At 40.5% G+C, this 1,080,339-nt stretch overlaps 5 protein-coding genes, 1 long non-coding RNA gene and 1 pseudogene across 11 annotated transcripts; 5 read left to right on the forward strand and 2 right to left on the reverse strand.

Moving 5' to 3' along the window:
- Positions 1-236,118: 236,118 nt before the first annotated feature.
- On the forward strand, positions 236,119-239,467 carry ID4 (inhibitor of DNA binding 4). Of its 2 annotated transcripts, none has more exons than XM_072853369.1 (3): positions 236,119-236,780; positions 237,545-237,603; positions 238,018-239,467. In XM_072853369.1, the coding sequence occupies exons 1-2, from the start codon at positions 236,375-236,377 to the stop codon at positions 237,556-237,558; spliced, it is 420 nt and encodes a 139-aa protein (XP_072709470.1). In that variant the 5' UTR covers positions 236,119-236,374; the 3' UTR covers positions 237,559-237,603; positions 238,018-239,467. The 2 variants fall into 2 exon arrangements, with proteins under 2 accessions (XP_072709470.1, XP_072709469.1); XM_072853368.1 differs by having other exon boundaries at positions 236,119-236,773.
- A 115,178-nt stretch (positions 239,468-354,645) lies between these two features.
- MBOAT1 (membrane bound glycerophospholipid O-acyltransferase 1) lies at positions 354,646-412,824 on the reverse strand. The gene is made up of 13 exons (XM_072851391.1): positions 412,690-412,824; positions 388,340-388,485; positions 387,733-387,810; positions 383,908-384,003; positions 374,298-374,353; positions 372,014-372,068; positions 369,151-369,334; positions 367,306-367,498; positions 363,991-364,094; positions 361,351-361,415; positions 359,853-359,985; positions 358,507-358,658; positions 354,646-356,443 (listed from the first exon to the last, which is right to left on the reverse strand). The coding sequence occupies exons 1-13, from the start codon at positions 412,777-412,779 to the stop codon at positions 356,311-356,313; spliced, it is 1,485 nt and encodes a 494-aa protein (XP_072707492.1). The 5' UTR covers positions 412,780-412,824; the 3' UTR covers positions 354,646-356,310.
- A 26,765-nt stretch (positions 412,825-439,589) lies between these two features.
- E2F3 (E2F transcription factor 3) lies at positions 439,590-483,944 on the forward strand. 4 transcript variants are annotated; one of them, XM_072853372.1, is made up of 7 exons: positions 439,590-440,206; positions 471,785-471,896; positions 474,182-474,401; positions 474,980-475,138; positions 477,833-477,947; positions 480,797-480,935; positions 481,664-483,944. In XM_072853372.1, exons 1-7 carry the CDS (start codon positions 439,886-439,888, stop codon positions 481,927-481,929), a joined length of 1,332 nt encoding a protein of 443 aa, XP_072709473.1. In that variant the 5' UTR covers positions 439,590-439,885; the 3' UTR covers positions 481,930-483,944. The 4 variants fall into 4 exon arrangements, with proteins under 4 accessions (XP_072709473.1, XP_072709474.1, XP_072709475.1 ...); XM_072853373.1 differs by having other exon boundaries at positions 439,591-440,206; positions 480,800-480,935; XM_072853374.1 differs by lacking the exon at positions 439,590-440,206 and adding an exon at positions 440,464-440,770.
- A 5,053-nt stretch (positions 483,945-488,997) lies between these two features.
- CDKAL1 (CDKAL1 threonylcarbamoyladenosine tRNA methylthiotransferase) lies at positions 488,998-921,573 on the forward strand. Of its 2 annotated transcripts, none has more exons than XM_072853370.1 (16): positions 488,998-489,250; positions 490,465-490,502; positions 492,129-492,295; positions 495,267-495,379; positions 559,760-559,844; positions 620,690-620,786; positions 632,098-632,146; positions 647,386-647,506; positions 681,952-682,055; positions 759,751-759,917; positions 777,235-777,380; positions 809,300-809,480; positions 827,664-827,726; positions 892,866-892,949; positions 896,270-896,434; positions 920,815-921,573. In XM_072853370.1, exons 3-16 carry the CDS (start codon positions 492,129-492,131, stop codon positions 921,004-921,006), a joined length of 1,734 nt encoding a protein of 577 aa, XP_072709471.1. In that variant the 5' UTR covers positions 488,998-489,250; positions 490,465-490,502; the 3' UTR covers positions 921,007-921,573. The 2 variants fall into 2 exon arrangements, with proteins under 2 accessions (XP_072709471.1, XP_072709472.1); XM_072853371.1 differs by having other exon boundaries at positions 488,998-489,186.
- On the reverse strand, positions 918,508-929,688 carry LOC140648036 (uncharacterized). Its single transcript, XR_012041059.1, has 4 exons — positions 929,449-929,688; positions 919,703-919,757; positions 919,511-919,612; positions 918,508-919,184 (listed from the first exon to the last, which is right to left on the reverse strand). It is a non-coding gene; the product is annotated as an uncharacterized lncRNA (long non-coding RNA).
- Positions 929,689-950,610: 20,922 nt separating this feature from the next.
- Positions 950,611-950,785, forward strand: LOC140648717 (U2 spliceosomal RNA; annotated as a pseudogene).
- A 116,357-nt stretch (positions 950,786-1,067,142) lies between these two features.
- Positions 1,067,143-1,071,953, forward strand: SOX4 (SRY-box transcription factor 4). Its single transcript, XM_072853377.1, has one exon. It carries the CDS (start codon positions 1,068,061-1,068,063, stop codon positions 1,069,378-1,069,380), a length of 1,320 nt encoding a protein of 439 aa, XP_072709478.1. The 5' UTR covers positions 1,067,143-1,068,060; the 3' UTR covers positions 1,069,381-1,071,953.
- The last annotated feature ends 8,386 nt before the right edge of the window (positions 1,071,954-1,080,339 follow it).

Below are 1,080,339 nucleotides of genomic sequence, written 5' to 3' on the forward strand. Positions count from 1 at the left end.
TGCATCAACAGATTTCTTGGAAACAGAACTTGCGGGAATGTATTGGATTCATTTCTCTTGGGGCCTCCTAACACCCTCCTGAAAGTCTCAGGTACGTGCTGAACAAAAGGCAGAACAAAGCATTCTGCCTTAAAAAGCCCTTTGATCAGATGAACTTTTGCTTAAAAGAGAAGCGAGAATGTGACCATTCCAAAGGGATCCCGGTAATTTCTACCATGATTTCCATAATTCAATACCTTACAATTATGCATTTCAAAGTCATCTGAAAGACCCAATAAAGACAGATTGATTACTTTATTCGTATACATCACTGTAAGACATTATCACTCAATGCTGCCAAAGCCAATTCCATGCCAGCCCTTGATCTAAAATTAGACTAAGGACAAGGAAGTGTTCTTTCCTCTACAGTGATCACCTAAACCCAAAATGAGCCAACAGAGGCTGAGAGTCTGCAAAGCAGTCAGTACCAATGGATGATTACTGATGAAAAACCTCATGACCTCAAGAACAGGCTCCTCAGGACTTTCCTGAGAACGCATACAAATTTCAGCACCGAGTAAGTAAGGTGCTCAAAATATCCACTACGGTAAGTCTTGAAATTTACTCAGAGAAGGTAACTAGGCAGGGAAGACAGGCAGCTAGTGCAGCAGCTTGAAGTACTGAGAGTGGTTCTGGTTTCCCCGAAACCGTAATTGGCCATAACAGAAGCAGAAAATATTCTGCACTGGCCTCCTCTCCCCACAGTTGCTCCGCTAGGAAGAACAGAGATCTCAGTCTTAGTCCCTGCAGTTCTTCCCAGCCTGAACAGCGTGGAAAATTTCAGCCCTGTATCTGGGCAGAGGTAGCGAGCTTAACCGAGCTTCTCATTTCTCAGAAACATGCATGCCATTTCACAGATACTGAGCGGAGGTCAAGGAAATGTCTTTTGGCTCTGACTTCCGCAGACAGTTTTAGCACTTCTTCACACCCATCTGATTGCACTTGGATTTGAGCACTTGCTTAAAGTCAAGAATCTCTTTGCTGCTCTGTGGAAGACAATGCCTTCCATATAATCATGACCTAACATAAATATAGGTGAGCACTAAACTTCCACCACAGCTGCTCCATCTAGGACCACCTGTGAGACCTTAGATTAAGCAAAGGATTGTCCTCATCTAACTCCACAACTGCCCAGCCCCCTATGACCTTAAAAAATACAGGATGGGTTTGTACGTATGTATGTAGCGACATACGCCTCATTATTTTCTGTGCATACTTCATGTGCGCACAGTGCGCAGAGGTCTAGATCCATGAGTGTGTGTGCATGCAGACAGATAAACAGATAATCTGGAATTATTTCAAAGCAAGTGAAACATTTTTCTTTCTTTCTTTCTAGTTGTTTCGCAACAACTTGGCCTTAGGATCTTCCAGGGAGCTGTATGTATGAGTGACATACTTGCCTGTTTTTACAGCTCCTGCCTTATGTCAATTTAAGCATCTTTCCTACACCTGGAGGAGTTCAACAAACATCAGCTCACAGGTGTCACCCTCCATTGGCTGAAGGCTGGCTCCAGAGAGTCTAGCCAATATCTGCTTTGGCTATTAAGAGCCTTGGAGAGGCCAAGCTCAGTGTGTGGGGGGAAGCAGGGGGAGGAGAAGGTGGAAGGAAAAGGAAGGAGGGGGTACATGTATGTGCATGTGCATTTGCTGCTGCTTTAACTTTCCATCCATTTAGGAGTTTAAATACTAGTCAAGCACTTAAAATAACATTAGGACACATTCCAGCTTTCTCTGCCAGTCAGAGGGAAAAAATGTTTTAAACCCTGCATCTCAGCACCCTAAGGGCTTTATGATTTGTTAGGTTTAGTGGTTCAGAGGATTAAAAAGACAGAAATATTAGTAGAAAAAGAAGAGGAAAAAGTCAATGTATTCACTGAAGCAAATCTAATGGGTTGCTGGGCCAGAGGAGAAAAGGTTCTACTACCTGACTGAATCTTATTTATATTTCTTGCTCCACAATAAAAAATAATTTTCTAGAGATTCCCCCCCCTTTTTTTTTTTTGCTATGCTAGTCACATTTCCTAAATCCTTTATCAACGGCTGCTCTGCATATGAATGGGCTGTAATTGAACTGTCACATTCATGAAGGTCAGTAACCTTTCATTAGGAAGAATGTGTCTTTCTTGATAAATTGGAAAGTCCCTGAGGATTTGAAAGCATTTTTTTTATTTCATTCTTTCAAATATACCTTAAAAATCTAACACAGATCTTTCTTTCTCTTTCTCTCGCTCTCTTTTCATAGCACTCTGACAAACCCCTCATCTTTGTCTTTGTCATAGGCAGTTCCATGCAAAATATTAAATCACAAGCTTTCACTGTGACCTTCTTAAAAGCAAAATGGGAAGCTTAAGCCCCCCACCCTCAACCTCTCGCTTTGAATTGCAGATAGCTGATACTTCTGCTTAAAAAAAAAAAAAAAAAATCAAAACCTTGAGATTAGAGTTTTTGCCATGTTCTTGCTTCTTCAGACTGACTTGAGCATCTACTGTAAAGTGACCTAAGTCAAACTGTGTTGGTGCCAGTATATCTGTCCATCTTTTTGGTGCGTCCATTTATCTGCGGAGATGGACAGCCAAACAGCTCAAGTAGTGACAGGCTGTATGTAAAAAACAAATTGTGGGAGAGAATTGCACTTAAAAAAAATACTTAGTACTGCAGACAGCTTTCGATCCCTGCCACAGGTTAGCTCCATACAACTCAGTCTTCCCTATCTAAGGAAAATAAGCTCATCAGAAGAATGTTTTTGTACCTTGATCTGCACCCTGACACAGCAGGATCTTTAAAAGAAGCTTTGTGGCTGCCAAACTCATAACGGCTGCCAGAAGCTCAATTCCTTCTCCAGATTTCGATCAGAAAGCATGCAGCAGGATGCATGGAAATGTGTTGAGCTTCCCACCCTTACAAGTGCAAAGGTGCCTTCGGATGTCTTAAAAATACTACCAAGGCTGCTGATCACAGGGGCAGAAGCCATCTGTTCCTGTAAATCCCAAGACTAGGCCATGTTCTAGCTAGCTAAGCCTAGGGCCCATCTTCAGTCAGTTGACCAGCTTGATGTCAAAGGGTCAGAAAAAAGGCAGCTTGGTGACAAAGTCAGTCATTATCAAGATAGAAACACCAGCATGGAAAAGGGGAGACTTGATAAATGGAAGCAAGCATCTGGCCTTTCATGTTAGCTAGTCAAATACTTCGAGAAGTAACATGAATTATAGGTTCTCCAGAGCTGTCAGAAGACCGTCTTTTTATTGTCAGCACCAACAAAATTGTGGTGATTGAAGATTCACCACTATAAGATGGAGTATAGAGGAAAGAGGAACAAGGTATAATTGCAAAGCAGCTGGAGTCCTTTAATGGTGCAGGCCACACTGGAAGCTTTTCAACTGGAAAGACGAAAGAAGCAAAACATTTCTTTTGATTTTTGCAGAAATGGTTGAAGAATAAATACTTTCATTAATTAGGCTTAACTTACTTTTCTCAAGCCCTCTCTCAACTAGTGGACTTCTGTTGAGTTTAAATGCCCAGCTTTAAATGGGAATCCTTTACTGCAGTGCCACAATACGGTTCTTATACTAGTAAGGGAAGCCATAAAAAAGACTCTCCCAAAGCAAAAAAAGAAAGGTGCTACCTGACTTCCATATTAACGTCCTCCTCCAGCAGCAAGAGTATGTTGAATTCATATGGAGAGGGTCTTTATTTAAAACCTAGATGTCCTCTTATGCTCCAGTTCTGCCACCACTCTTTAGACACAGAGTTAATGGTGGAGGCTAGCCAGGTGTGCCCAGAAGCATAAATCAGCCTAGATCAACATCAGAATTCTCTCTGCCACTGCTGAAGTGCAGGTACCTGTGAAAACACTGTAAAGAAAAAGACCAGCCTTTATCAGTGGCTAAAGGTATGTGGCAAACACTACCTAGGACTGTAAAACAACAGAAAGCAGAAAGGCCTTCACAGACCATCGCTTTCAGTGCCATGTTCAGGCTGTCCAATATAAGAGTTAACTTAGAAACCCCTGCTACGATGGCATCTAAGATCAATAAGCAAGGAGCGATTCAGACTCCTACTTTTTGTGAGCAGCAGTCACAATGCATCAGGTAGGCAGGACTGGCTTCTCTATGTGCCTAACTTGGGTACCAAGATGACTCTTTTTTCCACTGACTGCACAGGAAGCCAAGGTCTAGCAACTTGGCATAACAGGTGGTCAGAATTGCTCACCAGTCTCTTGACCTGACATGCTGTCATTGCTCCCATGTTTCATAGCAGGCAACAGGAATACAGCTCACAGTTTCTAGCTCGCAGCATGATTCTTGCTCTGTGGAATAAATAGCTACACTCTTGTGTGGTGCTTTTCAACTGTATGTCAGGAGATGACTCTGTAGCGAGCCCTGTTTTGGAGGCAAGATCCTGACTGCTTTACTAGGGAGAGACTAGTAAGCAAAGAAGAAAAGCAAAGTTATATTTTAATGTAAAGCACGGTTTATGGACCAGTTTTCCCAAGAGTTAATTTGGGGATCATTGCTGTTTTAATCTCCTGCAATGTATGTGGGTGTGCCAGTGATCTGGGGAATGGTTTCATGCAAGTGCCCAAACATTCAGATACTTTCAGTTGCCAAAATACCAGAATTAACTGCCAGTCAAATGAACTCAAGTGGAAGAACACAATCTTGGGAAAGCAATCTCATCAAAATAAATATTTTTAAAGATATTTTCTAGCATGCCTGACTTATAATACGCCTGGGGCAACAATTCTTATGGTATATTGTTATTTCTCTTCTCAAATAGCCAAGTGGATGTGAGGTAACTACTTACAAATCTCTGGAGAGATTCTGTTCTGATTCACACTCTTGTGTCCTCTGTCCAGAGTATTCAAATGTCTTTCCTCACTTGAAATTAGAGGTAGTTTCCTACATCTCAGTACTTGGATTCATAACACAGCTAAACCTTTTTGTGTATCAAGGAATTTGGATTCCAATATTTGAGTTCAGGACTGTCTCACATGAAGCTCTGATAACTGCACATGGAAAAAACAACAGAGTGGTATATCACCTCATTATATATATATCCAGACCAAAACAATGAGGCTTCTCAAGCACTCTACACTGTGTATAAAGTAAAAGTGGTTACAGAATTTGTTTAGAAGTGTGTTAAGCATATTCCAGGCAGGCAGTGAATAAATCCGCTTTACCACTTCATGGCTTTACAAAGAAGCCCATCCATTAACATGGGAACCCTCTTGTTTGCATTTCTTAACAGCTGACATTTGTACCTTTCGAAGGAAAGTGAAGGGCATCTCATTGCCTCATTGTTTAAATCAGTGTGGAAATAATGGGGATGATAGGAAATTGGAGCTAATTTCCTTTGTCTCCTATTCAGCAGATAATGGTGGTATGTGCGGGATGCTAAAGGCCAGGCAGAGGAGGTGACCTGAAGATGACTTCATTCTTATGAGGTTTATCAAAGGCTCCTGTCAGTCAAATGCATGCTGAGAGATTGGGGACTGGCCATCTGGTCCAAAGTTAATCAAAGAGGAAAAAGGAAAGTGAGGAGGTGAAAAATCCCCCTGTCAGCTTTGTGCAAGGTGGAGGGAGATGCAGACGGAAGAGGGAACTCCCGTGCTCCAGCAGCCCAGCACCCAGGCTGGATGGCCATGCCGCATGCAGAGGAGTAGACACAGCAGAGGGGGGTGGAGGAGCGTGGGGGAAAGGGAAGGATAGCGTTGTTTTGAATTTTCACTGGGATGATCCCACACCAGTTTTAAGCGACAAGCCTGAAGGTCACTGCTGCTGTTAGCCATGCAGGGCAGAGGCAGAATTGTTTCATTTGTCCTCAGAAAAAAAAGGGGGAGTGACTGACTCGCAGTAGGGAACCGGTGTAATATAAAACACAGCGTTTTCTGTCAGAGAGCCAGACTTCTTTCCTCAGAGGTTTGTTTCTTGCAAGCTGGAACAAGAGGTACAGCCATGCCACCTTCATGTCCTGAAGACACAACCTTACCCAGCTCCTCACCTTCTACCCCCTCCACCCACTGGGCTCAAAGCCAGGGGCCCTGCAAGCACTAGCTGCTTCTGAGAGACTGGCGTAATTGGCCCGTAATGGCTTTCCTGTCCATACTGACCCACATACATTTTTACACTGTGTGTAAACTAAGAGCAGTATAGAGAGGGGATTTAAGAACAAAGGGTTTCGTTTGGTTTATGCTGAAAGGGTATCACACAATGCTTGTAAGAGTGAAAACATCAATCAGACAACTGAAATACTGTTTAAATGTGTGTTACGTAAAAAATACATTATTTCACCATAGATGCATTCCGAAGTAAAACACCCGAGTGTGACAGCCTGTTAGTCTGCTTTCCATAACCAGCCCTGTTCAGCTGCTCAAATCAGCTAAATAGAGACATATTTTTAAAACTACAAACGTCCAGATTGTGAATCCCTCCCTCACACTGGCAAGTAGTCATGCTAATGAGTAGTCTCCTTGACTCCAGGGGAAAAATTCTTGCCAGCAAAGGTTTCACAATCCCAGCCCTAAACATTTCTAAAATGATAAATCAATGTGAACTAACTTAAAATAAAAAGAAAAAAAAAAAAAGAAGAGGAGGAAATAGGGGAAGGTTCTTTTGAAGGGCTGCAAATTAAGGCTGGGCACTAGGAGGTGTTTTTGTGGACTTCGGCAGAGCAAGGGATGAATGTGCTGCCTCTAGTGCACACACATCCCCCACTCCCCAGGACAGAAACATGCTAAAACCGGAGAACGAAAGAGTTTGGCTGCTTCATATACCTAGGGGTGGGACTCGCTTCTCCATTAAGTTTCCGTTCTGCTTACTCCTCGGGTCGAGGCCCAGTCAGGCCCCCATAGAGAGGAACATATGGAAAACAGTGGCAGTGAGTTCTGCTCTACCTGCAGCTTTGCTGGGCTGAGTCTCCTCCGATGCCCTGTTTGGGAGCATCACTTTGCATGGCCAAGCACTGTAAAATAGAGCTGAGAATAGCAAGAGTGGAAGCACGCAGGGCTTTAAAAACAAACCCAAACCTCTACAAAGCACCTAACCCCAAAGAAGCTCTGCTGAACAGAGGATTTCAGCCACGAATATACAGCTCTGTCTGTATACACACAGCATATACACAGCTATACGTTGCTTGCTGCCCTCATATTTTTAGTGAGTTTTTAAAATAGCAAGCAACCTGCTGCACACTAGGCAGCTTGAAACAGGCACAGCCAAAAGTGAACAAGGGTGCAGATTGGGAGGCCTTGGATCTTCTTGCTGCTAGTGGCTGACATGACCCTTATGCATGGGAATAAAAGTCAGTGAAGAAACTCATGCGCACCAAACACGCGCTGTAATGGTACTTACCCTGCCTTGTACTTGCTATTTACTGAACTTCCTTACCTGAATGGTAATGACTTCAGAAGGAAGGAAATTAGTAGCACTAAGGGTTTTTTTGTTTTATTTTTTATCTGCACAGCTCTTGATCTGAGAGAAATATGACTAAGAAAATGATCTTTCCCAACCCTTGGAAAGAAAATGCAGCCATGTGGATCCCAACATAAAAACAAGCATCAGCATGTCTGAAATACTGTGCCTGCTATAATTAAAACTCACAAGCAACTACAAAACAACTCTGTTTCTGTCTTTACAGCACAAAACCTCCAGATATTTAGAAAAGGGCTGACAGAAAAGTCAGCACGGAAATTTCACCAGAAACCTGCTATCCCCTGGATGAATTAGGGTTTTTTATCAGGCAGCAAGCCATTATCATTTATGATTCCCCTTGCCTAGTTCCTGCTGGATCTCACAGAAGGAAAAAGCTTTAGACCTACCAGTGTCTGCAAAGATTCATAGTCTAACACATTGGTTGGATACACAGGCATGAACACGCTGTCATCAGCGTGTCCTCCTCCTTCTCATGGGCTTGAAATAATTTGACATGCCAAGTTAGACAATGCCTTAAATCAAACAGTAGCTCCATTTTCTTCAGTGTCTGAGACAATTTCCAAAAGCAGGTCGGGAATTTAGCTACATAACCCTAAACTGATGGAAGATAAGTGACTACATCCCCTTGAAGACATTGAGAAAATCTAACTTTGGTCTTTTCCCCACATCATCCATGACTCCCTTATTTCCAGTTAGAAATCATGTAATTGCAAATATCACAATATTAAGTCCTTCCTGAAGAACCTTTTCAACTTTCTTCTCTGTTATACTGCATGGTCAACAACAAGCATGCTGAACATATGCTTTAATGATTGCCACAGCAATAATTCACAGAGAACCAGTTTTCTTTCAAAACACTTCAGAATAGCAAGGAGTTGGGGGAGGGAAGTTATCAGGATGCTGGAAAGTGCTAATACAATTTATTAGACAAACCCTGTGTGGATGCAATGGCAGGTCTGCTATCAAAGGCAAAAGCCTTCAGGCATTTTACATCCCATAATCCCAATGAAAGCCTGTTTTTGCAGATACCCTGCAGTTCATGAGTCACTGGCTGTAGCATACAAAATCCCCTATTTAAGTAATTACAGTACAATACACAAATCTGCACAGTGGCTGATGTTATATAAAATATTCCAAAGGCAGTCTCAAAACTACAACATAAAAAAAAAAATCCCAAATGGAAACAAGTGTCTTGCAGTAAGCATATTTTGTGAAGTAGGGGATGCTCTGATCTAATCATATTAGGTCTGTCCTGGGGAGTGGAAGAGGTCTGGCAATACAGGGATCCAAGCGAGCCACGGACAGAGAATGGCTCCTGTCTCCAGACATTGTTTTCCATTTGTTTTCACTTGGGCTTCAGTACACCCTCAAGCTCCCCATTTTTACATAGTTGGATGGCTTTGTTATTGCCACCTTAGTTTTTAAACATCAAAGAACACAGAAAGATCTCAAATCTCAACTCTGGCCTTGGCCACGTATCGCCGCAATAATGGGGCTGTCTTCCATTTCTTCAGCAGAATGAACCAAAAGCCTGGTATTTTAGGAAGATACCTAAATTCCACCAGGCAGTATGAAGTCTCATCTCTGTACTCAGTTCTGATTTATCTCCACACCTGGGCAGTTCAGCTTCTACATTCAGCAATAGGGAAGATAGGCTTTCTTTCACGAAGAGCCCTTATTTGCCTAACTTTGGTTTCATCTACAGACTGCATATTTCACCAAAGCTTGTACCCTTCAGCTGGTCTATAAATCAGACTTGGACTGACAAGGGTGGCATTTTGCCAAGTCACTTCTAGATCAGACCAGCAACTCTCAGTCATACCCATATAACCAGAGCACCAACAAAAAAGGATAAAGAAGGGCAGAATTGCATTATGATTTACAGAGCGTGATGAATGTGTTCAATTCAGATTAATTGGAAAATATGTTCTACTCCTCTCCTTAGAATTTAAGATCTGGCAAAGGTCACAGGAGAAAAAAATCTGAACTGGAAAATGAGCATTACTTTTATGGTAAGGGTTTGCTGACTTCCTCTTTCAGAGGAAGTACACAGTCCTCCTTCAGTGGAAGTCATGGTTTTAGAAATGTTGGTGTGAATCAGACTTAGCATTTTCAGAAATCTCCTGTACCTCCCACAAGGTCCAGCTCTTCAGTACAAACTTTATCTTCTTGTTCTTGGTACAAGGAATCTGCAGAACAATTGGAACTTTGTTTGCAAAGAGAAAAATGATAATGGCCTACAAAACACAAGGTCAATCGACATTTTGGAAGTGTTTTATGAACTGGAAATCTTTCTCTGAAGTATTTCACTACAGCCCAATGAAACATTACATGCTGGCAGAATTTTATCCTGTTAAAGTTGGCAAAGGTTTCTTCACCAAAGAGTAAGTTTTGTTCAGGTTTAATTTACTTTCATACTTCCCCCAAAATCAATGTAATTGCTTGGGTGCAGGTTGACAGGTTCCTGAGATAGTCTAAATTAAGTGACCCACAGCAACCAAGGCACAAACACCAACTACACAGTGAAAATGGGGAGGAACAGCAATTATCATCTCATGCAAAGGCTGTCTGTGTTAGGTTCGTGTGGAGCTCCCAGGGCAGGCTGTTAAATTGGACATAAGTTTTTGTTTGAAAGAAGGGAGAGCCATGATGCAGAAGGCTTTCCTGGGTTAGGTCTGCCTTTTGCTACAAGCATCAATCACAAACAGTGCAAGGGGTTTGAGTTAAAGACACAGTGAAGAGTTTGGCAGAAATTTGGACTGCTCTGTATGTGGGATGTTGTGATTCCTCCAGCTGCAATTCCCTAGAATGCATTTCACCTAGCCAACACCTGACAGGAAATATTTAGGAGGTTATAAGTCTTCTTGAGAAGAAAATTACAGCAGAAGGAGGTCCAATATAACAACTAAAACATGAGAAAAAGGTTTCTCACAGTTTGCGTTCTAGGTGCCCAGCTGAAATCCTGGCTCCATAAAAAGTCTTTTGCTGTGCACGTCTAGGAGGCCGAGTTTGTCAGACTCTAGCTAGCTTTCATATATATTTGACTTGCTATGTTGCCTAGCATCAGAGTCAAAGAAGAGTAGATTCAATCTCACTGTGAAGAACAAACATAGTGTACACTGAGATGGAAAACTGGTTTGCATAGCCCTATGCACGTCAGCAGGCAGCCATTTAGTAATATGAACTGCCCCATCCTTCTCAATTATTTGATTTATTTGCCAGAGGCAGAACTTTGAGACCATTTTTTGACATAGTTGATGTTTTGATACTGATTTTATGTTTCTCTGAAGAGTTTTATTGAATCAACAGAATACCGAGATTTTTGATTCAGGGATCATACTGCTACAGTGTGACAACTGATTTGTCTGCTGTAACAGAGACAGAGTTGTACCACAGTATCTAATCATCCCTTTTCATATATATATAGGTTGTTTTATGGCTTTAATTTAAAGAATAGACAAAAAAATCCAGCCTTATGAAAAAAGGTAGTTGTGGCTGTCATACAGATGTTTTGCCAAAAAAACCCTGACTCACAATCAAAGTAAATCAGAGAGGTGGGAAAGAAAGGGTGCAGCCTATTCACTCCTACCATTTTATGTAGGTTTAACAAACACATTGCTGTCAAAATTGTAGCAGTAATATAACAGGCAAGATAGCCAGTATCTTCTCCTCGTCTTCTCAGCATCCAAACACAAAAACCAAGAAGCAGAAACAAAAGTTAAAAAAGTAGGCAATTTTTTCATTAGGCATGTCCAATGCCTAATACCTGCCTTTTTCCTGCGTTCATGGTCAAACCATCAATGTGAATGAGCACTGAAATGAGTGTGCATCCTCGTAGGGTGGATGAGCTCATGATTCATGAATGAGATTAGACCAGAACTTCCAGAAAAAACAGGTATTAATCTATGCCCCTTTTCTTGTACTTCCCCTTAGCAGCCATCCTTCCAAAATCCAGAGAATGAAATGATCATCAGAAGAAAATAGCATTAAAAAGAAAGATTAAAAACCCCACAGCTCTGCTAATCACTTGGAATAGTCTGTATAGCCACCAACTGAAGAAGGGATCTTTGGTCTATTGTGGTGTATTATGCGACTTCAAGAAAATGAGATGGGAAGGTAAATATACAAAGTAGGATTTAGTAGCAAGGCGCTGGGTGAAGAGGGACAAAAAGCCTTCTTATGGCTGTCAGTAAAAAGGAGGGTGACACTCTTACAGAGTTAGAGGAGGTCAATAAATCACCATCCTTATCTTGCAAACAGAGCCTGTGACTTCAAAAATTAGCTCATTTATTCTGCACAATTAAATTTATTGAAGTGTGACAGAAAAAGTTTAGCAGTCGCTGATGCAGAAAGGCAGCAACAACGGAGGCAGGCAACAGACTGAATGACACAATTAGTTGATTTTCATTTTATTTATCAATATAATTATTGAATTGTATTTATCCCATTTCACAGATTTTTACCATTATTAGAGCCTAGGCCTCAAGGGAAAGAATTATTTCAAATTTTCAGTCTAACTTAATGTGATTATAGAGCTACTAGTAAAAGAAAAGTTCTATAAAGTGCTACACAATCTTGTATTCAATGTCACCCCACCATCAGGCTCTGAAATCCAGAATCCTTTCACATAAAGCAGTAAATTGAATATGAATTGTGAATGCACTACATTCCCTAGATGGCAACCGAACCTATGTTTGCAGGATCCCACCTTGATGCTGCCTCAAAGGAGACAAGATTCCTTCTGAGTTTTAAACTCAGGGATATGTTTCTTTCTAAAACAAAAACAAACACACACCCCCCCCCCCCCCAAAAAAAAAAAAAAAACACCAGAAAAAACCAAACCAAAACCAAAAAACCCCCAAACAAAACAAAACCAAAAACCCCACTGCACCCTCTTTGTCCCCACCCCTACTTCAAGTGTCAGTAAACTTATTTGGAAATGTTGTGAAAAGTGCAGGAATATTGGAGAAAGACTGCCGTGCCAGAGGAGCAGCAGATGAGTATGGTTCTTACACGAAATTACAACATTGACCATTTTGGTACACACTGAAAAAATATAACTCCAAAGCTTCTGACAAGATTTTTAAAAACATAATAAAAGCTACTGACAAATTAGAAAGGTACCTGTTAGCAAAAGTTACTTTTCTTCTTGTCCAGTCCAGTTTAGAAGCATCTAGACTACTCTAAGTTGCTCTGGCTTACTTCTTGGCATGCCATTTTGTCATTCACAACGTCTGCTTTGGTTTTGAACTTCTAAGAGACAGAATGAGAAATGCTGGACTTGACTCACGCACATATTCCACCCTTGCCTTCTACATACATGAGGAAGCAAGCATATGTTCAGCAGTAAGCTCTATAATAATTCATGTCCTTTCTCACAGGTTCAGGAAATTAGACCACATGCTATTGCGAGTGTCTAACTTTTCCAATGTTTTGAAAGACTATTTCCATTGCAACTAGCTTATTCAGTTCTACCCTCCACTTCCATTCCATAAAAATTATTTGCTCTGAGAAGACGACATACAGGCCATTTTTCTAAATGTTGGTCAAGGTGTCATGGAGGATTGCCTAAAACATTAAAAAATGGAGATGGTTCAACATAATTCTATAGCCATAATTAATAAGAATGAATATTATTACTTACAGTTAATAGCTGACTTTAGGTGATAAGATATTTGCAGAATTCCCATAAACTTAAACAACATATTCCGGTTACTGAGATCTTGATGTCTGTGTAGGCTGAGGCTATATTTTGGGAATTTAGTATAGTGACTTCTGCAGGAACGGGCAAGAAGGGAGGTTTATGTCTGTAAGACATATAAATTATTAGAGCTAATAAGTTGGATCTCACTGGGACTATCCAAGTTAAATTTGACATGCACTATCTATGGAAAAAGGGATCAAAAGAAAGCAAGCCATATATTGCACGTTTTCTTTTGTGTGTTTCTTTCGGGTAAAGCCTGGAAAGTTGCCTCTCCATTTATGAAGAATTACATGCCCCACAAGGACCTGGAGTTGATGGAACCCATTCCATAGCAGCGCCATGGGGTGATCTGCCCACCTCCAGAGACACAGAAGCAGAAGTGGCCCTGTCTCCAAAGAGCCTTCCCTTCAGCATCAGAAAGGATATAACAAAGGGACAGATGGGAACAAAAAGGGATCAAAGAACAAAAGATAATTTTAATGGTTTAATTGACTGAAGATTTTTCCACTTCAGCCAAGACAAGCAGAGTCTTCATTGCTTTTGCTTGTATTCAGTATCAGCAGAGGGGAATAGCATACCTTCAAGGACTAACTTCTTACAGTCTCTGCAGAATTCAGCAAGGCTCTCATCAGCAGGGAGAAGCTGCACATGAGTGCAGGAAATGGGCTTCTAGACCTGAGTAAGTACTCAGCAGTTCAATAACTATGATTTCAGTCTTCTATGGTACTTTTCACTCCAAGAACCCCAAATCATCTTGCAAAGAAAGAGCATCCTTGTGTTATGAAATCCCAATTTGGCAGATAAACCTCCCTTATTCAGAGCCCCTCGAAAGAGATAAGAAAGGCTTTTGAACATAAAACAACTGGATTTTACTAGAATATAAATTAGAGTCTTTAACTTCTCAAAGCAGTGTAAACTGGACTGACTAGGTCAAACACAATCACCATAAAATGGATAACATAAATCAATTTTTCCCTGCCCACTGCATCCTTACAAAGATGCCTTCTAGCCTAGTTTCATTCAATTCAGTCAATATTTGGACCACAGCAAGTCATGCATAGTCCCTTCTGGTCCCTATGAAGCTTCTTCTTCCCATCCCAAAGACACTTGATTGTGAGTCTGCTTCTTGCTTATCTCTGTTATCTCCCAAACTGCCCACTGCCCACTGGAGGCCTCTCGTACTGAGTGGGTGCTCCTCCCTGTCTGCCATACCCTACCTCTTCTCTGAAACGCCTCCTTGACACTACTGCATGGATATAAACGGTAGGCGGACCCATCTTCCTCTCACAAGGGCTGCAGCTGAGCCAACTATGCCTCTTTAAAAATAAATCTAACCTATAAACTGAGAACAAATAAAGCAGACACTGTCCATTGGACCTTGGCATTATCCTCATTCTCCAATTGGGAAACAGGAGCCGAGAAAGGGAGACATCCAGGATGACAGAGATTACTGGGAGACTTCTGCCTTCCCAGGTGCCTTGCCTGACTCTCCAACCCCCCCCTTTGCTGGCTTACACAGCATGCCATAAACACTTAGATGAGTCCACTTTAAAGTCTTTCATGTGCTGGAAACTCTAGCAGAGCTTACACACTCATCACTCAAAAGGATATTGTTCATGTGCATATATAGAGCATTGGGCTCGATCCATTTGATGTGCAAGATTTTGTGTCTTAAAAATGTCACAAGCCTGGAGGATGCTTTTCTCCACCTACAGCAACCAGCATTGCTTTGTTTTTCTCTCTATTTTCCAAAATAAAAACTTACCCAGGGCAGTTTTGTTCAGGAATGAATTTGATTTTTGACTAACTTCACAACCTTCACAGATTAACCCCATGGACTGCTAACCATCAGGCCTCTGAGCTGACTTTTCATTCCAAATCAATGTTTTCTATATAATCATTTACCCATGAACAAGTCATAGAGGCCCTATGGCAATATTTTCCTCCCCCTTCCGTATGCAGAATCATTACTCAAAAGGGCAATGCGCCTCAGGTTTCCCAACTACGCACCAATTCATCTTTTCTTTAAGCCATATTATGCATAAGTATTAATGTGCAGCACCAAAGCTGGAGAAAGCCTGTCCAACTCTTCAGAGGAAACAAATTAATTGAATACAATCAGTGAGAACAAAATGCAGAGGAACCCTGAGTATATGAAGTTCCTGAGTCCTTCCTAAGCTTTTAATTTAACAGGGGCCCAGGCAACAGTAAACAGCAGTTCTGCAAAGCACAGGGAGCAGTACCATGTCATTTCATCTTTCTATATATCAGTTTTCTTATCCAAAAAGTGAAGATTTACCAGTCAGCCTGAAACACTCAGCACTCCGGTACTACAGGAGGCTGCCAACAGGGATTATTCCAGGCCTGAAACTGGGCGAGCAGAAGGAAAGGGAGAGAATCACTGAGGTGAGCCCACAGCATGGAGGAGTGCAGTCAAAGAGGTAGAGTTGCATAATGCTTTAGGGTGAAGGAACCCACTCATCCATATAGGATCAGAGAAAATGGCCTCAAGTTGCGTCAGGAGAGGTTTAGATTGGATATTAGCAAAAATTTCATTACTGAAAGGGTTGTCAGGCATTGGAACAGGCTGCCCAGAGAGATGGTGGAGTCACCATCCCTGGAGGAGTTCAAAAAATGTGTAGACATGGCACTTCGGGACATGGTTTAGTAGGCATGGAGGTGTTGGTTTGATGGTTGGACTAGATGATCTTAGAGGTCTTTTCCAACCTTAATGATTCTATGATTCTATATGATTTCTGCTGGATTGAACAACACCTCCACATGGACCTGTCCCAAGTTCGAACACACAGCAAAATTCCCTTACAAGAAAGCTCAAGTGCTACAAAAGCTGGCTCAGCTCTGTCAACTCCAGCTTCCTCACCAGTGTTCTGCCCACCACTTCCTTTGCAGCTCAAATTATAAATAGTGCTACATGACAGATCTGACCTTCATCTAGGTTGAGCTTAGTTGGTGGAGGGGCAGGTTACTGCTCCTTCAAAGCTAGTGACCTGGACATGACAGTGGGCTGCATGTCAGTTGCAAGGGACAATAATTGGAGCTGAGACAACTGCAAGTGAACAGGTAGCAGGGCCAGGAACTGAGTTCATAACTCTTCTCCCATGGTTCTGATGAGACTATGCAGAGCAGGATGTGCTCAGGGCTTGTACCACTGCTTACACAAAGTTTCGCAATAAATAACAAATATTAAAGGAGCCTGAAATAGCCAACTTATAACTACAGATGATTAAAGCTAGAAGTCAGATCCTAAAGGAAATGGGGAATAAACTGTGCAAAATGGGACACTGAAAGCCTCTGTGGGAAGCGGTGTTTTTTCCTGTGCCTAATTGCAAACAAGATAAACCAATACAGATCAAACAAAATGTTACCTCCCATAACTCTCACAATCTTCGAACAGTAGGAAACCCACCAGTCTGAGGTTGAACAAAAAAAATGCTTTGAAAGGAGCAATGCAACTGCGGGAGTAGGCCAATATGCAGAGTTTGGAAGAGGAAATGCTGTATTTAACATCCATTACTTGCCTTTATACCATCTAAGATGTCAGAACACCATCTGGACCTCTTCTCTGCATCTCAGTCACCAGAAGTTGGCCGTTAGCAGAGCACCCTGTTGGTGAGTGAGGCGGTCATCAAGAAGACAGAGCCAAGCTCTTCACAGTGAGGCATGATGGGAAAACAAGGCATAAGTTGAAACAAGAGAGGTTCAGACTGGCTATAAGGATATTTTTTTCCCTGAGGACAATCAGGGTTGCCCAGAGGTTGTGCAGCCTCCTTGGAGGTTTTCAAGGCCCACCTGGATAAAGCCCTGAGAAATCTGGTCTCACCTCGTGGCTGATCCTACTTAGAGCAAGACGTTGGACTAGAGACCTCCTGAAGTATTTTCCAACCTGAATTATCATATGATCCCACCTACACTGAAATTGTTTGCCTACTGTGTATTCACTGATCCTGTATGAGAAAAGAAAGCAACTCTACATTTGGTAGCCAGGACTCTCTCTTCGTATTGGAATATTTGGTTTCTGGTCCCTTTTGTAATGGCCATTTAAGTACCACTACAATTACATTACAACTGAGATTAAACTTAGATGTGTAATACCTCTGTATGAATACCCAAGTTTGACTTCAGTGTGTGAACAAGCAAGTAATTTCCAGCACAGGAAGGTTTGCATGCTGTACACTGCCGTACATACTACATACAGTATGGTGTTTTGCTACAGTGACCAGAGTAAGAAAAAATACACGCACACGGGAAATTAAGCTTCATCTGTGGCTGGAGCTGTTCAAATATCCAAGGTTCCATCAGACTCTTCCAGCTCAGCGCCATCTTCCCTTGCATTTCTGGGGGATGAGAACATAAGGAAATGCCATTCCTTTTACAGCTAAATCGTGCTATTACTCCAACTACTTCTGAGATATTGGTACTGTTTGTTCTCCTAGCAGCAACTTTGAGGAACTCGAACAGTCACATATTGCTCAGACAAAATACAGAAGAAAAACAAGCTGAAAATTTGGTGGAGACCTTAATTATGAACACAGAAGGTGAAGTACATTTTTCTTCTTTAAGTCCAGGATATCCAGCCTGTACAACACAGCAAGAATTTCTAACCCTTCTCAAGTAATGTCATTGATGCCAGATATTTAGTACAATGATTTCGGCAGTGAATGTCAAATCTCTTTCAAATATTTGCACGTTTCTTAGCTCCTAAATGGACAAGCTTTAATTTAAGCAGATATAAATGAAATCTGCCACAGCACATGTTGGTTAAGATATTTAAATGATACGGGCCACAATGAGAAAGACACAGAGCACATGCAATCCTCATTAGAATCAGTGTGGCAGGGGCTCTTCTCATTATGGTTACTTAAACAATAAATTAATTAAAAACTCCTCAAAAAGCCCAAGTCCAAAACTATTCAAGATGTGTGGGAAAAATGCCACACTCTTGCAATCTGTCTCTTCATAGAAAAAATGGCAGTCCTCTCTTTTCGTCTTTATTCTCATCTTTATTTCTCTTTTCCCTACAGAACCCATGTGGAGTATATAATACATAACTAAGCAAATGAGGCAATGGAAAGTGCGAGGATATTAATTCCTGCATCGTACCTCTGAGCAAGCTCATGTCAATAGACCCCAGCAGTGTAGGTAGTGGCAAACTTCACTGGGGGTCTCATCAAGTTGCTAAAAGAATTCCCTGGTCTTTCTGACATGAGTCCTTAATATACCATACCCGCCTCAGTCCCTACTCTTGTGTTTTGCCCATCCTTTAGAGATACAGTAAGCTTCATAGGACAGACACTATGCCCTTTTTATTTTGCTTTCTCAGGAAAGCACTACATGTCAGCCTGTATCTATCTTCTCTCCCCACATCAAAACCTTTTGAACCTGTTGGCACAATTCAAGTCAATCTACTAGAGGACTAAGAGATAAAAGATGAAATTCCACAAATATTGTGAAAGGAAGGCAGCAGTACAGGAAATAATTGTAGTGCTCTTAACAAAAGAGACCTCTAAGAAGAACTCTTTTATCATATTTGTTAGTCACCAGAGAATCCCCAGAGGCAAACACTTTGAGGAATTTGCCAACTACAGCCAAACCTTGGAATAGAGATCATACCTTCTTAGACACAGGATAATTCAGTCACAAGATCCAAAGCCATAGAAAAGCAGGCTTCATGTGTGCCGCTCATTAATTCCAGCTATCAGACTCTGATTCCAGACCTGCATTTGGATAGAACTAATTGGTTGTCTCCACCTGTCAGTTCAAGTCCATGGAGGACAAAGGACTGGATCTAAGCCTGCAGTTCGGTGCCTACAGTGCCACTCGGATGGAGTGAAGAGGCCTAACAGCAAGCAAGTGATCTTCTGTCCCTCCTCTAGCCACTGGGTCCTCCTCCAGAGCACTTACTGAGGCACCTTTAATTCTTCTGCTGAGCACGTCCAGAAACATAACTGTCTTGACTATGTTGGGCCAAACATCTTGGAGCCTTCATACCCCAGAAGCTATTTGGGACTTATGAACTAGGTCCTCTAGTGCTGATGCTCACTTAGCACGTGGCTGGCAGAGAGGAGATAGTCCTGTTACACAACCAGCAACAGCTAAGTTGCTAAGGTTGAGCAAGAATGCACAGGTGGGACTCTCTTTTTTGGATCTGGTCACTTTCTGCCCAAGGTGCCTACATCCCAGGTAGCTTTCAGAAACGTTCTCTTGATCTGAAGCTGAGGGAAGTGGAATTGGCAGATGATTATAATGATTAACTACAGATGCCCTGTTAACACCCTGCTGAGATGATCGGCCAATAAATTCCCATCTGAAGATAAGTGGCTAAGAAAATGGAAGATATCTGGAACATGCCAATCTCTCTCCACTGACTGAAGAGGCAGCGTAGACCATTAAACCTCTATCTGTTACACAGGTACCTTTACAATCTGTCCTTCAGACTCCTAAATATCCAACTCACTTCTGAAATCCTTTGAACTTGAAACAGTTTTATTTTTAATAAACAATCCAGACAAACTTGCCAGATTCAGTTGGAATACCTTTCAGACCCTATAAATAATGTTCACAACTCTACATTATAAATTTAGCACAGAATTTCAAGTCGTACTTTTCAGATGCCAAAACCTTTTAGTAGGAAGCTTTTTAGATAATAGGATCTTTTTTGTATAATGCATTCATAAATTTCCTTCAGTGATAGGGGTGTAGTTCAAAGATCATTTCAACACTGCTGATTAGTTTCTTAATTAAATTATTGTGTTTAAAAAGGGATAAATAAATACTGGTCACAGTTTAAAGGGAAGCAAAAGTGGGTCACAGAACTTGAAAAGGCTGCCCAATGTAATAAAAACAACAAAACACTGCATTTTTCTCTCTGGAGAAGTGCATTCGTGAACAGCTAGTGTGATCTGTCTCCCTCCCCAGAGGTGGACTGGAAACTCTGGGCTGAGCTTTCATGAAAGAAGGGGTCAATCAAGGGTGTTTTGTAAGGTAGGGAATGAGATTTACAGCAACATAACCAGTTGGCCAGTTCATCATTACACACTACACATGTCCTAAATTAGGAGAGCATGAAGCGGGTGGATACATTACACTGTTTCCCGAGAAGCATATTGGGCGAGTTGTTCTTGTTCCAGTTCTTTGAGACTCAACACCACATCTCCCAGGAATCTGTAAATCATCAGCAGGTGATATTTGTTGGCTGTCATACCATGGACAGTCAGAGCCAGTTACAACTTTTACCAGGCATTTTCTGTTCATGTTTTTAAAGTTCTCTTTTCCAGGAAGCTGCAAAACAAACCACAAACCAACAAGTAGAGCAGCACAGCACAAAACAAAATTCCAGAGATAAGAGACATGCTGATAATATAGTCTTTGACATTTGTTTGGGAGCATTGCTGAGTTAAATATCAGTCCTTTACCAGATTAATAAATGTATGTCTGCTCTCTCTCTCTATTCACCTATGTAGCCCCTGTCAGTGCAGTATCTGAACACCCCTGGAAACACCAGTGAACTTACTCTTATAGCATCCCTTTGAGGTAGCAAAATACAGAGATTAACAGACTTGTCTGAGGTCAGATGGGAAATATGTGGCAGAGAAAGGCCCCCAGAATTCTGGTTCCTCATAATCATAGCAGAAGCATCTATGTTATAGGGTCCCCCATCTATCCGGTACATAAAAGGTTGTTACTGATTGCCTCTGTGGCCACTGAGGAGGGAACAAGATTTGCCACAAAGACAACTATGTTGGACATCAGGGAAATCTTCTAACTGCAGAGAAATGAGGTACTGGGACAGGACATTCACAGCAATGCTGTGGCATGTCCTTCATACAGGTTTTTAAAAAAGGCCTGATAAGTAATTCTTAGGAATGGGTCTTTTGAAAGATTGAACTGGCCTGTTGTGTTCTACACTGCAGACATGACAGCCTAGGATATTACCTAGTTTGTTGTGCTATCTTTAGCTTTGCAGTGCATATCAGAACTTGAGTGGTAGACAAGTAATGGTGACATTTATTATCATCACAGTAAAATAGGGATGGGTCTAATTCTAGTGTGTCAGAAGATATACAAAATAATATACCTCATCAAGTTATTAAAACAAATCAAGCAGCTACAAAGGACGAGGGACAGGCTCTCTCAGCAATGTTGAACCACAGTAAGTGGAGTGTGAGGGAACATCTCCATATAAAGAGACTAGGGCTTTGGCATGGACTATAGGTAGTATGTAAGGTGTGCTGAAAATTAAAGCAACTTTCAGGAATTATCGCAGCAGCCTATCAGTCAAGAACCCACAAGATGAAAAAGCAAATGAAGCTGCCACATGTGCATGGAAGATCAGATCTGTTATGGGTCCAGCCCAACTACTTTTTTAATTCCACAGAGCATTTCCATCTGACTTCAGGAGTTTGGACTTGGCTTCCCCCTTACAAAAAGTGACCCAAACTTCATATTTTATAAGGGGCTGAATTCCTAGGGAATGCCAAGAAGTTTAGCACCCTGCAATGGAGTCTCTTGTTACAGAGCATTTGCGTGGGATTTCTGAACATCTGGAAGCCTGGACACCCAAAATCATGGACAAATAGCGACTGCACGCATGCAACAAGTCAGATGCAGCCAGAGTGCACACAACTTACTGTACATGCACCCAGAAACTCACAATGCAGAAGCACTAAAATGCAGGCATCACATTTCTGAGCTGGGCCTTCCAGTCAAAAATGTATCTGTGCATGGATTCCTGACTCACGTGACTCCGCCATAATTTTGCAATGCATCTTCCTCCCCTTCCTTGTTTGGATGGGGTTTGCCTCTGCACTGTTTATAGAGATAAAATAGTAACAGTGAAACAATTGACATAAAGCATGTGTTCTGAATTATTTATGTGTTTTCTGGTGGAGGTTTTTTTTTTGTTTGGCTTTTTTTTTTTTAACTGGAACAGGGAAAAAAAAAGAAAAGAAAAGAGAACAGAAATACCAAACATACCTGCCTAGCTATGCAGCAGAAATGGACTTGAGAATCCAGTAACAAATACAGCCCAGTGTAAAACTATGGTTTGCATTTTGTGGAGAAATACATGTCACCTCATGTATGGGTATGTGAGTTTTCCATGGATTAAGCCAACATCACCATATGCTGCAGGTCAAAAAAAATGTATGTGCATGTGTAGAGATACAGATATCTATCTCTTTCTGCCATTTCTAACAGCATGCAGAGCTAGAGTTCATAGCAGGATCTGGCACTGAGGAACCAACACGTGCATGTGAATGTGGCCCAGCAGAGATGGATACATTTGTTTGTATACTTCCACTGCATCAGGGGTGGAATATGCAGTTCATTTCTTCTCTTTTGGCTAATTTGGGGAACGCTCAAGCCACTAAGCCCTAGCAGCATACCACCCGACAGGGCATTCCTGACTCAAGCCACAAAATCCTCTGGGTAGCCAAGCTGCAGATATATACCCGAGAGTTTCCACAGGCCAGCTCACCACACTACAGGATCACAACTGTGATAACATGATCTTCACTATTCTCTAGGGAGAAATCTAAATTGAAAGCTTTTCAGAGCTACAGGCCTCACTTTTCTGTTCATGGGAGAGACCATTTATCTGTGGTCATGGTATGCTGCATTTAGCTGAAGATTATGTTCAGGTGTTCCCTTTCCAAACCTTTTGATACAAGTGCCAGTAGATGTTCACTAGCCTGTCAAGGATTAAACGAATACAGGGGAATCTTGGAAAGACATCAAGCAGAGAGGAACCTGGATCACAATAATGAGATATCAAGTGTGGATAAAGATCCAAACTTATCTAGGGCCTGGGGTTTAGTTGGCCCCTTTCTGTCCACAACATTGATGCTTACAAAACTCTCTGAATTTTTAGACAAGCAACTTCTGTGACATTGGCCATTGAGGAATTCATGCTGGTTTTGGTAAATGCTGGGAAAATTGGCCTTTTTAGCATGGAGTTATTACTTTTGCCTCTGGGAAGCAAAGAAAGTAAAAATAGATCAGTAACTACAGCTTGAGAGAGAGGTTTACATAGCCCATGTAAATGAAAATTTTGGCCAGACTTCTTTTATTTCCAACTGTTTCATCTTCATACTATCTTTTCAGCTTTACATTAAAGATGGTTCTTATCACAGAAACTGGACTCAAATCCAAGGCTAGATGTGGAATATCCTCCACCTGGGTTAGCCCCTTTTAACCCCACACCTGCCCATTACAGTGCTTAAGCCCTGGTTCAGAACCAGCCACAGCTTCCAAGCTGCCCTCTTTTAAAAAAATTTAAATCTTTTTCTAAACTTGCTGCCCAGAAAACATTCCTTAGCTTCAATTTAGCCTGGCTCCCTCCAGGCCATCCCATGGTCACTTCAAGAGAACCTGTCCTATTGCTCCATACTTTCTGCCTCCTGGAGTCAGTATGTGCTGTCCGGGAAACAAAAGCAAACACATTTGCTAGTGTGGCATGACCTTATAAGTGTCTTGCAAGCCTATCTCCTCCCCTTTCTCCCTGTAAGGCCAGAAACCTGTTGCTACAGGTTTTTGGTACTCAAGGCTGGAGTCAACCATCAGCGTGATGAGGGGGGCACGCAGCCACACAGCTGCTCTCTGCTCACATGGCGAGTGCTAAAGGGGAGGCTACCAGCATCTCTGTCCCTATCTCCATACACGTTGCTGTCCAGATATTGAAACTAGTTGCAGATCTCCCCTTCACTCCCATGATGATCAAATCCAGACCACTGGCTCAAAATCTCCATGCTCTAGGATCCCTTTCTTGTTTTAACAAAGACAATTTCAAAATCTGGTAGTTTGGAAACTCCCAGGGCTCAATACAAATTACTTTAAGTCCCAGTAGAAAACAGATTCTTCAGTTTCAAAACATACAGTTTGTTTAGAGAGCTGGCAATTCAGAGGAAACTGAACCAAGGCTCCTGCCAAGCCTGGGCCTCACACCACAGTGACTGGGGCAGTGAGTAAGGATTTATTTTTTCCCACAGTGGTGGAATTGAGACATCATTCATGTAGATATGTTTCCCCGTGTTTTAAATGACAGCTGTTAAAGGATGTCCCCCACCCTTCAGGAAGCTGAGAGCGCCTCTTTGTCTAGTCACCTGCTTTGGAAAACTGATCAGGTCATGTACCTCCAGCAATCTCTTGGTTCGGATACCCATGCTGGCCTTTAAAACACAAAATATAGTTCTCCTAAGGTCATGCAAAGGAGAACCTCAATAAAACATTATAGATGGAAAAACATTTCTTCTCCTTTAATTAGCACCTGGCAGCCTCCTCACTAGTTTCATCCGTCCTCATACATAAGCCCCACACTTATAACAGTCCATCGCTACCTCAGAGACCTTCTCCTCAGCCTTCTAGAGGCTTATGCTAAATACTGATCTAGCCTCAGTCCCATCCAACCATCAGTACCTTTAAACACCTTGCTGACTTGCTAACTGCAGGGAGAGAGGGATTATTCCTTGTCATCCTCAGCCCAGCAAACACCATCCTTGTTAGCCACACGAGTCCACACCATACAATGTCTCAGGTCTTCCTTCTAGGCAGTGGTTGCAGTTGCCAAACTACAGGAACCAAATGTATTTCCCTCTCTTCTCAGGGGAAAATGCCAGCACCGCAAAGAGCCTACCTTCCCAAACCACTCAGGAGTTAGCACAGCAATCAGCAAGAGCCAGCAGCTTTCTACGGAGCCCCAGAGCCAGGACTGCCACCAGGATTTAACAGTGTACAATACAGGCAGATGTGGCCAAAGAAATCCAGCTGCTGCCAAGCTGGTTGCATTTTGGGTGCAACTGGGTCTCAAGCTGGCCAGTGCTTTGAGGTGGTCTTCTCACACCTTTTCCTTAACGTGAGCAGCCCAAGCACGCCGAAGGGGTGAGGATCTACACAGATGTGAATCCAGGCTACTCAAAACAGAGAGAACACAGACCTTAGAACAGAAAAATCCCAGTCCCCTCCACTCCTTCCCCACTGCACTTTCCTGGCTGCTGTGTGTTCACTTGCTAGGGAGCTTCCAATCCTTCTCTCAGTCCAACAGTTTTCAGTGCACTCTGCTCAGCTCTGAGCCCTGCACCGTTCCTGCTGGCTCCTGGGAGACCCTCTACGAGGGCCACGTGGGGATGTCATGGCCCAGTGCCACGCTCAGGAGTTTCCCATGAGCTCTGCTCCGTGTTTGGGCGTGTGTGTGGGGAGAATGGGATGCCCCACACTGCCCTCTGTAAAAGCTCTTCTGCCCTCCCCATAGCCTTCTATGGGGCAGTTTTCCCCTCTCTTCAGAACTGAAGCAGGCAGAATAAAACAGCCTTCCTCTTTGCTGCTCACCCACAGCTTTTATAACAAAACAGAACATGCACTAGCTGCAAACAAACAAAATAAAGTAGCTACCTCCCTTCACAGCAAATTATACAGCTTTCCCTGGCATATTTTTCCACTCTAAAACCATCCCAAGAATGAAAGCAGTAAGTGGGCACCATCAGGAGGCTGGGGACAAGTACCAGAACAAGTTCCACCATAAATCACTTGTGTAGCCACAGATACACATACAATGATGAGGACACAGAAAAGCCCATGAGGAAATCAACCATTTTGTCATGAGAGCAGGGCTTGAATATTGTGCAGTAAATAAGGCTAGGGGCCACACACTGAGCAGTAAGGAGAAAACTAAATATTAAGTTGCTGCTCAGTAATTGAGCACAGCCCATTCTGTGCACGAAATAAGGCAGGGATGAAAGAGGGGGAAAATAGCAGAAGCATATGTAATTAAAGGCTACAGCAGAAAAACATTCACGAGGGGACTAACTGAAGATACCGGGGTAACCAGAGTTCTAGCATTCGCCGACTTGGAAGTGTCACGCGCATGCGTGTATGAGTGTGCGTATGCATGCTGTGCACAATTGATTACCCCATGCACAGGTAATCCACACAAAATCAGTGGCCGAGTCCCTCGAGAGGCTTCTACAGGGAAGGGAACTTAGGTTGGAGGAACAAGTGTCAGAGCTCCAGCAGCAAAAAGCTGTGCAGAATGTCAGACTAATTGTTTCCTTATACTGCTCATGCACATATATAATTCCCACTACTGCAGAATTTAGGTGAGTAAGGGGGCAATTACAGTCAAGTTGCAGATTACCTGCCAGAAAACAGCAGCCTTGCCTTTGCAACTCTGAAGGCATCCTTTAACTAATTTATTTTTTAATGTGTATGCGTTCAGCTTCAGTGTGAGCAATGGCTGGATTAGGAGAAATTCATGATACCTAACTTCTAGTGAAAATCTTTAGTGGTAAGCTAGACACCTACCCATCATTTATACCTTTAAAAAACCTCCTCTGGAATGCTGTTTGCCTGCAGATCACGCAGCTCAGCTGGCTTTGACAAAAAACAGTTGTTCCAATTTCTGGGACAGGCTAGAAAGAGAGTCAGTGCAGTCATTCCTCCCCAAGGCAAGGCCTGGGAGGAGCTGGAAGAAATGACAGCAGGCAGTGAATGGGAATCGGAGGTAGCCCAGCGAGGAGAGGCAGTGGAAGCAAGTACTGAGGCAGCAGCTGGGATGAGAGGGGAAGTGGTCAGTTTTAGGGGCAAAAAGAAAACAGAGAGGTAATGCTGTTCTCTCTAGGCACTTTACTGCAAATTACAAAACGGAGCATGGAAAAGGGAAATCAGAAGGCAGCCCATGTTCCTCTGGTTTCTGGCAACCTGGGAAGCCTTGTTCTGCTCATTGAAAAATGACCAGTCTATAGTACAGCGAGAGAGGAGGGGACCAGCCTGGCCATTTATTCGGGGCACCAGCCACCCCTCTTCTGAAACTCACCAAAGCTGCCAGAAATTTTCCCACTGGTTTGGGCCTGGGGGGCCAGAAAGCCGATTGCTAATCTCTAACACATGCGTTGTCTCAGCAGTTGCAGCGGGGCAAGGCACAGGGGTTTTAATTTCTGCTTGACATGCTTCCTGCTAACGCCCAGCATGCCTCTCCCTTCACCGCACGGCTTTGCTACCTCCACTCCTACCATTTTCCGCCTTCTGTTTCCAGAAGTCAGCTGCAGGGCCGGGGAAGGTGGTGAAGTGCTGTGCGGGAGCAAAGCCCAAACACGGCCACTTAAAGCAAATATTATTTTTTCAACTGAAAGACTTTTAATTTTTTTTTTCCCCAGTTTATTTTTAGAACAATGGTAAAACATACAAATCCTGGAGGCCTCAAGCACTTTCCTGCTGTGCTAGTGACTTAATTTATTTCTTTAATTTGTTAAAACCTCACCAAAAAAAATGTTATTCTTTGGAGACTTCGCTAGCCCAAGTTTTGCATGTATTATTTGCTGCAAAAGATTAATGAGGTAGCAGAGGCAATTTTTAATGGATTCCCTTGGTTTTCTCTCACTCTCCCTTGCTTTTTCTTTTTTTCAACTCACATGGCAGTCCAGGTCCATGAATCTGCTAAGTGCTCTCCGCAGACAGGATACAGCGTGCAGGAAGAAAGTAATGAAATCAAAAAGCTTCTTTCAGAACTTCTCCCTTTCTCTTTCACCACCCAGAGATACTGCGTTAACCACCGCGCTGCACCAGCCTCCTGCAGACCAAACGCCTCCACAGCCCCTGTCCTTTGCAATGCTCTGAGGGGCAGACGGAGCTGAACACCCCGAGTTCACAGGAAGGCTGCGCGTGTGACAACAGCTAATCCTACACATAGTTCAGAGGTGCTGTCAGCTAGCCAGGAGATGTGCTGAGGCCCTTCTCTTGGCTCGGTTAGAAATCTGCTGACACTCCCAGAGACTCTTGGGGAGTGTTTTGGAGCTTGGCCGCAGAAACCTTCCCATTGACCTGCTCCTCTTACGGGAACTGAGCGCTGCCTGGAGCGTAGCAGCAGCACAGGCTTCGGTGGTGATGGCTAAGAATCAGATCTGTTTCTCTTTCTTTACCCAGAATAACCAGGCCATTTGTCAAGAAGACACACTATGCTTAGAGGTCTCTAAATCCTTTCTCCTCTCTCAGCCCACATGCAGCCTCTATTCCAGCACAGCTCTGCAGGGGAGATTTTGCCTAACAGGAGGTGAAATGGAAAGAGAGACAAGGCAAACAAAAAGCGAGGGAGCACAGGGAGAGCGGTTAAGATGCTGGGGTCAGGGCAGAGAGAGATGTGACAAGTTCCTTGTGATAGCTTTAGAGACAGGGTAGGTCTGTGATAGGGTAAGGGTATGTGTGAAAGGGAAAAGAAATCACAACTCTCTGCTGCAGAACTGAGGAAGAGGAAGGTGCAAGTCTCTTGAAAGGCAGCCAACAGAGGCCGCCACTCTTTCTCCACATGCAAAGCTGATTTTTTAACCTGAATGAACCAAAGAGAAACTGTGAGCAGCCACTCTTCTCGCTTGCCTCCCTGCCTTTGGGGAAGTCTGCTCATCGCTTTAAGGCTGGAGGCTCCTATTTGCAGAAGGACTGAACTACGAAAGCCCTTCAGCATGACTGAGGCCAGGCCACTCATCACATCACGGCACTCAAACCACTTGGAGCAGTTTAGAAATCTGTCCAAATTGAACCACCAGAGAGAATACACAATAGGATCTGAGTCAGGGTTACTAACCGTGGTATGATTTCATTCAGGCGGATCAGCTGGTGGCCCAAGGGCCACGTATGGTCTATGGGGCAAATCCATGCAGCTCAGTACCTTTTTTGCCACAGCCTCAACCCTGACACTGTCAGGACCATTGCAACGCTTCTGGGTGTGCCACTGGTGCAGCACTGAGCCTCATAATCTGCATTTGTGCCTGCATCAGAGTGTGTTGGCCATGATCAGCTAGATTTCTGCAGGCATTTGCACACTCTGTTCTGCACACCTAACTGCCCTGCTCTGAGTGTTGGTGCCACACAGGCATAGAAATTCTTTGAGAAATCTGGCCCCTACAGTGTGCCATTCAAGCAAATACACCAGCACATTTTTCTCACCCTGACTTTTTTTTCCTTAAGTGGTAGATAACACCACGCAGAAACAGCAAAGCAGAGCAACAGTGCAGGAATAAGGAAAGGATGTGAGAGTACCTGTCTGGAACAGCTGGCTCAAAGGCAATGACACACAATAAATAACCCTGAACACTGAAAGACAGGGGTGTCATTCTCCGTCGTGCCAGAAATGTCATAAACCACAACAGAGACATGCCAATGGTTTGAGGACCCCACAGAAGAATTTTCATAGCACCATATTTCATAACTTCTTTCACTATCTTCTGGGCCCAAATTCCTGATCTGTGTCTGCCTCTGCCTCCCCATTCACTGACATTTACTCAGAACCTCACAGTCTCCACTGCCAGGGGTGTATTCAAGTCACTGACTGCCCATCCCCAGAGGCAATTAGGTCACTCCAGTGCACATAAAACAGAGGGCTTCATGCAACATACATAATGCTGGGATCCAAAGGAAGGGCTGCAGAGGGAGGGGAAAAAAAAAAAAAGATAGCTCGGTTCTGGTTCAGACCAAGAAGCAAGCTCACCTGAGAGGAAATGTCCCCTGTGTATTTATCAGGTGTCGGAGGCAAGACTTCTGCCCACACTGAACTCTGTGCTATCAGACAAGGTAGCTTAGAGCTACTTCAGGCATTTCTAGATGAGTTGCAAGCACAGCCTTATCCCCTTTAGGCTACCCTGAAAAAAGTATAAACAATTACTTCTACCAACAGAAGTTTGAAATGTACAGAGGTATACCTAACACCTTTGAATATCACTGACTGGATTCCCCAATACATCACTTTGATCAAAAACTCATCAGGATTCCCCTTCTGCATTTTCTTTGGGTTTTTTTGAATGGGATGACACACGATCAACACCGCACAGGTAAAGTAATGGTACTTAAATAACCCCATACACAGCAAAGATTCCCATACACACTCATTTAAAGTTGGCCTGAGGCAAGCCAAATATACAAACAATTAGTGATCCGTAGGCATGCCAAGAAATATTCGTGCAGCATATAGGCCCAAGAGAAAATATTATGAAGATTAAGAATATTATTAACACATATATGGAGGTAATAGTATTTGATGGATTTCTATATGAGTACCTCTGTGATCCTGACAAACCCCAGAAAAAGGACTGAACTGACATTTTCCACATTTACCTACAGCTGTCAGATTTGTAGCATTGCAGTACCGCTAAGTATCAGAAATTTAAACAGCTGCTAAGCCATCTTCCTTTGCTTTGTTACATAGTAATTGGATCCCCCTCATTCACTAGGTTCATGACAAATGTTTGTTTCACTCACATCCCAAGACAACTTCTGTTGCCCTTTTCTTTAATTCCCCCCCCCAAAAAAAAGGCTTTTTTCCCCCCCCGAACCTTGTAAGTGTTTTGTTCCCATTACAACTGTTGGCACACAAAGCAGGTGGTATCAGAAGTACAAATGCTTCCATATTCTTTGAATTGCTATAAACTGCTGTATGGTTTTGTTCATTTTAAGTACCCAGCCTTTTGATATCCTGGCCAGTCCATTCTGTGCTCATGAGTTAACAAGACTATAGGCAGGGATAGACACAAGAAAGGCCACCCAATTAAAAGGAGAAAATGAAGATCAAAACAGGCTACTGTGCTGTCATATGGCCAGGTACAGAACTGTACCTGGTGCAATCACTGACAACAGGCTAGTTAACACTGCACCTGTCACTTTGCTGTGACCTTCACCAGTCACCTGGATCTAGCTGACTACCTTTTAAGTTAAAAAGGCTTAGATGAAAAATATTAGTAACCCTGGAAATACTCTAACAGCTTCACTGAAAACAACAACAAGAGGACGAACTTTGAAGTTACAAGTCCTGTGGAAAGGACTCTGCATAATTTGATAACGGACACAGGTTATTTTCTTCTCCATCAAACTGAAAATCCATGCTTACTTGAGGGATGGGGGGACTATCCCATGTTGCATGTAAGCGTGAGGTTACCCAGCGTTCAGATCAATCTTTGGAGCTGCTTAGGCACAAGCTGCTCCACACAGCATGTACTGTTCTCCTGATCACGCATCCAGAAACCACAGCATAAGCAGAAGGTCACAAGCAGGACTCTGAAATTAAATACATTGTCAGCATCCCAAAATGGACATGGGTCCCATTGCTCTAGGGATTAATGAGGTGGGGTGGGAGTTCTCAAACTCAGCATTCCTTTTCCTTCACACAGCTAAGCAGAGACATAGACCTTCATTAAAACACCATAATCAAGATTGTCTACATTTCAGAGAGAGATCACACCTGAAAATTGCTAGGAAAAACAGGACACAAATCTTATTTTAAAAAATAAAAAAATTACTTCAATGGATTCTCCCTCAGGAGTATTAAAAGAAGGATTGCCTCTTCCTGCAAATGGAGGGAGCTGAGAAGGGTTCACCACACATCGCAGCAAATAAAGCTCTTGTTAAAAACAGAAAACAAACCACAGAAACTATTTGTTGATGTGTTCTACTGCTTTTGACCAGAATTCCTGTGTGTTTGACTGCCACCAGAGCATTTGGTGAAGGAGAAGAGGGACCTTAAAGGGCTAAGAGTCCACCAGCACCACTAGACTTCCCAGTTCACAAAGAAGGCTGGCCACTTTACCTCCTGGTGAACTTGGTATTTTACACGATGAGCTGGAAGGGGTCCACCTTAAATAAGATAGCTAGGAAACTCCAAATAACTGGAAGGAGAGTACAGGTAAGATTTTGTTACCGAACACATCAAATAGTTTCACAACTGGTCTCTCAAAAACAAAGGAAAAAAACCCATCAAAATGCTGAATTTGGCTTCCACAATGCAAAGAACAGCTGGAGCATTTCTGCATGACTTAGCTTAATGCAGCAAGATTGGAATTTTTACGTTCCCAAGGAGAAGAAAAAAAAAAAAAGGCAGTAAAGTTGCTGTTCACTTTCTGCTATCTGTACCAGTTACCACCTGGATCCAACTATTTGCCACCTACGATCCAACTATTCAAAAATCCACATAATTAATTAGTATGAAACCAAAGTGAAGGGTCAGCATCACAGCTCCACGTATTAATGTATCTGTCTGCAAAACATCTGTACTCCAGGAGTGACCTTTTGATGAGAGAAGACCATTCCTTGACTCACCAGGTCCTACAGCTCAGACTCACTGCTTGAAAAAAACTATTTCCTATGAGAATCCTCTCATCAGCTCCACGCCCCACAAGTCTGGCAGTGAAGTGCAGGTAGGATATAAACAAATCCAGGGAAAAAGGAGAGATTTCTTAGGCATTATTGTAGGTTCAGCAGGTTTCGCTAATTTGCCTGTTCTGAGGACATTCAAGACCCCTTTTCCATTTCTTCTTTGATGTTTTCCTGAAACCTACAGCACAGCAAACAGTGCATTAGGGAGGACAGCTTTTGTGCCACCAGAGTTAGCAAGGGTGGACATAGATCTCATCCCAGCAAGGGACCCACACAGTCACAAGGCAACAGCTGGACAATGACGCAGGAATTACGTACCATATCAGCTGGAGCTCTCTAGGGGTCAGAAGAACAAGGGCCCCAAATTTGCCCCCAAATTCCACATTTCTTCCTATGGAGTCCTCCGTCCACACCCATGTCTGGGTGTGTCACAGTGTGTATTGCTGGATACTATTCTTTCGGACACAAATCACACCACCGCTCACAGCCAGGCACTGGCACCCATTCCTGATCTTACAGGGCTTTTTTCACCTAACAGCTCCCAACCTGACTTCCTGAAAGCAGCAGGGGACAGCTGCTGAAACCCCATCAATCCAGACAAAGTCAACATGACCTGTGGATGCAGTCCAGCTCTGCCAGGAAGGGCCCAACAGTGAGCGCGGCTGAGGAAATATTATTGCAGCCTGGAGGCTTTCTCATGCAGGGTTCTATTTTGGTTCACCATTTCTTGTTGCATGAGCATACCCTGGGCATTTTGGGAACTCCAGCCACAGATAACACTTAGTTCTAGGTCACAGTGCTTTTAATGATACAGGTTTCACCATCCTGATTTGGGTGCGAATACTTGTGAATGTTGCAGGATTATATACTGTGTAATCACTTGCCATGGCCCAGAACATATAATGCGCCTACTGAAAAGCACAGTAAATAAAATAAGAGTATTTCTTGCCAGTCCAAACAAACATTTTTCCATTGCTAGCAGAGCAAGACAGTACTAACCCACAGAACTGCAGTGTTTTAGGACTTCATTTAACAGTAGCAAGAAAAAAGTCACACTGCTGTGAAGTGACACAGAAACATGCATAACACAATTTTGTCGTCAACACAGAAGCAGCAGTTATATACAAGGAAATGTTTATTTGATCCATTTGCTAATGTACAAATCAACTTGGTCTAAAACTATTTCATAATACGCATTCTCAAGCAATGACCCAATTTGAGGTCATCACTGTATCGTTTCAGGCAAGAGAGCCATTTGAGGAACCAACTATAGCTTCTCTGTCCACAGACTGCACAGTTTGCACCAGGAAGAGGGCTGCAATTAAAGTAAACTAACCTATTTCACTTGATCCATGTTAATTATTTTTGCTTGAAAAAAAAGAATCTCTGACTTAGCTAATGGGAAATCCTCAAGGACTTGGATAAAGAAGTCATGTGTATCCACTTGCCCTAACCTTTGTTTGGCCTTTTGGCTAAGTACAAGGGGCATATCAGTTAAGTATCTGATGTCTTCTCTCTGGGAAACTCAGTGAGTTAATAAGTCATTTCAAACTATTATGATTTTGATGCATGGAAAAAAAAAAACAACAACTTGGCTTTCCTCAGACAGTACAGCTGGGTAAGTACAGAATTTCCCGGCACTGTTTAAGCCTGGGTGGGATGGGAAAAAGAAAGAAGGAAAAAAAAAAAAAAGAAAAAAGTGAAGTTTATAAAGAAGGGGAAAAAAAGAACAGATATCCTGCCAGGAGCTCCGGAAATCTTTCCTTCCTTGTTTCACTTATGGAGATCAAATAATGCAAATCAAACACGAATCCCCCTACAAAATGCTGATGACTCTACTCAAACTAGGGTAGCTAAGGTGCTGAGAAGCCACAAAGCTCAGCTCCGGCCCTTCAGACATTCATATAAGAAAGTAGCTTAAGTGATAGGTCTCATGCCTGCAGGATCAGCACTCCAGTCAGTCCCTTAAGGAGGAACTGACTTGTGTATGCCTAAAGCCAAAACCAGCTATATCCAAGTCCTCACTGTAGACCTCTAGGCACCTCCGCAGTACAAATAGAAAACAGCAATTGCAGATGAGGTCATACAATCTCTGCAAAGCCACTGCCATGTTTCAGGGAAATCTCACCCCCCAACAAAGGAACACACAGAGGATTGCTAGCATCTTTCCCAACCCATTGCACTGCAAAGCAAAATGGCAGTAACCATCATGTAAATGGCATGACCCACTGTGCTCAATGCTGCAGTGGATGAGACTGTGCTGACAGCTATGCCTGGCCTTCAGGCGGGAGGATGGACTTCCAGTCTTATTGCCTGTTAACTTGGTCTTTTGTCAGCCTGTAGCCGTACCCTCAAATCAAATCTACAATTTCATTGCAATAAATCACCTATTTTTCACCTGAGCACCTCAAAAACAATCAGCATGTGCTTTTCAAGCCCTGCAAAATCTACAAATCACACTGTCCCCACTTACAAAAAACAAGCAGTGCACAAACAAATTAAGTCAACAGAGAGTATGTGGCATAAGTCAAATCCACTTTCTGAGTCCCATTCATAAAAAGACCGGTCTTCCCTCCTCTCACTGTGGCTTCCCTAAGCTACAAGATTTTTCTACCTAGGGTTTTCAAAAGACACAAATATCACTTAATATGCACAGGAACAAATTCAGGACCATGCCTACACACAATATGTGTTTATGAATATCTGTTCCACATACTGATTTTACCAATATTAGTGACTCCCCTGACTTACTTCCTGTGGCCAAGCAAGAGCAAATATTTTTTTAAGAGAAGTCTGAAGTTAGGAAATACATCATGCAGATGTACGCAAGCCAGTACCTCCTCCACACACCCAAGTTTAGCAGATCTTTCAGAACCAGCTTGCAGGAGCTGGCTCTGCAAACATGAAGGCTTTTTAAAGCGATGCACAGGTACAGGGGGGATTTTTGCATCAAGAAAATAATGCTAACTCCATTAAAAAAAACCTGCTTAATGCAGTGGTTCACAGGCCTGTGAAGTCAGAAGAGACCACTGGAATCCCACCCAATCCAAGACACAGCCCAGGGGATTTCATCCAGCGATTCCTTCACTAAGCCCCTAACTTTTGACTAATCTCAAACCTGTCTTCCAGAATGAAAATCAAGTTAAATTCAGAGACTTCAAGGCTATGTTGACACTGCCTTGCCTAACACAGACCTGGAGGCAGGCCACTGGAGCATAACCGTACTGTTAACAACCTGCTGCTCAGCCGCCTCCAAGTCCTACAGGGCTTCTTGTCACGCCGTAGGAACCTTTCCAGGAAAGAACTTGGACAACACACCTGTCAGAGACATTTCTTCAGGTTTGACAGGATGGGCATTGGCAGATTCAAGCCAGCATGGGTGTATCTCAAGAAATGCCCTATCCTGAACCCAGCCTATTCACAGTGCAAAGATAACTCTCTCTCTTACCACATTGTAAAGCTGATGGAAAGCTAGCATTCAGTTTGGACATGAGATGAACTGGAGAATGACTCCAAACTTGGAACCATGCTCAAAAGGCAGCCCAGCCATAGCCCACATGCAGGAAAACCCACCATTGCTCCTTTTATCCTGTTCCCTCCATCTGAAGCACACCCATCAAAAAGCAAATGCATGAAATCCCTCCTCACTGAGAGCATAATTCTGCAGGTTAAGGAAATTATCAGTATAACACTGTTTCAGGGGAAGGGGTGCAATTATGCAGTGCAGCCCTATTAAAATCAGCCATATAAACTGAACACTGATGTAAGTCATCGTAGTGTTTGGCCCACTTGCGCTATCAAGTTTCTGCTTTGTACTCAACTCTGCAGCTGCCTTGCACCTCCCACTCCTCCTCCTTTACTGTCTTCATGTAAATCAAAAATCAATCAAACCTCACTTCATCAGTAATAAATCAATCACTTGGATCACTCAACTATAAAACAATGACCTTGTGGCTGCAAAGACAGCGTATGTGTGAGCACATGGATGACAGCAAGCAAAAGAGAGAAAAAAGTATTTTTATATATGTATTTGCTATAGTTCACAGAGGGTCTTTTTTTTTCTGGCCACATCTGAGCTCTCCAGAAGGGCTGTACCAATAGAAATTCTAATTTCTTGTTGTAAGTCACCCCCAAACAAACCAAAGCATTCCTATCCTCTTTCCATGTTATTTTCTCAGGTTGTATGCTGTATTCATACCTTTTTTCCTGAATACAAACGAGTACAAATGTCATAGGCAGACTAGAAATATTGGGGCACACACAGTACATTCTTGGCTTCTTCTAAAGATCAGATCATATCACCAATTAAAAAAAAATATTAAAAAAAAGCACTCAACCTCCATCTACCCACTTCCAAACCAAGATACAGAAATATCTCAAACTTTCCACAAAGCCTCATATTACCTCCCATCGAAGCCAGGAGGCCTGAGAATCCGTCCTATTGTTTCCCTTGCTAGCACTGCATTCCTATAGAGCTTCTGCATTTGTTCGGAGGTTCTTGTTGTTGTTGTTGTTATTGTAAAAGCGAAGCGTTACACAAGACGGAGAGCTTGACAGCTTTCCCACAATCCTCAGCATGTGGGAATAGCAAGTAACAAAGTGTTAACACCTGCCAACTGGTGGTTAGGTGTAAATGTCTCTGTTAACAACAAACACTGCTGCTAGCAGTCATCAGAGCAAAACAGCAAATCTGTTCCCTTCTCCAATGTGGAAAACACCAAACAATAACAAAAAAGGCACCTAATTGCTTGATTAAGATGTATCAGTGTTGGAAACTGCTGATCTAGAACATTGAATCTCTGACATTTACTTCACTCTTGATTAAACAGAAATGTTTAAAACTAGCTATCGTGCAGGCAGAAGCCCAGAGCACTGTGTACCATCCAGGGAATTATGACAGTAAAACTTTTCACAAAGAAACAAAATCAGAACCACCTCCTCTCCACTGTTTCATAAAAGCATCAGCTGCTGAAACCCTCTGGCTATTATGAAGAAGGGATGGAAGAGCACTAAGGAAGGGTTAGGAGTCAGGTAACTCCTTGATTCCCTTCTCCCCATGTGGAACTTCCAGGGAAACCTTGTGAAAAAGTCCAGCTCCTGCTCTGAAAAATGCTGCTGAACAGGGAGGTCAGGACTGTTTCTGTACCGAGAGAAGGATTAGTTTTGTACTTTTAAAAATCATGTTTTCAGTTGGTGATTTCCTAGGCAGCTTCATGAGCCAGGTGGCACTGATTTATCACTGATTTGCATGCAACTAATGTCTGAGATCTGATGCTAAAAGCCTGCTTACTCTAGATTTGTCCTCAGTAGCCAGCTTGCTTGTTTTATTGCCCTTTTCCCATGACAAAAAAGTTAAGGAAGAAGTGGGTCAACTCACTTGTCTTGGGTAAGCTACAGATTGCCAAGTCAGAAGGTAATCTCCATTAATCTACACTACCCACAAAAGCTCACTGCTGCTCAAATCTCCCTACTGCACAAACAGAAACTCCAGCTCAGCTGGGGAGGGACATTAATCCTGGTTTCCATCAGCCTGCATTTCTTCAGTAATTGCTATCAGGAAAACAAATTATCCCATTCTTGAGGGGTGGGGGGGTATTTCACATTTATGTCTTTTCCCTAAAGATACTACCTGAAATACTTCAGACAACCATGATTGTACCTGGTTAATCAGCTGGTGACCAGGACAAGAGATAATTTTAACCTCAGCTCCCCAGTCTAGGTCACAGGAGAGGAGGAGGGCGAGTGGAAGGCACAGGTTACTTCTTTTGGTGGTGCTACCAATTTATGCCAGCATTAATGATGCATGAAACAGAAGGCTTTCAATAGTCAGCACCTTGAAACAGAGGGGACGTTCTCCTTATTTCCTGAAGCAATCAAGTATTTGAAAGTTCTACAAGTAGTAGATGGGTAATGGTAATAAATTGGCTTACAAAGACTGGCAGAGCATTGTTCCAACTCTAAGCAACTTCATTCACCAAATTGCTATGGTGAAGGCTTAAACAACATTCAATTAAAGTTTCCTGCAAATGGTTCTATGGGTAGAAAGTGGACAAACAATTGTTTAGTTGGCCAAAACTGGCTTTCTCCACCAGTAATGGGTGAATCAGGTAATAAACTTGCCTGCCAGCATGAATATTGACTTATTTACTGAGCTAGATATTTCCAAACAGCAGCTGGAAAGTTTTTTTGCTATAGGAGGTTTAGGATCACCTGCACCAGAATAGTACTAGAGGAAAATTTCCAAGTTTCATGTGAATATTCAAGCCCCTCAGCAGCTGAATTTAGACTCTCAGTCACACGGTTTCTGTGACTCAGCCATTTGTTAGTCATCCTCTGCCCATTATATCTCAGGAAAGTCACAGATACCCATAATTAGAAAGGCAATCCCCCTCCTTCTGTCTCCTTTCTGCCTGCTCTCTAGATATCATGTCCTCTCACTCCCTTACTTACCAGAGGTCACGTGCTATTTCATTCCCATTCTCTTCCCAACTGGATTTATTTCCTTACAGTCTCACCCATTTTACACCCTTACAACAGTCTCTGTATCTTACCCCACATGCACAATACTTCAAATTAACTGGTGCCCTCACACCCCTCTTCAGCCCTCCCTTTTCTGAACCCAGAAGCCCTGCCCTGGTCCTCATCTCTCTCTCCTGCACAGGTTTTTATCAATGGCTGCCCTCTGGGCTCTCACAGGCCATATTCAGTTCAGTGCCATTCTTGCACAGTCTGGGAGCATAATGCAAGAGAACTTGGTTGCTTCTGTCTAAACCTATCCTGGACTAGTTTCTCTAATTTGTCCGAGTTGTTGATCTGTAGAGCTGGCACTTCTGTGCTTCCCTCAAATCAATGTTGCTGCCCGACATGTTATTTCCACTCTTGCACACTGTTCCCTCCATGCATCATTCTACAAGCTCTCCCTCCTTCGCTGCATCAAACAGCTTTCTTGTTTTTGCCTTCCAGCCCACTATCTTCTCTTCTTACTGTTCAGACAATCAACTCCCACCATCCCTCTGCCAGTGATAACTGCCAGTGATCACAAGCAAGTCTGGTTTTCCCTATACTCCCATAACAGATTTCAGTTTCTTCTTATTCTCCATTTGGTAAAGAACAGAAACCTCTGAACTAGCAAAGCCACAGGGACAACTGTCCTTATTCAGACTGAGACAGCACAGTTCCCATTCACTAGGACAATCAGCTAGGGCTGGATTATCAATGTTTGATCTGGAGCAGGCAAAGGGGAAGAGTGTGCAGCACTTAAATCTCAGATTTACGCATCAGGTACTAGGAAGCAGGAGAAGACTGGGATGGACAGGTGCACACATGCCCTTCTCACACTCAGCACACTCTGAATATGAGGTTGAGAGTCTCTCTCACACAAAACCCATCCCTTTTAAAACTAGTGAGTAATCTTCCCCTAAGAAAAAACATTTTTGTGGAAAATTTCTGACCAGTACTAATCTCTCATCTCCTTCAACGCCATAAACATCCCACATTTACAGCTGTAATGCCACTGCCCCCTTCCAAATTCTTCCTGACTTACCCTTTCTCTGGTGATAGAAGACATGAGCTTTGTTATTGGTTCCTTCTCCCACTCTTTCCTCCCAAACACACACACACCACGTTTTATCTGAGGATAACCCCGTCTTCTTCAGGACAGGACATAACATGACAGCCCCTTGCCCAGCAGCAACCCTTGGCAAAGCAGCAGTGCAGGCAGACCAGTGTACACCAGAGCAGTAAGTCTAGCTTAAATCCTATAGGTCTGAACTTTATCCATTGTGTTTCTTTTACAGACAACCAGTTCCAAGGTAGAGGAAGAGTCTTTGTCTTTGTTCAGACACCTTGTAGTACCCTGAGACCACAATGCTAGAATACTCCAGAGACAGAAGAGCTAAATCTAAATGCAGAAAAACCAGCATGGCCTAGTCGTTAAAGCACAGAGCACACAGTCTGGATTCCTCTGTTGTTTCTTTGACACAGCAGTTCTGTAGTACCTTGGCAAGGGCACAAAGTAAACTATCCGGTAGCAGTTCCCCCCTCCCACAGATGCACAAAAGCCTGTAAAAGTGTTGAACTAATCTGCATCAGCACCTCTGGAAGTCTCCTCCTCTCCTGCGTCCCAGTGCTCTTTCTGCAACACAGGGGTAAAGCTGTATCCGCCACGCAGAGTCTGGCTCCATCCATCACTTTACAGGTGCGGAGGATTCTGGCAAGCTCTGATTTGGCACAGGTGGGGTTACATGCTTTCTCTACTGACACACGCACATTCCTATGTTTAGTTTTAACACTAAGGGGTCAACGATGCTTTCTTCTCTAACTATATTCAAATGATGACTGAAAGCTACATCTGCATAGTGTTTTCCCATTAGGTCAATGGCAGCCAATAGACAAGCACTTGCTACTGGTTATTTAGCTGGGTAGGAGCAAACAACAATTGGTAAAATATTAGCCCAAAGAGGGAGGAATATAGAGCTCCTGAAATGTACTGCCAACAAAGCAATCATCAGCAGGGATGGGGTGGGCACCTGACTGCCTGCCCTGTTCATCGACCTCACTGAGGGACTCAGTTCCCATGTATTCAATAGAACTCAGCAGAGCTAGCGTGCAAAGTTGTGCATACAACTGTCTTAGAAATAAATTACTCTCCCTGCACTTTAGGAAATAGATCACTTTCTTAGTAGTTTTTGAACAAAAGAGATGCGTTGTCCATTGTGTTCCACACCAATCTTACTAGTTTCCACTACAGGCTCTACCACAGTAGTTAAAACTAGTACTGATTATCTGTCTAATTGAAGGACAGCTGTGAAAGAAATAGTTCTGCTGGTAATGGGATGGAGGGCTCAGATGGACAAGTTGGAACAACATAAGGACAATGTAAGCCATAAGTATGTGAAAAGTACTTCAACACCTACCTCCTACTGAAGTCAGTGGTGTTGGCCAGCTTGGATGGTTCCTTGGAGGGTTTAAGGTCTTGGTGCTAGGCAAGGCTTGTTTCTATTCCTGTAGATCAAGGCTCCAGCATTGCACTTTGATATCCAATAATGGGCGCTGCTTGCCTTTCGTCCTTCACCAGTGATGTGCAACCTTTTCACTGTTGAAAATCAGATAATCAGAGGCTTAATAAAAAGGAACATTTTGTCGTGGTTCTAAAAGTCACTCAAGTGAAAGGTGCATAGGTTTACTCTCCAGACTAAATGCAAGATCTCTCCAGTCTGGAGCAATCAAAGCAGTCTTGCAGAATCTTGCTAGTGCAAGTCAGGTCCTGAACACTGGAGCTCTCTTCATCGTAACCACTAAAATCTAAAGAACAGACCTAGCAAGAGGCAAATACATATTCACATACCACCAACCCTTTGGGCTATACAGTTACCCAAAGGCTCTGCATCTAAGACAGAGCTAAATTTGACATCAGTGTGATCAGATCCTTTGTAAGCAAAGGAGAGCATGGAAATAGTCACCTCTTATTTCTAGCTCCTTCTTTGGCTTCTACTCTTCAGCACACAAGATGATGTCTTTCTTACCCGAGGTTGCCTCAAGCATCCGTACAGACAGGCTATGTCTCCAGATCCCTTTCTGTCCTGTCATCCCATGTTTTAGTTTTCTGCCTGTGAGAACACAGCCACTTGCAACACCAGAGCTATGGGAATTCCGGCAGTGAACAAATGGACCTGTTAACGAGGGGTCTTGGGGCTATTTGCATCTTTAGGGTTTTGGATGCACTGCAGGGCGAGGCTGGGCCTCATTTTAAGAGAAGGCTCAAGCCCACACCAGTGCCAAGAGGCTGACTAATGTAATTATTTCCTTGCAAAGCAGCATTTTTCAAAGTGCTGATTCTTATTAAGAAAAAGGAACGGATTTGGAGCTCATATTTTGGTCTGGTGCCCAGGATTATTTGGAAATTCTTTTTCCTGGAACGAGACTTTTTATTCCAAATTTCTCCATGGTGGGGAGAGAGGGTTTCCTGGGCAGAATTAGAATAATGATTACAGCCTGTATACAATCAGCTCTAACCACTGTGGAACTCCAAAAATGAATGTTATTGCTTAGTGGCTTCATTGAAAACAGAAGTATTATTTAACCAGAAGGATGGCAACACATGGAAATAGCTCATTATCATATTTTCTCCCTATTTGAAATGTCACATTGAGTATGTATCTTTCACGTCCACTATACTTTAATTAATTTGGACTGTGTTTAAATATATTACACAGCATGCTTTATTACAAAATTCTGACACATTCCCATTGATGAAACAGGGCTTTCTTTCAAACACATGTAAATGGCAGTAGGAGTTACCCTGCCTAAATATTGTTTTAAATACAATAAGAATACCACATCATCTCTGTGTCAGCCTGTGTTTTCCTGTGGCATGGAACATATATAGCAAAACCAATGTTACATGCAAAGCTTGCTATTTATTGAAGGGACAATGATGTTAAACATTATTATTCCAGGTCTAAATCTTAACCACTTACCTTATTTACATAATTGCAAGACAAACATATATTTTACTCAATGGCTGAATAAGATTCCAGCAGTGTGATTACCTAGGAATTAAAAAGTAGAATTGCAGGGTGTATGCATGAGATGAAAATGGCTTGTTTTAACACAGCAGGTGTATCTTATCTTCTGTTCACTTTCAAACACAGCTCTTACAAAGGATGGTTGTCCTCCTCCACCCAGGTCTCCAGCAAAGTGGAGGATTTACTTAATTTGCAGACCTTCCTCTGGAATGCAGTCACTCCAAAAGTTACTCCTGATTTATACTTATATAAGCAACTGGGGGAATCAAAGCAGTGTTAAAAATCATGTAAAAATAAGACAGTTCACTCAAACGTGAGTGTTTCTTGGACTGAAATCTTATGGTAGATGGAACTCTATGTTGAACAGGATCAGGGATTTTGTAGAAGGTATGACTAATATCTGACTGATAAGATGTCATCTCTCCTATTGTCTCTGTTGAGGCACTCAAGAATTAGCTGCTGAACTACTGTAAAACCATCTTAGTTTCAACTGCCTTGGGTTCAGCAAACACCTAATGATATTCTCCCTTAAAACATCTCACCAGCTGCCTCCTCAGGGCACTTCTATCCCACTCTACCATGCCAGTCCCACTAGATGCCACCAAGTGCTGATGATGCTTGTACCAGGAAGGAATCTCCTTCCTCACTACTCGTGCACAGTTCAGGAACGACTCAGAGCCAAGGCTGGTGAAGGAGACCTGCTTCATTCACTGGGAGACAACCGACTGCCATATCTCTCACAACAAGCCTCTGCATGACGTTACAGTCAATTCCAACAACTTGTTCTAAAACGTGTTCCAGGTACAGCTCTTTAGACCCTTGCTTCCTCATCCATCCTCATAAGAGAGCAGTAATCAAAGCTTTATTCTGTGAATCCTGCATTTTTACTTTTTTTTTCTTTTCCCCTAGCAGATGGCCTTTTTCCAAAATAATTCCTCAAGCAAATATTTTTATCATGGAGAAGGTAATTCTGTTCTGAAACAAACTCCCAGACAGGGCCATGTGGAACAGTACTCTTGGAATACACGTGGTGTTCCTCTGATAAAGGGAAGCCGTTAGCCTGCTGATCACTGTGTGGATGCTGCCATGAAGGAACAGCACGAATTTGCTCTGTGCTACTACTACTCTTCTGCTACTTCTTCTTCCATCCTGAGTGTTCTCTCCTCACCCCACGTAACCTTTTCCTCCGGAAACATTTACAGTAAGAAGAAGTGTTTCCCAGCAATTGAACAACAACAACAAAATTGCATTTAGATACAACACATAATGCCTGTCTTCAAAAATCTGGATTGGTTTTATATTTAATTCATTCAGCAAATTGTAATAAATGAATAAACATAATTTGGAGAAGAATAAAAAAAATAAATAATAATAAAAACCAACTGCGTTGCCGGAGCCAAAAGCAATAACTGCAACTTGCTTTCTCCCGCTTCTTCACTCCTTCGGACCCAAGCATTATTGTTGCAATTCGTTGGGGTTTTTTTTTATGTGTTTTGTTTTATTTGATGTCTGCATTAAAGGAACACTCCAGTGTAATATAAAAAGACACTATAATTGCTATGTCTAATTACAAAGAAGAGCTAAGTGTCTAATACAAAAACATGCAATAAAGAAGAATAATTAACAATCAGATCGAAAGCCACCAACACTGCAATCTGATGAGGCAGGGTAGGAAGCACTACTCAGCTCTCCCCTTACAGTGTATGGGGAACCAGAATGCTTTGCCCTGCGAGATCGTACAGAGTGCTAGATAATCTCATCTAGGCTTCCTCTCCCATGAAAAGTTGGACCGGATGACCTTTAGAGGTCCCTTCCAACCTGGGCTGTCCATGATTCTATAAGATGGGAAGGTCTGCTCTGATAGACGGCTCTCAGCTCAACCACAGCTTTTCCTCCTTGGTTTCTTTCTAACTTCAAGAGCTTGCTCCTACTGTTGGTTTTGGTTTGTTTTTTTTTTCCTAATTCCCCGGAGTAACAAATGTGAAATTTTATCCTTTTGGCTGCTAGTGGGCAGGATCTTGTGTTCTTTACACATTTAGATTTTCCATCAAAATCATCAGGAATGTATCAAAACAAACAGGCCAGTTTTCCACCTCTTGGCACAAGTCAATGAAGCATTTAGATGTACATGGAGTGCAACACTGCGTATACAATTGGCAGCTTCCAAAGAGGAGCAGATCATTTAAGGAGTTCCTGAAGGAGTAGTATTTCTTTACCTGGCCACAGCCACCCCCACTAAGAGCAACAGTAAAAATACACAAAGCCTTACCATCCACAGTTTCACTTGAATCAACAAGCAATTTGGGTTTGTTTTGTAGACTTTTGAAAGTCCAAAGACCACCTTGTATTAAAGGCAGTTCATTACTCTCATCCATACGCAAGTGGATGGAAGTCTAACATACCAAATTCCAGCCTGAGAGACTGTTTAACCATAAATCCTCTCACCAGACAGAGGCATGAGTGACTTCGTTGGATTTGAAGGTAGAAGGAACAAAGGGAAGAAGTGGAACCATAAGAACAACTTTTCAGAGGTTTTCAACATCATCAACCCAGAGAAACAACCATACTGATTTAGCAGAAGATACCTTGCAGAAAAAAAAAAAACAGATACTTTTCTTTGCATCTCATGTGTAGGACTTCATGTACGTTTGTTTCTGTGTGACTTGGCAGTGCAGCAACAGCTTTTAGGGAAGATACCAACAGAAGATTCATCAGCAACCGTACTGACATCTGAAGAGTCATATGCTCACAGGCAGTATTTTGCCTATTCCCTTTAACCTGATATTTAAACCCACAAGGTATAGATATACCTTGGATAATGCCGTTTTCCCTGCACACAGATTTGTGTGTTGTCTGTGCATTTAAGATAATTTCAGCACTGGGCAGATGTTTACTAAAATCCAGATAATGATGCTATAATTATGAGACAGACAAACAGAAACATGCCAGACAGCACTGGTTGTTTTTGTTATCTTATTTCTATCCAGCTTTTGAAATAAATTTTAAACAAGTATTTTTTTAGCAGAGAACAAAAGGCGACGGGAGACAAATAATACTTCTTACAAAAGCATTCTCTATAGATCAGTTCCCGCTAAGTCATCTTTCCATTCACAAACCTCATTCATTTTTCCACATTGATTTTGCAGAGGTGATTAAATAGCTTTAACAACAATAGAATTACAAGTGTTCTGAGGAAAGGAGAAGCTTTTAGACAGATACAATACATTTTTTTCAGAGGAAAGTCGGTTACAATCAATTGGCTACAAAGACGACACGAACGTTCAAATCCTCCTGCACTTTCAAGATGTGTTGATTTAACTAAGGTTTAGGGAACTTAAGTACAATTGCTCAAGATAGATCCTAGTCCAGGAGAGTTCTGACTACGTACACCAGGCAATGATTTCCTCCGATATTTGCAACAGTGTTCATTTCTTCGCTCTAGTAGTCTAAAAAGATTTTATCATTACTGCAATTAATTGTCCTAAATCTAAAACAGTACTGGAAACAGAATTTAACTTACAGAAATCAGACTTAATTTGCAAGAGATTCACTGCAACATAACCTTTGCTGAAGTGTTTACAAGCTGCCTGTAGAGGAGAACTAACAGCCAACAGGGATCTCAGAAAGAAGCCTGCAGAAAAAACAAGTTTACCAAAATACATATGCCACGCCATGCCATGATTGTGGTCTTCTGTCTCCAGGGTCTTCAGTCCTACTGAGATTTATAGTATTTGATTTCAATTCTATACACTACACCTTCCATTCAAAAGAAAAAGAAGTAGATTAATGTGCTCTAAAGTGGTAGGTGTGCAAAATCTAATTGCTACCAGCAGCCTGATGCAAAACCCTGTGTAAGTCTAAGAAAACTTTATCCTTTGTTTCAGTGAGCTTTATCACTAAGATTTGTTTGCTCTTAGGGTTTTACCTCCAGTGCCCTAATACCTGCATACTCCACCTGTGTCTCTGAGATGACCTGATTCTCCCCATGACTTTTAACTGCATGACTTACTGTAGCAGAACCTAATCCAAAGAAAAAGAGATACAGATTTATCATAAATTCAGTCAGCGGGCATGGTCCCCACAGTATACCTTTCAGAAGCAGAAATCCTAGCTGCTACCAAATGGAATGAAACACCTCACTGTTTCTAGAAATATCAGAAAAAAACCTTTTCCCGCCGACTCTTTGCCAAAGCGTACAAGAAGTGAAAAGTATGTCAAAGGCTAACACATTATTACCTTGACAGGACAAGGTGCTTTTTTGGCTCTGAGTAAGAGATTGAGCCATTAAAGTAAAATCCTTGGAAAATTTATATACTTATTTCTAGATGGCTCTAGAGAATTCATGGCAAAGGGAGTCTGTGATGATGGGCTGTTGCTATAGAGGGAAGCTAACCATTCACTCTGAGAATGTTCAAGGAATTCTGGTGTTTGCTGGGTTCACAAAATAGAGACAACATTGCCAGGCACAATATCCTATCTAATATTACTAAACCCTCTAAAAGCATGAAAATATGATCATATTCTCATACAGAAAGAACACACTGCTCTGGGCATGCTGGACAGTACTTAAACCCAGCAGTATACATACACTTTTACAAACATAATATGGTCTTGCTCCCCAAAAGTTTGGGGATTTTTTTTTTTTAGTAGTATTATTTTTTTAACACCAACACAAAACTTAAGTGTTCTGAGAATGAGTAGGACACAGACAGGTTATTTTATTAATTGTTAATTAATAATCTATTTATAAGTTGAATTGGTTTGTTGTTTATGGTTCCTGGACCAGCAAGAAACAGTGAAACTGCTGAGTGAAGCTACTAATGGTTTGGCAGGCTCCATGTATAAGAGGGGTACCTGCTTGTATGGAGAATCAGCCTGCTTACTTGCAGGCACAAATTGGGCATCCAGTTAAGGACTTCATTTGGCACCCTAAAAGCTGTGTCTGGCTTTCTAAAATTCTGAGGGTCAGTTCAGGAGGAAAAAAACAAATCATAAGGCATTTTAAAGAGGCTACCAAATATAAACTATATAGTACAATAAAATACATATATAAATTGTAAATGAAAATGTATGACATACACATCTGGACTTAGAAAGAATGGAAAAGGAGAGGAGGGCTAGACTGAAAGAACAGAGAATGTGTCCAAGGTGGGTAGATATGACCTAGGTTACTCTTCACCTTATAGATGAATCAGAATATTTCTGACTAGAGAAAGATGACAAACAATGGCCTTAATGAGAGGGAGCACATGAAGGTCAAAAAACACATGGGTCTTAGAGACTCATTTACTGATTTAATCCAGCATTTTGAATTTGCTAAAGCTTGAAAACATTGATGCTGGAAGCCATTAAAGCAGAATTCTGTGAAAACCAATGTATGAAGCAACTTGAGGTGTTCGCTGATGACAGCATATGAGCAACAGAGACCTCCACCCAAATAATACATTCCATTTTTAAATCATTAGGCTGGCTGGAATGAGGAGGTGGCTAAGAGCTGAACACTAATGATCCCAGTAAACTGTAGGCAGAAAGATCCATAATTCTGATGAAGTCTGGGAAATTATAAAGAAAGTGGCTATTAGATTATGGCATCCTAGAGATCACAGGGAATTTGAGGCTAAACAGTGGGGAAAATTGAAGGAACAAAGAAAGAAGTGAAAGTTTGAATGAATAAGATGACAGAATTTGGTGCCTAAAGGCATCCAGTTTCTCAGTATCTCAGGAAAGCAATAAGGTTGTGAGTAAATCCTACTGAAACCTTGATTATTGCTTTTGCCACTGAGCTCATGTCCCAGTAGGGCATTCTACTTGAATCAGACTCTACTGTGAGACATTTTAATTGTGATTGCTGGGCCAGCAGCAAATGGTGAGCCTAACGGGCTAGTAATAGTTAAGTCATCGAAGAGAGAGAACATGCAGAGCAACATCATCACAGTGATGTTGGCCAGCTCCCTCAGCACTCATGGGTTTATCCCATCAGGCCCCATGGACCTGTGTATGTCCAGTTTGTTTAAATGTTCCCCAAGATGATCCTCCTTCACAGAAGGCAAGTCTGCCTTGCTCCAGACTTTCCTACAGGCCTCAGAGATCTGGGATTTCTTACCAGTAAATCTTACCAGTAAAGACTGAAGCAAAGAAGGCATTCAGTACCTCAGCCTTCTCCATGTCTTTGTCATCAGGTCCCCTGCCCCGTTCAGCAGTGGGCCCACATTTTCCCTATCTTTCTTTTGCACCTGATGTACCTGTAGAAGCTCTTCTAGTTGCCCTTCACATCCTTTACCAGATTCAATAGGTGGTATTTGGCTTTCCTAACCCCATCTCTGCACACTCAGACAGTGTGTCTATATTCTTCCTGGGTCACCTGTACCTCCTTCCACCTCTTATGTTATTCCTTTTTATGTTTGAGTCAGAAGATCCTTGTTCATCCATACCAGCCTCCTGGCACTTCTGCTTGACTTCCTGCATGTTTGGATGGACCAATGTCAAGCTTGCAGAGGTGATTCTTGAAAATCAACCAACTGTCTTGGTCCCTTCTCATCAATGCACTCCAGAAACCTCCTGGATTGCTTTTGCCTTGCTGTGTTGTCCTTCCAGCAGATATCAGAGTGACTGAAGTCCCTCACGAGGACCAGGGCTTGCAAACATGATGATTCTTCCAACTGTCTGAAGAAGGCCTCATCTACTACTTCCTCCTGATCAGGCAAGTCAGTAGCAGACACCCGCCATAATGTCACCTGTGTTGTTCTGCCCTCCAGTCCTGATCCACAAGCTCTCAGCTGGCTTTGTTCCTAGGCATAGCTCCATGTGTTCCTGCTGCTCTCCCACATATAAATGAAAGATAACTCCCGTCCTTGCTGTCTGGACCTGTCCTTACAAAAGATTCTGTAACCAGCCACGGCAGTGCCAGTTGTGAGAGTTATCCCACCACATCTCTGTGATCCCAAAGGAGATCACTGACCTATAACTGCATGCAGACCTGTAATTATTCCTGTTTATTCCCCTGGCTGTGTGTGTGAATGTAGAGGCATTTCAGACAGGCACCCAGTTGTGCCAATTTTCAAGATAACGTACAAGTGCATCCCCCATCATGCTGTCCTGTAGGCACTTCCTTATTTGTGTGCATAGACTTGGGGTGAGCCTCCTTCGATTCTGTTTTGTTGGTTTCAACAGGTCTGTCTTGTCCACATCACCCTGCACCCTTTCCTTACCAGCCTGGATGACAGCTTCCTCACTTGATTGTGGGTCATCCTGTCTCTCCCCGTCATTCCTAGCTTAAAGCTCTCCTCACCAGGTTAGCCAGCCTGTTGGCAAGGATGCTTTTGCCCCACTTAGGTGGATGCTGCCCTTTCCTAGTCCTCCCTTCCAGTCCCTGATCCTCAAAAAGGGCCCCATTGCAGCTTTTCTTTTCAAGCTCCAATTACCATCCCTTCTCCAGGACAGCAAATAAGACAGAACTATTGCAGAAGATGAGCAAAGGAAGACTCAGCCTATTACATTTGCAGAGAAGACTATGAGGGGAGCAGGGTGACTATGTTGTGTCAGCAGTCCAACCTGGTTACATCAAAATATCTCACAAGGTTTCTCCAGTATAGACCGTTCTGTCTTAAGGGTATCTTTCCCACTGACTATGGCAAAGACTCGACTCCAAAAAGCAATATCCCAACTAAATTTTTAAACAATCCTGAAAAATATGAAGGATTTTTATCAGAGTTGCTCACAAGCTGTTACAAGACCTAGATTTGTACAGCAGCAGCATAAGAGGAGCTAGCATGATATAGGAGCATGAGATAGCATGATAGAGGAGCTACAACTACAACAAAGAAACCTTTTTCCACATTAACTATCCCAGCTGATGAGAAGGAAATGCAGTACTTGTCAGAAGCTAGGCAGAAATCGCCATCAACATACTGAAGAAATTTATTGTAAATTTTAGAAAAAAATTCACATTTTTCCAGGGGCAAGCTTAATAGCATGCATAAGCTGAGAGGCACATTTATAGCCCTCCTTTTCCTCTCATTATAGTGCACATCCTCCTGCCTGTGAACAAAGATCTCTGTAAGGTAAGAGTCACAACAGGTGGTAAACACTCCAACATTTAAGGGCTTGTTTAGATGGTAAATGGAACCAATCCAATTAAATCAGTTGTAAATCACACCCTTAGCATTTCAGCAGTAGTTAGCATGAGACACAGATTTCGGAGCCATTTCAGTATAGCTTAATGTGATTTCTTTTATCAGCTTAAATTACATCAAAACCAGGGTTTACAAATAGACCTTAATCAAAATATTATGAATTAGAATGCAGTTATTTCCTTTGGTTCTAGTTACCACGTAGACTAATCCTAAGACTTTATAAACATATGCATACGCACACAGAACACTCACTGGTTCAGTGGGAAGACAGATTACAAATTACCTGGTGCTGCCAATTAGTGAACAAGCAGGAAAAAATAAAAATATCTACAAATAGAAGTAAAGCAGAATGCTTCACAAAATGTATGTAATTTCTTTTCTTTGATAAATGTCATAACTAATACTGTATAGCATCTCACCAACAGAACCAGTGAACATCCTGTAATACTAGATATTGGGAAATAGATAAGAATATATAACATAGAGGAAAGAAATTCTTTTTACAGCACTTTGTTAAATATTTAGCAAAGATTCTCAGAAGAGACGTGTGTCAGCTTGAGATACATATCAGCAAATGGCAAATGAGGGACTTTTTATGCTGATATATTGTCATGGTTGCTCAGGAATACTACAAACAAGTTTCTGCAGGACCCCCTAAAACAAATCAGTGCTACTATGTACACAACCCCCTGCTAAGTTTTCTACCAGCATTTCTGTGGTCATGTTAAACCAGTGCAAATGTGCAAGAGCAAGCAAATCTTTAACCCTGCATATTCTGCAGAAAGTTTTCAAATAACTTCCTGTGAGGATTCAACAGAGAATTTTGACCCACTAAGCTCATTCAGTCAGGGAAGAAAAACTGTGCCACATGACCAATAACAAACAGGCAGCATAGCTTGAATTACCAATATTGAACACCTCCACAAACCACAGAGTAATTTACAACACGTCATTCAGCTGCAAAGACTTTTGAGGAAACTGCAGCCAAGTGGGAGATGTTGCGTAGAGAGACATGTAGGCAAGATTCAAACAAGCAATTGATTCAGCTTTAATACATACATAGCTAATGCAGCATCTAGATTACTTTCACTGTCTTGTTGGCAAGTGGGACTGTTTTCCATGGAACATGTACATGGAACACATGGAGCAGCTTTCTGTATCAGGGAATCCTATGCAATGCACTGCAGGGGGGTATGGTCAATAAATAAATACAACTTTGCAAAATTAGCATCACCGGCCTCCACTCAGAATCCAGTCCTCAAGGTACAAAATACTGCAGTCACAGTCAGGATGATTCCAGGTAGATGCCATATCCACTATGTCCTAAGGGTTAAATGTGAATATCTGGGTGAGTTTTTGCCACCCCATAATGACCTTATATTGTCAGATGCTGGCTCAGCACAAGAGACATGGAAAGGGATGCAATTACTCTCTGCAAATATACCACGGAGGAAGTATATGAGGGGAGGAAAGAAGAATGCAAAGACAATGTTGGCACAGCAATAGGGAGAAGTCAGCCAGAAGTATGTTTAGATATTAGAAAAAAAGGTCATAAGCTTCAGGAAAAAAGTGACTGTGAGGCAGATTTTGCTTAAAAATAATAAGGGAGAAAAACCCTTTCCTCATTTTTAAGATGGAATTTCAGCAGTTGATACCAAGCGTGATACAATGCAGTTACTTGTGACAGGAGGGGACAGGCCTGAGAAGGTCCCTCTACTCCTGCCAAAACTTATATACATAGACAGACAGACGTAGATACAGGTTTGTTACGTATAGCAAGGTGAGCCTCAGAAGAGTAAGATCACAAAGGCAAATTTGTTTTCTCAAGGAAAAAAACCCAAACCAGCAGTGAGTAGCTAACACAAGCAACTGCGTTATAACGTTGGCCATTGCTTTTTCAAAACATTGGCATGCTGTTGTCATGCAGCTATTGTGAAGAAATCACACTGTGAAGCAAGAAGCCTTCCTGCAAACCAGGATGGGAAGCACAGAATCAGCTGCAGTTTCTTCACTGCAGGGGTTTCTCTAAAGAAAAAAAAATCTGATCATTGGTTTCGCACGCACTAAGAAAAATTCAGTTTGCAAACAATGAACATCCTTTGTGTTCAGCGTTGGCAAAGCAATTGATTCTAGTTTGAGATTGGACCTGTGCCACTGCAAAAGCAGTTCGTCTTTTCTGTTCTGAAAAGTACTGTAATGAAGAGTTTCAACAGAGGGGATTTTTATCATTAGACTTGGACTATGTTTTCTTTCAACTTCTCTCACTTCACAAAACAAAATGCATGGAATCCATCATTCCAGTGTATTGAGAAATAAAGTAACTCCGAGATACTGCAGAAAATGTTAGGATTTAATATATAACAAACAAATAACTTCCAATACGCTGTTATCTTCCTCCTTAACAGGGTTTTCCCTGCTTTCTCCAACCACATTCAGGAACACATTATGAGAATATGGTTTCCCATTGCATGAATACAAATACTGATGCAAAAATTTGACTCTCTTAAAAGAAATAATCTCTTTTTTAGTCGGAAGATTCAATGGATATTTCTTCCAACAGGTCTCAGTATGCATGCTGTACACTTGGTAGAATAACAGAAAACACCACATAATTATCAGGCAAGAAACAGGGTCACATAAATGAAAAACATGCTTAGTGTGCCAGAGAGCTTTTTTTGAGCCCTTACGTGTTCAAGTGCTCATGCTCTCATTCAAAAGAGAGACCTTTGTATGTCCAAGCAAGCAGGATGAGTCCACTTGGAAAAACTCTGGCCTTCAAATGGCATCTTTGTGATAAAGTATGAGTAATTCCCTACAAAAATGGGGACCTTGCTACTGGTTTCTGAGCCCAAAAGCTGCTTTTTTTCCTAACTGTGCCAGTGTGTCTAATAAAAGATTTAACTTCTCCCTGCGAACCTTGCATCTCTCATATCCTCAGACCATCTTGACTAGAACAACCCCACTGCATTAAAAAAAAGACTCACAGCCTTAAAACTTGACAGACGTTTCTTTTTAACACCTTTTTATACAAAAGCAATAACAGCAGGTAGTAAACCAACACTGCCGCACAGCATGGTGTAGGAAGGAAGTGCTATAAACCCTATCACAATTATTTCAGTGAAAGACAAGGCCATCATTAGTGCTGTATTGATCAATCTCCCCCTCCCCTTTCCACTGTTTGGAAATTCATTCACATTATTATTGCTGTTCCACACAGTATTATTATAACAGACCTGCATTATACAATAAGAGGCTTTGGTGTAATTGACATCTGAAGCACCAGGGAGCTTGAATGTTTGCTACTGGTTAGAATGTGGTCTCCAGAGGGAGACTTTCCTTCTCACAAAAGGGGCTATCACATAGTCATTGCAGTGTGTAAATCAAATCCTCAGTGACTGCTGTTTTTTCATTACTTGTCTCTGACCTGGAACTAAATCTTTGCAACACTGTACTGCTGATTATCCACCTCTGGAACCCACAACAATACACTGCAATGATGAACCAATACCTACAAATGGGGTAAAGCAAATCACCTACCTGGGTTAAAACAACAGGAACCTGTTTATTTTTTAGCCTTGTTAAATAGGAAATTGAGAATATAATCCCACTGTTTGGGCCCTAGGTGCTGTGGAAAATCTCTGGCTTCCACGCATAGCTGGGCACAGGCCAGGCACAGGAAGCACAGGTAGATTTAAAGCATCCATCCCCTCCACCCCCCAACCAAATTAAGCTTTTGCCAGAGGTGGTCATTAAAAGACCCACATGTTGCACATTAAAGGCCATGTCAAAATAAAAGACAGCAATTTACATAGAGTTTCTGCTACAAGAGCAACAGAGTACGGTGCAAAAGCCCTTGCACGCCTGGGACCTCAGTCTGACAGGAGGCTGAACTCGGGAGCTGATGCAGGCAAGTACACATACAGCCCCATTGAACGCCATCCCCACTGGCGGCTACGCACTGAACAAAGCCCCCAGACAACCCATTAGAAAGACTAATTTTTACTGTCTGTCCAGGGCCAGCTCCCACTAGTGGTAATAATTTATAAGGGGGAATTAGGTCCACAGCACTGTCCTCTCCATTTGCCATGACATGGGGAAATTCTGTGCATACCCCAAAAACAACATAATTCACCAAGTTCATACTCTCTGTGAGCAGGCCTGAGGAGGAATTCCACCCACGCACCATTTGCATGGCTTCACAAGCCCAAAGGCCTCCGGATCACTCATTGAAATAGTGACTCCTTGCTCATATCAGGCTCCCTGGGTGACTGTCAGCTCCCCACCCTGCCCGTACCAGCCGTGTGGGGCGCAGCCAAAGAGCAATACATGGCTTCATTCCCTGTTGCCATCACAGCTTCAAGGAAGTGCTACAAGCTGGCACAGGTCACAACCACTTATTCTGAAGCCACGACCTGAACAGCTCTTCCAGTAACAGAACTGAGGAGAAGGAAGAAGAGGGCAAGGGGGAAGGCTGAGCAAACAACTGCAGTTGTCTTAGAGGTAGCCAACCCTCGAACCCAATGAAGGGTAGCTTTGCTCAGGACACATGAGGGAGTGTGAGGCCCTTCACCCTCACACCAGCCACTTCCACCAAGGTACATTCAGAAGTTCACATGGCAGAAGAAAGATCACACTACTGTGTCCACAGCCTGCTCCCCTCCCTAAAAAGTCTACTTTTACCCTTCCCTCAACTAGGCAGAAATGGAACAATTCTGCAGCATGGACCAGTGCCTCTTCCCCATGCCAAACTGGACTCAAAGCCTGATACCATGCTAGTGCCTTGTCGCTGCTTGGCTTTGATTTACTGGGCTGGGGTGGGCAGAGAAGCAGGAGGAGGAACTTTTTGACGTGGTATTGAATGTGCGTCCTTACAGTCAAATGAAACCCTGGCACTTTGTGAGCAGTGAGTCAGGGAAAGGCAGGAGGGGGCTGCTTGCCATCCTGCTAGGGATGGATGTCTCTGATTAAATAGGCAGGGAAGCAAGAGGTGCTGGAATAGAGGCCAAATCCAGGAGAAACAGGATAAGTTTGCTGCTTGCATGCAAGCAGGGCACGTGGATCTAATTCTACCCACAAGCCAGCAGTGACCTAGCTAGTCCTGCACTTAAGAAAAAGAAGGGAGGTGACTAATGGAGTTCACTTAGGAAGAGGTGAGAGACCAAAAGGCCTGGCTGCCCCAATGAAGGCGCTGGGCTCAGTTTTGCCAATCACTGCCAATCCCCTTGGCTTCCTCTGACAACAGTGGAAGATACAGGCGTACACCAAACTGAGTAGATGATCCAGCAGCCCCCACACACCAAGGCAACAGTGCCAACATTTGTTTTCAATATTCAGGAAAGCCAAGCAAATAAGCCTTACCATTTAGTACTAAAACAAAACAACAGAACTCATGGCCCTGAAACCTCCGTGGTGCTCTCCTGCAATTATTTCAAACAAGACCTATCTTATTCTCCTGTGTTTGTACTCGGCAGGGGGAGGTGAACTTATCTGCTGCCTGTGATGTCGGCTTAAGAGCTCTGCTTAGGACACCGTCATAATTCTTGTCTTTCATTTTTGCTAATGGTTGCATACCTTTGATTAAAACCTGCATGGTGCATTAAAGGCTAAAACAGATGATGAATGCCACGTAGTACTTTGCGTTAGATCAGAGTTGATTAGAATTTTTGATGATCCAGCAGCTAGAAGAGGAAACTGCATGAGCAGTGAAAACATTCAGCTGTTACTGTTGTAGGAGGCAGTGGCTTTTGTTTGACATAAGATGCAAAACAGTAACTAAATGGACAATATACTCTCTTGGTCAATGAATGGCTTTATACCACAAAAGAGCTCTGTAAAGAAAAGCTGGTGAATTAATCAGTCCAAATATTTGTAAGACTTCTTGCTTGTTTTCAAGTGGGCAGCCCCCCCCCCCCCCAACAGTTTTGGAGCTGGATGCTAGTTAGATTATTTTTCATGACTGCAAATATAACAGTCAAGTATTTTAAACAAATAAGCAAACAACAAAGCAGTGTAGTAAAAGTTAATGATACTGACCCAAGTGCATATCACATCAGCATCCAGACAGATATCTTTAGTAATCTCTGCCAGCACACCAGTTAAGCAAAACACTATTGCTGCTCTGGGTGAAAAGATTTAGTTAAACAGGACAGACAAGTTGCAGAGGAGGAAGCTGCCTGATTAAACACGTTACTGGCAGAAAGCTGGCAGTATGAGCAGACCAAACTTGCAGCAGAGAGAGGTTAACTTTCTAAGGTCATCCAAAATTTGGTAGAAGAGTGCATAGAACAAGTGTATTGAACAGGAAGAGAAGGAAAGAGCCAGAGATTACTGAGGAGAGATGGAAGAGAGAAAAGAAAAGGGGGGGGAAAAAAGCAAACTGTTTTATGGTGCTGTCTTCAAACAAGGAGAGTGGATTTCATGTTCTCTTTGATGGTCTTATTAACGTAAACAAAGAACACAAGGATTTTTTTTATATGTAGCTTTTAAAGATCCCATCCTCCATAAAACAATTTTCAAAGAAAGGCAGTTGATGCAGCTATTTTGCAAGACTGAGCACAAGTTATTAGCTCACTATTTGTAAAAATGCTGCTAGGTATGATCAATTACCTTTCTAGTCCAACTGAGTTTCAGTAGCTATCTCAACCTTTCCAGCACAGTACACTGATGTTGCAATGGTTTCTTTTGCGGTTAATGCCCTGCATATACACTTCTAAGCTAGATCATGGCAGTCAGGTCAATGGATGGCTAAGGTTACAGAGTTGAAGATAATTTAAATCCATGACCTCCCTACTTCCACTACAGCTTTAAAGTGGAGTCGGATGCAGGAACACATAATTTTGAAGAAGTATCTATACCTTCACATTGACAGGACAGCTATTCTAGTGTTCAAGTTAGAGTTACCTTTAAAATCAGTTATACGTATGTAAATCTGGAATAAACCACCAAATCTCCTCTTAGATTCAAGAAGGGAGAGCTGGGTAGAAAGTACACTTTGAGAAGCCCAGAAGTAGTAGAGGAAAGCCACAAAGGTCACAAAGTATAACACTTCTATCAGTATCACATAAAAAGCCACTTCCACAACTGCAAGAAAGCTGTACCTTACTCTTGCTCCAGGCTTCCCCAGGTTGTGGGTTCCAGAGATCTGAACCCTCCTGGACAAAAGCCCTGCTCACCATGTAGACAGCTACAAGTCCTTTCTCAAGCAAGCTCTTGTTTGAATCCCATACAGAGGATGCTGACCAGACAGCAGTGCCTCTCTCCTGTGTGTACTTCACTAATCTTAGATCCTTGCTTGGATGATTCTCTTTGAGGCAAGAAACCTTCCTTGTGCATCCTATGAAGACTTGGGTGCCCAAAGCAGACGGAAGCCATCACAAGGCCTACTTATCTTAATCATTCAGCTCATTGCAGAACGTCCTGTCGTGTCTAGGCCAGTGTGAGCTGGGAGATCTCCCAGAGTGCATCATTACTGCTATCCAGACATGCTTTTCCTAAAGTAGGCTGCTGTAATCAGAGAAGAAACACAGCTGCATTTCTAGCTTCAAAGCATACCCAGTGCTATCTCCAAACATGTATCCTTTTCCAGTTTTTGCTACCCACAACTCCGTTGCAGCAGATTATGTGTTTAAGATGCAGAAGTGAAAAGGAACTCGTCTTGGGGGGGGGAAGGCAAAGTACTGCAAAGTACATCACAGACCGCTTCAAACAAAACTAGTACGACAAGCCAAAGAAGTAACTAAATGATCTCTTCTGTTATGGACATAATGGGTTTTGGTTCCAAAAAACTGTATCAATTTTTTAATGTATTTGCACTGTGTTATGATTAAGTGCTCTTTCCCCTTAATGTTTGAAAGGGAACGTACTCCAAAGGCACACTAGCTAGATTACATGGACACATTGTAACTTTCACAATCTTGAGTGCATCCTACTTTGATCTCACAAGTTGATTGTTGGAGCCCCACAGAGCAAAAAGATAGCACAGGAGGGTCTTTTCACTGATATACACATAAGGAAAAACTTATGAGATTTCTGTGAAATTGCTTTGGTTTAGAATTTTTCTCAAGTGTTTCATTTCAACTATAAATAGAAAATAGAATCTCATGACAAAGATGTAGTTGACACAGTGTGCAATTTATCATCTGTGAGCACATTTCAGAGCACTTGTCTCAAAGCTGACATGCTGTGTGGACTGTGGAATATGACTATTTTAATATATTCCATGACAAATGCAAGCAAAAGTAGCTGGGATGCAAACAATCAACAAAGAAAATTCTCCATTGGGTCTCCTGAATTGGACTTCTTTGTGATAACAGATAACCTTGTGGAGCCAAAACTGTTCCACCATAATTTGAAAAAGCATTGCTTCTCTGGCTCACTTCCTACCATGCTTTTGCCATGACTTGTAAAGACCTATTCCTGGAAGTGCACTGTTAAATATATTTTACTTCTTCCCCACCTATAAAAATACCACAGACATGCAAATGATGATTAACATATATGTAGACAGCCACTGAAGTCAACAAGATAACATAAACAAAAATGAAAGCATCTGATTCCAAGGCTCTCACTCCCTTTCACAGTATCTTTCTCCTAGGAACCATTTCTAGCAAGAATGAAACACAATGCTTTACAGTAGGTCGCTTATGCTAAAACATTCATATTCTTCCACATCTCAGACAACAGACCCATGGGTGTAAATCCAGGTTTACTCCACTAGTACCAGCACAACTGAAAGAAGCAGCTGACCTCATCTGCTAAAATCCTATGTAACATGTCAAGGGCTGTCAGTGATTTAAGGCTACAGCACCTGGGAGGTGAGGTGCCCAACCTCTGAGAGCAGGTGGTTACTATTGTAGGAGAGGGTTCTAGCTTCAGCCCACTTGAATTTTGGCTTCAGTGACTATACAGTACTGAACGCACTTGGATTTTCACTGGGTATTTTTTTTCTTCTTCTTTGTGCTCTAAGAGGCTGCCCATGTGCTGCAAGGGCAAACTCATAACTTTACCACAGATTAATGGTCAAGCAGTTTAAAGGTTGTCCTGTCCCTCCGAGCCACTTTCCAACTGTTTGCACAGGTATAAATCCAGAGCGATGAGTCTGTCTCCAGCAGAAATCTCTGGATTTGCAAACCTTGGCCTATCGGTTTTGTTTTACAATTTTCATAATAAACTAGAGCAACAGCAGACAACAGTTCTTACAAAATAAGGCCCTGACCACTATTTGCACGATTTTTCTCTGCTTCCTGTAGTACCGCTTCTCTTACACAAGCAGCACGTACTCCTGCAACTGGTAACAGCAATAGCCTCATACTCTAGTGGACATGCCACCAGAGGGCAATGAAACGCATCGACTGTGTCAGCATCTTATAGATGGAGCTTTTTGGCCCCAAGTCTGGGAGGTGAAAAGCTCCTCTATTAGCCATAAACACACTTAGCAGCTGCCATGAGGACACCTGGATCCATTTTAAGACCAGATCCGGTCTGTGCTCCTGCCCAACGCTACAAGAAGAAGGTCAGGCTACAACTTCTCTTCATGTACTGGTCAAACCTTGCAAAGCTAGCAGCTTCCATAGTCACAGAATCACAGAATCGTATAGGTTGGAAAAGACCTTTAAGATCATCGAGTCCAACCGTAACAGACAAAGATTTACTGGTGACCTTAGAGTCTGAGGCAAGTACTTCCTCTAGAGAAACCTTACCCAAAGCTGTCAACATGCCATCAGCCTCACGCTCATTCACATCCCTGCACCTCCATGCAGCTCATGCAAGGGAGAGATCCAAATTCTGCCTGAGCCCTGCCAGCCAGGAAGTGGCTCATTCAGATGAATTTGATGTCACTTGGGAGGAAATGATGATGTTCTTTGGCATATGATAAACTGTCATTGAGTAGCTTTCACTCTTCTGGGGTGGTTTTCACTCTTCGGTGTCTATTATTTGCAAATGCTGCTTTTGAAATCCAGTCAGAGGCTAAGAATTGGTTATACATTTTTAGTGCTAGGAGATTATGCATAGAAACGTATGTAATATACCTCTGGTTTCAAGTCGCCTTCCAACATTTTATAACTTTGAAGAGCGATACGTGGTCATTGATTAACTACAGATCAAAACTGAACCTTGCATTTGTGAGCGACTAATTTTCTAATGACACCATTTAATCATCTTCCTTGGGCAGCAGAAACTACTACCTGGGGTTTTAAGCACCAGGTACAGGATTTGGGTGTCCTAGGTAAATTAAAATTGGCCTAATCCAGAAGCTAGTTACTTCCATTTATATGATGGGAGCACTTTGAATCAGTTGCCTATTTTGACAGTCCATATATTCAGAAGGTGTTTGGGTAGAATGTACACAGATGTGGCCTGGTATAAGAACATGTGTCCTATACACATATGTATGTCCTGTGAGTAGCTGGCTGAGAGCTCTTCAGCTCTGCTGGTCTCAGCTCTGGATTACACCAAAACAAGCTCAGAATCATGCCTGCAGCATCCAACTATTGACAAAGTTTTACCCTGTTTTCCTTGCCACTAATCTGCGGTCTGATCAGGGAAGGTGTTGAAGTCCATGGGAATCAAGGTGATTTCACAACTTTACAGATTCAGCATCTTAATCACATTAAAAATATTTCATTAATACAAAGCCAAGAAATGAAGGCAAACATTTACCATAAGTAATTAGAGCTTTAAAAAGCAAGTATGCTGTCTGCTAGACAGTACCAACTAGAGTGACTTTTGTCTTCCAGGCATGAGTCAGAAGGCTAGATTAACTTTCAGCACTACTATACTGGCATTAATGATTGATATCTCAAAGACTGGTACCATGGTGGAGTTTTCATGCTTACCAATGAAGGAGCACAACTCCAACAGGTACAAAAATAGAGTTCAAAAAAGTCTGAGAAAAATAAAGAGTTCAATAGAGTTTGAGAGTGCTTTGGTCTTAACAGAGGGGGTAGGATAAGGCTTCTGTAAAAAGAAGGAAAGTAGTTGGGGCATGTAAAAGATGAAGAGATTTAAGAAGTAGGGTGGGAGGGGAAGGAGAGAAGAACTGAGAATGGGATTTGGAACAAGCTTCTGTAAATGTTGCTTTAACTATTAATTGAAGAGTAAACAGCCAATTAAATTCTTATGGAATATGTGCATGAAAAGCAGTAGTACAAGTCAGATATGCCCCATGTGGATGTTGTTTATGAAGCAGCCTCCTTGGAAATGTTCCTCAGACTTTTGACAAATGAACTTTCTGTAGGTTGTACGTTTGAACACGGAATGCCTATTGTTTCCATCTGCCTTTGTCTTGTACAGTTCCTTGGGGGCTTAATACAGAGACAGACATTTAGTGGAAAGAAGGGTTTATTGAGTGGCAAAAGCACATTCTAGGAGAAGGCACTAGGAGGAAAACAAAACAAAACAAAAAAGAAAAACCAGCCCACAACCAACCACTGGTTTCTACAGAAATGAAACCATCGCAGAAGAAAAAAACTTTTTAAAAAGTGCATACATTTTTCATGGAGTGGGCCTAAAGCACTTATTTATATTTCATCTCTGTATGACATGGTTTTGCTCATCTAATTCCATTTAGAACATTACAATTTTTGTTTCAAATGTCTCTGTGCTGAAACATATTCTCTAAAGTGCCCTGGAGCTGCTGGTATTGTGAATGTTAACTAAATGACTCATTCAAATTTTTAAGGACAACTCAGCTTAGAAATAGAGTATTCTGTTTTTCAATTATTTTTATTTTAAAGTTTTTAGTTTGGGGTGCAAAGAAGAACGATGTAGAACAACAGATAGCATTTGAATGAAGTCACACAATTGCTGCTGTTTTCTACTTTACGGGATGAAGCCAGACATGTGCAAGTGGCAGAGTTCCTCCTGATATGCACAGGGTGAATTTTGATTGCTTACAACAATCCTGCAAAGGCCATTTCATGAAAAATACAAATCTCTCTCTCTCTTTGATCGGGAAGCGAAAGACAACTATCAAACACTGCTGCTTACATGATGCCTGTTTCTATTGTGCTGCTACACATTCTATAAATAGCAGAACTTCAACTTAGCATTTCATGCACACATTGTCTTTGCACACGTGCATATACCTGTATGGTGAAATTCTAGCTCCAGTGAAACGGAAGTTTTCTTAAAACGCATATTATACGATAATATTATACACACAAACATTCACGAATACTTGCCTGCATATAGAGCAGGTCAGGTTCTGCGTCACGTATATCACAGGGCCCCTGAGGCTGCAAAAGCCTATATTCTGAAGGCAGGCTTTGTTATTTTGCTGAAGTAGACAGACTTAAGGGCTAAAATTGTATGCTTTTTTGAAAGAGGATTCAAACTCAGGAATACCTTATTGACTTCACTGACATTGAAAAGTCACTGTAGAAATGATACTCCTATAAGTACCAGCACACAGCAAGACAGGAATTAATTGGCTATCTAGCTACTTTAACTACAAGAACACTCTGAGTTATCTTTTCTTTCGCACTGGTTGTTTCTGTACAGAACCAGAAAGCTAATCGAAGGGGATATCCTTTCAGACAGTACAGATACACAGTTGAGATCAATCTACAGAATTGCATGTTTTTACATATGGAAATGCACAATCTGAACTGTATTTGTTGACTCGTCTCTGCAATTAAACTAAAGCAAGCTGGACTTCCTCTCAATAGAGACTAAGCTTTTCTTAGGCTGCCAGGACAAGCCCTCTGAAGGAGTCAGGCTGTTTTTCAGAGCAGAATAGCATGCTTTCCTAAATAACCACTCCAGCCTTCACCAATCAGACAGCATATAGATATAATTCCCTAAAAATCAAGGGAAAAAATGATACCAGATGCACCTACTGTGTATTCACAGACCATTAACTTTAACCAAAACATCCTAGTTGATGCCCAGAGACTTCAGTGAGGGAAAAGCAACTCTGTGCTTAGAAAACTGCCTGCCACAGACACAGGTTGGCAAGACCTGAGGAAGCCCTGCAATGGCAAGGAATTAATCATGCGAGATGTACACAAATGAACCTAGCAGACGAACCACACCTCATGCTATATGAGGTGAAAGATCCACAGAGCCTGCCAACCTGACCCAGGGAAAATTCCCTCCCAAACCAACTAAGGCAATCCGTAATCACTCTCTATACCACCTACAAAGAGATCTCCTGCTGTGGCCAATCTCTAATGCTGCAGGGGAAAGCAATTAATAACAATGAAAAGAAGCAGCATACAGAAATCTTTGTTCATTGCGCAAGGGAGGAGATGAAAAGAAATCTACCCTGATCATCTTCAGACTGCTCACTGAAAATCTGAGCCATGACATTCAGGTCTGTTAATTGTCTTAACGTGGCGTTGCTGGCTATAAGCTTTTGAGTGCGATGCTTTCCCCTAAAGGAAAGGGACGAACAAGGCTAGCTGCACAGGGACACAGCCGTCCAGCCCAGGCTTATCAAAAGGCTTGAAGTGATCACAACTCTGTCTCTTCCCCAGAGGGACGCTCTCATGTTCAACAGACCTCGCAGCCAGAAAGCAGCTTCTTATTTCAAGACTGAATTAGCTGAACTTCGGCTTCTGTCAGTCAGGTGGAAAAGCCTCTGCTATCAGGTATCTTCTTCAGAGTGGCCTCTCAGCCTGCTCTTAAATTAGCTGAATACTCTGAATTCTTTAAGCCCCTCATCCAGATGCTTGTTTTCCAGTCTTTAACTCATTTTATAGCCCAGCTTGGGCAGAACAGGACACATCATCCTAGGAGGAAGCTTACAAACATACTAAATGTTTCTTTTTCATGGATCGTGTCATGTCTTTTTTGCCACAGCACCACAGCAAAAATTCAAGTTAAAGACATTATCTATGATACCACCTAAGTTCTTCTGCAAGCCACTGCTTTCTAAAATGTGATTTACTCCATTCTCCATTCCAATATATACTAGCTAGGGCTTGACTGTATTCAAAAGCACTGTTTTGTTGGAACAGAAACATTAATCTAGGTGATCACCTCTTTACCTGGCCTTATTGTTTACTTCCTCGCTAATTTTTGCCTCAGACTTGACCAGCAAATGTTATACATCACTGACTAGATTGCTGATCAAGATTTGCCTGCCCCAGCCTCCCAGTGTATGGAGAATAAATTTACAGTGAAAGTACCTGAAAGAGCCTGAATGAATTACGGGGAGAGGATGCTTGCCTAAAGAGACTGTCACAACTGCAAGCAGAGAAAGATTATTGAATGAGTATTTTAGGCAGTGGGTAAGCTATAAAGCTGAAGAATCTTTCTTCACTCATACAGAAGAAAAAAAAAAAGTAGAGGAGAGATTTTGTTCAGGGGATGTCAACTGCATTGCTGACTGAGGTGGAAAATCTGTGAAGGAGCCCCTTGTTAGAACTGTTGGCAGTGTATCATCCAGCGCTGTACATGCTTTCTCTGCACCAGGCAGGGATTTTTCATTTCATATATCATTCAGAACTTGCTGTAACCCTTCCAAAAGTCACATTACATTGTCATATACTCCCATTAACACAAAGACCTTCACTTCATGAAGAAACTGGCTGCTCTGGAAGACAGGCATAGGGAGCAGACGCTACAGGTGGCCTTTTCACATTGAGACGCTCCACCGACACGCTCAGCCAGGGAAGCAGTGTTTCTACTGAAGATGAATTGCATCTCCCCAGCTTTCAGCACCTGTCTTCTGCACAATGCTTTGTACCTGGGTGTTCTGCATCTTTCTAACATCCTTCTCCACCACCAGCCTATCCCATGCCAATCCTACTACTTACGACATTCCCAGCCAAATTAAACACAGGAGTTGCTTCCAACAAATAACAAAATTTCTGAAACCTAAGGAAAGCTCAGCAACATATCTTAAACTATTGGCTACAACCCTATTCCCTAAAAAGAGGAAGGCCAGGCCATATAATATTTTCTTCATAGAAAGGAGGTCACTTTTCCCCTCAGCAAAAGCACTACAGAGTAAGCCATGTCAGAAGTAAATACTGTACTGACAAAGACCTCACTTTTTAGATAAGTTATCAAAGGTCTGACCAATAGAATCAGCATATCCAACAGTAGTTTTTGCTCCAGAATTTACACATCAACTCCAGTATACTAGTCAAATACCAGCCCAGGTAGCTCCATTCTGCCACCTGAGGAAAAAAAAAAATCTTGCTGCTGATTCCGTTGAATAAATTAGTTTTTACTGTTGTGCACTAGCGACATACGATATTACACACTTGCCACACTCTATCCTAGAAGCAGTCGTCACGCATGCATGAACTGTCTTTGCATTGCTCTTATATCAGTTCTTTAAATTCTTTGTATGTCCTGTGGGATGAGACAAAGGTGCTACATAATAGGAGATTAATTATGCTGTTATTTAGACACAGTCTTGCTGATTCTTCCTCTGACTTCTATATCCAGTATCACTTGAAAATCAGTGCAACGAAGTAATACAGCTCTGCATCAGCCCATACAAAATAGTAATTAAACTGAATTGGACTCATGGCTAACATAAGCAGCTACCTATACAAAGCATTCACTATTCACATTCACAACAGACAAGAACAAGGCTCACCTGGGTTAGGAGAAACTGGAAAAGGGCATTTTAAGGGGTGGCTTTTGGCTTTTTGCCAATACTAAATGAAATGTCTCACAAGACACGCTACACGAGTCCAGCACTACGGTGCTGAATCTACTGCAGATTCCTGAATCTGCAGTAGATTCAGGAGGTAATGCTTCCTGAAATCTAACCATTATGATGACAGCATTAACTTACCAATCTCATCTTGCTTCCTGCAAAAGTGTCCTGATTACCTTTTTTTTCCCCCCTCTTCCAGAACTGCTTCCTTTCCAAAACTGAAGTCTCTGTCTATGGAAGCAGTGTTGGAGCCCAAGAAAGCCAACGACCAGGCAATGCTGAGGCATGTCAGCTCTACTACTCTCCTATTCTTCACTCATGTAGTAGATAAAATACTGCTTTCAGTGGTCAGGAATGCCAGCACATCAGTGCTTCAAATTGCCATTCTAGAGCAGGAAAATGAAATAAATGTAAGTCAGACCATGATTTCTAAATTTCCACACCTTCTATGTTTTTGACCACTGTGTCTACCTGAATCTGCTTGATAAAATCTTTCAAGGTCAAAGAAAAAAAGCAAAATTTAATTTGACCATTGTTTTCCTTTAATCTTTGCAGTTTCCACATGTCTGATCTTATCAAGGTATGAAAGTATTGCCCTACTACAGAGGCAGAAGTGACCAAGGAAGCGGCATAAAGAGTCGATATGCTTTTAAGAATACAAACAAGGAAAGGCTGATGGAGAAAGGGTCAATTCAGCAACATACGCTATGTAGTTTGTAAAATACACCACCACCACCCTCCACCCCAAAAACTTAGATATTTAACAAGGTATCTGTTAGTAATCAGGCAAAATGAGATGATATCCATCACTAGATCAATACTTACACATAGAATAAGTTAATTATAAATATCTAATGTTAAGAAAAGTTGTATAACTGTACACACTGTCAGCATTCAATTATGACCCACGGGTAAATATTACAAATTTAAATGCTAGTACCAAATATCTCTGTTTTAATAGCTGGTTTGTTAACTTCATGTGCAGTTCTTGCAATCCTAAACCCACTTGTTGGCTATACAGCCCATGAAATACTGTGTTCAAAGAATAGCTTTAATACCAAATTGTAAACTGGCTGACAGAGATATGTCACTGAAACCTGAAGAGTAAAACAAAGAAAAGTTATACTACTTTGAGCCTTGGTGGCCTGGCTACTAGAAAGTCTTGGATCTTTACCTTAGCCCTGGGAAAGTGGATTGAATCACTTCACAAAAACTTTTCCTCCCTCTAAAGATTTGTAAAGTTCAGGGTTATAGTTATTGTCTGGGCCAACCGGGTCATAGCCAGCACTGATGAGTGATATTAAACACCAATGCCAGTGGCATAAGGTGGTATAATGCTAAGACAGTCGAGCCCTTTCTAAAAGGGCTCAAGTCATTTGGAATAGGCAAACACATCCTGCTCTACTGCTTTACTCAGACATTGTTCCCCTTTACTTTGATGACAAATTTGCTTGAAAAAGTACACCAGGATTTGTACCTCTATAAACTCATTTATGCCTCCATTTAGTCTTTCAGGATAAAAATCTTCTCTTGATGTTATTAATCACAATTAACAAAAAAAAGGGGAAAAAACCTTTCTAAAGATCACATATTATATAGAGCAACAATGGTTTTCATGTGCTTTCACCATGGACTCTCAGTTCTAGAAAGACTCCACTGTGAGATGGAGTAAAATTTGCACAAGCAGTTCAGAAACACTAACTGCATTCAAGGCACAGCCAACTTCTTCCGTTTTATACACTGCTTACCCCCCAGTTGCTGTGGGCATTTGCTTCAGGTATTTTCTGTTAGAAATACTTGCCATTACCAACAGCTAAGAGGAGGACCTATGATTCCAGAAGCAGTGGTGGCATTCAATTCCCCCAATCTCTTATGTCGCACTATCCATGCTCTGGATGTTCACAGGTTATAAGGAAAGATCTTAGGGAAAAAAATAAAAATAAAAAAAATATCTTACAGGCAGAAAGAGAATTTCAGGAGAAAAAAGTTAAATCACTAAAGAGGAAACCTCTACCTTCATCATGGACAGATGCTTTTTAATTTATTTTCAAACATACTTATTCTATGTACTCTTTGACAACATACTAAAAATGTCTTAAAGCCACAGACCTAATCAGGAACTTCAAGAGCTGAGAGTTGATGGCATGCTGCACTTACTGTTTTGATGAGTTTACACTCCATGAAGAGGAAGGAAACATCCCCCTGCACAGCATATGGCATCACTACAGGAGATAGCAACAAGAAACGACCTTCAAGGGACCATCTGCCAGTTCTGCTCCAGTCACACCTCCTCCTTGCCCACAACATGACCCTTATACCAAGGAGACCAGCAAAGGATGCACATGGGAAACATCCTAAACAGTTAAAGCTCATGCTAGGCTTGCATCATTCACTTCACCTTTGTTAGAGTTTTTCCCATCAAATGCCAAGAGCATTTAACCTTTAACACTGTTGTCCAGGAGCATCTGAACATACCACTGAAACCATGGCCCAGAGGTGGTTATCCATTCCTCACTGCTTCCACACATCTTCAAATATTGTTTCAAAGAATAACAAAGGGAGGAAACTGCTAAGACAAAATGTGATCTTTATGGCAGATGGTACCACAGGATAAATGGCTGTCGGTCCGCTGTAAATAATTCATCATTGTCAAGTGTGGTGCCCCAGTCATCTCAACAGAAGTATATGATACTAAGAAAAATGTAACATTTGTCACAGAAGTACCATATACATCATGGGGCTTTCTTTTTAACCCAAGATAGGCACACGAATATGATTTACAGAGCCAAGCAAGACTTGAAGGATGCACAAGAACAACCTCCCTTGCACACACACCCCTGTGCAAGATAACTGATCCTCCAACTGGAAAGGAGTAAGCCGAGTGGCACTGACTTCCCATTCGCTTGTGAGAAGGTGAACAGAGAATGAGAGGAATGGGCAGAAGCCTTGTTCTGTTTCTCTCCTAAGCCCCCAGCATGGTAGCCAGTGCATATTGTGTTCCCTGCACATTTAGTCCACCAGCAATTTATTACACACATCCTAGAGAAAAAGTGAAGTAGGGAGGCAACTGGGACTCACAAGACATCACTCAGGCCCACAACTCCTAGTGCAAAGCCTGGGACAGTGCAGCTCATGCCTTACCCCTCTACCACTGCCTCCAGCCTCCTGTTTTGGGGTCATATGGGAACAGGTGGGGAAATGGGCAGACGACAAGTGGAAGATGCGTTTCTGAATACTGCCTCCTCGATGTAGCTGCATTTCCCTTACACTGCATTTGTGAACAGTCCAGTGGTACAAGAATTATTATTCCCAAATTACAGGGAAGACCAGCCAAACAAGGAACAGCAGGAGTTGCACAGGGGAATCCAGGTATAACTGTATACAGAATTACTTGTTCCCCACACTTGTCTCCCCCGTAGCTGTATAGAGACCACAGGCTGCCTGACCTGGAAGGGTGGCTTGAATCACCTATTAATCTCCTGCCAGAAAAGGTCCCTTAATCCATTTTAGGTGCTGTAGTTTGGCAGCACTGAATACGTCCTTAGGGGTCTCCTTCCTCTGCACCTCCTACAAAATACATAAGGCTGCTGCAGTTCCTAGCTTGAGAGTATGGCTATTTAGCTCAAGATAAAGTAATTTTTTTAACGTCCCAAGTTTCTGGCTGCTTTTGCTTGTGCACACCAAGCCACAATGAGAAAGGCTTCCTTAACAGCCATAATGGATGTGGCATGGGATCAGCCCAAAGGATCTCTGCCACCTGCCCTGGACAGACACGTTACCCTGAACAGCAGGCATGGATGGGTTGCCAATGCTGTTCCAACCCGTAGAAATAGCAGGTAGATCTGAGATATGGGATCAATATTGCATTCATTAAAATAAAAAATTCTTGCACAATTTTGTGAGAGGAGGTGGGCATAAATAGTCTCCCCCCCCCCTTTATTTTTTTCTGCTCTCTCTCATTTCTGCTCATTTTACCCACGTTACAGCTGTAGCTATATAAATGACAGGCTGTGACCTAGCATCATGTGACAGATCATCCTACATCAGCTCTGAAAAATGGAGATGCTGTCAACTGTCTGGTTCTCCTCACATTCACTGTCAGCATCAGTGCATTCGGGCTGCATGTCACAGTCATCTGAACAAGATGAATACAGTACTGTGAACATCAGCTTGGGAACCAAGTCAAACATGTGACCACAACCACACAGAAGTATTTGTGCTGAGAAACTGCCACAGAGAAAGGGTTTCCAGTGCCCTGCTATGTACTGCCACTGGTAGTTTTTAATTAAAATATCTGCTCAAGAGAGTTTAAAAAACAAAGAGGGATTTTTGTGGTGAGGCTTTTTATACAGAAGCTTGTAAAGAAAATCTCAGCAGCCCCTGGGGTTGAAGACAACCTCAACATGGACTAAAGCTGTCAGAGACCGGTTTTGCTGTTTGGACTAATCTCACTGACAGGCTCCCACAGTGAAGCAAGGGGACTGATTCTCCTGTGCTACCCACATGAGCCTCTAACAGAGGTGGGTCAGAGGAGACAATGTTGTCTCCTTTCCCCTACTGTTCAGTACAGCTAATCCAGAAAGGAGGTGAAATTAAAGGGACCAAAGAGGAGGCTGTTGTCATTTAATTTCCATTTGGAAAAGCAGAAATAGCAATGGGCCATTCCATGGTTCAGTGCTACTCTGTTCATGGGACAACATGGCTATGCACTGCCTCCTTTCCTATCACCCCCTTCCTCAAGGTTCCTGGGCTGCATATCCCAACCGAGTCCATTGAAGGTTGCGCACCCCTTATCGAGGCACCTTGAAACAGAGAGGCCTTTCCCATGTAACAAGAAGCTGCACAGTGAAAAATGGTGTAGGGCATGAAATGGGAAAATTAACATTTCTCCTGTTCCACTGTATTTCATCAGATAATATGCATAGTTTTTCCTCCTTCCCATCTTGCCTCCCTCTGTCCCTAAAATGTTCCTCTCACAAATATGTGCAGGTCTTTCTGTGTATCTCTTATAAAATGTCTGTATTCTGTTGCCTGCTACAGGTTGGTCCCAGAGCTGCAATTACTACACAAACAAGCGGGAAAATGTTAACCCGTTGTGCCTGTGTTGAAATTGGTTTCAACATCAACGAACCAAAGCAGTGGTCTGGGAAAACAACAGAAATGCCTTTAGCAATGCAGTGATAAAAAGCAGCATTCACCCAGCTGAAGTGGTATTTATGGGCAAATTTTTGAGCACTGTCCCAAAATGAAAAATGTGCAGCACATTAAAATGGGTATCATAAAAAAAATCAGGAAAAATGCCAAAACAGCAATGACCTTGTAGCAGTCAGAGAACAGTCCTATTCAAAGAGAAATAGGACTTCAGCTCAGACAAAAGACTGTTTCAGCTGCATTGGGAGGTTCTCCAACCAGAAGATCCATTTGAATTGTCAGCAGAAGTCTGGACTCTCTCTGGCAGCTAACACAAATGTTGAATCTCTTTCTGGGGTGGCAGAACCTCTGCTACACGGTCATGCTACCTACAGAGGTAGGGGAAGAGGAACTTTATTTTCGGTTACAGAAGCGCTTCTGGCTTTATCTTCCTAACAGAAGGTGATGGGGTAAACTGTGAAGGAAAAGCTGCACAACATGCCATTAAGAGTAAAGTGACTTCATGATTTCTGGGACTGGTTCTCTCAGCCTTGCCTGGATCACCATCTCACTCAGTACCTTAATGAGAGTACCATCTCATTCAGTACCTTATCCTAAAATGAAAATTTACCCGAGTCATTTTCAGAGAAGTGCATCACCTGCACATCTACACCCCTAATGCATAGTCATACTCAGAATGAGAGCAGATGAATGATGGCTAAAGACCATTCCCTTCCACAAGCATCCCTCCATTACTCTTCTGCTCCTAATGTGGCTCCTGACAAACAGAAAATGCTCCTTGCCTTCTAGATGTAGCATGCACCTGCACCTGAGCTAGGCAATGTACGTGGAATACGATACCCATTATTAAAAGTAGCAAAATTGAAGACAGTTTACTTAAATTAGTACAAATCTTTCCCAAATTCCAAAAGACAACAACTATAATTCCTGCAGACTTCTGTACTGTCCTTCTCCCAGTCAGCACGGACAGCCACACAGCAGAGTTATGTTTATGTGCGACTGTGCATATGAACCAAATGAAGAGCCTACCTCTGAAATATATACCGAACTGTAGAAGCTACCGCTGTTCTGTGATTTGCCTAAACAAACGGATGCATTTTTTTTAAATAGTCAGGGACCTCAAAACAGCTCAGCATAAGCGCATGAAAACTAGGAAGTGAAATTACCTCAGAGCTGGGGGGATCATATAAATTATGGAAAGTTTCTTCAGTTTTGTAACGTCGCCTGCCCCTGCCACACACACACAAGAAAATAAGCAGTGAAGCTAGGCCAAGACCATATTTGGTTCTGCTAATATCCAGACCTCCAGACTTAGTCCATTTAGGAGATAAAAAAATTCTATTTTAGTTCATGAAAGATAGAACAAAACTGAGTTTTTCCTTCCTACCAACAGTATTTTTACCAGTAACACAGGGAACCTGCAAGAGATTTTATTTTGTGTTTAAGAAAAAAATTATATTATTAAAACTTCAGAACAATCTATGTTAAAAGAACTAAGTCTTCAGGACCTAGAAAATTGGACTTTTATTTGCAATAAGGTACAGTTACCTGACATATTATCAAGTTGATGGATTTTTTTTTAAGTTAGGTCTCATTCTAAAATGCAGGCTCTCTGCTGCCAGCATCTGAGTAATGTGCTGGCTCATTAACAAATCTCTTTGTACGAGAAGAGGTAGAAGATTATCCCTAAGCTCACGTCTTCTAGCCAAACAGACACATTATTCTTGCTGTGCTCAAAGTTCTGAATGGTCATTTACAGTAAAGGCAATGGCTTTCACTGGAAAACAAGTAACTTGCCAAGAAATGATGAATTTAAAAAAAAAAAAAAAAAAAAAAGAAAAAGAAAAACCAGATCTATTGCAAATCTCCAAAAGATGAAGCTTTGTCAAGGAACAAACTTAAGAAACACTAACTTGATCATCCATCCCATACCTCAAGAGTCCTGCTATTCCTTTGGATTCTACCAAGAGGAATATAAAAATATGACGGAAGTGTAAGTGTCAAGAAGACAACATGACTTGGGTTTTTTTTGGAGAAGGAAGGGGGAGAGGGAAAGAAGGCTATAAAATGTGATAAAGGTATAGTGCCAAGTAATGCAGTATTAAGATGAGCTGACATTACTAGAACAGATATAATTCCTGGCCCTATTTGATGGAGCTTATTCACTGTGTTCATCGCTTCTTATCCAAGCTGTCAGGAAAATTGTAGCACTTACCATACACAGTCTTAACAAAAAACACACCTTTGAAAACTGTGTTAAACAAACTGAGATAATTCATGACAGAGTTGCTAAACTCACAGGAAATGGGTTTGTTTTCTGACCACCGAGCCAAAATCTTTAAGATTTTTCATGACAGACACTTCTCATATAACCATTGCTTACGTTTTTCTTGTCAAGAAGCTTTCTCAAATCTCAGTCTTGTGGGGTAATTGCCAAGAAAGTAGACAACTTCAAATTCTTCTAAATCTCAAGTATTAACTGGTGGGTCAGATAGAATCTAGTGGGTCATCCATGTGCCACGTCGCCACTCTAGTCAATAAGAAGTAGTACCTAATAGACCAAAAACATTTGGGATGTTTGTTCATGTCCTTTTAAATTAACATTGCACATAAACCATTCTACGCAATTGAGCTCTGGGATACAATTGTGATGTTAGGACAAGATTTGAGCCAGTCTCAACTGTCGTTACTGCACTAGACTAGCATAAACACAACACCCAGTACAGAGTCTGATCACATTTGTTTGACAGTTGCACGCAGAGAGCATGCCTCTCTCATCATTTACATCTCTGCATGGGAATTAGAGTTCTGTCAACGTCAGTGGAATCAGACCAACATATAGCCACAGTGAGGAAGAAGAGAAGAGAATCAGCCCGCATGCCATACTAGTTCGATAAAATAAGTAGAGCTGGTCAAACAGTGAACTAATTCAGAATTAAGTCATTTAATGAGTCAGTTCTGCTATTGTTCACTGAGTTGCATTATTCATTGTATGCAGATAATTGCCAGGTCATTTGGAAAATACTTTTGGCTCATGACAATTTCTCAAATTTTAACCATTATTCCTTTCTTGAAGAAAAGCTTCAGTCACCCAATGAGGAAACAGGGAAAAAAACCCCAAACATATGAACTGCATAATCCATTATATATCACAAGCATTGTCTAGCTGAAATGAACCTGTCATGAATAATCCATAGACCAAAATAGATGCACCTAATGCTTAAAACCAACACAGTCAGAGATAACAGGCTTGGTTTGCAAACAATAGAAAGTAGGTTGTTTATTGTATAATTTATTTGCAACAAATAATTCAGGGTGCTGATCTCTTTCCTAGAACACATTTAAAATAATGTCTATTTTGATAGTAGCAAAAACATAAAAAATTAAACATACAAATTAATTAGATATATTTTATAATACCTCAAAGAACTTGAAGGTTGACTTCAGAGCTAACAAGGAAAAAGAATAAGATTAACAAAAATTCTATTCATAGATTCTATATTGCTCCTTCTTCTGGATGATAGAGACGTGATATTCATCACAGTGTCAATAAACTCATAAATTTGCTGAGAACATAATTATCATTGCTGATGAAAAAAATAGCCCACTACACTCCATCAGCCTCAAGACACCATCAGGCACTTTACTACATGCACAAGACCATCCTGAGTACTACCTTCAGTAAGGTAGTTTCAGTAGTTAACGTTATCAAGAGATGGTGTCAGGGAAAAGACAGTAGTGAAAAATCTAAATTACTGCATCCAATAATGCTTCACCACTATGAATAAAATAGGGCTTTACTCTTTTAAGGATGTATTTTTGCCACCTTCAGTTGTAATCTCCTCAAATGCCAAAGATTAATCAGAATTAGGTGTCATTGGTCCTTGAATGGGAGACTCCTTGTGAGAAATAAGAGCTTAAAGGACACAGGGCAAGTGATTCAGACATTTTCTCCACAGAATTCTTATCACCCTTTGAAATTTTTCCACTTGAACTTTCAAATCTGGGTCTTCTCTTAATGATCCAGCTGCCTAGAAAATGGCCACAGTTTGCTTATTTTCATCTGTTTTACCATTAAGTACCTCCTTAAAAAGCTTTCTTAATTTTTTTAGAATTGGAATTAACAGGCTTGCTGCAGATGGAATCTCCACCATCATGGAGATGGCAAAAAACCCCCACCTTAAAACCTACAATATGGCCTGGACTTCATGTTCCACTAAAACACTCTTCCTCCATAAAAGGAGTAAAAAAATATGGTGGAAGTATATTCCAAATCAGACCATTCTAATCTGCTTCTCTCTGTTTTTCTATCTCAATTTACAAAATTTGTTAAACTTTGTTTCTGAAACTCAGGGGCAGTTGGGGATGACCATTAAAGGGAGCTCTACTAAACTAAAAACAAGCAGCTGAAAATGTTAGGAGTGGACTGAAGACTTAATCCTGCAACATCCTATTCAGGTGAGCAGTTCTTAATAACGTGAGTATCTTAACTTGATGTAAAATTTCACATAAGGAACAGCTTGCAAGACTCTGTGCATATTTTGCAGTACTCTGGAATGTTTTCTGATGAAAACCAGGCATACAAATTGTCTTTTGGGTGTTTTCACTGTAGTTAATAAAGGGGAATAGTTCTCAAGGACAGAAATGGCAAGTAAGTGCCTGGTGCCCAACAATCATCCTCAAAATACTTGAGGGACCACGGCAGGGCCATTCACCCACTCTTATGTACAAGGAAGAGCGAGCGTAATCACTTTGCATAACTTCCCTCAGGACATGGAGGACAAACTGAGAAACAAATCTGAGGTCACTGTAGAGGCTAACACTGCAATTACCTTACCCTCCTTTTTCCCCAAGAAGTGTCCCTTGTGCATTTATGAGTTTCAGAAGAGTACTCACCAGATGCTTAACTTCCCAAATAAAGGCTTATGTCAAGGGTTTGCTCACATACAAACCCGAAAAGTTAGGGGACAAGGACATGCCAAAGCATTTTGCTGATTCTGGGCTTGGATGAATAGACAAGTCTTCAGACTTTTTTCAAATCTCTTATCACTCTGCTCTGACTCCGAAATACTCAGTGACTTAAATCATGTTATGTACATTACATTTTACATTATCTGCTCATAAGTACCTCTTCTACTTTTGGCCTAGCTTCTGCTGTTAGCCGGTATCTTTTTATGGTTTCAGACAAATTCTGGAAAATGTGCTTGTCTTCTACTTTTTGGTTTTTTATTTAAAGTTCAGTTTTTCATATTTACCTCCATGCTATGTCCCCTTGGGATATGAGTCATATCCATAGCAATTAATGGCTGTAAATAATGCAATGTCATGTAACAGTATGAAGATACGAAAGCCACATGTTCAAAAACTGTACTTGGAAACAGACAGCTTTTAATAAAACATGACAATATTCTCAAACATCTACCTAATTCAGATTGGTAGTTTTACAAGGAATATAGGATTTTGGTCTAAATCTCCTTTAATGTTGTCTGGACCCAAGCATCACCATCTCTTCTTGGACATCTTTTTTGTTTTGGACCCATATAGGGTGCTTTTTATACACAGAGAGAAATAAAATGCAAAGGGAAAAAGGAAGAGAACAATTAATATGATTTATTAATACAAAATATGCATTAATCATTAGCAAGCCATTATACATTCATCACCTAGAGGTAGGCTCATCATTCAAGCCATTTTTGGTGCCAACGTTAATTGCCTGATCTTGGAGCTGATCTTCCTTCCCACTGAAGTCAACGAGACAACAACTTCCACTAACTTTTTTACAGGTACCCTACCCATTTTGCCAGATATATGCCCCTTCATGACAGCTGAAGAGCTACCCCCTCGTCTTTGCTCCATTTCCAAATAAATTACCTCCTAGGCCTCTTCTTTCTTCTTTTTTTTTTCATCATGACATCTGTACACTCATCTTTTTAGCCACTGTTTTAGCCTGCAGTAATTGCTTCATCACTGAAGCTGCTGAGAGCATCACAAGGTTTTCTCTGTAAATCACTTCACTATTTGCTCTTATGTTTGACTTTCACATGTGCCACCACTACAAATGTAAGGTCTGATCTGAACATACGCCTTTAATGTTCACCTGCCACTAAAATCACTACTTTGAATAGTGCAGCAGAGTAAATAACACACACTTCCACCAGGAAGCCTAGTAGCCTAGCAGAAGGATAGTACATCATAGGCAATACATAAAATACATCACCTATCTGTCATCATAGCAGATGACATCTGCTATGTCATGTCTTTATGTAAGAGAACATCTTGCTTTGCTTTACCAGTCAGACTGCTGATTTCAGAGGCTGAAAAGCTTCTGGTGGAATAAGGGTCAATCGACCATTACCTCCTCCAACAGACACCAGCTTGTACAGGAAAGCTGTTGTGGGAAATTGAAAATCCACAAACATCTTGGTCCAGGCCAAATCTAGAAGTTCACAAAAGCCTGGGGTTCACTACAATCCAGAGCTTGTACATGAGCTACTCATTCAGGATAGTGGCTTAGACAGACTTGGAAAACAACTGGACAACAGGCAGCTAGATCCATGTGACTCAGATACACAAACATATTTTTTTTTAAAGGTATTATGCTACATGCATCAGCAAGCAAAGCAATCATACAATTCAACCCTGCATCACAGAGAAGGTTTTCCCTCCCCACACACACAGTACACATTTATCATTAAAACAGTCCCCACAACATTTTTGTCACTGAAACAGCATTACTGGAAAATTGTCACTAATTCTTTTTTCATCTTTCAGAAGAAATGCTTCCCCATTATTTTATTTTAAAAGTTCACATCACTTTGAAGCAATTTTCAAAATCACTGACATTTTTATTTCACCAGAAGCAGTCTTTTCTTAGCCTTCACTAAACAAGAATGTAACCCCTGCTGTTTTCTGTGAATTGGCATTTTCAAAAATTATTTTGAAAGTTAGTCAAAAATTGGCTTTAGTCTAGTTTTCAGTGAAACACAGCACAGAAAAATTGATTGGAGATGGATCCATTTCAAATGGTGTGTTTTGTGTTGTTTCAAACACACAAAAAAATCTTTCCCATACTTTCTGATTGTCTCATTAAACCTATGATAATTTCTATCAAGAGCTCCTGAATGTGCTAATGGACTTCAATTCCCTTGACTTCAATGGGAGCAACACACTTCTTCATCTCACAGGAGGTAACTGGCACCACATGACTGGATTTTCAAAGGACACAGTTTCTCAAACTACCTTTGTCTTGAAAGAATTCAATTTAGTCAGCCCTGAAGCCTGTCTCATTCATACAATACATGTTTACAATAAAGCTATTTCTCCCATTTTCCAGTGCACAACTTTCAAAACCAGCTATTAAATGGCTGCCTCCTTCATCCACAATCTCTTTAATTTGCAAAACTGCTCATCTCTTTATTGGAATGTCACCAGAGCACTTGACCATCGTCGGTTAGGGAGTCTAACTCTATCCAAAGTATTGGAACAAACAAACAAAAAAAGGCAGGTTTTTGACAAAAATAAGCTGGTTATTGGTTGCACAATATAAAAGAGGTTTGAAGAATTCAAGCCAAGTTAGAAGGTTCTGGACTTGAAACAATGACAACAATAATAAAAATCACAGAAACTGAATTGACTACATCAATTTTCTTGTAAAAGTGTCACAATTACAGATGGTAACAATCTGGAAATAGCTGCAAAGAGAAAATAATTACAAAGGGATGAAAATGTATTAATGCTCAATCGTACTGGATGTGTGGGAAAGTATATTCTGATATATTCCGGCTGTCCTTAATTCATCATCTGACTGTACTAAGCACCCACTTTTACAAACAAAAACATTGCCTCAGTTTTTGAAATCCTTTATTTAGTAATCTGTGTAGGCTGAAATGTTGAAAACGGTTTCTAAATTCCTGGCTTCTGAATCTGTCTTCAAAGTTGTCTTTGTCTATATTATCGTACTGCTGCAGGCTTTTATCAAAGGTCATTAGATTTATCAATTTCTGTCAAACATCCTAACATCATTCCTTCCAAGGAAATACCTACTATTTTAGAACTGGCAAGTTCAAGGAAACGCCACTTAATCCTCAATTTTTCCAATATAAATTGTCACACCAAGGATGCAAGGCAGGAAGAGAAAAACCTTGGAGCATTCTACAAAGTGGGTGTTAGTAAGGCTTAAGAAGCTGGAAAATAGCGGTGAAGATTTAGCCAAAAATCCAAACGAAGTCAGCAGACTTTAGGCACCCATGACACCCATGTCCTTTTTTAGGCACCCGCAATCAAGCAGTGCTCTATGAACCACTGCTCAGCTGCTGCATAAGCGGATCAAGTACCTCGCTGTCAAAAGTTACCTAGGCTGTCAGTATCCTGTGCCTCACATGCTCACAATTGTCCAGTATGGTCTAGAAGTTAAACCCAAGCCATTTGAGAAGTCCAGTCCAGCAGGTGTGCTAAAAATTCACCTATGCATCCACAGGATCAGGCACTTTGCACAGTGGAGCACCACACCTCAAAAGTGCATGCCCTTGCCAGGAAGCCAACAGCAGTGCTTCATGCAGGTACTTGTATAAGTAACCTCCAGGTAATTCCATGTAATTCTCTTGGAAACAATACTGTATCATATTCACTCTCTTGGGTTAGATCTGCAATTCCATTCACGTTATATGCAGCCTTGGAAGAAGTGTGACAAATTAAGTATTTTCACTCATTTATAAATCACAAATGGCTAGTCTGATATATACGTGCTCGTAAGTGCAGGGAGGACATTTGCAATACCCTCTCTTTTGTAATCCCATCAAGGTACTAGGCTCAATGGAAGGCCCTGATGTTTAGGACATTTGAGAGCTGCCAGTATCAGTAGAACAGGAAGAAGGAGGCAACACGTGTTGACAGGATGACAAGGATGCACCACTCAGCAACAATGAATAACTGCAGCTTCTCGTGAGGTGACACAGCTACTTAATATTCCTTGCTGAGGTGGTGTCTTTTAACCTTCAACAAGCCCTGAACAAGGATAGACAAAGGTTTCCAGAAATGGAATAATACTAATGATAATATTATTGGGGCTATTTGATACGTGTTTCTGTAAATGACTGCAAAGTGACCACACCATAATGCACGGAGTAACAGATGCACAAACATGCTACTGCCTGGACTGACAAAAGCAAACAGTACCACTGTATAGATCTGTCTCTCTACACGTGAAAACAAAACACACACCCACTTTATCATGTTTTTTTATTTTTCTGCTCAGACCATAAGCTGATCTATTTTAGCCCATGGCCCAAATAGGCTAAATGCTTTATGGACCTCACCAGAAATAGCCTGCTCCATTGAGCTCAGCCCTAAAGCTAGGAACCACAGGAGACATGTTCCTCACCGTTCTCAGCGCCATTTGCAATACCTGACACCATCACAAGCAAACGATAGAACAAAACTTAGTACAAGAGCCAGGCTTGTGGAACGCACACAGCAGAGCCCTTCAAGTGTCACGATCAAAGAAAAGCAATTCCACCCTCAAGAAGTGGAACAATTTGAGTTTCATGAAGAGATACATTAAGGGATGAAGTTTTGAGCACACTCACAATGCACTGCATGTTTTCCAGCTGTCGAGGCATTACAGGACTAAGACAGATGCTTACACATGAAGAAGCTCAGCTTTCTTTCCAAGCAATGTACATTCAGAAGACCTGTTAAACACTGGATGCCTTTATGTCACTGCCAAGCAGTCATAATGAATGAAGCACTTCTCAATCCCAGCTAAGATCAAAACATTATTGGTGAAGAAAAAGAAAGGTCCTTCTGTATTAAGTAAACCAAAGCTTCTGCAGTGCCAAACAGTCCTTTGGGGAGTTCGAGTGGAGACTGAGGGGGACATGGCAGAGAACACAATACTGCCTCTTCTGCAGAAGCAAAAGAAGAGTGCTTTCCTCCCTTCTGCGCCTGAGAAAGCAGTGTTACCCTCAGCTCCCACAGTGTCTCAGCTGGTGTTATAAAAGGTTCCATCTGCTTTAGCCACGGACTCGGTTATCTTCCAATGCTTACCCTATGCAGGCACTCACACTATTACTGAAGATTAGTGTTCATTACTGAAACTCTATTCAAAGGCAAAAAGCAATGAGTGTTTTATTCTCAAAAGAATCCCAATGGATACATGCCCCCACCCTCACCATTACTTAAGTTTTTCCTTCATATTATTTTGAGAACATGAGATCATCCAGATAGACACTTATCCTGATAGTCTAACTGAACTGAGATCTGGCTTTCTGAATATCAGCAAAATGGGTTACAAGCAGAATATTATTTGCAACTATGCAACAGTATCAGTAGCATGATGTTTGTTAATTTTCTCTAGGGTTTATGATCAAGTGTGTAAACTACTGTACAGAATATTCAAGACTTTGGTTACATTCAGTTTATTTATAAATGGGTTTGTTTTCCTTGCATTAGACAAAGGAATTTTATTGTCAGAGGAAAGTTTTAGTTACTGCTGTAGTTGTTACTTGGGCAGAACTGTGCGTGGTTTAATGGATCTGCCCACAAAAGCTAAAAAGCTTTAGCCACTTCAAACACAAACTGTGAAGAGTTGTTATATCCCAAATTGTAGCTGCAAAAGGCTCCTTAGCATCATTTGCCTAAACTATGAAGCATCTTAGCTATGTAAACACTACTTCTTCAGAAGATTAACACATGGATAACAAGTTCCTGTCATGATGAGCTCACAAATGGACTTTTAAAAAAATAAAAAAAGCGCACCAGAACATTAGTTTCAACAAAACTGTAGCTTAGGTTCCTGATGCTATTTCCCAACTGGCACTGAGCTTCTCAGAACAGTAATCCTTCATAACTCTCTTGATATGTTTTTACTTTGCTGACCAAACTGAAATAAATAGAAATATATAAAGAAATAAATGAAAACAAATAAAAATATTTTTTAAGTTCAGTCTTTTGTTACTAATAAAAAGGACTTAAAAAAAATTCAGTAATTGAGCTCACAGTTTCCTGAGGGATTTAGTTGTTAACATAAAACAAACATTAGGTTTACCCTTTCTTTAAGAAAAACTTAGATTGGACGTTTATGCCAGGCCTTGTAATACCTATGAGGCATACTTTTGATGTCAACAGCAATACCCATGCCAGGGTTCTACAGGCAAAATCCTTTGGTCTCTCGAGTGGGTGCATTGAATAAGTCCCTTTTCAAGTAACTTTCATCTGCAAAGTTCCACCTAAAACATTACTCATTTCCATGTTTAAAAGAACAAATGTGAAACTTTCTGGTTATTTTTTCCATATACTCTTCCTCATTCACCAAGTTCCCAAGAGATATTGGAAATACAGAGAAAGGGTTTTTTGAACTGAAGTAAACAAAAATTATTTAATGAAAACTAAATAACACATAAGATCCAAATCTCTCAGTTAAGCAGCATGATGGATGTCTAAAGCTATGGAACAATAAGATCACTTTCTTTTAAAAAACCCAGTGGTACCAAACTGGCAAAGCAATTTCAGCACCTATGGAAAAATGTACAGTGAAACCAAGTCCAATTAAAAAAATAATCTCTTACATATACAGGCTAATTCACCAAAGCAGGCTTTCCGCAGTGCCAGCTTTTTGGAATGAACACTCACATTGCCCAGAAGTCACCTCTCTCTAGCACAAGGCCTACTGACGAGCAGAAACACTCACCCTACTTGTAAGACCCTACTTGTCTTATCTTGTTTCCTTAAACCCTAATTAACACGAACACACTAGCTGTTAAGTCAGGCTAACCTTCATTCTGCTGAGCATCTCTTTCACGGTTTAGGTCAAAGAGGTTGGTATTTTTTCCTAAAATGAGAACACAAAGAAAGATTATGCAACACAACATGCACCACTCCACAGAACAAAGCTCAAATACGATGTTGCTGCATATACATACTGTATGTAAATACTACTGTATGCATATACTGTATGTAAATAAAGATTGTCAGTAGTTAGCTTTTGCCCTTTCTTCTTCAGAACAAGCAGAGAGCTTTCTTGATATCTAACCTTTCTTAATCAGAGCTTGTGCAGGAAAGAATGGTGAGGTGGTCTGGTCAGAAGATCCTTTTTCTTACAGTAACCCGTTTCCCCAGGCCAGCTATTGACAAAAGTTTGTACCAGACGTACTCATGCTTTCAGTATACTTGAAGAGTCAAATACAACCAATGACAATACAGAATCTTTGAGCGCAACTCGAAATGCTTGCTTACTTTCCAGTGAACTTTACAGAGTTATGACTATTGCTATGTGGAAGGTAGCTAGCTGGCACAGGATCAAGCAACAAACCACCATTTTGAAACGTGGAGTAAGGTACTAACTTTTGTAAGAGTGTGACCTGCAACCTCCCAGCATTAACTGTCTTTAAAAAGAGATGCATTTGAAAAAGAAGACAATCTTAAAAGTACAACTGAGCTTAGAACTGGGCTTTTTTTTAAACAAATAGAGAAATACCATTTGCATTTAAAAAAAAAAAAAAAAGGCAGCTCTGTTTGCTGAGTGGACAAAGTCAATTTAACCAGACAAGATCTAGGCACAATTGCCTCTCCATAAACAATGTAAATAACATACCTCTAACAGCCATTAGACTGTCTGTAGACATTGAAATCTCTGGATTCCAGCTGCTACAAAGTTAACTTTTACTGTTATGCAGGAAGTCATACTCATACCAACAAGTGCTGGCTACTGAACTATCTGCTGTTTGAGAAGGAAAGTTCAGCTTGAACTTGCATCATCCTCAGGACCCTTTATTCTTTTTAAAGATTACTGTTAAGCAATGTTTGTGCTCAAAAAACTTTCCTCTGCTCATGGTTCCTTAATTACTTACATATTACCTTAAGATAATCTTAAAACATTAGTAATCTCCTTTAAAGCAAAACCCTTTGGGTATAGGAACACAGAGAGATTCAGAGCAAGTTTTTCTTCCCAATCATTTGTACCTGTCTTGCTAAGTACAGTACGTCAACCAAGCCCACATCCTGGATTTAAATTTATAATGCTCAGCTCACCAGAGGGATTTACCTTTGCAGGCAGGAAAGAGGCCTGTTCAGATGCATCTTAATGCCGGAATAATTTTCAGAAAAACTGATTATGCAAATTAAGATGAATAGCATTAAGAAACGTATCTTAGAGTTCTGAGTTGTAGCAGGAAAAGGTTGGTTTAGTACGCTTCCCTTTATCTGTAGTTGAGCAATACCAGATACTGTGGGCTTGTCAGCACTGGCCACTCAACACAACAACAGGGCAGCCCCTGCTATTGATGCGAGAGCAATTCTGTAGTTTCTTCCTCTCTTCTTGCACTTCCTTTCCCTTTATCCATCCCCTCTCCTCTAAAACACCCTAAGAAAGGATAGCATTTGTTGGATTTGGATTATACCCATAGTCTTACACTTTAATCTTCTGGACGCTAAACACCACTCAGGAAAACGTGTAACATCCTCAAGAAGCTGTTTACCAAGCACAGCCTCATTGAACCAACATAATTAATGAATATTAATCCAGACAATAACTCAGCAGACAGACAGGAATGCAGTGTCAGCACCCAGCAAGATGAAACTGGGATGCCATTGTGTGTGCAAAAAAGGCAAACACTTTCATATTAAGGGAATTTAAGGAAATGAAAGCAGGAAAGGCTGGGGAGTTCAGTTGGAGGTAGATTTGCACACTGTCAGATTTCTATTTCTGGATGAAGTTTTTGGTTATAAAATGAAAAACTATGAGAGAACCTCATTGGTGTTCTAGTAAGTCTTAAAAGGTAGTAAAATGCAGCTTTCCAGATTTCTTGGTCAGGCAGCGAGAAGTGATTAAACTCCATGTTGCCCAAATTAGCAGTAGGTAACTGTATCATTTCAGTTACAGCACTGAAAGGAAGACCGGGAGAACAATTCATCTTCTTATGTCTCTGTGCTGGCTATGCCAAGTCACAGGAGGAAACAAGAAACTGGATTGTCTGCCATACAGCCTCTCCAGTTCTTGTAATCTTACCCCTGGTCTCAGGGTATCTGATGCTTATTTAAAAGCCTAGCTCTTTGGATCTACTGCTTAGATGTGACGCTTGGTTTTATTTCAAGAGTTGCAGATGACTCTTCCCTGGGAAGGGAAGAAGCAACCCACTGCAAATACACACTGGGTCATGGAAACCTACGACCAACGTCCGGATGTATCTCTCTGCTCTATATGGAACTGTACTGAGCAGATTAAAGCCAACTAAGATTTTTTTCATTGTACTGCTTTTCCAGAGGAAAAGTAAATGATATTTTTCATACAAGTTGTCTGCTTTTTTAGCTAAACTGACTTTATTTAGTGTGCAATTATTCTGAAAAGTCATGCATATTGTGCTTTCACGTAGGGAGCCATATAGCTCTTTTTTGAGGACAAGCATAAGAGACATCATCAGAAAAAATGAGCTAAAAATATAAATGTATTTTAAATACAATGTTAATTTTTCCAGAGCTATGCAAACATAAAAACATTAATTTGCTGAATAGATGGTTATGGGATCTGTTGACATAGTTTTACTACTAACTCTCAGCAGTACAAAAGTTCCTTAAGAAGCAAAACTAATGAAAACTGGTTGGTTTCCTATCAGTCAGGATTCTACAGCTCAACTGACTCTGCCTAATACTGCTCATGCTCGAGGCACAGATTTTCCTCCACATTCGGGACATTCATAACATCACTCTCCTCTGCTCATCTCCGCTGTCCAGTAATACATTTATGTTGCTGCCTTTATGTCAATGTGGGCATCAACAATATATCTCCTCGACTTACAAAACTGCATGACTCATGAAAGTAAGCTCTGTAGGAACTTACCCTTATCCTTAGAACTTCTGTCAAATTTGGTTAAAACTGGTGAAAGCACTAAGAAGTTAAGAGCAAAAGGAGACGTGTGCACAAATGCACAGAGCATGATCTTTTAAGCCAAGTTTCCTCAGGAAATCAAGCTAAAAAAAGGAGTATGGTGGTAGTTTTTTTTAACGCTAGTTCAAATAAGGAGATACATTGTATATCCTGTTCAGCATGCCTTTTTTAAACTATTGGAATGCAATTGCATTCATAAACAGCTATAAATACTTCCCATAGAAACAGCATATAGCTGCTGTTTCTCCCCGCTCCCAGCCAAACTTCATCTCTTCAAATGTAAGACAAGAGCCTATTTTGGAAACTGAACTTCAGCAATGGGTGTATTCCTGCAATTTGGAAAAGGACAAGCTTTTTGAGAAACAAAAGCAACATAAAATGCCCTTTATCATTACATGTACAGTTTGCCTTCACAGCTAGAAACAGCAGTAATTTTAACCTTGCAGAGATTAGGATACAGAAGCTATCCCTCAGATAAAAACTTGGCAAAAAGGTGCTTTTATTTTCACCCTAAAATAAAGCAAATTCAACATCTCATACCTGCCTGAAGCTGTCGCTTGTAAATTTACCTCACAGTAAAATGAGAGAAGCTTGTTTTCACAGTGCTTTTGTCTTGGAAAAGTTGATCCATGCCTTTGCCCTATCAAAGATAATACATTTTTCTGTAAGGGCAGAGAAGGCTTCAGGAAACTGGGCACAACTAGCACAGTACAGTTTCATAAGGGTGCACAATCCACATTCTGAAGAGATTATTGATTTGAGAGGACTTTAGTCTCTAAGCTGCAAGCTTGCAATTGCAAAGCAAGAGGCAGGCCTGGCAACACGACTCCACATTTTCTGTTCAAGCACCAGCAGTAGTCCCAGATCTACTTCAGTGGCACAACTCGTGAGGATAAGGCCAGCAGTATAGAGCAATGGCTTTCACTTTTATGTTCACACAGAAGCTCAGAGCACATGATGATGCCAAGTAGTTGTAAAATCATTTAGCTCTTTTCCAGCACTCCCTGATCTCCAATTTCAAGTTTGCAAGGCTGACATTTAATTTAATTTATTAAGTTTAGCCACATACACTCAGTGTAAAAATCATGTTTGAGGGAGGCACAACCAAACTGTATACATGGCTCCTGCAAGCACTTAGATGTGCCTGCAAGACCACAGGCTAGTACTATCACTGTAAGCGAAATAATCCACAGGCAATGCCTTCCCAACACTCTTACGCAGGGAGTGGAACCACCCATAGCTAACTGCAAGAAACCCAGTTTAAAGAACGTGAGTGGTACAACCCTGCTCACAAAACCTCTGATTTCCTGCACTTCCACATCTGGCAAGAGAAGTGGAAAACCCCTTTGAAAACTGAAGAGAGTACAGCTCTTCCCATAAGCTTTAATTCCTATGACTAACAAGACTCGGTCAGAGCTTCTGACCAAGGCCACTCTTCCATATAGCAGAAAATTTGGGTTTAAGGCAATCTGTGCTGGATCAAACCCATCAGCAAAGTGCTGAGCTATGGCAAACTCACTTCCACACAAATGTGTTCGAAAAGAAAAAAATTTGAAGGGGTATCTCATTTCTAGCATACTTTATGCTGGATTAGCTATTGCCTGTCTTCCTGCAGCTGGCACAAACCCAGCATAAATTCCACACTGTGTTCTGCTTAATTTGACACTTGATCCAGATCATATTTGTGCTGCTTGGTGACTTGGTATTAATGAATTAAAATCAGATTTAGGAAGATTCTTCCATCCTAAGGTCAATCAGGGTAATTATGATCGCTTAGCTTTTTATTCCTGCATTACAGAGATCATTTCTGCTAAAACAATGCAGGCCCACAAATTTAAAAATGCTTATCAGCCATAGTTCAGCCCTCTCCCAGTATTCTTCAGAGATAACTGAATTTCACAAATTACAAAAACCATAGCATCAGAACAGTGAGTTTTATAAACTACTTTTTCTCTACTCTTTAGTTCCTCTCTCCACCTAATGGGGATACTCATCCAGACACAAGTGAGGGAAAATAACAGCTCTATAAAAATAATAACTGTAACCAAGTTCAGAGTGCTTATTCATTAATATGCCACTGATAACTTGCAGCAGTGCTGTGTAGAGAAGGCTTATGCTGATTTTCCTCTAACAAGGTCTTCTGTCACTGCTACCCTCTCCTCTGGGAGTTGTGCACATGTGCTTAGACTGCCAGGTTACTCTTCCCCAGTCAGGGTCATTCCCAGAAATCCCTGCATCCCAAATGAAGGGTAACATATTCCAGCTCACTGCCTGCTCTCCAGATCTATCCTTTGGCCCAGCCCCACACTAAGCGGTGCCTTTCCCTGCAAGAATTTCCTCAGGCAACAAATCCCAGGAATTATCATTTTGAGACCCTCATTAGGTCAGGAGTTTCATTTATACATACATATCTATCCCTATGCAAGGGTTCAAACAAATGGTTTAATCAAAACAGTTAAATGAAACAAAAAATTTAGAAATTAGGCATTTATTCTTTAGCTTAGCAGAGAACACCACCACTAGGTCCAAAGTCCTCACCCGGGCAACATTAGCACTGACTTCTACTTTACAGGCTTGATCTCTCATTAATGCATCAAATTCATGTATATGGCAATGAATATATGACTGAACTGTATTTTTATAGTCTTAGATCTGAACTTGTAAGGTGGACTTGGATATAAGTTATTAATTCAGTGATCTGCAAGAGCTAACAATCAACCATAACCTTTTCACTATAGCAACTAGATGATTTATATAACAAAGAGTAGTACATCAAGTCTGATGGTTTTATGATTGTATCTTGAGCTATTCATCAAAACAGTTTCTCAAAGATCTAGACTTGGTCTATTTTTGTTCAGATTTGATTTCAGATATGGTAAGTCAGAAATAAGTAATGTTTACAGCTTGTCTTCATGGCAGATAAATAATTGAAATATTTATTTATTATGTGCTATCTCCATATTTGTAAAGAAGAATTTTAAAAGCAGCTTACACCAAAGCCAAAAGAGCTGAACAAAACATAGATGCATACACTGTGCTTACTAAACCAATGAGCCATAATGACCACGAACTAAACCAACTTACTTACACACCTGTCTCCAAGACAGCCACAGAACTTATTTATTACTGTAAAATCCTGCCATTGGAGATCAAATTTTTCAGATGAGATGTTCAATTAATAATTTGATATCCAGTGAGTATAACATGGTGAGGTTATTTATTTAAATGAGCAGAAGTATTACTGCTGTATTTCTATGTAAAAAAAAAAAACCCCACAAACCCAAACAAACAAAAACCCAAAAAACACCATCAAACAAAAAAACCCCCAACTTATTCTACTTACCTCTTTTCTTCCAAACAGTTTTGGTCAATTATGGCAATATTCTCAACTACTGTATAACACTGCCACCAAACAGGCAGGTGTTCCAGCACAGAACAGGCTGGGTTTTCATGCACCTTGCTCTAGTGGAGATATCTGAGGATTACAGTAGGAACTTCACTCATGCCTCCACCACTTCAACACAGTTTGAGGAACAGGACTCTTTTTTTGACAGGCAGTGCCACCATCAAACCTGAGAATGAAACAATAAAGTCAACTGCAAAGCACCCAGAGCAATCCAGCAAGCTCCCTTGATCCTACACTTTCTGACAGACGATGCATCAAAATAGTAAGACAGCGTAAAATTGATGGACCTACAGTGAATTTCTCAGCCTTCCTGTGGATCCCAGAACAGCAGCATTCATGGTCTCTACCCCACAACACTTCGCAGTGACAGAAGTTGGCAGGAAGCCTTGGGACTGCTCCACTCCTTGGGACCAGACTACTTGCCAAAGGGAAGTGCTACAAACACCAGGAGGCTATTCAGACATACTGAAAAGCAAGTAAATCTATTTGAGGAAGACTACATAGGTGCTGGTTTACCTATTGCTTATTATTATTTCTCTTTAACTCCTACCTTCAGTTTCACTGCCCATATTGTGGTTAAAATACCATTATGTGAAAAGACACTGCACACAAGATAATTGCCCTCAGGTGGCTGGTTTATTTCAGAAATAATGTACCTAAAACATACATTGGACTGCAGTCCTGTAAGTCAGCAGCAGCCAAACTTCTACTGAAGGCTAATGCATTACACACAAACTCATTAAACCATTACATAAACCTGTCAGAGATTTCCAGCCATTACTTACCACTGAACAAAGGTAAGTAATACCTTTGTATTCATCTGGCTACTTGCATTGGAACAGGAAATAATGCCTCTCCACACTGGCTGCACTGTCTGTATTCTTAAACACTCAAGATATATATATGTACAAATGCACAAGATGTAGATATGCCCCCTCAAGTACACATCAAGAGTGGAGAAATTCCTCACTTAGAAGGCCAGAGGGGCATTTGAGAGTTTCTAACCTGACAGGCTCCATAAAACAGGACGGTGATCTTCCCGCACAGGCATTGTATCCATAACTTTGAAGTGCTGCTGTACATAACACACCTATACATCACCAATACATTCCAGAAGTTTGCTCACCTAATACAGCATTGCCAAAGTCCCAGAGGGATGTATGTGTCTTATGACACCATACTAAAAATTTGTGTGCAGTGTGGCATGGCTTCATGATGCTCCTTGCTGGTAACCCATCATCAGCCATGAGGATGATGCCACAGAAAAAAGCAGCAATATGGGCATGTCAGCACAGCTATGACATCTTCTGAGGGAGAAATGCAGTAATAAGGGCCTGGGGTTCTCCTCCAAGAGCAGCTCATTTCTGGGTCCCCTCTTCTTCTCCATACTATTTTCAGATTTGCATCCTATTATCATAGTGCTTAGGAACTGCAGGCAAAGAGAAGGACCCTACTGTTCCAAGCACTGCACAGTCCCAGAACTAAAACTGCCCCAAGCAGTTTGTCCATGCCAATCCGCCCATCATTTTCAGAAGAAATAGAAAAATCCTTCTCTACAGACCTGGCAGCCACAGCAGTCTTGCCATGAACTGCCTGTGCTTCAGCCTCAACTTCTTCCCTTGTCCCCTCTGTTCATTCTGACCAAGCAGTCCCACGCTCTGAGCTGGCACCTCTTCGGCAGTTTTGGACGCAGGAGCCAGACTGAAAGAGAGCCACTCTTCAGAAAACTGTTCTACAGTTCATGAATCTTAGCCTATCTCTGCTCTCTTAACAACAGCAGGTTTCCCATGCACAAATAAAACCTCTTCTGCCAGTATTCCTGATTGACTTCAGTTGATGGACAATTCCCCTAATGCCAAAAGAGAATATCTCCCTAGCTTTCCCAGGGAACCGCATTTGCCTTTGAAAACACAAACCTTATTAAGGATTTCAAAATCCTGGAGAAAAGAGTTCTTGGGATACTAAATGAGGGAGTCAAACAGAATAGTAGTCCCAAGGAGTACAGGCCTCAACAAACGGACTAAAACCAGGCCTTCAAAGCCGCAACACAGCAGAAATTCCCAGAAGGCTCTTCTGCTGGTAAAAGGATGCTGCGCACTTATAATTAATGTAAAACTTAATTAGAATCTCTGGAAAAAAAAAAGAAATCCATTTGGAGGCAATTATAAAAAGGAGGCAGTTATAACAATTATTTATCATCTCTATTTCTGGAAGAGAAATCAGGGGCCTCATTCTTGGAGGCATTCAACAAATGTAACGAGCAGTCAGGTTCTGCTTGCCAGCGCAGAAACACTCTGAAGGGTTTGCACCCGCTCTTATCACCTCCACCCAGTCAGCATTACTGATGCATAGCCAGCTGAGTCATTCCACAACACAGCTGCTATTTCAGGATCTCTACCTATTGCCTCGCTCTGTGCCTTAGCGCAACTCTTCCATGCCACCATCACCAGGTAACTGGGAGACGAGACTTCTTACCATACAGCATGCATCATCTATATTGCCTCGCAGCCACAGGACAACGCCATAAGCCTGGCAACAGACGTCCTGATGCTGTGCAAACTTCAGTTGGTACGTCATGGAGCACTGGAGGTTATTAGCGCGCCAAAACTCTGCTTCACGTGCATTGGAAAAATATCCTATAGACAATGCTCTTGGGAGCCATCTACTGGCAATTAGGAATTAACCATTTGCATGTCTGCAGAGCCATCTAAGAGCCACTTATCACTCCACCATCTCAGGGCACCTCCTAAACTCCTGCATTCAAACTGGAATCTTTTGAGGGATCATCTGTAAACTAGTTATTTAATCATAGCTAAGCATTATAGCCCTATTTAATAGTGATTCCTAGCACTTCACATGCTTAGTGTGCTACCTAAATATTATCTTATTTCCTAACATGTCTGGACTCTAAAAGATGGAAAGCGCCGTAGAAGTCATGTATTATTTCATGTTAAATGCAAAGCCCTAGTAAGCACATGTGGGAAAAGTGGGAGAAAAATCCAGGCCACACAACAAATTGAAGTGCCATGATTTGAAGACTCAACTCCATGACTGGAAATTCTAGGTAAAGAAGCCAAATTAATTCCCAGGAGCTAGGTGGGAAGAGGGTAGCTGGAGGTCGCTCTGGAACATTGCCACTGGGACAAGAACATGTGAGATGCATGTGGACAACCACTCAGAGGAGAACTGCTCTTCCCCTATCGCAGCATGGCTGTGTGAACACAGCCCCTTGGGCTACTGCAGATACGTTGCAGGTGGCAAAATGGGAGAGAGCAGATGCTGATTACGCTGCATCTCATGCTTGGATGGTTTGAATTGCTTCCCTACTAAAGTGCAGGTCCAAAGGCAAGGAAAGGCTTCCAGCAGTATTGTTGAAAGAGCTGAGGGGTAATTAGAGGAAAAAATACATGTTCAGAAAAAGGGGTTACTTTTCCAGGAAAGAAGGATTTTCTGGCACAGGAACACACTTGCAACACGCACCAGTTCCCCAGCCTGAGGGCACGAACCTATTGCATCCGCGTTATACAGAGGACAGACCACCAGCATGCATCACTCGCATCCACAGTGCAGGGAATAGCACGGCCAGTACATGCAGGTCTCCACCCTCAATGCCCAGGATTTCCCATGGAGGGAGCAGAATACATGCTCGAAATGGGAGCCCTGGCACCTACCGACTCATGCACAGTGTGGATAACCAGTGGATTAAGAAAAAATTCTGGAGCAGTCTCCCAGGACACAAAGTACAGCCAGACACAAACTAATTCAGAAATAACATGGGAGACAACGTCTACCAGGAAGGTCTCAAAACAGTGTCTGAGGACTCACAACGAAGTATCAGGAAACCAGAACAGAGGAAATGATTCATGCTTTTCCTACTACATTTTGCACAGCAGAAGGTTTCCAGGGCATTCCAAGAGCCTAGCAGACCCAGCAGAGGTGTGTACCAAAGTAAAACCCCCCACATTTATCATGGTTCTAGAGGATATTGTGCTGTAAATGCATAAACCAAAGAATGGAGATAAGAGCCATGAAATAATGTCATTGCACCTCACATGCAGTATTTTATTAGCCAGAAATACATGAAGTTTGTTTACATATACATAGATTAAAAGGTCTCACTTTTCACACCATCTCCTAATTACAAAGGAGAAGATGGTAGCTTAAATATTTATGTCCTATCATGTGTTTCGTACTTGGTTTTAGATTTAAAGCTATATTATTTTAAAATTAAAAGTAGACCCCAAAAAGGTCCTGTTCGTATATCATCTCTACATCAATGCTCAGGTTTCAGTCAGCTATCATTAAAGCACCAATTCTGTATTAAGACCTAAAATGCTGCCGATTTTCTGTGTCCTTGGTCAAGGTCCTGTTAGTTTCTTGGTGTGAAATGGTACTGTTTCTCAGCCCAGTAGTAGTAATGCTCCACATGTTTTTTTTTCCCCCTCCTCTCTCTTCATGTCCTGTTCCATGCCAACATGTCTTAGTGAGGCTGTCTGGCATACTTCTCCATTCTTTCTAATGGTTTAAAGAAAACATTTTTCATCAAATGAAAGCACTTTGAACAGAATCTATTATGAAGGAGAGAAAAATGGTTTTTTTTCTCCTTGTGAGTGGCAGTTTTGTTGGGCACTAAATTAATAATTCGAGGTGTCTAAAATTGCTAAATTTAGAAAGTCAAGTAATAGCAGTCCTATGTGGGCCAAAGGATGATCTAAGGATGAGGGAAGCAATATATCTTTTTAACAATTGAAAGAGTTGGGAACGTTCCCACAGTGAGAACATGCTCAGCAAATTTCTCTGCGAGCGGGACATTTGGATGCATGGAATATTTCAGCTACAGCAGTAATCCCGCAGTGTTCTGTGCTGAAAGCAGAGGTCAGCCTTAAGGGAATTATATTAGACATACAGTCAGACAAGGCAGGCACCTCAGGGAATAGCTCCTTGCACAAATATAAACACACTAGCTGCATGCAAGTTATTGCTTCTAAGATGCCACAGCTACCCCTCCTCTTCTCTCTACCTGTCTTTTATAAAACCAGAATTTGATGCCATGCTATTTTAAAACATCAACAACTCTCCTTCCTGCGCAAACATCATTCCACATTCAAGTGAATGTGGAGCAGATGGGACAACCATTCTCAAAACAAACCACTGTGGGCTCACCCAGGCTGTTAAGGCACAGGTCTGCATTCAGGACTATGTTGCCTAGCCCTGTCACACAGGGAACTGCCAGGAGGAGGGAACTCTATGCCAGATATTCTCAAAGGATGTGGAAATCTCCCTCCCCATTCTCTGGTTAGTTATGCTGGCCCATGGGTCCTTCTCTGACCTGTTCTCCTTGCCTGTGTGGCTTGGGGAAGGCAAAGAAGAACCCCAACTGTGTTTCATTGCTACGTTAGAAGCCAAGGAAAGGAGAAAGCCACACGCTTGTCAGGCACATGCTGACCCCCATGTAAGCAGCAGAGAAACAAGGGGTAGTTTAGAAACTATCTTCTGCTGTAACTTAGTTTAAATCAGTTTGCTATTGCAGCTGAGGTCTAGAAAGAAGAGTCATTACTTATAATTAGAGATGAGCCCAAGCCACAAACATCCAGATGCAAACTTCTCTGAAGCTCTCTCTGGATCCAAGACTAGGTCCTCAGCCAGTAACTGCACTGTAGTCAGTGAAGCAATGAAACTGGTTTGAGTACAGCACAACAGGTTTCAGAAGACGAAGAAGGGCTGAGCAGGGGCCAGGTAGAGTTTGTGGCATGCCCCTCCAGGAGCTGTTATTTACCCCTCTGCCTTTTACCAGGTGCGTTACTGTTAACTGAAAGACAATTAAAACACCAACATGCTTGGCAGGGTGTGGGTCTGTCTCTCAGAGCAGCCACATGATATTACTCACCTCTTCTTCTCACTTCCCCAACAATTATGTTCCTCTTTGTACATCTGTTTATTACCCTAGGTTGCAGGGCCACATTGGAACTCTGATCGTCATCTGGCTCCATGCATGTGAAAACTGGACATCTAGACTGAATCCCGCCAATTTCCAAAGTAGTTCTGGGAGGGAGATCCATACGAGGTGTGTTAGGTGCCTAACCTGGGTGATCAAATATGCTTTAGGCTTATGGGGGAGGCAGTTCCTCCAGCAGGTGATTTGAAGCTGGAGCCTAACTCACTGCCTCTCACCACAACCCATAGAGAGAGACCACTCTCCAAGTGTGATCACCCACCTTGGATGGCTCAAGTTCAGTACTGTGAGTCCCTCCCCTACCCAGGCAGGCAGCAAGTGATTCATCCACAGACCTCTGAACAGATCAGCTCAGGACTCGAGATGGAAACTTCTGTGTGCGGGGCCCAGCTGTTTTGGTACAATGACCACTGCTTTTAAAAACCCACAAACGCAACCCCGCTGCAGCTTTTTGGAGAGCCCAGCAAAAGCTGTAAGTCTCCACCCTGAAAACATGCGCAAGACCAGCTGAGTTCCTGAGAGAGAGAGACACTGTGGCCACATCCAGACTGGAGCACGTTCTGGGGTTTTTTCCATTCTCAGCTGAGTGGCAGCATATTTGAAAAAGCAGCTTGAACCAGTCATTATTCTGGGATCCAGGGAGCACCACACACACATACCTCACTTCAGTTCCCCTCCCAACGCAAGCTCTTATATTATGAAATCTAACCACAATTACTCTTTTATAAATAGTGCAGTGTCAAGATCCTGCTGAGTCCCAAGTCTGAAATTTTAAAAAAAGAACATTTACAACTAGTCTTGCTCATTTTGAGCAAAACCACAGAGCAGGAGTAAGAAGAATTGATTTATAGCAACCAAGCAGTTGATACAGCTAGAGTAATTCCAGACTGATGAAGGACCTCAGCTGCAAATTACTACCGTTTTGTCCACTCTGTCTTAAAAATTGCTAGTTTCCAGAAACGTAGCTCTTGCAGACAGCTTTTGGGGAGCAGGCTGTCTTGTTCTTATATATATTCTCAGCATGATTTAATATACATACACAAACTCAGCTTGGATTTCAAACCAAAACCCAACTCACCTTTTTTTCCTGGTGGCACTGGACAGGGAATGCTAGGAATTTAACAACAGCTCATTGACTGTACGCTTCCCTTTTTTAAAGTTATAAAGTATTTGTTGTATATATTATTACAAAAACAAAGTATAATAATACAATAGCAGAAGTTGGAGCTGGACACTTGCAGCCTATTCTTGGCTGTGTACAGAAATGCTTGTCTTACCTTGGATGAGCTAGCCTATTGCCCTCCAGCTGAGCTACTTCCAAAATAGATGAGCTAAGTATCTGTTTCAGAAGGTGTTGTGAATTAAGGTCTCCAAGTGCTTTGAGATCCTGAGAAGAACAGCAATGTTCCAAGTGTAAAGTATTTAATAACTAGGAGCTAGAAACAGAAGGGTAAACTAATTATAAGAGTTGCACAGACATTTGTAAGAGAGGACAAGTGGGAAAACCAAAAAGAGAGCTTGGGCTTAGCAAGCTAAGTACTGCTTGGTGATCTGTACCTCTGAATATCTAAGCCAGCAGTTTCAGTTCCAGGCTGAGCACCAGTTTGCCTGCAAACTGCAATGAGGTACAGCTGTTCATTGGGCCAGGAAATCCAAAGGATGCTTCTCGCCAGGGATCTTGGGATTTTATTAGGCACTCAGTGGTGACAGCATCTCTGGACGCTGGAAACATATGGAAACCTGCAGACACATGACTGCACTGAACAAAAGAAAGATGGTTTCACTTCTGAACTCCCCGAGCCTCCAGACAAAAGGCTGTGCAAATGTTCCAGCAAGATATCCTGGACCAAACGCACTCAATTCATTGGAACAGACAGTAACATTTTAAGTTACTTTCACAGAATGTACCTAATTATGTCATCACAAACTATAAAGGCTGTAAGAACACATGCTAGAGCCAATATCTTGACATCATGCACACATGCTTAATGTCTTACTAAATCTTACAAGTGCGAGAATAACATCTTTGTTTAACAACAAAGAAGCAACGCTGGGTTTACTTGTCTTAATCACCTTATGTATAAGATTATTTTTTCTAGAAATCCTTACTCATATGAATGAGTGCATTTACTGCAATGCCACTAAAGCAGTGCTATCTTCCACTTGCTGTTTATTTTTCCTTTTTCTAGAAGAAGGTTCTCAATGTGCTTCACAGACACTAGACCAGGTATAGTCTCTGTTTTTCTTTTTCTAATTATTAATGTAAAAATAGGACTATGATTAACTGAAATAGTGTAATATCTCCAAAATAACTACAGTAGTAACAACTAGCAAATATTTTCAGCTGCTTCTGTGAGGAGTTAAGCAAGCAAACCCATTGGCACGAACAATCTGAATGTTAGGAAATGTTTGTGGAAATCAAATTTGGGACTTGAAATTGTAAGTATCTGCACCCAAATCCTGATTCCAAGCACTAGTTTAATCCAATCAAAGTAACCAACACAGCTCAAATTTTGTATCCTGTGTAGTCATAACAAGCTGCTTGAGAACAATCTACAGATCAAGACGATTTCAAACGATGAATATATTTGTGAAAACCTTACACTGTTCAGAGATCATTTAAACACAGGGAAATGAGGCTAAAAGCATCAAATATACTATTTTTTAAAACTACTTTTGAGGATAACAGTGATGTTAAAATATTAATAAAATTTGCTAAAATACTTGAAAAATATGAGCACTAGAAACATAGTGAATATAAGCAATGTTCCAATACACACATTTACCTCCTACCCCAACACCCCCAATGTCTTACCAGATCTCCAACTCCGAGTTGGAAGCATTCACCCATTTCCATGGTTTTTTATATCTCTGGCTTGTAGACAAACTCCACTTATTCAGTCTTGGGTTAAATGCTAATATCTGCTAATATCTGGGGTATATGCTTCAAACAGCAGAGAAAACTTAATTGTCAGGGCAAATAATTTAGGGCAGGCCCTTAGTATTTAAACCCCACCATCCCTGCAAAGCTACCCATATTTATCAGCATTGTGATTAATGCATGAATGGTTTTCACTTGCCAGTGTAAAAGATAGGGTCTAAACTCAATGGACAGATGAAGAGATTATACATCACATTTTATACAGTCTCCTCCATTATATCAGGTAAGTCACTGACCTCTGAGAATCTGCTACAAGCAGGGTAAGTGTAAGCACTTGAAATCTCTCTCTTTATTTTATAAATAGAAGGGACCAGAGGTAAGTCCCCCACTTAGATATGTCCTCAGGAACTAAAAAGTCATGCGTAAGGCAGGGACATGAAGAAATGCACTATACCAGGAGGGCAGTGTTTCAGGGCCACATCTGGAAAATGATCAGGAGAAGTTCAGAAGAATGTTCAAGAGGGGTATTTATGGCAAATATGAGCTAGATCCAAGAACACGAGATATCCCTTCGTGTATATGGCCCCAAAAGAAAGCACAAATCTTCAGCCTCCAACCTTTCTCTAGGTCCACCAAACTATCATGTAAGACATGCTAGAAAGGGGCATGCCTCCATTGCAGACTTCTGTAAGGCAGATAAAGCAAAAAGGTCTTGGCAGACCAGTGAGGTACAGGCATGCACAATGAGACGTGCCCCAAGGGCAGCAGCAAAACCAAAATTGTTTCTTCTTGAATCCCCCAGCTGTCCAGCCTCCAGGCACTCACCTCTACAACCTTTAGGCACACCAACAAATGGAAGGTGACAGCTATACTCTTCTCTTTCATTCCCTTCCTTTAATATTGGCAGCACAAGGCCAGAGAGTTGGGCCAAAGCAGCAGTCGCTGTGGCCGAAAACTGCAATTCTGTTGGATCTCATGATGGCAAGGTTACTGTCTCTATGGCTATATGCTTCTGAAGCTTCATCTCTGCTTCCTGGCATGCTACATTTTCCCCCACTCTACACTGCCTGTTACGCATTAAACCCTAACAGGCATGTTTTTATCCTTTTTCTCTGTACCTACTTGACATGGAGTACTACCTTCAGCCCAGCCAATGAACACTGTCTTGGCCAAGAAGCTCAGAAAAGAAGTCCCTACAGCAATTATGTTGTCAGCTTTCTTAACCACTTCCAGCAATCAGTTCTGAGGATTTTCTGACTAAACACATCCTTCCTTCCTATTCCTTTTTCATCCTCTAGATTAGAGATCATGGTAACACAGAGATATTGGAAAGCACATTATGCCTCCAGCAGGCTCTCAAGGAAGTTTGACAGCAGCGAGTTCCTGGCTTCCCTGGTCATGCTCAGATAGATCTGCATACCAGTGTAAGAAGAATCAATTACAAATTGCTATTTGTCATCATAAACTTCACAGAACAGTTCACAAAAAGGTTTTTGGAAGCCTTTAATTTTGAATTTGAAGCCTTGAACAACAACAACAAAAATCTGTTCTGAACTGGCATAACATACCAGAAGATTTAATATATCGCAAGCTAAAGAAGTACACAGGCGTTGTTTTAAGTTGCATACAATTAAATGCTTGTCTGATTATAATTACTACTTCTAGTCCTTCAAAGGCTTAATTCAGTTTTGATATGTCTGTCTTAGTCCCCACCTAATTTAACCAAGATACTTTGAATTGGAACACACAACAACCAAGAGTCTAGCTCTCAGAGATCCAGTTCTGCTACCGGTAGTATCCTGGACAAACGTGTGAAGGAACCTCATTCTGCTTCACTTGGAAATAATGGTCAAAGATGTCACAGTTGTGCATATATTTTCATAAGTACAGCAGAAAACAGAGAACACTTGATACCAGTGCATGCACCCTGAAATACCGTACATACCAGTACACTGTACTATCTGAACTACAGGATGTGCTACCCAGAGAACTCTGATATTTTACGCAAGGTTCATGAAAATTGGCTAGCACTTTTAGCATCATAAACTACAAGAGAACATATCTGCTTAAGTATTCAACTGAGCAGGAAAGTTTATTATTTATTATATAATCTAACAAATGGTAGTAAAAGCATAAAACTGCCAATGGACTTAGTATCATGTTCTATCATAAAAGAGCTGTTGGCCTTTTGGCTTAGGGTATGTCCACACCACACAGGGAAGACCAGGACAGAGATCCTTGAAGGTAGATAGATGAGTTCTGAAACTGGAAGTGTGACAGCCAGGTCACACTGAACCACACCCACACGAGACAGGCCAGTTCACACAGGAGAAAGGTCTAAGGGAGCTGCTGCCCCGACTCTCACCTGACTGCATCACCTCACTGGAGTTCTCTTGGACATCTGTAAACACAGACATGCCACATCATTGTGACCTGGATCCAGCAAATCAAGCCCTTGGCAGAGCTCTTGCAGACACTTCTGGACAAGAGGAAGAATGAGGTTTTCAGAAAGCTACAGCCTGTGAAATCTGAAATGAACATGAAACTGGGAATGGTACTGGACATTAGCAACACAGACAAAAGATGGCTCTGATGCACTAGAGTCCAACTGTCCAATTAAGAAACCATTTGTACCCTTTTATTGGCTAACATCACTCCACCAACTACATGGACAATTAGAAAATGTGCACAAAATGTGCTCTAGCTAGAATCCTCCTAGCCACGCTTGCATATGAAATAAAGTCAACACTTGATTTCCTACTTCAGAAGCAGTTCAACCAGACAGAAGAAACTGCCTACTTTGGAGTTATCTTTCAGCTGCTAATCCCAGCATCATTCTGCAAGTGGGATCCTCCCCTTACTTCCAGCAATGCAGTTATAACTGGGAGGCCTGGGCCCACTAATGAGTCTGCACAAAAGAAAAATGTTTCCATTATTTGCCATTTTTAATAGAACGAGCATCTCCTAGAACAAAGGTTGAAATCAAGGCAAAATACCTTTTCATGTGAGTAACAGAACAAAGTCATTAGCTATTCCAGAGAGCGCATTTGTGTGCTGTCCCACAGGGTTTAAAATTCCTGACCAGTAAAAGGAGGGAAGTATGCATTCCCTTGTCATGCAGAGGGAGCAGATAAAGATGACAGGAACAAGTAGGTATGCTTACAAAGAGCCACGTTAAAGGAAATATGCTTAGATCTCAATGGATGTCCCTTTTGGCACTGAAGATATACTTTAATGTATAGTAGCATACACTGTAGAAAATAAAAAAATAAAGGTCTTGCTAAAGTTCCTCAAGCCTTTGCTGTGAGCAGGGATAGCTAAAGGAATTATAATAAAGAGAAGATTTTGCTTTGGAGCTTTTTATCTGAGTGTTGCTTACCTATGCGACTGTCATGGACACCTAACCACAGATCTCAGTGGACAAAAGACAAAGAAAGGAGCGTGACATTTGTGGTTGTGGTGTGGCAGAATAAGCAGCAGCATAAGTCATCTCCCTGGTCTTACAGGCAGGTAAAACTGTTGCGTATATATTACGCATTGCAATATCCTTGCTTTCTCATTCACAAGAACAGAAGAGGAAGAAAAACACATGCCTGGACCAATTCTTCTGTCTTATCCAGAAAAAGCTTTGACTGAAGTCAGAGTTTTAGCAGGAATCACAGCATTTCAATTGCTTAGCACTTTCCAGAGCACTTTCTAACCTCAGAGCATCCTTCACTAAATGAAGGATGAAGAAATGCAGCAACTTATACCAGGCATAATAAAGTTGCAACTTGCACGGATAGTGCCTCTAATTCATGCTGTTTAAATCATTGGTTATGTAGGATCTGGCAAGTCAATGAGCCTTGCTCAGACTACAGGATCTCATTAATTCTGCCTTTTATGGAGTCTTCTTCCACCTAGTTTGAGGACATTTGGCCCACGTTCACAGTTCAGGAGCTAGAAGAACCATCTCTCAAAGAACCAGATGTTTACTTTAACTGATTAAAAGCACAAAACCTGTTTGGCAATCCCATAAAGTGCATGTTTTTGTGATGCTTTAGTACTTCCACAATGAATCTTACCTCAAAAGAAGATCATCAGAAACAAACAAAACATGAAGAAATAGAACCAGGAGCCCATCTGCATGTATGAAATCCTGAAGAACATTACTTGTTTCTTTTAAGGGCAGCAGGCCGTAATAGGCACAGCCTTACTACCAACTCCACTTCTAGGCTACTCAGGGGTCTCCAGCAGTTCCTTTCCCTGGGTGTGCTCAGTTTACCACCCATAAAGTGGGAAAGGGATGATGGAAAGTTTTCAGTTGCACCAAAGAGATAAGAACTGGGCACCACTGACTACAGCCCATTTGCTTTCAAAATCTGTGCATTCCCTTGTTAAGCTCCCTAGGTCACAACTACTGACCCTTATTTTATGTGCTGCAATGCTACTGCAAGCAAAGCAACAGTTCTGTATGACACACTTTTACTAACAGGGCTGGACAGAAAAGTTCCTGAGGCAACAACACTAGATGTTATTCAGGCATGGAGAATGAGTGCCTTTCCAGTGTCTCCCTCAAGAATAAGCCTCTGGAGTGCTCATGCACCTGGCTTTGCCAGGGAGGTGTGGTACTACGGGTGTTTCTCATGCCTGAAAGCTGAGTCATAACTTCAGCCCACAGAAGCAAACCTAATGAAAGGTGAGATTTTTCTTTTCCTTGCCACCCTTTGACATGTTTCTGTGAGGATGCCCGAATACTGGAACAACAAGTACAGCCAGTGAGCATCTGCTGTTGCTGTCCAAGTAATGAGAGGGGCCTATGCCAACGTACACTTTACTCACATGCACGCCTCCTTAGTAATGCTGGATAATACTTTGCAAATAAATAAACATACCAAAATCACTTCTTAGTCTTCATGGTGACTAAGAGTAGAGGAAGCCACTGGAGACAGATAAACACTGACACACAGAATCTTACCTGTGACCTGTCTATTCTAACATCCTGCCTCTGGCCTGAGCCATGTACCAAGTGTCTTAAAAAAAGAAACAAGAAAACCTGTTAAGAGACAAGACTTGGGATATGTCAACCCCTTAGAAGGGTTTTTTGTCATGATCCCTAAAAGTTAAACCCTAAAGCGTGAGGTTTTTATATCCACCTAAAATGTTTGTTAGCATTAACAACTATAATTCTAGATATTCTGGTTATTTATACAAAAGTGTTCAATCCCTTGTTTAATCCTTCTAAATCCTCTGGCCTCAGCAATGCCTTATGGCAACTGCTTTCACAGTCAAATCACATCCATAGCAGAGACTTCAGAGCTTGCAGGCTTGCTGCCATGGAACTGGTAATGTAGCAGCTCTGCCGGCCTGAGGAGGCTCAGCACTAGCTAGGGCTCTTTGCCTGCAGGGCACAATGAAGTACCAAAAGCAATGCGGTCTCACCAGCCCTGCTGGGAAACGAGGTGCAAAAACCAAGGCAGATATTGGCTTCTAGCCCCCCAATTAACTCAGTCAGAGCTAGTTCTGCTGCCTGCCCTGCACATCAGTATATTTCTTTGCCCATTCTTGGTGCTACAGTAGAACCCAAAGCTCTGTGACATCTCGCAGCTGGCACAGATGATCCAGGACTTCTGGGTTCCCAAATCCTCTTTAGTTTTCAAGGCTGGCAAACAGCCTGTACTTGAGAACTAGAGCTGCTGCTGAACCAGAAGACTTACAGCTTGGGCTCTAAGGCTTTATTTCAAAGTGAAATCAGAACAGACCAAGAGCAAAGTACTAAATTTCAAGTTACCATGGAAAATGTAATCTTCCCCCCCGCCCTTAAATGGAGCAAGGGTTTTAACTTCTTTTCACAACCAGAAGTTTTGTACCTATGCCAAATGTACATTTGGAATTCATGCAGTCATTCCTGTAGTTAGTACAGGACCAGTGAAAGGTGCACACAGCTTGCCCTAAGAAATGCAGCTACAGCCAGGTGTTTGTACATGGATTTTGGGAGGCTTTCTATCAAAATACAGGTCAAAATGGGAAGCTAGGGACAACAGATGCTATGTGATGTAACACACACAAAGGAAAAGGTTTATTCTCATTGTGATTTGTTATCACTACTGTCTTAGAGACAATTAAAAGCAGCACATTGACTTTGACGTGCTAGTTAAAGCTTGCTGCAGAGAGTCTGATGCACTGCATAGAGACATCTTTGCTGAAAAAAAGTCAGAACTGCTTTGCATTTGAATCACCCCTCTCTCCAGACGTGCCACTACAGAACTCTATAACCACATGCCAGTCCCATTTATAAAAAGATTCACTACCTGGGCAGCTTGTGAAGGGGTCTACATTCTGTCAGCATGCTGCCTGCACTAACATTATAAAAAAAATAAACCAAGCATAGATCAACATTATTGATGATAGCTTAGGAACTGTCAGGCCATTGCACACTTCCATAGTCTCATTCTGAATCTGCAGAGGCTGACTATTAAAAATAGACCATGAACAAATTTGTGCTGTAGACTAGTCTCTCAGTATATTAAAAAAAAAAAAACAAAACCACACCTGCCTTCATCAAGGAGGATGAAAAATTGTGTAAATTGAAGAGAGAAACAAAAGGAATACTTTTGGCAAATAATTTGCGACATGACATATATAGAAAGTCATCAGTATACTATCTGAGCTGAATTCGCCAGACTGAATTAAGACACCACAGACTGCGTGAACATAAGTATTTCTGCTGGCTTTGGTGCTCTGCAAGGTCTCAGAGGAAGCTGAAATTTGACAAATCTGGATGAAAAGAAAGAATAAAGTTAAAAAAAGAGAAATAAAAATGGCTTAAGATTATTTTTGAAAGTTTTGTGACATTTACGCCAATTTCAAGATATCGTAATAGAACAGGGAGAGAAAATTCTTGAGCTCTTTGAATACTTGGATTTGGCAGTGCTGGACAATTCCACTGGCTTTCACTTCATTATGGGATCCAGATCAAAACAGACTTCCTTGTTTTAAAAACCCTTCACGGGCTTACTCTTGCCAACCTGTGAACTATGGCCCCCGTATTCAACAAGTACTGGCTTTCTTTCCGTCCTTTCACACATTCTCGCCTCTAACAGTGCAAAAACTCTCTTTCTCTCCTTCAACTCCCTACACCTGCTTTGTGATTCATCAATCCACCCACACAAACAGAACTCAACAACAGCAACACAAAGCAAACTCCTACTCCCACAAAATCTCTTTCCTCCACCTTATTTTCCCCTCGATCTCTCTCCCCTTCTACTATTGTTTGCTATTTGCCTTGGTACCTCTGCTGGTGTCCTGACTGCAAAAGGCTACTCAGACAGGGAAACATGAAATGCTCCACTTGAACTCTACTTTCCATTTCCTACTCAATGTAGTTACTTCTACACCTACACCACACTGCATACACTATCCTATTTATACCTGGAGCGATGGCAGATACTATGTGAGGGTTGCTTTACAAAATAAAAGGTATCATCCAGCTATAATAATAGGATTAATAAAAAAAAAAAATTTAAAAAAGACAGACATGATGCTAAGACTAGAGGCTGCTAAGGTGGGGAAAGTATAGTTATAAAACAGATAGATTTCAGTGCTTCCAGGAAACAGCATTGTAATATCTTCTCCCGTTGACAAAACATCACCTACAGCACCATTTTTGTATGGGAGCGGTAAACCCTTGGTGGTTCTGTTTCGGTAACAGCACTGATTTTAAATCCTCCCTGAGCACACTTATGTTTAGCAGTTTAACAAAGCCCTGGAAGAGCACAACAAGGACAAGACCCATATTTACACATACCTAACGTGAAAAACAACTTATAAACTTTAGTGACTTTGGAAGATGGGGCCAGATATCTCAAGTGTTTCCCAATTCAAAATATTTCATTGCAAAGGTTCTTTTATGACAGCACTATGAGGTTTAAAAATACATATATTTGAGTTGACAGATTTTTACTCAAAGGAAGACCTGTACCAACATCACCTCTCTAGCCACCTGGAGGATGGAAAAAACCCCATACCAGGTGAAAAGCTGTAACCTTTTATTGAGTTGCTTACAGTGGGAAGCCAATAGACAGTAACTCCATGTACATACTCCGGGTGCATGCTCATCACATATGGGATACTTGCAGCAGGTGGAGAGGAAGAGCATCTCTCTTCAAAAGAAGCAGGGTATTGTAGGTGATAGAAAGAATCCTACCCAGGTGTACTTAGATCCAGATCCTGGAGGAAATCAGCAGAAAACCTGCATTTCATGGAATTATTCTTCTGGTAATGAGGAGAAAGAGGAGTGCCAAAACACAGGCTGCAGTAAAGGACACTGTCTTCTTTCTTTTGCTCTAGGAGGTTTTGCTCATTTGCTCTGCCTACTTGTAAATCCATCGGCCAAAAATCAGACCTTTCAAAAGCCCATTCTCCCCTCTGCCTTCACCTTTTCGTAGTGTGCTTTTCTGACCTTTTGCTATGAAATCTTTTCCAGTTTGTGCCATGACTCAGGGGTTTTGACCTTCAAACCACCCTCCTCGGAATAATATCCTCAGCAACAAGAAGTCTGAGGTGAAACCTTTGATTTGATCACCTGTGCTCTTATAGGACTTTCACATGCAGACCAGTTCAGTGTAAATATAATAAAGTAGAAATACTCAATAAATATAACTATTTGGGTTATTTTGTTGCATGGAAGCACATATGAAGCAAGTACCAATTATCACAAGCCTGAACAAGACCCTCCATGTCCAACTCCTGTCAAGCAGAAAGCAAAGACAAGTCTGTGGCTCAGTACAGCTCTGCCCTCAGTTTGGTCTATCTGAAATTTCTTTCCTTCATCCCAAAGTTGTGACACTACTGTGTGCATATACAGTTGCTAAAGAGAAAGAAGAAACTAGACATTAGAAAACAGGAGCCCTGCCAACAAACGAGGAAGACTAGCACTTAGTTAAGGCAGTAAAGTAGCAGTCAGTCCCAGAGCAAGAAAGGACAGATGGCATTTTGTCCTGCAGTGAAAGCAGAGCTAAGAGGGAAACTTAAATAGCACCTGGTAAATGAGGCACTGGACACAGGAGTGTGTTCAGGTCCATATTTAACAAAGGAACTCCATATGAGGCACTTGCTACTATCCATAGTCAAGTCACAACAAACTTCAGCAAGCCTCAAGGCAGCACCTCAGCACTGTCCCAACCTAGGACACAATAATTAATTGAGGATGCTTAGAGGACATTGGGCCCTGCACCATTTCAGATGTGATGTTGTCGTGCATGATCATATCATTTTGGGAGTCTAGGAACAGCAAAGAGATTGTTCATTACAAAGTGAAGCTTCGTGAACAAGCACAATATGAGGATGGGGAAGCAGCCCTCTTTCCATTCCCCATCTTCCTCTCCCTGCTTCATTTTACTCCCTCTCCATCATCTGCTTAGAGCTCATCCCACAGACCAAACCCAGCTGGCACTCTAGTATAATCACACACATGCTTCCACAGAGGCTATGGCAACGTAGCTTTTGTCCACTCTCTGTTCCGGTAAGTCAGTGCGCGTGTGTGTATGTGTTGGGTAAAGGAAGGGCAAAGAAAGCAGTGACTTCTGACCACTACCCCGTCCCCGCCCCCCCTTCAAAACCTGATACAAAATCCAGACTAGGGTTTCAGTTATTGAGAGGAGACAGGTTTCTTCCTCCTATTTGTCATGCCCATGGACCCAAAAGAACTCTGCTTCTGCAGTGGGATGCCTGGCTTGCTCAGTTGTTCCTGTGCTGAGCAGGGACTTAAGATATTTCAGTACCTGCTGGGAAGCAGATCCTATTTCCCTAGCCTGCAAAGATGTTCAGAGTCTCTGATTTTGCACCTTTAAATTGAATTGGGTGCAAAGATCAATTAAAACAGCCCACAAGCAACTTGCAAACTTCCTTAAACACTGGAGACCAGGTATCAAGGGGAAAAAAAAAAAAAAAAAAAAAAAAAAGAAGTCCCATTTACCCTTTGCATCTCTCCAAGAAAAAGCAAATCATCATTAACTAAACACCATGTAAGCATTTGGCAAAAAAAAAAAAAGTTAGAAAACAAAACCAAAAATAAGTCAAGATCACTACATTACATGTTGGCCCATCTTATCTAAGCCCCATGAAACAAACCTCTTGCTATTTTTTTTCCACTATTGGAATTATTTATTTGCCATTCTTAAAAAAATAAAAGCTAATACCAATAAAAACAACCCAGATACTCTCCCTTAAACTACCAACAAATCATTAACTGAGCTCAGAGTTAATGGCTTAAGAATATAAAGTATAATATATTGTAACAGCAGTGATAGAAAGAAAAAGATTTAAAGAGCATGGAACTATTACAACTAGTTTTGAGAGAGCTCAATGTGAAATCAACCAGAAAATGATCATTCCACAACTATAAATACAGAGTAGTAAAACCAAAACGAAGTCTCTAGCTTTGTGAAAAAAATCCATAAATAAAAAACCCCACCCCCCTAAACCATTTTAGGGGAAAGTATTTAATGCAGCTATAAAATAGAGAATTTGTTTTCTTTATATTAAGTGTAGCTTTGATTGAGTCTGTAGAATTAAACACTAATGTTATTGTAAGTAAAACACAAGGAACTGGAATTTGTGTTTGGCGTATAATCAAGAAATAAGTGAGTCACAAAGTCAAAGGATGTGATATGCCTTTATATGGCTTAGTTATGGTTACTTTTTGATGCACTGTAAAATAAAAGTATTCCTTATGCAAAGAAACAAAAATCTTTTCTCTTCAAATATGCACAGAAAGCTCACACTCTAATACTCTGTATATATACACTCTCTTTGCAAGTACAAACAGATTAACATGTATAACACATTTGGGGTTTGGCTGGACATGTTCGATAGGTATAGCTGATTGACAGCATGTTCTCAACTCCTTTGTAAGAGACTGAAGGAACATATAACTTAATTTTATTTTTTACAGCATTTTAGATGACCTGCTACAATAGATCATGCCTATAAAATAAACTGGCAATCAGAAAACCCACTCTTGCCAGCTCTGATTATTTCAATCATAAGCGTTACAATATTTGATGCTTTGGTTAAAGCTCCAACTCCCAAAAGTTAGCAGTTATGTGAGACCCAAACCTTCTCTTTAAAACGAACAGTGGTGTAAAAAAAAAAAAAAAACCACAAACAACAAAAAAAACCCAAAAAACCCCACACAAACAAAAAAAACCCCTACTTAAAATCATGACCCAATTGGCACCTTGAAACTTAAAAACCAGAAGAGACTTTAAAAGGGAACATAAAACTCCCTTATCACTTAATAATTTGCTTTGTTTTTCTGCATCTCACAACATAAACCTTTTGGAGAACTAACTTAAGACCTTTTAAATATCTGGGACTGGTGGCACCAGAACCCAGACAAGACATTAAATACCAGCCCAATGACTCTACCTAGAGACCTCACCCTGCAAGATTTCAATCTCTCCTCTCTTGCTGTCAAAGCCAAGAGAATCCAAGGTACTTGTAAGCTGAGCCACCAATTTACACAGGTATCATTGCAATACATTAGCACAGCAGCAGCATCCAAATTCCAGTTTCCAGAGCCTCTGGGACAGCACTAGATTAAGCCTCAAATATATAGTTGCCCTAGATACCATAATTTCATGCTAACAGTTCTGCCATTTGTTCCACTGCAGTGGCAAACTGAGACATTATAGTTACTCTGAACTGTATAATCTCGATCTACTCAAAACCCTCTGCCTAGATTTCCCTGCTGTATGTCCCATCAGAAATCAATAAAGTAGACAGGACTCACGTAAGGAATCTATGTGACAGAAAACTAGTTGTACCAAATCTTCGACTACAAAAAAAAAGTGTAGTGAAGCATATTTACAGGTGTCCAACAGGCTAAACACATATGTTAGAGCAGTGGCAAGCAGAGGAAAGGTTATCTAAGTGATGAAACATCCAGCCAGTGCATCAAAGCTCCTGCAATGCACCCACATTGCTACTAAACAGCTAAGTGTCTGATCCTGGAGTCACTGTGAGTTGAGCGCTTGATAACCCAAACCTAAATTGACTGGGGTTAAAATAAGGACAGCATTCACTATCAGCTGCATTAACATGACAGTGAAGACAGCAAAGAGGGAAAAGCCAAGAATCATTAAGTAACAGAGATGAAAGGAGAGCTGTAACAGTAAACAAGCATCTTTGGTTTGCGTGGGGGACTTGCACTCCGTCTTTCTAATGGAACCATCTTTGAACTCAATACAAATAACAAACAAGCTGTGATGGCTCAGGAGAGCCACAGCCAAACCAGCATACAGCTGTACTATGGCTGCTCCATGTACTGTTCTGATATCTGCATTCCTTTTCCTTGCTATCTATCCAATTGCATTTTATTTTTCTGCAGGAAGAATCTAGTCTGCACCTGTTGCTACTCATTATAATTTAAAATGTAATATACAAAGGACAAGAATATATTGGTAGAAAGCCTACTGTTAAGATTTAACATCTACTATACACGTATTAGTGCAAACTAATATGGACTAGTACTCTACTGCATGTTCAGTTGCACTGTATGTGGAACTTTGTGAATCTACGTGGACTTGGGATGAATCTGTGAAATCAAATTGGTACTCCACAGGCCTGTACAGAAGATTATACTTAATGAAGTGGTTCCTCTTTTTGGTTTAAGGATATACAAGTGATCGTATTACCACTGCAAGTAATGGTGTAGAGTACATTGTAGGCAAAGAGCATTCCTGCCTAGTTCATCAAAATGCCAAATGACATACCCAGAAAAGGACAAGTCTGTAAAAAGTGAGGTGCATTACTATTTACACCTCAAATTTATCTGCATGAATTGCTCTGTCTGACCAGATAGAGATTCAAAGTTGAACTCTCCCTGTTAAAAAGACTGAGTGGGAAATTAAAATACAACCAGGAATAAGACAATTCTGGGTTAACAATACAAAAGCAATTAGAACAATAGTGGCTACGTCATTAATTGGGAAGATGCGAGAAGATGCTCTTCCCAAGCCTCAGTCAGAATCTACACAGAGAATTTATCCAAGGTGTCATAAAAAGATGTCCTAAAGAAGAGGGAGGGGGTGGGGGAGAAAAAGAGAGGAACAAAAAGAGCGTTTGTTTGCATCAGGACAGATGACTAACACTTCAGACATGCCCGATTCCTAAGTGTATTAAACTTTTCTACATTTTCAACCTTTTTTTTTTTGCCCATTTTTTATAAGAACCTTGACAAATAGATGATAGTTCTATTTGGAAAGTGCTCTTGAGAGTAATTCAATCTAGGAAAAAAAAACCAAACTGAGGGAGGATAAAGTAACACAGGGGTGTAATCACAAGCACTACAGAAGGGACAGGAATCACTGATATTTTTTTTTCCTCTCTTATTCTCTCTTTAGAAAAATACGGTTGGGGAAAAAAAATGTTAATAAAAGCTAGGTTCAACACATGAAGATGTGGTTCTCCACACCATGGAGAGGAAACACATACAACTGCTTGCCAAAGAATTCTGCGGATACTAAAAGCTGGCAGGGAAATTTGGTAATTTTCTGGAAGATAAATCTAATGAAGGTCAGTAAGGCCACAGGAAACACTTCCAGCTAAGGGAGAGCCAGACAGAGATGGGGGAGTATTATGGTGAAGTATCACACACACATCCCTACATTCTTCTTACCTTTTGTTACACAACCTACCTGCAGCCACAACTGGAGAGAGTCTACTAAGATAGGTGGACCTTTGCTCAAAGCCAGTATGACCACTACCATGTCCTTATAAATCTGATCAGGCACACATTGCAGGCTCCCAAGGAAAGCTTCTAGCAGGTCTCAAGTACAGTTAAGCCTATCACTGTAACGCAGTTGCGAATGGTGGTGGGATGAGGGAGGGAGACTGATTAACCTGTGATATGGAGAATGTGAAGCTGCATCCAAAGAGTGAAAGTAGAGAAATCTGCATGGATATGTGCACACTAGGGGACTGCAGAGTAGGGCGCAAGGCACTCTTCTCTCCATGGCAAGAGATTGGAACAGAGGCTATTATCACCCAAAGATCCAAACCTCTCACTTGGATACACCCAAATAGCCTCATATTGGGAACTGTGACACTTGGAAAGAGGGATCAGAGATCACAGGTACAGCTTTCTCCTGTGCCTTCACATAAGGACCTATTTTACAAAAAATCGCTAACAGCACTAATAGAGAACCAAGGACCTGCTGAGTACATTTCAACTGCTCTCCAATGCTTTGATCCCAAGCACTTCCTGCAGAAAAAAAGGAGGAAGTATACTGATAAGATGGATACAGGTACTGCTCTCTACCTTCATGCAGATAACCAAGACGCATGAAAAAAAGAAAAAAAAAACAACACTAAATTCCCTTTGGCTGATAGGTTTGGCACATATGATGTGAATTCAATCTCAACAGCAATTAGTTTCATGTCACAGAATGGCTGAGGCTGGAAGGGATCTCTGGAGGTCATCTTGTCCAACTCCCCCACTCAAGCAGGGCCACCTAGAGCAGGTTGCTCAGGACCACATCCAGACGGCTTCTGAATGTGTCTGAGGAAGGAGACTCCACCACCTCCCTGGGCAATCTGTCCCAGCCCTCAGTCACTCTCACAGTGAAAAAGCATTTCCTCATGTTCAGAGCGAACCTCCTGTGTTTCAGACTGTGCCACTGCCCCTTGTCCTGTTGCTGGGCTCCACTGAAAAGAACCTGGCTCCATCCTCTTTGCACCCTCCCTTCAGGTATTTATATACATTAACGTGTCCCCCCTCAGCTGTCTCCTCTCCAGTCTAACAGATGTCTCGACAATCTTTCCTTCTTCCAAGAAAAGCAAGGCTGGGTGTAGGCCAACAGACATTTCTGCTACCTAGACACATATACCTATTTGGAAGTGAACTGGGACCAATTCATTTAATATTTTATCCAATAAACGTGATCCTGACCCAGACTGGCGACTTCACTGGCTTATCTGCAGGACCCTTTGCAATTCAGACTGCCAATGGCTATTTAATACAGGAGATATTGGGTGCCATGTTTAAACACGTTTAAAGGGAACAGATTCATTTGTTGGATTGCTTATGTGCAAATGTGAATATTGCCATTTCAACACTAGTTGTACTTGCTAAAATTAGCAGAATATAATTACAGGTCTTTCATGCAAAGTTATCCTAAAATATCTGTTAGTACATGGTGAGGAAGAGATATCACATGATGAGTACATACCAAAGCAGACCTTGACCCCAGCAGGCCTGGGACAAAAATGCTTGTCTAGTCACCTAAGGCAAGACAGACTTTTCCATGTGAAAATACTTCAGCTAAAAGCCGAATCTAAGACTTTGTTGGTGGAAGAGAAAATCTAAGCACACAGTCTTTATGGTTGCAAAGTTAATTTTCATAAATACAAAATACTACAGCATTGGCTTTATAAATCTATTGCTAACACCACTGTCTGGCTTTACTCACAGTTGTGCAGGCCTCTGAACTACAGATCGCAATTCCTTGCGAGCTGCCTTATAGCATTCTATCAGTGTCTTCTGTATGGTTTTAAAAATACCATACAACTCTTCTGAAATGGTTGCTAATTCTTTAAATGAAGTAAATTCAAACAGGATTCTGGAAAGAGTCGAGAGTTTGATTACAGTTTAACCCTGGTAAATTTAAACCAATTTAGTTAGCAAGACATTTACAAATTAGTGCTCATTTCAGTTATGAGCAGGGTTTTTTTCAGTTTACCCTACAGCACCCTGAAGCAAATTTGAACTATAACAAAAGTGGCCATTCCCAAACTAAACATCCACTACCTGAATCCCAAATTTAAAGCTGATTAGAGTTCAACAAGTGCCATTATCTTATGGAGGCATGGCCCCTTAGACTACACATTAAATGAATCCATTGTTCTTCCTCGTCTTTGATTGCACAAATGCAGTCAAGTAACTACTTGAATTTACAAAAGCACTTAATATCAACAGCTGTGGTTGTGTGTGTTCCACTGGGAAAGTGCTGTCTCTTCAGGCAAAGACAAACAGCATGAAAGATGTCCAGAGAAGTCTAATAATGAATTTCTGTGGCAATCTACAGACAAGCACTGCCCACTTTCCAAGCTGAGCAGAAATCTTGGCGCAATGAATTGTGCAGAACTGGACTCGGTCATTTACACCTCTGATTTTGTCACCATTGATGGAGCTCTCTTTGTTCTCTGAGGCTGTTATGAGTATGACCTATTGCACATATGACTTCAAAAGTTGGCCCCACCGCACTTTAAGCTATTTGCTATGTAGAAAGCATTAGTGTTTTTCAGGAATCCCCAGAGTTCCCACAGGAATACCTGGTGGAATAATAACCCAAATTCTGCGTGGCCACAGCAACTCCTGCCTTGGAGGTGAAGGATTAGTTTATACCGGTGCAGCTAATTCCACTCAGGGCTGGTACGTCATCTTAGCCACAAGCGCAGAAACACAGGACAGACAAGCATTTCAACACTTCTGGCTAGGGGACCTTGCCCTCAACACACATACTGATGCTTGTACATGGTCTCCTGGCTGTCTATACTCCTGTCCATCTGTTGGGATGGCATTACGCCAGCTAACAAGGTAGCATGCCAGCCTCACTAGCACAAATGTGCCAAATAAAGATAAGTTGTTTTGAATGCACTGCTTTCAGAAGACTGCAAGAGCCAGGTAGAAATTGTCCCCACTAAAGAAAAGAGGCAAGAAACTTCTGCACATCCCCAGCTCTTCTACAGTTATTTTAGGTTTGATCTCCCCTTCGTTTTCAATATTCAAGCACCTTCCCAAACATGGAAATCTGAACAAAGTTGTTGAATATCAGAGATTGCCAGGCAAAGCAGGTGGTATTTTAACAGACTCACTGGTAAGACCATTACATGCCTGCAGGAGGTTCTATCTCTCTCTCTATACATCCCGTTAATATCCTTAGGAGAGAGCTTTCCCATCCAAATCTGCACATTTCTTCACTGTTTTCCTTCTAATCAGCTCTACTCCTTCATATTTTAAGAGCAGCTCTTCTCATAGGACAAAGCTATAGTTTTTCAAAATACCTATTAGCCTCTTAAACAGAATCCAGTTGTTGCTGCTGGAGCAAGCATATAGGAAACCCTTCACATCTAGTAGTACTCAGTTAACTTCAATTTTACTGTGAGCTTGAAAATTGCAGAATCAGCTCAAGAATCTGTAACATTGTTGTATTCATAAAGGCAGGAACTTCACTATAAGCACTAATTTAGAAGTCTGGAGAAGCACAGACTCCCTCTTTTCAGAAGTTTCCCTGTGCTCGCAAACCACACAGCCTCCGTCCCTGAGACCAACAAGTCTGAAGAGCCATGATATATAGGGTTTAAGAAGCCAGCCAACTTGCCAGCTCTAGACATTATTGAGCACTCTGGAAATTCTGTCCTATAAACTTTTAAGACAAAGCTGCGCACTTGCCATATAGAAAGAGTTGGCCAAAACCCGGGGGGGGGGGGGGGGGGGAAGATTTTATGTAATAAACATTGTTGAGAGGAAACAGGAAAATGGAAAAGACAGTAAAGGCCTAAACAAAGCAAACAGAAGCAACATGGACTATTAACCCACCTGGGTTAATATTAAAGCCATCATAAAGGTGCCATAGCAGCCATAGACAAATACAGGAAAGTTGGTTTTCCTTTAAGAAGCAAAATTCAGACAAGGCTACCTGCACGCCTCCAAAAGCCTTTCCTCAGGAGTTATTTCTGAGCAGTGCATGCTTAGTTCACTGATAAGCACGTCATTAGCATGGGCAACTTTCACGTTCCGGCACAAGCGCTTGCTCCACGTTCCCCAGCAGCCTGGCCAACGGCACTGCAGAGGGACAGGGACGAAGAAAGGTGTGTGTGTCTCAAAACAGTTGACTGAAACCAAGGGTCCTGCCTGCCTGTATTTGTATCAGGTTCCCAGCAACGTTACATCAACAGGATACAGTCATCCATCATTTCCTAAAGTCGTCACTGTAGCAGGATCTTTTCTTCTCAGGTCAGTTCAGTCAGTTACTTAACTGCGCTGTCATTCAGATCCCACTGCTTTTGATACTGGCACATTGTCTCTACCTGAGCCCAGTCCAGCAATGTGATGTGCTTCATGACTCCAAAGCCAAAGAACAAACAATTGCTCCACCCTACCCTTTCCTTTCTCCCACAGAGATTCTGCCCTATGAACAGAAATAAATACAGAAATAGCTCAATCTACATGATCTGGTGTTTAGCTTTTAGTACAGCTTGTCACTAACATCCCTAAACAGGGATCATACTCAAGAAGCATCATTTTTGACAGCAATAGAGTATGTGCTGGTGGGGGGAAATATGGGGTGTGGAGACAAGCAGATCTGGGAAAGGTTTGTGATAGTAAACACAGCCAGCATGAAGGTAACCATCTGCTGGGAGGTGATTCTGACATGTAAAGTATTGAGCAAGCATGAATAAAGAACAGCAAACCCCACCCACGCACCAGACACAATCAAATCTGACCCCCTTGAAATTTTTATTTGAATTAATGTTACCTTTTAATAACCTTTCACTGCTCTCTGCAAAGATAACAGGTGTCATTAAAACAGCTGTCACCATGCCAATCTTCCCTGAGACACCTATTTATTTGGATCTTTCAAGAGAAACATAAATGAAATCAGTCATTCTATATTAGAGGGTTCCCAGGGACAGTTAGTTGATTGGAATCTCACACTAGTGGGCAAGTCACCGCAAGACACTTGTAGAAGAGAGCATTTTCCCTGAAGTCTTGATGCTTTAACATCTGACAGGAATATGTATATATGTATAGATTGATTTTTTTTGATGAACGATACTCTGTGAAATATCAGAGAGAAAAATGTCAGACATACATTGCATAGCAATCGAGGGCTAATGAAGATCCAGGTATTAAATCAATTAAGAAGTATCAAAAGCTACCTAATCATCAAGGAACAAAATTGGCACCACAATATGTAGTGAGTATGGGAAAGCCTAATTTACTAAACATACCCTGCAGTCACATAATTGCATGTAATTTTACCAGCATAATTAACTAATTTAATTACCACTTCTCAAGTGCATCAATTATTGACATTACAGAGTTTTCAGACAGCAGAATTACTGTGTGGTACATTCAGAGAATGCAAAATGCTTCGTACGCCTATTTTCCAGTCACAGTCAACAACTCAGAGGGAACACAAGCAGCAAAAGGGGAAAAATTGCAAGTGCACCACACAGAGCACAGTTTAGCGGTCAGGGTTAAGAGATGAACCAGACAAACCCATTTTTATATAGGACTGAAAAGTCAACCGCAAACAACTGGAGAGACCAAGGAGACAAAAGCTAAGCATGGTGCCAAAACAGACAACTCATTTCTGAACAACAAGGTCTATTTTAAATGAAATCTATCCAGGAGATGACAAGCTCTTTGAGATCTCCCAGCCACCCTTACCTCTTAACCAAGGGCTTGATCTTACAGTAAGATCTGCAAGGATATACAGATACTTGCACCAAGCTCCACTGGCCTCACTAAAAAGTCATAAAGGTGTCAGGTCTGTCTGCACAAGTCTCAAAGCAGAATCAGAGCCCAAGGAGACTCGGGCTAGTATGTGATAAGAAACAGGGATGTGCTTCAACAAACCCTGGATGCACTGGTTCCCTCCAAGACGGAGGGGCGGGGGGGGGAGCAGGGGAAGTACAAAGATGAAGTATGGATGCATTCTTATTAATTAAAATGTAGCTTTGCCATGCGGGATCATTACTCAGACTTGAAGAACTATTGATCCCCTGCTTAATGTTTAGACATTGTATGTAAATCTTTGCATAAAACCATTTTGTTTCAGCAATGAGCTTTTCAAAGTCAAGAGAGATGTCAGCATCTGCTCCCTATGGAGTCTTAAGAGTCAGTGTCAGTAAAAAATGGGCAGCGTCAGTAAAAATTATGCCCTGTGTCAGTAAATTTGTTAACAGGGTGGTCGGAAACCCTGGGAGCTGTGGTGTCATTTTCTTTTCCCGTTGCCCTCTTGTACTTGACCTTTGCACAGCTGTTTCACAGTATCTGGAGATGGCTGAACTGTGAAATACTGACTACAGGAAAGGGGGCATTTTAATGAGACAATACAACCTAGAACAAGAAGAGGGCATTCTTTCATATGCCAACTGAGATCTTTAAAGTCTTTTTTGTCTTTCAGATTCAATTAAGAACAATCACCACAATCTCCCCTTTTAAATCTAATGCCAGTGTTCAGTTACCATTTTTAAGGTCATGAAAGCTTGCTGGATTCATTGTGGTGATTATTCCAAGTAAGCAGAGGCACTTTGTTAAAATAAAGTAAAAGTCTGAATAAATCATAAATACCCAGAAGGAACCTAAAGTCATGCAGAATAAAGCAAGTACAGACTGGGTCCAATCAGTCACATCCCAGTCAAGTCTCTGCGCACAGTAACACATGTGGTAAAGGCTCCTTCCTCGGAGACGAATTATACACTTGAGAAGAATTCTACCAGAGCAAAGCTACTGCTACCCTGTCCTTTTAAGGGGTAGACTTCATCCTCCAACGTGTAGCATTGCAGGCATGGGACTATGAACCTGTTGCGCTCTGTCCCTGTGAGGTCCTTGTGAGATTCCAGCTCAGGCAAAACTTAAGCAAGTGCTTAAATTCAAGCAATGGCTTAAGTTGAGCAACTGGCTTGAAGCATGCAGACAAGTGGATCCTTGACTAGAGATGAATCAGACTGGTCTGGTGCATGTGGCAGTTATGAAGCTTCCTCCAAAAGCACAAGAGACTCCTTGAACCTCTTCAAAGGTTCTATGCAACAGCAAGACACAACCTAGTCCCATCTGGAGTCCTGACTTGAAACCATGATGTGAAAAATCAAGACAGTGAGAAGAGCACATGTTGCAATCATGGGCAGTGGAAGGAAGAGGATGGAGGAGAAAGGGGACCACAACATTTTCATGCTAACAGACAAAATGACTTTTTGTAAGCAAACCTGATGAATGATGCTCTTCATGCTGCTTGTTCTGCAGGCTGCTCTCTGTACACCTGCCACGTGGCTGCTATCAGTAAAAGCAATTCCAGTAATGACATTGATGTGTGAGGGGCCTGCACTTGTGAGACACCGGGCCTAAAACATTATTCATGTTGTAAGTGGGTGGTGGAACTTAACCAGTCAGCTGAGTAAGTGCATATAATTGAGCGTAAACAGACAGCAAAAAGAGTGGATGAGTCAGTAGCAGCAGGAAAGAAAAAAGATAAAATACAAAAATCCTCCTCGTACACTGTCAGCCCTAGCAGGGATTGTCACACCACTCGGGCCTTCAAATGTCCTCTCAAGTGACTGCAAAACCTGTAAGAGGGTTGTGATTTTTTCAAGCACCAACAAGAGTTACCAATCGGTGGTGTATTAGTGCTACTAGCTGTATGTACTTCGCAAGCTGAAGTACAAATTTTTAATAGTTTATGCAATGCACAACTTAGCAATTTGTATTTCAAATTGAAAAGTTGTGCATCGCACAAGCTGCTAAAAGTCATCATCCCATACACATACCATGGACCATGCAAGTGGTGTGGCCTGTCATACTGTGTGTGCAGTCACTGATCTAAGACTCTCTCAAGATGGGGAAGTTTGAGGTTGATCACAAGTGAGGCTGTAACGTGTTTCCCTCACAGCTTGCAAACAGAGCTGCCTAGTCTCCTATTTCACAGAGACTAAGGAGTGAAAGTGGAATCAGACATTCATGCTCATCAGTAGTGTCACATCCTTCTACCTGGGCCTACTGAACTAGAGACCAGACAAATTAATTGGAAAGAATAAGATGCTTCCTAAGTTATCTTCTCTTTTGTCCTTTCCAACACCTTCCCTGAAAAGCTTTTCCTCAGCCTCGCTTCAACAAATTAATTCGGATAAACCCTTTTCTCGCATATTCCACTACCCTTTGACAGAGCCTGGGAGTTTGGTGACCTCTCTTGGGGGCTCTTACTGCCAGCGGTAAGGGAAATCACGTTTCACAATTCACTAACTCACCCAAATACTGTCATCTCCCAGATATCACTGAAGTTAAATCCTCTTCAGCCTTAATTCCAAATCTGGTATTTTGGACAAAACCGTGTTTTTCTCCTCTGAGGAGTTTCTCCTCAACCCTGGGTTGTGTTCCCATGCTTTCTAGATGCTTCAGCATCCCTTCAACGTGGAACGTAGCACTGCAGATACAGATGGGAACAAAGCAAGAAGGCAGCACAACTCTGTGAAAGGCGCATGACCAAGAATAGCTAACCATCTGGCTCTCCTCATTGGCATTCTCAGTATCACGGTTTTCCCTTGCCGTTGTATGAGGAGGGAAAACAGGTTGAATCTCCTCTCCTACCACACATTTGTGAACCAGACTGCAAAAATTGGCCCAAAGGGTAGCACATCTGTTTAATATCTCAGTACTCAGCTAATTGTTTAACACAGAAAATCTGTTCTGAGCTGCTCTGGATCTCTTTTAAATAGCTGGACTCTCGTGTAATTGCTATCCATTCACCACACTAGCATAGGCGAGAAAGCAGCAGTCTGCATACCACATGTGCTACCAACACACAGTAGATGGCAAGGAAGGTCAGTACTGGGCCTGACAGCTCTGCCAGAGCCCTTCAACTAACCCAAGCCACTGTGGAACTCCCAGCAAGATAAGCATCGGTTACTAGCCAATTCTGTCAGTTCCACATTGGGGTGGGTAGGTAGGAAAACAACCAAAGTCCATCACAATAATTTAGCAAAACTAAGGAGGTGGGGGAGGTGTCTGGGTCTCACCGAGGACCTTCATCCTACACTACTTACAATTTTGGCAGATGAGAAGGAATAGAAACAATTAAAAACGAGCGTTGCTTACAAGTGAGCATGGCTCCATTATGTTACATTCGCACAGCACAAAGTTCAAACCAGTTACCTTTCCACTTGGTGCTCTTCAAGGGTCAGTTTCAAAAAGTTGAATACAATTAGGGCCAAATTCAGCCAGTAGAAAAAAAAAAATATATATGCTGGAAGATGACAATGATTGGCAAGAGCTTAAGAATATCTTATTAGATACCCCAAAAGCCACAGTGTAATGATTCAAAAAAAGAATCATACTGGTTACAGAAATGCAGCCAGGCTTACAATGGAAGTGAAAGCATCTGTAATTTTTCAAATGCATATAACAAATGGAAGAAAGAGAAAGGTGAAAATGGTAAGTATAAAACAGAAACTAGACATTGTAGAAAATGGAGAAGGGAAGCGAAAAGACATAACAAACCAATAGCCAACAGAGCCAAAGAACCAGGACAAATATTTTAAAGTTCATTAGGAACAGAAGGACCTTTCACAATGACAGTAATCTATTACTGGATGAAGAAAGTTGTCTTGTGAGCAATAACAGCAAAAAGACAGAAATCTGAGAAGTCGTCAAATGATCTAATATTGCTGAACAAACCAAAAACAAAATCCCAAAACATGCCCTGCGCTCCAGAGAAAGATCATGATCCTTCCACTGTCTAGTTAAAACAGAAGAATAAAGCAAGATTTGACTGCAGTTTGTAAGACTGTAAATGGGGAGCTAGAATTTAGTAGTGAAGTCTTCTATTCAGCAAAGGCAAAATAAGAGTGAAAGCCAAAATAAGGCTTGAAAGCTGCAGAAAACAAACCTCAAATAAAACTGAGGTTTTTATTTTGAGTTTTGCAAGGATCTAACCCATTGGCTGGTTCACTGTTTTACAAATGGTTCACCATCCACATTCCCTGCTCTTAAAGGGCTGATGGACTAGCATGACCCGAGGAGAGATTACAGTGCACATGCACATGTTGATTTATACCAGCAGGAAATTTGGCCCTCCAGGTTTTGGGAAGCACTGTGTTTTATTCCTATTTTTGTTCCCTTACAAAGATGAAAGACGAGAAGAATTCAGAACTGGTTCCAAAGGTGCAGGTGCTCTGCACAGTTCTGCTGGGGGGTGGGCAATATTGGCAGGACCTCCTCACCACTGCTACATCAATACCACACCTTGGCTCATCAACCAGTGAGACCAGCTGCATGAGAGACAGTTAGGAAGCTTCCTTTTACACTAGTCCAGACATTTCCTTTCCACCACCAATTAACTACCCACAACACAGAAAAGCTTATCAGCAACATCAAAGAATGCATTCCTCACTAACACACACGGTATGGCAGATAACTTCTCTGGCTGCATCAGATTTTCTAATTAAGCATGTGGGAGTGGGGGAAAGAACAGGGGGGGCTAAAAAAAAAATCAAGCAGAGCACACTGTGTGTGTTGTTAGCAGTCACTACTGTAAACTGAAATACAGGTGCCATTAGCAATCTGCTGTCTGCTGAGCTGCACTGCTCTGGGGCCCCACTTCCCAGTTGGTCTTTTTTGTCTCTGTCTCATAGAAAGCAATGTATAGAAGACTCCTTCAGTGTGACAAGGTGAAGGAATAGCACAATGACTGTACATTTGCCTTTGATACCTGCCATCTCACAGTAAAAAATAAAGGGACCTGAAAATGAAAGCCATTCATTTCATAGAAAGACCATGTTGCTTTAAAAAACAAAAGCCAAATGGAAGAAGCAAATAACTAAAACATAATATGTTGAATTACTTATTAAACAGTTAAACAAATAATTCACTATGAGGAATTTATTAGATTAATTCAGCTTCCCCCCCCAGCAGTTTAAAATTCACTTGAAAGTATCCAACTGAGTTGAAGGCAAATCTCTATTTCAACTCTCTGCAAAAGCAAGCAGAGACAGTTCAATATTTTCTTTTCAAGCTCTATTGGTTAAGTGAGAGTATTTACACATTTTTTTGTTTCCTGAATGAAAGAGCGCACATGCACTTCCAGCACAAATAATTGTGCATTAGTTTAAAAAATTGGTGTCTTTACATACTCGTGCCAGCAAAACTTGACAGCAGGAACATTTGCAGGAAGCAAACACAAAGAAGACGTCACTACAGATGAAGCAAATTAATTTTCAGATTGAACATTCCCAAAAATATTGTCCAACTACAGACAGATCATTATGCTGAAGTATGAACTGTGAAAAATTAACAACAGAAAATATGCAGGGCTTACTTTGCAAGCCTCAAATTGGGTAAATCACCTTAGGTCCTGTGGCTGTAGTAGCTGCATTAATTGCTCAAGATCTGGTTCCTAGATAAACTTTTCTGCATGGAAGACAAGCCTTTGTTTCATTATTAAATCCTAATGCAAACTGATGGTGCTATACAAAACAATCTTCTCTTGAAATTCTGGTAGCAGCTCAATTGAGTTCAGCTTGAAACTGGCAACCTGCATTATTCTGTTTTAGAGATAGGAACCTGTCACATGCTGCTTTTTGTTGTGTTTAAAAAAGAGTTAATATTTGGCTAATATGTTTATCTTTGCATAACATTACTGTCTATGTGCAGGAAAGAAAGAAACAGCTGTTGCAAGCCTAACCCTTACTCATTAATCTTTCATCATCTTGGGACTTCCAGCGTTGTATTCTCTATTACAGCATCAGCTTTCTATTCAGCAGTGGTATCTGAGAGCAAATTCCCTACAAAACTGCCATTTAGACTTGCCAGATCCACTTGTACTGAACCTGGACACCGACGCTCCACACACATCATCACCCAGCAGAGATGGGGGCATGAAGTAGGCAGCATTTCTACCTTACCGAGGCTTGCAGAATCTGTCTGCTGGTGGCTGCTTGTTTCAAGGGGAGCAGGAGGCATCCCAGGTGCAGTATTTCCTCCTGGTAGCTCAAGCAGCAATTTCAGCTCCCTTACATCAAGCTGATAGTCTGAGGTCTGCTCCTACCCAAACACTTGGCAAATACCCTGAATCTTGGAGTGCCCAGGTTACACCCAGAAACTTACAGATTCAGCAGCAGAGGACTATCTCCTCCTCCTGTTGCAATGGTCTCATCGTTGCCTGATTTTCTTCTCAGCCTCCTTTTGGATGCATGCCCATATCCACAGATGTGCACAGGAGGTAGATGGCACTAGAGGTGCCCTTAAGCACCTCAGCTGTTACTTCGCACTGCCTCCCAGGTGTTATTAGCAGAAAACATGCATTGTAGAAACCACAGTAGGATTCTCTTTACACCATTCTTGTTTTTAATCTTTTCAAATTCTCAGGAAACAGAGTCAATAGGTATTTGGGAGTCAGAGCTGTATGACTTCCTCCTCCTCATTAGACTCTGTATTTATATAAACATGTAGTAAAGCATACATTGGTTTCAGACATCTGTTTGTAGCATGTCAACATTCACTGCTGTAGTAAAGTCACCACTCTGGCCAGTAATCATAGTTTCGCCCAGCTGACAAAGTAGCATCACACACAGCTTGGCTCTGCCCTCAGCCACCTATCTTTGGTCATTCGGGCCACGAGCACCAGACGGGGGAAAGACTGCCATATCTGTGCTGCAGACAAACTCCATCCAACACCTCATGGACTGTCTTTAAGCAGTTCTGGATGGGTCTGTGCCTGACCTGTCACTGTTGCACCGACGTCCGTATGAGGCAAATACAGTGAGAGCATTTAATTCCTCACGCCATGCTCTAATGCTAGGGAAGTAACTGTGATATTACTGATACCGTTCCTCACCAGCTATCCATCACCATGCATGCACACACTGGTACAAATATGGGCTGGGCCACATTTAAGAATAGCATAAGCTAGTCAGGGCAAGAATTATGCAGTATTTCTTGTTCTGGAAGGTGCCTGTAGAATTTTTGATACTTTCATAATACACATTATAAATTTTTGTGCAAGCATACATGCAGGCCACATACACCAGTAATGTCTTTTGTGGAATTACTAATTCACATACCACTCATATCAACGGAATTGAGCATAAGACTAAACTCCTAAAATGGATAACATGGTCCATCTTGAGGTTAATATCTGTACTTCTTTTTATTTGGTTTACACATGTCCTTCATGCTATCTTTCCTTATGGTGGATCAGCCGGATGAGAATCAAAAGGCAGTCTGACCCAGCACAGTAAATGCAAACTAGTTTTCACACTAAGAGGTGGAAAGAAAAAAGCGCCAATATCTTATTATTCTTTGTGCTAAGTGTGTTACTTATGCTTACCTCATCTGCGTTTAATAGGTTGCCTTCATGCTCCCTCCATAGAGCTACAGATTCTCATGTTGAACAAGGAAGCTCCTGACAGCTTTCTCTTTCCTAGGGCAAGATTGCTCAACTAACAATAACTAAGATACCTTTTGACAAGTGCAGCTAAGAGCCAGTAAAGCTTGGCCAATCTGCATCAGTCTGTCTTGGCACCTTTCTTTCAGTTTCATATCCAAGCGCTGGATGCCAAAGTCTCTTGCAATGATTATAGAAAATTATAAAAAGGGAAATGAACGCAAAAGCAGAAATCATATTAATCAGTTGAAGGAAAATACTTTTCCAACTACAATTGTGGCTGAAACCCATAAATTAGATGACTGGAATAATAAGACATGTGAAATGGCTTTTAAGTCCACTACCAGCTCCATGCAATAAATTTCAAATGACATCCAGGCTTTTAGTGGAGGGGATGATTTATTGCAGTCTGCAGGAAGAGAGCTTTCATGGATTATCTCTAAAGTGGCAAAACTCTATTCTGAATTTTTCAAAATTAGTGCAGCTCAGTGAATGTTACTGACAAGCAAGTCCAAAAGCACTTTAAAAAAAAATTTTTGTAAGAAAAATAGCAAACATACTTTAGAATAGCCACAGATTTTGCTAAGGGAACTACGTCTTGTCTTTTCATAAATCAGAAAAAAACCCAAACAAACAACAAGAGAATAACACTTGCTGCGTGTGTTTTTCACCTGGGCTTCCTACAACCAGAGATATTTCACTAGTGGATTTCTAAGGCAACATTACTCAGCTTTTGACGCTAAAAGTCTACAAAAGAATTTGGCAGATAATGCACGTTTCTCTCAAAACCTATAAACCTAAATGTACTCTTTTTACTATTTTTGTCATTCGGCAATGCGAGTGAAGCACTGACCACAGAAATGCTCTCCAAAGACAGCCTGGAGCCTACAGGGTCCCGTTTCCTTAGAGCATCCAGAAATAGACTTATTTCCTCTCCTCTGGTAAAAGGAATCAGAGAAAACATGTCACCACTGGAATCGCAGAGTGCCATGATGTCAGCATACCAGAGTTGTGATGCCCACTGCAGGGCTCCTGCATTGCACCCGACTAGCGAAGTGTTGCACAGTGTCCCGGTTCTGAGCCCATTCCTTCCCTGGGGTGAAGACAGCTGGTAAGAGCCCTGGGATGTTGTCACGATTGCATCCCCAGGGACACTCCTGCTCAACACTGTAAAAGTAATTGTGTATAAGGAGAGGATGTTCCAGGGGACAGGCATTATCCTCTTCAAGACGCATAGGTGTACCTTGGCTAAAAGCTGTCAGACCCAGCCCCCTAATTCCAATTGCTTTGCTGTCTAGTGATAGTAAATAATTCTGGTAATTCTCAATACATGGAACAATGAATTTGCATACCAATGGCAGTTAAAACTAGGGTATGTTTGTGTTAATGGAAATGTTATATGTGGAAAACATCATCGTATACTTTTCTGACACCTTTCATCCAGAATAGTTCTAAAATATTTTATGGACTAAGTAGAGGTCTAATTTCACTGGCCTTCAGAGTAGAAAGTGAAGATCTACCCTTTAGCCAATTAATTTATATAGAAAACATACAGTGGTGTCATGTAGTCTCCCAGGACAGAATGCAAGAGGATACCGAGACTAACAGCTCTGCTTTAACATGACTGTTAATGATACTTTGGCTTTCATTAGAGTCTTTCTTACTAAAGACTAACCATTAGCCTTTTAAAGCATGAATTCAGCACTGACCTGGATTAAGAGCAGTATTTCACTGACTCCACAGTACTTATAGCTCTGAGATTTCCCCTGCAAGTCACCTACCCAAAGTCTGATAGTAATACTTAGTTTATGGGGAGCTCTGGAAGCAATAAGGGGTTCATGCAAACATCTTTTAAAAGGAAGTCCATTCTAACTTGAAACATAACCTACACTAAAACAGTTGGAAAAAATAAATTAACAGCTTTACCACCCAGCCCATTCTCATCTACTGTTTTTTTTTTAAATGAGTTGATCACAGCATCTTTTATGAAGCTAGTCACAGATATTATCTAACTTTTATAGACAGGGAAACACAACCCAGTAAAATTACTGACTTAAAGTTGTTGGTGGGCCAATGACAAAACCCCAAACAGAACCCAAGGTTTCTCACAGAAGTGCTTTAAGCACTTGTGATGTGGGAGGTTTTCAAATTCAATACAAAATTTTTAAATCCTATCCCTACCCATGTTCAGGTGAAGCCAGACACATACTCTTCTTCATCCTTGGCTTAGGGTATTCAGACACATACTAAATATATGTCTTATTCTGTACTCCATGTAGCACAAGCCACGCAAATACATTGAAATCTTTAAGTAATGGCAAATTCTCTTCCTCATCAAGTATAGACGAAAGTCAGAAGAAATCTCTTTTGCTGTCATCACTTAATAACCACATAAATTTCCCAAATGCTCATTGTCAGAATTATGGGACTTAGTCTGTCAAAGATCAGCTTGTATCTACTTTGTTGTAGGCACAAGATAGAAGACATTTGCTCTGACTAAGCAAATCTCATTCCTTGGATGGACCCAACTGAGCATACAATAAAAAACATCCCTTATAGGGCTTTAAGTGTTAGAGACTATGTTAAATTGCAAATATTCACAAGAGGACCAAATGCACTTTATTATCCATGAATACATAAGCACGCTGCTACTGTTCACTTAAAATGTTTTAAGTAAATTACAGGCTGGGTATCGAGCATTTTTCAGTTTTTGATCATGTGTATATCTTGTATTTTATGCAATGCAGAGTGACCATGTTGTGCATAGTTGCAAAGTGGTGATAAATGACAGAGTACTTAGCACTATTGCGGCACAAACAAGCTTGTGCATTTTTATGAAAACTAAATGGAGAAAAATAATTTTTATATTCTTTCCCCACATCTTAAAAAAAATCTGTACATTTTTTATGAAAGAAATGGCACAGGGAAGACAAACTGTTACATCAATTATTTATAAATTCACATTTAAATGCATGCAGAATTCTTCCCTTCTGACCTATGCATAGAGCTTCATTTGCACCCATTACTTCTGTAGAGCTCTACACCAGTTTAATCCTCCAAGCCAAAACCCCTACCTATAGCCTGACTTTATAGGTGGGACCATGTCTGGAGAAGCATTACAGTAAGCAGATAACAGAAGGCTCTTGCCTGACATGTCTAACTCCCTTTCCCATTAATGGGCAATATGCCTGCGCCGACAGGAAAATTTATCTCAAAGTCTGTGATAAATCAGTCAGATTTGATCTGCTCTATGTAAAATACACAGCCAACACTGATTAAGTGAGCAGTGTAGTGCTCTTTCAATAGTGCATCAATGCTTTTCAGCGCATAGGCATGGACAGAGAGCTCATGGCTATAAATGAAGGAGAATCATGACTTATGTTTTCAGTCACTGGAAGAATTCATTGTAAAATATGGATAGAGTGGTGTGGCTTCCTTTCCCATTCCTGTTCCACATGCCCATTAACATGTTTTGCTGGGCATTCATATTATTATGTGTGATGATTTCGGGTGCAAAGAGTTTTATGCGCACTGCTGTGTCATTTTGAAACACTTTGTAAATGAGCTTGGATTGTAGTGCGGTACCGTAACACATTTTTAATAAATAATTTTTTAAAAATAACTACAGTTCTAATCATCAGTCCTGTTATCTCTCTCCCTCCTTCATCTTCCTCAGTGCTTCCTTCCTCACTAAAGAAAGTAAAAAAGTCTTCAATAAAGGCTGACCAAGTATGTTTCCTAAAAGAATAATCACGAAAAATCAAGACATGCCCAAGTTCAGCCTATACTAGTGATCCAGAACCACCACAATTCACATATCTGACCACCCAAACATCAGAAACAACCCGCTGCCTTTGCTCTACAAGCAAATCTACAGAGAGCTTTGATCTACAAGCTCTCTTTCAGATCCAATGCAGAAAACCAATTTTTCTAGCTCTCATCTAGGCTCCCTCTCAACCTGCCAGCCTCATCACAATAATAAGCAACACATCTTGTACAAGCAAGCTCCCGTGAGTCCTCATCAGCACAAGACCTCTCTTCCAGAAAGCCAAGGAAAGGCCTGCAGCCTCAGCAGCAGAGTTTGAGGCTCTGATATTCAGGGGACTCTTCTTTCACATTGTTGAAATCCAAGATCAGAAGGAAAAGGAACCGAAGAGGGAAAACTTCAAGCAAACTTGCCAGACAAATGATGCTTTCAGAATGATTTCTGAAATCGCACATAACAGATGAGTTCCCTCACTTAGCAAAATTGTAGCCAAGGCTCACCAAGACAGAGAGGTTCACTTGGCATGTTCACAAAGATTTATCACATCCATCCTCAACAGAGGCTTGATGTGTACTGGGGTAGGAGCAGGCTGAGAGGATTCCTACATTTCAGAGACATTCCCCTTATCATCCTGCTTGACACAGATGCTCTGGCTAGCACTTTACCCACAAGGTCCTTTCCCTCACCTTTACCTTGTAAGCTTTCAAACTTGGTCTTGCAGCTTAGGGTGCATGAGCCCTGTTCATAGGCATCTTGGGTGTGGATACTGCAAGAACAAACCCATACCACAGTTTCAAGAGCCCCACCACTATAGGAAAGGAATAGCTGGCATCTGCCAGCCCCTTGGAAACCATTCTTTAATAAGAGACAAGCTCTAAAGTACAACAATCTCTTCCACTGAGAAGCAGAACATGGAAAATCAATCACAAAATCTGGAGGCAGAGAGAAATGAAATATTGTACCTTAACCTGTCCTTTGCTCAAGGATGGTCCCACATAATTTAAGGGTTCTCCTCAGCTAGGACTCCCAAGTCAAGGTAACACTGCAGACAAGGATCTTAATTCCTCAGACTTTTTCCCTTCTGATACGACTTTGAGGTGATTCTCCTTTCTCAACAGGGTTGCAGTTGAGTGTTACCAGAGACTCTCTATATTGATGGTTCATTCAAAGCACTGACTCATGTCTTAAGCTAATGAGATCCTGCCTGTCACAGTATCAGTTAGTATCATAACACCACCTCTAAAATGCCACTGCAGGGGTCCCAGCCAGACTTAACCCTCTGTGGACTGTACTCAAACAAAATCTCTGCCTGGAAGAGAAAGAAGTTAGTAATCATAACAGACATGTTATGTATATTATGACAAGTTTTATTCCAGAAATATTCATTATAAAATCCCAAAGGAATAAACAATGAATAAGGCTTGTTACTAGTGCTAAAGACAAGCAAAAGTTGGCAAACCAGCCTGAGACAAATAAATGTTTGGATTGGAATGGCTGGAGGCTATTCGGAATATAGATATTTACCTCCTCAGCAACAAGGAAAAAACCATAGGAAAGTTAGGAAAGTGCAAAAGAAAGGAGAAAGAAAATAAGTAAGGGTAGGGAAAATGAACCATTTTGAAAAGCATGGCTAGAAGAAAAGGTGTGAAATCGAGAGGAAGCAGAGTACAATCAGGCCAAGTAGACAACAAATGTCTGGACAATGAGGTCCGTTCATTGTAGAATAATCTCTCTCAGGAGCTGAAGCAGAACCCCATTACCTGTAACGCTTTTGCTCAGATATCGCTCTGAGCTCATTAACACTAGAACATCAAAACCTCAACTGAACCAAATGCTTGATAATATAATGCAAGGGGAAAACATTGCATAGACAGAACAATACTTCCATTTCTGTCACTGTAACAAGCCCTGAATGACCATGTCCATGTCCTAGTCCAGTTTACAATGTTCTGTGAGGAAGGGAAAAAAGAAAAGGGGGATGAAGATGGGAAGAAAAAGGTTTAGGGAGAAGAACTCATGTCACAGAGAGAAGCAATAACCTTATTTTCCATTTGTAAATTCAAAATTGACAATCTTTTGAAGCTAGTGAGGTAGCCTTTGAGGTGAACAAGTATTACTCAGCAAACAGAGATCTTGCTTGCGTTTCTGAAGTATCTTATTTCTTACAGATACTCTTCAATTTCCACTGCAAACAAAGGGATGTTCCCACATTAATTCCAATGGAAAATTGGATTAGGCCCTAGAATAAACTAGGAATCAACTCTTGAAATTATTTTGACAGCCTTGAGAAATTGGAGGGAAGTATAAAAAACGAGGTTGCTTTTGTTTATTTCCTTGCCCAACCCTCTGCAGTCCAGCAAAAAAGATGCCGAGTTGCACGGTTTGATTCCATTCTCCTTATTCTGCCAAAAGACCATATGACCTCCAGAGCCCTGAACAAAACAGGATGCATGCCAAAGAATGAAAATCCCATAGAATCAGGCATGGCATTTTTCTTCACACAAATAAAACTACATGCATACAAATAGCACTAAATCAAAGGGATAGCAAGCACCTTTACATCCATACACTACATTCACCATGTGAAACACACCAGAGGACCCTATGAATTGTTCCATTCTATGAAGAATCCACAGGCTTCAAGGTAAACTACTTTTGACATGTAGAATCAGACAAACGGTGCATTTGAAGAATGGCTTACCAGACACAACTCTCAATGGAATTCAAGAAAACACTCATAGAATGGATTGGGTTGAAAGGGACCTTTAAAGATCATCTGGTACAATCCCCCTGCCATGGGCAGGGACATCTTTCACTAGATCAGGTTGCTCAAAGCCCCATCCAACTGACCTTGAACAATTCCAGTGATGCGGCATCCACAACTTCTCTGGGCAACCTGTTTCAGTGTCTCACCACCCTTATCGTAAAAGTTTTCTTCCTTATATCCAATCCTAAATCTACCCTCCCTTAGTTTAAAACCATTGATCCTTGTCCTGTCACTACAGGCCTTGGTAAAAAGTCTTTCTCTGTCTTTCTTATAAGACCCCTTTAAGTACTGGAAGGCTGCAATAAGGTCTCACCAGAGCCTTCTCTTCTCCAGGCTGAACAACCCCAACTCCCTCAGCCTGTCCTCATAGGAGAGGTGCTCCAGCCCAGTCTTCAGAGAAGTAACAGCCACAGAGTAACAGACCTGTTTTACACTAAAAGGACAGAGAATCCTCAAGCACCTAGCTGAATCGGAAGCAAGAACAAAATTGAATCCTGGCAACAAACAAATGCATGAATAGTAGCAGTAATCCCAGAATACACCTCATTAGGTGATCCTGCCTTCTCTTTAATTCTCCTTGCAACCCAAAGTCACCTGCCCTTACGTGCTCATGACAATCCATAATGGCATATGCACAAGCTCTTTATCAGGTAGCCAGACAGCTGCAATCATCAATGGTCATTTCTTAAAACTGAATGAACACCAGGACAAACATCCCGGCTACAAAAGCTTAGAGATTATTTTAGATATCAAACTGCAAAGGCAATAATTATATAGAAGCTACTGCATGGACTTCCTAAGTCTTTCAGAGTTTTAGTTCTAAGGGCAGCTTTGTTCAAGTGGGGCACTATACAAACATACTAGAAAAAAGATGGGGTTTAGCCCAAAGAACTTTCATTCTAAGTGAATGAAAGAAACAAAAACCGAGTCACGCAGAAAGCGAGGAACCAGCAGATAACTCTAGTAAATATGAGAGGAGAGATCAAGACACCAGCAGACTAGCAGCTGACAAGTTGGCTTGCTCAATTCTTAATTTTTTATTTTTTTTTTCCCCAGTGGACACCATGAAAAAGGAAACGATGAAGACAAACAGTGGATATGGTTATGAAGAACTCTTCCCAAAGGGCATAGTGTGGAAGGAAACACAGGTATTTATTGAACCTTTAATATGCAGGATGCAGAAGCTGACATCGTAGGCCATAGAAAAGCAAAAGCTGTATTTCAGTAGTGAATAAGAGATGGTTAAAAAACTGGCAGAAGCCCAAAATGCCTTGGAAATGAAGACAACTAGCTTACATGTGATACAATAGGAAAAGGAGAGGCACAGGAAAGATATAGAGAAAGGAATGACTTGGACAAAAATACAGGGTAGCAAAGTGATTTTTATATCAACATTATGGGTGAATTTAAGTGGATTCTTTTTCAGATTATGTTTTCTTGCACATTACATTTTATTCTATATCTGCTAAATTTATCACTACCTTATAATTACTGAATCATAGAGTTTTAATTAAGCAAGTACTCTGGAAGAAGAAAGCACAAGGTTGCATGTATTTATGTTCCCTCCATTATGAAAAATTCTACGATCTAATTTTTGTAATTGTGTGCTTTTCTATGGTGAACATTCTCCATGTCTGACAGAGAAATGGGAAGTGAAGGAGGACAGATGTTTCTGCTTCCAACATTCCCCTCAAAATCTTCACCTATTCACCTATTTGCATATTATAACGAAAGTATTCCCATCTCCACAGGAACAAATGTACTTTAAGAATTCCTCTTGGAAATCCATGCCTCAATTTTTCTTTGTTTAAGCAACATGAGGAATGAGCAGAAGTAGCTCCAATTTCTTTCATGAATAAGGTCCTTCATTCATGCTTTTCATAGTATAATATATGGAACTTTAAAAGTTTCAGTCAATAGCTCAGTCAAGCAACCAAATCTGAACCCTGATATTAACAATTCAACCTTCTAAAATGAATGAGTCATTATAACCAGCAGTAATTGTGGTTCACTTCCCATAACCAACCTCAGATTACATTTTTAAGTAATTTAAAAATCAAAAAGCACAAATAAATGTATTTTACTGTTGTATATGAGTTTTTAAACAAGAGACACTGCACCATGTAACAGGCTTTGCATATTTTAGATAATTGAGCTGCTCCATGTGTAATGGTCGCTATTACACTCTCTGCCTGTAAACACAGTTTTGGTGTCTAAAGGAAGGAACATGCAGGACAAAAATATAGGAAAGGTAGACTGAATAATGCTGTGAGCAAGTTAGGGCTACTGTAACAGGAAAGTTTGTCCAGCACATTTTGGTGCATGTTGGAACAACTTTCATGCTTTTATACTTTACTAGTGGGATTACACACAAGTGAGTACCAGTATTTTCAGTAAAAACACTCCAAATTGGGCAACAGCAAGAAATTTTACAAGCTTGTTCAAATTTCAACAGGATGCTTTTGTTTTTTAAATCTAAAAGGATGCCATAAAAGCAAAAAACAGCCAAGTAAATTATTTTTCATCAGTTTTAGTCTTTTATAAACACTTAAAATTTCTTTAAAACTAAACAGAAGGTTTTATTTCCAATGAGTCAAAGAACCATGTTCAAAATGTGACAGTTTCAGCCACTTTAAAGTTAAACTGACAAACATAAAACCTGTTCAATCCAGTCTAAAATAATTTTCCCTCTCCAAATTTTGGAATAGTGAACAAAAAAAGAAACTCAGTTATTCAAATATCTGTGTAAATCCAAAACGTTCTGAACGAAGAACAGCCTACCCAAACTTAGCAGAGATCCCATTTACAGTATTTTTCTTTGCTTCTGAATCTGACTGTCTCCAGATACTTGCATCACATGGAAAATGGTGTAATACTACAGTTGAAACAACCATCAGTGCTGCTGCTGACTCTTTCCCTGGTGTGAATGGTTACACTAGGCTTTCTAAAATAAACAGTGTGACTATATTGTCTTTTACGCTACTTACACTGGACACTCTACAAGAGACAAACTGTTTTATATCAATGGAAAAAGAGCAAATAATTATATTTTGGTATGGAAATGTACTTCTCTGTATAAAAATTTTAGTGAAATTCACATCTACTGGTATATGTTGAAAAACAGAGGGTAAGGACAGTAAGTTAATTTTATTTTGTTCAGTTCTGCCTCTGTTTAAGCATATTTCTTTTCTACAGGCAGGTTCTGCATCTTATGTCTTATTGCTAAAGAAGTTTAGTATTTAGATGGCCAAATACTCCTGCCCTTAAAGTATTTGGGGCCCTACATCACCTAAGACACCAGTTTTAGAAGCCAAATGTCCTTGCCATAGAAAGGGATTACATGATGGCACAGCTATTCAACAGTAAAGAGAGGTTTCAAAACTGGAAGTATGCTGTAGCCTGTGACCCACAACACTTCCGTCTACATTACTAAATGTAGCCAGTGCCAAGTCCAAAATGCTTCTCCATGCATAGGACCACGCACTGGTAAGGGCATTAGTTCCTCTCAGCAGGGAAAAGGGAGTTAACCATTCAATGAGTTCTCATTTTCTGCTGCAAGCCCCTGAAAAGGGCTGTGGGCATGTCCAACATCCTAATGGCTTTTGATTTCAAACATATGGGAGTAACACAGTCAAATCTATATTAAAAACTGAGAGGACTCTGGAATTCTGGGCTCCCCCAAGGAATCTGGAAGTTCAGTCGTTTATAAAATTCCCATACCAAGACACTTCAGTCACAACAAGAGAAATCTGTTCAGATGAAGATGCCTTAATGCTTGTTTGTGGAAGGTCAGAACTGCAACTACCACACACAGTAATGAGCACACCAAATGTGAGTAACAAAATCAATACATGAACCAGCAAGTCTGATATTTAGGAACATCAGCACTCAGCAGCAGCATTCACACAGAAGTCAGCTGATTTATGACATCCAAAAATCAATATATTTGCAACTCATAACAACACGCCATTCATTCTTCTGAACTAGAGAATGATATTCAAAAAAGCTTAGATCCTTCTCCCATACTCAGCTGGAGACCATGAATTATTTAATTTCTTGGTTGCCTTTGTGTGTGTAGTGGGGGGACCTAGTTTTTGTTTGGCTTGACAGTTATATCATGCTGTATTTTTCTCTCCCAAAGCCTTCACGCAGTTCTTGATGTGCAAGCTTAGCTTTCTGTAGACAACTGTTATTTCAAATTAAAAGCTGCATGAGTTTTTGTCAATATAAGACTTTATATTCAATTTTCCCTTCATAGTTCACAAAGCAGCTATTTCTAGAATTCATTCCATGTTACTTCATAGAGAAGATTACTATTGCAGCATACACCCATCAAAGTCATCTTTCTCATCAACAAAACGTTGTTTGTAGCAGCCACACATCAATGAAACTTCTTCAAGCCTGTGACTGTTGCTTTTTCATAATTATATTTTCTAATCCCCTTTTACACACGAGAGCTCAATTCACTTCCTGGTACAATGCATTAGCATCCTCTTCAAATCCATTAGCAGTACCACAAGATTCACAGCATCTCTCCCTCTTCAAAATAGTGTGTTATTAAGTTATCGTACAGCAGGCTGAAGACTATGAATATTTTAAGTCCACTGTATGTACCAAATCAGAGAAATCAATCCTAGTCTTTTAGAATATTGCCGATATGGTAAGAGACACTTATGGGCTTTGTTAAATTTGTGTTGCTGGCACAACGATATATGGCATATTTAATAGAGAGATTTAATATGGAACATAACATAATGGTAACAGCATAATCTCTCCAGTCATTTTCAGCCTATAGCACTCAAGACTGGGTGACCTCAGTCTACCACCCAGTGAAGTCAGACCCAATATCTCAAATATGTTCGGCAAAACAAAACTAATTCATCTAATGAGTTGCTGTTAGGAATATCAGGTGTCAAAGATATTATAAAAACAACTAGTAGGGTGTTTCAAAGCACTTCATAAACTCTAAAAGCGGGCTGACATATACTATAGCCCTTTTGGGTTTTGTTTTGTCCCATCCCCCCAGAAATGAACATTTATTTTGCAGCATTTGAGGCATTTTACTTAACTAGTTATCAAACATTCATACTAAAACTCATTTAGCCTTTTTGAATTAATGGTAAGATCTGCAGCTGAAATGAACAGGGCAAAAAACACGGATTACCCTGGTTTGCCCCCTTTGCAAGTACAGGTCCAAAACAAGGCTGACAACCTGATGTCTAGCACAAGTGCAGAAGATGCAGATGACCTCAATTAATTCCCAGCTCTCACAGGCTCCCTCACAGGCTCCACGAGCAACGAATTCCACAGCTTTTTCAAAGGCATCAGCAAAGAGAGCCCTCTTCTAGAGATTTTTCCATGCCAGAAATCCAGGTGGGTTTACATATGGGTTTAGAAATTCCGTAGGTGGCATATGGAGCTTCTACGTTTCAATCTAAGGGCTTTGACCCAGAAAAATACATGCAGCAGCAGCTCAGCTTTTAATGCTATTCTAATGCATAGCTCTGCAATGAGTTTGAGACATTCTGCTTGGCAGTAACCAATCTCCCAGTGTTAAGAGTACTGATGGAGCCACAGTAGTCTCCTTAAACTTCCATGTGAGCAACATAGGGTATGCGAGCAGAAAGCAGCACACGAACATGTGCCACAGCATGAGTTTGTCCTTTCCTTTTTATCCTCTCCCCTCCAAAGCCAAGGCAAATTTTGTTTCACCAGTTTTTCCAGCATGAGCTAGCCTTTATTTTTATTCATTCTTTTACTACTTTCACTATTTCAAAAGCCACATTTTGTCATTTTCCTGCTGCACCTGGGAAATGCTTCTAAAAAGCTTAAAACAACAACAATGAAAAACCCTAACCAGTAAGTAGTTCTATATAAAATATTTAAGCAAGGTAACTCTCACCCTCGGATACACAGAAACTCTTTATCAGAGTGGTCGTCTTTGCTTCCCAGTTTTACAGCTGACATGCTTGAAGCAAATTAAGGGTGAGCAATTTACCATCATTAGAACATTTTCCTCAGACTGAATTTGAACCCTTCAGGTTTCCAGCAGTTTGCAATATCCATTAAGCTACAGTTATGGGTCTGGCATGCCTTAGGTTCCTACAAAACAGCAATGCTTCTGCTGCACAAGATGACTGTTATCAAAACAGATGCTGACATACCAAAACCAGCAGGAATTCCTCAACTAAGAATAGCCAAATGCTCTCTCACAGGAAAGCTGCCTTTCTTGAGCGGTCCGCGTCCTTCTTTGGACCACAACGATGTAGAGAGTCCATAAAAAAAATGGGATCAGTTATTTATTCATTCATTTTACTTAGGTAGGAAAGTCATCTATATCATATTTGAAATCATATTAGTAGTTGCATGTGATACAAAAGTACTTTTGTAGCACTGTATGAAGGTCCTGTCCTATCATCAGCAAATTTGCAATCTACCAGTCGGGAAAATTAACCACGGGGTAAAGACATAAACCACAGAACAAAAACGGAATAGAAATATGATGTCAGGGTTTAAGGGATGGAATCACTGTTCCATTAAATTTGAATTCATTTCCCCAAATTCTGATTCTGAGAGCACTGGAGGCAAAGGGTTTCTATTTATCACTTCTAATTTACTATTACAAATTGCACATGATTCGGTGATGTCTGCTGAGAAAAAGAGAGCAAGCGAGCAAGTAATCAGCAGTGCAGTTCCCAATAATCAGACAGATCAGCCCCCATCAAAGTACAGAAACTAGTGCTCCTCATCAAATTCCATGCTTTCCTCCCATACCTCTTTTGCAAGGCCTGCGTGAAACAGCAGCCACAGCAGGAGACATTAATCTCACTAGTTATTAGTAACAATAATAACGATGCACAAATAACCTCTCTTTCCCATCTTCTCAGTATAAGGCATACAGACCTCAAAGAAATTCCTGTTATTTAAGCCATGACATACTATACAAGAATAAAACAATGAAGGAGTTAGAAGCAGCATGGAACAATCTAGTGGTGACTCACAGTGGGACTTATCAAAGCTGCTTAGGAGCTGACCTGATAATCAGGTAACAGAGTTTGGTCAGAAAAACAACTTGTCTCATTATATCCAGGTACTGCAAGCATTCATACAGAATTTGGTAAAACACAAGTGTTAGAAGGTATACGTACTGCCTTTATAGCTTTTGTGTGGTTACTCAGCATGCATGTTTGCTTTCACATGCAGGCATATCTTGATCTTAGAAGAGTGGCTGCTGTTTTTATAGCTTTAAAATGTTTTGTTCCTCTTATGGACAAATGTAATGCATGCTATGAAAAGAAGATTCATTTAATGGGGTTGATAATCTACAGACCATCTCTGTAATAATTCATAACTTGCAGAGATTCGGCAGGAATCAAGACAATCACCCTAGAACTGAGTTTAGTCCGTAGAACTTCATGACAGACTGTGTTTCACAATGTTACAGTATCATGAATACTTGAGTTCTTTCCTCTGAGAACGGAATCCTCGCTACAAACGCTGGCTAATGAAGCCTTTCTCCATTGCAATAAGACTGAGAAATATGTCCCCATTTTACAAAGAGAGAAGGACGAGGCCTGAAAGAGTCTTTCAGCATTTTAGGAATAAAAGAGCAAATGCTTTACAGAGAAGGTCAATAGAGTTCGCCTTGTTTTACTAAGGTTACTGAACCGCCCAGTTATCCCTAGACACATCTTTTACACCTAGCTGACCCGATGACTCCGACAGACTACCACTATGCATTCACCTCTCAATGGCACAGTACCTGTACAACAAACCTCATGAGTGGACCAACTGTCCATGTGCTTCATGTGCCCAAGATATCTGACACATTCAGGGCATATCACGCATAGTACATGTGCTACAGACATCTGTGCATCTTCAGATCCAGACGCATCACTGGCATACCAGGCAGCATAGCTTTTTAGTGTTCAGTACGAAAGGTTAGGAACTTCCAATCTTATAGGTGGAGCAGCAGATTCAAAATGCAGAGACAAGTTCTGCCCTGGTTTAATTGTTCACTCACTGTTTGGCCACCTTCATATCTTTTCCACTCACTTCTTTTCTGGCCTTCCCATTTCACTCTGAGCTTCACGAAGCAGGAACCACGTGTTTGTCTGGCTTCCTGGTATGCAGGCCAAGGAGCTATGGCTCGTCTGAGCATTTTCTGAGCTCTCTTCTGACACAAATTAACAGTATGAACAAAGTAGGAGCCTGACAGAAATCACTTTGTCTTCTGATCACCTAATGGGATTTAGAAGTCTCTCATATTCTAAGCACAAGTTACACAGGGTGTCATTCAACTGCATAAGCACAGGTCTCTAGTGCTATTTTAGATATCATACAAAGTACTATTTTTAGGTGTTGTACAGTATTTTACATGGATTTTACCTACCTCTCCCAGATAGCATGCCTATCCCATACATCCAGTGTTGTATTTCACAGCTCCATGCAGATGGCTCGGACACACTTGGACATCTAAAATGGCACCCACCATTCATGGTTAGGCAACAGAGACTACTGGAATATTTGCTACACAGGTACATCAGAAAACTATGAGGGAGACCCTACAGACTCCCTTCTAGTGGTGTGCACATAACTTCATTTCTCTTGTTTTCCCTATTTGGGATGCAAGTGAAATAGCATTTCTTTAACACTACATTGTGAATCATTATTTAAGCCTCACTCCCTAAGTCCTCTGAAGGAGAAAAGAACCAGGTAAACATTAGTGCCATTACTTCCTCCAGATTTTATTTTCAGTAGACCTTGGCTGTGGTAACCAATAACTTTGGTACCTATTCTCACTCCTTCAGAATACAAAGGCAGACGGACATCAAGGTGCAGATCTTTTGAAAGTATTTAGACACCCAAGCGCTCTGTGTTCCACACTCTGGAAGTCTCAGGCCCCCTGAAGTAGTGGTTATTGGCCACCCATTGTGCTGACAAATGATTTGTAGACATGTGCTGCAAGTCAGATCAGGGTTAAAAATAAACACTCACTTTCAGAGGACTACTTAAACCAGCTCACTGAACAGATTAACAGTGCATGGCCCTACAAATAGTTGAATCAGCACAACTGACAGGGCAAGAGGCTGTGGTTTGGGGGTGGGACTGAGCAGCTGCGGCTGGAATGCCTCAAGTTTGAATCTCCTCTTCAAGTTACTTAAGCTTTGAGCATACCTGAGAAAGTCTGGCCCCTGGTTCTTTAAAAAAAATGTGTTTTTTTCCAAATGAAATAGCAAATTATGAAACCAAAGAAAACTTGTCCGAGCGTGACTGCAGCAAATAGCATGAAAGCATTAACATGGTATTTCCAATGAAAAGGAACACTGTGATCAACTGCATGCTGCATGAATCAGAAGAGTCTGGTAAAAGGGAAATGGATAAGATTAAAAGTCTCATGTTCTTTTCCCTCTCTCCCTCCTATCCCCATACAATTCTCTCATACAAAGTAAAAACCAAGAAAGCAGGAAATATTTAGTGAAGAAGGTAAATCTTACAAAATAGCTGAAGTTTTTAGATTATCATCCTTTTGCACGTGTTAAAGATCATAAACATTCAAGAAAATTCAAACTGCCTTTCTGTGCCCTTTGAACTTAATTGACACCAATGAGTGTAACTATGCAGATACAATATAGGTGGGTTGGTTTTCAGCAGCAGGTTCATTTATTAGCAGCATGCTGCAATTATCAACAAGGTGAATCCATAAGCATGAAGTACACTGGGCTGCCTATGTGTGACTAATACAGAACAAGTTCTGTTGCACTCGGAGCCAAGGAATGCCATGCTGTTGCACAGGTCTTCTACTTTATGTCCTATGTCAGTGCCAAAAACATCCACTCCTTGCAAAATGGATGACTTATTCAAAAACAGTTTGTTAACAGGCAAATTCCTATGTTAGAGGGGGGAGCTTGCAAAGCAGAGCTAAGGATTCCACGCCTTTGCCAACAAACACTGTAGCAAATGGGAATTTCTCTCATTAATTTCAGTGGCTTTGTTTCAAGTCCTTAATGATGAGAGGACTTATTCTATCTTCAATTAAGATACACGTCACTTCAGTCATCATGATCTGGCTAAATGGTAAGAGCAATAATGAGTTAGCAGTGTGGTAGCTCACCCACTCATTTCACACCAGCAACAAGAAACAATCATTTTTCCTAATCTAGAAAGCCACCACAAGATATTTCTCTGGAAACTTCCATGCACACATGATTTGATCTTAGAATTGGCATTAAAGGAGCAATGACAGTAACATTCAATAATTACTTTGTACTTCAGTCACAAACTCCAATGCTTAAAATAAGGTAAGTCTAGACCAGCATCCGTTTCAATATTTTATACAACTAAGTAGTGTCTTAATTTTCACTTAGCTCTGGTCTTGCACGCAGTATTGTAGAGTAAGGGATTCAGCCTTGCAGTGCTTTCATTTACAGGTCTTCCACAGCCTGCAAGACTACACCGAGACACTCACAAACACGACCACCAGCCCTTGGATGGTATTTTCCTTGCAGTCCAGCTACAATGAGTGGAGGAGGGAGAGGTATGGTCCTTCAGGCTCTAGAGAGAAATGCTAAGCAGAAGTGTAGCATTTCTCTCTGGTGACCAGCAATAGGACACGAGGAAATGGAATGAAGCTGCCTCAGAGGAAGTTCAGACTGGACATTAGGAGAAGGTTCCTTACTGATTGGGCGGTCAGTCACTGGGACAGGCTCCCCAGGGAAGTGGTCATGGCACCAAGCCTGTCAGAGTTCAAGGAGCATCTGGACAATGCTCTTAGTCATCTGGTTTAGTTTTAGGTAGTCCTGCGTGGAGCAGGGACTTGGACTCAATGATCCTTATGGGTCCCTTCCAACTTGAGATATTCTGTGATTCTATGATTAACTCAGGTGTCCTGATGTAACCTGAAAGTTTGTTCATTGACTACAGAAGACGACAAGCTTCTCTAGGTTAAGGTTACACATTGAGAATAGCCTTAAAGCATCTGATTTCCTCATTTGCATTTGGTACATGTTAAAATAAAGGAAATAATTATGTACTCCAAGAAGGTAGCAAAAAGAGGGTATCAGTGTCCTAAAATTTGTCCTTTGTTGGTTGCAGCTCCTTCATCCTGCTGGAAAAGTATGCCACAGTTGCGAAATTACACAGGTTTATAAATACTCCTGGTCCTAATGTGAGCACTGTTCATTGCAATCAAAAGCCATAACAAGTCACAGACATCCCCAAGTTACAAGAGACCTTTCCAAATAATGTTAGCTTCCTTCTCCACAGGGCAAGGTATTTTCTGTAGCCTTCCCTACAAGTTCATAGGCAGTGGCATCCAAACATAACCAAAAGTTGACATCACCTTCTTGAAGAAGAGCTTTAACATCAAATTTAGAAGTCTGCGTCTCTCTCTCAACTTTTATGTTGTGATGTCATTACAGCTGGGGCAAAATTCACACACATGAAGGGACATTCTTGAACATCACAAACCAAATCAACAGTAGCCCAGGCTACCAATCAGCTAACTAAAACCAAATCTCTTGGGACTACTTATTCCTCCTCCTCCTCAATTTTTTTTTTAGTGATACCAGGAAGCGTGTTAGATTTTTTGAGAAGCGTTTGGGGTATTTTATGAATGAGACAAATCACTGAATTTGTACCAAATGTAATTTTACAGCAGATTTCCACAGAAGTCTAGCACATGTTAAGTTTAAGACCAGCCACTTATCACATGTGAGTTACTCTGCTCCCAGAGGACATACTAGAGGAGGCATTGAGGCTAATTAAATATGCATTTGTTTGCAGCATTTGGTTCTTTATCTCTAAGTTCAAAAGCAAAAAGAGTTTTCTGGTAATGTATTGGCACTGGACCATGCTAGAGAACTCCTGAATGAATTCATATTTTTAAATTGCTGTTCCAATGCCTTTCCATTAATACGTTTGTTTCCTTGTAGTAATCAATACAGAATTTAGTAAGTCCATATCATAGTAGTTATCTTACAAATGCAAAAACTGGCTCTGTAGCATATTCTTTTTTTAAAAAATGAACTTACAGCATCCTATCAAACAGCAGCTAGTCCCATGAAAAGATAACTGGAGGAGTAAAAAAAAAAAACCACCCACAAAACAAAAAACCAAAAACAAAAACCCCCCAAACCAACCAAACAAAAAAACCCCACAAAACAAGAAAGTATCTTAACCAGGATATTTGCAGCAGGACTTCAGATAAGAACACTTGGGATACGTATGCAAAGCCCATTCAAGGTTTTTGACCTTCTTGGTGGTCTGGCTCTACTCTTCTGAGGCAGTCTTGTCTCAATTTAGTTTATCCCTTATTATTATTTTCTGTTGTCTTGCATAACTTTGAAATTTCCTCTGAAAAAAGAATAAACTCCATATACTTTTTCAGCATAATTCTAACTGCTTTGACCTTTATTATATCTCTAGCAAGCAAGTCATAAAAAAAGAACCTGTGCTAGGAAAATGGGAGAATTAATAAATGCTCCTGACTTCAGTGAAGAGAAAAGTCAAAATCAAAAAAGTCAGAATCACAAAGAAAAATCCTGACTAATAATCAACAAATTTTCTTTTGGTTTTGACCATTTTAGCTCTTTTTCAACCTCTATTGAGATTATGTTTCTATAACTAAAGCTGGAACTTTCTGTTACGAAAATGTCAATATGAGATGTTTTGACAGTTCAAAACCTTCCCCACACACACACTCAAAAATTTTTGATTTGAAAAGGCTATCCAATAAGCCTGTTCACAAAGCAATTCATAGTTTGTGAAAACAGCCATTTTTTATTAAGAAAATTAACTTTTATCATACAATGTGGGGCCAAAAGGTCATATGTGCCAGACTGTCAAACACAAGGGCATATGGACTGCCCTTCACTTGCAGAGGAAGACAACCTCAGAATACCTTGCCAAATCTAACAGGTATCCATATTTTAAACAAATGTAATCTGGGATGGAGTGCCTATTACCACTTGCCTGGAAAGAAGTGCTTGTCACTCAGACCCCTGTTATTCCCCATGCAATTGTCGTCTCGAATTTCTGGCAATGAAAAGCTTTTTGAATACCCACAGCATCACATATTCTAGACACAGACCTATCTGGTTCCACTCCTTACATATGAGACTCTTATCGTCTCCATCACACACTTCGCTGCTTTACCTCCGACAGCTCCTAGGCTGGCAGCACAATGCCGCACTCCAGAATCAAGCAGCTGGATGCAGCTGCGCGGCTCACGGAGCAGTTACGTCTGGTACAGGGTTTCCAGTGAGAGTAAGACACCGGACCAGGGAACACAAGCCTCCTAACAGCACTCTGCACACGCAGGGAGCCTTGACAAAAAGCAGACTCTTCCTGGCTGCAGCCCTTTCGCGTCACATAATCCGGTGCAGGAGAAGAGGGAGAAAAGGACGGGACAGAGAACGAACTCTTAGTGTCACATGAGCTGGCACACAGAGCTTCACATGTCAGGTAAGAAAAATCCTGAGAGGCCTGTATATGGCTCCATCAGCCACATGTAAATGTGCAGGGTAGGTGAGGAATGCTACGCCTCCCTGCTACAGATACCTAAGTAGGCAGTGTGAAACACTCCCGCAGCGTTCCACACGTTCCATTTTTTCCTCTTATTCTATTTGTGCCCACCAGCTTTTAAATGCTGCTAATTTACCCTGCTTTCAATATCAACACACAGATTCTGACTGCAAAACTTATAAGTTTGGGGTTTTTTTAAAAGATAAAGACGGTAAGAGCAAGTAAACATATGAATTAATTTCTATGGAGAAGCTAACAAGTTAAATACTGCTTTGACTTTATTGTCATGGCTCAGGCTTGCACTCACTTCACAGACCTGACAAGAAAGCAGTCACTTTTTAATGAATGCATTGAAATTCTTCCATCACTGCAGTGAGCTCATGAATTGTTTCAAAACCATGCACACAGAAGAGGCCAGAACCTTTCAGAAAATGGTGTTCTCTTTCTTAATAGATAAAACACAGCAACTGCAAGCAGCCACAAACCCAAGGTTATCCCCCTTACATTTTTGCCTATACATCAGGCTTGCAAAAAGTCGATAGGTAGATGCAAAAAATAAGGTCTTTTCAGACTTTACTCCCAAACAAGAATCTACATAGCCACGCTTTAATCTAGTTGCCGAGGTTGCACCTATCTACATATACTAGGTGCATGCAACATCCATGTATAACTTAGACTGTCCCAGCCTTGCAACTGGCTACAAAATTCCAGCAAGCAACACTGTAAACTACAGCCCGGCATGATGAGAAAATACTGTGAAAGGACAAATTAAGGAAAGACATTCTTTCTGCTCCACCTGTTTAAATGTTAATAAAGGCTTGTAGTAATGACACTTTCTTCTGTGTGCTGATCATGCTGTAAAGAAATTGGAAACACACATTCTCGTACACCAAGCCCCATCAAAAGCACTGATTCTGAAAATAGAGGATAATGCAGTCTCTCCCGTGATGTAGTCAATGTTAAAAATTGTAAGTACCTTAAAATGTCTGATAAACAGTATACAGCTCACACATACTCAGACAGTAGGCTGGTTAATATTTTATGGTTTATCTGATAAAGTTAACAAAAGAATTTAAGTCAGAGTGGAGGCATACACTGAATATTTCATCACCTTCTTAATTGCAGAATACAGACAAGACAATTTTTTCCCTTTGGGAAAAATAAATGTTAAAAGTTATTACTGATGGGAATCAGTTTGGCAATTAGGTTAAATCCAACTGAAACCAACCAGAATTGGAGTGCTGAAAACATCACAGAGCTAAAACATATTCAGCCGACTCTATTAATTTACATGAAGAAGCAGAAATGTTGATAGCAAAGCTTGTGTAACTCAGCAAGCTGAGGTTACATTAACGCAGAAGAAAACACTGCTTTGTGCTTTTTTCTTATAGTTAATTTGCAGTCTTCAGAAGCTGCTATTCTTTTGCACAGCAGACAATATGATATACCTAAGGCTTTTCATTCCGACTTCTGATTTAAAGGTCTTCAGCTTGTGCTACAGACCTTAGCCTTGAAGCCAAGTGCAAATTAGCTTTAAATCAATGAAGCTGATTAAAGCTTCATTGTGGCTGAGCCCTTTAATAGAAGAAGGGGGGGAGGGGAAAGACCCACTTGAACACGGCAAAAGAGCTGCCTCTCAACTTGGAACATATGTAATGCTTTTCAGCTCCACTTTACCCTGACAAAACCATGAGGGTTTAAGGCCATTTACCTGCTGACAGGATGAAACCAAAGTCCCAATTCAGTGAGAAAGGCCAAGAATCAGAGATGTTGCCATGCAAGCAGAAAGTAAAAGGTTGCTTTCAAAAATAGTGGGGGAAGAGAAGAGGGCAGAGGCAAGACGACAGATATCAAAACATCAAAACATCTCTCCAGGATGGAACCAGGGAACAAACTTGCCACTCTGCTGTAGCAGCATTATTTTAAAAAAAAAAAAAAAAAAAACAAAAAAACAACACAGAAGTTCCTATTTAGAGAAGTAAGCTGTAGGCAAGTTGCAGTGCTATGAAAGGAACTAGCTCTTTCATGGAGTTCCATTCTCAAAACAAGCCACTTGTCTCCAGGGGCTCTCTTTCACTTGGAATGCAGACAACCTGCCAGATTCACCTTTAAAAAAAACAATAACAGTACCAAATGAGAACAGGGGAAGATCCTTACGCTGCTTTGAATACCACCGTGGGAATACACATTGCACAAATGCCGGGATTGCTCTCCTTTCTTTCCTTATCCTTATATTTAGTACAGCCCAAGTATGCATAACTTCTTTTTTTTTTTTTTTACATGCATATTTGGGAATCTTCACAAAAGGTTAAAATATAAAAATAAAATCATACTCCAAGATACTAAAATTCACTTCTCCCACCAGAGTAGATAATGCTCAGTATATTGCTAAATTACACTCAGAACACCAAGAAAAATTTAATTCCACTCTCCTGTTTGAAATCTTAGCCTTGAAGACGAATTCCTCCTCCAATGACAACTCAGTCACCCTGAGTCCCTCAATCTCTTACCTTTCACCTCCAGACATAAAATAAGAGACAACAATACTGAAATTTCTCAGAATATAAGATGCTGCAAAGGGGAAATCAGTCTGCAAGACACTGCAAAGATTAAAAAAGTAAATAAAAGTAGCAACAATCATACTTAAGATAAACAACTCAATATTAGAGCAGAGACGAGGATTAACAATACAGCTTTGACATAGATGTTTGAACGTATGATCTGAAGAAAAGACAAACTGATGTGCAGAAGGTGATCCTGGAGAGCTTGCTTGGTATGTAAGAGTTAACCTCTTAAGTTAGCTCTACTGCCCTTACTCTTCCCTGATCTATTTATTATACAATCATTCTGAGCAGATGTCAATTTAGCACTAGCACCATACCCTATTACCTTAAAGTAAGTCACAATAGATGATAGCGTGTTGTTACAGGATATTAAAAACCTGCCACAAGGATTCATTCACCCAAAACTTATTTTTGGAAGATAAAACAAATCTCACAGATAAACTTAGACTTCAAGGCTAAAAGTGGGAATTCTCTCAGAACAAAGCTCAACACGTGGACAATCTACCGGTTGCAGTGTCCAATTCCCTGATGTTACCACTTGTATTTTGTGTGCAGAAGTCCTAAAAGAAGATTGGGCCACTGTCCATTTTCATGACTTACCAAAAATATTTAGGAGCACATAAATATTTCATTCTGCTATCGCAACTCACTCATGAACTAGTTATGGTGACTACTCTGGAGCATAAATGTTCAGCAACTTGAATGGAAGACCATTTATTAGTGGACTTCAATATGGAGGATGAATACTCATATTCCCTCACTTTAGGCAACTACAGGAAGCTAGCCTGCATAGGCTCTCATCTCTCGAATCAAGGCAGTGTATTGTCCTGGGTCTCCACAGATACATTATCAAGCTGGCTATGTACAAGGCAAGGAGTTAAATCTGTACAAAGGTACATCACAGTAGATTATCTCCTTCCTTCCTGGATTTTAGTAATAAGAGATCTACACTACACAGGGAGAAGCAAAGATTTGTTCTTCAATACACAGGGCATTTCCTTAGCCAACCTACACATCATCCAGAATGAGAAGCAACTTTTCATCACAAAACTGGCCAAAATAAGATACATTTTGAATGACAGCAATGCAACTCTGACTGAGTAAACAGAGTTACAGATGACAGTAATGACAGTAGTCACCCACCTCATACATAAAGGCCCAATAACAGGGGACCCAGTGCAGAAGCACTCACGCTATAGATTTACAATTTTAAGCGCTGGTCAGCAAGTTTGTTATTCACTTTTGGAGGCTTATGTGTTTTGGTTGCTTTCTTTTTATTATCTACTATAAAACATCAAGATTTGAAGCAAGGAGGTGTATTTGCTGCACCAACATTAATGCTTGCTACCTCATTTCTACATTTTGTTAATGGGCATCTCAAATGCCTCAAATATGGCAAGTTTCACATTACCACAGATTTGGCCAGATCAGCAATAAAAGTGAAGAGAAATCCTCTTCAGTGGTAGATGTTTCCCCTTTGATGCATTTCACACTTTGTATTTTTGTTTATTTGTTTGTTTTTAACACATTGACATCAGTCATACTCGTGTTCTGTGTGCTAACATTTGCCATATCCTTGAAAACTATTTCACATAGAATTTGTCACCCAAATCTTCCCTAATTGGAATTCACTTTGTCTGCTACTCATGGAATATATTTTGCTATTTGAATAAATTGATTAAGCTTTTTTCATCTTAACAGCATTAGGATTTGGGGGAATTGGGCTACCTTTCTGTGCATGTTAAAAGGTGGGAGCTGATGAGGGATTAATATTTTCTGTAGCACTAACTGGAAGGATGTAGCGGGGTTATGTGTAGTCACTATTCACAGCTCCCTGAAAATGCATTAGTTTAGAAATATACAAAGAAACAAAACTTTACTAGAGAAGAGCACTGATACATACCTACCAAAATTGCAACAGACATCTCTTAAAGCCTTCAAGGTTACTGAGCAAAAGTGACTACCCTATTTAATACTGATAGCAGTAGGTTAGACATCATAAATTGACAATTTGCTCTCAGTACTTCCTGTAACAGGAAACACACATTTATGGCAGCCAGTTTTCAGATCAGACCCTAGCTCTTCTTGGCATCGGATTCGGAGACCTCATTTCACATCTAGCTGCACTCCACACAAGTCTCAAAAGTGAGCACCATCACTCCTCTATTTCCAGGCTGGGAACAGCCTCTGCCATGGAGCAGTAGAGCAGGACTGGTACAACCACAGTGCTCCAGACACAGTTTTTTGCACTATCCTTACTAAGACAAACCTGTTGTGTCATTCAGGAACTCGGATCCAGCAACCTTCTGATCCCGCTATGCCAGGAGACGTGGCATACTGAAGAACATGGTTTTTAATGACCACATCAGAGCTGCTACAGACAGGATTTGTAGGCCGTTAGTTCAAGGCATCTTAAACTAGATGTCCTAAATTAAAAGAAATGTCAACTGCCTGTAATTAAAGGAATCCCAGATAATTACAAGAATACATTAAAGACCAAGAAAGGTCAAACATTACTATACGTGACCTAACACTTCACAACCACAGGCAGAACAAATGGAGTTTTGGAGAGTCTTCAACATAGACAATGACTAAACACTCCTAAACAGTACTTATCTGCTAACAAGATAGGCACTGGCTCACATTATATCACAACAGTATTTGCTGATGTGGGAGGAAACGTGATCCAAACACTACAGTGCATCAGAGAGATCTACATGGTTGTCATCCATCCATTAGGGAGTACAGAGCCATTTCCCACTATTTTGACCCAGCAAAAGATATAAAAGAAATAACTGATTATGTTTGTCATTTCTACTATCACAAATCAAACCTCAGTTTGTCACGACTCCAGATAGGATTTGTCTGCAATAGCAGTTTTTTGGGAAATGTTTCCCTACGTTATGAAAACATCTTAAGGATCAGCTTGACAAAACCCACCTATTGCAGGACAAGTAGGACACTGAAAGCTCCTCTTCCCTCTCCCAATTTACAGTTTATGACCCAGATTCGTAAGCACATTAAAATAATTTTGCACTGCACAAAGTAGCTCTAAAACCAGAATCACCACTAGTAACCTTAAATATACATCACCTGGTTTTCAACGTGTAACAAGCTCACCTCTTTACCTACAAAATTTTCCAAAACTAGTAACTCTAAAATCAAGACAAATGAAAAGAAGGACATAAAACATGGCACTGTTAGTATAACAGTTAGCATCACCTACTTAGTATCCACAAAGCTGACAGGAAGATGTAAGGAAATGAGAAAGGACAATACGTTTTCTGGTTCATTTGTAATCCTCAACTGGGGAAAAATAAACTGGGATTGCTATCTCCTGGAACATATTTATACTTTGCCTAAGATTGTAGAAGTGCAAATTCAAAAGTCTGCTGTGGAATTTCTAAATGCAGCCAAAACATAGGCCTGAGCTTGTTGCCTTTTTTTTTTTTGGTTGGTTACTTAGTAGTGAGCATGAAGACAAAAGAAGCACTTGAGCAGGCCAAGCACATTCACTTTTTTAAAAATGTTATTTAATAAACCAGGATGAGGTAAGAATTTAGCTCATATTCTTATGTCTCACGCAAACATTACAGTATACAAGCTCACATTACTATTGTTTAGACAATCCTGGAAAATATAGCCCAAGCAATATTCTCACTATAAAACCAATACCAGAAACTAAAGGTAGTTGATGTGTCAAAAACAGGTAAATGGATATAAATCTAATCTGAATAGAAGTTGGTTTGCCATTTTTTGCATACAGTGCATACGACATAAGTTATTGCTCAGGTACAAATAGCTTAGTTGGAAAATACAGCAACAGCTTCATTTTGCTCTGAAAAGCACAAATTATCAATTTTAAAATTAACCAAGTCAATCAGGGGATGTCATATTTGATGACAGTAAAGGGAACAAAAGGAAGGTGATCATTCTGTTGATAATAAAATTCACCCTCCTCCCTGCAAGACACGAAAAGAAGGAAAAACCCTGAAGAGTTCAGAGCGGGTATTACTATTAAGAAACCAAAGCGGTGATAATATGAATTGCAAGAAAAGTGCAACAGACCATCTATATGAAATTTGGTTTTCACACAGTTAGTACAAAAACAACCGCTCCTGCAAGAGAGGTCAATCTACCCATGCATTAATCCCCAATCAAGCAGCACTCAGAATCAAAATGTGATTGCAAATCTCTTGCATGCCAAGATGAAGGAGTTTTTCATTTCAGTCTATTACTACCAGCATTTTACATTCATTATGGTCAGGGGGTGAAGTGAGTACTAGGGACTTGCTGGTTCTGAATGCCAGCACTTTCTTGATTACATTATTAGAGAATTAACATATAGAACCTGTATTAAAGCAGTACAAATGGGCTTACTTATAGCCACTTTCATAGCTAAAGCTTTCATAGCAGTCTTACTTTCCAACTCAGAAAGTTAAAAGCTTAAGAGGTTAAAAAATAGCTGTATATCCATTGCTACAAAGAAAGGTCTAAAAGACCAATTTGACCATTACAATGACACGAAGGTTATCTTTGCTTTTGTAAGCATTTCTTTAAAATACGCTCAGTGGGCTAGCAACCCCTGGCTTTGAGGGTGGGGGTTTTTGTTTTTGAGGGGGTTTTTTGTTTGTTTTTTTGTTTCTTTTTTTAAAGCTGTCACTGCACGGATCAAAATAAAACTTACAAAAACTTTATATAACCTCCAGATCTACAACAGGCTAGCACATATACTAACTCTTCACGGTAGAAATTGCCACAATGACAAGTTACAGTGACTCCTATAGGGTCATTACAATCTGCAAACCTTGGAGAAGATCCAGGAAAGAACTACTGAACACATTAAAAGGAAAGAGGATTTTACCTACAGCAACAAGTGGGATAAGCAGTCTTAAGAGAGTTTAAGAGTTTAAGAACTTAGAACACTTCTTGAAGAACTTATTTTGCCATTTACATCATAAATGTACCCCAAGCACGGCAATCAGGGACCAAAGTAGTGAATATTTCCATAGTGGAGTTATGCATTAACTCATCTGTACTGGGAGCTTAGATGTCCAATAAATGCATCAAGGGATGAAAAGCAATGGAAAAGGCAGTGACTTCTACAAATGAGGCAGCATAATGTATATTATTAGCTGTTGTTAGCTGCATGGAGAGATTGTTTGGTTAATCTAATCATTCTTTGAGAGTGCAAGTTATATGCAGTGTATTACACAATGATGATATAAAATAACTTCTTTGAGTCTCATAACATCATAAGGTTGCATATCTTTTTTTTTTTTAAAGTTAACCTATTTTTTTTTTCCATTGGACTTAAATAACTTCAAAGAAAATCCTTTGAAAAAGCTTCAGCATGGCACTGCATTAATGAAGATTTATTATTTCTAAATTCTAGTTCACTCACATATGGCCAGCTCACATGGTGGGCAGAGCAAACTTCGGGGGCTTCTAGGTGTGAGAAACAAGGAATGCCTGTCAGAGCTATAAACTCTGGGGCCAGCAGCTGAGCTGGCCCCATTCTTTTCTCTACAGGATCAACCAAAGCAATTCACTCACTAAAAAAAGAAAACAGAACTAACAGTGTCATATGCAATACTATATCACACATGCCTTGCTGTGAGCAATCAAACGCTAGATATGCTTGGGTATTAGGCACCAGTTCTGCAGCTAAAACAGAGATATAGCTGGATTACAGTGCTTTACCTCTAGAGCTGCATCTTTACCACTGTAGAGTCAAGGCGCTCCTTGACACATACTAATATGACCTTTTGATAATGGGAATCAGAAGAGAAAGTAAGTCCCTTTACCCAGAAGTTAACCAACTCCAAAGGATGAACAACAGACGATACCAGTTACAGCTACCTGAGAAATAATATTAGACAATTTCTAGACAACAATCTGGTGGTTATTAATCCAGTTACAGTTATTCCAATACCAAGTTTCAGCCATCACCAAGACTAAAATACATCATCACAGTTTTTCAGTCAACCAATAAGTGGCATTGGAAGCCAAATACACACTCCCCTGCTAAACAACATACCCGCCTCATGAATCAACAGATTCATTAGACTAAGTACAAAGACTGAACGACGCAGAAGTGGCCTCACAAAAAACAAGGGTTCTCACACCCTAGTACTAATTCCATACTTTGCAGGTTGTTCTCAGTGGGAGGTTCCACCGAGGTTCACTCAAGCCTGTTTGCTGCTTTAGCACTTGTTTATTTCACTTCGTTCCTACTGATCAGTCTTGCTGTGTTTGCTGCAGTTTCAAACAATGTTTTCAGAGCAATTCATGAACTCAACAAATACAAGATGCATACGGTTGCATTAAGTCTACTTAACAATCAAGGGAGCCACTTATTTTATGTGGTCTGTTTCCACAGGAGCAGACAAGTCAAGTGATCATTTAGCAGCCACATTCTACAGTTGTAAAACATTTCGTGGGTTCAGACGACAGGTTAGACAAGCATTTGTCAGGAAAGACATCGCTACAGGTGATCTTGCCAGAGGATAGATAGATGGACTGGATAGCCTATTGAAGGCCCCTCTAGCTATGCTTTCTAGGGTTCTCTGTTTTGTATCCTCTTGAAAGCTTAGGGAGAATAAACCAAGAAGTGTTTGCTTCTAAATATATTTTATAGCACTAAGAACAGCACTCCAGGATTTTGTGGAGTTTGTACAAAGTTTCTTGTGAGAGAAAGCAGCCACCTTGCTCAGGAAACCACCACGTTCTGAAAATCTTTTCTGAGGCTTTCCACAAACAAAACTTCTCCCAGAGTGAAGAGGCTAAAGCCCCCAAATACTTGGGACTAGTGGAAGCCTCTTCCCCATTCGCATTAATGAACCCGAGACAGAGTTTGCAGCAGGCAATGTATCTCAAAAAATGAGGTCTTGTTTGGTTTTAGCTGATGACATTGCCTTGCCACCTAGGCAAGAATATACTCCTCCCTTACTATCACTGGCCAAAGTTACCCCTGATGCACATAATCTGACTGCAATCTTGTCTGGGATGAGAAGCAACAATGTCACATTGCTGCTATACCAACCTTATGAAGGAGAAATTCAGCAAAATGCCTCAGGGATTTACAGGTATTTTGATGCTACTGAAAGTCAATGTGAACAGTGACAAAAGAGGCTTTTTGGGGAAGGTTTTAACCAACAAAAGAAATGGAAACATCTAGTTACCAAGTCGTATTATACAGCATTAATATTATTTCAGGATTGTGGCATACTAAAAGCACAGCAATGGAGAAATATGAATCTGCTTACAACAGAAGTGTCTTACAGTGTCCATGGAATGACTGTATCCCAAGAGCTGTCACTCCAGAACATTTTACCAATGAAAAGTTCACTAAGAAAAGTTTGCACTCAGAGAGTAAGAAACCAGGGAAACAAGTTAAACAGAAACCGAGATAGGAAAACACGCATTTGACAGGAGTTCTGCCCACCTGGAATTCACTCCTGAGCACCAGTAAAAGTTTTTGGACAACCACCCACCTGGGTATTAATGAAACGGATTCCCCAGATCCTGCATGCCCCTTCTTCTGAGGGCACTGGGGAATGGTCATTAGCATCCAAGACATCTGGGGGCTCATTAAACAACAAGATGCAAAGGGTTGGGGGAGGGGCAAATCAGGAGTTTATTTCAGTAACAGTCACTTAAAAAAAAAAATCGTTTATAATGTAGAACTCCCTCCAAAATTAGCTTACACACTGATATAAATTGGTTTTCTTTGTGGTCTAAAATTGACTTGCAGTTCACTACTTAGTCAGAAAATAGCTACTGAAAAGCCCTGGCCTCAGAGCTTTTGGACTGTGGACTCCTTTCATCGTGTAAACAAATGCTTCAGATTTAAAGCTTTCCCATAATTGTTATGCTAACCTTGGAGTGAAACCTCTCCATTTGCATTTGAAGGAGCTAAATATTAGGCAGGAAAGAAAGTGGTCTTTTTAAAAGCATGAGAAAATGTTCCTTCTTTTTGGTCCTCAACCATCTGGGCAGGCCCTGCTCCTCTCTCTCTCTTTGGCAAAGGCAGAGAGAAGGAAAAGGGGCACGGATGGTGGTAATCTTGCTGAAAGAGAATTAAGAAATTCCTTCAAAACATGAATGAATGAGACTTCCTATAGGGGAGGGGAGTCTGTGTTCCAAGGAGATGTAAGAGGTTGTAGGCAGGGGGGAGGGAACAGGACACAAATACATCAGTGAGCTAGTGAGTGATGTAAGAAGCACCTACGTTTTATTATGTTTTTCTCTCAACATGTTCTGGAACCCAAAGCCAGATTTCTTTATAGACCCCGTGTGTGAACCCTGCAGCTAATGGGATGTTAATGTTTCCTCTTTCACCCTTCTGAAGCTAAAAGGAGTACTTGACTGCATGTGCGTGCACACGCATACTCATATGTGCATATATATACAGGTGAGCGAGCATAATTATGTCAAAAAAAAAGATAAGCCATGGATTTCAGTGCTAGATTTGTGATGAGGGAATTTCATCAAGTATTTCAGCAAGGGCAAAAAGGACAATACTTACATGAAAACCCCACAGTTTTGAGATTTCTAGTAATACAGTATAAATAAAAATTTTCACAAGAGGAATCATTCTCATTTTCAAACAGCTCTATGAGGGGGGCTGTCTCTGTCATAGCACAGGTCAAGAGATTACTCCACTGAGTCTGTTTAGAGTTAAAGCTGTAATCAGTAGAATAAATATTTGATATTACCACAGTAAGCATGTAATAGAGAAAAACAAGACTGACAACCTTCTTAAAATAATCTAGGCCAAATTATCTGCTGGCACAACTCTGCTGTTGAAGTCATGCCAGCAGGGAGTTTGGTGTTACATTTTGAGCTGCTAAAGGAAGTTATCACAACACGCTTTCTCATAACAAAAACAAACAAAAATAATTAATTGTACTAGAAGGAAATTGAGCAAGGATTACCAGATTATCACCAGCCAGAACAACAGCACGTTAGCTGTGTTACTGGTTTCTTTCTATTTTCCATCCGTCTCCTTGCAGAGCAAGAGATCAACATTCTCATTGCATTTTCTGTTAGTATCAGGAGCAAACTGATGGTTGAACCAGTGAGATTCACTGCATCTTGGTCATATATAACATGAGAAACAGACTGAATTCCCTCGATATTTTCCATTTCATGTTAACATTCAGGATTGCATTTGAGTAAAGATTCCAATTTCTAGATGGAGGACAATTATGAAATACCATTTGCCCATTTTACTCTGGGATAAAGTAATTGTCATGCTTCATTCCTGGGCTGCACCGTACCAAGCAAGAGATCTAACTACCAGGAGGACTCCACAGAAATTTCACGAAACTACCAGGAATCCTTGTAAATGTAAAGATGAGTTAAGCCCAAGAGGAAATCAAGAGTCCCCAAAAACGGTAGCCCTGCATTCATAAGCATCATCTTTGTGCTTGAGTACACAATGTGAAATTCATCCCACAAAAGGCCAAGGTACATGGTGGGCTTTAAATTCACTTCACTTCTAATTAGAGAGGTCAAACAAGATACAAAAAGCAGGTAAGAGCAAGCCTTGCCTTCATCTGCACAAGTACAGGTTGCGTACTTAAAGTCTCCCACAAAACTTCACTCAGCAGGAGGGTGGACAGATGTGAGGAAAACTAAGAATCATATATCCTAAACAAAAATGCAGTTGTATTCACTAGGCCTTGGGACAAGTTATTCTCTTTGTTTACAAAGAGTAAACTATCTCCTTGCCTCTGTCCCAATAAATAGAACAACAAAATGGAAAAAATGACATTGTATTGGGTTTAATTGCCATGTATGTTTTCGCTACTGACACGTTGAAGAGGGTGCATAACAAGCTCCAAGGTCTTCTTTACTGTGGGATAGAGTATAACAGTTTTAACAATTTTTACTGCATACATTAGACTCTAGCAGCAAATTTTACAATTTATAAGAAATTATATTTAAACCCTGATTTTCTGTATTTATTTTATTCTGAGAGTAATACCAGAATGTAGAAATATAGTTTGCACTTATATAGATCATGTTGTCTGTACTAAGCAATATAAATGCACTCAAGCTACTGTTTTTTCAATTGTACTATCAGCTTCATACCCTCATTTTCTTGGATAGGGCAGGGATGTAAAGTCAGCTCCATCTCATTCATGTTTCACCACCTATTGCCAGGGGAAGCAGGGGAGGGAGGGAGGCAATCAATGCATATTATAACACCTGGGATCTACCATACACCAATACCTAATTCTGATACACCTGAGCTTCAGAGTTTATGGGGATGACATGAACTTTCTTTTCTACGCAACAGGTCCCTTTCTCTCAGACTGACACAAATCCTAGCAATACCTCCAAAAAGGTAAACATTCTAAAAAGCTAACAAGTATTATCCATTTTTGACAATAGCCTAGAAACCAGCTGTAACTAATTCAATATTTATCAGCTGAATGATTGAGGTTTTGGTTCCCAAAGTGTTAAATCATCACAAGCCCAAGGAGGAGGAAGCTAATAACTTGCTTGTCATCATTTGTTCTCAATTTCCATTTCTTCCCAACTCTGTTTCTGATGGTTCTTGCCAGTTCTAGACAGACATGCTCGCAGTTCACTGCCCACCTGGTCATTAATAAAGCCTTTGTTGTGTTTGTTGGCGTCCAGTTCCAGGCAAAATGGAAATTCTTTATCTTTTGCACCAAATAAGCAGAGTACTCTTCCTTTGGATGTACTGTAATGAAACCATGGCTACATATATACAGAAACTACAGCCTTGCTTTTTGGCCAGTGACCATTGGCTCCAAAAATAGATGCTTCTGCAGTAGCTCTGGCAGTCAGCACCACAGTCACTTCATACTGTCCTCTTTGTGCCCACCAAGCTTCTTACCCGACCCACCACAGTACAGCTTTGGACAGAGATGAGCCTCCCCAATGGCAGAGAGCTGTTCCTCAGGCAGTTAACTATTCCATCCTCCACCTCTCTCCACATCCAGGGATACTTTTTCCCAGATGCAGTAGCCAGCTGCTCACAAACATAACAGATGCTCAGTTTGACTGGTTTTAACCCAAAAAGATATAATTAGTGGCAGTTTAACATAAATACCAAATAATAAAATTTTTAACAAGATAGTTGAACACAATCACACTTAGATAAATACTGATGCTGAACACACAGGAGTATGTATGGTTGAAACCTGAATCTGCAACAGGGTTAAAGTTGTCTGATTTTCAAAACTGTCTCACCCTCTTTCTCCCAATAGCAAGAGAAGGATCATCTCCCTCAGGGGAAAAAAAACTGTCCTCATCAGGAAAGAAAGACTATCTGCATAGTTCTTTCATAAAGATCATTGATTTCTACTGCATGGATATACCCTTGATACAATATCTAATTGCTAACAAAGAGTCAAAGAACATTACTCCATTTCTGGGACTGATTTCTTTTCAGAGCATCAGTTATGCAGCCAACACATGCAGCTATTTGGACAAATTCTGAAATCTAGCATCCCATGCTTTCCCATGTAGCTCTTTATTTTCTTTCTCAGTATGTTGTACAGTTGCAACCTGACATCTTACAGGATTTCATTACTGTATAGAGTTATGTTATTCTGTGAAACAGCTGATGACACAAGGAAACTCCAGTCAAAGCTGTCAAACATTACTGCCTCAAGTTAAGCTCCAAGCTCTTTATCTTGACACCTAAAACAGACATTCAATCTCCAGAGAGGATGAGTGACCTCATCATACACTTCTTTTGCAGTCCCAGTTATAAGCAACCAGAGTATGATAGTCTTGCATAGATCCTAATTAAGAACAAAGTTAACAGACTTTGGAACGTATTTAGAGCTTTCAGATGAAATTGTTAGACATGCTTGATGCCAGATGCTCAGTGTGGCATGACACACCCAATAGGACTTAGTATCTTTATAAACTCACACATTTCTGAAAACAACATGAATGCACTTCTGAATTTAAGCCTGACATCCATCGTCTTTTATGGAGAGGGTTCCTACAGGGTTCTTAATATACAGAGCAAATAGCAGATAACAGACAATATCCCTATTGCTGTTATAGGTGACGGACTCTTGTTATCAAGCTCTTGGCAGCTATCATAGAAGGAAGGGGACATAATTACACACACTTGAGGCTTCATTTCCTTCACAAGCACACTTCATTAGTACTCACTGGTAAATATACTTGCACATCTTCAGAAAGACAAACACTGCTTTTGCAGGATGCCTCATCAATGCACTAATTTGTGGTGGAAAAAACACATAGCAAATCATTTATCAGCATTTCTGTGGTCTTTCCGTACACTGGGGAAGCCATGAGCTATTGCCGCATTATCTGTCGATAGCAAGGACCAATATAATTTCATATAGCTTGGTCTGCTTTGTTTCCTGCATATCACGTTTAAAAACGGCCATGTACCCCCTTGGAATAGAAAGGTAGGATATTAGCATAAGCGATATGACAACTATCTTGTAATATGGTGCTACCTGGGGAAGAGTGGCTGGAAAGCTGCCTGGCAGAGAAGGACCTGGGGGTGTCCGTCAAGAGCTGGCTGAATATGACCTGGCAGTGTGCCCAGGTGGCCAAGAAGACCAATAGCATCCTGGCTTGTATCAGAAATAGCATGGCCAGCAGGAGTAGGGAAGCAATTGTCCCCCTGTACTCAGCACTGGTGAGGCCGCACCTCGAATACTGTGTTCAGTTTTGGGCCCCTCACTACAAGAGAGATATTGAGGTGCTGGAGCGTGTCCAGAGAAGGGCAACGAAGCTGGTGAAGGGTCTGGAGCAGAAGTCTTGTGAGGAGCGGCTGAGGGAACTGGGGTTGTTTAGCCTGGAGAAAAGGAGGCTGAGGGGAGACCTTATTGCTTTCTACAGCTACCTGAAAGGAGGTTGTAGCAAGGTGGGTGCAGGTCTCTTCTCCCAAGTAAGAAGTGATAGGAGAAGAAGAAATGGCCTCAAGTTGCACCAGGGGAGGTTTAGATAGGATATTAGGAAAAATTTCTTCACCAAAAGGGTTATCAAGCATCGGAACAGGCTGCCCAGGGAAGTGGCTGAGTCACCATCCCTGGAGGTATTTAAAAGACGTGTAGGTGTGGTGCTTCGGGACATGGTTTAGTGGTGGACTTGGCAGTGTTAGGTTAACAGTTGGACTTGATTATCCTAAACGTCTTTTCCAACCTAAATTATTCTATGATTCTATACCTGAGTGCCATTCAAAACTGTAGGTAAGGTGGCAAGAGATACACGTCTCCTGGCTGTGTCAACCTGGGAGATGCCATTTGGAAATCAATATGCTTGAGTCCCACAGTGTGGTCCCACTGCTGTCAGTATTGGGTAACCTGCAGCTCTACAGTGACAACAACGTCAGCTACAGGAAGAGCTGGAAGAAGGCGGCGGCAGTGGGATGGCCTTCCCAAGGAAGGCCTCCTACCCTTCCCACCCTCCTACTGCCAGACTACTACATTGCAATACCCCATGCTATCACGTATTTATCACCAGAAGACTAAGTACTTATGTACATGCAAGTATCCTGTTTTCTTTTTTGTTTGTTTGGGTTTTTTGTTTGTTTCTTTAAAAAATAAAACCCCAAACTCTGCTACTGACTTTCCTTTTTCTTTGCAAGGCATTTCACCCCCTTCTCCTCACATCTAGTCTGTATGTTCTTTGGAGCAGGAATGTTTCCATATGGCACTTCCCACAAGGGATTTTTTTGTTGTAAGCGTCTCAGGGAGCCAGCTCTGAACTCCTGGCTTAATTTCCCTGTCTGCTGCAGACATCTTATGTGACAACAGGCAAGTCAGTGAAGCCATCCACACCTCCTTTGAACACCTCTAAAATGGACATAGAGTAAGACTGTGCATTAGTAATAGAATTCACAAAGATGACTTGTTTGCTGAGGCTTCTTGGAGACTGGTAAAATTCAGGTGATAAAATCCCATTCTTATTAACTTTTCACTCAATAGTTCCTCCCCAGCCCTTTCTAAAGCTTCAAATTAGATTTTTATGATGCTACTAACTTAGAGGTTTCTACTTTTTAGACTGTGTTGCCAAGCTGTAACAGAGTAAGATTTCAGGGAGACATCCTATCATCCCATGCATTCTCTGATTTTCCAAAGGGCAGATACCTCTCCAAAATCCTGCTCACATATAAAATATAGGTACCACCCCTCTCCCTCTCACAGACAAACACAAAGAGCATTGACATTTTCAGACAGTAATTTTATTTTCTCTTTTTACCCTTTCCTCTAATGTTTCTCCTAAAGCCTCTGTAAAGTTTTGGGACATCACCAGGCTTATAGAAGCAGCAGCTATCTCCCCTCCCTGTTCATGTTCTCTGTTCATTCATAAATTCAGAAGTACGATGCACAAAGCAAAACCTTTTTGTGGGTAATATGATGTACATATCATTGCATTAGCCATATTTACAAAGCTATAAGCAAATTATGTTTTGCATCATAGCCGTGAAGACAAATATAGTAATAGAATCAGGTACCTTTCCAACCAGATGGAAATTTGCTAATGCAATAGGAAGTTGCTTATTAAATACAATGAACTTCTGGTGTCAGGAAATACAAACTGCAAGCACCATCAGGTGAAGGGAAAATAGCTACTTTAACGATCCTACACACAGATACATAAATTTCCCCTGATTAGAAAAAAAAACTGCCAATACTTAGACTCTCCTAATGGGGGTTGTTAGTTTTTATCTTTTAAAAAAAAATAAAATACACATCACAATATACTGCTAAAGAAAAGGCTGTTGTCATCTTTTCACAAGTGAAAAAAATAAGCTATTCAGATCAATACTGGAATGCAAAACAAATCCTTTAAAGCACTCTAACACTAGCCTTTTATGCAGATGTTCTAGACCTGTCAAGCAGTGATATGGAGACATGCTGCACAAATATTTTTAACAAGCAACACCTAGAACAAGAGAATGGTGCTTTCACCTAATTTGTGAGAAACCACATGAAGAACAACTTGTGAGCCGCAAACAAGCAAAGCAAGAGAATTAGCAACACATTTATCGATATCAGAAGAGTTCTTTCACAGGCATAATCAAATCCAGGATGGCAATTAATGAACAGCCTGTCTTGTTGATTCCTTCTGTGTAGGGCACACTGGTCACTGAGCAGTTACTGAATAGTTCCAGTTTGCCATGCCTTGCAAGGACAGGTACGCATGCAGCCTCTAAGCACTATACATGGGTCAGGGAGTGGACTCCATAAGGGAGTCAGAAAATAGTTTTGGAAATAGTTTATAAATATAAAGACAGGATGGTGAACATACCAATCACATCTGAGATAATATATCATGCTGTTTAATTAGAAGATGCAATTTTGATAAGGTTCTCACAAAGGAATCCACTTTCTAGAATACAGGTCAGAATTACTGAAGTTTTTTTTAAATCACCCTCAGCTATCACCCATCTAAAAACTATTGATGCCAGCCGCCTTTTCTGCTCATATTAGACCTACAGTCATCATGGCAAAACTCACACGAACACCACAAAAACTAAAACTTCACCTTCACCTGTAAGGCACATCATCTGCAAAATGGACTCAACGCAACAAGGCTGCACAAAATCGATACATTCAAAACATACAACTATCAAAGCTCCAGAGGAGCAAGTTACTTTTATTTAGGTGCATAAAACTGATTCACTGGAAAATGCCTGGATGAGAGCATCTGGGCTTGAACTACCTGAAGAACTGTTCTGCCACAGAGAGGCACTGAGAGGTTTAAGTAATTCCTGTCAGAATAGTCCTCCTAGGTGCCTGGATAAAGGGCACTGCAAAGTACCAACTAGCACAGAGGTGCCAACAGATGTTCCATAACTAAGGCTCTACCAGTATTTTCTTCTTAATGGGTACCTGGTAATTTTCTAATTCTCTTATACCTCGAATATTTTGTTTCAGCAGTGCTCTAAAGAGCAAATCTTTGCAGTGTGGATTTTCTAAGGGTACTTCTGGGTTTTAGAGGCTAAACCAAGCAAGAGAATTTTTGTTTTGGGTTGCAAACAACAGCACACAGTCCATTCAGGCACAATAAGCCACCTACTTTCTTCATAAAACAAATTAATATCACAGATCAATATTCAGAGGGGGTTTTGTTTTGTGCTGGTTTTAAGTGACAAAACTGCTTGCTTTTCCTGTTAGAAGACTTCTATCAGAAGCATGCATTTTCTGTCCAAGAAGCTGTCACATCAGCATATTTTAGGGAGACTATAGGTGTTAGTTTGTACTCCTTCTCTCAGAACTCAACACAACAGCCTGCCACCCACCACAGTAACCCAAGAGATAAAACACAGAATCATACTTACAGAATGAGAGGGGCTTGTAAGCAAAGCCAAATTAAAAAGACATACACACTAAGGCTATTGCTGAGTATCAAAATGCAGCGTCATAGCACGTAATAGCTCAAAAAACAACGTCCTGCTAATGCAACTATACATCTCCTATACCCAGGTTAACCTAACCTACATAACATAGTACTGCTCAGACCTGCTGTAGAAGGCTCAGGCTCAAAGACCCATTTCCTTATATCAAAACTGTAATTAGTAAGTGTATGGTGTTTGCCAACTTAACTGCCAAGGAACTGTGGCCTAAAGAATGCATAAACCTGAGGCTACAAAAATGCCACACACAGTACTCTCATGGGAAGTTGAGGTGTATGTTGCATTTGCTCATGTGATCATTGGGGTGGACTAAATGGGATCCACTGAGCATTAAAGGGATCAAATAGAAGTGAAACTCAATAGTATGAAATGCAAGGGCTAATGCCATTCTTGAGACTATGGATTTATTACTAGAAAAGGACAAGTTAAGAACCTAGGAAAACCAGGTGATCATCAGATGAAAATGAGCAACCTATGTCACAGGGCAGCAAGAAGGAAAAGAAATCCTAGGGTGTATTAATGGGGAAAAAAAAAAAAAAAAAATCAGTGAGACCTCACCTCATCTCAAATGCCAATCTCAAGCTCCAGCTTCCAATCTCCAGGAGAGTTAGGAGAGTTAAAGGTTAGTTAAAGAAAGGAGAGTTAAAACAAAACAACTGTGGTAATGGGTTGTAAAATTTTCACTGTAAAAATGGATTGCTACAAGGCAAGAACACTGAGGAAGAGGCCAGAATGCATTGGTAACCACTACAACAACCTCAAAGAGACACATCTGGATGAAATTAAGCTATGAGACTGCCAGTGAACTGTCCTGCACTGCATGGACAAGTCTTGCCTTTTAAAGACTTCACTTTCAAGAAATACCAACACAGACACATGTCCACCAAAACAAGCATTCTTCGCATGCCCATTAGCACCAGTCTAACTGACTCACGTTACTGGTTTGGTGTACAAGACGTACACAGTTTCCCTCTGGGCACAAGATTCAGGCATTGCAAACACCTATATATCACAGAGGCTTCAAACCTTCCACAAAACACTGCACCATGCCTCTATTCCCTCTTGGCAAATCTCTTCCTAAAGCGGGCATAATACATTTCTTCATGTTAGCTTATGCCCACCTTCACCTGTGGAGGTATGTTTGTACAGGAAGATAAGAGACTTGTGTGGAAAAACACATTTAGTTTTTCCTTATTGACCAAGTCCATTAAAATTATCCAAAAGGTGAACATTTTGTTCTACTACTGAAAGCTTGTTGGGCCAAGGTTTCAGATCCAGCATTAGCATTATGTAAAGAAATTCCAGAGAGCTAGCAAGAATATAGTTTCACCAAGTGAGGTTTCTTTTCCTTATAACTGCAAAAGCAGTAATGGAGAAAAGGAAAATAACCCCAAAGTCATTCTTCTGTATGTCATGCTGCTCTCTTACTCTTTTCTTTTTTTAAGCTAGCAAAAGATGCAATAAATAATAATTAAACAGTTGCTTTTAAGTTCTACAGCATTAAAGAAATGTATTTCATTTTGTATGGCTTGAAATTTTTACATCATTCTTGGCTTCAGTATCATCCCCAATTAGAAACCCCTAGAAGAGCAAGAATGACAAGAGCCATTAAACGTGTCACAACACGGGGTGAAGGGACGAAGCGCTGGAAGTGGAGGCTGTTCAAAGAAAGCATAGGAAATTGTGCTGCACATTGAGCACAGAATATGTTTTTTCTCCCCCCCCAGCCTCCACCTCCTGCCCCCCTCCTCATGACATACACACACATTTTATGGCCTAAAAGCCAACGCAAAAGGGTGTGTTCTTTCAGGTTTATAGCCTTGACTAATGGAATTGCTCTAAATAACATTTTGATCTTGTAAGGTCACGCAGAGTGCTATACCTTTCCTTTAATGATTCAGGTCTGGACCAAGCATTTCCCAGAATTGAGATGGTAATGAAGTCATTAGTTTCTTCCTACTTGAAGCTCTGGCTAGGAAAGGGAATTCTATGGGTAAAGTCTGAGAGGGTCTTTTTCATAAAGCTCATACCCAGCTGAGCTGTAACACCTGTTACATTTTCCCAGGAGCCTGAGCTGCAGAGCATTGCCAATCTATTTGCTCTTCTTCTCCTACAGCACATTGACAAAAGCTGGAGGAATGGGTTTTCTAAGGGAGTGGTAATTGAAAAAAATCTATGGCTGGTGCAAATGTTAACTCACATCCCAGCTAAGGCATTGATGATTATTTCATTGTCTTCTTTGAAAATACAAGCAATTACAGACTGCATTTAAATTAAAAATACACATTTGAAACAGATTCCTTAATAATTCCTCACCTTCTATGTATGATATAAAGGAAGAACAATGGCTCCAAAAAAAAACTATTGAAAACAAGCCTTTATGCTAAAAGTTTTTGATACTAAAATACAGTCACTGCTCAGTAGAGAAACACAGCACTAAGCACATGCCAGTGAATATAGAACTAACAATTTTATATAAATTCTTACAAAGACAAATAATATTTATTGGAGAAACGTTTTCAAAATATGGTTTCTCGAGCAAAGAGAACAATAAGCCTGGAAGATCAAGTTCTAACTCTGAGGATCTGTGGGGAGGGATGTGTTGTTTGTTCATTTGAAGCAGCAATACGTATGATTTAAAGAAGTTCCAAATCACTAAAGAACAACATATCCACAAGTTAGACTCAAAACTGAAATACATTTAGCAACCAGCAAATATCTTGTTTTGCCACTGGTACCCTCTCAGATCTCCCTCCGAAGTGAACCCATTTATAAACTATGTTGTATAGAGCAGACTCAGGTATTCCAATGCATTTTAGTCTCAGCAGCTAATTAGCACACATGCGCACACACACAGAGTAATAGAGATCATTAGAAAGGAAGCTAGTAAGAGGACATTCCTTGACTTAGGAATTTGTTCCTCCTACCAGATCAAAATAACCCAGACTTGCTGAACCCCAGAACATGCCACAAAAAAATCAGCTCTTCTCTGTAGTGAGGGTACAGTCTAAAGGTAGGACACTTCTTTACTCTTTTTGCTGCAGACCTAGCTGGCTGTTGCTGTGATCATTAAGGCTTTATAATCAGAGACAGAATGAGATTCTGAAGAAATGTCTGATTAGGTAGTATCCCCAGTGTCAAACATAACAGTGAAGCTTCAGTACACCCATTACTGGAGTAAAAACACTCTGCTGCATCACACTTTGCTTCCTCACTTTTGTCTCGGAAAAGCAGTTCTGAAAAGCCTCCAAAAATGAAAATAACTGAGGTTTTGCAGTTTTTTTTTATTTCTACACCATATTACACAAACATATAGTATAAACAAGTGGAATATGGTGTGGAAATTTTTGAGCATCTTTATAACATTTAGGAAGTCCATATGCAAGAAAGAACGGGCATGCCACTAAAGAATAAAATTAATCTTGCATTTTTAAGAAAACAGTGTGCATTCAAGAAGGAATATTACAGTCCTCATTTTTATGATTGTTATGCTAAAATATCATTCTAGAAATAAGTAAAGCATTCATTACGACAGGCTAAAGTAGGGGCTTTCTCTCTTACACCTTTCCCCCAGAAACATCAAGCCAAGTTATTATTGTTTTTCTTTTAGTATTACAAACTTTACTGAAAACTCTTGCTTGTTTACAAAGTAGGGAATTATTATAGACTAATTTCTGATCATTTTGCTCACAGACTGCAGCATACTTACCTTCCTGATTTGCCAAGTCTATTCTAGACAGCTGAGAGAAGTAACCCTGCTGCCAGGCTCTACTACAAGGTTTTGTTAGTTTTCCAATAAAATGAAGTAGAACTGCTTTCTGTCAGTGTTGATATCCCCAAAATCACTAGATACAATCACACTAATGTCACACATCAGGAACTGGCCTACACAAGGAAGCATATCTGAAAGTTTATAGTATAAGCATACTTTTACTCTCCTTTGCCTTTGCTTTTGGTCAACCCCAGCCAGGCAGTGAATCATGCCATATCACCCCAATGGAGGAGAGATGTGCAGGCAATCAGGAGACAGCACCTCCCAAGCTTTTAATCCCAATTCTGATCAGCTCAAAATAGCAGCTTAAAATTTTCCCTTGTAAACTCAGCCTTAATTCTTTACTGTAATGTGTAAGTTCGTTATTTAATGCACCTGAAGCATACCTACTCCCACACTTTAGCCATGTCCCACCAACTACATCCTTCTTGCCCACTGCTTGCATAATTATTTTCTCACTTCCTTCCAAACTGCCCCTTCATTCAGCATGCAGAGTCCTCCCCATACAAAACTATTCCACTTCTTTAACCTATTCAACCAAGTAAGCTGTATAAAGTCCAGTTCACCCCTTTCTAAACACTTCACAAGCATCTTTATATATTCCTGCTTTACACTGGTTACCTCTTCATACTAGTACCCACTTCTGAAAACAAGTAACAGGATCTACTGGTACTCCAAGCAGGACAAAGTGCCCCAGTTGGACAACCATATTGTCTAGCCAGTGCTAAGCCTTCCCAGAAAGAGGTGGTTCCTGCACCCACAATCAAAACCTGCTGATGGTAAGTTTACGGAGCTCCTATTACCTTTCCTTTTGGAGAACAAAGGCAGAACCTGGCAAATAACTGTTTGGAAATGCCTGTGACCTAAAGACTCCAGAATCTTTGAGCTTCTAGTTGCAACTTTCTCCATATTTACACATGAGCTGGCCATGGCCTGACAAAATGGCAAGACTGGAAACCTGGGATTCAAATACTTTCTCTGTAACTCTGGAATTTGAAGAGAAGTAGAAAACGGATTCATTTCACTTTCACACTTGGCACGAATTACTTTCTACACTGCACTATGTCAAACTGTTAAGTAACAGTGAATTGTTGAAAGTAAAAAATAGCCTTCGGCATTTCTTGCCTGTCCACAGAAGGTGAGCAGCAGCAGTCCAGCAAAAGCTGCTGTCCCACGTGCTCTGCTACTCAGACAGGAGCACAAACTGAAAGGTATCACTCAATGGGACTGGGGCCTCCTGTGGCATAAACAGGCCATAAATCTGACTATATGTTTGAATAACATCAAGAACTATGACAATACAAGCAGCATACAAACATGGACATTAAATAAAAATTAAATAACTTGAATTATAATCAACCACAACCAGCCCACCAATAAACTCCACACACAAATACCTACTGAGGCCTAATAATCTTCCATATTTTTGCCATCTGGAATGACTCACTTCATTGCCCTTTTCCTAAAACTAAGAGGATCAACAGTAGTGCATGACTTCAGGTTGCCTCTGGAAGAAAACTTCAGCAAGGCCTATTAAACAGAAAGATATCACCCGTAACCCAGGGCTATCCAAGAGCACCAAAAAAAAAAAATCACTAAAGGCTAAGAGAGTATTTGGAGAAGATATCACTGCATGCCTGACCTTTTCTATACCACTCCCCGGGCATCTGCAGCTGGTCACTGCTGGAGACCAAGCAATGAGCAAGATGGACATTCAGACACTCTTATGTCAGAACTCTGCAACAGAGAAACCACCACTCTCAAATGCTTATAGAGCTCCCAGCATGACAACATCCAAACTTACCATACTCATCTAAGTTGAAGAAATGCAATTAATCTGGTTTTACAAGTGGGGAACTGAGGCACAAAGCAATTAAGCAAGTTCTCCAAAATGCCAAGGGAAGTTTGAAGGCATTGTTTGAGCCACAGTTCTGAGGTTAGATCATGGTCATGATTGTTCTAATGCATGAATACAGGCAACACCTTCATTCCCAGTAGAGGTCATGAGGGACATGATTTTGTAATCTTGTTTTCATTTGTCAAAAATCTTACTAAAACTTTGACCCTTCAAGCTGAATTTAGGTGGATTCAATACAGATGGTAGACCAGAGAAAAAGTTTCCTCTCAACTGCAAGCAAAACCAGGTGAGCTATTTTTGAATGTGAAAAAACCAGAATAAAAATAACAATTTATTTCCTTAAGAACATTCTTGAAATAGATCTATATAAAATAAATGCAAAATTACACCTTTTATTTACATATGTACATGTTTTATACTTCACTTCCACAACAATATTATACACGAGTTTATAAAGTCATTCCCTGCCACAGATTTGGTTTGAGCAAAAAAATCCCAAACATTTTGCAACCTTGTTTAGTTGCTGTAAGAATTCTCTTGTAGAACAATTCAGCCTACAGCCTCTCTTTACCCAAATAGTAACTCTGACTTTGAACTAACCTAACAAACTGTTACGATCATCAAGGCATCATAAACATCTCAATCTTTTCACAAAGTTACTGACACCTGCCAATGAAGTGCAGTATTTCAGATTAAGGCAACACTGGTCACTTGCTGTATACATCCAGAATGAAGAACATATGCAAAAACCACCCTCAGACACCAAATCAATGGAAATTAAAGAATTCTAATATTCTTAAATTAATAATACATTTGAATTACAAGTTTTAAGATATTTAAAACTTTAACATTAATATTTAAAATTTTCCTATTTATTTTAAAGCAAAAAGCTTGGGCTCTGTCACCTGAGTACTGACACTTTAAGAGCAGGGGAAAGAGAGGAAAGGTACCAGTTGCCCTCAGATACATCATAAAAATCAAAATAAAATGAGAACCAGCAACACTGAACACGGCAGAGATTTAAAGCTGAAACGGAATAGCCTTTGTATGCTCCAAAAGAAATTGGGTTTGAGTAAGTTAACAGCCTTTGAAATATCAGATACTGAGGAGCACATTTTCATAATTTTGCCCCTCTCTGCTATTCAAAGTGTATAGCTAAGGAAGAAGAGAAGAATGGAAAGGAACTCAAGTCTGACTGCTGTTCACACTTTAAGTTGTATGTTATGTACACAGAGTTTTACTGTGAACTGACTTGGAACAGAGCTTGTGCAAAATTTTCTTACTAAACTCACATTTTTCATTCAACAAAATGCAGAGTCACTTTGAAGGTATCACATGTCCAGATGCCATTCCTAGTCAGTGATCTTCCCTCCCACCCCAATCTCATGAGAGCCTAGTGATTAAGAAACTCACCTGGGGTAGATAACCAAATTCAAGTCCCCAGCCTAGCTGTTTCACAGCAACGAGAAGACCTAACCACTAAGTATCTCCCCTTTCAAGTGCTCTTGTTGGAGCTGTTATATCTTGTACTAGTAACAGGCAATGTACCACAAAAAGGGAAAAAAGTGGTAGCCTTGGTCACTTCCCCGGGGTTATGGAAGGCAAACACGACAAGTCACACATCTTAAACCAGTATCCTGACCATGGACTCTTCTACGGTATTGTGCTCCCTCCATCCTACCCAGCAGAAGAATTTGACACAAAAGGTCAGCATATTCAGAGCAGTGAGGTAGAGACTTAAAGTTGCAGGTAGCAGTCTTGCTGGCTTTACAAGCTAGAGTCCGAAGTCAAAGGGAATTCAACAACACTTAAACCACTTCAGTGTCCTTGAAAAATCCCCATAAGTGCTTATCCTTATGTGTCTTTCTACACTTGAGAACTGTGCCTGAGTGCCTTGTATAGGTTCTATAAATGAGAGAGAGAAGCACCTCACAGACTCTGTAGAGAAGACAGCCAGCAGATTCTCCAAGGCAACCTGTACAGTGTTTACTGACAATAAAGCATCACCACATGGCATTTTCTCAAAGTGGTAGGTGTCTCAGATTCTGTGAATGACATTCCTGGGAGTTCTTCCCATGTATTCTCCTTTAAACAATATTAGAAAACTCCATACATAAGATTTTATGTTAAAATACTGGTATGGCACATTCACTTCTCAAATTTTATGTCACGATCACAAAATTATTCTGCCTCTTAAATGAAGTATTTACTATGAAAAAGTAGTTAATAGCAGGATGAGATAATACGGCCCAAAGAAAATCCACCTCACTCAAAAGCCTCCTCAAATTTACTACTGATGCACTGGCTAAAAAAACCAAAACAAAACCAACAACAAAAACAACCAAAAAACCCAAACATACACACAAAAAAACCCCACCACACAAACTAAACGAACATATAAGCTGAAACTTAAGTTACCAGAACCAACAGCATGTGTTTCTACCTTCCTTACTGGACACATGATCTTTAGCTGTGACTGCACATTAGTATTCCGCCAATGACAGGTCTGGTTTAAGTTTGTATATCCTTTAACTTTTGAGGTTTGTACTTCTATTGGGGGCTACTATGCTTCAATTGTGCTGACTCAAGTGTTTACCTAGCTGTACCCTTGGTAGGGTTCTGTTAATATTATTTTTTTAAAAAGTCAAAATCAAATAATTTAAAACCCAACAAAATACAACCACGAACAGCTTTGCAAAGTATTAAAAAAAAAACCACCACACAAAAAACCAACCAAACAAAAAAACCCACCAAAACTCAACAGATTATCTTAACAAATCTTCCTTAAAGTATCACAGTGCCAACATCTGAATTTTGCAACAGAGGGAAAGCAACTTCTGGACGTGAATGAAGCTGAGCAGCAGTATGTTGTGTAATCTCTACACTGTATCTGCTCCTGAAAAAACATTAGCATAGAACCATAGCCTTGATATTATAAGCTACTTGCTTTCTCCTCTCCATCTGTGATGACCATGCACTCTTCCTACCAAACTCCTCCCTACAGGAACTGTGGTCCCCTTTCCTAGTTTTAAAACTGGTGTTTGAACATGCTGCTTCTCATATAGCTCTTTAATATACCACTTTTCAAACATCAATTCACACAATTCACAGCTTTACACTAACTCAATTGGACTACCCAACATCAGAGAACTGAAGAAGTAAATAACCTCATTTATTTTTTTGTGGATTTGGCATATGTTGCCTGAGATGAGTTTGAACAGTCTGCCTAAGTGCCATCATACCTCTTCCAAATGCTGATCTTCCAAAAAAGATGCTGATGTTGCCATCATACCTCTTCCAAATGTTGATTTGAACTATAAACTCTGTTGGGCAGGCACCATTTACACACACTGTTCATACATTGTGTAAAGCACTGGAAGCTCCCACTTTTCATTGGTCTTGAAGGTAAAGAAATAATAATAAGAATCAGTGATTTGCTCCATTTTACATTTCCAGTTATTTGCAATTAAAATGTTCTGGTTTGTTAAGATCACTGAAGTTTTCTGCTCAGTTAGCTCTGATACTAACCACTCCACTCATGAATTTCTGATAAGAGAGACTAGTTGGAAACAAAAAGTTCAATGCAGACAAACAGACCAGTAAAACGTATCTCTGAAAAAAGAGATATGGTTATTATTTGGCTAGCTATATTAATCACCACATATTGCAGTACAAACTACAAAAGATTTTTTTTTTTTAATAGAATGAAATATTACAAGATATTAAACAAATACACCTAAAGTTTCTAGAAAGACGACAGCCATTCAAGAACAGAAAGTGGTCACAAAATTAAAGAATGTAGTACCAGATATAAAATAGCAGGCAGAATTCAGGCTAAGTATGCCAACTTAACAAGCAAAGTCTGAATGTGTGGTTTGGGTTTTTTTTATATTTTTGAGGGGGTTGTTTTGTTTGGTTTTTTAAAGTGGACAGTTAAGTGTGAATTGCAACGTAACCTCCCAACACCACAAGGTAAGCCAGGGTCAGGTGCTGGTCAGTTGTTTCCAGAAATTACTATGAAAATGCTGACTCTGGTTATGGTGAGAAGAGTACTTGACCTGATGAATATACACGCAATGACACTGAAGATGTAGAAAGAAGAAACAAACAATATAATTGAAACTGATAATGATACTAAGGAAGAGCTGGAGCCGAGATTAAAAGTAGAGAATAGAGATGCAGCATGTTACCATGAAATTACAAGACAAACATTCTTGTCTGCTGGGACGTTGCTTCTCAGTTGTTTGGCGATGGCTGCCTACTTCCTCAGCAATTTCTGGGCAAGAAGAGAGCCTGAACAATGCTTACCACTCCTCCCACACTGTTGCATAAACAAAAAAGAAAGAGTGATCAGAGGCAGGTGGCTCCATCTCAAAGATACCTAAAAGGGAAGTCGGGGTGGACAGAACAACACCCCAGTGGGAAGGCTCATAACCACTTTGAATCAAAACAAAAAAGGATGCTGTACACCACTACTCTTCTTACCAAATGATATAAGAGGGGAAAATGAAGGAGACTGGTGCATCATAAGGTAAAAGACTGCTGGAACAGGGGAGGCAGGTCAGTGTCACGTCAAAAACTACACAAATGCTTTTGGTGGGAGATAAGCGACTACATCCTGACAGCAAATACACGTGCAATCAGACACACTGTGTGGCTTACTTCATGATATCAGGCATCAAATATGCCTAACCCCAGTAGTCACAAAGGGCAGGATGAGACTTGAAATGGGTACCCTAGACTGGAAATAGGTCACTGATAAGTATCTATGCAGTTTACCAATGGATGAATTCCCTGGAAATCACTGAATTGAAATTGGATGTTTCTGAAAGATATTCAGTAGTTAGCCTACAGTTATAGGCTCTGAACTGGAATTACCAGGAGCAATTCAACAGCCTTTGTTGCAGAAGTAGTTGGACTAAAAGAGTGGTCAAAATAGTCCATTCTTGCCTTAAAATCTACTACACGGTCCCTGTGGTCCTCCTTACCTCTGGCCACATAAACAGTATCAGAGGAAAAATACATTTCACGTTGTAGGAACAGGCATAAATCCACTCAAGATCTTGTGATGCACTGTGAAAAAGCACAGAATTGGGAAGCACATGCGCTTGAGGAACGACGAAGGATTCAGCACTACCTCACATTCAGAGGAGGTAAGAGATGAAGAAAGTGGGGGAGGGGAAGAAAAGCAAAATCCCTCCTGTGATACAGCAAGTCCTCAGATTACCAGACATGGGGGCAGCGAAGAGTTTAGGCAGCAAGCGGACAGAACAGCCCTTCCACCCCCTCAAAAGTCTAATTCGCCATGAGGATACTCAGCTTCAGTTTACATTTGTTATCAGGTCAGTTTTATATGCAGCCTAAACAAATACATGCAGGAAAGGGGGAGGAGGGCAGACTGAATGCATTCTAATTTATCACATAAAGCAGGGACAGCCTAATTCATGTACTATTCCTACCCTCATTCACACAGGTAAGAAAGAGGAAAAGGGAGGAAAAACTCCTGAGAGAAAAAAAAAAAAAGCCCTTTTTATTTTGCTAAAGGACCCCAGGGAAGGGCCCCTGATGCAGAGGCCCTGCTTTTACAAATGCTTCCCTTTCCTTACACGGTTCCTTTAATACGAGTAAAAATTCCAAATTCCTCATTTGTTTAGCCTGAAATCCCTTGCACATTTCCCACAAACTACTTCCTTTTCTCTCTTTTTAGCTGGACTCCCTCTCCTTTTAATGAAGAGAAGTTCAGAGAGTTTTTCCCATGAATAGATGGCGGGCACCTGGGAGTTATGAATTTTAAAGTGATCATTTTCTTTCAGCCCCGCCGGACAATGGGGATCTCCTTTTGACTCACTTTCACAGCTTTGAGAGGCTCTCAGATCAGCCACATTCCAATCAGACTGGAGTCAGATCAGAGCCGGGCTGGACTGCATCAAGGTCTCTCGCACAGAAAGACAAGGAGCAGATGGCCAACACTGAGCTCTCCTCCCCTTTTCAGAGCGCAATGGAAGGCAATGTGGGAAAGCGTTCCCCCAGCATTGCCTATTGATTTCTGAATAGGACCACCACATGCCACCAGCCTGTAGGTATGAACCTCTGTTAACAGATGGTGAGATCATTATGAGCAATTAATTCCTTTAATGTATCAGTGGGAACATGTTGGAAAGGGTGATGCAAGCACAGAGTGAATAGTGAACTTCTCATTCCTCGGGCAGAGCTGCAGCTACATCACTGAAGGATGGGAACAGTCTTTCAAGAGTCTCTGTACATACTGAGAACCAGAGCTAGCCATTTGGTCCACAGAAACAAGGCATGGTTTTTATTAACTAATCATCTCTCCCTCGTTGATATGTGATTAACAACAGATTTCTTTCTAGGTCATTTTTGGACAGACAAACAATTCAAAACAATGGGAAAAAAATCCCAAACTATCAACACGATAGGAACACAGGGAATTCGGTCCTAAAGATAATGAGGGAACATTGCTACCAAACTTTTTGTTACATAAAATTTAGACTGACTATAAATTAATAAGGAAACAGACTATTTTGAACACAACTATGTGGATATAAATAAATGAGAGGAATTCATAATAGCTCTTAGCACTGAAAATAGAAGCATACGAAATAAGCCCTTAGACTTGTCAGAAAGTTACTACACCAAAGGATCTTACACAGACGTTATAGATGGTACAATTTAAATATAGGTATCATACTGAAACGCAGAGAAATCCATAGAAAAATACTGCATATTTACTGCTACTCGTTGTGATCTGCGTAAATTAAAATTCACTGTGCTAATAACAACTGTACGAGTAGGACATTCCCACATCATCTGCTTTACATGCATTCATATGACAGGTTGTTTTTTGTTGGGGTTTTGTGGGTTTTTTTTTTTCTTTTAGAGACAGAAGAAAAAACTGAAAGCACAATATAGATGGCTAGTTAGCTCTTGGTCTTAAGGATGACAGCAGAATGTGAACAGGAAATACAGGCAACTATTCACTTATTCATATTTAAATGACACTTTTTGCTTGTAATTAAGACACTCAAGTCGTGTCTCTGTTCGTGAAATTTACATAACTGTACAATAGCTTGCCTAAGTGAACAGCAAATGGTAGTTAACCTTGAAGTGTATTATCTTAATTGAATAAATCTGGCTATAGTTCAATAAATTTAAACAGAAAGATATCTTTAAACTACTAAAATAATTTTTAAAAACATTTCCTTTTACTTGTTAAGATGGCTCACTGTTTTTCTTCTAGATTTTTATTTCTGCTGTAACATTGGTCCTTTAAAAAAAGAAATCATTGCAGAACACTGAAGACATTGATACATGTTTGCTGTTTTCTCCTTATTGTTTGCAGTTTGAGTCAGTGTCACGTTCTGGAAAGCCTTGATAAGAATATCAGAATATTGAATCAAAATGTATAACTTGCCTGTCTGAGATGGTCCCTTACCTACTTTCTCTGTCCTTATTGGACTTGTGGTCTTCCCCTCCCCCACCACGTACCAGCTGAGTGTCCCATCACACAGTGAGAAACCTAGGTGGGAGAATATAGATTTTTGCATAGGTTAAATAGGAAAGCCACATTCCACCACTCTCCCATTTAAATCAGATTTACATGGGGTGTAAATCCCCTCAGAATAGAGCCATTCACAAAGGGCTCAGAATGTTCCCCTCACAACACTGATTACATTAAATCAGTAGCAATCATGTTTCTTGGATTATATAGTTACAGCAAGAGAAACTGTGCAGCATATTTATATTTGTGTGAAATAAGTTAATGAGAAGCCACCTGTGCCTTATATCAGTTTACAAGAAAAAAAACAGAGGACAGGTGTTTCAGCAATATAGCTATGTATTTTTATATGAATTTGCAAACACTAAAAATGAACATATTGTTACTAAATTCAGCCACATACACACTTTAAAGAACAATATTTGGGATTTTGTTTGGGCTGTCTTCGTCTTAAAAAAAATACAAAAGGCTAGTTTCTTGGCCATCAGCAAGAGCTATAATTTGGGCTTTTCTCCCTCTCACAATGTTCACCATTGTACCTTATGCAACATAGATTGTACATGCTCACTTCTAACCCACATTGCTGGCGAGAAGCATTCACACTGTGAATTACCATTTTTCCCAGCATCTAGTGCTACTCAAAAGACAGCACAATAATACACTAGAAGTGCCTTTGTCTGTTAAAACATTGTTCTTCATTACTACATGAAAAGCAAATTGTCTTTGTATAGAGGAAGAGTGGCACACAGTAGCTCTGGGAGGAGGGAGAAGGAATTTGTATCACTAGCTGACCACCTCATAGATACATATGCCAGTTTCTTCCTCAGTAGCAGACACATTGATGTTTTGGATAAACTTTTGTTCACCCCTTTTTTAATTATTAGTTGTATTGGAATGACTCTAAGGGGATCATTTGCTTTTGCCCTTAAGAAGAACATCCAAGCTTTCCCATAAATGGTTTTTGGTTTTTTGCTTGGGGTTTGGAGAAGGGAGCACTTTAATAAAAAGTGCTTAATCTCTTGACTTGATGCACCACATCTAAAATGAAAGCAAATCAGAAAACCTCATCCTTTCATTGGGATCAATTCAGAAAGCCCATAATCAAATGACGAATTATGCAAATTCAAGAACAACATTTATTTTTGCAATACAGTTGAACAACTGTACTCCAAACTGATGTGTTCTAATGAGGATTTTGCAAAATGTATTATTATGGTCTTGAAATCAGGCAAGTTATGGGACAAATATCTTTCAAAGGCTATTCTCAATTCCCCTATGTTTTCTTTTTCCTTTCAAAAAAAAAAATATCAGTATGTACAAAAAAAGATTCTGGTCAACAAGTCTAAAAACAAATATTTAAAAGGACTAGAGAGGAATGCAGCCTAATACAACAGTTCCAGATGTTGATGGATTGCGAGAGGAACGGACATCCAAAAGTGGCCAGGTTCACATGTTCTCCCTAAAGACCATTGCTTTCTGCTGCTGCCAGACACAGAACACTGGGTTCAACAGACCACTGATAGGACCCATGGACATTTCCTACATTCTTATGTTCTCCATGAGAAAAAGTTTCTTCTTTTAGGAACAATCTACAAACCACATAGGTTGTTCCTGGTCCACACAGGACCTATGAAATCTCCTGTCATCTACTACCTGGGAAATTAAAATGTGTGATTGACTCTTTAGTCTGGCCTCCTGGTCACAGTGCTCCAGTGGTTCCACCCACGCCTGCTCTGCAGAGCATCCTTCCACAGTTCGGAGACAGTGATTAAAAGGAGGGGCTGAGGCCCAGGCCACCTTGGCTCATCTCCTCTCCATTGAGGGACCCCAAATTCCACAATTTTTGTATGGGATAGAGAAACTTGGCCAGCAATTCAACAATTACTCATTCTAGGATGAGAATCTACTGACTTCCTTTCTCTCTCTCTCCAAAAATGCAGGTAATAAAATCTACTCATTTTGCTCCTGACAAAGATTATAACTGTAGTTTGCAAGCAAGACAGCTGAAATCATTAGTCCTCCCCTAGCAAACTGAAGTGACTCTGCCTGTCTTGGCACAGCCGAATGTACTTTGTCTAGATAAATCATATTTTAGAGGCTTATGAATTCTAGTTAATTGAGCAATTCTGCACACTCACTGGGCTGGTTTGCCAGCACAAGCAGAACAGTACTTCATAACACTCAAGCAGAGGCTGAGCAGGAGAAACCCACTAGGAATGTGCCCACAGAACCTGCATTCCTCTACCTTCAAGGATGGATTTGGATCCGATTTTTACAGTTTGAGATTTTTTTCCAACTGTTGGTGGCTTACAGTTCAGTACCTACTTATGTGGACAGCTTTCCAAAATTAACATGCATGTAGGAGCTCCCCACAAAGTCACAACAAAACATGCTGAACTTCAGGCCGCTCCCAAGGTAGGAAGTTCTTTCCCATACATTTCTCATACTAAAAGTAATTTGACCACTTATGAGTCTTTTACTTATTTTTAGGGAAACAGAAAAGTATATCTTGAATCTCTTAAAAATAAATATTTAATATATATTAATAATTTCCAAAGGGTTTTAATTCCCTTAATAGACAGTTTCTGTTCTCTATTAATATGTAGGCTCTTTTTAACGATCATGTCTGTAATAGCACTTTTCCATTACATGGGTGCAGACACGACATACAATTAGAAATATGAATTACTTTCAATTAAGGAAAGTGAATCAGTTTGAATCTGAAGGCAGAGAACATTCTGGCAGTGGCAGTTGTGCAAATGGGGAGACACTTCAGCAAGCTCCAGGATGCCCAAGCACTTGATTCTGGAGACAAACCACCTCCATTGCCAAGAGCTAAGCTCCGGTCAGGGCACAATGCTATGCCACAGCACCAAAAACTGACACAGAAGCACTTGCCAATATGCCTGCTCACAATTTAACTCCTTTTAGAAGTGCTGGACACTCTCTGGCACAACAGAGAAAATGCAAATTGAGTTTTGCTGCAAGCACACCAGTCCCAATCTGCTGTTTGATTTGAGTAACTAACTTCAGATTACACACAGGTACATCCAGGAGAACACTGCATGACTGCTTCCACCAATAATTCCAAATGGAAAATAAACAGAAGAGTGAAGTCAGGCTGCAAGTTCATATTACTTGCCCTTTTTTTAAAAAAAAAGAAAAAGTAAGCTTGCAAGATTGGATAGCTAGTCTAACCAGAACATACCAAACCATACTGTTCAACTTGAACACTCACATATAAATCAAGTCATAACAGTATTCAGCATCAAAATCTTTGGCAACAGAATGATCTGTTGCTTGCATACCACACACATTAAGTACTTGCAAGCACTCTAAGTTTTTCTTCCTTTTTAACAGCATGTAAATATCTTGTCTATAGACACTAGCAACAGCCAGTTCTCAGCAGTTCCATCTGATTTGAACCAGTCTGTAGAAGATGAGGAGGCAAAGAAATACTAGGTATGAGCACAAATCAAATTCCTCAAGCTCTGAACACAATATGTGTGTTTGCAGCTTAATCTCTTCTCCAGAATCAGCTGAAACACACCAATCATAAACCATAGGAAAGATGAAACTAAAAGCTGGGACATCCAGTGTTCAGGAATATTTGCACAGGTATTCTCAGTATGACCATTTCAGAGTTGGACTGTTGACACAGATTTTTTGTTTAATCTTACCTGTCATAAATACAGAGGTGAAAGTGGAAGAGCAGCCCTTCATATCAGGGTTACGCAGCTAAGATTCACTTAGGAAAAATCTTAGTAAATTCTCTCTGCTTACATATTGACTAAAAAGCACTACCAATGCTAAAAGGGCTTACAAGCAAGCTCTGAAAACTTAAGCATTGAATTACTGTTCAAGAGGCACAGACAATATAGAACAGGCATACGTGAAAAAGGAAAAACCTCCGAATAATAAAGTTCTCCAAAAAACACAAGCAAAAGCCAAACCATGCATATCTAAGTGAGATTAAGGGGTGGGGCTTCTGGGGAGAAAGGAAGGTTGGTTTGGTTGGTTTTTTTAATTCTGAAAGTTTGCTTGGTCAGGATACTGACAAACCTGACCCCTTAAAATTAGCTTCTATTACCAGCATGAATATCTATGGACACAGACCTGTGTGTGGACACAGGATGGGCAATATCTATGGACACAGTTGTTTGACTAGTTCCCTAGTCAAAAAAGCAAAATGCTTCCACACAAGAATGCAGGTAACTTGTAAGCTTCCCTATGTCTCACTACATTCCAGTCTCCAGACAGGTATGTTTTCTGGATTCAGATTCTCTTTGTCCTATAACAATTCCCAAGGAAACAGGGCTTCAGGACTCCATCACTGGACCCATTTTACCCCAGCGGTAAACTTCCAACCCTTCTATCAGTAAGGTGGATCCACAGCCTGGTTAGCAACCCATTTTGCAAAACCAGTTTAGTCACTTCCTTCAGTGCATGCATTGACCTGTAAGCATATTTTTAGGCCAAGGGTCTTGATAGCTATCCACTCAGTCCCAGCAATTTTTTTTAACAACACACTAGTCATTTAACTGGCTATTTCCAACTCCCAGAAAGCATCCCTGCAAAGCAGCTGGGGTTTTCTCATGCTACTGGCATAGGTCCTTCAACACATAAATAACAACTCCCAGGTAGACAGAGAGAAAAGGAAACCAAAAGCCAAATCACAGCATGCTGCAACCTGCCACCACGGCCTCATCAAACAGAGTAGCAGCAACAATTCAAAAATATTTTTTTCTCTCCAAGCCTGTCCTGCCTGGATGGCAAACAGCATGCAAACTTTGTCTTACCTTTCTCAGAGAAGCAGCACCCTGCAAGCAAGCGCAAGCGCAACTGAACATGCTTTCTTCACTACTTGCTTTCAGGGCACCTAAAGTTCATTTCGTTTTTATCATGAAATATATCATGCACATATCCTGAAATATCATGCACATGTCACTGTGCATATATATTGTGGGGCTCTTATTCTCCAGTCTCTTTGATACTGCCTCTCTGTGCATTTGTGTTTGAAGGTACCAATTCTTTAAAAAAATACATTGGAAAGCTACCCTGTTCACTAAAATTCAAAAATATACAAGCATATTTCTCAAGGACACCCATTAAGGTTCCTGTTAGACTCAATAAGAGCATTAGTGATGAAAATGTATTTGAAGTTTAAGCTGACTTCAGGGACGTCAAAAAAAAAAGCCAACACAGAAAGCATGCATCTGCACGTCTTTCTAGTCTACAGTTGCCATTGCGATACTGAGTCACGTTAGAAACACAGATAGCTACAAAAATAGCTATGCTATACTGGCGGAGTGCCCTGTGAGCTCAGTGCCCAAGTTTCATCAGGGCATTATCTGTCATCCTCTGAAAGACAATAAAAGTTTAGAGTTGCTTAGTAGCATCTTCTCTGACTTGCATGAAAAGATGCCAAGCAACTACTGATGATAAAAGGTATATTCTTACAGAAGTTAAATCACAGCAAAAGTTTAAAACAAGGCTCTAATTACCTGAGCCTGTTGCAACTTTTGTTGTTTGATAAGTCTTGGAGAAATCACAGCCTCGCTTAAACCAACAGATGTTTTAATAGCAACTTCAGAGTCCAAAATTTCACCCTTAAGATATGGCTAGATTTTAAAAGAAAGCTACAGAATACAGTTCCCAAAAGACTGCAGGGCATTTAAAGTCACAGATGTATAACTAACAAGTCCTTGGAACAGAGTCTGCCCATTGTCACACTACCTTTATGCCTCAAGCTCAATACAGGTGCAGTACAAAAGGTATAAACCATATTATTACATGAGGATTAACCTAATAGCTTTGATATTAATAGGAGTTTGACCCTGCTGGAAAACAATGGGTTTGATGAAAGTAGTCTTCATCAGAGCTCTTCAATAACTTGTTGGTCATCTGCCAACTGTTCTTCAGAAGATCTTCTTCATCCAATTCTATTTCAGCAAAGGTATGGATGGTTAAAATAAAGAAGGGAGATTTTGTCTGACCTGTCCCAATTGTCGGCACTCATGCACCTTGTTTCCTATTACAGCAAAAGAAAACATTGCAGAGAAACATCTCTCTGCAAATGCCTATTACATATTCCCATAGTTTCAACCCAGCCTGCATTGCACCAGCCTGCCAAGAACCCCACAAGACAGTCTTGCTTTGTCACATGGATAAGGTTCAAAGTAAGGAAGCAAGAAAGTTAGGAGCAAGCCTGGAAAAATGCTTCTTGACTGAGTTAAGGAGGCACATGAATCTGAACTGCTGATGCAACAGTCTGGTCTTCTGTAGAGTAAGATTTTCACAGCATGGTTGAGGATTCAAGCAAGACTGCTGTCGTGTGTCATCGTCCTCCCCCCATATGGTATCCTTAAATTTCTAAGCACCCACCCTCTCTGTAGGAATATTGGTAGTCCTTCTGATTTCTAAATTCAGTGCAAACTGTCAAAAAAGACATGCCATATGCTCTGTAAGGGTCACAAAATTCTCTACCTCCGAAATAAAATTTTCCAACTGAAAGTGTCAGATAGCAAAGGATTCTTTATCTTCATTGGCCACATGAGTACCTTTTGCACATCTGAATTTGTCTAGTGTCAGCTGTTAGCTGCTCACTTGTTATGTTTCACATCATAATTCCATAATCCATTTAATCTGTCATTGCTCAGTGCTGCTGATTAAAGGGGCCAGTCCCATCTTCCTCCTCCATATTATGGCCATTCATTCCCACTAAGTCCATTGCATGAGTACTATCGTTTGTGTGAGGAACCAAAGCAAAGAACTGAGTAAGCTGAAAACCAAATAATCTTTTGGTTTCTGCAGGTTAGGAAATTTATCTGGCAACAAACTACCTCAGTTTCACCCAGGAAGCACAAATACCAGAGCTGGCACAAGGGAGAGGCAGAAATAAGCAATTAGATGACAGTGGGAATGCCCTTTTCAGCAGTCACATTAATTATGCCAGATAACACAGATCAAGGAACTACAGTTCTAATCTGCTAAATTAATCAGTGTAACACCTCACTTAGGGAAGGATGTAGAGGATTCTCTGTTAATAGAAGACTAAATCACAACCAGGTCTTCAAAACCATATGCTTAGCTTCTTCCAAAGATACAGGCTAACCGAAGAAACACCTGGGTAAAACACTATAGTTTCCATTATACTGCAGTGATAGGACTCTAATGATCTCTTCTGGCTTTAAAATCTATGCAATTTATGTGAGAATCGCCTTACCCTTCTTCAAATACACTAGCCTATTAGAAATTTATCAACCCCCTAACAAGTTATTTACATTTCTTAAGAAAGAATTTGCGCCTTTTATCCATTGGTTTAACCCCTGCCATGAACACCTTGAGGCCAGTTGTTAGTCCTCTGCATTTACTGGCAGCCAATCCTCTTCTTTCCACGGGGCGGGGGGAATAATCTACATTATAGCATTGTTCTTACTGTTCCCAGTGCATACAATATCCTAACTGAAGCCACAAGTCCATTTTTTTTCTCCACTTTAGAACATGATGAACTTTTCATTAAATCAAAGGACTCCCTCAATACATGATGTATGACGTCTGCATAAACATTGATAAGACTTCCATGCTTGTGCACCCAGTCTGATGGTGAAAGCAGGTGTGTGGGCTGCTTTATTACAAAACCACAGATCTTCAGTCAAAAAATGTGCTTAAATGTCTTTGGAATCTAAAGGATTTTTTATACTGAACTTCACAATTCTTCCTGTACTGAGTTTTACTAAGATTCTGAAATATGCTATTATGAAAAGCTGATTAAAAGGAAAAGATTTACAGACATCTTGCCACTGAGGAGGGAAAAAAAAAATAACTGAGGAGGGAAAAAAAAAAAAATCAAGAACAATGAATATATGTTCTACAGGTTTTCACTGCCTCCAGCTGGCCTTGAAGCCAATGTTTTCGCAGGTTATATGGTGCCAGGGTATCTGCCATTATTTTGCTCACTTTGCCACCAAGACAGATTCTCACAGTTGAGCCCACAGAGAAAGAGTCACGCAGTGGGCTTCCAGCTCATGGGCTCAGCACTGAGGAATACGCAACAAGGTGCAGTGCTGTTGATCTCGTCTCCCAAGTGCATGGCTGGATGATCAAATAGATCTTTGAACCAGCTGCTCTTGGCACGTCAAGTTTGAAAGCAGGATAAAGGGTGCAGAGCTATTCCCACAGCTCCAGACCCATTATCTAGTAGTGCTTCAGAAATCCTGTGACTTCTGCTCTGGTGCAGCCTCCCAGTTTGACATCGCCTGGCAGCCATGGTCCCTCTCTCAACAGGTGGCTTGAAGTGCCACTGAGGAACTGGCACAAGGGTGACATCATGAGAGGCCTGTTCTTAGCTGGGCTAATTAGCCCGAGCACAACACTGTACTAATGCAGCTCTATTGCTTGCAATGCACAAGCTCGCTTTTCTGAAGTTAGCTCAGACCTTTGCACAACACTGCATTATCCTGCAGTGACATACAACAAAAATTCAGTGAAAACAAATTTTTAGCACTCTCTCCCATACACACACCCCTTTTCAACAGGTAGCCCACAGGCACTGTTGCTACAAAAGAAGATTCAGGTTCCTAAATTCCAAAGAATTCACAGCCAATGTTTAGCACACATCCTCACAAGTGTTGGTTCTTAATGTCTCATTTCAAATTCTGCTATTAATCATCCCCTCTGGCAAACTTCAAACATCAGTAGACTCCTCAAAGGCATCTAGTTCGGTAGTGGGCAGAGCAGAAAGTTTTATTCAAACCACAGAGGCCTACAGGAAAAGAAGAATAAAAACCCCCCACAAAACAAAACAAACAAAAAACCCAACCAACCAAACCCTTTCATTGATTGTCTTTGCCACATGCACATAAATCCTGAGGAGTTCAGCAGGAATACCCAGTAGTTCCTCACAAAACATATTCAGGATTGTAGATCCAGTTTGAAAGTTCATGATGCCAATGCCATTTGGAGGCTGTGTTTAAGTTATTCAGCTCATTTATTTTTAGATAAAAGTTATCTAAAGCCCTTAATTTGATGCTCAAGACACCTCTAAAAACCCCTAAAGAATCTGACTAGGAGAAGATATCTGCTGCTCTATTATGCATCCTAAGAAACATGTGGGGTGATTCCTTGAGGCATGAGGAAATCTGCAAAAACAACATGGAGCTTCTGACCCATTGTGCCACTTCCCACTAGAACTCAGCCCTCCAGCCAACTATTTTCTCTTTCACACATACAAACACCTTCCAGGCTCTCAGAGAAATGCAAGTCCAATTTCTGAGTTTCTGAAAAGTCAGAAAGAGCAGAGTAGACCTGGTATTTCCCTTCTTGACTCCGTAAGGTAAAATACCTAGCCCTGAGGATTTCAATGTTTCTAACACAAGTGGAATTCCCACCTTCCACAGCCACAGAGCTCTACCACCCCTCTCCCCATGATGGCGAACCAGGACTTCAGTGAACAGTATCACAGCCAGAAGACCATTGGGTTATTTCTCATCTTGAACATCCTCTTCTTTTCCAGATCCTGCTTTCTCAAGTTGTAATACCATCAAAAAGTACTCTTTTTTGATTTGGGTGTTTTGGTGTTTGGTTGATGGGGTTTTTTTGGTTTTGGTGAGGTTTTTTTGTTGTCTGTTTTTTGGTTGTTGTGGGGGTTTTTTTGTTGTTGTTTTTTCTTTTTTTAAATGGAGAAACAAGCCCTAGAGAAATTCCAACAGTTTTGGTAAGGCAGTTGTTGCTGTAAGTACATTTTGGAGTACATGGGCTTCATTCTATGACCACTCATGAATTAGAGGCCTATGAAACAAAATGTTACATTCTCATTTCTCAAACTACCTCATCTGAGGCTGGTGGGACAAAACAGTAAGGTATGCAAATATTTCATATATAAGCATATATATGCATGTATTTTAATATGTAAGTCTATGCATTACATGACTAATTCTAGGGGTCTAAGTCTTCTCCAGTTATGAAAGTGTAAGACACAGTTTAATAGGTCTCCCTGACAACACAGTCACTATTACTTCAAAACACTGAATAGGTTGCTTTGAATCAGGACAGCTGACTGAAGATACACAAATAGCAAACACACCAAAACTTACTCAAGTCTTGCAGGGCTCACACAATATTATATACACAAAGGGAGGACTGCAGACTGGCCTTTCTGTAGAGAAAAAGGAGCTTCAAAAGCTGCAGTTGGCAAAAGCAACCTTGTGGACTGCATTTGCAGGGGTTCTCGTACTTGTTGATGTTTGATCAGTGTACATTTTATTTTTAAACTCCGATATTCTGGATGGATGATTTGTTTTCAAACCACTGAGCTGAGTTAAATTCTGCTCTAATAATGCTCCTCCCCCAAGGAATCAATGTAGTCCTTTAAATTTAATCTTTTGTCATGTCTGATTAATCATAAGGCAAATCCTACCATTTGCAAAAGATCAAGCAGAACTCAACGTTATGTTTGAGACTGTAGCAAGTGCTTGTTCCTTCCAAAAGCATCCCAGCAAACAGGGTAGATGGAGAGCACAAGAGCTTTTGCACATCAACCAGGGCATATATCCTTCTGATGCAAGTTACTTAAACTCAGCAAACTTAATTTTAGGATCAGAATTTACATATATTGTAAATGTATTTGTAGATTACAATGTTGCTCTGCTCATACAAGGCAGTTATCTCTGAGGCATATCCCTGCTAGTTCTAAGTGTACAGAAGCTTCTTCTAAATCTTAATACCTCACATAAATTTTTTTTTAATATTTAGGAAAAACCTCTCTAAGTATTAGACAAATTGCCGAGACTTTACCTCAAAAGACTAATTCAATCAGGCATGCTACACAGGATACTATGCAATCTATTTGCAGTATCTCTGTAACTACGCAGCTGCAAGCATATGATCCCCTCCCAACACAAAGGCAAAGATTTGGAAACTAAAAATGGAAGCCTGCTCTAGAAGAAAGAGTTTTATATACAGGATTTTTTTCCACCTTGATTCTGGGTTTTATCCAAAAGAGAAAGATCAGTCCCTCATTTCTTATTTATCACAATCCTGCAGGAACAAGATCCCCTGTGGCATACAGGTATACTCTCCAAGCACAAAGAGGAAATAGTCCAGAGAATTTCATTCATCTCAGTATCTTTAGCTGTCTAAAAGTCAGGCATCTAATCTAAACTAGACATCTAGGCTGCCTCAACAGAGAGAGAAGCATCTCCAGACAGTGATTCATCTCACCCTAAAAATAATATTTCAGTTAGGGGGAGGGGGACCTGCCCAGGTACCTGGAGAGTATGAGCACTCTCCCCTGACCAGAAAAGGGGCCTTCCTGATGAGCATTCACAAACAGCTGAAGTCACAGAATTGCCACATCTCCAGCTGGCTCTACATCACAGCATAACATGTTTACACCCAGGCAAGCTTAAAACTAGGTAGTTGAGGGGCTGAAAACAACAGCCCTATTGCAACAGAACACCACGCACAGGCACTATAAAACCAGCCCTAAGAGCACATACTGTCAGTCCACATGGTGCTCCACCAATAGCTGGATTGCTTCTTCTTCATAAGATAGTTTAGGACTGCTGCCTAGGCCACCATCGTCACTGCCACATCTAACACAGGTTAGAAAACCTTGTTCACAGAGCTTTGTAAAGCAGCAGAGTTCTGTGGTTATTCAATTATTTGGCTTTCCCTCCGCAGGAGAGCATCAATACAATGGACCACTGCTGACTGATAAACAAGCTTCTCATCTGCCATTTGTGGGCTGGTCTTCAGAGGCATTAAGAACCTGCAACTGCCAGAGCAGCCCTCTCGGGCATCCTCCAACCATCCAGTTGCAAAGAGATGTCCTGTTTAAGGTGCACTCTTCTGGTAGGTTCCTTTTCCACACTGCATTCAGTAACCTGTAGCCTGAACTGATGGTTTTCCTCCAATTAACTCATTTCATATAAAGAATAGGAATTTTATTTCCCATCACAGAGAGCAATTATGGGAACATTTTTGTCTCCTACAAAGAAGTATTTGACATGCTTACCCATTTAGCAAAAGAGATATTATCTCCAAATATCACCTTCTCGTCCTGAAATCCTATTACTAAAACTGCTGCTAAGATCTGTAATTAGCAAATGCCTGCATCTGCTGAGGCACTGGTTACACGAACTGCCACAAATGCAGACAGCAAACAGGAGGAGTGTTCTTAAGGACATTTAAATAAATCCATGAGCATTAAACTTGACCTCTCAGAAGAAAAGCAATGGAATATAAAGCTTTACCTCACAGGCCACAGTTCAAAATTGGCACAGTTCAATAAAAACTGGAAGGTGTTGCCAAACTGAAGCTTTCATTTTCACCTACAGAATCATGCTGATTCCACAGGGTAGAATTAGTCTTTTACAATAGCATCTGATAGCAGCTTGATAGTTCAGCCTCTTAAAAACAATCCAAGCGCCAAGAATCTCCATCATCTAAGAGGACTTGATGCAACAAAGACTGACATCCCCCAAGGAGGGGGACATTAGGTTTGAGACACATCAGTGGTGAAAAATAGAACTTTCAGCAGCTTGTGCTGCTGCTATTGCTGAAAACTTTGTCCTTCAGCTCTATGAAGGTGACATGTTCCATGAGCACAGTGTTCAGATTTAACAAATTATGGAAAAAGAAACAAAAAAAAGAATTTTTAAACATGTAGATAATGTTTCCAAGGGATCCTTGAAGATCAAAGGCAGAAGTCAGCTGGACCAGTTGTGCAGCACGCTCGGTACAGGCTTCAAAGCTCAGAAAGCCAGAAGTTGCACAACTGGAAGTTAAATTTGATTTATTCAGCAGTATTGGACTAGGAGGGGCACAGCAGCTTCTCAGTATTTCACAATGGGGACTCTTCTTTATTCATCTTGCCTAATTATATACTGACACTGGAAAATTGTATTACAAGGGCAGTAACTTCCCTAAATAATTGTCACTCAAAGACATTCTGCAATGCTTTGTGAAGTCTTCCAAAGCAGGCTATTCGAAGACTGGAAACAGAGTTTCATGTCAGAACAATTGGTTCCTATACAATTGTTTGAGGCATTTTGTTTTCTTCAGCTTCGTGTTATAAAAGCAGCTGCAACACCTGTTGGCCTAAGACATCTCATGTGTGTTTCATTTATCTTTTTGGATCAGCCACTGGAAACCTGGCCCTGACACCGAGATTATGAAAACTGGCCAGAGATAAGAGCGTTTGTGTTTGGCTTGGTTGGAGTTAACAGAACAGGTTTTTTCTCCAAGAAGCTAGATAGAAGTTGCATTTTAGGTCTCAAATGCTTGGGTCTTATCTTGCAGTTTAACCCTTGAACAGAACTAATGCAGACTCAGTACACTGCTGGGAACACTGGGGACTGGGCTTCAAGAGTTGGCCACACAGTGCTCATGATTCACTGCTCAGATAGGAGAATAGCAGGAGTTTGGGTGGGTTCAAGCATCTGAGAAAACATTGGATTGGGGAATGGACACAGGTAGCCACTGAGGTCCCAAAGTCTATTAGCAATACAGCAATTAAATGAATTAACTAAGAAGTTTCAAGCTTTCCATGTTAGAGAGACACTCCAACCTAGCCAAATGTTCAAGGTTATCTGTCATTAGATATTCTGATCTCTAGTATGAACGGAGGAATGAACACAGAGCGAGGACCTTGAAATCTCACCTGTATGTTTGAATACTCTGATTTTTCAAGATCAGCCCTTAATATTGGAAAGCATCAGGCAAGAATTTAAAGAATAGAAGAGTCGACCACCTTCAGTCTACCAAATCATTGAAAGAGACCTTCCACAGAATTACATCTACTAGGCCTTCCCAGGCCTGGTTCTAGTTACACAGTCACTTGCTCTAACATTTCTGTGGTAGCAAACAGTAGATTATCTAGACATGCACTAGTATATATAGCAACTACTCTGTCAAGGCCGCTTTGAAATGTGCTTTCAAAGGAAAGGAGAAGTAAAAATCCTGCACTTACTCTTGCTTGAAATACTATTTTTCTGAGATGTTATTCCAGATTTTAAGGTGAAAAAAGAGTGCATCTGAAAAGTTTTGGGGACAAAACATAAGCATGGCCATTTAAAAACAAACAAACAAGCAGTTGCCTTTTTTTCTGGTGCTCATTAGTTATTCAGTTATAGACTCCTCCAAAACAATACTGCACAGGTGTACACCGTTAATGTTGCTGACAGAGACAGCAGGATATATTTGTGTCTATATATCTATATATATAAATAAAGTTTGTGTATAGGCATGCACACACACACTTTTAATAAGCCTCGTGTCCTGGTTTCGGCTGGGATAATTTTCTTCCTAGTAGCTGGTATAGTGCTGTGTTTTGGATTTTAGTATGAGAATAATATTGATAACACACTGATGTTTTGGTTGTTGCTAATTGGTGTTTACACTGGTCAAGGACTTTTCAGCTTCCCATACTCTGCCAGGTGCACAATAAGCTGGGAGGGGGCACAGCCAGGATAGTTGACCCAAACTGGCCAAAGGGCTATTCCATACCACAGGACATCATGCTCAGTATATAAACTGGGGGGAGTTGGCCGGGGGGCAGCGATTGCTGCTCGAGGACTGGCTGGGCATCAGTCAGCGGGTGGAGAGCAGTTGTATCATTCCCACCCCCTCCCCGGTTTTGTTCCTCTCTCGCTCCCTTGTTGTTTTCCCTCTCATTACAATTTATTATTATTTGTTCCAATTACTAAACTGCTCTTATCTCAACCCACGAGTTTTCTTACTTTTGGTCTTCCCCCGGTGGGATGGGGGGAGGGTGAGCGAGCGGCTGCGTGGTACTTAATTGCCGACTGGGGCTAAACCACAACACCTCGACTTCTTTTACAGTAACATTTCCAGGTCCTAATTATTGCCTCAAATGTTAAAATAAGCAAGCATATAATGTTCTTACCCAAGCTGATATTCTCATTTTTCCCTCATGAAATCATCCTTTAAATAAAACCTTTTCATTACATTCTCCACAGCACACCTGTTCAATTCTCCTTGGTCCCCATGACACACAATGATGCTCCAGCAAGACTCTGGGGATGATGTGACAATACACTAGCACAGGTATTGAAAGAAAAAACAAACTGGGGTAAGTATAATTTCTGTTTACTTGAATGAGAAGATTAGCTCAGTACTAGATCTTCTGGCTGTGCTGACTAATTGTGGTTTGTTCATCTGTGCAGATTTGCTAAGAAAGTTACTAGTATGCACTATACATTGGAACTACTTAACACCAAACATCAACTGAGATTATTCCAGTCTGTTGTTTGATCCCATATGATCTCATGCAGACTAAATGCCTAGTGACTTCATATCGAAGTTTACTTCAATTGCACATTTCTGGCCAACGCTTGTGCTCAAGCGCAATTGTAAAACATGGTAAAAATGAAGTTGCAAAGGGCATAGGCTAAAGAGGAAGACAATTCTATCAACCTTTATTTGGTAACTTTTTTTTGCAAAAGATAAAAGTGGTTGCACAGATAAGAGAGAGAAAGAATAATCAAACCTGCAGACTAAAATATTTTACATAACCACACCTTTTTGAAGATAACTTACTGATAGTCATTTCAGCCATTGCCTTCTCCTTGTAATATTCCCTGGTTTAATTACTGAGAATAGAAAACTTCTGAGTACCCTGCATTAGGGGAATCACACCAAAATGCAGCTGCTTTATGGTCAGTTTTCCATTTCTATCATCTCTCTGAGCATCTGTGCACAATGTTAGTGATTACAAGTTGTACCATTCATTCCCCAGCAGGAGAAACAGTGCCAGAAATTCTGCTGTGTGTTTTGCTTGGCAAAAAATTGAAATCCCTCTGGAAAAAGAAAAGGGAAGGAAAGTGGAAAGAAAAGAAGGTACCTGAGTCTGTTACTTTTTTTGTCCTTGTTCAGAACAAATTTCCAAGTGCAAGCAGGTGAGGACAAGTCCTGTGTAGTCCTAACTTTAAGACAGAACAACAGGAGGCTTTAACTGTGGCCATCCGCTGTGTTATAGCATAACTATAACAAGCTGACAGACAACATTTCTGGTTAATTTTATTTTTTTCCCCCAATCTTAAAAATGCTTGAAGATTGGAGTAGAAATCAAAGAACATATGTTTTCCTATCAGACATAGTTTTGGAAAGATCTGAGGATTCATTTTAAATTTTTCTCAGAGAATTTCAAGCAAAGCAAACATTTCTGGACCACAGTGCCTAGCAATGAAACCACCTAGTGCCAGATAACGGAAAAAAATATCTTCTTTTTTAAAATCAAACTAAGGCAGTGATAACGTAACAGTTATTTATGCTACTTTTCATATTAATTATAAAGATTGTTCTGTAAAAAACAGTCTGTAATTTCTTCTATTTTGTTAGAGTCCAAATTTTCAGAAGATTTTGTGGAAAGAAAATTTTCAGAGACACTATATTGTCATTTGTGAGTTTACAAGTACCCTCTACTGCCTTCCTAAAGCCAATCACATTCCTTCAATGTAAAAATGCAGCAAGATCCCTACGGTGACAGGTGTAGCATACAGCAATAGAGCCGATTCTTCCTTTATTTCATACGAAAGAATTTCCAGTAGAAATTAAAGCTCCCTGTGTATAACTCTCTGATGAAATACCCCACCAATGAACATACTTCTCCCGGCAAGCAACAATTTTAGATTACCTTATCATGTATTATCTTTCTTAAAGGTTTTTGTTGGCTTGTTTTTATGCTTCCATTCAAACACACAGCGTCAATGGAACAATAGATTTCAAACCTGCACACCTTGGATAACCTAGTCTGTCCTCATAGGATCGCTGCAATAAAAAATTAATCTGTTAAAAGCTCTGTTCAGTGGAGTCCACCTCTGCTACTGTGGAAGCAGAGTAAAGCCACCAGGGAGCGTGAGGCCACCATGGCCAGGCAGCAAATCCCACAGGTATGAGGGTGCGTAGGGAACCATGGTTGCCCTGACTTGTACTTGGATTCAAAGGAGCATTCACACAGGTTCAAAACAGGGCAACTGAAATGACAGCGTAAAGACACAATTGACTTCTGGCCTCCCCACGGGAAAAGCCTGGCCAGCCTACAGAATCAGAGGACTCTGTGTTTAGTCTTTTTTAATTAGCTGTTTTTCCTCAGTACCCTTTTAATTATTTTTACATGGCACCCACTAGGGAGGCTACATGGAATTCATTTTTCTTTAGGGAAGAGAGATCCTGGGGCCCCTGGCAGCATCCCTCTAGTTTGCTTTCTCCGAGACTAGTCTCTTTACTGGTAGAATCAGGCAGGACCATGGGACTTAATAAGCAGTTGGCCAGATGGTGCCTGTCCAAAGGTGTTGGCTTTGTAGACAACTGGAACTTCTCTTTGGGAATAAATCAGTGATACAGGAGAGTCAGGCTGCATTTCAATCAAGCAAAAGCAGACAGACTATTAGCAGAGATAATTACCTCTGCTTTTTTCTTTTTTCCTCCCTCCCCCCCCTTCCCCAAAACCAGTAGATGCACACTCGGGGACCGAGAAACAAAGGATCCCCAGGGCTAAAAAGAACATTCTTCCAAACACTACAAGCAGAGAGCAGAAAGCTAAGTGTTATTTATTCAGATGCTATCAGCACTTACACCCCCACTGCTGAGTTAATACCCATGTAATAATGAAATGGCATGCAACAATAAAAGCTTTTGATATCGTAACTTAAAGACAACTTGAAGACATATGCTATTGGTCTTGTGCTACTGAGGCCGCCCTTGTGGCCTTGTGACCGTTATCGTAGGACACTTCAAGTGCTGATGATACAGCCTTGGACCATAGCAGCAACTATGTTATGACTGTCTCAACTAACTTCATGTTCTTGTTCCAATATGGAAAACATTTCAGTATAGCTCAGGCCTGAAGGAGGGTTCTACTGACACATCCAAACATACAATGTCACTGAGTAATTCAACATCAGAAAAACATCTACATGGCTACAGAAGAACATTTCTGCCAACAGAGTATTAAGGAAATAGGATAAGACTGAAGATTTTTTCCTCAGAGAAAAACGACAGTTAAGATAGTAACTAGGAGTCCGAGTTTGTTTTCCTTTTTGACCGCAGATGTCACACTACCACAAACTAGTCACTTCTTCTATAGCCCCTGCTCTACCTCTAAAAGGCATAATGCAGGTTATCATAGTGCGGTGTCTTTGGGCTACAGACCTTAAGGATCCTCAGGAGTAACAACAATTGGAGCTACCAAGAAACTCAACCCTAGTGTGCTGATACAGAGTCAAAATAAGGACTTGCATGAACTTTCTTTACCCATTCCTTGAAACAATCTGGATCCAATTTGTTATTCCAGAAAGTTCCCTCTGCCTGTAAACACATGCCTTCTTTCAGAAAGATCCCTTTTTAGGCAATGCTAGGATCTCTTCCAGCTATCCCACTGACACCACTCCACAAAAGGTGTTTGCGCTTGGAGAGATGATGGGTGAGTTCCCTCTGAGCTGCAGCCATCGAATCCCACAGTACGTAAGCCCCTTCCCTCCATCCCATAGCACAACCACATAAGCCTGCTATACTTTTATTGTCATTAAGAAAATAGATCAATTAAATAGTCCAAGGGTAGCATATTTGTTCCTCTTAGGTAGTGGGAAGCAATTAGCTGCTCTTTACTGTCTGAAAGGACTTCTGCAGTTGCAGGCTTCTGGGCAAGAGCAGGTTATTTTAAACAGACTGCTCTGAGCATATTGAGGCCAACAGAGGAACGCAATGGCTCTGATGCATTCCAAATTCACATTGTTCCCTGCTGCATCATGTATTTAGGTTCCCACACGCAGAGCCTAACTGCAATGCACACATCTTTCCAGGAGAAAGAGAAAAAAGAAGAAAAAAAGGCTCTCTCCTCAAGTAAGTTGGCAAACAGCTTCATTCCACAGAGTCAGTGCAAGGACTGAACTCCAGATATTTATAAATCCTAATTTAAAAGGAATCTTTTTTTTTTTCCACAGTACTAGGCTAATATGAATAGCCTTTTCAGAATCTTCACTGAGGAGTACACACTGAAAGGTGCCTTTGTAGTCCCCACATTTATACTTCTTAAAAAGCATCTCTCATCTAAGAAACTAGAGTGACACTGTTTTCAGTTCAAGCTGTCTTCACTTCAGTTTCTCATGCAAGATTTATACTAGGTAAACAATTAAATTAACAATTTAACAAATTAACAATTAAATTGTGTTATGTCCAAAACTGCTATCAGGTAGAATAGAGTTACAGAGGATGTTCCTACACTGAATGCAGAAATGCAGAAAACATGTTCTGCAATGTCAAGTAAATCCTCCATGCAGATGACCTATGAATAGCACCATTTGTGAAAAGCACAAAATCAGAAAACCCACTAGCACACTTTTCTATGCTTTCATGCCCTGACACTTCTCTCGTCATGTTATCCCCTTTTCCCATCTGTGTAATGCCAATCACAGTATAAAAATTCAACTGTAGATAGATCCTTGGAGTCCACATAACAGAAGTTTTGCATGACTGCATTAATTTCTAAGTTACAAATCTGTGATTTGTCTTCCTCCTTCCCAACTCTGACAAATGGACATGTCATATGTGCATTAATGCCATTCGCTCCATTTCAAAATCCCACATAGATTTATCTGCTGTCTTTCCGTTTGCAGTTATATCCCTAACACACTATGGGCCATGGCCTTTAAATAACAAAATTCAAGCACTAGGAAAAAAAAAAATACCACACAGAGACAAGTATTAGACAAAAGACCCCGCAAGCAAGACTTGTGTTCCTCAGCTTCTCATCACCTGCAGTTTTCTTTTCCTAACAGCACTTGAGTAACTCCCCAACTTAAACAGCAGTATGGATGCAGACCATCAGGCTTGCATCTTCATATAATTAAGGTAACGCCTCTGCTTTGTTTATTCACTCTGCCATACCATACATACAAACAGCACAACAGGATTAATCTGCCCACCTTTGACATCTTGTGCATTATAGAATCATTGAATCACAGGCTCATTCAGGTGGGAAGGGACATCAAGCAGCCTCTAGTCCAACCACCTGCTTAAAAGGTCAGCTAGAATCAGACCAGCTTACTCAGGGCTTTATCCAGTCGAGTCCTGAAAACCTTCAGAGATGGAGACTCCACATCCTTTCCAAGCAACCTATTCCACTTCCTGACTGTTCTCACAGGGAGAGATTTTCTTCAGAGCCCGTCCCTACTGATGGTTCCCAATCACCACCTCCTACATCTATGCAGAGATGTGCTCCAAGAGGACTCCCTCCATGCTTTTCCCATAGAGCAAAGAGAGGCTGATGAGCCTGCAGTTCCCTGTATTGCACTTTTAACCTTTTCTGAAGGTTGGTACAACCTTTGCCTTTCTCCAGCCATTGGGGCTCTTCCCCAATCTCCATTACCATTCAAAGATGGCAGAAAGCAGCCTTGTATGGACACGAACCAGCTCTCTCAGCAGCCTTGGATGCATCCCGTTTTGTCCCATTGACTTGCATGGGTCAGGTTCTCTCAAGTAATCCCTGACTTGGTCCTTGTTCCCTGATGGGACTCCTTGTCCTTCTTGAACCCTTTCATTAAGTACAGAGGCCCGCGAGGCCTCATTAGTGAAGACTGAGGCACAGGAGGCACAAGTACCTCAGGCTTACCTGTGCCCCTTGCCACTAATTCACCCACCCCACTCAGCAACAAGCCCACAATTTCCTTGTTCAGCCTTTTCCTACCAAGTGAGTGAGCAGCTGTGTGGTGCTTAGTTGCTGGCCAGGGTTAAACCATGACACCTTTCCAGCAGATTTCAGAGAGGTTCAGCCTGTGAGCCAGAGGCTTCCTCAAGTTGTCTAAAGACTTTGTATGCCTCCTCATCATCAGATGATAATCTGTAACAAATTCCCATCATCGTGTTCCCTGTACTGGCCTATCCCCATATCACAACCTACAAGCTCTCGACTTGCCTGTCCCACAGTTTCATATATTCAAACTGCTCCTTCACTTAGAGGGAAACTCCCTCAATCCTTGTCTTCCCATCTTTTCTGAAGAACCTGTATCTGTTCAGTGCAGCACTCGTCATGCAAGCTGTCCCACCATACTGAAGTTATTCCAAGAGTGTTGTAGCTGTGTGACCACACACAGAGTTCCAGTTCCTCTTTTCACCCTGCATAACCATTCCTGAGATCACTCTTGTAACTGTCACCCTGGATCATTTGCTTCTCAGCCCTGTCCACTGTCTCCTCACTGTTTACAGCTCTCTTCACCAGGTTTTCCAGCCTGTTGGCAGAGATGCTCTTGCCCCACTTAGCTGGGTGGATCTCATCCTCTCCCAGCAGCCTTCAACCCTCAGAGACTTCCATGACTGCAAAAGCCAAATCCCTCTCAAAGACCCCAGCTGCACAGCCAGATGTTGACTCACAGGATCCATCAACTCCTCCCCAAGCCTTTCACCTTCACAGGCAAAAACACATAGAGCCCCACATACTCCACCCTTGCCCAGAGCCTAGTAGCCATACTTGGTATGCTCAGCTTCTGCCTGGCAGCATCACTGGTGCTCAGATGGATGAGCAGCAGAAGGTGACAGTCCAAAAGACAGACAAGCCTCAGCAGACTCTCCACAACATCCTGGCTCTAAGCACCTGGTAAGCAGCAAACCCCCTAAGATGTCAGGTCAGTGTGGTAGATGGGTGCCTCCATCCCACACATTACAGATTCTCCAACAGCTATCACCCTCCTCTTTCCCTTTGTGCAGAAACTTATTTGAAGCTCAGCTGCCTCTGACACCTCCCCTGAAGGGAGGTCACCTTCCTCCCCTATTTTCCAGGGCACTGCACCTGTTCTGTGACTGCAGCATAAGCCTGCTGTGGGTGCAGAATTTCAGGGCTTTGGGAGAGCAGTCCAGAATAGCGCAGAAGATACGCAACCAATTAAATGAAAGAACTATTTCCCTTAATACAGTTTTTATTTAAAAAAAAAAAAGACTTGATATGTGTGTATAAAGAGCTCAAAGGATAAAAGTATTTACTCGATTAGAAGACAAAACATTTGCAGCTTCCAAGAGCATGCACAAATCTCACCCAGTAAGTGACTGCAAGAACAGTAATATAAGATTCCCCTATCTGAACAAGTTTTACAATCACTGTTCAAGTCCCAAGCTTTGTATACCCATTTAGGAAAAGCATTCTCCCCATCTTGCAACAAGTCATAAACAATTGGTTTCTTACACCTCACAGCCCTATTATTTTCAAAATATGTCCTGGGTAACACCAGTATAATCATTTTGTCTGTAATGAATTCCCATGGGTAAAACTGACTGGAACAGAGCAAACACTCTGCTGATGGAAACAGGGAATGAACCCCACAGCTCACTCCACCATGGTCACATTTAACGTGAAGCTGCAGCCAGAACAGCAGTGGATACCTCACGTTGCCACTACCACCATTAACCATGACCAAAACTACATAGAAACAAATGATTAAAAAATATGCCGTTTTATACCAGACCACAGATGTTGGAATTTTATACCAGATCTGGTCACATTATAGACCAGAACTAATTTCCAAAAGTCTAGGAATGAAACTTGTAACAGAACTATACTTTTACGGCCTTTACTTCAGACAATAACCACCAGTATATTACCTCCCAATGATACTGACATATTCCTTATGCTTTCTGACTAGCCATAGTGATCTGTGAAGATCAGATTTCATTACAAGTTCCTCCATCAGACTGTGCAACTCTTAACAAGCTCAGCTAGATAAGCAATGCAATTTTAGTGTACTTCTTGGCTGCATGTTATCCAAGGTATAGATGACATTTTTAATGCAAAATAAATTACATGCAATTGAGCCCTTATTTATACACGTTTTCTTACAATCACTTAGTAGACAATGTTAACTTAGATAGCATCACTTTAATAGTTTTATATTCTACTTATGCGATGAAAAATTACATAGGTCCAAGGCATCTGAAATGGTCAGAGTATACCAGCAGAATGGTCCAAAAGGTCAAAGATCTGGTCTGAAACTGGAGGCCATTGGCATGGCTTTTTGCAGCTAGAGCGCAGACTAGAAGCATTCTGCTTATCTGTTTGTATATCAGTTTCAACCTGTACAGGAATATCAATTACTTTCCAAGGATAGCCCTCACCTTGTTGTTTCAAAATTGAGGAGTGATAACAGGATATGCTGATTTTCTTATCTTTCTCACAAAAACAGTCACAATTTAAAATAAACACTAACCTTGCATCTCACAGAGAAAAGGGCATTTATTTACCAGAATATTTTGAAGGTGTAAAATTCAATTTAATAATAACAGGTATATTAAATAACAAAGCTTTAGAAAATATATGTAATTAGATAACAACATAGTCATTTAAGCAGATATTTCTATTGAATCTTTGCTAGACTCCATGCTTGTCACCAAATTAGATGTTGTCCCATGGTATGCATTATAAATGAGGTGATTCATTTCATGAGGTTTATAACCAGTGACTGGAATTATAATCAACAATATACATTAGTGTCTTCTAATATTTACAATATTTTGGAGCCTATTTTGATCTCATGCTAGTTTCATATGACAGTAACTCCCCTGCCTTGGTACAGACTTCCAATTTATGCTGGGGTAGGTTAGAGTAGAGCCTCTAATTTTATATGAAGCATTTTGGGGCTCAAATATGTTTTTAAGGTACACACTAGTGTCAGACTATTCGCATACTACAACGCATTCTCCAAAAACAGAAAAGTCCTTGTTTTTTTTTACTGGCTACCATCATTAACAAATTGCAATCCTTCCGCTTAGCTAAAGCTGCAGGTCATTTACCCCCTTAGCCCCCCAGAAATGGCAAAGGAATGAGACTATTTCTTTTCCTTTTTGAAGCTACATGCTGCAATACATACAGCAATCCCAGCTCTCTTCTGTAAGTTTGATAAAAAAATAGATGTATTTTCTTACACCTACCATTGAATCCTACCAAGAAGTTTCTCCATTTCTCTCAGCAGGAGATGCCCCCACGTCCAACAGCTGTAATTATTCAAAATGCATCACAGCAACCTTATCCCATAGGTACCTACAGAAGTTTTCTATCATACACATCAGGTACATTCTCTGTTTACATGTCAAAGACACAGTAAAATTATATCTAAAGTTCCATAAAAGTAACAAGAAAGAACTTCCACGAAGTCTGCATCCCTACAGAAACTTGGGGGAAAAAACCATCTCATGTGCACCACATTCAGATATTGGGTTGCATCTAAAGTAACTGAAAAACAGGGTTTCTCATTCACAGGAAATGCCAGACTTCAGCATGAGCGAGACTAAAATCTGGAAGTATTAACCTCTCTACAAACCAGAAGCGTAAAGAAAAATTCAGTCATGTTGCCCAGTGAAGACTTCCTGCACTCTGCAGATTCTCAGTGAAATTAAGCCTTGTTAATCTTCCTTCTCCTCCTCAAATATCTGCTATTATATTAAATATTATTCTCAGTTTTCATGATCAGCTACATAGGCTCCCAATATCTACAGCTTTCAATCAGCCCCATTAGGCATACTGTCCTAGATCACTGAGCTTGGGAACACTTCCCAGGTTTGCCATTCCTCAAATCCTGCCTCTGAGACCCCTGCACCTCCAAGCTCCCTTCTATAGAGACAAGGTCAAGCCTATGCAAGAACCAACCTTACTTGGTTCCTAGCATGGGAGCAGAAAGTGTGGAAATTCTAGTTGAGCTATCCAATCCAATAGCTCTGCAAAGACTTGTCATCCCTAAGGAAGTCTGCTTAGCAGGTTTGCTGCACAGCAACAAAATCTAGAATCCTAACAAGCAAAGTGCCACAAGACTGATGATGCAAGGCTTTCAAGATCCTCAGCATGAAAGCAGAACTAAGAGGTGGACAATTCTGGCCTTAACACCACAAGAGTTCATGTCAACCCTATCACCACAAGAGTTCATGTCAACCCTATCTCAGATCCTGCTGAACTGAAATCCCACTGATCTAAAAATGTTGCAAAGAAAACATTCCAGGCTTAAGAAGGTAACATTCTTCTGACCACATCCAGTTTTGCCTGTTTACCTCTAAATATTTGTCCACACTCAGCAGTATCTTGTCTCAGCATGTCATTTTCTGCACGTTGATCCTCTATGCTGAATAGAAGAGAGAAGGAAATAAGCCTTTGCAAACAGGAAAAAGTTTTCTAACAAATAACCAAAAACTGAGCTGAGCTACATGCACTCTGTTCAACTCAGTTCCAGTCAAAGCTATCAAGTATAGGACTGATTATTACACACAGCTGGGAGACAAGAAACAACCAGAACAACATTCAAATATTATTTGGGGATTATAATAAATCCAATGTATGTCACCCATTAAACTAATTGATAATGAATCATATTCTTGCTAAGATTGTCAATGCAACGTGTTATTGTGGAAGCTGGAAGTGGAGGGAAGCATTCTAACCTTTGACTTGATGGGATAAAATAATAGCTTCACAAGTACAAAAAGGAAGTATAGCAGAACTATATGTACTCCAAGAAGCTTGAAACAGTTATACTATTGCAAGTAGTGATATTGTCTAGGCCACTGAAATATCAGGTTGAAACATTTAGCTAAAGACAGACATTGGTTGTGTTTCTCTTCTTGTTACTATAAGCATAAATCTAGAGTATGTGCACTGAAGTCAGAGTTTCTGCATAGCAGTGCCAAGAAAGCACAAGAGTACCACTATCTTAGCAAAATTCTTTAACTTTTCCTGAGTAGAAAACTATAGTTGAGAAATATAAATAAAAAAGATAATCACACCATAGAAATCCATAATGATGTCAACATCTTATAAGCAGAATATGAGGGGCAAGAATGACTCAGCATGAAGTCACAAAGGCAGAAAAAAACTATACTTACAATTACTATAAAGGAAAAGATCAACAAGACAGAAGCAGCCATAAGCTTCTGATAAGCCGCAAGCCAACTCAGAACATCCATTTCATACTCGGGGGCCAAGGTGAAGAAAGAATAAATATTTCTGCTTTTAAAGAAGGCTTTGCAGCAAACCCATGACCAGTCTGAAACAGGATGAATATAAAAACCACTGAAACTTCATACTTAAAATAAACATAGGTCAGTTGATCAGAAAAACACAGAAGCTGTTAAGCCATAAGCCAAGGAAAACACCCTCTCCTTCGAGCCAGAGATCTAGGGGGAAGGGGAAGAAAAAAAAGACTTGGTGGCTAGCCATTGTAAAAAGTGAACAGCAACACAAAACGTTAAGATGCTTTGGCCTTAAAAAGAAGACTTTACAGCACAGTCACTGGCATTCAACAAAAGGAAAAAAAAAACCACATTTGACACTGTAGGGTCATAAATAAATTGCTGAGACATCAACTAAGGTGAAGGCCTTTTTGAAGGATACGTAAAAGGCTGAAGGCTATAGTCTAGTCACATCAAAACAAGGAAAATTAGTCTCCTAGAAAATGGACCAATAAATAAGTGAAGCAACAGCTATGGAGGCATGAGCTGGAATCTTTCACATGACTTGCAGACTTGGACATGGATGCCAAAGGACTTAAAGGAAAGAAAAAGTATTTAATTATTTGCTGACCAATATGATTGGACAACTCTGATGCCTCCTTGTTTGCTTTCTCCTTGAAACCTCCCATCTCCAATTTGTATTATTTACCTTAACCCACATTGACATCTGTCAGCTGGATTCTCAGAGCAATTTAAGTTAACTGGAATATCCTCACTCAGTAGTCACGCTGAAAAAGACACTACTGTTTCCCATGTTCCTCAGCTATTCCCTATGTACAAACACAGCTCTTCACTTACTACATTCATATGCGGCTTCTACTGCACTGTGCTTGATTCTCCACTACAGATTTCCAGGAAGCAATGCAATTTCCAGGAAGCAAAGCAATTGAGCAATCAAGACTCCCAGTGCAAGAAAGTGCCACACTTTGTTCCCTTCAACAGATAGTGTCTTCTCTATAGCATCCAGAGAACAAGTAAAGATGCTCTTTATAGAAAATATGCATAGAGGGCTGGACCATCAATGCATGCCCTAGAACCTGTATTTTTGAAGCTTTATTAATAGTCCCTTAAAACAGAAACAAACAGAAGAGTGTTCAACAGCATCTGAAACACAAAGAGGAGCAGATTTTATAAGGTATATGAAAGTCACAGAAATGCAGATATTTTGCCTTACACAGCACACAGGTTTGCGCAAAAAGAGCTATAGCATGGGTTAGTCTCAAAACGTATGTCTAAAGCAAGTTTGCTGGTTTCAGTAACTGGCAGACCCTATAAATGGGATTCTACTTTTGATACCTGGAATTGAAAATACAAGCCACCATAAGACTTATAGCCATAAGAACAGAGTATAGGAGAGGGATCTGGTGTTCTGGCAAAGGTATCTAATATGTAACCTCAAAGTTTAGTAAGGGAGTCCAAGTCATGCCGTACAGAAAAAAGGCATTCAGAAACCTCCCATAAGCAAAACTGTAGAGAGTGAACTACTTTTTTTGACTGTACAAGAAGAGAGCTTCTCTTTAAGTTTCTTTTACAAAACAACTTTTTCTTCTGAAATTTCTTTCAAAATACTCTTGAGCTGGTTAAGAATCCTCCTCAAGTCCCAGAAGCAGAGAGTTAATATAGGAGACTTTCTCTTCAGCTGTTACAATACAACATATAAGGGCCCAGGTAACATTTTCAACCTTTCCATGGAACATGAGTCTCTATCGGTCTCTATCTATTTCAGTGGGATGATTCTACAAATAAACCTGTGAATGCCTACCTTCACACACATGAATAGTTACAGTGAAGTCCATACAGTGAAGACACATGTATGTCTTTTTAAACCATGCAGGGGAAATATGGTGACTGTAATAAGTCTATTTACTTGCCTTGAGTCTTCTGAATAAAAGACAAGGCTGTATTGAGACATACCTTTTATAACTACATTCAAAGAACTGCTGCTTTGATCTAAGTCTCTCCCATAGAGTTCCCACTACTTGCATATCCAAGTTCCTCACACACCAATGTCCTTGTGATGCATGGAAAAAGCACCGTCCCCTTTCCACACGGCAGACTCAAATCAACTTTTCAAGGTGGTGGATCACAGCAGCATTCTTCACCGGATACTCACTCTCCTCTACAAAGGAGGCTCTTTTTGTTCTCTACAGCACCAGGAAAGGGTTTAACACAAAGAGCATTTCTTAAGCTGGAGTGCCCTGTGCTCTCCCTGTTTCAAACACTCAGGTCACTCGTCTGTAGGTATTTGTGTATCCCCAGAAGAGGTGGGTTTCTGATTTTATTAGCCCATGCACAGGGTCCAGAGTTCATCAGCAGGTGCAGGGCAAAACCATACATTTTAAAATGAAGGCCGAAACACTAATTCTGCTCTCACTAGAATCAAAGAAAAAAAAAATCTTCATTGATTTCACTGTGTTGCTGCCAGATTACACCCTTTCATTCTATTATTTGCCTCCTGTACCCAGAACTCTGCAAATCACATTTGATAGCACCTCTACAAAGTTGTAAGGGCTGCAGAGACTTTTCTGCTGATTTTCAGATAGACATTTGCAATGAACAGAGACAATCAGCTATCCTTGAGTTCAGCCAACTGACCTCTCTGATATTACTGAGGTATTGTATTACTACCACCAGAAGCAGGGCTATGGCCTGGAAAAGAGACTTTAGGATTTTATCAGTTTCCAAAAATACTTCCAGAAATATTGTCATAACTTCATATTTTACTACCATAATCTGAATTTGGAATAACCAGGAGTAATGGAATATCTACAAAATTACTGTATATTAAATACCATGCTGACAATTATAGCATCTCCCTCACAAGATTAACTTTCTAGATATATCTAGCATAACGCAAAATCATACACATTTCAAACCTAAGTAAATGCCAAATCGGTTATAAAAGATGCATATTCCAATACTTATCCATTAATATGAAACAAATATTTGCAATACTTAGCTTTTTAAATCTATGTACATAGATTGCAGAATTAGGAGATGTTTTATGTGTCAAATACTGCCAAACATAAAGGAATAATTTTTAGAAACACAGTAAAAGAAAGTTTAACAGCTTCAAAACTGGAAGCAGCAGGGGCCCTTCCCTTAAAAATTTTCTTTGTTGCAACAGAAAAGGTTGTACTACATTATCAAAAAACAAATTCAGGTTTTACAAACCAATATTTTATGAGATTTATTACTTACCTTCTTTTTAATGTAATTAAATGCCAGAGTATCTAAAATGCCTGTTATTCTGCTGCTGTAGTACTGAGGACTCCCATTTGTGCATAAAGATCTGAACTCCACAGTTTCTTCTGCATTGGTCAGATAAACCCTTGACTGAATAGAACTTTTGCTGCAGTAAGAAAAGCACAATCTATCCCAGGAAGTAATAGAAATTAAAGTAGAACTAATTTAAGGAGACAACAGAGAGGGGAATCGCAAAGGTGCTTAAAACATTGGTTTGCCCTTCACTGTGTTTGGTGAACTGAGTTGCAGAGGTTTTTAATGAGGATTGATGACCAGCTGGGGTTAATGGCCCTCAGCTGCACCTCAGGCCATTAACTCCTCCCTATCAGTTATTAATCCCCAGGAAATATCCTCTACCTCTCTATTGCTTAATCATAAATAGCAAGAGATGATCAACCAGTCAAGATCCTGGCATGGTGTGAATGCTCCTGCTCCTGCCTCTTCACACAGCATGTCTTATGCCGTAGAACAAACTATTTAGATATTACCACACTGAGGTCACAAAAGGATGAAGAAACACATGTGAACAGAGAGAAAATAAACATTTTGTCTGGTGGCTGCATTTCATATTTCTTCTTTAGAATAAACATAATATTTATAGATTGTGTACTTTGTGGACTTACACAAATCTGTTTGTAATCCCACTGCTATTAGACTACTGGGGGCTCTTTTCTTTGCAGTTCTAGAGCATATAATGGGGCTAGTGTTGTTCTTATTACTGCTGTTTTTAAAGCAAGAAAGTACCAAGCAGATGTTATAACATATAGCCTGAGAAGTAAAAGCACCATGGTCAACCTAAGACACTGCACCCAAGAGGCGCATAGAATCACAAGGCTGGAACCCTGTGTTTTCCCTTGAAAAGAGCAGAGCTCAAAAGGTGAGTCAGTCCACCCCTACACCTGATTTTCCCCACCGAGTGAAACAGCTGGTTTGGCCCAGTCTCAAGCAGATGATGATCAGAGAGTTTGTGCACGGAGTCAACATAAGAGTAAGAACACAACCTTTATGTTTTAATTTTGTTTCAGAGAAATACTGTACTGGAAATTGGTTTGGCTGAAGAAGGGAAGTGGCATTTGTATGATACAGCATCCTACGGACAAAAATTATTTCATCTTTCTTGAATATCTCCACTCCAGAATCAAAATTTCTGAGAACATGACTATTGATCAGGACATAGCTAAGCAACATACTTTAATTCATACCTACTGCATTCACCCACTCTGAAAGATGACATACAAATACACTAATAAGCAATCTGAAGATCATCTATCTTGACTGCATCTTCAGTGAGTAACCCTACATCCTCTTGCAGTGTCATTTTATATCAGTCTCACAAAAATAGCAAAAAGGGATTACTTTTCCATTTCATTCTTTCCCTTTCCAGTATATTTGGACTGCCCATGTTGTAAGGCTTGTGGCGCTCTGACATTTTTTAAATGGATCGATAAATTATGTCCTCATGTCTTTATGAAAACTCTTACAGGTAAAAGAAATCATAACTTCTATCCCATGAACAATCCTATTTATTTCAATGGGAACATCAGTGTCAATAAATGCTTGAAAAATTCCACTCTTTAGGGGGCAGACAGTATCTCAATCCCCAAAGGCTACAAGACGTTGATTAATATTATTCTCTTTAATGGGAATAAGATCACAGTGAGCTTCAGACCAAAATACAGATCCTTTCAGGTCACATTTACCAATGATCCATGGTGATACAAATTAAATCAATTACATCTTTTATTTGTATACAAATCATAAGTTAAATGAATGTTCTGCTGCCCTATTTAAATGTAATTATCTACAAACACACACAACACTTTTTGTGCTCCTTCTTCCAACAATGTCATATTTTTCTTAGTTACAGGCAGGACACATTTTGAACATTCAGTAGAATAACCCCCATTTAGAAAGTTAGATCCAAAAATCAACATTTGCTCAATGAAAGTTCTCCCAAGAGGTGGGTGCTTTCAAAATTAGCAGAATAATCAAGAAAAAGGTTGTAAAAAGAGGTAGTATATTTAATTTCAAAAAGTTTGTTTAGGTCCTTACACCACCTCAGCTGTAACAACATTTTCATCAACTTCAAGAGCCTTTGGATCACGCTCTGAGTTGGAATGGAAGTTGATGATAATAGAAGGAGCGCACTGACTGATGCCAATGGGCTTTGAATTGGTCCACTATTATGAAAGCTGTTTACAAAGAATTAATAAGTAATCCACACTGTGCTATATACACTACCTCTCTACTCAGAATAATTAGGCTAGTGTGGCTTACTGACTTACTGTTTTTACCATTTGCACAGCCACTTGATGTCTTGGTGAACATTTTCTACAACAAATTTTAAAATCTTTTAAAATTTGAAAATCCAAAGATTTTCACAGGGTTTATTAAAAAAAAACACCAACAAAAAATGGTGGGATCTCTCTTCCTCCTACACTATTTTTTTTTAACCTAACAGCCAAGCTAATCCTGATGAAACATCTTTACATCAACTGCTCATGTTTTACAGAATGCTTTTTCCCTAATTAATTGAATCATATACATCATAGTCACATTTATTAAATTTTGTTAATTATTAGGTACATTCTCACACATAAGATTTTAAAGATTTGTTTAATGTCATATCTATATATAGTAGACAATTAAATCATTATATTCATTAAAGTTACTCATTTAATTCCTTTGCTTGGCAGTAGGAGATGGAACTATGAATACATGTTTCATTTCACTTTAATAATAAAAGCACACATTGCAAGCAGCAACAAGTGTACGCTTTTAAGGATCACTTGTGAAATATGCTGGACTTACAACGTCAGATTCTGAACCCTTCTGTTCCTATAAAAGATTTACAGAATATAAGAGACTCCTACCCAGCTATGGTGCTTGCCTCTTAGAATGGGAATTAAATAAGCAGTTATATCCATCTTAGCTTTTACATTACATTTTTTGTAAACTACGTACTTCAACTCAACTGATCATCAGAATGGGCTTCTGCAGAGACAGATGACTAAAATTTCTTGGTTTATGTTATTTAATAGTAGTGCACAATGGTCTCTCCTGTCCTTAAAGAATATAAATATATCATGAAAACAGTGCTACTGAGTAACAACTATAACATAAACAAGTTTCTTTTCATGTCATTATAATGATCATACACACTCATGAGTGAATTGTTCATGCAGACATCCATCAAACATATAAGAGATGGTGATCACAAACCACTGCGTATGGTCTTTCAGAAACCTCTCTTGAGGGGGTTTTGGTGACTAGCATTCATAATTCACAAACCAGCCAACCCAGGAATTCAAGTTAGCAGCTGAGAGTAAGTTCTGGAATATAAGTCTGCTTGTAGTTCATGGGAACAGATGGACACAGGGGCAGTTCAGCCCACTGAAGATCTTTGGACAATGGTCTGTATACTTGGGAATAGTTTCTAACTCCCAGTTTCAGATCCTGTCTTATCCCATGTTCCAAATCTGTATCGGGTCGAAATCAGGCACGCATGCTCTCTTCTCCCATTCTGCCCTGATTACTATGAGAAGGAAACCTGACCTTCTTGGCCAGAGAGGCACCACAATATGCTCCAACTAGATCGCTAATTTGGACAAATCAGTCTTATGGCTTGGACACGTGCCACACCATATACTCAGAGGTTGGTTAGATGCAGACTTTCTCCTTAAAAGTACACGCTATAGATAACAGACTTCTAAATTAGATCCCTTCGATAAATGCTTGCAACTGGTTGGGATGAATCCAGTCTTAATAGCTACTTTGTTAATATAGTTGCTTATTAATAGCAAAGATTAAGACATATTCATCACTAATTCTCTGAAATACAAACCTTAACTTTGGCAGTCGAACGCCTTTCTATCATTCTACAGATGATAGTGACAAAACAGAACAAAATACAACAGTAACATAAAGCAGCACTATGAACAAGATGTATTTTCAACTACAAAACTCGCATGCATTTTTAACGCTACAAATATGGATCTATATTCAATTCTTTAGAACCCAGCTTGCATTTTGAACATAAATTTGCTTCGCCTTACTCATGGGGAGAAGGAAGAAATCTAATCAAATTCTACTGAGTGTTTTCTCTGCTGTAATTTAGTGGTAAAACTGGCAGGCTGCCTAACCACGTCAAAAAGGGATACATTTGAAATGCTGTAACTATAAAATAACAAGGAAGCTTTTAGCCACATTCATGTAGTGGAGACTACGAAAATGTTTACTTGTAATGTGGTTAGCATATGAAAAGATTAATCTAACAGGAAAATACATTTTAAAGTTGTGAAATTGTCTTGCTTGATGTATAAATATTTTATGTAAATAAAAGCGGATTTGAGATTCATATAACATTTATATATTTTTAAAACTAAAGGCATAGCAACTGACTCTGCAAAACATTTTTCAGTAATACTCTCACTCTGCTATCTACACTAACGCCTTTATTTGTTTATATTAGCTTTTACGCTAATGAAGATGGCGCCGGTGGTTCTGTCTGGCTAAGCCGCTGACAGGACACCATCGGCTTCGATGGAAGGCATCACTGAGAGAGAGCAGGCAGTTTTTCAGCTCAGTGACTCTGATTGCAGGCTACAGTGAAAGAAAATGGACGCCAATGGCAGGAATAAGGAAAGGTGCCTTCTCCTCACGACTGTGACTGGAGAAGTTTGAGAAAATTGGGGTGACATACAGGGATGCTGTTCTAAGTACTTTGAACGTCTGAGCTCATTTCCTTGAGTTGTTTTCTTTTTGCCACTTTCTTCATTAAGTATGTCACACTGGAACATAAAAGTAATTTTAAATTCTTGAAGATGTGGAGATGGCTTCTAAATTACATGCCAGAGAGGGGTAAAGGGGTCTAAACATAAATGAAAAGTCAGACATTCTTTTTCAGTTGATCCAACTTAATTGGAGCTTATTTTTATTATTTTTGTTATTTGGAACAATGAACAAATTGTCCCCCATTCAAGAAACAAACCAGAATGGCCTAGCAGGCTAATGGCCAACTAACAATACCAAGTAATTTTCATAAGATGCAGACAGCTGCTACCACAACCATTACGTCTGCAATATAAGGGTGGAATTACTTTGTGGAAGAACCAACACTTTCTACCAAATTTCAAAGCATTTTCAAAAGTTGTGGCAGACAATGAATGTCTGAGTCAAGACTCAAAGCAAAGACCAACAATTTTACTGCTTTGGTGGCTCAAATTCATGAGTTTGTAGAGAACAGATATGTGTTCATTACAGAATCTACAAAATGACACTTATTTTCTTTGGAAGCCAGATAGCATTAAAACCCCACTGAAGAACAAAATAGTCTATATCTGAGTATTGGGGAACGTGATGAGTTATTACATCTCAAATCATAATTATGGCATTAGAAATTTTTTTATTAACTGTTGTCAAAAAAGAAAAACTTCTGTGATCCATGTAGCTGTTTGATATACTTGGATCTAAAAAAGACTCATTCTAACTTATCATCATAGTATAAATTATTTCTCTGTAGTTAAATCTAAATAAAACTGAAAGTGATAAATACAGTGAATTCTATACAGTGATAAATACAGTGAAGTCTATGGATTTGCGTTACCAAGTTAATCAAATCAAAGGTGTTACATTCAAATCGAAATATATTTTCCTGGATGGCAGCATAGCCACGTTCACATAGTGTAAATTTGTGGATCATTCTGCCATTGTAAATGCTTGTGAATTCTTGGGGTAGGGGAGAGGGCTGGTGGGTTGATGCTAATACACACAAAGAACTGGATGATTCAAGCACTTTTACAAACCTAACCTTGGACCACCAGCTTGACCCGTCTCGTAATGCATGATCAGAAGCATTCTGCACCAGCTTCCCAATTTTTTTAAAGGCATATATATGAGCCAGTACTGAACTCCAATGGGATGCCTCTGAAAATCAGGTAATGACCTGCCATGTATGACTGAAAATCTCTCTTAAGCAGTAAGAAAAGCGTGGGTTCCAGCTGCGATACAGAAAGTGTAACCTGAGAAAGATCCAACAAATAGCAACAAACAGAAAACTTCTAAATCTATTGAAGATTCCTACAATAATTTTACCAAAAGGCATACTGTACACAAAATAGATGCTCATGGGGTGGAGCTTGACACTGGAAGTAGCAAGAGATTAACACCAACACTTTCACCCATTATATACAATCTGAAAGCGGGGGGGGGAACAACCACCTAAACAAATAACCCAGTTCCCATGCAGAGATCTGCATCAGTCAAACTAAAGATTGTTTTGTTATTAATCAAAATCAGAGAATCAAAAATTAAGTAATTTCTTTCTTTTAAATATCAAATGCATTGAAGCAGCAGTAATTTATTTTTATGTCATTATTTCATTTGATACTATGCAAAATACCATTTCTAAATGCTGGATTTCTAAAAACATAGCCATTAGGATAGTTGTTACATATTTAATTTCATGCTCCACTCAGCATAAAGCAGTTGAGAGACTGCCAGCCAGAGCAAATTAAGTAACCGGTTAGATAATTTCCTCCTTAATTGAAAGCAGGTAGTTTTTAAAAGTAATAATTGATTTTGTTTCTAATGAGTGTGTAGCTATTTCTTCCTTTTTCTATTCCTGTTATTAAACAAGATTGCACTAAACCTTTGTACACTGTTAATGACAGGCACAGGAGGAAAAGAACTGGAGAATACTGTTTATTTAATATTTTAGATTCCAACTGCAGTAAAAAAAACAGTGGAATGGCATCTCAATATTGGTCCTCCACTTCAAGATCATTGCTTCAAGATCTAATCCAGGTCAAAAGTTCTTACCTTCATGCTCTTCAAGGATAAGAAGTGAGCCAGCAATCTCAGCTTAGTTCAAAGCGAAGCAGCATCAATCATCCTAGCAGAAAATAACTGACCTCAGCAATTAAAAAAAAAAAAAGTGTTCTGGAATTACTACTTTCCTTTTACTTTTAGGAATGGTCACTCCAAAAGAAAGCTGTGATGCCTAAAGACAACAGATAAAGAAATCTTTGACTGTCAGTTATATGATTTGGTAAAAAAGGACTTAATTCTACATGACTGTTGAAAAAGCACCTGTCACAAGCAGTTAATTCACTTGAAAATTATATTTAAAAACAAAAGAATAATTGTTCTATTAAAATGTTTGAACAAAATATTACATTTTCTGATCTAAAGAAAAAATTAAGATGACTGTGTCCATCTTTTTTCTTCCACTTCTTTGAAAATTAACAAAAGGGAAAGCACATTCTACATGTGTAGAAAATATTCCTGCAAGCTTTGCATTACAATCCAATGTTTTGACAAGCTAATATAAGAAGAAGTCAAATTCCAGTGTGACTCATTTTAGACTCTATCCTCATAACTGTTGAGCACCTGACTGCTTCCCTTCCACAGGTGCATATACATAAGCAACAATTCCCTGAAGTGAGTGATACAAAACAACCCAGAGTCTAAAATCAGTAACACCCCCGTATAAAAATCAGAAGCTATAGCATCATGTATATAAATCACATAGTAGATTTATAACCACCACAAAATGCTGAGATGATTCTCCCAGTTAAAAATCATTACTGATTTCAGGCTGGTAGGTATTTCCCATATTGCTGTTACTGATTAGTGTGCTGAGACAATTAAGACCTGCACCAGGTAGAGCAAGCAAGAGTTCTACAGCCTGTCAGTAGCTTGATCCATGCATTACTGAAAGTATTAGGTGCAGTTATAAGTATTTAAATCTGGTATTTAGTATACAAATCCTTCTTCTGAATTTACAGTCTTACATGCAAAGATTTAAAGAAAAACACTCTATCCTCACAGAACATAATAAAGAGGTATGCAAAAGTATCATAAGATTTGGGGTTATCTTCTTTAGTTTGTGCTAAGAAAGTACAGTCACTGGCATTTGCTAGGATGCCAAATGACAAGAGTTTTTTTGCTTTATCCACGCTGACAAATCTCTAAAGCAGTTAATAATCTTAACAGCAACGCTATGATTTTTTTCTGAAAATCACAGTTGCTAACCATAATGAATTCTCCTTTTATTTAAAGGTCATCAATACAGCACTTAGAGTTTGCCTGTTCATACGCAATGACACTAAATCATGCTTGTATTGTTGATAACATTCCCTTTTTCACATGTGAGTACAGATGTACAAATAGAGCTTAAACTTATTTATATGCAGACATCTATTTATGCAACCAACCTGTAGTAGTGTGGTCTAGAATGGTTGGGGAGGGAGGTTAATGAGCTCAAAACAGGTATTTTATTCAAAGAAGAAAAAATATTAATAAGCCATGCAGTTTGTCCCAAGCAAGCACCTGAAGAATACTGTGTCATCGTGTACTGCTTTTGTAACATAATCATCACAGGGGCAAAAGAGCTCTAAAATTTCCAGAGTTTCTCTACTTTGCATTAGGAGTGCTTCTCGTATCTCACTTCTGAAGCTAAATGCTGTTGCTCCTATCAGTTCAAGTTTTCAGTTCTCAGACTAAAAGAAATTATACCCAACACACACAAAAATATTGCAAATCCTGACATTAAGTAGTATGTCTCATGCAATTAAGTCACACATTTCATGTTTACTGTTATAGTAGTTTCCAGTTCAGCAACAGGATTAAGGCTGATTTACAATCTCCCCTTCCAATATTTATAGCATTTCATAGTCCTCCTTTTGTCTCCTTGGAGATCAAAGAAAATTACCATTAAAAGTGCAAACTGTTAGGCTGTCCATCAGAGACCTTAGGCCACGGTCATTTACAGATCAAACTTGTACAAACAGAAGTTGTGGGAAAGGAAGACAGAAAAAGAGGAAGAAGGAGAAATACGATGTGGATATGTGAAAACTGGAGGTAGGAGGGGGGGAAATGCTTTACTTCATGATATCCAAATGAATACTTTATGAATGGTCACTCCAGTAAAAAGCTGTGATGCCTAAGGACAGTGGAAAAACTTCTGGCAGATATTCCCCCGCTCCCCCCACCCCCCCAAAAAGGACTTAATTCTTTATACTTATCCAAATATCAGTCACTTAGCAGACATCCAAATTCTGCTTGAAGTTATTAAGAATTTATATCAAGTGACTTGGTCTTGTTGGACCAGTGGACAAAAGCTAGCCAATGCTAAAAAGGATCAAAGATACATGATAAATACTTTCAGTATGTGACTGCACTTTTACTATACTATATATACACATGTACAGTGTAAGTACACATATATATAACTCACACAAATACACTCCACTTATGTTTAGATTCTGTAGTCTGAAAGAATGCAGAGTACTAAATGCATGCTTTACTTCTGATACCTTCACCAGTCCTTCCACTGTTGAAAGACGATGGATGTTTTGCTATTAGGACAGACTTCAGAGCACTATATTGAATAATGACCACAGGTCACAACTACATGAGCTGTAGTTGACCACAACAACTACATGAGCTATTTTTAAAATCACCCCTAATTGACCCAAATTTACAGGTTCTCAGTTTTCCACTAAACTTGCGCCAAGAGTTCACAGCAAATTAATCTGTAAATTTCATTTTATGAGTAAATCTAATCTCTAAATGGCTTTCTTTAAGTACTTAAGTGCAGCTATTTTCCCCCACAAGCTTTAGAAAGGAGTCATTAAAGATTACAAATTTATAACTATAAATTAAGATCTAATAAATCATAATGACACCAAGTAGGAACTCATATTCAAAACATTCATAATTACAAGAAAAGGTTAACTGATCTAAAATACTTGGATGAGCACTGTGAAATCTGTGGAACCGGGACAATACTGCATAACCAAACAGGTAAAAAGTTTTTGGGGAAATTAGCAACAAATAGCATAAACTGGTGTCCTGCAGAAGTATATTTCTGTATGTGCAGACACACGCTAATTCCAAGTTCTACCTTCTTTACAGTTTCAGACTGCAGTTAATTGGTTCCTAAGAAGGCTGGGCTATAAGAGCAAGAGTTTCTAGACAAAAGCATAGTTCTAAGCTTCTCTTATCCAAATGACCTCAACCAGAATTTTACCATCAACTGAATTAAGAATTCTGTCAAGTTCTTAGGAAATACAAAGTCATAGCAGCAAAGAATGATCTCTCCTTTATCAAACAGGGTATTTGAAGAGGGCAGCCTGCCTGACAGAAAGTCTTTAACAGATCAAGATTAATTACAACTCCTAGGAAAGAGAATAATCCTCTGTTCTTGCTCCAGTCTTAAGAACAAACTAGCTTGGAGAAGTCTGCACAAAAGCTAGAATAAAGGTTGAAATGCCTCTTGGAACACACCATGCTTAGTCTTATCTTTTTTCTGAGAGTTTATAGTTCTGATCAGGTGACCCTCTGTATCATCTAGACTTATTTGTCAGTCAACCTGGAATCACAGCTGCCACATCTGAAAGGAAGATAGAGAAGGATAATACTGCTGATCTTCTATAGAAACTGTGGCCAAATCAAACTAACTTCTCTAAAATGTTAAATACAGTTCTTAGTCTAATAGCTAGAAAAATAAAACTTAACTTCAGACAGTTAAAAACTTCCTGAAAATCCAGAGCAAGTTCCACATGAAGACTCTGATCTTACAAGTTGACTTGTGCGCAAGGTCATATTTAAGGATAAATCAATTTAAAATTAAGCACTATGGGTGGACCTACTTTCTCAATGGTTATTAATCTCAAACCATCTGCCCTAACCACCCTTATGAATGTGTCCCCCACAGGAAAAGAGAAATGGGGGGCGTATTTCATGGGGAGAAGCATATATTAGAAAAGACATGAACTCCAGCACAGCATTTATCATACAGTAAGTTAACCAGCTACATAGTTTTCACTTTAGTATTTTAAATCTGCACTGGAAATGGTGGTTCCTAGCAAAAAATAGTGCAACATGGAGTGGCCAAACAACAACAAAGTCAGTATATATGCTACTAGATCCCTGAGGGCTTAAAGAAAAGTATCTTTTATCCCCTGAAGGGAGAACAGAAATGTTTATAAAAACCCAAACAAACAAACAAAACCTACTGAATAAAATATAGCTGTACTGTGAAAAATGTATCTATTCTCCCTCCTCTCTCAAATAGCAACACTGCTAATGGTCTCAGTATTTAAGGACCCCATTGGCAAGAGTAGCTATGACTCTCTTAAGACAGGACCATAGTTACTAGCTGGGCTCTACTGCAGATGTTACACTTCCTCATGGTCCCACAGGGTTCCCTTCAGGGTAACCAAGGTAGACTCTGCCCCAGTGTTATACAGAGTTCCTCCATATCAGCTGGCTTCACCGACCACTCAATAGTTTTCTCTTAGGTGAAATGAAATTTTGGCAATCTATCATACGGATCAGCATCTGTGCCCATGGGTACTGGGCAGAGTCAGGCAGGTGTCTGGGGGGCAGCTTGCCTGGCTTTTGTCTGCCTGTACTTTATGTACAACACTGATGGGTTTTATTGACTTGTGCTGCAATGTGGTGTTTGAGGGTACCATATGCTGTGGCAGACCAGAGGAAGAGGAAATGGATCTTGGAGGACTGAGTTTCTAACTCAGAATGCATTGAACTGAATTGTGTCATCCTTCCTCCAGGACTGACTGTTTGGCCAGGCTACAGGGAGCAATCTCCTCTCTCCTCGACCTTGGCTGGTACTTTCATATTGCCATTGACCTCCATCTCAGTCACCAAGGTGGGAACTTCCAGACGGTAGTGCTCCAGTTGCTGACAGTTCTGGACAGCAATCCATGACCAGAGGGAACCTCCAGCTGGTAGTGTTCTGACTGTGAACATCCTGGATGGGATTCTGTTCCTGGGGGAACCTCCAGACAGTTGTGCTCCAGAGGTGAAGGTCCCAGACAGGTATCCAATGTGTCCATGGTACAGTAACTGGATAGGAATAATGTCAGGAGTGGTGGAACATCCAAAGACTCAGCAGAAGAAAGTGGCTTGGCTCTTCCTCTGAAGAGCCCTATTAACATTGGTAGCCATTTTCCATAATTTGCAAGCCACATGGACTATTACCAGCTTTGACTATATATAAACTGTATCTGCAGGCTTGTTCATGACCTGGGCAAAAGGAGGCCTGTGCAAACCCTGTAGGAAGGACAGTGGGTAGGACATGAAAAGGGAACTCTATAGTCATGACGTGTCATCTCAACCAGCTGACATTAACATACTAGCTTTACTTAGGTGGACAGGCCACCTTACCTAACCCAGAAAAGTAACATGAAAATTATGTGTGTTCAATAAATAGACTGGAATTTCAAGGTTATAATGCTTGGTTTCCTGTTGCTGTTCATTCCAGGAAAATGTACTTTATTTAGTAATGGCACTTTTCCACAAATTAATTCATTTTAATTATATTAGTAATCAAATGTGGGGGTTTGGGATATTTTATGTATACATACATGTGCACACCACACAAAAAACCACTTTTTCACACAGTTAACACAGTTCATAAGATTAATATGAACCCTCTCGTGATCAAGCCCACTCTTCGGGCAACTCTAGGGATGCAATGACACATAATAAAAATGTGCTATTTTTCATTTCTTATCCCAGTTTAAAGCCTGGAATATAACTCTCAGCCTTGAGCCTCCTTTCATCTCCTTACTTGCAATAAACAACAGAGAGATCTAAAATCCCACCCATTTCATAGATTTTCTCCAGCACTACCTTCTCTCTAAGACCACCTCACAAAACAATGTTCACACAGACTATATGGAGCCAAACACAAGAGTTCTGTGCTTGTTGCACTACGTACAACCATCCCAAATTACTAACTGCGTATCTGACAAGCAAATTTCTTTTGCCTCCTGAAAAATCTGAAGCAAATATATTTTGAGTAAACCATGGTAAGAGACTCTGAATTGACACTATTGTGTCTTCCATGAAAAAGGCAGATCCTGTGCTACCCCACAGGTGACACAGGCCTCGGACAGAGACTAAAATAGTCCCCAAGATACACGAGGGAAGAGGCTTGTACAGGTTACTTGGTCAGTACGCCTGCCACTGGGAAGCACAGCCAAGCCCTCAACTGATACACCTTGTGGAGAGAGTTATGCTTTCTCTGTGAGCACTCCACTGGAGCTGCTTCCTCCACATTATAGCTTGTAGCATAGGCCGCCTGAAAACAGATCCTTTAGCCCTCTGATCCTTTTAGAAAATAGATCCTTTTAGTCGCCTGAAAATAGATCCCTTACCTTCTTGAATGGGCATAGAGGGCTCATGATAATCTGACCCCACAAGACAGGGTAAGAACTTTTGACTTACTGGCACCCAGCATCCCTTGGCCTCCAAGCAAAAATGAAGAGAAAAACTGGTTCAGAATAAAACAGCATGTTTGAATATATTCCAGTTATCAGAAGCATGAGCCATTAAGCCCCAGTAATGCAAACAAACTCCAAACATGAAAAGAAATTTCTGAGTCTAACTTAGACAGCTGTCACTGATGTACACAGGTAAGCATTTTGCACTACTGACAAAGAAAGCATATCAAAGACTGTTTACAAATCAATAAACAGTTTCTAGCACATGAAAAGCTTTCAATATAATGATTTATTTTATTTTTACACTAAGGGATTCTTTCCTTCTTCAATAAAGCACATTCTATAGAGGCAACTGAAGACTATGCTTCCCATATTTCTTTATCAAGTTGCTGCCACCATCCAATATACGACTAGTCCTGTTTTGGAAAATGGGAATTGTTTGTTTGTATTTCAAATGGATGAGAAAAGCATAAAAAGCTTTGAACTTGTCTCATAGGCATGTTGGCCCACACTACTTCACCAAAAGAAGTCCTCCAAGTTCAAAACTGACTGCCAAGGCTGCATACATGACATTTGCTATTTCAGTTCCTACGGGAGGGTCCAGATAAGATCCTTATGGGTAAGGAATAATGCTAGATGATCTCTAGCCAAAGATTTCAGAGAATGTTTTAGGCTTTACTTTTTGGAAGTACTGACAATGGCCCTGATCCAGTAAAGCTCTAAAGAACATAATTTAAACGCTTTGCTAGATCAGAAATGTAGCATGCAATGGAAGAGAACACAAATATCTGACTATTACAAACACTGAAAGAGGGAACACACAAGCACAGTTAAAGTTTAGTACTACAGTCAGTTTTTCCTATAGTAAATCCCATGTTCCCATGGATCTGCTCCCCCACCCATAAGAAAAATTAATGGCAAAGTGTCAGGGTATGGACCTAGCCTTAAACACAACCCCCTTGTGTTACCGAGTCTCTCTATAAAGTTTTCTTTTAATGCTTTTAGTGATATTTTCTGCCCAATCACATTTTAGCTTGTGTATCTGCACATACAATACCAGATAAAGTCAATCTCCAGATATACCATAGGTGATGAGTTGCAGATCAAGAATGCTGAAGCAACAGAGGCACCAGGGTGAGCTCCATGCAGAGCCAATTCAGGTCTGATTGAGTTCATTAGCTCAGGCTGCATCCCAGACCACTGCAGATTCACAGACATACAAGTACTTTCACGCAGCATGGAATATGAATGCATCTCAGTGCTTTCCCAGTTTATCCCTATGCTGTGCTCCCAGGAGAGCTAGGCAGCAAAGTCCAGATGGATTTGAGAGGCTCTGGGATGGAGTTGGTGCTATTAACCCCAGAGTGAATTCAGTCGGAGCTCTTGGTTGGGCACAGCACAAATCCAGCCTGGACCTAGGACAGCAGCTGAGCTCATCTCTGTGCACTATGGAGCACAGCATGCAGGCTCCAAATGGTGCTGCAGTATTCAAGCTGAATCAGTACCTCCAGCTCAGCACCAACCACCCTGATACAGGGTCAGGCTCAGTGTGGACACTGGCTGTGCTGGGTTCCTCAGCACTCCTGATGACAGGAACACAGTGTAGACACACCCAAACAGGCACAGATCTGGTTCAGCAAGACTTAACGCTTAGATTCTATAAGGCAAGAAAGCAGCTGGACTGCATCCAAGCTCATACCCAGTGCTAGATGTTCCAGGCTCACACTAGCTCCTGATGAACTAATCAGACATTGTTGCAACACACTCTTTAGCTCACATCAGAGTTTCCACAGGGCTCCCCTTCCCAGCATCGCTTACACTAGTTTGCTGTGCCTCCTTTATACAAGATCCAGCTCTCCCGAGTCTAAGAAAACACATTATAGACAGGTAAGATGTGAAGATGTAAAAGACTGAGCCTGAGACATAAAAGCATCACAACACCGATGCAAAAGAAACCCCCAAATTAGCATAAGTTACTCCAAGTAAATCAGACTGGATACGTTATGACTGCATTATACATAGACCATCTTTATATCAATATGCCAGCATACCAGCCTGGTTCTTTCACATCTAAAGCATGTGGTTACAATGAGTTATAATTTGTTATAACAATGTTAATAAATTAAAAGCACAAAGGGGCAATTACAATCACATTAAAACATTCCGTAATTTTGGAAAATTAATGTTTCACTAAGTCTTCATTTTTACGGATAAATTGAGCCAGAACTGTGCTGTTCCTACACTGTGCTAACTAGTATCAGTGTTAAGCTTTTTGGAACCATATGGAAAGCTATCAATTTTTTTCTTTAGTAGGATTCTCATCACTTTGTTTAATATCACTACAAATTACACAGGCTAATGTTTACAGATGGTTTCATGTAGGAACTGTGAATCAACAAACTGCAAGGCAATAGGTAGTAACTATTCATTTTCAAAGGAAGTGGTGTGAGCTACCTGCCAGAGGGCTCTATAGAAAACCAGGAAGCTCTCTCACTTCCAATCCCCTATTTGACCAGGTGCCCCTTTGGGAAGTCACGTGGAGCTGAACTGCAGCAACATCAAACTGAAGCATGAGAAGTTTCTGAATCGCGTACAAAAGAAAAAAAAAATCGCAGGATTGGTTTCAAAAGTTACAAGATCTTTTAATGTTATACCGTAGGTTAATTTTATTTGTTTCCTGGTGCTCCTACTTCAAGTTTCAGTCAACTCAGAGTTTAAAAGTTTTCATTACGGGCACTAAAATATAGAAACATATCTATTTGATCAATAAAAAGGGATATTCGCAAAGTTTGACATCAGCCCCAAGTCTTTCACGGAGACATCGAGCATTTTAAGTTTCTCAGATAAGTTTAGAAAGCCTACAACTTTTAAGCTTTCAAAACGTTTAGTATCAGATTTTTGTGTACTTGACCACGCTACTGGGACAAATATGGATCACGCTTAGGCAGCAAAAGAGAAAACAGTTTTCAGAAGTACTCAGCACACAGCAGTCTCGTACGCTGTTGTCCTGCAATCCTTCTCCCACCATCTCAAAAAGGGTATCGCAGAACTACAGAGGTACAGAGAAGAGCACCAGAATGATCAGTCAGAATGGATTCTGCGTGAGACAGATTGAAGGCACATATTTTCTCCAGCACAAAAAAAAGAAGCAACTAGGGTGAATATAGTAGAGACCAGCAAAATCAGCGATCGTGTCAAGAAGATTAATATGGAAGTTATTCACTCCCTCATAACACAAGAATTAGGAGGTGCCAGTTATAATTATCAGCTGACAGATTTTTAGAGCAATTGAAATGAATTTTTTGTTCATGTAACACCCAATGAAACTGCAGAACTCATTGCCACCAGATGCCACAGACACCAAAAAACAAGAAAAAAGAAGTATTTGTACAGAAAGGTCCATGGGCAGTTATTAAATACAATGGCTGCCACCTGCAAGCCAGGAAGTCCTTTAACCACCCAGTCCTACAGATGTTGGACCAGGGGCGAGCCACTGTCAAGCTGGTCTACGCTTTCGCGGGGCAGACCCCTGAGGGGCACAGGGCAGGCAAGCCTGCCCGCCCATTCAGGGGAGGCCCTGGGGCAGACTGTTAACAGGCCCCCACAAGACCCAGCTATCAGCTGCAGACTAGCCTCCGCTCCCTGCCGCACAGCGGAGCGCTTCCCACCAAAATCCACCCCCTTTTCTTAGCCGCGGTGTTCAAAACCCGCCCGAGGCCACCAACCGTGGCCTTTTGCGGCCTTCTCCCCCGCGCCGTAACGGCCACCACCCGGAACCTTTCGGCCCGGTGCACACCGGCCGCCTCGCTTGCGGCTCCGTTCGGGCACCACAGCTTCGCGGGATACCCCTCCCCTCCCCTCCCCCCCCCGCGGGGCGGTTCTGCCCCACCGCACTGCCCCGGCGGCGCTTAGGACGGGGCCTCACCCCCACCGCGGCGCAGGAGCAAAATAACAGTGCGGGGGGGACGGACGGACGCGGCGACCGTTATGGCCACAGCGGCACGCGGGGCAGCCCCCGTGCCGGCAAACGGCCCCGGCGGGGGGCGAGGGGCGGGGGGGGGGAGGCGAGGGCGAGGACGAGGACGCGCGCGCGCTCTCGCGGGCGGGCGGGCAGCTGGAAGTCATTGCCCGGAGATTGGCGTCCGCGTTGCCACGGCGACCGCCCCGGCGGCGCCAGCTGGGCCGCAGTGTGAATGGGTGATGTCACGCGCCCGGCGCCGGCCAGTCTGGGCCGCCCGGGCCAAGGCATCAGCTGGGAGGGGCGGGGGAGGGCGGGGGGGCAGCGGCGCGCGGCCCGCGGAGCCCCCGCGCAGCCGCCCGCGCCCCCCACGGCCACGCGCGGGGCGCTGCTGGCCGCCGGCCGGGTGTTCCCCCAGGGCGTCGTCGCCGCTGCGGGTGCCGGCGGCCGCGGGCGGTGGGAAGGTGGTGTTTCCGCGGGGGTGCCGCCACGGCTGGCTTCCACGGGGCCCCCGCTGTAAAGGTGGGGGCCGGGTGTTTGGGCCGGGCCCTGCCAGCTCGCCATTGTTCGAGGGGAGATGTCTCTGTTTCCATCCTCAATTCATTTGCAGGCACTTTAGAAAAGTTCTTTCCTGCAGGAATGAGGGGCTTTTCACTGCGCTCCAGCAAGGTTTACAATCCCTGCCAGCGCTCCCGAACTTCCCTCATTCAGCCTCGAAGTTTCCCACTGCTTTCAGCGACGGGATTCCCACACTGCAGAATACCCGATTATAGCCGGTTTCGGTAAAATCGCTTCTCAGACTTCCTATGAACAGTTCACTTCACGTATGAAGTTCTTCATTACTTTCTTGCTGCAGTTCTTCATGAGAGGATACATTCCTAATTCAGTGACTTAGGCTCGGAATGGGAAAATCAGATTGTTGCTCAATGTAGATTGTTACTTACATAGATCCACTCTTTACATTAGTTTCAGTGGCTTCAGGACAAAGACCACTCGGCAGAAGCCAGCATACCTGTTTTGTGACCCAGCAGGAGATGCAGGTGGGGTTTAAACATAAACTTCTCTCAGTAAAGACATTAAACCGTTCCAGAATGCAGGGTTTTTTGCAGTGAATGAAATGGCCCCTCGACCATCAGTCAGAAGCTACAGCTCCTCTGTATTTTATCTCATCTTCCTCGCACAGCACCTCTAGCTGTGGGCCTCAGAGCCAGCATGCATGGGAGCTCTTCCAGGCTGAGGAGGAGGAGATGCGACATTAGGTTCCCCTATCAGTAAAATCTGAGAGCAACTTAAATTAATTACAGTTTTGTGCTTTACTTCACTTGGCATTTGCTGAGTAGCTGTTTGTGGCCAGGCAGGTGGGACGTTTGCAATGGTTTTCATTATGAATTCTGCTTATTTTAATCCTCCTGTTAATAAATTGGTTTGATGCATAAGTTCTCAGGGAAGAGTCCCTGAGCTGAGTCCCAAACCTTTAGGAATAATTACAACCGCTTGCAGTCATACAGAAGCCCTCAAAGGCAGCAGAAACTGTTGCTGAAATGTCACCCATCAGCTTGCAGACCCTTCATCGGAACCTTGTCGCAGCAAAGGCTCAGCCACCCGAAGCAGCAAGAGCAGCGGCGTGAGAGGAGGCGTGTGGGGAGCAGAAGAGCCTCAACGCAGGGCTGGGGTGGGTGAAGCGCCCTGTGAGGACAGGGCGTGGGCTCCCCTGGGGCCAGCCACGGACGGAGGGGCTGGGGAGAAGGGAGGACGGGGAGGGGACCCACGGGTCTCGCCAGCGGCTCAGCCCTAACGCTGAGGATGGATTTTAAAATCAATTCAAGCGGTGCTGATTTGGTCTCTGGGCAAGGTGAAAGCTAACCCCCTGCAAAAATCTGCATGCGAAGGGACCTTGCAGTCAGTGTAACATTAGGACCGATGGCATCATTCACGGTGTACAGCTAGGCGTTAGGACAGGCGCATGGATGAAGGACTCGCCCTGCAAACACTGATTTATCAGAGGTCAGCCAGTACACATGCATGTTGCAGGATCAAACACTCATCTTTCTCTAGTTTGCTGGACGCTTTGGAAATTTGAGGATGGCAAGTAAACTGAGTTTATGTAAACATTGTTTTAGTCTGAGGTTCAAGTTAAGTCTTTCTGATTTTAACTGCTCGATATGATGTTTAAATCTAAGTGACCTGTAACCTTTAAAATCTTACTGGGATTTTAACACTGCATGCTTTTGATGACTGCTTAAGGGAAATTAATCCGAGAACAATCATTGACATCTCCATCAGGTAACTTTGCAGTAAACGAAATAAATTCCAGCTGGTGGGGGAAGGGAGAGAGCGTCCTGAGAAACTCGCTCCTCTGCTCCCATTGATCATCACCTGCACTGGACTTCATACAGCAGTTTAATCCTATTCTCTCCCTCAAAGGTTTCAAGCCTCTGCAAGATCCTGACTGCTAGGGAACAAAGACTGGTATGTGGTTCCCTCAAAGGTCAGTCATTAACCTGCTCCAACAACAGTTTTAGGAAGATCAAGGCAATGAAGAAAAACGAAGAAAAAGCACTTTCACTTTGGAATGAATTGTTCAAAATGCCCTTATACATTCAGTTTTATTCCCTTTCAGTTCTGCACTTTTTAGTTCCTGCACGTATTTATTTCTCATCAGGAATAATGGCAAGATTTGCTCTCCCAGAGATTTGACCTTAAGTTTATTCTAGCTACAACACTATAGACCATTTCATCAATTATGAATGTACTCATGTGTATAGAGGAACTGGTAAGCCAGCTCAGTAATGCTACCTTGTTCTGGAGACTTACCCTTATAAATAAATTAGGGACATATCTTTATGAAATACTAGAAAGAAATAGAAGATAAAAGAGAGAAAGATAAAGAAAGAAAGAATGAGAAAGAGAGAGGAAGAAAGAAAAAGGCAAAAAGAAAGAAAAGAAAGAAAAAGAAAGGAAAGAAAGAAGAAAGAACAAAAAGTAAGAAAAGAAAGGGAAAGAAAAGAAGGACGAAAAGAAGGAAATAGAAGAAAGATGGAAAGGAAATAAAATCTAGGAAGCCACATTTTTCTAAAGATAAAAGGACAAGGGCTAATATCAAAAGTGGTTTCTCTGTGATTTATATTTTATGTGCCTGTGTGTCTATATGTGAGACAATATACTGGACTTGCAGTAGCCAGACTATCAATAAGACATTTATTTCCATAAGTTATTGATGACCCTTTAGCTCACAAGTGACAGACCAAAGTAGAGCCACGAGCAAGTTCTGAAAGGTCATCAATAACAACTGAAAATAAATGTTTTATCCAGTGCCTGCCCACTGTGTGTTCTGTTTATGCAATGCCAGTTTAAGTTTCATCTGGCATAGTTTTTAATGGGCTGTAACTACCTTAGTTCCTGTCTGAAGCAACCAGGACTTCCAGCAACGGAGGAAGGAGGACAGACACACACATCCCCACTTGCTTGCTCACACACTTCATGGAGTACCTTTTGTCAGATGCAGAGGTAAAAGCATGCATCTCTCAGCACATCAGGACGAAACAGTACCCTAAAGAGTGAAAGGAGAGACTGCCACCTTACTAAAACATTAAATACCGTGGAGAATCCTGATGCTGCGAGTGTAAGACCGTTCAGAAGAAAGAAGATACAGAGGGGACAGGGAGGAAAAAAAAAAAAAGGAGAAGCTGAGATGCAAGGTTGTAAATAAATCATACCTCATGCTAAGATTACAAATACATAATATTCTATTAATGTATTTCTAATAATAATTCATACCATACTGCAAGGAAGATTGATGCATTGTGTGTGTTAAGGAGTTCCTGGAGGCAAAAGAAAGCTCTTTATGTCTATAAGGAGTCTCTTACTCCCAGTGGAAAAAGACTGCAATGGACACTGGATACAACCCAGTGGGGACCAAAAATTTACTTTGAATAACCATCACCACTAACCACAATGTCTTTTAATTAACCTTTTGTATTTAAAATTTCAATTTTTCTTATTCTTTTGCATTTGCGTTTTCACATTTTAAAAAATATTTTTTTGAGAATCAGTTCTCAGGAGCTCAATGTAGAGTAACTATTTCAAGAGGCTGGTCTGAAATAAGCTAATGACTTTGCATCCAGTTGTGAAACTTCTGCTCACTTGAGCAGTCCTTATACCCACATCCTTACTCAGGCAAATAAGCTCATTAACTTCAAGATAAACTTTCTATGTAAGCAAGGATTTGTGCTGCTTTTCAACTCAATTTCTCCATTGAGGTAAATTAAGAGATTTGCTTGAGTAAAATATATCAGTGCTTTAAAGTATTGAAAGAGCATGTTAGTGGAGTAAAAATTACCAAAATAAATGTCATTAACACTTCAAGGTAAGTATGTGGAAACATACTGCTATTGAAGACAACTTGAAATAGTTACTTAGCATAAGCTGTGTGATTACCCAAAATATTCTTATATATGCACATCATTTAGCTTTAAGAAAACAAAGTCAAAACTGTAAGAAAATTTGCATGTTGAAGCATTTTTAACAGCAATTTTGAATATGTCTTTAAAATACTTTTGCATAGTTTGCCCCCTGCACAAGAAGCAAAAACATGAAGAATTGCTACACAATTACTCTAAAATGGAAAATAACATTCATTCCCATTTCTTATAAGGGAAAATTAGTAAGTCACAGAATATATTTAACTGTGAAGAATTGCAGTTCATGGATCATTGTCCAATATTCTCCTTACATCCATCTTTCTTTTTTCTGTATCTCCAGCCATTTGCAATCTGCAATGTATATCTTGATTTAAATTCACGGTGTTACACAGTGGTTTTCATTAGACAATCCTGTTGTCCTAATAAATGTATAAGGTCATTTTAGTATATACTATTCTTGGAATTAAAACCTGTGAGTGTGACCCTTTCTGCCTAAAGGAGACGTTACCTGTCTTTGCTTTTTTTCTTGCTCTCTAAACATGAAATCCTGCAAGAGCTGTTTTCTGCCAACAAAAGCTGAGGGCTCTTGTTTTCTTAAGTGACAACTTTCTCAGAAGCATGCAGGCTATAAGGAATGATCACAGAAGGCATCCTACCACAAATTAATACAAACCTCATCTTTTAAGCAGACTGCTTTTTCAAACACATACAAGTAGGTAAGCAAATTAAAACGGTGCTATGATCCTATAAACGATCTACTATTCTACTATGTCTGCTGCAGGATGGAAGAGAAGAATGAGGAAGATCCTTTTGCTTCTGTTACTAAGCACTTGGTAGATCCTCACATGTTATGGCAACAGGAACTCTATAGCAGGTAAATAGATAATAAGGTTACACAGAATTCAGCATGCATTGGAAGTGCATGGCGTGGCCCATAAACAACTGCGGTCATGGGATTTGAAGATATATTGAAAAGCTTCCCCTTCACACACACAACCACCAGACTTGAGTTTCTAGTTTTTTCTAACTTCTCTTCCCAGGAATGACACCAATGTGACTTGAACCAAATCAACAAACAGCATTTTCTGTAGTGCTTTAAATATTGGTCAGGCTGTCACTAGCATGAAGCAAAATGCAGAATTGTAAATTAATATTTGGCAAGCAGGTGATACCTGAAAGTGACACTGACCCCATGAAAGTACTTTGAGAACCAACTGACTGCAGTCACAGAAAACATTGATGCATTTGCATCAATGCAGAGGAAGTGAAGGTCTCTCCGTCTACCTTGGATGTCCCTCCACTGTGGGAAAGGCTGTCTTCATAGTCAGGGAGAGAGAAGTGATTCCTTCTTTTAATTAAAAAAAAAAAAAAAAACACAATTAAAAAATATAAACCCCAAAGATTTTGAAGAATTCCTTAAAACATTCGTGGAGAACAAGTAACAAACATGTTAATATTAGCTTTCAAAATGTAAAATGTTGTATTAGTGTGAAGTATTGCTATTGTTTCTGCAGGGGGTTTTTGTGGCATGAACTTAGACTGCTTTTGCTGATGAAGCTCTTCAGGTCCTCTGAAAATAAATACCAGTATCATTGGTATAATGATAACATATGCAGATGAGCATGTACACATCCAGATACTTATTTAATTTAGGTCGATTTGCTCATTGTCCCTGTAGGCCGTATTATTTGTGTGATTATAGACCTCTTAATGTAAACTCGTAACAAACATGAAAATAATATGAGGCAGTATCATACCATCAGTTTTCGGGCAGATTGGCTGAGAATTTCTGTCTACAAACAAAGGGCATGACATTGCACATAAATCTGATCTAAATCTACACAAAATAAAATTAAAGTTAAGACTCCAAATTCAATCTGTTACTATGTAACTCAGTTTAATGTAGTGTTCCTCAGGAAGCTGCTCCAAATACTCCTAAATTATTTTCCCCTTCCCCAGAATAAGCATCTTGATTGCTTATATTTGGACCACACTGCAGAAGGTTGTCAACATGAGTTATCTTTCTTGCCACAAGCTTGCTTTACTCAACGCAGAAATCTGACATTACCCAACAAACCCAGTGTTTCTGGTCACCTGAACAAAGCAACCTTCTTAAATGACATAGCCTTCAGCCGACATACAACCACCAGCAAAATGCCAGGGCATCTGTCAGTGACATACCAATGTTGTCTGCTGCCGCAGCCTCTCCAAGGGAGGAGGTGGGTTTGCACAAATCTCTACAACATAGCCATGCTGGAGGCAGCACAGCAAGAAAAGCTCTTGTAGATACTAACCCCATTACAGTCTTTTTTGGTTCTCTCCACTAACTGAGGTAAAATATTTCTGCATGCATTTATTTCCATGTTTGTGTAAAAAAAGAGCTCACATAAGCATCAAGCCATGGAGAAGGGTTTTTTTAATCTGTTCCTCATCTCTCTGAAATTTTTGTTGTCACATGATTTTTTCTCACATACAAAGCTGAAGGAAAGCATAAAGAGGTGGGTAGAAGTATGCTCCTGTCGTGAGACAGATGCTCAAAACTGGACAAGTATGTGAACATGCAAAAAAAATTAAAATTATCTTTTTTTCTGTGAAGAGCTGTTGTGAGCTATTCAACAAACATTTTTCTCTTTATTTTATATTAAACTTCACGCACAGGGGGCAATGGGGAGGTGAAGATCTTGAAAATCTCTTAGCTTTTCTCGTTAAACAGAAAATTCTCTCATGACCACAACCAGAGAACGAGAAAAAAACCTACCACATTAAGTGAAGTTTGTGAGTTGTATTTAGATTTTGGATCTCAGGAAAACAGGGAGAACAGTACAGAAAATGACTCGTGCTATTTGAGGAAAAGGTTTGCTTTAAGAGTTTGGAAGAGCTCTGTACCGCATTAGGTACAGATGAATCATCCCTGGTGAGGAGTGGTACCAGAATACCGATGGATTTTGATCTGTTGGTAGTCTGTTGGTAGCGAGGTGACTTCTCTGCGCTCCCCAAATGCCTGATGAGTCTTCCCTGACCCATTCTGAGGGCCTGTGGGGTGGCACTGTGAAGGAGCCTGCAGTCTCACCTCCAGCCTGGCGTCCAAGGGGACATAGGCATGTAGGAGTAATGATCCAGTAAAAGGTTTACATATTCTTTCCTCCATCTCACTCCTCCACCCAATTTTTCATTTCATATCACTATCCCCTGTTGCCAAGAGGAGTTTATCTATGGTGTTTGGTAAGGGAGCACTAAACACATTATAGTGCTATTTTAAATGACATCACAACTAACTAGATATTTTAATTGAAGGTAAATAACCAACATTATTGCCATTTGAATGATAGCAATAGTGGAGAGTAATGGCACCACTGAGGAATCAATTGCTATTTCCCTCATAAACCATAAACCATTCAGAGATTTATAATGCTTTTTTAATGATCAGCCCTTCTAGGTGTTGAGCAGCTCCTCTGAGATCCTGAGTCTTCTGGCTGCCTGCTGAAGTCAATGGGGGGGGGGGGTGGGGTCTCAGTATCACATATCTTTGTGCCCACCAGGATGAAACTTGTCACACCAGTTATCAGCCTCAAGCAAAGGAAAGCTTGGGATTTTACCGCACTGCTCTGATACGCTGTGCCCCAAGCCCCAAAACAGGGACACTTGACTCAACCACTGTTTCATAACCTGCTTAAGAATAAAAATGCATTGTGCATTTGTGTGCATTTCATGCCCTCTTAAGGTAGGTATAGCAAGTAACCTTGTGTAAGAAACCACGTTGATTGCTTGCTTCCCTCTGCATACCTAAATGTGTTCCCTTCAAATTTTATCTGTCCAGAGACTGTTTTAACTAATGCGGTACTATCCAATGCACCAGTTGGTTTAGTGGCATCACATCATGCACAAACATCTGTGGATCCAGAGTGCTGTCAGAGGAAATGTCCCCTGTGCTCTGCGCTTGGAAGGACTCTCTCCCTTCCCTTGGTGCCATGACCCAGAGACAGTGTCAATGTGTCAGGTTTATTTTTTCAGCTGGAGTCAATGGCATATTCATATACTCTGACCTGTGCCGACAAATTCAGCCTCCTTTACTCATGAGAATATTCTCATTGAGTTCAATGGGATTATCCTCATGACAAAGGGGATACAAGGCCAGTCATTACATTTTCAACTTGCTCTACTTTGGTTTTGAATCAAAAGCAACCTTTTTAAGCTCCAAAGAGCACCTATGATATGATCTGAACTCATCAATTCTCTTTTAATGGACCAAACTGGTCCATTCAAGCACTATGAAGGATCTTGTGATAATATTGCAAGAGCTGGTTACAGTGGCAATGAATCTTGACTCTGGATGTGGGAAGAGAGCACAGAAAAACCCAGCCAAGACAGATGAACTCCTCCAGCCAGCCAGGAAGGGACCACATGCTTAAAGGTGCACAGAATTTATTTTAAAAATCCAAACTTGGTCTGGTGAAAAACAGGAGCGTTAATCCCTATATACTCATGTCATGAAAAATATTGCTGTTAATAGGATAAAAGCATGAGCAGTAGCCGCTGCCCCTCTCTCTTGTGTAGATCTTCAGGGATGAGGAGTTTCACTAGACCTGCCTCCATTGCTAACATCCTGGGGTTTCCAACCCATTTCTAGAGCAATTTACTTAGCATCTGGTGCACATCCAATCTAAATTTTGAAAAAGCAGCCGACCCAACCTGCTCCCACTTAAGTCAATGACAAAACTCCCATTGACTTCAAGGAGAGCAAAAGCAGACCGGTTGTTAACAGGGAATTGGTGCCTATTGTTCAGCAGAGCATGTCGGACTAGCATGCATCAACTTCATGAGTATCAAAGGGAGTTACTAGAGGAAATCCCCTGAATATTTATGCCATAGTCAGAGGGGAGGGCTGTTTTTCCCTCTCCCACATATCTCTACTGTGATATGTTAGCTACGTGAATGCACACAGTCTTCTTCGCAACTTCAACAACACTTACAGGCCCTCAGATTTCCCTTTGTTCCCTCTGCGGTGGAAGTAGCCCGATGGAAAAAGAGGTCTGCGGCATATCATGGTTCTTCACGGGTTTCCAGAAATACTGAGTCATCTTCAAGAGCCAATGTGGTCTCAGTGGATTTGCTATAGTGCTGCTACAGTGTGTGTGTGTGTGTGTGTGAGTTTGTGTGTGTGTACAGAAATAATCTGTCCAAATTAGTTTTGGGAGAGCTAAAGGGGAACCAGTTACATACTGGGGTTTCCCAGAGATTTCCAGTGAGATCAGACGAGCTCCCAGGAGGGATTCAGTACAAACAGAACAACCCAATATTACAGTGTATCTAGTTTCACGTGTATTTTAATTAAATGGGACCAGCAAGATTTAAGCCTGCATGCTTACCGTAATTTACAAGTAATTTTTTTAGACAGCACACCAACTCTGTCAATATTACCAGACTCTGGGAAACAGACGAAGTGTAACCATAACTAAGGCCCATATATATTTCCACCTCATGAGACTCGGAGACTGCAGGGAGTGGAGTTTCACAGAAATGACAGCAATGACTGCGGCAGAATTGGGATCATCCAGCCTGTAGCTAATGGAAATACGTCTTCCCATCACATCGTCATGATGTAGCATACAAATCTAGCCCTCAGTCAGACAAACATTTACACCAGTAACTTAGTTTTTGTGCCTAGAAGAGCCCAGCAGCCATGGATGGCACTGGTAATGTGGGACAAAATAAGGAAAAGACGAGTGTAAGTATTTGTAAGCCAAACCGCAAAACATGTTTCTAAAGGGTGAGAGAGAATGAAAGTGTGCTTCATTATACACTTCAGATGATCCAGTCTCACCGTTCATTCAAGTTCTGGGTTTGACAGCTTCCCACTGTATCCTTTATATATCACCCGTTGTGACTAAGCATTGAGGGGACATGCCATCATTAATCACCATTATGGATTTCTTCCCTTCTGTTGGGTTTGACTTACAAGCTTAGGGGCAGATCCTGCAGCCTTTACTTCTTCCTGCCCAGGCCATCAGCCCTACTTCACTCCAGAGAGCTCGAAGCACTGCAGCATCTGTAGGATCGGGTGCAGAGTTTCTTACACCAGCGTCCCATTCAAATATGCAATGGCTCTTAATCCTTAGCAGGAATTAACAGAAAGTTTGAACACTGCATTATTAAATTAAAAGGTTACAATCTGCCACAAGATGACTTAAGCAGGGCTCAGGAGTATGTGTCTGTTAATTTTAATGCTCTGTCTCAAAGTACAGAACTCTGGACATTTCCAGCATCATATTTAAAACATGGTACATCTACTAATACGTGATCTGGTGCATTAATGGACCAAATTAAGTTACAGGTATGAATTTTACATAAAACGGATTAATATTATATGTCATGGAGGAATTTTAAATACTCCATCTCCATGCATTTTTAATAGTTATGTGCTCTAATTTAATGTTCCCAGGCATTGCTTTGCTTGAAGTCCCTCAACCCTCCTCCTTCCCCCTCTCCCCCCTCCCTCCCTCCCTCCCCCTCAAGTTTTGCTTGGGATTTCCCCTGCCTTTAAACCGGCGTCCCGAAGTCCCTCAAAATGTGTGTAAAGCCGGGCCGGGTCTCCGACACCGAGAGGATAAAAACGCGTTTCACGACCCGAGGAGATGCCACCCCCTCCCCAGGGCGGGGGGCGGCCGCCTTCCTCCGGGCGGGCGGCGGGGAGCGGCGCCGGCCGCGCGGGGCTGCGCTTGCCCCCGCGGAGCAGCGCGCCGAGCCGCGGGGGCGGCGCCGGGAGCCGCTGGGCGGTGGGTCCCGCCCGCATTCCCGCAGTGCTCCCTCCCCGGGACCGCCTTCCTCCTCCTCCTCCTCCTCCGCTGCCTCCGCCGCCGCCTCCTCCTCCCCCCGGGGGTCAGCGCCAGCCGCCCGCCCCCTCCAGCAGCGCCACCGCCCCCCCGGCCCCGCCGCCATTGGCCGGCGCCGCGTTCCAGGGGGGGACGCGGCGCCCTGATTGGCTGCGGCGCGGCGCCGCGGCGCCCCCCCCTCCGCTCCCCGCGCCGCGCTCGCCTTGCCCCGCCGCGCCCCGTGCTATATAACGGGCGGCGCGGCCAGCGGCGGCGGCAGAGGCGGTCGCGGTGGTAGCTGAGCAGTCGGAGGGGAGAGGTTTATTCGGCGGTGCCGCTGTTGTCGCACGGCCCTGCGAGCACCTCTCGTCACGTCCCCGGGGGGCCGCCGGTAACGCCAGCGAGGCTGTGGCCGTGCCCCGCTCCCGTTGCGTTGCGGGCGGTGCGTGCGCGGCTGCCCGAGGTCGTAGGAGGCGGCAGCGGTGGTGGAGAGGGAGGTCTCCCTCCCTCCCTGCGGCACCATGAAAGCCGTGAGTCCCGTCCGGCACCCCAGCCGCAAGGCGCAGCCCGGCGTGGCGGGCGGCGGCGGGGGACACCCGGCCCTGCGGTGCCTGGCCGAGCACAGCGGCTGCAAGGGGGGCCCGCCGTCGGGCGAGGAGCCGGCGGCGCTGTGCCTGCAGTGCGATATGAATGACTGTTACAGCCGGCTGAGGAAGCTGGTGCCCACCATCCCGCCCAACAAGAGGGTCAGCAAAGTGGAGATCCTGCAGCATGTCATCGACTACATCCTCGACCTGCAGCTGGCTCTGGAGACGCACCCGGCGCTGCTCCGGCAGCAGCAGCAGCCGCCCGCCCTGCACCCGGGCAGCTGTCCCGCGGGCACCCCCAGGACCCCGCTGACAGCCCTCAACACTGACCCGGTAAGAGGTGCGTGCCACGCCAGCGCGCATTTCGGGGTGCGGAGCGGGGAGGAGGGTAGCGGCGTGGCCCGGCGGTCAGCGCCGGCCGCCGTGGGAGCGTCCCGGTAATGCTTCGCCGCTGCCGGCCCCGTGGCTCTGCCGGGGGGCCGCAGCCCCCGGAGGGGACGGTGCCGACGGACGCAGAAATGCCCGGGCGGTGCGCGGTGGGTGCGTGCATCCCCTCGGTGCAGGCAGGCATCCGCACGGTGTTTACCGTGTAATTACAGCCTCTCGAGGGAGTAGCTGTAATCAGCGTGTTTGCACACACGGGAGCAGACGCGCTGCTCCCTGCGCTTCCCAGCCCTCCGCGGAGCGTAGCGAGTATGAGGGGGTTCGGGGGCTGTGCACGTTTAAGGCCCTCGGTGCAGCGTGCTTTGGGGGAGGAACGGGGAGCGTCTCCCCTCCGCGGGATCCCCCGTGGCAGCCCGGGGGCGCTTGCAGCCGGGGCGCGGCGTGCCCCGGCAGCCCTGTGCCCCCGGGGCTCCCCCGGGCGTGCCGGGCCCGGCGCTGGGCGCCCGCCCGCCGGGAGCGCTGCCGCGGCCCCCTCTGCTCTGTCCCCCCCGGGCTGGTGCCCGCCTGCGCACCCCCTGCAGCCGGGGGCCCTCGGGAGCGCTCCCCCGGCAGGGCTGTGGCAGTGCCCTGGACGCGGATGGGGGATCTGCGTAGCGGGAGGAGATCTCCATGTCTCTTTTTACCCCCACCTCTAACTTGCCCTGTCTCGTTGCTGCGCAGGCTGGCTCTGTTAACAAGCCGGGGGACAGCATCCTCTGCCGCTGACTGCCGCTCCCCAGGTGAGTGCCGGGCGTCTGCGGGCGCGGGGTGGCGGGGGGGGGGAGCGCAGCGGCCGGGCTCGGCGGGGCCGCACCGCCTGCCGCCGGGAAGCCTGCCGAAGGGGGACCCGAGCTCGGCGAGAAATACTCGCAGGAGGCTTGGGGTTTTATTTTTAATTACCGGGTGGTTATTTTATTTTCTTTAATTACCGGGTTTTTGTTGGGTTTTTTTCCAACCCCCCCTCCCCGAAGCGCTTCTGGCTGCGGCGTGCAGCTGCGCATCCCTCCGCCTGGCCCAGCCTGGGAGCTGCGGTTGTTGTTTGACCTGGTTTGTTTTGGGTTGTTGATCAAGCATGTCTTGTGTTGTGTTGGTGGCGCCAGTCGGTCTGGAGCGGAGCGGTTCACACACCCCCTCTATTCATTCCTCTCCCACAGGTGTGCGGCGGCGCCGCGCCGCGCCGAGGCACCGCGGGGGGCGGGCGGCGGCGGGGGGGGGCCGGCCCGGCCCCGCCGCACCGGAGGACGGAGCCATCCAACCCCCCGAGCAGTTCCCATGCTTCATCCCGGCAGAGCCAGCCTTTTCACCGTTTTGCACGTCCGTAGCGGTCCCCCCCGGTCCCCCGTCCCCCCCCCGTCTCGTCTCTTCGTTTCCGACCACATGTGAGCGGTGCGTCCCGCGGTGGCAGGAGGTTGTCGGACTCGAGCAGGAAAAGTTGCCGCTGCCCCGGGATAGAGGACCGAGCCTAAACCAGACTTTAGAAGCGTTATAACTCTTACGGGACCGAGCAGCTGAATCTTGAAGCTTTACTAATCTACCAGAGCATTTGTAGATATATTTGACATCTATTGTTTAAAATAGATGGATTTTATTGGGGCCCAGGGAACTTTCTTCTCCCTGCGGGAATGTTACATATTGTATAGATAAATGAGTGACATTTCATACTGTGTATATATAGAGATGTTCTATAAGTGTGAGAAAAGTATATGCTTTAATAGACTACTGTAATTATAAAATATTTTTAATTAAATATTTTTTTGTAAATATTATAAAGGTGTGTATGTTTTTTTTAAATCTGTGGGAATATCTCTTTAGAAAACTGCTGCGGCTCAAGTACAGAGCTGCTACAATGGAAATATCTTGAATGTTTAGGGCTTTTTTTGTCCCCAAATGTCCTTTAGACTCGGAAGTTACAGCTATAGCTAGTGGTCCTGCATGATTGCATGAGATGTCTAATTGCAAATAAACTTGTTTGGAGTCCATACAAACGTGTTTTCCTCAATCTAGACTTAAAATGTTTGTAAGTGTATAGTTTGTAAGAGACTACACTTTTGTCATTTAGGCACAGGCGTTTTTAGTGCATTCTATAAAAGTAGCAGTAAGATGTGTTTTTTTTACTGAGAATAGAAAAATTCTATCTAGTTTTTGCATTATGGGGGCAATGCTTTAGATCTTTAATCAGCTTTTTTAAAATCTGCTGTTGCATCAGATCAAGAAATTTGTTCTGGAACTTCATTTAGAACCAAAAGGTTTTATTGCAAACTTGTGTTCCTACAGCCTATTAATTGCTTAAAAACGTGAAAACAGTTCTCTGCTTGCAACCAAAGGGCAAACCATTAACAAAAACAGTTACTGTTTCCTTCGTCCAAAGAGTATTAATACTGAACTGCAGAAAGGCACATGGGCAAAGTCATTATGATCAGCGATGTAAATTCATCTTAAAATGAACTTAAGTAGACCAAAAAACGGATAACCGCTTCAAGATTATTTTTCTAGTACAAAATGACTTTCATTTCACTGCAGCTATGTTACAGTTAAAATCCTGTTTAATCTCTGTGATGTGTAACTACTACCTGTGAACATTAAACTAGATTTACCTGTCTTCAACTGTGATTCTTCAGCTTATTTCTTCAATCCTCTGAATTTGCACATTCTCTTTACTTTTTTTGTATATACCATTTGATAGGTGAATTCATGTTACAGCAGGCTTTTGTACAATCAAGTCTTACAGACTGTAAACTCATGTCCAGGCTCAGTGAAAGATGCTCATCTTGTGTGATCAGTAGCCTGCGCACTAGTGAAATGGGGTTTTCAGAGTGGGAGAATTAAGTAGGATTTAATTGGGTGCTTTGTAAACAGCTAGCCAACTGTGTGCGTAACGTGGTCTGTTTGACTAAAAAAGCGAGGATTTGTTTCAGATTATACAAGTGTCAAAAGGACTATAACCCAAGGGATGGCTTCTATTAGGTTAAATATTTATAAGGAAATTAACTACTGGGGTCATTAGCTATTGACTACAGTCATAATGTCAACAAGATGAACATCTTCTTAATCAAAATAATTGTGTAAAGACCAAATCAAAAAGTAGCTAACCCATCTGCAACCGCAGGCCTCCTGTCACTGCCAATGCGTTGAAGGCAGGAGTGTTTCACAGGCTGGGCCCTGAGTTGAGGGATGAGGAGTGGGTCTGGTCCCTGTGTTTTCCCCCAGCTCGGATGTTATAATAATGGTAGTTTAATGGGTAAAATACATGGTCTTGTAAAACTCAGTCATGAACCTCTTCATCCTGTGTCTCCAACTAACTCAATTACAGTAAGAATGCTATCAATAGGAGTTTTTACTGCAGTGTGGGAATTCTTACAGGGTTTAAAAAAAGAAAAGCAACCTTTTTCCAAAGGAATGGTTTACATTTGTTTTCTTTGTTTATCCTATTAATATTTGTAGTCTCACCCTTACTTTAGCTTGTATAGCTCAGCTTATTTTGTATACAGTTTTTCAGTAACATTAGTTCTCAATGTCCTTGGTTTTTTCTATCCGCTGTTGCCAAATTACCGTATTCTGTTACACAGAAGAGGAAGCAAGCAAAAGGTGCTGTCTTAAAATACGAAACTAACTTGCAGAGTTTCTACATATCAAAGCTGGTGGATCCTGGGAGAGCTGATAAATCACTGAATTACTTTTCAAGCAAGAGCGTACCAAATCCTGGATTGTTTCAGGTCAGGGCAATCTCCCATTGAGTTTAGCGGCTTGAGGATTTGGTTTTGCTTTTTAAAAAACTGTTGCAGTTCAACAAGTTAGGACCTTTAGAAAACGAAGTCTTATTAAAGAGCTGTGAAAATTCTTCCTGTTATACAGTATTCTCGACAAATGTGAAAGCCTGCATATAACGCTTTAAAAAGCTCTATCAGAACCTAGTAGCTGCTGGTCTTGATTTATTCGTTATGCTATGTATGAAACTGTAAGCAAGGAATATCTAATCGCTCGCTTCTTAATGGCTGGAATCAGTACAGTCCTAAATACAGCCGTACTTATTTTTGTTTTTCAAAGATTTTAGAGTCTTTCATCATATTTTAATCCCATATCTTGTTTAAATCATGTTTTCCATATAGCAAAAGGCGTAAATGTTTGAACAAAGGCAAATTAAAAGGACTCTTTCTTCTAATGCCTTGGATTTTCTCTTAGTCACAAAAGCATTCCTTAAAAGGAGCTTTTTGATTGCGTGATGAGAGTTGTGGTGAGGCTGCCAGATTAGGAATTAGAATACCAAATTCTGTTCCCAGCTCTGCTACTGAGGCTCTTTTGTGACCTTGAGCAAGTCACTGACTGTTAAACAAACTTCCAGTTTTCCATTTGTAATGTACTGGTGGCAACAGGTACTCATCTTTATAGAAGCAGGGAGAGGAAACAGGCAAAATGCATTCATGTTTTTTACTTCATCTTTGTTAGGGGGATTATGTTCTGTGTAAGAAGGGAAGCGTAGGGAAAGCTGGGGTGATGATCAGGAAAGCCTTCCTAAGGAGGAGCCGATTGGGAAACATTGCTAGTAGAGGCTGTGAGGACTCTCTTGCTTGGGACACTGAAATTGTAAAGGACTAGAAAATGGCCTCGAGGAGGAATAGATGAGGGACCTAGGTCTTTTCCATCCCTAACTTCTATGCTGTCTGCAGAATGCAGCGATGGATACTGCTAATGCTGCGTGTTCATTTTGGTGGGCTGCGGTGCGGAGGTCCCAGTCCTTGCAGATGCTGAGACTCCCCTCTGAAATTTCCAAATGATAGGAGGTGTTCATTCCATGTAAAAGCCAAATGCCAGCTCTTGCGGCGATAGCTACATTTTCCCTGCTGTTTCACACGGGAATGGTATTTATTTTCCCTTTCTAAACCATGTAATGTTGCTTTTAAGCAGTTGTTGCGTTTTCAGCCACAAGCGAAGCGGTCATAAGGAATGCCATAGCTGTCCTGCTGGTTGTTCTGAGAGTTAATGAATAAACCATGTATAGGATAAACAGGTTTATGCAAATGCAGAGCAGCACTTTACTATTATTTGTATTTTATTTTCAATGCTTTTGTAGCTGTAGAAGTCACATTTTTGTAAAACCTTTGCAGTTGGAAAGAAGAAACCACGGTACAAGCAGTTCAAGTAATTGTTTTAGATGCAATGCAATTTACTGGCTTCTCCAATAGTAAGGCTTGCAATACTAAATAGCGTGCTTCCAAAACAGTATTGAAAACGTTTTGCTCTCCAGTCCCAGAACATGTGATCTGAAAACACAGGCTAAATATATTCCCCCCGTACAACTGCTTGCTCTCTTGCATTAGAAAATCCATCCTTTACTCTTATTCTTGCGTGAGAGAGAACTTGCATGCTGTGCCTACCAGGAGAGCCTGCTTTCCCAAATGCCCAAAGCAGGCATGCACGTACCAGCCCTTGGAGCACATCTGGGCTGAGCTGGAGACCAGGCGCCTCGGGGCTGCGCAGCACTTGGGAGCTCGGCTATGGGCAGCTGCCGGCCGAGCACCAGCATCGTGCAGGCCAGAGCCAGTCTCTCGGCCACCGCGTCCTGGCCATGCCTCCTTGACAAAAAACCTTTTCCCCTTCATGGCCTGGAAAAAGAATTTGCAGGGGCCAGGCTATGGCATAGACTGCTGTGCGATCACAGCAACATGGACAGGAGGGGGGATTTTCTAAGTTGGCATCCCTCCTCCTCAGCAAAACATCTGCCGGAAAAGAGCCGTGTCGCCCACAGAGCATTGGGGAAAGAGCGGTGCAAGCCCTGCCGCGTGCTGCGCTCAGGCACAAGCACAAAGCTGAAGTCATTGGAAAGATGCTGGTGAGCGACGGGCCTGGCTGCCGGGTGCACTAAGTATTGCAAGACAATGTTTCCCCCCCGTTTTGCCCCTCTTGAAGGTATGTGAGGGGAGGCAAGACCATTTGCAACCAGTGCTTGGGTGCGCTGGCGCAGTTGAGGACCTGTAAGAATAGGCATAAAAGGCACCTCCCCGTACACCAAGGTGAAAACAGTGCCGGTGGGCTGTGGTACCCTGGCTGTCCCCCACCACGATCAGAGGGACACGGGCAGCTTATGCTGGCAGCTTATTTCAAGGTAGAGGACACAGTGGTGGCTGGAACGAATTAGTCCCCGTTTGTCATTTCTTGGCCTGTAGGGAGAAGAGCTGGTGCCCAGGACTTTGGCACGCAGAGGCACGAGCAGCCCCTCTGCGAGAGCCCCGGGCGTGCAGCCCGCCCCGCGCAAAGTGCGACGGCAGTGCTAAGCGGGACGCGGGGCAGGGCAGCTCGGGTTTTTCTTCCTTTGATGGGCATGGAGCACGCTTTGACATGGTACGAGGGTTGGGTTTTATTTTCTTCCTTTTTTTTTTCTTTTTCTGTTTTAACCTTCTTTTAGCCTTGAGTTTGCTTGCTTTTTTTTTTTTCCTCCCAAAGATAATGTGTTTATCAACTGACAGGGTACACTCGTTTCTGGTAAAAGAAGCACTTTGACAGTTTTCACAACATGTATAATTTACTTAAGGACCATAATGGCTTCTTCTGAGCCATGTGTCATGTAAATAAATATTCCAACAATTTTTAACATGCATATTATGTACTCCATAGATCAATGGCTCCTTTGAAGCTGTTACAGTTTATCCTGTAAGTTCCTATTCAGACATTTTAAAATATGTATTATTTATTCAACAGGCTATCTCTTCATTCAGAGATGCCAGTGTCGATATTTGTAGCAGTCTAACACCTATATCTTGTTTAGAATATCTCTAAATTAATATTGCTCAGCCTTTCCAGCAGGTTGGAAAGATCCCCATGAAAATGTGGAAACCGGAAAGAATAGTTCAAATGAATGAGACTGTAACATACATTCAATTCGGATCGGTTTTTAAGACTCCTTCCTCTGCTCCCCTCTACCTTCTCCACCAGCCCTGGAAACACGCAGGGCCAGAAATGAGTTGTGTGTGGGGGCTGCAGTGCACTTAATGAAATCTCAGGAGGGTTTGGGAGGGCAGCAGTGCCTGGCCGCAGAGGGGCAGGAGGACAGGGTGCCACGGGCCAAGCATTTCCCTTTGACTTCTGCTGTGTCTGTCCAGAGATTGGGGGATGGATCCCTGCAGGAGTGTCGCAGCGCAGGGGGAGCAATGGTGCAAAATGACATTGGCTTCTCCAGCTTTAATGAGGAAGCAGTTTCTTGGTCCATGTAGAGGACAGGTTCACCAGGTAAGTAGGAGTTAATATACCAGCATATACAGTTAATATGCTGCACACTTCAAGTGCCAGCAGTGTTTTTTCGGGGTTTGGGGTTTTTTTTGGGGTGCAGCTCGGGGGACTCCATGCCAGGCAGCAAGGGCAGCCAGGGGCAGGTGTGAAGGCGCAGGGCAAATGGAAGTGAAGGCATGCACACAGATGACTTCATGCCTCTGCAGCTATTAGCCAGGGCAAATCCTTTTCTATTCCCAGAGGGTGGGGGAGCAGGCAGAAGTTACATCCCCACTTCAATAGAAAGCTGCAAGGGGAACCCGGCAGAGCTCCCAGGCCCTTGCAGGAGTAGCCCACAAGATAAGAGGGCCTGTGACCTCAGTGCAGGCTAATGAAGGAGGAGAACCTGGGCCGAGAAAGATAAAGTTCCTATTTAAATGCAGACGTCTGCAACAATAGAGGTGGAAACATAAAAAAATTGCTATCAAAGTCATTTGCTTGTAGTACGAAGGCTTTTGTCTCACCTTGTTTAAACAGTCCCACTCCTGTGTTTAGTTTACTTGTGTTAATATCCCCCAGAGGCTTCATCATTTGCTATTGATGAGCATAAAAAAAAAGGGGGGAAAATGTTGCTGTCCATGCAATTAATTCTCTTTCCAAGTGCTTAAAATTCAGCATGTCCCTTCAGTTCCAAAGGTGCTAGATCTTCAAAACCAGCAAGCTGCTCACAGTCAGCTGGGAAACCCCAAGTTGTTTTGGAGCACATAAAAACATTCAGTGCTGATAAATACCCACACTGTGTTTTGTATCTTCATAATTTGGGATTCTATTTACTTGGCATATGCAGTAAATAAAACAATAAATAAAATAAGCTCCCTGCCTCAAGGACATTTCTCTAAATAAGTTGCAGCCCAGTATACAAACTCTTTCCAAACCAGCTGGCGCTATGCATCTACCACACTTCCTAAATGCAGGGACACCTTCTTACAGCTGACTACGAACAATGCTGTTTAAACCATAATGGAAGCAGCTACGGATAAGCCTTTTAATACGAATGTAAAGCAATAGAAATAGAGCACTGCTGTAACTGGAAAACGGGCAAATTGTTCTCGTTAGCCCTTTTTGGTGAAAAATGCTTCTACCTAAAGCATTGGAAACTCCAGTGACTCAGCTCTTGATCAAATGCCCACCAAAGTCTTTCCATCACCTTCAGCAGATGTCAAATGGCAAATTCACATAAATGAATGGGTACATTTAGGGCTCTGTAGCGCTCTGCTCTGCATGGACAAAATCCCGTTATGCCTCGTCCAGGCCTCAGTTGGGAGCTAGGCTTTACCATTTTTTACCAATTTACTCCAGACCTACACTGTTGTCACTGACGTAAGAAATTGGGCACAGCCTTTGACCAAGCAGAACGGCACCAGAGCTCGCAGCTTTTAACTTTACCCTATTCCTAAATGACAACAACTCTCTATGCAGAGAGTTACAGGCGACTCAATAGCAGCAGCAGCTCCAGCAGGGCTAAAGAGTGAAGGAAATAAATCAGGAGGCCAAACCTGTGCCCAGCTTGGCTTTGGACTCAGTCTCCTGTTCATCTTGGTGGGTTTGGGATTAGGGCCTGGCGTAAACACCTGGAGAGTTATAAAATCCTCTTTCCTGCCGCAGGATGGGTTTTGAGTTGAGTTTGGCCATGAGTTTGGCCATGAGGTTAGTGGGCGTGGCAGGGTCATCATGATGTGATGGCTCACTGCCATCAATTGCTGGGGTTGCTTGCACCATGTTCGGCTTGAATGCTGAATATAAACAGAGATATCAGTCTGTGTTTGCTTGGATTCACTGAAATATTAAAACAAATGCTTGTGTCTCTGTTGCGGGGCAAGGTCGTCTTTATTTTGCTGGGGCAATAGCCATATTGAAACAAACTGTATTTTGTTTTCTTTCAGACAGGTGTGATGGCACACCTGCGGAGCTCAGGCTTGAATAGCAGCTCGTAACCTTTTGTGGGTAAGGTGGGGGGAAAATCCTGCTTAACAAGGATGTCAAACTGATCTTTGTTCCCTTCTCCTGACCAAGTATCTGTGGCAACAAACTGGAGACAGGTAAACAATCGGCTTCTGCTACCGCAAGCTTTCCATTCACAGTTCACCAGGAGCTCTTATTATATGAAAGGAAAGGGTGGATGTGGTGTCAACACAAGGTAATAGTAATATTATTTGAACAGGTGTGTGGGGTGTTGCTAAAGTGAGAGAACGGGCGAGCAGTAGGGAGCAGTTAGTACAGGGCTGTGCATGTAATAACCAGAGCTCACCCGCGTTTATTATCATAACAATCATGTGCGGTGATAGGTTTCACAATGAGCTGGTCTGATTTACCTGGTGCATTAAACCAGTTTTGCTGTTTCTCGCTTCCTAACTCCCTGCTGGAAAAGAGCCCGAGAAGATACGCACGCTAAAAATTCGACGAGCAGACCCACCGTGCACGCAGCTACAGATAGATAGCCCACCAGGTCACAATTATCCCCCAGCCTCTGCTCCTCGACAGACAACTTTGCTGCTGATTTACATCGGTGGAAGAGAGAAAGCAGATTAGGTATCTCAGGACTGCATTACAAAGGGATGGCAGGTTTGCGGCGAGTGTTAAGGCACCTTGGAATAGGGAGAGTCGAGTACCTCAGCAGTTTTGTCTATACATCTATTCTCTGCAATGCATTTAATTTTAATAATGTATTTCCAGTCTGTGATGTGTGTTATATTGATATGTATCTATGAATTGAATGTATATTCATCTATGTGTGTATAGAGTTAGAGGGATATCCTTTCAGCAAGAAAACTGTATGCCACAATAGAGAAGGAAAACAGTAAAAATATTTTGGATTCTACTTTTAAAGGGCCGACTGGAATCACATTAGAAAGGGTTAATGCAGTAGGTACATACCTTGCTGAAATTTGCATGTTTCCATTGTGGGAAAGTGGGAAACAAAGGGAAAAATCATACCCTGATATGCTCTCGGAGTAGAGAGATATGCTATGATTCACTGAAAACAGCTATGGAGGTTACAAAACAGAAATTAAGAGACAATATAAATTACGTGAGGGTGTTCTAGACAATTAGACAACTCGTTGGTCCATTTACAACGCTGTTCATAGCTTTATATCAAATCTGATGAAAGAGTGGCAAATTGTAAGCAAGGAAATTTTGCACTCTCTCTCTCTTCCCTGTCCTTAAGCCCTACTTTGTTTAGTGAGATCTTAATGCGTATCCTGAGTATTTTAATAAGAAACTATTGCATGCCACCGGTTTGCACAAACAGTGGTTGTATTATTACAGGAGCTGAATTAATCTTCCAGGCGTCCATTTGTGTTAGTCAGATCAGGCAGGGTTTATTTGCAAAGGGCTGACCCTGCTTCCTGGCAGGTTCGCTTGGAGATGCCGTGCCAGATTCCCTCCAGCCAATGCGAAAGGGTTTGGCTGGCACATCTCGGGGGCTGTGGGGACAGGGACATGGCAGGGGCTGCCACCCCAGGGAAAGCAGGGCGAGCGGCTGTGGGGACAGCAGCACCAAGTCCGGGGTTCAACAGGCTCCTTCAGGGATTCTTTAGTGGGTATTCAAGGTGGGTGGGACTCAAGTATCCTCAGGCTTGGGTCTGCATCCTTCTGGTAATGCAGATTTAGCCCGAGATCACAGAAGAAACCTTTATTTCAAGCAGCTTGCTCCTTCTTAAGCAGAATTGCCACAACTTCAACATTTCCCCAAGTACAGATTTCATTAAGTAAATGCTTAATAGCAGGGTGGCTGTCATCTTAGGAAAAATATTTTAGAAATCCCTTGTTAGTCACATCAGGTGTGCGTCTTCAATACTGCAACATCTGTTATTTGTTAGATGCAAACAGAGAAGGAAAATGGGTATTTGCCCCGTCCTGGGCTCTTCAGTGATTCAGGCAAACCTGGCTGAACATGGCAGAGACAGTGCTGACAGTACAGTTATCTCAGGAGGGTAACATTTCACCAAATGTTGAGTAGGGGGTAAACTAAAAAGTGTTGCATTACGCTTGGGTGCCCTCTAATTTTTTTACAATCCAGCATGTACTTTAAATATATCTTGTTCCTTAGAATTTCCTTGTAAAAGTCAATGCTATGCTGCTGTTCAAGCAGAGCAAATGCTGGATGGACCCTTCACAAACAGAAGGTAAGTCATGGTCAGCTGAAAGGAGTGTACTCTTGATCGCAAAGGTCCAGGCTTCTGGATTAAAACGAGAAGTTGCATTTTGATCTTTCTTTGCATGTTTGATTATTTCACATAGAAGACACATATTTTGGGGTTACATCACAAAACTTACTCTTCGCTTTGGATGGGCTTTGCCAGTTTTTAAGCAGATACTCAAGTAATCAAAAATAACAGCCTGGTAACATTTCAGGCATAGTTTGAAGAATTTCATTGAATCAGGACTTTAATGGGAGAGAAGTGGATTCTTTAATTACCTCAGACACAGTTTAACACTTCATTCATACACGGTATTTATCCACGATGCCTCAGTCTATTATTAGTTGGCTATCGCCGTGCAAAAGTTGGTGTCAAAATCACTGCGATGTGCTGCAGAGACAGCGTTACAGCTGCACGACAGACTATGCGAAGAATTCCTTGAACATAGATGAGGTGTATTCATTAATATCGTCGCTCAATTAAGAGCTTTTTTTTTTTTTTTTCGGAAGTACATACAAAGTCCTAGGAACATAGTATTTCTTGCATAATTTTTCAGAACATGATGTGTATATTTCGTGGCTGGTGATTTTCACTTGCTGACGTTCTTCGACACGCGTGGAGTCGTCCCCTTGCTTCCAAGCAGCCTAAGGAAAATGCTGCCCTCTTTTGAATTTCAGGGCGCAGTGCAGCTCCTGGCAGAGGCTGCCGGGGAGCGGGAGGCACCGCATCCTGGAAGGTGCTGGTGACTCCTGCGGGGCTGAGGAATGACGAGGAATGACGAGAAAGGCAGCGCCCTGTTTTATACTATTAAATGGAGTTAGGAGAGTTGTTCCGGAGAATGCAAATTCTCTCAAATATAAATTCTCTCCTCTTTATTTTGAAAAATTGGAAAACAAGCAAAGATGCCCTGCTCCATTATAGAAATATCTGAGCCAGGGAAATTTCATTATCTCCAGTGCCTGAAGAGAGAGGAGACCAAGTCCTGAAATTCTTTGGATTACTTTAAATGAGTCTTCACTCAAATTGCAATAATTTCTTTGACTACTTGAGTTATGAGTTTTGCTGAATGCCCATCTAGGTCTTGCGGTCAGAGGAAAACTTGTTTCCTGATAGGCCTTCTCCGAAGGAAAGAGGATGCAACTGGCTGCTGCTGGTCCTCTGCACCAGGAAAGAAACACTTAGGGTTACTCTAGTGTATAATAACCCCAAAGTTTGCCCATTGGTATGGGACCACTGTTGTAGTGGCTGTAGAAACCAACGTGTCTCTGCCTTGAGCAGCTTAGTCGGGAGATGTGTCTCCGGCCGGAGGGAGGAGGATTTTCTCCAGCTGTTTCTCCTCTTCGCTGGCAAGCAGCTGCATGGGTAGGGCATACTCTTGTGCATCTCCCTTCAAGGAGGGAATATAAAGGAGACCTTGTGGGAAAAGCTATGCTGGAGTAGCTGCCACCTCCATGCCTTCAATAGGGGCACTAAAAAAAACCACCAACAACGCTCTCCCTTTCACCCATACACACTCCTGCTTAACACATCTTTCTGATGGAGACATGGGGTGAAAAGGGCCATTACATCCTGTATCAGGAGGGACTGCCTATAAGGAGTCACACAGAAAACTAGCACCCCTAGGAGGGAGGGCGTGCTGGTTTTGGTCTGTGGTATCCCAGAAGATGCCAGTGCACACGTGAGAACCAGGTTGTCTGGATATCAGATACTGCATGGGAAGAATGTGAAAGGGGGCATGCATTGTGGAAGAAAGGGAGAAAAACATGCATGCACACACCCCCATGGTCTTTTTCTTCCCTGTTATGATTTAACAGGGTTTTCTGAATATACAGCTCCCCACCAAGCCCTCTTACCGTTCTCAGAAGCTAAAAGACAGGTAGGCAGGAAGGAGCAATATGCAGGCAAAATGACTGGGCTAACAATAGCAGTTCATCTTGTTAGTTACATGATTTGTACAAAAGGGCGTGCTTCTTAATACTTACCTCATTTTTCTGCACCTACAGATTTTTTTGACACAGAAGTGAGGGTGATTAATTCCAAATACCATGTGAAACAGGATAAACAGAAGGGGACTGGGCATGTATATGTCACTGGTACTGTATACTACCTCATATATATTAAATATGAGACAAAGTAATAAAAATAAACAATACAGTATTGTGTCAGTTGCAACTCAGACAGTAACAAAATATTGCCACATTTTTTCTTATAAAGCTGGCTGTGTGGTGGCTGGAAAGACCCCTAAAGCGTATAAAGCTCTTATCTTCATACATTTCCCTAAAGAATAATAGATCAGTCGGTGCTCTGATGCTGTTTTAATAATGTACAATTTACAATTCATTTGGTTACCAAGCACTCACAGTATAATTAATTTCACAGACCCTTTCTACACATTCGCATGGTTTACAACAGTACAGAGGGGAGGTGGGGAAACTGTGTCCCCCCACCACTGTCATAGGAAAGTGCCTGGATGGCATGTCACCTGGCCAGCCTGCGGGCAGTCCTGCCGCTGTAGGGGTGACGGGGCTCGATTTCCCCTTTCCTTCTGCCCCCCGCTCCCACCTGCCTTTCCTGTTCCCATACATGAACGTCTCCATGGGGGATGTTGCCCCAGGCTGCAGCGCCCCGGTAGCATTGTGCCAGAGCTGCCCCATCCCTCTGGGATGCACCCCGCCGGCCCTGAGATGTGCTGCAAGTGCTGGAGCAAAAGCTAAGGTGAGCTAAGGGGAAGTCTCAGGGTCAAAAGGCAGGTGACGAGCCTTCCGTGCCTCTCACCGATGCCTCCCTTCACCCTCGCAGCCGGGGACGGAGGAGCCTGGCAAGAATACAGGTATTGCTTTGGTCAGGAGTGACTGCCCATCTGAGACTGTCGGTGCATGAGCCCAAGCCTAATACCGTTTCACAGAATCAAGACGTGAAAACTGGAGGGAAAGACTCCAGAAGCCAGCAGAATACACGTTGCTGGGGGTTTTATTTCCACAGTCCCGTTATTTTTCCCTTTATGGGAAATCTGTACAGTTGCCTGAGAGACTTAAATAATGGACTCTCTCTGCTATGAATGGAGCTGCTGTTCTGTGATGTCTTGCACTTCAAAGCAATTTTTTCAAATCTACGTTTACCTCTTTGATAAAGACAACACTGGGAGGAATTCGGCGACTACAGGGAACCTGCGGGTCTGCGCATCCACCCAGAGCTTGCTTTGACAGCGGTGTATGAATCGCTATTCAAGTGCTGGTTTTGTTTCCATTATCAAATAAACAGGGGTTTCCTTTTCTGAATTTCCCAAACATTCTTTTCCTTTTTGAAGTTCTCAGTTGCTATACATATACAGTGTACGTATACACATATATGGATACTCATGTGTATGTGTATACGTGTATATATATATATATATATAACCATATATGCCTGAGGGTTGAGGTCCCAGTTTGTGAAGGTTCAGCACACAATCTGGGATATAAACACACAAGTACTCACACTGAAGTGCAGCTTAAAGCTAGGCTTACTAACTTTCTACAACTAGAGATGCAATTTCTTTCTTTTTTCCTAGATGTTTAAAAGCTGTGAAAGGTACCGTTTTCTTCTGGGGACTAAAGAACATTGTAAGTCAGAGCAGTAAATGTTTGATTAATGCCTACGGGGGCCTGTGTGATTTTCACAAGGCATTAGCTGTAAGAGGTACATCTTCTCTTGCGCTGCCTCTGCAGCTGGCTGTTCAATCTCCTGGCATTCAGCCTATTGATTGGGTTTCCTGATCTCTTACTTGAACAAAGATGTGGTGAGGCAGAGGCCATGAAATACTGCTTTCACATCTTGTTTCCATATAGGATTTGGCAGCCAATTTGCCAACATATTGAAGACCTGCAGCTCTTATTTTTTACATCCATAGAAACTTGACTCTTCTGTGAATCAGGGCATATCTATAAACATAAGTGTAACCAAAAAATATGATTAAGGACATCATGTATGTATTTGTAAAAACAAGAGCAACAAATGTTATTATTATCAATTATTCTTATTCGCAACATAATCGTAATTAAAAGCGTGAGTGGTTCAGGTACCGCAAGGTTCACTTCACAACAGGTCTCCAAATCTTCCCCCCCTGCAGTCAGGTTTGCAGGGGTTTTAAAGCAATGCCTGTGTTGCATGGGAGGGCTGATGGAGTCCCGGCCCCCCATGAGAGCGCTGGCCTCTCTTCTGCCCAAGAGAAAGCACCAGGAAAACCTGATGCAAACTGTTCCTAAGGCACGGGAAGTAGCAAACCTGAAAAACTTTGCTTTTAACCTTTGAATATCAAAGGGTCAAAATCTAGCCTTCAGTCCAGGTGAATTTTGCCTGTGGTCAGGGAATAAATGAATGCCTGTGTAATTATCTATTATCTGCTTTTTTACCTGTCTCATTTCTCTCCTATACAATATTTCTTTTAGCATAATTTCTCTTTTCAGTTCAAAAATATTTTATTTTGGTTTAATGTTGCTCAAGAAATGAACACAACTGTGTTCATAAAATTCTCACAGTCACCAACCTGATTGCAAGACAAAACTCTCTACTTTGAATTTCCAGTACCTATCAAAGAAAAAAAAAAGCATAACTTTGCTAGGAAGTATTATTTGCTTTATTTCAGCACTTTTTTCAATACTGAAATCAAACAAAAACTTCTCAGACATGAAAGTAAAGTTGACAATGTTTAAACCCACAATGGCTTAACAGCATTGTAGAAAGGATAGCATTTATCAGAAATACATAGAAAGACGTTTTAAAATTTGATGACCTATTATTCTTTTCTCTGAAAAAAAATTAATTATCCGACAATCAAATCCAAGCTACAGCTAAATCAAATCTCTTTCTTTTATGATGACTGGGGGAAGAAAGAGTCTCTTCTTGTTTCTTAGTCCATATTGAATATGAGGTGGAAATGAGATGGCCTCTGCAGTGGAGAAGAAGTCAGGGGTCCAGGCTGGTGTCCACATCATCCCTAGTTAGTCCTGTTAGACACCTTCCCTCGGATTCACTCCATGTGAACCCACAGGGACTACTGACAGTAGAAGGTTAAATGCACTTTGACGGGGAGGCCAGCTGGCACAAGATGGCCCACATCCATTCTCCTAATCCTCCTTCCCTCCCAAACGCCTGTTGGGAATGATCCCTGGCCAGTGTTAACACCTGAGCTGTGTCCAGGGATGGCTGGGGAGAGTCGTACTTGACCCAAGCCAAAACCATGCCAGGGACCACTCTAACAATTTAACAATCTGGAAAATTGAGCTCCAGCACCTGGGGACATTCCCTGGCACTGTTTCCCTGACTATCTGCACGTGGCCACACAGAGCAAACTGATTCGATAAAATACCAATATGATGACACTTCCAGTGCAGGCTTGCACGTTGAAATGCACAACAGCAGACACTTTCAACATGCCGGCCAAAACATTACATTCAGGTTTTGCAAATCAACTAATAAGTGTTGCAATCGTTTTTAAAAGAGAACCTAAAATTTGCCAAAAAGGGAGTCAGATTCCCAAGTTGAAGGCAAGTCAAGATAATACTTAAGAGGCTTATTCATGAAAAGCTACCACTTGACTTTCCACAATGAACTTGCCAACGTAAGGCTTCATGGAAGGAATGCAAAACAACCAGGCAAAGCTCAAAGAAAAAAGTGTATTTTCAGTCAAGGACAAAATAATCATGTCATCTCGAGATGTGACAGGCCAACTGACAGAGCTTTGATTTTACCAGCATAACTACCTGGCACTTTCTGTGATCAGGATACCCACAGCTGTAATCTAATGTGATCTGGAGCTTATTCACTGATCACAGCTGTGTAATTTCAGGTAACATGCTTCCCTTGTTTAGTTTTGTTTAACATTGTTAAATATATAGTCAGACCATCTGCACGGTATTTTTTTAAATTGGAAATTACAACCATAACTTCCTTTTTATATATCAATAAACTAAATAGCAAAATTTCAAAGGGATCCTTCTCTACCAAACACTGAAGCAGAATGTTTGTCCCACGCCACACCATTGCCTAATTGCACACTAATTGGACAAACGTGATTAAATATTTCAAGATCTTTACTAATTGCCTCTATTTTAGCTTTAAAATTTGCTTGCCACCAACAAATTTAATGACACTGGTGTCTAGTCATCAGCAAAAAGCCCAAGAGTTGCTCTTTAAAATGTACCTAGTCAGAATATTTACTGATTGTGCATTGTTGTTTCCAATGTAGCTTAATTAGAAATCCAATCAGTTCTCTAAGTCTAATTATACTTGATTTGTAGATTCAGACTATGATACATAATGAAGCTAAGCAGCTAACAGTAAACGTGCTTGAAATGTAACAATAAGAGAAATATTTTTAATGCATGCCTTGTTATCATTTTAGAAACTTCAAGTAATGTATGAGATCAAACACAAAGGGAAATACAGAGATTTATGACTCAATAGATTTAAAAAAAAAGCCCATGTTTTATCCTGCAGCAATATAACTGGTGTATGTTTAGTGTTTAAAAATATTTCCTTCGTTTGTTTACTTATTGGGTTGGACAAAATAGCAGCATATATTTTGTGGATACTTTGATGTCTGTACTTGGCATGTATCTTACAACAGTTACTTTTGCCCTATATTTTAAATGGCATTATGCATCAGAAGCTGGAAGCTGGGTTAGAGATGGTTACTAAGGCAGCAGTTTCCTTTAGCTGAGTCCCTACATCTTCAATGCACCTTTAATTCACGCTTCTCTGCGAGAAATAGCCTTTAGGGGCCAAGGGCCAGATGTTTCTTTTTATTCCACTCTGTGCAGGGAAACGCATCTGCTCTGCTATTATTTTTTACCTCAGTCCTACAGTCTGAACATTGCAGCTGCATCCTTGCACCCGCGTTGTAGGATCAAACTAATAGTGTGCCACTTTTTGTAGGCAAGGCATTGCCTACAATGTCCTTGTATTAGTATTTTTGTGTAGTAGCAAACATTTTGATCATGCTTAAGTAATGAGCAGCACAAACATTTTCTAAAGAACAGGCAAAACTTGGAGCAAGCAGAGGAGGAGGAAGGAAGTCCATCAGCAAGTCACCCCAAGACCCGTGGTTGCTTCCTTGTGTATCCAAGAGAGGAATCAACAGGCAGCCACACCTTTCCATTTAGTAAACCATAGTTACCCAGGGGCTTTTCAGAAATCAACCTTTCTCATTGCCACCTCTCTAGCTTGGTGGCTTTTAACATCATCTTCTGCAGACTTCCTGGGGACCACTTGTTGCTCCTAAAGGGCTCACTAAAGGAGACAAAGCTCGCTGTTTGGGAACTTCAGTTTGCTGTAGAAGACACCCTTTCTCCACTAGAAAATTTTTAGGAGTCTACAGATTAGAAACAGTTAAAAACCACCTAGGTTATCTCGTATGGAAGAAAAACCACCTCTAAACCTGTGATGGAAACCTGTGACGGGACCTGTATGATCCCAGCCTCAATGTGAGGAGAGGAGGAGCAAGGTAGGTAGCAACCACCTTCAGCAGGGTTGGGGCAGGATCTTCTGGAGGCTGCAGCAGAAAGAAATTCAGGCACCCTGACCCTTTCCTTTTAACAGGGGACTCCTAGTGGCTTTATGCAGCTCAGGATTTTCTCTCCTTGCCTTTTTTATTCTAAATCTCTTCTTAAATAAAAAAACAGTCTTTTGCTGCAAAGAAAAAGCATGACCAACTTGCAAGTCTTTGTGTGGGGCCTACAGAAGGCAAATGTTGAGAGCTCACCCCGCTAATTGCTGCAGCTCTAGAAGAAGCTAATTAATAAAGCAGTTCGTGAATAAAAGCTGTTCCCCAAGTTGTGGCAATACCACTGAGAATACGAAGGATGGGGAGAGGGAGGAAGGGAAGGCAAAAGGGCAAAAATAAGGAAGTAAACAACAAGGTTAATGTTAACTTCTGCTCAGTAAGAAATGCAGCGCATAAAGTAAGCAGCCACTGAGAAAAAATAAAAAAGTTCTTGGTGAAGCCGTATGGCTTAGCTATGGGCAATGCAATCATGCTACCACGGTATCACGGTACCATGGTATCATGGTTTTAAACGTTCAGGATGCCACCCCAATGGGGTAAGCCACCATGGGACAGATCCCGGCTCGCTAGAAGCTCGGTCATCTGTGGAGCCACCAGCTGGCTGGGGGGACAGCCCAGCCTCCCCCATGGCCCCCCAGCTCTCGTCCCGGTGGCTGAACTCCCTGGCCACACTATGCTGCCTGCCTGCCTCTGGTTGTTGGGGTGTCTGTCAGGAAATACATCGAATGGCTTTGCCTGGTGGCAGTGTGACCTGTTGGATGCAGTGTGAAAGGAGCCAGCGGGTGATGCTGGCTTTCACGCTGGCTTCCTCCCCGGCCTCACCAGCACTGGGGTACAGCCTCAGTGCTTTCTGCCCAAAAGCCAATACTTGCCAGCTTCCCAGAGCACTTGAGCTCTGTAGATGAAGAGCACTGAAAAGCAGCTGGCTATTTTTTCAGGCTTCCAGCATGATATTTTGTACCACATACAATGAGATAGATTTTAATTTTTTTAAAGTAACGACTGCGACAGTGTTCTTTAAAGAACAAAACCTGTGAAGTGGAGTTGTTATTAAGAACTTGGCTGTGCTTTAACAGCAATGCTTGAAATATTTTTCTATGTTGTTCTACTTAATTTATTGAGTCCAGGGTTTGGGTTCCCCCTCCCCTCTCTTTTCTTCTCTGCCCTTAAAATCAATGGCAGCAAGGACAAAATTTTTAAAAAACAGCGAAATAAAATATTTCAGACGCATTTCCCACACTAACCGGTGTGCAATATTTTATCTTTCTTTACTTTTTTTTTTCATCTGTGTGCAATCAGCCTTGAAAATTTCCTTTGCCTTCAATTCTTTTACCTTTGATGGTATTCAGATTGCAGGCTCTGCCTTGGCCCCTCATGCCACACAGTCTTCTATTTATATTATTAAAATGCAGCACTTGCTTTTTCATTTTACTCTGTTTACAGGGTATTGCTTTTATTGATTAATGTCTCAGACTCAAGTAAAATGCTAATCAGACAGGGAAAAAATGGTAAAAAACTCCATACGCTGATCTGTGGTGCTTGGCATTGGAAGTAGCTCACTAGCTTAGCTCTGATTTAAGCTTCAAATTGGAAGCAGCTCCACCCCACTAATGCGGTGGCTGAAAACCTGGACCTCTTTGGCCAAGGTGCACAACATGTTCCCGTTTGTGCTCACATCATGGGGCACATGAGTCCCAGAGAAGAAAGACTAGAAAAATTGCATATTCCGCTTAATTTGTCTAGAACTATGATTTTCAGACTCATTTATAGTTATCTATTTTCTGCCAAAATGATGGCTGCCACATACGCCCTCCTTAGGACAAGCCCGATATCCATGTGTGTGTTCTGGCAGCCGTGACAATAAATAGCAAGCTGGCTTGGAAAAACAAATCAAACCCAGAAATACAAACCTAAAGAAAGAGCAAATCACCCTCTGCTTGTGCAACACCAGCAGGTGACTGGACTCTGCCATGTTGCTTCTGCAATGCCAACCACTGTGTAAGAAGGAGTACGACGGGCTCAAGGTCTCTCAGTATCAAGAGCAAGACTGAGTTTTGTCGCATCAAAGAGGAGGAAAGGTCTCCTTCTCTGCCCCAAGGAGAACAGGCTTTTGACTACTGTTGCTCTGAGGAGCTCTTCCACATCCCCTCCACCCCTTCCTAAGCAACAACACCAGCAGCAATACCATCTTTGGCAGCCAAGCAACTCACAGGCAAAGAAAGGATAAATGCGAGCAAGAGCTGCTCCTTGCCCACTGCCAGCTGGGGAAGCAGCAAGCGCTCCAGCCTCCATCTCACAAAGATGCGTTTCTGCACACACCTGTATTTTCCTCTCACACAGCCCACAAGAAGCTGATAAGACTGACTTCAGTGTGCAAAGTGCTGATGTGTCAGTCTCTGCAGGTTCAGGACCCGTGTGATTGAGGGCCCAATTACGCTAAGCTCTCAAATGTATTTTAAATCTGTTCTTCTTCTCCTCAGCATGTGCTTACACCAGGTGCTTAACTGGGAATAAATGCTTAAATTAAATTCACTTCAGTGGGATATAAGCAAGAGCTTCAACTCAAATGTGGGTGTACGTCCTAACTTAAACAGTGATGCTTTCCTGAAGTGGGATGTAAATTGTGACCCGCATTAACAGCGGAACACATTTAACCGTCAAAAATCCTTCTTGGTGGTGCAGTGTGATTGTGAGTGGTTTTTCTCTGCTTGAGATCTTTATATGTAAACTATATATCCTGTAGAAACAAAGCTAAGATGACTTCAGAAAGCGTTCAGAGATTGGAAGAGGTTAATTGATGCTTTTATTTTTCTCCAAAATAAAAAGCTTTCTTCTTTTTAAAAAAAGCTATTTTATACTTTTCCCATTATACTCTCTTTTTTCCCCTTTTCCTCTTAATAATAAGGTCTGGCCCTCTTTAACATGCAACAAGAGCCTAATGAGCCATGCAGGCTTCTGTAATTTCTTCACTGTTGAAAATGCCTGACACTAATCTATGCCATTTATACTAATAAGAGGTGCATCAGCTGATATTTGGTGCAATGAAAACATTTTAAACATACTTTATTGAATTGCAGGTAGCAGTTTCTCACAAAGAGAAATTCCTCTGCTGTGGAAATAGATGCCCTACAAGTATCACAGAGCTGCATGTATTGCACAGTACACACAGTTGAAAAAAATCTGATGCCCAATGATATATTAGCTTTATATTTTATGTAAACATGTCAAAGAGATACTGCAGGAAAATCATATGTTCCAGTTTTTTCTGCGCACTATGTTTACAGTTTACATTAACAATGAAGTGCTGACCTAAAATATGATGTCACATTTTATGCTAAGTGGACATTAATTAATGCTAAATTGCAGGAGAACTCATCAGGAGTTTATGCTTTACATATGTATGCGTACCACAACAATTCAGCATGATTAGTGATGTTCCAATGAATAGCCAGGATTTACATGTGGAAAAACAGGGGGAAGGGGAAACGCATTCCTTAGAATTAGTCTTCCCCTCTTCTTAATTGTGAGCTTTACATGTGCATTTCTCCGCTATCTCATGGATAGCACTTAACTCTGATAGAGCTCCACTAATTCCAGTTGCAGAAGTGCTGGTGTAGCTACAATAGACGAAGGATATAAGTGAGACAAGGTTCATTGGGAGGGGCGGTATCTTTTATTAGAGCAGCAGATGCAGCTGGAAAAAGAGGTCAAGCTTTTGGGCGCACAATCTTTTTCTCAGGTTTGAAGCAAAGGCTGCAAATGGCTTTCCATGTCAGGCCTGAAGAAAGGCTCTGTGCCTGAAACTTTTTCCAGTTAAATCAGTCAATCTAATAAAAAACACTCCCTTTCCTTTCAAATCTCTCTTTAGACACGTATTTCAGAAGGGCGGAAAGTATTATCATCTCTGCTTCAAAGATGCTGAAAAAGAGAAGCTGGGATGGACTGGGCTGAAACCCAGACATTCTGGCTGCCCGGGTGAGAGAAGCCCCGCTTCCTTCCTCTGCCTGCTCTGCTGCCTGCTACGTGAAGACAAAAACATCCAAGAGAGGGTACCGTGATGATTCACATTTCTGAAGATGTGCCCCAGGCACATAGTTACCCTGTGGTTTTGGACATATAAATTCATACCTCCAATTTAATAGGAAATACAAGCACACACTGTGGTATCCTATTTAAGTGTCCTCCTATCTGCGAAGTGTGGGAAACAGAGCCGGTGACTCCCCAGTGGCTGCAAACTCACTCTTTTCGAGAAAGAGGGAATAAAGGAGGGGAATAGCAGGCCTAGGAGAATGGATATGGCACAAAAATCCCTGAACCGCCCAGTCCCAGTGTATGGAGAAGTGGCATGTGGCCAGTGGCCCTTTGCAGCATATGGATCAGTTGGTCCAGCTGCAGGGGATGCCATAAGGTGGTCTTCAGCTAGATTTAGAAACTAGGTGGGAGATTTTCTCATCTGAGCAGGACGTGACCTGTTAATGACGTTGGTGTCAAGGTGTCCCCCCATTTTAGCAAGCCTTGTCTAGACATCACCTCTCCCAGGCATGCTGTTGTCCTCCAAGTTTCTTTGTTTGCCAACAGGTCTATCTCTGTCAAGAGAGCTGTGAAGAGGCATCCCAACACCAATGTTAAGGACATGTCATGAGGCACATCTCCTGAGCTGCAAGGAGGGCTTTGAAGCTCACTGACTGGGAGGTGAGGAGGCTTGGTGAGGTCCCTCATGACTGTGACAAAAGTGAAGAAAATTCATCATTATATTGAGTAAAGCCCCTGGCATCCCCAGGCCAGGTTTCCTTTCCAACAGCACTGCAGTTTTACTGGAAGCTGTGTGAAGCACTGTAGTGGATGGCTGCAGGAACCACTGCTGAAATGTCTTTCTGAGCACTAATGAAGCAGTGTCACTCAAAGCACAAGTGTAGATGTCCTTCAGGAATATCCTTCCACCTCCGGTGGGAGCCCCGTGGATGTTCTCGATTTCCACCCATGGGACAAAACCTCAGTCAGGTCTCGCACATCCTTCCTTCAGAGAGGTCCTGGGGAAGGGAACTCCAAGAATTTGTCATGCAGTGGGGAAAAAAAAGGCCTATCTCTATCCTTTGTAATCATAGAGTCTTTTCAGAAAAGCAAGCATACTCATGTTTGTAATTTATGGAGAAGTGTTAACAACACTTTTTTTCAGCTTCTTTATTTGTGCTGGTTTTGGCTGGGATAGAGTTAATTTTCTCCATAGCAGCTAGTATGGGGCTGTGTTTTGGATTTGTGCTGGAAACAGTGTGGATAACACAGGGATGTTTCAGCTGTGGCTGAGCAGTGCTTACATAGAGTCAAGGCCTTTTCTGCTCCTCACCCCACCCCACCAGCGAGTAGGCTGGGGGTGCACAAGAAGCTGGGAGGGGACACAGCTGGGACAGCTGACCCCAACTGACCAAAGGGATATCCCATACCATATGGCATCATGCTCAGCATATACAGCTGGGGGAAGAAGAAGGAAGGGGGAATATTTGGAGTGATGGTGTTTGTCTTCCCAAGTAACCATTACACGTGATGGAGCCCTGCTTTCCTGGAGATGGCTGAACACCTGCCTGCCCATGGGAAGGAGTGAATGAATTCCTTGCTTTGCTTTACTTATTAAACTGTCTTTATCTCAACCCACAAGTTTTCTCACTTTTACTCTTCCAATTCTCTCACCCATCCCACCGAGGGGGGAATGAGTGAGCAGCTGTGTGGGGCTTAGTTGCCAGCTGGGGTTAAACCATGACATTGTTGTTCTGTGAACATGCCCTCCTCTTGTGCTCATTTACTCTATAAGGTAACCATCATAACCATGGCAATCATCTTCCTCTGGGAAACTCTAGGTGCACTTTTTGGTTTTAGTTAAATATTTTAATTACATATTTTCAATAATTTTAAAATATAAAATTGTATTTTTACCCATCTCCCAGTCTGGAGGAAGGGTGGCAGTATCCAGGGGAGTCCAAAAAAACACAGTTATATTGTAAGGTCTGCATTATTGTTTCTTTTTGTCCTTTGTACTTTACACCTTGAGCACAGATTTGCACTCTCCCCGTTCCTTAGACTCTCCCCAGAACAGCAGTCAGATCTCTTTCCTTGCTTATCGAGGCTAATTTAGAACCCAGCAGCACACACGAGTAATTCAAATATTTCTTTTAAAGTATATTGTTTTGCATTTGTTGAAACTGGATGTTGTGTGCCACTGACCTGCCTGTTTGCCCTGTCCCCTCTGAAATTGTCCACTGTCTCCCTAGTCTAGATGGTAGCCAGTAGTTTCACACTTGCTACTTTCTCCATCACCACTGCTCTGGCTGTATGCATATCCTAGATCATGCCTAAGAGACCAGCCATGGTCCAAGCTCCTCCTTGCTGCCAACGTTGTATGAATACACAGCAAGAGGACAACCCTTGCCCTGCATGCTTGTATTCCTCGGCCATATCTACATGGCCAGGGTCCCCCCGTGCCCAGGCCACAGGCGAGGCATCAGCCATGTGAAAGGGCTGGGCACCCCTTTGCCAGCTCATGTGAGCCAGCTCGGAGCAGCTCGTGGCTGCCCAAACCTGACCTGTGGGCCCTCCACATCAGACAAAAGGATAATAACAAATGCAGGCGAGCAGCCTGGCAGGCAGGAAATTCAGCTCACTGCTTGCCATAGTGGTCCAAATTGCTGATGTTTTCCACTCGGTACATTCCCTTAAACATTCAGCGTAAGTCACGGTAATCTGTGTTATAATGATCCCTCCCCTATTGCTCGCTTTTCCTGACATTGCTGTAGCAATCCTGCTACTTCACCGGCACTGAGAAAATGGATCCGTAGCCCCTCTTCCCTTCCCCAAATCCAGAGAAATGCCCTTTGATTTATCCTCTCAGCATTTGTAGCACTGGGGGCAGATTGAATTGTGGGCTGTCTGGATCTGTAACTCATCCCCTGGACAATTACTGGACATACACATCCCAGCACTGCTCTCCTCTTAACCTTCACCAGCCTAAGTGTGTTAACTCCCCAAAGATTATCAGGCTGTCTGAAGGTGTGATTGAAATGAGCTTGGCTCCTCTCGAGAAGCCAGTGCCCTAGCCTACTAAATCACCGGCTCTAATCTTGAGCACTTAAGCAAAAACAAACAAAATAATCTTCCAGGAAACACTAATAGCGCAATGTCAATACTCACATCATGTATGTCAACTACCCTATTAATTATTATCATTACCTGCCTTCATAAATTGAATGCAACTGCAGTTCTAGCACTGTGGGAAACCAGCATTAATTGGGAAAAAGCCTACAGAAACGCATTTGCATATTTGCATGTTTCCCCTCTCTCCCTGCATGCACGTACAACAAAAAATGTGCCCGTTCACCTCTGCTACCTTGCACGCGTGTATGTAGACACGTGTATATTTTGTATGTACACGTAAACACTCTGTGCAACCTCCTAATTCAGCCAAATATGGCACACAGAGGTACGCACCTTTTTCCTGGGCAGCTTATTTTGCAAATGTTGCTCTATATTCTTAGCCTGTTGTTCAAATACATGCAAACATACACTCTGTGAGGATATGTCTTATGCCCTGCGTCTCGACATTTTCTGACAGATGTTGGCTAATGCGGTTGTAGAAGGTTCACTGTGGATGCAGTGAGCCCAATAAATCTTCCTCTTAAATGCAGACACTCCACCATCCCAGCATCTTATACCTATAATACATTTTAATTACTTGGCTATTCAAATTATACTAAATTAGATCTGCACGGAGCTGCATCACGGATTTCTCAATTTACATTTAATCCACGGCAAACAAAATAAAAAAAAATGGCAAGCGCACTTTTTATTGGAACTTGCAGGAGCTACTGAAGTCTGATACCTTTAAAATTATTAAGTGACAAAGATTACTAGCACTAAGGTTCTACTTTCCTTCCCCATTAGCCATTTAGGTGACAGCTGCTGTATTACACATAAAGATGAACCATTCCTTGAGGGATGATAGTGGTTCCGCTGTGACACTACTGGCATAAAGCATTATCAGACCATAGCTGTGCTTAGAGCCATCACAGTCTCCTAGGCACCTATCAGTACCCTCATTATCTGCATCACAGAGTGTCTAGAAAGAACACTGCCAGGCTTCACAGCTTTGCAGCTCATTTGAGAAGCGGAAATTAAACGTCCCAGGAGAAAAAACAGGCACATTGTAACAGCACCAGTGCTGTACACCAATAACATGTTGACTGCTGTTGCGCTGACTTCTGTCTCATTAATTTAATAGGCTCCTGGATTGGGGATGGGAAGGTGGAGAGGCAGCCTTTACAGATTACTGAGCAGGGCTCTCTGTGCTGATTGCAACTCCAGATCGGAGTGAGAACTTACACTGAGCACCGCCACACTTCAGATACCCGCCCTGACTTCTGCAGCTGCCGTGTGGTGAAATAAACCAGAGAGAGGCAGCAAAATTAGCTCATCACATATGTAATCTGTGCTTAGATTATCCTCAGCCCCTGTGTGAAGTAAAGGAAAGCAGCACAGGTGCCTTTGCAGGCAGCGACAGTAGCTGCGTGCCTGTGCAAGGGTTAATATCAGTGTGTTAAATGGGGACTGCTGCATTCAGACTAGGTTGTGTTAGCAGAAGCGGTCTTGCAGCAGCGCAACGCAGCTCTGCTCTTCAAAAGGGGCTGGTTTGCTTTCTTCCTCTGAAAAAGTAACGTTCACTCATGTGGTGATGTCCAGCAAAAAGCATAGTCCTTGCTGAAGCTTCTGTAGGACCCGAGCGCAGCATACATCTGACAGCCCAGGGGTGACTTGCTCCCTGAATCAATACGTTTAAACAGCTCTCACTTACGCTGAAGCCAATGAGCGCACGTCAGGGAAGAAAAACAGACGTGGGCTTCTGTTCTATTCCCTTGCCAGATTTTACATCCCGGAGCACCTGAAGGAATTTGGAGATTTTAAAAGTTTCTATTGCATTTTAATTAGTTACTGCAGGTGATCTCATGCCTTTCTCTACGTTTAAGTTGATAAGGACATTATAGGGGATGTCAGTGGAAGCAGGACTGGTCTGCAAATGTATACATTGTGAGAGACGTTCATTAAAGTAATCTCTCTGCCAACAGTGTGCTGGGGTATTTGTGTGTGTCTATGTCCTCTCTCTCTCTATTTCTGTGGATGGGTGATAAAAAAGAAGATAGAAATAGAAAGAAGGTGAACTCGTTTTTACAGTCTCTGTAAAGCCACTTCGCCCATCACATAGGAGCTGAATTCCTTGGACCCTACTGTTCTCTCCCCAGGTTAGGTTGTGTAGGGGTTACTCAAGTGCTCCAGGGTGCATGCTCAGATATGGGACAGAAAAAGGAGCCTACAGTATGTATACGTATATGCCCTTATCTTGGCATTCAGTACTGCAGATTTTTTTCTGGATCATATAACAAAAATGCAGAAGCTGCATTATCTAGAAACATGTACAAACCAGTGACAGCATGAAGAGCAGGTGGGAACCTTGTTTTGAAGGCCCTGTGGGGAACATTGCCAAAGGAATTGCACTTTGTGGGGCTATTAAATAAAAGACACATGCACACAGATGGTCTCAGCATCTTAAATACATCCCCACCCCTTGGAAATGTCATGTGTCCCTGAATCTTACACATTTTTGGGAGTCCCACAGCCAGTAAGAAGGGAAACTTCCTTAAGTGTCTCACCCAATGTCACCCAAATAAGTACACTGAGATTTTTGAAACTGTGGAAATGAACAGGAATAAGTATCCCAGGAAAACTTTTCCAGAATTTGTCCCCAACAATTGAGTCCTAGGAAGATTTCCCAAAAGTTGATAGCAATTACAGACATTACTCTTGCACACGTAAGATCTGATCTGGCTTAAAGAAGCAATCTTCACAGTGTTTTTTCTTCCCAGATTCTTGTACATGCACTTATTGCAATAAGTGGTGTACTTTCAGCTGCTTCTACATCGCTCCTGTGTTCATCTTTTGGGCTGATATTCCCCAGATGTCCTTGGACAAGGGCAAGGGTCTTAAGAGTTTAGGGCTGGGGTGAAGGTTTGAACAGTGATTGGAAACACTGGAATTATCTAACCGTTAAAAACAAACTTTCAGATGCTCATCATGTGTTTAAACACCTAAAATGATTTTTTAAAGCCCAAGAGCAGTGGATGCCTTCCCCCTCATTATTCAACAATGCATGGAAGAGATAGGCATATATAAAGCTTTTATGTGAATGTGCAATGATTTGCTCATTCATGTAAGCACATGTATGGTAATACCCTGGGTACCTAGAAGATGTTGGGTTCAGTGGTATCAGAAACAGGTACTTAATGGTAAAGCCAAGGGACCTACATGAGGGGATTTGACTTGCTTGAATCTCACATTACACACTTTGACTTGGTGCTGATTGCTGTCTTAAACTGTGAGCCTAGTTTGGTTTCAAAACCACCTCTGGGCAAAGATAAGTGCATAGCTCCTATGTAGCTGCTGCTAATTCACATGCATGGGACTAAGGAGATAATATGTTTCCATAAATACATGTTCATGAATGCACCTCTCCTTTACTTAGATGTGGAATCAAAATCCTCTTCTTTTTCCATATAGGTCTTTTTTTTTTTTTCACAGGTGAGGGAGGACCGTTTTTTAAACTACAAAGGTCACAAGAAGTTGTGTTAACTGAGTGTGACAACAGGGGCAACAGGACAGTAGTGGGACCCACACTTTCATTGCTGTGTGGGTGACTTGCAGTTCACTATACCTTTTGCCACAAAGGTCTACATTTTAAGTCTTACAAAACACTTTTTCACTTAGATGTACCCAACTGAGAGAAAGATTTGGCTGCAAGAAACCTGGGTAAGCCTCAATCCAGATAAAGTAGCAGGAATCCCAATCCCTTTGACCTTTGAAAAAAGATCAAAGCAGCTGAGACACATGCAGGGGCACAGGAGCAGAAGGCATCACCTTGGTCATTGAATTCTGTCTCTCACAGCCACGAGCAAGCTGAATCCCATAGCGCTCTGGGATACAGGAGCATCTCCCAGACCCCCGGCCTGGGAACAAGACATTGTCTCCTGCTGGTGATGCCTGCTTCCAGTGGAAAGAAAACCTCAGGGCAGCAGGAGCACAGGCTACCCGGCACTGCCGGCAGCTCCCCAGCCTGGCTCGCAGCCCTGGCACCCCATGCTCTGCCCACCTGCCCCTCCAGCACGGACCGCCTCCACCACCCTGGTGCCACCCCTGCGTAAGAGACCACAAGCCATGTCCCTCAGGTAATAATCTGTGGTTGCCCCTGAGGCCTCCAGCAGCTTTACCTTGCTGAAGCAACGTCTTTCACTCCCTTTAGCAGGACAAATCAAATGCATCTGCCGCTAACCCAGTTGGCTTGCACAGGACCCGTACGAGCAGCTTCTTAGTTGCGATACACCAGAGGGCCAGACCTCAAGACTTCAGGGATACCCTGAAACCTGCCATCTTCACAGACAATATCTCCATGTCCAGGTTACATTCTACCTCATTGCCTGTTGATTGTAAGATGGAGAAGAGAAAATTCCTTTTATTCCCACTTGGAATCTGGAAAAGCTTGTAAGTCCAGTAACCAATGTTAAACCTGTTGCACCTTTGTGTTTTAGAGTTAAGCAAGGGAACATGAGTTGGGGAAAGGTACAGGTTTGTGGAATAAGGCTCCTTTTCCAGACACAGGGAAACAACCTTGTTCTAAACCCATAAGCATGGATGTTGGAATAATAATGTGAAATTGCCAATAGATGGTCCTCTTTCTATCCAAAATATGGCAAGAAACATTTGTATTAACGTACACAGTGTTACCTTACATTCCTATCTCTTTTTACTCTGCTGTATCTATCCTCTCATCAGATAATTTTGCGCAACGCACACTGAGGCAACCATGGGTGTAATACTGTCTAGGAATCTGTGCTCACATGGTGGACAAAAGTGTCTGGGGCAAGTGTATAGGCTGAAGGCCTCATTGCACTTATTTCTGCAGCTTCCAGACCATGCCTCTGTTTGGACACCAATGTCCCCATGCCATTCGGTGGGACTGGGATGCAAGGTAATGAGAATCCTTAATTCATGCATTGAGCTCTCAGTTTATAGCTTGTCCTTTGAAGAACTGATTCGTTTAAAGCAGGGGCACAGCCACTTGTTTTCTCTGCCAGCATTTTAAACTCCAGGTCAGAAGGCTTAAGGATTTTGGAAAGAGGGGATAAAGGTTTACGTAAGTCTAACTTATTCCCGTGTGCCCTCAAGATATGCAAGGTGGCTTTCACCGATGTCTGGCATCTGATTTGAGGTGCACAAGCATCGCTGCAGACCAATCCCCACTGATTTAGGTGGTGTTATGGAAGATTTACACAAGTATAATTGAAGGATTCTTTTTTATTTTGAAACTGTTCTGGGTCAAACCCGGGAAGAAAACATATAGGGATTAATATGAACTTATCACCCCTCCATTAATTTCCAGTGACAGACCCATTTCTTTCTATTCCAGCTTGCTATTGCTCCCAAGGTAGTAAGTTAAAAAAAGCCAGCTCTGCCCATCTCAGAGGTAATTGAAGTCATGTCTTCTTCACTCTTGGTGCTTTAGGCCCCCAAGGAAATGGACCATTATTTTGTCCACATTATCCAAGAAGACCATAGCAATTCTGATAGAAATTGAAATTGAAAATAATCTAGGCAATCTGTTTATATAGACTGCACTTTGCCTGCCTAACCAACTAGAATATAACCTGCCTAACCACCTTGTTCTGAATGCGAGCTCCTTTGCAGTAAAAGCAGAAAATTTGCTTTACCTGTTTTTGCTTTTGAGTATGTCACCTGGAGCCTCAGATGTTATTTTTCTTTTTTTTTTTTCCCCTGCCCCAATGAAATGGCTCTCTCTTTGAAGAATTTCTGCTATATGAATTATAATCTCTGCTGGGAGAATTAATGATTTTGCCAGTTTATAGCCAGTATTCTTATTAATGCTATCTAATTGACTTATTTTAGAAACACAGCTTAAACATATGCTTTAAAAAAAAAAAGCCAGAACAAAACTATCTACAAATCTATCAGGAATGGGAAGAAAATATAGAAAAGCAACAAACTTTGCAGTCATCTCTCGGATGCTGGATTCTTCCAGACTCACAGCTGCTCGAATGCCTTCTGCCAGCTGAGTGAAGAGTTTGATGTGATAACAAAAGAGCTTCCCTGGAAAAGCCAAAAATATGTCTGTAGCACAGCAGCTGACCAGCTCAGCAGCACGGGTCACTGCAAGCACAAACCGCCTGTTTCTCTATTCATTCCTCTAGCTCCTGACTAAATGCTGAGTCAAGTTTAAGGGCACAGACCATATTCAGACCATTCATCACGAGTGCCGCAACCATTTCTGTCCCTTGATTTTGCAGGAAACCCTGCGCAACAGATACCCTGGGTCACCCATAGCTCTCTTGAAATTAAACACCACAAGGTGCGAAATCTGAATGCTTAGAGACACCACAGAGGGCTTCTGAATTATCGTCCTGCATCCTGCTAAGGGTCTTTGGTGGCCTGGGGCTCAGGGACCTCTCTCTTTGCAGGGACACCATCGCCGGCTGCATTCCTGCAAGTGACAGCCACCGAGAGTGGTTTCGTTGAGGTCCAAGCCCTAAATGCACACCCTCGGCCCCGCTTTCCCCTGCTGTGTCAGCCAGCATTTACAAGAGGTGGTGAGGAGAGCATCTTGATTGACGTCTCCCTCAGGGAAGGAGAGGGGAGAACTGTATCATGTCGGCGGTGAGTCATCCTGCTCAGACTATCTTGCCCTCCTAAGACACTAAAGATACCTTGGCGATGTCAGCTTAGGCTGAATAAAATTTTAGGATGATGACAAGGATGGTTTTAAGCTTTCAACACTGGCCGAATGCATGAATTTTTCAAGCAATCAAGAGAAGTGGTGGGAAGGGGGGTCCCCCTGGGTGACTGTCCCTGCTCCTGGTCCCGTGTCTCCCCCATCATACTCCCATGCCGGGGAGCGAAGCCTGCAGAGTCGGTGCGGGGCACGCAAAGGAGATCCACACGGAGGATAAGAGAGCTGCAGTGTAGATTGTAAAAGAAAATTATGCCCCAATAATAGAGAAACACGCAGGCCTTTCACTCGGTTCACAGGCTGCGGTGCTCTAATATTATTAACCTGATTTATTTCAAGGAAAGGGTCACTTTATGAAGCGACTGTGTCTAAACTTTGTTCAGATAAAAGGCCGTTAACAAAAGGCAGGCTTTGGGAAAACAAGCAAAACTCGGGCTGTGCGCTCAGTAAGCACATTTTCTAGTTTTCAGTCAAGAAGTCATTGGCAGTGTCAGTGCTTGAAAACTGCATGGCTCAGACATTTCTAAACCTTTTTAATCCATCACAAAGGGCTCCCTTGATTGTTGCTTTGTTTTTCTGCTGCTGCCCTACAGTATGGCTGCCAGTGTATACTCCTGATAAGCAGTGAGCTATGCAGATGCTGCTAGGTTTCCCTGCCTTCGATACTGTGCAACCTGCCAATGCCTGTGTGAGGGACACAATCATGTGTCACAAACAACCAGGAGAGGTGACACTCCGTCCTCCCCTTGTAGTCCAGGAAACTTAAAAGAATACAAGATTAATTTCCATAGGCCGCGTGGTGCCACCCATAAAAGTCCCTATTGCAATAAAAGGGAAGTTCTGCTTAAAAACCGAGGACACAATGAAGCCCCTGCAGTATTCATGTCATTTTAATCCTCCCGGATTCAGAGTTTGGCATTACTAATGCAATTAATTGCGATAAAAGAGAGAGAGCACCAGCTCCATGCGTCTGAACATATATTTCAACACACAATCCATCCTGAGATGTATGGGGAAGCTATGTCTCTCTTCTCGTATGACTGAAACCCCAGCACAGCCCAGCCTGTCCTACTCAAAAAAGCACCACAAAAGTCTAAGGGACATATTCAAAACCATCAGGAGGAAAAAGAGTGCAGCAGGTAGCAGGGAGGGTCTCAGAACAGCAGCAAGGTGACCACCCGAGTAAAACAGAACGTGGATCCCGTGGGAGAGCACGGGCCACGCAGTGTACAAGCACCCCTGGACCAAGCTACCAGGGGCACAAAGGGGACATCAATGTTTCCAGCAAGCAAAGCAATGGTCTCTTATTTTCACAGTTCTGCTTCACCTCTGCAACCTCTCTTACATGCAACACATTAGGCAGTGGCCCCATGGGGGTTTTGGAGGCTCGGGGGCCCTGGAGTTGGCTGAGCACCATGCAGTGCCAGATGTAATGTTAGCAGAGAAAACATCTGAAATGAAAGACCAGAGTGACAGGAGCCCCACCAGCAATTCTGTGCACTTAACCCAAAAAGGAGCACAGATAACGGAGGGCTACTGCTTCATCCCAGGTGCAAACCTTGATCAAGAGCCTGGGAAACTGAGCTGTTTAACTCAAAGCACCCCTTTCCCTTGCTGCACGCTGACAGTGAGCACAAACGTATGATCAGGATGCTCAGGTTGTCCTTTATTGCTGGCTGCAAAATGTTGTAGTTTTATCTGTAGGACACGAGCATCTGCTGAGATTGACCATGAATCAGTTATTCCTTCCCTTCAGCCCTAGGAAGAGAGAGATTACATTTTCACCTATAAATACCTGGGTTTTTTTCAAACTGTAGCTACACAAAGAGAGGAAAAGCAGTGAGATGCTCCGTATGAACTAGGGTCCTTGCAAATGTTACGCTGAGCCCTGGGACGTGGCGCAGACAGCACTGCTGTACTCATATCTGAGCTGCAGGACAGAGGACCGAGCAGGGAGTGCAGCAGGAAGGCAAGCAGGGACACAGAAGCAGGAAGAAGAGCAGAAGGGGGGGAGGAAATGAGAAAATGAAATGCGATCTGCTGATCTCTGAAGATCCTGGTGAAACACGAATGGGCCCTGGATTAAGGAACACCTGTGCATACCGGGAATAAATGCAGCAAAGGAGATGAGAGTGAACACACGCCTTACATTCAAAATCCAAATGGAAAGACATTTTCATGTCACTATTTTAATACTAGATGTTAAATGTCCAACATTAGCAATGAGAAATAGCCACCCTATCAATTTTTAATAAATACTAATGACCTCTTAAATTAAATTTCTAAATTGAAAAATATCATCAATATCAAACATTTGTGAGACATATGAAATCTTTACAAATATGTATTAAGGCTGCTCATTGCAATACTTATGATATCAACTTTTACAGACATTGCTTGTTTGCTTGGCTCCCCGCTAGCATTTTCACAGCTCAGCCCTGGCCACCTCTCCCCTGCAGCTGCTCCTTCTGCAGCACCATTATTTCCACCTAGCCCAAAGCGCCAAACACCAAATACCGCAGAGGTGCTCGGGTCTGCCCAGCTCTTCCCTGGATGACATCTCACTAGTGATGAGGGAAAAGGGGAGGCAGAAAACCTGACATGTTTTTAACAATCTCATACAACCTTCTCAATGACTGCAGAGCAAAACACCAGATTTCGGAATAACAGCTGGTCTTCAACTTTTCATTACTAACCGGCAGCATCAGTCTTTAGCCCCTCTTTTGTCTTGAAATAGAAGGATGTATTAAAGAGGATGTAAAAACATTACTGGCACCACTACAAGCAGCACACAGAGAAGGTGAAGAGCGTCAAACCCCAAATCTTTATCTTCTCTCACCTTTGAATGCTCCTATCTTATTTTTCAGTTTGTCTGCTAAATGTGTTTGCCCTATTACAGCTGCAAGCTCTTTGAGACAGGGGTTGCACCTTCTTCTATTATACTTTTCTTCCAGAGACCCAGGCTGAGGTGGGGTGCCTAATTACTATGAAGTCAAGATGATATGAAGCAGCACAAGAAAAATATTTCTATAAAGAACAGAAGACTTGGCAGAGGAAATCCACCAAGATGTAAGATTTTCAGCAGGGCTTGTTTTTCAGAGGAATATTCTGTACCATAAGGTTTTCCCCAGCCTGACCAATGAGTATTAGGTGGAATAAAATGGTGTATTAATTTCCCTTGACAACAATTGGAGCCGCCTATGATCTTCGGAACGCTCAGGGTATATTCCTAAGGTCAGAACGAGAGTGTCACAGCCATGTTGCTCTTTTATGCCACTCCCTACACATCTCCAGGAAAAGCTACTAATCCACTTAAACAATTACCTTTCCAAGGAAGAGGCGGAGGACTTTGTATGAGGTTACCCAATGAAAGACTCAGCCTGTGAAATATTTGAAAAGCTCGTGGAGTGAAGAAGTGGAATACAACTATTATCTGACATGTAGCACCAATGAATAAAATCGGCACCAGACTGAAACCACTCAGTATTTTTATTCATGTCTGCGCTGCAAAGTGGTTGAAGCCTAAAGCTAATGAAGGAAATAATATGCAATTCATCATAGTGTAGAGAGAGAAAGACAGACAAACATAACTCTTGACTCGTGTCACGTCAGTGCCTTTCAAACTTCTCTGTGGCAGCTTTCAGGAAGGGACCATATTCTCCATGCCACTTACCAGCTTGCTTTCATCCCGTGAAAGAGCCATGTCCCAAAACCCCACTCAGGCTGCGGACAGGAAATCCTCTCTGCTTCTTAACTGCTAGCCTTGCACATGCATGCAAAATAAGGAAAGATAATCAGTAATCATGCCTGACTTTAAGTTAATGAGGCATAATATTGGAGGCGAATAGCTAAGTCGCTGTTCCACGTACTGGGGACAGCGCGTACCTCGAGCTGCGCATCCAGCGCAGACCACTGCTGTGCCTGGCAAGGGATGACGGCACGCAGGGACGGCGCCTGCCTCTGCTGGGACCACACCGCTTCAGCCCGGCTTGCCTGGCTCTCCCAGAGAAATGTTGTCTCTGGGAAAAAAAACCCTCGCTCTTTGGTGGCCGCCGTGGACTTTCCATCTCTGCTAGCAGGTGAATGCTCCTTCTCCTGTATTCCCGCATCCTGCATGGCACTGGGCAAGTACTGGAGGCAAGAGGGACTGCGACTCAGTCTGGGGCTGGCATTGCCTCTGCAACATGCATGGTGGTCCCAGAGGAGCAGCCTTTGCTATTCCAGTCTTGGGACACTTACTTTCCTTAACTAATGCCATCGCTGATCTGGAGGGGGGCTACACTCCAGCCAGTCCTCAAATACTCAAAGTCACAGGGAAACAGCAGAAGGAAATAACTTGCTTAAAGAAAAATCAATGCGTGAATTTGACTTTAAGAGCCCATTTAGTATATTGGCTGTCAAAAAACTCCGAGAGCAGATCTACCCCAAAACCTGGGACTTCATACCTGTTTCTGGTCAGCTCAGGTGTCTCAATGGGGGAGCGTGCTTTGGACATAGGGTGACCTTGGAGGACAAGGTCCCACACACAGCCCTACAGTGTACCCCACAGGGCCAGCCTCTGCCATGCTGGCCAGGCTGTAGGGCCACGGGGGGCCAGGGACACCTCACACTCTCCACATGAAGCCTGGCAGGCTCGTGCTGGACCCTGAAGAGAGCAGTTTAAAACAGCCCCATGTAGGGTGGTGGCTTCCTCCTGCCATCACGTAGCGGTTGCCGCCAGCTGAGCAGGGGGCACTGCCCACCCCCACTGTGTCACCCCCTCCCGGGGGAGGATCCCACCTGGGGACAGCAGCGAGTTGGAGCAGTGGGTTTGGTGCTGGTGGCAACTTCGCAGCAGACACGCAAGCTTATTTTCAAATGTTTCTGCGTCTTTTAAATAGCTGGACCTGCTGCTTGCCTGGGTATTTGGGGCACTGTCAGTGCGCTTGCAGCTGCAGATTGGCACGTCTAAAATTTTAGTCGTGATTTCAGTCAATTTGCACATTTCCAAAATGGAGCAAAACCCCATAAAGCACAGATCTAATGCATATAATACCAATTTGCTGAATGTCAGTGTATACTGACCTTCTATTACAAACACTGGCAGATGGCCATTCCTTTAGTACTCAAGAGTTGCTTGAATAGAAAATCAAGCGATGGCTTAGCCTGCATTTCGCCTCTGCATCAGTGCCCATAGCAACACGCAGTGGTAGCCACATGAATGCGATGCCTCTGCCCACCACCAGTTCCTTTCCAGCACAGCAAAGCCGTTGGTGATCCCATGGCTACAATTCCAGTTCTGTCAGAGCTACAAAATAGCAAGAGGGACCTGCCGGGAAGAAGACAGGAGCATGTGGGCTGCCGGGTGGAAAGCCTCAGCCCAGCCACAGCAAACTGTGGGCAGGAGCTGCACGCTCCCTACGAGAGCTGGAGCGATGCTTATGCCTGTAGAGCAACACTGCTTTGCGGTGCCGGCAGGGGCAAGGAGAGCCAGTCAGCCTAGTCTGAATGTCATGCAAAAATGGGCCATAAATGCAACCTAATAGCCAAGGAAAAAACTGCTTGAGAAGCCAGGGAATGCAGGATCAGATCACACACTTGCTCTGCAACCTGGCGCGTGTGACCAGCCTCTGCACAAGCACCAGCTTCCTCAGACTTTGTGTCCACAAAAACTTTGTGGCTATTTTATAATAGCCCAGATTGTCTGTATTTAGGGTCTTTATCCTATCCACCCCAGAAGGCCTATTTCCAGAGCTGAGAGCCTGGCAGGGCACAGGAACAGCGTGCGTTCCCAGTACAGGTAATGCATACTGTGCATCACTCCAAATTTGTTCATTACCTTTTTGCCATCCCTCAGGTCTCGCATACATGCACATGCAGCCTGCGCATTTTGGAAATTATAAATGTGCTGTGGCTGCTCTTGGAAGTTGGAAGCGGCGTGGCAAGTTGCCAAATGCTGCAGCATCCTGTACCCCTGGCGCCTTTTCCTCTGGGACTATGATTTCTCCCTCCAATGAGGAGATACTCAGACGTTCGAGACCAAACTGTGTGATGCTCCCGTGCAGCAAGGAGCAGATCGCCGTCTGAATCCCTGCCTCCTGGCTTGTGGGTGCGAACTGCTTGCAAAATAAACTGTGGGTTGAGGAGTTGCATTTCCACTTACCAGACCGAACCTGTGACTGGATTTGCGAGTCTGCTGGCAGGGCCACTGCTGCCTTCCAAGTGTTTTCTGCTGGTTTGCAGAGATGGTCAGAATCTCGGGGATATTCCCTGCCCGAGTCTCACAGTTCTTTTAATAGGCTGTGAAATTTTGGAATCAAACTATTTATGCCTTCTGACAACACAACACAACACAACCCATCTCCAGGTGCCTTACTCCACAATAAAGATCCATTGTACGGCCTTCTCGTACAATGCAGATTAATTTTAACCCTCACAACAGCCTAATGGAAAGAGTGTGCCGCACTCCAAGTGCCAAACACTTGCTGAAAGCTTTCCTTTGTTAGTGCCTCCCGGTTTAGTCACCACCAGCTTCTGAAAAGATTCCACAGAGTTAATGTTTCCATTTCTTTTAATTCGCTCACAGTGATGACACAGCCATAACACAGCTGTGTTCCAGCTCAAAGGAGCCGAGTGTGGATGCTGCCCACTGTTCCTCGGCCCCTGCTCCCTCCCTGGCTCGCAAGCGGGGCTGATACTGTTGGGAGGATATGCTGACATTTTCCTATCTGGGGTGGAAATGTTCTTTTAGAGGAAGCCTCTGGGTTGGTTTTTTTTCCCTTCCTTATTTCTTTTTTTTTTTTTAATTTGACATTTTCTCTGTGAAAAGCTGACCTAATTTTCTGGGAATAATGTAAACGGTTACACACTCGAAGCGTTGTGCTGGAGAGTTTATAGATAAAGCTGAACTATTTTATGGTTCAATTATCCCAAAGTACGGGTGATCCCCGTTGCATTAACACTTCATGAAGATAGTACAGTGGGGGCTTCCTTGCTCTTTTCCATGTGAGTAAGTTAGGATTTGCCAGTAAAACCTTCACTGCAGCTTTGTTGCTACAATAGCCATTAGCACTGCTAGTTGTAAAAGACACATTAAAGATATTTTCTGCAATGACTGTATCTGGTGTTAGTATTGGTACCAATTCCCTCCCCTGTTCTGGAGAAAGTTTTAAATTGCCTATTCTGATGCACAAAAGATAAGGTGGAAAAGAGTCATTCTGGGATGGGAAGAGGCAGAGCAAAGGGGATGAAGCAGTGGCACAAGGATTGGCAGCGGCACAAACGCTGTAGCAGCGGCTGGTTGCCACTGGGCTGCCTGGGCTGATCCTGGGGAGATGTTAGGACATGGGTGTCCAGATCATCCTGACATGAGCGGCACGTGGCGAGCAGTCCCTTCCCACAGCAGGATGTGGGACAAGCCGTGCTGGCAGAGCCCTCCTCCCTATTGCGTGGGCCGTGGAGGAGGCTGTAGGAGACTGCCATCACCGGCAAACACGCCGATACAACCTGCTAGATTAGGTTGTGCTAATCCATATTTTAGACTAAAATATGGTGCACTGTGTTCACCCCACTAAAGGGCCAAGGTAGTGTTTTTAGCTACAGACTTGATGTACTGTGCACTAGACTGAAAATGTGTGACAAAAGGGAACAGGTTGCCTGGCCTACTCTACTTATTGAAGAGTTTTCTCTTTGGTGAACTGGGCTGTTGAAATCACCAAAGCCCTGCTTGGGTACACATTTCTATTGACCCAAATAGGCGTGCAGTTCCATCACAGATTTGGGGTTTCAACATCAGATTTTCTGACATTTCTGGGTTTTTACTCCAAAACAGCAGTTTTTTACATTTCTTACTTCACATATTCTGTAGGTCAATGCCTTCAGCAAGTTGGAGCGTGCAAATGGTTTGCATAGGAATAGATGTACCACCATCATCTCCCTTGCTGGTATCTGAACCAGCTGTCTCAAGCGTGGCTCGGGTATGGCTCCCAGTTCTCCAGCCCTACCTGACTGCCATAGAGATATGGCTCACATTCTTGAAGGAATTTGTTGTTCATCTGTTGCTGGTGTGCGCTTTCATTTCTTCAAGAACCTAACAAGGTTCAGTGATTAGGAGTGCTAATGGGCATAACAATCCCACAGAAATTTACCTTTCAGAAAAAGAAGGGCAGCAAAAATGTCCAGCAAAAGAAGAAAAAGGAGAGGAAAAGAAAAAAACCCACTACAATGTTATGCATGATAAAATAAATAAATAAATAAATAAATAGCCACTATGCAAATGCCTCTACCTATCTATCAGAGATTGTTGTAAAGACAAATTAGTTAATTACTGCAAAGTGCTTTGAAAATGAAAAGGGATATATAAGAGGTGATTATTATTATTCACAACAATCTGGTAGGTGAAGGCATCTGTCTATTTTGCTTTATATATCCCCAGAGCTTTCCCAAAGCAACATTAGAAGCAAGGAAAAGACCTAAAATAGCAGAAGAACAATCCCAAAAGCAAGAGAAAAGGCCTGTGACATTTGTGAATAATAAAAATAATAAGCTACAGATCAGATTAAAAAAATACCATGAGGAGTACAGTGTAAGAAAGTTACACTGAGGTGTATTTGAACTGATCTTAATGGATATGGAGATCATTAGCAGTGTGCTGATACTGCTGAACTGACAGGGAAAATATTAATTTAAATAGAAATATCTTACATTAAGCCTATAGCTGCATTATGATGCAAATAAGTCAAGCTTCTGTGCCCTATGCTTTGGCCCTTCTGGTGCTAACCAGAATGTCTGCTTTGTGTCCAAACTTCCAAAAATGATAAAGGGTAAAGTTTTTATCCCATTACAGGATCTGATGCAATGCTGCAATCTAAAATGCTCAAGGATGATGTAATGAGATCTATAATTTAGGCTACAACTAAATCACACATTTGTCTCCAGAAGTTGTAGAATAGCATCCAAGCCTCTGAACACTTATATTATGTGTTAACTCCCCTCACACCGGCAGTTCCACCAGACCCCGGGGAGCTAGTCATGTGCTTACGCTAAGCGCATGCAAAAGTGCTAGCAAGATCACTACACTAATTTTCAGCATCAGAAAGTAAAATAATGCCTATACTGAGGCAAGACTCCTGATGAGTCTGTGGACTACAGCATATCATAGCTGTGAATTTCATAGCTGTGGAAGAATTAACTCATTTTTCCCTTTTTTTTCTTCCTTCTTCTCAATATAGCAGCTAAATTATCACTTGCCCTAGCTATGAATCACTTCAGAGCTCATTCCTTAAAGGTATCCAAAATTCCCTCAGGTGTTTTGACATAATTCTATTACATCTTATTCCTGTTTAATATTAAATTCTTTCCTGCATGTTTAAATAAACCTGGAAACCTTTTTAGGGAACAGAGCTTAATGGGGAACTAAGAACATGCGCACCGAATGTCACTATCTTACATACATTTTATTATTAATGGTAATTCATGCAGAACCAGCCACTTCACAAGGAGAGACTAAACACTTACATAAAGCTAGGTGCTTCTCTCTGACCTTAATTTGTTTCTGTACTTGAACACTGGATTCCCTTTCAAAAAATAATTATTCCCATAAAGATTAAAAACCAATAACGCCGTCTCCTTTCTGGGTGACAAACAAATGCAGGTTTTTGAGAGTGAATGCTGGGAATACTTTCTTGATGGCCATTCTAATAAATTAGAGGGTAAGAGGTCTTGTCGTAGGTCAGGATGTGGGTGTCCTGAGACAAGGGAGCTGGAGGATGGGACCTGTTTGTTCCCATGTATTTCATGGCATTTTCTTCCCTGTCTGTAACACCCGTTTTCCTATGGCTTCTGCTGACTACTAGTTCACTTGGAGGGACCAGACAACACCTTGGGGTTTTCTATGGTGTGATGGTTTTAATTTAAGTCTCTGGTGACAGTAATTACAGCATTTCCTCTTGATCGCCAGTTCATTTCCCTCCATGAAATAGCTGAAGACTTTAGTCCAGCTCCCAGGGAAAATGCATCCCTCTTATAGCTGGCTTTTCTAAGTGAGCCTGGTATTAGCGTGCCAGGGACTAGATGGACCCAGAAACTGAAGGCCCTGATCGAAAGCTCGTTAGATCCCATGGAAAACTCACTCACTAGGAGGAAGGACAGGATGCCTAGGGTGCTCTTCCAGGATGAGGCGTGGGGAGCTTCTGCTGTTTGGCATCTTCTGCCCAGACAGGGGAGATTTCAGTGTGGTCTCCCTCAGAGCCATGCTTCATTTCTGATGAGACGGCACATCCTTCCAGGCAGCGACACAGCTCAGGGGTTTTGTCTTCTGCCTGCCAGACCTGTAGACCCACAGGCACTTTTGGTAGCTCACAGTCTCTCGAAAGAGGTTTGTAATTTGCCCAGAGGAGCAGGGATAGCAGAGGGAAAAGGGACAGGTTAGCTGAAACAGGATTTCCATCCCACCTCTTTCAAAGTTGGTGTTTGCTTTGGAGATTCCCTTATTCTTCCGAGGGAACGGTGAAAACGCTAATTGGCATGGTATGTGGTGCTTCCCACCAGCGGTCATGAATGAGACATCATTTCAGACTTACTGGGCTGCGCGCATAGAAATGGAAGGTTTGGCAGTAAATCCAGATTTACCTTAGCTGAAGTATTTACATGTTTAACATTGCCATAAAAGCTGAGTATTAACAGTTCTTAAAGTATTTCTTCCCCCCTACCTCTGCCGCAAAGTGAAGGCAGGTTTTTTTCCCAGTTAACCAGTTAGCAATCTGAGCCCAGAGATCACAGGGGACTTGGCAAAGTCAGTGGCAAAGGAGGGGTACCCAAATGGTAGGCCTGCATGGAGACTATTTGTACACCATTTTTCCTCTCCTTTTGGAAAAGATAGATGTGTGTGCTGTGGGGAACAACTGTGGATGGAAGAACGTAAACTGACAAGGGTGCCAGAAAAAAATAGGAAAGAAAAAATGAAGTTTCTTGGATGAAAACAGCTCTTCCACAAAAAAAAAAAAGATTAAAAATAAAAATCAGAACAGTGCATGATGCCTTTTGCAGTGCTTTGGTATTACATAGCTGTTGGCATAAAAAAGAAAGCTGCCATATAAATCTGAAGCTGCTTGTCAAGACGCTGGAATATTATTCTAATAAGGCATCTACCATGATCCTTTTCAGAATCCAAAGACATCCATCAAAGCCAGAGACTGAAAGTAGGATGGCTTGGAGTTTATATTGCTAGGCCCTCTTTTGGAGAAAATATGGGGGTTTTTTTCTCTCCCAGAGATGCAAAGCTGGAATATGGACAAGAAAGAGTCTGACACTTTCCAAGTACTGGAATAAGTGCCTGTAGATGTGCTTTGTATTTTCCATCCCATCTTTGACCGTGGCATAGTCATAGATATCTGCTCTTAGGATATAGTGGATATTTCTTGTCTGGCTAGCAGTTAATGAGCAGTACAAGCAAATAGTGATGAACCGACACTGTGCACTGACACTTATGTCTGCAAAACTTTGCCCTCCCAAGTCCAAACTATGCACTTCAGGTGATAAGTAGGTTTTTTGGGGGGAAAAAAAAAAGAAAACCGGAGGGCTGAGCCAAGACGGATGCACTGAGGACAGTGAGAATGCTCACTGAGGATGCTGCATGAACCGTGCAATCAAAAAAAAGTCTTGTGTGGCAAGCAAGTCCTCATCTAAAATACTTTGAAAACTGGGATAAGCATGACTAATTTCCCTGCCAAATGCAGAAATGGCTTTCAGTTGAGCTGGGCTGCTGAGCCCCATAGCCCAGGTCCTCGTTCATCACCTGGGCTCTCTGCCTGTGAAGTTTAAGCAACGTCCTGCTTTGTGCCTCTGTTTTTTCACCTGTGAAACTTGCACATTACCTATCTGCCTCACGATGATATTATGAGGCTAATTTGATCACAGCTATAAAGCTCTTCTGAGATAGTTGGAGAAAAGGTGCTATAGCAGCCATCATGCTCTTCGTTATCATTAGAGGTGGCATTTGAGTGCCAGCTGAGTACTGTGGGACTCAGATCCAGGCATCAGCTGTGGCTATCCATCGTAATGACCCAGATGATGAGACTGGCTGAAAGGGGAACAATTTTGGTGACCTGCAAAACAGCTCCATTAAAATGCAAACTCCTGTGCAGCCAGAATTTAATTCAGTGCCTGGAGAAACCAAAATCTTCTCGCATCTCTTTATGAAGAGGAAATTAATTAATGCTTTTCCTTCAGAAGCACTTTTGCTAAAATAAACGAAGAGAACAAAAGAGACTGATAAAGTTTTTTGTAGGATTTTGTTAGGACAGAAGGCAGCAGCGGTGACAGGGAGGCTTCCCTCCACCTGGGAAGGATGTTGTGACTTTTTCTTCTGCTTCGGCTTCTTCTCCCGCTCCTCTTGCTAGTGGGATAGCAAGCACACAGCCAGCCCCATGTCTCGCACAAAATCTTTAAGGTCAGCTTGTGAAAGTGGGTGGCCCTACTATCCACCCACTGCAGCCCAGTTATCCCGCCCACTGCCTCCCACCCCACATTTTCCAGCATATCTCCCACGACAGAGGCACCAAGAGCAGCCAGAGCGAGACTGGAGTTTGCTTCAGGAAATGAGACAGCAAGGGGACCCATGCCTGTGACAGAGCCAGCTTGGAGGCACCTCCCTGCTCCCCCCCAGTTTCTTCCATGGGATCTAACAGACAGAGCTGTGTGAATAAATATTTATACTAAACATAGTCAGGAATGAGAATTCATGATCTAAAATTACACAAATATTTGGGAATCTAGACACTATAACTCAAGTGGCACTTAATCTCCAAGTGCAACCAAAAATATATAACTCCTCGGTTTACTAACAGTGTCAGCTCCCCAAGTGTGGAGCTGAATAATTTAGGGTGGAGGAGAAACAGAGGGTGGCTGAGCATGGAGCTTGCTGTGGAGGGGAAGAGCTCCCCTCCAGCTTCGCTGGTGATTTTGCCTGGCCAGGCAGGCAAGGGAGGCTCCAGGTCACCTTCAGAACAACCCCCATAAATGCAGAGAAAAACCAGAACCGCACACACAAAACCAAAAACCCCGCAGCCTCCTGCCTGCAGAAGAACAGGGGCTGCGCAGGGGCGTGCAGTGCTGGAGCCTTCCCGTGGCAGGGGAGGCTGCCCAACACCTGCCACCAGCAAGGCTCAAATCTGAGAACTACAGCTGTAGCATAAAGGCGGATTATCACCCATCCAAACCAAATTCAATTATCATATCTATGCTGCTTCTCTATTTCTGTAACTGGAAGGCTATTATTAGGCTCCCTCCCTCCCTCCCTCTCACTCCCTGTTTTTAATACATCTCCAAGTAATGCTGCTGTAAAACATTCAAAAAAGTAAACATTAGCTTTAGGCCATTTGATTATCAGTTTCCCAGAACACTTCGTTCTGCCCTGCTTTACTCCATATTCCTTTAATACTAAAAAAAAAAAAAAAGAAAAAAAGAGATGGGCTGAGATGGGTTTAATGAACTCACACTATAGCGATTCCCCTCTCTGTCTCCAGTGCTGGCCCTGGCTCACTCTTACGATGGCGAAAAATGCCAGTTTACGCTTGGATGGAAAAGAAGAGAGGAAATTTTCCCTGGAAAACAGGGATACTATATTTCCTCCTGTCCTAATGGCTAAAATATTTCTTAGCAGGCTTCCCATCTGCACCCCCGTTAATGACTAGACCATTTTTCCATGCTAGAAATGGGAAGTGATCGGGTGGTGAAAGTACCTCTGAAGGGGCGAGGGCAACGCGGCCTGCGAGATGGGGGAACCAGTCCTCGGCAGCCGAAGGCACCAGGAGTCAACATCCCAGAAACATCTTCGGTGCTGGTGTCCTTTCTGATGCTGCTCGCTTACTCCACAAAGTGCATTGTTTTTCCCTTGAGGTCTCAAGATGGGGAAGGGGAGCATGTCACACACGCTCACCTCCTGCAGAGTGCTGTGCCCTCTGCACGGAGGGCTGACACCTCGCTGTGATGAGAAGCTTATATATTTTCTATGGGATGGTGCTATGCTTTTTTCTTGTGTTAAACAAACACTCTGAAAAACTCCTGAGCAGGTATTGCCCCTGAAAGGTGCGGTGAAATAAAGCCTATACGTGCTTTTTCCATGTACATGTGAGCTGTAGGAATACAGGAATGAAAGTGTTAGTAAGAGCTGAGTTAATCCTTCGGGACAAGCAATATGTCTTCCAATGGCTTTTAGCATGCCCACTTGTGAATAAAACACAAAAAGGCCCAAATCTTTGCTCAGTTCTTGCAGAGCTACCATAATATGCATAATAAATCATAATATTATACCCTAGCTTTTTGGTTGTAATGGGGTGGTTTTAGCATCACGACTTTCATTTCAAAAGCTGCTGGTTGACTTAAACTCCTTTATCTCTATCTTTCACACAAATCAGAGCATTTCGTAGGTAATAAAGCCTTTGGAGAAAAATGTAGAGATAGAAGAGGTAGGGTCTCAAGTCTTGGGAATTACCTAGGAGCAAAGAGCGGAGCTCTGGCCTCTGTGCTACGAATTCAACCTCGTTAGCATTGTCCATTCAAGGCATGCCCCAGGGCCACACCGCCTGCAGCAGGACCATAAACCAGGTACGCCGAGGTCTGGAGTATTAGTCTACTCACAGAAACATCATTCCTCTGCTTCTTACATGTGCATAATTAAGAGAATTGGGTTCACTGAATTTGCTCGGATAACTTGGCCCACGACCCTGTGCACAAAGATTGCTGCCTCTTGCAGTGGCTGGTACCAAATACCCCACATAAAGGCAGGTGTGAGCCTTCTGCTAGCTCCCTGCCTCGCAAACACGGAAACTTGCTCAGCCCTTCGCCGTAATGGGCAGATCTAAGCTGATTTTGGTGGCTGTGCATTGAAACTGGGAAGCTGAAGATTTAGTTATTCCCTGCTTCACTCTGCTCAGCTGCAAATATTGTACAAATATTGTAGCCAGCCTTTTTTAAAATGAATTTTAAAAGCTTTTGGATAAGGTTCTTATTTACATCATTCTGATCTTGTAAAGGGACAGAAACCAGCCAAGTTTTTTAATAACGACTGATGTAGCAGTGAATTCGGCATTATATACAGAAGTACTTCCTCTCTGGGTTTTTTTGGCCATGTGCAACCGTAACACCACGTAATATTAATGAGAGTTGCATGACCACAGTACTACGCACCAGAGCAAAACCTCCTGGGATGTTAAATGGCTTCTCTGGTAGGTGCTTGCCACCCTGTTCATGTCTGTAAGCTAGGATAAGACATGGGCTTCAGCTACACGTTATTCGTTAAATCCTGTGAGAGTTGCTTCATTTCCTTTGTTTCCCTACCACTGATTAAAAATTTAGCAGCGATGCTGTGCGAAGGTAAGCGTACAGGCACTTTACTTGAGAGCCACCTTCGAAACTGGAGGCACGGGGAGAGGCTGGGGAGGGTCTGCGGGGGGGGACCGGGACAGGGACCGGGACCTTGGCAGTGGAGGAAAACACTCGAGGGAGACACAGAAACCATCTCTTGCTGGGGGGAAAGAGAGAGAAAGATGGCAGGCTTTGGAGGAGGAATGAAATAACTGAGAAATGAGCATTGTGAGCCAACCTGCCCCGGGGGCTGGGGGCCGGGGTGGGTGTCACCGCAGGGGCTGGGACGCCTGTGCTGGTCCTGTCCTTCTCCTCCACTGCTGCCACCCGTGGGAGGGCATCGCCCGGACACCCCTCCACCGGCATCGGTGACCTCGGACTTAACCGAAGCTGGCTGGTGTGCTCCGCGCAAGGAAGAGCCTGCCCCCCAGATGTTGGGTGAATTCATGTTATTTTCCTTAAATCTCAGACCTGTTTTAATTTCATGCAACAGGAAAGCAACCGGAGAGGCCTAACAGCTGGCGCCGTTTTTCACTTCAGCTGTTTAATGTGGTGGCTGCGACTCGGTTTGCCCTGGCGAAAATTAGGGTGAGGCCAGAATCAAACCATCCTTGTAAGCAACAGCTTCAGGGCACCCCGAGCATCCCTGCTGCGGGAAGGGCTCAGTCCTGCTTGAGCTGCTACTCCTCCGCCTGACAAACACAGGTACTCCTTATCATGCCAAAGCATGCCGCTTACCTGCTAATGCAAAAAGGGAAAAAAAAAGGAGGGGGAAAAAAAAAAGGAAAAAAAAGCAAAGGAGCTCATCACTGTTGTTGTGCCGTGGTGTTTATCGTCGTCCAGTTTCCTCGCTGAAAGCGACAAGCGATCACGAAATCGATAACTCTCAGTGGTATTTTCTCAGCAGCATTTCCCGCAGAATGTGAACGTCTCTTTTCTTGCAGGCAGATGGACAGAGCCTGCAGGATCACATTTACTGGAGAGAAACCAGCTTTGAAAAGTTTCGACAGCCGGCATGGTATCTGGTCCATCTCTATCAAAATGAGTTCATTATCATTCATTTTTTGCCAACTGCCAATCAGTTCTTAAATCACTCTTCAAATTAGGATGTTGAAAAAAAAAATCAAAAAAGTCTCTGCAGATACAGTTTCAACATTTACAGGAATATTTTAGAAGTATTGTTGCAACAGCTGATGCTATATAATTAATGTATAAAATAAAACAGAGACAACAGACCTTCTAAAAAAGTGGGTTTTTTCATTATGTGGATGCAGAAAGAAAGCAGCAAAAGATCCCCAATTCCTTCACCTACTCATTTACTAATGAATTGTATTTCAGAAAAGATGAAAATTTATTATTCGGAGAGACTGGTCTTCACTGCCCATCCATTCGTTTTTTTTTTCCAAAGGGCTACACAATTTTTCTGCAAAGATTCTGATTTTGAACTCAGAAATTTATCACCTTCCTAGTGCTGGTCCTCTTAAACAAGTGTTTGTCAACATATAATGAAGAGACCCACATTCAGACTGTCATACTGTTCTACCAGATTAAGGTATTTGCATATTTTCCTGCAAAATAAACCCATTGTCACAGAGGATTAATAGGAAATAAAGAAGTCAGGAAAACGCATCTTTTGGTGCAGATTTTAGCATGCAAGCCCATGTCTTTCACCTATTGTATAATTGGTCTGCGTTTGCTGATTAATGAGTGTGCTGTTGTTGGAACGCAGAGTTTTCTCACTTTTTTCCCTTTTGATGGTAGCGAATACCCCAATAAAGTATAGGAATATCACCTCTTACGGTCCTTCCCTTGAAAACAATAATGCAGCAAAATCACAGCCCTTCAGCTTTCTAAAGTGTTCTGAAACCTCAGAAAGAAAGATGCCAGATATGCGATGCTATTCTGAAATGGTACAACCTGACCATTTGCCTGAGAGAACGGAGGGAGAAGTGAACAAAATAGGAAAAAAAAAGCTTAAAATGTTTGTAACTAAGTGCCTTAAAGACAGACCTGAAGTCTAGTAAAAGCAGCACCCCTATGGATATGTGGCCTCCGACTGTATTATTCCATGCAGCATTAATGAAGATAAGACGTTAAGTGCACGGTTAAGGTGCGGTACTTGTTCTTTGTTTTGAAAAAATGAACAATGCAAAACCAAGTCTATCCCTATGTGGTGTACAGGGACCGTAATTATTTCTTGGCAGACATTTGCTGCTGCCCAGCATCATGGTGCCTCACGCCGGACGCTGCCCTCTTTGCTTTGGCAGATCTGTGCTTGCGGTTCCCGCTAAAGCCGGGGTCTTAGGGTGGGAGCAGAGAGGGGAATAGGCTCTCCTCTGCTAAGAGGTGGCTGTCACCATTTGTGCTTGCACACCACGGGAGGCATCTTCTAACTGTGTCTTTCTAGGGGCTTTTGGGCTGCTCCATGTCCCCTCCTAGCACATCCATGAGTGCCCAGGTTCCAGCTCATGTTTGCCAACAGCTGCAGACCTCTGCGTGGCACTCCTGATGGACACGTGGGAGATCGTGTCAAAGCAACGGCAATTTTCTGGCCATGCCTAAATTCATCTTCCGAGTTCGTGCATGTGGGTTCAGTAACATCACTAATTTTGGGGGTCTATGTGTGTACATATACACAGAGGCATCAGCGTTTCCCTGATGGGAGCCTAATTTCTCAGCCTGGCTTTCTGAGCCACAACAGGACATAAGCCACAGCACAACTTTAAGTTAAATGACTTGACCCACTTGCCAACGTAGGAAAAAGCTGTGAAAACACTTAAAGATAAATTGATTGTATAAGGAACACTAATGCCTGACTGAAGATGGTGTGATACATGGCTGAAATGACTACCTGGGCTACTTTAGATACTAGAAGTATTGCTAGTAGCTGAAAATTTTCATCCCAAAATAAATGCGGTTAAAATGGACGTTTTCCCAAGCGAGCAACTTCATGCATTTTGCTTTCTGTTGGCTTCCTTCTCCCCTCACCTTAAAGTTATTATTTTCACAGGGTGTTCCCTTCTCCCATGGTCTCTGCAATATCTTTCTTTTTCTTCTTCTGCACCTGTTTTTTTTCTTCTTTTGGTCTCAAGAATAATAAAAGGAATTAAACAGTTAAAATGGAGAGAAAAGTACAAAAATCAGGAGGAAAGGGTTCCTAATTTTTTCCCAGCCAGCTCAATACAGTTTGGAAGAAAAAAAAACAAACACATTTTCTTTTAAAATACTTAAGGGGAAAAAAACCCATTGCTTTTCAATCAGCTCTAACATTTGCACTGATTAACAAGAACATTTGCAAATGTGTTTAAAAGGCATAATGCAAGTTAACGTTGCATCTCCACGGTATCGGTGGTTCCAAAGTTGCAATGAGAGTCTCCGTCTCTTTCCCACGTACATTTTGCAACAAGACAAAATGGTTTCCCCCCACTCCGTGGTTTTCCTTCAGGTGTCACATCGCTCTCCTTTGTTTTAATCCAGCACTACCTGCACTCGCCTGTGGCATGCCGCCTCGGTGCCATCTATACTGTCATCTGTATTTCCTCGTTTGTGCTAATAAGGAACGTTTAGGAGCGGCTCCAACGCAGGCACTGCATTAATGAAGTACTAACATTTGTTAGGAGAGAGATTCAGCGATGTTGACAAGTGACTTAGCTGATCACAGAAGTGCGGTTGGGTTGGAGGGAACCTGTGCTCTTGAAATGTGGGAGGTGAATTATCTCGGTATTCAAAAAAATAAACAGAGACAAGTTTGATGAGTTTAAATTCACAGAAGAGCTTTTTAATATTTCCTGAGGTCCTAATCAAAGAAGCATCTTAACTGGTCCCAAAGGGAAATGAAAGATGAAAGGAGCTGACACTGATGCCCACTCTACCTTGCCTGGCTGCTACTGTTTTTTTCCTTCCTTTTTCGCTTGTTACTAAAAATATCTTGACGGGTAAGAATTAGCAGTAGGATATTAATGCAAAGTCACAAACAAAAATCCATTGCAAAATGTAGCCTACCTTTAAAATTTTAACATCTAGTAAATTAAAATTGGGGAAATTGACATAGATCGGATGAAAGAAGATACAGCACCTCTAGCTTATGCCAACTAAAAATAAGAATTATTAATGAAGCTAGGCTTTCTTCTGCTGTGCACATTAATTATTTATGATAATAATACTCCGCACTGCCATATTAAAGAATTTTCTTCACCCAGCTTCCCAGAAAACTCCATCTTCTGAAACCCTCAACATGTTAAAAACCACAAAAGAATGAATTCCTTTCAGTGTATTTATTATACTGGAAGATGAATATAGTCTTGGGTTATTAAACTGGAATGAAAAACACATCTTATTAGAACTTACATGGTGATTTTTATTCTCACTAGTTTCGTATAAACTTAATGATGCAGACTGCATTTTTATGCTCATCTATTTTAAAATGGTGCCTGGAGCAAAAAAAGCTTCCATTAATGCCAGTTTGGTATTTCAAATACAATTTGATGTAATTTACTTCAAATATATGTGAACAGAGAAGGATAATGTTGAGAGCATTTTCTGGATTCAGATCTGGATTAGCTCATGGCAGTGATTTGTTAAAACACAAGTTTTATGCAACAGAAAAAAGAGAAAAGGAAAACTAAACTGTTTTTCAAAAAAACAGGGTAAAATGAATATCTTTATACAAAGGTGGGTTTTTAGAAATTATTTTGAATTGGCAGAGTTTAAATAATTAGTTCTGAAAATAGCATTATTATTATTGTTTATAAATCAGCGACAAAGGAAATTCATTTAATATGAGTATTGGACCACACTTATTTAGAGCTATTGTATTTGTCGTGATCAGTCTACAATAGACTGTGATTGATTTTTTTACATATATACATTTATTTACTTACAATCCAAGTTTCATGTAACTGTATCTTTTGTAGCACTGTATGAATATTTCCATCCCTTTTGGCCCTATTCCTGCAACACTTATATTTTTTATTTCATGTTATTTGCCTCTTATTGCTATTGGAGTTTGTTTTTCTTATTCAAAGAGTTCCACTGGCACAGACACTTGCACTTAAATGCACGCAGCAGTGTCTGCAGGACTGGGTCCTGAGATACGACAGAGGCAGAGGTCTCATGCAAGGAAAAGTTTTTACAGCCGAGAAATTCATAGCCAAAAAATACCCATTATGGTAAAAATGTGTGGTTACAAATGGTAAGGGGGTGTGTGTATGCGTGTAATATTATACGATAAATTCACACGAGTGTTACCTGCGTATACACAGTGTCACACCTGCAGTATATGTTTCTGTCTCAAGGAACAGCATCCTGAAACAGAAACGATTACAGTGGGTGCAAGGCACTGGGTTTGCTTTCCTCTTGCAGTCTTGGGATACTCTGGCTGCGGTTTGCGTCCCCTGGTACACTGAGACACCTGCTATTTCTATAGGCAAGGAGAAAGCATTGTCACTGCCTCCCTGCTTTTACTGAATTTCTACTTGGGTTTTTGTTTTCTTTTTTCTTTTTTTTTTTTTCCTGGGGGTTGGTGGGGAGGGAGGGTGAACCTGAGATCAGGTAAGTGGCTTAAGGGTAAGACTGTAAAAGCACTGGTGAGCTGTAGGCACATAATTCTTGTGCCAAGACTTTATGGCTAATTCCCCTGGGGCATTTCTTAAAGCTTACTCCTCCTTATGAATTTCCCACACCTTTTTCCCACTCCATTCTCCTGAAGATAAATACTCCCTCTGCCAGAGCTCACTGCATCATAGCCCATCAGAGGCTCTACCCTCTTCCCATGGCCTGCTGTGGAAGACCCCAGGAAGTTTAGCCAGCACCACTTTGCCGTGAGTGGGGCTTCTGGGCAGCGCAGCTGCCGAATGGCACCAGCAACGGGCTGCCATCCCCTGCAGGACGGTGCCCCTGAAAGAGGGGTAAAGGGTGGGCTCCACTGCGCGGGGCAGCTGGAGAAGACAACACACCGCCTCCCCTCTGCTTGTGAGGCTGGAGAGACCCTACCCAGGGCTAGGGCTCTCTTCCCAGGTGGATTAGAGCTCTTCCTGGATTATTTCCACCAAGGAAATAATTTTTTCCACCGAGGAAATAACCATCGAGGACATTTGTAAAGGAATCCAATGGAAAAATCTTCCTAATTGTTTTTCAGGCAAGGGCTGGACAAAGAACAGTTTCTGGAGAAAATGTGTCACAGCTTCATTTCACAAAGCAACGCTAGCTTTGTGAATGGGTTCGTAAGTTTCACCGTGCACATTCAAATTGTTACAAGCAAGATGAATGTCTAATAAAATTAACGAGCATATTTAGTGTTTAGTAATGGACTCTGTTACCTCTGCCTGTGACAATGAAGAGAACACTGCACTTGATCTCATGAGTTACAACATTACAAAGATTAAAAATCATCAGCATTTCAAAGCTCCATATTAGAATACTTTCTTTTTTTTTTCAATCCAGCTGTTAGATCTCTCAAAACAGGCAACTCCACGACCTGAAATGCACGTCTTTATTTGTGCCATTCTTTACAGCTGCCATACCTATACAATGGCAGAGGCACAGCCTGTGCCAGAGAGCTGTTTGGTGTGCATTGGAAAGGAGAGAGGCATTAAGGTACATCATACTATTAAAAAAAAAATGCTACCTGCTTCTTTAGTTTAAGATTTCATTTCTATAGAAACTGTGCCCATTTTGACACAAGGGTGCCCCTCATGAGTCAGTGACAGCACATACAGGCAAGGAGCAGGGGCACATCCTGTGCTGGGTCCCATCCTCCGTTTGCTTGTGCACCTGATGGTGAGGGTAAGTCCAGATCAGGAAATAACCATGGAAGTGTGACAGTCTTTCTGTGTTCAGTGATTGCAGAGTCAAAAGGAGATCACAGCTTGGGTGAAAATGCTGGTGGAGGCCAGCTGTATTAAAGGTGATTATGTGTGAGTACCTGAAAACTGGGTAGCTGGCTTGAGGCTTTGGCTTTTTCCGGTTTCCATCTCTCTGTTTCTGATATAACAAACAGGATGACCTCTGCAGCACCATCTCAAGTTGGTATTAGGCTGACACAGACATTGAAAGCAGGAGAATTCTCCTTTCATCTGCTCTGAAATGGTCAGATTTTAGGATTGTTCTTGGAGAAAATCTTCTCTAGGGTGAAGCTCATCATCGCTTCTACATCTGATATTTAGAAAACACCTATTCAGGCAGGGCAGACTAACAGGTACTTTGAGCTAGGTCTCCTTTCAGCTGCTATCAGCTGCACTTCAGACATTTGGGTCCCAGAACAGGTACAGCACCCATAACATGTAAAATATCTATCTTTTTTTTGACAAACAGGAAAGAAGAGAAAACCAGCTAAAACACTGCAGCCGTGAAAACAGTCCAGCACTGTTCCACCTTAGATCAGCTACTGCTAAATTAGATCATAAATGTAACGGGTCAGTGTCTCGGCTGACACAAATGAACTTCATTGCACTGTCTCATGCAAGTGAAGGTTCTGGTGCAATGTCTATGCCAACATCACAAATACTTGCTAGATGTTTCCGGTACACGCAGCAGCCAGCACCTGCTGGGCCACAGAACAAAACAAAACCACAGACGTTCAGCTGATTTCCGGAACAATGAAGGCAATACTAAAGGAAACAAAAAAGCCATGTAGCATGTACATAAATAAATAATACTAAACCTTATTTGCTAATACGAGGGAAAGTGTCTGTAATTAGAGCATGAGAATGCTCTGCAAAACCATCTGAACACAAACCACTTTATTCCTTCCATATACTTTGCTAGCTTACTCTGATCCTATGCATTGTCCCACCCTTCCAATGAACGACTCCATTGCCCACCAGTCTGGTGACAGCAGGTGCACAAGCAGTTGCTCAGGCCCATATCAATGCTTTTGTCCCCTGGAAGGTGCCAACCACATCCCAAGCTGGCATGGAGATGAGAGGCATCAGAGATTCTACGCACCAGGGCTTTCTGAGCTTGAAGTAAATGGGAGACTCACACCCATATGTGAAGAAGAATGTTGCAGTCTGGACTCATCCTCACTTTTTCCTTCTCCTCTCCCCTAGCTGTGATGTTTTCAAATCAGCAGAGGGCAGTTGCTGTTGGAGCTCAGCAGAATCCCATGTCAAAGTATAGAAAAAAGTTGAAACTTGTGGTGCTTCCTTTTGCCTGTATGGTTAAATCCTGTACAAGGAAGGGAAGAGGGTGACATTTGGGTACTGGAATATGGTTAGAAGTCTCTTCCTCCTTCCTGGAAGATAAGTGAAGTGAGAAGTAGCAAGGTATCACTGCTAATTTATGGCACTTGAACATTCTGTTAAAAAAAAATCTAACCTGTGATTTACTCATTTAAATGAAATTTCAGTTCACCTATAATGTCTTCACCTTCCCAATGGCAGTCATATATGGCATGTGGCATAGACAGAATGAACCTCTTGCAGATGTAGAAATGGGTTAAAAAATGGATGTTCTGTCCACCCTACTTTACTGCTGCTGTGATTTAGTAAAAGACTAGTTGCTGTCAGATCCAGTAATTTGAGACTCATCTTACAACGAAGTATATATGCTGATGAAAAGCTGCTTTAGCAGCAGAGAGACTGCTAATTGTTTGATTATACAGGTCTTCACATTAATGAAGCACTATTCCATGGATTTGGAGCATGGCGTGCAACCAAATTACCACCCCAGCACTCAAGCTGTGAAATCTGATTATTCATTAGCCAGTCAGTGAGTGGTACAAACATCTTTTCTTTTTTCAAACCGTCAAAGGAGAGTGACTGCTTTTTTTTCCCCACTCTTCCCTTTAAGAATATGAGGTTTTGGACTTTTATCAACGATAGGAGCTTGCTCAAGATTTTAAGGACAAGCGTGTTATATAAAGAGGGCCCCGTTTTGCTCCAAACTGTGCTCTTCTTGTATAATTTATCCACCATGTTTACTTAGTCTTGGCCTCCCCTGAGCCTGTCACTAACTGACAATTGTGGTGCACTTAATGAATTGAGAGTAGACTATATCCTCACTAATTGACAAGAGTTACTAAAAGGCAAGAAATCAAAGCGGGGAAAGCTCACAATGCATCTGCCTCTACCATGCAGACCTGACTGAAGATGGATGGCTGTGAAAGTAATTTCCAAACTTCTTTTATTATTATCTTTTTATAAACCTTGATTTTTTGAAAAGGGAAAATTCCTCTCTCATGTAAACAATGAGATGGAGAAAAAAAATCATTAGATATTATTAGCAGAAAGGGATTTTCTTTCTTCCTTTCTTTCTTTCTTTCTTTCTTTCTTTCTTTCTTTCTTTCTTTCTTCCTTTCTTTCATTCATTCATTCTTTCTTTCTTTCTTATTTCTTTCTTTTTCTCCCTTGAATTTCCCTGCCCACAGCAAACCTAACCTAAGGGACATTCCAGCTACAGACAGTCTGTTTGATACAGTGAGTGTAGCTGGGATCAGTTACAAAATGAGCCGAGTGGAAATCCTTCCTCACATAGTGGAGAAGTACTGACATCTCCAGCAAATGGGATTATCTGTAATGAGATTACATACAAAGAGATTAAGATGTGAACTGACACTCCTAGGAGATACAAAAGAGGCTCCTGAGACAACAGAGAAATGAGGTGTCAGAAGCAGAAGGTGGAATTGCTTCCTTGAGAAGGTTTTTCATGATAATGATAATGATCTTACCCGTATAATAGTGCCTTTCATCCAGGAAGATCCCCAAAGAGCTGTACAAATGCCGTACACTAGTTCTTTTCAGACCATCATGGAAATGCTTCCACCTCTGGTCAGAGTACAGTAGCTGTTTAGGCACATACAACCTGACCTCATAGCAGCACTGGGCAAGAACTATTAAGATAAAGGCTGATCACAGGGGAAATTTAGGACACCAAAATATAACTATCTAAATATCAAGTCTGGACACATAGTCATTCCACAAAACTATATTTTGGTTTTTGGTTCTCATTTCTTTGGTGTTTTTCACCATTTACATTGACATGTTTAAATAAGAATATTGAATTAGGGTTTTTTAAATGTTCATTAAAAATGCACCATTTCTCTTTTTCAAAAACTGTGTGGAAAAATTAAGAGGCCAAAGCAAGTAGGAAAGAACAAAGCTGTTGGAAGTATTGTTGTGTTAAATCTTTGGCACTACGTTCAGGTGCATCTGAAAGTGCAGTGCACTGACTGGCCATTGTCAAGCAGATGATTGACCCATTAGACCCACGCATGTCTGTTGACGGACACAGTTTAAAAATGTGACATCTCATATTTGATTTACAAGGTTGTGATGGAAGTCACCACAAACCACCGCAAATTGAGGAGAGACCTCTCATATAAAGTAACCAATGACTGAGTCTGGGGTGGTTAGTTTTTCATCTCACAGAATATTGTGTTACCTACTGAGCCTTTTAACTTCTCTCCATAAAGCTGGCTGGCAACAACTTCATATGAAAAGCCTCAGAAGACAGGGAGTAGATGTTGTCCAGAAGAAAAAAGTGTCAGAAAAAACCCTTCAGTGCAGGCTCATAGCTCATCAGAAGAAATATCTGCACTTCAGGCATGGCTTGAAGACATTAGAGCAGCGTACGCAATCCTCAGATACAGCTCCTCTCTCTCTCTCTGAGTGCTAAATTACCATCGTTGTTCTTAGTAGATTTTATTAGTTTTCTTGTCACTCTTATAAATGGAGTTTAACAGGAAAACAAAATGTATTTAGACAATACGGTGTACATGACTTTGCAGCTAAACAAGTCTCCCTGTCAGATTCTTTCAACATTCTGGCAATGAGGATAATGAAACGTTTTGCTTGCTCCACCGCTCTCGCGTTTGCTTTGCCAGGCAAACCACCAGCACCAATGCCCGAAGGACAACTTGCTTTCTGAGAGGGGACTTAGCACTAACCCTGGATATTATCCTTCTCTTTCCAGCCTCCAAGCCTAGAAGCCTTAAGTCAAGTTTACTACTTCATCGGTTGCCATGTACCAGGGCAACTGCTAACTGCTCGCAACAGACCCCGATGCAGCGTCCTCCAGCGCCATGTCTCTCCTGTGCAAAGGAGGCCTGGGTCCTGGCCCTGCCTCTGTTAACTTCCGACAGACCTGCCGTGACTCCACGGCTCTGAGCAAACCTCTCTGCAGTCCAGTGTCCCTGTCTGCAGCATGGATAATAATGCTACTTATCCTGGTAGGGGTGGCTTTTATCTTTCTGGCAGTCACAGTGCACAAAAGAAAAATACGGATCTTTGTAGCATCTCTCAGGCATCACAGACTATTAAAACCAATACAAATTACAACTATTTTACCTGCTGCTACTGCCATTGGTAACCTACCACCAAGCTCCTGAGAGCGCCGTACGCATGGGAGATCTCTTCTTTGCTCTTCCACATTTGAACTGTATCACCTGGATGAAAACCCACACGCTTATTGATGCTAACAATACTATCCTCATAAATGAAATTATTCTCTCTCTCTCTTTTTTTTAAACTGAACGTTTCAGGCGATAAGATTAGGCCTCTAAAGACACTTGCCAGTATGATCATGTAATTTTAGGGTTTGGGGGCTTTTTCCTCTAACTTTATAACATTATATTGGCAAAAGCCCTATGTTTCACGCACTTGTCCTGGAATAAATCCTCTTTGACTGATGTAGCTTGGTTGTCATGAGCAGCACATCCAGACTCCCGACATTACTTGTTTGCTGCCACAGGCTGTAGCTACCTGAGGAAGGTTTTGCTCACCTAACCGTCCTGACAAGGTCCACCCTAGGGCTCAGCATGAGCTAATGTCTGGCTATAAGCTTCCCCCCATGCTTTGGGACTCCTCCAGGAGGAATTGGATCGGGATACCTGCCTCTTGCCTTATACAGTTTGGTGAGCATCCGAGGCAGGGTGCGTACCACAGCCTGGCTCTCAGCTGGCTCAGGTGCACCATCAGCTGTCCTGCCCTGGCTCAGCGTTGCTCCCACCCTGCCCCAGTAAGCAGCTATTCCTGTGTCCCAGCGTGGACGGGAATCCATTACCCACTGAAGAGGGTCCTGCTTATCACTCTCGCTCTGCAGCATTCAACGATTTTGATCTCTGTCTGGGCTACTGGCAAGTGCTTCCAGTCCAAAGCAAGAAATCCAGCAGCTTTCATCACCCGCACAGAAGCTTTCATTTTAAAAATAATGCCTTTCAATGTCAGCTTGGCCAACAGCTGCTTCTAGAAGATTAGAGCTTTTCTCTGCCTTCTCTGGCAACCCAGACGGATTTGTTTGCCTAGTTTACATTGCACTGCATTGTTTAGCTATCTGTAAGCGTGATCAGTGCTGGCTTCCAATATTTCAAAGCCTGTGGCATCATCATCATCTAATACCAATTATGGGGGAAAAAAAGCCTCTTCCAAGTAGCAGCTGTTGAGTTTGGGAGGGGCAGCGGGGTACCCTTTGTGCTTGCACACTTAATCAGCAAGATGAGAGGTATTTGCGCTCACATGACACAGCACTTTTAGGACAAGATACTACATCTAATCTATTCCCAGGATTTTCCTGGGTACCTATCCCAACAGTGTCTGCAGTGGCATTTCTATATCAGGATGATCATGGCTTCCCAGGAATATCCAAGACGGTAAGAGCAACATTTCCTGACTGGCTTCATGTGTTTGTCGTGTCAGCTCCACACCGTCCTACACCACGTCCTGCTGACGGTAAGTGGGCTCATGCATGATTGTCTGAGAACAGAAAAGTTACATCGGAGATACTAGCAATCTTTGCATGCTTCAACTTCACCCTCCAACCAGTTTTACAGTGCGATGAGCATGTCCTTAAATGTCTCCTGCTACACATTCAAGGAGGACAAACAAGCACAGACTGACAGATCTCCCCAAAACGTCTATGTTTTTGTGCCTGCAGCTCAGCAGCTAAGTCAATATATTAAGCACCACCATCAGTGGTCTGGTTTTTTTGCAGCTGCTGAGCGTCCACAAGTCCCATAGACACCACATACAGATTGTCCCTGCTCAGCTTCTTTCCCCAAAGTTTTCACAGCTCTGTTATTATCTTGCTTTTTCCCTAGCCTGCATTAACTTGCATTGAAATATGTACTTCACTGCAGAGCACAAAGTCCAGTCACTCTGCAGACAGTCCATGACAGATCAAAATGCCTGTAACAATACCGATTTTCCTTGACTTCAACTTATGCCACAACAAAGCTCTTCATGAATCATTTGGCAGAGACATTGCTCAGTCAAGAAAACATTTCTTAACTTTGGGACAATAAACAGCCCTATTATATATGCTGCCACTTCTTTCCTTTGTTTTATTTATTAGACCTTTAACACAAGAATATCTGCTTTTCTGTGATTCTTCATTTTTCTCATTACTTCTAGCTATTAGGAATAGTTCATTTCCACCTGCAAATCAAATGTTTGCATGCATATGCATGCAAGGCACCATTTATTTTTCACAGGCAAATGCGAGCTGTGAGGAAAACACTTGACCATTGGAGATACAGACCCTAAATAAGTGCAGCCTGCAAAGAGAGATTATCATTTTGGATAGGAACCAATGTTCTATCTGGGGTAACATTTGCACTGCCAGATGTCATAAAATTTGTTATTCCACATTCCTCATGCTGGAAAGTGCTACATCTGGCTCAGGAACACATCAAAGGCTATGTCTACACAGCATTTTGCAGGCAGACTCAGGCTCGATCTGACCGCACTCCAAGCCAGTCAGGAACCATGTGGCCACACCAGTGTGGTGCCAAACCCCAGAGAATCAGTCCAGATGAGAAAAAGTGTATATGAGAACAGCCAGAGCTCAGAGCAAGTGTGCCTCCCTGCAACAATGGCTGTAGATATACCAGGCTCAAATTTTCAGGTAGCCTCCATGGGGTTTTAGACTTAAACTTCTCCATCTACCTGGCTGGTGGCAAAAGTAATGAAGTTTTTTTTCATACATCAATAACCTTCTCTAAAATCCTTTGCTACAATGACAAAAGATGCTTTTATGAAAAGCCAGGAGAGCTTGACAGACAGACACCTGCTTCATGAGAGCTCGTTCAGGGAGACCCATGGATCACAGCAGTCTGGGACATACAGCCTCAGTTCAAAGCAGTGGAAAGAATTAGCGCCTTTGAAACTCTTTGTCCAGGAGCTCTCAATTATTTGCATGCTGAAGCCTTTCACATGTTTTTGAAGCAGATTGTTTTTTCAGAAGTTCAGGTAGTATTCCAGGTTGGTTGCTGAAAAATTATCAATAGCTGACACATGAAAAGTTGGGCTGTGATGAGCCAGAACAAATTTGGTGTGGATGATCTGATGATGATCTTATCTTCATCACAGCTAAATTACTATTAGCCTTCTTTAAAAAAAGTGTATTCCAAAACTCAATCTCTTTCATTTAATAAAAGATTGAAAAGTTATGATTTATACAAGCTCAGTTACCATATAATATCAGGCAGACTGCATTTATTTATCACCTATTTCCATGTGTTTGCAAGGCAGTTTGAATTTTCCTTTTCCTCCCAGTTAACTGCATTTGGACAGAAGTCAAAAGTTGATTTAAAACATGAGAGAAGCACTGAAGAAGCACAGAAGCAAAATGGTGTCATGTCCTCGGTTTTGTCATGTGTTGAAGCAGCTGCCAGCCATGGAGCAGATGGGAAACCTCAGCTTCTGATGCTATTTCATGGGATCTGCTCACATCGGTAATGGGTTCCAACAGCTTGAGATCCACCTGATCTTTGATGATCATTCTCCAACGCTCCCTTCATGGAGGGATGAACCTTATCCTCCATTTCCGTGCATTGTCCAAATGCATGCTAGGCACTTCCTAAGTTGTTTGCGTGAAACAGTAACCCCGACCCAAAAACACTTTCTGTGTGAATGCAGATCATGAAACACCAACCAGATGGGTGGCGGTTGAAGATACCCTGGCTTTCCACAGCAATGAAACGTAGCTTTTTCTGGTCTCCGTGTAGGGTAGTCGACAGTGTGATCTCCATTCTTCCACCCCATTCTTAGGAGTGGACTTTTGCCTGGTGAAATGAGCTTGGTGTGTGGGTTTGTTTATGCAGACTCAAACATAACTCGTTTCCTCGGGTGAGAGCTGTTTGCCCAGACTTAGACAGTACAAATGCATGTGATTTACAATGAATTCAGTGGGAAGTCAGCATCTGGATCTGCAGTATTTCAAATTATTGCTTCATACTGCGAATGACGTGCCTCAGCTTTTAAAGTGTTTCATGTGAGATACCCAAAGGAAATTTTCAGACTACTGAGTTATCATTACTGAGCTACTGCAACTACTATCTGTCTTAACATTTCACTATAATGAAGTAATATTTAAGTTACCACCAAGGAGGGTCTTGCAATACCTCCTTAAGCCAAAAGGCGGGTGAGCAACAGAGACGGTTCCAAATTTTGTCACTCCAGGGATGGATTTTGCAAGTGGTCCGTTTCTCCTTGAGCCCAACCATCCTGCCACACTGGATAATATAACTTGCGCCTCTCTCTGGCATACACTGGCTACCAGCTGTCACAAAACTTGGGGCAACATTTTATTGATCAAACCTTTTGGAAATGTGCCATTCTCAAGTAAAACCTCAGCACAACAGAGGTAGCAGAAAGGAAACTGCTCATCTGAGGCAGAGCAGTTTTGTTTTTTACTTACGGAGTCACCATTAACGCACTACTGTCACCTCCCACCTATATTGCAAATTTAAGGCCCCTAAAAACAACGGCAACTAGCAACACGTTACCATAGAGAAGGACTGTTCAGATGTCTCTGCGTGACACTAAACAGTCCATGTCTATGTTAGACTGGTGGGAGCCTTCTTCTAGGGCAGATGTACAGTAATTGCTACCAGTCCCAGCAAAATCCCAGTAAGCACTGAAGATGAAAACAGGCAAGGGAGAGGGAGACCTTTGAAGAAACAGAGAGTACAGCAAGGGAATTTGGCCATGCTTTACAGTCATGTTCTGGCATTTATCTCTCAAATGTGGGGAGCAAGCATGCTAGTGCTGCAAGACTGTTGCCCCAGGTCCAGGCGAGGGGCACAAAGGGAGCCACAGTGCTTCCCAGCCTGGTACCAGCAATAAAGTACTGCGCTTGGATTTCCTGAAATAAAAGTGTCTTAAAAGTGGTGGAGATTCCCTGCTCTTTTAGGGATGAGGACTCCTCTGGACAAGAAACCCTCTCATGCAGTGAAAGACCTCTTGAGATCACGGAAGACGTCATGACGTCTAGGAAGAGGAAAGGGGCTTTTTGCTTCTGCTTGTGAGAAGAGAAAAGGAAAGACTGCTTGAAAGGCACTCTTTGCTGGCAAGTAAGGAGTGAGATCCTCCTGAACAGTCCTAAGCAGAAGACAGCTCTAGTCATACGACACCATATTATAAGTCCATCTGCCTCACAGAAAGTTACGTTCAGTAGGTATTTACAGATCTAATTTCTCTCTTTAGTTCTTTTTCATCAGGATAAATGTGATGAACTTTAAGAGGCATGAAGTTGGGAGAGTGGGGACAAAAGAAATATAGATGAATTTCAAGGTAAAAAAGTACACTCCATCCTCAATTCACTTAGCTTAAGTACTCTATGAATATCTGAACAGCTGGTGATTTTGCATATTGTATCATCTGCGCCGTGGTACGCAGGTAGAGGGATATGTATAATAACAACAGGCTTTGGGGCTTAACTGAGAATTGCCCAGGATTTTGTTGATATAAACCAGCTATCTTAGTATAAGGGTAGATTTTTATACCAAAGTTTTCACTTTTTGCATTTGAATTTTCATTACAATGCTGATTATTATAATTTCTTAAAAAAAAAAAAAAGAAAAAGGCAAGTCATCTCTCCAACAGAAACCAGAACAATGCCTTTTACTGGAGTTTCATGAATCCACTTCAATGTCACTTGAAAGTCTCCTGAAGAGTCGAGCTGCTTGGTTTGTATGAAACAGCCCAGGAGTCTCTCTCTGTCCAGCTCACGCAGCTAAGTTAAGCTCTTATTAAACTCAGTTGTTATTTTTCTAACAGATTCTTAATTACTGTTTTTTGAAGCAACAATCATCCCACGCTTCGCATTCGCTTTGTTTCTCCACCTCTTCGTGCGGTGCAAACATGTGGGCAAAGCGTGGGAGGCTCCAAGAGCCCAAGCAATTGAAAATTGATGCGGCGCTTTAAAATAAAGGAATGATCCTTATTATAAAAGGGGAAAAACAAAGTAGCACACTGAGATAAACAAAGACGCACAGACAATGCAAGGAAAATAATATTAGCAGATGTTGAGCCAGCCGTTAATGATCTGTTTTATATTTAAATCTATTGCTTGAATGCTGGAGCCAGAACACCAAGGAGTGAGAAAGAAGCCTGGCAGCAGCCATGCACTTCACTTTTATTGCTCTGACTCCAATCATTGATGTTGTCTTTTTAAGTTATCAATATAAATTTTTTGCACGCGAGTTGAGTGCTGGTGGAAAAAGCAGAGCTGATGCCGCTGAGAGGGAAGGGCTCTCCTTGCAGATCAGGCACAGCAAACCTCCCCACGCACCCAGACTGCTGCAGCTGCTTGGAGGAACAGTGCTCAGGGCTTGTTTGCTTGTAGGACCTGGACTGAACCCCTCATGCATACGTCATGGAGGAGCCACACAGGTCAGATACAGCTTGCAAGAGGCAGACGAGCCTGTGGAAATGAGAGGGGAAAGGCTCCGCATTCAGGTTGTAACCAACCTCCTAAACCACGCGCTGTCTGCACTTCATCGTCCCTTGCAGGGACATCTGCACTGCACACCTCAGGGTCATTTTGAGTAAAACTGCAGGGCCCCAGCACTCCCTGCAAGGAGAGGCGGCCGAGTGAGCTGCTGCTCGATTGCCACGCACTTACGGCAATGCGGCGAGCTGCCCACGAGGAAAACCTGCCTGGTGCTCTCAGTGCCGTCCACACAGCAGAGGGACATGCTCCCAGGCAGGACCTGCTGGTGCCACCAGGAGCAGTGACAGCTTCCCCCGCTCATGCTGAGCACGGGCTCATTCACCGCACAGCCAGACCAGAACTTCTTGCCCTGTTGCTTTCTGACCATCCCACCTGCCTCGCCAGCAGCCACTGCTTGCCAGAGCCAAACCCTCCCTGCTGCTCCTGTAAGCCTGGCCTGCACCAACAAGCCCAAGATATTCTCAAAGTCCTAATCCAACCCTAAAGCCAAGGCGTTGCTGAAGAGGTGTTACCTCATGTCTGCAACGAGAGGCTCCCTGGTGTTATTTTGGCACGTGGGGCAGGCTGGCAGAGAGCACATGCCCGCTTTCGAGACCTGTACAGCTTGTGCCAGGAAAGAGGCGCTACAGCTGCCTTTTATACCAATTCCTCCCCCCAAAAGACACCTCAGTTTTCAGCAACATACCACTCCAGACATGTTTATTGCAAAGCCATGTGATGGATAAAAGCTGGAGGGAGAAAAGCTCCCTCATGCACTGTTCAGTCAGGGTCAAACATTCAATTGCAAACCTGCAAGCAGCCACACAAGAACAAAATGTCATAATATCGTCTCAAGATCAAACTTCAGGTAATTTAGGCAACATCAGAGAGAGCTGAATCTCATTTCACACTAGAGAAAGACACACCCCACACACCCCCCTCAGATCGATGCTCTCCCCAACACCACCCACACCCCTGTGGAGAGCAAACCAGGTGCATGGGTCTGCACGGGGCTACAGCACCCTTTGCTCAAGTCCCTGCCTGAGCCGTGGGTACCTGGGATCTGCCGCATCCTGCAGCATGTACCAGCCATTCGGACTAGACATGTCCGACGGAGGTGGTCAGCTTGGTTGCTCTTCCAGGGCCGGGCTTCTTGGTTTATGCTGGAGTTTCTTGCTTTAATTTTCCTCTTGCTTTGCATGAGATGGCTGCCCTGTCCTCACCCACTCTCTCTTCTGGAGCAGCTCCTAATTATCGGCTGTCTCCCCCTCTCCTTTATATTTATGTTTTCATTTGCATTCCCTAATAAATACACTGCTTCTGCCTTTCAGGGTGGTATTTCCTGCTTATGCTATTTTCAGGACTTTGGTAAAACTTTGTAAATCACCGCTCCTGAGGAACAGATACTACCCAAACAATCTGTTAGTACCACAGTTGTCTGCTTGCTGTCAGCCTGACATAGACAGGGAACGTGATATGTAAACATCATAGAAAAAAACCATCCTAAATGGAAAAGGCGTTGCTCCAACATTTCCCTTTGTGCTCCTCAGTACCCAGAGGAAGGGCGCTGGGCTGCTCGCAGCTTTTGACCCAGCTCCAGACCACCAGGATCAGAGACTGCCATTGTTAAATGCATTCGGTACCTCCAGTGGCAGGGAAATCCTGACTAGATCCTTTTAGGATCAGCTAGAAACTGATTCCCCCATGAAATTATTGGATCTGTCAGACTGTTTGACTCTCTTCTGTTACTATTACTCTAATAAAAATATCATTACAATCTATTATTTATACCAACAATTCCTGCCAACCACTACCTAACTTAGAGTCATAATACAGTTGCTTTTAGGTTAGTCAAAATAGGAAATTTTAATCCATTTTACTTGTGCCATACTGATTTTAGATCAGTGCATGTCTTTCAGTTAAGACAGGACAATTTCATCCAAGACATGCTCTGGTTGCAACAAGAATTTGTGCAACTTCCACAGGTCCTGCTCCACCGCCCGTCCAGCTGGACCGCCGCGGGCCTCTGTGGCATGATAGTCCTCTGAGCTGATCAAAATGGATCAAGCATCAAGTCAGGCACTTTAGAGATGCCTACCATGACACTACAGGTACTGCACTTTTATTCATCACACTTGAAATCTCACCACTCAAAGGTATCAAGTTTGGTTTTTTTTAAAAAAATTAGCCATTACATAGTTTTCATTGATACTTATTTTACCCTGTATTGATGCCAGTAAGAACCCTGACGTTATTGGCCCAGAATCTAAAGGTAATTTCAATCACCTGGATTGAGTGAGGGGTCTTTTAATACTGACCTTCTCCTGCTTTACTGGAGCTCCCCCACTTTTCAAAGACAAGAAAGGCTCAGCCAACCCTTTGAAAGCTCTTCAGTTCAAGTTATATAAAACCTCTAATTTTAAATTATTTAATCATTTTTGATGCTTTTTAACATCCAGCAACACTACTTCTGACCTTACATGTGTACCCTGACAGCCCAGAAAAATCAGACCCACAGCTCTTTGGCATATCCTTTTCCATTGCCTACTAGGTGCCTGTGTTTGCAATTATCTCCCAGTGAACAGACTCATGTAAAGTCAAAGGAAACAGAAAGCAGATCTGGGCTTTGAATCTTGCACTCACCACACTTCAATAACACATTGCCTTGCAAGTCACTGTTGTGAATGCTAACATTTGGTGGTGAACAATTGGGACAACATTACTGTATCCATTACATATTAATAACAGATGCATATGTATCCTATTTTTTCTTCCCTTTCTCTCCTCCCCTCCCCTTTTCATGATAATTAACAAGGCAATAAACACGTAAAACTTAAAAATCACAGAAGTGGAAAACTGATAAAGGCCTCTGAAATGATACCAAGGAAAAAAAAAAAGAATCAGTGAACCAGAAGAACATATAAAGTTATTGCCATTGAGCTTTGCAGAGAGCACAAAATTTCAAGGAATAATAAATAACAAGGGCAGGTCAGTTTTCCAGCAAGAGCTAAATCAGAGGTGAGCTGAGCTAACTTAAACAACCTATGTTATGATGTAAACAAAGGGAGAGATTCCTCACGTGGGAATAATAGATGCCGTTCAGGTTTATGGGGTGGGGGAAGGAGTTGTGTGTTTTTAAGGTGTTCAGACATCCAGGAGTGTGACCAGCTGCACCCAGCGCAGTGGGGCAGCCAGGGCTCCCCCAGCAGCAAAGGTCCCACCCAGCCTGGCTCACAGGGACCAGGTCCTCCCGCAGCCCACGTGCCTTGCACACCGCTCTGCGATTAACGAAGCGCAACAATAAATGGTGGAACGGCAACCTTACCCTGAGCCCGAGAGGGAAATTCAGCCTACGCTGTGAAAATGGGAATAACCGAAGAGAGTAGTGGGCTTTTGAGGAACTCTGCTGTGATAAGTGTTAGCTTCCTCTGTCTCGTTAGTTATTGCCCTGCCACCTCGTCCCCAAGTGTACGTGCACTTGCACGCACAGACACGCCGGCACACACAAGCCTATACTTCCCGCCAGCTGAAAGCAGGAGCTCCTAGATAAAGTACATACGCTGAGGTCTTAGGATCAGTTTAATGAACCATCATGACTAAATTTGGCAAGATTTCCCGTCTTGCTTCTTTTCTGTACCTCAGACTGTTTTGATCCATTTGTGAGAAATTTATTTTTGGCAAATGAAAGTCCTTTATCACTGCCAGTGGTTAATCTGCCCTGTGACACATTCATTCAACCAGAGAAAATCCAATATTGACATTTGTACCTTGGGGGGAAAAGAGGTTAAATGCTGGATGTAAAATAAAATCTTGGAGTATGCCAAGGAACCGTATAATATCTATATCATGTATAGGCATGTTTCTTTCCCTGAGAACTCAGATGTAGCTCGATCACATCTGGACTCCACTATTATTCCACATAATCGGTCAAATGGATGCTGTTGGACAACATCTGGAAGCGCCTCTTATAGCCCACCTCAGCTGCTCCAGACTTTTGGTGGTCCACTGAGAACTGGCTGTTCACACGCTGCTAAATCTCTTCCTTGTTTCCACCTGCTAAATAGCATTAAAAGGCAGCTTAAAATAAATTAAATACTCTCCCAACATTAATTTCCTCTGCAAGCAATTACTGTGTTGGCCGCAAGGATGTTTTTTGCAGTTCCTGGTAAGAAGGAGATGGTCTGTGTGGCCAGACGTTCACACATGGGAAGGACCAACCCCACGAGTCTCACTAAAACATGTTGTCACTGTTAATCATTTTCATTACCGCTGTGCCTAAGAGTCAGCCAAAAAAAGGAAACCTATTGCACCAGGCAGTGTACAAACACGCAGTGGTGTGACGCCCTGGCTCCAAAGAGTTCACAGCCTGAGAAGCCCTCATCGCCCTCTTCCCATCTATTGTTAATTCATTTATTTGATTTCTAGAGCTGGGTTTAAAAGTTCTGAAATCTGCTACCTTTGCATCCATTGTGCAACGCCTTTATCCATGAACAGTCTCACCAGTTTCAGGAGACCCATTTTTTAGATTGATATCCTTTTTTTTTAGGCACACATACACATACATTTGGGTATGTATGTATATTCTGTATTTAGATTATATACAGGCATAAATATGTTGGTCTAGAGACTATTTTCCAGAGGAAGATCAGAGCCGACAGTATTAAATTCTCTCTCTCCAAATCTAACTGTGCTTTATCTTGGGTGTAGTGCTGCTGAAAATAAGCAGGGCTTCTCAAAGGCTAAGTGTTTGTCAACATGGACAAAGGTATCAAGAAGATATTGCAATAATGATCAGAATTGTCTGGTTTGTAAACCATGATTAAGCCTTGAAAACTGCTTCACTTAACTTAAAAACTTATGAACGACCAAATTACTTTTTTTACACTTTATCATTTAAAAAGAATACGGTGGAAAGGTTGGAAGTAACCTGGGATTCAGATTTAGCCAAGTTTAGACAGAAATCTGAGAACAAGCCAGAGATGGAAATAAACCACTGTTGTCGATTATTCTGACCACCAACAAACAGAAACTAGGAGCCTTCACATAAAACTAACTTAAAGTCTATTAACTGCTTCTTTCCCTTATATCTAGAAGTTCACCTGTTAATAATGAGCCAAATCAAAACGATGATGCTATCACATAGACTGTCTGGTCACCCTGAACTTGCATTGCTTGCCTAAAAAATTCTTTACATTTGCTGAGGCCAGTGCTACTCACCCTGCACTTTGCATATGTAACACAGAAAGGCTTAACTTATGGCAAATACAATAGAGCCAGGAATGGCATCCCGACAACTATAGTAATTTTGGTTAGAGAGATAACAAAGGAAAGTGAGGTGAACATCAGAAACTGCTAAACTTTGATGCAGAACTAATTATTAAAAAAAACCACTTCACAGCTGTAAATTTGATTTCCATAACAGGGTCAATACCAGCCACACAGAGCTGGAGTAATGCAATATTCAGTGGGGCTTAGTCCAATCAAAGGTTTAGGTGTATATATTAAGAAACATTATGGCCAACAAAGCTGAGAGAAGTCATCACAGAAGTAACACCCAGAATCAATGGGAAGAAACTGAGCATTATTTACCTAGACAACAAGAAAGCTTTCAAGGCAGCATCATACAAAAAGCTGATTTATATGACAGGATTACTATAATTTACTCAAAAGCATAATGTTTTCATTCTCAATTGGGAAGTAATTTCCTTGCTTACAAAAAAAAAAAATCAAGGCCCTCTCCTGCAAAACTTTCACAGTAGAAAGGCATTTCAAGGGATTGCCCTAAGGACCAGCTTATTGTAGCTCAGGTGAAGGCATATGTGATAACAGAAATGGGGAGGAAGGCGATCCAATCTGCAACACATGCAAGGGGTGTTAGGAACCAAAATTTAAGAATCAGTTCACATACAAAACCGGGCCAAATAAGTAATATATAGGCATTAATAGCGATGAGCAGTGGATGAGTCTGATACTGAGGACAAAACCGCGAGTCCAGAACAGATCGATAAAAGTGGTGAACTGGTGAACCATGGGTGAGGTGGGTAGGACTCTAACATCCTGTCATGGCACTTAAAAATGATGAAAAACTGTGTGTTTGGCTAAACATGGATCTGAATCAGCAGGAGTTTTGCTCAGCAAGGACCACAGACCCAAAGTCTTCTCTTCATGGACGTTAAGTAACCACACACCCATCCCCAAGGGACTGACTGCACAGGTGGCAGAACAGACAGCACCTCCCCAAAACTGCCCCAGGCAGCACCCTTGTTGAACATAAAATTATACCGGGAAAGCAAAATCAGAGCCACTACAGTGGAGGCTCGGTCACTGGGTCCCTACCCACTGGCTAGGCTACAGCTGGAGGCAGCGTTCTCCTAAATCACCTTGGCACAAGCCAGTGGTGGGTGAGAGCTGTCACCTCATCACCTTATTGTCTCTGCAAGGGGGGGCTACATTTCCAGTTTTGCTTGCTTTCACCTTGTTTCCTGTATTTTATATTCACAAGCATGTACAGCTTCTGCAGTGAAGAATGTAAATACATATACATATCCGTATATCATTTGGTTTCTATTAGAGATCAAGGATTTGGTTTCACCAGAAAGAAAGTTGTCCCAGTGCCATACAGGGCCAAATAGCAAGGAAATTATATCTAATCCATCCTGCATTACCTGTTCCCTTTAATCTGGAGGCTATTCCAGAGGTGGAGAAGGTGCATTACCAGCGTGAGTCTCTGATCCTAGGTACTCAGTGGCTATTAAAACTTCAGTCTTTAGAAGAAAAAGGTTAAGGTCTATTATCCTAGAGCTCCTGTTAAATCAGATACAGCCATGGCTTCCCTCTACCTATAAGGTTCCTCTTCATGTGCAGGGAGCATTTATTACCAGCATCATCTTCATAATCTTGGGATGGAGGCTCATCTGGGCCTGGTGTCTTCTTAATCTTCATTAACTCTAATTTCATTATCACCTGTCCTGGAATGACCCTGAGATCACTCACTACTTCTTTCTTCCTCCTCTGGGAAATGAATTTCTGTTTCTGTCCTCAGCTACTAACTGCTTTTGTGAGCCCTGCGGCAAATAATTAATATTAGCACTATCCCCTTTGTCTCTCACCAATCTGGGTGCCCCACCCCATCTTCAAAGCTCTGCTGGTTCCTTGGCTCATCTTTCTGTTTCTGATATATATGTTTTTAAAAGCCTCTAGAATATTCGGCTTGGCTCGGTAGTCTTATTTCATCCCTTGTGTGAGCTTTTCTCACCTTTTTTTTCTAAATCCATCTATTAACCTTCCTATTCCTCACCTTCCCTTCTTGCATTTGATGTTCAGCAGCTCTTAGATGTCTTTTGCATGACATAAGAACCAATTTTTCCAGTTAATTATTCAACCTCTTCTCCTGCCTCTCCCCTGCCCCCAAACAAGAGTGTTATAAAGGTGGGCTCAGGATGACCAGATTAAAGAAACAGGCTGAATTAAAGGTCTTCCCACAAAGAGAGGTCTCGACCAAAAAGCTCAGAGGCCCCCCCAACTGCAGGGAAAAGTTTTGTAAAAATCAGATGCCCCAGATCCCCTCCCTGGCAGAGGCAGAGGATGTTGTGATCTGATAATGTGGCAGGGCAATAACATTTTATTTCGGTCCTGCACCTAACTAATGGGGCTGTTTGGCACCGAACAGAAACAACTAAGGAGGAAGAATGACGATGACCCAGAGAGGAGAGAAATGGAAAGAAACCTTTTCTTCAGCTCTGTGTCTTTGACAAATATCTGAGGTAATAAACAGGGAGTTTTATGAGCTAATTGCATTTTAATCAATTTGAGCTCTTAACTGCATTGGAGAGACTGCTAACTTCGATTCATGTATGGTTTTAGACTGCGTCCCCGCCATTAGCAGCTTTACGATAACAAAGCCCTCGCCGCCACCATCACCACAGACTATTGCTCCTGAGGAGCGCACGGGTGAGAAAAACTCCCCTGAACAAAAACAAAGAGGAAGAGCAGGATCCTTTGCATGAACAAGGGGAAAATGGAGCGATTGTGCTGCACGACGTGAGGCGAGAGTGGAAGTTCGGCGGCTGGCAGCAACCCGTGGCCACCGGTCTTTGGAGAAAGAAATCCTGGCACAAGGAATTTGGGAGAGTCCAATATAAATGTAGAAGTGAAGGCAGAAAACTCTCTCTTCCCGGTTGTGTACGTGTGTCCACACAACCAGCATATGTTAAGCCTTTAAATGAACATTTGGCCACGACACAGTAGCTATGGCAATATGCAGGCACGAATTTATGTACTGTACGTAGATATTGCATAGAAAAGCTCTCTGTTTCTGAACCGGACTGGCAGCTGCTTGAAATTTTCCCCTTCGCTTTCCCTAAGGTCTCAGGTGTGGGATTCATGAGCCAGTGTCTCAGCTAGAACAGGTGTCTATCGCTGTGTAAATAGCAATTAGGCCCAAATTTCAGACTTTTTTCAAATCCCTATCTGAGGAAAAACCCAGGAATAAATAGTTGCTGTAACGGCCAGGGGTATTGTGTAGCATTATAGCCTCCAGCTGGGCTATTACATACTATAGACGGGTGAAGAATACAAGCACCTGACAGATGTGTTCTGTTAGCTTCATTAGAAAAGAAACAAAGAAACTCCTCAATTAATAGCAGTGGAGCCAAAGGGAAGGGGGGTGCGGGAGGGAGGAATCATAGCCTGTTATTTAAACAGAGTCAGGGAGCCTTTCACTGATGGCTTAATATGATTCATTAATAAAAACAGCTTTTTGAATGCCCAGTTTAAGTCAAAAGAAATCACTACCGTGGTTTTTTTTGTTGCTGGTGGGTATTTTTTCCCTGCAAAAGAAGGGCAAAATGACAAACGGGAGTTGCTGAATTCATTTTGTGTGAGGCTGGCCCTTCTCAAAGCCCCCTTTCTGCGGGGCGTTCGTCCCTCTGGGTGGTGGTGCAGTCCTCGGGAATCAACGGGGTCACATCGAGGCTTTGGGCGAGAGAGATTTGCAGGGGTGATATAGAAAAATTCCACGTCTCAACTTGGAAGCCTTAATGATTTTAAAGTGTCAAAATGGAGCTCTTCAATATAATGGAAATGAGATGCATCTAGAAAGTCACACCTTTCCATCACAAGACGTTATTCTTGTTTTGAGGGTCTGAATGACCGGTAAAGCCATTTTGAGTGTAGTTCTGTGTGCCACTTCTTTAAAAGTGATGGACTTCATGTCTCTTTATTTAATGCAATTTTAACCATAATAAACGTATGTACAAACAATATTGTACTGCAGCTCCTTATGCCCAGGCATGTGACAGGGTGGAGGATCCTGCAGCTAGCTACAGAAACCATGTCTCTTCTGCTCCTAAAAATAAGATGAAGTCGTCACTACCTTTTTATAACAGACAGCAAAACTCAAATGCAATGTAACTGTTAAGCTGCAGTGCTTACTGCTGTCACTGGTGGTGGCAATAAGCACTACCTTCCCTGAAAGAGAGGGAGGCATTTCAAGCATTTGCGGGTTCAGGGAACTCCCAACGTGAAGCCATCTGTGCTGGAGGATTTTAAAGATGAAGAAATTGCTGCAGCACCTCCATGGGGTGGTGTGAGATAAGTGGGAAGGAAAGGATAATTCAGCATCTGAGAATACAGAAGGAGCCTTACGACGGAGGTAGCCATCCTTTGCACATTGACCTGCCAAACGAACCCATGCCAAGAGAAGACCTTGCAAGCTTTACCATCCTCCGCCTGGGCAAGGGCATGGTGATGGTGTGGCTCTCACGCAGCAGTCACTGGATCCATGTGGTCCAAGTGTGGTGATGGCAAAGTCGATGCACTGGGCTGGGGGGGTTGGTTCGATGAGATGTTATTACAGAAAGATTAAGGAGACCAACAATCCCTATCAACTCCACTCACCATCCAAGTTGTTTCCCACAGTGCATTAACTGATGTTTTGTCAAAGCCTGCCTCTAAACGTACCAAACAATGGGTCTTTCATTACTTCCCAAGGCACAGTCGTCCATGACCAAATAGATCTTGCTGTCAAGAAGGTTTCTTTTATATATTCAGACTAATTTTTCCTATTCTTAATTTTATTCCATTATTCTTAGTTAACCCTACTCCTATTGTCCTAAATAATTCACCTCATTCAGGAATTTACCCCCTCCATGTATTTGTAGGCTATTCTTTTGTCCCACTGTAGTCTTCACTTTGCGAAGCTATCTATATTTAATTCTTTTGATCTTTCTTCATAAATTAGTCCCTCCAGCCAGCAAAGGGAAGGGCATATTTGAGACGTTATTCAGTGGTAAGCTAAGATGCTCTGTTGCATTCTGGGGATATCTAGAGCATGGAAAATGCCTAGGGGAAGCCTAAACATTCATATTATTACTTTTTTTCCCCCCAAGTATTTGAACTGCAATAGACAAAGTGATATTTCTGAAGGAGAAAAATGTAACTAAAGATCTCTGTTTCATTCTCCCTTTTCTGCCCCACTGTTGTAAATGTCTGCTTTGTCCTCAGTTAATAACCTCCATCACCAGCTGGCCAGCTCTTGCTTACAAGCTTCGCCTTCCTTTACACCCTAACCTAGGATTTTTGTATCTGGGTGAAAAGCAGAGAATCAGAGAGTCAACGTAAAAATAGGTTAAACTATACACGATAATAAACAAATGCACTGCTGCATTTGAAAGAAGCATGGTGGAGCTTTTTCCATCAGGCTTGAAGAAGCTGTTTACTTGTGATAGTTTGTATACTTGTGACAAAGTTATTGCTTTTCTAATGTACATAATTTCCCAACGAATTAGATAGCACCACTATCTTCTTTTTCTTGCTCTACAGACAGAATCAGACAATAGCTGTACTCTTGCCCTTTCCACCCAAAATTAATGACTTGGAGGATTCAGACTTACGAGTTAGATGCAAACTAATGACTGGTTTATTTGAATTGCTGGTTTCCTTCCTAAGGACAGTTTGTATGACAGAGCTGATCGCAAAGACTCCCTTTGGGAGAATGCTGTATAATTCTGCGTGTCTTACACTTATTTGCTGCAAATTGCTCTCTGTTCAATCAAGCTCTACATCTGAAGAAACTGAAGTGACTTACACCAGGAGGTGAGGATGGTGTGGTCTTTGAGCCCAGGTTTTCTTTTAAAAAAAGAGTTGTTGTTGTTGTTACTTGTACTTCATGGCACTTTTCCTGTGTAGCTTAAACACTCCTTTACCAGCAAGTGGAATTTTATACTAAAACTTACATCCTACCACAATCTTAAGGTTACCATTAGTATTCATTAAAGGGACTGTAATAATATTTGACTTTTGTGTTGAAAAGGGATTTTTAATTGCTTTACATACATCCAAAGACTTGGAATGACTGGGCCTGTGCACTGTAATCATTTAAATATCTAAAGGAGAAATGTAGAATCCCACACATGAACCAGTGCCCATAATTGGCTCTGATACTTCAACAATTTATTTATTTTTCTCTACAGCTGACTTAATACCATAAAATGAATTCAGTACTTGCCAAAATGCCTATTGCAAAAAAAGTCAAACAATTCATATTTGGGTCATACAAACCTGAAAAACATTAGAGACCAATAAATGATGTCTTCTGGAGGATATGAAAATAAACAGACCCACACGTTAATGCGAACCAACTCAGTCTTTAACCCATTGACTATTATTTTTTCTTTTTGCATTGTGGCAATAATAGGATCACTATGGACCATAAGATCACTTCTGGTTATAAACGCTGTACAAGCATGAAACCCCAAATAATCCTTAACTCAAGAGTTTTTATACTAAGGAAAGTAATTTGATTGGGAGGAAGCTAGGGATGTGTGTGCACGTGTACAGGAAAAAAAACATTAGTGGCATGCACAAGGCGTCTTACGAGTGCCTTCTTTCTCTCAAGTATTCCTTCTCTTCCACCACAAAGCCTGTTTGTCTGTTAGCAACCAGGGCGATGGCTTAACGTGGCTGGTGGTGGCTATTTCCAGAGTTAGGAGATGCCCATGAAGAAGACTTCATCCTCAAATTGCGAGAGCCTCAGTTCCTTCCCGCTGGAGTCTCAGGGCCAAGCTCCTGACGTGGCATTCCCCCACGTCTGACAGCTTTGTTCCAAGAGAAGGGAAAAGCGCACGTTTACTTCTCTTGCTATGTTTATGGGTCAACTTGAGTGCAAAATGTGAATATACACTGGCTGGAAAGTCTATTTTAATCTCTGGGTTTGTTATATTTTCTTCTTTCATCATACTGCATTGCAAATTATTCTAGTTCTATTTCTCTGGTGTATTAAACTAGTGCATTGCCAAGTCTCAGCTCTCCATTCAGGTTCTGGCATCAAAGCCTTAGGCCAATTTTATTTCATTTGTATTTGCTGTCAGAGCAATGTCTTTATTCCAAAATGTCCTTCTCATATCAACTTCTCAAGTGGTTTGACAGAAGTAGAAAGTGTGAGGAAGAAAACCCTCCCCCACGCTGCAGTCTGCAGTATTGCTTTTATGTTTTCACCCTCTCTGAGGGGGGAAATGTGCAACACACATCGAGAAAATGGAGTTCAGGACGCCATTTAGCAATGAAGGGGATTTTTTTCTAATCTTAGCTAGGGACTTGACCTGTTCATACAGCCTTTCTATTTTATTTATATGTATGTGTATATATAGGTGTATATATATGTATGTATGTATATAAAAAGCACACACACTCATGCTGCTGTTGCTCTGGGCTAATTTTTTAACAGCATTTACTTTCAACTGCTAGTGGCACATCTACTCGATCACAAACAAAATTTTAGTAAAGCAGAGTGAAAATCTATCACAACCAGTTATGATGACAATGCTGTGCTGTGCAGCTGAGGGTTAGGTTGGGACCAGCCGTGTTTTGCTTGTGGCCATCAAGGATTGCGATGGAGCGTTTTTTATGCATGGGTAGAAAAGTGATTTAAACTGGATGACAGGAAGCCCAAATCATTTTGTCATATTAAAGACTGTCAAGGACCCACCTCAGAATGGAAGTGTTTGATGTCAAATATAACACCAGAATTAGGCAAGGTAAGGACGGCTGTGAACTGGACATCTTAAAGATCGCAGGATAAGGGGAAGCATAAGAAAAGTTTATCTTCTGACATTGCGCATTAAGCAGTAACAGTACTTGATAATAACAGTTTTTAGTCTTGTGTTTAATATTCCCCATTGTGTCCGGTAACGGACACTTTGCATTCTAACAATTTTTATTTGCCAAGCACAAATGCGTGCTATCCATAACATCACATGTGCTTAAACATATATAACCAAACATTAAAAATCCACGTGCATACATACACATCTGTTTGCAGCATCCGTGCATTGGCAACGCTAAGGGCACTGAAATCCCTGGGTCATGTACTTTTGCAAAGAGCTTAGTAAGCAGCGCTGCAGCCTGTGGTGCAACAAGAACAGTGCAGTGTTGTCATCCCCCACACACTCTGTTTTCAGAAGTAATGATTCTCACCCCTTTAAAAATAACAATGATTCGAGTTGCACAAAATACACACAACGTTCCCAAGCACAAACACATGTATATGTGTTTTGAAGGCTGCTCCCCATTAAGTGCTTTGTTTTTGGATAGTTTAATCTGTGTCCTCACTGGTTTAAGGCCGAACAATGGGTTTCTCAACTAAGGAATGTGCATGTTAAAAGCAGGGATCAGATAAGACCTCTGTACCAAGGCAATGAGTTTCACCAGGGCATTCCAAATAAATCTAATCTACAGAAATCTTCGCTACGTTTAGGATCCCACAAAATGTTGTGCCTTAGGAATGGAGTATTTTAGAAAGTAGTTGAACAGTGCCAGTATTTCGACATCGACAGCCAAGAAAAAGAAACCTCAGTTCACTGTATTGCTAAGTGAACGCAGCTGATTGATTGCTCCCTTGTAAGCAGTGACGATTCAAATTCCTCAAAAATTGTAACAACTTCCAGTAATGTTTTCCTTTGACAGCTCTGGGACAAACTTTTTCATTCATTCACTGTTTTCTCTAAAGATTTATGTTAAAATTAGGGGTGAGTAGAGCCTGCTTCTTTTCATGCTTTCTTTTGCTCTTCCCCACAGCTCTGCTTTATTCTTTACTGGAAAAACAAGTTGAGGTGAAAGAAGAAGAAACAAAAACAGAAAACAAAGCTATCAAAGCAGGTCTCAGTAAAATAGAAATGGAAAAAATTGAAAGCAAAGGTGATTTTTTTTCCCATTTTGTCAAAGACCTATTTTTGCCACAGGCTGGGAAAGAGCAGAAACCTCTCTGCAGTCTACCTAGATATTGCTGTCTGGATGCATATTCATATTTCAGATACTATAATGACAGATGTGAGAGAAGAGAGATTTTTACAGCACTTGGATGAAAAAACTATGGGAGTGAATCAAATTTTCTTTGGGTGTGCAGATACAGAAATGTAGCATGCATTTATATTATTATCTCTTTATATATTATTCATGATACTGTGTTTTGATTTGCTGCAAATTACAGAAGACTTAAAATACTAACTTTAAAAGACTTTCCCTGCCTGCCTGCCTCTCTCACTCACACACACACACTTATTTTCTATACAATAACTCCTCTTTCCAGTGACCATTAGAAGAATACACTCTCAGAGCTAAGAAACCTGAGAAGATGCACTGAAGGGCCACTCCTGCAGCTACTTCTACCAGGGTCATACAGGGGTTGATAAGGACATTTTTGTGTTTCTTTTCTGGCCTTTATGCTTTTCTGTGTGCTGTATTTAAGGCAATATACTCAGGGTGAAATCTAGAAATCACAAATTTGTCTATGTCCATAGGAAAAAAATACCCTATGAACATTTCTTCACACATACAATACAGGAGCCAGAAGCCATGACTTTAAATGAATTCAGTATCACTATTTTACTCATGTCAGACCAAAAGTTTGAGAAACAGTATCTGGATAATGGAAGTTTATTGCTGTTATGATACAAATCAACAACCATATTAAGCCTAAAATCGATTTACCACAAAGCAAACTCCCCATCTCCCAAGCATCCTGTTACATACAAATTAAACATACCCAGATCTGAGGTTCTGGATGAAAACCAAGTTGGTTGGAAGTGAAACCAAATGAAATCTTGTTTCATTAATTCAAGTCCACCATAGAAGCATCTCTGCTAATGTCTGCATTTTAGTCAAGACTACTTTTGACATTTCTAGAAGTAGTAAACAGACAACAGGAGCAGTCTTCTCACCTACTTTATGAGAAGGAAGAGTTTTCGGGGAAGCAGGTATTCATAATTTGGACACAGAATTGCACAAAGGTACATTTTTGGCAGACAGAGCAACAACCAGGGTTATTGGTCTTACAAAATGCCCAGACAACATCTAAACACTCTTGAGAAGTACCTCCCAAAACATTTGCTCTGCACTAGTTCTGCATATCTGAAAGCTCCTGTTACAAGGTAAATAAAGAGTTGTTGTGGGACTCAGTGTAGAAGCAAGATACCACAGGAAGTCATGAGCGATGGGGAAAGGAAACCACCGTGAGGATAATGCCTGAACAAGGGATGGGGTTCGGAGGGGTACTGGGCCACGGGCGGAGGTGGGTGCAGAAGGAAACACCTGGGACATGCTCATCTAGGAGCTGGCTTGAGACTGGGGCGGTCCAGAAATGCTGTGTTTCTGAAGATGACAGGAATGAGAACAGAAGCGAGGCCCACCAAAGGTGTAGATGATCCCAGGGAAAGTCTTGGGACAACTATAGCCCAGCATGGAGCTCATACTAATGCCATGGTCATCAAGTTTGTGCTCTCTCGGGAAATGTGTGTGCTTCCACACCAGACAAACCTGGTGTGCCCAGCTGCCCCTGACCCTGGGGAGTCAGCATGACCAACGTGACCCTCTGCAGTGTTATCAAACAGCCTGGCCAGCACCGCTCTGACGTGGTCCCCACAGCACCCACCAACCTCACTAGGGTTAAGAAAGGCAAAAGGCTCAGATAATGCTGGTGTTGCTTAGCCTGATCCTCCTGCTGGGAAAAGAAGAGGCAGAACAAACACTGGTGAGTCTATCAGAAACAAGAGATGATTTATTGAGAAAGTGTCCAACAATTACTTCTTTGAAGGAAGTTGGCACCTTGCCCCTGCAACAGTGCCGCTTACCATCCGCTCCAAAATTAGATAAGCAAATCCCTCCTGGCCTTTTCCCACCAGGAAGAGTGTCAGTCTACTCCATCCATGAACCCTGAACCCCAAGTACTTGATATAAACTGGCAATTGATAGTCAATAGTATTGGCAGACCCAGTCATCAAAGCTAACTGCACAACAGGAAACATCCTGTTTGAGTTCATTGTTGTGTAAATTCAGTGCTATATTATTAGAGATATGAGGAAAGTTTCCATAGGAAGAGAGATTGAAAAGAACAGGACTTCTAGTTTAGAGAAGTAATGAAAACAGGGACTCACTATCCATGACACAAAAAAATCTACTTTTGTGTTATCTAGTGTTTCTCGTAATGAAAGAACAAGAGATAGCTAAAAAAAACTGAAAAGCATTCAATTCAAAACTGATAAAAGGATTTATTTATTTGTATACAACATGCAAGTAACTTCTGGAGCTAACTGTCAACAGATATAACTGAAGCAAAAAAAGTCAGTAGGATTAGGAATTTATCTGGATATTAAGAACATATATCATCACAAAACTAACTTGCCAAGCTGTGTTTTTTTCTCCTGCAGTTAGCAAACAAAACCAACAACTTTGTTGAAAATTTCTGGAGTATTTTGAGGTAGTCATCCTGAAGATTTAAAGGGACTCATTGAAAATCACTGAAAAATCGCAATCATACCCCACTTGCTGTCTCATAATTCTACCTTATTGCCAATCTCAATCAAATAGGTAGCTGATAAACAAAACAGGCTGGGAAACCAATTTGTTGACAAAAACTGTAATGTTCAAACTTTGCTCTCACAGTTCATTAGCACAGCAACCCTTTGGTGCAATAAAAAATCAAATCTATGTCCTTGTTTTCCCATCATGAAGAGGTATTTTATTTTTTTTAAATATACTTAACTAATGAGCATATAACTCCTCAGACATCTCAAGTCACTTCTTACCATAGATTTGCTCTATGTACAAAGTACTACCTGGACCCTCTGAAAGCTGGGCCAGGCACAAATGGTCCTGATGTCGTCTCATCTGGGTTACCTAAAAGTGTGGACGGGCAGTCTACTCCCTGTTGGCAAAGATTTTAATCTGAGATTAAAAGACAAAAGATTTTAATCTAATTTTAATCCTTACATTTTGGAGATGTAGTTCATTCTAGTGAATAAACACCAGGTATTTCCTGCACATAGGAAAAGTGATTGGAATAAGGTTCATCAGAGAAGTGTGAAGGTCCTGGTCTGCCTTGCTGCCACCAGAAAGCAGAAGTGAACCCCAATACATTCAGTAGTAGAATTACACAGGCTTCTGACTCCAGTGCCACCTTAGTTTAGGATGTATCAGCAGCATTTAACTTGTCTTTCTAATAAGATGCTCGCCTGATGGGTCCTACAGTTTCACCTTTGCAAATGTGCCAAATTTATCTTCCACCCTTGAACTGACTTCTTCCTAAACTCACAAGGTGAGCTACTGCGTGTCTAACTGATTTAAATTAAAAGTCAACAAGATGTATCTTCTGCAATCTGCATCTTACTTACGGCTCACGCTTCCAAAACACGACAACTTTGAGACATGGGTTAAAAATGGAGGAAGCTATTGCAAAATACGCACTGAAGCTCATTTTACATGCCTAAGTCTGTGAAATACCTTTGCTAATCTACCTCATACTTTCCATCAAACAGTTCTACCAGATTTGTTAAAAACCAGATATGTAAATTTTAGGTAGAAAAGAGATTTTTTCGGGAAATTGAACATAAGGGGTATCAAAATAAGACTTGATTGTAAAAAGACATTAATTCAACTGCAACTGCTTCATAATTCAGAGTATTAGATTAATGCTTTATGAGCACATTATCTATAAGTTAATGTAAATGCTGTAACAAACTGAAATTCAGAGATAGAGACCGTTCACAGGTTTGGCTTGGACCCCATCCACAGAGGCTTTATTAATCAGCACAGAAAGTTTAGTCTAACCTTTGCCAGTCAGTTCAAGGTAGAGAAGCTTCCTGAAACATGACAAAAATGTATTTCATGCTTGCAGATGTCTAGCAGCTCCCTCTGCTCTAGCTACAGGGCTGGGTCAGACCTTCCCGCATCACCTCGTCATTGCTGATGTGCTAGACCACCCAAGCCATGACCAAGGCATCGCTGCTGTGGGTGCAAGAGCAAGTCCAGCTGAAAAGCAGTCTGTATCTGTCACACAGAAAGAATCAAAAGCCAAAGCTCTGTATCACTGGCAGTGCCCACCAAAGCACTGCAAGACACATGTGCTTCGCAGCGCAGCAGTGCGGACATTTCCGTCCCATGCTTTGCCCTCCACCTGAGCCACATCAGCCAGAGCTCACCATATTCCCACCCTGCGTCCCTTTACTTTTGCATAGTCTAGCACACACAAGAAGAACAGCTGAATCAGGAACACGCAGAGAATTGCTTTTTAGCAATGTTACAAATGTTAACCTAAACAACCCAACAAACAAAAACCCGGTGCAGCGGTAATAGTGATGAAGCCACGGTACTTTATCATAATCCCATGTAGTGAGACAGGAAATTTTTGTCAATATGTTTCATGCTCAGAAAAAGTACTGCTCAGCGCTTTGACACTGTACTAGCCACACACATTTTCTTTTATTGGGGAAAGGTTCTTTTATTTAAAAGCACATGTTGGATCCAGATCCATGTTCTCCCATACATACTTCCCAGCTCATTCAAATGGGGACACGTGGCTGTGCCCACATGAATACAGTGCACTGGGAGAAAGCACCAAGTATATGGTACTTCTGCCCCAGACAATTTTCAAGGACATTTATGTGACAGGATATTAGGCACCTTTTTTAAGGAATGTATTCACTGAGAACCCTTAGACATCTGGCACAGAGACATGTAATTATAGCCCATAACTGATTAGCCGTGGCCTCCACAAGTGACCAGTATGAGCAGTCCCAATGAGAAGTCAAAGCAATTTATAGTAGGTAGTTATGAATAACTTACCCACTTGAAAAATGTCTTCTGAAGCTAGACAGTGGGTCTCTGAGTTATGTCATGGAGCATTAGGGTTCATATCACTGACAGATTAAATCATCTCTAGTACCGTGCAGACTGCAGCTCTCCTTCCCCTTTAGGCATCCCCTGGGTCGCACACCTCTGTGAGCACCTTACAAGTCTCTGGTCTACTCTAGATTTCACACATTTTCCCCTCTCTCTCCAAGGTTATCGTTCCATGTCTCTAACAACTTCCATGGCATACTTCAATCCTTTCATATTGCAGATCCTTTCATCTTTCATCTCGGGCTTTTTTTTTGCCTTTTTTTTTCAATTAGATGAACTGAAAAGTTTTGCAAGGTAGACTAACTTCCCTTCTCTGGCTGAAGACACCATAATTACACAAGTGGGGTTGATTTTTTTAATCCCACGGACTCTAACACATTACTTGCATTATTTTTTTCCAGACACCCCACTAGCACCTGTGATTTATTCAAACAGTTTCCATCGATGTCCTTCGCTTTTTTTCACTATTTGTATTTGGTTTTGAGCAATCTACCCGCCAGAATTTATCAAGTTACTCTGAAGTTCCGCACAGTCTTCAGGAGCTTTGAATAACCTATGCATTTTTGCATCAGCTCAAATATTGTTAGGTGATTCATGAAAATGTTAAGTATCAGCTCTCAAAAGAACATTAAGCAACACATTCCTACAGATGAAGCACCTACAAGAATCAAAAGGCAACAAAACCTGCAGTGAGTCTCAAGCCAAGTTTAGCAGTGGCAAAGGCAGGCTTACCGCCTACTTTCAATTTTCTTCCAGTATCTACAGCTCCTATAAACCCATACAGTGATATTGTTCTATCAGTTACCCGTAACTAATAATTTTACCTCTAATGAAAGCTACTTTGCTGTTCACTTTTACTGAACTTGCAAAGTTCTTTCACCCTCCAATGGTTCAAAGGAACCGAAAGGCTTTATCATGCCGCTGTGCAGGGAGTCACCGGGACTGCAGGGTTTGGGCCAAAGGGTGCGAAACACTGAGAGCCTGGAATTTTCTCTACAAGAAAGCAGCATTAACTCGAGCAATCAGCATTAACTCCCGAGAAATGACTCGCCACCCTCCTGAGAGCACTGTGGGGCTGCAAGGGTGAAGCCCTGAGGACAGAGCTGCTGCTGCCTGCCCACGCTGGCAGCCTTCAGCGCTGCTAACAGCCTGCCACAGAAACGCTTGTGAGAGATAGCCGTAGCCTTTAAAATTGCATAAGAAAGAACGGAAACGGTGTAAAATGTCACATCCAGACAAGAGAACAAAACAAAGGGAATTTTTTTTTCCCCTTACAGCAGGACAAAAGTACTCACAGGAGCTTCTTATCCTCTCCTTCGTCAATTTTTTTTTTCCTTCTCAGGTTTCTTTCATGGAGGGAAATAATTCTCTCCCTGTTGACACCTATGCAACCACAGACGTGTCAGCATGAGCTGACTGGGTGGAAAAGAAAAAAATATTTACCCCCAGCATTTCTGTGATCTGCTGCATTGCCATTACTGCCGTAATTTATTGGGGCCCGTTACATATTTTAGCTTAAGCTCCTCAGGCACCCAAATGATTTCCTCTCAACAAATGAGAAATACCAGCGAGCTGCACAAGTTCACGGGAGAGAGGGCGAAACGGAAAACAAGCAAGGTTCCCCCCCCCGCCCAGCATCTGCCTCAAAAATGGGAGTAATGCAGCCGGGGGGGGCAAACACCCAGAGATGGATGCTGAGCGGTGCTGGGGAACGTCGGGGTACCCCGGGATACGAAGCACCCCCACCTCCCCTCCTCGCCCCGCAGGCCAGCAGCCCCCCGCTCCCCCCCAGGACGGCGGGGCGGCCCCTTCTCCCCGCCGCCAGCGGAGGGCAGGCGGTGGGCGGGGGGCCGGTGGCTGCAGAAATGCAGCATCAGCACTGAGATTAGGCTGTCAGCCTCCAGAGCACTTCCCTGCGAGGGAGCAGATAAGAGGGAAAAGGTGAATGGGAACACTTGTCACAGCAGATGGCGGCTTTGATTTGCAGAAGAAAGCGGGGGGGGGGGGCGGAAAATAGGGAAGGAGAGGCCGTGCCTGCCCGCCCCGTCCCCGCCGCTCCCCCGAGCCCCCGGCGCCGCCCGGGATGCCGCAGCCCCCGCCCCTGGCCGGCCACCCTGCCCAGGCGCCCCAAGTACTTGTTGACCTTCCCCGCAGACTTTGGGAGACGAGGCGTGGGGTTTCGGCAATCCTGGCCGCGTTATACATTTTGTTAACGTTATGCTAATTAGCTGGAAAGCCACGCATTGATTTTCTTGAAAGGATTCAAGGATCAAATATCCATGAATAGAGCTGGCAAAACCTAATCTACTAATGGATTTAACTTAAGAGAAATATAAAGCTCATAGAAAAATATGATTATTTGGGGGCTACTTAACTAGTACTTATCTTTAAAATACTTTTACAGAATTTCCATATTCCATTGAGGTGGAAAAAATGCAGTTATATTTTTAAAACATATTTGGCCAATAGCTCCAAACGATGCTTTCTCCTCTTCTCTTCTCTCTTCTCTTCTCTTCTCTTCTCTTCTCTTCTCTTCTCTTCTCTTCTCTTCTCTTCTCTTCTCTTCTCTTCTCTTCTCTTCTCTTCTCTCCTCTTCTCTCCTCTTCTCTCCTCTTCTCTTCTCTTCTCTTCTTTCTCTTCTCTTCTCTTCTCTTCTCTCCTCTCCTCTCCTCTCCTCTCCTCTCTCTCCTCTCCTCTTTCTCCTCTCCCTCCTCTCTCTCTTCTTCTCTTCTCTTCTCTTCTCTTCTCTTCTCTTCTCTTCTCTTCTCTTCTCTTCTCTTCTCTTCCCTTCCCTTCCCTTCCTTCCCTTCCCTTCCCTTCCCTTCCCTTCCCTTCTCCTCTCCTCTCCTCTCCTCTCCTCTCCTCTCCTCTCCTCTCCTCTCCTCTCCTCTCCTCTCCTCTCCTCTCCTCTCCTCTCCTCTCCTCTCCTCTCCTCTCCTCTCCTCTCCTCTCTCTTCTCTTCTCTTCTCTTCTCTTCTCTTCTCTTCTCTTCTCTTCTCTTCTCTTCCCTTCCTTCCCTTCCCTTCCCTTCCCTTCCCTTCCCTTCCCTTCCCTTCCCTTCTCCTCTCCTCTCCTCTCCTCTCCTCTCCTCTCCTCTCCTCTCCTCTCCTCTCCTCTCCTCTCCTCTCCTCTCCTCTCCTCTCCTCTCCTCTCCTCTCTTCTCCTCTCTTCTCCTCTCTTCTCCTCTCTTCTCCTCTCTTCTCCTCTCTTCTCTTCTCTTCTCTTCTCTTCTCTTCTCTTCTCTTCTCTTCTCTCCTCTTCTCTTCTCTTCTCTTCTCTTCTCTTCTCTTCTCTTCTCTTCTCTTCTCTTCTCTTCTCTTCTCTTCTCTTCTCTTCTCTTCTCTTCCCTTCCCTTCTCTTCCCTTCCCTTCCTTTCCCTTCCCTTATTCCCTTCCTCTTCCTCCTGCTGACCTAGTATGAGGTGCTCAAATTCTGTGCCACAGCCATGAGCCCACGGTGGCTGGTTCAAACCAGAGGCAGAAACACTGCACAGCACTTACCCCACCTATAGAGGGGCTCATTTTGTGCTGACGTACCATGGCTGTGCCTACATTTGCTGGGATGGTGTTTTGTTCTTTTGCATCAGGGAAAAACTTGACTCTGCACCTTTTTGTGCTACAGCATGGAGTTTCCTCACTGTAAAACTCCTCCAAATTTTGCAGATTATATCTCAAATGTGTAGAGCGGACTCCATGGAGAGTGCCAGGAGGCTGCACGGCCATGCTGGGGATTGAGGAACGCATATCCCATGCTGGCGAGGGCTAGCAAAAGGCAACATGGGGATCCTCGTCTCTCCCGGCAGTACATTGCGACCTGATATAAACCACCGTCGTGTCCAAGAGCCCTAGTCACAGGCAAGGCTCGCATTGTGGCAGGCACTGTATAAGCACAGTGCAAGAAAATGGTCCAAACTACAAAGAAATGAGGCTTAGCAGGAGAAAAAAAGACCCCAGACAAATGTGAACAGGAAGGAAATACAAGGAAATAACAGGAAAACAGCAGTCAGCTGGACAGGCAGTCACTCCAGCACACCCACAAGCAGTTGTCCAGCCTTTTATAGATACCATTATAAAGGATAGTTTCAAGGCGGTTTGGACAGAGATAATAAGGCATGTTTGGCTATGGCTGCAGGGGATGCATCTTGAGCACAAAAGGCAGCAGGAAAGAAAACAGAGAGACACTTGTTTGAAACTTTAACAAGGCAACAGGGAAGAAAACACAGAGGCACTTGTTTGAAAATTTAACAAATGAGCAATAGAGACCAGAAAAGTGTCTGACTGGAGGTGGAAGTAGACATTTCATGAGTACGCAAGAGATGGTGGTGACCCAGTGGTGTGCTAGCTGGGGAATCAGTCGTGACAGGCCTTGGAAATGAAGATATGTAACTGATGTTCGATGCAGCACAGCAAGACAAGCAAGGGGAGGGAATCCCTCAAGACAGATTGGCATGGTCAACGCAACAAGCCATAGAAAACTTGGATTATGATAGTGTCGCGCTTTAGCCCCAGCTGGGAACTAAGCACCACGCAGCCGCTCGCTCACTCCCCCCCGGTGTCCTGAAACCAGGACAGATAGTCAAGTGATTTGATGTGTTGGGTCATCTGGGTAGGTAGGTGAACTGGTAGACAGCATGCCCCCAAAGTTTCAGAAGGTCACACAGCTCCAAAACAGAATTTTTAAATCAAGACTACTACATTTGTTGTGCAGACAACTGCACTGACACTGTTGCATTGCTCTTCTCCCAGGCATGAATATGAACTAGCAGATCTGAGCCAAGGTGCACTTTGTGCTAGGAACAAAACTGAAGCTGGTATCAAGTGAGCAGAAATCTGAAGTGCGAGTCTCCCCCAGCATTGTACTAGAGAGGGCACCATACAAGCTGCCTCCCAGAGCTCTCTCCATGCTGTTTTCTCAATGACACAAGATCAAATGTGCGTCGTTCACTAGTAAAAAGACCATTATTTTAACTGTCAGCAACAGCCTCAGCCTGTGCTGCCATTCTGTCTTACACACCACTAACAAGCAAAGCCACCCAATTTGAAATTAGCTGCCAGTCCTCAGGATGTTGGGTGTGTCAGAAAAAAATCAAGCAGGGCATCCCATGCTGGGCTGGTTGTTCAGCGCTTGCTGGACGAAAAGTATACCCTCCATTTCAGTTAGCACAGTGAGCAAAGATAACTTTAAACCAAACCTTTCACACCTGTGTGCTATAATAAGGTGGATTTCTACATTATCACTCCTGACATACAATCATTCTTGAAAAAGTGGAATCTGCTCTCCATGTGAATCTGTCTCTCTGAGTTCCATGTTGTTTTATTGATAAAACCCCTTTTAGCTAATGGATGGCTGCCATTAGGTTACATTGTTGTCTAAACTCTGAGATGATTTTACTTATTCACCCCCAGAAGCGCGATTGCTCTCTGTCCCTCAAGAAACAACACCAGCTGTGCTGTCACACAGCTCCAGGGCAATGCCTTGCTCCAGGATGCCTCAGCAGAGAGAAGTAATTTTGGAAGAGTTACACCAGCCTAAAACTTGAGCAATGCAGTAGCAGGTCAGACCCATTGGGTTCGTGATAATGCAGTTGTCATCTTGTAATTTAACCAGTCTGCTTGGCCTCCCTTCCCATACACACACGCTCACGGTACGGTATACTTGGGTTCTTAGACCTGTGCGACTCTTAGCCAACAGTAAAGTTCCAACCTCAGCTTCCCACTTCAAGCCACTATTTTTCTCCCAAAATGTCCCTTAGAAAAGTCTCTGCAGTCTTCCCTGTTTTTATAACTAGGGTGAAAATTCGCCACACTTCTGAATCCTGGATGTGGTAGCCTTAGCAGGCCTCAGGTTTTGGTCACTGCAGCAAGGAGATCACTGCCTTTGAGGCAAACTTTAGAGAGAGTCTTCCATAACAGGGCTTATGCCTCGGAGTACTTATATTCTGCACCCGCCTAGTTTATGGCCAAGATGTTCTGACATGTGAATAAAAAATTGCATGTATTTTGGGTTATTAGAGGGTTATTTCATTGCTTTTTCCACAGATGGCTTGTGATACTCACAAAGGAACCATCACAGTGCTGGAAAACAACACCATCAAAATGCTCATGATGTTCAGCTCTGTGACTCCTATTTCATGGGACTTCAGGTTTTGCAGACATTTGGCTTTCTCAGGCTCAATCCAAACCCAGGGCTTGGAAGACAAGAGCTGACTGCACATGAAATCAAAATGATAATGGTGGCAGGAAATAATTGGGGGAGATGGCAAAAGTGATGCTCGCCGTCTGGGTGAAGGGAAGCCTTGCCCTTTGTTGCCCGGCTGGAGAAGGCCTCCTGAATTTCCAGATGCTTTTGAATGTTCTAGTGGCAGCAGGAGCTACGAGTGTTTATTTCCCCTTCTCCTATCTGCTTGGTGAGGAGATTTCAACCTCTTGTCCTGTTGGACTGTGTCGCCATTGTCTGTGCTTTTCTCATCTCCAGACTGGATCGCTGCCATGTGGTCTGCTCAGCACTACGTCTGAGGACCACTCAGAAACTTCAGCTAATTGCAGTATGCAGCTGCCTGCTTACATATCCACATTTCAGACACAAACCATAGAGCGCAGATGGTACACAGGCTGCGCCAATTTTCAGTTCATTTCCAGGTGCAATTCAGGCCTTAGTTTCTAAATCTCCTTGTGATTTGAACCTGCCCGTCCCCCAGAGACTACCTCTGCCTACGAACACTAGGTCCACCGTTGAGATGAGCCGAGGCATTTGAACTGACAGTCCCTGGAGCAGCGCATTTGGAAATGGCTTTTTTCTCAGCAGAAGGCCCACAGCTCTTGAATTTGCTTCCTTGTGTGGTGAACCTTCAGGGCACATTGTGAAACTTGTCTCTTTTGTTAGGCTTTAGTTTAATGTATTGGGGTGGGCTAAGAAGGGAGGTTTTGATGAGGATACTTTTACTTTCATTGTTGTCATGGCAGTAGGGGATATGAGTTTTGATTTGTTTTTATTTTAACTGTAGCTAATGCAATCTAAGATTGTGCACAGCATAAATGAAATCAAATAAATAATTACAATTGCTTCAGGCCAGAGCTGTTTACTGGAGAGCCAGGGAAGGAAAGACAAGGGTATTGCTGCACTGGAAAGAATTAAGTAGGTATGGCCAAATGAAAGGGAGTAAGCCAGGGTACCTCCATATGCTCAAGCTACAGGATGCCACTGACTTGTTTCCTTGCAAGGGGATTCTTGGGGCCTGACGTGTCCTTCAAGCTCATATTGACAGTTGATTGCAATATGTGACTGCCGTTGGTCTAAAGAGGAAAGGACAGAGATACTGACCAACACACACCGTCAAAAAAAGGAAAAAAACCCAAACAACAACAACAAAGCATGGAGTACAATAACAAACCACAACAGCATTAGATTGCAAAGACCCCCTTGTCAAAGAATTATCCTACCTTTCTTTTTCTTCTGATTTTAGCCCCAACTCCACTCCCTTTGTGTGGCTGTCTCTGCTCATTTTCTTAGGTTCTTTTCAGCTGGGTTTGTACATTGCAGATTTGAACTGAGCCATCAAACTGAATAATACTTTCAAAGAAGAAATGAAAACACCTAGAAAGAAGAGAGGCAGATTGCTAAAAATAACCAAGGGGCTCAGATGATATAGCTGATTCTGTCTAAAGGCACATGTATGTACATATATACACGCATAGGTGAATAGATCATTATTGCAAAAAAGCATTTATTTGTGCATATCCACAGTTTGGAAACACATCTACTCCTTTTGCAGACAATTATATCCCTCCTAGCTAGATATCTGTGTATATTTCTATTTAATAAACCAGCCACAATTCATGGTCGCTTTGGGGTATGCAATGACAATTGTAGACCTTCTGTTCCCATAGCCACGTGTGGCAGAGAAGACTTCTTGCCTGGAGCTCATAGGACAAAACTGTGGGCAAAACACACCACAGAACTCACCCCAAGACCCAGGAAAAGAGAGAAACCCAGCTCCCTAACCAGGGAGCAGCTAACCAGCATCTAACCAGGAAAGGGCATGAGATGTCAGCCCTTTGAAACTGCATTTTTTTTACCTGCAGAAAAGCTTTGTTGAGGGATTTTTGCTCTCCAGGGGTGTAAAGGGGACTGAAAGCTGCCTTAAACAGGCAGCAGTGGTTTGGTGGTTTTTTTTTCCTAGGATGGGGATTGGCATAGTGCTGGAAGAAACAGTTTTATACCATCTGCTTCCCCCTCTGGTTCAGAGGAGAGGCAAAGGACAAGAATGCCATGCACCACTCTTGGCAGCATGATTTACAGCAGACCAATTTAAACTCCTGCCAGTAAAGCATTTATACTGCTAGATCATCATGTCTTCTATCATCATGTACATGACTACGTCTGTGATCACATGGATGCATTAAGGTAAAGGTATGCATCCATAGGTTCACATGTTTGTGTTCCAAGTGTTTTTAATTCTTGTGGGGGTTGAATAACACCATTTTACTATGATTATTTATGGGTTGGTTGGGTTTTTTTTTCCTTGATTCCCTTGTTAGCTCTTTTTAAATACTGCAGAATTTCTCAGTGGCATTAACTCCACAGCTTTTGCAACTTGCACATAGTCTTTGGCTAGCCTTCAACCATACAGAGATGGATTAAAAGGACTTTAAAAATCACCTGTCTGTCTCTCAGTCTTGTTTAAAACTCTGTCTCATGAGGCATTTGTAACTGAGTCTCCATCCCAGACTAGATCTGTTCCTTCCTTCATGAAAGACTTTCCCCACCATGACCATAAGCCTACGGGAAACGCATACATTGCAAGTACCCCCCAGCTCACCTACACCATATAAATGGGACTGACACATGCGTGTAATGCACACATCAAGATGAGCTATGAGTATAATCCATTGCCACTGTCATAAAGTAGTCACCAATAATCTCAATGTCTTCAACAAGTTCTTCCTTAAAGACAGCTTCAAAGTTGGTTAGCTCTTCAGACTCCAGAAAGAGAAGTCTGGGTTTATAACTCTGTTTTTATAGGTGCAGCTCTCAGCCCTGTGGGACCAATGCGATTCCACTACCTTGGATTCACTCATTCATGAGCTGATGTCCCACAAGTTCAGAACTCGATGGTAGGAAAGGAAGCAAAAAACCACCGCAAGCTGGACTTGTTACATCAAGAGCAGGAAACCAGCTCTACATTTTGCAATCAGAGCTCATCTCGCCCCTACAAGCTTCTGTGGAGACTTCCACAGCAAAACCCACCAGCAGGACAAAGGCAGGAGGCATTTCCTGCACCAAGGGGATCAGCATCTGCACGACACTGAGGACTGCAGTTGGGAAATGACATGTTCCTACCTGACAAAGTAATTTTGGGTGCTACCTGAGTCAACCTCATTAGCAAAGTTTAATTGGAGAGGCACATGAACAACCCCAGCAGAAGAGAAAATCTATTGTTTGAGAGCGAATCTCAAAGTCATGTTGCGTCTCACTAGCTGCCAGGAGAGCACAAGGCAGGTTAGGACAGGAGGCTTTCCAGGGGGGCAGAGGACGCTGTTTGCGGTGCAAGTAGCCTCTTGCAGCTAGACTTGTCAAAGCCGTATTCCTGCGCCACAGACCTTGACCGCTGCACCCGAGCCAGAACAAAAATGGACTTCCCGTGGTGAAAATATTATAGCCTCGGCAGGAGAGGACCTTGTCTGGAGGTTGGTATGAGTCCATCGTAAGGGGCTTTTGTGTGTGGGCACATACGTGTGTGTGTATGTAAGCGGGTGTGTGCATTAACAGTATGCTGTCAGGGACTGATTTTCAATGATGCAAGTCTCCTCTAACTGATAACACTCTAAATAACAGGTGAGTGACTCCTGGCAAGAAGGAGATTGTCTGACCTCATTGTTTGCCTTTTTCCCCCCTCTTTGTTCTTCACAAATAAAGGTTTTTTAATAAACTGAAAGGTCCTCCGCTCCTGCCTGATGATAAAATGAAAGGAACCAGTGAGGTATGGTACAACGTGGCAGCAAAAAAAGAGAAGCTCATCAGAAAATAACAAAGGTGCAAGTTAAAGATAAGGCAGCTGTCAGAGATTAATCCTGCTGGCCTGATTGTTTTCTTTAATACCAAGGCCTGCAATAGCAAGCGATAAGTTTGCTGAGTAATTTGGTTTTTGGTGAGGAAATAAAATTCAGGTAGGCCTCATAATTGATTTCCTTTTCTTTAGTTTTCTAAACATTAAACAAAAAAAAAGAAAAGAAAAACCCACCTCTGCTTTGACTACACTTTCCTTTTTTCAAATTTGCTCCAAGGCTGTGAGCTTCCCCCCAAGCTGGGTCTGCGGGAAGATAACTCAGAGGGCAAATGCACCCTCTCCTTCTCCAGCATCCTCCTGGGAATACTTTTGTTTCATCCTAAACACTAACTGCAGCCCTTGAACATGATTAATTCTGCCTGATGTTGGCTTCATTTTACTGTCTGAAAGTAGGCAAAACATGAGGTGGTGGAAAAAGCAAACTTCAAAAGAAAGTTGGTGCTGCCTGTCACCCGTGGGTTATGGTGGTACTCAGCCATGGCATTGGTCACTGCCTGTGGAGGGAGCAGTGCAGAAGGACAGCACGGTCCTCATCAGGCTGGAGAAAAATGATTTCTGTCAAGCCACGGAGGCCATCTGAGGGGTGGCCAGCTGGGGCACACCCTCAGCTCACTGCAGCAGCACGTCGGGGCTCCCGTGTGGTCCCTGCCCCTGCATGTGGAATGGGAAGAGCAGAGAGTAGGAGGGATTATCTACCACATCATGCTGGTGAAAACCCACTCCCCACCCAAACTTTCCTCATTTGGGGGTGCACGCAGGCAGCTGTGGGGAGCCTGGGCACTCCACAAGCAGCAGCTATGGGAGGAAGCAAGAGAGAAAAGAATTTGAGGGAGGAAAGCCTTTCCAAATCAGGGAGTCTGTAGCTATGAGGCAGAGCTGCTCTCAAGTGAGAAGATGATCCTGAGAGAGAGAGAGAGGCAGCATGAGTGTAAGTGTGCATGCATGTGTGTGTGCGTGCACGTGTGTGTGTGGGGTGCGTGCGCACAGGAGGCAGCAGCAGCAGAGCCTTATTTATTGTGACAAAATGAACAGCCCCCAGGATGCTCATCCAGCAGCTAATTTCTCATCTTATCTATTATGTGAATGAGATGGGAAAACAGTTTCCTGTTTTTCACAGATATCGCTAACATGAAAGATACAGAATGAATTCCCTTGAAAGCCATGCAGTCAGATCCAGCCACAGACTCATTTGTTTCAATGGAAGGAATTAATGCAGTCAGGGCTGCCCATTGATGGGAAACAAGTCTATAAAGCTCTCTATAGAAGCAAATGTGCTGCCACCACCTCCAAAACGGATGAAGAGCTTGGCGGACACTATCTCCCTGTCCACTGATAGCACACGTGCAGATGCACGCTTGTGCACCACACAAGCACGCACATTTAAACCTTGTCGTTTCCCTTATTCAAAAAAGGTATTTCCAGTGTTGCAATGTGGCACCGGAGCTACATGAAAGGGGCAATCTGTACCATGGGGTTACCCCTACCGAAGGAAACCTTTGCCTCTAGGGCTCTTCTAAGGGTCTTACACCAAGTGTAAGGGTAAGAAGTGATGGACGTGCTGAACCACCAGTCCCCAGCACTCAGAGTTTAGGGTCAGGCTTTGGAAAAAGTCCTGCTTTAGGGGCAAACAAAGGGGCCGGGCAAGTTATACTAAAGCCAGGCTGTCATGAAAGAAGGCCCTACATCTCTTTTAAAGCATAGGCTCACAGGAAAGCCTATTAAAAAAACCCTGTCTGAGTATGTCCACAGGCAGTCAGCGGCCATGACCTTGCTGCAGCTACAGCTATGCAGGTGTGTCACGGAGCGGCAAGTGCAATACCGTGTTAACACTTTTCAGGCCATTTCTGCCTATTTTATGTTAGTTTTCACCTCTTTACTTTTCCCAGCAGAGGGAGCACCGGGGCTTGGATGAAAAGAAGGGGAGCCGGCACCAGCCTCATGGCAGAGATCAGGCAAAACCCGGTAAGCCTGGCAATACCCTCACCGCAGTGTCCCCTTCCCTGAAAACAGGTCCCGTAGCCGTGGCACCCACCCCACAGCCGGGTGCTGTCAGCGGCGCGGGGGGACTCTGCGGCGCAGCTGGCGAGACGCCGAGCTGACCCACACCGCCCGTGGGGTGGGAACCGCAGCCTCACAGGCGTGGGAAGAGGAGACGGAGACAGAAGAGGAGCCGGGAGAAGCGTGCATCTGCATGTGCTGGCATTGTGGCCGTGGCAAGCACGCTGCTGGGGACGGGCTGCCTGTGTGGGGTGGGCTCCCCGGGGGCTGCTGCTCCTCTTGTGGCTCTTGCTCACAACACATGGGACCTTACCACCAGAAAAGCCACGTCCCGCAACCTCCGCTCCCCTCGCGCAGACAGGCCAAAGCTCTGAAAGACAGCGCCTCTTAAAAGGCCTCGTAACAGGTTTTCTTTTGCTTCCTTTTCCTCCTTCAAAGGCACGAATGGGAGTAAGGGGAAGGGGAGGACTCAGCCTCCTTGGGGACAGGACACCTTCTCAAAGGGCAGTCCCTTCTCAAAGGGCAGTCCCGTCCCAGCCCCCGGTCGGAGGGAGAACAGGGCTGGACATGAAGTGCCGCTTTTGACCGCATCAGGGTAGGATATGCACAGCCGCATCGCACCACGCACAGATACGCTTCTCTCAGCTACAGGCAACAGGCCGTGATCTCTGCTCCCAGTGTCCCCCCCTGCTTCCCTCCTTTTAAAATTTGGGCTCTTGTCCCTACTGCTTTTTTATTACTGGCCCTAGAGGCAGTGGGAGATTTCTGCCCTCCCTCGGCTGAAAGCACATCTTACGCTGTGCAGGCTTCAGTGCATCTTCTGACTTGCTATAGCTGGGGGAAGAGGGAAGGGTGCCTGCCCCCTGCAACGAGATTAGGGTTTTCCCACCGGCCAAGTGATGTACGTCCCTGCCTGCTGCCTTTTCACTGCTAGCGGCTGATGAATCCAGATGATGCCTGGTGTCAGAGGCTGGGTGGCAGTGGGTAAACAACCTGCAAGAAAGGGGAGCAAGAAGGAGAAGTGGGAAGGGGAGAAAGAGATAGCTGAAGAAGGCTAAAAGAAATGAGAAGAGACAACTCTAGGACTTCAGTACACTAAAAAGAGATGCTTCAGTTACACTGCAGCAAAGCACTAGTGTAGGAGAAATGAAAATAAATTCAGCCTACAGTCCTAATGAAGTAAATTCCAGAGTGGGCTGAGACCTTAACTGATATAAATGAGTGTCATTATCTTCACTCTGCTATTCTGCTCAGCACAGGGCAAGGAGTGCAGAGAAAGGAGGGGACAACCAGGGGTGTGACAGGGTGAAGTACAGCCCTGCGACCCTGCTGTTGTCCCATGACAAGGAGACTCACGCAAAGGACCAGCAACAGTGCTCTGTGTGAGCCACGCAGGCCATCTGCAAGGCTCAGCCATCCCAGGGTTTGCCCCAGCTCTCGGTCCAGCCAGGAGAAGGGTTTCTGGATGTCAGGCTGGCAGGAGGAGTGGTGGCTCTCCAGAGGGACAGGGTGCGAGCAGCTTTGCATTGTTTCCCTGTGCATCCTGCCAGGCCACCGGCAGCATCAGCTGCCCTCCGGGAAGGTTTGCTTGGCCTCAGCCATCTTCCTCTCCACAGCAGTGCCTGTTCGGGCTGTTGGGGTCAGCCCTTGCCACCCTGGAGTCTGGACTGAGCACTGGGAGGTAAGAAACAGCAGGTACAAAACAAAGCGCTTCTCACCTGCCCGGGACGGCTTATTGCTTACCCCCAGGGTAAGTGAGGTAGGCACGATTTTGATGCTTCCTGCTGTTATACAAAAAAAAATGAAGCTATGCATTGGTGCGAAGCAGAGCAGCACATCTGCTCAGCAAAGTGGGTCCCTGGGAACAAACCTCCCCCTCATCCCACTAGCGGGACACAGACTCTTCAGTGCAGCCAGCGAGCGGTTTAAGCTGCCGTTGCGCCTGCGCCTGGCCCAGCCGGGCTCACCTGGGAGGCCACCTCTCCCCACCAGCCATCCATCTCCTCCTGACAGCAGTGCCTGGCCACTCTCCCACAGACCTGTGATTTATGTGGCGTGGAACTCGCCACCACCAGAAATTAAAATGACCTCAAGATTCGCCATATTCAACATTAAACCTAGATGCTTGCTGCCCTGTCTCCTAACCTTGTCTTCTTCTGACCCCTCCTTCAGCTCTTTCCGTGCTCCTCTCAGAGGAGTGATGAAAGGGACGTGGCAATATGGCAGGAGCCCTCTCTTCATCCTCTCCATCACCATATGTACATGTTAATACCTTATATCATATTTAATATCGACATCATGGCTTGGCTCAGGCAGGTATGACATGTAAGTAGGCAGCGACTTACAGTTTCTGAGCGTTTACCCCTAATGAGAAGAGCTGGAGCCCAGATCGGTCCGAGAAAATAAAGACACAATATGATAAATTTATTGTGGCCTTAAATCAAACTCTAAACAGGATTTTGCCTTTAACATTTCTCTAAGACCCAGGCAAAAGCCTCTCATCCAGAGTCGACAGAGACATGTACCTCACATAAGCGGCTCTGCTGCAGGTCAGGGTAGTGGCGACAGAATTTTAGAGTGAATTTCTAATGAAAAACTGAAGGCTTTACCCAATTTAGTCTTTTTAGTAATGATCTCAATAAAAGTCCCATTAAAAAGATACTGAAATGAAATAAAAATTAGTTAGGCATTTTCATCCCAGAACATGTTGGCATTTTGAGGTCAGATTTTGCAGTTTTGAAATGAAATTTGAGAATCTAATGTCAAAATGTTTTAGGTGGTTCATTTCAGTTTTTGTACTATTTGTATTACTTACCAATTACATCAGGATAGTTCTGATAACTGACATCAAGGAATACGATACAATTGTAATAATTAGCTCCCAAATTAAACAAATCACCAAGTGAACTAGTTCTGAAATGCTACAAGGCAAATTTCCAAACATGAAATTTCAGAGAAAATATTTAAACAAACATATTTCTGGTTCAAACAGGGTAGAAATAACACACCCAGTGAACTGAAAATTCAGTTTCAGCCATCTGTGGTGAAGGCTTGCATCTGAGCACTACTCTCAAGCAGGCAGCGTGCTCGCTTCTCTCTGAGGATGCAGGCCAGCACACACTGGGGAAGGAGGTCCTCGGTGTGCCCTCTCCCAGTCTGGTCTGTGTGGCTGTAGGAGAGGGAAAGGGGTGAAGGAAGATGGATAAGAGCTCTAGCAATCCACTTGTTAAAAAAAAAAAAATTAAAAAAATCAGTGTTTCATCCCACTTCAGCATGCAGGACCTCAGTGTGCACCGGCTTTTTGCATTCCAGAAACCCAATCCAGATGCTCATTTTCACCATCATGCCGCAGCAAATGACTCATCTTCAACCTCAGCCAGACCTGGGGACAAGGGCTAGGCCAGAGTTCACATGAGGTTTTGTTTATCTTCATTTTTCTCAGCGAGGCTGGACGAAAGAGAGAGTTGGATTTGGTTGGCGGGGGTTTTTTTAAATTCACAATTTGTGTAGCTGTAATGGGTTTCCTCGATTGCTTCTGTACTGGATTTGCATGGCAAGGTTTTGGTAGCAGGGGGGCTACAGGGGTGGCTTCTGTGAGAAGCTGCTAGAAGCTTCCCCTATGTCCGATAGAGCCAATGCCAGCCGGCTCCAAGATGGACCCACCGCTGGCCAAGGCTGAGCCCATCAGCAACAGTGGTAGCACCTCTGGGATAACGTATTTAAGAAGGGGGAAAAAAACTGCTGCGGGACAGCAGCCAGGAGAGAGGAGTGAGAATACGTGAGAGAAACAACTCTGCAGACACCCAGGTCAGAGCAGAAGGAGGGGAGGAGGAGCAGAGATTCCCCTGCAGCCCGTGGTGAAGACCATGGTGAGGCAGGCTGTCCCCCTGCAGCCCGTGGAGGTCCACGGTGGAGCAGATATCCACCTGCAGCCCGTGGAGGACCCCACGCTGGGAGCAGGTGGATGCCCAAAGGAGGCTGTGACCCCGTGGGAAGCCCGCGCTGGAGCAGGCTCCTGGCAGGACCTTTGTACCCGTGGAGAGAGGAGCCCACGCTGGAGCAGGTTTGCTGGCATGACTTGTGACCCCATGGGGGACCCACGCTGGAGCAGTCTGTTCCTTAAGGACTGCACCCCGTGGAAAGGACCCACATTGGAGCAGTTCATGAAGAACTGCAGCCCATGGGAAGAACTCACATTGGAGAAGTTCATGGAGAACTGTCTGCCGTGGGAGGGACCTCATGCTGGAGCAGGGGAAGAGTGTGGGGTCCTCCCCCTGAGGAGGAAGGAGCGGCAGAGACAACGTGTGCTGAACTGACCGCAACCCCCATTCCCCGTCCCCCTGCACCGCTCAGGGGGAAGAGGTAGAGAAATCGGGAGTGAAGTTAAGCCCGGGAACAAAGGAGGGGTGGGGGGAAGGTGTTTTAAGATTTAGTTTTTATTTCTGATAACCCTACTCTGATTTGATTGGTAATAAATTAAATTAATTTCCCCAAGTTGAGTCTGTTTTGCCTGTGACGGTAGTTGCTGAGTGATCTCCCTGTCCTTATCTCGACTCATGAGCCTTTTGTTATATTTTCTCCCCCCTGTCCAGCTGAGGAAGGGAGTGATGGTGCAGCTTTGGTGGGCACCTGGTGTCCAGCCAGGGTCAACCCACTACAGCTTCACAGCTATGTTAGTAAGATTTAGACGAGCACAGTGAAATTTAACTCAAACTACCATATCAAATAAACTAATCTTGCCCTGAAAAACCTTTTTCTTTGTCCTGCTCTGAGAAAAAGCCATCCACAATAACATGGTGGAGGTGTATGATCCAAAGGGGTTATGATAAAGGTGCCAAACCCTTCTTGACAGTAAGTACGCCTTGCATCAGGACCACATCTCGCAGGTGCAGTGGTACCTCCTCCTTTTCAAAAGCTCTGCTTTTGCTCTCAGAACGCACACCTCCTTAGCACGTGTGCTAAGCGCTATGAGGCACGTTTCACAAGCAATTTGCTGTAAGTGCTTGCACAAATCAGGTTTACCAGCACTTTCTGGAGCAGTTAACAGACTTTAGAGAAAAGCCTTGCAAGGTCCAGGGTAGCTGGTATCAGATGTTCTCCACAGCTCCAGCCTGAAAACTCAAAGTCATCCAAAATACCAGCTTGGGAAAGACCCAGTATGAGGCACATCTCCTTCACCCAGTCTGGGGAGGAGCAGCGTTATCCATCTCTTCCCATCACATGCTGGTTTCAGCCTGGCTGACCACCGTGCCAGGAGCAGGCAGGAGGATGGCCATGGCCTCCCCGGAGCTCTGCCCTGGGGGGCTCACGCCGCTTCGCAAGCCTTCCCCAAAATGAATCTTGTCTGGCAGGTGCCCCTGGAGCAGCCCCCAAGGTGCCATGCCCTGAAGTCCCCCCCGCTGTCGGGGAAGAGGCCTGACTTATCCTGGCTGAAGGGCTGACTCCTGATACTGAATTTCACTGCTGAGGAATTCTTGGTGCCTCAGGTGCCCAGACCAAAAAGGCCACAGAAACGAAGACACGGAAATCCCAAAGATGGCCCTCACCGCTTTGAATACGACTTGGTTCTCTTTGAATACAATTTTCTTTTGTTTTAAAATCTGGGACAAAGGTGGTTTCAACCCAAGCAGTGTGCCTAACCAATGCCAAACAGAGAAGGAAAGACTGGGAATGACTGGTTAAAACCAGAAGGACCCAGCACTGCTATTTTACTTATTACAATCTACACGATTTTAGGGGGGGATGTGGTAATTTACAAACTTAAGAAGACCAGATCTCTGCCTTGAGGAGCTATTTTAGCTTAAATTAGGTAGACCAAGCATAAACAAGTCTGGGTAACAAGAACATCTAGAATTTAAATAGTAAATATTAAAAAAAAAAAAAAAAGTACTGCTTGAGGCCACATCCTTTAATTGCCAGCAGTTCAAAGGAAACTTTCCCAGGGGTAAGCCATTTCATAACTGCCTGCTGTGGGATTCTTCTCTGTCCCCTCGAAGCATCTGGCTCCAGCAACTGCAGCGATAGGGCTCGGAGCTTGGCGAGCCAGCCGCCGAGCCATCTCCTCTGACGTTTGATCTCTTCTCTCAGCCATCTCCTCTCAGGTCTGACCACAAAGGAGGTGGCTCCCCAAAAGGTGGTGCAAAACGAGAGGGAAAGCCAGAGGAAAAGTCCACCCAACTGCAAAATGCTGAAGAAAGGGTCAGGGTGGGAAAGTCTGAGCCAGTCCTGAGCCAGGCCCTGGACAAGGATGCTGGAAACCTGGATTTCATCCCAGCTTTGACCTTGGACAAGTTCCTCTGTCTCCATTTGCCTGCTTCCACTCCCGAATGTCATCTGCCTTCATTATGTTGATTATAAAACTCTTCAGGGCAGCAACTGGCTCTTGCTACACGCTTGTGCAACACTGCTCACAACAGGATCCTAATCCTTACTCAAGTCTGCTGGCATTGCTGTAATGCAAAAAAAAAAAAGAAAAAAAGAAAAAAAAAAGGTGTAAGCACTTCAAAATCTGGAAAAATGTTCAAAGACAGGCAACTGCAGGGAGTTCAAATCAATGTCAGCTAAAGATCTGATTTCCAGTGTCGTTACTAATTATTACTTGCAAAAAAAATAGCTTAGAAAATCCAAACCTGGCTTTGAATGATCATTCAGTAATGGCTGGGACACATTTTTCACCTGGGAACAACAGAGAATTTTTGCATTAAATACATTTTAGTAGGAAAAAATGACACTTTTCAGGATTTTCCCTCCTTTTTGCAAAAATTTGTCATCATTTTTAACAAAATTAGCACCAAAGTTACTACTGGGTAGCTCTTCTCTCTGAAAAAAACAATTACTTTCAGTAAATTAAATATCTCAAGAGTTATTCTGCTAACAAATTTCATTAAAGGATGCTGTGGCCTATTTCACAAGAAATAAAAAAAGTCCATTCTGGTCCCTGCACAATGAAAATAACTTTGAAAGTTCAAAATTTGATGAAGCTGTTTTCCCGAATCAAGGCCTGCTCTATTTTTCATGCAGTGTTGACAAGAGCTAGATGAGAAAGAAATTCAGTTTCCATCATCTATTCAATCTCTGGCCTCTCTAACGATTAGCAAGAGCGCCTGTTTCACTGGTGTTTTCTTGTTAAATAGAAACTCATCCCATAGAAACACAACTCGAAACTATCAAATCATTTCACAACCAACAGATGGTAACAGCTATCCACGCAGCCCTCAGCTGGTTTTAGCCAGCGATGTGGAGGTAAGAACTGCTGTATCATGATCAAACTCCGTATGCTTCATCCATCCTTTAAGATTTCCTCTCTGAAATAAAGACACAAAAAAGCTCCAGTCACACAAACCCACCTGTAAAGCCAGCTTACACCCAGTGCTTCGCTCTGTCTTGCAATTAACTTCTTAATTAGGAAATATATTTTAAAAAAATGTTTTCAAGGGAAATTGAATTCTCTGTTTATGGCTCCCCCCTAACTGAATTATCCAGCACACAGAAAAAGGTGAGCAGCAATAGGAGAAACTTCAAAGACTCGGTATAGTTTCTGAAATCCAGATGAAGCCATTCCCCACCACAAGGAATACTTCTCAGCATTGTCCTGTTGGTTTATCAAATGACTTCTTCCAAAGCAAACAAGCCAGGAAGGCCGAGGGGCATGGTGATGAACAAGACTAGGTGGGAACCCATGTCCTCTGTGCACCACATTACAGTTTCAGCCTGGCAAGCTACTGACCAAACATCGCTGCTCTGTAATGGCCACTCAACAGCCTCTTTGGAAGCAATTCATGGCCTTAGTCTAGCATCTCAGACAGGTAACGTTAACTAACACCCACGCTGGCAGGCTCAAAACGGTCTCCAAGCATCCGGAGGCGCGGACTGTGTGAAAACCTGGCATGCTGGTCTGGGGTGCCTCCGGAGGCGAGTGGTGCGAGGGAAGCCCCCCTTGCTGCTGCGCTGGCTTTGTGCTCGGAGGGCTTTCCTCTCTGGGGCTCCCCGTCCGGCCCCTGCCCTATGCGCTAAATTCACAGGAGAGGAAGAAGACAGTGTGCTAGGTGGAGGTTAGCTGGCCATGAACTCTCAGCCTTGTCCCTCACAGATGTTTGGCCTCTTGAGGAAAATCTCTAGAGTGGACTTTGGGTGCCACTTTCAAAGGACCTGAGAGAAAAGGCAACTTTTGCAAATGCTCCTCACTAGCATTTTCGGGTCAGGAATACAGGCAGCCATGAAACGCACATAACATTACAAAGCACCCTTTGCACCATGCCACCAGCCAACCCCTTCAGTACCTCACTTGCGCTCGCAGAACAGCCTTCACATACGCGTGTGGCCCAAAAAAGTCTGAATTCAGGAAACTTCCATATAAACTACCCTAAAAAAACCCCTTCAATACACTAACATTTTCTAGCTCCTGGAACAGCGACTCTCATGAAGCTGTGGCATTCAAGGAGGGTTTGTATGCAGCACACAGATATATTGTTATCTCGACAATTTTTCTTGCAAGGCTTTTTTTCTGCCTCATTGAAACGCCTCCGCTGTACTCCTGCCCTTGCCTTAACCTTTGGGGCACTAACAAAGAGCAAGCAATGAAGAGCCCATAATGTTGTGGAAATAAAATATGAAGAAAACACTTATGCAAAAGGAAGGAAAAATAAACAAAACACAACCTGAGGTTTTACAAAAAGCTGCATAACTTGTCTTTGGGGCTGGAGGAGAAACAAATGCATTTGCCTCACATTAAGGAGAACGAAATCCATCTATGTGCAGGCTGCGGTATTTTAGCCACCTCTACCCTTTCAGTGATACAAAATAGCGGTGACTGTATATCGCTCGTGGTTGGCAACACTGAAAATATATACGTACCTTCTCATATCTAACCTGCTGAAGGTCTGCTCATTTTTACTTTTAGGCACAGAGAGGAAATCTTCAGGGTTTACTGTAAACACACAGAAGAAGGAGAGAGGAATACTTCCACATGTACCTGTGAAAAAGCAGGAGAGGAAGAAAAAGGGTCCCAGCGCTCTGCCCTCATTTTCATTGGGTTTTGCAGCCGCATCTGCAAAGCAATCGCCGGTTTCTAGGCTCGGGGTTTTAACGCCAGCTCCCAGACTCTTGAGGGAGCACTGCCACCTACCGGGCCGGCCCGCCCCGGCCGCCGGGGCACCGCGGCGCTGCGCGGGGCTGCGCGGAGCTGCGCGGGGCTGCGCGGGGCTGTGCGGGGCCGGGGCTGCGCGGGGCTGCGCGGGGCCGTGCGGGGCCGGGGCCGGGGCCGCCCGGGGCTGCGCGGGGCGGCGCGGAAGCAGCAGCCCCCCCCCCCCCCCGCCCCGTCCTCCCTGCACCGCCCCGCCGGCCCTGACACTGCATCACAGTATTAATGGGGGGGAATCCGTGCTTCCACCCCTCACTGCCCGGGGGGGTTATTACGCCTCTGACTGAAGGCTTCCTTTTGACGTAAGGCTGAAAGAGGAGGATTTTTGCCGAGGGGTTGCAACCCCGGAGAAAATGCAGTGGAGGGGTGCGGGTGGGGGGGGGACGATGTGGATTGCTCAACTTTTCGGCGCATCAGGCCTGTTCACTTGCTGTTTGATTCCCTTCACTGCAATATCACGTTTTGTGCTTGAACACTTAGTGGGATTCGGTTTTATTTATTTAATTTAATTACAGCAACCTTCGTCGGCGTGGCCGGCGGATGCCTGGTTATTTCCCACACGGCCTGCTGCGCTGCTGCCCCGCTCGCTGTTCAGCCCCGAGCTGGACACCCAGCTGTCATGCTTCTGCTGTAGGGCACCAGGCTGGGAGGCGGTGGTACCCCCAGCTGTACACCCAGCTGCTCGGGGAGGACCAAGGTGATGTCCCCCAACGGCTGCCCGAGAAGGTGGGCAAAATCCTGCCACATGCCGTGACAGCTCAGCCAGGTGCTGGAGGCCTGAACTAGGAGCAGTAAAGCAAGAGCTCTGAAAAAATCCCCCTGTTTTCCTCTGAGTGTTTGTGTGTGTGTGTGTAATTTCCATAATAATTGTGTCTGTTGTCTGCAGACATGAATTCATTACAGCAGGAGGTAAGAGAACAGCCAGCGTCAGTATACATTTCAAATTCCTTGCTACAGCCTTGATTTATAAGGCACAACCTGAAACACTGACTAGCTGGTTGCCTTTCAGTGAACTGAATTTAGCATGATAGCCGAGAGGACTGAAAACCAAATGAACAACATTTTTTTTAAAGCACTCCGTCTGTGTATTTTTCATTTTTAAGAGTTGCTAGCTGTGTCCTGGGTACCCTCCTGCTCCCCCCACTCCATCCCCCTCCTTCCTCCTGTGCATGCTCCATCAGCACTTGCACTAATCCAGGCCCGAAAGTATTAAATTGATTCACAGTAATGCAGGCACCCAGGGGCAGAATATTCAAGGAACAAATGAATTAATCATCTCGGAGCCTCCATGCCAACCCACATAAAAGCCCATGGCTCAGAGCAGCGATGACGGGCGCAGCCTGGCCCCTTGGCTGACCATAGACACCAGGTCCTGCAGCAAGCACCCCATCCATCCCGGGCACCACCAGACACGCGCGTGGAGGCTGCCGGGCACACGCCCACGTGAGACGGCATGTGCGCTCGCACGGGTGCTCTTTGAAGAACTCTGGCGTATAGAAATAGGTGTAATAGGAAGAGGGAGCCCTGCAGAAAGACAGACGTCTGCAGTCATTATAAATGGACCTTCACGGCGGCAACAACAACAAGAAAAAAAAAAGCTTTCAGGGACGAACAGAAAATAATGTTTTGCAATTACAGTCCACAGCTGCCGCAGCTCCAGCGCGCGTGCTATACACAGGTGCAGCTATTATAGCAATGAATAGCGCACACTAAAGGTGCCATCCATATGGGTAATAATACGAGGGCTGAAAAGGTATTTTCATTTCCAGCCTGATGCTGGGAAGGAAAGAAAAAAAAAAATAGGTAGGCTATCTCTCAGCCACCCAGGTCTCAGCCTTATCGGAGGTGGGCAGGTGGGCACTGGCAGAGGAGCTCCTTTCACCATCTGAGTGGGGAAAGCCTCCTGATGTACCAGGTAAGGTCCGAGTCGAGACCACGAGGCTTTAGCCGGTAGGAAAACTGGCAGATTTTCTCTTTGTTTGTTGTGAATAGAAAGTTTTTAGAAGTTTCTTTCCTTTGTGTCATTTAAAACACCTGAACTGTGAAAGGTACCTGGGAGTAGGGGAAAGGCAGGAGTCTCTCCTCTGGCCTCTTCCCCCCCCAACACCCATGCTCTGGTAGCACCACTTTGCCAACTTGAGCGGCAGGGTCCCTCACTGGTGTGAACGAGGGAGAACTGGATGCAGAAAGACAGCTGTGGGACCCCTTCATCCATATTTTGCTCTGTCCTCCCTCCTCCCTGTGTCAGCCCCACGCAGTGGCAGAGGGGGCCAAACCATCCGACCCCAGAGATCCCCCAACCTCAGTTGTGCTGCTTCTGTGACTGCAAAGTGGCCGAGTGCTATTTGGCTCTGTTGTGGCTTATGGCAGCTCACAGGCAGTCTCCACTGACACAGACCTGTGACTCCAGAGGCACAGCACAGTTATTTCTCTGCAGCCTGGTTTGTCCCCTCAAATCCTGTCACTGTGGGACAGCTCGTGGAAAGTAAGAGGGTGTCCCTTGGAACTTAGCAACCCATGGCTACCCAGACAAATGCTTTCCAGACTGTTTTACCACACACATCCTTTCTTTCATCAGAAAGGGGAGCTGTTAAAGACACTTAGCAGAGAGCTAAGTGAAAAACAGAAAAGGGGTTACCCAGTGCAATCTGGCATCTTGCTGCATGGTGAGCTTTTTTTTTTTTTCGATCTGTAGGCCACTGGACATTTTTCCACTGGCAGTGAAGATGCCTAAATTGCAAATGTAAGTCTCCTGACATCAGGTTTGCCTTTTCATCACAGAGCTCTTAGCAGTTGTTCACAGACCCACATGCATTCACAGGTGATAGACCCCTGACTTAGCATGCAACACAGACAGCTTTCACGGCTGCAAGGATATCCTCATCCCCCTTTGCCGCTGCCAGCTCTGAGCCTGTGCCAAGGTCCGTGTTGCCGCAGAGCCAGCTAGTTTAATGCTAACATAAATAAGTCCGCATGAGGTGCTGTCACCAATTTGACTTGCAACCCAGACACAGACCAAACCCTTTATTCTTTTTTTTTTTTTTTTGACCTTGCATAGGAAAACCACTGTGTTACTTGTCACTTCAGCCTCAGTGCTCCCCCTCGGCTTCGGCTGGGCTTTCGTGGAACAACCCCAGCTCCGACAAGCCAGCCGAGCACAGGGACATGGGCGTGAGGCTCAGGACTGTCCTACTGGGATTGCCCGACCCAGCACAGCGTGGGGCAGGGGTTTGACATCTGAAGCGTAGCCCCGTCCTCTGCCCCCCGGGGTGCTGGCGAAGGGTCCGGATGTTTTCAGAGTGATAGTGCCAGGAACCCACTGAATGCAGGCGGAGGGAAACAGTTACCCCCAGCACTAAGGCAAAAGCATCCTCCGGATTCCTGAACAGGTCCCAGTTCACCAAGGTAGGCAGAACCAAGGTCTTTTTATAGGCCTTAAAATTGAGGGAGGCATTAAAATTAATTTGAAAACTTCGCAGGAAGCTGGCATAATGAAAACAAAAGTGGATTGATGCACTGGCTGGCATACCCTCGCCCTGGGAAAGAGCTCAGGCAGCCGCTTCCAGAAAAGCTGGAGCCTGCTGGAAGAGAACACAAAACAGAAAACACTGCTCAAAGGAAGCTCGCAGACAAAGTGGCAATGTGGAAGAAATTATAATGATTAATACAGCGCCTGAAGTGTGCAGGGGACTACAGAAGATTGAAAAAAAGACCCTGGATTTGATTTTCCACTGCCCTTCATCATCAGCAGTCATTTTATACCAGCACAAAGTGGGAGCGCAATCTTCATGGCACAGGACGAGTGCACTTTATGTTGCCTTTCTCTCTATTTTCCTGCTGCAAAGATCCCAGGGAAAGGGGCAATCAAGACTATTTGTCCCTGACCACTGGGGCTTGGAGCCTAAGCTAGGACATAGACCATAAACAACAGACAAAGGGAGAGGGAAGCCACTGAGAAGGACTGCCACATTTATCTCTGGCTAGGATGGAAGAGGGAATAAGAATAAACTGGGGGCAACAGCCAGTGACCAGCTGCAGAAAAACCAGAGTTACAGAAAAGAAAAACTTGTTTCTTCTCTTTATTTGATTGAACTTGAGAGTTTTACCACAATCAATCTCTTCCAATATCAAAAGCAAACCCAATTAGAGCCTTAGATAATAAAATTTTAAGCCTGTAGTTCAGATTCAGCCACCTCCCTATATCCTTCATAGCAGGTCACCTGCAATAAATAAATAAATATAGGTTGATACACGGACAAAACAGGTATGAAGTGCTACCAAGGCCCAAACAGCCGCTTTTTGCAGTGGCACCAGCTTTCAGCAGACCAACAGTGCACCCCCAGGGCGTTTGCCCTGTGAGGTGCCACCACAGTTTAGGTACCGTGGTTTCTCCAGAGTGAAGAGTGATTTCAGTTCTTGCTTTCTGCTCCCCGAAAAGCTGTGGTTTGAATTAAGAGGCTTCTCACTCAGATTTACTGTGAATGGGAATATGTTCCTGCTGGGTCTGACTTCAGATCCTCGGTGCAGATGAGCACCAAACCAAACTGCTGATGAGATTTTCATTACTAGTAAATTAAGCAACTTTAAAAAGGTCTAGATGACTTTTGTGGTTACAATAATGGGAAAAGGGGCACATAAGGCATATATTTCCCTTGGTGAATTAAAAATACATACTTTCACCTGTTATTTATTTGCTGCATCAAGTCCAGAGCAGCTGAGGTTTGCATGTCGTACTTCACTGCATCACACAGTCGCAGCCTGCAGTTTTACCAGATACAATAAATAAACCGTAACTGGTTGATACAGGGGTGACAAAAATTCCAGAGGTGCCGAAGGAAAGGAGTGACTGAGCCTGACCTCTTCCCACTACGCACAAGTATTCCTTGCTTCTGGTTTGCAGTCTGTACAGCAGCATTACCATGCAGCTACGTGTCTCCCATGGATTGCCCCTCTGTGACAGGGGAAGTATGTTCTGTCTCTCTAAAGTCTGGCTTTATATGGCTTCATAAAGACATTGGGATGTATAGTAGTTGTATCTTAATGTGTTTCTATGTTCTGCGATAATGTTTGGACTAAGCTTCTAAAGGAGAAAAAAAAAAGGGGGGCAGTGTTCAAAGGAATAGGCTACTTCCACCTAAAACAAAAAGCAAATAAACACCACCAGAACAAACTTTATGGATAGATCTTTTAATTTATTGTTTTTAAAATAGAAGAGGAACATTTTGTATCTGAATATCCAGAGTATTCTTCCAGCTCAGAAATATTTATCTCCTGACTTACACGCTCTCGCAGCAGTCTCTGAATTCCTTTGAGTCATTAAAGGATTTTGTCCTCAAGTCATTCCCATTAGGGGAATATTCAATTTAGAAACTTGCCTCCTGCTCAAAGTTCGCATGTGAAATTCATGGTTAAGATCCCTCCTCGCTGAGCTTCAGGTCAGTGCCCTATCCACTGAAGAGACAGAGACATTTAACAATTAAATAGTCCTCTAGGCTACATCTGTACGAGGCGGTCCAGGAGTGCTCCCCAGCCCGGAGATCTACGTGCCCGGACTGTTTTCACCCTGGGAAGGTACGGTCACACGCCGCCTCTCCCCACACTCCCCTTCCCACGGGAAGGGAAATTCCCTGCAAGGGCAGGAGGGACACGCGGTGCCCTCCCGGTCCCCGGGATGGGCAGCTGGGATCTCTGGCCACAGAGCCAGCCCAGCAGCCTAGGGCAGCTGAACGCTGCTGAAGAGCTGGGAACGAGCCCCAGATTTATCTCATGGTGCCTCAATACCTTGTGTAGATCTGTCCTCCACTTCAGGCTAACATTAGCACCCAAGAAGTAGGAGCAACCTGAAAGGTGGGAGGAGGCAAGGGCATTTCTTCGCCTGTTCAAAGATGACACAGTTCTGCTTCTAGGAAGCAAGTTATTTTTCCATTCTCAAGCTTTTGATACTAAGAATTAGCTATCCACTTTCCAGAAAACAGGGAATTAGTCTTTCCAGACTACATGTTTAACAGAGAAGAAATGAATCTTCATGAGCTCAAGACATATTCCCTCTTCTTCTCTTAGCCCCTCACCCCCTGCGTCATATCTCTTCTATGCAGTTTTTCAAATAGTTTAATAATATTCACAGGGACATTAGATTAATTGGATTTTAATTCCAAATGACTGTGAAAGCAGAGAAGTGAGTCACCAGTCCATGCTAATGAGAAGATCTATTAAGGACCCTTCTCTGATAGACACATAGAGTAGGGTTATAAATATTTCATATTCAATTAATTGAATTTTGCCCCCTGTTATATGATGCTGCCCTGGAATGTTAATCAACTGGGACCAGAGAGAGAGAGAGAGAGAGGGGAAGAAAGAGGGAAAAAAAAAAATTAAAAGAGAGGCTTTAAACAACATCAGAGCCATTCCCATCCCCAAATCCTCCCAGTTCACACAGTGCCTGCACATCAGAGCGGAGGCTTTCATACAGACTGCATCTGGTTCCATACAGTGGATAAATTAATGTTAATTAATCAGACAGTCATTTTATGAAGAACTGTGTGCAAAAGGTTGCTCGAGCCCTGCTGCAAATAGATTTATAGGTATAATTGCCATGTTGAATGACCCTCTGTACATAGGCTCATTAAACTGGCCATCAGTCAAGAAGTCTAATTGAGGCAGGCCAATAGCACGCCGCTGGGACCATGCGGCTGGCTGCAAACAAAACCACTCTGCAGAAGCCAGCTCTCTGAAAGCCGCCGATAATGCTGCTTCCCATCCTCCGGGCAGTTTCTGCCACCGTCCCTCCTGCCAGCCAAAACTCTGGGCAGGAAGGAGCGAGGAGAAAGGAGAACTCCCGTGCCCATCGTGGCTTTACATCATTTGCAAAATGTGTTGGGGGACTGGGCGCAGCGTGGAAACGGTCTTACTGGCGCCCGTGGTTTCCAAAAGCCTTTCTGGCCTTCACAGCTGGGAACAGCTTGAACGCTCAGGCTTCAAAGGTGCCGAGATCAGAAGGCGAATGTAAAGACACTGAAGATTCTTGACGACATTTCGTATTTTAAGAGCATCTCTTGATTTCATTGGGGTGGGGGGAAGTGCCAGAGGGTCCAGCTCAGGATTGGAAATGCCTGGGACTGGCAATGGGACATACATATACCCAGAGACCGGGGCAGCTAACGAGGCTGCGGTCCCCTCTGTCAGTGTCGCGCAGGTCCTGCGGTGACGCTGTAGCTGACGGTCGTTCCCACAGGTGCTGCGTTCGGCCCCGCATGTGCTGGGTCCAGCACGGACTCCTCCAAAAGCAGCAGGCAAAGCTTGCCACCCTCTCTGGCAGCAGACATGTGAAGCCGTAGGCTGGCACTTTGGAAACCCGCCTTTTGCTCCTGCTTGTGGCACAAGGTCCCTGTTTGCGCTCCCTTGTCACAATCTCTCTGTACCTCCAGTCCCCACCTATGCAATTATCTCTGCTGTCTGCTGCCCAAAGCGATCTGTCTTTCTGCTCACAATTTGCGCGAGGATCGTCTCTTATTTCACGCACTCGAGGGACCCTGCACCTGGGTTTGCACATTAAGGGCTGAAGTTGCAAGCAGTCTCTCTCTCTCTCTCACACGCATGCACGCCGCAGATTACATGTGTGTTCACGAGATGGGAGAAGGAAGAAGCGCATGGCACCCCGAGCTACCCCAAAGCATCCCGGGCAGCCCCTCACCTGGCTGCCCTGGGGGAGCCGCGGGCTGGGCCAGCTGGAGGGGCTCGCAGGTGTCAGAAATGGGCTTTTTTCTCTGAACTGCTTCCCAAGACACCTCCAAGGGAAACCTGCACAGTCTGCTGCACACTGGAAGGTGTCACTTAAGAGTGCTGGGGCAAAAAAACCCCACATCAGAGTCACAGACAGGTAAATCAATTCATAGACTTAGAACGTGTTCACGTTATCTATTCCTATACTCACGTTATTCACCACATCTTTTGAGGCTGCCTTTAGCTGTGTATCTCCCTGATGAGATATAAAATTGCCACATAACACCAACTTTCTCTAACACAAATACAACAATTAAAGCAGAAAAACTAATGTGCCCTAATACAGAAGCCACCAAGGCAAGAATAAATAGGCATCTTTATGAACAAAGAGAAATCCATGTGCCTCAGAGCAGTGACAATGTCACCATCTGAAGAAGCTTCTGATGAAGAGGGGTACCGGTTTCCATCACTGGACAAGGCAAACATGTTGGGGCCCTGGCAGTGTTTCCCTTCACCCTGACCCACTGTGAGTGGTTTGGCCTCAGGATGCCCCAAACTAATTTTCCTGGTGCTGCTGGGCACAGCATTTACCTGTACAGCATCTGACAGAGAGATCAGGAAAACCGACTGCGAGCATGGCACGCTCCCAGATCTGCTGCCTGCCGTTCCGAGCTGCACGGCCCCTCATCCAGGTGTGCAGGGAACCACCTGCAGTAGGAAAGCCTCCGGGCAAGCCTGGGGTCTCACTTTCAGAGCTGCTCTATGGACAGACAATAAATCAGGGCCTGAGGGCAGTCTCGGGGCACTTCTCAGAACTGATTTTCCTCCATCCTGTGATTCCCTTCCACTGACCATATTTGAGTCAGGCGAACAAGAGCATACCCCAAGTTCTTAAGGCATATAAACACCATCTTTTCTACCAGCACGGCAGCATTTCCTCCTGTAATAATATTTTTTCCAATCTACCTAGGTCTTCAATTTCTCCCTCGCTCCTGCCCCAAAGCAAAACACATTTGTTACCGCACATGCGAAAACCACCAGCGGTCCTGCTGTTAGCACGGCTGCACTGCTGCAAACCCCCTCACCTTTGCAGCGTCCCCCACTCAGCACACTTGAATCTTCACTCGAGTGTTCGCCGAGGTCCAGTCGCCCACAGAGGGCACTACTTGTAAATGTAACCGAGCAAATGCATTGTCACTTTATGTCACATCAGCACTCAGAAGGCTGCGGTTTCCACCCAGAGCAAATCCAAATGCTGCATGCATATTATTACTGTCATCTCTAAGAAGAAAGGGAGCAGCAGGCTGATGCCGCACAAAAGAATACGTTTTTAAAGCGCATACTGTGCATTCGTACTCACGCTGAGATGTCAGGGAAGGCTTCCCACTTTGTATTGCAGTGGAATGCCTCTAGCCCTCGAGAGCTGAAGTACATCAGTTCAGCGACATAAGGAAAAAGAGCGGTACCTCAAAGGATATTTGATATTTCAATATGCAACCATGCATGTCACTTTGTCTTGTGCAAGGATGAGGAGAGACATGCTCCTCTGTCCAACAACATGTGGGCTATAAGCAATCCTTGTAACACACTCTTAAATGTTTAAGCCAAGTTTCCAGTTACTCCCTTTACTACTCCAGCCAGTGGAATATTTTTCTAAAGTCCCCAGTTCAGCGATAGGGAGATAAAGGCTTTAAATATCAGAGACACTGACCTCCCTGATAGGAATTTTACCGCTAGACTTCCTTGAGTGTCAGGATTTCAACCTGTAATTTCTAAGAAAGGATCCAGATCTAGTCTGCTGAGCCTGCTTTTATATGTACAGAGAGGTAAGTGCAGGTTTATGCAAACACCTACCAACAGGGGAAAAGTCTATGACCTTCTCACCCACCTACCTCATTTTAAGTGATGCAAAAATCCCAGCTATGTGCAATGTATGCACGCAGAACACAGCAGCCAAAAAGGGAGGAAAAATATTTGCCTACCTTGTATCCCACTTCTGTGCCGCCTCTATTGCTTGGCATGCTCCAAGGGGGACACGCAGGAATGTACTCAAGGAGGGGGACAGCTTACAGGACAGTAAAAGACAGCACTTTGTGCTTCCAGTCCACTGAGGAAATTGCTGAGCTGTTGCTTCTTTAAATACCAGACCCATAGTTAAGCTGAAATGAAGTTTTACTCTTCATTCGTTCCTCTCCTAAGTGTGCCTCAACTTCTAGTTTAGTTTTAATAGCAGCTAGAATTTGCCTTCAGTCCAAGGGGGTAATGGTGGTGGTGTCTTTTTGGTATTCCTGTATTTAAAATACAACCCTTGTCAATCCAGTACAATCTACCTTTTCCATTTCTGTCTTATAGTCCCATATTTCTCTCTTACAAACCATCAAGATTGTTTTTGTCTTCAGAATCTCTCTAGAAGCTTCAGCTCCTCAGCTTTTTGCAGCACAAGGAACCCAAAGAGGGATTGGAAACTAATTATGTGTTGGTAGTCACAATCATGTATTTTAATCACTGAAGCACACCCTCAGATTACAGTATTCCAGGTAAAGACCAGCTAATGCAAGGCCAGTACTCGAGTTCCCAACATCACACTTTTATAACCTGAATTTCTACTTTGGCTCTGAGAGTTATATACTCCTGTGCAAAGCAGATGCACACTACTAGCATGGGTCTCCTCTAAATAGTGGTGGCTGTTTGCAGTCTTTCTATTAAACCAAATTTTTCCACCCTGAGAAGAAGAAAAGGAGAGGAAGACTCAGTACAATGGATTGAGAAGGGTAGTACCAAAGCTAACAGCCTTTTTTCAAAGGAATGTTTTACAACAATTTAAATCCACTCTGTGTTAGCTTTGCAGGACTGCCATGTTTGTCTAGGTAAGCTGCCTAGTCCACAGTAACACAGTGCAGCAATCATTTTAGATCATTTCCTCCCCCGCCCCAGGTTTAAGACTAATTCAACCAGCAAGTTTCCCTGCAAATGCAACGTCTCAAAAAGGCCATTTCAATTTTAATTCATATAACATGTCATATTAAATCCACATGACCAGTTCTCATTGAAGCCCAGGGTTCCTGTTTTCAGGGAGAGGTTCAGGCTGAGAAGTCAACGTGACAGGAGAGTAAGAGTTTGCTCACTAGCCCTGACTAATTCATCACATTACAGAAGCTGAAACTACAACAGAAGTTGTTGCCAATGGAGTTAAGCAACTTCCACTTACATGAAACACTAGAAAAGAAACCCCACTGATAATATCTGTCCTCTCTTGAGCGTACAGTTCAGGCAGGGCTGCAGACCAGGGCATGGGCGGTGCAGGCAGATCTCAGGGCGCAGAGTAGCAGATAAACCCGCAACCCCTTCGAGTGCATTTATTTCCCAGAGCAGGTACTAAAGCCAGCCTGCTGGAAACATTTGCCTTCTGCAGGCCTGCCGAAGCCCGGAGTTGATGCATGTTACATGCTGGCTCTGCCAGCACTCGTAGCGATTCATTCCAGTTTCTGGGAGGTAAACGCAGGCTGACTTCAGCCCATGGGATCCACGGCCAGCAGTGCCCAAGCCCCCGTCCTCCCCAGGGATGTGCCCTGGTTCCCTCCCGCGAGCACCAGGGCTGTCGTTTCCTCGAGGGAAACAGATGCCCGGGATGCAGCTGAGGCTGGTGCCACGAGGAGGACACATGCATGGGGACGAATAAGAACTGGCCAAGTGAAGGACAAAGCTGCCACAAAAATGAACGGGGGTTGTCTTGTCTCTGTTTCAGCAGGAGCAGGATGTAAAGCCCAGCTGCTCTGTGAAATCCAGCAGACCTGAACATCTCCCCTCACAAGTGTGAGGGATCTCACACCCGCTCGCCCGTTGTCACATTAGACCTTTGTGATTAATAATGCCAGGCGGTGACACAAAGCAATTTGTTTATTCAGATCAACCTTTTAATCCCATCTCGCCTTCAAAATAAATTACCAAATAAACTCTTCCATGAACTATTCTCTAAATCATGAGGTGGTCACAGGACAAAAACTTCCCACCAGAGAAAAGAAAAAAAAAAAACACAACATTTTTTTGGAACTTGGTTTCACTGATTTGTTTCTTCCCAAAATGTTAGGATTCTGCAAAATTTTAATCTAACACAAAAATCAGAATGCAGTAAACAGCAGATTCTTTGCTCAATCACACATCAGTTAAATGATCAATAAAGCAATATCAATACTTTAACAAGGGAATTGCTTCTACAAAATCCTGATAAAAACATTCCTGGAAAACAGTCATTTAAAAAAATGTTTTAGTTGGTTTTGATGTGTTGTAGGAGCCTGTTTTATTGGGGTAAGTGGGTTTAAAAAAAAAATTAAATAAAAAAACCTGACACTGCGTTTTGCAGCAGGTTATCTCAATCCACAATAAGCTCTCAGAAATTCAGCCTCAAAACATCCCTGTAAGCCAAGGACTTTACAAGCAGGGAAACTTGCATCAACAGGCTAAGTTACATGTCAAGATCATACAAGGACTTCGTCTTGACTCTTGTGATGATAAGATCACATCACAATATTTTGTAGAGAATTATTTATTATGACTATAATAATTACTGTTCAGGTTTCATATTAGTGTTATCCTGCTGGAAAGTAACCCTTCCATAAGACGGGATGTTTTTGAGTAGAACAGTCTGATGTATTACAAACCTTTTTCAGATTTAACCCATAATTGTGCACTTTAAAACACTAAACCTGCATGGCTGCTCAGTTATTTTGATACTGAAATAGAAGTGCTGCATCACTCTAAAACTGCAAAGTAAGGCTGATGTAGCAATGAGCACCAGCTGCGTCATTAGAGAAGCACAGCTCTACAGGTGACAGGGTGTATGTCCTTTCTTTTACTCTAAAGGGTTTTTTTTTGTTTTGCTTTTACTTGGCTTTAGATTTTGGCCAAGCCAGTTGCCAGTGCTCCCAGACACCTATGCCCAAGGGACTCGTCTTGCCCTCATTACCAGCAGCTGTCACGTTGAAGGATGCGAAATACCCTTGCTGCCGAGCTCAGGCTGCAGTCCCTGCTCTGGGGATTGCTGGGGAAAGCCCCACTCCCTCTTCTCCCTGCCAGGGCAGAAGTCAGCGCCAGCACCTTGAGCAACCTCATGTCCGTAGTTTTCTACCTGCACCATCTCTCTCCATAGCCAAGAGATGAAAAGCTTCCCCTGCCAGCTGCCCACAGCACCAGGCTATCAGGCAGCTGGCCTAACTCTTTACTAGCTGCTTCCTGTCCCTCTAATCACAAGATTATTGATTAATAATTGTATATTTCTGTAAAAGACCAAAAATGCCTCTCTGTGTGAAAAAGTTTAAATATATAAAAACACTTCATAAAAATATTTATTAAAAAAATCAAAATGCCCCATGAGCCTGTAAACGTTGCCTGTAAAATCTCTGTTAACTGGAATCATTTGAAATACAGTCATTCAGGCTCTTTTCTGCCCTGTCCAGTAAGATTTTAAGATAACCAATAGAAATGCCACTTGTCTTCTACTTCGACCTTCATCCCACCCGTTTTTCTTCCTCTTTGTTTGTTTCCAATATGACAGTTCGATTTCCCAATGTCAGCAATTTTCTTTGGAGGCATTATTTGTCTTTGCTTTTAACAGAGTTCTGCATGGCCTGATTCTGAGGCTTTCTTATGGAGTGGGCTTGAGGTCTGATTGGTAACATGAGCAACACCAGGATGCTTAGAATGTGCATGTGAAAATACATAGACCTGGGAACAAAAGCAGAAAGAGAGTATTATATTTTTGTGGGTAATGACATGAATTGTGCAACCTCAGTAAGTCCATGCAGAATTTAGTGCTAAGGGATGAATGCAGAAAGTATGAACTTGACTTAGAAAGCATGAAAATACACCCTTGAATTTCACACAGCCTATGCATGTGGTATCTGCTGGCATCGATGAAAATGTTGCCATGGATGTTAATGAGGCAAGGAATCAATCAGCAAACTCCAGAATCTAAAGTCTGATAGCTCAGATAAACCCAAATAATTCAACCCTAGACTTATTCACCCCATCTCTCTTCTAATGTTAGAGTATACAAGGCTACATTCTGAAGAAACATCCTTCATGCTTAGGACACAAAACTTTTACAAGTTTTAAAAAAAACAAAATAAAAAGTGACAGAAAGAAAAAAATTTATTCCAAGTGCTGAGATCTGAAATAAATCAAAACACTCATCTTTTCACTGGGGAAGGTTAGGTAATGATGTTTACAGAAGGGTTGTGGTTTTGAAGACAACTCCTCAGAGATATCTTAATTTGATATCTTATTAAATATCAAATATTTTTATTTCAAATAATTCGGTATACACAAGATCAAACAGAAATAAAAAAATACTTAAACCAATTACATGAGGCTCTGGCAGCTTGGGGCCACGTTTGGGAGCAGTATGGACCAGCTCTTAACCACAGAGATGCACCTTTCTACGACTGCATTTATGCTTCTTACCATAGTTCTAATACCCTTGTAAGGCGCTTGAGACACTCTAAGTGTGCAGTGCTCCTAATTTCCTTGCTTAACAGTCTCTAAACTTAAGTGTTAATTATGTTCAAAGTCACTAGGGCAAACAATATTAAGGTGATGACCCAACATGGGGCAAGGGTGAAAAATAATTTTCTTTGTTCAGAACTTTGGTAAAAGTAACATTTCTGCCTTTATGGATGCTGGCATAGTACTAGCAAGTTCTTTAAACATATTTATTTCTGCAGTTTTGATGTTAGCAATGCAATCTCACAGAATTACATTAATATTTGCTACATGGAATGGCCTTTTGCAGCACAAAGGGAACCAACTTCACTTACGGAGCAAATTTATAAACCAGTTTAATATTTTAGTATTTTCCCTCCTTTTTTGTTCTGATTGCTATTTGCTACTTTTGTCTTGAAAGACAGAAAAATTAGATATTAGCAAGGTACTTGGGAAAGCATCTTACTGAAACTAAGAAAGATTTGGACTCATTTTTATATGGTAAGTTTTCTGTGTTGAAACCAAATGTTTTAAGAAACAGGAATATAAAGTGTCAAAATTCAACCCCCTTCAAACAGACTTACTGACAGCAGCTATCTTGACTACTAGTTTCAGGTCTTTTATGTTAGAGGGGGGAATTGTCTTTCTTCTTAACCAAAACCTGTTACTCTATGTTGACAGTTCACTGTAGAAAGAAAGAAAAGTAAAGCAATGTAGTCTAGTCTCCCTTTTCAAATTATTTTCTCAATTTCTCTATTTTGGATTATTTTTATTAGAGTATATCCAATATACTCTGCAACACCAGTGTTTTCTTATTTTTAAGGAACGTAGGGAAGTATTCACTTCCTATGAAAGTATTCAAAAAGTATACTCATTTCAAGAAGTAATGCTCTGCCAGGCAACCTCCTTATCTCCTGCTGACCAATCACATCTGTTCTACGCATTTGGCAGCTGGAAACCTGGCCTTTTCTCATCAAGTCCTTCCTACTGCCAACCCATGTTACTCTTAACCTCTCCAGCCTTGGCCACTGTTAATGGTTGAGACTTGACTGTTTTGAAAAAGGAAACTGAATAAGTGAAGAGTCACATAAGGACACAGATTGAGAAGTAGATGTGCTCTGCCTTGGCATTATTATTATCTCATTAAGTTACAGAAGTGCAAAAATCACCCCCTTACACATTATTAAACATCCTGTTTGAACTCCTTTCAAATCTGATGAAATGCCAACTGCTTTTCAGTGTGGTTTGGGTTATTTAACAAAAGCCTGTGCCAGTCTAGAAATAATAGTCAAGAGGAGAGAACTTACTTGTAAAACTTAATCGTGGGCTCAACAGCCAGCATAACAAACGGTGCAACAGTATAGCACACGGCCAGTTGGGTGACAACCCAGGTAACAACGTCGTAGGCTATCTTGAGAGGCACTGACGAGAGGAAGTAATGTCTGCAATTGTTTCTTATCTGCAGGTCAGGGAAAAGTAAACAGAAAATTGTATAAATTAATTTCTTAGGCAAAGTCACGCAGACACATTGCAGCGTATGACTCTCCACTTATCATCAGCGTTAGTGTTACAGAAGAGTTTGTACACCAGTTAGAAAGCACTGAGAGTAGGAAGGAAGACAGAAGTGTACTGACTGGCATATCCAAGATCCCACAGTTAGCCAGTGGCAAACAGAAGTGTCCCCTGATTTCCTCTGTCATAATCACGGGAGCAGACTCTCATGCTTGGGTATCTGGCACAATATCTTTGGGGAGGGGAGCTGTTATGATTTGATCTTCCTCCCTCCTATTTTTGATTTATTACTGGTTCTCAGTGGTGAAAAAAAGTTACTTTAAATGAACAAATATGTGTTTATACCTGCAAGCATGTTCTGTTCTCTATAGATTTTGATTTAGCTTCACATCTATGAAATCCTCATAAATGAGAGGCAAAGACCACATGTTCAGCAACCTGCTCTAGCCATAGCAGTTAATACTGATCACTAGTTTAATTCACCTTTCAAATTGACCTGGTTGCTTATCCATAGTCAAAGCCTGAAAGACAACGGTGCTGCTTCCCAGCCCTGCACAACTGGCTGGTTCAGCCCAAAAGATCAGCAGTGATAAATTTAACAACAGTGAGACAGGAAATCTGTTCTGTCTTCGGTGACTCTACCCAAGATGAGGCCCATAAACACAGAGGCTAGTTTACTGCATCAATTACATCCACATGAAAGAGTTCAAGTTTGGCCTAATGCTCAACCCATAACAGCTTCTTGTGAAAGACTGGACCCAGAGCCAATTACACACCAGCATACAGGCAACATGACCTAGCAGAGGTCTGGACTCAAGCTTAACCTTGAATCCCAAGCTAATTTGACTGCATGGACATAGCCAGTGGCAATACCAACTGTACACTCGCAAGCAACATTTCCTCTGACAGCCAGGGACAGCACTGCAGCACGTGCAGAATTGGTGCTGGTTATAACTGTTGGGGGTACTTTGTAATTAGCATCAATACAGAACAAAGTTTCAGTGAACATCAAGCCCGCAGAGGCATGAAAGAGGGCTCACAGCAGGGACAAGCTGCTTGACCATGTCAGGGTGGTCCCCGCAGTTGACAGCTGGATAGTATCTAGCATGGGCCTTAGAAGAGAACAATGAAAGGTACATACTGCTCTGGCTGCGAGTGTGATAAGGATTCCAGTGAGAAACGTAAAATAATATCCAGGATAGATACCATGCCACAGGGCCGACAGGATAAACGTTAAAGCCGTAGGGTACCAGGGAGCTCTATCATAGCAAACACTGCAAAGACGAAAACAAAACAAGAAGAGGCTGAATACAACTGAACAATGGACACCACTTCAAACCCTTCTCCATTTTTAAGGTCTTATCTTGCGTCTGTTACAGATGAGGGCATGAGGCACTCTCCCTTCATTTAGACGGAGGGTTAGATGGAAAGAGGAAGCATGCTTTTGTGCATTGAGTATCCGAAGAGAGCCTGTACAAATATTCCCAGTGCTCACAGCATTTAAATAAGTAACAGGGCAAACGGCAGACAAGACTTCTCTTTCACCTTTATACTTCTATCTGAAATCACACACTACCCTTCAAAACTCTGATGGCAGATCAAGAGCGAGTTGAAGGACAAAGAGACATGATCCCACCCTTCACTGGTGAACAGAGGTATTTTTAGGCACTGTCATCTGGCAGATGCTGGGAACAACAGGGAGTGTGGTAAGCTATTGCAAAGCAGAGGACTCTTGCTAACTTTAGCAGCCCAAAATCTTACTCCAAAGACACAAGCAAATGATACCAGTTCAAGAACACACTAACCAGTCTATTTGGCTATCTAAGGTTTAACTGAAATGCTGTGTTCCAAAGAAACAAGTCAAGATAATGCACTTCTTACCAGGAACATAATTTGAATCATGAAAAATAGTAGACATTGACTTTTAAGATCTATATATTTAACAATAAAAATAGTTATGATAACTACAATAAATCTGTGCCTGCATTTCAGACACCACATTGACTGTACACTGAGCTTTAATCATGCCAAAAAGTGTAATGAGTATCAGGAGACAGTTGTATCTACAAAATTTGGACTTATGCTAGTATTTATATGTGCCTTAACAGTCACAAGTTAAAATCAGATCCTCTCAGTACTCTAAGAAGTCTCTTCTCCATATCCTGAACAGGGACTCCCTAGCAAGCATCTTCTGATAACTCCAAACCAGACTACACTGGGGTTCTGAAGATTTTGACTTCTCTCCAGTTCTAGCTGAACTGGATCCCAGTGACACAAGGCTTGCCTCCAGTATGCATGGGAAACATAACATAGCAAAGTGAAACAGTACAGCAAGAATAACAGAGGCAAACAGCAGCCTAAAAGATGCTGTCAAAATGCTATTTTTTTTTTTTTATTATGGAAGATTTGAACATTTTGTTTATGGCTTTGCTGCTCATATATAAAATGTGGGCATTTTACATTTGCAGCAATAAAACTTTACAGCACCAAATAACCTTGTATTCCACCAACTGTTACAGACACAGGAAATACAGACAGACAAGAGGCTATACATTTATGAGATTCACCAGTCGGTGTTTCTCCAGGCCATCTAGAGTTTTGGAGTCTCACAAGCACGTTACCTGTTTCATTACTCTTACCGTTTTAGCCAGGCAGCTGTCTGAATGTTCCAGTTTTCAATGTACATTTTAAAACTTGTTGCAGTCTAAGAAAGAAGTTCACATGAAATGTTAGCACTGAAACCTGTAAAATAATACTTGCATTTTAAATTAGAGAGGTGGTACATGGAAAATACTAATTCTAGTAGCTAACTGTTGTGAAGACTGTGCCACAGTCCATCATTACACTAATATGTTTTGGGAAGGATATTAACTAGGCTGATTGCTCACTGTTAACACTTGGCACTTGCTATAAAATCTCATTTTGTTTTGTGAACTTAAATACACTGTTTGGTTATTTTTCAAATTATGGGAAATCTGAAAAGCTTTCTTGTTTTAAATGCTTGGCCTTCCCTTTGGTTCATAAACAGCTTCATTTTTGGAAGAGATATCTTGCAACCCATTACGTAGTCTGGACTTCCCTAGAGTGTTATTAAAACAAAGTGTTACAAAAACTACAAGAAATGCATTGTTATTTGGAGAAGGAAGGGGGAAGACTGAAAAACACGGACAAAAAAAATTAGGACTAAACTTAGAAGCCAATTCTGAGCCCACTGCCCAGCTTGAGAAACCAGAGTGGACTCGGGGGTCATGGGAGAACAACCTGTACCTCCCCACAGCACCAGTTCTCCCAGCTTTAGGGGACTGCTGGACTTTTACAGCATCAGCTCCCTTAATGCTCGTCAACTTCACCTCTGGTGGTTGCCCATCCCCGCTCCCCCTTGTTCCTCGCCTCCTGACAAAAACCTCCAAGGACCTCCTCACCAAGCAGGGACATGATTCAGTGGCACCACATTATTTTCCCATATCAGCTGAATGGAAGGACACACTGAAAAGATGGATTAAAGGCAAAGGTTTCCAAGGGGAATATGCAGGTATTTTTGCACTTCCACGCAGAATCCTGAAAGCTAGCACTTCATCCTCTGTGTTTAAAGAGTTAAAATGATTAGCAATTCCCAATGCAGTACTGCCACATTTTAATTGCATTACTGCACCAAGAGAAGCCAAGAAAAATAGAATTTCTCTTCCAACTAATATTGTCACTCTCTTTTGGCATCCTTTAAGTTCCCCTGTTACATTACCAAGAGAGAAAGTAGTCATTGGCTGTCAAAATATGCATGCTGTCAAGGCTTTCTTCAAGTCCCCCACATGCGTTTAGCCCCCCGCCACATTTTAATGCCCTCACAACTCCTGCCATGTGCTTATCTTTACTACTGATCAAATCAATGGAGAGCACTCTATTTTATGCTCCTGGAAATAATTTCTCCACCCTGATCTCTACTGCCCATGTGACCAGTATAGGGAAAAAGTTTTGAGGGGTCTACAGTTCAGTGGGTAGAGAGGAGCAAAGACTCCCGTTTCCTTAATTTCACTTGACTAAAGAGCATTGCCTGCACTTCACTTTCTTCATTCAAGCAGAAACTGCCTCAGCCCATCAAGGTAGGAATCATCTCCTGCCCCAAAACTGAATCAGATATTGATTCAAGATCTCAGAGTGGTATCTAGGGTGCTGCCATCACTAAGGAGTACAAAGCATTTCTGGCCTGTGTATTCTGTACCGCTCAAGGAGAGATGTACACTGAGGATTAATTAAGGTAAAAAAAAAAACAAACACACAAAAAACAACAACAAAAAATTTTGTATCTTTCAACGATGAATTACAGGGGCTCTTTCATTTTTGAGAAGAGCTATAAAAGCACATTCACGTAGTCACAGATCATTCAGCAATAAAGCAGTCAACTTTTTTTCATCTGCTTTTCCTTTTAAAATCATAACTACAGAATTACAGGGGGAAGCTCCTCCTATTTATAAAGAAAAGAAGACCTTAGAAAGCAGTCTCAGACACAAACATTTTCACATCTCACTGGCATTCACAAAATATTGTTCAGGGAAAACAAACTACATTGGCCATCTTTTGCATTAGAGAAACAAACATAAATAGCTTACAAAAGACTAATGGGTGTTAAAAGTATACTGCAGTCACAAGAAACATGTGCGACAGATGTTTTGAGAAACAGTGTGGTTTGCTGGATGGAGCTCTAGATCAGCAGCCATCTAAGCTCTATGTGGCCCTGCTAGTTTCCATGCAGGTTGCTCAGTTTGTACCTGTTATCGCTCCGACCCTTGCCTTTCTCCATTTACAAGAGGCACTCCAGGCATGTGCAGGGACCCAGCGCCCTTGCAACTGTCTGTGCAATGCCTACTCGTGGCAGCCTCCTTCACTACCACCACCCATCTCAACTGGGTTACAAAAGTGGAAGGCTGTTATAAGTAAATAAACAGAATACACCACAGATGGTGGAGAATCATAGCTGCAAGCAATTTATTGACCTGCTGAACTCAGCTACAATCTACAGTAATTGACTGCTCATTTATTAAACATCCGATTAATCATTTATTAGCCCTCTATAAACTATTTAGAAATGCAACCTGAATAAAGAGTGTGACGAAGGCTGCGTGACAGATGCTTTTTATCTCCCCAACAGATACAATACAAAACCTCTCCATGTTAAAGAGGGGCAGCCTGGTGCCATGGACTTATTTTCCTTCCAGCAAAGCTCCTCCCCATTATCATACTCATTTCTCTATAATTATGCCAATGCAGCCACTCCTTTAACTCACCTCAATGTTCCAGATATTTAAATTGGACAACAGGTCCCAGCGGAAAGTGCCCCTCTCATCGACTCCACTGAATCCATAACCAGCTGCATTGTTGACTGCATCTGCTGCAATGTCAAAGCAAATCAGGTCAAATCAGACTCCTGGAGGAGCAGTGTTTTCTTACAAGCCAGTATGACACTAAACACACATTCAAGCCAGCTTTATAGCAATTAGCATCCTCTCTTTCAAAGAGAAGCTTCCTCTTGGCTTCCTCTTGTGCTATAAGGTGACACAAGAGTTGTTTCCTCAAGAGGAAAGACTAGCTACTCCTTGGGCAGAAGAAATAAAAAAATAAAATAAAAATAAAATAGCAATGGATAGAAATAACTTTTCCCATTATTTTGCTTTTATTATCAATCTGAGGTAGATATACAATAGTTGCCATAAAATGAATTAGCATTTTCCTCAAAAGGGTACCTGGATGTCACAGCATTTTCCAGAATTCAGAAAAACTGTAGTGTCTTAAAGACATGCTTACCACTTCTATTGAGTTCCAACATGGTTGTTTTAATTAAGACTTTCATACAGACTTCCACAGACAAAACCTTTTGCTAATCCTGTTGCTCAGTGCCTCCCTAAGTACCTCACCATCTCTACAAATCAAATATTGAGTAACTTCAATTACAGACTTAACTACTTTAAGTGCAAATAAAAGCTTGGGTAACGGTAGGCATTTCACACGCTGCACTCTTGCTCTTTCCCAGGGCACTGGTCAACTACCTCCCCTCTCAGCCTTGCCTGGGAGCCATCGCATCACTGGGTCTCAAGATCCTGCTTTTAATGCACCCCTGCCAGAAATCCTCTCTCGGAGTACTAAGAAAACAGAAGGGATTCGTTATCTCTGGATCACTAGATGTAGTCAACACTGAGGATTGGAAGAAAAAGGAAAGCGAAAATACAGGTAAGGCTTTTCCTTCTAGATCATTTACAAAATACAAGCCTGATTAAGTTATGCTTTAAAAAGCTCAGCATTTCTTTCCCAAGAATGAAAACTGATTTTGCTTTGTAAGTGCTATGAGTACAGGTACAAGCTCATGGAGGAATCCCAAAGCACAAAACCAGGGAGAGAACCTAATTAACAGCAACAAGACTACCAATAAATAAATAAATAAGCAAGCAAGCAACCTTCTCTAACCTGAAACTTTCCATTTTATTTTCCACTTTCCTAAACGAGCTAGATTTTACTAATGAAATAAAGGTCTCCAAGTTTTTAATTCTCTCCCTGTTGGGGGGGGGGGGGGGAACAAACCACAAAAAACAACCAAACAACCCCCCTGCCTGAAATTGGCCCATAGGACCCTGCCCAATCGCAGAGACTGGGGTTGTGCATAACTGTCACCCCAGAGCAGGGGGAGTCCTCCTGGATTTGCTCCTCCTTGCTCTAAGGGTGGCAGGGACTGCTTAGTGTTTCTTTGCCAAAAGCAAGAAACCAGAAATCCAGGGACATAATAATATAGCAGACCCGTCAGCCTCCTCTTCCCGAGCTGCTGTCTGCAAAGCAAGGTGTGAAGCGCAGAAGAATCACAGTTGTCCACCTGTTGCCTTTGCTGTAACACCCTCGAATTGCTCACAAAATCCCAACCTCCGCAAAGCCCAGCAGAGGTTTCCCTGCTGACTTGAACAGCTCTGGCATATTGCTTTCACAGCTCCTTGGATGCAGGCACTCAGTCCTGAATTGGTTTCATCGACAGCTCTGAGTTACATTTGCAGCCACATTCCCATGACTATCGCTAATGCAGCGAGAAGCCGAATTTTCCGTCTTTCCATGGATCTGGAGGAACTCAGCAGCGTGGCTCTCACACAATAGTGTGACTGTCCTTTTCTGAGAACAGGAAGTGCTTATCGGCTGTTTCAGCAGGCACTTTTATAACGCCCTGGGCCATGCCACCAGGACCTAAACTGCGAAAGGATAAAGTGTCTGCTGTTCTGCTGCCTGGATTTGTAATATGAATAATAGAGGCCTCACCCTCCAGTATGCAATGCATGCCTTTCCCGAAACCCCTCATTTGTAAGATACTTCTACAGCCTCTATGGCTTAGTCATGTCACAAATCCAAGTTCAGTTTATCTCTTCGATAACAGACTTTTAGATAACTATAATGCTGGAAAAAAAACGGAGGCAACAATTTAACATTGGATCCCACAAAAATATGTTTCTGAGCAAGCAATTCTTTATCCCAAAGCCTTTCCCATCCCACACATGCCAGTCCTGGCTGTCTTCCCTTGATCTGTCAGTTTTATTCCCAGCAGTTTAACCACAGCCTCGCAGTGAATTTCCCTGGCTCTTTCCATCCCATCTCAATGACACTCTTCTCAGTTTCAGGTGTATGCATTGCTGGCTGGGCTTTCAGGATCTCCCCTACACACAAAGTCTTGTAATATCAGCAAAAAAATCGAGTCTCTCAATTTTCAGCCTGGCCTAGAAGGATTTGACTCCTCAGACATAGATGGGAAAGGTGACTTCTAAAAGGAAGAAGGTAAAATACAAAAAGATTATTTCTTTTTTTGGAAGCCACCAGTCTAGCTGGCTCCCAATAAAAGAAATTTGCTTCTCTCTATAATGAGCCCTCTCCCTTCTCTTCTTTTCCTTGCAGAGATTCCTGGGTCTTTCCCATCACCTCCTTCATTCCCAACCTTCCCCATGGTTCTCCCATCTTTTCTCTTGACCGCTCAAAGCTAACGTGTGCACAGGACCACAGAGTGCCTTAGAGGTAAAGCCTAACTTGAGCGCCCCAACAAGCACTACAGCTTTCTAATACAGAGGCATGTGCTAAAGACGTCCCATAGGAAGAGACGGGTCTGTTTGCATTATAATGTACTTGTAAAGCCTGAGCCAGTGTGACCAATTTTAACCTCCCAACCCCACTGATATAAGCGGCAAATTATGAATAAAGCATAAAAATCCAGGTTTAGAGGAGGCAAACTTTTTTTCCTAAGAATTCCTGTAAAAATTATTTTGGTACAATTACAAAGTTTTAACTAAGAGGAAATTGTTACATTGACTTTACTGGCAAGAAGCTGAAAAGCAGATTTGGTTCCAGAGGCAGGGGATGTCAGACAAGCTAGAAGAGATTTTATGCACACTTTTGAAAACTTTTGACTTGTCCCCACTTTAGTGGGGTCCAGTGCCTACAGGAACACAGGTGCATCTCCCATGGAAACTACAGGTCTAGGGACCAATTTATTTTTTTGCCCCCCCCCCCCAATGTTTCAGACCGTCTCCCCCATTTATGAACTTACTTTTACCTACAAAAATAAGTGATGTAGCCAGACTTACCTAATGTCCATGCAAAGTAATACTTTGGTTTTGCTGCCTGTGTTACAACATACAGGTAACCAAGTCTTGACAAGAAGGGTGTTTTATCAAGAAATTCATTATCAATAATATATGCCATAGGAAAGTTCTTGGTAAGTGTCAAGAATAAAATGAGAGATACTAGTGTGATACACAGCTTGTACATCACTGCTCCCTAAAAAGCACAAACAATGAAACATTAATTAGAAACATTTGCTCAAGGGGGAAAAAAAAAGGCAGTACTCGTGACATACAAAAACAATGCACATTAAGAACCAATAAAGTTAGCAGTGACAAAGTTGATAATAATTAATTTAGAAGAGGTAACAAAGAAAAGGCCATAGTCAAAGCTTTGGTTTAATTTGTTTTACTGAACTACCTATAGATAGGTACAAAGGACAATTAAACATCAAAATCGGTGATGAACTTCACGAGAGACTCCTACATCAGCTAGTGGAGGTCCTGAAATGAGAAAGGAAACAAACAAAAACACAAACCCTACAATGTAAAGGAGAAATCTTCCCTATATGGAATGTCATCTCCTGGAACTAAAGACTGGATTCCTCCTGGAAGCCAAAACCATTGGTATTCAGTACAATAGTAGGTCTTATTGCCCAGCTACCATCCACAGATCTTACTAAAAATCACTTGCCCAAAAAGTGTACATCTTATACAGCACGCATACCTTCCCATGATATAGGGTATCTGCTATGCCATACTGTTTTCTGTTACTGGTCCCTAGCTTTCTATATACTAATATTATTGACAATCATGTCAGTAGTTAGAAGCTTAATTTCGAATACACATCAGGAGTAAACTTTCCTTGATACAGTCATAATTATAACGGTAAATCTGGCACTTGGGTACCATGTAAAAATTGACTCATGTTCTCAAAAGACTAATAAAAGTCTATTGAAACAACAATGCATTTTTTGATCCTAAGTACTCTTTTTACATCTTCTTCATATTCAGGAATAAGTTAATGTGCAATTATCTTTAAATAGTTACAATGCAGATTTTAATATTCTCTGCTGACTTGCATCTAACACAATATGGGCCTTATTCTGACCTCAGTCAGACTAATGTAAATCAGAAGTAACACCACTGAAGTGAGTAGAAGTACAACTGTGTGCAACAGGAATCAGGTATGTATAGGCACATACTCAATTCAGAGGAGACATTCTGCACACACTCACAAAGCTATACATTCACTGTTGCCTTAAGGTGAGAGAGAGGAATCTGATTCTCGTGCTATGTTATCCTGCCTTACAAGAAGGTAATTTTATAAGCAGGTCTTAAGTAATATTAAAAAAAATAGAAAATAAAACTAGTGTTAATGGTATATGAAAAATGACCTCCAAGTCATCTTAAAGTGTGAGATTCTCTTGCAAAGCACCTGGACAAGCTACAGTTTCTGATTAGCCATGATTCACGTATTTCTAGTATCTCCTGCACTATGGGTAAGACTTGGCTTTTTTTTTCTTCCTGACATTTCCCCTTCTGTCTGGAGCTGAACTGCAAGTTCTCATTGTCAGAACCTGCAGACTGTTCCCATCACTGCACAAAGGACACCCATTAACCAGTGACCCGTCTTGCAAGCCAAATGCATTTGGGGAATTCAAGAGGAAGACACTAGCCCCTTCACCCCTGACCCCGTGATAAAAACAGCAGCCACTTCACCCACTTCACAGAAAAAAACCCACTATAATGTTTACTGGGAAGATAATCCAAGAATGTTTTTTCTTCTTACTTTTTAATTATGAGAATCATGTACAAAGCTGTACCCGCCTGCCCTTTGCAATAAATCTTTGTCATTTTAAAACTTACAGTTGGAGAAGGATCAGGAAGTCTGTCATAACCCTTCTGCTTCCAGTTCACTTCTAATAGTTTCATGTGCACATGCCTCCCTTCAATGAAGGCTATATAATCCTTGTAATTGCTGCAAGGCCCAGCTATGATGCTCATAAAATTGAGGAGATAGCTTAAATACTCCAGTAAAGAAGGTCTTGTCCTGTGAAAAATCATCCACACACAACAAAACAAAACACCAAAACAAGGTAAAACACAGCAAAGGCTTTCACGAATGCTTTTTGTTGTACTGTCTGCCTCAGCCCCCAGCTCTCTCCTACCACCCTCTCCCCAGCTGAAAGCTCACTATATCTGTTTTGGAGAAGATGAAGCACAGCCTCTCTTATATCCCAGTGATGTCTGGCAGATGGCAGTCAGAACAAGGGTGGCATGGAAGTGCGTAAGCTACAGGTGGACAAATGCTACCGATTTGAAAAGTTGTAATCTTATTACTAGAAACACTTTAGTTAAAAACAGTCATGAAGTTAAATACCCACTCTCAAACAAATTGACTTGCACATTTTAAGCAGGCCAGCAGTACCAGGAGTGAGAAGCTGGTAATTGTTTTTGGACATCTGTCCGGTATGTCAGGGACCAGTAACGGCTGGCAGACCACAAGCTGGGTAACGCAAGTCTCACCAAGCAGTGCAATGCCGTACCTCGCCTTGTTACGCAAACCACGGGGCGGGGAGCATTGAAGACCAGGACTCCCAGGCCTGAGATGAGCTCTCACCCACCCTTGAGTTGAGCCTTTTGAAAAATGGGAAGTGTGATGTGAGACATAGAGGAAGAGAATGAAGAGGCACTCTGTCCTACTGTGCAAATAAAGGAAGTAATTGCCTGGATTGCATCATGAACAGGAAAAGGAACTAAGGGGAAAAAACACATAAATCAAAAGACAGCTGAAGATGAAAGTCAAAGAGAGTCCATCGTGTTCGTTATTTCCATTTAGCAAGTTCCTTGGGGGGTTTTACATTAGATGTAAAATGAAGAAGATTCACTGTCCTTGCTACAGATCAGTAGGATGGAAAAGAAAGACGCACAGGCCTCTCACCGCTAGTGTAATTTGTAAATTGTTGGGCTTGCTTTATTTATGTGGCTGAAAACACCAACATCTAAATTCTGCACTGAATTCTGTGCAGAATCTCCGCAAATGTGGTCACCATCCAAGTAAACGAGGAGTTCCCAGATGAGAACAGAAACTAGGGCACAGTGTTTCAAGAGTTTCCTGTCCAAGACACAGATGGACACGCATAAACCAAAATCCACTTAAAATTCTTTCAGACCAAAACATAAATTTCTAGCAGAAAAACTAAGCAACAGTTGAACATTTGCTGTTGCCTACTTTTATTCTGAAGCTGAATTAGTTGAATAAACAGTTAGCTTAGCCAGGATTTTCTGCATTCACCCTGCTGGTTATTGTAGATGTTAATGCCTGAACGATATATTCTCTGGTGAAAGCATTTCACAGAAAGATCCAGCAAACAATTTGGGGTAAGGCTCATCTTTCTGTTCTGCAAAATCAAGTCTGTGATTTGGGCTTCTGAGCTCTACAGTAAGATTAAAAATAAAGTCATTAGTTTCAACTTAGATTCTGCACGTGGGTGGGTGGGGAGACATGAGCAATGCACGAAGGAATGTACAGAGGATGAGTGAGAAACAAAAACAGACCAAGAACAAGAGGGAAGACAAAAGGCTGTATTACCAACGGGGATTTAAAACTCTTCAGTTATGACTTGTCTGCCACCGTCACTTGAGCTATTGGCATGTACTTTTCTATTATGAGCTCATCTACTGTACAAGGAAAAAAAAAAAAAAAAGCTTGTTTGGCGAGAATTTGACTAGAATTAATCATATTGTCACAAGAGCCCAGTGCAGTTAAACATTATGGTGTGAGCTTTAAAAATAGACACAAAGCTATGGGTCACAGTGAAAGTTATACGAGTCTCCTTACAGGATTTTTGCTTTTCAAGAAATTAATCCCTTCTTACTTTTAGAAGCTCATCGGCAGATTTTCTGATGGCTGAATCTTCTGCCTTGGAAATTAAGGAAATAATTTCCTTGGCCTTAAACAAACACTTCATGGTGAAAAGTATTATTGTTCTAAGACTAATTCTATTAATTCTAAATAGAAAAAAAAAGACGCACAAGCATATGATCAACATGCAGTCTCCCTCTGAAAAATGAGAAGACTAGTCACATAATGTGAAGGACTAGAAGTATTAACGTTAGTTAATAGGAGGGGGATAGGAAAAAAAAATTCAGTGTCCAAAAATTATGGCAAAGAAAAGTAGTACTTGAAGTACCAGAATCAAACCAAAATGGATTTTTACTACGCAGTGGTTTGCGGACAGGAGTATTCTACTTGGAAAAAGAACATATCACAGATAAGATGAAGACAACAGCCAAAAAGTCCATATAGTACAGTCCTAGCCTGAATATAAGAGTTGATTCAGCAAAGACTAGTTTTGTTGCATATGGAGTATATATTTAAGTCAATGAGATGCTGCCAAGTACTTCAGTGTTTTACTGACCAGCACAGGGTGAATAAAAGCAGAAGTCCTGGATTGAAGAAATCAGGAATACAGCAGAGAAGCTATGTTTGTGTAGGGAGGGCACTGACAGCAGCATTACAAAAACAAAACTGCTTAGGGAAATTGAAAAAGCAGGTAGGACTTTTGGCTTATCATGGACTGGAAAGAAGCAGGGAACATTTTCATGGCTGGGCCACTAAGTTGGTCCTGACATTGCAAAGGGGGGAAAAAAAACCCCCAAAACCCAAACCCTAAACTTCTTTGGATTAAATTAAACACAAATCACTACAGGAATTAATAATCCTTACTTTACAGCAAGCCGATTTTGCTCAGCAGTGAGTTCCTCAGCTTGTCTCCCTATTCCTAGAGAGAAAGAAAAGTCACATTAGATTTTTCTGAAAGCCAAAGAGTGAAAGCTATCCCCAAAGCCTTATGTTTGCATCCCACAGAAAACTTTCTAAAGCCATAAGCGTCAAGATTTCTTTGTCACAGGCAGCTGCAATGCAGCTCAATTCCTAACTTTTAGGTCAAGTATATTCATGTTCTACCCTACCTCTTTACCCAGTTCTTTCCCTCATTCCCCCTTTCTCACCCTTGCTACGCTTTCAGGAGGAGCAACCATAGCACTCCCCCACACACAGTGCAACTCGCAATGCCACCAACTGGCAGCGACCCCCAGCAGCCTCTACTAACAGTGCTGGGCTGGAAAAACCTCTGTTCCAAGAAGCCGCTGGCTCATTTAAGCACAAGCCTCCCGCTGGCTCCTTGGTGAGAAATGGAGCATTTCACAGCAGGAGGAGTGGGCAGTGGAAGAGAAGTGGGCTCCCAGGAAACAGAAGCTCCGCTGGTGTGAACGAGCAGCCCGGCTGCCTGCTGCTGGAGCAAGCCTAAACACACACATCAGTAATAACCTGGAATTGTACAAGGTCCAGACTGGAAGGGCAATCTCTTGTTGAGTGCACGAGACCTTTGGGGCCAGAGGCAGAGCACAGACTCGCCGTGCGAGGAAAACTATGGAAAAATCTTGTGTGATGGCCAGTGCGTAAACAGATGTTGCTCATAGCAAATATCTCAAAACCTTCACTCTGAAGCTTTAGCTGTGCATACTGTGAGGAATCCCACTGGCTTCAGCAGAACAACTCACCGCGGGATGAATCACAGCACTTGATGCTGAGCATGCATATATACATCATCACAAGATCAGGGGCTTGGCATCAATTAACACTACTGTTCTAAACGTACTGGCCATAATTACCGATACACACACACACAAGACCCATTTCTTAAAAAGACTGCTGATAAGCTGCTCATTTCCATTCTCTCTCCGCTATTTCAGTTTATAAATACTGGGAGGGCATGAGTTCCAGGGAAACAATTAAGCACTTAATTACTTAAAGGGCTGGGTATTTTGTTTGTCTGTTTCCATTTATGAGCAGCTGCGTTAAATTTTTACAAATAGAGATTTGCCACTAATGCTTGAACTGCAAGCTGCCTCCGTTTGATCAACTGCTCCATATATGGATGTTCACAATGTAATGAGCCTTTTCCACCATCATTAATCTGTAGGATTTCTGGTTTGCTTAAAATGCTCCTGCCTCCGCTGTTATCTTTTCCGTTCTGTCTGTTTGTTTACCTTCAATATTCTAGGTGTGCATCTAGGCCGCACACCACTGTGGCACACAGCGATACCTGAGCTGGCTAGCTTAACTAAGAGAAGCAGAGAAGCCCCAGTGACATGAATGTCAACGACAAGGTCCATTAGCCGAGCTTCAAGCTGCACCCATTATAGCCAGCTAAAAGCACTGACCCACTTGTGTAAACTTGGCTTGCAAACAATGTCAGACCCTGCAGTCTGTGGTGTGGCCATCACCTAAATCCTAGATCATAACAACTCTATAGCAGGCTACTTATTTAGTCACCCACAGCTTATAATGCAATGGGCCTTGGACCATCCAAAATTCACACTGCAACATCAGTAGACATGAGCAATAACAGTACTGATGACAATTGCCATTTCTAGCCTTTGCACTGTACTAGACACAGGCATTTTGCTGGGGAATAATAGCGCTCTTTGTCACAGCACAAGACTGAAGACAATGTTATTTTGCTTGCAACTGTGCTTCTCCCTGCAGTGGGAAAAAGCTACTGAATTCCACCTCTTGCAACTCATGGAGTATATTATCACTGAATATATCACTGATAGCATATTTTTGCTACATTAACATTAATGACTGAACCTATGTATCAAACACAGCTCTTGACTGTTGAGAATCAAGAACAGCTTCAGAGAGCTTAATGGAGATGCACTGTAGCATCTAAACAGCAGATACTGGTACTAGCTAAAATCCAGACTGGGCCCCAACGAAGCAGAGCCCCCAAAGGGCAAAACAGTTTTCTTCATTACTGCAAAGACAGTTTGATCCTAAAGAACTGATCAAAACTTGAAGTTCCTCGTTTTCCTCCACAAAGCATTTTTCTTCTTCATTTGGAGCCACTTGCTGAACTACATTCATCCACTCCGTAACTCAAACACATATTGTGCTGGAATAAAAAGGCTGTCTTCAGGCCATGGGAAGAGATTCCTTTTCTTACCATCATGTAACTGGCATGCAAGTGTTGTGATCTTCTGTGTAATTATCATTAGGGGACTATAAGAAAGACAGAAACAACAGTTACATGTCTTGTAATACAAATGATGCCCAACTTTCTTACTCAATGTCCTTATCCCTTTAAAAAGCATAACTGTATTAGCAGCAACAAGTGGAAAACATCCAATTAAAAATGAAGGAGGAACTCAGGCATAAGACAATTGCCTGGGTTCAAAACAACCCCACAGTAACTTGCATTGGAATTTTTAATTGCTAAGTGCGCACAAAGCCTTATTTTATGTCTCCCCATTCTGCAGCAGTGCAAATTGCAATTCAGAAGAAATTGTACCAGTAGAAAATACCAGCTTCTGCAGTCCACTGGGTCTCCTTTCAGGCAAAGGCCAAATTCAAGCCCTGTATGATGCAACCCTAGAATACAGCAATGCTGCTGTAACATAACTCTGGCTCTTCTTACTGTTACTCTCCTATTGTCTGTCTCCTCAGTGCCCTAAAAAAATGTCGAGTCTGCAGATACACATGCTTATTTCCCCACATGAATAGCCCTATCAATTAGGACTACGTGCAAATACCAGAATAGCTGTCAGCATAGCAGAGTTTCCCACTTGCTTTTTGGCCATGCAACTGCCTTGTGGACAGGCTGCCCAAGATGTACCATCCAACTGGGAGTGTTTGGGCATGGGGGATCTGGAGCCTCCCAAAAACATGAGCTAGCTGTACCAGAGCCACACTTACAGGCTACAACTTTGGGGCCAGCAGCTTTGGGGCCAATCAAACAAGCAGCGCAGGAATAGCCACTACAACTTATTCCTATTATAATAGGGCTGCTTATACTTCCCGTAGCCAGCTTTACAGAGCTTCTTAGCACTGTAGGCAAATGTTGAGCTGCTGCAGCTAAGGAATAGAAAAAAGGCAAAACTCAGCTTGGTGGCATCAGGAGCTGGTCCCCATGAGGGTAAAGGACACAGCCAGGAGCATTCACAGGTACGTAAGAAGAAAGATGGGGGGAAAACCATGGGGACAACTAACCAGTCCCTCCTAGGCAGAGGCTCCAGGGCTAACTGTGGTCCATATACAGCTTCTAAGGGCTGTGGAGCCCTAAACACAAAACCCAGCGCTGAACACCTGTCACCTGGAAGGACCCATGGCCAGCAAAACGAGGGACGAGCACCTGCTAACACTGCCTCTCCCCATCTCTCTGCCACTGGAGACACCAGCACAGGGTGCCCAGATCTCACACTACCTATGAGACCTTCACAACCGCAATAGCCAGGAGGTTGTAATGGGTGATGAGGATACATCATTATTTTAAAAGCAATAATTGTCATGATTATATGAAAAAACAGTTCCACAGAAGAGATTTGTCTTCACTGAGGGTTAATACAATGGATTGTTTCTCAACTTGGTGATAAATTATCAACATAAACCATACAGAAGTTTCTGCTTGAACACAAATGAGGTCTTCAACATGGAAACTAAAACCCGAGTTTGTGTACATGCTGTTTACAGATTTTGACCAGTATATGGAACTTCTTAAAGAGACATAGATGATTACTCCAAATATGATGGCTATTCATTTTAAATATTGTAATATATTTTCTGGAATTCAATGAAAGAAAGAAAGCTGAAGGGTTTTTTTTAGTTCAAGCACTGTATTTTCCCCACCGATTTCTCAAGGTAAGGGAAAAAAAAAAGTGAAAGTTACATTGAATGATAACTCTGTCTAAAATAACAGTCAAATATTAATGTTCTGCAGAGACTTTCAAGACATTTTGAATCATCCTCGACTAAATCAACCTACTGGTTACAATCAAATGTAAACCCAATGGCTAAGAAACTGTTGGCAATCTGATTATCCCACTATGATAAATCAAACTGATTTTCAAGATAATTAATATGCTGAGCATGGTAAAAACAAGAATACTGGGAAAATACATTCTTTCACCATAAGTGGTCTTTCTTTTTTTTTTAATACTAAATATGTCTGATCTTTTTCAAGAGTCCACGTGTAATTCTGTGTGGGTAGAGTAATTTGCATTTTCTACCCAAAAACAGAGAACATGCAATATCAGCCAATTTCTTAATCAGAAACTATTTTTATCATTTCAGCAGTCTCTACTTGAAATGTCAGTAAAAAAGCTTGCACATAAAATCCAGAACAAGCTTACATATACACAGATCTGGAATACAACCGTAACACAAGAGTTTGAACAGCAGCTCTCCTTGGGTCACCTAGACCAATGGACGAATTCAGCAATGACTTTTCACCTTCCGGACAACTCCAATATTGTGAAACAGTCATTCTAATTTTTATTCCAATTCGTCTTTCAAGAAAAATTATTCATAAGCTGTTTTCACCATTATCTTCAACATCCTATTTCTCAAAGTAGATTTTCCCATTCAGACAAAAATTTAGCTTTGCTTTCAAAGATACATAAATCCTAATCCTTTAAGCATACGAAAAAGCAGATTTTTTTAATCCTTAAGAGAGACAGAGGCTGTCAGTGAACCAGCGGTTCTACTGCAATAAACACAGATTTTTATTTTGTCAGTGCCTGACCTTTTAGCTTTATGGGCAAACACTAACACTTGTTTCAAATGGGTTCAATTTGTTGCATATGTTTCTTACGGCAAGCACTTTATGACAATATTGAAGTGGGTAACTTTAAACCTCAGGCTCAGAGCCAAAACCGTATGCCTTTAAGTGCCTAAATTTAGACACTTGTCTTAGAATATTGGGCCCCCCACCGTAAGCCAGAGAGAATCAAAATGCAAACAGTCCTGATGTGCTGATTGACTGAGGGAAGCAGAAGTGCAGCCTGCACTAAAGTCATACAGCGTATAAACATGGAGAAGAGAGAGGTCCTCTTCATCTGTATTAGGAATTAATCGCCTCACCGACGGCACATTGTAACCCGGCAGAACAGGTCAGCCTCTCATGCACCTTAATCAGAAAAGACGGACGGTCTGCCTCCCTCAAATCCCAACTCCAGAGGAGACAAGCGAGCACGAAAGTGACGCTGCTGACACCGTGGGTGGGATGGAGACCCACAAAGTGCACCTGAGATGCCTTCAGTTCTCTCTCCTGCCATCATCATGTTACACATCTAAGTATCTCTTCTATACCCTACTCGGGAAGGTGGAAACCTACTGTACAGTGGCAATGGCATGACACCCTCTAAATCTTTCACAAGATCTGTATCAGATATCATTAAACGCTTCACACAAAGGATAAGCAAGGTTTCAGGTGAACAGGGAGCATATTCCTCCTCCCTCACCTGTCTACCATTCCCCCACTGACTTGATCTCACTGGGGGACCAAGCCTTTGCTGCAAGAAAGGGCAGAGCACATCAAAGCAATAGCAGTGCTGGAGCTCTGTCATCTTCTTGCACCCCTTTGGAGTGTGGGGCCCCTCCACCTTCTGCACACCCACACCTGTCCCACTCCTCCCTGGGGACTCACCAATCTCTCCTCATCACGCACACAGACACAGAGCAAGTCTAAGACTGTTTTTGTTTCTTCAGAATGAAAAATAGTCCTTTCCCCCATATTTGCAGAGCAATGCATGAGGACGCAAGTCCTGAATCAATATTAAAAATTAGATAAGAAAAATACATTTAGTTTAGGGGAAAAATTAATATCATCATTTCCTAAATACACATGCGAGTTTTGATTATTAAAACTTGGTAGTACCAGAGTATTGAACCGTCATTTCTGTTCAGCCTTTCAGGTAACCTCTAATTTTAAACAGCAGTAAAACATTGAGCAAGTTAATACATAAAATACAGCATCATATCACATATAGTCAACTGTTTCTGACATAATAATATTTTAAACCTTAGACTCTACTGGAAAAAGCCAGAAGTACTACAAACAAGAAGGGGAGTTAACAAAGCTATAAAGCTTCCTATAATCTTTCTTTCTCCCAAATTTTGAGATACACAAGTTATTGGGAGTGGGGCAAATTATTAGGTTGAATTTAAAAGAAAATCTACCTACTATACTTGCATTTACAGACGAAGCATGAAGATCTACCCCTAGAAAGAGGGTATTTGAAACAAAACACGTATTTAAGAAGCCTAAATGACTTGAACTCGATCATATTTGAACACCTTCCAATTGCTTTGCAGCTACACGCTAAGTGCTATGACTCTACATCCTCCTCACCCACTACATTTACAAACTAGCACAGAAGCACAGAATTAGATTTACCTGTGGTGTGATTCCCCTCGCCCCATGTTTTATATATTGGGTAAGGGTTTAATCTCAGGTTGTAGCTGCACTGTACCTCCTACACACAAACCATAGTGGCCAACTTTTAATTAAAAAAAAAAAAAAAACAAACAAACCAAAAACATCAAGAGATTGTCCCAGGGAGTCAGTATGAAATAGGAAATTTCAACAAATAAAAAAACCTCCAAAACTGACTTTACCTTACATTAGATGCCTTGAAAAACAACACAAGACAAAGATGCAACAGTTTACAGAGAATGCTCAAGAGAGGGTTTTACCCCCCTAATTAAACCTTCCAAATGAAAACATACCAGTTAATGTCATTTTTAAACATGGCTTGCCCCAACGTAATAAATTTGCCCAGAAGCACAGGCCAGTGGAACTAAAGATGTCAGCATCGGTTGTAGCCTGCTGTGGGGATCCTCCCTGTATCACAGCCTGGCTTCTGCACTGAGCAAGCTTCGATGCTCATGAGAGAAAAGACATTTACCAAGCAGAGTCTGCCTGACCTTAGGTAATCCCATGGAGGAGTCTGGCACACGCTCACTAGAAATAGTTTCCACTGACCTGATTTCACTAAGAGAGGAGGTGGAGTCAAAAGGCTCATTGCAGACAAGACTCCAAAACAGCAAACATTTATTTCAGGTTTATCTCTTTAGCCCTGAAGCCATGACGAGAAGTTCACAGTCACTCTCCGCTACGGCATTAACCGTGCTGCCGAGGTGATCGCCGAGCCAGGGACGCCACAACGGCTTCACTGGCAACGGGCTCTTACTTCTGCTTTCGACAGCAAAATGAAGAAGTGCTGAAGCACACAGAGGAAAAATATTTCAGTAAACACGCTCATGCCTCCCTAGCAACTTCCTATTTGCTTCGTGTGTTTTTCTGGTGAAAGCTCCCAAAGGGCGTTTCTTACGCCTTCATGATAGAAGCATTTCACTTAGAAGAGTATTTACTTCTGGAGAAGTGTCCTGGGATGCACTAGATACGTGGAGCTCTCTAGTACTAACTGCCTGCTTGAATTTTGGCTAATTCCTATATCGCAGCTCTTGCAGGGCTTCTGTGTAACCAATGATAAGTGATCTCGGTGCAGCCTGAAGCGGACAAACACCCAGAGGAGCAGCCAGGCAGCGAGCGGGCACAGAAAACTGCCTGAGCTCCCCTTACTCACCCGGCACGTGCGCTACTGTACTGCCTCTGGGGACTCGCTGCGGACCCAAGCTAGCCAGAGCTGCTGGAACATACGCTGCAGGCAACATGCTGCACTTCATGCATTTAAAAGACGAGAAAATAAAAATAACCAACTGAACTCGCAGGACCAGTTAGTATTTCTGCGTTGTGTTTTAACATGGTGGCAGAGTACATCTATGTTTGTTTCCACCAGCAAATGTATTTGCTTTGTAAAAACTGGCTGTTGTACATTTGTTCCTTTCTTTTGTGGTTGATACTAAGCCACTGAGAAGAGGGAAAACCAGCAACAAAGCACTAACCACCCGACAAAAATTCACTGCCTGAAGTGACACTTGTTACTAAAGTATCTGCTTATACGGCTTTGCGAGGGGGGTCTTTCAATGACAATCCCTTTCTAAGCGGTTTGCTGAGAATGCTGCTGCTGTTCTGCATTTGGCATATAGCTAACATGTAAAGACATCCATTGCTTCTGGAGAGTGATGTCCACCAAAACACTCATGTAGTAAGAGGTACAGATTTGACATCTGTGGGGAGGAAAACTGCTCGAGACTCCTTGATAATTCAGCTCTGGTCTCTCTAAAACCAACAGAAGACTGAAAGCAATGACAGTGTGTGTGGTGATTTTCACAAACTGACTTTCTTTTCTATAAGGAATGGCACCAAGAAACTCACACATGCACGACAATTCCCTGACATTCACCGAATGAGCTGCAATATTAGGAAGTTTTGCTCAGACACTGCAAGAATTCAAAGAAGAAACCAAAAGACTTTTATGGTCTTAATCAAGCAAAGGATTAAAGCAGACACAGCTTCATATGGATGAGGAGCTCCTCTGAATTCTGTCCAGATGATCATATGCATATGGCATTTGTTCATGTAGCTTGCTAGATTGAAACCATATCTATTACTAGTTTCCAAAAATCCCAGTCAAGATCCCTTGATTTATTTTAAACTAATTTCTCCCTAAAGCCATAATATTACCATACTCGGTCTGAGCCTGTGATACACAGAAAAAAACCCAAACTGTGTGTTAGTATTACCATTTTTATAAAGTTGTATAGAAACCAGGCAACTTACCAGCATAATCCTCTTAGCATAAAGAAGAAGAAATAAGAGAGAGAAAAAGAGAGAGAAAGAGTTAGGATTTAGTATTCCTAGGTACAATGTATAAATGCCATGGCAAACCAAGCAAAATAAAATATGCATGTTTCTCTCCAAGACTGATTTGAATTAAGGGGGAAGCACAGCATTCAGTTATTTTACAATTTGTGTTCAAAACCTAATAGTTTTCTTTGAGAAAGTACTCAGAAGAAAATACCTAAATTATGTCACCACATTTTTGTGAAGTAATATAAATGAAAGAACTTTGATAAAATATATATACATTTTTTAAAAAGTAATTAAAATTAAAGTGTATCAAACTGGAACTGATTTTCATTGAAACCTGGCATGTAGTTAAAAAAAAAAAAGGACTTTTCACCTAAGTACTATGCAATACATGAAACACTCTTAAATCAAGAAATTGCTGCAAGCAGCTTGAGTACAGTTTTGATCGTGGGAGTCAGTGACCAAACCTACCCCTTGCACGAGTTAGAAGAATTAACTAGTCATTAGAAGAGAACAAGTTTCCTTACTTCCTAACCTTGAAGTGGTGAGTCACAGTTTGATTTTCCATCTTCCAGTTTATTTAAGGCATGACTCAGAAGTTACCTTGTTCTCCATCCATCTCTACCTGCATTTTAGAAGCTCTGTTCTCAAAATGGGGGGGACTCCAAGCAAATAGCACAACCAACTATTACTAAAGAACCAAAAAAAATACATTTGCAAGAACACATCAAAAGGGTTATGCATGCAAACTGTTAAGTGCACAAAGCAGGTCAAGAGAGCAAACAAGGTATGCCAGCTTTCAGCACCGACACTGGGAAACACTCATTTAACACCTGGCTCGTCACTTTAGGGGACTGACATTGGAAAGCTGATGGCACTAGAACCGTCTACGTGCCTATCTGATGTGGATTAAAACTTCCTCCTTGCAATCAGATATCACTAGAGATTTACGGGATACTGAGACCTCAAATACAAGTCAGCAGATGCCAGGCTTTTTGTTCCCTCTTAAAGATTCCCTTAAATCCAGTGTATATCCCCAGCCACGTTTGCCCAAAAGGGTGGGAGGCTGAAGGGGATGGGCATCACTCCACGGATTCTGTCTCAGTTGTTTCTGAAGTCCTGAGGGAGAACTTTAAGGCCATCCTTCCAGCCAGGAGCCTGTCTGAGTGCTTCCCTATTACCATGTGCAATAGATGTGGAACCATCAAACATGGGAAAATGAGCAAGAGGAGGTTCAGTTGCTGCTCATACATGGTAAAACTGTGGTCAGGGAGTATATTTTGTCTCTCTGGGTCATCACATCTGTTTAGATATGTGCATAAAGCCTCAGTGGGCACATACTATTTACAGCTGAGGAAAACAGGTTTTAAGATGGATTTATGAGGCTGACCTGGGTTTGAGCACTTTGGATTGCAAATTTTTATTAATACCACTACAATATTTTTATTTATTCTTAGTTTTTAAAATATATTGTGAAGATGTAGTTCATATCCATACTAAATTTTCCAGTTGTTCACTACTTGGCAGTTTTATGTTTGACCAAAGTTTAGAAATTGGTTTATATCTTGAAGCATCAGGACAAAACCAAATAACAGAGTAAGTTTGGGTATTATTCTTTCAGTACCATTATTATCCTCAAGCTCATCATTAGATAAGAGTAGCTCCCTTTTCATTAAGAGAGCAGAAAATGCTACCTAGCCTATAACATAAAACACCACCATTCCTCTTCTTCCACCCCCAGTCTTAGCTGGATCTTTAGTAAATGTCTTCAGAGAGAGACAGCTAATACACCTCACAGCGCATTTCTGAATGTACTATTCAGAAAAGCATGCCCGCTTGTATTTCTCTCTCTGTCTCATACACACACAGAGCTATAGCGTTCCAATCCCTTTTATAGGCTTCCTGCTATGTCATGCTCTTTCAGGACATGCTTTTGTATATTAAAAGAACCGCAGAAAAAATTCTAGAACTAAATTTCTCTAAATGTATGAATTCACATTTCTGCCCCCTCCTCTAATAAAAAAACCTCAAAAGTCTCAGAAGAACTTCCCCCCCACAATTTAATTAAATGCTTCAACCCACCACCACCTCACACAGACACACATGCACACAGACAGCAAAAAAACTCCAGTTGCCTATAAGACGACAGAGGCTTGGAAGAGGCATCTGTAACTTACTGTGCCAGTTTACAGAGGTTTTTCATAGTATGTTACTAATTACTCTGTATTCAAGACATTCAATTAAACAAGTGGAATATGGATTAGCACACTGTTTTTAAATCATGCAAAAGTATACTTTCCTCTCATAAACAAAATATATAGTTAGCCGTCTATATTTTTGCAAAGCATCCTCTACTGCTTCAGTGAAATCAAATAGAGACTACAGTGTATATGAAAAACACTGTTCCACAGAAATGCATGGCACATAAAAAGTTGTGCTATTTAAACAGCAGCCACAACCTGCCCCCGTGAGAGAACCCGTAAGACTGGCGCCAAGAGCAGAAGCTGATCTCATGTCTCTCTGCCCAGGTTACCCCCCACCTCCCAGCTCCCAGCTCCCCCAGCCATTCATCCCTGCCCAAGCCCTCCCCTCCCGCCCGCTGGAGTGCCTGGGGTGGCAAACACCTTCCCAGTTGGGGCATCAAGATAAATCAGAATGGGGGAAAGGATGATCCAGAGCCAACGGCTGTGCCTAGGGGGGTGGGAGGAGAGCAGCCCACCAGGGACCAGAGCACCAGCCGTGCTGCTTGCCAGGGCTATAAGCACTCCTCCAGCTCCAGCAAGTGGCTGTGCAGACTTATCCTCCGAGGCTGCTCTAGGTGGAAGTCTAGCTAACCAAGCTCTACCTTCCTAACCAGATAGTGCCTAGCAAGAAAACAGCAGAAACAATGAGTCAATGCAAAAATCACAGTGTTTATTCCTTCCTTAAAAAAAAAAAGTCTTAGAAAAAGCTTAAGGGAAACAAAATTGCAGACGCTCCCCAGATAACATAAACATTATTATTAAAACATACTAAATTTAACTAATACTAATTGTCACAGGATCCAGCTTGCAGACTCACTCACCCGGAAAAATCTGTAGTGAGAATACCATAATGAAATATGTATATTCGGCTTATGTGGCACAACGTGAGGTATCCCATAGCTACGACAAAGGAGTACCTAAAAAACATAACATATAGAACATATAGTTATCAACACAAGTACCAACAAGAACTAGAATCACTCACATTGGGTTTGGGCTTGTTTAGGAGTGGAGTTTGATTTTTGCAAATTAGGTTGTTAACAAGTCTGAAGCTATGTTATAAGATCTGGCAGAAATTTTCAAAGAGGACTGATGGTTTTGTGTACCCAGCTGAAACATTACAGAGGTCTCTCCTCACACTGGGGGTGGGAAAAAAGAAAAGAAGAAATAGGATCACTTCAAGTTGGGTGTCATTTCAATTTCAGAGTTCCCACCTTCACATATTATTTTGAAATTTCTGTCTGACAAGTATTTGAAACCAGATGATAACTGTATGTGCGTTGCTGAAGTTATCCATTGCCTTTTTTTGTCTGTAAATGTTCTTTATTTATATCTACAACTCTTCCTCAGATCTATAAGAAACAACAATATTTCAAGTTTAAGATATTTTCTCTCTTCTGATTTTGTATAAAGGCAGATAATGACACATACCCTAACCTTTTCAGCTCTAAATGCTGAAAGATGCCCCTTTCCAGAAGAAGCATTCCTTAAGTGGAGCTTGACAAATTTACTCTCTGTTTTTCAAGACATTCACAAAATTATGTTAGGCAGGACAGTAACACCACTCTTTCTGTCTTAAGAGCTGAACAGCCTGAGGCCTGGAGGCACTGCAGCATCTAGGTGGGGCAGATGCAGCCTTTCCCACAACTAACTTCTCCCTGTATTTACCCGAGCAAGAAAGAAGATACTAGGGAGATGGATATTTGGAAACAAGACTGACAAATGGCAAGACTGGCAACCTAGACAGTGCAACGGAGAGCTGGGACACCGGAATGAAAGGCTTGCAACACATGGACAGGCCAGGACCAGGTCTACTGGTGCCCCCTGCATCAGGAGAAGATAGCCACGTGGAGGAGAAGATGCAAAGACCTACAGAGGAACGAGACTGCCCACCCTGCACACCCAGCACAGCTGAGCCATGGGAGGTCAGGCAGGCTGGTAGCACACACTGCCAAGTGGGGTCCCCCCAGACCTATGGGAGGATTTATTATGGTGGGGATCTAAAGGTGAAATGAAACAAGAGGAACAGATGACTGAAAATGAGCCAGGCCTTTGTCAAATCATGGCTGGCTTTAAAAGAAATGAGTTTTTCCTCCCTGGGGACTAATAAAGTGCAGTGTGAATGACAGTGATGAATTACAAGGCAACCTGCAGGTCACATGGCCCACAGCAAACAGCTGGATGAAAGGCAGGCTGCGGGGACATGACAGCTTCTTCAGGAGATTCAGGGCAGAATTTATCTTATTTTATCTCAGTTAGGCATCCAGTCCAGCCTCAGTGAGGTCCTTGGGCTCCCTCTCATCAATGGAGAATGGCAAGCATCCCTCCAAAGGCAAGTCACCCAGCTCAGACACGTAACTCTGATAGATGGGATAAAGCATCTAAAATAAGCCTCAATGCTTAAGTGTAAAGCACCTAGTCTGAAAGGGGGGGCAAGCAGGGAGAGATATACTGAATTGCTGCTGCAGCTGGGAGCATTTCTGATGCTAGATTAGTTTGTCCATTTATAGGCTTTGAAGGCTGGCAGCCTCACCAGAGAGCAAACTAGCAGAAAATAACCAGGGAAAGGAGCATGCAGGTTAAACTATGTGGTTTCTTTATTTCATTTGTTCACTTCCACTTGCGTTTTGGGGGGAAAAAAGCCAAGTCTTGGAGCCCCACTATGAAGGATCTAGTGCTCTTACAGGCCCTCTGTATGAACAGGTCCAGCCCCTAAACTGGCATTTTTCAAGCTTATTCTCAAGCAGCTTGAATAGACTGTTATTTTGCCAAAATTAATAACGTGGATGTACTTTGAGTCACACTGCTATGGCTAGTGGAATACAGTAGAAAAGTCCTAACCCAATCCTCCCAGCCCTCCTAAGGTTTTTCAGCCTGTTGGATTGCTATTTCACATTGACTCAAATCAACACATGACTATCTCCCAGCAGTGGGCAACATTATACGAACCAGCTTAATTTGTGTTGCAGTACACAGCTATTTTTCCCATTGTGAGTAATTGGGTAAACAGTAAGAGTGAGGGGCTTTCCTGTTGAAACTGTGCCCAGTTCCCTACCGCCACCTCAACTTGTCTAGGAAGACATAAGTAAGTATTGAATGATTCCCTCTGTAGACTTGGTTCCTCTGATCTACAATCAGTAACTCCTGCATTTCCCCCAAGTGACGGGCAGGGACAACGACCAAGAGACAAGTAATACACATTTTTAGCACCTTTTCCTTCTGGTCTCTGGATGGCATTTCTTTCATAAACATTGTCCAATTACTTTTTTTTTAAATTATTAATTACCTCTGGACTTCTGGGCTCTGCACTCTGTGAGGGGGTGGAAAAAACCTCCTTGATTAATACCTATCTTGCTGGTGCAAAACACTAGTGATTGCTATAGATGGGCCTGTTGTTTATGGTTCACATTTCTAAACAATCCTAGAGAAATCATAAGTGATGGTTCTCATTTGGATATTAGAGAGGGATCGCCTCAGGAAGCAGGGGAGATGATTATCTGAGCATCAGATCCTCAGACAGCCCTGAAGACAAGCGAAGAAAGGGTTTCCATTCCCCAGCCCAGACTGATGTGGATGTGAGCGTTCAGCAGCAGCTACAGAAACAGCCACACAGCATACAGACAGAAATCACCTGTAACACACCCAAACCAAACCACAGTATTAACCACATGCTCTTAGGGAGGCCAACACAAAAGTAAAGTGAGAAGAACTACCAGCTCGTCCTTCTAGCCTGCTATAAAGTAGCAGTTTTACAAATAAAAATTCCTATTTGTGCAGATTGATGGGAAGCAAATGACTCCACCTACACAATTTTAAACACTCCCACGTGCTGAACTCTAACAGAGAATATGGTACTCCTCTCATACCATACCCTAACAGAGAGTATGGTATGAGAAGGCTCAGTGACTGGTCAGAGAAGTTCTTCCACATGAACTTCCTCTTATTCAGTGAAAGAAGCATGTAGAAACTACCATGTAGTTTTCATTTTCATATGAAAGCGCTTTTTGGCCAGGAAGGCACTTGTTTGATAAAGCAGTTTAGGAGCCTTCCTTCCTCTGAGACATCTGTATAAGGAAAAGAAAGATCCCATGGTCAAGAACTTCACATGATGATGCCGTAAGCTTCTGCTTCAAAGCAATGACATTTATGGTACTTTCTACTTTTTCAGGCCCAAAGCCCTTTATCAAATGCAAGACTTAATTTCGTAGATCACTAAGTTAAGCTGCCACAGTGACCTTATTTGAACTACCTAACTCAAGAATAACTGGAAAATACCTAACGGCCAAACAGTAAGGGGGAAAACACATTAAAAAGGATTATCAAAAGCGATCCTCAAGGACACAAGACCAAGGAGAATATGACTTCATTATGTTTAAGAAACCAGAGGTTTGGGCATAAATTATTAAGCCTACAAAAGCCAACTTTTGAGGCCAGCAATTTCATAGGGAAATGCAATATATCAATGCAAAAACCACAAATTGAGATTACAGCTGCTTCTGTGACTGAACGAACAAAGCTCCTGCAAGTAACTGGGAAAGAAAGGCAGGAAAGAAGAGAAGGTGGTCCTAAAAACCCCTCATGCTTCTCTGTGAAAGGAGAGGAGTTGTCAGAGGGGCAGCTCCAGACTTGCAGGCACATCAGCTCACCTGTGGATGTTGGGAATACTCGCCATATTCATAATACCATAGTTCATCATCACCAGGACAAAAAGATGAATGGAATACCTTAAAGACAACAAAGTGAGTATTTAGATAATTTCTATGTGACCTGGAAGGGCTGGCAGTTCAGAGCGAGGGAATATTTTTCCATGCAAATGACACAAATGTGATGTCATATCAGGGTATCGTAAACATGGATTATCACAATGACATCTTTATAGCCTTAATATCCTACATAGATTAATACTTATTGACAAGATATTGTCATGTGTTTCATTCAGAGAACGAGCAGCCTAGCTCAAAGTGCACATTCAAACTAGACACATCTTTTCCAAAAGAGGCATCTTCACAGCAGGCTGGTGTAGCTTTAACTGCCAGAACAAACATCACAGATTAAATACTTCACTTACAAATACTTCCATGGCTCATTTTACTTTGAGGGTTTGGGATGGTTATGCTGGTTAGGAATCCTTTTTTTTTTTTAGGATAACATAGAAAGTGCCTTAAGACTAAAAAGATGTAATCCAGAAAAGCTGATATGAAGTTTAAAAATATTTTTACCCAAGCCTTGTCTACATGGTGACTAAATACTCACCACCCAAAGCAGAAGACAGCAAAGTATATTCCAAAGAGGGTGGCAAATGCATGGCGAACAGCAGAGCTGGCATGACTGGGACCCAAGTAAATACGAAACCAAAACGCAGCCAAAAGTGCAAACAGTTGACAGGCTACAAAATTGATCTGTAAAAGACAAACAAAACAAAAAATGGTTGTGATTCTTGGAGGAGGGGGGAAGGAGTCTCTCCGTTCTCAGAACAATAAAGAGTGAAGCCAGGAAAAGGGGGGGGGGGAAGTGAGAGCAATGAATCTTTTGTTTCTTAGCAGTCTCACTTGTGAGCCCAAGCTGTAACTTTTCTTGGCCAACGACAGAAGGGATTAAACAATCATGTAGCCACCCAAAAACTCAGATAGGAGGAAGAGCAGGCTCCAGCTACCCAAGATACAGGCAGGCTCTGGGCAGTTCTCGCTCCCCCCAGGGCAGGGCTCTGATCCGCTGCCAGCAGCCCTGGCACCCCAGCCCAACCCAGGTGCAGGGGACCTCACCCCAAACTCTGTCCTCCTGGTGGGAGGCAGAGGCCGAGAAGCAGAATGGGACTCTGAAGCACCCAGTGCCTGACTTTCTCCACAAACCCCAAAACAAGGGCAAAATCAACAATCCTGGTGTGACACTGTTTCACAAGCAGTAACTGGACAGCCTTCTTAGTTAGCTGAAATCCTCTACTCCACAGCATCCTCCAAGCAGGTCTGTCAACTTACCAATTTTTTGCAGCTCAAGAGTGTAAAGAAAACAACTTTGCTCTACCATCACGCAGACAGCTAAAGGAAAACTCTTCTCAGTTGTTCTTTGGCTACTGCATGTCTCTATTGAGCACGGGATGTGGTCTGGCCCCATTGTAAGCAGGTAGCAATGGCAGTGGGAGCACAAGACAGGTATATGCGGAGGGCAAGTAGTCCATGACTAGAGGCTACTTCTATCAGACACAAGGACAAGCAAAAGCTTCAGTGTCCTCAGAGCAAAACCAACACCAAGCTGCCTTCTTCAAGTCACCTCCTCTTTGACAGCCTCAGCAAAAATCCCAGAAAGCAGAGGAACAACAGAGCTCAGGAGCTGTCTCTAACAGACCAACACAGTATTAGGATATGACATCTGTAAGTCCAGCCTGGACCCTGGACAGCTGGAGCTAAATTATTTATTCAGCTGCAGTGCTTTTTTATTAAAAAAATTTAAAAAAAAAAAATTCACCCTGAGCTCTCCAGTAGCAAGTCATCCTAGACTGAGCAAAACTAAATAGGCTGCAACATTTAAGCAATCACTTGGATTAGAGGATTATCCAAAGCTATCAGTCGAGGACAGGATGATATATCTCACTTGGAAATGCTCTGACATGCGGGCTGTCCAGAGGTGGTTAGATTCAACCAGGCTTCTTGTCAAAAACATTTACAATGTGTTTAACAAGATACTACAGCCCCCAAACTGCTTTTATTCTGGTGGACTAGACCCAACATGGTGCTGCTCAATCAAATGCTTTTATTAGAGGTTTGTTGGCTACATTGCTGCAGTTCCTTTATTTCAGTGATGCAGGCAGCCATGCAATAGAATAACGCAATAACTTAAATACTTAGATAAGCTGAATTTTAGTTCTTTGGAGGAGAGACAATATCTATTTATTTCTTGTTCAGGTAAGCAACCAGCATTTATAACAGACGGTATCATAGAACTATACCCAAAAGCAAGTAATTAGCAATGTCTTATTATGACAATACTTTACCCTTTATTTAAATAAGACAATTCTTATTTTCCGTGCAAGATTTAAAGTGAGAGAAAAAAATTGCACTGGTCTCACAAAACCCAGATGCTGTAGTACAAATCCCAAACTCTCATCTGGTCTATTACAATACAGTTACACTCAAAACACTAACTTCTCCCCTCCCCTCCTTCCACAGCCAGAGGTACCACAGAAATGGCTGAAGAGAGGACATCCACTACAGGGCTGCTCTGATTGCATCCTTTCTAAGCAAGTTTCCAAGACTGATGGATGCCAATTCATCAATGACAATTCAGTGAACCTTAATCCCACCTCAGCCTGCTCCCACTTAGGGCCATACTAGTACATCCAGTGGGGCTGAACTTTGTGGCATGCCGAGCCGCTCTGATTCAATATAAAGAAGGAAAGCGCAGAGACTCCAAGAAACCTGATGTGGCTGATTGTTTAGAAGACAATACCCCCTTCTGTGCAGTGTCACTCATAGAAGCTTTACACCAGTAAAACCCATCAAGATAAGCAAGCGTTTGCTTTTTACTTCATCCAGTTCTTGTACGTTCAGTCCGAGATGTTAAAGATGCTGAGACTTCAGAGGTTCACACACACAGCAAAATGAAAGTGCATGATCCCACGGCCGACACACTCATCACAGCATTTACATTTACATAGCTAAGGCAGGTAACCACAGCACCAGCAGAAAGCAAGCAGCAGAGACTTCATCACAAGCTAACATACAGTATATGACAGCACAGCAGCCTTGCATACATATGCTTTTGCTCACCTATACTATCAGTTCCTCTGAGCATGTGTTACCTGTGCTACTTGGATTAAAGTTAGCATGGGTACACCAACCATGCCACTATCACATCTTCATTCTGTTGTGCAAATTAACCAAGACAATTTCTTCTCTGCGCTGCTTTTGCAGGAGCTGGGGTAAATCCTTGTACCAGGATAAAAGGAAAAGTACACACTACTAGCCTTAGGTTTCCATCGGCTTTCAATTTATAAGGGTTGTTTCTGTAGAGCAGCCAAACACCACAGATCCAACGTACTCAGCAAGCAATAATCTCAGAATACTAGTTTTCATTTACTGTTTTTGTACTGAATTAAACTAGAAAGTACCTTGCAGAGGAATGGCTACAACACACCATTACAAGTTACATATATGATTCAAAAACCGAAAGATTAACCTTACTTTTCAGGATCTGTAAATGACAGTGATGGTGTTGAAGAGGCACAAACACACATCAGGATTCCTGAGTGTCATTTGAACATTACGTGACCTACCACAATAGCATAAGGGAAGTGAGAAGGCTGCACCCAATGCATTGCTTGGGAGATTGACTCCCAGATACAAAAACAATGCAGTCTGAAATGCAGAAAGAGAAGATTTTCATTCAGTGGCTGAGAACATTCACGCTTTTGCCCTCCTTCTGAACTGCAACCACCATAGCTCTTCGGCAGCTGTCCAGGTTCCTTTCCCCCATGGCCATGTTTTTCGGGCAGACAGCATTGCCCCTAAACATGCTGCATTTGTTTTTCTTTGTCTACCATTAAGGCTTTCAAGGTTTTTTGTGTATATTTACAGTAACACATACACATTACAAACAACATGATTGGTCTTAAAGGATTCATCAGCAGAGGGGTTGGGAGAGGGATACCAATGAACAAGAAGCCAGGTAAATACAACCATTACTGATAAAACTTTTCTGTCATCCATGAGATATTTGGTACCTGTTGGACAAAAACGTTGTGGAATAGTACTGGAGAATACTTCTTGTATCTGTCCACCTATAAGCCTGCACTTGGAATCTGAATGAACCAAGATGACCTCTGATTTCTGTGGGGTTCAGTCGGAAGATCAAACTTAGCTGTGCAGAGCTCCCTGCAAGGTCTAGCGCATAGGCTACTGCAAGACTGACTTTTAGAGGTGCTAAGCAATTGCAGAATACTTCTGCAGATCAATCCCTTCTGACTTTACCTGAGCCAAACTGAAAGTGTGGATAAACCAGGCCAAATCTTTTCTTAACAAATCTTTTTCTTAACAAATTCTTAACAACTTTTCTTAACAAATCTTTTCTAACCTGTCACAAAGAGAGGGAGGGAAGTTGTTTGTTTCTTGGGTTTGGGGAATATAAGACAAATGTCAAGACACCAGTAAAACTGAGGAGCTCCTTTCCAAGTGCCGAAAAATTCATTCTGCCTGGCAGGCTGAACTCCATATTTAAAACTGAGCACTAACTTGGTACCAGACCAGACCAGGTCTGTTCTCCACAGAGTAATAGAGCGATATGATAGCTTTTCACATGACTACTACCTCTGTTTAGTTATTTATATGTAATATTTTAAACACATGCAGCATTCACATGCATACACATGAAGACTGCCAGTTCATCTGACAGCGACTTTACTGCATTCCATTTAACATTAATTATATTCTTCACTCTACATATTTAAGGTACCTACGTAAACAGATCCCTAAGATTTTAAGAAATGTTGCACTGCATCACAAGTGAAGTAACAGTCACACTTTCCTCCCTTTCCCTTCCCAAAGAGGAAAGGGTTCATATTATTCTCTTTTGGTTATTTCCACTGTTGCTAAAAACACTTTGTAAACAGTAAATTTAGGGCTTCTGAACATTGATGAATGGTGTCCACACAAAAATAACATGGAAATAGAAAAGAAATTATATGAGAATTAACCCTTCTCATTCCGACCCACCATTATAAGTCATTTAACCCATGTTTTTAGCTAGTCATATCTATTCAGTGTTGCCATCAAATTTTTTCCACATCTGGTTTCAACTTTGCTAGCAGAAAAGAAACACCTTTCCTTTTTACAGTCAGTTTCTTCCATGCTCTAGCAAGTAAGATGTAATAAAATTAGGAATCAGAGCACATCATATGTTGCCAAAACAAGATACTATCTTCCTTTAATTTTCCATGATTAAACATTAGAAGACAGAAAGGCAGTCTCATCACAGTATCCTGCACCAACATCTGGAAGACTTGTATCTGAGTCACAGCCAGCTGAAGACAGCCTTGCAATGCAGAAACAAGTGCAATGCACTTTTGGAGAGAGAGAAAATCTGGAACAGCTCCAGCCCAACTAGGTTGATGGTTATTGTTGTCTGCTTAAGGAATTCTTTAATATCTAATAGTGTCAACTTTAAAAGGCCAGATGGATCCAGAGCATGTAAACACCAGATATGAACAATGAGAAAAAATAAACCATAGTTCCTCCCTTTATCCATTCAAATTCTGTAGCAGCCATAACTCAAAGTGATGTTTAGACTGCAAAACTCAGTTTTGTATAAAGCTAGCAATCAGGTCAAACCAACCGATCAAGCACCTATGATGTTGACACAAGAATAACCAAACATAATGGTTTCAAGATCCCCCTATACTATTATGCTAAAATCAAAGCCCTCAAAGTATATAAAAGGTTAGTTCCATCTGCCTCAAGCCTTTGCACCTTCTCCCATTGTTAATAGGGTGAAACCAACTTGGCAAATGTTGGACTGGTACTGTAGGAAGTGGAAACACGAACTCCTAGGGATCTGGAGTCACCTTTTCAGTCACTTCCAACAGGCAGGGCATATTACATGAGAAAGTCATCTCTTCAACTTGCTAACCATTCTCAGAGGAAAACCATAAAACTTTTTGCCCTGTCTTTTATTGTGTCCCATTAACCATCTGCAGGTGGGCACTTTTAAGGGCAACAGCCAGTTGGCAAGTCACAAAATAAAAGTTCCAAATTCCTGGCATTAAATACATGCGTCTCAAAATCTCAGCATTTGGAGGACGTGAGCCCATTGCTGATAACACTGAGTGGGAACAATTATCACCTTTTGTTCTGAAGGCAAACTGGCTCCATGGTGAAGGTCTAAAAAAGAAAAAAAAAGTAGCAATTTGCCAAATTCCTCTAACAGGAAATTCATGGAGCCATAGCGCATTTCCATAAGGAGACACATAAATGTGTTGTTTGGTGCACTGGAAATGACTGAAAAACCCCACAAAAATCTTACAAGGAGAAAATGGAAAGTGCTTTTGCTTTTCCTAGCTAGAAGTTCTTGAGATGGGAAACAGAAAATAAAAGAGGAGGCAAAACCTAGCTTTACACATTTCCATGAAATCATCACAAACAGTCCGGATCACCGCTCACGGTAGTTCAGGGTAGGCTACTAATTACCCACTTCAGGAAGTTTCAATTCCCCTTATCCCACAAGCCTTGCATCTGCAAATCTCCCTATTTAAAGAAGTGGTAATAGACATTTGAGGGTTACTAGATTACCTCTTCCTAAAGAGGTAATCTTACTTATTACCTCTTTAGGAAGAGGTAATAAGTAAGATTAAGCACTTAGTCTGTTATTTTAGTGCTTTTAATATTTTCCTTATCGTTAAGTATCAGGAAGAAAAATCCTGCATTCTGTTTTCACCACAAAAATACTTTGCTTTTCCTTTACTGCTTTTTTCCTCCCAGAAAAACTGATCTCACTTTCCAAAAATCTAGGAGGATATAACAAGTTGACCACACAGTTGTCTCCAAACTCCAAATGGCAATTAAGTCCATTACCCAAACTGGACAGTCCTCTGTAAGCAAAATTCCTGTTAATGCTATAATTCATTCACTATGAAAATAACTCTGAGAAATCACACTGCTAACTTGTCACTTGTTGGATGACATAGTGCTGATGTGTCCCCCACAGCACACAACCTTTGGACAAAAAACAGGCATGTTGCACATTCAAACATGTTCACAGACAGAGGTACAAGTGTGTTATGGCACAGCCAGGCTGCCAGAATATTCCCAGCTAGCACCCAGGTCCATGCCCACTTCAACGTGCAGCAGATAATGCAGACTGTCCTCAGGTTATAGATATCACAGAAGATACCTCTACTTTTATTCCAGGCCTTGTGCTTACCAGCCAAATGAGAGAATAAGGCTTTAAATCTGCATTTCATCTGCTGAACAAAAGAAAGCGTATGAACAGAGGCCTCCCATGGTGGCTCAGTATAAAGATGAAGTTGTAGCTCACGGTCAAGTTACTCTGTATTTACTGCTATCTACTAAGGAGCTACTGAGCCTTAGTTTAGGATGCTGCTACAAAGTTATTATCTGGTAAATTAGAATTTCTCCTCTATTCACTGACTTACCACAGATCACCGAACAGCTGTTTTCAGTAACTGGAAAAGCATAAGGAACCATGCTAACAGAAACTACTGACAGCAACAGCAACTCCTTCTCAAGTCACACCACGGTCTGTGGAGTCCAACGGTGCTTGGGCAGTATTTTGGAAAGGAGATGCCATAATAAAGCATTCCACTTTGCCAGAGATCAGCCCCACCTTCCAGGATGGTGTCTTTTTTGCAAAGAATAAAGCAAGAACTACAGAAGTGCAGCAACTTGTTTTCTCTGTTTAAAAGGTTATTTTGCACATATAACCACAGACACCTGGCAAACAACATGTTTCAGTTCACTTTGCTGGAGAAATTTCTACTTTGATGTTGAAAAATAGACCTGCTGCTACGACAGCATTTCATAACATCCAAATTGTGATATTTAAAATGGGTGTGTTAAGAATGAGAGATGGAATATTCTTTAATCAGATCATCTCGAAGATATCTGATACTTACTGAAATTTTTCAAAATATTTTGATCTTCCAGACTATTTTTATGAACCATAAGTACAAATATTCTCTGCAGAGATGACTTAACCCCACGCAGGGAGGGGACAAACACCCCCAAAAAGGAGGGTGATACCACAGAAACCATGTCACGTTTCCCCCTGCTAGAATTTTGACTTAGGCTTCCACGAAGGAAAAGGATTCGTGTAACATCATCTGTGCAGCTCTCCTTATTGCCCACAGTGGTATTGCTTTGCACAGAACTCAGTGCACCAAGAGCCAGCACAAACAGGCATTTGTGAAGAAATCAGAATTGACTGTCACTTGCAAGATGCTGTATTTTCCATCTACAGCCAGGCACTGTGAATTGTAAACAGCATGGATAGAGGAGTTACTATTCCCAAATTCACTTACATTGGGGAAATACTCATACAACTACTGAAAGTCACATCTTCAATATTACACTGAAACAACTCATTTCTCTGACTTTGTGTTGTAGTAGTCCTATGGAAGATTTCGAGGGGGCAGAAGCAAGGGTTTGAAAATAGAATTTCTCTCATGGGAGAGAGAGCGAAGTGTATATGCATGACTAATTTAAGATTACTGTCCTCTTCAGAAGCAGCACTAAGTCCGCATAGCCCTGGCTTTTTTGTTGCTGTTGCAGGCGGAATATGGAGTTGGTAAAGTAGAATATGCCAAATTGACAGTATTTTGGCCTGTTGTGCTGTTTTCCTGGGTAAATTCTGCTGTTTCGCTACTTACAGGGTCAAATATCCTTCCATGATTTAGACTATAAACTTGAAACAGATGTTCTTTCTGGATTACCTCTATGAAGCCACTAGCAGAATAATCACTAGCAGGACACACAAATATAGCTACAGAACAGATTAAACCCTGAGTCATCAGAAATTTTAAAAGAAAAAACATTTAAGTCAGAAGTAAGCTTGAGAAGTCAAATCTACATCATAATGGTGTCACACACCCATACATTTACCTTTGATGGCTGATAAATTTAACGTGTGGACCTGATCCAAATACAGCTTTAGCTTACTGTCAACAGCTCTTACGTTGAACTGTAATGACTCTATATGTTGAACAGATGTTTAAGAAGTGATCATTTATGTGCAGCAATGTTCTGCCGTTACCTGTAACTCAGTAATTGCTGTTCTCTCAGTGAGTAATGCCAAAACATAGCATGATAAAATCCCCTTGTACCTGAGATAGCCAGCACTAATTCCTACCTGTAATAGAAGCAGCAGTAAAATCAAACAAGCTGGAGCCTTTAGTCATTCAGGTGTTCTTTTTAAACCACAATGCCTTTATGTTGTTAAGAGAGCTGCCTCATTTCTTCAGACTACTCAGCAGTGAGGTAGCACACTAATTACAGTACCTTTAACCCAAAAAGAGTACTTTAAAAAGAGTAATTTGACATACCTCTGTGAAGATATAGTATTGCATGGTATAACATGGCAGACATGTCTAAAAGCAGAACTACAGCCAGCAGGTCAGAGTATAGAAGATATTTTAATGCGAAAAGGAAAAAGAGGAATGAAATGTCATTATCCAAATGGGAATTTTGACAGGAAAAAAAAAAAACCAAACCACCAGGACTACCAGCCTTGCTTTTCCAAAGGCTTCTACAAGAAGTAGGAAGTCACTGGGATCTTGTACTTCTCATAGGAAAGATGGCATCTTGTACCACCTACCCTCCTTGCTTTTGTGTAGATTCATACCGATGCAGAGGGAACAGACTGACCTTATCATTCCATTACTCCATCACTCCAGCTCTTCTTATAGGGTTCATTCAGAAGACATTTAAGCATATCTAAAGTTAGGAGACAGATGCTGAAGTGAAAATGGACAGAAACAAGGAAAACAACAACTCCAGGAGAGTAAAATACTACAAAGCAGAGACTTGAGTGCCTGCAAAGCCTCCTCTGAAAGTCCCTAGAGCTCTAGGAACCTCCCATGGCAGGGACACCACAGCACTGTTTCCCCTCTTTCTTTGCCACCCGTACGGCTCAGGCAGCTAACTAAAGCTTGGATCCTTAGTTTTCACAATCATTAGTTAAATATAGCAGTTACCCATATTTTTCTTAGAAATGAATTATTGGATAATAGATATTGTTCCCAACTGGTCTTTTCAGACCCGATGAGTGCTCCTAAACCCCAAACAATTATTTTCACACAACCTCTCAAGACCATAGCCTAGCCCCTGCTCTCCAACACCATCACCTCATCCTCTACAGACAGTAGGTCAGCAACAAAAAAGAAGCAGGACCAAGACAGGTTTCATCAGGCATGATCCAGCTCGAGTTCACTAGCCTGAAGCACTAATTGCTCCGGAGATTTCAGTCCGGTTTCTACTTCTGCGTTCTTCGGTAAATAACTTCAAAGTAGCAGTGCTAAGAGTAGCATCAACATAGATCTGCATTTTTCCCCCAGATTTAAAGGTTTAGTTTTTAAAAACTTAGAACACAGCACAGCGAGTCAAGCACCTTTTCACTTTGTCTATATAACTGACATAAGTACATAATTGATTTATTCAAAATGCAAAGAAGGAAGACAATTCATACATATGTGTGTATACCCAGCCACTCTGCTGGCACATCCTTCTGTGCTTTCAATGTAAATTATATTCCCCAAATACCAATGGGAGTTGCATGAATGTAAGAATAGCTGGATCCTTATAGCAATGTTTCTGAAGTCCCAATTCAGAAACACACTTAAACTTCCAGGCCAGATAAAAGCCTTGTGCCTGCACATGTTCACCTATTTAAAAATAAAACAGTAGGCTTAAAGTGCAATCCTTCACTAGAATGGGAACTGTCACATCTAAAATAACTTGCCCCATTATTGCTGTTTGCAATGTCTGTGCAATTCTATTTTCAGTTCCTTTTTCTATAGAAAAATGTGTCAGTGGTCTTTAAAAATACACACCAATACAAACAGAGCAGTTTTGTTCACATTATCCCAGTGATATCCCAGTAAGTGTATGCAACAGAAAGAAACAAACATCAGTAAGGGAAAAAAGTGCCAACTTCACAAGTTATTCTAAACCAAAAGAAAGTTGGGCTTTTTTTCCCCACTGTAGAAACTGTCAGCACTGTGTTAAATTTAGGCACATTATCCTTGGAATTAAGTGGCTTGATCAAAGACTAAACCTTTCAGACATTGCAACGGTATTATATAAGAATTTATTAGGCCCTTACACATCGAAAATCTGGAACATCCTGTATTTAAGCGCTCAGTCATGCTCATACTAACTTAAAACAAGGGCACTGTAAAAATTAGCGTATTAGGACATGCTTTAAAAATTTATGCAAGGACTTTGCTAGAGGAAGGGGTAGAATTTATCTCTCTTAACACTGTTGTCGATACCTGAGCTAGTCCATCTAAATTTCTTTTATTGTCAATGGGGAAAAAAGGCAATTCTAGGTTGCACTTCATCTAAGCCTAAAACACAAGTCTAAAACAGGTACTTCTACTATGAAATCTAGATGAGTAAGTTTAGATGTAGAAATGTACACTGCACACTTAGAAAGATGAACAGCAGCCATACTACATGCATTAACTTTAACAGAAACAAAAAGAAATCTCTGGACTGTGAAACTGGACTTCCATTTAGTTGTAAGAGATGAAATTTTCAAAAATGACCCACAGTTCCTGGTGCTCCACCTTTTGATTTACCACTTAAAGACACTGTAAAATGGTATCATAGTCCAGAAACTGGTATTCTGCAATAAACTAAGCCCACTTCAAGTGCCTGAAATAGAGAGCTGGGAAAAGGGGGGGGGGGGAGGGGGGGGGGAAGTGCCAATCAGGAGATCAGGAGGTACTTCTGAAAAAAAATTACGTATATCTACTGCCAGATATGCATGGAAGAGTTTTAGGGTAACAATGCTCCTAACGTGATGGGTGTAGTCAAATGCACCCAGTTTCCTGCTTCCGCAAGCAGGTGCTGCAAACCTCAGTTCTTCCTGTCCTCTTCCTTGTCTAAGCAGTTTTGCATCTCTGAAACACCCAGTAATAGCACTTGCAGAAGGAGGGAAGGAAAACCCTTGTGAACAACAAAGAAAATGCTTTCAGTTGAGCTTAAAAACATCACTTCAGGGTACATCAACATGGAGAGGTGAAGATCTATGTTCTTCTGCCCACGCTCCAACCTAGCAAAATACGGGGCACAGATCTCAGGGTGCCACCATACCCTTTGCAACACTGCAGAGCCACAGAATTTGCTAAAAGAGGTACAGAAAACATTCCCAGCTTCCTTTTAACATGGAACCCCCTCACAGGCAGAAGAGGATACACAAAGATTTTGGGAAGCCATCAGCAAGGGCCAGCGTAAATCTGCAGTGAATCTGCTCAGATTTTTTTTTTTTTTTTGTAGAGTTAATTTCCAATCAGCTCAGCCTGTGCAGATGCACAACTGAGTTTTTTCACAAGAGAAGAAAAAGAAGCATGGCATAAGGGCAGGGAATATATGCAGAACCACCTTTTTTAGTAGTAAACTTTAGTCAGAGCCATTTATTTGACTGGCAAAACCATATTTTCAGTTTATATTTTGGCAATTATCTTTGCAAACATAACAATTAGTAATTGTTTCTGTAAACAATGAAAACTTTATATTCTGCAGAGTCCCCCATTTCCACTGTGGCCCTGGATTCTGCTGGCAAGCAAATTTTCTACATAGCTTTTTTCTTCATTTTTTTAGCCTATTTCCAAAGAGCTGTGTATGGAGGTTTTTTTCAATTCAAGCACAATTATCTTTGTTTCATTCCTTTGCTATAACAGTGACTGTGTAGAATTAGCAAGCCTCCGTAACTGCCAACTTCAGATACTCGCTTTCACAATCATGAGATTTCACAGTCATAAAATACTGCTCTTCCCTATTGTTCTACAGTTTAAAAGTAAAATTATTGCCTTATGCTGTTTAATATATGTTTATCTAACCTTCATTCATGTGGGCTGCAGACTTATTTTTAATCCCTTCAAAACTGTAGCAGGAAGAGAAGCCACCAGTAAAACGTGTACAGTGACAATATCCTGTCGTGGATGTTTTTTTCCTTCCTTATTTCTGCTCAGAATTTGCAGCACGCTCACTCCATGCTCATTTATTTTGGATCTTGAACCATGCAAGAAGACAAGAACGTAGCCCCAGCTGTTTAGTTATGCCTGTGTTACAAGCACCTTACATCTACAGCAAATATCTCTGGAAGCTGAACTTTGGAGCATGTCTAATTTTAGGCTCTCAACTTTAGACGCTATTGAAAACAAGTAACTTGGAGATGAGAAACGCTCAGGACTCGGCGCAAGTCAAACGTCTGAACTGTCACTAAACTAAAATATCTGGAAATCATTAGTACCTTTCCAAAAAGTCATGCTCTGAATGAATTCCAGGGGTTACCCCCTCAAAAAAAAAAAAAAAAAAAAAAAAAATATTTCCTAGTTTTCAAACTTAGCAACCAAATCAAAACAAAAACTAACAGGAAAACACACAGCATGAGCAAGTGTCAGTTGGTGAATAAGCATAAAGAAATGTAAGCAATAAAAAAAAGAAGAGATACTTGGATTTTGCTATAAATTAATTTCATTTGCACTATACTATATTTGAGGAAAAAAGATTTAATTTCCTTGCCTCATTAAAAGCATGCTGCCTTCTTTATATATCCCCCACTAGAGTTCCATACTTCTATTTGCATACAGTACAGCAGAACTTTGGGTTATAACACTGATATTTTCCAAAGATAACTGCCATATCAGGAGGAAAAAAACCACCCATGTTTCTATTACTTAACCACAGTATTATATTTTTCCTCAGGCGTATTCTTGCCATGCTTATGAGTCAGTAATAGCAGAAATTTAACTTGCTTTCCTTTACAAAGGACAGCAATTATTAGGCAACAGGAATAAGTCTCATTTTTTCCCCTTTAACAGTTTGGAAAAAAAGAAAAGAATGCTCTTACATTTTAGAATTATTACAGTGATTCTCCTACTATGCAGTGACAGGCAACTTGTTGTCCAAGAAACAAAGTTCAACAACAAAATTCCAGAAACTCCAAGTGAGCTCTTCTCGAAATACCCTATTTGAACATAGCCAGGGAAAAGAAATTCAACAATCCTTTAAGTTGCATAAATAATTATAACTTCCCTTTCAAACAAGCCCTTTACACATAAAGCCTAAAAAAACATGCTTTAAAAGAACTAGGACGTTGCATGATCTGCACAGCTGGCTTGCAAAATTTATTTCCATCTCTCTTTCTATTGCAAGGTTTTATACCACTAACATCTGACTATCTCAGAAGCACTTTGAGAAAGCATTTCAGATTTGATTTTTAGCAAACTTAAGATATCTCAAAATGCACATGGAGTTTTTCCCACTGTTACTGTAGCACTGAAGTGCAGAGTAGCATTTGGTAGCATTTCAGCTTCCCTGACGCTGGAAGGCACCGGAGCAATGAGCAGCATGTACTTTATACAGGACGAGGGAGAGGAGACTCTGAAGGGGATGACCAGGGACCTGGGACCCCACTGACTGCTCAAAGCCTCTCCAAGGCACAAGCCAGTAGTTCTACCTGCCAGCAAATAAATGAGGCCACTGTCTCATAGGCAGAAATAGTCCAAGCAACTGCAAAGACCCGATCCTAGACACAGGAAACAGAGGCACACCTGCCACTTAGGGTCTTCTAAACTGGTCTGGTACATTGCCCTTATTAGTGACTATGCTCAAAAACTGAAGTGTCAGAGATAAAGGAAAAAGGCGAGGCAGACACAGAATCAATTTTCTCCCAATAATCATTTAAACCCTGACTCAACTCTATCCAGGCCAAAAAAACAGGAAGCCTGACTGAGATACTTCGGCAACTGAGGTAATGGCGCACATAAAATGTATGGCTGATGAACAGTTAGATAACAGACTACCGATCAGGATGTCAGAACCCTATCAAAGGATGAAGGCAGATGACACCAGACACCTGCTGGTGTAGTCTCTTCAAAGAGAATATGCAGATCACAAAACCCCCAAATACAGCATTAAATATATGCAGCATGAACTGAACAGAGAGGAAATGCTCAGCATATGGACAAAAAAAACCCCAAACCAACAGTTATAAATCAGAACAGACAAGTAACAGGATAACCAAGAGGGAAATACATTGCAAAGCATGTAAGGGGCCAGTTACTTTCTATATAAACTAACAGAAGGAGCACTGTAGCTTGGGCTCCTTGAAAGCGGGATGTTGGAGAAGTGACCCATCTTGGGCGTTGGCTGATCTTCCCTACAGAGACCTGCTGCTTCCTGCTGTATCACCATGTGAAGAAACTCAAGTAATAAATCCAGTGTCGAGTGAAGCCCTGGGAGGGGATGACGACTCTAGCAGACCCACTCACCCGTAACGGGAGCAGCCGTGCTTGGGACTGCCAGCAGCGACTCGGGATCCCAAAAGCATCAGCAACACCAGAGGCAGAGCTGCCAGAAACCAGTGCCTGCAGAGGGGACAGGCCCTGAAAGGGGCCAGCAAAAGAATACATACTTCCAAAAGATTTCCCTTTTAAATTATTAAGTATCTTACTCTAGATACTCATGTTTTTCATATAAACATCCAAGTCCATGCTGGCTCTGGCCAAGTTCTTGGCCTTAGCAACCTCCTGTTGAAATGGGTTTCACAGTCCAGTTCTGGACTGCATGAAAAAGACCTTAATTTTAATCACTGTTGAATCTGCAGCCTTCCAGCGTTATCCCATTTTTCTCTTCACATGGAGAAACACTGGGAGACAGAAGGGAAGAAGCCCTAGATCTATTTCATTTATGCTGATCACGTATACTTTCACCATTATCCCTCTTAACAGTCATATTTCTAAAGCAAACAACCCAGTTACTTCACTTTGCTTTTGCATGTTTAAGAAAAGAAGTCTAGCCTGTAATTTTTTCTCTTTTACCTTGTTCATATTTTCATTCTGGTTTCATGGCAAAGAACAGCTACAGTCATCTTTCAATTGACAAGAGCAACTACAATGGGACAGGAACGTAATTATGTCACCCATTTCCCTCTGCCCTGGACCATTCTTTGTTCTAATCCTCATTTTATTTACTGGTTAGCATCAGCAGAACATCTCTAAAATTTTCCTTTTCCAAACTGCTGAGCCCATTTTCCTCTCTGCAATGTTATGTTTGCAATTGGGAACTAGCGCCCTAGCAGAGAAGTAGCAATAAAGGTAACACAAAATTAAAGTTACATTCTCTGAATAAAAAACAAACATTTCCTCTCTCAAGAGTCTATCATATTTCACAATGTACCACAGCAATATGCCTACACTTTCAACATACTTGTATAAAACAGGCAAAACCCACCATACACTGAGTGCAGTGTTATTGTTGCTGTGGCAACTACAGAACGCAATTTTTTTGCCTCAAGAGAACTAGCATGAACACATACACACAAAGGCATAAACAGCTGTGGGTGCTAACAGTGCCTACAACTCACTGTGGACGTGTAACACTGCCATCAAAAACTGGATTTAATTCAAAAACTAAGTCCTTTAACTTCCCAGTCACTGCCTCCAAACCATTTGCCTACACTTGTTTTTCACCTTCAATACAGCACAGTTGGCAAAACATCCTGAGAAGCCCTGCCGCATAAGAAGTATAAATGTAAGACAACTTAAACTCCACTTGTGAGTGAACAAAGTAATTCTAAAACTCCCTCTCAAATAGATAAATCATTGATTTATCAGCTGGAATTTGCTGGTATAAATACTTACTGCAAACAGAGTAGTCAGTGATTTGAACCTGCCCTCTGCGTGTGTGCACATGAGATAAACAAAGTCAATACTGTACTACTCTTTAACACTCCCTTGCACTGATAACAGGAAAAAAAAACTACTTTCACCAGTTTATAATGTCATTTAAGCTAGATGTAAGAGTTAATAATTAAATCTTTTCTACTCAGCGGTCCTTTAAAAAAAAAAAGTTTAAAATAAAACCAATACATGAGTATGAAAACAAGCATGGAAGTTATTCGAGAAATGCTGGGAGTGGGGGGTCCTCAAACGTCTCAGGTTTTGCCTTGTCATTTTGCCTTCCCCATTCCCGCCCTATCTGCATACCAGTGCCAAATTGCACTTGAACAAGAAACCACAAATTAAGAAATTGCTCAAGTCCAATTAGAGCTTTTGTCACAAAACCAGGGCCTGTAGAAGAAGCAAACGCTCACCCTGTGCATGACAGCCAGCAGCTGAAGTTTCTTTCTTGGCCTGAAATTGATATTTAGTCTTTTAGTATTCTTCATGCAATCCAAAAGACTGATCTAAAGGAGTATTTTCTTGCCTCCTTTTTCCCTCCTAGATGTCCCCAGCCTGACACACTCACTGAACTTGAAGACCACAGAATGTAATCAGACACTGATCAATAATTGCTAAAGTTGCTATTCCATAGGATTGCCAGATTTTTGTCTGGGACTTACCAGACAGATGCACACACTCAGGTCTATCCTCCTTTGCATAAGTCATCTAGGTAGGTAGCTCACATACTTTCAGACAGCTTCCTACCCACTACGCTGCAGAGTGTCACATGAGAACACAGGCAAAATTCCCATTATCCAGCCACCTGGTCACCCAGGAACACCAGGTAAATGTTCCGAGTCCTCAAAACCCACCTGGACAAAGCATCCAGAAAGAGGGAAACCAAGAATGAAGAATTCTTCTAATACTTAGTATTTTTTTGTCTAAGACCAGATAGCATGGCAACGGTTATGCCATAGACTGATTGACTAACTTAACAGTTTTCAGAGTAATGACTACCATTTCATGTTAAAAAAAAAAAAATAAAAAATTCCAAGCTAGTAAAGCTGTCTAGTTAATATTTTGAATTTTAGTTTAAAAATTATTTTTCATTCAGGTATTTTACTAAAACTTAGAGGAATGATTAAGGACAAACTCTTTGGGAATTTGTAAATGTTTTAATTTATTTGATTCAAAAATATGTTTTCAAGTTTTTCTTCCCTCACATTATTGAGATTTCTTTTTTTTTTTAAGCCTGAAATTTTCTTATCATGAGGGAAGCCCAAAACACAGTAGAAAAATTATTTCCCACCCAACTCCATGAAGGATGCAACATACTGTAAGTAGCCCCTCCCAAAAAAAGTTCTAAAAAACCCATCTATGTCAGAAACTATTGCTTGTGCTTTTGGTTTTGCTTCGGTGCTCACCTATGATTTGCAAAAGCTGTTTAAAATGCCTTAAGCCAGAGAAAAAAGGACTGGTGAAAACGAACGTTTCCAATCAAGGTCATAAGAAGGGAGACTGATCAAATTCCACCTTGCTCTGGGGAAGGACGACCCAAAGGGTTTCCCCTTGGCCCTTTCTGCCCACATGCCATTCTCCCCGTCGGCAGAGGCAGGACAGGCTGACCCAGCTGAGCCCCGTGCAGAACAGACTGGATTCCACATTGGCAGAAGTGACCAAACGAGCCTGACCAGTGCTATGCTCTGAAGAAACCACCAAATGAAGGTCAGAGATTTCCACTATGCCTATCTTAGCAAGTGCTGTGGTGCAGCAGAAGTGGGTCTGAAGAGCAAAACTGTTGACGATGAGGACCCCACATTCACGTGGCTCATTGTCTGGAGGGTCTCACTTCAGAGGCGCTGAACTCCGGTGCTGCGGGCTGCCTGCCTTTGAGCAGCTGAAGCACTGCAGGCTCTGGGGGCACATCCTTTGGCTTTACATTCTCAGAAAGCAACCCTGTGCAGATGCTCCAGGGCCACTTCACGTACAAAGTCTGCTAAGTGGGGACAGTCAAGAGATTCATTCCCAAAGCACACTCCTGATCCAAACTACACGTTAACATAAACACTCCCACTATTAGTAAAGGACAGTGCAAATTTACGCATCGGGCTGTACTTTTAAGAGCAAGCCTGAGTTTCTGGAAGCTCTCCTTAAATACCCTCACTAGATTTACCCGAGTATCCAGGAGATGAGGTTTGGTACCCTCAAAGTTACCTGTAACTACCAGGTCACATACAGAGGGATTTTTTCACTCCAAAGAGAAACACAGCCCATTGACATCAGACTTCTTACTTGGTTTTGGACAAGTACAAAAGGTTGGATTCACCTGGGCACTGATGCCAAGCCCAGCGCTGCAGCCTCCCCTGCCCAGGTATTACCAGCACCACTTGCAGTTTGGCAAGTCTACCTCGAGTGCTGCCCATTCTTGTGAATTGTAACAGGAGCCAAGGAGCAGCCAGGGCATTAAATACCGTGCCAGGCTGGCCAACGCGCAGTAAATCCTAAGTATCAGGGGCTCCCCTGAAAGCACAGAGCCAGCTCTGTGCTCGGTGCCTAGATCCCTAGGCTGGAGCCCAAGAGTCTTCATCACTACTTTATATTGTCTGAAAATAGCTGCAGAGCACCACTAAATCAGTGCTGGTGTGCTTAATGTGCAGAGAAGGTTTCAGGAAACTTTACGCAGCACTTCAACGTTTATTTTTCCAAATTTCATTTAACACAAATTAGAAGGAAAGTGCTTAAAAGGGGGAAAATTGCAAGTGGCCGATTCCAGTTGCCCTTTTGTCCCTTGCCAAATGAAAAACTGAACAGGACAGACTTTGTTTTCAAGGCATGAGGGAATATTTACACTCATAGTATCAAGACATCAGCCATGAGGTTCAAGACTGCAGTGCCAAACTGAGTGAGAACACGTTGAAAAAGGCAGCACGTGTTTCCAAAACAGAGGGAAATGTGTATTATTGCAATTGTTAGTAATAGCTGACCTGAACAGAAAGAAATGCTTTGGAGACAGCCTTAATCTTTGTAAAGTACTATACCTCTGTCTCAGGAACATAGAGAATCTTGGGCCCTGCACAAGTGGGTGCAACAAGTTTGAGAGTGGATTTGCTCTAAAGGCACAGAATAGCCGTGCAGCCCACAAGCACTAGGAACTGCCCTGCTTGCAGGCACCTGTTTAACTGGGGACCCAAAACAGGGTCTGCAAGACTATGCCTCTGTTCTTTAAATCAAGTGCTATGTCCTTCATGGCATTACAGTAAAAAGCTAATGATTTCTTTTAAGGACAATAGTTTTACAAAATCTGGGTACTCAAAAGTCAGAAAATATCAAAATTAAGGTTGGTTTTGGCAGCCTAAGTAATATCCCTCTATAAATGTGTTTTAAGATGTTGTTTTCAAATTTCATTTTTTGCTTACTGTTTCTCAAACAACTAAAAGTTACACAGCTTTATTTTTTGCAGTTGAGGGTGTCAGGCAGGGAGGCATTAAATCTGACAAGTACTGCTGCAATTCAAAATTAAAACACAGAATTTTCAATTGCAAAATGACGGGCATTAGGAAATTAAAATGTAGCATAGTTCATATCAAACATGGGCAGTTGTTGCTGTTGCCTTAGAGTAGCTTCTTTCAGGTAAAAATCAGATACTAACCCCATTTATGTCTTCAGTGAACTTCCATCTTCAGTTATCTTGCTTCAATCTGTAACAAATTACCTTTTTTCCTCAGCATTACATCTTCTAATGCCTCTACTGACAACCATTAAAGGAAACTCAAAGTTCTCAGCCTAAGTCTGTTGAGTTCCTAGAAAGCTAATTTTTTATTTGGCTTTTCACTGCCCAAAAAGTGGATTGGAAAAGTCATGCAAAGAGGCTTGGGACTAAGACATCTGCTGACTAGAAAGTGTAGAAGTAAAACCGAAGTCGGACAGCAAAAGAGCTGAAAAATGTGAAATTTAACAAAATAACCCCTGATTTTGGGATCAGAATTCATGTTGATTTTTGTAAAAGGAAAAAATATACATATAATTTTTTCTTCCTTCTCCTTTTTAAACCAATTCATCAGCATGCTTTGGGCAGAGAGCTGTTCAAACTCAAGAAATAGCAGGAAGGCATCTCTAATACTTCAACTATCCCAAGACTCAGAGGCATGTCCCACAGTTCCCCCACAGAGTTAGTGTTTTATTTAAACTGCTGCCAAAACATAAATATACAGACCAGCTCCAATGAAAGGATTAAAATGAAAAATAAGGTGTACAACCAGCAGCCAATGCATCCAAAATTAAGTTTAAATGCACATTTCTCCCCCTTCGGGGAAACACGGCTGGCCTCATCAATGAAAACATTGAAGTTAAAAGCCCTCTGATACGTACATGAGAAGATGCTCATACATTTTTTTTTGAGAGAGTCTCCTTGAACACAGAAGATATTTCCCTAAAAGTCAACAAACTTGGTACTGTCTGACATAGGTCAGGGTAAGGCCTGTTGAAGTGTAAGGTTTGTTGTACAGCAGTTGAAGACTTGCATTTGGGCTGCGACTCCTATGGCAATAGGTAACCTGGGATATCAAGGGTACTGCAAAATAACCTTGAGAAGTGAAACTTTTTAATCATATGTCTTAACCCTTTGAACCTGAATTACTTCTAGGGATGCCTAGAGCTTAGGAAGGCATGGTAAAACTACATATGGATAAACAATGCCATTAAACTTACTTTTAATATACCTTTAAATAGTATATTTATTTTTTTCACTGTATTTGTACACACACACACTTTGTTTACTGAAATCACACTATTAAAAGTTTAATGTTTAACTTCCCATATCTCACTGATTTATGGTAGAGCACAATGTCCCAAAATTGGTGATTTAGGGCATATACGACAAAAAAGTATATACTTTGCCAAAAGTTACTGTATAAGCATACTGGAGCGATGACGTTCCAGAATCAGTGATTTGGGGCATATGTGATAAGGAAAAAAAAAACCCCAAAACTCTTCCAAATGCTGCCAGAGGTATGTCATTGACCTAGCCAGATATTTTTAGAACACAAGTCAGCTAAACTTCAAAGTCTGCTTTCCTGGGATATGAGGATGAATTGAACACAGAGAGTCTTTTCATCCTCTTTCAAGCTCATTAATCTTGTTACTGAATATTGCACTTCTTAAAAAATATTTCAGTGCTAAATTCAAAGATAAATCATCCATTAAAGAGACATGCAAATACACACTGAGACATCAGGATTATTTTAGCATCTAAAGCAGAAAACATAGCTATGTTCTCATGCAGTACACTGTCTGCTAAATAAAACGTGAACAGTCTGCCAGGTACACAGCGCAGCTAGGAATTGCACCCTCTGTAATTCTGTGCTGTTTTTAAACCTAAGTTGTAATTTTTTAAAATGAAGAAAACAACCAATGTGAAAAATGACATTTTCATATTCATCCATGCTTTCCATAGTGAGTGATACCATAGCTGCTTATTAGATGACAAAACATTTTCCACCTACAAAGGTACTACAGCTTTTCTGCCCCTGCTATGAAAGGGTAACGACTATGACTTTCATTTTTCAGACCTTCAGCTCAACTTTTTTTCTGGTCTTCCTTGTAGATTGAAATCTCTCTTGTAGCACAGACCTCATGGAAAACCATCTCTATAAAAGAAGGGACAAGTCCTCTGTGCACTTAACGTAGAGGCGGACACACACGGCTTTCACGCACCGCAGTGACTTGGAGGGTCTAAACTCCACCTGTGCGCCTTTATCTCGTGCTCTCCGGGCACTTCTCGGCATTTTTGAAGGCTCAGGGCCAGCCACATGGACCAGAGGGAGATTCAGGCTGACACCATCCAACAGGCCGAGCACAATGACGCTGATATACAGTGACAAACCAGAGATTCCCTCCCCTGTTGCAGCCTAGCCACCGAGTGGAAGGCATAGAGAGCCTGTCAGCACTGCAATAAGGACTCATACAAAACCAGTCCCTGCTACACGTGGGATACCTATCTAGCAAAACAGGCTTTCATATGCAGCACTCCGTTCTGTACAGAGGAGCCAGTGAACTTTTCTTTTCCCCCTCAGCAAAAGCCTTCTCTCATTCTAAAGAGGAGGGTAACCAACCCACCTGGCAAAAGAGTTCTGTGAAAGCGTTGAAAGTGTTTTTACTTTGTTTCTGAGGGCATTAGCACTGCAGGTCAGAGTTGAAACTCATGTCACTTGAGGGGACAGTGGTGGCACAATGCTTCCATGCAGCAATCTAGGTATTTCCTACTTCAGGGCAGCAGAAATCCCTGATGCTTGGCATGGTCCAGCACATTGCAGTAGGGCAAGAGGGGTGGGGGAGACTTTTCTAAAATGATTGATAGCATAATCTCACAGGGACAATTAAGCAGGATTGGGGAGGGGGGGGAAGGAATTTTCAGGTGAAGGAAGCTGCATTTCAGCACAGCTGTGCTGCAGCTCTGCGATGAACCCCAACAAGGGGGGTTCCTCCTGGCCCATCACTGCTTCGTGCCGCTGGAGCTAGTGGGGTCATTCGCAGGGATGGCATCTATGCCTGCACGCGTGCTCGCACAGCCCAGCCACACTGCTAACCCCAGAGCATGTGCCCCCCGCTTACTGGTGTGGGCTCAAGATGCAAACCACCAGGCGCACAGGTGCACACCAGCAGCACCCATGAGACAGGGGCCCTGCGACAAACACAGCACATAACCAGATGCAGCGAAGCATCCTCAGGCCCAGAAGAGCGTGGGGAGAATTTTCTCCACGGACAACATCGTCTTTGTATCACCTTGGCTGAATGGAAAGACAAGTTTTGGAAAGCTTAGAAAGGAAAACTGCAGTCCGTCATGTCTTCATTGTTCGGTGACCCAGTCAGCCTAACACTGTACGTACACCATGCTGTCGCAAACAAGCTGGAACAGTAAAAGTTCGCTATTCCTGGTTCCTTTGGTGTTCCTGTATTCATCAATCATGGCATGGAATACCTCAAAAAAGAAGCTATCACTATTCATGCGCCTTCTCCTAAATTAATAGCTTATAATTATAGGCCTTTATTGTAAGACTGTTTCAGCGTTGAGCAACAGATCTCTTTTTTGCATCAAAACCTGCTTTCTGTTAAAAAAGGAAAAAACTAGCATGGTTAGATGTAGGGGTTTAATCTCTAAAGTGATATATTTCTTATTCAACTTTAAAAACAAACAGTAGCAAAAAATGACACATAGCACCAGCCACTCTGCAAACAGAAGAACGCAAATAAATGTCAATCTTCTGTTGATTTTTACCAGCACATCCCTGCTGCCCTGGTTTCTTAGAGCAAAGCTCAACCTCCCAGTAGTTTGGTGGAGACTTTTTCTGGTCAGCGCAAACTTCCAGACCTAACTTCCTCGTTGCTGAAAGAATGCAGGAAGGCAGCAGGTGCAGGCAGGCTTGAGAGACAATAAAAGGTGGCGGTGGGGGAGTGACGGTTTCTGCCTGCTAGGGGTCAGCTTAACTAGGAGCCTATAAACAACCACACAACACCACAGCCAAGAATACGCTACGCTGTTAAGCATTTCATACAAACTTGCTCGCCGGTAAGACCGCTTTCTTGTGTGCATGCCTGCGCGTTTCACATGTCTCCATACGTGCGCTTTGCAACTCCATCAGGCACTTGTACTAGGCTGAAAGAGGCTTCTGTGCCTCCTTTCTACAGACAAAAAGCAGCGCGTGAACGTAATGACTTCTCACAAGACACATCGCATCCGCCCTCCCGCACACTGCCCCTTCCCAAACGGTTAACCAGAGGCGGGCAGGCACCTCAACTATTTAAGCATTTCAAACTTCGCCGCAATCAGCTCCACACCGTGACTTACAGCAACCGGCGGCAGCAGCAGCGACTCCTTGCAAGAGCACGAAAAAGCGCCAGGCGTTGCCGGGAAAAATAAAGGGCTTTCACTGTAACATCCACCGGCCGGCCCGGCAAAGCTGCGCGGCTCAACCCGACCCCACCTTGCTCCGCCGTGCGCCTTCCCTCGCCGAAACGCCTTTCTACCCTCAGGTTTCCCGCGGGGGCGGTGTCTCCGCGCTGCCCCCCAGGCCCTTTGGCAGATGCAAGGCGTGACAGCGACGGGCTGCTCGTCTCCGCCAGAGAAGCCTCCCCGCGCCGGGAGACCCCCGCTCCAGGACACACGCAAGAGCCGCCCCCCCGGCACGGCGCGGCGCGGCGCGGCCCGGTGCCTCACCTGGTCCAGCGGGATGCCCAGCAGCCCGCTCAGCGGGTGCAGCAAGGTGGAGCCGGTGGTGCGGTGCGGGGCGCCGGGCGGCTCGGCCATGCTGCATCCCCCCCCCGCCGCCCGGCCACGCGCGCCGCCCGGCCACGCGCCCCCCCCCGGCCCGCGCGCACCAGCGCGCGCCACCCAGCCGAGCCCGCCCGCACCGCACCGCCCCGCGCCGCTCCGCTCCGCGCGCGCCGGCCGGCGCCCCGCCGCACCGCGCCGGACCGCAGGGGGCGCTCGGCGGGGCGGGGCCGCCGGCAACGGCCGGGGGCGGGGCGGGGCGGGCGCCGGCCGGGCCCCGCGGGCGGGGAGCGGGGAGCTCTCGGCATCCCCGGGGTCTCACCTGCCGCCTCCCGTCGCCCCCGGAGAAGGCGGGGGGGCAGGTGGCCAAGCCCGCGCGTGGGGGTGGTATGTTATAACGGCCGGCTGCGAATTTGAAAGGCAACGGCTCCGTCCTGAGGGAGCCCCCACCCCCCTCCCTGCAGCGTCGCGGTTGTGACGGGAAGTGAAAAACATCCGGCGCGTCCCCTCCCGGGGGTCCCCCGCTCCGCTCCGCTCCGCTCCGGCAGCCGCGGGCCGGCTGAGGGGCAGAGCGGTGAAAGCCTTGGCGGCAGTGCCCGGCGGCGATGCGAGTGGGCACCGGGAGGAGAGGAGCTCGCACGGGGCTTGTAAACGGGTGGCTTGGCGAGGGCGGAGGGGCGTTGCGCGTGTGGCGACAGCGAGTGGGCCTGGTACGGGTGCAGGGCCCCCACTCGCAGTGGTACCGGGCTCACCGTGCGCCAGGTGAGCTCGAGCCAACCACGTGCGCACCGAGAGCCACAGCTAAAACCAGTTTCCTCTGGTTTAACCTCTCTGACACCTGCAGGGCCAAGCTGCCAGTTCCAACTGTCCCAAGCAGAGGAGAGCTGGAGTTTCACAACCAAAACAGTTGTAAGAGGATTTTACTATTTTTTTTTTAACCCAGATACGTTTTTTTCAGTCATTGTTCTTACAAGTGCTAGTGTTTTTAACGGACAATCACCAAGCATTCAGCCTGTGGTTCACAGTGCTGGAAACTAAGATGCGTGTGATTTGGGGAAAGAGTGACTTTTCCTTGATGGGGGAAAAAAAAATGAAAAAGGAGTAGGAGTTTTAACTGATATGTTTATCTTGTAAGTGAAATATGGCCATGAAAAAGGTACTTCTGCCAAGATCATCTATCTGCAAAAGGAGTATTCTTACGCTTGCCCTGGACAACGTAGTATTGTGTTGCAAGGAGAACTCGGGCAACATTGCAAAGCTTTCTGTTCAGCTTGCGCTGCTGACGTGCTTAGAACCTGAAATACCCCAAAGGTTCTTTGCAGGCTTGGTTTCAGGCTCGTTAATAGGCTCGTAATTTTCTCTTCTTCAAATAATTGCCAACTATGGTAGCTGAAACTGTAGTAGTGGCCTAAAACAGTAGTGTGATGCGTTCAAAGTGTCCTGTTTGTGCTGTGCAAGTGTGTGCTGTGCTGGAAAACCCATGCAAAAATTGTTCAGTAGGGAAGGAGTTTTACAGCAATGACATTCTCTTAACAGTATTAAGTGGTGCTAGTTTGAATATATATAAATATATATACATACATACATACATGCCCACACATACTTTAAGTAGGGAGAGTAAGCCGTTTGGAAGGACTGGGTAGCCATGCATAAGACTTCCTAACATTTTCCATTAGAAGTCCCTCTTCCCAGTTGTTTAAAATTTGCCAGCCTGAAACTATCTGGATGGAACTTTCCATGGGCTGTGTCCGCCACAAGCGGGCTGCTTGTTGAGCTTCCGCTAAAACCATTGACCTGCTTTTGGGAACACAATAAAAATGATTTGTTACACACACACTACAGATATTCTCAAAGCTTTTTCACTGTGGAAATCTTGTACCTCTGGGATGGTGACTTCGAGTTTAGAGGTGGTAGTTGTTCTGGAATCAAGGAAATGCCTTTCATTGTCTTTGTGAAAGTACTCAAGAGCAACCAACTGCCAGAGTTCTGGGGAAAAAAACCACACACAATCCATGTGGAGACTTGGGAGGTCAGTATATAACATCTCTGAAGACCATAAGCATTCTTCAGCCCTTCACATTTCTGCCGTGTGACTAGACTCCATCTATTTCTGCCACTACAGGAGCAGAGTGGGATATCACGGGGCTCCAGGCACAGGAACTGAGAAGAGCGTGCCTGTCTCTCTATAGTCAGTAATCAGCCATCTGGGCTTTGTGCAGTGGTGGAAACAGCTGCTCCGGAAAACAGCTGGAAGGAGAAAAAGACAGATGGAGAAAGCCAAGAGCAAGAGCACAAGAAGGAGGAAGATGGCAATTCTGAAGTGGGTTAGCACAAGAAGCCCAGTAAAGGGAACCAGAGCAAAGTTGGCTACAGATACAAAGGAACAGAAGCAAAGGGAGCTATGGTTAGGAGGACAGAATTGGTGAGGGAGTTGTATCAGCAAGAAGGGGGTGGGACAGAAGTTTGAGAAGAAAGGCAAGATGGTATTAGGATGAGGAGAGAAACAAGAGAAGCTGAGAGTGGGAAGAGGGGATGAAAGAAAACTGGAATTATTATTAGAAGAATTATTACTATTGAAAATTACTATTCCTGAATTTCAGCGTTCCTTTTCTTGTTTAGCTAGTAGCTTTGAAACACATAAGTAAAATACCGTCAGCTCTACAGCTCACAGTCACGGAAGGCTGGTACAATCCCAAAAGAAGAAGGTAGATTCCACCTGCAAACCTGAGCTGTCACCAGGAGAGCTTGGTTTCATGTCTCCTCAACGCAGTCTTTGGTGCACCTCCTTCTGGGAGAGCTTTACTAGCTTGCTTACAGGGTAGTACAGATGTGTGGAGCCAGCAGTGCAGTGCCAGTCACGTTGTGCAGAGTCTGTGCCCCTTGAAAGGGAAGCCCTGCTATAAGAGATACTTGAACTGGCATTGCATGGAGCCAAGGGACATTCAACAGGGCTAAATGCAAGTGAGCACACTCCTGGACCCAAAACTGGCTCAGAAAAGGTACATTTGTGATACACTGCACTTAGACTAGAAAGCTCTCCTACACTCAAATGAGCTTGAACAGACCGAGCTGGAGTATCTTTGCACCACTGCATATTTGATTTATAAACTAATTTGCACATGGAAGTTGTATGTCACTGTCTGCCGCCCCCTTCTCTACTGGCAGGACCACCTACAAGGTATAAAAAGTAGACATAAGCAGTCAGACCAAAAGGTTATTTAGGTCTCTTGTCTCCAACAGTGACAATTGTGGATGCTTAGACAAGGTATACAAGAAACATGACAAATACAAAGCAATACATTTACTTTGTACTCATCCAGCTTCTAGCCATCAGGACTTCCCAAGATGGAAATTTCATCCGGAATATCATGTTTAATAGCCACTGATAGGCCTATGTTACATGTCTAATATTTTTTGAATTCACTTACATTTTTGACCTTCACAGTATCCATGAGTTGCGCTATTTAATTACGTGCTGTATGAAAAAGTACTTCCTTTGGTTTGTTTTAAAGCAGCTGCCTTGTAATTTCATTGGGTGCTGTCTTGCTCTTGTGCTGTGAGGAATAAGTGAGCAATCATTGCTTAATCACCTCCCCCATGCTATTCATAACTTTATATATCCTGAGTTGTCTCTTGTCCTCACTGAGGAGTCTAGTTAATCTCTCATTATATCGCAGTTACTGATGTCTTTGTTCTTTCTTTTCACTCTTTTCTGTATCTGTTTTTGAAAGGGAGAGACTATAGATTTATGGGGTAACATAATGTTTTGTTTTATATTCCTTTACCAAGAATTCCTAACATCATCCCCAGTGACTTCAAAGTCTGTTTTCTCAAAGGTAATAGGTAATGTAGAGCCTATAGTGTATGTATAATCAAGAGTTGCTTTTTCCTGTTTACATTTATCAATATTAAATGTTAACAGTCTTTAAATTGCCCCACAATAGAACATTGTGAAATCTGTTGCAACTCTGTAATCAAGCTTCGATTATCCTGAATTATTTCATATCCTTGCTAACTTTGTCTTCTCATCTCCTCTTCCAAAAACTTAATGTGTTCAACAGGACAGATTCCTTCGTACTAATTTCCAACTTGACATTTATTCTCATCCTGTTATTTACTTTTTAACAGCTATTAATCCAGGAGGGAGTAGTCCCTACTATTCTGTGATTATTTGATTCCTGTAGGTGAAAAACCTTACCCCCAGCAATCTGGAAATACAAATATACTTTCTTGACAGGATCACCCTTAGCATTCAAAGAATACTAATGGATTTGTGATGCGTAACTTCTGTACAATGGCTGTAATTTCCCTGTTATATCCTAGTTACCTGGGTGTCTACTCATTTTGTAATTTGCTCTACAGTTTCTACCAGTTGCATATGGAAGCGAGTGCTGCTCTGATTCTCTGACCCTGCCACCGGTTCCATACGGTGAGTGTTACTCTTCAGTGGAACGTTTTTGGTTTAGGATTTAAACAGTAAAAGGCAATTCACTGGACAACATGGAGAAGTCGCAAAGACAGTCATGTGACAGTTGGGAAATGCAGGAGTGAAGGTTGCCAGTGTAGCACCCAAGCACAGCATAGCAACGTTGTAAGACATCTAGAATGATCTCATCAATAGAAATGTTAGTCTGCCACTAAAAAATCTCTTTTGTCTTTGCACAGGTGTTTTTAACTCTGGCCCTGCAAACACTAGTTTTGGAAGAATCCAGAAAAGATTGGAAAAAGTGGTGGTGGGGGGGGGGGAACAAGAATTTGATTCCGCAGTTAAGGAAATAATGATGTGAAAGTGCCGTAAGGTATCTTACATGGGCAAATGAAACTCACCAGAGATGAGCTAGAAATTACTCCTGTGTTTTGCTTCAGAATGAAGGGGAATGGGTTTGTTTTCAAGTCCTGATTCCTTTTGACATTGGAAACTTGGGTATAGGGACCGTGGTGGCCTGTGGATGAACTACAGATACACGGTATTGCAAGAAACAACGCTGAGCAACTGAGAGAGAAAGTGGTTGGGTATTTTTTTCTAGGTAAAGTCATAGCACTGATGGCCTTCACTGTTATCAAAAGAGAATGTTACCTGCTCACTTATCCTCTTTCAGAGATCATGGGATAATGATTTTTAATATTTTCAAATAATAGTGAATTAGAATCAGGACCTATTGATGTAAAATTAAAGACAACAGAAGAAATGAACAGAGGTTTACTACATATACTTTATAGCTTGTGATTCATTCTACCCATATGAGGCCTTCTATGTCTAGACTTGAGGTACTTTTGCAGCCTGGTTTCTTTTCCTGCTGCTGAGAGGGATCTCTTGACCTTTAATAAAACCAGTGGCCACAAGGCAGGCACATGTAAATATAGAAGGATTCTATTTTCCATTTTCTAGTGAATTGAAAAGAAGATGGTTTATATTGAATCTTTTTGTGAGCTTTACTACTCTTCATTCAGGAACATTTTGAGATGTAGAAGACTCTCTGTGTAATACAGCTTGAAACTAAAAACCTGGAAGGACATTTTGTGATTTACGAAATGAGAAATTTCAAAAATTGAAGTTTAATAACAATTACTCATAACTAATATGAAAAAGGTAAAGCTTCATGGAAGCAGTTCAGGATCCGGGCAGTAACTATTGGACATGTGGAGATTTCAGTTCAACTACATTTAAGGAAATCAAGAGAAGGATTTCATAAAAAGAAAACAGAAGATGTCCAGGAGTATTGAAATAACGTCTTATATTAAAAAAAACTATTTAAATAATGATGTTTGTATTCTTAAGAAGGGATTTTCAGAACAGTCATGCAAAGGCAAATCATAGTGCATGAAAGTTTTTGATAGTAACACTCCTTCAAAATTCCAGGTTTGAGTTTACTAGGAACCATCAGTGTATCCAGCATAACTTTTCTTACCTATGTCAAATGAAAACAGAACACAAAGATAATTTAATATAGCATGACTTTTCAGCTTCTTTGCATTGTACTTCACAGGCAACATTGTTTTTCTTTAGTATCATCCCAGTCTTCACAGTGCAAGTACCTTAGAGTTTGTTCTCTTCTACCATCTAGAGGGGAGACTGTACAACACAGAGAAAAGTAATTTTAACTTTGCCAGAAAGTTAGAGAAATAGTTCCAACTCCTTATATTATTTTTATTTAGGAAAAAAAAATAGAGGTAATTGTTGATAGTGTTTCCATGAGGGTTAGTCAATTTATAGTGTCAACCAAGGTACAAGTTTTATTTTTTTAATACTGTTTTCCAGAAATCCTTTTTGCACTAAATATAATAGGTGGGGAAAAAGATGTTGAAACCAGTCAAGACTTACAGTTAGCAGAAAGCTATTCTGGTGTTTTTAAAGCTGTAGGTGTAGCATTACAATTTTATATAAAGGAGAATTAAACTTGTATAAGCAAACAAGCCCGTTCAATTGTAGTTAAAAATCTCATGGAAAAGATTAAATTACATTGCAGGAATCATTCAGTACTGGTGCATGGATTTAGAGAGCCAAGATCTACAAAGTTTTTTGTCCACTAATGCTATCAAATAACACTGTAAGCTAAATGCACTGCTCCGCAACATGTATAGCCTGAATAAGATATCTAGTAACACTAGTGTTAACTGAACACTTTGTCCTACAGTACACTGTTCAAGAGGTCTAATTGTGTGTACTACTATTCTAGTTGTGGATAGTCATGACTTTTTCAAATAATGTCCAAAGGAAAAAAGAAATTAGGGATAAGTATGATTTGAAGCTGATGAGTGTTATTTAAGACGAGCAATGTATTAATTATGTGACTACAAGAAATTCTGGATTGTAAGATTTTCTAATCTATTTGTTTGATAGAAATTGCCCTTTTCTATTTTAAAGTGGTACTTCACTATTCTATTTGAGTGAATACCTGTAGAGATGTAGTCAACACATGCTCAGCTAAAATCTCCTCCAGGCTCTCATTGTCTCTTGTTTTGATTACTAAAACACTTTTTCCTGCAGCATTGGTAAATTTACCCTTGTCTGATCAGAATGCTACTGCAAAGTGTATTTCTCGAACTCACCTCTTTGAACATGTCACTCCTATTCTTCTATATTCTTTTTTGCTCCATTTTGTGTCATTCTTACTTTTCTAGGTTCCCCATTGTCTATCTCTCTACCCTAAGACAAGCGTTAGCCCTTATGTTAGATTTTCAAACAAGCACTCCTGGGTTTTCTTCTGAACTTGCCCTTTTACAATTAGGAGTTGACCCCAATAAACATGCAAGATTAATATACTATCCTCTTTTTAATTACTTCTTAAAACTTTTATTTCCTTATTGTTTCAAGGGGGGAAAACGCTTTTCTACTGAAAGCATGTCAACAGAGAGTTGTTATGCTGAGATCAGAGCATATTCACTGATTAGTGCTGTCTTATTGTTTCCTTGGCCTCCTGCGCCAGCTGGTCTATATCCAGCTTTGAATCCTGCCTCCTACTTAGATCATTAGTCCCTTCAGCCGGGGCCGTCTGCTTTATTCTATGCTTGTGTAACATCTAACAAAATAGGGTCTTCCCCCATGAATACAGCTGCTTGGCACAGTGATAATAAACATAATAAACGTATTACTGCTGTGATTATTATGATGAGTATAATATTTATATGCATGGGGGAAAGGACTGAATTCAACGCCCAGTAAGCTCCACCAGGAAGAACATGACCCAATTCACGACGAGACCTTTAAGTGTATTTTCATCACCGGCAAAGGCAGGACCCCTGCTGGCTGATCTGTAAAACATTGATGATGTTTGTTTTAAAGGCAGCCGCTTAACAGACCCTCCTGGGTGCATCAGTTCGTGTCGCTGCCTCAAGCCAGGATCATCAAAGAAAGGTTGTGGATACTACAAGGAAGAGAAACTGAGACCTTCACCTTCAAAGTCTCCTGTCAATCACATCTGTCAGCAGATATTTTCTAAACTTACCGTGGATGTTGGCACACCTTCTGGCTGTCCCGTAAGTGTAAGGCTACTTCTGCAGGAAAAAGGAGACCTGGTTAAGAAAAACAATTTAGATGAAGTTGAGCATTGTGTACTTTAGTGACTGCTCAGAGAGAGTACCATGCCTACAGTATTAAGAGATTGCATGTGAACAAATTCCAGGTTTCTTAGCAGTGCAGGAAAATTTAAAAAAAAAAAAAATCATCTGCCCTACTATAAAGCTGGCATCCAAATAAATGTTTAGTTTTATTAGTGGTCCAACTAGACCAATCTCATAACACACAGCACACGTTTCCCACAAGGCTAAGATGATGTGGATGCCTAAAAAACTGGGCCTCCAAGTGCCATCAGAACAGTGCAACAGAAGAGTACACAAAGATTATTTGCACTGAGGGGCTTGACGTTACATGGATAACATGATCCCATGTATTGAAAAGATGTTTGAATGTTACCCTGTCTGCCTCAGTCCTACCATTTAGCTCCTCTTTCAAAAATCAGCTCACTTATCTCTAGCAACAAAGGAGCCCCCCCTTTGCCCAAGCTGGCAGAAATGTGCTGGACATCGTTCACTGCATATTTTACAGGCTCATCTTAGAAATGGATTGATCAGCAGTGATGTAGTCTGCTAGATTAAGTCAAACTTTAATGATTTTCAGCAACTGTTGTCTTGTTCAAGTGATGACCCTGTTAATTACTTTGGGGAATTTTAAAGTCCAGCGTGAAAGAAGTGATGGAAATGGCTGATGTAGCTGAAAATTCCACTCACACATCGCTGGCAGTGGAGATTCGCTGGCTATAAGGCCAGAAGTGACCCTGGTGGTCACAAAGTCTGAGCTAGTGGGAGAGTATCATGGAGCTTCACGTTAGAAAGATTCAACTTTACTTTTGTCTTCCTACTTTGGCTTTCTTTCCACTAAATCAGTTTTGGACTTTGTTCAGAAAGTATATATTTTTGGTGCTTAATCTCAAACTAACCTATAAGGTGCTTCCCTTATATTTGAGGGAAAGTTTCTCAGTTTGTTTTACATATTATCTGTATATCTATGTCAGAGAAGTTGTTGAGTTTCACTACAAAAAGCTCTTACCTGACTTTGTACTGCTGAGAGGTGGCCAAGGCATCATGGACATCTGAAGTCTCAGAAACTCATTCTGTACATGTAGTAATGGTGCTTGTCTCAGAAGAGAACATCAAAAGGTTTGGGGGTTAAAGACTGACAAAAAAAAAATTACTCTGATTAGGTAGCATAAGCCTTTTGTAAAAATTATTTCTTGTTCAGACTAAAGCCTAACTTTAAGAAAGGCAGGTACTCCCTCTTTTAAAATTGCTAGGGATAGAGACAAGTTATAATCCTAGCAAAGTTATTCTAATGGATAATTTCCCTGAAAGACAGAGAGATAAGAGAAAATGAATAATGTACAAGAAGGCCTGATTCTCCTCCCTCCCATGAAGAGGTAAAATGGGCATTATAACTTTGTAATTTTTGTAATAAAAAACCTGATTATCTTGAAATCAGAAACCAACTCTGTTATTAACTCTTCTTAAAAAGGAAACTCCAAATAAAAATTGCCACCCTAAAAATTTAATATACACCAGTACCTTCTCAGTATCATTTTTTCACATGGCCAGTACCTGGTGTTAACAGAAGGGTGCTGAAGCTGGTGATCTGTAGCGCTGGACAGGAAGACAGCTAGTCCTGGCAACCTTCTCTTTAGGTAGGTTGCAGTCCTCTCTGTAATGATAACTTTCAGAACCTTTTTCCTTGTTTTCCTTCAGCATAATTTCTGAGGTGCAATTAGACCTGCTCCAGAGCCTCAGTTGGACACGTGCCTAATGGGGATCTGCTGTTTCCAGTTGGTTCCATAGGAATATTTTGTTTCCTCTACCCCACTGTTAGAATCCCTGGTCAGATACAGGCTTTCTTCATATGAGGTCATTGCTTCTGTCACTACACGGGCAAAACAACTTCTGAATTGGATGACCCAATTACTGTGGTAACAGATGGGCCAGTGTACAATGCACTTGCCAGCTGACTGCTAGCAAACGTTTTTAAATGGATATCATCATAATTTGCTACACAGGAACTGACAAATTGCATTCTACTTGACAGAGTATGATATGGATAGCTGTAGTGACAGCCTCCTATACAGTTAATGAAAGACCTCCTTTTCCATCCCATGCATAGCCAGGGTTGACAATAAGGGCGATCTCCATTACGTAGTTATTGAACTCCTGTAGTTTCCATTGAAGTCTTCTGCTTGCCTGAGTTATCCCTATAAGGAAGCATTTAGGCTTCTGATCTAACTTGAATTTATCTTCTCTAGCTAGGCTACTGGTATGTCTTATAGATTGCTGCTCTAGCTCACTGCTGAGTGCCACTGTGGGCAGCATATACTCTAGCTATGTGGGTTTTTTCAAATGCCGCTACTGATTTTAGGGGCCTGGCCTGAGATTTTTAGGGAGAGCTCCCTGATGTCTTGAAACGAAGCAGTGTAATGATTTTTGTTTAAATTCAAACCCTAGAGGATTGCAGTTTACATCTACCATGTAAACAGAGAGATGCATCCAAGTGTTGTTTGTCTTGAAAAAGACAGAGTGGTTCCAGCTCCTCTGCTCCACTGTGTCTACCAACGGGAAGCATCTTCTCCGCACCCAGGCTGTGGGACCACTGAAATGAAGAGGCAGTGGGACAGTATCTGAAAAAGAGCACTACTCAGGACTCCAGTCCCAAACCCCTGTGTACACAGGCAAAGCCCTCTCCTCAACCACTGCAGAGGAGCTTATTCAGACAGTGACTGTGCTGTCATGGCCTGACTCTCCCCACAAGGCACTGTGACTCCTGTGATGTACAGAAGAAAACAATAGGGTGCAACAGAGAATTAATACTGCTGAAAGTATATTAACTCTGCGTGTCCCTGCTTCCCCTTTCCTTTGGATTGGCCAACTCTTCCACATGTCCCTACGCTGTCGATTTGACACTGGGGGAGGGAAGGAAAAGCAAGGCTATTTGTGCTCTCTGCATTGGTAAACCATAGCTTTGCATAGCGATTTTTCCTCCTGCAAGGTTTTTCTGGGCGTGGGAGTGGAAGATCAGGTTGGTAACAGCATCCCAGAGTTTTACATTAGACCTTTGGAAGGCTAAAACTAGCCTGTGCCGTACAGGATGGTAAAACATGACCTAATGGTTCAACTCCCATTCTAATTTGCCTCTGCTTAATTCAACTCAGGTTGGGTGTGCAGATAATTAAGAGCTGACTGCTTGCTCAAATTATTCCTTTGATTTCTCACACATGCTGTTATCAGGAAATAAACAAGTTCTGTCACAAAGTCCAAATTTGTTGCTTTAAGATCCCCGCAGATAGAGTATCCATCTTCATTTTTGGATATGGCAAAGCGTGCAAAACACACAGATAATCCTAATATTCCCAAGGGATGTAATGGAAAGAAAACAAGAAAATGCAAACCACTAAATGATTAAAAGATTTGTCATGACATAAAGTTATTCCAGCTCACTATGGATTCTGAACAAGTGGTGGATCCAAAAATCGCACTGTTCCTAAAAGCAGGGTCCTTTCAGTAGGCACTAACTCTCTGTTGTGTAATATACTAATTGCCATCTGCAAATTGCAGTAGTTTTACTGGCAGAAATATTCCTTGTGGATAAACAAACCATCCTTTACCTCTGCAGGATGTGCCTGAGGCTGTCCCGTGCATCAGTGAATAGCTTTCAAGTTTCTGGCACCATCTTTGGGGTTCCTCAGCCTGAGAGGGCTGAGCACAAGAAAAGCCCAGCTACTGCTTCATGGTTATAAGGAAATGCCAGCAATTATTTTCTAAGTATGTGACTATACTTGAAGATTGTGTTTCACTTACATTTTATACAATGCAAAGTTCTGTAACTTAGGAGATAGCCTAAGTTATTTACTGCTGAAAAGTAAAACTGAACAGCTTTTAGCACTTGAAGTTCATTTCTGCATTCAAGACTGTGAACAGGAAAAGCAAGAAATTACATACTTGAAAATACTTATTTCTCCAAGCAAATATTTCAAGAGCCTATTTAACAGCTAAAGTGTAAAGAGGAAAGTCTGTTGTAAATAAATAGTTGGAAGTGAATGTTGTATGTTAGACATGGTCAGGAGCATAACAGTAGAAACTTCTAGATGGTTAGCAGGCATGCTGAGAAGCAAATAATTGACCAGCTGGGCTAATAACAAATAGAAATGGATTAGCCGTTTTTTAAAAGCTGTGCTAATTGTTTATTTTGACTCTATAAACTATGTGTATGTCTTTGGCCTAAGGAAACTTGAGAACCTTGAAGTTCATGCAGGGCTGTGCTCTGTGTTTGATATATCAGAACAGATGAGGATAAAAGTTTTAGCTTCTACTTTACTCCAGACTTACAATCAGACTTTACTCCAGATTTCCAGCCAGTCACATTCATCAACTGCTACTTAGGTTAAATAATTGTTTTTTTTTTCTCTCTAATACATTGCCTTTTAGAATTAGATGGATACTTTATAAAAGACTTTGGTGAGAATACAGAATTGGCCAGGCAAAAGCTTCTCCATTTTCTATCCAATACTCTCCAATACTATCTCCATTTTCAAATACTATTTTCATTGCCAGATAGCTGCATTTTGACATTGTCCCCTTGTGGTTTACAGTGAAACTGGCTCAGGACATTCCCTTACTAAGGCTTTTCTAGTCTTGAGAAACCACTCTATGCTCACAGAAATCTGTCCCAAAGAATATGATGCTGAAGCCTGAATGTCATCACTAAGCAGAGACAGCAACCCGATGTAGCATAAAAATTAAATAAATAAGAAAAATTAGGAAATAAAGGTCAATGAATTGCTGTTGACAGAAAGATACTTTTGCAGGGCCTTGTTAGTCTGACATCTTTATTATATTTGTGGTTATTATTAAATGAAGATAGTAAAATTGTTTCAAGGCTGTAAATATCACTTCCCACAACATTTATGGACAACACAGATTCGCCTGATTAGAGTTACTTGAGCAAACAGGGCAGTTGTACAGAGCGATCTGAGTCATTCTGGGACGACCTGGACCTTTTCAAACAAATTGTACCCAAACATACAATTGTACAAGAAACAGAGGCTCTGCCTACAGCATGGGAGGCTGTAGGCTGGACAGCAGTGACTCTGGGAGGAACTGCAGGAGACAGTAGCTGAACAAAGTCTCCGAGTGCGATGCTGAGAATTGGCACGGCTTGGAAAATAATGCAGAGAGAAATGGTAGGAAGGAGGGAGTTGAGAACTAAGACTACACTACAAGTCTGCATAACTGCATTAGCTATCCTTATTTAAAAGGATGTTGGCAATGGGTGTTAATACAGAAGAGAGCAGCAGTATTTATTACAGAGCTCTAGAAAATGCCTTATGAACAGAGACCTGAAAAACACAATCTGTTATAAAAATCAGGTTTGATTACAGTGTATAAGTATCTTCTGAAGAAGGAAGTACTGAATGACCACAGGCTAACAGAAAAAAAAATAAAATAACAATCAGTGACTGGAAATTGGAGCCGTGTACTTCGAAACAGACAGTAAGCTCAAATGATTAAGAGGAATACATTCTCAAAAAAAGCGGGTAATGTTCCATCTCTTTTGATATTAAAATCAAGTTTTAATTTCTTTTCAGGAACTGCAGTTTAGTATTCCAATAAAACACAAGTCACTGGGTGAACTAGTAGGATATATCAATGAAACTTAGGAGTCCATAATATCCTCCAAAACAGGGTGGCCACATTCAAGTGGTTTACCAGGAATGGTCCTGGGCCCGCAGCGACTCCTGAAATATGCCCAGAACTGTTTTGGGAGAATGGTAGGTAGTCTGGACCAAAACCATGCCAGCAACTGTTCTAATAATTTAAAAGTTAAAAAAAATAATAATAATCCATGTCCAGAAGTGTTCCCTGATGCTCTTTGATTTCTTAGTAACACAGAAGCCTCTGGACAGATAACATAACTTGAGATTTTTGCTTCTAGGTTTCTTTGTTTATTTCTCCCTTTCTTACAGAAAAAGGCAGAAATTTTTAAAATTTTTTTAAAAATTCAGGCCTAGAGGAATTAAGGTGCAACACCACATGATTCAGCAGCACACAAAAGTTAAGCTCTTCCTCAGCAAAACTATAAGTTAGACAAAAATCAGGGGAAAGAATTACTCAATGGAACAGTTAATGAGTACAGAACACTGAATTAACCCACCCCATCCTACTTTCTTTGGGCCCACCTCCAGCCAACCGCTCCTCCACAGGGAAGGGAAGGGAAGGGAAGGGAAGGGAAGGGAAGGGAAGGGAAGGGAAGGGAAAAAAAACATCTCCCCTCCCAACACCTTCCAACCCTTGTTTTCTAAATGTACCCTGCTCAGATGGTTAACGTTGCACACCTGGTGCCATCATCTGAACCTAAATGGGTCTTGAAACAAAAGATGAGGAAATATCGAAACTCAGAAACAGGATGATTTTTGTTCCTTAGCCTGCACCCCATTCCCTGCCTGTTAACAGCAGGATTACTTCTGCTATTCCTTTCATTTACATCCCAATTTAAACCATTAACGCTTGTGCATTGGTTTGATGTCACCAGTTAACTCTGTATGAAGAGCAACTTCATTTTAACATTGTTGGAGACTATCTTCAGATGCCTGGGAGTGAGCAGGTGCAATAGCAGTTTTAAGTTGTTGTTATAATTTCAATGAGCACAAGAAGATGCTCTTTAAACAGACAGCCCTGCTTTAGACAAAGAGCCTCAATGGCAGGCAGAAGCAAGCTGTATTGCTCAGCATTGACTCTATTAACATACTCTGCTGGCATTCCTGTGAAATCAGTATTCACCAAATTACTCACTGACCTCATACTTGTACTAGCACTGCCGATTTTTTTTAACCTTAAATCACAATCAGCCTAAATTGGCACCACCAAGGAAACCTAACTATTAAAAAAGCTTGACTGCACTTAGTTATTAGGTTTGTAAGTATTTTTTCAGTAGCAATCCTTGCTTGCCTAAGTACATGATAATTTAAAACAATTGTAAACTGTCAGTGGGTGAAAAGGGGTTCTGAGCAACAGTTGAGAAGACTTGGCTATGTATCTTTTGGTTTGTTTGTTGTTATTTTGCATGGGGGTTTTTTGGTAGCTGAGTAGGGCTTTATAAATTGGAAGAGAACAGACAGCTGTCAGTGAACTGAGGGAGTGTGTGTGGGTAAGGTTGCAACCAGTGCATCTGGAAGAAAAACAAAATCTACAATTTGTTATTGGGGAGCTGATAATCAGGGGATTGTTCTTGCTGTCTGTCATGACCCTTCCATTTCAAGGTCACATCTGACTTGATCTAGTCAGGCAATAGTTCGGCTTCATGCAGGAGACTGACCTGCCTAACCACCACATCTCCTGGCAGCCTTCTCTGCTTCTACAACTCTCTTCTAAGTTAATGCCAGTATCCTCCATCAGCAGCATGTGAACCTGTTAAGTGCATGCACACGATGCTTGGCTCTTTGTTCTGCAGCATGGCACCCTTTCAGAGGCTTCTGGCAGTCCTTAGATCAAAAAAGCAATCTTCAGGCAGCACATTTTATAACGCTCCTCAGGCTTTTTGTGTATTTCAATAGTGCTGCCCCATTGGGTAAATCAGGAGTATGCAATTATGCTGTTGTCTTTGCTACCCTTTACCACAAAAATGAGATTTCTTGTATCTCTGAGAGATTGCATATTTACCCATGGTGTTTCCTGGAATGCAGAGAGACATAACATTTGATACAACATTGATGAAGTTGTTGCCTAGTTCATGAAGATCTCACTAATCTCAGTGCAACAGTCTCCAAAGTTTCCAAGCTCCTAAGGTTTTCCATCTGTCTCACAAGCTTAGAAATGGCATACTGCAAAATCAGATGAATGTGAGATCTGAAGAAATCTGCTGTTTCCCAACTGATTTGCTGCCATCTCTTTCTGAGAAAGACAAGATCTTCCCAGATGAGTCCAACATAAAAGTGAATTGAGGACCAAAACAAGAATGCATTTATAGCCCAGCAGAGCTAATTCAACTTGCATCATACATTTTCTGAAATTGAAATGCTAGTTTATGAAAAATGAGCACAAGCCTCTCTTTTCTATTCTGCTAAGCTTAGAATTTAAATCTGAGACATGAATTATCTTTGTTCTGATTATAATAAGAAAGATATTTTACACAAAATAAATAAAAAAAAAGAGATAGAATCAGAGAAGCATTTCCCTTCTGTTCACTTTGATAAATAATAATATGCTTTGCAAGTATATGCTTCTTTCAACAGCTACTGTCTTTAGTCTCAGAATATTGATGTCTGGCTAATGAGGATTTTCATGGACTTGAATCTCTTTGTTTTTGTAAAAGATGCATAGCAAGACTGATCATTTTGACAATTGAATCCTAAAATCTTTATGCATGACCAGATTGTGCTCAAACCTGGGGACACATAGGGACGAGAAACCTGACAAGGTTTTCCTTGTGGGCAAGGACTGCATCACAACAGACACTATTCCCTACTAGAAGTACAGAGCAATTTGCATTAGTGCCTTATCTCACAACTGTCCATTCCACAAGCTTCATCATTTTCTAAGACTCTGACAGCCACATCATAGCACCCCCACTTTTGCATATGGAAGTCCTCCAGAGGAAAGGAGAAAGATTTCCTCATCCTTGTGATATTACTTGGAGTCCCTCCCATTGCACCACTATCACTCACAACCTCAACAGCCAGCTATTCTAATATTTATAATCCTTGTCCTTGCAATGGTACCCACGGCGTGCAATGGCACTCGGTTATAAAGAGATTATTTTTATTTTAAAGAGACAAAGACTGGTGAGATCAAAGCAAAGTCAACTGCAATGAAGCGGGGGCAGGAAATGGCATGGTTTGGTGGGAGGACATTCTGAGAAAGGCCAACCTAAGTAAAAAGAAAAGTAGGCAAATGGGACCTTGCCAAGGATAGGTGTGCATTAAAACTGAGATTAAGAGGCTGATCAACAGCTGCTCCTGTAGCTGTTTGTCCCAGCTGCATCTGCAGCTGGTTCTTCCCTCCAGTTTGGGGGCAGATGGTATCACCCCTACACGCATTTTATGCAGAAGAGTCCTCGAGAGTGGGACAATGCCAGCTGGTCTCTACTGCCTCCGCTTTTACCACCAGTGTGAGGAAACTTGGATCTGCAGCTGCACTCCAACAAACCAAACACACCCCAAAGCCACAGCAACAAGAGAAAGCATCAGCCCTGTTAAGATCCCTTCTACAGTCAGCATAGTGCAGGGACTGCTATTAGGAACACGCAGTGTTAAGCAGTTTGTCCAGCTGTGGTTCAGCCAAGGGGAAGCCTGTGTGGGGCTGTTGTGCAGATGGAGCAGAAGCTGGAAGGCCAAAGCTGCTCGCTGAAGATCTCAACGGTGGAAGGTGAGATCTCGTTGGTTGCAATTTTCTCTTCGACCACCAGACTCCACTGTCCTGCCTGGATGTAAGCAGCTGTGACAGCCACGTCTTCACTGAACTCAGTGCTCCCGGCATCCCACCTTGGACAGCAGGAGTGGTAAGAAAAGCCCAGAGGAATGGGAAGTAGTGTAGATTACCTGTTATGCAAAGATGGATGAGAAACAACTGAAACATGGCAAAACAGCAAAAATTCAACTGACCTCATTAACTGAACTCCTGCAAAGCACAATCAAGAAAAAGTCTGGAGTTTCATGAACTCTTTGAGCTGGTGGCATCTCACCTCCCTTTTTTCCAGGGACCTGGATCATCGCTGTCTCCATGTTGTCCCCTCCCTTGTGTTGGCACAAAAAAATTCAGTGCGGCCCTGCAGTGAAACAGATCAGGAACCGATACGAGCTAAGACTAACCCAGCCCAAATAATAGTTGGCTCTAACTCAGATCAGTTCCCCAGCCACAAGCAAAGGGAGGGGTAGCACAGGAACAGGAACAAATGATAAGTGAAAGGCAGGACTGCTTCTTCTGGTGGCAGTGACAGCTTCTGCCTGCTCAAGTTGTGCATGCAACCACAGCTGAAGAGCAGAGGCTCTTAGGGTCAATGCTCAAGCCTGAATCAGCTACGGATGATGTTGGAGCAATGTTGGATTGCTCTTCCTGTACCCCATGTTCGTGTGTCTCCAAAAGGCACCTAATTTGAACAGCTCTGGACAAAACAGGAATTCCCCAAATGTCTCCATTAGCATCATGCTCTGTTAGCACCTAGCTTCTGACAGGAAAGGCAGAAGATAGTCCCACAGGGTTAGTTCTGACGACGTGTGCAAACCTTGGGCTCTTGCTAACTTGGTTTCCACTGTAGTCTAAATAGAACAGGTTTCTGAAGCCTTTATATGCTGAAATAATATTCAAGAATTATTTGAAATTATTATTATTTGTTGTAAATATTTCTGATGCCTCCAAAATGCATGTCTCGCACTTACATTTCTGTGATGATGAAGTATGAGATTTTGGACAAGCTGCCAGCTATTGGAGAAGTAAGGCCATATTCCTGCAAAAGCTATTCAAACCAAAACAATTCAAACGAAAGAAAAATGCTAACTGATGTTATATCCAGGCATACTAAAGAGGAAGATAAGGATGAATATAACTCTACTTATAAAAACCCACTGTGAGGTGAAAGGTGGATTTATTTAAGAAAAAATTTAAAAAGCACAGTAAAGAAATGCCTCTTCACAAGGCACAGAAAAATGTAACTATGATCTCAAGGCAAACTTCACAAAAATTCTTGATGCAACAAGTTAATGAAATGTTAGGGAAGTTTGAAACTGAAAGAGAAGGAAGAAAAGGATTTCCATCTCCAAAAATGGTAATGACCATACCTACCAAACCATAGATAATAGGAATTATGAAAAAATCCAGAATGAAACTTGTAATTTTGGGAGCACAGTATACTTTGTGCAACTCTGTACCTTTCTAAAAGAAAGGGCTGTTGGTTTTCTGGTTAATAAATGATAAATCTAACCATTTTGCCAAAGCCTGTAAATAAAGAGTTGGTTCCAAAAGTCAGAACATTATGAGAAACAGCCTCAGTGCATAGACTCTTTAGGCAAGCATTCAAAAAAGTAAATACGGCGTGCGATTTATCTGATCTGGATGAATGTGGAAAAGAAACCTAACAAACCTGGATTGAATTAAGACATTCCACTAGTATAACTTCCCTACAACAAGCCGACTAGTTAAAGAAGGATAAAGGAGACCCTGTGTACACAGAGATTAAAATCTTCTACTTACAGAAGAGGCAGCGCCCTAATAAAGTAGGCCTGCTCCTATCTCAATAGCTGGGTTGATGGAGGGGATATAAGCTGAGCACTGTGGTGCCTGTCTTGTAGGCCCTGACCCAGGGAAGGAAACAGTCCCCCAGCCACTCGGGCAGGGATGCTCTTCCTCGCTCTCTGCCGCCCGCCCAACCTCGTCCCCAGCCCAGGCTCCCGCCATGTAGCTGTGTGCTCAGCAGCCGTTCCTGTGCCGCCTAGGGAAACCTACGGGTCTGAACCAAATACCTAAGCTCTTCCTATCCAGTGCATGGAGAGAAACAGGCACCCAAGATTAAGAGCTGGCCTTCCACCCTCAGAAAAAAACCCCAAAATGGGAAGGAAGCTTCAGAGGGGTCCTTACTCCAGCTCTTCACAAGAAGTTACTTACAGAGCAGAAGTTGAAATTTTCTCTCCTTGTTTGTCCACAACAAGCGATATTGGAGGCCTGGGTTCAAATTTGTCTTCTGCCTGCTTTGGAAAATGGGTTTGAACATATATCTCTGTCCTAGGAGAGTGCGCGGGCTGTGGGCACCCTCCAATGGAGCTGTTCCACTGCCAGCCAGACCACTGTTGGAGCAACTCCTCAACAAATGATGCAAGTGATCGATCCAGAGACCTGGATTGCAGCCCTTGCTCCAGTGAAGAAAACTGGAGAAAACTCCAGAAGATGAAATTGAAACAGATTCCTATCAGAATGCCCTGGAACTGTCTCTCACCCAAAAAGTCCCTAAATAACTTGCTCTTTAAAAAGAAAACCTTGAAGATAAAAATACACAAAAATGAACAAAACATATATTGTCAATGTTATATACCTGATCTTAGTAACCTTTTGAAGCCAGTTCTTCTCCTGAAGATAAGAGCATGTGAGGTTCAGGGCCTGCATGGATAGCTGTCCCACAGACTTCTGCATGCTCCAGGGGCCAGGAGCTGAGGCAAAGCAATCCCCTCTGGGGGCACAAACAGTTGTTTAGGCTTGATTATAAGGGGATTGTTTGGTCTTTTGGAAGGCAACCTGTTCAGTTATACAAAAGCTGAAAGAACTTAAAGACTGAAGGTCTGAGTAATAGACTTAAGAGGGTTAGATGGCCTGAGAGCAGCTTTATTTTAGGTTGCTTTGTGTTTTAAATAGTACTTGATCAAGATGAACAAGGTTTCAATTGATTGCTGTGTGAGGACACGGTGCAGGAAGCTACTATGGACATTAACTCTTTATGTAAAGTTGGACTGAGTTGACAAAAGGGATTGGAACTGGCCATAGAGGAACAGACCCCATGTCTCTTCTCCCTCCTAGTGAAACCCCTTGCACTGGGCCATGTTCTCAGAGGGTGAGAACTGTGAGATGTGCTGTAATCCCACAAAAGGAAAGGCAGAAAGTTGCAACAGAAGGACCAACAGTCTAGCAAGTAGCCGATCCCCTAATCCTGCAATACACAGACACTTAAAGTCATCTCATGATAACTAGCCTGCATAAGGTCAAGTATATGTTTCTGTCTTTCCATGATAGGGGCGTAGCGCCCATCCATCTCCTCAAGCAGATAGTCACACTTGACATTCCTCACTAAAACCCTCCCTAAAGCAGAACTATGCTGACATACAGAATTTATAACGCATGCATGATTTTTGTTGTATTTTCGTAAGTATCATTTGCTAGAAATCAAAATTATATGTTTACCAATGTATGTAGGTAGTGCAGTGTAGAAATGGAAGACATTAACAAATTTATAGATATATACAGGAGGTTTTTTTAACATAAATACATGACTACATGCAAAGAAGTGAGATTATTATGGAATATCAACAGACTGTGATGACCTTGCCAACAGTTAAAAAAAAAAATCATTAACATTGAAAAAGAAACTCATATGAACCAAGCAATCATTTTTCCACCACAAAGTTCTTTTGATAACTAGGATTAATGGATGTTACACAGGTATAATGAGGAGATGCTACCAAATGATGCTGTGCTACTGTATGCCCTCACTCTAGTTAGGTGATCTTGCTGCTTTCCCTGAAACCACTGAAATAGGAGGGGTGGCTTGTTGGTAAAAAAGGTTGTGCCCATGTCTAATTATTTTTTTATGTCAAAGTGACATTCAAAGTTGATGCCTTTTAAAAATTAAGGGATGATAGTCCTGTAAACATTTCCAGAAACTGTTAAGTAAATACACCCAGTAACTAGATCACATGCTGCTCATAGGAGTCATTTCACTCCTAAATTCTCAGATCACCTTCTTAGTAGAAATTACAGAATAAGGAAGTCAGTTTAATTTTTTTAGTTTCATTTCTCTGTTTTTTAAAATTTGGTCTCTATCCTAGAAAATATCATTATAATCCCTGTAAATTTTATAAGTGTAAACATGGTTAATGAATTTGCCCAGGGTTTAGGCATTTACTTCACAAGGGTTCATTTTTTTCAGTTAGTTAGTTGGATGTTTATTTTTAACTCTGAGTTCCAACTAAGAGGAAAAAGGGTCTAATGACATAAACTGTGTTCAAAGGTTGTGGAATCATATTAGATTATTTCCAGTTATGTCCCAAATATCTAGTCCCCTGCACAAAAGCAGAATCTGCTATTACTTCACTGCAGCTCCATCATGTTTATTCTCAAATTGCTCTCCAGAAGGGATGCCTATATATTATTCTCTGGGGGGGTAGGCATGCCTATACTTAAGGTTATCCAGCATTTCTCATTCTGAGACCCAGTTTTTCAATCATCTGTCGCCTTCTAAAAGCTAAATCATTTGGTCTGAAATTTCACAGAGATGATGGCCTCAGCCTGACATTTTTGGCCAGAACTATTAAACTACTTGAGAAACAAGGCAAAGAAAGACAAGCTGTCTTTAAAAAATCTGGCAGGCTTTTCTTTGAAGCAAAGCCTTGAAATTTGGTCAAGGATAGCTCTAATACAATTTTTCTGAAAATGAATTGTTTCTGAAAAGTGAAACATACTAAACATCACAGCTTGCAATTGTTTAGCACAGATTCACTAATGCTCAGTAGCTGCTTTGGGAGATGTCATCCTAAGATGGCAACCATGAGTGGAGGGAGCAAGGCAAAAATTAGGATCACAACCCAGGCTGGAAAAGAGCAGACTTTGGCTTTTTCAGGTGTCTGCCTGGAAGAATCCTGTGGGAGGTTGTCCTGGAGAGAAGAGGAGACCAGAAGTTCAGTTGCTTTTCAGGGATGACCTCCTCCACACTAAAGATTGGTCCATCCCAATGAGCTAGAAATCAAGCAAAGGCAGCAAGAGGCTGGCATAGATGAACAAGGAGCTCCTGACAAAACTCAAACGTAAGAAGAAAGCATGTAAGAGGTGGAAGCAGGGACAAGTGACCTGGCAATAATATGGAGATGCTGTCCAAGCATGCATGGATGGGGTTAGGAAAGCCAAAGCCCACCTGAAGTTGAATCTGGAGAGGGATGTGAAAGGCAAGATGAAGAGCTTCTCTAGGTACACCAACAGCAAAAGGAAGATGAGGGAAAATGTGGGCCCACTGCTGAATGGGGAAAGGGACTTAGTGACAAAGGACATGGAAAAGGCTGAGGTGCTGAATGCCTTCCTTGCCTCAGTCTTTACTGGTAAGATTTGCTTTCAGGAATCTCAGGTTCCTGAGAAGCCGGTGGGAAGGTCTAGAGAAAGGAGGATTTACCCTAGGTAGAGGAGGATCAAGCTGGGGAACATTTAAACAAACTGGACGTACACAAGTTCATGGGACCTGATGGGATGTACCCACGAGTGCTGAGGGAGCTGGCCAACGTCACTGTGAGGCCACTCTTGATAATCTGTGAAAGATCATGGTGACTGGGGGAGGTTCCTGATGACTAGAAGAAAGCAAATGACAGTCCTGTCTTCAAGAAGGGCGAGAAGGAGGATTGGGGAACTACAGATCTGTCAGCTTCACCTCAGTCCCTAAGAAGGTGATGGAACAAATTATCCTGGAAACTATTTCCAAGCACATGAAAGACAGGAAGGTGATTCAGAGTAGTCAGCTTGGATTTATGAAGACAAAGATATGCTTGACCAACCTGATAGCCTTCTACAGTGAGACTGACCAGTTCAGTGGATGAGGGGAGAGCAGTGGATGATGTTTATCTTGACTTCAGTAAGGCTCTTGACAGTGTCTCCTATAACATCCTCATAGACAAATGGATGAAATGTGGGCTATGGTAAGTGGACAGTGAAATGGATTGAGAACTGTGAGGCCCAGAGGGTTTCTAATCAACAGCACAAAGTCCAGCTGGAGGCCAGTCATTAGTGGTGTCTGGTAGGGGTCAATACTGGGGTCCACAGTGTTTAACATCTTCTTCAATGACCTGGATGATGGTATGTCACACTTGCAGTGACAGCAAGAAGCATGTATCCCACCACTCTCAGTACTCCCTCCAGATGTCCATTTGCTCTCATGCAAGTTGTGTTCCAGATGTGCGATCACGAGCACATAATCCCATCCCTCCCTTCTCAACTATTCCTTGGATGCTTGTGAAGTCAAGCTCCAAAATTTAATAAATTGAGTTCTTAAAGGTTAATAATCAGGAAAGTGGGTTTTTTGTACAATCTCAGGTCTGCCCCTTGCATGTATGCATAACGATGCAGTCTTTCCTTATGTGAACATTATTCCTGCACAATTCTTCATTCGGTATGAAGGATGGGCAGGCCTCATGTAGTAAGTAGCTCTTCAGTATTTTCTGTCCTCATAATTATTCCATATGCAGGGCTATACATTTATTTACTGTCTATTATTATTCAAACCTTTCTTAGAGACAGTTTTTTTAACTCAGGAACTTTTTTTCAGTCTTCATTTTTACATTGTCCAGAATCTTCTTAATGGGAGAAGTCACATTAGCATCCAGGTCTCTGGTGCAGCTTTTAACCATTTTAACATCGAGGCAAAGCTTAATCTCCATTGTTGCTTCCACTACCTGCAACAACAGTCAGAATCCCAAAGAAAGCAATCCTCATCACACAGGCCCATCCATTTTCAGGACAAACGCAGCCTTTTCCCTAAATGACACTGTATGGGTAAAATTGCATATCATCATACAGATAAAGACCATACTCACAAGCATAGTAGTATAGTACCATAGTACCATACTCACGCAGAAAGATAAATCACAGCTGCACATCAGTCTTAATTATAGTATCTCCTAAGCCTTTGAGTTCTGCAGGGTGTTTTCTCTGCAATAGATACCTGGATGATAACATCCAAGTAGGCAGCAATTCATTTTTTATAGACCAACAGAGGTTCTTGGGCCTGCAATTAGCTTCCTTTATGTAGCTCTCTACCCGCCTGGCTGCACATTTCTCTCTGTCTGGACTTTTCCCTCCCCCTTCACCTGCTGTCCTCACTCTTCAGCTTCTGCCCTGCTTTGGCCCTCGGATGTGCCCCAGTAACCTTCTCCTGCTACGAGGCAGCGAGTCCTGGCGTAGGATGCCCTCGCATGATGGGTAGTTAGCTGAAGACGGCAGAGACCATGGCAGAGGAAAACCATAAAAGATGCTCCAGAATAAGACTGAAGATGAACTCTGCGGTAGGGAGAGATTTGTGTTTCTTCCTGCTTCCGCTGAGGATACGCCTCACCCGGCCAGCAAGGTGCTGCTATACCTGCCGTGGCCAAGGCACGCTGAGCACAGCTCTCAGCTGCTTCACACTGTGCAAGGGCACAAAGTTGGATGTTGCTGGCTGACTCCTTAAGAGCGGTCCACAGTAGCAGAACTGCAGATTTAGATAAAATTTTAAATAATGCTAAGGTTCTGCAGAAGAACATGAAGTTTTTCATCCAAGCCCTGCTCCTGCCTGGTCTGGAAAGACCATAATGAAGACTTGGAAAGGTCCTGGACGCCCAGCCCAAACTTGCATCACCCCTAAAAGAAGTCTTCCTCATCTATTAAAACACCTGCAGTATCCCTGGGTAGGCTGCTGCAGGGTTTCCTTACTTCAACATCTATTGATCCCCAATTATCTAGATTAAATCTAATATTGCTTAAAAAGTCCATTACTTTCCCTACGGAGGAAGAGCAATCTCTTTGTGACCTTTTGTGTATCAGATCACCACTGCCATGTCCTCTTCCCCTACTTTTCACCCCGACAAAACAAAAGCCAACCTTTGTAGTAGGACACATTTTTCTGACCGTGTTTTATTGTTCTTGTTTTCCTCTCGATTCTCTCCAGGCTGTATCTTCCCTAACATGCAGTGCCCAAAATTGTATGCAGTAGCTTAATCACGGCCTCTCCAGTGTCAAATGGAGCGGAGTTTCCTCCTTTGATGGAAAACATGCCCAGAATGGAAGATGCCCTCGTTTTATGTGCAACAGCATCACGCCGTAGGCATCCGCTCTGTCTGAGCTAGGGTCAGACGAGGGGGAACTATAAGCAGGGTTGCAGACTTGATGGAGCAACTTTTTGTATACCTGCTAGTGTTGGAAAATGGGGGATGTTACCAAGGGAAAGGATCTTCATCTGCCCGATTCAGCAGTGTCAGCCTGGACGTGCAGCCTGCAGCGTGTCTGCTAGGAGCCCTGGTGGCAGGGTGCGAGGGAGGGGAAACAAAGCAAGGGAAAATCGGGCATGGCTAGTGGGTGCTGGGCAGGGTGGGGTGGGGGGATTTAAGACGTTAAGGGGGTGTGTAAGTTTAGGGGGCATTTAATAAGTGAAGATGCTGCCCAGAAAGCAGAAACAGCTGATGGACATAGTTCCACTCTTTGACTTCTGGGAAGTAATACAGGTCGTCAGGGAAGGGAGTATTTTGGTGGGCGCTCTCTTTTCGTGGGCAAAAAGAAATGAAATGTCTCAGACAGGCTGGTTTGAAGATTTATGGGTGCAGAAGTACGAAGACGACGGAAAGTGCTTCTCCAGCTACCGGAGCCTGAAATCCCGCGTCGGGACGCCTTTAACCGGCTCCCGAAACACTTCACCTGCCCAGGCCGGCGCCTTTCCGAGCAAACCAGGGCGAGAACTCAGGTGACCCCTTCCGAGCAGCAGAGGTGCCGGGCGGGAACCCGGCCCAGCGGAACGGGGCGGGGGCAGCCCCGCGCCGCACGCACCTCCCAGCCCCTCCGGCGCGGCAGCGGCAGCGGCAACGGCAGCGGCAGCGACAGCGGCGGCGGCGGCGGGGTTTCCGCACGCCGGCCGGGCCAGCGCCTTCCCGGGGCTGCAAGCCAGCACCCCCCCTCCGCCCCGCCCGGGGGGGAGCCCGGCGGGCCCTGCCCGGCTGCGGGGCGGGGCGGGGCCGCTGGGCGGGGCGGGGCCGGGGCGCGGTCCCGCCCCCGGCGGGGTGGCCCCTCCGGCGGGCACGTTGCGGCAGGCGCCGCCGCAGCTGTCACTGTCAGGGAGCCGGCGAACCGGGATCCCGGCTCCTCGGTGGGGGAATCCCCCAGCCTCGCCCCCGCAGCCAATCGGCGGGCGGCATGCAAATCGCGGCCGCGCCGGGCGGCGGCGGGCCAGTGGGAAGGGAGAGGGGCGGGGAGGCGGCGCCCCGTTGGACGGCCGGGAAGGCGGCGGGGGCCAATGAGGCGGCGAGGCGGGCGGGGCGCGCCCCGGGGGCGGGGACATGCAAATTTGGTTTGAAAAGAGGGCGGGAAATCCGAGTTTCGCGGGAGGCCCTTGGCGCGTAACCCGTCTCCTTTCCCTTCATTCATTGTCAGCAGCCGCCGCTTCCTGGAGCCATTTTCCAGCCGGCCCCACACAGCGGGAGCGGCCCCGCTCCATCCGCCGCATCTGCCCGCCCCGCCGCCTCCGTCCCCCCCCGGCGCCCCGCATCCTGCAGCCGGGGCCCCCCCGGCACCCGCAGCCCCCAGTATTTTGCGCGGGGCCTCGGCATCGAGGAGGAACGGAGCTGGGAAGGCCGGGGGGGGAGGGACGGGGGGAGGAGGAGACGCGGCTGCGGGGACAGACCCGGAGGGAAGGATGAGAAGGGGACTCCAGCCGCCGGCCCCGGCAGCGCCGCCGCCCGCACCGTCCACGGACTCCAGAGCAGCCCCCGCCGGCTTCCCGGCCCGCTTTGCCGCCGGCACCTTCATCCAGATCCGCAGCACCGGCGCGGCGGCGGGGGCGCCCTGTGTTGTCTCCTCCTCCGCCGCCGCCGCTTCCCAGGCTCCCGGTGCCTTTGCCCCGGCGGCGGATGGGGGCCAGCCCGCTGGCAGCTCGCTGTACTGCACCCCCCACGGACCCGCCGGCAGGACGGCGCTGCTGCAGCCCGCTCTCGGCGGAGGCGGAGGCCGCCCCCCGGTAATATTTTTTTCCCCCCGTCCCCGCGGGAGGGTGAAGGGGACGGTGGGGGATCAGCGCCAGGCAGGCCCTCTCCCCGCCGCCCTCCGGGCCCGGGGGCGGGCGGGGGGGGGGAGGGCAGGAAAGGCGGAGGCAGCGCTTTGTTGCAATAAACTTTCCTGCCTCCTTCCCAGCCCACGCCGCCGGGTCTTATTTAAAAGGAAAAAAAAAAAAAAGAGAAGGAAAAAAAAAAGGGGGAGGGGGGGAAAACCCCCCGCCAGGTCCCGCCGCACGGGTGCAAAGAGCGAGAAGCCGGCGGCGGGGAAGGGCCCCGCTTCCCCCGGGGCGGGGGGCCGGGCCGGGCCGTGCCCCGCCGGTGTCTCCGCTTCACCCCCGGAGCCGCCGGTGACGTCTGGCACACGTGCGCGGAGGCCGCGGCTGTGACTGGGAGCCGGGGCGGGCGGGGAGGGGGACGCCGCTTCCTCCTCCTCCTCCTCCTCCTTCTCCTCCCTCTGGCCTGGGACAGCCCGACCGCCGGCCGGCCGCCCCCAGCCCCCGCCGCTCTCGGAAATGCCCCTGCAGCAGGTCAGTGACTCGTGGGGTGGCGGCGCGCGCCGACACTCCCCCCACCCCCACCCCAAATTCCACCCCCCCTTAAAATTTCCGCACCCCCAAAAAAAAAAAATTCCACCCCCCCCGCCACACACTCGTGGGGTTTTCTTTGTCCTCGCTGTTTTCGGGTGTGGGCTCCGCCGAGTTGGAGAGCGGGGGAGGGCGCGGGGCATCCCCGCCGGGCGGGGTCGTGGGCGCCGGCGGGGCTCACCTGCACGCCGGAGGCGTGCAGGTGAGCCCCGCCGGCGCCCACGACCCCCGCCCGGCGGCGTGGGATCGCTAAACTCCCTCCCACCTCTTCCCTTCCCGCCCCGGTGCGCCCCTGCCCGGGCAAAAGGGGTTTTAACACCACCCCCCATCCCCCCCTCCCCCCCCCGCCCCAGTCGGTGATGGTCCAGGTATGAGATGCTTGCTGTAATTCTGGAATACTTTTGCAAAAGCTTGGGAGCAGCGTTTGCCTCTTCGTGCAGCTGGGAGACCGTGGGGATGGCAGGAGCTGCCTTTCGTGTGGGTTTTTGCAGGTGTTGGTTGCTGATGGAAGTTTCAAGGCTTGTCAAATCTCATCCAAAGCTTTCTTTTTTTTAAATAAGTATCTTTGCTGTAAAAGATACTTGATTTTTTTCAGCGCTCCCAGTCTTCAGTGTATCCTAATGGTGATGGGTGTCAAGCAGGCTGGTTGAAGCTGCTTTGTAAATATTTGGCTGTCCTATGCGAAGGTTTGCTTCCTAGAAGGTGGTGTTAAGCAAATACGAAGAGGAGCGTATATAACGGGATGATTCTGGGAGAATAATTGTACAGGTTTTTTCGGCTTTGTGGGAGGGATGTTGGTGTCATAAGGGACTCCTAAAATTTCTCCTTAGTGGGTGCTACAAGACCATTAAATATGAATTTAGTGCCTTTTTTTTTTTTTGGTTTAGCATTCACCTCTCTAATGGGAGAAACTCCTGGCCATAAATGTCTAGGAAGGCTTCTTCCCCCCTTAAAGGTTTGGAAGCAGGAATGCAATTTTGGGCTCCGCCTGCAAAAAAGCCCCCATGCAAGTTGTAAGTGAGTTTGTTGTATACCCTCAGCCCCCGTGTTTACTCTGGGGGGAGATGTGGGATGGGAGAGGAAGAGAGTGGTCAGGCCGGCGGTATCTATAGGCTCGGGCTGGCGCTCTCCCAAGGCTATAAGCCATCCATGGCACGTGCCAGGAAAGGGGCTGCTGCGCATCTTGCTCTGCCCTGACAGTCGTGCTCGCGGGCAGCCCTGAGTGCCCCTCTTGGAGCCGTGCTGGTTTGCTGCAGACCCGTCTTTTGGGAAGGAACGCTGAAGCGCCCTAGTGCTCTGCCTTCTCTTTCTGCTCCACAAACTGCTTGGCGGGGAGACGATCCAGCCCTTTTGCAGTTCTCTGGCTCCCACCTAGTTTTCCCTAAAACTCGCAAAGGATTTTCTGGGACTGTGAGGCGAGGGTATTGTCCCCGTTGGCTCCTAGCTGAGCTGTTTCGAGAAACTGATACCAGAGACTGGTGAGAGGAGTGAGAATATGCTGGGTAGTTGAGGCAGCGAGCTCAACCGAGCAGTACCAATATAAATTTAGCGCTTGGTTAGTTGAGTTGCAAGTAGTGCATAGAGACCGAGACCCTCAGCTGAAAACAAGGCCCTGCTATGCAAAAGACTGTAGGGGTAAGTCTAAAATTTGGCCAGCACACCTGCACTGGTTAGGGTTATGAAAATACTCTATCTTTGCAGATGTAACTGCACTGGCAACCCACCCATCACTTCCAAACATAAACTATGGTATGACTGGAAGAGAGTCAGTACAGCAGTATAGTTCAGGCTGTTCAGGGAGGTGTTTGACTATACCAGCAAACTAAAAAGTTTCTTTTGCCAAAGTAAGCTGCTTCCCCCCTGGGAATTTGTTAGTTACTTTATCTATGGTTGTGTAAGCGTAACTGTGCTGGAAAAGCCTTGAAAGGTGGCCTAGTCCATAACAACAGGCGGCTCCAGCCCCAGAGAGATGAAAGTTTGCACACTCCTCCACCTCCCAAGCAGGTGTCTCGGTACTGTCCAAAACCTGTTCCTTGCTCTGTCGCTGCCTGTCGCGGCGGCTCCTGCGGCCGAGGGTTGCTAACCGGGCTTTTGTACCCTGGTGAGCCCAGGCCCTGGGAGGCTGTGACCCAGGCTGCCTGCCCTTTCAACTGGAGGAGCTTTTTCACGATTCCTGTGGAGTTAATAGAAAGTGTTACCGGGCACATCTGAACCCCTGCCATGGCTTAAACACAAGCAGTAATGAAGAATTAACCCTTGCAAAGCAACCATCAGCTTGTGCTGCTGGGGAAGGCCTTAGCCTCTGGAGACAGGGTCAGTGCTGCTACAAGGGGCAGGTGGTCTGGCGTCCTCCCCTGCCCTCCTGCGCCCTGCTAGGGGCCAGTGCCACTTCCCTTCTCCCCTTCTGGAAGCTCAGGCTTCCCAGGATGGAAAATTAACCCTGGCCAAAATAAATAAATCAAGGTTTTCTGCTGGGCAAGCAGGTTGAACCAGCTAATGGAAGGTCTGGTAAGTGCTAGGGACCACCAAGGGAAGGCGGTGGCCCGGGAGAGGGCACGGGGTGGTGACACCGTGCCGTTTTGGTGGCAGCGAGCTTGCGAATTGACTCGGCTCCTCATGAAAACGTGGGAGAAATTAATGTTTGGCGAGGTACCCCAAAAGCATTCTCGCTGGTGTTGGCTTCTCACTTGGTGTGAGAAAGTCACTACCACTTGCAAATCCCAGTACTTAAAAATGGGGCTGCTACAAAAGCAAGCTGCTCAAAATGTTTCTAATTCAAATAGTGGAGAATTTCTTACTGTCTTTGGGTTATAAAGATAAGCCTTTAAGAAGAGGGCCATTTTCTTAGCCATGAGAAAATGCTTAAATGGAGACACCACCCACATGTTAAGTCCTTTTTAAAAGGGGCTAAATCCTCTTAACAAGAATATCTTTAGAGAACTCCTGTGGCCTTTAGATGACATGAGCTGTGGAGAGGCTGGTTCGGCATACTTCAGAAGGGGGCGGGAGGATTTACATTTCCAAACTGAATACTTAGCACCTCTCTCATTTTTCTGGTAGTTTAGAAAGCACCTCTTCCTCCCTCCTTCTCAGCAAGTCACAGCTGGAAGGGGAGAAAAATGGGGTAATGCACAATCTTCCTCCTAGGTGTTAGGTAAAGGAGCAGGCCAAACAGGACATAAATACTGCACAAGGGTTTAAGGTATGGGAGAAAAACCTCTAAGTTGCATAAAAGAAGTGAGTAGTTAACTAGTAGCTTTTCTTTCTTTTGCAGGAATAAAAAGTTTTGTCTGTGCAGAAGACATAGGTGTTTTCATATTTCTTTGCCTGATAGTCTGTGTTAGCAGGAATGAATGCTAGCATGAGTCTGGGGCCTTTGCTTTTTGAATAGCATTTAAGGGAGTTTCTTTGGTTTAAATCCATCTCCTCCAGCAACAGACTGCTTCTGAGCCCAAGGAGGTACCACATGGTCCTTTGGCACAGCTGTCTGAGGAGAGTTCAAAGAGGTATAAATCCTGATTGCCCTAACTGTGCCAACAAGCATCTAGTGGAAAGCAGGCATCCTAATAAAAATGTACAGGAATAGCCTGTATCTTGCTGTACTTGCTGATGGTGGCTTTGCTATCCTCACGCAGAGTCCAGCTATGCTGGTGTGGCTCTGTCTGCACCAGAACTGCTGAAGTACGGTAGGTTTCTTTCCCCATGATGATAAGGGCTTCTGGCAGGTTTCCATGAGCAGCTGAGCCACTCAAAAGCTTTACTGTTGCTGGAAGGAGTAGGCTTGTTTCTCTCTCACCGTCTCCTCTGTAGCACCTCCTTCACCCTACCCCTGGCCTGGCAATGCTCTTCTGCTGCCTCTGCGCTTAGGGACCATCCAGCTGTGCTGGTGGCTTGGTTTTCTGCTGCTTTAACAAGGTAAAACAGCTGAGTCTGATGTGCAATTAGATCTGGCACGTGGTAGGTATTGGGCGTACGTGGCCCAAGATGGGATGAGTGAAATGAAGGGAGGAGACAGGAGCTTTCCCATGCAGTGGTGTTGGGGTGTTAAATCGGCTCACCGAGCCTCAGTTTTCAGAAGTTGGTCTTTCCTGTTCTCACCGTGAAGGTGTCTTCCTTGTGCCACCAGCCTGCTTGCCAAAGGCTGGATATGGGTCACTTTAGGGCCAGTTTATTCTTCTGTAGAGGCTGGTTCAACTGATTGAGCACTTAAAGGCATATTCTTTCCCCTCATTTTATCCCAGGTACGTTGGTGCTGCTCTGTTAATTTTTACAGTGCGCTCATTTGTGAGTATGTGTGAGCATGTAAAAAAAAAAATCTTTAAACTTAGGAACCGCTATATTTTGCAAGCTGAAAGGTTCTCCTACTACGTCTCTGACTACAACCGGCAAACGTTTGAGGAAGGAACACAAGAAGAGGGCTTGCACAGGACAGCCCTTCTACTTTGAGAGAGCACTTCCTTGGTCAGGGGTTACAGTGAGTTTTATAGCTACCTGTGGCCTGTGATTTTTGTCTAATCCCTGTTTGAATCTAGGTGTAGTTCTGACCTTACGTAGCAACAAGTTCTATCTGATTTAGTTATCTTGTATGGAAGAAGAAATAATTTTGTTTCTGCCCTTTTTTTTTCTTTTTGAACTTGCTGTCTATAGCATTATTGGGTGATCCTAGATATTCCGGTAGGGGAAAATTATTTCCCCATATATGTTTCTCAACAGACTTTGATACATTATCTTTTGTCCTCAGTTGTCTTCTCCAAGCTGAAGAGTGATAGACCATTTAATTTCTCCTGAAATGAAAGCCATTAATGTTAAAATAGAAGTGTCCTTTTATAAAAGAATCACATGATTCTTGAAAACAAACGTGTCTTAGTTGTGAGTTTTTACTTGTCAAGCTTTTGGGCATTGGTGGCTTCAAGAGACGTTTTGACCCACTTTGCAGGCCTAGCAGGAGCCAGAGGCCCTTTCAGAGCCAGCTTGTTTTGCAAGGCCTTAACCTGGCCCTGGGTGGGAAACGGGAGGCGTGGAGCAGAGGGGCTGAGTGTGCCCGACTGCTGTGGGAATGGCTCATTACAAAGCGAAATAGGAAACTCTTGGGAGTCCCTGTCCTGTGCGGTGCCCGTAGGTCTGGTGTGGCTGTGGGAGGGGAATGGGCTGGGGCTTCCTGGCTGGGGCTAAACCACGACATCAACCTACCCCTCCTGTCCAGAGCACCAAGAGGGGAATTGGGTGAGAAAGGAAGATGCGAGCTTTTCTTGTAGCTTTAAGTATGACACCTTTCAAACCTTCAGGCTTTACTTCTGAAGGTGTGTGCTGGGCTGGTGGCCATGGCTCTGGTGGCAGGGTTGGTGCTGGTGTGGATGGGTGGGAGGGTGGCTCAGGCTTTAATCCTGGCTTGCGCAGGAGCTGCCCGCTAAGGATGGGTTGGAGACCATGACTTCAGTTCAGACGGGCTTCTTGTACTGCTGGTGGTAACGTAGATCCAGCCGTGCCCAGAGCGAGGCTTCAGCAGATGGAAGGCTGTTCTTGGTGTAACTAAATCTCTGGGTTTTACAGTCTCTGCAAATAATCTCATTTACAGTTGGCAGCACTGAGTGTGTATATATGGTGGCAACTCTCCTCCTTGCAAATGACTAAGTTGGACTTTAGGCTTTTGTTTTGGCTGGCAGAGTTAATCACTTCCTGCATTATTTTTTGAGACCAGAATTGTGTTCGCTGCCGTGGGGAGAAGAAACCCCCTTCACGTTCCCGGGGCAGTGGTGTGCGGTGGGAGGGAGGCTGCCGGTGCCTCCAGGACGGGGCTGTTGCAGTGCTTGAGGTGCTGCTGATGAAGTATTTGGACTCTGTTTCAATTCCAGTTCTGTCTTCTGTTTGAAGACAGACTTGGCAAAATTGCCCAATTTATCACATCTTTAAAAGGGAACTATTTCACTTCTGTTTTCCTCAAGTAAGTTGGTCCAAAACCACACTTGGAAGTGCTGTGCCTGGCATGGGTGTCTCCTGAAGTACTATGCTGTCTGCTTGGACGGTGCTGCTATTTGCTGGATCTCGTGGCATTTGTGGAGTTCTAAATGCCTTGTGGGCTCAACATGAGCTGTGGTAAATATTTCCGTCTGCAAGCCTTGTAAAGGGAGAAGACAAGAGTTTGACTAGATGTTGATGAAGGCGGAGCATACTGAAAATGGCCTCTGCTACGTGGTAGGAGCGTTCTACTTCATGCATTTTAGCCTTCTTTTTATACAGATATGAATACAGTGCACATGCGTTGGTGGTTGTTTGCAAACTGAACTTGCCTGAGGTTAATGGCATGTGTTGTGTCTCTCCAGTCCTACTTATGAATGTGAACAGATGTTGACCTGTTATAGTGTGAAAACTAACACGAGCTCTGTCACCACTGCACATGCATGCCCTGCAGCTCTCGGGCTTTTGTGCCAAAGGCCTTTTGCCTAGGACTAAGCTAGGAAGGAAAGGTGGAGCATTGAAGATCACCTTTTCAGAATCAGCTGGCGTCTTTTCTGCAATTGTGCTGAGTTATGTGGGCAAGTAGGGCTTTTGTTTATTCCTACCTCTAGAAGTAAACCCAGTACCCTGTTTTGTCACTTCGTTTAAGTAGGAGACTTAATTCGATCACCTGCATCTACTTTCAGGATTTCATCCAACTTGTATGTGGCTGCATCTAGGCCCAGAAGTGACCGCTACCTAAGGCCAACAGCATTTTCAGGTGCCCTACTTGAAGGGTCTAGGACCTGCTTTTTAGGAAGATACTGGGTGCTTCCTGTGATGTTCACTTGCAGTACTGCAGACGTTGGGTCCTTGGTATCTCAAACTTTCTATGAACAAGCCACTGTTAAAAGCGGAGGCTGCTATTATTTTGGCTTTCATTTCTGTATCCTTACAATGGGATTTTAGTCTTATCACGTAGACACTGCAAACCACTCATTGTTTTGCAAAGATCTGTGAAAACTCATAAAAAACATGTAAACAACTATTTTCGGTAAAAATAAATTGTATTGGGAAACTGGATAACAAGAGGTGTCAGCTTAGCCTTGGCTGCTTCAGCTCCAGCATTCCTGCTCCAAGTTGTGGTGTGTGTGTGTTGGTTAATGTATGCATAGATTCTAGAAGTAATTTTCATTAATGAACTTCTTGAAAGACTTTCTTCTCTTCACAATGCTATTCTGGCTTTGTTTGGTTTTTTTTTTGGTTGTTGTACAGCTGTTGGTTCAAAGGTTGTTGCATATTGCATAACTTACTGCTAGAAAGCGGGGCGGGGGAAGATACTCATTGGCAAACTTCCTTCCTTGTTAATTAAGGTGACATTAAAAGTTTCTGGTTTAGGACTCAATAGTGGCTGTCACCATGCAGTGCAAGAGTCGAATTCTTATATATCGTGTCTGGCTTATTGATCTGCTGTACTAGTTCTTTCTAAATATGACTTTCTCTTAATTTTGGTTCTACCCGTTAGTTACAAAATCTTACTAAAATTGGAGTGCAGTAACAGATACATTTTTTTTTTCCTGCAAGCCACTGAATCTGCACTGTAGGATTTCATGATTTTTACACATTTTAAAGTACAGATGTAATTTTAGCGTGAAACACTTCTCCGTAGAGCGAGTAGACTATGCTCTCTATAAAACTTAGCTGTCAAATTTGCCTTGCGTGTTGTTCAGAAACAAACTGGCATGTAGACTTGCTTGTATCCCTCCTACCTAGACTCCCATTTAAGAGGTGTCATCTGGCAAATTTCAGGTCTGGAAGTAAAAAAGTAACCTCTTGACCCAGCATTTACATTGGTACGGTCCATTTATGTTGACAGTAGGCTTCTGGCTTTCTGGGTGCTACCACAGTGTAAACAGATAAGTATGTAAAAATATAAAATGATGTGCAGAAAGGGTCTCATGTACCATACGTGGAATGGTGGTTCCTGTGTATCGGGTTGTCTGTGGTGTACTGGAAAATACATGCTTTAAGGAGCAGGTCTGAAGGGTTTGCTGCATTCTCTGACTGCTTCTGTAATGGAAACTGGTCTTTCTTTCACCCTCTGCTTGGGCTTTTTTGACATCTGCTGGTTTTAAGGTTGTTTTTCCAACCAGAGATGCTAGAAAGTGAATTATATGGAATTATAATGTCTTGAGTGATGCTAGTAACCTAATAGTGCCTTCAGTACTTGTTTTCTTGTGCTGCTAACTCTGGAATTAAATGGCAATTACCATGTATATAATGCTGGTGCTTTTTTGCCTTGCTAGCGTTGTGTTTTTAGACAGCGTTGGTCCCACACATTGACAGTCAGTTTTTTTGTCCCCGTACGGTAAGATAGTTCACACTTTGTCTAATGTCTTCACATAGCGGGAATTGATGTTGGTTACAGCTCTCACAGAAGGCTTTTGTGTGGCGATATCTGAAAGCTGTCTTGTTGGAGCTTTTATCAAGGCTATTGCAATGAGGCCATTATCCCCGCTTGTGGCAAACATAGATACTCGCAGAAATTTTTATAATATTGCTTAGTAAGTGGCACGCTGGTAAAGAGCGACAATGCTGGAGCAGTACAGAAATAATACCCGAGGTGGCAGCCATGCCGTGGCGGGGCGTTATCTGTCCTTGCAGACCGGGGACGGGCTGGGAAGGGAACCCTGCGCCGGGCAGACGGAGGGTGGTGATCAGGGCTATCGCAAGCACGAATAATCCTGGCCGTCGGCTCAGCAGAATAAAGTTTTACTTTTCATGGTAAGACTTTTATCGAGTGGCTCCAAGTAACCCAGACCCAAATTGCTGTATAATAGTTCTGCACCTCGTTCTTTTTTTTCGGCTGCGCGGTATCTGTAGCCTAAAACCGTCTCTTGGGAGTTATGTAAAACTGCGAGTCGGGTGAGAGGAAGCCGAAACTTCACAACTCTGCTATGGTACTCTTTTTAAGCACAAACCTCTTGAGCCGGTAGGAAAGACAGCTTACTACGTGAGGCGGGGGCAGGGAGGGCTTTAAAAAATATAATAGCATTTTCACTGGCTGCTTTGTCATGACAGTGGGTATTTCACTGGGTTTATTCTTTTTTTCCCTCAGGAACTGGGGGTTAGAAAAAGCTCTTTTTTAAAAGACAGTGTCCTGAAAGCATAAGCAAGTTGCTCATTTTCTTTCTCTGGTTCTTAATCATAAGAGCTGCCTTGATGATTTTTCCCACCTCAAATTAGCAGTTTATTTATAACATGCTAATGTTCTGTATGCCCGTTGGTATTACTGTTCTGTCGTGCTGAGCTGAGAATTGTTCTCTCAAACTGACACCGTGAAGATGACATAAATGAATATGGGAAATTGCGTATGATAGTTAGAGAAAAATTCAGGTGGCTTTTGGTATGACTTTGGTTCACACTTCTTTCTATAAAATCACTTCAATTTCCTTTCTGATTTCAATTGCTAGTCACATTTTTGTTGCTTGTTTTTATTTGTTAATTAAAAAAATGCAGACCATTGCCTTTTGGCATCCTCGCTACCCTTTCATTCCTGTTGGCAAACTTCGCTGTGATCGTCTTCTGTGTGTTGCCACCAGCTGCCTTCTTGGATTGCGGGCAGGGGAGTGAGGAACTTCAGGGAGTATTTCCCTCTTCTCAGGGTCCTCGTAACAACTGCTTGGCAACTGAGAGCCTGCAAGGCCCCTGCAGGAAGGCTCTTCCAGATCTCGAGGTTAGCAGTATCCCTCTCAGTGGTTCTCTGCTTCAGCTGCTCTACGGAAAGACCGGAGAACATCCAAAGTCTAGACTGTGCAAAACAGGGTGTCTTGTGCACGGAGAAGGAAATGGCAAAATAAAAATGCGTCCCATGGGTTGCTGCGCTTGGAGCAGTGTGCTTTGGAGTTCTTTATGAGAAAGGTGGTAAAGAAAGTGCAAGATCATCTGGAGACTTCTAACACTGTTTGCCTGTGACCCATTCTCTAAAGATGCTGTTGCTGGCCTTAGGGCGCTTGAGTCCTTCCCTTTTCTTGTCTTGGTAACATCATGCTTTTGCTGAATACGTGGGAAGTGAATGCAACAGTAGTGAACAGGTTGCATGCTGTTGGCTAGATGTTAAGCTTAGGTACAGCCTTTTGTGGACAGAAATAAGCTAATACTTATAAAGCTTCTTTTGTGGGTTTTTTTTGGGGGTGGGGCAGAAACCCACTTTGCTGTTAAGGGGAATGTGTAGGGAATTCCAGAGACTGACATATTTAATAAAAAGAAAAAAAGAGAAAAAGAAAAGCAAGCTTGTAGGCAGGCAAATTCCCCTTATTCAGAGAAAGCCATATGTTCAGGATACTATCCTTAGTGTGATTTATTTGCTTCAGAATTAGGAAAGAGGGTTGCTAGGAAAAGTAAGATGCATTCAGTTCTTTCACCCTCTTAAAGAATTTTATAAGGGCGACTACCATCTCCCTCCTTTCTCCTTCTTTCCCAGTTGTGGAGAATAATCAATTTAGCAATAAGTCAGAGCAAGCAAAAATGTGATTGTTCTCATCTGCAATGCAGAGACTAAGACGGACTCTTTATTTAAGGCCGAAATCAGGTATTTCTGCCTCAGAGTGAATCAGGGGTTATTGAATCATTTGTGTCTAGTAAGAAAGAATCTGAATTTCAGCCTTTTTGTTTCCCTCTTCAGATTTGCCTAGTTTTTGTTTTCTTGACTACCCTATAGCTCTTTCAATGGCCTCAATGCCATTTTGAACACATTTTCCCTACTTCCTCCAAGGGGGGGAAGCAGCACCAGCTGTACCAGGCAGGCATTGTATCTGTTGCCAGTACTTCATCTGAAGTGGAGAAACATGGCTTTCCCAGCCATTTGAAGAGCTCGGTTGCCTCAGCACGTGACGAGCAGCCCCCGAACTCTGCTCAACTGGCAACAGAGAAAGGAGGAATCTCCTTAAGACCTTGCAGGGAGAAAACTCTAGGCATCTGTGAGATGCTATAGTATATCTAGCTAAAAATATCAGATACCTTGGCTTGCCTGTTGACTTGTTTGATGGTGATGCCTTGTTGAAATGGAAAAAGCCAACAGATCTGGAGCAGTTTTAAACTTCTTGAGCTTTGCATAATAGTGCAATGACACAAGAGGGGTGGCATAAAGATCCCAGCAAATGTACTTGCCCACCAGGGCAGCCCTGGCTCTTTCACTGGTTGTGCAAGCGTGGCATGCCTAGAAGATTAGGGACAGGCCGCCTGCCAGCAGCTGTAATGGTCCTGGAAGGGTTGCTTTCCTCCTGGAAAGCTGCTGTCAGATACTTTGTCTAGCTTCAGCCCCAGACCCTTTGGTTAATGTTGCGCAAATCATACAAAAATGTATCGATCTTTCTGCTGCAAGGTAATGCTGGACACCTGCAAGTATTTCACCTCTCCCTGAATGCCAGAGATGATGCTTTTTGTCATCTTTGTTGCTCTGCCTCGTGTCTGAGTGCCCCTCCATGACTGCATGGGCTGTGGGGCATGAGCCCCAGCATGGAGCAGGTGCAGTGATATTCCCAGCTAGAACCTCGAATTAAGAGTGTGGGAAGGTACGTGGTCTGCTCTTCTCTGAGGAAAGATGTGGAGTGTAACTTAGTAGGTGTATTAGTCTGAACTGAGGTAGGCCTGCAGGGCAGGACTGATGCAGCAGCACGCATACATGGGGGAGATCTTTATGCACATGTTGCTACAGGTCTACCTGTTTGTGCATCTGCACCCCACGCATGTAAGACTGGAATTTTTTTGGTAGTAACATTGATCAGGGCCATGACTAGTTGCTTCCTTTTTCTTGTAACTGCATAGAGTGGAGAAACTTCAGCTTTCACTTAGTTTCCTATTGCTTTCAGAGGCAGAGTTGAAACTTTGAATTTCTTAGGTCTACTTTGAGTACCATCACATGGTTGTGGTATCCTGATATGATTTTTCTCTTCAGAAAAATGGTCCAAAAATCAGCATGCTTCGCTGTCCATTTTGCAATGAGCTGATCCTTTTTTTCAAGACAAACTTAGGAGCTTCTCTTTTTGTGAGGAGCTGCATTTACCAGCAGATGCTTGGAGTACCTGTGACTTTGTGGAGATTGTGGCTTCTTCAGCCTTGCTTTGAGAGCCTCTGAGGGGACAAGCTGCTAGACCTGCTACCGGATCAGCCAGCAGCATCTAGCATCTTGGCTACGGCTGAGATTGGACTATTGATCTTGGTGATGTGAGCTTCAAATAGCAAAAGAGCTGATGAAGGCTTTTGATTGCATGGACAGAAAGACAGGACATATACATATACAGCCTTGGGGCTTGTGAGGGCTGAGCAGGAGTCCTTGGGAGTGGTGGAATGAGGCGTGCACTGGGGATCCTGAGGAGCTGGGCTTCTGCTGCTCCAGTTTAACTAGTTGCTTGCATCTCCCCTGGCATGATGAAATCACATCAGTCCCTTCACTAAGCATTTTTATCCAGACTACCAATTTCCACAAAGTGATTTTTAAAATTTTAAGTTTGGTATTAAGATCTTTAAGAAGGCAGGCCAGCAAGGTGATTTGGGTAAGAACCTTTTACAGTTGCAACATGGAATTTTTTCACCTTAACGAGCGAAGGCGGTGGTTTGAGCATATGCCAATATGCCTTTCCAGAGCTGTGATACAGCTGAACCACAGTGGAAATCTGGAACCGTAACGACACTGCTTATAGGAAGTTTGACTCCCTGCATTTAACCACAAATGTGGTCAATCTTAGGAGAGGCAATAACAGAGAAGAAGAAAGGTGGTAGTATTTGATTAGCTTTGTTCTCCCTTTTTTTTGCAGTCTGATGGATGCAGCTCCAGCTGTGAGAGCAGAGTGATAATATTGCTGACTGGTGGTTCCAGGTTTCTTCCCTGTTACACTCTGAAGATACTCTTTTGGGGTAGATACAACAAGACTTGCTTTCAGCATATTAAACTCAATAGTCATGTGCTATTATTAAACAGTTGTGCTGCTTGGTAAACTATTCACTATAACTGAAGACAATAACATAGACAAGAGGATTAAATACCATGTCAAGATCCTTCAGATGGTCACTTGCTTCATGCAGGGACTGAGGCACTAAGTAATCCAGTTGTGACAGGTATCTGCAGTGGGTGAATGAGGGACAAAGGTCTGCCCATTGCTCCTCACCATCGTGCCCCAGACCAGTGTGGGGTTCAGCAGCACAGGAATGGCTGTTTGTCTTGGAAACCAAAATATCCTCCTGCTTCCTATCTGCATGATCTCAGAAATGCAATGTAATCCTCTCATAGTCAGGGTAACCTTAACTGCCTGCTGGGGTAGGAAGGAAAAGATGAATTGGGGGTTGGGTCTGTGCTACTAGGTGTGATTTCCGTGACAGAGGGCATTTCCTGGAACCATCCTTGGAGACGCTTTGGAAATGTGGTTTCACAGTCAGCTTAAGGTGATCCAAGTCAGTGCTGCCATGAACAGGGTCATGCTGCCCTCCCTCCCCGCTCACGCGGTCCCACCGTCTCCCTGCATCGGCATCCGGGCTCATACCGCCCTGTGCTCGGCCAGACCGGGGACCTGCTCCAGCTGAAAGCTAACACTGGGCGAGCGATTACTTTTCAGCCTCGAGCTCCCTGCCCAGCTGGCAGCGTGGCTGGGGCGCAGGCAGCCGGCGGGGGCCGCCCCCTTGGCAGCGGGGCACCGAGATGCACCCTCGGCTGCAAATGCCAGCAGGCACCCTCTGGCCGTGCGCTCTCCCCACACGTGGGGTGCCTCGCTTGGTGCAGCAGCAGACCGAGAGCCTTGCTCCGTGCGTGACCTTAGCATCTCCTAGAAGCGGGTGGAGTTGTGCGTAACGAAAACCTAACAGATGGCTCTGTAAAGAAATAGGCAGCTCTTGTGCTGTTACTTACTGCTTAGGTTACGGAGCGCGTGCAGCCGCTGGTGCCTTGCTGGCAGTGCCCAAGGGCTGAAGGGAACGCGCACGCTCTCTCCATCTCCGGTGTTCAGCTTGTAAAGGCTTGGGGACAGTTTAGGGGTTTTGTGAGCACATGAAGGAGAAAACATGGCTGAAAACATTCTCAATTTGCAAAGGAAATCCACAGTTGCTTAAACTGAGAACCTGCATTTTCTTGGTGCTGTGTTTGTACCATACCTTGTACACTCGGCTTCCAGTCCCTGACCAAGGCTCCCAGGCTACATGTAACTTAATTACAGTCTGACGGCTGGCATTGAAGTAGGTGAAGATATAAATGCAATTTGTGCCTAGAAGTTATGCATGTAGAATGAGCTTGTAATACCGGAGGCCGCCTCCAAAATCATCGCTATCAGGAAATACCTCTTGAGGAAAGACTGGCTGTGCTGCTTTGACAGGTACAGTTGCTCTTAGCAGGGCTTTAACATGACTAATTTTTAACAGATGAAGGCAAAGGAGTCGTGATCTTGCACGAGAGGTCACGGAATCCCTGGAGATAGCAATTGGGATGGCTTTTGCTGCCAGTAGCCGCAGCCACAGCCGAGGGGCTTATCTTGTGTGGGTTATGAACGTGGGAAGTCTCCTAGAGCTTCTGGTCAGATGAGTGGTAATGAATGCTAGTCATATGGAAAGTTCATCAAGGAAGGTTGAGTTTTGTGACTGCACTCATAGCAAAGTCTCCTTTCTGCCCCTCAAGTGGAGAGGTGAAGGCAGCCTGTGTAGTGGCGAGAGTACTCAGGGCCCTGCTTATTCCATGCTGCTACAGAATTCGGCTCTTGTGACCAAAATACACCGCTGAATTTCGGCTTCAGCTTAAAAGGAGGTATATCTTTGTGGCTGTAAGAAAACCTCCACGTACAAACTCAACTAGTGCGGTACTAACTAATGTTACTGTGGAGACAGCCTGTAACTAATAGGGCTGCAAAATGAGTTATCATTTTAATCTGTTGCCTAATTTTGAACATAACTATTTCATTATTGATTACTTCAGCAAAAAACTTCAGATGTGTTTATCTCGTAATCCTTCCACACGTTGCCCGCTGCCAGAAGCCTCAGCTCTCCCCACAGCAGCTGCCAAAATTTCCATCTTTCTCCCAATACTTTCTTTAGCACCATTGTGCGTTGAAACATTTGCAGGATAGTAAAATGTGAAAGCTGTGTAGCATTCCTGTTTATTTTGGAATTCAGTTTTTTACACAAGAAACACTGTAGCTCTGCCATATTTACTTTCTTGTATTTAATTCAATAAAACGTGTTTACCTGAAGCGGACACGAAATTTCCAGTTTGCTGTGGAAAGCACAGGGCTGTGCTGCAGAACTTATTCCAAGTTAGTGCAGAGTGCGTGAGGAGGGCTTCTTGCCAGTGCAAAGCGTAGGAGGGAAGTCAGGAGTAAGAAGAGTCTCGCTGCTATCATCAACAGGCGCTTGTTGAAAGGGTAGAAGTTATGGATGTCAAGGCAAGACGACAGGTTTTTGGGTTTTTTTGAGTTCTATACTTCCAAGACAAATCAATGACTTGCAAAGCAGGTTTCTTCCAAGACTGTCTTTCAAGTGCTTTTGCTTCACCTTGGATAAGAACCTGCAACCTCAGATAGTGAAATGTAGTTGAGTTTTCTTGGGTAATCTTGGCTTTACTGTTTGATATAGTTTGGAATTAGGGTTGGGAAAACAATTAGTGTAGAAAATGAGGATTTTTTTTTTTTTTAAGAATCTACCACACTCTAGGCTTTTTAGCAATCTAGGAAGCCTACAGGCTGGTGGGAGCTTCCCATGGCTGCCCTGAGTTGCCTTACCCTTCCTCCTGCTGCAAAGAGAATAAGGCTGTCCTTCTTCCTATCCACATAATGTTGAGAAAGGCCAGCATACCCAGGCTATTTTTGATCCTATTCCTTTCCTTAATTATATGTAGCTTTTATAAATCTGTCTGGATGGAAAGATCCTGTGTACTTTGAAAGGGCTCATTTGATCTAAATTTACGGATGTCTCATGTCCAGTTGTGAAACTTGCTATTTTAGTTTGCCCTACCTACAGCTTTTACTAAAACAAGAGGAAAAGGATGAAAAGAAGAGGAGAGACTGAAAAGTGTGTGTGTGAGAGGAGGGAATGATGACTCATAAGTGGGACTGCATTTGAAAATGAAAAGGATCAAGGTGTACTGAGATCATGAGAGAAAGTTATGGTTTTTGTGAAGAAGGTACGATTAAATCATATGGTCATTTATCTTATGAACAGATTAAGGTACATTTGTGGAAGAACCCATGAGCCTGAATTGAGTAGATAATTTTGAAGAGAGAAGAAATCTATTTAAAGAAAGGAATTTTTAGTGCAGCCTTTAATAGGTGATATTTTAGTGCTAGATTCCACTGGAAGACTTCTCCAGGCTTCTGGAAAATCCCATTTAGCTGTCCATTGCCTACTGGATAGTTCTAATAACTGCACGGTTATACAGCAAGGCAGGTAGCAGAAAGGGAAGGAGGGGGAAGGTAGTAGTGCAAGAAGCTAAATGAGCTTTCTCTGAACTTTAGGCTGTAATGAATAGAAATTAAAGCTCATGAATAGACATCTGAGTTTCTGCTTTCATCCTAGGTGTTGTCTCTCTTACCTCTCTGCTGATGTTCTGCTCTCCCGGTCTCGTTCTGGCATCCATAAAACTTCCCTAAAACTTGGGATGTCCAACAGTCTTGAAATAATGCTTTCTGTAGGGTTTAAGTACAGTGCAATTATAAGGATGGAGTTCTGCTGTATACAGCACTGCAAAAAGTGGTTGTGATGTTTCCTAAAATGTTTACCAGCAGTACCCAACAGCCAGCTCTTCCCACCTTCACCCTTCTTTTTCTGCCTTTCTTCCCCACCAACCAAAAGCTAAAAGATAACAAAGATGTAGCTGGAAGACATGTCAATGAGGCTGATAGAAAAGATGTTTAATTTTGTAACGCATTTTGATTAAAAAAAAAAAAGTAACTGTCAGTATGGCATTTGATTAAAAATTGGCTAAGTGACAGGAAAAGGGTCCTTTTGATTCCAGTGTGTTTGCACTAATCCCGATACCATGGAGTGCTTTCATCATTGTCCCAGAAGTAAACAAAAAAACTGTTACTGATAGTAATTGCTAGCAGAATAGTAAATGATAATGGAGCTCTCACAACTTGCTCTGTAGGCACATTCAAACACACTGTGTCTTTAATACAGCCAAAGGCAAAGTTGTATGCCAGAGAACAGGGAGTGCAAGCTATGCCTTATGAAAGAGGGCCTGTATCCTGGAAAGCAGCACTTCTGAGAAGTCTGTAGTGGACAAGCAACTGCACACCAGCTTCCAGCACAATGCTGAGGAGCGATGCAAGCCTCGGTGACATCCTGGCATGTACAAAAAAAAGGAACAGGAGAGGGGATACTTTTGCCTCAGTGAACAGTTTTGGTGCAGCTGATAGTTAAAATAACAGACACAGTTCAGTGCTAGTGCTTGTAAAGGGAAAATGCTGAAAATGGAAGATGATCTTAAAAAGGGCAGCAAAAATTATTCGAGGTCTGAAGGAAATGTCCTACAGTGCAACTTAAGCAATATTTTACTTATGAAATTAGTATTAAGGGATGACTTGACTGATATACAAGATACAGAATTGGGAGGGGTGGTTGATATAGCTGATGGTTGTGCTGCCATCCAGAGGGACCTTGATGGGCTGGAGAAATGGGCTGACAGGAACCTCATGAAGTTCAGCAACGGGAAGTGCAAAGTCCTGCACCTGGGGTGGAATAACTCCAGGCATCAGGACAGGCTGGGGCCAACCTGCTGGAAAGCAGCTCTGCAGAAAAAGCCCTGGGGGCCCTGGTGGACATCAAGTTGACCATGAGCCAGCAACACACTCTTACAGCAAAGACCCCCAATGGCCTCCCTGGCTGCATTAGGCATTGCATTACCAGCAGGTTGAAGGAGATGATCCTTCCCCTCTGCTCAGTCCTGATGAGACACATCTGGTGTGTTGGGTCCAGTTCTGGGCTCCCCAGTATGAGAGAGACCTGGTCATACTGGATCAGGTCCAGCGAAGGGCCATGAAGGTGATTAAGGCCTCGGAGATTCTAATACACAAGGAGAGGCTGAGAGAGCTGGGACTGTTCAGCCTGGAGGAGAGAAGGTGTATAAACACCTGGTGGGAGGAAGCGAAGAAGGTGGAGCCAGACTCTTCTCAGTGGTGGACAGTGACAGGATAAAGGCAATGGGCACAAATTGAAATGCAAGAAATCCCATTTAAACATAAGACTTTACAGCGAGGATGATCAAATAGGTCTCTTAGGTTGTGGAGTCTCCATCATTGGAGATGTTAAAAATCCAACTGCATACAGCCCTGAGCATCCTGCTCTAGTTGCCCCTGCTTTGAGCAGTGGGGGGTGGACTAGATGATCTCGAGAGGTCCTTTCCCACCTCAGCCACTCTATGAAATGATTCTGGTGTTAAAGGACTTCTTAAATTGTTGAACTTGAGCACATCAAGAACTTACTACTGAAAGCTGAAACAATGCAAACTCAAAGTGGAAATTAGAATTTTTTTTTTTCTTTTAAGTGAGGGAAAAATTATCATGAGTTGATACCTTCAAGTTTTGACAGAATGAATGTTTTGCTCTGTAACTTCTCTGCAGAGTTATGCTCTGTAATTTCAGCTCTGAACAGCCTTGAGGTCAGCAAGTCCATCTGCTTGCTTTTTGGTGGGTGGGAGCAACCGTGTTTATGGTCCTTCCTGACAAGTGCTTGCTCCTTTAACTTCCTCATAACAGAGGTTATAAAATTGCATGGCAATGTCTTCCTATCCTTGGCTACAAGATAGTTTAATGGTACTAATTGCATAAGAAGTAGGGGAAATGCAGTTGTCTGTGATAGGTAGGAGGTCATATTTGAAATCTGGATTATTTTCTTTGGTCAAAGGATGGGTTAGAGAGAAAATGTGAATTTATTTCATTTTAAAATTTGAGACTTAAAGGTAGTATTCATTTTTCTGGAGAAGTCATCTCAAGGTATTTAGTTTAGGGAATACATAGTAAAGAAGACACAGTGGAATGGACAGATTGTGTCTGGTGTGGGTCAGTTTTGACGCAGAGTCAAGTCCTTGCTTGACTCTATGACCTGAGATGTTCTGCTTCACCAGAGCCAAAAGGGATGCTTTTTCAAAATACACTTCATAATGTGAGAAAGAACAGCAACTTTCTCTTCTTTTCTCCTAGAAATTTATTCTCTGTGATGACACATCTGTTTTGGATGTTGTCTTGTAAATTAGGCTATCACATCAGCTTTTTAGATTGCCCCATCCATGGCATGACAGAATTTACCTAGATGTGAAAACCAAAATTATTTAGTTTACCAAGGCTTGTTTGGTTTTTTTCATGCACTGTTGTTTATCTTCTTGTCTTGTTTTCTTTCTGTCTCCGTCACTGGGAATAAGTAAATCTTGCCATTTGAACCAAATAAATTATTTTCATTTTGCCAGTGTTCCCAAGTTGTTCTGCTCCTTGGTGTGGCTGATGGAGTGGTAAAATACTGCCGATGTAGGATGCACGTCACAGCAAAAGCTCGGTGGATTAGTTGTTCTTTGTGACATTACCCAGAATTTAAAACATTAAGAACTGGGCTATCTTTGTGCCGTTTCAGCCATGTAAGCTGTCTGCTGCCAAACCAACTGGTGAAATAAGAGTATATGCAACAGCTGCCTACCTTGATGCGGGGAGGGAGGAAATCATCAGTCCTTAGAGTTTAGCAGCCCAGGCTAAGTGAAAATCAAGTTCAGTTTGTAGTCAAAGAAATGTGCTGTGAAGAAACCTTCTGATGGCAGTACTGGCTCCTGATCTAGGATGAAGGGGGCGGTCAGCCACACGTGGGGTCTCTAGGTCCCTGCTATCTGTGATTCTCTACCTCTGTCTCTTCTTACATGCTTTTATCTGTTTCTGTGACTTCTGCTGGTTTGGAGCCTCCTTTCTGACTGCTTCTAGGAATAGTTGCTTTTGGATATGTAAATGGTGTTTCCTGTTCCTTGGGCACTTGTTATTTATTTTTGTTACTCAGAGGTTCGGTATGTGGAGGAGGTTATTGTGTTAACTTTTTCAAGGTTACTTAAGGATTATTTTTTTAATGTGATACTAGTAATTACATTTTCAAAACTGTACCTAATTAACTTCTTGCGAATAATAAATTGATCTCTCCATGCAAAGTCAGCATTATAGTTGCTTGTAGGTGCAAATATAACTTCTCAGGGTTAATCTGTTGACAATGTTGGGACTTCCTTAAAGTAAACTAAAAAAACCCCCACAGTTTACATAACTTACAGAACTATCCTGTATCACAGAATCCTTAGGACCCTATGTTATTTCTCATTGTCTGGCTCTATAAGTGCAAATCATTGCATCTCATCTGGGTCTGGTTGTCTCCTGAAAGTTTTTTGTCAACTTTCACTATGTCCTTTGGAATCTATATAATATTTTTATCACCCTAAATGGATTCAAAGTACATTTATTACTTTGGGGGAATCAAACTGTATGTTTTTATACTTGTATGGAACTAGGTTAAGGAAGTCCTTCAAAATAAAAGGTTTTATTATTTTAGATCTGACTTCTCATAACTAATTACATTAATTGAACAAGTAGTTAGATGTAAGAACCATCACGCCTCAGGCAGTGAATTAAAAATACGGAGTCAAGATTGGTGTTGGCTTTTTTTAAGAAAGGATTCTCCTCCTTTGGGAGCATGAATACCCAACACTAACATTCATGTACGCCTGAGTATTTAAAAATTACTGCCTTCTAGTTTGTAGCTCTGTGCTATAGTTTCTGAAGTGTTTGCATATGGATCCTCTTTGTCATTAATTTTTGAAAGAACGTACAAGTTAGTTGGTTCCTTGTGAATTGCCTGTCAGTAAGTAAAGCGATGCAGTGCCAAGGGACTGCACAGGTATAACTTGGTATGGGTATTGTGCATGGAGTGCAGGAAGGTTTGGGGTGCCAGGGTGGGAAATCTCGAACCACAGACCTGTGCAGACAAGAAAACTTGCACTCCAGAAACTTCATTAGTGTAGTTCCGCAGACGCCGTCCTTTCTTGTAGGTGTCCTGTATCCAAGGAAAACAAAGCTCGAGATGCTGTGGCTTAGGCTAGCAATTTAGTGAGCAAACTTTGTGATGCAGGCTCAATCTTGCATCATTACAGTGCGCCTACACTGAGGTAGCACTGGCATGGCTTTGCGAGTGCTCCTCCTTCTCCCTTTTCACTTTGTACGTATCAGATCTCATTAATTCCATCTTCCCAGAGAGTTTTATGACTATATTCTACATGTTCTGTAAGTAAGAAGTAATTATCCTCCCAATTCCTATGTTGATATATATGCTCAGTATACTACTACTTCAGTTTTTAACCTGTGTATCTGATCCAAGGAAGGTCATCCTATCCTATTCTCCAGCTCCCTTAATGTCCTTCCTCCCCTCTCTCAGGGCTCGTTTGTTTAGTAGACAATTTGGCAGACAACTGACAGTGTTTGAAAGTTTTTCTTTTTTAAGTAGCTGTGCTAATTTCTACACATAGAGTGGAAGCCACTCAGTGGAACTAATCCAATCACAATCTTATTTTGAAGTTAATGACTTTTAAAAGAGTACTTTTAAAAATAGTCCTTAAATACAAAAGACAAAATAATCTCTAGGATGTATTTTGAGACTGACTGCTTTGTGATGGTTTTTCTTTGGGACTAAGCTTAAAGTGATATGGAAGATTGATTTCCCTTGGTCCAGTTCAGTTTTAGCCTCACCAGTCAGGAGGCTGAAAGTCTCCTGAAGGGCTGAAACGTTGCAAGCAGCTCTGCCACTGCGTGACGAGGTGTTATCCTGTCGCACACTGTGTGAATCAGACCTATCACTTTCTTACTTGGCTTACTTTGATCTCGATGGGTAACATTAAAAGTGGACCTGTGTCGGCTTAATTGCTACATGTATATGCAACACAAAGAAATTACGCCGGTAAGTCTCTTATGCAGCCGGTCTGTCATCACGTCCTGCCCCCCCGCCCTCTTGCCATCAGTTTGAAAGTTCAGCGTCAGGCCTGTTTTATGACAGTCTTGTTTTCTTCAAAGGATGTCTGTGGTGAGAAATTACTGACGTGAACTGCAACTGAAAACCCGCGAGCTTTGCGTGAACTGCAACTGAAAACCCACGAGCTTTGCGCCTTGATAAAGCGGTATCTTTGGGAACACGGATAGGCGAACGGCCGGTAGCTTTGACAGCGGTTTGTAGGACCAGGCTGGTGTTAAAGCCTGCTGGTGGCAGGGCTAGCCTTGCCACCATGGCCCTGGCCACACTCACTGCGCAGGGAAACTGTCCTGCTGCACTCGGCCACCCCAAAAGCCTGCAGTCAGAATTCCCCCCCAGATGCTGGTTGGTCTGTTTGTGCTTCTGCATGTGAGTCTTGGCTGTTTGTCAGTCTGTTGTCTGGAAGTTTTGTCTCCAGAGCTTCCACCTTAACCAGGCAGGTGCAGCTCAGCCTCCAGCAGTCCTTTGGATGAGGGAGCAGCTGTTACATGGAGCTGTTTTCAGGACTGCTCAGAGACATGGGCTCCTCACCTTGGGCGGTTGAGATGAAAACTGGGTGCAGTTTCCTGAAAATAACTTTTTGTATTTCAACATGAAGTGGTAACTGGAGCCTTCGAGCTTGGTACAGTGCAAAGCCATTGCTTGGTGGAAAAAATTGCAGTAGAAAGATCTCAGATGATTCATTTCCTATGCAGCATAGGTGTAATTCTGTTGGTTTGAGGCCTGAAACGTGGCTTATGCTTTGGTTTATTTCTTGCACAACCGTTGTAATGTCCTTCCTCTTCTAGTGCAAAGAAAATATGAAGTACTGCACCAGTGTAGGAGAGCAAGATAAGATGCACGTTTTGGCAGTGCCTACTATACTGAGCGCAAGCCTGACAGGGCATAGGCTGATTCCACGGCATCCGAGTAGACCGATGAGCAGAAAAGGGGTTGTCCGCTTACCTCAGTGCCTGAGTTACCTTGGCAGTGGTGACTCTGAGATGCTCCGACCTTCTGGCAGGCCAGCTCTCCACAAGATACCAGGATGAAAACCAAAGGAAATTAGTACCTTGAGATTATAATCCTCCTTCAGAAAAAATGACCTGCCGTAGGTCTAGGAAGAAACCACCATTTTTCATTGCTCCGTTTCGCTGCTTTCTTGGTTTGGTTCAGGTCATTGTGTTTCACGTAAAAGCGGTTGAAAATGTTCTTCTGTTCAGACGGGACTGAGATGAGAGAAGTGTGAACTGCGGCACGGGGGTGAGGCGCAGGGCATCCACGCACAGTGCTGCTAACGCGGGAGCCAGCTATCTGCGCTCTAACTGTTGAGCGTATCTGAAGGCTAATGTATTCCTTTCAGTGGGTGTTAAAAATGGCATTGTGTGATGTTCTGCTGTAACGACGGGGAGGCCTCATGACACTTGCATTACTTCTTTCTGCATATTCAACCTGAGAAGGGAAAGCCATCGCTAGGTTCCTCTGGCTTGGGTCCTACTTTCAAACAAGAATCTGCTGGTGAAACTTGGCTACCCACATTTTAACTTTTTTGAGCTAAATATAAGTCTTACGGTTTGAAATTTAAGCGCTTACAGTTCAGGGCTTCCTTGAAACTCCCGATACTTCTGAGAGAATTATGAAAATGGAAGATTGACGGAAATAAGATGGTTTAATCGGGCCTTGAAAGAAACTTCACCAGAGTAACGCTATCAGCCTTCAGCTCTCAGGGTCAAATGCCTAATGAGGAGGGGCTGCAGATGATCAGAACATAATTTAACTTGATAATTGTGAGAGGCCTCTTATTGAATGATAAACCTGATTAAGACATACAAAGGGGATTTTCTTCTAATCATAGAATCCGTTTGGGTTGGAAGGGACCTTTAAAGGTCATCTAGTCCACCCCCCCTGCAATGAGCAGGGACATCTTCAACTAGATCAGGTTGCCCAGAGCCCCGTCCAACCTGACCTTGAATGTTTCCAGGGATGGGGCATCTACCACCCCTCTGGGCAACCTGTGCCAGGGCCTCAGCACCCTCAGTGTAAAAAATTTATTTCTTAAATCCAGTCTAAATCTGCCCTCCCTTAGTTTAAAACCATTACTCCTTGTCCTGTCACAACAGGCCTTGCTAAAAAGTCTGTCCCCGTCTTTCCTATAGGCCCCTTTTAAGTACTGGAAGGCTGCTATAAGGTCTCCCCAGAGCCTTCTCTTCTCCAGGCTGAACAACCCCAACTCTCTCAGCCTGTCCTCACAGGAGAGGTGCTCCAGCCCTCGGATCATTTTCGTGGCCCTCCTCTGGACCTGCTCCAACAGGCCCATGTCCTTCTTGTGCTGAGGGCTCCAGAGCTGGACGCAGGACTCCAGGTGGGGTCTCACCAGAGCAGAGTAGAGTTTAATATTCATCTATGTTAAAACAAGCAATTCAACTGTAGCTGAATGAATAATTTCAATATAGAAGCTAGAGAAGAATTTCCCTCAGTGAAAACTATAATAAGCTGATACCTGATAAGCTGAAAAATAAGCTGATAGTTTAGGAAACACAAATTGGTATAGTGGAAAGGATTTTTTTGTCCCCTTTTTACTACAGTTGCCATTTTCTGAGAAGAAAATTTGGGGCTTTTGTGTTGGAGTAGGTTGATCAGGATGATTTCTGTAAGCTGTGTTTTCATTTGCTTTAAAATGCTTCTTTAAATGTTACTTTAAATACCAGCTGCTTGTCACTCAACTAATAATCCTGACTAATAAGTAGCGATGTTTCAGACTCCTGTTCTTTTTGTTGGTTTTACAATTTATTCAATTTTCAAGGCACTATTTTTTGTGTATCTTTTTATATGCTCATCTAATGAATGAGCTATGTGTAAGACTTAATTTTGAGGACATGCTTTCATGAAAGTGCCACTCCTGGTCTTGTTCCTCTGTGTAGGGTGGTAGGGGAATGCATACTTTTGACAGAGAAGTAATATTTCTGGGAAGAGTTAAGAGAACTTTTAGAAACCTCCCTTTTAAGAACATACTTAGCTCATTGTCTTTTACATGCCAGTAGTTTAATTCCCAGCTATTTCTTTATCTTCCTACTCTTTCCTTAAACCCCCTCTTTATGGTTTTATACTGTCAGAATTAACTAGTTAAAACCAAACTACCGTATGGTACAAATTATTGGTATTTGTGTGTAGACCACTGGGGTAAATATTTCTTCATGGAAAACTGCAATCTCTCTCCCTTCCAGGAGTTTGGACTGCAAATCTATCTCCTCATTGCTCAACAGAAATGGGTACGAAACGAGGAGCTGTCACTAGGAGCCCGAAGGCAGCAACTCCGATAGCCCTCTTGCATCTTTTTGCTGACCTCAAGTGTTTCCTCACTTGTGAGCTGACCTGCAGAGCTCAGCCCCTTCCCTGCCGAGAGCTGCTCTGCTTTCCTCTCTGCACCTCTCCCCATTTTTCGGTCTCTCCTGGTGTTAGCTGTAGTGTTTGCCGTGCCCTCAGCTGGGTACAGCCCTCTGGCAGGCACTCGGGGCTCTCCACATACCAGAGTTTGTTCATTTGAGCACGTTCAAAAGGCACAGCCTGTATTGCCTCGTTCAGTGGAGAAATTTCCCTAGCTTATGAATGTTTCTGTGCATTCACCCCAAGGTGTCTTTTTTCTTTGCTGCTTCTCTTGTATTCCTCCCTCATCAAGCTCCAGCTTAATTTACCCTTTCATGTAAGGTGTTTGCTTTCTTCTCTGCAGCTCCTGACCTCCAGAACAGCTTTCTAGAGTTCATGCCTCAGAACCTTGGCTTTTAAATTGTATTTTTAAGTGACTACTTAATTTTGGAAACATGGAGGAAAGCCTATGGAAAGTATGTGGGGATTGTTAAAGTGTCTGTGCTATGGCTTCCTCGCTGCGGTCAAAATTTATCTGTACTCTCTGGATAGACTTGCATCCTCTCCCCAGTAATAACAGCATTGTGGTGACATACAGAAAAGCTGCCATTTTATCTGCCCCTAGTAACTGCAGTATCTTCTAGGGGCTACGCCAGACTCAGTCACCTGCCCTTGCTTAACTTGCCCAACTTAGTCTTCTCTCTGAGACACCGATGGAGACACAGCTGAGTGCTAAGACACATTTCTCTGGCTTGCTGCTTGGTTCACTGTCAGCTATCACTTAGTACACACAATTTATTCCTTGCTCTGCTTGGTCATTTCCAATCTTCCTATTTTCCCTGCTCAGTCAACCCTAAATGGCAGTTGCTTTCCAACTCCTCATTCTGTTTTTTTGGAATAAGTTATTTTATCTTCTGTCCCTATCTCAGCAGACTTTGTCCCAGTTTACTTTTGCTCTTGTTCTGAGTTCAACTTTTGTCCCTTTGTATTTAAATCAGACTGCTGCTGCTCTAGTATACCCTGAATGCCTGGTAGGGGAGCAGGGGAGTTAGATGTGTCTCGTCCTGGATGGGACCTCCCAGGAGATGGCATGTGCATAGCCTGGGCAGGCCCAAGAGCTGTGGCGCTTGCAGTTTGAAATGGAATTTGGCTGTTAATGTTTATATTGAAAATGTACCAGCTGTGCTTTTCCAAGTGTTCTTAAATTTGGGATTTTGCGGGAATAAAAAGGCACGTGCTCGACTCAGATCATCCTTCTGTCAAATTTTACGTGCCTGCTAAAGCATAATGGGTGCAGCACTATTTCAGACAAAGGGTTTTCAGAAGGCAGCGCAGGTAATGTAATTTTTCTTAGGTCTGTCTCTTGCAACCAGTGCAACTGTCTTGTGTCCAGTAATAAAGCTGAAGGAGACATCTAGCAGGAAAAATTTCAAATACGCATAGTTTGGCAAAGTTATGCTCCATGGTTTTATCATTGGAAAGAATTAGAGGATGTTTTACTGCTTCTTCCCTCAAACTTAGAAATATGAACTTAATAGAAAATGAGGCTTTGCTTTGACATGGTGCAGTCTTCAAAAACTGATGCTGGCTGTCCCCCACCACGGCACTTCCCTCTCTGCTGTGTTAACAAAACCCCGTGCTGGCTGTTACCTAACACTGAGCACTCTGCTATCTGTTACGCTCTTACAAGGTAACACTATGAATTTTTTTTTCCTTTTTAATTGGTGCCAGTTTCTTTCCCCAAGAACTGAAGTTGATTGCTGCGTGACACGAAAGCGAAGCCACTCGAATGCCAAGCTGATGCCCCAAGGGTGATGGAGTGTGTCCCACTGCTCCTGCTCGGCAGCCCTCAGTGCAGACAAGTCACCCGGCAAGGGCTAACCCGGCAGAAAACTCCTCGCTTCTGTTTTGGAGGAGGGTTAGGTTTCTGCTGGTTGTGACCCCTTAAGCTAGCTGATGAGGACCCATCGGTCAGGTGCTGCCCACACCAGGGGAGCAGGGGTAGCTCAGGGATGGAGGGAGGATGCAGAAGAGGCGGTGGCAGCAACCTGTTAGACCCAGGTAGCTGTGAGGTCAAAACAGCCCATAAAGAGGGATGGGCTATAATTTCCTGATTGCACCTTTTCCACCCCTTTTTTCAATTAATGATAAACCACATTTGCTCTTTTTCTAGTCTTCTGTAAGCATACGTGCCTCCAGCCTCTTCTTAAAAGTTAATCCCTGAGACTGAGTATTGTGAAGTGAATTTCATCAGGTCCTGCCTACTTGAAAATACTTAGCTTATCTATAGACACTTATACTTAGCTATAGACACAAGTGTTCTTATGAAGACATTCTGGTGGGTTTGCCTCTAATGTTAACTGTGGTTATCTTTTTTTTTTTTTAAAAAAAAAGGATTGAAGCTAAAAGAGCATAACGGCATAGAAGTTGAGGTGCCACCTGTTTTTAGTGGTCTGCACTGAACAGTGGATCCATAGTTGTATCTATATCAGCAGTTGCTTGTAGTATTGAAAGAGAAAATGGAGTCAAAAGAGTTGATGCCAAACATTTAGGTCTTGACCAAGGGGTTAGGTAGGTGTATGGTTCAGATCAATAGGATGCTATCCTGTTACTTTTATGTCTCTTGCTGGATATATCAATTTGTGGCTTTACCTGTCTCATTGCCCCATGTGCTTTATGATCCTTTCACGATCCCCCTGAGGAATCTGACTTCAGTTTCTTGCACTCAAGTTTCATGTCACTGAGAAGTTCTTAGTCCCTATACTTCCTGTCTTTCCTTATCATTGGGATGCTTTGTGCTGGTGTCCTTTGGCTTGCTGCTTCTTAGCAGGTCCCACATGCTGTGTCAGAAGATTCTGCATGCTATGACTGATCAAACAATGCAAATAAAGAAAATACAAAACTTGTACAAATACTGCAAACAATGAATATAGTGCTGTAGCAGAAATAAGTTATGCAAATCAAGATTTTTTTTTTTTAAAAGGGTTACTGATTCTGCCGATTGCTGAATGCAGATCTTGATATTTCTCAATGGAAGTCTATATCAGAAAGCACAATGAATGATTTTGGAGATGGCAGAGAGAAACTGTCAGTCACCCAGGATCTCTAGTGCAAAGAAAAAGGCACTAGAAAATCTTCGGTCTGTAAGTCGGGGAAGAAGAAATTGAGAGAATATACCACTTCAATCCTGCATGTTGTTATGAAGTTTGTAAAACAGGAAGGGGAAGAAAGCACTTGCTGAGTGACGTATAACATCTGGCCAGAAATTAAACATTCCCCAGGGTTTGCTAAAATTGCCTCTCGGCAACTTCACCAAGCTCTTTTAAACTCTTCTAAAATATTTTGCTCTGTATCTCTCTCTCAAGTTCTCTGTATGCTTCGTGCCCTACAAAATAACTATCTCGTAGTGCTATCTCTGCTGTTTGGTATTTTTCCAGAAGCCAGTCAATGGTCCTGCACTGCCCGTAGGTACGGTACACTGGGGAGACCGATAAGAGCATGTTGTTTGTAACGCCCCCGACACACACGGATGGGCTTGTGCTGCTGCGTGCAGCCAAAGGATGCTGTTTATGTTCTCTCACTACCAAACCTGATTATTTGAAGCTCACAGGAGAAAGTTGTAAGTGTTTAACCACAAAAGCAGGGGCAAAATACCATTGTTTGTGTCTTGCAAACAAGTAGAGACAAAAAGTTTTGATGTGTAGTCCAAACCAAAGTTTCTCTTCTCGTGGAGAGAGCCACTGCAAATCTCTGGATTTTAAGTCTTTAGCGTTTCCCCTCCTTCTCACACCTGGTTTTGAGATTCTCTTTTATCTTTAATTGTATCCCTTTGGCCTAGTCTTCCCACGCCCTGAATTGTTCGCTTTTCACCCCTCCTTCCTTTTCTCTTATAGTTCTCAGGGTGGAAAAACACTTACTTAAAAAAAGTGTGAAATGTATTTCTTCCTCTGGAATAGCTGTAATCTTAATTTAATCCAATTATGGTGGCTAAACATATTAGCTGGATGCTTTTGTTAACAGTTGACCTTTTTAAAATCTGTGTCCTTGGATTACAGAGCGGATGTCTCGGGGAGAGGAGCAGAGGTGTTTCACGCCAGCAGAAGCTGCCACCAATGGGCCGCTGGCAGCCCGGTGCCTGCGTTGGTTGGAAGGATGCAGTTAGTTCAGTTGTGCTCCGTCACCAATGAATTAGTGCCTTGCCCCTTCGCACAAAATATAGAGAAGAGTGGCTTGAGCACTCTGCACACGCTGTTACACCATGGGCTCATATGAGTTTCATGTGCTTTAACTCGCCTTTTAATAAGTTTGAGGTTTGCAAACGGATTCCAGAACAAAGATGTTAGTTAGCTATCCATAAATAAATGCATATAAATTAATTTTATTTAGAGCCTTCTGTTGGTCACAGACCCAAAGTAAAACGCATAAGCTAAATCCACAGTACAGAAATATCTGTCTACAACTGCATAGCAGAATGTATTATTTTATCTTGGTTCACTGAGGAGCAGAATATGATCCAACCCTTTGGGGCAAGTCTAAAGAGCAAGTAAAGAAAATATTCTGAGTTATTCTACCTAATTGAATAAACAACATTCTTCAGAAATGGTTATTTGGCTAAACTTCATTAGTCGTAAAACTTCTTTTTCTTCTTTTTCCTGTGTCTTCCCAGGTAATGCTCTTTCTATTGTCAGGATAAGAAGTATCCCTAGATTTAATTTCAGTAACCTGAGTAGCATGGCAGGGTATAGAATTGTTTCCAAAGATAGTAGATTGTGTTTCTGTTTAGGAGCAAAATTCATATTGGTGGTGGTTTTCACTGCAGTTTGTCTGTGTGTTGCATAGTTTAACAGTTTCATTCATTGTTTTTATTATTCAATATGTACACAGCTTTCCTTTTGAGCTGAATGCAGTATTTAGCTGATTTTCAGGCATCACCTTTCTGATACTACTTTTGCTGCACCTTGCTTTTGTGTAGGCAGCTTTAATGCAAACGTGCTAGTTCATGTGAAACAAAGGTAGCGGTTGTGCTGTCAATGAGGACAAAAATTGTTGACAAACAGAGGAGAACAGTTGCCCAATGCTGCTCTTGATGTCATGTCTCGTATTTAATTGATGGAAAGCTTATAGTAGTGGAAGTTACTGGTCCTCTCAAAGCCATCCTTTCAAACGGGGAAGGAAAAATGTAACTTGCACTAATACTACCTGTGCACAAACTTATATGGATATAAAGAGTTTTTCAAAAGAAATGTAGCTTTGTGGGTGCATACCTGTGTGCTTGAGCGTTTGTCTTTGGTTTTCTTAACAGAAATGTTCTCAACGCAAGTGAAGGTAGAAATCTTTCATATGTATTCAAAAAGGTCCAGACTGGACTGAAGCAGGTCATACAACTGTCACTCAGCTTTTCAAATTAAAAAACTTGCTGAATTTTCCAAACAAAACCATCAACCTAGCCTTTGAGAGTGAAGCATTGAAGTCTGCCTTTGGATTCCCATAAATATTCAGATTCCCTTGTGATGAATATGGGATATGAACCTGTACTGATACAGAACCTTGCTGTGAAAAGTTCACTATTGTCTGCCTTTCCTGTAACCCCAATATTGTGTTTGATAAAGTGAAATACACTTCTTAAAAATCCATCAATTAAAAAAAAATTACTGTTTTTTTTTTTAACAGGCAAAACGAAGGCTGGAGCTAGGAGAAAGTGGCCACCAGTATCTTGCTGAAGGACTAAAGACTCCAAAGGGGAAAGGAAGAGCTGCGACAAGAAGTCCAGATAGTCCAAAAAGTAAGGGAGCTTGTAACACGCTGTATGGCACAGAGTTTTTGATTTTACTAGCTTGAGATCAGAGTGAACCAGTACAACAGGCTGCGTTATCTAGCTAAAAAAGTGTGTTTATTACTGTCCTCACCTGGATGTGTGTGCAACATACTCAACCCCACAGCCAGGCGGCGCACAACGTGTTTGCAGCGTGCATCGATCGGTTGGTGCAGAGCTGCCGAGGGGCCGCAGAGGCTCCTGGCTGCTAGGTCTGTCCCTCTGCCTGCCAGGCAGCCTGCAGCCTCCTCGTCCAGGACCTCCTCTTCAGCCAAGGACATGAAGTTGGGGATGCTTAGGAGAGGTAGATGCTGAGGAATCAAGATATTATGATGAGATCAAACGCACAGTTATTAGGCAAGGCTAATTGAGCCAGCCTCCTCCTTCCTCGCTAAAGTTATAGCAGCTGATTGGCAGGGCTTCTTCCCCCAGGCAGGTATTTGCAAAAAGCGGTAGCTGTGCCCCAGCAGCATTGCATGCTAAATGCTTTTTGTGGGCTCTGAGATGCCTTCTCTCCCTGCAATATGACTAGAATATTACTGCCACTGCTTAGTTGCTGCAAGTATTAATTTTTGCACATCTGTATTGCCCCGGGCAGTAGGTTTCTTGCAACAGGAGCTGGGGGTCTAGCCTTGCCATCTTGTTTGGGGGATTTCAGCAGGAGAATTAGGCCTGCAGAGTGAGGGGAATGGGGAAAAAGGAGGACTGGGGCAGCAGTGGTAGTGATGGGAGAGCAAGAGATGTGAAGGGGTACTTGTCCCTCCTCACCAGTTTAAGTCTTGTTTCTGTTCAGGCAGATGGGAAAGGTGAAATGAGCTGAAGATACGACTTAAAGCGGACAAGTTAAACAACCACAGTTGTTTTAATTAAATGAAACTTCATTAAGCTGAATGAAGTCCATTTTAGATTGAAGTGTGTTCTCACAGAAGTTCAGTACCATTTGGAGCATAGGATGCTGCTGCAGTGTTGATGAGGCTGTACAGAGAACTTCCTTGCTGTATGACCAGGAGCATTTTAGGTGGGGGTCAAGTAGCCTCTTGCCCTTCTCAATCTGATTGTCTTATTCTTTTCCAAACCCGAAATTAAAACAAATAAACAAAAACCACCCTGCTCTAAATTCCCAAGGTCACCTCATTGATATGAATTTTCCTCCATTTCCCAGTGCCGACAAGCCCTGAATCTACCAAAGAATGAGATACAGCAGGTTCTCTTTGCAAACAGGCAATGAATTGGTTTTCATTGAAAAGCCATCATGTCCTTCAAAATATTTCAGGGTAGTCTAAAGGTTTGCTTTCAGGTAGGATTTCAGTTTTGACTGACTTCTGCAATTAAGTGTGGGACCTGAACCTTGAAAACATGAAAATGACCACCAGATCAGCCTAAGATCCATGCTGCATAATACTTGAAGCAAATGAAAGGTTTGAGATGTACCAGCCCAGCAGACTTCTAATAATGGCTGGCTCATTTCCCTTGACACACAAGCCTTGAACACTTAGAATTACAAATTATTCTGATCTACGTATTTAAACTCTTAAAAGCTTATCTATTAAGTATATAGATGGTGCATTTGTGTGTGAAAACAGCGAGTTGTCTAGTAAGATCCAAGCCGTTTGCTGACTTCTAATTTGAAGGAAGTGGATAGTGTTGCCCAGTTTGAGCATTGTCTGGTTATGGAGAAATGATGATTATAAATTGTATCTTGCATCAATCTCCTCTAATTCACTTGAGTTTTCTGTAAGCCGTGGAGTCTGGCGCTGATGGAATCTGTCATTGTGTTCACCCACTGAAGTACACCTAAGTCCTGCTTAATTGCATGTGAAACACTTATCTTACAAGAGGGGAAAATCAAACCCTGATGAAAGCTGGCTATCAGCCTGATGAAAGAGAGTCGTAGGGGAATTTTTGGTATTGCTTCCAGGATAAGCAGATACTAAAAACACTATTAAGAATTCACATAGTGAAAGCCTAAGTAGAATATTGCTATATGTATCTGTCAGACTAATGGAAATATTTGCATTTTAAAAATGTATGTATTTGCTCATGTACCTGTGACTTTTGGAAAAGTACATCTTGAAGTACAAATAAATACCCCGTGGTAAGTTGTGTCTTAATGCAGAGGTTTGAGAGATTTCTTTAGTAAAAATGAAAGAAATATCTGTAATATGTATCCTTTAATTTCTGGATGCTGCTTTTGGAACCAAAATGAGAAAACAGATTTATCTGGGTTTGTTTTTTTTTTTCCCTTTCTTTCCAAGCTCCAAAATCTCCTTCAGAAAAGACTCGGTATGATACATCACTTGGCCTTCTTACAAAGAAGTTCATTCAGTTGCTGAGCCAATCTCCTGATGGGGTCTTAGATTTGAACAGAGCAGCAGAGGTCCTCAAGGTGCAAAAAAGGAGGATTTACGATATCACCAATGTACTGGAAGGCATCCATCTCATTAAGAAAAAATCCAAAAACAACATTCAGTGGATGTGAGTATTCATTATCCTTTTCCATTCCTGCTGGCTGATTTCACTGTCACAGAGCAGCAGTGTTTTTCTTCTCCCACCTTCCATTCTAGCACTTTGCTCCAAGCAATCATCCAAAACGCCTTCTATCAGGATAAAGCTTTCTTTTTCTGTTAAGACAGGTTTTCAGTGTAAAAATAGTATTTGTCAGGGAAATTAGAAACCAGCATTTTGTTGAAATACTGGATTAACTCATTTGCTTTTGCAAGCAGAGTAAGTTTTTAGGTACACATCTTTACCTACTGCCTTCTGCAGTCTTTTTCAGGGTGTGGTTAGAGGAGAGGCGAGTTAGAAACAAGATTTTGGAAGAGCTTAGAAATATTAGACTTCTCTGTCTTGGTGGTAGTTCCAAAATGTGTTGTCGTGATAAAAAGATGCTTTTTCTGGAAGGCGTAGTTTATGTTGACTCCCTATGGGCAGGTTTAGGGAGAAGGAGATAAGGACTTGATCTGCACTGTAAAAGCCCGCCTCTTCCCTTTCCCATAGCACAGGGTCAAGTTTTACAAATGCTGAAAGGGCGTCTTCCTCCTCTGTATCTGTAGGGGCTGCAGTCTGTCAGAGGATGGTGGCATGCTGGCACAGCGTCAAGGCCTCACGAAGGAGGTGACCGAACTGACTCAGGAAGAGAAGAAACTGGATGAGCTAATCCAAAGCTGCACCCTGGACCTCAAGCTGCTAACAGAGGACTCAGAGAATCAGAGATATCCTTTTTCTCAAAACCTCAAAGGTGGTCAGTCTCCTTGCTGTGCTCTGTAATACTAAGAGAATTCCTCTAAGGAATGTGATACAAAGCATCAGAAATTTCCAGAAGTTGGATAATGGGTTTTAATGTAGTTCTATATAAAAGTTACTTAAGCCACTTGCACCTGTAATGCTTCTGGAATGTCAAAAAAAAAAAAAAGAGAAAAAAAGTGGTGTATGAAGGAGCCCATTAACATCCATGTTCACATAGAGTAGAACCAAGAATTTAGCTGATTAATGAGTGACAATATCCAAAACCCTGTGCTTTTTCGACTCTTTTGAGCCCAGAGCAAATCCCATTTTTATGTGTGCAGAAGTTACAAAGGCACGCAGACAATGTCTTTGCTAAGGTAACAAAGACTTGTGTGTGTGTGTGTACTCATTACTTAATTTTTTTTTTTTTTTAACATTAAACTGATGTGTATATAAATTACAGACACAGAGAGGAAAATAAAGTTGGGAGTCAGTTTAGTCTGAAACTTGCAACCAATTTTTAGATTCTTCTGGTTAGAGAATCTATATTAGAATATCATAGATAAAGGTTTTATGAGCTCTCAAAATGTCTATTTTAGACTTAATTATTTAATGTAATAGCAATGATCAATTGCATAAGGTTCATATGACTTCTGGTATTTTGGCTGCTAATACCCCTTGTAAGTAACCAATTCTCATTTTCACTAGATTTCCCACCTATTAGTGACAGCATTTTATTAAATGCTGATGTGAAAACTTTTATTACTTTAAATAGTCAGTAGTTCTTAAAGAGCATCTAATAAGGTGGACTTACTCTCTGCTTTGAAGGATAGGAAATAACTACGGGAGTGTCAGTAAAAAGTAACATGAACTATGTAAATATTGTCTTTTAATTGTGCTTGCATCTCAAAACGCTTAGAAAAGCAAGACCACCGAGTGGCATAGGGAGTAGGGTCAGCACTGCCTTGATCTGCAAAGAGATTTAAGCAAAGCAAAACTCAGCATTATAATTCTCTATTTTTCTAGTGCTGTTTGCTGTGGTAGAGATCCCTGCCCTGTGGTTGCTGGCTCCCTTGGGGATGGGCGAGGAGGAATCAGCATTAGCAGCGTCTTGGCCTCATGCTTTTGGATTTAGGAGAATGTATTCCCCAAATCCTTCTGTGATTCTAAGTTTACTGATAATACTAGTAATTATTGAGGAAGGAATGTGGAAGTGTGAAACCTGGGGATGAATCTGAGTGCACCCCGGTATGGTCTTTCGCTCACCTCACTGAAGTCTGACATGAGGTGACCTGCTGAACGATCATGGAGCTGAGAAGCCTCTTCCTTTGCTTAATCTCTGACGGCGAAGTTTCTGCTTTTGAAAACGTTTTTCTTTTCCCTCATGTTTAGGTAGTGCCAAAACATTACTTGTGCCCTGGCTGTATGCTTCCTCATTTACCTTATAAGTAAAATCAGACAGTAACTGATTGCTACCTTGAATGTTTTGGGATATGGCCAGCATTAGCGTGGGGAGCTTTTAGCTACAGCAACGAAGATTGCTGTTTTATTTGAAAACCATGCAATCCTTTCCTTTGTTCATACAGTGACAGCCACTGTTGCTGTAATTTGTACTCTGCCTTTGTAAACCTTACTAGACCTTACTAAAGGAGCGGTAGAAGCCTTGATAAAAGCCGTTTGCCTGAAAGCTGACCTGTCGTTTTGGCCCCTGACCTGTTTGGTCCAAGTCAGATGTGAGATGTATTGGTGTTTTGAGCTTGGGCAGTTTGTCTTGCTGTACGGTAACAGTAGACACCAAAATTGTTCACATTTACACCCCCCAAAAGTATAATAATAAATTAGGCTCTTTATTTCTATGGCATAAATATTATGCTAGATACCTCATGGATGACAAAACTAAGGAGCTGGAAGCGCTTGCATGTGATCATGGCTGTTTCACAGTTGGCGACCAAAAGCTCTGTGACACCTCGGTTACACAGGTCAGTAAGTGAGGCACCACTGTGCAGGAACCCACCAAAACGCTCACGTTAATTTGCACAAATTCATGTTGAACAGCAAAATATTCATGTTCATTCCGTGCTTATGCAGAAATCAACTTTCTGCACTGTCAAGTTGTTTAAAGTAGTTGTTTAAGCAGTTTTTAGAAATAATTTCATATAATATAAATTATTAAATAAATATATGAATATATAAATGTTTGCCGAAAATGCAAATGCAAATTGAAATTATTATTTTATTGATGACTTCAAAAATATATTGTGTATGCACATCTATAACATGCATCTGTAAATTCCTTTACATTTTTTCTGTGATTTCCAGTTCTATGCATTTTCATAGGAAGTGTGTAAAAAACTTTGCTTCGCGCAGTCCGCAAGTAATTGCGGGTTGTTGAGCTTTAGCTTAAGTAGCTTCACGCGTGTAAAGGAGAAGAGAGAGAAGGACTCAGCACAGAGAATCCCTTTTGTCACTCAGTAGTGGCCCCAGCTGTTAAATCAAAGGGAAATTCTTGCACAAGGGTGATTGAGTTTCACTGCAATCACCACCAGTGTAGCCAACAGAAAACTTTGGGCTAACAGCAACGTAGCCATGAGAAAATGGAAAAATAATTGAAAGAATTCTGCCTCTTCTAATAGTCTGAATATATTATAACCTGGGTTGGAAAATTCCTTAACAGTGATTACATTAGCTTATGTGACCTATCAAGATATTCGAAAAATTAGTGGCCTTAAAGACCAAACTGTTATCGTTGTGAAAGCTCCTCCAGAAACAAGACTTGAAGTGCCTGACCCAGTGGAGGTAAGGAGAACCTGGCTTTTCCTGCCAGGTCATATATAATTTTTCTATAGATGGAGCGAGTGTGTTGTGAGTCTTACTGTGGTAACTGATGCCCAAGTAGGATTATATTGGCATGCAGTCCTATATTCATCTGTCTTACAATCTTTGGAGGTGTGTTTTTAAAAAAGGAAGGGGAATCTTTAAAAATAATTTTACACAAAGCAGTCATCATTTGTTCCTTTTCTCTCAATTCCAGCTTTCCTTCAGAGTAATCCACACTATTTACAGATTCTCTTTTGCCATACTTTTTGTAAAGAAGAGCTCTTCCTTGACAGTTGAAATTTCCTGTTTGTAACCGTGTAAAATCTTTCTCTTGAGAGGTTCAGCTCTTTTTTTTTTAAGCTTCATGTAGTTTTAGCTATAAAGTTCATGGATAACTCAATGCCTTAAGCATCTTGATGACTCTTATTACTGATATCCTAACTTATTGAGACATATGTTTTCATGTAGGATTTTCTCTTCTGAAGTATTACAGTTATTGTAGAAACTTGTGTTTTACTCCTAGAATGCATTCTTGCCCTTCCTTCTTCCATCATCATCTTTGCTTCATTGACACTGATTTTACAGATTGTGTAAAACTTTGTATATTCTGCTAGTGCACTTTTTGTTTGCTATCATGAAATCTGTAGGGGATGGGGATTTCCTTTCCTATTTTATTATAAGTACTTCTATTTCTGAAGCTCTCTGTGTTCATCTGTGTCCCTCTTCTGTTGTCCCTTGCTACTGAAGCCACAGTTTCTATCTCTGAGTGCCAGCTTTTGTATATGAGATGTCTGGCTCTCATTCTTTCATCCACATTTTGTTTCTTCTCCTTTTCTCTGGTAGATGTCTAGGGTAACTTAGCTGCTTCTCCCTTCCCTTACCTGATGTCACAGTTGCAGAGAAAAATGCTTCAGGTGGCTTTTCTTTGAAGATATCCTCAGGGAGTAGCTTTACTTTCTTCATTCCTCTCATGGTTGATGAACCACATAGTTCAGCTGCTCCTGGGATTTTATCTCTTGGTGGCAAAAGTGAGCTGCTTTCCAATTGCTAGTTGTTATGGCAGACCCAAGTATGTTGGGCAAACGTAAATAATTTGCATGAGCCACTGCTTTAGAGATTCAAAAATATACCTAATTTCTTCTCTCAAGGAGCAAATAGCCATAGGGCTAAACCCCAGAAACCTCCATGCTGTGCTCATAGCTCTACGTTATTCCTTCATCCCTACTGTTGGGGTGGTTCCACTGAGCCCAGGGCCACCTGCTGCCGGGCAGGCGGGATGGAACAGACTCCAGATTCCCTTCTTTTCCAAAGATTATTCTCTACTTGCTTAGGCTCTTTACATTTTCCATCCTTTTTTTTTTTTTTTTTCCCCTGCCTTTGTCCTTAATTTCCCCTCTGAACCTAGGTGCAAGTTTTGGAAGAATAAATCATTTTTCTGGAGTGAGGAAGGGATATCTTTTATCAGTATCCATAAATATATGCTGTTATCATTGCTTGCTTTCCTGTTTCTTTCCGCTAGGCATTACACTTTGATTTTTAATTCAGTGAAATCAGGCGGGTAGAGAGATGCACACAATCATTAAAACTAGTGCCTAGACCTCCCTTATCCCCTATACCCAACTTACTCATTTAATTTGCAGCTTCAGGCAGTAGAAGTCCTATTTCTTTTTCTCATTTGCAGTTACATTTCAGTGTCTTTTTTTTTTTGCGTACCTCAGTCACTCAACAGTACCTTCCCCAACTCCTGCTCTTCCCATCTTCTTTTCTCTAATTATCTGTAGCATTGCCCTGAGTACTCTTAACTGTTTTCTGTGCCCTGGGGTATCCCTGTTCAGTTGTTGTTCTCAGTATTTGTAAATGCTGTCTATTATGCTAAATAACTGTCGAACACAAATAATATGAGGAACTGTTTGTCAAAGGGCACAATAATATGTATTTGAAAAAAATCTGCAAATAGGTATATAATGCCTGTATTCATGCTTTTTAAAACTATTAATGCAATACAGCCGGAGCAGATTTATTTTTAACTAGAGTAATTTATGATTTTCCATCATAACACTAAGAGCAACTTTGCAGATCTTCTATCTGCCTATGTATGTCATCTTGTTGTATTGCATCCGTGGGTGAAAGTTAAGAAAAGATAATTTCTTGAGACAAAATAATTTCTTTGATAATTTCTTATTCCTGTTATTCAGAAACACCATCATAATTAGAGTTGCTGCCTTGAAGGGGCAGAAGGACTTATATAAACAAGTTCGGGTGAAGAAAATGGCATTTTTTTAATTTTTTTTTTTGTTATTTGGAAAAACTTCCCTGATAAACAAGGGAACTTACTTACAGCTATTTGAGTTCAGTGTGAATTAGTGCTGAAGGTTTTTGGGTGAGTGAGAAGGATGTTTTGGCATTCTTTTAAGGCAGAAACATTTACACAAATACATCCAATAATATTGTTATGAATAATAACAAAACCTGTGACTTGCATCCCATAGTTCCATTACATCAGAACGCTCCAGGTTATTATGGTTGTAAAACAATATTAGGAGCTCAATCCTTTATACCTCTCTGGTTATGATACAACACATAAAATGGTGGGCTTCTGAGATTTCTGCACTACAGGCAGTGGGAAAAGCTTTTATGTTCTCTTCCAGTCCACAAGATACATCAGCCAAGCCTTTCACATCTTCAAAAAAATGCATGGCAGATTTCAGGTTCTTTTGATTAGTAAAAAATGTATTCAAACACTCACACCCCAACAAGAATTTACTCCGTATCGTCAATGTTCTGTCGCGTTCATTGGTATAACACCTTACTGACATTTGTTTTGTTAGCAGAGTGCATTGATACATTTATCTAGTACTCAAGGACCTATTGAAGTTTATCTGTGCCCAGAGGAAAACGATGCCCTCAGTCCAATGAAAACCTATAGTCAGGACCACAATGGAAATATTTCCAAAACCATTTCCAAAGGTAAAAATATTTCTTTGTAATACTAATGGCCTTCCTTCATGCTCTCATTCAAGATTTCATTTTGAATTTCAGATATCCAGCTCTTATTTTTTGGCTTTATTTTTCTAAGAAGTGAAAGCTAAGGTATCCATTTTCCACTGTGCCTTTCTGGTTCATATAGGGGGAAATAAGTTTTCTTCTGCATCAGTTGTTTAAAATAAGTTTCATATTTGCATATCATATGGAACTGTGTAACCTAAGTTTACGCAATATTGAAGAAAGAAACAATTTTGTTCCTTTTGCATTTTCAAATAGGACAGTAGCAGCAAAGATTCTGCACAAGATAAAGCAGCACAAGGGGCAGAAATCTCTGTGTATGGGTATATGAAGCTACACAGTGCCACTAATGACATCTGTTCCCTAGACAGTTTTCACTTGGACTTGAATTCCACTGAAAAATGAGCATCTCTCACTACACTTGATTTACTTTTTTTCCCCCAGTGTTGTTTAAACCTTGTAAAATAATTTTTTTAGTAGAAAAGTCAGTGGTGATAGCAACATGCCTATTTTTGAGCACCCCTTTGTAACATATCAAAAATCAAGCTAGAAATTATGTGGTGGCCATTTTTTGTTGAAATGATGCTTTATGAAAGGCCCTTTATGCAGTGGTTACTTTGTTTGATCTGTGTCTAATATTTCTAATGAGATTAAATGTGTCATCTTTATTTTTTCTATCCCTCCTCTTACAGAAGTGGTTTCTGCTAACTCAGGACAAGGTGACTGCTCAGTAAATATGGCAACAATCTCTCCATTGGCTTCTCCCGCCAACCTTCTCCAGCAGACCGAGGACCAAATTCCGTCAAACTTTGAAGGACCATTTGTGAATTTGCTGCCTCCTCTGCTTCAGGAAGATTATTTGCTGAGCCTTGGGGATGAAGAAGGCATCAGTGACCTCTTTGATGCTTATGATTTAGAGAAGCTTCCTTCATTGGTGGATGAATTTATATACAGCTGATTCTCTTAAATGCTGTCCATATCTAAATCATGTTTTTAATGGAATCAAAAAACCTGCCATCATTCAGAGTTGTCCCCTACTTACTATAAAATAGCATTATTAAATAAACTAGGCTCTCGAACCGTGCTGATATTTTAATTAAATACTCCATAAAATACTATAAACAACAAGTGAAGGCTTTTACAGCAAGGCCTTCTCCTTGACCCTGAGCTCCAGCGCCTTGTGAGTCAGCAAGTGCAAGCAGGTGACCATAAATGTTTTGTCTTCACACTCCCCCAGTCTCTGCTTACCGTGACAAGTGGGCTTACGGAGAAGGGCTCAATGAACTGATTTAGTCCTAAATAACAATTTTATAATAGTATTTCAGGTCGTGCCTTCTGCAGAGAATGCATGTCTTTTGAGTGTCACAACATGGATTGTACCTGCAGTGAACATAAATATGAAGTAATGCAAAAGCGTGAAATGGGATTCTTCAGCTACTTGTGGGAATGTTTAAATTGCTGTCATAACGCTCATTTTGAGCTGTGTATATGTCTCATTATGAGGTCAAATACTTATGTCCTTAAAAGCTTTTAATAAAAAATACACTGTAAATGTAGTGTATATTGCAAATATTGAAAAGTGTAAAGTTCTGCCACTTCTCGTAGTAATCACAGATTTTTAAAAATGCTTGTGTGTGTGTGTGTGAAAGTAGTTTTTGTTGGTTGTTTTTTTAAACTAGAACGAAGATGCACAGTTCAATTTTACTGCCCCCAGTGTGCATTAGAACTGGTACATAAATTTTTGTGGTACTAAGTGGGGCTTTGTGTTAAGTGCCTACTAGAGATGCACTGTGGGTTTTTCCCTCCATGGAAAACACTTATGCCAAGCTTTGTTTGTTCAATATATCATATTTATCTCAGTGGGTTTGCTTCCTCTGCTTACAGCTTTTTATAATTCTCTTTGCCAGCAAAATGGAACTAATTTTTTTCCAAAGTACATAACTGTAAGTACCACGTCAACTGAATTGCATTTATTTTTTAAAGAACTTTGGTAGTATAGTATAGTACCAATATTTATTTTTTGAACGTGAGAGGAATTCTAAGAAGTCTTAAATAATTTTTTTTTTTGAGTGTAAAATATGTTGCCATGTTCTGGGCTAACTTAATGTAATGTTGATTAGATGATGCCCATGTAATCCTTTTGTTTGCATTACTGTTGTGCTTATCTGACATACTCAGAAAATTAGTACTATTTGTACTGTAATAGAATATTATGTATGCAGGTTTTCTGGTACCATTGAGTTGCTGCTATGAAAGCTCACACATGAAAAGGCAAGAAGTCACAGTACTAATAAGAAAACTGTATGACTGTGTGAGTTTTGGAATATAACAAATGTATAAAGGGCAACACATAAAGAACTGTTAAACAGTGTTAAGTGTGTGTTTATATGTACAAATGTGTGCATAGGTCATTCAGCAGTTGTATTTAAGTTGATATATGTTCTCAACTCACACTTTAGTTATCTAGCAGTTTTGTACAATAGAATTAATTTGTAAACACTGCCAGAATATTTTCTAGCTGGTTTGTAATTTTTTTAAGAGTTTTTTTAGATGTGGATCTGTAAATAAAATTGTAGTATTTAAAGTTTTCGTCTTGTGGAAGAGGAAAGTAAAAGTTGTGTGAGCATGAAGATTTGCGAGACAAAGGGGCACTTTTGTGGGGGAAGAGAAAATGAAGACTAATGCAGACCATCTTTTTTTGTACAAATTAAACACTTGTCCCAATGTGCGTGGGCAAAATACTAATCTAACGTAGCTTTGCATTGTATGCTAGTTTAAAAAAAAAACAACTCTGTAAAATACTGTAAAAAAAACCAAACAAAAAAAAAACCCAAAAAAAGCTTTTATGGTGAGTTTTGTAAATAGATTTATTAAAGGATGACCTGTTCTCTAGCTGTGATCTTACCACTTCAAATGGATGTAATTTGAATAAATTTTGTATGGTAATGAATCAATAAAAAGGATTTTTTAAAGAGTTTAGATTTGTATACAGCTATTTACATTCTTCTGACTCTTTGTGCCTATCATGCTCCTTCTTGGAACCTAGCTGTTACTATTTTCATTATTAGTGCTCACACTCATTTGACACCAGATATGTTTCAATCCTATTTTTTTATTATGCTAACAATAAGTTCAACAGCTTTTTTAAGCCAGAGTGAAACAAGAATAAAAGACACATGTGAAGAGACATAGTAGGAGATCCAGAGGTTGGGATAACAGGTTTATTTTTTATTTATGCCCCCCTCCGCCCCCCCGAATTATGAACAGACTTCTTGCAAACTTCATAGAAATTGGGTTATTCTAGGATTAAATGACATGAAAGCAATTGTTCAGGATCTATTTAACTTTCCTACTGATAATTCTCCAGAAGTCTCCTAAGAGTAGCTTTGAAAAGGAGGAGTTCTGTTTGAGTCATCTCCAACAGTCTCTTGCACCAGACATGCATTAACAAACTTGTACTCCCTTTCTGCTCTTAGTGCTGCACCTTCTAGATGCGTGGCCATGAATTAGTAAAAGAAAAAAAACTATCAGGATAATAAAATCATAGTAATATAGTTGTTTGCTTAAATGTTACACTTCTGAGCAAGTCATATGTGTCCTGTCATCTTCCCTGCACACAAGGAGAAGGCTACTATTTTAGCTCTTTATGCACCTGTCCAAACTCTAACTTCCGCATACAGCAGTACTGAAAGGAAGATTACAGAGAAGATCCTCTGTTCTTCTGTATTCCCGATAAATAATAAAGGAGGGCTAGAGGACTGTGTTCTTTGATCTCCCTTTGAAGCAGAGGTGACAATAAATGTCCTCTTTCTGTCCTATCTGTCATAGCTCCCTGGCCTGTTCTCAGTTTCTCTGTTCTACGGCTGCTATAAGCACTTTTTAATTCGCCCCTAGAATCTGCTACTGAGTGCCAGTTTTCATGTCATTTTCTCTGCTCTTCCTTCTGCTTTCTGTATCTGCTTTGTAAACTTCAGATGTGCTGAGTTGCAGGAGAAAAAACCCAGCCAGTTAAAATACTTAATTCTGCTCCCCTGAGCTAGCACAGTGTACCTCAACATTATTCAGCATACAAATATTAGTTTCAGGGAGGTTTTATTGGCACCTGTATGTGCTGCATTCCTTGGCTGCCAGCAGATGAAAAAGGATTCTGAGAAATCTGTCAAAACCGTCCTGAATGATAGGCAACTACACACTCCTGCACGCACAGGAGAGGAGTTTAAAAAAAAGGGGGGGGTTCCTGCCCCTGAACCTACAATGAGAATTAATCCACCAAATGACAGACACCATCACTTTCTATTCTTTTTTGACTTGTACCTGAAAGAGTAAATTACACCATTGTCTTGATGCAGACATGGACATTTTTGTTGCAGAAAGAAAGCATGAAAGATATGTAAGGTACTTTTTGTAGCATGAGACATTGCTACATGTTTAGAAGCACAAAGTTTAGCGGTATATGCCAATTTTTTTCTGTATGTAACAACGCACAATGCCATTACTGTTCCTGGAGCCAACAATTCTCAAGATTAAGTGAACCAAGAGCCTGTATAGCAAAGTCAATGGAGTGATATTAACAAAAGCATAAACAAGTAGAATTCATCTCCCCATTTTGCTTTTATTGCTGAAGCAAGATCTGCCTGGATATTAATCTACAGCTAAGCAAATATCAGCAGAATGCTTTGCCTTTATTAAGTTTGGGAGTTTCTTTACCCACTTTTTTCTTTCTAAAACTTGACAAGAAGAAAGTATCATATCTAACAGAAAAAATGGGTTGCTATCAATTCTGAGTGGTGCTGAATGTTGCTGACAAATGACCAGCCAGATTATCCTAAATTGCAGGAATAGAGGAAGAAATCTAATTTCTTGGGTCTAACTTTAGGACTCCCCATTTTTTTCCTGCATGCCTTCCCACTTACTTTTCCACCCAGAACTTGCATGTTAGTTACCAGAGAATAAGGTTGTCATGTAAAAATTGGGCCCTCACTTCCCTGGCTGTTTCCCTTCCCTAAGGATGCTAGTTGAGATGCTCTAAAACAACTAAGGATGTATCTTCTAGTAACCATGAGCTAAAACTGAGGCTTGTATTTTATTTTCCTAGTAGTTTTTATATTTTCCAACTACCTACTCCTGCAAAACCTGTAATGACCTAAGATGGTAACCCAGCCTGAGGCTGGTATCTTCAAGTCTACTACCCCTGAAGAGCAGGAATTACCATATGCAGGCAACTTGGAAAGGATGTATTCTAAAGCCGTTACTTGGACATTCAAGGAACTGGATCATGTATATTGCCAATCTATAGAAGACCAATGCTGGGACTTGTACTGCCAGACACTATCTCTTAAAAAGCAGTTTTCCCAGGTGGGTATAGATAAGCTTTCTTCCTGTGGTTAGGTGGTAGGGAATCATCTGCTTCCCTTGCCACCTGCTGCACTACCAGCAGTCTGTGTGCAGCTTTATTTGTTACTATGAATATGCTACAAGGCAATTTACGTTTGTGAGCTTCAAAAGCACTTAAAGGGTGCCTTCCATGTTGTGGCTACATCCTAGGAGTGAACAGGACTGTGCTGGCACCAGGGCTGCTTGATATTATGAATTCTTGGCAGCGGGACAAAGTAAGGACTCTGCTGGATCATGCTGAAACTGATCAGCATGGCCTATTTATGTCACTAGGTGTGGGACTCATGGGTTATTCCTGCCTGGGAGCTGCTCTTGGAGCACACTGCCTCCCCTTAATGAGTAGTGTTTTGTCAATCTTAGCCATCGGGAGATTTTTCAATCTGTCTTGCAGGCTATCTGTGCTTTGCTCTTTTAGTCAACCATAAAACAGCACTGATGTCTGCCCAGTTTTGTTTAACCAGAGAGGTAACACTTGGCTAGTCAAGGTAACTGTGGGGTAGTGCAGTGCTGTGCTCCCAGAATAGAGAAGTTTAATTAAAGGACTACACGTGAAATAGTTAGAAAACTGAGTATGGGAAACTAAAAAGAAAAAGGAAGAGAATTGCTAACCTTATCAGGTTAACAGGATGCAGTTAAAATACTGATTGGTAATATATATATATCATTATTTGCTGACATACTGAGGACTACTTACACCGTACTATGAAGGAGGATGTCTGAAATAGATTAATGCGACTACTGATTTTAAAATGTTTTCCTCCATTCTCTTCTGGCCTAAAAATGCTGCAAAACCAATGAATTACACATCACTCAGTGTCTCACTAAGAATATCTCCGAAAAGTACTTGTGTGCTTAAACAAAGACCAATCACAAAGGCAAATGTATCTTAAGCTGTAACAATGACTCTATCATGAGGCCAGGGTGATATTAATAGTGCTTAGTCCTGCCTAGAATGATTTGTTCTTCAAGACCCATCTAAATGACGTGCTTGTTTCTTTCTGTCCCAATTCTCCTCTTTAAATCTCTCCTGTTACTTCGTTCTCATTGTTATCCTTTTTTTGCCTACAAACATTGTCAGATAAGCGTGACATAAAATAAGCAGCAGTTTTTAAGAAAAAGGAGAGGGAGGGGAAGTGATACTCATAGGCAGAAGTTGCCAAGTTTTATCTGCTAGCGGACCAATAGGCCTATTATGGAATACACTCAGGGCTTTCATTCACTTTCCTTCCACTTCGAGGGAGACTATAATCTGGAGTCTGGAGAATAAAATAACGATTCCAAAGGCTCCTTCTAAAGACAGTAACTTAATGTTCAAAATGCAATTACAAGAAATGGTGATTTTTATATTCCAAAGCTGGCTACCTCAAAATAAAATACGTTAAAGATGCAATATAAATAATCTTTTTAGGTTAACTGTGTATATTAAAAACAAAGCAATAATACTATACTCACCCTTTATAGCACTTTGATCAATAAGGAAACTATACACTTAACAACCTCTCTGCTTAGAGCCCAAGCTTTAGCCATCCAAGTTTAAACACTTAGACTAATGTCTTCCAAAATATTAATCAGAAAAGCTGCTACTAGCCCTAAAGTGGAGGAAAACAATGCCAGAAACTTTAGCCATCTAATACTAAATATTTTGAGCAATGTCTTCCAGACTAAACAGAAAAGTTGCTACTAGCATTGTATTTTTAGGAAAATTAATGATTAAAAATAGAAAAGCGTTGTGGCCATAACAGGAATAAATAGCTCATCATTCATTTGGATCAGATACATCAGAATCCAACTGTTTTAACTGGATACGTATGGCTGGACCTAATTTTCAATGAAAATAAAGGTGAGCCTCCAAGGATTTGGGAAACTCGAGCAGAGGACGTGTGGCCTTGGTGCTCAGCAGTTGCCCCGGCATTGCTTACTTGCACTTCACACACAGCCACGGCACACTGCTGGCGGAAATTCTATTTTCCACTCTACGACTTCACCTTCACTCTCACAATATCTGATGTTTCCAGTACAACAGCAGCAGCAGCCTGGCACCTCGATACCATGCGGATCCCAGCTCCCACGTCCTTACAGCCACGCTTCTGGAGCACAGCCTCAAAAATCGACTGGAGAGCTCCGGCCCAAGCAGCGGGGCTCTGCCCGGGGGCGCTGACGGACCGACGGAGCACCCTCCTATTTCTGAGGCCGGGGAGCCCGCAGCTGTTTTCAACCGCCGCCGTCCGAAGAGACGAACCCGGACGACCTCCCTCAGGGCTCTGGGCCCCGCGGCCGGCAGCGCGGCGGCCGCCCCGGCCCGGCCCGTTACGGCTTCCAGGGAATGAAGGCAGGGCCGCGCCCCGCTGCCCCCCGTTTTTTCCCGGAGCGGAGGAAGCGACGCCGCTCCCCGTTTCTCCCCCCCTCCCCGCTGAGGGCTGGGGCGGCCCAGTGCAGCGGCCGCGTGAGGAGCCGTTAGGGCTCCAACGGCCCTAGCCGCCGTCCCCAGCTCCGGACAGGCCTCAGCTCTGCTCTTCCCCCACGTACAGCAGTCCACCGTCGAAAGGAGCGGGAGCGCCGGCCCGGCTGTCAAACACCTCGGCGCTCTTGCAGCGGAACCAGCAGGCCTGGGCTACCGGCGGCACGGCCGCCACTACGGCCGCAGCCCCGCCGGGCGGCGCAGCCGCGCTCTCTCTCGTGAGGCTGCGCCGCAGAGCTCGGCGGGCTCTTTTGGCCGCTGCCGGCCGCCGTCGTGGCGCGGCTGCGCGCGCAGGGGCGTGAGGCGGGGCGTGGCGGCCGTGATGGCGGAGCCCAGGTGAAGGCGGCGGTGCGTCTGGCGGAGGTGAGCGCCGGGGCTTGCCATTGAGCCCTCCCTCCTCTCTCGCTTCTCCTGCCCGGTTGTGACGGTAATGGCTGAGTCCCCCCCTCCCCCGCCCAGCTCTGCCGGTGCCCCGCCCGCGCGATGCTCCTGTCCCCTGTGGGGAGTCCCGTGGGCTCCGCGTTAAAGCCGGGAGGGGGAGATGACCCCTCTGGCGGGAGCCTCCAGAGGTTTTGGCGGCCGGGTTGCTGCTCGGGCGTCGGGTGCCGTCAGCGGGATGGAAGCCCGGCGGGGGGCCAAGCCCGGCCAGGCTCCGGGGTGTCCCTGCTCCAGGCCGGGTCAGGCGGCGGCCCGGCTGCGCGCCAGGCTGCCGCTTGCCCACGGGCGTGGAACAGGCTTGCCCTGAGGTGAGCCAGGCTGGGCGGTGGGTCGGTCTTATTTTATATTAACGCTGCGGTTTTCTTCTGCTCTGTGTAAGCCTGGGGATAAAAGCCCGGGGCTTTACCGGAGACACCTGTTGGTAAACAGAGGAAAGAGCAGTCCTCTTCCACCTGGGTGGAAGTTTTCTCTGTGGAAAGAAGTACTCTCTTGGTATGCGCAAGAAGATCAAGGAGGCGTGACTGAAATAAACTGGGGCAAGGGAAGTTTTGTTTGTGTCAAGACATTAAAGATGCTTTTATTGGGTTTTATTTACTAACATTCATTTTTTAAAGAAAAATGTGAAGTTCTGTAGGTACAACTTGAGCATATAAGAAGAATATGTTAACTTCTAATTTCATTATTGCCTCTTATTTCAGTCAATCTGTCAGAGTAGCTGCAGGAATCTATATTTATTTGTTTGTGAAGAAGAGATCTCATGCATGCATATGGAACTAGTACAGATATCAAGTAATCTGTTCTAAAAAAAACTTTACTCTGTAGTTAAAAAAAAAAAGTTGTGAATGTCTTTTGCTAAAATTTGCTGTTAATCTCTTTCCCTTCTTTCATTCAAAATTTTAAACTGATTGAAGACAGAAATTTGGAGGAGGTCTGAAAGAACTTATATGTATCAGTCTTTGACAAAAAAGACTCTATAAAAGAAGAACAAAAAGATTAGTGCCTCTGCTCAGGGAAGGACAGGGAAAATGTGGCTACTGTTCCACCTTGTCAGCCAGTCAGCATGTGGTCTTAATGAGGTCTAGCTGAGCAAGGAGCATATTTCTGCAAAGGGAGGATGAATGCTTGTTGGACAATAACATGAACTCATGGTTTTCTGTCTGCTAGTTATGCTTGTTCATGCCATGTCTTTTTTTTATTCCCCAGGATTATTATCCAAGAGGATTTAGACCTTGCTTAAAAAGGTATGAATTTTATTTTGTCTGTATTCTTTCTTTTGTGGGCCACTGAAATAAACTAGGCTTATTTGTTTTGCCAGCTGCTTCATTATATCAGATGTTTTTCTGGAAGAGAGGAAAAAAACTAAAACAAAACCTTTTTTTCCTTCCCTGTATTGGGTTGATAACTTTACCTATTTGTACATACTGTTAGTAGTATAAAGTAGTGAAAGGGATGTCACCTCCCCCCCAATATTCTTTATTGCTAGACTTTTCACAGCTTTTTATTTTTGTTCATCCTTTGCTGCATTTTTTGGATTTTTGATCTAGAATAATGCTAAATGCTTAAATATCTTAGTCAGATGCATAATCTTTGTGATATCATTATATTCCTTTTTAAGTTAAATGCAGATGTGTAATGGTTCAGGTTATATGAAGTTCTATTTTGAAGTATATTTTGCAAGATTGACTGAAGGACTCGTACTGGGAAAATGCACAGGTGTTTAACTTTTTGTATTCTTGAATAATTCAATGGCAACATCTGAAAGTATTTTGTATGCCAGTAGCCTGAATTTTCTGTTCCTGAAATCTGGTTTTAAAGAAATTAAAGGCTTGTTTGTTTTTTTTTTCTTCACTGTCAGTTAGGAAAGTGTTGTATGTGCCCTGTAAACTCTGTGAAATGCCTTTGTGTTATTTCCTTAGTAAACTGTTGAGACATGTACAAAAACAAGTTTCCAATGGTAAATTAGACTTTATTCTGATTAAGAATTACACACAGCACAGTGTGAAGCATGTAATTAATGCAGTAACTTTTTTTTTTATAGGCTCCTTTAGCAAATAACTTTTATTTTTTCCTTTCCTGAAAACTGATCTGGATCTTGAGATCTGCTGGGAGATATACATGCATATATATCTACTTTCTTGTGGAAAATATAATTAGATTTTAATGATCTTCTAGTATATTATACAAGCCAGATGATAATCTAGCTATTTTATATTAGCTAGGTGTAGATTTTTAACATCTTGTACCTGAGGACAGAAATTTTTATTTTTCTGTCCTGGTGAACGAAGTAATTAAAATGAAAGGCCTGTGGGATCAGGAATTCTAGGAATAGTTTGGTTTGTTTTCAAACCGACTATGAAGACATATTTTGAAATACTGGGCGCCTGTTTTCAGCATACAAATAAAAGAACCAGAACAGCCTTTGAAGCAGGCACTTGAATGCTGAATCTTTTGTTCTTCTCCTGTGATGTGAGGAAGCATATCTGTCGCATAACATGAACTCATTATTTCACTGTGATGTCTGACATGATTAAGAATACTTGTATCTTGGATACGTCATGTCAGAGGAGCTGCAGGGTTTTTGAATTAAAAGATGACAAGGTACAGATTATTAAAAAAAAAAATAAATCTATATGGTTTGTGGCTTTCTTCCTGCCTGTGTTTGAGATCTCAGGGGAAGAGGGCATCAGGAAATATCTCTGGATAGTTGATTGTTTTTATGTGCTCAATATCCCTCATGTATGATATATTGCATGTATATGTAAAAGTATACCTGACTCTTCTTTATGAGAACATACACAGTAGATACTAGGCCTTGGTTTTGTACTCAAATGCTTGCTAACACCTGTCTTCTCTAATGCTTCTTGAAGATGCCTGCTGCCTGTGATTCAGTGCTTGAAGATATTGAAGATATTGTGTCAGCAGAAGATTTGAAACCACATGATCGGCAGTTTGTAAGAAAGAATGTTTTTCCGAAAGTGCGAAAACGCAATTCACAAAAAAATATTCAGACAGATGATGATCCCCCAAGTGACAGGTAAATTCTTCCATCAACCTTATCTTGTTGTTTTTCTCATGCCTTGTGTACAGCGTCAGCTTCTAAAAATATAGTGGGAGTTCTCATTATCTCATAATGTAAAAATCTGAATACAAGATAAGAATGAGTAAAATAATGTTTATGAAATGTAGTGATAATGAATGATAAATCCTAAGCAAATTTCTTGTCCTAGGCAAACTTTCTGTAGAAATCAGTTATGACTGAGTTATTGATTAATACAGTAATTGGACTGGAGAAATGGATCCTGTTACTTAAGCTTTTGTGTCAAACATTTCTGAGAAATTGTCTGCTTCACCTTAATTACCTAAATAGAAGCTGAGCTCTTCAAAATGCAGTCCTGGAGTAGCCTTTTGACATCTGGAATGAGAAATATAAACAAAATTCTGAGAATCACAGAAGGGTTGAGGTTGGAAGGGACCTCTGGAGGTCATCTTGTCCAAACCCCCTGCTCAAGCAGGGCCACCTAGAACCAGCTGGCCAGGACCATGCCCACATAGGTTTCGAATATCTCTAAAGTGGGAGATTCCACAACCTCCCTGGCTAACCTGTGCCAGTGCTTAGTCAGCCTCACAGTGACAAAGTGTTTCCTGATGTTCAGAGGGAACATCCTGTGTTTCAGTTTGTGCCTGCTGCCTCTAATCCTGTCACTGGGCACCACTGAAAAGAGCCTGGCTCTGTCCTTTCCCTTCAGGTATTTATACACATTGATGAGATCCCCCTGAGCCTTCTCTTCTCCAGGCTGAACAGTCCCAGCTAATTCAGCCTTTCTTCTTATGAGGGATGCTCCAGTCCTTTAATTGTCTTCATGGCCCTTTGTTGGACTGTCTCCAGTATCTCTCCTGCGGGTGCATCCCATCAGGGCCCAGGGACTGACTGGACTACGTCCAGTTTGCTGAAGTATTGCCTGACCTGACCCACTTCCGCCAAGGGTACATCTTCCTTGCTTCAGTCTTTCCACCTTGTTTCTGGAACCTGGGATTTCCAAAGGCTGTACTTTTTGTATGTACATCCTGCAACTGATGTAGTGAAACTTCTTTTGAACTTATTGTTTTATTTCAGTGGAAATAGTATGCAATAACTACGGAATGTATCTTTGCATTTTTTCCTTCTTGTGATTCTCATAAGAACAGAATCAACTTTCTGCTGAAGTGGAATTGATTAAAGTATAGGTGAACTCAGTTATTGATTCTAGTTTCTACTGAAGTTCAGAGATCTGGATTTTGTTGTGTCGTGTGTCCCGTCCCCCCCCCCCCCAATTTCAACTTAATTTCAAGCTGGTGGATGAAATGTCACCACATTATAAAGATGAACATAAAGCATGTCTGGAATGCACAGGAAATTCAATTTTGTTTTTTCATTAGTGTTCAAAAGAGATTTTATAAGCATAACAATGCACCCTTATGCAAAGCCCCATAAAAGTGCATTGACCCCATTCTTCCTGGAGTACAGCTGAACTGGTGGTTTATAGATAGTTCACACTAGCACTACGTTCTCCTAAGTATTCAGGTGCTATATATTATTTAACTGGCTGTATTTTAGTGTTTTTGACCCAAGAAAACACATTGAGTGTATGTTGTTTAGACAGTAGGAAGTCTAAATACGTTGTACATGTGCAACACATTGCACTTGTCTACTTAATGATCATTAATGTTCCATCAACAAATTACTATTTCTAGCTAGGGGAAGTATCTTTAAAAAAATAAGCATGGGGGAGGAAAAAAAAGATGTGGGCAGGGCAAAGGATTGTGTTCCAGGATGTGTGTTTTTCTTGTACTGGTATCTTTAGCCCAGGAATTTCAGTGAGGGTTTCTTGCAGAATTTTTTGTTGGTTCTTAAACCATTGTGTGTGCTAGCTCCATGGCGCACATCTGCCATGCTGTGTCTGTAGCCCAGTAAGGTTGGGATATGAGCTTTCAGATGTCAGTGTGGCTGGTGGCAGGCTTAAGTTAAGAATTTGTAAAGATGGCTTGTAGGGAGGGAACTACAATCAATGGGTACCATAATATCAAAAGGTTGCAGTTTAGCTCTAGCAGTTTGTTTGCTGGTGGCCTAATTTCAGTGCAGTCACTTGAAGGTCGCTTGTTAAATGATATGATAATTTTCAGAAAGGGGGTAGTTTCGCGATTTTTGGCTGTGTGGGATTTTTTGTTTGGTTTTTGGTTTTTTTTTGTTACATAGCTGCAGTGTACTGAATCTCTTCTTATCCTACAGCTCTTGTACTGTCTCCATTCTAAAACTCTTCTTGCCACTTGTGGTGGACTGACCCTGGCCAACGACTGAGTAGCCACCCAGCCATTTGCTCATCCCTCCTCCCAGTAGGTTTGGGGAGAGAATTGGAACAGCAAAAGCGAGAAAACTTGTGAGTTGAGATAAAGACAGTTTAAGTGAAAGAAAGAGTAGGGAAAAAACCCAAGTGATGCAAAAGCAATTGCTCACCACCTCTCACAAGCAGACTGATGCCCAACCAGTCTCAGAACAATGGCTAGTTTGGAAAGACCAAACCTCCAGTTTTTATTGCTGAGCATGATGTAATCTGGTATGGATTATCCTTTTGATCAATTTGGGTCAGCTGTTCCATCCATGTTCCCTTCCAGCCTGTTGTCCATCTCCAGTCTGCTTGTGGTAGGATGGAGCACAGTGGGAAACAGAAGGTTTTGGTGCTGTGTAAGCACTGTTCAGCAATAGTGATAACAGGTGTGTTACCAATGCTGTTTTAGTCACAAATACAAAATGCAGCACCATGTGGATTTCTATGGAGAAAGTTAACTCCAGGCCAGCCAGACCTAATACCCACTACACTAAAATCGCATAAACATGATGTTCTTCCCTATCTGTTTTGGAGTTGTTACTGTTTGTGTTGCTTACAATTAATTGAGTCTGTTCAGTGGGCTTAAAGGGGAAGCTTGTTCATTTTTTAACTTGCCTTTTTCATTCATTTTTTACTTAACAGCATTATTCCTGGTGCTCAGAAAATCTGGATTCGTACGTGGGGATGTTCTCACAATAATTCAGATGGTGAATATATGGCTGGACAGCTGGCTGCATATGGATACAAAATTACAGGTAACAGTATCAGACAAGTCACATAGATCAGGTTTTTTTGGTGAATGTTCAGAGCTGTCAAGCCGTCATCAAATGTTTTTAGTCTTAATTACATTTTTTTAAAATCCTCCTTTGATCTCTTTCTGATTTGAAGATGAGGAGGTAAAGTGTTTTCCTGGGATTAAGCAGAACGATTACAAGATGAGTGCTTTCAAAATGGTTAGGTTTTTCTGACATGGCAGCCATCTAATAGATGTCATGGAGTGCCTTTTGTGGGCATTTTGCTTGCTAAACTTAATTGAAAAGTGTTCGTAAGAGTGGAAGGGAAAGATTTTAATTCTTGGGCACAATCTAGCTGGTTGTCTGATTGTAATTGGTGAAACCCGAGGGAGAGAGGAAGGAAGTGTGTTGTCACTTAGTGATGTGTGTGCATGCTGCTGGAGCAGAGTTGAACTACACGTGAATGATCCTTTTGTTTCGGGGAGGACGATCAGTATGATGGAGGTGGGATGATATAGGATTGTATTTTGTACATTTGAAAAAGCTGAAAACGCTATTTCTCCTTTCCTTCAAATACTTTAAAATATTCCCTGTCATCTTGTTCCACCCCTCCCTGCCCCCCAACCCTAAACAAGAAAACCTAAACTTGTGGTTTTGCTGGCCACACTTCATCTCCTTAATGCAAAACCTGTTGAAAGAAAAGCTGTAGAAAGCTGAAAATGTAGATTGATGTCCTGTTTCAATGGAGAATTATTATCTGAATACTTTTGTGTAGCTTATGACTAGTCAAAATAAAAATTTAAATTTTATTAATTAATTCCAGTTTTGGTCTGTCTTGCATTTAAACTTGTGTCCTGCTTGTACTGAAAGACTGCAAAGTTGTCTTTCCTGACGTTTTGCTAGAAGTATTTTATTCCTGATTTCATAAAATGCTTGTTTCTTTTCTTGAACATCTCATGATATTGTTAAAGGTACATCTCAGTTTCCTTTTTTGCAGTTGATCTTTTTGTATTTATCTAAGCAGAAACTAGATACTGAATTATTCAAGTGCTGAACTATTTTAGGGAACCCAGATGGTTCTTTAATTAGTAGTTCAGCTCTGGAGTAGGTATGGTCTTGTCACAGACAAGTGGAGAGCTGGTCCAAAAAGCCTTATTTGTGACAGCTGTTTGTGTAAGACTACAAGTGAGTTCTCAGTTTTGCCTTGTTATGGCTTTCTTAAATTTAACTTCTCTTTGCCTTAATTTCTCTAATGCGTAGTATTCCAGAAGCTACTTCCAGCTTGTCAAGATTTGGATGGTTGTCCTCTCCTTTTGGAACTTTATTGGGAGAAGTGTAGGAAAGATGGAGTGCAGTGAAGGAAGGAACTACCTAAAATTTTTGAATACCCTCTCTTTTTAGAAAATTAAGTGTTCATAACTTTAAAATAGAAATAAGTCTACATCTAGAATCTGAAACTGAGAACTAAAAACTGAATAAAAGTTGCAGTAGCTGGGACAGGAATACCTACAGAGTAATTTTGGTAACTGTATATGAAATTGACTGCTAATTTCTGGTCATTATTAAATCGATGTCTTGATTTAATATATGTATATACATACATACAAATAAACTAAATCAAACAAACAAAAACAATGCTGAGGTGGTAGGCAGAAATTATCCAGTGTGGTTTCTTCTTTGTGAAATTAGGTAATTTCTTTTTAAGCTAATATATTTAAGGACCTCTGGATATTTCATTTTTGTTCAACAGAACAAAAATATTGGCTACAAATTCTAGCTAAAGTAAATTTTTACAAATCCACCTGTTGAATGTTCTTTATAGGCTGTTAATGAAGCTGGAACTGAGTGCAAATATTGCAAGTATGGTAGCTGTAGCTGTATGTGAGAATATGAGGTGGTGAAGAGGGCAACTGCCTTTCTGCTCAATATAGTGATGCTTCTGGCGACAAGTGTGTATGGAAGTGCTCCATTACTGCTTGGATTACTGATAATGTCTCTCAGGGTTTCACACTGGGACTGATCCATTTCATGTCTTTAATGGACTTGGAAGACAGGATATAATGTACCTTCAGCAAGTTTGTAGACTATGCCAAACTGGGGGAAGTGGTTGATAGGCTGGAAACCAGTGCTGTGGTTCGGAGGGACCTTAATAGACGAGAAAAAGGGCTAGCGGAAACTAAATGCCTTTAGCAAAGCTAAATGCAAAATCCTAGGGTTGGCATAACCCCAGCTAGTGGTAAAGGTGGAGGTGGGCAGACTGATAGAAAGCAGCTTTTCAGAAAAATATTTTGAGATTGAGGTAGATGAGAAGCTGAACATGAGTCAGCAATGTGCTCTTGTAGCAAAAAAGATAAACAGCATCCTGGGCTGTGTTAGCAAGAGTGTAGCCAGCTGGTCTGGGAAAGTGATCCTTCAGCTCTTTGTGGGACTTGTGAGACAGTGTTTGTAGTGCTGTGTCCAGTAATCCAGCTTGGGCCCAGTTTTGGGCTCCCCAGGAAAAGAGAGAGATTGATGTAGTGGAGTGAGTCCAGTGGAGGGCCACCATGATGGCTAGGGACCATAAGGTGTATGAGGAGAGACTGGAAAGACCGGCTTGCTTCAGCCTTAAGAAGAGAAGGATGATGGAAGGTCCTAGTTGCAGACAGCAATACCCAATAGGAGGGTACAGAGAAAACAGAGTCCCTTGCTTGTCAAAGGTGTGCAGTGAGACAAAAGACAACAGAGTCTTGCTCTTGACAAAGTGGTAGTTAAGATTTTTAGCATCCGGTGCATAACTTACTACTCATGCTGTCCATCTTTCTGTAGAGGAAATGCCAATATAGAAAGTTTCCCAAGATTTCTCGAGTATCTCTCGTCAATCCCTTTTTAAGAAAGCGTGTTGGGTTTTTTTTTATAGTGAGTTATCTGGGAAGTTCAGATAGAATGTCAAGAAGGGATTTAATCTCTTTGTCCTATGCAGTGAAGTAGTTACTCAGTAAGTATTGCTTAACGTAATTCAAATTTCAAACATTTCTTAAAATTAAACTCAATATTGTTTACACTATACAAAAAAATAACAAAAATGTTTTGCAAGAGCTGATTTCTAAATCAATGCCTCTGTGTTGCTGGAATTTTAGTTTAATGTAAAACTGTTATAAACTTGAGCAAAATATAGAAATATTCACTAAGGTGAAAAATTATCTGTTGTCACAGCATCTTTGACAGCTATTACTTAAATATAAGTGTTTTGATTAGCCTGTTTCTGACGTGTTCCTAAGCTTTTGAGTCAACAACGCTTACTGAAGAGATGCTTGAATAAAGTTCTGGTTCTAGGATGGTCAAGCACTGTTTCTAGTGTCTTCTATCTAATTGCAAGATTGGAAAAAAAAAAAGGAAGAAAAGCAGTATCAGGCAGACTTTTATTGCTAACTAGAAGTTGCAACAATGCAACCTGCCTTATAAGTTGACTTAGCTGAAAGTTAACATTGATATAATGATGCCTTCTAATTATAGAAATAAATTTTTATGACTTGTTGCAAAAATCTTAATCTAATTCTATTCCTTATCCCTGTTTTTTGCATGGATTCTATCCTGTTCTTGATTTGAAATCTGTTCAGGAGATGCAGAAGTCTTTTTTTTTTTTTTTTCTTTTTCCTTCCCCTCTCTCTTCTTCTTCTTCTTCTTCTTCTTTCCTGCTTGCCTTTCATCTGTTTCAAAAATGTTCTTTCTGTACAAGCACCCTTTGTTGCTTTCAGGAGTGGCTATATCCAGAGGTGAAAACTGTGGGCTGTGCTACAGTTTCTCACAGCAAAGACTACCTCTGTCTGGGAAGAGAGCACAGTGTGAATCGGCAATATACAGATATTGCAATAATAGCAATGCTGATTAAAAATCAGGAGCTGCATCAGCTTAAAAAAAAGGCAAAGGGAAACGAGCAGAAAAGCTGAATCTATTTTTGTATCTGCTTTCACAATGTGAAGGTAGGCAGTATTCTGAACAAATCTTGCATACCATCCTGCGGGAACACAAAGCTCCTTTGTTAGTCTGAGCCACACAGAAACGTGTGGACCAGCTGGTATCAGTGTAGGGCTCTACCATGGCACTTGTTCATGTTCTGAAAACAATGTAGCTGATGGTAGCTTTACTGGTTCTAAAACTGGTTTTGATTTCTTGGCAGCATGAGTCACTGTATAGTTTAGATATGCCTGCAGACCTACTAGAGTGCTCCCTTTGAGATACACCTGGGAGGAAGAAACTCTCATGGTACAGACAAGTAATGCCTACTCTGAAAAAGAGGAAGTGGGTGAGCTGGGAGCTGTCAAATACTGTGAGCCAGATGTTTGTTTGGGAAGGGAAATTCAGCACGTGTGCCACTGAACGGTACTTTCCCTCTGAAAAATGGAACCGAGCATGTGCAGTCAGACATAGAAGGAATTGACTTCTGAAGTGGGTAGTTGTTTGTTGGCCTCTCTAGGTTTCTGTTTCTGTGGAATGAATGGTTTTTGGCCCAGCCTTCTTGAATGCATTTTGATCAAACAGTTAGGTATGCTTGTTATTTTGTTATAATTGCTATTGGCTTGAGGCTGTTCAGGTCCAAAGCGTTCCCTCCTCAGTCATTGTAAAACATGCTGGGGGCGTGAAAGACATTATTAATGGCTTAAAAATACCAGAAGAATGAACAGTAACTTTCCTTTTTATGAAGAGGAAGCAAAACCTGTTATTAACAAACATTCAGCAAAACTAAACCAGTAACAGCTTATCTGCACTACATTTTGTTTGTTTATTTATTTTAGAAATAAATGCTAGCATGGAACTTTTTTCCTCCTGTAGTATGGGATTCCAGAAGCAACAAGGGGTGGAATTTTGTTGCTAATTCAGTGGGCTTGGCTTTGATTTTAGCACATAGAAACTGGGTTATATTACAGACCCTCAGCTTTACTTGTGCAGTTTTAGTAAAAAGGATGCCTGAACAAAGACTAGTCTTTCTCATGCCATTTGTCTGCAAGTTTGTTGGATGGAAAGATGCTGCATTTTTCATGGGTTCCTTCCGGTAGTTCTTAGAGCTCACTCCATTACTGTGGTTATGGTATTTGTTGGTGAGACTTGACAGTTTCTGTTGAAGCTTAATGTTTATAGTCATTATAGTCACATGTTATATGTGTTACAACTCTGAAATTCACTGTGCAGAGAAATTGTGTATTTCTCTAAAGCAAATCTCAAATAATATTTTGAAATACTGTTAAAGAAATTATCTGGTTTTTATTGTCTCTTCTACTTGTTAATTTTCTAAACACCTGTCAGTTTTGTTTACCAGTGGATATAGGTGAGGTATTCTTAAGACCGTCTCTCTGCTGAAACAGTAAACTTGAGTAGAAGAAGGAAAAAGACAAGTAAGAACAAATGCTGTGATCTACCTAAGACCTCATGTTGAAAAGAAGGCAGATGTAAAAGGAAACATGCTTAGTCTGCTGTTGAAAAAGCAGATGAGGTGCCACAAACTAATATAGGCTTCAGTGTTCAAAGGCATTGCGTAGTGTTCATTGTGTTGCCTAAACCATGCTTCCTTAGGCAGACTTTGGCCATCCCCATACAGATACAGCAAAGTGTACTGTAGCATCCATTTTATTCATCCAACTGGAAAATAAAATGAGTAAGATTGTATAGGTATTGACTCTTGGTTCCTGAATCACAATTCTGAATCTGGTGCTTTGTTTTAAGTGTTGTTTTAGAAGTACTTTTCTACTGCACAATAAAATCTTAATAGTTTTAGATTTTGATTTATTTTGCTGTCCTAAAGTAGAGATCTCTTGAACAGGTTACTGTGTTCTATACATTTGTTAACATACAATTAACTCTCTGCAGCCTGTCTAGTGGTTGATAAGTATTTTGACTAAAGTTTCTGCAGGTTTCTGGCGTATGCTTTTAGTTGCTCAGAATCAGCAGTTGGTCTTTCCATTTTTCTCTCTCCACCCTGCTGATAATGCTTCTCTGTTGCTTCATAAGTATCATGTAAAACAAACGGTAGTGATTACCGTGTAATTTTGGGTGCTATGAGCCATCCTCATTGTGAGATATTTTTAGTATTCTTTTATAAGCTAAAAGACAAATCTTTATTAGCTGCTCATTAAGTGCTTGATATTTAGCCTTATCAATCAGAGAATTCAAGTTTATTCTTTGCTTGTAAATTTGCAGTTTTCAAGTGGTTGTGATTGCAGTGCTAATTTAGAAAAAAAAAGATACCTTACAACCTTTTGGGGGTGAGAGGGGGAAGGTTTAAATACACAAAATAACCCAAACTACTTTTCTGGTGATGAGAGGCGTTTCTGTTTTCTCTGGCAACACCACAGTCATGAAACTGTCATTCTCTGTGAAGCAGCTGAGCAATGGAGAAGAGTGAACCAAGGTGTAAATCCTGTGGTGTTCTGTACCCTTGCTGAAGAATTCCACTGTTGTCTATAATTTGTAGAATCACAATCCTGTATGATTTTTGCATTGCTTGATAACCTTACACACCTGCATAACTACTCCTGCAACAGATTTCTCTTTCAGATTCAAACTGATTGATAATCTAGACATAAAAGCTTTTGGTAGTTGATACTGAGAGAGGCAGTAAAGTAACTTACTTATGTACCTGTTGTTAAAGTGAGATAATTGTTGTAACAGTTCCAGTGGTGTCGTCTCCTGCTTTCAGAAGGTCTAAGTTGCTGCTTGTCAGAAGTTTGCTGTGTCTTTTGGTTCTTGGTGCTCTTGGTTTCCTGGCCTGAAAACCCTGCTCTGTCATGCACAGTTAGGATGTGAATGCTTGGGATGTGGGTGTGGTGGTTTTTGTTGTGTTTAGTCTGGTTCTTTCACTGCTGCTGAAATAATTGTTACAGCTGGACATATCAAGAACCATCTTCAAGGATATATAAGAGCTCTTGTCATCTGTTTAGAATATGAAACTTTTGTGGTGAGATGGTCAAGAGGATGAGGAGAGAGGGTGAAATGGGGCATAGAGGAGAAATGAAAGGTGATATTCATGGGATGGAACAGATGGGATTGCACGAATGTAGATGATCCAGGTTTCAGTTCTTTGGGGGGGAATTCTGAGTGCAGCCCAAAGTGTCTTATAAGGCAATGAGTGGGATGATGGGCCTGGATATTGTTGGGGTGCTTTCTTGCAGTGTAGAGTTAATACAGCATCATGCCGTGACTCATCTGCAGCAGTGCATGTTCCCCAGGTCTCTGTAAACTAATGTATAATTGTGGTTTTGGCAGCTATTTATTACTGTATTACTGGTCCTGTGTTCCCTGTAAAACTTCCTGGCATGTGTGTGGCTAGAGTTCTTTTATGTGTCACCTCTGACTTCTAGCACAGTGCAAGATACACGACCTCTGTGGTGAGTTTTTCCTATCTCAGCTACCTCAACATCTTCTTCTTATTCCTTCAACTTCTTATTCCTGTTAGGCAACTATTAAGTGGAGTATCTAGTTTTGAGGATGTTGTCTCCATTACAGGCTAGAACTCCTCTAATTCTCAAATGGAGAAATGTTTCCCCTGTTTATGGGGGAACTAGAAAGAACTAGTGTGTGGTTTCCCCTCATAACTGCTTCCTATATCGCTGCCATTAGAGCTTGATCTGACAAGTGTGTACTGTTTTCTTTATCCCACTTAAAATCACCTATTTTACAGTCCATCTAAATTAAATTGATTTTTTTCTTTTAGTGTTTTTCTTTCACAGTCACAGAGCTGGCAACTGAAAGTTGGGAACAGGCCTGAGAGCCTAAAGAAATCCTACAAGCACAGTATCTTCAGAGACACTTGTGGAGAGATTATATAGGTAAATTTAAGCATGCATACATGTTTAGGGTTAATTCTAGTAGCAAAGCAATTGGCTGCATGCTCTAGTGGTTGTGCAGCAGGGTTTGGTTCTGGCAATACTGAACTTCATATAATCCAGAAGAATGAGTTTGAAAAGGATTGAACCATGAAAGGTAAATTTCAACTTCATTTCAACCTTATATCTGGAATGTGTCCCTGTAGTAGATGGTTAAGCAATCAGTAAATGAAGCATAAATAGCAGTGATGAAGTGAGTTCAACATAGACATACAGGTGATATGGAGCTTTGTGAAGTGCTCTACTGAGACATCAGTTTCACGTGGTTCTTTGTGCTACAAGCAATAATTTATATAAGATTTATAAAAGATAGTGGGAGAACAGACCAGACTTTGATAACCTGAAGAGATTTTTGACCATGTACTCTGAGGTAGGAGCAAAATCATGTTTTGATCAGAGCATTTGTAGGAGCACCTGAAGAAGACTTGCTTGTTACCCTAGGTGACTGGGGAATAGTGGAGGAGGGTTAATGTTTACTGCAGGGTCTTGCTGTCATTTGGCTACAGTTTCATTTGCTAGGAAAGCTGAAGCTTAGTTGTGAGTTCCTTGTTTTTGAGAAATTGCTGATTAGGACAAAGTTCTCTAAACTTGTCATGGTCAGCCTTTGCTGTGCAACTTTGCATTAAGGTGCTTTTAATATATTTTGGGAATGCTTTTTTGACAGTTGCAGTGTGGGTGCCTGTGCGTGTGTGAGCTTCTATTGCTTTCTGTTACTCTACAGAGCCAAGGAAAGCCTAACTGAGTTAGTTTCTGGCTTGTTGCCAATAATAATTTTGAATGTAGCACAACTGATCTTGAACTGTGGTGTGTCTCCAAATACAGAGCATAAACCTATATTGTTCTCTTTCTGTCAGGCCTGAGGGTATGTTAAGAAGCAAGGCTGCCATGTGGTTATGGAGGCTGGCTGGAGACAGTAGAAATTCACTAAACAGATCAGAGACACAAATTGGTTTTGGTGTTTTTTCCTCATTGATGGGAGCAAATAAAGTACTTCCCCCCCCCCCCCCCGCCCCAACAGAGCTGAGTGTAATTGGTCCTGTCACTGAGCAAACAAGTAAAAACGCATGTAGATATTTTTCATCTCTCCCAGAGTCCCGTCCCATCCTTGGAGTGTATCTGTTGCTGTCTTAGATAGTCTGTGCTTTTCATTTATGGCTTTTTCCTCCCCGCCCTGCCCCCTCCCTTCTTTTTAATGGTACAGCATTGTGTCCTCAGGTCTGCTTGGCATAAGCAAGTTCAGATGTACCCTCCTGACTTATTTCTATCAAAATATTTTACAGTTGTACAGTAGTCACACAAAAAAACCCATCAGGATAGGGTAATATATGATGTAGTTTAGACTTGTAACTGTTTCAGCTGAATATGGTTTGCAATTGGGGTATGTTCAAACACAAAAGCTCTGAACCTTTTGAGCTGAGGGTTGGTGCTGCTGGTTGGAGCCAAGAGGTGGCAGCGCTGGCTGAACAGTGCCGGGTCTTTCTGTCTGTCAGGAGGGCATGTAATCTTTTCATTACCAGTGAGCTGTATTACTGCTTTAATTTAGGGGTACTGGATTATTATTCAAATTTGAAGTGCAGTCATGTGCATTTAATTAAATCGGCTTTATTTTAAATTATTTGCTATCATTCTGATCTTACGTCCACTTACTTGGCAACTTTGCTGTTGAATATTAGGAAGGTCTGTGTTTTGTGCTTCTGTTTTGTCTCAGAGTTACCTCTTTTTAGCTTAAGTTAGGTTTTGTGTTGGACTCATTAGTTCCCCTTCCAAGGAATCTGTGTTACAGGTTTGAGATTCAGAAAGTATAATTGCTAAATTCACCTTTTTGAGGAACTATTCCATTTAGAAGCCCCTTTCTGCTTCATGTTTGTTGGTCTGGGGAGGTTCATTTAATTTATATATGAACTTCTCTTTGAAACATTAATTGAGGATTCTGCTTATAATGATCAAAATGACCCCCTGCTTATTTTCATTAAGGAATGATTTTAAATTTTTGTTTTATTTTAATAATTATCTGTTGAAATGCATGACTACAGCATAAGTAAAACCATGAGTTTAGCTAATAGTGTAAAGGCAGATGGTGTTCAAGTTGGATGTCAGTAATTAATTGTTACAGCTTATTAAGGCTAGCATTTCAGGTAGATGGTAACTATTGTCATTAGTGCAGTGCTATCCTAAGTTTCCAAAACTAGGTTTTTCATTTGTTCAAGCAAATTGTAAACAAAGTACAGGATCTGATTTAATGTGTTTTTTGAGGGGAAAGTGCCACTTGCTGTGAATTAACAACCTAAGTTGCATGTAGGTGAGGCCTAGCTACATTCTTAGCTTGTGAATTTGGTATGGTTAACTTAGGGTTTGTGCAAATACTTTTGGTTTGTGTTTTTTTTAATTTTATTTTTTATTTGCCATTGGTGAGCATGTATCATTTTCTTGAGCTTATCTTCAGGAACTCCTGGGTAGTATAAACTTTTCATTTTTTCAGCTAAATATTTTTTAAATTTAGTTTTGTAAAATCTTCTGTTGTGAATGATGTTTAAAATAGTGGAGATAAGCAAGTTGTCAAAGGGCAATCTGTCCCTTGTACACATTGGGAGCAGTAGAGCTGTGCACTGGAAAGTGTCTGAGTTTGCAGGGAAGGAGCTCCATGTTGGTGGAATGGCATTGTGCCGCAGTCTGCAGGAAAGCTGGAGCAGACTCCCATGCTGTTTGTATCCTCCTGGTGTTGAATATAGAATAACCACTGGATCTTCGGTCCTATTCTTCTCTGTGGTATTGCTACGCTCAAAAGCCTATTTTGAAATTAAGTAAGTTATGCACTTAATTAAGGCTCTTAATGTTTCACAGAAACTGAGTAATTATTTGGTCTCAGCAACACTATAGACAGAGATACCTTTCACCCTAAGACAAATGATAAGCTGCTCTGCATCTCAGAGATGCAGAGAAACGGCTTTATTGCATCATAAACCTGTGTTTTACAATGTTTCATATTGTCATAACTTATTTTTGCAGTTCTCAGGAAATTTCAACCTCATCCTAGCCAATTTCTGTGATTTTTTTTTTTTGTGCTCATTTCACACACTTGTGGAAAGTGGGATAGATGCTGTGACCAAACAGCTTAGCACCGGCGGGGACCTTAAGTTGACTGAGCTGGTGCAGTCTTTACAACAGTCATGCTTAGCCGGGGTATGACGTGTCTGCAGAAATGCACATCCATGAAGCTTGTATGCACTTCCGTGACTTGTAGCATTTGCGTGCTACCAGTTGCAGTTAACACATTAAGTGTTGGGGCTGAGGAACAGGCTTCATCTGTTTAAGCAGAAGACATTAGCATTTGTCTTGTGTATAAAATCCCTGGCTTTGGAATTTGCTTACAGAAAGAAACTAAGCAGAAAAGCAGAAACTTTGTCTTGGATGACTATAAATAGGCTTTGAGTTAATCGTGCCAAAAGTGAATTGCTGTTGATTGGTACAAGACACTGGTGTATAGAGAAGTGAATTTTTTGGCTTGCAATTTAATAGAAGACAGATCACTTGGCTGCTGATTTTATTAGGCATTTTGGACCCTCAGCTTTTGTTGGCTGGGCTTTAAGGGTAAAAGTGTGCTTATTTGTAATTGATTCCCTAAGTGATAGTTGACTTTTCAAATTCTGTTGTTTGTTTATGGGTTGGCATTTGTCCTTATCATGCTTTGAAAAATTCACTTACCATTGGTAAATGTTAATCTTCCTTTGTGAATGTAAAGATGTAGACCATCAGATGATGGTAAATTTGAGCATCCAGTATTTGTTTAACTAGAAGTTTGAGTCTTACAATTGGTAGTGATGAAAGGAAAATATCAACTGAATATGCTTTAGAAGTCTACTAACTAGAAAATAAAAAATTAAGAAGTTTAAGTGAGAGACAGTCATGTTGATATATTCTCAACAGTTCCAAATATTCCTTGTAACATTGCAGTAGAATAGGAAAAACCCGAACGGAATTTTTCGTTAAAGGAGAAAAATGTCAGTTTGGGGTTTTTTTAAGAAAAAACAAACCTAACCCAGGAAACTTATGGGAGGAAACAAACTATTTTGCTGTCACACTTGTGTCTTTTTGTAACAAAATGGCTTGTTGGAAAACTAATATGTTTTCTGAATTGTCTTTGGGTTTATCCACGGTTTTCCAAATACACAGTGGAGCAGGAAAACCAGCATTTTCTTCTGTAGGTGGCTGACAGTTCATTTACAGCTGTAGCTTTTCAGTGCTGTCCGTGGTTTCTCACTTTACTGAGGCAGAAGTACATTTAAATGGAGGGGACTGGGAGCTTCACCTCTGCAGTTCAGTGAGTTGGGGGGAAATTCTCATAGTCTAACAGCACCTCAGTGTGATGCTGCTCACCCGCTGGCAGGCAGTCAGGCACAGCGTACAGGGAGAGGAGTTTATTTCTGGGGTGTAAACTGATGCAGAGGAGGACTGGGAGAGGAATTTTAAGTAAGATTGTTTTCCCTGATCACCTGTAGGGAGTAGGCTGTAAATTTGTGTTCATGACTGGCAGAGCCTCCTCTTACACTGTTGCGGTCTGTCATAGATCATAGGCCAAAAGGCACCTGCCTGGTTGAGCTTTCCTTCCCAGGGCTGGGCCGTTCACTGACATTTGCTTTAGCTGGTTGTCGAAAGCCTCCAATGATGGAGAATTCATAACCCTTTTTGGGTGATTAACTACCTTTCTGGTTGAAAAGTGTTTCCGAATGTGTAACCTAAATCTTTTAGCACAGTTCAAGCATGTAGCTGCCTGTATTTTCTTTAGTGGGTATGGAGAACATCTGATTCTTTTCTTCTTCATAGCAACCTTTCACATATTTGAATGCTGTTATCACTTCTCCCCATAGGCATCTTGTGTCTAGGCTAAATAGACCTAATTCCTAAAAGCTTCTCTCATAGGTCATGTTCTCTAGATCTCTGACCTTTCTTCTTCCTCTCCTCTGGACATTATCCAGTTTATTTGCATCAATCTTCAAGTGCATTAGTCTATCTAGTGTGTACAATTCTGATAAATGGGTAATAGGTGGATTTTTTTGATGCCTTATTCAAAATATGGTTTATGAAACCTTCAAATTTAGGTCCCAGGACAGCTGAAATCTGGATCAAAGTCTATTAGAGAATAACTCTGTCATAATTGACATAATTTTTTTTTGAAGTAAAATGGGAAATACTGAAATACACTTATGTAGAAAAATATTTATGGGAAATGGTTTTAGAATAAAACTATTCAAGATGGAGAAGTTGAAGTCTTGGTGCTAGCTTGTATACTATCCTGAACAGAATACCTTGCTTCTCTGCGTCCGTTTTTAATGTATCTGAACTGAATGCTACTAATTTATAGAGCTTCACAGTTTTTAAGGATTTGCTTTTGTGCTCATTTAGGGACATTGCTGTTGTTCATAATGGCAGTTGTCTAGCTCTTTTTTAATAACATAAACTCTGAATTGCTAAGCCAAAGATTGACATCACACTTCTGTTGTTTGCCTTTATTTTTTCCACTGTAATTTCAAAAACACTCTGGCACCATTTGTTTTGGTTTTTGGCCATTTTAGTCTAAAATCAGATTAGTTCCTTGGTTTGACTTACTGTTAAGTTGGACAAATCTTTGGAAGTATCTATGCCTATGTGTTAACACATTGTGAAAGGAAGAGGGCAGAGCATTAATAGGACTGAGTGCTGAAGAGATTACTTGTCTTTCATTCAGCACTAGGGCTTACTTATGCTGAGTTAAAGTATGTGCTTGTGAAACTAGAGCTTTAGACTTGGAACACTTCAGTGTTTTGTGCAGTGATTGATTTCTGCAGGTATTTTGTGCAACTTGATCTGGTAAAGAGCCCATCTTGATGCCAGTCTTTTGGGCCTTAAAGTATCCTTTTTTCCCCTCCCCTCAGTATGTTAGAAAACTTGAATTTATTGGTGTATGTAAGTTGAGGTGTTTCAACAGTTTTAGGGTCATGATAAGCAGAGAAATCTTGGCCATTTAAATGTAGTGAAGAAAAAACTTTAGAGAAACATTAGATCAAAATTTAGTTTTTGTATCAGACTTACGATAAGAGCTATACAGGGCTCTATTATAATAAGAGTTCTGCTAATGCTTACTTACCTTCTACAGAACATTTTTAGAAAGCTTTTTTGCAGAACTAATAAGCTATCAAAGAAAGGTGTTTTAAACACCTTCTCTCCCTGTTTTATGAGGCCAGATTTTAGGTCAATGGGAAGAGAATTGTACCAGTTGGTGTAGATTCAATCTGGAAAGTTTTGACTTAAAGTTCGCTTGTAGCAATTGTCTGGGTCACTTCAGTGGTTTCTTTGAATTTACTTAAATGAGTAAGGACTTTACAAACTATTTAATATGTCAAACTTAGTATCATAGTAACTGCTGTACTGTAAGTCACTGCTAGATGGCACTGTGTGACTGTCCTTTCACCAAAATTATTATTGAAACCTATTTTTGAGAACCGTTTAAATTAACATTTAGGTTAAAAATGACATTTTATTGAATTTTGTTTTCAATTTAGTCACTTAATTGATCCCACTACAAGTAATCTCTTGGCTCAAGGACTTATTTTGCATTGTTTGAAAGGACTCAAAAGTCCAGAGGCAGCCCTAGCAAGTGAGGTAAAATTTTCCTGCATTTCCCACGCAATTATTAATAATGCAGAAGCATTGCATGTATTAGGCTTGTGTAAATATCCTAGAAGATTATTCAGAAAAAATGAGATCCATTGTCAGGTCGAATATGGTCACAAAGGAAATGAAGCAGTTATTAGTATAAAAGTCTTTTGAGATTAGAGGGATTTGTATGATTTTTCTTAATTGATCATCATCCACGTATGTTCATGCTAGTTACACGAACGCTTTATTTTCAGAATCTTAGCTAGGAAAGCTTAAAACTGTTGTAACTTTTTTCTCTCTGTAAAATTGGATTTTTGGCTTCAGAGTGACTGTGCCATATTATTGGAAGCATAGTAGTTTTTCATTCATGGAAAAGATAATATACAAATAAAGCTTATGGGTGTGGTACTAACATGCTTGCAGTGTGATGCTGCCAGGGTTTTCTGTGTCCAATCAGGATGGCATAAGGTTTTTTCATAATGATCAGCGTTAGCAAGTGGTTTTCACTGTGCGGGAAGTACAATATGCTAAGCAGTCCATTTCCCTTACTGTAATGGTTAAAAACATTTTCAAAATTTTGGCAAGGCAGATTTTCATGGTTCTCAGGTATCTACATCAGGAAAGTTTGCACCTCTTAGAGATGTGGATTCTTCCATCAAAAGAAGAAAGTTTGCTTCAGCTGCAGCTTGTTCTATGTGTCATCAAAAAAACCCAAAGTCCAAAGGGTCTATGAAGTGCAAAAATGGCATTCATGTCACCAGACTGCATGGTTTCTGTGTGCATGTATGATTTTTTTGCATCATTAAGCGTATTTTACTTATTTTTTGGGAAAGGGGAACAGATGTAGCTGCTGAATGCTGTAGCTGTCTCTTACTGTAATGATTATGTGGATTTATTTAATCATTAGGGTATATTCATTTCCTTCCTGAGATCTTGCTTGCTACTGTCTTTGTTCACACCTGTACTAGTGTATCAGTGATTATTTGCATTGTGTGTATACAACATTTCTAGTTTGACTCACCTTCCTGAAATCACTGATGAATCACATCAACTGAAATCACTTGATGAATTTGTACTCAGAATTCCAGGTGTGCTACCTAGCACACACTGAAGAGAAAATGGAAGACTTGGTGTAACACTTGATTCTTTTAAAAAACAAACAAATGAAAAATATAAGCAGATATTGGCACAGGGACTTTTCTTATAGGAATATTCTGAGGAAATATGGAGCAGTTACTTTTGCTTTTCTTAGCTGCAAAACTTTATTAAAACCAATTTTTTCACTGAGTTTTTGGGGAAACCTCATTCGTATTGAAGAAGTATTCTTACAAGGACTCTATACCAGGAGGAAATGGAAAATGGCTTCTTGCCATATATAATCTTCAAGACCTTGAAATCACGGCAGTCTGAATTAGTTTGCTATGTGAGGCTGGATGGCAAAAGTAAGATGTTTGTATCTGTGAACAATGGAAAAGCTAAGAAAGTCTGTTGTCTTAGGTCAAAGTTTCCTCATTTTAGAAAAAATACTTAACTGTAGTATATATACCCATAGCTGCTGATCCCTGATCATGATGCAGTGATTCTAAAGCAGTTAAGTTTCAGTTTAAAATGTGAAAGAATTAGTTTAATATAACTCTTTTTCTTATTTTGCAGGTTTTCACAGCCTTTGGTTTGAAGCAGTAAGGCAGCTTCTAGGATGAATTAGTAACATGTAGTTGGTTCAAGCTGAGATCTTTCCTCCTGTATCTCGATTAATTTGGTTCTGCAAGAAAATGGTTTAATAATGAAAATAATGGTTTTCTATGAACTGATTTATAGGTTCTTATTCCTTCAGGAGAACAACCTGTTGAAGGACCTTTAATTTTTTTTCTAGACACCTGTGCCCAAATTGTGATTCAAGAAGGTATTTGTAATTTAAGGGGTCTGCCTTTCTTGTCCTTACTGTTAATGGACACTCAAAGACGGAAAGTTAATACAAACTGGAAACATTTTTCTGAGCTTCAGTAAAAAAAGTTGAAAACTCATGTGAACTAGGGTTGGGTTTGTTGTTTTTGTGAGATCCAAGACACTGAGAAATGCCTGTTAATCAGCAGCTCACCCCTGTAAAACTTTGTTTTAAGCTTTCATAGATGTATTTTTTCCTTTTTATTAATACAGTCTAGCATTTTGTAAAAGCAATTCCATTCCTGTTAACGCCTACTTCAGGTACCAGGAACTAAATCAAGAATACCCTTTGTATAGAAAGTGTGGAACTAGTTAATATCTTGCTAACATCAAGGAGTGTGTGACTTAAGAAACAAACTGTGTGGTATTTGATACCAAGTTGTACCCAATTACATTAGACACATTTCAGTATTGAAAACACATGTGCCATCTGTGTTGCAAACCATATTCTCAATAAACTGATTCCTAAAATGAAAGATTTAAAGCCTGATGAATGACGTGGATTTAAGATGTGTTTTAAATGGGACTATTCATATATCTTTCTATATGCTAAAATGTATTTTTTTTTAACCTCTATGGAGTCTACTGATTTTTGGCATTGCTTTTGCTAGCATTGTTTCACAAATATTTTCATAGTTATCTCTTGGAAAAATAGAATAGTGTCTTTTAGAGTGTCATTCTGGAATAAACAATGAAGAGATGACTTTGGCAAAAAACCCCCAACCAAATGACTGTTAAAATGGGACTTTTCATCCTTGTTTAAAGATACATTTTAGCTGCTACATCAAAGTGATGATAAGCAAGGGACTACCTAGGGGATGCTGAAATATCTATCAAAATAAGTGTTCAAAAAGTGTTTTTACCATACATCTTTAGATATATAGTTTAGGTTGCTAAGTTAAGTCTAATTAGCTAAGTGAAAAGAGACTTGCTTTCCTGAAGCACCCCCTGGAGGCAAGGCATTCCACAGTGTTGGCTTTTTTCCTTTGATTGTACAGGGAGTTCTGCTCCTAACTCAGACACCTAAGAGATGCATAGTCATTGGTATGAATACCTTCATTCTTTCCACCCTAGTTATAATTTTGGTTTTTTAACTTTCTCTCAAATTGCATAAATCCTGTCAACCTTAGAGTTCTTCAGGGTTTTTGTGTGTATAGGTAAGCATGTGAAGTGCGTTAATAAGTTACAATGGAAAGTCACATGGTCAGGCTAACAATATAATTTCAAGTTCAGTTGAACTTTCAAGTTTTGTATGTCTTGTTAGTTGAGATAGTATTTATTGGGAGGGTTCAGGATTTTGTTTCAAGTTCGGTTCTTCTACAACGTACTTAGCTAACCATGAATTAGTTGATAAAAGCGGTCCTTGTTCCAGTTCTATTTTAGCAAGTGTAATTGCTGTGCTTTTCTGACATGCCTCGTGCGATAATTTTATGTTTGGATCCATAGATCACCGTTAAAGCAAGGAAGCAGGTACACAGTTCTTTGACACATCCTATAAAGTTCCCTGCAGAGCTGTCCATGCTTCTGATAATAGATAGTAACTATTTATCAGACTGTCTTGCCAGCTGCTGTTAAAATACTATATTTGTCTGGAAAGATACAGACTCAGTCCAGTTCTGTAATAATATTTATACACTGAGTAGTATCCTATATGCTAAAAAAAAAATCCCCAAACAAAGTTACAAGAAACGCTTGGTGGGATGACACCAATCTCATATCCTGTGATGCTTTGTGATGGAGTTGTGAACATGTTTGCCTGGTAAACTGGTGCTCTGTTGTGCTGAATTCAATCCAGGATGTCAAAATTCACAAATGCTTTCTTTTTGTGTCTTGTGAAAAGAATATTTATATTAAATTTTTTCCCTAATATGATGAATTTTAAATATTCTTAATGATGTTCCTGTATGTTAGGAGGTATACTGACAGGATGTTTTAGTACTGTAAATGAATAGACAAAGATCAGTGTGCTGTTTTGTTACAAAAGGTCAATGCAACATGTGTTTAAAAACCATTATATTTAATTTTCTTACTGTTTTGCAATGGATGTTTCTCAAGAGGAACCAACATGATTTAAAATAAAAGTGCATGGTAAGATTATATTTTACTATGAGAAAGATGCAAATCAAATGTACTTAGATATGTTCTTAACTTTGCAGTAGACAAACTAACATTGTAAGTATCTGAGCTGGTTTAGTTAAAATGAAGTATAATGGTATAGTGCCACACATGAGAAAAACAAGATATTGTACCCAAGGAAGCAAAATGCTCCTTTATTTCTGTTTACACTTGCAAAGACTCATTTCTCTGTGTGCTGAAAACTTCACAGGCATCTAAAGATGAACTGCTATTGTAGGAGAAGCTTAAACTCAGGGGTCATTTATCATTGTTGTTTATAATATTTAAATTTATAATTCTAAAGTTGCACCTGTTCTCAAGGTGCCATCCAACATTGTTTGGCTGGCATGTACAATTCAAACTTGTACCACTTATACACAGGAGTCTCATTAAATATAATACATTCTATGTGGAATGTAGCAATTTGTCCTTGGCTAGAATGTGCATTGGTTTGATCTCATCTTATGGGCCAGTAAAGGGGTGAAAGAGGTCTAAGGGTGTCTGCTATGCCTGATTTTCAAAAGAGAAGGGATTAGGCCACACGTTAAATTTCCCTTTATGGGGCCTCAGTATGAGTGCAGGGAAACAGGTGGTATCTGAAACATCGAGAGAGAATATTTTTGGAGATGTCATCTTCTTGATGCTCCCTGTGGGAAAGTTTGGTGCCTCAATGGGAATAATAATAAAAAGAGAAGATTCTGTTCTTGCTATCAGTAATAGAATAGCTCTTCACTTTAAGCCTAGTCTCTTTCAAATGTGAAGATGGAAAAGGATCTATTTGTCTTTGTCTTCTCAGTTAGAAGACTGATATCACTGTTTTCTTGAAATGTATTTGATGCAATTATCAATTGCACTTGAGGAACAAAATGCAGTCACTGTTGAAAAGTGTTTTAAATGTTCCATTTTGGGGTTCTTGAGTATTTCCCTATGCAAATAATTTGCTGTGGTTGCCATAAAGTTCAAGCTTTTGCTTGCAGTCAGCCTGGTGGTTGCATCATCATCTCATTCAGCAGTAGGAATGAGGTACTAGGAGTGAGGCTAGTAGGTGGACTGCGTATGTTGTGTGGCATTATAGACAGCTAGTGCTGTCTGTTGTTTTGTAAGAAATAAAATAACTGAAGCTATTTTTGCATTGTAAAATGTCAGGTTATTTCTGGGCTTCAGTCTGGTACATATTGACTACAAATGAAAAAGCCCACTCACAAAAGTGTAATATAAAAATATTAAGTGAAAAAAAACCAAAACACACACAAGTTCATGTTTACCCTAAAACTGTGACTAAATCAGTATCTTATCAAGTAATCTGTGCTGAGGCTACCTTGACTTCGTTTACACTGTTCTCAGATGTATCACTTATGAAAGGCACTCAGTTTCTGAAGTGACCAGAGGCAAATATCTAATAGGGAATGAGCTTAGCTTAACTTTTTTCATTACTTTAGTATCTAAATGTGAGATTATTTTGAAGTAGTGTTTTGGTATCTTTCTTAGTATCTAGCCCTAGGTCGTGAAATCTTTGGTGGGCTGCCTTGAAAAATCTGTTGGTAGGATGAAAAAGTAGAACTTGTTCAGAAAGGGACATAATTAGTGATTTACGTGAGGGGCAGTTCAGTTTTCTTCAGACTCGAGTAAAGGTGCTCTAAGTACTTGGGTTGCAGTGATGTTTCTGTATGGGAGCTGTTCAGAATAGATAGCCCATTGTGAACTTTTTAATATAGATTTTAATTAGCGTGCTACTCCTACCACCTGCTGAAGTAGAGTTGGAACGTCTGCTGACCTGAAATGAATGCACGTGTTCAGTATTAATACTGCATGTCTGGATCCAGACAGCAGTCTTTCATTTTGACATGCACATAGTCAAAGTAAATTAATGTTTAAAATCTGAATGCTTGAAGTTCAGCCAGAGTGTGCATTCATAATTATCTTCAGACTAGTTTAAATAGAAATGCATAGTGCTTTTTAATTCTTTATTTGCAGTATGTACAGGTAGAATTTGTGATATTAGTAGATAAGTTAATTACATTGACTTGTTTTCCTCCTACTGGTGAACAGTATTTATTAAAAGCCTTTAAAACAGTTCAGTTATACAGTTCAGATTCTGCATGGTTCAGTGCACACTGTGTGGTTTTTTTTATGTATCTTGAACAATTGATTTCAACTTTGTAAATACATGCAATTAGTCTTAGAAATTATTATTTTGTTACAGGAAGGTCTAAGTCACTGTAGATTTTGTGGTCAGGCAAAAAACCTCTCTTCTATCTCAGAAGAAATGTTTTGCAGTGAACAGCATCATGACCTTCAGAGATTTGTTTCTAACAATAGCCCCTCCCTTAATTTAAGCTATGTATTCTTAAAGCTCCCAGAAGATAATTAGTCTAAATACTGACATTCAGTCCAACGCTGTTCACACTACAGCAAAATTATTTTGACTTGTATATTTAAAATAGAGCATAGTCCTCCAGACAGCTGCAGCTCTAACAGCACAAACATTTTTATACTAATTTTGGTTTGATCATAAGTCAAGTAAAGTTCAAGCATTGAAGTACTGCTCAGTCAGGACAAAGAACTTTAAAATGTTGTAATACTGAGGTTCATGCATGTGTCTGCCGTAATGACAATTGTTGGTAAGAAAGCTAAGTGATAAATACTTTTGATATACTGCTGTGTCGGTTACTTTTTGCAATAACATGGTAACGGAAAATCTTCCCAGTGATTCTTTTCTTTGTTTGTTAAAAAAAATTAATAAATAACCCCGATGCTTAATGGAGGTCATGTTCGCTGATTATAAGACTGAAAAACCTATTGGTACATCATCTATCTTATTTCTCATGTTGAGACTAATGTATCTAGGCCCAAAGCTGTTACCTGCAGAGCTGTGTTCAGCTCTAAGTAGTTCAGATAAGTGGACGGTGTTTTTAAATCTGAAACTTATCGAGGACATAAATGTGTTTAAAAAAAAAAAAAAACAAACAAAAGAAGACCACCCCATCCCCAAAAACCCACTCAAATCTATATAGAATTATAAATGAGTATAAAAATGTTTGTGTTGGTGTAACTGCATCTGCATGTGGATTCTGTTTGAATCTGAAAGAGGTGTAATCCTGATACTGGTTTTTGTTGGTAAGTGTCTTTTATTAGTAGATTCACAGAAGAAATGTAAACACTGATAACCTGTAATAACTGAGCTCTGAATGGGGAAGTTTGCTGCTGACCAGTGAAGAATCTTTTTTTTTTTTCTTCTTTTGAACTTGTGATTGATGACTGCTGGCTAAACAAAGAGTGAGCAAATAGATTTCTCGTACTTCTTAATCTTTCCTTCATTAGATAACTTTCTAGCTTGAATTCAAGTTTTACTGTCTAATTGTAGAATTTCTTCAGTATGGAGATTTATTATTAAATGATCTGTTCCAGTCTTCTACTGTGTTCTATTTATAGTGTTTGTGGGTTCATCTGATACCTTCCTTCCAGAAAGATTCAGCTGTGGTGAATCCTACAGCACTTTTTCTTGTTTCATGGTTGACTGTGAATCTGTTTTTCAGCCGTCTGCAGGGCAAAAAGAGGTTCCTCACTTTTTCCTCTTGTCTTACCTGCCTCTAGAAAGAAGGAAATACTGCTTTGTGTCCTTGATTTTACAGCAGGAGATGCATATATACGATTGCAGAGCCAAGTGTTTTTCAGTATTGTCCTTTTCGTTGTATTATGCTTTGAAATGCTTATTTTTTAAATACGTAATTTTTACGTCTTCAGGTGAAAAGCTAGCTGCATTTCTAATCTGCTGACCCTCTTGGTTGTCAGGAGTTTTTCTTAAATTCTTAGGATCTTTTTTGCTATGTTACATGTGCAAGTAAAATAAAATAAACAGCCAGGGATTGAGCTATTGGTACGAGTACTTACATTATGCTGTCTCATGTTCTTCTCTGTATCCACATCTTAAGTTATCAGACAGTCTTCTTCTATAGGATTTTTGTTCTAACAAAAAAATACCAGAATCACAGACTGAAAATGTGAATCAAGGAAGGAGAACGCTTCAGATATGTGGAGTAATAATACTCAAGGTTTTAACTATTTCTCATCTCAGTAATTAGGTAGTTCAAGTCTTCAGCTTAATATGGCATAAATCAGCAGAAATTACTGTTTCTAAACCACCTTTTGTGCCCACTTCTCCACTGCCCCCCCAACCCTTGGTGTACCACAAACATCACATTTAAAGATAAATTTTTCTTCTGTGTGACAGCTTTGTGAAGAGAAAAGCATGTAAGGTGGGAAGTGTTACAAGGAAAATTTTATAACTCTTATTCTTAAATTCAATACAGCTATCTTCTGTGCAGCTTTTCCTTCCTGTTCCTCTTAAGCATCAGATAGCGATCATCACAAATATGTAACCGTTAGTGTCTGCCTACAGAGTAAAATTTTGTGTGCAATAATAACTCAGGGTTCTCTTCAGCAAATGTTACTGTGCCTTTTGCTATGGTCTGACAGGCATGACCTACATTTAAGAAAGCCCTCTGGGTCTGTCTGGTTCATTACTGTCTACTTGCAGATGCTTCTTCATAGATGGTTACTCGAGATGCTTTTGCCAACCTCTAGGATTTTTTGCAAAATTTTGGTTTAGTGGTTTTGCAAATTCATACTCTCCAGTAGTAAGAACCTGACTTGCTTAATAGAATTTATGTGCAGCTTAGTTTTAAGCATCTTTTTGTCTTTCTAATAGCAATATTGAGAGCATTTTGATATTTATGTCACTGAGCTTCAGGTTGCTCTGGGTTGTTAGATGAAAGTAAATGTGTATTTACATATGAAATGTCCAGTGTCTATTCTGAGTTCTGCTTGAGAGTCTGTTTTCAGTAGGCTGTTAGAAATGGTTTTGAATATAATTTAAAGGCATTTCCCAAACCAGCGGGGGTGTATTTTTAATAGTAAAGGAGACCGCCTCATATTTTCTTCTTTAGTAGTAGGAGGCTGGTTGCTGTAACTGGTGTAAATTTTAAAGGTAGTAATGATCTTTAACCAATACTGCTTGTGTTTGAAATGCTAATCCATCAGACTGTATGGTTTGTACAATTATTAATACTCTTTGTCTGTGTTGCTTAGTAGTTAAGAGGTTAAGCAGTTCGCAGGAGAGGGGGCGGAAAAAACAAAAGCAGTTTGCATTTTGTCAATTTTCAACTTGAGATATCAGTAAATCATTGCAGCAGCTTTCCTTATCAGTTGTTTGCACAAAAAAAAGTGGAATGGGGGAGTGGAGAAAACCTGTTAGAGTTGTGTCTGAGGGGACCATCTGCTGTAGTTCCCAGTGTTGTCAGTGTGATAAGGGATAAGCTGTGTAAACAGAGGTACCACAAAAAAAGGCAGCCCCATTCAGGGAGGCATATGTATGATTTGGATTTGGGTTGATAAAGGCCTTAGAAAGTCAGGGGACTTGGAGTAAAAATCTTTTAAGTAGAGGAGTGATGTATTTAATCTGAAACTCCAGATGTAGCTTATTAGTGTGAGTTTGCCTTTGGACTAAATTCTGTAGCTTTCTTCTGATTTATTGGAACTTCTACAAACAGAAAATATGCATGAGTTGCAATGGATTTAAGTAATACTGACACTTTTTTCATGTTTTAGAATTCTTCACTAGGTATTTGAATTAGTGCTTAATGAGCAAAAATAGATGAAGATTTGAAGAATGACTGGCATTGATATGAAATGTTTGATACCTGCGGAAGAAATAGCCAGGTGGTCACCTGGCAGAATAAGTGGGCCCATATGAACAGAGATGGTCAGAGAAAATTGGTGACTATTCACCTGGCCACAGGTGTCCCTAGTGGATCTTAATTTGATATGTACATCTCAGACCTTTGGAAAAATGTGAAATAGAAACAGACTGCCTCTGGAAGGGGGGGGGAGAGCTCCTCAGCCTCTTGTTAGTCACACCTTGGATGCTCATTACAGCAGGGTGGGGTGCAGGTGTGTTTTGCTGTCTGCCAGTCCACCTGCAGTGTAGAGCATGCTGAATGTATCAAAGAACCGTAGATCTGTTTGGTCTAAGACAGGCATCTGTTACTAAAGCCTCTGTAAGTAGCTAGTTCCAGTCTAAATTTCTGTATTAGGGTGACTGATGTGTCTGGTTTTATGGCGACTGAAGTACTGGAAAATGGGGAGGAGGTTTGCATTAAAAATAAAGTTAAACTTTTCACCAGTCAGTTTCTGGCTACTTAGGATAGTGGTTTAGGGGAAACGTATGCACAACTTGGAATTTTTTTGGTTAATGTTATGAGGCTGCTGCTACTACTAAGATTCCTGCAGCCATCTATAATAGCTACTAGAGATGAACTCTTTGGGAAGGTAGCGTGTAGAATAATGTTCTGAGGGAAAAAGAGTATGACAAGCTGCCTGCTACTCATCCAGGACTGTCTCCCTTTCCATCACACAAACTCTCCTCTCTAGTAGTTACATAGAGAAGGTAATGATTTCTTTCAGTCAGTGATGATGTGTGGAAACTGAAGAGGTGCCAATACCTTCGCCTTGCTAACTGCTGGAATGTGATATGCGACATTTGGGGAGACTTAGCATGGGTGGATGTTGGCCAGCGGGTACATGGTATTACTCCTTTGGGGAGGAATAGTTGCTATGAACTGTTACCTTCTGTGAGGGGGTTGGTGCCTGGAATTTGAGGTGCAGAGGTTTGGAACATGCTGGAAGCTGGGGTCTGTATGTGGGAAGAGAAAGTGGAGGGTAGGGGCTCTCAAACCTTTATGGAAAAGAAGGGAATTGTCAAATAAATTAAGAAAAAGTTTGAGCCTCTTTATATTGCTCATTAGTGAGCCAGTAACAGTATAAATGTAATTTCCTAGCTTTGGGATCTGGCAGCAGGTTTATAATAGCCCTGTTGAAAATATATATGCTGCTTTCTCTGATGAATGCTCACAGACCTTTCTGTGCTGGGCTTGACTGATGTCCCTGCTGCATGTGCAAGTAAATATTGTCAGTATATGATAAGATTTATGTGCAAATCTTCTCCATGGTGCCCAGTGACAGGACAAGAGGCAATGGGCACAAATTGAAATACAAGAAATTCCATTTAAACATAATAAAAGATTTTTTTTTTCTTTCACAATGAGGCTGATCAAATGCTGTAACATGTCTGTTGACGTGTGGAGTCTCCATACTTGAAGACGTTCAAAACCCCACTGGCCACAGACCTGGCAACCTGCTCTAGTTGCCCCTGCTTTGAGGATGGGTGTTGGACTAGATGCCTCCAGAGGTCCCTTCCCACCTCAGCCACTCTGTGATTCTACAAAAAACTGTAAGCTTCAGAAGCTATTCTAGATAAGGAGGAGGAAGATGTTGAGGAGGGGAAAAAAAGACTTTTTTTTTTTTTTTTGTTATATGAAGCCAGCTGAGTCACTGGCTGCTTTTCTTCTAGTTAGGTTCTTGCCAAAATTTTCTTTTGGTGTTTCTGTCTATATCATTTTTCTGTCTGTGTGTCTGCGCTCAGGTTACTAGAGTTTGACAAGGTGTCTTTACCTCTCTTGTGGAGGAGGAGAGAAGGTTTTCTTGCACTTGTGGGAAGTAGGGGAAGGCAGAGGAGAATTTCACATCACTTTCCTTTGTCCCATGGAAAGTGTTTTCAAACTCATTTTTAGGTAGTTCTTACAAAGGTGAATTCTGTCCTAACCTAGTGCTACTGTTTATCACTTTTTTTTTAATGAAACTGCCCAAGTACCAGTAATAGTAAGGGAAAATGTAATTCTGTTACCATTTCCTATAATGGAAACTATGATCAAAACTTTAGAAATGACATACTGGTTGGAAGAGTTGCTTCAAATTTTTCACTCTTTTGAGTTCAGGCTCAGATATTGATTATGTGTGAAATACTATTGACTGATGAGAAAACTCAAAGTGAGCATAAAGTGTGTCTTAAAAATAAACTTTCAAGACTCTGAATGCAACACTTTCTCTTTATTAAACCAATTGATGTTTCTTTTATACTGTTTTCCATTTGTGAATGTTTTCCTCTTTTCCTGACAGTCTTTTTTCTTCTTGGTATAGGGACCTTCACTTTTTATTGTCAGGGCTTAGTTATGCTTCTATCAGTTCTCATCTTGCTGGAATATTATACTTTGCAGAAAGGGTTTCATATGTAAGGTTCTCCACACAGGACTTTGACTGAAATTAATGGGACACTTGCTAGGTGGTAGAAGTTGCTAGCTTTTCTTGGATGTTGCAAGATGAAGATATAAAGAGCTTGTCTTTGTTGTAGAGCATGTGTAGGAAATCACTTACTCTTTTTACAGGGATAAGACCAGGAGTAAGGTTAGATCAGGTGCAGAAAATGTGACCCCGAGAATTAAGTGGGTATCTCTTTGTCATCTGAACAAGATGAACGATGTGGATGTATTTCTACATGTTGCTTGAAATGCTGATTTAGCATATTTTCTTCCTTGTCAGCAAACATCTGGTATGCTACAAAGAACCCACTCTCCTTAAGATATAAAAAATAAGTGCTTTAAATTATTGAGATTCTGCTTAACTACATGTAAATACTTACAAATAAATTGATTTAATTAATGATGTTTTAATAATTCTTATACAATTAGATTGAGTGATAGAAAGCATTTGCAAGCTGAATTAACTATGGAGTTATAGAGGTTGTGCCTGTGTCATCTACTGCATGTGTTTCTTAATGCTTTCTTTTGCTATAATGTCACCTTTACTTAGTATTTCCTTATTTACTTGAAATTCCATGCATTATGAAACAATGGATTCTGTTTCATATAAATATGAGAACCATATTTCAAATCTGTCCTTATCTCTGGTCTGCTCCATTAAAACATTAAGTGCCAGAGGAAAAAGTTATGGGTCAGACGCAGATTTTTTTTTTTTTTTTAAATCTGATCTGCCCTGGACTCTTAAGCTTTTGCAGTGGGTTTGAAAGTCTGTTTACCTGCAATAGCATATGTTAGATGCTTGTTTCTTCTTAAACACACCTGTCCTAATTAGGTTGTATTCTTTTCATGTTTTGAAACAAAATACTGGAAGCTAATGTATTGGCCAAAACCCGTACTCAAGCTTCTGTGTGCTTTTTCTCACTCGAAGCAATGAAGTTAACCTTTCCAGGCATTATTTAATGTGTTGGAGACCTTTAAATAGTTTCAATGTTGAGTTCAGCTTTCTGTTTGCTCTTTTCCACAGCTTCTGCAGTTGTTCTGAGATTTGCTGCTTCAACTAATAAAACTAATTAAAATTTGAAGAGTGTGGTTTTTGCTTTTGCAACCGTTTAATTTCCATTGAAAGTAATTTCCAAATGAATGGTATCTGTTAGCCTGCTGTATACCTGACAGGTATAGCCTGCCTATATTCTGACAATATAAGTTGTCTTAAAGATGAATTGTGTGTGGGGAAAGACCACATGTCCTTGCCTGACTTGGCTGGTGGAGAGGTGTATAAATAGAGGGGAATGCAGACTGATGGAGAAATAATCTTTAGGATGGATCCTTTTAAAAATATTCTTTCCCCTTTTAAGTAATCTTTTATTTTTGCTGACTTTAAAAATTGGTGTTTGAAAGATACCATAAAACGTTATTCATTGGGTTCTTTAAGACAGACTGAAGAAGCTTTTATAGATAGAAAGAACAATTTTAAAGGAGTAATGATTATCAAACTGAAAACTCCTCTTATCCTGAATTTCGATCTGTTTCCAAATTGGTTTAGGTTACTCAATTACTCTGTGCTGACATAAGTAGCATATTGAGAGCTTTGGCAATAGAGGAACAAAAATCATCAAGTAGTGAAAATGTGCAGTCATAGACTTTCCTTCACTGCTGTTCCAATTCATGGCCTTCTGATTTGTGTGGTGGTGGATTGAAAGGAGGTGATTGGCACACGGATCCTTTCTTCGTGGTAGCACAGCTCCGGTTTTCAGTACAAATGTGAAGAGCGGTGTGGACTGCTGAAGTGGGTGTTCAGGAGTTAAGCAGACTGATTCTGTGTTGCCCTGGGGCAGCAGCAGTGTAGGGGGGCAGGCAGCTTGCAGCCGCTGCACCGTGCTGGGGCTGGGCATCAGCTGTGGGTCAGTTGCTTGTGTGTTAGCTGGTGCTGTGCTTCACAGCTCCCTGGCCTTGTGGGCAACCCGTTTGTGTATCAGCCCCTGAAAAGCTAGGAAGGACTTATTTTAAAACATGGGTCCTGTATCTTCAGCCTTCTTGGAATACAAATAAAATATCTTGGAATCATATTTTTGTTCTAGAATATAGATCTCTGCTTCTGTGTTCTCAGAGGTGGATAGATCAACAGGGCACATAAGGTCCCATGACCTTGATTAAAACACATGGAAGCAGTTTTGCTATTCCTTTTAAGGCTCAAAGCAGCTTTTCCCATTTGCTTGTCTTTAACTTACAAATTATAGAAAAGCTTTGGAACACATTGCTGGGGAATCTGGAAAACTATTTATCATTTCTTTTTGGTGGGTTTTTATTGTGTATCTTAATTAAATAGCAGTATAGAGAACATGATTAATCCTTTATCCACAGCTTACCACAGTGGGCAGTTTCTGAAAACAAAATTAGCAATGTTTGACTAGAAATTTTATTTTATGCGTTTAAAAAAAAAAAGGCAAAGAGGGATTCTTGTTTTTAAATGTTCCTTGCTTCTGCAGGAACGGGAGGGTGAGTTTGGTCGCTGCTGTTCACAGTTGAAAATAGGGGGCAGCTCTGTACTGGTTGTCAGTTCGTGAGTAGGCTATTTGTGGGGGGTCTCTAGGGGGGAGACAGCTACCTCCATGTGGAGGAGAGGCAGGCAGACTCTATACATGGGCAGCAGCGTATATCTGAACTGAGGAACAGGAGGAAGCAGGAGGGATGAAAGTGGCTGTGACTAGGGAATGGAAGAGCAGGATCTGGTGTCTGGTTTATGTAACTTGGAGTGCCCCAGTGCTGTCAGCCTCACCAGCTCTTGCACCAGCGCGGTTCTGCCAGTGCGCAAGAACTTCACTTACACTGTGAACTGCGTGATGCCAAAAGCCATAGCTTTAGATACTACTGTTTCAGAATGTACCAATTCTTAAAAAGTGTGGCATAACTAATTTGTTCACATTTTGGATGATACAGGATTTTAACAGTAATGACAGCATTGTGGTCTGGATCCTTCATTTCATGCCATATGTCCCACTTGTAATTTAATTTTGAAAAGTGCTTGCATAATGATTTGAAAGTGCTTTAAGTACTTGACAGCACATCATCAGTGGGGGAGAAGTCAGTTACTGTCTGTGTGAATTCCCTTCCAGCCCTTTTGACTAGATTATTCAGCACCTTGTTTTAAAGACAGATGACATGCAAGTGTCTTCTGAAAGTCAATTGTATGACTTGAAATTAGAAAGTAGTACATGAAGTATTAATGATAGTACCAGACAGAACGTTGTGATGCATGACACAGCGTGAAAGACTTGTGCCTTCTGCATACTTACCTTGCCGCAGGGCTTTTGCAGTGTCACAAGTCCATGGTTAATATCTATCAGACATATCCAGTCTCACAATCTATAACCCTTGTAGCCTCGACTGAGCTCCTAAGGCCAACACACAGAAAATTCAATGAGTTTTTGGATGTTGACTTGGACTCTTCCAAGCTTACCAGCAATGCTGGGAGGGCAGAGGTGGTGACAACTGTAATTAAATGCGGTCTTCCTTTCTTTGTCTTCCTGAATGCTAAATAAAGGGCAGGAAAAAAAAAAAAATTCAGTGATCTAATGAGGGGATTTCTTTTGATCATGAAGCTGTAGATTGCATAGAGCTAAGCTTGCAGGGACCTATTTAAGCATTTTTTGAAAGATAAGGTATACAAACATCTTGCACACTTTTATTTCTAACTCTTGAAGACATCTGCCTCAGGTTTTTCTTCTGCATAGTATGAACTCAGATTTAAAACAAACAAACAAAAACCCAAACAGAAAACCCACCCAAACCCACTCTTATTGGAATCTGCACTGGTAGGTTGGGATTTGAGATCTTCCTGGGACCCGCAGTTTTTGTGGGAGCTGAGCACCGTTTAAGAGGGGAGACTTCAGTTTTAGAGCTCTTACTTATGTATTAAACTATGACAAGTGTCTTCTGAAATTGCATAATTTTTATCAGTTATGCACCAAACCTTAGATTATGCCACAGGATTTGCTTCTTTCCAGTTAACGCCTTAGGCAGCTTAGTGGGGAGTCTGTATTTAGCAATGCCATGCAAAGGATTAAATGTATTTTTTTATAGATGTATAATAAATTAACTTCCTTATTTGAAAAATACCATTACTTAAATAAAAAAGCAGCATGGGGGGAACTTACTATTTTGGAGAGTTCATTTTTAGTGCGTGTTGTCTGAACTTTGTTTTTTGAATAGCTAAATAAAGAATGGCTCTAAAATCAGAAGATGTTTGTTATGAAAATTTCATTCTTGTAGTTTCCAGTTCTGAAAGCATTTGCTATTTAAGTTGTGTGAATTTTGAACACATTTTCTGAGGTTTAATCAAATAAATCTTAATAGACTGTTGAAAATCTGGTTTGCTAATGCACTAACAATTCAGGAAAAAAAATATTTCTAGCTTTTTCAGTTGTGTCAAACTACCAAACTTACTAATTACTGAAGAAATTCTGCCTGTCCTCTGAATTTTGAAGCAAGTATGTGTTGTTTTTTGGAGATGTGCACATCTTTGAGTTTTTCCATGGCTCAATGGGTTTTCTTTGTTTATGTAAAGTAAAGGGACAGAAGTTTTCATTGCTAAATAACTATTTTTCTCAGACTTTTTGAATGTTAACTGTTTACATTACAAATTTTACTGTGAGATGCTGTCTGTCCAGAGGTTGGCACAAAACAGTTTTATATTGCTGTATTAAATAACTTGAGTTCTGAAATAATTCACTTTGTGTACCTTTAAAAAAAATTCCACTGTTTATTCTGTTGTAAGTAGATGCTCTTTGTTTGCTATTATTGACCAATTTTTTGTTATGAAACAGAACTGTTGTTTATCTGCAGGATTTCTCCTGCAAGGTATCCTAAGCACAAGAATTTTACTTGATTTGTTTTCTTCTGGATTAATAAGCCCTGAGGTAACAGGGTAAAATATGCCTTCATAGTTAAGGCGTCCAAATGCAAAGCAGTAATAACAAGAGAATAGTTGGCTCCTCTGCCTGCCATCTCTGATAGCCAGCTGCTGGATTGCAGTGCTTTGTATTGGAGGAAAGGCATGCGTCTGACTTGTTTTGAGATGAAAAGCTGGCGTTGGGAGCACTGCTCTCCAGGACATGTGGCCTGCCTTGGTGTACTTCCATGGGGCAGGTATCCTCTAATTTAACGTACAGAATGTGAGGAGTTAAATACGTGGTGTTTACATTGACCTACAGAGAGGGGGTAGACTTACAGGGTGCCCCCCTCCTTGGGCAGGAGATAGCACTTTCCATCGATATCCTCTTGGTTCCGGTGTTCAGAAGCAGGTAAGTGGCTGTCACTTGTGCACGTGTAAAGGCTTTTCCACGTGTGTTTGTAGAACTCATGGGTGGCGTGCAGAGACCAACACTTGAATTCTCACATCTTTGAGCACGGTGGTCCAATGGTGGCCTTCAGGACCGTCCACCTGACCTGCCGCCTTGCCCAAGCAGAGCTCCTCTGTTCCTACCAGAGCTCTCTGGTGTGTTGGTGTGTGACCAGCGAGTAAGAGCACTGAAACAGTCATCCGCCAAAGGTCGCTTAGATGCCGTCATATTACTTCCCATGGTGTGGAGTAAAAACAAAAGGGGGGGGGAGAGGGAGGGAAGAAGAATCACATATGATCCATTGGGTTTCTGTGAAGACTGGGATCTCCTGCTGAGGTACAGTAATGAATAGTTGGAGGCAGTAGTATCTCAATTTATTCTAGATAAATTCTCAGGACAGTGAAGTTCTAGGTGTGTGGGTGGTTTTTTTGTTCGTTCTTTTTGTGTGTGTAGTGGTTTTTTTTTTTGTTTTTTTTTTGAAACAACTGTTACTGTTGGTGAGTGGTTTCCTTACTATATTCAGACAGAAGTTGCATGGGCAGCATGTCAGGGCTTGCTTCAAAGAAAGTTATGGGATTGTTGGGGAGGCATAGAGGGAGGAGAGACAGCAGGACCATGCTGAAGAGGAGTGTTCACTTCACACTGATCAAGAGTCTGAAAATGCTTGTTTTGGTGTGGAATATGTCTGTTTTGAAAGATGGTAAAGAAAGAGCAAAGCCTTCTTGAAAGGTGCTTTTTTTTTCCCCCCTAATAATATCACAAGGACCAGGATTACCAAAGCTAAAAAAGCTAGTTTTTCCTTCTCTTTAAAATAATAATAATAAAATCATGTTTATCGGTGTGGTGATTTGTGTGTAGTCATTTGCATTTATAGTTTGATTGTATTTTGTTCTTTTCTGTTAGCGCATGTGGCTCACTCTTGGTGAGAAATGACTAAGTCTTTTGTGGTGCTTCTATGGCCCTATGAATACTCTCTTTTTTAATTTAAAGTGGTCCCTATCATTGAAGTGGTGGTATGAGCAGTGTTTTTTGAGTTACTGGACAGACACAGGTAATTAAGGGAGCTGTGAAAATGAAGTGGTTTGTAGAGAATGAGCAGTGAGAAAATGCTCAAAAATGAGGGTTTCGCCTCATACTATGACAGAAACATTCAAAGGAATATGCCTTGTACAATTGTGTTGCTAGTGTTGTGGCAGGCAACTAAGATAAAAACACAAAAAGCTAACGTGTAAAATAAAATGCTTTTGTATGTGCTGTAAACTTAGCTCCTGAAATTCATTGCTGGAAATATCTTCAGGGCCAAAGATTCAGGAATGAACTTTGTGTTCATAAATAACAAAGTATTTTCCCACCTCATAATGAGGTGAGACATCATTACCTGAGTCTGGAAGCAGCTTCTTTTGTAACTTGCTTGCTCTTATGTTTCTGACACCTTCTAAAAAAGCCTGTGTGCCCCTCTGTCAAACCGCTAGACAAGAGAGACTGGCTGTGACTGGCATGTCAGTGACTTAGCAAGAAATTGCTAAGTAAAAAGAGCTTATCCTACTGCCATTTTTTTGCATCAGCTAACTGTCCAAACAGTATGTGGAAGAAGTTGTAAAGACTATCTGTTATTCAGATAATATTCTTGTAATTTTGCAGCTTTTGCAGTGTTGGAGAACAAAGAAATGCCTATTTTATCAAATCACTGGGATTTAACAAACAGCAGTAATATTAAGTAACAAAATACCATGTTTTCTTGTGTGAAAATTCGTAAGAAAAGATATTTTCTTCAGGGAGAATAAGTACTTGTTGGACAGTTTCAGAATGATTTTGTAACTTCCATAAATGCAATGCATGGATGTCGAGAAGAAGTTAAAGCTCTTCATAATGTTTAATATTTGCAAGCTGTACACAAACCTCTGTTTTATACTGCACTGCTTTTTCTTTCTTCATTCAACAAATAGGTGTCGGACTAAAATTTTTGGCTTTTGTATTCCTAAAACATATAACTGTGTGTGAAATGCAGTAGACTTATATCGGCACTGCCTGATCCCAAAGACTGCTAGAGAAAGAGGTTTGCAGATCTCTTTCACTGTATTCTTTGTACCTGTACCTACACCTCTTTGAGTGAAAATACTATTAAGTAAAATTTAAGGTAGCGAATCTGTTAAGTATAGTCTGTGTTTGGTATAGAAGTAATTTCAAACTGACACGAGGTCGAGTGTAGAGAAATGGGACTGTGCTATCTAGCACAAAAACCCTAATGCCATGTATAGTTTCTGAACTTTTTAAAAATGAGTTGTTAATGTCAAACAAGACTGTTGATACTTTTTGGTGGGCCAAAAGCTTGAGGAATGAAAGATGGTGACAACACCTGCGTAGGTCTTCTTCCCAGAACTGCTCGGGTGAAGGGAGGAGGAAGTGGGGGTTTTTCCATGTGTACTTCTGAGCGGCTTCCTTTGGTTTCCATCTGAAACACAGATTTACATAAATGACAAATGAAAAGTTAACCATTAATTACCTGGTAAATAAAAATAGTTAGCAATGATTCTTAATGCATGAAAATGTGAAAATTAATCTGCAAAAGTCTGTGTTAAAGTTGCTCAACTATTTAAGTATATAAAGAAGTGTATTTTGTGGTTAGCAAAGAAGGATTTTGATATAGAGGTTATAACTTCTTTTGAGACTGAAGTTTAAAGGAGGCAGCTATTTTATTACATGAGTTAGAAGTTTGATTTTAAGTTGTGCTTCTCCACTATAGTAAAATAGAAAGCAAGTAGCCTTACATAACTGTGCTTAACCTTGAATCCTTGCTGTCTTACTTTTCAAACCAAGCTGATGTTCAAAGCTGCTTCAAAGCAGCAGAGCTATCCTAAAGATAACATTAAATGTTTGCAAGTGTTAAAGTGATTTTATGTTTTGTGGCTAGTGTTGTTGAAAGGCTGTAATGGTTGAGATTTTGCTACTATTTCTGTGGTGGCATAAACTTCAGCATGTTACTTTATACTGTTTTGTCAGAAGCTGCTGTTCACAATTAAAATTGTTTAAAGAAAAACTGATTTAATTTTTAGCATTTTTTGTTCTGACTGAAATGTTCCATTACGTCAAATGTTGCAACTTGGTTGGAAGAGAAATGCAGGCTTTGGTCTAAGGAGGAAAATATCCATTCTTCTTCAATGAAGTGTTAATTTAAGTTTTTAGCCTGTTTTGGGCCATTTTTCAGCTTTATCAAGCTGCTAGTCCCAAATTAATAGAACATTAAGATTGGAATGGGAGATAGTGAGGTTCATAGTTCCAGTTAGGAATGAGGTAGAAAAATTAATTTTTTTTCTTCAAAATAAAATAGTAACTTGAAACATTTCCACTGACATTTAGTGAGAATTTTTAAAACATTTTATGTTGATTATAACATAAAAGGGGAAAAATAAAGGTTCTATTTAGAAACCATTAAAAGTATAGTTTGTAACACTGTAAGGATATTTTTCACTTTTTTTTGTGAAGTGATATTTAATGAAATTTTAAGTGTTTAAGTTGCTGTATGTTTTTCAAATGGAAGATAGATTTTCTGTTGGGCTTCAGTATTGATGTGTTTGAAATATGTTAGCGCTGAATTTGAAAATGAAACAATTTGAAACTTAAGTAGATTTTTTTTTTTTAAATAAAGGGAAATTAAACTTATAGTACCATGAGGTAAACAATTTGCTAGTGCGGACTTGATAGAAATTAATTTGCATGGCTTATCCTGCCAGCTGATCGACGAGGTGGTTCTTGTACTCAACGGTCTGCTAGAGTTACTGTGCTTTAATGACTTAGCGTTGGAAGCTGAGCTATAGTAATGTGCCTGCGCGTTTGCCTGCAGCAAACATGTTTAAAACACTATCTTGGACTGTAATGGCACACTAGCTAGGGAACGCGTCCGTGCTGCCTGTTGACGTACAGCTTTATTACCAATAACCTACTTTTGTGTATCAGTTGTTCTTTGTAAGTAGCATTGAAGGTGAGATGGCACCTTCAGTAAATCAGCTCTCATGGGAGAGGGTGTATAGTAAGTTTGAAAAGTTTCAAGTGCACATTTGAGATTGCCTTTTGACATTAAGTTACAACAGATGTTGGATTTATTCCAAATCCTTAATAAGAGATGGGGGTTATAGTTTCCACTTGGCAAGTTACCAGCCTAAAGAAAAAGGCTTCTATTCATGCTGTTATAATGGAAACTATTCTCTTTACCTTAGTCTTCCACAAATGCAGCTCGTTTAGTGGATAAAAATATCTCCTCATATTCATAGGTTTAAATCTCCTGGTTATTCATAGCTAGACTGATTTGTTGCAGTTTCAGAGGTCTTGGGCAGTACAGGCTGATTTATACAATAGTGAGAAAGCCTCCTTTGAGGCTTGACGGATACTTTTTTGTTCTGGTAGTGGGCTTAGTGAGTCCTTTGTCCTTTAAGCAGGACTATAAACTTATTCTTACAGCATCACCTGCTGTACTTGGCTAACAGGGACAGCTACAGGGTGGCAGCTGTCATGCATGTATTATGGCTTCTGGGCTGCTCAGTTTGTGCAGTGAGGCCAGGGTACTGGAATGTTAAGAACAAGATATACTATTCTTTTTGGCAACTTCACTGACAACAATTGTTTTTAATTCTGTATGTCTATTTTTATTTTTCAGAGGAAAGCCCTCTGAGGGCTAAACTAGGCTTGCTTGGGGCACCAGGATTTTTGTGAGAATATTGTTGCATCCTCAATAGGTGATGTAGCAGTGGCTGATGGAGATGTGGATCTTTTATTATGATGTGAATAGCAGGCTGAGATGTAGATGTTCTTCGAGCATGTTTTCCTTTATACATCTCATGCCTTTTCTCAAGTCAGAAAACTATTCAGATACAGGTGAGGTGTAGGTGGCTCTAAGGGTCTATGGAAAATTTTGTTTGTTTTTGATGGCACTATTTAGACTTTGCTGTTAAGACATGACCAAATTTTATCTGTCTGGTGTGAAGGTCAGTAGGGTGTTGACCTCTGGGCCTATTGGGTGTCAAAAATAAAGAACGAAAGAAGCTCAAAACTTTGTTAGTAAATGACTTAAATTTATCTTGACTGGAGGCTGGGATTTAAAGCTGTCTAAGCTTCGTACTCCTTGCTAGCAGAAATTAAAAAAAAAAGCAAACCCTAAAAAAAACCCCAACCAACAAAACAAAACAAAAAACCCAAACCAAAACATTTAAGCATACATAAAGTTGTTCACGACAAAGTAATAAAAACTTTACTGGTATTCCTAATTAGTTGGTACTAAACAGTAGGTATGCAGACAAACAAAAGTATGTGATATAGCATCCTGAAAACAAATAAAATTTGCTCATTTCTATTTTGGAACAGCATGCATTAGCAGGATGGAAACCATTAAAGATGTGATACAGTTCTGAATTACAGCCTTCTAACAATAGCAGTTAAGCAAAATCCAGTGAAGAATGACATAGGAAGCAGAAGAGTCTTTGAGCCATCAGTTACAGGACAGTTAAGTATCAGATTTTATTCAAACTTTACAGTCCAGTGCACTTCTGCAGAGGCCAATATTAGCCTCAGCACTGAAACTTCACAGTACTGTAGTTGATACTAGCTTTCATGATCTTTACACCAGCGACTAAAAGTAGGTTATAATTTTAAAAACAACGATACACTTGCAGCCTACATTATTTATAACTGCATCGCATTGCCTGCATAGCACATCTGGGAAAAATGAAAATCAGTAATGACAGATATCTCATGTCATGGAAGACGACAAATGTGAAGTGAATTTGAAATGTGTAAGAAACCCGTAATAGAAAATGCATAACTTCAGTATTAATCTGTAAAAACTGGTCTAAATGATTCATATACAAATCTCGGATTTTTAAGTTTTCATCGCTTCACAATTTTTAAGCTTTAATCAGTCTGTTTGGGTTGTTCTATTAGATGTTAAATGTACATGCTCTCACTTTTTGACTTTTTAATAACACTGGAAGGCAATTGCATTATTCCTCTGAAGTAGGAGATGAAAATGGGGCACAGCAAGTGTAAGGAAAATTTAGTAAAATCAAAGCCTGTAATTCTAATTCTAACTGCCCCCTCCCCCCCCCCCCCAAGCTAGTTCAAAGAAGTCCACCATGTCCGAAGTCCACCATTTTCTTAGTCATAGGGTGATTATTCCTCTTCTGGTGAGAATATGTTGTTGTATGTTGAGCTTCATTAAACACTTCTGCTTCAGTATAGTTCCATTCTTCTTTTTCAATGCTTACTGAAGAAATCTCAGTTACAAATTTGTAATTGCTTAAAACAGAAATGGTTTTTTCATATTTGTTAACATATGGGGACTCTGATACTAAATGCCTAATTAAAAAAACTATAAATAGATTTAATTTAGCTAAAAAACTTGTGGCATTTGAGAAAATTATTCATTCTCTGATATTTTAGTGACTATGCAATGCTACCTGGTGCCACAGTAAGCCTACTAATTTGAGGCTTGCATGGAATTTTAGGAATGTATTTTTTTCTTGCACTGTCTTGTGCTGGTGTACTTGTTATTGCACTGTCTACTCAAGTTGCATTGTTTCAAGGACTTCAGGAGGTGATGTTACATGTGCTTAATTTTGAGAAAAATGATGTGTTCAGTGAAAACAGTCTAACAAACCTCCCAATTCCAGCATTAGTACATTCTCATGGAGGAGGCATCCTTTCTGAGTGTTTCAGTTTGACCCAGCCCATGCAAATTTACGTTCATATGCAAACAGTCTGTGTGTTATAGAAATATGACTTCCTTTATTGTTGTTTGATGTTTCTCAAAGTGTTTTTTAGAATTTGCCTAATCGCTTGACTCAGTATTTTGTATTGTCAGGAGTGCAGATGTTATGGATATGAAAAATATTACAATGTGCACAAAACACAGAAAGGTAGTGTGACGGGCAGTGTTCCCAGGTTAAAACCTTTCATAGGTATTTGCATTCCTTTTGAATATTGAATATTCCCAGGTTAAAATCTTTCACAGGTATTTGCATGGATTTTGCATAGTGAAGCATTCATGTGCTTATTAGCCCCACACTATACTTGCAGTTAAGAAATTTGCATATGATTTGCTTTCTGTTCAGTGAAATAAGCTTTACACAGAATTAAGTGTATTAACTCTTTTTATGCATGACCTATTACTGGGTGGAAAGCATTTGGAAAAAAAATCTAGTGCTACTTAGCATTTTGTGACAAATGCAAGATTTAAAAGGGGTTTTAAAAGATTTAAAACATGAGTATGAAGTGTTTCTGTCAATAGGACCTTTCAGTAACACATGCGTGTGCTGGGTGGCACGTTTCCAGATTTAATGTCATTTATACCCTACAAAGGACTTCAAATTTGAAGTGTATTCTTAATAGCAGATGCAGAAAAAGAGGTATAGGGGATAGATTGTTCTGTTGTGTGGTGTGGTGTTTTTGTGTGTGTGTGTAGTGCCCCCCTCCCCGGTTCTTTTCTTCATTTGTTGCAGAAGCACTGATTTGTTGCCGCTTTCATGATTGATAGCACGAGCTGCGATTTGTTGTGTTCCTGACAGTAAATTGCCATTTGTGTTCAGAATATTTCCTAGTATATTAATTTTGGCTTCCTTCTGAAGCATAATCAATATTCATTGTTCTTTCAGATCTACACGCTTGAATTGAGATTACACAAATCCTTGAAAAGTTAATAAAATCCTACACTTTTTCAAAGACTAGAGGAAAATAATTGTACTCAAAGCCTGACTATCAGTAGCCACTAACAAATTTTACTGTTAGGTGCTCTGTAGTTCCACAGCGTGTGTGTAAAAAAAAAAAAAAAAAAAAAAAAAAAAAAATCATCCCACGTCCATGTGTCAAAGTCATCCAACTGTGTGTGTATGGCTAGTTATCTTTTTGAACTGAAATTGCTTTCAGTAAATTTTAAGTTGTGGTAACTTTATTAATTTGTTAATTCCAAGTATGCTTGCTAGACAGTAATTTACCTATTAGCATACACATGTATGACTTCTTTAACATTTTCATAGGTCCTAATGCCCTCACCTGCATCTTCATGGCACTAGAAAGTGATTTTCACTGCTTTGGCTGCTTGTCTTTTTACCATGATGAGAGCAGGTCAACGCAAGGGTGCTGTGCAAACATAAAATCAGTTGTGATTTCTGAGAGCAGAAATGACAATCCCGCCCCCTCCCCCCATTATTTATGAAATAAAATTGGCACCCTGCTGGTTTTATGCCACCATGAAGTATCAAATGTCTCCTTCAGCACTACCTGAGAGTGTTCATCTGTAAAATGGAAGAATAAAAAACTGATCTAAGGTAGAAGTATTTAGTGGTCTGAGAAATTTGGAACATCTGATTTGCACTGCAAGATGTGTTTCAATATGGATTGCAGGAGACGAGCGCTAAGGAAAAAGAACCTGCAGATCTTCCTTCTTCATCCTTGAAACTTGGAGATGATCCCAGTTGCGTCACTTGTTGGTGTTACATTTCGGTCACTAAATACCGCGTAGCGCAGGCTGCAACACCAGCGTGAGCAGCTGCCGTTGTGTTCCCCTTGCGTGCCTCAGCTGGGCCGGTGCAGGTGTGCTGCGTGGAACAGTTCAGTGCCAAAACAGGTTATCTTTTTGCCTGGTGCATAGTTTTTTATCCCAGGTCAGTTATCTGGCTAATTTTGTAGCCACAAACAGTTGTATCATTCCAGTGAGAGAACTGTATGAGAAAGAGAGGAAAGCTGCTAAAGCTCAGACTGCTACTTAAAGGGAAGCTTTGTAAAGCTGTGTCTTTACAAAGCTGTGGCAAAGTCTTTTCCGCCCTGTGTTAATTAGTTATAACTTGTGTCTGTATGCCAGAACTGGCCTGTGACTCTGCTACTAGGACAGGACTGGAGAACTGCTGTAATGAATGAAATTGCTGTTTTTTCACAATGATTTATTGCTGGTGGTGATGGCTTGATATTTCTTTAGTTTAACACGCTGCACTAGGCAGAACAATAAGCTGTGTTTGTAAGCCTGAGTTTTGTCTGCAGTTTGCATATTTTGTCGTTGAAAGCATACTTGGAGTTCGTAAGACTAAGTTCTAAGAAAGTAACTTCTATTTCTTTCACAAGCTGATCTCGGAACATTATGAATGTATTTTCCCTATTTAGGTGATTAACAGGAAAAAATAATAACTTTTTCATTATAGTGGTTGATGTCAACACTGTATGAACATCAGAAATTCAAAGTAGGTCTGATTATGCAGGAAAAAGTATATTATGTACTCTGTTGGTGTACCTTGAAGGGAAAATGTGTTTTGAAACTTATTACAAAACAGATAAATATGCATTTTCTCCAAGAAATATTCTTTAACTTTTGTATCTAAAAGTCATTGTTAATGATTTCAGAATTAGGTTTCAAAACTCTAGTAAAAATGCTTTGGGAATAAATCTGAATGTAAGTGCTGAGATCTAAGAATTACTTTTGTACAGATTAATAGCCATTTTTAGCGATTAGGTAGCAGTGTTTCTGGTGACATGAAGACAGTATGTATAAAAGATTTTATTTGAAAGGGGTGTTTAAAAATGTTGCATTATCTTGATTGTACTAAAAAATAATAGCAACAGTGAATGAGAAAGCTGACCAAATATCATCAAAGCCTTTTTTTGTTCCATTTCTACTGATATCCTCAACAGACTCCTGTTAGTAACTGTGGCCAGGCTGCTTTGCTTTCCGTTCTGAGTGTGGGAGAAGTGCCATACCCAAAAGAGCTGGATTCTATGCATTTGGAGGAATTATTTGTTTAGTTTGGGACAGTTACATTTACACAGTATGTTTAAATAGAGGCAGATTGAATGGTGTAATAGATGGCAAATTTTGACAACAGTAGGATTAGCATAAACACAAAATTGTGTTTGTTTGTTTTTTTTAATAGTGAGGATATCATTTGGGATAGACCTTGGTTAAAATTTCTTCTCCTCCAGATGCCTGTACACTTTGTGGTTTAAAGCCTCTGGACTTCACACCTGTGTTCAGGTAGTGTTTTGGGAGCTGGTTCATGCTTCTTTACATATGCTGTCATTGTGGCATTCTTGAACTCATTCTACAATGGTGCAAAATGTCAACAGAAGGTGCTGGATAAAGACCCTGTTCCAGTCTTCGCCATATATTTTCTTGTCTGAATACTGTCCTAGGAGTTAAAAATTTTTGTCTCACCTTTTAGAAAATATGGAAGGCGCTCTCTTATGCTCTTGCACTGTGTAAAATTTTAAATCTGCTGGAGGAGAAGCTGAGCAGGGTTTTTAAGTTAATCATGTAGGTGACTTCATCTTCACCGCATGGACCAAACATGTATTGTGTATTTTAGTATTACAGCTCATCTCTCTTGTAGAGTGAAAAAGATACAAATAATCATCTCCCATTTCCTGCTGTGGCTGAGCATGGCTTTGTGAGCATTACAAACACCTCAGTCTCCTTAAGAGTATCTGGTTTTTGGCTGATGGCTCTGGTGCAAGAGCGGGGACAACTTAAGTTGCGTTTGTAGCTAGTTTTGTTTTAAAATACTGGGCTGTCTGGGATCTGTTTTATAAACAACGGGGATATCCAGACTGTGGGAAGAGAGTAACAGTACCCTTGAAGGCTGTCTCAGTGTAAGTTATCTGTATGAGTCAGAACCCTATGACTGAGATGAGTTTTTTCTGTGGTGTTTAGCATCTGCTCCTTGAGACTAAGTAGCTGTTCCATTTTTCATTATAGGTATATGATTGCAACTATCTTCTAATCAGTGCTATAGCTTTTAAGGCTTGTTTTACATTGTAGAGATGTAATTGAAAGCATTATTTAGTATTGCTCTAACCAGTCATGCTTACAACCCTCTAATGTGTAGGTAATGAACTTAATTTCAAAATGGATAGCTTCTTAAGTGGATTTTAAGGTATGGCTTAAGTTAGCACAACTTCATCTACGGTCAAATGAGTTTCTGCAACTTAAAGTGTTTTACTGTTGGTTAATGCTGTATTTGCACATTGATGTTCTGATGGTAGCAGGCTATGTACTTGTGTCTCTCCATCCTTTTCTGCTTGCGTTTATCATCTCGTTGGTTGGGCCACCTTGTCTCTTTCTACGTCTGCTTTCTAACTTGGATCTGTGACATGGTGTTCATGGAAAATTGAATGTGTCTAACAACGTAAGCCAATCTCAGTTTGGCAAACAGTTGTCCCCCATTTCCCTAGCTACAAGCTACCTGCCTACACTACTGCAACTGATCACTGAGCCTGCTCAGTTTACCAAGTGGGAGTATGATCACCTGGGGCACAAACGGTGGTTGTTGCTAGGAAGGAGGACTTGGCTCTGGTGGAAAAGGGTAGGGTTAGGGAATACTGAGACAAACTGGAAATACAGGTCCATGGGCCCTGATGGGATGCACCCACAAGTGCTGAATGAGCTAGCAGATGTCATTGTGAGGCCACTCTCAATTGTCTTTGAAAGACTGTGACAATCGGGAGAGGTGCCTGATGACTGGAGGAAAGCAAATGTCACTCCAACCTTAAAGACAGGCAAGAATGGAGGACCCAGGGAACTACAGGCTGGTCAGCCTCACCTCAATCCACAGGAAGGGGATGGAGCAGCTAATCCTGGAAACAATTTTGAGGCACATGAAGGATAAAAAGGTGACTGGGAGTAGTCAGCATGGCTTCACCAAGGGGAGAGTCACACTTGAGCAACCTGATAACCTTCTGCGGTTAAATGACTGGCTTGGTAGATGAAGGGAGAGCAGCTGATATTGTCTACCCGGACTTCAGTAAGGCTTTCGACACTCCTCATAGAGAAGCTGATGAAGTATGGGCTAAATATGCAGATGGTGAAGTGGATTTAAAACTGGCAGAATGCTTGTGCAAAGGACCTAGGGGTCCTTTGCTGCAGTGCACCCTTACAGCAAAGAAGGCTAATGGTATTCTGGGCTGCATTAGACAAAGTGCTGTCAGCATGTTGAGGGAGGCAATCCTTCCCCTCTGCTCAGCACTGGTGAGGCCACACCTGGAGTGTTGTGTCCAGTTCTGGGCTTCCCCATACAAGAGATATGGACATACTGGAGACAGTCCAGCGAAGGACCACGAAGGTGGTTAAGGGACTGGAGCATCTCTCATAAGAAGAAAGGCTGAGAGAGCTGGGGCTGTTCAGCCTGGAGAAGAGAAGGCTCAGGGGGAACCTCATCAATGTGTATTAAATACCTGAAGGGAGGGTGCCAAGAGGACAGAGCCAGGCTCTTTTCAGTGGTGCCCAGTGACAGGCCAGGAGGCAATGGGCACAGACTGACACACAGGAGGTTCCCTCTGAACATCAGGAAACACTTTTTTTACTGTGACAGTGACTGAGCACTGGCACAAGTTGCCCAGGGAGGTTGTGGAGTCTCCGTCCCTGGAGATATTCAAAAGCTGTCTGGACATGATCCTGGGCAGTTGGCTCTAAGTGCCTCTGCTTGATCAAGGGGGTTGGAGTAGGTGATCTCCAGAGGTCCCTTCCAATCATAATCCTCTGTTGATTTTTAGCCACGGGGGAAGCTCTTGTGCTGCTGCTTTCCATGCATTGCTTCATAACATGGAATTCAGATTGGAGGATGTGTTTATGCTGTATCAAAGTAACCACCTTAACCCAGTCCAAGTATTGTGTGGTAAACAAGCTCCTGGTGAGTTCTACGATGGTGTGGCTAGCCTTTTCAGGCATCTGAAGTAGTTGGTTTAATGGTAGTTCAGAGGTCTGTACAACCCTGTATTTACAGTCTTACCTAAACCAATACAAGATCTGCTCAGGTTCATTGTGAGCTCTGGTCATGCTCATCATGAAAGCAATTTTCTCTGAATCTTTTAGCAGTGTAGTGAAAATAGTTCTGCAAAACATGTTGAAAACATCCTACAGCAGATATATTCTACAGCAGAAAGTAAATATTGTTTATTTCAGCAAAACTTCCCATTTTGCCTTTTCCTTTCAAGTCTTAGCACTGATCAGTAGTTGAAGCATGCATTTTGCAGTCCCTGTGCTATTTTGGAGCAGTTTGCGCTACAGCAGCACTTACCAGCCAGGGACAGTCTTTTCATTTCCTATACTGATCAGTTTTTCCCTGACGAACAGTTGTTGGTTTCTTAAGCCCTTAGATGTTCTCATTGTGGCAGAACGCTGTCATGCCTGGGTAGAATGGCGATGTTTCTGATGGGGTGAATGTGGAAGCATTTGTGTATTTCCCATAAAAATCTTAGTCAGCAGGGAGGCTCTTAACCAACTACCAAGTGTTTTGGTATATTGTTAGTGTGCTAAGCCTATCCTGGGATCTTTGATAAGCATCTAAACCAGGAATGCATTATCTGTATATAGTTGCTATGGGAAAGAAAGAAGATTGATGAAGAATATTCATCTAGCAAAAGGCAACTTGAATTTTAGTATTCAATGTAGTTTTGGTCTGAATCTAAGAGTTTACCTTTTTGCAGTTTGCTGTAGAGTTGGTATGCACTTTGTGACACAAGCTCGGTATATGTGGCTTGGAAATCTTTCATTTAAACCCAAGGATGTGTTTCTTGTCTTACGTCCATTAGCTCTCCTGTTTGTTGGGGGCAGAAAGACAAATATTTGTTTTGGGATTCAGGAAAGTATTTATGTTGTCAGAAGCCATATCCAGTTGAATTGTAGTGTTACACAGCTTGTGTGTTCTTGACTTCCATGACATAATATTCCACGATGTATTATAACCTGATGTAATGTCAGATATTTGGGGGGCAGGAGACAGATTATCTGGAGCAAATACCAACCTGTTCTTGACATTTGTGAGCTGGTTCATTAATCAACCAAACTGCATACTCTCAGCAACTCTCTAGCATCTTAAATATTAATTTCAAATGACAGAAAAGCAATGAGAATAGGAATAAGGTTTTAACATAATGTCTGAGACAATTCATCTTTTTCAGGTAGTAGTAGCTAAACACTGGTTTTAATCTAATCATATTTTGTACATTTTTAAAGGCTGCTGTATCTTTTCAGGATGCTTTCTGACTTGGTGAATGATCTCATTTGTGTTCACCCCCACCAGATTAAACTAATTCTTTTGTGAGGAGTCTTGGTGGCTGTTCCTATTTTTATTTTGGTTCCAAGGTGGTTAATCACTTTTGAAGTGCTAACAGTAGATTTGGAAAATACACCCCATAAATGTTGCACAGATTATAAAGACTCTTATGGGTAAGGCTGATACTGTTTTATTAGATAATCAAGTGTAGTTGAAGAAGTAGATGTGCTTTTGGATACATAGGCATAAGCTCTGAAATAGAAACAGCTGACTCCCAAGGTAAATACAGGTTGAGAACTGCTGCTCAGTCACTTATCCCTGAAGAAAAAGGACGGCTGGCACTTACGGTGTGGACAAGGATAAGGATGATAAAATGGTTATCTTTGGGGAAGGAGAGAAACCTTAGCTTGTTTCTCATAGATGACAATTTGAAGTTCTCATACAGAGTGAAAGGTGCAGTGGCACAGAGGCCCACTTTTCTGTGGGGTGGGTGGTAGCCGATCTGGCTTCCAAAGCTGATAAGTTGTCTCAACTGGGTGATTACAAGGTGTAGTGGGATGTCTGGTTTGGCTTTTCTGATATATGCAAGGATACTCTGGTAGGTAGGCATCGCTGGCCAATGGCTCTGTTCCAAATGTCTGGAAATATTGCTGGATGCTAAGTAGCTCAGGGTGCTGACGAAATAAAATTTTAGGGCTTTTTGGAAGAGTCTGCTAGTCCTTAGGGTTGCTAAGAGTCTTTAGTTCATAAAGATTTGTCAGAAACTTGCTTGCTTCCTGAGGGAATTCCTGCATATTCTGTGCTACTTTGAGTATGTTTTTAGTAATCTGTATCTTGCCATTCCTCCATGTATTATTCCCCCTAATAAGGTGGTACTTAGATTTGTGAAACCCCTATGCTTTATATTAGTTTGTGTTTATTCAATTTCTTGAGAGGTCTGGTGGGCAAAGAATCAGTTTACCATTTGCTTGCAGATCTCGCTGTACCTCTTGCTGTACCCTCAATGGCAGGACTGTTTTTGCAAATACAAATCTGTTTATTCCTTAGGTCAAATTCACTGCTGGTCTTGTATAATTTAAACACTACCACTTTCAATTTTTCATCATTAGTTCTTAACCACAGTGAGAATGCATTTCTTGCAAGGCTCCTCTAGTTGCCCATATATTTGTAGTGTAGCTCTGCAAAGTATTTATGGTAGTGCTTTGTGTTGTGAGGCTGGGAACGCTAACCTTGACACTGCATGTTTGGATATACTTTGAGCAAAATCAGTGTACTGAAAAATATAAGATGCACATATTTTCTATCTTTTTACCAGGATTATTTAATGCATCAGAAAATAATATAAAACAAACTGAAGACAATACTCTGGCTAATGACTGTCTCTGTTGTGGCAGTACATGCATAAAAAATAAGGATTTAAGGACTTCCTCTAGAATTATTCTTTTAAATGCAGTGGCAGTTTCTTTGAGGGTAATTAAAAAAAAAAAAAATCAAAAACCCCACAACCAAAAAACCATGTGTTGATTATTTGTACTTGTATTAAATTTTTTCCATATATGGGCAACATATCAAATATTTGCTGACTGGGATTACTTTTGCTAGCAAAATTCCTTTAATATTTTTATGCATGGTAAAAAGACATTGGATGTGCAATTACCAAATAAACAGGGAAACAAAATCAACTGGAAGACTTCAGTACCATATTGTTTGCAGTGTATTATTAAAATGAAGTAGTAAACATTCATGAATAATGACTTTTTAAAGGAATGATACACACTTTTTTTTTCCAAAGGCATTGGTGTTAAATATGCACCTACTTGAAAGAGGCATAATAATTTCTCCTATTTGAGGTAGTCATCCTAATAGTGCATATCAGATTTGCTTCAGTAATACGATAGAGACCACTTAAATGCTTATGTTGAAACTGAAATCTTCCTGTGAAACCAAGGGTGTGATGTACAGAATATCTGCATTTAACAGAGATCTTACGGGTTTCAGTCTGCTAGCAAAGACTCAACTCTTCATACTTTGCAGAAGACTCCAGTGTGTCAGTGGAAGGGGACTGTTATGCTTGGCTTTTACTTGCTTTAGTAAAGGGATTTAAGCCATTGAATTCTACCACTTAACTACCTATTTCACTAATCATCTGTTTGAAATGGATTGGTCAGTAAGCATGCCTGTTTATATATTCTAGTGGTGCTTTTTCTACTCATTAATTTTGTACAGGTGTTACAAGAAAGAAGTGTACCCTTCTGTGGTTTTATTGTGTGCTTCCTAAACATGGTCTTAAGCTGAGTCTTCTTCCTTACTAAACTCAGAGGCCCTATGAAAATTCAGAAGCTATTGACATCATCTTTGATGTATTTTTGACACACAGGTACTGCCCATACTTAATTTAAATCTTCAGCCTGAGCGTAACGATGAAAGATCTGTACCTGTTTAGTGCATGCCTTAACTTTCTGAATATTTTAAGCCTTGCAAGAATTTCTTGAAGTTATGGCCTGCCTGAAAGAACAGAGGCCTTCAATAAACTTCCTCAAACAGCTAAATCTTTTGATTAGCCATTAAGTGTCTAGAAATAATGTTCAAAAATGCAGAAGCACATCTGTAGTAATTACTGATAGGATTTCAAAAAAAATGCTGTGTGTCAGAAAGTGGAAAAAAAATGTGAGTCAGCTGTTTATTTTATGACACCTAGTAAGGCTCCACCTTTAACATAATTTTTATTTTTAAGGGGAAAAAAGTTAAGTATATATTATACTGTAAAAAGAGAATGGGAAACAGAAAGAGAAGTCACTCAAGGTTTTGAAAAGGGTCTCATAATTTATTTGTTATAAGTGCTGAATACTGCTTCTGAAAGTAAGTGCAATGCTGGATCTCAAGTTCCTCAGCAAAAATTGAGAATATTATAAGAATCTTGACTCTGCTAGGAGCTTTAAACATTTGATTTTAAGTTGTTTTTTACGGTGTTCAAAAAACTAGTTTCTTCAATCTATCTGCTGTAGAATGATCTTGTTTCTACTTCATAACATGGGCTAACTTGTGAATAATTAATGTGCTTTTGGGCAGGACATTTTTCAGGAAATTATGCCTGTTATCTTGAGTGTTTGCTTTGGTCTGGAGACTTAATTGTGCTTTGTGTGTAAGTAATTGCATTTGGGGAGTTTGGACTGTGCGAGCAGTTTAAAATCAAATATAGCAACTGTAGTAATTATTTTGATGATCCTGTACCAATTGAGAATGTAAGGATGATACAGAATGTGGCAAAGATACATGGCTCAGCATGAGGAATACAAATAAAATTCAGTTCCTTTTAAACCAAAACATAACAATTCACTAAAATGAGCGTTTGTAGTGCTGTGAAAATGGACCTGCTGTAGATCATTCCCTGTTTGTAAGAAAGGTAAAAGAAAAATCCTACTTGGCTTGGACCCAGTTGGGGCAAAAGCTATCTCTTAATTTTTTATTTTTTTTTTTTTCCTGCAAGTAAAGGAGAAGTTAAGGCAACATCATTGTTCAGAAAACAGCACTATGGGGTGATTCTGAAACAAGGGGTTACATGGGACTGGCAACTTCGGTGTGAAATCAGGAGTTGATTTCATTGTCCAGATAGGGCTCCCCAGTCTCCTTGTTAGTGGCCAGGCTGAATGGATGGTCCCAGGCTGTGCAGGGCTTCTGGATTCAAGGGCAGCTGGTGGCTTCACCTGCCGTCTGTGGATACAGGCAGGGCAGGGTGCCAGCAGGCTAGAGAGTCCAAAAGAACTGAAGTCACCCTGTCTTGGGCAGTCTCAGAGCTGCGAATGTTTGGGGCTTATCTCAGGGGTCCCAAGATCTGAGTCTTGGACATGGAGCTTGGACTAGAAGTTCTCAAAGTCTGCTGACACTCTCGGAGCTGAAAGTGGGTTTTCTTAGCGAGAGATGCCAGGAGCCCTGGCACGGTTGGGTTGCTGTGGGGTGGTGGACCCTGAAAGCACCTGGGTTGCAGGTGGGGGACCTGATAAAGGAGCTTCTGAATGGCAAGTACAGGAACCTCTGCAGTGAAGTGGATGCTTTCTCAGTTTTACAGCTACTAAGTTTTGGCAAAATATGTCTGCTCAAAGCCACTTCCAACATTGTATGTTAAGTACCAGGTCATTAATGGAAAATACATTACATGTGTTTGCAAGGCCCAGTGATGACTAATAGCTACTAAAAGCCTGTAACAAATGAAGTGCTGGTGGTGTCTATTTTGTTAATATACTATTAATGTAAGTTTGAATACAGATTATTTTTTTTTTTTTAAATCGATGCTTGGTGGAAACTAGGGGATTTCAAACAAACTTTCCTTTTTTTTGTGATAAAAGGTCTGTTATCTTTAACAAGAAACATTGGCAGATCATATCCAGGATGTAACAAATACTGTGCTTTTCAAACAGGAAAAAGTACAGTTGGAAGTTGTCCTGGGGTGGTAGTGCTTTTAGTGATTTTTATTTCCTGAATTTTCTATGTCAGTCTGTATACTGCTTTTGTTCCCTCTCCATTACAGTTGCCTCTTCCTCACTACTGTTACATGTATATACCCTGTCTCCCCTCATGGCATCAGTTTTAACTGTGGAGGCCAGTGCTTCTACTGTTTGTTTGGTTTGTGAAATAAACTATCAAAAGTGACTCTAAACATCTGTTGATGGAGGACTGTGGTTAACATTTTAAAGTACCATCAGACACTTCTTTCTGTGTGGGTATTAGTCAATTGTCCATACACTGCACGTAGCTCACTGGCCTCTGTGATTCCTCAGCCGGGAGAGGAGGAGCATTCTCTTGACTGTATCTATCTGAAAGCATCACAGTGTTTCCCAGAGTACTTGCTGTCAGTTGAAATGCTATGCTAATTGTAAAGGTTTTTCACATAACAGTATTCTTATGAATCTGAGTTAACTCAAAATAAAGGATGTTGTGAGGTTTCTCATCTCTGGCACTTGGAAGACATTTAATTTTGAATTTAGTTTACATCAAGCATGTACTTTTTTTATTCTCTGCACTTACCTTTAAAAGAAAGTAATGCCACAGCCATTTTTTCCACAGTTAGAAGAGTAGCTGCTATATATTTGAAGTACTTGTAACTTTACAGTAATAATTTATTTTCAGTAAGAGAAGGGCCATTGGAGCAGTAAGCAGGGTGCCATATATATTGCCATATGTACTAAACATTAAAAAGGAACTTAGATGTATAGAGCTTACGTATATAGAGCTTAACTTCAATACAAATTGCAGCCTTGGTGGCTAAATACCTATGTTGGCAGAGCTTTAAAGAGATTCTAGCAGAGGGCTGGTGTGACTGAGGAAGAGGACAAGGAGAAAATGTGAACTTAACCTTGTTGTCTCATGGCGACTTTGTTTTCCTGGTTTTATAAGTAGAACAGTAGTAAACACTTTCATTTGAGTTTAATTGTAGTTGGAAGAGCTTAGAGCAGGACCTTTAGTTAAATGCAAGGGGTTAAGCACTTTGTGGCAGTTAACTTCTGTGCTTTATACAGGTTGAATGTGTGCATGAACCTGAAATGGTAGATGAGGCTCTTTTGAAGACAGGAAGCCATCTGTTCTGCCTGTGCTTGCAGGAGAACTTGATGGGTGTTGTTTGTAGCTGGGACTCTCTGATGCGTGCTCTGTGCTGTGTTGATAGACTGAATTACCAGCTGTATTTCAGTTTAGAAAGATCCTGACTGCTAAGCTGTGCTCGTGACCCTAAAGCTGAGTCAATACCTGTATTTCTCTATCTTGCTGGACACATCCTGACAAGGCATCACTCACAGATGATTTTTTTTTTCTTCTTATGTAGAAAGGTCTGTTAATGCATTTGTAGGTTGTACTTGTTTCGTAGGGTTATTGTTTCAAGGCCAGGTGAAAAAAAGACAGACTAGTTACAAACCAATATCGTGTAACTTTATGAATTGAAGGTAGGTAGTCTAGGCTTTCCATATAGTCATGGACCTCATGGTGTCCTCTGTTGCCACTGTACCACTTTCCTTTTATGTCTAGCAAGGTTTTATTCATTTGTGTTAGGCCTTGCTCTTCTGAAATGTTGAAAAGACCAAAGGTGTGGTAACAGAAACAGCTTATGTCTTCTCCTACTGGAAGTGATCATTACCCTTTAGCAAAGGCTGGTTATGACCCTAAGTATTTTTACCTTTGTATATTAAAATTATTTAAAAAATGTGGTTTGGTTTTGGCTTTTTTTGGCTTTTTTTTTTTTGGCTTAAGGTTTACCACTAGGGTTCACCAAAAGCTTTCTAACAAGCAGTTGAGTGGATAATGTGCCAGAATGGGGTGGGTTGTGCGACTTGCAGGAACTTGATATGCTATTTTTAAAATTCATCTTTGAAAGCAAAGAAAAGGTAAATTAGAGAACATGTGCTAAATGAAAACAGCTGTAAAGACAGTGAAGTCATAAGATATAAATATACAAAGGAAGATAGTGATCATGGGAGATACCAGATTAAACTTCAGCCATCAACATGGAAAAAGAGGAATTTGCATCCTTCTCACAATAGAAAATGTGAAATAAATTGTGGATAATTACAGGCCTTGAAGTCTTAAAAGTAAGAAAGTGAAGTATCTTCAATCTGTTGCAAGTAGAAAGGTGAAGATAGCTTCTGAAATATCTTGGCTACTTTGAGCTGTGTAGTGGAATGGAGGTTTTCTGTTGTTGTTCCTTACCTCACCTTCAAGAGTAGGAATGACAAAGGTAAACCCAGCCAAAAGAAAGAGACTCCTAGTGTGGTCAGGGGAGGAGAAGACAACCCAAAAAACTTTAACTTATTATATTATTGGCCTGTGGGGCTCTTCCAGCAGATCTCCTGCCTTTTCCTTGGAGGAAATGGAGAGCCGCTAGACAGCACTGTGTGCTCTGAAAGTGCAGCTCGCTCTGCTGTAATACGTCATCACTGCTTGTGACAGTGCTTGAAATCTTGTGTTGTTGCTTCCAAATAAGATGAGAAAATGAATCCTCACACACACATGCATACCTTCTCTTGTGTGTCTAAATGGTCTTCTTTTTGGGAGCTGCTGCTCCATCAAATAATAAATGCATGGTGCCTCAAATTAGTGTTTGACTGGTTTGTGCCTGATGAAATCAGACCACTCTGGGACTGTAAAGCCACAATTCTCTATGCAAAACTGGCATACTTGAACTTTTGGCACTTGTAAATGCTGTTGAAAGTTTCAAAATAGGCTCATCTTATTGTATGCAGCCTTATTAGTACTGGAAGAATATCTTCTGTTTGTTTTTTCTGCACAAATGGTAGGAACCTGACAAAACTGGCTCTCTCACAAGAATATTAATGCAACCTGCAATCAAGATTGGGAAGAGACAGGATAGAGAAATCATGTGTGAGGCTGTAATGGATATCTGTGTATTGGTACAGAAATATTCAATCTCTTTGAGACTGCTTTGAGTGACCGATGTCTTGTTTTACTTCTGTCCTCACCTGTTCATTTAGATGCTGTTGGATACTTCAGTTGCACAAGCAAGTAAAGAGTTGGAGAGACTGTCTGAATGGATAATGAGACTGCAGAGGGGCGCATAGCTGCTGTAGTAGCTGCATGGGCTGGTGTCTGTTGGTATGAGTCAGGGCATGGAGAAAGGGCAGGTGGGGCTGGGATGCATGTTTGCACATCCGCCTGTGCTTGGTCTTTGTTTTTCTGTCCCAGTGCATCTTTGCTCTTCTCCCATGAATAGACTTCCTTACTATTCTGGATAAATGGGCAGAGAAGTAGAACTGCTACTTTGACCTAAAGGTTTGTAGACAAAGCGTATTTGAAACCTATTGGTGGGATTTTGTGAAGAAGCTTGCACTGCTGTTTGCTGCATTGCATCTATTGGTTGTGTTTAAAGAGTGAACTTTAATTTCCGCTGTGCTCAGTCTGCAGCTTTCACAAGCACTAAATTCTGCTGATAATCTGAACTGGGGATGATGGCTGGGAATTAACCACGGCAAAGGCTTATCTGGCTGCTGGGTATGGTACCTTAAGCCCATATCTCCTGCTTTTCAGAAAACTGATAAAGTAGCAAATAGATGAGGTGTGAAGGTAGTTCTGAGAAAGTCAATAAATAGCTGGAAGCTACAATTTAATAAGTGTTTGGACATATCTGGCTCAAATAGCTTATATATTTTAACTCTTTTAAAAGTGATAGATGGAACCTAAATCCATATTCCCTGTGGCATTAGGTATCAGGAGAAATAAGTGGAAGCAAGGCATTTGAAATCAATAAATTGCTTCTAGGTACAAGTTAACGCAGACAGAATTTAGAGAAAAAAGATTGTGAAACAGATACAGGAATAAAATTTAGCTTTAATTTGCAGACTACAGCAAAACCGTAATCCTAGCTCTTGTGAAAATGAATGGAGATTAGCAAGTTACGGAAGTGAGGAAGTTCAGTGCCATGGGCCAACTTGTACAGAATAAGTGTACTGAAAAAGTAAGAAATCGGTGGAGTAAAGCTGCTCTCCAGATTAACATTATGCATTTATGGTCTCATTTAAGGCATTTAATTACCTAAGACCTATTTTACATTACACTTGAAATGAAGCACAGATTCTTCCTCATTTACTTGGGAATTTTGCTGTACTTGAGAATCTTCTGCTTCACTGCTTTGAGCTTCCTTTTGTTGGCTGTACTTGTGGCTTGCAGGGGCTAGAGGTGTGAGAGGCTTCACTGAGTAGGTAATTCAAGTGATGCCATTGCATTTTATAAAGGCTTTTGGTTTCTGTCTGCTGTGCCTAGCCCAGCAGGTTGTTACCTGAGTGCGTGATAGGACAGAAGCAACACTCAATTTATATTTTCTTCTTTCTACCCCACAGACATAGTGAGGGAGAGCCGTTAACAGTTCATTAGCTCTGCAGATAGAAGCATTTGTTTAAGTGAGGCTTGTCAGAGCGTTACACCTAAGGGAGATTAAAATGATCTTCCTGGGGCAGATTCCAGTCAATCTTTCCTGATTCTGAAATACTTATTACTGTTTACAGCAAATTCATGTGGAATCATATGGCATGTACAGAAAACCATAAATTTTCATCAACTCTTCTGCAAGAGTTGTGTTTGAGCACCCATGGGGAGTTAGTAGAACTATTGTAATCTGTTTTGGTTTTGGGGTTTTTTTTTCTTTGTGTTTTTTTTTTTTTTCCCTTGTCCCATAGAAAATATTAAATTTAATCTGCTGTTCAGTGTTTCCTGTTGATTTTCTATGCTACCCAAGTTACTGAAGGGCTGGGTTTTGGGGATGCCTTAAAACTTGTTGCCAAAAGTTATTGGGTATCACTGATCTGGCCTGTAAATTATGTAGACTGAAATAGCTTGTGCATATGAATCTAGGCAATGGCTTTGTGTTTAGGAACAGGCCTGAAGTCAGGAACAACTTGGCTAAGATCTTGGCTCATTTGCGTAGACATCCTGTGTGGCTTGATCAAGTTATAGAAACTCTGAAACTGCTTGTCTACTTTTATAAGTTGAAAAGGAATTGGTGTAGGGCTGGGTGCATATTTAATATGTGGGTGTAGAAGTTAATATTTGCAATGTGTTTTGAAACTTTAGTTGCACGATATTGTGAAAGACTTTTTGTTGATGGTTGACTTCAGACTGTTAGTGACTAAGATAGAAGCGATCAGTCTGTATTTGCTCATTTGAATAACTTGTTTTGCGTATGAAGCTGTATGTAGGGAGTACAAAGAGACAAAAAAGCACTGAATCATACTGTGTGTGCTATTTCTGGAAGATCAAGCAGGCTTAAGACTTAGAGGAGGAGGGGTTACTGGGATTTTTCCAAATTCTGTCAACAAAACAAATTCTACCAGCATTAATCATCAGAATGAGTCGTTGGAGTTATGTCGTTGTAGTGTAGCCTGGCTAAAACAGGCTACTTGACCTTGTTTCTAATGTAGTGGGACTTTCCCTGTGAGACTGATAAATCACTCGTTAGTACTCTTCACATTGAAATTAACACTGATCGTAAGTCTTCAGTGAAGTGAAAGGAGCAGTTGACTCTTGGAATGCATTGAGATTACACTTGTGCCCAAGAGCAGAGTGAAATGCCCACCTTAGAGCACCCATGCTATGGCACCTGCATCTGCTGCTGCCCAGGATAATTCAGGTGCCTTAACATTAGGTGGTACTGTGCTGAACAGCCCCTGGCTATGCTTATTAGGCTTTCTGCCAAAGCACCTCCTAGCTAGCAATGAGATTTCTCCTCTCTTGTTTTAAGGTCTTGTTTTGTTCAGGAAATAGTTGTCATTCACTTTTCTCAAAGTGGTGAAGTCTTTATTTTGAAGGAGTGAGCTAAAATTCAGCATGCCTTTTCCACCTTTGACATATAACACCGTGTGCAGAGAGACCTTTGACTATTTGATATCAGAGAGCCATGAGAAAAAGGTAGCCCATAAGCTCATGTCATGTTGGCAGAAGCTTTGTTTAGAATGTGGTCATGGATCTATACTCATAAATGGGGTACCTGTCCTTTAAGTTGTCTATCTGGGAGCTGTTTGACAAGACAAGTGGAACTGTAGAATGTAAAATAAAATGCAGCACAAATGCAAATGTTTATGGCACACAGCACTGTACCCAGAGTTGAAGATGGACGTAACTGAACTATGTATTTTGTTTTGATCAACAAAGATAGCAAGCAGATAAGATGTGGAAATGGTCAGTCCCTTTCTTGAGTGGAAGAACTGTGAGATGTTTGATGGCCGCAGATGTGGTGGTAGCTGTGGGCTTAGGAAAGTTAACATTCAAATGGGGAAAAAACTGAAAGGAAGTTATTGAAATGCCCTATGGGTACTGCGGTTTTAGAATGTAATTACCTGCTGCTTTTCAAAAAGAAACATTTCTAGGTTTAGCCTTTTTAAACCTAAATCTTCTTACAACCTCAAGTATCCTTAGTGCCTTAATGCATGGAAAATTTAGCGAGTTGGAGAAGATTAAGAAAATAGCAAAGTAAATGTAAATTCCTGTTGCCTGTGCTGGGTAAACAGGCAGAAAAATCAGCTGGACACTGCAGAAGGAGTTGAAATGAAAGTTATAATCTAATTGGTCTCTCGACATTGTTACAAGGTAAATCTTTAAAGAATACTTAATTCTCCTGTTCATGACTTTGTGCAGCTTAGGTGTTGCTAAGGGTGGATGGGCTGAAGCCTTCCTGTCCAGCTCTGTGTGTCTGGGTGCTGCAGCGCAGACCCCGGGCTGCTCCAAGCAGGAGTACAGCTGGAGTAGCCTGTGAGTCTGACATAAGTGTGTAGAAAGTGGGAGAAAAAGGTGGCTTAGTCCAAGGATCATCTAGGACCCAGGCTGCAGCCTGTGCTGTTTCTAGAGCAGAGATGGAAAGTATTTAGAGAATGGGATGTTGAATTGAGTAATCCAATGTAAATAAGACTATGTGCTACTGATGGTCACACAGTAGAAGGGGAATGTAAAGTTTATCATAGTTGATGTTTTGAAGCAAAATTTGTTCTTTCATGTGCCTTTTCTTCTGTGCTGTGCCCTGTGTTCAGTACACCTGTGCCAGGCCTGAAGGATTCTGTTGACATGCATGCTCTGAAATTCAGATTATTTTGTCTACACTATTTATAAATGTATTAACATTAGTTCAAAAATACAGCTATTGTATTTTTTCAAGTTCTAGTTAAAAGATATCTTCTGAGTAACCTCAAAGCTGCCCTTCGTTTTAGTGATAGAAGCAGACTCCATAAGCTGTTCTGCTGGCCTTGGCTAACTCCAGCCACAAACTTACAATATTTTGAAGGAGTTTGTTGTTTGGAGGGAGTGATAAGGCACGGTTCCTGGTCATGAATAGATTGAATGGGACACCAACTGGTAGTGCAGTAGTTTGTCCCAGTAGCTGCACGCTACCACCTAAACAGCTGAAAAGAGAGAGGTGTGTTACAGTATACTTATTATTTGGGAATGGGCTTTCAGAGGTGACTGGAAATATAACGGTATTTTTTTAGAAGTGTCACAGACAGACCTGAAAGTATGCATGAGTAAATAAAATTGAGTTATTTGTCTATCATACTGAAATGAAGGAGGCAAGGTTTAACAGGTGGTATTTTGAATCCAGTAAATAGTGTATTATTGGTTTTTACTTTTTTTTTTCCTCCCCTTAGTTGGACTAGCTAGATGTTATGTGTTCGAACATGCTCAGTTCCTATTTATTTGATGTCTTCAGTGGACAGTCCCTGTGCACCTCTGTTGTGGTGCTGGACAGAGAGAAATGTCTTTTGATAGTGGACACAGTATCCTGATCTGGAAGGCTTTATAAAACCTGCCTGTAGTCCAGCAGTAGCTGCTGTTGAGATGTCTACCCACTCAAAAATGAATTTATTAAAAATACTCAATTTCTTAAAAATAGGAGAAAACAGAAAAGCTTACTTGTGCAATTAGTTCAGTAATGGAAAGGTTAATGGAAAATAAAAATAGCAACTTTGCATATTTGCAGTTTAAATTAAGGCAAGAGGCATAATGTCTGCATTACCTGATTTGATAAGTAGCCTGTCTTTCCTTGTGGAGCTTTAAATAACATATTCACAGGGTGAACCAAGCTGTTCTATTTTGATACCCAATGAGAAAACAGAAGTCATGTTGAAATCAAGTTGACCCTTTTGTATTTTACATCCTAATACTGCTGATAAGACATGAGTGGGACTGTTTTGAAAGACATTTGCAAACTGCAAAGTTAGTACTTCCAGCATGCATTTGGGTTTTTTGTATCATTGGTAAATGCATGGTAGGTCTTAAGAGGTGGGAACTGATAATGTGGCTCTGAGATTTCAAATAAATGCCATCTGGAACTTCATGATAACTTATGCTTTTGATTTGTAGTTGCTGTTGAGGAAGCAGACAAAGGAAAAGTGCTTGCTTGTTTGGAATCTTTTCTGTAAGATGTTATATGAAAGTTGATAGTTAACTATATCTGATACAAGATATTGAGAAGTAGCAAATGGTAACTAAGTATTTTGTGTGCCAAGGAAAGGTCTGGAAAGCAAAAAGCAAAAAAAATAAAATTTTCTTTCTCCTGTTCTTCTCGACCTTGTTGTGTATTTTTCCTCTGCCAAGCAAAGCCTATTGTCTAGAAACAAATAATCAAACTTAATGTTCCCAGAGGAAGATGTACCTTCCTTCTGCACTGATGACTCACAGCATTTCCGAACTAATATTTATGAAAGAGATTCTTTCCCAATACTTGCTGAGGTCCTTTGATGCCCAGTGGCCCAAGAAATCATTAAATTAACCAGCACCTAATTTCAGTAAGCCAGGGTGTAAGAGTGGGTTTCTGTGCCACAGGGATGTTGAAAGAAAAGAAGTTTGGTAACTTTGTTCCAGTCAAGATGCTGGATGACTTTTGTTATTGGCTGCGAGATGTCCTCATGCTTAGATTTTTGTGTCTCTTGCGGGGAGGAGATTCACATGGAGTCCATTTGTGAGCACATGCTCCAGATAGATAACTTGGGTGTTACTGGGTCTGACTCCGGAGCACAAAACGCCAAGCAGGAAAATGCCCAAGAGGGAAGGGGGCAGAGCTGTCTTGGAAGTGAGAATGCACAGGACAAAGCATTAACGGGGAGGTCCGTAAATGGGAACAGAGGCTAGAATACAGCACATGAAAGCAGAGAAACTGGAGATATATCTGTTCTGTAAGAGAGTTAGAAGTAAAGGAAAATCAGAAAGGATGAGAAGGAAGACTTGAAGAGGGATTAAGAAAAGGATAAGGAGAGCTGGAGGAAAAGGCCATGGGAGAGCCTTCTGTGATTATAGAGAAAGATCATCTTTCAGATTGAAGTTACACAGATTGATGTACAGGATTTAAAAGGATGTCATACAAATTATGAGTCATGTTTTTTGAGCAAGCAGTGCTGAGCAAATCTGGTAGTGGTTTCAGTGCAGAGAAGAGTGATGTGCTGAAAAAAATAAGGGCTATTCTTTTAGGGCTTCACTATCTATGTTTGTTCTACTTCAGTGCTCTGTGAGTTGATTTTTCAAGGAGATGTGGTTTGAGGGGGACTGGAAGAAAACAAAGTTTTGGAAAAAGAATTGAAAGAAAAAGGACTTAAGTTAAAACACCAGGGCAAAACCAAGTCAATTGTTTAATTTTCAACTGATAGTATTACTACAGTCTTCTTAAGAAGTTCTGCTGATTTATGATTTCTAAAATGATAACAAACCCAAAAATGCTAGTTAGAAAAGAATTGTAAATATTTTCCTCTGTAGGTATACTGATGTTTCAGACTCTTGCCATTTTATCCTCTTAGTATTGCATAATGCAGCCAATTCCTGTTTTCCAGAGCTTCCCAATTAAGTTAAGTGTTCAGAAGTTTCCATGACCTTTAGGTTTCTTTGTACTCTATGTTGTTTTGCAGAGAGTATGATAGACTTTGTGGTTTACTTCCAGTGTAGCCTTTCTTTTATGGAAAAGATGTCACAATGCAAAAACGCCATGGTTTTGAGTTGTGTTTTTGAGCATTTAATACAACGCTGATTTGATGTAACTTTTTTCTAAAATGTCTTAATGTACAGGAGACTGTTTAAGTAGCTCATCAAAAACTGGTCAGCAGGAAAATATCATTTAAAAAGTATCATTAGGTTGAATATATGGAAAAAACAAGTTGAAGAAAGAAGATCCCCTTAGAGAAGTTTTTTGCAGGATATAGAAAAGGGCACCTGTATATCCCATATTCACTACTGTAAAGGATGTTCACTGTGCCTATGGTTCTTGCTTCAATTTTGCCTGTCACAGTATGTATGACTTGCTGGAAAACCTTCTGTAAAGGTTAGGTTGTCCTCTTCAGTCAGATCTGTGAGAGTTCCTAAACACAAGCATCTGTTCTTCACTGAAATTTTGGAGGTTTCTCCAAAACCTTTTGGTCTAATGGAGGTTTCTGAGGATGATGGGCATCAACCTGCTGAATGAATGAATCCCAGCTTCACTGTGACCTTATGAGGTGGAGGCTGGAGTTGGAAAAGGTGGCAGGTGGAGACCTTCCAAGAAAGGGTGCACGGGCTGCCTCAGTAAGCACAGCGCTACATTCATATGCTGTTTACCATCCAGACCTAAATAATTCACATCTGTCTGAGTTTATTTGTCAGAGCTATTTTACTCTTTCTTTGGGCACACACTGAACACTAACAACTACTCATGTCAGAACACTGATTAATATACATATATATGTATCTATACATACCTATAGCCAATCCCTCCAGTCCCCCTGCCCCAAATAAAGAACCCTTACCACCGCTGTTGCTTAATATTTAGTAATTATGAAGCCTCAAGATCTTGTTTATACATGCCAGCTCAGGTTTGGCGTTTTGGTCCATGTTTCTTTCAGCATGTCCATCAAGGCCTAAGTGCATCAAAAGTTCTGAAAGCAAAAAGTGACCACTGACCAGTTGCCCTCGCAATGTTGTAAACATGCATATTTTCCTGCAACCTGATAGAAGAATGCCCTGTTGGTAAATATTTTTTTTTAAACTGAAATTTGCTTGAGAAAATACAGTAGATCATGGTGAATCTACCCCAGTGCATGTAATTATTTTATGTATGAACAATGCAGTAAAGAACTAAGAAAATTCAGCTATCATTTTGAAGAGTTGGGGTATGAACTCTTATTAATAAATATGTATAACTCATAAATGTGTGTGTGTATATTTATGTACATAATCAAAACTTGTATGTAAGTATATCTGTATGAGAGAGAATAAGAGTTAATAAGAAAAATATTAAATAAATACAGAAATAGAACAACTAAATAAAGTAAAATAATACTATCTCTGTAAGGAGAGGATAAGCCTCTGCTACACTTCTATTTTTCTTAAATGATTTTTAGGTGTATACATGAATGAGACTCCTTTTCCCAAAACTGCTCAGAAGATTCTGCTCAGAGGGTGAAACATGTGAAGGGCTGAATTTGAATGTATTTGGGAGATTTTTTTTCTATGTATAAAATATGTGCAAGTGTTGCAGTTGTCCCTCAGACTCCCAGTCAAGGAGCTAATATATTAATAGCCTGGAATCCAAATTGCTCTGAAATGATTCCTGTTGGGTTAGTGTGTAAGGTCTTTCTAAACTTAAATGTGTTAGTTTTTCCAATGTTGTTTTGAAGAAAGGGGTTTTATTTTAGCTTTAGGGGAGAAGTATTGTCACAGTGAGGCTCTCTCTTCCTTCACACGTGGAGACCGTGATATAAGGAGGAACTGAAACCAAGCCCAGAATTGGTGTTCTCTGCATGAAGGCATCTCTCCTCTGAATAAAGACATCTCTTGAGGATTGTTATGCTCTACAGTGATGTATGACTGCTATGGAAACTCTCATCTGTTAAATGTATTCCCAGCCTCCTGTCTGACTTTAGTGTTGGCCTCTTGTTATTTAGTCCCACCCTGCCCTGATTCTCAGGTGGGTGTGTGGACCTGAATTTATAAACATTTTACGCTGCTGAAAAGAATAAGAAATACAAAGTTTTGCAGTGTTATTGGAAAACTGTTTTAAAAATATGTTTGTTTTCATACCTGGTGAATTTGTCTAGGCCAAGAGTTCACCCCTTTTTCGATTTTGAAACTGTACCTTTCTTTGCTTTTCTGTACATCATTCCAAATAAATTTTTACCTATAGTTATCTTTCTAACAGTAATAGTATGTACATTAGTCTGAAAACGTTGTTTTCATGCAGCCTGAGTTGTAGGAGCCTTTGGCTCGTTCCATTTTTGTTTAGACTTCTGTATAGGCTAAAATTGAACTTGGTCCTCTTTCCCAACCTGTCAAGACAGGGTCAGATCTTGGTACATTTGCTTTATGTTTCAGATAGCTAAAGGTCTCAATGTTATTTTTGATGACTCCTTTGTAGCCTTTCCCTGTCATAGAAGAGGCCAGTGTTTGATCCAAGATTAATGGTGTAATCTCTATCAACAAAGATTAGAGACCTTCTGAATGTTTTCTGTTATTTAACATAAGTATGTTCTTCAGTTGCTATTTTATGTGTTATTTTAACTTTATGTGCTTCCTAAGTTAAGTGACTGATAATTAATCCTAAAGGATCATTTATTTGGAGAAAATGGTAGTGAGAGAGAAGGAAAGATTTTTCGCTTTTAGCATTTAGAGTCATAAGTATGTATATGGGGGGAAAGAATATTCATGCCTATGTGGATACATTCATGATGAGTGCATATGTAAACACACTTAAATCTTTGCAAGCTTTCTTCTGCTTTAGCAGGATGTCAATTCAAATAAGGCATCCTAAAAATGATGTTTTAGCTCTATTCATTGTTCATTGGCTTATGTTATTTGAAGATACCTCAGTCAATACTTCAATACTCAGGATATGCTGAATAGTAGCAAGAATGACACAAATTTTCTTATCCAAATTGATACAAGCTATTCTGATGAATGCTAGAGCACTTGAATATTTGAGATGGATTATCTTCTTTCTTTTATTTGAAAAACAAAGCTCTAACTTCACAAGAAAAATAACTATGCTAGTAATTCTGTACTATAGGTCATGTTTTACAGGATTAGAGTTCATATATGTGCTTCTGCAGATAATTCTGGGATTCGATTCTGTAAATGCATTTAGATATCAGTAGGTTGTGAACATACAGAAAGGTATGGTTCTTGAAGAAAATTATATGCTTATCTGAATGGAGGCAGTTATTCGTTGCATGAATATCTTTTGTCTGAAAATTGCTGAACTATAATTATACCATAACACAGATATGATCTAAACTAGAAATATACATGTTTATTTCCAAATTAGCTACGTTGACTTTTCTCTTTAGTCAAGATTCATGTTTTATAAATTCTGATTTGTCTCTTTTGTAGTACTAATTCACAGTAGAGCTGAAACAGGGATTTTTGTTTTGTTAGCGAAATCTGCTTTTGTTGACCACTTAATTCATTTAAAAAGCACCTTTATGCATTTTGGTGATCTTTTTGCCTTTGTGTAGGCCAGATCTTTCCGAGGAGTATGCATTTCTGGGAGTAGCAACCATTTTTCTTAACTTTGTTTTTCATGATGTGCAAACGAGTGGCATCTCTGCTGGTGAATGAAAGAACTGTTCATTCTTCCTTTGGAAAAAAAAAAAGTACAATGGAAATGCTCGTGTGTGGTTTTGGTTTTGTTTTGTTTTTTTTCTAAAACACAAACCAACAAACAATGAACAAACAAAAAACCCCTTCCAAGAATGTAATTGTTTTAAATGTTGAGTATAACGTCATTTTGCAAATAGTCAACTTATTGATAATGGCTAAGTTTGGTCTTTTTTTATATCATATAAAGTAGGAGTTGACAGGTTGGCTAATTCTTAACATAGGTTTGTATCTTTCTGTTTTCTAGACAGCTCTGCTGAAGCAGATTTATGGTTGCTGAACAGTTGTACAGTAAAAAATCCTGCTGAGGACCACTTCAGAAACTCAATCAGGTAAGTTGGTTCCCTAAAAAGGTACTTAATTATCAATGATTACTGCATGCTTTAATTTTAAAAGCTTCGTATTTTCAATCTAGAAGTAATTTTGTGTTTTAGAGCAAGAAGTGTGCTGAGTTTGAGTGTTACAATGGTGAATTCTCTACAATGGACTTGTAAGGTGCAGTGTATTTTTTTTTTTAATTAGCTATAACTTGCAAGTGATTATCTGTACACTTATTTAGGAGAACTGGTGACCTGTTTAGATAGGGGCTTCTATATAACTTTTCAAGACAATATTGTAATATTCTTCTGAAGAGTTGAATATTTGTTTTTTTCAAAAGTGTGAATTGTTAGGCTGTTTCTTTTTTCCTCTACTTAAATTTTACATAATCAAGCCCTTCTAATTAAAAGGGTATCAGGTACGTACTTAAAACTAACTGTTTCGCTATACATTTTCTTAAAAGACGAGCTGATTAGCCTATAATAAAGTCTTGTGAAGAATGTGTTTTATTTCTCTGTAAGATTTTGGTGATGTTGAAAAATATGACTTGGTAGTGACTTCTGCCTCTGACTTCTGCAAAAGTATAGTTGTGATGAGAGTAGCTGGAAAACCTGTACACTTACAGCTGTCACTGCTCAGTATAAATAAATGTTGTGGTATTTTTCTTGTAGATTGTCCCTTAAGTAAATAAGTGTGGCTATTTATGCAGTCATTTGTTTAGTGTGGCGCACTGTGGATGGACTGTTTGAAATCCATTTTGGTTAGAAAAACGTAGTTCTTGGTAAGCAGTTGGCATGCTCAGGAAGGTAGAGAGGAGAGAGAAGCTGGATATAAATTATCTGCTTGCAGTGCTGGAGTTTACTGATGGCGTCCCTGGGGCTGTAACCTGGATCAGAAACCATTTGCCCACAGTAGGTGGCACAGCAGAAGCTTCCTCCACCGCTCAGAGGGCTTTACTTCCTGTGTGCTGGTGTTGCACTTGGTTGAGAGACTGTTTTTTTGGCTTTTTTTACTGTTGCCAAAAAAAACCCAACCCAAAAAACCCAAACAAAAACAAAAAAAACCCCCAACCAAACAAAAAAATCAAAAAACCAAAACAACCCCAACGAAAAAAAGACAAACAAAAAACCAAACAAAAAATCCAAAACAAACAAAAAAAACCCCCCAACTTTTCCCAGAATACTTCCAGTTAGTGTGTGTTGGCCAACAGAACTGATGACAAGATCTTTTCCAGTTCAGTTGTGGCCATCTTTCTATTTTACTAATCCTATGCCAGAATTGATGTGGTATGGTGTGTGTCCTTTAACCAGTAGAATAGGGTTGGTTAAGAAAGAGGATCTAACTAAAAGCAAAAGACCAAAAATATTTATTTGAACTTCATGTTTCTGTTGCCACTCCTATTAATGAGCCTGATATTATTTGTAGCCTGGGTTTATTCCTCTTTTTCCTTACTTCTCCCTATACTCTTTCTGTTCTGACACACAGATACTCTGGTTGTTCTCCATTTCTTCTCTTTGCTGAGAGTCACTCCTTTCCTGTAGCATGCATTGTTCATTCTCTACTCTCAGATCTTGGCAGTTCCTAGTTATGGAGAAGGACAACTCTTGTTGTTGTTTCTGACCATTTTTTATAATGTTCGTTAAACGTAGGGGAGAGAACTATAAATGGGTGCTCTTTCATGGGACTTGGAACTGAAAGATTAAACATCCTCCATCTCAGGAAAGAGCAACTACTGCTATATTTGGGCTTTACAATAGTGAGGAAAGCTTGTATCTCTAAAGAACACAACTTCTCCCAAATATGTCTTAATTTGTTACAGCAACAAACCCAATGCATGAAGTTTTGAAGTGATACAAAACTAACTGCCATTATATCCTATCATAACAGCTTGTTGGTAGCTATGGAGATCTTTGTTTTTCTCAGTTGAGTAACAAATTAAACATTTAGTATGTGGATTGTCAAAGCAAACATACTTTGAGTGGAAAAATTAATACTCAGCAGAGTAAGGTTCTTCTTTCAAATTAAAAAAAATTCAGGCTGAAAGTGTTATGTAGCATTATGCATGTCACGTGGGAGAAGTATTTCAGTTTTGTTTATTCTCTGCCCTCTGCAACAGTTTTTGCTATGTAACTTTCCTTGCATATATGACTTTAAAATGCATTGATTCCAACCAGTGGTAGTGTGTTCATGCTGGTGGTTGAAGAATGACTGTCTGAGCAGCTGATCCCTCACTAATACCGTGTGTCAAAAGCTGTGTCAGAACCCAACAAGTCCTGTAGGCTCAACCTTTTTTGATCTGATGTTCTTTTAAAAACAAAACCAAACCACTCCCAAACTCTCTGAACCTTTGCATTGGATGTGCAGATGTGTATAGCTGATACAAGCCAACTGTCAGTATAATCTCTGTGCCTTTTTGTATAGCTCTTAAAAGTAGTCTGCTGCTCTTCACTATCAATAAAGTTGAAGCTGCTGAGCTGGAGTGCTGATATAGAGGGCAAAGAGTTGCTTAAAAACCGTTAGCTTATGGATGGGAATTAAGAGCTTGTCCTGTGCAGATTTTATTCTCAGTTGGTTAATCATAAAATAAGATTAAAGGCAGAGGTAGGCAATAGTAATAAAGAATTCCCAGTATGATTAAGTAGGTGGAGTTTAAAAAAAACCAACAAACTAGTATTCTTAAAAAAATACGAAGGTTAATTCAACAGAAAGTAGGAAATAAAGAGAATAAACTAAAGCAGATAGCTTCCATCAAGCAAGTTTATGAAGACTAAGATGCAAATAGCTAGGAAAGGAAAAAGAATCCCTTGAACAAGTAAAAAGAAGCAAAAGAAGGAATAAACTAACATTAAGAAGTGAGGCAAAGAATACCACAGAGAAACAGTCCCCATTCGGTATAGGGGGGCTTAGTTATATTGCAGTAAGTCTGCTCTTCTGTTTTAGTACTTTGCTAAATGTCACGGAACATGCATTATCCCCAGCCCTAGCTTCCCAAAATTCACAAGAGCATGTAACCCCATGGCTGAAAACACTTCTGATGAAAGATTTGCTAGTAGCTGGTTTTGGCAGGATCCTACCTTAGGATAGGAGGAGCAGGAGATAGTCTGTTGTTTAAATGGCTCCAATTTGCAGCTGTTATGAAATGAGAACGTGTGCTTCTTGGAAGGGGGAAGCGAGAGCATGGAGTACAGAGGGGAGAGGGAGACAAGGGCACAGGAGCTAGTGTGGCTGTATGGTATTACTTGTGCAAGCAAGTCGGTAAGCAATCACTTATCACACGGTATATGTAGAGGTGAACAAATTATGTCTGTTTGTCTATCCCTACGTTATAACAGTGTAGTATAGATAGTACTGCATACACAGAGCCACAGAATGGCCGAGGCTGTTGGAGACCTCTGGAGATTGTCTTGTTCAGCCCTGCTCAAAGCAGGGACATCTAGAGCAGGTGGCTGAGGGCTGTGTGCAGGCAGGTTTTGAGTATCTTCAAGAGACTCCACAAATGCTCTGGGCCACCTGTTCCAGTGTTTGACCATCCTTATAGTAAAAAAGGGTTGTCTTAGGTTTAAACATCGTATCTTGTATTGCAATTTGTTGCCTTTTGTCCTGTCACTGGGCACCACTGAAAAGAGCCTGGCTCTGTCCTTTCCCTTCAGGTATTTATACACATTGATGAGATCCCCCTGAGCCTTCTCCTCTCCAGGCTGAACAGTCCCAGCTCTCTCAGCCTCTGCTTGTATGTTGGATGCTCCAAACCTTTGATTACCTTTGTGGCCCTTCCCTGGACCCCTTCCAGTTTGTCCCTGTCTCACCTGTACTGGGGAGTCCAGAACTGGACCCAGTGCTCCAGACGTGGCTCTTACCAGGGCTGAGCGCAGAGGAAGGATCACCTCCCTCCATCTGTTGGTGATGCAATGCCTAATGCAGCCCAGGAGGTTGTGGTGGTCTTTGCCGCAAGGGCATATTGCTGGCTCGTGGTCAACTTGGTGTCCACCAGGACCCCCAGGGCCTTTCCTGCCAAGCTGCTGTCCGGGGCTATTCTTTCCCGAGGGCAGACTTTGCACTATCCATTTGTTGAACTTCATGAGACTTACACATTACATTAGTTTAAGAAAATCTCATTTTCATTAAATTTGATATTAAAATAAACTCTATGAAGAAAATAATTAATTTGGGTTAACCCAGTGTTTATTGTGAGTGATCTACTTGTCTGTGTAAAGATGTGATGATTCTTGGGTATGTTGTTTTAGAACATACCCATTCTTGGGTATGTTGTTCAGGCATTTAGAAATACATTCCTACAATTAATTTATCTTCTGAAAGAAAAATAAGTGCTTTTTTCTGTCAAGGGCCCGTAGTTTGGTTGGTGATGGATATACCTATTGTGCTTTACCTGCAGTAGTTGCTGGGCATTCCTGGGAATCAGCAGCTTTTGGAAAGATCCAGGAGTGTTGAATCTCTGACCACTTTCTTTTCTAGATGTATTGAACTCTTGCTAAAGTGGTGGGTTCCCCTGGCAGGGGAAGCATGCCACTGGAAATACCTGTCTACCCTGGCCTGTTCTTACAGTCTTCAGTATCTGTGAATGGCTGCAATTCCAGATAGGGTGTTAGTTTATTTATCCTTGATCTTGTGCTTTTTAATTGGCCTGTGTACACTGATTTAAGCAGAAGGATTTTTGAATTTTAAGTTACAGTTCAGAAAACCCTGGCAAACCTAAAACACAACCATTAGTATCTTTGCTATACTATTTATACAGAAAGTGCCCCTGAAAACACATTGTTCAAGGTGTCATGCTGAACAAAATTACTGTGATGTTTTTGAAGTACCTCATATAGTACCTCAAATACAGTTTTTTTTGAATTAAGTGCGTCAAGGTGGGTTGGATTCAAGGACCTCTACCTTACCTGGAGGTAGTTTTTGTCTGCTTCTCCAACTGGTTCTGTTAGTGCTGGGTTTTTTTATCCTGTAGTTCAGTTCAGGAGAAGTTAAAGGTATTTTATGGAATGGGATATGTTTTTCCCTTTCACATTATTTCTTTTAATAGTGGCAGGTATTTTCTTTCTCCGGTTACTAGTCAGATACAATATAGCAGGATTCCACTGGAGAATGCATTCCTGTGCTAAAGGCAGCAAAGTGTTTGGGATGCTTTCTTGAGAGTTTGTTCTTGTAGGACAGCTGTGCCTCAAACTCCTCACCCTGTCCTGTGACCTGAGCTGGCTTTACCCTTGAGATGGACAGAGCTAGGATATTGCTCTGTTTTGAAGTCCTGTAGGGTAGTATGTAATAACATTAAATTGCCTTAAACTTCTTAAATACTTTCTTATAACGTTTTGTGAAGTTGACTTTATTTTGCCTTAGAATTTAGAATGAAATAATACTTTTTTAAAGGTAGCCTATAACCTATATTTAAAAGTCAGTCACATCCTTTTTTTGCTGATAATGTTTCAGTATGATATCTTTGCTCTGGACCTGATCGTCTGTCAGTGTGACCGACTTACATGAGTTAAGTGTATATGTATATAGGTGTTTTATAAACAGTATAAATATTAATGATATTTTACTTACTCTTTATTATCCTTCCAGAGAGATGTCACTGTATTTATTTATTTTTGGGGATGTTGGGTAGTTCTATGATGGTTTGTTTCAGTGTCTCTCCTTAGTGTGTGTGTGTTGGTGGTTGGTTTTTTTTTTAATGGTAGAAGGTTGTCAGCTAACATTTTCCGTTGTTTATTTTATTCAAAAGTAGCTTTCTTAAAACTTAGCTGTTAGCAGCAGCAAGAATAAGCATTCAATAAGTAAGTTGCTAACCTTAACTTCTGTAAGCCACAGTAAATCTGTTAAGGCTGTTTGATGAAGAGAATTAAACATAAGAGCATGTTCTAGAGGAGCTCGCACTTTGCTCTTTGGTCTCACACTTCATTGACTTCTGTGTGCTCTGATACTCCTTTTTTACTGTTACGTCTCAGATGTGTAACCCAGTTTTCTTAATGACCTCTGAAAATTCAGAGACTGTTGTGTGTTTCTAGCTAGCCATCTTCCCCCTTGCTTGATCCTCTCCTGAATGCTGTTTTAAGTTACTCATGTGTTCAGGGACTCTGGCTTTTCCAAAGGAGTTCTCTTGCTGGTTCAAGTATTATGGATATGATTCTGGAGGCTCTCTTATCGAAATAGCCAGAATGATGTAATTTGGGAAGTATGATGTGGTTACGCTGTTGAGGTGTTCATGGCTTGTCTCATGGTATGGAATAAGTTTGACCACTATAATCTTCTTTGTTGCTATATATAATTAATATATAACATTAACACATATTCTTTTACGTATACGTTGCTGCATTCACTTTAAGGCATGCTCCAGGGTGTATTCAGCCCTTTTGTTTCTGATAGCTATGCATTGTGACAAAAATGTGAGGGCTTTTAGCACTGAAGTAGCACTGTGTGGCTTCCAGTTCTGTCCTTGCTTCAGTTTTCACCAGTTCATAAATAAACACTATGTGTGGGATCTCACTTTTATGCTAGAAGGAGCATCAAAAACTGCAGAATTTGTTGAAATAGTAGTTTAACAGGACTTTGATCTTAGACCATGCAAATTGTTTAAGGCTCTCAGGTCCAAGTGGACTAAGTTGAAGAGTAAAAGGCATGACTACCTCTGGATGCTACAGAATTTCTGTTCACCAAATGCAAATCTGTTTATGTTAAGTACAGAAGGAGGTTATTCTTTAAGAAATACAAAAGCTTGTTGAGAGATAAGAGATAAGAATAACTTTCTGCTGCTTGTCATCTTTGCAAGTGAAAATGACCCTGGAAGAAGGTTTTTTTATTTCTTTGTTAACATTTGTGAATGTAATTTATATGATGCACTTTGCAAATTGAGCAAAACCAAAAATTGCACACTGAATTAGAACCGTGTTACCACTTGCTTTAAAGCAGCATTAAGGCTTTTGCTTTTACCAATATATTTCCAGTGTAAAAATAGACTCTGATTTACAGTTGTTTATACTGCTCATACACTAAAGTTTAAGCTGTGAAGTACCTCTAGAAGAGGAAACATAAGTATTTCAAAGCTCTTTATTGTATAGATCCTGTTAGCATAAGAAGATCACTTCCACTGTGTTTCTGAGACGAGTATCATAGCCTTGCTGTTTATTGCATTTTACAGAAATAGTGTGTTGCCATGACTTTCAGTGTTTTGTGTTGGAGTACTTAAGGTAACAGGACAGCTCCAAGAACTGTAGCTAGGAGTACTGCTATTTTCTGCTCTTCTTGTATTGAAGAAATCTGGGGATGAGCTGGATTCTCTGAAGCAAAAATGCCTGTGGAACAAGCTTCATTGGCTGGGAGGAAACTTGGCACTTGCGTTTTTTAAAGAGAAGTTGCCAATAATATTCCTTCTTGCTCCGATCCTCTAAATTAGTCCAGATAATGTTGATGAAAATCTTATTTTGCCATGATGAAAGCTCACATGCTCACAGATTGAGAAAATGCTTGCATTCAGGATATATGGTGTATTTGCTGTGCAAGAGAAACATCTTCCCCAGATAATAGGAGTTACTTAGTTTTGAAGGGAAGCTATGAATCTATTAACTAGAGTTTTAAATCACAGTTCTTTTCTAAGAACGACTGGAGCAGCTTATGTAACTAACTGCTGCACTCTGGCTTCATCAAAGCCTTGATTGGGATAGATTTATGCACAATGCTTACGTTTTTACAGTCATGGGAGATCTGTAAAGATCTCAGCAATCATACACCGTTAGCCAAAATTAGTTTTAAAATTAGTTTTGTAGCATAACATAGCTCATTCTGTTTAATAAAGAAATAAATAAATTTTTTAGAAAACACTCTAATCTATGATATAAAGTGTACAAATTAACTAGTTGAAAACACTGAATACTTCTCTTGTGTTCGGATGATTTTTTTTTTTTGGTTCAGCATTTTTCTGGCAAAAATGTCTAGAAGGGTTTTCTACTTCAGCATTCGAGATTTCATTTTTCATATAGCTATGCTTATCTGTATTACAAAACACTTAATTTTATTTTTATGTTCATTTTACTAGTTAACATTTCTCAGCTTGAGTAATACCAGTTTCACTGTTATGTAGTTGGTTAAGCTTTACCATGGACCATAGCATTGTGCTCTCTGGCTTCCAAATGCTGCAGAAGTATTTTATATGCTTAGATAGAACTGGAAGTCTTCATTTAAAAACTTAGTGATCTGGTAAGTTTTTTGTCGTCTTTTTAAACTTACTGAATATTGTCATCCATGCTTTTATTGTCGTAGGTTGATAGAAGACATAGCTGTTGGTGAAGGATTCTGTGATTTAAATGATGTTTGTTAGTGGAAGGTTTTTTGCTGCATTTTAGTGCATTCCTTTTCTTGCACCCATCTCTTCTGTAAAAGAGAATGTTAAAAGCTGCTTGACATGATGCTATAAAATGCAGAGAAAAACCAGACCATGTAGAACTGTTTTCCATTGTGTAGTGTTTAGAAGATAAAAGGATTATGGACTGCTTGTGATTACTTGTGTTGCATGGCTGCATTTCGCAGAGATTTGTAAAAGCCTGTGTTACAAACTTGTGTGTACTTTAGTTCAATATTCAACAAGGTAAAAAAAATAGTACAAGAACAGGGCCTGTTAAAATCAACTTTTAAACATCATTCTGGAAATCTTTTTGACTTTAATACGAACACATTTGGGACTGTTTGAAGTACTCCATGAATTGATGCTTTGAGAGGTTAGCTAGTGCAGTGGCTTTAGTTCTACACTGCTTATTAAGAAGCCTCGGATGCTTTAGGGGGCTAATTAGGTTTTAGATACTCTTTAAGCCTTGAGCCAGATCATAAGGGACTGATGTATATTTGATTGCCATTTTAAAGAAGAAAATATTACCAGGGCATGAGAGGCCAACTCTGTTTTATGACTTTATATATCTATATTTGAAGTTTTTGATTGGGCTGTAGTTACAGGTCCCCAGCTGTGTAGGTTCCTGGAGCACTGGTGCGTTACAAGCAGTGTTTACGTACATTTGAAACAATGTATGTAAACAATGAACAAACTGAAAATCAGTTAATTGGTAAAGTTCATTGGTAAAAGTTCATTGGTAAACATACAAGACAGTTTTCTTTGCAAACAAATGCAAACCTATTGCACTTCAGTGATAGGGGTAAACAAGGAAAGCTTCTGATTTGGGAAGTACAGCTCCCCTGGTAGTTTATGGAGTGACACTTCCACCTTTCTCCTCATCACCCAAAATGGGGATACAGCTATACTCAGTCTTTTTTCAGCATTTTAGAACAAGAACTGGCATACATGTATAACCATCTGAAACCTGTTATAAGAATATGAGCAACACTAAAAAGGGATTTAATTATCTTTAGACTGCATTGCTGATGTTATCTTTAGCTGAAAGACAAAACAGTTCTTTTTCCCCCTCCTCTCAGACTTGGGCAAATTGCATAATTTTAGGAAACCTCTCCAATGAAACAGATACGCTAAAATTAGCAAAAGTAAGCATCAGGCTTTCTCAGTCTTTCTCATGCTGTTCTGTCTTACGCTTGCTTCAGGGGTGTGACATTCCTGTTGGGCTCTTGGTGCTGGCTGCCCTCTCTTTGCCCAGACCAGGGTCAGATACCATAGAAATGATCAAGAAGATGGAGGCACCATTTTGGGCTAGAAGTTTCAGGTTTGTTTTGTTACTTAATCAAAGGCTTTAAAGAAGAGGCTTTGTGAGGGATGGGATAAACTTGGACAAAACTATGCTTGGTCTCACATTATAGGCATTTGCATGAAAAGCATGTTAAAACCTATTTGAAAATGTCTCACCTATTTTAGCAGGCTGAGGACAATGATTTCCCTTCATCAAAGGAGGCCTCATTCTGAATACAGTAGTGCTAAACTTCTAACACATTGGTTAAAGTTCTTCCCTTGATTAAACTCACACTTCAGACTAGCAAGTTAACCTCTAGTTTATCCTGACTAGTCAGAGTTTTCTGTTTGTTTGAGGTTCAAAAAATGGGCTACTAAATAAAGATTTAAAAAATCTAGTTTGAGTTATGGTGTGGAAAAGAGTAAAATCCACCTCTGCATATATGAATTTAAGGAATGTGAATGGTGGAGTGGAATTGGAATATTAACAATTTGTAATTCAGCATGGCTGCGGGTGGAAAAGGCTCCTACTGAATTTGCGCAAGCAAAGAGCTGGCGATGATTCATTAAAAGCTTGTGGTTCACACGGTGGTGAGATAGTGGATGACTTACTGGAAACGGAAGCAGTCTGAGACATTGTAGTATGCTTTTTTATGACTTCAAACAGTAGGCTAGGTGTACGTTATTTTCCTTGGAAAAATACCTGTCACTTGTCCAAGCAGACTGTGACCAGTAGTGGACTACTTTAGCTGAACTTTCTGGATTGCAATTAGTTTGGGGGTGTGTGGTTGGGGTTCTTGGTGCGTCTGCCACCTAACATTCATCTCCCTTCTGTTGGGGGATTTCTTTATTTTTTCTCATGGGAGGTAACCGAATTAATTGCTCCAGCACTAAAAAGTGCGCAAGAGACTAAAACATTTTAGATTTGCCTCAAAGATGTAGTAGCATGACTGAGAGAGGACATAATATTACTTGAGGTCCATGGAAATGAGGTGGAACAGGAGCAGGACAGAGCTCTGATTGGTTTGGTTTGCTTTGTCTGCATACAGAAAGTACAGTCATAAGAGGTGCTAAAGGCTTTGGCATGTTTTGTTTTTTTTTCTTGCTTTTCTGAGCGTGTGTCTAGTAATCAGAATATTTTCAACAAGTTGCTGAAGAAGAGAACAGCACACTGATTCTGCTTCCCTTTTAAAAAGGATTTTTGGTTCCAGCAAGGCTAACTTTTTACTTTTCAATGGGACAGGTGTTGGGCTAAGTAGAAAATAAAACTTTCCACACTAAGTGATCATTACTGTTTTAAAAGTTTCATTATGAAAGTCGTAGTAAGAAGTGGAGATTGAGAGTTCTCTTTAAGATGAGGAAAAAGAGAGATTTTGCCCACATGTATATTAAAAAATGTATATGATGAATATTAGAGTGATAAAAGGGTATGGTTCAGTAGTATGAAGAGGTGCTCTTGTTAGCTGGTTTTAAGATGGATTATATCAGCTTTACAGAATCAGTGTTTTGCATATTATATGACCCCCTACCTTAACAGGTGTTTTGTTTTACAATTTCAGGGCAGATGAATTGAGCAGAAAAGGTTAATACCTTGAGTGCTGGAAGCAGGTGGTTGATAGCTTTGAATATTTATCTAATTAACTGCATGTTGGCTGTTGTCCTAGCAGGCCTGACTTTTCCTAGGGAGGGAGCATAGGAAAGCATGCAGAAACTTGCTGTAGCAGGATTAATGCGGAAGTCAACATGATCTAAACTTGTCCTTGCTGACAAGTGTGGTTTTTATTTGTTTTTGGTTCAAAAGACTATCTACTAATACTTAACGTGTGTTTGTCCTAAAACAGAGAATGCTTGCTTGTCTGGGTGAGCTTGAGTGGACAAAGCATCCTCTCTCATACTTCTGAAAGGGTGTCGTCACGTGGTTATGTTAGACGCTAACTCCGGAAGGGCAAAAACAATGTTGGGAATTTTTGTGTTTTGTCTGTATTCAACAAAGCTCCTGCTTTTTACACTGAGTTTTGTTGTAATTTGTGTCTCTTTGTCTAATGCACATCTGTAAAGACTGTGATGGTAATACTGAGTTTTTATTTTGGTATATTTAGTCAAGGCAAGTTGGGATATTGCCAGTGCAATACAGCAGTTCACATTTGGCATTGACTACCTCAGCTGCTATCTTGACTCTTGGTGCCCTGCTCTTGTGAGGGACATGAACATGGACAACTATTTATTTTGAATTTAACTTTTTGGCCAACATTTCCTCTTACTTAGAAACTTTTTAAACTTCTGTGGAGAAACAGCAGAAGCACAGGCCAACAGCAAGAAACAGTTGACCACAGAATTGTTTCACTCCAAGTATGTGTTTGAATTTGAAACTTTCCTAAGAGGTAATGTCTGATAACTGCTTTTAACAGGATAAATAATCAACTTTTTTCATTGGTTTTACAGCTCACAGCACAATGGAAACTGACCCTCGTTAGTGCCTCCAGCTACCAACATAACACAAATACTAACCAACAAACTGTATATACATTTTCTGCAAATAGGAAAAAGTCTATTGTTTTTCTTGGATGTATTGTAGTTTATCAGCATGATCTCAAGGGAAATTTAGTAGTGAAGATGCAGAGGCTCATTTGTTACAGAAGGCCAATGTTAAATAAAATTGTCTGAAATATAGCAAAACTCATTGTAGAAGCAATTTGTGAATACCTCTTATCATAGTGGGAAGCATGGATTTTTCTCATAAAAATTTAATATGCCTCCAGTTTTTATTTTCTCTTTCCCCGTGCTTTTTTCATGAAAACGATACTCTTAAAGTAGCCCATTTCTGTAATAGACTTCTAGTTTGTATGCATTTGCCTTATACCAGTCATCAAATAAGAAGTTTTTCTCTGTGGAGATATTGATTGATACCTGTAACTCCAAAAAATGAAGGAGAGTCAGAAATGTTATTTAAAGTCAGAAAAGATGCAACCATGGATGTATCCTAAGCATATACCCTTTGTATACGTATGCATGCATGTAACATACCTATACTCAAACATTCTAGAAAACGGGTTAAATATGTGCTTTTGCACAGGCTTTGTTTTGATCTTCCCTCTATGATTCATCAGAGTTGCTTCTGATTTAGTCCTGACCTAATATAAATCCAATGTATGGTAAACCTGGGGCTTCAGAATGTGATAACTTTGTAGGATTCACTATGTATTGAGATGCTGAAATTTATCTCTTGAAACATGGATAAATGCAGTCTCAGTTTAGGTGGTATAAAATGATGTGGGCTGAGATGCTTGTTGCTAATGCAGGAATACAGGCAGCCGTTCAAGACAAGCCTGATTCACCTTGCAGGTGGTGGTGTGGAACGCTTCATTTTGTTATGGTGTTTAGTAATTCATGAACATCCCTTGAAATGGAGCTTGGATGAGGGGCTAAGGGGAAAGATCAACATCATTTCCAAATGGTTTTGCCATGGGAAAAGAATTTCTAGTATTTACTGTGGAAATACTGTGCAGTCATGAAGGTAGCAGCTCCCCAACATAACTTAGATAGAGATCTCTAAGGATCCAGAGGACTAGAACATGACACTGATAGTGATCCTGGCCTATTGTAGACATTAAGAAAGAAACCCCAAATTTGTCAGTCTTTTCTCTAATGATGTTAACATTTCTTTTTTTTTTTTTTAATAATACAGAAATTGAAATGGCAGCTCGATTCTTACTGGCTTTATTTCTTTGTTCCACTAACTGATGTGCTCATGAGGAAGGAGATTATTTGCTTCATCTTTGAAATACATTGGTTTTCAGTGTTAATGACATAATATGAATTATACAGTGTTAAAATACCTCTTGAGCAACATGTTTTTTAAGTCAACAGTTAATAGTTTTTACAGCAAGCAGTGCATGCTCTTCAGTTTGCGGTTTCCATTTCTGTTTCTCAAAAGCTACCAGTTAAGCATGTTTGTTGCAAAATTTTTTAAGTTAAGCTGTTGTGAAATGCTTCTCAACATTTTACGATTGTTGGAGGAAGGACACTTAATTAGAATAAGCTAGGTATTGCGCATTCAGTTGTCATTCTTTACTGATGCTGTGGTTGAGATGTAGTGTGCCTTGCTTGAATTTCGTGTGACTATTGCTCAGAAACCACATGCTAAGATGACATTTTAATTCTAAGATTGTCAGGGAGTATGCTTTGATTGAGAAGATGGGCTGCAGCTGACTTTCTCTAACATCCTAAATTATATTACTTAATGAGGTTTCTAGCTGGAGTCCATTGCTTGGTGCAATATTTCCATGTGAAGAGAGGAAAACAGATCGAGTTGCTGCATTTCTCTTCTCTTTCTCCTGCTTCCTGCTGGAAATGTCCTGGTGGCACAGCTGCTACCAGCTTCACCCCCTGCCAAAGATGTGGTGTTGCTTTGTGGATTCAGGAGCAAATGGCAGGTGGCAGGATAGAGGGTGCAGCTTTATGTTGTCTTCTCAAAACATGCTTCAGGTAGCTTTAGTTGTGGCTGATGCTACATGTTCCTTTCCTGCCTTTATCTTCCCCAACAGGGACAAGCTGTTGAAGTAACGCAGCTTTGGTGCCCTTTTGTTAACCTTTGCCGACTGTCCTGAGGATTTGGGGTATCCAGATGTTTGAAATCAAATTAGGAAATCATTTCAGCAGTGTGTGAGGGTTTTGTTTACTTCTCCAGTGCTGATTTGTAATGCTTTTCTCTGTATTTTTCCTTGGTTTCTAATTTTAATACCTTTACAACAGGGAGAGACAAACCTTTTCAATATGACAGTTTTTTCCTACTTTGCCTGACTTGAATGATAATGAGAAGCTTCTAGTATGTTTTAATGAGGTTACCTTTTTCTCAGCATTGAGATCTGAAGTTGCACAATAGGATGTTTTGTTACTGACCCATAATAAATTTGGGGGTGGGGGGTGGTTGTTTTTCTTTGGCTGGCTTTATTTTTTTATAAGGAAACTTATCTATTGCAATGATGTGGACATGCTGAGCCATTGATTCAACCGTCCTTATTCAACTGCACAGGGGTTCAGTTTCCATTTCTCTGCACGAACAGGCAGTGCTTGTTTGTTTGTTTTTCCTTTTAAAAAACGTGCTTGTTCACTCTGCACTGTGGGAATATGCGTGCTGCCTTTAGATGTTAAAACACTCAACTTATCCATGGACTGGAGCCTGTATGTGTAAGAATTGTAGACTTAGCTTATAGAAGGAAAAATATATATTGATATGTGAATGCATACAGAAGAGGGGCATGGCTAGTCAATATTACAAGCTGATCCGTTAGAGTTGTAGCACGTTTCTCCTGGTGTTTGCTTTTAAAAGAAAGGAGAGATTGTTTCTGAATTGGAAACTGAAATCCAAGTTGAGGATATTTGCAGAAACTCTCATTAGGTGAGTAATTCCACTTTATCTCTGACTAATACACTGGGCCCTCTGCAGGAATTAATGGTGCGGTATTGTAGCAATAGTGCAGCAAAACTTAATGAAAGACCTTATGGGGAAAGTTGTTATGTTTTGAAAAAACTCGTATGGTTTTATAGCTGCATACTCACAAGCAATAGGACATGTCCATGTGTTGTGTCCAGCAATCAGGTGCCGTGAAGTATGTGTTGCAGTGGTAGTATTCATGGGAGGACAAGAGGAACATGTCCTTCATTCTTAGGTGGGCTTTTGATGTGCCTTTTGTATTCTGTAGAGTACTTAACAGATTAGGATCTTTGTGGTGTTTGTTTTTTTTTCCCTGTGCCATGCCTGTAAGTGTTAGGGTTTGCTCAGTCTACTTCTGTCTACTTATCTGGGTACCTTAAAGCTTCAGCGATTCTCTTCATCTTCCTGCTATCATCTATTAGTGGCTTGAGTTTTTGTTCCAGTGTGGGTGTAGACTGTACCTTATTCTAGGCTGCCACTTGTTTTCCTGCCATGGTGTCCTGAGAAGCTGCGTACAGAGGTGCTGTGATCTGGATCACCTGATCATTCATGTGCTGTCAACACTTGGCTTTTGATGTCCCTCCTTCTGCTGTCCCTTCTGATGCTTCCACACCTGTGCAGCCCCATTCATTCACTAATTGTACCAGCTGTAACATTCTTACTACAAATCTCAACAACAGACTGCAGTAAAGATACTTGACCAAGAATGTGTGTGTTTTAATATTATTTTAATTGAGTTTTCCATTATCACATTTGAAACTCATGTGTTTAATTCTTTTAAATATGTATTTTGTGAATTAAATAGATATTTTGTATAATAGAGGCTGCTGCTGAGGTAGAAAAAATTCACCAAATAGAAATGAATTAATTCACTGCAGTTACCTAGTCAAGACCCTTGTTATTTGTGCAATATCTCAATTTTTAAAATCTACTGTGATTGATGCACCAAGTTCCTGGAATTGAGGCGAGATAAGAGAGAATTTTCTTTCAGTTGAGTTGGTACTGACTGAAGGCATGTCTCTTGCAAATCACACTGCTCAGATCAGAGCTCTGTACATCACTTGTAACTTTTTGAAGAGTCAGTGGAAGGTTACATTCTGTCTTCCCCATCATCCTGCTTACCTTTAATGACAGGCTACTGCCACTGCCATGAGATGAATTTCAGAATAACAATCTGGTATTTTTTCATTCTTTTCAAAAATGTCAACAAGCAAAACTTGTTATTTCTGTTTGGGAGTAATGCCTTCAATCAAATCCCGTTGGGTTTGCCTCTGAGGCATGTGTTGTTAAACTTTGTTTTCCATCTTCTGCATGTAACACTTAGAAACCCAGGGAAAAGAAGTAAATTTTAGCTTTATTTTTGTTGGAATTATGAAGTTTAGTTGCCTATTTTTACTTGAAATATTGTGTCTGCTGAAAACTGTCATAGCGCCAACATTAAAGGCACCTCTGGGACTTCCATGAGGTCCCATGCTGATCTGGGGTCACTAGATGTTATCTCCTCTCCTGCCCAGGCATGGTTTTAAGCATCTATCCTATTTTTCTAAGCTCTGGTTCAAATCAACATCAGTAGGGCTATTTTCCAGGATGTCCCTGCAGGTGGGGTGGGGGGGAGGGAAGTATTATTAACTGGGGTTGGTGAACTTGAGTTACAGCAGCAGCGAAGACGAGCGTGCTTGTGTTTGTACATCACAGTAACTGTTCAAGAACTCCAAGACAGCTACTGAAATAAAGCAGCTGTCTTCAGTTTAAACAGCTCTCCATCCCCACAGATGAACAGCTCCACTTCTGCTTCTGGACCTCTTACTGAGTTGTTTGACTTTAAGGTGAGGTACCAGGGTCAAATGTATCTCTGAGTTTGGTTATCCAACATGTGACTCTCAAATGTTTGATGCTTCTGAACCTTTAGCTGTGGCTGTGACCTTCCATGCCCGGTACCTGTTGGTGATGGCTACTTCTGCAAATCTGGCAGGCACCATGAGGGTAGGGTGTTCCCAAAGAAAGACAGAGACAACTTAGAAGTATAAATTAATTCTGGAGCAGAAACATCCTTCAGATATGGGTTGTGGGTGGGTTTGTGTGTGCTTGTTGTGGGTTTTTTGTTTGTTTGTTTTTGGGTTTTTTTGATTGTTGGTGGTGGGGATTTTTTTGAGGATAATGAGGTATCTTCACTAGGAGACTATGTTTTCCCTTACTAAATCATGTAATATCCAGCTTTTGCCATGACTGTTAGAAAGGCTGTAGAAATTACAGTTGCCCTCATTACACAAACAGGGGAAACCCATCCCATCCAACACTGGATGAGCCAGGAGTCCTGGGGAAATGTATGAGCCTATATAATTGTGTTAGAAGCACACTGTGAGCAGACTGTAAGGAGGAAGTACTGATGTGTGGGGGCAACCTCACCTCTGGCATTTTTACATTTTGAGTGTTTGACTTTGCAACCTGAAGAATGTTTTGACCACAGTTTTGTGTGCGTTGTTTTCTAAATTAGAAAACAAACCAACAGCAATTTGTTACATGACACCGCACTCTGTTCATCACTATAACCTCTTTCCCAGGCTGCTAAGCCAGTTGCTGTTTCCCCCAACGCCCTTCTCTGGTTCACCTCTACTCTGCGTTTATGTTGTGCAATTCATCTATTGCTTGAACAATCTTGACTCACTGCAAGCAGAGGAGGCAGAGGCTCCCTGCTCTCTGTTTGGGTAGTTGGGATGCAGCCTGCTGCATCCTGGTGGTGTGCTCAGAGAGCAAGTTGTCCTTTCTGGATGTGCTCGGAGTCTCTGAAGGACGTGGTTCAAATTGGTGCCTTCTGCTGAGCTAATGCACCTGCAGTTCTTCAGAGGCCTGTAAGTTGGCCAAATCCGAGCCTTTTTTCATAGTTTTGGCAGAAAACATGTCTGTCGTGAAAACCTATTCTGTTGCCCATCTTGAAACTGGGCTATTAAAAAAAGTCTTCCTGACTTTATAAAAATCTTTGGCAAAACACTGTATATCATTGTACTGGGTCTTCAGTCTTATTCTTGGAAGAGAGCTATGGTTTCTGGAGAGTTATGATTTCATGCTGGTGTTTCCAGAACTAATTGGATACTCTGGAAATTTCAGCCTGCTGGAGGGGAGGGGCTTTGAGCTGAAAAATAAGGTATTGGCCAACTGTTAGAATAGACTTTTTGCAAGCAATCTAAGAAGTACAGCAGCTGAGTAGTACCTGACTTCAGTTTGGCAATCCTAAAATTCTTTTTAAATGACAACTAATAAACCAATTATTTCTACAAGGAAAAATGTTGAAGTACATAGCACTGCATGTTCAGTGATTTTGATAAAGGAAAACAGAACAAAACTAGTCTTAAATCATTCAGGCTCAAAATAATGACCTGCAGGGTAAATTACAGAAATGAGTAAGTCTTCTGTGACTCGTTTGCTAACGGTTGGTGTATGCACGTCTAACGTGGTGAGCTCTGAGCTTATTTAGGCGGATTGCAGGAGGTGTGCTGGGGAGCAAGAAGCAGTTAGGTATGAAGCCTGTGTCACTCTGCCTGGTACCAGCTTTCAGCAGAGGTAAGGCCAAGAGGTGCGGAGATGTCGGAGTCCCTCTGGCCACCTCTCCTGCCCCCTGCCTCTGCCCCAGCGAGCTGCGAACCCAGCTGCTTGACAGGTGGTGGAGGGAGGTAATCAGGGCTGTCTGTTTTCCTGCAGATGGAGGTAGAGTTACCAGATATGCTTTGTTTACCAAATGTTAATGGTTTCTTAAGGAAATAACTCTGTGCCTTCTGGAGCAGTTTCATAACTGAGTGGAATAGATAAAGCTCGACAGATTGCATCTTTAAATGCTGTCTCGGTTATAACTAATTCATAAGCCAGCTAACTTGCATTGCTCAGGAACAAGTATAGCCACAGTGACTTGAAGTGCACCTGCAGAGCTTTTTTTTGTGGTCCTTTTAGATTATAAAATGGTTAAAGAAAGCATGATGGCTTCTAGTTTTACCCTGACCATTTTTAAACCATCATGTTATTTTAAGGTTGAAATCAAGAAACGCTCCCCACGTCATTGCTGCCACTTTGCAAATGGAACTAACAGGTATGGCTCAGGTTTTAATCAGAAAAATTAACTACTGCTTGATACACTTATCTCAGTAGTTGTAAGGACAACATTTAATATGTTTTGGTCTTTTTCTGCTTCAGTTGCATGTTGGTGTGGAAGGCTCACTGAGTTCGAACAATGAAAGAAAATCTGTCTCACCTTTCACGAGTTAAAGTTTAAACAGTGAGGGTTAACTATCTACAGACCGGGATTAAAAAAGGAGGTTTCTTAGCTCTGCACCTGTCAACTGCTGCAAATAATTGCTGTTCTAAAGCAAAAAAACCCAAAACACAAGCTGTACAGCAGCTGCCAAGCCCAGTGTGTCAGGTATACGCAGGTACCTGTGCCGAGCGGGTTGAGGAAGATAGAGCTTTTGGTGTGCAAAGTTGAGCTGTGTTTTGTTGTGTGGAAACCATGGGATACAGGTGTGGTGTTTGCACTGGAGGGAATAGCCGAAGCGGTCACGAGGGGGGGTTTGCACTCAAGCAGGAGGTAGCGACAGCCTTGCTGGAACTTGAGTTGAATATGGCTCAAAGCGTTTTTCCAGCCATCTCAGCTGGTCTCATAACAGGCAGTTTCCCCTCACGGACCCTCCCTCGGTTATGTCTTCAGGTCAGAGGTGTAGCCTCCCTCCAAAGTAATGAGCCACAGTAGGAAAATTATATGTGTTTTCTCCACTCTCATGTAACAGAAATGAGCGAACGACGCACTAACATTTTTTTGTAGACATGAATTGGCCCCCTTGTTTTGCTGAAATTAATTAGCCATGTGGTGCTTCATATTACTAGAAGTCCGTTATTGAGCACTTCAAAATTGAGGAAAAAAACATGCGGACACTGGAATTTGAATGCTGCTCATGGTTTAGTTCAGCCGTAATTGATAAGGGTTTTAAAGATAGAAAGTTTTTTGTGATTTCCAGAAGTTTTTGTCTCAGTTGGAGAACCAAAAATTGCAGTAACCCATTAGTATTGAAAGAAAATCTGAAACTTAAAGTGATAGGACTGGTAGTAATTTGCATGTGGTGGGACTAAAAGCTGAATTACCCCCAGGAGTCCTTGGTTAAGGCATGTGTTTGCAGGAGCTTAGTCTTTATCCTGATAATTAATTCTGATATTAAGCTTCTTGTGTAACTCATTTTCTGTTTCCTTGGTCAGTACAGGTAATTTTAGGATGCTTGTACATTTCATTATTTAAAGAAACAAAAATGTGAAATTGATAAATCTGTTATGCTTGCTCATACTACACAAGGCAGTAGTAAACTGCATCAAATAAGCTGTTAGCCCCCCTACCTCCACTAGGGCTTGCTTTTTTCCTTTGGAAAATTACAGTATTTTAGTAAGTAATGAAACATGATACGTTTAGGTGGTCTTGAGGACACCTGGACCCCTACAGTGAGGCGCCCCAATAAATATTGGCTCTCCATGTGGAGTTTCTTTCTGTATCTTGGAAAGCCTGGCTTCTAGGATGGACGAAAAAAGGAGACTCTGGGTTTTGGCTGTTGTGACAGGACATGAGAAAAAGGGCACCTGTGGTCTCTAAAGGGTTTCTAGCTGTAATTGACCCAACTATAGGTGATTTGGGAACAAGGCAAATGTTTAAGACTGAATCACCAGTGTTCTGCCTAAGGTGCCTGGCTGTGGCTTTGTCTGGTAGGCTTCTTGGGACATCTTCCATGGAGTAGTTGAAGCTAGCATAAAAGTGTTTAGCCTCACTTTTAAAAGTGAGGATACTGGTAGAATTATGTGAGACCTTGAGAAAGAAAACTGTACTTATGTACTTAATTGCATTTTGTATAATCAGTGTCTAACAAATATTAATGAAATTAATCTGCTCTGTGAGGAAGGAAAGTATCATCAGTTTTGTTTTAAGAGAATCAAGGAATTAGGAGAACTGACAAAGGTCCCATAGGAAGTTAGTGGCAGAGCTAGGAAATCAACCTAGCTTAGTAGAGTCCCACTGCAATGCTTAATCCATCAGCATTAAGGCTTTTTTACTCTTCTGCATGTCAAAGCTTGAAGCTGAATCCAGTCATATTTTTAAGACTCTGAATTGTATTGTTTATTCTTACTTTAAAAGAAAAACAAAAACACAGGAGAAATTTCTTTGTCTTTGCTAACCTGTGTTGAAGGATCTTGTATTTGCTTCATGCTAAGAAAAAGCCACTGTCTTTTTACTGCAGGTTGCTTGGCAGGTATTCGTTATCATGTTAATCTTGTGCATCTTGTTAAACTGGTAGTTAAACTGATACAAAAGCTGTATGTAGACATATCTAGAAGAGCAAAGAAACTTGTGCTGCTGCTGGTCTGTGCAATCATGTGCCCCTGTGGCTGCTGGCCCTTACATCCTCTGTTTCTTTTTGCTGTTTTAAGTCAGTTTGCTGTCGTCTTTTCACACAGTAATCCCTATAAGATGGGGATACTGTGTTCCACTGTGTTCATGCAATTCAAGGACAGTAGAGTCCTACTCTGCGTTGCTTTTGTTGCTCAGTGTCTCAATGCAGTGAAGTGAGGTGTGAAGCCAACATCACTCTTAATGTCCTCATCATCCTTGGTTGACTTCTATTATTGTTATGTTGGAGAACTCAAATGTGGGTCAAAATTGTACCTCTTCTCCATAGATTTAGTATTTCAGTGTTAAGCAGTTTATCTCGGTCTATGACCATACTTGCAGCTAGATGCGGGTGAAGCTTTTTTCTCCTTAGTCCTTGTTTTAGGACCACGTGGTCCATGTGCACCATTTGTGTGTTATAGTAATAAGAGGAAAGCCTTGCCTGTATACTGACACTCTCACTGCACCAACCCACAATTTTTGGTTATACAGATAATAAATATCAGTTGAAAATTATTAATTTTGAGTTTACAGTATAGAGCACTTCATGTGTGGCTGTTTGCTACTTGTTTTTTACACAGAGAATTTAACATAATAGTCAGCTAGTCTTAATTTTTATACTTGTAACAGTGTAGGACTTCCAACTCTGTGCGCTTTGGCAAAGATATACTACATACTGTAAATCTTACTGTGTTTGCTAGTTTTTTAATTAATAGTGACAGCCTGGTCACTCTGAGTGGTTCTTTGAAGGTGCATGGTCATAATGCATGTTATCAGTGGGGCTTCTTGGGTGTTGATACTACTTAACATTTTTTTCATTGATGTGGATGATGGGATGAAGAGCATCTTTACCAGGTTTGCAGATGACACCAAAGGAAGGAGAGGCACAGCAGCCTGTGATTAGGTGAGACCTCAGCAAGCTGGAGGAATGGGCCAACAGAACCTCTTGAGGTTCAGTGAAGACATGTGTACCTTGAATAGAACAGCCTCATGTAACTGTGGGCTGGGAACTGATTGTCTAGGGAGCAGCTTTGTTTGTGGGGTTGTGTGTGTGTGTTTGTTATTTAAAGAAAATAAACCTGATGGGTACCAGGTTGAGTCAGCAGTATGCCCTTGCAACAATAAAGGCCAATGGCTTGGCTGCATTAGCAAGAGTGTAGCCAGCAAACTGATGGAAGCAATTATTCTTGCTTACCATTTGGGAGAATGGAGCTGGAAAAGTGCCCAGTTTTGGACTCATGAAGACAAAATGGGTATCAACAAGCTGGAGGGAATCTATCAAATAGCTGCTGAGATGACTGGAAGGCTGGAGATGAGATTTCATTGCTGCCCAATTTTCAACTCCCTAATTTGTAGCTACAGAGAAAATGGAACCCAGATTTTCTCAGAGGAGCATAGTGGTAGGACAGGAGGCAGTGGTCTGGCAGCAAGACCCTGGTGTAGTAATGGTAACAATGGGAGTAATAATTTTATTGTAATTCTGATTGGTTGTAAAGAAAAAAATGTTCATGGCGAGAGGGGATAAGTAGCAGGAACAGGTTGCCCAGAGAGGATGGTATCCATCTTTGGGGAGTCTCCATCCTTGGATATGCTCAAAACTCAACTGGACAACTTTGGGTTTCATTATTGAACTTCAGAATTAGCCCAGCTTTAAGCAGGTGCTGGAACTAGATGGGAAGTTAAGGGGGACTCTGGAGATCCTGTCTGACCAGAGTTTTTCTATGGTTCTATACAGCTACCTTGTTGATGAAGAGTTTTGAAGACATCTTTTTATATTACTATATTAACTTGTCTTATGCCAAGGCACATATAACAGAAACCTTTTTTTTTTTCAGGTCAGGAAACTCTGGGGTGTGTGTATGTATATGTCATTTCAAGCAATTTTTAGGGGAAGAGCTTAGTTGTGAACAGGAGAGGGGTTTTTGTTTTCTTTTGGCTTCTCTAATGTCAAAGAGCAGAGCCGACAAGAGCTGGTTTGGAAAGCAGTGCTCTTACAAATAAAATGCTCTCAGTGACAAACTGCTTGGTTGCTCGCACAGCTAGTCTGGAGCACTGCTGTTCCCTTGTTTGTTTTTGTTCAAAAGTCTGGATATTTGCAAATATTGTCTTTGTCCTTTTCTTAAGAAGAGAGAGTAGCAGGATAGAAGCATATACACTTTCAAATGCTCACGTTAGAGTAAGGCCAGAGTGCCATGTTTATAATGCTGGCTAGGAGGCACGATGGTAAAATTGAAAAAAGTTAAGCAAGGAAAAACCAAAAAAGACAGAGAGCAGGATAATTGTTAACTGTTTATAGAAATTTTCTTCCTAAAAGTACAATTTCTAAAATGAAATTACTTAATCCTTAAAGCAGGAATTTCAGATAATAATTTGTCAATTTACTGGTTTGAGATTTTTTGCATCTTGAATGTTTGTTCTTTCCAATTTCAGGAAGAGACAGTAGTAGCTCTAAAGGAGACAGTTGGATTCCTTGGATCATTGTGGGATCATTGTAGGTCTCTTCCAACTGAACTGTTCTAAAATATTGAATACATTTTTAACCCTTTATAAGCTTGTTTCTGCCTCTATAGCTAGAGAATTTGTTTCCTTAAATGTTAACAGGTATGAAAGCTCTTAGTCCATGAAGTTGGTGGGTTTTATGATACCCATTCCCTTCTCTTTTCTGAGTCAAGGATTGTGCCTTCCTGTCTTTCAGTGTTGTCTCAAGGTAAGCTCCTGTGTGTCTGGAATATAATCAGCTATTGGTATTGAATCCTTTGTTATGGACTGATGTCACAGTAGGGGCTTACTCAAGAACAACCTAAATTTTTATATCTGTTCCTCCACCATTTTTTGGTGCTTAAAAATAAGGCTTAAAAGGAAAAAAGTTGGTGTGTATTTGTGTATCCAGCCCTCAAGGACGGGTGGCTGATCCGATCTGACATGCACTTAATGATTTAGATGCAGTGAGTGACTGACAAGCTTGACCTGAGGCTGAAAACTGAAAGCTGGCCTCCCACCTCCGTTTCCTTGTAAGCACTGTCAGACTGCAGCTGTGCCCCAGACAGCACTTTGGAGCGAGCATGTACATAATTAGCTGCATATATGCCCCTCTGAGAGGTGCAGGTACACGAGTCACTTGACAAGGGTAGAGACTACGTGAGACAGTTCCTTGCTTTTTTCCTGTCTGGACTAAATATTGTTAAAGGTACTGCCATATTTCTCACTCTTTTCCCCTATATCTTTGTGCATGAAAATGATTTGCTATAATGGCTCTGGGCATTTGTACAACTTACTAAAGCATATCTACAGAATACAGTTAAAAAACGACTCTTCAGAATCAGATAAAGATACTTGTGTGCACCTCAAGCTACGATCTAGGCAAGCAGTTTTAAGCCCTGTGTCTTGTAAGCAAGTGTCCTCCTGTTTTTTGTCAAACTAGTGCATGTCTAGCCTTACAGCTGCAATGCTGGGCTGAATCTGCACAGGTGTGCAAACACAATGTTTGCTTACTCTGTTTGCTGCAATCTGATTCCTTCACTACTCAAAGTATTTATTTTCCCTGGAAAACTACATTGTAGTGTAATGTGTATAACACCACGTTAAATATCAGGTATTAGGTAGGCTGGCTGAAGAAAAAGGGGTGAGAAAAAGGGGTGATTTTTTTTTTTTGTCTAGGAAGACTAACTAGGTAACAAACTGCAAGATCACCCCACCTCGATGTAGGACTGACAAAACCTACGTTGAATAAACACTACTGCATATGCTGTTTCCACTGGAATTTTGTCTTGCTGTTGTTACCTTGACTAGTGGCCTTGGGGAAAAATGACCCTTGCTATGGCTGAAGAAATGCAAGAATTGCATCGTTGAACCCTGCAGCTAAGGTTTGATAACTGCTACAGGCTGACCCTGGCCAGTGTGTAAATACATTGTGGTTAAGTGTTACTACTAGCTTCACAGAGGTGGTATGTTCTGTTTTTCATAGTATGTGAAAACAGTGAAATTGGGATGAGCTAGTTACTACTGGTAGGCATGAGCATCTGTCCGTCTCCTCCCTCCTACTACCTCAGCATTACAAGGGTGGGCCCTAAAAGTTCACGAAGGCGGTGTGTCCTGGAAGCATCTTCCTTTCATCAGTCTTATGTCCTCCTTGCCTGACTCGCAGACTGAGGGTAGTGGAGGAAAGACTGGGTCTTCTGCAGGGTTTATAGTTAGGACTGCAGAAATACAGCCTTTTTGTTCCACATTCTGCTTGCAACCCTTGTTTTATAGACCTTCTTACACAATTTCTCCCAGGTGCCAGGAAGTTACTGTGTAAGTAACAATCCTAGATGTACCCATGCAACATGGAGATACTAATTTCTTGACAAGAAAGAACAACTGGGCATTAACTTTTTTCCTTTTTTTTTTAAGAAAGATAAGTGCTATTTGAGTTGGAATAAGTACAGTCTTTTTTGGACTTGGCTTATGTATCTGATCAGAGGAGTGTGGTGGTGTCTTAATGTAACAAACATTTTATAATGTTCAATTTTATTATACTGTACTTTTTAAAATGCTGTAGCATGGGTCTGGATACCAAAACTGGGATACAAATTTCTTCTTAAAATAACATTGAAATGTATATAAATATTTTATCTGTAACAGGTGAGGAATTGAAGAATATAATCTGGTTTAGTACAGTGATTAATTATTTCAACAGTACTTATGTATTATATATTTCTATTTATTAAATATCAAGTAGATTATGCAACGGTTTTTAATTATCCTTCTGAGCAGATGCCTCTTCTATTGAGATAGGTAGCTACTACAGTAAGAGGAATGGAAATTAATAGTATTGCAAGAGGAAAGCAATCGATTGAAGATGTCAAAACCAGTACAAAATGTTGGTAACAATGCTCTTTTTCTGATGCCATGTAATTTTACATATTCTTAGTGCCTCTGCATGTGAAACAAATTTTGTCTTGTCTCAGATTACTAAATCTATTTTAGGGAAAAAAAACAGCAAACCCTTAATGTGTTTTTAGGGGTGTAAAAAGACTTCAAGCTTCTGCCTCTGGTTTTCTGTCCTTTAGCCCTTTCTCCTAGCTAGTAAGCTTTTTAGTTCATGGCCTTTCCACTTCTGCAAGTGGTGATGCCCTTTATTTAAAAATAAATAAATAAGAAACAAAAAAAAAAAATCAAGAAAACAAAACCCCAGACCAAACTACCTTGTAAAGGGGATTGAGATTATTTTTAGACATATCTGACTTCTGTCACGTCAGTTCAGCAATGTTATATCACTAAAAATATTACAAGCTTACTATTAACCTAAAATGCTATTTCAGATTTCGAAACGATGATACCAGCTTGAGACTGGAAGATGTTTTTCCCAAGTCCCTGTCTGAGAACTCCCAGAGGGAGAAGGGGCAATGTGGAAGTGTGGCTGTGGCTGAGGTGGCCTCTGCACTGTCCCCATCGCCCTCGAATGATGTGGCAGGGAGTCATGCAAGGAGTATGTGTTTCAGGTGCAAGTCTATTGGAATTAAATTACCAGTGAGAAATGCATTGAAGTACTGGAGTATTTAGTGCTTCTTTTTCTTATTAGTTCTCTCTTTCTATTAAGACTAGTATGATTGTAATGACTGAATTTTTTTCTTCACTTCAGGTGAACCAAGTAATCTTCCTTTACGGTGCACAGCAAAGTGTGCAAGCCCAAAAATTCCTTTCCTATTTAAGGTGAAAAGTAGCTGCTCACAGTTGCTTTGAATGCAGACAGATAAGACAAAGAGCAAGTAAAAGTGATGAAAAAATACTACGTTTTAACGTATGAGGCATAGGTTGCACTTCGTAGCTTTTCTCTAGAACCAGTGTTTCCCAAGTTTCTTGTCTGAAATGGCAAGCGTTGGATTTTCTCCCAGACCCCAACGTCGGCTCCCGCTGTAAAGCTGGCCTGAGAAGTGGACAGGGAGCAGGCGCCGAGGCTCCTGCAGCCAGCTCCCCCGCCGCTTTGTTCGGGAGCTGGGGCCCCGGGTCAGGTGAGCGGCGGTCAGAGCTTCCCAGGTTAGTTGCTGTTGTTATATAAAGAAGTAACTGAAAGGTGGTCTGACTAGCAATAGTCCCATGTCCGTTTGTCATAAAATGTTTGAGCCATCTGTTGCTAGAAAAACTACCCCAGTCTACCACCTGGTGTTTCACTGAGCCTGGGGATTTATTCCAGATAAGCACTGGTTTACTTAATAAATATTGAAAGGGGAAAAAAATGGAGAGCAGGGGGAAAAAGATGCGATAGTTGTTCTCTGTTTTATTGAGTGCTGAATAATACCATTTGGATCATTGTCTCCTTCCATGGTTTGTGTGTCACTAAAAACCATTTTCTTTTAATTTTGAAAATTGAGGATGAAGAGTCACATTGAACTGATACAATACTACACAGGGATTGGTTTAAAGTTCTGAACAGCGTATGATTTAATTTGAAGTTGTGGATGGCCACCTGCTGTACTTTTGTTCTTGTGACAATCTGGCAAGTGGCTGCGCTGTTTTGGTGCTTTTGTTTGTCGGGTATGGTAGTGAACAGTCCAGGAGAGCTGCAGACTGCCTGGGCTGGCACAGGCTGGTGGAGTGCTTGGCTACTAGCCCATTGAATGCAAAAAGACCCCCAGACTCCTAAGGTTTTTTTTTCAGTGATCATGAAATGCATCACTGTGTTACTATCACATACAGGTAAATTATAACTTAATCATAGGCTAACTTATTTCCTTTTGCTAATCTTCAAAATAAAAAGGACTGCACTACTCTCGGGTAATGTAATTCCCAGTGCTGTGCCAGCACCTGCCACTTGTGCCCTCTGGAACTGCATTGGTGGGGTCACAGAGGAGGTGCCGGAGGAGTCGGCTTCTGTTTCGCGGTGTTGGGAGTGGGCTCAGCTCAGGGCAAGACATGTCTCTTGACATGGGGTTTCTTTTGGATTTTTTTTTTTTAACTCAGAGTATTTATGGTATGTCCTTCAGAGAAAGCAAGTAACACTGTTCTCCTTCAAGTCATTTGGATAAAAAACGCAGCCCAGATCTGGCAGCTGCAGTCTCCTGGTGTAACCCTCAGCTTCCTCCCACTTTATTCTTTCACAGGCAAGTTCTGGTGCCCCCAGTAATGTGGGAAATGAATGTGGGAATTATTTAGAAGTTAATAGGTTTGTAATTTTTTTACCATTACATTCTGTTTCTTCATCTAATTAGGGGTTTTTTTGAGGTTGAGTACTTGTTAGAAAGCCAAAGGATGGGTGGGAAGAAGCACCTGATTGTGTGATTTGCTGAAAACTTTATCATAAAGCACTAGATGTAGAATAGTTTTTGTAGCATGTTATGTTTAAATTTATATAACAATGGGGAAAGCATTTACTGTGAAATAAGCACTGAAGGAAAAGTATACACACCTGAAATCTTCCACTGTAATTAATAACACAACTAGTTTCAACCTAATGTTTTGGTTTTGAAATACAATGGCAGTATTTTGTAGCCTATATTCAGATCCTGATAACTTGAAATGAGTCGTCTTCATTTAGTTGTCTTTTAGGCTACAGAAACAACATGATTTTTGACTGTGGAGGCTAAATATTATTTTCCTAGGAAATGCAGTCAGAAACAATGAGGAAGACAGTACAATACATACTCCTATTGCCACTTGAAAACTTATTTGCACTTGCCTGTTGTGATTTTTAAAAGTGCATTACTGACAGATTTCTGTAATTTTAAAAGCAGCAGCAAACTAGTGTTGTGTGGTGTTTTTGTAGGAGTTCTTGCTTACAGGGACCAAAATTAGATACTTTAAAAAAAGTTGAAATAATCATGTGTTGAGCAATTATCAAAAATGCATTCCTGTCTCAGCTTGTTAACTGACAAATGCTGGCCCCTTGTATTCTTGTTTCCAGCATTATTTGACACATCCTGGAATCTGCTTAACTTGAGTCAGTTCTGTCTGCACTGAACTGGTAGGCATTTAAGTATCTTTCAGCTCTTGTGTGGATAGGGACTGTGTAAACAAATAACGTTTTAGGCTTGCATAGGATGTCAAGACATTTCATAAATTGCCCATTAGAAGTTTGGAAGTATCCCATTTGTTAGCTAGATCGGATTTTGCCCCTTGCCTGTGTTCCTGCTGTGTACCCCATTTCCTAGCGTTTTGGGAAGCAGTGGGTGAAATAAGTGGCTGTGGAAATGGGCTTTTGACACTTCAGTGCTGGCGGTGTTACGGCTATTTCTGTGGTAGAAATACTGTACCTTGAATTATAACAGCTCATCAGCTACTAACTAAATCACTCTGTAGGGCTGTCTTCTGTAACACAAGACAGTGTAGCCAGCAGTACCTCAGCTTGTTTCAAAAGGAGTTGACTTATGAACTGGAAGCAGTTAGCTGCAGCAAAATCCTGCCCTGCTTCTGAAGATAATTTAGCATATGTGTATTGATGGTACGGCAGGGCTGCTTATAGTACCTCCTGTAGCCCCTTCAAAACTAGGTCACCTTACTTTTTATAACCAGTCTGATAGCAGGGCCTCTGCAGCCCCCATGTTTTGAAGAATGATGAGTTTCACACCAGGAACTTGAGTGCACTAAGAGCAGCTAAATATTGTTGTGGAAATAAATCCTAACTGAACTCCGTTTCTCACAGCTTGAACTCATCAGTTTTCCTTAAAATGAAAACTGAGAATATGTTCAAACAATAAAAACGTTTTTGTGGTAGTAGTTTTGTTTTGTTTTATAAACCATGAGTATGGTTAGGTGCAGTAGAAGCATAGTATGGGTAAGATACTAAAATTTTAAGATGTAGGCAGCTAGCTAACATTTCTGTTGGCAGAAAAATTGATAATTTTCTTAAATTACTTGTTGATAGAAACCCTGTGTACTAAGGATTATTTAAGTTGGAGAAATCTATCGAATGCACCTGAAGTGCACTGGGGTGGATATGGAAAAACATGCTTTACTTTGACTACAAGTACTTGATAAAACAAAAATTATTAACAATTTGATTACACAGGCCCATGCCTCGGTTCTCTAGTGCTGAACTGTAACTCTAGTTTAAAAATGTCTAGCTGATTATTTTGAGGAAAAACAAATAATTGTGAAAAGTCTTCCTTTTGATTGATACTGACATTTTGGAAATGCTCAAGTGAAGTTAAATCTACACTGTAGTTAAGTCCACAGTCTTCATTGGAGCAGTATATGTATGAAGACTGCATGTTTGATACATGCTTAGCATCTTTCGGGACAATTTACCATTGAGAGTCCATGGTCAATTTATCTAGAACACACTAGGAAGAGTACAAGCAACATGGCTGGGCTTGGCTAAACTGTTTTGGTGGGTAAGCATGGTCAATAAGCTTCACGGAGTTGTTGCCACGCAGGAACTCGGGAAGGAGAGCATGCCCCTCTGTTCTCTGGATGCTTCTCCGAGATTTTCCTCAGGTGGTTGTGAGTTTTCCATCTCGGACCCATTGAGCTTGAGGTCTGGCCTTGGGGATACGAGTTTGCCAGCTGGCTGGAGCCAGACAATTAACAACTCCTCCTTTGCTGTCTTATGCATTTTTGGTATTTTCTCTGGAAAAGAGAATGTCTCTGACACTGTGTTATTTCCTAAAAGGTTTCTTTGATTTAACCTTGTAAAATTAAATCAGTCATGTGAGGCAGGTAAAATGAAGTCCAAGTTATTTTAAACCAAACTCACTCCCTCTTAAATGCAGTTTCATTTGCCCCTCATGCTGTGTCAGAAATGGCATATCGAGGGAGATTGGCTTACTCATCACTTTGAATGTTTGCCAGTCATCTTTCTGAGACTGAGGGTTTGTGCAACACTCGCGCAGTGAAAGTCTGAATGTGGTTCATTTTATGTTAGGCACTTTTTTGGCTCCGGTGGCTCCAATGTTGTTACACACTTAAAGGGAAAGCTTTGTCCACTGAACTGGAAAAAGTTGTAGCCAGTCTGTCTCTGGTTTCCCACCATGCGAGGCCGGCTAAATTTTGACAACAGGATGATGATCTGGATTTTGGAACATGGTTTTGGTTTTACTGCTTGAGTGACTTTGAATAACTCACTCTTTGCTTTTTTCGGTTTTAAAATTGCGATAAAGAAGGATATCCACCTTGTAGATATGAGGTTAGAAAAATGGCTCTTGGACAAAAGAAAGGATTTATGATCCTTGGATGAAAGCTGATACATAAAATGCAAAGCAGAATTATTCTGAGCCTTCTTTTTTTTTTTAATAACAAGATTATTCTAGCATGCAATAGGATAGTCAGCTCTAGCATATCATGACATGCTGAAACATCTGTCTGCTATGTATGCTTACCAAGCTAGCTTCCATGTATGCGTAGTGATATTGAAGTAGAGCCTTCTGGTGGGGGTCTTAGTGAGCCAAAAGGGTATCAGGTTATTCCCAGATATAGTGACCTCTCAAGGGATGTTTCAAGAGATGTTGTTGGTGGGCTTTTGTATTATTATTTTTAACAAGGAATGTATTAACTCTTACTGTGCAGCAGTTAAATCTTTTACAAACAGAGAAATTAATTAAACTTAACAGCATGCTGTAGGTAGTTGAGAAGATAATTATAGCTGCTTGCTTGGGAACAGAGCAAATAGCCTTCAGAAGGTGGGCTTTTCAGGTGCTGACTTGATTTTATTTCCAGTTGCCTCTGGCATGGTTTCTAGCAGATTTATCTTTTTTATTATCCTGCCAGAAATCAGCCTTTGAAATATGCAATTTTGTGTTAGCTTAGCAGTTTCCCCATCTGTTCCACTGTTCAAATTTGAATTTATTAACTCTTCCAAAATAAAAAGTTCATAGTACCATAGTTCCATTAGTACGCCTGTATTCTTTAATGCTGAGCTATCAAACTGGACAGAGAAAGTCAAGATTAGTGCTTTTTGTATCAAGATTATCTATGTGTATGTCTCTATATGTGTAGATAAGTCTGGTGAAAGTTGCAGCTACAATGATGACTCTGCATCAAAACTCTCACTGTGAACAATTATACAAATTTTAAATTTGTATTTTTTCCTCATTAATACTAATAACACTTCGCAGATTGCAGAGTTCTAGCTAGAGCTTCAGACAAACTTATGGATAAGAAGGCCAAATCCTTTTTGAACTTATTTTAAGATTTCAGCTTGGCTGTTACTGCAGTGTGTAAAAGCAAACGCATCCAGAGGATGACCCATGCATATGTAGCCGGAGATGCGAGCTGACCATTGATCTGTTGGTCATCTTTCCATTTTGCAAGCCAGAATTGCTGATGGTCAAGAAATGCATTCTTTCCTGTTCCACCTATGCCCTCCCTTCATCTGGTGTATGTTGCATGGTGAGTCATCTTCTATTTACTTGCTCAGCTGACCTCCAGGAAATGAAGACAGAAGAAGTAATCTAAAAAGACCTCTTCTTCTGCCATCTGCTTTCTCCTTAATGATAATCCACAAACTCTAGAAATGCAGATGTCTAGAGGCCAGCTTTTCAAATCTGCAAGACAAAATTTAAGCACTTACAAATTCCCCGATTAGGCACAGGTTTTCATGGTGATGATGAGTAATTTTGCTCTTCACCTGAATTTTTTTTGTTATGGGTTTGTTTTCAAGCAACACAAATAATGAACTTGATCCATTTGAAAATGGTCACTGCTGGGTATGACTCTCAGCATCTGGCCCCACTGGAAATTTCAGTTTTGCGTATGCACCAGTGGTGTGTTGACTTAATACAAATGTGATCATAGCTTCTCTTGCTTTTAATTGCTTGCTTACAGCAAATTATAATTATCAATTTTGGCCACTTTTGAGTGGCAGTGAAGAGAGGGTAGGAGGCAAATGTATGACAGAGAGAAGTTAGCAACTGGATAAAAATTCTGCATTTCTCTAAGTTAAAAACAAACAAAAACCTGTCTGCCAGTGGAGTCAAAAGGAAATAACTCTGGCAACCCTTTCTTTGAGTTTTAACAACTTACTGTACCCCCTTCAGTAGAATTCCTCATTAGGCTTCTGTTCATAGTCTCTACTTGTTTGTATTTTGCTCTGAGCCTCATCATTTTCTTGGAGTGGAGTGCTGACAGCTATAGCTCAGGGGCTGGGCAGGGCCAGCTCCGGTGCAGAAAGGCACCCCCCAGCACAAAATGCACCGGGAGATTTTGTTGTCCTGTGATCAGACACAGGAGTAAATATATTTCTCTGTTCACCAGCAGGAAGCACTTACACTGCACTGTTCTTTCGGTTGGCAAAATATAGCACAGGTGGAGAAAGTAAAAAAGCTGGAGTGAAGGAAAGTAAGTAGTAAGGCGGGAGGATCTGGGCTTTTAGGCAGTGTGCTCTATGGGAAACAGTAATAAATTGCAGGAATTAAGTACCCACTGCTTTTGGTTGCCTTGCTGTACGTGCAGCATTAGAATAGGAATGCCATAGGGCAGTGCCTTTATATTTATTCAATAGTTACAGAAAAAATGCATTTTGAGAAATTGGTAACTTGCATAGTGTGCTTATACTTTGAGATAAACAAATGTATAGTACTTGTACAAATATATAGTACTATATACAAATATATAGTAATTGTTCTGTAAGATTTTTTTTTTTAATCATTGCAGGGCTTAATATTATTTTTCTAGCAGCACTGCTTTTATGTAGCAAACAAAATTTCTGTAAAATATTAGTGCCTTAATACATACATGATAAATCCTACTCTGTTAACCTTAGTTCATGAGAATTGTCTCTTATCACACACTTTTGTTCTTTTTCTTAGTTTGATATGTAACTTGGAAAAAACACTATCTGTTGATTGAAGTTACTTCCAGTATTAAAACAGTGATAAGTAATTGCTGACAGATCCAGACCAGATAACCACTTAGTGAAAACACAAACATCCTAAATGAAAATGTTTTAAATCAAGATGAGAGCATATAATACACAATTCTCAAATAATACGGATATAGTCTTAAAAATCTTTTTGATGGTAATTGTAATTCTGCATACTGTAATCTTAAAAAAATGTTAAGTCCTTTAGTTCAGTCGAACTGAAATTTAGAGCACTTGTTATTCTGAGTCGCATGTATGTGTTCTGAGAACTGTGTCAAGTTTGGGGGCTTACTTGCATACAGTTATCACACAGCAGTCTACATGAATGTGTGAGATACAGCCTGGTTTTGTTGCTTTGCACTGAGGATGACTGCCCCACTCTCCAGGGAATAATGTCATGCAAGTTCTTGCATTTTTAACTTACTTTACATTACTAAATGCCATAGTGATAATAAATCAACAAAATCCATTGTATACCTATGCTGAGCTTTGTAGTGTTTTAATATATGTCTGTAGATGATTTTATGTACAACTGTTGAAATACGTGTAATTGTTTCCTCAAATATTTTACTTGAGATAGAGAAGACTTGTGATCTTTCTGCTTGTGTATTTTTAAAACAGTATAGCAACTGCTTGTTCTGGTTTTTGGCATTAAGCTGAAAGCCTATGATGGTACTCTGTAAGGGGGGAAACCAGCTTCAAGTTCTTTTGGGAGAGCATTTAGGAAGTCAGTGTGTACAGCATTGTAATTCAGTTGTCTTGAGTCATCCCAGATTGTGAGCCTGGTGGGACTGATTGAGTGAGCCAACTAGGGAAGGTGCCCTGCTGGACCTGTTGTTTGTGAACCGAGAAGGACTTGTGGGTGATGTGATGGTTGGAGGCTGTCTTGGGCATAGCTATCACGAAATGATAAAGAGCTTTTGATTCTTGGAGTAGTAAGGAGGGGAGGGGTCAGCAGAACTGCTCCTTTGGACTTCTGGAGGGCAGACTTTGGCCTGTTTAGGAGCCTGGTTGACAGAGTCCCTTGAGAGGCAGTCCTGAAGGGCAAAGGAGTCCAGGAAGGCTGGACATTCTTCAAGAAGGAAATCTTAACGATGCAGGAGCTGGCTGTCCCCACGTGCCGAAAGATGAGCCAGTGGCAAGAAGACTGGCCTGGCTGAACAGAGAGTTTTGGCTGGAACTCAGGAAAAAAAGGAGAGTTTATGACCTTTGGAAGGAGGGGCAGGCAAGTCAGGAGGACTACAAGGATGTCGTGAGGTTATGCAGAGAGAAAATTAGAAGGGCCAAAGCCAAGCTAGAGCTCAATCTGGCTACTGTCGTAAAAGACAATAAAAAAAATGTTTCTATGAATACATTAGCAGCAAAAGGAGGCTAAGGAGAATCTCCATCCTTTATTGGATGTGGGGGGAACATAGTGACAAAGGATGAGGAAAAGGCTGAGGTACTTAATGCCTTCTTTGCCTCAGTCTTTAATAGTAAGACCATTTGTTCTCCAGGTACCCAGCCCCCTGAGCTGGAAGACAGGGATGGGGAGCAGAATGAAGCCCCTGTAATCCAAAGGGAAATGGTTAGTGACCTGCTGCACCACTTAGACACTCACAAGTCTATGGGGCCAGATGGGATCCACCCAAGGGTACTGAAGGAACTGGTGGAAGTGCTCACCAAGCCACTTTCCATCATTTACCAGCAGTCCTGGCTAACCGGGGAGGTCCCAGTTGACTGGAGGTTAGCACATGTGACGCCCACGTACAAGAAGGGCCAGAAGGAGCATCTGGGATCAACTACAGGCCTGTCAGCCTGACCTCGGTGCTGGGGAAGGGTATGGAGCAGATCATCCTGAGTGCCATCATGCAGCACATACAGGACAACCAGGTGATCAGGCCCAGCCAGCATGGGTTCATGAAAGGCAGGTCTTGCTTGACTAACCTCATCTCCTTTGACCAGGTGAACCACTTAGGGGATGAGGGAAAGGCTGTGGATGTTGTCTACCTAGACTTTAGTAAAGCCTTTGACACCATTTCCCACAGCATTCTCCTGGAGAAACTGGCTGCTCATGGCTTGGACGGGTGTACTCTTTGCTGGGTAAAAAACTGGCTGGATGGCCGGGCCCAAAGAGTGGTGGTGAATGGAGTTAAATCCAGTTGGCAGTCGGCCACAAGTGGTGTTCCCCAGGGCTCAGTTTTGGGGCCAGTTCTGTTTAATATCTTTATCAATGATCTGGATGAGGGCATCGAGTGCACCCTCAGTAAATTTGCAGACAATACCAAGTTGTGTGGGAGTGTTGATCTGCTTGAGGGTAGGAAGGCTCTACAGAGGGACCTGGACAGGCTGGATCGATGGGCTGAGGCCAATTGTATGAGGTTCAACAAGGCTAAGCACCTGGTCCTGCACTTGGGTCACAACAACCCCATGCAACGCTACAGGCTTGGGGAAGAGTGGCTGGAAAGCTGCCTGGTGGAAAAGGACCCAAGATTGTTGGTTGAGAGCCGGCTGAATATGACCTGGCAGTGTGCCCAGGTGGCCAAGAAGGCCAATAGCATCCTGGCTTGTATCAGAAATAGCGTGGCCAGCAGGACTAGGGAAGTGATTTTTCCCCCTGTACTTGGCACTGCTGAGGCCGCACCTCGAATACTGTGTTCAGTTTTGGACCCCTCACTACAAGAGAGACATTGAGGTGCTGGAGCGTGTCCAGAGAAGGGCAAGGAAGCTGGTGAAGGGTCTAGAGCAGAAGCCTTGTGAGGAGCGGCTGAGGGAACTGGGGTTGTTTAGCCTGGAGAAAAGGAAGCTCAGGGGAGACCTTATCGCTCTCTACAACTACCTCAAAGGAGGTTGTAGAGAGGTGGGTGTTGGTCTCTTCTCCCTAGTAACAACTGATAGGATGAGAGGCAATGGCCTCAAGTTGTGCCAGGGGAGGTTTAGATTGGATATTAGGAAAAACTTCTTCACTGAACGGGTTGTCAAGCATTGGAACAGGCTGCCCAGGTCAGTGGTTGAGTCACCATCCGTGGAGGTATTTAAAAGACGTATAGATGTGGTGCTTAGGGACACGGTTTAGTGGTGGACTTCGCAGTGTTAGGTTAACAGTGGGACTCAATGATCTTAAGGGTCTTTTCCAACCTAAATGATTGTATGATTTTATGAATGAGTTCCAGTAGCACTTGTGAAACTTGAAGGCAGGATGACAGATCTCATAGGTGTTGGCAAATCACTAAACATTTCCTGTAATCTATTTACCCTCCCATACCTTGCCTTCCTGGACATCCTTCTTTACATCCCTTCTGCTCTGCTCGTTCCTGTATCACCTGCTGCTTCTGCCTTATACTGGCTCACCCTGGTGCCCTCCGTTTTCCCTTTCTTGACCTGGCACACCTGAGTGCTGGTAGTGGCTGGCAGGCCAACCTACTGTCGACGTATTCTTGGATTTATTTATTATCATTTTTTTGAAATGATGCTCCCCTCCTTATCCACCTCCAAAAAAAAAAATCTCAGGAAGATACAGTGCACAAGAACCTTGGTCCAAATAGGTGGCACTCTAAGACAGAGTACTGAAGATTCCTTGCGAAGTATCTTCCTCTTTGTACCTGGCACACTAATAGCAAGGGTAAGTTTGATTAGCTTTCTAGCTATGCAAAGCAATTCAGAAGTAAAACAGTAAAATGGTGGACTTCCAGCAAAAGTGCCTGAACTAGTCTTTAAAGCGTTCTTTGGAAATGTTCGTGCAATCGCAGCTGCTGGGAACGGGGGACAAAGAGAGAAGATAACCCAGAATGAGTGACTTGAAGTGCTAAAGTATTTTTAAATATGGAATTTTCATGAAAAATGGTTGAATGAGAGGTCCCCTCTGAGTTAAAGCTTTCATTTAATAAATTAAGTGAACTCTTAGTTTTTACTTAATAGTTACATCATCTTTATTGAAGTCAGCATATTTGAGTATAAATGAAAAATGCTTGAGATGGTCTTTCATCCAACTATCAGCACATATTTCTGTGTGCTGCAATGATGTCTTTTGTGTTGTATCATTTAGACCAATAACTTTTTTGGATGGAAAATTGGGGGTTTTTTATTCCTTCCCCCTTTTCTTCCTTCAGTGTAGAAGTGGATGAAATGTTTTAAGGGTTGGAATGGAGATCAGATGTGTTAACAGAGGTAGATTAAAGGACCCACAGTAAAGAAATGAGGTATAATAATTCTTCTTTTACTGCCCCTTCAGTCTAGTTCAGTCTCTATCTAGATATGTGCTGCTTTAAAAAGTGGATAAGAACTAATCAGATAGGTACGAGGAGATTTAGTATTTAAAAAAGCACTTGAAAATTTAACTGAGAGGTATTGTGTATTACCTAGACATACTCTATTGCTGCTGGAAAAGGAATATTTTAATGGTCTTAGTGTTCATGCCCCCCCCCAATTTTAAGATGTTGAGGGTATAAAATACATTGTTACAGAAGGTATTTGGTAGCTACACTAGCTATGTCCTTGTAAATAGATTCTGTATCCAGAATTACAAAGGCCTTCATTTGTATTGCTTGCTCACTGAGGGTTTTTGGTTTGTCAGTCCTTTCTGAAGCTACTGATGAGTACTTAAGACCCTATTTTAAGGAGAACATGAGAAACAACACAATTCAAATAAAGTAGGTGCCCTTAATTAGTACAAGAAGAGTTCAGGGTCTCTTAGGTTTATCTAATAAACTTAAGATAATAAATCAGATCATAGTGTGTTCAACATAAGAAAATGCTAAACATGCAAATACATACTGAGATGACCTCTTATTTTGTTTTACCATTTGAGGTTGATCTCAGAATTTTTTCCCTGAGGCTAACTAATGTATACAGTAGTATTGAGAGGGTATCTGAGGGATAGTGGTTTTGTTTTCATATAAGATTTTACAAAGATTCATATAAGATTTTACTCTTCTAGTCCCCATTTTAAGTTTATTCTTGGTTTATCTATAGTCTGATAAAAGGGTTCCCAGCAAGTTTCGCATGTAAACACTTCCAGGTCTGAGCTGGTAAGCAGCATTCCAGAAGCTGTCCACCCTGCAGCCAAGGTATGGGGTTGCCCCCCTCCATGTTACTATTGTAAATTGCCAAACCATTTAACACGGATGGATCCACCTTGTTTTGAGGTAAGGAATTCTGACCTGGCTTATGTGAACTATTCAGCTGAGACCCCATCAGTCAGAGCCCACAGAAAGCTTCACCTTTTGAGGCCTCAGTTCTAAAGTGAATTGACATAAATTAGTTTCTACAACAGTGCAATCCTAATGTATCACAGGTCTTGGGGAAAAAGAACACAAATGCTGAAAATTTGCTTTCAGAATAATAAAGCGATTGTTGGTTGTTTAAAAGATCTTTCTGGCAAACTAGATATTTTTATTTCAGCTTCTGCTGTATGTCTTGCAGTATTACTTGGGTACATAGCATACTATACTTTCTCAAAATTAGATAACATGTTTGTGTGAAGAAGTTACTCCCCCCCCCTCACTTTTTCACTGTTTACACTCGTGAAAGTATGTGTGCCCATAATAAATACTGCAAAAGGAAGATTTCGAGTATCTGGTACTTTTTATAACTAAAACTTTACATATGCCACGAGTTGTTCTTTAATGTGGTAGTATCTTCATGCTTCCCTAGACTTCTCAGAGCTCAATTTGATTCTTAGTGAGCAATACTCATTAGTGAATCTCTGTTGTTTTGATACTTAAGAGCTTTTGGTTTTATAATTATGTCTTCTAATAGCAGAGTTCAAATCAAATGTTGACCTTCATAACTACAGTTCAAAATCATCTGATGTCTGTCACAAGTCTTTAGCCTACTCAGCACATTCAGTTTATTCTAAATACTGCTTTGTTAGAAATGAGGCCAAATTTTCTGGAAGCTCACATATACAAGAGTTAGATTTCGGTGTTTTACGTGGACTGGCTTTCCAGCTTTTACTTCTCCTGCTTGACATAAGTTTACTCTATCAGAAATCTTTGTGGAATTAATGGTGTCTGAAATCCTCCATCAATAAGCCCAGGTTTCTGAGAGGAATAGCATGAACTAATAATGTTCAGACAGTTAATGGTTGGTAATTGCCCTCCTCTAGGAGAGGTGGTTGTTTCTTTAGAATACTGAGTCATAAATGTTGTGTTGGCCATTCGGGTACGTTAAATCATTAATCGAAACTGTGGTTTGGGAAAACAGAAGTAGCAAAAAGATGAAGTTCTATTGGGGCTTACTTACCTGTGATAATTTCAAGTTTTGTGCATTTTTTTTTAAAGCAGCTAATTAGAAACTTTGCTGCTCTGCTGCTTCTGGTTGCTGCAGGTGGTGCTTAAAAATTCTTGATATTAGGCAGTGGTGCGTGTGTTTCTTGTGAAATGGTACAGTGTCTTTGGAATATTTTCTAAGCAGTGCTTGTTAGACGTGCATTGGAACTGGCTGGGAATATTTAGCCATTTAGCTTCTCAGGCACGTAATTTTTAAGGCAAAAAAATCAGATTTTCCTTGCAAAGCAAATGACTTGTTAAATAGCTGGAAAACAGCAAGTGGACTATCAGTCTGTAATTCCATTAGTTTTGTTCTTTACCAAGAACAGGTTTTGGTTTTTTTTTGACATTGGGCAAACAGTAGTTTCCTCAGCTTCCTAAAGAGGGAGATTTTCTTCTGTCTTCAAGTAAGCCAGGGATGATTTTTTTGATAATTTCTTAAATCCATACCATATGACCGTATGATCTTATTTTGATATAGTTCTTTTACTGAATTTGGTAAGACCCTCTCTATTTTCATGCCGTTATCATAGCAAACAGTGGTGATTTTCAGTAAAACTGAGAAGCTCCCCTTCCCGCCCCTGCTTCCGTCCCACTATCAGTGGTGAGGAGTCCTTGTTGATAGTAACTTCTACTTCACCCTTCCAGGAAGCGTGCTTGTAAACAGAGATGTATATTGCTCCCCCCCATTGATTAGCTTTTACTGGGAATGCAAACAGACTGGTTTTGCTATTTTTATACGAAACAGATGGGCAACTTCTGCTGGAGTGAGATTTGCTTGACAAATGGAAGTTCAGTGTAACAAGGTGCCTTCCTACGCAGCTATTTGTCCCCCTGACCTGTTGGGACTGTTCATCTGGTTTCCAAACTGAACAGTGTTTTTGTGGAAAACTTTAAACATCACATTTAAGTGCGTCTATACTTTTACCATAAACACTGTTCTACCCAAAATGAGATTATACTTATTTTTTAACTGACTGTGTCGGGTAAAGATGAAATCATAAATGGATGTCAAACTGATAGTGTGGTAAGGATTAGTGACTGTATGAAGCTGATTCTCTTCAGTGGGGATTATCTCAGCGAATAATGTGTTTAACATTCAGAAAGAACTAAAGAAACAGGTAAAATTATCTGAGAAGAAAAATTTAGACTACGTTGAGACTTGTGTGGGAACAGTTCCTTAGCTAGTCCACAATTCTGTAATCAAGGAGGGTGAGGAATATGGAATAAAGGTCTAATCAGGTGATGTTAAGACAGCTTTTTTTTTTTGGATATACATAGGAAACAGTGGAAAAAAAGTGGAAAATTATACAAAATGAGGGTTACATAATCTAGATTTTTGGCAAGGAGAAGCTAATGTTGTTAAGGGAATATCTATGGTGGGGAGCCCTAAGAATAAGGGGAAGGCTATGTACATTATGCCAATTTTGAAGTAGCACTAAGGATATACTAAGGAGGTATATTTGTTATACCTCCTTAGTATATCCTATACATATTTATACAAAGCATATAGATCTGCTAGCTTTTTTAAATGCCACAGGCTGTGGTAATAATTGATGGATGTTAAATTTAACAAATCTTGGAATGCTGAGAAAGTTCCATCAGATGAGGAGAATGCTAATACTGGGTTAATACTAAAAGAAACAGTAACAACAACAAAGTAAGATGCTCCAGCCTGTTGATTTAATTGAAGCTCCTTTATCCTAGAGAAAACTGTATGTTAGGCAAAAGATACGAGAGCATAATTTATAGTCCATAGAGGAAACTGTTGTTGATAATCCCGGAAAAAGCATCTGGGGTTGCCTGGGCTTATACAGAGCTGCCAGTCTGGTATTTATGCTCTTTCTGAAATATTGGCCAGTGGTCATGTGCCAGGTGGAGTGCTGCATTTATAGAAGGAAGGGTATGTATAGCTGGGGAGTCTGAGAGCAACAGGAAAGAGAATACAGGCTTTCAAACAGCTCCCAAGAACTTTCTGTAGTACGATTAGGAATTGAAGTGTGTGTTGTATGGCTTGGATTAATTCTGGAAGATGGCGGGATAGATACTGACTATAGTCTATAGCCTCAGCGGTGATTTCTCTAAATTAGCGCTATATGGCTTCCTTTTGTCGTAACATACAGCAAATACTGCTCTGGGGAAACTGTTAACGTCTTGAACAGTTTCTTTTCAAGTTATGCATCCCTCTTATGTCCAGCTTTGCAGAAAGAAAATTAATAATAAAAATCAAAACATTGTGGGTTATATTGGTCAATATTAAATACAATGAATATGTTGCAAATTCTCTAATATCAGGATGTGGAATACCAATAGAGTGAGATTAGTTTGTAACATATTAGTTAAACCGTATAGTAAGTTGAAAATGTGGGGAGTATCGTTGCCTGTTTTGATGTGAAGGTCAAAATGCACACAGTTTAGAATACAGAACATGAAATGAAGGCATTGGCTTTTTAAAATGTATAACTTTTGAGAGTTATGTGCAAACTCTCAAATTATTCATGTACTTCTACAGCTTGAGCAGTCCTACTGAATATTATAACTCATTGCGAACACCACACATGCTCTGTTTTTGTGCTTTAAAATTGATAAGGCTAATGTATGAATAGTAAAATATTTATCTGCTTACTTTTTCTTTTGGGTTACTTTTTAAAGCAAAAGTTGTTAGAGGCACAGTTTGAGATAAGTTTGCTGCAGCAAATAATTCTTTTCTATTTTTGTGTTTTCTAATTTGGTATCTGTATTATTGACATTGTGATTTTCTGATACTGAAGACATTTCAGACTGGGTGGAAACACAGGTTATCAATCTCAGTGTTATTTTAGATACAACTGTTTCCATAGAGAGGGAAATAATTTAGAAAATAAGTATAATAGTACAGTATCTCTTTAAGCTAACCTTGCTTTACACACAGGATCTTGTCTGAGCCTGCCTAATTCCCGTCAGAGGGAAGATGCTCTTGCATATAACATCTGATAGCTTTTTCAGAAAGTGGGAAATGCTGGCAGAAATCATAGAATGGTATTCCATGAATTGATATATTTCAATTCATGGAATTGAAATATATCAATTCTGTGAACGGAGGCGGAAAGTAAGAGTAATTTTTGGTACGCTTATGGGAGTAGGGAGGGAGAAGGTAGCTATAACAACATTTTATGGAGATTGCATCGGGAGTGAAGGCTCTCAAGTCTTCTGAAGGTCATCAGAGTAGATTTGGCCTTCACTTGACCTGTGATCAGGGCACAGAACAGGGTAAGAGCTTTAATTTAAAAAAAGAAAAGAAAAAAAAAAGAGGGGAAAAAAAGAGGGGAAAAAAGGGGGGGGGAGGGGGTAAGAAAGAAAAATAAAGGGCAAGTGAGCAGTGTAGCACTGTCTAGCTCTATGGAAAGGGTTTTTTAAAACCCGGTAAGCAACCGAAGATGTTCGCTCCTTAGTGTTTTATATTGTTAAATCTAAGATGCCTTAAAAAAAAATTCCATCAGGTTGAGCTGCTGGTAACAGCAATATAGAACCTACCTTTTTACTTCTGTCATTCTGTAGTGTATTTTGAAATAAGTATGCATGTAACATATTTAAGGACATGCTTACTGTCCTTTACTGAAAATTTAACCTGCCTTCTGCTGATATAGGTAGGCCTATATCCTACAGATACAGAGTTTTGTATCATCTTAAATAAGGTTAACACGCACTTTGCTCCCCTGAGTGCTAGAGAAACCTGGAGTGTGTTGTCCGATAGCAAGAGATGTGAAAAGTTGATGAATGGGGCTCAGATTTTGAAAGGAGCTTCAGGGAGCACAGTGCTCAATTTCCCAATTTGAGCTTTATTTAAAAGAAAAGTTCTGACTCCCTCTGGCACCTGTTTAAAAACAGACTTCTGCTTGATGACAGGGGAAGATCTTCCTGTGTGTAGCCTGTTCAGAATAAAGGCTCAATCACTGTAAGAATTACTTATTTAACACTTTGAATCTTTGTATATAGGCTACGGTAGGAAAAAATCATGATGTTTATTAATGAAGTAGTACTTCAAAGAAAACGCATTATATGCTTAGTGCAATCAGTCTGAAAAATGTACTTGAGTCACTATGGAAATTTGGAAGAAAAACATGAGAAATCTTTTAGAGCAAATTTCAGAGGCGTTAAGTTGTGCATTTAGCACTTCTCCCATAGTCTCAAATTCTGCAGTGTTTGAGAACTGTAGAACAGAATTTCTTTGAAACTCCTGGTAGGAGCAGATGGATTTCTTTTCCGAAGTTTCATAACAGGATGATAACTTCCAGTGAGATTCAGTAGAATTCTGAGCTGCATTAAGTGGGATTAATGCAGAGCATTGCATTATTTAGTATTATTTCCTGGTGTGAGGTGTCTTGAAGTCTGCAGAGATGTATATTGTATTAAAAATAGAAACGAATTAAAAATATGAAGTGGTTGCATAGGAAATGCTGTTTGAGCAATTAATATTGCTTAGAGGTATTTAAAGGTTGATGATCTTATTAACTGTTTATATGTTACAGAGAAACTTGAGTGTTAGAACTTTTGCATGAATTTATTATGTGTCTGAAGTCCAGGGAGAGAGCTTTAACACTGAGGGCTTTTTTCATTAAATCGTTAATAAGGGCATGAATCTGTTTTTGTACAAAGAAAGTTTGGGAGCCCCAGGAACATGCAGCCAGAGTCTGCCTCCATTTCCAGTACAGACATGTGGGTGATCACTCATCAGAAGTGGGACTGAGAAAAAGGTTAGAGATCGTTACAGAAACTTTACCTGTAAAGCACCTAGTTAATTTTGCATTGGACTTGCAAAATAACCTTTAAAAATTATTCATTACTTTCATGACAGATTATTATCTTTAAAAAGCCACCGGTTAATAGCATACTGCAATGAGGCCTTTCTCCTGACATTCCTGATAACTGGAATGGGAGGTAAAACTACGAAATCCTGGTGAAGTGTTATATGTGGTTTACTGTGCTCAAATAGTTATTGCTGCTGATTATATGCTGCAAACTTAGTACTGTGTAGTATTAGAGCCTGCTTATTCTTCAAAAAATAGAATATTCCTTCTATATATATGTACAGGTAAAGAGGTGCTATGAAGATGGTGGTATTAATCTGTGAGAATAAAGTTTATGGGAAATTTGGGAAAAAAAAAAAGGAAATAGCACTTTGGGAGTAAAGTAGTTGTCATGTGCATATATTTATATTCCAGCCACATTGGATTGCTGTTTGTTAGAAATGTTTAGTGTTGAAGACATAGGAGCTAATGTTTGTTGCTTGAATCCTTTAAATCGTTCTGACCTTTCAGATATGCATGTGACCTAAAACTTTCATGAGCCCATGCATTTATTATTATCCCTATGAAATGCCTGGCAGCGTATTAAACTTGTAGAATATTATCTATTGTGAAAACTACTAGAATGATATCTTGGTTATTTTAGGAAACATTCTTAGGCAAGCTAATATGCTTAGAGAAATTACCCCTTCAGCTCTGATAGAAGTTACAAATTTTAGCTCTTTAAAGAATACATTTTGAACTAGATTTAAATGACTAAACTAGTATTAATTTCTCAGAGCTACTTCTAGGGCTTGTCTCTTTTTCTTCCTTCTTTCAACCCCCCCCCCCCCCCCCCCCCCAAATGTTTTCCCAGCCATACACATCAAAAAGCCTAAACCAGAATGGAAGCAAGCATGCTGCATAAATTGTTAGTGATGAGCAGATGTAGCTACTCTGATCAGTCCCACTTCACAGTGGGAGTGCACCAAAGCCATCTTAACATTGCTTGATGCACTTTTCAGCTTCCTGCTTTCTAACAGCATCTTGTCTCTTCCCATGCTTAAGCATCAGTAACAACAACTGAGTGGAGAATTTTTCCAGCATTGTACAGGCAAAAGCAAAGTGCAGTCATTGTTCAAGTCACCCGGGAATCTCATTTTTGTTTTGTTTTTGATAATGTGATTAAAAATGCCTGAGTAGAAAAAGACAAAAACATATTTCTTCTCTTCAGAATTGGAATTAGCTTCTTAAGTAATCGCCATACACTTTTGAATCTGTACATGTAAGAGACTTCGGTCTCCTAAGAAAATAAAATAGTAACATCTCTTCAGTTTGTATCATAGCGTGTGGTGCAAGACCCTTCTAAAGCATCAAGTTAAAGCATTGTAGGAGTCTGCTTTCAGGAACTGTGATGAATTTGTGTGAGTGTAGAAGCACTAAGATGTTCTACCAATACAGAAACCAGATTTCTCTGTCCAACAAATGTGTATGTCAGTAAGTAGTCCATGGAGAATTGTTTGGATCTTTACCGTTCTTTTAGGTGTGGTATAAAACAATGAGAAATTAAAGATATTAATGAAGAGTTAGTTAACAATGGCTTCATAATCTATTGAGATAAGGCTGTTGGCTAAGTAGCCTGGTGCAAAGAATGTGAGATGTATGGTGAGGACCAAGAAACACGAACCAGCTCTCGTGAGTTGCTCTCAGTTGTGAATAAGACAAACATGACCAGGAGATTGAGGGAAGGCATTTATTCCTCTACTTGGTGGGGCTTCACCTGGATTACTGTGTTTTGGGTGTTGTTGAGGCAGTTGAGAGATGCAAGGAGACTGGAGCAGGTTCATTGGAGGACTGCTAAAATGGTCAGGCTGTCATGAGTCTGGCACATAGGAGGCTAGTGGATAATCTAATAGTAGTCTGTAATTACTTGAAAGGCAACTGCAAAGATTATGGAACCAAGCTCTTCTTGATTGGACCAGAAGGTGTAACAAGTGACAGCAAGTTTTCTGGCCTTGGCTGGGTAATGATGTTGTCAGTAGTCCACTTGCGAGTAGGAGGTTAGGCTACGTGACCTCTAGAAGTCCTTTCCAACTTACATTTCCCTGATTCTATAAAAACAAGGATAAAGAGGATAAGAGACAGTATACTGTATAGGTTGTTACTTCTGTTGCTGTTCAGATACTATGATCATGAACAGGAATTAAATAAAACAGTCCTCATATCTTTAGATTAGGAAGAGCTTACTGGGCTTTACTGGATGAATTTAATGAATTAAAACAAACAAAAAAAAAGAGTAAAAAGCTAATAAAAATGTGATACAGTGAAATTTGGACAGAATGAAGGTTCCAGTATTTAGGAGCTAAACCTCCTTTTTTGTTTCTGCTCTGTTCTTTGTTGCTTCTTTGTTTCGTCATGCCATGCTATAGTCCTTATCTATTGCAGAATTCATGGCAAAGACTAGGCACAGCGCAGCTGCTCACATAGCCTTTCCATAAGGGAAAAAGTACATGCAGGTTTTTAAAAATTGCTTCATTGAATTTTGTTCCCTTTTCTTTGTTGGATAGCTTCTGACAGTCTTCTGTGCACGTATGATGAAAACTATACTTAGTGGCTCTTGACAAGCTTTTTGGTTTTTTCTTTCAAGTAGTGGTTGTAGCTACCTGATTTTGAGTAACAAAAAGCCTTGATGGTCAGAATTTTGGCTGCCTTTTCAGGTGTGTAGCTTTTCTTCCTCAGCTCCCCTGATGGTGTCCAAGAGAAAATGAGTTGGTTCTTAGCTCCTTTTGTTATCCTCGACTTTTTATCAGAATGTCCCATGTCAGACACAGCATAGAAACCTTCAGAGGTTTTGTTCTGATGACTCAGTAGAACAATATTGTCGGTACCATGTACTGCTCTGTATGTTTAGTCCATGTATATTCTGCACCCTTTTTTTGGATCTTCACCTTCCTTACCTGATGGAAAAAATTTCCTGGTGTGTTACACTTACCAAAAAAAAAAAAAAAAAAAAAAAAGTACTCATAATAGCTTCTAGAACAGCAACCTCTCTTGATGATCCTTTTTTAATTTTGTAGGTAGTCTGTTACTGAGAAGCATAGTACACCTCTGGGAGAAAAAAACCTGGATTATTTAATTTTCATTCAACACTAATTTCATTTTTTAGCTATTGTATCAACAAGGTTTTATATTACAACCATTGGCCATGCATGCATGTAACTTGAAGCCTGCCTGGACTTTGAACCTGAGAGGCAGTGTAGTATTTCACAAATTAATTAGAATAATAGTTTGCCCCAAACTGCACTACTTTTATGTTTAAAGAGATGAATAAAACTAAGAGGAGGAAGGTAAAGTAGAATAAATGGTCAGTTAACAAAATATAAAGGAGAGATATGCCACAAATAGTACAATAGAATATTATAGTTCCTACAGGAATATGTGTAGAAAGAACAGAGGAATAGAGTAAGAGTCAAGTGGGTTATATATAAGTTCACTGTAAGGATTTTAATTTCCATTTCTTTAATCTGTCAGAAGTTTAATGTCCCTTTCCAAGTGAATTTACAGGAGACTTCCTTTCACTGGTTTTGAGACAAGTATATCTGATTAAACAGTCCATCTATACATGCAAAAATAAATTCAGAATAGGATTAAATTTTCAAGTTTGAAGGGGGAGAATGAAGTTTTACTTTTTCGAAGTAGTAGAAAGAATGCAAAAATGCTTGCACTTGGAGGAAAGTAGTGGTAGAAGGTAAAGAGAAAGGACAAAATTGCTGCTGTAGTAGGTTTGGAGCTATTTCTGCTTCTTCTGAAAACTCTCACCACTGTGATTTCCTTAGATCCTTGCTGAAGAAAGGCTAGCGTGAAACTGGAGATGTAGAAAGGTAGTGAAGTATTTTTAGAACACTACTACAACCTGTCATGTAAGTACTAAAGGACAAAGCTTCAAGGATATGCAGAAACTCGTAATTTTTTTTTTTAAAGGTAATTCCAGCTTTTGCCACCTGCAGCACTTCCCTGGTGGTGTGGCTACCAGCAGCCTCTACTTTTGTAAGGCTGAGTCAGCAGAACTTTGATATATCTGGTACTCTGTGCCTGAAAGAAGTTCAGAGTTAAAATTACTTGTGCTGTCAGCAGAGAGCTAAAGATCAGAAGTGAAAGGAGGGGGAAAGAAAAAGCATCCAGTGCTGGGGATGGCCAAAATTCTGTGAGGTTTCTTGGTATACACTTTGAGCCTCATGTATGTAGTTTAAAATAGTGGTAAAAGAATTAATCATTTCTTCTTTATTCAGTCCCACAAATAGATAAAACAAAATATTAACGATGGAAAACATTGTTGTCTTGGATATTATTTTTGTGATACACTTAAACTTGCAGATATTACCAGAAGATCAATCAACATGCTGAACTCAATTGTAAATCTGCATTGGTCACAAATTGAGATGTAATCTAGTCTAGTGTGTCTGTTTAGGAGTGTCTTGATAGATGTTTGGTGTTTAGTATTTGCCTTGAACAGAGTTCAAGGAATGAGATGGGTTTTTTTACAGATTTTACTGAAGTATGTTAAAGGTTTTGAATGGAGAATCAGTAATAAAGAGCCTACTACAGGAAGAGAACCTTATCTAAGACAGTAATTAGGCATTTGCCGAATTGTGGTCTTAAGTAATTTTAACTTCAGTGAGTAGGTAAGCATCTAAAGAGTTGCGACTGGTTTATTTGAAGAATGGAGTATGTTCACTTTTAATAGTTGTCTACATGCATTGATCAAGATAGCCTAGAAAAATTTCAGTCAGCAGTGATATCTTTTGTTTCATTGTTTCCTGGGAAGAGTATAGGGACGCTGCCCGGTTGTGTAGGGATGGGGTCAGGGAGGCCAAGGTGCGGCTGGAGCTGAACTTGGCAAGGGACGCAAAGGCTAATAATAAGGGCTTCTGTAGGTGTGTCAGTGTCGTGGTTTAGCCCCAGACGGCAACTAAGCACCACGCAGCCACTCGCTCACTCCCCCCCCCCCCCCCCATGGTGGGATGGGGAAGAGAATCGGAAGAGTAAAAGTGAGAACACTCGTGGGTTGAGATAAGGACAGTTTAATAGGGAAAGCAAAAGCTGCGCAAGCAAAGCGAAGCAAGGAATTCATTCACTACTTCCCATGGGCAGGCAGGTGTTCATCCATCTCCAGGAAAGCAGGGCTCCATCACGCGTAATGGTGACTTGGGAAGGCAAACGCCATCACTCCGAATGTCCCTCCCTTCCTTCTGCTTCCCCAGCTTTATATACTGAGCATGACGTCATATGGTATGGAATAGCTCTTTGGTCAGTTTGGATCAACTATCCTGGCTGTGTCTCCTCCCAGCTTCCTGGGCACCTGGCAGAGCATGGGGAGCTGAAAAAAGTCCTTGACCAGTGTAAATACCGCTTAGCAACAGCCAAAACATCAGCGTGTTATCAATATTATTCTCATACTAAAACCCAAAACACAGCACTACACCAGCCACTAGGAAGGAAATCAACTCTATCCCAGCCGAAACCAGGACAGTCAGCCAAAAAGGAAGGTCAAAGAAAGTGTACTCCCCCAATGAACATGACTGGCAAACTGGTAACAACGGACAGAGAAGGCTGAGGTGCTCAACTTTTTTTGCCTCAGTCTTCATTGGCAACCTCTCTTCCCACACCTCTCAAGTGGATGGACCTCAAGGGAGGGACTGGGGAGCAAAGTCCCTCCCACTGTAAGAGAAGATCAGGTTTGTGACCACCTGAGGAACCTGAACATACATAAGTCTATGGGACCTTACAAGATGCATCCCAGAGTCCTGAGGGAATTGGCTGATGTAGTTGCCAAGCCACTCTCCATATTTGAAAAGTCATGGCAGTCAGGTGAAGTCCCTGGTGACTGGAAAAAGGGAAACATTGCGCCCATTTTTAAAAAGGGTAGAAAGGAAGACCCTGGGAACTACTGACCGGTGAGCCTCACCTCTGTGCCTGGGAGGATCATGGAACAGATCCTCCTAGAAGCTATGCTAAGGCACATGGAGGACAGGGGGGTGATTCGAGACAGCCAGTATGGGTTCACCAAGGGCAAGTCCTGCCTGACCAACCTAGTGGCCTTCTATGATGGAGTGACTACATCAGTGGATAAGGGAAGAGCTACAGATGTCATTTATCTGGACTTTTGTAAGGCCTTTGGCACAATCCCCCACAACATCCTTCTCTCTAAATTGGAGAGATACAGATTTGATGGGTGGACTGTTCAGTGGATAAGGAATTGGTTGGATGGTCGCATCCAGAGGGTATTGGTCAATGGTTTAATGTCCAGATGGAGATCGGTGACAAGTGGTGTCCCTTGGGGGTCCGTACTGGGACAAGTGCTGTTTAATATCTTCATCAATGACATAGTGGGATTGAGTGCACCCTCAGCAAGTTTGCAGATGACACCAAGCTGAGTGGTGCAGCTGATACGCAAGAAGGACGGGATGCCATCCAGAGGGACCCAGACAAGCTGGAGAGGTGGGCCTGTGTGAACCTCATGAGGTTCAACAAGGCCAAGTGCAGGGTCCTGCACCTGAGTCAGGGCAATCCCCGGTATCAATAGAGGCTGGGGGATGAAGGCATCAAGAGCAGCCCTGCAGAAAAGGACTTGGGGGTACTGGTGGATGAAAAGCTGGACGTGAGCTGGCAATGTGTGCTCGCAGCCCAGAAGGCCAACAGTATCCTGAGCTGCATCAAAAGAGGCATGGCCAGCAGGTCTAGGGAGGTGATTCTGCCCTTCTGCTCCGCTCTCATGAGACCCCACCTGGAGTCCTGCATCCAGCTCTGGAGTCCTTGGTACAGGAAAGACATGGACCTGTTGGAGCGGGTCCAGAGGAGGGCCACAAAAATAAGAGGGTTGGAGCACCTCTCCTGTGAGGACAGGCTGAGAGAGTTGGGGTTGTTCAGCCTGGAGAAGAGAAGACTCTGGGGAGACCTTATTGCAGCTTTCAATACTTAAAGGGGGCTTATAGGAAAGATGGGGACGAACTTTTTAGCAGGGCCTGTTGCGATAGGACAAGGGGTAGTGGTTTTAAACTAAATAAGGGTAGATTTAGACTAGATATAAGGAAGAAATTTTTTACGATGAGGGTGGTGAAACACTGGAACAGGTTGCCCAGAGAGATGGTAGGTGCCCCATCCCTGGAAACATTCAAGGTCAGGTTGGACAGGGCTCTGAGCAACCTGATCTAGTTGAAGATGTCCCTGCTTATTGCAGGGGGGTTGAACTAGATGATCTTTAAAGGCCTCTTCCGACCCAGACTATTGATTCTATGATTGTAAGAAAACAGTGAAGCAGCTCAGGAACATAGCGGTGCATCCTACCTTAAGATGTGCTTAAAAACAAAACTCATAAAAACCAAAGTTTGTAGAGCCGCAAAGGCAAATACATGACCATTTTATCTGAAGAAGAATGATAGGAGCCTAAACAGTTGCGAAATATTGCAGAAATAAATTATTTCTCAATGTTTTAGAAGATATCTTCTACAAACCATAAATGTCACCTGTATTAGCTAGTGAAGGTTTGATGGTGTCTTAACAAGTCCTGGCGAACTGTACTGTTCACTTGACTAGAGGTGGAGGGAGGTTTGAACCAGCGAGGGGGTGTGTTGGTGGCTGGTCTGGTAGCCCCTTTGCAGATTGCCAGGTCCCAGGCTGTTTAACAGTCTAAGAGGACAAACACTGTTGCTAACGGAGAGGGATGTAGCAAAATCTATATGCCTTACTCTGTGGTTATATCACTGATACTACTGGTGGGGGAGTATCCCAAACTTGATGCGTAGGAGAAACTTTTCCTGGGCTCCTTCATACTAGGCAGAGAGAAACTCTTTTGCAGAGTGAGCTGAAGCACCTTAGTTTTCCTCCCACTCAGAAATACTCCTTGGAAGAATGTTTCTCTTGACTAGAGAGGTAATTATTTTTCTCTCCCTGCATATCTTTAATTTACTTGCCATTGCTAGAAATAACTTCCCATGTAGTTAGTGTACTCTTTCCACTACAAAGCTCACTGGTCAGGGAGAATCTTGTTAGGTTTTTTTTTGTACACTGGAGAAAAGAAAAAAGTGATAGAAATAGGAACAAATTTAGGAGCTAGCACCTAAATCACAGAGCTTTCTAGATGAAATTTCTTAAACTTGGTCTCTTCTTGAGGCACTAGCCTGTGCACTCCAAATAAAGTAAGAAAGTTTGATTCAAGTGAGGTTAGGGCCAAAAATATAACCCCCAAAGCCTCTATCCCATTCCTGCTTAAAAAAATGCAAACCTATTCTTCCACAGGCAGCAAGCAGGTCTAGAATTGAGTTGTGGGAAAAGCTTGCCCAAGAGTGCTTATCATTTGGATAGAAGGGTTTTAATTTGAATAGCAGTAGCCCAAAAGCTATGGCATCTGATCAGGAGTGTATGTCCTGATTAAGAACACAGTGTCAGGAGCAGGGCAAACTCCTCCTGGTTTGAAATTTTGTATTGAATTTCTAGTATTTTCTGTTGTATGGCAATGTCCCTCAGTCTTTTAAATAAACAGAAAAAGAATAAACTCGATTTCTAAGTAATGAGAAATGAGAAATAATGAGAAAAAAATTTTAAATATGTATGGTTCTTTGCAAAGAAGTAAAAATCTGTTTACCACCAGCCAAGATGAATTTTTTTGAGGAGCAGATTGTCATTAATTACACTTTCCTTCTTAAAACAGTTTTGTTGTTGTAAGGCTGATAACTTTCAGTTACAGGTGTTGCAGATTTGCTTTAAAGTTATGGTATATTGATTTTTAAATTGATTTTCTTAATCATCTGGGGGGACAGCAGCCGGCCTGTAACCATTCTTGTCTCGCCTGCCCAAAGGCCATCCTGGTAGATCTCTGTTCTTGGCGAAGAAAGTTCCCCTCTGATATTGGTCAATTCAGCCTTGCTTGGGGCTACAAAAACTACTGGCCAGGGCAAGGTGAGATTTAGGATTTATTCCTTCATCCCATCCTCTTCCTGAATACATCATTGTCTGATTTTTCAATTTGATAAAATCTTTGTACTGTTACTTTGAAAGCCTTTGCAGGAAGAAGAGACCATCATCACCACTATAAAATACTGTATTTGTTTGACTGCCCAAGAATAACTGTTGCATCTTTAGTTGCTGCCTATAAAGTTACATTTACAGAAAATTTGAGTAAAACTCAGGCACAGATCTGACTGGGTCTGGAGTTTAACATGAGATTGCCTTTTGCAGACAAGCCTGCAGTCACTTCACTTGCAGGCCAAGTAGCTGGATGAAAACAAATTTCCATTCAAACCAAGATCTTAGAGCTAATGCAATAAGCTGTGTTGAGAAAATTCCCCGTAGTTTGGAAACAGCTGCTAACCCATCGTTTTGGAGTGTGATGGACGCAAGTGTCTGCCATAAAAGCCTGGATGGATCTGTTGTACTTGTGAAAAGCAGAAGTTTGAGTAGTGCATTCAAATGCATTTTTTCTGAGAATGGAAGGGATGCGAGAAGGGCTATGCCTGTTCATGCAGGTACTGTGAATATCCATATAGATAAAATACACTTTTTACTCCTCAGGTATGTCCTCTCAGAAATCTAGGGAATAATTTGATACATAGCATGCAAGTCTTGGGGTTATTCTTAGAGCTGATATTTCACCTCCTATGGAAAGCTCTGTTGGAGGAGGATATTTTTATGCTTTTATTTATTTATTTTTGCTTGGAGCACATCTTTACAACCTCAGTTTGGAGTCTGATGGAGCAAGCATTTATGTCTTTTTGAACTACTTTCAGAAAAGACATGGTTGCTTTTGTCAGGAGGAGAACATGCAACTTATTTTTTCCCCTGGAGTATTTACATGTTACCTGATGTTTTTTGCCAAAGGAGACAAGTTCAGAGGATGCAGCATAGTAACTAGAGGGCTGCTTTGCTAGAGATTGGTCCTCAAAGAGCAATTTAGTAAACTCCAATAATTAGCATAAGCATCCCCAAACGAACTTTACATCTTCACATCCCTCAGAAGGAAAATATGGTAATTCTTTTGGGGCTGTGGAAGAGTACAAGGAAGCTGACAGGCCTAAGTAGACTCAAGTGGTTCTGCTCTAATTAATAATGTTGACAAGGTTTTCTCACATTTTCCACATGCCTTTGACTATGGGGCTGTCCCTAACCTCTAAAGTACAACATGTATGAGTTTCTTACATCCTTTTTGCTTTTTATTTACCCAATGCTGCTCAGCATATTGTGACCCCAAAGGTTTCATGAGACTTGTCGAGCTCACCATAGATGAAACAAGGAGTTCCCATGTCCTTCTCTTTTTTTCTGTTTCCTTCCCAACAGCTTTCCCTTGACCTCTGTTTTGACTCTGCTGCAGCCCTTCTCCCATGAGCTAACTTAACGGAATAAAATGGTAAAAAATCCCAAAACTTGGCTCAATAGGTTTCTCCTAGATCGTTGAGTTAAATGGGGCCCCGGAAATGGTCCACTGAGCTGCAGAGCTTGCGGCAGAGGAGGAGTGATACCAGATAGCCAGAAATGAGAGAGAGGGGGGGCTGGAGTTGGAGAAAGGTAGGAGCAGCAACAGGAGGCAGGGAGGATGGGAAGCAAGCCTTTGAGTAGTAATGAGACATTAGATTGGCTCAAAGCCTGTAAAACCACAGTTTAAGTTACCATTTGTAACTTTTCAAACAGAAAATAGCTGTGTGATTTTACAGATTTTCAGGAATGTATTCCAGATGCTATACAGGCATCATCTTTTCATTCCAGGGATGTTGCCCTCTCTTTAAAACTTGTGGGTTCCTGTTGATTAATTCAGCAGATGAGAGGGTTGGAAGATCTTTCACACATTTGAATCTTTAGCCAAATAGCATTTCTTTTTCCCCAGAGGCATCACAACATCATTTCTACAGCCTGGGAAGTAGTATCCCCCCAGTTTTACTTTTATAACCTTTGGCAGCCTCATCTAATCATATATGCAGCTCATACTGTATTCAGCTAGAGCTGCCTTAGCAGAACTTTTTCACGTATACTAACATTTCTTCAGGCATTTCTAGACACAAACCCCCCATTGATTTTATGGCTTCATACCTTTCTAAAATACCTGATAAGGGGTGTTGTGGATTTTGTGTAATAGAAGGCCATGAGAATGGCATGAATAGACTACGCTGGTGCATTGCACAATTCGATTTAACTGTACACATCTTAATGTGAAAGTTGCAGGTTTGTGCTGGTACAACAATGGGGAGGGGAGTACTGTGTTTGGCAGAAATAGCTCACTGATGTAAAAACTTACTTGAAGGTATGGTCAGTTGTCATATGCCTAGTAGGGTTCAGGTTGAAATACTTCCATTTTCATTTCAGATAACAGCGATACTTCCTGTTGTACTTCAGCATTAGAAATGGGTCCTGTTATTATTTTATGAACATGTCCCAACTACTATCAATGCAGAGCTTAGCAAGCTCACTGTAAAGCACTTTTCCCCCTAATTTATTGCTTTTGCTGAGAATGCCGCTCTTGCTTCTTCTCTTACTTGTGTTTGACTGTTACTTAGTCCTTCTGCTGCAGGCAGCGTTCTGCTCATTGTTTATATGCTTCTTCATTATTTAATTCCACCAACAATGGGTTTTGGAGGAAAAAATTTGGGTTTGTAGGTGTAATACTTGGTTTTACGTATCTGGTACTAGAGCAACACTTTACAAATTGCATGTTTCATGCTGACCAGTCTGTAGTTTGCCAGCTTTGCTCCTGGCAGAACAGACTGCTTTTGATTTCAGATGCCTGCCATGCCTTCCTGTGCATCTGGAATACCTTGGTGAGCAGTAATGGTGGCTCTCTGAAAGCTAAGGGTCATTCATTTAAGAGTTCCCAGCTTATAAAAGTCCAGTGGGCAGCTCTACTTATTGAAAGGGAAGCTAGCAGGTGAGCAGTGATGATCTGGCTTCTCTTGTCTCTCTTCTAGCAAAGAGCAAGTTAGCAATTACTTTTCATGTCGCAGATTGTCTTCCATTGAACTTAGCCCATCTTCTCTGCTTTCACTTTTTTTATTGCTTTCCTTAGATTTGAATCTCAGGGAAAGGTCCCTAACTTTTTTCCTGTGGTGATTCCACCTCAGTTGCTGTGTGAATCATTAAAAAGTGGTACAGCTTCCTGCACTGGCTGCCTAGGCATCCAGCAGTGTTGCTATACAAACAGTACTGATGTAGCAAACACTTACAGGGGGCCTTTTTGGAGGGTGGGGGGTATTTCTTTATCTTTGTTGTGTTACTGACCAAATGTTCTTGGAGCTCATAAAATAAAAAGTAGAGGAACCACGCAACAACACATTACATAAAAATTGTGAGCAGAATTTTCCAGTTTGGGCAGGTTCCTAACAACATAAATAGAAGTGCACATACGCAAGGCAGAAGTTTCTCCCCATCCTAGTTACATTCTCAAATTTGCTTTATAAAAAGCAGAATATGTTGAAGATATTTCATTAAGTCTGGCAGTACAACTATAGTTGCAATTGATATATCTATGCAATGGAGTTGCAATGGAGTATAATCTATGATCTCACTACAGGTCTTGTATGAGTCCTCTGCTGTATGCAGTACTTTTTTTCATGCCCCTGTTGTTTCTCACTTGTTTTTTGTTCCCCACCCATTACTTAGGAAGTAGCTTGAATAATTCCATTCTTTAAAAAAGAATTGCTCTAATTAAATTTCTATTCAGATGTGTATCTTGCAAGTAGTTTTTAGAAAAGAGTGTGTTTCTAGAAAATGTTTCCTGAGTCAATTACATTGAAAGTTCAAGGTAAGGTTCATGTAATTGAAAAATATAAAGGATGTCTAAAAGGGAAGGTGTATTTATTCATGCCACCTACTAGATTCCATGAGGTGGTATTCTCATTACTATTCATGTTTTTGAAGGATAAAGGCTTTTCTAATACAGTTGCCCTGCTAGCTAGATTTCTGAAGAATAATTTTTGTAGGCTTTTGTTAATATGAGGAGGGCTCATTAAACAATATTAAAAGGAAGTGACAATGGAATGCGTATTTTGAGAAGTGGTTTCTTGAAAATGAGGCAAAAATTTTCCTAATTTCCTTACAATGGTTTTTCATTTATGGTGGGTTTCATGGACTGTACAGTGTATTATGGATGTAATGAAAATTGACTATGATAGAAAATTTAGTTCTGACATTTCCACTTAATTGCATTTTAAAGCAAAAAAAAAATCTCAGTGTACAAAATTCTTTATTCTATAGAGACCTGTACAACTTTAAAAAAGTTAAATGAAGGCAATGCTTATTATGAAGAATATTCAGTTTAACTTTTTTCCCCCTAGCTCCAGTTATAGTCCCAGAAGATATGGCAAAATGTTAAAGCTGTGAAATAACATTAAAATGCCATTTAATGTGTCAAGGGAAACTTTGTTGGTTTTTTTTCTCAGATAAAAAGACTTGAATAAAAGCTTTTTCTTCTGTAGTGCTCACAGGTTTTCAAGTAGATGGAGTCGGCTGTTGCTAGCAGCAGATTATACCAGATGCAGAGTTGCCTAGGGATGTGTGCTTTGTTTGCTGGAGACAGGTCTTATTGTCTTGCCTTGAGGCATTAGGTTGAGTCTGTTAGACTATATAAGTAGTGATTTTTATTCTTTGAGTTAGTGGAGTGTCACATGGTGCTATGTGACATTTTTAGGTAATGCATGAAGTAGGGTTTGGGTATGTAGAAGTAGGTGACCTCTATTGAAGTTTTGCAAAACCCTTAAATATTTACCACTGAAAGAAAAGAAGGATTGCAGGTTTTGGAGACATGTTGCTAGGTTCCCTGCCTAAGAAATACTCTAAATTAGCATTTCATCATAGTTCTTTATCCACAGAAATACCATCAAGGAAGAGATGAAAGGATTTGCATTCATATTATACACCTTAGCATGCAAGTAGAGGACCAGTGAGGCTCTGTATGATGAATGTCTGAAGATTTCCTGAAAGTCCCACTAAACCAAAATTGAATATTTTATAGAGATTTGCTGCATGTATAATAGATATGAGGTAATGGATGCAATACATTTTCCTGTTATTTCACACTTGTCTGTGTATAGGATATTTAATTTTTTCCTTTGAAATACCTCATTTTAGTGCAGCAACCAACACAAGGTATTTGGCAAGATGGCCTGTGATCTCTTTTAATATGACAATTTGTGTCTTCTTGTGACATTTCATTTGAGCTATAATTTGTAAATAAATTTGTCCATATTATGAGTATGAAGTGAAAACTGTGAGTAGTGGAACTGTGTGTGACACCAGTCTGGTTTTTTTTTCTTCATTAAATTTGCATTTGCTGGAGGTCTCCAGATGCTCAGTGTAGCATCCTTGTGCTTGTTGAACATCACTTTCTCTAGTGCATTCAGCTTGGAGACAGCTCAAGCAAGCTCAGGAGTATAAAATTGTCTAAGCAATTGTGTATTTTGGATAATTTTTCTGAAAAATGTTATGACATGTCTTAGCCTGTTCCAACATAACAGTAAACACTTCATGAATGCATATATTGCTGGAGAAAATACGGATTTGCAAGGTTCCAATTTGACAGAAGTCTATCAGGAGGTTGTGATACAGCATGCAACTGTGAAAGATAGTTCTTAGAGCAACCCCATAATATGTCAGACCTAGCAAATCTGTTAAAATTATTCAGTGCTTCTCTTCTTTACTGTTTTGCACATTATGATGCAGTAGTTGTGTTGGGTTAATGTGTTAATGGATGATCTTCAAAGTTTAATGAACATAAGCAGGTTTTGCATCTCACTGTTTTGTATGCAGCTGATAGTTTTGTTCAGGGCTTCCTGTAGTTTCAAGATTCAGTGATGGCTTGATATTCAGTGTTGAATTCAAAGTGAGTCAAAATATTACTAACTAAATGAACAGTGTTAACCATTTAATCTTAGTGTTTTGGTTTCCTACTTGGTGCTAAGGTAGCATCAAAGCTAAGGAATTATGTAAGTTAATACCCAGATAAATGTTTCTCTGCTAAAGGCAAGCAGTTAAAGCTTGAAAATGCTTAGTATGATTTTAAGTAAACATTTACTTAAACATTTTTAAGTAAATGCACATTTAGAAGTAAATAAACATTTTTAAGTAAACATGAGAAGACTGATGTAACTGGTCATTTCTGACTGGTGTTACATAAATGCTTATGTTCTGAGCTAGCGGTTCCTATCTGCATAGGCTGTCCCTTGCATTCTGTGTAACTTTTCTTGAATTGCACTTAATATCTCTGTCCCATCTTTCTTGACCAGATTCTCTGCTATCATTGTGGCAAATAAAGGTTAACTGAACTTGATTAGGGCTTTCAAGGTTGTACTTTTGTCGAAGATACACAGTGTTAATGGTCTCTGTAGATACTTCCCAAACTGAGCCACGTGTGCTGTAGCCTGATAGCTTCATATGGGGTGCTCTTGGTGTGTTGGTTTGTTTGGTTTCTGAGGTTCAAATGTGTACAAGTTGCTTCTGATTTGGGAATGTTTTCATTGTGGCTGCTCTCCTGTGTCACATGCACAATATGACTACTTTGAAGTTGAAAATTATCAATTTTGAAAATATTAACACACTGTCTGTCTGTCCTTCTTTAGGAAAGCCCAAGAAGGGAAGAAGAAAGTGGTTCTAGCAGGCTGTGTGCCACAAGCCCAACCTCGTCAGGACTACCTGAAAGGCTTGAGTATTATAGGGGTATGTATCTTTATCAGTTAGAAACCAAAGGTTTTCATAAATGTTTTAAACAGGTCATTGTCAATATTTAGACCTTGTTGCCTTTCTCTTGGAAAAAGCAGCAGAGAAGCTTGGTAACCCCCCCTGTTAGTCGTCTTGCATTATACAGTACTTAAGCCTTCTGGCATCCAGGGTGATTTGGTTTGGTTGTGGCACAAGGGGAGAAGATAAAGGGATACTGTTAGTGTAACTGAGTTCCAGTGCCCTTTGTAGCCTGAAAATATTCAGGCTTCATCCAGGATGATGAAGATATCCATTACCATATTCTTCAAAATATCACAGGTTTTTTGCTTTAAGACAAAGAAATACACTCTTTGTTAAAATCAGTGGAAGAAGTGTAAAAGTCTAGAGCATATGAACTACACAGACACAGCTGAGGGTTTGGTGGTTGTTTTTTTTGCTTCACTGTATTAAGCAGAATGGCAAATAGCAATGATTATTTTGTTTAAATTTGAGGCAGTTTAAAGAGTTAAATCCACCTGTGACTGAGTTGTTACACAGTTACCAAGCTTTACCTTGAAGAGGTAACCAGAGAGCTTTTGATTTCATTCAGTTAGTAAAGTGTCTTCAGTATCCTGTGGGATGAAGTGCTACTTGTATAATTGAATCACCTTTGCAAAATAGTAATGAAAATCCAGGAGTCAAAGCACAAGCTGACAAAGATTCTTCATTGTTCAAGCCTTTAGATTAAAACTGGATGAATTTGTAAAAGGCATGTTTGAGTTGAAGCACTGTCATTGGATTCGGTGTGTGAGAATTACAGTGAAGCTGTCCTGTATTACATTAAGTCAGAGCAGATGAATGTGCAGCATCATATCTGCGTTAAAAATGTAAAGAGGTCAACGTGTTTCCACTTCAGTGTCATGAATTCAGGTTGAAACTAAGATTTTATGGGAAAAACAACAACAAAAATGTTCCAAAGCTTTCACTTGCATTAGAAGATCATACAAGATGCAGTTGTTCAAAGTAATTTAGAAGTAAAATAACAGTTTGTTGGGAGTTAGGAAGAAGATGGCTTCATTAACTGATTTATTGGAATTCTTTGTAAAGATGGACTTTGTGCTATTTGAATTTTTAATTAATTACTGCTGTCACTCAAAATGTTTTATCTCCCAATTTTTTCCCAGCTGCCATTCTCAGCTGTGTTAATGCCTATAAATTAACTCAGTGCCCAGAAATGATATTCAGGGGCTGTAAAATGCCACACTATTCTGTATAGATGATAGTGCATTGGTAGTTACAGTTTAAAGGAAGACCACCAGTCTGCAGTCTTACTTTACACAAATATACGCAAGAGAACTGTGATGCTCTGTCATCTCTAAGACTCTGACTAATTAAGTGCAGCTTACTCTGTGCAGCAGGATAGGAAAAAAAAAAAATGGTGAATGGATTTCCTCTTTGCTCAGAGATGACATAGTTATGTGATCTGTAACTGGTTGTTATAGTGAATATAATGATATCTACATATATGAAGACAGAGTGAAAAAAATGAGTCACTATCCTTTGACCAAGACTGTAATTTGACGTTTCAGTTTTGGTGAATTTAACTTGGGAAACTTGAGGGACCTGAAGTTTGAGGGGTTTTTTTAATAATTATTTTCTTATTTCCTTTTTTTTTTTTTAAACTTTCCTTTTTAGGTAACATGTAATTTCTGAAAATTAGCCTCTTCATCTTCATTTTGGTACCTAGAACCAATGCTTAGTGAAAAATATTTGTAGTTTTGTATTTATTACAGAAATATTTCTGTTAGGAGTTGAATTAGGCTGTTAATGCAGTGTTCCCAAGTACTTTTGAATTGGACCTGAAAATACTGAAATGTGATCTTCACAATAAGGACACTGTCTTCTAACTGTCATTGCCGTGGTAAAATTTACTGTGCTTTAAGTAATAGATGCTTCAGCTCAGAAAGGTCTTAAATTTTTGGCATAACTATTAACAGAAGCAAAGCTAAGAGCAGATATTGTCCATGTTTTCATTTGTGTATTTAAGATTTTCTTCTTGTTTTACAGAGTGTGTGTGATCGGGTGACTGTATTTAAAGGATAAGAGTTGTTATCCTACTATTGCAAAATGTTTTAAAAGGCAGTTTTGACAGAATTGAGAAATAGAAAATGTTCTGTTGGCAGTAGGATATTGATTCTGCTTTAAAATTGTAAGCATTAAGAGTACAGTTTTGGAGATCTTGCTTTACCACCAGGTTGGTCTCATCTTCAACTTGGCTGAGAGATATAGTTGATTTATTGTTGCTTATGTAAGCTCTGCTTTTTTTTTTTTTCCCCGAAGAACAGTGTTGTCTGAGAATGTGGTTATTTACCAGCAATTATAACTCCCTTGGGGCGGCTTTCTGAAGGCAGAGTGTGTCAGAGGGCTCTTCTGCTCATGTTGTTATGACGGAGGAAGAAGTTGCGATGTAACCACTAGAGAAATTCTAGTAACTCAGGGCTTGTTTTGATCTGCACTTGAGAAATACACGACTGAACTTCCCCTGTTCTTTACTTATTCCTTAATTTGGGCAGAAGGAAAGGAAGGGCAACTTCGCATCCCTGCTATAGTTTCTGATGTTACTGTGCCTTTGTGTTTCTTTAAAGTCATTGCCACTTTTTAAAAATAATGTGGGCTGGGTTGTTGCCATAGGCTGTATATAAGGCAAACTATAACAGAACATGGCAAGGTAAAGGAGCTGTTTTCTGGAAGGGGGAAGCTCTGGGTAGTAGTAAACCTGCCACATATGCAGTGGACACGAAAACACATAATGATGCATTACATAGGTTCCCAGCCATTTACATCCAGGTGGTTTCCAAAGCTTACTGCTTTATGTTTGGAGTAGTGTATCCACTTCAAACTCAAGTGCACATATGATATTGCAAAGAGAAATCAACTCTCTTAGAGTTGTCCCTCACTTTTCATTGTAAGTTGCTAAAGAGAAGGATATATGATTTTGTCTATGCTGATTCTTTTGAGGGGATTATAGAGGAAAGGAAGGGAAGGACAAGGGGGAATGAAAGATTTATCAGACAGGCTACGTTCTGGGACTCATGAATGGCTGTAGGTAACTGTAGTGTTTCCTCACTTCCTGAGTTGCATACAAGGGCATGCAAAACCCTTGTTCCCAGTGGTAAGTTGAACCATTGGAATGGGGTGAGGTGTTTTGGGTTTTTTTGACACTTGTCTGGAGTTCTAAGGTATTTGGTGTCCCAATGATGCTGTGTGTTGGAACCCCTGACCAGTTTGCTGTGGGTTCATAGGTCTTAAGATGCTTCGCAAGCTCTGTGTATCTGTACCTTAGAATCATCAGACTTACTAGACATGCTGAAAGCATGGGGCCTAATGCGCATATGTATCCCGTTAAAGGCATACAATAGCTCCACAGATGAGTGCATCTCCTCACTTCCTGAATGAGAATGTCAACCCCAATTCTCCTTCCTTCCCCGTCTTTCCCAATGTAACGTCTAGCATCAAAGACCAGTTGTCTGTTGTCTTCTGCCGTACACCCATTTCCTAAGGGAATAATTTCAGCCCATTCTTTCATCTGCACAAAATATATCTGGTGTTGCCAAGGCTGTAATCCCCCCTCTGCTGCTAGGCTCCGAGTCAGAAGGTGCAGGTCCTGTGCATGCTAGAGTTACTGCGGGCTCTTTGGCCAAGATGAGCCTGAAGCCACTGCTTCCAGGAGAAACATGTAGCCATGAAAACCTCTCTGCAGGGGCTCTCTGCATTCCCCTGACCTCCAAATAACCCTTTCCTGTGGCTGTTCTACTCTATAAGCAAGCATTAGGGAATTTTTTTAATATCCAGTTTGAAACTGTGGAGTGTGGTTAGTGGAAGTGCGAACACTCCCAGTAGCAGCATGTAACAGTAGGAGCGCTGCTATAAAGTAGATGGTTCAGTATAAAAAATGCTAAGTACGTTACAAAAAATAGGCATTTGACTTCTCAAGCTGTACATCTATAATTGGTTTACACTTTTAAATTTAATGTGCCTTAGTTCTCTGTTTGTAAAACCCTTCAGTGAGCAGAGCTTTAACAGTGCCATTGTGAGAGAACATCAGTGTAACCTTACAAAGATGCCAAATGCCTGGACATCCCTACTGCTTTGGTGTCCTAAATGAGGATGATATTATGTATGATATTTCTGATGTTCTGTTCATACAAGTTTCAATGATGTTTGCAAAACAGAGATAATGATAATTCCCTACCCTGCAGTGTTTGTAAGGTCAGACTGCATTAAAGATTGAAAGCCTCTCTGCTTCCCTTAAACTGGAGCCTTGCATAAATGCAAATATCCAGTGTGTACTTCATGAAAGACAGATTTGATGGAATTTTATTTTGAATGATTTGAATTAGCAGAACTTCTTGGAAAGCATGCTGAAAGCCTGGGAACAGGTGCACACTGTTCTGTAACTTATGGCCAAGAATTATTTCATGCAAAATTCAAGCTCAGTCAGTACCTCTCAGCTGGTTGGCTTTGGCTTTCGAATTGCCATGCTGATATTCAGATATGACGCTTGAACCTGGAAGGTCAGGAAAGAATTGCACTTAAGCACCTGCTTTTAAACTGAAAATTGGACATGCAAATAGAAACTATTCATTCCCACAGCAGTTACATACTGTCCTATGAATCAAAAGGTGTAGGAAATAATTTAGGTAAGAATTATAGTTCAGCTGCATCAGTGTTTAGCAATGAAAATCAGGTTACGTGCTTTTCTGGGGTAGTCTCCTTCCCTTTAAAGTTTGTTTAGCGCCTGCTCTCAGAATACCTTCCTAAACCAGAATATTGCCCATTACTGTGGTCAGTGTTGTCAGCAAAGGTTTTAAACACAGATGTTATCCCTCTGAAGACAAAGTGGCTAGTCACATGCCTTTTGAAGTTATGTATTAAGGCCTGGATTTATGCTCCCTAAGTGCTGTAATTTGAGAGTCTGTTTTGCTCAGCTGCCTTTATGGTCAACTAAGATAATTATCTCTAAGATAATTTAGATTTTTAGAAGATCTGAAGTGACTTTTGAAGCCATATGTTTCCCTTTTACTGGCTTTAGAGAGGGGATAGGCTGAGTAGGCTTTTAACATCCAGCATCTGACAGAGCTGCCTAAGCAAGGTGAGATGAAACTGAGAGTTGGTGAACTGGAGTTAAAATCTTTAGCATTACAAATCGCGGGCTGTAATTGCCTAAGATTATTTTATCTATGTATTAACTGATTTGTTTCTTATCTGTGTGAATGAAAATCAAAGATGTGTAGGGTTTTCCCTAGATGAGAGAAAAAGATTGTTTTACTTCAAGTAGTTATGTATATATACTTATGGTCACTCCTGGGGTGTTCATAAGCAGCTGAGTGCTGATGATGATTGCTTCAGCAGTAGCCTCATGCTGTGCAAGCAAGCTGCTGCCCCTTCCTGTATTGTGGGTACCCTGTCCTCAGTTTCTCTCAGCCATCGGCTAAGGTTTCTTTTGTTTTGCAGTGTTTTTTCAATAAAAATTTCTAGTCTTCAGTTTTTGTGGTCTTTGTCCCTCCTTCACTGGCTTCAAGATCTTTTTTTTGATGATGGTCACTTTCTGATACTTGAGGTGCTTACACATTGCTTGTGTTACCTCTGAGAAATTTCTCTCTCTGGGAAACTCAGTCACTGTGCCAAGGGAAGGGCAGTCGGGGGAGGCTCTGGGAGTAATTTCTTGAGAGAGTTGTCACTGTCCTGTCAACATCAGAGAAGCTTTAACCTTCAGACCTTCTGTGGCCTGGAAAGATGTTTCCTTCCATGCTGAAAGGAAGCAGGCTGTGGGGAGCAACTGCATCCACTCTGGGGGAGGGTCCCTGAGAAGCCTGGCTGTGACAAGGACCTAGCTGCCATTTTTAAGCAGCGGTGGTAACTGGGTCAGTAGCTGTGAGAGCTGAGACTCGTCAGAGGGTGAAACCACAAACTTCTTGGCCGGAAGACGGTCACTGGTGGCAAGTGTCAGATTTCATGCTTTGGCTCTGGTTCATTTTTATTTGCTGCTGACTCTACCAGGTTAATCCCAGTCCCCCAGCAGAAACAGCAGTCGTCAGCCAGGTGATGTGGATCCCTTGTGACCACTTACAAGAAATGGCATGTCAGACATAGAAATTATTCTGTGATCTTATTAATTTGGAGACAACAAAGAGTGTGATGTATTCTACACTCACATGTGTTGAGGTGTCACTGCACTAACAATCAGAGATAATTTGAGGGAAACTGCCGATTTGAATGTCAAGATGCTTCCCAACTCGTACAGTGATTTTTTTTTTTTTTTTCCATCACCTGGTAGGCACTCTCTTCTGGGATAGAGAAAGTTCAAGTAACAAAATAAGGAGATATTTTCTGAAGGAACTGAAATGCTTGCTTTGTAGGATTTAATCCTCTTCAAATGGGACCAGAATAGCCATTATCTAACAGGCAGTGGCATAACTCCAGAAAGCACAAGCACCGTGACAGTTGGCAAAGGGCAGTGTGCCTCTGGTGTAAATATGCTTCCTGCTGCTGACTCCATCTGAAATTATCTCTGGGGCTGTATTAAAAAGAGAGAAAATGAATACCTTTTCTTTTATCATATAGACTGCCAGGAAGCCTTATGCATTCCCACCTTTTTTGCAATACATAGGTGGGCCAGGTCATTCCTCAGCTTCTTCAGTGGTGCAGCTTGAATGAAACAGCTTTTCTGTGGTGCCTTAGATGCCCATGTAGCAGACTCCATTAAAAGGCAGTCTGTGTCCTCCAGAAAATATTGGACATTCATGAATTGTTTGTTTTCACAATCACCCTCTATTTTCTTCTCATGGCTGCAGCCACAGAGAGAAGCATGCAGAGGCTTCTCTCTCAGGAAAGACCATTAAGACATTGGATATCTTCACTAAGAAGAGCTAACTGCTTGCATTTATGAAGTTTAGCACTTTTTACCCAGCTTTGGTTGTAAGGGACATCTGAAGACCATCTCTCCTGTTTTGTGTTGGTCCTATCACTTCAGAAACAGATTGGTCCAAGTATCTGTGCCCACAAAATGCTTCTCTCTGTATTTCAGTGGATGCATTAAACTGGAAGTATATTTATTTCACTGTAAATTTTGTACGAGGTTTTGTCTTCCCAGGTGACAATGCAGGGTCTTTGCAGAGGTCTTGGTACTTCCCTGAAGAGAATATCAGGAAGTTTCTCTTACTTTCATGATAGGTTCATGGATGCATTTTTCTAGACAGCTTTCTTTGGTCTGAGGCTCACTGACTTCTACAGAGTACAAAATCTCGGGGTAAATGTGCAACCTCTCACTTAACTGCCAGATAAGAGTATTCAGAGTTTATAGGAGCTCTCTTAGAGGTTATGTTTTTTCCAGAGTCTATCTCCTACAAAACAGTTTCAGGATGTTAATACTGGTTCTGAGACAACTTGGATCATGTCTGAGAGCTTGGAAGAATTTGTGTGACCATCCTCAACATGCATGTCTATCTGCACTCACAGATCACCTCCTGTGAGACTGCAGACATAGCACATTACAAGCACGTCTTTGGGCTGTTTACACCTAGCAGTCATCTGTTGAATGTGATTGTGACACTACAAAGGGAACTGAGGTCTGTCTTTGATGACAAATGGACCATGTGTGCATTTCTACACTCCTCTTGCTGATTACTGGTGCTTAGTTGGAGAGCTTAGGGCTTCTGTCTCTCAGCGGAGTGCTGGGGTGTCCTGGGATGCACATGGTTTGAAATGTGACTGGCTCGCATTTGGGTGTTCAGGAGTGACCTGCAGCTTGGAGAAGCAGAGGCTGAGAGGAGACCTTATTGCTCTGTACAACTACCTGAAAGGAGGCTGCAGTGAGGTGGGTGTTGGTCTCTCCTCCCAAGTAACTAGCGATAGGACAAGAGGAAATAGCCTCAAGTTGCATCAGGAGAGGTTTAGGTTGGATATTAGGAAAAATTTCTTTACTGAAAGGGTGGTCAAGCATTGGAACAGGCTGCCCAGAGAGGTGGTGGAGTCACCATCCCTGGAGGAGTTAAAAAACGTGTAGACGTGGCACTTCGGGACATGGTTTAGTAGGCATGGAGGTGTTGGGTTGACTGTTGGACTAGATGTTCTTAGAGGTCTTTTCTACCTTAATGATTCTATGATTCAGCCCCAGCATGGATTGCCTCATGTCTTCCTTGTGTGTATAAGGGCTGGATACATATGATTGCTGAGCTGTACTTATGCCTAGCTCTGATCCCAACAAGAAGGCTCAAAGATTTTTCCTGGTCTTTGTTTCAATACAGGCCTCATGCTTTGATACAACTATCTTCTTTTTCTTTGCTTTTTGACCAGCCAGTTTCCTGCTTTGGCTACTCCTTCATCCCATGGGCCTTGCCCGTGTTCTTGTCCTATATTCAGCTCAGCCCTGATTTGTGGTGGTTGGGGATTTTTTTTTTTTGTGTAGTCCTGCTCAGCTGCCTGCTCCAGTCTGCCCTTAGCTTTTGTTCCATCCAAGTCCTAATGGAGAACCATTTGCAACGGACAAAAAGTCCACCATGTACATGCTTATACTAGAAACAAGATCTCACAAGATCTGTGGAGCCAAGTACAGCACACAAACTACATCCAGCAGTAATGTACCCGCTGTCAGTCCTGAAGATTTGGTTTATTGAGATTCATTGCAAAGAAACGTTGAGGAATGGTGTCTTTTCCCTTCATACACCACTAAGAATTCTTAAGTCTCTGTGCTTCATGGGCTTCCTGATGCCTGTTGGAGACATTATTGGGTCTCTGCTCAAAAAGGTTTATGGATGCCTTCGATACCACTGCAGAACAGAATTATCCATAAGGTTAGTGAGATTTGGGCAAAGGAATCCTGCAGGCCTGTGTATACCCAAGAAAATTTCATTACCATGACTCTGATTTTTTTTCTTTTTCTTTTTTTTTTCCCCGTTTTTTCCAAAGAAGAATCCTCTAAACGCTTCCCTCTTCTCCCTCCAGATTCACCTCAGTTTTACTAAAATACTTTTATCTTCATAAATGAAGATTGGAAGCATTCCATATTTTCTTCTTGAGCACTTGGGTCTTTAGCCAAACAATTTCCAATAATCTCAAATGAAAAATACTTAATGTGAGAAATAACATATAAGGCAGAACAAACATCCATTTTGAGTTGCAGATCTCGTTATCTCTCAGACCTATAACTTTACTTACTTACCTGAACCGTCTTCTTGACAGACATAGTCAGAATAATTTATCCAATAAAATGAAAATACAGTATACTGGTTGGGTTTTTTCTTTATCTTTATTTAACAGGGGGTTTGGAGCTATGCAAAAATGCCCCAGATGTACAATACAGAAAGTAATCATAGGTGGTTCAGGTTATGAACCAAACAGGTTTCTTTTGTTTTAAAATGATTATGAACTTAAACAGTTTAGTATTGAGATATGTAGCAATAATATTTTAGGCAACGTATTTGGCACAGACTGTGATCTCTGTATTTATAGTTGTAAATGTGTACATGTTTGTTTTAAAGTTGCATGTTTGTTTTTTTTTAAATTAGGTAGAAAGTCTATATGGAAGTATCTTAGGTCATAATTTTTTAACTTATATCTAAAAGGGATATGTATGCAAGTATGTAAATATGCATGTGTTCCACACAAATGCTTATATGTGCTTTCTTTACAAGTGGATTGCTAAATATTGACTTGTGTCTATAATATGAATGCTTGTAATCTAGAAAATGATATAAATATATATCTTTTAATAAGATTATTAAAATACCAATATCAGTGATACTTCAAATAACTTAATTTCTACAATTGATGACTAATATGCTGTATTCAGAAATCTGAAGTGGCAGAAATTTGTGTTTAGAAAAGGCTGTATTTCAAAAGGTTTTTTTTTAAAAAAAAAAAAGTTTTACATGGACTTGATCCAACACCCAGACAAGAAAAGGAACAGACTCCCACTGACTTCAGTTGGGAACTCTAGATCAGACACCAACTACAGATGAGCTTTTTTTTCGCTGCTACTAAACTGATTGGAAAATGAATGTGAAATAGAGATGATTGTGCAGACTTGTGTTTACAGGAAATGACAAACTCGGTTTAAGGGCACAGAGACTTGATGGCTTTGACGCAAGGGATCCAAGTTCCAGGCTCCTTGTTGCAGACCGGGTTCTGCTCTTGAAGCCTTTGCAACTTGTGCTTTTCTGCTTGCCTTTGAAGCAAACTGGAAAAGAAACTCCAAGGAAATAACTGCAAAAAAATCATACTAAATCTATTTCATATAATGTACAGCTTAGAGAAGCAGTGTTTAAAAAGAATATTGTGGAAAAATTATAAACTAAACTAAATGTGCAAAGTAGGGCTTTCTGTATTTGGCTTTCCTGCAATATATCTAAGCATATACATGCATATATAGTAGACGTTACATAGAATATGCCATTTGGATGAAAGCTGGAGGAAGAATCTCAACTTTAAGAATTTCTGAGCGTTTAATTTTGCAGTGTTAATGCTGATTCCTTCTACTTAATATACCAAAATCTCTATAATATATTGGCCGTTAACTTTAAATAAAGAATAAACTATCTAATAAGAAATAATTGAACTATTTATCACATTATGGGTGAATGTTGGTAAATGTAACACTAAAACATAAATTTGTTGTCTTTGTTGGAGATGTTTTGTGACGGTCATTAAATATTATTCTGTCTTGTGAAAAGCATCGGGGCTTTTCCTTCTGTTTCGTACCACTGCCTGCAGTAAGTCCAGGGCAATGTCTTGTTCCCTTAAACATGACCACAGTATTTTTAATTTTTTCCCATGTTCCAATGTCTTTCCCATGCAATACTTCCTTAATTTTCTCCCCAGTAATCTGCCCTCAGAATATCCTCAGCTTCTTGTTATGTTCTCTACAATCTACTGTTTTGGTGTTGAGACTGGGGAGAGGGAGCACTTAGAGGCACTTGGAGCCGCCCAGGTGCTGACTGCTGGGGTGACCACTGCCTTTCACAGACTGTGAACAGCAGTTAAGGCCTTAACTCTTTTCTAGGGTCCCTCTTTTCTAGTCATTTGGTGATTTTTGCTGAACTCATAGGAACCTGCTATTTTTGAGGACAAAATTTGGTTTAAGTTAGGTGGTGAGTTTTAAAGTTGCTTTTGGCAGATGAACCAAGATGCACAGAAAAAACCTGGCTAAAAACATAGACCCAAACTCTTTACTCCTCCTTCATCCAGAAGAACATACTTTTGAAAGAAGAGTTTATATAAAAATATGTCCAGTTGTTGACTACTTAGATATTGACCTTCTGACTTTTTTTAGGTTCAGCAGATAGATCGTGTAGTAGAAGTTGTGGAGGAAACTATTAAAGGTAAGCATCACACTTGAAATAATTGCAGCTAGCCTGAAAGATGTAGGCATTAGCTGGCAGAAGTGCTGCTGTTATGTTCTTTATCAACCTAATGCTTGCTTTCTCCTTTAGCTAAATGTTTGGGCAGTGTGACACTTTGCTGTGTACGCTTTTTGTAAGTGGTCATTTCAGAGATCTTTTCTGGCAGGAGCTCTGTGGCCTTTTGGATTCATAGGTAAATGATCCTGGGGAGACTTGAAGAAATCATTTAAGTTGCATCAATGTAGGTGGGTGTAGAGTATTGTTTAAAGTTTCTGTGCTATCTTAATTCAGTGCTATATCTCTACTTTCTTATGTTTAGTCCTCTTGTGTTTTCTTCTTTTCGGATGTTTTGGCTCACTTCCTTGAGCTGTCCTCAGCAGGACAGATAAGTTATCCGCTGGTTTAATGTTCTTTTGTAACTGTGTTCCTTGTTCTCTCTGGCTGTGTTCATGTGTGTGTACATGCAGTACTTTGCAGTGAAGGGGGGAAAAGACAGTATTGTTTCTGCAGCCTGACTAGTAAACATTTGCTATTAAATAAATATATTTGTCTGGGTCTTTCTGGGTTACCTAAGTTTGTCTCCATTACTTATCAGGCCATAAAAATTACTGTTCCATGAAGCTTTAAATTACAAGGTTTAGTTTAATTGGCTGTACTTTCAATATAAACAAGTGTCTGGTCCACAAGACATTGCCTGTAACTTTAATGCTGGAGTATGATGTCTTTGAAGTACAGCATGAAAATGTAGAAACAGTGCAAAATTTTAAAAGGGAAAAAAAAAGCTTCTATCAAGGAATTGTGTAGTGTGGTGTATGGCTTCTAGAGTTTGTGGTTTGAAGGCCTTAAGATTTCATATTGCTTTGAATGCTTTCAAAAATGAAACCTGTACTCTTACGTACTCCCAACCCAAAGTTTTCCCACTTTGTCCTTTCCTTATGGCATCTGTTTTTTGGGGGTACAACCTACTGTACTATACAAACAAAGAAGAAACATATTCAACGTATTCCTATTTGTTATTAAATAAGCCAAACTCTTTTCCCAGAAACATCATGGTGTTTATGACAATGTCTTGGAAATGGGGATACTTCATGATTTTTACAACAGCACAGTATTTCAGATCCCTATCTGATTTTCCTCAATTTTATTTATTCTTAAGGGAGTAAGATGATAACCTGGGTCAGCATGCCCTCACTATACAAAAATGGGCTTTGTAATATTTGCACTGACTCCAGACATTACTGCTTTTTCAATAACATAGTTACTCAGGTTATTGTGACTGAATATTATATGACTAGAAAGAACACAAACAATCTAGTAGAAATTGTTAAAATCATGCTTTTCATTGAATTGATTTTAAGATTGCATTTTACATATTGATACAATTCTGGAAAATAATGTTCATGGACATGTTAAAGAACATTTAAACTAAAAAGTGTGAATTTTGGGAAAGATTTTGCTTCCTTTCTAGCTTACTCCTTTTTATTCAAATCGCTTAGCTGAATTCCATACATAATGCCAGTTCTTTCAGTTCTCAAAAGGTAATGGAACAAAGAATTTCTGAAGTTTTACTGGAAAAAATGAACAAAAATGGCTCCCCAGTGCGAGAGAGACATAGACATACCAGAGAGAGTCCAACGAAGGGCCGTGAGGATGGTTGAGAGACTGAGACTGGGGTGTACCTCCTCATAGGAGAGGCTGAGAGAGCTGGGACTGTTCAGCCTGGAGAAGAGAAGGCTCAGGGGGGATCTCATCAATGTATGTAAATACCTGAAGGGAGGGTGCCAAGAAGACAGAGCCAGGCTCTTTTCAGTGGTGCCCAGTCACAGGACCAGAGGCAATGGGCACAGACTGAAATACGGGAGGTTCCCTCTGAATATCAGGAAACACTTTTTGACTGTGAGGGTGACAGCACTGGCACAGGTTATCTGGGGAAGTTGTGGAGTCTCCCTTCCTGGAGATATTAAAAAACCATCTGGAGATGGTCCTGGGCAACTGGCTCTAGGTGGCCCTGCTTGATCAAGGGGGTGGGACAAGATGACCTCCAGAGGTCCCTTCCAACTATAACCCTTCTCTGAAAATAGAATTTCAATTGGAAAGAGAATTGACAAGTTGATAGGGTCATAGCATATGATAAGGGCTTACTTTTGCAAAAGGCAACCATAAAAATAGGAGGTTTTACTTATAATTGTATTTCTTTCATTTAAATTTGTTTAAAGATAATGCATTAATTTATGTGTTTGGGAATCATCTTCCACTAATGGAAAAGAATATGAAGCTCTTTTTCACTGTGTTTTATGAAAAAGTCTAACCGTGAACTTTCATTATCCAAGTGAAGTAAAATACTGTAGATAACAGGACTGTTGGTTAAGAATATTTTATACTGTAAGATAGATGCATGGTAGAAACTTAAATTCATATATGTGAAACCAAATGAAATGTTATCCTCTGTCTTCATAAGTCTACATCATTAGTAACAACTTCTGAAGCTGCAAATGGGTTCAGGAGACAGAGGTGGTGTGGGACAGGGGATTAAATACAAATTCTGAATTCATAGCCAGCTGATATTAGTAAGTTTTAAGTTGGATATCTGTCATAGTTGTATAATAGAATTTTCCTCACCTATTTTTTTAAAAAAGAAAATCAAAAGGTTGCATGGGTGGTATACTCTTATAGTGTAGCTATGTATATATTGAAAGCTTAAAAAGATGTTTCTACTGGATATTTAAATTGAGTAAGATTAAATTGCATAGTATCTGCACTCTGTAGGGCAGCTGTCCCTGTAGATTGGTCAGCCTAACAGGGTTGTCTGGATTTTCTGTCCAGATTCCAAGGTGGTTATCCTAGTTGCCAGTTTTAAGTCTAAAAGTCTAGCTTTCCTTGGGTTCCCCTTTTTTAAGGGGTACCATAGATTTTTCTTGGATGCTTGAATTTTGTAGTGCACGGTTTACAAAAAGGGAAACTTTTTACAAAGAATTTGCCTCCTCCCCTTTTTTTTCCTAATAGTCTTTCTAGTTTTCTAAGAAAATGGCTCCCCTGTTGGATTTGGTTGAAAGCTTACTGTACTCCCAAAGAAAATAACTTCCTTCGAATTATTTAGAACTCTCTATTAAATAGGAACGGGTTTCTTCCAGCTTTATTTCTCAGTCTTAAGGGCATTGTCAGGAAACCCTCTTCAGAACAGTGTCATTCTGCTAGTTCAAGAGATGGTTTCAAGAAGCAGATCTTTACCTCATCTGTCTGAAAACAGCGTAATTGCCAGTTCCCAACTCTCCATTGAGATAATTCTCCTACACACTTTTTATGTGACTTTTCCATTTTCTGATGAAGGATAAAAAGGCAAAGAAGGATGCTTGTGTTTATTATCGCACTAACAGCCAAAAGAGAATTTTTAAGAGACCCTGTGATGTCTCCTTTTTATATCACCCTGGCTTTTATCACGAGTCTTATGGAACTTTGAAATTTCCTAATTATCAGGTAAATTATCAGGTAAACTGTCATTTCCAGAAGCGATCTGTAATAACTGCAGTATTTGTACACAGGTCATGTCTGATTAATATTTATACTGTGTCCCAAGATGTATTTTAACTAGAAGTATCTTCAGGTACTTTTACTATAATATTGTAATTTATAATCTGAAACCTGTATTCTGCCTACTAGAAGCTAGACAAATTAATTCAATCTCAGCCTCAGAATTAGGTTTCTCAGTGACAGCCACAATCAAGTAGCCAGAGTGTGTCAGTCTTCCTGATGTACAGAACAGTTTTATCATGCAAGGCTCTGATTTAACAGTTTAGTGAACCTTGCTTCATCTGCACATTACCCAAATTATAAGACTGGATTACAGCAATTTTTACATCATTGGGGCACCCATTTCCACTCACGTGCTTAGTTTCCTGGTAACATGTTATGATGACATAGTATGTTAGGAAAGTACTGCTAAGGAGTTGCAGTGTCTGTGAGCTAGGAGAAAACAGGATTATAATTGAGGTATGTTCCATCATTAAGTAAAATTTCTGTACAGAATTTAAAAGCTGTTTTGGGCTACATAGCATGTCCCAATAAGATGAAGATTTGTCTTTGATGGGAAGCACAGAACATCTCTACGGTGATTGCTCAAGTCAACATTTTATGAACCACTTTAAAAGCTGTCTTTAAAAAAAAAAACATACAGTGTATGTGTACAAGCTTGGATACAAACAGTTTACAGTAGGCAAGATAATACATTTGTTCTGTAATTTAAAGGACAAATTTTAACTGCTTAATGTAGAAATTCTGTGATTCTTGGTTTTGAATTTAGATCTTCAGAGATTTGTGTGTCTCCTGCCCTTTCTAGACATGCCAGCTCTCAAATCTCATGTTATTAAAGCTTTCTGGAGGTGGGAGGCATGTAATCAGGGTATTTGTGTACAGTCTGCTTTTAGCTCAGGCCTTAGGGAGATGAGGGGGACAGGTTGAATTGAGTTTAGTCCATATTGTCTGTCTAACACTTTCACAAAACATAGTTTTGCAATGGGTCATTAGACTTAATTGTAAAAAACAACCAAAGGAAATTACTTCAGGGTTGAGCCTTTTATATGTCACATAACCTTTCTTGATTTCAGTCACGTCGATCTGTCTGGTGATGTTGCCCATCCATTCCCAGTTTAAATGTTAACCAATATTTAATAACTGTTAAATTGTCCTCATGTGGTTAGTAATTATGGATTGTTAATAGTTTCAGTGTCAGTCTGTATGAAAATGAGCAGATAAATGGAACCTATATTACATGTAGGCTAAAGTATAGAATTTATACTGGATTGCCTACCTTAGAGTGGGGTGTGTGTGTGTGTGTATGTATGTATATGAATGCCAGCATATTAAATAGTATTTGTATGTGCTGTTTGATTTCACTATAATCTGCTGATAACAGTAAATAAAATACTCTCTTTTCAATTTCTGTGACTGTGGGAAGAACAGCCTTGATTTAAAAAGCTGATGACAAGCGAAATGAAGAATAAAAATTGGAGGAGTCAAGAGTTCCTTTTTGAGGAAAAGTATCATTTGGCTTCCAGTCAGGAAACTGACTGTTTGTGCTGAAGTGCAGCTTGAGGAGGGTCAGAGGAAGGGTAGTGGCCTCACTGAATCCCTGTTTCTGTTTCTATGTCCTTTGAAAGGACATAGAAAGGGGGGGACAGTTTTGGATGGGTTATTTTATTTATTTCACTGTGTGGTGGGTTGACCTTGGCTGGCTGCCAGACCCCCACCCAGCTGCTCTCTTGCTCCCCCTCCTCAACAGGACAGGGGAGAAAATAAGATGGAAAAGCTCATGGGTCACAATAAGGACAGGGAGATCACTTACCAGTTACCGTCACTGACAAAACAGACTCGACTTGGGGAAAATTAATTTAATTTATTGCCGATTAAAAATAGAGTAGGATGGTGAGAAACAAAGAGGAAACTATAAAACTACCTTCCCCCCACCCCCTTCTTCCCAGGCTCAGCTTCACTCTTTCATCCCAGACTCCTCTACCTCCTCCCTCTCAGCGGTGCAGGAGGATGGGGAATGGGGGCTGCAGTCAGCCCATAACAGCTCCTCTTTGCTGCCCCTGCTTCCCCACGCTGTTCCCCTGCTCCAGCCTGGGGCCTTCCCACGGGCTGCAGTCCTCCAAGAACTGCTCCAGTGTGGATCCTCTCCCTGGGATGCAGTCCTTCAGACACAGTCTGCTCCAGCATGGGTCCCCCACAGCCTACATGCAGTTACTGCCAGAAACCGTGCTCCTGCACGGGCTATCCGTGGGCTGTGGCTTCCTCAGGGTGTATCTGTCTGCTCTGGCGTGGTCGTCCAGAGGCTGCAGCGGGATGACCTGCTTCTCCGTGGCCTTCTCCAGGGACTGCAGGGGAATCTCTGTTGGGGTGCCTGGAGCACCTCCTCTCCCTCCTCCTTCTCTCACCTTGGTGCTTGCAGGGCTGTTTCTCACACTTTTTTCCTTGCTGCCAGGCAGCGTTTTGCCCTTTCTTACCCTGGCCTTCCTGGAGGCCCCCACCGGTGGCTGAGGGCCTCAGCTGTGCCCTGCAGTGGGGCCGTTGGAGCCCGCTGGAACCGGTTGTGTCCGGCACGGGGCAGCCCTCTCCTCACAGGGGCTGCCCTGCAGCCCCCTGCTGCCAGCCCCTTGCCACAGGCACCCCGTTAACACTACTACGTCCATAACAGTATTTCTAGCTAGTAGAATTGCCTTTTAAACTGAGATTGTTGAAAAGTAAAGGTACTACCAGCAAAAATTATGCTTATGCAAGGGGCTATCTGTATTTGACAGACTAAAAAAAGGGGGGGGTGGGGGTGTGAAATCAGGTTTTCAATAGGCAATATACAGAACTACAGCTTGTCAGTAACTTGGTGAAATGACCGTGTTTAAAAGATTCTGCATCTCTCATTTGTATGTATTAATCGCTGAGGTTAACAGCATAATGCGGTAAATGCCACCCCCTGCCCCTTTCTTGTATCCCTGGATTGGAAATTTCGAAGTTATTCCTGTTTAAACAAAAATAATTATTGATTGTTGTTGTCAACTAAGAAAGCAGCTTTATGTGTGGAAAGAGTGTCGTTACCAAAAGCAGTAGCATTTTGTTTTTTCTTCTGTTAATTTGAGAACTGTTTCGACAACAGGCATTGACTTATGAAGGACCTGACTTGAAGGTATCCCGCCTTTTAGGTTTTAAATGAAGGGGTTGTCGTTCAGCTGAACACTTCAACCAGAGCACTGGGTTGCATTTTGATTGCCTGTTCCTGACTGCTTAGGAAAAGTGTGATGCACTGAAGGAATGAGTTCAAAATAGCAATACCATTATCTGTGCCAGTATAAATTCTAGGAGTTTAGCTTTGTAGACTGTAATTTAAAGAAAGCAGTAGAGCACAATGAGGAATATACAGTAATTATGGAGAAACTACTTCTGCAAAGACAGATTTTAATTGCTTTTGTAAAACATCAATAATCATGCAGCTCAACATAATCTTATCTGCTGGGGCAAGAGATTTCCATTGCCATCAGTTGGTTTCTGTTCTTACATCAAAGTTTATTGCAGTTTTTTCTGTGCCTGTTCGAGTGCTTTTGGGCATGCAGTGACTGTTAGGTGTGTGAGATGATCCAGGATTGTAGGTGGGTTTTGTAATTATTTTTCTTGATGTAGTTATTTCCTTGATTTGGTTTAGAAAACTGTTAGGACTGACTATCCCTGTTATGATTTTCATTGTTACAACTTTATTTTGTAAATTGTTCACAGAAACTGAATGGGAGATAAATAGTGCTGCAGAAGAAGAAAACAAGCAATGGAGGGGAAACAGATGAAAAAATCTTAGTAGCAAAGTTGTGATTGTTCGTTGTTAAATAAGCCTGTGATGTGCACGGAGAAGATTACTTTTCTTCCAGACCTGTACATGCTCTTTTCCACACCTTCAATGAATGACCGTCTTGCAGCTTCCCTATTTTTCTGCCCTATTCACATTAGTTCGACTCAGCTGGGTTTAGCTCTGTGAGAGAATTCTCATGGCTGATAAAGGCAAAGGTACCTTGTTCAAACCAGTGCAATCTAGTTATCCGTAGGAAGAGTACAAATAGATGGCAAAGGAGTAGAGATGAAAGTAAAAGCTTGCTTTTGCATACAATGATAGGTTCAGCTCCGCATTTCACTCTAGGGCTAAATTTGTTCTCTTCAGTCTGCACACCCCAAAACATTAGGCAAGTTACTCGTACTGCTGCAGCTGGCCCTGACAATCCACCCTTCAGCATTTCCCTTCCTCAGAACACAGCCTGTTTCATCTGATTCAAAACTTCTTTTCCTTGAAAGTTTCTATCCAAAATCTCCGGAGGTTTTGAGCAGCATCCTTGATCCTGATCAAACACATTTCTTCGGAGAGGTGAGGACAGAGGGTCAGGGGAACTCTTCCTGTAGTCGATTCTTAGTGTTGTCCTGCTGAGCTGTTGAATTGTAGCCAGCATTTTGAGTTCGCAGCAGATTTAATGTTTAGTCACTTTTTCAGAAAGACAATAAAAATCACATGATCTCAGAATAAGTAGGGTGAAGCTATTGAATCCTGAAAAAAAAATATAGTGCCTTAATAGGGCATTTCAAGCGCTTTTGTTGTGAGAGAGGAAAGTACTGTGGATATGTCAAAAATGTTCTTGAATACTTGTACATACATTCTTAAATTAATTCTATGAAAATTTTATATGAACAGTAATTCCTTGTTAATAGTGATCTCCTTTTCTGTTTTAGTTGTGCACTCTACTGTTTTAGTGCTTACAGATATTGTTATATCTGTAAGAATAAAGAGGTATTGTATGTTTAATGGAGAGAAAGTGATGTAAGAATTTTAGCAGTTTAAGAATTTTAAGAATTTAGCAGTGTAAGAATTTTAGCAGGGTCACCTGCAGAGCTTTTTTCTGAAATTTGTGAACTGCCTCACTATATTTAATATCTTGTTTTTGAAATTAAATAAAATGAATTTTAAAAAGCCCCTGTCTTCACACATGGCGCATTCTGGAGTGTTCTGAAACAGAATTGTTGTTGGATGCTAATTCCAACTGCAAGGCTTACTAGATGTATATATTTCAAGCTGGTAACATATATGCTGTATGCTTAGTAATACCTGCACCTTCCCCTGAAGCTTTTTTGAGTTGGTACAGGGTGGAAGGCAATCTTTTTATGAAAGAGTTCTGAATTGCAGAGGCTGGGTCAAACATAGCACCTGCTATCAGCAACCTGATGGGACTGGTTGCCTGGCCCAGGCCGTGCTTTTTCCTGTGATGCTGTGACACACAGAGAAAGATCAGTAATTCTGACAGCATTAGTCTGAATTCTTCCTTCTCTTGTAATGGACCCAGTTCCTGCCTATACCAGTTGAAGAAGGAATTTGACTGTTACAGAACATCCCCACCTTCGCTGATCTAGAGGAGGAATAACTTATATTAGTTGCTTGTCCAGGAGAAGGGCATGTATCTTCCAGTTAGGTTTGGCTTTTCTTTGCTCCCTGTATTTACTTGAGCCAGGAAATCCCACAGATGACACTCAGGGATGCTTTCACTATGTAGCTAATGTGCTGCTGGCCAGCTGGGGTTGGTTTGGGTGGGAGCATTCACACAGCAAAGCCCTAAGCCCATTAGTGTCCTTGTTTCTGCACTTGTGTGTGTCTGGCAGCACGTGATTGCTCTGGGGAGCTCAGGGATCCCTTTGCAGTCAGTCATGTCTGCTGTGGGACAGCTTGTTTGTGCTGCAGGGCAGGGAGAAAAGATGGGAGAGGAGCTTAGGGTTTGTCCTTGCTACACGTGGCGTGCTTCCATCAGAGGTGGACCAGGGCTCAGGCTCTAAGCCTGCCTGTCCACTGCAAGCTCACCAAGTCTGGGTTTAAAGCACCTCCAAATTGAAGAGGTTTGGGCTCAAATATGAGCAACAGTCCAGGTTAGCTGTACAGTGTGTTAGGCAATTTGTGTTACATCCTTAATATAAGAATGCTAATTTTTTCTGTTAGTCCTGCCAGAAGATCCGAAATAACTTGTTTAGAAGGTTGTTTTTACCCAGTAGTTACAGAGTTAGAAGAACATAACTCTGGAAATAAATCCAATGTTAAAGTTTTTAATAGCTCCTGATTTGCCTCTTCTGCCTTTACACATTTTTTTTTTTAATTTGATCTTAGGCTCTCTCTTCTCTTTAATATGTTCTTGACTGTTTTTGTTAGTTTCACTTAAGTTTTCTAATGCCTTTCACTTTTTTTATTTACTTGATCCTCCTTTCAGTCTTTATCACTGCTTTTGGTGGTTCTTTACATTTCTTCCTTTTGTTTTTCTTTGGGGAAATTTACTACTTAGTTTTCCCTTCGTACGGCTTTGCCTTCCTTAGCTACACTGCTCCCATGTGCCATTTTTTCCAGCGTTAGTTATAAGGAAAGGAAGCTCTGTATTCATTAAGAAGTGAATAATGGTAGAAGGAAGTGTGTGCAAGAGTACATGAAATAGTGCTTAATTCTTTTCCCTGAAGATGCTGGAGAAGATCAAACAGGTTGGTGAGAGACAGCTGGGAAGTATAGAAAGGTACACTGGCAGCCTTGTTGTGAGGAAAAAAAGTGTCTTTCAGGAAATGGTGAATAACCTCTAAGTATAATGATGTAACTGGGAAAGGGAAAGAATGGCTAACAGAACAGGCTGAAAACAATAGAAATTGTTGCTACCAAGGCTGGGGGTTTCCTGCATCTTTGAGGATTTTCTTTAAACTCATGTTTTTGAGCTGCTTGAGATGTCTGCACTGAACTTTGAAGCTAACAGCTAAGAAATAAATATACTGCTTTGTGTCTGGCTGGGAGTTGTGTTTCAGTGGCACGCTGTGTAGCTCTAGCGGGATGTGCAGGGATGGGGAGGGACCCTCAATGGATGCCCTCTTCCATTTTTCAAGTAGACATTATTTCCCAGCAGCTACTTGAGGGGTGCCAGCCTGTGGACTTGAGCGAAGCTGACTATTTCTGAAATACAGTAGGTCTATTAATATCTGATAGATATTTGCAACACTGATAGGCAGTTGTTAAAGTTAACTAAAGATGACTAAGCCAGGCCACTTCCCCCTCAATTATCCTTGTATCAAACCAGCAAAATACCAGTCCAATTTGAATCTGTTTACTCTAATATCGTTAACATGCTTCTGTGAGTCTAGGTCACAGGGGTCTGACAGTAGCCTGAGGTTCACAGCACATTTAATGTTGTTATAATCTTACGGCAAAGAAATGCCATTACCTGTTCCCTTCATATATTTGTATTTCAAGATCAGGCATTCTCTATCACGCTGGTGAAGCGCATACATTACTATTAAAGGTATATGTACATGCTATTAATATTATGTTACTTTTTTGTATCCTTTTTAACAAGTGAAAACGCCTTGAAAATATTTTCATTCTGCACACTGGTTTATCAAACTGACACATTTAAAAGCCCTTTTTTAGACTAACAATAGGATTTAATATCCTGATTAATTCATTCCAACCTCATCCTCTCTGCGAACAATGCCAAGTAATGTGAATTGCGTCTGCTGACTTGTATGTAAAGATGAGTTTAATTTTAAACAGTCAGTTCTGAAAACTAGAGAGCTCTGATTAATTTTAAATAGTTTCTAGCTCGATTTCATTTACACTTGCTGTGAGTGATTATGCTCTTTAAGCTTCCTCACTGGACTTAGTTAGTACTACTGTTATATTGTAAGCTGCATTAATTATCTATTAATTAGTGAAAACCTGCTCTGAAGCATGACCTAAACTGCTAATTAACCTTTTCAGTTTAATAGAATTTTATCTGCTGGTAGACTATGTGGAAGTAGAAAAGTTATCTTTATGGCAGAAGAAGTTTATAGGACTAGAATGTTTAGGGTCTCAGGTATAACCTGACTAGGTCTGTTTGTCATTAAGCTGTGTTTCAAAGCTTGCATCTTCCAGTGAGCCATCAAAAAAGGAGTGGTTTTCGTTTGTGATGTGAGATAGAGCACTCATTTTTATGGAAATAGAACTGTGATTAACTCAGTTTTCAGAAGTGTTTTTGTACCCAACTTAAAAAAAAGAAAGAAAGAAAATAAAGAACACACAAAAAAGACTTCTTTTAAGTCTGGGCCACCTCTTTTGCTTAGTTAGGTTGTTATCCAACCTGTAAAGTCAGAGAGAAGGTAACTTACTCAGGTAAAATACTTTAGAAGGAAAACTCGATTGCAATGTTTTGCCCCATTCTAAGCTTTGAAAGGAGACCATAAATGAGATTTAAAATTAACTGCTTTTTCTGTTATGCTTGATGTTGGTGTGGGCTTAATGCTGATTAGTTTAAAAAAAAAAAAGTTGCTTAGCCTTTTCCTTGTTGAAGAAGACAAAATATTTATTTTTAAGTTCTTTTTAAAAATAAGTATGGGGGGAAAAAAGATCTACAGCATGTGAAAAAGTATGATTCAGTGTTTATCAAGTTATGTTTTATTAATAGCAACAATGCTGTAAACAGATGCTTTAGTGATTACTTAAAATGAAACAAAATAGTCCTTGTATGGAGTAGGGGAAAAAGGATTTAAGGTCATGAATACTGTAACTGAGGGTTGGTGGGTTGTTTGGGTTTTTTTTTTTTTTTTGGGGGGGGGGGGGGGGTTGGTTGGTTGGGTTTTTTGGGGGGTGGGTTTTTTGTGTTGTTTTTGTTTGTTTGTTTGGTTTGGTTTTTTGTTTGGTTTTTTTTTGTTTGTTTGTTTAAATTGAATTAAGTGTATCTGCAGCACATGTCACTGTAGTTGGATATGCATGTGCTGCTTGCTTTCTGGAAGCATTAAACTCCCTGCTAAAACTCATCTCCCTGTACTGCTTTTTTTTTTTTTTTAATCCTCTGGTGTCTGGAGTGAAAAGTATAGGGATGTTATTCGTGAGTGCCACACAGGTTTTTCAGGCCTCATACTAACTTGAACTTTAGTGTTGTTCCGTAGGAATATGGGAAGAATATGTGGCCATGCGCCATGTGAAAAGTAGCTGCCATATTTGATTGACAGGCCATAGATTTCCTGAGCTCAGGCGCGAGGTTGTGGTGGGTGTTAGCATTCGGTGGATCACGTGGGAGGTGGTCACAGAGCTGGGGTTTCTTTCCTGAATCAAGAAAGTCTCTGAAGGTAAGAGAGGCTAGGTCTTACGCTCTCTAGTGAGTTATATTCTATGTGCAAGTGTCCTAAGCATGGGGGGGTGTGGTTGTTGTTTGGTTGCTTGGGTTTTTTTTGTTTTCCCCTAATGTATATGGTAACCTGTCTAACATCTGAAAGACAAAGATCTGTAAGAAGGTATTAGTACTACTTTTGGTTAACAAGATTTTCTAGACTACCATAGTGTTTATTTTTTTTCCTGTTTTCATAAGAAAAGATGGATTATAAAGTTGTGCCTCCTGCACAGGTCTGTCATTATCTTCATTTCCCTCCCTCCTTGCTATTTTTTATTCCTTTGATAAATTTCAAACGGATTTGTGACAAGTTTCGTAGTCTAAAGGATACTCTTCTTCCAGAAGTCCTTTGAAAAAGTTTCCCTCTTTGATTAATGCTCCCAGTATGAGAGAGGGAGAGCATGAGCTAAACTCTTATTAGAGAGCAGTAATTCACATAACTGTTCGTTGTGAGGGTATGCATTCAGAGGAGATCTTGCTTCACTGATGCTGTGCTCTGGAGATGTTACTTATTGGGAGGCAGGCTGTTTTTGTGGTTTGTTGGTTTTGTTTTGTTTTTTTATACTTCAGAATGGTGGTTTGACCCCAATTCTAAATGTATGAATTTTAAATTTTGGGTAGCTTGTTGTTATGTTGTTAAGCCTGATTGTTTTAAGAATATTGTAAATCATTCCACTGTATTTTCAGCCATAAATCCAAATACAGTTTTAATATAGTAATGCAATTGAATATTTAAAAAATGGATAAACTGGTTTATTCCAAATACCACAGTATTAGGAAATACGAAAAGGAATGTTCTCTGCTTCGAGTTTAATTTTTATGCCTACCATAATGCAATTGCTGTTGTTACACAAGTAAATAAAACGGTGCCATGCTTGCGACTCCTTAATGAAGCATTCGATTGGAAAATAACTGATTGTATTGTGAGACAAAGATATTGCTGTTATTGTCATGAAAAGATAGAAATTAATAATTTAGTGAATGTTACTAGCACAAGTACCATATTACTAAATTCACAGCAGGATGTAATGAAATTTTTGTCAAATGCAACTGCAAAAATAATGCCTTTTAATTCCTGTTGATGTTATGATGTCACCTTTTAGTATTAACCATTATGATATCAGGCTAGTCCCGCTTACTTCTTCATTAGATCACACTTTTGATTGAGATTTTTCATGAATCTTAAAAAACCTGAGAAAGATGGTATGCCAGAAGTAGTTGTTTATTTGCGGGCTGTTGTTGCTGTATCACAGAAATAAATTCCGAGTATGAATGCCACATTATTAAAAAATTAATTAATGGCTCCTCAAAACAGACAGTGGAGAAAGACTTTAACTGATGGATGAATTAGTTTTGTAAATAGCTGTTGGTAGTGTAAGTTAGGAGATTTAGTTGAAAATGGTTTTTAATTGATCTGAATTGGTTATCTCCTTTGCTGTACTAGATGTAGCTCAGGTAGTACTTCATAGTTTCATGCTTTCCTTTTGCCCCCCTCCCTTTTCCTTTTTAGGGTAGGCTTTTTTTCTTTTCTGAAATATTGGACAGATTGTAGCTGTAGTTCCATGTACTATCAAAGAGTTTTCCAACTTCCAACAGATACATGCTTTCTGTCTTTCCTCCACTCCAAGTAGTGGTTGCTTTCCACCTCTTTTCAGGTATCTAGCATTAGCTTTTCCTTGCTGTTTCTTATCTGTCTATTCTAGGCTTTATGGAATAAATGGTACAAGTCTTATGTTTATAACTTGGGCACATTTTACACTACCTGTTGCAATAATAGACACTTAATTGTTTTCTTATTTTCTTAATTGTATTCTTCATTGTTAGATCTTGCTTCTGAATATTGGCAAACCGTGTCATTTGTGCCCTTCAAATATAGGACTTGATGTGTTATAACTGATGTACTGTTGTAGGCAGTTGGTGATAGTATTTGTATTTTACTCTCTGAATATAACTGGCTTTGGCAAAGGAGTTGTGAGGCAGTTTTCTGACCTGCGGTCTCCTTGGTGTGGGATGAATATGCGTAAACCTTGGTAGTCAGCTAAGCCAGGAATATGTTATCAGGATATGCTTTACAGCACTTTCCCTCAGACTTACACAGTCATGTAACTTTGACTGAAATGTATTGGTTCTCCATATAATACGCTAAAAAATATTTAGTTGTTTATTACTGACTAATTTAGGCTTGAATGAAATTTTTTTGAAAAATATTTTAATTCTGCCACACAACTTGTTTAAACATTGCTTTGTTGGTATTTGCTTGAGAACCTAAAAATGAAACTGCTTAAATTATTTTAATTGAATAAACCAGAAAATGCAAGTGTGAAAAGATAATTGGATGAAATAAGTTGTTCATTTTTACATGATCTTACCTGTTAATGTCTCTTTTTAAATGCTCCAGCTGGTGGAAATAAATTATTACATCTCATTCTCATTTTCAGTCTTTGAAGTATAAGCTCTACTTGTGAAGAGCAGCAAATCAAAACAAATATGATGGGACTTGTGCTTTGTATTGACTGCTTTTTTGTGCTTCATTTGAAGGTCATTCTGTGAGACTGCTGGGTCAGAAAAAGGATAATGGAAAGCGTTTGGGGGGAGCACGACTGGATTTGCCAAAGATTAGGAAGAATCCACTGATAGAAATCATTTCCATCAATACAGGGTAAGAATCTTCCAAACTTATAAAACATTCAGTACTGCCAAGGAATTCAATTTATGTCTTTCTGCAAGCCTGGCGTATTACTCCTAAGTTACATGGAGGCAGGATGACCACTTTTAAATAGTAAAAGATTTTAAAATGGCATTCTTTCTGGAAAATAAATCCCTGCTTATTTGGGTACAAGACTTCTGCTGCTCCAGGACTGCATACAATCATGCAGTTCTCTTTGTAAGTTCATCTAACTCTTTCACAAAAGAAAAAGTCCTAAGAAAATTGCAGAATAAAAAAAGCATTTAGAGGTTTATTTCCTGTGCTCCTTTGAATTTCTAAGGCAGCAGTTCCAGAATATTGTAACTCATTAAGATCTGTAAACATCATTAAGATCTATAAACACCTGATTGTCAGCCCAGATGTATTAATGGCTAAATTATAGTTAGTTGCTTCTTGCCCCTCTAATATATTTCTAAAGAGTTATCATGCTTATATTTCAGCCTTTTCTTTGTTTGAATAAGCTACCCTCTGCCTATCAAGCAAATCTGGATGCGCATTTCTCCGTAAGACTACATGCATTTTTCTGTTCTGTATTTCTACTTTGAGGAATTCTATTTTAATCTTCCTTCCCTTGATGCTTTTCTTTTTTTCAATTCCACTTGGTCATCTCCCATTTGGTCAGTTGCCTAAAAAAACTGAAACAAACAAACAAACAAAAACCCCCCAAACCCCACACAAGTCCTCTTCTGTTTTTCCCATCTTCTCCAACTTATGTAGTAATTTCCCAGGTGGTAAATATAAAATGCATTGCTCTAGGCATCCCAGGTAGGTGTGAACTTATTGCCTAGAGAAAAAAAATGTGGTAGATCTTAGTTTAATCTTTGAGTTTAGTCTAGCACTTTCATAAACATTTCATAAAAGAGTTTGCTGCTATCCTCTTTCTCTAGTACTTCCTTGTCTTTAAGTAATCTTGCCTTCATAATTTGCTGTAAAACATAGTGTGCTATTTAGGTCAGAATACCAGTTCAAGGCTTGGTGTGGTTACTTTTTCCACTGATTAATGGTAAACATATGGGTGACATGTTGTCATATTGCTGAATTATAATACCTTTTTAAACTGCAGTTTCATGCATTGATTGGTTTTGAAGTCTGGATGTGAACTCTTTTGGTGCAGTTACTTTAAGTGATCTAAATTTTTTCCCTTATTTTCTTTCCTGTCGACATCTTGTTTGTGCCCATGTGATCAAAATCCTTTTCATGATTAAAAATAAGCAAAGTATTCTTTTACGTTTGGTTGTGTCTAAGTTTCAGATGGTATGAATTTTTCTTTTCCATTAATATTTATCACAATCTAATGTAATAATATCTTTCTGGTTGTAAATGTTGTCAAGGATGCAAACTGATTGAGCCAGGATCTTGTTTACATGTCTTTTGATTTGTAGTACTGCATTTAAGATGGTAAAATGTATTGCTATTTCCAATACCAGGTTATTGTTAGCCTAATTATAGAGGTTAATACAAGCAGGGTACTGTAGGTTATATACACTTGGCATTAGGTGGCTGATGAGAGTAACAACCCTTTGAAAAAAAAATTTTTTTTCGCTATATTTTGAACATATGTATTTTCATACTGGGTTTTAAAAAAATTCTTTCCCGAGTTGATCAAACTGCAGACAATTAACGTTACCTTTGGAAAACTTTTTATTTGGAACCTGATAGTTTACAAACACTTAATTACTTTGCTGAGTAGTTATTGCTGTTCTTAGGTCAATAGAATATGTATTTTATACCATAGGATAATCTGAAACATATGAGAAACCACAAAAATATATTTACTTCATGGAGAATAAAGTCAAATATGACTTGATAAGACCACAGTATTCTGAAAACCTCAAACAAACAAGTCAGTTGTATGACACATCTAAATTAACTAATGTCTCATTCTATGTTATATTGCATGCTCAAGGAATCCTGTCTCTCTTGAAATACAGGTTTATTGTGTTTTCCTGTCCTTCTCCTCCTCTTCCCCCTCCCGACCCTCTCCACCTGTGTATTGCAGGTGACTTTTTTGGTTACTACTCTGGGTTTGAAAATTAAAGCATAACTTTAGAAAGGCAGCAGTGCTCAGCAGTTTCTGAAAATATAAAAGTACAATCAGTGAAGAACAAGACACAGTACATGTTATTTACTGTGACTTGACTGTGTTCATTTTATCAGCTTTGTCTTAGTAGTCTGGCTATGGCAATTTTTAGTACCAGCACCACATTTGATCTGAGCTGTTTTCTCTGTGTAAAGACTGGAGAAAACTTTGAAGATTAGTTTTGCTACAGTGCTCTTTATTGAGAGATTAATTTCGATCAGACTAGAAGTTCTTAAACCAGTAAGAAATACTTAGTTAAAAACAGTGATTTCCTCTTTGGAAATCTATGTCTAATGATGTTGAGTGATAGTGTCCGGGAGCAGCACGAGCAGGGCTGCTTCTTGAGGGAGGACAAGAAGGGACACGAGGGTCCCACCAGCAGAGGCAGTGCCCACACCAATGGGACACCCTGTGCCATGGGGCCTGAGGGCTGGGGGCTGGTAGCAGGACCCATCAGCAGTCCCAGACATGGCAAGTGATCAACCAAGGCCTGGGTCTATACAGGGGCTCCAGTCAGGACCAAAAGGAAATGAGCTGGAGACAGAACTGGGGAGAAGGCTACATATAATGCAGGTCTTAGGTCTGTCCTGGAGGATGAGCACAGGGCTGGAGGCAGGGATGGTATTTAAACTCAAGCCAAGACTGGGGACACAGGCCTGAGCTTAACTGGGGCTCCTGGCCCAGAGGGGGCTGCTGGAGACAGCAGCTGAGGCTGGTCAGGTCAGTTAGGGCCTGATGGTGCCCACAGGGCTTTGACAGGTGGTGGTATATTACCATTAACATGTGGGGTCTTAATGAACTCTTGGCCTCTTCTGTAATTCTATGAGGGAAGAAAAGGCTTGTTGGAGCATGTGTATTCCTCAGCCCCAAAGCGCTGGAGTCTTTGACAGCTCACGCTAACCCCTTTCCCTCTCCAGTAGCACAAATACCTTTATGTACGTGGACACCTGCCAGCTGGAACTATTCTTCTGAGAATTCAGTAGGACCAGTTTATTTTTGGGAGTCTTCTAACGTGCTGATTGTTAAGATATCTCTCATTCTCGTATAACTGTCTGAGAATGGGGGTGCAATTGAAATGCAACACGGTAGAGTAAGATTTGTTTCTTAACTCAAGACAGTGTCAAATTCTCTTCAGTAATATTGACTTGGGGCTTCTAGTTATTGATTCCTTCTTCTCTCAAACACGTAAGAGAAAAAATTCCCTGTCCTGAAGGGTTCTGTCCTTGTATGAGTGTGAACTTTTTCCTTACTTGCCCATGCACAAATGCATGCCTACATATGAACACATCCCTCTGTGTATTCTCCCCAGACTGCTGCTGTACATGAGCCTCCTCAGCTGTTCCTTTGCATGAATCAATTCTGTCCTATCAAGGGATAAACATACTGTGTCTCTGCTACAGTATGCAGTCTGTAATAATAATTTAAAACAAACCAAAACGAAACCCCATTAGGTATGCAATATGTGTGAAGATAAGTGCTGCTTCTGTCCGTTGTGAGTCAACTCAGAGTTTTCACACAGTGGCATGTTTGTCCCTAAAAAGGTGTTGCTGTGCCCTGAGAGGGACCTGGATCTTGTTCAATGTTTGGCTTTTTTCTGGAAGTAATGGGCATTTTTTACTACTGTCAATTTTGATTGCTCTGAGGCTTTCTGTTTTCTCATTTAGAAATCCAAGCTATCTTTATCTGTTCAATTTACTATGGCAGTTAGTGGTTTCTGTCAACAGACTGTGACTAGAGAAAACCTTCCATCCCAGCAGCAACATGTTTCAGAGTTTCCAAGTATGTTCACAGAGACTATGGTGAGTATCAGAATAGGGGCACAAAAGACTTACCAGACTTCTCTGACACAAAAGATGTTAGTGAATCTTAATTTTTCCATGTGGCAAATACATAAGGAATCCTTACTGTCCCAGTATCCCATACAAGCTGTAGATTGACCTCTGTAATTTTTCCCTAAGGAGTAAGTGACCTTTTCTTCCTGTACTGTTTGCTCTCTCTGTTATCACTTAGAAAAACATTTTTCAGTATTTTTCAAATCACTTATTCAATTTTTTTCTATAGAATAGGCAGTTAATAAAAATCAGCGATTCCAGCAGAGCTTGGATAGTTGTCTTAGTATCTGGTAAGTTCTGCAGTGATATTAGTGGATCGAAACCTAGAAACGGTGATTTGTTCCTGTCCTCCAAAATAATTTTCTGCTTTGAATTAAGGGCATTTGATTCAGTCTCTTTCCCTTCTATTTATGTCCTAAGCATGTATTGTACAGGTCATCTTACTGGAACAAGCAAGGTAATAGTAGTAGAAGAGCATGTTAAATGCTGTTTGAAGAAAAGGCATAAAGTTTTTCACTAATCTCCTGATGTGATTTTTCCGTCTATTAGTTTGAAGTAAGAAAGATAAACGTTCTCAAATGCATTTTGCATTACAGCTTCATTTTGGTCTAGGGAAAATTTTTTTCTCCTCATGATCTGATCTTTATTAGTGCCAGTCTCATAACCTGTGTAGCCACTTAGACAGCTCTTCTTAGTGGGATCAAGACTTGGTCTTCCGCCTTTTAATTAAGTAATTCTGTATCCTGAACTGTCTGCTTTGTAGCTTAGACTATTACTTATTGATGTATCTGTGTTGTTGGCATGGCCTGAGCTCCCTTATAGCCAGGTTGCTACCACTCACATACATTTCAAATACAATTTTATTTATGCTTTGCCTGGATGCCTTGGGAAGCATGAGAGGAGTGTAGTATGAGCTGAATATGAGCCCACACTAAACTTACTGTTGCACATAGGTTTGCTGAAGCAGTGCTTTCTGTACTGCTGATGTGGCTGGCTAGAGAAGAAATCTAAACACACATTATACAGGGGATTCAAAACCAAAAGGAACATAGCAGTGTGCATGCATGCATTAGACTATCTTGAGAGCTAAGATCTGGTGCAGCTTGTGTTAAATTTGCAGTATGAACATACCCAAAGGGCCAAGTCTGTCCAAGTTTTCCCGTTGTTCTCCCTCATCTGAAGACACTGCATGAATCCCATATAGTCTCATTATCTTGTTACTTGTATAGATTCCCCTATTAAGCTACTCAGAGGACAGGGAGCTGTTTAAGATTCAGCCCAGCAAACTGAGCATCTGGGTTTGAGTGTAGTTCTGAGGGAGTATAGAACCACAGTCATACCGAGAGGACCGTGTAATTAAGAGGAAGCACTGGCTACTTCTCAATCTGCACATCTCTGTATGTTTTCTTTTGGGAGAAGGGCCTTTAAAATCTTTATTAAAATGAGTAATAAATTAAAATTACCTATCCAACCAAGCCTGATAGATTATTCTTGTAGTGCTAGAGTATCTTACAGAAGATCAGCATGTTACTTTATCTCAGAAAGATTTTCAGATCTACTTTTGAGTCTTAAATAGTAATTAAGGCATAACACTTCAAACTTTGTACTCTCAATGTTGAAGAAATGCAGACTTTCTTCTCATGGGACAGTCCTTGCTAGCAAACTTTGTGTTGAGAGTGAACATACATAGTAATGCTTAGGACTTTCTTTAGAATTCCTTGATGCTTCTTGCTAATTTTGTAGGGGTTTTTTAGGCCATGCTTTGAAGTTGTGTAGTGGTGGTCATTCAGAATGTTTCTAAGCTGCTGATGGATCCAAATCTAGCAGGAGAATTAAAAAAAAAAAAGTAGTTCTACATATACTATTTGGTTTGTTTTATGAATCAAGTAACCAAAAATTCATCATTTAAAAAAAAAAAGAAACAACCTATAGTGTTACTATTGTCAATCCTGATGTTCCCAGGCAGGAATATTTCCCTGGTAATGAATTGTGAAAGGTTAAAATTCTATTCTTTCATCATTGTCTGTTTTAAGTAGCTTTTTCAGTTTTATGATGAATTGGGGAGTATGAGGATTGAATTTTCTCCAAGAGTTGCATTTTAATTTTATATGAGGTTACATAATAGTCTTTCTGTATATTGCATTTCAGTATTTGTTTAAGGATCAACTATATAAAATACCCTGGAGTTGTATGTGCATGGAAGTGTAGGTAATAGTTTGGTGGTTTGTGGGGGTTTTTTGTTTGTTTGGTTTTTTTTTTTCTTTTAATTGTGCCCAAAAAAAGACATAAACTTAAATGAAATATAATTTATAATCAAAATTTATAATGTAAATTCTATAATATTTTTAAATTTAGTTATCTGAAATATTTGATTTAGTTATCTTTTTTCACATTCTAAAACTTCTCAGCACTAGATGATTTTCTTTCTTGCTTTTGGTGGTTAATAACTAGGTACCTGTGAGGTGTTAGGTTACAAAAAAATGTAAAATAACGCTGGTAAGAGGTCTGGAAAGTCTTTGGTGGTATGCATGGATTCATTTTGCTATAGGTAGTCTTCACTGAATCAGCACATATTTCAGGCTGCTTTCAGTATTAAAAGCAGATCATATTCCATCTCTTTGCTGCAGTTGGTTGAGATGTCTCATGAACAAGAAATATCAGTGGCTTTCCCCATATGGCAGTACATAGAGAGGCGTTACAAACAGAAAGATCAAGAAGAGAAGCATGTGGCTCTCTTTGCCTCCTCTGATGGAGGGGTAATTATTGCTTTGGAATCATTTGATGCCAGTACACTGGAAGATGTGTAGAGTCCAGTTAAAACAGTATTTATTCCTCTGCCAGCATAAGATATTGCCAGTGGGAGATATTGAGGTCCTTGGGAGCACTTGAGAATGCTACAGTTGTCATCGGTGAAATATCTAGTTATTAATCTGACAGTACTGCAGTGAGTCAAGTGTTAACCAGACTCAGGTGCAGAAGCAGGGGCCCTGGGGCACATGTCATAGGACTGAACTGTGTTGAACAGAGTTGGGAGACTGGTCTGATGCAATTTAGGGTCTGTCTTGTTTGTTTGTTTTGGGTTGGTTTTTGTGTGGGTTTTTGGTTTTGGTTAGGTTGTTTGGTGTTTTTTTTTGGGGGGGGGGGTGCTGGGGGGGGCGTTGTTTGTTTTGGTTTGGGTTTTTTGTTTGTTTTGAGGATTAGGGCTGTGGCTCAGGGTACACAACTCTTTTTACAGCACTGGAAGCTAGAGTAAGTGCCTGGCCTTGCTGAAATTATTGTCTGTGTGTCTCTTTTTTTTTTTTTTTTTTAATTCGTGTTATTTCTATAAGGGTTGTTTTATGTGGTAGGCTCTTGCCCAGCTGTATCACTCAGATGCTGAGTGGCTGCCCTACAGTGGCTTGTAGTGCTGATCCTGCACTATTCTGCTCCTGCCATCCCGTTTCAGAATGTCTCTTCTCCAGAAGTCAGGTCTGCTCTTCCCCTCCTTTCCACTTTCATATGACACCCCTGTACCACAGAGCAACCGCAGATCTGTACTATTATTTGGCACTGTGGCACTCCCAGTAAGAAAGGGAATGTGATCATAAACAAGGTGGATGTGGATTATAAAGCAGCACCCTGTGCTGATTAACTGCATATTTACCATGGTCCAGCCTGTCTGAAGAGTGCTTGTCTCTTATTTAAAATGGATATTTAGAAAAGTAGTATAGAGATCAACTAGGATGCACTAGAATTTTTCTAATTTGGTAAGGCCATAAAAAGAGGCCCTGATTGTGACTTATATCCCTGAGCTCTTGCAGTGGCCTGTGTTGCCTGTCCAAATTTTTGGCTGATTGAACTGGCTTGAGCTAGACTTATACCTTTTTGTGGCATTCAACAAACATAATCTACACCTGTGGGTCTACCTTTGAAAACGCTTTGTGCATTCACTTAATTTCTGACTCCTTTATAACTGGGATGAGTTTTCTGGAGTCACCATCTTGAAGCCATACCAAAGTATCTTTGATTGCTTAGGAAAGGATGTTGTGGCTTAAGTCTGAGAGCTTGTGAAGCCATTGCCCTTCTGTGCTGAAATTAGTGGGATATTTCAGTAATAATCTCATCAGTTCAGCAGAAGAACCACTATTTCTTTGGCTTTCTGTGTTTACTGATGTGAACTCAAATCTCTTCCCTCGCACGATGTTATCTCTAGATAAAAATATAGAGGGAGATGGAACATGGAAATCTTTCTGTTATGTGAAAAATTGGATTGCCTACTGTTTGACAGTGATAGACTTGGGTTTTTGGCAACTGCTTATATACTTTTGTCTATCCAGCTATGCCACAGTGTTTTCAACATTTCTATATTCTCCTAAAATAGTGCTGTCCCCACCTTGAATGAATGATGAGTCTGAATTACAAATCTGTTCATATTTTGTAAAAAATTATTGACTAAATACTTACAAGGATGAATTCCATGTCTTCAATTCACTTTATTTAGTTTGTCCATGAATAACATATAGGTTTTCTATATTTTAATGTTTAACTTTTCAAGATACTCATGTAAGTGACACTGCAGTTGAAAGAAGATTTTGATTTTAGAATACAACATCATTATATGTTTTGATTTGCATTCAATATTATGCTTGGAGAGGCAAAATAGTATTTATTCTGATTATAATAATATAGTTATTATATAATTACATATTATATTACCACATATTATATTTACTTTTACTTGAATTCAAGATAAATGCTTAGAGCGAATTCCCCAGGAGATATGAAGTGATACAATTACTTTGGCCCTACCTTAGCTTATAATATTTAAATGGACACTTTTCATAACTATTTAGCTCGAACATCTGTGACATGCCAGAGCCTATCATGTCAGTTACCCTCAGAAAACAGAGAAGGTAGAAAGTCTGGAAAGATAGTGTATGTGTTTTTTGAAGGCAAACCTCTGCATTAGGCTTTTTTGTTTACATTTTAATCAATATTTGCATGCACATATAGTTAGATTCTAGCTGTACTATATACTAAGCATGTATTTCAAACATGCATGTGCTAGGTATCAATCTGTTCTGCTTTGGAACACTTCACAAAATAATTTACATAATGAAAATGATGGATGGCACAGTTGTGTGTATGGAAGGCATTTTAATTTTAATCATAAAATCTGAAAAGCTAGTATTCCAAAGCTTGCAGAAACCACACAGCTGTAACAGAGGGAAAAGGAAAAACAGTTGTTTACAACACAAAGTTTTAACAGTCTACTTTTTTGCCTAAGGTCTCTTTCCACTGCAACTTACTGTAACTCACATATTGATGACAGTCTCTGAAAGATTACTTTTTTCAGTTATTACTAATTTCTTGCAATTATAATAATTCACACTTGAAGAATGGAATACAAAATTATTTATAATGGTCTGCTACAAAATCTCCAGGTGCTACATGGTAACAATTTCAGTGAGAACATGGAAAAAATGAATTGTTTGTCACGAATAAATGATATATTGGTATGGCTCATGTTTTCATCTTACCAGCTGTTGTGCTTATAGTCATTTCTGTTCTCTGTGTGTCTGTGTCCCCATTGCTGAGAATGTGCCCGCTCACCTATGCTTCCTCATGCAGCGTGAGATGTATTGCATTTTACTAGTTAGTTTCCTTGAGCAGCCTATGGAGAAAGGTAATTTAAGAAAGCAGAAAAGAAAGTAGTTGGATTGGGGCCAGGAAAGAACTGTTTCCTCCCTCCTGAGTAGCTTGATTTCTGTCTTCCCCCAAACATCAAAGGTTGCTACAGCTGATTCTGTAGGGTAGACTTGTACTTCCTTCAGTGCCAAAACCCAGCCTCTGGTGTCCGTTAATGGGAATTGCTCATTGAAATGAACAGCTGAGCGCAGGAGGAGTTACCCCTTTGGTTATATTGGTGGAGGAGGCTATGGTCCTTTTCATTCCTCAGTAGTATTAGGCCTGGTCAACTTTGGACTATCTGGAGTTTAGTATTCCCCAGAAGTATTCCCTTCTGCTGCTGGAAAGGTGGAAGCTGTTGATGTCTTCAATTTCTCTTACTGTTGCACATGGTAGTTCTGCCATTTATGCTGCTCTGTATTATACAAGATTGCTTTGATGGGTAATGAATGATACAGATGTTTTGCAGATTCTTCTAGAGTAAATGTTTGCTACTGTGCTAACTTGAAAGGAAGATAATCTTGAATTGAAGATGATCCCTCACAAAAAGAAAGATGTTTATACACGAAAGTTTATTACATGCCTGTATTCAGTTAGGGTATGAACTTTTTCACTAAGTATTTGCCTGAAAGAAGGTAATTTTTTCTCTTATGCTTTATCACTGTTGTCTTTCAGCTTTGCACTCATCTTCATGGTTTCTGCCTCTGTTACTGTCTATATGATACTACTTCCTTCTCATTTTTAGACTCTTCACTGCTTGAACTCACATCTTTGAACTTCAACTCTATCCATGGGATTTTAAGTACAGAACTCGTGAAACCCTTTAGCTACAACATCTGAATTTCTCTGATGTCATGCTGTCTTAATTTAATGACAAAGTAATCCCGAACTGGGCTTCTTTACTTTCCCTATAGGGATTAGAGCATGATCCCCTGCCAAGAGTCATTTTGAGAGAAAAAAAAAATTTAGAAAGTTCAAAGGGTCTTTAAAGGACTTTTTCACTAGTACATCAGATACCTGTGGTTGTGACATCATTTGTGGTATGACTTGAAGACTAGTATTCATTTCTTGGATTGTATTTTTCATTGCTGTTGTTAAATGCTCTTTGAATGGATCTAGGACAAGTGTGTTTTTAATGAACAGCATACGTTGTGGCCTGTTCCAAGAAATGTTCAGCCAGTCCTTCATTAAGTTTACTGGCATATGACACCTAAGAATAATTCCAGTAAATAGTTGTTTCTTTGGCATTGTTCTACTATTCAAAATAACATACAATGGCAATTCCATACTATCTGCTAATGCTGCCAACTGTACTGTAACACATATTTTTAATTCCCCTGTGCTTATGATGATGGATTTTGTGCCTGTTTCTTCAATGGTGCAATTTGCTGACATGTCAAAGTAAATTGGTGTCTAATCTGCATCATCTGCTTGGCTCTCTACGTAGTCCAATCATATGCTGTTCACATGCAGTGAGGTTTTTCAGTGGAGTCAGGAGGTGCATGATGGTAAAGTTCTTTGCCATAGGCAAAAAGCATTATGACACATTACTTATACACACCAAGCTTTACTGGCCTTGAATTCTTGCTGTGCGGTGCTTTGTGTTCATGCTATTTCTTGAGCTCACAGTTTTTGAGAAATGAGAAATGCTGTTTAAGTACACATAAATTCTACAGCTATTTTTTCTGGTTCATGAAAGCTTCCTCTTTTGAGTCTGGTGAATGACTTCTGCATTGAGTTAGAAGAAAATAGTTTGTTTTGATTGTTTCCATTTTTGCACATTTGCCTCTCTTAGGTTATTTCCTCCCAGCCTGACAAATTTTAAGTTTTTCTGCATATAGTGCCATCATGAGTTTAAAATTTCCATCAAACTTCTTATACATTTTGGTACATTTTCTTTTGCTCTTGTACATCTCATCTTCAGAAAATCTGCTATTTCACAGTTCACGTAGAAGAATCGGGAAGACTCATAAAAGTTGCCAGAAATCACTACGCAATTCTCGAAACTCCAGTACACCACACAACTTGCAAGTCAGTGAGAAAAACAGCAGTAATCACATGCTCCAACTGTGTCATCTTATTAAAACTTTGGGCAGTTTCAGGCATATTTGTGCTCCTTCATCACTAGGTGGCTTCCCACACTGCACAGTTCTGTTACTCTGTTAACCCAAGAGGAAGATCACCAGAATTTAACACAATCCCCAATTTTCAAGTTAAACTATGTGGGGAAAAGGTTGTGGGGGGGAAACAAGCTTGATTTCGTTTTGTGTAATGATGATATATAGTTTCCTGCAGTTTCAGGTGATTTCTTTCAATGCTACATTCCTGATTATTTTGAAGATTGATTCGGAAAATGAGATGGCTTTGACATACTGGAGCCTGATACAGGTTAGCACACAATATTGTAAGGCAACTTCCTGCCTGCCTTTTGGCAAATGCTTATGTACAGAAGTGGTTTTGGATCACACAACAAGCTACATGTTCTAGTCTGCTTGAATGAGAAGAGATCATTTTGAAGTCGTTTGCAATTTCATATATCCGTAATTCTGACATCAATATGCTTTTTGAGGTTGGAGATAAATTCCTCCTTGTTGAGAAGACCATTCGTTTGCGTCCCTTCTCTTAACGCCCACGTACGTATTTCCTAAGGGAAATCTGGACAGAATCCTGAGAAACATTTTATTCATTTCTCAGATTACAGTAAATACTGAGAAATAACCTCATATGTCATACTTATAATTGATATTGTGTTGCCTTTAGTCTCAGCTTTTCACATAAAAAACCCCAAAACTAGAAAAACAAGACAAGCACTAGAGAAGCCATTGTTTTGAAAAAATAGTCTTGCTGAATGTTAGTGGGAGAAATGTCTGTGCTTTTACATACTCATAATTCTGGGGGTTTTAATGGCCTATTTTAAAGTGTTCTATAACTTAAGTGTTTAAAGTTAAGTGCCCATGTCTTTACTGCTCGTCAGCGGAATTGGATGACTTTTAATTGCCTGATAATATAACCTCTTTTGCTAGTGTTGGTATGACTTCTTAAATGTGAATAAAAATGAAAACAACTTGTCAAAGGGTCTGATTGGAGTGTCTCTTGTGCCCTTTTAGGTCAAGGTGGAATGTTTTTTGGAGACCTGACAGGAAAGTGTGTTAAGGGATTTGTAAAAAGAAGAATCAGAATTCGGAAACATCTTGTGCTTGAATTTGTTCTTAGACTTGACCTAGAGATAATTTTAATGGCAAAAGTTTTCCCTGAATAAGATTGGTGGGCTCAAAAAGATTTCTATCTTGCATTATCTATCAAAGTACATGAAGGCATGTTTTTATGGTATTCTCATTGACTTGTATGAATTCGTAAGATTTGAAAAAGAGAGGAATAGGGCATTTTAACTGTGATCATCAGTATATTACGTAAGAGCAAAATCACTGAAGTAAAGGTACTTTAAAAAAAACCCTAAACAAATAATAACTGAAAAGCTGAATATTAAGATTGTGCTTGGCTGATAATATAGGTGGCACAAAATCCAGTGTAACATGTTCCAAGATTATTAATATTATTTCAAGTGTTTTGTATGTGATAGTATCTTTCTTTATATGGCTTCTTTATGTGGGGAAGAAAAAACTCAAAACTTAACACTCTTTAATTCTGATATTTATGCTGAGGTTCAAATAAGCTGTGAGATTTTAACCTGTTAGCTTACAAGGTCCTTATTTTAAAGATAATTTACATGATCTCTGTTACAATTGAACTGTATATTCCTTTATCTGTTTGTATAGCAAATACATATCAAAATTTGGATTTTTGGGGTGAGTTGAAATTTTTCTCATTGAAAATTGAAAAATTTTGTGTTAATGTTATTGAAAAGTCTCACAATTTGCATATATTTCTGCATTATTATTCTTGACTGTCATTCTTGAAATGTGATATAATTAAAAAAAAATCAGATTCCTAATTGTAAAAACAAATTACACTGAATTAAGTAATAATTTTATTTGTGCTTCAAATAGTCTAATAAAATGTAAAATGCTTAGAGCATTTTTCTGTGCTCCTCCTCCTTTTGCATTTACTCAGAGATGCATGTTAGAATAATTAGTTTTGATACCAAGAATAAATAAGTTTAAAAGAGGCACTTGAAGGGTCCTCTACCCCCGTTGTGGAATTTAGGCAATAAAATTGTACATTTTTGTGGACACACAACTTTTTCTCCAGCAAGGTAGCTTAATAAAAAGCTGTTGAAGTATTTGCTTTAAATTTTCTTTTGACTAGTTGGTTTAGCTTTTCCATTGCACCAAGACTAATCTTACCCAGTAAAGCAAATATCTGTTTTACTAAGTATCTGCAAGTACAAATTAGATTGAACTCCTGAGTTTCTGGTCCCTTCAGGATCAACATATTTCTCTGCAAGTTCCTGCTGTAGGAACTGAGGGTACTCACTAGATCCAAAAAAATGCTGAGGTGTTTCCACACCCGCTGTGCTTCAGGGCACCACACAGTACTACTTCACTAAATGGGGAGAAGAAAAAAATGTCATGACAAACAAAAGGTAATTCCTTCCTCCATCACCTGGATACCAATTAATTATGTGATGACATGGAGAACGATGTTTGTTTTGGGTTTTTATCTAGAAGATGGTTTCTTTTTGAGTAGATGAATACAAATACAGAAGTGAAGATTTGAGAAGTGCCTGGAGACAGTTCCACTCTGATCCATAGTTGTATTTGGGAGTCAGTGAACTAGATTAATTCATTGACTAGAGAAGATCTTTCACATGTTCCCTCTCTCTTTACAGAGATCACTCATTAGTTCCCTTACTCAAGTTGTCATCCTTGTTTTTCTTAAGTCCAGACTCAGTTGAGAGGAAGAAAAAATAAGTGGTAAAATAAGATCTTAGATCCATATTTATACTGTAACAAAAAATAGTTGTGTAATTTTCTTCAGCATGCTTCTGTTGAGGAGTGTGGAGAGCGGCTTGTACAAATGTTCTGTATTCCTCTCTGCTCTGATGTGTACTAATAGTGTAAGATGTACAGAAGGCTTCAGTCAAATGAACACTGAGTACTGTGTCTCAGAAATTAAGATCAGGTATTTCTCTGTATCCTATGAAGCATGTTGATAGTCTGTAAAACTCCCGAAAGTAAAAGCTGCCATCAGTATCTCAAGTACTGTTCCTGAAGCATTTAGTAAGTCTGATGGAGCTTTGGACTCGTCATTACATAAAACATCTTTACAAACATGAAAGGTCTATATGGATTGAGCCTAAATATGACAGTTACAGTCAACAGTGTAGTATTAGCTCATGTATATCATCATGTCAAGGAGGCAGGTCCTTAGACCTCCATTAAATCTGTTCTTTTTCCTTTGACTTTATTTCCATCTTCAGGGACTCATCTTTTTGTCCTGTATAACAAGAATATGAATCCAGATGATAACACTCCTGACACCATGTGCTTATGTGATGAAAGGTGGAACTGTGTGTGTGATTCCTGTTAATTTCCTTTCTTGCAGACACAACTGCAAGTCTGAAAGCTGGTGCTTTCCTGTTTTCATATTATTGCCAAGAAGTCAAGAAACCAGGCTGTACTGTTGGTGGGATTGTGTCAGTGTTACTTAAAACAGGATTTATCCTTACAAATGGAGTTTAGTTGTCTGACTTTTTTGAGATGGAGAGAAATTTTTTCTGCCTTTGCTATATTTGGGGTTGATTTCAGGAAAAAGAATGGTTACTCTTGGAGGGGTGGTGCTAAGAAGTGAAAATTCAATTTTTTCATTTTTTAACCTCTTTTGGTCATGATTAGTTACAACAATTTATTACTCTCTTCAGAATTACTGTTGGTTGCCCCTTTTTATGGAGATTTTCAGTCCATACATCAGGAATGGTTGGGGACTTTAAGTCTTTACTCTGTATCTTGAATACACTGAATGAAGTAGAAGATGCCTAAAAGAATGCTTTGTGCTACTAGGAATGTGGTTAACAGCTTTGCCCCTGAAACCTAAAATGACCCACTGTCATGACCATACGTGCTTAGGTAAAACACAAAACTTACTGTGAGGTTAGCTTAAAATATGAAACACTATTGCATACATCTCATTTCCTTCTGTTTAAAATGTGCAAAACACATTTTTAAGGCTTGTTTTCACAAATAAAAGTACATGGTAAACATGAGCCAGTGACGTGTCCTTGAGGCAAAGGTGGCCAACAGCCTTCTGGGCTGCACTCAGCAGAGTGTCTGCAGCAGATGGAGGGAGGTGATCCTTCTCCTCTGCTCAGCTCTGGTGAGACACCTGGAGTGCCATGTCCAGGTCTGGACTCCCCAGTACAAGAGAGGCATAGAAATACTGGAGCAGGTCCAGTGAAGGGCTATGAAGGTGATTAATGGCTTGGAGCATCTGACCTAAAAGGAATGACTGAGAGCTGGGACTTCAGCCTAGAGAAGAACAGGGATTTTCTCAATGTGTAGAAATACCTGCTGTGTGGGGGAAGAAAGAGGATGGAGCCAGACTCTTTTCTGTGGTGCCCAGGGACAGAACAAGAGGTAATGGGCACAAATTGAAATACAAGACATTTTATTTAAACATAAGAAAAAATTTTTTTACAGTAGAGGTGGTTGAACACTGGAACAGGTTGCTCAGAGAGGGTGCAGAGTCTCCATTCTTGGTGATACTCAAAAGCTGTCTGGACATGGTACTGAGCAACCTGCTTTAGTTGCCCCTGTTTTGAGTAGTGGGGGCTTGGACTAGACATCTCCAGAGGTCCCTTCCCACCTCAGCCACTCTGTGTTGCTATGATATTTAAATAAATGTAAACAGCAACAGAAAAAACCATAAGGATATAGAGACAAACACAATGGATGTTAGTGCAGTTGCTTCATACCTCCAGAGCGAAGGTCTCCACCAGTAAGTGTTGTGGTTTGACACTTTAAAAAGTAGTACCCTAAACTAAGGGTCTTCATGCCATGCAGAACGCATCCCTGTTTCCTGACTTAAGAGCATTTCCTGTGCAATTCTGTAGGCCTATTCAGCCTCAGGAAAGAGGAACTTTGTTTCCAAATTCCTTGCCTGCTAGGCAGGGTGAAATGTTCCCACTGGAAATATACACACCAAGCTTCTGTCTCTTTAACTTAGCATGTTGAATTTCATCAGCTTGATTTACAAGAAGACTTCAATGCTTTTTTTCTTAATTTCTTTTTCTGAATTCCTCCTGCAAAACATGTTTTTTATTTTTCCTAAAGTAGCTATGTAGAATTTTGTTTTCAGAGTTTATCTTCAAGACATTGGATGAGAAGTAGGGTTTTAGGTTGTTTTTTTTTTTTTAGGAATTTTGTTGTTATGTGTGTGGACTTTGTGAAAAGGAGCTATTTAAGCAAAGGTCAAGTACAAAATTGTCACTCATCACATGCTTATCTAGCTTATTTTTAAACTAATACACAAGTGTCTAAGTATCACATGGTCTTTGTTGCGTTGCAGACTGGTGCCAGACTTGGTGTCTTTTCTGTTTTTAAGAGACAAATGTCTAGTGGTTTTTGTTTTCAGTGAGTATGTTTGTGAGTCATATATATCATATAATGTTGCTTTGCTTCTGAAGTTTAATCGTTTTGCAGAAGGTAGATGGAGTCTCCACATTTTAACTTGATAATTAGGCTGAAAACTGCAGCTGGGGAATGTTTACTGAAGGGTTTGTTTAATCATTCACATTCCTGTGTTCCAGTAGTTTTAGATCGTTTGTTAAAGAGCGTAAAGAAGAACTCGCTTTACTATTGGTGTAGAGGGTTTTTTTTCTGCAAGTTAGGTGGTTTTTTTATTTTCCCTCTCCAAAACTATACATCAGTTACTTTTATAAATAGCAGGTATGGGTAAAATAGTATACTGATTTAATATAACTAGTCAAATACATCTTGAAACTTTTGTCTTTTGTTTTAGGAATAATTCTTTACTAAAGTAAAATGTAATAACTTTTTAAATTTTTAATTTACCACTTAAATGAGGAATAGTCTAAATGAAAGTTTTAAGTAATAGAAAGTTGTTACAGGTTGAACTGTTTATGTAAGTATCAACATCTTTAGGAAAGTTCAGCTGTATAGTTCAGCACTGTTTAGTGAATTAACTTACAGTTCTGTAATTCACAATAATATAGTGACATCTGTTCACCAAGCACACTATAAACATTTAAATAACCTTTGAATTCTGACTTAAAGGGTTAGTAGTGACGTCTCCACTAGGCTTATCCATTTTGTTTGAACAGAAGGCATAAGCTAATGTTGTGCTTATTGGCTTGTATCTGCACTTTGTAGGAAAACAGTGGATTTGCAAGGGAGTCTTGCTGTATCTGCAGCTGATCTTCAGAAGTGTTTCTTGGACATGTTTAAATCCTAATCTAGCAATTTTTTGTGGAAATAGGCCATGTACTCCAAGCTTAGAAATATGTGTATCTGAAAGCACCAACGTAATATAGAACTTATACTAAGTGCTGTTTAGTTCCTATCTTTCTTTGTATAGGTTCCCTTCTTGTATAAATGTTCCCCTCATGCACTAGGTATACATCCCTTGCATTCATACTGAAAGCTAAGCTAGTGCAGACACTTTATAACCAGCTAATATCTAACATACGCATTCTTTGCGATTCAGACAGCTGCTGAACTTATTGCAGAGACTATAATGGGAATTTGAATCATTAAACTTAAACTAGGCCCTATTCCTATGTTACCAGTTCGTTCCAGCAGCTTATGTACTTTACAACTGTTGCTTCTTTGAGTGGAAGTACAGTGAGGAGGCATAGTTTGTAGTGTTAAAGTCAAATATGGGGGTGAAGTCACACCTCTTAGTATGGTATGACTTCATACCATAGAACAGAAAAGTTTGTGAGATGCTATAAAAATATTTTGAAAAATGGAAGTAGTTATGAAGTGATGGTACTTGCTGTGAGGTATGTTTTTAGATGCTATGTTTCTGTGATGGCAAAAGGGACAGTCTGAAGGATTGTGTTTTACTGTGGTATCTTCATTCTTCTTTCACAGTATCTCCTCTTCTGAACGTGATAGCAATGGATTAGATTTAATTTTCGTGCCCGTTGTTCTCTAAATACAGTTATTTTAAACACAACTTGTATCTGAACTGTCTTAAGTATCAAAAATGCCATCTATTGGGGGGACAGAATGGCTGGATGAGATAAGCATATGAGTATACAATTAATGCAGGTAAAATAAGCACATTTTAGTAGGACTTTTTCTTAGGACATGTAGCTGAAAACTTTTGTTTGAACATATGTTGTTCAAAAACAGGTTCAAAAAGTGTTTGTGGTTCGGAAAAATGCTCTCAACCTGCCAAGTGAATTTCAAATTCTACAAAAATAAGGACATTCTTGCTGTGAAATGGTGCATAGGCTGCAGTGATCTCTGGTACGTTGTATGAAAACAGTGCTGAAACACAACCAGCCAAAGTAGATCTGTGTGTTTGCTGTCTATTTGTGTAAGGAGGAATGCATCTTAATAAGACTTGCTCTGTCTGACAACTTAAAATACTGGGAATGAGATTTTTTTTCAGTGCTAACCATTTTTGTTTCATTAGCTGTATTCCAGATTTCCTGGGTGTTTGTGTTTATTACAAAGCCATTTTCCTTTTAGGATATTCAGCTGCATAGATTGGTCTAGTTTATGATATCTTCTGCAAAATAAGCAAGAGTAAGACCTGGTATTCTTTATTATTTTAATAAAATGAATTTAATACATAATGCTTGCAAGACTTAGATGAGAAGATATTCTTGGCAAAGCAATGGGTTCCTGACTTATGTATACATTCTTTTAAATAGCACTTGCTGCTAATTAATGTCTCATGAAGGTAATACTGCTATACCTAACTCCACTTAGAACTCTGGTATCTGCTGTTCTCCTACTCTTCTTTCTTTAGGAGTATCTAGGGTTTATCCTGGGTATATGTTGAATATTTTATGAATATTGTTGAATATTACATGTTGAATTATTTTCTTATGCAATCAATATATGGATAAAAGTAGTGGTCCCTTTTGAAATGAAATTGTGGAAGTAATACCATAAATACTCAGTAAATACGGTGGCTTTTTTATGTTAGTCTAGATCAGCTGAATGGCTTTATTTTCCAAAGGCAATAATGCTCTTCTGAAAAGTGAAGCATTAAGAGAGACCTATCTCCATCAACTCTAGGGAGACTAGAAACTTTGATTCTATAGTTTGTATAAGCTGCCTTAGACGTGAGTACAAATAACGGCTTATTGCACATCTGTTCATTGAGGGACTTTTCTTTGTTGTTTAGACAGTACATTCAGGTCCGTCCCCCCCCATCAATTTCTTTTACATGTGATGCAGGTGTGTTTGCAGAAGAGAGCTTAGGATTCTTAAGTGAATTCAAGTTAAGTGCATTCACAAGTTTAAATATGGCCAGATACCACTTATAAAACTGACAAATTTCACCTTTTTTGGATAAAACTTGTTTACGACTTGGGTTGATTTGAACATTTTAAAGGAATATGGAGAAGCACAAACATGTTCCACTCAGGGGACTAAATTAAGGCCTTTGCACAGTTATTACCTGTATGACTATTGTCATACAGGTAGTAACTGTATGTTGCTACCTGTATGTATTGCCTGGGAACATCATGGAACAGATCCTCCTAGAAGCTATGCTAAAGCACATGGAGGACAGGGAGGTGATTCAAGACAGCCAACATGGCTTTACCAAGGGCAAGTCCTGCCTGACCAACCTAGTGGCTTTCTACGATGGAGTTACAACATCAGTGGACAAGGGAAAAGCAATGGATGTCATCTATCTGGACTTCTGTAAAGCCTTTGACATGGTCCTCCACAACATCCTTCTCTCTAAATTGGAGAGATACAGATTTGATGGGTGGACTGTTCAGTGGATAAGGAATTGGTTGGATGGTCGCATCTAGAGGGTAGTGGTCAATGGCTCAATGTCCAGATGGAGATCAGTGACGAGTGGTGTCCCTCAGGGGTCCGTTCTGGGACCAGTGCCGTTTAATATCTTCATCAATGACATTGACAGTGAGATTGAGTGCACCCTCAGCAAGTTTGCAGATGACACCAAGCTGAGTGGTGCAGCTGATACGCAAGAAGGGCGGGATGCCATCCAGAGGGACCCGGACAAGCTGGAGAGGTGGGCCTGTGTGAACCTCATGAGGTTCAACAAGGCCAAGTGCAGGGTCCTACACATGGGTTGGGGCAATCCTTGGTTTCAATACAGGCTGGGGGATGATGTGATTGAGAGCAGCCCTGCGGAGAAGGACTTGGGGGTACTGGTGGATGAAAAGCTGGACGTGAGCTGGCAATGTGTTCTCACAGCCCAGAAGGCCAACCGTATCCTGGGCTGCGTCAAAAGAAGCGTGGCCAGCAGGTTGAGGGAGGTGATTCTCTCCCTCTAGTCTGCTCTGGTGAGACCTCACCTGGAGTACTGCATCCAGCTCTGGAGCCCTCAGCACAAGAAGGACATGGGCCTGTTGGAGCGAGTCCAGAGGAGGGCCACGAAAATGATTCAAGGGTTGGAGCACCTCTCCTGTGAGGACAGGCTGAGAGAGTTGGGGTTGTTCAGCCTGGAGAAGAGAAGGCTCTGGGGAGACCTTATAGCAGCCTTCCAGTACTTAAAAGGGGCCTATAGGAAAGACGGGGACAGACTTTTTAGCAAGGCCTGTTGTGACAGGACAAGGAGTAATGGTTTAAAACCAAGGGAGGGCAGATTTAGACTGGATTTAAGAAATAAATTTTTTACACTGAGGGTGCTGAGGCACTGGCACAGGTTGCCCAGAGAGGTAGTGGAGGCCCCATCCCTGGAAACATTCAAGGTCAGGTTGGACAGGGCTCTGAGCAACCTGATCTAGTTGCAGGCGGGTTGGACTAGATGACCTTTAAAGGTCCTTTCCAATCCAAAGCATTCTATGACTATATAAAGCTTCAAGGCATATTGATTAATGTTGCACAAAGGTGGAGGGTGGCAGGAAACAAAGTGCAATTTTAAACAGCAGTTCACAATTCCATGGTCATGGAAGAATGTGCATACACCCACTTTCTCAGTGTCCAGTGTATGGATACAGTGCCCCTTCCCTGGATTCTTTACCCTGTGGAGGAATACGATGAAAGTGGAAACCTAATTTGCACAGAACTGGTATCTCTTTTGTCATCTCTACAATCAGAGTGTTCTAATTTTTTTTTTTTCTGTGAACTCTTGGCTGGCTGTAGCTCTGATAGCATGCTTGGGAATACTTTGTTCATGACTGGCTACTGGCTATCTGCTCTAAAAAATCTGCCAAACTTGTTTCTCTGTTAGTGTTAGCCCTCAAAGTGCTGTGGTGTACTTATGGACAGCATGTGAGTATCACATTAATATCACACTCTAAATGTATTTGATAACAAATGGAATGAAAATTATTAAAAGTTTATACTGTTTGTGGTATCTTTCATTTAATGTTCTTCTCTGGTTCTCCTTGTACAGGGCAGACTTGGTCCTTCTCTGCACTGATTTCTCATCTTCTAGCTTTTCTTACCCCTGTAGTTGAATCTAAGCTTCCTGTGGTGTTGGAAGCATGCCGTGCTTCTCATGTGTGTCTCTCTTATGCATATGTGTGCTCACACTCATCCATGTAGACACATGTAATCCTGGAGCAGAGCAAGTCTTTGTGCTCTAGAAGGGAATAGTGGTGCTGTTGGGTTCCAGCATCTCAAAGAGATTAGATCAGCTGTGGTGCAGCCTGTTCCAGTACTTGACCACTTTCATGGTAAAATACTTTCTTCAGTCTAATCAGTTTCCTGTATTACAACTTGTGTCCATTTCTTCTCATCCTATGACCTTGAACCTCCAAGAACAGCCTGTCTGTGTCTTCACTGTATGCTCTCATCAGCTGTTTATAGACAGCAGTAAGATCTCCTCATCCTAACAATGAGTAAGCCAGTTTTCTCAACCTCTCCTTGTGTGCCATGTGCCTGAGCCCCCTAATCATCTTGGTGGCCCTCCTGTCTACTTGTTTGTTACTTTATGTCAATATCTCCCTTGTTCCAGGGAGCTCAAAACTGGACACGGCACTACAGATGCAGTCTCACATGTGCTGAACAGAGGGCACTAATAATTTCAATTTGTTGCTTTCATTCTTGAGAGTACGGTCCAATTGCACAGTACAGTGCGTTTGACCTTCTTAACTATAAAGGGCACACTGCTGACTTATGTTCCGTTTGTTGCCCACCTGGACCCCAAAGTCCTTATCCGCAAAGCTGCCTTCTAAAGCCAGTCAGTTCCCTCCACACCTGCGCTGTTGCCTGGGGTTACTCTCTCCTGGATGTGGGGCTTCTTACTTGCTGTTGCTGAACTTCACAAGGTTCCTGTTAGCCCGTTTCTCCAGGCTATTGATATCCCCCTGAATAGCAACCCTGCCTTCCAGCATGTAAACTGCTCCCCCCACCTCCAGTTTGGGATTTGTTGCAGATGCATTACATCCCTTCACCTACGTTGTTAATGAAGTCTTGAAATAATAGTGGCCCCAGCATCGGTCCCTGAGGAACACCAATGCTCATCAGCCACGTTAGACTTCACACTGCTGACCACAACCCAGCAGTCCAGCCAGTTTTTAACCCACCTCGTTGTCCACTTATTCAGTCTGTATCACAGCAATTTTGCTTTAGGGATTCTATGGGAGACGGTGGTAAAGGTCTGTCTGAAATCAAGGTGTATGACATCCCCAGCCTTCCCCTTCCCACAGGGTCCGTCGTCTCTTTGTAGAAGGCAAGGTCAGGTCATGTCATGTCTTTTGCTTCAGACAACTCAGCCTCACAAGGAAAATGTCATTTTAACCTGTGTTTATAAAAGCAAACAAGTATCTTATAGTATGATGTCATCAATCTTACTTGTGAAAGCATTTCTGCAGGGAAGTTGTTGGGTGGTGCTTACTGAACAAAATGGTAACATTCATTGCTACATTGGCTTGTTGGGTCAATTAGACATCCATGTGCAGACAGTGCAAAACCCCTATCATCCAAAAGGTTGGGTCTTTTTAAGAACTTTAACAAAGTTGAAAAACTGTTTCAAGTCAGCCATTGCAAAGATGATGTTGCAGCTAGATGTGGCTGTGGAAACATGAAGAAAACTTCCATTTAAGTGTTGACTAAGGCCTGTAAACAACTGAATTGCTGAGCTACTTTGTGTTTTGTCTGTCCATTCCTTTTTATTGTTAAGTCTTGCCTTTGATGACTAGAGCTGCCTCTTGTGTATTTTCCAGCCTGTAATGTCTAGAAGGCTATTTAGACCCTGAATCCCTAAGGGGTTCTGTGGCTAGTTTTTAATGCTCTGATTGGTGCATTAAGTGCTTTAGTCATGGTCTTTCTGATTTTATTTTAAATGACTGACTATAACTATCTGAGTTGCAATGGAGGTGACAAAAAAAAAAAAGAAGAAAGCTAGCAAGTTATGGTTTCTGTCAGAGCTGGCAGCAGTTGAACTGGAAAAGTTTCAGACTCACCACAGACTTGAGTGATTAAAGAGGAAATCAAAGCATACAAACACTGGCAAACTAGCTTGGAAGAAAATCAGCCCATTCCAGTCACTGGGACATGAGGACACCGCAGGAGAGTTACAAGCACAACGATCACTGAATGCAAGACAAAAGGAAAAAGTTAAGAAAATGGCAGGAAAAAAAAAAATAGAAGAAAAGAGCTGAGGAATCATTAGAAGGGGAGAATTTTAGAGAAGTAAAGCAGATGGAGAAGTTGAGGATCATTAGTTTAGTAATGAAAGGCTACTGTTTCCTGTTTTTCTGCACTGTCACTATGCTTTTAGATTCTGTAAAATATATTTAAATATATTTAACAATAACTTTATAAAATAATTAAAAGAAAATAATTTATAAATGTTTGTCTAATTATTAAAATTATTTTCCCTAATTATTTAAAAGTACCTTAACTTGCATTTTCTTTAAGAGATCCTTAAGAATTACATGGGCAGTAAGGAAGATATGTCCATGAAAATAATGTGACTGACTCAGCTCTATAACTGTGTAAAGGAGATTAATTTGCTTTTGAAAATCCCTGTGGAGACTCTTAAAGGCAGATATAAGACCCGTGGTTTAAATTTCTATTTTTAAAATAAATCAGTCATTGTATTCTTATAAGAATAACTGTGTAAATCAGTCCATTAAATTGCTTGGAAAATCTCAGACAGATTTAGGGTTGGGCAATTATGTTGAAATGTGTGGTCTTCTCTCATTTTAAGTTGACAAATTAATACATAACAGAGTATGTACTTGAAGCATGCATGTCTCTCTTTACTGCTGCACATGCACATTTTTTTTTAGCAATGCTAACCAATTTATCACAAGACAGAGATGACATTTAAGAGCAACAACATAGTATTAATTGTAGATAATGCTTAGATCCTTGTCCACGTTGGACCTTTTAACATTTCTACTGCTGCCACAACCAGTAGGACATTTTGGGGCAGAAAGCTTTGCATAGACACAGTCATTGGGAAAGGATTCTTTCTAGATTATAAATGGTGAGTTTGTTTTTATTATGCACTTATTTCCATTATTTTACCCAGACAATTCAGATCCACTTTCCCACAGACATTTTACAAATACCTTTTTGGAAATTGGTCTGATGGCAATCTCAGATAAATTCTAAATTAAGCCTAGTAGTTTCAGTGCTTCTGAAATGTAACACACACACCCCCCCTACCCCCCCCACCCCCCCCCGGATGTTTTGACCAGTACAAAAACAATACCTTTTATCCCAAGAATCTCTGTGGTACCTGCTGTATGTTACAGAATTAACTGCAGCCTAATGTTTCCTGTGAGATTTCACCACTCTAAAAGGGTCTGTCCCAAAAGCCATTCAGGAAGTAAAAACAATAGCTCTTATCACAGGCAGTGGTCTCCTTTTCAACCATGTTTTCTGTGTGGGTGATTCTGGAGCTGTTAATGTTGGGAAGATGCATGGTAAATGAAGTGGATTGCTTACAGAAAGACACTTGACTCCCCTAACCCTTCTCCTTCCACTCATGGAGATGATCTGAGATGCTTCATTCCTGAAACAGAACTTTAAATGGGCTCATCTTCCCCCCCCCCGCTACATAGAAATCACAGTTTTGATTTAATCCTTAGTATTTTGTTAAAAAACTTTGAAAGCTGATTTTTTTGAAGATTATGAAATTGTTCATTACTAACCCAATTAGGTTTTGCAGCATATTCTGTATAAATTATGCTAAGTCATCTGCCCCCAGTAGAGTTTTTTTTAATAAAATTATACTACTTGATGCTTTAAATACTAAGGCATTTATCAAGTCACAGCTCTCTCAAACTTTATAAATTAAAGCAAGCCTCCAAGAACCCTGTCCTCAGAGGTCATTTTCCAATCACTGCTGTTCATTAGGAGGGATCTGAGAATAATAGTTGCTTGTGCATGCTGAAATAGTGATGTTGGGGTGTTCTGCCACTGTGTTTCTGGGATTAACTGTGAGCAGATTTCTAAGAAAGTATCTTTTCTATCAAAGGTTTTTCTGTCATAACTCTTTATTTCTACCACCTTCATTACTGCTGTTTGACTGAGACCAGGAGTCATCGTCTTCCAAATATTATTGCTTTTTATGAAGTGTTGAAAGAATTGATTACTTGTAGTTACAATGCTGTGGCATTTTCTGCTCTATGCAACTACAGAACCTAATTTATCTACCTGTGCTATTTCAGCTGAGTCACTTTCTTGATATTAATGACTGTCATGATCTGCCCCCAAAGTTGTGGTCTGTGTAGTCAAGCAGCTATTTGGAAATGCTTCTAAAATAATTTATGTATCTGTGAATCATAGAGCTTTAGTTTGAATTGTAGAGAAAAAATCATTGCAGTTTCCAGTAAGCATCTAGCAATGCACCATTTTGGGTCAGGGTGGGGAACATAGATCTATGCAGCTTAGCAATGGAACATTTTACCTTGTAATATCAATTTCGAATGCCTGAATTAATTAATTGAAACACTTGCAGAACTGTGTGGGCAGAATAATTAATCAAGAAGTTCTTTAGACAAACACTAAAAAGTGCCATTGATGCACTTTATTTTGCTGATGTTAAATCATTGGCCTTAAACTGAGCAAGTTGAATGTACAATGATGTAACTACTTAGCTGTGACCTTTGAATCACCTGCACTTGACTGTAGGAATTCAGTTTCACAAAATGCAAATATTTAAAGTACAAAATTAAATCATATTATAGCTTATAAAACTAACCGAGCTGCCTTCTCTCCAAATTCCTTTTGATTAGTAACTAGTGAGACTTTATACCAAAGAAAACACTGGCTTCAAAGGTCTTCAGAAGAACAAATTATAATGCACTTTTTTCCCATTTTGCTGATCACGGAGTGGGTTGCAGAATTAAAAAATAGCATCCTGTAGTTGCATCCAACTTTGAGAAAAATGTGTGCAGTCCATACACTGTATCGTGTTTCTTGAAAGGTCATCCTGTTTTCTGCTAAAACTTCTTTGAGAGGCTTTTTAAGTTGGCATTGCAGTTTCAGAAATACTTGGCTACAAAGATAATTTCAGAGAATTCCCATTTTTATCATATAGAAAATGTTGTAACGTCGAGGGTGTCTATGTAGCACCCTGTAGCTGGTGTCCAAGCTCAGTCTGAACAAGCTGCAATACTAGAAACAGTATTTCTGTAATAATGTGGTTTGCTGCTTAGGTTAATTAGCCTTGATGAGAAATAGCTTGCCACTCTTTCAAAAGTATTTAAATCCTGACTCTTTTTATGTGAAAACAACCTCCCATGCCCCAGATTTTTACAGGAAATTACCTTCCCTGTCATAGTGAGTTGAAAAGCTTTATTGTAAACTCTGCAAACTTCAAGCAAAAGAAGAGTTTCCTGAAAACAAGTCAGACGTATTAGGCATGCATGTTTTCTTTTCTGTAAACTAGTTTTTTTCCTGATCCATTGCAGTTAACTTTGACAGGATTTAGAAATTTTGGAGGTACAAAGTGGCATTTATGGAGGTAAAATACTAAGAAATATTCATGGCTCTTAACTCTATAAATATAGTATGATATTTAACTATAAATATAGTATAAATGCTGTTGCTAGGTTTAGAAAACTTTGTATCCTAAGGAGAAAAATATTTGTAGAATTCTACTAGCTCTTGTTTAGTAAGCTGTGACTAGTATCCATCTCCTTTTCATCTGCTGGGAGTATATATTTCTGGTATTTCTTTTGATCAATCAAGCCTGCAAAGGGATTTTTCTCTTTGCTCACACTACAGAGCATTTTCATCAAAATTACGTTTCACAGAAACTCTAAAAGTATCTTACAATAGCCTAACTCTCTTCTCTAAACTGTATTTTGAAACAAGCAAATCATGCTCCCCTTTCAGGAAAACCACAGTTTACTAATACAAAATATTCTTGGGCTGGAATTATTGAGGCCTTCTGAGGAAGTCTGATGGTAGGTGCAGAGAGATGGTGCGGGTGACTGTGATGAGCAATCTTTCTATATTTGTACTGATGCGATGTTCCAGTGATGTTAGGGGCACTGCGCTACTGGCAGAATTTTTTTTTCTTTTTTTTAATAGGGCAAACTTCATAAAATCTTGAATTTGTATAACTAGTCATATCTCATAAGGGCAGATATTAGTGTTTAGACTGAATTGGGATTAAGGGATTAATGATATTTTACTTTATTTCGGCAAATTTCTAATTTGGGAGAAGACCACCTTAGGACTGGGGTTTGGTTGGTGGGGGTTTTTTTGGTTTTGGGGTGTTGTGTGGTTTGGTTTTTTTTTACCAGCTCATTAGGTTGATACCAAGCAAGAATTTACTGGATTATTCAGGGGCAATACCACCCCCCCTTCCCCAAAATTAACCACCTGCAGAGCAGCAGGGGTCTTCTGTCTTTTGACGCTGTTGCAGCTATTCAGCTCTCCCATCTTGCTCACAGATGTCTGGTCTTGGTCAATCACATTAAATGTGAGTGACTAGCACACTAATGGCACATCGCAGTCTGTAATTGAGCTGTTTTCTGATCCTTGAATGAAAGATGTTTTATACTTTTCATATCTGAGGGTGGAATCCTGTCTTCACTAAACTTAGTAGCACAAGTCCCAATAAGAGGAACCAGGATTTTGCTCCTCATGTCTGTACTCTCATTCTCATCTGCTGCTGAAATCCACTGATTAGTCCTACTGATTAGTCCCACTGAAGGAAAGTCTGTATTTGTCTGCTGTGTCATAAGTATTCTTACTCATAATTAGTTCCATCTGTAAGAGGTAGCCTTTCATGTTAAGCCTGTGTTTTATGAGGAATATTACTGTTTTGAAAATGGAGAGTCTGCTTAATCTAATGCACAACATGAGCACATACTAGCTGAACAATGTGAAGACCACTGTTTCATATGTCTACAACAAAATTTCGGGCACTTGACCAAAATGTTGATGACATTCAGTTTGGTAACATGTTCAGAAAGTTTATAATTAGCCACATGGTAGTAATTTACCTGTGGATAATATTTTCCCTTGCTGTGAAATAGTACTGTGTGTTGGGCATATAGCTGATTAAAGGTTAATAATTCAAAGCAAAAGATTAGTAATTCAAAGTACCTTAATCAGTTTATATGTTGGAAAACCAGGATTTAGTGGTTTTTGTTCTGGAATCACTACAAAATTTATCCAAAACATTTTGGTAATTATAAACACAATGACCACTAATAATTGTTTCTATAAATGTCTGTAATTTTTCATGCGAAAAAGCTTTGACCTGTATTAATACGAACTAACATTTACAAACCAACTTTAAATGCTTGAAGAAGGCTTCCAGTTTAATACAAAGCAAACTAGTCTTTTGCAACTACTAGCGTGTTGGCTTTTTAGTCCCATATATTTGAGCTTTAGCTGTGATAAAGGCTGATTTTTAAGGAGAGCATTACCTACTGGGCTGGTTTTAGATGATCTAGTTGCTGGTGAATGCCACTTAGTAGGAGGCAATGCTGAGATTCTGAGCATTCCCAACAGCCTTTTTCCACTTGATTGTCTGTGGTCTGAGTATGTGGCAGCATGGACATATGAATAATTTGTTATGCTGGAAACTTGGAGTAGAGGCTGGCTTACGAGGGAAAAAAACCATACAGATACTTTGTTATACTTATGGTTTGGTTTAAATTTATATTTTCAAGAACAGATAATTGGCAGATCTGTGAGAAGTGGTTAGTTCAGCATTTTTACAAGTATTTGAAATCTGCATCTTTTTGTTGGTCAGCTGTAGGCCAAAAGATTGTTTTTTCCCCAAGTTGGAATTAACAGATATGGTACAAATAGGATTTAAAAGTTTTGTCTTTTTTGGTTTGCTTTCTAAAATTGGTCCTTTTCTATGTTACATTGAAGTCTGATTGGTTTTGTTATATAATCTCTTTAAGTACTTAAAAAAACCAAAACCTAAATTATTTAGGCATTCCACAATATTTTCATTTTATAGTAGGAATAAATTAATTGGTGCAGCAAAACTTGAAAAAAAGTCTGCCTCCAAATCCCAACTTTCAGCTTCTACCCCAAAATAAATCCACAAACCCCCTGAAGTTGTACTTAAGACCATAGTGGTAAAGGACTTAGAGGCAATCCCACATAATACTGTGAATATTTGGGGAATAATTTCCCCTTCTTTCTTCCTGCTTCTTGCTGCACATTTCCATTTTCTCTTTGTGACCAACGTTATTGCAGTACCAGAGAAAAACTGCTGTTACTGTACTTTTTCAAGTAGCCCAGGACTTATTTTAAAAAATATTTGCCCAGAAAAGAATTCTGAAGATGCAGGAGAATCTAGTTTACTAGAAACTAGGCCTTGTTAGGAAAGGAACATTGAATGAAGATATGAAATTTATCCTCAAGTTTCAGAGATTAATAATTTCAGTATTTAGTACTGTTGCTTAATACTTAGTACTCTTACTATTTAGTACTCTTGCTGTAGAGCTTTTCAAATACTACTACCCAAATACAGAACAAAATACATAGTGAGAAATGTATATGATTTATGCATAAAATATAAGGAGAAGAGAGGAAGAGGTAACATGCTATTTTTTATAAATATACTATACATGGAATTCTGTGATAAGGAAACAGAGAAATTCTATATAAATAGCATAAATAACCTTTTTACTGTACACTGATACTAGCTTAGATTTTGGCTTTATTTAGATCTATTACACAGGAATAAATTTAGAAGTTTGTTTTAAATAACTTACTAAAATTATAGTTTTTATCGATCTTATGATGAAGTGACACATTTTGAAGAGGGTCTACAAAAAGCATTGTTTCCATGCAAAGTTACAGTTCAAGATGACAAAAAATTGGTAATAAACTTTCCATTGAAACTCAAACTTTTACACCAAATTTGTAATAAGTCAGACTTTGCAAATTGAAGTAAATGATAAAATTTGGTGGTGGTGTTTTGTTTTTTTTCTTCCCAAATCCTAGCTTAAATTTGAGTTTAATAAATTTACTTCATCACAAGAAATAAAATCTTGATGCATCCCTTTGTTACTGATGGCTGACAAAATTCTCTTTTGTGGGTAACAGGGCTGGTGTTAAAGTAACCTTGGGGTCATGGGGCAGGATTGTTGCAAACTAAATCTCTTCTTGATGACCTGAGAGAATTGGCAGAATAGCTGGCAATGGTATTTGCTTTGGAGGAAACAAAGATTGGTACAAATATCATCAATGTAAACCACACCTTTGTGTGTTGGTTGTAAAAGAGCAGATATGCCCACTATGAAACTGATTTTATGTTTCCTTGAAATGAAAGAAAAAATAAATATTTCAGAACTAAAAAACCCCAGAGAAACAAACAAAGCCCATCCCCCCCCCCAAACCAAACCAAAATCTGTGGGTCAACCTATGTGTGACGAGTAATTACTTTTCTTTACTCTCTTTACTCCTCTCTCTACTCTCTCCTCATGAACACAGCTATTGAAATGCTAAAGGCTTTCCCTCTGCACCGCTGGAAGAGCTGTGATGAAGGCTGACTTCTAATGCTCCTCCTGGGTTCCTCAGCTGCTGCGGTGCCGTGGCCACCATCTTGCACCAGTGATCTTATGAGCTGGCCAATTACTGTAACATGGGCTTTGACCGTATTGCCTGTGAGGTGCCCTTGTAAAGGTATAGGAGTTTGCCTGCAATATTTTGCCATCTCAGCCTTTTCTTTTGGCGCTTTGCAGACCCGTGTATGGGGCGCTGGCAGCGGGGGGCTGCAGGGGCCTCTGAGAGGAGAGGCCAGGGCTGCCCTGTGCCGGTCACAGCTGGTTCTGGCCGGTTCCAGCTGGCTGGGGGTGGGATGTGCGTAGAAGACTCCAGAGAGAAGGAGTAAAGTTAAGCCTGGGAAAAAGGGGAGGAAAGACTTTGGTTAAATGTTTGTCTCTGTTTCCCCCTACCTGAATTTGTAATTAAATTTTTATTTTGGTTGGCGATATGTTAATTTTCCCTGAGTTGAGTCTGTTTTGCCCGAGACAGTAGTTGGTATGTGATCTCCCCATCTCCGTCTAGACCTGTGAGCTCCCTTGCTCGCTTCTGCCTGTTTGCTGCCCCTGTCCCGCTGAGGGGGAGGGAGCCTGGCTGTTAGCCCCCGCAGACGCACCACACCGGCCTACGGAAGGCAAGTCTAGTATTGCTCTTTAGGGCATGACAATATGCATCACCCATCCCTAATGCTGCTTTTGTGTAGCTGTGTGGAAGAAAGCTGGCTTACCTTAGTGAACGATGCAGAGGGGAAGGAGTGTGACAGTGGGCTGACTGGATGGGAGCCTGCTTAGAAATGAAGTGTTGGGTTGAATGGAGAGTTGTGCTTCAAAAACAAACAAAATAAACAAAAAAAGAAAGAAGATAAAAAGAAGAAAAAAGAGGGAGACATGCTTTGCAACCCTGGAAGAATTGAAGGAGTTTGAAAGAGTCACAGATGGGAAGCGGGGAGAGAAATGAGTACACCCTGGGCTGTGAGGAAAGGCCCTTTGTGGCATACTTTAGATGGCCACTGACCTAGCAGGAAACATTTTATTTCGCTAAATAGGTTACACAGAGAAAGTATAAACCAATTATCTGCTTATACTCTCTTGATTTCAAATGCTACTCTTTTAAACATGCTTTAAACCTTGCCCAGTGAAAGGCTTTTGATTTGCAGGAGAAAGGTGAGATATGTAAAAATGATTTCACCTCTGATGAATAAGTTGTCTTTGGGTGGGAATGAATCACTTATTTGGAGCAGGTTGTAAAGGTTCAGATTTAGGTCTTTTTTGTCTCTTTAATAGATGATTGTGTATTTTACTGAATGGCAGCTTATTTCATGCACTTTTGTAGTTCTTAATAGAATGGTCTCATTGCTGCAGTTAAGCAGTATCTTTTAGTTTCCTCATCTAAAATGGATGCTAAAATCTGATGTTTGGGTCTGATAGGCAGGAAAAATAAAATACACCAATAAGAGGATACGCAATTTACAACATCCAGTCTAGCAGAGAGAATCATGAACTATCTAGATGTCCTCTGGCAGGAAGTAAGATTCAGTTGGTGGATAAGGTCTCAGGGCCAAGGTGACATGCAGGGGCAGGAGGGCACCTGAGAAAATGTTCTGTGCAATGTTCTGCACTTCCTGATCCACTGCTTGTGGAAACAAGGTATAACGTGTGAGGGGAATCTTTGTAAAGGAAAACCTTTAGAGTTTGCAAAGCAGTATTACCTAGTCGTGGAGCTGTCAGACATTGTAATAGAAGACAAGATATATCCAAGCAGTAAACACAGTGTTATAGCTGGTGACTTCTTCACAAATCACCTGGTGCTATCTTTGTCTTTTCATTATTGTTTTGAATGTTCTATAATAATACCCCTGTAGTTCGAGTGTTAGCCTTTTCTGACACCCAGATGTTTTATTATATTGAAGCTGTGGCTTTTTGATTGTGCAAAGGGACAGAATTTAAGATGTTCTAGTAAGCATGAACAAGAGAAATATTTATAATTGGGGTTTTTTGGGTTTGTGGAGTTTTTCAATGCTTTAACCTATAAAAAGCTGTAGGCCAATATCAGCTTTAAAAAGGGGGGAAGGGGAAAAAAAGTTCAACAAACTCCTTTTAACATTCTGTTTACTACATTCATGGCACTACCAGGATCCAAAGGCTAATCCAAGAAAGCATGCAACTAGTGATAGTTTTTGTTTGTTTTGATCTTCCCATCCTTTTAGTTTGAATTAGTCTGCCCTTATTACATTGTCAGGTAAATTAAAAGCATGCACATTGTTCCTTCAGTTTCTTATGGGATTTTTTCATTAGCTCCCCAATCTCTTGTGCTAAGCTGTCTTTCTAGTTGGTGACTCCATCTTCATCATGTTACTTGTTTTGTTTATACAAGCCAAATGAAAGAAGGAAAAATTAAATGTGTTTTCAATAATACACACTATTTTTAAAGTCTACTTTTAGTCTTTCAGGACTCTTTTCCTTTATTTTCATTTTCAGGTTGGATTTTTTTAATGTAATTGTGGGATTGGAAGCCTGTAATGAACAATTATTAACCCTATTATAGCTTTCTAAAAATATGTAAATTCCCATTCTTGGATTTCTTATGTGGTTTCCACTGACAGTTTTTTCAACCTTTTATATAGATGTGGAAGATACTTTAAGAAGGTAGGAGGACAAAACGCTTTTCAAACTACTGTATTGATTTTGAAACAGAATACTACTATTTTCTGGTCATAGATATAAAAGCTTATTTTTTCAGAAGTACTCAGTAAATATAGCTGTGCATATAAAGGCTTTCTTGGCTAGAAACTGAATATTCTAATTTTCTAAACAGGTGTCTCAATGCATGTACCTACTGCAAAACTAAGCATGCCAGAGGAGATCTTGCAAGTTATCCAATTGAAGAACTAGTGGACAGAGCAAAACAGTCTTTTCAAGGTAAGGAGTTTTATCCCTACAATAAAAGTCAGCCTCTGAAGTGTAGCAGGTCTTATTTTCACACATAATGATCATGATACAAAATGGCTCTATTACAGTATTGATGTTCTTAGTAGTCGTAACTGTGTCTGGGGGTGCCTTTGCGGTAGGAAGCCATTCTTTCATTATGTTGTGCACCACTATTTACAAAATGTAGTCCTACCATAAGGAGTATTTCATTTTGATTTTAGACTTGCTCAAATGAATTTCTGTGCAAACATTTTTTTGTTATGATGGGGAAACTAATATTTGGTCATTTTACTCTGTCTGGTTTCATAAAGGGAAAGACAGTAACTTTTTTTCACTCAACAATAAAAGAAAATTTCATGAACCTCCCTAGGATTCTTAAAACCCTATTTAAGGATACATTGCTTTTTCTGGTAATGGATTTCCTGGAGGAGTTCTGGAATGTTTCTGAGAGCCATACAAAGCTTATCAGCTTTTAAGTTCAATAGGATATTTGTGATGTCGCGTGGATCCAATCAAACATCAAAAGTTTTTCCTGCAGTACAGTACGCTGTCCCAGTATCTGCCTAAAACTCTTGTATGACTGGTAGTTATGATAGCTTTATTGTACCTTAATATTTGTTCTTTATATCTAAATTTTGCCTGTGTTTCAAAAAGACAGTTTCCAAATACTGCCAGTACTCATTTCTGATGCAATCTCTGTGAAGGCACAGATGTTGTTTTTTGTGTCTGTGTGCCATGTTGAAGGATTACACCTATATTAAAAAAATACCGAGGTAATTCAGGTGTAGCATCTCCTTCCATCTTTGTATCAAATACTTTGAATCAAGAGTAGAGCAATAAATACAACATGTGATGTCACATCCTCTGTGCATGTACAAACAGTACATGCATTGGGTTTCACTTATGGCTCTGAGTGTTGCAACTGTTCTAGTGAGAAGTAGGTCTCCAATGATTCAACATGTTTTTTAAATCCATCCTTTTTTAGGGATCCATGAACCTTATTTAGGTCAGTGATGAACTTCTGGCTATTCCTATTAGTAATATGCAAGGAAGAGTCCTTTTCCTAATCAAAGACCATGTTCACAGATTCTAAGTTCTACATTATCCACACAGGAAGTTCTCACTTAAGATTGTAAATGCCTTTTTCTTTTGCTTTTGTTAAAAGCCGAGCTCCTCTCTTTTCTTCCATGAAGCCTATCTATAATTGCCACAAAATTTCTCCTATTGCTTAGGTTTGTACAATTAATGCTGTGGTTGCTGTGAACTGGATTGTCTGTTATGATAGACAGGAATCCTGTCATGTCTCAGATCTCTTGTTTTAGTAGGACAAGTTTCTAAAACCTGTATGCGTATTATGAAATGGTCAGTAACTGAAATACAAGACGTATAAATATACTTGTTATTTTGATGGAGAAGCAGTTCAGGAAACATGTTTCAGAAAGCTGGAAGTTTTCAGTAGTACAAGACAGGTGATTTTGAAATCACTAAGTAGGAGAAAAGCTGCCATTTGATGGTTATGGTTATTATTATGCAGTAATTACCAGACACAAGTAGATGCCTGGTGATGTCAAGACACGTAGGTAGAAAAGGAACACTGCATTCTTTTCCTTTCATCCAGGTGTAACTCTGAAGTACTTGTACATTATGAGTAGCATAAGAATAGTGTTATTCTGATAGCACTGTATAGCTGTTGAACTGTTCTAAAGAAACTTTGAACAATTCAGCAAGGGAATATGACAAAGAGAAGATATGGGTAATACAGTCAGGATTATGGTTACTTAGGTTAATTATTTAAATTTTATTTAGATTTATTGTATGTGTGGAAAGAAAAAAAATTCAGACTTGTCTGTCCTATTATAGTTGTATTTACATGCCATAAAGTTGACATTAAATTAACATAAAGATGTATTTGCTTGACATAACAAGAAAGAAAACTCAAGTTTTGTTTGTCTTTGCAGACAATAAATGTGAAATTTTGTAAAGTATTTTGAACTTCAAGTATTGTACATTTGAATTGAAAATTCAGTAATTCAATTCATTTGTTGTACTGTGGCCTTTATTATAAATATTGACTCTTTCAAAATAACTTGATTTCTAATGGAAAAACTTGCCCTTAAGCTATTGTTTTGAAATTTCTTGAAGAAATGCTATGACGTGTCTCACAGCAGGCATCTCCAGGGAGTTCTGTTCTTATTTGGCTTTACACTAGTACCTTTCTTAGAGGCCATAAGGAAAGAAGCAAGTACTGAGTTGTAAAATGACAGGCTTTGCCTCCAGCTTTCACGTACTTAGAAAGAGGCATGAAATAGTCAGATACTTAGTTTGCAGTGTATGGATAGTTTATTACTGCCAGCTTGCTGCAGCTGGGCTGCAGAAACTTCATCAATCCAGTGAAAGACTTAAGCAATTCAAAGTCATTATTGAAGTTCTTGCTGAGTTACTGAGCCACAATCTCTTCAACAATCACTTCTGTTTTTTCAGATGTGTTGCTGAAGCTCTAGTGAAAAATACAGAGAGGTACAGATGTGTGATGAAAAGTTTTTCCACTTTGGAATTATTCTTGGGAGAACTGAGGTGTCTTAGAACAACAGCAGCGGAACAGTATGTGATGATTTTGTATAACTGCACAATCAAGTCATAAGAAAAGAGAGACTGATGTCGTTTTGCAGTGTTTTGTGTGTGTATATTCTTACAGTACACAACCTGATAGGCCCCAAAGGTGGGTTGTTTCAGTTGTGGAACACACTGAAAATTGATTAGAACAGCTGTATTTAGGGACATTTTGTTACAGGTCCTTATATCTCAGCACAAAAAAGCTCTCTAAAATGCTTTATTCAGGTGATCATACTTCGATAAGATTGCAGCTGACATCAAGAAACAGTATTTCTAGCAGCAGTATGTTGCCAGAACAGTCTTTAGTGTTATGATCAGATACTCCCAATTTTTCTTCAGTTGCTCTGGTACTGCAGTCTCTGGGTAGGATGTCTCTACATAGGAAGTATTTCCAAGCTATAGTATATGCTGCATTACTCTGCGGCAAGCCATTTCAAGTAGTCAGTGGACCAGTCCTGAACTGGTAATATTATGGTACATAATAATATGATATCTGTGTGACAGTGGCTGTAAGGTGGTGCCTGACAGTCATCACTCTGATGTTTGTCTCCAGGATGACTTCTGAAGATTTTTGAAACTCTTAGGCTTTTTAGTCAAAATTTAGCTCTGTGACTTTATTTAGCTGCTGTTTTTTGAGAGTTTTGCATACTTTGTGTAAGTAAGTAGGTATTTATTTCAGTGTATTTTAGAGTCCAAACCTTTATGTTTTTGGTCAGTTTTGTAAAAACAAATTTTAATACTCTGCTGAGAGTGGTAACTGGATGACAGCAGATGACAAAGCTGTAATAGTTCACATGCATGTTCAGATTATTTGTATAAGCATAAGCTTGATTTAAATCAACTGATTAAAAAGAGCTGGCTGAAATCGTCATGACTGAACAGATAGCAGCCTGTATCTTGTACTTTTCCACGCTCTGAAATAAACTGGTTTTCTTTTTTCCTTTTGATATTTTATTTTAATATCTTAAATTCAATATACTGTGCACAAAAACTGAGTGTGTTGCAGATTTCTAGTACATGCTACATACTTTCATAATGCATTGAACAAAGTGTTAAAGTGTACTGAAATTGAGTTTGTTTGCATACTTTCTATGGGTTTATGTCTCCTGTCTGACCTCCATAGTAGTTTTGAAGTTACAACTGACATCAACTTTAATTCACCAAATTTCTTGAAGAAAATAATCTATCTGAAGTTGAAAGTAGACTATTGAGGTTTTAGCTTTTTTAACTTTAAATTTTTTTTTCTGCAAATTTCAACTTTTAGTAAAGTAGTTGTATCATTTGTTTACATGGACAGCCTTGTCAAATCACATTATATAGCAGACTTCTATAAGACAGCTAGTAAAAGAAAAAGTATTGCGAAATATAGTAAAGTGGTCTTTGAGTAGAGAACAAATGTCTGCTGTAAGGTTGTTTATACAAAGAGGTTTTCTACAGCTGATAGTATAGCACTTTCTTTGTGTCATCAATTCAGTAGTATATTTTTTTCAAAATTTGCTATATCATGTTCAATGCTGTATTTTAGGGAATTGCATTTGCAGTTATGAGAGAGCTCTTTCTTTCCTTCCCAAAGCTACTTTATGTGTAACAATGTGTTTTTGCTTAGTATATGAAGTAGAAGGCTGAGGTAGCTGCCATTGGTCAACAGTGTTCCAAGGAGTCGCAAAAGTTAAACAAGCCTGTGCTTTCAATGTTGTGTGGAGTAGTGTCCTGGGATAGCTTTGGCTAAACTGCAAGACTGTAAATTGATTTTTTTTTTTTTTTTAAATAAATGGGATTTTAGTGACCATAAAAAGATATATAACTGATAATGCTACCTGGTGATTTGTAAACCCTACATATCGTGAGAGACTTTCTGGGCAAAGATAGTACTTTATATAGCCAACAATTTTTGCTTGTTCAGCAAACTAAGTTAAAAATATAAATAGTTTTATGGAATTAGCTGTTATTTCATTCTAGTTTACAATGAAAATCTTCTGCATGCACCAGTACAAAATTACACTTCTTTAGCATTGCATGCCTGTTGCAGATGGCAGGGAATATACTGCTATTAAAATATACACTGTATAATTACTACTATATTAGCTTATTTTATGGTGGCAACCAGGGAGCTCAAATGAAAGTCAAGTACTGTTGGGAAATGTTGCTCTTGTATCCTCAAGCTATGTGGAACAACTGCTTCTGGATGAATAATTGCAGTGGCAAAATGTAATTTATTTTTATGCTATTATTTGCGTGATGGTTCACTGGCATTAATGGTGTTGAATTCTGAATGACGCTTCTGTTTAGGAAATCTTGGACAAAATCTGGCATTACAAAGCAGAGGAGCTATCTAAACGAAGATTCTGAGTCTCGACTTTCATTAGTTGTCTTTAGCAATTATCCCTAATCTTGTAGATTTTGAAGTGTTGAGAGTTTAAAAGAGATTAATGTTAAATATTTCTCTCTCTACAAGTATTACTGTAAGCAGATGTTTATGCATAATGATAAGGATTGATTTTATATAATGTGACTGGTTTCCAGAGCTTTTCAGATCACTGTGAGCTTTGCTCAGTTTTAGTAGTTCTGATGAGGTGCTGTCAAGACATTCTGCTTTATTAATTGGTAACTGTTTTTCTTCCTGCACAACTACCAGTAAGCTCTTTATATGTGTTCAGAGCAGCTGCCATTCATGAAAGGACAAGTGTGTTTGGTTTCCCATTAATTGGCAGAAGCAGTACCAAATTAGGATGCTTAGCCTATGTCTTCTCGGTAGTGGATTCGGTCTTTAAACATGCTGCAAGTGACTGGGTGCCTAATCACCCAGATGGAGACCTGGGGTGCATACTCAGGGTCCTTCTGGGGTGAAACTAAGACTGTAGAGAGAGCAGTTGTTGTATATGTAGATCTCACCTTGATGCGAGATAAACACTTAGTCAGAGTCTGGACATAGACCCAGGAGTGAATAAGCTGTCTTAGTGGTTTCAACATGGCCTTTGTTAATGATCCTAAGCGTGCCCCAGGAAAGCTTTCTTAACTAATCTTAATTCCTTGCTTACCAATATTTTTGCCCTCCTAGTGTCAGTGTTTTGTCAAGGAAGTATATGTATCTATTACACCCACACTGATGTTTTTCTTCTGTAGCCTAGCAGCATTATCAGAAGTCAAGCATTTTCTCGTGTTTCTTTGTCCTAAATTTTATTCAGCAATTTCTGCAACAGTCCTGAAAGAAAGCTAAGTCTTCTTCCATACTAGCCATATGATGAAGAGACTTTGTTGAGAAACCTGTTGGATAACAAATTCAATACAAAAAAAGTGCACTGGTGTTACCCATCGATACCTGGGTACTGAGTTTCCATTGTTCATATAAACTCAAATCTTGACAATGTGCAAACTGATACTTGATGCTGATTTTGTGGCTGTCAATTAATTTCTATTGGAGTTATGCTTGAAGATGCTTGGAAACTCCCTGAAATTGAGTCTGCACTGTATGGTTCAAACACATCATCGAAGACTATGACTCTGTTGTAAGGATAGATTGGGGTGTGCTTTGTGTGGGCCAGAAAGGGAAAGAAAAACTTGTCATTATATGTATATTGTTAAATACCAAGAAAAACAGAACTATATCATGTTAATGGCAGACAGCTAATCAATTAGTTGAATTAGATGGTCATGTCTTTTGGAAGTGTTGTTTTTTGGGTTTTGGTGGGGTTTTTTAAATTCAGTTGTCTTTTGGAAAGATTGGGAAATCTGCTTTGTATAGAACTGAAATATGTTTGCTTGGTTGTTCTCAGAATAAAAGGATTTGTTTCATTTTGGATTGAATTAAATATTTAGATCAACTTGAATATTTTGTTTGGTCTTCAGAGTACCCCTTGGCTTTCAAAATATAGGTCAACTCCAAAACCAAACATAACATTTGTGAGTGGGGTGATTTTTTTTTTTTTAAAGGGAATCGTTTACTGTGGAGAATGTTTACACTGAAGCATTTCACTTTCATTCCATGTGAAATATTTCACCATTTTGAAATGTTGTTAAATTTTAAAAATTTTCTCTCCTTTTGAAAGTTTCATGATTTCAATACAGAAATGATGCTTGTTCCCCAAAAGCTGTAAGCTAAATTTTAGCAAGTGTCTGTTTCTGTTCAGCAAAAACAGCTTTAGAAAAGCAAGATTTGTAGTATTATTTACCAGTCATTGCCCAAAGCAGCATAACAAAGAGTTGTGTATAAAATTAAGAAAGTTAAGCACAAGGTACTTTTTCATGCTGTGTCCTTTAGAGCAAAAAGGAAGCAAAGATAAAGGCAGGTTTTAACTGTAAATGCAGAGCATATCTTATTCTTCTTTTGCCGCTTTAGCCACACTAAAGAAAGCTTGAGAGTGAAAAAGCAAATGTTAGTATGCTTTAAAAACCTCCAAAAGGGGTTGCAAAAGCCAAACAAAAAATTTTCTTGTAAGGTGAATGTAATGAAGAAACATGAAACTTGGATGCTGGTGGGCTGTTTCTTGAGTTCTCCCATTCTTAAGTGACACTATGCGTTACCCCATAAAAGCCTCAGAAGGAAAACCCCCATACTTAATATCTGATATAAAATGATATGTTGAAGATGTAGCATATATTGGCTTCTACTTGCTCTCTTTTAGCAGCAAGAATGACCTTGTAAGAGTATGAAATCCATGCCCATTATAATTGGTTTTAAACTGTCTTATGGAATGCTTTTCTGTTGGAATAGACAATTTCTCAAAATACTGAATTTTTGACAGGAATATATTGAATTCAACAACAAAGTTCTGTGGAAAAAGCTGAATGTGTTCCATTTAGCATTGTATAATGTAATGCTTGAGTTTTCTTTTCCAAAATGCTTTTGCCTCTGTATTTTCTAATTTACAGAATCAAAAAGTTTTGATGCGTAGATTATAACTTATATAAGACAGGAGAATTTTATATGGAAATATTTTCTAACAGACACTCTTTACCCTTAAAAAAACCAAACCCAAACCCTATACCATTTTTCAAATCCTTTCTAGTTCAATTTTTTGGGAGAGCAGAATTTTCCATATCACAGATAATCTTGATTCATACCCAGCTTTGCTATGCATAGTGTTTCCTTATATTGTTTGGTTTTTTTATTTTGGGGGGAAGGGGGAGAATGGTGGCAGTGTTTTTCTCTTCTGTCAGCCTTTTTACTGATTGTTAAGAAAAGTAGGCTTTACTCTAATATTGTTGCATTCCAAGGAGCTTGGGCTGCTGTATTTGAGACACTTCGATAAACAATTTCTCTTTGTTCTTCTGTGCTTTTTGGCTATAACTAAAGAGCTAGGTTTTTGTTGTTGTTATTAAGTTTATTAAAATTCTTTCTGTTTTGCCATTTGTGTCTTATGAATGTTTTAAGTTTCTCCTGCTGACTTTGCTAATGCACAGAATACTTAGGCCAAGATAAATATTTTGGTACCAGCCTGTCATTTCTTAGACTTATGTGGGATAGTGTAATGAATTAGTTTTTCATGGCCCCATGTAATCCTTTCTAATGATCCTGAAAGAAAAAGATATAATTACATTCCATCAGTAGTGATAAGAAGGAATGTCTTTAGGTATTTAAAAACTGCTGTATAACAGATATTTAAACACACATAACCAACATCATATAGCGAAGAGATATTTAACAGGATAAAAATATGTCTTTTCAGTAGTAAATTACAATATTGTAGGTATTTTCAAGCTTCATTTGAGTAAGAAAATTAGAAGTTTACTGAGCTTTCCTCTTGGCTCAGAAAGAAATTCCCTGTCGTATTTTTGGTATGTGTATTTTTTATACAGTCAAGTTTACCAATATGTTACAGTTGTTTCAGTTGTCTTCAGCATGCCTTGTTGCATAAAAGATTCCTTTACATTATTTTTAATTTTACTGGAGAAATGCAGTGGCAATTATATTAAATTATTGGTGTCTAGCTTTTTTCCTCATTGCTTTCTCCAGCTTCCTGAGGAGGGGAAGTGGAGAGGGAGGTGCTGATCTCTTCTTCCTGGTATCCAGTGCCAGGATGTGTGGGAATGGCTCAAAGCTCAGGGGAGGATATGAGGAAACATTTCCTTACCGAGAGGGTGCTCAAACCCTGGCACAGGCTTCCTAGAGAGGTGGTTCGTGCCCCGTGCTGGTCAGTGTTGAAGAGGCATTTGGACAACGCCCTTATTAACGTGCTTTAACTTTTGGTCAGCCCTGAAGTGGTTAGGCAGTTGGACTCAATCATTGTTGCAGGTCCCTTCCAACTCAACTCTTTGATTCGATTCGACTTGATTCTTCTTCCTCCCTCCTTCTTTCCCTACCAGGACATGCTGAGGACATCTTTGATGACATTTCTTCCCAGGCCTGCACTCACAGAAGGGACTGAATGGGTAACCGTGTCCCATCCTAGGCCTTGGCTCTGTCCCATTGTGGCAAGGAGGCATGTACCTTCTGATGGGGGCAAGAGCTGCGGATTGTCTCGAGATAATTTGACCACCTGAACAAATTTGCAAAAAGCATGTGGGAACTGCAGTTCTTGAAAGTCTTCTATGTTCACCCAGTTTAGCTGGGTTTCCATAGGATGGCAAAAACCCCTCCATCTCTGATACTAGCGAGGCTCTCCTCAGTCTGGAGCAGGAAGTGGTCTGTAACTAAACGGTTGCAAACCTTTTTGCTGTGAGCAGTACCTGTTCATTTCCCTGTGGATTTACCCCCCCCCCCCCCCCCGCCTTCCCCTGGAGTCATTTTTAGACATGCCTGAGCTGTTTCCCTTGGAAAAAGATACTAAACCAAAAGAGCCAGAGAACAACAGGACTCCATCAGAGCCAAGGTCCATCTGGCCCAATGCTCTGTCTCCAAAGTGTCTCCAAAAGCTCTGTCTCCAAAGCTCTGTCTCCATCAATGTCTAAAGGAGAGAAGATGAGCAGCGCAAGTCTACTTTTGCCAGGGTCCTGGAGGTGCTCATAGGCCTCCATGGCTGGGAGCGGCCTCCCCTCGGATGCCCACCCACACCGTCTCCTGCCAAGGGCCCAGGGGACGTGGTGTCTCAGCTCAGCCTGGGGCCCTCGGTCCCTGCCTGGGCAATGCTGTAGGTGTGCCCGTGTCTGCCCCGCTCTCCTGCATGGGCCTGTATGGGACCTGCCCTGCAGAGAGCTCCTGGACGGACCCCTCAGACCTAGGTCATGGCTTGTCATGCAGAACTCTAGCATGCTTAACATAGCATAACTATTCTATTCTATTCCCTGCGCTCACGATGAGTCGAATAATGATGAGACTGTTGTTTGCCTGAAATGCCAGGGGGATTTCAGCTCCAAAGACACTTTCAAGGACCATTCCAAAGGTTAGAAGTGGAAGCAGGATTTTATTTCTATTTTTATGTTATTTTTCTGAATCTGTTTCAGAGCCAATGCTCACAAGCATTAACACAACATGCAGGTGTAGCCAGGAGCAGGCTGATGCATTCTTCAGTTCAGCTTGAAAAAAGATCCCTTGCAGTCTGGCAAAGGCACATCACAGGGCTAGAGAAAGTAGCAGCAGGAATACCGGCCAAGCAGTGCCTGTTTCCTGAAGAGTGAAGACTTGAAGAATGAGGATCAGGACCAACCGCACACAAAAGAAGACGAAGAAGAAGAAACGTGTGGTACCGTGGGGCATTTTCCAAAGCAGGACACATCTCGAGGACAAGCAGCCTTTCTGCCTTCCAAAACTTGCTGCGCTGTGCTTCTCGGCCAGTGATGCATGACAAGCACTCTCGTGCCTGCCCCGCGCTTGTATTGCAGGCAGGGAGAGCTGGAAAGTGGCAGCTCCGGATGGTGCAGCAAGCCTGCAGCCCTTCCAAGCACGGGCTGTTTTGCACAAGCAAGAACCCCTGGGGAAACAGAGCCCAGGGAAGAGCAGAGCTCGCTCCCACTACAAGCTTGCAGTGGGCAAGAGAGCCCGAGGGAGCCAGGGCACAAGTGGCACCTTGAAGGTGCCAGAGCAGCAGGCAAGAACCTCGCCGAAAGGGCCCAGAGGAGCCCTGACAAGGGGCTGTGCTCAATGCTACAGAGGACAAGAAGCAACCCCCGGGGACCACCCTGGGGGCCCACCCGGCAGTCTAGAAAGCTTCCTCCCCCTGGACGCGGGGCACGAGGGCCACCTTCGTGGAGCAGGAGCAGCAGGCCCCTAGCCAAAACGGCCCAAAGAAGCCCTGGCAGGGGCCGTGGTGCTCAGTGCTGCAGAGGAAGGCAAAAACCCCCCGGGGACACTTGCTAGCCTAGCATGGGGGAAAAAAAGCCTTCCTCCCCCCAGCTGCAGGGCACGAGAGGCCATCTTCATGGTGCATGAGCAGCAGGCAGTAACCTAGCCAAAAAGGACCAGAGGAGTCCTGCCCTGACAAGTGGTCATGCTCAATGCTGCAGAGGAAGGCAAAAAACCCCCGGGGACCAGTGCCAATCTGCCCCGGGGAAAATTCCTTCCTGACCCCAGAGCTGGCGATCGGCTATTCCCTGAGCACGTGAGCACGACCCGCCTCCTCGTCCCACAGGCTGGTCACGCCTCCCAGGAGATGCCCAAGCCCTATTCTCCCTCAACCTGGAGCCATCTCCGGGGCTTCCCAGAGTGGCCAAATGCCCCCGGCCTGATCGACCTTGGGGGCAAGAATCCTTCCCATGCCTGGCAGGAGACCAGTGCGTGCTCCAAAGCACTGGGACCCCTGGCAACATCTCTGCATCCCATTTCTTACGGCTGCTGCCACTGGCTCCGCAGGGGATGAGGGCGGCAAGCTCTGCAGTGCTCCTCAAGAAGACGCTCCCTTGCTCTTGCCACCACTTTCCAGCTGAAGAGGCCCGATAGCCTCGGGCACCTCCTGCTCTTGCTGGTTCTTCTCATCTCCAGCAGCCTCGTCCGGCCCACTCTGGTCTTCCTCCCTCAGCCCCCTCCAAGTCATTCTGCCAGCTTTTCAAGGACTTCCTCTTCCTCGGATGTCTGCGGGCTGCCCCCGGGCCAGCTCTGTCTCGACGGGAGAGAGGATGCCCCCTTTATCCTGCCCCGGGGCATTGTGACTGCTGCGTTGCCGGGTGGTGGCACTGTGCCATGGGGGTGACCGGGCCCCCCATGCGCAGCCCCACCTGCTGCCCCTCCGCCCAGCAACCTTCAGAGGGGAAATGGAGAGGGAGGTGCTGATCTCTTCTTTCTGGTATCCAGTGGCAGAACGCATGGGAATGGCTCAAAGCTGCGTCCCTCAGGAGAGGGTCAGACTTGACATGAGGAAACATTTCTTCACCGAGAGGGTGCTCAAACCCTGGAACAGGCTTCCTAGAGAGGTGGTCGATGCCCTGTGCTGGTCAGTGTTGAAGAGGCATTTGGACAACACCCTATTAATGCTTTAACTTTTGGTCAGCCCTGAAGTGGTCAGGCAGTTGGACTTAATCATTGTTGTAGGTCCCTTCCAACTCAACTCTTCTGTTCTGTTCTAGCTTACTACATTCTGAACTTATGCATTAGAATACCTGAGCAGAGATCTATGCTAGTTCCTTTTACACATGGGAAAACATTCATCTTGCTGCATAATTATGATAATTTTTAGGCAAGTTCAGTTCAAGATAGAAAGGCATATATATTCTATTGGATGACTGAGCTGAACTGTTTCTTCTGGTCTGACCAAAGCTGTTCCTCCTCCTGTCCCCTCCAGAATTTCTCAAAAATGCATTACGGCAGTGAGTTTCCCCCCATTTCAGACATGTATTCACAATAATGCATCTTTCATTTACACCTTTTTTTAAAGTTTCTCTTTTGTATTTGCTCATTAGTCCTGAAAGATGACAGTATATTTACATACCTGTTTGCTATATGACTGAGTTTTCAGTTCCATGTATTCCTGCACCTAGCTTTAGTGAAGAGATCATTTCCTCCATTCATTTCATTATGACCTTTAATTAGTATTAACATGTATATGTGCATTTCTTATGCCACTCCTTTATTTTATTAAAAATAATTGCATTTAAAAAAATCATTGTTTCACCGTGTTTTCACTTGGGTTTTTACAGTTACAGTTGAAGTCTCCTTCTGAGATGGCCAGATGTGAACTGACTTTGATCTAAAAGCTGTGTAGCCATTCTTGTGCATTTGTAGTGTATTATAGATGTAGTCAGTCCACTGCTGTCAGAATGCTTCAAACCTATTGCACATGATAGGTGATAGACGCATGCAGAATAAATTTGGTGTTTTCAAGATCTGTTGCTAAAGGCTGATTGCTCTGCAGTGCACTTGTGGTATGTTTGATGTTGTCATCAAAATATTAAACATACTGATCATCTTTGTGCCCTGTGGCCACAAAGGATTCTGGGATTCACAGCATGCCACTGTTTTTCACAGAAATGCTCAGAATCAGCAGAAGGCTCAGATTTAGTTTAAAATGTTGTTAATACCTTCATTAAGGGTATAGATCATGGCATCTTCTAATTTTATAGTTGCCAAGAACTTTCAGTAGTATAATCTTGCTTCCATTTCCTTATAACTCTGTCAAACTTTAATTGATACTTCTAGTTAAAGTCATCTAATTATTTGCTAGAATTGTGTTAGGGAAAATATGTTATTCTAGACAAGTCTAGAAACAAGAAAAACTTTTCTTATTGAAAAATTATGGAGGCCTTCATCCCTTAGTGTGGTAGATAGTTTGCCTCAGGTCACCTTTTTTTTTTCTTTTTTTCTTTTCTTTTAAATTGGTGCTTGGTTCAAACGGGTTTTGTGGAGACTTAGTAGATTTTGGCTGTTAGATTTTGTAGGCATGCTCTATAGCTTAGTCTGATTTAATGCATTATGGGGTTTTTTTTCCTTATTGCCAGGGCAGCTGTGATACTAGGCATCAGAAATGAGGAAGGGGAACCTCTTTTTCTTTTGCTCCATGTGTTAATGCCTTCATCTGGTGTTGATACAGGTTTCAGTCCAGTCAGTCTGTTCAATTGTCCGTGTTGCAGCCTCATATAACAAACATGCCATAACAGATAATTTGCCAAAAAGTCATGTCCATGCCACATTTAGGACATAAATGAATCACACTAGATTTTGCAAGTATGCAGTGTAACGTGCAAAACTGTAACTGGACCCTTCCTTTGCAAGGAAAACCACTTAGGCACCATTTACTGTTTGTATAATTGGGATTCTACTGTTTAAGTACTGTGTACCTTTAAAAAAAAAAAAAAGAAAAAAAAAAAGAGGTAGCCCTAAAGAGCTTATAAAGTTGTGATATAAACAATTGAAGAGAAATACAGTAGAATAATACATGATTGCATTCAGGATAATAAGCGGTTGGTCACTGTATTTACTACCAAGACATTGTCCAGGGTCTTGTATGGGACAACACAGGAAAGATTGTTATTTAGGTAAGACTGAAAGAAAGACAATGCAGTAACAAGGAATGGGCATTCATTTGGGGAGGAGCTATCCCCCTAACATTTGCAAAAATACATGTTGCCCTAAAGATTTCCATCAGGAGTCCAAGTGTGTATGTGCTGGCTTGTATTTCTGAAAGTAGTAATTTCTTCTCTGTGGGGATTATTATAGTAAGTTTGAATAGCTTTAAATGGATTCCTTGGACGCTTTGGAATGTTGTTCATGTCATGTTGTCTGTTCCAAAATATAAAGCCCATTAATGCTGTAATATGAAATAAAATGCGTATTTTTTGAAAATCCAGACGATTGTTGGTTTAGGATGCTGTCTTCTCTGTAAGTTGTTGTCAGAGGTACATAAGCATTGTCCAGAGGATAACATGCCAGATATATTGACACTGTTGCCAAGATTTCTCATAGCATGACCAGATTACCTTTTTGTCTCCATCAAACCTAGTCTAGTAATGTTGCTTTTTTATAAAATGTTTCTGACTGTGCATGGGTTGTTGTAGATTACAGTGTTGGAAAGAAGAATGTAAAATGTATGTGAATGCTTATTTTGCATGCCTGACTGGGACTTTTACAGACAACAAGACTCCACTAATCTCTTAGCCTTGGCAGTTTAAAGAACCAGAGAAGTCTGTTTAACCAAGGTTGTATTTTTTTTTCTTTAACAGAAAAAAAAAGCAAGTTTTTGTCTCATTTGCTCTGTATAATTCAGTCTTCTCACTCCTTTTTATTTTCCTACTCAAATATTTGCATTTGTGCTGTTTAAATCTTTGAATGACAACCAATCTGTTTAATTTTGCATTTCTATGAAAAAAGGTGCGTTTCATTTTTGTTCGAAATAAAAGTTTAATACAAAAGAGCCAAAGCAGAGGTGTATGCAATTAAAAATACTACTTGATCTTCAGCCTTAGGCTATAGCTTCAGCTGTACTTTAAGCAAACACTGTAACTAAAAGAAGCATTTCTTTGCCATCTCCTTCCCCCCACCCCCCCCCATCAGGCCACCTGCTTTCTTGCTGGGAATGAGTTCCTTGAATGAATCAGGCTGGGGAACTGATCTGGGGTAAAACAATGTCGGTCGCTCTCCCCACTTCTCTCCCTCCTGCCCCCCCAACCAAAACCAGCCACTCCATCTTTTTAACTTGGATTGGTTCTCCAGTCTGGTTTACTTTAGGACCACGTAAACACTTGTAGTGTAGGAAATAAGCAACTGAGGACAGTGGAAGATGGGACTGATTGTCTCATCAGCAGTGTTGGCTCATGCTGCTTGAAAAGTGTGAGAGAAACTGGACTGAGAGAATGATCAGATCTTGCTTTTTGGGAAAGGGTGAGGAGTTGTGCATGCATCCTCTTGTGATGAATCTCACATTCCTGCACATGCCTTTGTGATTAGAGATGGTGAAATCTGTCATTCTAGTTTCCATGAAATTTTGTTTTTTCAGAATATAATTTTATTGTGTTTTAAAATGAAAGGTCCTGCAAAAGAGAAAGTTGGAAGGAGGCTATTTATTCATGTGTTTTTAGAAACCTCAAAGGTCACAGTAATAAGTGAAACAATTTGTATCTTCCAAGATACTGATGTTATAGAAGTACCACAGTTCTGCAGTGTCCCAATGGTACTAGACCTTTAGAGCAAGGGACTGGAGGGATGTCAGGAAAACTAGATGTAGTGATCTGCCCAAGCTCTTCTCTCTCATCACTGAGCCACTGTTTCCTACTCAAGCTTATCCAGCTTGTGGGATAGGAAATGGCCCTACAAAACTTCACCTAATACTAGACACACTGAGGTGTCATCTGTCATCTTCCGAGGGCATGAGATACCTCTTCCAGCTTAGCTCTTTCCTTCAACTACTTACTAGGAGATCCACAGATTTCCTTGAGCCCCATGTGCACTGTGACGCTAGTGTCTTCTGGCATTTTAGTGAGGAGACAAGAGAAGGGATGATCACTAAGGAGGGGCGAAGCAGAGTTCACCTCCAACCTTTCCAAACTCTAAAGCAGAGGTTTTCAGATACTGTGGGAACAGGAGAAGAGAGAGTTAGAACACACTTAGCAAGACTAGATTGGCTTGCTCAAGGCAGAGGAAGGCAGCGCACAAGACTGTTTAGGGGTAGTTTAACCATTTGGATATTATTTCATATTGCATATATTAGAGTTCAGTGATACCATTATAGTAGTTCATTGATGATAATTGCTTGATGGCTCTGAGGAAGATTGACTTGATTCCTATTGTGATCTTAAAACCTTTGCTGAAGTAGAGTGTTCTTACATGATCCCAGACAGTGAATGGGACTGGAGTTTGGGAACCTCCAGATTCCAGAATGGTAACGCTTCAAAGTTCCCCAAGCTGGTCTCAGAAGCTAGATATTTTTGAGGCAGATGTCTCCTCATGGAAGCAGCAGCTGGGCAGCTTGAGAGCTGCTTAGCATAGGAGGTTCGGTGGGAGAAACTCTTCATGTTAAGATGTCCCAAAATAGCAGATCTGGGATCTTTGTTCAAGTTTTTCGGCTATCAGGTTGTAGAAACAACTGAGAGGTACATACAGCCCGACTACAGGTCCAGATTTACGGACTCTGACAGTAGGACTTCTCAAAGCTGATGTTCTGAAAGAGGCTTGGCTGCTGCAAACCAACTTACTGGTGGCTTTGGGCTATGTATTTTACTTGACCTATTCTAATCGTTGATCAAAAACTGTCTAAAACTATTACGTTTTCACTGTGTTTGCCCAACATTACAAAAATACGTATCTTTTAAAAGCTGAAGTAATTTATGGACGTTTTAAAACAATTCGCTGTTTTCTTCATTAGTTGCTGAATTAGATGTCAGTCTGCTAAGCAATATGGTCTTGTAAGCCTTTGAATATTCTATCAAGTGCTTTTCAAATTTCAAAATAATTTGCATTTATCTGTACGGTTGTTCATCCTTCTTGAAACAGACTTCCTCAGAAATATAAAGTTTCTTCTTTCAGTCTATATTTTCACTACGTTATTAGGAAGACTTAAAAATCATACTGTTTCCGTGTTTTCTTCCAACAAGGAATTGTTGAAGTTGCTGCTAAATTTTCAAGGAAAATAACTGCTGATCTCTAACTGTTAAAAAATAAAAGGAACTCCTGGTTCCTGGTTGGTGCCTGTAAATGCTGTGGTAGTAGAATACTGAAAACAAAAGTGAAGTGCAAATGCAAGTCACCTATCTCTTTCTGAAAAACTTATTTGAAACACAAAGTCATCATGTCCACATTCTCTGTGCAAAGGAAAGCTCATACACCCGTAGCAAGACAGTAATGACCAGGTGCAAGTTCTTCTGGCAGAGGCAGGAATATACACTCTAGCTGTGGTTGTCTTCTTGCTGTTTAATACTGTTAGTAATTTTACCATTATTACCATTATAAACAGCATCTTAATGTTACTTTTGAGTCATGTTATTAAAGGTTGTATTGTAAGAATGTAAGTTCTTAGAGGAAATGTAATTACTACCCCTAGTTGTATCTTTTTAGATCAAAAGGTAGGCACTAAGGTTGCTGTTGCGTTAAAAAACTCACAAATGCAAATTGGTGGGTAGTTATAATGGTTTTATTTGAACTCACTCTATTGCTAGTGTATTTCCCTTGTAGTTTTTCACTTTGAGCTTGTGCTTAGATTATAGATAGTAGAGTTTTTACTTATTTTAAAGTGTTGTTAGCTAGTTTTGTGTCACTTTCGCTTTTGTTGTGAATTGTAATGCCTTGAAAATGTAATTCACTGTTTAGTCCTTTCCTTAGCAGGTCTAAAAAGCTTGTACTATGTATATTTGGCAATGAAATAGATGAAGATTGTTCATGCTTTTTAATAGAATGTTTGGCTGGCTTAGGGCTTCCTCAGAAGAGCTATTCGATCTCATGTTTGCTTTAAAATGTTTTTTTTTTGGTTTTTTTTTATTTTTAAAAACTTGTTTATTTTATACCTAAGTAGTGTATGTTATATTCTTTCCATGCTTATTCAGTGGAACAGCAGCAGAGGAAAGCTGGATAGCATTGCTTGTTTGTTAATTTTGTTTATAAATATATTTTTGTTAAGTTTGCATTATTTGAAATGGAGTGTAAGACATGAGGTTTAGTAATGCCACAACCGATAGTTCAAGTCTTTACCAGATAGATTAAGTTGGTTTTGTGTGTATTTAGTGTTGAATTTGAAAGTAGTTCAAATTAAAGCACAGTTTGTAATTGAGCTTACTTTCAGGAAAAATGTTCATATCTTTAATTTTTTTTGAAAATAGAAGTTTGGTTTTATGTGGCTTCTTAGCCACAGGGGTGTTGGAGTTTTTTCACTGGTTTTTCCACTCCTTATAAATATTTGTTCAGCTATGGGCACTTGTTGTGTTTCTTTGTTGGTAATACTTGTTTTGCTTATGTGTTTACTGCTGGTTCTGTAAAACCTGGACTAGAAATATTTTCAAAACATTGTAAGAGTATTATCATATCTAACCTTGCATATTATGCAGCAATCAGGTACTTGGAGCTTTCTATTGCTTCTGTGAAAATATCATGAGCAATTCCTGCTGTAAAACAGATATATGGTGACCAGAATCCAAATTGTTATTTAACAAATCAGATGCACTGTGTTGCACCAGCCACCTACCAAGTAGGTCATCATTGTTATGTCCAAAGGTAATTTATCAGAATACAGCAATGATTCATTTTATCATTCAGTAAGTAGTTTCCTCCTGGATAGTTTGGCCTTCTGGAGCAGCAAGTGTTAGTTATTCTGTGCCACTGAAACATTTGACTCACAGGACTACTCAAGATGCTATCTTCTGCTAACTTTTCTTTCTTTGCTGCAGGGATGTGAAGGAGAGTACTACTTTCTTGGAGAATAAAAGTTGTAACAGAACTAGACTCTCTCAGCATGAAGTTTGCACACTACCTTTCTATGTTTCTCTTTGTGGGCTAAATGAGTCATGTCATGCATGCCCCACTACCCCTTCCACTGCAAGGTGACCGGTGTGCCAACTACTTCTTAAAATGAAGAGTAATGTTAGATATCTCATCCCATACAAGCTTTCAAGGCATTAAGTGAAACTACCACAGGCTAGGTTCAGAACAAATTTGAATGGGATTCTTAATCTCATAATGTGGTTAAAGCTGAGAAACTCCCTAGCATGGGACATAGTGAAAGTTTTCACGTTTGGAAGAGATAGGACAGATGCATGGAAGAAGAATCCATTTTCTTTAAATAGGAACAAATCTTATGGGGAGTGTTGCAATTTGCTGAATACTCAGCAAATACTTTATGCTGCGTGTATTTATACTCTCCATTAAGCAACTTTTGGGAGAGGACACTAGGCTAAACTCACTAGTGGTCTTACTCATGGCTATTCTTAAGCCGTATTTCAGCAAAAATCTGATTTCCCCCATTTTACTTTAGATAAAGTGTGCATTATCCTTTTAGTATTGCTCTCTACCACCTTTTGTAATGAGGGCTTACCTTCTGTGTTTAGGTTGGGTTTTGTGGTGTTGATGCTCCTGTTGTTATGTTGTGCAATACCATTGTCACTCAAGTCCATGTCATCTCCGTATCTAATGCTACTATAAGACTGAAACTTTTAAAATTAGTTTAATAGGAAACTAAGAGCTGATCTGATCAAGTCTGAGTTAACTTCCTTTCAAAGTCCTTTAAAAATGCTAAGTGATTAAAGGGAAAAGGTGCAGTTTACAGAAGCAAGAGACTTCAACATCAAACAACTTACAGCATATGTCAAGTGTAAACATTCTGTAAGTTATTAAAAAGAAATTGTCTAATCTTTCATGCTGTATTCACTGAAGTCGTAGTGAAAGCAAAACTCTGGGTGGTAACGAGCCCAGTTGTGACAGAAAATGCTGAAAGAATGCTAAATCTATCTTATGAAAAAATAAATTTACATGCTTGGTCCCAGAGATTTGATTGATCTCTTTCATGGTTAGCTGTTGTGCCTTCTTTTTTTACCTTCCCTCAAGTATTTCCTAATAGGGTAAGACAAAAGTCAATATGAGTTAAAGTATTTTGAAGTCAGCTTTAGACATAATGCTAGCGTGATTGTGATTGCTCGTGAAATGACAGGTCAGGACTAGGTAGAAGAAAAAATAACTTTCATGCTGCCCTGGCATTATTAATAGCATTTAATACTAAGTCAGACTAGTCAGTCAACACTTTTTTTAAACAAAATGTATTATGTAGCTTTTAGCAGCCTTCCAAGGGAAGTTATTTATATTGTATGGATGCATTAGTGGCTCTTTTCATTGGACAAGACATGGCTGCAGTTTTTCTTGTCTTAAAACCCTCTCACGTAAACAAGTGTCTGATGTTCAAAAATTTAATCTTGTTATTAAAGTGTTATGGAAGTGATAATTTAAGTATAATTTGCACCTGTACAGTATAGAGAGCTCTGTGGCCTCTCTATTCTAAATCCAAAGCAAACAGTCTTAAAATGCATGTTGTAAGAGTTTTGTACAACTTGCTAAGTTCAGACATTAGAGAGAGATATCTTTTATACACAGTTTGGTTGTATGTGGAAATAGATTAGGAGTAATCACATTGAATGATGCAGAAAAATTGTTTCTGCAATATTGCCCCATGAAAATAAGAGCTGTGATTTGTACAGATATGTGAGACTCCTGATGTGCACACCAGGGTGTCTTGATAGCTTAAATATATGCCTTTTTTAACACTGTGTTAAAATACTGAAATATGAAATTCAAATATTGCACATAAGCTAGGTCTAAGAGCTGTCAGTGAGGGTTCAGGATGCTCCAGAACCTTTAGGAAGATACCTGCTTTACCTGTGAAGACCAGTTGTTTCTGCTTTAATTTAGGGTAACTGTATTTGTGACCTGTTCATGGTTTGTTTTCATGTATGGGCCCAATGCCCAAAGAAAAAAGGAAAAATAACACTCTTGTTCCTAGTTTATTTGTAAACCAGGTCAGATACCCTTGATTAGCTCTCAGCTGGAGCAGAATTTAAATCCTGATAGATTGAACCTAAACAGCAGGCTTTTTTCAGATCAGCCAAAAGATAGGGACAGAAAAATAAAAGCTATTTCCAGTTCATGAGCAGTACAACAGTACTGAATAAATCTGCAACTGTTAATGAATAGCTATTTCAAATATTTACAGGAGGCAAAAGAAAAGAAGATTGGCATCCAAGGCAGCTGTGCCGAGGGAGAGCTATTAAAAACAAACATGATAAATGATCTTCAAGTGCTCGTATAGCTGTCAAATATCAGAAGTACTCAAAAGTGGAAAGTGTTTATACTCTATAGCCATGCTGCTAGGCATTCTGGACAGGGATATTTTTTTCTCAAATTTTTCACAAAACTAACATTTAGCAGATCAAAAGGGGAGAGAGGATCTAATGTAAAATATTCAAGAACCTTGAACTTTTTGCTACATTAAAATACACGAATGTGTATTTGCTTTGTTAGGTGAAAATCAAATTGTCCATACATGCAATTATTTCCACACTGAACTAATTTATTTAGTCTTGATTCTCAAGAAAATATATGTGATCAGAGTTTTTGCTTATAACAATTGCTTATAACATTACTTATTTTTATGACTTTTTCAGTCTTCTGTGTTAGTGGATGATAGTGATGAAGGTGTATGATTGTTGCATTGATTTTGTACAAAACTTGAAAAATTGTATATACGTAGTAAGCTATGAACTTCATGTGTTTCTGTACACATAGACTTTTTTTCCAGGTTGTCTAGAAAGTATTTTAATATCAGTTTGCGGTTCTGAGTTTAATGTCTAACAGTTGACTGCAAACTTTTTAGCAGAGACACTGTCGTGGTTTAGCCCCAGCCGGGAACTAAGCACCACGCAGCCGCTCGCTCACTCCCCCCTGGTGGGATGGGGGAGAGAATCGGAAGAGCAAAAGTAAGAAAACTCAAGGGTTGAGATAAAGACAGTTTAATAGGTAAAGCAAAAGCCGCGCACACAAGCAAAGCAAAGCAAGGAATTCATTCACTACTTCCCATGGGCAGGCAGGTGTTCAGCCATCTCCAGGAAAGCAGGGCTCCATCACGCGTAATGGTTACTTGGGAAGACAAACACCATCACTCCAAATGTCCCCCCTTCCTTCTTCTTCCCCAGCTTTATATACTGAGCATGACGTCGTGTGGTATGGAATAGCCCTTTGGTCAGTTTGGATCAACTATCCTGGCTGTGTCCCCTCCCAGCTTCTTCTGCACCTGGCAGAGCATGGGAAGCTGAAAAGTCCTTGACTAGTGCAGCAACAACTAAAACATCTCTGTATTATCAACACTGTTTTCAGCACAAATACAAAACATAGCCCCATACCAGCCACTATAAAGAAAATTAACTCTATCTCAGCTGAAACCAGGACAGACACTTTAGTTTCGTACTTCACTGTGAAGCTAGTTTCTCAGAAGCTGTCATGCTAGTGAATCCATGGTCCCCCCCCGCACCCCCCACCCCCCCAAAAAAAAAAGGGAAAAGAAAAAATTGATGCATTATGTACCAGAGATATACCAAGTGCAAAGGACATGAGAAAAACGTCATTACTTATAGTATGCTATAGTAGAAATTGTGTGTTTGTCATGCATGGATATTGCTTTCTTCCGTCTTCCAATTTTTTTTTTCTTTCAAAAATGAATTAGAAAAAATGGTGCTAAAATACTGATTGAGTTTGTCTTAGAAATAAGTTCAGGTCCTTTGTTTGAGGGGTAAGCAAATGTGGAGTACATGTAACAAGTGTATTTCCACTGAAATGCTGCAGGAGATGCATGTGTTACAGTTACATGGATTTCCATCTTGCTTGTGCATAAACTCCTGTCCTTTAGCACTGAAATTCACTGTGAAATGGGTATGAGCTCAGCTGTCTGAATCTGTCATGGAGAACAGCCTAAATAGTGTCAGTTTTATATTTGGTGTCTTGAGCTTTTGAAGCCATTCTCAAATGAAGTATATGTTGATGTCAAAATGAAGAGGAAGAAGAAATTTGAAGGCATCTCTCCTTAACCTGTACATATCTTTATTGTTATGGAAATGGCTTAGTGGTTTCCTCAGAAAGTAAGTTTTAGCAAAATCTGCCAGATCTACTTCTTATCAAATTGTGGTGAGGTAAGAAATGCAGTGATGATGGAAAAAATGGGAAAAGATGGGACCTCCCGAAGCCTGAAGACACTCCAAGCCTGAAAGCTTGCCTCTTTTTTCCAGTTTTATCTTTCCATGTAATGGCAGGTGTTACCTTTCAATACACCATTGCATAACAGTATAGTTTCCTGAAATGAGCAAAGGAGACAGCAAATTCTATACTGGTTTCCTTAGTATGGAGGCTTTGCATGCCACTGGGCATTGATTTGAAAGTTAACACAATGTTAGATACTGAAATGATTGTAGCTGCCATGGCCCCAACATGCTTTCAGTCACCTTTAGTTAAACATGCCTGTTGCCCGATTCCTAAATGGATCTCATAATAGTTACACTACTTTTATTGTTTCAGTATTATAATGCTGTGCTGCATGGGGTGCAACTCCTGAGTCACTTTAGGAAAATAATGTATACTGTACCTTAAGTGAAATTTTATAGTTGTGCCGTGTAAACCAGACCTCAGAAATCTGCGAGACATTTTTTTTTGTGAGTTTTAAAGGTGAATCTGAGTTGTCTGTGTCACCCTTGAGAAGTCCATGTGGTTGGAGTAAGCACCACTTCTCTACCTAAGTAATATTGACCAGCTAGCATTTAGTTTGGATTTTCCTCCTTGTGGGAATGGAACAAGGCGTTCTCTCTTAACTAGATTTTTTTGAAGGCTTGCTCTGCAGTTAGCTCACCAGAATCTAGACTGCTTAACCTTCTGTCTGTGGTAAAAACCCCACAACTTTCCAAATTATTTAAGGAAAGGAATAGGTAATGGTGGAGGAACAGAAGCTGTTTGGAAGGCTTGATAGATATGTGTATATCAAAATAAAATTTGCTATGTATAGATAAAACATATATGACTTTTAATCTGTATGAATACTCTGCAGAGCAGGAAAATCCAGTTTCTCCAGCCTTCATTTTTTTCAAAACTCTTTTTGGTTGCACAGTAGGAATCCTACTCATTACAGCATAGGCCTTTTCATTGGTTTTGGATAAACAATGCTGACATACCTTCTGAACAACAATTGAACATTAGCAGTAACACTTTTTAAAAAATTTAATTTGTAACCTGCAGAGTCTCACTGGAAGAAATAAGATACTTGTAGCATTCATTTAACAGAGATCTATCTAATGCAAGTAGTATGTAATACTCTTCAAATAGTGCTTCTTATGAATAAAGCTTACCTTTATGTATTTGAACTAAAATTTGTGTGGACTGCATTATTCACACAAGCTAATATTATATTATGGTGTGATTCTTCTTCAGCCATGCTGAGTACTGTTATTTAAACACTGGTGACATGAACAGAATTTTGTGTAGAACACATTTTATTATAGCAAAGCTTAATAAGTAGAGCTTCTGGTTGGAGGGTATGAAAGAGAAAGTGTTAATGGAGAGTTCAAGAAAGTTCAGTGTGCATTACGAGTAAAGAAGACATTCTTGCTCAGAAACTCTGGGTTTTTAAAAGAGCTTCTGCTTAATCTATGAAGGCATATTTCATGTTCTTTGGAAACATCTACTTGCAGACTACTTTAGTTAATTACTGAAAATAAATACATTTTCTGCTAAACCTTGTAAATGTCAAGTGCGTTCAACTGCTGGAAGGGTGTAGCAGACTTACCTCATCTTCCTCCTTTAGCGCTTTTAAGTTTCTGCAAGTAGAATAGATTTTTCTGCCTTCCATACAAGGAGAAATTTCTTACCATTCTTGGATGTAGAAAGGAGAGAGATTCAAATGGCATATCCAGACAAAATTTACTCACGACATCATAAGAATGATTTCTTTAGGCATGTCTGCTGCAGCATCCCACCGCCATACTCCACCCTGAAGGCAGCATACAGCATCGAGGCTAGTCTGTCACATCTGCAGTAGGCAGACTGCATCCGTCTAAGCTGACTTCAGTAAAACTACCTAGAGCACTTTTGTAAAAGTAATTATTGCCATCCTGCCCCAGATCTTCTGCTAACTGTGAAGAGAGGAAGGATACTCTGTTATTTTACCGTTCCCCAGGACTGTTTCTTTTTCCTTCTTTGTAAATGTATAGTACCTGCATCTGCTCATATTTTCCCCAGGCTGCAGCAATGAGACAGGATAATAGTGTTGCAGAAAACCCTTAGTATCCTGAGCAGAAGCAGAGAAGCTAATAAAACTAGTGTTAATTTCTCTGTTGCAGCTCTTTCAAAAATCCTTGAAGAACGGTAGCTGGATGGACCTGAAGGTGCAGGGAGATGAAACTTCAACTACTCAACTTTCACTGTTAGGTGGAAAGTTCTTTGCAAACATAGGGATAGAAATTTTCTTGGCGGTTTAATCAACCAGATATCAGTATTTGCTTATCTGTGAGAGTTTGAATAAGGAGGAGTAAGCAAATGGATTTTTTTTTTTTAATGCTTTGTTAGAGCACAATATTAAGTCCTTTTTGGAAGATGGATAACTAAAACATAATTTATATCTTGTATATAAATTATGTACAATTTATATTATGTATATAAATTAAGTACAGTGTTTGGTCCTTTAAATATTTCAAGCAGTAAAGTTGTCATAAAAGAAATAATATTTTTACATTTTTAGTATTCTGTGGCAAAAAGTATCTCCACAGCAAATAATAAAATGAAAGTTCTATAAGATTTTAAAGTGGCTTTCATGCTTGGTTATTATGAACTGCAATACCCTTCATTGTAACTTAATTTTGAAAGTATCTGAACATAGAGTAGGCATTAGAATGTTAAAATTTCTGTGACATGGATAATTTTACAGCTTACAGGAATTTTATTTAGACATAATAAAGTTAGAGCTGTGAAGTTTAACTTTTGTTTCTCAGCCACTTCCCTCCTTTATAGAGAACTGCAACTCTTGCTTTATAAAGATTTGTGCTCAATTCTTAAATGTATTTTAATGTGGGTTTTTTATTTAATTATTTTAATTTGCATATTGGGCTTGCATAGTCTCCTTAAGTTAATTGTTTCATTTTTCCAGCTGTTCCTAAATAGCCATTGTGCTGATCGAGCACTTACTTCAGTATGTCCTTGATAAAATTAATGAAAGCATCTGTAGAAGCAGCAACAGCAGCTGCAGTGCCTTATGGAAGCCAACCTCTGCTTAACATTCTGATAAAAGAAATAGTTTTATACTTGTGCTGGAAGCTAATGCTGGCTGGCTTACTTCTAGCATAAAAAGAGTTGCACCTGCCACAGCTAGACCTAGCACTGAGGCTTGCTGATTACATGTTCTTGTTAGTGTCATTGTTATTGGTAAAATGGGAGTGATGTCATCCTTATCAAACCCTACTGGCACCCTACAGAGTGACAAATAATTTGCCCACTGCTGTTTATCAGCAAGGGCCTTGTTTTAGAAGTGACAAGAGTGCTGGATTTTCACAGTTGAATGCTGTACAACTGCAGAGGTGTATGAAAATGAAATGGATTGATACTTGTAATCAGTGTGCATAGTGATGGTTAAGGTGTAATGAAACATAAGTGCACATTTAGGGTAATTATATTGCTACCAGGTGGGGCCCTGGGGCATTGCATGTATAGAAACCGCTTGAGGTGGCGGATATGCAGGAAAAAGTACCGTGGCACCATCTGCTTTTTTCTCATTTCCTCATTAATTCTTCTATCCCCCAAGCCTGGACTGCACAGACTTTGAACAGTACTTGGACTGTTCAGTATCTCCTCTCCTTCTAGTTGGGTATAGCCCACAGGATTGTATGTGATGCAAAACAGCAGCTCTTGTGAGTAGAATATATTAGTACACCCGTGTAGAGCTTTCTGAGACTTATGTTGCATACTTCTCTTTAATCTTCTCTCAAAATGGCTTGTAGTAAAATCTGCTCTTGTTATATTTTCAGGCAATAACTAATATTTTAAGGTTTTCTTGCATGTATTGGTTGTATATACTTAGATGTGTATGTCTTAAAATGGGTAATGAAAAATACTCAGAATTCCTCCAGGCAGGGATCTGTATTTTCTGTTTACTTCAGTGTAAACCTGTAAGCCTTAAGTTACTGGCATTTCTTCTAAGTAGGTAGTGGGAATAAATGGTTGGTAGTTGAAAACACCACAAGCTCCTTGGAATCACTGTGCAAACTAAAAAATGAGAACTGCATATTGTCATTCATTTGTGGTAATTACTATGGGAAATGGGAATGTATATTTTCAAATTTAAAAAGGGAATAGGAGCCTGGTGCCTCCAGAGACAGTATTCACACAAGCACACCAGATGTCTCAAGTGTGGTAAATATGCCACACATGCAGTTTGGTTGCACATCTCATGTAGAGTAGGTTTAATGTATCTCAGATGCCTTGTATTCATCTGCTCTTGTCTGCGTATGTGCATTTACTTGTCTGGAAGTATGCTACAAAAAGCAGTGTTTTCAAAGCAGTTTCTGGACTGATGGCCATAGTCAGATTGTATTATTGTGAAATGTTTTGTAACTTACATAGCTTTTCTGTTATAATGCATCTTTTATACATCTTTGACATTTTTATTAATCTCAGTTTTTCCCCTCTGAATGTAGGTCATTATATAATTTGCACTGTTTGTTCCCTGACAAAAACAGAACATTGCTGAATCTGACTTTTTTTTTTTTTTTTTAAAATAGTGTGTGCCAGGGTCAGGCTCATACTTGGTGTAACTGCAGGGAAGTCATTGCAGTAATACCTTGGATAAATTTCACCCAACTTTTACTAAAGCATCCAAGTTTTAACTGAAGCCTGCCCTGTTACGGTATTAAAAAAAAAAAAAAATTATGTAAGATCTGTCTAGGTATAAAAACAATTCTATGTGTCTGAGGTGGCTCCTGGTAGCTATTTATCATAAGTTACCAAACAAATACAGATTTTGGAAGTTATGCTGATTTATGGAAGCTAATGCTGATTTATGGAGGTAAACAAAAAACCATCACATTTTAAACTGATTACTTTAGTGAGAGAAATGATGTAAATTTTAAAAATAGATGTGTGTGCAAGTGGGATGATAACCTGTGCTGCATATACGGTGAATGTAAAAGTTTAATCACTGTAAACTTTGAATGAAAAAAGTATTTATGGATGGCAAAGCCATTCAATTTTATCAGCTTGACAAAAGCCAGTCAATTCTGGACGTTATTAAGACTTCTGTGTCACTTCTGGGAACCCTTGCAGAATGAAAGCATGAATGATCCATTTTTTAGAATTAATTTGGTGACAGTCCTTTATCAGAGGAATGCATCAACATCTCCTGGCCTGGTGGATAAATTACCTCTGCAGCCTGTGACCTGAGAAGCTGTACAATTCTTGGATGTGCTGCTCTTAATATACTTGAAATAGTTCTTTTGATTAGAATACTGGAGTATTGTGTTTATCCCATTGATCTTACTAAGGTGGCACATTTCCTAACACTCAAGGAAAGCAATGAACGTTCAATGGTTTTTTTTGTCTTACTACCCCATATATTCATTTTTTCTCTCTGTTCAGGGTGTGGGTTCCAAGATGATTCTCATGATCATGTTTCTTTCTCTGACAGCAACCAAAAGACAGATACTCTGTTTCTATGAATTAGTGTTTTAAATAGGCATTGGAGATGGTGATACTGTAATGTACAAGTGCATGCTGCATACGCTTACAAAAACTCTGGAGTCCACTTACCAACGTAGCTTATCTACATTGTTATGGTGTTGATGATCAAAACGTCAGGGACTGAAAACAATGGTGGCATTTTAACTGTCCCCATAAGCTACTCTTAGAATAGTAAAATTTTAATGCCTGATGTGGACTTAGTGTTCAGTTAGGTTTTCCTCCTCCTTTCTGACTGTTTCATACCCAGTGAGAAAGGCCAAGGGCATTCTATTTAGGAACTTCAGTTTAGAGTAGTTTGATTTGGGGGTGGGGGATGAGATTACATTTTTTAATCAGCAATTGAAATGTAAAAAGTTGGGTGGTGTGGTTTTTGGGGGTTTTTTTGGTAGAAAGCTTTACTAGTGAAGTGCTTACTAGTAGGTGAGAAATACCTTAAGTGTTTCTGTCCTAAGTCACAGGAAGTTCAGTTTTATTCTACTAGTTTTAGACAGAGGGGGTAAAAATAGCAGCACATTTGTCTTAGACAAGTCCTTAGTTTGCAAGATTTTAGTATGTGTTTTGTTTGTCTTTTAAACACAGTTTCTGCCTCTACCTCAATCTGCTCTGACGTATTTGCCTAGATAGACACGTGTCTCTTGAGAAAAAGAGCTTATTTTGTCCTTGCAGGCATAAGCCTCTGGTACTGTTTCTGTTGGCCTTCTCTTTGCTTGTGATATGAGGTGGCAACTGTCAGTAGCAATGGCATTTCCAAGTTAAACGGAAGCAGCAGCTCTCAAACTCCAGGGATCTCTCTTCCCCTTCTCCATCCTCCAAAATATATGTGCTACGTTTTTAAAGATCAAGATGAATCCTTTAATTCTGTAACAGCTGATGAAAGAGCCAGCAAAACCAAACAAACAAACTGAAACAAAAGCATAGCTTCAAAAGACAGTTGATTCTAGGCAAACTTCTAGTTTGAACTGTCGTGGCTTTCACTCATATCATTTGTATTCTTAGGACAAAAACAGCTGTTATATTGAAAAGTTTCAACATGAGAAATTTAACTTGCATACAGCAAAAGAAAGGAGATTTATTTTTGCCTAGAATCTGTAGGTCATCACAAGTGAAATAGCCATTCCTGTGCAACTTCTCTGTGTGAGTAATGGCTTGATTGCTATAAATACTTGGTGGCACTAGTAAAAAAAGTTATAATAAATTTATTTATATTTGTCTGATAATACATTTACATTTTTCTGTCTTCAGTAGAATAATTGTATGAATGGTACAGCTGAAGCTCATGAAATGATCTGACAATAAGTGAAACCATTGTTGTCTGCGTTAGAGGAGAAAGAAGTACTACAAAGGTGATATTAGATCTGAAATGTAGGGCGCTCTTGCATTCGGAGCCGGACACAAAACCAAGATTAACTGTTGTGATATGTTGTTCTTTAAGCCTGCTGTTAGGAGCACAGTCTTCAGCAAAAAGTGAGAGGTTATGATGCAATTGCCAAGTTAGTGGGATGCAAGATGGATGTGGGAACAGGGGAGGGAATGGTCAATGCTAAGTGCATCATGAAGACAGAATATGCTGAATTGCTCAAGCCCTTGAACAGTACATGAACTCATACTCACTGTTTTCATTTTGGAATTCTGTACTGAGATGTTTGATATTTTGGCAGGAAAGAAGGGTAGATCTTATTTATGTCTGCCTGGTTTTATGGATCTTGGCAATATGAAAAGTGCTTAGTTCACAATGAAACAGTGATCTTTTAATTGTGAATTACTGTGTTTATATTGAATTGCATTTATTGAATATATTTCTGTAACAGGACAGGTAAAAACTCTGTGCCTGAATAGATAAAAAATTTGATTCCATCTTCTCCCTATAACTTTTTGAATAAGCACTTTCAAATTCTTCTGTTGGTTTTCTGTTTTCCTGATATCCTTAAGTTGACACCTGTCATGATGTCAAAGCTGACTCCTGTACTTTAGATCAACAGTTCATTTTTAAAAATGTTACTAGCAATCAATTTTAATACTAGATTTTAATCCACAACTCTCAAATTATAACACTTAAAGGTATGTGTGACTCTTAGCATGCCAGAATTGCTTGTAGATTAGACTAAATTAATTTATTAATTCTGAACATGTTCTATGTGAATGTAATGTAATTAGTTGAGATGCATTAGTTAATATATGAAGTATGGAGGATGAGAAATTTTAAACCAGAAGAGGGCAGCAATGCTATAAAAAAATAATTTTGGCTCAATTATCTTCCTTTTTCTGTTTTGCCAGTAAGTCATATGTATGTGCTCTGCTAATTTCTTGGACAGACTTTAAGATAGTAGCGTGAAAAAAGTCTGTTAATACCATTGCAGTGGTTATTATTTCAGTTATATTTCTTTGAACAGCTTCTTCCTGCCAAAAGGTATTAACTTGAAGAAGTACATGTAGAGGACCTGCTGACTTTTCTCTTTAACGTATATTTCTAGTATGAAAATTGATTTTATGATGTTGTGGTGATTTCTGGTTTTGCTGTGTCTGTCTTTAGATGATTCAGAATAAAATCTTTGATTTCCTAGTTGTCACAGTCATGTTCATTTTAGGGAATTGAATATCAAACTGGGTACTTCTTGATTTACATGTTGTAAGCAATAAGTTATGCTGGCCAAATATATTGCGTTGTATTGTAACAACTTTACTGTCATCAGAAAGTGACTGTAGAAACACTAGTGTATTGCACAAATGTACCAGAGTATACAAAGCAGTATTAAATACTTGTGTGTAAACTGGAGTGGGGACCATATTAAATGTGAGGTAGTCCCTAGATATGGAGGACTAAAATTTAGTTGACTCTTTCTGATTATGCATCAGTTGTAGGAAAAAACTAGTGTCTTCTTTTTGGAGTGTGTTCTTAGAGGGTAGTGTAAGGGGAGAGGAATAGTTTCGATGCATTTTCCATACGTACAGGAAAGTAGGTCTGTTGAGGAAGGTGATATGCCACATATTCTTATTATAGAACAGAGCTACTCCTTGGTACTCAAAAGCGCTGATATAGTTCTGTAAGTGAGGGGGAAGAGGAGATAGACAAACAAGTCTGCATTGCTTAATTTGGTGCTGAGAGAACACCCAAAGAATAACTGCAGCTATTTTTATGGCATTAGCAATGTGTGGGTACTAAGAGTTGTGGAAATGTACATCTTGTGTACAATTACATTTGTGGAAATGTAAGGTTTGAACCTTCTTTTTTCCCAGTGCTGATTCAGACAGGAAAGAAATAGCCAAAAACTGTTCAAGGGTCCACACTGTTCTGTAGTCTGAGAGAATAAACCCAAGTGTTCACATGCTACAAAAAACTGGAATACACAGAGGGTGTTGCTTCACCATCTGGGGAAAAATTAGCATTTCATTTGTATTAGCTGCTTCTGTTCTGGTTTTAGACGCTGACTCATTGTCTGAACACACTAGAGGGCTTCTCCTAATATGTTAATTTTAAACTAGTCTGTGTGCTGATTAGTATCCTTAATAGTTTCCTGAATGTGGTGCACAATGCATGCTAACGTGCCGTTGTTAAATAGCACCATACATCCAGGTTGCTATTGGGTATGCCCACTGGAAAAAGAAGTACAAACTTCACCTTCTATTGTTTGGGTATGTATAATTATCTATGCTTGTTCCCGGCTAGACGTGTTTTAGTCCTGTGTCAACCTTGACTAAGACATGACTAAGGGGAAATTTAGAAATCAAGAAATCTTTGAAGATGTTAAGATGACTGCATTGTTTAACAGTACCTGAGCTGTGTTACTTATGTCAGCCATTTTCATGATTACTTATGGGGAATTTCTGGTTCCAGACTTCCGGTGCGAACAAGGCTGTAGAAGGCAGAAATATGTGCTAGTATGGCACAAAAGCTCCTCCCAGTGGGCAGCCCCCCTCAACCCAGCTACCCACTAAAGATGAAATCATTTCGTATTAACCATAATGTATGCACAGTAAGACAAACTGGGCACTAATACAAGGAACTATTGAGTGGCTGAAGTCTCATATATTACTACATGCCAAAGGCATGAATTCTTTTAAAAAGACATACCCATAAGTATGTCTTGCAGCTTTTAATTAAATCCTGCAAAATCCCAGCAAGACTTAAATAAATGTTTCTACTGTTCTCTGAATCTTGCACTTCCACTGAAAATAGTGTTTTGGTTTTTTTATTCTGAACACAGAGGTGCAAGTTGGAATTCTTGCCATTAAATGAATCTGGAAATGCAAGATAATGTCGGTAGGCTTCATCTGATTCTGTGGGCTTCAGTTTTAAAGATGCATTTATTTGACTGTAGGTGTGTAATTGAGCAGTTTTGGCTTGATGTGCGTAAGTCTGTATCTTGCAGAGTTTTTTTAAGCTTTTCAGCAAACTGACAGAAAATGGCACAAGAAAACAGGATTTCAGACATCTTGGAAGTTGTTTTCCATAGTTTCATTTTTTAAAATGAGATAGTTTGTTCCAAGAAAGAGGAGAATTGCTTCCTAGCTTCCCTTAGTATACTATGCACTTAGGTTACCTACCCAAGATGTGCAGGAATTAAGAACTGAAGTCCAGTCTCAATTGACTATATAGGGAAATAATCTTGTTTAGACACCTAAATGAGATACTCAAAATCAGTGTGAATACACCTGTTTTCCCCAAAGTAGTCAGAAAATTCCTAAGCATAGTTTATAGATGAAAGTATATATAATACTACCTTCGTAGCATCCTGCCAAAATTCAAATGACACCTGAGCTGATGTCATGTTTTCTTATGTGGAAACTGGGAGAATTTTATTTCCTAGAATCACAGAAGAGTTGAGGCTGGAAGGGACCTCTGGATGGTCTCTGGTCCCACCCCTCTGCTCAGGCAGGGCCAGAGTTGTGAAGGTCTTTCTGTGAAGGGATTTTTTTATTGTTCATTGGTCTAATCTAACAGATGTCCTAGCTTTTTACCTGCAGTGCAGGCTGCAAAACATGTTAAGTTTTGCAGTCCTAAGAGGTACCTGATAGGATATACCTCCCCACACCCCAGCCAACTTACTGCTAGAAATGTGTAAATTACAGTTAATTTGATATCATTAAGTGGGAGGAGTTTCTTTGTATTTTATTAAGATATGGTGTTAAGAAAAGAGCGTATGTTACTACTATGTCAAATACATAAATGTAAACCAAATTTACATAATGTGATTTCTAGAAACTTCATTTTTCTAGTTGGGTTACTGAATGCAATATTCAGGTTTAATTGCAAGATTACTTTCAGATTCCTTTTCAAATACTGTATGTCTTGTGTTCATAGTTTCCATATGAAATGAAATATTGCTGGACATTTTGACCATCTTTTCCTGTTCTCACTGTAGTGATGGATAAATTTCAGTTTATAATTTAAAGCACTCTGTGGCAAATGTAATCTGGTCTTAGTTTGATTAGACTGTGCCATATCAGCTGCTTTTGGTTACTTAGTCATTCACAGTTGTTAATGTAATTATTATGACCATGCTGCATCTAATATATTTGATATAAGTGGTGAATCTTATATGCAATACTTCAAATAGTTGGCTTGTTAATTTCATATTATTACTAATTACACTGTTTGGACTAAGGTATATTCTTGAACTAGGTAGGTGTCATTTTTAACACTATGTTGTAAAAGCTGTCTCTCCTTGTGTTCTGAGTGGTGTTGTATAGGGTTTGATTAATAGCATTCTTCTAACAGTAAAAGTCTTTCTGTGTGCTTAAGTGAGGTTTATTTACTATCTAGTTTTTCCACAGTGTTCTGGTGCTTCCACATGTTTTTCTCTTCTTTCTTTTTGTAGGTCCGTCCTGTCCCATGTGTGTCCTCCCCCAGAATGTCAATTATAGAATGATTTACTTGTGTCTTGGGTTGGGGACTGATTGAAATGGGTATATTTTACCATTAACATACCTGAGAAGTTGGTCAAATGCACTGCAGGGTGGGCTGCATTTAGCCTCTCTGTCTTTACCACTTTGCTGCACTGACATGTGCTGCCCAACCTCCAGGTGTAAGCAGTTACTGCTCCCTCATCTTGTGTAAAACTCACAGATAGTTCTGAGGGTGGAGGGGATTTTTAGAAGTTTCATTATTAGGGTGATTTTTTGGTTTAAAACCAGCAGCTTTTTTTTCTTTTCTTTTTTCTTTTTTTTTTTTTTAAAGCTCTGATGATAGAAGTGTGAGATACTAGATCAAAGGACCTTGGGTTCTGTTTCTTAATCTGGAGAAACTTGCTCTGTGATTCCCCTGTAGAAAAACAGAGGGCTTTGTTCAGTTAACCTGCACAAGAAATAAGCTCATGGACTTTCAGGCAAACAAAAATGTTCAGTCAGTTTAGTTCATTAAATGACATACATGAAAAGACCATCCCATGGAGCTACATAAAAGTAAAACCTGTGGCAATGTCTGTTTGGTGTTTTTTGTTGTTTAGGTTCCCCACACACACCCCTTTCGTAGATCTGTGTACTGCCTTAGTCCTGCACCTTGTAGTGTTTAGTCCTGGTCATTCATTTCCCTATTTTTCCCCTTCCTGCACATTTCTGTTTTACCTGTGAAAGGGGAAAAAAGACTCTCAGCTGTGTACATCAAGGACTCTCAGTCAAGGCTCTCTAGAGAATGTTTGAAAGTATCATTGGCTCTAACATAGCATTACCAGTAATACTTCATAAAAAGAAATGTTTGGGCAGACAGTGCATTAAAGGGGCACCAAAGTGAGCACAACATAATGATGATTAAATGGATGGCTTTGAACGAGGAATGGTGGCATCTCCAGTCCTCTGACTATTGCACCTAAATTATTATTCTTTTTCCTTGAGGACTTGTTCTGAAAATTGTGCTTTCTGTGCACTTTGGGCATAGTGAAGCCAAAAATCTCCTGTGCTTTTTAAGATACAGCCAAAGGAAATGCTTGAGCACCAGCAGCTGGCTTTTCCTCCCCACCCCCAGCCCAACAGAATGGTTCTCTGGGTGAGTTTCAGAGGAGGCAATGAGGGGCTGTGGTGGGCTAGTAATTCCAATGTGCTGATGGCTAGTGAAGAGTGTGGGGAGCTGCCCCAACCAGTGTGTGGGGTGGAGGAAGCCCTCCGGTGAGGGGGGGTTGTGCCCCATCCCAAATCCAGTGGCAGGAACCAGTGAAGCCAACTGACCTCCTTAAGCTAGGTGTCACAGGCTGCTTCCCCAGCTGGTCTGATGCACCTGGTGAGCCAAGGACAGTGTGGTGGGTGCTCTCTGCTTGGCTGCCTTCACTCAGAGAGGCAGAGCTGGGCAGCACGGGGGTGAGGGTGGGAAGCCATGCTCCCCAGGGCCTGCTGCCGAGAGTCTACTGAGGTGTTGGGTGCTGCCCTGTGGCCTAAGCAGGGGTGGAGGCGGCAGGTGCAGGTCTGAGTGAGCCTTTTGTCCTGCACCTGCTGCACATCAGGTAAGTATAAACAGCTGTCAGACATAAACTGCGATTATCTGGTAGGTGGGCCTGGCCCTGGCCCAAATATGTGCTCCCCCCGCCTTGTGCAGCTTGGCTTTATTAGCTGTTTTGAACCACAGTTTACAGTGCAGGCGAGCAACGGAGGGGAAGGGTGCTGGCAATGCCTACTTAGACTGGAAATGTTCACGCTAATGCATGTGACAGGACTTAAACCTGGAGCCCTTGCATTTTGCAGGGTTGCCAAGCATTGTGCTTGCTCTAAGGTAGCTGGAAGTTGCACCACATTTAAGTTTTCAGATAAGCAGACAGCCCGTTGTTTAACTTAGAAAACATTAACTTCTTTGTGTGGCTTGCGGCAGCATAGCAATAAGTTGAAGGGTAAAGAGAATAGAATAGAAAGTAATACTGCTTTATTGTTTTTATAAAGGGCTATGATCACTGTGTTATCAATTCAGTTCCGTAACTGAATTACGGAAAGACTTTCTTGCTGTTACCCTCCTTTATGAAACAGAAGTACATGAATGATAAACAGTTACAGTGGAAAATTTAAGATACAAATATATCACTGCATTATGTGTACTAAGCATAGGAAATACCACTGTAGGTAAGTACCATGGCATAGTAAATGTTTACTTTTAAAGGGCACCCTCTTTTTACAACTTTTTTTTAAGGCATAGTTGTGTACAAAGTGTTTATGTATCAATAGTACTGTTTAGGGAAGAGTCAAGTGAAGAGAGCAGATGAACCACAGGAGAACTCATTATGCTTCAGCTTTCTAATTTTAATTTCTTTATCATTGGGACTCTGTAGGGTTTTGCGCATCATTAATATGGTAAAGGAGCTATAACTGTAATTAGCTATAGGGAGAATAAATGTAAGTCAAAACAAACTGTCTCTTTCTTGAGCTTCCTTGAACTTCTGAGAGCACTGTAAACGGGGAATTTTAAAGCAACCAGCAGTGAATGGCCTAGATTATTAAACCTGTGTGGTGTCTTAGTTACGAACTCCAGAATATGAACAAAATTTGAGGGAGACTATGATTCTGGATAGAGTAAATGCTAGTGGCAGATGCAAGTAAAGAACCTAGATGGATCAGGACAGTAATCTGGAAAATCCAATAGCTATCCTGAATTTTGAAACAGAAGTTCTTGAAATTAAGAGTATGGACCTATCAAAATGTTGTCACTGATGAAATATGGTTGGAACTTACTAAAAATTGGATTTGGTCTCACAATATCCATTTAATAGCCTAGCAGGTTGGAAAAGAGTGCTGTAGTTACTCTCAAAGTCGATAGTCTTCTTTGTAGGCCTGTTAGAAATAGATCTGAACAACGTATAGTAAAAATGTTTTAGGATGTTTGAGAGATTCAAATAGATGAAAGAAGCAGCTGCTCTTACATTGTTTCTTGCCCTAGGAGACAGTCATGAGGGAGGGAGTCCCCAGAGGACCTGTAAAAAAAATTAGAAAGGGAAGAATAAGAAAGTTAAACTTTCCATTTGGGGTTATGTTGTCAGTCTAAGTAAAAAAGGAAGGAGGAACTGGTTCAAGTTGAAGTTGATTTTTGTTAGCGTGAAGGCAGATATATGCCCAGATAGGATATACTATCTGAGGGGGAAGAAAAATGTGGGGATTTTTAATGCAAAGAAGATACATATATGCAGGCACAAAAAATCTTTCATTTACAAAGAGTAAAATATTAAACAGATTTTAAGGTAGTTAAAAATTACTTCTTATGAAAATCATTAAGCAGTTTAAAAAAGCAAAACAAAACAAAAAAGATCTGATATTCATGAGAGGTATCAGAATAGCAGTTGGAGACCGGTGTCTCTCCTTATGCATGGATTCAGTATGACAAGTGGCAGACTACTTCTGGCCTGATCATATCCTTCTCTCTTCACCTGCAAAGGCCACCTGGGAATAGAGAGAGGATAGTTTAGTCTCCTGACCTGTTCAGTTCTTAGTGCATCGGCTGGAACTACTGGCCCAGTGCTAGATCATTAAATCATAAATCAACAGTTTTGGATGCCCTTTAGATGTCTTTAACACTGAGGATTTGGCCACAGATTCTCACTTAGTGCCTTATTGAGAAGTTCTCAAGTTCTAGTATGCAGAAGAAAATGAAACTCTGTTAAAAGGCAGTAGTCATCCATAGTGCTCTCCTGTAAACTTTAAGTCCTGTCTATGTGTGAACGAAAAACGCACTAATAAGCGAAGCTAGTGAGAAAATTCAGCCACGAGTTATAATTTTGTTTCAGGTTTTCTGCTTAAGGGATATCTGTTTTACTCAATGCCTTTTGAATGATCCTGTTGTCGCTGGGTTTCCATTTGCAGTGAAACACCTTCATTTTCCTTAGACTTGTTTTTGAAGAAATACGCTTTGGCTCTGTCTGGGTTTGTTGGTTCCTCAAGATAAACTGAAACAAAATTTTCTGTAACAATGGATGTTTCACATATTCAGAGTATAACAACCAAATGTTGTCTGGCAATATAAGGTAGCAGAAACATCTAAAATGAAGGTAATGACATTTTATTACATCTCATTCTATATACAATAATGGCCTTGAAGGTTGAAAATTAAAATTTTAGGCAACTAATTAAAATTAATTTTAGGCAACTCCCTGTGCCACATGACTTGTCAAGGTTAATTGTGACCAGGATAGTAATGTGTTCATCATTGTTTGTGATATGTTGTGTCCTGTTGCTTTAAAAAAAAGTACCTTGAAATGTGGGAGTGTGATATATTCAAGCACTTGCAGGTGCAATAAATAAATATGATGCCAAAACCAAGTAACTTGTATATTTGAGAGGAAGACAGTTGCTTTCAAATACAGTAGTAAGACTAATTATGGTGCCATGTGCTTACTTGAATTGTTTCTTTTCAAGCATCTGCTCCCTTACTGAAAATGTATTTTTGAACACCTGCAGAGCACAACCATTTCCCACTTCCTTACCATATAATGGAGTTGTATTTGCTAATGGTTCAGAATCCAGCACACCCCCAGGGAGAAGGGGAAGGCACGTTTTGTTTTTTATCACTGTGAGCTCTGCTGTGTCAAGGAGCATACTGTGATAATCTCCCTGCGCAAATGCTAAAACTCATTGTGAGGTGTTTGTTGGGGGTAGCTGCAGGGCTTAGTATCTAAAACAATCCATTTGTAGGTGCAAATTTATTTTATCTGAACTTTAAAATGTATTAAGCTACCCAAGGATCATGCACACTAACATAAAACATGGGGAATTGTTCGAATATATACTGAAGTTCCATTGTATCTATATATCCTAAACTGAAGAAATAAATAAGCCCCCGGTAGAAAGAAAGGGAAATTATCTATAGTTGAATTCTGTAACTGCTGGAAACTATATGGGAAATCAACTCTTTTTCCTTTTTGTCTTAGACAGCAGCCATGTAAATAGGTTTTACTGCTCGTAAGATAAGTTCTGAATAACTCTGGTGTAGGTCAGGTGGCAAAAAATGTACTTCTTTGGTTTATAGTGTGACGGTATTTAAATTGCTGTGGTTCAGGGTGCTGCAAAGTTATTAGCAAGTTTTTTGATGGTTTGTTGTTTGTTTTGTTGCGTTTTGTTTTTCTTGTCCAGGCAGCTTTTTTTGCTGTCCTTGAGCCTTGGGTTTAAGAGTGTGTTTTCACTGGAAGTTGTGTGGGTTTTTTTCCCCCCAGTATTGGCAGGCTTTCACTGACAGTATTATTATATGCTACTGTTGCAGGTGGTACAATACAGACTATTTATTCCAGTGGCATTGCTATGCCAATGGGAAGCTTGTTTACCATATAACTTTTCATAGTGACTGATGAATGTAGTGAAAGCAGTTGTGGTTTGCAGAAACATTTTTGTTAGTACTTCTTTAGCAAAAGACATCACTGCTTACCTCACTTAAAAAATCTTAGCAACTAAATTGAAGTGTTTAGATTTTGTACAGCGAGCTTCATGTTAAAAATATTTTGAAAGCATTTAGATCTAAAATAATGGCTATCCAGTAATTTTTTTCCCCAAGTTTTCATATGAGAAGGTATTTATGAATACTATTTACTTGCAACTAATGCTTTTGGACAAGAGAATATAGAAACTGTAGAAGAAAGTAGAGTGTGTAGGACTTATATTAATCATCTGTTTTCTATCATAGAGTAGACTTTGTAATGGCTAGTAGTTTTTCAGTGTTCTACTTTGACTCTCCAGAGACAGTCTGTCTTTACCTGCCTTTTAGTTTTTAAGGTTTTATTGTGTCCTTTGGACTGATGTTAAAAGTCCTTCTCAGTCCCATGTTTATGCCGTTAAAAACAAACAAACAAACCTACACAACTTTAGCTGCACCAAAAAACCCAAACCTGTTGATACAAACATACAAATGTAATTTTGATAGAAACAGCAATAAAAAGTTTCAGTTTCAGTATAAACTACTCATGACTTCAGTCCTGCATATGGTGTGTCCTCTTAGGTGTGTCTGACACTAGTGTAGTTATTAGAGTAAATTGTAATTTTATCATCATTACCTTGAAATATTTAATTGCAGCTAATAGAAGACCTTACAAGCATAAGAAAAGCACAGTGTATGTAATATATAGCTCTTTCCATTTTCTTGTATTATAAACTTCATAAAATTCATATGTTAGGCTTTAATATTAAATGTATTCATTTAACATTTCTGTTTCCATAAGAAGGGGATTTTACAGCTATAACTAGGATGTTGATATACATATAGCAATTTTCTTGGTGGTTCTTCATAACTATATTAGCTTTACATCTGTAAATAGACTAGAACTTCATTGTAGTATAGGCAGATACAGGATTCAGACTGTCCTGTTGCAGATGAATCTAAATTGAATTAACTTGTGTCTGCCTTGGATTGACTTCTCACAAATGAAAATTACAGCTGATGAGGTAACTCTGATATTTGTCTGAGTCCTAGCAGAGCACATACACTTTTGATTGCATTTACATATATATTGCATAGATAAATGAGTTTCTTTGGGTTTTTTTTTGTTCCTTGTACATTTTGATTAGTATCATTTCTATAGAAAATATGTATTGATAATTTGTAAACTCTTAGAATTGCAAATACTAATAGCATTTAGTACTTTTCCAGTTAACATCAAGAATTTTCCAAAAAGCTTTGTATGGCGTAGCCTTCCCTACTGGTTCAAAATAGTAAAATTTTAATTTTTGGGAAGTAACTACAATTTTGATAAGAATATATGGAACTGGTGACAGAAACATCATATCTTTTATGGCAATAAACTGCTCAAACAGGGATCTGTGGCTGCTTTTTGCAGGAGTGTTTATTTTCATAGGTCCCAGATTCTGCTTAGTAGGCAACAATTTCATAAGCCCACCTCTTTCTTTCCTTATTTTTGTGCAATCCTCCAGGACTTTCTGCAGCTGTGCATAATGCATGGTAGTTGTACTGCCATCCAGCTTACTGGCTGTGCATAATGCATGGTAGTTGTACCGCCATCCAGCTTATTGGTTTTGCACTTTAAATTGCAATTTTCACAAGCATTTTCCGTTCTAAATTTTCTTTTTCAGGCAAATTTTCTTCTCTCTTTCTGAGCAGCAGAAGGAAGGTTTCTGCTAGAGTGCTGTGAGTCTGCTTGAGGATTCCCTGGCTCAGGAGTAGATCTCCTGCCCCTTCTGAATTCTAGAGTTTTTTTTTCAATTTTCAAGAAAATAATCAAGAGCGCATGTGTTTGTACTGCCAGCTGTAGAGAGCTCTGAGCAATTTCGTGGGCTTCTTGAAGTATAAAGGACTTCTTGAAACGACTTCTTTTTCTGCAGTTTTCTGTTTCCATCGATGTAAAGTGTCTTATCTGGATCTGATAATTATTCACCCTGCTAGAATTAAAAATGCTTGAGGGATAATTATAAAAGGCTTCTTCATACAGATCCGCTGAGCTGTTAGATTTTCTGAAATATGTTTTTCTATAATTCTGCCATATTTGTATGTAAAGTATGTCAGACTTCAATTTCATTCAGTAAGAACCTTCTTTAAGACTAGATAATGACATGCTGCTTTTCATACTGTTTCTATTGCTTATGTTGCACAGCATTGCTTTAATCAGTTTAGCTATTAAACCCGATATGTTCTTTCCATGTTGGTTCAGCAATTTCAAAGGACTCTGTAAAAAAAAACCCTAATGAGGCCAATACATCGATTGTATAGGGGATTCCCCTCTCCCCACTGAACCTGAACCGTCCTCAGCTGTGTGGACCTGTATTCCTGTCACCTGAAAGGAAGAGTGGAAAACTGATAAAACTGGGTGTTCTTGTCCATATTCAGTTTCATCAGAGCTTTATGTTAGCAGTTTATATCTTAGTTTGGATAGGCAAAGAAAAAATATGCAATTGGATCCATAATTAAACTAACATTTTTAGTTACCTTTCGGGCCTCCATTACTTGCTTATACTATTAATGCACCTTCAGTGTAAAGAAATCAGCCTTGCTCTGTGTGTCTAGTAACAAGCGAATACTTAAGGATGTGGCCTGCAAAGGTGTTTAGATGCCTGTTTACGTGCAACTGCTTTTTCATTTCACTGAAGACCAGGCGATTGAATACCTTTACAGATCAGCCATTGCACAGGATTGACAGGCTCTATTAATAATCCCACAATAAAAATCTTTTCCATAAAGAAGAAAAATATTATGCTAAGATTAATTCTTTTCAAAATATGGTTTCCAAATACATTTAATACTAATGTAGCATTGGGACTTCTAATGGACATATATTTCAAATAGGAAAATTTCATTCAATATTGAGTCATTAAACATGGCCCGGTTTACTTACTTCACTTGGATTTTTATTTGCTCAAACTTGGAACAGGGAGAAAACAGTTATGATAAAAATGTTTCATTTGCCTTTTTTTATAAAAAGAAAAATTCTTATGCATATCTATCTTCATTCTAGTATTAGGAAAATAAATTTTTGCAAATTCAAGAGTTAATTTCTCAATTTGTTTTTTTGGGGGAAGAGTATTTTGTGAGGTGCTGTAAATACTTAACAGGCAATAGTAGAGTTAACATACAGAGTTTTGAAAAGTGGCTTCTGTTTGGTCATTTTTACCCTCCCAATCTATTCGCCATTTACTTCAATGCCTTAATTTAAATACAGATATAGAAACAGTAATTGGATTTCTAGACATTTCTTAACATGCGGATGTTACATAGACTTACACACTGAGGTTTGCTCTCTCAGTTCACTGTAGGCATATAATGATTCAGGACCAGTTTTTTAGAGTTGACTTCTTGCTCTAAAGTTCTGATGGTCACCTAATTTGGGTAAAAACCTTCAGGGAAAGTGTTGACTTTTGTTAAAAGATTGAAACTTTGCACGTCACACCCAAGCCTATGTGCTTTGTTGAAAATGTGAATTCTGACTTGTATTTCCGATCAGTTATTCTTTATGTTTAGTTGCGCTTTCTAGAAGTGACTGCTGACATTCCAGGTTTCTGCTCAGCAGAGTGTTCTCTCTTTAGAAAACTGTGGCCATTTTCTTACTAAAACGTAACAGTCATATTCTGGTGCTTCTAAGAAATTACTGGGCCATATTCTGCTTTTCAGCTTAGAAAAATAACTTTCAGGATAAATCTGTTTTCTCTGTAGAACATATAGACTTACTTAAATATATATATAGAGTGTGCGTTTGTGTGTTGGGTTTTTTTCCTCAGTGAAATGGACATTTAATCCTGGAAGATGATTTTTCCTGGAAAGTAATTAATTACCAAAGACAAACTATTACAATAGAAGCTATTTTGAAATCTTAATTATAGTGTTGATTATATTCAATTTACAGGCTTCTGGACATGACAAAATGAAGTATGTAGGTTTTTTAGACATGGAAAATTAGATGTATAATTAGTCTATTAGTGTCATTATTAAAACAATATTTCCTTTTCTTTACTGATCAATGCTAAAAGCAGAAATTTCTGCTTTCAAATGTAATTATGATTTAACATTTGTGATCCAGCATTTTTAATGTTAATTTGTCACTCGGTGCCACTGGAAATAAACAATTTTCATTGGAGATTATGTGCTGGACTGGAAAGTTGTGTGGCTCTGTGCTTTATTATTTTTATAGGGTGGAGAAGTTTTCCTGGTCTGTTTCTGAAAGAGGAAAAAAAAAAAAAAAAAGAAAAAAAAAAAGATCAAAGTGAAATGCTCTTGACATTTTTCCTGAGAAAAGACCACCCTACAGTTTGATAGATTTTATGTTTTTTTCTCGCTTGATGATTGATGCTTCTCTGGCACACTGACGTGTGTCTCAGGAGTAAAAAAGTGAGGGGAGGATGGTGCTAATATTACATATCATTTGAAAGGAATTGTGTAGTCATTTCAATGCGTTTTATTTTTGTGTCCATTGTTTACCATATTTTTCTGAAGCTTGAAAAGCTTTCATGTTCCACTGGGTGAATATTTTCCCTGCATGTTTCTTGTTGAGTTGAAACAACTTGTCTAGTTAGTTCCTCATCTATCATTCTAAAATATTTCTTTTTTGCAACAGCAGCGGTTTCTGCTCCCTACTGCCCTGTAGGCCTCCAAGGGATTGTTTTAACATATCTAAAGTGACTCTTCAGTGCTAGAAGCTGTTTGTAGGTGTTCCGAAAAGCGAATTATTCTGGTATAACAAAGTTAAGGAAAATGAGGTATTGGATAAAAGTTTCAGAACCATCTGTAAAGGCTTACAACTTACACCATTAATAATTAAAAAGTGTGTAAATACTAGAGAGCCTCTCAAAATGTTACCCTGTGTCCTTCGAAACTTTGGCTTTATTCCTCTAAAGTTCAAAAAGCATCAGAAGTTGTTGGGAATACTCTGTGTAAAAAATAGTGATGGAAAAATGACCACTACAAGGACAAAAAACATAAACAGTCAAGATAAAGAAACATGAAATGTAGCAAATTTGATAGTCATACACATGATGCAGTGATTTTTATTTGTTGTAGGAACAGGTTTTCAATACTAAAGTGAGATTTCCATTTTGCATTACAGGAGTGTGTGTGTCTGTATATTAGAAATCTCAGAAAGCTGATGGTTTTTCATGGGTATGGCTGAAGGTTGAAATGGCCAGACAAAAGAGGCAGAGAAACAACAAAGAAGGCTTGGCGGGGGCAGGGGGAAGGAGAGTTGTGTTAGACAGCTTCAGTTAGGAGAAATTGAGTGAAAGGAGGAGGAGATGAAAATAATTGAAACTTATGACTCTGTTTTGCTTTAGAACAAGACAAGAAGAATCTACTTATTACAATCGCTTCTAAATAAACAGAAAAGGAAACCACCAGAGGGAGATGCAGGGTAAAAGTAAGGTCCCTTTTCTGAGTGAGTGGTAAATTGAAAACATTAATTAAAAAGAAGGGGGGAGGGGAGACTGTTTGCTCAGAACTAGTTTAAAATTTATCAGGGAGAAACCAACAAGTTATTCAGTGGCAACTTTGTTAATAAAGAATTTTATTATTTTTCTGAAGTTACTGTGCTTCAATTGCGTTTATTGATTATTATTCCCAAGTCTCTTGGGAAATTTATTTTATTAGCATCACTTTCATTTACAGAATATATCATTTCATAGTACTAAGTATTGTGAATTTATAGGTCTGTTGAGGCAGTTCCACTACTCCACAAATCAGATAAAACATTTCTGTACTGGATAGTGACCTGAAGGGAAAAGACAGACTTTGATTCATAAGTCAGCAAAATTTAATAGACACCTTATATTATTCAGGCCAGAAGTGGTTTCAGAATATATGTGTTTTTGCAGTTGCTTCAAGATAGATGTAATACATTTTGAATGTTGAGAATAGCAACAAATGCTTTTGTCTTTGATATTCTTGGTATTTTACTGTCTTGTTCTTCAGTACCACTTTTAATTTTAATCAATATTGGTGATTTTTCATAAATAAGCATTTCTTTGAGAATTGTTGACTTTTTTTTGAGTTTTTGGCTTCTTGGAAGACAGGTACACCATCTTCAGCATAGGAGTACACACTTAGGTGCTTTCTGTCCCCAGATTCACCACTGAATCTGTTTTTTCTAACTTCTTATAAAAGGGAGAATTCACTTTTTATGATTTAGAACATAATGTTTGTAAATGCTTTGGACTAGCAGAATTGCGTAAGGGTGGAGTCATGGTATATACTCAGTTATGATGGCTATGTCCTTCTAATAGAAATAATGTCCAGCTATTGTCCTCTAACTTGGCATAAAATTAACTGCAACTTAGCGTTTAAGCATTACTTTTTCTGTAAATTGTTGTCTACAGGAAGCACTTATTTAAAGCAATGATTATTGAGCACCACTTCTTTAACTGGCCTATGCTGCCAGCTGTAACGATGCTAAACTTTGTGCCTCCACTGTCATTCTTCATCTCCCTGAAAGCAGAAGATTTCTACCAGCAAAAGAACAAACCTACTTTTCAGTTTCAGTCAGTCATTTGGGAGCTTTGTTTGGGTTGTCTATTAATTTTTGTAAAGAATATAATGGCTTAATTCTCCAAAATGATGTTTATATATGTCACTTGCAAGGAAGGAAAAGTTGTTAAATATTTAGGCAATGTAACTTTTTAAAAAAAACATAATTTGATTATTTCTGGCACTTAAAAATATTAACTGTTTTACAAATATCTTGAAAAGGAAATAAGTGATATTCCTTAATATTAAAAACTTGTGTATTTTTTGAATGTCAACATGTTGGTAGTTGTAGCTAGATACTTACTTATTATCAGCTTGCAGGAAACTCATCCCAAATAAATGTAGCTAGATAGCTTTGTCAGACCAGGTCATTAGGTTTAGATAAGAGAAAAGCAAGACTCTTCTTCCAAAATGAAGACATTAAGCAGAAAAAAATGTTAACAAGGTAATGAAATAAGGAGTTGTATCTGTTGTAAAATTAATGAGTTTTCTGGATTTTCTTGTCAGCAATGCAAATTAAGCCACTGCTATCTAATATTGTAATCTATTCTTGAAAGCAGTAATTTCCTAGTTCATGGACTTCTTTAAGTATTTTGAATTAATTGCAGTGAAGATGATAAAGAGCAGTTGCCCTTCTAAGCAGGAGCATCTCTATAGATCTTAATTTTTATGATCTGCTTGATGGGTCTGAACAACTGGAGAACATTTTTACTCTCCAGGGTCAACAGTAAATTCAGATTTAGTGCTCTGAGCCACTCTGAAACAGCAGAATCATAACCTTTGTTATTCTGTGACTTTTACATTCCTCCTACTCTGTCTCTTCTCAAATTTTATGCATGTTCAGTTCTTCTTTTTTACTCTCCTTCTTCCAAACATTAATATGATTCCCTCACTTTCTGCCTTCTCCCTTTTTTGACCAAGAACCCATCAATATGTGCTTGTGATTAAAATTCTGAAGAACAGACATTTCCAATCATTCCATATTGCTCTGTATTGTATTAGAATTTAGTGCTGCTTCTGGCTGAACTGAAATTTGGAAAGGGATTTAAAGTGCTATCTTGATTATCATCTTGGGCCCTGTTACACATTCATCTCTGTCCCAGCAACTGCTGTCTATTAAAGATATGTATCGTCATACATATGTGTACATGCATATATGTCGTATATAGAGATATATGTGTAAGGGAACCAGGAATCATTTTCAAAGTACGTTAAGTAGGATTCGTTTGTTCGTTTTCATGTCCTTGAACCAAGAGTGATTATAAACCTTATTTAGATGATCCACCTAGTTTCCAAGACTCTTGTTTGCATACTGTATAGAAAATACATTTGTTGTAATAATCTCAGTAAGTGAGCATTTTTTAGAAGCAGGTATGTATGTGTCCAGAGAGAGTGGGGAAAAGTAAAGTAAATTTTTGTGAAATTTTGTGATTTTTTGAGAAAGTGAAATGTACTGAGATTTAGAAGTGTATCTAAATTTTATAATGAATTATAGTTTAAAGAATTTAGGTCTTGACAGTTGGGTTGTGAAGACTTGAGTTTGGCAATGCTTAGGTGTGAGTTTTATCTGTATACTTTTTTTTTAATAAAATTTGGTTACTTGTTTCTAGAGCATTAATGTTTTGAGTTTCAAAAACGAGAAGGAGCCTCTTCTGATATTGTAGGGAAGCAGGAATCAAAATAGTATTTAAAAAAAAAATTACATCTGAGAGAACAATTTGTTATCCTAAAATTCATATTGTTTAAAATTCATTTTTGATTCATTTAAAAAACAAGTCTATAAGGTTACTGTAAAAATTAGGACTGTAATTTCAGTGTTTTACTACTGCATGTATGTTTTTATTGGTGTTTTCACAGAATTATGAGGTGCTGGATTTGAGTCATTTTCAAAGCAATCAATGTATATACATGTCACACAAACATATATGAAAGTAATGTTAGGGTTGGTTTCTTCAGTGAATTCCAGTATTTGTGTCTTCATAGAGTTAAGCCTTATCTAGATTTACATTTACATTTAGAATTAAGAATTGTTTTAATACATGTCCTGGGGCTTTTTTTGTCTTCTACCAAGGGCATGATGTTTTCTACAAAAGAACCACTTTTTTACAGAAGCAAATACTCACTTGTTATTTACTGATAAACCAACACACTCTTTTATGTTGAAGTGAAAAAGTACATTCTGATGTTATGTACCAGAGATGTATTTCAAAAAACTTTAAAAGTGTAATTTTGGGGTGAAAACATACAAATATTTGTAATATTTGTGCTTTTATATTTAGGTGTTTCAGATATTATAAGGGGTAAAAATAGTGAATGTGGTAGTGTAAACATAAACATATATCTTTTCTTGTATATGTGTGTATATATATCTGTATATTAATATCAAACATAGGCAGACAGAGCAGGCAGCATACATTGCAAAGGTCATTGTGAATGTTTAAATTTGGGAATTTCGTAAATTACATACAACTGCTTTTCCAGAAAGCTACAGCTGTATGTAGTGCAAATTTGTGAAAAAAATTATAGGATGTGCTTTGCTGACAGATTTGCTAATGCAGTTGTCTCAGTGTGTATTGGTTGAGGCTGTACGTCAGGCAGCCTGCAAAGCATTTGCTATGGTTTTAGTGTTATATGATGTCTAGTGTTTTTCAAAATTGGGTCAGTTACACACCCTTTTAAGCCCCAGCTTAAAATCTTGGGCAGAGCTTTGTCTTCCCAGCTTTATTGTTGTAGCCTTTGAAGAGGCACTGCAGAGGAAGGCTGTACTAGCTTGCAAAGAAGCGATTCAGAAAAAAGAAAAGATTCTGTATATGTCTTCTCTACAGCTGACAGGCAAGTGTCTGTTGTGTACCTGTGCACATACGAGATTAGGAACATGCTCTGTATTAAGGCTGTTGTACAAGCTTGCTATATCTTTAATAAGAGTATCATGAAATTTGCCTTCACATTCCTTTCTGATTCATTTAGGTGAAGAGCAGAAGAAAAGTGTGTGGCTCTGCCTATGCTTTCTCTACCATTGTTTACTGTGTATTATATCGTGTAATCCGTCAGCCAACTTTAATTTCACAAGCTATTCATTGTGTTTAAACAGTGCGTTTCTTATATTAAATATTTATGGAAGTCTTTGGGAAGAATACATTAAAATGGCAGATGGAGGTCGTTTCAAGCATTTTCTTGATTGAAGGCTGGGGACCCCTGTGAATTTGAAGTCTGCTTTCAAGGAAAGTTCACAATGTCTGATTATAACCCAGGCAGGCAAGAATTCCACCAATTCCCTGCACTGTGATTTCAAAAAGCAATGGCTGCTTACAGTCTTCATGCTTCAGCACCTTTCATTTCGAAATCATTTGCAAGTGCACTGAAGAATGGTGAACAAAAGCATTTACAGTTGTATTGCTTATTAATAATTCAACAGACCTGCAACTTTTGCACATTAAGATTACTTTACTCATTGATTTTTAACTACTAAAGCTAAGTGGAAAATCTGGCTTTTGATGACAGTCCAATTGAGACATGTATGTTCAGACTCACACCAGTAACCTGGGGTTTTTGCTAGCCAGGTGTAAAAGGACCCAGGCGGAAGAGATGTTGTTATGTCAGGCAGGCGGGGTGTCCCAGGTCCTCAAAGGAGAGGGCAGGTGACGGTGGCTACTGCGTTGCCTCAGCTAGCTGACCTTACTGTTTCATATTGCTCCAAAAGATGCCATGAGCATCTCTGCTGATGTGCAAAGACTGATTTGCAAACACATTTCATTTTTAATACTTGTGTATTTCACTAGTTTATCAAGTAGAGTAGCTGATTATTTTAATTCATATGACTTGATGTCAAAATAACATTTGTATATTTTTTTCCTTGGTTTTTTGTCTTTGATCATGAGCTACTTCCAGTGATGACTGCAAACCCAGAACCTAGCTTTTTTTCTTGCTAGAAGCTTGTACTCCAACCTCTTTTCCTTTATGCTCATGGAAACATTTTCAATACCTATATACATGAGAAAATAAATCTTAAGATTATGTGTTTTTTAGAAATAAAAGCATAAGGGATGCAGTCTTTTAGACACACTTGAATTCATGACTAGATGCGTACTCGGCATTGTCTTTTTTTGATAACAACTTTACATTTTCAAAAAATATTTAAACTGTTAAAATGATAGAAAAACATTTAGCAAAGCATGCAGCAAGATAGCATCTGATGACCAATTTTTAATCTTTTTATTCTGTTCATTAATTCATAAACATATGCAAATGTGATATGAAATTGATGGTATCTGAAATAATAAGGTGAAATAAAAATTACAGATGTACCAGTATATTGAGAGACAGACAAACTCCACTAGGATATATTCATCACATTTTTTAAAAAAAAACAAAACAAACAACAACAACAAAACCCCTTCATTAGAGAAGGCATTGTTTTAATCAAGCTTCATGACAGTAGCATGCCATTTAGGAAATTTCTTTGGGAAAAATATAGTAAGTAAAGTGTTACCATCTAGAGGAACCTACCTTTTGCTTTTGTTCTTTGCTAGAATAACTCTAGTGTTTTCCCATTGCAAAGTATGTTTATTTTTGTCATTTGGACTTTTTGACATTTTCCACTTAAACTATATTTATCCTTTTGCTATTCATAAATTCTGAAAAGTTCAAGTATGAAAAAATGAATTTTGTCATTACGCATTACCTTATAAAAATATATATACTGTGTAATAGTTATTACATATTCGGAGTATTGTACCCGTCACTTCATGGGTGATTAAAAAGATAAAGTTCTTGCTGCAAAGAGTCTGTTGTCAGAGCACAAAGCATGCAACCACAGCAAAAATAACTATACCCAAAATGCAAGCAAATGAATCAACCCTTCCAGGTTTTATATAGACAAATTAGATATTCTTACTACTTCTGCAGCTATAAATTTGGTTTCATTTTTTAAAATTATTCTGTCATTCTCTGTCCATCTGAATCATCGTAACAACTGTCTACTCTGTGCAGGTTGGGTGGCTTAATCATATCTCTTGACCTTAACTAATACTGATGCCAAAGAGCACGTGTTTATGATGGAGGCTGTTATTGATAACAAGGCAGTTTTGGAGTCAGTTTTACTCCCTCAGAAGTTCTTGTATCTTAAGATTTGATTCAAATGTAGAAAGTTCATACATTTCTCTGAAAAGTTATGTATATACTAGATTTACAGTTTTGCCTGTCAACCGGTTTTTCAGTTATGGGAATATAGATTTATTTTTATTTTTTTTTACTTAAGAACTTGTGGTTTTTCTTTGAATTTCTTTTAAATGACATATTGGGTGTTTTGAAACTTCCTGAACACATAGATAATAAAGCTAGGTCTGAATTCAAACCTAAGAAAATAATTTCCATGGAAAATTGAGGGAGAAATTCCTTATGCATGAAATTTCAACTGTAATTCTAGCATTGTTTCGCCATGTTGCTATAATATATTCACTGTAAAAACTAGAAGCTGTGTAAATAAGTGAGTGGCAGTTGCCCCAGGCAGAAATTTTTACTGATGCAATGAGATAAAAGTAATTAAGAAACATGTAGACTGATGGGTAATTAAATCCATGGGAAGCATTTTGTAACTAATTACTACGTTCTAATCACAGATTGCTTTCTATTTGTCAAGGTAAGTGTATATAATTACACAGTTCCCATTTTCTTTCATCTAAAATCATCCCAGTTGGATGAGTATTTTTTCAGCAAGCCCAGACCTCTTAGTTTTTGGCAGTTCTTTTTCCTTGGAATAAGACGAAGTGGTGGTCATTTTATTGCTTGAATCCAGGTGGCACAGCTGTCTGCACTTACCATTGATGCTCTCTGCCATGCTTGCATCATGTCACGCTCTGTGACACATTATTCTCATTGGGTTTGTGTGTTCATACTCTGTTTGGATGCCTAATGACATTCTGATACACGTCACTAGACTGAATTCAAACACCAGCATTTAAGCATTTTAATTGCACGTCTTTGTATGCCTCAGCTTTTCAAGTGCAAATATTTTAATACTTGAAATAGAAAGATTTCCTTTTGCTCAGAAGAGTGATATAGTTTAGATAAGGCTTTGTTAGTATGTGCTTAGATAGAGATCACCTACTCAATTTAGTTTTTTTCTAATGTGACACTTCAGTTTGACTTTAAGTTGGTTTATGTTTTCAGTTTGACAAGGTGTTTGAGGAAAATCTAACTCCATATCTATACTTGATTTTGCCTTAGAATACAGGATTCCCTGGTATGTCTTATCTAAGCCCAGATTTTCCTTGAATCAAGACAAAAGCATGGAATAGCTAGGGTATGAAAATTGTAGCCATCTTTGGAATTGCTATTCAGTACACTGTCTTTTGTCATAAAATCATAGATTCCTGACACAGCTGGTGAGTGAGCCAACTAGGGAGGATGCCCTGCTGGACCTCTTGTTCACAAACAGAGAAGGACTTGTGAGCCATGTGATGGTTGGAGGCCATCTTGGGCAGAGTGATCATGAAATGACAGAGTTTTTGATACTTGGAGAAGCGACGAGGGGGGTTGGCAGAACCTGCCACCTTAGGCTTCTGGAGGGCAGACCTGTTTAGGAGACTGGTCAACAGAGTCCCCTGGGAGGCAGCCCTAAAGGGCAAAGGAGTCCAGGAAGGCTGGACAGTCTTTAAGGAGGAAGTCCTAAAGGCACAAGAGCAGGCTGTCCCCAGGTGTCGAAAGACAAGCTGGCAGGGAAGAAGACCGGCCTGGCTGAATGGAGAGCTTTGGCTAGAACTCAGGAAAAAGAGGAGAGTCTGTGACCTCTGGAAGAAGGGGCAGGCAAGTCAAGAGGACTACAAAGGTGTAGTGAGGTTGTGCAGGCAGAAAATTAGAAGGACCAAAGCCAAGCTAGAGCTCAATCTGGCTACTGCCATAAGAGACAACAAAAAATACTTCTTCAAATACATTAGCAGCAAAAGGAGAGCTAAGAAGAATCTCCAGCCTCTAGTAGACGGGGGAGGGAACACAGTGACAAAGGATGAGGAGAAGGCTGAGGTACTTAATGTCTTCTTTCCCTCAGTCTTTAATAGTAGGGCCAATTGTTCTCTGGGTACCCAGCCCCCCGAGTCAGAAGACAGGGACGGGGACCAGAATGGAGCCCCCATAATCCAGGGGGAAGTGGTTAGTGACCTGCTACACCACTTAGACACACACAGGTCTATGGGGCCTGATGAGATCCACCTGAGAGTACTGAAGGAAATGGCAGATGTGCTCACCAAGCCCCTTTCCATCATTTACCAGCAGTGCTGGCTAACTGGGGAGGTCCTAGTTGACTGAGATTAGCAAATATGACACCCATCTACAAGAAGGGCCGGAAGGAGGACCCAGGGAACTACAGGCCTGTCAGCCTGACCTCGGTACCGGGGAAGCTGATGGAGCAGATCATTTTGAGTGCCATCACACGGCATGTAGAGGATTACCAAGGGATCAAGCCCAGCCAGCATGGGTTTAGGAAAGGCAGGTCCTGCTTGACCAACCTGATCTCCTACTATGACAAGGTGACCTGCCTAATGGGTGAGGGGAAGGCTGTGGATATTGTCTACCTAGACTTTAGTAAAGCCTTTGACACCGTTTCCCACAGCATTCTGCTAGAGAAACTGGCTGCTCATGGCTTGGACGGGTATACTCTTCGCTGGGTAAAGAACTGGCTGGGTGGCCGGGCCCAAAGGGTGGTGGTGAATGGAGTTTACTCCAGCTGGCGGCCAGTCACAAGCGGTGTCCCCCAGGGCTCTGTGTTGGGGCCAGTTCTGTTTAATATCTTTCTCAATGATCTGGATAAAGGGATCGAGTGCACCCTCAGTAAGTTTGCAGACAACACCAAGTTGTGTGGGAGGGTTGATCTGCTTGAGGGTAGGAAGGCTCTACAGAGGGATCTGGACAGGCTGGATCGATGGGCTGAGGCCAATTGTATGAGGTTCAACAAGGCTAAGTGCAAGGTCCTGCACTTGGGTCACAACAACCCCATGCAACGCTACAGGCTTGGGGAAGAGTGGCTGGAAAGCTGCCCAGCAGAGAAGGACCTGGGATTGTTGGTTGACAGACACCTGAATATGAGCCAGCAGTGTGCCCAGGTGGCCAAGAAAGCCAATGGCATCCTGGCTTGTATCAGGAATAGTGTGGCCAGCAGGACTAGGGGAGTGATTTGTCCCCCTGTACTCGGCACTAGTGAGGCTGCACCTTGAACACTGTGTTCAGTTTTGGGCCGCTCACTACAAGAGAGTCATTGAGGTGCTGGAGCATGTCCAGAGAAGGGCAACAAAGCTGGTGAAGGGTCTAGAGCACAAGCCTTGTGAGGAGCTGCTGAGGGAACTGGAGTTGTTTAGCCTGGAGAAAAGGAGGCTGAGGGGAGACCTTATCACTCTCTACAACTACCTCAAAGGAGGTTGTAGTGAGGTGGGGGTCGGTCTCTTCTCCCAGGTAACAAGTGATAGGACGAGACGAAATGGCCTCAAGTTGTGCCGGGGAGGTTTAGTGTGGATATTAGGAAATTTTACTTCACTTAACGGGTTATCAAGCATTGGAACAGGCTGCGCAGGACAGTGATTGAGTCACCATCCGTGGAGGTATTTAAAAGACAGTTTGGATGAGGTGCTTAGGGACATGGTGTAGTGGTGGTCTTGGTAGTGTTAGGTTTATGGTTGGACTTGATGATCTTAAAGGTCTTTTCCAACCTATATGATTCTGTGATTCATCTGTAATCAGTTAACTTGGCATTTTCTCCTGCCTTGTTTACACCTTGACAAAAGACTGAAGTAGGTAACGGGAATAGGTATTGCTCTGTTGTGCCAGGGAACCGCCATGAATATGCAGTAAGCTTGTTCTACTTCTCTCCAGTGATGGTCAGTACTGGATGCTCTGGGAACTGTGAAAGAAGTGAGGCAGCTCAAGGTGAGGCTTAGATTAAGCCTTGCATAGCCTCCCAGCTTCTAGGGCCCTCCCATGCCAAAGTTTGCAACCTGAAAATCAAGTTTAATAGCCTCCTCTTCTGTAAATTTGCCTATAGACTCTTACAGTTCCAATCTCTGCAGCAGCCTGTAGCAATGAGTTTCATAGTTTCTGTAATCAATAATCATATACTGTGTGAAAACTTTTCTTTTTACTTAAAGCTACTGCCTGAGAGACTCACTGGTTGAATTGTTTTGGATTCCTGAATAATGAAAATAAGTGTATAGTCATTTTCCTGATCATCTTTTCAAGAAGTTCACGATTTTGTAGATCGTTGTATTCTCCTTCACCTCTGTCCTTCTCAAACTGAGTTGTGGATTATTTAGTCCATTTTCTTGTGTCAACTTTATTACAGTCTTCTCTATGATAACTTTTATGAAAGAATGTCATGATGGAATTCAGAATTTTGGAATACCAAGGATGTGTGAAGAGGCACAGTGTTGGCTTCCCCTTAGTTCTCTATTCTTTCTTTATTCAGTGTTAACATTCTGCCAGCTTTTTTTGATTGGTGCTAATTAGTCAGATAATGCTTTCAAAAAATCTCTAGAGAAAAATTTAACTCCCTTATCCAGGCTGTAGTACATCCTTTTGAGCCCATCCTTTTCAGGGCTTTTTTTTTTTAATGGTGTGTTATTTTGTGTTAATCTGCATAGGTTTTCCTTGGCTGTATTATTATCACCTTTTAATTCACTATAGTTTCTGCAAGTTGTTACAGTGAATTTAGTTTTGACTTCCTATGGATAATTTTATATTATCAAAAATTTTTCTTATGTTCTATTCCACACTTTTTTCAGATTGTTTGTCTGTTGAATCCTAGTATAAATCTGGTAACTTCTTTATATTGTAAAAACTGGCAAATTATTCCTGAAGGTTGCATCCTATCTGTAGCAAGGCAATCCACAAGAAGTGTCAGTCCCTCTATCCTATGAGATACTACTTTCTCTAAAAGTTATTGGTGAAGGACATTTGAGAACTCTTTGGAAATCCATATGCACTGTTTTGTCTATGTGTTGACTAAATTTTGAAAAAAAGTATAATAAATGTGTGACTTCACATAGGCGTAAGGAGATGTAATTAACATTGACATAAATACAAGTTGTCCTAAATGTGGCAGGGAGTTTCATTAAGAATGTAGATATAATGGTACCAGAATAAAATCTAAGACTCACCTACATATAACATGCAATTTTGGGCTCAAAGGTAATTTAATCTCTTATGTTTTAAATTCTTCATAGTATTTTAAATACTTAATTTTAAATACTTAGTTTAAATACTTAATAGATACATTCTTTATGCAGAATGTTTTTGCAGCATATCAATTTTTAAAACAAACTACACTGAAACTTGGTAGGGCTTGTGCTCTTACATCAGAAATGGAGAAATTAAATATCATTCATATCCTTTGGCATAGTGCAGGTCTGATTTGATTTGCGCCATCCTAGCTTTTAACTTGGAATTGTAGGTATTACAGAACTTCTCCTAGATCCTCTTTATCAACTTTGTAAGTATAATGAAAAACACTTTGCAGCACTTGACAGCTGAAATTTTGGAGCCCGTAAGTGGAACAGAGTAGCTATTTCTGTTGTTGAACAGCTACTGACCTGGTCTAGGACAATTTGAAGTTGATGTAAGGGGAAAGAAGCCCTAAAATGAACAGGCAAAATGTGAAGTTTTACTTTCAAAGCCAATGAAAGCTAGCAGTGGGCTCAAGGAAGCAGCTTCTATCTCCTCCCACTCCTGGCCTGTTGTACTGGCTCCTATACTGCCCTCTCCCCTAAGATGATGCACTGTATGACTACTCTGTGAACATCTGGAGAGCTAGTCTAGATTAAAAGTAGCCTTTCTTAGGAGGATAGGGAAAGGTTAGGTTTAGGTGGTGTTAATCAATGAGTTTCTGTATCCTTTTCACTGTGGAATGGAAGGGAAGAGAAATAGGTGACTGGAGAAAAGTTGTGACTATTAAAGATGCCATCCTTTTTTGTTTTGTTTTTGTCATTGGTTGGTTGTTGTTTTTTTTCCTGAATACATCTTTTGGTTATTTCTAAGGGTGCTGATCTGCAGCAGTTTATGTTGATCAGTGTCAGGGCCGTCCACTGCCACATGCTTTTCTTTCCAACTACCTTTTCTGATTCCATTGCTTATTGAGCAGCCAAACAGAAGGCCACTTCAGAATGCTGGTTTTCAACAGAAAACTAATAATTAAGAAAGAAAGGAGAAAAAAAAAAAAAGCTTGACACCTGAGCTTGTTGTTCAGTTTTGTGCAAAGGTAAGGTAGGGTACAGAACCATGCAGCAGATAGGGGAGTGACACCATTGTAGATCCAATATAGATCCTGTTAAGCTGCTTGTAGGACAGGACCCTTAGAAGCTAAACAAGGGCTTGGAAGAAGCAGGACAGACTTGGCAATGCAAGTAGACTTCATTGTCAGGCTTTGTCTGCAAAGGATTGTTGGTGGTTGATGAAGAGGTGTCTACCGAGACCTGCCTTTAGGGTGAAGCACTACTGAAAGTTACGTGTCATAATTTCAGTCTATAAAGGTGGCTTAGAAGTAAGGGGTGAAGGAGAAATCTCTTTCGAAATAACTACTCTAGATGAATGCATCTGTTGAGAGCTATCATGTATATGCTTTTCATTTCCAATGTCCAAACTGATGACTTAAGAGTGGGATTTTTAGAAAAGATGCATTGGGTAGATGTTTATAGAGTACCTGGCACTATGTAGACATACTCATTCCTACCATGTTAGAACTAATTATGGTAAGAAGAAAACTTTTCTACTGACTTTTTGGTTATAGAAACAGAAACAAGATGAAGTGCACTCTTTCAAAAAAACACTTTATTTTCTCGTTTCTAAAATGCATTCATTATTTGAAATAAAAAGCTATCTCCAATGGGTGACATAGCCATGGAGTGTTTGCAATTTAGAAGAGAGCTAATTAAGCGCTCTTCGTAGCATAAGATCAATGTTATTTATTTACTGAGATCATTCAGGCACCAACAAATAATGTTACAGAGTATGATGCAACTCTTTCTAAAGAACCCTTTTTAAAGAAATTATATATAACCACACTACAGGCACAGCTGTGCTTGTAGTTCATGTAAGCATACACAATCTAGCTTGAAATAAGCTGCCACCTTTATTAGTAGTACTATAACTTCAGGTCACCAGAATATTTGTCAAGGTTCAGTAACAGGTTTCTGCTGAGTTCTGTATTTAGTATTCTCCTTTAGTATTCTCCTCCTATAAATAAGTGCCTGGGATAGCTGCTTCAAGCCAGCTTATGTGGACATGTCCAAGCTAAAGCAGTAATGCACTACATATGCGCTAGTTTATATTATTTCTTTAACACTTTGTTTAGAATTTGGTACAGGCAACAAACTGGTGATATATTGGCCATCAAAAATCTTTCAGGTTTTTAGTCGCCTCTAAATTGGTTTGCATTCAAGTTACTACTGAGTCTGAGATGAAATGCATTATTGCCATTACATGGAGTCATCCAGTCCCTCACGTTTCATAAATCTGACTGCAAGAAATTCATCCAGTAGTTAGAGCTATAATGAAGGTGTTCATATTTTCTCCCACTGACTTAAAACAATGCTAATTTCTTCATCTTGACTCTTGTTAAATTATGTAGAAATAACAATGCTTTAATATATGTTACAAAATTGGAACATACATTTTAAGTGATGACATTGGAATGCTTTGGATTGGAAAGCAGCAAGCAGCCTTTGCTCTTCTGAAGATCAGATGCTTAAGTGAAATACTATTTTCCTATGGAATAGAGAGGAAGGGATTAACGCTTTGAGATGGACTTTATAAGCTCCACAGAATGTCAGTAGAGTTCTTTTATGTGTAGAAATAGTTTCAACCATTCTTTCAGTGTATTTTTTTCCTGGATAGTCAAGTTCAATCCTTATAACTCACGTAAAATTACTGTTCTGTAGTAAGATTTCTCTGGAAACTTTGTGCTTCATTTCATTTTTACAATCCTGTCTCTTGAAATGTCAATGCACTTGTATTTGTTAGAATATATCTTTATTAGGAAATACAACTTTTAAACAAAAACATGTATCATTTTGCTTCTCTTTGCAGTTTAAGGTGGGCTAAATAACAAGATGCTTGTATTAGTTCTTTTTCTGACAGATATTTAGGTGGTCCTGTATGTCCTTGTTCTTCCTATAAAATAATTTGAACTGCAAAAAATTCTTTCCTGGCAGTCTGCACGTTGGCTAATTGGTGCTGAGGATGTCACTAGTCAGGTTTGAGCGACCTCCTGCTGCTGGTTTCCCAAGTTACAAATCAGAATTGGCTTCTGACAGCCAGCCAAATAACTTCAGCAAATACTTAGGACAATGGGCACTGAGAGGCACCAAGTCTGTGAAGTCAGTGGTTTATGGACACTGAAGCATTTCTGAGAATCTCTTAAGCTGAGCCACATGGTGCTCAGCTAAGAAGTTGATTGATGGTTTTACAAAGAAAAAAATGTTTATGAAAGAATGCTTTTCTTACAGATTATCCTGCATTAATATATATCTGATGTGCCTGGCAGTGTTTCAGCAACTGGATCTTTGCCAAGACTTGACACTCCTACAAGACACAATACAGTTTGTGTCTAGCAGCACAGAGCTTTTTGTTTTATGATCCTGTTTTTAATGAGGCAGACACTTTCATATGAATTCTCCTTCTCTAAATCAATAACACTTTTACATTGTGATCGTTACATGTTAAATTGTTTATCCAAGCTGAAGTGGAGTCCATTTTTGCAAGTTTTTGCTTCTTATCCAGAATTTCAGGCTATCATATCCTTCTGTTTTGGTGATTGGAATAAACACAAAAGGTACCAGAAGCTCTTGTGTGAAGTTGAAGAAGAATTATAGACTCCATACAAAATGTACTAACCAGGTTCCCTGTTCATATATGCTGAAAATAAGCTCAGAGGTGTTTAAAATACCTTTGTAAACTAAAGATCAGTGCTCTAGGATATCAGTGGGAGCTGGGAGCCTGAATCCATTTGTAGATCTGTCTGCAATCATTTCAGAGTGCTAGAGAAAAGTTTGATATTAAATGTCCTTATTGGACTTATTTACAAGTGAATTTCATGGGGGTTTTTGTGTAATTTGTGCTGTTGTATTTTGTGTGCTGTTCTATAGAGGAAAAAAAGGCATTAGTGTGCAGTGGGGAGAACTACTAAATCCTCTCGATCTGGGAGAGCAGCAAAACTTAGTCATTCTCAAACTGCAGCACAGAAATTGCTCAGGCTATGACTCCCTTATGTTAAATGTATAATTAAGGGCTGGAACGAATACATTATTTTACTTTGAACTTTGACTTACGCCCAGCCTCCTTAACATCACTAGTGAATGATTTTTTTTTTAAGGCAAAAAGTCCTCATATGATTCAAAATGATTGAAAAGATTATGTGATTTCTTTTATGCGAGAGGCTTTAACAAACCATCGAGGCTGAATTATTTCTCATTACTAGCAGAGGGTGGTTCATTTAAATTGGGTTTAAGGTCATTGACAGGGCAGGTTGAAGGGGAGGAAAGAGAGGAGATATGCATTGTGGTTAAATGTGTTGGAACAGACCTGCAAAATAAAATGGAGACTGTCAGATAGTCTCAATATTTCTTCTTTCATGCATAGAAACATACACAGAGAGAATATGCAGAAAAACTATTGCTCCAGTGGCTTGCATTCAAGCATATACTATGATGAATTGCTTGGAGCCCTAGTGATAAAGAATATTAACAACTTGAAGACAAAGAATCATTTAACTGTCCCATACTATTGATTACTGTCTCACACTATTCTTTAGGTATAAGTAGAAGTAGACTAAAGTCGTTGGACAAGTAACTAATTACAAGTTGCAAATCTTGTGAGTCTGTACTTTTACTTATGCAATGCTTGCGGTATTTATTTGAAGACCAACTCTTTCATGATGTGATAAAGCCTGCTTTCTTAAAGTTTGGTGCCCTGTGATGCTGATATTCTTCTCCACCAGTATGAACCCCACTTCCTTCCTCATGGAGCCTGTGATATCCCTGCCATGGAGGAGTTGTAGCTAATCCAGCTTGGCGGCTGCAGCTGAATAAACTGAGTAGTGGAAGTCCTGCCTGCCTTCCCTTAACTGGGACACCCATTTGGGCCACGCTTCTCCAGGTGGTTACTAGTGTTCATGAAACTTGTGGAAACTTAATGCTGTTGAGATCTATAGTTTTCTGTCAAATTTGATAGGAATTGGCCAATGAGTTCAAAAGTTACTGGGATAGAATGATACATGCACAGCATGATCATGCAAGCCTTGTTTTCTTAGGTATCCTGATTAAAGATATATTTCTTAAATACAAGCTTAAGGAATGTGAGTCCACATTGGAGACTTGAATAGGAACATTCAGTTAACAGTATTGGGATCTAGTAACTCAGTTCTTAGTACATGCAAAACATAAGTTGTTTTAAAAAATAGAATCTCAGACTTGTCCATTCTTCTGGATTCCTACAGACCAATGTAGATTTAAACTAGTATTTCGTAAGTAAGAGTGGTATCAAAACCCTTGTTGGAATAGTAACTCTAAACCTAAATAAATGAGGGCAAACTTCACTGTAATCCCAAGATGACTCAATATTTTGTTCAACCAGAGGAAAGGAATGTATTTATTTTGAAAATTTTCTTCTAAGAGGTTTCAGTTTATTTTTCTGTGCCAATCTGTAGTTAATACTGTGTGGTGTTATTTAACACAGTCAGTTTTGCTCGTTCTTCTGATTTCTGTTTGCATTCATGTGTTCACGCTCATTCTTAAAAAGCTTCTTTCCCATGGCTGAGCCTCAAACAGTATCTGAGCTGAGATACTGCAGGTATGTCTAGAGGTTCTCTGTAGGTTTCAGGGAAGTGTTTTCATCCTGTGCGTCACTTCTGGTTTTATGCTTACATGTTTCACTGCATTCTGTGATCCTTATTTTGAATTTATGGCATCCTTTTAATTTTCCTTTGAGGCAAGATGTTGAAATAGGTCACTGCTTTCTGTATTTTACTAGAGGGTGGAGGTAGGAGAGAGGAAATACAAGAAAGGAATCTTTCTGAAAATATGGTAAACTCAAAAAGCCACTTTATTCCCATCTCTAATAACCGTTTCCCTTCCTAGAAAAAAAATGAAAAGGTATTTAACGTGTTCTAAGTTGCAGCCAAATTGTTGTTATTGTTGTGCAGGGACAAAAAGATATGTTATGCTATGACTTAAGTGTTACTATAAACCTTTACTAGATTATTTGGAAATTACAGCACATGACCCAGGGCTAAAGCTCATGTTGTTAAAAAGGAATTATTGGCAGTCAAAACATTCTGTGTAAGAAATGACATTTCTCCCATTTCTAAAACAGGGGAAGAACAGACCTTTCATTAGGTTTCTTCTTGTTTCTAGCATTGCTAAAGCTTGTTTCCATACGTAGAAGTGACAAATGGCATATGTATATGCCACATGTTTCCTTTGCATCAGTGCAGAGTATATAATAGTATACATTTTTATTTTTTTAGTCATGCTTTGGGTTAGATATTTGATGACTTTGTAGTGCATTGTATGTATTTTATTTCTTTATCCAACTTAGTGATATGCATTTTGGCGTTTTTAGTAAAACTGCTCTACAAAATATCCCATCTATCATTATCAGAAAATACAAACATATGCAGAAAAGTACTCCTTTAACTATTGGATTGTATTTCTTTCAGAAAAAAGAGGAACATTTTTGAATAGCGTTTGTGTTTGATTTGTGATTCCTCTATAAAGTTTAGGTTGGAATTCGTCTTCAGGGCTCATAGGGTCCTGAAAGAAAATTATTCTTTAAGTTCCTCTAAAGATAATTTATTTGTGGAATTCTGAAGCCACATATCAGTCATAGATTTCTATGACTTGATTGCAATGCTACTATTAAGTGGATTAGTCATCGATATGCTGTGCTAATATTATTGTAAGTGTTGAAAGGCTGAATATTTTAAATTTTACTTCAGCTTCTTAGGCATGCCTATGCTTAAAAAGCTGTATTAAAATAGTAGTGAAAAACAAAAGAAAAACTGCACTCAGTACTTCCGACTCCTTGGCCTGAAACTTATTTACAATGAATTGTTTTCCTAGTATCACTGCCAGTTGCAGCTTCTATAATCAAATTGAACAAAATCAGATAATATGAATAGCACTTAGCAGTAAGAGAATTCACAAGGTTTTTTTGTGCTCGTTCAGAAGAGACATACCTGGTCGGTATGCTGTTCAAAGGATTTTTCTTTTTATGCTTGACTTGAAGATTTTATGTAAGACTGACTGAACTGCTGCTGCCTGGAAGAATTTTTCTCCAAACTGATTTTCGTGTGCCCCTTGAAACATCTGGTAAGCAGCGGTCATTGGCAAGAGTACCATACCAGAGAAATTGCACCACTCGCCCTAACTGCTGTGGTGTTTTGTGTGTTCCTGTCCCAGTGATGTGTTCCTTAGCACGTGCACACACTGCGGTCAGGCTTTGGAACCCGGCCTTCCCTCCATGCTCCTCTCCTCTCTAAAATCAAATACCCTTTCTCTCCTTAATCACCTATAAACTGGTGCATCGACATGCCCATTGCGGGTTGGATGCGTCTCCTAAAACTGAACTCTTTGTGGAATGATGAAAAGTACTCCTGATGGAAAAGCCATCTCGAGAAACAAAAGAACAAGTAATAACAGCACTGTTCCTCAACCATTAAAATTGCTGTGCAGAGAAGTAGTGTTTGAAATGCAATTACCTGAAGGGAAATGTGATCTCCTAGTGTTAGGGATAACTCATTAAAGAAGTCTTTAAGGCAAGTGTATTATTTTTTATCATGATTTCCCTAATGATGACTTTCTAGCAGTTAATGCAGCTGAGCAGCTGTTGTAAGATTTGTGAAGTTCAATACCTTTATAAATTTTTTCCTCAAATTACATTGCTGGGTTGTGTCTTTCAGAGCTAAATATAGGATGTAGAGGTGTTGGTAATAGATATAAGGAACACATTACAGAAAATTGTAAATTAAGACAAAGGTAAACTTGTATAACATTTGTAGACTTCTACCAAGTGTTTAAAGAAAAAATGTTTAACAAATAGGGATATTATTAGGTTATTTCAATAATTTTTTTAAAGTTTTTTTTCCTGGTGTCGACTGCTTGGGGTTTTTTTTTTTAATAGATGGAATAATAAACTGTTTATCTGAGTGACTAGGCTCTTGTTTGATTTGTAGTCTTGAAAAGTTTCAGTAATTGCACTTTGGATATTCTTTTGATAAAGATTCCCAAATAGAATCTCATCTCTCTTAATTTTGATTTAATTTGTTTTCCTATATTGACGTATAAGAAGTTAATCAAAAGGTAAATTATTGTTTAGAATGAGACCTTAATGGGCATTAATCTGTATGAGAAAAATATATTAATGTCCTTCAAAACCCTTGAATGATTTCACTTTGACCTCCCTGTAGACATCTCCAACAGATTTTAATTGCATTCTGATTATGATATATTTTGGTGGTGTATCACTGAATACTTTAAATGAATTTAGATTAAGGTGATTACACTCCAAAGAGGCTCTGGGTACTCAGTGAGAATTCAGTAGATAAATGACTTCATGATTTAGAATTAGGGAAACTATATTACTAGTGCTATACAAGCATTCTCCTTTTTGGTCAGGTTGACCCATTTAGAGTTGCAGAGAAAATACCATCCCTTTGAGAAAATATTTTAAGTAATACTGAACATTAGAGGAGGGTTTTGACAGAAATTAGAGGATTATGATGTTATTTCTATCTGTAGACTATCTAATTTTTAATGTCTATTTTCCTGATTATTGTTTTTTTCTTAAAAAAAAAAAAAAAAGAGGCACCAGCTCTAGTTTTGACGTTACTTGCTACTGAACTGTTTTAGCTTATAGTCAAGTGCAGCATCAAGGTGACATACTTGCAGATACAGGCTGTATTATTGGCCAACACCTTCATGAATGAACGGTGTTATCTACGCTACGGTGAGGAGGTAACTTTAGATAAGGATTATCATCCTCGGAAACTGTATTTACACATTACCCCTCTGTATTGCTGCCTTATGGAATTGGGGTCCCTTCAGTGCAGTCTGTGTTTAGCCAACCGCCTTGCTATTGCATGTGCTGCCTGTTTTCCCTGCTTTCTTTTATTCTTTGATATAGCAGTTTGCCAGATTCTTGAGCTATTTTCTCACTTTATACAAAGAATTATTGTAATTAAATTAAGTCTTTTCCTTAGAATTCAGTACTTTAAGGTAAAGTAAGATGATTCATATATTGAAGAATTGCTGAAAAACAAAGCAAAACCTTTTTTTAATTAAAGTATTTCTGTATTCTGTATTGCTGTTTGAGGTTTGCATTATTATATCTTGGCTCATAACTTAGTGTGAAACAAAGCATTTGACACTTTTATATTTGTCACTTATGATAGTACTTTCTTCTTTTCGGGGGGGGGGGGGGGGGGGGGGTGGTGATCAGAACATGTAACATTCTAAAAGACATCTCCCCTAGTCCTGGGATATGTAGCAGAACAGAGAATATATATTCACTCTTGTTAGCTTTTCAGTCAAAGACAGACATAAACTATCTTCTTTCTTTGATTACATCAACATTTTACTGTAACCCAAATTATTTCCAACTAATTTTCAGGTAATTTTTAAAATGTCATCTGTAAATACCAAAATGTGGTTTCTTTCTACTCTTGCTGTTCATCTTTTAAAAAGTCCAAAACATTGAGTGAAATAGGAGTGTGGGATTCAGCTCTCGAAAATGCAAGAAATTTGGGCAGGAGAATGCTTTCTGGAGGATAAGTTTCCATGTCAAATATCTCTAACACACCCTGGTAGCTTGTGTGCAAGCTGCTGTTGTAGAATTTGTAAGCTATTCTCTTTCTGAACTCAGATTCAGAGAGTTATTTAGCTTGGCTACAAACATTTTTAATGATTGAAACTTGGTGTGCCATGTTCCTTCCCAGGAATTAATCAGTTTCCATGAAAACATGTTGTTTAAATTAATCCAAACTCATTAGCACTACAGAGATGGATACTCAGTAAAAAGCCTCCATTAATTAGCGCTGCATCCTGTAATATGCCTACAGCTCATGACCATTTCCTTGAATTTGTGCAGTGTGTGACCCTTTGCATCTGATACTTCATCTACAGCAGACCGATAGCCTATGTTTTGGTTTTAAAACAGCGAGCGTATGTTATAATGAGTGGCATGTTACCCTTTTTTCCCAATGAATTCCTAAGTCATAAACAAGATTTCTCATATGCATCATTTGGAATTCGGAGTTTGAAGCAGACTTCTCATTTGTGTTTTGACAATAGGCATAGAAATAATAAATTTTAGTTCTTCAGTTTTTAAGGTTATGGAAATTTTGCTCTTTCTTTTTTCAGTAACTAAAGAGTATTTCTTCAGGGTGCTAGACTGACCCTTCTGGTGGAGGGTTGAGTACTCTCTCTCTGCTTGTAGTCCAAGAACAACATGAGCGTATCAGTAGTCCACAACGTGTATTTGTGAGGCATACAGCTGAGAACGATAATTCCATGCTTCAAGGACCTGCATATCTGTATGCTGTATACAGGGCTGCAGAACTACAACTCTAAAGTCATGCCTGTCTGTTTTCTGAAATAGCTTTCCTTTTGTGTTTTAAGTCCCTTTTTGCAAAATCCATTACCTGTGGTCACCCAGTCCTTTATGCTTTATTTTCTTGATGCATGTACCATTGCCTATCATTGAACTTGCTTCTTGAATAATGGTTCTTGGTTCAGCAAAGAACTAATTAACATCAGCTAATTCTGTCCCTGACCATTAATACATATAAGACTTTTATTCTGTTAACTTAGGCAGTAGATGTCCACCGTCTCTGAAAACCAACTTAATTCTTGTAGGATGTCTGTATATGGAATGGCAAATTTCAGTTTTATCTTTTTTCAGCTGGCAAGTGTAATGATTAAGTGGAATTTTTTTTTTTTTTTTAATTTGTGCAAGAACTAATCTTTAAAACAGGCCATTGTGTAGGTAACACACATGCCTGGAAATAGGAGGCATATAGGCAGGTGGCCAGCAGAAAAAGCACAGACTTCTCTATTAAAGAAAACTTCCTCGTCCCTCAACCTGAGAAATAGGACCAACTCATGAAATTCAACTACAGTTTTTTCCCTCCAGTTTTTTTCGAAATCCTTTCCTCCCCTTTCTCTTCAAACTCGCTACAAAACCCAATTTATCATCATGATGTATGGTATCATTAATCCTCCTTGAAAACAAGATGCATAATGCTGCAGTGTTGGCACTGAGCAAACTTCTGCGGCCTGACTGTCTTGATGCCCTTTTGAGTCTCTCTTGTTCTAGCAGAATGAAACTGGACTCATAATAAGTTTAGCTATCATGCTGTTTGCAGCAGCGAGTGACCTATTATACTGTTCCCTTTCCTTCCCCCCCTTCCTCTCCCCTTTGCTAACACACCATAGCTGCAAAACGAGCAAGACAGGGCTGCTACTTTATGCTCCAGCAGTAAGCTATTAGAGGTCCCTATAGGGGTAGAATGACCTCTTTTATAAGCAAGGACAAGGGTTTGCTTTGTGGGAGAGAGAAACCTCTTATGCTGTCTTTGGTATTTAATGATCAGTTGGCCCTATGTGCTGTATGCTTTTTATTAGGAACTCTGTATTTCTAACTTTTTTTTTTTTATTAATACCATGGAAAGAAGGAATAATTTTACCTAAACTTTTACTACTGTCACAAGCTTTCTTATTCCTTGTTTCAAAATACTCCTCATATCAAAATACTTTGCTTTGCTTATCAATATAGTCACGGAAGTGAGCAAAAGAAACAATATTTGATATAAATTGTAAAACTGCTAAACCCTACAACAGTCACAGGTGGTAAACTTCCATTGTAAATGCCTTGGTGGTGAAGCATTTGCTGCAAAAGGAGTAGTTCTGCTTTTGAGACTCTTATGCAATTAATTTAGATAAATAAGCAAAATCAGTGGACCCATGTTCTAAACAGTTTCATTAGTTTCATCTTTCAGATGCGTGACTTTTGAAAAGGAAAACCTTGAATAAATCCATTTGTAGCTTCCATTTTCATAACCACAGAAGATAAAATGGAAAGCCACCGTTAGTCATATGGCTATTATATTCTTCTATCGGACTTCACATCTAAACAGAAAGCGGATGGTAGAGTATCCTTACATTAAAGTTAGCTTGATGTTACTAAAGAGCAGATAGGTAGCTGGGCCAGAACTCTTCACTTCAATGTGTGGTTGTTTTGGTAAAATCTCCAAAGTAACCCTAAAATATAATGTGAAAGGTGGTAGTAGAAATGTGTGCCTATGTTTTGTTGGGGGGGGGGGGGGGGAGTTTTTGTTTATTAATTTTATGGAAAACTAGAATGTTTTGTTATTGTAACTTAAAAGTAATGAAGAAAAGTTCTTACCGAGCATTCTTAATGCTTGTTATTTTTTTACTGTGGTCCAGCTCTGATTTGACTTTGTAAGTTACATAAAATAACACAAGAAATATGAATGCACTTTGAGGGGGAAAAAAGTTTAGAACATAAAATCTTTAAAATATATTAACAGATTTTTGTTGAAATAGAATCAAGCTGTTTCTTGAGCTCTTTTGCATCAAAGTTCATTTAAGCTCTGATTACAACTTATTATATAAACAACTTACTATATAAGTAAGTAAGATAGCATGTTTTACTTTTTGGAAAGATAATTTAATCTAACCAAAATTCAAGGGATGTTTCATATTTTTGAAAAAGCAATTGCCAGAAGAGTTAAGGGGATCCAAGACTCAATTAATTTTTCTGTTTTGGAGTTTGCAAATATAGCCCAAGCTTTTTTCCATTAGTTTGCAGGATCAGGAATTTGTTGTAAGCACCTACATCACATCTGTGGTAAACAATCCTTTAAATCGAGTTCCTGTTATGGCTTCATATAGTTTGAGAATTTCATACCATGAATATATATACTAATGTATAGCATGTATATAAATACATGAGAACTTTAATCATTTGTGTGTGCAGACATTTACTTAAATTAAGCATCTTGGCAAGGAGAAAGAAAAAATACCTTGAATTTTGTTACTAAGTGTAGTAGACAACACTGCCAAACAGAATCTTCCAAAGTGATACTGTTGAGTGTTTTACTTTTAAAATAATACTTTATCCTACATAGGTGGAATAATCTGAGTCAGTGTAACTTGGTCCGTATGTCACTTCATATTAGTTCCCGAACACATTTGTTCTCAAAAATACATAGACCATAAAAGTTAGTGTGTTCATTTCCTAAGCGCTCTAATACATGTGTCATCCTGTGGGTGGTAGAAAACACAACTGCTTTAAAGACTTGTACTGAACTAAGCACTTGCAAAACATAGCTGTAGTTTTTGTAACTGCAGACTGACATCCAGAAGTAATAGAAATAATCCTGCAATGAGAGGCATCCAAGTGTGCTGATGTCATTATGAGGCTGTTCCCTCTCATCATTCAAAGGGCATGAAAATCAGGGGAGATTCTTGATGACTGGAAAAAGGGAAATGTCACCCTGCCCTTCAGAAAGAGCAAGAAGGGGGATATAGGGAACTACAGGGCAGCTGAACCTCACTCTCTATGGGGCGAACCCTCCTGGAAGCCACTTCTAGGCACCTGAAGGGCAAGAGGGTGTTTGGGAACAGCTAGCATAGATTTACCAACGGCAAATCATGTGACTGGCCTGAGTGACTTTTCTGACGGGATGTCTGGCTTTGTGGAGGAGAGGAAAGCAGTGGAGTTTTGGTGTTTGGGGTTATTTTGGAGGGTTGGGGGGAGGGAGGGTTGTTGGGTTTTTTTCGTTTGTTTTTCAGGGTTTGGGGTGGAAGGGGTTTTTTGTTTGTGGGTTTTCTGTTTTGAGGGTTTGTTTGGGTTTTTTTTTTTGTTACCTTGAATTTAGCTAGTTCTTCAGCATAGTCTCCCATAATATTCTTAGATTGGTGAGATATGGACTGGGTAAGTGGATGGTAAGGTGGCTGAAAGAATCTGCTGGACTGCCAGGCTCACATGGTGGTGATCTATGGTATAAAGTCTAGCTGGCCATTACGAATGGTGTTTCGCAGGGATTGATACTGGGGCCAGAATTTCATGTCTTTATTAACAATGTGGACAGTGAGATAGAGTGCATTTTGGGCAATTTGGGAGATGATACCAAATTGGGGGAATAGTTGACTGGCTGGAGGGTAGGGCTAATATTGCAAGGGACCTCAACCATCTGGAGGAAGGGACTGACAGTAACTTCATCAAGTTCAACAAAGGCAAGTAAAATGTCCTGAATCCAGGACAAAATAACACCATGCTGCAGTATGGATGTGGAGAGCTGACCAGCTGGAAAGAAGCTTTGCGGACTTTGGAGTTCCTCTGGGCAAGCTGATGAACATGAGTCAGCAGTGAAACCTGTCACAGATGTAGTGTTGCACTTCATTCGTAAGAGAAAAGCAACAACATACTATATTGGTATCAATGGTAAATGCAACAGTGGTTTAATGAGATTCGATGGGAAGGTACACTTGGTTATTTACTGCATAGAGGACAGGACAAAAATGTCAGGGAGACCCTCCCATTAACTCGTGAGATTCAGAAAGGACCCCGTTGCTTTCTAAACTCCTTCTCAGAGAGGAGTAGAGGTGTAGCTAGATCCAATCCTAGTCCCAGACTTGGTCAATGGTTTATGTCTAAAGGATTATATATGCACAATCAATTCTTTATATCACTTAGCTAAGATTTCAAAGTTTAGCATGCTATTAGTCACCTACCAAGGATCTGTTGCAGCAAAGAATCTCTCAACCTCAAGGAGTAACCTTGAGAGGTGTCCCTACTCAGGGGGAGATCCTGGTGTGCAGCCCACTGCTGTGCAGGAGAGCTCCAAGGGCTCTTGGGCTGCTCACTATTTATGGGGATAAGATGATTGACCCATAGTAATATTTGCATACCAACCACAGATTTTAGTTTCTTCACTGTGGTTAGGTGGGCACATTGCACAATAGCCCTTGGTTATTGTGTTGTTATCTGTCTCCTGAATCCACTTTGAGCCAGATGCAGCCATCACAACCAGACACATCCATTACAACCACCACTGGTGGTTATCGCTTGAGCAGGGTTATGGGAGATAAAGCTCGGGGCGGGGGGGGCCATGGGAGCACACCATCGCAAACCCCTCCACAATTATCAGCTGCATCCCAGACACTATTAGCAAGAGTGCAGCCGCAGGCCCAGGGGAGTGACTAGTGCCTTGTATTTGGCAATTATGAGACCTCACAGAGAGAGTGCTCTGTCCAATTTTGGGCACCCCAGGACAAGGCTTAGTGATGTATTGGAGCAATTCAGCAGAGGGCCACTGAAATGATTAGGAGGGTGGAGCACATGACATATGAGAAATGGATTTGTTGAGCTTTTGAAGAGAAAGCTAGGAGGAGATCTTACTGCTGTCTACGACTGTCTAATGGGAGGGTATAGAGAAGGCAGAGCCAGACTGTGTTGTAGTCAGACAGGTCTTGCAGAGATAGGATGAGAGGCAACAGGACAAGTTGGAACACAGGAAATTACAATTACATGCAAGGAAAAATTTTTTACTGTAAGGGTGGTCAAATATTGGAACAGATTGCCCAAAGTGGCTGTGGAATTTCTGTCATTGGAAATATTCAAAACCCAACTGCACAAGGGCCTGAGCAATCTCATCTAATTGGACCTGATTTGAGCAGAAGATTGGATTAGATGACTTCCAGAGGTCCGTTGCAACCTAAGCTATTTTGTGATCCGACACAAAAGAAATTTTCACCGTGTGTACAGAATTGTCTTTACCTTTTGGCTTTCCCGATGACCACACAACATTGAATTTGTTCAGGCTTTTAAATTAAGTCATTGTGTGTAGCAGGTCTTTATGTAATACTAATCAACACTTCAAAGCAATTTATGCTGTTAAAGAGATATTTAAAAACTATTGATTATGACTCTAATAGTTAAAATTCAAAGAAGTATTTTTCTGGTCCTCATTTTGAAGTGCACTAATGCTGAACAGACTTTCCTGGCCACTCAGCCAGCCATTGCTTCCTCCCGTGTTGTGGAGGGTTGGTTAAGCCAGTCATCCTTTTGCTAGGCTTTCTCTTTTAACAGGAATTTTGGGGATCTAGTAATTTCTCCAAGCATTGCATTCCAGTAGGTCAGCCAACATTCATGATGCCATTCAGATCTTGTTCTGCTATTCGTGGCAAGCATTAAGAAAACAGGAGTGGGCAATCATCTTTCAATTCCATAAGACTTTCCAGAAGGGTAAAAAAATAGATCTTTTGAAAAGAGGAAATTATGTTTGGGGATATTAAAGATCCTCTAGAAAGTCAGGCTATGAGACACTTACCTAGAGCTTTGTCCCTCAAAGTAAAAATGAGACTCTGATGGGACCGATTTGTATGTAGTATGTTGTGAGCAGAGCTGCAGTACTGCATTCATCTGAATGATACATTGCTGAATCATAAGCTGACCCACACTTTCCAAAGTACAGAAAAAACATTGATCTTCTAGATCATAGCCTGACAGCTTGCCTCTTTCACCAGCTCTGTACCTAGCCCTGTCTTTTTTCTTCAGTCTACCTTTTTTGTCATCTGCTTGCCAGATATCCTGCAGTTTTTAGTTGTGACAGTTAGGTGTGAGTTAGTTTTTGAGTCTGGGATAGGGTGTGTTTGTACAGGATTGTGTGTAACTCCATTCTCTTTCTCTTCTAGAAGCCTGTGTATATACAGATCAAATAGGAGTTTCTCAGTGAACTGGAAACTAATGCTTCCAAACCTCCATTAGCACCAGTGAGTTGCTCCCAGTTTGATTTACTCTTTCAGGAAGTCCCTGCAATGGGATCTTTCAGTGGTGATCCATGTGGTTGAACTGACTGTCTAAGAGGAGGCCTGCACTCTTACATGGTGAATCAATGCTTGCAGAGTACTTCAGAAGTATAGGAGGAATTTGATTCCTCCAAATCTCAGTTTCTGTTTAAACTTGCAATATATTCAGGTTGATACAGTGATATGGTATGTACACAGATGTCTTCACAGTTTCTCAGTTAAGGCACTGATTCAGCAAAGTAATCTAGCGCATGCACTGCATCAAGTATGTAAATAGTGCCTGTAAAATCCATACTGAATAGATAAGGGGAAACTCAAATAATTGAAGAGAAAATAAATTTATGTAAGGTAATCTCATTCTGAACAATGAGCACATTTAAAGTGATTTTGATTTTTCCAAGCCTTTCTCTCCGTCTTTGGCTATGTTTTGGGTTTGGTTTTTTTTCATTCTAAGGGTGTGATGGCAGTGTCAGACTGATTGTCCTCAAGTCTGCAGGCAATTTTTGACAAACATTTTGAGTCAGACTTCCCCTTGGCAGATCGTCTTTCAGGTTTCTGTGGTGCAGTGGGAGAGGTGTTTCTATGGTCTGTACAGCACTGCAGGCTGCTGTAAGAATTCACCATTGGAGGAGGAACAGCAAGGAGGTCAGGCAGTTATTGATAAGCATATGTGGGCTACTGAGAAGGTCAGCATCGGCCGTCTCCCATCGAGGCAGCCTGCAGAGAATTGTGCTTCTGGAGAAGCCACTCCTGTTCGCATTAGAAAAATCTCACAGGAAAGAGAACGAGAGGAAGGGAAGGAGAAGAAAAAAATAATGGGATTTTGTGATTGAATTTCGTTTGTACAAAGTACAGCGGGTTACCAAATAGGAGAATTTCAGCGGGATTAGTGTCTGATACTTTAACATCTTCGGACATTTTTGCAGGTTGAAGTAAATTAATTTTTCAGATGGAGTAGATTTCCCTTCAATTTAAAAGATGTGTGCTACTGCTGAAAGCAGTGTTTACAATAGTGGCATGAAAATAAAGCAAATTTAGATTGGATATTAGGAAAAATTTCTTTACTGGAAGGGTCGTCAAACATTGGAACAGGCTGCCCAGGGAAGTGGTTGAGTCACCATCCCTGGAGGTATTGCTAGGTTCACAGTTGGACTTGATGATCTTAAGGGTCTTTTCCAACCTAAACGATTCTATGATTCTGTGATTCTATTAAAAATGCTAGAATTTTTTTATTAAAGAAATTAATCATTGCAAGTGGTCTCTAAAATGGAAATGCACATATCATGTGAAAGTGACAACTGTAGGATTTCTTGTCTTCTTTAGCACAAGGATTGTTTAGACTACCCCACAAAAATGGGGTTAAAACCCATGTCAGATAATCTGCAATGAGTATTCTTTATATTGAGACATTGGAGAAGGAATAGGCTCAGAACCTCCTTCATTTACTTGGAACCTTTTCTTTTTCCAACATTTTTCATTCTCGGTCATCTCCAGTTACAGCAGAGCAGAGATCAGAAGCCAGCTGTTGAGGTTACTCTTTTGTGCTGGGTAGTGATGGCAGAGTGTGAAGGCAGACTTGTAATTACTTTAATATAGTGATAATTGGCCTTAATACTGTAACAAATTCTCTGAGTTTGCACATCCAAACCCTGCAGTTTCGATCAATTTTCTTGTTTACAAAATCCGCTTGCTTTTATTAGCGCCAAAATTACCCAGTAACAGAATGGTGAATGATCTAGTGAGGTTCACTGCAAAAGAAAGGAAAAAAAATACTGTACATGATTAAACAGTGGGTTCAAATAGGTTCCTGCACAGGGCTGGAGTTTGGAGGGGAAGGGGGTTGAGTGAAAATAGGAAGTGTTGGTTCACTTTATTAATACTGTTTGGGAGGCCTGTTGTTTTCTCCTCTTACCCAGTGTAAGTTTAGACTCCTAAATTCAGGATGCAAAGGGCTAGAATAAGCAGCCTAACAACAGTTGTCATCAAAACTCTGTCACACACAGTTGTGTACAAAGTTGATTTACCCTATTTGTAAATACTTAGCATTCATAGCAGCTTTCAGTATTTGAAGATCCATTTTGTCTGCCTGAAACTGGGACATGAACTTTCTCCTAAAATACAGGTGTCCGTCCCCATCCCCCCCATATTAAGACTACATCCTTGGCGCTCTCAGCATGAATTATTCCCATTGCTTGTTGTTCAACACCCTGATCGGAGAGCAGATGAGACAGTTATTCCTGTTGTTGCTGATTTACTATTACAGCTGCATCCTCTTCATGTGATTTAATTTGAAGTTTCAGCCCACCAGGGGGCTAATGGTCCCCACCTATGCAGCTTTAAAAGCTCACTGTTGTTTTCCACAGGAATGTTATTTCCATTCCTAGCCAGTGATTTATTTTTCTTCCTCAATGTTCATCTGGTAACTGTGAGGCAGTATCCCATTAGCCATTTTCATGAAAAAAAAAAAAAAAAAAAAGGCAAAAAAACCCCCAAAAAGCCACCAAAACCCAAAACGCATGCAACTAGTTAGATTGAAAGCTTAAAAATGAAAATTACTCTGTTTCAGTAGAAACTCAGCAAGTAAATTACTCTGTTTTGTTTTACAGTGTGCTAATGGCTATTGGAGACTGATATAAAAAAAAACAACAGGACAGTAGCCATCATTTAGATCCTCTATGTTTCTCTTATTTTTTAAATGTAACATATGTAATTCACTTCTTTTTTTCCATGTCTCAGGAAAATGTAGAGCAGGCAGCAAACCCTAGAGTATTTTTCATAGCGTGGTACTGCCTGTGGTAAGATGAATTCCAAAAACGTTAGCAACTGCAGTGGAATCCAAGGTGTGATTGTATACTGCTAGCAAATTCTGCATACCTGATCAGGCACGGGGGAGCTCAGTTTGAGCGTGACTACAAAGTTGTGACTGCAAGCTGGATAACCAAAGAGCAGTACTTCAGGAATACTTTCAACTAGGCTTCTTACAAGAACAGAATTATACGTCTCTCTCACTAAGCTATTCTTGAAGCAAAACTTAAAAAGCAATGAGATTCTTGGTTTACCTTTAATTTTTAAGTATACTTAGGTTTTCAATGTCATTTATTATTTAGAACTTTCTGAACAACCAGAATTAACTTTGATACTCAGCATAGCCTGCTGTCCACCTTTATTGTTATACTGTGAGTTGAAGAGTGGCAGTCTTGAGTTTACTTTTTTGTAAAATTTCTGGTCTTGTATTCTTACTACTTTTTATGTAATTAAAGTCTGTGTACGTGTTTGTTTTCCTCATGTTAAGTATATATCTGTAATATAAACATTTGCATTTTGTGATACATTCTCTGGTGGTCCAAAGAGTGTTTTGATGAATTATGCACCTTCTAGTGTTTGGATGTTTTCTTTACTGGCTCATCATCAGTATTAGAAATTTAGCTCTTCACTGAGTTAATGGTATCTTATCTCACTGGGAATCACAGGAGTCTTCCAGCCAGGCTATTTCTGATGGCTTTTTTCTTGCTTTGGGGTGGTGAGGAGGGAGAGATGAATTGCATTGCAAAAAGGATGGAAGCTGGGCAGACTGATAGAAGTGGCTTGTGTGAAACCTCATTGCTTTCAACTATTATTAAAGGGTGGTGCAATCTTTCCCCTCTTTGAGCAGGAGGATATTATTACCAAATATCAGCATTCAAGGTCACTACTCTTTACAATACAAATCAAATATACTACTTCCTAAGGCCCTGATTGATGGAAAATAAAGTATTAGCTGCCAGGAAACAAGTTTTCCAACACTATCACTCAGTCATACAGTGGTCACTAACCTTTTCAATACAACCTTAATATTGCATTGCTAATTGTATCATTTAAAGAATACAAGTTTTTAATAATTATTCCACTGCGCTTTAGAGCTATTTTTGCTTATTGGAAACTTAGCAGTTAATAAGTTAACTACTACTAACAACCATTAATGCAAACTCTTTGCTTGGGTAATGTCGCTTGTGGTTATTTAATGAATTAGGCTCAAAAAATAGAGCAGAGTACTAGACTTGACTGACTTGCTGTAGAGGCAGTGCAGAATTAGTCATTGGCTGTGAATGTTAATCACTCCACAGCAATGATAATTTACAGCATTGTTGTAGCACTCTTGTGCTCATAAAATGAACTTAATAACCCACTGCTACCCATGGGATAAGCCTTCCTCCTCCTTCCCTCCCCCTTGCAATTGAATACCCAGTCTAGCTGCATAATAGCCTTGTGAAATACTGCATTAAAAAGAGTGAGCAGCTGTATGATAAAATAAACAGCTCTAAAACAGATTTGTTAATTATCTCTTTCTTTTATTCACAGAGGGTGTTTGTGAGATATGGCTGACCAGTGAAGACACAGGGGCTTATGGCAGAGACATTGGCACAGACCTCCCTACGCTTCTGTGGAAGCTGGTTGAAGCTATTCCTGAGGGAGCTATGCTGAGGCTTGGCATGACAAACCCTCCCTATATTTTAGAGCATCTGGAGGTAAGGAAGAAAAAAGAATCATTTATATGTCGGCATAGACATTCATTGAGTGAGTCAGCGTGGAACCTTGTGTATAGAGCGTTTCATTTTAAGCGGTAGCTTAAAAAAAACTATGGACTTCCAGTAAATTTATAGAATTAGACTAATAGTGTTAAGCCATTTATCTGACACAGCAAGTTATCGAGATAAGAAGATATTAAAATCATTTTGGAATGATAATATTACTGAGGTCTCTGACCTGTGGAGCTTTATTATAGCGATGCTGCATTTCTGTGTGTGTCTCGTGTTTTCAAGAACTAAAGGAAATGTCATTAGCAGGCAATGGACTATGGGATTGACTTTGTCTTCCTGCTACACCTCAGACAAATATTTCCAGAAACACTATATGCTGGTCTCACTCAACGACGTATTCATTATTCTATGTCAAATGCTGTTCTGAGAGGGTGTAGAGCTTCCAAGATAAGAAATGGAAAGTCTAAGTGTATATCTGTGTTAAAAAAAAAGTAACAAAGTAGTTCAATGAGATTAGAAGCAACAATGTGAATTTGAAAGAACATCATACGTGTTCAGAGCAGCAAGTGAGAGTTTTGTCTCAAAGATAGGTTGGTTTGGTTGGATTCTGTCACTGTATGAATTTTTTGAAATTCATAGGAACTGTTTATAGAAAGAACCTAACTTTAAAGAGGAGCAAAAAGCAGGGAATGATAGCTTAAGGTAAATTTTGTAACCATGTGCATCAGCAATACCTAGATAAACAGCTGGTGTCCCTGCTGCTTTCCCAAAGATATTATAGAATTAATAGTTGCACTTACATTTTCTTAAGTTGTCAAGGATAGTATTTTCTCACCAGAGTGCCATAACTGCACCTTTCCCTATTGAAGCGCATGGGCTAGAGGAATGTCGTCTTGATAGGAATAAACAGTTTTTCACTTCACCAGCTAAAGAATACAAGCTGCAGAAAACTGCAGGAAATTTCCCAGGCTGTTATTTTATTCTTTGGTTTAACATTTGCTTCACTAAGATAGAGTCTTTAACAACACACTGAATAGAGATCTTTAGGAAGTGGCTTGGTTGTGTTTCTTAGAGCTTTACATTCTGTCTTGAACTCTCATATCTGTCAAGTTTTTTCTCTTTTTTTATTTCAACATTTTTCAGCATCTTGCACAAAAGCAAATCAAGCTTTTAGCAATTTTCACAGTTAGTGTCTTTGCTTTCATTTTTAACTCACATTATTAAAAGCATTTTGGCATAGACTGCTGCTTCTGTCACTGCTGCTCATCTTAAGAGTACTCTCATAAGCCTTTTTTTTTCTTTTTTTTAATCAGTTGCTGGAAATAAGAAACTGCTCTGCCCAGCTAAGAGGCACTGTAGTACTCTTAATTTGATATAATCTGAGCAAGGTGGAAAGTATATTGCTTTCCTTCAATCAGTAGCCATCTTAGTGAGTGTGAGTATGTCACAAATCTGTGAATGGTTTTGATTTACAATCTCTAATCTTCCTGTTTCTAAGTTTTCTAGAAAGTGCTGTAGGTAGGACTCTCTTTGACCTGACTCATATTCAGGAAAAGTACTCTAATGTCTTTAAAAATGGATCTTTAAGTGTGATGGCAGAGTGAGAGGGATTCATGAAAGCCTATTGAAAATGTGTATCTTGAACATTGCTGTACAGAACATGTGTTATGTGTACACCAGCCTTTTTGTACAATAGCAACATCTGCTGTTGCTTGTCCTCTTCAATGTTTCATACAATTTCCAGTTTATATGATGTTTTTTAACGATTATTTAACCACGTTTCTGTGTTTCATGTATGACAAGAATTTCTGAGCTTGTAATTTGGTGAAATAATTTTGATGATTTGTCAAACTAAATTTATAGAAATTTTTTTACCTTCTGCTTTTTTGTCTTGTCCCCTCTTCCAAGCTTACCAGGCTTGTATCTGAAAGGTCACTAGGGAATGTTGGCAGTCTCCTGTATACATTTTCAGCAGACAAAATAAACTTTTTATGGGGCATGTGCTTTTAACTTTCTGGTTGAGGAAAGGGTAAAACTATGGTTTGTTTAAAAAACAAAATAAATGAAATGAGAAGTTGATTAGCCTTCATGTCAGTTGATTAGGATAAAATCCAGATGTAGTTCTATTATCTCCTAAGAGAGGTATGAAGCTGTGTTAATTGGTTGCAAACATCTTTCATTAATTGTTTTAAAAGGTGCTGCATTTTATTAATTTATTTTGTTAGAAGTCATGTTGCTAACTAGGATCATGTTTGGCTGTGAAAAAATTTTACATGGGAAAATGTACTAAGAGTGTGTCACCTTTCATGTCCAATGAAAAGGAAAAAGTTGTTCCAATCGTGTATGTTTTTAAAAAATCAGAAATTTTCAGTAATTGCATACAACTGTACATATGGAACTGCTAGGCAAGGGTTTATTTCACTTCAGTAATTAACACGTCTGATAAGTGGCATAGAGCAACAGCAGTCATGTAAAAGCATGAATTAATGCTAAGATCTGGACAGAGCTTCCCTAGAGAATCAGCCTAAAAGCAATGATTTTGATTCATTTACAGTTTTTGCCATATTTATTGGAGCTTACCTGCAGGTAGAAGGTTTGGCCAGTTTTATGTCTGTCTTACTCTTGTAACCTTCAAAGCTAATAACAAAGTTTATATAAATACATTTGTTTTCTCCAGTGACACTCATGAATCATAGAATGGTTTGGGTTGGAAGGGACCTTAAAGATCATCTAGTTCCAACCCTCCTGCCATGGGCAGGGACACCTTCCACTAGACCAGGTTGCTCAAAGCCCCATCCAACCTGGCCTTGAACACTTCCAGTGATGGGGCTTCCACAGCTTCTCTGGGCAACCTGTTCCAGTGTCTCACCACCCTCACAGTGAAGAATTTTTTCCTTATACCTGATCTAAATCTACCCTCTTTCAGTTTAAAGCCATTATCCCTTGTCCTATCACTACATGCCCTTGTAAAAAGTCCCTCTCCAGCTTTCTTGTAGGCCCCTTTCAGGTACTGGAAGGCTGCTATAAGGTCTCCCCAGAGCCTTCTCTTCTCCGGGCTGAACAACCCTAACTCTCTCAGCCTGTCTTCAAAGCAGAGGTGCTCCAGCTCTCTGATCATCTTCATGGCTCTTGTCAGGACTTGCTCCAACAGGCCCATGTCCTTCTTATGTTGGGGGCCCCAGAGCTGGATGCAGTACTCCAGGTGGGGTCTCACCAGAGCAGAGTAGAGGGGGAGAATCACCTGCCTCAATCTGCTGGCCATGCTTCTTTTGATGCAGCCCAGAACATGGTTGGCTTTCTGGGCTCCGAGCACACATTGCTGGGTCATGTTGAGCTTCTCATCGACCAACACCCCCAACTCCTTCTCCTCAGGGCTGCTCTCAATGCATTCTCCACCCAGCTTGTATTTGTGCTTGGGATTGCCCTCACCCAGGTGCAGGACCTTGCACTTAGCCTTGTTGAACTTCATGAGGTTCGCACAGGCCCACCTCTCAAGCCTGTCAAGTTCCCTCTGGATGCATCCCTTCCCTCCAGTGTGTCGACCACACCACACAGCTTGGTGTAGCTTACAGCTTACGCAGTTGTAAGTTAAATGTTTTAAAAATACTAGTTTCCAAAGACATTATGTACATTTTTAAAATACTGATTTGTAGTATTGCCTTAACTCCTGTATCGTTAGAACTGGTTTTGTACTTAAATATGAGTTTTTAAAACATTTTGCAAATACATGTTTTCCTTCAAATAGCCATGTATTTTAATCTCTGATCATTCAAAGCATCAGGTTTTGATTGTGTGCTTGGAATTTGCAGGTTTCTTTTACTCTTTGCTGGAGTTTCTGTACCTTTCACTTGTCAGAATGGGAGGAGATTGAAAATAAAAAGAACAGGGATGTGGAGATTAATACCTTGAGTTGTAGATGGTGCAGCTGCAGTAGAAGCAAAGAATTCCTTAGACCACAGTGACAATGCTAATGTCGTCAATGAATAAGGAAAAAGTTGTACCTATGGATAATATGACTGAATAAAGGACTAAGAATTTAAAAATGTATCACTTCATATACAATTGAAGCCTAAGTTGTGCATACTGTTCTAGCAGGGTGTGGAGTCATCCACAGAGGGGAGGAATCTTGAGTGTTGGGTTTTGCTCCCTTTGCCCCACACCTCACTCCTTTGAAATATGCCCAGCTGTTTGTGTTGCTCAGGTGGATCTTTGCGATGTATCTAGACATGAGATACTTCAGTTACATATTAATTAGTGTCTTGATGGTTCTCAGGAAAATAGATTATATCCACTGACTAAAATAATATGACTTTTTCATACTACATGTATTTTCTGTATATAGGCGGAATAGCTTTCTCCTTCATTGAAGGACACTTAGCCCACTTTTTGATAAACTGTTTATAGATTGAAATTTATTTTCAAGTGCCGAAAAGTGATTACAGGTTCTTATTCTTTCGTCAAAAAAAAATTCATAAACATACTCTGAGATATTGTCTGCTTAGAAAGTGTACAGTGGATGGGATTGTGACCAGAGATCTGTTTAAGCTGTTGGCAACATTGCCCTTGTACTGGGCCCCCAGGTCTGTGGCTGGTCTTTGGCCCTGTGAGTCCTTTGACTTGTTGATATAATGCCCACATCCACAGCTTCCCTAGAAATAAAAACAGAGGAACAGAAAATGCCACTCATCTTGGGAGTGTTTCATCTGCCTCTGTATTTGGGAATCGGTCTCTTAGCATCCACTAAGAAGTGCCAGCCAACAGCTCTGCTGTTCCGCTGGTGCTGGAGGCTGGCACAAGGGGAGGAGGACAAGAAGGAGGAGGAGGAGGAGAGCTTCCCTTGAGTCAGGAGTGGCAGGACTAGAGCAGAGGAGGGGGCAAAGGAAAGCTATGGGTGCTTGTAACTGGCCTTGAGGCTCTCATGCCGGAAGGCTTGGTAGATTTGGGGGCCTGGGCCAGTGGTCATTCAAACTCAGGTTTATTATAGGTAGGGAGTCAGTTTACATTTTCACATGATTTAAAATACCGAGCATACCCAGTGCCTTCAGATACTAATCAGGTAAATGCCATTCTGTCTTTAAAGATGTTTGTCATTTCAGGGGAGGCTGTTAAATCTCATGGAAATCATCATTATACTTGCGTGGTACGGTCTGACAATTTAGTACTTTCAGTTTTTTATTTAGTAAATATGGTGGTAATAGTGCCTTATGTACTTACAGATGATGTAGCATGAACAGTTTGGGGATGAGAAGCAACCATATGTTTTCAAATGATAAATTCTGCATTTAGTTGGGCCTTCTTGTTTGTAAAGAAAGAATTATTTGGAACCATGCAGTGTTTTATAGTCATGCAAAATATTAAACACTTTTTGATATGCTGCATACTGAGCTAAGTTGTTAGAAAAAGAGCCTTTATCACAATTATTCCGGGTATAAACTAAAATACTAAATTTTTTATCTGGTGTTTTTTTCGTCTGCAGATGATGTCTGTGTTTACATTAGTGGGTGGTATGAAGCAATAAGAGCGATCAGGAAATTGCAGAATTTGGTAGTGAAGCCACTATATCTACATTTTCTGCATTTTGGAGACTTTACTTGAAAATAAATCTAATCCCCTTAACCAGACTTTCCCCTGCCTGTGCTCCAAAGCTGTTTCAAAGGCAGACCATTGGTTTGAATCCCTCTGTTCCCATCAAGGGCTTGGAGCACATTTGCTGTGAACCTGGAGTATGGCTACTGCTCTGATTTCCTTGGAAGTGAATGTAGTTTGCCCACCCTAAAGTCACCCTGCAGACTGAACAAACCCATGGCTGGGAAGGAAGCATGGGAAATTGCACTTTACAATTTCACTTCTGCTTTCAGCTAGCACATTAATGTGAACACAGGCAATGATAGTATGACTTCTCCTGCGTGAGGTTTGTTGGTATGACACAAGGGTTATTTGGTGTGTTTAAAAAAAAGTGAAGGACCCGAGACCCCAACACTGTTTCTCTTAATCATGGTACTAAGACTGAGAAAGAAGTTGGAGTTTGCTGTTTAGCTGCAGAAGACATCCTCAGTTTTGGTCTCAGAGAAAATCTGGCCAACCAGTGGAGATAGTATTGCATTTTCCAAAGTGCTCTCTCACAGTCTTCAGCAGTTTGTTTGAATGTATACATCATGAAGCATATAGCTTGCTTATTTTAAGTTTGGTCTCAAACTGAGATTTGGAGATCTGTGCCCTTGTCCAGTGGCTGTCCTCTCTTATTTATGGTGAGGCCATGTGGCGTTGAGGAAAACTTGGGATTTTATCTACATGGCAGAAAATTTCAGTAAACAGATATGAACTTTGGTCAGGGAAAACTGTTTTAGCTCAGAGTTTGTTTTGGGTTTTTGGGGGTTTTTTTGGTTTTGTTTTGGTTTTGTTTTTATAAAATGTTAAAGGTGAAAGAAAAGGTTAGTATTAGGATCCATTTTATAGCCCTAGCAAAACCTGCAATGAATGCACATGTGTACAGTTACCTTGTGGACTCTTACCCATATGTATTTGCACAGAGCTACTGTTCGAATTACAGACTGCCAGATGGCAAAGATGTTATCATCCTATAGTATCAACAGGTACCAAAAGTACGTAAGGCATACATCCTGCTTTAGAAGTAACCTCCAGGCATTTATTCTGTAATCATATTATGGAGTTATTGGCTAGTGCTCTAGTGAGACAGTGTTTTACATCCGATTGCAGTGACTGATGGAGAGGGAGGGTTGGGGAAAATCCATTAAAACAGTGGTAGTAGATAAATGGTTAATGGGAGTTAGTCCGAAAAGTAAAAAATGAGGCCAAATATATAGCAGGTTGAAACGAATTAATGTTAGTGGCGTAGTGTTAGAGACTAGGGGTTTTTGCCTTGAATATATTTCACTTTTTCTTAGGTTTTTAACTTCATTTTCTTGTTCAGTATCTGGGGCTCTGCCCAAATCGAAAGGGAATGCAGATCATCCAGACTGTAAAAGGGCAGGGGCTCACAGCTCAGCCTTAGCTTACCTCCCTTGCAGATTTAACACTAATTGTACTTCCAGAGTTGTCTGGGATTTTAGTACAGCACACTCTGTGAGCGATGGGACGCTTCCAAATCTGTATAAAGGAGGCAGTTCACACCTGCCATTCCCGTAAGTGCTTAATTTCACATGACTAGATGAGTAGTAGTCTTTGTCACCTGTCAAAATGAGTCTGTCTCAAACTGTACCATATGCCATCTGTGGGCTTTATCTCTGTTATTAATTCAGGACATTTGAGTGATACATCAACCATTGAGATGGAGTCTGCATGGCGGCAGTGTCTTTAAATGCATAAGATGTGCCAAGTGTAGCGCGAGTGGCAATAGTATTTCTTTGCTCTTTTGCTTTGATTTTTCATGTCAGCTCAATGTTTATGTTCCTTAACCTCATTGAAGCTGATACCCTACAGATGGCTTCCTCAAACGTGCCCTGACACAGCACATAGATACGTATTACAGTAAAATTACTAATTCACTTTGCTTTTTTCCATATTGTTCTTTTTTCCTCTGAGTGCACTGAACATTTTTGAGCATTGTGCATAAGCTCAAGTTTTGAATAAGCTAGAGTGTAAGCTGATTTGAAATGCATTTAAAAATGGAATAATATGCACACATTCTTCAACAGCAAATAAAAGGGCAGCATGATTTCAGGAATTAAAAGGCCTTTAGGGCATGTATTTGCTTTGTTTCTAGTAATATTTTTGTCGTTTTTGTAGACTGCTGCATTTGAAAGCACCAATTAAAATCTGTTGATTTGACCAGAAAAAATCAAAACTGTGTCATACATTTAAATAAATGAATAGTCAAGCCCTTGACCTCTTATTACTATGAGTTTTGTAGTCAGTGGACCATGCAACTTTCCCTTGCTGTAATTACATAGTTGTCTATATGCAAACTATGTTTGTCTTGCTAGCAGTAAAATTGAAAGAAATCTCAAATACTAAGGGGAGGAGAAGAGGAGCAGTTGCATCTGGGCTTCTAAAAAAGAAAAAAACAAAGCCGGGGGGGGATGCTTACTGTTTCCTTTGGTATTATGTTAAATACTTATTCGTCCTGTGGAGGCTGTGTGTTCATCTTTGCTTACTCTGTGTATTCCAGCTTTTTTATTCTTTTAGTACTAAAATACCCTGTCTCTCCTGTTCTTATTCTTAAAGTGTTCTTCGTCTTTGGGGTTTCCACATATAGCACGTTTCCTTGCAACTGCTCCTTAAGGCATAGTGTCATGGGACCTTTTTCATTGGTGAACTCACCCCAGAGTGAATGTATATTTGGATATTATGGGGTTAGGAAAGGGATGAATCTCTGCTGTGCTTTGAGATACATTTTGTTACACCACTTTCTCTAATCCAGAGTTTCAAGATCTCAGACTCAGCAGGTCCTAATGTCCATAAATGTTTGGTGACGTTTGCTGCTAGCTGGTGGAATGTGATTTGGCTTAAATAAATGTCAAAACAGGAACCCATCTTACTCTTCTTGAAGGTTTTATGTTGTATTTATGAATCCTGGGTGTCCTTAAAAATCTTAACAAGGCTATTGTATTGGGAACTTTGATGAACAATAAAGGTTTGCTTCTAGATAATGTAGAAGGGAATATTTGTGGTGCTGGGAATGAAGCTCCTGTTCTTTGTAACACTAGTAGGAAAAGTGCTTTGAGAAACACACAGAAAGAACTGCTTTTATTTATGCAAGATTCAGTTCTCCATCAAGACAGAATATTTTGTGCATGCATCTAGTGCTCTGCTGTATTTAATAATCCGTGCATAAAAATTGGTGTGGCAAAAAGGGGTTAACATTAAGCAGCACATTGCTTGACCAGTTAAAGCTGTGCATGTTAACTGTACCTTAATTATGATTTGCTCATATGAATGTTTCTCTTGCTTGTTAGATATCACAAGAATTAAGAGTATTTAAATGCACACAGATCCACTCTCAATCTTGTGTTGAGTGTCAGGTTGTCTGTCAATTATAATACTGTCTCATCCCAGCAGACCTTTGGAGCTGTAGCTTACTTCATTGGTGGATTACTAGCAGAAAATAAAAATCACCGTTAATTGAGCGGTTTGTTCAAAGAACGGGTAGTACATATATGGGAAACTGCATTTTTGCGAAATAAAGTGGGAATTTTAGCAGTTGCCATGCACTTCAAGGTATTGAGGTAGAAGCTATTGTCAAATATATAGCTTGCATAATAAACTGCGCCATCTTCTTTTAATATTTCTGCCTTCATTGAAAAACAAATAAGATCTCACTTTCCTAGTTATTTATATTATAATAAGTAAAGTCCTACCAACTACTCTCCATACTGTTCCAAAAGCTTCTATTTAGTTTAGATGCATAACCCCCTTTGTTTTCTTGATAGATGAGCTGTCACATTCACTATGCTTTGCAACATCATCTACATAATCTTCAGTAAGACTGCTTGCTTCATTAGGCTTTGGCATTTGTTTAAAAAAGTTTGAATTTTTTTTTTGAGGTGATTATTCTTTAAAAAATGAGAAAAAGGAAATATAATGTCTTCTAGAAAGTTTAATAAAACTGCACATAATATTGGCTTTGGGTTTCTGTACCATTGTGAATTGAGGAAAAGACATAAAATCTCTTCTACCCAGTGTTTGAATTCAATTAGTTTAGTTATGTTAAATGTGCAAGAGCTGCTGAAGAACGTAAATTCTATTATATCAATCTTGTCATTATGTTTTTGAATGTATTTATTCGGTTTTGCTATGAAATTTAGCTCAGCGAATTGGATATCTACAAAAGAAAGAAAGTGATTGCAATTGCCTAAAGGTTTAGGTTTTGATTAAAACCTTCCACTATTTTCCTTCCACTGTAACCTGCTAAAGCAGATGCTGGTTTAGGTATTGTATTTGCTTCTTTGAAATAGAGGGAAACAATAGGGAGGCTTCCTGGCACTGATCCATCTCAGTGCAGCTGAACTTTGATGGGGTGTGCCATTCGTTCTGTGACTTCCTTCTGAGCAGAAACCATCAATTCTTTTATATCATACAGGATTCTCATTTTTGAGGTGGTGAACAAATGCATAGTATGGATGAAACTAGCAATCCATTTCACTCATCCAGGTTTCTGAAGACAAAAAGGTAGCATGACAGTCCTACTCGCCTGTTGTAAGTGTGTGCTTCTCTATGCTTTAATTCATTTTCAAGGTTTTATTAGCATAAAATATGATTGAGACAGAGAGTTATTTAAAGTAGCAGCGTGCTGTTGCAATAAATCACCTTTTTAGGGAACTTCCCAATCTGTGTTTCTGATACATGCTGCAAAGAGGAGTATTAATTTACTTCTGGAAAAAAATATTTCCTTTGAGGAGTGCTTAATGATGAGAAATTAGATATCACCATGGGGAAAATGAAAAGGTATGTATTTTCTTGCACATCAGAATTAATCATTTCACAAGGAATTAGCATTAGCTATTTGGTTGGATGGTTTTAGGTCATTAAGCCATCACTCTAGCTGTTAATTAAATGTACATTTCACCTTAAAGTGAATCTGTTTATTGAAACTGGACAAACAGCACTCTGAAGCTCCACAAAGTCTCTTTAGGATTGTAACGATGGCTGCAGCAGCAACAGTAGCAGTTTTCATCTTTGAAAGCACTGAACCACTTACTGCATATTTCCAACCACACAACTCCTGTCAGTTCATGTGGGAACTGAAGGTGTGCAGTACCTTGAGGAAATCAGTGTAGTACTGTTAATGCTGAATGTGTCACTGAATCAACTGTGTTTTGCTGACATGCTTGCAGAGACTCAGATGTTATACTTGGGCTCACGGCTCCATACAGGCTTGAGTAATAAGCAATCAGCATCTACCCAATGTAGATGCTGATGCTTTACATTTTACCCAATGCAAAGTCAGTCCTACTTTAATATTGGAAGCAGGCTGTGATAGGGTACCAATTTTCTTAGCGTGAAGTATTTCGGCAACTGGGGTTAGGATATCTCTAACCCTATCTCTTTTATCTCTGATAAAAATTACTGGTTTTATCAGATAAATGCAAAAAAATGGTACTCTGCAGAGGCTTTTTCTGTTCTTGGGGATACTGTGTATATCCAGGTTGAGAGTTGTATCTTGGAGAAGAAACATACGTACTTGTTAACTGAATAAGAGAGTTCTTGATATTTCTCTGTTTAAAAGTAAAAATCAGGTAGCTAGTATTTGGTGCTGGGTGTTTCCTTGTTTGTGCACTGACTCATGGGAAGAGGTGCAACTGAAGCTTTGAACTGTGAAATACAGTATTGTATTATAGTATTATCTGACTGTCACTCTTTTGCAAAAACTCCTGTTAGCCTGTCTTCATTTTTAATAAAAGAAGATATAGCAAGTTTTTGAAGGCATGTAGATGGTTTTCATTTGGCTTGGTTTGTTTTTTAATAGATCAGGCTTAATATGTAGCCGAGGGAGAAAAAATTGCTTAGCTAGCTAGGGTTGTCTATTTTATGAGATTGGAAGCAATAGAGAGATCCCACACCTAGGAAAACAGCTGGGAACAGCTAGGGCCGAGCATATGGCTATCATGGCTCATTCTCCTATCAGCATATCATGGCTTGCAGTCTGGTTTATATCCACTTCTAAGGGTGGCTGAGCTAATACCAATTTTTTGTTTGTTAATGTAGAAGGCATTTTTCCCATATGACAAACCAGATTTTTGCCCTACATCTGGTAACCCAAAGATTTGATTTTAAGGTTCAAATTACATTGGTCAGAATTGTGTGGGCTTCTAACTGCTCCAGTGTGACTTCCCTTTATCCTAATGATAGGATAAAGACCTGGGCATAAGTCATGTCATATTACATGGGGCAGAGGTTGCCACTGAGCTTGCCCATCATACGGCTTCCTTACATCTCCCCTACTTCATATACAGATGAGGGGGAGGCATTGCCTTCCAACCAGTGTCCTTGGGGAGGTGTGCAGTTACACATCCTACATGTTCTTAGGTTTTTACAGCCCCATTACTCATGAGGGGCGGGGAGGGGGGGTGAAGCCCTGTTCATTAGTTTTAACAAAACTGTTACAGGATTTCCAGACTCGATCATACTGTGTCATCGTTGCCACGCCTGCATCACTAGATCACATCTGTTACTGAACTGTACTACAGCAGAGTAATTTATAAAATGGACCACAGCCACTTGATTTTTATCCAGGCTATGCTGGTGGTGGCACCACTGGGCTTCTGAAAGACAACAGTCAGCAGGCACCCCTTGTGACATATCCCAAACTAACATCTGCCACAAGGGGAAGAAGTTTTGAGGGAGTGCCATTTTGTCATGTTTCCATATGGGTGAGGGTTTCTTTGGGCTTCACTGCTGGCAGAGGACAAAATCCTTTTGCTAGGAAGCAAGTTATTCAGATCATTATGACTCAAACACAAGGCAGAATTCAAATACTGGATTTTTGCCTGCTTTAGGTTAGGGGAAAGAATCACTGTCTGAACAGCTTGCTGGTACTGACATAAAGATGCACAGATATTGATGTTTATTGTCTCTGTGATTCTCTGCGGTTGCGCATGGTGTCATTACAAACAGAAGGATTGATTTTCTGGTTAGGTGGTTAAATTTGTGTATTGTAATTGCTGGGATAAAATATACTGACTAGATAAAAATCTTTCTGGCAATGTGCCTTGTGTTCTGATGTACTCCAGCTGCTAAGAACTGGAAAAAATTATTTCCTATGTGATCAGTATCCTAAAGGATATTTCACATACATTGTTAGATTCCAAATGTAGATGACTTTTTTATTTTTTGTAAAGTCAGCTTAAAACAAATTGTGCTACTCTTTGACCTTTTCATTCTTACATGAAATGTCATTTTCGTGTAGTGCTTTCCTTCGTTCATAGATGTATTACTAGATTCCAGGGGATGGGGGAAAAGGCAATCAGCTGTTTCAGTCATGATTAAAGACAGAAATTTTCTTTCACAGTCATATAATTTGAAAAAGTTGTTCCCTTATTGTTTCCAGATGGAAATAAAATTCTATATTGCATTTTTCCTTCTAACTGAAATATGTAATTATATCTAGTAATGCAAAGCACTTTGTAAAAAAAAAATATATATTTATAAAAAACAACAGGAAACAGATGTTAAGCTTAGAAGGCTGAGACACTGTAAAGTACGATTATGCATTAGCCCATGATGTCCTTCAAGTTCTCTCCGGGATATTAACTAATAGTTTTATTAAGTGATGAAATCTAGTATTCTGTGTGCAATCTGTGGTGTGGGAAAATCTGTCAGCATTGACTTAAGTCTAACTGTTTAGCACATAGCTGTAATTTAATCAAACCTATGTGGTAAAGTACTTCACTGTAGTTTTAGGTGTAGGGAGGATAAAAGGTAAGACGGCACAATTTTACTTTAAAGCTGTGGGTTAGAATGTGATATTTATACCTGAACACTTACAAAGTTTGGAAGATTGATTTATCCAGATTTCTGGTGTAATAATGCAAAACTTTTGTTTGGTTCATTATTCTGTTTCCTTCTGAACTGCTCACTCCAAGTTTCTGGTTATAAAAGGTAAATCTAAGAACACCAGTGGTACTTAAAAGTGAATGACAAAGAAACAGTGGGTCATCAGGTATTTCTGTCTGGTGTTTGGTTTGTGTTAATAATTTGTGTTCTGCTAAATTCACCAAGTTAATAGTTATGATCCTGAAGTACTTGGTGGGAAATCAGTTTATCAGTAGGCCCTTTGATTCAGATCTATGCCTGAAAATAGAGGAATATAATCAGTAGGACTCTAGTGCTTAAAGCACATGCAGCATATTTTGTGTAACTTTAGATATAGAAAGTAAGCAAAAAAAGGACTTCACAGCAGAAAGAGTTGTTTGCAAACTCCTCTTCTCTAGAAGGAGCTTTGAGTGTCCAGAACATACCTGAAACCTGTGACCACAATAACTATACACAATAACATGTGTGCTACATGCATTTCTGATAGGCAGGACAAGCAATTTACTTTCTAAAGAATGCATGTTCTTTGATATTGAGGGACTGATGTGCATCTTTCTAAAACAAAATGATGCAGTGGAATTACCAATAATATTTTTGAGCTTACTTTCATGGCTCTTACTGCATACAGGGACCTGTAGTGACAGTTGACAAGTTCAGCTAATTAACGCCAGGCATTTTCTGTCCTGTTAGTACAGAACCAAAGGAAATTAAGAACACAATTGTTGTCATTTAAAGTAATCCTGAAAGATATCGCCAACAGTGATTGCAGAAGCCGTATGATTTCTTTTTTTTAGATGGGGGATAACTAGAAGAAGCAGTTCTGACTAGAGTCTTGTTTATGGCTGCTGAACGCTATCAGTTTAGTTCCTCTTACAGGAAGTGTAGTTGAAAGCTCCCTCTTGGCCACGTTCCGCTGAAGTAGAGCAAATGTGAGACCAGCAGGATTCTGCACGTTACTGTAAGATAAGCAACTATCGTACGGGTTTGGGGTTTCTTGGCTGTTGTTTTGAGATCCTCTCGATAGGAAAACTCTTTTTAGATTTTAGGATTTGGTTTTCACTTTTCACACTTGGCAGCAAAATTTTCAATTTTTGAGGCAAAAAAGAGAGGAAGACAAATGAAACCAACTTTTTCACATAACTAGAGAATTTCCTCACTTGTGACTTTAAAAACCAAAATTTTGTGGTAAAACAAGGTAGTTTCTCATTCTTTACTAAGTATGGTGTCTTTAACACAGGTAAAGACAAGGTAGTTATGCTTTTTTTTATTAGTTCCTGCTGGCCTGCAGTGCATGGCTAGTTTTGTACACAATTTAAAAGTAGCTACTACCATGGAAAGAATCAATCCCTATTTTAAGATTAAAAAGCAACCCTTAAAAAATGTAAGTGTTGTTTAGTGTGAATGCAAAGGGGAAAGAACAAAATCTTACATTTTTAAATGTGATATTCCCTGTGTTTTTTGGGGGATAGAAATCTGTTTTTTTTCCCTATGAAATGATTCTCAGCCTTACAAAAGCTGGAATAAAATAACACTTTTGTATCTAGAAATTCTAATAAATAGTTTATTACCTTCAAAAAGAATTCACAAAGTGATCCCATATTGAAGAGACTGTTATTCAGAAGATGCCAAATTTGAGAGGAGCAAGAAAGGGTTTTTTTCTGTGTTGTAGGGCGAGTTATTTTTAAGAACTTGGCAGAGTTCTTAAACTCTGAAATATTAGTTCAGAGTTTCTGAAGGATTCAGAAACATGTTACGAAACTTGACTTTTATTGGTTTCTTATATCATAAATCTGTTTTTGAAGGTTGAATGAAGTGCTTTGAATTGAGAGATAAGCAGAATAATAGGCTTGTGGTACATAGCTTAGGTTCTAGCCCTTTTGCCATTTCTTATATTTTACAAACATATTTTATTACTGATTAGCAAAAAAAAAATCAGATTACTCCTAGGATGCTTCATATAAACTACATTTACAGTATTTTTTAAAGCTTAAAAGAGAAGGAAAGTTTTCCTCATTTTGTTACTTTATTTTACAGAACTTGTTCTACACCCTTTCATTTTGAAAATATATTCTAGCGGAACATCTAAAATTATTACGGGCGTGAGCAAATGGTTCCACTTGAAATGGACGCATAAAATTTGTATGGATGCATGGTGGCCTTTTCTTCACTCTTTCATTCATGAAGCCAGCTATCTCCAGCTTCCACTGAGAGCCAGGTTCACTGCACACAGCCTTTCTGTGCATCAAATTGTATGCCCTTCATTATCAGTATAGTTATTACTGTAATGTTTAGTTTACATACCTGAGATAGATATTCCACTGAATAATGTAACCACTTCTCTTAGACATTTATGTAATAGGATCTTAGACAGAAACTTTCAAAACTGCTTTCAAAAGTGATTTGAGAGAGTTCAGGTTTTGTATGCATATGTTTGTCAGATGAAAGGTGTGTGTTGAGAGAGCGTTTTTTCTTCTTGCTCTAAAAAACAGTGCTTTTAGAAGGCGGGTACCTGAAAGTTAAAAGGCACAACGGTGCTTACCTTCTCTTTGAACAATCTAGGCCAACCTTGTAGAAATACAGAGAGAAAATCTAGATGCGTGACTAATATTGCTGATTAATGATCTGGAAAGAATTTGTAAATAGTTGCAATTTAACAGCTAAATCTGGCAGCAGTATGCGTTGTCAGACAGAGTATCTTTACTGTCAAAGAAAACAGGAGAAATGGTCTGAGTGAGCCTGACTGGAGTGTGCAGAATGCATACGGCAGAAGAGCAGGCAGTGCGCTCAGTCCCAGCCCGTGTCCTGTATGCTCGCTGCGCGGGGAGAAAGGGAAAACCTTAAGTGAAAACCTGGTTGTGTGTGTAACATGGTTCTTTGTCCAAGTTCATTTATTTTTTTGCAGGGTAAAGATTAACAGGCTGTATCGTACCATATTGCACACAATCTAGATGCTGTTTTATATCAACTTTTAAAAATATGTAAACTTTCTTGCTAGACTGTATGTGTCCTTAATTGTGTAAATAATAAAAATGAAAGAAATGTGACCACAATAGTCTATTCCCTATTTCATGTTCCATCACCCTGCCAAGCCTCAATCAGGGGTTTGGTGTGGCTTTGATTTGGGGAGTTTTTTGCATTTTGCTATTACCTTTACTTTGTTTTCTTTCTGACCTTTTGTATTTGTGCAAAATGTATAACATCCTTTGCCTCTTGTCAACCTGTTTTACTCTGTTTTTAGCTGCCCCTGATTAATTCTATCCATTTTATAGCCAAACGCTTTTAATTCCTGGATTCTTATCTGTGAAATAACACAGGTAACATATTTCAGACCAGTATTGGAGCAGGTTTGCAAATGGCCAGGTATACCTTAATTAGCAAATGGCCAACTTTAAGGATACTCCAATTAGAGACATTCCATATTGGTATCCGAGAACTTACTTGACTCTGACAAGAAAGCAGCTAACCCTTGCCATCTTCTGAAATTGAAAACAGCCACTGTCTGAAAGCACCAACTTTCACAATACTTTACCTCTTAAATTTTCTCTTAAATGGATAACCATTACTATGTAGGGAATGTCATCCGTATCTCAAAGGAAATGCAATCCCATAGCTTTCTTCTTATTTTCTTTAAAAACAAAATTGGTTCCAAATATTTTCTCCTGTCCCTACTGTTTCAAACTGGGCCACTGCAATTCAGTATTGTTTGGGTTTCAGAAATATTACTACTGATACTTACCCATATATTAATTTAAAGGAGTTTTGTGTATTTTTTTCATAATGCTTTGAAGCCTTTTTCTTTTTTAATAACTTTTAGGAAATGGCAAAGATTCTCAATCATCCAAGAGTATATGCTTTTCTGCACATACCGGTCCAGTCAGCCTCTGACAGTGTGCTCATGGACATGAAAAGAGAATACTGCGTGGCAGACTTCAAACAAGTAGTGGATTTCCTTAAAGAAAAGTAAGTCTACTAATATTTCAGAAAATAACAGTGTTGGGTTTTTTTGCAATGTCAAGAACATGTGGCTGAAAACACAATTACTTGCAACTTCATAATTAAGGTATGAAAAAGAATGAGCTTCTTTAAGCTTTCAAAGTCTTTGAGTTTTCTGTAAGCCCCTTGATGTGGTTTGCCCCTTTGCTTGAGCTTTTATAAGCATCTTAAATCTCTGCATGACATGCTTTTAATTTGTCAATATACTCCTAATCTTTTTCAAATAATACATTCTTAAATTATTTTTTATGCTTAAACTATGTTTATATGTAGACTGCTTGAAGTTAAAGTTACTGAAGTCTTCTTTAATGTGGCTTTTGAGCACTGTATACTTTGTGTACTGGAGATGAACCAGCTCCAGCAAATGTAAATGGGTTGGTTTTGGGTTTTGTTTGTTTGTTTTGTTTTTTTGGTTTTTTTTAATAAGAAGTATTTTATGTCCTGTAGCTGATATACATTTACATCAATATAGTAATGCTCTAATCTTGCTTATGGGACTGATGATTTCTAGGATAATTTCAAAATTATTTCCCTTAACAACAGAGCTAATTGTGAGATAGTGTATCGTAATATGTTTACTTATGCTGACCCGAAGGTGAAAGTTACATTCACCTGCAAAGCTTTTGTCACTACAAGTAATAATTTAATATCCAAGGAAGTATTTTCTTAGCTTTTAGAATTTGGTAGTGACATATTTTGGTGGATATTTTTGCACTGATTGCCCTAAAAACGGGTGTCTGGAGAATTATTTCTGTCACTTGGTTTGGCTACTTTCTCTCTTTACCTGCTTTTTTTGTTGTTTGTGTGCTTGTTTTAATGAATTAAGGGCAATGACTACCTTTGACTCTTAAATTGCATTAAAATACTTGTACATAAAATAATCAAATTTTCATAATCATTTTCGTAATCAATTTTTCATGATCATTGAAAAATCCAGCAGTCTAGCTATGTAAAACATGCCATGCAAGATCTGCATGGGAATTATGATGTGTGAGAAAGAAAAGCAAACTGCGACACAATAGAATCTATTTTGCAAACTGTATGTGTAATTTATAGGATATTCCTATGCATCTAGGACAACTGGTGGAAATGAAGCTGCTTGTCTTCATACAGGTTGATTGGGTGTTAATTTTCCACCCTAAACAATGCACATGAATTCTTGGCACTTAATTTTCATGTGACTATGGGTCAGTGTTCTTTTTTAATTAACAGATAACTTGTATTCCCACGTATCTTAAGTGGGAACTCTGTCAGTTTATGTCTTAGTTGACTTGAAGCTGATTCATTATTCTCTTCAGTAGTTTTAGCATTGGCAGCTATTATCATAACAGCAGCTGGATTTTAGATAACTTAGTATAGCTGGCACATGTTGGGGCATGTGGGAATTTATTAAATCATTCAGCTCTTGCACGCAGAAAAGAGTGAATTACTTAATATCCAAATTTAAAACAGCTGGTCATTGAATATACAGTAATCTATGACATACATCTTTTTCCACAGGCTTTTTGGTAGTGAACTTAACAAGGAAGAAATAATTGGTTTGATGTCTTAATTTTAAATAATAATAAACTTTATTTATCCTGCTTATTAAGAAACTACCAAACTATCTAGTAGTTCTTGTTAGAAAACAGTCTCCAAATATTAAGATGGAAAATTCTTTGCACCGTATGGCAGCAGGATGAGGAAGCTATGCAAGGCAGAGAAAATGTTTTGGATATTTGAACATGTGCACATCTGTAAAACTAATTTTTTTTTTTTCTTTTGCACTTAAGAGCATAGTGTCTTCATTTGTAGTCTCTCCTCTTATGGCAGCAGCCAGCTAGTACATTCCCATATAGATATTCCCATAAAGATCTCAGCACAAAGTTTGCCAGGACTTAACATTGTTGCAGACAACTCCAGAGCCTAGAGCCAGAATAGCTAAAATTAAATATGTGTTTGAACTACTTTAATAGCCAAAAGGGATTATTTCCATCTTCCATTTATCAAAAAGGAAAAATAAAACAAAAGTAGAATCCCCTCTATCTCCTTTCTCTATTCCTAGGGCCATAAAGTCATCTAGAAGCTTCCTACGCAAGATGTACAGGGTCTTATTAGTAGATTCCAAATGGTGCCTTCGTCTCTAAAACATGACATCTGCTCTGATAGTATCTTCACCTAAAACTCTATTAAACCGGTAATTGTATAGGCTGACCTGCTGAAGAAGTAAAGCCCCACATCAAGGAATTATATGGTTATCAGTTAAGTGCTTAATAACTTGAGGTCAAACATCTAAGCAAATAAAAATGAAGTACAGCAAGTGCAAAATGAAGGGAAAAAGAAAAAGAATGAGCCCTGTCATCTTTTTGGTTTTGGAACGCCAGAGGTACCAAGTGATTCCTGACTCCTCCTTTTCTCAATCAGGCCAAGAAAACACTGTAGGACTTTTTTTCTCCAGAAGAAGGAGCAAATGCCTCTCTCCTCTGGAGAGCCAGGAGTGATTGCAGAGTTATCTCCTTCTGAGAGTGGGGATTTATTCATATCCTGCTGAGCACAGAATGCCTTACAGAGAAGCTAGAGTTCTCCAAAGCAAATACTACTTGTGTTGAAACCCACTTTTTAAAAGAATGGAGCATTCTAGACCCTTTGAGACTGTGAAGTTAGACATGTCACTTTTTTCTTCTCTTTTAGGAGTCTTTCTTCAGGCAGGAACCCTAGAAATGAATTTTAAAAATGAATATTGGTGTTTTAGTGCAGTCTTTTGATATGCAACACTTTGGTTTTTAGAGCCACTCTCCCCAGCCAGGTGACGTTTTTGGTTTATTATGAAGATCAATAGCAAAATGTATAGAACATAAACCCAGAAACACAAATCCATTAGACTGAAAAACTGAACTACAAGACAAGAAGTCTTGTTTTATACTTTTTTAGAAATTCCTGCTTTGATATTTTGCACTTTTTTTGCACTGAAATTTCAGTAAATTCAAGTATTGAGAAAAACACTGTTGTGCAGTTGATAGGTCAGTAGCTGATCTACAAATATATGTGTGTATATATATATTTACTGAGGATTTGTTTGTAAACTCTTCTAGAGAGCAACAGCATAAAGGAAACAAGGATATGCTGATTAATTTAGAAGGTGGTGCTGTACTACTTCTATATAGTCTGTAGGGACTAGTGCCCTAGTCTGTAGTCTTTAGAGACTAATACAGTAGTCTGGAGGGACTATTCTCAAGATATTAATTTCAATGTGTTTGCAACTAAATACAGGAGCTTTAGAAAGCGCTGCTTAGTAAATTTAATCCAGAGACCAATTTAGTCTTATGTCAGAAAGTCTTTTAATTGTGGTGTCATTATATCAAAATGTGAGTTGTTTTTCAAGTGATCTCAACTTTCAAGATTCAGCATAAATTATATTTCTGAGAGGTGATGTTTGTAGTTGCAAAAAGAGCAAGACTGCTTTAATTATCTTGAAGTTTTGAAACTTAATCCCCTGAAATTTACCTTTGCTGATAAAAGCAAACAATTGGAATATGTTTTAGTTAAAGAAACCTGAGATCTGAATGTCATATTCTGTAATTACTTGAATAATCAGCAATGTGAATGTATACCCATTAAAAAATCCTTAGACGGCTAATGTGTTTTCCAAATTTCTTGTTTGCTGTTGTTGACCATACAACATTCTCTTACCTTTCTGGTTTGTGAAGCAATTATGGTGTTCATCAACGTTTATATTAATCTTTCTCTATTACTGCTGCTTAATAAGATAAGAGAATTGTAAAACCAAAATCTAGACAAATAAAAAAAGTAGGGAAATTTAGAGCTAGGCTGAAACACTATACCTTTGTGTTTTGGGAAATAGCATAATGCTGAGGAAAAGGTGGATTTTTTCACGGTTTGTTTTTGTTTGTGTTCTGAGATAGAATCGTAATATTAATTGTGGGTGGCTGCTGCTGTTCATTTGAGCTCATAATTCATGTTCATTGTCTCATAATTCATACTGAAAACATCTGAGCTTTCCAATATCATCTGAAAGCCAGCAAACTTGGGCTGCCAGAGGGGAGAGCCGCAGCTCTGTCAGGCAGGCAGTCCTGTTCTTTTTTGCACTATTTTTCTCTTCTCCATCAAAATCAGACCTACTAGCAACCCTGTCCCCACCTCCCTTACTTTTAATGGTAATCAAGTATCGATTTTTCAGAATATGTAGATAGAGAATTACATGCAGTTGGAAAAAGGAAAGTAAAGGACCAAAAGTAAATGACTGCAGTAGAAAATAAATCGCAAGCTTGGAAGATTAATCACGTGTAAACTTGAATCTTAGTTGCCCAGCAATTACAGACGACTGCTGAAGGTCTGGAAACTGGAGATATTGTCCAAATTGAGAGAAGGTGTTATATATAGTCCTTTGGGACAGCTGGCTTCAGGGAGGCTCCCCTCTTCCCTGTTGCTTTACAAGGAGTGAAGCCAACAAATGGTAGCTTCAGCAGCTTCCTAGGCCACCTCTTAATTCTGTTTTTAAGGATTTGGGGGGATTCAGCAGTGACTGTCTCGTGTTTCTTTTGATCTGCCATGACTTCTGTCTCTTTGGTGCAGTGGCAGCCAGGCTGCATCTGCTTGGATGTTTAGACAGGCTGCTTCAGGGTAAAATAGTGTGGCTGGGAGCAAAGTGGACTCAGCTACTGTCTCCTCCTAATCATGCTGTATATCCATGTTAGTCTTAGTTTTTACAAGACTATTTGTGTGTCTGAATAAAAATTTTCATAGTCCGCTTTCTCAATATAATTTTGTCCAGTATGTTTCAGTATGGCTGCTCTTGCCTTTCTGAGCAATTTCACAAGCAGTAATTTGTTTCCCAGGTTCTAGTCTTCTGTTGTGACCTTGTTCTTGTTCTGGGCATCATAACACATACTGTAAAAGCTTATGTGGGCAATTCAGCTGTTTATTGTGATCTCGATCTGTATTTCTTGTGCAAGCAAGTATCTTGCCATCCAGAAGTCTTCTGCTTGAAAATTTTCTCTATTTTCTAATAGCTAACTTTTGACTGAAATAATGAACAGGGAAGAAATATCTTCCCAAAAGCTTGTTTCCAAATACTGTTACTTGGATGATCAAGAAAATTCTGAATACTCTAAATAATTTGTAACTGTAAATAATTTTCTTTTGAAAGATGTCCATATAGTAAGCTCCTGAATATTATTAAGTTCACATTGAAAGATAAAGGGCTAAATGAGTCATCATCAAATTTGCAGCTATTCCAGACAACCTGCAGTTTTTAAACTATCCCAGGCCTCATGGCAGTAGTGTTGTCTTTCTCACATTATCCTGCCAGTTATTTAAACTAGAATTTGAAGGCAACAAATAAAAGAATTTTGAAATAACTATTTACTATTTTTACATACGTATTTCTACTCACTTTCAAAATGCAGGTAATTGTGAAGTAGACTATAACAGCTCCCTCGGGTTTTTTTTCAGCATGAATGTGTTTAATTTTCTTTCTGAAAATGCACTTTGTTTCTCTGAGAGAGACACCGTTGAGCTCATTTTGCAGATGTGCAAATCGTGGCCCTAACAAACCATGACACGTCTTTCAGATTTAGGCTTTTTTTAATGGGTTTTAGTACATCTGTTCTGTCAGTCTAACTACTGCAAATGCAAATGTCATCTGCTTAAAATCCTTATGATGTTTTCTGCTAAGAAATTGCTGAGTGTGTTTGGTACTTATCTGTAATTGTATACCTCAGTCTCTAGACTCTTCTCTTTACTCTGTCTTTTGTCTGCAGTTGGAGTCTGAACTAATCACTTTACCAAATGTGTGTGTCTTTTTTTTGGTGTTTTAAATGAACTGGGTGTTTGTAAACAGTATTGAATTAGCACCAAAAAGTAAAACGGGGGCGGGGGGGGGTTCACCAAACAGACAGAGCACAAAAGTTGATTCAAGTTTGTGTCTAGACTTTACCCTAGTGATCAGTGGTGTAGTCTTTGATGGACTACAAGCTCCTTTTACCACAGGATTAGTTGTCTTTAGGTGTCGTGAAATTTAAATTTGGGCTGACATAAAGCAGTTGCTGAATTTATAAGTCCTCCTGCCTTGCATGTGATTCATAAGGTCATGTAAAGAGGTATAAGTAGGTGAGAGGTTTCAAAGGTGCTGAACACTTGCAGATCCATTAAGTTCATTAGTATATTTTGAATATTTAGTGTTCAACTAGCTAAATTTAAAAAGTATGTTTTTCTTTGGTACTGACTGGGGAGAGGCAAACATTAAGCATTCCAGGATAGCTTGCTTTTTTTTTTTTCGTACCGTTACATTACTGCAACCAAGCTGAATGTCATTTTAGGTTGACAATCTTTCCATTTTGGCTTGTACAGCACTTCTTTGCCCTTTTCTCAGCAAATGCTACTGTGCCTTTATTTTCATGCACAGAAATATACTGAGGAGATTTCCTGGAGGGGGAATGGAAGGAGGAGAAGGAAGGTTGCTTACAAATATCTGCATCTTTTTAATCTCCTGTCTTCACTGTTCTACAGGTTGTCAAATCAGATTTCAGTTAGTTCATGGAAGGACCTCTTGCTGCCATGGTTTGCATAATTAGATCTGTTGCCACTTTATAAATTACTAGCCACCATTTTATAGCATAGTCTTTCATGCCAAATGCATCAAGGATATTAGAGGTTTCTAGGCTGTAGGCTCTTAGTTATTCTCTTGCTTGTATGTCAGGATGGCAGCTGCCAGAAGTGCATGCTTTTTTCTACTTTTGGTGGTCCCATGCCTTGTAAAGTGTGATTATTAAACTCTTTCTGTAACAGTGCTGGGGGAAAACATAATTTGCTGGAAGGTGAGCTAAAGCTGCAGCTGAAGTTGGGATAGTGTGGAAATTGCATTAGACTTGTTGTGGTTGTTTTTTGTAGAACTTTATTATAGGCACTTAAAAAAAAAAAAATCTGTTAATAGCGAGTTTGCTGTGGGTCATCTGTATTGAACACGTGAATGTTTGGCAAGTTCACTTTACAGCCTTCACTTTCTTATATGTGTATTTAGATAAAGAAATTATTAAAGTCTCTGGCTGTATGACTGAAAAAAAACCCAGCCTCGTCTATGTTAATTATAGCTTGACAGAAGTCTGAAAACACACAGGATATAGCAAAAGGTTTCATAACAGTGATCTCTAGAAGTTCAGGTTTTCTTTTTTTAGAATCTTAGAGAGCAGCAAAATCATTTACCTTGAAATAGCGTGACTTTTTCCTGCTGGGAACACTGTTTTGTGTCCTACTATACAATGAGTTATTTACTCTAAAGAGTATACAAATAATGGTGTAATGGGTTCTCTGAAGTTTCGAGGATATTTTCATAAAAGTAGTTAGTTACCTTTTTTTCTTAGTCATGTACCCACAAGAAGAGTTGGGAATAAAGCCTGTGTAGTATTTTTACACTAGATTCTGTGCTTAATAACTGTAATTAATATAAAAGACAAGCTTTTTATTTGCATAAGATGGGAGGGGTGGTAAAACAAATATTTGATGTTTCACTGTTATGCTCATCCTTGCTTACCTCTTCCTTCCAATTGTTTCTTCCAACCAAATAAATTCTCGTTTAAATGAGATTGTAGAATGCATGGGCCTAGGACTGTTCCATAAAGAATGTGATTGAGTCAACTTGGAGGACTACAGGACATGTTGTAGTATGGTTATAACTAATTAGGGGTAGTACAAAAATGAGAAATATAGAACTGGGTTTAAAAAAACCCAACTCTTTGATATGTGTGGTAAAATAATGATAAAAGCCCATGGGGGTATCTCTTCAACAGTTCACAGTGCTCATTTTTCAGCAGCTATCTTTCCTAGAGAGGATCATACCTTGTTTGAGCAGGAGACTTGGAGTTTCAGTGCATGACAGTTGTAACATTACCATTTGTAATAAAGGGGTATTTGTTTTCTGCATATGCATATCCTACAGCTACAGTATGGTACCCAAATTCACAATAAGAGTATGGCTGCAATCCCCATTTTCCTGTGGCTTACTCTATTACTGGTACATCTGTCAGACTGTTGTTCATGTGCCAATCACACTTAGCCTGAGGATGTACACATGCAAATACTGAAGTCTAAATTGAGTCACGCAATGTGATGTTAACATAAAGTAATTCTAAAGTTACAGACTACTTTGAAGATCAGATGGCACTAAATGTAACTTCAACCTATTTATTTTGTTGGGAAGGTACTGTTTAGGAAACTATGATTTCAAAATTTCTATATGCTACATAATTTTGGTATGAAGTACCTTCACCTTCTGGAGCAATTCAGTTCTGCATACTGTCCTGTTTAAGCAGCATATGCATGGTGCTCCTGTTTTACAGAATTTTCTTATAAATAATACACATATTTTTCTGGAGATAGAGAATCATCATGAGAGAGGGGTTTTATTCTGGCTCTTCTGCTACTGTTTCGCTCCCATAGATATGCATAGAAACTGGGAAATAAAGTACCCAGGATGAGCACAGCTTGCTGAGTGCAGGCTTAGTGGGCACAGAGGGTGTTTGCATTTTGGATGCTTTGAGGTCACAACACTGTGATGTTCTGCTTTGGCTAAAGTTTGGAGGAATAATTTTTAGAATGGTTGCTGGAGAGAGAAGATATGCCCCTTATTAAATGTAAAAAAGTATTTAGTCTTCTTATTATACTTGTCATAGAAGGTGACTTACTTTTTTTACTAAATGTAACTAGTAAAGTTGTTTGGAGTGATACTTTCTATATGTAGTTATGGTTAGGCTTTCCTTTTTCTGGGCAGTCTTATCTGCAGTTTTCTTCTGAAAAATCTTATCGGGAGTATTGTTAGACGATAGAGTAGGAATTAGTAATGTGCATCCAATTCCCAGTTTCTTAAGTGTAGCAAGATGGTATCACTTTTCTTTTTCCTTCTCCCCCGGGGCGTGTGAATGTGGTTTTTTTGGAAGTAATGATATAAAATCTGTAGTAAGGTTAAAAGGAAGGAATTGTAAGCATCATGCAGTATTAGAAATTAGTCTTCTTAAAACATTTAATGTTTATGATTTTTAAAAGCTTGGTTTTACTTTTTCTACTGAGATACTATATGACTCCAGTATTTTAAAACAAAATAACTGAAATAACTTCTTTCATCTTTCTGTATAAATATTGTCATTGTGTTTCAACATCTGGGTCAGAACTTAGAATGGAATTGGGGAGGGAGTCTAATTTGTTTTTAAAACAATAACAACTTCAATTCCTGTTTATTTGCTTAATAACAGATTGATTTGACATGTAATTCTCAGTTTTAATTTGCTCCTGAATTTCTACGCATATCCAAACATATGTTAAGATACTTAAATATTTATTGTGTTAGCATATTAGTACACATACAAATCCAAGATGCATCATGTGTACACCTTATAGTGCTCAGATGTGAAAATTCTGATTATGGTATTAAATTTTCAGATTTGATACATTTAAAAAAATTAAGTAGTTGTTCATTTACATGTGTACATTTTTCTGATTTTCGGCATAGTACTAGATAATAAATTAATTTTGTAAGCCATATTGTTTTGAACATGTAGAACAATATGGCACAAAAGAATTTTTTATGAAGGTGGTAGTTGGCCAGCTGATAAGCACTGATTGACATTACATTTGTGTCAAGCTTTCAGGGAAAATATGTTGGAAAGGATGATTGAAGAAATAAAAAAATGCAATACTTGTATAGCTGATCCGTACTTTTAATGATTATTTCCTTTAACCCTAAAATGCTTAAATTATGAAAACTAGTAAGTGGAAATATGAAAAAGTATTTAAACCTCTTTAAAAGTGTAGCTATACAATTAAAACACCATTGTGTGCAAGAGACACAATAATTATGTTACCCAGAAGTTTTCTGTATACATTCATTTGGGGACTGTGATACAGATTACTTCGGGGAAGCTCAATTTTTTTATTCATATGTGTCTTATACTGGAATATAAATTGTACTCATGAATTGATGATTCACTTCTATAATGAGAATGAAATTTATAGTTGTAAACGTCTTTTTTATTACATGGCAAAGTAATCACAAATGTGGCATTTTAAAAGATTTGTGCATAAGGGTAGTGGCTATAGCAGACAAAAGTTTATTTTCCACAACTGAATTGCTTATCTCTTGCACTTGGAATTTTTTTGTCTTTATATTTTGCTTCTCATCGTGATGCAGAACTCTCATTTTGTTTAGTAGGAGAAATTGCCACAATACAGCTGTTAAATTACTTTATAACAGGAAGACAATATTGCAAATATGGTTGTGTGTAAAAGCACAAGAAGCAATGTAAATTCTTCTCAATCCATTTACCACAAAATTGTGATTCAGATGCAAGTTCAAGCTGGAAAATGAGTTATTGTGTCCAAACACCTTACACATAGGAGAATATAAAGCCACAGTGTCTCCATTTCTTCTTAAATCTGGAGAAAATATTGGCAAAACCCAGAGGTCGTAGAAATTAATTGTCTTCTGCCTTGCTGTGTCAGATGCCTCCCTGCTTGGCCTTCGAATGAGCTGTGACCCTTAGTAGGAGGGACAACTTTTGATATCAGAAAGTGATTCCATACAGACTCGCAGTCAGCTCTGGGGTCATAACTTTTGGACGTTACTAACCCCGACAGATTTGAATCAGTCTCCTACAAAAAGCTTCATATTAAAAAAAATACTGATCTCCATTGCAGGATTTTTGTTGAGTCAAATTTCAGCATAAGCATTTGACAGCCTTCAACTTATTTACAGAAGGGGTAAACACCACATCTGAAAAATGGGTTGTGTGTTCACTTGTAGCTCTACTCCTGAACTTGTGTGTGTGTATGGCCCACAGTAACTAGTCACAGCTATTTTTTTAGTCCTAGTGCTTGGTGAGAGGAGAAAGATCTGGGACTGGCTGTTTCCAAGAGTCTGCAGAGAGAGAGGCAGACAGACAGACTTATGGGTTCAGATTTGAACAATAGACTGGCATGATTTCTCTGCAGTAGTGGGGTGGCCACTCCTACACTGTTGACTTAAGTTTTTGGGAGTACTTGACTCACATACTCAATCCTAAAAATTGCTGAGGCAGCCAGCTGAACTCTGAACTGTGGCCAGCAAACTATTTTTCCATGTAGCATATTCTCTTAGACCTCCCCTACCTCTGTTAGACTATATACTTAGAAACACTGGTTATAACACTGAACACTTAAAGAACCAGACTTCTGTTTCATTTCAGTTATGCCTGTCATTTATTGTGTACCCACATACTTTGGAATGGAGGATAATAAAACCTGTGCTTTGCTTAGTTGTGTTAATTTCAGTTTGTAATTGTGGGATTGTTGACATTGATTGTAAAATCCTACCAGCTGGGAAAAAACATAGCAGTAGAGATTCCTCTTTTTTGATGGTATGATACTTTAAAATGTTTATTGTTTCAAAATCAGAGCAAGCAAATAGTTTCTGTTAAATCTCCTTTTAATCTTTGCTTCCTTCCTGTTTCCTTACCTACTTTATATCTTCCTTTAAATAGTTCTTGTAGTACTAGGCTGTAACCTAGTTACACTGCATAGTGTAAAGTATTTTACAGTCAGCCAAGAACAATCGCTTGGGAGTTTTGCCACAGCATTGTATCAGCTACTGGGGTCTGCATATGAATTTGAGTCTGAAGCTTACTTTCACTGTAGTTTATTATGATCTTATGTGATAATTAGAATAGATGTGAGAATAGGTGAGAGGACAGAGGCAAAGGAAAATTGGAATTTAAATACTCCAAAGTGGAAAATGCAGATTTGATTTTTGTGTGTGTGTGTGTGTGGCTGCATTTAATTAGTACAATAGATATGCCTTAATTTTGTGTGTGTCAGTGTATAAAATGAACATAGTGGGTGCAGCAGTGCACTGTAATTTAAATGTTGTGGGAGAGAAGTTTCTTTAACCAATCTAGTTATCAGCAGAAATCTGTTTAAAATCATTTGTAAATGAAACCCTGTAGGGTAAGGAACTAATCTAAATTTGGGGCATGATTTTGTGACTTTTATCAGCATTATATTTGGGTACATGCAATGTTATGGATTCGCTTAATTTTTGTTAAACATCTAAAGATATCGGACGTGATAGTGTTAAGATTTACTTTCCTGATTTGTTTGTGTCTTAACTATTCTATGGGGTTATGTGGTAATAAGTCATAACATAATTTTGTGCTGTTGGCTACCTAAAATTACTTAGTCGTACTTTCTACAGGATGCAAAATTATCTGAAGTATTTTGGGGGCTTTCATCATTACAACAATAGCAGAAGCTGAAGTCTGTCTTTTAATGTATGTTTTCACAAAATACAGCTTTTATTTGACAGTATTAAAGTGAAGTGCAGTAATTATCACATTAAGTGAGATAATCTTTTCATGTTTTCATTAATAATGCAAATAAACTTTTTTTTTCCCAAGGAAAATCTTCAGCTAATTCTTTAGAACAAAAATTGTTTCATTGATTGAGCTAAATGTGCATTCAAACTATGATTATGTTTATGCAACGATAGTGGCTGGAGATTTTTTTATTCTTTTTTGTAATGTAGCATCTGTAGGGGATATGCTCCAAGCCTCGTATCCCTTTCATAGAGTTTGCACAGAAATTAATTGTTCTTTCAATTTGACTTCTGGTTAAGTTAGAGCATCCTGCTTTCACTTGTTAACACTGTCACAAAAAACTTGTTTCACATTCACTTTAAATCATCTTCTAATACTTTTGATTAATTCTTTGTATTAGTTTACCCTTTAATTTTTAAAGTTCTAGCCTGAGGTTTGTCCTCTGACACGCTAGGTTTTTTTTTTCCTCGAAACAAGAATGTAATTTCTGACCTGGTATAGATTTGACTTTTCCTATTTCCCTCAAAGTGCTTGTTTTCATTTTCTGGTCAACATTCCTTTGTAAATAAATAAACTGCCTTTACTTTCTGAGAGAAAAACACATTGCATCTAAATATCCTGTCTTTCTGATGATTGAGCCCTAAGCCAGAAACTCGCAATGGCATCTTCAGAGTATTTACTTCCTAAACTCAGTGTAGTTTTTTGTCAAGAAAATCACTCACAGTCCAAGTCCTCAACTACTCTAGTAGCACACCTACACTGGCTCCACAGAAAGACAAACTTGAGGGCTTTGGTGAGGCACAACCCCAAGGTACAAGAGTGTGTTTTCTCCTTGTACAGCTCTCTCCCAAGTTCCTGAGACTTGAAGAAGGCCCAAAGAAATGTTTTCGCAATGGGAAATGGTGTTTTTGCAAGTTTGATGGATACTCATAGCCCATGGCTATACTGAGATCCCATTGTTGGATACTACAGGCTGCCATAGGTAATGCAAAATTACCTTTCTTACCAAAACAAGTTTGTTCTGGAATTATTAGCGGTGATTCTGGTGTATAAGATTTTAAAATCTTGCACCTTTCTGTCCACTTGTCCACAAGTACAATGGGTTTTAGGCCTTTCAGTATCTTTTGGGAGTTCACTGCCATCCTTGTCTGTGAAGATAGTTTATTCTTTAGCTGGAAGGAAAAAGGGGATTTGTGCTTCGATGGTTGATTCTCCTTTTGTTGTTGTTTTCCATAAAGGCAAGGTGGTCCATCTAGCATTTCTGAAGTCCTTTTCCAAGATGATTTCCAACTTTCAGTTATTTTAGGAAAGTCAGTGTGCCTTGCTATTTTTCTTAAACCTCATGCATTCCTTTACAGATGCTTATTTTGTATCCTGTCTGCATTTTACCTTCTGTGTGTTAGGGGAGAACCCTGAAGAGCAATCCCTGAACTCCTTGTATCCAGTGATGAAGAGTTCAGAGAGGTTAACAGACTCCTTAGTCTCACAGTAGATGAAAGGAACATTACAAAGTCATGAATAGCGATCACCTGCTTCTTTAACAGCTCCTTCGGTTAGACCTTACGCAACTGTGCTCTGCATCATATTTCTGTATTTTTTATATGCAAAGTGAACACTTGAAGCGTTACTTACATCTTTGCTAAGTGCTACCCTATTGAGGAGGCTGCCTAGGAGAAAGCTGCATTTGCCATAACTCTCCCTCAGCCTCGGTTCATTTAGAGACTCGATGTGGCTTTCTTCAGACTTCCCATATTCTTGGATTATCTACAGTGACTGCAGGCAGTCCAGCTGAAGAAGAGAGATTATTTACTTACCCATAACTGTTTTTACTTTGAGATATGCTATCTACACATTTAACCCTTCAATTTAGCTGTGTTTCTCAGAATTAAGTCTAATCTGTGGATTCTGTCTTTGAGGGGAACTGAGCCACCCTTATTACTACATGAACTACTGGCCTAAAGTGGCAGGCATGAAGGACGTTCCTTTGGATACTGCTGTCATAATAAACATCATAGTTGAGAGTGCTTGCGCATAGCACTGTGTGATTACATGTAGATAACTCATCTTCTCTGAAGTGGTGTATAGATAGATAACTGGTCTTTGTCTTCACACTAGAACATGGCTGCTTTGTTATTTTTTTTCTTAACACCAATCCAAATGCCAAAGAGATTGTATTTTTTTTGTTTTGAATATTCAGTTTTCCCCTAAAGGGCAGAATATTAACATTTAAGCCTATTTTTAGGCTGAAAACTGAGGTGACTTCTACAAGAAAACACAAGTGTGCTAGAAATTGAGAAATGTAAAATGAAATAAATATTTTTAAATGGTGTTCTTTTCTGCTAAGGTAAAACCCTATAAAAACCTTTAGTGAGATGCTTAACTACTCTGTCTTCTACTCATCTTAGCTGTAAACCCAGCCTACTGAAATCCCTGGAATTTCAGTACTGACACTGAAACTGGGAGAAGGGAGGTGTGAATTATAAAGGCTTACAATAGATCACAGAGGATGAAACATTTTCCATTAATGGACTCAAAAGTTACATCAATAAATAATTTCTAAAGATACTCAGTTTTTTTTCTACCTACTTAAAACTTGTCTGTACATCCTACCCACATGAAATAAGCATTTTCAGAATGATGGTACATAGATGCAGCTTTGCATTAGTTGCTCAATATTCTCTACATAATAAGTGAGCTTAAATTGTCTGAGATACAGCTTGTTTCATCCTCAATGATCCTAATTTGCCACTTCCTTTTAACCTCCTTTTATACCCTATCTTCCTTTTTTCTCAAAGTTGAAAAGCCAGTGTCCATGTTAGGCCCACCAAGTTATACCCAGACACTTGATTTTACCTTGGGAATTTACAGTGTTTGCACTGGTCTAGTGAATAGTCCATCTTTCTGCCTAAGAATTCTTCATGTCTCATGTTGGTATTGCCGAGCCAAAAGGGTACTGTTGTGCCTGGCAGGCATTTGGCAGGCTTTCCAGGTTCTTTAACTGATGCCCAAAGGCCATCGTGGAACATTATGTGATTTGATAAAATTGATTTCAGTGATATGGTCTGAATGCAAACACTCCTGTTTCCAGTGAATTGATTTGATTCAATTTTTGTATTCTACTCCCTCTGTAGGCATATTTTATAGAATTATTAATTACATTTAAGCAGACTTTAACAAGGAGAGTTCATGATAACTATTAAATGCAAACATGTCTTCAGCTTGCAAAATTGAGTGTATATATAACCACCTCATTCCATTCATTTGAAACACTTTTCAGGTCTTTCAGTATCAATTTAGTTTAATTCTGCAGCTTAAGCCTTCTCCAGTAGTAATGAGTGAGAAGTTTGTCAGCATCTGTTTTGGGGAGATTTTTACCCCTGCAAACTATAATATGATTCTATGATTAGAATGTTGGGAACCTCAAAAATGGCATTTGTTTCATCTCTGTCAGTCTTGCTATCAAGGTACTCTCTCTTTGTTTCTATAATTTCCTCTTCAGTAATAAAAGTTTTCAATTTTTTCCTTTATCAGAACTATTACATTTGATATTCTAGTCTGAGGGCATCACTGATGTCCTTTTATAATGATGTTGTTAGAGGTTTTCAATTCTGTTCCATCTCTTGTATAAAATTTCATGAGTATTGCTTTTTTGACTTTTACCAACTCTTTGGGGATTTCATGAAGTTTATCATTTTCCTGAATATAAGACTGATGCCAGTTCTTGAGCAGTTGCCTTGCTCCATGCTGATTCTTACTTCCTTTTCAATAGTAGTCATCCTGCCTAATCTTCTAATTGTGGGAGCCTCAGAGACTCTGTTTGGGTTCTGTGACTGCATGTGCCAGGTCTTTCTGTCTTACCATTTCAAGATACAAGAAAATGTGTTTCCCTTAATCTTCAGATATTACTCCTGTGCTTTAAATCAAGCTGGTAAACCCGACTGGTAGTGATCCTATCTCTTATCTAATTACATATATTCATATATGAGAAAATACCTTGTTCTTCTCAGCTACATCTTTATTCATCTTCCACTGCTATTAAATTTATGTGAAACTTTGTTCCCTAAATACAATCTTCATATGTTACCTATTCCAAGTTTAGTGGTGCTACAGAACTTTGTTGCCATAATTGGAATGCTGTCATATCTTTGAATTCTTCATAAAACATGTCTTTAATTTTGTTTTTGATGTTTCTTCAGTGATAACAGTATATTGTTGATTTTGTGCTAATTCTCTTTTAACCTTCAATTGTAGATTTGTTCACTGATAGGTCAAATCAGGTAACTGCTCACAACATCAAATTTCCTTCATTATTTCTCCAGAGTATGAGTTTGCTAACTTTAAAAGATTCGTTTTCTGCCTATTTTACTTCTGTAAAATGTGGTGACACATTTACACTGTGTCTGCTCCACTGTGTAATGGAGGACATCTGACACGTACAAGCCCAAAATGTTTCAGGTGCCCACCTTCCAGTCTTCTGTTTGAATAGCTGGGGTGGTTTGATTTATTTTTTCCAAACTTCTAAATTTTATTTGGACTTCATGAATAGCTTTGCTTTTTGTGGGATAAAAGATAGTAAGCTGATATCTCTCCTCATATTGACGTGCAGTATTCCTCTTAAGTTTGTCTGAAATGTTTTGGATTGTCTGGTTTAGGGAGCCTACTTTTAGGCAGCAAAGCTACTGCTTGAATGACTTTGAGGGCTGTGGCTGTGTACAACCTGTCAAAGTCAGAGTCCTTCAAAAAAAGGCACCTGATCTTACACACGTTTAACAGTCCTTCATTTTATTTAAAGTTTTTGTCCCGACAAGATATACTGCTGTCCTGATAACGACATTGAAAACCATACTAACTGTAATTTTTAAGGCATCTGCAACTTAGTAACACACTGAAAGTGAAATAGTTCACTGAAATGAACAGAGAGAAATGGGTAAGAGTGTCCCTGAGGCAACAGCGTCTATTGAATTTGTATTGTTTTAACTTTGTCATTGACAAACTAACAGTTTACATTTAAAATACCATCTTTTCTCTTCCTGATTTTGCTTATGATGTCCTGTATGTGTACTTCTGTGTCCATGTTTGCATCTTGAACATTCTTCTTCAAGACTTTTCAAAGAACGCATGTATTAATTACTTCCATTGACCCCAAAGTACTAAACTGATTTTGCCTTTTATAAAGAAATGTTCTTTAAATTACTGACAGTTCTGGACAAAGGAAACTGTTTCCAAAGTGTTAAGAACAAAAAGTGCGCGAGGACCTGGTTAGTTGAGGCCATCTTTCAGAAGGGTGAACTAGGAGATTTTAGAGCTGTTTTCCTGGTGATTTTGCTTTTTCTGCCCAGTGTCTGCAACTGCATAGCAGAGTAAGCCCATTCCTCTGGAAGTGAAGCCACGATATTTTGCTCTAAATTATGTTTTATTAACTGATACATAAATTAATATTTTATAGTTATGGGCCAATCCTATGTAGTTAAGGGAGTCGTCTATATTCTGAACTCACCTGCTGTTTGAGTGTACCTGAGAACAAAACAGATACTTCTCACAGTCATTCTGCTACCTTCCAATTAGCTGAGTGAACTGTGCTTGCTCATAAAGATTGATATTGTTTCTACTGTGATTTCTTTAAATTCAGGTTGCTATCAGAACGTATCATGAATGAGATGAGACAGCGTGACCTACAGACAGTATTTGTTGTGTGCTATCACTCCAGTGATGCCCATTAACTTAACAGTCATGCCCAGCTCTTTCAGTATATCATTCCAATTATTTTTTTACACAAATTATTCATTTATTCATACACGAATGAATAATTCTTTATACACACTTACGTTGGAAAATGTGCTTCATAATTTCTTTAAACTAATTCTTGCAAGGTAAATTCTCTGTTTCCCAGTGATCCAAGTTACATTGCATTGTGTTGATTGGGAACATAATTTACATTCTCTTAGCACACTTCCATTAGTAAAGCACACTGGATTTCTTTGAAGTTAAGCTCATGGGTTTTGACTTAATAAGGAAATAACGTTGCTTGTGAGTCTGAAATGTTATGTCTGAAAATTTAATTCTGAAGCTATGTAGGGTTATGTTTCGAGCACATCACAGTGCTTGTGTCACACTTTCTTCTGAAGTTTTAAGACTGTATTGTCACCTTTGCCAGTGTAGCATGGAGTAAAACTGAAAAACTTTGAAGTTACATGATAGGAGCTTTGAATCTTTATGGGGTGAGGAGTGTGTATATGTGGAATTTTGAGCCAAACACTACACTTAGTCTTAGAACTGAGAAATTTATTATTATTATTCAAATTTGCTTTTTATGCTGCTCATAGGAGCAATAGTTTTGTATACAAGCTTTTTCCATATGGTCATGTACAAATATTGCTCCTTAAGGAAAAAAAAAAAAAGTGTTAGAGCAGTGATAGTGAAAGTTTTTGACCAACCAGATCTTCCTTTTACAAAGCTGTAAATCTCAAGCCTATCTGGAAACACTGTCCAGTCCCGTACATCCTTTATGCAGCTGTTAGTCCTGAAAGCTATCTGGGGCACGTGTAGTAAGTCTGCAGTTATGAACATCTCTGAATAAGGATGCAGAATTATAGCTATCATAACATCACTATCCAAAATACTGTTCTGTTTTGATATTTTTCTATTCTGTTCTTAATTTTGAAATCAGTCCTCTTAAATATCAAATTAGCTTTGTATACCATTAGTCTTTGCTTCCATATTGAGACATTTAAAGCCTGTTGTTTTCAGAGGTAGTAATGTCCTACATTTATAAGCAGAAAGCATCTCTGAAATTTAGAGTGTTTGCATTTCATGAGGGATACTGCCTCTGAAAAATTCACATTTAGGAATTTATAGCAATATACAGCAATATACAATATACAGTCTGGTATAAAATTGCAGCACTTTTTAGTTACAGTAAGAGTACATGAATTAGGTTTTAAATGTCTCTGGTTAGCAATCGGGGAAAACTGCTTACGGCCACTAAAACCTTGCCCCAGCCAACCTGCCTGCTGCTTTCTCTCTTTTGAATCTGTGGTCCTGATGTTTAATTATAACAACACCTTTTGTAAGTACTGTGTCAATAAGGATGTAGCATATAAGCTGCTGTGTTTTGGATGATCAGCTGGTGTGGTATAAGTTGTATTTCATTAGGTACTTTGAAAATGGAGTGGAGATTATGTTAAATTTAGTGAACATCATGAATGTGTTGTTTACTGCTGTTTCCTTCACAACCTCAATCCTTCCCATATAGATGTTTGCAACTGGAAAACTTTTCATGTGGTGATTTCTCACAAAGGAATAGGACAAAAAAAATCCAGCCAAATTGTTCGTATAGCTTGTGATGGGAGAGAATTATGTCTCTTTTAAATCTGCCAGCTGTTTTGGGGTAACTCTTTCAAGCTGAGCATGTTTTCCTCAAAATCTGCTTTGCTTTAATGTCTGTCTTGCCAGGAGCCATTCTCCTCTCTTTCTCTGCTGCAGAAGTTCTTAATATAAATGATCTTGAACCAAAACCTTGGAATAAAACATCTGGCCCAATGGCAAGTTTAGTTCTTCATTTTCTTCCTTGATCCATTCTTGGTTCTGCTTCAGACAGAAATCTTAAATCCTCTGTTAAAGTCTTGCAACTTGTCATATTACTACTCCTTTGACAACTTCTTCTGTTCTCCCCTACCCCACATTGCTGACTTTGGCCTGTCTTTGAAACGTGCTTGGCCTTCTTTTTCTGCCAGTTCTAGCTTATTTATTTTCTAAAACTTCACCTAGCCAGCGTGTTTCTGCAAAAAGTTATTCACTTTCATCACATTCGTACCTTAAGGGGAAATAATTTAATAAGGAGAGGGCTTTTGCTCCCCAACTGAATATCCAGATGAATCTAGCTGCACAGTCCTTGACTTTTTGAGACGGTGTCTTTGCTCAGATTTATTTTTGAGATGACATATTTGTCGATTGGTCTCTTTAATGACAGTTATGTTTTTCTGAATTTCTATTCAGTAATAGCTCAGAAAGAGGCAGAGGCTGATATCGATCTGAAGAATGTGTAGATATGCTGTGGTAATCCCAGGCTTCTCATATGAAGCAGGTAGAGTGGGACTCAGCGTAGTGTTTTTGTCTCTGTGGAGGAGAGAATTTGTTTTCTCCATCTTTTATTTGGCAGTTTCTTTTTCCCATAGCAGGGGAAAGCAGTAGTATGAGTCCTCTTTTCCTGAATTTTAAAGCTGATCGTATTGGCAAGGGATTCTTACCAGTTTGTTGTTGCTGTTGTAGACTCTGCTCTCAAAGTAAATTTCAGAACATGGCTGTCGTAAAGGTAGTGTATTTTAATGATTTTGGGGTGTAACGTTTCTCTAGGTGTGGAATGTTTACCAATGCTGTACTTGCATTTTCTTACAAATAAACAGCTGTCATTGGCATTTCTCTCTTGTCCCTTACCTTGTGTAGGGTCCATTACCTTTTGCTACCTGCTTACTAGAAAACAAATGAAGGCAAACCTGAAAAAGAAATTAAAAAAGCAGACCATTTATCTAAATTCTATAAATACTTTAAGAGATTTTTATCTCGTTGTGCCTGTATTGTTAAATGCTGTCAGCACCCCTCTCAAAAAGGATATGTTACAATGGGAAATGTTACTGTGAAGACTAACAGAGATTATCAGAGGTATGACACATCTGTCACACAAAGGAAATTAAGGACTCTTCAGTCTGGAAAAGTGTTAATTGAGAGGGACTGGAACAGAGGTCAATAAAATTGTAAAGAGTACTGAGAAGGTGAATAGAGTTGTTACTGGTCTCTCCCAGTGTAAAAATTAGGGGACATAAAAAAATGGAATTAGCAAGTGGCAGGCTCAGAAGAGAGAGGGATTTTTTTTTCTTTCAAGTGGTTATGATATGGAGGGGTTTAGATTCAAGGGGAGACTGGACAAGTTAATGGAGGAGAAGTCCATCAGAGGCTACTGGTTACGAAAACACCTCTGACAAAATCCAGTTATTGGAAGGAGGAAGGGATTCTGGGGGGCTCTACATCTTAAATGCTTCCCTGGGCTTCTGCTGCTGCCCATTGCTAGCAGTAGACTACTGGCTCAGGTGGACCTTTGGTCTGGTCTGTCTTATCTTCAAAGTCCCTGAAACATTACAGGACTGTACATTATAGAGAGGCAAAAACACAAGTTCAGAAAGTTTTGGGGTTTTTTTAATTAGCATTTGTTAATGGAGCAGTGCTTGCAATTTTTTCATTTGGTTTCATCATGCCAAAAAGGCATGTTAATCATTTTGTTTTACATGCCTGATTTCTGTGTCAGAGTGAAGAGCTAAATGACTGTCACTGAAACAGACATGGATGGGTCCTCAGAGCCCAAGACGTTTAGTATTGGTGATAAGCATTGTGTCAGACTGAGAAAAAGTATATAATATTCTCAGCTACTCATGGCTGAGATCCTATTATTTCTGACCATGCCTGACAGCTCTAATGTTAAACAGTGAAGGGTCATAGAAAATTAGTGTAATTTCAATGGCTGCTTTAGTGCAGCGAACGTTAAGTCAGTTCCCAAGAACAGTTCCCTGGTGCAACCCTTAATAAATTCAAACTTTATTTTTAGTGATGACCTTTAGTAATGTGAGCCTTGATCCACTGAGATGCTGTTCACTTTTGATGCATCTCCAAATCCCTTTTTTATGCATTTTAAATCAACACACGCTTATTCTGAATTTATGCGTGTGGATAGACAGAGAGATGTAATTTAAACACATCTGTTCAAATATGCATTTCAGATCAACTTGGTGCTGGTTCTCATAATACGGCTGAGTTTTTGACGGGTATTATATCCCTAAAGTACACAGCAGATGGTATTTATTAGAGATTGAATGGAAATGAAGTTTAAGGATGTTGAGCTTTTTGTCTTAAGTCGCTCATTTTTTAATCATAAAACAATAATGATCTGAAGTTATAAATCTGTAATGCAGTTCTGTAAAATGTTTCATATTTATGGAAAGAGCAGAACACCTTATATTTGAATATAGTTAGTCCAAGCCTTAACTCTTTGGTTTTTTAAGAAAATTGATAATGGGAAGTATTACAATGTTTCTTATAAAACATTTGGGCTGCATCTAGTAGGAACTCAGCAACCTTCACTATAATTGTTTAAAGAGAGCAAAACTGTGTGTACCCTTTCATCCTCAGGCAGTGAGCCATGCTAATTATGAAATATACTTTTTATCTAGGTCACTATTCCCTAACAACAGGGACAGACCCAGTCCCTACTCACACAGAGTCCTCCATACCTATACCTTCTCAAGCTGAGTTCTGGAAATCAGGTCTCCTAGCTGCCTCCAGGTGTTGTTCAGCCCAGTTTCTGAAAGAGCTCTTCTTTCAGACTGGAAAAGAACAGTCGTTAAAAGTACCCATTCTCACTCTCGGTTAACTCTGAGAGCTGTTAGATTGTGCGTCTTGATCACAGCTACTATTCTACAGCCTTTGTAAGGTGACTTGCATCAAAACCACTAATGACTCCAAAGTTCAAAACCAACCTCTTAAGCTGCATTTGCAAATCAGTTGGAAGTTGCTGCAGATCACAAAGCTCAGGTGTAATGTGTTCCCTGTGGGAATCACCACCATGAGCAGCCTTCAGTGCTGTGTAAGGTGTGGAATGCAAAAATCAGAATGCACACAGTGACTCTGTAGCTGTCAGCCTAGGCTTAATATGTAGTTTCTGCTACCCTTGAAATCTGAAGTGTTTCACAATGAATCACCTCCAAATTAAACGGTAGGATTTATGGTCTTGCCAATTATTCTCCTATGTGTGTATGTGCATACACCCTTCTTCAGGGAAATCTGCAAGGATACTCTGAAGAAATACTCTGGGGGTTTCTCTGTGGTCAGGTCTGTGTTTTGTTTGTCTGTTTTGTTATTTTAAAAAAAAACCCTTACATATAAACAGTACGGCATTGCAATTTCTTTGTCTGGTTTGTTGTCTCTCAGGAATCCATTTCAGAGAGATAGGATCCAAGCTGTGAAAACAATTAAAAAAAAAAAAGTCTTAAAATTATGCATTTTATACACATAAACAAAATATGACTTAAATGTCTGCTAGTATTCAGTGTTTCAATAGTCAAGTGAAAGTAAACAAGTGAGTTGACTTATAAATTAAGCTATTATAGACTTTTACAAACAATAACAATATAAAGTTATCTTCTCTTTAATGCAGGCAAACTGTGAGGTGAAGGAGAACGGATTCGTGAGACAAACTGGAGTTGTGTTAGGCAGTAATAGAGAACATTTTAAAATATTTGAAATAATATAATTGCTTTGCAGTGGGAACACGTACATGAATAAAAGATGTTAGCAGGTGTCCTACCAGGGTGGAATCTCATGCTATTGTATTTAATAGAAATATATACACTGTAAACAGGTCTAAGTTTGGTAAAAGTAATCAAAACAGAAGGTCTGAATAACTAATATGCAACACAGTTTAAAAATAATGAAGTTTAAGCATGATAGTTTATTATATAAACTTTTTATTGCACTGAATATAAGCAGCTTTCTTTTTTAGAGAGTAAGGCCACAGCTTTCACCCATTTCTCTCAGTATGTGATTGTATCTGACACTATTGGATGTAGTATACATTTAGTTTTTTTCCAGTACAGTTTATTACACATTTAATAGAAATTCAATCAAACTGCAATAAATTTATCTTTTCAATTGGCTTGATCTGAGGGACAGTTGATAGAAGCAAACATAAGGTCCCTCAGACTCAGACAAAGCTTGAAGTCAAAGATATTAATGCTAACTATAGAAGAATGGAAATTGATACTACTTTTACATTATTTATATTTATTTTATTGAGGTCTGACTCCCTGGCCATGTTCACTCCAATATCTTGCCATCTCTCTGTTCTTTTAGATTGTATTGCAGTCTGTGAAATGTCTGTCCTGTCTTGCCATTTATAGTTTTATTGATAATTATTTTAGTAGTATTTTAAATATCTTTCTTGAGAAGTCATGATTGGATCTTCCCTACTTATCCTACAGTCAGTTGCAAAATCTCCCACTACTTGTCCTATCATTATGTCACAATGATGATGTCATTATGTGTCTAGAGCAACTGAACACTGGAAAAGGAAATGGCAGCGTTAAATGGAATTTCATATAAAAACTAATAGCATAAGTTCTGTGGTGAACTTGATAGTACTGCTTGTTTTCTTACATCATTTCCTTAAATATTAATGTTCAGGGTATATATAGCTGCATTTGGATAAGCAGTCTTACCAAATGATAGTTCATATCTAGTGGTAAGGCTTGGTCTGTTATGATTTAAAAGGCTTCAGACAGAAATGTTAATGAAATGTCTATTGTCATTGAACCGAGATACTTTCCAGTTTCACTGCATGTGTAAATCAGTTGAGCGATTGATATGAGGGTTTAAAAGAGCTCTTTTTTCTGCCACAGAGGTTTTGAACTTGTACATCCTGGACTACTTTTAAAGGCATATGGAAAAGATTAGTAAGAAAAACATTGTCAGTGGGTGTCCATATATTAGAATTCTGTTCATCCATTGCATAATTTAGGGTAAATCATAAACAGAAAAAGATGGAACACCCCCTGCTTCAGAAATTTTGTTCAGGTTTATTCCCCTAACTCCAGACACTTAAATTAGGGGCATATTGTGCTGTGCTCCGTTCTTAGTCCTTGGAGAGAGAGAAGTGCAGGAGGATTTCAGATCAGAAGTAGGCTGAATCTAGTTCTAGAAGTGTGGGCATCTTCCCATGGCTTAATTCTCAGGTTAATCTCCATGTAGTCAAGAGAGTGGCAGGGTGAAGTTTCATGTTGTTACTAGCCTTTGAAAGAGGCAGTGCTTCCAGCTGAGCAGTCTGTTTCTCTTGTGCTAGCTCCAGATCGTGTGACTCCTCAGTGAGCAATTCAAGTTTAAGTCAGAAATCCCCCAAGACTAGGTGTTGTAGAGAAAAAAGAAAGAGGGGGAGGGAAGGGGCTTCTAGAGGTCTGTGTGTGGTCATAGGGAAGATGCAAACACCTCCTTCAGCTCCAACACAAAATGGCACGTTGAGATACCTGTTAGGTTCTGTAAATATGCTTGAAAGACCAGCTCTCAGATACCTTCAAATTATTTCATCCATTAACTTCATTTCATTTGCAGGTTCCGTAAAGGGGCATTTACTACAGAAAGGTTCTAAAATACAAAGTAACGTATGAGGCTGAAGTAACATTTCAGAGAAGACTGGTTTTATTTTCATAAGAATTCCATTTTTTCTAACATTTTTTCAAAGCGAATTTCTAATTTATGAATCATGAAGTTGCTAGGTCATCACATTTTTTGTTTTGACCTTAATTACTCTAGATTTCCCAGGCAGTTCTTGTACCCTTCTGTAAGAACATACAGTGTTTTAAATTTATTCATATAGCTATTTATTGTAATCCAGTATTTTGTTGTACTGGGAGGTGTGGAGGTGGGGAATCTTGGTTAAGAGCGAGTTGGTGGCTTTAAGTCATTGCTGGATTTAAATGCTACTTGCTGAAAGGGAAGTGCGAAGAATATGTGATCATGCAAAAGAATTTCAGCTGGTCCCATGAGTAGGTGAAGGTGCTGATGAATTTTAGCTCCTTTACATAATTTTTTCCCTGAGCATGGATTTGGTTTGTAATGGTTATTGCTAAAGGAAATGTTTTCTGTAACTAAAGCCACATGAAATGATCCATGTAACACCTGAATCCAAGCAAGTTTCACACTTTTGCTGCTGGTTTTCTTAGACATGTTGCTCCATGAAAATAGGGGGGTGTTTTACTGTTTTATTTTTGGCAGCTTGATACTTTTATCTCTCTCCTAAATCAAATGACCAGGGATTTTGCATTTCACTCCCAACTTACCTTCCATCAAGAGTTCTCTAACTTCCCTCTGTTGGTGAATCGATCTGTGGTAACTGTCACTGTAATACCTGCTATACTTTCCTGTTACTGCTAGTCCAGTTTCTGTTTTCTCTGACATTGGTAACTGAGTCCCCTGGGCAGAAAAGAGCAGGAAAGTTGTCACTGTGAGGGTATGCCTGCACTGCTTGCTGGTTAGTAATACGCAACAGAGATACCTGAGCAAACAGAGCTCCAGGAACTACCTAGCTGTAGTAACACAGAGCTCACCTCAGACTGATTTATTCTTCCAGTCTTGTTTAGAGCTAACTCAGATACCTGTGAGCTGTGAGGAGGCAATTCTCAGGGCAGCAGTTACCCACAGCACATTCTTTACTTACCCATGACTTTAATTCCAGGCATCAGCCACACCTTTGGGAGGTAGAACACTTTTTTTCTCTGACAGAAGAGGTTGACTTGGTTCTTCTGCAGGTAGAGGGTAAGATGTTGCATTTCTTCTGTGTCCTTTCAAACACATTTGTTCCTTCTTTCTGTGAGGTTTTGGATATCTGTCCTCTCAGGACTTGTTCGTGATCATTTGTAGGTGTGCTGGTCCTTACAGCATCACACTAAAATGGACATTTCTTTACTGTAAGATGAAGTAGTTGCTTCTTCTTGGGTGTTCAGAACTGCCTAAGATGATGTGATTGTATTGCTGGTCTGGTTCAGGATGACAGAGCATAAATCTGCTTGTGTAGATGGAAGGGATTTATCTATGTAGAAGGACAAAGGAGAGAATGTTGAGGAACCCTAAGTATTAGGGCTGTATTATCTTATACATGGTATTGATTATTCCTCAAATTAATCTTTTTCTGAAATTCCACAATTTTATTGTAAAAATGTTCCAATTGAGAGTCAACCTGGGACTCTTCTAAAGTTGAGTGAATGGAGATGGTAGTATGTCTTCAGAGAAAAAAATCTTGCAAGATTTATAATTGCCAGAAAAACAATTGCACACAAACTTTCTAGGCGTTTGTCAGGATTATTAGGGTTTAAAATGACTGGCAAAGTTTAAGTCATTTTATGCTCAGAAGTATTGAAACAGACTGACCACCTCCATTAGTTAGGCTATAAGGAGCATCCAGACTCTTCTGTATGTTTGAAGCAACTTTCTGCTTTTTTAAAAGCATTTTATCTTTCATAAGGACCACTGCATATTCTTGGTTCACTGCACAATGTGTTGTGGAGCTTCTCTACTGACCCTAGAAAACATTTGCTGCAATTGAATTTTTAGATTTACTGTAAATGCATTTATGTAATAAATGTTACAAAATGCTTACTTGGGGATGTTCAGCAGTTTTTTCTTTGTTTACTTCAGAATAGATAAACTGCATTTCATTTCAAAACACAATTTAATATTGGCTGATGCACAAGAAATTGGTTCTTCTGTAATTTTGCATCATATTTCATAGCTAGGACAATTTTTTAAACATCATGTGAATCTACGCTATAAGGAATTTTGTGCTGCTTTCTTTCAGACTGTCAGAGCAAAGGTCTCTAATTTTCAAGTGTATATGTGTTTTATATTTTTCCGCAATTATATCTTTTTTCCATCTTTTTTCATTAAGAAATGATGTTTCACATGTGGAACTAATTGTACTTATTTTTGTTCGTCAGTGCTTTGAGAAAGGCTAAGAGCTTGATTTTTGTCAGTAACTGGATTTTATTCTGAGTGAAATCTCATGCTTTTCTCCCCTTTTAAAAATACTTTTCAAACAATATAATCAACAGTGGTATAAAAAAATGCACTATGCAATGTCATATTTTAGGCAGTCATACTGGATTGAACTGTAATTAATTGCTGTTGCTGAATACACTGTGGTCCTTATTCTCTTTTCATACCCTAGCTTTTCTTTGTCTGTAATAATTCCATCCAGGAAGAAATCTAATTATTAAGATAATTAACACCTTATCACCAAATGGAGTTCAGACATTTGTAGAGTTTATGAATTTTTAAAATATGTAATTTCCTTTTAAGTGAATGACAACTGGTGTTATGGAGAAAAAGAGCATATTTTATTGTATCTAGCTTGATGGGACCTTATAATTCATGTTGCTATAGAAACAACCAAACCTTTATAAAGGATGGTATTACTACTACCATTGGTAATAAATGTTTTGACTGTTGCCAATAGTGTCATTAAAATGGTTAAAATAACTTCATTATAACGGTTTTGTCAAACGTAATGAATCTTCTGTTCATGTTCTGAGAAATGGCAGCTGATGTTATGTGATACTGATTTATAAAGTAATGTACTTATTCTTCCATAAGCTTACTCTTACTGCACAAGATATTTGCGATGTGAACAAAATCATGTTGCAGAATACAGTGCTCCTCTATTCCTACAGTCCTTAATGCTAACGAATTTTATTGTTACTTGATATCAAGCAGAACTTCATATCTTGCAGTTTGTCAGTCTTAAGAAAAGAATGGTAATTGAGGCTGTTTAGCCAACAGCTCGGGGGGGGGGGGTTGCTGTTCTGTGCAATATTCAGCTTGTGTTTCCCACTTACAATTATTGGACCAAGTCCTTGAAAATGTTCAGTTTTATACTGGTTTAGATTTGGCATTCAAATGCCATGTTTTAACTTCATCTCAAATGATGGAGTCTGAATTCATGAACTCAAAAAGGAATTGAAAAAATTTGGTTTCTTTTGTGGGGATTTTTCATAAGGAAAAGGTGAAAGAAGATTCTAATAATATAATGTCTAATAAGTTCATGTGCAGCTAACTATATATGCAGACACATGTAAAAAGGAGGCCAAGACATTTGCTTTAATATAAGCTCGTTGCCAATAAAATAAAAAATTGATTTAAGTTAAAAAAGTCACAAAAGATATTTACTACCATTTACTGCTTGCATGAAGGCCACTGTGGTGAATATAAGCTATGCACGCTCTAATATTGCACCTAATCAAATTACTAAGAACAGTATTCTCTGCTTCCCCTTTCTTGGGTCTTTTGCCGACAGATTCTCCTGTTCCAGTGGAGTTCGTTGTTGCAGGAAGTTTTTCTTTCAGCTATTCAAACTCAAGTTTCTTCACCCCCTGTAACCACAGCATTATTTTTTCTGTGGTGATGTACTGTCTAATAAGAAATGATAGTTCTCTTCGGCCATTCAAATGCTTTATAAATGTCATTTGGATTACATGCGTTTGTATTTACAGTTCTGCTGTCTCTTGTCCTGATGAGGGGAAGAGAAGCATTCAGCCATTTCTTCAGGTTGGAGACAGTCTTGGAGACCCCTTCTTAAGCTCAGGTGTGAGCTTTGCTTGTGGCAGTGGTCTTTATGCCATTCACCCCTAAAAGAATCTGTCTCAGCTGCTCCCTTGTCTGTAGCCTACTTAAGAACTTAGAATTATTTAGGTTGGAAGGGACCTCTGGCAGTCATCTCGTCTATTCCCCCCACTTGAAACAGGGCCATCTTTAAGTCAGATACCACCAATATCTTTATAGGGTTCTTACTTTTCCTCATAAATCATATTTTCTCCAGTTCTTCATTGTTGCTGATAGTGTAGAATCAACTCTGTGTTGTAGAAAGTCTTATCTGTGTCAGTAGGGACACTGAGCACTTCTGAGCACTATACATTTCTGCCTTTCTGCAGAAGAGGTTTATCGTTATTTGCACTTTACACAAGCAGGCTGCATACAAAGTGGTGCTGTGGTTTCCCAGTTTCTCATAGGGCAGTGGTCATCCAGCTGGCTAGTGTCAGATGTGGAAAATTGAGTTGATATGTCCTGGGTCCCATAGAGTGCTCTATAAGTACCATGCAGTAATCTCTTGGTTGTAGGACTCATTTTTCTGGGCCATGTCACAGAATGACAGAAGGGTTGAGGTTGGAAGGGATCTCTGGAGGTCATTTTGTCCAATCCCCCCTGCTCAAGCAGGGCCACCTAGAGCAAATTGCCGAGGACCATGTCCAGACAGCTTTTGAATATCTCCAAGGAAGGAGACTCCACAACCTCCCTGGGCAACGTGTGCCAGTGCTCAGTCACCCTCAGTAAAAAAGTGTTTCCTGATGAGGAGCACACCATCTGAGCCCCCATGCCCTTGACTACTGCCCCCCAGAGCTCTGTAGTCACTTCTAATACTGTCCAGATTACCACTCGCAGTATCATTTGTGTCCACATGAAATAACAGCAGGAAGTAGTAGTCAGAGGGCCAGATGAGCCCCACAACATCCCAGATCCCGGCCCCTGGCAGACAGCAAACGTCTCTAGATGGTTGATCAGGCTGACAGACGGGTGCCTGTGACCCCCACAGCAGGGAGTCACCCATTATGATGACTCGTCGCTTCTTCCTGGTAGCTTTGCATGATTTAGGAGTTAGGTGGACCAGATACTTTGCTTGTTGGCACATCTGGCTCCTCTTCAACTTTGAGGGTGATGAACCTATTTTGCAGTTGTAAGCCCTTAGGTGGGGCAAGATCCTTCTTCTTGGTGTCAGAAGTCACCAGCTTCCATCTTTCCCCTTCTCCAGAGGTTTCACTTCCCTTGGGTGGTGGGGGTTGACACCCTGCTTCTCTACTGCAGACAGGGGCTGAGGCACTTCAAGCTGTTGAGTTGCAGAGAAGATCCTGTCTGTCTCCCTTTCATCTTCCCTGGTGCTGCACAGCCTGCCTACTTCCTCCTGTAACTCCTCCACTTGGAGGCACAGCTCCTGCAGGACAGAGGGCCATCTCTCCTGGCATCAGAGCCCCCAGGGACTCCCTGCAGCCTGGGACTTGGCGGGCTGCATCCACCATCTGAAGCTCAGTCTGGGTGCAAGCCTCGACCCTAGCAGGGATGGCTTCTCTAACATCTCCTGGGGAGAATGCTCAGTGACATGTTACCACCGTGTCTAAGACTGTTACTGTGGCACAATTTCCACTGAGGCCCCCTTACTTCACCCCCTTCTGTGCACCCTGCTGCACTAACTGCTGTGTCTGTTGGCTGCCTCTGTAAGCTCCTGTGTGTAAGGGTTCTGCATATTCAGTCCAAGGGGAACAGTTAGGAAATGTTAACCTTGCTAAATAACAACAGAGCTCAGAGCCTGTGCATTTGTAAACTCAAGTATTTTGTTTTCCTTTTAAAGCAAGGCTTAGGCTGATTTTATGGAGTACCGAGTTAGAAATTAACTTGTGACTAAGAGATGTCTTATTGGCTCCAAAGCCAATTTTGTTCAAAATTGCGAGGTTATATGGCATGCCAGTCCCCTCTTTTGGATATCCTGTTCTAATTCAATAGCAGCATTATGAAACAGTAAATAGTTTACAAATTCTAGTGGCTGAGTCTCAGAAGTTATAAATTTTGTGGATTAAGCAATCAGAATTCAAGAAATTTACAAGCTCTGCTGATCACCTATAATTTTGAATGAAGGAGGAGTTGGTCCAGATGTTTTCACTCTTCTGTCACAATCCTAATCCAATATTTGCTGCAGTATCTTTCTTCTATTCCATGTGCTCTCGGCTGAGTACCAAATGCATTTTTCATTACCAAGCAATGGTATTAAAATCTCATTTATTTTTTTCCAAAGATTATTTTAGGTCTTAATTTCTGTAGATAAAAGTTGAAGAGTTATAAGTCTATGTACACTAGCTTTTAAGGGAGCAAGACTTTTACATGTCCTTAGTTCAGTGTTCCTTTCCACTTTCTTTACAGAGTGCCTGGAATAACAATTGCTACAGACATCATATGTGGTTTTCCAGGAGAGACAGATGAAGATTTTCAAGAAACAATGAAACTTGTAGAACATTACAGGTTTCCGAGCTTGTTTATTAATCAATTTTACCCACGCCCAGGAACCCCGGCTGCAAAAATGCATCAAATTCCAGCTGCAGTGGTAAGATCCATTTTCTTGTGCCACTGTACACAGTGTACTCAGATGTCTTTAAATACATAAAGCATGTACATGAAAATGTAGATTTTTCTGCAGAACTATGCTACAATTCAATTAAAGGGTTTTTTTCAGTCCAGTAAGTTAAATCATTGTTGAATTGCCTTTAGAGGTTAGCTAGATCACTGAATGCATTTTCATATATAAATGAAATTTATATAAATGTTCAGATTGTTAGGAAGGGTAAAACAGTGGTTATACCGAAGTCATGTCTTCTTTCTATCAAGTTTTGGCTGACTGAGTACCAAGAGGGGTAGCTGATTGATTACACATATTAATTTTTTTCCATTTTAAGACTTTTGTCACTCCAGCAATCTCAAGTTTATTGTGAATAATTATGCAAAGTATTAATAATAGAGCAATGGTAATTTCTGATTTATTTGTCAAATACCAAATTTGCAGGCAACTTCTTCTCAAGACTCTTCTTACACACTCCTTGTAAACTCTTCTTCCTTCAGCCTGCCCGTTAAAGGCCATTGATAAAATTGGCATTTAATCTTTCGGTTTTCAGGTGCTTTCCTTCCTGCCTGCCTGCCTGCCTGCCTGCCTTCCTTCCTTCCTTCCTATTTTTGGGTTAGAAGCATAACCCTTCCTGACTACCAACATTCTCATCTCAAATTCCTGTGAGGAAAACAGCCTATTTTGATATAGAAGGTAGATGGCTATTGACTGTATTTTGCTTGATATAAATAGCTATTTATAAGCAATAATAACAGCAATCACATCTGGAGGCATGGTTTGATTTATTTTTAAAAAAATGAATTTGTAATTTTTGTAATCTGAGTCTCAAAACAAGAAAGTATACAAGACTGATGCCTGCACAATAATTCAACTCATTATTATCTCATTATTATGGACATAAGTAACATTTGTATTTCCTTTCAGTATAAGAATGAAAGTCAGCCAACAATGCAAATCAGTTTAAATAAAAAAACATTTCTTTCTATTTATGTATCCTGGTACACCAACACAAAGTCAAAACTACATATCAGTACTTGTATCCCTTCACTTATACATCTGAAAGCTAAACAAAGCATTTCTGCTTACTCTCAGTATATACCACAAATTCCATAGGATGTGTCAGCTGCTGAAGGCATAAAATGAGTTTATATTTGGCTTCTTCAGTTTATTGTTCAGAGAAGTACAGCTTGAGCAATGACTGCTCATTTATTGTAGGCTATCTCATAATGAGAAATACTGAGTTTTCAAATATAAATAGCTGTTGAAGTAGTCTACTTAGTGTAACCAACTCACACTGTTGTATTATTTTTATTCATTTTGAATGCTTTTTACAAACTTTTGTAAATGAAAAAAATGCAGAAATGTAATTTTCGGAAGTTAGGAAGCTTAAAAATCAAAATACTGATTTATGTTTCTGTTTTGTATTCCTTCATCCACAAGTTTTTAAGCGCACTATTTTCACAGGAGGTGCAAAGAGCTTAAGTTAATTTACCCTCTTCTGTTTAACTGGGTGCCATGGGAAGACAATATGTGAAGAGCTGAATTATTAAAAGAACATCAGCTGTTCTGTGGTTAGGAGTGTTACTTGGAAAATGGTAATGTCATTTTAACGCAGTTTTTCATTCTTTCTTCTTGTTTGTAGCACTAGTACTTATTGCTTTCAGTGAATTAGAACCTTCAAAGAAGATAGGGCCTCTAATCCAGGGCTGATGAAAATCTGTAATTAATAGATTTTGTTTCTCCCTTTTTTTTTTTCTTCCTGTAGTCTTTCAAAAATCCTGTGTTACGAGATCCTTTGTTCTTTTATCTCTTTGTAGAAATCGAGAGTAACTAGTCAAACAGAGCAGGAGGAGCTTGTGCTAATCTCTTATGTTTTATATTCACATTACTTCTAGACAGAAGCTGACGGTCTTTCCTGCATTACCAAGAATGGACAGGCATTTCATTTGTCATTCCTTGCCTGGAGTCACTTATGTATGTTTCTCTGCTAGGAGAAGGAAGTAGCATGTTACCATCCACGTTATGCACTCTTACCCCTTCATCCTTTAATAAAATATTATTCGTGTCATCTTACTGTTAATGCATTTATTTTATTGCATTTGCATAGGGAAAGAAATAGCACGTAAAGTGACATACATCTGTTACGTGCAAGCATCTGAGTGTACATGTGGTATATTGCATTACCAGCCTGAACTTGTGAGCTAGTGCTTTTGCAGGATGTTCATAACATTATCCTCTGCAGTGGATCTGTTGGTAGGATCTCTTTCTGTGAAAAGAATTTTGGCTGTATTATTTAACTACAGATGCTGAACCAGTGAGCAAGTTATTTGATAGTTCTTATTCTTGTCTTTTTTTCTAAAGACTGGGTGTATTTGCTATGTTATTTCAGCCTTGCAATACTTCTGCAATGGACAGATGTATTGCTATTTGCAAACTGCTCCACTTTAGCGAGTTCCACTTCTCCAACTCTGGTTCAAGACAGCTTCAGTGATTCTGCCCAAGTATCACAGCTGCAATAATAACGTATTTGCCTTGTCAGTTCCTTTTAAGTTAGCTCCTTTTAGGAAGACATTATGACTTATAGGGACAGTCTCTGGAGTATTAAGTGTGTGAAAATTAAATGTGTGAATATTAAATGTGAAAGCACATTTAGTGCTTTCAAATTTTTAGTGGATAGTTTTGATGGAAGTCGTAAATATAGTTGCTTTTTTGAAGAAAACCCTCATTTGAGTTTATCTTAATAGAAAAAAAAAATCAGTGGGTCAACATGGAGTCTCCCCTTCACGTAGATAATTTATCTTTGAAAGCATTACAGGCACTGATATTTTTCTGAAAGGGCAGGTGACACTAATCCAGATGGACAGTTCTGCCACCATAAATGCAGAAAAGACAGTAAAGGCTGCAGGCCTTTCTTGTTTCTCCTGGAGAAAACAGGTCCATGGAGAATCAGACATCTGTCTAAATGGTCTCATCATTTCATAACCATCAATTAGATTATGCTTACCATAAATTCTGTCTCCAGTTTAGAGGAAAGTTAAGCACAGTTAAGCAAAACTAGGCATGATTTTTTTTTTTTAATAAGCAATTGCAGTGATACTGAGTCATGTACATGAAAAACAAGTCAATATGTTGTTCAGAACTTAAATGCTGCCCAAATTTTCTGTTTTTCTTGGCTTTTACCCCCATTTTATCCACCTACTGCTAAATATGTTGTTTCAGAGATGAGTCTGGATGCTCATTATCTCCACTGGGCTGTCTGTAGAAAATTCTCACTCTGAAGTGTGTTAACTATGAAATGCTATTTTGTAGATGATGATATTATTATTAATAATAATAGTAATAATAATAATTTCTTCATTTCCCTATTGCGTTCAATCGTAAAAGTGATCATGCTGATAGTTGTGTAACTCAAATTACAGATTCTAGTCAGATAAATATTTTAATAACCAATGTAAGAGAACATGATTTAGACATGTCTGGTAGGGATGTTACGTATTTAGCTGCATTGCAAAGGATCAGAATGCTTTAATTATAAGTGTAAAAATTACTCTTTTTCTCTAAAATTAAGGATCTGTAACACCTTATGTTCTTGATAATTTTAATTTCTTGTCCTTTATTTTTTCAAGGTAGCTATTACTTGCCTGGGGACTTGCGAGGAGATTTCTCTCTCTGTCCTTGAGATTTGGTCCATCACAATTTCTGAAAGTATTAGAGGACATCATCCCAGGATCAGCTTGATTTCCGTCACATGCAAACAATGTGAGGAAATAGCCATTTTGAAAATAGTGATTGTAGTAAGGTACAATTAGGTTCACATCTACTGAGAACAGATGGCAGCAGCTTTTTTGAGAGCAGTTATGTGACTGCAGCTTCATGATTACACTGCCCTCAACTGCAATGTGGATTCCAATCTTTCTATATGTATTTTCAATAGTATAAGCAATTCAGTTTCAATTATTGGTGTAATTATTAGATTTTTCAAAAAAAGGTGTTGTGATATCTAGAAAAAAGACTATATATTCACTTTCTCTTACAATCTCTTTCCTTCTCTCTTTCTATATATCATCAAATAATTACCTTGCTCCCAGTTTGAAAATTTTATGTCAGTCAACTACTGAACCTTTCCTTTAATTCCTCTGAAGAGTATCTCCTTAAATTTTTCTCTCTGTATTAGTTGTGTTAAGCACTCTGCTTATTATACTGAGATGAATAGCCAACTTACAAACTTCATAACTGAACTACTATTTGATCTCAAAAATAATTTGCTTCAGAAATAAGGGTAGGTACAGGATATTTTCTCTTATGGTGTATAGCGGGGAGTTACTGAAGTCTTTCAGTACATGAAGGGAATGGTGGGCATGCCATGTCCGTGGTGGACAAAGATGTGAGACCTTGTCTCACATCTGAAATTGTCTACCCAGTCTCTGAAAGCTCAGTTTTCAGTAGTCGTCATCCCAAGCAGTACTTGCCCTAGGCTAGCAGTTGCTTTTGGTTCAAGGACGGCCAGGCTTATAGTCCTCTGTTATTCCTCTTATTTCTCCTCTGTAGGAACGTGCCATGTCCATCCAACCACACTGCAGGTGGTTTTCCCCTCTGCCATCCATCCACCCCCAAATATTGTGTTCAGGCAAAACTCCTGAATCTAAAACCTCATTTGTCTATATACTGGGCATTTTATCTGTTAAATATACTCATCATTACTAGAAAAAAAAAATTCCATGATCAGACATTGTATCCCCCTCCATTTAATCAAACCACCACTTAGATCTGTCACTATATTTACCAATTGTAGGAGCAGTACACAATGCACTAAGAGATTTTTTTTCTATAAGGATAGCATAATGCCATATGCACCTTCTCAGTGTTGTCTGCCAGACAAGTTGTGTTTGACCATTTCTGTTGGAGCAAACCAGCCATCTTGTATTTTATGCCTTTATTCTATGGTGGCTACTTATTTTTCTTAGGCTGTGTTGCTTTTGCTTCCCTCTAAGAGGTCTCCAAGAAGTTTCCTGACACCCTTTCATGACTCAGTGGCTGCAGATCCCCCATATTTCTCTTCACTGATTAAAATTCTGCAAGGCACTAGAAATAGGTATCCTTGGGTACCAGCAGGTATGGTATGATGTTTAATTCCTCCTTTGCTGGATAGATATAGGTTTTGTAGTTCTGAATCTCCACGCACAAACAGTTGAATCTTCTGTGGTAGCTCACATGCTCCTCCCTGTTCAGAATAAATAATTGCCCATGTGTTACCAAACTGTCCCTGGCTGATTGAGAAATAACCACATTCCTGCATCAGGTGGTATTAGCTGTGCTCTCCTTCAGCCCTTTATAACTCCAACCAGCATGACAGCAACAGGAATAGCATTGCTTGTGCAAAGAGCACCTTTTGCTCTGTTCACAACTCTAAAGGAAAGGGAGCACAGCTGAACCTTGCAGTTGTACCATCAAAGAAAAGGCTAGTAAGCTCCTTGTTGAGCAGACGGTAAGGAGGGATGACAATTGAGGGCTGCTCTTGGCTTTGAGCATGTGCTTCAGGCGTTAGTGGGTAGTGATGTGGCACAATGCGCCTAGGGAAGCCAGGGTCAGAGCAATGGCAAGGAAAGAATTCATCCGCTGTCTGGGATGGATTTAGAAATAACTTTATAGAGTGTCATGTACTCTGTGATATGTGAGAGACCCAAATGCGCTGTTAAGCACTTGCAGGTGAGAGAGTGGAACTTTGGATGGTGTTGATTAGTTAATGTGATTTAAATGCCCAGAAAGGAAGGGACCATCTCCCTTGTTGCTAATACTCACAGGCGTAGCAGAATCAGTAATACTTCTTGCCTTAGCTTAATGGTGGGCAATCCAAAGATCATACAATGGGAATATGTAGGGATATTCTTCTTCTAAAATTAGGGAAGAGCACTGAGGAGATCAGGAGATGGGAGAAAAGGAAAGAAAAAGGAAAGAAAAGTAGGTAGGAAAAGGAACAATGCCACTTATTCAACAGTACTGCTACTCTGGTCTACCATCACTGCCTTTGAGCTGCCTTGTTAAGTGCTGTAACAAAATGGCATTACATGCCCCAGGAGTTAGATGCAGCTGTGGTAACTGCTTCTGGTATATCAAAGATGCTTGGCCCCTGACACCCCCTACAACACATGCAATAGTGCATGGAGTAACGTGCAGAATGTACTTTGTGTGTAAGAGAAGCCAAGACTGATTAATGACTGAGTTTGACTGCTGAGCCTCTGTACTACACTTTGTTTTCTCAGCAGTACACTTTTATTTACTGCTTGCTACTCTGCCAGAATAAAGACCTGAGTGAAGACTTTTACAGCAAGTTTGGGACCAGAGAGTTAAGAATGTGAAAGCTGGAGGAGGAGGCAGACCATGAAGGAAAAATCAATATATAATCTTTCATATTTGTCAGTGAACTATTGAAGTATTCCAAGTTAACATTTTCCAGCAAGTTTTGCACTTGCTCTCTGGTAGTTTTATTTACACCATGTTTCCTTAGGTTTTTTATGAGAACAACACATGAGGTACTGCAGAAAGCCTTAGAAATCATCAAGATAGCTATGATTTCTCTTATCTACAAGGCCAGTTATTCTCTGATGGGAATTCATTTTGATTGATACAGCTGTTGGTTACTGGCAAATCAGTGTTGGCTCTTTGTGTTACTTTCTGGATGCTTACAAATAGTTTTGCATATTTTACTCCCTATTTTTCCAGGAACTATATAAACTGACTGACCTATGAAAGCCTGGTTCCTCCTTTTTCCCTGTTTTAAAGATGGTCAAAACGTTTGACTTCTTTTATGCTGTATCTTTAAATCTGACACAGTGCTCACCATTCAGTGTGCAGCCAGAACTGCAGGTTTGTGTGATGAATTCAAAGGAAGGTAATTACCTGTGAGTAGGGTTTTTTGTGGTTAGACAAAGTTACAAAATAGAATTTTACAGAAGTTGAAAGACAGTTTTATTTTAGAGCTAGATTCAGCTCAAGTTCAGACCACTTTATTTGACCAGGTGCTGAAATGAAATGAAAATCTGTTTTTGTTGTTGTGGGAGACAGTTGAGGCGGTAGGTTTTAAAATGGGTTGTACCCTTTTGGAAAGCTATAAATGATCTGCCCATGGAGCTGCTGAAAATTCAGTTCATAGCTGAATCTGGGGAATGAGTTAAATTGCACAGTCACATCTGGGCTATGCAGAGTCAGACCCCTGAGAAAGGACAAGAATATTTTGACTCTAGCCTGGAGCCATGGCTCTTAAATCTTGCACTGGTGTACTTCAGGCACCTGGTAGAATAGAAGTTTTGCACTTTCAAGGAGCATGACTGTCTTGCTTGAGAAAGCAAGTCAGAATTCAAAGCTAGACTGGAAGTCCACTTGGGAAACCAAGTTGCTGTTCCACTTTTTTGAATTTTGCTTTATTTTTACAGCAGAAATTGATTGTAATTAAAATTACCAACAGCTTCCTCATAAGCTTTATACAAATTCAGTTTGAAAATTTGAGCATCTTAAAGTAAATGTACAGCTATGGGTTCAGTCTAGGCCATGTTGTTAAGAAAAAGAATTAAAGGGCACTGGAAAATAAAATGTGGAGGAAGAGGCAAAGTTCTTTCTAAACTTAAGTGTCAAGCCAGAAATAGTTACAGAATCTGCAAGGATTCTGAAACCACCACTAACGTGGTATAATTTTGTGGGTTGATACTGGTAGCCATGTACAGTCTACATGTTGACTGTCCAATATAAAAAAATTATTTTCAGAAAAGTGTAGTCCTGTAAGATTTGTAATCACCATGAACATTCATTACCCATCCTCCTTCTCCTGTGAGTCTGTCTGGAAGCCCTGGAACCCTGAGATTTTAGTTGCAAGGAAGCTGAAATAGTATCAGGAGTTTTGTATGCCACATACTCCTGCACTGAATAGAAGGGAAGGAAGGTACTCTCTACAGATAAGGTGAAATAGTCTTTGATTTTAAGGAAGAAAACAATTTTTACCCCCAATGTAAATATATATGTCATCAGCATCTCAGGTAAATTTCTCCTTTCACTTTAAATCTTTTTCTCAGAAAAATTCAAAAGTAAAAAAAATGGAAATGTAGTTTAGTGAAACGAGTTTAGTGGTGTCATGGAGTTTTTTCTTTTTTTTGTAGGCGTTTATGCTTTAGCATCCATTGCAATTGCTTATAAAAATGCAGAAGAGTATATAATTCTTCTGTATTTCCTACCTAAACTCATTTCATTGAAATTTTCAAGATTATAACATTGTTCTTCAAAAGAAGTTTATATAAAATGGCATCAGGATACTCAATGCATACATTTATTTTACTTCTTTTAGATTTAATCACACGACAAACTGCATGAATACGCACGTACATGGAGTATATTGGAAGCCTCTGTCATTAATCACAAAGATAGAATCTGTATGACAGATGTCATGAGGGCAATAAAAGCTGAAAATTCTGCATCTTTTTCCTTTATCAGTGGTTATGAATTATGTACTCTGATCTGGGGCTTCAAGTTAGAGTGTTACAGGAAGTTTAAGGCCTGTTTTGTAAATTCCCTCTTCCCTAATAGGGGATTGAAGTGAGGCAGAGAGAGAAACAAAATTTCTTCAAACACCTTTTACTCATTAATTTGTTGTTATTAGTAGAACCAAGCCATTTTTGTTAGAAGCAGATAACTCTTTGCACAACACATTCATTTAGTCACTGGCATTCACTTGCATGCTCACCTGTGGTTACCTATGGAGCAGCAGCTAGGAGGCCAGCCCCAGCTGTGTGCTCAGATGTGGAGGGTCAGCCAGTGGCTTTGAGGTGGGTGCTTGGAAAAGTCCATCAGAGGGATCTTTGTTCCTTGAGATATAAACGTAATCCTGTCGTCTTCGTCTACATATAGGAGTCACTACCCTCTTGGATGTGGTCCAAGTCTTTGTCTGTTGTTGATCGTGCTAGCCTTGGGCAGTTTGAACAGACTGTTGGTGTCCTGAGTTTGTTAGTTATTGCAGATTCAGCATGAGTACTAGTCTTCAGAGCTTGTTACTCCTTGGAAAATTTTCATATGCTACATTTTCAGCAGGTAATGCTACCGCCTTTGGCCTGCTGTTTTCTGTTACAACTCCATCCAAATCCATAGATGCCTATAGAACCCATTCACAGAAGCTCATACAGAAGGGACCTCTGTGGCAACTGGGTGTTACGTTTATGTATTCTTTGTCCTTCTGCCCTCTTCATTGGCTCATAATGAAGTGGAATAACCATGGAAGGAGTTTTAACTGTGTCTTTTTTTAACTTTTACTTGAATTACAGTTAGGTAACTTCTGTAATACTGGAATTTTTTCCTTTTTTTAATTCAGAATTTGAATATACTTTATGAACCAGTCTGCTCAGAGCTGGAAACAGTGCCAGCAGTTGTAGACATAAGGGAGTATTGCCCATAAGTTAATCCCTGAAATTGGATGTATGCAGCAGAACAGAAAAATCTATTAGTTTCAAAAAAAAAAACGCTCTTGGCTTTGGCAATTCTGGACTTCCTCAAATGAGAACATGGTTTAGATTTAATAGTTTGTGACTTAACACAGATAGCAAATTAAGAACCTATCCAGGTCTGATATTAATTATGTTACTGAAATAGTTTAAGCTTTAGTACTTTGTTGCCTAGCATAAATAGGCTCTGGTTGAGTGTATTAGCTTTGTGGCTATCTATAACTGTTATTTTAGACTCCGGGAACAGAATTTGCCAGTGCTGTAAGTCCTGTTTAGAATTTATTTCTTTTTTAAAAAACACTACAGGCTTACCGATATAATTCTCTTACTTTTTTTAAACCTGCAGTTTGCCTTTAAAGTTTTTTAATGTGCATTTGATTTCATTAGGGTGTTTTGTATCATGGAGGTGACTAAGCTTGTCCATCATTTGCAAATCATGTGACATTTATGATGGCCCATAAATTGCGCTTTGGAAGAAAAGGACACTGAAATATCCTGAGGTGGGTTCTTGGTGACCCTTTCCTGAACTTCATCTGTCTTCGATAATCCAAGCACACTCCTTCAAAGCTATCACAGTCAATCAGGTCACTGACTGCTTTGGAACTCATGTTTTCCACTGTTTTCATTGCTGCGCCTGCACCTCCAGTCACTGTGTGAAAAATCCACATGGAACATGGAATTGCTGAAAAACTGGAAGTAGAGTGGAGGGCTGAATAACAGATTAAGGTAAAACAGTGAGGGCAGTTTTTGTGTCTAGTGAATTTGTGAGTTGTGGGTACACGAGTGGTCTCTCCCACACAGCAAGCACTTGAGCACTGTTTACCACTCACTATTTGTACCACACTGTACCTTCTGGAGCACTTCTCTTCTGCTCTTTTTGTTCTTTCTGGGATGCTGGAAAACCTGGTGCTTTCAAGGCTGCTGTTGTGCAATAGAGCACACAGATATCTCACCAGATTTTAAAAAGGAAAAGAGTGCACTGCAGACAGGTCAGTCCTGCATTTATGCATAAGCCCATATATGTCCTGGGCTTAACATATATATATATAAAATTACATTTCATTACTAAAATGTAGTTTGCAGTTCATTCTGGTTTATATTATTGTGTAACTGGGCGCAATAACTATATCTATTCGAAATCAGTCTGTCCCTTGTGACCAATCACTTTATTTCTGATTTAGTGTCAATCTAATTTGAAATATGGCTGATACCCCAGGCCAAGTTTCTGTTGGATACTTTTGTTCTACAAAATCTTCTTGAGCTAAACAGTCTTCCTAATCAGTTACAGTGGGATCCTTAGAAAATACCCACCTCATATAGATTATGAAATTTCAGTATTAATTCCAGACATAAAAATCTATCAGAAGTGAGACAGAACATTTACAAACTATACCAAATTTAAGGACCCTCAAGATGAAAGAGTGTTGAAGGCCTTTTTTGAAATTGAGGATTTCTTTGTGAAAGTCTTCAGAATAAGTTTTGCATAATTTATCCTCTTCTAAGGGGGAGATCTTATTATGAAAAATGACAGGAATAACAAACATTAATCCTGAACTAAATTAAAGAACTCAAATGTACCAGAAGGGATAGAATTCAGTAATATTTGTAAAGTATGTGAGTTTGAAGAGTCTGTATTACATAGCTGAAATTATATGGGAGGTAAGAAGGAAGAAATTGCAATGCCCATAGTTTAATTGAAAATGGGTCCTTCAAAAAATTATTTTCAAATACGTTGACAGATGATCTCATGAAGACCCCATGCTGGTTTTGAAAATGTTTGTATTTTTCCATAAATAAGAATCTCTACTTAAAATGTAAAATAGAGTAAACAATGACTATTTGTGTTGCCATAATCCTGAAGACAGGATCACTTTAATGTTTGCGATCATTTTCTAGATTAATATGATTAGTAAAGGTGCGTAAAGTTTTATATATTTTCCTCTTTTAGACAAAAAACACATTGCATTGGCTCATAAAACTTTGTTCTAAATTTTTTTAGAAAGAATCCCTGCATATTCAAAAGACTAAAGAGTATACAAAATATGAATTATGAATGTATAATTCTTTTGTTAATTGGAGTTGGAAAAAATGCCCACCATCCTGGAACATTGAGATAAACGGCTGAATATAATACATTGTATACTAAGTGACAGTTTCCATGTATGCTTCAAAACGTATTAGAAAGTAATTTCTTAAACCAAGATAAATAATAAAATGCACATGTATCAAAGTATAACAGTGAGTCTATTTTAACATAGTAATTCACGTAGGTTAGGTCCAAAAGACTAGCTAGTCCCCAATTGATTTTTTATGCTTCATTATGGATGTGATCAGAAAGACAGGGATAATATCCGTAGAGGTGAGTTAGCTATAGGAAGTGGGAAACTTGTCAAGCCTGTATTGTCACTTCTGCCCTTTCAAACTCTACAAGGCACAGACGTAAGAGCATAATGAACACCAGTTACAATTTTATCAAGAAATCTGGCTGGGGCACAGTATTTTTTTCAGGATCATTTCTAAGAGGGTGATGCACCGAATACCGCGAGGTCAAAGAGAATGGTTCACTGGTTTCTGATCACTTTTAAAAAAATTGTTTTGCAGAACAAAAAGCAATCTGTAAACTTTGATAACATGGCAGTTTCAGTGGCTTGGCTCATATCTGTATTGTGGTTATAGGTACATAGATTTAAGGCTTTATGGTTTGAATCTCCCAGCAAGGATATTAAAGGTACCTTGGTTGGAGTAGTTGCTACATCTCTTTCTGGTGTTTTGCCAAGTAACTCTTTGGAGATTAGAGTTAGGCCAATCAGTGTCTTTAGGGAGCGTGCTCCCAACTTCATTCTGTTTTATAAAGGTTTGGAGTTTGGAACTACCCAAGGCCTTTTTAGTTTTGAGATCACAGATGTAACGTGGGGGAAAAGAAAGCCACAGCTTCGTTATTGCTCAGAAAACGCATGTTACTGAAGTTAGAGAATGCCATAACACAAAATGCGTTAGGCGTGCTGTTTCAGAAAAGAAAGCTCCAGTCTCGTGGTTTTTGCTCTTGCAAGCGTCTGTTACGCTGGAGCTGCTGTCGTTTTGGTAATACTGGGGAAGAAAACTGTGAAAATACTTGCAAAGCTGCTTCGTCTTCTCCCGAAGTCTGTCAAAGTTGTAGTTATATTCTACCTTGGCTCGCAAAGTTTAATGTGGTTTTAACTAAATTATGTAATCCATTAGATACTACACCAGCAGGTAATGTGGTTTTCCAGACTTGTTAGAAAGAAAAACAATGTTGCTATTGGTAGTTAGCATGCTCGAGTGTGTGAGATGCTTTGTAAGCGCTGAATTACATAAGGTTCCCATGGCAAAATAAATTTGTATTTTAATTCTGATCAGCAGTATGTAAAAGAGAAATGGGGGAGAAGATGGTAGGTGAGGGAAGGGAACTGAAATAAAGACATTCATCTCGTTGCCTTGACCCATGTTACTATTCACTGTGATCGTGAAGGAAAAGAAGAATATTTGAATGGAAACAGATATGGATCCCTGTTACTGAAGGCAGACCCATATAATGGAGGGATTTTAAATGATGGAAGCAGAAAAACAAAAGCAGGAGAACTTTGCTGATGATACATTGAGGCTGACACCTTCAGCGGAACTGGTAGAATCTGCAGATCTGTTATGGTATTAGGCTTGAATTATTAAGAACCTTGAAGGTGAAATTGAAAGTCGAGTCTAAAGGAAACCAGTGATACCTTCATACTGGGGAGTAATTTTGTCCCTTTTATTCCTAGATGAAAAACTGACAATATTCCATTTAAGCTGCTTCTAAGTAATCTGTAATAAAAATAGCTCGGCGATATTGTAATTCTCCCTCACAATAAACATTGTAGACCTACAATACCATGCCTGAAAGGAAAACAAACAAGTTTTGGGCTACATTAATATCATCTTAAAGACAGCTAATTATCACCTGAGTATGAAAAGAGGGTCACCAGAGAAGTGCAATATACATGTGTGAGCCTACTATGTTTAGTATTTGGTATAGTTATTTCATTTCTAAACTTATTTTTCTAAAGTATTTTCTGTTTATAAAAATGTATTGCTAGGATACTGTTACTTTTATTACCCTATTTTTGCACCATTTTTTGAAAAAAAAAAAAAATTAAGTTCAGCTTTGTCTTTCTGAAGTAGTCAACACAAAATTCTATGCTGGTTAACTTGTGCAGAAAATATTTTAAACAGTTTTAGAGATTCATCCTGTATGGGGGTTTTTTTGGTTGATTGTTTTTTTACATTCTACCTATTTGTTCTTTAAATGATCTTTCCTGATCAAAAGTAGGATAATAATCCACAGTGTAGTCCACTTAAAGCATTAGAAAATGTTTCATTATTGCTAAAAATCAACACACAAGAAAAAAAGAGTAAAAACACCAAGAAGGTCACTAACTCTTGGCTTTATTGATTTATAATTCTGGATGTGTTCCAGAAGGATCCTTTATTGTTACTATATTTTAAGCATATAATATGTGTCTCAGATGACCAGTGTCCCTTTTAAAAAAATTTCAATAGTTAAAAATAAGACCTCGAAAATCTGAGGTCCAGAAAATGAGACAGAGAAAGGAAATATTTAGAGCAAAGTATGTGTTACTTGTGTGTATGCTTACAGGGGGGGAAATAATGAAATTATGGTAATGTGTTGTTTCCTCTCTACTAACATTATGTATGTTGTCATAAGAAACATCATTAGCTGATGTTGGTTTCTGGTTCTTATTTTTAACTATTGAACTATATGGTTCTTATTTTTAACTATAATTGCGTGTTGAACACTACCTGGCTTTTGAGAAGCACGTAGTTACTTACATGTATTTTAGTAACAAGCTTGAAATAATTCACTTATAGAAGTATTGCTTTACTTCGGGAATCAGTGCATCACTGAGTTGTCAGAATTTTGTAACCTAACAAAATCTCTGCCCCTGTAAAGTGCACACACACAAACACACATATACGTATGTACATACATACATATATTAGGGAACCTTCTGTCCAGAGTCTTGCTTGTTGTAAATTTACGGGGATCTTGCTGGGCTCCCACAGACTCCAACATGTGAACAGCTGTACACAGCAGTGATGCAGGCAGCACCTTCCACCCAGGTATTCCCTCTTCCACCCTTCTTTCCGTATTAAATAGGGTACTGCTCTGCAGTTCCCCAGATGGCCAGCTTACTAGTGCTCCAAAAAATCCCCACTTCATAGATCGCTGCTTGCTTTGATGCACAAGTAGGAAATTGTGCACAGTTCTCAGACTGAGGCTTTACTGGTCTTGTTAGTCATATGGTATTTATCTCCAGTGATGCCTGACTCTGTCCTGCTGGCAAAGCAATACTGGAAACGTTTGTGGAGGAATAGTGTATCTCTGGCTTGTTACATGTCAAATGCTCTTGCACCAAAATTATATACAGCCAAGCTGAGTAAGCGTATTGCAAGTAACCCACTGCCAAGAGTAACTTGGTTTAAGGAAATGGTCTGTGGTCACTGAACATATGCTGTATCAATATATGGCAAGCCTGAGAGAAGTACAGAAATAAGCTATGAGTCTGATGCTGCCATCAGACTCCTAAGAGCTCTTTTCATTTTTGGAAATAGCCTGTGCTAATTTGTATGGTGACTTTGGAAAGACTCTTGAATTTTTTCAGAAAGATAATAAATTTAAATATATCACGTGCAGATCTATGAGGGTGTTTGAAAGCGATACTGCTGCTGTACGTGGAACAGTACAATGGGACAGGACATTTGCCTAAGTTCAGAAGGGGGTTTTGAGTGTCTTTTTACCATGTGATTTTGACAGCATTATTGGTCCATTAAAGGAATGGCGAATCAGAACACTAAAGGGGGGAAGAAAAATATTTTTATATTGATCAAGAGAGTACTTGAAAGGGATGCTGGACTAACACAAGGAAGGAGAAATAGGAGTACGAAGCTGCATCAAGGAAAGAAATTCTGGGGAGATGCATGTAAATAGGCAGTTTAGAGACTGAAATAGCCCACTGGCGGCAATGAAGGAGAAGGAGCTTTTAAGCTCTTTATTTTCCTCTGTCATGTCTAGACATGGAGAGGCCTGTTTTACTCTGTGCTTTACACTGTTTACAGGTGAGCTGGGAACTGTGCCTTTTCTTCATGTAACAAACTTATTATTAATACCATGTGGCTAATGCCTGCTGTAGGAGTTGAAGGGGGTTACCACTATAGCAACACGAATCCCTTGTTCTTTTCTTAGTCTCTGTGTTTTGAAATGTTTTATATTTCTGGTTTTTAGAGATCTGAGTTAAGCTGAACTCAGTGTTCTAGGAAGACATGAATTATCACTAAGCAACCTTAACTCTGTGCTTAAGACATTTTTGTCTGTGTATTCAGACTTCCTACAAAGTAGTCAAATGCTGTTCAGATTTAGATCAGCTAAGCATACGGGGCATCCTGGGGGCAGCATTTTTTCCATGTGCATTTCCAGAAGTTCCATTCCAAGTTCCTCTGTGTCATGAATTTCCAGCATTTCCCCAGTCAGGAGCATTTTGGTTTTGTACAAAAAGCCAAACTTCTACCTTTTGTGGAAAGGTAGGAAAGAAACTATGATTTCCTATAATAAAAAGTGGAAGACTATGTCAACGTGTTGTCTAAAGGAAGCCATCTTCATTCTTCATCTTGTCTAGCTGAGTGTGTAAATAGCTTTTTGGCCAGAGTCTGAGGGTGAAGGATAGGAGGGTTTCTGTCATATAATTTCATTGGGTGCTATTAAAGCTATTGCAAAAAAAATACTCAAAAGCACTGTGTGCGCAGTCAAAATGGATTCAAGAGAAATAGTCTTTGGTAAGAAAAAGCAAGAATTAGACTTTTTCTGGCTTTGGGAGGGGAGGGGATTCCGAGAAGGTTTAGTGGAGGTCTCCAGATTCCAACTAAAATGCTTTTGTCTACTTCTTGCATGATTCTACATTAAATTAGGTTTTTAAGCAACCTTTTTATATAATCATTTTGATATCTCTCTTCAATTTATTATCACATTTCTTCGAATCCTTTTTATAGTATTTTAAGCACTTCCACTGTGTATAACTGTACTACAAAGAAATAAGTCATTGTAGGGTGGTGATGGAATTTGAGTTGTGCTACCCGATGCTTTCATTTGAGTGGGTTTTTTCCCATTGGAAATAAAAGAGGTATGAATGGGGGTTAGAGGACGAAGGTTCCTCTACTAAGGGAGATCTTTTCTTTGGCAAAGGCATGTTCGATTGCTGAGAAAGTCTATACTAACAGAAATGTCTTTTTTAATATCACTTCTGTTAGTTGTAAAGCCCCTTAGTAAACTCAGAGAATCAAGTCCTGTTAGGTATTGCTTATGGTAATTGAATAGAATTTTCTATGATAGAATTAACCCTCTCATACTGAAAACAAAACTTACCATTCTTGTTTGAAGAGGGACAGTGAGTAAAAAATTATTTTCTTGACTCTTCAGTGGTCATAACTAAAACATAGGTAGGGACCTCACAGAAGTAGTAATATTAATCTGATACCTTTAATGACTCAGAAATATCCAGCTGTCATAAATTTGTACTAGTAACTAAAGTTATAGCTTTTATGACTAAGTTGCTGCATCTGAACTTTTCATTGAAAATAAAAACTGTGTAAAGAATAATCAAAAATTACTAAATTGTCCTATAGTTTCCAGAAGTTAAAATAAATACTGCAGCCATGCAGCTGTCTGTCTTAGTTCCCAACATGCTGGAAACATGAACAGATCCTACCAGTCTAGTTGGAAAACTACTTTCACAGAAATGATGGCTAAAATAAGACAACGGTACAAGACTACAAGCAAGGAGTTCTTGTAGTTGTCTGCCCTTTACACAGTTTCCAACACACAATGCTCTGCCTTCCCGAGCTATGAGATAAGTCAACGTCGATTTTGACATAATAAAACTTTGAATATATTTGTGACTCATCCCTGCATTAAAGTTGAAGGGCTTTTTTCTCCTCTCCCTGCCTCCCCTTCACAGGATGAAGCTGAGAGATTCTATTTAACATCTGCTGAAATCACTGAAAGCTCTTTCATTGATTTCAGTAGGAGCTGGATTAAGCAGGTTTTGTCTTTGAACTTTGCTCTTAACAGAAGGAGGTTTTTTCCCTTTGCCTTGGCATTAAATGGTATACCACCTATTAATTTTCCACATTCAAGGCAATGAGAGTATTAGCATCAAAAGAAATCGAAAAATAGTAGATGATTCTTCTTTAAACTGACTTCCTTTAAACCTAATCTGCTATAAAGCAAGACTGCATGTACATGCCAGAATAGTAGACAAGTCTTTGCAAGATTGGAGCCTAATCTTCAGGTTTTATCATCTGTATTCTAAAACATTATTTATGATTTATTGTGCAGAAATTAAAACAGATCTGAATTGTTTACACATTCCACTGATGTTCCATAGATTAGTGTTTATTATTTATTAAGGATATGTTCTTAACATTGTTAATATATATGTTAATTATTTCCTGTGATATTTAATATCCTTAATCTGCATATACTGCTCTTCATACCTACAGTTCCATTAACAAAGTAGGGAGAGAATGTGTTTGTACCTGCATACAGCTTTTAAAATCAGTAGTGTCTTTCTTTTTCCTTTAACTTTTCTAATACAGTTTATTTATTAATATTACTTTTCAGAAAAAACAAAGAACAAAGGATTTGTCCCAGCTGTTTCATTCATACAATCCATATGACCATAAGGTAAGAAAAAATATACTACCTACATTTGTTGTTAAGAATAATTCCAAACATTTGTGATAACTATATTTCATGTTTAGTGCAAAAATTAGAAGAAATGATAAAATTAAAATGCTAGGGTATTCATGCTACTTAAATTATGCTATCATGTAAATGTTTCTTTGTTTTTTCAAGCCAAGCTTGAAAAGGTGCATTTGCTGATTTGTGAAACCAATGACTCACATTAACCTCATAGAAGTATAATTTATAGACTGACACTAAATCCTGCAAAGTGACCATATGTGGTATCGGATTCCCCTCTTTTTTCCTCTCTATTTAGAAACTGTGTTACCCTTGAGTATGTTGCTTAGCCTGTTGTGTCAATTAGGCCCTGAGATACATGATACTAATGAATTATCTATTGATTCTGGAAGCATCATTGGAAGAGGCTGCTTTGCTAACAAGCCTGATGGTTGTCTGGGGGAAGAAGAAGAAATACACATCATCATTATAACTTAATCCCTATTTGTAAAGTCTGGGAACCCTGGTAAAAAAAAACACCTTATTTTTATATCCCATACTATAGGGTAAGAAAAGAGGATCACTTCCCTAAAGCCATTGCAATGTGAAATAAAAAATTAAAGCTGTTACAAGAAGATTTTGGAGAACCAGGAGACAGAGATCACAGCATTGCTGTGCTATAACTATTTGTCATGGGGTTTTTGTAGACATTATGCAAAAGAGAGCATTAAGCAGCAGATTGAAGGAGAGTTAAGTAGGTTTGTAAATATTTTTGGGGAGTTCCTCCTGTCTTGGATGCATCTGTGGGCATATTTTTTTAAGCAAGTGCACTAAATCCTTTAACAATTTGTCAGCAGTATGAGATCACTGTCTTTCCTGCTTCTGTTTTGCAAAGTGTATGTGATTTGCAAGTGTCCATTTCAAAACAGAAAGATTTGAAACATTTTTTTGTTTAGACATTTCAAAGGGAAGTTCTGAACCCTACCCCTTCTTTTCCTGGCCATGTACCAAATAGCTATACACTGGAAAAATTAGCTCGGTTTTATATTTGGGGGAAGAAGATGGCAGAAGTGTGTATGTATGTGCACCTATCTGTATGTATGAACACATGCGTGTATGTGTGTAACTGTGCTTACATCTATGAGAAAGTAATACATTGTGTAAATATTAATGGATTAAATTTATCAGGTAGGTTGTTGCTATGAGAGTTCCACAGCTACCAGCAACTTCAAAATTTACAGTTTAAAAAACCATTGTTAAACAGTAGGTCTATTCTATAATTTTAATAATTATATGTCATTTCATATAAAGTTAAGTCCATCACTTCAAAGGGGTTTTTTTGTAGATAGACTTGAATTATTTACAAGGGCTGGTAAAGCAGATATTAAGGGCCTGTGAAAACTGAGAAACATAAAGAATAAAGGAAATTAGTGTGACAAGATTTTGAATGGGATCGTTGCTTTTTTGAGTTGAAGCATTTTAAGGTAAATGTAATAGTAAGTCAATTAAGATCTAATAAGGAGAAGCAACTGGTGAACCAGAAGCTTTGATATTCCTCTCTGTGTCTAAATTCTCCTGTGCCAAACACTTCTTATTCATAGTAGAAGGAAATTCCATTATTCTTTTATTAGCACTTTTAATGGAGCTTGGCCATTTGTAACTCCTGCTGCCTTCCTGCTCATATCCTTTGTGGCATTATATCAAAGTATCCTCAAATGATTTTGGCTTCAGTTGTGAAGACTTGTGCGCTCTTTACAAATTAGTCATCAGGTGATGTGGAATTGAATATAAATGCTTAGATATATTCCCTTTTGATCTTTGTTTTAGGACCTTAAATAAATTATTAAAAGTAGCACAATTATTTGATGAGTGATTTTTTGAAGCTCCACTCTTTTGCTGCTTCCAAGCACATTCTACATATATATCTGAGAGTAAAAGGAGTAAAAAAGGACAAATGAAAGTTTATTACAACGGTAATCTTTCCTTATTTTCCATTTGACAGTGAAGGTTTTCCTTCTGCTAACTACTTCCTATTTGTAGTGGCTGCAACAAATGCATTGCAGACTTCTTGCTCTGTGCTTTTAATTTCCACCTCAGATGTCAATTTGACAATTGTTGCAGTCCAGGGGAGGGCTTTTAATTTTTATATTAAATCTAACAGTAATCAACATTAGTTGAAAATACAGTTATTTCAAGTGGAGGTCTACATTAGTTTTACTCTAGTTCTGTTTTGTCTGATTTACGTGGCAGAAGGGTTGGGGGGGGGGGGGGTGTTCGCTATTTTGTAGATTATTTTCAGTGAGCGTAAAAAGGAGATTTTATGATGGCTTTGTGATAGTGTTGGTGATGCAGGACCATGGCACAAATGACTTGAATTACTGGCTTCTGGGATTCTTAGTTGGTTGATTAAAAGGTTTTTCTCTGAGAACCTTTCTAAAGTAGAAAAGAGATAACCTTAAAGGATAAGTTGGAGCTTGGTAGTAGTAGTTAAAACAGATGTAAAAAGGAAACTCATGAACTACAGTGGCTGGAACAGGACTGTCTAGCGAGATTTGATACTACTTCATCCTTCTGTGATGGGATGTCACATAGAAAAATTAATCAGAAAATGTTCATTCTTCCAAGCTTGTGTTTCACTCACTAAACCAGAAAGTGATGTTTTGATGAATTAACTACCCTAACCTTACTAACCTTATTACTATTTATGTTTGCTTAGGAGACCAATAGCTATTAGAAATACTAGCTATTGCTGGAAATTTTACCTCAGTATATCTTTGCCTATCTAGTGCAAGTTACTGCGTCCTGAAAGACATTTTAAATGTCTGTGGTTCTGCATTCCCAGGTGAAAAGCCAGCTCTTTTATGGAGGGGGAAAGCAAGGATTTCCTTTTCCTTCCACTTCCAGGTTTGGAGTCTTACCTTCTAGCTAGTGAGGCCTTAATTCAGCAGCAGAGAGGGCAGAGCTTTTACATTCTTCTATGCAAAAGGATGAAAAAGTGGGCAGTATTCTGCCTCTGCTGATAGCAGAAGAAGAGTAGTTAAGCTCCTGTATTCTTTAATGCCTAAATATATATAGTTTACCATCTGGTTGCCCTTCTCGTTGTTCAGATGAAATAATACAACAGCAAATCTCAATAATTACCCTTTGGTTGTACATTTATCCTGTCCAGGGGAATTTGATCCTGTTTTCTTTCACCTAGTGTCACCGTAGTGCTTGCAGAGCCTCTTACTACAGAATCTGTGGATCTTTCAGATACCATGCTACTGACAAAGCTCATTGTAGCATCAGTCTTGAATGCCTGGCAAATATATTGAATTCTTGATGTCAGACACATACAAAAAGCTCACTTTTCTCATATATCTTTTCCTGTCATTAAAATAAATATCTTCTAAAATTCATTCTTTCTAAAACTAAGTAATTATTTAGGAAATGCTGAGATATATGTTGATTATGAAAAGCTGTTCCAGGTGGGTGTTTGATTGCCATTTGTTCAAATTTATTTTGGTTAGCATGTGTAAAAAATACATAGAACTCTATTTGTAGACAAAGCAGTTCCTTGTTCTGAAATACTTGCTTTTTCCTGTGTTTATGTAGAGTAGGAGTATGTATAGTCTGGCTTTCTTGAGAGTCAAGTTCTAACTGCTGTGTAACTTTTCTCTAGTTAGCAATAGAACAGCTCTTCCAATTATATGTACAGTTTATCTTTTTCTAGGACCATCAGAAAAATAAGATATAAATGACATCCTCATAAAGCCGTAGCAACAACAGTTTTAGTGATTTAAAATTAAAAAGAAGATAGTTGAGGAGTGCTCTTTTTACCCTTAGCTATAATCTGGCCAGTTTTCTAGTAGCTTATTTAACAAAAGATTATGTTTGCACACAGGCGATTTCTGCTGAATCTTTTTTGTGTGTACACTGTGAGGTTCCACATTGCACACAGCAAGGATTTTATTCTGTCTGCAGTGGATGTTTAACTCCCTTAGTATCTTTCTCCCAAATGATGTTTGCCCTTTAAAACTTGTGACCCAGTTTGTTGAAAGCTATTAAGGCAATTGTGATAGCAGGTTCCCTGCTCAAAACAACAGGTTTGAGAAGCTTAATATGAGCTTCAGGATCCAATATGCAGAAAGTGTCCAAATTCAGCAGGACAGAGCCCTAGTTCATTTTCTTCTTTTTGTCAGATGAGTTAAGTATTCAGTCTAGCCCTGGAGCAGTTGTTTAGAACTATAATCCTCAATTTATGCTCTGCAAAAGAATGTTTTTACATATAGTAAACACAGGATAGCAGAACTACTATTTGTTTTGCTGCTCTGCCTTCTTGAGAGGATAGCCAGAGAGACCGACCTTAGGGCATGTCCATACCTGCCTCTAGCAGCATTGTGCTATTACAGTGAGAAGTCCTCTGAGAGTTGCGCTTAAAACTCAGCTCTGGATTTGTTTCTGCCTTTTGCAACCTGAATCTCTTGCTCAAGAATAGGGCATGACCTATGAAAAAATAAGGTCATGTCTTATAGCGTTAGTGATTTATCTTAGCATATACTGTGTCCAACCAAGTAAGAAATAAAGTCAATGTTCATGTGATTTGAAAAGAGATTTTTGAGAGATTTTTTTCCAAGTTGAAAGTGCTCAGGATTAAAAAAATAAATTACTATTTCAAAATGCGCTCTAATTGATGCAATACTACTAAAATAATTGTAAAATCTTTAAGCCTCATGCTTTAAAATGTTCTTTATTAATGTGTTCTGGAAATGTTAAAACACTCAAAAAACTAAAACCCCATAGACAACGCCTGTGTGATTGGCAAGTTATATGGACCATTGTATTAAGATACACAGTTAAGTGACAAAAAGCTTTCTTGTTTTGGTTTTGGTTTTGGTGGTGTTTTTTTTTGGCTAGCTCTAAGCCTGTTACGCAATTCTGGGAGGCAGGGGGGTGATGTCCTGTATTCCGTTGGCTTTGATAAAGGTAGATGCGTGCATAACTGACTCAGGGAAGATTAATGACAAGATTACATATGGCTATCCTTAAGGTGCTAATGGCTGCTGTCACTTAAAGACTTACCATGATAACTGTTTTCAACCAATTATTTCAATAGTGCACAGACTCTCGCTCCAATTTTTAACAGAAAATAAGTAATCTAATGCCACCATCCTTAAACTGTGGTTGTAGGGCACCTCTTTCTTCTGCTGGGTTCTGTAGCTCCTCTGGAGAGTTTGAGGCATTTGTAAGTCAGAAAAATTAAAACATGATACTGCTGCACATTGAAAGAGTCCGTAAGTAATTGGGGAGTGAAACTGTGTTTCATAATGAGGCAGACAGAAGCCACTATCAGACAGGTAGGATCTCTTTTGGCACTGCCTATGAAGGCATATCTGTATGGTCTAGGTGGTTTTCATTGACAATAACACAAAATATTAATCATAGCAATGCCCAAGGCTGTGGCATTGTCTGGAAATCGTCATGGGCACCTGTGTGAAACATGAAGTATCCAAAAACCAGAGGAAAGTCCCAGGTAAGGGGTGAGGGATTGGATTCAGCTGGCTTCTGGCAGCAAAACCTGTCAAGTCCAGCACTCCTTCCGGCCCCTGTGCTGTAGCTGGTGGCCTTTGGGGACTGCAGGCTGTGGCAGGGCAGTGGACGATGCAGTGGTGGCACCAAGAACCAGAGAAACTGTCTTCACTCTGGTGAGGATTGCTTAGTTAAACAGCAGAAACAGGGGGAGATGGGAAGTTAAGAGATTCTGTTGGGACCAGTTTTCCTACCAGTTAGCTGCTTCCTTTCATTTTTCTCCCATATTCAGGGAAGCTGGACCTTCTGTGCATCCTTCACAAATAAGCAAAATTGAACAGAAGAAATTCTGATGTCTACTAAAAGAAACAACTCTAAAATGCCTGATGTTGGCTAACTTTCTAATGGCAAGCATCACCATACTACTCTGTCAATTAGATCCTGAAAACTTTGTTTTTGAAGATGTCTGCACTGTGGTATGATGTGATTACGTGAAAGGACATGTAAATGGAAATGTTGGACACTTGTAGAGTTGAAAGAGTTGTTATGAGAGTAGTTTCTTAAAAGAAGCTAGTGAAAGACTAAAACATAGTTGCAGCATTAAACATATCTGGCAGGTGAGATTTACATCTTTCAGTAATCTATGCTCTTACCTTCTTAGTAGTTCCTGACCTCCCAGACTTTGCCATCTTCTACTTCTGTGTTTGCTGCTGGCCATCTTTCATAGTCACTGGCATTAGGAAGTGGTTTGTTTTACATAAGAGCCATGGCAGCTAGCATGTTTAAGCAAGCCAGGTTTGGATGCTTTTTGGAGTCTGGAAATGGGAAATTTCAGAACTGATGAAAAACACAAGCAATTCTTGTTATTTTTCTGAAGGACAGTAATGTTTCTCAGATACTAACTGTGTTTTGTAAGATGTGCGTGTACAGTGGAAGTGCTGTGAATGTGTAGGTTTTACTTTTGAGCCAGAAAAAAAGAAAGTAGTTTTGAGATACTGTCTCAGCCTTGAGATTTTTTGGGTAATGACTTGGGTATATAATTCTGGAAAATAACAAAAATCCTTTTAACCTGCTTTCCATTTATTCCAGGAACAGCATTGTACTAAATTATAAGGCGTCTGTGAGGTTGCAATGCCTGTGATATAAGCTGTAGTCTGAATTTCCTAAAGCAGGTGCTTTGAATCGTTCTTCTGTAAGATGAAAAAGATTTCTAGGTTATTGCTGAAAAGAGACAGAGCCTTTTGCTATCTCCTGCCTCAAAATAGATTTCAGCTTTAATTTAATAGCTCAGATGTCAGATATGACCGCGTTTTATGGAAATATTCTTATTGTAACCTACCTCCGTTCTTCTCTTTTCCCTTCCCTCATGTTCAGAACTGCTTTTTGGAGGAGGTTACATAAAGCTGTTTTGTGCTCTTGATATGATGTGAGGCTTCAAAGAAGACTACTGAAAGAGAAAAGCAATTTCTGTTTGGAAGAGCAGTGCAGTGGCCTTGCGCTAATGGCACACTTGAACATTACTTGATGATAGTGAAGAAAATCTAATGGCCTTGAAAAGCTCCTGCTTTTTCTTGACTTAACTCTTAGCTGCATTGAAGTTTATGCCATCTGTAACACAGAGCGAGCTAATATGTAGACAGTTTAGAAATGGCTATTCAAATACCAGGAATTGTTTCAGGGTATTGTAGAGAATAGAAGAAGAAACAAGGGAAGCAATGCAATGAAAGGGCTTACTTCTCTGTTGAATACGCTGTATAGAAAAAGGTGTATTTGCTCTGTCTTAATTCTGTAGCTGAAATGTTGGGATAAAAGACTTGCAATCTTATTTGAAGTGTATAGTGCATCCAGAAAACGAAAAAAACAAAACCCCAATTCCTGAATTTATTGCTGTAAAACCAATGGTTTGTTTGTTGGTTTTGTTTTACACAAAACCTAAAATATATACAACCAGGTAGTGTATATATGCTTAATACTTTGGTCAAAACTCTATTCAATGCTAGTAATTTTTGCTTCAGTTGGATATTTAAAACATCTAACCGTGTCTGATGCTAACTGAATTGTTTGGGATTGTTACCTCAATTATCAACCAGAAGGGAGGCTTTTCCTTTTTTAGGTTAAACAGGTATTTTTTCTATGTTTTTAAAATGATCTTTCTAAGAAACGATTAACAATAGTCTGTGAAATCACGTTTGCATCTATACACAAAGGTAACACTATATGATGATGCACAGGCTTGGATATTGAGTGACATTTCACAGGTACTGATGTATTATTGAAATATCTTCATTAATGATCTTGAGAACTGTTTTAAGAAATAAGCTGATGTAATCCACATGTACCCGTCCCCCTCATGTAAAAACATCTATACATTTTTTCAGCTAAATAATCATGAAAATAGTGGTCATTTACTTCACAGTTTTTCTCCTTGGTACAGCATACAAGTGCTACCTGATATAGCAGATTGCCTCAAATAAGTATTTTCTAGCTCCAAAAAAATACTGAAATATAAAATGAGAGACAAGTTTTATGGTGACATTAAATATCTGTCATGTGAACTCAAGTAACACAAATTGTTTGAGGCACATTAATCCTCTTGTTTTCCAGAGAAAGGCGTTACCTTTTGCTGCATGTCTTGTATTGCTTATGTACCTTGTCCATCGTTACTGACTAGTACTGACATCATCCACTGGTACTGACACAGAAGTATGAAAAAGAAAGATATTTTAGGTTTTCTGAAATTAGTTGCTGGAAAACCTTGATATCACAAAAAGTAAGCAGGCCTGGCCCTGTTAAAATTTCTTTTAAGCTCTTTAATCTTGTGTTGGCAATGTGATGGGGTGTATAACTAAATAGTTCTATGGTCATTTCAAGTTCAGATCAAGTTCAGGTATCTTTCCTTCTCCCATTCCCTAACATCTCATTTGACCCATATCTCTCTGTGGCTGTGCAGTTTGTAGTGGATTGGATTTCCCGTTTGTCTTCCACCTTCTCTTATTTTTTTCCCCTCTCTTTCTTTATTGGTATACCCCTCCAAAAAAACAAAAAAAAAAGTTTGTTTCTTCTCTGTGTAGCCTACCTTCTTTTTTCTGTTTCTTCCTACCTAACTATTCTTTGTTTAATATCCTCCTTAGGTATTAACATTGTATGCTCTCTCAATTTACTTTAATTCACCTGCCCTTCTGTTTTTTCTTGTTTTTTCCTCTTTATCTTTATGGAGCCCCTTAGTTCTACAGCTGTACTTTGTCATGGCATTAAAGTGTCTGTGGGAAACAATGTTGCTGTCGGAGCGGAAGGTATCAGTGCAGCGGGTGTACCAGTGCATGAGCACAACATCATGGGAACCCACCCGCAGAGGTGATAGTAGAGTTCTTCACTATTCAGGAATAAATTTAAACTTTGCTATTGACCTAAGGGTTCCTATGACCAAGCTCTTGAGCTTGCTTGCTTTTAATTAGTTACATATCCAGGGACCCAAGTTTTGGGAACTTCGCTAATGGATGTGATAACTAGCTTTACGTTCTGTTCCCTGTCTTCTCAGTGGAGAGCAATAGTTGGTTTTGCTCATAAAATTGCTAGTCTTTCTATGTACTTGAATTAATTTGACATGTTATTTAAAGTTCTAGATGTTAACCAAATTAGCATCAATGCTTTTATTACTAGAAGATTTTTGGTAATCTGGTACCCAAAATCTTGGGTAAGATTTTGACTTTCTTGCATGGAGTGAACATATTCCTTTTACTTTTCTTCTTCCTTATTCCTGTTTAAAAGCTTGGTTTAGTGACCCTTTGATATAAAGCTGTGAAGCAGGTGTGTATTTTCTGGCTTTGTGTCTGATAATAAGAGTATGGAAATGTTGATCTCCTTACCCTCTCTTAATAGTCTTCTGCATAGGCTTACATATATGCACACACACACATGCGCACAGACACACGGAAACCCATCGTCAACAAAAACTTTGATTTGAGATTGATTCCAAGTATCATTCAGAAACAATCTGGTGTATTTCAAGGAAGTCAGGGAAGCGTGGGATCACATTTTTCCCAATTCGTAGTAAGTCAGCACTGGCTACGATTCCATCTTCTGCTGTCATTTAAACTCTTGGAACTAGAAACACTCCGTTAGTTTTTATTTTGTTATAATTTCCTCTCTGTACTATATCCCACTTAAAAGAGTGAAAAAAGGTTAGTTATCATATGGTTGATAACAAAAGATAAGTCTGAGTAAAGCGACCATGTAAAACTATAGATAGAATTTGGGCTTTAGATTGTTCTACACAGGAAACGTGTTCTCCTGCTGTCTGTCAGCACAGTGCAGGAAGGCCACTCTCAGCATGAGCACAAGTGCTGTGCTTTCAGGGGCAACTGGAAGAGGAGTCTCAGAATCTGCTAGCAAACCATGGGATTTTGTGTAGTTAATCTAGGCGATTGTCACCTGCAGCAAAGCATGTATCTTAGCTGCATGTGAAATTTAGGGTTCTTACAAACATGCTCTCAATGCTCTTGCACTCAATCTGCTTGTGTCTGAGGGAAGGGCTCATGCTCTTAGGGGACAGAGGATGTTTGCATTCAGATGTAACTGGAAAAACATCCTGTGGTTTTTACCAATTGCTCATCCTTTCTGAGAATTGCGAGATGAGCACTGAAGGATGTCAGTGCTCTGGTGATTTAGCATGCATGCTTACAGTAAAACTAGCAACGTTCAGTTAGATTACCCAGATACTAACATGTACTCTACTCGTTTAAATTAGGGTAGGCTTGAAAGACTTCCAAACGTGGGTCAAGGGTGGAGGCTCAGAGTCAGTAGACTGAGTTCACTCTGCACTGTAGACATACCATGGAAGTCTAGGTCCCAGTTCAGGGCAGCAGAAAGCATCTAAAACACATGATTCGATTTCAGCTGTACTTGAGCTTTAGTGTATCAGAAGGAAGGAGTGGTGCTGTCAGAGAGGTACAAGCCTGGATTTTGTTATAAATGCATGTTAACAAAGCATATTTCATTCCTTAAATGTGACATGTTCTTCGTATTATTTTTCCTGTGTATTCTGGTATTTATGAACATAAAATAGTTTTCATCCAAAAAACTGTATCCATCCAAAGATGGATAAAATAAATTATCCATCCTTCCATGCATTTTTTGAGGGAAAAGCTCCAGCTTGAGCGGCTTGTATGGCAGCCATCTTCTTTGGAATTTCCTTCATAATTTCAGATTTTGGTGAGATTCCAACATCAAAAAAATCATCTTTCCAAGAAGCTGTAGTTTCTTCCTGTAATTCTAGAGACTGCCTCTATTTGATTTGCAGTATCTGAAGTATAAGAGGCTTGTGGAGCCAATGGCAAATTTAAGGTTTGGTATCTCGTGATCCATCAGGATAAAAATGGGGGGTTTATATCTCCTTAAAGCAACAGGAGCATTACAATTTCTTTGCAATAAATGTGGCATTTTCTAATATCACTGAAAGCAACTAGGAGGTTGATCTTTAAAGATGACATTTTACTTCATATAAATGCTGCTTTAGGTCGTGTTTAATTCTTCTTTCACCCGTTCCTCATACAATCATGATAGTCATACCTTGTCGTCTAGTCTTATACAAAAAAAGGTGGATATGCAAGTAGTTGACAAAGGTCTTTAAAACACAGCACGAGATTTTTTTTTTCAAAAATATATTTCTGTGAAATTTGATATATGTAGCACACATAAGAGGTGTTGTGATAAAACACTTCAGGTTGCAAATACAAGCAGTCATTCTGACAAATCCTTTATTTCATACTGTCATGCATTTTCCAGGAAAAAATACCTATGTGTTCTTCCTGCTGCTCATTTTTGCATCTGCTTTAATACTGCTAGCATCATTTATGAGGCACGTGTATGGCAAATTATGCTCCTTAATGCCTTTTATTTTTACAAGCTTTTTTTTTTAATATAAAAGGCCTGCTTCGTACAAAACCTTACAAGACATAAGCCATCACTGTTTTACATTGCAAACCCCAACCTTGTTTTCGAGAGAACATTTGCAGAAAATGTGTAATATAAAGCTAAAAGTATGAACCATTTGTAAGTCCTGTGCAGGAACAGACATTAAATACCAATTCACGTGTTAGACAGACAGTGGCAGCTGCTTTGTTAATGTATGGCACAATCCCATGTTAAATCAAATGGCAAGTGCACAGTTTGACAGATACTGTCATCAGCGCAAACATTATTAAACTCATTAAAGAGCTTGCCTTTAATTTTTTATTTAAAGTAGATATATTTGGCTTGCAGAGCCCTTCTCAGTCAGAACCTACAGCAGCAAGTACTACTACTCCACGTTTTTTGCCTAACAAAGCCTGATTGTGTTTCTGGCCATTCCTCTGGGGCAGTGCCGCGATGTTTATGGCTTCCCCTGCACATCACACGTTAGGGTCTGTGACCAGAAATTCCATTTGAGAGCACATCGCTCTGGATAGCACTCAGTGGTCTTTTCATTTTGATTGATGGCTCTGGTTTTGCACCATCTGGCTTCTGATAGGCTGCATTAATCATATTCCGAACTAAGAAAATTTAGACAGGATTTTTTAGTAAGTACATGCACGTGGAAAAGTGCTTGTATGTATGTGTTTGTGTATTTAATTCCTATAGATTCCAGTCATACAAAGAGAGCAACAGTCCTGTCATACAGTTTGTGTTGGGATAAATAGGTCTCTAAATAAATCTCTACTTATGAATGCCCATATTTTGATTTTACTCTTGCTGTTTTAACTTTATTTTGTTTTGCTTTCTATCAACTGTTTATAGTCACTGCCTTATGTTGGTATTTGTTTTGGTTACGAACAATGGACTCGTCTAAAGCATTTGAGTTGCATCTCAACTATTTTAAGTAAATCTTAAAACTTCTCTTTCTGCTGCTTTGGTGATACGCTGAAGTTCCTTGCTTCTTTGTAAACATAGCTTGAGATAATGGTTTCTGAAACAGAACATCATCATCAGGTTTTAAATTCTGTATGTGTAGAACATCTTAAAATTGTTGCATTTAAATTCACATCTTGGGGAAGACTTAAGAATATTAATTATACACAGAATATACAAAAGTCAGTTAATTGGCTATATCAAGGGCTTCTGATAGAGTTTGACAATAGCATATTTAAGGTATTGTATTGTTGGATTTGCAAAACTAATAGTCTCCCAATACGTATGTAAGACTTAATCAGCCAACCTGCAATTGTTAAGTGTTCCAGATTTTATTTGGATTTCTAATTTACAAGTAAGCAGTTATCTATACCCTTTCCCATTAGGTTGCTTTCATTCTGTGATATTTTACAATAGGACTTAAGGGAAAAATTTGTCCTATGGTATACCCTGTCACATTGAAGCCATGAACTGGATGTTAGGTTTCAAAAGCTACTTAATCTTCACCTTTTACATTTTCAAAGACCATGGGATGAGAAGCTGCCCTGGACTCCCTTCCACCTATACTGCCGTGGATATAACACTCCATGAAATGGTGAGCAGGCAGGGATACTTCATACTCTTAATAAGAAATCCAGTAAGTGCATTTGCTATATCCCCAAGTCCAGCATTTATTGGTCACACTGGGTATGCTTTCTTAGGTATTTCTCACCAATCAAATGGTGTGGAAGTATCACAGCCACCAATTTTTCATTGACAGCTGTAAATTGCACTATTGTTGCGGGGGTTTTTTGCATTTTTGTTTCTTGTTTTGTTTTTACTTTTTTGCTTGCAGGTACTTTGGAATTTTTTTTTTTAATTTATCATTCCCTCTGCTTTGCTTGTGAAAATACCTTAAGAATGAGGTACGGGAGAATTCCATGTATACCTTAGCAGGAAGGTGGAGCAACGTTCATCCATAACCCCACCAACTAAAGCAAAACTTCCTGTTCTAATTTTATCTCCTCCAGGCTTGATGATGTCTCTCTGTAGAGTAGATGAGGTTTATTTCGAGACATCTGGCATGAATTCTTTATAATTTAAAGCTGTACTTGGGGTTCAAAACTAATGGCATGTTAGAAAGTTGTTTGACACACTACAGCAAGAAACAGTTCTTGAGGAAGATTTTAGAAAATTCAGTCACTGTATTTAGTAAATATATAAACCTCCTCAAGGTCTAGCACTGTGCAGGTGCTGAGAGCACCCTGTCTCACATTTGTTCATTTCCACATTTTTCTTCAAAACTGCTTTTTCTGTTGTCTTCCTCTAATGCATTCATGTTGTCTTGTACGTTTATTTTGAAGACAAGGTTTGTTTGTTTACAGTCTCCCAGTTTTTTGAGATAGACATCTGTGGTTGAGAGAATCATAATTCACCAATAATCTGTGTTAAATTAAATATAGATGCTGAAAATTATGATAAACAAAACCTGCTTAATCATTATTACAAAAGCACCATCTTAATTTGTGTGCCCAGGAGGATTTAAAAAAAATCTTCACGGCCACACTACTGATCAGACTGTGCCCAGTGTTGAATTACAGTTCTCTAGTAAATCAACAACTGATGTTGAGTAATTTTGCCTTACGCCTCCCAGATATAGAACTCCCACCTTATTTTGCCTGAACCATTGTAATTATAGTTTACCTCAGAGACATTATGGAAGTTAAAAAGTTAAAGTCTTGCCAACAGGCATAATCAGTATCTTCTCCTAAGCTCCCTGTTGGCTATTCTTAAAAGCCTGGATCCTCAAGCTTGGAGGAAGGCTTCAGTACGCGTACTGATCCCTGGTGTTCTCATTATCCAGATTCCAACTTGGAATACCAGCATCACTATACAGGCTTGTGGAAGCTGGAGCAGCCCAATACCTTGTTGGTAGCAAAGGGCTACAGTGAAAACAGCAGTTGTTTATAGTAGCATTCTGCAAAGGATCCTCTGAACTTTGTGAGATATGAACAAGATATATTCACTCCTGTATTACACTTCAAAACATGGAGAAAAAGGTAAAATATATTTGCAAGTGTCTTCCTGAGAACTGAAAAATCATTGATATGGTCATTTAAACACTGGGATATAGTATCAAAGAGTGAGTTCAGGGCCTGCAGGATGGTTAAGATGGTTAATAGAAATCCCTAAAGAGTGAAACATTTATACTGCGGATCTCCTTTCATCTCTTTCCAAAGTTGTACACGCCAGCTTAGGAAAATTGCCCACAACAACTTGTCATCAGTAGACACAGACTACTGTTGTTTTCATCTGACAACTTTCAGTAAGCAGCTCAATATGAAGAAACTTTATATTACCATATTTTCTGAAATGCATGGCCTGCCTATGCTTTTCAACTGAACAACTCCAGTCAATCTCATCCTAGTCCATGCAGGTTTAATGACTTAGCTTCTTGAAGTCAATGCTAGTCAGTTAATTCTGTAGAAATATGCCCTGCATTGCTGTAGTGATGCTACATGTTGTCTCATCTCATTGCCACTGTGGGGTTTTTTTCTGTTTCAATGTGGAGAACAGAGGGAGTTGAATTTTGGGTTGTGTTTTGGGGTTGAATGTTTGTTACTTTTTTAGTTTTATTGTCACTCCCTATGTTGAAAGAAATGTAAGGAGTAAATACTTTTAAATTTGTTAAGGTTTACCAGCTTCTATATGCATATTCCGTTCTTTATGAAGCTTTCCCATAACAAGTCAGCAAATGGGATGACTAAACCTTTTAACAGACTCCTTTCCAGGGCTATTTAATATACTGGTATCTGGTTTTGCTGTTATACTGATTATTAGTAACATTGTATCAAAGGATTATGTCAATTTAGTGTAGGATGTTTGGGGTTTAAAAACAGATACCATTGGTAGTTATTTTTAAAAATTCTGTTTGTTTGTATTTAAAAATCTATAGGATTTGACATGACTAATAATCTGGGAGAGTATACATGTGAAGATTTTTAAAATTCTTTCAAAGGATTCTTACTTCTGTGAGACTACATACAGGTTTTTGGTGCTTTTAAACTCCTTTATAAATACTGTCTTTGAGTAATTCCTTTTCTTGATATGCATGTAGTTTTAAGGGGAGGGGGAGCCCTTTATTGATTGTATTCTGTGGGTATGTAGCATACATTCCTCTGTTAATGGCTGGCAACTGTGTACGCTGTGAAACTGTGCGTCTGGTAAGAAATTGGGCCTGTACATCAAAACATTTCGTGGAAGTAGGGAAAGTGAAAGTACTTACTGTAAAACCTTTATAATGCCTCATATCTAAATCAAAGTAATACAATTATTCATATTGGGAATAGGATAATGTTATTGCCAAGAAAGCTATTTTGTCCTTAGTGGTAGATAATATGCCATTATATCGCATGCATATACGTCATTTCTGTTGGGAATGCTCTCAAAATTATCTTTAGAAAGATATCTGCTGTGCTTTGGTGTATTTTTTTCTTTCACTACAGCTTACCATGGTTCTGAGAACGTAATTCCACAGAAAGAAAAACCTAGAGCCAATGAGAAGAGAAAGTTAATTACCAATGGATATCTGTGGGTGTGTATTGTGGTGGCGGTTGTGATTTTTGAGGAACAGTCTCCTCTTTCAGAATCTTGCCAAAATCACGGTTCCACTGAAATATTTAAAATAAGGTATCTGCCTATTTTATTCTGGAAAGTAAGATAGCTTTTGACTTCTAAGCTGAAGCCTGTAAATTATCCAGAATTAAAAGTCACTAGCAGCTTATTTGTGGGGGAAAAGGAATTTGCATTCCATAGGGAAAATATCAGGCATGTGGGGATGTATGAATGTATGGAGAAGACTTGGCTGATGTGTATTTGTGTGTCTAAGTCAAATACCAATCAGAAGTTATTGTTCTGCTGTATTTCCTCAGCAGTGAACAACAAAGTGACAACTGCTGTGGTACTCAGGCACCATCTGTCTTGTGAACCCTGCCATTCTGTTCTTGCCTGAATATGATAAATTTTACCTTATTTCTCCAAGAAAATAAAAATAGTACTTAATCTACAGTTCCAAAGCTGGATAAATTCCAAGTGAGGCTCTGTTAGTAGTGATATCCCTTGTCTCGGGGGGTGTAAATTTGGGCTTACACCTAAGTGTGTGTATATAAATATTACAGATTTATTGCTATGTGTGCTGTGCTATGCCACAAATACAAGTCTGTATACAAACATGCTATATAACAAAAAATCTTTTTAACAAGCACAGTAATTTGTATCCACAATAAAGTAATTATTTTTAACTTACGTACAATTGAAGACTTTAAAGGTATTCTAATGATCGGGGAGTGAGGTGGGATCAAGGTGGACTTTTATTTGTTTCTGTATTTTGAACTCCTCTCTGCTGGTGGTATGTTGTGGATGGTGTCTAGGTATTTTTTTAATTTTAATTTCAGCATGGTGAGATTTGGAGTTACTGGGTAATTTTTCAAATGCAACCTTCCTGTTTTCTTCCATGTAAACAAAATCCATTTAGGGTAGACTGCTTTCTTCCAGAATACCTGTTGAAATAGTATTTTTCTGGCTATCTTACTGCTGCTTTTTCCACTTTCAAACATTTTCCTCATCTTCAGTTTTGTTAGTGTTTAACTGTACTTGTGGTCTCAGCCCCTGAATTATTATGCTGCACCACTTTCACAGTTTAATACATTGGACAGCAGCAAAAGTACCTGAAAGCCAGCTGGCTCTGTGCACGGCTTTATCTTACGAAGAGTCTAATGAATAGGCACTTAAAAATTGTAACCAAAAATATGCACATATCTCTGCAGAAACTTGAAGCACTTGCTTCACTTTTTAATTTTAGCATTTTTGTAAAGTCTACACATTCATAGTCTTTCTGTCAGAGATACAGGATCTCCTGCATTAAAGATCAGATTGTGCCTTGAGAAAAGGTGACCTCACGTAAAAGACTTAATTATATTTAAACACTTTATTTTAAGAAAGTGATACCCACACTGAAACTGTTTGCAGTGAATGTGCATAATGAAAGCAGTGTGTGAAGCCATGAATCCCAATTATATGGTGCTTGGTTTTATGTACCAAAGGACAGCAAACTGTATCTAAGAACTGAACACAAGCTATCTTATGAAATTAGATACCCTATATGTAAAGCAAAGAAAGCTTTTGTAATGGCACAAATATACAAGATGGGGCATCATTACCTTCATTACCTTTTTCAGTCACTTAGAATTTTGCTGAAAATTTGGTGAATACTTTTTCATCTTGAAATTGTCTTGTTTAGTATAATGAAGTATTTTTCTTATGCAAGTGAAAGAAGTCCTTTATTGTTCCTGAAACTTTTAAAAAATATTATAAGAATTTCATACAGGAATTCCTGGGGGAGCAGATTGTTTTGAAGGACAAGAAGGTATGTTCTCAAATGTGATTGTCTTGCTCTGCATGCTCAGTTCTGTATCTACAATAGGTGCTGTTCCCAGTGGAGCAGGGAGTATGAGAGAGAGGTAGAGATGGTGCAGGGCTCTTTCTGGATCTCCATAAAAAGGGCCGACAATAGTTGGCTGAATAAAATAGCCACTTTAATAAAATAGAATAAAAAGAGGGGTAGAGATAGTGAGTAAATTTTATGTTACTTCAGATGCTGAGAACCCCACGGTCATGCAGCATCGGACATAGCCCAGATGGGTTTTCCTACAGCATGCTGCGCACATCCCGACCATGAAGAGGTTCCCTCTGGGGTCCAGAAAGGAGCAAAAATTGCTCCTGTAATATACTTAGATCTCCTGTTTCAAAAAACACAAAAGGGTCCTGCCACCTTTTACTGCTTTTCCTTTAAAGTATTCTACAGAGTAGAACTTGTGCTGATATATGTTATATGCTGTCTCTGCTCTCAATGAAATATTCCAGGTACGGGAACCCAAGAAAAAAAGCTAGTGATGAAAGGAGCAGTGTTGCAAATGCAGTCAATTTAACAAAAAAAAAAAAAGGGGGGGGGGGGGCAATAGAAGGAAGATTAAAAAAACACAAAACCATTGTAGTCAATGGTAAATGCATATGATTTTTTTAATGTCTGGCCCCTCTCCTCAAAAAGTGGTGTGAATGGGGAAATGCCCTTGTAAATGATGCAACTCATATAAACATTGTTTATGAATAACAAGGTGAATGTACCTTCAGATATATACCTCAAGAGACTTATATATGAGAAAACTGGCAAATGAAGAAACAAATGCCTAAAAAAAGAGAAAAAGTCCTACCAGACTCAGTGTCTGCTTCACTTGGAAGAAAGACATAAGTATTGTTTGCCACACAACACTGAAAAATGTGTGATGAATGTAGCAACTGTAAAACCTTCATTGTTCCTTAAGCTAAAACAAACAGAATGTGTAATTAGTTGGCTGCTTCTGCCTAGTCCTAAATCTCAAGAAGATTACATGCCATTTGAATCATCATCTACCTGTTTTTTACAGGCATATTTCAGTTGTTCCAAATCATCTTCATGTTTGCATGCACCAAACCTCTGCAAAGCAATGGAAAACAGTTAACACTGCCCTGACGTGCTGCATTTACATAAAGGGGCACTTCCTTCTGTGCTTGTATTTCATTGACTTAAAGCCATACCAGTGATTTCCAGATGTTTATAGTATTTTTGTCACAGCTTTCAACTTTGTTTATACACTTGGTTTTATAGATGAATCTCAGTACTAATTTTATTTTGGGGTTTTTTTTATTCTTGCTTGATCAGGCAGTTAATCCAATGTAATTTGTATCTTCTGAAGTAAAATTCACTTCCAGTTAACTGCAGTACATAAGGTAAAATTGTTTTGTTTTTATATTTTCAAGGTAAAATTAAATATAAAGTCTTTTTGTAGATGCACAGTAAATTATTGATTTTATTTCTGTGTCAGAATGAGATAAAGACTGCATTAGAACTAATATAATGTGAAATCTTATTTTTTCTGGAAAGACTCTTGAATGAGAAAACCTTTAAAGACGTTGCGTGGTGGTTTTGTCTTTTTATATACAATTTCCATGAAGGTCCATTGTCCTCTTCTGCACCATCTTGTCCAAGCTTAACTGTCGTATATTTTAATGAGTAGTTAGACCTCTGCTGCCTCAGAAAAGCCCACGGTAGTTCACTGGCCTTTCATAAACCTCACGCAGAGAACATACGAACACAGCACTGCCCTGATTGTTTTCACAAATGAAGTGTCATGCAAGAGGAAGTTTGTTGAAGTCATGTATCAAATCTCAAATATGCAGGTCAAAGCAGTAGTTCTGAGTTTGGTCACAGCTGTCTGAAAACCTCAGCTAAATGCCACTGTGGAGTTGCAGATCACTGTAGAGGACACATGCAGCAGTCCCACGATTTCCACACATTTCTACAGGAAGAAAATCTGGGATGGAGAGTATGGGAAGTCCATCAAAGCCAGTGAAATTTGTATCTGTAGAACTGGTGCTAAATAAGCCTCATCTTGGTCAGGCCATGTGCCTTGTGCCGTTCTGGAAAGCTCTCTGGATAAAGATGACTTGAAAGTTTGTACAGACAGTCTGTATGCAGAGCTAGTGTCTTTTATTAGACAAATTGCTACTGTTAGAAAAACCAGACAAACTCTCAGGCTGTTGAAAGCTCCTCTATTTCTCCCAACTGTATCAGCTAATCTCATTTTATTTAAAAAAAAAAAAAGTGTACCCTATGAACTTTGCTTTTCTTGTATCCATAGGCCATTGTGGCTATACCACCACTATTTTAAAATCAACAGAAGGATAGGGTATTGCTACCCATTTCATTTACTTCAATGTTCTGAGCCATCTTGGATTTCCTGAACTATGCTGTAGCTTAAGATGACAAAACTGAGTTTTAGAGGAACAATGAGGATTCTCGGATTCCTTCCTTGCTGCTTTCATATGAAGTACTAAAGTACAGCATATACAATCAACTTCAGAAATTTTTGTAGCTTTTTTTTTTCCTTTTCTTTTTGTAGTAGTGAAAAGAAGAACTACTGCGCTTGTGGCTGACAAGGAGGAAGAGAGTAGTGCGTAAGTTGTGCAAGGCTGAGGTTGGACAGTGGGTCAGACAATTAAGAAGTTGGCATAACCAGAGGAAAACATTTAGAAGCAAGTGGAAACAGAAACACTAACCCAAAAAAGCGTGTCAATTTGGTATTTTCTCAGCGGGATATTTGGATTATATTTATTTGATTAGTATTGTGATTTATAGATGTAACTGGCACTTTTTTCCTGAATAGAAGCAACTCTGTCTCTTGTCATACATAGCATTTCTTACAATCAAGTACGATTAAGCTGGTCTCAGATTTGCATATTATGAAGTTGTATGAGCTTATTCAAGCCAACAAAAAGAGGGCTTGTGCTAGGCTAGGGCATTATTTGAGCTAATCTGCCTGCTTGAGTACATTAATGTTTTGCATACGGTTCTAAGGGATACGTGCAGCTGGGTGGCATAGTTCTGAATTATTGGCATGATTCATGGCACTGGTTTCTGTGCAGTCCCTTTTTCCTTCTTTACTAAATGAATACAGCCTCAACTCAGTAGAAATCCAGGCTTTCTTTGCACTGCAGCACAAGTATTGTTTGTTCTTTATAGCAAAGTTCAAAGGATATATAATTTTTTTAAATAGCATCAGGAACCACAGATCATAACTCATTGAAATTACTTCCCTCCCTTTTCAATCTTAGAACTATACTATTGTGGAGTATTTATTGTTTTATTGTGGAATATAGATGTCACTGACTGCAGTTATGTTGATTCAGTATGGCCTTTTGTATATGTTTTTCAGAACTACAAATGATTGCATTTAATTAAAACCCACGCATTAGACCAGATGCTCCTTTAAATGGAAAAACTCATAATATGGGCAAGGAAGCCTCCCCATGTTTCTGTGTAGGGAATTTTCCTCCCAGGAAAATACCTGAAATGAAAAGGGGTGGTATGAATACACAGGTGGTATTCTGAAAGCTAAGAGGTACCGAAATAAGCTTGCTTTGGTTTTAGCAGCCTCCTTCCAGACTTCTATAAAAATGTCTGCTTCCCCCATGGAGCGGGGTTTTACTGTGCCAAGGAAACATCCCAAATGGTGTGCTGGCAGCGGCCTCCTCTTGGTGTTTGTTGAAGAAATATGTGCAGGTAGTTAGAATATGACATGATGGGAGGTACACACAGGTCGTGAAACGCAGGACTCAGTGTTCTGTGGGAACAAAGTCAGCAATTGGCTTCCATATTTCCTTGTTCTTTTTTATCACCGTATCCTGCCCTTACTAGCTTCATTCTTGGGCATTAGTAGAAGGAAGTATGAACAAGGGAGCAAAATTAAGAACTTTTCCCTGTAGCTCAACTTGTCTTTTGTCAGCCAATGGAAGCTGGAGGACTGAGCTCTTGTTATCAAGCTCGTGGGACTGCTCACACATTGGTGACTGGAGGGTCTGGAAAGATGTGTGTTTTCCAGGCAGAGTCAGCACCCTGCAGTGCTGCTCTTTGCTCTAGCCGCTTCTGGTTATGCTCTGTATTTGTCATTCCCGTACGCCTACTGTAGCTGGCCATCTCTTTTCCCTTCACCATGCACATAAAGCACATATTTTGTAAATCCCTATGGGCCATCTAATTGCTATGTTACAAGTAAGGAAGGAAAAAACTCAACTCTCCTTTATTTAAATTTAGGATTAATTTCCCGCTTTGAATTAATTTCCCAAGTACTCTCTTGTAAACTTTTTACTCCTCCCATACTTTATGATTTCTCATCTGACCTCTTTATCTTCTGCCTTTTGTGCTAAAAAAGACATTTCTTCTGTGCAAACCCTCCTATTTTATTTTCAGAAGTTATGCTTAAGGAAGGAATAAGAAAAATGCTTTTCCTCCCCCAGGTTATTCCCATGCTTTAGTGCCAATAATACCCTCCTACACTCCTGTTTTATGTGAAATTATCATGTTGGCATTGGGTCAAAGAAGATAGAAACTCTCAAAAGGGGGGTGGGTGGTAGGGAATGCAGTTTCTAAATAGTCTTCCCTCCCTCCCCAGTTTGGAAATTATACTAGCATGTGCATTGGAGGATACGTCCAGGGCTAGAAAACAGGTCTGTTATTTAAATCATATTGAAAAATATGGAAACAACCTGGCTTGATTTACCTGTTCTTTTTCTTGGAGTAGAAACCATATGTTTTATCTTCGGTGTGTTCTCTCATCCTTGCCAACTTCTGAAGCTGTAAAGGTGAACATTTAGGGTGATTACTTAGGACATTCAGTGCTTTAGTTTGGTTTCAAGAGAGACTTCTAAGCAGATCACATGAGAAATGTTAAAAAAGAGTTGGAGGAGGGACTTGTCCTTGAATATGTGTAATAGATGTATACTCCTTTCCACCTTGTTTTCACAAATAATACACAGGAGAAATGTGATACTGCTAACATAGCTCAATTTTTTGTGTCCTGCACTCCTGGCAGGAGAGCAAGGAGGGCGAGTCCCACGATTCTGTCTGCTGGAGGCTGAGAGTCTTCCCTTAAGGTTCCCATCTCTTTCATCTACCTCTCCTCAAAAACTTCCTCTTACCCTCTTAGAGTTGAGGATAAGAGAGAAGAGGAGGAAGAAAAAAGTGGGATGAAAACATTGGGGAAGTGGAAAGAAAGAGCCAGAATACTAAGCAAAATTCTGCATCAGAAGATTGCTTTCAAAAAAGTACTGCTGAGCTTGGAAGTTAGCAAATCCTCTCTGGACTGAAACTCGGGAGTTTGCAACCTTACTTGTATCCCCAGCACTGCTCTGTGTAGAGACTTGAGTGAAATTCTTGCACCTTTGCTTCCTCCATTAACAGTCTGTATTTGTTGCTGTCTGTATCCATCCAAAAAGGAAAGGAAGCCTTACTTTGTATCCACCCAGTTCTTGCAAGGCACAAGAAGGAAGCAAATGTCACCTCAGCTGCTCATCCCTGTTAACTTGGTCAGTTATTTCTACTAACAGTAAAAAAATGAGGTAAATTCTGTAGAATTGTTGGGATTTACAAGTACCTTTGGATCCAGGTGTTTCCAGGGCATTGTGCATTTGTTTAAAATAATAGCAATAACACCCTCCATAGGGGGATTTTGAATGAAAGTGGTTATTAACGGTGTGGTGGTGCAATGGTATTAATCTCCTTCAAATCATATTTCTTAAAAGTTAGCTATATTGGCTTAGAGCTCAGACTACCATTGGTTACCCAGTGCTGTTCCGCTGCCCAAGATGACATGAACCGTCAGAGCTGAGTCAGATTTACACATTTTGTATCTTAAGGTCTTGCCCTGACTACAAAATGTTATCATCCTAAGGTCTTAACTCAGTTCAGACATGTTCTTTGTGAATAGATATCAACATGCAGAATGCTATAGCAGTTAGATATATCAAATGCAAGGGACTGGAACAATCATATCATAATAATATTTTTTTCCTAAATAAAAAGGGCTGATTGAATTGGTAAGAGAAATGGTACCGGAGCAGTCGAAGTCAGGCTTCCGACACTGCAGTTAGGTTCAGAGAAAGAAAGTGATTTTAATAAGACAGTCAAATCTCACCTCATTTTTGTCATATACTTTCAGGAATTATTTTGATAGCCAGCAGTGCTGGACTGCTGTAAAACAAGTCAAGGAACTGTTGAAGCTGTTCTTTCTTAACTTTCTGGTGAATGCAGTGTAACTCTAATGCCTAGCACAGTTGCATTTTCAGCTGCATTATATCATTATTTTTTTCTGAGGTGAAGAATGCTATTGCGTTTTTTATTTGCAACATCAACAGGGGCAGTTGTTTAATAGGTGAAATTTGTAAGTCTGTATAACATGCCTTTTTACTATTGTTGTCTTTTCATTGTTATTTTTGTTGTCTGTGTCATATGGGGCTGATAGTACACACGGCAGGAACTCTCAATTAGCCTTGAGGTCAGGCATCTAGACTAAAAATCCTGACACATTCCTTTATCATTTCACCCCAGTCTTAAAAGGGCAGTTCATTCCTCATCTGTATTTAATACCTTGTTTCTTCTAGGGGATGTGTAAAGATAATCTTATTTTACAGCACTATCGAATTGGGTTTATGATCAGGATTGGTGCCAATGCTCCTAGAAGACCTATTTATTTGGGGTGCACAGTATCATTTTATTAAGCTGAGTGCTTGGAAGTTAATTTTGTTACTGTATTAAACCAGTGTTAACTAGCCTTTCTACTGGTGTATGATGGACAAAGCTTCATTCTGAGAAAATCTTAAAATGGTAGATGTGGCTAATGGACAGCTGAAGGCCTGTGTTTTGTTTACAAAATAGGTGCAGAATAGTTTTTCTGAGATCTCCAGACTGGTATGTCTCAGCCTGTTTGAGCCACCCTAAGTGGGCTTCTGCTTACCCACCTGTTGGGTAAAGTAGCTTTGGACTTGGTTTAGGATGTCAGTGCTTTTTTTTTTTCCCCATTACCACCATCCTCATGGTATAGGTGGGAGTATGATTCTATGCTTATGACAATGTATTTTCATGATTTTTGGCAAACCTAGAACATAGCAACACAGTGTGTTTTTAAAAAGTTCTGAGATCTGAGAAAATATGATCTCTTTTTAATTAAAAATGGTTGCCATTTTTGCCATTTAATACTAAAGCTTAAGCAGAGTATTTCAACTGCTAATCAAGTGAATTCTGTGATGAATGAGGATGGCACAGCAGATCTACTGTTGTGAATTGTTTATCCTTTGAAAGAAGAAATATTTCTAAACGACATTAGAAAGCATCATGTATCTATGAACATCACTGTACAGCTTTGTATCTCTCTAGTTCATTATTTCCATATTCACACACGGAGAAAGTGCAGGACAGGAATTTGAAATGACTTCCTGAAAGGGACAGTCCTAAAGGGATTGCTCTGACACATGAAGACTTTCGTGGAAAAAAAAAAACAAAACCCACAACATTCCGACACAGCGGGATTTAAAGGAACTACACTTGTTTTGTATATAGGAGTATGTTCTAACCACATCTTCCAGAGGTTTTTTCCTGTTATGCTAATTCATTGCAATCCAGTGTTAATGACTGAACTACTACGTTTTTTACCCGTGTGCTCTCTCACTTGTTAGAGAGCCAACCAATTGGCACCTGGTTTCGTATTTTTTATAAAGGGTGAAAGAATTAATATATTCTCAGGACGTATGTGAATAAACAGTGTTCCAAAGTACTTATGAGAGTTACAGGAAGCATTTAAAATGTCATATATGGAGTTGGTCTGTGATCCAAAGTCTACGAGGACCAGGACATTGCTAGTACTGTTATTTCCATAAAATCATTCTCATATTTTTAAGAAAAAATGTTCAACTAATTTATTCTTCTTATATAAGGTCATTTAGACAGGTCTGTTAAATTTAATGGCTGTTTCATGATTAAGAGAGAGTAAGAAGTTCTTAATTGAGGAACAGATAAAAAGCAAACTAATTAACTCCAAATACATTTGTTTAGCAGGATCCAAACAGCCATTTCTAAGATGAACTTGGGTTACTCATCTTTTGAGCTTTTAATCATATTTTTAGATTGCATTTTTTACACCATCTGTACTACAAAAATGACAGTAATTTCTGTCACAGTTGGAAGCATCAGTTAATAAATGTTTTCTATTTTGATCTAGGGAGGTGTTTGAATTAAGGGGGAAAATATTCTTAAAGTAATTGGGTTAATTTACAGTGGATTGAGAGAGAGTGCAGTGGGAATGGTTTACTCCCATCCCTGCCTGGTTTTCTTCCAACTATCACCTTACTCTTTTTTATTTAAATTCTGTCCCAAATGAAGCCTTAGCTCCAGCCCTCTGACCTTCTGTAGATTGCTGCATGTATTGGAACACCACTGGCAGTGCATCCATGCTCTGTCACATTATTTACAAGATATTTAGCAGTTCAAACCATCTACTAGAGCTTAGGATCAAGCAGGATCAGAGCCACTAATGCAGTAGCATTAGGCACTGATGTGTTGACTACTGCCTATAGAGTCTACATTAATAACTCATTGGGGTAGGAAATTAAAATATTACAGTAAGTTGTGTTATGGCTAACTGGTAGCCTGCAAAACTCACTGTTCAAAGATTGCTTTTGGTGAGGAAAATCTTTTACTGTGCAAATGTATGGACTAAAATAAAAACAGTGCAGTCTATGTGCAAAGCATGTACAGTGTATAGATAATTTTACATGTGTATGTGTAATCAGTATTATAGATATCATACACTAGTAATAATAATTAGCTACGGATTCTTCAGGGTTTTCTATTAATTTAATTTAATTTCTGTGGCAGACATAGGGAATATGGATTCCCAACAGGCAGGTAGTATGAAGATCACTTAAGCATAATAATATTTTGCTATCCTAATTTATTCATTCATAGAATGTTGTTAGCAAACTTCAGTTTTCATTGTATAGATACCACTTTATGCTTTTGCATCTTCTCATTTTATTTGCTTGTATGTATTTAATATTTCTATTTTCTGCACAGTTTAGTGCGAAGCTATGTGTTTCAGTGTAATCTTACTGTTATTCTGAAGAACTGAGATTTTTCCTGTGATGTCTGAAATATCTTGCAGTGGAGACAGTGGAGTTCCTTTGTTTAGTAAGAGGTTCACACTTCCACAAGATTTTTTTTTTTAAGGGTTTTTTGCTTTGTCCAAGTTATTAGCGTGTTCACAGTTTACAATCAGGTTAGCTAGGGAATACTGGCAATTACCCTGATACCTTGCCAGACCTTTACTGACGGATACAGCAGTGAACGTAGTGATGTTAAAATAGAAAGTGAGATTGAAATAAAAGTAAAAATAATTTCCCAGCATCTCCCAGCAAATTTTATAGTAGATAGTAAAGCTTGTAGAAAAAAGGGAGAAGAGAGAAAAGAAACATCTTGAGAAGTTGTTCGCGATGGTAAATTTTAACTCTGGGTGTTTTTTTACAGTACCGGTCAGAGGACTCTCTCATGTTACAGTAATTATCTTAAAATATAGATAATTTTGAAAATTATCAGAGATACCTATTACATTCTTAATGTATATTTATATATATTTTACTCTTGCTTGAATGACAAACTGCTCTATTCTTTGGAGCAGAAGTGATAAGGCTTTGTTAATGAAGGAAAACAGCCCAAGGTCATCTGCCAAAGCCTATTTTTCATCTTCATAAATAAAAGAATTTGGTAGCCATTAGGTAATTCAGCTACTGTGAAACTGTTCAATTATATTTCACAATGATAATTTTAGTCATATGTGTTGCTCAGAACAATATTTCTGTTTTCATTTATTTTTAATCCTGCAGAACATTTAAGCATCATCTTAAACCTGTGCAAGACAGTGTACAAAGACCACTGTAAGGATTCTTGATAACAGTCAGACCTTTAGGAAAAAGTATTTTTTCATATTTAGATCTCCTCTGTAGCACATGCATACAGACTTGACTCTTAAATACTTCTATTCACATGACGACTAAGAGATGACTTACAGGTCATTGGTAGTTCATAGGGACTGCTTGGAAATGCTAGATTAAACTCAAAAGAAAGTAGAAGAGTTGTAGCATCTGTAATGTGAATTTTAAGGCCCTAAAAAATATCTATGTTCCTTCATCCTTTCTGAACTCTAGTGATGATGAGGCATTTAAGTAGCAGTTAAGCATGTAAATATCCTTGTGAATATGATCCTGAATCTGTGTTTTGGTGTTGCTGAACCTTTAGTTGATGCTGATGTTGGGATTTGATGAATAAAAGATACATAAATAAAATATACTGCATACTTATATCCATTTTCTATAACAGCTCTTCATTTTTGAGACTGCTTCTTGATTCTTCTAAGCAATCATATTGTAGGCTGTTTTCTTTAGCTATCAAGTTGAGCTCCCTAGCTCTGTCTGAAAAAACAGTTGGTTCCAGGAATGCAGCATCTGCTTAGGCTACATCTACAGCCTCGATTTTCTTGTTTCTACTGAAATCACAATTATCAAGTTTCCATATACTGATTTTAGCCATTAAAGTTGTTTTGCTTTGATGGCAATAGGGTGTTTTATTTCCTCAGCTATAAGCGTGCTTTTATGGATCATTTCCTATTGTTCTGTAGTGAAATGGTGTCAAGTCAGAGCATTGAGGTGTGGAATCTAGAGTATTTGCTGATGAATTTCCAGACTGGCCAGCATGGCTACTGTGCTGCAAAAGAGTCTGCCGACTTAACAGCATTCATTGTAATTGCATAAATGTGAGAGATGTTAATTAATGCAGTGTTAATGGTGAGAAATCAAGCCTGCAAAAGAAGACGTTCCAGGAGTATAGATTTTGTTGCCATATTAAGGAGACTATATTATGTATCTTCTAATATACATGATATAAAACACATAAGCAACAATTTTGAAAAATGTGATGATAAGAAGAACAATGGTAATTTTTCCTGTAATAGATCTGCATACGTACCTGTGAACATCAGAACTTCATAGAGAACAGTGACCACAGGAGTATTTTTGCAGATTTACAGGCTGGACAAAACAAGGGATCATCATTCCAGTTACGTCTCTGAAGCTTCTCAGTGTTCTCAAATGATGATTTGGATTCTCTGTAGTCTTTCCATTTTTCTTTCACTTGTTGTGTAAATTGCAAAAGTGAATTTCAGTTGTCTGAGGTTAGTTTGAAGACTGGTCCTCACTTTGAGGTGCTTTTACGTTTATTAACATGTTCAACTTGTAAAATAAACAAGCAAGGCAAAATCTGTACAATGCCAATCAGTGTAAAACTATGACTGTGTTAGGCATGCATAGAGGTAATTTTTGGTTCCTGAGCTACTTACTTTCCAGCAGGTGCACCACTCCCTAAACCTACTCGAAAGTGAATACGTTTCTCTCAGGAAAAGACGAAGTGGGTTATACTGGCCAGTTAGTGCAATCAGAGGGGGGTCATAAATCTTGCAAGTTTTCAGAGTGCCTTTTGGTGCCACCAGATTTATGTCATTTTGAGAGATACAAGTTAATCTTTTAAAGGCCATATTTAGCGGTAAAGCTGCAAGTTTTTAAAAAGTACAATGAAGTTAAATCTTTTTAGGAATACCATAGATATTAAATTGGGATGTTAATCACAAGCTTACAGATCAGTCACAGCAGTTACATACTTGTTAACTTTGCTTTCCTGAAGATTAAAAAAAAAAAACCTTTAGAACTTTGCAGTTGACAGCATAAATTTCTATTGAAGGAATGCAGTGACATTTGTTAGAAGTGTCACATTCTCCATCCTTCATAGTCCTAAAAAAAAAAAATAATGCTGCATCTCCATATCCTCACATCTCAGTTATTGATTTGTCAGTGACACAATCAGCACAGTAATGTCTTGGCACCTTTTCTCCCCTCCATTTTGTACATGGCTGTTTTAAAAATTATTTTTAAGTAATATTGAATGCCTTGTACAGTATGGGATTAAGGGGAAAATTTGTAAATTTTACTGCTGATGGCTTTTTGTTTGTTTGTTTTGGAGTGGATTTTTTTTTTTCCAAGCATGTTTCAGGCCAGTGCTGCTGTCACTTAAAGAATGAGCATGTGACTGACAGATTACTATTTGGGAAGTGATGTGCAGTCTCAGAGTAATATGACATTTTATGAGCAGCTTGACTGTTTTCATTACTTGGATTTATACTTTTATTTCTGTGTGCTGAGGAATAAGTGAGCAAGACAGCTGTGGCAAATAGAAAAGCTGTCAGGATGAAGTTGATAGGACAGCCTTGAAATTATGCCATTGTGTCTAATAAGACATTATGGCTGTTATCTTTAAACCCTTTAGATACAAAATCTGATGAAGCAGCTTGGATCATTGTTTCAAGCTAAGTGATTTGGTAGGATTTGTAATAGGTTCATCTGAAATATTCAGTAAAACTTGAAACAAAATTTTAAGAATCTTGTTACTAAATTCCCCATTCTGCCCATTTTTGTTATTTCCTGATTAGAGCTATTTTATTACTAGTGACAGTGGGAGATAGGACTTCTAAGGTTTTTTGTCCTTTTTTTTAACCTCAGCAGCAATTTAATGGCAGATCAAGGTTTTAATGTAAATATTTTGAGGCAGACCATTACGCTTCTAATTATGAACCATGCTCTTTTTCACTTGCAGGCTTAAATACTCCGTTTCTGTTGCTTCACTCTTACAAGCTTCATTTGCTGTGGCAGCACTGTAGTTCTCATTCTTGCATGTCTAAGAATGGAAGAGCTCGTGTGCCTTTCAGTCATTCCTCACTCTGATTCCCCTCCCTAGTTATGTAAGGGACGCTTCTGTGTGAAAACTTCAAAACCTGAGATGGCAGAGGTTTGCAGTCTTGGTTCCTCTAGCAAACTGATGGCTTGGTAGTTGGGTGCCATTCACTCATTGAGCGGTTCTCATAATCTGTCAAGTGAAACTAGGAATGATCATACAATACACAATTTCTGACTATAAATGCACTATGATCTAATAAGGAAATTTCCCTCCAGAGTCTAAAGCTGTCTATGAAGGCTTTGCTTGGCTGCAGTTGGTAAAACTCCATTGGCTCTGTTGACTGAAAGCAGGCCTTGGCATCTTTGGACATCCCAACCAAAGGCCCCAGTTCAAAGACATATCCCAGTGCTTTATTATAGATGGTCTATAATTGCACCTCTGAAACACTCAATGCAGGTTTCAGAGTGGTTTTCTGACACCTAGGGAAAAATTAGATTGTTATTAGGTGGCTACAACTTTGAAAGACTTGTGTGATTTCAGCAAGGAGGTAAATGGTGATACAAATTAAACACATGCATAAGCAATTAAATCATAATAAGCAGTTCATGGTGATTTATCTTACTGTGAATGGGGGAATATGCACAACTGCATTGACATAGCATTAAGGAGTTTGGGCAAGAAAAGCTATGCTTGTAGAAGAAATACAGTTTGAGACACCAAGTGCTTTTTTTTTCTTTTTTTTTTTTTAATTAGAAATTACTATAACACTGGTACAAATTGCAGTGCTTTATGAGCAGCAAATATCTTCTGACTAGTAAGAACTAAACTTAAAATAAATATTATCATTTCAATTGCAGCCAGACTAATCAGTGACTATTAACCTGGTAGTAGGATAAATGTGATGTCCTTACTAACACAGATAGTATACAGATCTCTTCCAGTGCTTTCAAAACTGCGATGACATTTTTGGTGAAAGTATGCACAAGCAGATGTTTTAGCAGAATACAGTGGATTATACTTAATTAAAAAAAATAAAAAGCACAGCCTTGTACTTTACAAAAAGTAATGTTTTCTGTACTTTACATTTTTAAAAAAGCCACAAAAAACCAGAAATTATTAACAAAAAAACCAACTAAAAATACAGTGTTCCATGGTGGAAGTGAACCTTATTTGTTTATAACTTATGGAGAAAGACATCTTGTGAAGAAAGTTTTTTCAGTCTTCCTTGTCCATCAAGGCAGACATTGAAGTAATTGGGTAGTGCTATCTTCCTCCAAAATTTACAGTAGTAATAAGGAGGCCCCAAAAACTGTTGTGGCCAGGCTCATATGAAACCTTTTTCCTTTCCAAAAGGTATATGGGTTGGTGGGACAAGGACTGCTAAAGCTTCCCTTGGCAGTTGCAATAGTGCAGAAGTTTTCTAGCAACAAGGAGAATGACAAAGGCGAAACTTGCATGATAAATCAGTCTCAATCTGTAATTAGATAGTTGACATTATACTCGATTCCATCCATTCACCAGCTAATGTATCACCCAATTTTCTCAAAGCTTTACTTCCTAGCAGAGTGGTCCCCTCCTGTGCAGCACTGTTGAATACAATATTCTGGCAAAAGATACCAGATGCAGCAAGCAGGATAAGCAGACAAAAAGTGCTTGTGTTATGATGGCTGACAGTAGGTCTAGATCTGGCAAGTGTGGGAGGATATTTTTGCTTGCTTTGCTATGGTTAACTCTCCCACCTTGTCATACAGCTTATATCGTACATAATACAGTACCAGGTGCTTATAGTACAAAATTGGGTGAATACTCCCTCTGAGTGAAAATGAGATGAATTAAAATGAAATTTTAATTGCTCACAAGCTGGTTTTATCATGGAGTTACAGCCATTCCAGATTTATTCTGAGAGATCAAAGAGCCGCGTAAACCTCTTAGCAAGATATATCTTCCATTCTCATCTAAGTCTATTGTGGGACACTTCAGGTGCCAGCATAGTTAATGTCTCACTGGATGTGAAAAAAACCATCATGATCCTAGGAAAAATTATTAATGTAAAGCTGGCAGGTTAATCAAAGGAGAGCAACAAGTAATTACAATAACAGTAGTTACAAATCTAGTGAAAGAGAAATGGTTAAAGTAGGGGTCATGCCAGCATGTGTGTAGTATTGATAGGGGTCATAATTGGCCAAGCATTTGTATCCTCTATGTGTGATGTGATGACATTTCTCTGTTCAGACCCTTGTATATCACAAATTAATTTTGAATGTGGTATCTGATAATGTCAAGGGATTTCTTAGACTTTGGAGGACAGAACCCTATTATTTCAGTCAAAATTGGAAGGGAAAACATAGAACATATTGAAGTACTGATACCTAATTAGCAGATAAACATCTCACCTCTGTAGTTGTCTGTAGAGGAAAGACCTGATTGATAGCAGCTATTAACACCTTCATGACTTGAAGATGAGTGCTTGGAAAGCTTGTCTTTTTCCTGATGTGTCATTTGGTCGACTTTCATCCAGATTGTGCCTTGTTTACATCTTCTAGTAGACTAACTCCCAGAGGTCAGTTCTGTTCATTATTTCAGTATTTTTGTAAAGGTGGTTTCCTGGAAGAGGGAACAAAAGACTTACTTTGGGAGAAAGAAGAAAACAGAATTATTTGGATAGGGGTGTACAAAAAGCTCTTGGAATGGCAGAGCTTTTGGCAGAGAATGGATGAAAATATATCAGCATGTGAAGGTAAAAGCAGATTACATGTGATCTCTGGTAAGAAGGAGTAACAGAAATAATATCCTAAAATGGAGGCCTGGGAATGGCACCAAGAGAGCTTGTAGGAAAAATACCAAATATAAGGAACTTCTTATATGCACCATGAATGTGGCCAAGAGAAACATGCCTTTTCTCTTTTTCTTCCTCAGTACATCTATATAAACATCATATATAAACACAAACATAAATTCCTTACTAAAACTATGTCACCAATCCTTTGTCATGCCTTAAATGAATTGTTCAGAAATGCTCAGGTTGCACAACTTTGTGGCCGCTTCTTATTAAAATTTGTTTCTTCAGGGCTGGACAACGTTTTAATCTAACAAACACATGGACATTGTAAAGGTTCCAAATGCCAGACTCTTTATGAAAGTAGTATACAAGCCTAGACAAAGTAATAAATGGATGCCTGCATTTTACAGGTTCATTTTCTTTACCACACTTGGGTGAATAATCACATTATTGAACTCAGAGTTTCTACATATTCATTGTTCTTCCTCTCATGAAGTATGTCCTTATCTTGTCCAATTTTAACCAGTTGCTTTTGTCTTTATTTGATCCTGCACTTAGATTAGACACCTTTGCCAAGAAAGTATGACCCACTCTTCCTCTCCCTTGCCTAAGCTTCATTTCTTTCTTTTAGTTCTCATGCATTCTTTCTAAGTCTCTTGGGCCCCTTGAGGTATAGGATCCAGCTGTAGCACGTAGGCTTTTTTGTACTTTTAAGTGTAGTCCAATACCCCAGACTTCCTCCTCTTGCGGCAAGCTTGGCTGGCCAGCTTTTCCAACTTCCCACTGTTTCACCAAGCTTCCACTTGAATGGGTAGCCTTCAGGGTTTAGTGAGTCTCCATTTTATGGGAGATGTGTAAAAAGAGCCCTGAGAGCACATGCCTGACTCAGGTGTTCACTGATGCAGCAAGTTCATCTCCTCTGCTGGGTTCTGTACATTGTACAAAGTCTGATTCCCTGAATCAGCAAGACCAAGTTCATGGATACCTGACAACCTTTAATTCTACTCCCTTGTACATTTGATTTATGATGCTGTCTTTTGATGTGATCACATGCTGTCATATGTACTGCATCGGATGCACAGTACTCGTTGAACAAGGAATTGTTCCATTACTTTTTTATCGTCCTTGTTCAGCATGTGGTCTCCTACGTATTTCTAATGAACGTCAGCCAAATTGCATTCACAAGTTTTTCACAAGTACTTCTGAAGTAGTGGAAAAGCACTGCTGTAAAACCAGGGATCTGAGGTACGGGGAACTAATGACCAAACCTTACAGAAATGCATTAGCTCATTGCCTCAGGGCAAGAATACTCTCTTACAGGTTTCCAAAGCCTGCTTTTTCAGATTTTATTTGCATATGTATATGGAGTAGTATTTTATAAATTGAAAGATAATGTAAACAATTTCAGTCCCAAATGAGTTCCTACAAAATAAGTGCATAAATGGTATTCTTTCCTTACAGAAATAGAAGTGGGTCACAAAGGCATTTGGCAGGGAATCAGTCATTCAGAAAGCAGAAAACTTTTTTCTGCTGAGTAGGCAGAAAATGAGATGGTTGTTAGTCATCCATTAAACCTCAGCGATATCTAAAAAAGGTCTTTAATAAAAATTTTAATGACACTCAGCACCATTTTCCTCTGCTGCTGTCTTTACTTAGGGAAGGGAAAGTTCAGCAGAAAATCCTAAATCACCCTGTCATTTTGATTCAATCCTGAAGTATTGTTCATGGTGTGGACTAGGTAACTTCTGAATATTTGATTTTGTTTCCCTAGTATAATTAAGCAATGTTAGGTAACCAAGCAGTCTCTATCAATGTTGCATTTCCGGGGGAAGCTGCGTGAGGTGAGTGCTCTGTGTTTAAGAAGTGAGGTGATAAAAGTGACATTTCCTTGAACTTGTTTATGTCCAGCTACTCTTTGTCTTAAAACAATCCTTAAAGAAGCTTTTGGTATTTTTTTAAAGAATATTTGCCACTTAAGAAAGCTCTGAAATGTTTCTCAAATCTTAAGTTTTAATGCACTATATAAATCTTGCAGGTTGACATTGGACTGAAGTAGAATACTAGATCTCTGAGGGGGTAATGTGAGCATGTTGCTTATCTCATAATCTGTTATATATATGCTGCCTGAAGTATATGTGAAGGTTATACTTTGTTTATTTTCAACTATTTAAACAAAGTACAGGAGAGACACTAAAAAATGGTTGACCATTTTGCAAAATGACACTAAAACTTTTTAGTTGCAAGCAGTTACTGAGAGGGAGATATGGGAATGTGTATGTCCCATATAGAAAGGAGACCCTCTTCTTCTCCTTCGATAATTTGTATGCAAGGACATAGCCTTAGCTATAATATTCATCTTATGAGTAATTTCTCCATCCCTGGAAATTTTGAACTGAGGTGATGAAAGAAACTTCTCTAGAAAATTATTCTTCTTGTGTTGACAACATCTCAAGATGTTCCTGACAAATGAAGTGCAAAATTTATTTTCAAGTACTATTCTGCTCAGAGTGCTCTGAAATATTTTATTTCCCTTACGATACTGTCTTTGACCTTAAATCAAGTGCTGAAATTCGGAAATTCTGGCACGCTTCTTCGGCGAAGAGTGGATAACAAGTTTTTTTGGGGAGAACTGTGACTAGTAGTTGTGGGGCATCAATCATAATTAATACATTTTGGAAAACATATTGCCAATGATTTATGATTTTGTGCTTGTGCTGTCAAGTAGTTTTAATGTTTATTGCCAACATATTTAGCAGTTGGAAAGCTATGAGTCTGTCCATTTTGACACCATTCAAGATGTAGTTCTTGTGTATTTTGATTTTACCAATTTCCAACTTGCTAGATGTAGGCAAGTATTTATTTATCTGGTACGATCTCTAATGAAAGCAGACATATTAATGATGATGTTCTGCAAGGTAGAGCTGTTTCTTGTGACTGTACTGCTGGGCGGTTGTAATGTAGAAGAGAAATTTTAAATCATTGTATTCACCTGGTCCCGTGAAACTTCCTACAAGGATTTGATGTGTTCCAAGTTTGGTCATTTAGGCAACAACTAATGTCAGTTTTATTTCCCTGAATTCATTGAAGTGAATGTGTTCTGTCTCGCTTCTTGTCCTGAAATTCTAATGCAGTATGACAACATGGGGTTAAATGTTTTATATGCTTCTTTAGAGGATAGCTGTATTTTTAGGGAGTTATAACATTGGTTTGCACTGCATGTTTTTTGTTTTCCCTTAAAATATGTGAAGAGCCTTTGAGATTAAACTCACAATATGAAACAAGTATTGTTATTAAAATTAGTATGTTAAACCAGAAGAAAACTATCTTTAAAATTCTATAGCACAAGAGAAAATTCAAACATCAGTAAACATTTTAAATATCGAGTGCTGTATACAAAGGCCAGTCCAGGTATTCAATAAGATGATCCTTGCCTCTTGGGTATTTATTTGCAGGAGCATAGACAATCCTGTCAGACTTACAAAAATCATTTTTTCACCTCTAAAATTACCCGTGATGCTCATTATGTTTTTAAGTGTGCCATAAATCTGGGGCTCACAGTTTTTCTGTTATTGGGATCGCAGAGGGACAGCTTCCCTGCATGTTTACCCACAGCTTCCCTGCATGTTGGAATATCATTAAATAACTACTTAGAAAGGGTGGACTGGACCCAACAGGCATGGGTTAACAAGTTGTTAGTTATGGAAAGTAACCCAGCAACACAGTTGTCTTGTGAATCTGCCTATGTGCCAATAAAAGGGGCCAATTTCCAGAGCAGCCTAACTCTGCTCATATATTTGTGAGTGTAGAGAAGCTAAACTGACACAATGATGTATGCAGCTGAGGCTTTACGCAAATTTAAAAACGTATACAGAAGTTAAAAAGCTACTTTTGTAAATCAGATTACTGGTAGACAGAAGGAGAAGACGTTTTCATGTAGGTTTGCTGTTTTTTGTTTGGTTTGAAGTTTTTGGTTTTTTTTGCAGTGGCAGTGCAACAATGTAACATAAAATGATTAAAAATTGATTAGAAACATTGATTGTTTCAGTCTGCAGAGCATATAACCTGCACACGAATCCTCTTAAAAGCTTATGACTGGGAGAAGGTTTTGGGGTTTTTTGTTTGTTTTTTTTTAAAAAAAAAAAAAAGAGCAGGTGGATTATTTCTTCTGCATTCACAGGGAGGTTCCTTTTTCTTGGTTTCACACAACCACACTCTATTCAATGAAGTAATTGCTGTCCCCTTATCTTACATCCCAAGCTGAGTTCAGCATCTGGAAAAGCTTAAGAACTCGATGCATCAAATTATCCTGCTCAAACTATTGTTTATTGCAGGCCATTTTGTCCTGTCATCTCCATGACAGAATGTCAAAGCTTTTCTTTCTGTTGCCTTCAGCTTCCAGCATCTGCAGGGATCTGATATGCTACCTCTGCATTACACAGGGGGAAACCGTCAAGCAGTCGTGATTAAGGCAGCAAGCCAGACAACTGCAGGCATTGGTAACTTGTGGTGCTGCATTGCAGTGGTGCCTTCTGTCAGAGATCAGATTTCACCCTTCTCAGTCACTCAGCCATTTTGGTGGGGTTCCTAAACCTTCTGACTTCCCATGTGATGGACTGTTCTTGCCCATCTTTTCTCTTTTACTAAAATGTTCCAAAGTGTGATGGCATGAAACTTTATGGCTTTGCTAAGTGTGTAGCAATATTACTTCCTCTCTCTCCACTTACAGGTTTACATAGTGGTTTCCCCTAGGTGACATAAACTTTTTTGCACATGTTAACAAAGCTACAAAGAACCCTTGGGGGAAAAAAATCCCATCACAGGATTCTCAGTTCGAAAGTGTTCAGTTTTATTGTGTTGCCCTATTCTACCTTTTTCATTTTTTTTCAGTGATATTAATTGGAATGTCTGTTTAGTCATCCAGTCGTCTACTTCAAGCTGAGACCCAGCAGTGGGAATGCACAGTGTTGCAGTTTCTCTACTGTTGTAGCTTTAACCTAATGAAAAATACTGTGGGCATATGCATTTAAAAAAAGACTTTAATTTACATCTGTACAGAATTTAGCTATATGCACGTGTCCAGTTTTAGCAGTGTAGCTCTCTCTGTGTATAGGTCTTCTGCTATAAAAATGTCCTGAAATACACAAATGCCTTCAAGCATCTTCTAAGATCATAGGTTTGCCACTAAATCATCTACATCAGACGTTCTGACTCATTCAGACTCTGACTCAGCCTCCCTCCGCTGGCCGTATAGGGAGCTTACATCCTGAATGTTGGCACTTCAAAGCACTGCTTGTGCCTATAGTAAGTGTTAAACTGCTCTGCATCCCTGCCCAACAACTTGTCTATGTTTTTTGCTTGTGAAATACTGTCATATTTTGAGTCTCAGAAAGGCACTTAGCGGGCGACTTGTTTATCTTCTCTAGACTTCAATAATCTGTGGCTTGAGGGATTTACCAAGTTGTTCTTGGTTATGCAAATAGGGACAGCATGGCTGAATTTGAGGTTTGCATATATTACTCAGACTAATACGACCACGTTGTATGTGGATAAGTATAAACAGAATTTGAATGGAACCTGCGCTTGTTAGCAAGTGTTTCAGACAATTCCTTTGCATAAAAATAACTCAGAACTGATAATAATGAGTTTATTCTTCAGCGTAGATTGATTTAGAAATGTGTCATGTACTTCTTACTGAGATTGTTAAAGGGACTCTTCCTAAGAGTGATATCTGTAACAGACCCTACTGTGCTGTAGTTAATCTATAATCTTAGAATAGTAAAGTAAAATTATATTTGGAAACTAGAACCTAAGAATTACCTTAAAATTTCTCTGATAGTATACAGTATGACTGTATGGCCTGATTTGCAAAGATATCGAGCTTCCATGCTCAGCGCAAAAAAAAAAAAAGTTTCTGTTTCATTAGGGGTCTTGATTTGCTGCACCACTTCAAGTTGGAGATCCGAGCTCAGAGTTTAACATCAGAGGTTCTCTTCTGAGAGGTTATTCCACTAGTATAGCAGTTTCAGAGATGACAAAGATATTCTTCTTTCAGTGTTTGCCATTTGTACAACTTCTTAGACATCACCAGTACGGGAAATGCATTATAGAAAATAATTCAACAACTGTAATGTTTTGTTTAGTAATTCTTGGGCTCCATAAAATTAAATAATTGGATGTGAGAACACAGAGGAAGATTACATTTCACAGTTAACTGTGATTTGGTACTCTAAAAAGTAGCTAAGTAAATTTGGCATATAGTAATAATTATTTTTCTTTCTACATTCATTAAAATTAAACTTTGCCTTCCTATAGTGTGAAAATTTGTGGGGTATCAGATAACACTCGACAAAAAAGTGTAAGTGATTAGCATGTTAACTTTTGATATTCAGAAATATTTTATATTCTGAATAAGGATTTCATTGTTTGCGTCTCTCTGAGTAGAAAATGCTGAGCTAGAAATTGTTTCCAGCCAAGGTTTATATGCTAAGATTGGCTCTGGCTGCTTTTTATCTATTAAGGACCCTTAGCAAGGAAGCCAATTCCAAAATTTAGTCAAAACATAGCACACTAGCAACACAAAAAATACTTTCCAGCATATAAAGAAGCAAAAATAAACAATGTAATTCATCATGTATCATGTAAAGAACACCAGGACCTTAGGTGTCCTATAGCATATGCTCTTCTCCTTTAACTGAAGGAATTCATATAAGGAGTAAAAATTCCACCTAAAGTCCACTTTGACACTGATTGTTGCCTGATGTGTGATTGGAGCAGCCAACGCATCAGGCGCTGTGTTCATGAACGACGTGTGTTCTTGCAGATGTTCAGTTTGCTACATCTAACTCATTAGTTGTGTTTAAATTGTTGCATGGAGAAGAAATATTCAGGGGGAGAAGTCCACTAATGTGTGTGTGCAGGCTTTTTGTAAAAATCCACTGTGTTGGAAGAGGGAACTGGTATTTCACACATGCTATTCAGTCTAATGAATCAACTCCGTTCTTGTGTTAAAGGGACTGAATCTGCATAGCGTGCAGGAGGGGGAGTAGGGCCCTGGCTAATGTTCAACACACAGAAACCTGATGCACCCGTTTTCCTTTTTTTGCAGCTTCCTACTACAAGGTGATCCTTAAAGGATAATGTGCTTTTTATGGCTTTTCTGTTTGTTTTCTTAGGGGCTTTTTTTGTTCACTGGAGGTTGCGATGGTATGTGAATTACCTTGGAGATTGGTCTTCCAGGACCATGTCATAAATAAATGGAGATGATGAAGAATTACACATTTGGGGTGGGATTTAGGGTGCATGTCTGTGTGTGCGTGTTTGTACCTATATATAAGGCAGAGCAAATTCAAATTATGGCTGATCAGTTGTACACACACACACATACGTATCTTAGAGAAGAAGGTAGCTGAAAACAAAAATATTTTACATTTGTAAAAATGGTTATGTATAAATCTGGCATTTAAAAAATGCAAATCTGACGTTACCTTCTATGTATCTTAATTAGATCATGTAATATATCACCTAGAAGAATTGTTTGGACTTCAGTAAATCTCTAAGGACTGCATTTGTTGTCATCATGTAGCAAAAGGTGCATTTAGAGGGAGAAAAAGTCTTAATTCTAGAGTTAGAGGAAAGAATCTTTTCATTTAAAAGCAAAAGCAAAAATGAAACACCTTTTTTGCTAGTTGAACACGTAAATGCAAATGACTACCCTGCCTACAAAGCTTCCAACAAGAGAGATAGGAATTTTTTGCACAGATTAATTTATTATTTTCTTTTTTTCTTGCAGTACTTTTGATGGGAGGTTGCTTCACTCTATTTTATCAGATTGTTTCAGGTCCTGGCAGTCATGCTTTTTGGTTAGTTAGATTACAATCAAAATAGGTAGTAGGTGTTTTCTGTTGAATGATGAAGGGCAACCTAGTGATTATGAAGAAAACTCTGTGGTATGTTGAGCACTGCTGAAAGTCAGCATGATAAATAGCATCTGACTGACAAGAGAACCTCAAATTATTGTATGTGGTTTATGCCAATATGTCAGTTTTCCACGTACTGAGTGATAATTTAGAAAGGGAAAAGAGCAATTCACATACATACATAAAATCTGAATCTAATCCAGGATATCACATTACTCTACACAGCCACATGCTGTGTTTGTAAACTATTAGTAGTAAGTAATTTCCATCAATATTAGCTATGAAGAATCCAGCTGCCTTGCAGAGTCTAGCAAATTAAATTGTTGTGAGGATGACTGTACGTCTTCATTGAAAGTATCTATTTGTTTTAATTGAAAATACCTACTCTAGCATTCTGAATATGCTCAGCATGGTTTTCTAATAAACAAATTCTGTTCATTTCAGTTGCTATATTTCTGAAATCTGAGCCTGAGGAGGTACATTCTTCACAGACCTTAATTCTTTGGGAGAACGACAAGGGCTCATCAAACTTTGATCTCCAAGTTTTCAAGCAGTTTGAAACCAGCTGCTGCTGGGTTCTATTAAAGGCAGAGAGGTTGGATCAATCCAACAAAATACATGTTGACTTGGAAGAGAGGTTATCAGCTCTGGTTAGATTTTTAAGGTTAAAGATGGGGGTGAACTGTGAACATAAACTGACAGGGACATGTCTTGTTTAGACACAAACTGAATTGAAATGTGTGGGTATGGATCAAGAAATATAGGAAGATTTATGTTGGGCTTATAGCTAAATGATCTTTGCATTCAGATAGTCTCCCTGAAGTTATATGTAGGCTTGGTCATTAAGAAACATAATTAAGAGAGAAATCAAGCACTTCTGAATAATTTGTTGTTGTTGTTAGCATGTCCCTTTTTCTACTTCAAAGTGGGAGTTTTTCCAGTGCCTTCAAAGTAAATGGATTTTTTTTAGTACAATTTCAGCTGCATATCAGATGTTCTAAAAATGTTTTTAGTCATTGTAGTTTGAGATTAAATACGCTAAAAGGACTGATATTAAAAAATAGGAAAGAACTTTTTTGTCTTCAAAAGGCTTGTTGAGACACAGGTTTTGGGTAGTGAGACTCAGAAATAGTTCCGTTTTTCAGGATGGCACACTACTGTATGGTTCTGTTAGGTACATTCACCACAGAGCAAATGTCCTTGGACGTAGAGATCGCCCGTGCTTAACATACCTATGGAGTTAAAAGTTTGGGAGGCTCTATCTGGGCTTTCTTTCTTAAATCTTAAATACTTGTTCTCAGCCTATGTCTCAGCTTTTCTATCTGTAAAATGAGAAAAATGGCAACATGGTATTGATACTTGCTAGTGCTAAGGCCTTTTTAGATATCTGAATTGCAAGCAGGCAGAAGTTCCAAAATATTCCTTTGTTTATTTGTAATCTGGGCTAGAGGGCAGTTTTTGAATGCAGAGTTGGCAAGAATAAACACAGCCGATTGTGGCTTAAATAACTTTTGAAGAGTGGCTGCAGTGTTTGCCAACTAAAGATTACCGTTAGCTACTCCCTAAAGTATACAAGTATATATCTTGCGGATACAGCTAGGTTGTCAGCTGGGACAGAATACTTTATGTTGAAGGTGACTCTTGCAAATTTTTCTAATATCATTTCAGTGAATCCGAAGTGCAATTCTAGCTGCTAGAGAACTTGAACCTTTCATTGTCTGAGTGCTGGCTAACGTCAGAAAGAAAAATAATACTAGACTGGATCTTCCCTTTACCCCCAAAGTCCAGAAGGTTGACTTTTGCAGCTGCAGATGAGCAAATTAGCATTAGAAATGCCAGAATATGTATTTCTTCCACTACTTCTCTTATTATAATCTAAGCAGCTGAATGAATATATGATCTAAAAGTTGGAACAGTTTGGTTGATTGACATCTTCTAAAGCTCCTGTCATCCAACAGTATATTCATAGCACATCAGAGAATATGAACCAGTACTGCCTGAAAAACTGTATGTGTAATGCAAACTCAGAACAAGCCTCATTTATGATTATTTCTTTGAAAGATATGGATAAAAGAGAAGCATTGATATTAAAGGATCGGTCATTAAAGATGAGCACATGCCACTGACATTTCATCTCATTGCTGCTTTATGCGTGCCAAACTTCCTCCTATATTTAACCTGAAAAAGATATTGCTTATTATTTTTACATAATAGTGTACGTTTTTTGACATTTTCCACTCCACATAAATTGTGAAGCTAAGCAAGAGAGGTCAAAATGTGTTGGGATTAAGCATCCATTTCTCACCTAAATGAACTTCTGAGAAATGTGCTAAGTGTATTTGATTTCTTTTTAACATAAACTCTTGAAGTCAAGTTAAGGGTGATAAAAATTAGTGCTATGTAAAATAGTCTTGGCCAACTTTCTTTTGGACAGAATTCCGAGGCCTTTTTCTGATCACTTGTACTTAAGTGGTGCCAGACACCATACAGATTAGATAACAAACTGGTATTTTCTGCAAAATTCACTTCATTATTACACAAACTCAAATGGGGATGAAAACAATTGTATCTAGTGTTCCTTAAGTGTGAGAAAGAAAAGTTCCTTTGATTTAAAAAAAAATAAAATGAAAACAAGACAAGGAGACTGCTGATCCAAGCAGAAAGAATGGTAGGTGGGCTTCAGGTACTGAGGAACATGGTTGAAGTTGATGGCACTGGAGAAAGAAAAAAAGGTTTTCCTTTAAAATACAACAATGCAATTTTGTGACTTTCAAGATTAAATTGGACATTCTTTCTCAGAGGCATTGTTACCACCTGGCATTCAAAGGCATGACATGCTGCAGCAGAAACCCACATCGGGGGTAACCAAAGTAGTAGTAATTTTAAGAAAATTTTTAAATGCATGCTGACAAGGACTTTTATTTTTAAAATGTCATTCCTGTTCAAACTAAATAATCCTAAAATGAAGCTACAGATGAAAAAGAATTATTTTTATATGGTGTATCATGCAATAATGAAGGCTCGCGTGGCACAGGATTTTCTTCTAATATTTTGATTGGTCTGGTTTTAACTGACCCATACACTGAGGTTCCTTGACAGGTGGGTTTGCCCTGCTGTATCTTCCAAAGGTGCTGTGCAGCCTCATTACTTCTTGTTATTCTTTTTTCCTTGTCTTTGTCAGTCTTGTGGTCTCTCCTCTTTAGTTGTCATCTCCAGATTTCCAGTGTTAATTGTTCTTCTCAGAATTCCAAAATCTTTCTTTAATTTTACGTCTAGAAGGGAAAGCTTTAGCCCAGGTCCAGTGACCACAGAGCAGAATATTACTCATATCTGATTGTCCATTTTTCTGTGCATTTTGTTCTTTTCAATACAGGCAAAATAAGCCTTAGAAAATTGCAGACATTTCTAGTTTAGTGTAGGTTTAATTTAGTAAAACTTTCAGAAAGGGAGGCCGGGGGGTGAGATAGTGTTAGTAGTTTTGGTTTTCAGAGTAAGAAAATACAACTGTTTTTTCCACGGCCCTGAAGGAATATTTAGGCTCAAGGGCTCAGTGCCATACTCATGATATAAATGCTATGCGTATTTATTCTGAAATAATGTAGGCCTGTGTTATTTTCCACTACTGTATCATGTTACAAATTCATGTCCAGTGTTCTGTTCTCCCAACAATCCTTTTCAGCATTGTTGCTTTCCAAGTTTCCCAGAGAGCATCTGTGTTTCAGATTACATTTTTCCAAATAGATTAGTTGATGTTTTCAGAATGGGGATCTTGTTTTTCTGTACATAGTTCAATTTGTTTTCTCTTACTAGTGTTTGCATATCCCCTCCATTTTAATTTCCTCCATGAATTTCAATACTATATTACTTGCTCCCTTTTCCAGATCATGTATGAATATACTAAATAAAGATGGATGCGTAACTGATAACTGAAGTTTTCCATCTGACACTTCCAACAAACCTGAGATATTGCAGCTTGTCTCTTATAAACAATTCTCCTTCCATTACCAGGACATGCCAATATTCTTGTCCCAAAAAGATATATACAAAATCTTATTCAAGGATAATTTGTGCAATATTGTATAAAGTGCTTTGCCAACAAGTATTTATTGTACTTACGACTTTTCTCTTACCCCCTAATTTTTGGTAGCTGTTAAAAAAAAAAAAAAAAACAAAACAACAAACAAACCAACCAACCATACCCCTCCCTCCCACATCACACTCCTTAGTCAAAAGAAAACAATTGGCTGTTAAGCTTTCTTTTTCTAATTGAGCATGCTCATTTTTGTAAGGCATGATAATCTGATAATCTGAATTCTACCAGGTCCTTGTGGTTCATGTTATCTGTTAGCTAGCTGCTTGTGATGATCAACTTCCATCTGAAAGTCTGCATTTGTGACGAGGGATAGACAATCCCTTGAGGACTACTGAATTGGGTTTTCAATGACCTTTGGATCTTTTTTCAGCTATTTTAAGAGAGAAGTTTGGTTTAGAAGAAGCTGTTTGGTAGGAGCAGCTTGCTTTTCTTTTGAAAATTACTACCAAGTTTTCTCCTCTCTTCTAAGATGTTTTGGCATCTGATAATTTTTTTTAGGTGGATTATTAGGTAAAAAACCAAATAGTATTCATTTTCTGATATGCTGAACACTCCACGATTGTGACTGGATATTTAATCGTGAATTTTTTTTACATGTTGTAATTTTTCAAGTACTTCTTGTGGGACAGTTATCTATATGAAGTCTCTGTTATTCCTAGCAGTCCAGTCTTTTTTAAATTTTTCTTAATTGTTTTTAAATGTGTAGCTGAGGAGGATTCCAGTATCACCTGAACATTGAGATGCTACCAAAACGTTCAGCTGCTTTTGATCCCTGTACTCCGGAGGCAGTATCTATTAATAAGAAGCAATGGACACAATACTTAAAATGAATTTATTTTGCAGTCCTTTAAACAGAAGAGAACTGCCAAACAAACGTCTCCTAACTTCATTCTTGTCACACATCATGACTTTTTAGTAGAAAAGTTTTTTTCAGTTTTTTTTTTTCCAGCAATTATATATCCACTTTGAGTCTGCAGTGGAGGTTGGTGAAGGCAAGTACGTTTATATTACATTATCTATAGAGAGCATAATCTCTCCTATGCTCAGCAGTCTCATTACTTTTGAACACGTGCTTCAAGAAGACTGCCTTTCCTAATACTGGTCCACTCTTGTATGCAACTATGAAGGGTATCTGAAACAGCATGTATTCTGTTTGCAGTTGTGTGAATTTCATTTTGTGTACCCAATTTACCTAGCAGGTTTCTTAACACTGCTGCTGGGATATAAGTAGCAAATACCAGATTATAGCAAAGTCAGTGAGGGATGCCTTGTTGTTGGTCTCTCCAGCAAAATCCAGGGATAATTCATGAGTTCTGAACTGAGCCCTTGGCCAATGACTCATTTTTGTTCTATTACTCTGAAGAGTCAAATTTACATCCCAAATGAGTACACCTACAGATCTTATTATTTTTAAAAATCTGTAGCAGGCTTGCTGACTACAGCTTAAGTCTCTTAAGTGAATAGTTATACATAACCTTTTTAAATTACCAAAATTATTAATTACTTTGAAAGATTTCTTCTAGCAAAAAGTAGATAGCTTCTATGCCGTATGACTGTACTTGCAATAATCGGCTCCCACAGGTCAATTAAATGCTTCAGGGTTTAGTCAGCAAGCAGACACCCATCACTGCTGCATGTACTTAGATAGAATGGAAGTTATTGCTTAATTATTCCATTTAAGACTGGATGGAAAAGGGGTCATTATGGGTTTAAAGCTTTACTTTCGATTTATATGGCTTGGAATTATACTTACAAAGACAAGAGCTTTTCTCTTTGCATAAATTAATTTAAAATCATAGACTTTTGAGTGCTCTTCAGAAAGTAAATGGGATTCTGATTAATTTTAGTTCTGCAATTGCAGGACTTAGTAATGAACTAAATGTAGACTGAAATCATGAGGAAGTTGAAGAGCTCTTTTGAAATATGTGTGAAAATGTCAGATGGATCTGCTGAACATGTGTTTCTTTCATATGATGCAACCAAATGTTTAGGTTTCCAGCCTATATAATAAATCGTGTGCAGTGCCTCCCTCAGCCTTCTGTGGCATGTGTTCAAGGTGTGAAACCCATTATTCTAAAAGCTTTAAGTTGTCAGTGGAATTCTAGGAAAGCAGGGAAATATGTGGTATTGCATTTTGTAAAAAAGCAATCTGTCTACTTTCAAGTGTCACGTTTTTGTGTCTGATTTATTGCCATTGCATCCATCTGTACAGCTTACGTGCAGCTCCGGGACACTTGTACTGAGAAATCCTACATTCTTCAAATCAAATAATCATATAGAATGTCCTTTTGTTTTTAAATAGATTCCTTTTGAGTAAACTCATGATCATGAATATTTGTTATGTAATCCAAATGTCAGGTGTATGCAATGTAAAATATTGAACAACACAACAGTCTTCCTACCCTAATCTTAGTATTTCCTAGTGAGAATTTTGTACACACTATCCATTTTCCCATGTGTGTCATACACCTTCTTTACAACAAATATGATCTTTAAAGAAAATAATTCTCAGGAAGATTGCTGATTTTTTCATCAGTCTATCATAAAATTAAAATAAATTTAAATTATGGGCTTTTTACTGTGTATTTACTGAAATTCTCTTCAGAATATATTGAAGTTCTGAATACTGAGTCCATCTTTCTATCTGTATTTCTTTTCAAATTGTTTATTTAAACTGATCATTTATTTTTAACTGCCTCAAGCAAATGCACAAGAAATAGAAATCAGTTTCAAACAGTGAGAGAAGTGAAAACAAGTAGGTGCTGCTTTGATCTTGATTCAGACTGGTTTTGTGAAAACATTGACTGTTGTCACTTGAGATATCTTATCCCATCTTATCCTAAATGACAAAAATGTTATTGAAACTTAAATGGCTAATGTGAACTCAGTTTTACTGTGTGGTCTGTTATTTCAGTAACACACACAAGGACAATAATACAGCACTTTAAGAATGTCATTTAACAGTGAACTCAGAGATACTTAGTGACTTCTGATGTAGATCTTTGAGCAGAGAGCGCTCAGTTAGAGCAGTCAGAAATGCAATATGGTGTCACTGTATTGCAGGAACTGTTGAGGGCCACATAGTGTCACCCAGTCAACTACATACTTGTGGTCTCCAGATTACACTCAAGACTGGCTTTGTTTGTCTATAATTTACACTGCTGCTCTTATATATAAAACCACACTGGATAGATGAGCTGCAGCAACATTTCAGAATGCTTTGCCCAAGGAGGAGACAGAGCAGTTTGTGAAAAAAGCAACCTGTGGAAAAAGGGCTAGAGTCAAGGGGACTAAATCAACTAAATGGAAGTCTACAAAGATCAGAGACCTGTTATTTCTCTTTTAAAATATAATGCCATGGGATTAAAAACAGGAAGTACCTTATATTCAACAAAGCTAAAAGGATTATCTGTGTTAAGGACAAAAAAAAAAAAAAGGCAGTTCCATGGTACGTGACTGGATTTGGTTTGCTTAAATCATACCACCCAACCACAGTGTTCTCCTGGAATAGTATCTTGTATACAAAGCGTACATATTTACTGTTAACCTCTCACTGACTTTAGATAACATTTCTGGACACATGCATGGTATATTGTAGCCCAGTTGCCAATATGAACACTTAAAGATATTTTCTTGAATAATATTGTTGTGGCCACCCGGTGAGCAACCAGTTCTTATCTGTAAAGCCAGTTTGAAGAGCAATGGCAGCTCTGTTGTAGATATTAGCTGACACCTTTAAACTAAATCTTTTGCTTCACTGATCGTCAGTCTCTGTGTTAAACAAGCCAAAAAACAAGCAGATAAAGGAGAGATTTGAGATTACTGTAAAAACTGCAACGATAAAAGGATTTGCCAGTTCAGAGTCATCTGCCATTTGCCGAGGACTCGACAGAACCACAAACTGATGTTTGCTTTACCATCATTTCTCTTTATTTTCAACCAATGTCCTATGCACCATTCCATGCATAGCAGAATAATAATTTTCTTTCTAATGCCCAAGGCAGCTGGTGTGTCCTGAGTAAGAAGATTACATTTGCAATGGCAAGACAAGTATCTAAACACATTAAATTAATCTCCCTGTCCTCCCATAAGTGAAGAACCTCATTGTTGAAATTTTGCTGCCTGCTGGAGAATTTGAAAACCATGGAAGGGCTGGAGTCGGACTCTGATAGCCTCACAGTTATATCATTATCCTTCGTGCAAGTCACAGTGTAAGAGAGGGCTCAGGTGGCAGGGACAGAAAAAATCCTTATTACTGTATCTGCCAGTCTCATTCACACTGGCCTTCTCCTAAGAAGACAGTGCAGCATTTGATACCGAGACAGAAACTGTATTTTAAAACATTTCCTTAGCTGTTTTCTTCCCACTTTATAAGTTGAATGTATTACCTCTACAGGTAAAAGGGTGAATTTCCTAGTACAGGCCAAAAGCATTGCATAAATATAAGCTCTCCTGACAGACGTTCATGAATAATTAGATCTTTGTGCTTCTGAACTACTTTGCTTTTTTAATCTCTTACCCCATTTTTAAAGCAGTGTATTATAGGATAAAGATGAAGGCAACTGTGGTCTGCATATATCCAAATGTCCTGTGTGTTTTAAGTCTATCTGTAGGAATAGGAAGCATACCGCTGCCCCAGACTGATTCTCCTTTCCCATGCTAAAATCTCAGCAAGGTGTTTATTTAGATGTTCCTGCTGACTTGTAAATTTCTTACTCTATGGACACCAGAGAACAAACACAGAAAATCTATGAAACAAGTAGCCCAAGGACAACTCTGTGTTTTTGCCATGATGCCTTAGAGGATTAGACTGTATCCTGGCCATTATTTTTTTTTTCTATGCAGTTTTTTTCAAAGAATCATTAAATGTTGAAGTGCTAAAATGCAGCAAAACTGTTAAACAATTTAAAGTTAAAATAAATAGCAGTTTTCCACAGTTCCCTGACTTCATTATCTTTGGATTTTCTGTCTATGCCTACTATGAGATTTCTTTAATAGCTTCTTCAAGGATCTGTGTTTTAGGAAAAATACATGTTCCCTTCACATTGTGTGCCATGTTTTCGATATCGCTGCTAAAAATATAGTAGTACTTATGAAGATATATAAGAGCAAAACAGTTAAAATTAATCAAGAACAGGTATATTCTAATGCTAAAATAAAAAATATATCCACATAAGACTGACTAATATTTTTGCTAGTGTAGAAACTAGCAAAATAATGAACACCCAAACACAAGAAGAAAGGCTATAAAATGGAAAAGCACTCTGCTTGAATAACAGATTGCCCCTATTTTACAGATGGGAAAACTGGGGCGCATAGAGGACTTAATTGATTCCCCTAGTGTCACCCTATAAATCATTGATGTGACAAGGCCTAAAGCTGATTCTCTCTGAGAGCTGTGCAGCTAACTCTTTGCCTGACTCTCTTCAATAAACAGATCCTGAAAGCATGTTCTCTCCCATGCAATAATTTATACTTGATGCATGAGAAGCCTGAAGTACAAGCAGATAATGCTATTTGATCTGTATTTTGCAAAAAGCCCTTCCAGATACTCTGTTCTACTTGATCCGCTTCTTTCATAAACAGATTTTGTGGTGCCGCCTTCTTTCCTTGTTCAATCTCCTTTCTCTTTGTGTAAATGAAATGGCATATCCTCTCTCCCAGGTTCTGCTTTTATTTCATGGTCTGTTGAGTTTGGATCACATAGCTCATCTCAACCTCTCTGAGAGGCTAACCTGTTCTTCACTGAAGCTAGGTCATGAATAATTTCTTAGAAAGTGAGGCATTACTTCTTCTTCAACCCTGGAGCAGATGGAATATCAACTGTGAGCAATTATTACTAGTACCAACCATCTAAAAAGGTAAACCTGTGAGTCCTGAAGGCCCGTTCTTAGCAATGGACTCTATACGACAGAGAAATTACTACATAACTTACCAGGCCCCCTAACCTTCCTTGCTTCTGTATTAAGTCCTTGTTTTCTTTTAATCAGTCCCATTTGTTAATGCCATTTGTAAATACTGGACTTCAGCAGTCAGTGGCAGGCTCCTGTTGTGTGAGGATTGCTATGTACTAGCAGTCATGAGCCTTTATATCTCTTGCCTTACCATCTGGCCTTGATAAAAGGAAACAGACCTGGGAGAAACTTAGACTGAGTTCTTGGTTTGGGAGCGTTTTGTCTGCCTTTAGAAGGACCTTCAGATCACTTGTGGCCCATACTCTGGCTTATCTCACTGCATTGTAGCTTAAAGGAATTTGGAAAAATGTTTGACAAATTTATTAAATGGTCAGAATTTTTATGACAAAAGTTTAAAAATGTATTTTCGAAGTGCTTTCAATACAAATGTGACCAGTTATCTCCTACTACCTGAAGAAATTCTGTCCTTCGTGATATATAACAAATGAAAGGGCAGATATTTCCTTTATCAGAAGCACTCTTCAGAGATTAAGTTTAACAATGTTCCTCTAAAAATATAGCAAAAGCTCTACTCTCTTTACTGGTGTTCAAGCATAATGGAATATAGCAAAATCCACTATATAAAATGACAGGGTTTTTTTGGCAAACACGTCTGTAAGCTGTTTTAATCTATGATCTTGAAAAAGGAAAAAAAAAAGCAATATAAGGATATGCCCAACTTCATATTGACTTAATGATGAAGCTGCTGATAATCACAGTTAAAGTGTTGGTTTGAAGGTTGGGTGGAGTTTGTTTTTTCGGTCAAAAATTGTTATTCCATGACTTCTTTAGGCAAGGAGTCTCTTTTCATTTAGTAATAGGTTTTGAACCAAGTATATTAAGAGTTGGGAGGTATCTGTTTTGTTATTTATACTCATCTGGAATTCTAAGGCTGTTCTAGAAATGTAGGCTTTCCAAGCCATAATCTATTTTCATATTGATACTGCCTTTTCTAACGCTTGTGATAGGCATGCTTATTAATGATAACATACACAAGTAGTAAATATTCATGTACTATGCCTATGTAGTTTAAATAACGATGCCACAAACAGGAGAGCTAGGGAAAAAGATGACCCTGCCCTAATTGCATGAAATGGATCAAAGTTGCAAAAAGTTATCCTGTAGCATATGGTAGTAGGCAACATCTGCTGAGTTCAGGGCGTTGTTACAATGGCTTCTAAAGCATGGCATGGTTTCTTCTCACCACCTTGCCACAGAAATCCTGTCCCCTGCTGTGACAGCCTCTTGCTGTCAGCTCCCAGTATGGCTCACTGAAAACAGACTGCAATCAGCACAGCCTCCTTTCTTCTCTCATCGGATGGGGAACATCCCTGAGCATGCCCCAAGTTGGTAGAAGCAGTGTGAAAATGCACATGGTCAATCACATCGCTTCTGATGATATTGAAATTTAAGATCTGATCTTTGGTATCCAAAGCAGTAGATTTACCATATCCCTAACAACGTGGAAACATGTTGCTGTTGCATCTGAAGCTGGCAGTGTTACGTGATTTGCTGAACTAACTGGTGGTGGTGATGAGGGTGATGTAGTTTTCCCTTTAATTCCACAAAACTGGTGCAAAGCCTTTGTGTTGCGGAGTTCTGTTATCGACGTTTTCTGGTTCCAACCACTAATCAAGTCACTAGCATATGATGTTTATAATTGACCTATGCCCTAAAGTCTTGACATTCAGCTCTGACAATACCAACTTTGTCTAAGCATAAATGAGAAGAAATTATGTCTTTCATTTTTTTGTAATTTTTAATGAAGAATAGAGAATCTTAAAAAAAAAATAGTAGTAAGAAGCAATTACATTGGCCTGTTCCTTTTGTTTCAAAGTTCTGCAATTACACATATTTAAACAAAATTTCCAGTAATTCTCAATTAAATTTTTGCACAGTTTTCCGTCACTAATCCCTGTCTTTACTGTAATCCCTGTTAAGTTTCTAGAGCTTGAGAAACCTGAGTCACCCTGAGGTGTTTGTATCATTTTTACCATAATAGCTAGGAAAGACAGGACTACAGTGCAAATACGTGGGGAGTCAGTTGGATGCAGGAGATACTGCCTAACATTTTATGTTAGCTAGAACTGATGAAAGTAATTAGTTTATGTGAAGATACGACGTTTTTAATGTGGTAAATTGTGGTGCCATTTCTACCACATCCTGTAGGAGAAAGAAACAGTCCAAAAATTGTTTAGCCATGAGCCTTCTTATTTTCAGACAGTAAGCTTAATTCCCATTTCTTTAGTATGCTATAATAAAACTCTAGACCCCATGCTAGCTTTCTTGGCAATCTTTTTTGCTTGTGCAATATGAAGCATGCATCAGCACAGACCTGTTCACCAGTATAGCTGATGAACCTGGCTATAGCTATTATGCCAAGAAACTTTGTCTTCGTGGTTGCATGAAACAGTGTAAAATCTAAATATCATTCTTTTCTCCTGTCTTACATACCTGTTTTGTATGATCACCTCACAGAAACTAGTTTATGCTCTTCCTGCTGCTTCTGACATAAAGAGATAAAACACAAATGATGAGAAGCTGATTCTGATCCAGAATTCTCTTTGGAGAATTCATAGTTAGCTGTTAAAGTGTAAGAGTGACTAAGATGACCTAGGACTGGCTCATTTTGTGCCCCATCTCAATTGTTTAAAAGGCAATTTAGCATTAATTACTGGCATTTTGATTTTGAAAACTGGCTGCTTATTGTGTTGTTGTCTTTACTGGTGTAGAGAGGTGTAAAAGCAGAAAGGGCATAGATTTTGAAAGTGGAAAACAGTAAGCTTCATTTTTTTCATGGAGACATCACTTTTCCTCCTCCATGCTTGGTGCATCTCAGTGTGGATGAAACTAAACCAATGGTTTGTGCTTCTTCTTGCACATATAAAGCGTGTTCGTAGCATCCCTTCAGGAACAGAGTAATTTTCAGGGAAAATGAACAATTTTCTCAAGTCGGGTGTGGTAGAAAGTAAGATAAAATTACGTGTTGGGCAATTCAGTAAGATGTAGGCAGAAGGAGAAAAGAAGCTAGGAGAAATCTTGCTGTTCTTGAGTTTTTAGTCTAAACTTCCTGTAGAGTTTTTCTCAGGAGTGGGAGTATTATTTAGTCTTACTCAGCTTTTTCATCCTAGTCAGGTATGGGGAAAATAGTACTCTGAAAGGAGGAAACGTGGAAGAGGAAAAAGGGCAGGGTAGGAAAATAAAATGCTGCATACTACTGACCTTCTGATATGATCCAAGATTGAATGAAGGCAATGGCAAAAACAAATGTATGGACTTTTCTCACAAGTGTTTCCACATAATTTTGGTACATTCATATGTCTGGCTTTGAGAACATTAGAATACAGGATCGACAGCAGTTATGGGAATACAACAGTGATTTCTGCCTAGTGTGCCCCATTCATTAATACATTTCTTTTACTGAATGGTGATTTGTTTCCTATGCTTCTGATTTTATGTTGCATTTTAACTGTGATTAATTGCAGATTACTTACAAAAGGGAATGACACTAAACAGAAATTTGAAATAGTATTTTTTCTTTGGAGAATATTTACGTGGCATATTCTATTTGTATGTGCAGGCTTTTGTCACAGAGGCATAAGAAGATCCTTTATTCCTGAGGTCCTGTTTCACAGCTATCAACCTCCTTCAAGGATGGTCAGCAAAGACTGTAAGGACAGACAGAGCCACTCCTTTCTTGACTAGTCAAGACTGTTCAGTAATGAGTAACACTCTCTCTGAATCCCCATTTTCGTGTACACTGAAGGCACTTAAATCTAGTGTCTAATTGTTCCTCTTGCCATACCCACACAGAGGGTTAAAAAGATCTATCACGCAATTGCTGAAGAATCTTTTTTTTTTTTTTCTGTTACTCTTCTGTTAGCAAAGACTTTGTACTATAAGAAATTTCAGGCCTGTCTAGCTACTGTATTGTTTAGTGTATGTATCCAAACCATCATATTGGTTTTATTGATAATGTTTGAAACTTGAAACCTACTAGGTGAGAACATAATAGTCTGATTACTGCTGTGAAATGCACAGAACTACAGCCAAAATATTGACATCAGCTGTAATCTTTATTAAAAACTAGTTTTTTAGAAAGGTTTATAATCTGGTTTTAACAGCTGCCTTACAGATTATAGTGTGTTTCTTGTTGATCTATCTTAATGATTAATTTCGCTTGCAATTCAATTGTACAGCTTGTTTCACTTTTTGTCTTGTTAAAATTCAACTACTGTACTGGATGTTGCTGCTTAGTTTGAAAGATTGTAGAAACCCCTAGTGTCTTCCAGTTTTTAACTATTTCTTCTTGTCTGGGCTAAGGAAGGACTTTTTTAAAGAGGAGAAGGTTCCACACAGTGGTACAGGTGTTGAAGAGAACTTACAAAGTAGTGAGGCCTTTAATTTGACATACTTGTTTCTGATGTCATGCAAAAGGTAGTGTGCTGAAGCATATATAACAGCACACAATTGAGACTTCTGTGATAACTTTATGCATAGCCTTGAGAATTGAGTAGGTTATAAAGAAGACATTAGAAAGAAAAACTTAGTCTATAGTCATTTTTTTCTTTTTCTTCTAGAACAGAAGTGATTTATCTTACAATTTTCTTGAACTGATCTCTGTTAACTTCCTTTAATGGATAATAAAGAATTGGTCAGAATTATTATTCTAATATGCTAATGAAGAGGTGCTTCTTTTGGTTACCTTTTTTATATGCAAATAATTGGCATACTGTTTAAAAATAGTAAAATGCATCACAACTAATTCAACAGTAGTGACTGTTAAATTCTAAACAACATGAAGTCACACTACATTTATCACTCTTTCACGAATCATTCACTTTGGTCCCTCTGTAAGCCCTTGATGTTATTTGTCATTCAGCAGTATACCACTAGAAGCGTCAGCAGTTCTATGGTCTTACCTTGCCTTAGATTGAAGAAAACCCCTGAAGTGTGTAATTTTTGATCATATATTGGCTACCTTCAAAATAAAATAAAATAATATCATTATCCTATCCTCATTAACATTATCAGCTTCTGACGATGTTCAGATGCTTTTGTTAGTAGCCTGTAATTCATGTATGCAAAAGGAGCTTTATTATTCTTTTGAAAAGAAAGCTGATACATATTTATACTTTTTTTTTAATTCTCTCGGTTAGTGCCACCATTTTGTATTCTAAGTTAATTAACTTGCAACAATGTTATGTTAAATATTTTGTGTGTTGTTAAATGTATTAATACAGCTTTTAGTGGATTTGGGGGAAGAGTTGGGTTTGGGTTTGCGTACAGGGTCATTTAGGACCTTTGTTTTTTCTGTTTTATCCCATCTGCTCTTCCTTTGTTCTCAGATGAGATGAACAGAGAACATTGGCTCCAGTTGTAGGATGAGCAGAAAAGTTATATTGATATCTTGGAGAGAAGCCCAACTTTTTGGAGCAGTCTTTTTGGTGTATTTGATTAAAAAATATCAGGCTATAGATGTATTCTAAGAGCATCCAGTCTTACTGTGGGGATTCCGGTATCATGTCAGGGAAGACCGTATTGACTGTTGATTTGTGTCGATGCTAATCTTCACTTTGTCATCTGTGCTCTTGCATCCAGTATTTTCACCTACCCCCAACTTTTTCCTGTGTTCTCCTGTCTATGAGAAGCAATGTGCAGTTCTGCCTGTGATTTACTGAAGTTACGCTTGTGTTAGGGCCTTTTATTATTACTGGCAATTCTCTCCAACAGCTGGTGATGCTGAATCTGTGCTGAGCAGTATTACATGGGCCTGTGCTACATCAGCACCCTTCTGACAGAGCCACTGGTGAGCAGTTTTCTTTCCATAGTGTAGACAAGACTTTAGTCTGAGAAAACAGATTGGTATTGCAAGTTCCTAAAGTAATTTCTGGAGAAGTTATTTGATAGGGTGTTTACCAAGATGATTTATAAATTCTTATATTATCGATACTTGTCTGGGCTTATGCAGCTGTTAAAAGAGATCACTGAAACAGGAATTGCATATTGTTGCCTTAGCAACTGCCACTTCATACTGTGCTTAAATCACTTGGAAATATGCAGTGTATCTTAAGGAATTGCTTCCAACAAAAACAGCCAATCTTAAATAATTTTAAATAATTTCACTGAAGAAGCTGAAAGGATGGCCTTTCCTAACAAAGACCATCATATTTTTAAGCTTGGTAGCCTCACCTCACCAGAGGCTTAGCTTGTTAAAAAAAAGGCAAAATAAAATTTGAAGAACCCAAATATTTGTTTACTCATGCCACCAGAATCCATGTGATTGCCAAATTGGCTGGAAGTTGCAAATATTTTTAAACGATTCCTCTAAACTCCATCTTCCATTTTAGAAGATCAGCATTAATAGTGTAGTTTCCTATACTTCTATTTTAAATGTCAAGTTTCCTTAAGGGCAGACTGTTTGTCTAGTTTTTTGTTTTGTTTGTGAACCATTATGGCTATGAAAGGAAGACCTTAAACTTACTTTACCTACTGAGATGTTTCTTGTTCCTATTTTGAACTGATCTTTTCATTTAGACTTTTTCTGTAGATATTTGCCACAGTTTTATGGGGTTTGTTAGATCCTCTGAAAAAAGAGGGGAGAGGCTTTTGCCAGTATTACATTAAGGCAGTTGCTTGAACGCTCATGCTACATGATAGTCTCAAATACCAGTTCTGCATAGAGTATTTTATATTGCTATAGCAACTTCCTCAGCTTTGTGGTCACTACTCTGTGAGCTGTGTGACAATCAGAATTGGATTTTGCACATGTGGAAACAGAGCTTCAGACAGCACAAGAAAACAGCCAGAGTCCCTTAACAACATTGTGCCAGATCCAGAATAAAACCCAATTCTGCCACCTCATCCTTTCAGTGCTTAAGCCCAGGTTTACAACAGAAAGATCTGAATGAGAGAGACGCGTTAAGAGGCAATATATATATTTCCCATTTCAGAAAGCTTATTTTCCTTTTATAATATTGTACACAGTTAATTCAATTTAGAAAGGTAATATGACAAAGTTGTCAACATGCTACTTTTATTACACCTTGTCTAGGCAATGAAAAGGAGAGACAAGCAAAATGCTAACTTAGAGAATATAAAACGAATCAGATATTTTGAGAACCAGTTGTCATTTTTAGGTCATTGCTCACATCTCTGAATATAATTTTCATCTGAGCTGCATGGCAGGGTTGGTATGCGCTGGAAGAAGCTACATTTTCACAGCAGGAGACCAAATCAAAATGAAGCAGTCACATGCAGGTGCACAGTAAAAGAAAGGATCTATTTACCCTGAAGCGTGAGCAACGGGCCAAGAAAGCAGAAGCAGTCTACTTCTATCTCTCGCCTTCTTCTCTCCCTACCTTTTCTCTCCCCTATAGCTATGCCAACAAATTCATAAGAGGACCAAAGAGAAGGTGTTCACTTGCTTTTAATGAGCTGCATTGCCTGCTGCTGAAGGTCTGAGGCACTTTTTTGTTATGCTGATTGTGTACTATTAGAGCTGTCTGTCTTTAATTTATACCTAATCCTTCCTTCCTGCTTGCACAGCCTCAAGCCAGCCTGGAAAATGGTTGAAAGAGTTTGTCCTGTGGGCATGTTGCCTGTGTCCGTTCTGAATTCTTGAATGATGCTGTGGAAAGAGCAGTATGTCTGAAGTATGTGTGCCTAAAACAAACAACAAAAAAGGCAGTTTCCTTAGATATTATTTTATAAATCATACCTTTTATGTAATCCTTTTAAAATAAAATTCCTGCAGCTTTGTTTAAAGATGGGCAGTTTAATAATGGTGGTTTGACAAAGTCAGCTGTGTTGGTTGACAGTGAAATGAGACACCTTGATGAACGTTGGCTGCTTTTCACTTGGGATTCTGGAGTTCTCTAGTTAAGAGCTAAGTACTTTCCTGTGTGCGAAGACGACCACCCAATGCTGTTTCCAAGGTTGCAAGAAAACTGAGTAATGCAAGTATGGGAAAAACACTGACTCATAGCAAGTGTGAAATGGTAAAACGTAGCCGCGCTGGACATAAGTACAAAACAGTCTGATACGGATAGTGAGACCAGTAATATGCACTATCTTTTAACAGATTTATTTGTAGTTCATACATAGCTCTGTGATCTATGTGAGAGATTGAGAACTTTGTGTTCCTTGCTAATTAGTGGCATTAAAGGACTGAGGCAACATCACCTAGGTTTGGGAGGAGGAAGTAGGAATACGTGAAATCCGTGTGGTGAATTCTGCCACTTACTCTGCACCACTGCAGTGGTCAGGTTCTCTGTTTCTTTCCTCAGGTTTCTTTCTCTGTTTCTGTTTCTTTTTCAGTTTCTTTCTCTGTTTCTTTCCTGTTTCTTTCTCTGTTTCTTTCTCTGTTCTCTGTTTCTTTCCTCATGGGCCAGACACATGCTGTAAAGATTAATCTGATTGACGCTTGTATGTTGTAAAAGATACAGGACTCTAAATATTAATGTCACTCTGTTGCTGCATTCCTGTACAGGGTTATGCACTAAACATAATAAAAAGGAGGCACCTACCCATCTGGAATTGGACAGCAGTGGTAGCATAAGCCCTAGTAAAGTGGCAGCTGTCTATGCTGTATGCTAGAAAAGTATTTTTATCCTGGCATAAAAATTGCCATGCTCAGGAGCTGAACTGTTTTAATGTTACTGCTTTCCAATCTCCACATTTAAGACCCAAACAACTCTGTAGAGAAGCTCTGAGACAAGTCCATTCTTTGTCTCCAGTACTACCTTCAGAAAGGGAGATATGTATACACCCTAAATGTTGGAGGAGCAATGCTGTATAGCAGAATAAAGCAGTACAAAGGAGAGTTTGGAGAGAGATGTGTTCTGGTATCATCAAAATGGAACTATGTCATCAGTTTCTACAAACTTTGTCTTTTTTACAGGGAGCTTGTGGCACACCTTGACTTGTCTGTCAGGAGGAGAAAACACCTACAATGTATAAACAGAAGGCTTAGAGAATGCTTAATTATAATTTTTGAGAAATTTGGCTTCTAATTACAGAAGGATTAATGTGATTCATAAAAAGTAGGTCCAGCAGTTCTCCTCTGCTTTATAGGGAAGGACACATCATCTGCATAATTATTAAAATTTATTTTAAATAATTAGACCACAACTGAAAAATCAGGAGAGAAGTATACCAAAATTGATGTAGAATGAACACTTTCTAAATTACTTTTGCTTAAACTTTGCTATACTTAGTAAAGGTCAAAATATGCATGTGTCCCAGAAATACTCTGTATATCAGAATAATCTGCTAAAACAAACACACATAAATTGTGACAGTGTGTATTTTTTATTGCCTGCTTTATGATGTATTTAAATAACAAATAAAGGAAAGTAGCTCTTTCTGTGGCTTCCAAGCCTTTTACTAAGTGTGCTCCACAATGTTTGGGGTCAGAATCCAAGCCAGCCTCCTTCAACACGAATGGAGAGACTCTCATGGATTCCAGTATGAATGGAACTCAACCTGAAAGGAGGCTTTGGCAACTGTCTCTAAATCAATGGAGATGGCTGTATGTGCAGTGTGCCTTCTTCTATGGGAGAAATATAGAAATACAGTGGTTATAAATTTATTTTTTTTTTAGCTGAACAGAGACTCTTAAAAGCAAAACTAGCAAAATACAGGTAAAAGAACAATAAGGAAACGGTGAGAAAGTTCATGTGCCACATGCTCTGGCTGTAATAAGTAATGAATCAAACTGGAACAATTGTAGTTTTCATTAACTAAAAAAAAGATTAGGAGCATAGGTTATCTGAGTATAATTACAGCAGGCCATTGTTGACATTATGTAGCAATATTCTATCAAAGCATGTAAACAGGGCCCGTCTTTTCACCCATACTATTGTAGAATTTAAAAATCAGTCTTGTGTTTTATGCGATTCAATCAGTTTTGGTTTAAAAAACAAACCTAATTTGACTGCAGCCAAGAAGGATGTTTGACATTTCTTACCGTTCATTCATTTTAGAAAATCAGCCAGCTGGAAAAACTTCTTTTTATGGTATTCAGTAAAGGAAAAACTGAGTTATAGAATTATCATGTCCAAATTTCCTGTAGGATAAACGAAAATGAAATAAAAGTTCATAAGTTATTCACAAATTATTTGATTACTAGTTCTGAGATTCACAAACTACCTGGCAACTGTTGCAGTGTAGGAAGTGATAGGACCAACAACGCTTGTTGAGCTATTTTCGGTGAAAACAAATTATCCTTGTGTAAGTGATGTGAGCAGTCAGTCTTGGGATGGGGGAGGTTGCTAGGCAAGTTTTTTGCTATCATTCATTATTATTTGCAAGCTATCCTCCATGAAGAAAAAAAATCCTGTGTCTATAGGAATCTTTCCAAACTGAGATGCCAGGGCTGAGTTTCCTCAGTTCCAGATGCTTTGTCAGAATTGTAGTTCCCTGAGAGCTGGAACTCATGCATACCTGTGGAAGCAGATGAAAGAATAGGAGTAAAAATAAGATACTGAATTACTTCTGCTGGTACATGCCTGAAAAAAATCATCAAAGGTTATTATAATTATGACTGTTATTAGATATCGTGTCTGGTTTCTGCATATTTAAATTCTTTCTGAGAGAGGTGAAACTTAGGCACTTAGCGATCCCAGGGGAATAATTGCAGAAATGATGACATATTCCACTTCTTGAACAAATTTCAATACCAAAGCTGCATTCTGCGTACTTACATTTCTTCTTAATTATACTTGGATGCCGGATAGATAGTCATTTTCTGTCTTACAAACGCATGTAGCCAATTAGTCTTGTAGATCATGAATACCCAGTGGCCTAACTCATTAAATGGAATTTTCCTTTTCTGTTGTTATGGCAAAAGAGTCTGCAAATAGCTGAATATCATCTTTCTCTGTGAGCTCAGCCTTGGCCAAGGCTACAAATCCAGTAACTTGAGCAAGTGAACTTGAGGTTTACCTGTGCAAGTGGGTTTACCTGTACTCCTTACAGTATGCCATTTTAGTCTTGTGTGTGTGTGTATATATGTATGTATTGTAAATTAGTATAGGCTGTTCGGCTCCTCTGCACTTCTGGTACTCAGTTTTAAAGCCACAGTTTTGATGCTATGTGACGAATTTAGTCTTCCTGATTTCCTCCCATTCCTGAGAAATTCTGAGCCCAGAAGCTCTGTTTGGCCCACTGAGACATGGAGACCTAAGCTCTTGTTGCTCCTGGAAGCAAAGATAAGAAAAACTGGCAATGTGTCTCTGAAGAAACCACTGTTTATATCAAATGATCAAACACAGGTGTTCTTTTTGTCTTCCCTCTGAATCTTTTTTTTTTTTTTTTTTTTTTTTTGGCGTATCATGCTTGCCATTCTGTCATCTGAGAGTATGAAGATAACACGTGTACCTTAGACTACCTCACAGGCAGGATTCATAGAGATGATGAAGGCAGAACATTATGACCGGAGAGAACCAGGGAACCACAAGACAATTGTGAAATGAGTTGCAGACCCAGTATTGCTTTGACACAGTTTTCTAAGTTATGGTATGGGTAAATAATGAATACAATGTGAGGACATGACTTGGTGATTGGCCTTGGTGCTTTTCAGTGGTAGCATGTTTCCCCAAGGGCGAGTGTTGCTTATCTAGCATTTTGTCCTCCTCTTTTTCATAATATTGTGTGACACCTGAGACTTTGGTACCGTAGTGCTACAGCAGGTACTGGGTTGTGATTTTAAAAGCTATGGTCTCAAATATTATAGAAACAACAAAACCTCTCCATTCAGGGGAAATGTTCCCTGTAATCTTATTACTGGTGTAGTTATCTCCAGTGCCTTCTTGACATGTATTTGCAAAACTCCTCTGGGGATTTGAATTTAATAACCATTTGCTTGAAAGAAAAAAACACCTTACTGTTTAGGGGAATGGTGAATGGTTACACTGGATTTAGGTTACTAAAATTTGAGTATGTTGTATCTGTTGTTAGTTGTAATTGCAGACTTCCCAGAGAAACGTGAATGGAAATTTTAAATGTGCTATAAACAATTCTTAAACACCTCTTAAAAGTATGCAAAAATATACATCTTTTCTACTCTTATGACTCTGTTACTGGGTCTGTAACTCAGGGCTTGTGCCCCCTCTGCTGTGTACGCCCCACTTGAGGCCCTAGGGAATTAACTCTAACTGCCTTTGGGGAGATGAGCTGGGTGCTCGCTGTCTCCTCTGCTCTCCAGGGTTTACTTTGGGAATACTCCAGGTACGTGCACAGGGAAGGGAAGGTAAGAGTTATTCCATGAAGTTTTTCTGTTTGGCAAGTGGAGAATTACATAAGTATTGTGTGTGTGTGTGTGTGTGTGTGTGTGTATATGCATATATACAGTATATATACTGTAATGTAGATGCGATATTGCTGTTCTTATTTCTTCGTGTTCTTTTTTCTGCCATTGACTGTTAGAGAAAATCCTAATCTTCTCTTTTACTTTTACTGCTTGTACCTTAAAGAATCAAAACATTATTATCTGATCTGCATCTTCTTGCTAATTCACATGGACCTTATGGTAGAGGCCTTAAAAGTTCTGCATAACAGTTGCCACTAAGATGCAGTGGAAGTCTTTCAGCGAGGGGGGAGGGTCTTGAATGCAGCTTTGCTCACAGATTTTAAAAGTTTGGAGTAAAATGTGAAACCATTTTTGATTCTCAAAATAGTGGCAGCAATAAAAGCAGTGAGTAAATTTAACTTGCTAGACAGTTGTAATTTGCAGAATGCATTTGTCAAAATAGTTTGGAAAGAATCCAGGGCACATTTAGATAAAAAAAAATAGAGATGGGCTCAGACTAAAAATGTGGGCTAAATGTCCTCCAAGGTTTGCAGAAATTAGGCTATAAATTCATTACACAACTCAGTAATGGACAAAATCAAAAGGTGTTGTGCAGGGGATTTTGAACTTTGGGGAAAGTCAGATTTTGTTTCATATCTACTTGGCAACTAAATGCAACTGATTTGTCTTGGGGTCTTCCATTTAACTCATTGTAAAACTGGTGCTTCCTTTAAACTGTGTTAGCGCATTTGGAAGTTGGGGGGTATTTAGCTTTTTAGCCCGGTGTTTATTTGTCCTTTAATATCGCTGTGTCTGTGAGTTGTTAAAAACTGTGTCTGTGAGTTGTTAATATCGCTGTGTCTGTGAGTTGTTGAAAATACTTCATTGAGTCTTTGTAATATGTGGTGTTGACTCCACTGTCATGAAAATCAATGTGATCTCATTACTACAGCTCAGGGAAATCACTAAGAAGGGATAAAGAGATGCCCGATCATTGTAAATAACAATTGTCGCTTTTTTTTTAAAAAAAGGCGGCAAATAGATGAGCTTGATGGCATCTAGAAGTTGTGCAGTGTGCTACAGTTCCCTGCTTCTTTCAGGTGTTGCTGATTGTTTTATTTGTCATAGGGCTGTTGGGGGGGAGGTGTTACCCTTTTTGTGACTGATTGCAGAATTTTATGCTGAAGGGGAGTTTTTTCATTAGTTGGATGAAGCCATAACAGACTCTGTGCACATCTGACATTATTATTTGTTACTGTGTTAGTAAGTAAAAATCAGTTTATATTTCTGAACTGGATTTTCATGTTAAGCCATTACAGTACCAGAGTTCTAGCTCCCAATTCTGACTTTTAACTCTGTAAGTTTTAGACAGCATGAACTAGGGCTTTCTCTGCCCTCCTTTCTTGCTGACACAGAATTTCCTCAGCGAATTTGATTATTTCTGCTAATAGTGTTTGTTTGTAGTTGCAGCTCTCTTCTGAGTGTAATTCATTATTTTTGTTTTCTGAGTTCTCTCTTGTCTTTTATTTTCCAGGTTGGTGAGAGGCAGAGGGTTCTGGTAACAGAAGAATCCTTTGATTCCAATTACTATGTTGCTCACAATCCTTTCTATGAGCAGGTACAGTTAAATAAACAAAATAACATCTTTTTGTTTTATCTTGCTTTCTGATAATCTCAGCAACACAGTGTGCCACAGTGCAAAAAACAAGTAAAGAAATAAGAACATTTTCCAGGAAAGGTTTGACCATCAAGACTTGTTTATGAGATATTTTGTTTCTGTGTTGTAAATACAATTTACCTGAAATTATGTTAAGAAATACACAGTGGCTCTTTGAGTATACAGCATGAGGAGGATACATGCTATATATCCAAATAACATTATTTGGGTAGTTTAAGAAGCTGTTAGTTATTGCAGTCATTTTAATTTCTGTGTCTCCAAAGCATAGTTTTCTGAATAGTTGAATCTTGATAATTTCTCTACATTTTTCAGAAAAACCTTTCAGGCAATGCAATTTGCAAAAAAAAAAAAAAATTCAAACAACAGGAAGGGTCAGAAACTTCTTTAGATTAACACTTCAGCCTGATATGTTGTATTTCCTTCTGTGTACTTTCTAGAAATGAATTCTTTCCACACAGAAACATTATCTTTGAGCTAGAAAGGAAGTACAGCATCTATTTCACAAAATTATTATTTTTGCTCAAAAGCAGATGACTTGCTGAAAACCAATGAAATTGGCTTTTCTGAATCATCATGGTTTCATTCTGGTTTTGCCTTTGGCTTGTTCTCCATTTTCTTGCACTGATCTGTCTACAGTTTGCTTTTGCTACCTTTAGTTATTCAGTTGTCTGAACCTGGAGAGGCTATTGATGATGGCTGTGCTTATATAATAGTCACCAATAGTGCTTTCTTCTGGCTCCGGGTTATGTTACAGCATTTATTTATTTATTTTTGCTTAGTAGTAAGTAACATAACTGCTCTTGAAATATCTGTTTCTATTAGATATCTGGTTCACTAATTACTTTTTCCTCAGTTTCTTTTTTTTTTTTTCATAAAGCTCTTTTTTTTTGTTTTTGTTACATCTCTAACCTCTGTCTAAGTCTTATATATCACTGTTCCTTGCTTTTGTAGCTTATCAGTCAGATTTGAAGAACATGGTTTTCCATATAGAGATTAAAAAGAAATTGCTTGGGGCTTTTTAGTGTTCAGTGCTTGTTTTATGAAAGTTTCATTAATTAAAGGAAGAGCAGTATGTGCAAAAAAAAAGTATTTATGTTTTATGAGGTGTTTGCACAGCACCTAATACAGCTCCTGATTGGGACTGGTAAAGAATACACAAAATACAAATAATAACATAGGGAGTAATTTTAAATTTTATTATGGAAGAAATACTTCCCATTATTAAAATGTATGTCTTCTCCCTACAATCTTATGTGTGGCATGTTTGACAAGGGTAATATCCTACTGTTCACCCAGGTAAGGTCAAGACTTAGTGCTAGAGAGTAAATTTAATAGCAGTAAATTTAATGATAGTAAATTGAAAACCACTCTTGAGTCACTAAGTATTGTGTTATACTTTGGAATCTGAAGCTCAGAGTCCTGGTGTAATGTTCTGTTAACTCAAATAGTTATCAAACCTATTCTCTCTCCAGTAAGCTCATGTATATTAAAAGAGTTTGCTATTAAAGCCACATCAATAGAGCTACACTGACAGACTTCCTGATAGAACTGCAGCTTACATTTGTGGAGGCTTTGGTAATGTAGTTTAAGGTAGTTCATTGAACAGAGTAGTCTAAACTGACCAAAGGGTGCTTTGCCAGAACAACAGTCAAGATGAGGGTTTCTGTTGGTATAACTCTGTTTGTTAGAAATATGGTTGGGAATTTTTTCCTAACAAATACTTATATCAGAAAAATGTATGAGTGTACACCAAGCCTGGCCGCTTGGTTGTTTACAGTACCTCGTAGATAGTTTCATTTAACCTCTTTCTTTTTCTGAAGTAGTAGTCACTTACCCATTTCTGTCCCTGAGGATTTATAGTTACTGCCATTTCGCATATGGAGATACCAAGATTTAGAGAGGTCACAGGCCCAGTGATACTTAGTTACCCAATTTTCCTTTGATTTAAAGTTGCCCGAGATGAATTACACGGGAAGGACTGTGATCTAGTCGCATTGTAATACTGTCTCAGCATTAGGATCTTGGCTTTCTGTTTGCCACTTAGTTCCAATTAGTCTCAGCTTGCCCATCTCTGAAAGCAAAGATGCCTGCTTTTCTTGGAAGATGCTTAGGAAGCTCAGCAGAATCCTAGGATCTGGAAACTCGTACAGTCATGAACACCTTGAGCCTTCAGGGAAAAAGGGAAACGACTGGTGATGATTTCCTCCAAGTGAGACAACCAACACTTGTGATGGGTGAAAACGGAGAGGCACTGTTTGGCAACAAAATGCCCTCCAAATGTGGTTGGCACAGAGTTTTCCTCTGAAAATCCTCTGCACATGTTGTCTAAAAATCAAGCTATGTTAAGGTGTTTCAATTTCAGCATCCAAAAATCAAGATACACGTATGTGCTCATCAGCTTTGAAAAGCTTGCATTTGTGTGTGGATGAGCTTCAAGTGAATGTGGTTAAATAAGTCCCTGTGATTGAATTTTTAATTGTTTAATCGTGAAATGACTCCACTTTTCTTTTTTAACTGCTTCTCTATTTTTAGAGCCTTTTTATGACATTTGTTCTTCCAGCAAAAAATGTTGCTCCTGTATGTTGGGCTCCTTCTTTTGTAACATGCATGACCTAGGAACATCTGTTATGTGGTGTCTTTTTTGTGAAGTTCTTATGGGACTGTCTGATATCACGGTTGTGCAAATTCAGGAAAGGGTGGCATTAGTTGCTGACCCAAGAAACACACTCATCCATTTTTACAGGCATTCATTGTCAATCATGCATCTCAGCTGCAAAGGACCTACGCAATCAAAATAAGGGCCTGTGCAAATAGAAACAGTGGCATAATTTCTGTCCTGAAGCATTTACAGACTCAAAAACATTGTTTTTAAAAAAAAAGTGTCATGGGATAGATATGAAAACAAGAAGCTTTACAGCAGTCTATTAGAATTGTGTAGTACAAGTGCCCTTGGGAACTGTTTGGGTCTGGATTCAAATGTTGCAACTCAGGCCCAACTTTCTCATCAATCAAAAAACACGACTCACGGAATTGGTTGGAGTTGAAAAGACCTGAGCTAACACTGCAAAGCTCTTGAAGAACGCAAGCTGGAGTTGTTACTGGTCAAGTGTGTCAGGGCTATAGTGTATGCTGGTGACTAGAATTTTAAAGTTTTAGGATTTGCTCTGATGTTTATCAAAAATCTGTTTTCTGAGTGGAAGCTGGAGACACTGATGTCCTTTGTGGTATTTAGTAACTATGTATTTATCTTTATTTGAAAGGTTCTTGTGCCAAAGGATCCTCTGTTAATGGGTAAGATGGTAGAAGTGAATATTTATGAAGCTGGGAAACATTTTATGAAGGGGCAACCAGTGTCAGATGCCAGGGTTTACACTGCATCCATCACCAGACCATTAGCAAAAGGAGAAGTTTCTGGTTTAACAGAGGTGAGTAAAAGACATTTTCTGCTTTACTACACTGGTGAAACAGCAGCTGTTCAAGCATAATGATTCCATGCTATGTATCTGTTATCATTTTATAGTTCCCCTTTTATGTATGCATGAAGCTTTAATCTTTCCTGACAGATTGAAATCTGAATTTAAAAGATGTTTTTGCTGGTGCCCATAGCTTTACTTTGCTGACTGTAAAGGCAATAATACGCTTGTTTCTTGTTCCAGATGAGGAAGGAACTTATTAGAATTGAAAAGATTTAACAGTAGTGATTATATAATTAAATGTATTTCAGTGCTAGTTTAGTGGAAGGATGAATCTGTTTATTTTGTTTTACAAAGCTGTTTTAAAAAATGTGTATTGACTACATGTCTGTTAAAACAGGTCAAAATTGGGTTCAGAGATTCAAAATTAATTGATGGGTAGAGGTACAGAATATTTACAATTTATTTTGGAAAAAGGTCAACATCTGATTTAGTCATGTAAAGAAAATGAAACTCTTTTAAAAAGAGATCTGATCCTTATTTTACATCTCAGTAGATATGGCTGTTAGCCAAATATTCTCATACATTTCATGGAGCTCTAGTTGTAAAAACTGATGGAGTGTGAAATGAAAATGTGTATCGCATTTCTAAGCATCATTTGATGTCCTTTCTCCAGCACTGTTGTTAGGATCTCCAAAAATATGTAGCAATAATGTAGCACATGGAAGAAGGATAATTGGCAGTTTATCAGCCACCTTGCTGCTTTTACAGTAAATTGTTGACAAGTATTAAAGTATATATGCATCCTTGTTAAGTTCGAAGTAGTCATATTTAAAAGAAATAATCAATGCAAACCTTATGTGACTAGTGTTAAGCTAAGCTACTTGGTTTCTTGAATAAACCTGGCTATGGAAACACAGAGCAACAATAATGCACCTACTGTAATCTGTTTGGCAGATCATGAAACTTAAGCACAAACACATTGCTAAACTCTCCTTTGAATGCTGTCTGTGTGTATGTGTATATTGGCCTGATAAGGGTCTGTAAGAGGAAAAAACAGCCAAAACCCTCAAATTGTCTGATTGGACTATGTAGCTATTTAAATGCATCTGATTTTTTCATCAGAACATTTTTTTTAATAATCTGCTGGAACAGAACCCATCCTGTCATTAAACTGGGTACGTGCTGCCAGAAGCCTGTAGCATGGGAACAAACAAGCAGACTGTTGACTGAAATTTTGTATGTTAAAAATGAGAGATAAAATTATTAAAATCAAGGATACTGATAATTTCTGTAAGAACTCATTGAGATATATAGATCTGCTCCTGCCCTTTGAGTAGATATGAACAAGTACTTGGAATGTCCACGTAAATGGCTACAGCAAGCTAATGATAAGGCAAATTGTTTTTCATGACTTTTGTGGCTGCCAGTGCTCCCTCAAGGGAGTATCTTATTTATGTTTGGTCCACTGGACATGTTAGGAACTTTTGCTTTCTGGAAAAAAATGGAATCTCAATACTTCAGTAAATGGGACATCTTCTGTACAGGAAAGCTACAGCTGAAAGCTTTTAGTCACTCTTGGCCAATGTATAATATATAGAATGTGAACTGAAATTGTTAATGGGAAGTCCCTCCTGACAAATCATATGTAAGTGGCAAATCAGGAACTTTCTTTAGGTTCTCAGGAAAAAAAGTCAGTTTGTCACAAAAGTCACCATTGGTTTTTGGCTGGGTGAAAGATGCTCTTTATGTTGTTTTGTATGGTTGGACTGCTGGGAAATGTTTCCTGCTAGATGTACTCGAGACATGTAATTCTAAGCAAGATGCTTATGAGGAAGATAAAACGGGCAACGTATGTCATATGACCCTTTATATAGCTTGTTATGTGCACAGATGGCAGGTTGAGGATAGAAGGAGACAACTCAGAACGTATGTATTCAGATACTCCCTCAAAAGTAGCCAAAGATCTTGGATCTTCCACAAGATCCCAAGGGTCTCCACCCGATTTTCAGAAGGGCAGCATGCAGAACTAAAACCTTGGATAACTTTTATGTTAAGTCAAGCTATCAAACTATATAATGGAGAGAATGCAGAGTTACCTAAAATAGGTTATAAAAGCAAAAAATGAAGACACATGTGGCCCTTTCACTTTCTGCTTCCCACTTAGCACACAAATGAGCAAGAATCAGGGCCTGCTTTACATTCCCAGGCTTGAAAGAACGGGTCGCCAGCTGCCAGGTGGCTCTTTTAAAACCAGGCACGTTTCTGTTGTTCCGTACGGCTGTCCTCTGGGCAGAAGCTCTTTCAGGCACCGACCAGTATCCTGTAGCTGGCGTGCTATCTGATGTGCTCAGTAAGATTCTAGTGGACCTCTAGTCTCACCCTGTCAGTGGTATGACTTCCTCTCAACTCCTGTATGTTTGCTGGTCCATGATGAGACCTAGATCGGAGAAGCACGCAAATTTAAATGTAGATCGAGGTAATCTAGATCAAAAGAATGTGATAATGGGCTGTACTGTAGTAAAGCATTTGTATGTTTCAGTCCATTCCCATTCAACAAAGCACTGGGCTCTTTCCTAATGACCATGTAAATTACTGGGGCTGCAATGCACACCTTACAGTTCAGCATGTTGCGCAAGTATTATGATGAAGTGGGATAGATTGCTGAGTCAGCGCTGCAACGTGGTTGTAGACAGTCTGCAGCTGTTAAAAAGATGCTATTTTTGTAGTGTATCCTAGGCATCCCTTGCTATTATTAACAGTATTTTCGTTAGCTTGCACAGGACACAATAAAAGATGTTTCAAAATACATCACAGCTGTACTTCTCTCTAATGAGGCATGTTCACAGAAAGAGTGAAAGCTTTCAAAACTGTAGAGTTTTTAAGGAAATTAATCATACAGCTAAAAAAAAAAAGTTATAAAATTTGAGAGCACCATAATGTGAGGATGTCAAAGCAAGCCACAAACCCACCCTAAGAAAGAAGAAACTTCTATAACTGCTGTGATGAGGAATACCTCCAAAGGATCAGAGCTTATCTGCAATTGTGTTCTCTCCTTCTCATCTGCTACATGTCCCTCAATCATTTTTTCTGATGAGTTCAGAGGGAGCAATACAAGCATCATGGTGTGTTTGAAGGAACAATTGTAGGCCTTTTTTTTTTTTTTAACTCTTTTGACCACATGACTGGGATGACAAATTGGTCCAAAAAAATACAAGAAGTAGGTCACCAACTGGAGTCAACAGATTTGACTGAAAAGAGGGAATGCAAAATGTCACACAAAGGACAGTTTACAGACTCCATAAAATATTCGCACATTCTATGTCTGTGCCAAATAAGCAGCAGACAAATATTTATAGAATTAATTCAAGATATTTTAGCATATCTTTTTATCATGCTTTTTCAATATATGAAAACCACACCTAATATGTGTATCCGTTAATGTATTAATGATGTAGAATTTCTTAGCAGTTATTGTATTCTCTAAGGAAAAAACTGTGACTTCATAGATGGGCTTAGAATAACATCTTGACTTTCAATAACATTAGGCTCTGTGACAGAAGTTGGGACAGGAAGGACAGAGGAGTGTTGGAGTCAGCAGCTCAGATTAAAAAGCTGTCAAAGCGATCAGACTTACTGATTGTAGTGGACATATTAAGCATTAAAATGCACAGGTGTTTACTAGGATTTTTTTTTTTTTTTTTACTTTAGCATGAATTTTTTACAAAAGCCACTCAAAAGTGGATGATGTCTCCAAGTTGCACAATTTTACAAGAGGGCTATTTTTGGGGGCAAATACATTTGGAAATTCCAATTAACTCAGAAATTTAAATCTACTCTAGATTTATTTGGGTTTAAAATGTGCAGTTGCTGATTCAGTAAGAGAACAATGTTTAGAAGATATATAGCAGAGGATATATAGGTGAAAGTTGAAATCAATAAAGCATGAACACATGTGTAAAGGCATTTTTGGATTTGGTTCTAGTGAATCTAACATGGGATATCTGTGGACTGGGCATTAAAAGGTATTGACAGTAACATTAAAAATGATCATTCAGACAAAACAAGCATATCTTGAGTTACTAACTGCAGTTACAAGTAACAGTGAATAAATATTTCAAACCTTTGATCGAGAATTAGTTGTACTAAGTTTCACAGGAAAAAAAGCAAGATGTAAATGCTGCAGATGTGATATCCTTTTGTTGAGGTAGGCTTGGAGTTTATAAAGCATTAAGGATGTACTTCAGCATTTTGAGATTCACTAAAGCAATTTAGCATGTCTGCTATGTTCTGAAGTGCTCTGGTAAACTAGGCTTTGAGATTTTGGAGGTGGGTTTGCAATGCACATAGTACCGAGTACATTGTCACTGGATAATAAATATTTTTGAAGTCAGCAATGTATGTCAGTGGTCTGAATGTCATTCAATTTTAAAATAACATTTTAATATTTTTATTTTTATTAATGTTACTTGCCCATGTGTAGGGATCTGTACAGTTTCTCAGCATCATAAAGTAAAATACCTAAAAAATATAACCTGTTTACAGACAAATGTTTGCCCAAACCTAATCATTGAAAAAAAAAAAGAATCTGCAACAATATGATCTCTTGTTAGAAACAGAAATAGAGTATGTTATTCTTCTATACTCCAAAAATAATTCTAGTTGTTTACATATGTTCTGTGACTAGAGGAAAAAAAATATTGCAAGATGAAAAATATATGAAGAAGAGACCAAAGGATTGAGGGATAAAAATAAAAGGCTGGCTACCTGCCAGAATTGTAACACATTGCCAAAATCAAAAAGCTCTCTAAGTCTGAAGGCCTTTGGTGGGAAATTTTAATCAGATGGAAATTAAAGGCAAGAAAAAAATAACTTTAACAGGCTATTTAATTATGTAGTCATGATTATTTTATGTTCATAATTCCTGTTTCTATAATGCATCTATGACTGACTTTCTTTTCAAACCAATATAGGCACATCTTTCAGTTTCCTGTTTTCCTTTGTTTTATGTGATAACATTCTCCATGTCTAAAACGTTCCCTGCAAACAACTCCTGCTGGCAGTCCCCATTTGCAATATCTCCTTTCGTGAGTCTGGGATCTTGGTGCACATCTCTATGGCTCCTAGGCCATGGTAATATCCACAGTTGGCCCGTTAAGCTAGTAGTTATTCAAGTCATTGAGATCTTCAGAGGAAATGAGGAGTGAGCCACTGATTTTCAGTTAGCAAGCAATTGCTTGGTCAATCTGCTTGTTCCTTTTTCTCTCCATCCTGCCTTCATTTTTTGCAGTAGGTTATTGTAGCGTTGTGCTTCTGGATACTGCTAAAGAAGCTTTATGTTCTTGTTCTCCCAGTTAGCCACAAGTATTTTCTAGTTACATTAGCAAAAGATGACCTCTAAACATTACCCAGCCTTTTTTTGATGTTAGGAAACAGGAAAGATGTATATATCCAACCCTTCTTTATAGCCTGCCAGAAAGAAGAATCAACAAAGCATAGCTTAAAGGGAACTCTCTGATCTCAGGTAGAAAGTGTGCTTCACTTGCAGGCAAAATAAAATGGAGAAGGGGGAAGAAAGTATGTTCTGCTGGAACAGAAATGAAAGAAATCATGGCAGAATTGAGATCTCTGTATTGGAAACTTCCTTCAAGGATTTGGAAAGAAATATGGAAGATGTGCATAAAACTGAAGTAATTATTAATCACAGTTTTTACATACACTGGACTTTCAAAGTGGTGGAAAACTTGGTTCCTGAACAGGAACTAGAGATTAGAGATTTAGGGGAAAAAGAGAATGAGGAAGCAAATTTTGCATCAAAAAATGGCATAGGGGTGCGAATAGAGGAATCTTTCATAAAATTACAGAAGCAGAAACTATAGAAAGTATGAGAAATGCTAATGAAAGATCGGAATTTCCAAAGAAGAAAGATAAAGTAAAATAAAATACAACTTTTGCCTCTCTTGGAAAGCTACTTTGCAAAGAGATCTTTGCATCATGATGTCCAAGAAGGGGCAGTTTGAGAAATATGTGGGGAAATTTCTATTTAAGATAAATATACTGACAGAAAAAGGAACATTTTCTACATAAAATAGTTTTCAGGTAATACTTCATGAAAATATAGTGCAATATTTGGTGCTCTTGCATTCTGTGCTCTTTCATTCTTAGGAACATACCTTTTGTTGGCTCAGTTGCTGTCTCTCCCTCTTTCGCTGGAACAACTGATTGTAGTGCAAGGCATACAAATAGTTAGTGCTTTTGCATGTATTAATCTGTTCTATTTAATGTGTTACTCGTGTTCCCTGCTGGTTGTAAATAGAGGTCATATAAGATGGTGTTAAATCTTTCTTAATTAATCTTTTTTTCTTATGTTTTCTTCAGTTATTTCACTAAGGTCACTATAAAGTCAACATAAGAAAAGCGAAATTTCCTTTCTAAGAGTGGAGCTCAATGCCATCTATGGATGTTTTTAAAAAGGATCTTCAAAAGTCTCATTTCTCCCTGAAAAAATGACAAACATTTGTAATGTGCTGTTCCTTAGATGCTGATTTTCATGATCTACACATTATCTGCGCACCATGTTGGCTTTGTTTGTTTGGGGATTTGAGTTTATTTGAATTTTTCTTCTACTTTTCTCAGCTTGGAATTGGAAATTCAGGATGGATTCTTTCTTATGGGCAGAATAGATTTTTCTTGACGGGTTTAGATAAGTGCTGGATTGGATCGCCTGTAGCTCTTGGCGAATGTTAATCAATGCTGGTCTTTACGAACACGCTTAGCAAATATCTGTAAGAAATGCTTGAGATATAGGCCAGATGCCTTGGGTCATGGGTATGGGCTAGGTGACCTCTTAAGTTTGTTTCCAGCCTTATCTTCTGTAATTCTATGAACATTTTAATTTAGCCAACAATTATTTGATGACTAGCAAACTGGAGTAGAAGGTAGTTCATTGATCCAAAACATTTCTCTGTACTGCATAGAGGGTTAAAATACATAGAGGTGATTTAAGGCAGCAAACCCGAGAGCCAGCGTAAGACCTTCACCAAGTAGTTTTATCCTGAGGTCTTTAATTTAATGGGCATGTTGTCTTTCTGCCCATCCTTTGGCAGGGCTGAATTTCAACTACAGTGATCAAAGTTTAGCTGAAACAATACATATTACATAGCCCCTTTTCAAACTAATGCTCTCTTAAGTCCATGTCAGGTGAAAAGATCTGAACTTTAGTTTATTTACTTTTCATTTCCTCAACAGACAGTGTTATTTGGCTGAATGTCACTGTCTAATCACTTTAAATTACATAATTATGTTAAACCTGTGCAGTGCATGCAATAAATGGAAATAGTAATGACTGGGATGATTGAACTGTAAGTCATTTTCTGGAGAATGAGAGAAGGTTAAACAGAAATATTCTACCCCTCCTGCCTCCAGAAGTAAAACTCCAAGTGCTGAAATAGTTCTGCCTTTTTGTGTATTATCTCTAGTACTTGATCTGCTGATGCTGCACTTCAGGATGAGTGGGTGGGTTCTGCTCTCCGTTGGCACAGGGACAAATTGGAAGTGTGTAGCCACAGTAATTTTAACTACTTGACACTCCCTGTAATATTTAGGAGTTCCTTTAAAAATATTTTTTCTTTTCAATCAGAGGTTTAACAAACAGACTCTTTGGAAAGAATCGAAACGCAGTTGTTTTTAGTAATGCTCTAGTATTTAATGTACCAGCTTATAAATTCACTAAGTTTGAATTGGCTTTCAGGAAAAAAAAAATGCAGCAGCCACAACTTTTCTCAATTTTTCTGTTGTTTTGGAGGTCATCTATTTCCAACTCATTGTGCCAGCAAAAGTCATTATAGGTTTGACTTTTATACCTCTCCAGTAGAGTTTAATACAAAGGTAGGTGAAGGATATTCAGCCCATTTATACATTGTATCTTTGCTTGTAGTATTTAGTCATCCCTTTTCTTTTTATTACTACTCTTCAGATCACCAAAAAGCTCACATAGGCAGTATTACTCTCTCCATTCCTTCCCTTTCTCTCCTTTCCCTGCAAGCAAACACACAGCATGAGATATTTGTCTTGGATGGATGATTTTTCTACCTGTTCCTCATCTATCAAAGCTGTAATCATAGTAGTCTTTCTACATGAATATTTAAATGGGACAGCATGAAAAAGGCATGTGGAGCTCATGAGAGGAAATAGAGGTTTAGAAGGGTGTTATAGCTTTCCCCGTCACCAAATGAAAGGTCAGTAGGAGATTTGATTTTATGCATACAAGGGATTGGAATGTTGAACTTCTGCCTCTTAGAAATATATTTGTTGCCAAGAGCATTGAAGTAAGAGAGTTTATTAGTTTTGAGACTGTTTTGAAGGCAAATCAAAATTACAGTCATGAGATTAAGCTATTTTTTAGCTTAAAACTGTTTAAAAAGTGTATCTTATTTCAAAGAAATTAGCAAAGCACGTTACAGGCAAATTAGGGTGTTCAGTATCCTTTAATATTATTACATGTTCAAAAATGTTTATTAGATTCACAGTAGGTGAATGGTTTTGTAATAGTCTAAAAATCATCCTTTGTGTTCTTGTTGATTCTCTTTATGATAATGAGAATTTACTAAGATATATATAAATCTTGCAAATAACATTTTTTTGTTCTGACAAATCTATTAAAACAGTGTTGAACTGATCCAGCAATATTAGGATTAATTGTGAGATGTAGTAGAATACTGAGATCCATTCATAATCATAGTATCCCACTCAGACTTTGATAATATTTGGATATAGTGATTTACGTTTGTGTTTTTAATATACTTGTCAGTAACATTAGATTACAGATTTTTCGTGGTGTCAAGGCTAATAAGATAAAGAAAAAGGGGAAAAGGCTTTTCAGTAGGAGAAAGAAACAAATTTTTTAAGCTTTTACCATTGTTCAGTTATATTTTGTGTATGGCAATGTCTGCATATAAAAATTCAAAGGCAAATTTACAGTGGCTATATCTTTAACTGAAATTAAATTACAGTTGAGTAATAACGATGAGGTTCAATTTGGTGGCTACACAGGAGAAAGCATATCTTAAAATATCCAAATGCCATATACTTCAGTGAAGTGGATGTGAAATTCAGAGCCTTAAATTTAGTCCACCAAGGATATACTCCTAACTACACTAGAATATCCAAAGAACTTACTGTGACCCTGTTGAAAATATTAGAATGACTGTATTCATCCTTAAAGACAATCCACAGAAAGTTGTAATATCTAAGCAAGCTTAGTAAACTAGTGCTTCTTCAAAAGCTGCATACAGTAATTTTGTGTTTTTACAGGCTGTATTCCATATCAAGTTTAACATTCACTCTAGATCCTTTGTCATGTAATCAGATCAAAGTCTTGATCATGCCATTAGCCATTAAAGCATGTTGTTGCACATTTACTGGACCAAACAACAACAGAAATAAACCCTTGCCCTCCTACTACAATCTCTCCCCCAGTCTAAGATATTTTTTTTTAAAGGAGTCTTTTCAAACTATAAGAGGAATAATCTCTTTAAAAGTTTGCGTTCTACCTCTAAGAAACTTGGCTCATTGCCTGTTACATTGAAGGTTTTCATGAGACCTGATGCTTAAATTTATGTAACTTTAGATTCAGTTCTTTTTTGTAACAAGTTCCAAAGCAAGCTGTTCCTGTGGGCTTTATCAAAGATCATTAAGTAAAAGAAACATTTAGAAAGGTAACTATTTAAGCACTTCATTGAACCTTTCAAAGTCAGATTTATCTGTGGTTAGTGTACAGTACACCAATCTTGATAACCTTCCTCTGACTACTTCCCATTGTGTATTTAAATGACTTGAAGGATTCCCCCATCTCTAATTTATTATTTCAGATGTTAGAACCCTGTTTAAAGATGAAGAAAGATTTTCTACTGACTTATTCCAATGCAAGCTAAGTCACTTATACTAGCTAAAATCCAGAAAGTATGACTGGATTTGATGTAATTGTCTGACCAGCATTGGGAAGGAGGAATATTGTGCTGAATGATCTAGTCAGTATAGCATGAGAGGTTGTGGCAGTGGTGTGATATGGCTAGTGTAGATAGCCCAAATCTCGTATACATTCCCACTAAAGTAAAATTAGCGCTCTACCTGTTTGCATGGTCCTTTCAGTATTATGTCTTTCTTTTTCATCAGAACAGATTTCAAAGCTTGTTCATCATTTTCACTGGGAGTTTGCTCTAAGCAGATTCACAGGTGTGCATCAGAAACAGTTCATGTTCTGAGGTTCCAAAAGAGTCAGAGGGTTCAAGCACAGTTTTCCTGTGTTGGAAACTCAAGCCCGCAGGACGTTAAAATTTCAGCATATTTACTTTCATTTCTTTTACTGGAGTCAGGACCACAAACCAAGTTTGGTGTAATAATAAAATTATGATCTTGGGAAAACTAGGACACATTTCTTCCATCCTAGATAATATAAAAAACCTGAGACTTTGGATTTATGGTGAGGAAGATATATGTACTTCAGGGGTGCTTCAGCTTTTAATTGTCAAGGTCATAAGCACTGGCATGAAGTCATTTTTAATTAAGATACACTGGTGTAAAGTTGAAACGAAAGTTGAACTACATAGTGATCTAAGCCATCAAGGTATTCAAGAAATAATATGGGGTTTTCTCATGTGGTCTTTATTGTAGAGAAGGGCTGACAAATCATTTGTAAAATAAAAACATGAATTTAAAAAAACCTCAGTGACAAACATTTCTTAAAAAGAAATGTGCATTTTTAGTTGTTCTTGGTGATGACAATCACACAGAATAATTAAGGGCCTGAAGGCAGACCATGTTTGACCTACGTAGCTTATCATTCCAAAAGAAAATAGTTATTTCCCAGCTTCTGACTCAATACAAGTCAACAAATGCTATAATGAATGTTGATGTTGCTGTGCTATCAATATCTTCTTTATGACTCTTTTCATTTTGCCTTTTTACCTGACCTTACCAATAGAAATACTGTTTTGCGGGACTTGACCGGTAAAGAAGTCCTCTCCACAGATGCTTGGGCATGTTGTCATTATACTAGTTCAGAAATCGCTAGCCCCTGGCGTGGGACATTTCAGCCACCTGCAGCCACCAGAAGAGTTCACCTCCCTCCCTAGGTACTATCCAATACCCTCTTTTCCAATGGCTACCAAGTCAGGGTCATACATGTTGAAGCATATGTGATATGTAGAGAAGGAGAGCTAATAGCTATTAATCACATGATGAATTTATGTCTGGTGGTGTGATTGGCAAGGCATGGTAGTGCCTGGAATAGACTCATGTGGCTTATCAGAAAGGATTGACCACCCATGTACTGCAACATGAGATGGATGTGTGATTGATAAATAGTGAAAGGAATGAAACATGACTGGCTGGAGAGCCAGATGTCAAATGCAAAATAAAAAGCAAAAGCCCCATGGAAATTAATATTATTTTTCTGTAGTCTCAGTATAACAGTGGGTCCTTGAAACAATATCATATGAGAAAATTATTCCCTAAATGTCTTAACTTTCAAACTGGTGGATTCCTCTTCATAGCTATATATATGCTGAGGCAGAACTTTAGCAAATGCTCCATTTTGGTTTGGGGTGGCTTCGAAATTTTTGTGAAAATACTTTTGATGGAACAAAGATGTGTAGGCAGTACATTTAAGCTCTTTTTGTCAAAACATCACATAGCTACAAAAACTACCTATGCGTAATATCGACCAGATGGATTTCTGGTCCACAAGAAAGGGTCTTGTTATCAGGACTAGATTTTTTTAAAAATCTCGTCCTTGTTTTGACGTGACATCATATGTGATTGTAAGTCATTTCAGTCAGTCTGACTGTGCCCTATCTTATCCGTATGGAATCTGTTTTGCAATTCTCACATACAAAATCTCTGATAAGTGCAGATAACATAATTATCATACAAAAAGGATGGCTGTGAATATCCATTTCTGACACAGATAGTTTTTTCTAAATACAAGAACTTTAATTTGGTAAAGTAATGGAAGTAGTGTTTAGAATGACAGGAATTCTTTTCCTCTTTCAACTATTCAACATGTATGTCTGTCCAAAGAAACATTAGTTCATTATTTTTTCAGTGAGGAGCGCTTAAGATTCTGTAGCATAATCAGATTTTGTCACAGAACCACAGGGGAAAACCAGATGTGTAGCTCTTAATAGCTGGAAAGGAATTAATTAGAGTTATGCTTGGGAGAGTATCTTGTGCGATAAAAAAACTGTTGTGCTGGTAAGCTTTAGTATGGAGACATGAAGCATTTTAAAATCCAAACCCATCAATTTGTTAAAGACTAGGTTAAGTCTCACAGTTATCCTGTGGGCTTGCATATCTCACGCCTGTAGGCACCTTGTATATGTTTACCATTTTCAGGTTGATTTCTGTTTTATTTGTGTTTATCTCAGATTTTCTTAATTTCTTTTCCTGAAAGCGGTATATTTTAGTATTACCTAATTTTAGGAAAGATTTTATGGGTTTCAGAGAAGTAGAGGTGAGTGAAATTCCTTTCAAAGGTTGTGAATCTGTTATAAGAACCTCTCCTTTTCTTCACCTATAAGGAAATGGCCTACAACTGATGATACTGTGTTTGCTAGAAACTCATTACCAATTTAGGCCTAACATAGCAAATCTGGAAAGTAGAAGAAATACCTTTGCAGTGGTTTACTATGTAAAATCATTCTCATATCCTCCATTGCTGTACAATGGTAGTATCCAATCAGATAGGTCCCTCGGCTGTGAAAAGGTGGGGAGAGGTGGGAACTGCAGGCTCTTCGTACTTAGGAGCAAGGTAGTTTGTTGAAACACTGTTCCCCATGCTAAGCAGTACCACCTCTCCCTCCCTTTCATATTTATTTTTTATCCAGTTTTCATCTGGTCTTGCATTTAGTTTTGAAGCACCATGAAGCAGAGACAGTCTTTGTACAAGAAAGCTTCATTCACAGAGTTAGGGAATGAACAAGTGAATAGTTGAACTAACAAAGCCTGATTTCCCATGCTTTGGGTCCTCTGGTTCCTTCCATGTTTCTACAGCAAAAACCACAGCTTCCTCTCCACATCTTCCCTATCTTCTCTGTCTGCCCTGGGGACAAAAACATGTTATAGGTGGTTTGTGTAACTGTTGCATGTGATTTGGAGTTTTAGGAGTACAGATTGGTCAGCAGGGTGGTGGCAAAAAGCAGATTGTTGAGGCTGGGCTTTGGCCTTCCTCTCAGTGGGAGCACTGATTTAGATCTCTTTTTTTTCTACCAGCCCTTGACATTTATGAAACTTACTGGATTGCTCTTCCATTGTTGAAGTTAGTGAGTAGGCTCAAAAGTTACTAGGATGGGCAGAGGTAGTGAAATGGAATCAAGGACAACGCTTGCTCAGGAGTCAATTCCAGTTAATACTTGTATTCACCCAGAGACAAAAGCAACAACAAAAGAACAAAGAAAGCTGTATTAAAATATTATATAAAAGACCAGTGTCCTTTTCTCAATAGAGAAAAGTGTAACACTGCAATGACACTGAAGACCTATGATATGTGATAACAAGAAGAAATTAAGAATGATATTTCTCACATACATATGTGCACAAATTATTTGGAGTGTAAAGTGAAGTACTCTGAACTAAGGAAATTCTAGAGTTTCAGTTCCTCTTTTCCATGTAAATGCCAACTGTATTCAGCCTTTAATTATGTGCTCATGCACTATTTTCACACACACACACACACACACAGAGATTTGTTTCCTTCTGTGTGCAAAGCTGAGACTATTCATTTAATAAGCTATTGTTAGATATTTTTCCTCTTCATTGTTCATTGTGCGACAGCAGTGTTATTTGCTACATGCTGTTTAAACCTCACTCTCAAGGGAGTTATTAATTTCTTTCTAACCTTTCCTATGACCGCTACAGCTAAATTTCTGAGTGCTTCAGAAACAGTAATAAGTTTATTTTTACATTATCCTCCTGAAATGCAGCTTTTGTCTTCCCATTTCACAGATGAAGACGAGGCAGATGTTCAAAGTGTCTGCTAGAAGGTTAGCGTAGTGAACAAATTTGATGGTGGTCAGTTTAAAATGCTTGGAACTAGATATTTACAAATTATTAAAATTTTGTAGCATGTGTTCAAGCAAATTGCAGTGGTGACTATTCAACATTTAAGAGACACAAACTCCAGGGTATGAAGTCTCAGAGAAAAAGAGGAAATTAGTACTTGTTACTTCATGGTTAATTCCAGAGGAACTGATTTTCTCCTCATGAGCTAATCCTATATCAGATATAACCTGATAGAGCACACCATGTAAAACCTGTGTGGGAGAAGACTGAGGTCCAGTGGATTCATTGGAGGCTCTCAGCTGAGGTACTAATTGCCAGTATTTGAGCACGATAGGGTGCAAGTTCCTGCTTATGCACTTCAATCCTTTACAGATACAGAACTTGGTTGTCTAGTCAGACCACCCTCTGAATGATACAAATGCTCTCCTGAGGGCAGATATTCATTACAGCCTGTAGATTGGATACTTACTGTTCTTTGATGTCTTAGACAGAGCGCCAAGGTGCTATCATGATTATCTAGCATAAAATACACAGCAAGCCAAGAAGGGTTTTTCTCATGTAATCTTTATTGTGGAGAAAGGCTGACGAATCGTTTGTAGAGACTGGGGATACAGAGATTGTGTTAGAGCAGTTAGGCTTGCTAATCACAGAAAGTAACCGTTGTTTGATGTTTCCATGAGAGAGTCCTCCATTAACTGCAGTTGAACTTGACTGAGTGTGAAATTAAAAAGGAGACTCAGATTTCAAGACACTCCCTCAGGTGCTCAAAAGTATGCTAACTGGCACTGTGGGAGACCTCCTAAAACAACTAAGGATACTTAAATGAAAGAGGCCATGGCAATATGAAAAGAAAACCTTTGTATTATCACTGAACCCACAAAGTTGGTCAAAATCAGTCACACTTTATTAACTGTTAAATGTCAGGCTTGCATGAAATGCTCCTTTTTGCCAAGGTCTGATTCCAGCTGTGCTTGGTGAGCACCTACAGTCCCAGGAACTGCAAGTGTTTAATACAGGGCAGAAAAGTCTGTGAAAATGAATGTAAGAGAAATTGTCAGGAGACTACATATTAGGGCATTCCCTAGTTTTAAGGAAATGTATTTAAAACTTAAATTTGACAGAGATAAAAGGTTTTAGAGGCTATGCTGACTTCTGGTGACAACTGAAATCTAAAGACCGGAATTATAGAGACCTGATTGCTGGCCTTCATTATGGCACTGAAGACACTTTAATCTTCTTTCTTTTTTTCTCTTCCTGTAGAATGAGGGAGGCATATAGATCCCACAACCACCTACTGGTATGAAGTTTGAAACTCTGGAAACTAGTATAATTCCTAAATGTTAATAATGCTCATCCTAGACCATGTTTGTTATCTGTGAGGTTGGCGTGTAAGAAGGGCTGTATCCTTTGTCTCTGTGTTTGTCTTATAATACAATGTTGAAGTCTCTTTGGAACATTCCATTTGTAATGCTTGGTTCTGTAGGAATAAATGAAAACACCATAAATTCAGGATTATAACATATTCTAGGATTAAGGGGAAGGCTTTACCCAAGAATATATACATATATCAGTTCGTTCTACTTTGCTGCATGTGAAAGATCTTTAAAAGCTTTTCCTGATTTTGAGAGAGAGTATCCCTTGAGATATTTCTTGGATATTTATCACAGTGTTCTTTGCAAATAACAATGGTTAGAAAGGCTTTTAGTATTTCATGCTTTCTACCATTTGGGAGTATAGAATTCCTCTTAAAGGTAGTGTTTTAATATATAGTCAGAGAGTTCACTTCCAAGTAAAAACAGTATTACTCATTTCACTGTTGATATGTGAATATCATTCAGTTATATTGGTGGTTCTTGTGGCATGATTATATATTTTCAGATCTAGCTGTTCGTTTTACTGGGGTACGCTTTCTGATGGAAACCTTTTGTGTCTTTGCCTGTAGCTACTGTTGACTTCCATATAATTGTCATTGTTATTTCAAGATTTAAAAGGAAAGCAAAAAGGTGATGGTCTCTGAAGGCTTGTGCTATAAAAAAAGTATATAGTATTTAATAATCTCATTTGTAGAACAGTCTTTGAACATTCACATACTGCTAGCTCTTTATCATTCTTTCATCGTCCAGCAAAATAAACTGGGAAAATCGTTGTATTGTAAACACAACTTTAAAATACTTATTTTTTTTTAAAAAGGCAACAAAAAAAGCAACAAAAAATCTCTATGATCCTTTAAAGAAGGAGCAAGCTGGAATCCTGTGGAATGATATCTGTGAAGACAGGCCATGGTATGCACATTGAAAAATGGTACCTAGTGTTATTACAAGTAAATGTGCATCCTGTAATTCACTGTAATGTATTTTCAAAGCCACGAAGCCTGTGCTGGTGATCTCTAGGAAACAGATTTGTCTGTTAGCCAACTAATTACCAGATAAGTGCCCAGAGCAAGCACCTGCCATCTCCTTCATAAAACTGTGCTATGCACAGGGAAATAAATAGTGACAGAACCCCATCCTGAATTTGTCCACATTGTGCTGCTAGGTTCGTTCTTCATTTCAAGTCATTACTTGGACGACTGTGATTTTTGAATCACAAACTTTTTCCACTTAAAAGATCTCTCAGTTCTCTTGTGGCTGCAAGTGCTAACTGGAATGCCGGCTTGCATGTCATTTATTTCCAGCATAGTGATTGACATCCCCCACACCTTATTAAAAAAAAAAAAAGCAGCTCAGAATCCAGACATCACACTGACTATTCTTCAAAATGTTGCTTCTGACCTTGAATGACAGGTTATTTTGACAATGCATTATTTGTATAGTGGGAGGATACTAAGTCACTAAGTTTAATAGCAGCACAAAATACAAATATGTAAAAAAAAGAGTCAACTCCTGGCTGGAACCATTTATATTACAAAGAAACAAGCTAAAACAAGAGAGCATAATAGAAAGCAGCACAAGACTGTATTTTAAACATTTTGGAGGTGGTTTTGGCTTGTGTTTTCTTGGTTGTTTGTTTCTCTTCTTTTTGTTTCTTTTGTTAGTTGATCTTTCTGGTTGTTTCCCTCCTCCTCAAAGTGTACATCAAAAAGGAAGTCATTTAATAAGCCCCAGTTACTCAGCCTTCTGTCTAGCTTTTAACTGCGTTATGAATTTTGACGGCTCATTGAGGGAATAATCCTTAAAGACTATTTAGGGGAGGAGAAAGAAGTAGGTAGGCAAGGGCCTACCCTTAGGTGAGAACATTGAAGAGAGCAGAGAGATGTCTGCCAAGAAAAATACCAGTAGAGACTTACAGTAATGGTGGCAAGTTCAGGTACAGTAACTTACAGAGAGAGAATTGATTTCTTTTATACTCTTACATGGGAATATTAAAGTTTGAATTTAATGTTAATGTAGGAAGAGGAAGTTCCAGAGATGCGTCTGTGTGACATGGACAGAAACTCATGATATGGCATGTCACTCCAAATTTGTGTTCCTATTGGCATCTCTGCTTTTGTTTATTAGGAGAGGCCATATGATCAGATGATGCAGGAGAGAAATGGGGAGAAGAAATGGGGAGAGAAATGGGGAGAAGGAAAACCGGACAGACAGGAGGAGATTCTAGTAGTAATCAAGGTGAGAGGTAGTTGAGTAATGGGAAAGGTGTTTTTTCTACGCTGACCAAAGGAATCAGACAGATCATGCAAGTGTTACTGGGAAAGAAAAAAGATTTTTCTGACTTGCTATGCAGGTCAGGTGTAGGCCCTAATTAAAGATGATCTCCATAAGGGATGACAAACCTGGAAGAAACTGTCAGATTTGATGCAGCTGAGCTTAAGGTCAATCAATCTCTATATCCTCCCATTATTAAATGTATTTTATGTTTGTATTTGACCATGGTCCAGCTGGTAGGAATATTGCTTACCTGACTTTATTGGGTCATGTGTAGTGATCTTGATGTAAATTAGGAATTGGTAACTGGAACAAGTTCAGTGTAGGGTCACAGAGATAGTCAGGGGCTGGAGCGCTTGGACTATGAGGAGGGGCTGAAGGACCAGGCTTGTTCAAGCCTGGAGAAGGGATGGCTTCAGGAGACCCTAACAGAAGCCCCCCAGTGTCTATGGGAAGGTTATTGAGAAGACTGAGCCAAGTGCTTCACAGTGGTGCATGTGGGAGGATGAGAGACAGTGGGCATAAGTTGAAATGGGAGGTTCAGACTAGATATGAAGAGAAACATTTTCCCCATGAAGATGGTCAAGCAGCGGAACAAAGGCCCAGAGAGGCTGTGCAGTCTCCATCCTTGGAGGTTTTCAAAGCCCAACTAATTAAATCCCTGAGCAAACCAGGCCATAGCTAACGCTTCTTTGAGCAGGAGGATGGCCCAGATGCAGTCTGAATTATCCTAGGATCCTATGGCAGACAGTAAGACAGTTTTAGTGACTACAGCTATTTGCAAGATGCTTTGATTAATTTATTTTCTTGCTATAACTTCAGTGGTAATGATTTGGGGTTAACAGATTAAGAATCTTAATTATTGCTGAGACTCTGACCATTTACTGAGAGATTAATAATAAATCTGTATTTACCCTTCAGCTCAGTTCTTTCCCCTCACATATTAAAGCATACAGTCATACATCACGCACATACACAAACACATATGTATATATGCACACAAAAAGAAGAAACAACATGAAATTCTTTCGCAAAAGTGCCTGGCTGCTTTATTTATTTTTTCAAGATTTCCCGTTTCTTAAAATGGGTAAGTAAACTCCATGTGTATTTGGAATCAGTGAATTCCTAGGAATGGTGTACAGCTGATAACATCTGACACAAGCATGCTCGTAGACAGCATTTTCTCTTAACAACATAGCACTGCACATTCAGTGGAATACATGGTGGCAGGGATGCTTCTTATGGGAATTATCATGTTAATTCCATTAGAAAAAAATATTTTGTATGCCATTTATTTTCTACTTTAAGATCAGCATTCCACATTTGCAGAAGGCTGGTGGAATTTTGTAAGTAATAAATCAAAGGAGCTCTCAATACCTACAGAACTAAATTTGTCTTCCGGAACTATTCAATAAAATTTAATTTACATATTTTTTGGATGTGTAATCTATGTGACCTTCAGTAACTGTTTGTTTTTTAAATCTGAAAAATGCCTCCAAAGTGTAATAGCCCAGAGTTTCAAATGGCGCAGTAGGATATGTGATGCATATTTTAACATGTTTTCTTTTAATTTGTCACACAGACTTGTTGTGCATGATTATATAAAACTCTGTATTTTTAAAGCCAGTAGTACAAGTGTGTAAGATGTACTTGGTTGGGCTAAAAAATTCAGAAATCTAATTTATCTTGAGATATGCTCAGTCAAGTAGTTTTTCACAGCAGTTAGCTAACACTTCAAGCTCTAACAGTGCCCCTGAGCCATAAAAGAAATTTGCATGTAAGAAATGTTTTGAATCTATTAAAACCTCAGCTCAGAGCTAAAGAGTTGCTCTCATGTCTTTGTTGACTAACATGAAGTGAGATCTTACGAAAAGCTAGGCTGTGATTGACAGATGCCAAAGCTTACGTTTTGATGTGATTATATATTTCTTTCATGCACAGCAGTTTAAGTCTGGGACTGGAGCTTCAGAAAGACAGCAGTCAATGGATCTGTGCAAGAGTACACAAAATATATTACTCCTGGCAGTCGTCAAGGCAGAATTATTCAAAAATAATCTGAAATGCATTTGATCATACAGTAGATGGTTTAATAATTTATATTATACCTTATTAGCAAAGTCTTGTGTTTACTTTGTGGCTGCCAAAACAAGATGAAAGGCTGCCTCCATGGAAATACAAGATGCTTAGCTCAAAGTGTCTGTCTTTGCATTTTGGTTTGATAATTTCCCTTCCTCCCCTCATTTTGATTAATAGTATATAGGTTTAAATCTCAGAGTACCTTTTCCTTCATTGCAGTCCTTTTTGGTGAGAGCAATACTCCTTATTAACAACAAGTCTACCGAAGAGTTTATGGCCTATCAAGACTTAAATTAGTATAAAAACATATTTCTGGAAACTTTTTTACCTTAGGATTTCTTCCAAGTATTTTTTGGGTAAAAGAGGCTTTGGGTTTACTACTAAATTCCACTGAACTGAATCATCATGCTAATCTTCCTGGTTCTTGCAGCTACAAAAGTGTAATTTCTGAGCTCAGCTTAAGAAACTTACACTCTGACTAGTGATTGTGTGTAGAAATATCACCAGTTATATCAGTTCAGAATATTACAGAAATGCCTTGAGGATGTCCTTGAAAAGCTAATGCACTGCAAATATTTTATCTAGAGATACAAATAAGGGCCTTTCAGAATTAATACTTCTATAAAGTGAGAGCACAGGGAGTGGACCAGTGTAACTGCTAGTTCAACAAATGAGATCTTTTCCTCCACCCAGGTTTTTTACACCAAAGGTGCGTAAAAGAGCTCTAATAAACTTCGATTTCTGTGGAGAACTCCCCTCCCCACAAAACATGAAAGATCTTTTCTGCAGGTGTCTTGGATAGCTCTTCAAGGCAAAGGATATGGGAGGATCTCAGAATATAACACTACAGTATTGCAAACTCTGAAGCTCATATGACAGCCCATAGAAGTTCTTGTAATTTGCTTGTGTACCCTAGAAGGCTTAATTTTAGTTTTAGTTTCTGTAACTTCATCCTCTCCCCTCCTTCTCTGTGCATGCAATATACACTACAATATATACTGTATACTTTACCTGAAAACTAGTTTCTCATACAGAGCCTACAGAAGGACTTTTTGCCCAAATAAAAATATATACACAGTGTTTTTCACTAGCACAGCTGGTAATATGATACTTGTATGTTAGTAAGAACTGATTATATTCTAGACAGGCACTTCACTGTTGTCCAGACTGCCGTGAGGGGCACTCCGCCCTTAGCTCAGGCTTAAAGGAGTGCAAGAACATGGGCAGCTTAGCAGAGCTTTTCCTCTTCCCACTGAGAGTCTTGTGCCGCGTCTTACAGAGCTACACGACAGACTCTTAGGAAGAGGCATCTACCTGCAGGTGTCTCTGAGAGATTATCCTGGTTTTGAAAGCTGTTGTACGAATTGCAGGGGGGACAAAAGGCTGCCATTTTCTAAAGGAGCCTTTCAGTTGCAGGGAACCAGATGTACTCTTTTTTACAAATGCATCTTCTGTGACAATAATGACAGAAATTTTCAAGGAAGCCAGTGGTATTATCTATGTGTCAGTGTTGCAAGGCAGAATTTTGGGGCAAACTAAGAGAATAGTTCTTAGAAAACATGGATCAGATGAACATATTCATTACTTTTCTTGAAAGAAAATATTTGGCAGGATCATCTGAAGAAACAGACGTTATCAAACAGAAATGCAGTAGTGTTTTAAGTGATAAGCTGTGAAGTACATCTTAAAGAAAAGGGACACTTCAGTTTGCAAATTGTGATCTTTTTGTCCATGTAAGAACAATTTAATCCATGAGAAAAATTGTAAAGAATTCAGGTTAGCAAGGTAATAGGAGTAGTATTTCAGGTATGCATCTATTGAAAGAAAGACTTCTGGTTTCTTTAAACCAGATCTGAGATGCTGCAAAAATCTGAAAGTTTTGAGCGGTTTAGAAAATGTGGCTACTAGTAGAAACAAAATGCATCAGAGTTCAAAATATAAGAAGGAAAACAAAAGCATAGTGAAATTGTGAGAATTGTACCTCCAACCCAGTTAAGTTTCAATATTAATAAAATACTGTAAGAGAAAATCTCATCTACAGAAGAAAATAAAAAATGGGTTTACTGTATCAGTATGATCATCTAATTTATGGGAAATATGATAAAGTAAGGAAGAAAATGGGGCTTACAACTTTACAGGCTGACTTACTGAGATGAAGTAGCACTGGGACAACTGGCCATGGGGCCAGTGGCATTCTCCACCACCGGAACTTCGTAAACCTTGCTAAAATCTTGTGCCATTCTGTCCTACTAGCAGTATGCAGCACTACCTAATGCATATGTATTGCATGTTGCAGTAGAGGTTTAAGAAAGCAATATGGTAACAAAAAAAACAGTATAGGCTATTCATGATCAAAATTATACCAAGATGAAACTATTTGGGTTTATGTTCAAAAACGGAAAAACTGTAAAACAAAAATGAAGTGCCAGTGAAATCACTACTGAAAACTACTGCACAGGAACATGAATGAATGCATGAAACACTAATGTGTTTAACTGTTAGTAAAGGGGGAAAAAAAGTCCCTCAAAACTTTTTACGAGTTGTAACTTGTGTTTGGGGTGTTTTGCTGGCTGTCCCCAGCCTTGCAGAGACAGGTAGGTAGGCTGTCTGAGGCTGAGCATGAAGAGGAGCATTGAGGAGAAAGTTACAAAGTCATTTATGAGGTAGTGGCCCTTTTTATCTGTTTTCTAAGGGATAGCATCTAGTCTTGTACAACTAAATATTCAGGACTTTACTGATTATCAAGCTGTGTAGAAATATTTAATAAGGAGTTGAGAGTCTGATTGTAGTCAGCCAAATTTTAAGTCGTAAATTGGTGAAAATTAAATATCAGAAGAAATCAGTCTTTGGTTGTATTGGTATTTTTACAGCTTTATCTATTCTTTTAAATTACCTTAGCCTTAGTGTTAACATACCAATGATACATGTAAAAATGGGTCATGACCATAAATTATACACCTTAGATTGGTAGAGATTTGTGAGACCTGCAAAGAAAAGAAAGGCTTTATAAATGTCTAGAAAGAATAAATTGCAAATTAGTTTTGATTCATGTATAAAAAGTCCTTAATACTGTATGGTTTCCAGTTTATTCTGCAGGCAAAGGTTAATCAGCTTTGATTTTGGGGGATAAAATAGCTGTGGCCAATTACTAAAATTTCAGATGCCTTAGGAATTGATTGTAATTAATAACAATATGAAGCAGTTTCATAGTTTTTGGTGAAGCTAACATATTCTGCGCAGTATAGACTGAAGTTCTGGAGTAGCACTATTGTGCCTTACACTGAGGAGAACTACACCCCAATTTGGTTACCTGTTTCCTCTTCCTCTGTTTACCTGGTTGATGGTCTTCTGGGTGCAGTATGTATAAGAAGTCATCCTCATTTCATAGGTTGCTTGTTCAGTAACCCTTTGCCTGTGTGAATTGTGATTAAATCAACAATACCTCAGATGTTAGAATAGCACTTATGCCAGGCTGTCATTTGCCCCTTTGATGCTTGCTTACCTAACCAGTAGTAATCATTATTTTCCTTCTACAATTACTATAATGGAGCTGATTCCTGAAATGGAAAACAGGAGGCAGTCACAGACAGTTTGAATTGTGCTGTCACACTTTCATGGGCAGGCACCTTTCTTGGAGGTTTGATATTTCTTTGAGTTTGCCCAGAAATACCTTTGGTAAGAGAGGGAGTCCGAGCATAGTTGAATTCCTAAGAGATTATTGAAATAGAGGGAGGAAAAAATAAATTATGAACAGAAATATTGAATCTTACGATGCAAGATCATTACACCTTTCTTTAATTACACCTTTACCACTTATGTCTCTTGCAAATGTCATCAGATTACAGTTTAATAGATGTTTGTACTTCTGATTATCTACAATGCTAGCATGCTGAACTGAACAAGGTTGCAAGAGAGAAGTGTTTCTTATTCTTTCCACTTGGATTTTCAGCTGAAATAGTGACTCAACGTCTGTAACTTCTGCTGCAGTTAAAAGTCCTCATATTCTGGGGGATCTTGGTGCTTTCAGTAAGGTTGAGAATGGTAATGGTAGGCACAGCAGGGAACTCGGATTCAATATGCTGAATGACAAGGTGAGTGTTTTAGCACAGCTGCCTTCTGAGGGTCAGGGGAAAGGAAAAGCCCTGTGGGACGATTTTCAAGCACCACTGAGCTGGCACACCAGGAGACAATGATTGACTTCAGAAGAGTCCTGCTGTGCAAAGGATTGTTGTGTTGTGGTCCCCTTTATCACTGGTCAGACATTTCTTTTGAAGAAGCCAAAAATGGGATAGTAGTGAGATAGCAGCAAAACAAACAAATTAAAAAAATAATCATCAAACAACTCCCTTTGATGACATTGAGGTCTGGAGATTTGTTTCTGTTGCTATAAGCTTGGCAGTTAATTTCATTAGAAAGATTGACTTTGTATGGCATTGGTAAGATTTCTGTATGAAAAACTGATGACCTGATGATGATGCAGTGCAGGTTGAATTGTTGTTTGTCTTGAAAAGGGATATTAATTTGAACCTCAATATAAAGAGGAAATTGTATTTGGTATGTACAATCAGAAATACATAACACAGTTTCAATCTTAATATGTGCATTTCTTCACAGGAGTTCAGACGTGCACCACAGAATGGCACAAACTGGAAAGCACAGCCTTCTGCTGAGATCCCAGTGAAAACACCACTCAGCTCGTGGATGGCTTTGCAGCTCCCATGGCAACAAGAAGGAGGTGGACTGAAGATACTGTCTGTCAGCCTGGCTCTACTGGCAGTTCTTGTTATGTTTTACTACGGTGAATGAAAACAGAACTGTGAACTGAATGAGGCTTTTATGAAAACAATAAAACTGCTGTTTAAAATCTTCAAAGGAAACACTTTTACCAACAATTCCTTTTTTTTAAAAAAAAAAAAAAAGCTAACATAAATTGGGCAATAATTTGTACTCACCCTATGCCTTTCCTGTCATTCATAGGAGAGAATGTTAATAAGCTCTAGGGAGACTTGTCTTGCCAAAATTTGAGATCCTTGGTCAGCAGAACAGTTTGTTGCATCTTTCCTCTTCTTTTTTCTAAAATGATGCAATGTTTGCATTGCTTACTCTTTTCATAACTGCTGTAGCAGGTAAAATTGCATGCAGGAAACTCATGAAGTTTATAAGAAATCTTTCCATTGAGTGATGTTGGTAATCTTTAATGGGCAGAACATTTAAAGCTTTCTTAAAAATTTTGCTTAATGCAGTGTGATGGTTTGAGATGTGTCTTTTTACATTAGAATTAAACACTGCTGGGCCGTTAAAGTTTGACATTTCTTGCTATTGATTTTGCTGTCATGTCTGAAATAATTTTTGGCCTGACATCTTGCCCCTCTCAACTTCACAGTAAGTTACTAGGCTTTGTTAATAAAACAAGAATTATTTTTTACATAGAAATAGTTTTAAAGGTATTGGGTTTTTTATCATTGAATAGGAAGATGGAGTTCTAATGGTAGAGTTCTCTTAAAAGATGGATTTAATACAGTCTCTATAGATTTAGTACAATGCTCAGAGAACTAAATGTGAGTCTCATATTAGCTGTGCATTGGATCATGCTGCGTGTAAGACAATATTGCTCTGTTAGTGGGGAGGTTACATTTTGCACACTGCAAATTTCTAATTACTTTCTTCAAGCCGTTTTTGTCATGACAGGATCTCCACGCATCTTCAGATTGTGCTGCTCAGTCAAGGACTGGACTCTGTGCCCAGTTGTTCATTCGCTCATTCATCTTCATCCAAACTTCCGCTTGCAAAGTCTGTTTAAAATCTTAAAAGCAGGAACTGTATTTTTTTTTTCAGTATGTTTGTGTCATACCCCGCAGACAGAGCTGAGCTGCCTACAAGGCTGTTGTGGTTTAACCCCGGTAGGCAGTTAACACGGAGCCACTCGCTCACTCCCCCCTCGGTGGGATGGGGGAGAGAATCAGGAGAGTAAAAATGAGAAAACTCATGGGTTGAGTTAAAGACAGTTTAATAGGGAAAGCAAAAGCCGTGCACACAAGCAAAACAGAACAAGGAATTTATTCACTACTTCCCATGAGCAGGCAGGTCTTCAGCCATCTCCAGGAAAGCAGGGCTTCATCACGCATAACGGTTACTTGGGAAGACAAACGCCATCACTCCAAACGTCCCCCCTTTCTTCTTCTTCCCCCAGCTGTATATGCTGAGCATGACGCCATATGGTATGGGATATCCCTTTGGTCAGTTGGGGTCAGCTGTCCCAGCCGTGTCCCCTCCCAGCTTCTTGTGCACCCCCAGCCTACTCACTGGTGGGGTGGGGTGAGGAGCAGAAAAGGCCTTGACTCTGTGCAAGCACTGCTCAGCCACAGCTGAAACATCCCTGTGTTATCAACACTGGGTCACAGTGGTCACAATGTGGTCACAAATCCAAAACATAGCCCCATACCAGCTACAATGAAGAAAATTAACTCTGTCCCAGCCAAAAGCAGTACAGTGGCTCTACAGTGCAGATGAATAATCCCCTAGGAAGGATGCTTTGTTCTTTATAAACTGAGGATTCCTAGTAGTTACAGACAATTAATCAGGAAGTTCCACCATTATGCTTTCAGTACAGCCTGTAAATTATAACAACAAATGTAACTGTCTTCAGGAAATTAGGTGTGTAATGACTTGAATACTATATTTCTTATTGCAACCACGGAAGGTCATGAGCCAAGACTCAAAATTCATGAGATTTTTTTAAAAAAACTGTGCTTTTGATTTGCTTCTGCTTGGTTTTTTCAGGCTTTTCTTTACAACCAGAAACATGTAGCAATCAATAATTCACAGTTTTAACAAATCTGAAATATTAAAAAAAGCCCTACTTGACTCTGGGAGCTGAAATTTTCAGGGAAGTACCACATATCACAGGATTCTCAGGAAAACTATGAGTTGACAAAATCATTATATCTGAGCCATATTTTTGCATTTGATAGGAATAAACTATGCAGATATATTCTATGCCTCTAGCACTCTCTGTCAGCCATTCTAGCTTATCTAATTGTAGCAATTACAGACTCATTGCATCAGCCGTTACAGAGATTTACGAAGCTTGTGATTTAGATTCTGTGCATCGTTGGCTTTAATGGGACCAGCTTATTTTCTTAGAAATAATGCAATATACAGGAAGAGGGTGAAGAAGACTTTGTAAATGACATTGCCCACAGATGCAATATATTCTTAAACTGAGCTTTAACCTGATAAGTAGGAAGTGTTGTTTATCAAGTATTTTATTATCTTCCTTTAGATTTTGAGAGGGCTTATTGACACTTTGTACTGTAGAGCAGTAAAGTGTTTGTCATTTGTTCCGGTTTATTTACAGCTAAAGCTTTCAAAGCCACCAAGACATTTCTGGTCAAACAGCTCATCTGGACCTTCAGGCAAAACCCAAACTGCATGCTGCTTGAGGCTGCTCTTGAAGGGCACTGGGAAACCTCAGTGAGAGTAGAGTGAACTGTAGAAGTGTATCTGCTTCATGGAATGGGTTGACCTGAACACATCTGATCTGTGATTTTTGCTCCCATTTGGCTCCCTGAATGCTTCTAAATGCCATGCCAGGTGGCGTTTTTAATTTTTACATCATCGTTACGTTTGAGGCCTGCTTCCACCAAGTATTCTCTCTTTACAAGCCATCAGGGTGGGTGAGAAATCTACTGCACTCCAAGTTAATGAGGTCATTGCAGGAGAAGTTTCCCTACAGTCAATTGATCTCACTCTTACATGTGGGTGAACACACTCATCACTAGAGAATGCATCTGCTAATAAGCAATGTACATTCAATGTCTTTTTTTTTAAAGCAAAAAAGAATCTAATTTCCTTTTAGTACCAAGGAAGCCTCAACTATTTTTCTTAAATGTCTGTGGCAGCTCTGAGTTCTCCTTGGCTGTTTTAAGTGAGGAATCTTGCAAACCACAAGACTTGAATAGCAAAGACATCTTCAATCTCTTCTGAACAACATTAAGTGCACACTTTTTATGTCCTACTTGTGCATGGTTTTGGATGCTGGTGGACTTTGTCATTTAATCTTTTCATTGTAGCTTTCTGTTAATGGTATACTTCTTTAGAAAAAGAATCTGAAATAAAAAATGTGGTCTATGTAAAGCAGGAGAGAGAAAGGAGAAGGTACCTTTTGAGGAGAGTTCATCCACCTCTATCGCATCGTTGCCTCACATCTCTGAACATCTGACAGCTTCTGTTAATTTAGTTTCACTCCCCAGTTCAACTTCCCATATGGAAAGCTGGAGTGATTTTTGAATAACGGCAAGTAATATCTGAAGTGGCAGCAACTGGCAACTCTGACATTGAGCTTGGCTGTGGCCATTACCCAGAATCCTTCCGCTCTTCTTGAGAAGCAATTACAATTTCACAGGTTGGAATTAAAACTCCCTGCGGTATGCAATAGAGTAACTGAAACTGTCAAAGTGATTTCAAGCTGCTAATCTCTCGCTGCTCGAAGAGTGAAAATAGAGCCCCTCTTACCCAGGCACAGATCTGTCAGCTTAAAAACTCCAGCCTTCCACTGCATTTAAATACATATGGAGAGTGGCTTGATCTGCTCACAGAGGATATCTGTAAAGATGTTATGTCTATGAACATTTGTATGTTATTAACAAGTCTGTCTTTTTTAACTTAAAGATGTGTGTAACTTCAGGGACTAAGACAAATATAAAAGAAGTCTTATGCAAGAGCTCTGAGAATTTGGAGGAACGAGTAGGCATGTGCCTGTTTGTGTGAGGCTTATTAAAATCTTTATTTATGTATTTTTGAACATGTAGTATATTTTGCTGGAAAAATTGCTTGCAACTTTTCCAAATTTTGTTTTCACATATTTATATCCCACATTTTATTTTCAGTGCACTGTTTTTGATTGTATAGATAGAAAAAAAGAGTGTTTAGAAATCAAAAACAGGAAAAAATTGTGAAGCTCTAAAGCTAGGGTGCAAAATGAAAAATATTAGTGTGAAAGCTGCAAAGCAGGTTTGAAATAGGAGACACAGCCCTCAGAGTAAGGGACTGGCTGCAAAAAACCATTTGACTTGTTCAGAGGCAGGGTTCATCCACTAGATAATTAGAATTAGAATGATCGCTGGAAAGTATTTGTGCAAATATCATTAAATGTCTTTTAGTTGCATATTTCATTCATGCATGCACTTAACGTTGAAGTGAAAGCTTTTTTGTTAAATGAAGATGCTTCAGTAGCTGGTGGAGGGGAGACAAATTATGAATAGTCCTATTTTAATTTTAAAGAAGCCCAATACAAAAAAAAATTGTAATCGTATCAAATAATCATGTCCCTGCACCTGCTGGTATCCCAAAGCCTGTTAACTCCCACTTGGAAAGCTGTGGTTATGGATTTAGATCATTTATGCTGTAGATCTCCTTGTGCTATGTTGTGACAAGTTGGGCATTTGAAAAGTCATGGAAGTGCCTGTGTTCCAGTTAAAAAGCTAGTCAAGCTGATGGCAGAAAAGATCTTCAGATCTCTTTGTTTCTCTATTCCACACCTCTCTCTTACGCCTTTTCACCATCTGTGCATAGACTTCTCTCTATTCTCTAACTCTCTTCTCATTCAAATCTCCTTTATCAATGCCAGGGGCTTAAAGAACAGTTAGATAACGTGTTTAAGTTTCCATGTGATCCTCTTAGGAAAGGAAGGTAAGAGAGAGAACGGTAAGGATGTGTGGTCCATTGATGAAGGTGATGTGGTGATCAAAGAGCATGAGAAACTCTTGTGCAGCAATGAGAGCTACATCATCACCTAAAATAGATCATAAGATCTATCTTGTGCATCCTTGTCTTTTCTACCTATAATCATTAGTTGCTCCCTCTTGTATTATCAGTCCAAGTAAACTGCATTTTGTATGTACTGCTGGCAAAATCCAGAGTGACTAAATTACATGTACCAGGGCAGATTGAAGTGCAGCAGTAATGTAGACTAAGATGTGCAGATATATGCAGTCCTAAAAAACAGCAGCCAGTGCAACATTATACACCTCTGGTATTCACAGCTGAACTTTTTCATGGAGTCCTAGTTATTACCATGTGAATTCCAGGTATCAGAATCCTCCCATGTGCAGAGATCTACCATTGAATAGGAGAGGAGAGGAAAGGGAGAGCGAAAAGAAAAGGAAAAAAAAAAAATCAGCCTTGAGTAGTTATGCTTAAGTACAAGAGGGTGTTATTTAGTAGCTGCATCACCAGAAAAATGCATTAGCAGTTCAGAAGGAAGCTAAATACTACACAGTGACATCCCAAATCTCTTCTTTGCATCTTTTGCTTCTTTTTCCTAAATACTTAATCTACGTTCCAGAGGGATGAAGATTCCCCTGGCAAAACCTAACCAGATAAAGAGGGGGAAAGTCTGCTTTTTGATTGTGGTGATTTAGCACTTTTTTCACTGAGGGAGAGAGGCAGGGTGTGTGAACCATGTCCCATGAATGGAGAAAGAATAATATTTGAGTATCTTTTTGACAATCTTCTTTTTATTGGAAACTATTTAGCAATGATAGCCGTTCTTCTTCAAAAGTGGTGTTAACATGATGTTTTATAGAGCACAATCTGCCTTGGATGGTTTCCTGAATGCTGGCTGTAGGTAATGGAGTGAAATTCCATGATGGTGACCAGAGTGTGATGCAGATTTGTGCCTACAATTTGCACGCTTTAAATGTCCCATCTGTCGTTGAGTGTGAGAACAGGCTAGTTGTGCTCAACTGAGCATAAAATATTGTGTCTACTCCCATCCTGGGTGGTGTTTGTGGGGACTGGTGTACAAATGGTTAGTTGGCAATGGGTTACGGATTACAGGAGAAGCTTGGAGATGACAAAACGCACCAAAAGAAGGGCCATGATTGATTGGCACATAGTGTGAGTTGGGGGTCTGAGAGAAATTAATGTGATGAAATCATGACATCATGGGAAGTTTGACTGTGCATAGTTAGGATGTCATTATACTCTCATTTTACTGAAGAGTAAAACTGTCTTACAGTGCTTGGAAGGCTTTGCTGCACAGACACCCTTCACAACTGCTCACAACTCTTGGGGTTACCGTGGTGTGTTAGAGCAGTCTGTTTCAGCACACTAGCTACTGCACACTAGTATCACAGCCGGAGAAAAGCAGTCCAGCTCACCTGGCCTCTGACTGCGAGCTGGGCACATACAGTTTTATGGAGGAGGGCACTCCAACTAGTCGTCACCTATCATCCTGTTTTGTCAAAGCATTACATTTCTTCTTGCAGGGTAGGGAAAATGGGTAAACTGTGACCAGCAAAGAAACTTGCTCAGTCCAATGGCATTCAGTAAAAAATACATCCTATTTAACGATTGCAAGGTTCAACTATTTGTTTTTTAAGTATCTCCACTCCATTCCTTCCCTGTGAGCCTATGTTCTCGCTTATACTTTCTTCCAGCTGCTTTGCCCAAGCTCTCAGCACCTCATTTTGTTTTATGGAAGATGATGTGTCTTCAGAAGGATAAGTATTAGTCTGGGCACAGTGGCTGCTTCCCGGAAAACAAGAATGCTGCTTCCCCTGTGGAGATGGTTTGCCAGCGGTATCAGTGCTCGGAAGCTATTGTGTTGCGGTGTCTCTTCTTTAACCGTGTAGTGTCTGGTTGCCGTAGCCTTTGGGTTGTGTCAGAAACTCCCATTTGCTAGTAAGCAGTATTAAAAGGCCTCTTCTGTTGTGCTATGGTATTTTTAATCTTGCAAACCCCAGAAATGTAGTAATTCAAAGCAAGAGATAAAATACATCATTGATGTCAGTTGAACGTATTAAATTTGATATCTGCTAGTGGCTTTATGAGCCGTAAAAGCCAACCTCTAGCAATCATTAACTACAAGATCTCTATACAGGAGATTATAAAGGCCCACGTGTGACATGGTCTGCAGAGTATTAGTATGAGACAGCAGAAGGAAACAAGTGAGCAAGTTACCGAGTCAACCACACAGATAACCAGTAACAGAGAGAAGGATGTTCCCACTCAAGGGACAGCTTAATCTCCAAGTATTACGGTAATATTAAGGAAATTAAAAAAGACAGATAGCAGCTTGGTTATGCTGCAGCAGCCTTAATTTGCTTCTGTCCTGCTTGGATTGTTTAGTAGGCAGAAAGGGCAATCTGCATGACAGTCTCCAGCAGAAGGATAAAACAGAGCCTAACAGCAGTTAACAGCTTTGGCTCTGTGAGAAAGAAATTATTTGGTACAAATTTGAACCTCTTGCACTTTCGTATCTCCTCCCCATTCAGCTCTAAAAAGAGAGACTTCCTTGTTTGGTTTGGTTTTCTTTGGGATTTTTTTTCTGCAAACACATGTTCTTGTTCCCAAAACCTATTTTATCTGACTCTGAAATAATACTGAACAAAATCATTCACTTTTATTTTTAAGATGAAGCTTCTTTGTGTTTTGTTGCATCGCCTGTGAGCCTCAATCAACTGCCATCTTACTTGCAGGAGACGGCATTAATTTTTGTATTGATTTGAACCTAAACTGGAAGTTTTCAGTTGGCCTGTGGAGCACTAGTAAGGGGATCAAGAAAATCAAGCCTAACTGGCAGTCAATTCGCTATATTTAGTCTCTATCTACAGATTTACCAGGATTGCATACTGACAATTGTCAAAGCTAACTAATCTAAATCCACTGATAAATTTTCAGTTTCTACCAGTTTATAGTGACATTAAAATCAGGCACACAGATAATTTCATAGCCTTGCCCCAGCATACATCTGCTGTAAGAATTACCACTGCAGGACAGTAGTATTATACATTGCTCTCACCACCTCCTCCGTGGAACCCCTGCTACGCGAGAAGAAAAGCAAACAATAAACATCAGGTAAGAGGAAGTTCCTAAACTTTGTAAAGAAGTGGCTGTCTTGTGCCTCTGTACAAATATTCATGAAAGGTTGTAGTGAGTTGTAGTTTCTGAGTTCAGAAAGTTTGTTCTAGAATAGTTATCAGCTGTATTCCAACATAAAATCTGTGTTTGGGATAACAGATTTAAAACAAGAAGTAAAATCACTATCAAACATAGTAAGTTTTCATGACACTATAGAAGGATGGAGGAACTCTTCTCTTTCCCTACCTCGTAGCAGCAGCAGTCCGCCACTGGAGAGGTGGATGAGTCTTAGATGCATTGTATGTCAAACAGCGGCAGAGCTTCCAGGGCCTGCCTTTTGTCACCTGTGTTTCTTTCCATAGGCTTTGAAAGACATTTACTTACCATGCATCCTGCAGAAGCCTTGTATTCTCTGATGTCCTTTAATGAGCTCAGAAGCACGTGTAAGTTCTGCAGAAATCCAGGATTAAGGTTCCAGCTTTCCGAATCACAGCAGGGAGAAGAAGCTATTTCAGCCTTTCGCATCAAAGTTGTTGTCAATAGTATATTTCCTGTTCTTGCTGCATACACTGCTGCAAAAGTTGAGTCACCGGCATATAAATATCTTGGCCTCAGAATATCTGATTTTTGTGTTGATTAGCTGCCCATTTCATTTCTCTTTCCACACTTACTGACTCATCTAACTAAGAATAATGAAATTGGGTCACTGCCAATCGTACTTCATAGTGGTGCAAATATAGGAAAGCTGAGGCAACTCCTAAATACTATCTTATCTGCCAGGAAATCCATGAAACTGAAATTCTAGTGATTCCCATTCACAGCAGTAGCTTGAGCAAAAGACCTGGAATAGTTTCAGTAATATAGGCTAGTCCTGTGGCCAGTCTTGTGCTGTGGTCTCTAATGGTGTGCTTGTGAGCAAGGAAAGTAAATGAAAGTCTGCGTGATGGAGGGAACATGTTTTATTCTGTTTTCTTGAAATGTTTAACAATCTGGCCCAAGCTCACTTGACAGGTAGAATTGACAAAGTCTCCTTGCTTAAAAAAAAATGACAGTGTACTAACTAGTCTGATTTTCCAATTGTCAGAGTTCGGTTATCTAGACACGCTATTTGTATTTCAGGCAGTAAAAGCAAGCTGGTGTGATGGCCAAAGACAAGCATAAAACTTTTCTCCTCTTTTCTTAAGCACTTCAGAGTTAGTTGGAAAGCAGATGTTTTGGCCTTGTGGAGAAAGGATGGTATAGATGGTTCTTTCCATACCTTGTAAATGTCAATATGGGACAAGCTTTAAATAATACACGACATAAGCAAAGGAAGAATTTTAAATAAACATCCATATTCTGTCATGCAGTATGATTTTAAAGTAAGCTACATTTTAAGAGTCACGTCCATGAAAAGACCAATTATAGTATTTTGCTCACTTTTCTCTTTTTTTTTAAATCTTATGTTTCATCTCAGTTCTTGGCAGATTAAACATTTTCATTTCAAAATACAATAGCTGCAGCTCAAATGGTCCTCTTACAAAAACAAATTTTTAGTCACAGTAGTTTCTATAGGCTGAAGCTAATTTCCCAGAAACCAGAATCAATATGGCAGCCTCAGGGCGTGGCTACAGTGGCCCGAAGAGATTTAAACTGAGGCTGCTGCCTTTCTGTCCTACCTCCTTCTATCGACAGCTCTTACTTGCACCATCAGTAATGCTGTGAGACTGCCTTAGGAGAAGTTCAGGTAGCTCATCTAACTGAAACAGTTTTTTGACGGGGTTCATTTTGAGCTGACTCGTGTTGCTGAACTGGCTCTCTGTGCTGTTGCATGAGCATCGTTGCAAGGATAGGGCTGATGTACATTGGCTTGAGCTGCCAGAGCGCCACGCTTTGGGCCAAAGACAAGGATTGCATGAGTCTTACAGGCTGAACTGCTTCTTGCTGGTACAGCTTTGGAAAGGTCCTTATTCTACGACTTTATTTCAGTTACAGAGCTCCAGTAGCATGCTGTGGCCGCACAAATATGTGACTGAAAACAGTACTGTTGTGCAAGCACTGTAGAGCAGAGCCATAAAATTGCTGTTTGAAGACTCAGCACAGCTTCAGAGGTAAGGTATGCTCAGGAACTGCAGAGCTAAGGTCACGGCCCACAGGGCAGGCTGGATGTCACTGAACTATAGGGTTTCACAGTACCTGAGTGATCTGTTCTGATCAGCTCAGGATTAGTAGATCATAAAGGCCATATAAACTTACTGTCAACCTGTCCTTTCCCTTAGGCTAGTAACTCTCCTTTTGACCTCTAGAGGTGGATACATAATATGGCTTTTCTTTTCTTTCCTTTTTATTTTAATGGCAGCACAACGTGCTGGTTGCCTCCCAGGAAGTGCTGTTTATGTGGGTAGAACAGTCTTCGTGTTTCAGGACTCCCAATCTGTCCCTTTCGTTAGCTGTAGAAATCACTTTGAAAACCAACTGGCATGTGAGTGGGTGGGTTTGGTTGGTTGTGGTTTTGGGGATTCTTTTCTTTTGTTGCGTTACTTTCTTTATGCGCATGCTGCTAATTTTCTATTTGTTAAGGAAGTATAAAGGAGGAAAAAGTAAGTTCTGCGTCATTCCAGTTTGCCTTTGTGCTTAGATCTGGTCAGAGCCAGCCAAATTCTGGGCAGTCAGCAATGTCAGCAAACATAAAGCAGATATCTAGAAAAGGACTTGGAGCTTTAAAGTCACATTAAGACTTTGTCATAAACTTCTGCTTTGAAGACTTGCAGTATGACACATGCAAAGAATGTTAACTTCCATTGAAGGCTCTCATGGGATTTGTTACCAAATGTCAGCAAAAACTCAGCAGGACATTTCAAGGGGTACATTCCAAAAGTTTCTATCATGCATTTGATGAAAGCATCTTTAAAAAAACAATTAGTGTAAAGGAGGAAACGCTGTACTTGCACTGGATTGATACTAAATGCAAATTTGGTTTCTGGGAGCAATTTAGAAAAACAATGACATTTAGTGAGAGCTTAATGGAAAAGTGTGAGAATAGAAATGGTCTTTGCTTGGCCTTCTGTCCACTGCTCACAAAGTATGTAGAAAGCAAGTGAGTAGACATTTAAATTGTGAAACACCAGGAGAAAAAGCAGTTTATCATCAGTATCCTTAATGGAGTGTTATGGGCATCCTGCTATTTCTAACACTACATTTTTTGTAAGTCTTTCTCATGCATTAGCTTGCAGTCATTTAAGAGTATATACACTGTGTATGTGCTCTGGTATATTTTTGTCTTTCTCCTGTTTATTCTGTCATCAGTGGCTTGAGAAGGCTTGCGTGAGTTTAGGAAGAGGAAAATAAGGTTAAAGAAGCGATATTGTGTCTTGTTCTAAGGCTGTGAAATTCAGTCCTTTCGATTTCTTGAAACAAATGCCCCAGCTGGGGCCAGCGAGGGAGAGAGCTGTCTCCCCTGCCCAGGCCTGCCTGCAAGACAAATGGCTCCATTGTTTCTGTGGTGTGCAAATATCACCGGTCCTGGGAGGTCAGGATTGCACACACTGAGTGGGTGCTTAAGAACTTGGATCAAATACAGGTAGAAGATTTTGAAGATAAGGAGTCAGTAATGGTAAGACTTGTGTACTCTCTGACCATGTTTTGGTGGTACAGTAAAAACACAAAGCACTGAGCTTGTGTAAACTTGCTCACTCTGCTAGTTCAAAATATGTCGAGGAGTTAACTTTCTACCAGTAGGCTTTATGCCAGGTAAGGTATCATTTTTCCCTCCACAGCCAGCCTAAGAACCTAATGCTGCCAATAAGCTTTCTATCGTTTACTTGAGCAAATTCTACAGAAGCGCAGTTATGTACCTATGCCTGACACAATGCATGTGAGTTGTAGGTGACCTGGTGTCGCCTGGGTGTGGAAATAGCGAGCTGGGAGACGGCAGACGTCTGAGGCTGGGGTGGGAGTGGGAGTGGGTGCAGCTGGGCTGTGAAGGCTTTCCAGGGGACTTCACAACTCTTCAGGAGTTTGGGCCTAGGGTGGGGCTGAAGATAAGCTGTAGAGTGGCGTATAGATTTTTAATTTTTAGTGCTATGAAGATGATGATTTTTATTTCCATTTTAAAAACAGGAGTTGCCTTAGACATAAGGGCTAATGTAGTAGCCAGCAGGCTGATCAGATATTACAGAAGAGCACGACAGTGCTGGTGAGCTGGTGATCTTTGCTGTGGCTGTCATTGGCATTGTTAATGCATTAGGCTGAAACAGTTCTTCACAGAAGATCAGTGATCGTGGCATTTTGGCAAACTCCTAAGTTACTCATGTTCCTAATAAAAGAGAAAAAGAATTCTTCCTGATGTATGTTATACCACTGCCTGTTGCTCTGACCACATACAGGAAATAAAAAGCCTTGTGCTGTTCTTGAATTACACAGACGACTTCCACTGTGTGGAAGGAAGTCGACTTCCTTCATAATTAGCTATCACAGAATTGGAGCAGAACCATGCTAAAAAGTTTGGCATCTTAAGATGCCATCTAATCTCATAAGGTTTTGGAAGGACGATTCCCCCCCACACCCCGCCTAAGTCTTAGGAGGAGGAACACTTCTCTTTGTTGTCCTGCATCTTGTGCAGTGTGAATTCCCCCTTCAGTTGTGTCTACTAGAAATGGCACTTTACCAGTATCTGGGACCATCATTGACTTTTATATTGCAGACAATGAAAAATCACTCACAAACAGACTTCATTGTTGTGGTGGTTGTTTGGTGTCTACTTAAAATACAGTTGGATGAGTTTTAGAGACTTCTCAATGTCTGCACTTAGCGTGAGACTATAGACAGCAGTTGCTGGTGGAGATCGTTGTTAGAATGAGACAATCCCTGAAGGCAGGACTGAGTGGACTCCTTTAATTCCAATGTAGCGAAGTCATTTAAGGGCCTGCTTCCCTCTTATTTTGAAGTTGGATTTCTCTGACTCAAGGATTCCTACACTGACTACATTCCCGGAGTACACAGGCAGCACCAGAACTACATGCAAAGTTAATTTTTTTGAAATATTAATTTATCCATAGTTTTTTGATACATCTGCTGATTTCATATTTCTTTTGCCCACCAGACAGTTAGGGCATGTTTTCATAATTTTTCTTTGCAAATATCCAGTGGAGTATAGGATTCTTTTTAAGGCATGTTCAAAACCTTGTACATACTTTTTTTTAAATGAAATATTAAATCCTTCTCTCCCTATTATTTTATCATGCCTTTTGTTTTAATGTATAAGGTCACTGCAGCCAGATTTTTTTCTAAGGTGGATTTTCTGGCCTTTTTTTAAGGGCTTGGAGGTAGGGGAAAAACCATTATGTAAGAGAGTGATTTTCATTCCACTAATGTTGATTTACTTGGCTCATAAGAAGAGCTTATTGCTTTGTTTACTTGGAAAGAATGAATATCAACACACAAATAATCAGCTGAGAACTAGATTTCCAGAAGGAAGAATTTTCCTACTCACTTTTCTGTTAATTCAAAGCAATATCTTTTAAAATTGATGTAACTCACAGCCTTATGATGGTCACATTACTTTCCCTTGGGAGTAAACACAGACAAAAGCGTCTGCTTAGTTTCCAAACTAGAGAGCAGTTGTTGCCTCAGGTACTCAGATTTCTATAGAAAAAAGCCTTCCGTAGCTCTTGCAGCTGTACATGCTGAATGTATCAATGTACCTAGGGACCTCCATGCCAACTTTTAAGAAGTACTAGCAACCCTTCTTCAGAAAGACACGGAAAAACAATTTACTGAACAAGCCTCCCAAAAGTGCCTTTTCAGACAGTCTTTCACCTAGCTAAAGGACTCAGACCTGATGTGCTATAGCTGGAAGAAACTAACCATATGATATAATTTCTGAACGTATTTTTCCCTTCCTTTCACTCTTGGAAAGATATGTAACCTAACAGGACAACAGGGTCGACCCTTTCTTCAGACCCCGTTGCAGTGCAACACACAAACCTCCTTCTGGAAAATCCTCTCGGGCTAATACATTGCAATCCCACTTTTCAGAGTTTGCAAAACCTAGCGTATTTAGCTTGTTAGCAGCATCCCACAGAACCTCAGGTCCCAGGGACAATTCACGTCCTTCACAGCTCATAGGGTTTTGGAATACTCAACAGCAGCAAGAGATTTATCCAAGAGGAAAGCCCAAGCCACTGGTCATGTACATCATCTACACATTATCTACTTCAGCAATATGGGTTGATTTTTAAAGCTGCTAATGGAGAGTATATTACTTACATTATGCATAAGTCATCAGATGCTTTTATCAAGTACTTCAGCTGCTCTAGATTACAAGCATGTTTGTGGGCTACATACTTTTATTGGCTTATTTCTATATGATGGTTTCATAATGCTGAAAATAGATAAAGAAGCAGATTCATTTTCCTCAAACTGCTTGATGTGAGAAAATTATGCTTATAGTTCATGCTGTTATAGAAGGTTGCTGTGACCTGGAGATGTACCACTTAGCTTATCACTTTCTGAGTCTAAAAGAATTAGCTGTCAGCAACAGAAACTTCCTTTCTGCTTGCTTTTACAGCGTTTTGCAGAATGCCGTGGTGATCCATGTCAACAGCCTTTGGATGCTACACAGTAACACTTTTAAGTAAATACAAGTAACCAGTCATCACACTGGCTTCCAGATATTTACAGTAATAGTGCCTGAATCCCTCCTTCAGACATTGGACTTTTATACCTAACGAGGCAGGAGGTGCCAAGAAATAAGTAACGTAAAGGATAAGAAGTTGGAGACAAACTGCAAGGGAGACAATCTTTAAAAGCATACCTTGAATGTACTTAGGGCATTTGGGGGTGAGGTGGAGTTGTTGGCTGTGCAGAATACCTGAACTGCATTGCTAGTTTTTGGGTCAGCAGAGCATTACCAACTTTACAGCTGAGGACTGCATTTTCTACCCAGTCTGAGTCAAATGCAAAACCAACTTTAGTTTTGTAATAAGAATTGAGTGTGATTATTAAAAAGTAGAGATCCTCTTGAGCTGTATTTTCATAATGGGAAAATATTGGTCCTTTCTGGTGGTACTTGTTACTGGCCAGAATCTCTCGTTCAGCTGTTTTTTGGACCTAGTTCAGGACAGACATCCTTGGGGATGATTGAGCTAAAGAGAGTTTTTGTAGGTGGACGGTTGTCTGAGTTACCAGTAAACCTACTGTTTAATGCTAAAATGAAATCACACTGCCAGCACTGTGCTGGAACTCGCCATTTTTAATTACTATTCAATTACAATTTTTTAAAAAATCTGGCCTTAGACTTCAGCTTGCTCAGTGGGACAGCAGAGGCTGAGGTATATGCAGGGGCTATCGGTACGATACTTTTTTCCCCAGTGTTTTGAACTTTGTGTTCATTTGCATCTGACATTACAAAGCATGAATGGAAAATACTGCCAAGTCATGAGTGTAACAAATCTGCACCTACTTGCATGTAAGGTGGTCAGAAACCAGGCCCGGGAATACTTTACTCCCTGCAGACTGTCAGTAGTCTGGCAAAATATGAGTGCACACCCTTATCCAGAATAATGTTAGGGCCTCATTCATGTTTAGCTTAATCTACTTCGGGAAAGGAAATACCTTGTGACATTCTTCAGTGGCCTCTATGGACAAATAAATAAAAGATTTAATGGAGCCTTCACAGTAGGACATTGGCAACTGAGGAGGACCCGGAGGACTGGGTTGTATAAATTAGGCAAAACTTGGGATATTTTCAGAGCTCCATAAGGAATGAGGAAGAGGTCTTTCATCCACCCAAGTTCCTGGGGCTCTGAGGAATAAAAACTGCACCACGTAGCATTCAGCACAGGGAACAACTCATGTTTCTCATGAGTGTTTTGAGGCTGTATGTGTGCATCATATAGCCTGGCCTCGTTCCATCGAATACATTCCTCTGAACTGGATGCTAGATGGTAACAGCTTTTAGTATGTCAGCAGGTAATTAATTATGATGAACGTGCAAATTGTGTATTGTCTCAATAGGCTGTGTACAGCCAACGGTGCACGTGACTAAAAATATACTGATTAAAGGTCTGCAGTAGTAATGAGCACTGCAGCAGTATACCACACTGAGTCATTGAGAGCTGTGCTGTCAATTACCTGTGGATTAGGGACCGATGTGATTTTAACCAGATCCCTTATGACCTGAATGGAAAGACCCAAAGGGTTTGTGGCACTGCCGCTTACAAATGCTCCATGACAGATCTGTTTTCAATTCTTATTCTCTTTTTTCTTTTTTCCTTTTTTTTTTTTAATTTTTTAAAGAAAATCAAAGTAACAGCCTAACTTATGATTAACATGCCTTACAGTATATGGTTTAATCATACACATGGTTCAACCCCAGCTGGCAGCTAAGCACTACAGAGCCACTCGATCACTCCCCCCCAGTGGGATGGGGGAGAGAATCGGAAGAGTAAAAGTAAGAAAACTCGTGGGTTGAGATAAAGACAGTTTAATAGGGAAAGCAAAAGCCACGCACACAAGCAAAGCAAGGAATTCCTTCACTACTTCCCATGGGCAGGCAGGTGTTCAGCCATCTCCAGGAAAGCAGGGCTCCATCACGTGTATCAGTTACTTGGGAAGACAAACGCCATCACTCCAAACGTCCATCACATCCCCCCTTCCTTCTTCTTCCCCCAGCTGTATATGCTGAGCATGACGCCATATGGTATGGGATATCCCTTTGGTCAGTCGGGGTCAGCTGTCCCAGCCGTGTCCCCTCCCAGCTTCTTGTGCACCCCCAGCCTACTCGCTGGTGAGGTGGGGTGAGGAGCAGAAAAGGCCTTGACTCTGTGTAAGCACTGCTCAGCAGTAACGAAAACATCCCTGTGTTATCAACACTGTTTCCAGTGCAAATCCAGAACATAGCCCCATACTAGCTACGATGAAGAAAATTAACTCTACCCCAGCCAAAACCAGCACAATACCCTATGACTTTTTTTCTTGTCCCATCCATTAGCCTTCACTGTAGCTTCTGCACCTGGATGCTGAAGGGAAGGAGAGGGCTGGAGGGAATGGATGATGCATGCCAAAAGAAAAAGTAATTGTGGTGATAAGGAGTTTAGCAACGTGGAGAAAGTATCCTTTCCCTCACAATTTTCCAACCTCTTTTGACTTTCATGTTAGCCTCTCATTGTTATTTGTGTGTGCATACACACATATGTGTGTATACACATATTAAGCCCATTGTTATATGTAAAGAGGATGGTTCTTCATGTCCACACATCAAGAAGAACTCAGAACCACTTTGTCAACATACATAAACTATTAGACTATCCACAACTGACGTCTTTGAGGTCATCTTCTGTAGCCAGAATAAATTTCTCTTTAGCAGTACAGATGGATACTAGGAAAGTCAGCAGATGCATTGTAGCTAATCAGACAGAGGCTCAGCAGGGTAACTAAAATCTCTGCTAGAATTCATATCCCTTCACAGAGTTTAATTAAAGAGCTTTGTGTGCATCCTTTTGTTTTATCTGTTGCCAGTGTTTTGTCTCCTATTGTGGCAGTTCCTTCAAATAACCATCAATTTGCTGTGATAATCTAATGAGGAGAACGAGCAGCACTGTTTAATTATATAAAAATGATAATGAGCTTTGGCTGCCAAAGAGTTAAGGAGCTGCTGCTGGCCACTGGAATACAAAAGAGCTGGTGCCAAAGGGGCCCCTGGAAGTCTGTGACACTTCAGACTTCATTGCTGAGCAGCAGTAACTGGCTTGAGCAAGCAGCAGGCCAGCGGAGCTTCCTTCGGGGAGAGATAACTGAATTATTGAGCAGCCTCCTAACAGCAGGAAGCAGAACAGGCATGGACAGATTTCTGTTTCACACCCCAGCAAAAATACAAGGCAATCAAAAGAAAGATCTCTTGTCCTACATAAGCACAATGCCTTTGGCACTGTACTCCATTCCTCATCCTCACGGCAGAAGTTGGAGTTCGGGCATAACCAGGTGTCATTTTGGTGCCATTTTGCTGCAGGAGGTAGCAGGAGAACTTGGGGGAATGGGGTTCTGGCTGCTGGGGAAACATGAGCCAAGTTGCAGATAACTCGGGTATGCCTGTGCTCTATCCAAGAGTAGTGTGGATTCAGGGTTATCAAGAGATAACTCTTCTAACAGGTAAAAAGTTTCCATTTTCAGACCTTTTTTTTTTTCTGGTCCTTTTTTTTTTTTAACCAAGAGGTAAGTAAAATCTTGTGCAACCTCTGTATTTTTGCATCCAAACTATTTAGTCATTGAAGTTGTTGTTTTCCCTTTTCTGTTTTCTCTAGCTGGGATCATGCTGAAGTAAGCGTGGGGTGGGGAGCTTTGGAAAACAGGAACAGCAGTGGAGCAGAGGAGGAGAAATTGCTGGAAGCCCTGTTTCTTAAAGCAGAGAACCAAGTCCCTGGAATTCAGCTTAATATTGACATGACTGACTACTATGTGCATAGCGTCCTGATTAATCACAGCACTAATGAACTCCCGAGGTATACAGTGCCCGCAGGGGCCTACAAGCCAGGTCTCCAGGCGCAGAGCCTGGAACGTGTACGATGGAGCTGGCAATAACACATCCAGAACCACGGGTGTCTGTGAAGGCAACGAGACGTGGCAGGGCCTGCGTTTCCCCTCTCAGTGCCTAGCCTGGCCACACCATTGTGGGAGAGGAGGTGCGGGAAGACAAGGGCATCAGCGCAATGGGGTAAGCCGGGGCAAAACCTGTGACAGAGTGATGCTGTTAGAAGTCTGATGTGAACAAGGCTGTGATGGTACCACTTCTGACTGACATTGCTGTACCACTAATACCCGGAAAGTGGAAAAAACTTTGAGGAGCACTCTGTTTTTACCAGGGTGCATGTTGGTTGTATGTAAGGAAGACTGGCAGGGAAGGGGCAGTACTGAGTTGATAAGAGATGCAGCTTTGCCTTTATTGCAGCATTCATCCTACAGTACACTGTGCTTGTGTTGGTATTTCTGTATCAGGAAAGGTGTGCTGGGATAGATATAGTCTTAAACAGAGAGGTTAAGGTAAGCTTACATTAGGAGCACCTTACGAGTGTAGGACTACACTCACATTATACAGGCAAAGCATTTTTATTGCTACTGACAGTCTTTTAGACCCTGGCCCCTTTGACCAGATCCTTTGTTTGCATGTGATTCTGCAAATTTCTCATAAGGGCAAGGGAGCAGATGTGCCATCTTCCTCCCTTCCTTTGCTTATTCTCCACACTTCTCCTCTAAACTCTGTACTCATGCTATCCATAACAGGGTTATTGACCTGCTTTCCTTCATGGCACCTCCATGTGCTACTGTCTCTACTCTTGTATTTCATGATATCCCCTGCCCTTATCCTTCTTTCATCCCTCGGGGCACTGAAGCCAGATGATGCTGTTCAGCCCGAGAGCCACAGAACTCCTTTGGCACTGGCTCTTTTGTGTGCCAGTGGCCAGCCACGGCAACTCCTGCACGACCAAGGCACTTTATCATTTTTACATGAAGAGTACCATGCACCTTCCTCATTGGGAAAGATGTGAATCTGAATTACCTCCTCCTCTTTTAGCCTCACTCTTTTTGACATCCACTTCCATTTATAATACAGTGTCATAAATTCCTTCTGCATGCCATCTATGTAATACATCCTTTTGTCTCTATCCAGACAACTACAACTTTGCTGTTACAACTTCAGCTCTTGTTATCTTATGGATCAATCACTGTACTCATCCTGTCATAAATCTGACAGATGTACCCTACCCATCGCCAGTGGTCCTGCAAAGATAACTTTCCCAACGCTTAAGTTTAACCATGTTGTCTGTTCTCTGTGCTTTCCCATTGCCTTGCTCTAGAAACTTAACCTACTTGTTTTTACTTCAAGGCTTATAATGGCCTGTCTTCTCCCTACCTATCATCACCTCAGTATTGAAGAGTTAGCTTCCACCTCTAATAACACACAGTCCTGGCCTCCTCTGAGCACTCATTCAGTTTTCAAACATTCTTCATACTTGGAAGGAGCGTCCTGTGAAGCTCTGCAAAGCAGCTTCTTTTGGCTCTTAGCATCCATTCATAAGACTCCTTTCCACATTGCCACTTAAAAGACTTTGGGTATGGCTAACGCGCTGGCCAACATTGCCTTGTTTTACTGCCTTCCCCAGCCATACTGCCTCAACATTTTATGCTCGGGTCATGAATGCTTTGGGACTGGGACTGTCATGCTGTTCTGCCCAGGTACAGCACATAGCACAAGGGGAATGTGGTCTGTGAAAAGGGCTCCTACACACTTCAGTAATAAATACTTATGCAGCAGGAGCGCACCTGTAAAAGCAAAGAGTTACATGGTAATAACACAGTAAAATTGTCACCCTCCCCCTAGTGAAGTAAGCAATCCAGAAGAAAAGCAGAGTGGCTGGTATCTTTACACCCACACTCAGCTCATCTTCACTCAGAAGACGTCACACCTCTTTCTGCTCCTACCTGACATAGCTTATGCTGAAACCTGAGGATGCGAGTTTTAGTAACATCACCGGAAGGACACCTCTAGCTAGGCTGTGTATGGGGAGTGAGATCTGTGAGCGCATAGCACTTCCAAATATAACTGGTGCAGTTAAGGACTTGGCACCTGGCCCCACTGCTATGCTGATGGAAAGGATGGTGTGAGCACTCCTTCATCTATTTCAGTGCAGATTCATCAGATTATCTCAAACTACGTTATTGGTGGCTTAAACTGGCTGGGCTGGGTGTGCACTGTTGCAGACTCGGGGGCACGCGCGGATTCGCTGGGGTGCCCTTGGGGCAGTAAATCCTGGCAATGGGGTGGTGGCAAACAGCCATGGGGGGGGAGAGGAGGAGCGGCTGTAATGTCTTCAGCCCTCGCAGCTGCATGCAGTGTAAGTGTGTATTTACAGCACCACTGCACTCGCTAGCGCTTCAGAAAAAGTAGTCCTTTCCTTTTGCAGAGACTCAGGAAAATATTGCCTTCTTTCTGTATGAACTAAAACCCTTTGTTATGCACGGAGTTTGACTAGTGTCACACTGAAATGAACTTCAAAGCAAATTCACATCGAAACTGTTAGAGACTTAATTTTTGCTTGGTTTTGATACAAAACATGAAAATCACCTCAGGCTAGCTGGCAGTGCTTGTGACGAGCAAATCTTTTGGTGAAACGAGAGAGGGCTTCCAGTTTCTAATGAAATCCTCCCCCCCCAATCCAGTGGGCATTTACATGATTTTCCTGTGAACATTTCACGCAACTTTGAAAATCAAATACTTCCTTACAGGAAATGTTTTTTCTCTGTTGTGCATCTTTTATGGCTGGCTGCCAAGAGATCCTGATCTGACACCCAGCTGTGCTTCTATGATCGGCTTTTGTGACTGTGGAAAATCATTTTTTTACTTCTGCATCCTCCGTTTTCTTCTCTGTTAAATATGTATAAACAAGTTAGAAATCAGAGCCTGTATGTTCTTTGCAGCCATACTGGGCAGAAATGTGATAGCAAAAGGTTAGGCTTCTTCATATCTTAAAAAGCCTCTGAGAAATAAAACAGATAAACTTTTTTTTTTATCTGACAAAAATTATTTTTTTATTCTCAAGGTGAGAGCCATGTAATATTTCAATGTAAGTTAAAACAGTAAGTGACAAAATGCTTATCCTATATTAAGTTTTGCTAAATGGGGGAGGAGATAAAGCTCTTGCAAGGAATATGCAAGGAAAACAGTTTCCTTTTCTGGAAAACACATTTTACTGGTATGCGTCCTTTTTTTCTGTCTTAAAGAATTCTGAAGTAACAAGGTTGCAAAAGCAATCTCTGTTCACTGCCTTTGGACTTAAACAATGAGGTAATTACTAATGTGGTAATTTCATGTGGGCAGATGTGTGAAAACCCAGAAAGACACCCTGCTTTACACTTATGCAACTGTAAATGAGTGTTGCAGTTATAAATATCAAAAAACAGGGAGGAAGGGGGCGTGCGGAACAGGAGCAGGCCTGGCAAAAAAGTTGGGCTTTATACAGCCAAAACCCTTCATTTACACTCCGAAAGCAAGGCCAAATCAAATTAACAAATAGAAGAACATTAAGTAATAATGTCTAACAGAAACACGTCATGGACTCCCATGTTAAAGTGACTGTAGAGCCGGTCCCTGGCAAGTGACGTGTACACACGGTGCTCCTACGTGGGGCATCACTGCACAGGGGACATGGGGATTCAGCAGCGGAGGCTTTTGGGCGGTGTTCAGGTAGATGCCAGCAGGAATCCATTTGGCCCTCACCGAGGTTTGTTTCGCACTTTACAAATCAGGGATTCAGCTAGTGTGGAGACCAAATGCTCATGTTGATCTGGGAGACAGATGCAGTCTTGAATATATGAGAAACACAACACGCCATCTTATGAAAAACTTACCTTTGTTCCTTTCTCTTTATTTTTTAAATCAACATTGTGGCCAATGCTCTATGTTCAAAAATAACTTGCTTGGATATGATGGTACCTGTCTTAAGCTGATCACAATAAAATAGCTTTAAAAATAAGTATTTTTCCTTTTGATTTGTCATTATTTGGGCTTGGAGTATTCAAGATTTGTGCTTCCAATTTCTTTCTCCTCATCTCTGGCACTAGATTTGATGTATGTTTCTTTTCTTGTTAGTGAAAGCTGAGGCTTTCTCAGACTGTGAAACTGGGTTAAGTATTTCCTGCTTTCCCAATCTATCCCTCCAGTCTGTTAGCTGGCCTGAAACAGTGGTTTGTGGTTCAATTTCAGATTTCTGAAAATAATGGTTAAAAAAAGCTGCCTTCCTTTTTTCCCTTAAGATTTACTTTCATGTTCTTTTCATAATCATTCTTATATTGTAGTCAGTAAAACTTATCAAATGGCATTGTGAAGATTACTTCCTCATGCTCTAATGGCCTTTCTGATCATCAACCCTGCATTTCATTCAGCTCCCTTGTGAAATGGAGGCCTCACGATGGTAATGCCGAGGTTTCCTATAGACCACTGTTTTTCACGTATTTACTTCAGTGGTATGGCACTGAGGAAGTGGTTATGGCTGTACTCCTGGTCATATGTTTGCCCAGGAGAAGTCCACCTACAGGAGTCTTAGTTAAGGCATATTTGATCCTCCAGAGATTCCCCATTCTTCTGACATCCGAAAGATATGACTTCATGTTGTAAGAAAGGTGACTCAATGTTGTAGTCTTCTTCTCAAGAGGGCAGAGTAGACCATGATTTGTTCCTCTAAGTGTCAGCCTGGTGTTATCCAGATCCTTCCATTACCTGAGGAAGATTAGGTAGCCTTACTTCCTCCCCTATTTCCTTAACTAATAACTCAGAGAGAAATACCAAATTATTCTTAACAGGCTGATGATATTAGAGTCTTCAAAATGAATTTGCACACCCTCACTCCTCGTGCCCAGGAGGACCAGCGAGTAAGTCCTGCTTGCAGGCACAGCGTCTGCCAGAGATGTTGAAAAATTCTGCACCAACAACCAGTTACTGTTGGTGGATTGTGGAACAAATCTGTGAGGGGGGGAAGTCCCGCCTGCACTGTGCAGTTTTCTAAAACAACAAAAAAAAGCAGCATCAGCCTGAGAACAGCCTGTTCGCTCACTTCTAAGTCAATCAGTTTCACAGTTGAAGTAACCTACCAACCCACCACAATAAAAAATCCCCAAAACTCTAGTCTATAGTTGCTCCTATCTGTTAGGAGTTAATTCTTCTTTTTATCCTGTCTTTTCAACTACTGAAACTTGGTTAAAATAAATAGAAGTAGAAAAAAATGGAGCATTTCAGCAAGAGCTCTTTAGAAAATTCACTAAGTCTTTTTTTTTTTTTAAAAAAAAAGGAGATGCTCTCTCTGCACTGATGTGCTGCACCTTCCCTTTGGGAAGGCTGCTGTGGCATCCTCAATAAGCAGTTTAGAAGTGTCATTGATTAGCCTGGTGCCTAGTGGTCATTTCTAATGTACTGTATGGTCCTCACTTTTGGCCATCGGGGCCCATCAGCTGTAAGACTGACAGGCTCTTTGCTGGGTCTGTTCAGTCTAAGTGGCTGTTTTAGCATACCTGCATTTGCAACTCCGATCATTTTGCTCAATAAAAAGGTTGTAGTACTTCATGGTGGTCAGGGAAGCTTGGGCTGGCATTGCCACTGCAGTTCTGTTGGGTTTAGGTTTTGGGCACTTGTGGTTTTATCTCTAATTCCCAGAAATTTTTACAAAATTTGTTTTAACAAGGTGAGTGAGCTTTCTGAACAGCAAATCAGGGACATCTCCATTTGCTTGAATCTCAGCACTGTGGGTGTTTGTATGGGGACAGAAGTGCCATAAAGTGTGCGATGAGTTTGGGGGTTTGCTTAATCAGGATAAGAGAAGAAGAAATTGAATTCTTTGCTGGATGAGGGGTGTTAGAGGAGCTGAGTTTTGTAGTTATTCCCTTCTGTAACTGCATCGTATTTCCTTGCAAACTTGGATGACTTCAGAATCTTTTTCACTGAGTCCCAGTACCTATCACCTAAATGTATGAGGATCTTAGCTTGCATTTTCTTGAAGCACATTTCTTTGCCTTGTGGTTGCCAAGAAATACTTGGAAACACTGCCGAAGTGTCTACATAAGAGTTCTTTCCTTTCTTTTAAAGTGAATTAACAAAAAAAAAAAAAACCAAACCACAACGTAATTACCTTTTACATTTAATAAAATCTTGTGATTTTAGAGAGACTGACTGACTCATGATATTTGAATGCCAGGAGTTGGCAATACTGCTAGATGAAGTGTTAAATCACTTCAAGATCTGCCCTGATCGTCAGCTTTATTTCACAAAGAACAGTGAGGAGACAATATGCATATAACCCAAAAGTAAAGCTTATGCAAAGGTGTCATTATTAGACGCTCAAAGCAGTGTATCCTCTCCCTGAAAGAATTTTGACCTGCGAGTGAATATGTTAATAGCCACTCATATGTTACCTTCCAAGATCCAGGCAAAAAATATGTTTGAGCATCTCTTTCAAGATGATACCATACTTCTGGAATGTCTTCCATTACCTTGTGCTGCAACGTATTACTTGACAGAGTGATAGCATTTAAATAGCGTTGCTCAAATAACGCAGCCCATGCCCACCTGCTTTGGATATTGTTTCCCGCTTCTAAAAATCCGAAGGAAAGGCAGAAATGTTTTAAGCTAAATATTGGCCCCTGTACAGGTCTTATCCCTTCCACGTCTCCCCCTTTCCCCCGAGCACAAAAATCTTTTATATTTGTGGTTTATATTCAGTCTTGTGGTATTTTCTCTTGCTATTTGACTGGTTCTACCTTTATGTGGTATGCTCACGCCTCTGGGGCAGAGCGCAGTGGAGGAGGATGTTTAAAATTAGGTGCAAAATTATAAATCTTTGATAAAATCTGATAAATCTTTATGTAATGTGTATTTAAAATCACACAAAATCAAGAAATCGTGTTGCCAGATCACAAGCCAGCAGTGCTGTTTCATGCCACCAGAGCCCTGTTGGAAGAAAATATGCTGGATTTGTTTTTTCTATCAAAACCTTCCTTGTTTCTAGATCCCACAGCCCTGTGAACAGAACATAAAATAACCATTCTAATTATAAGGTAAAATAAATGTCTTTAGATGCTATTGGGACATTTTCAGCTAAGCCTGTTTTGCCGACATGAGACGTGTATCGTGAGACACAGAGAAGTTGGGATGTGTAGAACATTACCCGTCTTGTACGAAGAACGGACTTCCTGCTGTATTGTGCCTTAGAGGCACGTACAGTGCCCTCAGCTAATAAACTGAAGGATACTTCTTCTAAATAAGCTCTAGTTAACATAAATGGGTGAAAAGGGTGTAAATCACAAATACATTTCAATTTATATTAATAAAAAAGTAAATGGTTTAGAAGCTGGGTCACTGGTTAATCAGAAATGCCATGGAAACAGCATGAGCTTTAGTAGCAACGATGAGATCATAGACAAGGGCTTTAAAAACAACACTGAATGATTCTGTGAATTTCTTGCCTGCTGTGCTTAATATTTTAAATCTGAAATTACTAATAAAAATATCTGTTGCTCTGGCAGATTTCAGGCACAGGTTCCCAACACGAGGGGTAAAGCAAATGTCCTACTATCTGCTGCAAAGGCAAAGCCGTGCCATATTTTTTCATAGGTATTTAAGGCCAAGAGGGACCATTACAGCCATGTAGTTTGACCTTCTACATAACACAGACCAGAGAACTTAACTCAGTGATTGCTGCCCTTGGGCTAGATTTCAAAAGTGGAGAGAGATTTATTCCTTTCTTTTTTTCTTTTGATCCCTCAGTGTGTTCAACTGCCTGAATCTGGCTCTTCGTTAAAATGAAGAGACTGTAGTTTTAATTTATGTTTTGTTTTCAGAATATGCATATATATATAAATACATAGGTGTGTGTGCAGACACACATTTAAAATGGTTTGCATTCGTAATAATAGCTGGCACCACCATAGAGATGACCTCAGATTTAAAAGGACACGTAGACTCATAGGAAAATAGGGAGAGGGAAAGGATGGCAGAAGGTAGCATGACCTTCACATGCAACTCATCACGGGCCTCTCTGGTGAAGTGTTTATACTTTATATTAAGTCAGCACAGGGAGGGATTAGAGGCCTGCAGAGAGAAACAACTTGCCTCACCCTGAAGGAATTGCCAAAAATGTAATGTAGGACAGAGACTTCTCAGTTGGGGCTCATTTTAAAAAGGCAGAAACAGGCCAGGCGCGCAGCCCTTTGCAGGGAAGTTGAAAACTCCTTCCCTGTGCCTACTGTGGGAAAAGGCTGGGTAGAAAGCTGCATGCTGAGGAGCAAGTGTGGAGCTGCCTGCTTTGCTACCCTTTGCATCTGGGATGGATTGAAGCTGCGAGGTTTTTATCTTTTGCTTCAAAAAGTTTTTAGTGAAAGCTCCACTGAGATTATTTTACGTTACCTTACGTGGGCTAAAAATAATTTTTTAAAAAGCCTGAAATCACTTTACTTACTCTAAGGAGTACGGTAAACATGATAGGATACTGTGCAGACCTTCAACCGCTTTGTGTTTACTGCCAGTGAAGACCCCCGGCCACTCTCAGAGAAACAATTTCTGCTAAGTGGTCCATCAAGTGCTGTAGTCTTATTAGTGAAGCAGACTTATTTATTGTCACTGGAAGTTGACCTGGCTGCTTATTTTAAAGCAGAACTACAATGAAAAGTTATCACACTTTGGATAGGTAAATACTTAAGAAGTAAGGCTATATAAAAATGAATTTTTGTTAGGATAGCTACCCTCTCTTTTACATTTCCCATAATAACCATGACCAGTCTGAATGACATCCCAGTGGGCCTTTTTATTGATACTTCCCAGCAGGAGTTTCAGTCTGATAAGTAGGTCAGGATTCAGTTAGTCTGATTCCCATTTGAATGCATGACAAAACAGGAGGATTTCAGCTTTGCTGTCAAAAAGGTTTTTCTCTTTTATGTTCAGGTTATCTAATATCTAGAGGACAGGTGCAGGGGTAAAAAAAAGTCACAATGAGGAGAAGGATAGTAAGGAAAAGGAAGTATTAAAATTTAATCCTCTCAGCAATAGTGTGACTAATGACTCCATAATCTCTACTCTGCCATTTCCCATCTACACCAGAGTTGTTCTGCTGCAGATAGTACTTAATGTCCCAAAATATTTTCTAGCCACCTTTAATTTATGAAGTGATCTCCCACTTATCATCATAGCGCTATCTTTTTGGACTGGAAGAGAGGGTGTGTTGATACATTCTGCCCTCCTCCACAAAAATGCAGAAGGTCCAGGGGGCAAAACTGAACTTGCTCTGACAATTCCTGCTTCTCCCTTTTCTCCACACACTGTGTCCTGGGAAGGGAGTTCATGCAAATTTCCCAGTGCCCCTCTGGCACTGGGAAAGGAAATTTAATCTAATTTACTAATTCACCCATAGGCTTATGATGAATAGAAAATGAAGAGGTGTGTCATCTTGTCCGGTGAAGTTGGGGGTGATGAGCTGAAACCAACAAATATATTACAAAAAAGATAGCAAGCTGGACTAAAACCAAGTTCTCATTGGTTAATTATTAGTCCACTGTTCATTATGATGTCTAGCTTCAATCCTAATGAGGTGGAACTTGATGAGATAATTACTTTGAACTATAGGATTCTGTTTGCCCACAACAAAAGCTTATAGTATGGTATCATCTCATCAAGCCCTTCCCTTTTTCTCAAAAGTTATTAGTTTTCTTTTAAATGGGATGTTTGTCTTTTCTCATTTAATGAAAATGGCACAGTGACTGGAGATATCTGGTACCTATCAGGATTTATCTAAAGGTAACCACCACCTGCAGATCACTCCTACTCAGTCTGGTAGAGAAGAATCTCAAAAAAGGAATGTCAAGGGGATATTTACTGGCAAATCTGGTAAAAATTTGGTGCTGTGTGTACTGTCTGGTACAAAAAAGATGAAGTAAATTAATATTATTGGGACTTTTTTGCCTCACAAGTTTCGCAGGGCATGGAGCTGAATGATATAATTTCCAAAAGAGGGATTACAATGTATGGAGGCTGCAGGGTCAGCTAACTGGGGCTCACAACATCATCGATGTGTAGTAAAGACACTTCAGATCTCTCTTGCATCCCATCTTTGCTGACCATTTGTTTCAGCCTAGAATGTAGGAGCATTTGTGAGTGTATGAATGAAAGAGTTCCTGCATTTTATTGCTTTGACCCATGGTGTTAGGATATGTATAATATTTCACCAAGCAGTTAGTCAAAATTGTACGGGTTTTTAAATCATTTTTCCAAAAAGGATGTGATGTGTTGGTTGAGCCTTTTCACTTTGTTCAGGAACCTAGAATGGCTGGATTTAAAATCATTCAGTAAGGAAAGAGGATGAAGGAAACTGCCTTCAGACTAAAAATAACAGAAGGATTTTTCCTGTGGGTTCCAGTTTGAAGGATGCAGCAGTATGTTATAGATAGAGCATAGGACAAGCAGTTTAAGGCCTGCTTTTCTTTTCCTCCACAAATATCACAGACTTTGGATGAGGCACTTATTTTTACTAAAACTTCTTAGTTATAAAATCAGACTGATACAATACAAATCTCATGCAGATGTCAAAGGGCCTAATATATTCATATTTTGATCTGAGGAGAGGCTAAGATTGAAGGAGCTTTGGAAGAGCTGTGTTTATAACAATCAAGAGAGATTCATTGAGGGAATGGGAGGGTGTCTTGCGGTGTTGCAGAACTAAGGAAAAATAAGGAAAAGAAGCAAAATAGGTTAGTAGTTAGGGTGGAAACAAAATTTAGCAAATCAAGAAAGGAATTATCAAAAGATAAAATACAAACTTACACACTTTTAAATGTGGGGAAAAAATGAAGGCACATATTTCTTCCACTCATTCGTATCTCACACTGGTAATGATGTTAGTACAGAATGGTGGCTTGTTTGTGTTGTGAAGTCCTTGCTTTTCTCCACGGAGACACAGCCAGGGCATGGAATAGCACCATAATGAGGCTGTAGGAACTGACATGCTGGCTTACACTAACCTGCTGTCTTGTCTCCACATCCCTTCTCGGCCTTTTAGCTAAAATCAAGTGTAGTACCCATTCTTGTCAATTTTATGCCACGCATACCTTCAATATGAGGACATGATGTTCAATGAGTGTGGAAAGTGGGAGGTGGACTTGGAGCTTGCTCTGTGCCTTGACCCAGCAATGCAGTGCCCCAGGGAATATGACTGGGTGACGGGAGGGGTGGGCACTAGTGAGTACTGAGAGAAAAGTGTATAAGCAAGGCAGTATGTAGCAATATTTCACAACAACATTCTCCCAGCCTACAGTGACTTGTGATTCAAGGACTTTCTGAGCCAAAGTGGGTCTTTGTGTAAATTCTTTTCCATTAATTTTCCTGATTTTTCTGAGCCAGGTAAATTTTAACATCCTGCCACAAGGAGGGTGCAGCAACCGTCTTGACACACTGTGTGAAGAAGCATCCCCTTCTCTTGGCTTTGAAACTCTGATCTGCCTTTTCCATTGATGCTCCCCTAGTTCTTTTTTTGAAAAACATAGAATAACCCTTCTTTCATTCACCTTCTTTGTGGGCCACTTATGAATTTAAAGATCTGTGTCATGTCTTTTTAAAAAGTTGTAAATTATGGTTACAATGTGAATACAGTTAATTTAGTTTAACGGCAGGCTGTGTAAGAAAAAAGCTAGCAGGAAGCTAAAACAATGATACATCCTTCAACAGACATCTCAGTGTGATTAAGAGACAATACAGGAGCTATTAACTGTCAGGCTGCAATGAAGTTAAACAGCTTGTTTTGTTTTTATTGGAAAGCAGAAGGACTATAAAGAATGTAAAATGTCTTTCAGATCAGGGCAAAGGAGTTGCTAAGAAGCTATTTCCTCATGAAAAAACCTTACTGAAAGGTCTGAGGAGCCTGAACCTCCTGAACTCTTTTCATAGGGAATAGGTGGAAGAGTTGTGAGAGAGACCATTTATAGCTCTAAAACTCTTTTTCTTTGAAGTTTTGTCCTATTCCTAATTCAGACAGACAATACTGTGGTACTTGCTCTTTGTTAGAAGAACAGAGGGAAGAAACAGAAGTACTGAACCCTGTCAGACCCACATGGGTAAGCCCTGTTGACATCTAGGGCATTGTAACCCATGCCAGAGCCTAAGCAGAGAAGAACTTGGAAGTTCCCAGGAGAACTGGTGAAGAATCAGGTTTTGTCAGTTGAGGAGATGCAATGAGGACGCTATGGAGGGCACGGGTGTTTGGGAAGCCCTCCAGGCATTGTTTTTGGTTTAATATATTTTTAATGGTTTCAGGTTTTTGCCTCCTGGATAGATATGGTTTAGGGAACTCGCAGAAGCATGCAGCATCTTTCAGAAACCTCATCCTACATTTCTTTAGAGTTTAATACTTTTGTTGGCATTGATTTTTTTTATTAAATTATATTTTGGGGTTTTTACGTGTCTGCATGCTTTGGCACTGGTTGCTCTGAAGAAACTTCTGTTTCTGTAATCCTGACTTTTTGTGTATAAACGCTATTTTCTGTTTTAGCCAGAGGTGTTAAAGCAAGATGTGGCTGACTAGCTGCAGGTACTTTTCAAGACTAGTGTTTCCTAACTAATCTTCAGACTGGTGTCAGAATCGAATTTGCAGATGTTTAACCATGGGTCCCAAAGGTTGTGTTCCTAGCTGTAGAAATGTCCTATATCTATTAGAGCACAGGATTGTGAGCAGAACATTCAGGCTCCACTTCAGGGTGTCTCCCTGACTTGCTTAGTATTATTTTGCTGAGGATATGAGGCGGTTTTAGCCTCCATGAAACAAGTACATTAGTTTCTTACAACAGTGTGCTATTTGGAAACTCTGTAAGATTCATCAATGAAAGACATTTATGAATGACACTTTCAGTAGGAAAGTTGGTGCTTAAAAAATTCTCAATAGAGCGAGTATACCAAATGTTGTTGTAGTTCTCATTTTATCTAGATTGTCCCCCAAGCAAAGGAACTCAGCTAAATCCATGAACTATTTCTTCACGTGCAGCAAAATATTACTGCTGTGGAGAAGTCATCATCATCTGTGGAGGAGACGATGCCCAGCTTTTGCTGTGCTCTGAAGTGCTGTACCAATGCTTTTTGTTCCCCCTCCTCCTGCCTCTGCTTTGAGCCTTGTGAAGAAATTACTTAGGGATTTGTTGAAACATCTGCCTTTGTAAATTCAAGCCCCGAGTCCTCAATCTTAATTTCTTCAGTTACTGCAACCAGCAGTGGCCAAAGGTACCCCTAGCATCCCTACATGGCAGCAGCCATAATACCACGTGGGGTGACTGGCCCAGGGACTCCTGCCTTTATTGCATATTCATGAGGAGGTGTCCCTCACCCTCTTCTGTCACTTAACCTCACTCCCTCAAAATTGGTCCCAGCCAATGTATTTGCCCCACACAAATATTGCCCCACCTTAACCTCATACTCCCATCTACCCCTCCCATCCCTGCAAACGGTCGCAGTCCCATCCCTTCACTAACATATTTTTGTACAAAAACACAGATTAAGCCCATGTTCATTTTGTGTCAAAATATAGTTGCAGATGCTTGATAAAAGTCTGTAGCCATGACACTGTTCTCTCTGTATTGCAGCTATTCACATGTAAGATGCCCTTGTGTGAGTATTGCAAAACATTTGAGTTGGAGATGATGGGGATCTGCTTCCGGCAGTAATTGAGGAAGGCAGGGCCGGGAGCCTTGGCTGAGCACTTGCCACTAAACCTGCACTTCCTTTCTCACCCAGCTTCCCGCTCAACTCCTGAGAGCGTTTCTGATCTGGGCAACGATTGAGTTAGTACACCGGTTATTGACTCAAATGTCTGCCTTTTAGTCTTGGTTGAAACTCCAAGTGTTTCCAAGCTGTGGTATGCTGGCTGCTTGTGGCACACAAGTGTGTTCAAAATGCTACTTGGCTGGAGAAGAGATCGATGCTCTCTTCCCAGTGGTGGTCTCTGCTGCTGCAGGAGCTGTTACAGGGAAAAAATGCGGAGGTCTGTGGCTTTTAGTATCTTACGGGCAGAACTATCTCTTGTAAAGCCTTGCTTTGGCCATTTTCCAACTGAGAGAGGCTAGAAAACAGTCTGGCAGCAGCTTCCAGGAGTCTTTCATGTCCAACAGACTGGGCCAGGTGGACTGTTTCACTCAGGAGTTCATGTGTTTTGCCAGCCAACTTCTTTTCTATGCTTAATGACTTTTGCAGCACATTCTGGGCAGCTCCAGTTAATCTCATCCTTTCATCCTCCTGTGATCTCACTCAGTTTCCTGGAGAATGAAGTGTGAAGGTGCCGTTGGCCTCTTCTGTACTCCAAACCCTCAGGCTGCCAGTGCTGGAAAGGGTAGTGCTACAGCTTATGCCTAATTCTTGAGTGGCTCCATGACTGGAGAAGTACCTGTCCTTGGAGAACTCAGTCCTCCATTAGAGAAATCCTGATAGCATTGATATTTCAATGCCAATTTTAAATTATAAACTCTGGCCTGTATATACTAAAACACTCATCTGTTACATGCTGAATTTATGCAGGATTTTTTTAGAAAAGAATGTGGAAAACCATGCAAATATTCCTAGAGAATAAATGGGCAATTACTATATTTCTTATGTAAATAAGATATAGAATATACAGATGGCTGGTTTAATGTCTACCGCTGTATTGGCATATGCAGATAGCTGCTTCATGTACGTATGTGCAACAGTAACTGAATATTAAAATTGAACAGTCATGTAGCACTCTGTATGTTTTCCCTAATTTTAAAAAATCTGGCCTACTTTGTTTAGGCAATGTATTACTATTCTTTTTGGAAGGTCTGTACAATATTTACTGAATTCATAAGTCAAAATATGAATTCAGTTTTCACAAATTGAAGCACACTTACCATTTCTGTGGTCTCATCTTGTTTGCGTTTAATAGAAAATTCACGAGTTGAATAATAAATTTTGAGAGAGAAGAGCATTTCACAAAATAAGTTCATAAAGATGTCTAACACAGAGAGGATACATCAGATGGAAAAGTCTTCAATATGCTGGAATAATTACAAACTCCTTTTAGTAAAATTTATTAATGGGATTTTTCAGATGTGGCTTAGGATACTCACATGGAGCATTTAATAAGCTAAAGCCTATAAACACTCCATCTAGGGACTGGAATCATTATTTGGACCATCTTTAAAAGTTCTGCCATTTATTCAATAGTCTATAATGGGCTTTATGAGCTGTAGGAGTTCATTATGCAAATACCTATTTAAGATTTGTATGGACCACAATTAAAAACATAACTGGAGAAAATGTGTTGGTTTTTACATGCCCAGTAGGCAGGCTCCAAAGCGAAGTATCTCCACTGCTTCAAATTATTTTAGTACCAAACTAACTTAAAAAAAAATACATTTTCCCTGTGAATACCTGTGTTGCCTTACTTTCCCTCTTTTATTTTATTTCCAAGCCTAACAGTTAAGGTCTGCCATTGAATCAGGACAGAGAATGAGACATGCTTTCACTATTGCATGTCATTTTTAGGGCATGTTCTTCTGAGACCTTTTTTTGCCAGCATCTTCAATAGGGTTCTATCTTCAAATGTACCTATGTGTATAAACTTAAAATGGCCAAATTTCATGAGAGATTTTAAAAAGAGTAACTTGTCAACTTACTGGGGTGTCAGTAAATTATCTCCTTGAAACCGTAGGAAACTGAACTTGGGGCAAGGATTAACTCTGCAGATGCCAGCAAAGACGTTAACAAATACTTGCCTTCATTCTTCCTTTTGTCCACAGTCGCAGCATTTCATTTGCCTGGAGTATGATCGGATCAAAAGAGGAGTAGAAAGGAGCGCTGTCCCCTTCCACTGGTTTTTATGGAAGCTGAGCATACTGAGTCTCCTCTGACATGGACCATAAAAGACTTAAGGCTTTCCCTGCCTTGTATTTGCCATCAGTGGGGGAGGCATTTTCTGTCACACGTGAGGTGCAAATAAAGGCTGTAAGAGTCGCTTCAGGACACTAATATATAAAATCTTCACCCCACAGAGTTATCATTCTAGTGTTAAGTTGCAAATGAAGTGGAAAATCTTCTGTGATAACAAGACATAATAGTGAAGCAATTGGATTCGGGGCTTTGTGCCCTATTTTTTGTCTTACAAGAAATCATTACTTGTATGAAATGGAGAATATTTTCTTCTCTTTTGTGGCAGTGGTATGAATTTTATTTTATAGAGATTATGGTTATTGCATTAAGCTTGTTCATGTTCTTACCTAAAAACATTAGCAGTAATATTGCAGATGATGTGTTGTTTTGTACTCTGTATCTGTAGATCCCACAACAATATAAGATGAAATTACCCTTGTGTTGGAAACTAATAGCATGTTTTGTATCTCCTCCCCTAATGTTGCCAGATTGTATTAATCATAAATGTCAATGAAGTCTCCAGATGACTTTCTGACTTTTGACAAAAGGCCTTCGTCTCAGCCTCTTAAATTCCAAGGTCAAGAGGAAAGTAACATTCAGAATAATTATTAGCATTATTTTACCTTGACATTTCAGCCCTGCTTTCAGTTTAGCATTCCAACCAGGCAGTGAAGACGAATGTCATCTTTCGATTCACTGAAGGGAATTGCCCCAATTAAACCTGACTTTAAGGATATCTAAAGACCTGTATTAATGTGCTGTCCTGTTTTTTAGCAAGAAATACTTCATGAAGAAGAGAAACTTTCATTAAAAGCATTCAAGATTTACTGTGACAAGAGCAAGCAATTTCTGAATTGCAGTTTTCCCCCTAGGCTAGGATAATAATCAGTGCTTCTCATTTTCAGAGGAGTCAGTGGTTGCACTGCCCTAAAGATTCTTTCGCCTTTTGTTTCAGCTAAAAGGTCAGAGTTATAATTTTGTCTCATCATGAACTATTAGTGGCACCTTGTCAAAACCTTGTTATGTGTCCAGGATCTTGTGCCCGTCCTTTGTACATACCTGTATTTACTTAATTTTTTTAGCATCGTATCAGGTAATAGGGACAGAATACATTGTTTGTGGGTGTTTTTCCCAGCAAAGAAAAACGTTTTCACCAAAGCACAGATGAGAAGAAGACACAACCGCCGTGCCACATGCAACCCCACAGCTATTTGGCCCTGACTGGGTGGAGAGCTGGTTCAGTCAAACAATTTCACTTATTCACTTCCTGCAAACTTTTGATGACCTTTCTGATTCTGGAAGTCTGTTTTGATAATGAGGTAAATAACTGTATAAACATCATTCACTGTAAATTGGTCGGAAAGCAGGTGTGTACAGATGAACGACAGACACCAGTTAGTCTTCAGACGGTGGGCTTTTTTGGTACAGTGCGGAGAATAAATCGAGTTCCTGTGATGAGCACCATTTATTTCAGTAGTGTTGTTCCCGTTCAATCCGTGGCAAAGCTTTGCTGTAGAGAAAAAAATGGAGCCACACTGCAAAAGGATATACAAGACTGCATAACTTTAGCTCCCTGTTCTTATTAGTTGCTTCTCCTGCTACACTATGCCTTTCTGTGAAACCTTGAAGATAAAATTGTTTTGCATGTTTTGGGCTGTAAGTCATGGCTGCTCTCCAGCTGATAGCAAATTGCTATTTGCATCTGTTATGGTTGTGTGCCCAGTGTGTGATTTTACACAACTGCTGTGGCCTGTACTGTTTCGGTGGAAGTGAAATTTATTAACTTCTAGTTAAATTTGACTTTGGGACTTCACCTGACTGGAAAGTAACTTAACTGATGCTGACACTCCTTTTCTTCTAACCTCTAGCTCCATGCCGATTCATCCTTGAAATGCTTTTGTCTGCAGCACAAACATGCTCTTTCTCTTATTCTTTCTTTATTTTTAACTAGAAATCTTGCATAAATATCACATGAACATATAGTTCACTGCATAGATGTGTAATGAGCTGCAATGTTTCTTCCCCCAGAATTTTCAAGCAAATTTGACATTGCTTTCTACTTAAATGCTGTAAATTTTGACATGGCTTATAGTTAAAAGTCTAATCTACACTAATGTCAGAACACTTTCTATGAAAAGTTGGTTAAGCAGTGCACCTCTGTAATTTATCAAGGAAGTCCGCAGGAGTCTCGAGTCCCTTTCCAATTTCTATTTCCTTCCCTTCTTCCTCCTATTAGATATTTACTAAGGATAGCTGACTGAGCTTTACTGAGTTTATGGCCAACAGTTCCTGACCCGGTTTTAGTTAGCTTTCATTGACTTAAGCAGCACGGTGATTCATTGTGCTGATAAGAGAAGTGGAAGCTTCTTTCTTCCTGCCTGTCAAGCTTAACAAAAGCAGTGAATCTGAAGAACATGGCAGAGAGAGAGAATTGATACTGAACCCTGTGGAAATGATCCTGTGCTGTCTCAACTAAGGATCTGGCCCATTTTGTGAAATAGAACTAAATTTATTCACTTAGTACTTTATTACATAGGTGCTGCAGTAAAGCACATACATTGCACGCATATGTTATATCCATACATATACATGTAAGGATATAAAAGAAGCTGTTGCTGGTCTTTTACATCATAATTTTTACTGAGTACTATCTGGTGTTGAAAGAGGGTGTAAAAAGCATTCCATTGAACATCTATGCTTTTCCTTTTTTTTTTCCCTTTCCCTACATTTAAAATGTACTTTTTAATTTTGTAACAATGTTTTCCCAGCTATCTGAATGTCTTATTAGCGCTAATCTACCAGATGGGACCCTGAAGAGTGGGAAAGAGATTCAGAAGAGCTAGCTGTAACCCAGCAAAGCAAGGTTTTCTAGGTCTCCTGTCGTCCAGCTGCTTCGTCTAACCTTTTGGGGACGGCTGTCTCCTGGGGTTTGCTCTGTATTCCTTCAGGATTACCTGGCTCCATAAAATTAGGCTTTCTCATACTAGCATTTTTCTTCTATGTCTCCAGCAAGCATGTTTCCGAGACTGGTGGTTTTGAGGGCTGAGAACACAAATCTATCACTTTCCAGTGTGCTCTTTTATTTTTGCACAAGCAGTGCATGTTCTTTCCTAGCAATGCACTGCAGCCCACAAATTCACCTTTTCAGGAGACCACGCTCCGGTGCCATTTCTAATTTAATTAGTTCTTTGTACAGTCCCACTTCTAAGCCCTTGGAACCTAAAGCTTGGGAGATAATTATTTCCATCCCTGAAGAGGGGTCTTTTAAAATCCCTTTGCATCTTGTGGGTTAAGTGTTTAATGTTTCAGCTGGAGATTGGTAAGCATGAGAACAGAAGCTGAATGGAATGCATTGTGTTCAGTGCCCATGCATTTTAAATAATTTTGCTTTTGGCCCTAAATTTCCTTTTTTTATATAAAAAATATCTTTGGAGTTTCCAGTGAAGAGGAACTAGAGATTATTTTTCCCCTCTCAACTGGAATAAATACAGAAAGAGTGTCTGGCTGATAATAGATCTGCAGCAAGACAATTCCAAGGCCTTATTGTCTGTGTTTTTCATTAAGTGATGTATGTCTTCACAGTAACATAGAAATGCTAACAAAGGAGTGCTATTAAGTGTGGAGGAGCAAATAGATTCAAATCTATTTCTGGAGTCAAATAAATTTTCTTGAAACATAAAAAATTACTCCATGCTGACAAGAAGTCCTAAAAAATCAGTCTGTTTAGGTAATTTATATGTGTGTACACACACAGACAGGTATTCTGGTCTGGCTTTTTAGTTTAAGACTGTTATAAAAGTGATTGAAAACAAAGGGAGTTGTTTGGGAGCACTGCTTCAGTGAATCAAAACTATTAGGGATTTTACTGTTGTGAAAACAGGGTTTATTTAATAGGCCTCTCCAAAGTTTTTTTTCCTCTGCCTCCAAGCCAGAGTGGACACTGGCATGTGAGATGATTGCAGGCTGTGAATTTTCAAAGAGGTTTAAAGTAACAAGACCACCCCAGTTGCTCTGCTAATGCTGCTGCTGCCCTTAGAAAGAATTCTGTAAGTGTTTGAATTGCAGAGGCAGCAAAGTAATTGAGGAGACTTGTTCAGGAAGCAACTTATGAACATTTCCTTACCCGAGAGCTCTTTGGTCAAGAACATGAAAGCAAACGTAGCTGAAAGAAACCTAGTAAAAACCTTAATGTAACAGCACTGATTTTCTGATTTGTGGGGTTTTTTCCCTCTTCTTCTATTTTAATATATCCTCTGTGCTTTTTTCTAACAAATTACAGTATTCTACCCATTGCCTAAGAAGTTTAAAAAAAAACAATTGAGCAACAAAACAGGTTTCCAGCAGCTTGGGTTACAAAGCCATTGGGCCGCATGGAGAATACGCTGGCAACAAACAAGTGGTATCATTTAATGAGGTGTAACCGAGTAATTTGGGGCACCCAGCAGGTTTTTGCTATAAGGGGCTACATCAGAAGGCCTCTTTAATAAGTACCCTGTGATTGGCTTTTGGAGTTGTCCTCACAGAACAGTTATGAAATGCATTGTGCTGATGCTGATCTATGGGCCCTGAGCTCCTGCTTGTCACCCATTTAATTAACGAGAGAAAAACAGAGCCAGAGGATAAGTGACTCTAAGGTCTCATACTTTCTTTTCACATAGTATTACTTACAAAGAACTTGAACAGGGAGAAGGTGACCTTGCTTGTAATTGTAACATTCCTTATTTTTTATTTAATATGAGCAAAAATCTTTTGTCCTTTACATTCACATACTCTTAGAGTTATGGGTAGTGAGTTGCTTTAGATTTGGATCCTTCTGTAAGGAAGATTGTGTCCATCTTCCATTGCAGAAATGGTCATCAAGTTTCCTGAACTCGTGTCTCATTACAGTAATAGCGCTATTTCAAGAGAAGTTAGTGTTGCACCCTTGTGACACTGTTTATGTACTCTATCTGTGGGTCTGAAAGCATCTGTTATGTGATTATTTAAAGGGCAGTAACGGCCACTAAACTGATAACTGCCAAAAAGAACATTTTTGCCCTTTTATTTTTGAAAGACTAAATTTAAATGCATCAATGCATATAATAGCCCTTTCTCTAGCCTGAACTGCCATGAGGTCCATTTTTTCATGTCAGTGGTATGTGACTCCATAATGCCCTGGCTCCCAGCAAGCCTTCCCTGCTTTTGCAGGGCCAGATCTTTAGAAGAGTCCTTCCTAGAAAGCAAGTCCATTCAATCAAACCGGCTCAGGTCTTCCCCAGAGAGAGACCTCTCCCGGGAAAATGCCACTGTAGAAGAAGTGATATGTTAATTGGCTTAGTTTAGGAATATTACATTTTAAAATCGATTGCTTGTACTAATATGGAAATATATTTGGGAGAGTTTTCAGGTGGGTTTTTTTTTCTCTAATAGCTTTGGACAATCTTGCCTCAGTTGGCAAGATGACAGAGAGCTGTGGAGATGCTGCAAGTGGAGATGCTGCAAGTGCAGCGCTGCAGCGTAAGCAACGGGCAGGTACTTTGGAGCGGTCCCCGAGATGCCCACTGCCCCTTGGAGCATTGCTTGCGAGTGGCCTGCGACGCAGCACCCACATCCACTGCCCTCCCAGGCAAGCTGCTGGGCTTGGCTGCTCTCTCCACCAGCTGAGGAGGAGCGAGGCAGCAACGTGGGAATTTCTGCCTTAGGGACGTGCGAAATACGAGTTTAAATGTATGGTGCCTGTTACTGGCTGTTGGTATATAGTGCGTGTGTGTATGTGTGAGGATAGGGAAGGGGTGTACTGGAAGCTTCCTGTGTCCCATGTTTTTGACCCCTGCAAGAGGGTGCCTGTGATTGAAAAAGGTGCTGCTGCTTCCTTGAAATCTTCAAGTGGGTAGGAGAGAAGAGAGAATAGGCCTCTTACAACTGAAATTGCTGCAGCGAGCAAAGATGGCACTTCCAAAATGTTTGGAAGTGCGTTTGCATGTATGTTGAAACACATGTCATGCTGACCAGCAGGTAGCGAATAGGAGAGCTGTCCACAAAATGCTAGTTTTTAGTCCTGGTAATACAACATCAGTTTGATCAGTTTGCTACAAAAATGTGTTCCACTTCCAAAATGTGCCCAGTAGTTTGAATCAGTATGGTACCATGACTTCTTCATCAGTTCACTAATATTTGAGGTGTTTCGTTTCTAAAATTTACACTCTTGGCTTTTGACAGTTTTTTTTTTTTTTACTGCTGTGTTTCAATCTGATTGCCTTCTAAGCCCTGACTGTTTTGTAAATAATTCTTACTGCTGCTTTACAGAGAAGCTCCATAGGTAGTTCTCCATCATATTCATGAAGATCGCAAGAAGAAATCCGTTTCCTTAACTTAACCTTAATGACCGAACCTTAAAAGAAATACGTTAATCAACACCCGGTTGCTTCAATATTTATGCTGAAATGATACCTTGTGACTGGAACTCCTTTTAGATAAGTGTGATTAATAATCCATTAACTTAAAGTGTTGGAGGATGAAAGTAGATCTGGTACTTTTGACAGTGTATTCAAAACACCACCTAGTATAAATCAAGAGTTTAGGTGGCTATGTCTCTTCACCTGTGAGCAGTCATTTTTAAAAAGCATTGTATTTCAATCAGATAGTAAAACAATAAAGATCTACATCTTCTTGCACACATAGGCCATTATGGAAACTGTGCTGGGAAGTTGCTTGGAGGTTGGCCTGATGATGTCTGGTTGCTTGTTTGATTTTGAGAGAGTTTTTTTCAGGTGTAGATACTCAAGTTATGTACAGATACAAATGCAGTTATAAGCATTGTAGTCAGGCAGTTGAAATTATACACACAGAGTAGCTAGGGAACATGTTTTGCATGGGCAGCTACTTGAAATGTTTTGCAAGTGCTTCTTAGGCACCTATGGAAAAAAAGCTAACAGAAAAACAAAAGTCTGGCATTGCTCACTCTGAGCTGAAAGCCTGGGGTTGGAGCCAAAGGTCTAAAATAGAAATGGGCAACATAACAGTCTTTTTTGGTGATTAATATAAAGCCTCTGTTAGAGTTCCTAACTCAGATCAGTCCTAAATATAATAGCAGGTGAGCTCAGAAACAGTGGAGAGAAACTTGTGAGAGAAAGAGCAAAAGAGCTACATTTTTAAGCTCTATCAGAGAACTGACTCACTGACTAAAGCTGGTTAAACCAGGATGCTCAAGCCTTCTGGAGTCAGATGCCTTTACAGGCATCTGTATAAGGAAAAACCACACCTTTCATTTTTTAAAAAAGCCATTCTACATTAACGGGCCAAGTTGTCTTATCCAGAAAACTTTGATCAAAAACTTTGGTGGTTCTTCAAAGCTGATCCTAACCACTGTGGGTGGAAAGCCAAAGTGAAAAGTATGTGGAGGTTTTTCATACCTCCTGCTTTCCTTTTAGTTGGAAATGCCAGAAGAGGGGCTTTCTCATTTCCTGTGTGGTTGTTTCCCCTGTTTCTCATCATACTTAGAGTCCTTGGTGAAAAGGGGATTGTGGTTCATGATTGTGAAACCTCTTTGTTGTTCAGAGAGCAATGTTACATGAGCAAGAGGGTGATCTGTGCTAAGAAATAGGTGATATTATTATTATTCTTCCTGTGTTTTTCCACCACTAGCATAAACTTGGGCTCAGCAGTGAGAAGTACTGGGGCTGTAGGCTTTAGTACAAGTGCCTTCATCTCATCTATACTTAATGGAAGTTAATGATGCTCAGCATCTCACAGGACTTGCCTTCATACCCTGGTTTAAAAGAGGGGTTAAGTAGGTTACAGGAGTGCTTTCTGCTGTCTTTTTCTTAAACGTCATATTTTCCATCCCCCTGCCTCAGAGACAAACTAGTTTGGGAAGAGTCCTGAGTGGTAATAAAGAGAGGCAAAACTGTACCTGGTCAAGCCTCCCTCCGTAAAGTCCAGGAGAGCACTGTTGGCATGTGAAGTCAGTCAATTCAAGGGGGAGTTTAAGTGCTCTCCACTCATCTGAAACTGTCTCGGGAAGTTTTATGAAACTCCACAAAGGCAGTTGTAAGATTGTAGTGGGTGGGAAGACCCAAGAAACTGGGTGGAGTGGTGAGAAAATTTTAAGAATAGCTGGCAATTAATCTTAGCTCCTGGGACTTAGGGACTTTCCAATGCTGGCAGGTCTCAGTATGCGTGTTGTTATTCAGGCTACATGCCAAGAATATTTAATGCTGACTGCCGAGTGTGTTGGAGAAAAGTCATTGTGCAGGCACTGTCACTCAAAGGAAATGCGCCACGCCATAATCATTGGTTCAACAGTCATTTTGCAGACAATGAACACTGACATTTGGATAGCAAATGGAACAACCAGTAAAAAAAAGTGGGTAGGTGCGGAAACCTTTGTCTTTTTGGTAGTTAAGACCATTAAATCTGTTAGTATATATTGTCTGTGCATGGGTCCTGATGCAGTTTTGATAATGACAGTGCTGTGAGAGGGTGCTAGGGCACACAGGGAAAAACTGATTGTTGAAATAACAATGGCCCTTTGCGGTGTAAAAACACTGTCTCTGTCCTAAGAAACTGTACTTTAAAATACAACATAAAGCAGCAAAACCAGAGAAAAATGAATAAAGGGTGGCAGAAAAGAGAAAAACTTAGTTTGGGTGTAATATAAAGGTGTGAGTTGCCCTGCAAATTTCAACTGAGCCTGGACTTCAGACCTTATTTAGTGTAATATGCTACCTGTTAGTTGTGATAGGCTGGGATGTGCCCTTCCTACTGCAATACATCAGTGAGTGTTCATGGAATATGAGTATTTAGAGACCTGGGCTGAGTGGGGAGACTGAGCGAATGAAGAGACGGGTCTCTTCCCGAACTGAGCTGAGCGGAGACGCACGGCTATGGGAAGAACATGGCCATGCTGCCCCTTTAGGTCACACCATGCCAGTTACCCCCTGCTTGTTGCCCCACATATGTCCTTTTGAGGAGCTACGGAAGCACCCCAGCAGCACCCAGGGCCACCCACGCTGTATGCTGCATGGAGTGCCCCTGACACTAGGAAGCAATGCTGGCACTCACTGGTACCTTGCCCGCACCACGTCCACGCTGCACCCACCACATCCCACCCGTCACCCTTCAGCCGTGCCAGTGTGCTGAGGCAGCTCCAGGCAAAGGGGAGAAGCAGGAGATAGGCAGAAAGACAAACACAGCACAGCGAGCGGCAGCCTCTCAGCGGTTGCTGCAGGGCCGGTTGGCTGCCTTATCTTTGGGACTTGACTTGATAACCCCGGCGCCAGCGCCAGTCTCTTGCAGATTATCGGCTAGTCACTGCCTTAGATGTGCAGGACAGGATCACTGCCACACTTTGTCACGGTCCTTGAGGGAATACACATAGTGCTCCAGGGCACTTTGAGAGTGGCCTCAATTATTAATAAACATTATGATTTTTTTCTGTCAGACTCTAAAGTCTTGCTGATCATCATGGATTATTTATACACCTTAGTGCTGATTGCTCCAGCTCTGTATCATCAGCCCTCCAGCGTCTACCTTTCTGGCTGGCATCCTTTTTCCCATGCAATACCCCTTGCTACACCACAGGTGTAGCGATCTGTCTGATCAACAGATGTATTCCCTGTTCGCCCCATTGCAGATGCAGCCATAGTCAAGTGACTTCAGAAAGTTCAACCATGTCCTTAGTTTATTCAAGGTGTGTTTGTGGTAAAGGATAGGTAAAGGAGGTAAAGGATGTGCTGGGCTCAACTTTGGTAGCTCAAGGTTGTGGCTTGAGCCACACAATGGTGTTTGTGTGGCTCAAGACACACAAAAAACACCACTCAATGGTGTTTTTCACTCCATCCTTTCTGATGTTCAAGACATCCTTCTCCTCATCCAACTGGTGATGAGGTTGTTTCCCCCCCTGCTTTTCAATGATAGCTTGATGCACATCCATCAGCATCATGGCTTCCTTCCCAAAGACAACATGAGACATCTTGTTCTGAAGGCAGGATCACCTCCAGCTTGGAGAATTACCATTCCTGGTGTTGTGAAAGCTATCTTTTTTCATCCATTGGAATGCAGCCTGTATGTATTCTTTCGACAGCTTTTCCCTCCCAAAGAGATCCTATTTCTGCCTGAAAAATACCACCGAACTAGAACCAGTTGGGAATTTTTCAGACAGCTGCATAGATGTGGCCATTGCAAGTTGCATATCTGAAACTGCAGTCCTGTGCACACTGCATGGCTATGTAATGCAGGGCTTGCCCTATTTCCAGTGTTCACCACACAGAGCTGACTCACAGCAGGCTCTGTGGGAGGCAGTCTCAAATGCGAGCTGTCTGGAATGCCAGTTATGTGGAGCCTTCATGGAGGTCCCACAGGGGACAGGACGCTCCTGAGGTTTCATCTATTGATGGAGCAGTGGAGGCCCCTCCATGTCTTTGTCACTGGGCGGATGGCGTTGTCTCCTGGATGCCACTACAGCACTCTGGAGAAGCAGCTGAGGAAATCAGTCCTAGCAAGAACGACATGGGAGAAGCTTAGGTTAAAGAAAAGGAGCAAGCAACAGATTAAGAAGAGATTGGAGCAAATGGTCAATGTGCAAAGCCTCTAAACTGAGATCCAGATACTGAACTGAGCGGATGAAGTGAATAAGCAAAGAGGAGAAGGGTCACAGGTAATGAGAGTGGCAAGCATCTGTCTAAATAAGTCTGTTGTCCATTGGTTATTAAAAAAACAAACCAAAAAAAAGGAAGAAAGGTCTACCCTTCCTTTTATTAATTGCCTTTTTTTCTGCCTCAATATGAAGAATAAATGTATTACCTGTTTTAAAATGTAGAACTACACTGCAGGGAAAAACAAGCGTAAAACCCCTCCTGCGCTAGCACTGCCCACCTCCAATTAGGTAACTTTGCAGTGCAGGGCTGGGCTGGGTAGAAAGCTCCTGGGCCAGAGACCTTGACTGGAGGAAAAGCAGTAAGTCCGCAAAGGGTCGAGAGTGCACTTTATGGATAATGTTAAACCAGTCTAAAGGCTTAGTGCCTTCAAAGAGGCTATTACCTTGCTACCTTCCTTTGCGTCCGCAGTGAGCCAGTGCAGGGAGTTACACTAGCGGGAAAGGACTCACCGTTTGAAGGTCTATGTCTCTTCAGAAGTTTGCTCAGCGCCAGGAGTGGGAGGTTGGAGTATTAGGCTGGAGAAACAGGACCCCTGCTTTAGGTGGTGGTCTGTTACTGGAAGAGCTAAACCTGCTGTGCAGATCTGAACTGCCTCTTCAATATCATGCAAACTCTCAAAGCAGGTTCCTCTAGGAACAGCGGAGGTGTAGTCGCCCCCAGGTACCCATTACTCTGAGAGTTTTAGGTTTACTCCCAGAGGGTTGGAGGCTTGTCTTCAAAGCCAAGGCCTGAAGCAGGGCATGTAACTTGGAGAGGAAGAGGAGAAGGGCTCCACAGGAAAGCTGAACACCAGGAGTTAAATGTGGTAATAGAAGCATTTTTAATGTTAAAGTCCTTTGGTGGGTTTCACTGTGTTTACACATGGCTAATTTGTAGCACTTTTTTTTTTGCTTGTGAGATATAGATAACTCCAAAACAACCATAAAAGCAGATAAAATAATTTATAGAGAATGTGTGTGTAAATTACATTAAAAAATAACCTCAGGGCTTTGTGGTATATGAAATGTTAATTGAATGCTTGTATAAAACTGGCATCTGGTGTCATCAGTGAGACAAGATTATAGACAGTGATGAGACAGTGATGTTACTAATGCTACTGACATGCAAGAAGAAGCAGCAGGAGTTCTCCCCTTTTGTGTCATCAAAATCTAAGCACATGGTTAAAGCCAGAGGAGAATGTGTGTGACAGGGTAGAGCACGAGAGAATGGTGATTTTCTGTAATATTTCCTATGCTGAGTTTTTCCCTTTTATTTTCCTGCAAAGAGGTTGGTTTGTTTAGCCTTGAGGCTGAAATTGGCTGTAATTTCCATGGACAGCAAATTTTGCGTGTGTGGTACAAGCAGTAATATTTTCCCAAAAATATGCTCACCAGGCTTCTGAATACAGGAATTCAGAGGTGCTAATTTCTAGGATGTGTAGTGATCGTGTAAGTGGAATCAGTATTCAAAATTCAGTTAGAGTAAATACGGCATCACCCTGCAGCCCTTATGAGAAAACCCCAGTATTTCGTGTTATATGTACAGGCAGCCTAACGCTATCAGAAGAGATTCCTCAAGTGCACACAGGAGGTAGGACTCAACCTGAGCTTCAGGTGTCTTTTAAATGAACTGTTGTTTCTGAGCCGTAATGCGTGACCCCCCCAAGGGTGTCTTCTGTTTTAAGTGCCTTGCTGTCTAGCAGTAAAGGAGGAGGGAGTAGCGTTGCTGAGGACAGGAGGTTAAGGAGTAACCTGATTGGGGAAGAAGCCAAACTAAACAAAGGTTTAGATCTATAGCTGAAAATAGTCTAACTTACCATTTTCCTCTGCCAGTGGCTGACACACCACATTTTTTGTTCTTTAAAACCACAGTGAACCATTCCCAAAAAAGGAAGCGTAACCTCTGTTTTCTACACTTCTGTCCTTGCCCTCATCTGGGGAAAACCTTTTCTTGCTGTATTTCTCATGACACATTTGACTGGAGGGTTTCTTCACAGCGTTTCTGCTGGGGGCTGTTTGTTTTATCTTGCATTTTGCAGTAGATAACAGACCTGTATGCTGCATAGATTAAAGCTGGCAAATTTTGCCACTGATTTCTTTAGGTACAGATAAAATGCTTTAGTCTCCCTCTCACATCTATACTTAGAGCAAAATTTTAAAATGCCTGTTAATGGGAATGCTGAGTGATTTCTCTGTTTCCTTTGGTTCTCAGCTAGCCATGTGTGCACACTAATGAGACACACTAATATTAAAAGTGGAATTTGGAGCGGAGCAGAGGCCAGCCTAATAAATCTGCTGTTAGTTCAGGCTCTGTGGTGACGTTGCTGCACCTGGGGGGAGCAAGGGCAGAAGCTGGACGTTGGGCCTCAGGGACAGAAAAAGAAATCAGCCGTGGGCAGGCAGAGAGGCAGGATCTCGGTTGCTGAGGGCTGGAGGCAAAAAGCAGCTTCTGAAGGAGTGTTGGGAGCAGAAGGGTGTGCAAAAAACAAACTGTGGAAATTTTGTTTCAGTAGGTAGCTGTACTGCAATGAGAGGATGAGTGATTTTGGAGTGAAAGGTTCTTTATACCTAAGAGTAGGTAACAGAGAATATCTATAAAAATAAATAAATAAATACATACATAAATTAAAGGTTGCCTTGATTTGGAAGCCTCTTCCAGGAAGACAAAGCAATCCATTTTTCTTCTTCTTCTAGTACAGCCAAGATTTTATGCTGACCAAGCTCTCACTTCAAAGCTGGCCCTTCTCTAAGCAGGGGGCTGGGCCCGCTGACCTTGGGAGGTCCCTCCAAACCTGAGTGTTCGGTAATTCCGTGATTTTGAGCACCGAAAGTGAAATCTCTGCTCCATTCACCCCTGATGTCAGCAAAGCTGGAATCTTACCCTGAAAGAGTGCTGATTGTAGTAAGTCATGGCCAACAGAGGAAAGCAATTTAGATGTGAAAAGCTCTATATGTTCCAGGTTTGAATTTGATGGATGTCATCTACAGTAGCTTGTTTGCCGTGTTAGAGTCATTGACCCATGTGAAATAGATGGATGATGTATATACCTGCTTCCCACTGAACAGAAGTCCTTACCAAACAGCACTCATTTAGAAATTGGTTGGTAACTCACCAGCAGAGCTAAGGATTTGAGTTGTCATAGTGACATGGTGGCCTCACCACTTTCTTGTATTTCTTCCTACTATGTGCAAGTGTAAAGAATGCATTAAAGAGCTAGATTATCGCTGTTAATGGATTTCACTCACCTCCAGGCCAGGCAGGCGAGCAGGCTGGAGCTAGCTATGTCTGTTCAGTGCTGTTGTGATTTAACCCCAGCCGGCAACGAAGCCCCACACAGCCGCTCACTCCCCCCCTGGTGGGATGGGGGAGAGAATCAGGAGAGTAAAAATGAGAAAACTTGTGGATTGAGATAAAGACAGTTTAATAGGGAAAGCAAAAGACACACACACAAGCAAAGCAAAGCAAGGAATTCATTCACCACTTCCCATGGGCAGGCAGGTGTTCAGCCATCTCCAGGAAAGCAGGGCTCCATCATGTGTATCCGTTACTTGGGAAGACAAACACCATCACTCCAAACGTCCCCCCATTTCCTTCTTCCCCCAGCTGTATATGCTGAGCATGACGCCATATGGTATGGGATATCCCTTTGGTCAGTCGGGGTCAGCTGTCCCAGCTGTGTCCCCTCCCAGCTTCTTGTGCACCCCCAGCCTACTCGCTGGTGGGGTGGGGTGAGGAGCAGAAAAGGCCTTGACTCTGTGCAAGCACTGCTCAGCAGTAACAAAAACATCCCTGTGTTATCGACACTGTTTCCAGCACAAATCCAAACCATAGCCCCATACTAGCTGCTATGGAGAAAATTAACTCTACCCCAGCCAAAACCAGCACAAGTGCATAAAGAGGGAGGTTTGGTCTCAAGAACTGTAAGTCTGGTGCTGTCATGAGCATCAAATCCATACAAGTGTGAGAGAAAAAGGCTGCTGGAAGAGATCAGTCGTTCTCCAGAAGGGCCACTGGCTTGGACTGGAAAACCCTATCAAAGGCACATCTGCAATCTGCAGATGTGAAAAGCTATGGAACAACTCTAAACCTATGATGAATTAGAGACTTGGTGGATGCCAGAGTTTCTGAAAAATTACTTGCAAATGCTAAATTTCACTATCCCTCTCTCACCAAGTGATTGGGTTTTTATTGTGCCTTCTGTAAGAAGATCATGAGTTGTAGCTACCCAGAATAGTTTGTTTCCCTGAAGTTATTTAATTCCAATTATTTCTCCTCAATCACATTCAGAAGAGACTTCATAGAGGGAGGACTAGCAAAACCCTGGAAAACAGATCTGAACAGCTGTACCTCATCACTTTGTGAAAGATTAGGAAGGGATGAAACCTCAGGCTTTTGGCTGAAGTTGGCCAAAGTAAATACAAAGTGGAATCTTTAGTCCTTATGATGAAACTCAAAGTAGCAAACAAATAAAGCGATCGAATATATTCAAATCACAGGTTGGATGGGATATTTGCCTTTCCTAAGCTTGATTGGGTTAAGCCAGACCACCATCTTTTTTGGGCAAATAAGATCCTTTATTTCATCAGTAGTCCTGACATCAGTGGGATTATTTATATAAAAAATTATTCTTTAATGTGAGCGAAAGTATTACAATCTAGTCCTATGTTTGGATGTTATATCCCCTTGGAGGGGATATAACTTGGAGGACTTGGAGCTCCCTGGAAAAGAATGACCTCTTCATATGTACAAAGTACAATTGGTTGTGATTCCCCCACAATCATATGTCACTTATACTAAAGAGCTTAAATGTCAAAAGGAAACATTTTGACCTTTATAAGAATATTCATTTTTATATCATTTCCTCTGAATTTAGACAAAATGGATACATTCCCATGAAATATTTTAATTGTGCCCAAATTAGTATTTCCCATTTGGCCAGCTCTACTCTAAAGAGACTTGGTGAAGGCAAAGTCACTGGCAATAAGCAGAACCGTGGGTCTGATGTTTCTTACTGACCTTTCTATCTTAAATTAAAGGTTATTCCATGTTATGTCTGTTGGAGTTTCTACATACTATTCACTTTAAGGAGGAGTAAATTTGAATAATATAGGAAAAGGTGGCATGTGGATGGATCCTTGTTAAAAGGCAAGAAAGTAAGTGTCATAGGCCTGTGACAAGTTCATTTTGAAAAGGAGTGGGAGAGGTTGTGGGGGAAAGGTTATGCTATGGAAAATATCTCTTCAGCTGAGATCGCAGTGAGCTTGCCCAGGGTTTTGAGGGAATTTCTATACTCCAGATTGCTTTCACTGCTGAAGCTGAAGTAGTGGGAGTAGCCTCCTGTCAGGTTCTTGGCTGCACAGACGTACCTGGAGCTCCAAGGTGCCACAGCCTCCAGCTAGCTTGGGTACAGCTGTTCTCAGCTGCAGCTCACAAGCACTGCTGTGGACCAGCTGGAGTGGTCTTAAGAAGACCTTAAGAAGGTGGCAAGGGCAGCCCCAGTGCAAACACCCAAGGGGCTGAGCACTGCAAGGCATGGAGCACCATTAGCTTTCTTCATTGAGTCTTGACTTGGAACAGCCTGGGGACCTTTGCTTTCTGCAGCATCGACACGCTGTGAGAGTAAGCACTGCTTTGGCAAAGGCAAACCTCTCTAATGGGGCTAGTGAGGCAACCTAGGTGTTACTCATTTTGTGAAATGTATGCAAATGTTTAAGTTGTCATTCTCAGACTGCTAGGAGCATTAAAAGTCAGATCAGTTATTTAATCAAAAGCTTTACTATTGACAGTGAGCAGGACAACATTAATTTTTTTTTCCAGTAAAGCTGTAGTTAGTAATAAATATCTGGGTTTTGAATACTTTTTTTTGTTGTTATATACATGCCACTTCACAGTACAGTTCTTTGTTGCTCAATAAAATTTCCTGAAGTATTTATGTACCACCACTTTTAAATTGCTGCTACATTCCTCCTAGAGTGATGAATGCACTTGCTGAGGACTACGAATTTCTTCATAGAATCATAGAATCCGTTTGGGTTGGAAGGGACCTTTAAAGGTCATCCAGTCCAACCGCCCTGCAATGAGCAGGGACATCTTCAACTAGATCAGGTTGCTCAGAGCCCCGTCCAACCTGACCTTGAATGTTTCCAGGGATGGGGCATCTACCACCCCTCTGGGTAACCTGTTCCAGTGTTTCACCACCCTCAGTGTAAAAAATTTATTTCTTAAATCCAGTCTAAATCTGCCCTCTCTTAGTTTAAAACCATTACTCCTTGTCCTGTCACAACAGGCCTTGCTAAAAAGTCTGTCCCTGTCTTTCCTATAAGCCCCCTTTAAGTACTGGAAGGCTGCTATAAGGTCTCCCCACAGCCTTCTCTTCTCCAGGCTGAACAACCCCAACTCTCTCAGCCTGTCCTCACAGGAGAGGTGCTCCATCCCTCTGATCATTTTTGTGGCCCTCCTCTGGACCCGCACCAACAGGTCCATGTCTTTCCTGTGCTGAGGACTCCATAGCTGGACGCAGTACTCCAGGTGGGGTCTCATGAGAGCGGAGTAGAGGGGCAGAATCACCTCCCTCAACCTGCTGGCCATGCCTCTTTTGATGCAGCCCAGGATACGGTTGGCCTTCTGGGCTGCGAGCACACATTGTCAACTCATGTCCAGTTTTTCATCCACCAGTACCCCAAGTCCTTCTTCGCAGGGCTGCTCTCAATCCCTTCATCCCCCAGCCTGTATTGATACTGGGGGATGCCCCGACCCAGGTGCAGGACCTTGCACTTGGCCTTCTTGAACCTCATGAGGTTCTTGTCTCATTGAATTGCAGTACCTACAGCTGTTCCAGTTCTCCTTGTATTTGCGTGTTCCCTTTGTTAGGCATATGTACTTGAGTTATGACCACCTCACTGCACGCTGGCTATTATGAAGCTGCTGTTGACTGATTCTCCAAGAAATGCCATCAGATGGATTTCTCTGTATCTTATGTTTCATTTTTAGAAGTACACAGGGAAAAGGAAAACAAAGTGTGTTCTTTTTACTATTCAAATTTGATCACACTGCTTGGGAACAATGCATGTCAGCTCCAGGCTTCAAGTGCTAAATAACGTTGTTTCATAAACACACAGCTATTTTGTCCAAACAAACTGCTTCATCAAAATGTTGAAAAATGTATTGTACCACTGGGACACTTCTGCCATAGACAGTTTTATTCCTCTCTTCTCTTACTTGTACTTTAGGAAAAAAAAAAGCAACAATATAATCACTTTTATTTTTATTAGTCAAATATTTGTTCTGGAGCCTGGAGAAGATAAATAGTTATTATACATTATGTAAATTATATCTTTAAAGAAAGCAGCCTTACAAACAGCGCTGCATTAACCCTTCAGCAACACCTAGCACCTCATTCGTCTTTGGCTGTTGACAAACAAGGCCAATTAACATCAGCAAGATAATTAACTACAGCTCCAGGTAGTATTTGCATACAGTCTATTGCTGTTTGGAAGCCGTCTCTTCTCCTTACCTCCTTGCAGCGTGAAGGTGCTAATTTTAACACCTACGAAGTATGGAGTTTGGATTTGGTTGAGAAGAAGTGAGACTGCTTGTTTTTTCCTTATTATTAAAACATTAGATGAATAATTATAACAGTGAAGTGACTTCAACCTTCTGCTAGATTTTTTTTCCCCAAATCATTTGCACATTTTGGGATGCTTTTTTTAATTCCTTATCTTCCATATGGCAAATTATTCTTTTTGAATGCCTTGTACTTAGCGTGAGAACACTTTGGGGATGGACTTAACTGGTGGTCCAAAACCAGGGCAATTATGTTTGTTGCCAAGGAAAGAAGAATATTATTCCTGGAGACACAGCAGGCATTTTATTAAATGATTGTACCAGCTGGAAACAAATTATTGCCTTTATTTTAAACTACCATTTAGAAGCCTAATGCTTTTATTTCAATGGGAAACAAATTTTTAGGAAGATTACAGCTCACTTGTTCTTGTGATTTTTACTAGGGTATGCTAGGTTCATATAATTATCCATGATAGTGTTATTTGCCTTGGTTTTGATGAGGCTGTTATTACCTGCAAGTCAAAAGTTGATCCTACTGTTATTTCCCTTCTGTCTGATACCCCAACTAATTTTGGAGTGAGGAAGAGCATATGCAGCAGGTGGGCTGTGTTTCTAATAATTAGTTTTCTTAAACATGTCATAAAGAGCCTTGCCAAAAAAATATCATTGTAGCATTTTGAGCCCAGCTGGCACTGTATTGGAGCCTGAAGAGGGGAGGAGAGACAGCAGATTGAGCCATGTTCATCTGTGGAGTTTCTCCTTGTGTTCTAGAAAATGTTTTTGCCTGGATTTTGTGGAAGGAAACAGAGGTAGTTCTTGTGCGCAACTTGCATTGTGAATGTGCACATTCATTTTTTCCCTCTGAATGAAGTCCTTAGGACACTATCAAGCGTAGTTTCAGTTGAACAAGGAGCTCTTGAGGTTGAGAGGAACTGCACAGCTCCGTTCTCTGGCTCAGTTGCTAGGGTGTATGGGCACCCAGAATGAGAACACGCTGACGGACAGCGAAGTCTGAACAAAGGCTCTCAAAGCCTTCCTTTCCCAGCTTTCCAAGCCAGAAATCGATAAGAGATGGTTAAGAGCAATAGCAGTAGGGGTGCAGTATGGGTCTGTGTTTTGGCAGTAAGTCTGATTTCACGGTCTCTAGATCAAAAATGCCTCAGCCATGTAATGCAGAGTGCTGACACGGTATGAACTCACACTAGCACTTCAAATCTGTTCCAAAATGTTGAGGGGTTAGTATTTCGACTGCTTGCCTAACTATCAGATCAAGTCGTTGTCTGTCTTCCTGCAGCAGGCATAAACTCCATGTGCTTTGGCTAATCAAATGGAAATATGAGCTTGGGCCCGTTCCTGAACTGAATTAAATTTGTATTGCTGAATTAAATTTGTCAGGCAGTGCACTGGCTGTGCAGTACCAGTGTGAGTGTTCCCCTCCCTTTTCCCAGAGAAATGGGAAAGCAGCAAGGCTGGAGTGGTTTTCCTTAGCACTTTTCCAAAGATTGCTGAACTGTTTTGGCTGGACCACTCAAATAAATTCACTTCTATGAAGCATGGAAAAGTTCAGTAAGGTTACATGCGTTTGAAAAAAGCCAGGTAATCCTATCAGCCCTGTGTCCTATATAACAAGTCAGTCCCAGAATATATATTGCTCTTCAGGTAGCCACGATTAGCAGATGAGTGGTATGGCACTCAGCTTATTTTAAAACTTCGTGCTAAGTAAACTCTGTCATACAAGTGAGCTTCTTTTCTCCAAATTAAATATGACTATTTGGTGGGAAAAAATAATCCGTTTTTTAAGGCTTTTAGACTTTTCTTGGTCTTTGTTGAAGAAATCAAATTAAGGACCTCCTCTACCTCTTTGTGGCATTGCTTTGATGGGAGCTCGATGTAGAAAATGCTAATGTCCCCAGTAAAAGCATCTCTTTGATATCTGATGTGCCATATGTGCAAAATACCTATAATTTCTGTAGCATAGTGCTATAGTCTCCTGACAGTCTCTGAAAAAAAGAATGGATGTTGCCCTTTCCTACCCAGTAGGGTAATGCTGAAAATGTTGCCAGGATGCAGCCACCTACCTCAAACTATTGCTAGAGGCACTTTAGCAGCAAGGCCCATTTGTGCAGTAAAAGCTCTGTGATGAATTTAATACACATGAAGCACTGACGTCCCTAGGGAAAGCAGAAATAGGATCAGAGAAGATAATCAGAGAGTCTGAAGGCTTCAGGAGGACAAACAGGTGTTGTCTGTGCCGTGTTGCCTCCCACTTTGCATCTTAGTCTGGAGGATACATTATTTTCTTCTTTGACATTCAGGACTTCTGCTTCAGGAAGATTTTTTTTTTGTGAAGTCTGAGTCCTGATGCATGAGCTAAAAGCCATCTGTGTGCTATTTTTTTTTTCTTTTTGGGTGTTACTCTTCCAACTGACTCTCTGCAGTCCATGGTTAGGAAAAGGCTGAACAAGAAAGTGAAAAAATGAAAATACCCTTTGGGGAAAGGAACATGCAGTCAGTCACCTCAAGGTCATTTAAAGTACAATGGGCTTATGCACTGGTGCAGGTTGAACTGATTTGTTTCATTAATCAAAACTCATACTCTGTTTGCAAAGAATAATTGACATTAGCAGAGCTGTGTTACTTGGGAATCCAATGTTAACCTCTCTGTTTAATTATATTGAGTTTTAAAGTCAGAAAATAAGCCTTTGCTTATTCAGTAGCAACAGTGTCTCTTTTATTAACAAAGCAAACCTTTTGTCATGCTATATAGGACAATTTTTGTATTTTTAGCAATGAAATAAATACCAAGTTATTGTGACTGTGATTTGGTAGGTGATAATGTCAGATTCTGAAATGGAGCTGCACTCTGAGGAGATCCTTGTGCACGTTAGTGAGGGGAACCAGAAAGAAAAATTTCAAACCCTAGCACAATATTTTCCCCCAAAACGGTATGTTTTTGTTGGGGGGAAGGTGGCAAGGAGCTGGAAAAGAGAGGGTTCAGGACTGGGAGGATGTGTTGGGGAGAGGAATGTGTTAAGCACTGGCTAAAAATGGAAAATTGAAGGCAAGAAAAAGAGTTGTATTGATATGTATTTAAAGGAAATTAGGGATGATTACATCTTCCTCTATTAAGATAAATGCAAAAAATATTTGATAATGATCTAACAATTGCATGTTGTGGCTGCTGCTTATCCTGCAGATTTGTTACTACCAATGCTCTCCCCAGACGTCCATATTTACCAGCGTTTCTGCAAATGTGCAAGTAGCAGCTCATTGGGTGAGCTTTGTGGTTTGTTTGCTCAATGCCTAGTACAATATGGCTTTGATCTATGAGGCGTCCATAAATATTGCTGCAGCCCACATGGCTGTGATGTCCTAGTCCCCTCTTTCTGTCTTCCTGATGCTAAGTATTATCTGTCCCCTGGGGAAATCCTGGTGAAATCAATGGATCTACAGAGGTATTGCTCAGTTTAACTAAGATGGCAAAAGCATCTTTTCCTAAATTTCATTCTTAATTGAAGACATCTTCTACAGCAGAAGTGCCTTGTTTATGTCCTATGTGATCACTCTGGCCTACTAGGGTAATTTATTCCTCCCTTCTTTCCATAGTCTGATTAAATGGATTGTTTTAGTGAAAGTGGGCACCTCTCTCTAACCACCATCCTCTTCCTGGGGACTCCTTCCCTCACTGCTTGAGGGACATTCAGCCAGTCATGCTGGGGTGAAGTGAGCTTAGGAAAGGTCCCAGCTGAAAGGAGGCAATTCATGTTCTGCACGTAGATCTCAGAAGCAACTGCAAAGGTGGTGGCTAAAAAAAAAAGAGCATGAATTGCTCTTTTGCTTACAGCAGCTGAGTCCTTCCCCTTGTTCTTGGGCAACTTCTGGGTAAGGAGCTGGCTGCCCTACAGTTTCCACACGCATGTGCTTGTTTGGGCTTTCCGACCAAGGCTGGTGACCTGGTGGATGTTCAGAAAAGCTACAGCAGGCAGGTGGAAGGGTTTCATCATGGCATGGGAAAAGGGCTGTGGCACTGTTCTTCTCCATGTTCTCAGTAGAAGTAAGGGACCTGTCTAGGCTTAAACAGCTTAGTACTACCATCCTACAGGGATAGTTGTTTTGGCATGATAATTGGCCTCAGGAATTAGGTTGCTGAGAGAATCTTCTAGCAGGAGAGTTGGTCCCAAATGAGTAGGGTAGCAGTGTCCCTTCTGCACAGCACTGTAAAAACAGAGGGGCACACAGCCATGCTCTGACACATCTTGCTGTCTGCTTAGTCAAGGAGTCCCACAACAAAGGAAGGACTTTTTCCTCCTCTAATTCTGTTAATTTCTATTGCTTCCATTCCCCATTTTCAGCTGCCCATCTTGCCATGGTCCCCCAGTTTTTAATTTTCCTGAGTAAACACATCCTTTCAAATGGAGTTTGCTTGTCTGCTCTTTGACCCAGCTGGTTTTTAGTAAGTTCTGTAGCTAAAAATTCTTAACTACTACCTGGTACTTTTTGGTTCTCCTCTTCACAGATTGTATCAGCCAGAAAAAGCAATGCTTGCTCTTTCTAACTGTAGCAGTTGTGTTGCCCTGACAGAACACATTTTGACTGAAAGTGCTAATAATATATTGCTTTTCCTGCTACTGCTCTGCATTTTTCCAGTACTGCAGACATTTTTACTGAAAGCTTAACCAACATCTCCTCCGCTGTTTGCTGTGTCAGGTCAGGGTGCCACCAATAATTTCAATGTAGCTTTGGCATTTTTCCAGTATTAGCTGCCTGTTCACTTCAGGATTCAGCCTCAGCAGCTCTGCATTGTTGACCTCTGAAGCTATTGATTTCTGTAGCTGGAATACATTCAAGTCGCTGAAGGAAAAACCCGCTTTCCCATATCAGCAAAAAATGTTTGGTCCTTCTGTAAGCTGCATTTTTAATTTTGGGGTTTACTGCAGGAAAATGTCGTAAACAGTGTTTATTAGTAGCATCTTCTTCATTATTTGCTATCCAGATACTTAACAAAAAGTAAATACCAAGATCTTTTTTTTACAGATGATAAACTTAGGCACAAATCTGTTCATCCAGTGGCAGAGCTCAGTGAGGTTTTACAGAACCTCCTGATTTTCATCCTTCTCCATATCAGATAGATGCATTCCTCACATCTGGGGGGATAATCAGGGGCATCTGGAAAAGCTTGTGCAAAAGAGCAGTGTGTTCACCCTCTCTCCCACCCTACCCTAAATGGGAGAGGACATACTTCTCCAGGCAGTACTAAGAAGAAAAGTGCCTCTTTCATTGGGAACACAGGAGTTCTTTTGTTGCCAAACTTCAGTTGTTCTTGTGTTCTAGCCTTTTCTTTTCTTACTTACTTTTAATGGTATCTAGCCAATGAGTGCTGTTTCTCATGTTTGGAAAATATAATTAAAGACACCTGTACATCATAGACAGTTGTGGAAGGTTGACCCTGGCTGGACACCAGGTGCCCACCAAAGCTGCACCATCACTCCCTTCCTCAGCTGGACAGGGGGGAGAAAATATAACAAAAGGCTCATGGGTCGAGATAAGGACAGGGAGATCACTCAGCAACTACCATCACAGACAAAACAGACTCAACTTGGGGAAATTAATTTCATTTATTACCAATCAAATCAGAGTAGGGTTATCAGAAATAAAAACTAAATCTTAAAACACCTTCCCCCCACCCCTCCTTTCTTCCTGGGCTTAACTTCACTCCCGATTTCTCTACCTCTTCCCCCTGAGCGGTGCAGGGGGATGGGGAATGGGGGTTGCGGTCAGTTCAGCACACGTTGTCTCTGCCTCTCCTTCCTCCTCAGGGGGAGGACCCCACACTCTTCCCCTGCTCCAGCATGAGGTCCCTCCCACGGCAGACAGTTCTCCATGAACTTCTCCAATGTGAGTTCTTCCCATGGGCTGCAGTTCTTCATGAACTGCTCCAATGTGGGTCCTTTCCACGGGGTGCAGTCCTTAAGGAACAGACTGCTCCAGCGTGGGTCCCCCATGGGGTCACAAGTCGTGCCAGCAAACCTGCTCCAGCGTGGGCTCCTCTCTCCACGGGTCCAAAGGTCCTGCCAGGAGCCTGCTCCAGCGCGGGCTTCCCACGGGGTCACAGCCTCCTTTGGGCATCCACCTGCTCCCAGTGTGGGGTCCTCCACGGGCTGCAGGTGGATATCTGCTCCACCGTGGACCTCCACGGGCTGCAGGGGGACAGCCTGCCTCACCATGGTCTTCACCACGGGCTGCAGGGGAATCTCTGCTCCTCCTCCCCTCCTTCTGCTCTGACCTGGGTGTCTGCAGAGTTGTTTCTCTCACGTATTCTCACTCCTCTCTCCTGGCTGCTGTCCCGCAGCAGTTTTCTTCCCCCTTCTTAAATACGTTATCCCAGAGGTGCTACCACTGTTGCTGATGGGCTCAGCCTTGGCCAGCGGTGGGTCCATCTTGGAGCTGGCTGGCATTGTCTCTATCGGACATAGGGGAAGCTTCTAGCAGCTTCTCACAGAAGCCACCCCTGTAGCCCCCCTGCTACCAAAACCTCACCACGCAAACTCAATACATTAGTATAGAATCACTTCCATCATTCTTCATATGTTATGGATTGTTGATGAATTCTCAGCAGTGATTTGGCTCAGGAGGAGCAAAACGTGTCTGATTTCACTGGCCTTCTCATTTGTACCAAGTCTGCTTCACACTGTTCTGCTAGAAGGGGCCTTAAATTAACAGCAAAATTTGTTTACTTACACTTCGGCCTCCTGTCATGGCCTAAGGAGCTCTAGCATCAATGTATTTGTTAACTGTGTTTGGACAGGGTGAATTTGTGACATTGGCCACCATAAAGGTGGCCACCACTTAGGCCACCATAAAAAGGGGGAGAGGTTTTACTCCACGCCTGTATCTTTCTTTGCAGCAGTTTTGTTTATCTTGGTTGTCTGGGTTTTGGTGGGTTTTTTTAAAGTTTCTCAGTTATGTGGTTTTGTGAGGCAGCTTCAATGGCTGTGGTCTCAGAAGTCTGAGAAAAATGGGCAGCTGCTGATCTTGCAGTTGTATGTTTGTCTGTGTACCTGTAGAATGAAGGGCAATATTATTTCTTGAAGTATTCCCATCAGCTGAAACACAAAGTTTGCTTTTATGAAAACTGCAAATACGAAATCTAAATGTGTATTTTAGTCTTTAAAAAAATACTTATTGCTGCCAAACCAAGCTATAAATTTTATTTTGTCTAAACCAAATGAAAGGTTCAATCTTCCCAACATGAGGCATTATGCTTTTTAATTCTCTTCTGAGACTTGACGGCTCATACAACTAGTTTAATTCCTCCCTCTGGAGCTTGTTATCCATCAGTTAAATAGGTTAATACAAACTGCTATTTCCTGATCCTGGTCTTTACTAGTTTTCTTTTTTAATTAACTAAATCTTTTTCTTTTTATTCTCTTTCATTTATTTTTTCTTACTCTACCCATCTTTCCCACAGAAATGATTCTTTTTTTGATCAAGAAATAGTCTTAGTTTTGTGATATAAAGACTAACTGATTATTTTCATAATTATTATACAAAGTGCATTTATGTGGAGGGGGGAGTGAGAGAGTCTTTTATTTTCTATCAAGTGCCTTGTGTCTTATTTGTGGACTTGCACACTGGTTTTTTCATATACTTTATCATCAGGTGCTTCTTGCGGGTTCAGATGGAGAGACTGTGTCTATCGTAGTTGTGCCAGCTTCCCTGCTAAATGTTTGGCAGAGAAAGGTGTAAAACCCTATTCATGGACAGTGAAAATCAAGACCTAAAAGCAAATTCCCCTAGTGACCAGATTTTACATTTCCTGCCCATCCCACTGCTTTTCTCTCATCATGAAGTCTGACTTCCTAAGCAAAATTCATTTTACTGAAGAAGCAGAGTTTCATTGTAGAGAAAATGGTATTTTTAAAAGTTTTCCTACCTAATAAGGAGCTTGGTTTATAAGGATGTTTATTCTAGTCAAGCTGAATATCTGGTCAAGCACTGAATGGCTAACTTGGAAATCAGAAAAACAAGTCAGGCATTAGTCTCCACACAGTCACCTCAGCTTTATGTATCTACCCTGGTTGGTGCAGCTCTGTCCTTCCAGGTCTTTGGTTCATTGCTATAGAGACAGAGCAGGAGCCACGTCCTCTATAAGCTGATTATTATGCTTTTTTCAGCTGAGAGTATGTTTACAGACATCCGCATAAACACATAGAATTTGCATTTTTTTCTCCCCATGAATCTCTGTTCACTGTCTCTGGCAACTGTGAAAGCTCTTTGCTGCTCTTTTCCTTGCTCTTAATTCACGGTTGAACGTCTGACTTTCAGGTGTCACCCCTTTCCTTGTTGTTGGCAATGCAGGCTTACTTTTGGAATCGCTACTTATAAAAGATCAACATGAAGGTTTTTGTTCCAGTGGCATAAAACTTCCTCCCATCCACGTTGAAAATCATGTTGCTTTTTCAAGAGCTCTGCATGTATGCAAGTAAAAAGGTGAGGACTGCATACAAGGTGTACCTTTCAAAAGTCAACAAAATGGGGCATTAAAATCAGTCCCAACACCCTGAGTTTTAAGAAATTATTTCGTAATGAACTGATTAGGAATCTGCAGAGAATAACTTTGCTCATGTGTCCCACACAGATTTTCAGACAGACTAAAGAAGACTCCCTTGATCAATGTGCCACACTTCATGGTGAGTTCAGCAGAGCAGGGGATGCCATTGACACCACAGACACAGGAGAATTCTTGGTGCTGTACATGCTCAGGTATTTGCAGAATGGGGTTCAGCTCAGTAAATCTTTTAATGTATTTATTTTCACTGTGAACTGTACTTTTGCTATATTGTTCGCAAGGTGGGTCATGTTTCAGCAACGAGACTAGCAATGATGAGCCATTGGCATCAGTGCCGAGTTGGGCATTGGTGGAGGCTGAGACTGACACCTGTGATTTACAGCCCTTTTTGAAATAAATTTGTCACCAGATGCCAAAACCAATCACTAGCAGTGCTTCAAACTTCAGATTCTGGTTCTTTGATATGTATTTTTGTACTGGAGTTGCTGATTTGTTTTGCTTAGTTTGGTTTTAAAATAAACCATTTTCTGGTATGTGGAAATAGAATACAATATGTATTTGTTCTCTTTGGCCAAAATCAGCTGGAATTGCTTTGCATTGCTTCTGACCACCACAAAAAAGAGCTAAACAAGGACATAGTTGTAAACAAAAAAGAAAGCAAAAGGTTTGGCAGCTGGGTTGGGACCTGTGTGTCAACATGAATGAACACTTGTAAAGGTAGTGGTTTTATAAAATCCAACCTTTTTTTTTTTTTAATAAAATCTAACCAGCTAATAAAATCTAAGCTGTGTGGCTATGCAAAAACTACTCCAAATGAGTATGTTTCCCCCTGCTTCTAAAATCAAGTGTATATGGGAGTTGCTATTTTTAGGTTTAATCTTAAAAATAGATAGGTTTCTCTTTAAAAAATGTTTTGCATCTGTTGCATTGGTGTCATTCTCTAATTTTTGTGAACTACCTATTCTACCGTATGATACAGGCCACTTACATGAGGTAGGAATATACTATAATCTCTACATGTTTAGATGAACCCTGCTAAGAAACGGTATTGCCAAAATCTAAGAAAAATATGTTTACACTACTTGCCTCATGATGGCTATGGCTAGGACACAAGGCTTTTGGATTCCTGACACCCGAAAGGTTTATTCACTCTTGGCTTCCCCACATACTGTACAAGAAAAAGGGAACTATAAATCATGCCTTGCAAAACTCAGTCAGGCTTTGATGCCTCAAACTTGCCAAGTTTGTCTTACTATGAAGCAGCTGTTTCATACAGTAAAGTAAATAGTAAAAATTAAGTTTTTGAACATAGAGGAGGGGATAGAGGGCAAAAAGAGGGACTGACAGTGGAGGTTGTCCCAGTACATGTAGCTCTGAAGGCACAGTTAATTCCCTGGTGTCTGGTGGGAAGAATTGCCCATTCTTTTCAACAGGCTGTGTATTATCAATATTCAAATTAACCCACTCTGACAAGGAGAAACAAAGACTTCCCTCATTTTGGGGGGCTGCAGTGTATGTATCATCCACCACACACATTGTCATCAGCTTGTACGGTTTCAGGGCAGCAGGGTACACGAGCTTGTATTTATTTGCTTTGGAGCTAAGTATTCTTCAGCAGCTCACAGGGAAATAAGCAGTGGGTCCAGATATAATACAGGTCTTGTGCCTGCCAGCTCTGCTCTCCCCAGAGCGTGGCCCCAGATCTCACATGGCCACCTCCTTCAATGGGAACGAGTCAAGCCATCTTTGAATCTGGTGTTTTCTTCCTTCAATTGTTTACTTCCAGAGATACTGCTTACAAGACATGTAAACTGGAGGGAATTACATTAGCAAAATGGGAAATCCATATAGTTAGCAGTGCCGAGGTTGACTGGTTTGTCTTCTTGGCTTACAGCATAGTGACATTCAAACTGTCAGCCACATCTAAGTTGGATTTAAATGAAAGTGACTCCAAACTGGCATGTAAAATTCAATTAAATAACCGTGTCAGCTCCTGTATTTACATTCTGAGGACTGTGACTAAAATAGGTGTTGATGCTATATATTATTACAGAATAATGAAATTTCTGGGGTCAGTTTCCCGGTGGAAGATAAACAACAATGATACAATTGTGATGAAGCTTCATTCTGAAATGCAAAGCAGGTGCTGTATCCAGCAGAAAATTAAGTTAATCAATAAACTAATTTGATGTTTTAAATTCTGAGTAGAGGCTATGCATTGGGCAGATTTAATGCAGTTTGAAAGATAGTGTAAATTATTAATAACACAACTGGGCTGAATATCTCTATCCATTCATTCATTCTGAAAGTGGGGGACTTACTCCTAAATATTTAACAATAGTTATAACAACTGGCTTATTTTCTTCCTTTCCAGCCTGTAGGAGGAATAACTTTATTCATTTTTGTCAGTTTTATTTGCATATAGAAACATGTTCAAGGGAGTCTAAGCTGGAAAAATACATCTCAATCAGTGCTGTGGCTGCAGTTTGGTGTTGGTCACAGTACTAACACATAATACAAGGCAAGCCCAGAGCCTGTGTAGGCTCTGTCTGCTGCATGTCCTACATCTGGTGATGGGTTTGTTTTTATAGTGAAACACAGATGTTGTGGGAGACCATGGCCACACAGTGATGGTCCTTCATATAGACCTGGAACAAAATACCAGTGTAGAAACCTCGATTCCATTGTAGTGGTGGAGAGCAGAGAGAAGGGAGCTCGCAAGGTAAGTGGATGTGGTTCCTCAAGGTATATAGCTTCATATAATGAACCAGATCCTAAGTAGAGAAGACCGTAGATAAAACTGCCTTCCTACCACTTTTGGCATGCCCTTTCCTGCTTGTGACTAGGGCACGCTCAGCTCTCTTGGTTCACCAGAGCATCCACAGAAGTCTGTAAAACATTTTGGTAGCACAAGGTTGCTGAAATTATTGAAGTATTCTTCTTACACCAACATAGGAGTCGGGAGTGGTTACTAAGCCTCTTACACCTTCTGGACTTCAGGGCAAAGCAGGGTGAAAGATGCTTGGTCCACTGCATTGCAGCAATAAAACCTGGAGTTCACAGATGAGTGAAATGGGTTGGTGTGTGACTGGCAGGCTGAGGATCCATGTCTTACAGTGGTTAAAAAATTCCTAAACTGAAGAGAGAATGTGGTCCCATTTTCTTTCTTTGTTGTATTTTTTCTTCGCTCTGTTTTTCTGACCAATCTATATTAACTACCTGAGTAGTCTTTTACTTGGCAAATAATTCTGTGTATCTACTATTCTCCAGAAAATTATTCTTTCTGGTTGATCCCCTCACTTGCTGCTTCTTTTTTGCAGCATTGGGATTGTCATCCACTTGCTGTCCTCCACTTGAGTTTGAAGGTCTCAATCTCTCCTTTCCCCATGTTGCATGTATCTATTTCATTCTTTATAAACTATTCCCAGAATAAACTATTATGACTGCTGTGATATTTTGGAGTTTAATACTCAGAAATATACCCATATGGATGGTAGAAAAAAATAAGTGAACAGGTCAAAGAATCTGCTAAGAGACAAGGTAAGAGAAAGATCAATTGAAAAGTGATCCTGATGGTTCAGTATACATGAGCTAAAGCACTGAATCTTTGCTGTCATGTCTAAATAGAATTGACTCTTCTTCCACCATCACTGATTTTAATATAATTCTCTATTTTTCTGACCTCAGACTATATGAAGAGAACCTTTCAAATTTACAGACTTCAAGAAAATACAAGTCCAGTTTTACCAAGCTTCTCAGCTTCTTACATCATCATATGGGAAGCTGCATTTGTCATAATGTTCCAGGACCCTGTAAAGCTAAAGTCATTGTATTTCATCACAGCATCATTAAGACAGATTAATCTTGTTGGCTTTTGTCAGGTAAAAACTGTACAAAACTCTGCTTTGGCTCTTATGGTGTTTTTAGCCAGTCAGTCACGATATTCCTTTCTTTCCATCCGTAAAATAGTTTGTGCCTCTTTAGGTGCAGAGGTCATTTTGCACACTGGGTGTAGCTCCTAAAATGAGCCAGAGAGGAGGGGATATGAGCATGGGGGAACAGCTTCAGGAACTGTTAGGGAACCACTCCCAGCTAGTTAAAAAATTATTTCCATGTGAGCTAATACTATTCCTAAAGCTCTTAGTGGAAACAGAGTTCAGTATTATCTAGCTACATCTGGAAAGGCTCTTTTACTCAGAGTAAAATTTTTATAACATGGCTATTCTAGAAGCAAAGTGGAAGCTCTGGTTAGCTTTCAGTCTAGTTCCCAGAATGCTCTTACAGTTCTCGGGTTTTTTTTCCAGCCCTGCTAGCATCTGAATTGTAAGAACAAACCAAAGATTTAGATACAGTTGTACATGCCTTGTAATTTTTAATGAGTTTTCTGAATAACCATAGTGAATATGTTTCCTGCATGGACAGTTTGTGTTTACGTGCGTGTGTTATGCTAAATGTGTTTTATGGAAAGCATTAGAGTACTGAATGCACATATACTTCACATAAAACCCTTTCTCAGGTTGCTTATGATTTCACAGCAATACAGCTTGAACTAGCACTGAAGAGTTTATGAATATCTGATAAACAGGGCAGAGATACATTTGTAGCTTTGTTAAAGTGTGTGTGTGTGCATGTATATTGTCCCTACTGATTTTTGTAGGGAGCTGAGCAAAATCGACTTTCACTGACATCACTGACCACCACAAAAGATAGTTTAAAACTTGGTTTTCCTATATAAGAATGTCTAAAAAGAGGTAAATGACAGGTGGAGAAGCATGTGGGGTTTTTTTGGCTTGTTGGCAATACTATTAATTTTAGAAATATCAGACAAATTAGAATCTGGCTTTTCTGATTTTTCTGGAGGAACTTCAGAAGGTCTGAGTGAAGTTTAATATGAGCATAGTTACCCTTATTCAATGTAATTAAAACATGTACCTTTTTCTCCAAGACCCTTCTTTCAGTCCCTCTGTAGGTCTCCACATACTGTGGAATTTTCCAGTGCAGACAGGGCTGTTGTTTTGAATGTAAAATAGTCTGGGAAAAACACACCCCGTTTTCAGTGGCTTTTCTCCATGATGAATAAATCCATAGAGGGGAACAGGCTTGTGCTTTTCCTTTCCTTACTTTTCTGAAGCATTAAATACAATCTTCAGCACCAACAGGCAGCCAAAACCCCTGTACTCTGGGTAAGTGGGACGCTTAGGAAACAATTTTTAGAAATGACCCCTTAGCAAAGATCCCCTGCCATTTTTGTTGTCTAAATAACAGCTATTTTTTAATTGCTCTTATCTTACATCTCTAGTTAGTGAATCTTGCTCAGAACAGTTTATGTGCTAAACAGTTTATGTGCTAAACTTCCTCAGAACAGTTTATGGGCATTTACACATATACGTACTGTTAGACAGCCACCAAACTTGGTGCTTCCAGAAACTTCATAGGTGGCTCTGTAGAAATAATAGAGCAAATATAACCTGAAGCAGAAATGAGACGCATCATTTTGAGTAGGTGTTAGGCTGAAGTACTGGATGATTGACCTATAAAATGAGGCAAAGCCACTACTTCATCTCAAGTCATGCCCTTGTGCCTGAAGTCAGTTCAAACCTTCAGATAAAATAGTTGACCCACTGGATATAAAACACAGAGGGGAATTCATTCTGTGACAGGTGTATACTTTCCAAACATGCCAGTAAATCCTCCATTGTTAGTAAACTGGTTTTAGTTGAATGGTTGGTTAGAAAATGTGGAAGAACTGCATTTGGAAAGCACAGGGAAGAGAGAAACACATTGCGAGTGTTTGTTTATATTATTTTCCTTGCTATGCATAATTTGTAGGAATTTTTAGGAAAATTATAGCAGTGTATTGTCCATTCCTTCCTCTCTTCTCCCCAAAATTAGAGCAGAAGATTGGATTCTGCTAACGGCTAACTAACTGTGATTCTGTACTTTCCTCTGACACTCCGCCCTGGCCCGCGCAGGAGGCACTGATCTTGCAGGTACTCCCAGGGCAGAAGCAGATATGTCATGAAGCTAGCGAACATGAGGGCAAGGTCACTCTGCTAGCATTTTCTGGCATTTTTACCAGGTTTCTGAATAGGTCAGGCTGGTGAGAGTCTTAAAAAAACAAAACAGAGGACAGAGGACTTCAGTGCAGACAGAAGCTTAGGCAGTAATACAGTAGAGCCTGTGTAAACTTTTTGCTCCAGTTAAAACCTCCCAGTAGTACAAGTTGTAGCTGTACCCAGATTTGTTGCTCAAATCCAGACCATGGGCCACCGTTAGCAGTCCAAGGTTACAATGCCTAACATTCAGTTTAGACACAACTCCTTTCGAAAGCCTACTACTGAGCTGTGATTTAGTGCTTGGTATTGTTTCTTACTCTGGGATATGTGATTAAAAGAGACACAACTTCACTCTCTAACTAATTGGTACAAAGGATAACACTTTATGGCCAGAAGTGGAATTTCAGAAAAGGAGAGTGGAAAAGCAAGGACCCATTTAGTTTTCCATTAAGAAACCACGTAGTGATATTCAGAGGGGAAGACACAACAGTTCCTATAAACAACAAAAATAAGAAAAAAGAACAACAAAAACTTAGTGGCATGTAGGTACCAAGACATGTTTTGTCACAGCTCTGTCAATACCACCTTTGTTATGACCTGCAAATGCAGATAATGTAGTCGTGTAAATGTGCCTTTACATTATTACCACTCATTATGGATCATTTACCTAAAGTGCCTGTGGAGTGGAGGTTCTGCAGGTTTCTGGGCTGGTTTTGGTGTAACTGGTTTGCATGGATTTTAAAGGGAAGAGATGACATAAAAAAACAGCATATGAAAAATGCAAATATTTGGGAGAAATGGCAAAGTGTGAATCCCTGTGGCAGCGGACTCCTTGGTGGAACTGAGTTAGCCCCATCTGTGGAAGCAGGCAGTTCACTAGAAGGTATGAGCAATAGTGAGGACAGAGGTTTTTCAGGCTGGTGATGGCAGGTTCAACACATCCAGTGTTCCTGTTGATGTCAGTATTTTTCAGCCTGAGGGAAAATGCAGCCTGATGCAAACTGCATTAGGGTTGAGGCACTCAAATGGGAAGCATTTTTATAATCAGTCTATTTCATGGAATTAAAGGAGAAGACCCACTGTGACATGCTGGGATATATGTTGTTAATTGCTCGTCATAACAATTCTGTTTCTTCAGTAAGATCTCTCTTTTCCCTTTCCTCCTTTCCCTATGAAATGATCTTATCAATATGGAAAGAGCAACCCTGAGGAATCTATAATTTAATGAAAAATTGCTGTCACCATGGCATAGGAGAATTCTGATTTTATACTGAAAGAATTTCTCAGTCTTCATTTGCATTCCCTGACTCTCGAAACAGCTATATCAGCTGTTAGGATTCAAACAATTAAAAATGCTCTATTATTAAGATGAAATTAAAAGAAGTAATCAGCTTAACACAATTCCAGCTCAAAAACCCCTTCCCTGGCAGCTCACGGGAAAAGCATATTTGTATGCTGTTAACATCCCAAATTGGCTTAAGTTAAAATACACTGGGGCAAGATTAAACCAAAGCAAAAACAGTGGAAAAAGAACTAATATTTTATTTTCACTGTGAACAATGTGAAATTTCATCAGTTTTTGTTGTTAGTATGTCATATGAAAATACTATGCTGAAGCCTACTATGCAGGCTGTTACAATCTCCTAAGTGAGACTCTTCAATATAAATTTCTTGGCATCTACTGAATTCTCTTGTTTATTTGACGGGAATGTTTGTACCGGGCTTGTTCTTGTTCCATCTTCAGCGTTTGAACAAGAGAGAATTTTTCCCCTCCTTTTTTTTTAATTCCTTGGGTTTGTGGGTAGGTGTAATAAAGTTTTATAATCCTGATGAACTGACAGTAACTGGGTTGAACTTAACACAAGAAGAGGCAGATGGTACCTACACCTCCTTTGCTGTTCCTAAGACACCTATTGCCATCGTTCAGCAGCCTCCACTCTTATCATCTTGGATGTCTGCAGGATAGATGCTGCAAACTGCACTGCAGCTCAGCACATGATTTTGTGGCACATGGGGTGGTTCAATCTGTTGTACAACCACCAAGAGCATTGCCCAGCTTTCATGCCCCAGGTTAAAAAAGCCTAAAACCATAAAAGTTTGGCTGCTGCCCTTTAAATATCCTGAGCCAAACTTCAGAGAAGTACAGCTCGGAGTAAGAGTTTGGGTTTTCTAATTTATTTCCATCGCTAAAGATTTTAGCTCAGAGTACCAGACACAGGCAAGAGATCCAGGCCTTCCCGGGATGGCCAACTTCAAAGCTTAAAGTCATGCAGGCTCTCTGCCCTACCTTGTGTGCTTTCTTCGGTGTCCTCTCTCCCTGCTCTCCAGTACATTAGTAATATTTTTGTCTTTTCCTCCCTCTTCCCTTCCCTTTCCAGAATATCCATTTCACTGTATACTTGACCCTTGATCATTTTCACATCTGTGGTTGAAATTTACCTCTAGAAGAAAGTCCAAGGACCAGCTTGGGCGCCAAGCACTTCCAAGCACTCCTAAAGTTTAAAAGAAGTTAGTCATGCCTGTGCTTTGTGGTCTGGGGCTGCTCCGAATGACATCATTGACCTTGGTTTGATGATTTCACTCCTGCGTGGGTGAACCTCCAAACCACTGTTTTGAAAATGAAGCTCATTTTGCTCAGAAGGAGGCTTTTCACCCTTAGCACGTGGCATACCACATAGTGTCCATATACCAGGGTTAACATGGAAGTCCTAATGGTTTTTCAACTTGGTGAGTTATGTGCCTCCAAATCTTATTCCACTAGAAAAAGTAGAGCCAAAGCAGCTTTCAAGGAAAGATGCTATTGTTACTGTTCTCTAGTTCTCTCATTGATATATGGGATGCTGTCCCCATCTATTTCTTTCTGCACTGGAACTAAGAGTGAACTGTGCTCATTACAGCATCATTACATTTTGTAACATGGGTGGCCCAATAACTGCATCTCCAAAGCACTGTTAAACCCTGGAATTGGAGTGTAGCTGGGCTAAAAAGCTTAACCAGTTCAAAGGCCAAGTGTGCTTACTTGGATGGTCCAAGAATAGTTTCTTTTTTCTGACTTCCCGTTCATATTCCCCAGTTTGCCCCCAGGTCAATAGGCCAGCTGATATACAGACAGTCATTTTATCAGCTATTTAAGAGATGGCTTCATGGTACAAGGTATGGTCTCTTTCCCAATGCAGGATGTCTCCTCAGGAAGGTCTGTCTGCATACTTGGTCTAATATTATTTTTCTAGCCCACAGCAGTCTTGAAGGCTGAGGTTGTTTTTGCCTGGTGGTTTGGTTATTATTTGCTTTTTTTCCTAGCCTGCTGCACGTCATGTGGGGCAGAGGAGGAGGAAAAGATGCAGGTGAAAGTCTTTTCATCTGTAATGTTTGATGTATAGTTAGTTTTGTTATTCTAACCTCCTGCATCCACCTTAGGGTTGACGAAGAGATGGAAAATAACTGTAGAGAAGTAGTTTGATAAACTTCTCTGCTGTACCCAGTCCATCTCTGAACTTCAAGATTCATGTTTGCGTTCCTCCAGTGTCAAAAAATATATTACTACTGCTGCTTTGTATTCCCTAGTGATTGAATCACTAGATATTGATGACTGAATTCCTAGTGATTGATGTGGCCAAAAAAAAAAAAGCCCTCAACAAAATCCCACCACCTGCCTGCAGATACCGTGTTTCATTTCTGTAGGGAACATATCCCAAGCTTTTAACTCACTTTGTAAATCCAGTTGTAACTTCTTGGGCACCCCAGTACACAATGGTAGCTGATGCTCTTGCTATTTTGGCATGCTGACTCAGCATCATGCTGTGACCAAAATAGGTTCTTCATCAGTCATTTAAGAAAAATATTTTTACTTCTTACAGCTTCAAAGCTGAGGTAGTTAAATAAAATATTTTACTTGGGCCTGGTGAGTTACTGACAAAATGTGTGACAAACTCTCAAAACATGGCTGATGTTTAATAAAGAATCTTCTCAATTTTTTGCCCTTATAAGAAATTTGTTCACTGAACATGCTCATGTTTAAGTGTTGAAGTATACATAATGTCCTAGGCAGGGTCCAAAGGCTGCCCAATAATGGTTATACAATCTGGATTTCTCTTAGAGTCCTTGATTTCCTGTTTGGTCCAATAGAAGCATAAATTATTCCTGGATTAGCATACATGGACAGCTACAACTAATATGCACATGCATGCACATGTCAGATATTTATCTTTTATAGACATATATCAGAGATGAGCATGAGTTTGGATTTTTGGTGCTGGTTAAAGAAACGAGACTTCCCTAGGGAATCAGTTCCTTGGTGAAAGAAGTCTTTTTGTGGAAGGCATTTTAAGTGGGATTATTGCTGTCCTTTGTAACGCTGATGAAATCTTCCCAGGAATTAGGTGACAATGTTTGTCAGTAAGAACACCCAAGTTGTGTCCAAAAGCTAAACTGACTTTTAATCTCTCAGAATTGCCTTCTGAGAGCCCTTCTTGATTACCTCTGCAAAACCAGATTTAACTTTATATTCTGCCTCCAAAGTCCTTCCTACCTTCTGCTATGTGAGTAAACAGAAATATTTTAGGTAGGTAAATATCACCCTTTCATAAGAACAAAAAAAAAGCAGACTGTTGTGAGTGTCTGACCCTCCTTTTAGTCTTTTTTCCATTTCTCAGTGAAGCAAACAAAACCATGCAAATCTCAGATACTCATGGGAGGGGAGAAAGAGGGACAGGCTGTTGCTTCTTTTTTTTGGATCAAGGAGTAGTGCCCAGAGACACTGAACAGAAAGAGGCTCCCATTGTGCACAAGCTGCACAGACATGTGAAAGAAGCAGTCTGTTCTTCTAATATTACTGTAATAAATATGTGTATATACTTGGTAAGCCTATAGTATGCTGCTGCAAAATTGTTGTTTGCCTCCCAGTAGCCTTCCAGGAAATGTGTTAGTACATTTGCATCTCTTATGCACATCGCTCAAGCTTAGAGCTGTTGCCTTATTAAGTAGAGGAACATGAGGGTGAGTTTAGATTTGTTTGGGAAGCTGGCTCCAATGTGTCTTCCTCCTGTTTGTCTGGTATCAGTACTTGCTGACAGTGTTCTGCAAGGGAATTTCCCTTAGGAAGTCAGGTTTTTATTGGACTAGTGCTTCTCTGAAGTATGTATAGAGGAAAATAACACTGGCAATGTCAGGCAGGAAAAAATAACTCCTTAAGAGCTCAGCAGGCCTCCCTAAATATTATCACATGTTGTATAATACAGGGAATAATAAAAATAAGTAGTGATTATAGAGAAACACATTTTATATACGTTTTTGTTATCCACAAAGCCAGTATTATATTTCAACAAAAGGCCCTCACATACAATGTCAATTTTATATTTGTACCTTTTGTATGAGAGCACCAAATTTCATAGCTGTGTAATGCAGAAATATGGTAATAAGATGCTTAAATATTTAAATAATGAAAAGCTGTTGATAACATGGCGAGCAATGTTCAAATACTATATGAAAAGTAGCAGAAAATCTGCAGGAAATGTATAATTACACAATTTGTTAAGCCTTTGTATTTTGCATTGACGAGACATCATCTTGTGTATATATATGTTTGCAAACGAAATCAGATGTTCATCATTCGATGCTTCATTTGCTAATTATAATGTGGGATCTGATACAGGAATAAGCATCTACAGTGAATAGAGGCTGACTGTAGCTCAAGAGTAAGCTTTTTCCGTGTTTGAATCTCACTTCTAGGTGGACATGATCCCATTTTTCTTTATTCTCTCTCCAAAATTTTTGACTGCCTGTTACAGCTCCAGCTGTCAGCCCAGCAGTCATTCTTAAGTCATGTAGCTTAGGTCTGAAACTTACCCCATTAGGAGTGTCAGGCTCTATCGTAGCTGTTAAGCCACAGTCTCTTTTAGTGAGATGTTGAGGGTCAATGTTGGAAGGGTACATCAGATCTCCTGCTTCAGATTTTGACTGATAGGGACAGGCAATAAGGAGAGAAATCTCCTTCTCCCCTTCTATCTCTGCTCGCAGATTAGCTCCATTCAAAACCTTTGGACTCCATCTACTTCCTTGGCCTGTCTATGCCTTTTCTCTGTACTTGCTCTGAGTGGCTGTTCCCTCTGCCATCCTTAATGATATATTTCAGTCCTTGAATTTAGAAAGGTCAGCAACCCAGATTGGTGTTTATCCTGTTAGCAGGGATACAAAGAGAAGGAAACACTCGTTTTTTCATTCTTTTACCTCCTTGAAAGTCCATTTAAAATGTTTGTAATGTGGGAGTGCTACACTTTTTTCTTCTTTCCCAAGTTGCTTGTCATTTCCTCGCTAAACTTTTAATGTAATATACCTGGTGATGTTTTTTCTTCTAATTTTCAGTGGGGAGGCTCCAGTACTACTGGAAATGGAGGTACCCGTGTTAATCAGAATGTGACTCTGAACAATTATCAGCACATCCAGATTGCTGGACTGCTGTGGAGGATTTGGTCCATCTTGTGCCTTCATAAGCAAAAGTACAGTTACTTTAGCTGGACAATCCAATGCAGGGGGGAGACTAGAGTGAGCTTTCTGTTATTTTATTAACATGCTCTCAGTTTAGGTCCTCAGGAAACCTCCGACCAGTATTTATTTGAAGATGTCTCTGTCCAGGATAATATTATTATTAGAATCAAAGGAAGCAGAAAAAAATAGGTTTTCTTACTGAAACAAAGTGAAGGATGCTTTTTATTTCCCCAGCCTAAAGAATCTCTGGAAAAGTAACCCAAGATAGGACTTGGCAAGTACTTATTAAGCCCTCTGCCAAATAATGGCTAGAGATCTAGCAAATCTAGTTATTAAATGAGCTGAGCAGGAAAAGCCTGTTTGAAACTGCTTAGAAATACTAGCACTATGCTCAGCAGAGGACAAAAGACGCGGGGTTTATGAACTGCAATCGCTGAGGCCTCGTGTCAACTAAATAAGATCAGAGTCTACAGTGCACGGAGCAGTGCGGGAGAAGCAGGAGAGGGGAGACAAGTGTGGCTGAGGCTCCTATGCTGCTCTTGGCACTCAGCCTGCTCTCGTTATTGTTACTTTGCTTGGCTTTTAGCTGATAAATAAAATATGGAGTAGCGTCTAGAAACACAGACAAGAGAGCTCAACTACTGCCTAACTGCTGTGTGGTGCAGTTGCTTCATAAGAACTATCTTTTTGGAATTAAAATGGGAACTGGTGGCATTTTATGGACTGGGACTAATAGTAATGCTTTACAGTAATAGGCCATGAATATGGTGGTTGAGGGAAGTATAAAGGCTTTATTCCTAGGCAAATCCAGGGAATGGCATTTAGACAGTCCAGAGAGTCTGATCTGTAGCTGAACTGAACTGGCACCAGTTGCTAGAGCAGATTGCATAAGTGACCCAAAAGGGATGGCAGAGAATAGCTTTCCAACTCCCAAGAGCAGAGGGATCCTATTCAGGGAAGCTGTCTCAGCTGTCAGGGCAGTTCTTCCATGTCAGTGGACTGAAAAATCTCTCTATTTTTCCCTTTGCAACCAAAAGCAAAAGCCGGCTTTTGAAAGACTATTTTAAAAGTAGAAGAGCTTCAGGCTTCTGAGGGCTTTATCTTCCAAAATTTTAATGATGGCTCAGAAAAGCTACTATTCTGCAAAGAGACACTGTACAATTTCTGTCTTGCATCCTTCTAAAGGTGAGTGCTGACTCGATATGGAGGATAATTCACTCGCTATTTTAAATCTGGGGAAGATGACACTTCACTTAATTCTGTAACTCTATGATGTCTCTGTTTCAGTACTGGGGAGGAAGTGCTGCTTCTTCATGCTGAAATCCTGGATAGGTGCGATGGACAGAAAGCTTTCCAGGAGCAGTGTGGCTGGGTTTCTCTGGGCAGGTGTTCAGCAGCTTCTCTACCAGGTCTTCCCAGAAGGACGTTCATTTTGTGGCAGCGTGCTTGGCCAAAGGGGTGAGCCCTGACTGACTGAGCTGTGCTGGGGCTTGAAGGAAACAGGGGAGAGCAGCAGCTTGTATTCTTTAGGTTTCTGGGGCAGTAAACCAGGAGAGGTCTCCCATATCTTTTTACAGCCTGCCTTGGCTTCCTTTTCTTGCCTGGTGAAGGAGGGCCTCCATGTGCTTGGGGCCGGACTACGAGCTCAGAGGCTGGGTTTGCAAATGGGTTTTTGGCTTTCAAACGTTAGCCAAAAATATTAGTCTGTGCATGTGTATGTGGAGGCGTGGGAGAGGGAGTGTTGCTCCCTTGTGCAGTCGCACAGAACAAGCCACAATCTGGCGTGCTTTTGGTTATTAATAGCTAGAATATGGAAGTAGGGCAAATATCCATCCTGATTTATCCTGACCTGAATAATCCATATAGTCTTCAGGCCATAGACTAGCGATTCTGTCTCTAGCTGTCACATTCCTGAATTTTAGGAAGTGATATCTGTGACCATTTTGTGTCATGATGATCAATGTCACATTAAAGAGAGAAGCCTGCAGGCAGGCGTGTGAGCTGTGCGAGCACTGCTCGATTAGGGAAGCGCCGGGGTGAGGATCCTGCTCGCTGTCACTCCACACTGTCAGAGAGGACGAGACAAAAGATCCCGAGGGAGAGGTCACCCTGCTCTGGGGCTGCTCTGCTGGGGAGGGGGGACCACGGAAGACGCTCCAAGAGGCAGGCCACAGGCGGAGGAGAGGAGTCAAAGAGCGGTGAAGCAACACTGGAGGAGGCAGGAGATGTTTGATTCGGAAGCGGGGAGGGAAGAGAGAAAGAAGGAGGGATGTGCAAAGCCCCGTATCCCTATGGTTAACCATTCCTAGGCAGGAGGATCAGGGTGTTCTGCACGAGCGCAAACTGCTGCAGGAATATTGGTCTGTTGAGATTCCAGGAATTAAAATTAAAATAAAGAGTGATGAGACTCAGGAAAGGCTCTGTGGTGTTACTGGAAGTTGGGCTTTTTTTCTCCTTTTTGCTTCTAAAAATCATGAATACGTTGAATGCCATATTTTTATTCTCCTCCCAGCTTGCAACACGGTGTTTTTCACACCTATTTTTGAAATCACAGCAACTTTTTTGACCAAATGTGCAGATTCGCCATTGTGGCCTACTTACATTCCTAGCATGTGAAGAGAGACAAACGAAAGGGCATTAATTGTGATAAATCCAGCAAAAAGATGCCTGGGACACAAATCAGAAGTCCTCATTTGGTCAGGTTTCCCGCTGACTTCCACACAAGCTGGCATGATTCTGGAGTAAAGCATGCAAGCTGGAAGAATAGGGTGCACATTTGCATCCTGTTATTGTTCTGAGTGTTATTCTGGTAACAATTGTCTTTTTCTGGATGGGCACACAAAAAAGCAATAAATATTATTGTTGATTGCATTTTAGAAACTGCAGGCGTTAGTTGGAACATAGGCCTATTTACTAGGGGTAGAACAAGTATATAGGGAAACAAATCCTTGCCCAGAAGTATTTAAAGCCTAATATTAAATCAAGACACAATATAAGAAACAAGAGTAGCATGAAATGAAGATGGCTGTGCTAACAGACTGCTGTTGTTGAAGCCAGCTAATGAACAATTTGATAGCTTCAAATCATCTAGCATTTTGTGTGTGCTGTGATATGTTTCTGTTCTGCTTTAATGCAGATAAGGAAATAGAAGAATGGTTTCTACCAAGCTAATTTCTGGAGTTGCAGTGTTTGACTTATACCCAGGGAAGGTTAGTCCATTTGTAAACACTGTGTTTCAGTGTGTCAATGCTTTTTTTGGACCTTAAATGTCAGTGTGAAACCTCAGAGAGAGCCCTCCATGCTGCAGCCAAGTAGCCACCATCACACGCCGCCTCCTTGTGCCTCCCTTCCCAAGCCACAGCAGACAAGGAAGGACCACAGGTCCCCTGGCTCTTCCCTCCAAATTTCACACTCTTCCCCCACCAAACATGAGCCTCCATTCACCCCCCCTTGCAGAAAGCTCTCAGCCAGAGTGAATGCAGCACAGCAAGACAAACGTGCTTCTCCCACCGTCAACAACCACCTCCGTGCCTCTGCAGAAGGGGCTGGGAGGGCACCCTCGCCTTGCAAGAGAGCTGCAGCTGGGCAGGCGAGGCTGCTGGCAGGCAGTGCCGCCGCACACCGACAGTCCCAGCCGCCGTCTTTCCAGCACCCAGCCCTTGCCTGGGAGCAGAGGGCAGCGATGGCAGCGCTCCCTTTCCTCTCACGGCCGGGGAAACCACAGGGCCCCAGGTCCTGACCCAGCCAGGGAGGCCGAGATTCCCACAAGCGGGGAAGAGAGAGCATGCCGGGATTTTTCCTGTTTGCTTTTGAAACGTAGATGCCGGCTATCTGGGTGTTTCTGTGTGTCTGATGGGAAGTGTGCACCAGCACTCGGGGCTCTGTGGCTTGGGCTTGTGGTGTTTGTGAGCCTCGTTTGTCAGCGGTAAGTCGTTCTTGTCAGATTTCCAAGTAAACAGCAGACAGATACTTACCCCTTTGAGCTGTTATAGTTTGCCAAGAAAACTGTCTGAACTTTGAAATTTCTCCTTTTATTTTCTGCCTTCCTGACCCTGCCTCCGCCGACAGCAGGTCCCTCTTGTCAGGGGAATGTCCTCCAGGCACAACACAGGGAAATGGAAGAGGGGAATTTTCACCTCCAGAAATCCTGTTTGGCAAGACAAGGATGTCTGGGACTGCAGCAGACAGCTCCGTGCAGCTAGGACTCGTGGATGCGACTCTCCCCGAGACCGAACAAGATCATTTCTCCGGAGAGAGGGGGCAGGGTAGGAGCGTGCACATAGTAACAGCAACTCAGTTGACGGGTGACAGCTCATTAAGCTGTCACAGCTCTATGGTAACAGCGTGTATGGCATCCACATCTAAAGCAAACACACAGGCTTTGATCAAGTTTGCTCTTATTATACTAGTGGAGTTCAGCCCAGCCTGGGCTCCTCGGGAGCCGGGGACTTTGCAGCTTGCAGAAAAAGCCCTCTCTCTGCCTCTATAGGGACACTTTCATCAGGTTTCTAGTTGCTGTGCCTAGCCTATGGGCACATCCAGGGCTATCCAGGGCTAATGCAGAGGGTCAGCTTTGCCATCCTCTGAATCTACGTGCAGGCAGAAGCCTGGGCAATAGGTTGCCCTCTCTACCGCAGCCCCCGATGAGGTTCTCAGAGGCCCTGCTCTAACGCTGCGTGCACCTGAATGCACAGGGAGGCCTCTGCGGTCTATGGAAGGAGCAGGGTTTGAACAGCTTCTGTTGAGTTATTTTTGCACGATCCATACATGCCTTGGGCTTACATGGAATCTATTTATGACTGGGATAAAACATAAAAAATGATAAAGCATCTGGTACATCTGCTTGTTTTCCTCTTTAAGATATGAAATAAATTGCATAAAGCTAATAGTCTGAATTCTGGAATAAAGAGCATTAGCCACACTCCAGAACATACCGCCTTTTTGCTGTGTGAAACGAACAACTCTGGAAATGGTGTTTGAAGCCAGTTTTGTATCATATGCTTGAGATGCTGCAAGCAAGGTATTTATTAATTACAAAATATAGTTGTTCAGTTTTGGTCTTTGGAAGGGGAGAGGACTTCTGGCCTTTAGGCATTTCTTTGGGGAAGAAATGATCCAGCTCTGCTGAATCAATGGGTTTTCTTCCATTGGCTTTATACGTTTTGGCTAATGTCCAGTCTGACTTCCCTCAGCTTCTGTCTGGGCGTTTGAACAGTTAGATCACCTTTGGCAGCTAGTAATATATTTTTTAATTTTTTAATCCAAAGTGAATATCAATGTTCAGCAGGTTATCAAAACACAAGCTTACATTACTGCAAAAAAAGCATTGCTATTTACTTTTCAAAGCCCAGTCTTCAATTTCTTCTCGTCTTGGGGAACACCACAGTAAACAATGCAGGGGAACAGAGGCACAGTTCAAATACATCCTGACAGTGAGCAGGTCTGTAAATACAGATGTTTTAGGAAAGAATCTTTGTGAAGGATCTGTTTCACATAGGTTTCCCAAAAGTTGCAGGGGGTTGCATCTTTTATATGCCATGCAGGTCAAATCCTTAATAAAAGTGCCAGTTTTCTTGTAACTTGTAAAACTTACAACTTCTTCCCCAAACACACGCTTTCCCTTCTTCCTGCAACCCGCTTCCTCCAGGTGTGTGAGGTCTCTGTGCCACAGAGGTCTTCTACTCACGGAGCAATTCCTACTGGCTCCAGGTTAGACTTCAGTTCTGGTGCTGTCCATCTCTTGCCCTGTCTTTTTCCTTAGAAGATTACCATGTGAGGAAGTCAGTCTGCAACTGAAGGTCTGTAAACAGCTGTTAGAGCTCCAGTTGCAGGCGTTAGTGTGGTTCATCGAAGTGGGACTCAGCCAGCCCAAATGGTGTGCTGAGCTGAACACATCCCAGTTCCCTGTCATAACATACAGTGCATACCATGCTGACAATCATTTGTTTTTAGCATAGGTAATCACTGATATGTTCTTTTAAGTGAGATCCATAGACGCTGATTACATTTACTGCATAAATTACTTCATTATTAAAATCAGGTCATTTGAGCCCCAAAACCATTAACATGCAAACTATTAGCATAATTTCATAAGCTAATAAATCAAGCACAGGAAAAGAATTAAGCGGTTCCTAGTGATAAGTGTTTCTTCAGAGATTAAGAAACACAATTTTCTTATGCATATATTAACATTTTAAAAATGAATTTATGCAAAAGCAATTTTTCTGCATATATAAAACTTATGTTTAATAATCTTTATACTCAGCGTCCAGAACTGTTTCAAAATTAATGTTTTTTCTCAAATCACTGTACAGGAATTTGACATTGAACCAACTAGCCTGTTATAGAATCATAGAATCGTTTAGGTTGGAAAAGACCTTTAAGATCATTGAGTCCAACTCAGTGTAAACCTAGCACTGTCAAGTCCACTACTAAACCATGTCCCCAAGCACAGTATCTACACGTCTTTTAAATACCTCCAGGGATGGTGATTCAACCACTGACCTGGGCAGCCTGTTCCAATGCTTGACAACCCTTTTGGTGAAGAAGTTTTTCCTAATATCCAATCTAAACCTCCCCTGGCGCAACTTGAGGCCATTTCCTCTCATCCTATCAGTTGTTACTTGGGAGAAGAGACCTGCACCCACCTCACTACAACCTCCTTTGAGGTAGTTGTAGAGAGCGATAAGGTCTCCCCTCAGCCTCCTTTTCTCCAGGCTAAACAACCCCAGTCCCCTCAGCCGCTCCTCACAAGGCTTGTGCTCCAGACCCTTCACCAGCTTCATTGCCCTTCTTTGGTCACACTCAAGCACCTCAATGTCTCTCTTGTAGTGAGGAGCCCAAAACTGAACACAGTATTCGAGGTGCGGCCTCAGCAGTGCCGAGTACAGGGGCACGATCACTTCCCTAGTCCTGCTGGCCACGCTATTTCTGATACAAGCCAGGATGCTATTGGCCTTCTTGGCCACCTGGGCACACTGCTGGCTCATATTCAGGCGGCTGTCAACCAACATGCCCAGGTCCTTTTCCACCAGGCAGCTTTCCAGCCACTCTTCCCCAGGCCTGTAGCATTGCATGGGGTTGTTGTGGCCCAAGTGCAGGACCAGGTGCTTAGCCTTACTGAATCTTTTCCAATTGGCCTTGGCCTATCAATCCAGCCTGTCCAGATCCCTCTGTAGAGCCTTCCTACCCTCAAGCAGATCAACACTCCCGCCCAACTTGGTGTCGTCTGCAAATTTACTGAGGGTGCACTCGATGCCCTCATCCAGATCATTGATAAAGATATTAAACAGAACTGGCCCCAAAACTGAGCCCTGGGGAACACCACTTGTGGCCGACTGCCAACTGGATTTAACTCCATTCACCACCACTCTTTGGGCCCAGCCATCCAGCCAGTTTTCTACCCAGTGAAGAGTACACCTGTCCAAGCCATGAGCAGCCAGTTTCTCCAGGAGAATGCTGTGGGAAACGGTGTCAAAGGCTTTACTAAAGTCTAGGTAGACAACATCCACAGCCTTTCCCTCATCCCCTAAGTGGTTCACCTGGTCATAGAAGGAGATGAAGTTAGTCAAGCAAGACCTGCCTTTCATGAACCCATGCTGGCTGGGCCTGATCACCTGGTTGTCCTGTATGTGCTGCGTGATGGCACTCAGGATGATCTGCTCCATACCCTTCCCCAGCACCGAGGTCAGGCTGACAGGCCTGTAGTTGATCCCAGATGCTCCTTCTGGCCCTTCTTGTACGTGGGCGTCACATGTGCTAACCTCCAGTCAACTGGGACCTCCCTGGTTAGCCAGGACTGCTGGTAAAGGATTGAAAGTGGCTTGGTGAGCACTTCCGCCAGTTCCTTCAGTACCCATCTGGGTGGATCCCATCTGGCCCCATAGACTTGTCTATGTCTAAGTGGTGTAGCAGGTATCTAACCATTTCCCATTGGATTACAGGGGCTTCGTTCTGGTCCCCATCCCTGTCTTCCAGCTCAGGGGGCTGGGTACCCAGAGAACAACTGTCTTACTATTAAAGACTGAGGCAAAAAAAGGCATTAAGTACCTCAGCCTTTTCCTCATCCTTTGTCACTATGTTTCCCCCTGCATCCAATAAAGGCAAGTTTTTATATACTCTACCTGTAAAATTCTGTATGCCTTTATTAAACAGTCAAAGTTAATAAATAAAACAAGCCAAGATATGATTTAGAAGAAAAATAGCTTGAGTTCATCTTAGATAATGAACTGTTCATCCAAGGTTAATTTTTTATTCTTAATCTTAAGCAGTACCAATGCAATTATCTCCATAATTGCAGTCTAGAACTATGGTTGTCATCTTATTAAAGTGGTGCATTAAAATTTATTTCATTCCCATTTCTTATGTAACAGAATGTAATATTGGCCAGAATAATGCAGAGATAAGCTCTTCTATTCACTTTACTGACTAGATTTAAAATAATACAGTAATACAACTGTAATTATTTGGATACACAAAAGTTGCAGGGAAACAAAGAAAATTCCAATGTAAATGAAACTGTAATAAGCAACAAATGACAATGCCCAAGAATTTTACTATGTTACAAGACGTCCATGATTTATTTATGTTTAGCTAGTTTTGTTTTCCAGCTCCTAACCTACTGTTTCGGTTTGTTTAGTATATTCTTCTTCAATATGAGACACCCAATGATCTGCTCCAAGGAATAAGAGAATATAATGTTTTCAGAATGGTGCTCACCATACTGGGTATTTTGGGTCTCTTGGCTCCTACAGCAATACCACAGCCTCTTTCTTTTCTAGCCCACATGTGAAAAAACACTCAGATAGATAGCTTTTAGCAGTTGCTTGTGCTTGCTGCTGTTTAATGACTGACTTGGCTAAGACAACACCAGCCTGAGAACTGCCTCTTTGGGGAGGGTTGGCTTGTTGCTGTCCACCTCCCTGAACCAATTCACCCTGGGGCCAGACAAGGACCACCACTGACGACATGCAAGTGGGGATGTGTGGGGACACCCCTTTTCATGGCAGCTGGTTGCTATGTTGACTTTGCTGCAATTTGAAGGCACAGCCTCAGCCACAGGAGAACCAATGTTGTCCCAAGCACAGTGGTAGTGGTCACCCGCGTGCAACTGAGGTAGCCAGCAGTCAGCAGACAGCCTGTGTAGAAGAGGAGTCAAAAAAAGAGCATATTATAGTCACTCTTGTGATAGTGGTGTAGCTCATGTGGTGGGTGAGTTGGAGCTGTGGCTCAAAAGATCAAGTATTAATTACCTAAATAAGGAAACAGCAGAGCGCTGTCAATGTGCAGCTTTCCATGTCTGTGGTCCAAACCATTCTTGTTCTGTGCTCCTTCCTCGCCTTTTTGCACATCAGGAAGTACAGGGATGTTGTAAATCCCCCAAATTATTAGTATTCTACTTACCTTTCCCCCGTTGGAGGATTCAGTGCCTCATTCCTCAGTTGTGGTCTCATTTAAATTCTTCCTTTTAAAGCAGATACTGAATTACTGCTGCTTCTGGCAGGTCTTTAGCTTGTTTGGAGGCTGTGTGTGCTATTGTATATGCATAAATCATTTGTATCTGTTGAGGATTCTCCTGAGCTGTGTTTCAGGTATGTCTTCAGAAGGGTTTATCAAAACTCCATTCCAGGTAATCAATTCATTTTTCAACGTTTGTGTAACTAATTGCACAGAGGAGATGATGTATCTAGCACAGGGCATGTGACAACACCCGTGTGAAATGGTATTTATGAGAATTTTCTAGTCAAAATGTGAGTAATCGTAGTAGACTGGTTAATGGAGTATTTGGCAGTGTTGCTTTCCGTATTGCTGAAGCTGAATATTAAAAAGGAGATTTGAAATCTCGTCTGGACAAATTGGCATGATTTGGGAGTTTTTACAACATAACAGCCCCACTTGAAGTCAAATGGAGGCTACTGTGCAAATGCAAAACCTGACTTGATTGCTTTGTTCATATATAGTAGAATCCAGTTGAAGTCAAGGCAGATTACTCACCTGAATAAAATCTCTGGGTCAGGTTCCACATTCACATGAATGAATATGTGTAAAAACAAGAATTTGAATTTCCAGGATTCTGTAATAATTATTCTCAGGTAACACTGCTATCTTCCCTTTTAAAATGCTAATGAATCTTTTTAATGTGGAACACCCAACTTGAAGTACTTCACTTAGCGAGGCAGTGTCCTAATTTTCAGCAGTGTGTGAAGAGGAAGGTTCCTCCAGGCAGTGTTCGGTGCACCTACCCCAGGCTTCTGCTCTCACTGCCTCTCGGAGGACTCCGTTCCTCTCCATGTGCCAGAGGGCAAACCTCAGAAGACATTTAGCGGGCAAAATGAAGGCATCTATGCCCAGGTTCAATGAATGTTCCTCCAAGAGAACAACAGAGATACTCATCTGAACCACAGAATTTATGTTTCACTGTTGGTTTTTTTCACTGTCGTTGTTCATACTGCTGAAAGAGAAATTTTCTCTTTCAACCTATTTATATCTGCTTTCTCTGTAAACTGCGACCCCCTGATGAAGTGATAAATTCAGCTTGGAAGTAATTTCTAGTATAAGCTAGTTTCTGGTATACTTGTTTATCAAGGCTCACTGAGCAGTGGAAAAGGATATTTTAAAAAAATCAGTCGTTGAATGATGGCTTATTCATGACGTTAAAAGCTTATTCATTCACTAATCTGACCACTTCTAACCTACTACTAGCACATTATATGCACTTTCCAACTCATGAAGGAAGAAAATGGAGACAAGTGGACTATGTTGTCTGTGCCTGGCAAATACAGTGCACATCGGTGGCAGGAGGATGAAGAAAATCCTAACAAATTCATCTCTAATGGATTCCCTTAATACAAAAAACTGCTTTATATGAAAGTGCATATAGGGCTGCACTTTACACACACAGTTCAGAGCCAGCAAGGCCAGGAAGAGCCCGGCTGAGGCATTCAGTTGTAGAAGTCCTCAGTTTTCTTCCTGCATGTCTGCAGTGGCTGCTGTGCTACCAGGTACCTCTGTAACCCATCCCAGGAAACATGCCTGTCCTCCATGGCTGCTTCTCAAGCACCACTAGCAGAAGGGGGACAGGCTGTCATTCCACTCCTTACTCCCTATCTTCCCTGCAAGTGTATGGGAGGGAATATTCTCCTGCATTTGAGGAAGAGTGCTAGGAAATCAGCATTCCTCCTCTGGGGTACTTATAACCATAACAAACCCAACAACTTTCTTCCTTCTTTGCCAGGAATCCAAAATACTTAGTGAAATCCTGAGCTATTGCAGATTTCCTTCCAGGAAAATGATATAGTCACCAAGATGTTTCTGATGGCAAGAATGGCTGCTGTTTTGGTTTTTTTGTTGTTGTTGTGGTTTTTTTTAAAGATCTCTGTCTGCCACACAAAACGAATGCTGCTTTATTTTCCTCCAGCACAGAAAATTCTGGTGAGGAGTGAACCCTGTGTAAGAAGCAGTGCTATACTGCTCCCCTAAGAGGTTCAGAAGTAGGCTCGTTCTTCAGAACTAAAATTGCGATTGGCCTTTTTTCAAGGTTATTATTTTCCTGGTTAACCACCACATACAATATTTTAGTTAGAAGTAAGTAACTTTAGATGGTTGAGGTGGTGACTTTAGATGGTTGAGGTGATGGATGACTGGACCATCCACCAGAGGTTCTTCCAGGAGAGGAAGCACTTCCAAAGTCCTTTGGGACCTACACGAAAATCTCTGTGCCCATTTCAGTAACTTGCTTTGTTACCAAATTTGCTCATTTATTAAACTAGCTACCCAGCTCAACCATTGCTCCGTTGCTGAATTGGCAAATATTTCTTTAAGAGCAAAACAAATGTGTAGTAGCTGTTGCTTAAAAAAAAAACCAACAAAACTACAAACACCAGGTTACGTGAGTGTTTGCTGAGGACCAAAGCTTTTGTGTCAGAAAAGAGTTCAAGAAAACCAGGATACACTCTTGCTTTGTCACTGGTCCTCTGCTGCAAATTTGAAATTACAGTATTGAAGGTGACTGTGAGGTTTGTGTAAGTGCCTGCTGAAGATCTCTGATGTGATGTAAATGGCCTTGGATTATCAAAATCTGATCCTCATGCATTGCATTGACCCCATTTTCATTACTGGGAGTATATGAACTGTATGCACTGTTGAAGAATAAGAACCAGTTCAAACAAGTGGTTCTCCCTTAGTTGCACATCAAGCGTTGTGTATCTTCTCCATTTTCTTACATAACCTTAAACAGGACAATAAACTTTAAATTTTTATGAATGTATTTGAACTTTTCAGTGGTGGTGGGGGTCTTAAATCTCAAGATATCTCAAAAATTATGAGACTAAGAGGACAGGGTTTTTTTAAAGGTTAATTTTATTTAAAAGGAATTCAGATGCTTACTCAAGACCTTAGGAATTTCTGTAAAAATTTATGCAAAACAACGTGATTCAATATTTTTAAGGTATCATAATAGTCTGCTTGTGCTTTATTTGCTGTTGTGTGAACCACTCACTGCAGCTGGTGGAAAACCTTTTTTCTTCTTATTGCAGATGACTTGTGGTTCCAGGTTCTTCCTCAAGAAAAATTCTAATAAGTTATTAATAAAATTGGAAGATTTTAAGTGCAAAGGATTTAAGATTTAACTGCAAAGGACAAAAAGAATTGCTCTGCTAAGGCCAGCAATTGAGCCCACAGGGATTAGCTGAATGGCTGTAATGTATCTATCTCCCATAGAAGACTGGCAGTGTTGGTTATTCTTCATTTTTATGTGATGTATGTTAGCTCACCTTTGTTTACTCATCCATCATGAACACTGTAGAGGAGAATTACGCATAACAGTATATATTTAGGATATTCTGGAAGTATGATTTGCTTTCAGAAATGAGCCTCCAAAACTTATATGAAAATCTATCTGTGGCTTGTATTTCAAATAAACAGATCCTTTGAAATTACTCTAATGCTGCAGGGTGTTTATAAACTGACTGATGTTTACAATTAGCTCATTTGTTAGCATGCCATCTTCTTGTTTCAGCTGGCTTTCCGGGCATTTGGGACCCATTTTTTAAACCAAGGCACTTCCTCCTCACTTTCCCCGTACCCCTGGAATATTCCAGAGGTGTCATTCAGAGTGCAAAGACGGTCAGGTCTTGACACTGCGGCTTGGCTCGGTGCTGGCTGACCCTGGTCACGGAACTGTTTCAGTCTGCTAAGCCAGCAGAGAGAGACCCGGTGAGCAACCATGCAGAAATGTCTTGACGATAAGTGTCAAAGGTGGTGCAAAGATGAAGGTGGGACAACTTTACCAGCAGGGAGGAGGGAGCTGGCTTGTTACCTAGCAGTTAAGTCACCTGAAGGGGGACATGGAACTGCAACCTTGTAGGGGTAGCTACTGCATGGTTTTCCACATCCAGCTTAGATATGTACTGCTGGTAACATGAACTTCACGCTCTCTGTTGAGAAACCTGTTTATCAGCATGGGGTATCAGCTTTGAAAGATTTAATGCTTAAATGAAAATATAAGATGTCTATGCATTATCATGGCAGAGGAAGTCTTATCTTGCACTACAGGTAAATATTACTGCAACACAGAACTACATTTTAGGAAATCTGAAGAGAAGATAGAGTGACAAGCTTATTATAACTGACATGTGTATGTGGTTTTACACTTTTGATGATTACATAGATTTTGTTAAAGTGGACCAACATCAGCTAAATTTGTTTACCAGTATGACATGTCCTTGCCTTCTCTTTAAGTCTTGCACATGGAGAACTGCAGCACTGAACATGAAACCTTTATTTCCCGGCAATTCTAAATAAGGACAGCCAAGCAAGTTAAGGCAAATGAAGTTAGGGATGTAAATCCAACTTCTGTAAATTAAAGTGCATTGAAAGGCTTCTGTGTGGTTTAGTTGCTGCAGGTGTAGTGCAGCTGTAGACTTGCTCAAGGACTGAGCTCACTTCTTGTTATTGATTGCTCCTAAATTTCATGAACTTTAGAAAAACCTCAAAAGTGACATAAAAAAGGTTGAAATGTGTGTCTATTCTAATTAAACACTTAAGGGAAGAGGAGAATGTCTTACCAAATGACTTACCTAGGTATCATTTGAAAGTATACAACATTGCTGAAGTCAAGTGTCCTGCTGCAGTTGATGAAACTCCTAACAACAACAGCAGTTGCCTAAAAAGTATCTTGGGAGCCATATTTAACGTGGAAACCATGGACAACTCAGGGCAGATACTTCTGAAGTGCTTCCAAAGTAAGTAAACATGTACTTTTAAATATTTGATTAATGTTTTACTAATATTTATTAATATATTAACCTCAAGAAGAGAAGGCTTGGGGGGGGTCTTATCCATGTATATAAATACTGGATAGGAGGAAGCAAAGAAGACAGAGCCAGGCTCTTCTCACTGGTATTCAGGGAAGGGATAAGAGGCAATGGGCACAAACTGAAACAAAGGAAATTCCATTTAAAGAGAAGAAGAATTTTTTTCCCCATGAGGTTGGTCAAACCCTGGAACAGGTTACCCAGAGAGACTGTGGAATCTATGTCTTTGGAGCTAATTCAAAACCCAACTGGACATGTCCCTGAGCAACCTGCTCCCTTGCAGACCTGCTTAGAGCAGGGAGTTGGACCTGACAATTTCCAGAGGTCCCTTCCCACCTCAGTCCTTCTGTGATTCTGCGTAGACAAGACGTTGTTAGCAAGCTGCTAGTGAAGAGATATGAGCAAAATTTCAATTTCTAAAATTTCCTCTGACATCATCTTATTTACAGAACTGAATACGTTAAGATGGGGGGTTTAATTATTGAATTATCCTTTCTGTAATACAGTGAAAAGGGATGATTCAAATGTAAGCGGTCCTTTTGAATAGCAATAGGAAATTAAAATGTTATGCCAGCAATTCCTTTGTAGAATTCAGGTTCAGTTGTCCATGATCTGGACATTGATTTTATCTTTGGTCTGCAAGAAACATTCTCTCCAGATCTTCACTGATTTTTCATTTTGGATGATTTGTGACATATTCCCTTTGACAATACTTACTCTCATCTTCTTGGTTTCCCCTTGCTAGTTCCGGTATACTGTAATATGTTAAAAATGGAATATAACTGTAAATGACTTCAGCATTTTCAGTAGTCTTAGCATTTTGCCCAAACTGGCTTGTTTGACGTCTCTGATCAAATGTTCTGAATTTGCTGTCTTGCTAAATAATCCAGATGTTCAAACACCAGTTTAAGAAGAGCTGTATGCACTTAATGGAAGCATGCAAAGATCCAGAACGCTGGAAAGCAGCAGAACTTTTCATAATTTTGTCTGCTGTCTATATTTATTGCTGTTCGTTCGTCTGTGTGCCTTCCCTCCCACCCCAGCTGCCACCACACAGATGGCATTCCCAGCAAAATAAACAGTGCAGATTCAGTACTATTTGTTGTTCAGTACACTATTTGTTGTCTGGAAATGTTAGCAGATGACAGGGAGAGGGGAGGAAGAGAAGCGCTAGCTCTACATTTTTCAGGTCAAGTTTTGCCCTGAATTCTACTCAGTCACCACAGAGAGGTCCTGGGGATTACCAGAGGGGAAGGGAGTGAGAAAGAGTTTGATACTGTGCATACAGTGACCTTTGATACATTCTGAGGCTTGATGGATTTAAGTTTCCATACTATGCAGTTATTTACTTCTAACTCTATAACAGCTTTAATTTATTAAAGGGCTCAAAAAATGGTTTTGTTTGCCCTAGAAACCAAGTGAAAACAATGAGGAAGAAGAAGGCATCCCTGCAAAGTTGTTACTATTAAACCCAGACACAAAGTGGAACGTTTGCAGTGTCTATAAACAGATGTCTAACGACAAGCAAACAAAACAATTATTCTTAAGTAATTATTTATTTCTGGTTTATTTTTTAAATGCCTTTTATTCAGCCTTTTCATATTAGTCATTTCTATATGCTTTTAGCGTTGTATGCTGGCACAAGTGTTACTGAAAAAAAATATGATGGTCTGGCGTTTGATACAGAAAAGAGGAAAGGAGAGACATGGTAACTTTTTAGACTAAAGAATAATGTAGCCACAGGTGTCCAGCATTTGCCTTCAGGAATTCAACTTTCAGATGCCATAAACTGTGCTAAACTTTCATTCTAGGGGCCGAAATCTCCAAAACTATTGTGTGCCTCAGTGAAAAGTTTCAGATAAAATTATTTTGTTGAACAAGGCTAAGGGAAAAGCTTGCTGGTTTTGGCATCTTAAAAATATGTTTGCAACTGTTTTGCTGAGGAGCTGTAGTACCTCCATACGTTGCAACAAGGACTCGATATTTGGCACATCTGACGACAGGAGTTTTTTTGGCTGCCTTGTGAAATTTCATTCAATTTGGAGTACATTTGGAGTACAAGCTTCTGAAAAATACCCATTCATAAACACACAGAAGAGTTCTTGCTGCCCAGCTGTGGCGGGGTCAACGAGGCACCCAGTCTGAGAGCAGAGACAGATGTCCTTTTCAGTGACTCGAGCTAGAGCCCTTTAAGCAGGTATTGGCCCATCTGCTTGGTACCGCTCCCATGTCTCAGATGTCGTGGCTGATTATCTGAACGCTCACGCTCTGTTTCAGTGAAAATTCAGGGAAGTGGTGCCATTCACTGACAATGCCATCTTAACAGCCCCCAGCTGCTCATTCCCAGCTTATGCCCTCCTTCAGTTGTTCTTGTAAAATTGTTTATGGGGCTTTGCAACAACCTGGATCCAAACCCTGCCCCTCCACACCCCCAGAAAAGCTCTGATTGATTGATTATTTTTATCCTGAACCAACTCTCATAACCAGTTCAATGCAGGGATGACTGTGGCTAAATCTGCTAGAGGACAACTAACTGTCTGTGCCCTGCAATCAGGGAGATGGTCTTTTCCAGGCACTGAATTTTCCTCTTGCTTTTTATGTGCAGGCGTCATAAGGAGACCCAGCTGCATTTGTACACGCTCTGCAGTCAGGACAGCCACGGGAGCAGCTGAGGGATGGCATTCCCCCTGCAGAAGGCAGACAGCTGCGACTAGAAATCCCCTGAACTGCCACTGTTGGGTTTGATAAAGCTGCTCTGGCAGAGCACTTGATGCTCTATGCTTGCTTTCCTACCACCTTAAAAGGTAACTAAGTCTTAATAAGGCTTATGTATGAAGTCAAAGTCTCTGCTGGTGCCAAGAGCACTTCATTATGCCCAAGGAATGTAGTAACATTTCTATTTCGTACCACAAGCACAATTCTTTACTGAGCAGGAGGGAAATATTCTCAGATTGGTTGGGTAAAATCCCCTGAATTAGAACCAGAAAACACAGGACCATGGGACTATATAACCAATCAGCTTTCTAATGATAGTCCATAGATCTCCCATTGTCACCTGGACAAGTCACTTACTAACACACGTCTGTGTTTGTAACTGGAAATTAGTTGAACTTGGAAAAGATGGGTATTTTGAAAGCAGCGTAGAGGTACTTGACAGTCTGTGCACTATGAAGAGTTTCTATGTGGGAACAAGTTTGGAGCACTGGTGCTGGTGTTGCTTTCCACATGTAGTCCACGGATCCTGGAGATCTGTGAGCTTTTTATAAGAGGTCTGTGAAAATTTACCTACGAAGAGTCAGGGAGCTTTGATTTGCTACATAAAGCTCTGCACTTCCACCGGGAAGAAAAAGAAAACTAGGAGCCTGCAGACTGATATAGACTGAAAGACACAGATTTGGTGAAGTGTACATTTGTGCTATAAATGAATGCATGCTAATTTCCCATGCAGACAAGCATGTGTGTTTGTCCATGATGGTTTTACTCGTCTCCTGGGTTCTCAAGTTGGTTTCTCTGTGACCTGAATTCTTGGGATGCCAATAAAACAAAATTCTAGGTGAATTTAGGTAGTACATGACAAAGCTTGTAACCAGTTGTGGAGCAATCTGTGGACTAGGTGAATATTTGGGGTTTAAATAGATATATAGAATGAAAAAAATGGAATGATGATTAAAAAAAAAAAAAGCAAGCTCTCTTTCTTTCTCCTGTCTAATTAAATTTTAAGACCTCCCTTTTTAAACAGCATATGGGACACAGATTTCCTAGTCATCTGGGGATCAGTTAGATACGTGTCTGCGTGTTATTCAAGTTCCAGCTGATTAAGCCATTGCATATACCACAAGTTTCCTGTGATATTTGTATGGACTACCATGGACAGCAAAGCTAGCTTGGAGCTTTTTGGCAAAATGAGTTTTATCCAAAAATGCCTCTATTTGTCTAAGCCAAAACTTTGTAAGAAATAGGTCAAATCAGATTTCAAGGCCCTGAAAAATTAAGTTTGATAATACAGGATTTTGATACTTCAAATTAACGATTTGGGTTTTCTGTAAAATGGCTTTTAGCTACAAAACGTAAGCTAATTCTAGTACAGTTGAAATGTTTTAAAAATCACCTAAATAAAATATTTCTATTGACATTTTGGACATTATTATTACTTTTAGTTCATAAACTGTGTCAAGGTTTTGAACTTTTTTGGTCACAGTTCAAGAAAGAGAGCTTTCCACAAGATGGAAAAGAGTCCAAATCCAGTCCTAGTTCAGTCCATTATATTGTAGAGATCTGAAAGCAAAACTCAGTAGAAGAGAATGAAGGAGAACCACATAAGCATCCCCAGAAAAACACAAATGAGGTACTGTTGTTCTACTTTCCTTTCGCAACTGCTCCCTAGCCTTTAATCATTCATTAGCAGCTATAGTTCTGATACGATTCTTATCAGGTATCTATTGCAACAAGTAAAGCATAATGGTAATGAATAATAGGGATCCATTATTTTAGCAACTGTTCCTGATTCTGTTTAATGACTAAATGAATACAAAATGTTTTCCTTCTAGCAGGGCTATTTAACTTAGATGTACTATGGATAAATGCTTACAGAAAGTCATTCCTTAAAACTTATAACAACAGGAAACATTTTATGTTTACGTATCTCTTTCATACAATAATGAAATACCTTTTGTATTTTTTTCAAGGTTACACAGAAAGCAACCTAGTATGTTAACTATGGTTCATTAGGGAATTGCATTACAATGCAAAAATTCTCTCTAGCTGTATGTCCTGAAAAAAAAATACTGGTTAACTTCAAGTTATGATGTCTGCTAAATGACTACAATTCTGCTTCAGTGGTTGAAAATGCAAAAAAATTTGCATTTTATTTCAAAGCAAAACTTTTCCTATAAATTAGAAAGTTTAAATTATTTTATGCAGTTTTTTGACCTAGAAATTAGAGTGAAGGAAAATTTAGGTGGACAACTGGAAGTGAGTTATTTAAGTCTCAGGGGTTTCAGTGAGAAGAAATGTAGAAGAAGCATGTATGGTTGGGGATATTTTCTTCAGTGTATGGGAAAAAGGAAACAGAAGGTTTCTGTCCTTCTTGGGAAAGAGCACCGTGAGAATTTTTGCTAGCAGAAGTTGAAAGAAACAGAAATATGGGGGTTGAGATTAACAAGATTACTGAATTTGGCCAAGGAATTCATACAGAAGTTGCAAATTCTTGGATAAACTAAGAATGGCAATTAAAGGATGAATTTCTTAGGGGGCTCTAAAATTGTGACAGGCCTGAGGTCTGGTTACTTAGAAGCAAACAATGAGTCTCATGAGAGCATCCTGTCACTGGAGCAGTTTGTCAGGTGGAAGAGCCTCTGAAGGTACTTGAGAGGGAAAGTCACTGGACAGCAGCTCAGTCCCATCTTTGCTGTTGGCTGAGATAATTGTATGATGACGGTCAACTTAGAAAACATCTGCGTTTAACTGTGAATAAATCTTCCAGCATTTCACTAAGGAGCGGGTTGACAACTGGGCTTTACAATGTTCATTCATAGTGCTGCTAGTGGGAGAAACTCCTCCCTTCCTAGCTTAGGTTCAGAGAAGCTTTGGGTTACTTCAGCCCCAAGACAGTGGGGGCTGAACAGTGTACTGCTGTCCATGAAAACGAAAGCTACAGATCTCACAGCTGCATGGGCTTACTTTATTGCTTTATTGTGTAGGTCTCAGGAGGCCCCCTTTGAGCAAAGGACTGCAGGAAAGGGAAATTGCAGGCTTTGTACCATTGCTTCGCTCTTCTCCTTCCCTTCTGCTGGTAGAGGCTAGTGTATGAGAATCTCAATAAATGGTCAGTTAACAGTGTCATGTGCAATGAGCTCATTGAAAACTGCAATTTTGTCAAGGCTGGATTTATGACTTTGCTGTGGCAGCCAACATGGTACACGCTGGGCAGGTCCTCAGCTACTGTGACTTGCAATAGCTCTGTGGAAGTCGGTGAAGCCTGAGCAATTCATACTATGTGAGGATTTCACTTACAGAATGAGTATGAAAGAACATTTTATGTTCAATCATTTTTCATGACAGAGGACTGACATGACCAAGACCCTTTTTATATGGGCTATGTAGCTATGGGATTACTTCAGCTAGTTTAAAAAAAAAGATAGATAATGGTAAGTTTCTATGATTTTTGCACTTCTGTATATTTTCTTCATTTTCTATGCATACTTATTTGTCCACTTGCAGAGCTCTCTTTTTTTTTTTTAATTGTGTTGATATAGATTTGATCTGAGAATAAGCTTCTTTCAGTTTAAGATTGCAATTTTCTTGTCATTTCACCTGCTGGGAGGAAGAGAGTATTTTTTTCTTTTACAGGGATGAAGAATTATTTTCTGTCATCTCATGTGTGGTGGCACTTTTTGCTTTCAGAGTTAAAGACTATATGCAAGTTTAATTCTGCTTTATCTTTTCTTTACATTACTTGCTGATCCTGCTCTCTTAGTTACCTCTTCCTAGTATTTTTAGTCTTAATTCTGTTTGGAGTCCTTTATCTGACTCTTGTTGTTCAGGTTGACTCAAATGAATCCACAGAAGGCTCTCCACAAACTGCAGGAGCTACTTAAAAGCAGGATGTAAGAAGGGCTGTCCCAGCTCAGGCTAAAAAAAGTCCATCTGGCCCAGTATCCTGGCTCCAAAAGTGATTAAAAATGGTGAAAAGTGGAGGGTGATCACTAAAGATTATTATAAAATGGCAAGCATGTAGTGATAGCTACCTGCCTTATATTCCTAGCTTCTAGAGATATGACTTCCAAAGTCAGAGGTAGAGTCTTTCTATTTAATAGGTCCTGATGGACGAGTTTGTCCAAGAGATCTTTAACTCATGTCAAATTCTGTAGAACACAACATTTTGTGGCAAGGAAATTCAAAGTTACCAACATGTTATATGAGGAAATACTTCTGGTTTTATTTGTTTTGAATCAACTAATGATTTGATGCATCCTTGTTCACTGCCTTTCATGATACAAAAACTTCCATTCCCTATTTGACCTGTCTTTGCTACTCATGATTTTAGAAAGCTCTCTTCTTTATCTTCCCTTTTCCATGCACACTAATCCTCGTTTTGGTTGCTCTTTGAAATTGTTACTGCTTAGTTTCTCTACTTCTTAGAAACCTACTGATATATGATTTTCGGTGATCTCTCCAATTTATATAAAGAAGGCTTCCAACAAGGGAACCTGTTAATGAACAGGGATGCAAAGAATTCATGCAGTTCACTGCCATGGCCTTATCTCTCCTGTGTGCTCCTTTTATATTTTAGCAATCTACTGCTCCTGCTAACTCTTTGACAGGTGTCCTGCTTGCTACAGAAAAGGATTAACTACAAGTTTTTGATGGCTGTCAATGTCTTTTTGGGCATACGATGTGTTTATGTTTTATGTCCTATTTTCACCTTCAACTTCTTGAGGGATGTAATCTTTTTTAATAAACTTCCTCTGTTTAACCATGGCAGCTTTTGCTAAAGTATTTACTCTGAGACTTCAAGCTGCTGGGAAGTATCTTCCTCTTGGGGTTGTCACTTTTGATATGTCTTTATATCTTTGACATGTCTTCCACTTTCTTTTTCTTAAACCTGATCACTATCATAGTGGATTTCTTGTTTGTTTTTTTTTATTGCTCATGTATGCATAATAAGTCTAATTTCATTACAGTTACTGTTAACGTAGCTGTTTGGTACAGAAGAACTCAAATGACAGGTCAGATGGCTTTCCTGGCCTTCTTCAAATACTACAGCTGTGGATGGCTTTTTGCCCAATTATTTTTCCTTTCATTTAAGATGATGTGATTGTCTACATTTTTCAAGTTGTTCTGAACACAGTTTAAAAACGGAAGATGTTACTTTTTCTCTGAATACATCAGCTTTGTTAATTGGTATAATTGTTACAATTTACAGTATTTGTCTTTTCTAAGATAAGAGGAAGGTGTTCAAGTTCTTCCACACAACTAGCAGCTGGCGAGTGTCAGTAACTTAACCCCCAGGGCAGAGACTAGTGCATCACCTGGCGATGCCCCAGCAGCTGCCGTGCTGCGTGGGACGAGGTTGCATGGGGTGTTCAGCCACCCGCTGCAGTGTTTTGGAGCAGGAGCGTAGGAACGCCAGCTTTCCAGAGAGGCTGGGGTTTACAGTTTCCCTCTGACCAAACTCTCTGGTACAAGTACCATTCAGAACTCCTTTGTGAAACTGCACTACACATTAATGATGACCTAGAGACATATGGGAACTGGGCACACTGGGCATGCTAACTGCAAAAAGCCAAATTCAGGGAAGTAATTTGTGAGAGTACTACCAAAATGTATTTGTCATTTGAAAATACATTTCCTTAGTGCTTTTGCACTTGATTAATGCATTTTCCTTACCTGAAATGTACCCTGAAAGGCTCTGGCAGTTCAGCAGGCAAGAAAACTTCAGCCAAAAGATATGCACTTGTAGCTGTATCTGCAGTGCTGAGAGCTAACCTGAAGGAAAGGAAAAGGCATTGAATTATTATATGCTTCTGGAGGAAATTAAAACTTGAAAAAATACTTTTTTTCTAAATTCACATATTGGAGATGCCAGGGGAAATGTGTTTAAAAGCAAACTTGATTCCTTGATGTAATTACAATATTATTAACGTGGTTGTCGGGCTGAGCCCTGCTAACAAAATGCACCATCTATTTTGTTATCAGCTTTTACATCAAGCTGTTACAACAGCAGTAAGTAGGCAAAAAGCAGGAACTATCCCCATTTTCCTTGGAATGTGCCCTACACTGCCAAGTACAAGTAGAGGGCTATAAAGGAGCCATTACAGTGTTCACTGAGTTGCCTAAGACAGCTTTAATAGATGGAAGGGCTCAGTTCTGTTTTGGGGCAGGGCAAGGTTATACTGTCCCCTTTATGTCCCCCTTAATGTCCCCCTTATACTGGGAGGGTCACAAGCACCATCAACCTCAGAGCATTTAAGACAGTAATATAATTTACAGTAATGCACAAATGAATGAAATTCTTGTTTTAAAAGACTTCCTTGTCTTCCCCATGCTCCATTTTAGTGAAAGAGGCTTTACATCTAGACAAGCAAAGACTTGAAACCTAGCTTTATCCTGATCAGTTTGCTTGTCTTGCCTGTTGAGGACTTAAAGAAATCCTTGAAACCTTCAAGGGATCCAAACAAATTGTTGCAGAATCAAGATTTTTTTTTTTTCCTTGTAAGTCTTTAGTGCTGAGCTGTCCCGGAACATGTGCAGAAATAATCCTCTGCCAAGGTGTGGGATCCAATACGCCTGTAACCACTCAGGCTTCAGGTTACCTGGAAATTGAGAAAGACATTCTTAAATGTTCTTAAACATGATGAGAACACTCTTTCTGTTTCAGCAGAAATTAAAGCTTGCAGTCAAAGATCGAGCTGGGGAGAGAACATTCCCTGTACACATTTTGAATCAGATATTCTCAGTGCAGGAAGTGTACCTGGCTAAGCTTAGAGCTTTAGGTGACCGCTTTTTGTCTCTTAGAAGTGCCAGTGTTCATGTCTCCTGCTGGAGGTCATCCCTCCTCATTTGCTAAGGACTGCACCTCAGTTACCATTTGCTGATCCTTGTCCAGTCTACCTCGTGAGATGAGGACCTAAGGCATGTGAGTCAGAGCCCAGTCTTTTGAGGTATTTTGCATCTTTAGCTCCCAGTGACGTCAGACTAAAATGCACCTATATATCTGCTTCAATGTCTTTTTTAGGACTTTCAAAGCAGTTCTTCACCAGCACAGTCCAGTGCACCTGCAATAGTTCATAGTCAGTAAGTAACTTAAGTCGTATTTAATAGTCTAAAACAGCTTTATTGCAACATTGCAGTGATACTATCCAAACTGAGGTCTTTACGAAGTGCAGTATTGTTTGCCAGACTGATGTTAACATGCACAATTTAAATGATGACACAGGCAAAACTTCTGCTGTAAAATGGAGAAATTAAAGATATCAAAATACTGTCTTTCCTCTTGCCAATGAGAACAGCTGGCAGGATGGGTTTACTGAACAAAAACTTTGGCCAGCAGACATAGGTTATCATTTTCACAGGCTTTTCCTCTGAAATACAGGATTAACAAAACATCCTATTTTTTTATTTCAAAATTGGAGGGTTTGTGTCTTTCATCTGGTCAAATTTAGCGTAAAAGTGAAAATAATTTCAAAGTTACAGGCACCGTAGGGAGGCTGTTAATGTGGTAACAAAGGGCATTTGGCCAGTTAAAATAATAAAAGACTATACAGCTTTCCCAGTGATGGCTGAAGCCCAATTAGTACTTTCCAAGTAGAGCCACAATATTCCTTTCCAGATTATGCGGTTTGGCATGGTTCAGAATGAGTAAACTTACTTTCCTACAAGGGAAAAATATAATTAACAGAAAAAACAAGGTCATGCAGTATTATGCTTTAAGTAAGCAATAATACACCATGGGGTGTACATTAAACAGTCAATATTCATACACCTTGGACAGGCTGAGGCAGAGGCAAAGCAATGGCTCATACCAAAAGATACATATATTATCTTAATAAACCTATGTGCAAGAGTAAAATGCAAATTGATATTTTATTTCCTTTCTAGATGCTTTTAAGGGAATATATATTCAATGTTTGTGTGTATAGCACTCACACATATTACTTAAAAAGTACCCTTTCTGTTAACTTTTTATACTTTTAAGTAATAAGTGGATTTGCTATTTTCTTTTTGTTTGAGCATCTGTGGTTTTGTGCTGCTAGTAAAGGCAGAATGGTTTGGAAGATTCTTTTTTTCTTAATTAAACTCATTAAATTTGTTGAAAGGACTTTCAACTTGGATACTCACACTGAAAGCCTCTAAAGGTCTATTCTTATTTATAGTAATCCACTTTCCAGGACTCTGGAAGTGACACAAAGCTTGCAAAGACTCAACAAAGCTGAAAACAGAGTAGCAGGATTGGAAGAAAGAAATAGCAACTTCCAATTTGGAGGTGAACTTGCAAGTGATTTGTAAGGGCTAGTTTTTTTCTTCTCTCTTGTTTTTGATATTGTTTTTAAGATGAACAGACTGTTCAGCTGAAACTCAGATAGAGGGGAAAACATATAATGCAAAAGAAAGCATGGTGACCCAGGGTACGCATATTCTATGGTAGCAAAATGAAAACAGCCCTGCTGAGCCATCTGGTTAATGGTCTACTAGTGACACCGCTCATGAGAAAGCAGAGTGATACACCAGGAGGAAGATGAAAAAAGAAGAAAAAGTAAAACTTCAAAAAACATGGAACCACTCCCATCACCTGAAGCTTAGACCACACACCTGAAAGGGAGTAACCCACATCCAGCTCGAGCACAGAGTATGAACAGCCTTATCTCCCTTTCAACTCCACCATTTTGCAGATGTCTTATATGCTTATATAAAGTGTTTGTAAGGGAGGAATTGTGTATTTATTTCCTGTTTCTTTAATAATTATAGTAACCTACGATATTACAAACTTTCATGAGCTGCAGCATCTCCTCATAACTCCTGCATTACAGCTGTTTAGCTCCCGGTTGTTACAGTTTCCTTCACTTCCCAGCTCCACCTGGGATTACTTGCTCTGTTAAGATCCTAAACCAGCCCTGCCTATTGTAGTTCTGTGTGTGAAGAAGCGGGAAATGTGTGGGTAGTGGACGTGGGAGCATATTTGTGATCTGCTGTATCATTTCAATAGTTGTGCACGTGTACCGTGCACAATACACATGCTGCCTTCTCTTCAGTTAATCCACAAGTCAACAACTAATCACACACAACACTCCAGTCATCTCCATGAGTTAAGATATGACCTGGAACACCTGATTTTAAGGAGTTACTTGAAAGACAGGAAAATCCTCACCAGCTCTAGAGTTGCGCTAAGTATTAAACTACTTTGAAGCAGAAACAAATTGCCAAAAGCTTTATATTGTAGACTCTATTATTTGAAACCACTCCCATCTCAGACTGAAGGGGAAGCAGAAGCCAGCACTGGAGCAAGGCGCAGGGGTCTGTCCCATCAGCTGCCACGTGCCCGCATTAGCCTGCGTGGCACAGCAGCATCCGTGCTGAGGCACAGCCCCTAATTCCCAGAGAGAAATTCCCTAATTCCCTAATTCCCTAATTCCCACTTTTGCTCTTGAATCAACATGGTGTTCCTTACAACGTGAAATTGAAACTTATTATATCCTTCTGCTGTACGTACACTTTAACTCTCTTCTCTTAAAACAGATTAATCACACCGATGTTATGGTACTGAGGTATCTAATTAGGTGGTCTAACAGATTTATGTTACTTGAGTGTATAAAGAAATGGAAGTAGTATAAAAATATGGAGAAGATGACCAAAAATTTGTATGCGTAAAGACAACTTTTTCTCTATGTCTCCATACTAATAAATCTTCTTTTAGGAAACAACAGATCTATATCACCCTGAGTCAGAGCGTCAAGAAATCTAATGGAAAGGAACCCAACACAAGAAATGGAGAGAAAATAACTGAGGAAAAAGCTCTCTCCATTTTACATAAAAAATACTTTCTGAATGCTTCTTCAGGTAGATGCCAAACAGTATTTTTAATTAACTTATTGATGAGGCCAGCTTCTCATAGAAACATAAATTTTCTTAGCTTGGAAAAATGTTATTGATTTTCATTTTAAAATGGCACCAGAAGGTACTGCACAAAAGGAAAAATAAATAATTTATATTAAGAGAATAATGCAAACATTTCTCATATAAATAACTGCTGAAGGGTGATTCCCTGCTCTTCACTGACTCCCCCCAAGCTATTTTAAATAACTTACTTAACAAATATTTTCTATATAGAATCTGTATTAATGGCAAAATTATACTGTGTAAAAGAACATCTTGTCAAACAAGTATACTGTGTTTACCTGCAAAACCCACTATACCTGCATGCAGCAATTGTATTTTATTTCTCTTCTGTATATGTTCTTGCAATGCTTTCATCACCCCTGTGGTTCTATGTATCCTCCAGCAGTATATTAAGCAATGTGACTGGTATTGTCATGTGTAGTTTAATTCTTTCTTAATTAGCCTAACACCTCTACCAGATTAAAATCAGTAGGATAGTATTACCATCCACTACATGTTTTACTTTCGGTGATATGTTTCTCTTTGTAAGACACTTTGCAAATCCCTTTCTTTTAGCAACACAATAAGTCTATCACTGTCTAAAGAGAACAGACTAATGACAAAGCTTTGTTCCAGTTTGACAAATACTTTTACTAACTACAACTAGCAAAACACAAAGAGGCAAGTTAGGGGAAAGAACCACTTTAAAATTAATCTTGCCAAGTAAGAATGATCATTTGGTTGCACCCTGCTGCAGTAGAAGCCTGCAATGTTCTGATGTCTGAACTAATCTCAAATATTTCTAAAAAGATAGTGAATTATGGGTCAAAAGAAATAAACTCGTTTGACAGAAATATCAATCTGTTTACTTTTTGAAGCCACTATTAGCATATGCTAGGTTTACTTAAGTCACAGATCTTAGGATTTATAAAATCAAAGCCTTCCAAACTCGACTTAACAAAATAAAAAATATCAAGACTTCTTCCTCCTTTGGGAACTCCTTCCTCCTTTTATGTTACCACTGAAAGACGGTCAAAGCTTACCTGCTTAGTATATGTGCTGGTTTTGGCTGGGATAGAGTTAATTTTCTCCATAGCAGCTAGTATGGGGCTACGGTTTGGATTTGTGCTGGAAACAGTGTTGATAACACAGGGATGTTTTCGTTACTGCTGAGCAGTGCTTGCACAGAGTCAAGGCCTTTTCTGCTCCTCACCCCACCCCACCAGCGAGTAGGCTGGGGGTGCACAAGAAGCTGGGAGGGGACACGGCTGGGACAGCTGACCCCAACTGACCAAAGGGATATCCCATACCATATGGCGTCATGCTCAGCATATACAGCTCGGGGAAGAAGAAGAAAGGGGGGACGTTTGGAGTGATGGCGTTTGTCTTCCCAAGTCACCATTACACGTGATGGAGCCCTGCTTTCCTGGAGATGGCTGAACACCTGCCTGCCCATGGGAAGGAGTGAATGAATTCCTTGTTTTGCTTTGCTTGTGTGTGTGGCTTTTGCTTTGCCTATGAAACTGTCTTTATCTCAACCCACGAGTTTTCTTACTTTTACTCTTCTGATTCTCTCCCCCATCCCACCGGGGGGGGAGTGAGAGAGCGGCTGTGTGGTGCTAGTTGCCAGCTGGGGTTAAACCACAACACTGTCCTTTTTGGCACCCAACGTGGGGCTTGAAGGGTTCAAGATAACGACAGATTTGATTGGAATGTGCTACATAGAATTTATAGCTGTTATTGCTGTTTAGCTATTAATTGGCAGGCTCCTGTGCTTGCCATGGGGCTTGCTTGCCTTATGTCTAGTAGAGTCTAGTGCTCTTTAGTGGCTGCTTTTTGCTTTTGCTGCTTGCTGTGCTGCTGTACTGCTTATCACCTTACTCTGCTGTGCCTGGGAACATTTTGATAACAGCAATGGCTGTGTGCCTGGGCTGGCAGATGGCCAGGGCATCGCTGCTGTTTCTGTGCTGCTGTACCGGGACAGGCTGGATCTCCAGTGTGAACTCGAGTCAAAGGGACTGTGACCTGTGGATGAGTCCACGCGGGAGCAGGACACCCCGAAATGTCTGTGGCTGTGAACAAGTCCACACCAGAGCAGGTACATCTCAAAGCATCTGTGGCCATGGTTATGTCTGTGCCACAGCAGGTATACCTCTGAAGGGATTGTGGCCCAAGGATAAGTCCACACTGCAGTGTGCACACTGCACACTGCTTCAAGGTACACCTTGAAGCATCTGTGGCTGTAGATAAGTCCATGCTGCAGCAGGTACACCTTGAAGCATCAGTGGCTGTGCATGAGGCCATGCTGGAGCACCTCAAAGCGTGTGGCCATGAATAAGCCCACGACAGAGCAGGTACACCTCTGGAGGGACTGCAGCCGTGGGTAAGACCATGTTGGACAGATTTACTTCTGAAGGCATTGTGGCCCATGGGTAAGGCCACACTGGAACAGGTGCACCTCAGAGCGACTGTGGCTGTGGATAAGTCTATGCCGCAGCAGGTATACCCCTGAAAACACTGTGGCTCATAGATAAGGCTCCACTTGGAGCAGGTACACCCCTAAGGGTCTGTGGTCTGTGGATAAGTCCAAGGCAGGCTAGGAGCACGGGAGGAGTTCATTGCAATATTAAACCCTATAGTCTGGTCCAAAGGGACCAGCGGTGGAGATTGTAATGGAAATACCTTTGAATTGTTGTAACGCATGATTTGAATTGCATACTATAGGAATTACTATAGCAGGAAACACCTGAAGCAATGGAGGACAAGCCTTACAAGAAGCAGTGCAAGTGCAGCAGTGATCCGACCTGAGCTGGCTTTGGTGCCCAGTAACTCCACAAAACACACTACCTCTCCTGTTCTGAGTGACCACCATAACAGACAGAGCCCAAAATCATGGACTAAAGGAACTCAACGGACATTTTGTGGACATTTCTGGACATTTTATGGACATTTTACATGGGTGGTCCATGGACTAAGAGAATGATGTCTGTATTATATCAAAGGACGGAAAGGGGTTGGTGGGTAATGAGGATGTATTGGATAGTGTGTGACCTGACATAAATGTGAGCATGTCAGGTCAGTGAGCATGACATAAATGGTATGGAATAAGGGGTGGAGAATGTGCTGGTTTTGGCTGGGATAGAGTTAGTTTTCTCCATAGCAGCTAGTATGGGGCTATGGTTTGGATTTGTGCTGGAAACAGTGTCGATAACACAGGGATGTTTTCGTTACTGCTGAGCAGTGCTTGCACAGAGTCAAGGCCTTTTCTGCTCCTCACCCCACCCCACCAGCGAGTAGGCTGGGGGTGCACAAGAAGCTGGGAGGGGACACAGCCGGGACAGCTGACCCCAACTGACCAAAGGGCTATCCCATACCATATGGCGTCATGCTCAGCATATACAGCTGGGGGAAGAAGAAGGAAGGAGGGACGTTTGGAGTGATGGAGTTTGTCTTCCCAATTAGCTGTTACGCATGATGGAGCCCTGCTTTCCTGGAGATGGCTGAACACCTGCCTGCCCATGGGAAGGAGTGAATGAATTCCTTGTTTTGCTTTGCTTGTGTGTGTGGCTTTTGCTTTGCCTATGAAACTGTCTTTATCTCAATCCACTTTTGCCCTTCTGATTCTCTCCCCCACCTCACCGAGGGGGGAGTGAGTGAGCGGCTGTGTGGGGCTTAGTTGCCAGCTGGGGTTAAACCACAACATATACCAGTCAGTAGTCCACAGCTATCAGCTCCACAGGGATGCCCTAAACAGAATACAACATATTAAACATTACTAATAATGCAGCAAAAAGTTAATATGTTCACTTAACCACTTCAGCATCAAAGAAGGTATTATATAGTAACAGTCAAGGAGGGCACATTAAATAAAACTACCTTTTAATAACGTAATAAAATAATCCTGATTAGATACAGATTCCCCTCCCAATAAGCAGATTTCCATCACATTTAAAACTGACAAAAAGATTTTTCAAGAATTCTATAAAGCTGCATGCCCTAGCAGATAACTCTGTTGAATAAATTTTCTCATTCCAGCACTCTTATGCATATAAATAAAAATAATCTATCATTACATGATTTTTAAAAGATTAATCTTTCTCCCTTTAACAAAATCCCTCAAAAACCTAGTTCACCTTTCTAATAAATGGTGAAGCTCTTGCTAGTAAGTGTGGGAATACACTAGTCTTCTACTCTGTATAATTATGCAGCTAAAGGTGTTTTATAAATTGCTGGCTTCCATGACAAAATAAGGAAATTTAAATCCTTTCTTAAAGCATTCAAAGTTTCCAAATTCCTAGCTAGTGGAACTTGCCATCCAAAATCATTAAGATGCTTCTGAAAATCTCAATGTCTTTTGAAACCTAATAGGTGTATATGTATTCTTCATTCCAAAGTGTATGGCCCTTAAGATGGAACCTTTACAATCAAGTAGTATCAAAGCTTTTTTACTGTGAACAACTCTGGAAATATTGATGTCATAATCCTGATCATTTTTAAACATTCATGTAAAGAAACTATTGCACTGCTACTTCAAAGATACAGACTCTGTAAAGTCTCTAGTCCTTAATTGTTACGCCAACTTTAAAAAATAAGCAAAACCAAGTAAAAAGGCAGAACTACAATGGTGTGATTCCTAGGAAATGGCTTGTGAATGATACTACCACTACAGAGCACTCTAATACAGAGATTCTCCAAATTAATTTGCTTTAGATGCCACCGTCATTTTCTTTTCTATTACTGTGGTAGATGCAGTAGCTGCCAGCTGCTTGCTGAGCTTCAGATACACACCAGGAAAGACATTTGGCTGCTTGGGCAGCACATGCAATCCAGAAGCCTCTTCCCCAGCTTCTCTGGGGAGGACGTGGTGGGCTGCATGCTCCCCCACACTCTTTTCATGCCACCTTGAAAGATTCTGTAGGTGGCTTTGGGAGCTCCTGCCCTAATGCGTCCAATAAACTTTTTCCCCAACTAAAATGCAATATTCAAGCAGCTATGAGTATACAAGACCAAAAAAGAATTTCCTAAGGTACTGCACACACCATACCACACTCAAACCATTAAGTTCTATCATATTACACTGAAGCACTTGTGAAAATTTCTTATTCCTTAATACATCGTACCTGGTGCTGTCAGTGTGCTGAATACCTCCCTTTGTCTCCCAACATTATTCCTTTTTATTTTTCTATTGTCTTTGGCAACAATTTATCCAAAACATTTGTTACCCTTGGAAAAAGCACATTAAAAATACACACTGCTAAATTAACTCTTAAATGTGTAGTGTTGGCAGTGGAGACATGCATTCGAGGATTAATAAAAAAAATCTGCTATAAAGTAAGAGCATATCAGTTGTAAACAACATAGGAGATGGATCTAGGTATGCATATTAGCTGACTGCAGTGTTATTAAGTTGCCAGTGAGATACAACCATGAAAAAGCAAATGCCATCCAAGGACAAACCAGTTAAACTATTTCTTAGCAGAGAGAAGGAAAATATCTGTGCCATTGCTTAAGGCACCTGAGAGACCTCACACAGATTTTTTTCATCATGTTCATGGAAGATGAAACAGGTAAAGAAAAGAGCTGCAGAGATTACCAGAGAGAAGTCATTTTAAGAGCAAGGCTGCAAAACTTTTTCTTGTTTAGTCTAGTAGAAACAAAAGCTGATACAGGAAATAATTATTCTCTAAAGACACAATAGGGTGGTAAACAGTAGGCAAGGAAAAGAACTATTTACTCTAGCAGACAATGTTGGCACAAGAACAAATGGGTGTAATTTGGACATGAATAAATTTAGGCTAGAAATTAGAAGATTTCTGACCATAAAAGTGGTGAGGTTCTAGAGTAGTTTTTTAATACAAATAGCGGGGACAAAAAAATAACAACTCAAGCTATTTAATGATGAGGATTGTTAAGTTCATGGAAAATGCTACAGGTTTAGTTCCCTGTGTAAGTAAAGGACTGCATTTTGATCATCCAGGAGACAGTTTCCAGCATTATGTTTGCCTATTTTCTGAAAGCATGGGGTAAAAAAAATAATTGAAATTAAATTGTATTTATGCATACAGCATTAGAAATATTGCTTAAGCAAATGCCATCCATATGTAAATTATCTCCATAATTAAGTTTGTGCTGTGCAAGAAGAAAACAATTTAACTTGATAAATAGGTATCACATTGTACTTCAGAGGTTGGAAGATAATTCTTTTTAATGGAAAGATGCAATTTGTCACATACTAATTTTCTTGGGGTTTATAGTGTATCTTTCTACTACTTTTATTTTGCCTTGTCTTCTTTTAGTCTTCAACGTTCTAGACAATAGTTTTATCAGCATGTGTGGACAGCAATGGGAGACATCTGGAAAATAATGTCTGCCTATTTATTTATACCAATCTGGCCAAACTTGGCTACCGAGTTCCTCAGATGAACATTTGCTGTTAGTCTAAAACAGTATTAGGAAAAAGGAAAAAACTGATGATCACCATGGAAAGATGGAATCTGAATATCAGAAAGAAAGAAGCAAACATAAAACAAACATATTTGAGTTAGTTAGAAGAATAATTTAAAATTCAGGAAGAGTGTCCAAAGAAAATAAGGAAAATGTTATGAAACTAATTTCCACAAACACAGAAAGAATTTGCTGAGATTGCAGTCAGGAGTTTAGCCTAGAGACCCAACATTAAAGCACTTCTAAAGATTTTCTTGTGCAGCCTCTGATGCCTGTAATAGTCTCACTATTAATAGCTAATAAATATGGTTCACCCAACACTGTAGTGGCTCTTGAAATTCAGATCTGTGGTATACCACTATGCCATCTGAAGAATTACAGTTATTTAAAAACTAATCTACATTCTCTCATCAGCAAAGCCAAGCAGCAGAAAGAAAAACAAAACATTGCAAAGGCAAGACAGAGGTATTCCCCTATCAGTGTCAAAATATAAACAAGTGACAGAACCCTGTTGAAAACAATGCGAAATGATTGCATATGCATAGTTTAAAGTCATGTTAAAAATTCTTATTTGCAAGTGTATGTGTACACATATGTATATAATTATAAGTGTATTTTTATCATAAATTATTTATCATTTATATTTTATGTAAGCCCACTTACAAAATATTTATTATGTAATTAATAAATCTTTTGTAAGTGGCCTTACAGAGAATTAGTAAATATTATCAGCTGCAGTATGCATAGCTTATAGTTGGTACTTGCTCATCAAATATTATGATAACATGTCAAAACATAATAATATATGAGAAATCACATAGGTAAGTGTACTTGACCAGATACTGGAGGAATCTGGCTGTACCATGTAGAGGAAAAGGGCACATACAACCTCCTCACCTTGCTCATTGTGCTGGTTTTGGCTGGGATAGAGTTAATTTTCTCCATAGCAGCTAGTATGGGGCTGTGGTTTGGATTTGTGCTGGAAACAGTGTCGATAACACAGGGATGTTTTCGTTACTGCTGAGCAGTGCTTACACAGAGTCAAGGCCTTTTCTGCTCCTCACCCCACCCCACCAGCGAGTAGGCTGGGGGTGCACAAGAAGCTGGGAGGGGACACAGCTGGGACAGCTGACCCCAGCTGACCAAAGGGATATCCCATACCATAGGACCTCATGCTCAGCGTATAAAGCTGGGAGAAGAAGAAAAGGGGGACGTTTGGAGTGATGACATTTGTCTTTCCAAGTAACCGTTATGTGTGATGGAGCCCTGCTTTCCTGGAGATGGCTGAACACCTGCCTGCTCATGGGAAGTAGTGAATGAATTCCTTGCTTTGCTTTGCTTGCGTGCGCGGCTTTTGCTTTACCTATGAAACTGTCTTTATCTCAACCCACGAGTTTTCTTACTTGTACTCTTCCAATTCTCTCCCCCATCCCACCGGGGGGGAGTGAGTGAGCGGCTGTGTGGTGCTCAGTTGCCAGCTGGGGTTAAACCATGACTCTCATCAAGGAGAAGCACCATTAGGTAGGCTGGCTGTAACAGACCTCACTCCATTTGCTGAAAAAATATGGTAGTCCTAAAGGCCACAGAACCAAATTAGAGAAATTTAGATAAACAAGCAAACATAGCCATTTCCATATTTTTCCAGTTTTGTTGCTGACCAAAATCAAGTTGTGCAAATATGTAGTAAAAATAATGCAAAAGAGTCAAAAGTATGAAACTCAATTTTCAGTTCACTTTAATTCACCTTTGTATGAAACTGTTTTTTCTTTCTTCCTTTTTTAACCTCTTCTTACTTATAGTTACTAGCTACTGTATTCAGCAGGTTTTGCAACTAACAGTTAACTGAAGCTACAAGCCTGAAGGCCTCAGTAGGTTTTTAAGAATAAAAGGAGCTCATATCATTAATAATGCAATTTCAAATCCTTTGTCTCTGAATGCCACTCAGATACTAGCCATTACACTTATGAGACAGCTGCCAATTTTCTTTTTTTTTTTCTTTACTTTTTTTACTTCTGCTTGGGGAGTACAAGTGAGTTGTTTAATAGTGTTATAGTCTGGTTTAGAAGGACACATTTCTGATGAGGAATTGTTATTTCTCCTCATATGTAGCTCTTAGGAGGACACCATGACTTGTCTGTTGAACAAGTGACAAGGGACTGCTGAGGAATGTGTTCTCCCTCTGTGAAGTCCAGTCTGCTCATCCCAATAGCACCCAGTCAGCAGGTGGGACTTCGTAAAGTTTTGCTATTGCTTGTAAATGAATAGCTCTTGATTTAGCTTTTGAAAGTGAAAGTACAATTTCCAGGGAGGAGAAACAAAGAAAAGCTACTCTAAGGGCCAGGTTATTGCGTGTTTCTGAAGCTTGTGCGCAATGGAAATGCAGCTACAATATGGGAAGAAATTCAACACATTGGGTATGATCAGTGCTCAGTAGAGTTCAGGTAGACAAAAGCAAAGGTGTCTCTCAGTTAAGTTTTACACCTTTGCTGATGGCAAAGAGGTCAGGAACAGAAACTGGAAGATCGGCAGGGATTCAAAAAGATGATTTGGCTTATACTAGGTAGAGTACCCTGCCAAGGATTATTCTTAAGAAGCAATGAAGAAGATCAGATTTTAATCCCATCCCTTCAAACTTCTGCCTCATGTCTCAGTCCTGCACCCCATTCTCCACCCCTAGCATTCTCTTCACTATAGTTAGATTTTATCTAAATTTATAGTCTCCAGGTTTTACTTAAGACCTTTTCATGTCTCTGCTGTGATGCAAAGGGACAGGCAAGATCCAAAGTTCCAGCCCTGAAAGGATTCATCCTTTCCAGCCCTGAAAGGATTCATGTTTTAACTAGCAAACTGAGTTTTAAAGAATGAAATTAGTCAGTAGCAAGGCTCTAGTGGTCATCAACCACTAGACATTGAAAATATCACGAACAAGAGGCAATAACCCATGATTTCTGATTTATCTTTGTGTCAGACTAGTTTGAATTTCTGGCAGGTCCTTCGTCTGTCTCTGCCATTTGGATGTGCTGATTTTTGAAGTAAGTTTTCCCAATGGACTACGTTTTAATCCAACAGGAAAATTTAATATTTGGGAAGCTATTAAATACAGTTTCAATAGCCTCTGTAGTGTCTATATAGATTAATTGTCAGAAAACTGAATAAATCTGTTTGGGAGTAGAGAAGAGTATTAAATGAAAGTACTTTGCAAATGGCAATAAATCTTTTAAGATGGGGGAAAAGAGTAAATGTATCATACTATTAAGAAACTTGGTGACAGGCACTTCTAAAATAACTAGATATTTGTCCATCATCAATGAAAATTGCATTCCTAATTGTGCAAAAGTCACCATGTTCCTTCATCTAACTTCAGTTTCAGCTGACTCATTTAAATAGTTTTCTCATGCAGATACAGCAATATTGACTAAACCTGGATTGTGAAGGAATTTAAATGAGCTCACAGCCCTGATGCAGTTCATCATCACCTTTTTTAAAAAACAAGACAAAACAAAACAAAAAACCAACCCAACCTTTACAGTTACAATAATTTAAAAAAACCAAACACACATAATAGGAATATCCACCAATTCTTATGGTGTAAATTGTATGTCTGTCTAAACCAACAAGTTTCTCTACTTCTGATATTCCAGGATACATTAGTTTATTTTCTAGATTTTCTTATTTCAAATCTGTCTCTTAAAAATGCAGTGTTCTGTCTGTGGGTAAGGAAAATGAGTAACTTAGTGTGAATTGTTTAAATGAAAAATCCAAAAACTTCTCTGTCTACATGGTAGGTTGTTACATGAGCATGAAAGATCTGTTTGCATTATACTTAAGTGACTGCTGATAAATATACAGAATATTTCTGGAAGTCACTCCAACCCGGACCTGATAATAAGTTCTTAAATCTTTATAGAAGACACAAGGAGCTTTAAAAAATGGCACTGGCAGATGGGAGTCTGTTCAAGACTTATATGCACATTAAATTACATTCTGCTGCATTTAAATTTATGAATGCTCCAAGAGTGATTGGTTAGGGTTTTTATTATTATTATTTAAATCTTTAATTTTTCTAACACCTAATCAGGGCCTGAAACCACAGTTATTTTTCTGGGGGGAGGGGAAGTCACACTTTCTTTTAAATGCAATCATCAATTCATCACTACAAGTACATTTGCATTTTTCATAAAAATAGATAAGAGAATTGCAATGAGGTTGTTCAAAAAACTGGGTTGCATATATAATATGAATCTTTCAGCTTGTAGTTTATAGCCTTATTTTTTCTGTGTTTTCTAAAAATGATCTTCTCTGAATATCTCAAAATGGCACACCGCTTTCTCAGATGCTTAGTGACTGTTCTTCAGTCACATAAAAATCAATTCCAAAGTGTAGATCTTTTGTTTTCCCGTCATACAGTGCTTTGCACAATGACATTGATTTTTCTTGATAGGTATTGTGACTAAATATATAGCTATGCAAATATTTTCCAGCCTATTGTTATGAATGTGCAGAAATTGTGGAAGAACGTGGACTACTCATCTACAGATAAGATAAGCTGTCTGTTCAGAAGTAGATAGCTGCCAAGAGTCGCTGGACTACTGCTGTATTGGAAGATGAAAGAACCTCTCCCAGTACAGAAGGAAGGTTGGGAATTTTTCAGTACCAAATTAACACAGCATTTTAATGCTTTATAGATAAACACAAATTATTATTATAGTTAGGTACCCAGCCTTTTTCACACTTTTATGATACCCCTTGACAACTACATTTTATTTTTTGCCCTTGGCATCCCCGAAGTACCACTGAAACTTAAAATTCTTCGGAGTAGTCAATTTTATAACCTTTGTGTATTAGATACTGATTAAAATTCCCCCAAATTATACATACATATATTTTCCAAATACAGAATTGGGAAGTTCTTACTGCTCTTAAAGAAGCAATACACATAATGAAGTCATTCTTTTCCCAATTATGTGAAGGTATACCCATACAAATCTTCATGTGGCACAGGCATAGGAACAGTATGCAGGTAACTGTTCAAGCTTCTCAGCACTTCACATTTACGTGACCCTGTTCTCTGATGCTTACAGTCCTGCTAGACTTTAACCATTTGGCTGGTATTTTCCACACAGGGCATTTGCATCAGAAGACTTTTTTCCTCCTCATTTCTATTGTTGTTGTTGTTAATTACTGTTATTATTCCATTGTTTGTAAGCTCTTGGCATTACCCCAGTTTAAAAATACATGAAATGTTCTTGTGCCTCTGTGCCTTGGAGAACTCACTAGAGATGGAGAATGACGAAGGAAGCATTCTCCCTGGGAGACGTGCCTATTGCTCTCTCTGTGGAAATCCATCCACATTCTGGGTGCTTGGAGCTGCCTACACTTTGAAGGACAGACTGGAACAATAAAGAACCAGCCTGATGCCAAGGAGCTGGAAACAAAAGCTCAACTGGAGGGCAGGAAGGCAAGTGTAAAGTGGGACAGCAAAGAAAAACCTATTTGGAGAGGATTAGGATTGACTAGCCAAAGAGTGGGACCTAGGGTGGGAAGTGGGATGCAAAGGGATGCAAAGGAGTGGGAAGCCTGGGGAAAGGTGGCTTGAGTGGGCAGAGAGATCGTGTCAAGAAAGTTGCTTTCCAAAATGGGAAAATGCTGAGATGGACAGAAGAACCAACATTCTCAATGAGCAGCAGCTCAGTCTTTTTGTCCTCATTTCCTGAAGACCCTGCTCCTAATGTACCACACACAGCACTGATGATGGGAGCACTAGTTTCCAGCAGGATTTTCCCCTAACACTTATCTATTCATTATCTGACTCACATTTCTTAATGAAACTATTTTCATAAAGTGCCCTATAAGGTGGAAGAATTGTGTTTAGAGAGTCTTATTTACAAAAATAAAGACCCAGAGATTAAGGTCACAAGTATTGTCTAAATTGGGGCAAACAATCTGAAGCACCAGAAAGTTACATTTTTTATTCCTTTACAGAGAAATCCATCCTACACAAACTCCTATGGGCCAGATACTGTTGTGAGAGCTCAGTGACTCAGCAAGTCACACACAACTGTCGGGCATTTGGAAGATGAAGCGCATATCATTAAAAAGTTTGTTTTAAGTAATTGCCTAGCATCAAGTTCTGTGGCAGAGGAAAGGATGGACTCCAACTCCTAGATATAATAAAACAAGCATAGAATACAAAAAAAAGCTGAAACTGTAAGCAATTCATAACCAGATCAAGACCGTTAGCTTGCCAAAGACAGAAGCTGCCCCTCATGAAAAGGTAGGTGATAAGTTTAGTACAGACAAGATTTGAAGAACATAATTCCTTTTTAGAAAAGGAATTGCAATAATCCATGTTAATTCTATGCATAATACAGGCCATGCGATATCACTCAAAGGAAAGGCAAAAGTACCATTACCAAAAATGCCATTTTAAATGGGATGTAGCTGCTTAAGCTCATATGAAATATATGGTTAACTTATAGATATTACAGGTGCAGTGGCATAGGTAGCTACATTTACATGCAAATAAAAAGGCCTTAAAGCTGGTTTTGAAGAGTACTGCTGCGACTGTGTATATGTATATGAATAAACATTATTGTAGTGTGTTGGGTTATGGAAACTGTTTTTCTTCAGTCACAACATTGATTGACAAGGTAAACTTTCTGGGTGACTTGGAGTTTCGATACATGATGTTCATGCATAAATATGACAAGTTTACAGAAGAGCTGCCTGTGAAAGCATAGAACCTAAAGATGTTCCTACTTGTCTTTAATTACTTCATAATGACATTTTTCCACTTTTGCTTTAGTATAGGAGTCAGAAGTATGTAGCATATAAATAGCCTCCCATCCTCAAGGTCTCTCTACATACGTCTGTCTCCCCTATCCCCGCCAACCAGGGAATTGCCTTTAGGAGCAGAGGATGTGGGATCCCATCAGTTTCCCATTCTCAGTGAACCTTCCTACCATCCCTTACTACCTGCAGGTCAGAGGAGTGGCCAGTTGCTGTGACTGTTGTGCCATTGGAGACGGTTTTTGAATGAACATAGGAGGCAGAAGAAAGAGAAAAGAGTGAGTATGAGAAAAGGCTTTTCTATTGAACGTGTTGGTGAGTACATTCTGTGCATTCTGTATCTGTACGTTCACTTCTGCACAATCTCTCTGAAATACTGAGTATAAGTGAACAGTTCAATGGCAATCCTACAGTCTATCATTTTTTTCCCCATTTTAACAGCATTTCCCAATGTAGCGTTTTCCACAGGTGCTAATTCGTTGTGTGTGCTTGGCTATGCTTGATTAGCTATGGATGAGCTGTATTGTTGCAAATATGCTTTTGGATACAATTCCCTGATAAACTTTGAGACAAGAGGTGTGGCAGAAATAGTATGAAATGTAGTTTTTAAGAAAAGAGCAAGTTTTCAGGCATAAATGGGGCCATATTTTGAATTCCCACTCATGTTTAACTTTGTGTTTATTAAGACAAATTCTAACACAATGAGGTCTTTAACCTGATCTAGAAAACCCACAACAAGAAGCTCTGTTGGCATGAGACCTGGGAAACCCATTGCCTCCACTGCAATTCCCATTTCGGAATTAATTTCCCCCTTTCGGTTGGTCAGAAATCATTCAATTTTCAGAACTGTTGGTTATGTTACAGTTGTGCAGCTAAAAGCACAGAGCAGGTGTATGTTTATAGTCCATATAGAAACGGAACTGATACTGTGAAACGCGATGTAAATAATTCTAAAGCCAAAGGTGTTTTTTGATCGTGTCTATATAATATAAACTGAAATGGCAAAATTGTTTACCTCTATCACATCCTGCAGTTATCACAAGGCATCAAAAAGGGAGTAAGCCACTTAGGTATTTTAATTGTACCTATGAACGCATTTGGATTTTCTTCTGTTTAACTCTGAATTTCCTGTGTTGAACTGGTTGGTTTGGAAATGCTGCTGTTATCCTTTCAAGTTACTTCAGCCTTACTTTCCTCCTAACATTTTTGTCTGGGAATAATGGTGTGAAATTCATAGCAGCCAGAGTGCAGAGGAATCTAGAGATGCTTTATACATACTTATCAATAATGCATTCCTCTACATTCTTAGGGGATCGTATTTCCATAGGCAGTTACAATTAATTCAAAGCAACTGTAAGGTGAAAAAAAACACCAAACCCACAACAAACCCTCCTATCCTCAGGGCTCTTGTCCAAACAGATACAACCACTACAGATCAGAACCTGTGTGTTTTATAGCAGCTGATAAGAATGCAGAATTGTCAAGCTGGTGAGCACAAATACTATCAACAAAACTACAGTCAAGAAGGTCCCTTCAATTTGCAAATAAATCTATCCTGAGTTGCTCGTTTCAGTGTATGTTTAGCTTAGGTCATGTTTCCTGGTGAACAGAAAGCATCTTCTGTTCAACATTATGTCAACTATACTGGACTCTTACAATCAAGAAGAAAAAAAAACAGGAACAACTTTCACAGGAGGGCTGTAATGGCAGGAAATTAATTAATCCATCTTTTATGTTGATGGCACAGGGAGTCTTGCTATTAACTTCAGTGGTAGTAGAACGTGCTCCGGTATCATATCTGTTGAATGACTATTGCTGAAATTAGTGGCTTTATGTTAGAAATCTAATATTGCACAGCCTGCCATTTATTTCAGCACATACAACTACACAGCTTAAACAGTTCAGCTGTAGCTGCACCTGATTAGCTATAGCCATACCAGAAAATACATTGATGATGGAGTTGAATACATTTTAATGCTTTTTATGAGGTAATATTGCTAATATTAACTTCATGATCCTGTGGCTGAAAAGGTTTTAATGTTTTTTTCCCCATTTGCATGTGCAATCTATCCTGCTGGCAGACTGCAATCCTGCCTTCTTTGAAACACACACCAGCCCAAAAGGCAAAGTTTACTTCCTGAGGTTTTCAAACTTTTTTAGAGTACTTTATAACAGAGTCTCACAGATAACCTCACCTCCTGAGGGCACTGTCATAACATCCTCTGGCAACTACTGCAGTGACTTACAATGAGAAACAGTATTAGGCCTGACCAGCATTGCATATTTTGAAACATGAGGCCAGTACGGAGCAGTGGGAGAAAGCCAGTGGCACATTAAAAATTCAATAGTACAAACATGAAGTAAGTTAGAGGACTCCAGAGTGGATCCGCAGTATGATTTGGATCAGGCCCTTAAATGACGCCTTCAAGAGCATTTAAACTCCATATTAGATCTGCTCTGCAATGGTTAATGAGGACACCTAGCACCCCATGACCAGCCACTCTCTACAGACTGTTGCAGCAGATAACACTGGTAAAGAAAAATCTGAATGCAAATACTCTACAGAATCAAAATGGTTAACACACCATTATTTCAAAAGAGTATGTGATACTAGAAGATTATGGTAGTAATAATAATAATGTAAATGCTAGCAGGTATTTGTATGGTTATTTTGCAAAACATTCACATTCCTGTTTGCATGATCCTTGCAGGACAGTAGTTATATCAGTATATGTTACATTTGTGTACACAAAACCAAAAAATGCTCATCATAAAACAGTTAAGCCAAAACACCTAATTCTCTTCAGAAAAGTTTGATCCGAATCTCTTGATTTTATTACCACAATAACAGAATGTAGGTTTTACACTTTCACCAGAGTTTCAGTCTTTGCTCTGTACAAGGATTTTTTTTTGTTAAGTTTTGAATACCATGTGAAAATGAAGAATATAAATATAGCACTGAATGGACTAATTAATTCCAGATAGCGTAGTAACTCGAGAGGATGTTGTCTAAGAAAAACAGTTTGCTAAATCACATTACTGAATAATTTAAAATTCAAGATGTTTGTATAATCATATTTTGTGCCCTTTCAAATTCCTTTGTTATCACAGCTCAAGCTGTAAAACCTTCTGCCTCTTCTACCTCTAGAGAACAGCCTCCACTCATACACAGGAAATTTAGAAGTACAGTAAATTGTGTTTTAAGAAGACAAAATATCTAAAATCCAAAGGTTTCAAGAACATTATTATTTAGGTAGAATAAGCTCTTATTTAATAACATTAAAGAATCAAAGATGAATACAAACCCAATCTTTAAATTATTTTTTGCGTAGTATTTCTACAAGTGTATTTTGAATAAAAAGCCATGTTTTAAATATGCTTTCTTGTCCAGTTTAACATGAACAAATACTGAAACACTTAATTAGATGTCATGAGATCATGCTATATTATATAACTATGTGCTATAAACATGCATTTTCCCCAAAAGAAACACAACACAGTCATATAAATAAGAAGAAATACTGCTTACCTTCCTTCCTTGGAAAATATTCCCTGAAGGCAGAGTAAATCTGGTTATAAAATGAAAAACAAGCCTGAAGTGTACAACTCGCATACAGACAGCAGATACAGTCGTCTCCATGAAGAATGCCTGTTTCTAGCCTTCTGTATATGTTTCTCACTTCTCCACATTGTAGTTATGCTACAAGGACTCAAACTATGCTTAAAATACTATTCTGTATCATAGCTATAGGTACTAACATATTACTTAAATGGTACTTACTGTTCCAGAAGTCATGCATCATCCTATAGGAAATTACACCTCCAAAACAGGGCTTTGTTACAACCGAGGAGATTGTGGCAAAACACTGAGCCTGGCTTGTCAGAAAAAGTTGTTACTTTCAGTGATCGGCACATATTCACAAAGCACAGTATCTTTACATTTATGTATGTGCATGCGTACCTACAGAACATCCTGTACACATCTACAGAAGGAGTCGCAGCCTGTCTCTCACAACCACATGCTAATTGCTGAACAGGGGAAAAAAATCTTGTTAATATTACACACGATCATTTTTCTTGACCATGGCTTTTGCATACATTTTTCATGTAGTACAACCAAGACCGGTGATGCTAGAAAGCATTCATAACTCAGACACGAGTAATTATTCACATAAGGCACCGAACTCGTTTTGGCTTCCTCTGCGAGAGCGCTGCTACTGCAGCAGCAGTGCAGGGTCTCTCTGCTGGTACTCGTTTGCTGCAGTCTTTGTGCATGAGTATACGTTATAAACAAATTAGTAACACAATGAGATCCAATACCCGGGAACTAAAGAAAATAATGGAGAATCAATCAGATCCTACAGCAGGCATGTAGATTGGCTGTAAAAACATTTAACGGTAGATGGATTTTTCCTGTGCTGTCAAAGTTAAAGGTACCAAAAGGAAGCACACACTAAGGCATTTTTGTTCCACTGTGATATTGATCCAATGCCAGGCGTAGTGAAACACAATGGGCACACAGTCAGCCTTGGTAAATTAGGTAAATTAGAGATCATTTGATGGTATTCTATTGTTGCTATTGTAATCACAGTAATTTTCACTGGTAATGGTGCTTCGTGATGAAGTGCGGTTCTCACAGGATAATTGTGAAAGGTATCGAAAGATTCAGGGTGTAGCATCTGGTTTTAAAAGCTCTTCAGATTCAAATTGGCATTTTACTTTATCTTGAAAATTTATTAGAGATTCAGATCATGCCGGTTTAAATGGAAAGGTGAAAGCAGGGTAATTTCAATCTATGAATTATTCAGATTCAGACTGGTGAAATTGCCATCCATGAACTGATTCTCTGACAGTCTCTTTTGCAGAGCCTCCATTACGCTTGTCATTTTTATTTCTTTATCTACAATCTCTTTCTCAGTTACTGAGCTCGTCCCTTAGGGCTGTGCTTCACAAACCAAATATTTCAAATTGGCAATAACCTAAATGTGTTGCTGTCTCAAATCGCAGTCTCCACAGGCTGTCTTTTCCAAATCATTAAAAACCACATCCACGATGGTGTCTGTTAGGCTCTTCGATTAGATGAATTAAATAATAAAAAAAAAAAACCCAGCAAAGAGAAGAGACCAGGGCGTCATATCGAAGAAGACTTATGTTCCTGTAACAGTCCAGCAAAGAAAGTGGTGCTTTGTGCTTGTTCCTTTGTTGTCAGTGTAACCCATTCTAGTTGCATAGCATCACGCAGAAAGAAACAACTGTTAAAGCAGGCTGACTTCATGCCCTGATTTCCAGCAGGCGCAGATAAGGACTGCATTATAGACAGACTAATCCACGCAAACATGCACTCAGAGACCAAGCACAATTAATAGCTTCTTACAGGCAAGAAAAACAGAAGTAGTAGTAGTAGTAGTAGTTGTAGTAATTGTAGTATTAGAAGAAGGAGAAGCGACTGGATAACCGAAAGGGTTTCATTCTCTCAGACTCCAACTGATACAGATTGCAATCCCAGAGACTCTCCACTTGATGGCTGGTTGTGTCATTGCTAGTCGACTGCTGCCCTGTATCCAGAAGGACTGGGATTGATTTAGGTCAGAGAGTCTGGTTTCTTGTTTGAGCTTTGCTCTAACTGATGTAAGAGATTGCGGCAATCTGTATTACCAATCTATATGACCCTGGGACGCTGGCACAGCTTCGGCAGTGGAGTGCCTGCAAAGGCCCCAGTCGGACAAACAGTGACAAGTACCATCTCCTTTGTCCTATTGCTGCAGGTATATCACCGTGGCATAAAAAAACCCCTCTTAGTACACAAAGTGGGAAACCAGGCGTTCTTCCTCAGAGGCAATTTGGGTACAGAGCTCCGAGCAGTCCCTGCTCAGCTGAAAACGCTGCCAGGCTGAAGCCAACACATCCAGGCTGTGTGTCTGTTCCTACGCTAACACCAGGAAAATTTCCCTCGTATGAAAAAGACAAGAATAAAAAAAATCTATGCTGCTTTGTGCCTGGTTCTATGCGTCTGCTTTGCCGCACTGCGACTAGAAAACTGCAGCAGTAAGAGCTCTGGCAGTTGCGATAATGTAGAAAGCAGCAGCTCTGTGACACAGCAGTCAGCTGACTCGCAGTGTTATCATTCAATGTCCTCTATAGAATAAGGCCAGTTTCTAAGGTAGCACCAGGAGGATGACCTTGCATACAAAAATTGGGCTAGAAGGAGTGGCGAGACTCATGTACACCTGCAAATGATTTTGGGGTGATGTATGGCATTATCATCGGGAGCATGCAAGTCTTTAACGGTCTCTTTTCCCTTCCTCCTTTCCTTCTTCTTTACAAAACAGAACTTCTTATTTATTGAGCAGTGTTCCGTCTATCATGAATAGTCAATATGGTCATGTACAGCTGATGACAACAGTTACCATTAATAACAGTGGTTAGGTAAACTGTGTTAAAAGTAATGCTTGTAAACCAGGTTTCTACAAGAAAACCTGGTGGGTTTTGGTTAACTCTCTGCTTCCCGTGACTAGGGACGTGCTCCAGGAGAGACAAAGTAATCGGGTGGACACCCCTGAAGGGCAAGTCCTAACTGGCAAGAGCACGTTTCTGAGTTCTTATCGAGGTATCTAACTACCTAGACTGATTTTCACAGCTCTCTGTAGCTCCCAACTAAATTCACTGGGAACATTTGGTTGCTCATGCCTCTGGGAAATCGGAGGGGACAACTTTAAAGTTACAGCTGGCAAATACAGGAACTGATTAAAGTTCAGAGTCAACAGGAGTCAAGTGCCCCACCGCCACCTGGGACTTGGAAAGTTCCCTTGGGGAACGTCAGGCACACTCTTGAAAAACTTCACCATGTGTCTACCTACTTAAATGATACCTAAAGCTAGAGCAGCTCTGCCAGAAATTGCCATCAATCAACTTGCCAATCACTTACTGAACGAATTTATATTATATTGCATTACCCTTGGCCTAGGACAGATCAGCTTCTGCTCATCTCAGTGGATGTGCTGTACTTTCTCAGGCCAGAACTAAATTGCCTCTCACAGTTACTACTGTAGACTGTGCATTTCAGTAAGACACATTATAAGTTCATTGTAAAGTACTCAGAAAGTCTTAGCCTGAAATTTAGCAACAGACAAGTAAGCAAGCAAGCATTATACACTAAGTTGGTATTCCCTGCAATAACTCTACTCATGCTAAATTACATCAGCATTAAAGTGGACGTAATACAGAATTCTGTTACAACACCACAATTTGCACCAAAACCCAAGCAAACTGTAGTAAAGCCATAAAAATGGTAAAAGCTGTGCTGTATCTTTAAGGTGCAATTCTCTTAGACAACACAAAGAGCAGAGCACCCATGCAAAAACTGTATGTCCATTGCTATATTGCTTCAGGGGGAGAAATGTCTGTCTCATGCCTAGCCGGTTAATGGACGAGTAATATAGCCCCAGTCCTGTCTCCTCCTTAATCACTTTTTATTAAATGCCCCAAAGGCCAGTGTTCCTGCAATCAGCAAAATCAGCGCAGACATCTAGCGGGGAGATGCCTCTGCCCTCCTCCTCCCCCTTACAACCAACCGACCACACTCCTCAATTACAGGCTGTGCCTTCGCAGCCCCGTACACTTGATATTCAAGAATATCTTTTCATTTGCTATTCTGGGATCTCTGCTAGAAGCTAGGCAGCAGCACGAAGTCTAGGCAAACTCCAGGAAGCCAAGGATGCCAGTTTTCCTGCCTTAAAGGATTTGCTGGATGACTAGTGTGGACTAGTCTACACTTGACTGTGCTAAGGAAGTCTCCTTTTCTGCTGAGCTCCTCTCCATGGCCTCACTTTCTGGCCTCACTACAAGCTGGATGGCTGTTCCTCCAACAGGGATCTTTCAAGCAGCAGCTCTTTCTAAGCGAAAGATGGTCTGTAGATGGCAGGAGATGCGTTTCCGCCAACCATTTCAGCCGTGCGAGGGCAGGAGGGAGCATTTCTCTTCTCTTCCCCAACCACCAGCTCTGTGGGGCCAGTTTACAGCTATGACAATCACAAACTGAAAGTTTCTCCCAAGCTTTTTCCCTGTAATCCCGTTGTCTCTTTGGGGGTAGGCAGAGGCATTTTGTTCCCCCAAAGCCCTGCAAGGCCAGAGCATGCATCTTGCAACCTTTGCTGAGGAAAGTGTGAGGGAGGCCAGCTGGCTCTGGCAGCGGTGCCCTGGGGGGTCGGTGATGTGTGAAACGCAGGACAGGGCATATCCACTGACAACAGGTCAGGAGCTTTCCCAAAACCCACATCAGGGTTTGGTTCCGAGATCAACTTTGCGCTGTACTTTTCTGGTGTTGATGAAGGCTAATGCGATTTCCTAAAATGTGTGCAGAGCTCCTTTTCTGGTCATTAACAAACACACCTCCCCCCGTGAACAAGATCCTAATTTGGTTTTCTTAAAGTCTGTTGCAGAAGGTTCGAAGTTGAGTGTTTTGATTAGTTCTTGGCTATGTATGCATGTGTATGTACTACATTACACTGCATTACATTATGTTTAGGGTAAGAAATCAACACGTGGACAAATTTGGGAAGATTAAACTATTGAAAACTTTACCTCATTTACCACTTAATAACTCTGGGAACAGAACAGATTAAAATTTTGCCTCTTTTCTCCCCTTTTCTTCTTTACTGAAATGAAAATTGCATCCAAGCCCATAAACTGTATGCCAAGTTTTAGCTGAACACAATTAGAAACAGCTTAAATATTAAACTGAAAGCTGAAGGGCCAATGACATTAAAGGGACATTTTCTCACAGTCTCTTAACTGCAGCACTGCTGACAGGATGCTGTATTAGAGCTGAATTTTTAAGGCTTCACCAAATATGTTCCACGTATTATGTGACATTACAAACTCAAAACGTTTTACAAGTCCTTTGGATACTGTGTTCCCCCTTCCTAAACATGTGCAAGACCACATTCATTCAGCTGATGTTATTTTAAAATCTCAGAGCATCACTGCAAATTAATAAGGCTGTTTTATGTTCTATGCTTTTTCTCTGTTTCTTACATTGGTTATGATTTTTAGTCAATGCATATACTTAAATGCTATTTTATTAATCAACTAATATTTATTTCAAATGGACCTTTTCAGTTTTTTCTTTTTCCTTGTCAGATTTTAGTAAATCCAATTGCTTTGATTTTAATGATACTAGTGTGTAACCAAGCAACAGGGAATACATTAATCTACAGGTTTTTCCTGACCCTTATCAGTTGACCTAATTTTTTATTCCTTCCCAATGTACAAACTTTGGTTTTTCAGGTATTTAAAATAGTATACACATATTGTATAAGATCTTCCCGACAGCTGGTTCTCTTAAGAGCTCAGTGAAGCAGCATATTCACCAACACCCCCTGCTCCCTATATCTTCAATAAGCTTCATGTAAGTCAAGTCTACTGGGAGAAAAGAAAATCCAAAGCTCTTACTTTTCTTCAGCAGAATTTGCCAAGGAACTATTTTTTCTAAAAACCCGAAAATACTTTCAGAACTAGTTCCTAAATACACATAGAAAATGGCCTTATCAAGTGGGACTCAAACTTGAGATACAGAATTAAACTTTTACAAGCTGTCTTCAGAAGACAAACAGGGGCTAATTAAAAATATAATTCTTGTCACAGAAGTGAAAGAGAATCCTGTGTATTTCCCAATCCTGCTTCTGCAAATCCTTCCTGCTGAAACAGCTGAATCAGAACAAACTGCTTGTGTGCGAGTTACTTCAGCCATATGGTGAAAGAAAAAAGAGCCGTGTGCCCCCTCAGCTATGTAGTAAATAGGAACTACCTCCATGTGGTTTTACACATTTATAGCTAATGTGGAGACCTAAATGTGAAATCAGGGAAATGAAGTGAATTTTTGAGTCTCCCTCCGGGACTTAGGGCTTATAACCTATTAAAAAGATGATAGTCATCCAGGTACAGATAAATATATATATATATATAGCAACGCTGATTGTTCTGCTATGAATAACCATTTTCATTCAAGTGATTAAAATACAAACAAAACTAACTGTGAAAAATAGAACAAAATGGCGATATGTGTAAACCACTAACAATAACATGGAAATTTTTTGATCCAAAGCATGAGAGGATCACTGCACAAGGTTGGTGAATAGGATGCGACAGGAATGTCAGCAAAGGACAAGCACAAAAGAGACATCTTGTTGTCCGTGGCACATCATTGGTGTCAGTCACTAATGATCTCCTTGACATGTTGAGTACATTGCTCAGAATGTATCAACATTACTTCTTTTTTCTATCATTACTAATGGAAGTCAGTTTAAACTTGCTGTGATAGAAACCAAGGCTTGTGCAAAGGGGGTGGCTGCATGTCTTGAGGGAGATTACAATTACATGTTTGACCTTATTTGGATGTGGCATTTGATAAATCTGGGATAATTAATCATGGAATAATCTATAAGATTATCCATTTGGGGCCTCTGTTTTTTCAGTTTTTGTTTGTGCTTCAGTTGGTATTTCTCTTTGCTAAGAAAGACTGCAGTAGTGCCAGGGATGAATGAGGAAACAATCCTGGAGAGAAATAAAAAGCAAAAAATATGGCATAAAGTAGGGGAACCTCTATAAAAGGACAAAACTGAGTGAGTGCACTAAATATATTGGCCAAATGCAGCAGCCTGCAGATAAAAAGCCATCAATCTGCTACAGCCCACCCAGAAACCTGAAATTCTCCCCAAACTTTCAGGACCCTAATCCTCTAATAAAAACAATTCACACTTTTATCCAGAACCCCAAGCTCTCATCAGTGTTTACATGGTTGTGTATTTTTGCGTGTTTGATATGTAATGATTTTATTTAAAATTACCATGCTCCTAATAGATGCCGTTTTAACAATCAGTATTGCTTGCAATTAGAAAGTAAATCAGTTTGTTCATTTAAAGCTTTAAAATACACCAGCTAAAAATAAAAATCGGAATTAAAAATTGCAAATAGAAAAAAACATGCAGGAAAGTGCTAAAGTGAATGCAATCAGTTCCAGATTAAAAACAGCCTCCCCACACTCACACCCCCCTTTCCACTACTGGGTGGTCACGGACCCATGGCTGTTACTAGTGGTTTTCTTTAGAGTCATTCCAGACTTCTATTTTCACTCACTTAAAAATGGGAAGAAACAGAGGTATTGACTTAATTTTCTACACGCTCTGCATTAAGTTTCAAAATCTATCCTTAAGGAAGCAGGCTCCTGAAATGGTGGTGGAGTGTTCCTAATCAGCGGAGCAGTGGGAATCTGGAAGAGGCTTGCAGTCAGGAGAACTGGGGCTAAAAAAACCCTATTATCCTTCAGGATGGAACTCACTAGGTTTATAGAGGGCAGTATATGACACACAGGCTGTGACAGGCGAAGGCTGGGCTCCCAGGCATTAGTGACTGATGCAGCCCACGAGCAGCTGAGTGATAGAGCAAAACAGTTGACGCCAAGCACCCGGTATTGGCCCTGTATAAATTTCTGGGGCTTTATTCAGTACTAGCACTAGTCTGGCCCCACGAGCAGATAAGTGTTAGGTGAGCTTCTGGAGCACGTCTTCCAGATCAGGGTAACCCAAAAGGATGCCAGTGTGCGTGTTGCAAAGGGGCTCCGTGATGTGAACATCAGCAGTGTAAATGGAAACAACTGAAAGATGTGCTTCAGAAGCACCCTCTTGATCCAAGCTGAAGTGATAGTAGAGCCACAGACAAAGACTCCCTTCCCGTCTTGCGGTCAGTAGTAAAACTGAGCTATTTCATTGAAACAGCCACTGAGGATCAGCCGTTCTGACCTCTACTCCCATGCCAGTCCTCATCCGCAGTGTGTCCAGAATCAGGCTTTGTGTGATACAAAACTGCTTAGTATTGTATCCAATACCCAAAAGAATATCAGCATCTGGGATTTTGTGTAAATTTTTTTTAAAAATTCTGTGTAGGAATATTTGCATAATATCACATGGGCTGGTGTAATGTAACTAAATAATCAATTAATACAGTTAATATTTTTCTGTTCCCATTAAATTATTAAATAAGCACTTAAAAAGCTATTGTATTTATTCTCATTTTAACTTGCATATTTCTTACCTTTCCCTTCCTTGTGTCACAACTCTGGCAGCCACATGACCTGTTTCACTTTCCCGTTCTCAGGCACAACTGCAACTTGGTCTGACTTTTCCCACCTAGAGGGGCAAGAGCTCAGTTTTGTGTCCCACCCACCCAGGTGCGTTGATTTGGCATGTCCCAGCTTGAAGTTCTCCTACATATATGCAGTGCAAGGTTCAGGGTCTGAATACCCTGCCTTGCAGAGCATCAAAACAAGCACCTAGCTGCAAGGCAGCAAGGAGCTAATCCACATCTCCTCTGAGGAAAAGACCAAAGGGTCAAAAGAAAATGTCCTGAGAGCCTCCAGCACAGTCCTCTGGCAAACATGCCAGAGCCTCCCGCACAATCCTCCTCTCTGGACACAGGGCTTCCAACACCCTGGATGTCAGCTTAGCTTTCCTAACACTAAAATACGTATTTTTAATGAGCTTTAGCAAGCTTTCTCTGCAAATAATGTTTCTGACATTCTAGAATAAGTAGGGCAATAAATCACAATGTAATGTAGGTCTCATCTTTGGTCTGCTGGGACCTGTGAAGCTGTGGCAATGCAGTCACTTAGTTAGAATTAACCAAATCATCAGTTCATTTGCTAGCTTAATAGAAACCATTTTATATGCAGATTGGTAACTTGTTTTACTGTTGAACCATAAGAGTACTTGCACTTGTATACGACTTTTATACTACATACAGCATAGTTCACTCTTCTGAAGCTGTGAAGTTACTTGTAGAATAAAGTATTATTACTCAGAATTAATAAGATTGTTAAAACTGGTTTCAATATAGCTGCTGAAGGCAACCACTATGATTTTAAATTGCATATGCTTAAGAGAAGGTGGTATGCATAAGCTCCTGTATAAAGGAATAAACATTTTCCAACACTCAAGCAAACCTGCTTTGATGCGAGGTCAATCTATTACTAATATAAATGTTTAGTGCTGTGTAGTGCCAATTTAACCGTCATCTTTTGTGTACTGTTTATAGCCATCGACACAGTAGCTTAGAAGAAGAGCACAACCAAACTGTTATAATCTTTAAAGGTCTTTTGTGCAACTGCACCAGAAGGTAACGTCTGGAGGACCATCTTCCATACGTGTACGTGGATTTTTGATAGGCCCGTCCCACCCACGGTTCATGGGTAACAGTGCACACTTGCAAACAAGTTCAGACTTGAGCGCCCAGAGCACTGGAGGCTGCTGTGCAGATAAGGACCACACACCAAATGACCTTCTCTATTTCATCTTTCACCCAGGAACCTTCCACCTTTTTTGGTGGGGGTAAACCACATTTACATGTCATACTAAGACATAAATGCAAGCAAGCAAACTCACCGCTCTCCATGCAGGACAAGCAAACTGATGATTGCTAGGTCTAAGGGGATGTGTCTGTGGAAATACCACCCTGGACTTACCCAGTTTCTCGTGCTTTGTTCTTCATCAGCATCTGCTGTTGGGAAACAGGAAACCGTGCCTGATGGACTTTCACCCACTCAGAGGAACTATAACGCAATTATATTAAGCACATAGCAAGCACACATCAGTTAGCAGATGTGCATGTAAATCTACATCTCTTTCACGAGCCATGTGAAAGTGCTTCGCAGTCACACACAGCTTACGGACTTCTTTGCTTTAAATTGTCAATATTGTTCTATTTAATGATTTCTGCAGTTTTATATGGCCCTTGAAAATTAGTTGTTTCTCTTTCTATCTGTAAATCAAATACAGCTCAATCAAAAAGAAAACAGAATTTAAATCTCTTTTTGTGGGAAATAAAAATGTGCCTTTCTGCTTTGAAACCTAAAATGAATGATAGTGGTTATCTTTTCCCATTGACTTAACAGGGTCAGGATTTTATGTGCAGTAATTTCCTTTGCTCTACAATCTCAGGATGGGAATCATGTTTCTGTGTGTCTTTGACACAACACAAAATGCAGTGTATCTCTGATCTTATCTGAAACTATAAAGTGCTGTTATGCTAAACAACAATATAATGAATGATTTTTTTAAAAATCAGCAAATGAAGCTCAACCAGTTCTTCTAGTTGAACTATTAGGTGCAATTAACATTCATCTTGAATTTACCCCCTTTTCCTTTCTGGAATAGTTTAAAAACTGAACTAAGTGCCTTCGAAAGTAAGAGAAGCCTCAATTCACAAATTTAAAAAAAAAAAAATTAACATGTTTAAACATATGCTTAAAATATGTCTTAAAACACTTTTCTGGAAAGAGGTTTCTCTGATCTGTGTTAACTGTTTTCCTGAGAGTTCATTCATGTTTCTTCATCTTATTATTCATAAACCACATGACCTTGTTTCTGCTATCAATGGACTAATTCCCCAATGGCTGAAACACAACAGTTACAAGTGCGGCCGCAGTCCCACGTGGGCTGGCACATCCGCGTAGACCGGGGCTCCCTGGAGAGGCAGAGGTTGCTGATGCAAGACTTTGAACATTTCAAAACGGAGTGGGTTTTCTCTTTTCCAGTCTGGTTTTCCTAGCTCCACGGGCCTTGAGCAAATTTTTGGTTAGTGAGTTTGCTGTATGGTTATTATTTATTTGGTAATAAACATAAGCAATTGAATGTGTCAAATTGGAGACCTTTAAGTTTGAAATATAATGTGCATCGATGAATGTATAAACAAAATTATGTCTGTTTACCATATGATGAAATTAGTCATAATTCATATAAAAATGTGATACCAATGCTTATGAATGGTATTATGAAATGAATCTTAATTTGTGTAAAAATAAGTGATTCCAATACTTATTAACTTTTCCTACTGTGAGGTACTGTTTTTCTTAATTTTATTGTTGCAAAATTTAAACCTACTTAGGCTGAAAAGATCCATGGCACACATCTAGCTCAAGCTGGTATTTTATGGAAAAGTTCTCCTTAAGTCCGTTTTGATATTATGACCGAGGAAGAACGTGTCTTGTCCATGTTAACAGCACCACCACGTTTTACAAGCAGGTCTGCTGAGAAGCTGCTTTGTTGAAGCATTGACTGGAAAGCTGATAGCCCAAAGAACTGCATTGCTGTACAAATTTGCCATAATGTGACCAAGTTATGAATTTCTGAAATATTGAGGTTCACATGTGTTGGGGGTTTAAGGTCTGGCATTCAGTGTTTTGGAAGATTAGGATCTGGCCACCAGGCTCTGCTTGTTCCCCCTCCAGAGCGACTGATGGCATTTCATCCCCTTGCAGCTTTGGGTACGTGGCTGGCCCAATGCACACAACATGCTGAGGAAGCACGATCCGGCCTGGGGCTACAGCGTTTCCCTGTAATCGCACTCCTTGACCATTGAAGGTTGCTGTAATACCAAGAACAGTGTAATAGTATCTGGCAAGAGAAAATCTTTTTTCTCATATATTAAAAATGTGTATTTTAAAAAAATATGTGCAAAAAGCTTTTTTTACAGAATGCCAAGATTAAGGTTAAAATAAAATAAATGCTTTATTAATACAGTCTAAAGACTGCTGGGCAGACATTTTAAATTATGTTTTAAACAATCCTGCTCCCTCCACATAATTTCATTGTACAGAACTTTGGCTTTAATAATTACTGCTCAATTTGCTCACAGCTGTTTTATAGCCATTTAATCTTTTGATAACCCCATTCTTAGCTTAGCTGGTTTAGAGCTGTTTTCCCTATTTGCTGTTTATTTTAATTAGGCAGAAATACAATCCCCTCTCCCCCTTTAGTCTGCCAAAATAAAGAAGCCAATCTTCTTTAGCCTCCATACATACATCAGATTTCTCCACTCCCTTGGAGAGTAACTATTCTCTAAACCTATACTAGTCTGAATTCATCTTTCCTGAAAACGGATGACTAGTATCCCAGGTTTTTCACTAGTATCTAACCAGGGCCTTGTATTACAGTTTCAACTTCTGTTGAAAAAAACCTAAACTGATCTTAGAATCATTATGATTTATGAAAGTATGAAATTTATGGTTTTCTGTGGCTGCAGCACCTTGATAGATGATAATCTTGCTGCGACAGACTTGTATATCCAGACTGCTCCAACTGCCTTTGTCATTTATAACCACTGTGCATTTATCCCACAGTAATAATGATTACTGGTAATTTGTACCAGCTTGGACTTGCCCTTTGTACTTCCTTATCCCATTTCTCCTGCCTCTTTCATACGCTAATCCAGTTCTCCTTGTATGTTCTCCCAATCCTCCTCTCTATCAGCAGTGCCTCTTCGTGTTATGAGTAGATTTCCTTGATGTGCTTCCAAATCATTAATGAAAATACTAAATAAAAACAATGCCAAGACCAATCCTTGCATGACTTCATTACGAGCTTCCCTCCAGCCCAAACCTTCCCTTTTCAGCAGCCCCCAGAGCTGATCTCCCTGATGCTGTGCCTCACTAACTTCACAAATACTGTGAAGTTCCCCATCTTCTCCAGTTTAATTAATATTTTCCTATGCGGCACTATATCAAATACTTAACTGACCTCTAAATACTTATTTTGTTTTTTCTAGAGAATTTTCTATCTTATCTAATGCAGCTTTTGAGTTACTTGGCCACAATACACCTTTTGTAAAGCTGAGAGTGTATTTGCCCCATTTACCATTTACTTCCATCTGTGCATTATACTGCCTGAACTAATGAGGATCAAAGACATTTCTTTTTACCAATCCGATCTAATTTTGTTTGGAAAACTTTGTTATTATTAACAGTACCAAAGGTACCAATGGTATCATCTCTCCCTTCAGTATGTCATGGGTTTAGACCTGTCAATGCCAAAACTGAAGGTTGTTTCCTGGCTCCGCTGGCTTGTCTTGTCTTTCCCTGCCTGAGCCTATTTCCAGCAGAGGACTTTCGCTGAGTAGATGAAGTCTGGAGCACAAAAGAAGAGTCCCTGCTGTGGGATACCTGTGAGGTTTGTTATATTTTATAGATCAGTGAGAGCCAGGTTTTCTCTTACACACTGCCTTAGGCAACAAATGGTGCAGAGTCCAGGGGGAAGAGTCTCTCTCAAACAGGTTTGCCATGAATGGAAAGTGAAGTTCTTGCACCCTTCAAATGGCAGCACCCACTTCCCTCAGCTGATGCTAATGCTTGATTTCATGCCCTTTTTCTTCAGAGGCAGCGTCTGAGACTGGTAACATTCTTTTTAAGGCTCGAAATCTAGGTGTCTCTTAATAGATTAAGGAAGGAAAGATCTTTTCTTACCCCTCCTCATAAACCTCCACCCCAAGCCAAGAGACAGAATATTACCTCTCAAATGGTCCTTAATAGAAAATAATATTCTATGAGGGTAAGAAAGAAGTAATTTTGTTTGCTTGCTCTGAAGTCTGCCAGAACACGTGTTTAGTAATGTGTTCTGAGCTGGATATGCTCACCTGTAGACTGTCAGGAATAATTACTACTTGGGTGCCTGCACTGTCATTATTAAAATAATGGTGTGCTTAGTCATTAAAAAGCAAAATTAATCCAATTCCATTTCAAGTTCTAAACTGGCAAATTTGCAGAAAGCCCTCAGATTGACCTGAGAAGATTACTGAATAGAAGTAATGTAAGTTCTGAACTGATGAACTCCCAGGGCCAGAACACCCCTGTGTACCTATGGTAAAAGGACAAAAGCCACAAGTCTTGTGGCACAGGAAAGCCAGGTGAGTGCAAGGTTACTGCTACTGTTACAATGGAGTATGGGCTTTGAGGATTGACTATGTGGTGTTAGGAGTCAGACCATGCCCTGCAGTACAAAAGGTAAAAACAAAATAAAGATAATTTTGTTTATTCCCTAGACAATATATCAGATTAGGCAGTTTTATGAAGTATTGTCTTACATGAGAAAGTTGCCCACATTCAAGTAGAAAAAGAATAGATAGACATGAAGGGGATGATAAGCACTTTAGTACCTGGTGGTTTCTTCTGCACTGAGAACTGGTGTGGGGACGCAGAGAGCAGCACTTCCCTCCTATGTTGCACCCATTTCAGCTGTGCACTCACCTATGTTTCTAAAGAAAGTTGTATGAATGAACGCTGCACTTTCTAAGACTAAATCTTCCTTCAGTAGATTACTTTTTACTAAGTCTTCAGACCACTGAGATCAAAAATAGTAATATAGTAAGCAAGTGCATAGAATCCTGATTCCCAGAGTCCTGTGATGGTGCCAGCGCTTGCTTGGCAAACAACCAAAAGGTTCTCGCTCTCCTTGCTTTGGGAGAAAAACTTAAAAAGTGAAAACATGACCCGAGTGTTAAAGATGCTGAGATGCATGCCTTGGCCAGCAAGCAGACATCCTGAGAACTGGGAGACTCCAACATCTCGCCCTGGCCCCCAGAGAGGAGGTGGCTCTCCAGTGGGGAACAGCCTGGCTGGGAGTCGTAGCACTCCTGTGCTCTTGCAGTTGGTTTCCCTTCAGTGCATGGCTGATGGAAACCTCTGGTGCCCTGAGCTTCTCTCTGGGGTGTACCGCTCCACAGACTGACCTGTGCAGAGAACAGCAGCATTTGCCTAAATGTCCTCCTGCCACAGCACCGAAATGGGACACTGCTCCTACGCTTCTTTCTTCTTTGCTTTGCTCAGCAGTAAATCCACAATTAGCATCAATAATGAAATCACATCAATGGGCACTGGAGATAGAGCCAGAGATAAGACAAGGGCATTCTAGCCCTCACTGCTGCTAAGAGCAGGCTTTGCTAAAGAGAAGATTCAGGCTTTTCCCCCAGCCTTTCAGAGTTTTCTTTAAAACCATCAGGACTACACCCATTTTTCCCCTTTTTAATGAATAAAACAGGATGAAAGCTGCAAAAGTTGCCTCGTTCAGAGCCGCAAGGGCAGCACCATCCAGAATGGTCAGCTGGGCCTCAGTGGGTTACTGTGGCCTCAGAACACGCAGGCATAGTGAAAAAATGGACCTGTTAAAAATCATTATTGTCACTAACACGTTGCTATTGAAAGTTTATTTCAAATGTTTCTGCTATTCTACAGGTCCTGTGTAGAAAAAAAAAAGAGTCTCAAAAAAAAGCTGGGAAAATAGGTGCCACAAGAGCCACTCCTAACACTTTCCTCCATGGACCAGAAGGGCGATCATCATTCTTGTGTTCACCCTTGCTAGCGCTGGTCAGCAGTGGTCCCAGGGTGACACTCGGTTGCTAACAGCTGCACAGGCATTTCTGAGCATTGCCACTGAAGCTGGCACTGAACCCCAGGCAGGCTACCCAGGACTCAAACCCCACGCTAGTGACATGAGTCCAAAAGCACCCCCATCCCCACACTGTTGTGCAGTGAGTGAGCTCAGTATGAAGTACAAAACCTTACAACGGGTAGACATGCATACATCTTCTGCATTAGACTGGAATTAGCATGTGTAACCAAGCATAAGCAGCCAACTATTCAAATATACAACCTCTGAAAGTTAAGTTCAGATTTAGCAAGTAAATCAGGTAAGGCAGTAGCTTCACCTTCCAACAACAAAAGCTCCTTAAGCTGGAAGCTTAAAAATTGCCATTATGGCCTTATTCGCCTAACTGTAAGTTCATACATTTAACAATGTATTAATCTGGATAATCTTGTCTCCAACACCAGTGACAGAGTAAATGGTGTAGATATATCTGGAAAGATTTTAGCTTTACCTGGAGAAGAGTCTTCCCACCTACAATAATATGATGAGCGATAAAAAGGAGCATGAACACCAGAGCCTTCAAAGTCAGGCCAGTGGAGAAAAAAGGCCAGTTTGTGCAAAATCTTGGCATGCATCCAGTCATTATTTATATAAAATTACAAAATGTTTTAAATTCTCTAATGTTTAGATTCTCAGTCTATGAAGAACTAATAGGCTTTTTAAACAAAGATCTTATTTTCAATGTTTTATACAGCGATGCAAATATAGTGCTAGGATTAAGTATCAGATTAACAAAAATGTATTAAAAAGTGAAAATGTAATTCAGAATAAAAAGTTAGAGGGAATTCCAATCCACCTCAAAATAATGTGTGCAGAGAAAGGGGCTAATCTGAATAGGCAAATTATTCCCTGCAATTATTTGTTCAGGTCCATCAAATTCATACATTTAACGTCTGCCAATTACTATGCATATAGGCTGCTCTATGCCAATGATAAGACACTGCTGGTCATGCTTTTTAAAACCATAATCAGGATCAAAATCTGAGATTCTTTTCTTTCTCTTTTTTGTCAAACTGACTTACATGTGCAATTTCGTTACTTTTGAGAATACCTGATTTACACACATTGACATGTGCTAATAGCTGTACTCTTTACTATTAAAACTCCTTTTCTTGGGAAGCAGATTTGAAGATACATGTAAGCAAAATATATATAAGCATGTAAGTTATAGAGGAATTATTACTGTATCACTGTTTATCTAACACAAAGCGGTCTTGATGTAAGTGAAAGCAAAAAAATGACACAACTGAGACTGTCACTTCATTACAAAAACTGGAAAGGAATCAGTGGTAGGGACTAAATACGTTTCTTTTAAACAGGCTCTTTAATTTTGTACCAGAATATGAAGAGCTTTGGAGGTTATGTGGTTGGTTTACTACTGTATGTATAGCTATACATCCCAATGTCCGCAGTGTGAGCCATAAAGCCAAGAACAGAATTTAATCCTGATGTTTTTATGACTACAATTGAAAATTTAGCTTATACAGATTGTGACTGATTACTTGGAAGGGCTGATAGTGAATCCATCACGTGACTTGATGAAACTAAACAGGCAAAACTGAGCCCTCATCGATGAGAGATAATTCTTTAAAAAATAAATAAATAAATAAAATTTGTTCTTGACAAATAACTTGTGTTCTACTTTAGATTAGAAACCCAGAGAGCAAACACACAGTTTTAAAGTTTCTAAATCCATAGAAAAAGAAATGGATCAAATGAAAACAAAATGGATTCTCTGAAAGACATTTTCATTTTCTTCCTAAGTAGCACAAACTAAATAACAAAAAAGCCATGCACACAAAAATTAAATGTAAATTCAACAGCTAGGACAGTTTACAAATCACTTCTGTAGCCCTGAAGCAGGATAAAAGGAAATAAATATACTTCATGGTTGGTAACCTATTAACTGACACCAACTGTTGCAGCTGCAAATAAAACAAATACATGATAAGATTAGATATGTTGATTGCACCTGGCCATCTGTAAATTGCTGCTTACCATAAGAATCACATGCTTTCTACTAGTCACTGTGATAAATGCAGAGTAACTGTTGGTGGTGGGTTTTTTTTCCTTTGGTAAATAATAGAGGAAATAATAAGGAAAAACTGGTATGCAGCGGATTTGTTTTTCTAGTTTGTGCAAAGTTTGCCTCGGTGTCTTCCTGCTTTGAAAGAGGGAAGGAGTAAGTTCAATAAATGAGACTGTATCATCTCATCAGTGTGGACTGAACAACTCACCTGAATATGTTTGTTTCAGAGAGAGAAAAAGCACTTCATAATGAAATTGCCTTCAGGACTGAAAAGGCCTTGCAAGACTTTCTGTGGTTTTGAACAAAAATACAGTATGAATGTAAGTTAACATACCAACAGCTACAGCAGTCACTTTTTTCCCTTGAGGAAGTCACCAACAGCTCCTGAGTAACAGCTCCCTTTATTTTTAGGCTAGGAAAACACACAAAAAAGAGGAGGTTCGTCGTATGCGTGGCGTTCCAACACTGCTTTGCCTACTCATGAGCGGGCATCAAAACGCTGGGAAGTGGAGGGTGGCCGTGAAGAGCGGCGCAGGGCTGTCACGTGGACTGAGGTGTGCAAAACTTCTGGCACCCCGCAAGAAGCAGCAGCCACCCCCCAGAGCTGCTCTCCCACTCCCTACGGAGCCGCTGGGGTTGGTGTCTCCCCAGGGAGGGCAGCTGAGCACCTTGTGGGGCAGCAAACCTGTTTTGGCCAAAGGAGTGCGCCGAGGGCTGAGAAGTGCCTGGTGAGTGCCCGCTCCTCTGCAGCAAGGCAGTGCCATGAGGTGGTGGGCGACCGGCCACCGTTCCCAGGTGCAGAAGAGCGGGGTACCGCTCCCCAAACCAGCAGGAACGTTTCCTGCTTTATCGTGGCAAGATGCAACTGAGCACTGCTGCCTGAGAGGCGTCTGAAGGATCATTAGCCCTGGGTAAACTTTCCAAATCCGTAACCGGACCACACACTTGCAAGTCAATTTGAAGAATTAAAAAACAGAATGGTAAATAAGGAGCTCTCTGAACATGGGGGTTTGATTTTTTTACTCCAGCTAGATACTATCCTCTACTGTATTAACTAAACCTGAAAAGCTGCTCTACCATCTTGCTGAAAATATACCTGCACTGTAATTTGTCCTTGTTACAAGATGACAGTAAGTGTCAGCTATGCAAGTCTCTCATTTAAGTAATGGCATATCACACGCCACCACAGTTTATGCATGCATGCAATATCACAGTCCTCATTAGACAACAGATTCCACTGCCCCTGTCAGTGTGTGCTTAATATAGTGCTGTTGCCCTGCGTTCCAAAAGAAGAAAAATTGCAGGCAAAATATTGTAAGTATGAGTTCAACTCAAATGTCTGAGTTGAAGGCTCACCATGGCTGTGACATAGTCGGGTGTCAGATGTCCTTTCATGGCTGCATTTGCCTAGAAATCTGTGAACAATCCAAAGAGCAGTCAGACACCCCTTCTACTCCCCTAGTTTGCAATAATTTTGGCATTGCATGTTGAGCTTTTCTGAGAAGCAGCATCAAGCCCTTTTAACACCAGGATGTACAGCAGCATGAATTTTGAAACCTCAGTTACTGAATATAGATATGAAGTACATAAGATTACAAAGTACATCAGCATATATCTATGTAAGAACAGCAGAGCTTCTTCCATTTATAGCGGTAAAGACGGTATTACATTTCTGGGATAAGAGAATGGAAAAACAAAAACAGATTACCTGAGAAAGTTTAAATGACGGATGATTTTTATCTTCATCAGTAGGTGGGGAATTTATCTGCTCACTTGCTCCATGTGATTCTGAAGATGAAATCAATAAACTTCCCATAGGTAAATTTTTGCAAGATTGGACTGAATGTGAGTTATGCATTGGGTGAATGCTGTTTAAATTTTGTTTACCTGATTAAAAACAAATTAGTGCAGGCATTATATTAGAGCAACACTAAGGCTGAGAGCAGGGAAGCAGAAAGTTCAAGACATGAAAAGCTGCGGGCTGGTGAAGCTATGCAAAGGAGCCAAAAGTCTGCTGGTGCCTGCCTTGCAGAGCCTTCACCCCAGGAGGGAGTTGGGAGCACAGCTGTGCAGAGACAAACAGTGGGAGAAGAGCAGGGCAGAACTTACCTATACCACAGCCCATTCCCAGCTGCCGTATAAATACCTCGGACAACTGGAGCCACCCTTGAATCACAGCTGATGGGACGCATAGATCAAGGGTGAAAACCTGAAAACACGTACTATTGTTTCTGGTACCTAAGATGGCTCAATTACAGCTAGCTCAGGTATTTTTACACTACACCACAGTCTAAGGTGAACATCTGTCCTAAAAAGCAAGTGTCTCCAGTGTCTATTTCTATAGGAACTTGATATTATTCTGTCTTTTTTAGTTCTGTAGTCTAAATATTGTTTTTTCCCCAGTCGTCTCACTACTTGTGCCTGCCAGTGATTTTTTTCCCCTTTTATATATACAGAGAGAAAAGGTCATACACAGAAGTCTTCAGCACAGTGCTTGTGCATATGCATGTGCTTGTATTAGCAACATGCTGTGGTGCCTCAGAGATGTTTCTTGCCAGTCGTACACCTCCGGAATGAGCATTACTTACACACCAGGTGTCAGATACACAGGATGCAGTGTTGTATCCTGGTTACTTCCACCCCGTGCAAAACATCTGCCCTGGGAACAACGTACCTTCCGTGCCACACCAGCAGAGGCACGAGGAGGTACTTTGTGCCACAGGGGTGAGAGCATGAGGAAAACCATAAGATCTGCATTGAGACAAAGTAAGTGCCTCAAACCCCCTCACTGCGCCACACATGGGCAGCTGCTGTTCATCCCAGCCCTGAGGTTAAAACAGTCAGCGTGCAGGTATGTTGCAGCAACCACCCACCCACTGGCACCGTTACCTTCCACCTCGGAGCCTCCACAAAGACCAGTTACCAGGATGAGAGCATGAAGGAGTAAGTCTCAGGCTCCTGGTGGAAACAGGTGCCACAAAGTCTGAGCAAAGTTGGTCTAAATGCCAACTTTCTGTATTATCTCAATGATGCTCGAGGTGTAAGGCCATTTTAAAGCATCTTATTTGGTACCTAATTGTGTAACTTATAGTTCTGGGCAGACTATTAGCTGGGGGAAGTTGTCCCACAGTCAGGTATTAAAATAAAAGGGTTTTTTTCTTTGAATGAAATGGGAGTAAGGATAGACTAATTGGATATGCATAGTCTTTCCTGAATACAAGGATATTTTCTGATATATCAACAAGATTTACACCTCAAATTTCACAGGCAGTCCCAATAAACCAAACTAAGGGCTGTTTAGCAGGTAATCTTTCTATTGAAGCGCTTTGATTAGCAGGACTGCAATATTTTTCACTTTTTTCAGCTACTATATTTATAATCCACAAAATTACTATACATTGACATCTTCTTATACAGTATTCGATACATCAGTAGTTTTATAAACAAAATTCAGGGGGTTTTATTCATTTCTGATACTTAGGTAAGACACCAGATTGTGTATTGGTGAAATATGTGAGCTGAGGATTAAAATTTTGGAATAATACATGGAAAATGCCTGATTTCTGTAACACAAAATAGTGTATAATATTCTAGCTTCCTGAGGTTCCATACAGACAATTTGTTATTTCTGATAGCAACTAATCAAACTTAAATACAGACTCTATAAAGCAATGCAAATTCAGACATCCTGCCTCACTTGAGCACACCTGCACATTAAGATTACTCATATATATGCTTCCTGCGTGTGACAGCTAGATCAGGATTACACAGAGTAGTGTAGAATTTTACCACCCTTTTCTGACATTCTATTCAAAAAGATACAGTTCTTAGAAAAAAAAAACTTTTGAAAACTTTTTTTTAATATTAATATTTAATATTAAACCAGTAACCTTATTCTGCACAAAAGGCATAAGCGTGGTAGATGACAGAGATTGTAGAATAGACCCTGGCAAGTACAGAATGGTATCATTTAAGCAATCTAGTCAGAAAGGATTAAAAAAAAATCTACTTACTAATTGTCACATCACCACCATCATTAAGAACAATTATATAGAAGGAAACCAAGAAAGCCAGACTTGTATTTGTCCTGAGCACAAAAGGAAAAAAATGGTAAGAAAACTACTTTTTGCTCTCATTCATTTTAGACTAAAATGTATTTTGCCACTTCCCGCCAGAACCTGCTGTTGCTTTTTTGACCTCTGCATCAGAAACGACAAAACAGAAAAATTAAGTAAAATTTTTTTGACAGAAATTAATCCGTTATGTCTGAAGACCACGGGGCTGACTGAAGGGGATGAATTTTTGAGTACAAAGCAAATTTTATGATAAAAAATACTAAACATTGTCTAAAGTTGAAACAGCAGAAAATGATAGCCCGCTCTTAAGACCAATCTGAATGGCATGACATTGCTGGTTTTAGTCACAGTTATTTCCATGCCTCAGGAGATCCTAAAATTAAAGACATTTAAAATAATCACAGTTATTATCTCCACCATTCTGTTCTGAACAGTAAACAGCGTTATTTGATGACAGGCTCTTCTGGAGTCTCTGCAGAAGGCCTCCAGAAATCTTACATGCCAGCCCTGGATCTGCCTGGGTGACCGTCTTCTGGTGAGTCAAAAGCCAGGTGCTGCTCCAGAGTTTCTCTACCCCTGCCAGAACCATCTTAGAGTATATGGACAACCCCAACTGTCTGCAGGTTGCCGAAGGCATTTTATTTACTTAGAGTTGGATCCTGTGGATAAGCACCCATTAATAACCCAGAGTTTACCAAAAAAAGACAATGATCACAACTAAACCCTATGCAAGATCTTTTTTTAATTATTATTTAATTGTCTTGAATCTATCACTCAAGAAATGGTCTTGCAAGAAACAAGTTAGAAGAGTTAAATTTTAGAATAATCCTTTTTTCTATGTGCACAGGGATTACCTTATGCCTCCTTTCCAGGAGTACTATGTATAAGCAACGTTTTGTTTAAGACATCGTTCATACACTGAATTAAATAACATGCAACATCCCACTAAATGATCTTTAAAAACAACCCAAATTTAATTCAACGCACAGTGGTTTTGTAGCTCCATCTTATCAACAACGCTAACATCTGGGTGACATCATGATGTTGTGGAAGTGGGCGGAAATATTACTTCATTCTTGGTACTGTGTGGGCTTCTGCTGAACTGTCTTCTCGCAGCTGTTTGCTCGCTCGTAGAGATGGCAGGAAAAGATGAGCTGAACGTTACGAGAGCGGTAGCGATAAGCTTGTTGGAGAAGGCACGGGAAGGCGAGAGCAAGCAGGAAGGATGAGTACAGACGACTGGGAGGGAGCGTAAGGGGCAGAACAGAGAAGCAGATTCAAACAGTGCGGTGGTCAGAAGGAGCGGGGCACTCCTTCCCTAATCCTCCGGGAGGGAGGAAGGCTCAGCTCTGCCAGAGGGCTGGCTGCAGGCACGCGCCAGCCGCTGCTCCTCTTCACTTGCTCTCCTCTTGGGCTACCCTTCATGGGGTGGCCTTCACGGCAGCTGCAGCTCATGAATATGCAATCTGCTGATACATATGCAGCAGACCGGTAATTCCTCTTCAACCTTGTGGCTATGTTGCTTTTCACTTTGCAGAAAAGGCTTGCCAAATCAGCTCTAAAAATGAAGCGAAAGCTTTTCTTATATGAAGCTTTAAAAAAAGAAACGTTTACTAAATCTTACAGGATTGGATAGGGGTTGCAATTCTCCTTTTAAGTAAATGCAAACAATGTGTTTTCCAAGTTTCTTTTTAATTTTTTTAACAGAGCTTTTTGAACTTGTGTTATTCTTAGAGAACAAGTTTAAACTTAAAAAGTCACCAAAGTGGATAAAGGAGAGAAGGTATTATCATACTTTCTTATTAAAAATCTCTGGCGAGGTGTTTCTGCCTTCCCAAACCAAACATTTCCATATAAGTGATTAATATCTGAATTAATATAAATATGTATACGCAAATGGCTTCTTACCTAGTTATTGTATTAAATGAGCTCGAAATGTCTTGGCGTTCTCATAACAAGAGCACTGGGTGTCTATGTGAAGGCTTGTATTCAAGTAAAATATAAGCAAACATACATTATTGAAGGAAACAGCACCGTGCAACTTTAGGCAACAGATCTTTCACTGCTAAGTCAATAATATCCTCTATAAAACACTTCCCAGTAACAAAAGTTCTTCTCAACAAAGCAATCCGGGAGAGTTCAAAGTGTTTATGAATCACGTTGAATAAAGATACTGTGTGAATCGGAGTGATGCAATTGTACAATGGAGTTTTCTTCTTGCAAACAGGATGAAGAAGGAGGGCCCACTTTCATGGCTCAGTTTACACCTCTGATCCTCCAGCACGCTCCTCTTTGATCATGAATATCCACTATCATCCTGGTATTTTGAAAGCCAGGGCTTTTTTCCCCTTAATGGCAAGTCTCTTGTCAACTTCGTTTTCCTTGGATCAACGTAGGCAACAGAAAGATGGTGGGGAAGGCGGTCTTTAGCAGCACAGCTCTGGTGGGGCCTTGTCATTTGCAATTCAAGAAGGCTAAAATCACCCCGAAACGCCTATTTCAAATGCGGCACGGAATGTCAGGGCAAAATATATGTTGTGGAGGTAATTTCGGTGGCAGACAGGAAAACTCAGAAGTAATACAGGGGTTTTTTAAGGAGAACAAGACGCCGCCTTTCCCCACCGTGGGGATGCCTGTCACAGAGCGGCGCGAAGCGGGATGTCCCGGGAATCGCCGTGATTACCGGCAGCACTTCCTCGCGGGTCGCTAAACGGCCCCGCTGATGTCACTGCCCAGGACGTGCCCGGGTGAGGGCCCTGCTTCTTCCGTGCAGGTGGACACGCCCCACGCGGCTTGAGTCCCGCGGGGGCGCCGCCACCTGCCCCCGCCCCGCCGCGGGGACCTCGGTGGGCAGCGGGCGGCGCGGAGAGCCGCGCTGCCAGACACCGCTCGTCCCTCCCCCGCTGCGGGCGGTGCGCATCCGCGGAGCGCCCTCCGCCGCGGGAGGCAGGCGCCCCGCCACCCGCCCGGAGCCCCGCCCGCCGCCGTTCCGCGCCCGCGCATCCCTCGCGGGCGGGGTTTGATCGTTGCGCGGGCTGGAAGCGCCCGGCGCGGCCCGGGAGGGCTACGGCGGCGGGAGGAGGGTTGTGCCCGCCCGTGTTTATGCCGTGCGTGGACCGGACCCCGCTGCGCGAGCGCGGAGGCGCCGGGGGTGAAGGGAAGTGCTGGGGGTCGGAGCTGCGCTGGGCAAGGGCGGGTGTTTAAAGAGAGGGGATGCACTCTGTGCGCAGCGCGGTGAGGGTGTCTGCTCTGGCAGCAGCGTGGAATTAACGTGCGTGTTAATTGCCACGCACAGCCCGGCGGAGGGGTGAGCCTGCCGGTTCCCGCTGGCTGGGGAGCCGCGTCCGCTGCCCAGCGCAGGAGGCGGCAGAGGGCGAAAGGCGGCTGGGGAAGCTGCGGGGGCTTCCCGGCCCTGCCCGCTGTGCTGGCTGCCCGGGCAGTACCGTCAGGGGAGGGAAGCGCTCCGTGCCGACGCGGGCATGCAGGAACACGCTTAGCGGGAGGGAGGGTTTGCCTCCCGAAAGCTGAGCCGGAGTCGACTCCGAAGCGTTTCTCACAGCCTACAGAGCTAGGGGTGTGGAAAAGATCAACTGCAAGGGCTGCAGTTAAATAAGCCTGAGCGCTAGTAATCCTCAGCTTAAGAGGGAGAGGGGGAAAAAAACCTGCTGCGGTGCTAAATCTGCGTGTTCTTAAGACATTTTAACCGGTGGGGACTGCGGTCTGATTCACACAGAAAACCTTGAATCAATGCTTGTAGTGCCCAGCACTGCTGCAGATTTGTCCAGAAGCTTTGTCTCAGGACAAGCCCTTTGAAACACGCTCTTGCTCCATGGGCAAGGCGAGCTGCAGGTTCCGGTTCTCAGCCGTACGTGTGCCAATCGTGTTATTAATGACCGTGCCCTTAACCCCCCCTGATGAGGTTTATGGTCAATCGTGGAGCGTTTCAGCGGCGTACAGGTGAATGTGTCGGCATTGCCACTCTGACAGCCCTTGTATGCAATCCTACTGAATTTCGGTTAGAAACTTGCAGCGCTACGCTGCTCAGTAAAACCATAGGGGGAAAAAAAAGTAATAATAATTAAAAAAAAAAAAAACAAAAACCAAACAACCGGGTTCGAGAGCTCCGCGTTTTCCCACGTCTAGCAGAAGAGGCTCAGCGCTGCCACCTCGCGTCCCTTTCCGCACCCCCGGCCTTGCAAAGCCTGCAGGACATAGAACCAAGTTTCGAGGCTTTTTAAGTTGTAAAAGGTGGAGAAATCTTGCCAATGCTCTTAAAACTGCGTTTTAGATAGAAGCTGAATGCTCACGCTTTACACCTAGGCTTAAAAATTTGGGGAGCTGGAAGGCACTTGCAGTCCAGCGTTGGAGGATTAGGGATGGAAGCAGTTAACTTCAAGGAAACAGCCAAGAAAGTGTAATAAAATGCTTTTATAGAGTTTCACATCGTATTTTTACAATTGCTTTATTAAGCAGTTCTAAATTGCACTTTTGTAAAGTTTTCATTCAGGAAATAATAAGCTTCTGTCCATCCCACATGCGCACTTCTTGAACCAAGATTAAATTGATGTGACTGCTTTCATCAAGATAACACTTAACTCACCTGGAGATAATTTTTATTCATGGCGGTCAAGACCTCGCACACCGTAAGGCACTGAGTGAAAAGCTTCTCTAAAGCTTTTTCTTCCTATGTTTCTGCCTATCAGTTTAGTTTTTATTTGTTCCGCTTTAACCTGTGTCTAGGAACATGAGACTATTTCACTTGCTTTGTAGTTTAAGCAAATTGATATTTATACATAAAATATGATAGTTGGGGGTTGAAACCCTTTTGGATACAGTACTAAGAGGTGAAGCAGCCAGAAGCTGCTGACTGCTCCGAGGCCCAGTTTTTCACACTGCTGCACGTGAATACCAAGAGTGTAAAGAAACCCGGTACTTCTGACACCAAAACCACGGTGAGCCTCCGTTTCCATAGAAGTTGGTGGTATATGGTAGAACAGATTTGATGTTAGCTTTGGGGTTGCGGGGGAAAAACAGAGAGTGATTTACTACTCACAAAGTGTAAAGGTGAGAAACTCCACTGATGTCACTGCATGTTGTCAACCTAGCAGAAAGCAGTATTTTATCCAATGCTTACCTGAGGCTGAAAGAGGAAACAATGTATTATTTTTGCAAGCAAAGCAATAATTTAGGTTGTATCTTTGTAAATACTCTCAGTAATGTAGGTGACCTACCCAGGGAGGTATCAGGAATTCGGGATTTTTCTCAGGGCTTCATGACAGTCTAATCGTTTGAGTCCAATGTGGGATCTTAATATTCAAAGCTTGTTCTCAAACCAGCTAGAAACCATGCTAAAGGATCCTACCATAAATTTTCTTGCAAAAATGTGTAACTTATTTTTAGACTGCTTTCTTAGACATTTCAGCTGTTTCTAACCATTTTTTTCTGATTTAAAAAGTGTTTTTAACTGGTGTTGTGTGGAACAAAATTTTTCACAGCTGTTCTGTCTAACAGCCTGTTTTCCCTGCCCTGATGAATGACGTGAGGAATCTTTGGGGAGCACCACTGCCAATTTTTTATGGCCTTACCATCCCCTTTACCTGAGCATTGGGGTTTTTTGATGCCGCGAGGCCTTAAGGGGTGCTTCACAGCGCATATCGCCGCCGCCCTGTTTTTCTTCGGTATCGATCGTTGCAGGGCGGAGGGAGGGGGCATGAGATGAAACAGCAATCCCCGACACGCATCCCGCGCCCTGGGAAGGGCCCCGAAGACGGGGGCGGGGGGCTGCTCGGCGGGGCAGGGGGCGGGGGGGCCGGCACGGCAGCACCTCCGCCCCGGGAGGCCGGTACCTGCCCGCCGGCCCAGCACCGCTTTTTGCCCCCGCGGCCGCTCCCGCTCCCGAGGGACGCGGCGGGGCCGGGCCGGGCCCCCCAGCCGCAGCCCCCCCCGGGGTCGGGCGGCGCGGCGGGGCTGCGGCGTGCGGGAGCGGCCGGTGGCGAAGCGCAGGGGAGGGCGCGGAGGGCAAACGGGCGGTAAAGGCAACACCTCTTCCTCCCACCGCGCCGGGGAGATGAGGTGGGTGGCAGCGATTAATTAGGGCCGTCGCCTGTATGAGGCTGGCCGCTCGGCGGGAGGTGCCAGCCGTGTGTCCCGTCCCACCCCCGGCGCCGCTCAGCTCCAACTCCGTGGCGGAGGGGGCGTGACGGCAGCGCTTCGCGGGCACTTCTCGAGGGGCGACGACCCCTCCGTAACACTCCGTGTGTGGGCGCGGGGCGGCGCGCACGGGGGGCGCTCCGGCATCCCCTCGCAGCCCCCGGCGTGCGGCCCGCCGGGCGTGCGGCAGCGCCGGCGGCGGGGACACCCGCCCGTCCCTTTGTGCGGGCAGGTGTCCCCGCTCGCCGCCCACCCGCGGCCGCCCCGTCCCCTCCGCCCGCCCCGCCGCGACCCCCAGCGCCGCCTCCCGCAGACACGGCGCGCGGGGGCGGGCCGGGTTAGTTCCCCCCCCTCCCCCTTTTTTTTTAATTATTTGTATTAAGGTGATTTTTGCTGATTTCCTAATTTTTCCCCGGCAGGGAGGAGGGGAGGGCGGAGCGCGGCGGGGGGGCACGGGCACGTGCGCGGCGGGGCGCGGGGCGGCGCGCGGGGCTGCCCTCCTGCCCCTTTTAAAAAGTTCGCCCCGCCGCCGGGAATGAGGTCAGCGCGGGCGCTTCTCATTGCACGCGGCGATTATTACCGCGCCGCGGCGGCCGCCAATCGCCGGGCGGCGGGCGGGGCTTGGCACGCGGAGGCGTTGGATACAGCGCCCGATTGGCCGCGGGGCGGGCTGCGAAAGGATAAAGCGGCGCGGGGCGGGCGCGGGGTCCGCTCTCAGCTGCAGCCGGCGGAGCGCGGCGCGCGGGGGGCGCGGGGCATCGCCCGGCGGGCGGGCGCGCGGGTCGGCGGGGGGCCGCGGGGCTCCGCGCGCGCGGAGCAGCAGCAGCACCGGCAGCAGCAGCACCGGCGGCCGCGGAGGAGGAGGAGGAGGACGGGGCTCGGCGCCCGGCTCGCCGCTCTTCCTGCCGGGGACGTACACACTCGTTCATGCACGAGCGCTTTTCTTTTTTTTTCGGGGATTTTTTCCATTTGTTACTATTTTTTCCTTTTTTTTTTTTTCTTTTTTTCCTGAGGGGTTTTCTGTTCGCTCAGTACCTCGCAACTGCCAAATCCTACCTGCACAAACTCCGGGCCGCCGACCCCGCCGCCACCACGAGTCCTGGAGCCGGGGTTTTCGGGGCTTTGGGGGCGCGCCGCCTCCCCCCTCCCCCGCGGCGGTGCACGCTGGCCGTGCCCAGCGCTGAGAGACTTTCGGCGGCGGGCGCGCTGCTCTCCTGAAACGCCGGGGGCAGGCGAAAAGCGCTTGTGAACTGGACCAGCTGCTTCGGGGAGGGGGGAGATCCGAGGTGGTGAGGAAAAAAAGCAGACCGACACCCCCCTCCAAAAAAAAAAAAAGCCCAAAGCACCCCAAGAAAAAAGCAAACTTGGACGGGCGGCTCGCGGCGCTGCTTTTGCAGAAACTCTCTCTGACCGCGGGCGGCCCCGCCGCCGCCGCCGCCTGGAGGGGGAGAGGACCGCGCCGCCGGGGAAGAGGCGCCGGTGTGGAAGTACAAGTGGTGCGGGGAGCGGGGGCGCGGCCGCGGGGGGCTGCGCGGCTGGCTGCGCCGCCTCGGTGCCGCTGTGAGAAGTTGCGCGCCCTGCCCCGCGCCGGAGCGGCGTTGAGCCCCGGCGAGCCCCCCGCCGCCGCCGCCGCCGCCGCGATGGTGCAGCAGACCAACACGGCGGAGAACACGGAGGCGCTGCTGGCCGCCGAGACCTCCGACTCCGGGGCCGGCATCGAGCTGGGCATCGCCTCCTCCCCCACGCCGGGCTCCACCGCCTCCACGGGGGGCAAGGCGGACGACCCGAGCTGGTGCAAGACGCCCAGCGGGCACATCAAGCGGCCCATGAACGCCTTCATGGTGTGGTCGCAGATCGAGCGGCGGAAGATTATGGAGCAGTCCCCCGACATGCACAACGCCGAGATCTCCAAGCGCCTGGGCAAGCGCTGGAAGCTGCTCAAGGACAGCGACAAGATCCCCTTCATCCGGGAGGCGGAGCGGCTTCGCCTCAAGCACATGGCGGACTACCCCGACTACAAGTACCGGCCCAGGAAGAAGGTGAAGTCGGGCAACAGCTCCGCCAAGCCCGGCGACAAGGCGGACAAGGGCGGCGGGGGCGGCGCCGGCGGGGGCAGCGCGGGCGGCGGCCCCGGCGGCCCCGCGGCCCCCGCCAAGCCCGCCCCGAAGAAGGGCGGCGGCGGCTCCAAGCCCTCCCCCGCGGGCGGCGGCGGCGCGGGCGCGGGCGGCAAGCCCCACGGCAAGGCGGCGGCGGGCGGCAAGGCCGCCCCCTTCCCCGGGGAGCCGCCGGCCGCGCTGCTGCCGCCCGAGCACCAGGCGCTGTACAAGCCCCGCGGGGCGGCGGGCGCGCCCTCGGGCCCCGGCAAGCCGCTGGCCGAGAAGAAGCTGAAGCGGGTCTACATCTTCGGCAGCGGGCAGGCGGCGGCCGCCTCCGCCTCCCCCGGCGGCGCCGTGCCCGGCAGCCCCACGCTGAGCAGCTCGGCGGAGGCCGGCGACCCCCTGAGCCTCTACGAGGAGGGGGGCGGCGGGGCGGGCCGGCCCGACGGGGACTGCGGCGGCGCCGCCTGCCCCTCGCCGCCCGGCTCCGGCTCGGGCTCGGGCTCGGGCTCGCCCTCGGATCACCGCAGCTACACCAGCCTGCGCGCCTCCTCCCCGGCCCCCTCGACGGCGCATTCCTCCTCCGCGTCCTCCCACTCCTCCTCCTCTTCCTCCTCCGGCTCCTCTTCGTCGGACGACGAGTTTGAGGACGACCTCTTGGACCTCAACCCCAGCCCCGGCTTTGAGAGCATGTCCCTGGGCAGCTTCAGCTCCTCGGTGCTCGACCGGGACCTGGATTTTAACTTCGAGCCCGGCTCGGGCTCGCACTTTGAGTTCCCGGACTACTGCACGCCGGAGGTAAGTGAGATGATCTCGGGGGACTGGCTGGAGTCCAGCATTTCCAACCTGGTCTTCACTTACTGAGGCGAGAGCCGGGCCCTGCTGGAGGAGGCACAGACGCGCGTTGTCGGCAGGACTGGCCCACCCCGCCGGGGCGCTTTTGTTTCTTTCTTTTTCTGGGAAGGGGCTGGTGAGACTGCTTCTTGTGCTCGGGGGGAGAGGCGGCGGGAGAGGCATCGCCCTCTCCTTGCGGAAAGGCCCGCAGTCCCCTTCCTCCGGCTGGAGACGGACCCGCACACACCCCCTCCGGGAGACGAGCCTGACGTTGCTTTTTCAGAGACTGGCGGGAGCGAAACGCTGTCCTTTTCCTGAAATAAAAAGATTTCCTGAAAAGAGAGACGGGGCGGGAGGGGGGGACACCACACACACCTCTGGGCTCTTTGTTATTGCCCACTTTATACCGAATAAAGAGGAGGGGGAGCGATGCATTGTGCTGAGCGCACACTGGATGTCTTGAGCATTCGCCCTTTCGTGTGAAAGAGCGATCAGAACTGCTTGAAAAAAGGGAGAAAAACAAACAAAAAATCCACCCAAGCCCTTGCAAGGTTCGCTTTTGGGGGGAGCAATCCTGTCCCGGTTTCTTCTGCGGTGAGAGGAGGCGACGATGATGGGAGGAGGAGGAGGTGGATGGAGCTGGGCGCTGGACTGAGATCCTAGTTAAGCGGAGAAGAGCCAGACTAACACTTGAGAGCTGTCTTGGAAATACGGTGGGAGGAAGATAATAATAAACTGAAACGGATTTGCACGTACAGATGAGGTGCCGGCAGCGCTTTTCTCGGTCACCTTATGTCATATGTAGAGAGAAAAATAAGGCCGAAACTTCAAGAACACTGAAAACTTCTTTTCAAACAGAGACCGAACGGGAACAGTTTCTGTCATGATGTGGTACAGGGGAAATGGAGGGCGATGGCTTTTGCAAAAAACCGAAAATACTAAAAAAAAAAAAAAAAAAAAAGTAGTTTTTTTCTTCTTACTCAGAATCGTGATGGTGTTGGATTATTTCACTGGTGGGGTTTAATACAGCATGTTATCCTGTCTATCTTTTTAAGATTTCTGTAAGACTGTTGAACAGTTTAAAAAAAATAGTGTTAGGATAATATAAAAACAGATAGATGGCGCTATGTTTGATTCCTACAAAAATATCACCAGCTTTTTTTCATTCTTAACTCTTTAAAGGATTCAAACGCAACTCAAATCTGTGCTGGACTTTAAAAAAAAATTCAGGACCAAATTTTTTCTCAGAGTATGTATGTGTTTGTTCCTTATAGCTGTAAATGAAAAGACTGTTTTTTCTCACCGATGCTCCATCCTCGTATTGTTTTTTTTCCTTGTAAATGTAATCGGATGCCATTTTATAAGTGGACGTATTTATACTGGCCAAACATTTTTGACTTGTATTTCTTTGTCCTTTTTTGGTAGTTCTCGTTGTTACCCGCACCATTTTTATGTCTCCTTCACTGAAGGGCTAGAGTTTTAACTTTTAATTTTTTATATTTAAATGTAGACTTTTGACACTTTTAAAAACAAAAAGAGAAGAGAGATGAAAACGTTTGATTATTTTCTCAGTGTATTTTTGTAAAAAATATATAAAGGGGGTGTAAATCGGTGTAAATCGCTGTTTGGATTTCCTGATTTTAACAGCAGGGCCGCTGGTTAGTATCTCACACGCGTGTGCGCGCTCACTCACACTCTCACACACCCACGAATCAGCCCCTACTTTATCCATGTTTACACTCCAATCTGCAGGCATCTTAAAGTGACAGCATCCCTCGCCGCCCGCGCCCGCCCTGCAGCCCCCTGCCTTTCCGGGGGAGCGGGCGGGAGGGGGCCGGGGAGCCGGCGGGGAAGGGGGAGCCTGAGGCGTATACACTGTATGCTACCGTTTTGGGGGGAAACCTGTCCCGGAATGAAGTAAAGCAACTGGTGCATTTACACAGAAGGGATCCTGTACCTTTAACTTGTAAACCACATCGTTTGCACTTTTTTTATAAGCAAAAACGTGCCGTTTAAACCACTGGATCTATCTAAATGCCGGTTTGAGTTCGCGACACTATGTACTGCGTTTTTCATTCTTGTATTTGACTATTTAATCCTTTCTACTTGTCGCTAAATATAATTGTTTTAGTCTCTTATGGCATGATGATAGCATATGTATTCAGGTTTATAGCTGTTGTGTTTAAGATGAAGAAAGTGAAAACATCTTTGTACATTTAAGTCTGTATTATAATAAGCAAAAAAGAAGATTGTGTGTTTATGTATGTTAATATAACATGACAGGCACTAGGACGTCTGCCTAATGAGGTGGTTCCGTTAAGGGTTTAACTTTTTTTTGTTCTTTTTGTTATTTTTTTGGTCATCCATCCTGTGCAATATGCTGTGTAGAATTTTTAATTTTTTTTTTTTTTGTCTAACGATCACCCACAACGCCACGTTGGGAAAGAAGAGGGAAAAAAAAATCATGCCAGCTAACCATGTCAAGTTCACTGCCTGTCAGATTGTTGATAGACCTTCTGTAAATAACCTCTCTTTTTTTTTTTGGTTTTTTTTGGTTGTTTTTTTTTTTCTTCGGGAAGGAAATAAAATCAGCTGGAACTGAACCCTAACACTGGGCTGCTCTTGTCATCATTGCTACGCCCCCAGCCTTCTCCGGGAGGGTTTTTCTCGCCCTCCCGGCAGCGCTACCCGCAGCCCGCCGGAGCAGCGGCCCGGCCCCGGCGGCAGCGCGGAGCCACCGCCCCACGGCCGGCCCCGCCGGGAGGGGCCAGGGGAGGGGCGGCCGCGCCGCCCAACCACCGCCCCCCCTCCCCGGGGCCTCCGGGGCCCGGCCGGGGAGTGGGGGTGACCGCGGCCGCCGGGAAGCGCCGTCGCGGATGCGGGCTGCGGGGCCGGGCTCGGCGGCTGCGTGCAGGCGGGCGGGCGGCTCCAGGTGAGGGGGGCGGGAGGAGCCGGTGCCGTGCAGCCGCACGGCGGGGCGGGCTGTGCTGTGCTTCTCCCTGGTTCCCGGCGGTGCGTTAGCCGGGAGGCCGCGCCTCTCCTCCCGGGGCAGCTGGCCCTGGCACCGCGAGTTGAGATTATTTCCCCTTTTACGGGATTTTTTTTTCTCATTCTGCCCTGGCGTTTCGGGTGAGAGCCGCCGGAGCGAGCGAGCCACTGGGCCCAGGCAGCAGTGGGGCCCCGCCGCCCACCCCCCATCCAAAATAGTTTCTCCGGGGCACCTTTAATGAAGTCTTTCTCATGCAAAGCGTTTGCAAACGCCCGGCCATCAGCGCTATTAGCCGTGTGAATGCGCGGGGCGGGGTCGGGGGGCTCAGGGGACCCGGGGGGGGTCCTCCCCCCCCCCCCCCCCCCGGCCGCCGCGGGGGGGGGCGGCCCGGCGGGGGCCACGGCCGGTGACCCCCTTGGGTTTCGACCTCGGCCTGCCGGTTACCCGCCTGCGTTCCCCTTCTGCATGCGAATATGCATGGTACCTCGAACAGTGTTTTGTAAACCGATTAGAGCATCCCACTGACATAATGGTTTCGCTTAGCTGTTAATTTACAGCTGGCTTTGAGCCATAAACTCTTTTCCATGAAAAAGGAGCAGCAAACGGAAAGAGACGTTGTACCGGCTGTTTCGCAAAGGCACCGGCACAGGAGGTTAATGTGTGCCCTGCCTCATCGCCGTGAATTCCTGCGTTGTATTTGCCATGCAAAAATCCCCCATCAGCAGCAGCCCCACGCCACCCATTGCCTGGGAGGTTTCCTGGTTAGCCTCTTTGCATACAGCGCCTTTCCTTTCCAAGGCCATGTGCAAATCGGGTGTCTCTGCCCGCGGCCTCGGCGCATCCCCGGGGCTCGCCACCCGGGTGTCGGGGCATCCGCGCCCGGGCGGTGCGTGGGGGAGGCGGGCCGGCACCCCGCCGGAGGTGTGCGCCCAAACCCTCCCGGCTTGAGCACGTTGCGGTGCCCAGGTGGTGTGGTTATCGATAAATTTGCTCTTGGGACTGAGCACAGGTGAAAATCAGGGAAGAAGACGGCCGGGGGGTGATGGGACGGGTGACAACCTCGAACTGCAGCCCCTCGCAGGCGACAGGCTTGGGCTGCAGCCCCGCCTGAGCCCGGCTCGCCGCTGCTGCTCCAGGCCTGTTTGCCGTTGGCTGCAGTTAACTTGAGGGGTTTTATGGTTTCCTGCGTACGTTGTTTTTGTTCTCAGTTATAATAAAGTCCAGTGTTGCCAAACGGATTGTTTCTCTGGGGACTCTTTGGTGACACAAGTTGTTGCCTCCAGATAGCTAAGTGGAAGTCAGGCTAAAATATATACATATATTTTCACACAGCATTACATATGTGCATATATACATGAATGGGAAATATTCATATGTTCCTTGCTGCCTGCAATATGGAGCAAGGCAAGTCTCTCACTAGAGGAACCACCCAGAACTAAGCCACACAAGGATATATCACCAAATGTACTTTTTTTTTATAGACCATATTTCTCATATAATTGTTTTGGAAGGAAAAGTAGTAGCCCTTTAGCAAATGTGAAGGCTAGCAAATTTATTGCAAGGATTTTTTTATGAAGATCTGTGTAAAAGAAAACTAGATTTTAGGATTCGCAACTGGTGTCTGACCGTAGGTTTGCCTAACACCAGATCTTCTCTTGGACGTGGGCCAGAGTGGCGGGTGCCTATGAAGAGGTGCATTTCCACAGCATCATGAAACCTCTGACTTGAGATTGCTGTAGCAGTCGTTTCCTCCTGCTGCCCTGCCATCGTGGTGGCCGGGGCCTCTGCCCCAGCTGGTATGAGTGGCCCCAGCCCCGCTCTTGGAAGCTGCAACCATGCTCGAGCAAACAGGGCAAAGCAAAATTGCTCCTTCCCTGCTATGCCTTCACTCTGGTAATCAGCATTTTAGAGACTTCTACAGCCACACATGGTCATTGTCACCAGTGAATCCCGCTCCACTAATTTATTCTATCCTCCACGGCATCTCCTCCTTGCTTGTGGCCTCCGCAACATCTTGTGGTAATGCTGAGTGAATTTGTTTGTGTGCTGAGTGAAAAAATGAAGTTTCTATTTTCTATTTTAACTTTGGTATAGATAATTTTGTCCACTGTGACAATTTTGTCTCTTCTTCGTCTTTTGCTAAGCCACTCATTTGTATAGCTCTTTGCTGTTTCTCCATCAGCTCATCTCATAGTGCACAGAGATACAGAAAATAATTGAACTAGAAGATTTAAATGAAAAATCACCATATGTCTGTCGCTAAAATTTATTTTTACTGGACCATGCTTCTTTATAAATCATTAATTTACCTGCAAATTAGATAAAGACTATTCACTTCAAGAGTGTATATATAATTTTCAGCAATCAGGTCTGCCTCCCCTGTGTCTCATTTCATTTCCTTCCCTTCCTTGTGAAGCAGTGTGTGATGTGACTGCATGCATAGACCATATTGTATTTTCTTTCTTTTCCAGCACCAAAGTAGGGTTCCCCAGGAGTCAGCAACACTGAACACATTTGCAAGCTTTGTACTCCCGTGTTACACTTCCAGCAGAAACAGCCTGACTGAGCAGAAAGGACGGTATTGAGCTAGAGGCCTCCCCAGCCTCCCCGTTAGCTGTCGTGACATATGCTTACATAATACATGACACAGTGCAGATACATGAAGTGCAGAGCTTTCACACTGGCCAAGCCCTCCTCTGCCACATCTGCTTCCACAAGAAAGTGGAAAAAGTAGAAGATTAGAGCTTAACCCTCCTCTCAAGGGCTCTTTATTCTGTGTGTTGGATCTAATTTTTGAATGTATATATTAGGGTTAATTTTTCATGTAGAATAACTCCATAAAGGTCTCTGAAAAGCTTTGAAGACATTAACAAGGTACTACAATGTGACCTCCTGGGTCTACACATGTTGTGATCATCCTGATATGCCAGAGTTCAAAAACGATTATCCACCTCCCACCATTTCAACCTCTCCTCTCCAGGGTCCTCGAATGAGCTCTAAACATCAGCTATGATTTTCATCACCCACATGAGGAAAATAAATGTGCTTGTCTCCAAGATGGGTATACTGTGCCACAAAAGGTGACTTATTCAAGACTTAGTAATTACCCAGTCAGTGACTGCTGTGTTTTGTGCATTGTACATAAACATCTCAAGGCAAGGAGTAGCATTTATTGAACCGATAGTAACCAACCTATAGACCACAGAATTAAATCCCATGGAATGTGATTTAGGCATAACTCATAGGCACGGCTATGCAACATGTCCTAATACTGTATCTTTGGCTAGATTATACTGTTCTGAGTCACTTCCTATGCCTTTTTTCCTACCAATACACTAACTCCTAGTATCCTTTCTCCCCCATACTAGCTCCTCCATGTTTTTTGCAAACAAAGCTTAATTCTCCCACGTGGCAGAAGCATATCCCCAAACTCCAAATGGCTCCTGTTACATCTTCCCTTTTAAGTGAGTTTATTTGAAGCAAAGGGCAATATAACGGTGGCTGCTGGTGAGGTGACGTTCATTGGTTTGTGACAGAGGAGGTTAGCTGTCCACAACCTGGCCTTGATGCCATTTGTTGACAGCTAACAAATGCTGACCAGTCTCTTCATGCACCCTTGTGTGTCCCGTCCTTATCATAGGCAGCATTAGCTTGCCTGAACAGGAGGAGGAAAAGGGCTTGCAGAAATAGGAGCAAGGCTGGCAGGTTGGTTGCAAGGGGCCCATATGGGTCTTTCAGAATGATGGGAAACAAGTAGAAACTCAGACCTGGCATCGGCCAGGTGAGCTATGGGCTTTGAGTCCTGTTTGGCACTGTTATGCCAGCGAAATAGTAGACAAAATCTGTGTCATACTGGCAAAGCTATGCTTTGTTGTGTTGGCAGTGCCCTTGTAACGTAGACCTGGAAGAAAAAGAGAAACATTGGTCTTTCTTACTTTTCCTTTTTTGCTCTCTCAGTAATTCACTGAGTTTCTTCTTGGGCTCCCCCCGCCCAGTCTCCAGTTTACATTCCTTTCTCTGACCTTGCTTCTTCCTGAATGTCTTCCTTACCTTCTTCAAGAGGAGTTTTGCTAATATTATGTTAGAGATGTAAATTCCCATTCAGTAGACCCAGAACATTATGTCTTTCCTGCTCCTAGACCCCCTTTTCCTTGTGTTTCGGCATTCATCTCCTTCCCTTGCAAAGGGCACATTGCCTAATGTGTGGCAGTAGAAAGAAAAGAAATCTAATTTAAGATGTATCCAAGATGTACCCATGCTACATTATCATCCTGAGCTTAGTCCAAGGCTTTCAGATGAGGGTATCTCTGCACATTGTCTGCCTCAAAAATAGCACCAAGCTGGGTACAAACTGTGACTGCATTTCTGAAAGCTAAATGAAAACAGCCGGTATCTAACTGAATAATTTAAGAGGCTGTTGCTCAGGTTGACTGTTTTGAAAAAGTGGGATTGCTATGAAACCAGACAAGATCTGACTGCATGATCTCAGCACAGCTCACTGAAACCTGTATACTCCAGTAACTGGAGCCCAACCACATCTTTCAAACCGGCAAATTCTTCATGTGTCAGAGAAAACATAATAGAGTGACTTTTTGCTGTAGCAGTCTGCCTGAAGTTTGCGACCGCATGCAGCTCATGGTCTGCACCTCTCAAGAACGTGAAGCAAATATCCAAATCTTTCCAGGACCCCAGAACTGCTGAAGTTGTAATTACTGCCGCAGTGGGATGGTCGCTAATGAGGGTGCATTGACCGGACATAAAGTGACTGGTGTGCTGATGACAGCGGGTTACACAGGACTGTGTGGGACCCGGTGAGTGGCAAAGGGAATGGCACTTTAAAGGGGGATGTGGGCATTTCTCCAGGCTTGAACACCTAGATCTGGATTGGTTTACTTCCATGAAAGCAAATTCAGATGTCTTCAGACTTGGCAGAATTCATGCTAGGGACTGCTATGATTCAGAAACGTGGCATTTGAGGTATTGCTCCTGTGATGCCATTGATTCAGACTTACTCAGGGTACCAACAAAGGCAAAGCAATTTAACATTATGTGAGGTAGCTCCTGTTTACATGTAAGTATTTATGTGCTCTAGGGCTTATATAACTGTACATACCTTTAGGGCTTAATTTCCAGAGAGGGACATATTTTATGTAAATATTCAATTGTTCCAGAAAGCAATTTTTTTCTATAATAAGAAAACAACATGATTATTTTCTAATGAAAGAACTTGCATAGTTCTAGCTGTAGGGAAATGAGTGGTACAGCGGATAAAACAGGAGGTCGGAAACAGGCATCTTCAGATTAATTCCTCGTCTTCCTGCAAACTTTGTCCAAGACTCAACATGATTTGGAAAATCTTGTTATGCTACTTTCCTTTGGATTGGTTTGAGGGGGTTTTATTAATTGATAAATTACAAATGTGTGATGTTTCTAGACAACAGGGTAATGAAACAGAATAAGAATAAACTTTTACATTCTCATTCAAAAAAAGGAGGAACCCTGAGTATTTTAAAAATCTTTGGGTTCGTTCTTTTGGATCAGCTTTGGGGGAAAAAAAGTGTGAAAATGTTCTTTGCTTGAGCTCTCTCCTCGGTTTTAAGAACTCAGGCATGAAGCCTTATAAACTGAGTCCTTTGCTTCCCTATCCTGAATTGAAACTGCACACTAGTGCTCTGGAGCTGGTCTGAAATGGAGGGTCATAAATTCCAGCTCAGCTTATCTAAATGGTGTATTTCATGTAGTTCTAAAATACTGTATTATCACAGTGAAAGATACACACCATGAGTTAGACTTTGGCTGACGTACTCAGTGATAATTACATAAAGGAAGCTTCCTAATTCCATTAACAAATTGTTCCAGGTTTAGATAGAAATGAAATCATAGTGCCTTCTCCTCTTCTCTTCTATTGTATTATTATTGTTGTTACGTAGTTGTTGGTGCCCTTAATCATAGATCAGCAGCTCATGTCCTTGGTGCACTATAAGTACAGGACAAAAAGAGAAGACCCACTTCAGACTGTTTATAGTTTAAATGTAGGACAGAAAAGCAGCCATGGATATGAGCAGAAAACAAAGTAATATTACCATTTGGTTTGGCAGCACTGATCTCACTACAGCAGCAGCCTGAGCCAGTTGCTCTTTCATTCTTTGCAGGTATCACAGATGAAGACAGGTATTAACAAGGGATTTGGAAGACAACACACATAAATTTGCACCAGTGAGGACCTCTTCCAAAGTATTTCTCATGATGAGAGAAAATACAGAACATAACAAACCAATAGTTAAGAAGCTGGGATCATGAGGTGATCGTAGCCAACTCATTGCTGCTGCATGGGAACAATAAGATACTTGATAAGCTTGTGGTGGTGCTGGAAAGGACCCTGACATAGGGTTACTTGTGAAAGAGAGCCAGGGGACAAAAGCATGGATGAGGTTACCGTGGTCAAGCCCATGGGCCACGAAAACGGTCATTGAATCAGAAAGTCTGGATGCATGGGAAGAAGGGGGAAAAAAATACTGCAGTAGTTGGGACCCAAGGTGATATGAACTTCAAGAAGAGAAGTTTTAAAAAAAACTGTACTATTAAAGCATAGCCTGTATAGTAAAGCAGAATTATTGCTGGTTACTAACAAGAAACTGGTCTCTTAGGGCAGTAATTGAGAAAGAGGTAGGAGGAAGACTTTAAGAGCCTAGTGGAGATGGAAAGTTGTATCTTTGTTTAATTCAGGCAGAGTATACAATCTGGGTGGCTCATTATCCACAGGCAATGTTAGAGACAAAGGCTGAGGTTTTAATTTCTTCTGAGGTGAGGATGTCAGCAAATCATTGTGTGAGCCAATGGAACCTGGCTTCTGCAGATTCATATCTCAGGAGAGCACCGTTGGGTGGACTCTCTGGTGTCTAATTGGTACATTACTCCCTGCTACAACCTGTCTGGCAGGGCCTGGAGTGCACTAACTTCATTCCCCTGGCCAGCCCCACCTGGGACTCTCACCCACCCCTCAGGAGCTCATTTAAGCTGAGGCCTGGGCCTCTATCCTTTCTCCTGAGCATCTCCCTTTGCAAAGCCTGTAGAAATGTAGTGTGTTTGGGACCTCAGCTTCCATCTGTAAAAATTATAGATGGATGAATGAAGACACATATATGACACATCTTCAGGAAGGCAGGTTAAAAAGGCAAGTCCGAAGAGCCTGTAGCCATCTCCAGCTGGTGCAATGGGCTGTGGAGGCATTTGAGGGTTGTGCTTGTGCTACTCTGGGTGACCCTAGCACTCAACATAGGACCTGGTGTCCTGTGGCCTTACAGATCTGATGTGGGTTTTGTAGTCTTCTCTGAAGGATGCTAGATGCCAAATGGCAGGTCTAAAGCTTTTGTGGCTCTGTTTGTGACTGGCAGGTCTGTTGGTGATCTGAAACTCAGTTAATTCTAAATTGTCCTGTAATAATGCTAATATTATGAAAGAATGGGAAATATTATCACTTAGAAAATAAAATTCCCATTTAATAATATTTCTTGGTAAATAGAGTTGTGTCATAGGTATGCTAAGGTGTAGTTAATGCTCTTTGTGTCATAAATGAATTACAAACATGTAGATAAAGAAATATCCACATGTGCATATTTACAAATAATTTTTTCATCAGGGTGCTCTGAGAACAATAATGATGACAAACAAAATGGTCTGGTTTCACATCAAGGGATTGATTTAGATCAAAGTCATTTAAATTGCCAATTTTAATCATGATTTAAATTATCAAGTTGGAAACCTTGATTTAAATAATTGATTTTCATCTTGTTTTGCATTTGCGCTTCCTAAGTATTTTTCTAAATAAAGGTTGATTCTCATTGGCTGGTGTAATTCAGTATTTCCTTTTGCTAACCATGAGGATTATGTACATACTACGTCTGTATATATTTAAGTAGCTTAACATATATTTACACATATTCTTAATTTATACACTTTTATCGTGCTAGAAAAAGAATTAATGAGTATTTTCTGACTTT

This window comes from Ciconia boyciana, chromosome 2, assembly GCF_034638445.1.
Source record: "Ciconia boyciana chromosome 2, ASM3463844v1, whole genome shotgun sequence".
Lineage (NCBI taxonomy): Eukaryota > Metazoa > Chordata > Aves > Ciconiiformes > Ciconiidae > Ciconia > Ciconia boyciana.

Coding starts and splice junctions, on each gene's coding strand:
- ID4 (XM_072853368.1), top strand. CDS start 236,375: ATGAAAGCCGTGAGTCCCGTCCGGCACCCCAGCCGCAAGGCGCAGCCC. Junction 236,774..237,544: donor CAGCCCTCAACACTGACCCG/GTAAGAGGTGCG, acceptor GTTGCTGCGCAG/GCTGGCTCTGTTAACAAGCC.
- MBOAT1 (XM_072851391.1), bottom strand. CDS start 412,779: ATGGCCGAGCCGCCCGGCGCCCCGCACCGCACCACCGGCTCCACCTTG. Junction 372,069..374,297: donor TGCATGCCAGTTACATGATG/GTAAGAAAAGGA, acceptor CTTTCTCTCTAG/GAATAGGGAGACAAGCTGAG. Junction 358,659..359,852: donor TCACACTCGCAGCCAGAGCA/GTATGTACCTTT, acceptor CCTGACCTGCAG/ATAAGAAACAATTGCAGACA.
- E2F3 (XM_072853372.1), top strand. CDS start 439,886: ATGAGAAGGGGACTCCAGCCGCCGGCCCCGGCAGCGCCGCCGCCCGCA. Junction 475,139..477,832: donor GAGGACTCAGAGAATCAGAG/ATATCCTTTTTC, acceptor AACAGTGATTAC/ATTAGCTTATGTGACCTATC. Junction 477,948..480,796: donor AAGTGCCTGACCCAGTGGAG/GTAAGGAGAACC, acceptor TTGTTTTGTTAG/CAGAGTGCATTGATACATTT.
- CDKAL1 (XM_072853370.1), top strand. CDS start 492,129: ATGCCTGCTGCCTGTGATTCAGTGCTTGAAGATATTGAAGATATTGTG. Junction 620,787..632,097: donor AAGGCTTGAGTATTATAGGG/GTATGTATCTTT, acceptor GACTTTTTTTAG/GTTCAGCAGATAGATCGTGT. Junction 896,435..920,814: donor AAGTTTCTGGTTTAACAGAG/GTGAGTAAAAGA, acceptor ATTTCTTCACAG/GAGTTCAGACGTGCACCACA.
- SOX4 (XM_072853377.1), top strand. CDS start 1,068,061: ATGGTGCAGCAGACCAACACGGCGGAGAACACGGAGGCGCTGCTGGCC.